At 37.6% G+C, this 1,153,433-nt stretch overlaps 14 protein-coding genes, 6 long non-coding RNA genes and 1 other non-coding gene across 45 annotated transcripts; 11 read left to right on the plus strand and 10 right to left on the minus strand.

The window, feature by feature from the left end:
- The first annotated feature begins 63,890 nt into the window (after window positions 1–63,890).
- On the plus strand, window positions 63,891–77,112 carry LOC133530588 (trypsin-7-like). 2 transcript variants are annotated; one of them, XM_061868551.1, is made up of 7 exons: window positions 63,891–63,997; window positions 65,149–65,211; window positions 66,723–66,874; window positions 67,238–67,365; window positions 71,642–71,900; window positions 74,511–74,660; window positions 76,557–77,112. In XM_061868551.1, the coding sequence occupies exons 1-7, from the start codon at window positions 63,943–63,945 to the stop codon at window positions 76,707–76,709; spliced, it is 960 nt and encodes a 319-aa protein (XP_061724535.1). In that variant the 5' UTR covers window positions 63,891–63,942; the 3' UTR covers window positions 76,710–77,112. The 2 variants fall into 2 exon arrangements, with proteins under 2 accessions (XP_061724535.1, XP_061724536.1); XM_061868552.1 differs by lacking the exon at window positions 63,891–63,997 and adding an exon at window positions 64,067–64,123.
- A 182,313-nt stretch (window positions 77,113–259,425) lies between these two features.
- Window positions 259,426–806,720, plus strand: LOC133530529 (uncharacterized). Its single transcript, XM_061868469.1, has 7 exons — window positions 259,426–260,702; window positions 787,644–787,858; window positions 788,751–788,886; window positions 795,006–795,139; window positions 803,955–804,136; window positions 804,664–804,809; window positions 806,545–806,720. Exons 1-7 carry the CDS (start codon window positions 260,645–260,647, stop codon window positions 806,604–806,606), a joined length of 933 nt encoding a protein of 310 aa, XP_061724453.1. The 5' UTR covers window positions 259,426–260,644; the 3' UTR covers window positions 806,607–806,720.
- LOC133530534 (uncharacterized) lies at window positions 515,000–659,622 on the minus strand. Its single transcript, XR_009801329.1, has 2 exons — window positions 659,438–659,622; window positions 515,000–515,063 (listed from the first exon to the last, which is right to left on the minus strand). It is a non-coding gene; the product is annotated as an uncharacterized LOC133530534 (long non-coding RNA).
- On the plus strand, window positions 516,509–518,158 carry LOC133530532 (uncharacterized). Its single transcript, XR_009801327.1, has 3 exons — window positions 516,509–516,767; window positions 517,022–517,206; window positions 517,286–518,158. It is a non-coding gene; the product is annotated as an uncharacterized LOC133530532 (long non-coding RNA).
- On the minus strand, window positions 677,472–679,986 carry LOC133530673 (histone H2A-like). Its single transcript, XM_061868685.1, has one exon. It carries the CDS (start codon window positions 679,861–679,863, stop codon window positions 679,456–679,458), a length of 408 nt encoding a protein of 135 aa, XP_061724669.1. The 5' UTR covers window positions 679,864–679,986; the 3' UTR covers window positions 677,472–679,455.
- LOC133530672 (histone H2A-like) lies at window positions 688,066–690,891 on the plus strand. Its single transcript, XM_061868684.1, has one exon. The coding sequence runs from the start codon at window positions 688,195–688,197 to the stop codon at window positions 688,600–688,602; it is 408 nt and encodes a 135-aa protein (XP_061724668.1). The 5' UTR covers window positions 688,066–688,194; the 3' UTR covers window positions 688,603–690,891.
- On the plus strand, window positions 710,918–725,454 carry LOC133530533 (uncharacterized). Its single transcript, XR_009801328.1, has 2 exons — window positions 710,918–711,639; window positions 724,975–725,454. It is a non-coding gene; the product is annotated as an uncharacterized LOC133530533 (long non-coding RNA).
- A 43,938-nt stretch (window positions 806,721–850,658) lies between the features above and the next one.
- LOC133530789 (uncharacterized) lies at window positions 850,659–853,422 on the minus strand. The gene is made up of 2 exons (XM_061868858.1): window positions 852,345–853,422; window positions 850,659–850,801 (listed from the first exon to the last, which is right to left on the minus strand). Exons 1-2 carry the CDS (start codon window positions 853,420–853,422, stop codon window positions 850,659–850,661), a joined length of 1,221 nt encoding a protein of 406 aa, XP_061724842.1.
- A 107,314-nt stretch (window positions 853,423–960,736) lies between these two features.
- Window positions 960,737–970,531, plus strand: LOC133530730 (uncharacterized). Its single transcript, XM_061868764.1, has 9 exons — window positions 960,737–962,471; window positions 963,070–963,298; window positions 963,905–964,171; window positions 964,587–964,647; window positions 964,968–965,082; window positions 965,242–965,348; window positions 965,549–966,536; window positions 967,036–969,021; window positions 969,232–970,531. The coding sequence occupies exons 2-8, from the start codon at window positions 963,184–963,186 to the stop codon at window positions 968,179–968,181; spliced, it is 2,799 nt and encodes a 932-aa protein (XP_061724748.1). The 5' UTR covers window positions 960,737–962,471; window positions 963,070–963,183; the 3' UTR covers window positions 968,182–969,021; window positions 969,232–970,531.
- Window positions 970,532–970,865: 334 nt separating this feature from the next.
- Window positions 970,866–979,297, minus strand: LOC133530731 (acyl-CoA Delta(11) desaturase-like). The gene is made up of 5 exons (XM_061868765.1): window positions 979,191–979,297; window positions 975,368–975,554; window positions 973,977–974,139; window positions 972,987–973,160; window positions 970,866–972,159 (listed from the first exon to the last, which is right to left on the minus strand). The coding sequence occupies exons 2-5, from the start codon at window positions 975,552–975,554 to the stop codon at window positions 971,679–971,681; spliced, it is 1,005 nt and encodes a 334-aa protein (XP_061724749.1). The 5' UTR covers window positions 979,191–979,297; the 3' UTR covers window positions 970,866–971,678.
- A 10,466-nt stretch (window positions 979,298–989,763) lies between these two features.
- On the minus strand, window positions 989,764–1,027,043 carry LOC133530528 (acyl-CoA Delta(11) desaturase-like). 2 transcript variants are annotated; one of them, XM_061868468.1, is made up of 5 exons: window positions 1,026,963–1,027,043; window positions 993,080–993,278; window positions 992,517–992,679; window positions 991,891–992,064; window positions 989,764–990,676 (listed from the first exon to the last, which is right to left on the minus strand). In XM_061868468.1, the coding sequence occupies exons 2-5, from the start codon at window positions 993,267–993,269 to the stop codon at window positions 990,208–990,210; spliced, it is 996 nt and encodes a 331-aa protein (XP_061724452.1). In that variant the 5' UTR covers window positions 993,270–993,278; window positions 1,026,963–1,027,043; the 3' UTR covers window positions 989,764–990,207. The 2 variants fall into 2 exon arrangements, with proteins under 2 accessions (XP_061724452.1, XP_061724451.1); XM_061868467.1 differs by lacking the exon at window positions 1,026,963–1,027,043 and adding an exon at window positions 995,319–995,875.
- Window positions 1,005,426–1,009,331, plus strand: LOC133530790 (uncharacterized). Its single transcript, XM_061868859.1, has one exon. The coding sequence runs from the start codon at window positions 1,005,426–1,005,428 to the stop codon at window positions 1,009,329–1,009,331; it is 3,906 nt and encodes a 1,301-aa protein (XP_061724843.1).
- On the plus strand, window positions 1,016,131–1,018,413 carry LOC133530742 (uncharacterized). The gene is made up of 3 exons (XR_009801371.1): window positions 1,016,131–1,016,939; window positions 1,017,091–1,017,328; window positions 1,017,799–1,018,413. It is a non-coding gene; the product is annotated as an uncharacterized LOC133530742 (long non-coding RNA).
- On the minus strand, window positions 1,026,951–1,055,487 carry LOC133530526 (uncharacterized). Of its 8 annotated transcripts, none has more exons than XM_061868458.1 (15): window positions 1,045,066–1,045,403; window positions 1,044,836–1,044,908; window positions 1,042,661–1,042,999; window positions 1,042,364–1,042,504; window positions 1,041,138–1,041,209; window positions 1,038,494–1,038,541; window positions 1,037,069–1,037,203; window positions 1,035,949–1,036,029; window positions 1,033,982–1,034,110; window positions 1,033,237–1,033,294; window positions 1,032,865–1,032,976; window positions 1,032,359–1,032,444; window positions 1,031,509–1,031,926; window positions 1,030,209–1,031,142; window positions 1,026,951–1,027,049 (listed from the first exon to the last, which is right to left on the minus strand). In XM_061868458.1, the coding sequence occupies exons 3-15, from the start codon at window positions 1,042,962–1,042,964 to the stop codon at window positions 1,026,970–1,026,972; spliced, it is 2,598 nt and encodes an 865-aa protein (XP_061724442.1). In that variant the 5' UTR covers window positions 1,042,965–1,042,999; window positions 1,044,836–1,044,908; window positions 1,045,066–1,045,403; the 3' UTR covers window positions 1,026,951–1,026,969. The 8 variants fall into 8 exon arrangements, with proteins under 8 accessions (XP_061724442.1, XP_061724441.1, XP_061724440.1 ...); XM_061868457.1 differs by having other exon boundaries at window positions 1,044,836–1,044,951; XM_061868456.1 differs by having other exon boundaries at window positions 1,044,836–1,045,403.
- On the plus strand, window positions 1,036,570–1,036,641 carry Trnaq-cug (transfer RNA glutamine (anticodon CUG)). The gene has a single exon. It is a non-coding gene; the product is annotated as a tRNA-Gln (tRNA).
- On the plus strand, window positions 1,050,898–1,052,038 carry LOC133530531 (uncharacterized). The gene is made up of 2 exons (XR_009801326.1): window positions 1,050,898–1,051,229; window positions 1,051,797–1,052,038. It is a non-coding gene; the product is annotated as an uncharacterized LOC133530531 (long non-coding RNA).
- Window positions 1,052,034–1,053,653, minus strand: LOC133530530 (uncharacterized). The gene is made up of 2 exons (XR_009801325.1): window positions 1,053,148–1,053,653; window positions 1,052,034–1,053,051 (listed from the first exon to the last, which is right to left on the minus strand). It is a non-coding gene; the product is annotated as an uncharacterized LOC133530530 (long non-coding RNA).
- Window positions 1,055,488–1,057,020: 1,533 nt separating the features above from the next.
- On the plus strand, window positions 1,057,021–1,070,713 carry LOC133530527 (uncharacterized). 4 transcript variants are annotated; one of them, XM_061868464.1, is made up of 11 exons: window positions 1,057,023–1,057,228; window positions 1,057,368–1,057,653; window positions 1,058,502–1,058,630; window positions 1,059,165–1,059,280; window positions 1,062,001–1,062,111; window positions 1,063,623–1,063,677; window positions 1,063,821–1,063,932; window positions 1,065,484–1,065,569; window positions 1,066,210–1,066,321; window positions 1,067,343–1,069,174; window positions 1,070,614–1,070,713. In XM_061868464.1, the coding sequence occupies exons 2-10, from the start codon at window positions 1,057,514–1,057,516 to the stop codon at window positions 1,068,069–1,068,071; spliced, it is 1,590 nt and encodes a 529-aa protein (XP_061724448.1). In that variant the 5' UTR covers window positions 1,057,023–1,057,228; window positions 1,057,368–1,057,513; the 3' UTR covers window positions 1,068,072–1,069,174; window positions 1,070,614–1,070,713. The 4 variants fall into 4 exon arrangements, with proteins under 4 accessions (XP_061724450.1, XP_061724449.1, XP_061724448.1 ...); XM_061868463.1 differs by having other exon boundaries at window positions 1,057,024–1,057,228; window positions 1,059,162–1,059,280; XM_061868466.1 differs by lacking the exons at window positions 1,057,368–1,057,653; window positions 1,058,502–1,058,630 and having other exon boundaries at window positions 1,057,021–1,057,322.
- A 2,567-nt stretch (window positions 1,070,714–1,073,280) lies between these two features.
- Window positions 1,073,281–1,086,837, minus strand: LOC133530491 (uncharacterized). 5 transcript variants are annotated; one of them, XM_061868398.1, is made up of 11 exons: window positions 1,086,486–1,086,837; window positions 1,085,472–1,085,701; window positions 1,084,578–1,084,700; window positions 1,082,584–1,082,643; window positions 1,081,680–1,081,802; window positions 1,080,778–1,080,841; window positions 1,079,700–1,079,811; window positions 1,079,120–1,079,205; window positions 1,078,339–1,078,486; window positions 1,073,851–1,076,302; window positions 1,073,281–1,073,376 (listed from the first exon to the last, which is right to left on the minus strand). In XM_061868398.1, exons 1-11 carry the CDS (start codon window positions 1,086,575–1,086,577, stop codon window positions 1,073,300–1,073,302), a joined length of 3,567 nt encoding a protein of 1,188 aa, XP_061724382.1. In that variant the 5' UTR covers window positions 1,086,578–1,086,837; the 3' UTR covers window positions 1,073,281–1,073,299. The 5 variants fall into 5 exon arrangements, with proteins under 5 accessions (XP_061724382.1, XP_061724384.1, XP_061724383.1 ...); XM_061868400.1 differs by lacking the exon at window positions 1,085,472–1,085,701; XM_061868399.1 differs by lacking the exon at window positions 1,084,578–1,084,700.
- Window positions 1,086,838–1,089,769: 2,932 nt separating this feature from the next.
- On the minus strand, window positions 1,089,770–1,122,978 carry LOC133530717 (uncharacterized). Of its 8 annotated transcripts, none has more exons than XM_061868741.1 (14): window positions 1,122,343–1,122,978; window positions 1,117,011–1,117,327; window positions 1,113,668–1,113,802; window positions 1,108,840–1,108,974; window positions 1,106,884–1,107,006; window positions 1,105,173–1,105,292; window positions 1,104,504–1,104,563; window positions 1,101,131–1,101,247; window positions 1,099,977–1,100,037; window positions 1,097,479–1,097,590; window positions 1,096,606–1,096,691; window positions 1,095,213–1,095,408; window positions 1,093,767–1,094,316; window positions 1,089,770–1,089,870 (listed from the first exon to the last, which is right to left on the minus strand). In XM_061868741.1, exons 1-14 carry the CDS (start codon window positions 1,122,450–1,122,452, stop codon window positions 1,089,791–1,089,793), a joined length of 2,202 nt encoding a protein of 733 aa, XP_061724725.1. In that variant the 5' UTR covers window positions 1,122,453–1,122,978; the 3' UTR covers window positions 1,089,770–1,089,790. The 8 variants fall into 8 exon arrangements, with proteins under 8 accessions (XP_061724725.1, XP_061724724.1, XP_061724726.1 ...); XM_061868740.1 differs by having other exon boundaries at window positions 1,108,840–1,109,046; XM_061868742.1 differs by lacking the exon at window positions 1,108,840–1,108,974 and having other exon boundaries at window positions 1,122,343–1,122,975.
- Window positions 1,122,979–1,133,724: 10,746 nt separating this feature from the next.
- On the minus strand, window positions 1,133,725–1,150,825 carry LOC133530719 (potassium channel subfamily K member 3-like). Of its 2 annotated transcripts, XM_061868750.1 has the most exons (9): window positions 1,148,670–1,150,825; window positions 1,142,576–1,143,012; window positions 1,140,742–1,140,897; window positions 1,139,864–1,139,990; window positions 1,139,354–1,139,544; window positions 1,138,851–1,139,038; window positions 1,137,527–1,137,629; window positions 1,135,974–1,136,088; window positions 1,133,725–1,135,566 (listed from the first exon to the last, which is right to left on the minus strand). In XM_061868750.1, the coding sequence occupies exons 2-9, from the start codon at window positions 1,142,700–1,142,702 to the stop codon at window positions 1,134,831–1,134,833; spliced, it is 1,743 nt and encodes a 580-aa protein (XP_061724734.1). In that variant the 5' UTR covers window positions 1,142,703–1,143,012; window positions 1,148,670–1,150,825; the 3' UTR covers window positions 1,133,725–1,134,830. The 2 variants fall into 2 exon arrangements, with proteins under 2 accessions (XP_061724734.1, XP_061724733.1); XM_061868749.1 differs by lacking the exons at window positions 1,140,742–1,140,897; window positions 1,142,576–1,143,012; window positions 1,148,670–1,150,825 and having other exon boundaries at window positions 1,135,974–1,136,061; window positions 1,139,864–1,140,037.
- Between the last annotated feature and the right edge of the window lie 2,608 nt (window positions 1,150,826–1,153,433).

Here is a 1,153,433-nt window from a genome sequence, read left to right on the forward strand (position 1 = left end):
CTGTTTATTTAGATCCGATCACAATGCTGTCCTAAAACTACTTTCAGACCTCCTAGTGGGAATTGTCTTAGGATGTAGGCTGTATCTACCATTTTTAAATCATGCCTGTAAATATTATTAGCATGTATCTGTTTTTTTCCCCAATAAAGAAAATAAAATAAAAACTCATTCCACCACTTTCAGAAGCTACATGCATTTTGATAATCATTAGACCATGTTGATTCCAACAATATCACTTAGCGGATTCAACCAAACTTGAAAACCTACAAAAGTTGCTATTCAGCCTCTTGCAACCAGGCCGTGAAGTGTATTCGGCAGCCGGATACTGATATTCGGCAGATGATCAGGCCGAATATCCCGTATCCGTCCAACCAACTATCCATTGCGTCTCTAATCTTTAGTCTTTTTGATTAGAAATAGTTGTAGGTAATATACCTAACCTTTCAGTCCTACAAAAGTTGCTATTCAGCCTCTTGCAACCAGGCCTTGAAGTGTATTCGGCAGCCGGATACTGATATTCGGCAGATGATCAGGCCGAATATCCCGTATCCGTCCAACCCACTATCCATTGCGTCTCTAATCTTTAGTCTTTTTGATTAGAAATAGTTGTAGGTAATAATTCTTTCATCGGAATGCACTGGTTGATATTGTGATGTAACCGCGCGCATAAATAAACGTCTTTTAGTGAAATGGTAAGAATACTTTAAGATACTTTATCAGATTTTGGTCAACAAATTAAATTACAACCAAAATTATTAATATAACACGTCACCCAGGATGTAGTCTTACAGAGTAGGTACCTACCGAACACTGTCTATGATCCTAATATGATAAGATTCATATACTAGCCGTGTCTTATGCAACCTCGACATTGGCAGAATCATCAACACCTCGATGGAGACATAATACGAAAAATTTATTAAGAGTAGGTAGGTACGTGATTTGAAGTATTAGAACCAAGTGAAATTACTTTCAAAAAATATTTTAATTTCTTTGGTTCAGGCACCTACCGCGATAGCAGAAGACACTGGTTAGATTCCAGCCTGGAGCACTGGAGGCCTAGGTCAGTTTTTCTTAGTATAGGACACTTATTTCAGTTTAAAGGTACCTAAGAGTATATACATTTCAAACCAAATTTCAGTCGAACGCTGATACAAAAATGGACTCACTAATTTTCACGCGTACCTAAATCCAAATGTGTGCGAGTGTAACTTGCTTTCTTAGTGTGCATAACCAATATAGTACAGTCAGCAACCGTAGCAGACAGAACAACGTGCCTAAAATCTGCCATTTCCTAATAATTTTACAGATACAGTTCGTGTCATCCACGATGACGCGTAGATTTGTCAAATCTAACCTTTAATAACATAACGTTTCAAGTCAAGGCACGCGCCTTCGTGAATGACACGATCTATATCCCTCCTAATTTTGTGAATGCGAAAGTAATAGTAATTCTTTCCGTATGTATGTTACCTCTTCACGCTTATACCACTTAACATATTTAGATACAATTTGTTATGAAAGAACAAAGGATAGTTTTCATAATCATTATCATCATTCCAACATAGTCACGGGCTTCTGCCTACACTAAGCTGAAGCTAGTACACACATATTATGGCTCCTCTACACGATGGGCCATCATACTGGCTCACTAAGATGGGCCAGCATATTAGGGCTCCTCTACACGATGGCCCATCGTACGCCAGTCTAAGGGACGCAGCTATGAAGAAGAAGATCAGCGCTGGAAGTCGCCAGCAACATGCTGAGATGAGGCCATTTCGTGACACTTTACTCTCACTATGTTCTCTTTTATGTCTGTCTATTACTGTTTGTGTGTTTATGAATAAAACAAATTCTATTTCTATTTCTATGCAGTGGAATGAGATAGGAATATCACTTGCTCCCTCTAACGAATAAATGGGTCCCTTGGACTGGCCTACGCTGGGCCATCGTGTAGAGGAGCCATAAAGGGTAGTGGTGTCAGATGGCTTATGGCGCAGCGGGATGGCCACGGTGTCGGTTTTGCGTCGGTACATCAAAGATAGTGGGCTTGCAATGGTGAGTACCTACGCATCTACACTCTACATTTGGCCCATTCCATAGTGCGTGCTCTCATCCATCTCGCTGGTCCGGCGCTGGGCCATCGTGTAGAGGAGCCATAACTATCGCATGACCATCTCGCTGGTCCAGCGCTGGGCCATCGTGGAGAAGCAGGTAGGTATTTTCCGTAAACGGCGGGAAAAAGTTGATAATTCGAGATATAAGATTTGAACCTTATGTAAATTTATTTTGAGTTCAATTTTCTTCAATTTTACATATAGAGACTTATTTGGAAGTGATAGCGGACATAGAAGAGAACAATCTCACACCTGAGGATACAGAAGACCCGGCAAAGCAGAGAAGATTGAGCAGGAAAGCGGACCCTGGCGCTAGGCCGGGAAAATGCTAGGTTGTTGTAAAGCTTTTGGGTCGGGGTCAATTGAAACGTGAGTCATTTGAATCAACCAATGATGACGACCGGTGATGATGATGATGACGACCGGTTTGGCCTTGTGGGTAGCGACCCTGCCTACGAAGCTGATGGTCCCGGGTTCGAATCCTGGTAAGGACATTTATTCGTGTGATGAGCATGGATATTTGTTCCTGAGTCATGGGTGTTTTCTATGTATTTAAGTATTTATAAATATTTATATATTATATATATCATTGTCTAAGTACCCTCAACACAAGCCTTATTGAGCTTACTGTGGGACTTAGTCAATTTGTGTAATAATGTCCTATAATATTGATTATTATTTATTATTCCCTTTATTTATTTTTGATCTTAGGCTAGGTCATTTATAATATGAATGTAAAAGTAAAATATAGAAACACTTACAAAACAATACAAAATACATATAAACACATTATAAAAAACCTCCACCTTACAGAAAACAGCAGCCAAATAACACTAGACCCTACTCATAGTGTTGTGTTCCTGCCGGTGAGTAAGGTTACCAGAGCTCAACGAGGGGGGGCGGGTTTAGGGTCGGCAACGCGCATGTAACTCCTCTGGAGTTGCAGGCGTACATAGGCTACGGAGACTGCTTACCATCAGGCGGGCCGTATGCTTGTTGGCCACCGACGTAGTAAAAAAAACCCAACCTAGGGTGCCGCCAGCAGCGGGGCAGGGCCCAAGTTGTTATTATTATTATTATAATCTGAATAACTGACTTCATAAGTATTGATGCCGACTGTACCCAGGTCATTAATTAACAGAACTCTTTGAAACACAATTGCTTCAAGAATTTTGACGTTTATAGCTGTTTCATAAACTAACTTAGTGATTTAAGTATGTGCTATTAATTTAAACTCGTCAGTTCATCTGGATTAATTAAATTCAGTTAATAAGCAATACGTTCACGCTTCATAAATTAAATTGCATTAATAAGATGCATTTGCATGGTTTAAACTTTGTTACGAACCTACTGATGACGTAATTATGGAGTAGGTTAGGTATCTAATACTAAAGAATACTATTAGGTATTATAATAATTACTATTACAGGTGATACAAAAATACGTTGATAAATATTTTTTACATATATATTTTTGGCATTCAACATTCCGTCCAAAATGAGAAGGTCCTGTCTAGAAACATGTCGGGATACCCGCCGACGCGCCGATATTCCTTCCTGGGAGAAGACACGAAGGGATGTACCCAACCAGGGCTCGGAACCGGTTTATTTTTAAATCCCGAAATAGCCCAATATTTTTAATTATTTTACACTCTTTACGTAGGACTGGATCATGTATTTAGGTAACAACTTCGCATTATTAGATAGTCTCATTAAAAATTTAATAATAAACCAAAGAACGTAAAAAAACCGGTATTTGTATGAAGAAAAAACCAGTTCCGAGCCTTGTACGCAACATCACTTCAAAACGGCTTCCATTTGATCGAAACGTCACGATCAACACTACAGTTTAGTAAAGAGACATTTAGCGCGTGGGGTATAATTGTCAGACTTCGACTGTCATATGTCATATTCTGAGTTTTGTATAGCTTTATTGCAATGAGTTACATATAGACATTTGATCCTCAAAACAAACCTTATACACTAACACTATTAAAAAAACTTGACATCTAGCCTGGGAGCTATACAAAAAAAAATTACAAAGACATCGGGTAAACTCTGCGATATCTATAAATACCTAGACCATAAAAAAGAGAATTTCCAACAGAACTGCTAAGGGAAGAGCTCAAAGGTCCGCCGGCCCGGGCCTTATTTCCATAATGAGTTGGCTGCCGCGGCAAATTGTTATGTGAACTTGCTAATTCTGCGTATCTAGGCATAAGTACGAGTACCTACCTATAGTCTTGCAAATAAGTTACAGAATAGTAGATCGGGGCGAATCGGTACACAGGGCGAATTGGGTCAGAATAAAAAAAAATGTTGATATTTAAAATACAGTTGAATCCGCTTATAATGCATAGAAGGGAAGTGACAAACATGTCATTCTAAGCGGATGTAATACAAAGCATAGTTAATCTATATCCTTTTTTTGTTATTTTATTTTTCAATGAATCCCAAATTTGCGAGAGATGAGTTTAATTAGCCTACTTTTTCCAAAAAACGAAAGGACAAAAATATTATAACTACCTACCAAACCTGCTCACAAAATTTCACGAGAATCGGTTCGAAATGCGTTCTGCAGAAGAGAACATCTCCGGACATACGAAAGCAGTTTTGCCCAAGCTGAAGCTCGTTTTATAACACAAAAAAAGATAAACTAAAGCATTGCAAGTTTGTAGCTCTCTAGCTAACTAAAATCATGTTTTTTTATGTTTACTTTCCGGGAAAAAAGCAAATGATCTAAAATTAAACTGTGATCAGCAAGTCACCTGTCAAGACCCCAGGGACAGGAAACAGTAATTGCTTCTTAAGGTCGTGATTTGTGGCCCTTGAGTTATGTTCCGATCGCTTACCTATCAAATAGTTACAAATGCGGTACCAGTATAAAGCCTAAAGGCTTACTGTACCTATATACCGGTGCGTATGCGTAATGTTTAACCATTGGAGTTTTCATGGCACGGTAACATACTGCCCAATTCGAAGAATGATTAAGACACGTTTAAGATCTTGGAAAGATCTTTAAAATATCGATAACTAAACGACATGTCAAAATTGACGTTTATTTCGATTCCGCTGTGATCCCAATAGATAGATCTCTGCGATATTTCTAACGTCAAAGTGACATTGGTTGCCCGAATCGAGCTGCTTCTGTCAATTATACGACATACAAACGATATCTAAATGACAACTTATCTAAACCAGAACTTATCGTTGTCGTATCTCATTCTTCGAATCGGGCCGATACTGAGCAATGGAGTCGATATTAAAATTAATATGAAAGTCAGCTCACTATAATCTTCGTAATATTACCGCGCGAGGAAAACTCCGATGCCCAAAATTTTACACGGCTTCTTGCATAGTTACACGCGCAGACATGCTAATTGTAATGTACGGGATTGTTTGTCAATTGTCAGCTGTAGCAAAGTACGATCTCACGCTACAGGCACGCAATGCAAGCACACATCTCATGAAAAAGTTCATACGTACAACCTGTTTGTGTACGCTCGTTCTACGCAAAGAGTGCTTCGCAACGCTATCTCTGATTATGCTTAAATTTTTTGTCAATCACTAGATATCGATTACACCATACTACGAGTATACATTCAGTACCTATGTCCTACATATTGAATGGACACTTTATGAATGAATTCATACATACTAAAATGAAAATTTTATTGACTCAACAAACAACAAGTATGTAACACATACTAAAAACACTTAACGCATTCACTGCCAGGGGGCGTGGCCTAGGAACAAACTTGTATGACGGTGAACGCATATATGCTTCGGCGGCAGTGTATGCGTTAAATTAAAAACTTATATATAAAAATTTGACCAAAGTCGAATTCGTTTGGTAGGGTGCCAAGAAGGCTGGCCGCATTGCCCTGCTGAATGGCAATGCTGATCCACTGACAAAATATTGGCCAGCCGTCTGGTCACCAGAAGCCTCTATAAGGCGCTTTGACAGCTCCTCATAGAGGCGATGCGCGCTGGGCCCCCACACCCCAGGGTTTCCAGTTTTCCACCCCAAACGCCGCAAATATGTAGCTACTGCCTAGTGTGACATACTTGCGACGTTTGAGGCTTTCGGCCGAGGATGCGGCCGCACCAGCGCCAACTTTGGTGCCTGGCATATGGGACGGCGCCAGGCCGCGTAGCCAACGTTACAATAGTTAACGCTCCGTAGCGTAGCGTAGTCATCTCTCTCTATCACTCTTCCATATTAGTGCGACTGTGACAGTTGCGTTTCGTTCGCCACGGAGCGTGAACGATATGCACGTTGACTACGCGGGCAGGTGATCTAGGCATACATGTTCATGCAATTGACCCTAATGAAGTGTATCAAAATGTCCTCATAAATAGGTTAAGATAAGATAAGATAAGATAAGAAACATGCATAATGCATTTCTTTCGCACCAAGATTATAATTATTATTGGTTTCCTATGTTCGTTTACCTCGGTTGGGATCATTAACAATTAAATTAACCCGTTATTGATATCTGTGCATCTCACATACAAATATATTATCTAATTGGTCGGAACTACCTCGCTTGAGCTCAAACAATGGTTACGAACGGCCAAAGGCGACATTTGTATTCAAAGCGACGTGAGTCATTCTATCAAAGCTTAGCATCGACTCCAGCTTGATGGAAGCAAACGGAAGGTAAGGACTAAATTGGAATAAATTCACTTTGAAATCCTTGATTGAAGACGGTTTATGATGGGCAGAAATACAATATATAGAAAATATATTCTTAGAGAAAGAATAGAACAATTCTGATTTAATTACATTTATTTTTGCATTTCCCGCACACCAATAAGTATGAGCGGTCGTCAATGTCGTATCTTAACAAGATCAGTATCTTAACAAATTGGTAAGTGAGAGTCGTCATCCTTTATACGCATCTAGGAACTTACTTAAACTAGTATGGAATTATATTCATCTCTTATGAATCTCTAGGTGACAATCTAGTCATACCTAGTATGACGTCGAATGACGTCATAGTCATCTAAAGGCCTATTCGAACAAAATTCATCTTAATGAGCTAGTGTTATCTATTATCTTTGCATTTCATTCGCACAAATATGTAATTGATATATGCTACCTCGCTTGAGCTCAAACAATGGTAAAGAACGGCCAAAAGCGACATTTGTATTCTAAGCGACGTCAGTCATTCCATCGAAGCTTAGCATCGACTCCAGCTTGATGGAAGCAAACGGAAGGTAAGCACTTGGACTAAATTCACTTTGGAATCCGTGATTTAAGACAGTTGTATGAGGTGGACAGAAATACAAACTATGCAAATGTCTTTTAATCTAAATGATGACTCACGGTTAATTTACTATGACGGCTGATCGGTGATCTCGTGGTGCTTTCCATAGAAAGCGAAGCGCCGTAAGCTCCGGCCTGGCCCCGGCCAGATCTAGCGTGAGTCATCCTTAAAACGAACGTTTTTTAATGGCTCAACAAATAAAGTCCGTGACATATTTATATTATAATCTTAAGAGGCTGTCAACACCCAATGTCCTTGAAATTGATGTTACTTAAACAGTTTTTTAAGAAAGACTATTTGTTTTAGTCAGATAAGAAAAATATATGTTCATATTAATTATATTTCAAAGACCGTGGTCGTACTCGATACACGATCGAACGAAATCGGCTCGATAGAAAATAATTGCAAAGATTGGTCTTAAAATCACAATTAAACGGTTTTTATTGTTTTGACTTATGGGTCTGCAATTAAAATCAGCATTTCAAAACATTTATATCTAAACCTTGGTCAAGTTAAATATTACACTAATAATCCACTTTTTTTTATTTAAATATTTTTCTTATTATTCCCTTGCCCAGGCCCAGTAACATGCGACAGTGCTATCTCATTTACTCCGATACAAATAGACAGTGTGCGCGCTTTAGGTATTGACAGCCTCTTAAGGGAAACGTTCCCAACTCATTATCTGGTCATCGCTGCCCAACGAAAAATACCTTGAAAAATGCAAAGTAGACGTTCCAAATGTCTTCACCGTGCTTAAATCACACTTTGAGCCTTCAGGAAACATTAATTGCGTCACAAGATTGAAAGCCCGATCTCCATCTGTATGCAAAGCGTCGGCCGTTCCGATTCGGCAGAATTAAGCTGGCCGGAATTATTTTTGTTTACATTGTAAAGGGTTTTAGTAATTAAATTTTCGTGTATCTGGCTTCGTTGTAATAATGTTTCATAAGGCCGCGGGTTTCGACGTTTTGTATGAAATATGTTTTTAAGCATTTGAAAAAAAAAATTACGAAACCTATTTAAAATATATCATATTTATGTTTTTTAGCTTTTTCATGCTGTTATTTTAGAAGTTACAGGGGGGGGGGGGGACACACTTTTTTTCACTTTGGAAGTGTCTCTCGCGCAAACTATTCAGTTTAGAAAAAAATTATATTAGGAACCTAAATATTATTTTTGAAGACCTATCCCTGATACCCCACACATACACACAGTATGGGTTTGATGAAAAAAGATTTTTTGAGTTTCAGTTCTAAGTATAGGGAACCCCCAAAATTTATTGTTTTTTTTTTTTCTATTTTTGTGTAAAAATCCTAATGCGGTTCATAGAATACATCTACTTACCAAGTTTGAACAGTATAGCTCTTATAGTTTCGGAAAAAAGTGGCGGTGACATAATCGGACAGACAGACGGACATGACGAATCTATAAGGGTTCCATTTTTTGCCATTTGGCTACGGAACCCTAAAAATTGCCCAAGACCATGATGGGCCATGATTAGTGTAGGGTTTCGTAGTTACCATCCTATCAGAATAGGCTAAACGGGCAAGCACAAGGGAGTACCTTCGCAGCGCTTTGTACCTATATACGTCTTTTTACTAAGAACTAGTGGCCTATTTTGAAGTTAAAGAATTTTATATGCGAGGTACCTTAAACAAAAAATTTTACATTTAATTTTACCGTTCTGTCGCCATGCATGATTTATGTATCCATGCCAAATTGCAGCTTTTTAGCACTAACGATCACGGAGCAAAGCCCTAGTTGTTTACCTTAAAAAAGATCGAATAAGAATAGCAAGCCTAATTATAGTAATTATACATGATATCCGATAAGTCTGGAAGACTTGCCCAGATGGGAAATTCTATAATGTTTTGAAAAAGTGCCAAAATCAAAATAGGTACGGTAAAACCACTCTATTGATCAGTTATATACTTAAGCACACTTAAGTATAAATAGTATAGGATTCATTTTTAGTTTAGGTTCGTCGGACACGTCATTACCAAATTAAAATGGAGCTGGCCGGGACATGTTGTCAGGCAGAGTGATGTCAGGTGGGCCAAAATGCTAACGGAATGGTGGCCGCTTTCAGACGAAAGGAGTGTCTGGCGTCCGTTGGCTCGTTGGGTGGACGACATTCGGAAGACTGCGGGTCACTTCTGGATGAGATTGGCTCGGGACCGGGATAAGTGGCGTACTAGAAGAGAGGCCTATGCTCAGCAGTGGGCGATAAAAGCCTGATATGATATGATATGATGAGTATAGGATTTGTTTGAGTTAATAAATGAAGAAAATTTCGTTTGTTATTTTCCTCTCGAGTCGCACATTGCGGGGTCAAACATATTTAGACACGGCCCTCAACTGATTCACTTTCCTTTAAAAAAGCGCTTACACTCGCCAAATCTAAATAGCATTTGAACGTCGGTAAAAAACAGGTTTGATGCGTAACAGATAGGCAGTATAGAACCCTTCAAAGGCTCGTATTCCACAGATACAGTGAACCGGTAAAGGGGACGGGCATTTACATAATATTCTATTTTGGATTTTTTTGTTCTGGGTTCCGCCTGAGGATGTTTTTACTGATACTTACAATATGATTGAGTCATTCTCAAATATGTTTTTCTGAACCCTATGTTATATAATACTCGATACTCGGTAATTTTATCGACTCCTCTATCGACCTTTATAATTACGATTATTCAAAAATTTCTTCATATGGATTACAATGGATGTCGATAAAAGAGTCGATACATATATTTAATGAAGCACTAGCAGAAGTTCAATTTGAAAGAAGCGCTGGTGGCCTAGCGGTAAGAGCGGGCGGTGCGACTTGCAATCCGGAGGTCGCGGGTTCAAACCCCGGCGCGTACCAATGAGTTTTTCGGAATTTATGTACGAAATATCATTTGATATTTACCAGTCGCTTTTCGGTGAAGGAAAACATCGTGAGGAAACCGGACTAATCCCAACAAGGCCTAGTTTATCCTCTGAGTTGGAAGGTCAGATGGCAGTCGCTTTCGTAAAAACTAGTGCCTACGCCACATCTTGGGATTAGTTGTCAAGCGGACCCCAGGCTCCCATGAGCCGTGGCAAAATGCCGGGACAACGTGAGGAAGAAGAAGAGGACTAGCAGAAGTTCAATTTAGCTTTCCTTTAACCGGGGTTTGATAATAAATTAAGTATCATACGTAGGTATGAAAAACACCTATAAATGTTATAACAATTCATAAACATAGTTTTTTTTAACCAACCCTGTTTAAAAAAAACTGCAACACTCCATTCTACTCGCTAAATCGAGCTATTCTTACTAAGGGACCAATAAAGGGAAGGTTTTTCCATAGAAAATATCGATATCTGAATAGCCAAAATATATGAAAAAGCCAAAAAACATTTTCGTGATTACGGGGTGGCCGACAGTCTACCATAATATGGGGCTTTAAATACAGCTTTCTAATACTCGCTAAACTGAGATACTTTTATTATTGGGCCACCCCGTAATCACGAATATTTTTTTGGCTTTTTCATATATTTTGGCTAAGCAGATGTCGATATTTTCAATGCAAAAGCCAAAATTTTTTTCGTGATTTCGTAGTCTCTTAGTAAGAATAGCTAGATTTAGCGACTACTCGACACAATCGATCGATCGATTCTATAATCGAGCCCTGCATTTAAAGACTGGGAGACTTCATCATCATCATTATCAGCCCTTTATCGCCCACTGCTAAGCATAGGCCTCTCTTATAGTACGCCACTTGCCCCGGTCCTAAACTAATCTCATCTAGAAGTGACCCGCAAACTTCCAAACGTCGTGCACCCAAACGAGCCAACGGACGCCAGGAGCTTCTTTCATCCGAAAGAGGCCACCACTCCGTTAAAATTTTAGACCACATGCCATCACTCTGCCTAGCACCATGATCCGCCTACTCTATTTTAGTTTGGTAATAACGCAGTCCACATCATGCACCTTGGTGAGGCGACGAATCTCGCATTCCTTACTCGATCTTGAAACTTGATTTACTGTGAGACTTACTGTAATTTAAGCTATGTATACATATGTAGTACAAAAATATCAGTAGATAAATATGGGCTACCACAGAGTTGACTCTATTTTTAGGGGTTACTCTAAGGGTTCCGTAGCCAAATGGCATAAAACGGAACCCTTATAGTTTCGCCATGTCCGTCTGTCTGTCTGTCTGTCTGTCTGTCTGTCTGTCTGTCCGAGGCTTTGCTCCGTGGTCGTTAGTTTTAGAAAGCTGAAATTTGGCATGGATATATAAATCAATAAAGCCGACAAAGTCGTACAATAAAATCTAAAAATTTAATTTTTTTAGGGTACCTCCCCTACACGTAAAGTGGGGGTGATTTTTATTTTTCGCTTCAACCCTAGAGTGTGGGGTATCGTTGGAAAGGTCTTTCAAAACTAATAGGGGTTTTCAAGAAACATTTTTTGATAAAGTGAATATATTCGGAGATAATCGCTCCGAAAGAAAAAAAATGTGTCCCCCCCTCTAACTTTCGAACCATAGGTCCAAAAAATATGAAAAAAATCGTGGAAGTAGAGCTTAAGAAAGACATTAAATGAAAACTATAGCGGACATGATCAGTTTAGCTGTTTTTGAGTTATCGCAAAAAGTTTTCCCTTCATAGTAAAAAGACTTACTTTAATTAGGTACTGATTATGTAAATTTGCCTATTTGTTTAACTCGGGTGAAAGGTACCGTTTCATCCCTTGGTTAACAATTTACTATACTTTAAGCTCCAGTTTAGCTTATTGTGACGGAAGAGTAACTACGGAACCCTACACTGAGCGTGGCCCGACATGCTCTTGGCCGGTTTTATTTTATACAGAACCCGACCTGCTTGAATGGTTTTTCCGGATCGCAGTCAAATCCGTTATAAATATTATATCTCTCAGAACCACAAGTTACCCCAAACGTTTTATGTTAATCACCGAAACATGAAGCTACAGGGTGGCCAAATAAGAAGTATACATTTTGTTTTTAAATTTTAACTGTATTAAGTTCAAAAATTATTAAGTATTGTTTTAAAAATATATTCTTCAGGGTTGGCAAATTCATGCGAAACATAATGTCTGACATATGTCCACCTCTAACAGCAGGCAAATGTAAGCCCTTATCATCCTAATGTTCAGCATCTATTCGCACATTTTTGGCATTATCTTAGTACATTTGTGTCGAATAGTCGGTTTTAACTGTTTAAATTTCATCAGCTCGTTAGCATAGACACGTAATTTTAGATAGCCCCACAGAAATAAATCACGAGCTGCAAAATTTGGGGAATTTGGGTGCCAATCACAATCACTTTTTTCAAAATTAATCGAGCAAACAACGTGTTTTAAACAACAGAAACATTTGAGATAAAATTGCTTGCTGCTAGTGGTAGACATTTGGCAGAAATTATCTTCCGTATACAATTGCCAACCCTGAATAATATATTTATAAAAAAATATTTAATAAAATTTCCACTCAATGTAATTAAAATTTAAAAACAAAGTGTATCATTCTTATTTGTCCACCCTGTATTTTACATTATGTGTGTCAACACAAAGGTTTGGGCAAGGATGGCAAGTGGTACTTAGAATAAGGCAAAATGAAGTAGAAAATTAAACAGTGTACCAGTTCAAATCAGTATAAACATAAAAAAATAAGTAAGCAAAAAGTGCTCACTCCATACATCAATTTTCTTACCAAAACACTTATTATTTTCGTAGTCGACATCTAGCATTAAGAAGCGGATTTATCAGTACCGCTATTTGATACTAGATGTCACGAGTGTCGCGACTGGTGCAATGTTTATCGCTCAACAATTTGTAACTAAAATTAAAAGCAGAAGGAGTTTATAATGGCGTTCCGGTTAATCCGGTTTTAACCTAAGACCCAGAACCAATAATTTGTTTTTTGAATTTGGAACTCTTAGTTACATAATAAAAGTTCAAAATAGATTTTGGAATATGTACAGTCAGCGTCAAATACTTTGTAGCAGTCAAAGTGGCCAAATAGTTCGGTACACCATATATTTAGTATGGTGTACCGAACTATTTGGCTACTTTGGTTGCTACAAAGTATTTGACGCTGACTGTACAAAAATTTGTACTCAGGGTCTTAGGAGGATAATATTAGCTGAACTTGTTCAGTATTAAACTTTTCGTTCATCGCGACATCTATTATCAAGTAGCAGTACTGATAAATCCGTTATATGACGCTAGATGTTAACTACGAAAATAATAAGCAATTTGGTTTCTTACTGATGTATGGAGTGAGCACTTATTTCTGTATGGTGTAAGAATAAAAGATGGTGGTCACATTGACTCCATCTACTTTTAACCAGTTTTTGTTGATTTCATATTAATTAAAAACGCATGATAAACACGTTTAATCTCTTTATGTTTTCATTTTAATATCATGGACCCTGTGTATACATTCAATATAAGTACAGTAAATAGAATTCGCACCGAAGCGGATGTCATATAAAAACATACTTGATCAACATTATATTTTTGTTAAGTTTCCCAAATTAATCCCCGGACCCGGGACTCGGGTACGTCCGTAAACTACGTCCACAAGAGAGGTATGGGTATTGTGAATGTCATCTCGCTTTGTGTGGTAGGGCACAGCACAGCGGATGTCATTCCAGATCTAGAGCAGAGCCCAACTGGGGAAGTACCTCCACCTTACAGAAAACCGCAGCCAGATAACACTAGACCCTACTCATAATGTTGTGTTCCTGCCGGTGAGTATGGTTGCCAGAGCTCAACGAGGGGAGAGAGGGGTGTTAGGGTCGGCAACGTGCATGTAACTCCTCTGGAGTTGCAGGCGTACATAGGCTACGGAGACTGCTTACCATTAGGTGGGCCGTATGCTTGTTTGCCACCGACGTAGTATTAAAAAAAAACGAATTTCCTTTCCATGAGACGAGTTTTTTAACGTTGTAACTATTATCAACTCATCACTACGAAACATGTCAAAAAGAAAATAATGATTTCGTAACTATTTTAATGGATACAATGCATTCTAAATTGAACTTGTACTCGGTGGGCATGATGGTTAAGATTCTAGTATTAAGTTCAATGTAATACATCGATTAGCAAAATATAATGAACCTGTACATATATGAAAAATAACTTGGGCTATGAGTCACTCGAATTGAGACGGTCTTTGGCGACGGTAAAATTTGTGTTGGGTCTTATACGCAATAAAGTGGACAGCATTGAGTTAGTGAGCGAGGTGATGCGCTTATTCGTGCCCTCGTCGCGGAGCAGACTCCGAGCACCGCGGCTGCTGGCGCCGGCGGGCGCGCGCACCGGCCTGTATCGATACTCACCGTTGCGGCACACGCTCTTCATGCTAAACTCCATGCTTAGCTCGGCTCCGTATTGCGATTTGTTCACTTCAGGGATGGCGAGCTTAATTAATGAATGTAAGAGAATGTTTGAGAGGAGTGAATGTGGTAATTATATATAGTGACCGAGTTTGTGACGCTATGGTGTTAGCTGTAAGTTGCAAATGTAATTTAAACGAATAAAATAAAAAATAAAAATAAAATAAATTGACGACCACTGCAATTTTACCGATATTTAGAAATAAAGCACTTTGGGTCACTTGCACCAATAACTAACCCGGAGTTAACCGGTTAAACCTGGAGTTACCATGGTTATCAGTACAATTTGACACTGGGTTAACGGTTTAACCAGTTAACACCGGGTTAGTGGGTTGGTGCAAGTGGCCCTTACATAAAAAAGAAATTATAGTTTTAGTTTACTCTGTAACAAAACTAACAAATGATGCATGTAAAGATGCCCTTCAAAATGGCGCCGAGTAATGGGAACGGAAGCGAGCGGGAACGTCGCATTTGTCGAAATCAAGCCGTTTTTGTACAAACAACCCTTCCTAACTCGGCCCTCGTTAGAGATACAACTTTTGTCCGAGCGCATAGAATACAAGACGTCACAGAAGTGACTTGATGTCTGTGACATAGTAGAACTAAAGGGCCATAATCCGCGAAAATCGAAGTTCGTCAATTGCGGGAATTTTTCTCTGTCACTCTAATTACGTCTTAGTGAGAGTAAAAGAGAAGGATCCCAGTAATTTTCGAATTTCGGTTTTCGCGGTAGACCCCCAGGGGTGTCAACTCCGCTGATAGGTCACGTTTTGCAAACACTGGCAAGTTACGTGTGTAAATAATATATCATTCCTTTCTTGAAAGGTTTCTATGCGGCTTCGGCCCGGTAGTATGGGAAAGCCCAAGAACTACTGGCTGAAATGATTACCCTTAAACCACGTTTCAAATTTTTAAGGGAGAAACGTAAAAAACACATTCAGTGGTTAATAATGGAGAAGGCAACCATCAAGATGACATTTCGGGTGCACATATTTTATTGATGACCTTAAAAACCACCAATTCATAGACACTGAGTACCTAATTTTTATTCATTTCTGCGAAAAGGATTCAACTTTTTTTTCCGATAATTCCAGATATAAGAAGTTGTGAATAAATGTTATAAGGGTTTGTGTATAATAAAAACCTTCTGAGTGTATAATTCCATATTCTCTCCATTTCTTTAACCGTATATGCAACGTATTAGGAATTGGGAAGAGCGCCATAATAATATCTGGTGGGACCTGTAATATGACCAACAAACTGTAGGTTTTACTCAAACTAACTAATCTTTCTCCAGCAACTTTTTGAAATAACTTTTGTTTTAATTTTTAGTACAATTTAAAGTTCTAAAAACGAAAACAAAAGTAAAAAATATATACTGATGTAAAAAAAATTTTTTGCATAAATAATTTTTTGCACAATCTTTTATCGCCGACTGTACTTTTCTTTCCAAAGGCATCTAATGCTCATCGAGACAATTCTTAAAACCCCAAACACAATTAGGCTGCGCACAAAACGGCTAGTGTAGACGTGCCTCGGCCGAGGCGGCGCCTAACATACTAAAAAAATGTTTTGGAATGATCAATTTGAGCTCATTCAAATGATACCCCACTTGACCTAGTCACTAGACTTCGAAATTTTGCCCCCTGCCCATTATTGGGCATTTCCCATAATTATTAAATAAAATACTTTCAATGTGTTTGGGTTAGCGTTGTTCACAACTATTCCAAATTTCAAATATAGAGGTATTTAGCGATGTCACAGACAGACAGTCAAACAGACAGACAGACGGACGGACAGAATCGTACGTGGTACGGAACCCAAAAATCATGATTCAGATTCAGATTCAGATTTTTTATTGGTAAAAAAAATACTGATTTTTACACGTCAAATAAAAATACCATATTCTTAATTTAAGATAGACTTAAATGTGCGGTATAGCTATAATTAAATTACAATTTCAAAATGTCAGTTGTTTACTAAATGTCGGGTAAATAATCGTAGAATAATGTTATAAATTGATTTAGAACTAATAACAAAATGTCAATATATAATCAATTAATTAATTTAAATTACAAAAGAAGGATGCGTACAACATTTACCTACTACAAATTATCCCTTAGGTATTTCGAGTTCGTTTATATCGTAACAGGCTAATTTAATAAGTAAAGCCTTTAATTTATTTTTGAAAATGGAAATGGAAAATATTTAGCAGTGGAAAAACGTTTTCTCTTTTTGTATAGTCGGTCAATTACTATACTTCCCTCTTAAGTGACCTTTCTATCCCTCGCTACTCTTTGCTCCACAAAGGAACAATAAGTAAAATTATATTCAACGTGATTTTTTGTGCAAATATTTTGCAACAACTTTCTCGCGTCTGTTTGAGTTGGCCTTTGTCTTCTGATTACGACGCCGGACGGTTTGGAGACTTGTTGTTTTTGTTAAGCTTCTGTAGTACTTACTTATATAATTGACCGAGCGTTAGCGAAGGTCTCAGTTTCAGCTTGGACATAAATGCTATCTTTTGTCCGGATGTTCTCATTTCCAGGTCGCATTTCTCAACCGATTCTCGTGAAATTTTGTGAACAGGTAGTTAGATAGATTTTTTCTTTCGTTTCGTTTTTTTGGAAAATGTTCAAAATAGTTTTAATTGCTCATAATGGCAAGTAAGTTATGGGCCAATTCGTCTAATTGAAGTCATTCAGTTGCATTTCGCTCGTACTTGTCCGTACATGTATTGGCGCAGGCGATACGCACGATAACTAAATAACATAATTCAAATATCATCCTGGTGTCATTGTACGTTCGAATTGTCTAGTTAGGTTTCTAACAAGTTGAAAAGAACTCAATTACATGAGTCTGAAAAAGACTTAGTCTTAAAGTAGAGGACTTAAAGGACTTGAGTCTTAATCATGTCCTCGGCGTAATCATGGACTCAAAGCTTACCTTTGTACCCCACATTGATAATATCTTAAATAAATCTTTTAAGCAGTTGGGATTCATATTGCGCGTAGGTAAAGATTTCAGGAGACCTTCGACGTATAAGATATTATTTAATAGTTATGTCCGTAGTCGATTAGAATTTGCTAGTTCAGTGTGGAACCCGCTATATAAAATTCATGGCGATAGAATAGAGAGAGTGCAAAAGAAGTTTGTAAGAGCAATTGAATTTCGCACTGGAAATAAATACATAGATTACACTACCGATATGAAAAGACATAATATTTTACCCTTGAGCTTGCGTCGCGAACGCACTGATATTATAATTCTCTATAAAGTCATTAACAACATCATCGACGCCCCTGAGTTATTAAAATCTGTTTCATTTAGAGTACCCCGTCGTTGTGAGCGAGCATGTAGAAAGAAGAACCTCTTTTATATTCCTCGTAGTCGAACCGCATATGCGAGAAACGGTTTCATTAGAAGAGCATGCAGGATGTATGATGATAAGTTTCAAAATGTAGATATTTTCAGTGAAAAGTTCGGTAGTTTCAAACAACTTACATTGAAATGTGTTAATGGACTTTAGATAGCTAACTTTAATTTAATTGCAATTATTGTTTGTTATTACTGTTATTGCAATGTATTTCATCTTTGTTTTTATTTTTGTTAGGATATACGAGCAATATTTGTAACTTCGTTTTGGCAACTTAGAATTTCAGGTTTAGTTTAGTAATTATATGTATTTAGGTTATATGGTTTTCATACTATATTTAAGGAAACTGTAGGTCTATAAGTCTATTACCCTACATTGTAACAATGTATCAATATAAGAGACTGTTTGTTTCTAAATAAAGAAAATAAAAAAATAAAAAAAGGTTAAGACTCAAGTCGCGATTCACGCGGTTCACGTATACGCGCCGCGTACGATAGGCGTGGCGTTCAAAAGGTTGAACGCCACGCCTATCGTACGCGGCGCGTAATCGTGAACCTTGTCGGTACGAATGAAGGTTGATATTGGGCTGTAGCCGCGCGGGTCATATGACGTCTTTGGCGGTCAAAAGGTTAACCAACACTACGTAAGAATTGACATATATCTAAGGACAGGCCGGGCATTAAAAATGGGGCTAGTACAGTGGTGTCACGCACGCGAATTCGAGCCTATCGTGCAGTCTAACAACACAACTATATAGTTAGACTGCACGATTGGCTCGAATTCATGAGTAACACCACTAAACTAGGACCATTCTTAGTGCCCGTCATAGGGGTACAATAAGTACCTATAGAGATGAATGAGAGGCACCAGATGACTAAACGAGATGCTCTTATGGAACTTTCAGTAGGAGTAGCAGAGAAAGCTCTATGATTGTTTGTCCTTGTCACAGTTCCATTTTTTTTTCCACCGTAAATTTTAGTATGATTTATGGTATGGTGGGCAACAAATAACCCGACCAAATTACGTAGGTTGTTTTTGGTATGTTGTCAGGAATGTTAAAACGTGTTTTTAATTTTGCGCATTGCGCATGTTCTGTAGCGATAAGGCCGCCTGTTGTTTACATCTTCATGTATTATATGCGTTTCCATGTATATTTATTCTGAGGTTGTGCAATAAAGAGGATATGTATTGTATTGTATTCTTCTGTCCCTCACGGGCGCACGCGTATAGTACATCTATGTGATTTTACCATCTATGGTGCCCGTAAGGATGGGCCTTATGTAAAATAGTAGGATTAATTACAGGACATAACACACTAAACAAACACCTACGCAATATGGGTAAAACAGACAGCCCCATGTGCAGAGCGTGCATGGAAGAAGAGGAAACAACAAAATATCTAGCCTGCAAACAAGTAGAACTGGTAGAACTATACAGGAACAAATACCTAGGGACTCCGTGCACACTAATACAAGCAGTTAGCAACCTGAAAACTTTGCTAGGCTTCGTGCAGGAGCTGGGGTGCTTAGAGTAGTGCTACCTCGTTTCAAGCAAAATAGGCACAATTGTTATCGATTTGCGAAAAATGCCCAGAAGCACTAACTAACTAAGGCCCGTCCTTAAATATATATATGTCAATGTACATAAGATTGTCTTCAAATATTTACCTAATATCAGTAATTATACAGTTGGCCCAGTAAACTATTCAAGAAGTCTCAAGTAACCCTCATAATGGCAAGTCAGACACTCCAACAAAAACCCCTGTCCCAATGTAGACTTTATTAAGTTACGCCATGATTTACAGTCTGAATAAATCACATTGGTTCTAGAATTTAAACTGAAATTTAGGACCTATGTATTTATAAATCTAGACTATTTAGGGTTTATTTTTGGGACTCCCTTATTGATAAAATTTATCGTACTGACGGTTTGAATTTGGAGAATCTCAGTCGATACCGGGTATTTGGTAGCGATAATTGATATTTAAATTAATTTAATAAAAAAATTATACTCGTATTAATCTTTATAAAATTAAATAGTGCTCGCTAGTCTTAAAAGTATTGTTATATAAGTGTATCTCATGTAAGTGAATTTTGTAAATTCTTTATGAGATAATAAATGTCTTAAACCATAATAAAAAATTACATTCGAAGATGTAGTTCCCGTGTATTCCAGATTTGTTCTCGTCACAGTGATTTCCGAATTCTAACTGACTCAGTATTATAATTGCTTTCCACCGAAAGCGCATGAAATATGCTGTACTCTTTATTGGCGCATCTCAGTAAAATTATACAAAAGAGAAAAAAAAAACAATTGATTAAATGAAATATGCTGTACTCTTTATTGGCGCATCTCAGTAAAATTATACAAAAGAGAAAAAAAAAAACAATTGATTAAGCGATAAGACCACCTGTTGTCTGTAAGAGCCACTTGCACCAATCACTAACCCGGAGTTAACCGGTTAAACCTGGAGTTACCATGGTTACCAGTACAATTTGACACTGTTAACCGGTTAACACCGGGTTAGTCGGATGGTGCAAGTAGGCCTTAATAAGACAGAGACTTAATAAGGCCTACTTGCACCATCCGACTAACCCGGTGTTAACCGGTTAACAGTGTAAAATTGTACTGGTAACCATGGTAACTCCAGGTTTAACCGGTTAACTCCGGGTTAGTGATTGGTGCAAGTGGCTCTTACAGACAACAGGTGGTCTTATCGCTAAAGAGCAATTCTTCACGACAACTTTTGGGTAGCGAAAACAGAAAAATTAATCGAAAAAGTAAGTAATGAATACTCGTAATAACATAGTTTCGATGAATACGAATAGTTCTTAACGTTAGTAAATTTATTACGTCAGTTGTCAGTATGCCAATGTATGTCAGTGTCTTGCCTCAGTGGCCAATTAGTAATCTTCAGAGTTTATACAAAAAACCGGACAAGTGCGAGTCGGACTCGCCCACCGAGGGTACTGAACTTTTTAGTATTTGTTGTTATAGCGGCAACAGAAATACATCATCTGTGAAAATTTCAACTGTCTAGCTATCACGGTTCATGAGATACAGCCTGGTGACAGACAGACGGACGGACAGCGGAATCTTAGTAATAGGGTCCCGTTTTACCGTTTGGGTACGGAACCCTAAAAAAGAATTTAGCGCAATAGCGCCACCCCTTATTTTTAGCTGCTAATCTTTATGAATGTATCAATAATTTCTTTATGTAGAGTGGAGGTAAGGAGAATAATCTCTTAGTCTGTAGTCTGTTCGAAAAGAGAAGAGTTGTGGAATGTATTGGGCCCCACACATTCCACAACTCTTCTCTTTCCGAATAGATTCTATGGGAGAACTGTTGCTAAAGTATTCAGCTGGCAGCTGTAAATAATAGTTCGAAATCTCCCCGGTGGCTCTAGGGTAGCACAAGGACATGACATGATCTTAGACGTTATTGACATAGTGAAGTGCGCTGTCAGTAATTTTTTTATTATTGTCAAAAATCAGTTCGTGATGTATTGTGGCGCCACCTATTTACAGTTTTTTGATGGTCACTTTTCATAGGTACACATAGATTGTTCTCCTTACCGCTACGCTCCATACATTTCTTGTTATATGGGTTTGGGTTTAAAGATTTTTTATTACTCATAAAGAACAAAAGTTCACTTACAATGAGCTTAAACTATAAACAATTTCATACGTGGTTTACAATCACATCCAGCTAGTCGATGATACTTAATATACATTATCACTGATATATTTCTTCAACTTGGTTTTAAGCATTTTTAATGACTTACAATTTTTCACTTCACTAGGTAAGTTATTGTACATCTGTGCTCCCTCGGACATGATGTTTCTTTTGCCGTATACTGTTCTGTGCTTAAGTAATTTAATTTTGTCTGTATTTCTCAGGCAATGTCTAAAATTTCGTTTTGTTAATGTAATGTTGTTCTGTTATTCGATTTAGATCAGTTTGTCATATGTATCAAATGTATTCTGCCTGTTTACAATCCAACGCATATATTATATGTTTTAGGTAGGCTTCACGTGCGGTGATTAATTCCATTAGGTACACTTGAGTTCATTTTGTCTCTTTACAATAATATTGTGCTTCTAATTTTATTAACTGTAATGACAATATCATACGTACGCAATATTGGAAATTTGATTTGATTGTAAACCAAAACCATTGCTGTGACATAGGGCTTAATTTAATTAAACACATTTGTAATACAAATTGACATGTGAAGGGTGATCATTTAATATAGATTACTTGGCATTAAAATAAGTAGGTTTATGATAAAACCTTATAGTACAAAAGGCGGACTTAGTGCCATGAGTCATTCTCTACTAGTCAACCTTTAGGCAAAGCAGAGATTGTGATGATTATGATTCGATTTTACAATTTATATTACTATAGAATTCATGCAATTAAATACACCTACAGTAGTTAATTTTATTTATAATAAATTAGTTTAAAAATATATATGTACATCAAATCATACAAATACTCTTTCAGAAAACATAAAATAACAAAAAAATGAAATTAATACAAAAAATGAGAATATATTTTGATATGAAATACCCACGTAACATATTTAATGTGATTTCTTCCTGAGCTGTATTAAAGTATGATATGGGCTTTATGATATTTATGTGGAGGAAATTTAAAAACAAATTGCTAAGTAAGAATACTGTTATAATTAAATGAGGCCTCATTGAACAGATTCTAGAACCTCTTTTACCTAACTCTTATCTGGCCACTTCACGTTGATAAATCGAATGACACATTGATAATTACATTTAAGACAAATTGCAAATCTCTCCAGAGTAGCGCTAGAGTAGCTAAGAACCTAGGCGTTATTGACGGAGTGAAGTGTGCTGTCTATGATTTGATTTTTTTTTCAAGTATTCTAGGTATTGTAGCGCCACCTATTTAAGGTTTTTTAATGACACTTTTTGGTACATGGAGATTCCATTCCTTACCTCCACCTTCCATACTTGAGGCAAACAATTTACGGAAGGTGGAGGTAAGGAAATAAATCTCCATGTACCAAAAAGTGTCATCAAAAAACCTTAAATAGGTGGCGCTATAATACCTAGAATACTTGAACAAAAAAATCAAATCATAGACAGCGCACTTCACTCCGTCAATAGCGCCTAGGTTCTTAGCTACTCTAGCGCTACTCTGGAGAGATTTGGAACTATTATTTATAGCTAACAGCTGGACACTTTTGCAACAGTTCTACCATAAGAGATGGCACTCCTTTTAATTCCACACTCCATAAAACAATTGTTGAAAGTGTTAAACATCTTGTCAGTTAAATGTACATGATGATTTCTTTTTACATAAAATTATAATTTATTTATTTGTTCGGTAAGTTAAGTGAAAACAAAAAAAATATACATACGAAAAGTTTTCTTAGTTTCCATTTAAAGTTAATTGTTTTAATGTAAAGTACCATAAAGTAGGTACTTTATGGTTCATAAAGCAGGTGCTTGCGGGGCGATGGGTGGATAATTATGTGTAAGGAATGCTTGAGGTTTAGTAAGATGATGGATTAAAGGGAATCTAGTGTTATTAGAGCGTTTTAATTTAATAATATTTGTACATACGCATAGATAAATAGATCTAGAATACTCATTATTGGCACACTTCAGTAAAAATATACAAGAAAAATAAACAATTGATTAAATGTAAAGGCAGCCAACAGGCGGTCTTATTGCTAAAAAGCGATCTCTTCCAGACAACCTTTGGGTAGCGTGGGTACATACAGTGTGGAATTGTCATTTCACTGTGTATTTGTTTTAAACTGTAATTCTGTGTAAATATTAAATAAATAATGATATTGATAATGATCAATCCATTCATCCATCTCCATCTTGTACCTCATCTGCTTTATGTAAATATAACCTAGTAAAGTAATCTAGCTCTAGATACCAACTAATTAACTTTCCTTTAAGAAATTCAAGACTAATTAGGTTTCAAAATCAAAGACTACTTCAAAGTGAAGTGATGTTATACAAGTGATTATAATTTCGAATTAAGATCTTTAGCTGAGGCAAGTTATTTAGTGAGATGATTGAGTTTAGGTAATCAAGAAATTTTGATGAATAATAGTAGGAAAGTTATAGAGCCTATCTGGTTATGTAATTTTTCAATTTACATGCTCTGAAAGGGGGCCATTGTTGTTCTAAAAGGTGTGCAGAAAGTGATACATTACTGACAACATTAAACATTTTATTTTCTAAGTACGATTTTGTTCATGTTTTTAATTTCCATCCTGATATTTAACTCCTCATTCCATATATAACGATACTTTTACCTAAATGATTAATTGAAAGTTTTTAGAAATGTTCGTTTATAAAAAATTACAAAAAAAACTCATATACTAGTAGTACGTACTTACTCATTACATTATTAGGTAATTCGGTTGATTCAATTAACTGTTATTATCATTTCTTTTTATACGACATTTTAATTAATCGTGGTTCCTGTTCGTTATTGTATAGTTTTTTTTTCATAATATCTGTGTCGTACTATATTCATTCATCATGATAACTTATAACATAGTTAAGTTTATATTATGTAAAATTGTATATTTAAAATATTTGTTTAAGAATGAATTAATGTGCTATATGTATAATACTTAGATAGTTATTAATATTTGCACGCCTTCTTAAGGCAAAATAGTTGAACCACATTGTACCTCTTAGTATATAAGTATTTTTTAAGACAAACATATGTATTTTACTATTTTCGTATTCGAAATGGAAACACCCGTACCCGTTAATTTTCACCCGTGAAAGGCATCATTTCAGCCTCGGACTTTAGGTGCTCCAACGAGCCTTTCATCCCTTGGCTAACAATCTACTATTAACTGACCTACAGACCGCTAAGATATTCTAGAATTTTTTGACGGCGCCACTGAGCTTTAACAGGCAACAAAAGATGCAAACATCCATATTTCATCTTCTTCTGGCACATAAGTGCGTCCTTTACGTTTGTTGTTTGACGTTTGACGTTTGCCGATCACATATATTATGGATAACTACAAGGAAGGGCTCATAATTATTCAGTCTTGTAATTTAATAGTAAACGCCAGTTATTCAGTTTCAAAATCATCAAATCCTTTTGAATAATCAACATACACCCTCCATTATTAAGTTTCTGATTTGATTTGAAATCATTACGTAAACTACTTGATTGCGTTCTAATGATGTCAGACAAACAGAGAGTTTCCTAACGAGTGACGAATGCTGACTCGTTTAAACCGTCGTGGGAGATGGTGAGGGATTTTCACTATAACTATTAAATTGGTGTTAGTGTTGTAACAGACTGACATCTACATTTATTTATTTACTCTCTTAGAAATTATTGAATTTGTTTGGAGTGAATTTCGCGCATAATATTCGCACTTGTCACCTGACATCTGGCGGTGAATAACTGAACTAGTAGGTAGTTTACTCATGATAATATTGCATAGTACAATATTTGTTTATAATATATTTTTCAATATGAATTAAGTAATGTTTATTGAATAATCGATTAAACACAATAAACTACTTCGTAAGCTTTTAATTTATTTATGTTATCTTTAGAGATGCCATCTGTTGTAAGGCAGATCAATCTAAATACGCGGGAATAAAAGTGACCAATCATAGACGAGGATAGTAAATATTATCCAATCAAAACTCTGCATTCTGGTTGGGCTTAGGAGTAGGATTAACATGGCGGTTGAGGGGTTCTCATGGGGGAACGAGGTTATTTAAGGAACTGCAAAGTGGATTCGTGGTCTTTTGCCTTCAGCAGAGCGTCGAGTCAAGAAGGAATCCTGTGAGTGTTAGGTTGTAAGGAAAACCATGTGTCTAAACTTGTTTGCAGATACGTCTATTAGCGGCCATCTTCAGGAGATATGAAAAAGAATAGCGACTGCAATGGGCGACACGCGGGTCGTATTGACCTTAACCTCGGGTGTGAGGAACTGCGTGAGCCTACAACGGGCAGCTGCCGAAAGGGCTACATTTCACGAGCATCGGGTCTTAAAGGTTCTTAAATTGTCACTGTGAGTGGCAAATCATAAGAAAACCGTGTATTAGAACTTGTTCGCAGATACGAGTATAAGCTGCCACCTTCGTTGGAAGCTTAGCGTGTGGATACGGCCAACATGGGCGGGACGTTGTAGGAGCTTCATCCGGACCATGGGCGTGTTGAAAACCACAAAACCATCGTGGGTCAGCTGCCAAACAACTACGTGTTACGGTGCGGTAATTTCATATACCTACTTAATTATTTGCATATCATTTTATATCTTGAGGAAACCTAAAATACATATTTCGTTCATTCATAGGCTCCAATGTTTGCTTAATATCAGTAGGATTGTAGGCTTGGTTGATACCAACGAGTTGCCCATAAATAAAATCATTATTTCTATATATGAATAGCGGGTAGGTTGAATAGATCGCGTTGGGTACCCTTCATTGTGGAACGAGATGACGATTCTTGTGCTCTGTGAATGCAAGTCGGATTCTTGTACGAGAGTGTTATTTTAACTACGACGGCAAAATGGATTGAGATATTTAATTTCATTAGTTCAGTGAATTTCTAAATCATGTATATGCTTTTTAAATATAATCAATTTTGAAGATAGGTAAATCAGTGTTCGTGTGTAATATGATTATAGGGTAGGTAGATGCATTCAATTACGATAAGTACTTGATTTGAGTTGTGAAATCATTAGCAAATAAATGAATGTATGTTTAGTAGTAAACGAGCGCGTTTATTATTGTGGATTAACCGTTTACGAAAAGAAGTGCAACGTATGTATTTTCCATGTTTTAATTCAATGGCAAGGGTGGAATGTGACTAGATTTAGATATAGATGGCATAAGTAGATGTGTTCAATTAGGTTGATAAATAACTTTAGTTGGGTTACACTCGGCGGTCATTTCTTTATCGTTTTATGTAGGTTTAGCCGTCAATATCAGTCGTTATTACCATATATAGTATAACATGTAAAGTCAACGAACGGTGTAGGTAATTTAATTCATGAAATGTTTTAACATATATTTAAAATTATTTATTTCTGAATTCTCGGTTCATGTACGAGGAATATCGAGTCCTGTCAGCGGATCCTAAGGGCGCCTGCTTCGTGTCTCGCCATCAATTCCTGGGGTGTTTCTGCCTTCGAGAGCTTCAACGCTTCAAATCAAGATGCGGACCTCGCAGATGTGGGCGAAGGTGAAGATTCACTCCGGTGCAAGCTAGTAGACACGGTGCGTTGGTTCTGAGTTATATGTTATCTCAATCTTGACCTGACATATCTATATATCACATACTTTCATGTTTCAGTGTTAGTGAATTACAGCACTTTGATTGAATATGCAGGTTGATAGGTTGAGTGTATTAATTATGATGTAATACATAATTCACCTTTTACAATACTACAAAAATAATTGGTTGTGTAATTATTTGTGCGCGCGTATATAGGTATACGGCCACGTTTGTTTAATTAGCAACCAAGTTCATAAACTAGATTGATATAATTGTTTGGTGAATGAGTTTTACAAAATACTTATTTATTTAGAATGTTATACAAATGGCTAATGACGTAATATTATGTCGCAATACATTATAGGTTTTATTCAATGACTTCTTACAGTAGCTTAATTACTGTGGCTACTGTTATAGGTATTCTGTACGCCACTAAGTTTAGATCCTTTGACTTCTACTATTATAGTTTGATTATCATAATTGAAATGATTCTTCCTTCGAATGCCTAGTTGCCTTTATTCATATAGATACTTAGCTTCATATATTCCGTAGGGCGTAAATGTTTAACTCGATTAGAATATTAAGCACTATTTTTGTCTCAATTTCCGGTTCACGGTGGTTGCGGAGCGAGTCTTGTTCCATCAGCGGCTTTCGAGTGTCTCGGTGTCTCCGAGCATCCTCGTCGGTACCTGATCAACCCCACTGCCACGGGCGCCCAGATGCAAGACCTACCTTCTACATGAAGAGGCTGGCTGCACTACGCCGCATCTGTATCTCACGCCTGCACATTGTATCCAGTGCACCGTCCATTTGCGTGGAACGAGAATTGATCCTGCCTTGCCTTGTCTTCTCATCATGATGTGAGAGCATCGAAGCCCCATCAAGCAGATCTTAATACCTAGCGGTGACGTAACCTTTCAATAAATTATACAAAAGGTTTTAATTTCATCTTATTTGTAGGTAGATAACTGGTGCCTATTTGATACTTATTTTATGATCATGATTCCGTTTTATAGGTACATACCTAAGTATATTACGTATGTTGAAATGTTATTGTGGGTGTATATATTTTGATCATTTGGTATATAGTTTGATCTGTATTTGCCAATGTATTATACCTGCCCTAATTTATTTGTCATATTGAATCAAATCATATGACTAGAATGTGGTTATTACATTTTGGATTATGTCCAATTGAGAGGATATTATATATATTTACTAATCAATTGTAGTTGTTGAAACCTGTCACAGTGGTTTTATAAGTGGCTGTTTTAACAATGCGGTTTTTAGTTATATTTGGGATTGTCGTTTCATTTGATTGATCCCAGTTATGACTAAAGGTATCAAATCCTAAACCGACTGGCTTGTAATATAATTAACAGTTGTACTCTTTGCGAGATGTCGCATATGATAATTTAGTAAAATGGCTGATCTCATGATATTAGGGGCAACGCTTATATCATTGTCTTGTATATTTTCGTTCTTGGTCACTCATGTCATTTATTTACTATTATCCCGGTTTCAGTACTTGATAGTCTGAACCTTACGTGTAATATTCCATTAGGCTACATGCCTCAGGTACTGCAGACGGTGCAAGGTCCAAGTGACTTACCTATGGAAACATTTCACGTGGGATTTGCGGCTCGACATATTAGGGAGTTGTCCATAGAGCGGTGTATGCATGATAATTTTATGAGATTCAAAAGGTTGCCTTATAGTTGACTGCAACCAGCTATTTTATTTTACAGTATATTAAGGTGATAAAGTTGTGTGAAGCCAGACTACACCCCGTCGATCCTACCTAATTTTATAGCTTATTTATGAATGTGTTATCATAAGTACTAATACATTTTTACTTATATTTGATCAAAAGGTATCAAATCTTAATCCAACTGGCTTTTAATTTAATTAACAGTCTTACTCTTAGCGTGACGTTGCATATGACAATTTAGTAAAATGGCTGATCTCATGATATTAGGGGCAACGCTTATATCATTGTCTTGTATATTTTCGTTCTTGGTCACTCGTGTCATTTATTTACTATTATCCCGGTTTCAGTACTTGATAGTCTGAACCTTACGTGTAATATTCCATTAGGCTACATGCCTCAGGTACTGCAGACGGTGCAAGGTCCAAGTGACTTACCTATGGAAACATTTCACGTGGGATTTGCGGCTTGACATATTAGGGAGTTGTCCATAGAGCGGCGTATGCATGATAATTTTATGAGATCCAAAAGGTTGCCTTATAGTTGACTGCAACCAGCTATTTTACAGTATACTAATTAAAGTAATACAGTTGTGAGAAGCCAGACTTCACCCGGTCGATCTTTATAACACATTTATGAATACGTTATCAATACGTCAATCACAACATAAGTGCTAACATATCTTTATTTATATCTGAGCATATTACTAAACCTTATATATTATTAATAGAACTTGCTACAACTTCTTGTTTCATAATTTTCTTTATCTTAAAGTAGGAATATTTTGATCTCCTGATGTATCCCACAATGGCATTTTATAGGAAGAAGGTAGGGTTTATTATAGTAGTCTTGTAAGTAGTATTCAATAATTTTGATAGGATTTTATAATTTCCTATTGGTTTTAATGCACTTAAAATAGTGCTTCATTTTATTGACATGGTTTAATATTCGTCTTTCTTTAAGAACGGATATGTTTTGTGCTTGTTGGAACATATTTCAGATTTTATTTTATCATGTAACATGTCTCACACCTCAGAGAGCTCGGGTTGTTATTTATCATGATGTTGGTCTATATTTACCACTAAACGATCACGCCATACCTAATTTAAATGAGGTTTTAATTTGTCTTTATCTGACACATATTTTGTTATGTTTGTGTACAGGTTAAATTGGGCAGTCAGGTTTTTGTTCCGTCTTGTTTTCCTGACTTAGGTATTTGGCCCTAGCAATCAAGGCGGTATATCCGAATGGGTCCTAATCAGACTTCATTGGATATAGAGCTCATAAATTATTGAATCATACTCAATCAATTTTAATGCAATAAATCAAATTTATTAGCATTTAATACCTTGTTTATTTTATAATTCATCCCCTATAGCCTAGACCCTTATTTACAAAATTTCAGTATTACTTTCCAAAGGTTTCAATAGAGTTGAGGAAAGTAACAGTATTTCAGCTTACAAAGCTTTTGTAGTAGAGTTTAGCCAGGCTAAGACATTACAATATGGTTTAAGCCGTAACCAGGATATTAACTTATTATTTATTTTATTTTCGTGCCTTTTAAGGCACAATTTGATGTTCGTGCAATGGTCTGGGGTCGAAAGTGAGACATGTTCTTTATCTGTACTGTGTTCTAACAAGCATTGTTTATATGTAAAACTGAACTTTTAGGCTGTTTCGTTTCGTATACTTTCCTTCCATCTTGATATATTTTACTAGGTATCGTTGTTCACAGATGGTATTACCGTGATTTGTTTTATAATGCTTTGGTTTCTTTCAGTATCATGCACCATACACTACAGTTTCAATTGACGTTTTACAATTTATTCGATTTTTCAGTAGAGTTTTATGATATATTTTGATTTAAATTACAATGATTTAATAATGATTAATTTAATTTAAAATTTGATTTATTCAAATTTTAATCTACACTATTCGGTTTAGATTTTATGAGCTCTATGAAAATGTATTGTGACAGTTTTAGTATACTAACTTTATTTTGAAAATTTCTTCATTTTATTTTTTCCTTAACTTTCGTTGTAGTAGAATCGTACAAATTTATTGTTTTGTTGATAAAGGAACAGTAATATCAGTGTTGGAGCGAACACTATTGATTTTCATTTACTTGTACTGTGTGTGTTTATATAATTTTATAATTTCCAGGATACATTATTTTAATTGGTACGTATAAATACATATGTTTAGTCTTTTACGTGTAATATTTTACAATTGTGTACTATTTATATATCGACATTTTTTTATTTTAGTTTAGCCGCTATGTGTGTCAGTCTATCTCACAGTAGCTTATAGATGGTTGTATTAATTTGGACGCGGATTTTTTATTTTGAAATTATATTTTAGCGATGGCACTGCGATATATCTTAAAATCGGTCCTTTCATTTTATTGCATTGGTGTTTATTTTCATGTTAGTGATCTTATTTTCAGTTTTCGCCGACAAAGTAGGCTATTGAGTTGATAGTGACATTACCTTTGGTTCTAAATTGCGGGTTTTTTGTGTTTTTTAGTTAAATTATACCGGACGGTTGGTTTATAGGTGCTATATAGTAATTTTGTCAGTCATGGTTATAGTGTTTATAAGGGAAACCGATTTAGTTATGTTGATGTGATATCTTGTTACCTTAAATATAATAAAACGTGACATACATGTTATTTATGTTTATCGGTATATTATTAATATTATTATAGCCTTTAGTTAGTTAGTGCTTCTGGGCATTTTCCGCAAATCGACAACCATTGTGCCTATTTTGCGTGAAACGAGGTAGCGCTACTCTAACCACCCTAGCTCCTCCACGAAGCCTAGCAAAGTTTCCAGGTTGCTAATTGCCTCTCCTATTGTGGCCGGAGTCCCTAGGTATTTGTTCCTGTATACTTCTACCTGTTTGCAGTCTAGGAGAATATGTTTTGTTGTTTCTTCTTCTTCCATGCACGCTTTGCACATGGGGCTGTCTGTTTTACCCATATTGCGTAGGCGTTTGTTAAGTGTGTTATGTCTTGTAATTAATCCTACTATTTTACGTAGTTGGTGTCTAGGTGTTTTCAGTAGTATTTTGGCGAGTTTGTGGTTCAGTTCCGGTAAAACATCCTTGGTCTGCCTGCATGTGTCCATTTCATTCCAGTATTTAGTGTGCAGTTGTCTGTGATGTAGGTCTAGCTGGTTGTGTATATAGGATATTGGTAGGGGTATCATGGGCTCGGGTCCATATGCCGGCGTTTCCGAACCTTTCCTGGCCAGTTCGTCCGCTGCATCGTTTCCTCTTGATCCACTATGTCCCTTTATCCATTGAATTGTTACTTTGTTGCCTTCTTTGCTCACTTCCGTGAGGCTTCGATGACATTCGAGTACGAGCTCTGAATTAAGTTTGTCGCTGCATAGCGCTTGTAGTACTGATTTACTGTTTTTTTATACTACGTCGGTGGCAAACAAGCATACGGCCCGCCTGATAGAAAGCAGTTTCCGTAGCCTATGTACGCCTGCAACTCCAGAGGAGTTACATGCGCGTTGCCGACTCTAAACCTCCCTTTCAATCGTTGAGCTCTGGCAACCTTACTCACCGGCAGGAACACACCACTATAAGTAGGGTCTAGTGTTATTTGGCTGCGGTTTTCTGTAAGGAGGAGGTACTTCCCCAGTTGGGCTGACAGTATTAGTATTAGTATATTTTCGTGTTTCACTTGTAGTTTTGTTATAGCATTGCAAGCTTCTATTATTACCACACATTCAGCTTGTAATACCGTGTTATGTTCTCCCAGGGGTTTTGAGATGTGTATGTTCAGGTCCTCCGAGAAGACACCACATCCTGTACCTTCAAATGTTTTTGAGCCATCTGTGAATTTTCTTAGGTTTGTTGGTCTAGTCCTTCTTTAGGATCTTCTGTTAATGATATGGTGTATTCTTTCCAGAAGATCATAGTTTTGGTGTTTTGTCGATGGGCGCCTCCAGCATGGGTAGTTTAGAGATTATATTTTTATAGATCTTCTTGTACGAAGAGCAGAAGGATGTCCATAGGTTTAGCTTTTTCAACCGAAGAGCCGTGGCAGCCACTTCTTTTTGTATGTATAGGTGTAATGGTAGGAGTCCTAGCATTATTTCTAGCGCCGCATTCGGAGTAGTTCTCATACAGCCGTCGCAACCACACATGCTAGTCTTTGTGTTTTGTTTAGTTGTCTACTACCGTGGTTAGCTGGGTGCGGGGCCACCATACGACCGCGCCGTAGCTGATCATTGACATTATTACCATTGTATAGCCACAGTATGATGTGAAGAGCAAGTCCCCATCTCTTGCCCACCATCCTCCGGCATTGCCAAAATGCGACTGTTGCTTTGTTTAGTTTATTGTCCAGGTGTTTGTTCCAGTTCAGTCTATCATCCAGGATTATGCCTAGATATTTTATATCCTTTGAAAGTGTCAATCATGTGCCAAAAAGGGTTGGCAGTTCGTAAGTACCCAGTTTTGTTTGTGTGTGAAGAGAATTGTCTGGTTTTTTTTTTGGTTTACCGATAGGTCATTCTCCTTGCACCATTTCTCTACTATTTTCAGTGCTGTCTGTGTGAGATCCCACAGTGTGTTTATTACTAGGCCGCTGATTATAGTCTTTATTGCTGGAAACTAAACTACACACCATTGTTTATCAGTTTTATGAGGTTTTCAGGATTTAGTGTCCAGCGTGTCTCGTGACATATAGGCCTTTTCCAGCTTCTTAAATTTTCCTCTATCGTTTGCTATTTTCGGCCATCCTGTTCCTCTAATTTGTAAAGTTTTTTTTTGTTGTCATAGGGAAATGTGTGCTTTTGATTACTTCTTAAAGGATCTTTTTTTTCTCTATTTCGAGGCTTATTTGATTTCTAAAGGATATTAAATGCACAGGTACGCATAACTTTCTGCATATTCGATATTCATCATTGACTTTTTTTTTTTGCTATATTTTCTTTGTTTGTCATTACTTTCGGTTTCGATTTGTCATAGTCTCACCAGCTACTCTGCTTGCCTCTGTGTTTATCGGTTTTACAACTTCTTGTAAATACTTGCGATGTCAGTTGTTATTTTTTTATTAGTATTATTACTCTGGTAAACTCCGTAAATATACTAAGGGCGATTGTAACAGACTGACATCTACATTTATTTATTTACTCTCTTAGAAATTATTGAATTTGTTTGGAGTGAATTTCGCGCATAATATTCGCACTTGTCACCTGACATCTGGCGGTGAATAACTGAACTAGTAGGTAGTTTACTCATGATAATATTGCATAGTACAATATTTGTTTATAATATATTTTTCAATATAAATTAAGTAATGTTTATTGAATAATCGATTAAACACAATAAACTACTTCGTAAGCTTTTAATTTATTTATGTTATCTTTAGAGATGCCATCTGTTGTAAGGCAGATCAATCTAAATACGCGGGAATAAAAGTGACCAATCATAGACGAGGATAGTAAATATTATCCAATCAAAACTCTGCATTCTGGTTGGGCTTAGGAGTAGGATTAACATGGCGGTTGAGGGGTTCTCATGGGGGAACGAGGTTATTTAAGGAACTGCAAAGTGGATTCGTGGTCTTTTGCCTTCAGCAGAGCGTCGAGTCAAGAAGGAATCCTGTGAGTGTTAGGTTGTAAGGAAAACCATGTGTCTAAACTTGTTTGCAGATACGTCTATTAGCGGCCATCTTCAGGAGATATGAAAAAGAATAGCGACTGCAATGGGCGACACGCGGGTCGTATTGACCTTAACCTCGGGTGTGAGGAACTGCGTGAGCCTACAACGGGCAGCTGCCGAAAGGGCTACATTTCACGAGCATCGGGTCTTAAAGGTTCTTAAATTGTCACTGTGAGTGGCAAATCATAAGAAAACCGTGTATTAGAACTTGTTCGCAGATACGAGTATAAGCTGCCACCTTCGTTGGAAGCTTAGCGTGTGGATACGGCCAACATGGGCGGGACGTTGTAGGAGCTTCATCCGGACCATGGGCGTGTTGAAAACCACAAAACCATCGTGGGTCAGCTGCCAAACAACTACGTGTTACGGTGCGGTAATTTCATATACCTACTTAATTATTTGCATATCATTTTATATCTTGAGGAAACCTAAAATACATATTTCGTTCATTCATAGGCTCCAATGTTTGCTTAATATCAGTAGGATTGTAGGCTTGGTTGATACCAACGAGTTGCCCATAAATAAAATCATTATTTCTATATATGAATAGCGGGTAGGTTGAATAGATCGCGTTGGGTACCCTTCATTGTGGAACGAGATGACGATTCTTGTGCTCTGTGAATGCAAGTCGGATTCTTGTACGAGAGTGTTATTTTAACTACGACGGCAAAATGGATTGAGATATTTAATTTCATTAGTTCAGTGAATTTCTAAATCATGTATATGCTTTTTAAATATAATCAATTTTGAAGATAGGTAAATCAGTGTTCGTGTGTAATATGATTATAGGGTAGGTAGATGCATTCAATTACGATAAGTACTTGATTTGAGTTGTGAAATCATTAGCAAATAAATGAATGTATGTTTAGTAGTAAACGAGCGCGTTTATTATTGTGGATTAACCGTTTACGAAAAGAAGTGCAACGTATGTATTTTCCATGTTTTAATTCAATGGCAAGGGTGGAATGTGACTAGATTTAGATATAGATGGCATAAGTAGATGTGTTCAATTAGGTTGATAAATAACTTTAGTTGGGTTACACTCGGCGGTCATTTCTTTATCGTTTTATGTAGGTTTAGCCGTCAATATCAGTCGTTATTACCATATATAGTATAACATGTAAAGTCAACGAACGGTGTAGGTAATTTAATTCATGAAATGTTTTAACATATATTTAAAATTATTTATTTCTGAATTCTCGGTTCATGTACGAGGAATATCGAGTCCTGTCAGCGGATCCTAAGGGCGCCTGCTTCGTGTCTCGCCATCAATTCCTGGGGTGTTCTGCCTTCGAGAGCTTCACCGCGTCAAATCAAGATGCGGACCTCGCAGATGTGGGCGAAGGTGAAGATTCACTCCGGTGCAAGCTAGTAGACACGGTGCGTTGGTTCTGAGTTATATGTTATCTCAATCTTGACCTGACATATCTATATATCACATACTTTCATGTTTCAGTGTTTAGTGAATTACAGCACTTTGATTGAATATGCAGGTTGATAGGTTGAGTGTATTAATTATGATGTAATACATAATTCACCTTTTACAATACTACAAAAATAATTGGTTGTGTAATTATTTGTGCGCGCGTATATAGGTATACGGCCACGTTTGTTTAATTAGCAACCAAGTTCATAAACTAGATTGATATAATTGTTTGGTGAATGAGTTTTACAAAATACTTATTTATTTAGAATGTTATACAAATGGCTAATGACGTAATATTATGTCGCAATACATTATAGGTTTTATTCAATGACTTCTTACAGTAGCTTAATTACTGTGGCTACTGTTATAGGTATTCTGTACGCCACTAAGTTTAGATCCTTTGACTTCTACTATTATAGTTTGATTATCATAATTGAAATGATTCTTCCTTCGAATGCCTAGTTGCCTTTATTCATATAGATACTTAGCTTCATATATTCCGTAGGGCGTAAATGTTTAACTCGATTAGAATATTAAGCACTATTTTTGTCTCAATTTCCGGTTCACGGTGGTTGCGGAGCGAGTCTTGTTCCATCAGCGGCTTTCGAGTGTCTCGGTGTCTCCGAGCATCCTCGTCGGTACCTGATCAACCCCACTGCCACGGGCGCCCAGATGCAAGACCTACCTTCTACATGAAGAGGCTGGCTGCACTACGCCGCATCTGTATCTCACGCCTGCACATTGTATCCAGTGCACCGTCCATTTGCGTGGAACGAGAATTGATCCTGCCTTGCCTTGTCTTCTCATCATGATGTGAGAGCATCGAAGCCCCATCAAGCAGATCTTAATACCTAGCGGTGACGTAACCTTTCAATAAATTATACAAAAGGTTTTAATTTCATCTTATTTGTAGGTAGATAACTGGTGCCTATTTGATACTTATTTTATGATCATGATTCCGTTTATAGGTACATACCTAAGTATATTACGTATGTTGAAATGTTATTGTAGGTGTATATATTTTGATCATTTGGTATATAGTTTGATCTGTATTTGCCAATGTATTATACCTGCCCTAATTTATTTGTCATATTGAATCAAATCATATGACTAGAATGTGGTTATTACATTTTGGATTATGTCCAATTGAGAGGATATTATATATATTTACTAATCAATTGTAGTTGTTGAAACCTGTCACAGTGGTTTTATAAGTGGCTGTTTTAACAATGCGGTTTTTAGTTATATTTGGGATTGTCGTTGCATTTGATTGATCCCAGTTATGACTAAAGGTATCAAATCCTAAACCGACTGGCTTGTAATATAATTAACAGTTGTACTCTTTGCGAGATGTCGCATATGATAATTTAGTAAAATGGCTGATCTCATGATATTAGGGGCAACGCTTATATCATTGTCTTGTATATTTTCGTTCTTGGTCACTCATGTCATTTATTTACTATTATCCCGGTTTCAGTACTTGATAGTCTGAACCTTACGTGTAATATTCCATTAGGCTACATGCCTCAGGTACTGCAGACGGTGCAAGGTCCAAGTGACTTACCTATGGAAACATTTCACGTGGGATTTGCGGCTCGACATATTAGGGAGTTGTCCATAGAGCGGTGTATGCATGATAATTTTATGAGATTCAAAAGGTTGCCTTATAGTTGACTGCAACCAGCTATTTTATTTTACAGTATATTAAGGTGATAAAGTTGTGTGAAGCCAGACTACACCCCGTCGATCCTACCTAATTTTATAGCTTATTTATGAATGTGTTATCATAAGTACTAATACATTTTTACTTATATTTGATCAAAAGGTATCAAATCTTAATCCAACTGGCTTTTAATTTAATTAACAGTCTTACTCTTAGCGTGACGTTGCATATGACAATTTAGTAAAATGGCTGATCTCATGATATTAGGGGCAACGCTTATATCATTGTCTTGTATATTTTCGTTCTTGGTCACTCGTGTCATTTATTTACTATTATCCCGGTTTCAGTACTTGATAGTCTGAACCTTACGTGTAATATTCCATTAGGCTACATGCCTCAGGTACTGCAGACGGTGCAAGGTCCAAGTGACTTACCTATGGAAACATTTCACGTGGGATTTGCGGCTTGACATATTAGGGAGTTGTCCATAGAGCGGCGTATGCATGATAATTTTATGAGATCCAAAAGGTTGCCTTATAGTTGACTGCAACCAGCTATTTTACAGTATACTAATTAAAGTAATACAGTTGTGAGAAGCCAGACTTCACCCGGTCGATCTTTATAACACATTTATGAATACGTTATCAATACGTCAATCACAACATAAGTGCTAACATATCTTTATTTATATCTGAGCATATTACTAAACCTTATATATTATTAATAGAACTTGCTACAACTTCTTGTTTCATAATTTTCTTTATCTTAAAGTAGGAATATTTTGATCTCCTGATGTATCCCACAATGGCATTTTATAGGAAGAAGGTAGGGTTTATTATAGTAGTCTTGTAAGTAGTATTCAATAATTTTGATAGGATTTTATAATTTCCTATTGGTTTTAATGCACTTAAAATAGTGTTTCATTTTATTGACATGGTTTAATATTCGTCTTTCTTTAAGAACGGATATGTTTTGTGCTTGTTGGAACATATTTCAGATTTTATTTTATCATGTAACATGTCTCACACCTCAGAGAGCTCGGGTTGTTATTTATCATGATGTTGGTCTATATTTACCACTAAACGATCACGCCATACCTAATTTAAATGAGGTTTTAATTTGTCTTTATCTGACACATATTTTGTTATGTTTGTGTACAGGTTAAATTGGGCAGTCAGGTTTTTGTTCCGTCTTGTTTTCCTGACTTAGGTATTTGGCCCTAGCAATCAAGGCGGTATATCCGAATGGGTCCTAATCAGACTTCATTGGATATAGAGCTCATAAATTATTGAATCATACTCAATCAATTTTAATGCAATAAATCAAATTTATTAGCATTTAATACCTTGTTTATTTTATAATTCATCCCCTATAGCCTAGACCCTTATTTACAAAATTTCAGTATTACTTTCCAAAGGTTTCAATAGAGTTGAGGAAAGTAACAGTATTTCAGCTTACAAAGCTTTTGTAGTAGAGTTTAGCCAGGCTAAGACATTACAGTGTCCAAAATAATCAAATCAAATCACTTTAATGCCAAAACATGATGGTACAAAAAATAGCAATACAAACAATGCATCAATTCTAGGTTAAATATGTACTAACTTATTCTAGGTTAAGTACTAACTTATTGTCTCATCTAATTGGTAAACAAATTTTGCAAGACATGTTAGCCGTGGGTACCAAGCTCAGCATATGCTAGACTGGTGTCCAGCGCTGGTTTTCAGTTTGGCCCCTTTTTGTTGAGGTCTGACGAAGTACATGTTGATATTTTCAGAGCCGTTAAGCATCTTACTTACATTGAAAACAAAACTTATGTAACATGATGAGCAGTTATGAAATAACAATAATGCGTAAAGAACTGTAATGACTAGGAACACTAAGCTCCGGATATACAAAACGGTCATAAGGCCAATCCTTATGTACGGATGCGAAGCTTGGACACTAACACAAAAGAAAGAGCTCGCGCTGCTGAGAGGAAGATCTACCGAAAAATCCTAGGACCCAGACGTGGAGAGGAAGGAACCTGGAGACTCCGCAGGAACCAGGAGATTGAAGATCTGGTGTCCGAGCCAAACATCATTGAAGAAACGAAAGCCGCCAGACTCAGATGGTTCGGGCACGTAGTCCGGATGGGTGAAGATCGTGCAGTCTGGAGGGCATACTCTGGAGTTCCAAATGGCCGAAGACCGTCTGGACGCCCTAGGTACCGCTGGAGAGACGAAGTGCAAAAAGACCTTAGCGAACTCGGGACCGTCGACTGGACAGAAACGGTTTTGGACAGAGAAGCATGGCGGTCTTTGGTGTCGGAGGCCAAGATCCACTTTGTCGGGTCGCTGCGCCACAGCAGTAAGTATTAAATTCTAAAATCAAACCCCCTGCCTTGCCTTACATTATTTTAGAAAAGAGCTGATACTTTTCAAACTGCTAGATTAATTTCTATTAAACATAGCTACGAATAACCGTAAGGAAATTTGCTTTCACCAAAAAAACGCATACGTAACCAAAAGAGGGCCATGACGTAAAAACCTTACACTTTTTTTCGCCTAGGCCCCAACCGTCCGACACGAACTTTATTCCAATAAATATTTGTGGACAATCTTATTACCAATACCGACCTAGTTTCAAACTAAGCAAATCTTGTACTATGGGTCCTAGGTGACGAATTACATACATATAATAATAGAAATAAAGATATCTTCAGCAATCTTATAAAGGTACTCGTTATAAATATTACGACTCCTGGTCTATAATTTAACACCTCGCCACAGAAGAAGTAGATATAAGATTGTGCTCACGACTCACATACCTAAGTACCATTTTCGTTAGCTAATTATACGAGTAATTATCTAATTGAAAATTAAAAGTAACTGGCAAATAGCCACAACTTGAGTAATTTGAGTAATTTACTTTTAAAATGTTCTACTATTATATTTACCATTTTGTTTCTAATGAGTAGTATATATTACATCGTTTAAAAAAATACAATTTTCTATTAAAATATAAGCTTGTTTCTATACTTTTGGCCGGGAGTGTATATATTACTTTTTTGTTTATTAAAATGTAACTTTCCTTGTTTGTAACTTATATCCAATGATAAGGACATAGTTAAGTACTCAATAGTTTTAAATTTATGACGTGTGAAATGTACTATGTTTATATTTACCAATAAAGTCTGTATTCTGTATTCTGAAAAAGTGAACCTTCTTCATCTTAACCTTCCCGCCCTAACCCAATCAAGTCAGCCAGCTAACTACATTATGTTTGTTCGCCATATTTGCTGATACCTTCTCGGGAGTGATTACGCGTATGCAAACACGTTTATATTTGGTTTGGAGCTTTAATTGGTGATGCGTCGGCGTTAATTAGGTTTGTTTAAGAGGAAAGGGGACGGCAGTTTTCCATACAAATGTAGTCCCATTTTCCTCTCTGAAATTTTCAATAATCTTAATATTCAGAGAGGAAAATGAGGACAAAGTCGGGGACGGTTGATATAGGAACATTTTAATGGACGGTAGACATTAGTAGATTGTTAACCAAGGGATGAAAGGCATCCATTCCTGTCGAGGTAGTTTGACGCTCGAAGGCAATGAGAGTGCCAATAGTCCGAGACTGAAACCCGAGTTAAACACTCTATTTTAAATTTCGAATACGAGGAAAGTAAAATACATGTGAATTAAAGAAAAGTACTACTCATACCTAAGTATAAACTTACTTAGTACTTCTCAAGGGTACTTTCAATAAACAATTAAGGTAAAAGTATCGTTATTTATAGAATAGGGAGTTAAATATCAGAATGGAAACTGTCCAACAAATGTATTTCAAACCAAATTTTATTTATTTAAACTTTATTGCACAAACTATATACAGCAATGTACAAATGGCAGATTTAATGCCAAATGGCATTCTCTGCCAGTCAACTATAGACCCAAACAGAGACACACTTAATGCAGAGAGAAAAAACAAAATCAATGAATTAAAAAGAAAAGCAAACTAATATACTTATAAACTACATATATTACATAAATGTAAACATACATACACACATACTGTAAATATAATATTGACGAATATTATTCGAACTCTTGTTTTAGCAAATGCTTACGTAACATCCGCTTGAAAGAAAACTTACTTGGAGCCTGTCTAATATTAAGAGGGAGTGAGTTGCAAAGACGATTAGCCTGGACGGTGAAAGAAATCGTCATAAACCAGTGCGGTAAATTTTAATTGCGTATTGTTAAAAAAACGTACTTGGAATTTAAAATACTCTAGTGCACACACAATAGAACAACAATGACCCACTTTCACAGTATGAGAAATAAAAAATAAATGTATGGATCAAATATTGGAAAACTCTCCTGCAAAAACACGAAAAGAAAAAAACAGTTCCCAGTCCTCTCGTTAAAAGATCACCCCCATCCAACAAACGCCATAATTGCCCCATTTCCACCCCGCATGCATTCAATCCCAGCTCAATTGTGAATTCAGGGAACCTTCACTCAATTTAAAAGGTAGTTGAGAACTCAAACACTCAACCCTTCCAATTTGGGGGGCAAATACTTCAGCGAGGCCCGATTCTGAAACTTGGAAGAAGCTTAGTTTGCTCGTAGTTTCAGTTTTACAGTTTGTTTGTCTAAACTTTAAGGATATTCGCATATTAATTCGCTAAACGGGAGTTTAAACTTTTATTACTAGTGTATACTCGTACAAGAGTTCTGTAGTCAAGGGGGGATTTAGATTTAAAAACTACAAATCATTTGTCTTACATTCATCATTTTAGACTCCAGTCGCCCACTGCTGAGCATAGGCCTCTCTTCATGTACGCCACTTATGCCGGTCCTTAGCTAGTCTCATCCAGAAGTGTCCCGCGATTTTTCGAATGTCATCCACCCAACGAGCCAACGGACACCAGGCGCTTCTTTCATCCGAAAGCGGCCACCAATCCGTAAAAATTTTGGTCCACCTGCCATCACTCTGCCTGGCAACATGTCCCGCACAATTCCATTTCAGCTTGGTAATGACGTCACCCACGTCTCGCACCTTGGTGCGGCGTCGGATCTCGACATTCCTCATTCGGTCTTGAAGTTTAATGCCGAGCATGGCGCTCCATGGCCGCATTTATTATTGTAGATTATCCTTAACCTTGCAAATCGTGCAACACCAAAAAAAAATTTCATTTTTTGATGTATGACTTGAGTTTTGGTGAACTTCAAGGCCGCTCCGTGTACCCTTTATATCTCATTAAAGTGTTAAAAAGGCCCTCTGCTTGTTGGCTTCGGCTTCGTGCATTCTAAATGTCCGGAACACCATTGTTCCGTGATGGATGGATAAATAAATAATAAATAATAACAATGGATTTAAAATTTTAATCAAGTTTAAGATCTTCAAGTTAAGTGATTCGCTGATGAATTCTGCAAACACCAACGTTTTAAAATCTTGTTCCTACATAAAACTTTCAGAATATGCCTCCCCTGATTCCCAGTGTCTCTCTACTTAATATTAATGTGCTGCCCGCCTGCTCGCTGATATAAGCACTGGAATAAGACGGAACGTAAGGTAAGTCATTATAATGTACATTTTAGGTGTTCTTAGTGCTCTTTTGTTAGGTTGAAATAAAATGGAATAATTATATTAGGCACCCTTTCCCTAACAACGATAATTTTCATTACAAAAACTTGTTTTTCTGAGATTTGTACGCCCGCGAGAACTTCTATGACTCCAACATTTAATTTTTTTTCTTATACACGAAATTGACTAAACGTTTCACGATAATCGATTGAGAAATGCGAACTGCAGAGCAGAAGAATCAGATCAGACTTTTCTGCCCCAACGGACGTCGAAACCTGCCACTTAAATTACCTATTAAAAAAAATATGGCTGAAGAAGAAATTAAAATAAGCGTCGATTTTAAATCAGTATCGACTAATGAGCTCTGCGTCGTCGGCAACGAGCACACACCTTGCAGATAAGTTAATAAGGTTTTTACAATTAAGGACGCTACACACAGTGCGAATCACATAGCAAAATGTATGATCAGGATGTTTAAAGGAAAGGTATCAACTATTAGTTCGTTTAAGGGTACTTACTTACGACTAAATAGAGCAGTTTTTGAGGCACAGTACAGTGCCAGAAATAAAATCTGTTATGCGTTAGGGAGGGTGACCAGAGGGCTGGCAGCTACTTTGTCGAGCGGGTAAGCCTGACCTGTCAAGAAGGAAACTGATAGCCTGCTGGACACCATCACCTGGGGAGCATTTTTTACTTATTAATATATATTTCACCAAACCAGCTCGTAAAGGCTTTCTTGATGACAGATGACAGAAAAACAGATGAAAAAAATGCATTTTATCTACATGTATGGCAAAATTTGACAAAAATTTTAAGTTGTATCCTTAGGTTGGCTGATAGAATTGACATTGAATGAAGATTTTGAATATATAAACATTTAATAACGCTCATTTGAATTTGATTTTGTTTGATGTTTTACAGTTAGTATTTTCCTCTACGCTTCTTCCGCTACGCTCGTGGTTCAATTAGGAATCTTTCGCTTGCTCAGGTATCTTATTAGCATGAGCGCTTAAACAACAACTTTGTTCCCTTGTAATACTAACAACTTTTTATATTCGTAGTTTTAAGTAATTCCTTATTTAAGTTATTGTATATTAAATTTTGTTGTTATTGTTGTACCTTATAAAAAAAATCTTATTTAGCTCACGACCCTAATGTAACTCTTTATTACATACCTCAAATAACAACACTGATACCTAGGTAGTTCGTAATTTGAAATATCGTCAAACATCTGTTCACGTATACTATTGCTACGGCGGCCATTAGACTCGAATGCAAGTAGGTATCTCGGCACTAAAGAAAAACTAACTTGCACTGTATGACGTGGTCTTTAGAAGAGTATTGCCGAGGGCCTGAGTGGTCTGTGGATAGCAGTCGCAGCTATGGTTTAATTGGTGTCTTATTTTATTTATATTTTACTGACATATGAATATGTGAAGTAATTTTTGTGTGGGTTATGTATTTTAAGTTAAATGTTACTTATAATTAGAGTGTCAGGTATCACATATGTGTATCATGTATAGATGTATGTATATATCTATCTAGTACCATGGTACCAGATAGGGAGCTATTTACCTAAGCCTGTAATTGTTGAATTGGCAGTCAAACTTAGGTGTTTGGCGTATAAATATAAGCCGAGGGGGTTGTCGTTGAGATTCGAGATGGCGAAGATGTCGACAATATTTTTTAGTGTATTGCTCATTCATGTTTTTTAAAGTGTATTATTGATAGCTTATTCAGTGAACGATCATGGAAGAATGCATCTAATGAAAAACTAATCTTGAAACGCGTTTAACCATGTTTTAATCAACACGCGACAATCCATCTTGGCTTTTAGTGAAGTCCAGCTATCTCTTTACTAAAAGCAACTATGGAACAAAGTCATGCTCTACGAGCACACTTAAAACATACAACGAAACTTGACATTGGCAAAATCATCATAGACTTGATGGAACCCATGTTTTAAAAGAAGAAATATAAGCCGTTAGTTATTCACTGTTTTTATATTTTTAGACACATGTTTTGACAGTTAGAGTAAGAAGGATTTTAAATATATTTCTAAACATGGGTTCACAAAAAACACCCTTTCCTTGAATAACATTCTAAATTTCAAGAATAGACATCCCACGAACATGGGAAACAATAACGGTACCCTTTTTACCATTTCGGCAACAGAACCCTAAAACCCATAGTATCCTCACTATATAAAATTCCATCCAAGTCACGTCATTGTACACAATACCATTCCTTTAAATTGAAGTAGGTATCGATAATCTTAATCCTTTTAACCCCCGAGCCGTGGCCACTTCACATTTCCAAGATGTCTTAACTGCCAACTATTTTCTAGAGAGTTAGTCTCTTTTGTGCGAGTTGTGAAAGCCCATCCCGAAGTATTAACTTTAACGAAGTCCCTATTGTTCTTAGGACAATGCCTTGAGATCGAAATGATGACTTTAAAATTTCTTTACTACTGGTTCGCGAATGTTATCTATTTAATGTTGGATCAGGAATTAGAGATTTTCTGGGGAATTAAGGCCATTAGCCTTAGACCTTGATCAACGTAATATTTATTGGGTAATTCTCAAATTATCATACATTTAGTATGATTGCTGGAGTGTAGACGCAGGCACAAATCTGGAGAATGACCCTATTAAGGGGACTCTTCCACCGGCAAAACGCCGCTCCCATACAATCGAAATGGTTTCATTTTAAAACGACATGCTTAAAATATATAAAGTTGACATGAAAATTTATGTAATCTCATATATCAATATCTGGTATTATGTAGTTTCTGTTCCTAAAGTCGTAGTAGGCACCTACGCATAATGTGTGTAAAAAAATTATATTATGCAATACGTTTACTCGCTGTATTTGTTGTTTGAAACGAAGTTTTGGAACGAAGTTCCTTATCGGACAGTTGGCAGGTCGGGGCTAAGCTAAAAAAAGTGTAAGATTTTTTCGTAACGGCCCTCTTCCGTTTAATTTTTTTCTCGAGAATAAGTAGCCTACTTTTACCGACTTACCTATATCCTAAATGGTCACGCACTGTGCGGTTTAAGAGGAACTTCCTCCCGCGCACGCTCCGGTTGTGGAATGAGCTACCTGCCGAGGTTTTCCCGAGGGTCTACAGTATGAGGTTCTTCAAAAAAGGAGTCTACAGATTTTTAAAGGGTCGGCAACGCGCATGTAACACCTCTGGAGTTGCAGGCGTCCATAGGCTACGGTGACTTCTTACCATCAGGCGGGCCGTATGCTTGCTTGCCACCGTCGTGGTATAAAAAGAAATCTTATAGCGTTGCAGTTGGCAATCAGCCGCTTAGAAAAAGTTGGTATTAACAGTGACAATCCTGGTTTGATCCTTGGACGTGTTTGCAGATATACATTTTCAATTTTTTTTTGTACTTATATTCATATTTTTGATTGAATAAGCGAGTGTGAATGCCAATTAGTGACCAAGTGAGTAGTCCAATTAAACTGGGACTAAAAGAAGGAGGAAGAAGAAGACTAAGCAAGTGTGAAGCTCGAACGACAAACCAAAAATGTGTAGATTTCGTATATGTAAAATCCTTCACGGCAATCAACTAACGAAAAAAGTGTCTTATTAGGCATTGTTTAAAAAAAAAAAAATAATAAGTATCCATTTCTTTCAAAATCCGGCAGACCAGAATGGAGATAAAAGATAGAAAAACCGATAGCCGTTTGTATATTTTTTTTTTATTATTTCCACACATACAATTATCATTACAGGCTGAACCCAATGCATGCGATAATGTAGCAACAAATTAAATAGACAAACAAACAAAAAACAAGTACCTATATCTAACAACTAAATTTTTAACCTACATACTACCTATTCAATATAACAAAGAGTTAATACAGCTACTTTTGTGAATTCACTAATCGTACATGAAAATAGGTCTATATGCGTGGCTATGATGTTCAGGGTGCGCACGGCTTACAGTGCAGCGCATAGGACTCCTGGGGCTTCGGGTCGCCCTGCCGAAAACCGAGGCCATGGTCCTCGGGCGAACAAGGGGGTGGGGGCAGCTGCCGGAGGGCACCAGAGTAAGGGTGGGGGGTGAGTCTGTCCAGGTCAAGGCCCACATCAAGTACTTGGGCCTTGTCCTGGACAGAAAGTGGAATTTTGAGGAGCACTTTGCGAGACTGGCTCCTCGTCTCGTGGGTGCTGCCTCGGCTCTGGGCCGGCTCTTGCCTAATCTAGGGGGGCCGAATGCCCCATGTAGGCGTCTATATGCGGGGGTAGTCCGGAGCATGGCGCTCTACGGATCGCCAATCTGGGCCGGACGGCTGACGAGACGCGCGAAGGCACTGCTCCGTCGGCCGCAGAGGTTCATGGCCCAGAGGATGGTGAGGGCCTACCGCACTACCTCTCACGCAGCGGCATGCCTCCTTGCCGGCACTCCGGCGTGGGAACTAGACGCGGGGGTGCTGGCTGAAAGATACTGGAAGAGGGCGGAGGCCAGGAGGCGTGGGGAGCCCACAGATGCGAGAGAGGTGGAGAGGTTGGCCCGAGCAGCCGCGGAGCGCCTTAAGGAAAGATGGAGGAATGCCTTGGAGGATAGCCGTTATGGAACCCGAACCATAGGGGCTATCCTCCCAGTAATGGATGAGTGGTTGGGGAGAAGGAAGGGGGCCCTGACATTCAGGGTGACGCAGGTAGTGTCCGGACACGGCTGTTTCGGACACTACCTGCACAAGATACAGAGGGAACCGGGGCCCCAGTGCAACGAATGTGGCGCAGCGGATGACACGGCCCAGCACACTCTGGAAGAGTGCAATCGCTGGGCCGTGGAAAGAGTGGCCCTTAGGGCGGTGACGGGGGTTGCGGACCTCTCGCTACACAGCATAATTGTGGCGATGCTGGGTAGCGAGAGGAAATGGGAAGCGGTGGCCTCCTTCTGCGAAAAAGTCATGTCGCAGAAGGAGAAGGCGGAGAGGGAGCGAGAAGCATCTGCGAATGCGCCTCCTCTCCGTCGCAGGCGGCAGGGTCGAGGGCGAAGAGCCCATGCTCGCCTCGAGCCTTAGTAGGGCCAGCGGGTACCAAACCCGCACTGCACGGCCCCATAGACGTTGTCGGGGGAGGGGGTTCAAGCGTTTCTGATCCCCCCCTCCATTATGAGGGTGCCTTGGCGATAAGCCGGGGCTGCCGGAGGGCGCCGTGGTGGAATGTCATCGATCCCAGTGCGCCCTCATAAACGGCAAAGTGGGTGAAACGCCGGAGTGGGTTTAGTGGGTAGGGCCAATTCTCCCCCCCTCTTGCCAGGAGAGGGGAAAGGAGCGGCGAGTCCCAAATAGTTCGGTACACCATATATTTAGTATGGTGTACCGAACTATTTGGCCACTTTGACTGCTACAAAGTATTTGACGCTGACTGTACATTATGATTATATCTATATTATGATTATACTCGTATCTATAGTGCAAGTGTAGGAGTAACGACTCAAAATTAGTAAAAAATTGATGAAAACCGGAGCCCCTTAAGTTTATTTGTAGTTCATTTCTATCAATTGAAAATCTAAATATGACTCTCTGTTATTTAAACGAAATATCGACTCCCAAACCACAAGTAAGGCCCTCAAGGGCTGTTAGAAGAATTCGTGACATTAAACAGGCCCCTTGTAAATAAACGAAGGGATTTGCCTCTAGAAAATTGAAAAATGTCGCCTTATCTCGTGGAAATAATTACGATCTCTTAGGTTTTGTCTCGCGGTGGAAAGGGGAGTAGGTTTTTTTAAAGGATTTATTAAAGGCCGGATAAGTCATTTGCTTTGCTGAGAGGCTTTTTGGGGTTCACTTTGAAACAATTAACCGCCATAAATATTTTTTTGATACATCATTTTATTGCCGACTGTGCTTTGTCTACTTTGCATTTCTATCAAGTACTTCTCAAGATTTTTCAAACTAACCTAAAATAATCAGAATCAGAATCAGAAATTTATTAGTAAAACTCAACATTTTACATGTCATTTTTTCTTAACCTAGGTACAAATAATTTTTTTTTTTTACATAATTCATTACAATAATGGTTCAATGACCAATAGGTATAGTTATTATGCAATAGACAGTTATGTGAGTGGGTCAATGATATACCTAGTTCATTGAGTGATTAAATTTTCTCAAAAAATCAATGTATTTAAGTTTTTCCATCGAAAATTTTCTTTGGCTCTCTTCCGACTAAATTATTGGATCAGCTCAATGGTGGCATATTGTTGTATTGTCATACGGAAGTATGCAAGATGGCTTATTCTGACAAAAGTCCGAATTGTGTCCGGAAATCGCCCTAAAAAGCTTATAAACACTTTTTTTGTTTTTTTTTTTAAAGTATGGAGTTACCGAGGAAAGGGAAGGTGACCATCCAGGAAATGTCAAGCTTTTTAGGGCGATTTCCGGATACAATTCAGACTTTTGTCAGAATGTGCCATCTTGCATACTTCCGTATGACAATACAACAATATGCTACCATTGAGATTATCCAATAATTCAGTCGGAAGAGAGCCAAAGAAAATCTTCGATGGAAAACTCCTGGTGGCTTCTAAGTGGTTATTATTATTACTGGCGGTGTTTCGGGCCTTTGAGTGCCCTGTCAACCAAGCAGTGATCTATTATGACAGTCCTTTAAAGTTCATTACTAATGGCCGTTGAATCCACATTCTTTGGGCCGTAATGTTCTGTACCTCATAGGGTTGCAATACATGCCGCCCTAAGTAGGTACTTCATTTTGACATTAGCGGTCCACAGGATCAGAGGATGTGCATTGCAGTCTCCTTTGACTCATGGCAGAACCTTCTAGTGGTTAGTTGAGGTTTGTAAAAAACCCTCAAACTCTCCAAGTCCGCAATACTGATAAAGGACCAAAAATCCTGATATACGTATATCAGGTAAAATCCAGACGAATGGCAACCGTATACAGAACCCCTTAAACCAATGTTCTGCTATCTTATCCGTGTTGTTTAAAGTGATTTTCCCTACCCCCGGATAATAAGATGATCTCACGACTTATAATAAAAGGTTTTTCATATTTCAGTAAGTATAAACCGCAGTAGCGTAATAAATTGAATGGATTTGAGTATAATCAGAATGCGTCGATCGTCCAATGGCGCCCTCATTAGGGGAATTGTGTTTTCTTTAGTTAATTAGTCTGGCAGTTTTTTATTTGTTAATTAACTATCCAAAACCTTACTTAAACATCGTGAAACAGACCCAAAATATTGTATAGACTTCTAAACGAGCCCTTGAGGCCACTTGCAGATTTTTTTTAAATATAATATTTTTATTATTTCATGTTTTTTGATATGTCGCCGGTATTTTAAATTTCAAATACATACAACAGTAAAATATACACGCCGTAAAAGGCCCCTATTTTACATTGTCCACACTTTAATCAAACATAAATCTCATAGTCCCATAGCGACCAATTTTATAACCATCCAGTTTTATACCAGTCCCTAAAACGCCTTGAGAGACCTGTCGTATGTCCATGACGTTTGTATTGGAGTTACGTCATTTAGCACTATAAAGCTATCTGTCCCTTACACTTGCCTTACAATACCCTGGAGTTACACTCTTGAGAATCAATTTCCTACATAACAGCAGAGACGAGTTTGTAATGCAGACTGCTTATCGTGACTCCTTGAGTACCTCAGACGTGATATTGGGTCGGCAAAGATCATTAATTAACTTCAAGGTCGTTTGTTGTCTGGTTTGAATTTAGACACCAAGGTGTTGAGGACATTAACAAGAGGTTAACGCAAATTCGCAGTTTTTATATTGAATTTTTACAAGGAAAAAAATTACTCAGAAATTATAGGTACTATATTTACGAAGCCAGACTTGAAAAAAAAGTTAGCTGAATAATTTATTTACAATAACAATATACATAATGGATATATACAGATGATTACTATAACTAGCTTATATCTAAAATAGGCCCTTGAGGCATTGTACCAAGGATGCTGGCGGCATTTCCTCGTTGTATCGCAATACTGATACGTTGTGCGAGGAAGCCGCCAGCTCTTCGGTCACCAGGTACGTCAACCAGACAGACAGACAGACAGTTTCGCAATTTCTCCAAAAAACTTGTGCGCGCTGGGACCCCATGGACCTAGAGTTTCAACGCCAAATGGTAAAAAATTTTACTCTCTACCAAGGCTCTTATATTTATTACATTTTTTAAAATTTCGACGCTTTCCGCCCCTGCGCCCGCTTTTACCTTAGTCCGTTGGAGGCGGGATGGTGCCAGTGAGTCTACCTGTTAGCATCCCACACTTATATCCGCCCCAAGCTCCAAGGAACCAAGGACACCCCATCAGGCCTCTTGCCATCATCCCTGATAATGGCAGTTGGCTCAAGAACAGCAGGCACATTGATGGTAGCAAGAGATCGACGGATTGTCATTAATCGACGCATGTCTTGAAAACGTTTTTACTTGACAGAAAAAAAAACGTCTAATTTTCATTTATTTTCAATTAAACTATATCGTTACCCTGCATACTATAGCAGTATAATGTTTGTATAAAATAGCTAAAAAATAGTTAATGACTAGCAAAATTTAAACACAACTATTATACGTTCAGAGATATTCGGCCCGATTCGAAGAATGATTAAGACACGTTTAAGATCTTGGAAAGATCTTTAAAAGATCGATAACTAAACGACATGACAAAATTGACGTTTATTTCGATGCCGCTGCAATGAGATCTATCTACGATATTTCTAACGTAAAAGTGACATTGGTTACCCGAATCGAGCTGCTTTTGTCAATTATACGATATACAAACGATATCTAAATGAGATTCTATCTAAACCAGAACTTATCGTTATCGTATTTCATTCTTCGAATCGGGCTGATTGACGAAAATCAAAACCCGCGCGGTCGTAAAATCTTCCGTCGTAGGTTTTGAGAGGCGTCCAATCGTTTATTCTCTCTCTGTTCCTCGGCTTTACGTCACCTCCTGGTAATTTGGTACCTATTGATTGCTAGTTTATATTTTTACTCGTCTGTAACAATAGCCACGACATAACTGACATAAAGCAGGGGCGGCGATAAGGGCCGTTTTGTCGGCCTCGATATAGGGCGGGCAAAAAACTATAATATGGTAATGATGCGCGTTTTCGTTGCTGGACGGCATACGGTTTATTTTATAATCAAACTGTAACAAAATAGCATTTTATACAATCGTGATGTGATAGAGAGCTTTTTAGTCGAGTACTGTGCTTAAGCAACGAAACTTGCTGAGTTGCCTAAGTAAGGTACGAAATTGAAAAGCTTTATTATATCACTATTGTATACTATGTTCTACGATTTATCTAAAATATTACTTTTTTTACTATAAAATCTAAATAATGAATGAAAATTAGTATGTATCTCAGTAGACAAAAATGTAGTAAAAAATTCACCCCCACTTTACGTGTAGGGGAGTTACCTTCAAAAAAATTAAATTTTTAGATTTTATTGTACGACTATGTCGGCTTTATTGATATATATATCCATGCCGAATTTCAGCTTTCTAGCACTAACGACCACGGAGCAAAGCCTCGGACAGACAGACAGACTGACAGACAGACAGACATGGCGAAACTATAAAGGTTCCTAGTTGACTACCGAACCCTAAAAACGTACTTGGAATGTAAAATTCTCTAGTGCAGAAACGTATCACGTTCTGCACACTTTATAGAACAACTATTCCGCTTTCAGAGCAAGAGAAAAAAAAAATTATGGCTCGAAACGGTAGCCGCCATTATCTGACGTCATTATATAGGCAGCATACGTAATATTACATAGGTACGTCAAATTAAACTATTCCTTATACACGTCAATACTACTAAAACTTACTGATTTAAATTAGTCTCAGATTCAACGCAGCGATCTTAACTTTTATTTAACAACTAGCTTCCAATCGTGACTGCGTCTGCGTATAATGAGTACTCTAATACATATTTCCATAAAAAAAAATCATCCTTCTTTTTACCCAGTTAAAAATTTTAAAATCCTTTCTCGGGACCGAAACTATCTTATTAAAATATAGAACGGGACTTAATCACGTATTAAGTTTTAAATTTACCTTCGATGTTTGGAGGACGGCGTTGTCGCCGTGGTCTCGAGGAAGACTGGCTAAAGTTGACATCAACATCTTCTAGTCGCGCGAGATGTTGCTGTGTCGATACTGTGGATGTTAACTTTAGCCAGTCTTCTCCATGGCGCCAAGCGCTGAAAGCTCCACCCAGCGGCTCACGAAGACACTATGAGGAGTCGCTATAGCGCCATCTATCGTAGAGCTGTGTTATAGGAACAGGTAGCCGCCGCCCCGTCTACCTGGAGTGCCAGCAGACTTCGGCGGAGATACCGAGCCGATAAAAGGGGCTGCATGACCTTCAGAGCTCCTTTGACTTGCCCCGAGCCCTCCTACACGAGTAGCAGAAGGAAGCACAACACACACGCACTCACCAGCACGCCGTCGCACTCGCCAGCTAAGCAACCGGTCACCTTCACCGCGCCCCGAAACCTGGCCTCACTCAAACGGCATCACCAGGCTAGGGGTCGTGGGGTTGGGTAACGATCGGTAGCGAAGAGCTGGCCTTCACCAGCAGCATACACGTCCACACATAGACGTGGAATGACCTCCCCACATCGGTGGGAAGCGACCAGCTACAGCCGTCGCAGCCTAACGGCGGATACGGCCACTCATACCTCCCGACAGGGTGGTATCGAAGGATATCCAGTCAGTCAGAGCTCCTTTGTTCCCGCGACTGTCGTTAGGGTTACTTGAAGTGTAAATTGTAACGTATTTTGTAATTAATATGATTTTTTTAATCCAGTATTTCATCCTTATTTAACATTATAGTAAAATTGTTAAAATTACACTAATTGCCGCAGCGAAAGTGTTAAGGACGATTTCCGGGATAAAAAATCAGATCCATTTTCTGAATTTCGTCCAAACTCATTCAGCCAGTACTGTATAATTGAGCTAAACATGTTAGCAACCAAGCTTACATATTTAAATATAACTAATTCAATTTAATATACCTACCTAAGTTGAACAAATTGCATAATAAAATATATAAGAACATGATTACTTTTTCTTATTTTATTGTGTTTCTTGGTTATGCCTATTGAAATAACATTATATACTGGTGTTTCTATTATATGGTTTGAGTCACGCTGACAAGCGATTTTTAACCGACTTCAAGATTTCAAAAGAGGAGGTTATCAATTCTGTTATGTTTCTTTTTTATGTTTGTTACTCCATAAATCCGTCATTTCCGAACCGATATTGAAAATTGTTTTTTTGTTTGAATTTGTATATATACAGATTTGTCCCGTTCTTGTCAAAACTCAGTTCTGATGATGGGATCCATGAGGAATCGAGGGAACTCTTCAAATGTGGAAGGCATACATATAATGAATTTTGTATTTTCTGTAACAAATCAAGCATTTATATTTAAAAAAGTGACATTTGATGAAGTGGAACTGCTGATGATGATCAGAATGTAACTCTTCAACGACGCATAGTACACGTTTGGCGATTTCTCCTCTTCGCTGTGTTTGTTAAGTAAATAATAATGTCAAAAGAAATTTTTGTCACGGTCGAGTTCTGACGATGGGGTCCATGAGGAATCGAGGGAACTCTTCAAATATGAAAGGCATGCATATAGTGATTTTTGTATTTTATTTAATAAATCAAGCATTTACATTAAAAAAAGTGACATTTGATGAAGTGGAAATGCTGATGATGATCAGAATGTAACTCTTCAACGACGCATAGTACACGTTTGGCGATTTGTCCTCTTCGCAGTTTTTGTTAAGCAAATTAGATTTTCAAGACAAATTTTTGTCAAGTTTGAGTTCTGACGATGGGGTCCATGAGGACTCGAGGGAACTCCTCAAATGTTAAAAGCATATACATATATATAATAATCTTAGTATTTTCATTAACAAATCAAGTATTTACATTTCTAGAAGTGACATTTGATGAAGTGGAACTGCTGATAAACAGAACGGAACTCTTCAATGATGCATAGTTCACGTTTGGCAATTTGTTCTCTTTGCCAAGCAGCTAGGTTTTCAAGGCACATTTTTTTATTTCTATCCTATTTAGTTTTTTTAATAATTATCTGGTGCTTTATTTCATGCATGGTGTGAAATAATTTATCTTAAATACAGTCGAATAGCCTATTGCGGGTATCTTACCAGTCAACCATAGGCTAAATCTGATATGTGTCAAGGTGGGTGCAGTGACAAAAAAAACATGTTACCTCCTTTTCTACATAATTAGGCGTAGGACGCTGTCTTTTTAATTTCTTTGTATGAAATCTAAAATGAACAATATCGTTCTTTCACCGATCTCCCTCAATGAAGTCGGTTTTTCGATGTGTTCGATTACACACACTACACTAGACACCGGCTACGGTTATCTCTACTTAAATAATTGTACACTACGAAAAAACAGTAATCCTAAACTAATCTACTTCTACTTGAATATGTATTACCAACTTAAAAATAAAAGAAACGATTAACAATGTCAAATAAATAAATAATTCAAGCATAAATAAATCAAAATAAAAATCAGCCCTAAACCGTAAATCACGAACCTAACATCCATATAAGTGATGTAAGTAAATATAAAAAAATAAAAATCTACTTACTTTTCTTCTTGCACCATTTTTACATTTGTGTTTAGCCCTATGGTTGCCTGGTCCACCATTTGTATTCTTTTGTATTTTGTGCAATACTTAAAGTTTAAATACATAAATAAAATGGTCCAAAAACAAATAAAAAGTACCTGTCAACTGGAGTTATAATACTCAAATGGAATGAATCTTATAGGCCAATTCGAATTTTATTCATTCGATCTGTTTCCCATATCATACTGATCTGTTAGTGCCAAAAACGACCTTTTTAGTTGTAGGAATGTCACTTTTGACACTAACAGATCAGTATCATATCGGAAACAGATCTTCTTTTCTTCCTCGCGTTGTCCCGGCATTTTGCCACCGCTTATGGGAGCCTGTAAATATCACGATATTTCGTACATAAGTTCGAAAAAACTCATTGGTACGAGCCGGGGTTTAATCCCGCGACTTCTGGATTGCAAGTCGCACGCTCTTACCGTTAGGCCACCAGCGCTTGTCTATATCGGAAACAGATCGAATAACTAAAACTCGAACTGTCCTGTTAGTCTGTTGCCATGGAAATCCGTACGATTTGAAGGTTGTGGTCTAATAATGGCGTTTGTGAAATTGTTCCCAGAAGGTAGTTTACTGAGAGATTATATGTATTATTACGTGTTATGTTATTAATGTTTTAGTTCCAAGTTCATTCTGTATGAAATATTACTTATATTGTATTGAATAATGTTAGTTGCCATGTACAGTCAGCGCATGAAACGTATAGTAAAAGGTTCATGTAAATGTATGCTTATAATATGTTTTTTCTATCATTTATTTATTTAATTAAATAAACGCTAGGCCCGTGGTCGTCCGACACCAAAAATTTTGTCAGAGAAGTGTCAGTTCGGCTGATAGGCATCTCGGGCGATCATAGGGCTGGCGCTTTCTTTGCCCAGAGGCTGTCTGGCGGTGCAGAGGGGTAACGCCGCCAGCGTTCTTGCGACCATGCCGGAAGGAAGTGATTTGGGGGAGATCTTTTATATTTAGTTTTTAGTTTTAAGTTGTTTTGTGTTAGCATAAGTTCGATTTATTTGTTTTAGTTTTAAATTAGTTTTTTTAATAAATCAAATTAATGAGGATGAGTATGAAAACAAAATAATATATATATATATATATATATGTATATATATATATATATAATAAAATAATAAAAGAATTACAATAAATAAATACTATAGGGATATTCTTACACAAATTGACTAAGTCCCACGGTAAGCTCAAGAATGCTTGTGTTGTGGGTACTCAGACAACGACGTATTTAATATAAAAATACTTAAATACATAGAAAACATCCATGACTCAGGAACAAATAAAGAGATAATGTTTTTCCACTTCTAAATATTTTCCATTCTTCATGTTTTTTTTTTAGTATATTATTTTCATAACTAAAAAGTTCCTTAGTAAGGTTTCCTTTTTTTTTTAATTTGCAACCAAAAAAAAAATTAAAGCGAAATCTATAAACCTAGAATAAATTATGCCGAAGTGATCGACATCAAAATAAAAGTGATTTGTAAAGATTTATTTAGGGTAAACCGTTTTCTCCAGAAATATAAATTTAATAGAAAACGTACCGTTATTTGACACCCTTTTCCCTCCAAAATAATAGTAATAATAAATCCGTTTATTTAAGACAACATAGGTCCAATCGCATTATAAAGTTAAAAATAAATTAAACAGTATACACATTTAGAAATATTTGAAAACAGGATCGCAAAGCTATTCTTCCCTATTAAGTATTATACCAGGTAACGAATATATTTCCTGATTCCTAATCTCTATCTACTAATTAGTACACTGGAAACATGGAACTGTAAACGAGGATGGTTCTGTTAGTGAACCCTTTAATTATTATTGCTTTAGGGTTCCGCGGGCAATTAGCATAATCGCTCGTGTCCGGGCGCCACAGCAAGTTAACAGGCCAATTCGAACGTACATTGACATGGGAATGATATCTGCGGTGGCAGCATGGTTCCATTTTCATCACTTGTCACTATGCCCGTCACTTTCGCACTACATACTTGTTAGAACGTGACAGGCATGGTGGTACAGTAGGGCTAAGATGGTCGGCTCTTTATCATTTCTAACAAGTATGTAAGTGCGAAAGTGACGCATGATATAAAAAAAAAACGGCCAAGTGCTAGTCGGACTCGCACAGGAAGGGTTCCGTACCATTATCTATAAAAACGGTCACCCATCCAACTTCGGGGGCGTTGCTTAGCTTCGGTGATTGGATGAGAACCTCGAGATTGGAAATAAATATTTATTTTATTCTGTTTTTAGTATTTGTTGTTATAGCGGCAACAGAAATACATAATCTGTAGAAATTTCAACTGGCTGACTATCACCGTTCATAGGATACAGCCTGATGAATGACGGACGGACGGACAGACAGGGGAGTCTCAGTAATAGGGTCCCGTTTGACCCTTTAGGTACGGAACCCTAAAAAGAGAGGGTATTTGTTTCTCGTTTTCAATATTTATACAAAAAAGCTGTGTAAATTGTGTCCTTTTAGCCATGTGTGTGACCGCACGGTCCCCAACAAGCTAGTTAATGTATTATTTACTTAATCAAATACCCAGGTCGAGATAGTGGCCCAAACTACACGAGTTTTAATTACTTTTCCTGATAACACTTGTTATCTAACTGGAGTACTTGAAGTTGTAGTTTAGAAATGTTTAATTTTCGAGTGGGTTTTGAACTGATACTATTTTAATTATTTTGGGAAGTATCTAAATATATTAAATTACTAATTAACTAGAGACCCGCCCCGGCTTCGCTCGGGTTAGCAAATTATACATCTAAACCTTCCTCTAAAAGCACTTTATTTATAGACGGAAACCGCCTTTCACTACCACCTACCGTAGAGGTAGGGGATGTAGAGTTAGAAGCTTGGCTCGACATGAGATCTGATAACTTTTTGACAGTGCGAGCCATGTCTTGGCAACATTTTACATGAAAATAATTTGGTGGGATTTGACATGAGCTCATAAACAATATGAAAGAAATATCAGTTCAAATTCAAGTATTAAATCAAGGTTTTAATTGTAATTTCTTCGTTATAAAACTTAAATAAATGTACTACATTTAATAACAAATTTAGTTTAATTTATAAAGCCTTGCCCAATGGAAACTTTAATTCTATCAAACCCGCAAAATTTGAACTGACTGCTAATTATCCGAAGTGAACCAAATGTCTAGGCCCTAGAAAGTACATTAGCAGATCCCTAGACTCTAGGGATCTACTAATGTACTTTCTACGGAATTCAACAAATTTTGTATCAATCTTTCATTATTTTAATTATTTAAGTCTATCATTAGAAATTAACCTCTTCTGTCCACGTGTGTGTAAGTAACTAATATAACGACGACAAAATTATAGAATGTAAGATTATTTTAGGTAAGTATAGATTTTAATTATTTTTTTCGACTCCAGCACTTCTATTTGTGAATGAAAGGACTGCCAGTGATATCAACTTCTCTATATCGGCGCTTTTCTATAGGATCATAATAGCAGTGTTATAATGGATATTCTTACAATGTAGTACACAACAGTTGTTTTATTAATGCTAACTTCTATAACTCTGTATCTTTAGGTATTTAAATAAAAGTAAACAGAATGTACCCTCAAATGGCTCCTTAAGCCAGTTGAGGGTAGATGAAAACATTACATGATCAAATAATGTAGTTTAAAGTCAGGTCGTTCAGTGACAGATCCAGGCGGTTTTGTATTTGGTTGATTAACCGATAAATGTTATAACTACCCGAAAATGTACAAATTGTTAGTTTACTTTTATTTAAATACCTAAAGATACAAAGTATAGGCAAAGATCTATAAATCAAATTGGTATATTCTTGTAAAGGGATTTACTTTGATTTAATTTATCATTTCAATTCAATTCAATTCAATTTATTTATTGCAATCATGTTCATTGTATACAGATGTTCTATAAACTACAGTCAGTACATGATACTAAATTAACAACTACAACAATGTGTATTTACTTTAACATTAGATGGGCTAAAATGTATTGTCTAAATATTAACTAATCGATATTATTTCATCCTCTAAGTTATCATTTAAATATTCATCCAATGAGTAGTAATTTTTTTTTAATAAAAGATACTTTATGATTTTTTTTTTATCACTTTCTATATTTTTTATGGCATCGGGCAGTTTATTAAATATTTTTATGGCCATGACAAGTGCTGTTGGAATGATTTTTTATTCTAGAGGCCGGTAGTAATAGTTTGTTTTGGTGTCTCAATAGGTGGGTTGTTCGTAATTCGTATCGTTTTTTTTAAATATGTGAGTATTTTGCCTTGCATCATTTTAGGTGTTTGCTGCTAAATAAAATATAAATACACAAAATACTCTTTTACGGTTTGCTGTATGTAGCAGTTTCCTAGGACTGCGTACTTTTAGCGTTTGAGATCGTTTTCTGATGATGCCGCTGTAGAGTCAGACCAAGATAAGTTGGCAGTAATTTTGGCAGCCTAGACAGTGCAAGTGTTATTTTAAACGTCAAACTTCTATTAAATTATAACTTTTACTTAACAATTGGGTACTTGTCACATGTTGAATATTATAACAAAATTTAGTTAAATGGATAGAAAATGAGCCATCCATTATAAAAAAGTGGAATTTAAAAAAATATACTGAGATTATAAAAAAATACAAGGCTCCATTTTTTTTTGTCTTTCAAAAATAGAAAAGAAAATGGTACCATTCGACTCCTTACATTTTATTGAAAAATAAATTGTATGACAATTTCCTTGATCCTCCATACATTTAGGACAGACTTATATGATGTGACGTCCCATCACCTTAACATTTTGTTAGAGGCGTTTCAATCGTCGACTGCGAGCGTCAGACTTTAACTCTCATTTCTGACCTTTGTGTTGCTTAAATGCCATGAGTCCTATATAGACATTTGATCCTCAGGAAAATCAAGATCGTTTGACATTATTTACAAAAAACAGTCAAGTAGCCAATTGCACAGGCTAAGCTATCAAAATCGCTGCTCTAACCAGCACTAATTTTGGTGCGTGCATTTGGGACGCTACTTGGGGCAGCCTAGCACCGTCCCATATTCCACGCACTAAAATTAGTGCTGGTTACTGCGCCATCAATTACCTCAAACGCCAAAAATACGCAGCTCTAGAAACTACTACATACAGAAACAAAAAAAAGGAAATAAAATCTACATCTAAAGTACGTTGGCTAAATTTGAACTACTTTTCGATGTTTGAATGAATTTACTTATTTACTTTTTTAACCGACTTCAAAAAAGGAGGAGGTTCTCAATTCGACTGTTTTTTTTGTATGTATGTTACTCGATATCTCCGAGAATCGTGAAGCGATTTTCAAATTTTTTTAATCGAACGGGTATAACCCCGAGATAGTCCCGTTGGCACCAAGTCGCGGTCTGATGATGGGATCTTGGAGAAATCGAGGGAACTCTTCAAATGTTATAGGTACATGTATGGCGCTTTCGGTAATATTTGAAGTCGGTTTTATTTTTTGTTCAAAAGTTTTTTGTACTATAAATATGTTCTCATATACGCTCTTCTCAGAGCTCAGGACCAGGAGTATATATAGGGCATCAGGTTGGAAAACGTCCGACCAGGCTACCCAGATACCGATGGAGTGACGAAGCTCTAAAAGACTTGTCCGGTCTGGCTGTACCCAACTGGCGTGAAGTGGCGCAGAATATGGCAGAGTGGCGTTCTCTTGTGTCAGACGCCATGATTAATTTTGAGTCACTGAGCCAGTAAAATATCTAAATATTAAATAAATATTATAGGACATAAATTACACAAATTGACTAAGTCCCACAGTAAGCTCAATAAGGCTCAATAATCTAAGTAATAGTAAATTGTTAACAAAGGGATGAAATGGTGCCTTTTACCCGAGTTAAACGCTCTACTTTTTATTTCGAATATACATGTGCTTTAACACGTCTAAGTATAAACTTCATTATTATTTGATGGTACTTTCAATTATTAATTTAGGTAAAAATATCGTTATTAATGGAATGTGGAGCTAAGTGTCAGAATGGAAATTGTATAACAAATTCATTAAAAACTATAACTTTAGTTTCTTATCGTATAAAAAAAAGAAAAATATACACTTGAAATGTACAGCGCCCTGCAAAATAGGCGCGATTAATTGACGCCAAGTTGCGGAAACCTAGCCCGCTAGTACCTATATATAATGTATAGGTTTTTTTTTTTATACTACGTCGGTGGCAAACAAGCATACGGCTCGCCTGATGGTAAGCAGTCTCCGTAGCCTATGTACGCCTTCAACTCCAGAGGAGTTACATGCGCGTTGCCGACCCTAAACCCGCCCCCCCCCTAGTTGAGCTCTGGCAACCTTACTCACCGGTAGGAACACAACACCATGAGTAGGGTCTAGTGTTATTTGGCTGCTGTTTTCTGTAAGTTGGGCTCTGCTCTAGATCTGGAATAACATCCACTGGCTGTGCCCTACCACACAAAGCGAGGTGCCCTAGAGCAGAAACGTATTATGTTCTGCACACTGTTTAGAACAAAAACGACCCACTTTCAGATCATGAGAAATGAAAAATATTTTCTCATCAAGGAAAGTTTGTTGAGCAGTAGCCGTCTTTTTGTTGATTTATGATGGTGGTCATTTTAGTTTACAAACATGCAAAAAAGCGACGATATAAAAACTCGTAATATATTGGCAATGTAGGTTTATGACTAATGGAATTAGACCACAATGCACCATGAACTGGTCGCAGTGTAACTATTACGCGCAGTACAAAAACTACCAAGTAACGCTTAACACATTGAGTACTTACCGGGAACCCGCTCGGCGAGTTCTCTGTTCGTAGTTACTTTGCTCTACAAACCGGGACTACGCTGGGATCGGCTACAAGCGTAGCGCTACGAAAACGTTGGTAGCGAATGTCTTAAATTCAACGGCTTACTAGCCTAGTCGGTAGTGAAGTGACCATGCTTATGACGCAAGAGGTCTAGGTTTCGAATACCGGTAAGAGCATTTATTTATTTTGTGTGTTTATCACGAATATTTGTTCCTGAGTTAAGGATGTTATCTATGTATCTAAATATGTATTCATCCATATAACTGAATAGTGGCACTAGCTTTGCTTAGTTTGGAGCAAGGTTGATCTGAGTAAGATTGTCCCCATATATTTATTTTATTTATTTATTATTACTTCCGCATTTTGGTAAACATATGTCACATTATATAAACTAAAAGTGACCTCAAACTTCTTTATTCAAAGCTGGATTTGAAACAACCTCGACTACCGTCATTACTGGCCCACCAGGTGACATTTTAAAATGCAATTTTGAAAGATTTATCATCTTGGCCATACTCTGAATAACTTTCTTCTAAATATCTTTCCCTTCCCTGCTTCCTATCGTAGTATAGCATTAGATTGCCTTGCACAGCATGTCTTGCTATCAGAGTGACTTCTCATGCAAGTCGCGCCTTATGCATGAAGTTACGTGAGGTGCGACAATATGTACTAGACGTGCCTGTTATCCTTATAACTAAAGACAAATCCAATTCATATTTTATATATTTACTATAAACTGAAATAAACGTAAAAATAGTAGCTGAGTAGGACTTTATTTGGTCGCCAGAATTCTAATAAAAAATACCGCGTTTTTTACATTCAATATACTGTTCACAATTCTCTAATGATGTTTACAATTCGCCACAAACGCTACGGAGAACTTAAAATAAGCCATTAGATGGCCACCTTCAGTCTCCGAAGGCTGTTATGCCATAATGTGGACTCCGATATGGCTGTGTATGTTTTCCGTGATTGAAATGTGTTTTTACGGTATGTAGTTAAATTATTGAAACATGTGCAATAATGGGTATCTTTCGTGATAACTGTGGAACTCATTATTAAAGATTGGGAGTCGGTATTCGATGGTTGGAAATGAATTCAAATTTACCATTTTGAGTGAGACAAAGTTTTTTTTTTTAAATAATAATCTTTAATGTGTTGCAGGCCGAATGATTAATATATTTTCAATATTATAAAATAGTTTATTTCTAGTTTAAAGTTTATTTCTACGAAATTGTTGTTTCTGAAAATAACTTTCTCAATTATAATTATTATAAAATTTAAATTCTATAACATAATTTTGAATCTTAGTTATAATAGAAATAAAGTTAGTTATAAACTATATTGAGAAACAAATTAAGATCTACATAAATAAACAACATAAAAGATGCTGAGAACATAAACGAATAACCATTTGTGACGTTTTAAAAGTTACATTCAACAAGTTTGAAGACATCAAGTGTGAATTTAAATACATACATCAATCAATATTTACATTCATCAAGTGTGAATTTAAATTGTTTTTTTTTTTTTACTGTAAATTAAAATACGTATCCCAACTATATTACAATTCAATTCATTAATTCAGTTAAATTCGAATTCTTCTCCTATTTTTGTTAATAATTTGCCTTAGAACTGGGACTTTGAAATAATAATCAACCATAAACGAATATATTCTTTAGTTTGGGACCATAACTGGAAGATATTAGCCTATTATTATTTTAATTATGTAAAAAAAATATTAAATTAAGTTTGCATTTTTTTACACTTTTTTTGTTTGTCTGATGTCAATGCCATGATTGTTGTCAATGTGGACATGAACAAAATTATGTATCTAACTATACTTGGCTGATAAAAAAAATATGTATCTATCTATACTTGGCTGATAAATATGTATCTATCTATACTTGGCTGATAAAAAAATATGTATCTATCTATACTTGGCTGACAAATATGTATCTATCTATACTTGGCTGATAAAAAAAATATGTATCTATCTATACTTGGCTGATAAATATGTATCTATCTATACTTGGCTGATAAATAAATATGTATCTATCTATACTTGGCTGATTTTATGGTATTTACCGATCCTACTTAATGAGCCAGGAAAGTGAAGCTAGATTTCGTTTTGGTTCAAGGTTCCAACGCTCAAAGCTCTGTGTGCAAACCTGGAGACCTCAACGGCAACTGTACGGGCAAAGGTATACCTCATTATGGTCATTATATTATAGTATGGACCTCCCTTAAAAATGACTCACGCTGGAAAGATCAGGTCGGTGCGCGAGTCCGTTCACACTTGACTGTTTCTAATAATAAACTCGAATCGAAAAAATTCGTGAACACCATCGTGACAACGCCAATACTGACGAATAATTCACGTGAATGTAATCAGAGCTATTTAAATATTTTGAAATATCTCTCACGAAAGTTAATTTCGATAAATTTCGAACGAACGTGAATAATTTTAGGGCTAATTAAAAAAATCTTTATCGTAAACTATAATAAATATTATGCATGCCTACGAAAAAGTATTATTTTTATGTTCTATTAAAGCATATCAAATGAATTTCATGGGTGACTTTTTCAGATAAAATATATTGATGTAGTTATTTTACTCGACTTGTGACATTGTTACTATGAGAATGCTAACAATATCGTGCATATAATATCAAAGTAAATGCATATCAGTAGTCCTCCTTCTCGTCGTACTGCTTTCCTGGTTACAACCTAAATGATGACTCACGCTGGAATGGGCTGGGTCCGGGTCTATGCGTCCGACATATTGTTTTCTATAGAAGTGAGCTCCGATCACTCATCATCACCGATCACTCATCATAGAAAATGAAGTCGAACGCTTCAGCGCGGACCGGGACCGCTTTAGGACTCATTTAGACTTAGAACGCACTGCAGTTAATTTCTTAAGGCTTCAGAAACGCTTAAAGTGTAACGTACGGCTTCATAAGTGCACGCACTTGCAAGACTGAAACCGTAAGAAATAAGACTGAAAACGCAAGAAATTTATCGTAGTGCGTTCTAAGCCCTAGATGGTATGAGAACTCACATGCCAGTTCAATACATTGCGGCATTTGATCGGTCAGCTACATTTGATGTAACCTCAATAGTCCGCAATGTAACTAAGCTCGCTTGAGAGTTCGCGCGCCGTCCAAATGAGCTCTTAGTCATTGTACCTACTGCCTAACGGTAGTTTCACAATAGAACGCCTACTGAAAAAATTCGTCATCTAAACGGAATAACTTGTAAGAAAAAATTTAACAACCCATTTATTAGAATTATTTTTGGAGTTTACTCCTTAAGAATCGAAGTCTATGTATGCCCGGGGTATGAAAATTTATGGGGAGTAAAATTAAACATTGCGCTACGTTACCTTACGTTACGTTTCGTGCGCTACTTCTTGCGCGTCCGCTAGCAACGGCTGCGTGGAAACACTCTATTTACCCTTATTTTTCAGTATTGCGCGGAGCTGACATACACCCTGTTTTCTTTAACTTTTCATATTATTATGCGGTTGGGGGTCAAAAATCGTGGGTTTAAGTCGATTGTTTGTTGTATAGAACAGAAAAAATTCTCGAAATAAATGCAAAATATGACTAAAAATTCGGTCAGGACCCTTATCATCCACAAACATGAGGTTAAATTTACCTTCATGACTGTCTCCATTGACAAACCAATTGGTAACTCTCCACGATTTCAGATAACCTCGTCCATGGCCTATTGTCTTCCGGCTGCGTAGCGCACTACTTCCGTCTATACGTGACTCGCCGCATCCCGCCTCGTAACTACCTATACTTCCATGAGGTTCTCCAGGGAGAGGAGGATGCGAGGAACTTCAACCCACTTACACCGGTACGTTCCACGTTGTCTTCTTCCTACATTGGACTTTCTATAACCATATCGAAGGAATCACCAACTTTATAGTATTTGTGGTTCCGGGATCCCAAAACTCTTCGGAGACAATCTAAGACACCGCCTACAGAGGAATGACGTCATTGAAAAATTTTGCTACTTTATTTCAGAAAGTTTCGATGACAAATTATCCAATACTATCTACTTATGAGATATAAAATTATTTATAGCATGGCAATGCATTTCTGTCAGCAAAAAAGGGGCATGTATTGAAAAATAAAGGGGCGATTATCACCCGTAGATTTTTTTTAAATTCATGCTTTTTTAGTTCGCCCGACTAAACAGTAATTTTCCCACTTACAGCCTAAATTCAGGATCGTCGGAGGTAAAAGTATTGACATAAAGGATGCCCCGTACCAAGTGCTTTATGGGGAATATTGTGGTGGAACCCTGATTGCACCGGAGTGGGTTCTCACCGCGGCTCATTGTAGGTAAGTAGGTGAAATTTAAAGCGGGGAATAGAATGAATGATTAAGGCGCTCTTATAGACAGATTTTAGGTTTTTGAGGGGGTGAAGCAGACGAAGTGGTAAAGCAGGCAGGCGGGCGCCCCGCGCGCCGCGCTCGCAGCAAGCCTACGTCCTTATTCTGACGCCATCCGTATTCTGGTTTGTTAGTTCTGGGATCTTTTCCGGAAATTTATATTGATAATGATTTAAACTTAATGAAATTAAAAATTTGATAATTATATATAATACTAGAGTATACCGCGGCAAATTGAGAACCTAGTAAAATGATACCAAATCGTTTTGTGTCGAAATAATATTACTTACTAATTCAGACAAAAGTTACAACTGTCTGCTTTAAATCATATATAGATACCTATTCAAAACGTAGTTGACCTTAAAAATGCAATAGAAGTCAATTTCGGGCAAGTAGTGAAAAAAGGAAGAATACTAGCAAAGCTAAGTCATTTGTGGAAGTGAACGTAAAAAGGTAGCATGTTTTTGCTAGTATTGAGATAACTGGAAACAAGCATAAGGTATGCACAAGCATATGTAGCTCCAAAAAGTCGATAAATTATGCTATCTTCTCAAAAAAGAACCATGACTCTAACTGTAACGACTATTTCTATATTATTTTTTGAATTGACGACAATGAAGACGATTATAAATTTTAAATGCAAAAGTCGAGAAAACTGCTATTATTATTTATTACTTAAAGTTTATAATGGCAAAAATGCACTTATACTACTACTACTACTACTTCGAAGTTATATAGTAATGAGTATAATTGACTGACTTTAATTAATGTCTAATAAAGAATCAGTCTGTTGTCTGTCTACTCTGTCTGTAATCAAATATTACAAGTATATTTGACCCACTGAGGTTTCAGATGAAGTTGAAAATCTGCATACATATGTAAGTAGGGTGACAATGAAATATTATGGTACCATCGAGCTGATCTGATGCATGAGAGAGGAGGTGGCCATAGGAACTCTGTGTCAAAATATCGCAACCAAATTGCGTTTGAGGTTGTTAGAATTGTCTCAATGAGTATTATTTTCCTTTGGAAAGAACTGTTAAGACCTGTTCCGTAAAGTTAATTAACATACAAAACTTTCCGATGAACAAAATTATTTTATCGTCAACTATGTTATTTATCCCTTCAAGTGGTGGCCCACCACTCACGGGTCGATGCGATAGCCAGAAAGCTGTCGGCCAACAGAGGGTGGTTAGTGAGGTGTTGCCATATTTAGTGGCAAAATTAAAGGCTTTGAAGTATATTTACGCTCTTCTAGCGCCCAAAAGTAGCTAGCAAGTTAGACAACGAAAACATAGATACACACGCTTGTTAACGCTTGGTTGCTAAGGACCGTTCATCCGGGATCGAACGCCTAGATCGAGTTCTGTCTTGATTTTTAAAGAGGTTATTTTGTAAATACACGGTACCCTCGAAGAAACGGAAAGATTTTAACAGTATATTCCGGATCGTATTTAGAGGCAAAAATGTCATATAAACTTTTTTAATTCGCCTAGTTTCAGAGTTAATACCAATTAAAAAAAATATTTTTCGTTGTGTTTTAGTGCATAACGCCTTTTTGATGGCTATGTCGCCAGTCGCCACTTTGGGACCTAGTCTAGACTACCTTCTTGACAGATATCAAAGTCACAAGGTACCATTTGAATAGACTTATTTTTACGAAAAAAAATGTACCAATTTATATTCATCCATAAACATACAAAAAGTAAAAAAAAACACATTTTTTTTTTGCGGAATTGACTTAAACTTGTACATGAAATTCTTCTTATGACCTCAGGAATACGTGGTTAAAAAAAATCCGTTTCATCACGGGCACTTTTTATGACTTAACCTTTGAATTTTAAGCCCTACGTAGAAAATTAATTAACAATTCTCCTCCAATCATAACTTTGTTTTGTGGTGGTAGTCATTTTTAATAAGGAAACTGTAAAAATGTCACTGTTGCTAGGTTTGATTAGTTAGGTGCATGTGGCGAAATGCATAAACATTACAATAATTTAACAACAACAAGGACAACTTCAACAGAAGGACATGATGTCACGATCCTCAGCATTGAGGGACCAAGAAGAAGAAGACAATAATTTAATTGTTCTATTCGAATAGCGTATTTAGTGCTTATTCTAACGATATATGCTTCAATATATACTTTTATACATAGATAAGCTTAAATAGTTGAATTTGTAATATTCTCTAAATCCGCGCTGAAAACCCGACGGGGCCCCGCCACGTGACTACTTTTTACGTTTTGGCTTCTGCCACTTGAAGGGATATACTATAGGCCTTGACTAGTGATTCATTTCAAAATAAACTATTTTAATATATACATATTACACATAAGCACCCTAATGCAAAAATGAAGAAAATATATTTTGCAAAACTTTCGATCGGTTTTTTTCCACTTATATTTTGTATTGGCAGGAAAAATAGTAAAAGCATATCACAAAGACATAACAAGGTCCAAGGTTTTAAAGAAGAAGGTAAAATTGGCTGAGACCTGAAATTGACGGCAGAGTGTCATCAAAATTTATACTTGAAAAAAGAAATAAAATGTCACCAGTTTTCATTTCATACAAAACAGAAATAGCATGGTATAAAAGTATTATACCAAACTTTTACAAAGGACTTTATGTTTAACATTATCAAAAATGGAATTTAGTGACATTCTTGAATTTACAGAATAATTAACCAGTGAAATAAAAATATTGGCGAGAGGTACAAATATATACGAACTTCCGAACCGAGTACTTGCAAAATTTTGAATGGAATTTGAAGGGTAAATATCACTGCTCACCTTACAAAATAAAATAGTTGATATGAAAGTTAACAAACCAGAAATACCAAACAAATTCAACACTTATAACATAAACTATTACAGCCATTTGAGCACTTCCACAAAAACGTGAAATGGTACCTTTCACTAAGCACTATTTAAATCCCACATATTTAAATCCAGTATATCTCCTGCATCCTGTATGTGTTAAAAATGAAGCTGTTCCAATATAATGACTTATATAAATTAAACAAGCGGATTAATTTTATTTGTTTACGTTTAAAAATAGGTATTCAATTTGATTATTACTGTAATAGCCATTTAAAATATTATTTTACCTAAATTGATAATTAAAAGTAGGTACCCCTCACGAAATAAGTACTACTGAATTTTATACTTAGCAGTGTTTTTTAAAATGTACATGTATTTTACCTTCCTCGTATTAAAAATGAAAAGTAGAGTGTTTAACTCGGGTGCAAGGCACCATTTCATCATTTGGATCGTGGCTGTATGCCGGACAGGTGCGTGTGTAAAACTTGTCAAAAAAGATAATATGACGGATGGATGTCTGAAATGTCACCGTATTTAAGAATCAATTAGCTTAAAAATTAGTTTTTTCTTCGTAAGAGTGATGAAAACATTGTGTGTATAACATATTTGTGTATTTATAGTGTGATTATCCATTTTATGTAACGTCCGCTATACTAGCACAGGCCCGACGCTGACAGTGGTCACGGGCGTACTGGGGTACTGACGGTATTGCCGCGCAGGGTAACGTTTAGTAGACAAAATGTTGAATTCATAATTATGAATGAAAAATTTAACGCATCGATAAACTGACAAGCAAAATGTTAGAGTAACTTAAAAGCTATTGAATGAAGTAAATTTCATATTGATATTCATCATAGTACTTCTAAAATATCGAAATAAATACAGTTTTAAGCATATTTTCAAAGCAAAAATCTATCGAGAAAAAGATGAGCCATCGTGTTTCTGACAAGCATACGGCTAGTTCAAAGACTGAAGTTATACATACTAGAAAATAATCGATGAAATCCTTGTACAAGCCTGTAAATATCGATTTAAAAATAGCGCATTTTACTATACACCGCGCCTTAATGTTATTACACGCAGATTAAAACTTTGGAGAAAACAATCTTAACTTAACCTTTCATAAACAACAAAAAGCATTTTTAAGAAACATAAGTATTTTGCCCAATTTTCTCAATCAAGGACATATTTGTTCCTGTTTAGATTTCCTGGTCAACGGCATAATATAGTAACAAAGTGTTTTTTAATTAGATAATTGGCCAGTTGCATACTCCGTATGGCAGTTGTTGTGTATGCGGCTTCTTTCAACTGTTCAATGTTCCCTTCTGGATTCTTGGAGAGGTTGAAGAGTTATTTTTATGTTAGCCATAATTTTGACGATGATTATTTAATACGCATTTCCAGAGAGAAAGAAACCTTCGTCCTAGTCGGGTCCACCTTCCGAAGCCTAGCAGTCCGCTACAACATCTGCGCTCACTTCACACATCCACTTTGGTCCATGAACAGTAAACTGCATCCTCATGATTGGGACTTCCAGCTCGTGTTGCTGGAGAAGCCAGTGCCTACCACGCCCATGTCAAGACCTATTGCTATAGGGAGGCTGACTGATGTGGTGCCTGGTGCCTTAGTGGCAGTCAGCGGGTGGGGACATACACAATATAAGGTGAGTTACTAGCTGCTGCTGCAAAAGCCATGCCTAAGATGCAGCCCATCGCTATAGGCAGATTGGTCTTCGCGCACTTCATGTACCCGCTGTTGAACATTAACACTAAACTCTCCACGATTGGGACTTCCAGTTGGTTCTGTTAGAAAAACTTGTGTCTACCACGCCTATGTCCCGATGGTGAATGGAGGATCTGGAGGATGTCTTGCCTGATGCCTTGTTAGACGTTAAAGGCTGAGGATAGTCAGTATTAGGTGAGTTAGTAGCTGCTGCTAAAGTAATGCTCAAGACGTTTTGATCGATCGCTATACACAGATTGGTTTGCGCCGCTCTTGAGCATGAACAACAATTGTGTGCATGCAGATCCATATGATTGGGACTTCCAGCTGATTCTGTTAGAAAACCTTTGCTTATTACGCCTTTGTACCGACCTTTGTTGTTTTGTGTCTAAAAATTGTTTTATTGTGTAATTAAGTGTAGTTAGTATAGTTGTAGTTTTCGCTCTTTAATGTGTATTACATGCTGCGCATACATGCTTTGGATGGCATTCCCAACCAAAACCTCGACTTAAAATAATTATATAATGTAGTAAATGTTATCTGTTTTGTGTGCCTAATAAATAAAATAAAATAAAAAACAAATAAATAGACCTATTGTTAAAGAAAGGTGGAAGATGTCGTGGTTGCCTTAGAGGCAGTCAGCGGGAGATGACAGTATAAGGTGGGTACTAACTGGTGCTATAGAAGCCATGCTTAAGATGCTGCCCATCGCAATAGGCAAGTTGCTCTTCGCGAACTTTACATACCCGCTTTTGAGCATTAATAACGAGCTGCATCCTCATGACTGTGCCTCTGGATAAATCTGTGCCTACTACGCCTAGTGGTGCCTTTCTGGCAGTTAGTCGGTGGGGACATATGCAGTATATAGTGAGATATTAGGTGGTAGTGTTCAAGAAACCCGGGCCCACTACGCCTATGTACCTATTGCAAAAGGAAGGTTAGGAAATGTCGTACGTAGTGTCTTGGTTGCTGTCAAACCTTAGTATAAACTGTTATAAATATAACATACGGTTATAAACTATATATAGTATAATAATAGTAATGTTTAGGTACTTTGTTAAATTTATCTGTTATTCACCCAATATTTTATGGGGTCATTGAACCGTTTTGATGATTTTGATTTATTTAAGTGATTTAGACATAAAACCTTTTCGGGCCTTTCAAGCCCCTGTTAGATTTTTACAATAAATATTTTATGAGTTATCCTTTAGGATTAAAATGGGATGAAAGTGCGTAAAAATTGGGTAGCATTAACATTCGTCGAGAAATGTAGACGAATGTTAATGCTACCCAATTCTAGAAATGTAGATCGGACGAAACGGCGAAGGTCGACCCATATCAATCGTGTTGCTAAATTATCATAACCTCTATGAGTTTTGGGATGGGTAGTAAAAATATTAAATGTTACGCTTAGATAAATATGCCTTAGATGTTCTATTACGTGATTACATGCACAGGGATAAAACGTAATGAAAATCTTCATTTTCAGGCGGCTATGGGTAGTGTTGGTTATGAATCGAGTCCTTTGAGTCCTCTGATTTAAGACACGACTGTGTTTTTCGGACTCATTTTTTTTTAATACTACGTCGGTGGCAAACAAGCATACGGCTCGCCTGATGGTAAGCAGTCTCCGTAGCCTATGTACGCCTGCAACTCCAGAGGAGTTACATGCGCGTTGCCGACCCTAAACCCGCCCCCCTCGTTGAGCTATGGAACACAACACTATGAGTAGGGTCTAGTGTTATTTGGCTGCTGTTTTCTGTAAGGTGGAGGTACTTCCTCAGTTGGGCTCTGCTCTAGATCTGGAATGACATCCACTGGCTGTGCCCTACCACACAAAGCGAGATGACATTCACAATGCCCATACCTCTCTTATGAACGTAGGTTAAGGACGTACCCGGGTCCAAATCATATAATTTAATTCGAAACTCGAATTTATGGAATTCTTGCATGTTGGTATCTAGTTTTCGACGATCGTGATGTGATTTCTGTTGAGAAAGTTTGGCTTATGCAAATTTGTATTGAAAATTTCATGAAATAAAATAATTTAATCTAATCTTTCAACTCGTTACACACCCGAATCTTTTATAGAGACTAGAGTTCTTTTCAGAGTGGAGTTCTTTAACGTGGAATGGAGGGGAGCCCATACATTCTTTGACGACCGGTTTGACCTAGTGGGTAGTGACCCTGCCTACGAAGCTGATGGTCCCGGGTTCAAATCCTGGTAAGGGCATTTATTCGTGTGATGAGCATGGATATTTGTTCCTGAGTCATGGGTGTTTTCTATGTATTTAAGTATTTATAAATATTTATATATTATATATATCGTTGTCTAAGTACCCTCAACACAAGCCTTATTGAGCTTACTGTGGGACTTAGTCAATTTGTGTAATAATGTCCTATAATATTTATTATTCTACGACTCTTCTCTTTCCGCCGGCTCTAAATATTTTGATACGTACTTGCGTCAAATTCTCATTCGACAATTCTTGATAAATTTATGTGTGTACATACTTCCGTGAAATAATCTGCTTATGTATTATGTTTTCAGAAAAGCGCAATGCAAGACCATTTACGTCGTGTCTACGTACCGATCATACCTGACGAAATCTGCAAGATACTGCCGAATGTGAACTATCACAACATTACGGATCGTATGTTCTGCGCAGGATTCCTTAACGGCACTAAGGACTCATGTCAGGTAAGACAGATACCGGTAATACTGGTATAATAATAAATCAGGCTATACGTCCCACTGCTGGATACATACAGGCTTCATGTCACGCGCTAGAGGGATTGGGCTATAGATCCCACGCTGATCCAATACGGGTTGGAGACTTCACATACACCTATGAATTTCTTCGCTGTATTCGTTTGTATGCAGGTTTCTTCGCGATGTTTATCTTCACTGAAAAGCTATGATATTCCGTACGTACATATTTTAAAATAACAAAAAATAAAACCGACTTCAAATATTACCAATAGCTCCATACATGTACCTATAACATTTGAAGAGTTCCATCGATTTCTCCAAGATCCCATCATCATACCTCGATTTGGTGCCAACGGGACCATCTCGGGGTTATACCCGTTCGATTAAAAAACAAAATTTTGAAAATCGGTTCACGATTCTCGGAGATATCGAGTAACATACATACAAAAAAAAAATCAGTCGAATTGAGAACCTCCTCCTTTTTTGAAGTCGGTTAAAAAAAACCAGTCGAATTGAGAACCTCCTCCTTTTTTGAAGTCGGTTAAATATCAATGAAGGCTCATTGGTGCGAGCTACGTTTTTGAACCCGTGACTTGATTGAAATTCGGACGTCATAATTATCCACTCGGTCACCATCGCATACTAATTATGATATCATAATTCATATCGATAGTAATAACGGTAATGTTATCGCTCATTACACGGTACTTCTAATTAGTTCATGCTGCCGTATGCTGATATCTTAATCGGAACGAATCGAATGCTCTTAACATTCAAAAAATGTTTACTATCATTAACTAGTTCATATCACAAAAAACTCTCTTCTTCCTCGCGTTGTCCCGGCATTTTGCCACGGCTCATGGGAGCCTGGGGTCCGCTTGACTACTAGTCCCAAGATTTGGCGTAGGCACTAGTTTTACGAAAGCGACTGCCATCTGACCTTCCAACCCAGAGGATAAACTAGGCTTTGTTGGGATTAGTCCGGTTTCCTCACGATGTTTTCCTTCACCGAAAATCGACTGGTAACTATCAAATGATATTTCGTACGTAAGTTCCGAAAAATTCATTGGTACAGTCACGTTTGAAAACATCGACACGATCGAAGTGCCAAAAATATATATACACGATCTTATGGCCCATAGAGTAGTGTATACATATTTTTGGCACTTTGTCCGTATCGATATATTCAGACGTGACCGTTTGAGCCGGGGTTTGAACCTGTGACCTCCGCATTGCAAGTCGCACGCTCTTACCATTAGGCCACCAGCGCTCTAAATACACAAAGATTAATTACAGTACATATGGTGCTACTTTACCGCACTAGTGCGAAAATTAGCATATTATGTTTCTGTGTCGAACATTTAAAGGGCCATATGTACTGTAAAACGTTGTACGATACATGTGCGAATAGGTAATTCGCAACTCGTGTCGATTTAAAACACTCCCTTCGGTCGTGTTTTAATTTATCGCCACTCGTTTCGAATTTCCTATTTTTCGCACTTGTATCGTAATGTACTATTCTGCCACAGGAAATCTATTGTACAGACAACGTCGTATTTGACCTTTATATGCTTTCTACAACCACCACTAAATGTTTGCAGTGCAGACTATACACCACATTACACATAATTGCCCGATACGGAAATTTGTTGGAGAGGCCCTAGATCTTCACTCACCTAATGCAAACGCTGCCCAATGGGTGAAGAACTTAGATATTGTATTATAATTTATAATTAAGCGACTATGTAAATGCCATACGAATAAATAAAACTAAATGTTTCAAACGCATTAGATGATGCTCAAGGCTGCGCGCGTTACCTTCCAACAAGTTTTGTTTGAGAATTGAAAGATATAAGCCTGACCGATTTTCCCTATTCTTTTCAGGGTGACTCTGGCGGACCAGTCATATACAACGGAAAACTGATAGGCCTGGTCTCATTTGGAGTGGGCTGCGCGTTACCAGACCAGCCTGGTGTATACAGCCGAATACCGTACGTCAGGGATTGGATACGTGAGGTTACGGGCCTACCACTATAATTCACCGGTATCGATACCAGAGCAGACTTTACACCGGTACTATTTCTGGTATCATCTAATCTAACAACGTTCTATAACAATTGTCAAAATAGCTAACTTGTTTATTTTAAATTAATCAAAATGAATAAGAATTAGTAATATGATACCGGTATCGATACCAGAGCAGGCTTGATACCGATGTTTCTGGAATCTGTATGTATCAATGTATTAAATCTGGCATTTTTAAAGTGCTTCCTGAATTCTACACTGAAATAAAATGATGTTTAATTTAATTAAAAAATACATCCCGAATATCACATTCACAAAAAATTAACACATATAATACAGGTTTTGAGAAGCTGTAAAAGTACGCAATGTAACATATTTATTTTTTAAGTTCACGAAAATAAATAATTATTAATGATTACCATGTTTAATTAATATATTATCATGTTTAATTTGAGTGTTGATTACCGCAGAAGTTTACAGCCGAAAACCGTACGTGCGAGATTGGGTCCGTGAGATCATGGGTCTGCCGCTCTAATTTACTGGTATCGATACCAGAATAGGCTTGATACCGGTATTTCTGGTATCTGGTACTTTCAACCTCTAGATAAATCATAATTGCATTTGTCTTAGAAAATGTTGACATAGGGGCTAGAGGATATCGTGTTCTTATTACCATTCTGTAATTTAAAAATAGTATTTTATATATCGTGATATAGAGAGCTTTTCAGTACCGTGTGCAACGAAGCTTGCTGAGTTGCCTAAGTAAGGTACGAGATTGAAAAGCTTGATTATATCACTATTGTATACAATATTTTTTCTACGAGTCATCTGAAATAATACGTTTTCTACTATAAAACCTAAATAATTAATGAAAATTGGTAACTATCTCAGTAGAAAAAAATGTAGTACTTACAAAAGACATAAACGCGCGAAGTCCCCCGTTCGCCCGATTAGTCTTTTCTATGGTAGCGCGGCGGCACGTGATTGGTATTTTTTTTGTATAGTTGACTACAGCGTATCGAAATGAATATTATAGTTGAGTTTGGAGCCTATACATGAAAAGTACTCAATTATAGTCGATGACTATAAAAATATGTTTAAATGGTTAATTTCAATTATGAAGATTATAAAAAACATAGGTTTCCGCTACCCTGCTAAGCTAAATAGCAGTATTTCAATTGAATGCAAACATGTACTGGATCCGGATATGTTTTGGACCCGGGTACGTCCTTAAACTACGTCCAAAAGAGAGGTATAGGCATTGTGAATTTCATCTCGCTTTGTGTGGTAGGGCACAGCCAGTGGATGTCATTCCAGATCTAGAGCAGAGCCCAACTGGGGAAGTACCTCCACCTTACATAAAACCGCAGTCAAATAACACTAGACCCTACTCATAGTGTTGTGTTCCTGCCGGTGAGTAAGGTTGCCAGAGCTCAACGAGGGGGGGGGGGGCGGATTTAGGGTCGGCAACGCGCATGTAACTCCTCTGGAGTTGCAGGCGTACATAGGCTACGGAGACTGCTTACCATCAGGCGGGCCGTATGCTTGTTTGCCACCGACGTAGTATATAAAAAAAAACTAACTTTTCGTTTCACGTATTTCATTTAATTTTCATGTATTTATTATATATCTCAAAGTTCCATTTATAGCATCATTTGTTTTTAAAATACCGCCAGGGCAGTCACTTTTGGATTTCGTATCTTTACCCGTGAGATTAGGTAACCAAATGGATTCCGAACAACTTAAATGCTCAGTACTCACGTTATACCAACAAAGGCCAGTCTGAGGCATATTTATGAGTATGAGCGAACTATATTGCTATCTCATTCCACCGTAAAGCTCTCTGACCTAGATTTGCCCAATATGTGCGCCAGACATGAAAACAAATATGAAACACTGAAAATCGAAATCACAAAAAAAACTAATTCTAAATCACAAAAAAACTATCACGTTTTATTTATATCTCTCTACTATCATCCTTAGTTCCCTAGTAATAGAGTGCACTGTAAATATCAAGACTGAATAGAAGAATTCAGTATGTGTATTGAGCAACAATATTCCTTGCCTAAGGCCGCATAATTGAGCGGAACTATGCGGCGCGATCACGAGTTGATTTTTCGTATTACCCACACATCCCTTCGAGGATGCACGAGGGACATACGGGACGGTATTTCGTCAATAAAAGCTGGGTTTGTTACGTAATATATTTTTCTACTCCTTTACTGCTATAATTTGTACATTCATAAACACTTACATAAGAATATACATAATAGGTTTGAAGAAAAGTCTATAATGTCTATTCCTCAACCTCATAACTATGGAAGGTCTCTACCTTCCAAAGAGAGATACCCTTGCCTCTGCAAGGAACAAAATCTTCATAGGCAGAACTGTTGCAAAAGTGTCCAGCTGTCAGCTATAAATAATAGTTCCAAATCTCTCCAGAATAGCGCTAGAGTAGCTAAGAACCTAGGCGTTATTGACGGAGTGAAGTGCGCTGTCTATAATTAGATTTTTTTTCTCTAGTATACTAGGTATTGTAGCGCCACGTATTTATAGTTTATTGTCGGACACTTTTTGGTATATGGAGATTTTGTTCCTTGCCTCTACCTTCCATACTCATAACAACACTTGTCCTTTAATATCGCTAAAACGATACTAGTATTAATGGCTACCAACCTAACAAAATCAAAATTAATACTGTTATCAAACTAAGTGCATTGCTGCCAACTTAAAAAATTCTAATGTCATACCGTCTATACTCTGTTAAAAGTAAACAAACAATTTGTACATTTTCAGATAGTTATAAAATTTATTGCCTGGATCTGTCACTGAACGACCTGACTTTAACCTACATTATTTGGACATGTTGTTTTCATCTACCGTCAACCCCACTGGCTTAAGGAGCCATTTGAGGGTATAGATATAGACTCTATATCTATACCCTCAAAGGGCTCCTCTAACTCTATATTATAGAGTATAGTAAACGTCAATTAAAAACAAAGTTCACCATGACATTATACAGTGCCTAGATAACAGATATAGAGAAGTCATGAATCTAACTCCAGAGAATTAATCCCATTGTGTTATCAGATCTTCCGGGGGGCCTCCAGTATTATATCGAGTAGATGGGCATTCTTGGAAAATATGTTGGATAATCTGCTCCTCGGCACCACAGTGACAAACGGGGCGCCTCCACCCACATAGGTATTTAATTTTGTACCGCGTTTTCCTCGAAATATTTACCCGTATGTCCTCACACAGCTCAATCTGCATTCAACTCAAGTCCGCGCGAGTGTTTTCCAAGCGTTTTCACCGCAGAACGAATACCAACACCCCCCTTCCCCCTTTAGGGGTGATTTATTTACAGTGCCGTCTCGCATTTATTTGACTGTTGTGATTTTGACAGTGCATGCAGATTTGGGCTCTGGCGTAACAGAGGTTAGTTGTTTATGAAGGCTGTATCAACTTTTGACAGTTGAAAGACTTTATTTAGGAGACTAAAAATAAGAATGTTGCCGTGAGTACCGTGTTTAGGCAACGAAGCTTGCTGAGTTGCCTTAGTAAGGTACGAGATTGAAAAGTTTGATTTTTATACGAGTCATCTAAAAAAACACTTTTACTATAAAACCTAATTAATTATTGAAAATTGGTAAGTATCTCAGTAGGCATGAACGCGTTTAGTCTTTTCTATGGGAACGCGGCGGCAGGTGATTGGTCAATTTTTTTTTATAGTTGACTACAACAGCGTATCGAAAAGATTCTTATAGTTGAGTGGGAGTCCATACATGAAAAGTACGCAACTATAGTTTGGTATACGAAATCTTAATTCAAACATTACAGTCGACGAGTAGTAAAAGACAAATTATTTTTGTTAAAAACACAAAAATTTATGTAAAATAAGAAATGAACTTAAATCCGACTACAGTTGTCTTTCTCATCTTAATTTGAGAAAGTCAGTTAAAATGTATCCTATGTCACCCAAGCTCTTTCACCAAAACAGGTTCAGTAGTTTCATAGATGGTAACTTCATAGATGCTAACCTAACCTAAACCACTCTCCCACATACATAGACACCCTTTTCTTTGTCCTAGTCACTCTAAAAAAGGTAGGAAAAAAATCTTAGTTAAAGGACTATGCGTCAAAATGGCCCCAATACCAACAGAGTTGAGAGTAAGGTCATTAGATAGGTATTTCTATGTACTTCATTTCGTTCTATGGGCACCAAGCGAAATTCCATTGCAGAACTGAGATATTGGTATTTTAGTCAAAATGTCGTCACCCTTATTACCTAGGCAATATAGTCCACCGCCGGGCCAGCGCGGCAAATCATTCAGTGTGCTCGCCCGGCGGTGCGCGAACATCTACCCTGCAGTAATTAATTTACTTACTTGGACTCTATTGCCTAGGTAATAAGGGTGACGACATTTTGGCTAAAATACCAATATCTCAGTTCTGCAATGGAATTCCGCTTGGTGTCCATAGAACAAAATGAAGTGCATAGAAATACCTATCTAATGACCTTACTCTCATTTCTGTTGGCGTTGGGTCCAGGCTCCATTCAAAGTTGCCCATGGTCCTTTAAACCCAACTAAAAAAAAAACTTTGCTTTAATAAGATACGCCACTAAGCAATTATTTTCCGCAAACCTCATTAACACCGATGCCGGTTTCATACCGGTACGAAACTAGTGTTATTACCGATCTTAATTTACCCGCCGCGGGCCCTAGGGAAATATAGACTTCGGAATAGATATTGGAGGCGTTATGTCTAGATTTTTCTACGAAGCAATACCGTCGTGCCTGATAACTTTTTCATTTTGTTCAAATAATAAGTAATAGGTAAGGCTTCTAAAAAGGATTTTGTGGGTTCGAAGCCAGGCTTGTACAGTTGCCGTCAGATACATATATCGGAACGGCCAAGGTGCTCACTAATATATGAACACGTCTCTGTTGTAAAGGCGCGAGTGAGTGTTCAGATATTTTTGAGCACGACGACTTTATCATGGAGATTTTGGAAACTTATGTTTAAAATATTTTGGCATTTTTTTACCTAATCCTACTCAGAACAAAAAGTTCTTTAGATCTTAATCGGTGAAAAATAGTTAGGCCCAATGTTTTTTTACCACACCAACTGATTTTATCCACATGTGGGGTAAAGTAATCAGATGCAAATTTTGAGTTGTTTCCTTGTGTTAGCTGATAGAATTGACTTTTAAATGATGATTTTAAATGATATATTTTTTATTATGTTCATTTAGATTCGATTTATTTGATTTTTTGGTATTTCATTGTTAATATTTTCCTCGCGATGGTGTAGTGAATTTTTTTGTGTTTTTCTCGGAGGTAAAGTTTGTTTAACCCTCGTGCCTTGAAACCCTTGCAATGCTCAAGTTTTCATAAGATAGAGAACGCTCACGAGTCACGATTCTGGGGAGAAATAGTATAACCATTTCCAAATTGGAATAAAAGTTGTGTACAACTTAAACTAAAATGGCTCACTTACTTATTAAACATCCCCAAACTTAGCCATGCTTGTACTATTATGGGTACCTAGGTGACGATATACATACATATATAAATAAATACATACTTACATATACTTAGATACATAGAAAACTTTCTTAACTTAAGAACTAAACTCGACACACGTCGGGAAGAAGTTATAAAATTGAAGAAATTAGAATCTAAAATAGAATTACATACGGTTCAAATTTCTTATATTTTTTCTTCTTCCTGCCGTAATGGTAATATTCGTGATGAATAAACAAATACATGGTCATACCAAGATTGGAACCCGGGACCTCTTGCTTAAAGCTAGTATGCCGTTAATTGATAATTATGTTATGTTGTCTTGTCTTTTAGTATGTAGTATATTTTGAGCATCGTAATAAATGGCAATTAGGCAGAATGTTACCTACATTTTAACTCCTCTTCCTCTTATTTCTACTTAGCTTTTTTTTAAATCACCTATTCGGAAAAGGCTTTTTCTTCTCAGCTAGGTGGGATCAAAGCAACACTTTTCCGTTCTAGGATTCTATTTGAATTTTTTGAATACATTTTGTTAGCTTAAATAATATTCTGAAATATAAAAAAGTCTGTGAGTGTCGTGGAACACTCAGTTGGAACGAAGATTAGTGATAATGATAAACATGGTATTATGGATTAATAAATACAAAAAAAAAGTTAATCGACAAAATAATAATTATCTAAACTGCTCTTAAAATGTCGCAAATCAGTCCAGAAATGCGATTTGAAGGCAGGGACAACAACTAAACGTAAGAAAACATTTTTGTACAAACTGAAACTTATAGGCTTAGCTCGAGCTAGTGAACTATCTAATCGTCACTCATAAATATGAAATTCAAGTGCATCAAATATACAAAAGGTATCTGCTAAATATCTGCATACACGTCCGGGGATTGAACCCGGATCATCACTGGTACCACCTGTTTCTTAGCGGCTCTTTGCCAACTGCGCCACTATAGGGCATACGTAAGTCGGTAGAATTTGGCTATTTATTTTCGAGCAATTTAAACAAAAGAGGGATATTAATGAAAAATCTTACACTTTTTTTCGTCCGTCCGATAAGGAACTTCGTTACAATAATCCCTCACTACGCTTAGGATTCAATGTACGCCTTCGCCGTAAATATTTAATTTCATTTTGCTCCCTTGTGACACAATCTACTAATTGTTACTTCGCAACAGAAAAGGCAAAAATTATTAAAGACGGTAAAGTGTTCGGAGTTTCAGGTAAATATATCCTGTAAAAAACAATTTGAATCCTACAAAATGTATTGAAAATATATTCTAACTTCAGTGTTTTTGTGGACTTGGGAAGTTTTTCGGTTTGCCAATAATATGAAATCGTAAAAAGTTAAATGTTTTTGTAAGTCCAAGTTACGGATGAATTTACCTACTAAATTATGTAGGTTCCAATGCAGTGATAATATTATGTATGTTAGGGAATGCTTCCGGTGTAAATTTTTATGACAAGAACCGGGAATTGTCGTCGTCGTCGTCGTTGTTGTTGTTGTTGCTGCTGTTGTTGTTATTGTTGTTGGTATTATTGTTGTTGTTGTTGTCGTCGTTGTTGGTCCTAGGACACCCAAGAGGTGCATGGGGCCTCCAAAAGGTCCGTCCACGCCTTTCTATTTTGAGAAACCGTCTTGTCCTCGTTCTATAGCTCAGTTATTTTGTTTGCTTCGTGTTAAGTTAGTGTAAATTAATTTAGGACGGTTAGTTTCTAATTTTTCCTCTATGCACCATTTAGAATAAATACATTTTCTAATGGAAGGTCAATTTTTTTTACGCGATTTCTGGGTTGATCCCATGAGAAAAGTTGCTCCATATGACCTCAATATTAACGGGTTTGAGTAAATTTAGTTAATTTACACACTGTATACCTATGTATAGTAAATACTAATCTGTTTGTCCTGCAGTGTTGGCTAAATCCTCCTGAAACAGTCTGAGACCTGGATTAGGAGCTAATTTCGGTTGCGAACTAGATGACAGGTGCTTTGGTATAACTAGTGAATAACTTGCTTCAGAACTGTAAGGTCTCATAAACCTTAGGGAGTGTGGAAGGCTCTCAAATTACAGGTAAAAGAGCTCTTGAGGCCTACATGCAGATTTTTTGAATAGTACGTTTCGATTTAGTGTTTATCTCGGTTGTTAAAGAAAAACGTTTTTATTTATTTACGACGACCGGTTTGGCCTAGTGGGTAGTGACCCTGCCTACGAAGCTGATGGTCCCGGGTTCAAATCCTGGTAAGGGCATTTATTAGTGTGATGAGCATGGATATTTGTTCCTGAGTCATGGGTGTTTTCTATCTATTTAAGTATTTATAAATATTTATATATTATATATATTGTTGTCTAAGTACCCTCAACACAAGCCTTATTGAGCTTACTGTGGGACTTAGTCAATTTGTGTAATAATGTCCTATAATATTTATAATTTATTATTATTTCTTTATAATTTATGTTATAGGAGAATAGGAGGCAAACAAGTACACGAATCGTCTGTCGGTAAGCAATCATCATCACCCACAGACACCTGCAATACAGAGGTGTTGCAGGTGCATGACCTGCCTTTAAGATGAGAGTAGGATACTTATTTTGAAGGTTTGAAGGTCGTACAGAAAAGCAAAAAAAAAAAAACAGGCCGAAAAGCTTTTAAGGCATAAGGTGTTCCCTTATCCTTCCACGACCTTTGTTTTATCTTTTGGGCACAAAATAAATCTGTGTATGGCCCAATCCTTAAAATGTCTTTTTCGTTGACATTTTCCGACACAAAAAGGGTTAGTAAATGAATGCGGCAACAGGACACGTGAGTCTGTCACGTCCGTGCCGTCTGGCGGCGACGCAAAAACAATAAGTCCGCCTGTTCCATTAATAATTGCCGAGGGGCCATAGAAACAGCGGAGTTTTTATTCACTCCGCTACACGGTGACACGGCGCTGGAACAGCGATATGGCCATGCGATGGTTGAGAGCACGCACTATGGAATGGGCCACGTGTAGATGCGTACGCAAAGCACCATCGCTGGCCCACTTACCTTTGATGTGCAGATGAAAAACGACACCGTGGTCATCCCATCGCCATCCCGCCGCACCATAAGCCATCCCACACCACTAACCTCTTTACACGATGGCCCATCTTAGTGGGCCGGTATGACGGCCCATGGTGTAGAGAAGCCATATCAAGTTTTGGAATGATAGTGGCAATCACCAGAGTAACTCGTCATCCATACTGATGATGAGTGAAGAGATCTACACATTTTTTACCTTTTTTACATCATCACTGAAAAAATAATTAGCCGAATAATTAATAGAATCAGGCGTTACTTTGCGGAAATCCATGCTAATTTTCCCCTCTCTCCTAATGTTCCCACCTCCAAATAAACTTGCACAGTAGGGGAACTGGTCAAGGTATGAATATGGCCGACCATTCTAGACAGCTCATTCAGTTGTCGGCCGTTCAGTGGACAGTCGTGCAGCCTGCTAACTAGTTTCCTAAAATATCGGACTCGCCCGGATCGCAACTACTTACCGCACCATCCACCTAGCACCGTGGTGTCACCGCCGTGCCCGGCCTCCCACAAGCGGGTCCCACCGGGTCCGGCTTTGACTAACGGAGCGAAGTGGGTGACGCAGCCGCGATCGCGAGTGGCTGTACTCCGGAAAATCCCGCCTCCCGGAGTCCCAAACTCCGCCCCCCGCCCCCGCCGGTGCGTTAGCATAGGTGGGGGTAATTCGGAAAACGGCGTTTCTCCAACTACCCGCACACTGGGTATGTGTCCGCCCCACTACCTCTAGTGACATCAGTCACCACTACCATGCCATCGACCCCGCGGACCAGCGACCCCGCCGTCCGCAAGGCCACCCGGCCTCGGATCGCCCCGACGAGACGCCGCCCGGAGGACCTCACGGCGATGCAGCGCGCTATGGACATTTTGCGCGCCGCCGGCCAAGAGGCCATCCGAGCCCCCAAGACTCCGACATCGGAGGGAGCTGGCGAGTTCCAGTTCCTCCCCCAGACGCTTCACGCGCTGGAGCAGCTCCAGCCCCTGCAACGCCCCGCCCCGCAGGTGCCACAACCCGGCCCATCGAGGGCGCACGCGTCTGCCTTTTTTAAGGCCGACGCCCCTCAGTCGACCTTCGCGAAAGCGGCCGCATCACCGCCGCCGCCCTCTCGCCGCACCCCCCCGAGTGCGCCGAAGCCCCAGAAGCCACCAGCGCCACAACCGGCCCTAGCCAGGACCAGTAAGGCGCCGTCGACCGCGACCGCAGCCGCCAGCCGCATCCAGCCCCGCGCCTCCCGCGCCGCGACCGCGCCTGCGCCCCGCGCGCCAAGGCCTTCCGCGCCCGCCGCGCCCGCGCCCGCTGCGCCCGCCGCGCCCGCGCCCGCTGCGCCCGCCGCGCCCGCGCCCGCCGCGCCCGCGCCCGCTGCGCCCGCCGCGCCCGCGCCCGAAGCGCCCGCGCCCGCTGCGCCCGTTGCTCGCGCAGGCACGCCCCGGAACGCCGCGACCAAGCCTGTGCCAACGCCACTGCCACGTGCCCCCGCTCCCTGCGCGCCCACACCCGCGCCCCTGAGCCCTCCCCAGGTGCCCACGCCCGTGCGCGTCCTGTCGCCGTCGCGCTTCCCGCCGCCGACAAACCTCATGCCGCCATTCGCCGTAGCCAGCCCTGCTCAGAAGCGGCAGGGTGGCGCAACGCCACCGCCGCACTCACTTCCCCGGCTCGACCTGTCCCCCATGGACACGGACCCGGCGCCGGCGAAGTCACCAACTCCGCCCGCCTCATCCACCGCCGGACCAGCGCCCCCCGCCGCCCCTACCGCGAAGGGGAAGCGATACCCACCCCTCATTGTGGAGGTGATGCCTGATTGGCCAATGCATTTCCGCGAGCTGCGGAAGGTGCTGGGCCACCAGGTCAACGCACGCCCCCTGGGGAAAGGCATTATCTTCACCCCGAGGGACGAGGATGAGTACCGGGCGATCCAGCAGTACCTTCAGACCACGGGGCTACACTGGTTCTGCTACGGCCTCCCAGCAGAACGCAGCCTCAAGATCGCCATCCGCGGCCTGCCGGCGAACACCGACCCGGCAGAAATAGAAGAAGACCTGAGGGAGAAGGGCTTCTTACCCGAATTCGTCCGCCAAATCCGCGCGCGCAGCGGCCGGCCTGGATGCATATTCCACGCCCAACTGCAGCGCACCGCGGACACGACGCCGGGGATCTACGCCCTCACCGAGCTCCTGGGTATGCCAGGAGTAAAGGTCGAAGCCTGGCGAGGACGAAAGGGCCCCGCGCAGTGCCACAGGTGCCAGGGTTTTCGGCACTCGTCGGTGAACTGCCACCGCCCTCTCGCCTGCGTTCGTTGCGGCGAGCCTCACCCCGCAAACGAATGCCCACGCCCACGCGAGGAGCCAGCGACGTGCACCAACTGCAACGGTGCGCACCCCGCTAACAGCGCGCAGTGCCCGGTCTACAAGCGGGAGGCGCGCAACAAGAAGGCCGGAGTCGCAGTGCGCACTGGTGCAGCACTGCCAACCACCTCGCAGCCAGCCGTTGACACGGGCAACGCCGCGAACTCCCTCATGGCGAACGCCAACGACGGGAGACGCCCGCCCACAAGAAGACGCAAACGTGGAGGGAAGAAGACCAAGACGGGCCCGGAACCCTCCTCTGCCCCGCAGCAGCAGCAACCCACGACCGCCCCGGCTACAGCGTTGCAGCTGCGACCCCGATCAGCCCCGTTCCCCACGACGGCCGCCCCTCTCCAGGGGAAGAAGGCGAAGCCAGGAGCGGGACCCAGCGATGGCCGAGCCGAGGCCATCACCATGCTCGTGGAGATCCTACAGGAGCTCCTCGTTGCCATCCAGTCGGGACAGAGTCCTGTTCCGATTATCCTCAGAAGGCTGGCAGACCTCTATAGCGTTCGCTAGCCAACTGAGGATTCTACACTGGAATGCCGACGGGCTCTCTGCAGCCAAAGTCACCCTGCTGCGACATCTTCTGGCCGAGAAGAAGATCGACGTAGCCCTGATCTCGGAAACCCATCTTAAGGCGGGCGACCGCCTTAAAATACCAGGCTACGTCGCCTACAGAAAGGAGGAAACATCTTCACTCGGACGCGCCTATCGGGGACTGGCCGTCCTTGTGAAGCGTCAGGTCATCCACCAGCCGCTGCCAGTGCCGACAACTCTCCGGTCGTCATACGCCCTAGGCGTGGAAATCTGCGTCGACCGCCACCCTCTGCGTGTGTTTGCGTTCTACAAGCCACCCAGCTCTCGCCTTGCAGTGGCTGATGTCCACGACCTGCTGGACTCGCCGCTGCCCTCGATTGTAGCCGGTGACTTCAACTGCAAACACACTGCATGGAACTCCGTGAAGACCTGCCCAGATGGGCAGCGACTCCTTGCCGATGCAGAAGCCCAAGGATACGAGGTGCTAGGACCAGAGGTCCCCACGCACTTCCCGTACACGGCAGCCCACACACCGGACGTCATCGACCTTATGGTAGTACGCGGCCTGACTTCCTGGCCCGCGCAGGACGTCCTGGATGACCATCTCCTTTCTGACCACCAGCCCGTCTTGGCAACACTGGACTTGACGCCCACTCGGACGGCTCCGCCCTCACCTCGCCGACGACAGGATTGGGATCGTTTTGCGACCTACATGAGCGAACACACTCCATCCTTCCCCGTGACTACAGCGGAGGAAGTCGACCGACTCGCTGAGGAGTTCGCCTCATGCGCCACTGCCGCCCTGACAGACTCTTCCGCCGAGACCGGCGCCAGTCAGTCGCGCTGTAAGCAAAGCATCCCCGCCTTTATCCTGACCCTCATCGAGAGGAAGAGGAAACTGCGTCGACAATTCCAGCGCACACGATGTCCCACCATGAAGTCCCAGCTGAACTCTCTCGCCGAGAAGATCTCGCAAAGCCTCGCGGCTTACACCGAGGACTCTTGGCTCGAGTACATCGAGTCAGCTGGTGAGGACTGGAACGACATCCATCGTCTGTGCCGCAGAGTAACAGGAAGACCAGCACCCATCCGCCCTCTTTTCGCCAGTGACGGTACCCCACGTTACCGCGCAGAAGATCGAGCGGAGATTTTCGCTGACCACCTGGAGACGCAGTTCAGACCGAATCCGTCCGACGACACCGAGCACGAAGCAGCTGTAAAGCAGCACCTGGCGGACTACTTCGCCACGTCCATAGCTCCTGACGAAGATCCCATCATCCTCACACCGGGCCAAGTCCAGAGGATGATAAGACGCACCCCGCTGAAGAAGGCACCCGGCCCCGACCGCATACCGAACGAGGCGCTGCGCCACCTGCCCCCGCGAGCCATCGCGACGTTGGCGCGGCTCTTCACCGGAGTCCTGCGGACCGGCCACTTCCCGCGCCCCTGGAAGCAGGGTCGCGTCATCATGATTCCCAAGCCCGGGAAGAATATTCTTCGTCCTGAGAGCTATCGACCCATCACGCTGCTGCCTACTATCTCGAAAGTTTTCGAGAAGCTGCTTCTGCCTCACCTGACGCCCCACATTCAGCCACGCGACGAACAGTTCGGCTTCCGCCCGGAACACTCGACGACGCTCCAGCTTGCCCGCGTGCTGCACCTTGCTGCAGCAGCTTACAACAAGAGGGAGCACACGGTCGCTGTTCTTCTGGACATGGAGAAGGCGTTCGATCGCGTATGGCACCCCGGCCTCCTCTACAAGCTGTCCACGTCTACTACTCCGCGTCGAGTAGTCAAGACTGTGGCCACCTTCCTGGAAGACCGCCGCTTCCACGTGGCGGTAGAAGACGCCGTATCATCCGACCGCACCATCCTTGCCGGAGTGCCCCAAGGGAGCTGCCTCTCGCCCGTGTGTTATGGGCGCTACACCGATGACATCCCGGTCAGCGAGGGCGTTACGCTCGCGCTATATGCCGACGACGCTGCCTACATCACGTCATCCATCCGCCTATCACACGCAGCGCACAAAGCCCAGTGCGCCCTAGAGGCTCTCCCTCCATGGCTGAAGAAGTGGAGACTATCAGTCAACGTGTCGAAGACCCAGGCGATTGCTATATCCCGTAAGGTGCTGATGCCGCCGCGTCTCACACTCCTGGGGCAGGCCATCGAGTGGTCCCCGATGGTGAAATACCTGGGGGTGACCATAGACCGCCACCTCACCATGGCCCCTCACGTCAAGAACGTGATCGCCCAGACGCGTGCCGCTCGCATCTTACTTGCCCCGGTTCTGAAGTCCCGGCTATCGCTACGCGTGAAGCTAGGCGTGTACAAGACTTACGTCCGAACACGCCTAACATATGCAGCCCCCGCGTGGTACGCGCTAGTGGGAGAGTGCAACAGGAAGCGACTGGACGCTCAGCAGTCGCTCTCTCTACGCACCATCGTCGAAGCCCCTCGCTATGTGAGGAACGACGTTATAGCCCGGGACCTGAGAGCAGAACCGCTACGTGATTTCGTAGCTCGCCTGGCGGGTCGGATGTTCGAGCGCGCGGACCAGTCGCGCTGGAGCCACCTCCGTGGCATAGCGCCGTACCACGCGCGCCCGCCCGACCACAGGGGTCTGCCGCGCGAGCTCGCGCCTGCAACCCCTGCCACACCGGATTGACCACACCACAGACCGACACCACCCTGACACCGGTTGACGATCGCTGGCTGGGCCTCCCCCAACGGGGTCCCACCTGGCTGGCTTGATCTCGCCGGTGTGAGAAGACCCGGACACGACCACTGGGGCCTCACCCGAGGCCCCACCCCGACGACCCAGCCATATTCATGGCTGGCGGTTTGATACCGCTGCAGGGGGCCAACGCCCCGAACAGCATCCCCAATCCCCTGAGGGGGAATTGAGAAGACGTCCACTGCTGCAGTTGTCGGCCGTCAGACCGTCAACATCTCCTGAGGATGCCTCATAGAGAGGCGAAACACGTGTCGAGTTTTGTCCCTGTAGTTTTGTTGGTGGGTTGCTATATTTATTTGCGTATTTATTTTTGCGGTGGGAGGGTGGAAACAAGTACGTATAACGGGTTAGCACTGATTGACTAGCACGTAATTTTCTCGCGGATTAGCAAAGCAATATTTCTTGTTTTAATTAGAATTAGCCGAACTCAAAATATTGATAAGTATCCTACAATCGATGTTAGTTTAGAGTTTTGTGTAGGTAAGAAAACAAAAAATTGTAACAGTTTTAAATGAATGAGCTAAAAACAGTACAATATTTTGTTACTGTTATATGCTAACAATTTTTTCAGAATTCGCTTTTTAACAACTTCCAAAGGATTTTATACACACAGGCTGTTTATACGAAGCAACTGCCATGTAACCTTCACGTCAGAGAAAAAACTTATTTATTAGGCTTTATTTAGATTAGTATTACGAAGAATAATATGTTAATATCAAATCGTAGGTACCTACATTAAACCCGAAAAACTGTTTTATGGCGAGTCAAAGTTCGAACCCGCGATATCTAGTTTACAACGGAACCTGTACTCGGCGGATAGGGTTAGAAAATATTAATTTACTAAATTTACAACAGCTAAAACTGACTCTTATAAAATTGCGCACCCGCCCGGCACCCCGCGGTTTGCATGGCCCCACATGTATGCAACGTCATTAATTATGAGTGCGTCACGCCGTCGTGTCACCTGGGTGACGCGTCACGAATGCATCATCCGAATTAACTGCTCATGACGCTTTGCATATTAACGTAATCTAATCCTTGCTAATTTTCTGACAAGTTGATTATATTGTATTATTGATATAAATGTAGGTACGAGTATATTTAGGTTTTAAGGTTTTTATCTTTCGTAATATTTTGCATGAATTAGTAAACGTTTTTTTAATAGGAGACAAACGGGTAGACGAATCTGATGGCAAGCAATTACCGACGCCTATGGACACCTCTAACACGAGGGGACTCGCAAGTGCGTTGCCCACATTTAAGATGGGAGTACGATCTTTTTATTTATTAAAACTTACTTATTTAAAGGTCTAGAAATACCGCGGGCGATGGTTCATCCTATCGTTAAATGGATGTCATACAGAAATCATCCCTAATAAAGTAAAATAGGGCTGAATATCGCAAGAAAGTGCCTTGTCAGTTACTTACATCTATCTAGTGTTTCAATGGTAATTAGTATGGACAACGATTCAGTTAGTAGTTCAATTGCTCTTCGTTACGCGAACAGTCTGGAGCTGCTCTTATTTTACTTGTCATAACTTAAAAGCGTTAAATATGTATGATTCTAGAGAATGATACAGCTTAGAATAACGAAGCCATCCTGGTTCTGCTGACGTAAATGGTTATTGATAGCGGAAACTATTATAATTACCTACTTGAATATTGTATGAATATAATATTAAATGTTGTCTTTCCTCGACTTTAAAAGTCGGTATCTAGTCGATGTCCCGCCCTGAGACATTCAGGGAAGAGGATCATCGGCTTCCCCAATATATATGGTGTTTCCCAGTACTTTAGATAGAATAGTAGTTGTATGGATGGCTGCTTGCTTTTGTATAATATGTATATTCATTTGTGCATCTAATTTGTCTATATATCTGTGTATGTTTTTGGCTACAATACCTATGGCTCCTATGACTATCGGGATAACTGTGGTAGGCATTTTCTATAATCTCGTCACTTCTGTTCTTAGTAGGTGATATTTGCAAAGTTTTTCAACCTCTTTTGGTCCTATGTTGTAGTCTGATGGAACACTAACGTCTATTAAGTATATTATATTGATGATGATGTCCTCCCAGACGTATCCGTCGACGGCGACATCCTGACAAATAAAAGGGTCTTAACTATTACGTGCATGGGCGCGGACGTGGCTTGCGAATCCAAATTTTGTTTTAAAAGTCCGGCAACACGAATCACAGTAGAGCTGCCCAGATGCGTTGTATGTGTAATGGTAGGAGGGCTTGGGCTGAGTTTTTCGGAGCTGGCGTTTGGCGTCAAGATCTTCAAGTCGGGTGTGCTCGAAGTTACTAAGACCTGTGTTGACAGCAGTTCGCCAGTCCGATCTCCGAGATGCAAGCTCCTCCCACGACTCGCATGATATGCCGGTGGCCGAAAGGTGGCGTTTTAAGCCATCCATGTAGCGTAGGTACTGCCCACCAGCCTTGCGTTATTATATTATATAGTGTATAAATAGAATATTGTTATATTTTTTTAAATAACTTGATTTGTGTTTCATATTCCCTCGCGTTGTGTACAATCCTGCACTAACTGCAAGTTTTTGTTTGATACAATAGTTGACTGGTAGAGAATGCCTTAAGGCATTAAGTCCGCCATTTGTACAATTTTATATCGTGCAATAGAGTAAATAAATAATATTCGTTTCAAAATAATGACCTCTTAGCCATGTGTTCTGTGTGTGTACTGTGTGTACTGGCGATAGTCTTACTTATTATACCGCGTAAGGATGACTTATGCTAGACTGGCCCGTGCCCGGGCCAAAACGTCAGAGACGTTATTTTCTATGACGGCTGATCAGTGATCACGTGGTGCTTGCCATAGAAAACGAAATTTTAACCCTATCATACGCTATTTTTACGCCTATCATACGCGGCGTGTAATCGTGAACCTTGTCGGTACGCATGAAGGTTGATATTCGGCTATAGCCGCGTGCGTCATATGACGTCTTTGGCGGTCAAAAGGTTAAGGTGACAGGCAACACTGTTGCCACAGTAGCGGCGGCCTGGACGCGGGCATTGTATTGTGTAATTTGCACTGGGGTACTGTATTTTCTTAATAAAATGGCCGACGTTAGCTCCCTGCGATTATGAAATTCAATCCGTCACCTATTGTATCAAGTAAATTGATACAGTCATACCATCGCTCAGACTGGTAACTATCCTTCGGTGGACCTTATTACAAAAGGCATAAGGTCCACCGATGTACAGTTAAGAGTGTTGCTGTTTGTACAGCCCTGCGTCAAGGCCGTAGCAGTAATGACGCAACAGTTTATGCAACTGCAATTGACATCCGAATAACACCACAAGTCAATAAGAAGGAGCAAAGATACTTTGAGTAAGATGCGGAAAATCCAAGACAATTTCATGCTTCAAATTTGACAGGCAAACGAGATGGCGCTGTACAGTTCCATACATTTTGCGGTAACTTTGAATGTCAAAAGTTGAAGTTTGACAAATTAGTGACCGCAAAACATATGGCGCAGTACAGTGCCATCTGTTTTGAAAGTCAAATTAAGGGCTAAGATTTTTTCTTAGGCTTTACCTCTCTACAATATAGATTCTTATAAATTGACATTGATGTAATTTGTACTGTAATCATATGTTGTGAAATAAATAAATCTAAATCTAAATCTAAATCTAATTTTTTGGAGAAATCGCGAAACGTCTGGTTGACGTAACTGGTGACCGAAGAGCTGGCGGCTTCCTCGCACAACGTATCAGTATTGCGATACAACGAGGAAATGCCGCCAGCATCCTTGGTACAATGCCTCAAGGGCCTATTTTAGATATAAGCTAGTTATAGTATTCATCTGTATATATCCATTATGTATATTGTTATTGTCAATAAATAAATAAATAAAAATTAAAAAAAAAAAAAAAATCTAAATCTATTACAATCAATTCTCTTTGATAAAAAGTATAATAAGTATGACGCTCACAAGTACAAATAGTTTTTTGCGAAAATGCACTTGCTTTGTCTAATTGCGCTGTGCATTCGTCCATTATAATGGTTCTCGGCAGAAGAATCTTGTTATTAAAACGAAGAATATGAAAATAATCTGCTTCTGCCAATCCCCTGCTTCGGAGTGTTTTCGTGCCTTTTTTCGTAGATTCGCCCATTTTTAATAGCAAATGTTTTATTCAAAGGATTTTCTTTGGTACTCAAATTAATCAAAATCTTTCCCTGTTTTTATTTGCGGCATATTTCCGGATTGACAATCGATTTCTTTTCTATCAACGGAAGACAACGGACCATTTTGTTTTCATCTAAATATGTGGATTTGCTTATTTTTAATATTTAATTAAACAGTGTTTTTTAGGGTTTCGTAGTCATTTAGAAATCCTTATAGTTTTGACATGTCCGTCTGTCCGTCCGTCCATCCGCGGCGTTACTCCGTGATATTTGGTGCTAGAACGCTGCAATTTGGTTTGAATACATTAATCATGCATGGCGATAGAAGGGTAAAATAAAATAAAATAAAATAGGGTACATACTAAATGATTATTTTTTTCTTTTACTCAACAGTGTTGGGCATCGTTACATAGGTCTTTCAAAATAATCGCATCGAAGAAAAAATATGTATCCCCCCCTCTGACTTTTGAACCGTAGGTCTAACAAATATGAAAAAACTCGTGAAATAATAACCTAACAAATACTTTCAATAAAAACTATAGCGAACATGATACTTGATAATAGCCCCCGTTTGGCCTGTTCTGACAGAATGCCGCTAAAATTTTCTTTGCATTTCAATCTCAATCGTTTCGTTCTTCTTTCTAGCATGTGTCGCGGCTTATTGCCACAGTTCATGGAAGCCTGGGGACAGCTTGGCAACTAATCCCAAGAATTGGATTAGGTTAGACTAACTAGAAAACTAGTGGTTTTTACGAAAGCGACTGCCATCTGACGAAGGTTTGGGTTGGAAGCAACTCAAAGGGGAAACTAGGCCTTATTGGGATTAGTCCGGTTTCCTAACGATGTTTTCCTTCACCTTTTCTTCCTCGAAAAGACTGCCTGATAAATATTAAATGATATATCGTACATAAGAACTCATTGGTACGAGCTGGGGTTCGAACCCGCGACCTTCGGATTGATAGTCGCACGCTCTACCGCTAGGCTAGGTACCAACAACGCTGTTTCATTCAATTTCTCCAAATAGTTCAGTTCAGTTCAAATATACTTCATTCATGTAGGCCTAGCAACAAGCACTTATGAATAGTAAGACAGTATTACATATTATCTTAAGCTAATTATCAGAGCAATTTATTGATGTAAATATTATTCCATATATAATACTAATGAGTATAATTCATTGATCAAATTAATTACTAAGAATTACATCTCAACAAAATATCGTCAAACAAAAAAAAATTGTATAAAAATTACTAGTCTAGAATGTTTCTAGAATAAATTCTGAATGTCATACAAAAAAATAAAACAACAAAGGAAGTATATACATTGGAATAAGTATCCATTTCATCATCATTATTCAAATATAATAAATAATTAATCATTTCGAATCACAATTAGTATTTTATACAACCGTAATATAATAGATAGCTTTTCAGTCGAGTCCTGTGTTTAGGCAACAAAGCTTGCTGAGTTGTTTAAGTAAGGTACGAGATCAAAAAGCTTGATTATCACTATTATATACAATACTTTTTCTACGAGTCATCTAAAATATATATATATTTTTGTATAAACCCTAAATAATAATAAAGATTGTTAAGTATCTCAGTAGACATAAACGCGGCGCCCGTTTAGTCTTTTCTATAGGAGCGCGGCGGCATGTGACTGGTTAATTTTTTTTTCAGATGACTACAGCGTATCGAAATGAATCTTAAACTTGAGTGGGAGCAATCATAGATTAGTATACGAAATATTATTTAATCATTACAGTCGACGAGTTGAAAAATAACATAATTCCCATTCTTCACTTCAAGCAACCCTTTCCCACGTCGTCATTTCTCGTTAATTCGTTTAAGCATTTAAAATGAGACTCGATTAATTGGAATGTTGCAGCGGAGGTGAACAAACCACTTCGTCGAGCGCCGAACCGAAGCACGGTGGTTTGTGTGCTTGAGTTGTGGACAGAATAGTGAACTTAGCACTTTTACAAGCTATTTAACTTACGATGTAAGTATGTATCGAGTAAGATGCGTAAACTGCAAGACAATTTCGTGCTTCAAATTTGATAAGCAAACGAAATATCGTTGTACAGCTCCATACATTTTGCGTTAGCTTTTATCGTCAAAAGTTGACCTTTGAAAAATCAGTAATCTCAAAACATATGGCGCAGTACAGCGCCATCTCGTTTATTCAAGTCAAATTTGTGTGCCGGAGTTGTGGACAAAATAGTAAACTTAGCACTAACTAACAATATAAGTATATATCTAACTATGTTTGTACGGGTCAAATCTTAGGTTTAAAAAACCTGTATTACTCATAAGAATATTACAATTCATTACATTTCAATTACAGTTAAATTTGACTCACTTCTCGACTTCCAATTAAACTAATAATTTGCTTACATATGTAATTTGGGTGACAATGCAATATTGTGGTGCAATCGAGCTGATCTGATGATGCAGACGGTACGGTAGCCATGGGAATAAAGCAACGCAAACGAATTGTGTTTGGGGTTGTTAGAATTGCCTCAATGAGTATTAAAGTTGCCCGTAAAAAGAAAAGTACAGTCAGCGATAAAACTTTCACCACAAATTAAATTTTTGCCAAATCTGATTTTATATTTAGACCAATAACATGTTAAGCAGACTGATTGTCATAAATCGGAGCGTCATATATTTAAACATATTTTTATTGAAATCTTACTTTTGGCACGATTCGTTATTACTATTTGTAGCAATTGCTTAAGATCGGTTTGATATCATTAATTAGCAGTAGGTAAAGCAATCTTCGTGCTACCTACTTTGGTCCTACAAATTAAATTTATTTCTTTTGTGAATGAAACCTCAATTGAAAAATACTTCGAAACAATTTTGATGAATCGTATATTTATTAACTTTACATTATACAACTGTTATATAGGATAACTGTAAATTAAAACACAAACTAAAATAATCACAGAATCAGACCAAGTTAACTGTGCACCAAAGTGAGAGAGTGTCATTATAAACGTCACAATTTCATAGATATTATTACTGATGACATTGCCACACTTTGTCACTGAAAATACCATGCAGACATTATTCGGAATATTTTTTCTGTCATAAGTTTTATAGATAAAGTTTCCTAACTTAAGAAAATTTTTGTCTAAGTAGTCAATGCAAGCGGCCCACCGTGCGGCGGTCTAATGTTCCCGTCGAATTAATTTGATCCGCGTTCAATCAGCGAACTTGCCAGCTGATGGGTTCTCAATTCATTCACGGATCTCCGATTTGGGGTTGCTTCTGTTAAGATTCGGAAATACAAGCATAATAAATATACTCTGGTACAGCCACTTTGTCAGTAGAAAAAGGTGGCTGATTTAAGAAATGTAGGCGCGTATATTTCGTGTCATCCACGATGTCAAATTTAACTTAGATAGCTATTCATATTTGCACGCCTTCTTAAGGCAAAATAGTTGAACTAAATTGTACCTGCCTATTGACCATCTTACTGTACACTATTTTATGCAAATAAATTACTTACTTACTTACTTACTTACTTACTAACCTTTAATAACATGATAATACAAGTAAATGCACGCGTCTTGTTGAATTACACCATATACATATAGGATTGATCTCCCATAGAAAACTAGAGTTTCGCGCCTTTTTTTACTGACAAGTTGGGTGTGCTTGAGTATAGTTTTTACTGACAAGTTGGGTGTGTTTGAGTATAGTTTTTACTGACAAGTTGGGTGTGTTTGAGTATAGTTTTTACTGACAAGTTGGGTGTGTTTGAGTATAGTTTTTACTGACAAGTTGGGTGTGTTTGAGTATAGTTTTTACTGACAAGTTGGGTGTGTTTGAGTATAGTTTTTACTGACAAGTTGGGTGTGTTTGAGTATAGTTTTTTACTGACAAGTTGGGTGTGTTTGAGTATAGTTTTTACTGACAAGTTGGGTGTGTTTGAGTATAGTTTTTTACTGACAAGTTGGGTGTGTTTGAGTATAGTTTTTACTGACAAGTTGGGTGTGTTTGAGTATAGTTTTTACTGACAAGTTGGGTGTGTTTGAGTATAGTTTTTTACTGACAAGTTGGGTGTGTTTGAGTATAGTTTTTACTGACAAGTTGGGTGTGTTTGAGTATAGTTTTTACTGACAAGTTGGGTGTGTTTGAGTATAGTTTTTACTGACAAGTTGGGTGTGTTTGAGTATAGTTTTTTACTGACAAGTTGGGTGTGTTTGAGTATAGTTTTTACTGACAAGTTGGGTGTGTTTGAGTATAGTTTTTTACTGACAAGTTGGGTGTGTTTGAGTATAGTTTTTACTGACAAGTTGGGTGTGTTTGAGTATAGTTTTTACTGACAAGTTGGGTGTGTTTGAGTATTGTTTTTTACTGACAAGTTGGGTGTGTTTGAGTATAGTTTTTTGTTTGAGTTTGAGGATGTTGATGTAAAAAACGCCATGTATGTGTGTGTGTTTCTCTGTGGCATCATTTCGGCATTTAACCATTATATTAATGCCAGAAAAATATGCTAAAGTAAATATGGTTTTTAAGCTTCATTTATTATAAATATTATAGGACATTATTACACAAATTACCTAAGTCCCTCAATAAGACTTGCATTGTGGGTACTTAGACAACGATATATGTAATATATAAATATTTATAAATACCTACTTAAATACATAGAAATACCCATGAGTCAACAACAAATATCTGGGCTATTCACAAAAATAAATTCCCTTACCAGTAGGCCTAGCACTAGCACATGCTTGGCGCGACAGTATCTCGCGGCGAGATAGACTACCCGTCTTTTTCTAACTATGATATTTAAAGAGGGACGGGTAGTCTATTTCGCCGCGAGATACTGTCGCGCCAATCATGTGCTAGCCCGGCTGGATTTGAATTCGTTAGCGGACGTCTCCGTTTTGACTCGGGCATTTTGTTTTCGTATGTCCGCATGTTCTTCTCTACAGGTCGCAATTCTTAATTCAATCTCGTGAAATTTTGTGACCAGTACCTCTAGTGTAAATTTTATCGACATCATAACGTGACGAACGCGTTTGCGTTAAGTCTCATTTTGTATAGGATTTTGAGTTTCCAAAACGTCCCGCTTGGCGCGCTCTTTCTAAATCCAATACAAAATGAGACTAAACGCAAACGCGTACGTCACGTTTCAAAATCGAATTTATTTACACTAGGGGTACTGATTCTATGATTGAATAGTTTTTTTGTTGATACAGTTTTTGAAAATTTTCCAAAATGCGGAATTTAGCATAAAGAACTTAGGCGCCAATAGCGTCTATGGCGCTTAAGATCTTAGTGAGTTCACTGTGATAAGTGATAACGCATCAACGAACTAAGTATTCTTCACTTTTATATTTTCTAAGCTTAACGCGAGGTCAACAGCTCTCAGAACCACTAATATATTTATATTTTACATATTATTTAAGATTTTTAAGGTTTTAAGAGCTGTACCGGAATATACTGTCGTTTCCAGACGAAGGAGCTAACTTGATCTTAGCGGCGATTGTTGCTGAATGTTGCTGCGGCTTGGGCCTGTCTCAGGCAAAAGGAAGGAGTTATGTGTATTCATTTAATAGTAATTAATATCCAGCGAGTAAGTAAAAGTCAGCCAAATCTACATATAATATTTTTTTAAGAGGGAAGTATCCACGTGAACGTTCACCATACAAAAAGAGAAAACGTTTTTCCACTTCTTAATATTTTCCTTTCTCCATGATTTTTTAGTATGTTATGTTATGTTACGATAAAAGCACATATATTACTGCGATTCGAGTCTTTAATCAGCTTCCAGATGAATTAAAAATGTTAGATGACATGGAATTTATACGTAGTTTAAAAAAATGGCTTATTAAGAATGAATTCTACTCTCTAAAGGATTTCTTTGAATTATATTCGTCATGATACCGTATACTCTGTATAGATTGATATGATGTTTTTAACGGAAATGTGTTTCTTACTTTTAAGTTAGTTTTAAGTGTATATTGTATACCCGAATTGGGTTACCGTTGAAACTTACACATGTAATTAAATAACACCTCTGTAACACGGTTGTACAATAAAGAATTATCTTATCTTATCTTATCTTATCTTATGTGTGACATAATGAAAAACTAGGTTTATAGGTTTTTCTTTTTAGGGTTCCGTAGCCAAATGGCATAAAACGGAACCCTTATAGTTTCGCCATGTCCGTCTGTCTGTCTGTCTGTCTGTCTGTCTGTCTGTCTGTCTGTCTGTCTGTCTGTCTGTCCGAGGCTTTGCTCCGTGGTCGTTAGTGCTAGAAAGCTGAAATTTGGCATGGATATATAAATCAATAAAGCCGAGAAAGTCGTACAATAAAATCTAAAAATTAAATTTTTTTTAGGGTACCTCCCTTACAGGTAAAGTGGGGGTGAATTTTTTTTTTCGCTTCAGCCCTAGAGTGTGGGGTATCGTTGGAAAGGTCTTTCAAAACTAATAGGGGTTTTCAAGAAACATTTTTTGATAAAGTGAATATATTCGGAGATAATCGCTCCGAAAGAAAAAAAAAATGTGTCCCCCCCCCTCTAACTTTTGAACCATAGGTCCAAAAAATATGAAAAAAATCGTGGAAGTAGAGCTTAAGAAAGATATTAAATGAAAACTATAGCGGATATGATCAGTTTAGCTGTTTTTGAGTTATCGCAAAAAGTTTTCCCTTCATAGTAAAAAGACTTATTTTAATTAGGTACTGATTATGCAAATTTGCCTATTTGTTTAACTCAGGTGAAAAGTACCGTTTCATCCCTTGGTTAACAATTTACTATACTTTAAGCTCCAGTTTAGCTTATTGTGACGGAAGAGTAACTACGGAACCCTACACTGAGCGTGGCCCGACATGCTCTTGGCCGGTTATTTTTTTCAAAATTTGCAAAACAAACCTATTTTTTCTAATAGCGAAACCTATAAACCTAGAATATATTATGCTGAAGCGATCAACATCAAAATCAAAGTGATTTGGTAGGATTTAGTTAGTGGAAACCGTTTTCTTCCGAAATGGAATTTCATTGAAAAATTACCGTTATATCGTTAGATTCGAAAAGCTATCCTTCCCTCTTAACTAGAATAAGTATTTCGATCTGAACAAAATCGCGACAAATATTTTAATCCCATTCTCTAAATACTTAACTAATTAGAGTGACCCTCCTTACGTTCAAACATAAAAATTGTATATAGATATTAGATATATCCATCGAATTTAATAAACATTGGTTTGCAGATTACTCAAAATAGTCTAACATGATCTTACAAACATGAAAAGTTCATACTTAAGTTGAGCCTAAGGCCGCCTTACTTTCGGGCGATAAAACATTTCGTACCCAAAGTGATGTTTTTGACTCAAATTGTATTTATTATTTACGGTGTAACAGGAGGAAACCGAAACATTTTAACAGTGTACTCCTGATCACATTTAGAGACACAAATGTCATATAATCTTTTCTGGATTTCGCCTAGTTTCAAAGTTATTACCAATTAAAAAAAAACATCTTATTGTAACTTAGTGCAAAGCGCCTTCTGGTGATGGCGATGATGCCATTATGGGGCATAGTCTAAATATCCTTATTGATAGATGACAAAAAGTGACAAGTAACCTATCCGTACCTAACGGTTTTCTTCGTAGGTAGGTGATTTTATTGACGCGGCATACCACCAGGCCAGCCGGCCGTACCGTCGTCCGTCAAACAAACCGCTTTATTTGGATTACAATAAAATTAAAACGTTTGCGTTCAGAAAGTTCGGAGTGAAACAGAAATAAATCGGTATTTACCGCAATTTTTAAAATCGGTTCCAAGCCTTGTTTTAATCCTTATTTGTTTGGCTTTGTCTATGTATTAATGAATGGAATTAAAACGGGTGTAAACATAATTAATAGTATATTATGATACAAGTGCGCTAAGTTGGATATTATCATTACACGCGAGGCGATATTGTGCGCGCGAGCTGTAAGCGAGCGCGCAATAAGAAAGCCGATGTGGGATGCACACGCGTTTCATACGACCGTTTTTCAACACACTTGCGAGGAAAAAACAAAACTTATAAATTAGTTTTTTTCTTTGTCAAAACAGTACCTAAGTACAATTTTCAAAATGGTGGCTTACCGTTTTAACATCGAATAATTGCACCAAAACGTGCTGGGCTTGTATGAAGAAAGCTACCAACACGTTTTCTAAGAAAGACTGAGCGTTTTTGCTGATTATCGTTCTCGGCTCTTGCCTCTATTAGTATTACTGGCAGCGTTAATTTTATGTGTTCTTCATTTTCAATGCTTGAAAATTACATTTTCGTCAATATATTTAAACTAAAATAATGCAAAACTATTCAAATTTTTAGACAAATACGGAAAATGGCTGGCGCGTTATTTTTTTTTAACGCACAATTCCAATGCGCGCGCAAGGCAGAGGCGCGAACGAAATCGACAAACAGACAAACAGCCAATTGAAAAAATATAAATGCGAACATTGGTTAGTTTTACTATTTTTTATACACTAATAAACAAGAAAGGAATTTTTTTTAGCTTTATTTTACATATACTCTAATACTGTATGTATTGTGTGTTTTTAGGTCTATCTATTGCAAAAACAGTTAGCTTTATTCAATGTGAAATTTCTTAGTTTATATCGGTAATTCAACTATTAAAAAAATATGGTTCATTTTTTACCAGACACAGATAAAATCCTAGTCTAGTCCTGAGTCTTCCCTTAAAACTAGATATTAGCCTTTGTTTACTTTATATCTTGCACATTTTTAAGCGTATTTATCCTAAGGCTTTGTATGAAACCGGTATAATGTTCCGTTTAAACTCCTGAAGCCCCTAGACATGTATTTGCCGGACAGTTTGAAGCTAAAATTCAAGCCAAATTATTCCAAACACTTAAAGAGCACAGGTTAGGTAAAATATCATACATATATACATATAGTCACTTACCAGAGGGGTAGGCAGAGACCGCGGATCCACTTGCTACGATCCTGACAGATCCCTTTCGCTTCCTTCACTTTCATAATATTTCTCATACACGCTCGTCAGTTTAGGATGCTCTTGACCTGGCCATTCTTTACGATTTCCCCGATTTGATCAGAGAAAATCCACCAAGGTCTACCCCTTCCAACTCCCTCTTCTACTTCTCTCTTATACACTCACTTTGTTAGCCTTCTTTCACTCATTCTTTCCACGTGTCCAAACCATCTCAACCATGTACTCGTAAAAATATCCGTGGCACCAATATTGCTAACCACGCATAACAACAGAAACAGCCATTAAATTATTCAAAGGATTCCTGTATTTTGCACTAATAATTCTAAATTATATTAGCTCTAAATGATACAAGTACCAATCAGTGCTGGAGGCAGACCAAGGTAAGTTGGCAGCCATTTTGATAGCCCAAACGGTGCAAGTGACAAGTAAACGTCATAATGTCATAGAAGTTTGACGTTTAAAATTACCTGTGCACCGTCTGGACTACAAAAATGCTGCCAGCTTATTTTGGTGGTAAAGCATTTTCACATTGTCCAATCCGATGTGGGATGTTGTGTAATGTGGTAAATGACCATTTAAGTATTTAGCAGTAACACGATGCTTTACTGCGACATAAACGCATATTGCTTGTGTCAGCGCAATTTAACATGTATATAGGTAGGTTTTTAGTGAAAATTCGTTCTTATACGGTTTCACTACTTAGTCCCTGTCACTGCTCGAGACGATATAACAAGATACATCTTGTTATTGGATGGCGACCTTGCCGTCCTCTTGGAAAAAACTGGTGCTAGAGAGTGCCTTATGGCATCAACTCCTTTTATTTTTATATTAAATATGCGCCCTCATTTATCGCATAGTGTATGGCTCTTGAGGTCATGTTTCCCTGGTTTTATCTCCGGTCCGATCTCGCGTAATCTATGATAATACACACATTGCCAGGTCGCGTTACGGCCTTAGGGAAAATGGGCAAGAGAAGCGTTAGAACGGGCTGCATTCCCATAGGTAGCCAGAGCTCGGGCGAGTAGGTTGTATTTTAACTTGCTTTCGTATACCCGGTATGTTTATATGCCAAGACAAAATCTTCAAGGAATCTGTATTAAATTTGACGTTTCCTGTATGAATGCTGCAGCAGTAAAGCAGGTGCAGTTTGAAACTGAATGTAACCTTACGTTGTAACATGGCACACCTGCATGGTGCAGTCACCGCGCGCACTGTCCGGTAATAACAAAATATGCCCTCTTCGCTCGCCTTTTGTTTTTCTTTGGGTGTTCACGACAATTTGAAGGCGAATCGCACAACTTAAATTACATTTATTTGATGTTATTTAAACTTAAACGTTGTATTATCATTTAATAAAGATGTCTTACTTAATAGGCTGCCCTTAACGCAGGTAAAGATTAATGTACGATAGTTTTAAGTTCTGCTTGTATTTTAACCTAATCCAAGACTTATTTGTACGTCACTGGCTTAACTGAATGAGGCTTGGGTTAGGTTCCGACCCGAAATTTAAGAACACAAGATTGTTGCTGTTGCAGCCCTTTCTTCTCGTTTAAAATTGAAGACTACCATTTTCTTGACAATCACTGCTGAAGTTTTCATCTGCTTGCGCCTGGTCGGCCCGCGTAGCCCTCTGTAGCACCTGCTGCCGGGATTCATCGTTTGACTCCATGAAAATTCAAGAACGTTAAGGCCAGTGACAATATTTTATGGTTTTAGAGTAGACTCGCGTACTGACGGATATTAGTTTATTTTATTGTACATATTATTTATATTTTTACTATAAGAACCTGGTTTAATTTAGTTACTACCGATTTAGTTAGCCAACTACTGTTCGCGTCCATACTTCCGTCAAGTTCTTTAATATAAACTGTTACCAAATATCCCGTGAGATGACGCTGTACCGGGAGCGGTGATTTCTACATCGCGCTATCGAAATGTTTAAAGGGATTGTATATCGGGGTTTGTGATTATTTTGAATATATTGGCTTTATTTGTGACTGGTTGTTTATTTCCATAGTCAATCCTCCTAAATTAAAGAGCGCCCTTTTTGAAAGAATTAGCAGTACATACAACTACAACGTTTTTTAGGGTATCGACGTATATAGATAAATACCTTTTTTCGTTTAAGGGCAAATTCTGGTTAGGGCAGAGTCTTTTTACGACAGATTCGTGTATTTATCCCTTAAACGAATAAAGGGATAAATACATACTTAAATACGCAGAAAACACCCATGACTCTGGAACAAATATCTGTGTTAACCGGGACCAACGGCTTCATAGACAAGGTCATTACCCACTAGGCCAGACCGGTCGTCCGAAATTCGTCCAGATATTTCAAAATAGTGTAGTGATCAAACACCGAACATTACTTTAAAACGAGACAACGACACGACATCTGTCGGCGACCCGGCGAAAACGACACAGTAATAAAATGTCACTTTGCTGCAATGCACAGCGTAGATAAATAACAGTGCTTCATGATGCGTCGTTATGAGAATACTATTTTACAGGTTTATTAATGTATTGCAGAAAGTTGTTTATTGGAAATTTTGTATTGCATAATGTTACTCGGTAGAAATATGGTTTGGGAGAAATACTTTTGGCATACTGCTTTTCGCATAATATTACTTATCAGAATTTCGATTCGCATATTATTTGGCAGAAAGCCCTAACCTAACCCACTTAGAAAACTCTGCCAAATGAATATTATGCAAAATTACATGGTAAGTATATATTTATGCGAAAGTATCATACGACTAAAAGTTTTTCTGCGATACGTGTCATGCGAAGTGTATTTCTGACAAATAATATTCTGCCAGATGAGAAACCGGAATTGCATACTAAACTTCTCCGCTTCTCCTTTCAAATCTCCTCATCTCCGGCTCAGTAAAAAGTACCTTTGAGAGTATGGAAATATACGTTGTTGTGGCAAACTAATAAATTTAATTTTTTAACAGCTTCAAGGAACTGTAGTATGGTCCACGCGTCCCGGAGCTAAAGAGTCTGAACAGAGAGACAGACGAACAACAACATCCTATAAGGGTTCCAATTTTTTCCTATTGGGGTACGGAACCCTAAAGATATCCTAAAAATTATAAACTGAAATAAATATCACACACTCAAGAAAAAGTGACCAAGTCCACCGGTTGGTTGTCGAGGCGGGAATTGAACACGCATCTTCAGCTTACGCGGCTAAAGTCCTGACCACTAATAAACCACCCCGCCACGGCGGTACCCGTCCTAAATTCTCTGGTGTATGCTATCTTTGAAAGGAGTAAAAAAATATTTCATAAAATAATTTGATTTGGATCCTAAAAATTATTTGTCGACATATTTTTGGGCCATCTGTACCATTGGACTTGATACGCTATGTGATAATCGGTGTGTCACTCCGCGTTGCCCAGGACAGCAGACTGTCACTTAAAAATGTTGTAAAAGTTCTACTATTTTACAAGCTTTTATTTAACTTGCAATGGATATCATCATTGGTTTGTTTGGGACGAAGCATGTTGCGATCTGTGGCCACCTGACGAAGCCTGCGTTGCGGATAATTTACATGCTAAATGGATTGTTTTTAAAGTGGTAATAAATTCTTAAGAAAAAAAAAAATATATAAGAATAATTAGATACGTGCTTTTCGTTGCATCTTTCATCCAGATATGTACATTTTACTTTTCTAGGACTTGCAATATAAGTATGTAACATGTATCTATGTTTGTACGGGTTAAATCTTGCAAGTTAAATTTGATCCCCTGCCGGACTTCCAATGAAGCAAATTTGCATACATATGTAAGTTGGGTGACAATGCAATATTTATTCAAGTATAGGTTATAGGTATTCGCGCGCTTGGTTACCGCAACTCGACGTCCTATTTCGCGCCTATTTTGCGTGGTGGGTTGTCGGCACTACTCTTGCCAACCCAACTCTACCATGAAGCCTAGCAGACCGTTGATGTTGCCGACCCCGACCCCGGCGAACCGAGGTATTGTGCCCGGTACTCTGCCAACCCTGGGCATTCAAGAATGACGTGGGCGGCTGTCTCCTCTGCCTCCATGCACGCTTTGCAGAGGGGGCTATCTGTAACACGTAGGGTTAGTAGGTGTTTGTTTAGTCAAGTATTCAACTATCCTTATTGCTCTCATGTTGTTATACAGATGATAATGTTTATGAACCCCGTAAGAGCATCGCAAAAATTCTTATTAGCTAAACATAAATATTAAAACTAAAAAATATATATATATTTTTTTATTTATATTTTTTTTTATAGCGAAATTATTACACAAATTGACTAAGTCCCACAGTAAGCTCAATAAGACTTGTGTTGAGGCTACTTAGACAACGGTATATCCTTAAATACATAGAAAATAAAAAAATATTCATGCTCATCACACGAATAAATGCTCTTACCAGGATTTGAACCCGGGACCATCAGCTTCGTAGGCAGGGTCACTACCCACTAGGCCGGTCGTCGAAGAAATATTATGGTACCATCGAGCTGATCTGATGATGGAGACAGGAGGTGGCCATAGAACTCTGTGAAATAACAACGCAACCTTTTTTTTTTTTTTTTTTTTTTTTTATTATTTATTTACCAAAAAAATACAATATTTTAAGTACCTTAATCTAATTTTTCGCCAAACTGTGAAACAGTTTGTTGGCGGTGCGCTCTAAAATAATCTTAAACTAAATAGGTACACTAAACATTGAGTAATACGGTAGGTAGAGTATGAGCATATTAACATACCTATAATCTAGTGAGATTTGACGTGCCATTTCACAACACAAGATAGATATGATAGCTGTTCATTAAGGACGAATTATTATAATATTTTAGCGGCACAAACACTTTGTTGACAACCGAAAATAAGTAAGAAAGTATTAGGTAACTAGGTTAAGTTTTCATATTTGTGTAGTAAAATCTGTTTAAATTTTGATTTCAAACTACCTATGTTTAATTTAGGTGTCTCAAGTAGAAGAGGGTACTCATTATAAATTTTGGGGATCAAATATTCTTTTGTTCTTCGACCATAATAGTTTTTTGCTGACGGTTGTGTCAATCTTATGATCTTAGCAGACCTAGTATCACGCTTACTTATTCTCGGTATTTTACACTCATCATTGTAGTAACTATGTAATACATTTAAATATACAACCTTACAATGCACAGGAAGTATCTTGCAAGCTGAGAAAAGTGTATCATAATTATATCTGTGTTTTTTCCTAGTATTATAACCGACTAAATATTTAATTAATCTAATCTGAAGTATCTTTATTTTATCCAAATAAGTTTTAAAGGTTAGTCCGTAACAGCTGAGTCCATAGCTTAACAATGCGTCAGCAAGTGCATGGTAAACAATGCGCATGGTGCGTTTATTGACAATTCGATTTAGGTGGTAAAATTGACCCAAAATAGACCTAAGCCTGTTGCATAGTTGATTTATGTGAAGTTTGAAATTGAAATGTTTATCTATTAATAATCCCAGATACTTAAATTCCTCTACTATTTCTAATTTATTACAGATGCAATTACTTTTATTTTTATGTAAACATTCATATGAGTGTCCTATTATATTAATGTCCCGGGCCATTACAGTTTTTGCTATTTTGTTGTACGGAGAAAATATATGCATACATTTAGTTTTATTTAAGTTCAAAATTATTCCATTGTCATGGGCCCATTTAGTAACATTCTCAAAATCCACCTGCACTCGGCTCACCATGTCTGTGACGTCCTTGCCGGCGAACAACATGCACATGTCATCCGCGTACATGTAAACTGTGCAGTTTTGGACTACATTCGACACGCTGTTCACATATAACTGTGTATGGGTTTTTAGAATTGTCTGGACGAGTATTATGTAATTGCCTGTGGAGAGAAAACAGGAAAGCGATACAAACTTGTAAAAAAAATTAAACTTAATATTATTTATTATTTATTTAATTAATTAATTAATTTATTTTTATTTTTTATTTATTTTAGGAAGTTGGTCCTTCTTTGTAGCAAGCAAGTATTACAGTATTACCTAACCTAGCTTAAACCTTTGACTAAAAGGCAAAAGCTGGGGCTTCAGTCAAAGATTTAGGTGGATATTTAATTCAAATAATATTTACATACAAGAGACTGCATATGGGTAACCATTCAACGGAATGACTGCAGCTTCATCCGTTCCGTCACTTATTATATCAATTAGATGCAACAGTACTGTAACAGCATTTGATATCCAAACGTCTGTTTAAAATGGCTGGTGACATAGACTGACCACACTAAGTCTGCATCGCCATACTCCACTTGGAACATGACAAATCGATATCTGTGTCCTAAGTCTCTAACACCTTTTAATTTAGAAACCTGGTATCCTGTCACATGTAATGTTCCCCTGCCATTTCCTCACGTATCCAATACACGTAATTTTCAATCAAAAACCAGTGAGCCGCGTACTGCCCGCGTGAACGGACAGACGTGACAAGCCAAGTAGATATAGATTTTTTTTTTCACTGGACACTATGACCCTTGAAGATAGTTGTGACACGCGGTGAATTAAATCATATATTTTATTCGTGATAAACTTAAACTAAAATGACATACATAAGTATTATAGTTATTACAAAAGAAATTTAAAATATAAGCATAAAGCTGAGCCGAAAGTCAACGCTGATCTTCCGGCGAAACCATTTGTGGGTCACGCGTCTTAGCATAAACTAAACGCAGCCTTTGCGGTGGCGACCAGCGCCAGCGTATCTACTGTTTATGGGTATAATTGATAATCTATTTGAGCGGAGCGATTTATTTGAGTTAGTTTTAATAATTATTTTTATGATGTTTATTTTTGATATATTTTTTGTATGCATGTGCCCAGATTTAAGAGTTTTCAAAAACAATGTAATATTGTTATTGAATAAAAATGATGATGATGATTATGATGAAAATAACAAAGGCCACGCCATACAATTTGAATAGAATAGATAAAATATTAAGTGACGGTTACCTATTCGAATTGTGACTGCAGCAGCGGTTACTTTGGCAAAGTACGAGATGACACAGAAATCAAATTCCTTTACTGTAGAATATACATGGACTACACTTATCCCTTCTCATAGTCAAGTAAATCCCACTGGCCTCTGAAGCCGCAAAGCCAACGGTTCTGAAAAAGCCTCAAATATTCACCACATTCTTTGTTACGGCATCAATTATTCCTGGTCTTGTATTACCGTTGCTTACTGACCTCAGCAAAGCATTTGACTCGATCAACCAGTAAAAATTAATCTCTAAGCCCATAAGAATAACGCCTAAGTGTTAGTCATACGTAAATTGTTTACAAAGATCGGTTATTATAATCTCGTCTTATCCTTTTCCGACTTATGACAAATTCTGACTGGTATAGATACACTTTGTAGGTTCTGAGAATGGTAAGGATTGTACAGTCAAGTGTAAAAATATGGGTGTAGACATCTTACTCAAAAATATGTCCCATAGCATCTTATTCCAGTATGATAAGAGCGTAGTACCATATTTATGTGACGATTCTTTAGATACATATTTTTGCACTTGACTGTAAGTGCTTATGTGAGTAGAGTTTTGTTAAGTAACGAAGCACGTTTAAATAAAGTTTTCTACATTTGGGCTACGGTTAGTCTGCGGGACAATGATATGCGGTAGAAGGATATAAAAATAACGTGACTCTATAATTAATAACTGCGTTCCGGGTCATCGTGGACCAATGTGTAGATTAGGTTTCATGTTATAAAGCATTTATAGTTGATTGAATGTCTGTTTTATTTCTTTAATGGTAGTTAAGTAATTTTTCTGAAAAGGAAACTTAGTACTTACATTATAAAAATGTAATTGTTAACCCTTTTCCAGGCCACACCAATCTACAAGGTTTTCCCAAAAAAATCAAATATATAGCAATAAATCCAGCTTTGATGATTCATTTGAAAACAAGCCACAGTCCTGAAAGTAAAATCTAATCTGAACCTTAAATCGAAATGCTTAAGTTGAAATTCTATTGGCGCCTATGTGGTCGATAAATCGTACTATGCCTGGAAAAGGGTTAATTCATGTATAAATAGAAGTCACATTTGAATCTAAGACAAAAATAAAGACAACAGAAGGAACGTGATAAGTGGTCAACATCTATTTCTGTATATTTGAGTAGGCTGTTGTAGTATTGCTATGTATAAATGTTGCTGTTTTTCATGTCAATATTTTAAAAGACCTGGAGAATTTTGCAGAATCTATTTTTGAATTTTCTTTCTAGGATTCTACTCAATTTTAGGACACTCTCCACAAGGCTCTTCAATTTCTTTCTTAAGCTAAGCCAACTGCTTACGCCACAACTGGGCCAATATTACACACCCCTAAAAAGCATCGTCGAGTGAGTTGTTTCCCAATCAGCTTCATGCATTATTTATTAACAAGGGGGGAAAGTAGTTTCGCCGAACTTGAGAATTTACCTAATGATCCTTGAAAGATGTTTTGAACACGTGGCTTTTGAATTAGATCGGTTATATTTTGAGTAAATAAATAATAAACATAAACAAGTAATAATGAAAATTGAATAATATCAAAGAATTATATCGTTCGAAACGATGCCACCATACCTTTGGCCTGTGATATATTAGATGGTGCCACTTTTTGATATTATCAAATTTAAGACATATCAGTGAAAGAATAAGGATCAAAGTCAAATGGCGTTCTAAAAGTTTTAATCGTGTATAAATAGAAGTCACCATTGAATCTAAGACAACAGAAGGAACGTGACAAGCGGTCAACATTTATTTTTGTATATTTGAGTAGGCTATTGTGTGTACAAGATGGCAGTAAATTACTGTGCCTACAAAGTTTGCTTTGACAATCCACCTCTATTTCAAATTGTCTTTGATTATATAGACATGTTTTAATAAGTCTGATTCTAGCTTCACCGAATTTTCAGATGAATCTGTTACGGAGCATATCCATTCAGTACTTAACAAACCAGTTTTTTAGTTCCCCTTTCAGTCTTCAGGGAAATAAAAATGAAGTAGTGAAAATTTAATCTCGGGTAAGAATATGCACACAATGCTCATTTACTAATGTATGGTTTTATTTTCTTGTTTTCAAAGTGCTGATCTACTTATGAAAACACATCTCATTAACAAATCATACAGATGTCGAATAATATGCAGTTTGGGCCCACGAAATATAATTTGTATCACGCCCAGTACAATCATCGCTCTTAGTTCCCCCACCACGCACGTCGCACATAAATAATAAGAAAGGTAAGACCGCCAATTCAAAAAATAAAGTACTTGCTGACTTTATTTGCCAGTAATAAAATAAACATATAAAAATATAATTTTGTGACAGCAAGACACAGAACTATAAAAATGTTGTCCTTCCGGATTCATACCTTTGGCCATTGTATTGTCATTTTTCAAATTTTATATTTAAAAAATAGGGCTTGCCATGTAAATAGGACTAAGACCAGAAACACCAGGCAGATTAAGGAATCCTTATAGTTGTGGTAAAAATGTGCAATATTTTGTACTAATTTTCTTAAATTAAAATTACACAATATTTTTATATAATGGAAAGAAGCTTGGGTTTTCCCAGTTAAAATGAGCCAAATTTACCAAAAAGTTTTTTCAAATGTCGAGCACAATTAAAACACATTCACATCCGATTTTGCGATTTTATAGACCTCAACTTCCCTGCCTATACCTGGTACTGAAAAACCAAATCCCAAAACGTCTGATACCGCTTTATAATAAGACATCCCATAACTCAGTCGAAATCACCCCGGCTAACGAGCCCCAATAACAGAAAGCCAATAAGGGTAAGTAGGTTAGTCCAGTAACAAGCGGTGTCGCCGATATCACAGATTTATAGACTATTTCATTAGTGTAGGAACTTTTTCACACCGTACTGAGCGTGGTTATATAATCTTGCTGCATGGTTGAAAAAGTTATTATATCAGTTTGAAGTTTCTTCTTCTACTGACTGCGCCAATTAACTCAATCAATTTAACTTTCATTTTATTGTTAAAGCCATATGAATTATCATTTCACAATTATCGTCAGAATATAAATGAAACATTTTTGCGTACGCTCTTTTCTAGTTTTAAAAGTAGTCGTCGAGCTAATGAGCTCCGATGAAAAAAGCCAATAAGGGTAAGTAGGTTAGTCCACTAACAAGCGGTGTCGCCGATATCACAGATTTATAGACTATTTCATTAGTGTAGGAACTTTCTCACACCGTACTGAGCGTAGTTATATAATCTTACCTCGTCGTTAATAACATAATACAGCAAATATTTTTGATACGTCCAGATACTTAAAGGGTAGTTAGTTTAGGCTTAAAGTAACACACATTCATAGGTTTTATAAAAAATGAATTACTTTTATTATCCATCTAAAATAATTCAGCAAGCAATGTATCACTACTTTGTTTTAACTCAAAACGTCGCATTAATGACGCGACATCACAACACAACTGTCACAAGTTATCACGATGTACGACATACATTGCCGCTCGAAAAAAAATTGTAAAAATAATTATGTTGTTGTGGTTAAGAGTAAATGTTGGCCCCGGGTACGTCCTTAACTACGTCCAAAAGAGACGAGGTATGGGCATTGTGAATGTCATCTCGCTTTGTGTGGTAGGGCACAGCCAGTGCATGTAATTTTAGATCTAGAGCAGAGCCCAACTGGAGAAGTACCTCCACCTTACAGAAAACAGCAGCCAAATAACACTAGACCCTACTCATAGTGTTGTGTTCCTGCCGGTGAATAAGGTTGCCAGAGCTCAACGAGGGGGGGCGAGTTTAGGGTCGGCAACGCGCATGTAACTCCTCTGGAGTTGCAGGCGTACATAGGCTACGGAGACTGCTTACCACCAGGCGGGCCGTATGCATGTTTGCCACCGACATAGTATAAAAAAAAATTACTTTCATCACCACAACACCCTACGCTTTTCGTTTAAGTTTGTAGTTATACCAAAAATACACGCTGTATAGATGGAGCTATTATTTTATTTTGAAAATTCTTATTCTACTAAAAATAAAACGATATAACTTTACTTCTATTGTTAAATACAAATTTTCATAGAATAAAACTATTACAAGCTTGAACGTATACGCGTATGAATTCCTAGTAGCCATATAAATATGACTACACTTTTAAGCTTTCAGCAGTATCACAGATTTAATATACTTTGTCATTAGTGCTGGGGTTTTTGCTTATGCCGTAACAACGTATTATAAAATGTTAAATAAAAAGTAAACTATGATGTACAGATAGATATTCGGACAGCGATAAGATAGCATAACGGTGTGAACGAAGCCGGCGTAGAGCGCAGGCGCGCGATGCATAATGCATACGGCATATTCGGCGCGAGTCGCGACTTAATGTCGCAATCACTTAGTTCCCGGTATAAATAGTTTTGGGTTCCGCTGTATTATGTAAGGTTCTAGAAGTCTTCATTAGCCAGGATAGGGTAGTGATAGTCGCAATGACAAGGAAAAGCTATCGATTTTGCCGCCAATATCAACAGTCTGGGCAGCAACATCGGTACTGACGATTGTCGCAGTGCAATACTGCTGCAGACTACTACTGCAAGAAATGTCATAAAGGTCATTTTAAAGAGAAATTTACATCGGATCTGACGTGTCCTGCAGTAATTGCGTCGATTGCGGCAGTATTGCAGTGTGGCATTACTGGCGACTGCATTACTGTCGTAAATGTCAAAACCGATGTTGTTGCCCGCATTTTTGACATCTGCGGCAGTAATGTCACGCCAAAAAACTGCCGCAGGAATGCTGATGCAGACCAAACGTCACCGTAATGCATACGGCATATTCGGTACGAGTCGCGACTTAATGTCGCAATCACTTAATTCCCGGTATAAATAGTTTTGGGTTCCGCTGTATTATGTAAGGTTCTAGAAGTCTTCATTAGGCAGGATAGGGTAGCGATAGTCGCAATGACAAGGAAAAGTTATCGATTTCTGTTGAAAGGAATGGTGGTCCAAGGTCCCAGCGCCGCCAGACCTTACTTATTTTTTCATGAATAAAATGTATGGGATACTGTAGTGTTAGAATGTACTTTTAATGTCTGCATACTTGCTATATCGGCCCGATCATTGTACGAGTATGTATAAACTTTCATTACACAACATAGTTTCAAAATGAGAACGAAACTTCGTTTGTATGGGAAGGTGAAATTCGGCCAAGCTTACCGGGGACTCTAAGTAATGTTGAAAAACAGTTTCAACTTAAAAAAATATGGTTAACAAAGGAAAGATTCAAATATCATATACAGTTGATATGCATGGTGGGTAAACATGAGCAGTGGCTTTCCGCATTATGTAACCTCCTTTGAGAATTCATGGTCCGCCGCTTCGCATTTCCAGCGGTTTCTGGGGTCAGCCGGCGATACTGACAAGATTCTAGTATATGTATGATACTCGTTTATTATTTATGATATAAAGGCAAACATTAACCACAAGCGGTCCAACATACAAAAAAAATATTAGGCCTTGATAATGGTATTAGAAAATTGAATTTGTTTCGTTTAAAAAAAAGAAAACATACATATAGTGTACACTCAAACATAATAACATAACTCTAAGCCATTTAGTTTCCGACTAACAGCGAGTAAGGGATAATAATTATATCAAGGGTCTGCCTGAAAACCAGCGTTGTAGTAAATACACTGCAACACTATGCTGAGGCAAGCTCTTTTTTAACACTCATGAATATTTCTTCCTTATATATACAACTCAATTTCTTAGTTTTTAAGTCTGAATTTAAGGCTTATTTGTATTAAATGTCACTGTCTCTTAACTCTGCCATTTCATGTGATGTTGAATAAAAATTTTCTATGTCTATGTCTATGTCTAAAACAAAAAACTAAAAGCGACTCTGTTCCATCAAATAAGGTTTCGTATTTAATTGGAGTTAATTTATACTAAGTATTAATACCATGGGATGGTAGAAGGTAAACTAAGAACAAAATACACTGAATGATCATTAAACCGGGTCCCTTTGTATTTTAAATTACATTGCACCTATGTGCCCCAAAAGTTATACTAAAATGTCACTACAGTATATAGGTGAAGTATCATAGAAACCTACCTTGTTATGTAAGATTTTGATCTTCTCACATTCTTTAATTTTACAGTCTTCTCTGGCTTTTAATTAAACTTGTAGACTTATATATTCTCAAATTTATTTCCTTAAATTTTAAAAAGTTAAAGAAACTTAAAACTTCATTTTTAGATTATTTATTAAAATTAATTTGCTTTAAATCCCACGCCTAAGAATATTAAAACCCAAAATAAACCAGAACTACTCTCCAGTTATTAACACACACGAAAACCATCGCGGAAAACACCTCTTCTTCTTCTTTACGTAACATATCCTTCACGGATGTCGCCTACACACAGTCTGGAACTCTTGTCTGTTCGCAGTCTTTCTGCCATGCGTGACAGCGTCTATTCCCGTTCAACTCCGAAGGTTATCCAATCCATAGTTTTTCTTTTCCCTCTGCCCCTTTTCCTAACGATTTTCCCTTTATCCCTTTAATGTGTTATCCCATGTTCAAAATAAGCGGTTTTTCTTCTCATTATTGTTTAACTAATTGTTGTTACTTGGACAACACCTAGTACAACTTATAAAGTACTTCCTTAGTCTATCGATTTATACCTATCGCGTCGAATTAAATTGTCCCTATGATAGTTAATTTTTATATGGAATACCGTTCAGAAATCATTTCATTTGTTTCTAGTATTTTTTTAAAGTTGGTCATGTTCATTAATACTCGTAATTGCAGGAAATGGTAACTAGAATGCATAGGTCTTTTGAAAGGAAAGGAATTAGAATAAATGTGAGCAAAACGAAAGTAATGGTATTTGAAAAGGGAGAAAGTATGACAAACTGTGAAGTTTTGATTGGTCAAGAAAGAGTGGAACAAGTTTTCACTTGTTCCACTCTTCTTCTTTCTTTCGAGTTTGTGTATCTCATAGGTGGAACCTTGTTCACTAGGGACGGTAAACATGATGAAGACATTGAAAGGAGAGTGAATGCTGGAAATCGTGTGAATGGGGCACTCAACGCTTTTATGTGCAGCCAGAAGGTGTCGCAAAAAGCACGGTTGGCTGTGCATAGAGGCGTGTTGGTGCCTACACTTATGTATGGTATCGAAAGTTGGGAATGGCAGAAGAGGCATCAGAGTCAAGTGAATGCAGTGGAAATGAGAGCGTTGAGAATTGTATGTGGTGTAAAATTACATGATAGAATTAGGAATAGTGTGATAAGGGAAAAGTGTGGACTGAAAGAAGATGTAGTGACAAAAATTGAGAAAGGTAAGTTGAAATGGTTTGGACACGTGGAAAGAATGAGTGAAAGAAGGTTAACAAAGAGAGTGTATAAGGGAGAAGTAGAAGAGGAAGCTGAAAGGGGTAGACCTCGGCGGACTTTCTTTGATCAAATCGGGGAAATCCTGAAGAAAGGCCAGGTCAAGAGCACCCTAAACCGACGAGCGTGTATGAGGAATGTCATGAAAGTGAAGTAAGCGAAAGAGGTATGTCAGGATCGTAGCAAGTGGAAATCCGTGGTCTCTGTCTACCCCTCCGGTAAATAGGCGTGATTAGATGCATGTATGTATTAATACTCGTACACAATTAAGAGATAAAAATACGATAAAAGCATAATATATCTTTTTTTTACTAAGCCCGACCAAAGGACACTTGGAGGAACTGTCATAGGGACATTGACAAATACATATCTAAGGATGGACCTTACGGGCACTAAGAAAGGTACTAGTTCAATGGTATCACTCACAAATTCGAGCCAATCGTGCAGTCTAACGCAAATAGTTGCGCCCAATCGCGCGCGTGATGCGATCTCTACCCGTACCATAAGTCACTGACAATGTCAAAACTGACATATACGCTACCGAGAATGCAAGTTACTTTCTATAGATCTCTCTTGCACTTATATGTGAGTACAAGCAAGATGCATAGAAAGTGAGTTACGTTCTCGATAGCGTTTATGTCAGTGCTTTCACACTCATCAACCAATCGCGATGTGGCGTGGCGCCAGACTGCACGATTGGCTCGAAACCGTGTGCGTGACACCGGCTGTACTGACCCTATTCTTATTGCCCGTAAGACCCATCCTAAAATATATGTCAATGCATAGGGACAATTACGACGCGAGAGGTAGCTATAATCCAACGTTGAGCCATATAATTTATCATAGCTAAGCTTAACTTACTTAACTGACCACCGATGCACCTTATTCTCTTTGCAATAAGGGTTGCCAATTGTCAAATTAACAGTGTCTAGGATAAACAATAACAGTTTAAAGGTACCGTTCTGATTCAGGCTACACCCATTACTGCTGCAATAATGTAGCGTGACATTGACAACATTAATTTTGAAATTTGCGGCAATTAGTAATGATGTGTTTGTAGCCTAGCGATAAGAGCGAGCGACTTTCAATCCGGGCGCGGGTTCAAATTCACAGTATTCAAACCCCGGCTCGTACCAATGAGTTTTTAGGAACTTATGTACGATAATCATTTGATATTTCCAGTCACTTTTCGGCGAAGGAAAATATCGCGAGGAAACTAGACTAATCCCGATAAGGCCTAGTTTCCCCTCTGGTTAGAAAAGTTAGATGGCAGTAAGCTTTCGTAAAAAGTGGTGCCTGCGCCAATTCTCTGGATCAGTTTCCAAGTGGACCTCAGGCTCCCATGAGCCGGGACAAACGCTAGGAAGAAGTAATGTCCTGTTGTAATACTGCTCCAGTAATGCAGCCGACTGCATAACTGCAGGAAAACTCAAATTTATTATAAACGTCTTGATAAAATGATCCTTTTGACGTTTTCTGCAGTAATCAAAAGGCTGCATTACTGCCGAAGTGCAAAATTACTGAATGCATTAATGTCAAAATCGGTGTTACTGCCCGGATTTTTAACATTTACTGCAGTACAGAGAGCTGTAATATCGCGCTGCATTACCTACTGAAGCAATAATGCTGGTGTAGTATGAATCCAAACTACAGTTCGGATAATCAGTTAAGAATGTCGTTGGTCATTTAAAAGTACACTTTTAAATGACCAACGACATTCTTAACTGACTATGCTTGAACCTTAACGCCTATAAAATAAGGTTCAATAATGATTGTCAATGAAGATACACCGAAGGCCTACCGCGAACAACGAAGTTCGCCAATTGCGGGCATCTTTCTCTTACACTCAAATGAAGGCGTAATTAGAGTGACGGAGAAATATGCCCGTAATTTGCAAACCTCGGTGTTCGCGGTAGGCCCACTGGCCCCATATGGCGACATCGTTATTCAGACGCCCCACATTAATATGGAGTTAATAGGGGTTTATAAATGTTAGAATTATGTAGCTGTCATGTTACGCTGTGCATGGGGTTTAGGGTTGCAAAACCCTTTTTAGGGTTTTAAATGAGTATGTGCAATTAGGTCATACGTTTGTTAAAATGTCAGCTTCGTTGATGAATACACACAAAAGAAATGAAAACATATAAAGTCACCCGTTTTTAATGCTGTTTGGTAAGTATTCTGGAATTGTTAAAGGTTATATGACAATATATTCTTCATCTCTCCTACGGAAAGTTGACATTTTATAGGCTAATAGCCGGGTGGAAAATTTAATTTCCCACCCTAGGGTGGAAATTATTATTTTTTATTTGTACTTCGAGCAACGGCTAACAGTCATATATGCCATATTATTCAGTTAAAAGCTCTCATATTAGCTTCCGCATTTTCATACCAAGTATTATTAAAAAATATATTACTTGTATTTAAGATTTAAATGTATGAAATAAACATAAATACGTCTTAATAAATCAATATAAATCAAGATACATGTTTAAAATATTACCATTCCATTCCATTCATTCATTCCGTTCCACTCTTTTTAAGGCGCGTATACATTTAGGCCGTTTAAGACACAACCAATTTTAAGATCGGATTGTCTATGATTTTTTTTTTCGATCAAAATGTAAATGGCGCAAATTCCAGCAGTCATAACTCAACCCACATTTCTTGTTTGTATTTGTTCCTCATAGTCTAAACGAAAAGTAGAGTGTTTAACTCGGGTTATATGGTTCACTTTCCACCCTTGGTTAACAATCTACTACTTGCGTGACCAATGTGTGAATACATGTCCAAATACAGAGTGTATTTTTGATACGACCGCATAATCAAAGGGTAGTTACTTTAGGCTTTAATAAACACATTGCAATAGGTTTCGTAAAAAAAAATACGCTTTTTTCCATATAAAATAATACAGTAAGCAATGTATCACTACTTAGTTTTAACTCAATACTTCGCATTTAATGACGCGCCGTCACAACTGTCACAAGTGACCATGATGTACGAAATACATTGCCAGTCGAAAAACTTTCAAAAATTAAGTATGCTCTGGTAGTTAAACTAAATTAAAAAAACTTTCAATATTGTTTTAAAGCACTAAAGCCTACGTCTAGTTTAAGTTTTTTTATATACTACGTCGGTGGAAAACAAGCATACGGCCCGCCTGATGGTAAGCAGTCTCCGTAGCCTATGTACGCCTGCAACTCCAGAGGAGTTACATGCGCGTTGCCGACCCTAAACTCGCCCCCCCTAGTTGAGCTCTGGCAACCTTACTCACCGGCAGGAACACAACACTATGAGTAGGGTCTAGTGTAGTTTGCGGTTATATCAAAAATACACACTGTATAGGTATTGATGTATATGTATATATAGTGATAACATTAAAATTCTTAATTAAAAACACACACATTTCATCACGGTATTTTATAATATTTGTTCTTGAGATTTTATTGTTTTTACTTTATTTATTATATACGTAAGGTATAAAGGGAAATGCTTCAGTTACGATATGCCTGAAAGTTGTAAAAGAAGCAGGGAACAGATTTGACTTATCCTTACTTAGCACGTGCCATGACACATTTAATATCCTGCGCGTAATATTGACGATTAGAAAGGAAAAATACATTTTTAAATTACATATTTTGTAAATGAAGCCAGGAATAAAAAAAAAATTCATTACGACATCCAAACTCGCGCTCGCCTTGTAAACGTTAAGTTAATTGTTAATAAATATTAGCGAGCCGGCAATCTCATTAGCAGGCCCGGGATTACGGGCTTACCCGCTTTTTTGTCCCGTTGGCACGCGATCGGAAGGACTCCCGTTTAATTATTATTTGTTTAAGGAGTTCACTATTCAGCGTAGTAAAATGGAATGGGATATTTGGAAATGTAAATAGAATAACAAAAAATACTCTATCAGTGTCATGGGGTTTATGCTGCAGGCCGATTTGCTGAACAGGCTAAACGTCTTATAATTGGGGTTTTATAGGTAAGTTTAGTTTTATATTATTATCTTTTTGCTTTTTGTTTGGTTAGGAAATTACTTAGTATTCGTACTATCTATTTATGTATTAAGTAATATGTAGTATTTAGTAGTTAATTATTAATACATATTAGGCGTGAGCCGGCAATCTCATTAGTAGGCCCGGGATTATGGGCTTACCCGCTTTTTTGTCCCATCGGCACGCGAATGTGATCAGGTAAGGACTCGCGTTTAATTTTTGTTTGTTTAAGGAGTTCACTATTCAGCGTAGTAAAATGGTTTATGGGATATATGGAAATGTGAATAGAATAAGAAAAAATACTCTATCAGTGTCATGTGGTTTATGCTGCAGCCCGATTTGTTGAACGGGGTATTCGACTTATAATTGGGATTTTATAGGTAAGTCTAGTTTTATGTTAATATCTTATTTCCTTTTTGCTTGTTGAGTTAAGTATACTTAGTTTTCGTAATCTATTTATGTATTAATTAGTAGTATTTAGGACTTCATTATTAATAAATGTTAGGCGTGAGTCGATAATCTCATTAGTACGTCCGTGATTACGGGCTTACCCGCTTTTTTGTCCCATCGGCACGCGAATGTGATCAGGTAAGGACTACCGTTTAATTATTGTTTGTTTAAGGAGTTCACTATTCAGCTTAGTAAAATGGTATATAGGATATTTGGAAATGTGAATAGAATAAGAAAAAATACTCTATCAGTGTCATGGGGTTTATGCTGCAAGCCGATTTGTTGAACGGGGTATTCGTCTTATAATTTGGGTTTTATAGTATTTCGAAATTGCAAGACGATTTCAAGTGCAAGTGGTTCAATGATATAGAAATATTTATTTTCCATTATGTTTGACCAAGAAAGCGTGAAGTGCAAGCAAAAAGTCTAAATTACATCTTGAGCAAAATTACTTCCGTATATATATCGAAATTATGAGCATGTTCGATAACAGTTTTATTTTCATAATTACATACTGGCTTGTAAATATTTCAAAAATAAACTCTACAAATATAGTCAGGCTTTCTAATAACTTGAAAAAAAAAAAAAAAAAACTTGAGTCAAGTGATTTGTAGTTGAGGTAACATATCTCAACTTGGAAATATGTTTGCCCGATGTTTCATTTGCCGAATTTTCATTTTACCTAACGCGAGCAAACTAACTTTTTCCAAACTATTAAAAAAGGCATCCTGTAGAAGCAGTTGGGTTAGGTTAGATTGGTAACCCTTTTAAAACATTAACGGTTTTCAGAAAAAAACGCGTTCGGTCAAATGAAAATTCAGCAAATGAAACATCGTGCAAACAAATTTCGAAGTTGAGATAGGTAACCAATTAAAATATTTCCAAAAAGTTAGCTTTAGGGGTGTACCTGAACTGTTGTCATATAAAATGGTGTAGAATACGTTGAGTTGTGTTGCTCGAATCTTAGCATTTTACCTACATGTAAAATTGCACCTATGTGTGGTGACCTCGCCTCATAGTCTTTGTAAACGCTTCATAATGCGGTGTCTGTGTAGTTTCTGAGGTAAACATTCCTTGAGACATACTTGTTTTGCTATAATGAAACATGAGGGTAATTTGTATTATAAATGTGTTGTTATTACAAGCATCTTGTTTGCGCGGCAAAAGTAACGAGTTCGTAAAAAATGGCGTGCTTAGGTGTAGATGATATCTGTAATTGCTCATCTCTTAGCAGAATTTATTATGAAACTACATAATATATTAGCAAATGTTACGGGTCAGCTAAAGGGGTCCTGTGTGAAGAGCGACTATTTATTTATAGTACCTGGGCGACCGAGCTTTGCTCGGTTATACTATTTATTGTAATATGTTGGTGTATAGTTGATAATCTTAACTACATTTTTTTACTAAATTAAACTTGTCTAAAACTAAAAAACTTAAAAAATTATATATGAACTTGGACTTATAAAAAAAAAAAGTTAAGTGTCACCGGGCGAGATTCGAACCCGTAACACTCGTTTAGCAGTCCGCGTCTTAACCCGCTGGACCAAACGGACAGTAGCCGGCAACCCGAAATTAGCGACCATATTCTGCGTCGAAAGAAAAACGCATGAAAACTCGAAAACACGCGTTTTCCCAAACATAAGACTAATCTAGATCGATTGTTTACCCCCAAAAACCCCCATATACCAAATTTCAGCGAAATCGTTAGAGCAGTTTCCGAGATCACAGAAATATATATATATATATATATATATATATATATATATATATACAAGAATTGCTCGTTTAAAGGTATAAGATATGTTGTCAGAGAACGGCTAAAATATGCCACCTATTGCATTTTAGACAATAAAAACTATGCCGGCTGTGACAAATAGAGCAAACTAGGGTATAACGTTGTTGTAACATCTGAGAAGAGTTCGTAAACAGAGCCGCCAAGGCATTATACACTGCGCTATAAAGTCCCGGTAGCTTGGACCCTGCCCCGCTGCTGGCGGCACCCTAGTTTAGGTTTTTTATAATGTGTTTATATCTTTTGTATTGCTTCGTAAGTGTTTCTATATTTTACTTTTATATACATATTGTAAAAAGCTAACCTAAGAAAAAAGATAAATAAAGGGAATAAAAAATAAAATATATAAAACCTAGTTACAAGAAAAACATTCAAAGCCCATCTAATCACACTGTTTTCCCGGCTAATTTAGCGTTTACTCATACAATACGCCGCAGGCCTATTTCATTTGCGTGCCGGAATGATGCTAAGTAATCTGTACAGTCAGCGACGCATATGAATTGTGTATGATTTCATCTCCGCTAGTTCGCGGGATGAGTCCAAAGTTATGACATTTGTAACAAAACACCATGGAGCCTTAGTGAGGGGATGTTTGTTTTGTAGGTTATTTGTTGGCTGTATTTAAATTTGACTATAGTGAAAACATACTTTTTTTACTCGGCGACTTTACAGTCAAATCTTAATCAAACCATTACTGGTTTGATTAAGATTTCGTATATCAAACTATAATTGAGTACTTTTCATGTGTGGGCTCCCAACTTAAATATAAGATTCATTTCGATACGCTATAATATAGCTATATAATCAAGCTTTTCAATCTCGTACCTTACTTAAGCAACTCAGCAAGCTTCATTGCCTGAACATTCGCAAAAGACACGATACTTCAATTAAAATCATAAATAATAATACAATCGTAACACCATAGGTAGTGGTACAAAATACAAACAATCGATCGTATTGATGACGAAACTTTCTTTTTAACTTTAAATCAAATTATCAGCCGGGGGTAAAAATGCAATATTGTGTGTGTATTGTGATACCATCGATCTGATTTATTGACGGAGACGGGCGTTGGCGATAGGAACTCTGTGATAAAAAAACGAACTGTGTTTGAGGTTTTTAGAATTTTCTCAATAAGTACTTATTAGTTGCCTATAGAAAGATAAGTTCAGTCAGCGATAAACGCTTGTAGCAAAGCAGATTTTTTTGCTATAATCTTATTTTTATTGCACTTTGAACAGTCTTAGCTTCATTTTTTGCTAATAACTTATTTTTATTTTACTTTTAACAATCTTAGCTTTATTTTACTCCAAAAGTATATAAATGAAACTCATTCCGACTCATAATCGTTTATTTAGTCGGTGGAACGTCCCTAGCATGGAGGGAAGGAGCGCAGGGTTCCGCATAATGCAATATCTCTAAATCCCATGAATACGGTATGACAGCGGAAGCGGAGAACTGTGTTGGAAGGGTAGGGCGACAGCGCTAGCGGTTATCGAATGCATTTTAGAAATTTTATAATAAGTATGATAAAATATAACCAAGTTATGATGTAAATTTATCATTATAAGTGTTGTCTGAAAGGAGTACTGCCAAGTCACCAGATTTTCTTTGGGCTTAAAATAAAATAATGTTCATTTATATTTTCTTTCATTTCATATGCCTACGTAGATAAAACACCTATCTGACCTTTCATCATCGTATATTTAGTCTGTGTAACGTCCGTAGTATGAAGGAAAAAGCGCAGGGTTCCGCATAATGCAATATCTCTAAATCTCGTGAATACGGTATAACAGCGGAAGCGGAGAACTATATTGGTAGAGTGGGGCGACAGTGCTAGCAGTTATCGAACACACTTTAGACATTCTAATTCAAAAGTTCAAGTGTGTGTATATGTGTGTGCGTGCATGACATAGACATAGACATAATTTATTAGTAAAAAGATATTACAGTCACAATTTCAAGCTTATACACATCTTTTATCTATTATGTTTCTATCAATTTAATACTAAACGACTAAATTAAATTAATTAATTATATTACACTATTCTTTATAATCTAGAAATTCTTTAAAACTATAAAAGCTCATGCGTGCGTGAGTGCGTATGTCCGTGCGTGCGTGCGGTCTTGTGTGCGTGTGCGTATGTGCATGTGTGCGTGTGTGCGTCCGGATGCAGTATAATCGTAAATAATAGTACATTACGATACAAGTGCGAAAAATAGGAAATTCGAAACGAGTGGCGATAAATTAAAACACGACCGAAGGGAGTGTTTTAAATCGACACGAGTTGCGAATTACCTATTCGCACATGTATCGTACAACGTTTTACAGTACATATGGCCCTTTAAATGTTCGACACAGTAACGTAATATGCTACTTCTCGCACTAGTGCTATAAATACATTGCCAGTTGCCAGATTTTTTTGCTATAATCTTATTTTTATTGCACTTTGAACAGTCTTAGCTTCATTTTTTGCTAATAACTTATTTTTATTTTACTTTTAACAATCTTAGCTTTATTTTACTCCAAAAGTATATAAATGAAACTCATTCCGACTCATAATCGTTTATTTAGTCGGTGGAACGTCCCTAGCATGGAGGGAAGGAGCGCAGGGTTCCGCATAATGCAATATCTCTAAATCCCATGAATACGGTATGACAGCGGAAGCGGAGAACTGTGTTGGAAGGGTAGGGCGACAGCGCTAGCGGTTATCGAATGCATTTTAGAAATTTTATAATAAGTATGATAAAATATAACCAAGTTATGATGTAAATTTATCATTATAAGTGTTGTCTGAAAGGAGTACTGCCAAGTCACCAGATTTTCTTTGGGCTTAAAATAAAATAATGTTCATTTATATTTTCTTTCATTTCATATGCCTACGTAGATAAAACATCTATCTGACCTTTCATCATCGTATATTTAGTCTGTGTAACGTCCGTAGTATGAAGGAAAAAGCGCAGGGTTCCGCATAATGCAATATCTCTAAATCTCGTGAATACGGTATAACAGCGGAAGCGGAGAACTATATTGGTAGAGTGGGGCGACAGTGCTAGCAGTTATCGAACACACTTTAGACATTCTAATTCAAAAGTTCAAGTGTGTGTATATGTGTGTGCGTGCATGACATAGACATAGACATAATTTATTAGTAAAAAGATATTACAGTCACAATTTCAAGCTTATACACATCTTTTATCTATTATGTTTCTATCAATTTAATACTAAACGACTAAATTAAATTAATTAATTATATTACACTATTCTTTATAATCTAGAAATTCTTTAAAACTATAAAAGCTCATGCGTGCGTGAGTGCGTATGTCCGTGCGTGCGTGCGGTCTTGTGTGCGTGTGCGTATGTGCATGTGTGCGTGTGTGCGTCCGGATGCAGTATAATCGTAAATAATAGTACATTACGATACAAGTGCGAAAAATAGGAAATTCGAAACGAGTGGCGATAAATTAAAACACGACCGAAGGGAGTGTTTTAAATCGACACGAGTTGCGAATTACCTATTCGCACATGTATCGTACAACGTTTTACAGTACATATGGCCCTTTAAATGTTCGACACAGTAACGTAATATGCTACTTCTCGCACTAGTGCTATAAATACATTGCCAGTTGCCAGATTTTTTTGCTATAATCTTATTTTTATTGCACTTTGAACAGTCTTAGCTTCATTTTTTGCTAATAACTTATTTTTATTTTACTTTTAACAATCTTAGCTTTATTTTACTCCAAAAGTATATAAATGAAACTCATTCCGACTCATAATCGTTTATTTAGTCGGTGGAACGTCCCTAGCATGGAGGGAAGGAGCGCAGGGTTCCGCATAATGCAATATCTCTAAATCCCATGAATACGGTATGACAGCGGAAGCGGAGAACTGTGTTGGAAGGGTAGGGCGACAGCGCTAGCGGTTATCGAATGCATTTTAGAAATTTTATAATAAGTATGATAAAATATAACCAAGTTATGATGTAAATTTATCATTATAAGTGTTGTCTGAAAGGAGTACTGCCAAGTCACCAGATTTTCTTTGGGCTTAAAATAAAATAATGTTCATTTATATTTTCTTTCATTTCATATGCCTACGTAGATAAAACATCTATCTGACCTTTCATCATCGTATATTTAGTCTGTGTAACGTCCGTAGTATGAAGGAAAAAGCGCAGGGTTCCGCATAATGCAATATCTCTAAATCTCGTGAATACGGTATAACAGCGGAAGCGGAGAACTATATTGGTAGAGTGGGGCGACAGTGCTAGCAGTTATCGAACACACTTTAGACATTCTAATTCAAAAGTTCAAGTGTGTGTATATGTGTGTGCGTGCATGACATAGACATAGACATAATTTAATAGTAAAAAGATATTACAGGTCACAATTTCAAGCTTATACACATCTTTTATCTATTATGTTTCTATCAATTTAATACTAAACGATTAAATTAAATTAATTAATTATATTACACTATTCTTTATAATCTAGAAATTCTTTAAAACTATAAAAGCTCATGCGTGCGTGAGTGCGTATGTCCATGCGTGCGTGCGGTCTTGTGTGAGTGTGCGTGTGTGCGTCCGGATGCAGTATAATCGTAAATAAAAGTTATTCTCTGTCGTAAAAACATAACCAGAACGCCGCAAACCATTAACATGTCTAAGGATGGGCCTTACGGGCACTAAGAATGGTGCTAGTTCAGTGGTGTCAATCACGAATTCGAGCCAAATGGTGCAGTCTAACGCAATTCGGTGCGACCAATCGCGCGCGTGATGTGAACTTATCAACCAATCGCGTTGTGGCGTTGTATTGCATGATTAACTCGAATTCGTGTGCGTGATACCGCTGTACTGGCCCCATTCTTATTGCCCGTAAGACCCGTCCTTACATATATGTCAATGCCGCAAAATGGCACGCTAAGTGGAAAACTCCTCCTCTTATTGTGGCCCCACCTACAGCACGCTAACATTGTGGCCCAACCTCGAGCTAGCAGTGATTTGCGGTATGGTCGTAAACTAGTTGTTACTTACCCTCGTAAAAACCGAAACTACTTGACAGACGGATAGTACACGCTTTGTATTTATGAATAGTTTATTAAATATTTTATAGAAGATACTGTACTTCTGATGTTGAGAAGGGAAACTATTTTGAATCAATAAGAAACACAAAAAATATGACTGTACCTAAGTTGTTAAACAGTTGATTAAAAGCAGGGGTATTATTTATAGTTCTATCCATATTAGATACGATAGAATAAGTGTTACTTTTTCCTAAATAAATGATTATTTAATTTTATTTAATACCAAGCTTATGGAAGAAAGGAGAACTCTCTTATGTGAGATCAGTTGCAAAGTGTCCAGCCGTCAGCTATACATATAAAATAATAAACCGTTTCATTACCATTAATGCAAACATTATCTTTCTATTATTTCTAATTCAATAATAGACAATACGAGTAAAATCAAGAAAATCTGATTAAGATTTATTTGTTCATAAAACATACAACATTCAAAGAAACTTTAAAGACTAATCTTCTATGTAATCGACGTTTAAAATGTCCAATTTTAAATTACAATAAGTAAAACCCCGCACAAACCCCGCTTCTTACTGTAAAACATTTTAAACGTTGCGAATTCCATTTGGCAGCGCCTTGTCGTCTGCCTGTCGCGTTTTTGCTGCCATTAGCCGCCTGTCCGGCGATTAGTGTGGACGTGTTCTTATTATTTAAAACAGCTGCCTTTGTTGCAATTATGCCTTATCGTTCTTTTTATTATACTAAACTATACACAATTAAAATTTTCGTTACGTTTAGGCTTTAATTCAATTCATTTATTTATTTGTGAATTTGCGAATCTAGGGAAATCCATATAGTGTTAGTACAGTACAGTGAATCTTAAAATTAAATGGGGTTAGTGACATATAATTTACAAACTTAAACATACACACATGGCACATTAAGACAACACAAAAAGTAGTATAATAAAATAAAATCTAGGCAATCTAGATGCACCATTTCACAGCATCTGTTGCTGCCATATGCAGAATATTCCAATGCTTGAGTAATGGTGCGTCTATCTTATCTGCCAACTTCTTATAGATCGTGTCATTCACGAAGACGCGTGCCTTGACTTGTAATGTCATTGTATTAAAGGTTAGATTTGACAAATCTGTGCGTCATCGTGGATGACACGAACTATACTGAGAAACGATTTTTTTGGAAGTTTTTGACACTAACAGTTTTTGAAGAAGAGATAATTTCGCCGACGTACCTAGTGTTATTTTCTAGTTAACAATTAAGGTACCTACTTATTGCAGAAAATTAGAAATGTTACAAATTTGAACATCTATTTGTTTAAAATTTTCGCCTGCTATAATTGACTTTAGGATTTTGAAAGAGAAGGCTCTCAATTCAACGGGGTTTTATCTTTTTTTTTTTTATGTTCCCCAATTTTTCAAAAGCATCCAGATCAATTTAAATTACCTAGGTATTCAAAAGTGACGGAAATTGACAATAAATGCAAAAGTTTCTAAGGATGGATGAAAGAATAGATCGATTAAGTAAGACCCCTACACCATTTTCCAGGTTCTGACCCATCCTAAATTTTACTTGCCTCTCCCGCTCCTGCGTTAAGCAAAAATTTTAAACTAACACGTCATAGCACTAAATTTACATCCGCATTCGGTCAGCTCTCTTCTAAAGACTTGACTAGTACTGGTGAGATAAATTTTTTTTTTGTTTAGCCTATTTGTGTGTCCCACTCCTAGGCATAGGTCTCACCTCTCCCTTTCCAATCCTCCCTGTGCTGAACAAGATCCCACCAATTCCACTAAAACGCGTCCAAGTCGTCTCGCCATCTGTTTATACGCGACCCAAAGTGTGTTTTGGCCTCCAACACGACTGCTCGCCACAGAACCCGGTCCTGTGCAGTTTCTCGCCAGTCTTCAACCTGGAGCTCGCGCAGATCCGTGTCCACCACATCCGCCCATCGATACCTAGGCCGACCGGCCGGGCGGCGTGCTGTCGGTTTTCCCTCAAACGCTCTTTTCACCGCCCGATCGGCTCCCATTCGCTCTAGATGGCCGAGCCTTTGTGACACTCATGATATTTGGCTCAGCTACTATCTGTTCGACTTCGACGTTTTTGTGGATTCTCCAGCTGCCATCGGGTCGCTGCGTTGGGCCGAGGATTTTGCGAAGAATCTTCCTCTCAGCCACCAGAAGCTTACTTTCCTCCTTCAAAGTTAGTGTCTGTTTATAAATAAATAAATATTTAGGGCCAATCTTTGGTCGTAGTTTAAGGACATACCCGGATCTGGTTAACATACGTCCTCGGCCCGCTAATGCTGCAAGCAAAAAGAATACACGATCAGTTTTATTTGGCAATAAATAGCGATGCGACAATTTATGGAGCATCAGATGCGAAAACAAGCGGGCGGTAACATTTTTCAGATGGTTGACAAGTTTTGTACGCAATATTTATTAAATTTATGTGGATTTTAATAAAAAATGCATCATTTTAGGGGAGACAGAGGTGAATTAAAACAGACATAAATTAAAACAACGACAATTTTGAAGTATTTATAATTGTCTTGAGGCAAGGACGCCTGTTGAGGGCTCAGCGGACGGTAGGATAAAGCTAAACGTAGTTTTTTTTTATTTTTCATGCTCTTAAAGTGGGTCTTTGTTGGTCTAAAAAGTGCAGAAAATGATACGTTTCTGCATTTGAGTATTTTCCTTTCCAAGTTTTATTAAAATTTGATATTAAATGGATTTGTGGTATAAGTACAATTTCTATTCTAATATTTAACTCCCCATTCCATACATCATGATACTTTTACCAAAATTCATAATTGTAAGTACCATCAAGAAATACTATAAAAGTTTATACATAGTCATGTTTTTTAAATACACATGTATTTTACCGGGATTCGAACCTAGGACCACCAGCTTCATAGGCAGGGTGACTACACACTAGGCCAGACCGGTTGTCAAACTGATTTCACAACATATATTACTAGTTAACGAGTTAGGAGTAAATAAAGTAGCTTGCCAAAATTTCTAGAAAAAATAATTCTCCTATTATTACAGTATTGTGAAGCTCGTATCATGTGAAATTATTATTATTTTTTCGCTGTTACATTCGTGCTAGGCATTCTAAAGATGACTTTGTATACGGCCAGAAAAATAGCACATTACTACAAAGGCCGGGAAGTTAGAGATTGCGTGACGGGAATACTTATTACGAGTCAGGAAATCTCTGTTTTTGTTAAGGTATACATAACTTTCTTTAAAATAACTAGATTATAAAAATCTATACGTACACACTTTTTTTTATAATAGGTATAGAAGGCAAACGAGCAGGCGATCGCCTGATGGTAAGCAATTACTATCGCCCAAGGACAACTGCAACGCCAGAGAAACCCTCTGGCGTTTGATAGTAGTATCGATCCGGAAATATTCCGCAATCTTTTTGAGAGATATTTAGGAAGTTTCTGGAGAAAGGCACATTTGAGGACAACCATTGCTGTCATAGGCTGTCTACCATTTGAGTGGTGAAGAAAGAAAGTATGCTTATTTATAATTAAACCAGATAAGTGCGAAAAAAAGCGCTGGTGGCCTAGCGGTAAGAGCGTGCGACTTGCAATCCGGAGGTCGCGGGTTCAAACCCCGGCTCGTACCAATGAGTTTTTCGGAACTTATGTACGAAATATCATTTGATATTTACCAGTCGCTTTTCGGTGAAGGAAAACATCGTGAGGAAACCGGACTAATCCCAACAAGGCCTAGTTTACCCTCTGGGTTGGAAGGACAGATGGCAGTCGCTTTCGTAAAAATTAGTGCCTACGCCAAATCTTGGGATTAGTTGTCAAGCGGACCCCAGGCTTCCATGAGCCGTGGCAAAATGCCGGGACAACGCGAGGAAGAAAAAAAAAAAACCAGATAAGTGCGAGTCGGACTCGCCCACCGAGGGCTCCATACTTTTTAATATTCGTTTTATAGTGGCAACAGAAATACATAATCTATGAAAATTTCAACTCTCTAGCTATCACGGTTGATGAGATACAGCCTGGTGACAGATGGACAGACAGACAGACGGACGGACAGCGGAGTCTTAGTAATAGGGTCCCGTTTTACCCTTAGGGTACGGAACCCTAAAAGTTATTATCAATTAGAGAAACCGTTACAGTATGAGTCAATAGCTAAGAATATCAATTGACATGTCTAGCTAATGTGTAGGTATATGTTGATTAATTTATCCATCAGACATACACAATTAAGCATTAAAGTGTCACCAACTTCTCGAAATAATACTACAATCTTACCCCGACACAATTAAAAAGGATTTTCTTTCAAAGAAACTGCCAAGAGCCGCCATAAACCTGTTTCTATACACAAAAGAGTATTTATTCCAATTAAAAACTGAAAAAACTCATGAAACAATTGCTTCTCGAAATAATAATACTTTTGCGATTAAGGCGGCGCCCGCTCAGTTATAAAAAGTATAGAGATTTAAAAACGATACAAAAAATTAGTAATAATAATATGGAGAAGCAGTTCCGGAGTTGCAGGTCCATAGGCTACGGAGATTGCTTACCATCAGGCGGGTCGTATGCTTGTTTGCCATCGACGTAGCATAAAAAAATAACCAAGATTTTCGACTACATATGCAAAATATGAATATCTACAATATGTAACAGAACGAAAAGAAGAGAAAGATATCCGTTAATGGTAGGTCATACTGAGCAATTTTTACCATGGGAGCAACCCGAAATAGCGAAAAAAAATTGCCTCTCCCATAGAAAATTTCACCATCAGACCAGCAAAATGTATGAAAAAGCCAAATTATTTTTACGCATAATATAAATCATACATCGAGTCCCACAAAGTTATATACAAGGTGCCCGTGAGCTTGCGAGAGATTTGATCGGTGCATTTCTGATGGCAACAGAAGCAAAAAATGTTATATGACTTTTTGGGAAATTCGACAAAAAATATACATTTTTTTGTTTTTTTTTCCCTTTTTTTGAACACTCCTGTACATAAACGTAATTTTTATTGATAAACACATAACCTAAAATTAACTATAAAAGTTTTTATTTTATTTGGGGGTAGCCTCTCGAATACATTATTTAAATTTTTCGATGTCAATCAATAGGTATGTCCAGACTAGACCTCAAAGTGGCAATACCGCAGTCAAAAATGTGTTTTTTACCGACTTATGGCGAAATAATGATTTCGAAAAACATTTAATTATCTCTGAAACTAGGCCTAATCCAGAAAATTTTATATGACATTTTACTTTCTAAATATTACCAGGAATGCTTAGTTAAAATGTCTCGCAATGCTCACGGGCACCTTGTATGTTCAAATATCATACAAAGCCCAAACTATATTATTTTATGTAGTTTCGTGAAATGAAGTTAACATTTTACCTAAATATGAACGTTCACCTTAAGGAATATCTCAAAAAAGCGGAACATTATAGTAAGTTTAAGATGAAGCAGGATTCAGCCCGCAATTATCCACGCATAATAAAACTTGCGCTTCAAAGGATCGCGAGGAATAGCTAAGGATGCGGCGCGGAGCCCGCTACCCATACAAAACAATATAATTTCCTACAGGAAAGCGAATAGCTGTGTCCAGAGCTGTGGCAACGGACGGGCCACATAGCCCGAAGAAAGGATGTCTGTTGTGGCGTTGAACTCTTCATTCATAAAACTTTATAAACCTTTGCTAATTACAAAGAGAATCATTTCATTTCATTTATTTCCACGTATATAAGCTCACAGATTTACATCAAAACGCTTACATGGTATACAATAATAAACACTTAAAACTAACAATCAAAACCAATTCACCAAGTCGCCCTTGTTCAAGCAACCTTTACCCAGATTAGCATCTTCGTATCCATGTCATTTCGCATGCATTTCGCATGGATGTTAAACCACCTGTAGTTAAACATGTAACTAAAATAAGGAGGAAGGAAGGACAATACAAAAAGGATTTCTAAAAAACTGTAACAGACATTGGAAAACTATTGTGGGTTACGATCAAATTATCAAATGTGGGTTACGATTTTACTTTATTACAAATCACCCTTGTACATGCATAGAAGTTTGTATGCGCGGGTGGTACCTTTTCTCTGCACCTGTCCGTACAATCGACTATATGGTCGTTTTTATCAAAAAACCATTTGTGTGGCGACCGCCACTTCAACGATTCAAGGAGCGTAGTTTTATTTCGAGCCGTTCTTCTGGCTTTTATTTAAATGTCTCTTGTGAAGTCTTCAACGCTGACTGCAAATTTAATAGATAACTCGAATCTGTTGGGAGCTATTGGCTATTCAGAACTGGAATTATGCATGCGATTGTACGAAGGTCTATGATATCGTTGCGTACAATTTGCTAAAAAGATGGATGGGCGTGAAAATTGGCTGTATTTATTGTATATATGAAAGATAACATGTTGTTAAGCTTAGAAAAAATTTTAAAGTGGAAGAATGCCTGCTGCTGCCTTGGGTGAGACTTGAACTCACGGCCTCTGGATCGATAATTCACCCATATGATGGAAAATACCCATATGGTGGCGCTAGACCCATATGGTAGGAAATTTTGTTGGCTATGGATGAGGTCTTGGTGGCTTAGTTGGCAGAGCGCTGGAGTATCGATCCAGAGGCCGTGAGTTGAAGTCTCACTCAAGGCAGAATTTTTACACTTTTAAATTTACTCTACGCTTAATAGCATCATTCGCAGACACGTTTCTGCTAGTTAAGAATTAATTTAATATATTGTGTTTATCACGAATATTTGTTACAGAATTATGGAAGTTTTAACATAATACTTAAGGAATAAATATTTAATATCAATGAAATAAATCTCAGTAATACACGCTTTAACAAATTGAAACTAAATCTTAACTAAACCTAACTTAACCTATGGGGTCTAAATCATATCTACAGATATGCCGCTGCCATTTGGTCCATAAGAATAAGAATAGCCGCGTTTACCCAGCATCCGATTACATCCGAATTACCCCAGCAAAATGATACATGTAGACATTGCAACAGTGCCCCGGAAACGATCCAACATATATTATAATAGGTATGCACCTATTTACTTATACTACTACTACTACTTTATTTGCATGCGCAAAACCATAGTTCAGATAGATTATAAACGTCGCCAGATCGCCACGATCAAGTTGCATCCACAATTCACCAGTAGGTACCTAGCTCACAAATACAAATTTGAATCAGCTCACAAATAGAAAAACAATTGCTGTATTATAAGTATAAACCATCCATAATTCACGAAAATAGGCAACACAAACTATATTGGCACCGCAGAATTATTACTGACCGAACAGTTCACTTTAATAGACCAGATATCACCTTTTTTGATAGGACCACAAAAACCATTTGCATAATTGATATTGCTTTTCCGAACACACACAACATCCAATCCACAATCATTGAAAAATTAGCAAAATACAGAGATTTAGCAATGAACTCAGACGCCAGTGGCAAGCCAGCATCGTACATATAGTCCCCATAGTAACATCACCACGGGAATTGTTCCTAAAACATTAAGCAACAGCCTGGAATGGAAACCCTTCATTTCACAACCCAAGTAATACACACCCTACAAAAAACTACAATCCCAAACACATGCTGATTAACAAGGAAATTTATGACTTCATCTATGAGAGCAGAAAACACCACTTAATAACTATTTATAATGCTTGGTTATGGCCCGCATTATAAATAGAATACCCTTTAAAAAGGAGAAAAATAAATCAATAATAATAATAATAAGAGAAGGACAAGTCCAGTAAGTACCTAGACTTGGCTCACGAGATAACCGCCATGTGGGATGTTGATTCGACGATCATTGTCCCGATAGTCGTTTTAGCGAACGGTCTCATAGCGAAGAGTCTCGACCAATACCTTGAGATACTCTCGCTAGGTACAAGTACTCACTTGCGCCAGTTCGAAACTCAACTTCGGCCCGCACATCGAGTCGAAAGCACAGTTAGCAGCAAAAAAGCTGGGCATCCTCAACAAGGTGAGGCAGTATTTTACACCTAGGCAACTGCTCGACCTTTACCTAGCACAAGTGCGATCGTGTGTGGAATACTGTTCGCATCTGTGGGATGGTTCAGCAAAATACCAGCTTGAGGCACTCGAGTCAGTTGAGAGGAGAGCCAAGAGAATCATTAATGATGACGATCTGACGAATGCTCGACTCCAAAGTCTGGAGCATCGTCGCAAGGTTGCCAGCTTAACGATCTTTTACAGGATACATTTCGGAGAGTGTGCCGAGGAACTGCACAACCTTATTCCTCCGTCCCCATTTCACCATCGGACTACCAGACAATCGGCACTCCGGCACCGCTTCATGGTAGGTATTCCACAAATACGCACGAAGCGTTTTGCTTCAACATTTCTTATGCGAACTGCCAAGGAGTGGAATGCCCTGCCCGAGTCTGTGTTTCCGCATGAGTACAATCTGGGTCTCTTCAAGGCTAGGGTAAATAGGTATCTCATAGGTAAGCGTGCTCCACCGTAGACTGCATCATCACTTACCATCAGGTGAGATCGTGGTCAAACGCTTGCCTATCGTTATAAAAAAAAAAAAAAAAAAAGTTCTCGAAAATGGTCGTGCCACGCTCTATTGGGATCGATCTATTATCACTGACAGAACTATTGTAGCCAATAAGCCTGACATTGTGATAATAGATGGATCGCAACGCCGGGCCGTGTTCGTCAACATCACCATCCCCCACGATGAAATCTCGTAAAAGCCGAGAAGGACAAGTCCAGTAAGTACCTAGACTTGGCTCACGAGATAACCGCCATGTGGGATGTTGATTCGACGATCATTGTCCCAATAGTCGTTTCAGCGAACGGTCTCATAGCGAAGAGTCTCGACCGACACCTAGAGAGACTCTCGCTAGGTGGTGGGATCAAGGGTCAGATGCAGAAGGCGGTGATCGACACGGCGCGGCGCGGATAGTCCGCCGGTTCCTCTCTCTGCGGCCCTGACCACCGGCAGCTTGGGCCTTGCCCCGCTGCTGCCTAACATATGAAGATGAATAAATAAAGGAAATAATAATAATAGTTCTTTATTTACAGGTATAAACCCATTTTAATAATATAGTGTAAAAAGCCTCGAACTGTTTGAGTGTTGTAGCTCACCTGTTCTTGGTGCATAGATATTAAACCTGTCCACTATACTTGTTACTTTACTAGCTTTGTTTATGTTACTGTCTGGTCTTATAAAACAAATTAAAAAATATACATGGAAAACGTTTGTGGATGAACCCTATGTTGCACTCGTAGAAATCCCTCGCCCTTGTTCTAACACCCATAGCGTTAAAGCTCCCCGATTTATCAGCCATGTTACAAGGCGGGCGCGAGTGTCACTAAGTCAGTAAGTCGCGAACTCGCGATCATGTCGCTAATCTAGCAACCGCGGCTGTCGCTCACACCGTCCCGTATCATAAACATCTGGGAAACCGACCTTTGCTCAAAAAAACCTAAAATCTCAAAAAAGCTGCCCACAGAGGGATACGTACATTTTTTTATTTGTTGTTATAGCGGCAATAGAAATACATCATCTGTGAAAATTTCAACTGTCATGTGATACACGGCCCGATCCGAAGAATGATTAAGACACGTTTAAGATCTTTAAAAGATCGATAACTAAACGACATGTAAAAATTGACGTTTATTTCGATTCCGCTGTGATCCCAATAAGATCTATCTACGATATTTCAAACGTCAAAGTGACATTGGTTGCCCGAATCGAGCTGGTTCTGTCAATTATACGACATATAAACGGTATCTAAATGAGAACTTATCTAAACGAGAACTTATCGTTATCGTATCTCATTCTTCGAATCGGGCCGACAGACTGGTGCGAGATGGACAGACAGACAGACAGACAGAGCGATGGACAGAGTCTTAGTAATAGGGTCCCGTTTTGCCCTTTGGGTACGGAACCCTAAAAATGCGTATTTTCCTAAAGTCAAGACCTAACTAGATCGATTTTTCGCCCCCGAAAACTCCAAAATTTCATCGGAATCGTTTGAGCCGTTTGCGAGATCCTCGAAAAAAAATGTATGCTCAAGAATTGCTTGCAAAATACTCTTTTATGTATTTCAACATGACATTCGAATGTTAAGGCATGTAGCTTGGAACGGCCCATAACTAAAGAATGCAATTGTCATCCCTCGCATACGCAGTGCTTTTATTTTGACTATTTGGAGATTTATATCCTTTTTTTATAATAAAAACTGCGGTTGCAGCATGGTTCCATTTTTATCACCTCTCACTATGCCCGTCACTTTAGCGCTTACATACTTGTTAGAACGTGACAGGCATGGTGACAAATGATAAAGAGCCGACCATGTTAGCCCTACAGCGGCGGCAGCATGGTTCCATTTTTATCACTTGTCACTATGCCCTTCACTTTAGCGCTTACATACTTGTTAGAACGTGACAGGCATGGTGACAAATGATAAAGAGCCGACCATCTTAGCCCTACTGGCTTGCATTATGTGACAGTTAGTATTTAAGATTGTTGTAGCATATTGTATCCTTCCGCTAGAACAAGACAGGAAAAGTGAACGCCCAAAGCGTTAAACCACCCGATTTATAAGTCATATTACAAGAAAAGTATCAGTAACAAATTAATTAGAACCTACACTTTCATCAGAATGACATCTGAATCAGAATGACAAATGAATAATTTCATTTCGTTATCTTACGTCTCGCTCACCCCAATACCGGACCGGACATAATATAAATATATACACACGACCGCAAAGAGGGTCAGAGCGCCGTAGGTACACGGAGCCCACCGCCAACAACTACTATGGTGAACGAACGCGCAGCTATCTCATCCCGCGAATTTTTAACAAAATTTCCTTTGAAGACGAGTGTAGCAGCAAAAACGTGTTTAAAACGAAACTGAAAAAGTTGCTACTAAATACCTCAACTCAAAACCTGCCTCAACTTAAAAATAAATAAATAAAATATATAGAACGATCCCAAGCTTGGGCAACTAGTTTTTTCAGATAAGAAAAACAATGCACACCTACATACATACATATAATACTTAGAATAAGTCATAATCATAAATACTTAGATAAATAAATAGTTCATAAGATAAGATCGGGTACACAAAAACTGTAAGTGAGTGCAACATTCGCCGATAAACGTTATGTTTGGCGAAATATTATGTAAATGTATATTGTACCAACTTTTTTTGGATAAATAAAAAAAAAAAAAAACAAGCGTAACGCACGATTCTTTTGTCATTCTTATATCAGTGTACGTTTAAATTGGCCTGTTAGTCGTATAACCTAGCTACCACGGCTGTCAATCACACCGTCCCGTAACATAAATATACTTGAAAATACCTACAACATTTGATACATAAATATTTCGCAAGTTTCGCTCACCATGTTTCATTGCATTTTTTTTTTTCAGAATAATTGCATTTTTCGTGATAAACTTATTTACATTTCATTCAAACTTGTACTATGACAAAAAAAAATTTTCACGCCACTGTTCGGAAATGTGGCAATAGATGGTCTAAAACTGAGCTGGAAAGTAGGCAATAGCTGTAGCACCTGAACCACCACTACTACAATGTTTTATTGTTACCATCATCTGTCATTGGTGATCATTATCATCTGTCATTGGCGCGATTAAAAGGTCTTTTATTGGCGCATCTTTTTCTTCAAAAATTTAATTAGGTTTTTTATAAGACCAATTACTTGTTTATAAAAAAACGAAACGTCAAAACCATTCAGTTCACGCTTAAGGCGTTTTTACTTTTGTAGCTCTTTGTGGTTTTTTAGCAAACATGCTTCTAAGTTTAGAGTCGGACTGAAGCAAACAACAGAAAAGCGCCCGGTTTTCCGGCCACTCCTACAATGTACTATTGAAACATAAACTATATAGTTTACCACGAAATGGTACATATTTAATGAAATTTCCATTTCGGGAGAAAAAGATATTCACTAAGTAAATCGTAACAAATCACTTTGGTTTTATGTTGATCGCTTCAGCATAATATATTCAAGGTTTAAAGGTTTCGCTTAAAAAAATAGTTTTATTTGTTTGTTTGTAACCTATTTGTTACTTGCAAGTTTATGTCAAATTTAATAGTTAGTGTGTGTAATGTTAGTTTATTTAGTTTATGTCAAGTATCTTTTTTATTTTTTATTTATTTTTTTTATTTTGATTTTTTGATTTTTTGCTTTTGTTTTTGTACTGTGCTACTAACATAGTTATTAAGATACGCTGTAACTAACCATATATGGATCAATTTGGTCTGAAATAAATGTTTTTATTATTATTATTAATATTATTTTGGAATTTCGTTTTAAAATGGGGGCACGGTGTTGGCTACGAGTATTCTTCTAACAAATTTTGATACCCAGTCGTCAGGAGGACCCGTCATGTATATTTTTGGACTTGAACCATACAAAGCTGTCATCCGGCCAATATTATTGGTACGGTAATGGAACCCGACGGAACCCTCGACACGCGGAGTGCACTTCCTCTCCACGCGGGGCACGTTTCTTTTATATAACCTTGGTGCAATGGGGAAAGGAACAGCAGAACTACTTTATGACCTTGGATTAATACATGAAGATTACATTCTTATTAATTGTTGATATGGTCATGTATAAATAATATCATGTTCTATTGCAGGTAAAAAGATGACACAAGTTATTCAGGTGATAAAAAAACCGTCACTTTAACACATCGCGATTAAAAGAATCAGATAATTTAAACATACCATGCACGTGCTGAAATGGAATAATATTTTATTGTATCCTTATTGAAGTAGGTTTTTTTATGTTAAGTTTTCATAATATGGCTACAAAAATACTGAGCTAAGGGCTAAATTATTAACATGCATTCACAAATTGGAGAAAGGAGGCAAATAAACGAAATAAATATGTATACTCTGTACAGCACGTCAAGTCAAGACACACCAAACAATAATTACAGTACAGTAAGTAACAGTACGTAGTAACTGATGATTGTACAATCGGACCAATCGGTTCTACTGTTATTGTGCTAACTATTGAGTCCATTGGCACCTCTGTCACGTGCCTAGAGAATCGTCGCGTCGCAACCCGGGTAAGTGACGAATAACAAGTTTATCCGGGCCTTTTCTCAATTGTTTCAACCTTACGAATCCCGGTTTACGGCTGTATTGTGGCGATTAAATTTAATGGCTTTGGAAGTGCTTTATAAAGGTTTTGTTTTGGCTATTTTTATTGACTGAAGCGTTACCGCAGGTCGTCGTTTTAAATTAGGCCAAATACTTTTGTATGTCCGAATGTTCTGCTGTACAGGCCGCGTAGCCAACGTTACAATCGTTCACGCTCCGTAGCGTATCGTAGCTATCTCTGCCTATCACTCTTCCATATTAGTGCGACTGTGACAGTTGCGTTTCGTTCGCCACGGAGCGTGAACGATATGCACGTTGGCTGTGCGGCCTGGTCGCAGTTCTCAACCGATTCTCGTAAATTTTGTGAGCAGATTCCTTGACAAAATAGTTTTTTTTGGTCAATCCAGATTCTATATTTTTTTTCAAAATGTTGGAATTGGCATAAAGGGCTTAAAGGCCTATAAAGTCTATGGCGCTTAAGACCATTGTGAGTTCACTATGATAATGACTCAATTAAGTTAGTGATTTTCACTTTTACTTTTTCTAAGGTTATTGCGAGGTCTACAGCTCACAGAGCCAAATATGTTTAGGTGACATTCGGATGGCAACTGGAGCTGCACTACTGTTGCAACATTACTACTTGTTGACGCGGGCTCTATCATTGTCAATTTACTGGACATGACAGGACCTCGAATAATTTTCTACAAACATATTTTTTTAATTTATCGCCCGTATTGGATTTACACTCGGGCGTACTCTGGAGTTCCAAATGGCCGAAGACCATCTGGACGCCATAGGTACCACTGGAGAGACGAAGTGCAAAAATACCTAGTGAACTCGGCGCCGTCGACTGGACAGAAACGGTTTTGGACAGAGAAGAATGGCGGTCTTTGGTGTCGAAGGCCAAGATCCACTTCGGGTCGCTGCGATTACACACTGTATAGTAGAGATTCTATATTAGCACATTGTATAATATCTAAGTAGATAATGAAAGATTAATTCTAAATTACATCATCTGGATTCTATAGGCTCCAACGTCCACGTATCATAAGCCAATTATATGTATATTTATCACGGTACCCATGTAATAACTGTATTGGTAATAACAAAATAATATGAGAATCATGGATTTTTATTGGATAATCCATTATATTCTGTAAGTGAATATGGAAATGACATTTAATTATTATAAATTGATTTGAATGAATGAGCATTTTTATTTTAATATTATTTTGTAATGGCTTGTACCTAATTTAATTTAATTTGACGATCATTACGAGATACCTAGAAATAGCTATATTGACATTTTCCCATAATTTGCTATTATTTAATTATCTATTTGAAGTTGTGAAGAATTTATTAAATATTGATTTTGATAATGTATGTACATATTTATAGACATTTTATAATTGTGTATATAATCCATTTTCTTTGACGATCATAATATAAATACATATAGAATTAGTTTAATATAATTTATATTGTAATTTCATATTATGAAATAAATAAATCCATATTTAAATCTATGCACATAAAAAAATAAAGCGACACGGTGTGACGCGCAGCCATGTTGTAACAAATATTCAACTGTTAGCAATCTCTCTCTGTCACTCCTTTGCCTCGGAGCGAGAGGCCGTCGGAGTGTTGACAAAAATTGGCAAATGAAAAAAGTTTGGGGAACTAGTGAATGAGTTGAGTGAGCGGATTGAATGGACGTGAACTTTTATTCGAATGGTGTATTTTTCATTTGGAATTCGAGTGACTTTTGGATTAACTTTACAGTCTTTTGATTGGAGTTTTATGTTGCACATTATTTATAAATGAGTGGGTAATGTCAGTAATGTTCAATAAATGAGTATTTATTGCCTTTATACTCTTGTTATACTTATCGTGTCATTATGATAGTTACTCTTCGAGCAACTCCGGCTTCCGACACGTCGGAAGGGAGAAGCCCAAGCGATATCTTACCATACAAATCGTTCTGCCATGTTTTGCGGGGGGAAACGTGCACACAGTCGCACTTCTCACTCACTACATACAAAATCCAATCTGTAATAACGACACAAATACATAGCAAATGATACACGTCAACTGTCGTTCGTCAATCTTGCATAACTCGATCTCTTTTTGTGTATGGAAGAGCCACAACATGCACCGTCATAAGTACAGTTGTACCTATGCTTCGGCAGAGGGGAAATAGTACGAATGCCGTCTCCCTTCCCGGCGTTGCTCGAAGTGGTTACTACAGCTGCATTGCTTTTGCGACATTTCTATTTGTTGTATGACGCGGTATTATCAATGTCAATTATTTTATCAAAATAAGTGATATATTGAACTTTATATAAAAGTTACTACAAGTGTAATCTTCTTTTTCTTTTTCCTAGCGTTTGTTTTTTTTAATACTATGTCGGTGGCAAACATGCATACGGCCCGCCTGATGGTAAGCAGTATCCGTAGCCTATGTACGCCTGCAACTCCAGAGGAGTTACATTCGCTTTGCCGACCCTAACCCCCTACCACCCCTCGTTGAGCTCTGGCAACCTTACTCACCGGCAGGAACACAACACTATGAGAGATATTTGGCTGCGATTTTCTGTAAGGTGTAGGTACTTCCCCAGTTGGGCTCTGTTCTAGATCTGGAATGACATCCGCTGTGCTGTGCCCTACCACACAGAGCGAGATGACATTCACAATGCCCATACCTCTCTTGTGGACGCAGTTTGCAGTTTGTTTGTCTTGACTTATTGCCATAGCTCATGGAAGCCTGGGGTCCACTAAGGCACTACATTCTTAAGAAAGCAACTGCTATCTGGCCTTCCAATCCAGAGGGGAAACTAGGCCTTATTAAGATTAATTCTGTTTCCTCGCGATGCTTTCCTTCACTGAAAAGCGACTGGTAAATATCAAATGGTATAGCATACATAAGTTCTGAAGAAGCCATTGGTACGATTCATGGGCTTAACCCCGTGACCACAGGAATCTCAGGATTAGACATTGCACGCTCTCTGCAAACGTTAACTGCAAGCGTAAATATATTATTTTTGAGAATAGTAATAATATAGGTACATTAAAACAAGCGCTGTCCGTCGCAGAACAACTAAAATATTTCCACAACTGGCCGAACTATTGCTCTGTAGATCAAGCTAATGCATAGATCCGATATCTATTCTTTGTTGAATGTGAGTTTATATACAGTAGGGTCTCGCTAATCCGGACGGAAAATAACCGGCCGTTGGCGGATTACAGAGGTTTCCGGATTATTATCTGCAGTTTTGCAAGTCACAAAAATCACGTATATAGCAAATGAATGATTTATGTAATAAATATTAATATTAATAACGTGTATGGTAAACAAATATGATAAATTAAATATTATAATATTACGAAGTTACGTTAGGGTTTTTGGTTTATTTCTCACTGCACCCACCTTGACGTTTTTCTATTTTTCCTTGTGGTTGACTGGTATAATAATACCTATAGTGGCAATAAGTGCGCCTGTCCTACTCTTTTGTATGTGCAATAAAATTAAAAAAAATACTTTGATCTTTGATGAATGTAAAAATATATAGTACAAAACAGAATATACTCTTTTCCTTTATATTTTTGTACTACTATACTCAACTCAACTCAACTATAATATTAATTTCGAAAAGGTTTAGTCAATTATAATGAAATGGACCAATCACAGCTCACCGCGGTCAAGAGGACGAAACAAAACGATAGCTGAAATTAATTATTTATTTTAGGTGGTATAGTAGAAACAATTGCTTCATAAGTCATAAACGCACATGTGACACCCTTAATATGGCAATATCCATAGACTACGAATACCGCTTACCATTGCTTGTTAGTCTCCATAGGCTACGGTGGCAAAAATCGAGAAAAAACTGTCTAAAAATTCAATTTAGCAAGGAGCAAGTACCAGGGCCTCATGAGTTACGAGAAGGTGTCGTTACCCACCCAGCCGGGTCCCGGCGGCCGGAAGCATACGAGTATGAAGGTATCGCGGCTGCTCGTGTATCTTAAAAAGCTGTATAATTTTGGCTTGTTTACCTGTATGATTTTATTAGTTTGAAAGTATTATTTTTATTGACTCGTATAAAAAAGTATTGTATACAATAGTGATATAATCTAGCTTTTCAATCTCGTACCTCACTTTGGCAACTCAGCAAGCTTCGCTGCCAAAACACGGTACTCGACTGAAAAGCTCTCTATTATACCACGTTTGTATAAAATACTATACTATTAAAGCACTCCTTAAATAACAACTGCGTTGTCACTGTGCCTTAGTATTCTCCATTATTTTATTCAGTACCTAAAGCTCAGTAACTTTCAATGACGAATAAACACTTCGTACTTATTTATATCTTCGAAGTCTGGCTTCCCCTACATTTCTTATAAACCTTTCTAAGCTTACATATACCCATTTTAAAGCTCTCGAGTGAATGATTGAATGATTGATGTGCTGAGTGAATGGGTTAGCGCGCGAAGCAAATGAGCCGATTTGGGGGTGTAGTGTAGGAAAATGATTATTTGATGACGGGAATTCGTCAATCTAAGTGTGAAGTTATTCATATTTCACCCTGTCGACTGTATGAATAGATTGTAATACGATTACTAAGATAAGATGGTGTTGTGTGGTAATATTTCGTTTTTTTTTTTAATTTTTAGGGAATCGTTGGATATAGCGCATATGTCGTTCGAAAAATTCTTCCGGGAGGACTTTGCAATTATTCGAATTAGGCTTTACTTTTCAAAAGTTGAAATCCGTACTCGTTAAAATGTAACTAATATATAATTTTATTCAAATATTTTTTTAAACTTGACCATTCTCCTTACCGTGCAAGAGGCATGAGTATTTCACGTTAATAAAGTAGGTCTTTCGGCCCGATTTTAAGAATGATTAAGACACGATTAAGATCTTGGAAAGACCTTTAATATTATGAATAGGTAACTAAACGACATGTCAAAATTGACGTTTATTTCGATTCCGCTGTGATCCCAATAAGATATTTCTAACGTCAAACTGACATTGGTTGCCTGAATTGAGCTGCTTCTGTCAATTATACGACATACAAACGATATCTAAATGAGAACTTATCTAAACCAACAGTGGCAAATGATTACCCAATTTTTAGATTTGTGTACCAACTAACCTTTGCTGCATTTCTAAAAATAGCGGTGGTTCCCTGATCCCTATAAGACAGGTTTACCTAGTTTAGGGCTCAGGACACTATTCCTAGGCTTTCCAACAATAGAATGCTTCTAAAAATGAAATACTTTTCTACTGTGTAATAAGCTGCAATTTTGATACCTAAATAAATCATTTTTCATTTTCATTTTCATTTTTTTCATTTTTATCGCTTATTACTATGCCCGTCACTTTTCCACTTACATACTTCTTAGAACGTGACAGGCATGGTGACAAATGATAAAAAGCCGACCATATTAGCCCTACAGAACTTATCGTTATCGTTTCTCATTCTTCAAATCGGGCCGTTTGCCACAAAACTAACTTGGTTTTGATGACGATTAAGATTAAGTTCCGATTACTAGCCAAAGAACTTGCAGTCGATTATAGTAATCATTTTCACCTAATAATATACTTTTTAGTCCTATAACATTATTTAACTTCTACGAAGTTGTACGAATATACAGTCAGCATCAAAAGTAGCGGATGAAATAACGCGCCAAAAGTATCTGATATTTCGGATAACATTTCCAAATATAGATAAATTTCTAAAATTCGCGTTCAAAAGTATATCTTTTACAGTCTTAGTTGTTCTATATTAAGGACATCACTTTTTGTTAAGCTGTTACAGAATATACTTATGAAATGTTATTTGATACGCTACTTTTGATGCTGACTGTACTCTATACGCCAATATTGTTTTTTTTGCCAGCGTTCTCGAAGATGTGCTGTGTTGACAACAATGACCTAAATTTGTCCTTAATTTATTTATTTATTTATTTATTGAATCAAGTTATAACATTACAGCTTACGCCAAAGCGTTACGTAGATTCATTACTTAAAAACTACTTATTTATTAATTAAAAACTAACTTACATCTACGAATATCTGTCGTGCATCCTTTCAAGCATTCCCTTCCACTCAGATATTAGCCTTCCTATCCCTGTTGCAAACAGATCACACTCTCTTAAGGATAACTTACGTTAGAACAGTCTGGGTCTGAGTCGAGGCTTCCGTCACTTCGTTTTCTATGATGAGTGATCGGTGATCACGTGATGTTTTCTATATTAAACGAAGTGTCGGACACCTTGGCCCGGACCGGGACCGTTCTAGTATGACCGTGAGTCATGTTTTAACCTGTCGTTACCACTGCCCATAAGCTGGATCGTAAGCTTGTTAATCAATGTTTTAGTCGCAATACGAGTAAAACAAACATTAATTAACAACATTTTTTAACCAGAATACATTTTAACAAGCCAATCCTTATTAAAATTAATCTCTCATCTGATTTCTGAATCCTTTGCCAAATTGAATGATAATTTTAATACAGAGTAAATGAGCGAATGAATGAAATGAACGAGTTCACTTAGTACTTCAGTTATTATGTTTTAATCTGGTATTTTAAGCCGCTTAATGTTTGAATATCAAAGTATGATAATTGTAACAAGAAATTAGTGAAATAACGATTTATTAATGTTTAATTTCGATTAAAGCTAATGGGAATGCATTTAGTTAGTACTACTATAGAAAAGCTTTGCTAATGAAATTGTCGCATTCGCAACCTGGCCACGTGACGAAAACGTCTTAAGCGACGTAAAATTCATGGCGCTTACGCGTTTAGGTAGCGAGATTCACGCTCCGCTTCTATAGTTGTGTCAAAACAACAAAAACTCATGGCGCAAAATGCTGCAGTTTAATTTCTGCCGATGCTGCAGTTCCTAACTGCATTTATAAGCTATAGAAATAATAATAATAATTAATATATAAAAGAAAACTTATATCCAGTAAAAAATTAGCTTAGTTCTCCGACCAGACAATCTAACCAAAAATAAAACATACAATTTACAATTGTACAAGTAATATGAGAAAAGCATTTCACTTGGCAACTCACTGATTATAAATATCTGCAGAATAGATATCGCTGCGCCAAAGTGAATGTTAATTTCAATAAGTGAATGAACGAATCCATTCCATTCACTCTCTCGACCGCAGTAATATCCCACGTTAAAAGTTTGGACGTCCACTTCGGGCCGGGCCGTTGTAATGAACATGTCAAATGTGGATTATGGACAGAGATGTGAAAAATACTTTATAAAAAGTATTTAAATACAAAATACAAATACTTCCTTGATATACTATTTCAAATGCAAAATACAAAATAGTTTTCAAATTTATATTTAAAATACTAAATACAAAATAGGTATTTTCAAAATGCTTTTTTAAAATACAAATACTTTGCGATAAAAGATACTCTTAAATAGTGAATACCTAGTCTGAATTAAAAAGTTAGTATTGCTCGGAATTTACAAGTTGGAAAGGCTTTCTTTATTCTTTAAAAATAGTGTGTATATCAGTCCTATAGAGTACAAATTTTGTGTCTCCTCATGTTTACCGATTGAATGGACTTTTATTTTAAGTGATGGTTTTTAACGGTCAATTATTAAAAGCATTAATTTAGATTTGTAATGTTTTACAGCTCCTCTCGTTGGTTGGTGAAAACGTCTCGTTTGTGTTTCACCAGGGCAGAAAAGTTTGTTTACCTCTCGTGCCTTGAAACCCTTGCAACGCTTAAGATTCAACATTTTTAATCTCTCGCTACGCTTGTGGTCATTTGCGGCGTTACTAAACAGATTCACCAGTTCCATGTCAAAATAATAAATAAATATTATAGGACATTATTACACAAATTGACTAAGTCCCACAGTAATAAGCTCATTAAGGCTTGTGTTGTGGGTACTAGACAATGATAAATATTTATAAATACTTAAGTACATATACATAAGGTCGATATTTAAACGATAGATACAATAACAGCTTCGACAGGAAAACATAACTAAGTATGTAATAATAGTATTAAGCAAACGCGGATCGGTCCGCGCGATCTTGCCAACTATTACATAAACCCTAGAGGTTTTCAATAGTGGCTTATTGTGTTAAACCCTGTTTCAAAAAAATCATAGTGAATAAATACACAAAAAAAAACAGAAATCACCCATGACTCAGGAATAAATATCTGTGTACACAAATAAATGCCCTTACCAGGATTTGAACCCGGGACCATCGGCTTCATAGGCAGGGTCACTACCCACTAGGCCAGACCGGTCGCCATAAAAGAATGAGAGTTACAAGGATTGTAACGTCAGAAGAGATTGTAACTCCTACTTACTTCACCTAATAAAAAGTGGCTGTGACAGAATCGGACAGACAGACGGACATGACGAATCTATAAGGGTTCCGTTTTTTGCCATTTGGCTACGGAACCCTAAAAAGTATTTTGTATTTTGAAAATAGAAAATAGGTCCCAAAAACTATTTGAAATAAAATACAAAATAGTTTTCTTTAAAAGGTATTTAAATACAAAATACAAAATAGGTATTTTGCATTTTGTATTTGCATTTTAAATACAAGTATTTCAAATAAGTCACATCTCTGATTATGGAGCAAGTTGGGAAGTCTAAATGAGTGTAAATAATATATCTGCGGTCTATTTGTGAGTTTGTACGAAACTTTTAATAGGAGCGAGTGAGTGAGTTACTTTCTTTTGTTTTTGTTATAGTTCCAGTTTATCTTGTCAACCGATCGATGTGAGGTTTAAAGGTATATGCAATCGGCATAAATGTCATGCTGCATTTTTTTTTTATGATAGAGGAGCCAAGCGAGCAGACGGATCAGCACCTGATGGTAAGCACCTGACACCTGGCAACACCAGAGGGGTTGTAAGTGCGTTGCCGGCCTTTAACATAGAGTATGCTCTTTTCTTAAAGGATTGAAGATCGTATCGGTCGGTCGGTAATTTTGCCGCAAATGTTAAATACGTATGAATATCTAGATAAAATGACAATTTTGACGTTTCCTATAGCGATGCAGCAGCTAGATTACTGCAGCCATATTGCAGCACGACATTACTGCCGTCTGTTTCGCTGCCGCAAAAATCAAAATTAATGTTTCTGTCCGGATTTTTGAAATTTGCGACAGCTATGTAGTTGGCAGTAATGTCCCAGCAGCAAAATTCGAGTGGCACAGAGAGCGCGTCATGCTAGGCATCAAACTTCAAGACCGAGTAAGGAATGTCGAGATCCAACATCGCACCAAGGTGCAAGACGTCGGACACATCTTTACCAAATTAAAATAGAGCTAGACGGGACATGTTGCCAGTCAGAGTGATGGCAGGTGGGCCCAAATGTTAACGGAATGGTAGCCGCTTTCGGACGACATTCGGAAGGCTTTCGACAGGGTCTGGCACGAGAGCCTTATTAGCAAGCTACCGTCCTTCAGTCTACCCCCTAGTCTTTGTGACTGGGTATCAGACTTTCTGAGGGATCGATCGATTTGGGTTGTCATTAATGGCTGCTCGTCCGATCAATGGGCAATCAATGCCGGAGTCCCTCAAGGGTCCGTGCTTTCAACGACCCTTTTCCTGCTCCACATAAACGATCTTATGAAAACAGGTACGTTCGGATATGCAGATGACACTACGGTTGTTGAAAGCTACATACCCAATTCACGAGCTAGTGGAGCCCAAATACAGTTACTCAGAGAGGCTATGGTCGAACGTGACACTGAAGGCAGTCTCCGATTGGGGTGAAGTCAATTTGGTCTCGTTCAATACTAGTAAGACCCAGGCGTGTCTTATCTCCGCTAAACGGAGTCCATTCCATCTGATTCCTACTTTCCGAGATGTATCCCTTCCGATAACCTCTCTTCTTCCTCTTTTTTTTTTTCTTCTTTTTTTAATTCTTGAGCTTCTCGGAATCTAGCTGACTTCGAAACTCAACTTCGGCCCGCACATCGACTCGAAAGCACAGTTAGTAGCAAAAAAGCTAGGCATCCTCAACAAGGTGAGGCAGTATTTTACACCTAGGCAGCTGCTCGACCTTTACCAAGCACAAGTCCGATTGTGTGTGGAATACTGTTCACATCTATGGAATGGTTCAGCCAAATACCAGCTTGAGGAGCTCGCGTCAGTCGAGAGGAGGGCCAAGAGAATCATTAATGACGACGATCTGACGAATGCTCGACTTCAAAGTCAGAAGCATCGTCGCAAGGTTGCCAGCGTAACGATCTTTTATAGGATACATTTCGGAGAGTGTATTGAGGAATTGCACAACCTTATTCCTCCGTCCCCATTCCACCATCGGACTACCAGACAATCGGCACTTCGGTATCGCTTCATGGTAGGTATTCCACATATACATTCCTTATGCGAACTGCCAAGGAGTGGAATGCCCTGCCCGAGTCTGTGTTTCCGCATGAGTACAATCTGAATCTCTTCAAGGCTAGAGTAAATAGGTATCTCATAGGTAAGCGTGCTCCACCATAGACCGCATCATCACTTACCATCAGGTGTGATCGTGGTCAAACGCCTGCCTATCCTCCATAAAAAAAAATTACATTCTGTATAATAAAAGTATAAATTAGAATTAAACTTAATTTAAAAAAGCTAACTGTCAAGTATAGGATTCAAAACGACGAAATTCATTTGGTTTGAAGGTCTCTCGAGTCCCTCAATCTCTAAGCTAACCTAGTTATTTCTTAAATGAAGTGGACGGAGTGCCTAACAGCACTGACTCGTTAATGCCGTTTAATGGACGCGGGCCTAACTCGATTAGGCCTTGGCACACTGACGTGTTTTAACGTCCAAAGACAGTTTCTTTTGAAGGCTGGGGAAGGCCTAATATAAGTATAATGCCTAATAAAAGTGATTGTTTACTTGGGTCGATCAAGTCTTGACAATAGTTGTATGGTGACGTACCCTGCGCTTCAGTTAAAACATATGATTTTAAAGTGTCCAAAATTTTGTTCAGTCAGCATCAATTTCTATTCTATTCTATTCTTGTGTCTATTCTAAAGTAGTGCTACCCTGGAATATTATTCATAATGGATATGTAGTACAATGATATTACTATAACTAGCTTTAATCTTAAATACGCCCTTGAGGCATTGTACGAAGGATGCAGGAGGCATTTCCTCGTTGTATCGCAATGATGATACAAAAAAAATATATATATTAAAGTAATTATTCTGCAAGTAGGCCTCAACGGCTCTTTTACAACTCAATACAATATTTATAGTAGCCTCATATAGTGCAAGCAAAAATTCAAAATTTACGCAAAATTTCAATTTTAAATGGTAACCTGATCTCAGTTTCTGATGGTTGAGTTGTAGTAAATAGGTGTGAAACTTTGTTTTACCTCTTCTCCCAACAGTTCACACACACCTAAACTTCCAATTCCAATATTTAATTAGACTTGAAACCTTATTAAGACTCCCTTGGTTCATATCTGTTACCCCCTCACCCCACTTAATTAAAGAGGAAACTTTTAATACTTTTTACTTATTTCAAGTTTATCGGATTGTTGGGAAAAAGTTAGTGAAAACCGAATTCTGAGAGCGATTTAATATCTATACATTTTGAATAGTAGGCGACTGCTACATAATTAAATGCATTACAATACGAGTGTGCGCTTATGAAAAGAGCTAAAAGTGAGTTTCATAAATAAAGGGGACATTCTTACACCCAGTCCCACGGTAGGCCAAGCTTGGCTTGTGTTGTGGATACTCATGACATAGACAACAATATATATAATATACAAATAGATACTTAATTATATAGAAAACATCCATGACTCAAGAACAAATATCTGTGCTCAACACACAAATAAACTCCATTACCGGGATCCGCACCCAGGGCCATCGGCTTCATAGGGTCCCTACGCACTAGGCCATACGGTCGTCAAAAAAAAACACATTACGGCAGCAATGCAGCCGGTAATGTTGCGCTGCAATACTGCAGCGGTAATGCTAGTTGTAGTCTGAATCCAGAGGATACCTTAAATGCTGCGACGTACACGCTGCGCTGCCACTCTCTATGTCCTGTCCTTGATTAGAGTAAGGTGCACGTCTATGTATTTACTGTATGTACCTATTTATGTCAGTAACATAACTAAAGTTAATGTGGGTCTTACTTGAAGTTATTTTCTCCATCCTTATAGGATGAAAACGAGTGAACAAACCACCTGATGGGCCCGGCAGCCTGGATCATACCACCACGTGCATTTTGAACCCGATGAGCCTTTCCAACCTCTCTTGTATGCAAGGCTCAGAACCGGTTTATAACATACCGGTAAAACCGGTTTATTTCGGTTATCCTCCGAACTTTCATAAGAACGCTAACGTCTTATTGTAACCTAAAAAACGGGTTTATTCGACGAGCGACGAAACGACCGGCCGGCCTGGTCGTGTGCAACGTAAACATAGGCACCGAAATAGGAATAAACCGGTTTTAATTTCTCTAAACCGGTTAATTTGACACGACATGTTCTCATAAAAAACAGTTTAAAAATAACGGGTTTTCGAGTGAAACCGGAATTAAAACGTTTTGTGTCAAGTACATGATAAGGGTATGGAAATTTAACCGGTTTCCAAGCCTCGCTTGTGTGAACAACGCCTCTGCGTCCTAGCAGCAGTACTGCTGGCTGGTGTAGCCACTTAACGGTAACGGATACAAACGAGCAGGCGTATCGCCTGATGGTAAGCAACTGCAGCCGCCCATGGACACCTGCAACACCAGAGGGATTGTAAATGCATTTCCGGTCTTTGAGAGCCTGCTCTTTAATTAAGGTTTTTAATAATATCAAGATTTCTGGAAGGATAGGTTGCGCTGGCATCCAAAAGACTGCTGCTATATAAATTGCAAGTCAGACCTCAAATGGAGTATTGCTGTCACTTGAGGGTAGGACCACCTGCATGCTGGCTTGGACCCTTCGACTCAGGCCAAAGGCGCGATATGTACGAATCGTCGACTATCCCAAACTCACAAGCGGTATTGAGCCTTTAAGTCTAAGGAGAGACTTTACCTCCTTGTGTGTGTTCTACCGCTTGTACAATGGGCTGTGTCCTGAATTGTTTGACATGATGCCAACGGCCACTTTCTATCACCGCACCGCTCGCCGTCGGCAGGGTGTTCATCCTCACACCCTAGAACCTAAATGGTCGCGTACTGTGCTGTTTAAGAGGAATTGCCTCTCGCGGACGCTTCCACTGTGGAGGTCGCTTGGGTTCTGTAGTCCCGAGGGGCTACAGTATGGGGTTCTTCGAAAAAGGAGTGTACAGGTTTTTAAAGGGTCGTTTGTTTGCCACCGACGTGGTATAAAAAAAGGTTTTTTTCTTCAATCAAAAATCGTGACAGCCGTATATCAAATGACCCAATTCATTCCAAATCACCTTTCGTCTAGACGGATAATTAATATTTTATCAGCCGCTTAAAACATTGCCCCAATTCTCTCGGGAACAACTTATTTAAAGCTGTTTTTTATGTTCTTTCTGATTTTTTTTTATCATTTGGGCTGATTTTTATTTTGTTGTAAACTTTTCCTTTACATTTCAATAAAGATTGGTTGATAGGTTTCACGCAATTTCACCGTAAGTACGTATGGCCTAAAAATATTTCACTGTTTGACGAAAAAGTATGATATCTTTATTAAGTATTAAACAAATAATGACACACACCATTCATACAGTTTAGTTGTTTTGTGCCATAAGTGTCTCAAATATTATTCCAGGTATCTTTGGTAATATAGACCAGTCGTCGTACAATTTACAGTACCCCTAGTGTAAATTTATTCGATAGCGAGACTTGACGTACGCCTTTGCGTTAAGTCTAATTTTGTATGGAATTTTGAGTTTCCAAAACGTCCCGCTTGCCGCGCTGTTTCTAAATCCCATACAAAATGAGACTTAAAACAAACGCGTACGTCAAGTCACGCTATCGAATCAATTTACACTAGGGGTTTAGGGCCCAATTTATTTAACCCAATAATACGTTGTTAATTATTTTAGCAATATTTTTCTCACTTACACGTCTTTTACAAAATGTCATTAAGAATTAAAACCTTTAATTGGGTTAACTGGGAACTAGTGGGGTAACAATAGACAAAGGAAATATTACCATACCAAAAACAAATATACCAGCCTTTTTTTATACTACGTTGGTGGCAAGCAAGCATACGGCCCGCCTGATGGTAAGGCTAACTCCCCCCCCCCCCCACCCTCGTTGAGCTCTGGCAACCTTAGAGAAAAAAAATTAACTAGCTACTCACGTTATTTATAGTTACCCCATCCGTCCCCATTTATCTCATTTGACGGAACTACAATCATTTCACTAAAACAAAACGTAGTAAGTAGGTATCTTCAAAACATTGTCCTTTAGGTATCTTTAATACACAAACACAAATGTTTGAAAAAATTATCTACAATAATTATGCGGCAGTAAAAATCTTTGACGATATATTTGTGGCCCACCCTGTTTTTATCGATTAACGGGTTATTACTCACATTGGGCAGAAGTTCGTGGGCTATACTGAAAGCTCGCATAGTGAGCCACTCAGAAATGACGCCGTGAAATAAAACATTTATTGTTTGAAAATATCTCTTTATCATTTTTTGAGGTACAACTTGTTTGGGTGTTATATGTATTTATTTATAATGCAGTATTTAGGAATTCAGGCAGTTCAAAAATTGTAGTTAGAGTAAAAAAAATTGTAGTTATTTATTTATTTATTTAATTTATTGTATAAACATACAATTTTAACTCAGGAATTATTTTTTTGCTAGAAATTTATATGAGTTTCAATATGCCCTCAGTCTTGAAGGATTTAACAACCGCAGTTGCCTTTAAGAGCTTTCCGCTCTGTCGAAAACCTCGGCCAATGGTCATATGTATTGTATGGAGTGACGTTTATCTGACATGAATATTTGTACGTTGTAAATAGCCAGACATTTGACATGCCCCTCCCCCGCAAAAATGGCAGACTGTTTTATACAGAAAATTACAAACAAGGCGTCTCCAGTTGTTATATCCTCCGAGCCCTCAGTCGACAACAAAATATCTCAGTCTTCGAATATTATCTTATAATGAAGCCCAGTTCTTGTGTGTTTGTTTATGGTAAGGTTTTTTAAATTTAGGTGCCGTCAAATTCATTTTGAATGATAATAACCAAGAAGGAAATTGTTTAACGGCGACTCTCCAGACTAAAGTCGCTAATATTTTAATAATAACAACATTGATTCAGACAACTTGAGGTATCCAATTGAGTCAAGTAAAAAAATCCTATATGCACTCGTAAGTATACGTCAGAAAATATGTATCTAAATAGATTTCATACAAACTCCACAACCTTCATACAAAATCACTGAAGGCCCAAATTTTCATATAAAAAGTGCCTAAGGAAAAATGGACCGTGTACTTTTCAAGATGAACCTATCGTAAATAACTTGTATGTATGTATAGTAAACACCCCTATAATGGAACAGGCACTAAAGAGCTGTTTAAATTTAATTTTTCAATGATATTTGTTAGTTTGATAATTAATGATGCCATACATCCCATGACTGGAGCGAAAAACCATAGTTTTAATTGGTTAATAATATTGAAACCCATTGCAGTAGCATTCAGTGAATACATAAAGGACGAATTGGACATTCAACTTTTAAAGTATAAAGCAGTAGAAATTTTACTCCATTTTTTCTCTTAAATGTCCCATGATTGGTGTCAGAAAAAAATAAGTTCAGTTCAGTTCAGTTCAAATATACTTCGTTCGTGTAGGCCTAGCAACAAGCACTTATGAATAGTAACACAGTATTACATATAATTTTCTTAAGCTAATTATCAGAGCAATTTACACAATAAAAAAATAATAATTTATTTAATTTACGAACAGTTTGGCCTAGTGGGTAGTGACCCTGCCTACGAAGCTGATGGTCCCGGGTTCAAATCCTGGTAAGGGCATTTATTCGTGTGATGAGCATGGATATTTGTTCCTGAGTCATGGATGTTTTCTATGTATTTAAGTATTTATAAATATTTATATATTATATATATCGTTGTCTCAGTACCCTCAACACAAGCCTTAATGAGCTTACTGTAGGACTTAGTCAATTTGTGTAATAATGTCCTATAATAATATTGATTTATTTATTTATTTAATTTATTGATAAGAAATGGGATTATAAAATAAAATGCTACATATTTACGTGTCATTCACGAAGACGCGTGCCTTGACTCGTAATGTCATATTTTTAAAGGTTAGATTTGACAAATCTGCGCGTCATCGTGGATGAACAGTTTTTGAGACTATACGAACTTTCAGTATGGCCGAAGTATAAAGCGACATACACAAGTGTCGCCGTCGTCTGATTTACGCAAATGCGACGTGTATATTTTTATAACAATGTAAGGGCTGCCAGTCACAGTGTACTACTAACAGTACACTTGTGTCCCTTTAGGGCTGTATCTATTTACTCTATGTCGCCAAGATCCTGAAGATAAATAAATAAATATTATAGGGCATTATTACACAAATTGACTAAGTCCCACAGTAAGCTCAATAAGGCTTGTGTTGAGGGCACTTAGACAACGATATATATAAAATATAAATATTTATAAATACTTAAATACATAGAAAACACCCATGACTCACCAAACCAACCAAAGAAGATAATCAAATACATGGAAGCTTTAGACTTTCTGACTCTTATTCATACTTTCTGCACGTCTTGTATAGTCTTTAAAGTAGGCTTGGGGAGAGTAATAAGTTAGTAGGTAAGTATATATGTGTTATATTTTTGTAATATATTATTTAGACTTTGGCCTATTTGTCATAATAAAAAATAAAAGTGAGTCGACCCGAAATTAGTCGTAAAAGATATACAATGTGTTTGTCCACGTATAGTGGAGCCGTTAACCACGTATAAATCACCCCCCATACCTATGTTTTTACTCAACCATTTTAAAACTGCACCCTTTCAAAGTTTTATGGTGCCATACGCTACTGCACTTGGGTAATGTACCATTATCTGCCCATTTACCTATCGCACATCTAAAAAATAATAATCATTCGATAGCTTATGAATTAGGGCATAAATTTGAAGCATAAATGTCATAAAGAACTTTCCACAATTACTCGATAATTAATAACAAAAATAAAAATCGTCTTAAAAATTTACTTTTTTTACATTTTATCTTTTTTTCCGAAAACAAGGTCGTTAACCTGTACTTTTTTTATTGTTAAATGATAGCACAGGATATCAGCTAAAAGTTGACATCAAAATGATAGCCCTATTTAAAACATTTAACAAGTTACACGAGTCCAAACAAGACCTTCTGTTATGTGTACCTAACTTTTTATTATAGCAACGTTCTTAAAAACTATCATCCATGGGGTCCCAGCGCACACATGTTTTTTGCAGAAATCGCGAAGCGTCTGGTTGACGTGACTGGTGACCGAAGAGCTGGCGGCTTCCTCACACAACGAATCAGTATTGCGATACAACGAGGAACTGCCGCCAGCATCCTTGGTATAATGCCTTAAGAGGCTGTCAATACCTAAAGCGCGCACACTGTCTATTTCTATCGGAGTAAATGAGATAGCACTGTCGCATGTTACTGGGCCTGGGCAAGGGAATAATAAGAAAAATATTTAAATAAAAAAAGTGGATTATTAGTGTAATATTTTACTCAACCACGGTTTAGATATAAATGTTTTGAAATTGTGATTTTAATTGCAGACCCATAAGTCAAAACAATAAAGACATAGAATCGTTTAATTGTGATTTTAAGACCAATCTTTGCAATTATTTTCTATCGAGCCGATTTCGTTCAATCATATATCGAGTACAACCACGGTCTTAATTTAATTAATATGAACATATATTTTTCTTACTTGACTAAAACAAATAGTCTTTCTTAAAAAACTGTTTAAGTAACATCAATTTCAAGGACATTGGGTGTTGACAGCCTCTTAAGGGCGTATTTTAGATTTAAGCTAGTTATAGTAATACCTCTGTATGTCTTTCTTAAAAAACTGTTTAAGTAACATCAATTTCAAGGACATTGGGTGTTGACAGCCTCTTAAGGGCCTATTTTAAATTTAAGCTGGTTATAGTAATACCTCTGTATATCATATACCCATTATGTATATTGTTATTGTAAATAAAATGTATGTATCATTTTTATTTCTCAAATAGAAATAAATAATTTCGGTAAACCATATCGTTGCAACATCTGCTAGTTGCAGGCTATGGTAAGGGTACACCTAAATAATTTATGGGCGAAGTCGCCGAGATTTGATATTTATGCTGCCGTTACGTGAGAAGGATCCTTCGCAGATAAATATATGATGACGTTGGGCAGCTCCAGTGCATTTTCTATACGAAAATATCTTATACCTTTAAACGAGCTATTCTTATATATATATATATACATATATATTTCTGTGATCTCGGAAACGGCTCTAGCGATTTCGCAGAATTTTGGTATATGGGGGTTTTTGGGGGTATACAATCGATCTGGATTAGTCTTATGTTCGGGAAAACGAGTGTTTTCGAGTTTTCATGCGTTTTTCTTACGACGCAGAATATGGTCGCTAATTTCGTGTTGCCGGCCACTGTCCGTCTGGCCCAGCGGGTTAAGACGCGGACGGCTATAAACGAGTGTTACGGGTTCGAATCTCGCCCGGTGATTAACTTTTTTTTTTTTTTTATATGTTCAAGTTTATATATAATTTTTTAATTTTTATTGTTTTAGACAAGTTTAATTTAGTAAAAAATGTAGTTAAGATTATCACCTATACACCACCATATTACAATAAATAGTTATAACCGAGCAAGGCTCGGTCGCCCAGGTACTGATTGTTAACTAAGGTAACGTGGGGTAAGACTATCATCGGGTCAAGAAAAACACTGGTCAATCCTCATACTGTCTGTCTTGTCCCACTTTACCTTATTAAACAAAATATTTTGGCCGAGATTTACATACAATTTAGCATCAAGTTTAAAACTTGTTTTCAAAGAGTTATATTATCGGCGACTGGTCGAAGTTCCAATAATCAGAAGTCTGGGTCGCGTTTGAAATGAAAACCTGTATCCCATAAGGTCCTTACGTCTGGCCTATAGTTATTTTTATTTTTTAGATTGTAGATTTGTAGTTGAACAGACAGTATAAAAGTAGCGGATTAATGAAAAGTATGTAAAGTCGCCATCAGATATATCGGAGCGGCGGAGGTGCTCATGAATATCTGAACATGCCCCTATTGTGAAGGCGTTAGAGTGCGCGTTCTGATATTTTGAGCACCTCGGCCGCTCCGATATATCTGATGGCGTCTGTACCAAACTCTAACAACTAAACTAAAATATATGTATCTATATGTATAACAATTTAGACCGTGAAAAATACCTTCGAACGCAAACTGTAGAGATATATATCTATTTGGAAAAGTATTCCAGGGTGGCAGTACTTTTGGCACATTGTTCATCCGCTACTATTGCTGCTGACCGTTGTATAGCAAACATGGAGGCAAAATTGGAACCATACACTTTGATAAAAGTATTAAATTTTGAAAGTAGGCAAGGTTAAGAACTGGGCCATCTTAGGCGCAGGTACCTTATTTTTCTTTACCTCAGTTTCTAATGAACAATCGGTAAAAAAACGGAAAAACATTAATAACATTTATCTGTTTATTAATAAATAAATAACATTACATTTGTCTTTTGTTGTTCATTTATATGTAGGTCAACCCCTCGCGTATACATTTTTAACAATTTGCTTCTACTCATACTTCTTCTAGGGTAATAGGCCTGCCAAACTATGTTATGTTTTCTGTCAATAAAATACTATTTCTTGCTGTCAAAAGATTTATTAAATGCCATGAACCTTGCACAATATAACAAACTTTGATGACCCTTTCGTGGCCTGACCAGACAACAAATGTTTACAATACAAGACGTCCAGTTTACCAAGACCCTTCCGTACCGACCAAGTTTTAGTGAAGAGAGTCCAGAAAGTTCTGGTGGCGTTGAAGTCAATGTTTGAAATGGAGACTTGCGCTAGACAATGTCCTTTATTAGTTGTATAGTGAACTTGTTCATTGTGTTTATTACGGCTTTTTAAGAAGTTTTGGTTGTTGGGGTAAACAATGAAAGAGATATCTGATAGTTTACAAGTTTTGGTCGAGAAGGTGCATGAGTAAGTAGTTTGAGAAAACTTTGTTTATTTGAAAACTGGTATTAAAGATAATCTCCCTGTATGTTATACATGTTATTGTCCATTTTTGTTAATTATACTGTAATATACTGCAAATAAAGGTACAAATTGTCCTGGTAAGGGCTTTTATTTGTGTGATGAGATCAGCACATATTTATATTTGTTCCTGAGTCATGGTTGTTTCGTATGTATTTAAGTATTTATAAATATTTATATATTGTATATATCGTTGTCTAAGTAACCACAAAACAAGCCTTATTGTGCTTACTGTGAGACATACGGCCCGATTCGAAGAATGAGATACGATAACGATAAGTTCTCATTTAGATATTGTTTGTATGTCGTATAATTGACAGAAGCAGCTCGATTCGGGCAACCAATGTCACTTTGACGTTAAAAATATCGTAGATAGATCTTATTGGGATCACAGTGGAATTTGACATGTCGTTTAGTTATCGATCTTTAAAAGATCTTTCCAAAATCTTAAACGTGTCTTAATCATTCTTCGAATCCGGCCGTTCGCCAATTTGTGTGATAATGTCCTATAGTATTATTACTACAGCTCAATTATCTATGGTGATATTTTCTTAACTACCTACCTATAATAAATATTCTATAAATATATAAAATTACAGCCCCATAGATACTACACAACAACTTAGTACAAATTCTAGCCAACCAACTTGATCAGGAGGCCCGTTCAGGTGTCAAATCTGTTATCAATTTGCTACGCATATAATCTGACTATGAAAACCAAAAAAAAAGTAATCCAGTTTTGTTCCTCTTGAATGATACTACCTGCATTAAAAAATTACTCACACTAGAACGGTCCGGGTACAGGCCGAGGCGTCCGACACTTCATTTTTCTAGATAACGAAGTGTCGAACGCGAAAGTCACGGACTTTAATAACTGAGCCATTTAGAGTTTACTTTAAGTTGTAAATTTCATACCGTTATAGTTAGTTTTTATAGCATTGGAAAGGGGGTAAGCGATAATGACGTCTCTTTTTATTGAAAAACACTTCTGAAAAATAAGTCACGACAAATATGGAACAATTATAAATCATTAAATTGACTAAGTCCCACAGTAAGCTCAATAAGGCTTGTATTGAGGGTACTTAGACAAAGATATATATAATATATAAATATGTATAAATACTTAAATACATAGAAAACACCCATGACTCAGGAACAAATATCCATGCTCATCACACGAATAAATGCCCTTACCAGGATTTGAACCCGGGACTATCAGCTTCGTAGCCAGGGTCACTACCCACTTGGCCAAACCGGTCGTCCGGCCGTCATATATGATCATTTACATTCCTTTGCTTTCATAAGTGATTGTAACTGATTTAAAAAAGCGTTTTTTAATAATAAAAAAACTATTTATTGTTACAGGAAAACAACATTAACATATATACCAATATAAATATATATCTATTGATTCCGGTTGCATGTTTGAGCCGTTTGGGGTGGAGACCCTCGGACCCTGGGGACCCGGAGCCCATTGTATTTTCAGAGAGCTGGCGAAGCGTCTCATTGATGCTACGGGTGACCAGAGGGCTGGCCCAGCTAATGCGCATCGCCATACAGCGCGGTAATCCCACCAGCCTTCTGGGCACCCTACCATCGGGCGACGAGCTAGCCCCCATTTTTTATTTGTAAATATATGTATTTAGATACCTATGTTTTTTTACTTTAATTATATTCTTTTTTGTATTTTATGCATTTTATTAAAAGAAAAACTGTAATAAAAAAATTATCAATATACGTACAATAAGAATGGGGCCAGTACAGCGGTGTCACGCACACAAATTCGAGCCAATCATGCAGTCTAACGCCGCAACGCGATTGGTTGATAAGTACGCATCACGCGCGCGATTGGTTGCAACTGGTTCCGTTAGACTGCACCATTGGTTCTAATTTGTGAGTGACACCATTGAATTAGCACCATTTTTAGTGCCCGTAAGGCCCATCCTTTGATATATACAGTGTGTATATTGGACAAAGCCGAAATGTACATATGCATTAGGGTATGTAGAACGAGTGTACAAAGTATCATAACAACCGGTGTAGCGATTTCGAAGAAATTAACAAATTACCATTTTTTTGCTTTGGAGCAGCCCGTATGTGTTAGCAGCTCCTAAGGTAATATCCTCAAAGAACAGTATGGAACCTTCTTCGACCTTTTTGATTATCTTTTTTATTTATGACACTAATAAGCTTCTAACTTTTGAAAAATGTCATCATTATCAAATATTTTGAACAAATTGTCAAAAACACTGCCAAAAATTAACACAGTGTGTTTCTTTTTGTTGTCGATTATTGCAAATAACTTTTGTTCGAAAATAGTACATTACGATACAAGTGCGAAAAATAGGAAATTCGAAACGAGTGGCGATAAATTAAAACACGACCGAAGGGAGTGTTTTAAATCGACACGAGTTGCGAATTACCTATTCGCACATGTATCGTACAACGTGTTACAGTACATATGGCCCTTTAAATGTTCGACACAGTAACGTAATATGCTACTTCTCGCACTAGTGCTATAAAGTAGCCCCATATGTACTGTAAAAATATTTTTTTATCTTTTGTTCTAATTAAAAACATATTAACGTCAGAGTATTCCTGAGAAGTAACCCTACGTGGGATTTCAGGGTTTGTCCAATGGCTAAGGTCGCCCTGTATGTCAATGGAAAACCAATTATATTTACATTTACTTAGAACTAATGTTACATTTTAAAGATAAAATAATATATATGGACTAAGGCAAAGATAAAAAGACATGTCAAGATTGTTTACCTTTTGTCTAATGCCAAAAAAAAAAAAACTATATAGTATACACAACCAAATTAGCTTAGAACCCCAAATGGCTTAACAATTAATGTCCGTGTCTGTACATTGTTATACGTTATAGATTCTAATCAACAAACATGATCCGCTTCTCGGCAACAAACTTCTCGCCTAATTATCTTGCACGCTAACTATTTTTGATCCGAGACATAGCGAAGTTCAATATCAGTTTGTCAATAGTTGTTAATGAATTCAAGTTCCATCTCGCGAGTTGAGGAACAAAGGGATATACGTCAAGTCGCAAGTTGGGCGTTGTTATATTGAGAGATTATATCCTATACACTCGTAGGGAAGATAATTTGAAATAGAGGTGGATTGTCGAAGAAAAAATTGTAGCCACAGTAAATTTATTGCCATCATATGATTAAAACTTTTAGAACGCAATTTGACTTTGATCCTTATTCTTTCACTAATATGTGTTTTTGTTAAATATCAAAAACAGGCGCCACCTTACCGGGCATAAAGTAAAGGTTGTGGCGCGCATAAATTTGGCCTTTGATTATTAGATGGCGCCGATTTTTGAAATTTAACGTATATCAGTGAAAGAATAAGGGTCAAAGTCAATCATGTGTCAGTTTTAATCATGTGTCGAAAGATGGCAGTAAATTTACGTGGCTAAAAAAGTTTTCTTTGACAATACACCTCTATTTCAAATTCTCTTTGGTGACGTATATACATAAGTATTAGAACACGGGTGTCCTCTAATATAAAAGTATAGATCACTTGTATATAAAGCTGCTGAATATTTGTAGTTTCTTTATGGTAAATCAAGGAATAAAAATGATTTTGCAACCGTACCTATACTGATCTTAAAAAACCAGAACGATTTTTCAAAAACTCCGTCCTACGGCACCTTGTTATAAAACCTCGTTTACATAACTTATATTTAAGACTATTGCTGTATACAGGGTGTCCCAAGACTATGGGACATCAAGGGAAAGTACCTTAAATATCGTAGATAGGATATTTTGCTGAAAGAAGACTTTATTTTATTTTTAAAAGTAAATAATATTGCATTGAATATTCCTTACTTTTTCTGGGAATTAAACCGAATCTTGAAATAATCAAAAATTTTACTGTATTCATTTGTTTTGCGATATCATATTTCTGAGATGACTTATTTTTTATGCATTCTTTCAATTGGCATCATAAAAATACAGGATGTTTTTTTTTTCACATTTGAGTCGGTCCGATAAGTCCAGACAAAGTAACTTATTTATTTTAAAATCTTTGAATGCAGTATTACTCAGTTTTGAAAATAAAATAAAGTCTCTTTTTAGCAAAATATCCTATGTCTTATATTTAAGGTACTTTCCCTTGATGTCCCAAAGTCTTGGGACGCCCTGTATACTAAATAAGAAATAAATAATGTAATACTATCAGGGTCCATGTGAAACTCACAACTATTATGTAATAACTGTACTAACCATGGATGCAATAAATGAATGAGATAAATGAGAATACTATAACCTACTAAAGGAGTTAATGTTCACACAGACATTCAAAACGCTAGCTGCATTCCTAACAGACTTAAGGCAGCAAAGCGACTTGTGTCTCCTCTAGTGTTGTCATCTGAGCACATATTAGCATACGTGTGATACCGTGTTACGATATGTGTGGTGTGCCACAAGAAACAGCGTCAAGCGATTTTACATTTTTAATTTTTTTTAATAAACTCCTCATTTATTTTGTCTATGTCGGAAGAGTCTCATATCCATATTATAAGTAACATAAGAGAAATGACGAAGCTTGTTGCGGATAGCTTTATTGTTTGTGTGTAACGACGACGCCTGTAGCCGATTTATGGTTGTATCCTCCTGACGGAACCGGCGTTGCGGATTTAAATTTGTCAATTAGTTTGTTAGCACTTTTATTTAAATTACAAAGAACAAGCAACATTAATCAGTAAGTAAATAATTAATGTTAGGTAGTTCTTTAATGGATGTTCTTACCGTGTCATTCAAGAGCAACGTCAAAAGTTAAGATCGCAGTTGTGCAGTTAATAAGAAAACCCTGACAAAAATTGTATATCAGCAATTTCTGGCATAAGTATTCACATAACACCGTTAAAAAAATCTTACATAATAATTTATGTGTAAAAACAAACTTAATCCCGATGGTTACCCCTATGAATTTCATACAAAACCTCCGAGGACTTAAAATCGCCATACAAAAAAGGCATTGGAAGAATGAGCTGTGTGCGCTTCAGGGTAATGTTTACCTAATAAAAACTTGTACGCGTGATCAGAAAGAGTTAAAGCACGCATTCAAATAAAGAGCGACGGCCTAATTAATTAAGTTTTTTCTATTCTAAACACATTCCAACCTTCCACCTAACAAAAAACCACACTTCAACCTTCAAGAAAAGAGCGTACTCCCATCTTAAAGGCCGGCAACGCACTTACAACCCTCTGGTGTTGCAGGTGTCCATGGGCGGCGGTAATCGCTTACCATCAGGTGATCCGTCTGCTCGTTTGCCTCCTCTAACATATAAAAAAAAATTCAGTTTGCCTCTCGTAGCATGGACCACGGACATGGCATTCACCATGCATTGGCTTTGATAAAGCGAGTGCAGCGCCAGAGGCGCCCTTTTAATCTATGAAATGGCGGAAATAAATATTTCTTTGAAAAGAAATCTGCGCTTCGGCAATCGAGATAATTAGCGGTTCGTCGGAATGAAAAGACTAATCTACATGGATAATATATTATAAAATGATGCGAATTTTCCAGGGCTAAGCTAACTTGGCAAAGATTATCACCGACTTAAACAGAACAAAGTGACGGAGTGTCATTATAGACGCCGTATTTTGATAGAAATTTGAAATTAATGATGACATTGCCACACTTGCAAAATAAATTATTTCAGTCAAATGCCTTGCAAAGTTACTTGTTAAAGTTGCTTTTGGCAACAGGGTTTTTGGCAGAAATTTTATTTTTGGTACAAGCTTTCATTGCTGACCGGACTTTCTTTCTACACGCAACTATTACTTATCGAGATAAATCTAAAAATCCCAGACACAATTAGTTTGCGTTGGTTTATCACAGAGTTCCCATGGCCGCCTCCTGTCTCCATCAGCTTGATGGTACTATATTGCATTGTCACATATGAGACATTGAGGTAGGTACTTATATAGTCAGTCAGAAGAATCTGAACAAATCTCTTCAAAAGTTTTATAAAGCGTACGTGCGAGTATGACAAGCTGCGATATTGATGATCGGAGCATGGAAATAGAAAATGGCATTGCAATCGCACGAATAATATTTCATATGTGCTGTTATTTGTGAAGAGCTTACTTACACCTTCCGACTTAGATGAACTATCTTAGTTAGTTCCGGTGACAGTAGGTAGAAGAAAAAATACAAAATTTGCTAGTGACATTAAAATTAAAAGTCGGTGCAGCGTCAACTTAGATGGATGGTATTTCTGTATCTATACCATTTAAAAATGAGAGCCACAGTATTCTAGGAAACTTGTGATAAAACCAAGTAGGCCAGGTAACGAATGCTCTAAAAAGTTATAGAGGGAAAGCTTGGAACACAATTGTTGACTTCGTAACTTTATTTGGGCTAGTTAGGAGGTGGACATATCAAAAGTCCCCGGCCGTAGCCCTTGAGCCGGGGGAGAGAGGGGGTTTGAAGTTCCCATGTTTCAGCATACGGCCCGTTTGACGGTAAGCAGTCTCTGTAGCCTATGTTCGCCTGCAAATCCAGAGGAAAAAGTAAAAAAGGTATGGAAATAAAAAAAATCTCTACGTGATGTGTTTTTGATGTATTCTTTCCTACGGCCAGATTACGACCAGATGATTATGTTATGTTACATAGGTAATAATATTTACTTCAAAGTCATGTCGTCCTCATGTCGTGTCGTGTAACTTAGCTCCATGGAAATGCGTTTTAAATTCACCTGCTTGAGTATCGCATGTCTGTGAGAGTCGGAGCGGGGATGACGTCATAGCGTACATTTTTCAGAGCCACGGTGCTCTAGAAACAGTATCATAAGACTACAGTAGTTTTATCAAGTTTAAGAGACGAAGGTGATGAATTACCAAGCTTAAATAGAATGGGGCATATATTGCCAGGTAATGTGATGGCAGGTGGACCAAAATATTGACAGATTGGTGGTCGTATGGAATAAGCGTCTGACATCTGTTAGCTTGTCGGGTGGAAGACATTCGGGAGATTGTGAGGCACTTCTGTGTGAGAATAGTCCAGGACCGGGATAAGTGCCGTACACGAAGAGAGGCCTCTGCTCAGCAGTGGGCGTCAGGAGGCTAAAATGATGATGATTATGAAGTTCAGTGCACTAAATCTATAAATTTCTTTGACTATAATAAGGAATAAAGAGAAGAAAACACGAACAAGGAGTTTTCTGTGTTATATTTATCATATTTGTTTAATTAAAATTATGCGAAAAACTCGTTTAGTCAAATTTAACCTTTAGTTTTGATATTTTAACCTAAAAATAGTTTTTTTTTCTTAGGAATTTATGATGCTGGCTTCTCTCTTCTTTTCATTCTGTTACCCTCTGCTCCCCAGCAGGTAGGGCTCGAATCATATTATTCCACTGACTCCGATCATGGGTAGTTTGTGTAACCTCCTCCCACCCCATCCCCAATACACCCAGCTCTTGCTCCACAGAACAGCGCCAAGTAAATTTACGGCGACCAGGTCTTCAGCTCTTCCAGGTCAGGGTCACTTTGTATAGGGTTTTATGATGCTGTAGTATTTCTCTAAAAACCTTCATACTATTCAGGTTATTTCCAGTAAGGCTGTGTTTTCTCAGGAGCGGAGACGAGCAGAGATGATAGAAGACGTGGATCCACCAATAGCATTGGCTGTAATCCAGCGGAGCTGAGAAGAGATTTGGATTACGAACAATGTCATTGAATGATTCGCGCACGTCTCCTCTTGTCTCATTTTTGCCTTATGTAGACCCGGGTATGTCCTTAGACTACGTCCAAAAGAGAGGTATGAGCGCTCTAAATGTCATCTCGTTTCGTGTCGTAGGGCACAGCACCGCGGATGTCATTCTAGATCTAGAGCAGAGCTCAACGGGGGAAGTCGGATGCTTCGGCCCGTCCCGGGCCGTTCTAACGTGTAACATCCTTTAGGTCAAGTACTCTGCACGTGTACCTAGTGACGGTAAAAAGAATGATACTATTAGCTGTATGACATGTGATAGTGTAAACAGACATCGGATTCTAGGGGGCAAAAGGGGGTTGAGTTTATCGTTATACATAGGAACTCCTTACCTGTCATTAAATGCTACCAAAAATTCCGCTGTTTGGTTCATCATCACACAGAACGCATTCTACAAGCGTAAATCGGCGGTTCTCCAAAGCTAATAAACTAAGTTAAAAACTTACTTTTAGTTCTAAGTCTTTAGTTCATTCGATCGTAATGTTGACGGCTTATTACTAGACTTTGACTAACTAATGTTAACAAGATGTAAAGGAACGAATGAATGACCTGGAACTACTACCCTCTTAGCGGAGTGTGTCACTTGTCACGCGCTTTGATTAATAGTTCCAACGGCGCGGACTGACAGCCATACATATTTTACAAGGTGGTCGTTGCAAGAACTCGTGATGTTAACGCGGTTAATAAAATTAAGATGACGTTTTGATGGCAACTACAGCTGCATTACTGTATCTTCTGGCCTAGTGGCCTGCCTATGAAGCCGATGATTACGGGTTCAAATCCCTGTAAGGGCATTTATTTGTGTGATGAGCACGGATATTTGTTCCTGAGCCATGGGTGTTTTCTATGTAAATACATAAATAAGTAATTATAAATATTATATAATATCGTTGTCTAAGTACTGTGAAGGTTGGAAGCCCTCACCGTCTTTTTGAAAATAACTAACTGCCAACAGTTATAGATTTGAATTCAGAACTATCGCCCTGCCAGATGAATAAAAATCTGCAGACGGGCATTCGGAAGGTGGCAACAACCAATAGTAGCCGCTCTTACTGATTAAATAAAAAAATAATAATATCAGAAATCTACATCTGCGTTTATATTCTCCACCATGGTTAGTCGCATTCCCTTTTTTATAGTGGAGGTGCGGCGGGGTAGATATGCTGGTGGGTGGGGGTGATAGGTGGGGTTGCATGGGGAGGGGAGTAGCTTGTCTGGAAGAGATCGCTCTGTAACGATAAGGCCGCCTGTTGTCTACCTGTATCTTCATGTTCCATGTATGTACATTTATTCTGAGGTTGTGCAATAAAGAGGATCTGTATTGTATAATATCTGAAATCTACGTCTGCGTTTATATTCTCCACCATAGTTAGATCGCATTCCCCTTTTACAGTACCTACAACACAAGCCTTATTGAGCTTACTGTGGGACTTAGTCTATTTGTGTAATAATGTTGTAAAGTATTTTATTTATTTAAGACTTACTTTGGGTCGGTGCGTCACCATAGTAAGTGCCCGCGTCAACGCTTTGCATACAGTTGCAGTTGTCATCTGAATGTTACCTTAACAGTCAAATGGCGAATTCGTTCACTCGCTAACGAACAGCCGGAACACGGTTCGAGTGTGAATTATTGAGACAAGTGGAAACTGAGATGCCGGTAACTTTGCTTCGTAATTATTCAGCAGATTCAAGTTTCCACAATGGAGTTTCTCGGGGAGCTGTGCTGAGGCCATTTTTAATACTTTGCTATGAAATATGAAAGTTAAATGATGAATTTATAAAGGCTTGGCGATCTCTGTAAAGTTATAAGCCATACATAAGTATAGTTTATTTTTCCTCTTCCCGATATATAAATAACTTGGATCAATGAAAATTAACATTATTTAGTTTTAAAGGCAAATTACGCCAGAATATTTACAATCATAAAATAAAAAAAATAGTAAATTGTTAACCAAGGGATGAAAATGATGTATTTTACCTGAGTTAAACACTTTAAATACTTTTCATTTCGAATACGAGGAAAGTAAAATACATCAGTACCCCTAGTGTAAATAAATTCGATTTCGAAACGTGACGTACGCGTTTGCGTTTAATCTCATTTTGTATTGGATTTAGAAAGAGCGCGCCAAGCGGGACGTTTTGGAAACTCAAAATCCTATACAAAATGAGACTTAACGCAAACGCGTTCGTCACGTTATGATGTCGATCAAATTTACACTAGGGGTACTGGTTTTTTATACATGACTAAGTACCTATACTTTTAATTAACCATTTAGGTAAAAGTATCGTAATTTATGGAATGGGGACGTAAATATCAGAATAGAGATTGTATAACAAATCCATTTAATACCATATTTCAATTGCTTATCATCAAAAATGAAAAAAAAATCGTTCTTAGAAAGTGAAAAGCTCTAGTGCAGAAACGTATCACTTTCTGCACACTTTTTAGAACAACAATGACCCTCTTTCAGAGCATAAGTAAAGAAATATATATTGTAGTGATGTATGAAGCGTTATGTAATTCTCCGTTTTTTTTTTTACCAGAAGACGTAGGCGAACTCATGAATAGCTAGATTTTATATAGGTTAGGAAAATTATCCGTCCACCAAAAATATAGTATCCACGGGTTTTTAAAATTATTATTGAAAAGTGCTAAAAATTTACTCATTTATACATTAAATACAATAAAAATATAGGTCTTACCACTTCCACTTTTTTAAAGTTGAAACGGGTTAGATCTTCAGGACTTATGAAACATATTTTAAAAAAGTAAAAGAAAATACACCGGCACAAGATTTTTTAAGGTCAGTACCCCTAGTGTAAATAAATTCGATTTCCAAACGTGACGTACGCGTTTGCGTTTAGTCTCATTTTGTATTGGATTTCGAAAGAGCGCGCCAAGCGGGACGTTTTGGAAACTCAAAATCCTATACAAAATGAGACTTAACGCAAACGCGTTCGTCACGTTATGATGTCGATCAAAGTTACACTAGGGGTACAGATTTTTTAAAAGATAGTTCACGATCTAACCAATCTGACATTTAAATTTGTCAAACGAGGCACATAACGTAAATTTCAAAACACTTAGTGCCCTTATTTTCTTTTCAGCAGTATATAATATTGGAAAAAGAGAAACACTTGCCATAGTGCCACTAGTGAGACTCGAACTGCCACTAGTGAGGCAGAGATGGGAATTGAACCCGCATCTTCAGCTTACGAGACTAACGTAACGTCCTGATCACTAGACGACGCGGCCACGGCGGTACCCGTCCCAAATTTTGTTGGTGTATGCTATTTTTGAAAGGCTAGGAGCCTGACCAACTCTAAGGGCGAACAGTGTGTGTTTGTAACTTTGTACCTCCTATACGAATCCTTTACTGGATTACGGTATTAATAAGTATTGTAATCTAAAATTAACAAGAGCTTAGGCTTAGAATGCACTGGGATTAATTTCTTGCGGTTTCAGTCTTGCAAGTGCGTGCGCTTTTGAAGCATGCCATACGTTAAATTATTGCGGTTCTGAAATCTGATAATTAATCGCAGTGCGTTCTAATTCTAAGCCTTAGTGTAAGGTCTGAGTGGACGCTCGAGGCGGAGCGTTGCGCGAAGCGTGCAGCGTGGCGTCGGGCTCACAAGTGATTCGAGCAGCGTGTACTAAGGCCGCTCATATACGTTTGCATTTGTTTAACATGGACGCCCCGCACGCCCCGCCCCGCTGCACGCTCATCTCGAGCGTCCACTGAGGCCTTCCACTTAGGCATATAGACAAACATAAGCCGCAAGCTAAATTTAAATTTAGAATTTTATGCCCTTATATTTACCAGTTTATGTATTGTCATTCATTCATTTGTACCATTCACCTCTTCGTCATTTAAAGATTTACAGCATTCCAAGGGACTAAGTATTTTACGAATAGGTAATTTGAGATAAAAACGAATGAATGGGTTGCTCTTTGATGAAAAAGACATTTTTGAATAAAAGGAAAAGCTTAAGTTATTATACCAACAACCTGTTTATAAATAAATTCATTCACTTTGTGGCTTGCGGTTTATTTAACGACATCAATTATTTCAATATTGAATATTAAATTTGTCACAGAGTGAAAAAAAACTTAACCAATTTGTAACCAAAAATAATTTAATTTTGGTCGTCATTCAATGAATAATACGTAACTTTTGAGAACAAATCAAATTATTTTTTAACAAATATTTTGATTTGTATTTTTAACTATACTAGATTTTTTTAATATATGACATCTATTTTAGTTTATAATTAATAATAGTCAAGTTATTCAATTGTGCACCGTATTAATTGCGAAAGACACTGACGGCACAATTCAAACTTTAAGATACGTCAAATATTGAGATACGATATGGATCGGATATGTCAGCGTCAAAAGTGACGTGAGCGTTTGAAGAAACGTTACTTTTGGTACTGAAATATCCGATCCAATTTGTACCTAGATCTAATATTAGAAGTATCTTGAAGTTCGAATCGGGTGGTATATATCGTCAAAGAAAAATATAAGCACAATATACACCATGGTCGATGAAATGATATTCGATTAAAAGTTTGTCGGCAAAAAAAAAGATAAATCTGTGAAATTTAAACTTGTATTTATGCGGTTTCTACCTACGGAGGAGTAGTGTTACAAACTAATATGTTTCAGTTACCTTTGACATTCATACAAAGTAGGAAACATACCTTATGTGTACAGCGAACACAGACTATGTATTTTAACGTCTAATCCGCATATAAAAAGTCCTAAAATCATAAAACCGCCGCAAGGAGCGCTTATTAAAATTGTACACAAACTGCTGGAGCTAACTACAACTATATTCTTGTTAGGTTCCTAGCTTTTCGGACAGATAGGGCAGACTTTTCACAGTTTCCAGATTTAATGTACTTTTAACCATAGAGACTATAATTAACAGAATCAGGCGTTACTTTGCGGAAAGGCATGCGTGCTATGTTATTTTCTCGCGGATTAGCAAAGTAATATTTCTTGTTTTAATAGAGACTATATACATCTCTATTGTATTGTAGTAATTATTTATTTTAAGATTATTATAATGAAATGTTTAGCCAGAAATTGGCTGCTGTATTTATAAATGTTGTTATATATTTTTCATGTCACTATATGATGTTACTATAATGTTGTACTGACTTGTAAAAGAGCCCTTAAGGCCTACTTGCAAAATAAATTTTTGAATTTTTAATTTCAATTTTGTATTTTTTGAATTTTGTCACAAAGCTGAGTATTACAAATTAAGTCTTCGGGATTATAATGTATGTGCGTATGTCATATTGCACATGAACAAGTTAACACAAAATAGACACTGTAAAAGATGTAAGTATATGTACAAAGGCGAACTTATCCCTAATATGTAGAAATGTAATGTAATGGTCGCGCCAACTAGCATTAGGTGGATCGTTCATATTGGTTATATAGCGTTTTTGAAAAATCGGTGTTTGATGTATGGATATAGGTGCTTGTTATCTTGAGAGATTATTATTTAAACATAACCTAACCAATCCTACTTACAAAAATGTTAAGTAACAAAAAAAACATTTTTTTTTTCAATTAAATTTGTATTATTTTGCAGTGCGCATTTTGAATAATGTCCAATCATGGATATCAAATCAATGGATATATTTAGTTTATAAGTAGGCGTAGGTTTTTATTTATTCAAAATATTTTTTTTTCTACACCAATTGAATGTATCTCTGTTTTGTCCTACGGTTGACCGGTAGAGAATGCCATTTGGCATTAATTTTGCCATTTGTACACTGTTGTATATCTTTTGTGCAATAAAATTAATAAAAAATAAATAAATAAAATTACAAGCTTTTATTTAACTTGCCCTGCCAGGCCCTGTAAATATGTATGTTAGTGTGATTTAAATCTTGGAAGCATAATTTGACCCATATCCCGATTTTTAATTGAGCTGAAATTTTGTATACATATGTATATCGGATGACAATGCAATATGATGATGACATGGAGCTGATCTGATGATGGAGACAGAAGGTGGCCATGTGAACTCTGATAGAACGCAAACTATTTGTGTTTGGGGCTGTTAAAATTATCTCGATGAGTATAAGATGCCTGCGGAAAGAAAAATTCAGTCAGCGATAAAAGCTAAACCTACCTACATACCTACCAATTTTTAGAGTTCCGTAGCCAAATGGCAAAAAACGGAACCCTTATAGATTCGTCATGTCCGTCTGTCTGTCCGATTATTTTAAGATTATGATTATGTTGGTATATCTGCGTTGCTCAAACGGTCCTCTAGACATTGTCCGTGCATGTTTCATGACGGCTTTCTTTCGCGGCTGCCACCGCACCGGCTTCTTAAAATTAACTGTTTAATAACCATTGATGCTTAAGCTAGGGAATTAGACTCCAGTTATGGTTCACATGTGAAAAACGCAATTAACCAATATTCTTTTTGATTTTGCCTAAGTTATTTCTATCGTTTGTACAAGTATTTTGCCATAGAATTACGACATTCAAATAATAGTCCTATTTAAACGAAGGATATTGTTTTTTTGTAAAAAAAAAACAAGGAGGTAGTAGAATTAAATTTATCTACTTTCATTTCGTGTTTTTCAGAAGCGATAAGCTAATAGGAATGGCCTATATTAACAAACCTTCACCACAATTTTTACTTTACGTTAACCTTACCCTTTTCCACATATGCAACCACATTGGCAGTTATAATATTCAACTCTATTGACAGCTATAATTTGCTGTTACATTAAACTGCAACACAAAAAACCCGACTGTTCACATATATTTTTGAAAATACTTAATTTTTATTTTCTATTTATGTTATAATCACAGGGTATAAAATTAAAATTAAACTAGCCATAAAATAAAACTACTTAAAAATTAAAATAATATTAAATAAAACTAAAAGTAAAAGATATACTAATGAACAAATTAGTTATAAAAAGAATACCCCTCCTAGAAGAGTCTCCGCCTGCGGCAAAGATCCCATAACGCTGGCCGCGTTACCTCTCTGTATTGCCAGGGATATACGCTGGGAGAGGTAAGCGCCAGCTCTATGGTCTCCAGCGGCGTCGATCAGCCGTGCCGACAAGGCCCCCCTGGAATTTTTTCATGTCCGCCGACCAAGGTCCCATTGTCTCCACTGCAAGCGCCGCAAACTCATAATCTTGCAGTATTTGCGACGCTTGAGTAGTTGGGCCTGGTCGGCAGCAGCACCGGCTTGTACGCGGGTAGCCTGGATGTGGGACAGCGCAAAGGTGTCTACGCATGTGGCGTCCCACACCAAAGGCCTACCCAGTCTCCACGGCACCAATGACAGCTATTGAACTTAAAATTTAAACAAAATATTTTTTTATGACATGCGTTAAGGGGTTAAGTATTTCAGTTAAAACTGTATTTCTTATTTTATCACTCTTTCCAAAATAAATATTGTATCATAAAACTAACTACTATAAACTTGAAGTGAGGAAAGTGAGCTTGACCGACTAGGGCATCACGGACTTTCCTGCCAACGAACCGCTGGCCGCTTTTCAAGACATGCTGCCCTCAATGACATCATCCGCCGGTCTTTAGCCTCAGTTAATGTGCCGGCATATCCAGAACTGACAGCAAGAGACCGGATGGGATGTCCCTGGTTCCGTGGAGTATGGGACGGGTCCTGGTTTGGGATGCAACGGGTGTAGACACACTAGCCCTGTCACATCTCCACCGAACCTCCGTGAGGGCAGCGACAGCAGAAAATACAGGGGTCTCGGCACTGAGTATAATTTTATTCCATTCGGTTCCGAGACTCTTGGTCCGTGGGGCCCTGGCGCTCTCAGTTCCTTCAAAGATCTGTCGAAGAGACTCAGAGACGCCACAGGAGATCGAAGAGCTGGCAGCTTCCACGCTTAACGCATCAGTCTAACGATCCAACGAGGAAATGCTGCCGTCTTCGGTACTATGCCGCAGGGGCCATTTTTAGATTTATTTTAGTTTTATTTTAGATCTAATTTAGTCATATTTTAGTTCTATTTTACTTATAGTTTTTATTATTAAGTCTTTGATTTAATTTATCAATAAATATATCAGATACGATTATTAAGAAATATATTACTCATCATTCGCTTGCCCTTATCCCATTCATTTGGGGTCGGCGCAGCATATCTTTTTCGTCCATATCTTTCTGTCACCCGTCATCTCATCATTCACTCGCGTTCGTTTCATGTCATCTCTCACACAATCCATCCACCTTTTCCTAGGTTTTCCTCTCCCGTTCCATCCCTCCACATTCATTCGTAATACCTTTCTCGTCACATGACTTTAATCCCTCCGCATCACATGCCCATACCACGCTCGTTACTACCTCTATAAACTTCTAACTCAACAAAAAAGCCTCCAACATTTTCACTGATTGGTGCCCGCAGGTGTGTTCCGACAGATCATATAACCGTCATAAGCGCCGCGTATGCATGATCTCGATATAATAAGAATACAAATGGGAATTCATCGCGAACACATGGTGCGCGAGCGAATATATTATGGTGATGATTTATTTATAAAGATATCTGTCATAGAAGTCGACGTGGTTTACGGTTAGTATAGGCAAAAATAATTTGAATTAGAGGTGTATTGTCAAAGAAAACTTTGTAGCGATGTAAATTTACTGCCATCTTTCGACACATAATTAAAGCTTTTAGAACGCCATTTGACTTTAATTATTATTCCTTCACTGATTTGCGTTCAGTTTGTTAAATATCAAAAAGTAGCGCCATCTTACCGGGCGCTAGTAGCGCTACCTAAAGGTTATAAGGCCATCACTCGAAACGACGCTTTGGCCTTTGATCTATTAGATGGAAGGATCTAAGTCAAATGGCGTTCTAAAAGTTTTAATTATGTGTCGTAAAATGGCAGTAAATTTATGTGGCTACAAAATTTTCTTTGACAATACACCTCTATTTCAAATTCTCTTTGGTATAGGTCAGATTTCATGCGGTATTTCTACGTATTAGTGTCTAGAGTGAACAAGATAATACTACTACTACGAAATTTGGCTATTCTACCTACATATGCTACATACCTATTATGTTCACACGCCGCAATATCCATTTATTCAAACGTGTAAACATGCCTGGCAGAATAACCCGCCAGACCGGCCGATTACAGTCCGTGCCGCGGCGCCTCGCGCTGCTCGACAAAAACCCACGCGTAATAGGCCCGGCGTTTTATGAACGTCTACCCGCCACTCTCAAAAATGAATCATCGGACGAATTATTTGGTCGCCGATTGAAGGAACTTTTATTGACCAAAACGCTGTATTCTGTCAAAGAATATAAAGAATAAAATGCCAATTATTTGATTTTTAATATTATTTATATTTATAAATTATTAATTAGTAAATTTTGACATTGCTCTATTCTTTTTTTGTCCCTATTATTGTATTATTAAAATTTTTGACATTTTGACATTACCTAGGTTGTCCTAGCTGTATTTTTTATTTTTATTTTCTTAATAATTTTGACAAATATTTCTATTTATAGAAAGTGTTTTTATATATTTTTTTTTTATTTTAATTTGTTTACTGTTTTATTTTATTCCGATTCGTAGTTATTATTATTATTGTTGTTATTATGTTGTGACGATCTTTTTGTGAATGCATTTTATTTTGACATGTAAAATATAATGTACATTTCCAATAAGAAATAAATGAATCTAATCTAATCTATCTAATCTAATCTAATCATAATCTAGAGTAGATAAAGTTCTTATCGTTTCTATGATGAAAAATTGGCTCAATAATCTGCTCTTACTTTTACAAGATGCAATTTATAGGGGAGATTCGGTTTTATTATACCAGCGATATATTAAGAGGAAAGAGGACGGCCAATTCTCCATACAAACGTGGTTCCTATTTTCCTCAAATATGAAACATTTATTCAGCAAATAGGCCACAGGGGCACTTTTACATGTCCATTTTTACAAACAATAAAAAAAAAAAAAAAAAAACAATTACAAATATGGAATCGATGAAATAATAAATACTTTATTAGAGATGTATACTGTCTCTAAATGTCAAATTACACAAAAAAAGCTATGATAAAAAAATAAAACCATAAAATACTAAAATTCTTTAGACATGTATAAGTCTCTAAGTGTCAGAGATAAATTATAAAAAAAGATATTAAATTATCCTTAGAGATGTAGAGGGTCGCCAAGGCTTGAATTCTTATATAAATAAAATAATTAAAACACAAAAAAAAATTAAAACAGACAAGAACCGAATTCCTCTCTGGATATTGACATTTTGGAAAATATGTTTATATAATTTGATGTATATTAACCATAGTGATTTTTTTCGCTTTTCGAGTTATTATAAAAATTAGGAGCAAAAACAGATTTCATTCAAAATTTTAAATGCTTCTAACACCTATAATAATTAAAAATTAGAAAAAAATCTAACGTAGGAGAATAGCTGTGGTTGATATACAACAAATCTTGTCAAATAATAATAATAATATTCGTTATTGTGCACAACGAAAACATGATTAAATACAGCAATTAACATAAAAAAACTAAGCAACAACAGACGGTCTTATCGCTAAAAAGCGATCTCTTCCAGATAACCTTCAGGTAGTAGAAATTACCGTAAGGAGAGAACCAGAACAAAAAAATAAAAATATTAAAATATTATTATTTTTATATATTTATCAAAATATTTTCAATAAAGTTAATATCCAGGGAGGAAAATGAGGACTACGTTTTTATGAAAAGGTGATTTCGCGCGGGTCCTCTACTTTCGTCTTAAGGTACAGCTGGTTCAGAAAACGGATTTTAAAAAAGTCGTTTTAGCTTTTTTGGGTCACAAATGTCACAATACGGCTGCCATAAAAAAAAGCAACACCATGTCATCTGCGTAGCTTATGTTATTCATAAATTTACCGCTCATCCGACCATGGCATTGTTGAGTTCACCGATCAGTCAATCTACATACAAGCTGACGAGCAAGAGACGTGAGCCCCCCCTGCCTCACCCCGCACTCCAGCGTGTAAGCTGTATTATAGACGTTCGATTTGTAGCTGGCCCCGAATGGCTAATCCTTTGTCTATTGTTAAGTAAAACCGCACGTGCCACTACCTGCATAAAAATGGTTCGGTTACTTTAACCGGTTATTGAATTACAACTCCTATGGCAATTGCAATAAGATTCAAAATGAACAGACAACAAAGAATAAGGCGTTCAGGACAGCTACAAATCGAACGATAATCATTGCTCATCTACTTAGCTGGAGGAATAAAAAGTAATAATTCCTGAGTGAAACTGACTGCAACTATTGTCAAATCAAGTTCAATTTAAATGCTCGAATGCAGTTCTAACTAACCTGCATTTCCTAGGACGATCTCGAAGATCCTATGACTATTCGAGCACATTCACGCTCGCATCTGCTCCCACTAGAAGGAATAAATGCAGGTATTCGCAAAAATCTGACCACTTTCCCAAAGATCTATCTAACCTCATCCCTTTATACAAATCTGCACTCTATTTCGAATGAAACACAGTTACTTTAAACTTGATTCGCTGCGGCAGATACGAGGTTGAGAGAGTTAAGTGGAAATGCAGTTGTATGACGCTGTTAGGTTTGGAGATCAGTGCCCCTAGTGTAAATTTTGTCGATAGCGAAACGTGACGTACGCGTTTGCGTTAAGTCTCATTTTGTATGGGTTTTTGAACAGCGCGCCAAGCGGGACGTTTTGGAAAGTCAAAAATCTCATACAAAATGACACTTAACGCAAACGCGTACGTAACGTTTCGTTGTCGAAAATATTTACACTAGAGGTACTGATATATACTTACGAGTATGTTAAGTATAGAATTACTTTCACAGGGGAACAATTAATAGAGATAACCTAAAAATACATGAAAATAAATCGTTGTAATCTTTATGTAATATTTTCAAAGATTTTTTAAATAAATAAATACAAAAAATTAACTATGTTTTTATGTAAATATTTAACACGTTCCCCTTACACGTAGCTATTAAGTTAACATAATAATTGCCTTGTTATAGATTATAAATTTTAAAAAAGTGTCTAAAGTGTAAAGTTTCATTTTAATTATAAGATGTTTTTGAAAAATGTGTCCGGCCGATTTTCTTGCCGGTTCCACATTGGGATACCCTCCTCCAATTTAGGAGGGATTTAAATCTTCTCGAGGCAGAGGAGGGTTAGAGCCGGCGTGGCTTTATTTGATATTCATAAGTGCATTGTAATATAGCTACGTGAAAAATAAACTAATTTTTCTTTATTTTTATCCAAATACTTTCAAAATTGTTTAGAGCCTAGAGAAAAAGGGGACACATACATTTATTAATCTGCCACAATTATTTAAAAAAATCAATAGTTTTCAGTACCAATACATAAATAAACAATAAATGTTTTTTTTTTCCTTAGGTAAAATGCAATATGCAAGAACCTGTACTGAAGGAGATAAAACCGCTGTATTTAAATCTATCACCGATTCCGTCAGAAGCGAATACATTTTAAATCCTAGAAACTCAATCCAATACTTTTCGCTTTAGATACCAAAGTAAATTTTAGATGAATGTTTTCACGCTCACATCGGCTGTGGGAGTGTTTCATAAATATTTGAAAACACGAGTGCGCTACGCTTTGCTTTTTATTCGTAAAAAATGCTCACATCCATGTACCACTAAAACAGTAGCTCTACAGTCTACTAAAATACCGTTTACATTTTTTACAACCTTGGATTCTTCTGCATGCGACTGTATGGATTTTTTTACTCTGTGACAATAGTAGATAAGTTTGTGCGATAGCAGGGCTTCATCAATCAACAGTCAATATGAAAGTAGTTCCATTTAAAGGAGCCGTAGGATACTGTGGATAAATGAGCTAGACGTGTCATATTTGTCAACGTCTCGGGAACATTGGCTCGGCATTTGTCGGTAAATTTGTCCGGAATTTGTTTCCTATTTCCCATATGCGTATCTTATAGGAAGGGGGTAAGTGAGGAATTTACACATGCTGTATCGTGAGGTGAACAGAGTGAAGTTATTTGCTGTTTAATTTATATAGTAAGTGATTGAGTGAGTGCAGACCAATTCTGATATAAATCTGCAGGATTCAAGAGAAGATTTAGGTACGCGGTACGCCGCTTCTAAAATATGAAATAATTTACCACCTCTAATAGGCAAAAAATTTGCTTACTCACCGACAAAAAAATGCACAATATTATTATTATTGTATTTACTCGTGGACAATATGTTGGTTTATTTTTAAGTAGTTGATGTCCATTCCGAAAGTTTGTCTATGTTACTTGAATTTTCCACTCATCTACTCCAAGGTTAGCTGGAACCTATTTGTACCTATTTAGGTCTTCAAAAATGATATTGAGGTTTTTAATATCATTTTTTCTAAACTGAATAGTTTGCGCGAGAGACACTTCCAAAGTGGTAAAATGTGTGTCCTCCCCCCCCCCCCCTGTAACTTCTAAAATAACAGAATGAAAAATCTAAAAAAATATATGATATACATTACCATGCAAACTTCCACCGAAGATTGGTTTGAGTTCTTTTTAATACGTCATAAAAAAAATAAAAAAAAACATCAAACCCATACGTGTGGGGTATCTATAAATTTTTATATTTATTATATTATATTTTATAGGTCTTCAAAAATGATATTTATGTTTCTAATATCATTTTTTTCTAAACTGAATAGTTTGCGCGAGAGACACTTCCAAAGTGAAAAAATGTGTGCCCCCCCCCCCCTGTAACTTCTAAAATAACAGAATGAAAAATCTTAAAAAAATATATGATATACATTACCATGCAAACTTCCACCGAAGATTGGTTTGAACGAGATCTAGTAAGTAGTTTTTTTTAATACGTCATAAATGGTACGGAACCTTTCATGGGCGAGTCCGACTCGCACTTGGCCGCTTTTTTATGTGAACCTGTGTTGTGTACAATGAAGTGTTTAACTACTACTACTACAATTAAACAGTTTCAGACACTTTAGAACGCGAACTGTCGATATAGTACATTTTTCATTTCTTATGCATCGTTGCTGTTCTAAAAAGTGTACAGAAAATGATACTCTCTGCTCTAGAGCCATACTTGGTAGGTACTGTAAAAGGGTACGGTCTATCTCTTTTTTTCCGCTTTTTTTTACGATAAGCAATTCAAATCTGGTTTTAAATGGATTTGTATACAATTTCCAGTCTGATAATGAGCTCCCCAATCCATAAATAATTCCATTCCATCAAGAAACACTATTGAAGTTGTATACAACTACAAAAAAAACACGGCTAAGTATGCTTAGCCGTGTTTTTAGGGTTCCGTAGCCAAATGGCAAAAAACGGAACCCTTATAGATTCGTCATGTCCGTCTGTCTGTCCGATTCTGTCACAGCCACTTTTTTCCGAAACTATAAAAGCTATACTGTTCAAACTTGGTAAGTAGATGTATTCTATGAACCGCATTATGATGTTCACACAAAAATAGAAAAAAAACAATAAATTTTGGGGGTTCCCCATACTTAGAACTGAAACTCAAAAAATCTTTTTTCATCAAACTCATACGTGTGGGGTATCTATGGATAGGTCTTTAAAAATGATATTGAGGTTTCTAATATCATTTTTTTCTAAATTGAAAAGTTTGCGCGAGAGACACTTCCAAAGTGGTAAAAAGTGTGTCCCCCCCCCCGTAACTTCTAAAATAACAGAATGAAAAATCTAAAAAAAATATATGATATACATTGCCATGCAAACTTCCACCGAAAATTGGTTCGAACGAGATCTAGTAAGTAGTTTTTTTTTAATACGTCATAAAAATTTAAAAAAAAATTTTTTTTCATCAAACCCATACGTGTGGGTTATCTATGGATAGATCTTCAAAAATGATATTTAGGTTTGTAATATCATTTTTTTCTAAACTGAATAGTTTGCGCGAGAGACACTTCCAAAGTGAAAAAATGTGTGTCCCCCTGTAACTTCTAAAATAACAGAATGAAAAATCTAAAAAAAATATATGATATACATTACCATGCAAACTTCCACCGAAAATTGGTTTGAACGAGATCTAGTGAATAGTTTTTTTTTAATACGTCAATAAATTAAAAAAAAATTTTTTTCATCAAACCCATACGTGTGGGGTATCTATGGATAGGTCTTCAAAAATGATATTTAGGTTTCTAATATCATTTTTTTCTAAACTGAATAGTTTGCGCGAGAGACACTTCCAAAGTGGTAAAAAGTGTGTCCCCCCCCCCGTAACTTCTAAAATAACAGAATGAAAAATCTAAAAAAAATATATGATATACATTGCCATGCAAACTTCCACCGAAAATTGGTTCGAACGAGATCTAGTAAGTAGTTTTTTTTAATACGTCATAAAAATTTAAAAAAAAATTTTTTTTCATCAAACCCATACGTGTGGGGTATCTATGGATAGGTCTTCAAAAATGATATTTAGGTTTGTAATATCATTTTTTTCTAAACTGAATAGTTTGCGCGAGAGACACTTCCAAAGTGAAAAAATGTGTGTCCCCCTGTAACTTCTAAAATAACAGAATGAAAAATCTAAAAAAAATATATGATATACATTACCATGCAAACTTCCACCGAAAATTGGTTTGAACGAGATCTAGTGAATAGTTTTTTTTTAATACGTCAATAAATTAAAAAAAAAATTTTTTCATCAAACCCATACGTGTGGGGTATCTATGGATAGGTCTTCAAAAATGATATTTAGGTTCCTAACATAATTTTTTTCTAAACTGAATAGTTTGCGCGAGAGACAGTTCCAAAGTGGTAAAATGTGTGTCCAAAGTGGTAAAATGTTGAACAAGATCTAGCAAGTAGATTTTTTTTTAATACGTCTTAAATGGTACGGAACCCTTCATGCGCGAGTCCGACTCGCACTTGGCCGCTTTTAATACCAGTATTTTACTTTCCTCGTTTTCGAAATAAAAAGGAGAATATTTAACTCGAGTGAAAGCTCGGATTATAGGCGCCAAACTACCTCGACAGAAATGGGTGCTTTTCATCCCTTGGTTAACAATCTACTATATCTATTTGGAAAAGTAATTGAGGGTGGCACATACCATTGAGGCATTGTTTCATGCACTAAAATGATGCTAACTGCATATTTCATTCCATTTCCATCTAGCAAACCAAATATCGCCAAAATAGTTTAGATCAAGTTATGTTCCCTGTTATAAAAGACTAATTAAACTGCAAATTATGACCTAAGTTTAGAAGTATAATGACGCCGATAGTAAAATGAGAGAAGTAAATAATAGGTCTTAATTAATTTCGTATTACCGTATTTAATGCCCCGCTAAGCATCACGACTCTAACAGTTATTGGAAAACCAGTTCAGTTTTGGAATTTAGTGCATGAAAAGACGGGAAACAATTAAATGTGCTTTTAAATTTTATTCGTCTTCTCTCGAGAACGCAGCGACGCAGCTCTTGCGGCTCCACTCTGGACGGCCGGCTAAGACAACTCAGGGGCAAAGATTGTTTTGACTGATTGTGCTTTCTTAGGCCTTAAGCTGGCCATACACACTAGGGTATGCCTGCGCAGTTTTGCCTGTACAGTTCAACTGCACAGGAGAAGCTGTATAGGAAACTGCGCAGGAGAATGCCACACACGCTCCGTTCTACCTGTGCAGTTGATAAAACTGCGCAGACATACCTAGTGTGTATGGCCAGCTTTAACTATGATTACATGCAAGTCTTTACCCATCATCAAAGAGAATTGAGTATAGCGTATTGTCAAAGTATTTTTTTTAGTCAACTAAATTTACTGCCATCTTTCGACACAGGACTAAAACTCTTAGAATGACATATGGCTATTTGACCCATGTTGTACCTACTGATATGTGTTAAATATCACACTGTGTCGCCATCTACACGAGTACAGGCCAATATCGCCATCTGTTCGAGTATATATATTTTTTTATTTGTCGTGGCACGTTTCTTTCTTAGACTTGGTTTATCTTATATGGAGTTATATAATATTTGCCATCATGGAACAATGGTTTTCCTGACATTTGGTAGGCGGACATTGGCGAGGCCCTTTTAACTTTTTAATTAAATGTAACAAGTACATTCAAGGACTTTAATTGCTAAGCCATTTAGGGTTTACTTTACATTAGACATTTCATACCATTATTATATAAAACCAAAGTAGCTTGAACCCTATATATTTTTTAATTGATAAAAAAATACACAGCAAATTTATAATAATACAATATTTATACAAATTACGTACCTGATATAGTCTAGGAAGGACAAACAGAACAAATGTAAGAAAGAAAGACTACTACGAGACAGATGGCTAAATAGCTCAACAATTAGTCTGTGACTGTACATCGAGTGGAGCTCTTGCTCATGTACCACCACCCTGCCGAGTTACAGAACTCCCCAGGTACTTGGATACGTCAGATATTTACTCCCCAACTCGCCACAAGCTACACGTTTTTTAAGAGGGGAAATGCGTTCTGCATACCACCCAGCCACGGGAACGGGCCTGGGATGGTTATGTGGGACTCCCATATAGGCTGATGAGACCCATGGTTTACTCACTAAAACCCCTCTGTTGCCGCCTCCGTGCTAGGGCGAGGTCCCAGGAACGCCGAAGTACTTTTTCAACCTCGCTAGCCACAAGCTACCCTGCGTTAACTGATAATTGTATTATTGTTAACTAATATTTCTATAATAACTTGATCAGATAAGTCTCTAGGAGCAATGTTTCTAGTCCATTACCGGCGCTGATAACGCATATTCTCATTAGTGATACAAACTCATTAGTGACATATATAAACGCGTGCGCATGACGACAGCCAACAAACATGGATCGGCTCTTGGTAAGTATTGTTCTAATTAAGTATCCATTATCGGTTATATATTTAGTATAACTGTGTATTTACGTCGATTGATAGTTAAATTGTTTTCTATTACACCAGTTTCATTCGGAATGAGCTATGCTCGAAGTTTCCCTGACAATTCGAATACGACAGTGTTTTTGTTAGTTTAGATTTGTAAATAATGTCAAAAAAATCGTGAAAATTAAAATCAGTGAATTAGGATAATTCTTTTCTGATAACCGATTGCAAATGTGACGTAACCTTTATTTCAGTACCAATCTTGCATATTTGTTGGTACATTTTATTGGTACGGTCACGTCTGAAAATATCGATACGAAAAAAGTGCCAAAAATATGTAGGTATACACGACTTTATTGCCCATATATTAAGGTAGTGTATACATATTTTTGGCACATTTTTCGTATCGATATTTTCAGACGTGACTGTACACGCGGACTTCGTGACTCAAATTTATTAAGAGGAAAGGGGAGGGCCGCTTCTCCATACACAAGTAGTCCCCATTTTCCTCTCTGGATATTAACATTATGGAAAATATTTTTACATAGTTTGATGTATATATGTACGTGGGTAATATCTTATTTTTGTGATTTAATAATAATTAAATATTCTAAACAAATAGCATAGCTGTAGTTGATATACAACAGATTGTGTCAAAATATTTTCAATAATGTTAATATCCAGAGAGGGAAATGATACGTTTGTATGAAATGGTGATTTCGCGGGGGTCCTCCATTTTCGTCTTAATAAAGTTCCAAAATTCTGTTTTAAATTATAAAAACCTGTTTTTGTTAATAAATTTTATTTGATTTTATTAAAACATTGATTTTGATCATTTATATATTTTTACTAAACATTAAATAAAATTCACTGCTTCTTTTTTCTAATTTTATCATAACTCTTTATATTTAACATTTTTTGAAATAATAATAATAATAATTACATGGTTTAGCAAGTCCCGAAGCTTCTAGCAGTGTTTCCTCGTATTACATCATCTAGCTCTTAAATATGCCTCACTGTATAAACCCTTTCTTCAGATTCAGAAAACAATTATTACTTCTCAATGTTCGTACAATAAGTAACTTATGTCATTAAATTATTATTCATTACAGATGTTCGCCAGCCTGGCGCTGGCCGCTCAGGCACAGCCAATTGCGCCAGAATCAACCACATTAGCAGCTAAACCAGCAATACTGAGCGCTGACCTGATCCAGCTGCATCACCAAAATGGCTGGACTCTACCTCAAGCTGGACCTGGACCTCGACCTACTCGCGAAGCTCCGTCATCTGAACCACGTTCCCTGCTGAGCGCTGAGCAGATACAGAAGCATACATTAATGGGGTGGTCTTTGCCAGCAGCAGGCCAAGGACAGCGACCAAAGCGTGAAACATTAGAAGCAGAAATTGCCTCGACTACTGCATCATCTATAGCCTCCCTCTTTAGTGCTGATCTGATCAGCCAGCATAATCTCATGGGCTGGTCTTTGCCTTCACCAGGTCCAGGACCTAGACCTAAACGTGAAGCACCACTTCCTTCATCAGAAACAACTATCACTCCTACGACAGCAGCATCTATAGCATCTCTTTTCAGTGCCGATTTGATCAACCAACATAGTTTAATGGGTTGGTCTTTACCTTCACCAGGTCCAGGACCTAGACCTAAACGTGAAGCACCACTTCCTTCATCAGAAACAACTAGCGCTCCTACGACAGCAGCATCTATAGCATCTCTTTTCAGTGCCGATCTGATCAACCAACACAGTTTAATGGGTTGGTCTTTGCCTTCACCAGGTTCAGGACCTAGACCTAAACGTGAAGCACCACTTCCTTCATCAGAAACAACTAGCGCTCCTACGACAGCAGCATCTATAGCATCTCTTTTCAGTGCCGATCTGATCAACCAACACAGTTTAATGGGTTGGTCTTTGCCTTCACCAGGTTCAGGACCTAGACCTAAACGTGAAGTACCACTTCCTTCATCAGAATCAAGTGTCGCTCCTACGACAGCAACATCTATAGCATCTCTTTTTAGTGCCGATTTGATCAACCAACATAGTTTAATGGGTTGGTCTTTGCCTTCACCAGGTCCAGGACCTAGACCTAAACGCGAAGATTCGATTCCTTCATCAGAATCAACTAGCAATCCTACAACTGCAGCATCCATGCCATCCCTTTTTAGTGCTGATCTGATTAACCTACATAATCTTATGGGTTGGTCTCTACCTGAACCAGGCATCAAACCTAGAAACGTTCGCGCGGCACCAAGGCCGCTACCTACGCATAAAGCCCATGGTCCTCGTGCCCTATTGCCTCATGGTCCATATGCTAAACGAATTCTTGTGTAAACTTCAAAATATTTACGTTAAAAATAATGTAGGTATGGTATGATAAATTATAAATAAAACTGCTTGTAATCTGTAAAAAAATGTTTTATTTAAACTCTGATCCCATCCTTCTTGTTTAATTATTATAATGTTAACCTTGAATTTCATAATGTGGTTGTTTTTGTAGATAATGCTCAGTGCGTGCATCGAATTGCAAGATTATGATAGCAAAATATAAATTTAAGGTTCCGCTCTTGTAAGTAGGTTTTTAAAATCATGCCCAATAAGTTAAGTCAAATAATTCAGTTTAAAGTAAAACTCTAATTCGTGCAAAATACAATAAAAATTCTATTTTAATTTAACGCTGTCTTTAAATAGAAATATATGTAATAAAATCAATTTCGATAATGGCATTAGGTAGCCAAGATGGTTATATAAAATCTGAACGTAAAAAACATAAGTTATGAGCACGTATAATGGCGGCAATCCAGACCTGACGCAACCCAGCTTATCGTCTAATGAGCCGGGCTCATAAAATTACTGGAACACTTTTTCCCATCTGCAAGAAGCGCCATACATTATACCGGCTCAGACGTGCGCGAAACAATCGCTTATTTTCCCCTCTCGCGGCCAAAACCAACATTAACACACAGGTGGCTGAATGAGGAAACTTCATGATTTTCGTAGTATATATTCTGATTACTTACGAGGATGAGAGCGAGTCAAATTTACGGACTAACCAGCGTAAAGTAAACCTTCGGAGTCGTAGAAGTCTTAACGAAATTAAAAAGCGCTTTTATGCTGGTTATGTCTAAGCATTAAATTCGCTTGAAGGGTAAGCAATTCTAATACCACGCGGTCGCTTAAGCTAAGTTTCATAGACAGTGGCGCCTCTCGCGGCAGATTCAGTATTGTGGTGGTTGTGTAAATGCCCTTTTTAAGACGTCTAATGTGTGCAAAAACCTGCGTGCGGCAGACAAATGACTAGCGAGAAAAAATATATTACAAGGTAGCGGCTACCTGCCTTAGCAACTAAAGCGTTCCCATCGTAGTATGTATCGTACATTGATGCTTATGTTTGAGTTCGTATAAGAAAGTTCCATGTTTAGCAAGCAATGGAAGAGGTGTTAGGGATTCGATTGGGAGTTAAACCAATCTTAGATTTTGTCCTAAAATTGCTTCGATTTCAAATATATTTACTCAGGAAGACATAAAATGAACGGAATGGGCTTTTTATACTCTATTAAAGGACAAAGTGCTGTGGAAGTGTTTTAAGAAATAACTGTGTGGGGTTTACTGGCGTGATTTGATCGGGGAGCGAACGCGAGAGTAATTTCAATTGACATTTTGATGAGTGAAGGCCATTTCTGACAAAAAGCGGGTTTTGTTTGGGTTGAGTCTGAAACTATAATGTACGGTCGATGTCACAATCGTTATTTACTCGGACAATACAAGTGCATAAAATAGGAAATTCGCAACGAGTAGTGATAGATTAAAACACGACCGAAGGGAGTGTTTTAAATCGACATGGGTTGCGAATAACCTATATATGGCTCTTTGAAGTTACGACATATGTACGGAAAGTGCTCATTCCCGCACACGTGCGGGAAAGAAGCACCATATGTACTCTTAATTGAAAGTACCCTCAAGAAATACTATTGAAGTTTATACTTGGCCGTGTTTTTTTAATGCACATGTATTTTACTTTCCTCGTTTTCGAAATGAACAGTAGAGTATTTAACTCAAGTGAAAGGCACCATTTCAGTCTCCGACTACAGGAGCTGTCCACCACAAAAATAAAGATACGATATGGATTAGATAGTCATGTCACTTTTGACACTGACTTATCCGGCCTATATCTATATATCTTGTTGCGAATGCAACTTATTATTATATAAAAATATTCCCAATGCAGTAGCTAAACGCAGCCGGCGGGCTCGGCTAGTATTCGGAGGCTTTTCAAAAGCACCAATAGGAGCGCTCCACATATTTTGTATCGCGGCCAATTAGAAGCACCTAAATTTAAACCAACCTTTGTACCGATCAAATATTGGAAATCACTCTTTCATCATCCTCCATACTATCAACACCCAATTTCTACATTTAACCGTTTTGGCAAGAACCCTTGTAAACCAGTACCTGGAAGATTATACTTCACTTCATTATAAATCGAAGTTTTATTTGAGTCGTCGAGATCCTGACCTGCACGGCGGCTACATAATATATCTAGACCTAATATTTGGCGTACATATCTTAAAGTTCGAATCGGGCGGTATATAACATAGAGTCCAAAAGTTTATAACAAAAACAATACATATTCACAGCAAATACTTCTTTTTGTAAGTAAAACTGCAAATGTCACGATATACACCGTGTTTTTTTTTGATTTGCGTTAATTTCGAGGGTGCATTCCTGAGCTTAAATTAAGTAACTTTCTCAAAGATACCGATATTCTAACTAACTCCATTTCGGAGATAATCAATCATAATTTTTTATATTATAAGGCCCTTACGAGCGTGTACACTTGCTTTAGGACCTGTTTACTTATTAGTTAGTGTTTAGTGCGAGTTCATACATTTGCTACTAAACGTACGTACTATCTCGGACGATCGATGTTAGAAATGACATTGATGTGTCACAGTTTTCAATTGTTTGGTTGAGTTAAATGTAATACCCATGTTACAACAACGCTATATGCAACATTTAGTTACTTTTTATAAAAATAAAAATAGTAAAAAAAAAACAAAAAAAAATTTTTTTTTTTGAAAATTAACTATGCCATTTAGTTTCCTTAAACGTACTTACCGAAACCCCGGAGTTAACGCAATTCAATAAAAACACGGTGTATACTAGAGGAATACTAGACGAACAAAATTTTAAAATTATACATTCTGGGCCTGACAGCAGCACTTCCGGTTTCCGAGCGCGCCTCTCGAGGCCTTCCGGTAGCTCCGTGCCATGTGATGACATTTGGAAAGTTGCTAGTAGAATACTAACAGAAAAGCTTCAGAGACATATAAGATACAAATTTGTAATCATAATATCTTAATATAGGGTCGGCTGAGACGTTTGTGCCATATCCATTTTTGAGCGACATCGTTTTTTAATGATTCCTATAATAAGAAGAAACCTACTATAATTGTCACTAATCGATTTAAGAAAAGATTATTTTTCAAAAATGTTGTGCTATATCAGCATGCTGTAGGATAATTTACACTCTGTTCACAGAACAGAAAATTATCCCAAAAATTGTGACATAATCCTAAACTTTGTGTCATGTCATACATTGTACGTTTAATTAACATTTACTCATCTCTATATAAGTATATGATGATATGGCAATAATAAAAATGCTTTTATTTCATAATTTAGTTACCACTAATTCCAAATATTTGTATGGTAGTAAACATTTGTGGCTACATGATAAAGAAGTTGAATATTTCCTAAATATAAAATTTTTCGAATAATATATTTTTTGCTTGTTTTCTCTCTCCTGCAAACCAATGTAAATAGCGTATGGCACAAACGTATTACCACCCGTCGATATAAAGATGTCCACTTCTTGATATATATTATATATGTACTAGTTGTAAATCTAGGGAAGAGCGGTGCCTCCCAACACAAGCATTGTTTTGCTTACCGGGCGGCTCCATCCCCTGCATCACAAAAATGTATATTATTAAGAAATAAAGAATTCTGTATTTGAATTTTGTATTTGTATTGTATTTTGACATCGGTACAGAACTTCCATTAAGTTCTGCAATATTCATTTAGTTGTCGATTTTTGTTAGTCAGATTTTGATAAAATTTGCTAGCATTTTTGACATTGAAAAATGGTCCTTAAGAACCATATAATAACTAATAACATCGCCTTTGAGGAATCATTTTACTTACTTTAGTTATTTATGCCACATTTGCGCCAAAGTTTGGTTCAAAGTTGTGCAATACACTTTTTTTTTTATCAATTTTGGTTATTTATATGTTACTCCTGCTAGAATCATGAGTTCTTTCAATCCTAATACATAGTAGGAAGTGTCTATTTTTTTTATCCCGTTATCAAGTTTAATAAAAAAAAATTGAGGGTAACGGAATGTAAAAAAAGAAAAAAAGGATGGAATTTAGGAACACTTTTTTCTCTTATCAGGATATAAAGAACTTGTGATTCTGAGCCGGAAAAATGTAGTGTAGAACTTTAAATTAACTGGTCCAATAATATTATTTGTAACTTCAATTAATTTTTGATGATATAATAAAAAGAGTTATAATAGGTAGACTTAAATCGACCGGGATATAAACTGTGATTACCTTTTATTTATTTTTTGATGTCCCGATATTGTGACGCAGTTACATGCATCTTGTTCACGGGTAACTGGAGATAGCGGGTGGGTGTCAAATTTGTGTAGACATGTTTGTCAAACAATATAAAAAGGTAATCACGGTTTATATCCCGGTCAATTTAAGTCTAGTGTAACTAACCGTGAATTATTCTCAACTGTTACCAATAACTGTTACCAGTAACTTTCTGGGGTATCTACCCCAAAGCCTTATAATCTTAAATATGCATTTTTAACCAAAACTTATCCCAAGTAAGATTTGTGCCCGAGACGTCTCAATGCACATTTGAGGGTATCTTAAGCCATGGCAAGAAGCCAGTGGCCGTATTCTGAACTAGATATGTTACCAAACATTAAATGTTAAACCAAATTTTGGTTAATTACTTTATTAATTTAACTGCTAACTCCTGATTTTTTTAATACTGCGTCGGTGGAAAACTAGCGTACGGCCCACTTGATGGTTTACCGTTTACGGTTACCGTAGCCTATGGATGCCTGCAACTCCAGAGGTGTTACATGCATGTTGCCGACCCTAACACCCCGCACCCTCGTTGAGCTCTGGCAATCTTACTCACCGGCAGGAACACAACACTATGAGTAGGATCTAGTGTTGTTTGGCTGCGGTTTTCTGAAAGGTACTTCCCCAGTTGGGCTCTTCTTTAGATCTGGAATGACATTCGTTGTGCTGTGCCCCACCAGACTAAGCGAGATGACATTCACAGTGCCCATATCTTGAATAGCAACATAAGTAAAGTTCGACTGGTTTTTAAAGTTACTTATAAATTATAATTTGAAATCTTCAACATTTATGATGGGAACGTTGGTAGCCTAGCGGTACGGACAGGAGGTCGTGGGTTGAAACAAACTCCGGTTTGTATCAATGAGTTTTTATTTTATTTTCGATGCTCATGTACCTTCTACGAAATATCTGATATATATTGTCGGTGACTTTTCGGTGAAATTACTATCGCATTATTAGGTATACGCGGTGTCACATTTAGAGACTAAAATGTCATATAAACTTTTCTGGATTTCGTCTATTCTTCAGAAATAATACCAATAAAAAAAAACATTTTCTTATTGTTACTAAGTGGAAAACGCCTTTTTGATGGCAATGATGCCATTATGGAGCGTAGTCTAAATATCCTTATTGATAGATGTCAAAAATTGACAAGTACCTAATCATTTGCAAAAACTAGGTTTTACAAAAAAAATCGTGAAAAATCATTCTAGTGCCAAATTTACCATATATAAAACATTAACTTTGAGTGTACAATACATTTAAAATTTTGAAAAAAAAAACAAAAAAAAATCACGCATACTCTCAGTGAGAGCGAGATAAGAATCTGTACCCCTAGTGTAAATATTTTCGACAGCGAAACGTGACGTACGCGTTTGCGTTAAGTGTCATTTTGTATGAGATTTTTGACTTTCCAAAACGTCCCGCTTGGCGCGCTGTTCAAAAACCCATACAAAATGAGACTAAACGCAAACGCGTACGTCACGATTCGCTATCAACTAAATTTACACTAGGGGTACTGAACATACGGGACTTAACAGATTAAAAAATCTGAATATGTGTCCTCATTCGTTGCGTGCAAGACGCCGGTGTCACGCGGAGCAGAGGCCACGATAAATCTACGCAGGCGGCGTGTCATAATGCTGCAAGGAAACCGAGTGCCCAAAAACACATTGACAAAATGTTTTAGCGTTGACTTATGTATGAAGCGCTGTTGGCCTAGCGGTAAGAGCGTGCGACTTGAAATCCGAAGGTCGCGGGTCCAAACCCCGGCTCGTACCAATAAGTTTCTCGGAACTTATGTACGAAATATCATTTGATATTTACCAGTCACTTTTTGGTGAAGGAAAACATCGTGAGGAAACCGGACTACTCCCAATAAGGCCTAGTTTACCCTCTGGGTTGGAAGGTCAGATGGCGGACTCCAGGCTCTCATGAGCCGTGGCAAAATGCCGGAACAACGCGAGCAAGAAGAAGATTGAGTTATAGGTATATTACTCTGTTAAGACGGGCCTTACGGGCACCAATAATGGTGCCAGTGACACCGCTGTGCACGAATGCGCTGTCCAACGCAACTAGTTGCAACTTGCAACCAATCGCGCGCTCGATGCGAACTCGTCAACCAAGCGAGAATATTCGGTCAAAATTATATGAATGGGCTGATTTCGCTGCTATCACCAGGGCGTATGGTGAAAAAAAATCACTATTCGTTATTTTTTTTATTACACAATAGTTCTTGTAGTAACGAAACGGCCAACCCACATGTTTTGACTAAGGTGTAGAGACTTATAGAGCTAGAAGCTTGGCTCTACAAGAGATCTGATAACTTTTTGACAGTGCGAGCCTTAAGGATTCGTTTATTTATTTAAACTTTATTGCACAAAAGAAAACTTATCGTACAAAAGGCAGACTTAATGCCAAACGGCATCAGATTGCGGATTAGGGAACATTTTATATAAAAAAAAATTGGAGGGATTTCCCTTCTTTTTGTAGGTTGTTTTTGACAGTCTTTCATCCTCTAATTTAAAGTGTTGGAGGTGATTTATTATTAAGAATCCTGAAATACGTATAGGGGCATGATTTATACAATCTGATTTTTACTGATTCCCCATACAAAATTCCACTCCCTTTTTACCCCCAAAACTTTCAAATTTCTGAATTGTTTTGCTGTTTGTGTACTAAAAATATCTTATTTACCAAATTTTAGCTTCCTGACTTCAGAAAGTATTTGATGATCATCAGTGAATGAATGAGTAAGTGAATCAGGGACCGAATCTAAAATATAAAGGCTATGAAATTTAATTTTTTATGCTTAATAAGTCCACTTGTGACATCATATCCCTAGAATTTTATTTATCTGGTATAATCCAAACCCTAGTTATCAGGGTTCAAAAAAACGACGAAGCGCTTAGAGAAAAGGTAGATAATTGCCCTTGCGCTTTGCTTTGCTCGTCTTGGCGGTGGCACCACCGTGCAGATTTTTAATTGATTTTTTTAAACCACCACACAATAAAAACTAAAACTCATTTATAATATTTTTAAGCGAGCTCTGCGATAACTTTTAATTTAATTTACTAATTAACTAATGATAATGATAAGCTCATTTATCATTTTAAATTTACTAATTATACATTTTACAATATTGTCTCCGATGCGTCTTATTATTATTAAGTAAGGAAAGTGATGTACGGAGTGAGTACTCTAAGATTACTTATTTCTCAACCAATATCAAGCAACGTCAGATTTTTAAAAAATCCATGTTATTTTGTGATTCGTAAAGCAACACCTAAATATATTATAAAAATATCAATATTCGAAATGTCATCCACTTATACTGATAACATTGAAATGAAATAACATTCAAGAAAAATGGCCGCAAGAGACAAAGAAACTTCACGAAATCCCACAAATCATAAATAAGGAGTTACTTCCAAACTAAATGGCTTAACTGATATGAGTTTTTGAACAACTTAAGCTGTTTTGGAGTTAGGGTGACGAGAAAAACAAAATGCGCCGCTCGTCGCGTCGCGCGACGGACATTACCATAAATCCCGCGATATCGCGTAGCTAAGTTATGCGATGTAGTGCTGGTCAAGAGAACCCTTCCACTGATCTATGGTATTGAGATCTTTATTGATCTGTCTTTTGTACGCCTAAATCGATAAAATTGCTCCTTCTTGATCTTTCTTGATGATTGCTCCTTCTTTATGATTGAAATGATCTTCCATCAGTACAAACAGTTTAACTGTCTATCGGTGGACCTCTGCGTGTTGCCTTTTCGCCGAAGTTTTATTGACCGAATTTCATTTACCAACCAACTTTTCGCAGATGATTTACTTTGGCAACCAACATTCATTATGACAACGTTACACTTCGTAGAATTCTTGTTAAGTAGATTATTATTATGTCATACAACATTTGGAATACATTTCTTTTGCCAAATCATTAATTTCGCTTAAAAAATACGATAACGTATAGTCTTTTGACAGAGACGAGATAGGTGCGATGACGAGCGAAGCGAGGAGGAGCGTGTTAGGTGAACTGCGACCTAATACCGCCAGAACCGACTTTTTTGCATCGAACGATGTTAGATTACAAAAATAAACTTTCTGTGTTTCCTATTCCCGTTTAAAAAAGTATATTTTTGAGTTGTTGCTCAAACATACAGTTGCTAACTGTTAGGTTGGGAAATGATACGAATTATTATGTTGAGTTGCTACTTGATCATTCGGCGAAATGAAATTATACGAAACGTAACTACGCGGGAAATTACATTGTGCATAAATTGTTACAAATATTTAAAGTGCGTTTTAAAGCTATGTTTGAGATTTTCTTTTCCATAGAGAGAAAGCCAGAAAATCAGTATTCGAATCGTTGAAGACCCCATAGAAAATCCTCATTATAGCTATTTTTTTGCAACCGTATTGTTATATACATTTTTTCAAAATCTCCGCTCTATGAACCTGCGGCACCTTAAGTACGTAATATGAAATGAAATGAAATGAAAGCATTTATTTCGGACAAAAACATCCATATTATGTTAGTAATGACTTACGGCTAAGTGTGTTAGTAGAAAGTATAATTACAATTTGGAATGGCATGCAGAGGCATCCAGTGAATATACTTGTTTACCATAGTAGTACTGGACTACAGTTGAACAGCTTTACAGTTGTATAAACTATTGATGTGCCAAATGAAAACAAACAACTTTATAGTTCGTGTCATCCACGATGACGCGCAGATTTGTCAAATCTAACCTTTAATAACATGGTATTACGAGTCAAGGCGCGCGTCTTCGTGAATGACACGATAGCCGGTTTTTTTCGGACAACAAACATCCAAATAAAGATTACATTCGGGTAGCGACTGCAGTAATAATACTGTTGCGGCGCTGTATCTGTCAATTTGATAAATAAAATGAGTGACGGTTACCGCTGGATTACTGTCGCGAGTATGTCGTTCTATCCGTTACTCATCCTATCAAGGAAAGTGACAGATACATCGGCGGCAACAACGCAATTTATCAAGAAAATTGACAGTGAATTCGCCCGCAGTAACCTTCGGCTCGAACTGTAAGACACGTAAAAAATCCTAAAGATACGACATGGATTGTGTGTGTGTGTCAATAGTGACATTTTTGTTAAAAGAAACGTCACTTTTAACATGAACATATCTAATCCATATCATATCTTTAGAAAATGTTTTACGTATATTAAAGTTCGAATCGGACCGTTTGCAACAGTAGCTGCTAGAGTTGCTATCCAAATTAATTAGTAATTTAACATATCTATCTAACTATCTATCATATTCGTAATATTAGTAGATTTAGGTGTGATTCGAATGGATAAAGTTCGGAACGAGTATATACGGGGGAGCTTTAAAGTCGCACCAATCACCGAAAAACGTCTTAGGTGGTACGGCCACGTGAACAGGCGTAGTGATAATCATGTCGTCAGGGTCGCATTAAAAATTCCGGAACGTAAGAGAGGCCCAGGCCGCCGTCCGTTGACCTGGTGGTCAAATATAGAAAGAGACCTCAATCGATCCCAGATGTCAAAAGAGACAACCCAAAACAGAGTAACTTGGCGCAGAAGAGTGAGGAGACCCGACCCTAAATAAAGGGAACAGGGAAAGAAGAAGAAGAAGATTCGTAATATTTATTAGTAGAATATACAAGCCCTGTGGTGTCATTTTTATGTACAACTAATATAGACACCAATATTCCTACCTTTTTGTCTTGTACTGTGTCCCACAAACGTAATATATTCTTCAGGGTTTATATGTTCACAGCTGCAGTTAGTAGAAGAGCTTGATTCAATATGGACGCACCGCAGGTATAATTATAAGGTAGGTAGGGGGTTTAATTATTAGGTAGGTGTATAGCTTGAAATGCCGAATGCGGAAATTTGGTGATCATGGAATATGTTCCTAGGACTATGTTGCATGACATATTTGAAATCCAATTGAAATTGACAACGATCTGAACCAAGTATTAGTTAGTTACGATGTTCTATTACAGGTACGAGTATTGTTTTGATTATCGTCTTGTTTGTAAGTAAAAAACTTATTTTGAAGTAAAGGTTTATATATATTTCCAAAATTATTTATCATTTAATTGATGCAGATAAAATGGACAGTCGGCCCGATTCGAAGAATGATCAAGACACGTTTAAGATCTTGGACAGATCTTCAAAAGATCGATAGCTAAACCGACATGTCAAAACTGACGTTTATTTCGATTCCGCTGTGATCCCCGTAAGATCGCTACGATATTTTTAACGTCAAAGTGACATTGGTTGCCCGAATCGAGCTGCTTCTGTCAATTATACGACATACAAACGATATCTAAATGAAAACTTATCTAAGCCAGAAGTTATCGTTATAGTAACTCATTCTTCAAAGCGGGCCGAGTGACATGTTCGCGTGACGTGAAAGCCAATCTCTTAGAGAATGGATCCATATTTTAGCGGATTTTCCTTATTATATACCGGAAAAATGGCAAACTGATATAATATTTTTATTACAGTAATATTTTTATTTGTAAGCATGAACATTTATTTATTTTTCTTAAGATAGGTTGTTGAAAAGACATGTCTTGTGAAATGTAAAATTCGTACAAATGTAAATGTAGTAAATATGGATGTCGTATTTATTTTTGTGTTATTATGGCCTTTTTGAGTGCCACATTGACCAAGCATTGATGTATCGTCGGCCCTTTAAAGTTCATACTAATGGTGAAGGAAATCATCGTGAGGAAACCGAACTAATCCCAATACGGCCTATTAGCTTACCCTCTGGGTTGGAAGGTCAGATGACAGTCGCTTTCGTAAAAACTAGTGGCTACGTCAATCTCGGGATTAGTTTGCCAAGCGGACCCTAGGCTCCCATGAGCCGTGGCAAAATGCCGGGACAACGCGAGAAAGAAGATAGATACTTATGCCGGTTGAATCCAGGGTGTTCCATATTCATTAGGCTGCAATGTTCTGTTCATAAGGTTGGAATTTGGAATACGTGCCACCCTACCTATAAGTAGGTACTGATTTTTTAAATTAGTGGTCTGCAGGAACAGAACTGCAGGAAATGGTATGCCACGTCTTGATTCTTTCCTAGTAATAGTACATTACTATAGAGGCCGGGAAGCGTACGGTTGCAGGCCAAGTAGATATATACAGCTGAGCGTAGCGAAGCCGGCTAGAGATACGCGGCTGGCAACCCTGTTTCTCGCCAAGATATGTATAGTGCTTTTCTCAGACTTGCAATTAAAACAAAAAATTGTAGTCAATTTGTTTTGTGGCGACCTACTCGGCTCGCCACTCTACCAGCGATGTACAACCTCACGCGCGTAAGTCCGCGCGCCTGCGCGATGCGCCACCGCCGTTGCCTAGCAACGAATATGCACAACAAATCACCGTACCAAGCTAAGTGAAGCTAGTTGATGGTTGGATGCCAAGACGTTGTGTCACAATTTGACGTTAAAAAACAAAAGAAGGTTGCTTTACAGTCCTAGGTGTGTAAGGCAGTATGAAATTTCTTTACATATCATCTTCAGTCATCGCACCTGATATGTAGTATTTCCGGACCTAATTTGACGTAAGTCATGTCATCACTTCATAGCAAGTTTGAGAAAAATATATTTTTGAAACATGTGTTTGCTCAACCTGAAGTCTCTAGAAGTTCTATCTTTCACTAAATAATGATTGAATGAATTAGGGTATATAATTTGCAGCTTACTACATTACTAAAACACGTAGAATAAGCACTATTTTTACTTAAGTAACCTAGAATTTTTATATTATTTATTGTGGCAAAAATTTCAAGGCGTAGATCGCACGCAAAAGCTCTAGTCTTAGCATAAGCTTAGGTTATTTACAAATGCTTAGCGGCATTTTAGAAGGTACATTAAGGCATTTTAGAACCTACTTTGCAATACCAGGATCAAGATCCTAGCGTCTTTCATGTTTAAATTCATTCAGCATCTGAGATCCTCACCAGCCTCGGGCCTAAGCCTTCTTCAAAGCCACTTACCGTCTCCGGACGGACATATTCCTAAGATTATCGAGAAAAATCATATTTTTTGCTGCCGACATATTTTTATCCGCTTAAGCAAGAATCCGTAAACACAGTTACCAGGAGAACATAAAAGAGGCTAAAGCATATCGGCTCTCGCTTTAATCTGCCATAAACAATCGCGGGAACAAAACCTCGCAATAGTAAATTTCACGAAAAGTCATCCGAGGGAGTAATGGCAGAATTTTCTGATCAGCCTATCCTTTCAAGCCACTTCTAACTCAATCCCCTTTACATTAAAGTTTCTAATCGCTTGCAGCAAACTTGTAGCTTTGCCAGACTAGGCCTCAAACCTCGAAGCGAATTTTAACTTTATCCCTTCACGTTAAAGTGCGTTTTTGGTTGTTTTTGTGGTGGGATGTAAGTCGCCGTTTAATCTGGAACTGTTATTTTTCCGGTAATACATCAAAGCGACGACTTTCCGTGGCAAATTGTATCAAAGTCGCTGATGTATGTGAGTTGCGTGTGTGTGCGTGGGCAGTATTATAGTTTATGGAATCTCGTTGGCTGGTTCGATTGGGTATCAATACTATCAATTAACTTTGATGGAAATATGTCCACTATGTCGTTTTTTGCAAGCTGGACTACTAGTTTAGGATACTGGTTAGAGAACACCGATTTTACATAATAATTTACATTGTAATTAAAATGTATGTAATTATAATATATATTTCTTTATAAAAATGTCTGTTTTAATTAATAATTGAATTTATTTATATATATCTAGCGGGGACTCAAGCTGCTGGTGGTCAGAGCCGCAGAGTGAGGAACCAACTTACCTACTATGCGCGCTTTCTGCATCTGACCCTTGATCCGGCCACCCAGCGAATCTCTTTAGGTATTGGTCGAGAATCTCCACTCTGGGATCGTTCGCTTATAATATTATTATTAGAAATCTTAAGATTCAGTCCTCAAAAACTTTAATTAGGAATAACAAGTTTTTCTACATCGTTTCTTTATACGTAGTCCTATAGTTGAAACTGCAGGAGGTCATGCGCAAGAATAAAAACCTATGGAGGAACTTGGTCTTCAACAGAAGGACATGATGTCACGTTTCTCAGCATTGAGGGACCGACTCAAGAAGAGATTTTTACACAACTGGATGTAGTTATAAAAGGAGCTAACAAGTTAGTTACCGATATTTTTATCGCTGATAGCACTCGGGTCCTGGAGTATATTTAAATGTGAAATGTTATAGGTTTTATGACGTTTTTTGGAGAACCTAAAAAAAATGCTACGTTAAAACACCCTGTTAATTATAATTTATTTATTTTGTTCGGTAAATGAAAACAAAAAAATAATATATGAAAAGTTTTTTAATCTCTATATACTTAGTTAATGCCATCTGTAATAAAACAACGTCTCGCATAGCAGTTCGCAGTTCTTCTACCGTAAAAGGTTGTGCGATCCATGTAATACCAGGTCGGTTAATTTATTCAGTCGCTACTTAAGGGTTCTTCTGTCTAAAGTTATTACGTATTTAGCAGAACATTGCAGTAATATCTCATATTGATTACATTATTTTCTATTTTTTATTTTATTTCATTGTAAGTTTGAGAAAAGGACTAAACCAATCTCGATGAAAAACGGGGTTGCCCGCCGCGTATCCCTATCCGTTTATATCTACTTGGACTGCAACCCTTCGTTTCCCGGCCTCTATAGTAAAGTAATATCGAATTATCTGCCTACAATTGTCAACATACGAATCTGTCTTACATTTTCGTCTCTGAATTCAGCCTAAGGAGGGAGTTTAGAGCCCCCTCCTCCCCATCAGTCATTCATTACCGTAAATCGATGTTCTATTTGAAGTTTATTTCCGTCCCAATTCAGTATCAATTAATAGCTCGTCTTCAAATCTTTTCCTCATTTAAATTCAATAGAATTTTGTAGGAAGGTTCTTCTGTATATTTCGTTCCTTAATTGGTATTTGAAATTCTCAAAATTTGCCTATCAATTAAATGTTCCAATTTCAATATGCAGTCGATTTATTTTAATTGAATAGATGTAATCGAAGCAACTATATAATAAAATTTAAAGCTACACTATTGTAATGCAGCTGCAATTGACATTCAAACATCTCGAATCGACATTCAAGAAGTCATGCACGAACGACATGTGAACCACTGTTCGAACGGCCCGGCTCCGAGCGGCAGGATCAAAATGTATGGACTTGAATGAATCTGTTCTGGTCGACAGCGGCTGCTTGCCGCGCGTGCCGCATGCATCCAGTCCGCGGTCTATCTGGCAATTTTTTTGATAATATTAGTGACATTCGCCACCGCATTACTGCCGCGATCATGTCATTCAATCTGTAACTCATTTTATCAAATAAATTGACAGATACAGCAGCGGCAACAAGCAATAATACAGCAGTGGCGATGGCAACCACGACGCTGCAACAGTAATGCAGCGCAGTTGACATTTGAACGTAACTTTCAACCCCAAAATATTTGTAGATAGCCGTATTAAGTATATGGTGCTGAGTGTTTCTTACATCCTGGCTCGCTAACGTACACAACCGCGTCCACTTTTATCTTCACTTCCCGCTCCCGCGAGTTGCACCACTCGTGCTTTCACCACATACTCGTATATCGTCACGCGCGCTATGTACGAGTATGCCCAAGACAGGTATAGGACCTCTATGATCTGTGTATGACATGATGTTTGAGACAAGTACTTTTCCGTCTAAACTTGTACAGTCAACATCAATAGTAAAGTATATCTTTTACAGTCTTAGTTGTTCTACTTATCTAACCATCATCACATTTTGTTAAGCTGTTACAGAATGGTAGATACTTTTGAAGCGTTGTTTGATCCGCTACTTTTGACGCTGACTGTAAGTATACTATAATACTCAACTAATTTTTTGTTAGCCTAAATTAGTGTCCCACTGTTGGGCAAAGGCCTCCCGTCGTTTTCTCCACTAGACCCTGTCATTGCATTTTTCCTACCATTTCGGATATAATGCATCCAAGTCGTCCCGCCATCACCTTTTCGGTCTGCCTGCACCCCGTCCTGCACCGTCAATGCTCAATGCTGTTCCGTGGGTCACCCACCTTTCCGGGTACATGTGGCAGACATTTCCAGCTCAGTCCCTCTTGAGCTTAGCGGTCTTGACGCCTACATCTACAACTCGAGTTCTGGCTTAGTTGCGTTGTACGTACCTAAGTAATAACGGAAACAATCTTCAGTTGAAACAAAGTAGCATTGTGTATTCGCTGAATGAAGTCAACTAGAAATATGAGAATATTCAGGTTTGTTTTATGACATCTCGTGACATTACGGATTTATTTTCTTTTTTAAATCTTACCTTATTAATAACATTAACTTAGGTATTAATAACATCCCCCGCGGGTTGCCCACCTTGTCGTGGTGGAGGGGCTTAGTAGCCGTGGCTTGGTCACCCACGGTGAAGCGAAGAGGCAACCAGGGCCGGCCTGTTTGAGGTGCGGGCTGGCCCGAGGAGGACGCTCCAAGTGGGCTTGGTAAGCCCGCTTGTGACGCGTTGGAGGTGGACCGTCGGGGAAGAGGAGTGTCGGTGTTGCGGTTAGCCGTTCTCCCTATCCTCGACGGCCGAGGTGGGATCGCAGGGGAAGAGGCGTGATGGTATCACGATGCGCCACTCTCCCTATCCCCTGCGACCTTGGCGGGGCCGTTCCGCTGTAGCGCCGTTGGTGGGGCTGCAGAGGAAAAGGAGTGTCGGTGTTACGGTGTGCCGTTCTCCCTGTCCTCTGCAGCCGAGTTTTGGTTTGCGGCAGAACCATTGACCTCATCTGTCGCCGGGCGCTGGGGAGTTTTCCTGGCGCCCGTGGCCTCCTTGTGGCGGGCTCGGGGGGGTCCGCTACACTGCAGGATGAAGGCCGAGGAGAAAGGCGCGTCGAACCATCTGGTGCGCCTAGCGTGAAGGGCATTCGGGCATTCGCGAAGGAGCCGCTCGCGGGCGGCTGCCGCCGGTGGGGTCGCGGATGAGTACGCAAGCGTTCCTGTAACCCCACCAATAAGGCGGCGAGGTGGCATATGGGGGGTTTTTAGTGGGTATACCGTAGGTATTAATAACATTAATAATACTAAGGGCCTGATTCACGATGTCCAAGTTAAGTCCTGGATAAGCTACTTGCCACTTATCTGACGCATAAGGTCATCGTTGGCGTTTCACAATCTTCAAATAAGCTTAACTGGTCGATAAAGTGATAAGTTTTGCATGGAGTTTTACCTGGCAGTTAATTTATTTGTTCCTTAGCTATCTAATACTTTTTATTATTCCCTTCGCGTTGTCCCTGCATTTTGACATGGCTCATTGGAGCCTGGGGTCCACTTGGCAACTAATTCCGTGATCTATTCTTTACTTTATTGTATTTACGAGTAGCTATCCGATACTTTACTTGGACATTATGAAACAGGCCCTAAAAGATAAATGCAACAAAAAATATTATAACCGGTAGTATAACTACGCAGATAAAACTATTAAGATACTACCTCGTTATAAAATATGACGAGAATTCTGTAAATCCAATCAGTCATATCACAAGTTGACTTTAAAACGCTCCAACAGAGTTCAAACAAAGTATCGTTCGCGGCATGCAGTGAACCGCGGGGGATGAACAAAATTAATGAAAAATATTCCGCTCCGAGCTTATTGGCGTCACTGGCGCTGCATATATTGGAATACTTGCAGCGGCGGTGGCCGGTGCACTTGCTGGTACAATAAGTGTATTTCTGAGTCAGAATATAATAAAAACTTATTTGCTACTTGCAATCGTATATGTGTAGCAATTATTTTACCGCGAATATTGATAGGTAGATATTCGTATTGAATTGTTGTCAATAAGTGTATATTCTAAAATAGTAGGTTAAGTAAATAATATCGGGATTTTTTAACAGGGAGCTATATTAGACACCGGCAGCTTTATATGAGTCGGGTCCTCCGAGACGGGTCAAGTCCCCTTTAATATCGTTTTAAATATTGATCCTAGAGAAAAGTGTTCATAATATTTTTTGTAGATTATTTACGTATACGTATATTATTTGATATGGGCCACCGTTTACGAGTTATTTACGAAAAAACTAAAAATGAACTAAAACTGATTATAATTAACTTTACCGCTATATATCTTTTTAAATATTGATTCTAGCGAAAAATTTTACAAAATCTTTCTTGTAGGAATTTTTATGCAGATTAATGATTTATCAGAATCACCGTTTCCGAGTTATTTACGAAAAACTAAAAAACGGACCTCATCCATCAGTACTTCTAGTATGTTGTTTCAGGAACCTTTATGCCAAAATTTGCTTATACACGAATTATTTCCTCGGAATGGCAATTTTTGGCCTTCGTTTGTTGATCTACTAGGCATTCAAAAATTTGCAGGCTAATATAAATATTAAAATAAATAAGAGGTCCTAATGAACTATTAAATATATTTTTTGCTACCATTGTATAATATATTCAACAAAACTTTTTTCACTTTCAAAAAACCTGGTGATGGAATACATTTTGATATTGTTCCAAACTTACAAAACGCGATTACTCAAAATGATACTAAGTGACTAGACAAGTTCTTTCTGTGCCCTTCATATGTTATCGTGGCCGCCAGTGTACGGAAATGTAGTATTAAGAAACTCATGTAATACTTCCTTGTTTATAAGTTTGTTGGATTTTTAATTTGACAGCATTTTTTATACTACATCGGTGGCAAACAAGCATACGGCGCGCCTGATGGTAAGAAGTCTCCGTTGCCTATGTACGCTTGCAACTCGAGAGGAGGTACATGCGCGTTACCGACCCTAACACTGCGCACCCTTGTTGAGCTCTGGCCACCTTACTCACCGGCAGGAATCCTATGAGGTCTAGTTTTATTTGGCTTCGGTTTTCTGTAAGGTGGAGGTAAATAATTCATATAACGGGCATTATTAGACAAATTAAGTAAGTCCCACAGTAAGATCAATAAGACTCGTGTTGAGTACTTAGACAACTATATTATTATATATTAGGGGTCACCAATTAGTTCTTTTCTTTAGGGGTCCGGTCCTTAAAATAAGATGACCATCGCGGTACGTTTCTACACATAAAAAAAGGTCGGCGGTCCAGGTCCGGACCCATTTGGTGACTCCTGAATATACATATATAATACACATAAATACTAAAAAACCGGTCAAGTGCGAGTTCGTTTTACTCGCGCACCGAGGGTTCCGTACAAACTTTGAATTATCTCGTGTAACTATAAAGGCGAAATACTTTTGAACAAAAGTATCTATACTAAGTTATTTGTGTACAGCGCCATCTATCGGCAAATTGTCTATCTAATTGGTTTTTTGAGGATAATTCTCTATCATGTAAACCGATTTCAGAAATTGTTCTTTTATTTGAAAAAGGGTGTATTTAATGTAATGTTATAGAAATTTCAAGCACACGTAAAGTTGGTTATATTTTTGGTCTGATTATATTTTTCCTGTAAAGTTTGAAGACTTTGAAATTTGCCCCCTCTTCATATTGGGCATTTTCTATAGTTAATAAAATAATACTTTCAATGTGTCTGGGTTAGTTTTGTTCATAACTATTCCAAATTTCAAATCAATAGCTTAAGTGGTTCTCGAGATATTTAGCGATGTGACAGACGGACGGACGGACAGAGTCGCACCATAAGGGTTCCTTTTGTACCTTTTAGGTACGGAACCCTCAAAACGTAGTAAATACCCATGACTTCTGAACAAATACCCGTGCTCATCACACAAATAAATGCCCTCACTGGGATTTGTTTCCAGGACCTTCGGCTTCATAGGTGTTACAGACTAAGTCAGACGAAAAAATCAGTCAGACGACAATTTTATACGTATTTGTTTTACAAGGCAGCGGCTTAACCACTCGTGCTAATATTGATACCTGAACAAGCGAAAGTTTCCAACATTGAAAAGTGGAATCTTGAGCGTTGCGAGTTTCAAGGCACGAGGGTTAAATAAACTTTGCCTGTGGCTGTGTGAAACACAATTTTTCACCACACCAACGTGAGGAAAGTACTATGAAATACCAAAAAAATTAAAACAAATGAAATCCAAATAAACGTTGTAAAAAATTTATCATTCAAAATCACCATTAAAAAGTCAATTCCAACAGCTAACAAGGAAACAACTCAAAATTTGGATCTGATTACTTTGCCACACATGTGGATAAAATGTAACTTTCTCATTCGTTTTTGAACAATAAAGAGGGCTTTTACCAGTTGGTGTAGTGAAAAGAATCTTGCGTGATTCCATTTGGTTTACTTACAACCAAAGTAAGTGAACCAAAGTGTAACTGTGTCAAGTATGTCGCAATTTTTCGTACAAAATATGTGAATATGGTTTAAATCAAATTGCAATGTTCGGAATCGTAAAACGGGTGGTGAGTGCCAAAAAATAGATTGGACCGAAATAGTCCTTTAGCATTGAGTAATGCACGTAGAGCAACTCCCACAGACTACGCAATAGAAAGCGTCTTTTTTACAAGCTTTTATTTAACATTGCACTGCAGGGCTGCAGTAGCAGCATGGTTCCAATTTTATCGCCTGTGACTATGCCCGTCACTTTCGCACTTACATACTTGTTAGAACGTGACAAGCATGGTGATAAATGATAAAGAGCCGACCATGTGTGGAGTGTTAGTGTGAGTCAAATCTTGTAAGCTATTTACCCACTTTCCTATTTCTGATTGAGCTGAAATTTTGCATACTTATGTAAATCGGATGAATACTCTGATAACAAGGAGCTGAGCTTATGATGGAGAAAAGAGATGGCAATGGGCCAACTATGTAAAAAAACAATGCATACTAATTGTATATGGGGTTGTCAGGATTGTCTTGTTTTTTATTATTTGCTCATGGAAAGAAAAGTACAGACAGCGATAAAAGCTTGTTCCAAAAATGATTTTTGTGCCAGAAACTTACAATTTAGTTCAATAACTAATTTTATTTTCTCCCTGTCTCCATTACTTTAGCATTTAATAAATAAATATAACTATATAATATTACTCCACGATTTGTCAAAGCCCTGCAGTAAGCTTAATATGGTTTCTGTTGTGGGTACGTGGACAACGATATATATCATAATTATAAATACTTAAAAACACATGGGTGTTTTGTGAGTCATGGGACTCAGGAACAAATATCCGTGCTCATTACACAAATTGCCCTTACCGGGATTAGAACCCAGGACTAGCGGCTTTATAGGCAGGATCACTACCAACTAGGCCAGACAGGTCGTGCAATTTCAGTCGCATTTAACCAGGTTGCATCAATTAAAACCTAATTTCTAAAGCTCAAGGTCTGCTGTTCAACTACTTCAGCTCCATTTTAAACGGTCTTGTGTTTTTAAGACTATTGCGTTTTGTTTTAGGGTCGTATTTCATAACTATCTCCCTAGTCAGAAAGCAGCCAATATCAGATTTTATTTTAACTAACGCAAAGGCCTTAATGCGATTAATAATATTTCTTCCCGATTGATAATTTCCTCAAAAAGGAGCTTGTAATATCAATTGATAATTCATAACTCATAATTCACTGTATCTACCCGTGTTCTACAGACAATAAATGAATTACGATATTTCATGCAAAAATTCCAAGAAACTATTATTGATGGTACAAAACAAGGACACGTTACTTCTACACTACACGGTCCATTTAGTAGACAAGTGATCTGTAGTAATTTGAGGGCAGCTGGCAAGCGCGATATGCCAGTCGACTCGCATTCAAGTTAACTTGAAAAAAAAGCAGACGAGCGAAATGAATGCAAAAAAGAAGGACTTGCGTAATGCGTTTAGGTTCTTCGTGAATTGGATTTGATTTTTTTGTGTCTGAGCGTTGAATGCAATTTTTAAATGCAATTTGTACAATTGTACATAGGTAGTTTATTATAGCGAAGTAGTTGACAGGAAAAAAAGGAGAAAAGGTAACGGAAAGCTGAGAAGTGCGTTATTAGTAGAGGCCAAAAAAATGGTTATTTAATCATTAAACGAACTTACCTTAAGTGAAGTTCTTTCGGTATTATTGTGACTGTCATTGCATGAATATTTTCTGTTATATACATAATAGCTAGCATTGTGTTCCTGTATTTTGGGATTTGTTAGAATGGAGTGTAAGTTCAACGAGCATAATATGCGTTGATACTACTCATAAAAATATTCATCGTATTAATATCGTTTGTTGCTATAGTATTAGTGTGGTATTAGTAGACGTTCATTGTTAGGTCTCCGTACCTCAAAAAGACACACGGAACTCTTACAGGATCACTTTGTTGTCCGTCTATCCATCCGTCCGTCTGTCCGTCCGTCCGACAACTACAGGGAAATATCTCAAAATTATAAAATTTGTAAAAAATATTTAAAAAATTGTACGAAACCCGAAAAAAGTTTGACTCGCAATTGTCCGGTTTTATATATGGTTCTCGATCAAGTAGTTGTACAAACTCTTGTTAATATACCTGCTACTACTGCTGTATAAAGTTATACATTTCTCAGAAACCAGCTTTAAAGCAGTTCTTAAATCCTCGAGTTTAAAATGTTACATTGTGTTGTGTCTAATCCATTCGACACGGGGACTGGTCCGGTATTCCTTTCGAGGGCTCTAGAAGGGGTATTTCGTAAGGTTTTGCTTACCGAAGCCGTTGCTAACTAAAAGGGTGCATTTGGCTTTTTAAGCGTTCAAAATACGGATAAGCTGATACCCGTTCCGAAGATTCCGTTATATAAGAATTCAAGCCGTGGAGACCCTCTACATCTCAAAGGATAATTTAATATCTTTTTCTATATTTTATCTCTGACATTTAGAGACTTATACATCTCTAAAGAATTTTAGTATTTGTTGGTTTTATTTTTATATCATAGTTTTTTTTGTGTAATTTGACATTTAGAGACAGTATACATCTCTAATAAAGTATTTATTATTTCATCGATTTCATATTTGTAATTGTTTTTTTGTAATTTTTATTGTTTGAAAAAATGGACATTTAAAAGTGCCCCTGTGGCCTATTTGCTGAATAAATGTTTGATATTTGATATTTGAAGCGCTAACTTCTTGAAGAGTTAACTATTAATTATAACACTTATGCCATTTTCGACTACCTCTTCGTAAAAATTAAATCAAATATTGCTTATTTACGTTTAAAGTGAAGGACTGGGTGTTTAGTGCGTTAACAGCACAGGTGTCATATTTTTTTGAATTAGGAAGAGAATACCTTTTCATTTTAGCGGTATCTCTGAAAAGGAAACCCCTTCCTAGAGCTAAATCAAATGAACGGCTAAGCAATCAAAGGGAAACCCAATCGTTGAGGCTATTCGATAAACGACTAAGCCATTTATAGGCTTTTTTCCGGGAAAGGGAGGACGGGTCCCATTTTCGACGAAGCAACTCCGATAATAATGTAGTGGCATTTCAGTAGGTATAGCACATATGTTGTTTTACAGTTTTACCGCGACAGTTTTACTATTCTTAGATATTATTATTCTCGTGGAGAGGATGGAACCTGGAGACTCCGCAGGAACCAGGAGATGGAAGATCTGTTGTCCAAGCCAAAGATCATTGGAGAAACGGAAGCCGCCAGACTCCGATGGCTCGGGCATGTAGTCCGGATGGGTGAGGATCGTGCAGTCTGAAGCGCTGAAGTTAGTCTGGAGTTCCAAATGGCCGAAGACCGTCTGGACGCGATAGGTACCGCTGGAGAGATGAAGTGCAAAAAGACTTTAGCGAACTCGGCGCCGTCGACTGGACAGAAACGGCTTTGGACAGAGAAGCATGGCGGTCTTTGGTGTCGGAGGACAAGATCCACTTCGGGTCGCTGCGCTACAGCAGTAACTAAGAAAGTAGATATTATTACTAATTCGTTTCTAAGAATTTTTTGATCTTTGATAGAAAACAGATCGATTGGCAACGATGTTTAAAAGAAAATTTTAGATCTGATAGCTGATAAAAATTCAAAAATAAAATATCATGCAACTCATTTAATATGTAAATAGGCTTTCCGTATTTTAAATTCGGAAAATACGACTAATAATATTTATCAAAAATAGGAAAAAGCGCTTAATACCGCGTGAAAGACTAATAAAAATATACCCTATTTTTGCATCGCATGGTAGTAAAAAGAACATAAAGAAAACTTATCAATCAAAGAAATCGTAAGCATACGTCTAAACATAAGGCGGTCTTCAGAAAGGACAAACGAAACATTGTAGTTTTTATAAAGAATTTTTACACATTTTACCTGCGATTGCGAGGTCTGCTACGTGTGCACAAAGAGCATATAATCACTACGTTTTACGTGTACACTGCAACAGGTTAGACTGCCCGTTCCAGCACCAATGGATGCTGCTGCACGGGCAACGGTAGTGTTTTTGGAATGTGACAGACTTTATGGTACATAATTTTTGTATTTTTATTTTTATCTGAATGCGTCTTTCACTTACATTAGCATATTAAAATTAATTTTATTGTATTACCAACAATTTATATGGGCTTATTTTGTCTCGAAAAAATGATTGAATTGAATTGAAATATCAAGATTGTTTTACCATTTTAACCAATGCCTTAAAAAGTTAAATATGACTTTAAAAAAATCACAATTTCATGTCTACCTTTATTTGTTTTCAGTTTTGTATCGTTATCCTGCATAAAATAGCAATATAATTACAAGCTTTTATTTAACTTGACTTGCTTTTAGTTACTAACAAACTATGTATGTACGGATCAAATCTTGAAAGCTAAATTTGACCAACTACCCGGTTCCCGAATGAAATTTTGCATGCATAATTATGTAAATCGCAGTGTAATGTGTAATTGCATTAACGTTTTGGCCAACGTTAATGCAATTGACTAGTAACCATTACAAATTGAACCGTAAACTGTAACCGTCCGTTACGGTTTACGGTTCAATTTGTAATGGTTAATGGTCAATTGCAATTAACATTCGGCCAACACTGGTAAGTCGGGTGACAATGCTATATTTTGGTGCCATCGAGCTGATCTGATGATGGAGACAGGAGGCAACCTAATTGTGTTTAGGGTTTCTAGAATTGTCTTGATGAGTAGTAGGTAGTTGTCCGTGGAAAGAAAAGTACAGTCAGCGATAAAAGCTTGTATCAAAATGAAATTTTATATCAAAAACTCATTTTAGTATAATATCTGGATGATATAGCCTAGAAAATTAGAAATCTGTCGAGCAAAAGCTTAAAAAGATGTAACTGAGGTAAAAGGTACAAATCAGCGAACCAGCCATATCTTTCACCGCGAGTCTCACGCGGCGGGCCATATCTTTTATTTCCTTCTAATTTCCTGGCCTTATGCTCCCTCATCACATCGGATACGCTCGCCGCTCCGATGTGTGAGCAAGACATAGGCATATGCATAGCACTGTCTCGCTCACACACATTCATTGTGAATACCGCCTAAGTCAACGTTTGGTCCATTTTATTATCATAGATATGTAGATGTTCTCTTTGTTTATGAGAGGATATAAAGATAATACGCACACATGTCTATGTATTTGTGCGTGGCGCCGATGCGTCTGGGTTTCATTGACAAAAAATAAATATTGATAATAACTACCTATTTACATATATTTAGAGAAACTATTTTGCATCAAATATTAGCAGATATTTGCCGTTAATCCTTATATTTTTGTCATGTCTGCCTGTCCGTCTGTCCGAGGTTTTGCTCCGTGATCGTTAGTCATAGAAAGCTGCAATTTAGCATGGATACATAAATCATGCATTGTGACAGAACGGTAAAATAAAAATTATAAGCCACAGAAATCACTATGCGACGAGGTAGTTGATTCCTATTTATGCTTAAACCTGAAAAATAAAGACATTTTTTTTTATTACCTGCCATACAAAATGTTTTTTTTTTCTTTGACCCTCCATTATTGATTAAGTTAATATTTTCTGAAAAATCGCGCAGGAAGAAAATAAAATGTGCCCACCCCGCTAACTTTTGAACCATGGGTCCAAAAAATATGGAAAAATGAAATAAATACTTTCAATTACAGCGAATATGATCGGTCCAGCAGTTTTAGAGTAATTGCAAAAAATCTTCTCTTCTCAGTAAAAAGACGTACAAAGCTCTTCGAAGGTAGTCCCTCATAGTTATTATAGATCGTGTCATTCACGAAGACGCATGCCTTGGCCCGTATTGTCATTTTATTAAAGGTTAGATTTGACAAATCTGCGCGTCATCGTGGATGACATGAACTTAGACATAGACATAGAAAATTTTTATTCAACATCACATGAAATGGCCGAGTTAACAGACAGTGACATGTATTATAATTTGGACAAAACAAGTGCTAGTGTGGTGTGAGCTGGAATGAAAAGTAAAGTATATTAACTTATAAGATTGATAAGATAACATAATGTAAGATAAATGCGTGCAAATATACTTAAAAAGTTAAAAATAAATAAATAAAAACATAAGGTGCATAAATATTATCATTATAAATATGACTGTGTGGCTCTAGTACCAGAAGGTAGCGTGATTTGTATTGCTATAAGATGTTGAAACTTATAGTTCAAAGCACATCACTTATAGCACAAAGAACTTATAGTTATTTATGCTATACATGCATGATACTTAATAACAGCCCCCGTTTGACCTGTTCTGAGAGAATGGTAACTACAAAACCCTACACTGAGCATGGCCCGACATGCTCCTAGCTGATTTTTATTTTTATTTATGTCGTTTTAGAGCTTAACTTCAATTGTATAGAAGCGGCTTTTTGCAGCCTCTTAATAATAACGTCTTGTATAAGTGATTTTCCTGCTTATCATTATTTTACATAGTTATATGGATACGGGTCCTCTCCGGACCCGACCCAGGACCCCTTATCAATGGCTATGATTAAATAAAAATGCTTCGGATACTTCATACGGGTCCTAAAAATGACGACGCAACATGCTATATTTTTAGTCGTGTCATTAATTAATCTCACTGAATATTTTACATCATAACTTCATACATAGACTAGAATATGAATATCATTTATTTCAGTATAAGTACAGTTATAGAAAAAGTTTGTAAAATACCTCTGCTTTAAAATGAAAACTTCTTATAATTCATCCAATTATGACAATATTTGTAAAAAACATCACCTTATCCCACTACATAAACGTCGACAGATTGCAGATATTACTTATATACTTAATATTTTAAATGGTAACATTGGTTGTCCTGAATTGCTCGCTAAGATCTCCTTCAATACTCCATCTAGGTCTAAAAGATACTTCCCTCCCCTCTCAATTCCTTTTTCATCGCGTAATTACAGAGAGAATAGCTTTCTACTACGAGCTGGTAAAAGTCTAAATGAACTAACGAAGGAGCGGGATATAGACGTTTTTAATAGCAACATCACAACTATAAGACGGATTCTAACAGACAAATTACTTGAGTGAGCGAGTCGTATGCGTTGGCATATTATTGTATCGATTATCGTATTAATTTTACTAATAAGTTTTGGTTTCTTTGTTCAGTATATAATATAATAAGTATTCATATTTAAAAATATTAGTAGTAACAGGTTGTAAAAAAAAACACCAATTATCTGTTAACCTGTTGCTACCGGTGGGAACCTATAATTGGCTCTTTGTTATTTATATATATAACTATTGTGCAATTTATAGCTGTTGGTTCTCCGAACAATAAATAAATAAATATAATACCAGGTCTTGCTGGAGTAGTACCTGACGCTGGTCTTCCGTGGACAACTGGGGCCCATTTCTGGAATGATATTAGACTAATGTTATTAGTCCACGAACTGTCAAATCGTATGAATTGCCATGGCAACACACTACTAATATTAGACGAATACCGTTCGAGAAATGGGCCTCTGTAGGCGTAATTGTGCTCATCTACATACCAGCTACAGCAGAGTTACTTAGAAAACTATAATAAATACAACACTAAATAACAAAGCGGAACTGAAGCAGTAGATATCAACTGATAATATTACTAGTATTCTCTACAAAATGTCAAACGAATGCTAAGTATTTTTTTTTATTTACACAAAAATTGCGAGTTTCTTTAAACATTTATGTCTGCCAGTAGGACTATTGTTATGTCCAAACCAAGTAACATAGTGGCAGAGTCGCAGCCAAAAATAAGTTTATCACTAAGTTATAATAGAAACAATTCTTTATAAAAAATGACATGATCTTTAAAACAAGGACGATTTCAGAAAACTTTTTGGTCTCTAAAAGAATACACCTAAAAATCTATCGGTCTTTATCAGCCCACGGTGTATATATGATATGACAAAATAGTATATATAATAATATGAGTACGCAATTACTCTGACACTACTTTTTACTTCTTCTTCTTCTTTGTTAGGGGCTATGTAAGGCTCTACAGCCTAAAAATCTCTGCGATCATTCCTGATCCATTGTGATCGCCACCTACTACAACTCTCGAAGCGAACCTGCAACTTCAAACAGCTGCAGGATCCTCTTGATCTCGAGAGACCTTAACTCCTCCGGACGTAATATGTGTCTGCCCAGGATTGAGTCACGATTGCGCATTAGGCAAGGACACTCTGCGAGGATGTGCAAAGGCGTCTCCTGCCTCCATGCAGAGTCTGCACCGCCCCATGTCACGTTTCCCCATAGTGAGCATGTGCTTATTTAGGCCGCAGTGCCCAGTAAGCACCCTTACCAAGTTGCGCAGTTGGTTCCTAGACAGCGCTAAGGCATTCGAGGCCACCTTTTTGCTGAAGACTTTACTTAGAGAGAAGATAACTTTTTAGTTTTACTTTAAAATACTGCTAGGTTCTCGTGACACTTCATGACTGTATTTCGTTTCATCGATCAGTTATTCACTAGCAAGAAGGCTTTACGTTTTGCTGTAACCAAGCGTTTGATCGTTCAGTGTAAGCCATCTTCAAGTTAAAGCCTGATTCAGATTCCACAACTTGTTACTGTTTTGGTATTAAAACAAGATCAAAGTCGTAAGACCTTGAGGTCGCTTACGCTGATTGGTGTATGCGAAATGTAGTCAACGTACCGCGTAAAACGCACGCCAATCAATGCTGGGAATCGGTTTTTAAAATACCGGTTTATTTCGGTTTTCCTTCGAACTTTTATAAGAACGCGAACGTTTTGAGAATTTTATTGTAATCTAAAAATAAACGGTTTATTCGACGAGCGACACAACGGCTGGTCGGCCTGGTGATGTGCCACGTAAATATATACACTGACATAGGAAGAAACCGGTTTTTATTGTTCTGAGCCGGTTATAATTTGGCACGTTAACTGTTCTCATAAATACCGGTTAAAAAATAACGATTTTCGAGTCATACCGAAATTAAAAGGTTTTGCCCCAAGTACATGAGGTTTGGAAATTTAACCGGTTTCCGAGTCTTGACGCCAATGACCAAGACGATCGTCAAGGTATCAAAACTAGTTGTTAAATCAGAATTGGGCTCTTGAGCGCATTGCACTTTGAGGAAAGTTTTGCTGTATTTAATACGAGGAGATAGTTAGAAGTATTTAGTTAAACATGTTTCATAATAGCATTCGCTAGAAGGATGTGTTTTCTTGAATTATTACGACTTACGGACATAAGAAAACTTCCCAATTTGTACGTAAATATTACGTAAAGCCATGTTTGCAAATATACCTAAAAATCAAATATTGGCCATAAACATTCTTATTTTTTGGTTTGTTAGACAGATTATGAAAATTATCCATGGTATATTTTATCGATATGTGTCCAATCTACCTACTAATAGTTTTATAAAAAAACCGACTTCAAAAAGTTGGATCTCTGGTTTTGACCTATGTAATTAAATAAAAGACATTATGGTTTACATCAGCAGTTCCACTTGATTTGTTGATGAAAATATAAAAGGGAACTTTTCGAATCTTATAGGCACACAATTACTGGTGTGCCTATAAGATTCGAAAAGTTCCCTCAATTCCTCATAGATCCCATCATCAGAACTGCATTTGACACAAATGGGACCTATAAATTGTATATACAGATGTCAATCACAATGAAGGGAGACGAAGATTACTCGCGTCCGCAAGAAGATTACCCCGTGTTACCTTGCACGTGTCTCCCGGGTGTTGCTAAAGAGTAATCAATCTTGGCTGCTACACTGCTCTCAATGAGCCTCGTAGCCTATCAGTAGATGCAGAGATTTTTTAGATGCTTACCAGATGCGAATTAATATACATAATGTTCATCAAGTGGATTAATACTTTGGAGGTCGACTTATGATTTCTCTGTATCTGTATAACATATAACAATGCCATACGATAAAAAAAAAAAATCACAATGAAAAAATCAACAATGATCAATTCTGGTCAACGTGGGACTCAAACCCACATTTTTGGATTGCCGGTCCAAACCCCGCCGGCCAGCGGTTTTTCATTGTCATTGACATCTGTATATACAATTTATATGTAGATTTAAATGTGGTACGCTCTACAATGAAAAAGGAAAAAAATATTTAAATGTAAAAATGGGACCTGTTCCGATTCCGATTATCTGGTTAAAATTCCATTGAAGTATTTTGTACTTGGGCTTTACGAGAATAATTAATAATTGGAAAGTGATTCTTCTTACTTGATGGTTTCATCGAAGATCAACGCTGGAAATTGCCGGCAACATCCTGAGATGAGGCCATTTCGTGGTACTTTATTCTTTCTATGATTTTGTCATTTGTAAATTGTTTCGTTTCTGTCTACGAATAAAATTATTTCTATTCTATTCAATAGTGCAGAACCGGTATTGGTGCAGCCAGTTGTCCATTAATACCTAATTCCGATGCATCCCTTTGACTTGAACTGTAATACCGTGTCGCACATGCTGCTAACACCTATTCAAATAAAACACCTCAAGCCGACTGAGATAATGGCTTTTTTTTTTTTTTTTTTTCTTTTTTTTTTTTTTTTTTTTTTTATATATATATAATGTCACTTACAGTATACACCAGACATGACACATAGGAATATAAGAATTGAATTATAACATAGCTATAATAAATTACAATAAATTACTACCAAAAACAGTTAGTCAGGATTTAAATATAAGTACCTACATATTATCTAATTAGTGCTAATGGTGCTCGGGGCGACTATAGCATTTGGCAACTGTCCCATTTAAAAAATCCAACATGAATATATTAGGTGAATTTGTCTTTGATCTTTGTCCTAGGACCAACACGTGGAGATAATGTATCTCTGCAAGAACCAGGAGATTGAAGATCTGGTGTCTAAGCCGAACATCATTGGAGAAACGAAAGCCGCCAGACTCCAATGGCTCGGGCACGTAGTCCGGTGAAGATTGTTCAGTCTGGAGGTCTTACTTTGGAGTTCCAAATGGCCAAAGACCGTCTGCACACCCTGTACCGCTGGAGGGACGAAGTGCCAAGCTACCTTAGTTGCTATATATATGTAGTAGAAACTAACCTTCTTATTCATAAACGTGTACTAAAGTTTGTCCCTTTCCATCATACCAATACGTCGGAAAGGGACAAACGATGATTAGCGGCATCATAACTTTAGTACACGTTTATGAATAAGGGGGTAAGTGTATAGTAAACTAAGCAATTGTATCTTAGTTTTAACATATTTTAAGTTTTATTTTAAGTTCCTGCATGTACAAAATGTTTGACTAACCTTTTATCGATTTCTGTGGTTCGAATTTATTATTAATGAAGAATTGAATGAAGTGAGCACTTAGCTTATTTATTTCTGTATGACCATACTGACCAATATAATGTAGTAATTGTATTAGCACCGCCCGTTTCCCATTAACACCTAATTCCAATGCATCCCTTTGACGGCAACTAATACAATGTCACACATGCTGCTAAGTAATTCACAAACTAGCACTAGTCCACTGTAGTATTGGTACTAGTGTTATTTGACCCTCAATTTCTAAGAGACCAGTAGAATCCATTTAAGCTAACTAAGTTTTAATACTAGAGTTATTTGACCCTTGAAGAAACCAGTAGACTCCCATTCTGTCCAATATCTTGGTCGAATGTATATTTGCGTCTCACATTTTGCTTAATGAGAGAGTGAGACGCAATGCACATTGGGCCAAGATATTGGATAAGTGGAATACCACCCTAAGTGACAGAGTACTAAGTATTGGTACTAGTGTTATTTACCCTCAATTTCTAAGAAACCAGTAGACTCCGTTTAAACTTGCTGCACCGCCTTGAACAGGACTAAGGGTGGTGTTCCATCTATCCAATGTGTATTTGCGTCGCTGATTTCAATCGCTTCTCGTACAACTCGAGGATAATAATGGCGTTCAGTGGAGACAATTTTTGGTTATTGAAGCTCAATGCAATGGGATATTTTAGTTTTAAAATATATTGTTATAATATATTTTAATATGTTGTTATGTATGATAGTTTTAGGGTATTCTATGGGCCACTAATTGCTTAAAGTAAAGATTTTCATACATTCATACATTCTTTCATTTATTCGTTCATTCCTTCTTTCATTCATTCATTTATTCATTCACTCATTCATTCCTGCTATCATACATTCATACATATATTCATACATTCATACATTCATACATTCATACATTCTTTAATATATACATTCATTCAACAATTTTTTCATTCATTTATTTATTTATTAAATCCAGTGATTCGCGCCAGATGTTAGATGTTCGGCGATTGCGGATTTGTGTACTCGGGATTTTTAACCACATCTTTTTGACCATACTTGTCATTGGAAATCTCATGCAGAGTTAGCTTAGTTTGACAGCTTGGTGGTGACAAAGTCCAACTTTACTAGTTCAGAACTGACACACTTACTGTGTACGTCTTATATACGTGGAGCTTAGTAAATATAACAAGAAAAAATCACTTGAGATGTTCATAACTGGACGATTTAAATAAATAAATAATTGGGGACAATCTTACACAGATCGATCTAGCCCTAAACTAAGCAAAGCTTGTACTATGGGTACTACGCGACGATATACATATACGTATTTATATAAATACATACTTAAAAAATTAAACTTAACCTAAACTAAACCCTAAAAACTATTCGAACAACCCACCCCGCATCGTTCCCGGCGCAAAGGTGCATACTTAAATACATAGAAAACACCCATGACTCAGGAACAAATATCTGTGTTCATCACACAAATAAATGCCCTTAGCGGGATTCAAACCCGGGACCGTCGGCTTCATAGGCAGCCACTAAGCCAGGCCGGTCGTGTAAATAGTAGTCTCTATATAATAATCTTAAATAGAAAAAACACGACGTCTCTAAATATTTTAGTTTTATTTTTATCGGTGAAGAAATGACGGGAAATTTTGAAATCTAGAAATCATTTAAAAGATAAAAAAGTTCAACTAGTCATGGTAAACCTACATTAGGTATATTTATGTAAATCTATCTTAGTGAATTGCACCGCACACACACAATGATTATTGGTGCTTTGTGAGGCACCAGAGGATGCTCGTTGTGGCTTGCCAACTACATATATGTATAGTCGTTCGATTTGTAGCTGGCCCCGAGCGGCTAATCTTTTGTCTATTGTTAACTATAACCGCGTGTGCCACTACCTGCAAAAAAAGGTCGTATAATTCTAATTCACCTGAGCGCGTACTAGTCTAACGCTAAAAAAACCAGTGTAGGTGCGCTCTCCAATAACGCGCCTTGGTTCCGCATATCGAGGACACATTTTAGACTGGTTCGGTAGCGTTCGACTCGCCTGCACTCAGTAACCGTATAGGGACCACACAAGAAATCGCTGATTATTTTTCCATTTGTTCATTTTGAATCTTATTTCAATTACCATAGGAGTTGTAATTCAATAACCGGTTAAAGTGACCGGACCCTTTTTTGCAGGTAGTAGCACGTGCGGTATTAGTTAACAATAGACAAAGGATTAGCCGCAAGGGGCCAGCTACAAATCTAACGACTAGAACCATATATCCTCTTACGGCCGCAATACAAAAAAAAAGGACAAGTGCGAGTCGGACTCGCCCACTGAGGGTTGCGTACTTTTTAATAGTATTTCTTGTTATAGCGGCAATAGAAATATGAAGTATTTACTATCACGGTTCATGAGATACAGCCTGGTGACAGACGGACGGACAGCGGAGTCTTAATAATAGGTGCGGAACCCTGAATAATGGCAATTGATTTAGAAATCAGGGAGTATAGTATAGTAAATATAGTTGAATTTCTTTTATAAGAAATCAAAATAAAAACAACTGTATTCCAATTGAAAATCGTTTAATTTACCTACATCGAAGTAATTAGTACTACGGGTAGGACCGTGAGCCTTACGACGATGTTTATTTAAATCTCATTAAACCTTCACATGTGTTCGTTTTTAGGGGACACCAAACATAATTTATAGATTAATTTATCTCGTAAACTACATTAATGAATAAACATATCATTTTATCGGTTTGATCTCCAACCGTCGAATAGAAATACGAAAATATTAGCTAGCGCGGGCTACATGTTATGTTATAAGTATGTAACTTAAAGGTAAACAAACACTCAAAAGTAAAGTTAACTATATAACTTTACTTTTGAGTGGCATTAACGTGAGACACTTTATTCGGTTCTTGTCTGATTTAATTTTTTGTCTTTTAACTCTCGCTCGCTCGCTTACAGCTCGCGCGCACAATATCGCCTCGTGTGTAATGACCAACTTAGCACACTTGTATCATAATGTACTATTACCCCGACGCAAAAAGAGGGGTATTACATGTTTGACACCAATGTTTTCACATTTTTTTTTACGTGAAAGGGAGTTTCCTTGCGGTGTTTCTTAGCTATGTTCGATAGAAATCGACACAGCAGTTTGAAGCTATTTTCTAAAATTAGAGGTATAATATATAAGGCATTTTTGGCAAACATAGTTTTTTCACCACACCAACTGGTAAAGGCTCTTGATTGTTTAAAAACTAATGAGAAAAATGCATTTTATCCACATGTGGAGCAAAGTAATCAGATGCAAATTTTGAGTCGTTTCCTTATGTTAGCTGGTAGAATTGACTTTTAAATGATGATTTTGGATGATACATTTTTAATTAAGTTCATTTGGATTTGATTTGGTTTGATTTTTTTTGGTATTTCATAGTTAGCATTTTCCTCACGTTGGGTGGTGAAAAATGTTGTGTTTCACTCGGAGGCAAAGTTTGTTTAACCCTCGTGCCTTAAAACCCTCGCAACGCTCAAGATTCCACTTCTCGAACCACTCGCTACGCTCGTGGTTAAATTTTGGAATCTTTCGCTTGCTCGGGTATCAATATTAGCACAAGCGGTTAAACAACAACTTTGTCCCCTTGTAAAACAAATAACTATTTTTGGCATATAGTTGAGGGGTTTTTTATTTGAGGTGTCTGTCAAAAAAGCGCTCGTGGCCTAGCGGTAAGATCGTGCGACTTGCAATCAGGAGGTCCCGGTTCAAACCCCGGCTCGTACCAATGAGATTTTCGGAACTTACGTACGAAATATCACTTGATAAACATTTACCAGTCACTTTTCGGTGAAGGAAAACATCGTGAGGAAACCGGAGTAATCCCTATAAAGCCTAGTTTACCCTCTGGGTTTGAAGGTCAGACTAGCAGCCATGGCAAATGCCGGGACAATGCAAGGAAGGTGATGATGATGTGTCTGTGTCTCACAGAATTAATGACTATCAAAAGCCACGTGAACATTTCTATACTCGTACATTACTTTAGAACGTTTGTCACTTGACTAGGCCCCAGGACCGTTTCGATATCCCGCGAATAAAAACCTTTTGTCAACATCCCCCGCCCCAAAAGTAGCCTTTCTTCAGTCTGTCGGCTATTTATTTATGTAAGGCTGTCAAAACCACCGTCAGCAACAACCCGGCTTATCTCTAATCGAATTCGTTGCTGACCGTACCGGTTATTGAATGTCTGGAGGGATGTTTTCAATGGGGCGGATTTGAGAAATCCCTGCCAATATTGATGGCCTTTTCGGAGCATTATGAATAAACGCTTTTCAGGTTTTTCGGTAGGGATGTTTACGGGTAAGATATATTTTTGGTTGGTAAATAATTATGGTGGTAAAGTAGGTTAAGAATATTTGCATAACCTAATTTGAGCAAATGTTCGTAATTATTTATATCCTACATAAAACTAGTTAATACAAACTTGCTGCAAATCAGTGTGAATTAAGATAATAAAGAATCAGGGGGCAGATTTTTAAATTTCGGTCCCTCGATTTCGTATTTTCCCTATAATTATCTGAATTTAAAACGAGTGGTCAATATCACTAAATTTCCAATTTCTATCGCTCTTTATTTCAATAATTTCCACAGATTTTCGAGTGAAGAAACAGAGCGCTTGGAATTCAAAAATTGGCCCATTTAAATCTTATTTGGCCGGTAACATATTTTATTTTGTTAATACATATTTACATACGCTCCAAAACTGGAATAACTAATGTAATTGAAACTGCCGCAGAGCTCAAATGGAAATGGGCAGGACACGTCTCCGGATGATCTGTGGGCCAAAACAGCCGCCCGTCGGGTACCACAAATTGTAAAGCGTCACCGTAGACCTCGTCGGAGATGGCGGGACGAACTTGACCCCTTTGACAGAGACTGGTGGGAGAATTCCGAGGCAAAAAAATAAGTGGGAGGCCTCTGCCGAGCAGTGGGACAATATGGGCTCATAATAATAATTATTATTTACATTCTTATAATTATGGCCCATCATTGGCCACAGCATCTTGACAGATGATTGTTGCAGCGACAGGTTATTAAGAAGAAGAAGAGGTCCGTGCGCCGTCGGAGATCGGAGGTGTGGCACATCTGTTCCTGTGACTGGAAAGCCCAATCGCAGCACGGCACTTTCTGCCACAAAGATCGCAGGTGAAGCTTGAATCTGTTGATGGTTCCTGTGCAGTCCGAAGTCTTTTCTGCTTTAAGTCATCGAGCCAAACTTCATCATGCTTCGCTATGCCGTCATGTAGAAGGTGTTGTAGGAATTATGGCCCATGGTCCTACATAATATGGTACCATTCTTCAATTCGAACAGAATCGTATTTTTTTGACCCCTACAGTCTTAACACAAAAGGAATTTAACCATACTGACCACCGCATCGTCTGCTTGTACGATAGACCTAAAGACGTTACCACAAAATGAATATATTTAAGTCCACCATACAATTGAAAACTGTGACGTATTAGCTATGACATTTTGAATATCGATCGTCCGGTGTAGTACTTGCGCTTAGTTTCAAATGTACCTATAAACACATACTAAACACTAATCAATATGTATACAGGTCATAAGGCAAGTGTACACACTCATAGGGGCTTATCAGATAAAAATTAATCATTAATTACCTCCAAAATGGAGTTAATTAGAATAGCGGTTCCTTTGAGAAATATGCTTAATTTAAGCTCAGAAATGCATCCTTGAACATGATGGGACTTTAAAAAAACACCATGTAGATATAATGTAGGTTGGTATGTGTATCATAATTTCTACAAAAACTACTTGCCGCAAAGAGGTCAATTTCATCTAAAAATTATAGTCCATTCCGTTCAAGAGTCCACTAAATGCTGTACCTATATATATTAAGCTTGCTTGTGTATTATATACATAATAAGCTTACCGTATGCTTGATTGCCACCGACGTGGTATAATATATATATATATATATAAACATAAAGTAAAGTACTAGCTAGGTCTTTGTCCTCCGTAAATGACCATTATATCTCATTTCAGAAATCTGTTACTTTCACGAATATCTTTCAAAGTTTTAAAATATTCTCTTTTATTCAACGTTTCGGAGCAAATGGTCCGTCGGGACCGTCAACCTTTGAGAGTATATACTCACCATCCAGACCAAATAACCCAGTATAAGGTGGTATTTGACTACGTATTGTTGCTTTAAATCTGAAGGTCTTAGTTACATTGGTTACAGTCATTGTCGATGCCATGGGAAGATTCTTGTACGAGACAAATACAATTTCATATGCCACTTTAAACAGCCCTTGTTATCATAATATTCTCTAAATAATATGAAATTTTAGCAGGTGCATTTTATTGTTTTTAGCTGAAGTTAACCTTATATGTTTTTCATACATTTTAAGTTATATTTTTTCGATCAAAACACACAAACCCGGCACCTAATGCCGCTTCCATATAATCATGGTTACCTTCTCACTTTAAAACGAGATACTTAAATTATATGAAAATTGACATGAACATTTAAGTCACATACGTCTATGTCAAGTACTAGTTTTCTTTTTTTTTTTTGCGCAGAATACACGTATATACATGCAGATCATATTGGTACAAAAAAAAACAAAGTTCCAGTGTATTCAGTCTGCGTGCAGACATGCAAAGATTATAGATTATAGAGGAGCACATTTCGTTGACAAAAATTGTCATACGAAGAAAATAGAAATTATTATTATTATTTATTTATTTCATTAAACAATACACGATTGTGTTTGAAATTATATAACACAGAACAATAACAATAAAAGACAAAGTTTATACAGAGTAACTATTACACTATATATGTATGTATGTATGTATGTATTTTAAGGGTATTTTAGTTTGCTATTTAGTTTTTTTGCACCTCCTAATTAGTTGATTTAAGTTTCAGTTCTCCACTACCTAAAGGTTGTCTGGAAGAGATCGCTCTGTAGCGATAAGGCCGCCTGTTGTTTACCTCTATCTTCATGTTTTTTATGTGTTTCAATGTACATTTTTTATTTCAGAGGTTGTGCAATAAAGAGGATTTTTATTGTATTCTATTGTATTGTATGTCAAAGACTAGGACAAGTACAAAAATATCCAATTTAAATAACAAAAACAGGTCACAAGTAAGAATTAACATATTAATATTCAGATTTAAGCATGTACAAATTACACTAGATTTATATAATTACTTAAATTCTAATGAAACCTACAAATTTACATAATCACTTAATATTAACATAAAATGTACATGTTGCTATGGCATGTCAATCAATTGCACTAGTCATAAATTCCTCTACTGAATACAAGCACTGGTTTAGCAGGATTTTTTTTTAAGTTTATTACCAAATATATATGAATTTGCTACAGACTTTAGGTCTAACGGCAACTTATTGAAAAGAGCTATTCCCTGATATGTTTCAGCTTGTTTCACAACTTTTAGTCGAGTGACAATAGAATTAGGCAAGTTTTTACGTAGACCCGGGTATGTTCTTGGTTTAATGTAATTGAAGCATGTCGTATTAAAATAAGAGCATAACAACTTCAACTGTATGGGCGTGGCTTTGGCAGCGGGTTCTTTTAACTCTTAACAAAATTAAAACCAATGGTTTTAAGAGCAATGTCCTCCGCCCACTGCCACTTAAGTCTCACTTTCAGAAACATTGAAGTGACCTGGGTGCTCTTTGTACTTAAATTAATACATTAAAGTTAGTATTTAAATATTTATCATATAAACTAGCTACTGCAAACATAATTTCACATCAAATCAAGGCAGAGGCGAGATCCACGACGCAGGCTTCGTCAATATATTATATATGTCGACTATAGGAAGAGGAGTACTTAGACTAATGGTACTTGACGAATGCCATAGCTAAAACGATACAAATCATAAAAATAAAAATGATAGGAATGTAGCGAGGTTGTCTGCTACATTTTTCAATTCCAATCTGACTGACGGTTCCTCTCACTATGACCTTTTCGGACTGTCATCAGAATCAGCCAGGAACGAATGCATTAAAGCAGCAGTTCGGGTCATTCAAATAAAAGTCAGTGTATCGCAGTCAAACACACTTAAGCATAGATTATTTAAATACTTGAAAATCCATTAAACGCAGCCGTCACAAGAAACGGTCTAAGATATATATGTAAACAAGCAAAAAAACATCCACAACACGCTTCGTTAAACCAGCAACTGCCTGCGACTTTATCTGCGTAGAATTAGTAATTTAATATACCACTTTCACGACAACGCGTGGTTCCAAGACCTTGCCCGAAAACGCGCGAAGAGGCACAACCCACCTGGAGTTGTTGCCAACATGGCTCCCTCCTTTAGCTGCCACAAATGTGGTCACTAATGCCGGTCCCGCATTGGCTTATACAGCCACGAGAGACGTTAGTTAGTTAGTTAGTGCTTCTGGGCATTTTCCGCAAATCGACAACCATTGTGCCTATTTTGCGTGAAACGAGGTAGCGCTACTCTAACCACCCCAGCTCCTGCACGAAGCCTAGCAGAGTTTTCAGGTTGCTAATTGCCTCTCCTAGTGTGCACGGAGTCCCTAGGTATTTGTTCCTGTATACTTCTACCTGTTTGCAGTCTAGGAGAATATATGTTTTGTCGTTTCTTCTTCTTCCATGCACGCTCTGCACATGGGGCTGTCTCGAGAGACGTTGTCCCTCACATACAAACTTTGCACAAAATCATCTGTCAAGGCCTTATGGTACTACTTTCATAGTAAAATTGAACGCTCCTCTTCAGTTTTTTGTAGGATGATCTAGTAGTCAAATACCATATACAATAGAAATCCTCTTTATTGTACAACCTCAAAATAACATTCACAGAGATACATATATAATACATGAGAACAGAGTTGACAACGGGCGCTCTTATTGCTAAAGAGCGATCTCTACCAGACAACCTTTAATTGGTGGATAAATGATAATATTAACTAAACAATTTAAAAAGGTGCAAAAAAAAGGAGGTGGAAAATAGATAACTCTAAACAAAAAAAAAACTAATAATCTAATGTATGTTTGTACGAGTTAAATCTTGCAAGTTACATTTGACCCACTTCCCGATTTCCGATGAAGCTCAAAATTTGCAAAAATATTTAAGTTGGGGACAATGCAATATTATAGTACCATCGAGCTTATCTGACGATAGAGACAGGAGGTATTCATGGGAACTCTGTGATAAAACAATGCAACCGAACTGCGTTTGGGTTTGTTAGAATTTTCTCGGCGAGTATTAGTTGCCTGTTGAAAAAAAATACAGTCAGCGATAAAAGCTTGTATCAAAAATGATCTTTTTGTTAAAAAACTTTTTATGTTACATACCGCCCTGTTGACCGGTGTAGCACACAGTTCACAAGTCCCATTTTTTTTACCCTCCACCCAAAAAGAAGGGTTTTGTACGTTTGACGCCAATAAAAAAAGGAAGGAAGAAAGAAAGAAAGAATATACATTTATAACGCCACGACACATTACATTTAACGTGTGTCTACCAGTGTTGGCCGAAAGGTTAATGCAATTGACAATTAATCATTACACATTCAACCGTAAACTACGCCACACATTGAGACGATACGACCTTCAAACCTTCAAGAAAAGAGCGTACAATACAATACAATACAATACAAATCCTCTTTATTGCACAACCTCTGAAAAAAATGTACACGGAAACATATAATACGTGAAGATAGAGGTAAACAACAGGCGGCCTTATCGCTACAGAGCGATCTCTTCCAGACAACCTTTAGGTAGTGGAGAAATGAAACTTAAATTAACTAATTAGGAGGTGCAAAAAAACTAAATAGCAAACTAAATTAAAACTAAAAGCGTACTCCCATCTTAAATGCCGGCAATGTACTTACAACCCTGGTGTTGCATGTGTCCATGGGCGGCGGTAAACGCTTACCATCAGGTGATCGTCTGCTCGTTTGCCTCCTCTATCATAACCGTCCGGTACGGTTTACAGTTCAATTTGTTATGGTTAATTGTCAATTGTAATTAAGTTTGATCAACACTGGTGTCTACACACGTCTGTTACATCTTCGTGCTTTAATCGCTGGAGCGATTAAAATGAAATTCCGTTTGGTGGCATTGTGGCTCTGAAACAGATGGACCGATTTCGATGCGTTTTGACACATGAAAGCGAGTTTCCTTTCGGTACTTCTTAGTGATTTTTAATAAAACCGCTCCAGCAGTTTAAGGCGCAGGGTAGGGCGAGGCATTCTCCATACAAACCGTGTACAAGTTTTATTCGTTAGTTTATTAATTTCATTTTTTGCTTGTATATATTGGATATACGCAGAACTTGATGTAGAACTTTTCTTTATTAAAAAAAAACACTAAAATATAAAAAAAAAAATACATCAAGCCCTAGCTAACAGAAAAATAAGCATATTCACCAAAAATAATAACTGTAGCGCAAACACAAACGAAGAAAAACGCGCACAAAGTTTGTATGGAAAGAGCTTGCCCTACCCTTCGCCTTAAGCAAAATTATCTGAATCGTTACTGTGTATGTAAGTAGGGACAAAATATCATTTATAATATTATATAAACATTTCTTTCAGTGTATAAAATGTACATGCCGTGAGATAAATATCACGTTTCCCTATCCTATTCACTAGAATTTATATTTTAGAGTCAAAGCAAGGGCTTGTGGCTCTCAAAGGCTATATTGTAAAGAATTTAATGACAGTACGTGACATCATTACAAAAGTGTTTAGTCAAGGTAAACGGAACAACCCGCTCTTATTTGGTTTAACCTACATTTTGTCCTATAAAAAGGACGTTAGGCCATATGAGGTTAGGTTTGTGATGGTGGTCATGTGGGAGGGTGATAACATTAAATGTATGTAAAAATACGCAATAATAACGGGTTGGCACCATTGAACTATTGTTACTACACATAGAACCAGCACAGAGAACCAGTATTTTGAGCTAACGATTGTTGTTTTGCCAACAAACCAGAGTAGCGGCACAAAGTAGGAATCTGTCTTTGTTAATTTGCTTATCAGTTTAGATTAAGATTCTAGTTTTTTGCATGATCTATTCAATTCTGAATATTTTTTAAGTTAATCTATTACTTAAAGGTTGTCTGGGAGAGATCGCTCTTTAGCGATAAGATCGCTGATCGTATAACCTCTACTTTTAAGATTGTTATTTGTATCGCTTCTTTTATTCAGGTGTGCTATAATATTATTCTATACAATCGTGATATAACAGAGAGCTTTTCAGTCGATTACCGTGCTTAGGCAACGAAGCTTGCTAAGTTACCTAAGTAAGGTACGAGATTGAAAAGCTTGTTTATATCAGTATTGTTTCCAAAAAATTCTACGTGTCATCTATAATTATACTTTTTTTTAGTATGAAATCTTAATAATAAATAAATGTGGGAGCGCGGCGCCACGTGATTTTTTTTATAGTTGTCTACAGCGTATCGAAATTAATCTATAGTTGAGGGGAGCCCATACATGAAAAGTACGCAATTATAGTTTAGTACCTATACGAAATCTTAACAGCCATAAAAACCATTACAGTCAACGAGTAGAAAAAAGTATTGTTCGTCAAAGTCAAAAACTGTAATAATTTTAAAGCGATTTTACACTCAAACTAGTTGTTAGCACGTCGTATAATCGAAACTATTGTTTTCGAGATTGAAGGACAGATTCAATAATAAAAAAAACACCAGCGAACCTGCCTCTGCATTCCTATCGCTTACGTGAACGTAGCTATCGCCTAAACAACAAATTGCACACTGGATAAAGGTACAGCTGCAAAAATATGTATCGAGAGAATCGTCTCATAAATATGGTACTACGCTCTTATTACACTGGAATAAGATGCTATGGGACATATTTTTGAGTAAGATGTGAACACCCATATTTTTACACTTGCCTGTTCAGTGACGGACTTTAATTGATGAGCCATTTAGTGTTCAAGCTAATTTGGTTGACAATACTAATGGTATGAAATGTCCAATGTAAAGTGAACCCTAAATGGCTCAATTAAAATCGGTGAGTGTACCGTTCGGATTCACAGTACACCAGCATTGCTGCTGCGTGATATTGCTGCCGTCTACATTGCTGCTGCACATGTCATAAATTCGGGCAGCAATATTGACTTTGACATTTGCGCCAGTAATACAGTTGGAGGTAATTCGAACGTTTTCGTCATGGCCAAAACGTTGGTCTTAGCGACGGGCGTTGCGACGGGCGACGGGCGTTGCGACGGGCGACGGGCGTTGCGACGGGCGACGCGACAAAGTAAAGACGGCATCGAGCGAATAGGACGTATTCAAGTGTTTAAAAATAATGTCTTTATCTAAAGTGGCTCTTCAGTGCCTCGAAAGCAACTCAAATTTAGAAAAAAAAAACACCCCGTAAAATTTTAAGGGCTCACTAGAATGAGCGTAGAAACATTAAATTTTTAATTATAAGTATACTCCAACCTTTGGACGAGTATTTACACGAACCTGTACTCGGATCAAAAAGAGTTTTGAGCAACCCACAAAAGAAACAGTTCTCAAGTTGTACGTAAAAACAAAACTCCATAAAGTACATATGTGTTTTATTAACACATTGAGTACCGGGAACCCGCTCGGCGACTTCTCTGTTCGTAGTCGCTTACCTCTACAAAGCGGGAATACCCTGGGATCAACTACGACTGTAGCGCTACGAAAACGTTGGTAGCGAATGTGTTAATCAAATTTAATACGTATTCGCGCGCAAGTCGTCTAAAATTTATTCCTTGATTCACCGCCCAATACGTGCCGCCTTCCCGTTCGCATCGCTCCGAGTTGTGACACCGATGCGCGCTCCTGTGTATTTGTTCCCGACGCCTGTCGCGTCGCTCATCGCTGTCGCCGGTCGCTTGAGTAAATTCTCCGGGAGCGATGGCACGGTAGCACGTTTCTTCGCATTGTTTTTGTTTTGATCGCTCGTCGCGGTCGCTGTCGCAAGTCACACAATGTCGTGGCGAGGCATTTAGGTTGAACTCGGAAAACCACTGAGAACTAAATGAACCACAAGTTCTTGCTAGAACTGGTTCAAATGAAACTCATTTTTATGCCGTAGGCAATGAAATGAGTAGAGTAGCAAACGCGCGCTGGTGCTAACATTTGCGATAGAACGGGCAGCCGCAAACAATTTGTGCGCACAGACTGCACGGCTACACGAATACAGACTAAACAACATTTATTTATTTCAAACAAGTTAAACAGCATGATAGTACAAATACCACAAACCACTATTTAATTAACTTACACAAAAAATTCAAAGACACATACAATACGAATTCAAAAAAATATACAATTCATCATAAATTACAATATTAACATCTAAATAAATAATTAGGACATTTTAAACTATCCTGTAAAGATGCCCGAGCGTTAGTTAATGTCTCGTCTCCGTTTTATTTTGGGCAAAAACGCATTCGTATGTCCAGATGTTCTCCTCTGCAGGTTGCATTTCTTAACCGAAATTACACACACATTACACATCTTCCTCGACCAATCTAACTTTGTCTTAACCTAATCAGGTTAGGTATGATGTACTCATCAAATCTTAATCCATATTTAATTAATATGACTCACGCAAAGCTCGCGATCTGTGAACACACGAGAATAGAGTGAGGGCAATCAGTGGTTAATCAACTATTGCCAATTGTTGGATTAATTGTATATTCCATCCAATTATGCCTTTAATCGTGGCTTCATCCGCGGTAATCATGATTGTTCATTAAGGGTTCCAACTTCATTGAGCTCAAACTCAAATAGGAAATAGTAGATTGTTAGCCAGGGGATGAAATGGGGCCTTTTACCCGAGTCAAACACTCTACTTTTCATTTCGTATACGAAGAAAACAAAATATCTGGTTTATTTAAAAAAACATTACTTAGTACTTTTATAGTATTTCTTGAGGGTATTTTCAATTATCAATAAAAATACTCTGGTGCAGAAACATATCATTTTCTGCACACTTTTTAGAACAACAACGAAACACATAAATTTGAACAACGTTATTAATTATTTGACTGAACTAACTTTGCAGTAGAATTGTTGCAGAGCCATGGGATACAAACTAAGTTTTTTATACCTCGTCAGTGGCAAACAAGCCACTTGATGGTAAACGATCAACTTAGCTTATAGACGCTTGCAACTCCAGAGATATTACATGCGTGTTGCACTCTTTAAAAACCTATAAAATTATGTGAGAATACCTCGGCCGGTGATCATTCTACAGCCGTAGCGTCCTCGTGAGGAAATTCTTCTCGCATTAGTAAAAAACGCGATCGAAATCAATGATGAGGCATACGGGAAAGGTTGTGTTGTGCGGAGGTTGTCCGTTTTGATTATTTAGCAGTCAGTAACATTGTACTTAAATAAATAATCATAAATATTAAAGGAAATTGTTACACAAATTGACTAAGTCCCATAGTAAGCTCAATAAGGCTTGTGTTGTGGGTACTTAGACAACGATTTATATAATATACATAAATGTATAAATATTTATAAATACTCAAATACAAAGAACACACTCATGACTCAGGAAGAATCATCCATGCTCATCACACGAATAAATGCCCTTACCAGGATTTAAACCCGAGACCATCGGCTTCATAGGCAGGGTCCCACTAAGCCAGACAGGTCGTCAATATTCACATATAAGTAACTAAGGGCTCCAGTGCCCAGGGCTGGAATCGAACCAGCATTTTAAGCATCTGCCGCAAATGCAGAAGACGTTAATCAGTTCCTTTCCAGCCTTGGGCACTGGGGGCACGGTCACTTTTCTTTGGTATATGACATATTTCAGTTTATAATATTTATACCTAGTAGTGTTTCAAACCAAACATCATTGGAGAAACGAAGGCCACCAGACTCCAATGGCTCGGGCACGTAGTCTAGATGTGTGAAGATCGTGCAGTCTGGAGGGCGTACTTTAATGTTCCAAATGGCCGAAGGCCGTCTGGACGCCCTAGGTATCGCTGGAGAAACGAAGTTCAAGACCTTACCGAACTCGGCGCCGCCGACTGGACAGAAACGGCTTTGGGCAGAGAAGCATGGCAGTCGTTGGTGTCGGAGGCCAAGATCCACTTCGGGTCGCTACGCCACAGCAGTAAGTAAGAAAACCTTATTTATCAGTGAATTTGCTGTCCTAAAAATGCTGTGGAATGTTTGTTTGTTGCCGGTGATTGGGAATTTGATTAAAAGTAGCGAAAACCGCGGGACGCGACACTTCGCCCGCGACACAGGCACAAAACCTGAACGTAACCTACTCTCGATAAAACTTTGATACCTAAAATAGTCAGAGAAACACAACGTTGATACCAAATTACACTTTTTATTGTACCATAATAGCCTACAACTAGACAGGGTGGATCTTATTAAATACAACATACCTACCTAAGCACATTAAAACATAATCTATACGGTTACTTTATTATTAATACGCAAAGCAAAAGGCAATTTATGCTGGTTTTATTTTTTTATCATAGTTTTTTTTGTGTAATTTGACATTTAGAGACAGTATACATCTCTAATAAAGTATTTATTATTTCATAGATTCGATATTTGTAATTGTTTTTTTATTTTAATTTATTGTTTGTAAAAATGGACATGTAAAAGTGCCCCTGTGGCCTATTTGCTGAATAAATGTTTGATATTTGATATTTGATGTTTGCAACATTAACTAATTAATACATAAGTATCCTGATTACAAAATCAGGATATATAGTAAATACTTAATCTGACACTTGTTTACGACTCGACGACTGGTTGGCGAAAAAGAGCTCCGTTGGCTGCGTAAGAGTATTTTTTTTTTTTTTATTAACGATGTTGGGACGTCACCGGAACATGTGGCTCACTGCGAAAACCGAAATTCGCAAATTGCGGGGATCTTTCTCTGTTACTCTCACTAAGAAGTAATTGGAGTGAAAGAGAAAAATGGCCACAATTGACGAACTTCGATTTTCGCGGTTATAGCCCGTCTTGATGCTGTTCATGTTGCGAGCGCTGGGACTGGCAGTTTTGCCGTTTGAATAACCCTCGTCGACTACAATATATTAAAAAAAACTGAGGATTCATTCATTTAAATAAAATATGTATATTTTGTAGCCATCTGGTTAAGTTAGCCAGCTAATATTGTAGTATTGTATTGTTGTATTGTAGTGTGAATCAATTTAAAAACAATCTTGACAGACTATCTAAGCAGTGAAATCGTGTAGTGAACTCTGATTTAGACGTACCAGCATCAGCTGCCTGTCTTAAACCAAATAATAATAATAATAATAATTAGTAGCCTAGGCCGATAGAAAACGTAGACGTTTGACAACTTGGCGTATTGAAAGTCTTTCCTAAAAAACTTAAAGATATGAAATAATATAAAAAATAAGATAAAATAAATTATAATGAAGATATGATATAAGATAAAATAAATAAAGGCCATAGTCGGGTTCCCATAGTATGTCGGCCCTTAAATCAATTTGACTCAAGGAATTTTTTTTTGTGCTCATGGTGGTGTGCACTGGTGTTCCCGTGGCCTCGCTTTACAGCACCGAGGCGACAATCAGGTGGTTTTAATGGGTATACCGGACTCACTTGGGAGTCCCACATAACCACCCGGGTCCGTCCCCGCGCCCGGGTGGTATGCGTAATGCATTTCCCCTGTATAAAAAAAAAGGATTTTTTTGTGAGTCATAAGTCAAAAACTGCCACTAGTAGGATGTTGATACTTAGCATAAATTTTGACGACCAGTTTGGCCTAGTGCGTAGTGACCCTGCCTACGAAGCTGATGGTCCCGGGTTCAAATCCTGGTAAGGGCATTTATTCGTGTGATGAGCATTTATATTTGTTCCTGAGTCATGGGTGTTTTCTATGTATTTAAGTATTTATAAATATTTATATATTATATATATCGTTGTCTAAGTACCCTCAACACAAGCCTTATTGAGCTTACTGTGGGACTTAGTCAATTTGTGTAATAATGTCCTATAATATTTATTTATTTATAAATATCCTTCACCATAAGAGGTACTCACAAAAAAATCCCTCAGTCAAATTGATTTAAGGGCCGACTTACTATGGGAACCCGACTATGGCCTTTACAATAAAATATTACTAATCTAACCTAAACGAACCGAATATCAAATTCATATCAGTCCAAATTATCTAAATTATTACACGACGTTTAGCGATCTGTAAGGCTAAGATGGTCAACTCTTTATCATTTGTCACCATACCTGTCACGTTCTAACAAGTATGTAAGTGCGAAAGTGACGGGCATAGTGACAGGTGATAAAAATGGAACCATGCTGCCACCACTGGTTAAACGTTGCAATCAATCATTTGGCTAATATTCGCTGTATTGGGTAAGGGCTTGGTAGCTCAGATGGAAGAGCACCGGGCTAGCGAGCCGGTGGTCGTGGCTTCAAGCCCCACCCAAAACAGTGAATTTTTCCACTTTTAATTCTATTCCCGAATGCTTTCAACCCTAAAGGTATTTCTTGGTTTCGCCGTTCATTGGTGTGAATCTCATTATAGCACAATTTGCGCATGCTAATTCTAACCCTGGAATATCCCTAATGAAAAGTCATTAAATTATAATTTATACAATGGCGCTACAAAATGATGGCTTTAGAACAATTAAATTAGACTTGATTTGACTGAATTTGAATCAACATTTTGTGGAGGTAAAATATCCTAATGGATTAACTTTTTAGGTTTGCTGGTGGTTTAATAGATAAGGTCCGCAGCAAGCTCGGTTCTCCATACAAACGTAGTTACGTTCTCATTTAAAACGACGGGCTAGATTGCTCTGAAACTTTGTATTTACAATAAGATAAGGTATATCTATGCCTGTAATTAGTTCATGTAGCTTCAGATACCATAATTAAAAAAATGAAACGTATTAAAAAATTTCATCCAAAACTTTCTTTTTGCACTTTTCTTTTTATTTTATAAACTAATTACAGGCATCTATATAAAATACCTCACGTCAAAATTTCGTTATAATCCAATACGTTTTAAAATGAGAATGAAACTCCATTTGTATGGGAAGGTTAAGTTCGGCCAAGATTGCTGCGGACTCTATAAGAATATGTATGAATAAAAAAAATACCAAAGTTTAGTAGTTAATAAGTAATGCAACGATGCAACCTTTCAAAACCAACATATGAATTAGCCTACTCTCGAATAGAGCAGCGTGTGTGAGCCAGATAGTGAAATATGGGCGTCACGCGGCGACATCGACGAATTTATTGCGGGGTCGAATAAGCGATCTAGGGATTTATACGACCTTTGACTAACCTGTCTAGCCAATCATGCTTACATCTTAGAGTCGGTTATTGAATTGAGTCGTAAAAATGGCTGCAATTTGTGAAATGCATCATTCTGTTATGCGCTGGCGAAATGATCGGTCTGATCGTAGTGGAACCGAACATGATCATATTTGAGCGGAGTTTAAAATTTCAGAGCTTGATTAGGTTTTTGTTTTTTAAGTAAAAAAAGCGATCTAAGATTTTACGTGAAATTTTACTCACCTACTAGCCAATTGTTATTGATATAAGCCGTAAAAAATATGCAATTTACGAAATGAATTTATTATGCTCTGGCGAAATTGCTCAGTCTCAAACATGATTGTCATCAGATTCAATTTAGATTCAGAGTCTGATCAATATTTGATATGTCCGTACATTTTTATACTTATAGGAATCTTTCTCTCATCTAGGAACTTCCAAATTGGTGCGAACTGCGAATAATGTCAAATCAAGTTCAGATTTTTAAATATAAATACCACTCCTTGTCTCGCAGAGACACTGTCTATTGCACAGGACTGCGAGTCCATATTTCAATCGTTGTTAACACAATTAACCGTCAATTTAATAATAGCCATAAGTGTTTAAGCATCTCTTTAAGCACTAAATCGTCGAACAGATGTGAATCCATGTAGATGTGCAACGTCATGCGTACAGAAACGTCATTATTGGCGAAGCTATGCGAGCAAAGCACGTCATTACCAAAGCCAAGTCATGCCGGACGAACGTCAATTACCTAGTGTCGCCATTGACGTGCATGACGTGGTTAGCAGTCATTTGCGTGTGCCTTCTCTACTTAATGCACGATTTTATGAGTGAATGAAGATACAGATAGTAGTAGAAGTAGCCCAATGATGGGGCTTTACGCCTGTTAACATTTCAGTGTCAATTATTTTGTTTCCTATCCTCATTCACGTTGGATATGGACACTAGACATTTTGTTTAATCTTTATTGTACAAAAGAAAACCTTATAGTACAAAAGGCGGACTTAATGCCATGAGGCATTCTCTACCAGTCAACCTTTAGGCAAAGCAGAGAGATTGTGGGCGGTGCTACTTTAACAACAACGACTAAATGTAAAACAATACCATACCATACATACATACATACATGCATACATAAATATACATACTTATATTTCTTATAATATATACATAAATAAAGACAAAACATATAGAGCTTACACATACATTATTATTTACACATACATTTTGTACTTAATGTAAGATTACGTCGGATTTATCTACAATGTAAATAATAAATAGCCTTGGAACTTTTGCATGCTCGGCGTGGTTCTAAAATCCACAGGGTCGTCATTATGTTAATCATATTTTTTTCGAAGTCAAAGTGTAAAAAAATATTATATTAGATGTCATGATTTATACAGGCGCCCTTTGAATGGTCCGTTTACTAGTGGCTTGTACAATAACTGTCTCTTATCTCACAACTACATACTCACTATATCTATATCTATGCTCTACTACACCACACTATCGCTTTTATTATACCAGAATTTGACCAGTAGTTAGATATTGGTAAAATATTTAATAAATTATTTGTATCACAAACATGCACCTAAATCTAAATCTAAATCAATAAGTTTTTGCCAAAAAAATTAATTTTTGATATCTAAAAACTTTTATCACTGACCGTACTTTTCTTTCAAGACTTGTACTTTTAGAGATAATTCTAAAAAACCTAAATACAATTAGGTTGCGTTGTTTTATCACAGAGTTCTTAAAGTCAACTCCTGTGTTCACCATCAGATCAGCTCGATGGTACTTACCAAATGGCATTGTCACCCAACTTATATATGTAATTATGTGAAGTTTCAACTTAATTCAATAATGGGAAGTGGGTCTTATAATAGGTTGCAAGATTTGACCCTACCAAAACATTGCAAGTTAAATAAAAGCTTGTCAATAGCGAATCTGTTTTTCGAATCTCGAATTTCGGAGCAAAACTTGTTCCATCAACATCAACAGAGCCTTTAAACAAATATTGATGCGTTAAAAATTCAAAAGAGGAGCGATTTCGATTGGATCGGAAATGAACGAGATTGACGAGCGACGAGTTTAGACGTTTCATTTCCGCGTTTCTGTCACCTGGTTTTGAGAGTTTAAGACAGTTGTTTTGTTTAATCATGTTTATTTTCTTAAAATGTTTAGTGCTTTTTGTCGTTTAAGGGTCAAATATATTTTATAAAAAGGTCACTTCTCTGGACAATACAATCAAAGTTCTCACTCTGGTATTATATACATTTCCCGTTTTTCTTATTTGAATCTCAATGACTGAAAAATGTATCCCGCTTGTACAGGTGCCGCGAAAAATTAGCTTATGGTTCCCTTACTTTAGCGATGTCTACGGGATAGACGCAAACAAGTTTGCTAAAAAATGTGTATAACCCTTTAATACAAGTAATCTGGCAAATATGAACCTTATTTAAAAGCGTTAAGACTGCGCCAACCGTCCAGTTTCTAAAAAAAAAATATATTTCTGTATAATCCAGTATACTTATTTGTAGTCCTACTGACTATCCAACTTTTGGTTTTGCTACATTGAAGCGGCCGTTAGCGACTGCTGTGAAGCTTAAAAGTGGTCATGTGTTTTTATTTGTAGTATGCACTTGTGAAATGTTTGTACACTCTGTATACGTGATGGCTTCCCTTATGCAAACTTCAATTACCTTTAGCGTAAGCGTCATTCTAAATCTGTGATAACAATTGTAGTTAGCATCTTTCGCAACTGCGGTCACACTTCATCATTTACAATGAAAAACGCAATTTTTTGATAAGCGGTAATTTGCCGCATCTGTTTGCGGAGTCGCGCTAATTCCCCCCGACAAACACAATTTTATAAAACCAACATCAACAGCTTCCGAGAGATGGTATCTCAGCCTGCAAGCGTCTTAGGGTTCTTTTTATAATAAGAAGAAATATTTGTAACTAGTTTCATTAAATGTGAAATGGCAGTTATAAAGCCAACTGAAAGCTATGAAAATAAAGAGCGCGTTCACGACGCCTCGAAGTGCAAGGCCTGAGTGGACGCTCGAAGCGGAGCGTTTGGCGGGGCGTGCAGCGTGGCGTCGGGCTCACAAGTGATTAGAGCAGCGTACGCTAAGGCCGCTCCTGCCTTTGCATTTGTTTAATATGCACGCCGCACGCCCCGCCTCGCCGAACGCCTGACTCGAGCGTCCACTCAGTCCTTACACTTAAAGGTGAGGTTTGAATGGCAACTGCTGCTAACTCGCACAGCAATACTGCAGTGTGCAGTGCTGCGAAAAACGTGAAAAAGGTCATTTCATCAAGATATTTACGAGTATATTAAATTTTACGTTTAGCATTGCTGCAGCACCGCAATGCAGCAATGCTAAGCCGAAATACTTCTTAACTTCCGACGCTAAAACGGATGTTATAAGTTTGACTAGGATTTGCAATCAGGATCCGAAATTAAATTATCTGTATCTGAATCCGGATCCGCGGATTTTCCCACACATTTCAGATCCATCGTGCAAACCCTAAGTTTCACTGCTATATGTGAATGTAAAAACGATTGGGATGTGATTTTCGTTACTCCAAAACAGGTTTTCTAGCACTGGCTTAATGCTTAGACATATTTTATCAGTTGATAATACAAGGGAAGATTCATAGTAAAAGTAGTGTCCGAGGAAAAAGCAAAATCATGGCTTAGAAATCTGCGCCAATGGTTCCAGAAAAGCACACGGTCACTTTTCAGAGCTGCTGTGTCGAAGGTTCAGATTGCTATGATGATTGCTGTCTTTGGCACCCGAAGAAGCAGATATTTTTTTAAATTGGCTGTTCTGTTTCATTGCGTTGGTAGCCTTGTTAGGGTTTCGTAGTCTTCTAGAAACCCTTCTAGTTTCGCCATGTCCGTCGGTCCGTCCGTCCGATGCTTTGCTCCGTCATTGTTAGTGCTAGAAAGCTGCAATTTGCCATAAATCATGCATTGCGATAGAACGGTAAAATTTAAGCATAGCATAGCATTTATTTTTTCTTTGGTCCAATACTGTGGGGTATCGTTAGATAGGTCTTTAATAAATAAGGGTCTCCAAAATCATTTTTTGATCAATTTAATATTTTCTAAAATAATCGCTCCGAAAGAAAAAAAAAATGTGTCCTCCCCTCTCTAACTTTTGAACCATGGAACCAAAAAACATGAAGAAAATCGTGAAACAAACACTTAATTAATACTTTCAATGAAAACTATAGCGAACATAATCGGTTCAGTCGTTTTTGAGTTATTGCAAAAAATCTTCTCTTTTTAGTAAAAAGACGTACAAAGCGCTGCAAAGGTGCTTATGCTTGTAATGTAGGTAAATAATACTTACTAATAGCCCCCGTTTGGCTTATTTTGACAGAATGGTAACCACGAAACCCTACACTGAGCATGGCCCGACATGCTCGTGGCCGATTTTTTATTTTTAAATTTAGAGATGGTAGAAAAATCATGAATACAACTGTTAGCTAATCATATTCCAAATAACTACCTAACCTACCAAAGAAAATACATCTATCCACCGCATCATACATTCCTTGCAATTCATTTCACGAGCAAAAAATGAGAATGTACAAACAGCAACTTTATTGATCCTTGGTACACCTTAAGTCTTTATAATAAGGTTCAAAACTTGTCATTGTCACATAACAGTGCGATACAATTTCTGAAAAGCTTGAGGGCCTACCGCGAACACCGAAGTTACAGCAAACTACGGGCATCCTTCTCTTTTACTCTAGTTAAGACGTATTTAGAGTGACAGTTTAGTTTAGTTTAGTTTAGTTTTTTATTTATAAACATTCAATACAGTTTACATGTCAATTGTCTTATAACTAAAGAAAAAATTTAAACATATTTTAAGAACACACAACAGGTACAATAGGTACATTGGTAGGTAACTGATCTTTTCTATCGGTGAGTGCAACGATCCCTATGCAGAAACTCGTTTATGTTGTAGCATGCTAACTCGATAAGCATGTTTTTAAGTTTATTCGTAAAAATAGCATCGCTAGGCGAATTTGTGATGTTTGTAGGTATACAGTTATACAGGTTAGGTCCGACAACGTCGAGCATCGCGCGGGCCTTCGCTAGTCTTCGTCGAGGTGGTACTAGAAGGTGTTGTCTGCGTGACGGCCTTTTATTTCTTTCACCGTAAGTTTTATAATTTTGTAGGTTACACCGAACATATTTGCAGGCTGATAGGATAAAGACACAGGGCAAGGTTAGGATTCGATGTTTTCTAAATAGCTCCTGAGCCGGGTGATCGGTTGGCTTTCGGTCAATAATGCGTAAGGCTCTTTTTTGTAATTTGAACAGTCTGTCCCGGCCAGCGGACGTCGCCCAGAGATAGACACCCTGTATTAATAGGGAGTGAAAATAGCCAAAATAGGCTTTCTTTAAGTTTTCACTCGTTAACGTTGGTGCCAGTCTCGAGAGGGCATAGCACGCCGAGGACAGCCTGTCACACGCATAGTCGATGTGGGGAGACCACGTCAGCCCGGAGTCGATCACGAAGCCCAGGTACCTGGTGGTATCAACTTGCGGAACGGAAGAGTTGTTGATCACTATATTGAGCGGAATGTTACTTTTTCTTAACTTAAAGTGTATGATATTAGTTTTCTCAACATTAAGCAACATCCCGTTTGCTGAAAACCATTTAGTCATTTGGCACATTACATGCTCTAGTTTAAATTTTAAGGCTTCTATATTATCAGCTTTTACGATGAGGCAAGTGTCGTCAGCAAACATTACAAACTCCGGGTCAACGCAGGCAGTAGTAATATCGTTTACCAATAATAAAAACAGGTTATTACCCATTACTGAGCCCTGTGGCACTGCACAGCTTCCTATTTGCTCAAGGTCAGACTTAGTGTCGAGGACATAGGTACTTTGTCTACGGCTACTCAGGAACGAGGCTATAACGTCATGGAAACCACCAGAAAAACCGTAAGCAGAAAGTTTGGCAAGGAGAAGTTTGTGGTCAATCATTTCGAAGTGAAAGGTGCTTGCAGTTTGCGAACTTCGGCGTTCGCGGTAGGCCCTCTGGTTTTGTACAGAGTGTCGAGTGTGTGATGCGATGGCCGGTCACGTTTCATCGCCGAGCAAATCAGTGTCGTAAACCACCGAGCACAACCGATATTGGTTTTGCTTTTATTCTGTTATACAACTTGCTTGGGTAAATGTGTTAGATATTTTACAGTACATATTGTGCTACTTTACCGCACTAGTGCGATAATTAGTACATTACGTAACTATGTTGAAATTTTAAAGGGCTATATGTACTGTAAAACGTTGTACGATACATGTGCGAACTGCGAATAGGTAATAGGCAACTCGTGTCAATTTAAAACACTCCAGAATTTCCTATTTTTCTCACATGTATCGTAATGTATTCTTTAGGTTAACGTTACGACCAAATACAGTCCAGTTTTAATAGTTAGAACAATCTTTTTTTTGTTACATTGATATGAGGTTTGGTTCTAATTTTCCTCTTGTCGGTATTTTAAATGTTTTAGTATATATTTTCAAATTTATGGACATCAGTTATTTTGAGCGGCATGAAAACCTTAAGAATCTGAGGGCCTACCGCGAACCACGTTCGACGTTTTGCCTCCCTGTCACATTTACGTGCGAAGTTACAAGTGCGACAGAGAGGCAACACGTCAAACGTGGTTCGCGGTAGACCCTCTGTTATTTTTCGCAGCGCATTTGTTATTGATCTTTTACTCATATGACATTATTCGCAGCGCATTTCACTTTGATGATGCGATTGGAAAAAAAAGAAAATCTAATTGATATCAATCATGAAATATGTAGATTCCTATCGACCAATCAACAAATCCGCATCACGTACATGCCGTACACACACACAACCTTTGTTCGAAGAATTACCATTCATCTATTCTCCACAGCAAAACGGTATGTTCGAGCGTTCGCACCGAACATTTATACACCCTTTCAGCTGATCACCTTAATTTTCTACCTAAAAACCAAAACGTTATATGTATAAATCTATCATTCAAATTTCCATCTTATGCGATCTTTAATAAAGGTGAAATTTCAGTGGATTAAGTTGCATTGTCAGATAGATACGGTTGAAATGGTGGCATTTGATTAGCTTGGACAAGTGTTGGCGCCTGGGTGCCAATCAACGCAAGGTTAGGATTTATTCGTGCTGAGTTAAGCAGTTTTCGTGTTCGTCGCAATGCAATGGGTCTGATTTTGGCATTAAGATTCTAGAGGTTAGGTTCAAGTGGTGGGGTTTAGTTTGTCGAATAAGTTTTACAATGGTAAGATAGTATTCTATCAAAGTGCAGTTGGTTTAATGTTGAACGATACTTATATAATTATTTATGTCATGGCTGTTTTCTGTGAAATTAAGTATTTATATATTATATGTATCGTTGTTCTACCCTCAACACAAGCCTTATTGAGCTTACTGTGTTACTTAGTCAATTTGTGTAATAACGTCCCATAATGTTTATTTATTTATATTATTTCTAAATTATTTACAGGATTTGTCTAAATAATAAATGACATACAGCCCATACTTTCAGCTTCATACTTGTTGCATATTTTATTAAATGGAAACCATATAACATTATTACCAGGTATGTATTTATTTTGGAATATTATATTTCCAAACTTGTTAAATTATTTCATTAAGTCAAAATGTGGGTCAAACACATGTTACAAAAGAGTCACTTCTGTGGATTGTACAAAGTTAACGACTCTGATACATTCATACCCCTCTTTTCTTATTTGAGTCTCAAGTACTAAACAATTGTATTCCGCCTGTAAGGTAGGTACAAGTGTTTTTAAATATAAGGCCGTTCATGTGACGCCCTGTTAGCTCACGGCAACATAGTTCCATAGAGGGCAACATACTAAACTAACTAACTATTGTGGCGCAGTGATCCAAAGAGGGTCTTGGCCTCCAAAACGAGAGAACGCCACCTGTCCCGATCCTGTGCCACTTCCTGCCAGTTATCGGCTTTGAGTTGGCACAGATCCGCCTGTACACTGTCGCTCCAGCGGTATCTGGGCCGACCCACTGGACGGCGACCAGTCGGTTGTCCCAAATAAGTCCTCTTAACACCTCGATCCTCACCCATCCTCAGTAAATGGCCGAACCAGCGAAGTCTGTGGCATTTCGTTTCGCCGATGATATTGGGTACATACTAATCTAGATTATATTTACATATATGTCTAGTAATTTATTCATTATTTTACATTCTAATAATTGATTATAGAAAATTGGCCACAGTACATGACAGTTAAATAAAAATATATTAATTTATTTTATTTTATTTATTTTATTTTATTTCAAACATATTTCCATAACATTACAGTCGCAACCAATACGTCATGAAATTATATAAATTAACAGCGTAAAACTACACAACAACAGTTGAGGGCCTAGCATCCATCATCTCACAGAATCTCAGGCATTCCCTTCTCACAGCCGCCCATCGCCACGCAATCAAGTCGCACTCCGGTGCTAATGTCAAGAGCGCATTCAATTGTGAGAGAGAGCGAAGCAATGGAGAATTCATGCGCGACACGGTTAATAGTCATAAAATAGGTTAACCCTTCGTATGTCTAAGCACTGATCAGTACGCAAGTATTTAAATTCATTGCTTAATACAATAAACTTTAAATTCGTTCGCACTGATCAGTGCTTACACATACGAGGGTTTAACTAGATTATGACATAATACTGACATAGTATTACACAATGTAAGAAATTAAATAAACATTTATCTTATATTTTATCAAAAATTGTCACAAAAAAGCACTGCTTAAACACCGTATACATCAAGTACTTGCTCGTATATCGTAGGCGAACTGGAATCTTTTCATTGCTCATTACCTAGTCTAACGAGGGCGGAAGCGTTTCGTTATGTGGGAGCACGCGCGAGCGAGGGGTGTCAGAGGGGGGAGAGTGGGGATGATTGGATGTTTGCCGAAGGTTCAAGGAAGCTGGACATGGAAATTTGTGTAAGACTTGTTAAATGTGTATTTATTAAATTAGGGGAGTGAAGTTACCTAATTGAGCCCATGCTGCGGGTAATTTATTTTTGGAAAGGCAATGTGGAAGCTCATGGCAGTTACCTTAAATTTATCATCATATCAAGCAAAAAAATATAAACAGATGTTTAAAAAAAGAATAAAATCAATTCTTTTAGATAATCTAAATCCATAGTAAGTATGTTTTAATAGTTTTATTAATGGTAGTTATTTTCATTATTTGACGACCGGTCTCTGGCGTAGTGGGTAGTGTCCTTGCCTATGAAGCCGATGGTCCTGGGTTTGAATCCTGGTAAGGGCATTTATTCGTGTGACGAGCACACAGCAGATTCCTGAGTCATGGGTGTTTTCTATGTATTTACGTGTTTGTATATTATATATATCATTGCCCGAGTACCCACAACACAAGCCTTCTTGAGTTTACCGTGGGACTTAGTCAATTTGTGTAAGAATGTCTATATTATATTGATATTGTTGTACACCGATCTTGTTGAACAATTTATGTATTCCTTAACAAATTTAGTTGTATTTGGAATTATTTCAAAATACCATTTTTGAGCATCAATCCAGCCTGTTTCAACTCTTGTAATACTGAGGTAACTTGAAACAGGTTCTAAGGTAAGTATTCTGATGAATACAATCTAAAATTAATTAAATAATTTGTTCGAATTTAACCTAAGTATATACAATTTGTTCTGTTCTATGTAGGTACAATGCACAAAGTATTTATAATAATAATTGAGAGCGCACTATTCACCAACAAACTATCTTCAGTTTCTTTTGTAACTTTTGGTAGGGACCCGGGTACGTCCTTAAATTGCGTCCAAAAGAGAGGTATGGGCATTGAATGAATGAATGAATGAATGAATGAATGAATGAATGAATGAATGAATGAATGATGATTGATGATGTTTGTGAATGTCATCTCGCTTTGTGTGGTAGGGCACAGCCAGTGGATGTCATTCCAGATCTAGAGCAGAGCCCAACTGGGGAAGTACCTCCACCTTACAGAAAACCGCAGCCAAATAACACTAGACCCTACTCATAGTGTTGTGTTCCTGCCGGTGAGTAAGGTTGCCAGAGCTCAACGAGGGGGGGCGGGTTTAGGGTCGGCAACGCGCATGTAACTCCTCTGGAGTTGCAGGCTTACATAGGCTACGGAGACCGCTTACCATCAGGCGGGCCGTATGCTTGTTTGCCACCGACGTAGTATAATAATAATTTAAAAAAAAGGTTTTATGTATTATGTTTCTTTGTAGTTACGTTTTTTAATACCTATTCGTTTGTTTTTAGTTTAAACAGCGTTATCAATGTACACACAAAACGACACTATTTAAAGTACTTAATCAACGAAAATTATCATTTCCTGTGAGGTTACTGCCGGTCAGTACCAAACTGAGGTCATTCGTCAGATAGCAAATAATGAGCACGTTTTAAGTGTAAGGCCTGAGCGGAGCGTTCGGCGGAGCGTGCAGCGTGGCGTCGGGCTCACAAGTGATGTGAGCAGCGTGCACTAAGGCCGCTCCTATACGTTTGCATTTGTTTAACATGCACGCCGCACGCCCCGGCCCGCTGCACGCCCAACTCGAGCGTCCACTCAGGCCTTACACTAACAGTATTTTTAAATTGAGACTTGCTAATTGAATCACGATACAAAATTATAGCCAATTTGGGCAGACTTTTACGAGGGTTATTATAATATGGAGTGTATTATATAGAGTAAGAAGGGTTGGTGGCCTAGCGGTAAGAGCGTGCGACTTGCAATCCGGTGGTCGCAAGTTCAAAAGCTGGCTCGTACCAATGAGTTTTTCGGAACTTATGTACGAAATGTCATTGGATATTCACCAGTCCTTTCGGTGAAGGAAAACATCGTGAGGAAACCGGACTAATACCAATAAGGTGTAGTTTACCAGAGGGTAAACTAGACTTGACTGGTATTAGTCCTTATTGGTATTGGCAGTCGTTTTCGTAAAAACTGGTGTCTACTCGTACGCTAATTCTTGGGATTAGTTACCAAGCGGACAAAAAGCGCTGGTGGCCTAGCGGTAAGAGCGTGCGACTTGCAATCCGGAGGTCGCGGGTTCAAACCCCGGCTCGTACCAATGAGTTTTTCGGAATTTATGTACGAAATATCATTTGATATTTACCAGTCGCTTTTCGGTGAAGGAAAACATCGTGAGGAAACCGGACTAATCCCAACAAGGCCTAGTTTATCCTCTGGGTTGGAAGGTCAGATGGCAGTCGCTTTCATAAAAACTAGTGCCTACGCCACATCTTGGGATTAGTTGTCAAGCGGACCCCAGGCTCCCATGAGCCGTGGCAAAATGCCGGGACAACGCGAGGAAGAAGAAGAAGAAGAAGTTACCAAGCGGACCCCAGGCTCCCATGAGTGTATTATATAGAGTTCCCTATTCTGTATAATATAAGCGCAACTTTACCGTAATGTTTTAAAAATCTCAATGGTTATTTTCAAAACTCGGCGAAAATTTGCGTATTTTTTTCGAGATAAGTTGTGATTTCAAATTTATCCAGCCTCTATGAGATTAGGAGCTCTTTAAAATTCTAAAATTTGTCTAAATAAAAAAAATATAACAAAATAAAAAACGCCCCAATTGAGAGAAAAAAGGGTTTGTGATGGTTAATAATAATATTATACTTCGGGGATCTCGGAAACATCTCTAACGATTTCGATGAAATTTGCTATATGTGTTTCACTAAGTGATATAAAGCAAATACTTATCTACATCGAAAACGATAGTTGTACACACAAAAACCTTAGTGAAATATTAAATGTGCACAAATTACCAACAAATCATAGCATAACAACATGTATTGTTTATTGTATTTGTATATTCTATTAGATTTTTTTAAATGTTTTTATTTGCTCAGTAGCGATTTTCAACGCACATGGAACCCTATACGCGTATCTCAATAATCCGGATTCCGGCTGGTCCGCCAATTATCCCATCGTCGGACGATGGAATCACCCATTAACAAATTCATTTGTGCCGAAAAACCTCCCAACATGCTCTGTAATTCCAATAACTAGCGAAAAACGTTAATTATGCTTGTTATTATCTCAGGAATTTTAGTCACTCGCGCGATGTGTTTCGGAGTGGTAGTATACCTAACCTCGGTGATAACACTTGAAGATATACAATGTGTTTGTGCACGTAGAGTGGAGCCGTTAACCACGTATAGTACGATGGATTTTATCGAAAAATGACTCCCCATACCTATGTTTTTTCTCAACCATTTTAAAAATGCAACACTTGAAAGTTTTATGGCGCCAAATACGACTGCACTTGGTTAATGTACCATTATCTGTCCATTTACCTTACGCATATTTAAAAAATAAACTTTTTTCGATAGCTTATGAATTACGGCATACATTTAATATAAATGTTACAGAGAATTTTCCACAATTACTCGAGAATTAATAACATAGATAAAAATTGTTGTTAAAAATTTACTTTTTTTGACATTTTATCTTTTTTTTCGAAACGAAGATGCATGCCTTGACTCATATTGTTTTGTTACTAAAGGTTAAATTTGACAAATCTGCGTGTCATCGTGAATCGTGTCGAACTACAACCGTAAAATTTTGTTAATATTAGTATGACTCCCGACAGTTGAAATTCATACATATATTTTGTTTTGAAAAATAATATCCGCCGAGTTTTTTGCGCCTATTTACCTATTTCATTTTATTTACATAAGTTTCACCAACAATTGTTGACAACGATACATTAAAAACGTACATGAAAGAAGTGGTATCACAATTACTTACAGGTAATCACGGCATAGAAAACAACTATAGAAATACATAAATTTAAACTTATATTCTAATTTCTTATGTTTTAAGAAATACCCTATAATATGCAAGTTGCGGAATGTTTCTAAAACCTAAGACTAAGAAATGAAAATAATACGACGAAGACAATGCCGTCTTTGAAACGTCGGAGGTAATTTATACGCGATTATGGTCCGCTTTATTGAGAACAGGTAAAACAAATGATTTAAAAAATGAAGCAATACGATCCGACTTTGACTGCCATTTCCGACTTTTCCATTGCTTTTATGCAATGAGTCCCATTAAGATATTTGATAATGAAAAACAAATCGGATCGACTGATACCATAAATAAAAACTTGTCATCTACTCTATTCTAAGCATGCCAATTAGAATCAAACCTTTTTCATGGTACAACCGGGAAATTTCTAAGATCTGAAAGGCCTAGAGATCTGAGGTCTCACAGTACTGGTGTGCATGAGGCGAATATTCGCACACGTTCGGATATGGAACAGTCATGAACACTTGATTCACTTAACATCACTGTTTTACAATTGCAATATTTTATTTTGATATTCAGAAGGGCTCATGTAGGTAAGAGTATTTTGGCGATATAAAGCAATAAGCGCTTTACAATAAAGAGTATATTTGTGTGTCAACTATAAAAGTCTGGGTATCTGATTCAGGTGTACATTTTCATTTAAATTATTTTGCCTTTATCTTTTTGATGTGTTGTTGAAGGGTACAAGAAGTTTTCATTTTAATTGTCATCCATTAGCGTCATAAGAGCCTTTCAGAACGCATCGTTAGTAAAATAAATATTTAAATAAAATAAAATAAACAAATTCAAAAGAATATATTTAATTTAATTTTTTTATACCACGACGGTGGCAAACAAGCATACGGCCCGCCTGATGGTAATTAGTCACCGCAGCCTATGGACGCCTGCAACTCCTAATCTACTAAGATTAGTTACTTTCAGTTGTCCTCCTTCACCCCTTACGCCATCGATCGCTGTTGCATATTAGTTTTTTGGTCAAAAACTATTCGAGGCATACCTTATTCAGCTGAGATCCTAGTTGCTATAATAAACATCTATTCGAAGTAGATTGCTTTAAAAATTCGTTTGCAAGTCTGAAAAATATAGTTAAACGTTCGTTGTTTTAGTATATAAGTACAGATATCAGTTATTTTTCTATCTGATACAAACATTTGCATTAGCTATAACTATATTTATTTCAGTTAACATAATTTATAATTTATGAACCTCCAGGTCTTTTTGTTGGGGTACATCTTTTGTATTGCATTTTCGATACCTATGTTTGTATGTATGTTTGGTTTCTAAATAAAAAAAAAATAAAAAAATAAGGACCGTCTTACACAAGGGTTTAGTAACGTCTTGAACGGCCGATGGCCTCCGAAATTTGAAGATTGGTAACGAACATACGAGTAAATAACGTCCGCCGGCAGCACTAGGGCAATCTTCTAAAATCTATTGAACGACAAACTCGAGTTGTACTGTTTTTAATTTAATTATAATTTATAAAAATAAAATCTTTATGCACAAGTCCGAACAACAAGTTTTCATTGAAGATCCACTTAGGCATGCCTGCTATATCTAAAGAAGGGTCTAGACCTCAACAAGAGCATCGAAATTTAATAAGTCCAGATAAAATCTTAGTATCTTACCTTTCTTTTTGCTACTAAATGTTAAATTTAGATTTAAAAACCTTTATAGAATAATAACTTTGAGAATAGGTAAGCAGAATAAATAAATATTACAGGGAATTCTTACACAAATTGACTAAGCCTCACAGTAAGCTCAAGAATGCTTGTGTCGTGGGTACGAAGACAAAGAGATATACATATAACAGCATTCCACGGGCTGTCCCGTACGGACGCATTTCATTTCCTGTGTTGCGACTTTTTTTCGTTCAGAGTCAAAAGACCATTAGTCGCAGAAAAGGAAACTCTTGTACTTGCAAACCTTTAGTAAATTCGCGTTTGTACGAAACAACGGTAGACAATTTCATGGAATGCTCCAATATAAACTTATTTTTTTTTATACTACGTCGGTGGCAAACAAGCATACGGCCCGCCTGATGGTAAGCAGTATCCTCTGGAGTTGGAGTACATGCCTATGTACGCCTGCAACTCCAGAGGAGTTACATGCGCGTTGACGACCCTAACCCGCTCCCGCCCCTCGTTGAGCTCTGGCAACCTTACTCACCGGCAGGAACACAACACTATGAGTAGGGTCTAGTGTTATTTGGCTGCGATTTTCTGTAAGGTGGAGGTACTTCCCCAGTTGGGCTCTGCTCTAGATCTGGAATGACATCCCCTGTGCTGTGCCCTACCACACAGAGCGAGATGACATTCGCAATGCCCATACCTCTCTTGTGGACGTAGTTTAAGGACGTACCCGGGTCCAAAAAATCCTCCTCCCCCTCTTCCTCGGTCTCTTTAAAGCAAGAGTGAATAGGCTACTATTGAACCGGCGAGCTCCATCTTAGGTCCTGTCTTCACTTTCTATCAGGTGTGACTAGAGCCAATCGCCGATCAGTTTTAAATAAAAAAAACATATAAAACACCCATGGCTCAAGAAAAAAATATAGGTATGTAAATAAATTGATTTCAAATGCCCTTACCGGAATTCGAAACCAGAGGACCATCGACTTCATTTGCAGGATCGTTTTCAATGACTGCTTTTAAAACCAATTGGATGATTTATTAAACAGTTCCATAAAAAAATTTTTTTTTTGCGTGTTACGTTATACTCTTCCTAGTGCGACTTGCAATCCGGAGGTCGCGGGTTCAAACCCCGTCTCGTACCAATGAGTTTTTCGGAACTTATGTACGAAATATCATTCGATATTTACCAGTCGCTTTTCGGTGAAGGAAAACATCGTGAGGAAACCGGACTAATCCCAACAAGGCCTAGTTTACCCTCTGGGTTGGAAGGTCAGATGGCAGTCGCTTTCGTAAAAACTAGTGCCTACGCCAAATCTTGGCATTAGTTGTCAAGCGGACCCCAGGCTCCCATGAGCCGTGGCAAAAATGCCGGGACAACGCGAGGAAGAAGAAGACGTTATACTCTTCCTAAGCAAGGTTAAGCTTTTAACATTGCTGACTATACTTAGTTGCAATTGGCTTACTTGACAGTTTTTTTGTAAATAATTTCAAAGGATCTTGATTTTCCTGAGGATCAAATGTCTATATAGGACTCATGGCATTTAAGCAACACAAAGGTCAGAAATGAGAGTTAAAGTCTGACGCTCGCACTCGACGATTGAAACGCCTTTAACAAAATGATAAAAATGATGAAACGTAGTTTCTGTTCTAAGTATGGGGAACCCCCAAAATTTATTGTTTTTTTTCTATTTTTGTGTAAACATCATAATGCGGTTCATAGAATACATCTACTTACCAAGTTTGAACAGTATAGCTTTTATAGTTTCGGAAAAAAGTGGCTGTGACAGAATCGGACAGACAGACGGACATGACGAATCTATAAGGGTTCCGTTTTTTGCCATTTGGCTACGGAACCCTAAAAAGCGCTGGTGGCCTATCGGTAAGAGCGTGCGACTTGCAATCCGGAGGTCGCGGGTTCAAACTCCGGCTCGTATCAGAGTTTTTCGGAATTTACGTACGAAATATCATTTCATATTCACCTGTCGCTTTTCGGTGAAGGAAAAAATCGTGAGGAAACCGGAATAATCCCAATAAGGCCCAGTTTTCCCTCTGGGTTGAAAGGTTAGATGGCAGTCGCTTTCGTTAAAATTAGTGCCTACGCCAATTCTCGGGATTAGTTGCGAGGCGGACCTCAAGCTCCCATGAGCCGTGACAAAATGCCGGGACAACGCGAGGAAGAAGAAGTACCTAACCAGTATTGTCACATTAAAAAAAAATTATTTAAGTATTCTGATATTTAACACGTAAATTAGAAAATAATGAAATTTCGAATTTTGATTGAAAATATTGGAAAAATTTGCCCTTTTTACGCCAATAGATGACATGTCGCGACCATGTTTTTTTGGCAAAACTTATTAAAATCCCTATTTCTCCTCAGTGTTCAATATACACCGTGGGCCCATATAACCCGACAGACTTAAAAGGTGTATTCTTGACCGCATTTAGAGACTAAAATGTCATACAGTTTTCTGAAATCGGTCTTGTTTTAAAGATGGCCTTCACCTTGAATCCGATCAAGTTGGATTTATATAGGTCGAGTGCAGCTCCTGCGTAAAACAGATGACACTGGCATGTAATCAGTGAGCGGAGTTGATACGACCCCCTCCCGGCGGAACTGTGCCTCCATATGTCGCTGTACTTCAGACAGTACTCTGCGACATATTTCTTGATTCGACGTAGCCATATACCCAGATCCGATGTGTGCAATTTGGTTTATCGTTTAAAAAGCGCGAGGTCAAGTAAAACTGTTGATAAAATTATGACGTAATATAATATTATCTTAATTATATTCTATCTTTTACATATAAAATTTATGAACCTCCATGTCTGTTTTTATAAAAAAATTGTAAGTAATATCTATATTTTTATGTATGACTGTATATTTTCTGAAAAAAAAAATCGCTTATGGGTCATTTTACAAAAATCTTATTCCCAGGGGAATTATGGCCATAGATATTCGCAAATTCCCAGGAGATTCCGCTTTACGATGCCTCCATATCTTTGCCATATGCTCTATTAGATGGCGCCACTTTTTGATAATTAACAAATTGAACACATATCAGTGAAAGAATAAGGATCAAAGTCAAATGGCGTTTTAAAAGTTTAAATCACGTGTCGAAAGATGGCAGTAAATTTACCGTGGCTACAAAGTTTTCTGTGATAATCCACCTCTATTTCAAATTATCTTTGTCGATATCAATAAAACTTGAGTCAATTTTTAAATAATGCCTACTGCTGGTAATGGTCAATATGTTTTACTCCTAGTATGCTGCGCTCAATGTTTATTTTATTTTATCATAAAGTCCTTTAAATATGCATGGATGAAATATTTTATGTACAGAAAGCAAATAAAATTCGGATTTCGAATATTTAGAAATGCTTACGTTTCTCAGAACCCACATTATGATAAAACATATTGGACGTTATTGTTAGGGTCCTACTGGACGTAGAAATGAAAATGCGGACTGTATTAAAATAGGCTGGTTTATTCCGCCTTAATTACAAAGAATCCCGGCCAAACAATTATAAAAAAAACTATTACGGTATTCGTCCGTTGCCGGTGGAATATGTGAAGCCGAGTGTGTGCCGCGCGGCGCTTGCGGCTTGCCGCGATGACGTCGCGCTCTGTCCGCCGCCCGCGCGTCTCCTCCCGTGCGTATGTCCAGTACTTAACATTATTTTAAAAATATAATGGCGGATTTTTTACAAAGTAAATTCATAGTGTGTATTTAGATATAACCACACACTTAAACTATACGTAGGTTTAAGTGTTAAAAAATAATTAATTTAGTGTTAAGTACCAGAGTATAATCCGTTTTTGAATTTCGTGTGTCAATGTATTTCGTACATCATGGTCACTTGTGACAGTTGAGACGTCGCTTCATTGAATGTGACGTTTTGAGTTAAGCTCAACGAGGGGGGTGGGGTTAGGGTCGGCAACGCGCATGTAACTCCTCTGGAGTTGCAGGTGTACATAGGCTACGGAGACTGCTTACCATCAGTCAGGCCGTATGCTTGTTTGCCACCGACGTAGAATATAAAAAAAAAAGTGTAAAAAAAAAAGTGATAGATTGCTAGTTAAGTTATTTTATATAGTAAAATAAAAGTTGGCTATTTTTAGTAAAATCTATGAAAGTGTGTACATGACAACTTAAACTGACTACCCTTTGATTAAGTGCCCTTGTGCCATGTAACTACCTTTTGTATTAAAAATACACGCTTTCTACGAATTAACTGATATTCACACAATTAAAAGAAATATTACTTTAATTATAAATGTAGAATTAAATATTTCAAATAAAAGGACTGAATGTATCGAATATTAATTGTAAATGTAATTATTTGTGAACATGTCTTGGTAGTGGTGAATAAGAATAAGAATAATTACTTATATAAAAAAAAACTTATTCACATTTAAAAGATCTCCTGAGGCCCCACACTAGGTTATGCTTGTCATGTGGCAGCCAGATTCGGTTTGAAAAATGTAGTAACATAAAATAGGTAGTAACTCCGGTAACATTATCCAACCAAAGATAAGGTTAATTAAGAACTAGGTAATATTATTCGGACAGAAGTACGTCTAATAAGTAATCTATTAATGAAATAATGCACACTAAAGTTTCTCAGTGGGTGCGTGCGTGTGTGTGTGTTTGTATGTGTGTATGTGTGTGTGTGTGTGTGTGTGTGTGTGTGTGTGTGTGTGTGTGTGTGTGTGTGTGTGTGTGTGTGTGTGTGTGTGTGTGTGTTCATACTACACTAATTTTAACTTGAGCAAATAAAATTATTTTATTAATTATTTTGATCCCCCTGAAAACCCAGGCTATGATTATAACCTGACATATACCTAAATGCTGATACTGATTTCAAAAGTTCTAATTATTTAATCTCTAGACTCACAAATTAAAAGAGCAAAACCGTTTAAATATATTCTGACGGTGACCAAACCAAAAACGCGTCAAGCGAAGAAGTACAATAGCCGTGATAAAAAAATCATACATTTTTTGAACAAGTTCAAGGTCGGGACTAGTGTATAATGATATATTACGCGGGAAATTTTATGAAGCTGTTTCTACTAGTTATACACGTTGTTTATTTAGTCACCTGCAATAATTTACCGGGTGAATATATAGGATATACTGAGCAACTTTAAGTATGGGACCAACCCAGAAATCGCAAAAAAAATTTGGCTGTCTGACATAGACATTTTCTATGGGACAGAAAGTTTTTTTCCTGATTTCGGGGTTCGTCCCATCGTAATGCTCAGTATGGCCTATATATTCGGCCTGTAAATTATTGCAGATGACTAAATAAACATTCTGTATAATTATTATAATTAAACACGTTACAACCCTAAAAACTTGTCACTCTAAATTCATACGCAAACTGCAACTTATTAAACAGAATCCGTATAATGAATCCCGTAGCGCTACGCCGTAGTGGCTCTACGGGTGCTACGAATTGCTACGCCAGTGTCGACAGAGCGCCCGCGGCAGGCGGACGCGTTCGCGACTTTCGCGAGTGAGTGACCGTTTGAAACTAGTGAACTCTAGTGAGTGACTCGAGTGTTGATGGTGACCATCATGAAGCGGATTGGGATCCTGTTTAGACTTTTGTTCCTGTTAGATGGTAAGTTTTTTGGGCTTGTTCTTTTGCAAGTTTGTGAGATAAAGTTCAGTAATGAATATATTTACGAGTAATGCGAATCCTTACGGAAGGTAAAATAGGATAGAGTGTGTTTTTAAAATGTTTTGAGATTATTTTACAGATTAAAAATTATGTCTTTTGTTTCGTTATAATCTTGATTATAACCGAGTTTATCTTAACATTAACACTTATATCCAAATTAATAACGGATTCGTAAATTTATAACATTTTTACGTTTAATTAACTTACAGTTTACAGGTTTGAAAGCTAATGTGTAACATTGAAAGATATGTATTATTTTTACCTATATATAAAAGGGTACTATTACCTATATATAAAAGGGTAAACACTAACCCAACCTAAGCTAAAAACTATTCAACTTACTTTTAAACAATAAAACAGCATTTTGGTGTGCAAATGAGAGACGTTTAAAAATATTTCTTTATCTTACTTTTTTCGGTCTCAAGGCTCTCATATAATTTGAGACTTAGACCATAATTTATAACTCCAGGTTTCAGTAAAATTATATCATTTTTTTTATATACCACGTCGGTGGCAAACAAGCATGCGGCCCATCTGATGGTAAGCAGTTATCGTAGCCTATGGTCGTCTGCAACTCCAAACCTCGCTCAATTAAACTCAACTAAACTCAAACTCAATTAAATTATAGTCGCAATTTTAGCTTTTGAAGTACATTGAAACTCAAGTCACATAAACATATTTTATATTAGATATTATGAAGTTAAGCATGCTCAAAATATTTTGAGCAATAACTTTCACACTAACACATGTATATTATTGTTTGTACTGCCAAAGTCGTGGTCAAACTCGTCGGAAATACGTATATAATGAGGTCAATTCTCTCGAGAGATCCATGAGTGTTGCGACCACATTGTTGAAGGCCGCTTCAGGTCATTTTTTTTTTCTTTTTATTGGAGAAACAACAGAAGTATGCGACAGGATAGTAGGTTACATTGTTAGGTACAAACAATATAGAGATGAACACTTACTTCCTTAAACGCTCTCACTAAAACATACATAAAATAAACGGACTTAACTAAACGGTATGTTAACATACAAGTTTACCAAGTGTTATAGACCAAGCTTATGTATATTATAATATACCTTATATTTCATACATAATATACCTATGTAGATATCATACTGCCTGCCTCGATAACTAGTGAAAACATTGTTATGGCAGGTGCCCGGACGTCTTTGCAATAACCCAGCCTCCTTGTCCACTTAAACTTTAATCCATAGACCGTTATACTAATAATTTTTCTGCAATAGTCCCAATGCCTGCTGCAACCGGTTCATGGGCGTCTATTGTTGCGCCTGGGAACGGGTTCCAACAGGCGTTGTATATGACATTAAAGCTCTTCAAAGGGCTCTCTACGTGTTGGATCTACATATATTCCGACGCACGCCTTTAAAAAGAATGGGATTTATAGGTCCGTGAAATCCATAAAGAAGTACATATTATACTAAACTTATTATTAAGGATTGGTTTAACAATGAGTATATAACTAGCACCGGTAACGGAGAAGATAAGGAGTAGTAGATTAGCATGGTATGGGCATGTAATGAGGAGGGATGACAGGCCATACAGGCAAAATAATCTTAGAGATGAATGTATGTGTCATATCTTTAGAGGATATGATGGTGTAAATCAAATGCCCGTATATATGCAAAATTAATTTAATAAAAAAAGGTGTAACTTGTACAGAGATCGTATTTGAAGTGAGCGATGACAATTAAAATTGTTCCATGCACTGTAAACGCCTGCCGATTATTTTACGCAAAGTTCACAACACACACTTAGCGCTCCATTTTTAACATAGGCTTTCAAAGCCTGTACAGTATGGCGGTGTATGTATGTATGACGGAGAGCGGATGGTAAACCCAAAAAACGATGGATGGATCGTGTGAAAGAGAATACGAGAAAGAAAGGATTGAGTGCTGAGGTGACGAAAGATAGAGGAGAATGGAAGAGAAGAACATTTTGTGCCGACCCCACATAACATGGGATAAGGGCAGGTAGAAGAATACGATGCATATTATACAATACAATACAAATATACTTTATTGCACACCTCAATACAGAAACAGTACAAATAATACAACACATAAAGAAGAGGTAAACAACAGGCGGTCTTATCGCTAAAAAGCGATCTCTTCCAGACAACCTTTAGGTAGCGGAATTATAAAAAAAAAATTTAATAAAAATTAAATTAAATTATACTTATTATTATGTAAGATAATTTTTGACGACCTTTCTGGATTAGTGGGCAGTGACCCTGCCTATGAAGCCAATGGTACCGGGTTCAAATCTTGATAAGGGCAATTATTTGTGTGATGAGCATAGATATTTTTTCCTGAGCCATGGGTTTTTTTTATGTACTTATTTAATTATTTATTAATATACCTATTATACAGTGTGTCCCTAGCTATTGGACAAAGCCAAAATGTATATAGCCATATGCATTAGGGTATTTAGAACCAGTGTACAAAGTATAATAACAACCGCTGTAGCGGTTTCGAAGAAATTAACAAATTACCATTTTTTTACTTTGGAACAGCCTGTATGTGTAAGTAGCTCCTAAGGTAATATCCTCAAAGTATGAAACCTTCTTCGACCTTTTTGATTATCTTTTTTATTTATGACTTTCTTCTGCTTTTGCTTCTGACTTTTGAAAAATGTCATCATTATCAAATATTTCGAACAAATTGTCAAAAACACTGCCAAAGATTAACACACATATCAGTGTGTTTCTTTTTGTTGTCGATTATTGGAAATAACTTTTGTTCGAAAAATTTATTTTTTTGTCTTTTGTTCTAATTAAAAAAATATTAATGTCAGAGGATTCCTGAGAAGTAACCCTACGTGGGATTTCAGGGTTTGTCCAATGGCTAAGGTCACCCTGTATATATCGTTGTCTTAGTACCCACAACATAAGCCTTATTGAGCTTACTGTGGGACTTACTTGTACCAGAATGTCCTTTAATATTTATTTATTTATTTAATTTTTACCCGCCAAAATCTGAATTTAGTCTAATAAGATAATAATTAAACAGAAACAACAAATATTTATTGAACAAGTGGGAAAAGTTGTTTATTAACCGCTCGTGCTAATATTATCAATATTACACCCGAGCAAGCGAAATATTCCAAACTTGAACCACGGGCGTAGCAAGTGGTTTGAGAAGTGGAATCTTGGGCGTTGCGAGGGTTTCACGGCACAAGGGTTAAACAAATTTGCTTCCGAGTGAAACACAAAAATTTTCACCACACTCATCGAAGGAAAATACAAAATATGAAATACCCAAACAAATCAAATCCAAATGAATGTAATAAAAAAACATTATTCAAAATCTTAATTTACAAATTATCGTTTCTAAACAACACATCACACCTAAATAAATTGTCTCTCAAAAATAGACTAAGAGTTACATTTCCAAACAAAAAACTATGAAACTATGAAGGTTGACTGGTAGAGAATGCCTCATGGCATTAAGTCCGCCTTTTGTGCTATAAGGTTTTCTTTTGTGCAATAAAGATTAAATAAATAAATAAATGGCTCATTACAGAAACTTTCAGTATTACCCACGAACAAGCTTTCTACGTAAACTCGTATATGACTTTGAATGTTGGATGACCTGCACGGATGATAACGATGTGGTCGCAAGTCTCGAGAGACTTGCGAGTTTGTTATATATTGTTCGCGGCAGCTTGACCAGCCGGGGCAGTTCTCAAGACGTCCCAGAGGCTAGATCTGGCCTTACTAAGTGTAAGTGAATTTATTTACCTATTTAATCTATATTGCAAATAAGTTTTTGTCAAAAATTTAATTTTGCTACAAGCTTTTATCGCCGACTGTACTTTTATTTCCACAGGCAACGAATACTCATCGAGACAATTCTAATACCCCCAAACACAATTGTGTGTAAACTAATTAGTTTGCGTTGTTATATCACGTAGTTCCCATGGCCACCTCCTGTCTCCATCGTCAGATCAGCTCCATTTCATATCAACATTGCATTGTCGTCCAATTTCATATACAAATTGGATGACAATGCAATGCAATATGCAAAATTTTAGCTCAATTGGGAATCGGGAAATGGGTCAAATTTAACTTCCAAGATTTGACCCACTCTAACTAACAGGGCAAGTTAAATAAAAGCTTGTAAAAATAACAACGCCCTATGCGGTTCTGCTCAAAAGTCATAAAAAAGCAAGCGCATATCATGCACAACAAGATCTTTCATAAATAACCAGTGGTCTATATGGACGTAGGTACACTGACATGAAATATTTTAATCATGTTATTTATGGCCCAATTTGAACAATGCTTATATAGTCTGTCAAGCAAAGTATGTCAGCAGCAATTTACAGCAAAGTGAAGTAGGGCAACACTCAAAAAGCAGTATTGCTTTGGTATTGCGCTAAGAAAAGCAGCAATGTACATCGAACCAAAATATTTAATTATCATAACCTCAAATGTTACAAATATATTTACGATCAACGAGCGTGATTGTGCGTATGTTGTAGGCTTTGCTTAAGTTCATGCACAAGCTTATTTAATATATGGGTATATAATGGTGACAGCAGAAATTTCTCTTGAAATAGTAACGATTCACTATTCACATACCACAGATAAAACACAGATGACACGCGATTTTGGAATTATTCGAAAGCAGTGTTGCTAACCCGCGATTTTTCAAAGCCGCCTTTTGCTACTGTCAAGATTTGCTTGACCAAGTATAATTCTTTCTTTTAAAATTAAATGGCTTCAGTCCTGTGGGATTGCCAGTGTCAAGGTATTAGGAGAATTGTACGGTTAGTACAAGACAGTGTACGATGATTTTATCAGCTCTTGGTAAGCGATAGCTGGACTTTACAAGTAGCACGTGGACTACCAGCCGTTGACTCCAAAACGGTTCCTAAACGCGATTCAAGATTAATTTTCTATTCACTGCATACTATCACATTAGTTAATGTATAATAAGCTATTGATATTACACTTTGAACAATATTAATGAGGAAAAAGCAAAGGAATTAATCACGAGGCGTGACTTTCGAGATGGCGCTCGAACCGGAAGACCTCAAATGTTAAAGCTTGTCAAAGTGACGTTTTGATTGAAGAAATGTCAGTTTTGACACTGACAGATCGGTATCGCTGTGACATCTTATAAGCCTTATTCGAATGGGCAGTTAGTTATCGTGCGTCTCGCCCACGCCAATACATGTACAGAAAAGTATGACCGAAAAGCACGACAACTGAATGAAATCAGTTAGATTTCAATCTGATATCAGTGTAGGTGCGAAATGGCTTGCACATCACAAATAATGTTAGAACTATAAAGTGCCTTTCAGCAAACTTGCGAACTGTCGTTTAAATAACTACATTTGAACAACTTGTAAAACTTGCGAAAATGACCTCTATTAAATTTTTAAGTGTCAATTTAGGTTACGAAGAATCCGTGTCATGGCGGCGATGCTGCGTAGAGAAATCTGATAATTGCGCTACTCGATGCTATCGTATGTTGACTATGAAAATAATCATTTTGGTACCAAAACTGATGTATGGCGCAACTACTCTATGCTTACGTCTTATTTCTCTATGTTTTTATTAACAACTGACTCCAAATATAGGGATAATAGAATAGATGTCAAATACTAAAAAAATATACACGGTTAACGTCCTAGACCTAAGAGAATTTGATATAGAGGTGGATTGTCAAAGAAAATTTTGTAGCCTCAATAAATTTACTGCCATCCTTAGACACACGATTAAAACTTTTAGAACGCCATTTGACTTTGATCCTTATTCTTTCACTGATATATGTTAAAGTTAAATATCAAAAAGTGGCTTCGTCTTACCAGACATATCCCAAAGGTTGTGAAGCCATCGCTCGAAACACTGCCGCCACACCTTTGGCCTTTGATCTATTAGATGGCGCCACTTTTTGATATTTGACAAATTAAACACATATCAGCGAAAGAATAAGGATCAAAGTCAAATGGCGTTCTAAAAGTAATCATGTGTCGAAAGATGGCAGTAAATTTACTGTGGCTACAAAGTTTTCTTTGACAATCCACCTCTATTACAAATTCTCTTTGCCTATAGGCTACCCCGTCATAGTAAATGTAAAGTTACGTGACGGGGTGGGGTAGCCTAGAGGTCCAGGGCGTTGGCTGCATAAAACGCCGGTTCGAATCCGGCTTCAGCCACTCGAGGGCTTGGTATTTTTTTTCTTCATATAACATCTATTACAGTTTTAATTTATTTAGTAGCGTGACTTAAAAACGTAAAAAACACAAATCGAAATATTTTATGAAATAATTTGATTTTATCTCTGTCATCTATATATTAAAAACAGACAATAGTAGTGTGTGAAACAAAATTCGAACTACTGTAATTTAGATTGAAAAATTTAATTAAATTAAAAAAATGATTTATTTCTAGAAATTGGCATTAGCTACAAGACTCCTCTTATAGCTTCTCCAAGTACAATATTCGAACGGATAACGAAAATATAATTTTGAAATATTGTTATTTTGTGTTGTCCCTGATCCAATAAATGCTATTCATTTATAATGCGGCATGTAAAATTACAAAATTAAATCGGTTGAGACATTGTATATTAGATGTCATACTTTCAAGTCAAATAAGTATCTCCTTTGTCTACCGTAAATAGTATACAATGAAGTTAAACGCTTTGAAGCCTGTAATAGTGTCATTTAATATTTATAATAGAAATCACAAAGGTTGAAACATGTGGAAGAAGTGAATCATTCATTAATGACAAACATATGTTACTGATAAAATCAGTTGTTATACACAATGGTAGTGACAAATGAATATACAGTCCTTCAATAAAGCCAAACGTTCATATCGGTTAGGGTATTTCGAACCATTACATAAATAAATAAATATTATAGGACATTATTACACAAATTGACTAAGTCCCACAGTAAGCTCAATGAGGCTTGTGTTGAGGGTACTTAGACAACGAATAAAAATACGAATAAATATTTATAAATACTTAAATACATAGAAAACACCCATGATTCAGGAACAAATATCCATGCTTATCACACAAATACATCACTAGGCCAAACCGGTCGTCTACATAAAATATTACAATAATCAGTATAGTAGCGATAAAGAATTTGGGTCAAAATTATTTTCCTTGACTTGTTTTTTTGTCCTCAAAAACTATGACGGAGTGAAGCTTTTTGTAGGAGATGAAATTTAGTTTTTAATGCAAGAGACCGGACGGGATGTCCCTGATTCCGTGGAGTATGGGACGGGTGCTGGTGTGGGATGCAACGTGTGTAGACACACTCACATCTCCACCGAACTTCCGTGAGGGTAGCGACAGCGGCAGAGGCGGCGGAGAACGCCAAGGTAGGAAAGTACAGGGGTACGAGTACAATTTTATTCCATTCGGTGTCGAGACCCTTGGTCCGTGGGGCCCTGGCGCTCTGAGTTTGTTCAAAGATCTGTCTAAGAGACTCAGAGACGCCACAGGAGACCATAGAGCTGGCAGCTTCCTCGCTCAACGCATCAGTCTAACGATCCAGCGAGGAAATGCTGCCAGCGTCTTCGGTACTATGCCGCAGGGGCCATTTTTAGATTTATTTTAGTTTTATTTTAGATTTAATTTAGTCATATTTTAGTTTTAGTTTACATTATTCATTGTATTAATTATATTGTAATTATTTACTTAATTATAGTTTTTAATTATTCTCAAATTAAATATTATCTACAGCTAGAAAGACATATAATAGATTTTTTGAAGTGAAAACTTCTTTAGCGGCGCTGTGCACTTTTTGTGATGGGGAAAATATGTTAAGCTCGCGACAGGTCACGTGACCGACAGATTCCTCAGATTGAAAATTCGTAAGACGGACACGGGATCTGATCGAAAAACTCCATGATGGTTCTAGGAATGATGATGGTGTAAGAGTCGTTGAAATTATGGATGGAAGTTGATTTTTGTAAGGGATAAACTTTTTAATGTTAAATAATTGTAGTAGGTCTGAAGTGTTAAATTTTTAATGTAATATAAATTGTAATCATTGGGTGCGATAGCGCGCGATTGATAAATGAATATTGTATTTTACCACATAAATGATAGTACTTTTATACTGATAATTGAAGCAATTCGTGCAAAATTATTCTCTAACCATTCCAAAATATCAAAAATGCACAACGTTAATATTCAAGTTTTCACTGCTGCCGGCACTCCCGGAGTGCAACCCGTTGTTTTTTATTTATTTAATAGTAAACACAAATACAATAGTGACAGAGTGGTCAGAAACAAGTCAACAAAAATAATTGTGAAATTTTGATAATAAACAAATCACAGTTATGTGTTTTGGTGTAGCCTTTACCGTATTTAATTTGAGGCACTTGAGTTTTTTTCCTCATTGAACAGCATGCACCATCCTTGGTAATGTTTCATTTCCTGTGTCATAATATTTACGAACATTACCAAAATAGTTATTTACGATACAAGTGCGAAAAATAGAAAATTGTAACGAGTGACGATAAATTACGACACGAGTTACGAATTATCTATTCTCACATGTATCGTGCAATGTTTTACAGTACATATGACCCTTTAAATTTTCGACATAGTTATATAATGTGCTAATTTACGCACTAGTGTCGAAAAGTAACACCATATGTACTGTAAATATATTTCTTAACAAGATTTCTTGAAAATAGAATCGTTTTTGTGAAAAATTGCATTCAGATTACCAAATTTGTATTAAGAATTTACAGGGTGTGTGAGGTTTCATGAAATCATCATTTTATTTACGTATTTATCGAAAAATCCTACCGTTCGCTCGATAGAAAAAAAACACTAATCTTCTTCTTCTTCCTCGCGTTGTCCCGGCATTTTGCCACAGCTCATGGGAGCCTCGAGTCCGCTTGACAACTAATCCCAAGATTTGGCGTAGGCACTAGTTTTTACTAAAGTGACTGCCATCTGACCTCCCAACCCAGAGGGTAAACAACTAGGCCTTGTTGGGATTAGTCCAGTTTGCTCACGATGTTTTTTTTCACCGAAAAGAGACTGGTAAAAATCAAATAATATTACGTACATAAGTTCCGAAAAACTCCTTGGTACGAGCCGGGCTATGAAAGCGCAACCTCCGGATTGCAAGTTGCACGCTCTTACCGCTAGGGCAAAAGCGCTTCTCAAAAAAAAAACACTGATATAGGTCTAAAACGCACTTTAAACATTTGTAACAACTTTTTTTTTTGAAAAATTCTTTTAAAGATGCCCAATTTTATATTTGAGGGTACTTATATATTTTTTGTTAAAACTTACAACAAATAAAAGTTACATTATAAATAAAAATTACGCATTAAAAATTAAACAATAAAAATTACACAGGCTTACGCTTAGTAAGAATGATAGCAACCCACGAACCTACGGGGCTCTAATATCCCCTGTGTGAAAATAAAAGAATTCCTATCGACAACGTATTCATCCGGTCTGGCCTAGTGGGTAGTGACTCTGCCTATGGAGCCGATGGTCCTGGGTTCGAATCCCGGTAAGTGCATTTATTTGTGTGATGAGCAAAGATATTTGTTCCTGAGGCATGGATATTTTCTATGTATATAATTATTTGTACATTATATATATCGTTGTCTGAGTACCCACAACACAAGCCTTCTTGAGCTTACCGTGGGACTTAGTCAATTTGTGTAGGAATGTCCATATAATATCTGTTTATTTTTATTTAAATAAAACGAGAAAGAACTTAAACAAAGCTTTATCGTAGACGTTTAGTTCTTCAGCTCAAGAAGTTCTTATTAGTTGGCTTTGTTTCTTATTCTTAGAAATTACTCTTTCATGAGCTTTTCAAAGCTTCTTCAAGAATGCTTGAGTTATCTACATCATTTATTTCATATTTCAAAGACGAAACATTGAACGATTATGATCTTATCTAGTTGAATCAAAATATTTGAGCGTTAAATACTAAAACAAAATATGATTAAGTAACATTAAGCAAGGATAATGTTATTCAAGTATTCAAAAAAGGAATGTACAGGGTCGGCAATTGTTTTTAAATTTATTTTACTTAATACCAACATCTAACTGACATTTTTCAATTTTTTATTATATAGTTTTATTGCTTTTACTTTTACTAGGTGACATTTTTCTCTTAATTTATAATTTTTTCCTAATTGTGACATGTTCCATTTTTTTTTTCAATTTTTAAATGATATTATTTAATTAATTTTTCTTTTTACTGACATTTTTAGATTTTTTTTCTCGTATTTCGTGCTTTGTCTACGACTTTTAGACTTTGACTGTCGTAAACTGAAATAAAATATTTTCTAAAAAAATAATTTAATTTGTTCTAATACGAGTAGTCATGACTATCGTTTCTGAATTTGTTAGGTACTAGTAAATGTTATTCAATGTAGTTACTTAAATTTATATTATCGTATGTATAGTAAATAATTCATGCAGCAAAAACTATTATATCTGTTCCAAATATCCTCGAAGCTTGTAAAATAATATGTCCATCACTAAGATTATCCGACTGCCATTTGCAATATCCATTTCCACTCTTTTTATAACTCATCAATAGGCTCAGTTAAAAATCCATTACCTAAATTAGTTTCGTCAATTTTATTCGATTTTATGCACAATATTACAAAATATTTGGAGCTAGTCTCACGGGATACAGTCCTTTTAACCATGAAATTTGTAGGTAGGAGTTTTATATTAAAAATATAAATGCTATTATTTGTACCACTTGTCTCATGGGAGACTTCCTAGGATAGGAAGAAGACGTGGAAGGCATACGAGGGAGGCATTTGCTCTTTGCCATGCAGTTGGACAATATGGGCTCTAAATAATAGGTAATATAATTTGACAGCGTGCTGATAGACGGATCGCAGCGCCGGACCGAGCTCATTGACGTTACCATCCCCCATGATGAGAATCTCGTTAAAGCCGAGTATGACAAGCCCAGCAAGTACCTAGACTCGACTCACGAGATAACCGCCATGTGGGATGTTGACTCGACGATCACTGTTCCGATAGTCGTGTCAGCGAACGGTCTCATAGCAAAGAGTCTCGGCCAACACATAGAGAGACCCTTGCTGGGTGGTTGGATCAAGGGTCAGATGCAGAAGGCGGTGATTTTGGACACGGCGCGGATAGTCCAGCGCTTCCTCTCTCTGAGGCCCTGACCTGAGGGCCTACCGCGAACCACGTTCGACGTGTTGCCTCTCTGTCGCACTTGTAAATTCGTACGTAACTGTGACAGGGAGGCAACACGTCGAACGTGGTTCGCGGTAGGCCCTCTGCTGCTTGGGCCTTGCCCCGGCTGCCGGCGGCAGCGGCACCCTAGGTTAGGTTGTTATAATATGTTTTTTGTATTATTTTTGCAAGATTATATTAGTTTATTAAGATTTTTATATTTTTCTTTTATATTCATATTATAAATGACCTAATGAATAAAGGAATAATAATCTCAGATGGTTGAAAAAAAGTTGAGCGATGGTTTATTTAGCAGAAAACTGTTGAGTTTTGGGGCTAAAACTCTAAATTAAAACAAAATTCTGAGGTAACAAATACATATTAAAAGTAATAATTGCAAAATCGGCCAAGAGCATGCTCAGTGTAGAGTTCCGTAGTTATCATTCTGTCAGAATAGGCTAAACGGGGGTTGTTAGTAAGTATAATGTACATTACAAGCATAAGGGAGTACCTTCGCAGCGCTTTGTACGTCTTTATACTGAGAAAACTTTTGACCGATCTTGTTCGCTGTAGTTTTCATTGAAAGTGTTTATTAACTGACTGTGACTATTGTTTTTCATATTTTTTGGACATAGGGTTCAAAAGTTATTAGAGAAAATCTTCACTTTATCAAAAAATGGTTGTTGGATACCCTTTTTTAGGTTTCCGTAGCCAAATGGCAAAAATCGGATAGAATATCTTATAGATTCGTCATGTCCGTCTGTCTGTCCGTTTTTTCGTTTTGGAGCTTTGGGATCCTTAAAGGGCTATCCAACAATATCCCACACCGTTGAGTTAAAGCAAAATTTTATAAAAAAAAGAAAACATTTAGGGGGGGGTACCGTAAAAAATGTAGTTTTTATTTTACCGTTCCGTCGCCATGCATGATTTTTGTATCCATGCCAAATAGCAGCTTTCTAACAGTAGCCATCACTGAGCTAAGTCGCGGACGGACGGACAGACGGACATGGCGAAACTATAAGGTTTTCTAGGTGACTACGAAACCCTAAAAAGGAGACAGGATTTGCCATTGAAGTACATTTAAGTACGAATATGTTTCTTATAACCATTTCAAGGAGAGACACAACATTTAAAATATTTCACAAACATTCTGATGATTTGTATTCAGTTTTTCATTATTTCTCTCCCATCAAAAATAAACGGATTTCAAGCATTTTCGGAATATTTTAAGAGTGGCCGTAGTTCCCTGCGGTCCGGGGGTTAATTCTTGAAACAAATGCCGACTCCCTAGAGGAGAGCACGTCTGCCCGCGCAAAAACTGGAGTTTTCTTTTATTTATAAAATGAGATGCTGAAGGAATCATATTACACTGTACCAAACTTCCATGCCCAACTGTACGCTACCACAAGTTCGTATTTGGCTTTTAGGTTAGCAACTGCGTGGACTCGATCACATTCCGTCTCTATCGCACTAATATATCAATGCGAGCGAGATGGACCTGGATAGCTTGATAGCTATTCTGAAAGTCTCCCAAATTGCAAAATTTCCACTTGTATTTCGGAAACTGCTTATATTTTTATTTAGGTATCCAAATTTTACATTTCCAAAATTACGTCAACGAACTTACGGCCCGATTCGAAGCAGAAATACGATAACGATAAGTTCTGGTTTAGATAAGTTCTCATTTAGATATCGTTTGTATGTCGTATAATAGACAGAAGCATCTCGATTCGGGCAACCAATGTCACTTTGACGTTAGAAACATCGTAGATGAAATAAATGTCAATTTTGACATGTCGTTTAGCTATCGATTTTTTAAAGATATTTCCAATATCTTAAACGTGTCTTAATAATTTTTCGAATCGGGCCGTTAGTTGTATTCCAAACTTCCATGCACCTCGTTAGAGTTGTAATCAAAAATATTTATTTTGTTATTCCGTAAAATTTTATAAGAAAGGATTCATGATAAAAATCAGTTTTCTATATATCCTTGAAGAAACGAAGACCTCCGCGTCATATTGTCAAGAATTTCTACGATCTACGCTACGATCAATTTCTTTTATATTATAGGTTTTATTACACAAAAAGTCCCACAGTAAGCTAAATAAGGATTGTGTTGTGGGTACTGAACTAGACAACGATATATATAATATATAAACATCCGAAACAGGCTTGGTCATTGTTACGGCAATACCTAAACCGCATAGAAACTGGCGGCGGCCCGTGACCTTCAGCCTGGCCGCGCCTAGCGACCCGTGCGCTCATCCCCGGCTGCGATGCACCTACCATGAGTACTACCACGTCACATACATGTTATCGCGTCATGTCACCAGCATCCAATGAGAGGCATCCATCGCGTATATGTCGTGATCGGCAGCAAATGGTGTAGCGGCTCGTCATCCCTGCGCGCACCAATGAAGACAGAGAATGACACTTACAATTTAATCTCTCACCGAACTACCACGTAGCTTATACGTACTCTAATTTTGCTCTTTTTTATATAAAGTTAATTATATCAAAAAAAAACATGTAAAATCTCGAATTATATATAATTAATTCGAAGAACCCGCTGCCTTCGTCATTTCAACAACTCGCCATCCACATCAGCGCAAATCCTGGCCATCAGCCCCAACTTATGTCTATACGCGCAGACAGTCATTTATATTTCTCATCACACAATAAATGTCGTCAAGCTCACCATACTTATTAACCTATCGAATGAGCTAATGCTTTTACGGATACTGGAAAGCGATATGTAAATGTACTACATACCTATACGAGGCCTGGATGTTAGTGAGATGACGATATGAGTTGCGCTGGTGTCCGACTTTATTACCTACATATAACATGAGTATCACATGATTATCCACCTGGTTTCTTGAGCTTAATAGTCGCCTCCAAACCTCCCCTTATAGCGACCCCATTCCTCACACAAAGTTTACCTTAAGTTCATATTAGCCTCACTGGATCACTGTTCACTCTGAGTACTGATAACGTTGGTCACAATATACCAGAGACACATCATTATTCTAATAACACCATAAGAACGTTCTTGACTTGATCTAAAAGCAAATATCACTGCCGCGTCGATTTGTTCGCACACAACCTCCTTTTTCCTACTGTTGTTCTCATCTACCCTCTCAACTTCCCTCAAAAAATCCCAATAACCTAGAAGCGGTTACTTAAACGTGACTATACTAGCGCCATCTACTCTACGCCATGACGTTGGCAAATATTAGCTGGTTTGCAATACGTTCGCGACAACAAATGCCCCTATCGGGATTCGACCATCGGCTTCATAGGCAGGGTCACTCCCCACGACGCCAGACCGGTCATCAAGATTTAAGCTAAATAACATAACCCGTCACGCATGGTACCTGCCTCAAAAGTGCCCCTTTATAAATATTTACCATTTTAATATATCAATATTTATAAATACTTATATACATAGAAAACACCCATGACTCGAGAAAAAAAACCTGTGCTTATTATGCAAATAAATGCCCTTACCAGCATTTGAACCCGGGACCATCAGCTTCATAGACAGGGTTATTACCCACTCTTGGCCAGACCGGTTGTAAAATATCTTGGAGTATACTGTTACAAAAACAAATAACTTACGCTATATAATTTAATACATACCTAGTATTTAATATAGACGCCATTCGCGTGCGCTCAGGGACAAAACATATGCAATGCGACGAAATTAAAAACACGTTTTAAGATTCCTGACAACGTACCAAACAGAACCTACGTAATTTGGTCGGATTATTTTCAAACATAATAACGCTTTCTCTGTTACTCCCACTGAAAGTTTCACAAGTGTATCTTGTGCGGTCACCCCCTCCTCCATTTCATCTATATGATTGCACATCTATGATTTAATCCAATGATATTTGACATTATTCTGATTTTGGTCGCATTTTTCATATTTGATTGGCAACCTTGTACAGCCGTCAGATATATGGGAGCGGTCAAGGTGTTCATAAATATCTTAACACGCCTCTATTGTCCAGGCATTAGAGTGCGTGTTCATATATTTTTGAGCTCCTCGGCCGCTCCGATATATCTGATAGTGACTGACCAGACATCTGTGAATACAATAAACAGGGTTTTATTAAGCACTTTGTGTACGGTTCAAGCTTGACAGGTAGGTAATCCAAAAGATGGTTTTATTTTGCACGCTCCTGTTTTAATACCTTGCCGCTTTAAAGAAATGTATGATCCACCGCAGCCACGTCTCACGATAGTTAAAGCGACAGGGGGGTAAAATGAGCGTACCTCCGTGCCGGTCTCTTGTGGATTTAATATAATGCTGGGATGAACACTGGAATAAGTCGAAAAGAAAATGTTGGAAGCAAGTTTTTTTGCAAGACTGTAGTTAAATAACTTTCCGTGGACTTCGTTTATGTAGATTGTATTTAGTTAAACGTAATTATTGTTTAAAATAGTAGGGCAAAAAACTTCTTATATAACTCCGTTGAGTTCAGCGTATGGCAAAGTACCTTTAAGGAAACTTAACGACATAGTTAATTTTCGTATTATATAATAATAATAATAATCGTTTTAGCGAACGGTCTCATAGCGAAGAGTCTCGACCAACACCTTGAGAGACTCTCGCTAGGTGGTTGGATCAAGGGTCAGATGCAGAAGGCGGTGATCTTGGACACGGCGCGGATAGTCCGGCGGTTCCTCTCCCTGCGGCCCTGACCACCGGCAGCTTGGGCCCTGCCCCGCTGCTGGCGGCACCCTAGGTTAGGTTTTTTATAATGTGTTTATATCTTTTGTATTGTTTTGTAAGTGTTTTTATATTTTACTTTTATATACATATTGTAAAAAGCCTAATCTGAGAGAAAAAGATAAATAAAAGGAAATAATAATAATTCAGCCTATATACGTCCCACTGCTGGGCACAGGCCTCCTCTCATGTGCGAGAGGGCTCGGGCTATAGTCCCCAGGCTAGCCCAATGCGGATTGGGGACTTCACATACACCTTTGAATTTCTTCGCAGATGTATGCAGGTTTCCTCACGATGTTTTCCTTCACCGAAAAGCTAGTGGTAAATATCAAATGATATTTCGTACATAAGTTCGTTAATTTTCGTATTAAGGTATTTATTTTTCAATCATATTATACAAATGATGCATATATTGTTTTTGTAATAATGGTATTATATGTAAAGTAACTCAAACAAACAATTGAAAACTATCTAAGTATATCAATGTCATTTTGAACATCGTTAGTCAGCCTTTAGTACCAATGTATGAACGCGTACTGAACACAAATCAATATGTAACCAGGTCCTAAGTCAAGTGTACACGCTCATTAGGGCTATATTAGGTTTTTTTTTCAAATTTCCTTCAAATGCAGTCAGTAAAAAATGCCGGTATCTTTAAATTAATTCAAGTTCAGTAATGCACCCTTGAAATTAACGAAGTAAAAACACGGTGTTTAGGCAATGATTATAGGGATGATGACACATGTAAATGAGCTATTTATCCTAATAAATTGGATAAAAAACGGTAATGACACAAAATGCACGTCTAATAACCTCAAAGATTTTTTTTTGTTAACTTCCAAAATTCAAAAGCAAATCTGGTACCGTTCGGTATTATCTGGCCAAAGATCCATTGTTGGTTTCGGCAGGTTTTGTCGCAAAAATCATGTTTCGACCGAAGGTTTAGTTTTAGCCAAAACTTGAATTGAATTTTTATTCACCAGCCACTCTGCGTATTGAATTTATATGTCATACTTAACAACTTTTACTATGGGCCCAATGCCGAAATCGCAAAAAAAAATTGATTGAAATTATCTTTCAATATCAATTTCGTCTAGCGCATTCAACTGTTGCTCGCATCAAAATGCATGCAACTGACTGTCCACATTAGTCGAAGTTTGCGTACTTAGTTATTCACCACAAAAATACAAAAAAAAAAAAAACAACAAATAGGAACGGAGACTTGTTACCAGTCATGTTATATTTCGTAGCCGAAACTCACATACCATCCTGTCGTTTAATTTTATTTGCATAGAGTTTATTATTTTGATCTCAAAGTTGTGGAAAACTTCTATAGTCTTTAATACACTTCCTTATCTTCGTCTACTATTTTGAGATGCTGACAGCTTTGTTGAACGGAAATCCACCGAGCACGGGAACACACGCCTCTGAGCAAGCGCTATCCTTGAAACTAAAAAGAGGCATGCGTTACGGGCATGCCTCACGTGTTGTTGAATGCAGGGGCGTATTTTAATATTTGGCGCACTGGGCCTGTGGGCCTGGGCCGCCCCATATAATAGGCACGAACGCATTTTTTTCGGCGTCTTCTGGAAACCTGGAGCCTGCGACGCCCTTTGTAGGCTGCCGCCCCACGCCATGGCCCCCTTGGCCCTAGGGTAAATACGCCCCTGATTGAATGCATGACGCATGCCCTTATTGAACGAAAAAAGGGACAATGTGGACTTAGCTATAATGTCCCCACGCAGAGTATGGCTGGTGATTAAAATTTCACCCTGTATAAATATGTTCAAGAATTGTAAGCAAGAATAATCTTCTAGATATGAACCAAGTCTCATTGCTTTGTCATCGAATCTTCGGACAATTCCATAACTATATTACATGAAACGTGACTTGCTTAATAAATAGTATTCCATCTTCATATGTACCAATATTTGCGTTGAATATTTGCCTTAAGTCTTAGCCGTCTAGTGCCTTAGTTTCGGGCTTTCGGGACTGTTTGTTTGCGTAAGATCGTCCTTGTTATTTATTAGATAGTAATATAAGGTCGTCGGGTATTTACTTAAACAATACGATGGTGAGACTCTCTACGAGGTCTTGGGTCACATTGACGCCGATCCGCTTGCGTATGCGCGGTTTCAGCGAGACAGCGCTTTGCACATCATAAAAAGCGATATGCTGTGCCAGTGTAACTAAACGGTATTATTATTATTTTTCTCAGACCGTGGGGACCTTATACATCTCCAAACTTAATGTATTAACCGTGGAGACTATACGTCTCTGTCATATTGTATAATATACTTGACTTGGTACATACTAGTTATGTACAGAATGTAGCATTAGTTTATGAGACTGCTAGTTTAACAGTCCAGACGCGGTTTATTTATTTAGTATAAATTTTATTTTGACACTTGGAGAGACTTTACACCTCCAAATTTTATTAGTATTAGTACTCTGACATTGGGGACCTTTTACATCTCCAGATTTAATGTGTTTTTAACCATAGAGACTATACATCTCTATTGTATTGTATTAATTATTTATTTTAAGATTATTATAATGTAATGTTTACCCAGGTATTGGCTGTTGTATTTATAAATGTTGTTATGTATTTTTCATGTCACTATATGATGTTACTATAAATGTTGTATTGACTTGTAAAAGAGCCCTTGAGGCCTACTTTCAGAATAAATTTTTGAATTTTGAATTTTGAACCCTTCAAATGGCAGCCCACCACTCACGGGTCGATGCGAAAACCAGTAAACTGTCGGCCACCAAAGAGTGGTTAATGAGGTGATGCCGTATTTAGTGGCAAAATTGAACGCTTTGAAGTATATTTACGCTCTTCTAGCGCCCGAAAGTAGGTAGCCATTTAGACAAGGATAATATTGCTGTAAAACAATAACGCTAGGTATAAAATTTGTTAGTTAGGACCGTTCATCCTGGAGCGACGGCCTAGTCCGAGTTCTATCTTGATTTTAAAGAGGTTGTTTTGTAAATATAATTTAACTTTAGAAGTTTAAGCCTTACTTAGAATGAAATAGCAATTACCTCCAATCATAACTTTGTTCTGTGGTGGTGGTCATTATTGATAAGGAAACTAGAAAAATTTCACTGTTGCTGGGTTTGATAAGGTATGGCGAAATACGTAAACATTACAATCATTTAATTATTCTATTTGAATAGTGTATTTAATGCTGATTCTAGCGCTATATACTTCAATATGTACTTTTATAGATAAGCTCAAATGGTTGAATTTGTAATATTCTCTCAATCTGCGCTGACCACCCTACGAGTGCTTTCCGGATGGCTCGAGAAGAAGCTCGGCGAGACTAGCAGGAGCGGGCATTGTGATCTGGGAGAAGAAGTATCAATATCACTGGGTAAATGTACTAGCGTGTCCCAAGCAGAGGTATGTGCAATAGCGCGCTGTGCACATATAATTAAAGAGTCCCCGCCACTTGACTTGTTACTAATTTCTTTGTGAAAGTCAGTTTTTTGGGATTTCGGGATTGGTCTCATAGTAAAAATTGCTCAGACCTATATATCCACATCGCCAGTAATTAATAAAATAGCCTGTGTACTATCAGATCATCACCATATTCCATATACAGGCCGTTATCATTGCCCAAGATCATATCCCTTAACACGAAAATCATCTAACTGTACTGTTGTACTGTTTCTAGCCCCAAAAGACTTTTTCAGCAAGCTGTTTATCATACCCACGCACCGTCCCTCGCACTGACACCTGTTTTTGCCTATTTTGGCCATTCTCCGCATTCTGGTCTGCCCCTAGATTTATAGGAGCGAAGGCTTTCACGCCGCGTTGTCGACATTCCATTCCGTGCCTGTAATTTAAAGGCCTATTTTTTTGGCGGACAGCGCAAAACTTGAAGGCTTTTAGAGACTTGACAAAAATAAATTTAAAGAAGAGACAATATGTCCTCTGTCTCCTAGAAAGTCTAATTTCTTACCACAATAATTCGTAAAACTCTATACACTTCAAAAACTGATGAAAAGATTGCATTTTATCATAAGAGTAGCAAAGTAATCTGATGTAACTTTTTATTTGCTTCCTCATTTCGGCTGCTAGAAATTACTTTTTGAATGATAAATCAAAATAATCAAATCAAAATCAAAATAGTTTAATGATACAGTGACTTATAATTAAAACAAGGTTAAGTAAACTCATTCTAGTTAAACAGTGCTAACGCTAAATAATTCACTACTTTTAGTTAAATGAACAAAATGCATGTTACACTATAGTTTACTACTAAGTATCCCAATATTTTGCGTGTGTGCGTGCGTGCGTGCGTGGTACGTGCATGCGTGCGAGCGTGTGTGTGTGTGTGTGTGTGTGTGTGTATGAGCGAAGTGTGTGTGTGTGTGTGATTCTATTAATATGTTAATTATTTTTCTGTTCCATCATAATTTTACTGATTTAAAAAATACTTCAACCTGCTAACATGAGGAAATAATTCGAAATTTTCATCAAATTACTTTGCCACTACTGCGGATAAAGTGCAATTTTCTCCTCACTAATAGAATAAAGAGAGCCTATACGTCATGTGACTATCGGCACATAGTGCACGGAGTGCAGCCGTTGCGAGCACTCAAGTCTGAAAAAGGACTCCCGATGGGTTCAAAACATGCCGCCAATAGCGACGAATAATTAAGTAAGTGTAACCATGGTATATAAATATTATCTGAATATTCTTTTACTTATGTTCGACAAACTTAACTATAAATAAAACTATACTAACCTATAAAAACTAGTCAAACAACCCACCTCACATCGCTCCCAACGCAAAGGTGCCCATCACGCTTGCTGCGTTTCCGCGTTGAACCGCGATGGACAACCTTTGCGCTAGGAACGACCCAGAGTGGGGGTTGAGACTGGGGTACATGTTCAACATGTATGGGTACATGTTCGACAAATAAATCATCTTGATTTTTATAGGCATTCTTGTTTTGAAAACAGAAAGATATTTAAAATATCTGATGCAGTTACAAAACTCAGCTCTACTACAAGTATTTCACATCAAAGTGGAAATACTTCGCTCGCCGTTTCTTGCATTCCCGACCTCAAGCATTCGGTCTACCTCTAGTTATTTTAAAGGACCGTTATTGAATTGTCTTCTCTGAACAAAGAAAACTATGTCACGAAATGTCAAATATAACGAGCGCGGGCAAAACTGAACCAAGAATATGATCCTGTTTTAACAAATTGAAAAGGTTTTGATCGTATTTTAATACGAGCATAACGAGAAAAGGGACGGCCGCTTCTCCGTACTAACGTAGTCCCCATTTTCCTCAATGAATATTGAGATTATGGAAAATATTTTAACATTATTTGATTTATATTAACAATACCCATGCCTCTACGTTTGACTTTTTTCGAATTATTGATTATTGTAAAAATTAGGAGCAAAAACAGCTCTTATAACTACAATTTTTGAAATGCTCCTAACTCTTATAATAATTAAAAATCCGAAAAAAATTAAACGTAAGGCCATAGTTATGGTTGATATACAACAAACTGTGACAAAATATTTTCAATATTGTTAATATCCAGAGAGGGAAATGATGACTACGCTTGTATGGACAAACGGCCGTCCCCTTTCCTCTTAAGGCGTCGGAACGGTCCGGCTTCGGACCAAGGCGTCCGACATTTCGTTTCCTATGACGGATGGTCAGTGATCATGTGATTCTATTGAAAACTGAAGTGTCGGATATGTCGGTATATATCTGAACCGTTCTAACGTGAGTCTTCCTATACGCACACTAATAAGTGCGAGCGAGATACCTTATGAGACTAATTCATATAAACTAGCATTCAGCGTTAGTGGCTGACGATGATCGATGCAGCGTCACACCCTGCCTCAAAACCGCTTCCAATTAAAATGAAAACCATAGGTATCAGATTCAACTTTGGGAACAATTTAAATTATTTTATTAAATATACTGATTTGTGATGACTTGTATTAACATTATTTCAGCAAGAAAGATTAAAATATAACTAACTAAATACTAAATAATGTCTAATTATAAAGTTAAATCTAAAGGATTTTGTACTAGAGGGTGAAATATTTATGCACAAATAAAAGAAAAACGTCCCTCAAACTAGCCGCTAATTTACTAATTTATTTTCTCGAGAAATTGAGATGAAAACCTCAATGACGCAATAGCCTAGAGGTACAGGACGTTAACTGCGTAAGCTGAATACACCAGTTCGAATCCTCCCTTCATTGGAGGGCTTGATCACTTTTTCTGTATATACCATCTGTTTCACTTCCATATCAAATTGCTGAAACACAATCAGCTTCTTGGGCAGTCTCACAATGAAGTTGTCATTTGTGCAATATTTCAAGCGAGTTGTAGAGAAAGTTAAGGGGTAAAAGGAGGAAGTTGGAAAAAGTGCAACCACCTGGGAATTATTGGGTACAGCAGTCAAGCTCTTTAATTTACTTCCGATTGTTAGTGTTCAGAGTTCAGATTCTCCTTGTTGCAAATTAACGTGTTTGTACGTAATATGTACAAATATTTTCAAATATTTCATCGAATAGATTTGATTCGAGATCAACATTAATACCTAAAGATGTCGTTCGGGTTATTTATATAAGAATACAAGTCTTAAAGAACTTTTCCTTCTCTAAGGATAATTTAATGACCATGTTTTTAATGATATTTTATCTCTGACACTTAAACATTTTAACATATCTAAATAATTCTAATATTAAATTTGTTCTTTGAATTTTTTATCATAGTTTTTTTTGTGTAATTCGACATTAAGAGACTGTTTACATCTCTAAAAATATTATTATTATTTTATATACATTGGTCTTCTTTTTAGGGTTCCGTAGCCAAATGGCAAAAAACGGAACCCTTATAGATTCGTCATGTCCGTCTGTCTGTCCGATTCTGTCACAGCCACTTTTTTCCGAAACTATAAGAGCTGTACTGTTCAAACTTAGTAAGTGGATGTATTCTATGAACCGCATTAAGATTTTCACACAAAAATAGAAAAAAAAACAATAAATTTTGGGGGTTCCCCATACTTAGAACTAAAACTCAAAAAATCTTTTTTCATCAAACCCATACGTGTGGGGTATCTACGGATAGGTCTTCAAAAATGATATTGAGGTTTCTAATATAATTTTTTTCTAAAATGAATAGTTTGCGCGAGAGACACTTCCAAAGTGGTAAAATGTGTGTCCCCCCCCCCCGTAACTTCTAAAATAACAGAATGAAAAATCTAAAAAAAATATATGATATACATTGCCATGTAAACTTCCACCGAAAATTGGTTTGAACGAGATCTAGTAAGTAGTTTTTTTTTAATACGTCATGAAATTAAAAAAAAATTTTTTTTTTTCAACATACCCATACATGTGGGGTATCTATGGATAGGTCTTCAAAAATGATATTAAGGTTTCTAATATCATTTTTTTCTAAACTGAATAGTTTGCGCGAGAGAACCTCCCAAAGTAAAAAAAAAGTGTGTCCCCCCCCCCGTAACTTCTAAAATAACAGAATGAAAAATCTAAAAAAAATATATGATATACATTGCCATGTAAACTTCCACCGAAAATTGGTTTGAACGAGATCTAGTAAGTAGTTTTTTTTTAATACGTCATGAAATTAAAAAAAAAATTTTTTTTTCAACATACCCATACATGTGGGGTATCTATGGATAGGTCTTCAAAAATGATATTAAGGTTTCTAATATCATTTTTTTCTAAACTGAATAGTTTGCGCGAGAGAACCTCCCAAAGTAAAAAAAAGTGTGTCCCCCCCCCTGTAACTTCTAAAATAACAGAATGAAAAATCTAAAAAAAATATATGATATACATTACGATGCAAACTTCTAACGAAAATTGTTTTGAACGAGATCTAGTGAGTAGTTTTTTTTAATACGTCATAAAATTAAAAAAAAAAAATTTTTTCGTCAAACCCATACGTGTGGGGTATCTATGGATAGGTCTTCAAAAATGATATTTAGGTTCCTAATATAATTTTTTTCTAAAGTGAATAGTTTGCGCGAGAGACACTACCAAAGTGGTAAAATGTGTGTCCAAAGTGGTAAAATGTTGAACGAGATCTATAGTTTAAGTAGTTTTTTTTAATACGTCATAAAGGAACCCTTCATGGGCGAGTCCGACTCGCACTTGGCCGCTTTTTTTTCCTCGCGTTGTCCCCGCATTTTGCCACGGTTCATGGGAACCTGAGGTCCGCTTGGCAACTAATCCCTAGAATTGGCGTAGGCACTAGTTTTTACGAAAGCGTCTGCCATCTGACCTTACAACCCAGCGGGTAAACTAGGCTTTATAGGGATTCGTCAGGTTTCCTCACAATTTTTTCCTTCAACGAAAAGCGACTGGTGAATATCAAATGATATTTCGAACACAAGTCCCGAAATACACATTAATACGAGCCGGGGTTTGAACCTGCGACCTCCTCATTGCAAGTCGCATGCTCTTACCGCTAGGCCACCAGCGCTTATACACATTAGTAATGATAGTAATTTTTAGTAAAAGGTTTTTATAAAAATATTTATATAATATAGACATGTTTTTATAATTCACTGTTTTAAATGAAACACAATCTCATTAAATCACCCATCACTATGCTGTCAGAAATTCAAGATCACGATCTCTACTTTTGGATTACTAGAATTACCAAGACCCTTTTCAGCATATTCTTATAACTGTTTCAAACAAATGGACGTAGCTATCTCAAGGAGTCAAGTATCGCAGGAATAGGTATCGTAAGCGAACCGTTGTACAGACGATGATTCAGCGTATCCAGGAAACCTTTGTGTTGAATGTCATGAAGCAAATAACAGAATTATTTCAATATAATTCTGGGTAGTCAAGGACAAATGTTGGTTAAGGGTCTGGCAATTTAGAGAGGTTGACGGAACAATATATGAATAACATATTATACATATATAACACTTAATTTCCTGATTTAGCCACAGATCTAAAATGTACACGGTTGATTGATTGATTGATTATTTATTTGTCAATAGTGGGTTTATAAAATATGTAACTTCAAATGATATTGGATCGCCTGTTAAATATCAAAAGTGGGACCAAAATTGGAATTATATCAAGTGTAAATATGTAAATAGAAGTCCTGTTGTCTGTATGTAATCTAATCTTGGAAGTTAAATTTGATCCATTTCCCGGTTTTTGATGAAGATAAAGTTTGCTTACATATGCAAGTCAGGTGACAATATAATATTATGGTACCATGGATCTGATGATGGAGACAGGAGGTGGCCATGGGAACTCTGTGATAAAACAACGCAACTTAATTGTGCTTGGGGTTTTTAGAATTGGCTCGATGAGTATTAGTTGCCTGTGGAAAAAAAGTACAGTTAGCGATAAAAGCTTGTACCAAAAATGAAATTTTTGCCATAAACTTATTTCAGTCTGCTTTCTTACGTTTTGGTTCATTCAAGTGACCAAATTCGCACTCATGAAATGTAGGTACATGTACGTGATGGCTTCCCTTTTACGAACTTCAATTATCTTCAGTGTAGATCTGTGGGTCTATCATAACGTCGGTTGAGAATACGTTTGTGTCATACATCACTTACATTGGTTTGCAGGAGAGCGAAAAGAAGAAAATATATTTTTTCTAATAGCTTTATAATTTCGAATTATTCAACTTATGTATCATTTAGGCATATATGTTTACTATTTATTGTACTTACTATACTAATATTAATTTTGATTATTGCTATATCCGTTTTTGATGAGTAAATGTTAATCGTACAATTTATGATATGACACAAAGTTTCAGATTTGTCACAACTTATGTGATAATTTTCTGTCAACAATTTTTAAGACCGATTAGTGTCAGAAATTTTTATAACATACGTTTTTTTACTTTAGAAATCATTAAAAAACGATTTCGCTCAAAAATGCATACGGCTCAAACGTATTCTCAGCCGACGATACAAAGGGAAAAAGGTCATTTTGTGAGTAAAAGTTCATATTTATCTCAATCCAGGTTCCGAATGTCACGAATTGTCAAAAGATTCTGTGGAATAGCGTCAAACTCCCCGCTATCTTACACAGCAAACAATTGAAACTCGAGCACGTGTATTGATTCAGCTGACATGTAATCCGCTGAGTTAGTTCATTTCAGGGAGACGAGATTAAGTCGAGTATTTCAAGTCATGAATATTTTAGTGAAATAAAATTGATTTGTATCAAAAATGGTATGAAGATTGTAGTGCTATTAGGGAGTATAGAAAGGGTATTATAGGATTATTTAATACATAAAGAGGCCAATTATGATCAAGCAATTTGTTATGTTTTCCATCTTGTTTTGATACGATCTTGGCCATTATCTTGGAGATTGGTGCACTTTCTCACGCACAACTTTCAACCACGGTCGTACTAAAATTCTAAATTAAATATTAAAAACTCAATAAATTATTCTGAAAGCTCGGCAAGCAAGCTCGAGCTCTTTTACAAGTCAATACAAAATTTATGATGATGAAAAATCCATAGCAACATTTATAAATACGACAGCCAATACCTGGAAAAACATTACATTATAATAACCTTAAAATAAATAATTACTACAATACAATCTGGAGATGTAAAAGGTCCCCAGTGTCAGAGTACTAATACTAATAAGATTTGGAGATGTAAAGTCTCTCCAAGTGTCAAAATGAAATTTATACTAAATACCAAAATCGCGTCTTGAATATTAAGCTCAGTCTCATAAACTAATGCTACAGAATGCATATACATGACTAGTATGTATCCAATAAGTAAAGTATATTAACCACACAAGATTAATCGAAACACATTGCTTAATAAGAATTTTCCTCAACTACACAGGTTCTTAAAATACAAACCAAGGCATGTGTCCGTAGCTTTTTTTTTTATTTATTCAGGATTACAACAGCTTATAATAATTACATGTGCAATTTTAAATTTTAAGTGTATAAAGCCAATTACAGTAATCCACAAGGTCAAATCGTGATCTTAGTAAATAGTTAAGAAGGTAGTTACAGAATAGTAGGTATACATTAGTGAACATGATTGAGCACTTACTGAGACACAATTAGCTAATCAAATATATAAATAATAACCGGCCAAGAGCATGTCGGGCCACGCTCAGTGTAGGGTTCCGAAGTTACTCTTCCGTCACAATAAGCTAAACTGGAGCTTAAAGTGTAGTAAATGGTACCTTTCACCCGAGTTAAACAAATAGGCAAATTTGCATAATCAGTACCTAATTAAAGTAAGTCTTTTTACTATGAAGGGAAAACTTTTTGCGATAACTCAAAAACAGGTAAACTGATCATGTCCGCTATAGTTTTCATTTAATGTCTTTCTTAAGATCTACTTCTACGATTTTTTTCATATTTTTTAGACCTATGGTTCAAAAGTTAGAGGGGGAGGGACACATTTCTTTTTCTTTCGGAGCGATTATCTTCGAATATATTCACTTTATCAAAAAATGTTTCTTGAAAACCCCTATTAATTTTGAAAGACCTTTCCAATGATACCCCACACTCTAGGGTTGAAGCGAAAAAAAAATTTCACCCCCACTTTACGTGTAGGGGAGGTACCCTAAAAAAATTTAATTTTTAGATTTTATTGTACGACTTTGTCGGCTTTATTGATTTATATATCCATGCCAAATTTCAGCTTTCTAGCAATAACGACCACGGAGCATAGCCTCGGACAGACAGACAGACAGACAGACAGACGGGCATGGCGAAACTATAAGGGTTCCTAGTTGACTACGGAACCCTAAAAAGAACCTTTTATATTGAGGTAGGCAATATATTATAAAACAATATTTCAATATTATGTGTAAGCTAGGTCTAGAACCAGTACGGATATTTATGTCTACATATATATAGAAGTGTGTGTGTGTGTATGTGTGTGTGTGTGTGTGTGTGTATTTACATAATTTTAATTAGTTATATATTAAGTTGATTAAGTTACTATGAGTAGAAACGCTCATTCATACCATAGTAAGTTACTGATTGATACAATGCATTCTACTGATTACCCCGGCTAGTAGCCGATACAACCTTTATCATTTTAGATTTGAATAAGTGTTTGGATAATAGCTTAAAAAAACTTAGCGAGTAGGTAAGGTACATCAAAGTACGCAAATAAATCCCTAGACTTCTAAAGAAAGATTAGTTTTCTAGAATACGAGTGTCACTAGACTATCCAACTGTGAGGTACTCAGAACCAAAACGGCTTATCAAAACTGTGAGCAAAGTGAGCCCAAGGCAAGGACACGCTCAAAAAAGTGTGTGAATGTCGTGGAACGGAGTATATTATTATTGTTCATAAACTTATATTATTGATGAACAAATACCAAAATAAAACTTAATCGACAAAATAATAATCATCGAAACTGCTCACAAAATTTTACAAATCAGCTCAGAAACGCGACTTATAGGCAGAGAGAACAACTTAAAAGAAAACATTTTTGTACAAGCTGAAACTGATACGTTTAGCTTGTGCTTCACACTCGCTTAGTCAATCAAAAATATGATATTGAAGTCCAAAACAAAAAAAATATCTGCATACACGTCTGGGGATCGAACCCGGATCGTCACTATACGTAAGTCGGTGAAACTAAGCTACTTATTCTCGGGCCGTGATGGAAAAATCTTACACTTTTTTCGCCTAGCCCATCCGCCAACCGTCCGATAAGGAACTTCGTTCCAAAAATCGTAAATAAACATTTGTAATGTTTTCAAATATCTTCAATGTACAAATATTGACACTTTACTTACTCATATCAATTTATAAATACGTCACACCACACACACCAAACACCAAAAGCTGTTTTACCTTGCTTGAATGAGAAACCTAACGAACGCCAAACTTGTATACATGTGTGTTGTATAACACCAAACTATCAAACTTCAGAGTCATAAAAGCCGACTGTGTCCACTTATCCTGGAGTTATCTTGAACTATGGACTTGGAAAAGTTGTAGTTAATCTCTTAAAGTAGTCGGTCTTCTGCTTCAACACTTGCTAATAAAAGTTTTATACGGGTTTTATTTACCTGAAATACGGGAGACGAAATGAATACGGAAGTGAGCAAGACGAAATATGGTAGAAATAGATATGAAATACGAGTTATAACTACAGTTTAATCAAGACATTTTCCAAGAAATGTTCATATGAGTGGGAACTTTGACTGTTCGTCATAAAGGTGCTCGAAATGAGAACGCGAATGGTACCCAACAACAGTAACACTGGGCGTACAAAGTTTTGGAACGCATTTATTCTACTGCAAGAATTGTCTTGTCGTAGATGAATCGATGCAGTGCTTATTTATTTCTTGAAGCAAAAGTCCGAGGAGCGGAGCATACTCTCGCAATCTTCTCAATTCGGAGCCCGTTTTTAACTTGACTACAAATGGATGTCAATTTTATGCTATTTTGCTATTGCCAGTGCATCATGCTCGTACTTACTTATACATTGTATTGGAGCAAGAGAGATGGTGCTGCAAGTAATAACCTTTCATTAAACTTGTTTCTTATGCTCTGAAAGTGAGTCGTCGTTGTTCTGAGAAGTGTGCAGAAAATGATACGTTTCTGCTCTAGAGCACCGTACTTTCTAAGTACCGTAAAACCACCCAACTATAGTCCAAAGCTCCCAACTATGGTCCACAAATAAACTCAATTTTTCTCGTTCAGGTGTGTATTTTACTATATTTTTGTATTTCTAAGGCAAAGTATGTTTATAAATGGAAGGTAAAACTAGGAGTAAACCACAAGGAACATTGGTATAGATACTTAATTTCCTTTTGAACTTGTGGACCATAGTTGCAGTATTGGACTATAGTTGGGTGGTTTTACGGTACGTTTTTTCTCTTTTTTGCCGATCAGCAATTAAAATTCTGGTTTGAAATGGATTTGTTGGACAGTTTCCATTGTGATAATTTACTCCTAATTCCATAAATAACAATATTTTTACCTAAATTGTTAGTTGAAAGTACCCTCAAGAAATACTATTTCAGTTTATACTTAGCCGTGTTTTTAAATGCACACGTATTTTATTTCCCTCGTATTCGAAATGAAAAGTAGAGTGTTTAACTCGGGTAAAAGGCACCATTTCAGTCTCGGACGATTGGCGATCTCACTGAGTTCGAGCGCCAAACATAATAGGTGACTTTCATCCCTTGGTTAAAAATCTACTAAATACGGTTTGACTAACGTATTTTTAGACACTCGTGCTCGAGATATTTAGGGGACCGATTTTTGAATTTCGATCGCTCGATTTCGTGTTATCACTTTAATAATATCTCCACTACTAGGCATTTAAATTCTATTAATAGAATTGCAAATGAGGGGTTAATACCACTAGATTTCCAATTTCTATAGCTTGCATTTCAATAAAAACAAAATTAATTTTTTTTAATAAACCCACGACGGTTAAAACGTAGTTGAAAAAGGATGCAGAAATAAATGTTTACTGCAGCGCTCTCTGGTGAGTTGTCACTGTAACATCTATCTAAGAACATGCACCAATCAAATCCGAACCCATCACTGAACCGCATCAAAATCGGACTAGTAGTTTTTAAGAAAAAGGGGAACATTAGTTTGCACAAACATCCTCTCACCCCAAACGCACACATACCGTCTCCGTTCCGTCGTGGGTAAAATAGCATTTCGCCGTGTTCCACAGATTTTTGAGTGATGACATCGAGTGCTCGAAATTCAAAAATCGGTCCTTGCTGAGTAGTTTATATTGCCCGCGCACCGCGTAAATAATTAACGCGGGTTGAGTTAAAAATTAAAAACTAATTTTTAACATTTTAAATCTCGTTCAATGTAACCAGCATAACTATTTTTGCACCGATTACTGCTGAGTTTACTTGAAGCGAACTTTTCCAAGCTTAGTGGAGAAAACAGAATTTTCCACTGCGGTATACGCCCCCAAACACCGATCAGCGCAAATACTTCGCAACTTTTAACACGATAATTGATTCCCAAAGTTACGGAATTGGTTCCGGATCAGGTTTCATTTGTAAAGCGCCGCTGCAGATTCTTGTTGTTTTTGAAGGCTGTTGGGATCAGTGCGGCGTTGAAATTGATTGTTGTGACTTGTTTATTTAGTACTTGTTACCGTCTTTATTTAAACGCTTTAAAGAGAGGTATGGGCAATGTGAATGTCATCTCGCCTTGTGTGGTAGGGCACAGCACAGCGGATGTCATTCCAGATCTAGAGCAGAGCCCAACTGGGGAAGTACCTCCACCTTACAGAAAACCGCAGCCAAATAACACTTGACCCTACTCATAGTGTTGTGTTCCTGCCGGTGAGTAAGGTTGCCAGAGCTCAACGAGGAGTATGTACACCTGCAACTCTGGAGTTGCAGGTGTACATAGGCTACGGAGACTGCTTACCATCAGGCAGGCCGTATGCTTGTTTGCCACCAACGTAGTATAAAAAAAAAAATTGAACCAATTTTGTGAAATTATTTTTGTTTTAGAAGGGGGCAAACTTGTTGTTTAATGAGGATTAAACAAATTTTGCCACCGAGTGAAACACAAAAATTTTCACAACAGCAGCGTGACGAAAATACTAACTATGCATTATCAAAAAATTCAAACCAAATCAAATACAAATGAACGTAATAAAAAACATATCATTCAAAATCAACATTTAAAAGTCAACTCCACCAGCTAACATAAGGAAACAACTCAAAATTTACATCTGATTACTTTGCCCCACATGTGGATAAAATGCAACTTTCTGATTAGTGTTTGAACAATCAAGCGGGGCTACCAGCTGGTGTGGTGAAAATAACTATTGTTTATTGGTACGGTGTCCCAGTACTATTGCTCATGACTGACACCATTCTGTCACCTCTATAGCTAATTACGTTGATTCAACACATTATTGCATTTAGGTTAGATGTTCCAGTGCTCGACATGCCAATATCAAATATATGACACTATACAATCATTGATAATGACCGAAGAAGTATGTATGTATATGTATGTCTTCTTCTTCTTCCTCGCGTTGTCCAGGCATTTTTGCCACGGCTTGCCAAGCGAACCCCAGGCTCCCGGGGTTCGCTTGGCAACTAATCCCGAGAATTGGCATAGGCACAAGTTGTTACAAAAAGCGACTGCCATCTGACCTTTCAACCCAGAGGGTAAACTAAGCCTTTTGGGATTAGTCCGGTATTCTCACGATTTCCTCTCCTTCACCGAAAAGCGACTGGTAAATATCAAATGATATTTCGTACATAAGTTCCGAAAAACTCATTGATAGGAGCCGGAGTTTGGACCCGCGACCTCCGAATTGCAAGTTGCACGCTCTTACCGCTAGGCTACCAGCGCTTTATTCCGCTAGGCCACCATCGCTTTTTTCCGCTAGGCCAACAGCACTTTTTTCCGCTAGGCTACCAGCGCTTTTTCCGCTAGGCCACCAGCGCTTTTTTCCGCTAGACCATCAACGCTTTTCTCCACTAGGCCACCAGCGCTTTTTTCTGTATATTTTTGTGATTTAGGTTTGTCACTTTATTGCACATAAACAAGTTTACACAAATTAGACATTACAAACGGACTGATTCGAATTTAAGACCGTCACTTTTGACACTGACATATCCAATCCATATCGTATCTTTAGGAATTTTATTACGTATCTTAAAGTTTGAATCGGGGCGAAAGTAAAATGTACAAAGGCGAACTTAATCATGAAAAAAATCACGAACATAGGTCTAAAATACACTTTGTAGAATCCACGGGCTGTCCCGTACGGACGCATTTTATTTCCAGTGCGGTGTCGGAGTGCAACCCGTTGTTTTTTTTTATTATAGACACACACAAAAAAAAAAAAACGAAAACATGATACCTATCCGCAGTTCCGAGTTCGAGCACGCACATCCATCTCGCTCGCGCTTCAGTGACAGTGAGGGAAGAACACGAATCTACTGGGCATTAAAAATCTAAGTTATTTATATTTTAATTGCTCCATAAAATCTAACATTTTCATCAATAGTTAAACCATACAAATGATAGAAATCACCTACAAACGACTTTAGGAATATTAAGCAGTCTATTGTATGTATCATATTATGTATTGTGTGATACTACCAACCTCTATTGTGTGCTTTAATTTACATTTATATTTTGTTTATATTGTTTTTTGGGAATTCAAGATAACTGTATGGCTTGACGAGATACAATGGTTGTGTGAAATATAAATAGACAACGATTACAAAGGAACCCGAGACATTTTAACTAGCAAAGGCATTTCAATTTTATTTCGATAACCTTCCATCACGATAAATTTTCTCAATAATTCTAGTAAGAAAATCGGCATATTTTCTATGAGTGTTAAAACAATTTTAGCGTTTTTTATTTTACCGTTCTATCGCCATGCATGATTTATGCATCTGTGCGAAATCGAAGCTTTCCAGCACTAACGATCACGGAGCAAAGCCGGGTAGGGACAGACGGATGGACATGGAGAAACTATAAGGGTTCCTAGTTGACTACGGGACCCTTAAAAGAGGGGTAAAATTAAAGGGTTCAAATAATGTGAAAATTATACAACGCAAAGCTCATTATATACAGACTTAATAACAAAAAAATAAACACTTAGACACAGTAAAACAGTTCATAAACAGGTAAAGCCCCTTAGTAGGTACCTACGCACAACTAATATCCATCAAAATATAACGACCCGTTTATCTCCCTAGTTTAATAGTAATTGTCGCCGTAACTAGGTACTCCATGCATCCACGGCATATTAATTACTACACGATAACGTGCGCTTGGAACTATAACACCGTAAACGGCGACTTCACAGTGGGTACTGTAGTGTATAGACGTTTCGAGCGCTAACGTCATGGTAACGTCACTGACAGTTATGATCAGTCGATGTTAGACCGGTGAGTACCGCGTGATGTTTGTGTTGACGAACCGTTGGAAAAACATTACATAAATGCAGTACTTTACAGGTATTATATGGCCTATACACACAGGCTAATTCGAGCGTGCACCTAACATCAAACCGATATTTGAATCAAATTGAAATCATATCAGTTAGCTGTCATTCGCGCGTTCATTTTGCTGAGGTTTGTCCGAACAAGTATTAGTGCGAGCGAGACGACAACTACTTACAGGCCAACTCGAGTTTAAGTTATTCGTAATAACCTAAACTCATTGGCCTCGATGCGAACATAAGAAACCGTCGTTTCGCATATTCGCATCGTCTCACTCGTTTAGCTCTGCCGGCTTATTGAAATCATGAGTGTGAAAGAGCAAGCAAGTAAGACTGAGATAGTTGAGTTACTGGGCGAGATAAATCTTCAGTGAGTTGAAGAGTGAGTGAGTTCAATCGAAATATATAGTTCATTAAAATCACTCACTCGTGAAAGATACGTGTCTAGAGTATACGATCTTTTATCTCTGTGTGTTCCAGTTTATGATTGCAATCTAATTTATGTGCGGATTATAGCTAAGAGATTATTTAGAGCGTGTTTTGTAGGTGATACGAGCGTTAATAGGAATTGGTATTATTAACTTTACTAAATCGAGTGTAATTAAGTTTGCTTGTACGTTATAAATTTGATGTCAACAGCTCTAAATACACTCACGATAAATGAAAACGATTTTATTGAGATAACTTTCACTTATTTTGAAATTGTTTTTATTTTTAACAAATTTATAGTTCTTATATTTTCCCTGTACTTGTAATATCTAGGTTAACGAAAAGTACCCTATACATTATGATTCCCTTGAGAGTGTCGAAATGTACGTTTTTTGCGGCATAAATGACCGTATCTTTTTTTTCGTTAACTTTTTTTTTCACAGCTCAAAGAGCTGTAGACCTAAGAATGTGTTTTTTTCTTTCAACTCGATACCTTCACGCGTTACCGAGGTAAAAGGCATTGACATTCAGACGGACGGACGGACTGACGCACAACAGAGTGATTTATATTCCGTTTTTCCTTTTGAGTTACGGGATCCTAATAACTCGTCTTCATTACAAGTATGTGTATCACTAATTAAAATATCCTATTGTTTATGAAGAGTGAAGTAAAATATTTTTTATTTAACTGTTTGAACAACAACAAAGTTTAAAGAAGCGTTATAGTCATTTCCACTCTCTAATTAGCTTCTGCGAAAAGCTTATTCTCGTAACTTATGTATTTTAAAAAGATTTTATTTCACTCTAAAAGTTAATGATATTTTAACTCATTTACAAGATCGTGGTAAACAAACCAACATAAAAGTGAAGTGTGCGCGCTATCCCACACTCATACGTCTATCTATCGTAATTTGTAACTGTAAGAGGAAAGTGGACGACTGCGCGAAAACCATATTTTCGAACAAACGTCCCATTGCCTCTCTGGATATTCACATTATACATTAGTACTCGTACATTACTATAGGTAAAGGCTGGGAAGCAAAGTAGGTATGTATAAAATTCCTTTACATGTCATCTTTACTCATCGCACCGGATATATAGTATTCCCGGACCTAAGTTGAAGTCATGTCAACATTTCATTGCAAGTTTGAGAAAAATATTTTTATAAAATTATAATAATAAATAATAAATATTATAGGACATTATTACACAAATTGACTAAGTCCCACAGTAAGCTCAATAAGGCTTGTGTTGAGGGTACTTAGACAACGATATATATAATATATAAATATTAATAAATACTTAAATACATAGAAAACACCCATGACTCAGGAACAAATATCCATGCTCATCACACGAACAAATGCCCTTCCCAGGATTTGAACCCGGGACCATCAGCTTCGTAGGCAGGGTCACTACCCACTAGGCCAAACCGGTCGTCGTAATTGAATGTAGGTATATTTACCACAATATGCCCCTTTCTTCATTTGTCAATTTTCATATAATTATAATCTGTAATAACATTATTAATAGTCACAGTTATGAATAAGAGTTTTTTTTTAAATACTACGTCGGTGGCAAACAAGCATACGGCCCGCCTGATGGTAAGCAGTTTCCGTAGCCTATGTACGCCTGCAACTCCAGAGGAGTTACATGCGCGTTACCGACCCTAACCCCCCTCCCCCCCGTTGAGCTCTACTGTAAGAGTACTGTGTTATTTCAAAGAAAGTGTACGTACACAGCCTTTAAATCAAGTAAATATTAAAACACCGCCGTTCCCGTAACATATTTTATTCCATCAACTGAAATGGGTTACAGCGTTGAAACTCTTTTGCGGCTTAATTAAATGCACATAACTTCGCCTGTCATAAGCCTTTCGCTAGTTTCTGAAGGAATATGTAAGTATAAGTTTTCTTTGTGGCCACACAATGCTAGGTCGATGTTTGAAATGGCTTTGTGATGAAAAGGTATGGAACGTTAAAGTAGAAACACAAGTCCAGATGACGGGAAAGATGAAAGGTTCTCCGTACAAACGTAGTCCCCATTTTCTCTCTGGATATTGACTATATGGATTTTTTTTACATAATTTGATGTATTAACGTCGACCGTTAAATGTTTGACGACCGGTTTGGCCTAGTGGGTAGTGACCCTGCCTACGAAGTTGATGGTCCCGGGTTCAAATCCTGGTAAGGGCATTTATTCGTGTGATGAGCATGGATATTTGTTCCTGAGTCATGGGTGTTTTCTAAGTATTTAAGTATTTATAAACATTTATATATTATATATATCGTTGTCTAAGTACCCTCAACACAAGCCTTATTGAGCTTACTGTGAGACTTGGTCAATTTGTGTAATAATGTCCTATAATATTTATTTATTTTATTTATTAATAACCATATTATATGCTCCTACGTTTGACTTTTTTAGATTTTTTGATTATGGTAAAAATTTGGAGCGGATAACAGATTTTATACAAGTTTTTAGGCGAAAATTTGATCTAGCTACGTCTTATCTCAGGGACAACGGGCATTTATGAGTATTTATATGTTTTTATTCAGATATTAATATACATATAGGTACACAAACACTAACCCCCTTATTCATAAATGTGTAATAAAGTTACGATGCCGCTGATCATCGTTTGTCCCTTTCCATCATACCAATACGTTGGAAAGGGACAAACGATGATCAGCGGCATCGTAACTTTAGTACACGTTTATGAATAAGGGGGTAAGTTTCTATGTCAATTGCTTTATCAAATATGGTGTTATTAATAACTACTTACAGAATGGCCTATTGCGGCATATTGTCCATAATTTCATTAGATATGCGTTTGTGTATCAAAGTTAGACGTGAATATTTTGAAGATAATACATTGTTTTAGTTAAATGATTGTAGTTTTAATTTTAATGACATTTTGTATTTAGTAAACACCCCTATAATGGAACAGGCACCAGTAATAGGATGGTATAGACAAATCCTGTAAAACAAGTATTTACCATCAGTTTTAAAACGCTGACAACATTTTACCATAAACAGGAGCAAAAAAGCTGCTTAAGTATAACTTTTTATTGATATTTGTTAGTTTGAAAATTAATGACGCCACACATCCCATGACTGGAGCAAAAAAACATAATATTAAAACCAATTGCAGTAGCTTTCATTAAATACATAGAAAACATAGAGCGAGAATTGGACATTCAATTTCTAAGGCATAAAGCGGTCGAAATTGTACAGATGTCAGTAAATATCAAAAATACACAATTTCTTCTCTTAAATGTCCCATGATTGGTGCCGTTACCATAAGACGTTAAATAAAAAAAAAACTCCTAAAACTGTTCTATCTATATAGTATAATATCGCAAGTTTAATTTATTTCAATAATAATTTAATATATTTTTTTAGAGTAAGTCGTACTAACACTGTATGGACCAAGGTCTGAAATAAATGATTTTTATTTTATTTTATTTATTTTTATAGTCTCTGCGTTTCGGCAGCATACTATAGTAACCTGTGTTTTTTGTTTCAGGTACGACTTTTTACTATAATATTCAACAACCATCGTTCTAGATGCTAAATTACATATGCTAGACGTCTGCTTAAGAACAATCAGAGCGGATTAAGCAGCATTGTAGGTAAGAATGACCGAGCGTTAGCGAAGTTCTCCGTTTCAGCTTGGACAAAAATGCTGCGGATGTTCTCTTCTACAGGTCGCAATTATCAATCGATTCTCGTGAAATTTTGTGAGTAGGTTCGATGTTTAAATTAATTTATGCATATTGCGGATATCTAGAAGCATATTGAGGATACCTAGAGTAATAAAACGTCTTAAATGATTTCTACCTATATAAAAGCAACATCACTGAGAAACAAAGTAACCACTATTAGACCCGCAAATACTATGATTTTTAGTAGAATTTTTACAACTCGAATTTACATCTATTAAAATATCAGTGGTCGTAAAATAACAATTTTCGCATTACTTCCCTGACTTCGGCGATTTATTACTCTAGAGCAGCATTCGCGTTTTAGAAATATGATATCGACTTGTCATCATTGCCACATATTACTCTCAGTATCTCATTCTCAGCGAATACTAATTATAGTAAATTTGCAACAGATAAAACTCAACTAAATAAACAGAAGGCGTCTTGCTTTCTTTAAGTGACGTTTCGTTCAATAAAATGTCACCTTTGACACAGATCATATCCATAACAAATCCAGATTGATAACCTCTTATTACAATAAGAATACGTTTTCTGGGCTCAAATGGCGGTCTTAAATCGAGAGTGAATAGACATCTTTTAGGTAAGCATGTTCCATCCTAGACTGCATCGGCACTTTCCATCAGGTGAGATTGTGGTCAAATGCTTACCTTTTCGTAATAAAAAAAATGTAAACAATTAAGAATATTTAATATTATGTATTGATTTAGAGATTGATTGATTTTGGTGTTCCGAGGCAAACGGTTTTGTGAGGGGCTTGCGTAGGCGCTTGCGATATGGTAGCGATCCTGGGTCTGGTTCGTACCTGATCCAACGTATATCGTTGGCTGTTCAACGTGGGAACGCCGCTGGTGTTATGGGAACGTTTGTGCCGGGTACTTACCGGATTATAGGTTTTCTCTTTTTTATTATTAAAATTATTGGGCTCACTTTTTGTTAATTAGTTTTGCGATGCGTGTTGCAGATGACTATGTGTAAATAGACTCTGTTTTGATGAAACCTGAGGTGGATGAACTTTCTGCAATGTAACAAAACCTGCACTGTGGATCTGATAGTAGGCTATTTTTTAGTTAATAAATGAAATACTTATATTTAGACAAATAACACAAAAAGCTGTTCTCAAATCTGAAGCGCGAGTGTTACGCTAAACTTCGAGTTATCTCTTTGGTTTCCCTTACTGCAAAGCAGAGACAGACGGCCCGATTCGAAAAAATGATTAAGACACGTAAGATCTTGGAAAGATCTTTAAAAGATCGATAATGAAACGACATGTTTATTTCGATTCCGCTGTGATCCCAATAAGATCTATCTACGATATTTCTAACGCCAAAGTGACATTGGTTGCCCAAATCGAGCTGTTTCTGTTACGACATAGAAACGATATCTAAATGAGAACTTATCTAAACCAGAACTTATCATTATCGGATCTTATTTTTCGAATCGGGCCGAGAATGCGTTTTGGCATTAAATCTGCCTTACATATTCACCGCCGAGCTACGGTCGTAGCGCTACGTCGTAGCCGATAACACGGGGTTCCCGTGTTACACGTGTAGCCGAAGCATTTCCGCAACATACCAGGAAATCCATGTTATCGGCTACGACATAGCGCTAAGACCGTAGCTCAGCGGTGAATCTGTATAATTAAATTTAGCCTTACATTAAGGTTAGGAGTTTTTATTTTGTGCAATAAAAATTTAATAAATTATAATGTGTGTGTATATGTTTCCATGTACATTTTTTCAGAGGTTCTGCAATAAAGAGGATCTGTATTGTATTGTATTGTAAATTATGTCAAATCAAAATAAGATTATTAAACTATGAATTCCGTTCGTACTTCACAAATAACTCGTTTATACTTGAGATAGATGTAATGGCTGCAAATCATATAAGCTAAGTGATAAGTTTTCAAGTTATGGGAATGGGCCATTCATATACTAATATACTGCGTGGCCTGGGGCCCATTTCTCGAAAGGTATTAGTCTAATATTATTAGTGTGTTGCCATGGTAACCCATACGATTTGACAGTTCATGGACTAATAATATTAGTCTAATACCATTCGAGAAATGGGCCCTTGATGTATATAAGTTACACGTGTAGCTGCAGAAAACAGCCGATAATGGTAGTTTATGTGATCGCTACATAATGAGAGTCATTAAAACACAAGTGTGGGTTTAAGAAACGAACGAAGTGAGTGTTGTAATAATGTGTGTGAGAGAGTGTTATAATGAAATCATTTCGATCAAAAAGGCATCTCGACTGATATTAGAATACAGGTCAAACCAAATTGCTTTTTCTACAACATTTTCACAGATAATAAACTTGTTGTAACAAAAAAGTTTATCGTAATGTTGTTAGCCATTATTTACGGATTTTGAAGGTATTATAGAGGGTTTATGATATGTACAATACATACCTGTATTAAAATCCGATATTGGTCCGGTATTTACAATAGATACTTTTAACAAGAGTCACAACTTACTTTCAAGGCTAAACAACACACCTACCAGAGCTACAGTAGGTATATTTGTATTAACAATTTATTTGCCGTTTGGCTCCGTAGAATACAGGGAACAACAAAAGTTTCGGGCGGAACCTAAACGCCGGAACTTTGTTTCGTGACGCAGATCGCCTAAGTTGGTGAAATCTATAAATAGGATTGTTGTATCTCCGATTAAATTACCGTGTTCTAGTGTTAGTTCGTGTACTTTTCTATTCGTTCTGCTTATTTACTAAGACGATTGTGCATAAAATTCGACTGGCACAGAGAGCCAAGGAGCGCGCCATGCTCGGCATGAAACTTCAAGTCCGAGTGAGGAATGTCGAGATCCGACGGCGCACCAAGGTGCAAGACGTCGGACACGTCATTACCAAATTAAAATGGAGCTGGGCGGGACATGTTGCCAGGCAGAGTGATGGGAGGTGGGCCAAAATGTTAACGGAATGGTGGGCGCTTCCAGACGAAAGGAGTGCCTGGCGACGTTGGCTCGTCGGGTGGGAAGTGGGTCAAATTTAGCTTCCGAGATTTGACCCACACTAAACGGGCCCACTGATTACCAGTTCGCCGGACGATATCGGCCTGTCAGTTATTTGCGATTGTCAGCTTTTACGAATAACTGACAGGCCGATATCGTCCGGCGAACTGGTAATCAGTGGGCCCCTTTACTTAACTAACAAATCAACATACATACTAATGCGTAAGTTAAATAAAAGCTTGTAGAAACAAAATACATGTTCTCAAGACGACTTCGCTGTTTTGAAGAAAATCCTTCTTACTCGTCAATTGCTACAAAAGGCAAAGGTGTCAAAGCTTTCCATAATTACCCTCAGCTTCTTCAAACATCATTAATGCTCAAAAGAACGTCAACACAGCGCAAATACGCCAATGAGCGCCAGCGCAAATACGCAATTGAACGCAAACGCAAACTCGCGCTTCCGCGTGGCTCGAGGGTTCCGCAAACAGAAGGTTCCCAGGTGACAAAGATTTGAAGAACATGTACTTGAAAGGAAGATGCCATTTAAATTGTTAAGGTGTTCGATGGTTGGCGCTTAGTGGTGAACGAGTAGCGAGTTTTTCTAAATGCGAGTTTTTTTTCTTAAAATGACGTGTGAATGTTTAGAGTCGTTTTATTACAAGGTTTTATTTGACTTGCCATGTTAGTGTTTATGTATGTAATATGTACTTTAATGTAGATCGAATTTTGGAATTTAAATTTGACTCAGTTCCCGATTTCCGATAGAGCTGAAATATTGCATACATACTCGTAATATATGTAAATCTCGTAATATTATTATGGCATGGAGCAGATAATTAAATAAATAAATATTATAGGGCATTATTACACAAATTGATTAAGTCCCATAGTAATCTCAATAAGGCTTGTGTTGAGGGTACTTAGACAACGAATAAGATATAAATATTTATAAATACTTAAATACATTTATAACACACCCATGACTCAGGAACAAATATCTATGCTCATCACACAAATAAATGCCGTTACCAGGATTTGAACCCGGGACAATCGGCTTCATTGGCAGGGTCACTACCCACGAGGTCAGACTGGTCGTCAAATTGATTGATGATGGAGATAGGAGGTGGCCATGGGAATTATGTGATGAAACAACGCAACCTAATTGTATTTGAGGTTTTTAGAATTATCTTGAGTATTAGTTGCCAGAGGAAAGAAAAGTACAGTCAACGATAAAAGCTTATAATAAAATAGTAAGTATTTTCAAAAACAAATTTTTACCATTTGCTTGTTATTCAATATTCAACTATGACTACATAATGGTTAAAATTATTAACAACATGTGTAGTAAAAAATGTTTATTGACTTATTTTTGGGCCATTCTGTAATCGCTTAATTTGAACATACTTCAAACATCAGAAATTCTTGTTGCGTATTAGTATACGCAACAATCAATGACTGCGTATTAGTATACGCAACAAGAATTTCTGATGTTTGAAGTAGGTTCAAATTAAGCAATTACAAAATGGCCCAAAAATAAGTCAATAAACATTTTTTACTACTCGTGTTGTTAATAATTTTAACAAACGCTTGCGTTTATGTATCAAAACTAAAGGAGTATACAAAACTATTGCAATTTAATAAAAATATTTGTCGACGTTTTTTCGAACCACCCTGTAAAACCATAACAGGTTGAATAAGAGCACACATTCGCCACAATTTGACCTGGAACTGAATATGAAAGGGTTTTATAATAATTAACATACTTGTTCTAGAGTTCGCGTAGACCCTTGTCACAATACACGGCTTAATCTACATAGACTATCTTACTTAAGTTTTCTACGTTCTGAACCCGTACAAAGGCTACCTACTATTTCATTTTAAATTATATTTACTGCAGCTGTGAAATTTGTTTTAAGATAACGGAAAAATATATCTAATACTAGTGTCTCTGTGAGCAGTTTTATTTATTAATTACACGTCAAGATTAGGTACATTAGATTGAATTACATTAGAGTTGCCTGGGGCATCGTCCCCAGAACGCTTGCTGCATTTCCCCGTTGAATTGCTAGACTTAGCCGCTGAGCGAAGTATTCCCCCGCACGAAGGTCGCCGGACACCCACACAAGTTTGTGAGAAATTTCTTTCACGACTTGTTTGGTGTCCGATGACCACGGCCCAAAGGTTTCAACTGCAAGTGCCGCAAATATGTAATTGTTTTTAAAAAATGCATATTTGCGGCACTTGTTAAGTTGGGCGTCTTCTGCAGCCATCCCCGGTTTTCGGGACGAGCCCTGGACGTGGGACGGAGCCAATGTATCCACGCAGGTCACATCCCATGCCAAGGGCCGCCCCAAAAACCAAGGTACAAGCGAGCATCCATCGGGTCTTTTCCCGTCCGCCGCTGACAAGCCAACTGGTTCGAGGGTTGCCGGTATATTGACTGTGCCGAGAGCTCTGCGGATCAAATCATTGAGCGCCGCGTGCCTGAAATTTCGGCCCGCACTTGACTGACAGTATAGTCCATGGCGTCCGAGGGCTTCGACTGGGCCTCCGCAGCGGCAGCAGGGGTGCGGTTCGCAGATCTTTAGCCCGAGCCTGAGGCATACGGCTACACGCAGTGCGGCCGGGTCTAAAAGAGATCCTATGTTCCGCGACGGCAAAGCGTGTAACCAGTGCCCTGACTCTGGCTCAGATACAGCCAATAATCGAGCGCGCTCGCTGGGGTTACAACTGTCGTTCAAAAGTGTTGTGTGGACCGATTTTATATTTACCGAGTCCCAGGCAGCTTGGCTAGTTTTTTCTGTGAGCTGTAGACCTCTAGAAAATGTAAAAGTTAAAATTACTTAGTTATTAAGGACATTATTACACAAAGTCCCACAGTAAGCGCAATAAGGTTTGTGTTGTAGGTACCTAGACAACGATATATATAATATATAATTATAAATACTTAAATATATAGAAAACACCCATGATTCAGAAACAAATATCGTGTGTTCATCACACAAATATATGCTCTTACCAGGATTTGAACCCGGGACCATCAGCTTTATAGGCAGGGTCACTACCCACTAGGCCAGACTGGTCGTCATTAGTTCCTTGAGTTGTTATCATAGTGAACTCACAATGGCCTTAAGCGTCATAGATACTATTGGCGCTTAAGCACTTTTTTTCCAATTTCCACATTTTGAAAAGTTTCCAAAAACGGGATCGAAAAAAAAGAAATGATAGAATTTGGTCACAAAATTTCATGAGATTCGATTAAGAATTGCGACCTGTAGAGGAGAACATCCGGACATACGAAAGCAGGTTGCCCGAGTTTAAACGGAGACCCTCGCTAACGCTTCGGTCAATTAAAAAAGAGCCATTTATTTATTTAATCTAAAATATTTACATTAAAGATACAATTTGATAAAAATAGACTATAAGAAAACTTTTACCCCCTTATTTATTAAACATCTACTAAACTTGACAAGCCGCTAATAATCGTTTGTCCCTTTCCGACGTATTGGTATGATGGAAAGGGACAAATAATTATTAGCTTGGCAACTTTAGTAGACGTTTATGAATAAGGGGATAAATTGATAATATAAATTTCAAATAAGGTTGTTATGAATATAAAATGTCATCCAAATCGCTGCAGATGGAAAGTGGGCCCAAAAGGCTAGCCGCATTGCCACGTTAAATGGCGATGCTTTACGTTGAGCGAAATACTGACCAGGCCTCGCCTTTTAAAGCCGACAGGCTTTTGGCCTTATGACCCCAGTGTTTCATCTCTAAGCGCCTCAAACATTTAGTGTATTTGTGGCCTTTGAGGTCTTCCGCCGGGGACGCCACATGACCAAGATCACTGGTGTTGTCTATAAGGTGAGGCGGTGGGGGCAGTGTGAAGGTGTCTATGCTTGTGGCATCCCAGACTAGAAGCCATCCTATTTTGCAAGGCAACAGCGTGTAAATATACATCTAGTTATAGGATCCATCACAATATAATAATGACTTCACATCATATATCTATTATATCATCATACATTATTACTCAAAAGGCTGAGGGAGGAGGGAGGGAGAAGGGGTGCGAGCCTCGGTCCGGATCGTACCTGGTCCAACAGATCTCATTGGCCATTCAGCGTGGTAAGTTGCAAGTGTGATCGGGACATTTGAGCCTGGTGCGATTCGTGAAGGTTATTTTATTTAGCTAAAATTTTTGTTTTACTCGTATAAATGACGAAGCCTGTTGCGGATATTATCATTAGTTTGTTTGGGACAAACCATGTTGCTGATTTGCATCTGTGGCCACCTGACGAAGCCTGCGTTGCGGATAATTACATACTAATTGGATTGTTTTTAAAATGGTTATAAATATTTAAATAATTATAATACAGCTGGGATTACTCAAAAGGTGACGTTCGAATTCCAACCGCAGCTGCACTACTCTGACAGTATTGCAGCACGACACTACTGCACAGCAGACTGCATTATTTCCCCAAATGTCACAAATGATGTTGCTGCGAAATAATGTAAGGGCGTAAAGGGCGTCCGCTAGCTAGTGCCATTGTAGGTAAAATCCGTCGCACGCGTTCGCGCCAGTTAGCGTTGCTCATACTATTTTTCTTTAACCCGCTCACCCGCTCTGTGCAACTGCGCTAGCTAGCGGACGCCCTAATATCATTTAGATCCTACACTTTTCAAAATAAAAAAGTATTTGTTTTATTTCATGCCAGTAACAAAATCGACGATGACAATGATAACTCACGATGTGTTTGTTGTAGGACATGCTTTGGGTATTTTTATTGAAGTGTCCCTAACAAGAGGTCAGGAAGGGCATCTCGTGTCTGAGTCAACCGGACCACTGACATACAATACGACCACTTCCTCGTTAGCGTCGAGACGATATCATTTCCTAGATGGAGCACAGACAACTTTATCCTCTTAAATCTCACTGTCCTAATAATTAGGTACCTAAATAAATAAATATTTGGGGACAATCTTACACAGATCGTCCTAGCCCAAACTAAGCATAGCGTGTACTATGGGTAATAGGCGATAATATACATACGTATAAAGATAAATACATACTTGTATACACAGGAAACACCCATGACTCAGGAACAAATATCTGTATTCATCACACAAATAAATGCCCTTACCTCATGCATCGATCGGCTTCATAGGCAGAGTCACTACCCACTAGCCCAGACTTATCATGAAATTGAAATAAGTATTAAATGAGAGTGGGGGGTAGGTTTCTATTTGTTTATTGCTTTTTGTTATATAGATACTAGGTAGGCCGTTGACTCTAAATCTTATGTATTGAAATATTTTCGATCACATTGTAATTCGCTTTGGACAACACGATCGAAGTGTCATTTATGCGTTTTGTCTATAGCTACAAATCTTACAATTGTGGTTTTAATAATTTAAGTAACATCTTGCTACTTCTTTGAATATTTTATTTTATGAATATTATTGTAAATTTATTAAGTGTATTAAGGATTAAAAATTATGAAATATTCAAGGGAAATAAAATAGAATTAAAGTGAAGTATTAAATAGAAAAGAGTTGATTTTATTATTATTTAATATTAACACAGAATTACAGTTTAAAACTAATACACTGTGAAATGGCAATTCCATACTATAAGTATGTACAACTATGATTGAATTAAAACACTAGATTCCCTTCTATTTTATTTCGTTCGATTTGAAAACAAAACAAATTGTATAACGTAAGTTGGGGTAAGATTATCACCGGGATAAGGCAAACACCTGTATGGAATCCTCATACTGTGCTATACTACTTGCCCAGAGCAAAATAATCTATATTGGTCTTATCCCACCTTACCTTACCATTTTCCAATACCATTGATAAAAATGGCATTGCCAAGTTTTCTACTATGGTGGGCCGCTTGAGGTTAGGTATACTTATGAGACGATCAGCTTTTATTCAAATGAGACGGTCAATTTGAGCTACAAAAAATGTTTTAAGTCATTTTATTATTAAAATAGTAAATTTACGGTCAATATAAACGTTAAAACCCAATGTACATTTACCGTTTTAATCTACTTACTTAGAAACTTTCATAAACCAAATAAAGTAGCATTTCTTTTGTTTCAATGCTTTCTCAAACAAACAATTTTATTCACATTCATACAACCTGGTTCACTTAAAAATACGAGATTGATCATAACATAATGCAATAAGAATTTCAACTAAAATTGGCTAAACTAATTCGTATAATTAAACTCAATGAAGTTGAATTAAAGGAATTGGTACAGTCTATTTTATTTCGTTAACTCAATAGATTAAAATAACTATGATTCCAGCATCTACAGGAGGAAATCCCTAGTCGGGCCTAAACGAGTGTCATCAGATATGCAGAGCGATTCAGCCACGTCAGTATGAAAGGACGTCATTGTTACGACTACCTTTGGTAGATAGGCCCTTTCTGTTTTTAAGTCAGGATCTTTGTGATGGAGCGTCAATTCGGGCGATATCAAAGATTACGTACATACAGAAAGAACATTCCATGCCTAAGGTGCGTTTTAGAGGTGCTAAAAATAAAAGACGAATACGCCTTTGCCCGAGTTAAAAATGCATTATTTTATTTTATACTAGATGTGCCCGCGACTATGACCATATATTTCACTCTTGATGTAAGTTTGTATGTACTCGTATTTAAGAACATTTAGTATGAAAATAATTATCATAATAAAAACCAATCTATTTATAGGTATATTGCTCTGGCTCATACAGTAATAACTATACGAAATATCATTGAATATTAGATTGATCTTTGTAGCAGTTTTTGCGTAGTTTGCGAACAAATTCACCGATATAATACTTTTTCAACAACTATTACTCGTACTATGTGTATTGATAAGAATCACTTATGGTTGATCATAGTGCAATTTATTAATTAATTACTCGTTTTTTTTTTCATTGTAAAATTCTAATACATCAATGAACTCACACATAAAATATTATTCAGCTTACCCGGCTAACACCCTGCCCCTTAAGCCACCCGGTCAAGGCTGTACCCGTCCCAAATTCTCGAGTATACGAGTAACATGCAAGTTTTGAAAGACTAGGTGCCGTAGATCAACTCTAAAGGGCGAGCAGTACGTGATTGGATCTCCTATACAAAATCATCCATTTTGAACATTTTCCAAAAAACGAAATGACAGAAAAAAATTCTAGCTACCGAACCTGCTCACAAAATTTTACGAGAATTGGTTGAAAAATCGGACATAGGAGAACATCCGGAAATACGAAAGCATTTTTGCCCAATCTGTAGCTGTCGCTCGATCAACAAAATAAAAATGTAAATCTTAAAAAAAAAACAGTACATACTTTTGAGTTTGACCCACATCACACACCGCAGTCTACCCTCTGTCCCCTTTTACTCTGCGTCCCGTAACGCACGTACGGCCAGCCGCAATTACTTGTATGCGGCACGTCACGTACCGCACTCCGCACCGTCGGTTGAGGTGACGTTTGGATACGAGTGTGAGGCCAATTCAACCTTACATTTTGACATATTTTTATTTTTTAAATAAATCTTTACAGTTTCCCAATGTAGTTGTCCATTCTTTCGATTGGCATCATAAAAATAGGGGTTTTTTTTTTCACATTTAAGTCGGTTCGATTCCCAGACGAAGCAAGCAGAATTACTGACTTTTAAAAACAACATAAAGTCTTCCTTCAGCAAAATATCCTATCTACGATATTTAAGGTACTTTCCCTTGATGTCCCATAGTCTTGGGACGGCCTGTATAATTCTGATGTCAGTGTTAGTTCGAATTAGCCTGACAGTCAATTTCTTTCTCCTTTTTCTCCTTTTACCCTGTTCAATAACACATGTACGGCCAGCCGCAATTCTTGTTTGCGGCGCGTCTCGCACCGCAGACCGCACCGACGGTTGATGGTGAACTTTGAGATAAGTCAAATATTAGGTCTAAATACGATATGGATCTGATATCTCAGTGTCAAAAGTGACGTTTTTGTTTGAGGAAACATCGTTATATAAAAATCTTTATTATCAAGCAACTAATAATGCAATGTAATATGTAATGTAAATAAAAAAAACCGTTTAATTCTAATCATTGATCATCATGCCTGCATGACACTGATGTCTGCATCAGTATAATAACTACCTATCTTACAGGATTACTCGTACAATTTCAACTCATGTACTGAACGGACGCTCCATTTTCAACTGTTAGTAAACTATTTGCGTCATATCATTAATAAGTCACAATCCTGATCAACGTCAGTGCTAATTAGTAGTTCAACGACACGATTACCTTGTTCCTGTGATGGCACATTGACACGGATTACGTAATGTAACACATATAGGGTGGGCAACTAGGACGTATGCAACTTTTTTGTCGCCATTTTGATTTCTGCTGCGATGACGCTCGTTCGCCCCCAAAAACCACCATATAGCAAATTTCACCTAAATTGTTCGAGCCGTTTCCGCGATCCCCGAAATATACCCTCGCAAAATATATTGCTTGTTTAAAGGTATTTTAAGTATAGTTAAAAAATAATTGAAATATGTTTTTCCCGTTTTTTTAACCGACTTCAAAAAAGGAGGAGGTTCTCAAATCGACTGTTTTTTTTTGTGTGTATGTTACTCGATATCTCCGAGAATCGTGAACCGATTTTCAAAAACATTTTTTTTTAATCGAACGGGTATAACCCCGAGATGGTCCCGTTGGCACCAAGTCGGGGTCTGATGATGGCATCTTGGAGAAATCGTTGGAACTCTTCAAATGTTATAGGTACATGTATGGCGCTTTTGGTAACATTTGAGTCGGTTTTTTTTTTGTTAAAAAGATTTTTTATTACATAAATGTTACATTTCAAAATAAATGAATGTGCTAAACTTCCAAAAAAATTCCACAAACTTTTTACGTGATTCATTGAGTGATTCGTGAGTAATTTTAAACTACTTCAAATAAATTTAAAAAACGTCTTAGGGACCATAATTCGTGAGGTTTTTTCGTGAGGTGTATTAGAGCGATTTCGGTGATTTTTGGTATTTAGATAAAAACAATTTTTGGCTATCCATTCCGGTTATCGAAACGGCTCTATCTTGACGACTTGGCGATTTTTTTGGACTTTTCTTGTTTCTGATTAGGAACGATTTTTGTGCGGTTTTTGTATTTCATTAAAAAATTTGTATCTTCTTTTTCTTTCTTTTTTTGTTCTTGGTTTTAGGCCTCAAAATTTTCATTTCTTTTCTTCTTTCTTGTCCTGTTTTTCTTGCAACGCTGGGACATCCGGTTCCGGAGTTGCAAGCGAAACAATTCTTTGTTTTGAAGTTTTGAAACTTGTATTAATTTTCGGAAAAAATTCGTATCTTCTTTTTTCTTCTTTTGTCCACTTTTTTAGTGATACGTTTATTAGAAGAAGGTTAATAGCTGTCTGTTGCCGGTCCAATAATAATTTTTTGACATCAGAGTCAAAAGTTATTAAGGATTATACAGATTGCTATTCTCGTTTTTGCGGCGTTTCCAACTACACGACATAAGTTTGTCGATTTTTCGAAAAAGTTGCTGTTTGAACCCGAGAAGCTAGAGTTCGGGCTTTTCGGGATTTGGATAGGGGAGATAAAACTCCATATAACTATCCTTGTTCCGAAAACTTTGGACAACTGGAAGGGGGGTAAATTAATTTTTATTCCTCAATTCCGTAACTTTGTCGAGGGTGACACGGATCACCCTTGACCGTTTTTGCGGAAAACGTTTCTGCGGTCGCCTCCTCCATGGGTGTGGAGGGGGAAACTCCGGATCCGGGTGGGGATAAAGGAGAGGAAGGGGGGGAGTCGAGAAAAAGGGGGGGTAACCAGTCCTCTAAGGGAATGGGGGCCAATATGGTGTCCCAAAGGGAGGTTAGCTCAGAAATGAGCCAGGATGGTGATGACTCCGAAAGGGGGTACATTGGTGGGGGGGATGCTTCCCCCACCCCTACTCGGGGAAAATTTGGGCAGGCAAAAAGACGGTAAGACGCCTCTCAGAGTCGTCTTCTGACGAATGGGGCAGTGTCGTGGGGACTGACGGAGCGAGGAGCGTTAGCCAGGAGGAAATGGGGGATAAAAGGGGAAGAAGGGAAAAAAGGACCAGGGATGACCCTGACCCAGACAGTGAAGGCGAGACTCCGGTGCGCAAAGTTAGCACTTCCCGCCGGGGCCGAGGCAAAGGGCACTATACGGGGCTTAGCGCTGCCAAAAAGCAGCTAGAGGATGTTGGGACTGACACGGAGACGGAGGCCCCCTACAGTCCCAAACCTAGACGAAACACGGGCAGGCAGTCGCGAAGCCCAGTACGAAGCCCTGTACAAAGCCCGGTACACATGGAGGAAACGTCAGGAGAGTTTGAAACGCCTGGTGGCCGCATCAGGGCCTGTGCGCAGGAAATAATGAGTGATGCGGCCAAAAGCAAGAATTTAAAGGGCGATATATGGGGCAGAATTAACTCCGCGTGCAGGGAGTTAATGAATCTTGCAGATTCGCTCGGGGAGTCGGAGGTTGTCCGCGCACTGAAAGCGGACAACGATAGAATGCGGAAGGAGCTGGGGCAGCTCCGTCTGGAAACCAAAGCGCTGCGCAAGGCCTTCTCGGAGCGCAAGCAGACGGAGCCAATCAGGGCAGGGACGGAGACGCAAACCCTTCTCGAGGAATTGGGCAAAATCATGGAGGTCCGCCTGGGGAGCTTCCAGAGGGAAATGTTCCAATCCCTGGGGAACATGGTGAATGCCCGCCTCGAGAGTGTGGAGGGACGACTGCCGCCGGAGCCCATCCGCCGGCCAATGCTGGCTGCCGACAGGAGGAGGATCCGGGAGAGTGCGGGTCAAGGAATGGACGTGGTAACGGCGGAGCACCACGTTAACGAGCCTAGTGCCCCAAGGCTGGACAAAAGAAGCAGGGGGGTATCCCAATCGGCCTCCCCAACGACGGCTAGCCAACCAGCAAGGGAGGCGCCCCGTGCGGCAGTAGTGCCCCAGCTGCCCCAGACGCAGGTCGGGCAGACCCAACCCAGGCCGGTACCCACACCGAGGGTTAAAAAACCAGTGGTCCCTGCTCCTAGGGCACCCAAGAAACCGACTCGACCGAGCATGCCGCCACCTGCGCCGCCTGCACCCCCACGAAGCGAATGGACCACGGTGGTCAAAAAGGGCAAGGCCAAGGGCAAGAGCCCTGCCCCTCCCCAGCCCCCAAAAAAGGCGGCCCCAAAACTAGTGGCCCCAACCATGGCGGCGGTCGTAGTGGCCCTTAAGCCTGACGCCCAAACCAGCTACAGGGCCGTCATGGAAAAGGCCACCACGCTGAAACTGGCCGAGCTTGGTGTCGACCACCTTAAGGTCCGCAGGACGGCAACAGGGACGCGTATTATTGAGGTCCCCGGGGCACAGAGCGGACAGGCCGCCGACAACCTGGCTGAGCGACTCCGGAGCCTGGTAGGTGACATGGCAGATGTCTACAGACCAGTCAAGAAGGCGGAAATCAAGATTTCCGGATTTGACGAGTCCGTCACGCCGGAAACCCTGAAGAAAGAGGTTGCCGCTAGAGGTAGATGCCAGGAGGACCAGATATCGGTGGGAGCGATAAGGATGGCGGCCAACGGGACTGGCTCGGTCATCCTGCGCTGCCCACTGACGGCGGCCAAGGTGGTCGTCACGGCGGGGCGAATAGTGGTTGGGTGGTCGGCGGCCCGAGTGGAGGCCTTGGAACAGTTGCCCCTGCGCTGCTACCGCTGCATGGGGACGGGGCATACTAGGCCTCTGTGCCCGTCCCCGGTAGATAGGGGCGAGTGGTGCTACAGGTGTAGCAAACCGGGCCACAAAAGCCTGGCCTGCGCCGCGTCGGCCCCCTGGTGCGCCGTGTGCCACCATGCTGGGCTAAAGGCGGGGCACGTGATGGGAGGAAAGGCCTGCACCCCCCCACCAATTAAAGGGAAGGAGACATATGCTGCCAGCCCTGCAGCTCTCGCTGCCGCTGCGGTTGCCTCCCGGGAAGCACCTCATAACCGGACGGATCCCCAGGCAATGGAAAGTTAATGCCTCCGTTGCAGGATATTGAGGTGCTTCAGTGCAACCTGAATCATGCCGCGCGTGCGCAGGACTTAATGATTCAGCACATGGCAGAATGGGAGGTTGCGGCATCGGTGGTGGCGGAGCCGTACTTTGTCCCCCAGCAGGCGAACTGGGTGGGCGACAGATGTGGCTCGGTGGCCACGGTAGCCATAGTGGCACCAATGGGGGGAGGCCTGCCCCTCTCCAGAGTCTCAAGCGGCCCTGGTTATGTGGTGGCTAAATTGGGGGACATCGTGTTAGTGGGCGTTTACTTCTCCCCCAATAGGCCACTGCATGAATTCGAGGCCTATCTGGAGAGGCTCGGGCGGGCGGTGGCTGGCGCGGCTCCCTCCCCCATAATGGTCCTGGGGGATCTCAACGCCAAGTGCGCTGCCTGGGGCTCCCCTAGGACCAACCCCAGGGGGACCGTGCTCCTCGAGTGGTTGGTCGGGCTGGGGCTTGAAGTGGTCAACCGGGGCACAGCCAATACGTGCGTGCGCCTGGCGGGGGGGTCTATCATCGACGTGACATTGGCCTCCCCAGCGGCGGCAACACGCATTGCGGACTGGCGGGTCCTGGAAGACACGGAGACCCTCTCTGACCACGTATACATCAGAATGAGGGTCTCCAGAGCCCGGCATGGCCAACAACCAGGTCCGGCGAGGGGCACGGGGAGATCTCTGAGGTGGAGTCTGGCCACCCTGGATCGGGAGGCGGCCAGAGAGGCGGCCATGGTGGAAGCCAGATGGGGGCGTCAAATGCCAGAGGAAGCCAATGTGGACAATATGGCCCTTGGCTTCCGTGCTTCCCTCACACGGGCATGCGACGCCTCAATGAGGAGAGCGGGGCCTCCGCGGAGGAGAAAGGCGACGTATTGGTGGTGTCCGGAAGTGGCCGCTCTCCGGGCTACCAGTAATGCCGCGAGACGGCAATTTACACGCTGTCGAAGGAGGCGGCACACCCAGGAGGAGCTGGATGCATACCACCTGGCGCTGAATGAGGCCAAGAAGGCCCTCAACCTTGCCATCGCCAAGGCAAAGGACGCGGCGCACGGGGCCTTTTTGGCCTCTTTAGACGGGGACCCATGGGGACGGCCTTATAAACTTGTAAGAAAGAAGCTTCGTCAGGCCGCCCCCATGGATGCCATGGACATGGGGACCCTCCGGGGTATCTTAGAAGGCCTGTTCCCTCCAGCCCCAGAGTTCGCTCCTCCTGCAATGGTGGTCCCCAGGGAGGAGGAGCCCCTGGATCCTGAGGAGGTGCCCCTCGTAACCGAGGGCGATATGGCCCGTGTCGCCCATAGGGTTAGGGCCTGCAAGAAAGCCCCTGGCCCAGACGGGGTCCATGGCAGGGTCCTACCTATTGTAATGGAGCACCTTGGAGACTGTCTCCAATCCATCTTTAACCGGTGCCTTAGGGATGGACAGTTTCCAAGGTGCTGGAAAGAGGGAATAGTGTGCCTCCTCCGGAAGGAGGCCAGGCCGGCGGACTCCCCATCCGGGTGGAGGCCAATAGTCCTGTTGGACGAGGCGGGGAAGATGCTGGAACGCATATTGGCGTCAAGAATAAACCGACACCTACAGGAGACGGGCCCCAATCTCACTGGGCGCCAATATGGGTTTCGAAGCGGCAGGTCCACGATGGACGCATTGGGGGCACTTCGGGCCTTCCGTGAGAATGCTCTAAAGAAAGGGGAGGGTACCATTGCGGTGTCTCTGGACATCGCCAACGCATTCGGTACCCTCCCGTACTCGGTGATACGGGAGGCCCTGAGGTACCACGAGGTGCCCCCATACTTGAGGCGAGTTGTAGACCACTACCTGTCAGACAGGGTGGTGGTCTGCAACACGCCTGATGGGAGGTTGGAAAGGCGGATGGCCTGCGGTGTTCCCCAGGGGTCGGTGCTTGGACCCCTGTTGTGGAACATCGGCTTCGACTGGGCCATCCGAGCAGAACTGCTCCCCCGGATGGCCCTCATGTGTTACGCCGATGACACGATGGTGGCCATTCGGGGTAAGGACCTGGAGGAGGCAATGCGGAGGGCGGAAGTGGCGGCGGACCTCATGATTCTTAGGATCCGCCTCCTAGGACTGAGGGTCTCCCTCGCAAAGACTGACGCGATAGTCTTCGCGAGGAGAGGTTGGAGGGTGCCCACCGGTGCTTCCCTCAGAATAGCTGGCGGGGATGTTCAGGTGAGGCCCCATATAAAGTACCTCGGCCTCACGCTGGACAGGAGGTGGAACTTCGGGGAGCACTTCCGCCAAATTGCTCCCCGGGTAGTGACGGCGGCGTCGGAGATGGGCCGGCTGCTGCCCAACGTGGGAGGACCCTCGCACGTGTGCCGACGCCTCTACGCAGGAGTGGCGCGCTCAATGGCTCTTTATGGGGCCCCGATCTGGGCCGATAAACTAAACCAAGAGAACAAGGCCCTACTGCGAAGGCCCCAGAGAGTCATTGCCATACGAGTGTGCAGGGCGTATGTGTCAGTGAGCTGGGCGGCAGCGTGCGTGTTGGCGGGCACCTCACCATGGGAGCTGGATGCTGAGGTGCTCGCTGACGCGCACAGACGGAGGGTCAGGAGCAGGGAGACAGGCGACTTTCCTGCTCCTGAAGAAGTCAGGGAGGCACGCAGAACGGCGCAGAGGAGGTTGCGTGGAAAGTGGAAGGTGGACCTGGAGAATTCCCCCTATGGAACCTACACCATAGGGGCAGTTCTCCCGTCGCTAGACCGATGGCTGGACCGGACGCACGGCAGGGTTGGATACAGACTGGTGCAGGTACTGACCGGACACGGATGCTTCGGTCACTACCTGCACAGGATCGGTCGCGAGCCTACCCAATCCTGCCATCAATGTGACGAGACGGACGACACCGCCCAGCACACCCTGCAGGTGTGCAGCCGCTGGGTGGTGGAGCGGAGCGCGCTGGTGGCAGCCATCGGGACAAATGATCTCTCGCTGCACAGCGTCGTGGCGGCCATGTTGGACAGCGAGAGATCCTGGGAGGCGGTGACCTCCTTTTGTGACGCGGTTGTCTCGCAAAAGGAGGTCGAGGAGCGGGAGCGCGAGGAGGACCCAAACGCGCTCCCGATCAGGCGAAGACGAATGGGCAGGAGACTTAGGCGGTTCGCCATTGCGAACCGCGCTATACCTCAGTAGGGCAGCGGGCGAGGGACCCGCACAGCACGGCCCTACATGGGAGGGGGGAGAGTCAGTTATGCGTTTGCTGACTCTCCCCAAACTGGTGTGAAGTCCCGGTTCATCCGAGTCGGGACCGCCGGGGGGGTGCTGAGGTGACATGCTTGCGAGCCCCCAGCACCCCCCTTAACGGCATGGACGGAAACGCCGCAGGGGAGGTTAGTGGGTATTCTCCTCCTCTCCCTCTGAATAGCAGAGGGGGTTACGGAAGGAGCGAGTCCCACATACCGCCCCCCCAATGGGCTTCCCTCGCCCGGGGGGCGATGATGCGTAAATGCATTCACCCCTGCGATACCAAAAAAAAAAAAAAAAAGGGACCATAATTCGTACGAGAGTTATTATTGCCTCAGCAAAGGTGTTAAGTTTCGCGAACCCCCTCCTAAGTCGGTCCCTGCTGAGGGACCGACTTAGAAGTTTTTCCTATGGCAGCTCTCCTCTTCTCCCTGTCGGTTACTTTGTGGAGAGCGTTGCTCAGTGTGATGGCCATCTGGACGGATATTTGGTCACATCGTCTCGATGGACTTGGTCTTCTAAGCCGTCTGCCGTCCACCTTTCCCATCACCATAAATCTATCCAAGATGTCAGGGTCTGTGCGAAATATGTGACTGAAGTATCTCAGTTCTCGTTGAAGACGGATGGTGGGTAGTTTAGGTTCCTTTTCCAATTTGAACTGGGCTAATATGGATATGTTCGCGAAGAAAAATATTTTTTTATAAAGAACGCTGTCTTGCTACCATCTGAGTTAACTGGTATGAATACCTACTTAGAATTGTCCAATAACGTGTAATCATACCGAAATCACGCGCCCACAAATCAGATTAACCGACACGCCGACACGTCGACACGTACGCCGACTTTTATGTTGAGTCGAAATTAGCTGGTTTAGTACGCGAAATTTATGATAAGCTCGTAATATTTAGGTCAGAGTTTTAAAGCGAGTCTGTATTGTGTGTATTTTAGGTTATTTTTTATATGATCCTTTAAACATTTTGTACGCGAGCGTAAGGCTTAATCCTATGACTTGATCCTAGGAGGGTCTTGGTCAGTTTAATTATAAAATCATAATTATTTACCAATAAATAATACAGAACCAGTATAATATTTTGCTATAGTTACTTTAAAAACTACAAAAAAAAAAACTCTTTTTATACTTAAAACTAATCAAAAGATAAACTGTTTAAACTAAATTTATTATATGACGAAATTACGACTGCCTTACCTAAGTAAGTACATGTATTTCAATATTTGTAGGTAATTAAAATCACATTTTTTTTGTATTTTTGTTGCTAAAAAGCTTCAAAAAAATTATAAAAAATATCTTTATACTACAAAAGAATGTGATTCTGCAATCTTTATTTTATTACTAATAATTTATTTGTTAAATACCTACTTGCTTATAAATATCTACTTAGTCTAATTATATGTTTTTTTAGGATTTATTAAAAAATATACATTGTAATTTTCTATGGATACATTTTAATATTTTGTATGCCCAAAATATTATTAACGTTTACTTGACAAATATTTATTAAGGTATTTATTTTGTAAGGTATGTATTCATCAAATCGGTAAAGCATTTACAAATCTAATAAGATTATTACTTATATCAAATTAAACATTTTCAAGTTCTTTGAAGAATTTGAAAATGTTTAATTTGAGACTTAACAATATTAGGTACCTACCTAAAATACTTGTAAGAATATAAAGAGAAAAAGCGGCCAAGTGCGAGTCGGACTCGCCCATGAAGGGTTCCGTACCATTTATGACGTATTAAAAAAACTACTTACTAGATCTGGTTCAAACCAATTTTCGGTGGAAGTTTGCATGGTAATGTATATCATATATTTTTTTTAGATTTTTCATTCTGTTAATTTAGAAGTTACAGGGGGGGGGGGGCACACATTTTTTCACTTTGGAAGTGTCTCTCGCGCAAACTATTCAGTTTAGAAAAAAATGATATTAGAAACCTCAATATCATTTTTGAAGACCTATCCAAAGATACCCCACACGTATGGGTTTGATGAAAAAAGATTTTTTAAGTTTCAGTTCTAAGTATGGGGAACCCCCAAAATTTATTGTTTTTTTTTCTATTTTTGTGTGAAAATCTTAATGCGGTTCATAGAATACATCTACTTACCAAGTTTGAACAGTATAGCTTTTATAGTTTCGGAAAAAAGTGGCTGTGACAGAATCGGACAGACAGACGGACATGACGAATCTATAAGGGTTCCGTTTTTTACCATTTGGCTACGGAACCCTAAAAATGGTATACTACGCTTTATTAAATCCATAATATTCTCAACAGCGTCTATTAAATTAATTCTCTCATCATCTAATTTAGCTACTTGGACAAACATCTCTTATTATTATGTTCATTATAAGAGTCTAATAAAGCAGGCCAACAATGAGAATATTTCTGAACGCATATCTACTTAAATAAGATTACGAGGGTATTGTATTCGTCCGACCGGAAAATTACTGGAGCGCACCCGAAATTTCACGAAAGGTCCCGAAGTTGAGTTCATCGTTCATCTGACTTACGGCCTGATTCGAGCTTTAAGATATCTCAAACATTTGCTAAGGATACGATATGGATTTTCAGTGTCAAAATAGATGTGTCTTCAAACAATTTTTATTCTATTTATTGTCACTTAGCAACTATCCTTATAGGTTAACCCTAATACAATAGCGCCTTATTAACTATATCATTTATCTTCTTATTCCTCGCGTTGTCCTGGCATTTTGCCACGGCTCATGGGAGCCTGGGGTCCGCTTGGCAACTAATCCCAAGATTTGGCTTAGGCACTAGTTTTTACGAAAGCGACTGCCATCTGACCTTCCAACCCAGAGGGTAAACTAGGCCTGGTTGGGATTAGTCCGGTTTCCTCACGATGTTTTCCTTCACCGAAAAGCGACTGGTTAATATCAAATGAAATTTCGTACATAAATTCCGGAAAACTCATTGGTACGAGCCGGGATTGAACCCGCGACCTCCGGATTGCAAGTCGCACGCTCTTACCGCTAGGCCACCAGCGCTTCACTTCGCTTAACTATAATCATTTATATTAACTTATACCTAAATAACAACATAAAACATTGAAACAAATTCTTACTAATTCTGATATATTGCATGAAAACAAGTCAGTTTGATCAGCTGCTAAATTTAGTGTTCGGACAGTGCGACTGAGAGGCGCCTTACGAAGCAGGCTGGTTCTGCCGATCGGCTCCACCTGCAGCCGCGGTCGCCGCCTCCGCTCCACGTACCCGTCGGGCACACATACATTCATTTGCTGTAGAATCCCCGGGTTGTAAATGCTACCGCGAAGGATCTGCACTAAGTAGCATGCGAGTGCCAGATCCTAGTGTGTTTCTAATATATCCCACCATGCCTAGTACGAACAGTGTGGGATACATCAGCGGATAGAAAGGATACACTCCGTACAGTTTCCAATAAAAATGCCGCTTTTGACACTGACATCTAATCCATATCGTATCTTTAGGAAATTTTTGAGGAAGCTCAAAGTTCGAATCAGGCTGTTAGTATGATTGCCATATCGTACCACACTAGTGACTTGAAAAGTCAGGCTCCTGTTTCATTATAACAATTTAAACCTAACATTGACAATTCGCTTTATTTTACTGGTTCAACCACAGATATGCTATGCTAGAATGACACGCTTAAAGATAAATGTGTACAGGAAAGCCATTTATGTATATGAACATTTCATGAGTGCGAAAGAGGAGACAAATTAAACTGCTTGAGACTACGGGTGACCTTAGGGCTGGCTCATTCCTAGGCCAAAGAATAGGCATCACCATTCAACAAGGGAACGTAGCCAGCCTTACGGGCCCGCAGCGGACAGACCTGGGGGACTTTTCATAAGAGGGTTTTTTTTAATATTCTTATTTACGTTTCTTATTTTATTAGATTTTATTTTGTTGGTTTGTCTTACTTATTATTATCATTTTAGTAGTTATAAAAAACCTTAAACTTTGAAACTTTGGGGTGTTGCTTATTTTCACAATTTCCTTTTTTTTTGTCAAATGTATAGTGCGAAATCTAAACTGTAAAACACTATTTTTGTTATAAAATTCAACATTTATCATCAACGTTATAACGCCAATCGAATAAGTTTTCAAATGTGACTTACGGCTGTTTTGAAAGTTAAGAAAGCAGCTCGGCAGGCACTCTGATTACACAGCCTGCTGAAAATATTCAAGGGTCTGAATTAATTATGCTGAAAAGGTTGTATAATTATTTAAACGCGTTGACGAACTCCTGAATATTGTAAGACAAGTCGTTGGAGTTATTTTCATGGTACGGAAGGAAGTTCATTTATTAACTTGATCTGGGGCTGAAATTTGGGACTGATATTTTTTTGGTGAAATTGAATTCAAAATTGCCATTGAATAATAATAATAATAATACACTATGCTCTTTTATAATTGCGTTACATTTTGGAGAAACAAAATAAATTATAACTGGTAGAGAATGTCTTCTAGCATTTTAGTTATTTAGTTATTTATTTTTAGTGTATTATTATATCTCCTGGGATTTATAAGCCCGTGAAATCCAAGGAGATATAATAATACACTATGCTCTTTTATTTGCTCTTTAATTGCGTTACATTTTGGAGAAACAAAATAAATTATAACTGGTAGAGAATGTCTTCTAGCATTTAAGTTTGCCTTTTGTGTAATTTTAACTGGTCAATAATAAATAACAGCTGGATTCATTATTTATTACAAGCTTTAATTTAACTTGCCCTGTTAGTATATATGGGACAAATCTTACAAGTTAAATTGGACCCACTTCCCGGTTTCCGATGAAGCTGAAAATTTGCATACATACTCGTATGTAAGTTGGGTGACAATGCAATATTATGGTACCATCAAGCTGATCTGATGATGGAGACAGGAGGTATCCATAGGAACTCTGTGATAAAACAACGCAACCTAATTGTGATTTGGGTTTTTAGAATTGTTGGGTTTTTAGAAATAACAGTAGTATTTAGAGACAAAAATGTCAAAGAAACTTTTTTTATTCGCCTATTTTTTTTTCTTGGTATTAACTCTGAAACTAGGCGAATAAAAAAAAAGTTTCTATGACATTTTTGTCTCTAAATACTGTTATAATCTTGTATATCAGTTTACTTAAAATTGAAACTTTTATTTGAGTAGTTGAGATCCTGACCTGCACGATGGCTACATTGAATGTAAACTTGCAAAGTACCCTATTCCCATGTAAATATCATACTCATCACTGAGGGCAAAAACAAACAAAATTTAATTACCACGAGTGTACCCGAAGGGATTTCCCTTCCGCAACTTGGAACTATCCAACTTTTGACGAACTAACTTTCTCATCTGCTCAAACCCTGAAGGGTTTCCCAATATTTTCTGTGTCATCTATGTATACAAAGTTTTATATACAGGTTGTCAAATAAGCTGGGCACTGAATCGATAGTATGTTATGGCCCGATTCGAAGAATGATTGAGACACGTTTAAGATTTTTAAAAGATCTACTAAACGACATCTCAAAATTGCCGTTAATTTCGATTCCGCTGTGATCCCAATAAGATTTGTCTACGATGTTTCTAACGTCACAGTGTCATTGGTTGCCCGAATCGAGTTGTTTCTGTCAATTATACGACATACAAACGATATCTAAATGAGAAATTATTACCTATTTACTTATACGCGATTAAGTCCCGTAAACAAGATTAATTAGTGGATCTGTGAGCTGTAGACCTGGCGAGAAAAACTTAATAATTAATAAATGGATGAATAAAAACTGAATCGTCAATAAAATCTATTAATGTCGAATCTGCTCACAAAATTTTACTAGAATCGGTTGAGAATTGCGACATGTAGAAAACATCCGGACATAAGCTGGTGAAAAGGAGACCTTCGCTGAGGCTCGGTCAATAATGTGTGAAAATTGTGCAACAATAAATCAGTATTTTCCATCTACATTTATTTTACCCTGTATAGAAGGACAAATAAATCACAGTACGATTCTCCTTCAGTAAGATAAACATAAAAGCTCTACCTAATTAACAAAAACATGGAGTATTAGAGCAGAATGTAATAAAGCCTAGGTTTTTCCACGCTCACAAAAGCCTAGAGTCCTACATTCTTTGTCTAGCAGATAATCTGTGGCGTAATACTTCGACCCGAGACAATTAAGTAATCCAGACTGCAGTCTTCAAAATTGCAGTGTTTAAACTAACAGGCTAACCGAACGCGCACTGACCGTCTGTTGCTATCTTTATTTTTTATAGGACAATATTACACAAATTGACTAAGTCCCACAGTAAACTCAATAAGGCTTGTGTTGCGGGTCTTTTTGTGGTGCAATTAATATTATTTACTTATTTACTAACTGACATCATAATGTCTGAACGATGTTATTTAGTAAATTGTACGATAACTGAATGACATCAGTTAGATGTAAATCTGGTTTCAGTGTACGGTTGAATTAGCCTGATTGTATTATACGATAGCGGACGCGAGACAATCTCTTTGTCTGAAAATTTAATCATATTTATCTCTAAAACATTGGTTTTTATTACATCGTCCACGTTTAATGCATAACACCGATGTGTTATGGTTTTAACACACTAGAAGGTTTCTATATTTTTGCGTAATTGTTTTAACTTAAACTTAGATCTTTATGATTCTGACCGTCAAAGTATTATCTTGAAAGATTTATGGAGATAAGTGGGGCTTAAACTGCAATGGGTATGAAAAATATGGCCAATCAAAAACTCACTGAATGGCGCCATCATCTGGAAGGTAAGTAAATAAATGTAAAGTTAACACCAAAGTGGAGGATCCGCGCAAAATCGCCTTTTCATACAAACGTAGTCTTCATCTTCCCCTCTGGATATCAAATTGATTGAAAATATTGTTTATACAATTGTTGTATATTGACCACAGCGAATACCCCTACGTTATTATATGAGTTAGGAGCATTTAAAAATTTGTATGAAAACTGTTTTTCGTTCCTAATTTTTACAATAATCAAAAAATCTAAAAAAGTCGAACGTAGCTATTGTTAATATACATCAAATTATGTAATAATATTTTCCATAATGTCAATATCCAGAGAGGGAAATGGGGACTGATTTTGTATGGAGAAGCGGCCGTCCCCTTTCCTCTTAAGAAGAAAATGGATAAGTTTTTTGTTGAACATACCCTTCTACTTGTTTGGTAAAATATACATTAACTGTTAATTACTCACCAGAAATACAAACAAATAATACTTTTAAGAGATCTACAGTCTTTCTACAGTCAATACTTGACTAGTCTCTACTTAAACCTAAGTTTAAAAACACACAGAAGCAGGTAATTTCCCCCTCTTTGTTTTCTTGCCTTTGTGTTAACTTTGCTCCAGTTGAAGCACACGTTTTTATTAGTTTTAAACGTCTGTTGTGGGCGAAATTAAACTGAAAACATTTAGAATGCTATTGCACTGTTAAGACTTTTAGAGCTTCGAAATTGAACAGTTTGTGTTTTTTATGGGTTGAAACCACAGTACATTAAGTACATTTTTTTTTATTGCATGCTTGCAGCTAAAACCAACTGGCAGAGGTTCTTTCGACAGTTTGATTAAATGTAACTACACTGAGCAGATGCAGCACTTGTTCTTGCCCCACATTTTCTTTTTGAAATATTTTACTATAAGTATAACATAATTAAGAAAATATATATTTATATTTTCATTATAATATATAGCCGCCCGGAGTCCCATTTCATTCTATTTTCAACCTTTATTTTCAGAAATTAAAAGTAAATTTGTTTTGGCAAGTTGAGATTTGAGGGCTATAAAAGTAGGTATAATATTGTTGAACATACGTAGGTGAATGAATCAGGTAGATAAATTAAGCATTAACGAATCCATACGCGTAATAAAGTCTTTTTATCTAACTAGAACACTATTTTATCTCTCATTCCTAAACTAAAGCCTAAAGACGTCTTACATCCATATATTCACTGTAATACGTCGCCAAATTATCATAAACCATTTAAATTAACACGTATAACCTCCATCTTCATTCCGAATATTACAATCGCATAACGCCGAAGCGACTTACTTGCTCAGACAAAACTAGTATAAGTCTAAAGGTCAATTATCTTCTTTATCTTCTTCTTCCGGCCTTGTTCCATTTCTAATTAGAGTCGGCTCTTTTAATCATCCTCCTCAAGTGATATCGTTTCTGGGCCGTCGCTATATGTAAATAGTTATTGGAAAAGTTCTTTTTAAAACTTGACATCCATATACAACTACATATTTGGTCCCGATGATATATGTGTTTTTGCCATGTGCTCATCTGGTCTTCTAATGACATGAACGTACCAGCGCAAGTATGTCTTGGACACAACGTAAAAATGTACATTTCTTGCACCCCCAGAGGGCCTCGCCCAATGTACCTTGCCCACATAAAATTTGGGTCTTGTCCCGCCACTGCTGCGGCCCACTTAAACATCACCATTTCCGCCACATGCACTCTGTTCAGTTGTGATAGTCGGCCGGAATCTAATTTTTTTGATGAACATCTTGGTCATTGGCGCGTATCTTTCATACGACTTTCATTCATTCTTCATTTCGCTTGCTCCAATCATCGTGAGCGATCTTCAAGATTGTATCAATCAATACTATACCAAAAGGTTAAATGAATACGGCCATCTTATAGATACCAAGGTCAACTTAAGATGGCGCCCGAAAACTCGACTTCGTTTTGCCGACGCTCAACTACCGCCGGAGTCATTTGAATGCAAAGCACGCAGCCCGGCTCCGATTATTAGGGTCACCGCCATAATGCATCCCGATTAGTGATGTGCAACTTTAGGGACGTACATATTCCTCTAGTTCCGCGTGAAAGCGTTGGTAGATTTTTCATGATATAGGAGGCAAACGAGCAAACGAATCGTCTGTTGTTAAGCAATTAATATCGCCCGTGGATAGAAAGGCTACACGTGCGATGCAGGCATTTAAGATGAGAGCACTCTTTTTTTGAAGGTTTGAAAGTCGTACCGAGCCGGAATAACGCGGGCGGGTAACGGTTGCTGTGTAAGGCAGGATTTTTTTGGAGAAACGTACAGTTGAGGACTGCCAACCATCTAAGTGGTAGAAATGGAAATGATGTCGCTCAGAACGATGGTGGAAAGAAGCGGCAGATTAATCCGAGCAATTCACGGAGCGTCAAAGTGACAAGCAGACCTGAACTTTATCGCTGTTATCTCTTCTGATTAACGCAATTGATTCTATTGATATCGCAAGTGATTTAATTTGTGCACTTTCTTGAGTTAAAAAAGTCGTCAAAAACATGCAAACCCATCCATCATATCGATTGTGACTGTTTGTGATGTTCCATGCCTAATGAATGGGTCCTTATGCACATGCAGCTTAAGGAACGCATGGAACGCATGGAACGGAACGGCATGGAACGATTCATATTACACAAACAAAGACAATTGTTTGTGTAAAAAAGGTCGCAAAAGTTCATTTTTTCATTTAAAACAATGAATTACGGTATTTGACGAGCCTACTCATTTCCGTTTCCTTCGCGCCAAAGCAAAGAAAAGGCGTAAAAATTTCATTTAAGGTAGCAGGAAGGCGTGCTTAAAAATAGTATGGAAATCTCTGCAATAGAAAAACACAAAAAACAGATTGACCCACTTACATAGGTAAGTCAATATTTGTCAGAACTTCCAATTCTACTCCAAAAATTTATCCTCAGTAGCAGCCCTCACTTTTTGTCGTAGGCGTAGGATCTGACAAGACACTTGCGATAAAATTGATGTGCTAATGGACGGCCTTTGTCGCCCGCGATTACTAGTGGCGGACGAGGGTGAACTTGATTAAGTGGAGATTACCTTGTACGGTATTAGGAAATGTCAGTCCACTGTTGAGCATACCGGTATTTTGATGGAAACTAGCACGTCTACTGGCACAACACAGAATTTATTAACATTTTTAAAATGCGACGTTTAAAAACCACTCAGGTCAATTTGAACGTACACTGACATCATAATGACATTTAACGAATGTCATTCAGTTATCGAGCATTTCGCTCGTACTTGTCCGTACATGTATAGGATGTATAGGCGAGGGCGAGACGCACAATAACTAAATAACATCATTAAGATATCATTATGATCTCAGCAGTGTATGGTCGAATTGGCCTTACTGTTGTATATCCTGTAACGGATATAATGGTCGTAGTAAAAAAATATTTGGAGACAAGCTTACACAGATCGTCGTACCCCCAAACTAAGCGAAGTTTGTACTATGGGTACTAGGAGACGATAGACATACGTATATACGTTCTTAAATAAATACATAAATAAAATAAATAAATAAATATTATACAGGACATTATTACACAAATTGACTAAGTCCCACACACATACACACATACTTATATACATAGAAAACATCCGTGCCTCAAGAACAAATATCTGTGTTCATCACACAAATAAATACCCTTATCGGAACTCGAACCCAGAACCATCGGCTTCATAGGCAGGGTATTTTTTTTATACTACCTCGGTGGCAAACAAGTATACGGCCCGCCTGATGGTAAGTAGCCTCCGTAGCCTATGTACGCCTGCAACTCCAGAGGAGTTACATGCGCGTTGCCGACCCTAAACCCGCCCCCCTCGTTGAGCTCTGGCAACCTAATAAACTAATTTTATCACTGTATACAGCTATCCATAATATCCCTGGAAGTCCTCTATGCATCTGGCTAAATTTAGCACTTCTAAAGGCTACTTAAGAGCCCTTAATCCTTGGAGCGTTCTCCGATTTCACGAAATAACGCTCGATAGATGGCGTTGGCGCTCGGTACGCGAGCGCCGGCAACGCGACGCGCGTTTCAATGCAGACTAGAATAATCTTGATAGTTTTCAATATAATTTCAAGCAACATTAATTTTAGTGTCATATGATATCATATGGGCACTCTTTATTTTATTGTATATGCACAGTAGTTTTTTTTTTTTATGTACACTACTACTAAGTGTACAGACTACAGAGTGTACTATAACCCTTGCTCTTTATTCTGTCTCTTTCACACCAATGGAAAATGAAGAAGTTACTAAATGACTGCAGGTATAAATAAAGTATATTAGTGCGATAGAGAGACAGATAGTGTTTCGTTGTCGTATCGTAAACGATTGGCATGTTGGCCACACACTTGCTTAGTGCCTAGCCAAAATACCAATCGTTTGCGTATATTAGTGCGATAGAGAGAGAGTAGTGTTTCGTTGTCGTATCGTAAACGATTGGCATGTTGGCTACGCACCCATGATACCTAGCCAAGAAGCCAATCGATTGCGCATATTAGTGCGATAGAGAGACAGATAGTGTTTCCTTGTCGTATCGTAAACGTTTGGCATGTTGGCTACGCACCCATGCTGCCCAGCCAAGATGCCAATCGTTTGCGCACATTAGTGCTATAGAGTTTCAGTGTTATTTGAAATCACGTTAGGGTTTGTATTATTATTTTTGACCCGAATGAAGTCCATCCAGGTTCTTATGATGGAGTCAGGAGTAGGTCACTAGAACTCCTAATCTACTCATTATAATTCCATCGTATTCGAGCTCAAAAGATTTGCCCTGACGAGTACCATCGATCTAGATGAAGTCCAGGGTCTCATGATGGAGTCAGGAGTTGGTCACTAGAACTCCTAATCTACTCATTATAATTCCATCGTGTTTGGGCTCAAAAGATTTGCCCTGACGAGTACCATCGATCTAGATGAAGTCCAGGGTCTCATGATGGAGTCAGGAGTTGGTCACCATAATTCCTAATCTACTCATCATAACTCCATCGTGTTTTGGGCTCAATAGATTTGCCCTCACGAGCACCATCAATCTAGATGATGTTCAGGGTCTCATGATGGAGTCAGGAGTTGGTCACTAGAACTCCTAATCTACTCATTATAATTCCATCGTGTTTGGGCTCAAAAGATTTGCCCTGACGAGTACCATCGATCTAGATGAAGTCCAGGGTCTCATGATGGAGTCAGGAGTTGGTCACCAGAACTCGTAATCTATTTATCATAACTCCATCGTGTTTGGGCTCAATAGATTTACTCCGACAAGCACCATCAAATTACCATTATGATGAATAGATTAGGAGTTCTGGTGACCAACTACTGAGTCCATCATGAGACCCTCGACTTAATCTAGATCGATGGTACTCGTCAGGGCAAATCTTTTGAGCCCAAATACGATGGAGTTATGATGAATAGACTAGGAGTTCTGGTGATCAACTCCTGAGTCCATCATGAGACCCTGGACCTGATCTAGATTGATGGTGCTCGTCAGGGCAACTCTATTGAGCCCATACACGATGGAGTTATGATGAGTAGATTAGGAGTTCTGGTGACCAACTCCTGACTCCATCATGAGACCCGGGACCTCATCTAGATCGATGGTGCTCGTCAGGGCAAATCTTTTTAGCCCAAACACGTTGGAATTATAATGAGTAGATTAGGAGTTCTAGTGACCAACTCCTGACTCCATCATGAGACCCTGGACTTTATCTAGATTGATGATGCTCGTCAGGGCAAATCTATTGAGCCCAAACACGATGAGGTTATGATGAGTAGTTTAGGAGTTTTGGTGACCAACTCCTGACTCCATCATGAGACCCTGGACCTCATCTAGATCGATGGTGTTCATCAGGGCAAATCTATTGAGCCCAAACACGATGGAGTTATGATGAGTAGATTAGGAGTTCTGGTGACCAACTCCTGACTCCATCATGAGACCCTGGACCTCATCTAGATCGATGGTGCTCATCAGGGCAAATCTCTTGAGCCCAAACACGTTGGAATTATAATGAGTAGATTAGGAGTTCTAGTGACCAACTCCTGACTCCATCATGAGACCCTGGACTTTATCTAGATTGATGATGCTCGTCAGGGCAAATCTATTGAGCCCAAACACGATGAGGTTATGATGAGTAGTTTAGGAGTTCTGGTGACCAACTCCTGACTCCATCATGAGACCCTGGACCTCATCTAGATCGATGGTGTTCATCAGGGCAAATCTATTGAGCCCAAACACGATGGAGTTATGATGAGTAGATTAGGAGTTCTGGTGACCAACTCCTGACTCCATCATGAGACCCTGGACCTCATCTAGATCGATGGTGCTCATCAGGGCAAATCTTTTGAGCCCAAACACGTTGGAATTATAATGAGTAGATTAGGAGTTCTAGTGACCAACTCCTGACTCCATCATGAGACCCTGGACTTTATCTAGATTGATGATGCTCGTCAGGGCAAATCTTTTGAGCCCGAACACGATGAGGTTATGATGAGTAGATTAGGAGTTCTGGTGACCAACTCCTGACTCCATCATGAGACCCTGGGCCTCATCTAGATCGATGGTGTTCATCAGGGCAAATCTATTGAGCTCAAACACGATGGAGTTATGATGAGTAGATTAGGAGTTCTGGTAACCAGCTCCTGACTCCATCATGAGGCCCTGGACCTCATCTAGATTGATGGTGCTCGTCAGGGCAACTCTATTGAACCCAAACACGATGGAGTTATGATGAGTAGATTAGGAGTTCTGGTGACCAGCTCCTGACTCCATCATGAGACCCTGGACCTCATCTAGATTGAAGGTGCTCGTCAGGGCAACTCTATTGAGCCCAAACACGATGGAGTTATGATGAGTAGAGTAGGAGTTCTGGTGACCAACTCCTGACTCCATAATGAGACCCTGGACCTCATCTAGATCGATGGTGTTCATCAGGGCAAATCTATTGAGCCCAAACACGATGGAGTTATGATGAGTAGATTAGGAGTTCTGGTGACCAGCTCCTGACTCCATCATGAGACCCTGGACCTCATCTAGATTGATGGTGCTCGTCAGGGCAACTCTATTGAACCCAAACACGATGGAGTTATGATGAGTAGATTAGGAGTTCTGGTGACCAGCTCCTGACTCCATCATGAGACCCTGGACCTCATCTAGATTGAAGGTGCTCATCAGGGCAACTCTGTTGAGCCCAAACACGATGGAATTATAATGAGTAGATTAGGAGTTCTAGTGACCAACTCCTGACTCCATCATGAGACCCTGGACCTCATCTAGATCGATGGTGTTCGTCAGGGCAAATCTTTTGAGCCCAAACACGATGGGATTATAATTAGTAGATTAGGAGTTCTGGTGATCAACTCCTGACTCCATCATGAGAACTTGGACTTCATCCGGGTCAAAAATAATAATGCAAACCCTAACGTAATTTCAAGTGAAAATGCGTTTTTCAGAAAATCGCAGCCAAATAACACTAGACCTTACTCATAGTGTTGTGTTCCTGCCGGTGAGTAAGGTTGCCAGAGCTCACCGAGGGGCGGGCGGGGGTTAGGGTCGGCAACGCGCATGTAACTCCTCTGGAGTTGCAGGCGTACATATGCGGGCCGTATGCTTGTTTGCCACCGACTTAGTATTAAAAAAAAAGTAACACTGAAAATCCATCAATAAGCGAGTCTGTTAGGCATAATGTAAAAAATGAACTTTTATTAAGATTTTCTAATCGCAGTATATAGCCCTTCTCGGAACTCCGTAGCTGATTACGATCGCAACGAATGCCTGACAATCGAGCACAGGTCCGTCCTCTAAGCGCGCTCCGCGCGGACTGAGAGCGGGGCGTCGCTGCTGCGTGATTTATACTTGTTTTAAAAAAATATAAATTTACGGCAATGTAGGTCCCATAGTTACGATTTTTTTTTTGTAGGTTAACATAAAGTTACAGTTTGCTATAATATTATTTTTATAGCAAAATATGCGTACAATTTGCGGAAATAAAATATAATAAAACCCTGTTTTCGCCAAAAAAAATGAAGAAAACTCGGAAGGTATTTTATCAGTATTTTCAAATGAATCTTCGATTGTTAATCATTCCAGCCCCTCGTACGAGATATGTTGAATCAAATTGTAGTCATTCATGTACCAAATGATTCTTGTTTATAGCAAAATTGAGAACGGAAACGCCACATCTCACTGCAAAATTTGGAAAAGACTCCCAAAAAAACCTCATTAAAAAAGAGGTTTAAAAGAGAAAATGAAAATTTGAACTGTTGGAGCCCCTAGTTTAGGAAACGATTATTTAAGTACGTTATCAGTTTTTGAATAAATACTAATAGTTACGTCGTAATCTTGAATGAAAAAGGAAGCATTTTACAAAATACGCTCGTCTGTAGGAATAAGGACTCTTAAAGCCCCCAGTTAGCCAAACTCTCACCTGACAGCCTGACAACTCCGCCGAGTATTTATCCAAACTTGCTGGATAAATCATTTACTGTAGTTTCGGTTTGCTCTGGATGTTTGTTTAGGCTACTGTAACGTGGTTACACGAGTCTAGGATGATCTGTGAGCTATTTGGTTGACTTTGACTGCTTTTGCAAGATTTTTTAAGATTTTCTCATGCTCTGAAGGCGGACGTTGGGCTTCTAAAAAAATGATACGTTTCTGCTCTACAGCACTGAACTTTCTATGTACATGTATGTGCATGTTCTATGTGCATGTATGTTAGTCTTTTTTTTTTCGATAAGCAATCAACTTTTTAGTTTTAAATGGATTTTTTGTGCAATTTCTATTCTGATAATTAACCCTCCATTCCATAAATATCGATACTTTTAATTTTTTTTTATATACCACTTCGGTGGCAAACAAGCATACAGCCCGCCTGATGGTAAGCAGTCACCGTAGCCTATGGACGCCTGCAACTCCAGAGGAGTTTCATGCGCCTTGCCGTCCCTTTAAAAACCTGTACACTCCTTTTTTGAAGAAGCCCATACTGTATACCCCCGGGAAAACCTCGGCAAGGAGCTCATTCCACAGCCGGAGCGTCGGCGAGAGGAAATTCCTCTTAAACCGCACAGTACATACATACTTTTACATAAAATTCTTAATTTAAATTACTATTCGTAGACCGCGAGCCAGGAACAATTTCTATCACCAATCGCCTCCCGGCTGAAAACTCGTGTAGTGGTTAACGGCTAGGTAAGATGAACCCTCATGGACGTCAGCTGCCGCTCCGTTGGTGGGTTGAGGAATGGCAGCCATCGAAACACGTAAAACAAAACGAAAAATTGTCATCGCCTCCCGTTTGAGACTTTATCAAATGATAGTTCAGATGATGTTGTAATTTAAAAAAATCGTCAGCTGGTTATATCGCGGTGGAAAGAACATCAGCTGGTCGCATGAACATGTAAAAAAAAAGCGCTATACCTTTTATGATAGCAAATACAAATCATGAAACGTTGCATGTAGCATTTCATCAGGCGTAATCGCCTATAAAGCCATCAACGGATTACGCAATTTACACATTACGCATACTTTGCAGCACATAAAGTGGTAGGCGTATATTTTTACATGTTCATTTTACAGCTGACGGTCATTCCACCGCGATAGAACCGGCTGACGGTTTTTTAAGTTCAAAACAGTATCTAAACTATCATCTGACAAAGTATCAGCCGGGAGGCGATGACTGACGAAATATGTTCCTGGCCCGCGGTCTATCGATTTCTAAATAAAAATAAGCCGTTATAAAAACAAAAACAGTGCAAGCAGAAATTCCGCTCTTCGGCCCTCAATTTAATATCTAATTATCTTAGTATTCCTTTTGGTATAGCAATAAAATTAAGTTTCAAGTTTTGAACTAAAAGCAGTGTGAAGAACTGAGACATTAACCCCACCTGCCGAAGAAAATTTAGCTTTAATAGTGCACTTTTTAAGAGGGTAATAGTCTAGTAAGTGACGATAATGAACTCTTTCCTCTAAAATTTCCAGCACTACTTTAAGACCTACTCAGGCTTAAGTGCCCTGCTTGGAGTTTATTTCTTTACAACGTAATTTAGGACTTTATTAAGTCTAGAGGATTTATCTTTGTATGGAGGCCGATTCAAACTTGAATTTGTTATGGTTTGAACTGGTTTTGACACGACCTGCAAACCATCAAGAAAAGAGCGTACTCTCTCTCTTCCCAGCTATGTATCCCACATGGTGGTAGGAACAGCTTTCTGCTTAACCTTCTCCCCTATCGTCGCTGGGCCTGCAAAAGTCGCTATGTGCATTTTTTCATTTTTTCGTTTTTGGCACCATTTTGAACCTTACGTCAATACTCATATGGTCCAAAAACAGCGATAAGCTAACATTATTATTTCTGGCCATGCTAAAAATAAGCATGTGAAGTTCATACATTAAAAGTGCCTTAGAAAATAACTAAGTTTCACTAATCACATAACTGTGTCATTGGTATAATACTATTAAAGCAAAATTGTGGCCGATATGTGTACGAATAATTCGCTATGTGCTTTGAAGCACATAGCAAATTATTCGTACTAGTTTGATCGGGTCGTTTGCGCCTGCGATGTGATCTTCGGCACATAGCGACATTTTAGTACAAGTTATGACCTGTCGCACTTCGCGTTAGGATCCGATGAACTGACACATGCGTATTTATTAAAGTAAAGTGTTCATTGATGTTTTGGCGGTTCTTGTGGCAACATCGTTTTAGTTAAGATCGTGATTATTTAATAAGTTAATGTGTTAATGCGAGTAAAGTGTGACGGGGTAAGTTTTTTTTTTTTTTTTTTTATGGTAGAGGAGGCAAACGAGCAGACGGATCACCTGATGGTAAGCGATTACCGCCGCCCATGGACACCTGCAACACCAGAGGGGTTGTAAGTGCGTTGCCGGCCTTAACTAATTTAATTTAATTAATTTAATTTAACTATTTATTTAAGTAAAAGGAAGTGCTGTTAATATTAAATATTACTGATTAGAGTTAAAAATGACTACTGGTGGAAATGTTTGGTTTGGTACTGAGTTTTTTCTTGTTATTTCCGCGGCCGCATCTGCATGTCAAAGGGTATCAGTTAAGCTTAAGGTGTGTTTAAATGATGTTTGTTTAGAATCATAACTTTTTGGTACTTAACAACTTAACTAACGAATAGTATAAGGCCTGGTAAGAAAATCGGTGATCCAACTGTAACAGACATAAGAGGCCTGCTCTATGTCGACGGCGACGTAAAATACAAGCTCCGTCACTCATATGACTGGACCACTTTACCACAAAGAAGAAATCCCACCTCTGAAGATAAGGAAGCGATAAGACTGTACAACTCTCCTGTTAAAATCGACAATACTAAATTTAACCATTTACAAAGTCTAAAAAAATACATGCACCGAGACTATCATTCTTTCTATGATAATTTACCTCATTAATTCTGATCTCAAGTTATTTAATTTTAATTTTGTAGTAATTATTATTATATCGACGATTTAGTAAGTTTTTTTAAGAAGAAATAAGTTTGAGCTTGTTTTATATTTTGTTTTTAAGGATCTCATTAGGTCTGTTTCTCTTACTTTTGAAGAAGTTCAAATTTAGATATTTTAAGTAAATTTTGAGTAGGTCGATAATGAACATACAGTTCAAGATTACTTTTTTGTTAAGTGCAATTGATAAATTTAATTTAAGGAATGTGGAGAAGACCATTTTTATTTAATTACATTTTTTTGCCTATTTTATATTCTGTTTTATTACCTGAGCGTCCTCTTTGCAAAAATAACTATGTGCAATTTGAAGCACAATTCAGAGTGCCTCAGCAACAATTTGAAGTCGCTATGTACTAATTATGCACATGGAGGTTATTTTGGAACCCAAATATTTGTCGCTATGTGCAAAATTAAGTTTTTTTTTTAACTATAAAATTTGCTTTCCGTTATGTAATTTTAAAAATATTCTTAAATTACGTAAAAAATAAAACTCTGTTACCCTTTTTTTTCTTTTTTACTTGCTTTCAATGCATACTGAGAAAACTTGTTTTTTGTTGCTCCTGAAAAATTGGTATAAAACACATAGCGACTTTTGCAGGCCCAACGACGCTATGCTCTATCCACGACATCGTCCTCGGTTAACTTGCACTCACTCATGACCATTCTAAAAATCTATATCATTATAAAATTCTTGGCGATAATCTTGATAATAAAATTCACGAATTAGCATGAGCAATCTTCAAAGTAGTGACAAAATAAGCACATGACCGTTACAAGTCGTTAAATCTGAATTGGGCTCTTGGACTCAGTTACCAAATTTATTTATTTTTTTGTGTCTGACTGAAAATTCGGTTTCGGCCTAAAAGGCCGAACTTTTCGGCCCGGCTGAAACTTACGGAATGGTACTTCGTACTATGAAACTTAGGGAACAAGTAGGATGATAATATTAATAATACTGATTTATGTATACAGAAATCAATTGGTTTATTAGAAAACACGATTCCCTTAACGAGGAAGCCACTAGACAGTCGACGCAGGAATATTATCATGTGCATGAAAGCGGTTTAATGACATTCTTTCATAGATTTTAACATGTCCACAAAATATTCGGTTTCAGTTTCGGCCGAAACTAGAGCCGAATCTTCGGTTTCGGTATAAAATATGGTTCGGTCAGACACTACAGAAAATTAGTCCATTTATTGTAGCGTGAAGACAAAGAATATGTACATAATGGTATTTATCAGAGAGACATGTTGTTAAGACAGCGCCTACCATATTATCTGCGTAATTATTTGCGTCTAGACTTAATTTGAAGTTACGAGGGTCGTATACAGATTTAGGTTCTATTTTGTTAGATGTTAAATGATGTTTGATGATAAATAGAGCGTTGTCTTAATAAATACCACACTGGTTGATACAAACAAACACTTTGTTAAGGTTCCGTTGTGTCCAATTTATGTAAGTACCTAATTAATTTAATTACAACCAGAAACAAAGCTAATAAATAAAAAAAGAAATGTTTAGGGACAATTTTACACATATCAATCTAGCCCCAAATTAAGCAAAGCAAAATATATAAACGTATATAAATAAATACATACTTATGTACATAGAAAACACCCATGACTAAGAAACTCTGTGTTCATCACACAAATAAATGTCCTTACCGGGATTCGAACCCGGGACCATCGGCTTCATAGTCAGGGTCACTGTTGGCCGAATGTTAATTAGAATTGAAAATATTGAACATTAACCATTACAAATTGAACCGTTAACTGTAACCGGGCGTTACGGTTCAATTTGTAATGGTTAATTTTTAATATTTTCAATTTGAATTAACGTTTGGCCAACACTGGTCAAGGTCACTACCCACTAGGCCAGACCGTTCGTCAAAATAGTAATAGTATCCTAAGATTTCGGGAACGGAAGATCCCACTTCGGTTTTTCTTTGTATGTATGACCTATGTATAAATATTCATCCTGTGATATGCTACGATGTGCAAGGTTTTCTCTCATGATCTTATCTTATTACTTCAAGAAAGTTCTTTATGAAGGGTTTGTTCAAGGAATTGATAATTTTCAAGTAAATATTCCTGGACTGACAGCGTTCACAGGCTGAAAGCTCCTTAGCATCAGGTGATATGTACGATTGTTTTCTCACTAATATAGTTTAAATCTCACTAAGTTTATCTCAAATATTTTACGTTACAATCAGGATACTCAATAATACCTACATTCCTGTCATCGTAATCACCCAGATAATTATCATGCTGAATCGACCCCGGATAACTCGATTGTGAGAGTCGATAAAAACACGAAGCTCAGTTGAATTGTCATAGAATTACGAGTGGAATATTAATGTGAATCGATTAGCTAGATCGGCTGTAACCCAACGTGATTGAACGTTTGGCCTAAGGTATATACTGTAGCGAATTAAGGTATTCCTTTTTTCATTTTTTTACTGAATTGCGAGCCCTATATTAATGTCAATATGACGGCCATAGCACCTTTGCGATCATGACACGTCATTTAGATTCCTCTAGAATAACAATAAGCTCCTTTTTAGAAACTTCAATGTATTTTTTATTACTTACTTACTTACTCCGTTGGCTCAGCGAGCCAAAATGAGACTTGGCCACTGACACAAGACAGCGCCACTTTTCTCGGTCATGTACGACTTCTCAGCAATTGTTGACTCAAAGTTCGCGCAAATTCGCCTCCACCATGTCGCTCCAGCGATACCTAGGGCGTCCGATAGGACGTCCTCCTGCTAGGCGACTCAGGTACGCTCTTTTGAAGTTCAGATCTTCATTCTCAAAATGGCATCATCTTTTATAATAAAATAAATATACAGGTCGTCGTCGTATATCGTCGCCCCACAACCACAAGCCATATTGAGCCTACTGTGGAGCTAGGTGGATTTATGTAAAATTGTCCTATAATTTTTATTTATTATTCACCGCGACCTAGATATACACGTTGATATTAATAATGAATAAATAACTCCACTCTACTACCCTATTCCCTTTGTCGACACTGATCAGACACATGTCAAAGGTATAAGCAGCTGGATTGGTAGCGCTGCGCTGCAAGCTTGATGACAACATAATAACCACAGTAAATTATTTAAAGTTGTTTGTATTTAAACAAATAATTCAAGCGGGCCCTAAAAATATTTCCTTCTATTCCTACGATGTGTACGATTCTGCTCCATTGGCAATATTAGTAATTAAATGGAAAAATAGTTTGAACTTGAAACTTATTGCGCGAAAAATTTATTGATGGTAAACAATTGAATGAGTTTTCGAATGTCACTTATTCTTGCTTTGCGTGATGAGATTGATGAAGCAGAATATAGGAAACAACTAGCGGGACGACTGGTCCGTCTAACGTGTATTTGCATATTTCTTCTTGGTCCAATGTGTATTTGCATCTCATATTTTTTTTAATGAGAGAGTGAGACGCAATGCAAATTGAACAAAGAAATTAGACAGTTGGAATACCATCCTAGGCTAACTTTGCACCGACTTACGTTTTTCTTTGAAGAAACGTCACTTTTAACACTGACATATCCAATCCGTATCGTATCTTTAGCAAATGTTTGACGTATCTTAAAGTTCGAAACGGGCCATATTTTCGTAGAAATTTGACATTACTAATTACATTCCACAATTTGTTTTTACAACTGCCATGCCGTTAGCTTGGTCCTTCTCTAGGGATCAATTGTTATGTTTGAAACATAAACATCAAATAATTTAATGATATTCAGAAATAGATTAGCCTGGTGTTTGATCATTGTACTTGTCACTGCTGTCATCTGTCAATTGCAATTGAAATATTAATGTTGATCGATTTAGCTAGTTCTGCCTTAATCCAGTGTAATTTAGTTTTAAGTTATAAACGATAGCGAGGATCATTTACTATATAATAATTATCCTCGACATCGTACCTTGAGCGGACCAGTACCATACTGTACAAAGATTTCATCCAAATGTGTATAAAATCCTCAATCTACATAATAATCTAAACCTATGTACAATCAAAGTTGTCATCTACATGGAAATGTATACAAATACTGGTTGAAGATATAATTTAGAAATAAAATTATTTGTAGACGGGTCAATAGTTATTTGTTTTACAAGGGGGCAAAGTTGTTGTTTACCGGCTCGTACTTATATTGACAGCCGGACAAGCGAAAGATTTCAAAATTGAACCGCGATCATAGCAAGTGGTTCTAAAATAATCTAAATGTGGAATTTTGAACATTGCGAGAGTTTCAAGGCACGCGGGTTAAACAAATGTTGGCACCGAGTGAAACACAATTTTTTTACCATATCAACGCGAAGAAAACTTACTTACTTCTCTGGCGCAACGACCCAAAGTATGTCTCAGCCTCCAACACGACTGCTCGCCACTGATCCCGGTCCTGTGCAGTTCCTCGTTAGTCTTCAACCTGGAGCTCGTGCCGATCCATGTCCACTACATCCGCCTATCGATACCTAGGTATCGAAGAAAACACTAATATAAACACTACAAACACTAACGTAAAATAACAAACACACAGTAGGGCTAAGATGGTTGGCTCTTTATCATTTGTCACCATGTCTGTCACGTTCTGACAAGTATGTAAGTGCGAAAGTGACGGGCATAGTGACAAGTGATAAAAATGGAACCATGCTGCCACTGCAGGTCATTAATTATTTATCATTCAAAATCATCATTTAAAAGTCAATTCTGCCAGCCAACATAAGGAAACCAGATTACTTTGCCCCACATGTGGATAAAATGCAACTTTCTCATCAGTTTTTGAACAATCAAGAGAGTCGTTACCAGTCAGTTTAGTGAAAAAAAATGTACTTAATTTCTAAAAACTCTGAAATTCAAATGCACTCATACTTTCTCCACATAAACACAACCACACTCAGGTTCACCGAGTAGCAACAGTTTACCGTTTTATTTTTCCTTCTCTGTCTACACAAAACTTCCATTCCACTTAGTTAGCTCGCCCTTTGAGAATTACGTACGCCTCTTCCCCTGGTGCTTTGAAATCGTCACCTGCTTAACTGAGAATGTTTTTAAAATGCTTTTGAATTGTCTGTGTAGGTTTAAGTGGCAAAGTAGGTTCGGAGTCGCGCAAGGAAGTGAATTGGGTTTTGGTTTTTTTAGCTGTTATTTAACTTGCCGTTAGTTAGCATGCGCATTCGATTGAGATCATATTTGTTAAACGGGAGTATTATAAATCAGTGATATTGCAATCTAATAATGACCTCCAGTTGACCTGCTGACGTATGGGTTAGTTTGAATCACCTTTGCAGTAGTTAGCTATTGAAACAAAGTACTCTTAGTTAAACAAGCTTGATGAAGACTTTTTTAACCTACCTATCCCAATATCAATCATAAGTAAGTGTTTCGAATTTGTATACTTTGCCTTATGTGAAATAATAACTTTAACTATAAATTATGTATAATACCAACAATGGTATCTGGCCTGTAACTATGTTACTTATTAATTTTTAGATTTGGTTCAGACTGTCAGAATGTATAAATTTTGTTTGAATAATTATAAATTTATTTTATTTTATCTTGAATCATAAATGTTTTCTAACAACAAAACTTGTGTGATTTGCAAGTGCTAAATGTTTCCTTTTGTTGATTCAAGTCTATGTCATCTGAATACGACACATAGAATCACAAATAGATTGAAACCTGATTCACTAGAATATGTTTAGTTGTTTGACGCTACATTAGTAGTCACTTAGTACACAAGACAAATATAAACTACTCAAAATTATTCACTGGTATTTTTTTTTACTAGATGTATAACTGCAAAACCGTTTCCTTTAGTTGATTGGAGTCATCTAGATCAAAAAGATCAATTGCCATCTCATTCATACGGTACGTTAGTACAAAAGACACATAAACTGCTAAAATATAAAACCCTTAAATTATAACCCTTTCTTTTATTTTAGTTGTCGTCTAAATCTTGTTTGTCTTTTGCTAAACCATTTCAACCGTCGTTCGAGATTTTGCAAATCCTCAAAATCCCCGTTTAATGCTCTAGTGCAAACAAACTGGCACGTAGGGTACACATAGTAAAGTTTTAAGTTGACGTTCCGCTCTGTTGACAGACTCGTCTAGACTGCGTCTACGTGTTTTATCTTTCCCACGTTCAGCCACAAACGAACTAGAATAATTATAGAATTCTGACATGAGCTCAAAAATGACCCCACGTATATCGTGCCGCGAGCGACTCAACTAGAGATGTCCCGAATAGCAGTTTTGGCCGAATACTAAATATTCGACTCTCACGGATGAACCGCCGTGTATTCGGCGATCGACATCGGTGTAACATGCGAACATCATATTAATTATAAAAACTGTCTAGACTAATCTCAATAAGGCCAAAAAATTCATCAGGGCAAGCCAGGGCTCAAGTCTGTGGTTTAAAAGCTGCACACTTTACAGCTAGACTACTATAACTACTTTTTAACATAGCTTTACCATCTTCCACATTAAAACATGTTATGAAACTAGTGAGCGTAAAATCTCAAGACCTTTTTAAATAACTGTATTCTAGCAAAATCCACGAATATTTTCGGGTTTTCAGTTAAAATGCCAAAATTTTTGAAGCCGTAAAATCTTGGGCAGAATTGAGGAACATTCTTGTCATAGCTAATGGAACAATTAAGCGCCGGCATTTCACTTATGTTTGAGCCACGCTGTAGTTTAGTTTGAGTTAGTTAAATGTTGGACGTCGGACGCCATCTAATGGTAGAATGGTGTAAATAAATAAACCTTGTTTTGTCTGTGTAGTCTTTAGCTTTTTGTTTGTAGAGTACATATTGTTTACTTCGACTAACATAATTTGTTAATAAAATAGCTGAATAGTTTTTTCACATTTGCGATTGCAAAATATTTTGAGCGAAAACATACCTACCTTTAACGATAAATGTAAAACGATATCGCGTGTTTTAAGAATAATTATTATGTATGTGCATTGTGTGTGATGGGAAACTATAACTGATGAAAACTCAGCATGGAAAAAATGGGAACTAAGATCATTGGAGCAAATTTTCATTATATTTGATAGAATATCGACTGTCTAATACATAATAGCTAGTTAATTCGCCAGCTGTATATTATATTTTTAGGGTAGTATGTAAGTATATTAAGTACTTTGTGCATCTTTGTTGGTTGGTAGGAAAGATTCTACTGAATACCGTCTATTGTCGAACTTTGGAATGATATTCGTCTTATCCAACCTCGATATTTGCAGAATCATCGACAGGTTTGAATGGAGCCATAGTACACAAAATTTAATTGAACGCCAGGGCAACTGATAAGAATAGAGATGCACAAAACGCTTCAATGAGTTGAAAAGATTGATTCATATCTTTCGCTCGCGGAGATATATATCACTCATTTTTCTCATTTCGCTCAGTGGATCTATAAGAAGACTATATTGTTCGCGAGTGAGGAGAAAGAGAGAGGTCAATCAATCAGATACACAGGGATATAAGTGCGACCAAAATGGTGAATCACGTGATACGATCCCGCCATGTTTTCCCGATACCCTCCGAATAATTCCGAACCGCTCCATAACCGTCGCTACGCATACACGCATAATGTCACTCCTTTTGCTCGGCCGGCTCATCCAAATCAGAATCGGAAAGATAGTAAGCAAGTAACACTGAGATAGATGAGTTACTGAGCGAGTTATATCTTCAGTGATTTGAAGAGTGAGTTCAATCAAAAGATATTCATTCATTTAAATCACTCACTAGTGAACGACACATGTCTACAAGAATATAATACAACCTAAAACACTGCAACTCGATTTACTGCACTTTGCCATTTAGCGGCAAGGCATTAGTTTATGCTAGTTGGAATACTCGGAATATATTTCTTGAAATACAGCTCCAGGCTGTTGGTAGTCACTTTACGTTGTCATAACGTTTAGATTAAAGTTAAATTAAGTTTGGAACGCTGTTAGAAGCAGCTTTTAGCCGCGGCTTTTACATGTTGTAAATATGTAACCGTATGTTTAGTCATTTACTTTTGTTTACAACTGCTTACTAGTAAATTGCATCATGGTTTGGGTCATATTAGCAGCAATTTTATTGAAGTTGTGAAGTTCAATTTGTGACGTGACGACCGTATGACTGTTACCGTGGCCGATTCTAATTTACTCATTTGTTATTAAACTGTTTTTTTTGGCAGATTCGCGCTAATCACAAAGACAATTTATCAATGTGATACAACATTACGCACTCACGCACGACTTTTACTTCATTCATTACTTAATGAACAATCTTAAAAGCTACACGGAAATTTATTTAGTCACTAACAAAATATTTTTTAACATTATTAAAATACAAATTGAAAATTTTAGGGTAGTAAGGGGTTTCAATCCATATGTGGAAGGGCCCCACCGTAGTCGAACCCAAGCCACTCGGCACCGGATTTAAAGCGGTGGCGTGTGCCTCGGATGCACATGCTGGTGGCGCGTATAACGGCGATACTGATCCTACATCTCAGCCAGCCCAGTATGGTACTTAGTGAGCGGTTCCATCGTTGAGATATGGTTTCTGCGATATGTTTGTTAAAGGAGCACATTTCGGGTGCATAGACGCTGTCAACGTGAACGAAATTTGAAGTCGTATTAAAATAATATCACAACCGAAACAAGTTGTGAAATTTCGATCGGACTTCTGAACATATCCATCGATTTGTCTTAATAGACTGAACTGCGTAGACTATATTATATTTAATCGGGTTTCAAACGGAATTTCCAATGTTTTCTTGTGAATAAATTAGGATTGATGAAAAGCAATTGTCAACTTAATTAATAAACATTGTTATAATTGAGTGCGTGCGTAATAAAATCCCAGAAGGAAAGGAAATGTCTGATTTAGGGAGGCAGCACATACCTAGCATACTAAATAACTTATCAGAATACGTAATTATATACAAACAGTCTCAAAAATAAAAATATGTGTACCTTTTCTTTCTGTGCCCCTAGTATTATAGACATAACGTAATTAAACTTGCAGTGAGCGAATAAACTTTTATAGGTATTTGTGGCGTATCTTAGTTTTTAGGGTTCCTTAGTCTAACTAGGTGTACTCGCTATGCCCGTCTGTCTATCTGTCGATCCGTCTGTCCGTCCGCAGCTTTGCTCCGTGATCACTAGTGCTAGAAAGCTGAAATTTGGTATGAATATATAAATCAGTTACGCCGGCAAAGTTGTAAAATAAAAAACTAGAAAAAATATTTTTAAGGTAGCTCCTCTACACGAAAAGTGGGGTGATTTTTTTTTTCGCTTTAACCGTAAAGTGTGGGGTATCGTTAGATAGTTCTTTCAATACGAATAACATCTTCATACATCTTCACACGGTCTTCATAACATTTTTTGATACATGATGAAAGAAAAAAAAAATGTCTCACCTACTAATTTTGGAACCATGGGCCAAAAATATGAAAAATATCGTGAAAGTAGAGTAAAGAATTTCAAGTAAAATTATAGCAAACCTGATCCGTTCAGCCGTTTTTAAGTTTTTGCAAAAAGTCCATTTTAACCTACCTGTATTATTTCTTGAGTTATACCTAAATACGCTTCAAAAACGTATTGTGTGGAGTGACATAACAAAAATACAAGTAATAAAAAACATTAAAGTGATAATCGATTCAGTTTCCAATTTAGGTGGCGGTCCAATATATCACAAGGCGGCGGGCGCTCAAACGCCTACAGGTCTTATATATTCAACAGAAGTAACTGATCAAAACGTAACTTTATCCTGACTAAAATATTTCGACAGACAATCATCTCCCAAGTATCCATGTTATATGGCAATTCAATTTTCTTTGGACTGAGGTAAAGTTTTATTTCAGCAATAATTTTTGGGTTCACGGCATTCAATTTCCGAATGGAATAAAAGAATTCATGCGGAGATTTCTTGAAACTGGGAATCAAAACTTTAGCGTTTTATGTTTTTGGAGAAAAGTAATAAAATTTCTTGTTCTATCTGAAATTGAAAAGTCAAAATTTGTGTCGGAAGAAAAAAAAAACATGTTTGCGATATTTTTTAAAGCGAGCAGAAAACTAAATGTAATCGTTACCTATATATATACAGCGTGTATTTTTGATACGAACATATAATCAAAGGGCAGCTTGTTTAGGCTGTAATTAAGACACGTTCATAGGTTTTATAAAAAATGGATGGACTTTTATTTTTTCATGCAAAATAATTCAGTATGCAATGTATCAATACTTTGTTTTGACTCAAAAAGTCTCATTAATGACGCGACGTCACAACTGTCACAAGTGATCATGATGTGCGAAATACATTGCCGCTCTAAAAAAAAAACAAAAATTAATTATGCTCTGGTAGTGTAGACTAAACTAAAAAAAAAAAAACAGAATTGTTTAATAGCACTAAAACCTACGTCTAGTTTAAGTTTGAGGTTATAGCAAAAATACACACTGTATATATACTGTCTAAGTCAGATAACTTTTTCTATGAAAAGGAACAGACTAATCGTTAAAGATAATTGTTAATGTCCATCGACCAAAGACATTTGCATCAGCAGAAGGGTTGCAAGTGCGTTGCCAACGTTTACGATGGTAGTAAGCTCTTTTCGTGAAGGTTCGAAGTTCACATTCTGCTGTAAATACCGCGTACGACAGATTTCTACTTTTACTCTTGTAAAGCCTTTTTCAACAAGGTAAACGAATTAAAAAATAATACAATTATACAAAATTACTTATATAACTATATCGGCAAACAGAAAACCGATAGATTACCTACTGAATTTATCCACACGTCGGCAGAATTTTTTTTTTTACCTAAAAGCTTAACGATAATGCTTTATTTACAATATCAAGTACTTAAATAGAAGTAGCTTCTTCAAGTCCCACTTTACAGTAATCTCTAAGAGAGTGCTACAAAAAGATTCGCACAATCTACAGTTCCATTGAAAGGCCCTCCAAATGTAATCTTCCCTATTGGAAATTTACAAGTAGTTAATATAGGTCGATAGGGGGCCGATTCTGTTATAACAATAAGTTAATTATTAGTCAAGAAAATCATGTTTGATACAAGATTAAAACTAATACTCATTGAAATCAAGAGGAAGAGACAATAATACACTTAATGTGTGAATATCATGCCCTCGCCAGAAAAATAATTCAAATTTCAAAATTTTATTGTTTTCTGCAAGTAGGCCTCAAGGGCTCTTTTACAAGCCAATACAACATTTATAGTGACATGAACAAAACATAGCAACATTTATAAAAACAACAGCCAATTATCTGGGTAAACATTACTTTATAATATGATGAATGAAGGACTTTGGAGCAGGCTTTCTGGAACTAAAGGAATTCAAAATGCTACCTTTTACTTCGGCATCCGGTACATGGAGAAGGTCAAAAAAGCTCTGTGTAGCTGACACACTAATCTTAAGAGGGCAATTGCAGCAAAGATCCCTATGGGTCAAAGTGTATCCGCAAGGGCTCCCGAAATTATAAGATAAAATAATACTCATCGAGACAATTCTAGATAGGTTGCGTTCCTCTATCCCAGAGTTCCGATGGCCACCTCCTGTCAGATCAATGTCCATCGCCAGATCAGTTAAATAGTACATAAAACAAAACCAAAGTAAGTATGTATAAAGAAAAGAAAAAAGTAAATTACAACGATCAAAAATCTTCCAAGGATCCTAAATCTTGGCCTATCTCAAAAACTGCGAACGACTTACAAGTGTTAACTTTGATCCCGCACTCTGCACCCTCCTACAGGTACCGATTGAAATATCCATCAGAATTGCAGAGGCAATTCACAAGAAATCCTTCCTCTTGTTGCCTCGCATAGCTACACTACAGAAACTGTCACTCACGGTATTTCCGGACCGATACAACCTGCAAAATCTTCAAGAAAAGAGTGTACGTTTGTCTTAAAGGGCGGTAACCCACTTGTAACCCCTCTGGTGTTTGCGGTAAGTGCGGTAGGGGTGATGGTAATTTCTTACCATCAGGTCATTCATCAGTTCGTTTACCTTCTATATAATAAAAAGAGTGTTCCACAATTTTTAAAAAGTATGTTAATAGGTCATTTAAAAATAAGTTTTTGGCCAAAAAATCTTTTTTTGGTACAAGCTTTTATCGCTGACTGTGCTTTTATTTCCACATGCAAATAATACTCATCGAGACAATTCCAACAACCCTAAATACAATTAGGTTTCGTTACTTTATCAAAGAGTTCCTATCCTTCCTGCCTCATCATCAGATCATCTCGATGGTACCATAATAAATATTGCATTGTCATCCGCAAATAAAAATATGTATGCAAATTTTCAGTTTCATCGGAAACCGGGAAGTGGGTCAAGTTTATCTTGCAAGATATGACCCGTGCATATATATATATACATAGGTACATTGCAAGTTAAATAAAAGCTTGTAATGTATTTAGGTTATACTAAAGTACATCATAGATTATGGATAGTTATTTTTATATAAGATCAACATTTCTAGACAAACATTAATATTTTTAATTAAAATGTTTTTTCTTTACTTAATGAGGTTGTAATCAAAATATGAATTTCTTTATTTTCAGTAACATTTTTCAATGTAGCTACTTCCATCATGTCACCTGAACACCCATGTTTGGCCGTTTCACGAAGATGCTTTAAAGAAAACGCTTACTTCTTCTTTAGGGTTTCTTGGATAACCAAGAAACCCTGGAAGGATCACTCCACGGTACCTTCCCCATACAGCCCGAGCAGTAGAGCGTACTGCTCAAAAAGTTCCCATAGAGCCCAAGTTAGGTTCAAAAATTCCTACAGACAAGCTCGAAAGCTTTCTAAATAGCGGAAGCAGGTGCGGACAGCGCCCTTCAGAGCTGACCCATACAAATGGTGATAAATTACTTGTCTTGTTTAGATCTGCGGATGAAAGTGAGATGGAGCAATTTTGATACCATTACAATGGCATTTGTATTTGGCTTTGGAATATTTGTCTTATTGAGTTTAGGGAGTAATTAATGTAATAGGTAATTAGAAATTATGACCTGACTAAGTACATTTTCAGTGTCTTATACTCATACTCATTTATTTACATGTCAAAATAGACTAAGAATTAAAGTTAAAATTAAATATAATTCATAATTCATAATAATTTATTTGCGAAAAAAGGAGTTACAATAGTTGGTACATTATATTTTTAAGAAAGTCCATCCTCTTAGCCGTCCATACACCGCATGCAAATCTTACTAACTAGCCTAAATATGAAATATTTTATAAAATAACAATTTTATTTACCATAAAACAATAACATAATTTAATAAACAATTTACAACGCCTTCAGATCAGAAGTAAAAATAAAATAAAGAAGGGGGTGCATAACCATATAAAATTTTAATTGAAATATAATGTCAAATATAAATAATAAAATAATTAACTAATAACCAGAAACAATAATTTAATGTCAATTTTTATTAGATTTACTTTAATTTATGTTGTCTAAAAGAAACGTCCCTACATTATAGTACTGTTTTTTCCGCAACAGTTCTGCTACATTTTTTCGAAAGCTATTAAAAGGTAGCCGTTGAATTTCCGGCGGCAACTTGTTAAAAAATTTTATACACATTATATAGCACTGCTTTGAGAAAAACGAAGTCCTAGGAACGTAATTGTGTGCCAGTCTTTCGGGGTTTCTAGTGTTTCGAGGGTATACTTCTTTAGCCGTCTTAAAAAGATACATGTGTTTTTTAACAAAGACGCAAACCTCTAAAATATATAAACAAGGCAGGGGTAATATATTTAGTTTTATAAAAATGGGTTTACATGATTCGTCTGGGGCCACACCAAATATTGCCCTCACACATTTCTTTAACATAAGTACTAAACAAAAGTAGAAGTAGTGGTCAGTACCCCTAGTGTAAATAAATTCGATTTCGAAACGTGACGTACGCGTTTGCGTTTAGTCTCATTTTGTATGTGTTTTAGAAAGAGCGCGCCAAGCGGGACGTTTTGGAAACTCAAAATCCTATACACGTCACGTTATGATGTCGATTGAATTTACACTAGGGGTACAGTTTAGTCTGGTGAAATTATTTAGTTACTGAACATTATTTCATGCTAAACTAATTTTTATCTGCGAGCGGTATTAAAAAAATATATATATAAAGGGAAGAAAAATGGAAAAATCTCTGAATCTTGATATGTCTGTAGAACTACTTGGCAAGTTAGAGCAATTACAGAATGTTTGCATTAGGTTCATTTTCGGCCTACGGAAGTACGATCGTGTAACTTACTATCGTAAAAAACTTAATTTGTTTTTTTTAATCTTTATTAGAGAGCTTTATCGCTTAGCGATTATGTCGCTCCATATAATCAACATACAATAACACTCATTAACGCTTACTAAGACCTATATTTACGAGTCTGAAAATATAGGTCTTAGTAAGCGTTAATGAGTGTTGGCTTCCTATCCGCCGCCGTAGAAATCTTCACACTCTTTCTTTTCTATTTAATGTTCTATTTACATCTTCTCCTCTTTGCCTGTCTGAAAAATGTAAATATTTGGCTGAAGGCAGTAATCACCGGCTGCGCTCTAGCGCGAATTTATCACTTGCCGTACCCCTCCATAAGAATCGTGGATACGACAAATCTTTCGCAGTGCGTTCAGTCAAACTGTGGAATGAGCTGCCTATTCCGCTCAGACAAGCCCAAGCTCAGATAATCGGTTGCGTCGCTCAAGGTTAGGTCGAAGAAGCTGTGGTTGTCTGACTGCTTAATAATTCTCCTTTCCTAGTGTATAATTAGTAATTATTTTCCACTTTTTTTCGTTCTTTTTTTTTTAGCTTAATTTCCCTATTACTTTTTTGTGTAATATATGTATGGTTATCTTATGTATTGATATCCTCAACTTTCTGGTATTTTGTTGTACATGTTGCTGCATTTGTCACCCTCTTCTCACTCTCTCCTCTCATCTACTCAAAGGTTAACGGGAAGAGATCCCTTGAAGGGATAAGTTCGCCTTTGTCCTTATCTTTTCCTAATTGTAAGTTCCTTTTATTAACCGGTGTGAAGTTAGCGGCCAAAGTTATCGGCCAACGATAACCCGACCAAATTAAGAAGTTAACACTTTTAATACGTGTATTTCCATAAAAAAGAGCTTAAGTGGGATATTAATAGGTCAATGGTGAAGAAAAAAGTGGGGCTTTATACAATTAATAGCGTATCACGATAAATTTTACCAACTAGGTATCAAAATGACTTGAACAGCCACCAACATTACGTACTACACAAGTTAACTATAAACGCATTTAAAGACATAAAGACGCTTCAAATCTATTATTCACAGAAAATGTTGATTAAATCCTCACATTTACTGTTTACAAAATACACTTACCATGATTATTAGAGTTTTTGTTAAAAAAATGTACGGCCATAAGATTCTAAGCATACAAAACTAAATTAAAACCTTTTCTAGATAGAAAGACATTTTCTAATTGATACCAACAATAAAGAGTTAATTTTTTAAAATAAAAATGCATTCAGAACCGACTTTCCTTGCTATATATAGATATTGCAACTGAATAATAGTAAGCGGCGCAACGATTCTGAAAATATTTTTTTATAAGTTGACACAATTCTAGATTATGAAAAGTTATTATTACAACAATGAAAACCGTTAATCAAGAGCTTTTGTCGAAATATTTAAAATCCAAAAAAAACGCTTTTCAAAGTCGATTCCCGAAAAATATCCATTGGCCGAGTCAGCGGCCGAAATCTTCCTGACACAAATCACTACTTTTGACGAACTTCTAGACATTAAGACGCTTTCAAACTTACACCAACGTAGGCAGCTATCGTAGGCTTTCATAAAAAGCTTTACAAACCGACTTTCCTCGCTGTCTATAGATATTGCAACACAATAATAGTTAGCGGCGGAACGATTCTGAAACAATTTTTTAAAATATTGATACAATTCCAGATTATGGAAAGTAATTATTACATCAAAGGAAACCGTAAATCCAGAGCTTTCGTCAAAGCTTTCGAAACCCAATCGTATCACTTTTCAAAGTTGTTTTCCGGAAAATATCCATTGGCCGAGTCAGCGGCTGAAAGTTTCTTGACAGAAATCAGTGATTTTGATAAGCTTCCAGAGATTAAGACGCTTAGAAACTTACACCAACATAAGCCGCTATCATGGGCTTTCAGAAAAAGCTTTCAGAAACGACTTTCTTCGCTAACTATAGATTATGCAACTGAAAAATAGTTAGCGGCGGAACAATTCTGAAAATATTTTTTTAAATGTTGATTTATTTCTCGATTATGGAAAGTAATAATTACGTCAATGACAACCGTAAATCCAGAGCTATTGTCAAAGCTTTCGAAACCCAATCATATCACTTTTAAAACAAATTTCCCGACAAATATCCATTGGCCGAGTCAGCGGCCGAAAACTTCGTGACACAAATCACTACTTTGGACAAACTTCTAGACATTAAGACGCTTACAAACTTACACTAACGTAGGCCGCTATCATGGGCTTTCAGAAAAAGCTATCAGAGACGACTTTCTTCGTTAACTATAGATATTGCAACTGAAAAATAGTTAGCGGCGGAACAATTCTGAAAATATTTTTTTAAACGTTGATATATTTCTAGGTTATGGCAAGTAATAATTACATTAATGAAAACCGTAAATCGAGAGCTTTTGTCAAAGCTTTCGAAACCCAATCATATCACTTTTAAAATTTGTTTCCCGAATAATATCCATTGGCCACGTCAGCGGCCGAAAGCTTCTTGACACAAATCACTACCTTTGACGAACTTGTAGACATTAAGACACTTTCAAACTTACACCAACGTAGGCAGCTATCATAAGCTTCCATAAAAAGCTTTCAAAACCGACTTTCCTCGCTAACTATAGATATTGCAACACAATAATAGTTAGCGGCGGAACGATTCTGAAAATATTTTACTAAATATTGATACAATTCCGGATTATGGAAAGTAATTATTACATCAAAGAAAACCGTAAATCCATAGCTTTCGTCAAAGCTTTCGCAAACCAATCGTATCACTTTTCAAAGTTGTTTTCCGAAAAATATCCATTGGCCGAGTCAGCGGCTGAAAGTTTCTTGACATAAATCAGTGATTTTGATAATCTTCCAGACATTAAGACGCTTAGAAACTTACACCAACGTAAGCTATCATGGGCTTTCAGAAAAAGCTTTCAGAAACGACTTTCTTCGCTAACTATAGATTATGCAACTGAAAAATAGTTAGCGGCAGAACAATTATGAATATATTTTTTTAAATGTTGATATATTTCTAGATTATGGAAAGTAATATTTACGTCAATGAAAACCGTAAATCCAGAGCTTTTGTCAAAGCTTTCGAAACCCAATCATATCACTTAAAAAAAAATCCCGAAAAATATCCATTGGCCGAGTCAGCGGCCGAAAACTTCCTGACACAAATCACTACTTTGGACAAACTTCTAGACATTAAGACGCATTCAAACTTACTCCAACGTAGGCAGCTATCATGAGCTTTCTGAAAAATCTTTCACAACCGACTTTCCTCGCTGTCTATAGATATTGCAATTGAGAAATAGTTAGCGGCGGAACGATTCTAAAAATATATTTTTAATGTTGATACAATACTAGATTATGGAAAGTAATTATTACAACAATGAAAACCGTTAATCAAGAGCTTATGTCGAAACTTTTGAAAACCATAAAAATCGCTTTGCAAATTCGTTTCCCGAAAAATATCCATTGACCGAGTCAGCGGCAGAAATCTTCCTAACACAAATCACTACTTTTGACGAACTTCTAGACATTAAGACGCTTACAAACTTACACTAACTTAGGCCGTTATCATGGGCTTTCAGAAAAAGCTTTCAGAAACGACTTTCTTCGTTAACTATAGATATTGCAACTGAAAAATAGTTAGCAGCGGAACAATTCTGAAAATATTTTTATAAACGTTGATATATTTCTAGGTTATGGAAAGTAATAATTACATTAATGAAAACCGTAAATCGAGAGCTTTTGTTAAAGCTTTCGAAACCCAATCATATCACTTTTACAATTTGTGTCCCGAAAAATATCCATTGGCCACGTCAGCGGCCGAAAGCTTCTTGACACAAATCACTACCTTTGACGAACTTGTAGACATTAAGACACTTTCAAACTTACACCAACGTAGGCAGCTATCATAAGCTTTCATAAAAAGCTTTCAAAACCGACTTTCCTCGCTAACTATAGATATTGCAACACAATAATAGTTAGCGGCGGAACGATTCTGAAAATATTTTACTAAATATTGATACAATTCCGGATTATGGAAAGTAATTATTACATCAAAGAAAACCGTAAATCCATAGCTTTCGTCAAAGCTTTCGCAAACCAATCGTATCACTTTTCAAAGTTGTTTTCCGAAAAATATCCATTGGCCGAGTCAGCGGCTGAAAGTTTCTTGACATAAATCAGTGATTTTGATAATCTTCCAGACATTAAGACGCTTAGAAACTTACACCAACGTAAGCCGCTATCATGGGCTTTCAGAAAAAGCTTTCAGAAACGACTTTCTTCGCTAACTATAGATTATGCAACTGAAAAATTGTTAGCGGCAGAACAATTATGAATATATTTTTTTTAATGTTGATATATTTCTAGATTATGGAAAGTAATATTTACGTCAATGAAAATCGTAAATCCAGAGCTTTTGTCAAAGCTTTCGAAACCCAATCATATCACTTAAAAAAAAATCCCGAAAAATATCCATTGGCCGAGTCAGCGGCCGAAAACTTCCTGACACAAATCACTACTTTGGACAAACTTCTAGACATTAAGACGCATTCAAACTTACTCCAACGTAGGCAGCTATCATGAGCTTTCTGAAAAATCTTTCACAACCGACTTTCCTCGCTGTCTATAGATATTGCAATTGAGAAATAGTTAGCGGCGGAACGATTCTAAAAATATATTTTTAATGTTGATACAATACTAGATTATGGAAAGTAATTATTACAACAATGAAAACCGTTAATCAAGAGCTTATGTCGAAACTTTTGAAAACCATAAAAATCGCTTTGCAAATTCGATTCCCGAAAAATATCCATTGACCGAGTCAGCGGCAGAAATCTTCCTAACACAAATCACTACTTTTGACGAACTTCTAGATATTAAGACGCTTACAAACTTACACTAACTTAGGCCGTTATCATGGGCTTTCAGAAAAAGCTTTCAGAAACGACTTTCTTCGTTAACTATAGATATTGCAACTGAAAAATAGTTAGCAGCGGAACAATTCTGAAAATATTTTTATAAACGTTGATATATTTCTAGGTTATGGAAAGTAATAATTACATTAATGAAAACCGTAAATCGAGAGCTTTTGTTAAAGCTTTCGAAACCCAATCATATCACTTTTACAATTTGTGTCCCGAAAAATATCCATTGGCCACGTCAGCGGCCGAAAGCTTCTTGACACAAATCACTATCTTTGACGATCTTCTAGACATTAAGACGCTTTCAAACTTACACCAACGTAGGCAGCTATCATAGGCTTTCAGAAAAAGCTTTCAAAACCAACTTTCCTCGCTAACTATAGATATTTCAACTGAAAAATAGTTAGCGGCGGAACAATTCTGAAAATATTTTTTTAAATGTTGATATATTTCTCGATTATGGAAAGTAATAATTACGTCAATGACAACCGTAAATCCAGAGCTATTGTCAAAGCTTTCGAGACCCAATCATATCACTTTTAAAACAAATTTCCCGACAAATATCCATTGGCCGAGTCAGCGGCCGAAAACTTCGTGACACAAATCACTACTTTGGACAAACTTCTAGACATTAAGACGCTTACAAACTTACACTAACGTAGGCCGCTATCATGGGCTTTCAGAAAAAGCTATCAGAGACGACTTTCTTCGTTAACTATAGATATTGCAACTGAAAAATAGTTAGCGGCGGAACAATTCTGAAAATATTTTTTTAAACGTTGATATATTTCTAGGTTATGGCAAGTAATAATTACATTAATGAAAACCGTAAATCGAGAGCTTTTGTCAAAGCTTTCGAAACCCAATCATATCACTTTTAAAATTTGTTTCCCGAAAAATATCCATTGGCCACGTCAGCGGCCGAAAGCTTCTTGACACAAATCACTACCTTTGACGAACTTGTAGACATTAAGACACTTTCAAACTTACACCAACGTAGGCAGCTATCATGAGCTTTCATAAAAAGCTTTCAAAACCGACTTTCCTCGCTAACTATAGATATTGTAACACAATAATAGTTAGCGGCGGAACGATTCTGAAAATATTTTACTAAATATTGATACAATTCCGGATTATAGAAAGTAATTATTACATCAAAGAAAACCGTAAATCCATAGCTTTCGTCAAAGCTTTCGCAAACCAATCGTATCACTTTTCAAAGTTGTTTTCCGAAAAATATCCATTGGCCGAGTCAGCGGCTGAAAGTTTCTTGACATAAATCAGTGATTTTGATAATCTTCCAGACATTAAGACGCTTAGAAACTTACACCAACGTATGCCGCTATCATGGGCTTTCAGAAAAAGCTTTCAGAAACGACTTTCTTCGCTAACTATAGATTATGCAACTGAAAAATAGTTAGCGGCAGAACAATTATGAATATATTTTTTTAAATGTTGATATATTTCTAGATTATGGAAAGTAATATTTACGTCAATGAAAACCGTAAATCCAGAGCTTTTGTCAAAGCTTTCGAAACCCAATCATATCACTTAAAAAAAAAATCCCGAAAAATATCCATTGGCCGAGTCAGCGGCCGAAAACTTACTGACACAAATCACTACTTTGGACAAACTTCTAGACATTAAGACGCATTCAAACTTACTCCAACGTAGGCAGCTATCATGAGCTTTCTGAAAAATCTTTCACAACCGACTTTCCTCGCTGTCTATAGATATTGCAATTGAGAAATAGTTAGCGGCGGAACGATTCTAAAAATATATTTTTAATGTTGATACAATACTAGATTATGGAAAGTAATTATTACAACAATGAAAACCGTTAATCAAGGGCTTGTGTCGAAAGTTTTGAAAACCATAAAAATCGCTTCGCAAATTCGTTTCCCGAAAAATATCCATTGGCCGAGTCAGAGGCAGAAATCTTCCTAACACAAATCACTACTTTTGACGAACTTCTAGACATTAAGACGCTTACAAACTTACACTAACTTAGGCCGTTATCATGGGCTTTCAGAAAAAGCTTTCAGAAACGACTTTCTTCGTTAACTATAGATATTGCAACTGAAAAATAGTTAGCAGCGGAACAATTCTGAAAATATTTTTATAAACGTTGATATATTTCTAGGTTATGGAAAGTAATAATTACATTAATGAAAACCGTAAATCGAGAGCTTTTGTTAAAGCTTTCGAAACCCAATCATATCACTTTTACAATTTGTGTCTCGAAAAATATCCATTGGCCACGTCAGCGGCCGAAAGCTTCTTGACACAAATCACTATCTTTGACGATCTTCTAGACATTAAGACGCTTTCAAACTTACACCAACGTAGGCAGCTATCATAGGCTTACAGAAAAAGCTTTCAAAACCAACTTTCCTCGCTAACTATAGATATTACAACTGAAAAATAGTTAGCGGCGGAACAATTCTGAAAATACTTTTTTAAATGTTGATATATTTCTAGATTTTGCAAAGTAATAATTACATTAATGAAAACCGTAAATCAAGAGCTTTTGTCAAAGCTTTCGAAACTTAATCATATCACTTTTAAAATTTGTGTCCCGAAAAATATCCATTGGCCGAGTCAGCGGCAGAAAGTTTCTTGACAGAAATCAGTGATTTTGATAAGCTTCCAGACATTAAGACGCTTAGAAACTTACACCAACATATGCCGCTATCATGGGCTTTCAGAAAAAGCTTTCAGAAACGACTTTCTTCGCTGACTATAGATTATGCAACTGAAAAATAGTTAGCGGCGGAACAATTCTGAAAATATTTTTTTAAATGTTGATATATTTCTCGATTATGGAAAGTAATAATTACGTCAATGACAACCGTAAATCCAGAGCTTTTGTCAAAGCTTTCGAAACCCAATCATATCACTTTTAAAATTTGTTTCCCGAAAAATATCCATTGGCCACGTCAGCGGCCGAAAGCTTCTTGACACAAATCACTACCTTTGACGAACTTGTAGACATGAAGACACTTTCAAACTTACACCAACGTAGGCAGCTATCATGAGCTTTCATAAAAAGCTTTCAAAACCGACTTTCCTCACTAACTATAGATATTGCAACACAATAATAGTTAGCGGCGGAACGATTCTGAAAATATTTTACTAAATATTGATACAATTCCGGATTATGGAAAGTAATTATTACATCAAAGAAAACCGTAAATCCATAGCTTTCGTCAAAGCTTTCGCAAACCAATCGTATCACTTTTCAAAGTTGTTTTCCGAAAAATATCCATTGGCCGAGTCAGCGGCTGAAAGTTTCTTGACATAAATCAGTGATTTTGATGATCTTCCAGACATTAAGACGCTTAGAAACTTACACCAACGTAAGCCGCTATCATGGGCTTTCAGAAAAAGCTTTCAGAAACGACTTTCTTCGCTAACAATAGATTATGCAACTGAAAAATAGTTAGCGGCAGAACAATTATGAATATATTTTTTTAAATGTTGATATATTTCTAGATTATGGAAAGTAATATTTACGTCAATGAAAACCGTAAATCCAGAGCTTTTGTCAAAGCTTTCGAAACCCAATCATATCACTAAAAAAAAAATCCCGAAAAATATCCATTGGCCGAGTCAGCGGCCGAAGACTTCCTGAAACAAATCACTACTTTGGACAAACTTCTAGACATTAAGACGCATTCAAACTTACTCCAACGTAGGCAGCTATCATGAGCTTTCTGAAAAATCTTTCACAACCGACTTTCCTCGCTGTCTATAGATATTGCAATTGAGAAATAGTTAGCGGCGGAACGATTCTAAAAATATATTTTTAATGTTGATACAATACTAGATTATGGAAAGTAATTATTACAACAATGAAAACCGTTAATCAAGAGCTTGTGTCGAAAGTTTTGAAAACCATAAAAATCGCTTCGCAAATTCGTTTCCCGAAAAATATCCATTGGCCGAGTCAGCGGCAGAAATCTTCCTAACACAAATCACTACTTTTGACGAACTTCTAGACATTAAGACGCTTACAAACTTACACTAAGGCCGTTATCATGGGCTTTCAGAAAAAGCTTTCAGAAACGACTTTCTTCGTTAACTATAGATATTGCAACTGAAAAATAGTTAGCGGCGGAACAATTCTGAAAATATTTTTATAAACGTTGATATATTTCTAGGTTATGGAAAGTAATAATTACATTAATGAAAACCGTAAATCGAGAGCTTTTGTTAAAGCTTTCGAAACCCAATCATATCACTTTTTCAATTTGTGTCTCGAAAAATATCCTTTGGCCACGTCAGCGGCCGAAAGCTTCTTGACACAAATCACTATCTTTGACGATCTTCTAGACATTAAGACGCTTTCAAACTTACACCAACGTAGGCAGCTATCATAGGCTTTCAGAAAAAGCTTTCAAAACCAACTTTCCTCGCTAACTATAGATCTTACAACTGAAAAATAGTTAGCGGCGGAACAATTCTGAAAATACTTTTTTAAATGTTGATATATTTCTAGATTTTGCAAAGTAATAATTACATTAATGAAAACCGTAAATCAAGAGCTTTTGTCAAAGCTTTCAAAACTTAATCACATCACTTTTAAAATTTGTGTCCCGAAAAATATCCATTGGCCGAGTCAGCGGCAGAAAGTTTCTTGACAGAAATCAGTGATTTTGATAAGCTTCCAGACATTAAGACGCTTAGAAACTTACACCAACATAAGCCGCTATCATGGGCTTTCAGAAAAAGCTTTCAGAAACGACTTTCTTCGCTAACTAGAGATTAGGCAACTGAAAAATAGTTAGCGGCGGAACAATTCTGAAAATATTTTTTTACATGTTGATATATTTCTAGATTTTGCAAAGTAATACTTACATTAATGAAAACCGTAAATCGAGAGATTTTGTCAAAGCTTTCGAAACCCAATCATATCACATTTAAAATTTGTGTCCCGAAAAATATCCATTGGCTACGTCAGCGGCCGAAAGCTTCCTGACACAAATCACTATCTATGACGATCTTCTAGATATTAAGACGCTTTCAAACTTACACCAATGTAGGCAGCTATCATAGGCTTTCAGAAAAAGCTTTCAAAACCAACTTTCCTCGCTAAATATAGATATTACAACTGAAAAATAGTTAGCGGCGGAACAATTCTGAAAATATTTTTTTAAATGTTTATATATTTCTAGATTTTGCAAAGTAATAATTACATTAATGAAAATCGTAAATCAAGAGCTTTTATCAAACCATTAGAAACCCAATTATATGACTTTTAAAATTTGCTTCCCGAAAAATATCGATTGGCCGAGTCAGCGGCCGAAAGCTTTTTGATACAAATCACTACTTTTAACGAACTTCTAGACATTAAGACGCTTTCAAACTTACACCAACGTAGGCAGCTATCATAGGCTTTCAGAAATAGCTTTAAAAACCGACTTTCCTCGCTGTCTATAGATATTGCAACTCAATAATAGTTAGCGGCGGAACGATTCTGAAAATATTTTATTAAATATTGATACAATTCCAGATTACGGAGAGAAATTATTACAACAATGAAAACCGTTAATCAAGAGTTTTTGTCGAAACTTTCGAAAACCATAAAAATCGCTTTTCAAATTCGTTTCCCGAAAAATATCCATTGGCCGCGTCAGCGGCCGAAAGCTTCTTGACACAAATCACTACTTTTGTCGAAGTTGTAGACATTAAGACGCTTTCAAACTTACACCAATGTAGGCAGCTATCATAGGCTTTCATAAAAATCTTTCAAAACCGACTTTCTTCGCTAACTATAGATATTGAAACTGAAAAATAGTTAGCGGCGGCACAATTCTGAAAATATTTTATTAAATGTTGATATATTTCTAGATTTTGAATAGTAATAATTACATTAACGAAAACCGTAAATCGAGAGCTTTTGTCAAAGCTTTCGAAACCCAATCATATCACTTTTACAATTTATTTCTCAAAAAATATCCATTGGCCACGTTAGCGGCCGAAAGCTTCTTGACACAAATCACTACTTTTGTCGAACTTGTAGACATTAGGACGCTTTCAAACTTACACCAACGTAGGCAGCTATCATCGGCTTTCAGAAAAAGCTTTCAAAACCAACTTGCCTCGCTAACTATATATATTACAACTGAAAAATAGTAAGCGGCGGAACAATTCTGAAAATACTTTTTTAAATGTTGATATATTTAAAGATGTCGCAAAGTAATAATTACATTAATGAAAACCGTAAATCGAGAGCTTTTGTCAAAGCTTTCGAAACTTAATCATATCACTTTTACAATTTATTTCCCGAAAAATATCCATTGGCCACGTTAGCGGCCGAAAGCTTCTTGACACAAATCACTACTTTTGACGAACTTGTAGACATTAAGACGCTTTCAAACTTACACCAACGTAGGCAGCTATCATAGGCTTTCAGAAAAAGCATGCAAAACCGACTTTCCTCGCTAACTATAGATATTACAACTGAAAAATAGTTAGCGGCGGAACAATTCTGAAAATACTTTTTTAAATGTTGATATATTTCTAGATTTTGCCAAGTAATAATTACATTACTGAAAACCGTAAATCGAGAGCTTTTGTCAAAGCTTTCGAAACCCAATCATATCACTTTTAAAATTTGTGTCCCGAAAAATATCCATTGGCCGAGTCAGCGGCTGAAAGTTTCTTGACAGAAATCAGTGATTTTGATAAGCTTCCAGAGATTAAGACGCTGAGAAACTTACACCAACATAAGCCGCTATCATTGGCTTTCAGAAAAAGCTTTCAGAAACGACTTTCTTCGCTAACTATAGATTATGCAACTGAAAAATATTTAGCGGCGGAACAATTCTGAAAATATTTTTTTAAATGTTGATATATTTATCGATTATGGAAAGTAATAATTACGTCAATGAAAACCGTAAATCCAGAGCTTTTGTCAAAGCTTTCGAAACCCAAACATATCACTTTAAAAAAAAAAATTCCCGAAAATATCCATTGGCCACGTCAGCGGCCGAAAGCTTCTTGACACAAATCACTACTTTGACGAACTTGTAGACATTAAGACGCTTTCAAACTTACACCAATGTAGGCAGCTATCATAGGCTTTCAGAAAAATCTTTCAAAACCGACTTTCTTCGCTAACTATAGATATTACAACTGAAAAATAGTTAGCGGCGGAACAATTCTAAAAATATTTTTTAAATGTTGATATGTTTCTAGATTTTGCAAAGTAATAATTACATTAATGAAAACCGTAAATCAAGAGCTTTTGTTAAAGCTTTCGAAACCCAATCATATCACTTTTACAATTTATTTCCCGAATAATATCCATTGGCCACGTTAGCGGCCGAAAGCTTCTTGACACAAATCACTACTTTTGACGAACTTGTAGACATTAAGACGCTTTCAAACTTACACCAACGTAGGCAGCTTTCATGGGCTTTCATAAAAAGCTTTCAAAACCGACTTTCCTCGCTGTCTGTAGATATTGCAACACAATAATAGTTAGCGGCGGAACGATTCTGAAAATATTTTACTAAATATTGATACAATTCCAGATTATGGAAAGTAATTATTACATCAAAGGAAACCGTAAATCCAGAGCTTTCGTAAAAGCTTTCGAAAACCAATCGTATCACTTTTCAAAGTTGTTTTTCGAAAAATATCCATTGGCTGAGTCAGCGGCTGAAAGTTTCTTGATATAAATCAGTGATTTTGATAATCTTCGAGACATTAAGACGCTTAGAAACTTACACCAACGTAAGCCGCTATCATGGGCTTTCAGAAACGACTTTCTTCGCTAACTATAGATTATGCAACTGAAAAATAGTTAGCGGCGGAACAATTATGAATATATATTTTTAAATGTTGATATATTTCTAGATTATGGAAAGTACTATTTACGTCAATGAAAACCGTAAATCCAGAGCTTTTGTCAAAGCTTTCGAAACCCAATCATATCACTTTTAAAAAAAATCCCGAAAAATATCCATTGACCGAGTCAGCGGCCGAAAACTTCCTGACACAAATCACTACTTTGGACAAACTTCTAGACATTAAGACGCATTCAAACTTACTCCCACGTAGGCAGCTATCATGAGCTTTTTGAAAAATCTTTCAAAACCGACTTTCCTCGCTGTCTATAGATATTGTAATTGAGAAATAGTTAGCGGCGGAACGATTCTAAAAATATATTTTTAATGTTGATACAATACTAGATTATGGAAAGTAATTATTACAACAATGAAAACCGTTAATCAAGAGCTTATGTCGAAACTTTTGAAAACCATAAAAATCGCTTTGCAAATTCGTTTCCCGAAAAATATCCATTGGCCGAGTCAGCGGCCGAAAATTTCCTCACACAAATCACTATTTTGGACAAACTTCTAGACATTAAGACGCTTACAAACTTACACTAACGTAGGCCGCTATCATGGGCTTTCAGAAAAAGCTTTCATAAACGACTTTCTTCGTTAACTATAGATATTGCAACTGAAAAATAGTTAGCGGCGGAACAATTCTGTTTTTTTTTTAAACGTTGAATTATTTCTAGGTTATGGAAAGTAATAATTACATTAATGAAAACCGTAAATCGAGAGCTTTTGTCAAAGCTTTCGAAACCCAATCATATCACTTTTAAAATTTGTTTCCCGAAAAATATCCATTGGCCACGTCAGCGGCCGAAAGCTTCTTGACACAAATCACTCCTTTTGACGAACTTGTAGACATTAAGACGCTTTCAAACTTACACCAATGTAGGCAGCTATCATAGGCTTTCAGAAAAAGCTTTCAAAACCGACTTTCCTCGCTAACTATAGATATTACAACTGAAAAATATTTAGCGGCGGAACAATTCTGAAAATATTTTTTTAAATGTTGATAGATTTCTAGATTTTGCAAAGTAATAATTACATTAATGAAAACCGTAAATAAAGAGCTTTTTTCAAAGCTTTCGAAACCCAATCATATCACTTTTAAAATTTGTGTCCCGAAAAATATCCATTGGCCACGTCAGCGGCCAAAAGCTTCTTGACACAAATCACTATCTTTGACGATCTTCTAGACATTAAGACGCTTTCAACCTTACACCAATGTAGGCAGCTATCATAGGCTTTCAGAAAAAGCTTTCAAAACCAACTTTCCTCGCTAACTATAGATATTACAACTGAAAAATAGTTAGCGGCGGAACAATTCTGAATTTTATTTTTTGTCATATACTATATATATATAAGCTCATGATAGCTGCCTACGTTGGAGTAAGTTTGAATGCGTCTTAATGTCTAGATGTTTGTCAAAAGTAGTGATTTTTGTCAGGAAGATTTCGGCCGCTGTCTCGGCCAAGAGATATTTTTCGGGAAAGTAATTTTAAAAGTGATAAAATTGGGTTTCGTAAGCTTTGACAAAAGTTCTAGATTTACGGTTTTCTTTGATGTAATAATTATTTTCCATAATTTTGAATTGTATCAATATTTTAAAAAATATTTTCAGAATAGTTCCGCCGCTAACTATTATTGAGTTATTGCAATATCTATAAACAGCGAGGAAAGTCGGTTTCGAAAGCTTTTTCTGAAAGCTTATGATAGCTGCCTACGTTGGTGTAAGTATGAAAGCGTCTTAATGTCTAGAAGTTCGTCAAAAGTTGTTATTTGTGTCAGGAAGATTTCGGCCCCTGACTCGGCCAATGGATATTTTTCGGGAATCGACTTAGAAAAGCGATTTTTTTGGATTTTAAAAATTTAGACAAAAGCTTTTGATTAACGGTTTTCATTGTTGTAATAATTACTTTCCATAATCCAGAATTGTATCAATATTTAATTAAATATTTTCAGAATCATTCCGCCGCTAACTATTATAATAGTTGCAACTACTCCAACGTAGGCAGCTATCATGAGCTTTCTGAAAAATCTTTCAAAACCGACTTTCCTCGCTGTCTAAAGATATTGCAACTGAAAAATAGTTAGCGGCGGAACAATTCTGAAAATATTTTTTTAAATGGTTATATATATTTCTAGATTAAGGAAAGTAATAATTACATTAATGAAAATCATAAATCGAGAGCTTTTGTCAAAGCTTCCGAAACCCAATCATATCACTTTCAAAATTTGTCTCCCGAAAAATATCCATTGGCCGCGTCAGCGACCGAAAGCTTCTTGACACAAATCACTACTTTTGACGAACTTCTAGACATTAAGACGCTTTCAAACTTACACCAACGTAGGCAAATATCATAGGCTTTCAGAAAAAGCTTTCAAAACCGACTTTCCTCGCTGTCTACAGATATTGCAACTATTATAATAGTTAGCGGCGGAATGATTCTGAAAATATTTAATTAAATATTGATACAATTCTGGATTATGGAAAGTAATTATTACAACAATGAAAACCGTTAATCAAGAGCTTTTGTCTAAATTTTTAAAATCCAAAAAAATCGCTTTTCTAAGTCGATTCCCGAAAAATATCCATTGGCCGAGTCAGCGGCCGAAATCTTCCTGACACAAATCACAACATTTGACGAACTTCTAGACATTAAGACGCTTTCATACTTACACCAACGTAGGCAGCTATCATAAGCTTTCAGAAAAAGCTTTCGAAACCGACTTTCCTCGCTGTCTATAGATATTGCAACTCAATAATAGTTAGCGGCGGAACTATTCTGAAAATATTTTTTAAAATATTGATACAATTCAAGATTATGGAAAATAATTATTACATCAAAGAAAACCGTAAATCTAGAACTTTCGTCAAAGCTTACGAAACCCAATTTTATCATTTTTAAAATTACTTTCCCGAAAAATATCTCTTGGCCGAGACAGCGGCCGAAATCTTCCTGACAAAAATCACTACTTTTGACGAATTTCTAGACATTAAGACGCATTCAAACTTACTCCAACGTAGGCAGCTATCATGAGCTTTCTGAAAAATCTTTCATAACCGACTTTCCTCGCTGTCTATAGATATTGCAACTGAAAAATAGTTAGCGGCGGAACAATTCTGAAAATATTTTTTAAATGTTTATATATTTCTAGATTAAGGAAAGTAATAATTACATAAATGAAAATCATAAATCGAGAGCTTTTGTCAAAGCTTCCGAAACCCAATCATATCAGTTTTATAATTTGTCTCTTGAAAAATATCCATTGGCCGCGTCAGCGGCCGAAAGCTTCTTGACACAAATCACTACATTTGACGAACTTCTAGACATTAAGACTCTTTCAAACTTACACCAACGTAGGCAAATATCATAAGCTTTCAGAAAAAGCTTTCAAAACCGACTTTCCTCGCTGTCTATAGATATTGCAACTCAATAATAGTTAGCGGCGGAACGATTCGGAAAATATTTTTTTAATTTTGATACAATTCCAGATTATGGCAAGTAATTATTATATCAAAGGAAACCGTAAATGCAGAGCTTTCGTCAAAGCTTTCGAAACCCAATTATATCACTTTATCACTTTTAAAATTTGTTTCCCGAAAAATATCCATTGGCCGAGTCAGCGGCCGAAAGCTTCTTGACACAAATCACTACTTTTAACGAACTTCTAGACATTAAGACGCTTTCGAACTTACACCAACATACGCAGATATCATAGGCTTTCAGAAAAACTTTAAAAACCGACTTTCTTCGCTGTCTATAGATATTGGAACTATTATAATAGTTAGCGGCGGAACGATTCTGAAAATATTTAATTAAGTATTGATACAATTCTCGGTTATGGAAAGTAAATATTACAACAATGAAAACCGTTAATCAAGAGCTTTTGTCGAAATTTTTAAAATCCAAAAAAATCGCTTTTCAAAGTCGATTCCCGAAAAATATCCATTGGCCGAGTCAGCGGCCGAAATCTTCCTGACACAAATCACTACTTTTGACGAACTTCTAGACATTAAGACGCTTACATACTTACACCAACGTAGGCAGCTATCATAAGCTTTCAGAAAAAGCTTTAAAAACCGACTTTCCTCGCTGTCTTTTGATATTGCAACTCAATAATAGTTAGCGGCGGAACGATTCGGAAAATATTTTTTTAATTTTGATACAATTCCAGATTATGGCAAGTAATTATTATATCAAAGGAAACCGTAAATGCAGAGCTTTCGTCAAAGCTTTCGAAACCCAATTATATCACTTTTAAAATTTGTTTCCCGAAAAATATCCATTGGCCGAGTCAGCGGCCGAAAGCTTCTTGACACAAATCACTACTTTTGACGAACTTCTAGACATTAAGACGCTTTCAAACTTACACCAACATACGCAGATATCGTAGGCTTTCAGAAAAAGCTTTAAAAACCGACTTTCCTCGCTGTCTATAGATATTGCAACTATTATAATAGTTAGCGGCGGAACGATTCTGAAAATATTTAATTAAATATTGATACAATTCTCGGTTATGGAAAGTAAATATTACAACAATGAAAACCGTTAATCAAGAGCTTTTGTCGAAATTTTTAAAATCCAAAAAAATCGCTTTTCAAAGTCGATTCCCGAAAAATATCCATTGGCCGAGTCAGCGGCCGAAATCTTCCTGACACAAATCACTACTTTTGACGAACTTCTAGACATTAAGACGCTTACATACTTACACCAACGTAGGCAGCTATCATAAGCTTTCAGAAAAAGCTTTAAAAACCGACTTTCCTCGCTGTCTTTTGATATTGCAACTCAATAATAGTTAGCGGCGGAACGATTCGGAAAATATTTTTTTAATTTTGATACAATTCCAGATTATGGCAAGTAATTATTATATCAAAGGAAACCGTAAATGCAGAGCTTTCGTCAAAGCTTTCGAAACCCAATTATATCACTTTTAAAATTTGTTTCCCGAAAAATATCCATTGGCCGAGTCAGCGGCCGAAAGCTTCTTGACACAAATCACTACTTTTGACGAACTTCTAGACATTAAGACGCTTTCAAACTTACACCAACATACGCAGATATCGTAGGCTTTCAGAAAAAGCTTTAAAAACCGACTTTCCTCGCTGTCTATAGATATTGCAACTATTATAATAGTTAGCGGCGGAACGATTCTGAAAATATTTAATTAAATATTGATACAATTCTCGGTTATGGAAAGTAAATATTACAACAATGAAAACCGTTAATCAAGAGCTTTTGTCGAAATTTTTAAAATCCAAAAAAATCGCTTTTCAAAGTCGATTCCCGAAAAATATCCATTGGCCGAGTCAGCGGCCGAAATCTTCCTGACACAAATCACTACTTTTGACGAACTTCTAGACATTAAGACGCTTACATACTTACACCAACGTAGGCAGCTATCATAAGCTTTCAGAAAAAGCTTTCGAAACCGACTTTCCTCGCTGTCTATAGATATTGCAACTCAATAATAGTTAGCGGCGGAACTATTATGAAAATATTTTTTAAAATATTGATACAATTCCAGATTATGGAAAGTAATTATTACATCAAAGAAAACCGTAAATCTAGAGTCTTCGTCAAAGCTTACGAAACCTAATAATATCACTTTTAAAATTACTTTCCCGAAAAATATCTCTTGGCCGAGACAGCGGCCGAAATCTTCTTGACAAAAATCACTACTTTTGACAAACATCTAGACATTAAGACGCATTCAAACTTACTCCAACGTAGGCAGCTATCATGAGCTTTCTGAAAAATCTTTCAAAACCGACTTTCCTCGCTGTCTATAGATATTGCAACTGAAAAATAGTTAGCGTCGGAACAATTCTGAAAATATTTTTTTAAATGTTTATATATTTCTAGATTAAGGAAAGTAATAATTACATTAATGAAAATCATAAATCGAGAGCTTTTGTCAAAGCTTCCGAAACCCAATCATATCACTTTTAAAATTTGTCTCCCGAAAAATATCCATTGGCCGCGTCAGCGGCCGAAAGCTTCTTGACACAAATTACTACTTTTGACGAACTTCTAGACATTAAGACGCTTTCAAACTTACACCAACGTAGGCAAATATTATAGGCTTTCAGAAAAAGCTTTCAAAACCGACTTTCCTCGCTGTCTATAGATATTGCATCTCAATAATAGTTAGCGGCGGAACGATTCGGAAAATATTTCTTTAATTTTGATACAATTCTCGGTTATGGAAAGTAAATATTACAACAATGAAAACCGTTAATCAAGAGCTTTTGTCGAAATTTTTAAAATCCAAAAAAATCGCTTTTCAAAGTCGATTCCCGAAAAATATCCATTGGCCGAGTCAGCGGCCGAAATCTTCCTGACACAAATCACTACTTTTGACGAACTTCTAGACATTAAGACGCTTACATACTTACACCAACGTAGGCAGCTATCATAAGCTTTCAGAAAAAGCTTTCGAAACCGACTTTCCTCGCTGTCTATAGATATTGCAACTCAATAATAGTTAGCGGCGGAACTATTATGAAAATATTTTTTAAAATATTGATACAATTCCAGATTATGGAAAGTAATTATTACATCAAAGAAAACCGTAAATCTAGAGTCTTCGTCAAAGCTTACGAAACCTAATAATATCACTTTTAAAATTACTTTCCCGAAAAATATCTCTTGGCCGAGACAGCGGCCGAAATCTTCTTGACAAAAATCACTACTTTTGACAAACATCTAGACATTAAGACGCATTCAAACTTACTCCAACGTAGGCAGCTATCATGAGCTTTCTGAAAAATCTTTCAAAACCGACTTTCCTCGCTGTCTATAGATATTGCAACTGAAAAATAGTTAGCGTCGGAACAATTCTGAAAATATTTTTTTAAATGTTTATATATTTCTAGATTAAGGAAAGTAATAATTACATTAATGAAAATCATAAATCGAGAGCTTTTGTCAAAGCTTCCGAAACCCAATCATATCACTTTTAAAATTTGTCTCCCGAAAAATATCCATTGGCCGCGTCAGCGGCCGAAAGCTTCTTGACACAAATTACTACTTTTGACGAACTTCTAGACATTAAGACGCTTTCAAACTTACACCAACGTAGGCAAATATTATAGGCTTTCAGAAAAAGCTTTCAAAACCGACTTTCCTCGCTGTCTATAGATATTGCATCTCAATAATAGTTAGCGGCGGAACGATTCGGAAAATATTTCTTTAATTTTGATACAATTCCAGATTATGGCAAGTAATTATTATATCAAAGGAAACCGTAAATGCAGAGCTTTCGTCAAAGCTTTCGAAACCCAATTATATCACTTTTAAAATTTGTTTCCCGAAAAATATCCATTGGCCGAGTCAGCGGCCGAAAGCTTCTTGACACAAATCACTGGATATTTTTCGGGACACAAATTTTAAAAGTGATATGATTGGGTTTCGAAAGCTTTGACAAAAGCTCTCGATTTATGGTTTTCATTAATGTAATTATTAATTTCCTTAATCTAGAAATATATTAACATTTAAAAATATATTTTCAGAATTAACCGCCGCTAACTATTTTTTAGTTGCAATATCTTTAGACAGCGAAAAAAGTCGGTTTTGAAAGATTTTTCAGAAAGCTCATGATAGCTGCCTACGTTGGAGTAAGTTTGAATGCGTCTTAATGTCTAGAAGTTTGTCAAAAGTAGTGATTTTTGTCAGGAAGATTTCGGCCGCTGTCTCGGCCAAGAGATATTTTTCGGGAAAGTAATTTTAAAAGTGATATTATTAGGTTTCGTAAGCTTTGACGAAAGCTCTAGATTTACGGTTTTCTTTCATGTAATAATTACTTTCCATAATCTGGAATTGTATCAATATTAAAAGGAGATAGATAACGATTGCGTACAACGTCATGCTACGTCACCGCCGGCGCCCCTCTCAAAAGCCTATATAAGCGAGAGTACGCCTCAGACCGCCCTCTTTACGCATTGTGACCTCGTGGAGTAAGGATTGTATAAGGAAGACGTATTTTGTATCCCCATTTTGTCCATTCTGTGTTTTTTTAGATTTATGAGATTATTAATTATTGTTATTAAATTAATACCTACTTAATGATAAGGATCAGAATTGTGGAAATTAAAATAAATAAGTCGATCTGTTCTTAATATTTTTATTTAATTATTTAAAAAATCCCGGCCATCGCTAAAAATATTTTCAGAATAGTTCCGCCGCTAACTATTATTGAGTTGCAATATCTATAGACAGTGAGGAAAGTCGGTTTCGAAAGCTTTTTCTGAAAGCTTATGATAGCTGCCTACGTTGGTGTAAGTATGTAAGCGTCTTAATGTCTAGAAGTTCGTCAAAAGTAGTGATTTGTGTCAGGAAGATTTCGGCCGCTGACTCGGCCAATGGATATTTTTCGGGAATCGACTTTGAAAAGCGATTTTTTTGGATTTTAAAAATTTCGACAAAAGCTCTTGATTAATGGTTTTCATTGTTGTAATAATTACTTTCCATAACCGAGAATTGTATCAATATTTAATTAAATATTTTCAGAATCGTTCCGCCGCTAACTATTATAATAGTTGCAATATCTATAGACAGCGAGGAAAGTCGGTTTTTAAAGCTTTTTCTGAAAGCCTATGATATCTGCGTATGTTGGTGTAAGTTTGAAAGCGTCTTAATGTCTAGAAGTTCGTCAAAAGTAGTGATTTGTGTCAAGAAGCTTTCGGCCGCTGACTCGGCCAATGGATATTTTTCGGGAAACAAATTTTAAAAGTGATATAATTGGGTTTCGAAAGCTTTGACGAAAGCTCTGCATTTACGGTTTCCTTTGATATAATAATTACTTGCCATAATCTGGAATTGTATCAAAATTAAAAAAATATTTTCCGAATCGTTCCGCCGCTAACTATTATTGAGTTGCAATATCTATAGACAGCGAGGAAAGTCGGTTTTGAAAGCTTTTTCTGAAAGCCTATGATATTTGCCTACGTTGGTGTAAGTTGGAAAGCGTCTTAATGTCTAGAAGTTCGTCAAAATTAGTGATTTGTGTCAAGAAGCTTTCGGCCGCCTACTAGTAGGCCGCCTTATCCATTGGCCGCGTCAGCGGCCGAAAGCTTCTTGACACAAATCACTACTTTTGACGAACTTCTAGACATTAAGACGCTTTCAAACTTACACCAACGTAGGCAAATATCATAGGCTTTCAGAAAAAGCTTTAAAAACTTACTTTCCTCGCTGTCTATAGATATTGCAACTATTATAATAGTTAGCGGCGGAACGATTCTGAAAATATTTAATTTAATATTGATACAATTCTAGATTATAGAAAGTAATTATTACAACAATGAAAACCGTTAATCAAGAGATTTTGTCCACATTTTTAAAATCCAAAAAAATCGCTTTTCGTAGTCGATTCCCGAAAAATATCCATTGGCCGAGTCAGCGGCCGAAATCTTCCTGACACAAATCACTACTTTTGACGAACTTCTAGACATTAAGACGCTTTCAAACTTACACTTACGTAGGCAGCTATGATGGGCTTTCATAAAAAGCTTTCAAAACCGACTTTCCACGCTGTCTATAGATATTGCAATACAATAGTAGTTAGCGGCGGAACGATTCTGTAACAATTTTTTTAAATATTGATACAATTCCGGATTATGGAAAGTAATTATTACATCAAAGAAAACCGTAAATCTAGAGCTTTCGTCAAAGCTTTCGAAACCCAATTATATCACATTTAAAATTTGTTTCCCGAAAAATATCTATTGGCCGAGTCAGCGGCTGAAATTTTCCTGACACAAATCACTATTTTTGACGAACTTCTAGACATTAAGACGCTTATAAAATTACACTAACCTAGGCCGCTATCATGCGCTTTCAGAAAAATCTTTCATAAACGACTTTCTTCGCTAACTATAGATATTGCAACTGAAAAATAGTTAGTGGCGGAACAATACTGAAAATATTTTTTTAAACGTTAATATATATTTCTAGGTTATGGTAAGTAATAATTACATTAATGAAAACCGTAAATCGAGAGCTTTTGTCAAAGCTTTCGAAACCCAATCATATCACTTTTAAAATATGTTTTCCGAAAAATATCCATTGGCCGCGTCAGCGGCCAAAAGCTTCTTGACACAAATCATTACTTTTGACAAACTTCTAGACATTAAGACGCTTTCAAGCTTACACCAACGTAGGCAGCTATCATAAGCTTTCAGAAAAAGCTTTCAAAACCGATTTTCCTCGCTGTCTATAGATATTGCAACTCAATAATAGTTAGCGGCGAAACGATTCTGAAAATATTTTTTAAATATTGATGCAATTCCTGATTATGGAAAGTAATTATTACATCAAAGAAAACCGTAAATCCAGAGCTTTAGTCAAAGCTTACGAAACCCAATTATATCACTTTTAAAATTTCTTTCCCGAAAAATATCCCTTGGCCGAGTCAGTGGCCGAAATCTTCCTGACACAAATCACTGCTTTTGGCAAACTTCTATCTATATATCTTGTGATGTCTAGACATTAAGACTCTTACAAACTTACACTAACGTAGGCCGCTATCATGAGCTTTCTGAAAAAGCTTTCAGAACCTACTTTCCTTGTTATCTGTAGATATTGCAACTGAAAAATAGTTAGTGGCGGAACGATTCTGTTAATAGTTTTGTAACAGTTTATATATTTCTACATTATGTATTTATGTATCAAAATTATTTATGACATATTTTTATCTAAGTGGCCGTCTTCATTGTGTTTTTTGGGTGAGAAACGATCACAAATGTAAAATTTTTGGCTGTTTGTAAAAAAAAAAAATTAATCAAATTACACTTTTAGTTATATACCACGTTTTTTTCTACATTTTATAAGGTTTCATGGGACAAGTCAGTTTAAAAAATCTGGTTAGAACTAGCCGACTAATTATTTTAAATTTGAAACCCGGGACCGCCATCTTTGTGACGTCACAGTTCCTCCCCTCCCCCACACACTCTCGGAAAGTGACAAGTCTTTATTTCGTACTCAGTAATGTCTACTGAACCCAACGATAATACTTGTTATGAAACTGTGTAATGTGGAGCCCTTTTGTCTAGAATCTGTACGAGGTGTAGAACCCTTTTAGATGTGTCTGTGGTTCCCTACGTTTTAGAATTTATGGAGGACTGAAAAAGAAGAGATACGATGCGATGTGCATGCGCTTATAATTATAATAACGATGTTGTAATATGTGCATTAAATTGAAGTTAATAGAATTGGTGTTTTCTATTGATAGACCAAAATATCAGTGACACTACTTATTGGTAGTATACTGCCCAGTCACATAGAATTGTGTATGAGGCCCTCTGGCTGCTCTACTAATGTGCGAATGCATTTGGTATTTATTTTCAGGTTCTTATATACTCTCTTGGAAATTTCGGGTAACCACGAATCACGCCCAATCCTAACCTACGGTATTTTAAATACCTGTCATTTAAAATTTCTTTATATTATTAAACGGCAAAATAACATGCTCAAAGATCTTTTGAAGAGCCGCCAGCCGCAAGTGTTCAGTAAAACCATACAACATCAAAGTGTTTGCCAAGACACATCGAATGAGCCGAAACACGGTGTCTTTATTTTGTTTACTTTAGGAGTTCTTTTGGCCACCTCCGGGCTCCATCATCAGACCAGCTTCATGGCACCATAATATTGCACAGTCACCAAGTCCACCAGATACTCAAGTGTACGAAATTTGAGCCAAATCGAACGTCAGGATATGGTAGTAAATCGACTCGCAAGATTGACCAGCAACAACTTAACTTCATTTTAATTCTAAATAACATGTTATTCCACTAAAACCTTATTTAAAATAACTCCATTTCTGGAATAATTATTCCGTCTTTTATTCTTCATTTAAAATGAAAATTGCATGATTTATTCCATTTCATGTTATTTCAAAATAATAAGGGATGGATTTATTCTTATTCCATTGTGTTGGAATAAGAATGAAATTTCTGTTTTTATTCTTATTCGAATTGATTTTTGCCCAACACTGGGAATGTCATACCTTTAGGTTTGCACGATATGGCTAGTGGGCGCTAGTAAGATTATGAAATGGCGGCGTTCCATGATCTGCCTGGAAATATCACACCTTAAAGTTTGAACGATATAGCTGCTAGTCGCTAGTCAGGTCACGAAATAGCGGCGTTTTATGATATGCCTAGGAGTATTTCGATATGCCCGATTTAACGATCTGCCGCCGACATAGACATTAAGACGCTAATAAATAAAAAGTTTTCAGAACCGACTTTTCTCGCTAACTATAGATATTGCAACTGAAAAATATTAGTTAGCGTGTTACAAATTATACACCTAAACCTTCCTCAAGAATCACTCTATTGATATGTGAAAACTGCATCAAAATCCGTTCACTAGTTTTTGAGTTTATCGCGAACATACAGACATATAGACGCGGCGGGGAACTTTGTTTTATTTTTATTAAGGTGTAGTGATAAGTTACCAACTCCTCAAAAGATGGCGGTTATAGTATAATACTACGCTTCGCACGGGTTAACAAGTTGTTAAATGGGTTTAAACCTCCCTCAAGAATCACTATCGATATGTGAAAAACACATGAGAATCCGTTCAGTAGTTTTTGAGTTTACCGCGAACATACATATACACAGACAGACGCGGCGGGGGACTTTGTTTTATTTTTAAGGTGTAGTGATAAGTAACCTACTTGTCAAAAGATGGCGGAAGTAGTATCAGTTCAAACAACGAAAAATTACTCGTCTGAATTAAACTCATGCACATTAAACCGTTTAATACTACATACATTACTGTACTGCATTGGATACTTGTGTAAATTAAACCAATAGTTACCTACTCGTCAAAAGATGGAGGCAGTAGCACCAGTTCAAACAACAAATCATTGGTTTAATTTACATGAGTAACCTACTGGTCAAAAGATGGCGGTAGTAGTACGAGTTCAAACAACTATTTCTTGTCTGAATTAATGCGTTATTTATTTTATTTGTGTTACAGAAATGTTATGCTTATCATAATATAATAAAGAAAAGTCCTATTATGTATAAAGTAAGCAGTTTTGAAACGAATCTCATGACAAAATAAAGTCGGTCCAATTATTATTTGTATTATGGCCAACTGGAAGTAAATAAATATTAACAAGTAAAAATCACATTTATACGTAAGACTAAAAAGTACTAATACTATACAAAATAGACACTCAGTTTGTAGAATATATTGTATTGATTTTACGTTTTAAATGAATGATTCACAAAGAGTTTACTAGATGGCGCTACACGTACTTTAGATGTCGCTATCGTTTGTTCGTTTAAAAAATTATAAGAGTAAATTATTTTCGACCAAAGGTCGAGATTTTGCGTGGTGGTTAAAATTGGTTTATATTGGATGTGAAATCGCGAATATTGTATGCTACTCGTATTTAATCTATCATTGACTAATTACGTTATTCCTGTGAGGAGAAAGGATAAAGTATTCCAGAGCTTTATTACAGACTAATCACGTTTGTTAAGTTTAACTGCTTGAATACTGCTGTTATAATACTTGTGCTAGGTTAGTTTAGTGAAATCCACTTAGGTTTTAATTTGGATATATTAGGCTAGGTAATTATTATTGTAAGGTTACGGTTTTAGTTGGATCCGTTTAGATTTTAATTAGGATACGTTAGTTCATAATTGTATATTTTAGTAATAGGAATCCTGCTGGAATTGAATTAGGCTAAGTAAGGATAAATATTCCAATTCTCAAGCAGTTATTATTAAAGTGTTAGAAAAATAGGTGCATGCTTATTAGTTTTATGTTGTTGGTAGGTGTATCTAACTATCTGTAATATCCAGTTCGTAGTAGACGTAATTAACAGTTTATAAATATATAATTGATTGCCGCTTGCTTACGATTGTTTATGGCAAACGTGTTAGTGTTAAGTGTTAATTATAAGTGCATCTATAAGTAGGTACCTATAACTGATTGATGACAGTAATTTGTGTAAGTACCACTGTATATAATATATCGAACACCACTACATCTTACATATAATGATCTATTCATTATAATTTTTAGTACGATAATCAGATACGCATATTTTGTACACCATGAGCTCGTCTAACATTAAGGCATACGAACAAATATCAGCTCAAGTGAGTAAAATTTTACCTGTTTTAAAAAAAACTGATCGGGTGTCTATGGATGATTGTAAATTAATTGCTGGAGCATTAAGTAATACTACCTGCAAGTTTAGGTATGCCAGTCAGTTGTTTAAAATAGTCAACAAAAACAACAAATTTAAAAGTGTTCATTTTCGCTCAGGCGAAAAGAGTGTTGACGTCATAAAACTATCACAAAATGAATTGAAGCATGCTCTAATTGTTCATAGCTTACCACTGAAACCGATCTCGTATAGAAATAAGGAAACTATTTCTTATACTGTCCTAACGAATCATTTCAAACTGAGAAACAACACCAAGAATAGAAGGAAAATTTACAACTTATGGTTGGTGTTAGATAGGTCACTTAGAGAAAATTCTACCGGAAAGATCGTAGCTTCACCTGTGGCTTTGTGTGATATCGAATTAAATACAGTATCTTCTCGGGTAGATAAAAAAAGCCAACATTGCACTCTGATGACAAATGATGGCTTCGATCTTTATCAGAATCCTGATGAAGATCAAGACAAGGCAGTTGGCAAACCTTGCGTCAAGATAAACGAGTGCAATATAGTTTTATCTCCTACTTCTTCACCAATATATGACTCTATTGAAGAAACTCAATCTCTCAATAATGATGCTTCTTGTGATTCTCTACCTAGAAAAACGAATTTCGATCGATCCAGTGATTACAACTTGATAGACAAAAATATATGTGAAGAGATAAGCCAACATGCTGCACTCTCTGCTTTATCCTCACCTATTTGTGATGGGACTCATTCGGATTCCAGCAATTCATTGTCACGACCTACATCGCCAATTAATAAAAATATCACAGTATCACCGGACATACAACAGGTTCCAAAAGTTATACTCAATATGTCTAGTGCAAATAACTCTGCCTCCTTACTTCCCATCGGGACAAAAAACGTTGATTGTTTAAGCGATTGTAAAGATTTTGCTCTTGAAGGTTCTTGTGAAATAGAATATCCCTTATGGAAATCAATGTTTAGGGATAAACAGTTAAATCCAAGCACGTATCCATACATTTTAAAGAAAACTATAGATAAAAGTATAAATAATACTTGTATTTTGATTTTTATGTATAAAAAGTATTATTCAAATAAGGTTGTAATTACAGCTCGCTGCAAACATGAAGGTTGCAAAAGATTTAAATTATACTTGAACGAAGGTTGTGTTACCGTACTCAGCAATAACGTAAATTTTAGTCATAAGTCTCATTTAACACAACAAGTAAGAGGCGTTGAAAGAGTTATATTAAAAAATAAGTCAATTAATACTAAACCACTAAATCTGAAGAAAGAGAATCTTATAAACATTAATGATAATTATTTACAAGATACTAATAATCTAAGAAATATTAAATCTGATTCAGTCATGAGAAAAATTCGATCAGAAGCACTTGCCAACAATGATAGGTCTAAGAATGATGTACTAGATCTATATTTATTTCAAAAAGACCACTCAAATTACGTGCAGGAAGTAAGCTTTCCATTATGCTTGAAACTGTTCAGCGAAGAGCAGATAAAGGTATTGAAATTAGCAGACATGCCAATACTGCATTTTGATGCAACAGGAGGAGTCTGTAGACCACTTAATAATGAGAAAAAATCGAAAAGGATCTATTTATACTCTGGCGTTATTCAGGCACCTATATCTGAAAGAATCTTTCCAATTTTGGCTATGATTTCATCAAAACACGATACCAACACCATATTTAAGTTACTTAATGACTTTAAAGTGTTAAGTGCTAATAAAAACTGCTGGCCCGCATTTTCGGGCGTTGTGACCGATTTTAGTTTTGCTCTTATAAACGCAGTTTGCTTAGCATTTAATGATTGTTCTCTGGCGAACTATTTACAAAAATGTTATAAAAGCTTAGAAAAATGTAATGACGTAGAAAGCCCACATACTCCCATATTTTTATGTTGCGCTCATCTTGTGAAATGTTTGTGCAAAGACATTGATAAAAGTGCTTCACAAGAAAAAAATATCATGAAAGACATTTTAGTTAGTGTAATTTTAATGGAAGATTTAAAAACCATCGATGGTTTCGTTTCGAATTTATACATTTTACTTAATTCACAGTATTATACAAGTAATGTCGCTAATGCTTACAATACCCTGATAAGTCTTTGCCGTGACCGAAAGAACGTTAATCTTTTAGAAAATATGCAAACCGTTACATCATCAAAAATTGACGATGATAAAGTTAAGGGCAATTCAAACTATGCAAATAGCCCTTTTTACATCCGATGCATGGCCAATATTTCCACTATAGTTCTGGATTCGCAGGGAAATACAATAAATAAATTTAAAGATTCAGATTTGTTTCAAGTATTTATTACCAAATACATGGCCTACTTACCACTGTGGAGCAATGTAATGAAGAGTAAACGAGTAAGTAATTCTCCTGTTGAAAATTATTTTGGACAACTAAAATGCGACATATTAAAAGGCCAACGTAATATGAAATGTACACAGCTTGTCAGAAATTTGATTCGTGATACTAAATCTCTTTCGAAAGAGATACTGAATAAGATCCCGAAGAAAAAACTTACTCGAACTGAAAAAGTGCCCCAAGATGAAGAAGTGTGGCAAAAAAAGAGAAAGCCGGTGCATAGTCATTTTGACGGACGATATTTAAAAAGCGTTTTAGTCCAAAATGCCATTGAAATAGAGGCATTACAAAATACTAATAATATCTGTAAGTATTGCAGGGGTGGTACAAGTTATGACGATGAATTAACAGATTGGGTGGAGTGTGAAGATTGTCTGGAATGGGTGCACCAATCGTGTGCTAAAAAATTTTTAGATATACATAATGATTTTTCAGGCGCATTTATATGCTTATATTGTGAATCTAAATATGCAACAGAGATTCAGTCCCCAATCCCTCTTCAGTCAGAACTTTCTAACTGCAGTAGTCATGCTAACCTTGATGTGTTTCCCAACGGGTTAGTGACCGATCCTAGTTACTATAAAGTACTTCAAAGAGACTACTATATTACAAAACTAAATAGTATATCTCATGTTAAGGAATTGCGTACTTCAGATTTTCGTTCGCTATGTCCTAAAGCATATGTAATAAGTACGGTTATTGACCATGCTTTACACGTAATTAATGAAAATAATCATTACGATGTAAAAAATTGCGAAGTGTCGTCAATCATCTTTGGTCTTGGTAAAAATTATGACGTTAGCCATTTTATTTGGCCATTTCACAAGGAAATAGTATTTCCGATTTGCATTCGAAACCATTACACGCTGGTTATCATGAAACTGAGTGATCAAAGTATCACAATTATTGACCCACTTGGCAATGAATTTAGTTATAAGAAAAAATACTTAAATTATATTAATGATTTATTGAGAAAATTAAAGCACGAAGTTAAGATAAATAAAGTTAATATTATAAAACATCGTAAGCAAACCGATAATGATAATTGCGGACCAATGATTATATATTTTTTCTGGTGCCTTGTTAATAATATGGCATTGGACGGCACTGGTGTAAATTTTACGGAATACAGGCACAACATTCAAACATTGTTATTGAAAAATAGCGATCCAGTTTTTAATATGTGCATGAGTTGTGGTCGTGACGTGTTAGATAGTGATACCTATTTTAAGTGTCACGTGTGTTATAGGAAGATGCACGCTGAACAATCCTGTTTACTGACATCTTCTGAAGTTCGAGCAATAACTGTGTCTGAGAAAATAACACATCTTAACAAAACTTGCCTACTGTGTAAAGATTATTCAAGCAATTGAAATTAATACATACATGTACATCATGTCATATACACTACCGTCAAAAAGTTTAAGAACAAACACAAAATATGCAAATAATAATATAATATTAATGATTTTTTTTTCGAAAATACAAATTTGCAGTAGATACCTACAATCCGAAAAAGAAAGCGTTAAACAATTTATTAATCAGAATTTATTAAAAAAGGCATATATTTCTCATCGAAAAATCCTCGACGCTTTTCCACTATAGAGTAATCTTGACATTATTTATACAAGTTTGTGTAGTAACGTAATAACTTGGCTTATAGATTTCCACTCATATTGCAGTATCTCCCATAGAGTTTTTGCTGATGTTGGACATTGTTTTCGGATCCTACGGTCGAGTTCATTCCATGAAAGCTCGATCCGGTTAAGGTCTGGTGATTGCGGTGGCCAAATTGTTTTTAACACACCTTGCTGTTTTTTATTAGCTGTGTAGCCTCTACAGATCTTTGCCGAATGTTTGAAATCGTTATCTTCTTGCAAAACTAAAGGTTTAGCGATCAAACGTGTTCCTGAAAATAAAACTAAAAATTGTGTTTGGTCTTAAACTTTTTGACGGTAGTGTACAAGTCTGGTAACATAAATGTTTTAATTTTATTTAATGTTTTGGTGACCGGTCAGGCCGAGTGGATAGTGGCCCTGCCTATGAAGCTGATGTTCCTGGGTTCATATACCCCGGTAAGGGCATTTGATCCTGTTATTTGCTCCTGAGTCATGGGTGTTTTATATGTGTTTATTTAAGTATTTATATGTATTATACTTATCGTTGTCTGAGTACCCACAACACAAGCCTTCTTGAGCTTATTGTGATGGAGCTCAGTCAATTTGTGTAAGGATGTCCATTAATTTTTAATTTTTTTATTTAATGTAGGCGTCAATAGATACGCTTGACAATTTATCATATAATTATGTAAAAAAAAACTTTATAATGACTGAATCATTGCTTACATTTTAATTGATAAAATAACATATTTATAAGTATTTGTATGTACTTATAGTGCTAATAACAGTTTGGTATAAATAAGTGTGATACATGTTTTGAACGGTCAAACTAGTACTACTACAAAAGAGAATCAGGTACTTAAATTGATGTTTTAAGGCAAAAAAATCAATCATTGTAGATATTAACATACTATATATATATTTATAATGTGATATATTTTTCCTTACTAAATTTTAACTACGATCTTAAGATTAATCATTGGGTTTCAGTAAAATTAAAAGTAAGATCACTCTCATAAATAAACAAAAACTGCAGGGAGTATGTATTTACATGAAAAAGGGAAACTTCTCCTCCGTGGTTTCATTTAACATTTACAATATTATGTATACATAATAATTCACTATATGTAAAAAACAACTTTAAATAGTGATTTGACTGGGTTCCAAAAGCTTTGTCAAAAGCTCTGGATTAACGGTTTTCGATGAGGTAATAATTACTTTCAATATCAAGTAAAGTATTTATACTTAAATAAAAAAAATTCAGATTCGTACCGACGTATTTTTCAGTTTCAATATCTATGGTTAGCGAAGAAAGTCGGTTCCGAAATCTTTTTCTGAACGCCCATGATAGGCTGACAGCTGCCTACGTTTCTAAGCGTCTTAAATTCTGAATGTCTACAAGTTTCTCAAAATCATTAAGTTGTTTCAAGAAGCTTTCAGCTGCTGACTTGGCCAATGGATATTATTCGGGAAACGACTGTGAAAAGTGATTTGACTGGAATTCAAAAGCTTCGACAAAAGCTCTAGATTAACGGTTTTCGATGATGTAATAATTACTTTCCATATCTAGAAATTTATCAAATCTTGTAAATATTTACCGAATTGTTCTGCCGCTAACTATTTTTCAGTTGCAATATCTAATAGTAATAAGCGATGCGAATAGTAGTATAATAGTAAGCGAAGAAAGTCGATTCTGAAAGCTTTGACATGATTGGGTTTCGAAAGCTTTGACAAAAGCTCTCGATTTACGGTTTTCATTAATGTAAATATTACTTTCCATAACCTAGAAATATATCAACGTATAAAAAAAAATTTTCAGAATTGTTCCGCCGCTAACTATTTTTCAGTTACAATATCTATAATTAACGAAGAAAGTCGTTTCTGAAAGTTTTTTCTGAAAGCCCATGATAACGGCCTAAGTTAGTGTAAGTTTGTAAGCGTCTTAATGGCTAGAAGTTCGTCAAAAGTAGTGATTTGTGTCAGGAAGTTTTCAGCCGCTGACTCGGCTAATGGATATTTGTCGGGAAATTTGTTTTAAAAGTGATATGATTGGGTTTCGAAAGCTTTGACAAAAGCTCTGGATTTACGGTTTTCATTGACGTAATTATTACTTTCCATAATCGAGAAATATATCAACATTTAAAAAAAATATTTTCATAATTGTTCCGCCGCTAACAATTTTTCAGTTGCATAATCTATAGTTAGCGAAGACAGTCGTTTCTGAAAGCTTTTTCTGAAAGCCCATGATAGAGGCTTATGTTGGTGTAAGTTTCTAAGCGTCTTAATGTCTGGAAGCTTATCAAAATCACTGATTTCTGTCAAGAAACTTTCAGCCGCTGACTCGGCCAATGGATATTTTACGGGACATAAATTTTAAAAGTGATATGATTGGGTTTCGAAAGCTTTGACAAAAGCTCTCGATTTACGGTTTTCATTAATGTAAGTATTACTTTGCAAAATCTAGAAATATATCAACATTAAAAAAAATATTTTCAGAATTGTTCCGCCGCTAAATATTTTTCAGTTGTAATATCTATAGTTAGCGAGGAAAGTCGGTTTTGAAAGCTTTTTCTGAAAGCCTATGATAGCTGCCTACGTTGGTGTAAGTTTGAAAGCGTCTTAATGTCTACAAGTTCGTCAAAAGTAGTGATTTGTGTCAAGAAGCTTTCGGCCGCTGACGTGGCCAATGGATATTTTTCGGGAAACAAATTTTAAAAGTGATATCATTGGGTTTCGAAAGCTTTGACAAAAGCTCTCGATTTACGGTTTTCATTAATGTAAATATTACTTTCCATAACCAAGAAATATTTCAACCTTTAAAAAAAAAATTCAGAATTGTTCCGCCGCTAACTATTTTTCAGTTGCAATATCTATAGTTAACAAAGAAAGTCTTTTCTGAAAGCTTATTCTGAAAGCCCATGATAGCGGCCTACGTTAGTGTAAGTTTGTAAGAGTCTTAATGTCTGGAAGATCATCAAAATCACTGATTTATATCAAAAAACTTTCAGCCGCTGACTCGGCCAATGGATATTTTTCGGAAAACAACTTTGAAAAGTGATACGATTGGTTTTCGAAAGCTTTGAAAGAAAGCTCTGGATTTACGGTTTCCTTTGATGTAATAATTACTTTCCATAATCTGGAATTGTATCAATATTTAGTAAAATATTTTCAGAATCGTTCCGCCGCTAACTATTATTGTATTGCAATATCTACAGACAGCGAGGAAAGTCGGTTTTGAAAGCTTTTTATGAAAGCCCATGAAAGCTGCCTACGTTTGTGTAAGTTTGAAAGCGTCTTAATGTCTACAAGTTCGTCAAAAGTAGTGATTTGTGTCAAGAAGCTTTCGGCCGCTAACGTGGCCAATGGATATTATTCGGGAAATAAATTGTAAAAGTGATATGATTGGGTTTCGAAAGCTTTAACAAAAGCTCTTGATTTACGGTTTTCATTAATGTAATTATTACTTTGCAAAATCTAGAAATATATCAACATTTAAAAAAGTATTTTCAGAATTGTTCCGCCGCTAACTATTTTTCAGTTGTAATATCTATAGTTAGCGAGGAAAGTTGGTTTTGAAAGCTTTTTCTGAAATCCTATGATAGCTGCCTACGTTGTTGTAAGTTTGAAAGCGTCTTAATGTCTAGAAGATCGTCAAAGATAGTGATTTGTGTCAAGAAGCTTTCGGCCGCTGACGTGGCCAATGGATAATTTTCGGGAAACAAATTTTAAAAGTGATATGATTGGGTTTCGAAAGCTTTGACAAAAGCTCTCGATTTACGGTTTTCATTATTGTAATTATTACTTGCCATAACCTAGAAATATATCAACGTTTAAAAAATATTTTCAGAATTGTTCCGCCGCTAACTATTTTTCAGTTGCATAATCTATAGTTAGCGAAGAAAGTCGTTTCTGAAAGCTTTTTCTGAAAGCCCATGATAGTGGCCTACGTTAGTGTAAGTTTGTAAGCGTCTTAATGTCTAGAAGTTTGTCCAAAGTAGTGATTTGTGTCAGGAAGTTTTCGGCCGCTGACTCGGCCAATGGATATTTGTCGGGAAATTTGTTTTAAAAGTGATATGTTTGGGTTTCAAAAGCTTTGACAAAAGCTCTGGATTTACGGTCTTCATTGACGTAATTATTACTTTCCATAATCGAGAAATATATCAACATTTAAAAAAATATTTTCAGAATTGTTCCGCCGCTAACTATTTTTCAGTTACAATATCTATAGTTAACGAAGAAAGTCGTTTCTGAAAGTTTTTTCTGAAAGCCCATGATAACGGCCTAAGTTAGTGTAAGTTTGTAAGCGTCTTAATGGCTTGAAGTTCGTCAAAAGTATTGATTTGTGTCAGGAAGTTTTCAGCCGCTGACTCGGCTAATGGATATTTGTCGGGAAATTTGTTTTAAAAGTGATATGATTGGGTTTCGAAGGCTTTGACAAAAGCTCTGGATTTACGGTTTTCATTGACGTAATTATTACTTTCCATAATCGAGAAATATATCAACATTTAAAAAAATATTTTCATAATTGTTCCGCCAGTTCAGTTGCATAATCTATAGTTAGCGAAGACAGTCGTTTCTGAAAGCTTTTTCTGAAAGCCCATGATAGCGGCTTATGTTGGTGTAAGTTTCGGTTTTCTTTGATGTAATAATTACTTTACATAATCTGGAATTGTATCAATAATTAGTAAAATATTTTCAGAATCGTTCCGCCGCTAACTATTATTGTGTTGCAATATCTATAGACAGCGAGGAAAGTCGATTTTGAAAGCTTTTTATGAAAGCCCATGATAGCTGCCTACGTTGGTGTAAGTTTGAAAGCGTCTTAATGTCTAGAAGATCGTCAAAGATAGTGATTTGTGTCAAGAAGCTTTCGGCCGCTGATTTGGCCAATGGATATTTTTCGGGACACAAATTTTAAAAAAGATATGATTGGGTTTCGAAAGCTTTGACAAAAGCTCTTGATTTACGGTTTTCATTAATGTAATTTTTACTTTGCAAAATCTAGAAATATATCAACATTTAAAAAAATATTTTCAGAATTGTTCCGCCGCTAACAATTTTTCAGTTGTAATATGTAAATTTAGCGAGGAAAGTCGGTTTTGCAAGCTTTTTCTGAAATCCTATGATAGCTGCCTATGTTGGTGTAAGTTTGAAAGCGTCTTAATGTCTACAAATTCGACAAAAGTAGTGATTTGTGTCAAGAAGCTTTCGGCCGCTAACGTGGCCAATGGATATTTTTTGAGAAATAAATTGTAAAAGTGATATGACTGGGTTTCGAAAGCTTTGACAAAAGCTCTCGATTTACGGTTTTCATTAATGGTATTATTACTTTGCAAAATCTTGAAATATATCAACATTTAAAAAAATATTTTCAGAATTGTTCCGCCGCTAACTATTTTTCAGCAGTAATATGTAAATTTAGCGAGGAAAGTCGGTTTTGCAAGCTTTTTCTGAAATCCTATGATAGCTGCCTATGTTGGTGTAAGTTTGAAAGCGTCTTAATGTCTACAAGTTCGACAAAAGTAGTGATTTGTGTCAAGAAGCTTTCGGCCGCTAACGTGGCCAATGGATATTTTTTGAGAAATAAATTGTAAAAGTGATATGATTGGGTTTCGAAAGCTTTGACAAAAGCTCTCGATTTACGGTTTTCCTTGATGTAATAATTACTTTACATAATCTGGAATTGTATCAATATTTAGTAAAATATTTTCAGAATCGTTCCGCCGCTAACTATTATTGTGTTGCAATATCTATAGACAGCGAGGAAAGTCGGTTTTGAAAGCTTTTTATGAAAGCCCATGATAGCTGCCTACGTTGGTGTAAGTTTGAAAGCGTCTTAATGTCTAGAAGATCGTCAAAGATAGTGATTTGTGTCAAGAAGCTTTCGGCCGCTGATTTGGCCAATGGATATTTTTTGGGACACAAATTTAAAAAAAGATATGATTGGGTTTCGAAAGAATTGACAAAAGCTCTTGATTTACGGTTTTCATTAATGTAATTATTACTTTGCAAAATCTAGAAATATATCAACATTTAAAAAAATATTTTCAGAATTGTTCCGCCGCTAACTATTTTTCAGTTGTAATATGTAAATTTAGCGAGGAAAGTCGGTTTTGCAAGCTTTTTCTGAAATCCTATGATAGCTGCCTATGTTGGTGTAAGTTTGAAAGCGTCTTAATGTCTACAAGTTCGACAAAAGTAGTGATTTGTGTCAAGAAGCTTTCGGCCGCTAACGTGGCCAATGGATATTTGTCGGGAAATAAATTGTAAAAATGATATGATTATGTTTCGAAAGCTTTGACAAAAGCTCTGGATTTACGGTTTTCTTTGATGTAATAATTACTTTACATAATCTGGAATTGTATCAATAATTAGTAAACTATTTTCAGAATCGTTCCGCCGCTAACTATTATTGTGTTGCAATATCTATAGACAGCGAGGAAAGTCGATTTTGAAAGCTTTTTATGAAAGCCCATGATAGCTGCCTACGTTGGTGTAAGTTTGAAAGCGTCTTAATGTCTAGAAGATCGTCAAAGATAGTGATTTGTGTCAAGAAGCTTTCGGCCGCTGATTTGGCCAATGGATATTTTTCGGGACACAAATTTTAAAAAAGATATGATTGGGTTTCGAAAGCTTTGAAAAAAGCTCTTGATTTACGGTTTTCATTAATGTAATTTTTACTTTGCAAAATCTAGAAATATATCAACATTTAAAAAAATATTTTCAGAATTGTTCCGCCGCTAACAATTTTTCAGTTGTAATATGTAAATTTAGCGAGGAAAGTCGGTTTTGCAAGCTTTTTCTGAAATCCTATGATAGCTGCCTATGTTGGTGTAAGTTTGAAAGCGTCTTAATGTCTACAAATTCGACAAAAGTAGTGATTTGTGTCAAGAAGCTTTCGGCCGCTAACGTGGCCAATGGATATTTTTTGAGAAATAAATTGTAAAAGTGATATGATTGGGTTTCGAAAGCTTTGACAAAAGCTCTCGATTTACGGTTTTCATTAATGGTATTATTACTTTGCAAAATCTTGAAATATATCAACATTTAAAAAAATATTTTCAGAATTGTTCCGCCGCTAACTATTTTTCAGCAGTAATATCTATATTTAGCGAGGAAAGTCGGTTTTGAAAGCTTTTTCTGAAAGCCTATGATAGCTGCATACGTTGGTGTAAGTTTGAAAGCGTCTTAATGTCTAGAAGTTTGTCAAAAGTAGTGATTTGTGTCAAGAAGCTTTCGGCCGCTGACGCGGCCTATGGATATTTTTCGGGAAACGAATTTGAAAAGCGATTTTTATGGTTTTCGAAAGTTTCGACAAAAGCTCTGGATTTACGGTTTCCTTTGATGTAATAATTACTTTCCATAATCTGGAATTGTATCAATATTTAGTAAAATATTTTCAGAATCGTTCCGCCGCTAACTATTATTGTGTTGCAATATCTACAGACAGCGAGGAAAGTCGGTTTTGAAAGCTTTTTATGAAAGCCCATGAAAGCTGCCTACGTTGGTGTAAGTTTGAAAGCGTCTTAATGTCTACAAGTTCGTCAAAAGTAGTGATTTGTGTCAAGAAGCTTTCGGCCGCTAACGTGGCCAATGGATATTATTCGGGAAATAAATTGTAAAAGTGATATGATTGGGTTTCGAAAGCTTTAACAAAAGCTCTTGATTTACGGTTTTCATTAATGTAATTATTACTTTGCAAAATCTAGAAATTTATCAACATTTAAAAAAGTATTTTCAGAATTGTTCCGCCGCTAACTATTTTTCAGTTGTAATATCTATAGTTAGCGAGGAAAGTTGGTTTTGAAAGCTTTTTCTGAAAGCCTATGATAGTGGCCTACGTTAGTGTAAGTTTGTAAGCGTCTTAATGTCTAGAAGTTTGTCCAAAGTAGTGATTTCTGTCAGGAAGTTTTCGGCCGCTGACTCGGCCAATATAACTCGGATATTTGTCGGGAAATTTGTTTTAAAAGTGATTTGTTTGGGTTTCGAAAGCTTTGACGAAAGCTATGGATTTACGGTTTTCTTTGATGTAATAATTACTTTCCATAATCCGGAATTGTATCAATATTTAGTAAAATATTTTCAGAATCGTTCCGCCGCTAACTATTATTGTCTTGCAATATCTATAGTTAGCGAGGAAAGTCGTTTCTGAAAGCTTTTTCTGAAAGCCCATGATAGCGGCTTATGTTGGTGTAAGTTTCTAAGCGTCTTAATGTCTGGAAGCTTATCAAAATCACTGATTTCTGTCAAGAAACTTTCTGCCGCTGACTCGGCCAATGGATATTTTTCGGGACACAAATTTTAAAAGTGATATGATTAAGTTTCGAAAGCTTTGACAAAAGCTCTTGATTTACGGTTTTCATTAATGTAATTATTACTTTGCAAAATCTAGAAATATATCAACATTTAAAAAAGTATTTTCAGAATTGTTCCACCGCTAACTATTTTTCAGTTGTAATATCTATAGTTAGCGAGGAAAGTTGGTTTTGAAAGCTTTTTCTGAAAGCCTATGATAGCTGCCTACGTTGGTGTAAGTTTGAAAGCGTCTTAATGTCTAGAAGATCGTCAAAGATAGTGATTTGTGTCAAGAAGCTTTCGGCCGCTGACGTGGCCAATGGATATTTTTCGAGACACAAATTGTAAAAGTGATATGATTGGGTTTCGAAAGCTTTAACAAAAGCTCTCGATTTACGATTTTCATTAATGTAATTATTACTTTCCATAACCTAGAAATATATCAACGTTTATAAAAATATTTTCAGAATTGTTCCGCCGCTAACTATTTTTCAGTTGCAATATCTATAGTTAACGAAGAAAGTCGTTTCTGAAAGCCCATGATAACGGCCTAAGTTAGTGTAAGTTTGTAAGCGTCTTAATGTCTAGAAGTTCGTCAAAAGTAGTGATTTGTGTTAGGAAGGTTTCTGCCGCTGACTCGGCCAATGGATATTTTTCGGGAAACGAATTTGCAAAGCGATTTTTATGGTTTTCAAAAGTTTCGACATAAGCTCTTGATTAACGGTTTTCATTGTTGTAATAATTACTTTCCATAATCTAGTATTGTATCAACATTAAAAATATATTTTTAGAATCGTTCCGCCGCTAACTATTTCTCAATTGCAATATCTATAGACAGCGAGGAAAGTCGGTTGTGAAAGATTTTTCAGAAAGCTCATGATAGCTGCCTACGTTGGAGTAAGTTTGAATGCGTCTTAATGTCTAGAAGTTTGTCCAAAGTAGTGATTTGTGTCAGGAAGTTTTCGGCCGCTGACTCGGCCAATGGATATTTTTCAGGATTTTTTTTTAAGTGATATGATTGGGTTTCGAAAGCTTTGACAAAAGCTCTGGATTTACGGTTTTCATTGACGTAAATATTAGTTTCCATAATCTAGAAATATATCAACATTTAAAAAAATATATTCATAATTGTTCTGCCGCTAACTATTTTTCAGTTGCATAATCTATAGTTAGCGAAGAAAGTCGTTTCTGAAAGCTTTTTCTGAAAGCCCATGATAGCGGCTTACGTTGGTGTAAGTTTCTAAGCGTCTTAATGTCTGGAAGATTATCAAAATCACTGATTTATGTCAAGAAACTTTCAGCCGCTGACTCGGCCAATGGATATTTTTCGGAAAACAACTTTGAAAAGTGATACGATTGGTTTGCGAAAGCTTTGACGAAAGCTATGGATTTACGGTTTTCTTTGATGTAATAATTACTTTCCATAATCCGGAATTGTATCAATATTTAGTAAAATATTTTCAGAATCGTTCCGCCGCTAACTATTATTGTGTTGCAATATCTATAGTTAGCGAGGAAAGTCGGTTTTGAAAGCTTTTTATGAAAGCTCATGATAGCTGCCTACGTTGGTGTAAGTTTGAAAGTGTCTTAATGTCTACAAGTTCGTCAAAGGTAGTGATTTGTGTCAAGAAGCTTTCGGCCGCTGACGTGGCCAATGGATATTTTCGGGAAACAAATTTTAAAAGTGATATGATTGGGTTTCGGAAGCTTTGAAAAAAGCTCTCGATTTACGGTTTTCATTAATGTAATTATTACTTGCCATAACCTAGAAATATATCAACGTTTAAAAAAATATTTTCAGAATTGTTCCGCCGCTAACTATTTTTCAGTTGCATAATCTATAGTTAGCGAAGAAAGTCGTTTCTGAAAGCTTTTTCTGAAAGCCCATGATAGTGGCCTACGTTAGTGTAAGTTTGTAAGCGTCTTTATGTCTAGAAGTTTGTCCAAAGTAGTGATTTGTGTCAGGAAGTTTTCGGCCGCTGACTCGGCCAATATAACTCGGATATTTGTCGGGAAATTTGTTTTAAAAGTGATATGTTTGGGTTTCGAAAGCTTTGACGAAAGCTATGGATTTACGGTTTTCTTTGATGTAATAATTACTTTCCATAATCCGGAATTGTATCAATATTTAGTAAAATATTTTCAGAATCGTTCCGCCGCTAACTATTATTGTGTTGCAATATCTATAGTTAGCGAGGAAAGTCGTTTCTGAAAGCTTTTTCTGAAAGCCCATGATAGCGGCTTATGTTGGTGTAAGTTTCTAAGCGTCTTAATGTCTGGAAGCTTATCAAAATCACTGATTTCTGTCAAGAAACTTTCTGCCGCTGACTCGGCCAATGGATATTTTTCGGGACACAAATTTTAAAAGTGATATGATTAAGTTTCGAAAGCTTTGACAAAAGCTCTTGATTTACGGTTTTCATTAATGTAATTATTACTTTGCAAAATCTAGAAATATATCAACATTTAAAAAAGTATTTTCAGAATTGTTCCGCCGCTAACTATTTTTCAGTTGTAATATCTATAGTTAGCGAGGAAAGTTGGTTTTGAAAGCTTTTTCTGAAAGCCTATGATAGCTGCCTACGTTGGTGTAAGTTTGAAAGCGTCTTAATGTCTAGAAGATCGTCAAAGATAGTGATTTGTGTCAAGAAGCTTTCGGCCGCTGACGTGGCCAATGGATATTTTTCGAGACACAAATTGTAAAAGTGATATGATTGGGTTTCGAAAGCTTTAACAAAAGCTCTCGATTTACGGTTTTCATTAATGTAATTATTACTTTCCATAACCTAGAAATATATCAACGTTTATAAAAATATTTTCAGAATTGTTCCGCCGCTAACTATTTTTCAGTTGCAATATCTATAGTTAACGAAGAAAGTCGTTTCTGATAGCTTTTTCTGAAAGCCCATGATAACGGCCTAAGTTAGTGTAAGTTTGTAAGCGTCTTAATGTCTAGAAGTTCGTCAAAAGTAGTGATTTGTGTTAGGAAGATTTCTGCCGCTGACTCGGCCAATGGATATTTTTCGGGAAGCGAATTTGCAAAGCGATTTTTATGGTTTTCAAAAGTTTCGACATAAGCTCTTGATTAACGGTTTTCATTGTTGTAATAATTACTTTCCATAATCTAGTATTGTATCAACATTAAAAATATATTTTTAGAATCGTTCCGCCGCTAACTATTTCTCAATTGCAATATCTATAGACAGCGAGGAAAGTCGGTTGTGAAAGATTTTTCAGAAAGCTCATGATAGCTGCCTACGTTGGAGTAAGTTTGAATGCGTCTTAATGTCTAGAAGTTTGTCCAAAGTAGTGATTTGTGTCAGGAAGTTTTCGGCCGCTGACTCGGCCAATGGATATTTTTCGGGATTTTTTTTAAGTGATATGATTGGGTTTCGAAAGCTTTGACAAAAGCTCTGGATTTACGGTTTTCATTGACGTAAATATTACTTTCCATAATCTAGAAATATATCAACATTTAAAAAAATATATTCATAATTGTTCTGCCGCTAACTATTTTTCAGTTGCATAATCTATAGTTAGCGAAGAAAGTCGTTTCTGAAAGCTTTTTCTGAAAGCCCATGATAGCGGCTTACGTTGGTGTAAGTTTCTAAGCGTCTTAATGTCTGGAAGATTATCAAAATCACTGATTTATGTCAAGAAACTTTCAGCCGCTGACTCGGCCAATGGATATTTTTCGGAAAACAACTTTGAAAAGTGATACGATTGGTTTGCGAAAGCTTTGACGAAAGCTATGGATTTACGGTTTTCTTTGATGTAATAATTACTTTCCATAATCCGGAATTGTATCAATATTTAGTAAAATATTTTCAGAATCGTTCCGCCGCTAACTATTATTGTGTTGCAATATCTATAGTTAGCGAGGAAAGTCGGTTTTGAAAGCTTTTTATGAAAGCTCATGATAGCTGCCTACGTTGGTGTAAGTTTGAAAGTGTCTTAATGTCTACAAGTTCGTCAAAGGTAGTGATTTGTGTCAAGAAGCTTTCGGCCGCTGACGTGGCCAATGGATATTTTTCAGGAAACAAATTTTAAATGTGATATGATTGGGTTTCGAAAGCTTTGACAAAAGCTCTCGATTTACGGTTTTCATTAATGTAATTATTACTTGCCATAACCTAGAAATATATCAACGTTTAAAAAAATATTTTCAGAATTGTTCCGCCGCTAACTATTTTTCAGTTGCAATATCTATAGTTAACGAAGAAAGTCGTCTCTGATAGCTTTTTCTGAAAGCCCATGATAGCGGCCTACGTTAGTGTAAGTTTGTAAGCGTCTTAATGTCTAGAAGTTTGTCCAAAGTAGTGATTTGTGTCACGAAGTTTTCGGCCGCTGACTCGGCCAATGGATATTTGTCGGGAAATTTGTTTTAAAAGTGATATGATTGGGTTTCGAAAGCTTTGACAATAGCTCTGGATTTACGGTTGTCATTGACGTAATTATTACTTTCCATAATCGAGAAATATATCAACATTTAAAAAAATATTTTCAAAATTGTTCCGCCGCTAACTATTTTTCAGTTGCATAATCTATAGTTAGCGAAGAAAGTCGTTTCTGAAAGCTTTTTCTGAAAGCCCATGATAGCGGCTTATGTTGGTGTAAGTTTCTAAGCGTCTTAATCTCTGGAAGCTTATCAAAATCACTGATTTCTGTCAAGAAACTTTCAGCCGCTGACTCGGCCAATGGATATTTTCCGGAAAACAACTTTGAAAAGTGATACGATTGGGTTTCGAAAGCTTTGACGAAAGCTCTGGATTTACGGTTTTCTTTGATGTAATAATTACTTTCCATAATCTGGAATGGTATCAATATTTTAAAAAATTGTTTCAGAATCGTTCCGCCGCTAACTATTATTGTGTTGCAATATCTATAGACAGCGAGGAAAGTCGGTTTGTAAAGCTTTTTATGAAAGCCTACGATAGCTGCCTACGTTGGTGTAAGTTTGAAAGCGTCTTAATGTCTAGAAGTTCGTCAAAAGTAGTGATTTGTGTCAGGAAGATTTCGGCCGCTGACTCGGCCAATGGATATTTTTCGGGAATCGACTTTGAAAAGCGTTTTTTTTGGATTTTAAATATTTCGACAAAAGCTCTTGATTAACGGTTTTCATTGTTGTAATAATAACTTTTCATAATCTAGAATTGTGTCAACTTATAAAAAAATATTTTCAGAATCGTTGCGCCGCTTACTATTATTCAGTTGCAATATCTATATATAGCAAGGAAAGTCGGTTCTGAATGCATTTTTATTTTAAAAACTTAACTCGTTATTGTTGGTATCAATTAGAAAATGTCTTTCTATCTAGAAAAGGTTTTAATTTAGTTTAGTATGCTTAGAATCTTATGGCCGTACATTTTTTTAACAAAAACTCTAAAGTGTATTTTGTAAACAGTAAATGTGAGGATTTAATCAACATCTTCTGTGAATAATAGATTTGAAGCGTCTTTATGTCTTTAAATGCGTTTATAGCTAACTTGTGTAGTACGTAATGTTGGTGGCTGTTCAAGTCATTTTTGATACCTAGTTGGTAAAATTTATCGTGATACGCTATTAATTGTATAAAGCCCCACTTTTTTCTTCACCATTGACCTATTAATATCCCACTTAAGCTCTTTTTTATGGAAATACACGTATTAAAAATGTTAACTTCTTAATTTGGTCGGGTTATCGTTGGCCGATAACTTTGGCCGCTAACTTCACACCGGTCTTTTATTATGTGTTTTTGTACAATAAAGAGTTTACTAGTACTACTAAAATTCACTCAAATTGGACCAGTGTTCCGAAAGATCGCCAGTTCGTGTCTTTTTTGAGATTTTCTCTCATTTTAATGCTTTATAAAGGCGGTCATGTTTTTGCAATGTAAGCACAAGTCATCAATGAAATTGTAAAACATGAAAATTAGAGTGAAAAGTTTCGTACTCGCTCTAATTTATATTTAAAACTAATTAAAATGTTACGTTAATGTTAATGCCAAATTTAATTTAATTTATGGAATCGGGTTAGTGTGATTCTTAAAAAAAATCTAAAAATCTTGAATATGAAATATTTTGTATTTATTTGGTACAAACGAGGATTTGTATAACAGCCGGCGTACATCTTAAGGGTTCTTCTAATGAAGCTTCCCTTTTCGTACAATTTGATAGGTACTTATTGCTCTACGCCTCGACGGTTCGAATTTTTCTCTCCAATTGATCAGACTTCCTCCTTGTCATGCTTCAAAAGTGTTTCCGCGACAGTTACTACATTTAATTAAGTCATTGTTAAATTGTTATTGACGACACGACTATTTAGTAGAATAAATTGATTTTGTAATAATAATCTTTTTTGACACCTCTCTACCCTCAGCTCTCACACCGGTGGTGCCCTTGAGCCATCTTAGATGTCGATTTTTGTGGGGGCGAGTCACCGTCACCATACCATTTTATTTGACAGACGTCCGGTCTTATATCCCATAGTCCAGTATTTAGTCCATCGCTTTCACCCAATAGCAGAGTTCGTTTTAGATTCCATCAACTCTCAACAGTCCTTACACCCTGGCGGATGCTACCATTGCGGGCGTCCCATGACATGGACAAGGGCAATATCAGCTCGGTATACCCCTTACTTAGTGTCAAAAGGACCTCTACAAGTTGCTTTCAGGACTTTTGTTATCTAGAATTATTTAGAAATTTAGAAATTAATTTGTTAGATATGTGGTACAGAGATGCAGTTCACATGCAATTTTTGACGACTTTATTTGTTTGCTCGGTATTTTTATGTTGCCTGAACAATGTTACGTAAAAATATCCAATTAAATATAAGTAACACAACAAGCCCACGCCCACTGTCAGATTATGCCCGTAAGCTATGAAAACGACCTTCATTTTTTTTCGGATATCCTCATTTTTTATCAAAGCAGAGCATTGTCCTTGAGTGACTTTGACCCTTATTATAAAACCTATCGTGGGAGACGAGTAGGCCAATTCGAACGTACACAGACATCAGAATAATATTTGAATGATTTCATTTTCGCTCGCGTCAATACATGTAGTCCATTACGAGCGAAATGCACGATAGCTGAATGACATTATTTAGATATTATTCTGATGACGGTGTAGGTACATTTGAATTGGCTTAAGATATGTCAAAAATTGCTTACAGATACAATATGGATTGGATATGTCAATCGTTTTTGTTTGAAGAAACGTCACTTTTGACACTGATTTAGATGTGATGTACTAACCTAAATCTGTTTGCAGTTTTAAGAATTGTCTTGAAAGTATTAGTTGCCTGTGCTAAGAAAAGTACAGTCAGGGATAAAAGCTTATACCAAAAATAAGTTTATTACCAAAAACGTATTTAGACTGTAAATTCTGATACCTTATTTTTGTTTGCAGGTAAGTGGAAGCTAAAAATTCGCAAATCATCTCCTCACATGACTTCAGTGATTGATAAAAGGTTTGAATTGCGTGAATTCTGTACAGGTAAGCAGTTCATTTGTAGCGAAGATGTTTTGTTAATGGAACAATGATTTAATTCTTATAAATTCAAGCGGTTTATTATTAATAAATGCCAGTGAACTAGGGGGGGGGGGGGGAAGTTGGTATCGCCGGAGGCCTAGTGGGGAGCAGATGCCGCTGAGGGGCATACATTGTATGTGAAATTTGACCCTTAGGGGGGCAGCTGGCCCCCTGTCTCTCCCCCCGCCCTTCTGCCTGCCTTCTGCCTGTACCTGTACGCCCATGAACGCACACTATCTATTTAGATTTAGTGCTATCTCTGAAAAGAACTAGGCATTCTTTATATAAATAAAAACTGCCCATAAATGAATAAATATATTAAGTACATAAATAATTTTAGCTAAAACAGGTTTAAAATATATAAAGACGAAAACGTATGTAAAATATGTTATTAATTTCGCTAATGAAAATGCTTGCAATAATATACGAAAGAAGAAACTGTTCAGAAACCAAATCCCACCGCAAACTCTACACTCATTAAAAATAGTAACTTAAAATCTTCATTAACCCCGAACCGAGATTACAGCAATTAAACTGCAGAAATGAATTAACCCTTCCCGCGCTCGTGATAACGCGGCGGCATAACGGTTATTAACCGTTATAACCCGTTATGAACAGTTATTAACGGAGATAGGCTCTCTTAAGATGACGAACTTTGTCTCAGTAATCTAAATGATAGGGTTTCATTCACTACGAAGGTTTAGCACCTCTGCCCTCAAATTGGGGTTCTAATTGGTCGGTTATTAATTTTAAACGCTGTGACCCTTTTTTATAACGGGGGTAAATGAAATTTAGAAACTCAGTGGTTTGCATAGGTCAATGTATTATATGATGTTTCAAATATTGTGACATGAAATGGTAAGGTAAGAAGATAAGGTATATGGTGCAACGATGGGGGTAAGTGAAATTTTACAAATTTTCCAACTATTACCCCCAGAGTTACACAAAATGTTAATACTAATTTTTTAGCGGAATCATTCTCAAATACGGTAACATTTTTACTTTTGATAGGTTACGCATCGAAAGCCTATCCGGCATTTAGCTACGATTAAAAATTATATAATTTTTAACATAAACAATATTTTTTTTATATAAAAGTCAGTGTTTTAAAAGTAAAACTACCTATCTACTTGGTTGGTATGAATTAGTGACACAAATAAATAAAAAAGCTATAACTCCCTATACTACGCCTATGGCAAACAAGCATAAGGCCTGCCTGATGGTAAGCAGTTTCCGCAGCCTATGTACTCCTGCAATTCCAGAGGATGCGCATTGCCGACCCTAACACCTCGTACCCTCGTTGAGCTCTGGCAGCCTTACTCACCGTCAGGAACACAACACTATGAGTAGGGTCTAGTGTTATTTGGCTGCGGTTATCTGTAAGGTGGAGGTACTTCCCCAGTTAGGCTCTGCTCTAGATCTGGAATGGCATTTGCTATGCTGCGCCCTACCACACAAAGCGAGATGGCATTCACCGTAGCTACAAGATCGTATCAAAATGAGACCAAAATTGTAACAAGTTTAACAAGTTTAAGCTGGTATAGGAGGTGCTAATTGTGCGGTAAAAACAACGGTCACTAATTGTGTTTGGGGTTGCTACAATTGTCTCGATGAGTATTAGTTGCCTGTGGAAAGAAAAGTACAGACAGCGACAAAAGCTTGTACCAAAAATGAAATGTTTGCCAAATACTTCTACATTAGTCTGGTTTAGTATCCCAATGCTGGGTAAATGCATCCCCTCGTTTCCTCCACTTCACCATCTTATTTGTATTTTCCCAATTATCGTGGTAATGGAGAATACATACAATAACAGTAATAATTTCACGGATTTCGAACTATTTAAATCAATAAAGTGCCAGTAATTTGTATTATCCTCGTTGATAGTAAACACACGTGTTGTTAATTAATATTACAGCCAAATTAACACGAATCTGGTTTAATTACTGATCACGGCGACGATTGAAACGCTGGTTCAGCGAGCGAGGACGAGTCGAAGTCTCAACTGACTAACGTCGAAACCGTTACACAGACATTAATTCCTAATTGCAAATAATCATTAATTAACAGGTTAAAAAGAACTCAGTATGTAAGGAATTTGATAAGAAAACATTGATAAGTATGCTAGAGGTATCCTAACTATGCAAGATAGATAGATAGAATACTCTTTATCGGCACACCTCAGTAACAGGTACAGCTTAAAAAAAAACAATTGATTAATCTGTTTGACCCAATGGTTGGCTGGTAGAGAATGCCTTTTGGCATTAAGTTCGCCATTAGTACATTTTTCTTTATGTGTGTAATAAAGTTTAAATAAATAAATAACTTAATAATAGAGGCAGACAACAAGCGGTCTTATCGCTAAAGAGCGATATCTTCCAGGCAACCTTTAGAAAAAAGAAGAAGAAAGAAAGAAGGTCTAGAGCTAGAACCAATTATACCATGGATGAACTCTCTTATATGAGTTGCGAAATTGTGCCACGAATACAAGAGGCTCTAGCTCTAGAGTTTTTATTTATTTTTAGAGTATGTAGTTGCATTTGCCCCATAGTTGCAATTGCCCTGGTTAACCTTAGTAAATTTATAATAGGTCTCTTGGATTGCTTGAGCTCTTAATTCTCTCGTGCCTGGCAAGCAATTAAAATAGCAATCTCAGATCTATTGAAGTCTACCGAATCACAATTTAGGTCACCTAGATTAATGCTGGAATGTTTGTTAATGTAAATAGTTTGTTAAAAAATATACTTCATGTTATTGAAAACCACAACCGTGGTAGGTTGTGCAGAGAATGAAAGGCCAGTTGACAGCTGACTAACTTTACTCATATGTTTTCCTATGTATTATTCTCTAAGGGACCAGAACTTACCGGTTATAACTAGGTACTTTTCGTCATATCCGCTCGAAAAAGATCTTATTTCATGCCGGTATACTAAAGGCCTACATTGTTACCACAGGAATTATGGATTGTGAAAAAAAGCTATAACTATCTAGGGAGTTTTTCTTTAATTATGCCACTAATTCATACGAACCAGGTAGATATAAATGAGTTTTACTTTTACAATACTGAGGTTAATTATTTGATATTTTGTTTATGTTTAAAAATATTTAATTTGATTAATTTAATAGCCATTTAAAATATTTTTATATATCGTTGCAGAATGCCAGATATGTGCCTTCGAAGCCTAATATGCCAAAAATTACAATATGGCGGACGAACGTTTATTAATAATATCACCGTATTTAAGAATTATATCGCTTAAAATATAGATTTTTCTTCGCAGGTGTGATGAAAAACATCGTGTGTAACTTTAGCCTGCGGCTATCTTGAAATAACACCCTCGTTTTCAATATATTTTTTTTTAGTTAATTTAGGGTCCCCAGAAACCTACTTGTAATCATTTCTCTTTCACTAAATTACGATAAAGTCAAATAATTTATTTTTAACAATAAAGAATATGTTTTAATTGGAAGTAGTATAACTCTTTCATCCTCTAGCCGCTAGGTTAAATTTTGGCCCGAATTAGCAGAATTTTTTATTTTTGGAAATCGGAAAGTAAACAAATTATATACATCGCGAATGAAGTGACTCCTTTATACCTACGTATTTACTTATTTATTTTACTAATATTCAATGTCAGCTCCTGTTCAGTATGTTGTGTCACAGCAAATTCAGCTGCACACTTGTGTGCTATTCTCGTCTTTAATATACATTTCACGACAATTAATTTCTCTCGGTATGGAGATGAGGCTTCAGACGCAATATTCCTCCACATTTGCATACACCCCCCTCCTCTCTTATTCTTAAACAGGTGTTTTCGCATCAGATCACTTCCATTATAAATTGAGCCCTACCATCCAGGCCGCGTAGCCAATCTTACAATCGTTCACGCTCCGCAGCGTATCGTAGCTATCTCTCTCTATCACTCTTCCATATTAGTGCGACTGGGACAGTTGCGTTTCGTTCGCCACGGAACGCGTGAACGATATGCACGTTGGCTACGCGGCCTGAATGTTTATTTATCTAAACTTTATTTCAAGAAAGAAAACTTATCCTACAAAAGGCGGACTTAATGCCAAACGGCATTTTCTACCAGTCAACCTTAAGGCAAAGCAGAGAGATTTGAGGTTGTTCCTAGTAAAAAGTGCTGGTAGCCTAGTGGTGAGTGTGTGCGACTTCATTCCGGAGGTCGCGGGTTCAAGCCCCGGCTCGTACCAATGAGTGTTTCAGAACTTATGTACGAAATATAATTTCATATTTATCAGTCGCTTTTCGGTGAAGGAAATCATCGTGAGGAAACCGGACTAATCCCAATAAGGCCTAGTTTACCCTTTAGCAATCGTTTTTGTAAAAAGTAGTGCCTACGCCATTTCTTGGGATTAGTTATCAAGCAGACCTCAGGCTCTCATGAGCCATAGCAAAATGCCGGGACAACGCGAGGTAGATGATGATGACTAGTTATTGGTAGTCAGGGATCAGATATAACTGGCCGTGGTCACCATGTTAAGCGTTTGAATGACACAAATTGCATAGTGCTAACAGCAGTAACGTTATTGTTGGTGATAAGCTGGTATTGTTGTAGACAATTGCAAGATGGACGATTATGGATGAAGGAATAAGGTTTTATTCCGTTTACATAATGCTTATTATCCTTTAAGCACCTTAGCCAAGATACAATGATATTTAGTAAACTAATTACGTTATTAAAATTCCCTCAATCCCTCATGGATCTCATCATCAGATGAGAACCGAATTTAAATGGGACCACCTTGGAGATAACTCCTTTCAAACAAAAAATAATTACTCAAATCGGACCACGGTTGTCGGAGTAATCGGAGTAACAGTACGTTAAAAAATAACCACATTCGAATACAGAACAAAGAAATTGAATTGAAGTCGGTTAAAAAATATTAAATATTATAAGACAATTTTACACAGACCGACCTAAGTCCACAATGAGCTTAAAAAGGCTTGTAAGAGCTCAATAAGACACTTAAAGCAGTTTGTAAGTATGTTATTTAACTATTATAAGAGAAAAAAAAAATAGTCGTGGGACACTTGTAAGTTAAAATTTTGCTAGTCGGATACTTAGTGACTTAACACTTAATAGTTTTTTTATCGCCATAATGGTAGGTTTTAACGTCAGTGGTTTTTAATGTAGGTATTAGGTACATGGTTATTTTAATAACCATGCTCAAATTAATAGTATTAATTAATTACTCAAAGGTTAACTGGAAGAGATCCCTGAAAGGGATAAGTTCGCCTTTGTACAAATGATGTGTGTTCTATCCTGTTTTATGTTTCTTTTTGTACAATAAAGTGTTTTACTACTACTACTACTACTATTTTATTTATAATTTTTCATATTATGAATTTGAACTTGCATTACTGGTTAAGTGAACATGGATGCAAAATTTGAACCCCACTCTCACTTAATAAAATATGTAATTTTAACATAGACAAGCTAAAGAATCGGACCGTATTCAGCGCAAGTAACTTACGCCGCAATTGCCAAAACTTTCGCGATCTCAAGATCTCACTAAAACGTTCACACAACCCCGGTTACAAGGCCCCTAGGGCCCTGCGTGACGGCCCTTACAGATGACGTCGTCAGCCTGACTTATTGCCTGATCTTGTCGGACAGTCTTAGGTTAAGCCGTGTGTTTAGGTGTAGTGTGTGAGCGAACGTTTTTTCAGGGTAAATTTACTTTATTTATAAGAGTACTTCTACTGTATATTTCTTAGAGCTGATTGCACCAAACCATCTGTCAACGTCAGTTTTGGTTATTTGTTTGTATGGTAAGTTTAACAGCTTTCTGTGTCAGTCGTTTTTGGGTTATTTCAAAAAGTCATCTTGTCTTAGTAAAAAAACGTACAAAGCTTGCAAAGGTACTCCCTTATGCTTGTAATGTGCATGATACTTGCCCCCGTTTAGCCTATTCTGACAGAATGGTAACTACTGCTCCCTACACTGAGTATGGCGCGACATGCTCATGACCGATTTCTAGATTATATCATGTCAATCTCAAAATCATGAAAGAAGAGACCTACCCTACCCCTGCAGAGATCATTACCTACAAGTGATCAACGCGCCTCTGACACCTACAAGTGAATAACGCGCCTCTGACACCTACAAGTGAACAACGCGCCTCTGACACCTACAAGTGAATAACGCGCCTCTGACACCTACAAGTGAACAACGCGCCTCTGACACCTACAAGTGAATAACGCGCCTCTGACACCGACAAGTGAACAACGCGCCTCTGATACCTACAAGTGAACAACGTGCCTCTGACACCTACAAGTGAATAACGCGCCTCTGACACCTACAAGTGAATAACGCGCCTCTGACACCTACAAGTGAACAACGTGCCTCTGACACCGACAAGTGAACAACGCGCCTCTGATACCTACAAGTGAACAACGTGCCTCTGACACCTACAAGTGAACAACGTGCCTCTGACACCTACAAGTGAACAACGCGCCTCTGACATCTACAAGTTAACAACGCGCCTCTGACCGCAGCTTTATGAATAAATCAAGACAGAATTACACAACACGAACGAGCGTTAGCGCCGTAATGTATGTATAACATTGTAATCGCCCTGAGGACGGTCTGACAGGTTGACCCGCGGTTGTTTGACTTCAGAACCTGGTATCGTCAAATTAAGGATTAGGGGCAAGGGGGGCACTTTAGACAGGGGAAGTACTGAACAATTTTACAATATCATATCGTTCAAAACTTTCCATTATTCTTAAAAATTTCATTTATACATTTTTGTACATAACTGATATGGATTGTACTAAGCGCTTCTTGGTTTTATGAGGAGTGTGTTTTTGAAATTACTGAAGTCCAAAATTAAAATAGAAGTAAAAAAAATCATCCTTAAAATACAACTTAAATAAATTTCCAGTAGAAAGAACATAAAGAGCTACATTTTACTGAAAATCTATTTAATCTGGGTTTGAATTCGAATAATTGAATACTAAAAGCGTATTCTGACTGTAATATTATAATAGCTTACACATTTGATCTGGATTTGTTATGGATATAATCTGTCAGTATCGAAAATTACATTTCTTCAATCAGAAATGTCAATTTCGTCAATATTTATAAGAAATCCAGATCAAATTCATAATCTGTTATTTTAACCATAATACGCCTCCTAGTTGGATCCTGAGTACCTCTACCCTTACTTATTGATACATATTTTATATTGTGAGCGTAAAACACTTTCTTTGCAGCTTTACTAATATTAATATTAACCAATTTTGAATGAATTAATGAATAAATAAATGAATGAATGAATGAAATACTTTATTGCGATTAACATGTTATACATAAGATGGTAGCTACTTTACTTTTAAGTAGCAATACATGTTCAGCCAGAAAATGGCATGCAAAATAATTTTTTTACACCTAAAAAATTTTTCTTCCTTAAAGTTTCTTTAAATTAAAGTTTTCCTATCACCTCAAACTATACCTAGCGTTTAGAATCAAATACGTTTCAGAAAACGGGCGTCTTTCTTGTAAACTTCTTGACCCTTTACCACGTTCTGCTGCACACCAGTAAAGGTCCATAAAGGGCGTAGGGTCCGCGGGGCCAAGCCTCGACAGCGTCTTATAAACGGAATTAGGGTCCATTGAATACGTGGACCCGTCCCGAGTTGTCAGTTGTGCTTGGATTATCGAACTGGAGCCGAGATTGAATGTATAAAGCATTTTATCTGTTACATGAAATAAAATTATTTTATACTCTCCCAAAAACCAAAAAAATTAAGAGGGAGCTGAATCAAAATTTTAGTTTTTAGGGTTCCGTACCCAAAGGGTCAAACAGGATCCTATTACTGACACTCCGCTGTCCGTCCGTCCGTCTGTCACCAGACTGTATCTCATGAACTGTGATAGTTAGCCAGTTTAAATTTATACAGATTATGTATTTCCGTTACCGCTATAACAACAAATACTAAAAACAGAATAAAATAAATATTTCTTTCCAATCTCGAGGTTCTCATCTAATCCCCGATGTTAAGCAACGTCGGGCGGGGTCAGTACTTGGATGGGTGACCGTTTTTATAGATAATGGTACGGAACCCTTCCTGTGCGAGTCCGACTCGCACTTGGCCGGTTTATTTATTGAAATTTTACACGTTTTAGTCAAGGGCAAATATAAAAACACACGGAGTCTAGAATACAGGGTAACTTCAAATTGGTAATACAAAACTGTTAATTGTGGCGCAGTTAATGCCAAATATTATTACATTAACCCTGTTGTTCAAATTAGCTGTATTTCATTATCGAATATTTTCTAATAACAGAAATAGCTGAAGTCCTGAAGTAAGTAAGTAAATAAGTAAGTAAATATTCTTTATTGTACACTATACAGTTAAAAATAGACAGAAAATGAAAAAACACGTAAAAGTTAGGTAACAACAGGCGGTCTTATCGCTAAGAAGCGATCTCTTCCAGATAACCTTTGGGTAGCAGGAAACTATGAACTTACAACATTGAACGGGTAGTGCCGATATACATATAATTCAACAAAATGAAGACGCAAACAATATAATACATACCTACATACTAATAAAATAAAGACATATATATATATATATATATATATATTATACAATCATAAATAAAGGCAAGTTAAGGCAGCGAAAGGTAATGAGTCTTCAAAAGATTTTTGAAAACGGGAAGGGATTTAGCACGTCTAATGTCTAATGGCAACGCATTCCACAACCGAACAGCACGAAAAGAAAAAGAGTTGCTATAAAATTTTGATGATGAAGGTGGTGGAGCAAGGAGATGCATCTCCGCACAGCGGACCGAGGAAAGATAGTTGAAATGTTTTTTAAGATATAGTGTGTGGTTACCCCGAATTAAATACCCAACTGTCTCTCAATATTATACAATACAATACAAATATTCTTTATTGCACACCTCAATACAGAATCAATACAAATAATACGGCACATTAAGAACAGGTAAACAACAGGCGGTCTTATCGCTAAAAAGCGATTCCAATGTAAGTCAATAATTTAACAATATCACTATCAGTGACACTCGTGTAACTAGCAGTTGATTGATAACCAAAGAGGAAAGTGTACATTTGAAATTATTTTAACTTCCTTTTAGGGTTCCGTAGTCAACTAGGAACGTAGGGTACCTCCCTTACACGTAAAGTGGGGGTGACATTTTTTTTTCTTCAACCCTACAGTGTGGGCTATCGTTTGAAAGGTCTTTTAAAACTAATAGGGGTCTTCAACAAACATTTTTTGATAAAGTGAATATATTCGGAGATAATCGCTCCGAAAGAAGAAAAAATGTGCCCCTTCTAACTTTTGAACCATACGTCAAAAAAATATGAAGAAAATCGTGGAAGTAGAGCTTAAGAAATATATTAAATGAAAACTATAGCAGACATGACCAGTTTAGCTGTTTTTGAGTTATCGCAAAAAGTTTCCCCTTCATAGTTAAAAGACGTACAGTTCATCCACACAGGGATCGGAAACCGGTATTTTTTGTATGGGAACGAAAACGGTATTTTTTCGTTCTTTGTTAATTACTTCATTTCTAATTAGGCAATCTAATAATACGAAGTCGTTATCTGAAAACACAACTGAGTCCTACATTTAGAGTATAAAATAAACCGAAATATATGGTTATTTCGATGTTTTTGCAAAAAACCGGTTCCGATCCCTGCATCCTCAGTTCATCCCTTGGTTAATAATGTACTATACTTTAAGCTCCAGTTTAGCTTATTGTGACGTACTCTTCCGTCTACGGAACCCTACTCTGAGCATGGCCCGATATGCTCGTGGCCGATTGTTTAACCATTAGGTATGTTAGAATAATCATGTGAAACCAAAAAATGGGATAAATTAAAAATTACTTATAATTATTTTATAAGCAAGAGACTTAAATGAGATGGAAAATCCACCCAAAAAGAGGCGGAAAATTGCAAAAGTATATTTTTTTGAAATTGAGACACTAGGTAAAAACCCCAGCGTTAGTAATTTTATCCCTCGCAAGTTTCGCGTTGCGATATCATTTCTTCCCCCTCTAATTACCTGGGTTAACGCCCTAGAACATAATCGGCCTCTGTTCGCATAATCCTCGTGTGATGCAGGTACAAGTGCTTTGAACTGTAACCTGCATATGACGTAATGCTCGACACTTTATCCCATAATCCGCACAACCCAATATTCGGCCCACATCCAATTACACGACACATACAAACACATTCATGACAAAATGGACTATACCTACCTAATATATGACTCGAGTTTTCGGGGACAAAATTCAGTTATGCTAGAATAGTCGATAATTAATATCTATTAATCAACGATTATAATTTTTAAAATCATACTAACAAATTATGTTTTGAACCCTGTTTTCTGCACCTGTCCTTTGTTGTTTTTCCTGTAGTCTTACAACAACGGAAGGTGGAGATAAGGAACGACATCTCCATGTACCAAAAAGTGTTATCAAAAAACTTTAAATAGGTGGCGCTAAACCTAGACCTAGAGGTGGCTTTAAATACCTAGAGTACTTGAACAAAAAATTCAAATCATAGACAGCGCAATTCACTCCGTCAATAACGCCTAGGTTCTTAGCTACTCTAGCGCTACTCTGGCGAGATTTGGAACTATTATTTATAGCTGACAGCTGGACACTTTTGCAACAGTTCTACCATAAGAGATGCCACTCCTCTTAATTCCACACTCCATACTTACAACGACTGCCTTAGCAGTAGGGTCAAACTGACGTATTCGCCGTCTGCGTAACTCTCGTTCTATGCATCTCGCTCACACTAATATACGAGTACAGGCGAGTTGCATAAAAAGTAAGTTACGCACATGCTAGCGAATATGTCAGTGTCAAACAGTGGTAGCCGTACTGAAGCTGTATCTTTAACTGAGGTGTGCAATAGAGAATCTTCAAGAGTTAGACCAAGACAAGTCTGCAAAGATTTTGATACCAAACGCAGTTCAAGTGTTATTTATACTTACGTCATAATTTCATAATTGCGCCATCGACCCTGAGCGTTGGGAGGAGCTTGCTGGAAGGAGGTCTTCTTGGCGTTCTACCATCCATAACGGTGTCAAAACATTCGAAGATAACCGCCTCACTAGCCTAGACATGAAACGCCAGTTACGGAAAGAGAGACCTAAGCCCTCCTACGTGTACACGTTCAACGCAGCTGGCCAACTTTATTGTCACGCGTGCAATAGAGTATTTAAGAGCAAGTTCGGCCTGGCCAGCCACATTAGGGCTCATGCTAGACAATGTCCATAATGTGTTTATTTGGGGTCGCCCTCATCGAAAACGATGAGGAGGACTATATTTTAATTTCATAAAAGTTTGACGTTTAAAATAACACTTTCACTATCTAACTCTATCTATCTTTGTATTAACTCATTCTTAGCTAAGAAAATTAATAGATTGCGACCCAATTAAATATGGCGAGCAGATATGACGAGATTCCAAGCATTGTCCTCGCAGATGCCATCGGCTTGAAACATTGAGTTACATTAATAATAGAGGATAGAACATACGCAACGCGACGAATTAAAAAAGCCTTTTAAACATTCCTGACAACATACCAAAATCAACCCATGTAATTTAGTCGCATTCATTGATACCCATTAAGAACCGGTGGGTAACAACAATACGTCTTTGACGTGGCATTTAAGACTTTTTTAGAAGTAGGCTGAAATGAGAAGTGAGACTATGTAAGGACAAACAATAATAATGCTTTCTCTGCTACTCCTATTGGAAGTTCCATAGGACCAACCCGTTCGGTCATTTCCCACCACCCCGTCTATTAGATCCTATATGGCTTGAACCGAAGTTGACATATTGGCAGGTATTCAGCCACCCACGGCACTTTCGTCGTCCCACTTCGTTCTAATTTCGTTCCGTTGCCATTTTTGCTGTCAAATGCCAGCTTATGCCAAACTTTGCTATGAACGTATTTTGTATTTTGGTTGAACGAAAAAGCACAATTTTAGGTTTAGGTCTGGAAAGGTCAGTTTCAAATATAGGTATTGCACGGACAGCCGGATACTTTAACAGTGATGGAGAATTCAGTTTTGCTAACAATGTTTTAAAACTTGATTTCGACGGAAACTTTTACTCGAGGGCTGGGAAAAAATCCTTCCTAACAAATTCATCTAGCCCTGACTTTACTATTTACCTATAGGTTTCAAATATACTTAAACATTTAGAGCAATAGGTAATACAAACGGTAAGCACTACAGTTACTAATAGCTTTGTGAGTTCCTTGCGATACTAAGATTCATAAGCTTACAAAATATAAATAACAAAAAATCTTACTTTGTTGAGTTATTATCGTAGCGTACTTACAACGGTCTTTTGAATATTTTCCAAAAAACGAAACGACAGAAAAATTATATTTAACTACTGAACCTGCTCACATAATTTCACGAGAATCTGTTGAGAATTGCGACCTGTAGAGGAAAACTTCCGGTCATACGAAAGCAGTTTTCCCGAATCATAACGAAAACCTTCGCTAACACTTCAGTCAATTCAATCTGAAGAACTGGTTTAGCCTTAAGGTACCGTTTGGATTTAGACAGCATTACTACAGTAGCAAACGGAAATTCCGGAAACATTAATTTTGACTTTTGAGGCTGTAACACAATCGGCAGAAATGTCGCGCTACAATACTGTTGACTGCAATACTGCCACAAATTTCAAATTAAATATAATTATATAAATAAAATTACCTTTTTGAAGTTTCTTGCAGCATGCAATACATTGCTGCTGCAGTGTGACTGTTACTAACACCTAAACGAACATATCGGGTAAAGATCTGTTTCCTTAACAATCTCCCACGGACTCCAGATTTGACCTGTCAACACGCTATCCCGTCCCCTCGATATCCGAGTATCGCTTGCTTGGTATTCTATGTGTAACACAATATACATTATACACCTCTGTATACTCGTGACTAGAGAGAAAATAAGACTTTCAAGACCAATAGGACCATTTTTAATCTGATGTCGATATTTTTTTGTTAAAGATGGTAAGATTTGGTTGGTAAGGTTTGAAAAGCTCCTCATTCTTGGTGAAATAAATACGAAATTACAACTTATCCCGAAATAAATGTATTTAATATTCAGTTGAGTTACGAAACTACCTTAAGTTTCTTAAATCATAGGATGATTTTCAAGTATATATGGTAAAATTGCGCTCAGGTATATTGAACGGAATAGGTTACTATTTTTATAGAGGGTTTACAGTATGGGGTTCTTCAAAAAAGGATTCTACAGGTTATTGAAGGGTCGGCAACACGCATGTAACACCTCTGGACTTGCAAGCATCCATAGGCTATGGTGACTGCTTACCATCAGGCGGGCAAATAAAGATAAATATTAAGATAGTTTATTATTCAAGTAGGCGTATTACAATGCGATTATGAAGTCAAATAAAGCTACGCCGGTTTTAACCTTACACCTATGCCTCGAAAAGGTTTTAATTTCCCTAAATTGGAGTAGTAAATACATAGAAAACACCCATGATTTCAGAAACAAATTTGTGTTCATCACACAAATAAATGCCCTTACTGGGATTCAAACCCGGGACCATCGGATTCACATGCAGGGTAGTGAGTGCACTACACACACCCACTAGGCCAGACCGGTCGTCATTTTATATGTCAATACGTACTATCCCGTCTCGATATCCCAATATCGATGGCTTAGTATTCCGTGTGAAACACAATACTCGTACAGTATACACACTTCTGTGTTATATACGTGAACCGGAGACAAGGTACTAATATAGACGCACAAGTCAGTTCACTTCAGCTGGTAGGTAGAACCACCATTTTTGAATTTCGATCGCTCGGTTACGTCACTCGAAAACGGTGGAAAACGGCGACATGCTCATTTTTGAAATACGAGCAATAGAAATTGGGAACGATGGTATTGGGCACTATTAATAGTGGAGATAGTATTGAAGGGAGCCACACGAAATCGACAGCTTCGCTGACCGTATAAGCATTGCCAACTAATTTGATAGGTATCTGTCCATTCCACTCATTTGTTTCCAAGGAACTGCCGGAAAATTTGTCCGTGTTAAGCACTTCTTCTGAATATACTAGAACTGGTTTAAAAAGAAGTTGTACTATTTGCCTCGTAACGTCCAAGCTGTGCCTTTCATTCAAAGCGTGTTCAGTCAGTTTTTAAGACTGAGTAAAGAGTTTCAACACACGACCAACTCAAATTTGTCATTTTATTAATAAGTCATACCTAAATATTAAAATATTAAACCAATTTTACTGTTAATACTCACTTGTTTTAGTCACTCGCGCGACAATTTTCGGAGAGCCTAAGTCTCCTTTCTCAAGCACTAACAGTGCGTGCAGCGTTCATGACGGCCGTGAATCGCGTAGCGAAACATGGGACATAACGGGCGAGTGACTAAAAACACGTGAGTGTAATCCGTAAAATTAGTTTAATGTTAGTATATTGTATATACGATAGTTTAAATTGTCCATTAAAATATAGTGGTAAGGTATATACGATAGTTTAAATTGGCCATTAGAATATAGTGGTAAGGTGGTAAGGTAAATAGATACAATAATTTATCACATCGGAAGATCAGTGCTGGAAGTGACCAACGTTACGCTGAGATGAGACCATTTCGTGGCATTTTCTTCTTCCTTGTATATCTGTTTTGTATTTTTTCTCTTATATATTTGTGCCTAGAAATAAATTATTTCTATTCTATTTTATATTCTACGATAATAAGGAATGCGGTTTTTATAATAACAAAGAGAGTGCAAGTCTTTATTATTTTCAGGTCTCTATATCACACGTGAACTGTCCATTGTCGCCAGATATCTGATATTGAACTGTCTGGCATTGTCTTATAAACAAGGAGATACATGCCTAGTGGACCACTATATTTGGCAGATATAATTTTCAATACGTTCAATATAAATATCTAAGTATAAAAGTTCTAAATTATTTATCATAATTTTCTGATTTAGAAGCCTTTGAGGCCTAGCAAAGATGATTGTTGATAGAAACAGCCAGTCGAAACTTATGAATGGATGGAAATAGCCACATGACTTTTCGTACCATCTGTCATCCTGCTATACTTTTTTTTAAATGAATGTTCTGAAATCTGTTCTGGACCAGAACTATTGGTACTAAGCGACGACAAACATATTTAAATTGATAAATATAAAGCTTATTCACACAGCTAACATCCATAACTCTGGAACAAGTATTCATGATAAACACACAAATAAATGCCTTTACCGAATCAAATCCAAGACCTCCACCTTCAAAGGTAGGGCTGGGTCACTAATACCAATTAGGCTAAAAGGCCCAATTACAATTTTTTTTACGAGTCAATATTGTATTTGCACAAAAAAATACAAAAATCTCACACGAATCAAGTCGGTTATCAAATCAAAAACCAATAAAAAATGCGACACCAATCGTCCATTGCTAAAAGACTACAATCTTCAAATGTATCACCGAAAAATAAACCTTATCGCATTGAAATAAAGTACACAAACTCTTAGGTGTGTTTTGCTTATGTGTTAGGACATTTTCCTTTTGAAACGTTAGAGCTTGCGTGAAAAATGTTAAATGCTTCTTGTTTGCGTTCCCAGCAATCGGCTTGCGGTAACTATAGTTATTCACCAAGTTTTTACTACTACTTTGTATACGGACCAGGATAGGTGGTCTGACATCTGCATTCGTTAGCATTCGGACGACAGTAGCAGTAACTCCGTGCGCAACAAGCGAATGTGCTGGCTCCTTGGTAAATAATCTATTGAGCCTAGAGATCAACTTATTTTGGTTCAAAACAGAAAAACATGTGAAGTGTTAACAGCAGTATTGGAAATCCTCGGTATGGTAAATAAAATCATGTTTAATTTTGGAAAAAAAATGAACTAAAAAGTGTTAAGATGGCGTCAACTAAGTTATTGATAATTTTAGATAAATGTTTGGCCATTCTAGCACTATCCCTATCTTAGTCGTAGCATCCTAACTTAAAGGAATCTGTGATCCGCCGTAAGACTTTTTCTAATGATAAGTAATTAATAAATAACCATCGCACTTTCATACATTTATGTTCTGAAAAATAACCCGTAATTTAAACACTGTTCTATAAATGAATAAATATTTAGGACCATTTTACACAGATCGACCGAGCCCCAAATTAAGAAATAAGCAAAGCTTGTGCTATCGATACTAGGTGACGACATACCTTCTACTATGCTCTATATCTTTAGGTATTTAAATAAAAGTTAACAAACAATTTCGGGTAGTTATAACATTAATTGGTTAACCAGCCACCCGAATCTGTCACTGAACGACCTGACTTAAACCTACATTATTTGATTATGTAATGTTTTCATCTATGAAAACCAAAGTCAAAATCTATCCTCAAATGGCTCCTTAAGGCAGTTGAGGGTAGATTTTGTTTACTTTTATTTAAATACTTAAAGATACAGAGTGTAAGCTAGGAGACTGTATAAAGATAAACCTTACACTTTCACAAATCTAAACTGTCAATTCTGTTCAAAACGGCTCTCGTCAATGCTCAATAACTCCTTAATAGGAAACATTCATCAGTACCGCTCCACTGCTTGTCTTAAAACTTAATGACACTATCCATCGTGCCTCAATTAAAGCCTGAATGATCACAAGTCCCATATCTCTCGCTCTCAGTGCCAAAGATATAACCATTACAGTAATACGGATGTTAGTGAGGGTTATGAGTTCATCAAGCTTGGTTCACACTAGTTTAACATTGGATTATGTGCTAAGATTAGATTAGATGGTTTGGTGAAAGTCAGGCTGAATAAATGAGTATATCCGCGGTAGTTTTACTGTTAAATTCCTAAAATTGAAGTATGTGACAATAATTTTATTACAAGGTATTGAATTAAAACGGATTTTCGCTCATTTTTTATTTGATACAAGAAAGTTGTTCTTAGGGCCTGTTCCACGATGTTCAAATAAAGTATTGACCAGCTAATTAACAAAAAAATTAACAACCAGGAAAACATTCTTACAAAATAGCACTTTATTTACCAGTTAAGCTTATTAGAAGATTGTGAAACGTCAATGATTACTTTATTCGTCAGATAATTTAATAGTTTCCTTATATTTAAATTCGAAAAGATCTTAAAAGAAATAATATTCCTTTGTTAGAGTTTTTTTTTTCGTGTAGAAAACCGGGGCTAGAACGGAAACACTGACCGAATGAAACCCAGTGCGACGGACCGACTGATATACGACCGGTACAAATGCTCTTGATGGAATAAAATGGCGGACTTACGGGACAAATAAGACGCTTAGTTCATTATATTTTACGTCGTGGAAATGTTACGGGAATTGTCGGTGCTTTTAATGTTTTTCGCTTCGGTTTTGTTATATTTAGAGTTGAAATCAAAAATCGTATATGTGGCGTTCCATTTCTGAAAGGTCCTTACTCCATGTGCATAAGGACCCTTCTCTACAGAAAGCCACATATTAATGATTCGTCATCAGTCGTACCGGACAGTATAATGTCGGGCCATGCTCAGTGTAGGGTTTCGTAGTTATCATTCTGTAAGAACAGACCAAACGAGGGCTATTAATTAGTAAGTATTATGTACAGTCAGCTGCAGAAAAAGGTGACCATTCCTGCATACAATCAGTATATGCAGGGGGGTCACCTCTCTTTGCATCTGACTGTACATTAAAAGCTTAAGGGAGTACCTTCGCAGCGCTTTGTACGTCTTTTTACTGAGAAAAGAAGGATGTTGCAATAACTCTAAAACGACTAGACCTATCATGTCCGCTATATCTTTGTTGGTCTCGTATAGTTTTTATTGAAAGTATGTACACACTGAAAAAAATAGATAGCCGAACTGGTTTTGTAACTTTACTAAATAACTAAACTACGGTTATAAGAAAATAAACTTTGTATAAATTTACAAACTTATTTTGTAGTGTATACCCAGTACCTGAACACTGATAGCCAAACACGGTTTTGTAACATATAACACATAGTTCGCAAGTCCCAATTTTTGTGTAAACAGTAACCAAAATTTTGTTACAGTTATGCAAACATTTCTTTCAGTGCAATGCTATATGTTCACGATTATTTTCATCTTTTTTGTACCCATGGTTCAAAAGTTAGAGGGACACATTTTTAGGGTTCCGTAGCCAAATGGCAAAAAACGGAACCCTTATAGATTCGTCATGTCCGTCTGTCTGTCCGTTTATGTCACAGCCACTTTTTCCCGAAACTATAAGAACTATACTGTTCAAACTTGGTAAGTAGATGTATTCTATGAACCGCATTAATATTTTCATACAAAAATAGAAAAAAAAAACAATAAATGTTGGGGGTTACCCATACTTAGAACTGAAACTCAAAATTTTTCTTTCATCAAACCCATACGTGTGGGTTGTCTATGGATATTAGGTCTTCAAAAATGATATTGAGGTTTCTAATATCATTTTTTCTAAACTGAATAGTTTGCGCGAGAGACACTTCCAAAGTGGTAAAATGTGTGTGCCCCCCCCCCCCCCCCCCCCTGTAACTTCTAAAATAAGAGAATGATAAAACTAAAAAAAAATATATGATATACTTCTAAAATATAACCATACATTTCGTTTTATTTTATTCTCTAAATGTAGAACTCAATTGTGTTTAAAAAAAATGACTTCGTATTTATTAGATTGCCCAATTAGAAATAAAATAATAACATTAACAAAGAACGAACCGAAATGAAAATACCGTTTTGGTTCCTGTTTGCGCCGCATAAAAATAACCTTTTTTAGGGTTTTATTATCTATTCTGACCTCCTTGTCGGGTTTTCAAATAAACGGCAAGGCGGAAAAAGAAGAATATGTAGATGACACATTTCAATGTCTGAAGAGAAAAAATCCACAAATTACGATATTGCATGCACTACAAATAAATATATAAAAGAAAGTGAGATCCATATAATTCAAGCACATCAATATACAAAGTGCCGCCGCTCTGTGGACGCTCAACAAGGAGTAACTCAGAACCAGTATAATTATTTCGGTAAGTTATTCCGCATCTCCAGTTCCCATACAAAAATACCGGTTTCCGATCCCTGTCCAGCAAGCTAGAACTCATTTAACTCCTAAGAACGTGACATCATACTAACTTCAATCATTTCACCATATAAATCACCAGTTTGATCGTTCAGTAAACGTTCCGCGACGGCCGTGAGCACGGAGCGACGATTTTATAATAATTTTATAGGCGATACGTGTCGCTGCCAGTCGCTTGACATCGCTTTACAGCGCCATATGCCGCCGAGATTGTAAACGTTGCTTGGAGGTTTATTTAAAAAGCGGCCGAGTGCGAGTCGGACTCGCCTATGAAGGGTTCCGTACCATTTCTGACGTATTAAAAAAAACTACTTACTAGATCTCGTTCAATGGTAATGTACATCATAATTTTTTTTTAGTTTTATCATTTTCTTATTTTAGAAGTTACAGGGGGGCACACATTTTACCACTTTGGAAGTGTCTCGCGCAAACTATTCAGTTTAGAAAAAAATTATATTAGAAACCTCAATATCATTTTGAAGACCTATCCATAGGTACCCACACGTATGGGTTTGATGAAAAAAAAATTGAGTTTCTATTCTAAGTATGGGGCACCCCCGATTTTTTTTCCTATTTTTGTGTGAAAATCTTCATACAGTTCACAGAATACATCTACTTACCAAGTTTCAACAGTATAGTTCTTATAGTTTCGGAAAAAAGTGGCTATGACATACGGACGGACAGACAGTCAGACATGACGAATCCATAACGGTTCCGTTTTTTGCCATTTGGCTACGGAACCCTAAAAATGGATGCGATTACGCAAAATTACGCTGCTATCGAAGAATATGAGCCTGAACGCGTTCAAAGTTTGGTTAAATATTTCACCATAAACGTCGCTGCTTTTCTTTATATTATGTCTTTGAGTACTTTTTAAGAGTGCTATAAACTGCTTTGTCTAAATTGTACAATTTCTGTTCACAGCATCAAATATATCAAAATTGTATATACCTAATCGAAAAAAATTGTACCATCATGGCCCGAGATTACTGCGTCCGCCATGATTGAAAGACACCCGGTTGAATCCGGCTTCGTATATTGGATGTCTTGGTCACTTTTTCTTGAATATATGTACAAGTATGACATCTATTTCAATTTATAAAGTGAGATACTGTTATTACTGTACATTGTCAATTATGAAAACTAAAAACTTACTAAGTAAAATGCCCTAAGTCTTCGTCACTGGGCTATCTATACTTATCGCAAAACTAGGTGGCGAGTCAGGTTGTCAATCATCAGAATCATGCTAACTCTTTCACGCTTACACAGCCTTATGGAGCGGGACTCGCAACAGTATTACGCACAAAAGGTAAGGCTGATGGCTCCTCTACACGATGGACCATCATACTGGCCCACTAAGACGGGCCAGCGTGTGGAGGGTAGTGGTGTCGGATGGCTTATGGCGCGGCGGCATGGCGATGGGATGGCCACGGTGTCGGCATGGCACGGCTAGAGCTGGGCCATCGTGTAGTCATAACCATCGTATGGCCTTCTCGTTGGTCCAGCGGGCCATCGTATAGAGGAGTCATGATTTTACTGCCCAACTCACCTCTCGATGCTGCAGCAAGTATAGTTAGTGTGCCCAGAATACCGATCTCATTGCCTCGCAGGATGGCGATGCTGATCCGTTGAATGAGATAATGACTAGCCCATCAGCCTTTATAAAGTACGTAAACAGTTCAGTATGTTGGTTTATAGGTAGAAAAGAATTTTCGCCTTTGTTATCCGTATTTAGACATTGAGTGCGATCGAAACAGAAGGCTCTCAAGCTGACAATACCCTCGTCCATTTTATCAATCAACATAATGGACCTAAACCCATTTAAGCAAACCCTTAATTGGGGCAACAAATAATCACCGTTTAAAAATGTCCGATGTACAGCTAGTAAGGTATTTTGAGGCTTATGAAGAGAGCTGACGGTTGAGAATTGTGTAAACGATGTTGGGAAAAAATAGAGAATGACATCGGTGGATAGGGTCAGCTTGTTTACTTTAGCGATGTACGTCGTTTATGTCATTTTATAATTTGATTTGTAAGGTATTTGAGTCTGTCCGTATATAGGTACAGTCACCATCAGATATATCGGAGCGGCCAGGATGCTCACAAAAAAACACGCCTCTATTGTCAAGGCGTTAGATTGCGTGTACAGATATTTTTTGGGCACCTTGGCCGCTCCGATATATCTGATGGCGATTGTACTCATATTTACGCGTAAGTACCAGATAAATCGTTAGTTTCTTTATTATATACGCAAGCCTAGTATACAAAACATACAAAAAAAAATAAGGCGAAAGATTGAAACAGTTCGATACCAAATATTAATTACGTTATAATTGGTTAAATGGGTCATACACTTAGCAAAGTCGTTGACGTCTTTCCTGTAGACATCGCAAAGTAGAGGGAACCTACAGGTAATTTATATTCATACGCGGCACCTTTACAGGCGGGATACACTTTTTCAGTACTTGAGACTAAAATAAGAAAAACGGGATATGTATGTACCTGACTCGTTAACTTTATTTGTATTGTCCACAGAAGTGACCATTTTCTAATGTGATTGGCCCAAGTTTTCAAATAGGAAATAGTCGAAAAATATTCTACAAATTTTAATAAATCTCTCTGAAATTTTAATCACGATTGAGTTGAAATTGTTGCACCAACATGCGTGCCCTCACACATTCACGAAACAGAAATATATACTCAAACAGGCTCAACTAACCCCTAGTGTAAATTTATTCGATAGCGTGACGTACGCGTTTGCGTTCAGTCTCATATTGTACGGGATTTAGAAACAGCGCGCCAAGCGGGACGTTTCGAAACTCAAAATCCCATACAAAATTAGACTTAAGGCAAACGCGTACGTCACGTTTCGCTGTCGAATAAATGTACACTAGGGGTACAGAAGTTTCATGATTCACTGCTGGTGAGGTTAATTAGTCTGCTTATTAAGGTTGGTGCACCTTGCTCGTCATTTTTGATATAAGCTTTTGTCGATGAATGTACTTTTCTTTCAACGAGCGACTAATACTCATCGAGACAATTCTAACAAATCCAAACACAATTAGATTGCGTTGTTTTATCACAGAATTCCTATGGCCACTTCTTGTATCCATCATCAGATCAGCTCGATGGTACCATAATTTTGCATTGTCACCCAATTTACATAATTATAACGAATGTTTAAGTTTTAGCGCAATCGAATAATGGGAAGTGGGTCTAATTTAGTTTACAAAATTTGACACGAACATACATATATTGTAAATTTTATATTAAAGGAAAAAAATGGAAAAAAATTACGCTTTACGGCACCGGAGTCTCAAGTGCCACTGCCATTAAAAAGATGTAATCATCTTTCAGTAGATGTCGCTTTACGCCACCCCAAAGGCGTGCACATGAGAGAAGGAATAGAAAGATTTGCGAGGTCCTGGTAGGCTTCCCTAGCTCAATTGATTAAGAGCAAACGTACGGATTGCTGAGGTTACGGGTTCAAGTCCTGCCGGAAGCGTAACTTTTTCCATTTTTTCCTTTAATATAAAACTTGGAGAATCGCTCGCAGACGTATCTGCTTGTTAAAATTTTTTTTTATATATTTGCAAGTTAAATAAAAGCTTATTTATATTTTTTTTTCTTTTTTTTTAAAAAAAAAAAAGCTTGTTTATTCAAATGAGTGAACAGGCTGCGTTTCCTGGCAGTGCAAACACTCCGAATCACCATTTTTATCGAATACCCAATCCTACCTAACCCTTCGCTATTAAAAATCGGCCATACATTACGCATATCGGCGTCATCGGACCCTCGTCCTTGTTTCCGAGTGTCGTGATGTAGGATAGGAATTGATTTACTAATGGATCAAGAATTTTGGTCGTTTACGGTTACGAAGATGGGTGGCGATTGGGTTTGATATAAAAACATGGAAAGGAAATAAAATGAGAGGAAGGAAATGTTTATTCGTAAGCACACACACAGAAGAATTTTTTTTATCAAAAAAAACAAGGAGAAATTAACACGAAATGGTCTCATCCCAGCATCCACGCTGCGCTGATTTTCTGATGAGACTCACAACACAAACAAAAACAAAAACAAGTAACAAAAATTATCAACAAAAAATATGTAGATAAAAAGACGGAAATGAATGCACATAGGTATCGTGCAATAAAGACAAAAATTATTTTTTATTTGCTAAGCGGTGGTTGTGATACTGTTGCTTTTTAAGGGGTCTATTCTATTGAATTACGCTCCCTTTCTTTTATTTTACTTATAAATATTTGTTTCTGAATTTTTTACCGAATACACTAATACAAAAATAACGTGAATACGTAAAAGCCCGACCAGGAAAAAAAAAACCTGCTCTGGGGGCGTTAAATTAGCAATAATTATAGCAACACTATGTATGATCTGCCTACCAGTTGTTTTGACAACAAGGTTGTTGATGCTATTTAAAGAAAGAGAGTCTAAGTCTTCACACTTTCTCTCCCAAAAATACTTCGTTATATTGTAAATATGTTTTCTTTTAAGTCACTTTTAATAATTTTCGGTAATATAACGCACAAATAAAACACAATATCCAAAAATATACCACGCACAATCGACACCTCACTTTAAAAGCAATTAACAGATGACATTAATGATGCCTTCAAAATCACCATTGCCAGTTGAAAAAAATTGTCCCAATAGGGTTGTTTCCAATTTTTTGAAACGCTCGTATTACGTTATATATTAACTAAAAGTTGCCCTAAAATTCAACTTTTATACTAAAAACGTCTTTAAATATGTTAAATTAACAAAATATATTTTGACAGATGCTTTCGCGCCCAAAACGCTCTTTGAAAATTGTGTGACGTCACAGTTTACGGTTTGACACATAACTACATACGCACGTAGAAGATACGAACTGTCAACTGACATTTGTTGTTTATCGCCTAACTGTCAACAGTGTCAATCCGAGAGTTGTGACGTCATCAGAATCTTCAATGACGTTTCGAGTTTGGTCACGTGACGTGTGCCAAAAGATATTTTAAATTCAATATTTACAAAAATATGGTCATTACAGGTCCCCTAAAAGTAGTTTAACATGTTCTTATAATCCAAAAGAATTTATTAGGATACAATTCTGCCCTAAGATTTGTAGATGGAAACAACCCTATTGTTTTCCGCAATATTTTCTTGGTTGAAAACTTCGCTTTTAATTTTTTTGGTTTGGGCTTTATAAGTTTTACTTAATTGGCAAACTTGCATTTCAACCTCCTGTTAATTGGGTTTAGAAACACGAGCATAAGCAATCACAAGATTGGAAATACGTCGCCAACTCTCAATATTACTGGGACTTTAAGCACGTACCTAGCTGGCGCAATCATAGTGGATAACTACATACTCGTATAGGTAATTTAATTTGAATTATAGTTTCGATTTCATATCTTCAAGTAGAACTATAATGAATTACGGTAAGAACATTTATCGAATATTTAATTACCTTAGGTGTATCTATATACACCTCACCTCTGCTATCAGGAAATGTGCCATTTGTTATAACTTTTAGTGTACCATAAAACGGGGTGAGTAGGGATTACGAGGGCAGTTGGGTCATGAATGGGGTGAGGAGGGACGACAGAGGAGTGAGTTGGTTTTTACATGCTACTATTACGTAAATTATGTATATACTTTATTGTACTTACATAGAAATAAAAACACGAAAAACACAGTTACAGAGTAAATTAAATACAACAAAGGCGAACTTATCCCTGTATGGGATCTCTTCCCGTTAACCTTCGAGGAAATGAGTAAAACAGAAGTAACGGTGAATGAATGACAAACACAAACAAAAGTGTACAATCACTGAAATTAATGCAATGCACGTTTTGAATACACATTGATACAAACATACATATATAGAAAAATAACCATAAAATATACCATAAATTATATATTCTGATAACAAATTAAGCTATTATAATGTTCATAATCTTAAAGTGTCAATCGAACAATTTTCAAAATTCACCTTAGTAAGAAATCCCTCCTCACCCCTACTGGGTGAGCTGGGATTTCCTACTATTTCGTATTTATCTTTAAAGTTATGAAATGAAATATACAAATTCAAAAAAAAAACTAAACTTCAAACGACCGGAACATTTATTATGTATAAAAATCAGTAAAAATAAAGTTTTATCGAGGTTTGAATGTCAGTTTTGTCCCTTCTCACCCCATTTTACGGTACAATGAATAAATACCTCTTTAGCTTTTGTATGGGTTAGTCCTCCTATTTTCACCATCATTATATCATAATATACATTCTTCAGTATTAACCTATTTTTTTTCTAAACAATATCTCGGGCCGTTAGTGTTTAAATTAAACTTATCGATGCCGCAGACGTTCGATGACCGGAGCAAACTTCGGAGACCACTGGGAATCATGCCCGCACCTGGACTCGACGTGACGGATGACAACTCGTAAATACAGAACTTTCATCTACACAGTTGGCTAAAAACAGCGTTGAGGAGATAGGTTAGTTACTTACGTCAGTTAGAATAGCGGAGGAAAGTCTATTGGGACAGAAACTGACAGCCTCAAGGTACCTTTAAGATTGCTCACGGTGATTCACGGTGGTTCATGCAAAATGATGTGCCAATCACCAAGGCTTGGAAACCGGTTAAATTTCCAGACCGTTATCATGTACGTGGCGCAAAACCTTTTAATTTCGGTTTTGCTCAAAAAACCGTTATTTGTAAACCGGTTTTATGAGAACAGCAGTGGCAGCATGGTTTCATTTTTATCGCTTGTCACTATGCCCGTCACTTTCGCACTTACATACTTGGTAGAACGTGACAGGCATGGTGACAAATGATAAAGAGCCGACAGTTCTTGTCAAATTAAACGGTTTAGAACAATAAAAACTGGTTTCTTCCCATGTCGGTGTCTATGTTTACGTCGCCCGTCAAATTAGCCGGTTTTCTAGGTTACAATAAAGTTCTTAAAACGTTCGCGTTCTTATAAAAGTTCGAAGGAAAACCGAAATAAACCGGTATTTACCGGTAATTTAAAACCGGTTCCGAGCCTTGCCAATCACTAATAGATTAGAGAATAGAAAGTACTTTGTACTTCATCATTTTGTTTAAACTTTATTGCACAAATTTACAAAAAGAGTACAAATGGCGGACTTAACGCCTTGAGGCATTCTCTACCAGTCAACCATTGGGCTAAACGGAAATAGTTAGTTTGGTGCAGGATTGTAAAGAGTTGATATGGAAATAGACACAAGTCGAGACTACTATGATAGTATACTTACACAAATATATATTTTAAATATACCTACATATATACATATTCAATATATATAAATAAACATACATATATATATATAATAATAATGTACCTATTAGTGTGAGATATCACGTAGACATTTAGTCACGAATGTTTTCAAATAAGTGCTTACGCAACTTGCTTTTGAATGAAAGCTTGCTCTGAGCTTGTCTGATAGGCAGAGGGAGAGCATTCCACAGACGTATTGCTTGGCAAGTGAATGAGTTGGACAAGAATCCAGTCCGATGAGGGAGGACAGCCAGCCTCAGAGTTCGAGAAGCACGAAGAACATAACCAGGACGGGCTGTTATAAATTCAAATTTAGACCTGAGATAACTGGGTGCAGCTGGGTCAAATAAAATTGAATATAAAGTACATAAAATTCGCAATGACCTGCGTTCACGAATTGCGAGCCATTGGAGTTTACAGCGAAAAGCAGAGACATGGTCATATTTGCGGAGGTTAAAAAGGAATCTGATGCAATTGTTGAGGAGACGATCAAGTTTGGAAAGCGAGGCCTGTGTAATGTTAGTGCAACACACATCAGCGTAGTCAATGATTGGTAATATTAGGGACTGAACAAGTAAAATTTTAGTACTTGCCGGTAAAAAGTTTTTATGCCTGTAAAGCGCCCGCAATGTATTGGTCACCCTGCGACTAACGTCAGACACATGTTGCTCCCATGTCAAACCACTGTCGATAATTAAGCCCAGATTTTTAACATGCGCTGACAGAGGTATAACGGTGCTTTCGAATAGGATAGGCGCAACGAGAGAAAGATCAGTTGACGTAAGTAATCATTTTGTGTTACATTTAAATATTTATGCCCGCAAATGGGGTGTGTCCTTAATGTAATATGTTTTAAAGATCTGTACATTTATTTTATGTCATGTAGCGAACAGATCACAGGCTAGTGTGTAGTGTGGCTAGTGTTATAACCTACATTAGTAATGTGTTATTACACATTTTTAAGTTTCATAAACCGTTATTCAATTTTTTATTTTAAAAGATGTTCCCTTGAAGGTTGAAGTTCTCTTTCTCATATTTCTGCTGACATAATCTGTTTCGCCGATGCTGTTGCTGTACCTATATCATCAGTTTGTATTGATCGTACTTTACAAATAATTGACCAGGGTTCTTCAGTCCCCCCCCCCCCCCCTTGCTTCTTCCTCGCGTTGTCCCGGCATTTTGCCACGGCTCATGGGAACCAGGGGTCCGCTTGGCAACTAATCCCGAGAATTGGCGTAGCACTAGTTTTTACGAAAGCAACTGCCAAGCCATAAAGTAAACTAGGCCTTATTACGATTAGTCCGGTTTCCTCACGATGTTTACCTTCACGGCAAAGCGACTGGTAAATATTTAATGATATGTCGTAAATAAGTTCTGAAAAACTCATTGGTATGAGCCGAGGTTTGAACCCGAGCCATCCGGATTGCAAGGGTTCCTGGGTTCTTTAGTCCTGGGATTATTATTAACATTATTACATACATACGTTATTAAGTTTGTCTAGCATGTCTCAGTGTAAGTCACAGAAAACCTGGTCAACGTCATAACAAATTGTTTTATCGGAATTGGCCTCCATATCCCATGTAAACAAAATACTGAACCAAATCTCGCGTTGTACATTTTATATCCGCGTTCGAGTTTGCAGTCTAACCATATTTGCTAGATTTGAACCGTAAAAGGTTGCAAACAGAAACCTTTCACGTTTTCCAGACATGAGCCTTGTAAATTTTAGTTTTATATTTGCGTTTGGGGCATTGATAGTGCACTTTGTATTTATCTGATTCAAATTTAAACTGTCGCTAGACATACTTCTTTTTATACTACATCGGTGGCAAACAAGCATACGGCCCGCCTGATGTTAAGTAGTCTTCGTATCCTATGGAAGCCTGCAACTTCAGAGGTGTTACATACGCCGACCCTAACACACCGCACCCTTGTTGAGCTTCGGCAACTTTACTCACCGGTAGGAACACAGCACTATTTGTAGGGTCTAGTGTTATTTGGCTGCAGTCTTCTGTAAGGTGGAGGTTATTCCCCATGCAGTTGGGCTCTGCTCTAGATTTGGACATGGAATGACATCCGCTATGCTGTGCCCTACCACACAAAGCGGGATGACATTCACCGTGCTCATACCTCTCTTAAAACGAATACTAAACAAATTTTTCGATACTAATATTATACAAAAAAAGTCACGTATTTTTACTCACTAGCCCGACATGTTTCGGAAAGTCTAAATCAACATTGGCGTCCAACAGTGCATATAACATTTGAAATTTTCGCGTTTTGAACACATTTTAAAACATATTTAAATCCTGGCCTATCGCGAATTTTTTTTCTTACCTTTATTCCCGACTTTTCGACGCAGGTTTAACTGGTCGTGGTCGCGGCCACGGCCAATGAAACCTGCGTCGAAACGTCAGAAATAAAAGTTACACAATAAAATCGTGATAGACCCCAGGTTTTATATAAGTTTTGAAAAATGTATGAGCAGTGGTCACATTACGAAGCATGTCACGCGATTGACTAAAAACACGTGATTTCTCATATTATCGTAATGACGTAATCTTTTATGGATATAGTTGAAATGTAATCCAACAAAAGTATTAGCAGCTATTTTGCAGCATCATTTTAATGAATCTCTTCGAAATTTCAACGAAAATTTACCGGTTGACTGCGATTGGTTCTATAGAATAAGTTGACTGACCTGCATTGCCGGGATGGAGAAAGGGTATTATGAATACATATTTAAAGTGTTTTATAAAGAGTTGTATAATGAATATTTGTGGCATTATCTATGAAAAGGGACCTTATTGTCGATGGCGCTTACGCCGCACTGCGTCGCGCAGCCTTGTATTTGTATCGGCAGCGTTGTATAGTTTATAACGGCGGAAGCGCCATCGACAATAAGGTCCCTTTTCATAGATAACGTCACATTTTAGTTCAGTCAGAAGTATTAAAATGAATCTAACATTAAAAAGAAGACCTTGTAACGAGTTAAACCAGTTTGAGGTTATTATTAAAAATCACCATTTAAAAGTTGATTCCACTAGGCAACACAACTCAAAATTTGCATTTTTTTTATACTACGTCGGTGGCAAACAAGCATACGGCCTGCCTGATGGTAAGCAGTATCCGTAGCCTATGTACGCCTGCAACTCCAGAGGAGTTACATGCGCGTTACCGACCCTAACCCCCTCCCACCCTCGTTGAGCTCTGGCAACCTTACTCACCGGCAGGAACACAACACTATGAGTAGGGTCTAGCATCTAATTTCTTTGCTACTCTAGTGGCTAAAATGCTACTTTTTTATCAGTTTTCAACGAATAAAGAGAACTTTTATATAGAGAACATTGATATAGAGCTTGAGTGGCGAAAAAAACATTTTACAAGTGTTGTAGACTACGTACATGCAAAGTGATCTTTCCGTACTGCATTGAAAGCACCGTTGCGCTCACAAGTCTGTTCTTATTACATCGTGCTCCTTATTAGCGTCACATTCAATCCTCGCTACTGAGAAATGCTCTTTCCTTCCGCGCTACGTTTAAAGTGAATGCAAATACGTTTTAATGGAAATTCAATCTTGCCGGCTTTATGTAGTCGATGGAACAAGTGGTTGGCAGTAAAATGTAGTAGTACGTTTGAAATAAGAAATATATGCAGGTAGTTATGACTTTCAGACTTGTTTCAGGTTCTTATGAATTGCAATACTAATGCGCTGGAAGCTTCTCCCCAACCAGCCTCTTTGACAAAGCCGGTCTTACTGTCCACTACATTACTGCCACAAATTTCAAAAATCCGGGCAGAAACATCGATGCACTCGAGGGCTTGGGCTGTAGTCCCCTGTATCGCAGTTGTGAACTACTCATATATCTTTGAATTTCTTCGCAGATATGTGTTTTCGCTGTTTTTTCTTCACCGAAAAGCTAGTGGTACACAAGTTCCAAAAAACTCATTTGTTTGAGCCAGGATTTGAACCCGCGATCACCGGCTTTAAAGTCGGACGTTAGAAGCACTCGGCCCCCCACCGCTCCCTTTACTAAAACACCTTTTTTAAAATAATTTTCACAACGCTTGCAATAACAATGATCAAAACAAAAGCTACAAAGAGCCAGGGCGCAAAACCTTTTTTAACGTATTCCCGGCAATCTGTCATTCCTGTTTTCAAAAAAGAAAAAGAAAACGTAAATGAAAAGCTTAACAAATACTTTCACTGAGCATGGCCCGATATGCTCCTGGCCGATTATTTTAAATCGTTCTCTTCAAAACGCTTGCAATAACAAAGATCAAAACACGAGCTACAAAGAGCCAGGGGCGCAAAACCTTTTTCAACTTATTCCCGGCAATTTGTCATTCTGTGTTTTTAAAGAAGGCAAAAGCAATCGTCACCGTTCATGAATATTGGAATAGCAATTCTGTCATCGCGATATTGCCCCAATTGACAGGATTGGAAGCAGTCGTTAACGAGATGTCTTTTTTTAATTAATGCCGACTTGTAAATTTGAAACGCTTCTTTGTGAAATGATTTGAGACTTCCGAGCTTTTTGACATTAAGTTGGTGTTTTATGATTAATTAGAAACGTACAAATAAATTTATGAAGAAGGTGATGTATTTTGTGACTAAAACTGTTTTTATAACCGTTGAATTTATTCTTACTAACATATTAAAACATATTTCCACATTTGGCGGCGGAGAACGCCAAGGTAGGAAAATACAGGGGTATCGGCGCCGAGTACAATTTTATTCCATTCGGTGTCGAGACCCTTGGTCCGTGGGGCCCTGGCGCTCTGAGTCTCTTAAAAAGATCTGTCTAAGAGACTCAGAGACGCCACCGAAGATCAAAGAGCTGGCAGCTTCCTCGCTCAACGCATCAGTCTAACGATCCAGCGAGGAAATGCTGCCAGCGTCTTCGATACTATGCCGCAGGGGCCATTTTTTTTAGATTTATTTTAGTTTTATTTTAGATTTAATTTAGTCATATTTTAGTTTTAGTTTACATTATTAATTGTAATAATTACTTTTAAAAATTCATTTTAATATACAATTATTTAATAACTTAATATGTAAAGCTGGACGTGGAATGGACAAAATATTTTTCCACATTTCAACATATTTACTAAATTGTGGGTATGAAAGTAGGCTTCATAACGAATTCTTGCAATACCTATTATTTTTAATTCATTGTTTTGTTTCCGCTACCCAAAAAATATCTGGAAGAGATTTCTCTTTAGCGATATGACTGCCTGTTGTCTGCCTCTACCACTAACCAATTGTTTTTCTTTAAGCTGTATCTTTTACTGGGGTGTGCAAAAGAACAGTATTTTATCTATCTTTGATGACCGGTCTGGCCTAGTGGGTTGTGACCCTGCCTATGAAGCTGATGGTCCCGGGTTCAAATCCTGGTAAGAGCATATATTTGTGTGATGAACACGGATATTTGTTTCTATGTATTTCAGTCATGGGTGTTTTCTATGTATTTAAGTATTTATAGTTACGAGTATATATTATATCGCTGTTTAGGTACCTACAGCACAAGCAGTATTGAGCTTACTGTGGGACTTAGTCAATTTGTGTTAAAAATGTCCTATAATATTATTTATTTATTTATCTATCCCTCTATTTACTACTTATTTACGGATTTATAAGGCAGATAGGCATTTTTATCAAGACTGACATAAATGTTTAATTATGAAAGCTAACGCTTCTGGTTAGCTTTGGTAGCTAAGTTTCCAAAAGGTCTTTTGATTTTACCACTTTGGAAGTGTCTCTCGCGCAAACTATTCAGTTTAGAAAAAAATGATATTAGAAACCTCAATATCATTTTTAAAGACCTATCCATAGATACCCCACACGTATGGGTTTGATGAAAAAAGATTTTTTGAGTTTCAGTTCTAAGTATGGGGAACCTCCAAAATTTATTGTTTTTTTTTTCTATTTTTGTGTAAACATCATAATGCGGTTCATAGAATACATCTACTTACCAAGTTTGAACAGTATAGCTTTTATAGTTTCGGAAAAAAGTGGCTGTGACAGAATCGGACAGACAGACGGACATGACGAATCTATAAGGGTTCCGTTTTTTGCCATTTGGCTACGGAACCCTAAAAAGTAGTATCGCTCGTTTATAATAAATACGTATATAAATATCTATAATCCATCTAAAGTCTATTATGTCTTATCATTGGTGAATTCACTATATTAGATGTGACCCCATTCTAAGTATTTTATGTATGTACTAATTATATGCATGAATTATTATTCGACACAATGTATACTGTTAAGAATAAAAAAAAGTTAATTTGGTTTTAATTTATTCCTTAGTAGATAATTAAATACGTTTTCTACTCGTAGACTGTAATGTACAAACTATAAGAATGCACTAAATACTTTTCATGTACGGGCTCCAAACTCAACTATAATATTCATTTCGATACGCTATAGCCAACTATAAAGAATTTGACCAATCACGTGCCGCCACGCTTCAGAAAAGACATTAACCGGCGTCAATGGTATTTTATAATACATTTTCGATTTCTGCGATACTTACCGATTTTCATTGGTAATTATTTAGATTTTATAGTTTTAGTTTTTATGGTAGTTTGATATTAAGACATTATTATTCTTTATATATTGCTTATATTGTGTTTCTTGATATTATTAAAATAAATTAAGTTTAATGATAAAAAAAGATTTTATAGTAAAAAAAGTACTATTTTAGATGACCCGTAGTAAAAAGTATTGTATACAATAGTAATATAATCTTTTCAATCTCGTACCTTACTTAGGCTACTCAGCTAGCTTCGTTGCGACACGGTACTCGACTGAAAAGCTCTCATTATATCATTATTGTATAAAATACTGTTTAATTTCAATACCTATGGAAATGAATTGACCAAACAATATACATAAAGTTTACGTAAGTTTAAGTAAACAACATGATCTGAAGTCTACACCAGTTACGAATCTCGGATAAAATAATTCCCTCAAGCCAACAAGCCTCTGTCAAGGAACAGAATAAATATTAATGACTGTAAATGTGTTTGTTTTGAACAAATTAAACAGAGTTTGTACAAGATATAATCTGCAAGAAACCTCACCTACATAATAAACAGTATATTGACTTTAAATAAACGCTTTAATCATTACGAATAAAATACGAAACAGGTATAATTTTCTTAGTATTGAGATTGTAGATGGTCAGCGGCTGATGAGTATTTTTTTTAATGTATTGATAATAAGGTAATAATGAACTTAACTATTTTGTTTTCCATATTAATTAGTGCTTATATATAGGCGTGCAATTATAATACTATGTTCTTAATGAGGCGATACAACATTTATCTTTATCTGGACCCGGGTACGTCCTTAAACTACGTCCACAAGAGAGGTATGGGCATTGTGAATGTCATCTCGCTCTGTGTGGTAGGGCACAGCACAGCGGATGTCATTCCAGACCTAGAGCGGAGCCCAACTGGGGAAGTACCTCCACCTTACAGAAAATCGCAGCCAAATAACACTAGACCCTACTCATAGTGTTGTGTTCCTGCCGGTGAGTAAGGTTGCCAGAGCTCAACGAGGGGCGGGAGGGGGTTAGGGTCGGCAACGCGCATGTAACTCCTCTGGAGTTGCAGGCGTACATAGGCTACGGATACTGCTTACCATCAGGCGGGCCGTATGCTTGTTTGCCACCGACATAGTATAAAAAAAAAAATCTTAACTCGATCAGAGCATGCGCTAACTCCTGTCTAGTTATCGTCTTGCGCTGATAATATTGTACTGACCGGCACCACAGGCTAGTAAAAGGCGACATAAAAGTAGTAGCTGTCAATCAATTAATAATTATTTGCAGATAAAAACATAATACAATGCATGCAATTACAATTTTTACCGAACATTACGCCACTGGTCATGTCATAATTAATAATTAAGAATTCAAGTCTATAAGTAAGAATAATAATCTAGAAAAAAAAACATTACAATAAAAAAAATTAACTATTTAAAAAAAAACTACATAACCATTAAACTGTGGAAACCTTTCTTCTAAGATTTCATAGCGTGCTTAAAATAACTATAACCTGCCAAGCCATTTCCGTCAGTAGAAAAAAGCGGCAAATTTAAAAAATGTAGGCGCGAAGGATTATCGTCGCGTGGAAAATTTGAATTGCGCGCCATTTTCTACTGACAAAGTTGTCTGACAGACTAAATGTACTTTTCATTCAACCGTTGTTCTTTTGACGACCGGTCTGGCCTAGTGGGTAGTGACCCTGCCTAAATGAAGCCGATGGTCCTGAGTTCAAATGATAATAATAAGCACAGATATTTGCTCCTGAGTTATGGATATTTTTATTGTATTTAAGTATTTATCTATTATATATAAGTATCGTTGACTGAGTACCCACATCACAAGCCTTCTTGAGCTTACTGTGGAACTTAGTCAATTTGTGTAACAATGTCCCTATAATATAATATTTATTAATTATTTATATTGTGTAAGCGCCCACAAAGTGAAACCGGAGACTGAAATTCGTGGAATGCTGGAACTCTGCGGTTTCTATAATTTAGGAAATGGTAATAATTAGCACGGCGCCATTCTGATTTCATAATTAAAACGCCAGCGATATAATATCGCTTTGGAAAAGTTGTAAATTTCTAATGAGTTGACTTAGGAGTTGAGGTGAGATGAGGTACGCCTGTGGTTGTAAATGAGAAGTGTTTGAGGATCCAAAGTTCGAAGTCAAAAGTATCGGGTGTCAAATTAAAAATATCTAGGCGTCTCGTTAGTTTAGATAATTTATAAAACGATACCGATACTTAATATATACTGATACTGTTACCTATCGTGATTTTTCTCACTTGATGGTCTCATCGGAAGATCAGCGCTGGAAGCCACTAGCAGCATGCGGAGATGAGGCCATTTCGTGGCACTTTATACTTCCTTTGTTTTTGTTATATTATGTTTTTTTTTATTTTTTTATTTATTAAAAAACTGATCGGCGATTGGCTCTAGTCACACCTGATGGAAAGTGAAGACAGGGCCTAAGATGGAACTCACCGGTTCAGAAGTAGCCTATTCACTCTTGCTTTAAAGAGACCGAGGTCATATTTATCAGAGAATACAGATGATGACGGATACAGATGGCGGGATGTAATGTAATGTGTCTTGTTTGTGTTTACGAATAAAAAATATTCTATTCTATGTATATACAAGTCACTCGATCATTATTTACTTGTGGCAAAGCATACATTTGTAACAAATACACACACCTACGTTAAACGATCTCAACGAACTCATTACTTCAAAAGTCATTTTGAAGGTTTATAAAAATTTAGTTACAGGAATGTAAAAATGTTTCTAAGTTTCTTACTATAACGACATACGGTCCGATTTGAAGAATAATTAAGGGCTGATTTAAACGGCACGCGAACTCGCATGCGATTTTAGTTACATTGCGGACTATTGAGGTTACAACCAATCCGGCCAACCGGTCAAATGCCGCAATGTAATGAAACTCGCATACAAATTCTCGTACCGTCTAAATGAGCTCTAAGACACGTTTAAGATCTTTAAAAGATCGGTAACTATACCACATGTCAAAATTGACGTTTATTTCGATTCCGCTGTGATCCCAATAAGATCTATCTACGACATTTCTAACGTCAAAGTGACATTGGTTGCCCGGATCGAGGTGATTCTGTCAATTATACGACATACAAACGATATCTAATTGAGAACTTATCTAAACCAGAACTTATCGTTATCGTATCTCATTCTTCGAATCGGGCCGATATTCGAGAAACATAAGTAGACGTGAAGCGAGTTTATAAGGCTGGTCTCGTTTTACTTGTTGCTGCTCACCACACTTGCTGCAGGTCAGCAAAACTCCAACATAAACGTAAAGTATGGCCACAGGCAGTCTGGCCTTAATTAATCGCGCTAAGCGTCGAGTTCTGTGCGCCACCTAGCTTTAAAATATATCACTATGTACGACCATAACCCTAAAAATAAATGTGCTTTAAAAGCGAGACATTTTATAACTTGATTCTTTAAAAAAGTAAATAAAAAGACCTTTTTTTCACAAAATTATCAAAAAAAATTACGCGTATACGTTAACAATCTTCAATCACTTAATTAAATTTATACGTTTTAATAAATAGGTACCTTTTAGCAGACGTTATTACTTAATAAGGAAAAAGGAAATCGAGCGCACAAATAAATGACCTAAAAAAACTCAGCGACGGCCAACTTTTTATGATTTTCGCGGAGAGGAAATGAGAAAAATTTAACTGATTTCCTTAAATGAAACTCAACATAAGCGCGGTGTTTTGCACCTTCAAATGTTAATGAAAAAAATACAGGTGGAAATTTTCATTTGAGAAAGGGGGACAGTTAGGAAGCGACAAATTACGCCCAGGGAGCAGTTAATAGCATCGTTTCAACTCGGTTATAGTGTTGTTCGTGCAACGGGTCGCTTAGGTGTGTTTTAGCCTTTAATGGTCTTTGTGTGTAAGATGTGTTATTTAACCATAACTAGGTCAAATGTCGTTTTATTTAAACTTTCGTACAATCGCAGGGGACATTTTGAGCTGGAATGTTAAGTTTGCTATTTTAGAACCTAGATAAGACTGACTAGTGACTGAACGTAGCCTTTTATGTAAATATTTATTGTATTTTTTTACAGCGGCATAATTTTGATACTTAGTAATGTTATGATTTTTAATTAAATTTAATTAATTGTATGTCATTCTTAATATTATGATTTAATTTTCATTTTAAATTGTAGAGCAGAATATAATTAGCCCTTATAATATATAATACCCCAAAAATACTTTTATAATTAATATCCAGGGAATGTATACTTAGTAATGTATAGTGTTATGGTTCTTATGATTTTTAATTTAATTTATTAATTATGTGTTATGCATAAATTTTAATCTATGTTAACCAATGTTTTGACATATGTGTAATTCAATCATTCATTCATAAGACTGACGAAATATATTTCCCACCTGATTGTGAACTTTATTTCAATTTTGGTTCAATTTTGCATAATTTCTGACACCCTGAGCCTTAAGCATTAAAGCTAATACATTTTGTTTTAGTTCATTTATTTGCAATTGTATATCATTACTCTGCATATAATAGTGCATCTGCATATATTAATTTATTTTAGAATAAAATAGCTCTGAGGACCTGATAAGCTACGTTTTAAACAGAATTATTTTCGTAGTAATTAAGATAAAAGGTAAAAGCGCGACGGCCATATCTTCCTTTGCAAGTTTTACACGGTTTTAGTTTCCATGTAATTTTCTAGGTTTATTCCCCTTCTTAAGATTTACGCTGTTAATTCTTATCTATAAGTAATTCTATTCGCAATCCTATCGCAAGTCCCACGGGACGGCAATCTTGCTGAGCGCTTATTTCACACGCTTTGACAAACGAGCGCCAACCCCGCATTTGTAACTCGTAAGTCTCGTAACGTGCCTAGTAGGTTTGCAAAACTTTTGTAGTCGATTGTCAGTCTAAGTTATAGTACATTGTGCAACGAGGGGGGTAAGTGAAATTTTGGATACGAGGGTGGTAATTCAATCAATATTCTTACCCCCGGAGTTACACACAATGTTTTTCATCAGAAATGCGAAGAAAAAACTAAATTTTAAGCGAAATAATTCTTAAATACGGTGACATAATTATCAAACATTCGTCCGCCATTTTGTAATTTCTTGGCAGGTGAGGCATCGAAGGCACAAACCTATTCGGCATTCAGCCACGATTGAAAATTAAGTAAAAATATTTTAAACGGCTGTTAAATTAATCAATTTAAATAATTTTAAACATAAACAAAAATATTAAATTATAAACGTCAGTATTTTAAAAGTAAAACTCATTTATGCTACTTGGTTTGTATGAATAAGTGACATATTTAAAAAAAGGCATAACTCCCTAGGGAGTTATAGCTTTTTTTTTCACAATCCATAACTCCTGCGGGAACAAAATAGGCCTTTGTCTTTCAGCACACCTGCACGAAATAAGATCTTTTTCGAGCAAGTGTGATGAAAACTGAGTGTAGTGACTGTAAGTTTGTCCCAATATATTTATTAAATACCAAATAATGTCTTAACTAGCAAATTGAAACAGGTCATTAATGATAAATGACAGCTTAGTGGCATATGATACTTAATGATAAATATATCGTTGTTAATTCTTATTCTAGATCCCGTGGGACGAGTATCTCGCTGAGCACTTATTTATTTTTATTTCGCACGCTTTGACAAACGAGCCAACCCCGCATTTGTACCGTGCCTAGTAGCTTTTGTAGCCCATTGTTAGTTCATACGTGGGAGAATAAACCCTAGTCCCAGTACATATATATACCAAGTAAGGTCAGGTACTGTCATATGATAACGAATTCTGGTAGTAGATAGTTGTCTGTCGCAACTTTTCTGTGTTCTGGTGACTGCAGTAAAATTGTATTTTTTTGATAATTTTTGCATTTACCAAGTTGTAGACGGTAAGGTATTTTTGCTAAAGACGTGATTAGTTATTTAAAATATTGTATAAATCCGAATGAGAGCATAAAATTTTCTAGTTTTAAAATAAAACAATCGTCAAACACTTCAAAGTATTTTCAAATAAGAACCAGCATTACTCAGAGCTTCTATTGTTCGATTGAGTGCGAACTCAGCGGTTGAGTGCGGCTGCAACGAAACATTTCCAATAATATTTATTCAATTCAAAATGGCGCCCTGCATTCGTTTTTCGTTCCGTCCGATTGGTTTCTTTGACCAAGCGTTTCCATGGGTTGCTTGAGTGTGGGCAAATTGAGTCTTAGGGCAAGCGAGACCTCTGTTTTTTTATTTGCTAAACTTTATATAGTGTGTTTTTGCAGCTGCCCAATAAATGATTTATCTATCTATCTATCTATCTATCTATTTGCTATTTGTGTATGTGTATTGTGTTTGTACTTTTTATCACTAACATGCTTCTGGAAAATTCTAATTTAAAACTTATTCTCGTTATAGGGGATGGTCCAAAATATCTTAATAACTCTACAGTATGAATTTTTTATCACCAGCCATACTCTGAGGTGCTCTGAGTAATAATTTTATAGGTCATATTGAACAACTTTTATTAAGGGTATTGAATAGAATCAGGCGTTACTTTGCGGAAATCCATACTAATTAAAACAAAAAATATTACTTTGCTAATCCGTGAAAAGTTAACGTGCTAGTCAATCACTGCTAACCCGTTATACTTACTTGCATATTTTTACATGCAATGTTCCCACCCTCCCACCGCAAAAATAAATATGCAAATAAATATAACAACCTACCTCCAAAAGTACAAAACTCGACACGTGTTTCGCCTCTCTACGAGGCATCCTCAGGAGACGCTGGAGATGTTGACGGTGTGACGTTCGACAACTGAACAGTCTTTGTATGTAAAAATACGCAAGTAAGTATAACTGGTTAGCAGTGATTGACTAGCACGTTATCTTTTCACGGATTAGCAAAGTAATTTTTTTAATTTTTTTTATTAGTATGGATTGTTCAATATGACCTATAAAATTATTACATTTCGAGTATTATCGAAGTAATATTTATTGTTTTAATTTTTATTACGGGACCAATGGCGAAATCGTGAAAAAAATATTCAACCTGTAAAATACATTTTTTTTCTCTGCGGCACATTGTTGATAATTTGAACAAACTATTGCATTGGTGTATCAAAACTCAAAAATAATATTTCGTAAATTACGTTTTAATTTAGTTAAATGATTATACAATACAATACTCTTTATTGCATACCTCAATTCAGAAACAATACAAATATTACAGCACATTAAGAAGAGGTAAACAACAGGCGGTCTTATTGCTAAAAAGCGATCTCTTCCAGACAACCTTTAGGTATTATAGTTTAATTAGGGTTCCGTAGCCAAATGGCAAAAAACGGAACCCTTATAGATTCGTCATGTCCGTCTGTCTGTCCGATTCTGTCACAGCCACTTTTTTCCGAAACTATAAAAGCTATACTGTTCAAACTTGGTAAGTAGATGTATTCTATGAACCGCATTATGATGTTCACACAAAAATAGAAAAAAAACAATAAATTTTGGGGGTTCCCCATACTTAGAACTGAAACTCAAAAAATCTTTTTTCATCAAACTCATACGTGTGGGGTATCTATGGATAGGTCTTTAAAAATGATATTGAGGTTTCTAATATCATTTTTTTCTAAACTGAAAAGTTTGCGCGAGAGACACTTCCAAAGTGGTAAAAAGTGTGTCCCCCCCCCCCCGTAACTTCTAAAATAACAGAATGAAAAATCTAAAAAAAATATATGATATACATTGCCATGCAAACTTCCACCGAAAATTGGTTCGAACGAGATCTAGTAAGTAGTTTTTTTTTTAATACGTCAAAAAAATTTAAAAAAAAAATTTTTTTCATCAAACCCATACGTGTGGGGTATCTATGGATAGGTCTTCAAAAATGATATTTAGGTTTCTAATATCATTTTTTTCTAAACTGAATAGTTTGCGCGAGAGACACTTCCAAAGTGAAAAAATGTGTGTCCCCCCCCCTGTAACTTCTAAAATAACAGAATGAAAAATCTAAAAAAAATATATGATATACATTGCCATGCAAACTTCCACCGAAAATTGGTTCGAACGAGATCTAGTAAGTAGTTTTTTTTTAATACGTCATAAAAATTTAAAAAAAAATTTTTTTTCATCAAACCCATACGTGTGGGGTATCTATGGATAGGTCTTCAAAAATGATATTTAGGTTTCTAATATCATTTTTTTCTAAACTAAATAGTTTGCGCGAGAGACACTTCCAAAGTGAAAAAATGTGTCCCCCCCCCCCCTGTAACTTCTAAAATAACAGAATGAAAAATCTAAAAAAAATATATGATATACATTACCATGCAAACTTCCACCGAAAATTGGTTTGAACGAGATCTAGTGAATAGTTTTTTTTTTTAATACGTCAATAAATTAAAAAAAAATTTTTTTCATCAAACCCATACGTGTGGGGTATCTCCATAGACCTATCCATATAGGTCTTCAAAAATGATATTTAGGTTCCTAACATCATTTTTTTTCTAAACTGAATAGTTTGCGCGAGAGACAGTTCCAAAGTGGTAAAATGTGTGTCCAAAGTGGTAAAATGTTGAACAAGATCTAGCAAGTAGATTTTTTTTTAATACGTCTTAAATGGTACGGAACCCTTCATGCGCGAGTCCGACTCGCACTTGGCCGCTTTTTTTTGAATGACGTTTTGTAAAAGACGGTTAGTAAGAAAAAAAAACCTAAATAGTCTCTGTTAACTTTTGGGCCATCCTGTAACTAGCAATTAGAAAGTCGCGGTCGCTCGCAAGAAACTGAAATACTATTCGCGTGCAATTAAAGTTGTGCCACTTCTCGGATATTATTGTTTACTTTAATATTTTCTTGTCACGAGTTGGATATTACTTGGGATTCAATTATAACCAATTTAAAATTGAAATGTCGCTAGCGATGCGATGGAATATCGTGATTTTTTATATTTTGCCAGTGGTGTTGAAATTGAGGTGTAGGTATCATTTTCTGATAGCAATTATGATAAGTTATTTAAAATAACAGTATACATAATGGATATAATACACAACTGGCAACAATATACATAACTGGCTTATATCTAAAATAGGCCCTGGGCGTTAAAACTCTAGGTCCATTGGAGTCCCAGCGCGCACAAGTTTTTTGCAGAATTCGTGACGTCTGGTTGACGTAACGGTGAACGAAGAACTGGCGGCTTCCTTGCACAATGTATCAGTATTACGATACAACTAGGAAATCCTGACAGCATCCTTAGTACAATGCCTAAAGGGCATATGATAACGATTTGATTTGTCGTTTTAAAAATGCGAGGACAAGTGAAACTTAATATTAGTCGATGACGATGAAATAATGACGTAAAACAACACCCTTATGTAATATTGTCAGATTGATTATTTTGATTATAGAGTCAGACCAAGATAAGTTGGCAGCGATTTTGATAGCCCAGCCTGTGCAAGTGTTAAGTGAACGTCATAATTTCATAGAAGTTATATTGATTTAAACCAACACGATCGGATGTCGTGAGTGTTGTGTGTAGGCAAAGTGACAACCCTAGAGTACAAGTGAATAATCAAGATCAAGTGCGGGTAGTTCGCAAAACCCGCGCAGCAAGATGTTGATACAATTCCTCGCCAGTCTGCCTGTGACCACGAGCGTAACGTCACGTTCGAAGCGTCAGGCCATATAATAAACGTAAGTTTACGCGATTAAGTCCCGTATTCGTTTCATAGAAGTTGACGTTTATAGCACATGCGCTGTCTAGGCTGCCAAGATGACTGCCAACTTATCTTGGTCTGACTCGATCTCAATATCCGATATTAGAGTTCCATTTGAATATTAAAGGAACTGACACTCTTAATTAATCATAATTTCATTACTAGGTCACATCAAGGACCGGAAAACCCCTCTTTAGGCTTAAGCCTATCATTTCGGTAACCCAATCAATTTGGTTTCCAAATGATAAGGTAACCTTATTAAAAGGTTACCATATTAGAATGGTAAGCTTATTGAAATGGTAACCTTAACTGTTAACTAAGTTAAATCCAAAACCCTATGTGACCGTCACATTAGCTTTTATGATTTAGACATTGCTTGACCCTGTACTTTATAAAATGCACGAAAATAAAGCTTAGATCCAATTTCCCGGTACATTTTGATAGAATATCTAGTTGTTTGTTCATTCCGTATCTGTCGTGGCCAGGCCACGTGAATGGAAAATGGCGACTTTTGCTAGCTGCGGCGGGCTGACAGCCGATATTGCTGATATATCGTCAACGTCAGCATGGCGTCGAGAAATATATGTTGTTTTCGACCAATATAATAAGTTTTCAATTCTTTATTAATTAAATTCAATATTACATGTCGAATACCACGGACGATTTTCAAGCCATAATACACAAGTAAATCGTTCCAAGTCAGAAAAAGTACCAACAGTAGATATTCTAGGTGTATTCGCAGATAAATATGATTGTCCAATGTTAATGCACTGGCTTGGGAAAACTGGGGCTATTGCTCGTAGGTCGAAATAGATAAATTCAGGTTACCTACTTCGTAGTAAAATGTAAATTGTTTTAAAATAAGTACCTTTAGTGTAGAAAAGTAGATATAGTTATATAGTTTACTAACCTATCTTTATATCTAGTTAAGAAAATTACTAACAATATGTATAATATGGACTTATATGGTTTGAAATAAAGATTCTATTATTATTATTATTTATTATTATAAATGAAATATAGCTGCTCAATCCTTGAAATTATCATAGTAAACTTATATAACCCGTTTTAATTCCTCTAGCTTATTAAGTTTAGTGTAATTTCTCTTATTATCAGTTTATACATTCTATCTTGTTCTTGTTACAGGTAATTTCCTGGGAGTCCTCTGCTCTGAGTTAAGCCGTTAAGCGGGGCTTACTCTGTCAAAACGGAGACCCGAAGGCACTGTAGCTAGTTCTAGGCCAAGTATACTCGTTTAAGGTGCGATCTGTACCCCTAGTGTAAATATTTTCGACAGCGAAACGTGACGTACGCGTTTGCGTTAAGTGTCATTTTGTATGAGATTTTTGACTTTCCAAAACGTCCCGCTTAAGTTAGCGCGCTGTTCAAAAACCCATACAAAATGAGACTTACCGCAAACGCGTACGTCACGTTTCGCTATCGACTAAAATTACACTAGGGGTACAGACCGCAGCTTAAAAAACGGTCACGATACGGAATCGCAGTGACGCGTCGTATGCGTACCGTTTTTGACGCATGCTCCCCACACCGCTGCTTAAAATACGCTGACGCACCGTGAATTGATCTGCGTAAAAATCGCAAAAAATATTACACGGAGATCTTATGGCAGACACCACACCGGTGACGTAAAAGACTGTTTTGTAAACAAAAAAGATTCGCGTGAAGCACGTCACTGCGATTCCGTACCGTCACCGTTTTTTAAGCAGCGGTGTGGGGAGCATGCGTCAAAAACGGTACGCATACGACGCGTCACTGAGATTCCGTATCGTGACCGATTTTTAAGCTGCGGTCTGCTCGCACCTTTACTTATTAATACCCTTACCAAGTGTTTAAAAGAGGGTCAAACACATTTTAGAAAAAGGCTAATTATGTGGACAATATTAATAAAAGTTAACGGCTCTGGTACATAGATTCTTATTGGAGTCTCAAACTGGAAAAAAATTATCCCGCCTTTAAAGGGGCTGTGTAAAAATTTGCTTTAGGTTCCCCTAAATAAATAAATAAATAAATAACTAAATTCGCGACGTCTATAGGAAAATCGCGAACCAATTTGCTAATAATAAATGACCCAATCACAAGCGACTGCGTCGTGGAACAATTACAGTTACTAAAAACTTCACCATCTCGTGTGTCATCGTTTTCCTCGCGTTATTCTGGTTTCTTGTCACGCTTCTTGGGGTCTGCTTGGCAACTTATCCCAAGAATTGACGCAGGTACTAGGTTTTTCGGAAGCGACTGCCATCTTACTTTTCAATCCAGAGGGTATCTAAACCTTACTGGAATTTGTTCGGTTTCCTCACGATTGACCGAAAAGCGCCTGGTAAATATCACATGACATAAGGTACATCAATTCTGAATACGTTTTTGGCAAAACATATTAGTTACATTTCATGTTTGGTAGAAGCTTTTGTCGCGGATTTGCATTTTCAAAAATACGTATTTGCCAAAAATTTCATTTTGGGTAGGTACTTTTCATTCCACGTGCAACTAATACTTATCGAGATAATTCTAGCAACCCCAAACACTTTATTTACACGTTTGCGTTGTTTTATCACAGAGTTCACTTCACATGGCCACCTCCTGTCCCATCATCAGATCAGCTCCACGTCATCATAGGTAATATTGCATTGTCATCCGGTCTACATACATATGCAAAATATCAGCTCAATCGGGAAGGGGGTCTAAGATTTGACCCACACTACCTTTCATACTAACAGGGCAAGTTAATTCCAAGCTTGTAATATGGCCAATTTAAGCGTAAACACATTACAAATCTATATTAAAACCAAACCAGCATCTACGCGTCAAACGTCAGCCAGGCGTAAATAAAAGACTCGCAACACTTAATAATACATTCCCAAGCGACAGAAAGAGGGGGCAAAGAGGGTACATGGGGGCGTTTGATCAGATTAATACGATATACTGAGTATTCCGGATTTGAATAAACTAACCTCTTTCAGTAACAGGCCTCCGGGGAGATGGGGAGATTTTTTCATATTTTTCGTTCATTTCGTTAGTACATTAATACCATGCTGAAGATGTAGGCTAGGAAAAGGAGTTTTTGTATCGTGCGTTAAATAAAGGACTGGTCGAGTTGATGCTAGCGGACTGTAGTGCATTAAGTATTGGCACAGAATAAATAATAGTACTACCGTACAGAAATGACACTTTTTTTATACTACGTTGGTGGCAAACAAGCATACGGCCCACCTGGTGGTAAGCGGTTACCGTAGCCTATGGACGCCTGCAACTCCAGAGGAGTTAGATGCGCGTTGCCGACCCTAACACCCTGCACCCTGGTTGTGCTCTGGCAACCTTACTCACCGGCAGGAACACAACACTATGAGTAGGGTCTAGTGTTATTTGGCTGCGGTTTTCTGTACTTCCCCAGTTGGGCTCTGTTCTAGATCTGGAATGACATGCGCTGTGCTGTGCGCTACCACACAAAGCGAGATGGCATTCACAATGCCCTCTCTCTTTTGGACATAGTTTAAGGACATACCCGGGTCCACACTTCCTACAAAACCGAAGTTTGTCAGCTATTTAGGGACAAATCATGCTTTTTCTAATGTATATCTATCCCTTTCGGCTACTTAGGGTTGTCAAAATTCAAGTCATTATCTAATCTGTGGTTGTGCATGAAAAAGGACGTCAAGTTGTGCCAATCCTAATAATGCCGCGGAGTACCTAATGCTGAGCCGAACAGAGCCGAGAATGCCCGAACGCTCTAGTGTCTCCCCACTGGTATTGAACAGACAAACAATGGTAATATTTAACGTTACTGCTGCAGCGTAGGCGTGGACGATGTCACTGTCAATTTATCGGCCTCGATTTGCTTTAAATATACGCTTGATATAATATTGACAAGTCGAAGCAATGGTTTTACCAGACCAGGGACGCCCGCCGTCAACATGATGGCCCAGCATGACCCATTTATTAAAAAAATAACGATCTATCAGACCCGACCACCGTCAACAAAATTTCGTGGCGCAAAATAATTAGGAGAGCCGACTCCAAAAAAGTAAAAATGGGATGGTAAGGAAGAAGATAAAGAATTAAATGGTCATTTATGTCATTTTGTATTTATCCTTTCTAAAAGTCTGAAATACAGCAAAAAAATCACGAGTTACCAAAGAAAATTGTTGAAGTAGGTTATCTGACAAAACTCAGCAGGCGTAAAAACTACTTACTCATCCTCATAACAATATTTCACATATTTAACTATATTGTTTCTCTCCCATATCCTTGGTTCGGCGCCAACGTCTTCGAAAAACTCAATTTGCGTCTCAAACGACCGGAATGAATCGTGCCTACCCCCTACATGATATGGCTACACGATACGTCTAAACCAAAGACATGTTAGTATAACGACTGCAGATTTATATCAGACTGCTTGTCAAATACTCAAATTGCGATAAAAATGGGGAAAATGTCAAGAGTCATAAAAAGTATCAAATTATGAAATAATAAATAGTATTAAATCAAACATGATTGCGTTAATTATTTGATTTTGTATCAGTATATTCCAAGATATATTCACCCACCGTAATCCCCTTGCGTTTTGATATGTATATTCAAGTGGCTGGTCACGTTTTTTCACTTCTAGTCTGCCTATGTCATACTCATGAAATGTTCATATACGTGATGACTTCCCTTTTGCACACTTCGAATATCTCTAAACGTAAATTTTATTCCTGATTATTGGGCACGCAATATCACGAACACTGTTATTTTTAAATGTCGTCCCGCACATAAGGAAAAAGAATATGAATAAGAATTACTGGTGTTTAAGACCACTATATTAAAACGCCAGGTACTGATTCACAGCTAATCTATGAAGCAAAATTAGCAAAACTAAAAAAGGATTATATGTATACTTTCGATTCCATGGGGGTATCAGGGCCAGCTTTCCTTTTCGTACGCTATTTTGTTAATGAACAAGTGTACCTAAAGAAATGATTTTTTGTTCCGTTTACTACTTTCCAAAAAGTTTTTATTTCAGTCTTCCATTAATTTCTACCTTAGCCAATATTTTAAAACTTTATAAAACAGGTAAAACTGAAACCTTGCTGAATATAAAATAAAAAAATCTTTTTTTTTTTCAGAATACATTAGGTTCCATATTATGGTTAGTAATACTTAATAACTATGTTAGGCTATTGTAAAAAGTATGCAAAACAACAACATTAAATTAATAAAATTAAAATTAAAATACTTATAAAATTGTAGACCCAAGACCCCCTCCACAGCCTCATGAATCCTTTAACATCCTCATGACATGCAGATCCATGAAACGGCCGAGGACGGCCCATAAGACCATTTACACCCACGATACGAAATGAACCCGCGTGATGTCTTTATTATTTACCGGTCTTTCGGCTAAACTATTGCTATCTGAGCCAAGAAGAATGTTATAAGCTCCAAGAAAACACGTAGTATTTATGTCCTTATAAAGGATTTTTTGATTTTTGTCATATATCACTAGTGTGCGGGGGGGTTAAATGTGCCTTTATGTCGTTATTTAAGTGTTACGATGCTGTGTTGTTTGTTACGGAAGTATTATGAAAGATTTCGTGATACGCTTAATACGCATGTAATGTTTCACGTTTACTATGATTTATAGGTGTAATAAAAATTATGTTACCTACCTTATTTTTATACGGTGTGATAATCAGGCGTAGGGCCCGTTTGATGCTAAATGGACAGTAATCGTACAATAAGATTTTATAAAATATATAATAAAAGTTATGATCTTTTAAAAAACAAATAATGGTATTTGTTTTTCGCTCCTAATTCTTAGAAAACAGAAAATAGTCAAACGAAGGGACTGCGGTTAATACTTACACAAAATATTGTGTATTTTTTTCCATAAAGTAATATCAAGGGCGGATTATTGGGGACGTTTGTATGTTGAAGCGGAAAAATATATTTTATATGGTACCCTATAAAAAAAACTAGTTTTTATTTCACCGTTCTGTTGTCATGCATAATTTATGAATCCATGCCAAATTGCAGCCTTCTATTACTAACGATCACGGAGGAAAGCCGCGGATGGGCGGACACACGGACATGGCGAAACTATAAGGGTTTCTAGTTGTCTACGGAACCCTAGAAATATTGTGTGCCTTAAGTTTACTAACTGAGATATTAGATACCACTTAAAACGTTCTGTCTTAGTTGTCAATTGTAGAAACACAAGCACTCTTACTAAAACTTTCCCAGTTCAGAACAATTAAGCAAACGGCCCTCAAAAGGTCACTTAGCTCTTTAACATTGTCATTTGTAAGTTGACCTTTTAGAATCCATCTTGAATTGTCCGGTTTGGGTTTCCCTCGAATCAATGAGCGGTCGGCCGTTTTAAATGTTAACCCATCTACGGTTCAAGCTAATTTGTTTATCAATACTAACGCTATGACATCTCCAATATAAAGTGAACCCTAAATGGCTCAGGAATTTAAGTGTGTGACTGTACTAATCTAATGCTATAAATACAGAAACGTGTTTCGTTTTATAAATAAGGAGCTGTAGGACATATCATTCTTTCTCTTCAGTTGGAAAAATTCACTTTTCATATAATCTCTTCTCCTAAACTCTTAAACTTGCAGTACTTTCTATTTGTATGCTTCACAAGCACCTGCTGAGTGCAACACAAGTAAGTTAGTCCTCCTCCGCGCATATGCATAGTTTTTATAATATATTGTTATTATATATTATATGTTGTATATTGATATTATATGTTATATTTATGTATATATATATATATTGGTATTTAAATAGCATTATGTCTATATATATGTAGTGCCTAATATAATTTGTGTAACATTGTAAATAGTTTTTTAAAATTACTTTTATAGTTGTCATTTCTTTTGAATTGTTTTTCTCACTGCACCCACATTCTAGAATTTCTGTTTTGCCCTATGGTTGACTGGTAGAGAATGCCTTAAGGCATTAAGTCCGCCATTTGTACTTATTTTTATTGTGCAATAAAGTTTAAAATAAATAAATAATCTGGCCATGAATTAAATATTTTAATTTTGACTATTTGCAATGAAAACTCGGTTCGAAATGGTTATTATGATTTTAATTCTGATTCCAAACATTTTAAACGTGTAAATAATGTAAAGTTACGTAAAGTTCTACAATAGTTATTTGTTTAACAAGGGGGCAAAGTTGTTGTTTGACCCCTCGTGCTAATATTGATACACGAGCAAGCGATAGATTCCAAAATTGAACCGCGAGCGTAGCTAACTTTGCCTCCGAGTGAATCACAAAGTTTTTCACCACATCAACGCGAGTAAACTAATTATGAAATACCAAAAAAATCAAACCAAATGAACGTAATAAAAAAATATAATTTAAGATCATTATTTCAAAGTCAATTCTACCAGCTAAAATAAGGAAACAACTCAAATTTTGCATCTGATTATTTTGCCCCACATGTGGATAAAATACAACTTTCTCATTAGTTTTTGAACAATCAACAGGGCTTTTCCCAGTTGGTGTGGTGAAATATATATTATTTATTTCTGTTACTGGAAGTCTCTCTGATATAGGACTCGACAATGTATCACGAAATTGGTCACTTTCAACACTTATTTTACAAGCTTTTATTTCAGAAAGTTTCTTAGTTTCTTCATGAAGCATAGGACAGGTATAGCTACATACTTTACTCGTAATTGCTTAGATATCCATTTAGGGTTGAAGCTAATTTAGTTGTCAATAAAAACGCTATGACTTCTCTAATGTAAAGTGAACCCTAGATAGCTCAACAATTAATGTCCGCAACTGTACGTGTAGTCGTGCATACTCGTGTAATGTATGTGTACATTACACGAGTATGCAATGGGATCAATCAAATGAGCCGTGGGCATGCATCACACCTGTTAGAGGCCCCGAGGCACATCGGATCGGGATGTAATCACGAGATTGCAGTATTGTCAGCTCGTAGATGCTCCATGGAGGTTAAAGACAAATATGTATCTTGGTAAATCACAGATATTGAATGATGCTTACGCTTAGATAATTAAAGTGTGCAAAAGGGAAGCCTTCGCGTACATGAACAATTCACGAGTGCGAAAGAGACGTAACAAATTAAAAAACGTTAATTTTGTACCGGCCCTTACTCACCGGCAGGAACACAACACTTCCCCAGTTGAACTCTGCTCTAGATCTACCCGCGTAGCCAACGTGCCTATCGTTCACGCTCCGTGGCGAACAAAACGCAACTGTCACAGTCGCACCAATTTAGAAGAGTGATAGAGAGAGATTTTATTTTTATCTTTTTATTTTATTTTATAAGACACACCAACAGTACATAAACAAAGCTAGCAAAGTAACAAGTATAGTGGCCACGTATAATATCTATGCACCAATAACAGGTGTGCAACAACACTCAAACAGTTCGAGGCTTTTTACACTACATTATTAACTACAAATATACATTAATAGATTAAGTGATTGAAACATGCATAGGAAAATACTAACTACTACTAATAGTACTGAGTGATGACTACGCTACGCTACGGAGCGTTAACGATTGTAACGTTGGCTACGCGGCCTGCAATGACAATCGCTGTGCTGTGCCCTACCTCTCCTAGTCTCGTAGTTTAAGGACATACCCGGGTCCAAAGGTGTTAGTGGAGCCTCTAAAATACGTTTTTAAGGATATTTCAAATTCCGAAATAAAATAAAGTAAGGGAGAGTAATTAACCTTTGTTACAATTTACGTTCTATCTGACTTAATCAATATTCCTTTTTCTCGCACAATAAAGTGTTTACTTATTAAGTTAACAAATATTAATGATGGCATTGCCACACTTTTTTATTGCAAATTGCATGCAGAGTTATCCTTAACTCACGTTAGACCGGTCCGGGCCCGGGCCGAGGCGTCTGACACTTCGTTTTCTATGAAGGCTGATCTGTGATCACGTGGTGCTTTCTACCAATCGAAAATTAAGTATCAGGCGCCAGATGACGTTCTAGCATTATCCTTTAGTTTGGTCCAACACTAGTGAATTAAAAAAAGCTGTTCCTCGCTACTCTATTTATTAATAAAAGCGTTGCACCGAGTGGTGAAAAATTCAAAATGAACTTTATAAAAAATAAATAAAATATTTCCCTGAACGCGGTAGCTTGTTTGACCATCGGCTAGATAATTAAACTGCATCAATTTGCATAGTGTGCAGTTTTTTATGCACCGTTGCATTATGCATGAGAGAGGACTAATCAAGTAATCATACGGTGGGGGAGCGGATTACCGCTCGTCTTTGTTACACTTATATATATATAATATAAATGTATATAGTTAATGGCTTTGATACGGGTCAGGGTTGAAAATACAAATTGGTGTACTCGTCGGGTATACCACTACTTCTGTTACATGTACGGCCCGACTCGAACTTTAATATACGTCAAAAATATGATACGATACGATACGATATGTCAGTGTCAAAAGTGACGTTTTTGTTTTAATAAACGTCACTGACATGCAATTTGAACTTTAATACCACTGCATACTGAACTATAATATACTGTTGCATTGAAAACTTCCGCGGTTGAAACAGTTCTATCGTGAATTTATTTTGTTTGTTTACCTTTAGGTAAGCGCCGGCCTAGCGGTGAGATCGTGTGACTTGCAATCCTGAGGTCGCGGGTTCAAACCCCGGCTCGTACCAATGAGTTTTTCGGAACTTATGTACGAAATATCATTTGATATTTACAAGTCGCTTTTCGATGAAGGAAGACATCGTGAGGAAACCGAACTAATCCTAATAAGACCTAGTTTACCCTCTGAGATGATAGGTCAGATGGCAGTCGCTTAAAACGAATGCCTTCGCCAATTCTCGGGATTCGTTGCCAAGCGGACCCCAGGCTCCCATAAGCCGTGGCAAAATGTCGGGACAACGCTCGGAAGATGTTTGTTTACCTTTAAGTAACGTTGGATTCACACTTTCTGCTGTACTAATGCAGTCAAAAGCATAACAGACGTAAATGTGAAGAATGAGAAGTCACTGCCATTTCGGGTTCGTGACATTTGCGGCAGCAATGCAGTCGGCAATAATGGCGCGCTGCATTATTGTGGCTGGTAGCCTGCGACGCATCCTAGAGATCTTAAGTCTTTGTAAGGAAATGGCGATGGATCGGACACACGCTCCGTAGACTGGACAACCACCTGTCCAAGCAGGGTCTCCGCTGGCAATCGACTGGCAGTAGACGGTCAGGACGGCCTCGAATCACATGTAGGCGATTAGTTGAGAAGGATGCTGGCTCAACTGGACTCGGCTGGAAAGATCTGGAAGTAGACGCTCAGGATAGCGACAAATAGAAAATTCGTCTGCGAGCCCTATGTCCCTAAGGAGGGATAACAGGACGTTATCATCATCATCATCAACGCTGGTGTAGTTTGAAACCAGGCGGACTTTTAAAATGTCCTCACGAATTTGTACTTAAATTATGGATAGCGACAAATAGAAAATTCGTCTGCGAGCCCTATGTCCCTAAGGAGGGATAACAGGACGTTATCATCATCATCATCAACGCTGGTGTAGTTTGAAACCAGGCGGACTTTTAAAATGTCCTCACGAATTTGAACTTAAATTATCCAGCCATGAAGTCTTCGTAGTCTAAATTAATTTTTAACAAGCAAAAACGTCTCCGAACGATTCTATTAAGCTTAGAATAAATTTAAGAGTGGAAAAATTACTGTCATGGGTGAGACTTGAACTCACGGCCTCTGGATGTTTTCCACTTTTAAATTTCTTCGTAGTCTAGTCGAGCAGTATATGAGAAGGCTGAAGAAATGGAATAAAACACTAAATAAGATGATAGACAGTGACTTTGAATCACTAATTAAAATCAATAAAAGCAATTTAAGAAACTAAAGGCATGAAACTAAACATCAATCGTTCGTAATACCAATTAGCACTGATGAAAGAGCTCGCAAGCGGATGATTTTTTAATTATAAAATCATTAATTAATAGATCGTTCGTTAAAATGGATCCCGATTTCATTATACTAATTGGGTCCCGCTTAAACTTGTTTATTTAAAAGGAAATTACTGAACTAAGTTCGTTAGAAATTTGAGTGGGTATTTTAAGCAGTTGAGTATTAAAATTGAGTTTTAAAGGCTGTTAAACAAATATTTATTTTAGAATGGCTAATACTTTAGTATATAGCGTGAATCTATATATTTTTTCTATTAGCGCACTAAGAAATCATGCAGGAGTAATACTTATTGAAGATGGGATAAATAAATGATGAAAAGGACAATTTTAATTTTTTTCCTGGTAAATCTCAATGAATTGTATACATATAAACATTGACATTATATCTCATCACGGACCTTACGGGCACTAAGAATGGACTTACGAATTCGAGCCAAGCGTACAGTCCAATGCAACTAGTTGCGACCAATCGCGCGCGTGATGCTAACTCATCAACCAATCGCGTTGTGGCCTTAGACTGCACGATTAGCTCGAATTCGTGTGCGTGACACCGCTGTACTGGACCCGCTCTTATTGCCCTAAGGCCCGTCCTGACATATATGTCAATGTATGTAAACGCTGTCGTCTACTACTACTACTATTAGTAGTAGTTTGTTAATTAATTGTAAGATTGCTGCGCCCTGGCAGGGTCGCAGGGTTTATGTAATATATTTTCAATACATGCTGTTGTCTTTGTACATAAATTATGTAAGTGTGGGTTAAATCTTAAAAGCTAAATAGGACCCACTTCCCGCTTGAACTGATATTTTTCATACATAATGTAAATCTAAAATGCAATATTATGATGACACGGAGCTGATCTGATGATGGAGACAGGAGGTGGCCATGGGAACTCTGTGTTAAAATAACACAAACGAATTGTGTTTGGGGTTGTTAAAATTATCTCGTTGAGTATTAGTTGCCCGTGATGGAAAGAAAAGTACAGTCAGTGATAAAAGCTTGTACCAAAAAATTAAACTTTGCCAAAAACTTATTTTATGACTTAGGAGCAGGCGAAACAGATGATAAGCAATTAGCGCCGCTCATGGACACCTGCAACACCAGAGGGGTTGCAAGTCCATTGCCGGTATTTAATAGATTTTAAGGTCGTGTCGGACCAAATACACCACGGGCGTCCATTCCATAGTTTAGCGGTTTTATATTCTCAAGTTGCTTTTAATTGATGTCCCATTCACACAATATTTGAGGATTTAACAACTGAAAACGCCTTGTCTGTATTTTTCCATACAAAACAGTCTACCGACTATTGCAAAATTATTAATTTCGACATAGTGGTAAGCTCTTAAAGGCGACTCCAGTTGTTAAAGCCTCCATGTAAACAATAAACTAGTTAGGTACTAACAGATTTCTTAGAATTTTGAAGACTAAATTCTCATTAGAGACATTTACTTCACGTGAACAAAATAATTGTCTCTCAATATTCCCATTGAAGAAGCTAGTAAGTACATTACAATGGGCTTTCGGAGGTTTATTTTGTTCAACTACGAAATTCACAACTACCACGACTAACCTTATAATCGGTCAATTTTTATCGTTGCCTTTTAAGTAACTTTGAGCTATATTGTGAGTCTTATTACTTGTTTTGTGTTAACATACTTTACTCTCCCACTACTGAGCAAAGGCCTCCCGTCGTTTTCTCCACTCGACCTTGTCATTGGCATTTTCCCACCATTTTGGATAGAATGCGTCCAAGTCGTCCCGCCATCTCCTTTTCGGTCTGCCTGCACCCCGTCCTGCACCATCTATGGTGTTTCGGGGGCCCACTCAGTAACCATTTTGGCCCACCTTTCCGGGTGCATGCGGCAGACATGACTGTCCAGCCCAGTCACACTTGAACTCAACTGTCTTAACGGCTATTCCGTGTTTCTGATTCGATCAGTTCTACGAACACCTACTATACTGCGCTCCATCACTCGCTGGCAAAACCTTATTACTTATATAAGGAATATTTTAACCCTTAATAGGGCAGAGATATGAATTTCGAAATAAGACAAGTTCAGTGAGTGATTTAGATATTTAATGTAGCCACAATTAACATGGTAGTAAAAAAATATTTTTCAGGAAACTAGTTTTCATGAAAATCGGGGTGGTAACTATATGACCGTTACCTCTTAATGATTTTTAGGAAGTGGTAAGTATTTTACCGTTGCCCGATCGTGCTACATGAGGAAATGGTGTCCTCAGACTAGTGAAGAGTTTTCTATCAATTTCTGAAATATTTTACATAACAACGCTTCATAAATGTCTTGGTTTCTGTAAAACGGATCTGATGAGCAATATAAGTTGCAATCAAGTAGTGAATTGAGTTCCGTCAAAATAAGTATACCAGGGAACGCGATTATTTCGGTTTTGTTTGTAGTAAAGTAACCCAATGCCAAGCATTCTTTTGTATAGCGTAAATGTCTGTTTGTTCTGTAATAAGTTCACAGGCCGCGTCAGGAAAAAAATATATTCAAAGAAACCGTAGAGTTGTGTTTTGTGAGTAAATGCCATAATTTTTTTAAATGGCAGTGGTCTAATAAACTTGGGTATGCGATGTACTGGTAAATCTGAGGACCATTCTTGAGCTGGTTCTATACGAAGAAACTTAGTTTCATCCATGTCTTGAGGTATGTTTTGATTGATGACCAGAGACAGTGTCTGCATTGAACGTAGAAGGGAACTAGGCACAACTTTACTTTGTAATTTAATAAAAAATATATATATATAACTCGTGGTATTTCCTTGCTGGACTGAGTATCAGTTGTCTCAGTGGTGCTAGATGAAGCAATAGGGGTAGGCATATTATTTAAGGGAGTAACAGGTCTTGCGATTTTTTCAGTTTCCATGGTTACGTTGTCAACTAATTTCAAAATATCTAACTTCAGAAGACTGATTTAATATTTTGTATTATGTGTATTTTGTATTTAGTATTTTGTGGGGTATTTTCACTTGTTGCCATATCGTCTACCTCTAGATAATCATCTCTGGTATCAACAACATGCTCTTCGTCAACCTCAGATCTCAAAATTTTTGATAATTCTCGTATAACTTAGTTATCTTAATTATACTCCTTAACAAAATTAGAAATATATCACATATCATCATTTGACTCGCGTTCAGGGCTGAAAAGATTATTATTAAGTATTTCTTGAATATCTTTATCATTTTACTCCTTTTATCTAGACATATTTACTGAAAACAAGTAAATAAAAATTAATATTTTTTATTTGATCCGTACTTTTATGACCGTAACGGGCACTGGTAAAATATTTACCACCAACTTTGAGCTATCATCCTAAATCGTGGGAATATGTATTTTAGAGGGAATAGCATTTAATTAGCTAGATAAAATAACTAATTATTACATAAAAATAACAAAAACCACCTACCGGAATCTTTATAGAACACTTTGATTACAAATATTCTCTAAACACTATAAAAATCGCTCGACTTTCAAATTCTCTGCTTAGCAGGTACAGAACCTACTTATGACACTTCACAGTGTTGCCAACATATTTTTTTATGAATGGCAGGTTATGTATGCGTTCATAAACCTCTTAAACCACCAGATGATTCAAATTGTATTTAATCTGTGCTTGACAGAAATAAGTGGTAAGTATATGACCGGTGCCCTATTAAGGGTTAAAGAGGCATATTTATGAACAAAATATAATTTTACGTAGGCAATTTATATAAAACCAGTGGGGAGATATGGCACCAGAAAAAAATTGTTCTCAAAAATATCTCCACGGTGATCAATAATGCGCTCCTTGACAAATAAATAATAAATAAAATGATTTTATTTCGGATAAAACATTGCTGAGGCTAAGTTTGATAACTCCTCGCAGGCGGTAAAATTACTATAAGTTATGTACCTAGTTATAATTATTATGGAAATAATAATTAAATTAATTATATAATTTATAATTATCATTATGACATGGGTCATGGAAAACCTTCCGCACCCCGCATGCAGGCACTATCCCAATGAAAACGGTTCCCCGAATGAATGCCCTATAGGGACCGTGATGCGCGTTGCAGGGTCTGCCATATCGTGGCTTGAATCGGAACCATACACATATACATTGACACTTCACGCCAATGCAAGTGCTGCCATCTACAGTTCTCGCACGTTTTCTTGTGCATATAGTCGGTTCTGCTATCTTCTGGGCTACTTTGGAATGTGTCATAATGTGTGGATTATGAATTAAGAATAAAGTAGATAATACGAGGTGTGACTGGTGTAAGTAAGCAGGGCGGTGCCCTTCACTAAGCAAGCGATGTAGGGCTCCTGTACAGTCAGCATCAATAGTAGCGGATGAAACAACGCGCCAAAAGTATCTGACATCCTGGATAACTTTTCCAAATATAGATACATTTCTAAAATTCTCGTTCCAATGTATATCTTTTACAGTTCTACTTGTCCTATATTAAAGACATCACTTTATGTTAAGCTGTTACAGAATGGTAGATACTTATGAAACGTTATTTGATCCGCTACTTTTGATGCTGACTGTACAATTGTTTAGAGTTCAATTCGAATAAGTATGAACAGAAGTAACAACCTTTTAATTATAAAACACCCTGTTCGCGGAGCACCCGGTTGCAAACCGCACCCGCGATCCTTGCTAATTGTTCCCGTATTTGTCGGTACTCGCACAAACGGCTATAGAGCCGTTTGCAGCGCACTTTCGTTATGGCTTCTGAAAGCTTTCAAAATAATGCCCGTTTCAAATGGTTTTGTTACGTTGAAATTAAATTGGAGTTTAGTTCTGTTCTCTCTTTATTCTTCTAAACTTGATGAAAAAGTTGCATTTTATCCACAAGATTGGCAAAGTACTTAAATTCCATTTTTCTGTTGATTCCTACTCTTGGCTGGTAGAAATAACTAGTGATGATTTTGAATAATATTTGTAACGTTCATTTGGATGTGATTTGTAATGTTTTATAATTAGTATTTTCCTCGCGTTGGTGTGGTGAAAACTGGTGTGTTTCACTCGGTAGACAATTTTGTCCCTTGTAACCACTCACTACGATCGTGCTTCGATTTTGAAATATTTCCCTTACTCGGGTATCAATATTAACACGAGGGGTTAAAAAGCATTTTTGTCCACTTGCAAAACAAATAACTATTGTGTAATTTGGCAGCTTGTAGAGAATAAGTATCGCTTATACCTATTATTTATGTAACAGCTGACATTATACAAAAAAAAAACTGTTATCGAGAAAACATAAATATGACATAAACTCAATAGAAATCTAAATTAAAAAAAAAAAACACCCATCTAGTAGACTCCAGTACGCCTGTCCATAAGAACGCACACAAAATAAATAAAATAACCAATAGGCTATTAAGAAACCGCTAAGTAAATGACCCAAAACAAAGACATTACCCACCGCCCACATTACTAGCTGAAACTATAAGTGTAACATTTTAGTATCGCGTTGTTCAACCAATTTACGATCAACAACAGCTTTAACTAAATGAACACAGAGTCTATTATAGCTTAACTCAACTAACTATTATGTTTGTAGCGCCGTACAAAAAGGTCGCAAGTGGGTATGAAACTAATACGATTTGTCGTCGTTTCAGTTCAGGATTTCGCATGTAAGCCGATTCGAAACAGGCAGTTAATTCATATTTAAACGACCGTAGGGAATACTTGCAAATAACGTCCAGTGAAAACAAAATTGTGTTCGTTAATAAAGTAAAGGCAAGTTTTACACCATTTTATCGGTTCCAATATCGACTTTTTTTACTAATTTTAATATCATTATCAGTGTTGGCCGAAACGTTAATGCAATTGTCTAATAACAATTACAAATTGACCCGTAAATTGTAACCGTCCGTTACGGTTTACGGTTCAGTTCAATTGCAATTAACGTTCGGCCAACACCGATGATTATCATATTCGGCACATACACGCCTCACTGCTGCACATGAGTCACTAGGCTGTAGTCCCCATGTTAGTCTAATATTATTCATATCCAATCACACCATGTACATACTGTTATTATGCAAGGATTTAATTTCAGTTATCAAATTACCTCCTAGATGTCACTTGTACCGTGCGTGCAAAATCCTAGTTCGCGGTGTTAAGATTTTTCCGAGAAATATTGACCTCTTTCGGGTACTTTAGTAATCTTAGTGTTGTCAAGCTATAATAACAGTTGTGCCTTTATTCTATTTATTGCCATTTTTGTATGGTCAATAACACAACAATTATTTTAACGTCTTTTTTACAATTTATAAACATTTTGAGGATTACCGCGGATTCGCGAGTGTTGGGCATATAAATTTAGGAATTTAACACGCGCCTTTGAATTTCTTCACAGATATACATAACATACCATTAGGTACTAAAGAATGAACGCTTAGCACGAGGATATTGTCGCGCTGCATTACTGTGGCAGATATGCCTGAATCCGAACGGTACCTTAAGCTACACTTATTTATTTATATATTATATATTATTTAAATCTAATGTATCTTACAGACCAATTCTAATATACACTGATATCAGAATTACCTCTAACTGATTTCATTTTTTGCTCGTATTTGTCCGTATATGTACTGGCGCGGGTGAGTCGCTCTATAACTAAATAAGTTTTTGGCAAATCTATTATCCCTGACTCGACTTTTCTTACCACAGACAATTAATCCCCATCGAGACAATTCTAAAACCCCAAACACAATTAGGTTGCGTTGTTTTATCACAGAGTTACTATGGCTACCTCCTGCCTTCATCATCAGATCAGCTTGATGTTACCATAATATTGCATTGTCATCCGAATTACATATGTATGCATTTTTTCCGTTTCATCGGAAACCTGGAAGTGGGTCAAATTTAGCTTACAAGATTTGACCCGTACAAAAATACACAGTTACATTGCAAGTTAAATAAAAGCTTATTTAATTGTTAACCAAGGGATGAAATGGTGCCTTTCACCCGAGTTAAATATTCTACTTTCCATTTCGAATACGAGGAAAGTAAAATACATGTGCGTTAAAAAAACACAGCAAAGTATAAACTTCAGTAGTATTTCTTAAGGATATTTTCAATTAAAAATGTAGGTAAAAATATGGTTATTTATGGAATGAGGAGTTCATGTTAACCTTTTCAACGCTTTCTCCCTCGCATCAAAATGTGGCATACACGCCAATATGTCAACTATTGAGAAACGAATTTAAACCTTATCTGTCAACAGTAAAATTGCTTTGACAGCGTCTGCCATGACCTCTTTAGTGGTCGTTGGCGTGGTAGGCACGACAGCACACGACCACTTTAGTGGCTCTTGGCGTTCAAAAGGTTAAGAATGGAAATAGTACAACAAATCCATTTAAAACCAACATTTTTATTGCTTATCGTAAAAAAAGAGAAAAAAACGTACTTAGAAAGTGCATTTCTCTAGAGCAGAAACGTATCATTCTCTGCACACTTTTTAGAACCACACCGACCCACTTTCAGTAGGTACCCCTAGTGTAAATTTATTCGATAGCCATTTTGTATGGGATTTCGAGTTTCCAAAACGTTCCGCTTGGCGCTCTGTTTCTAAATTCCATACAAAATGAGACTTAACGCAAACGTGTACGTCACGTTTCGCTATCGAAAAAAATTACACTAGGGGCTCAGAGCATGAGAAATGAAAATATCATTCTTATGTCAGCGTACGTTCAAACTGGCCTGTTACCCTTTACCCGTGCCCACAAGTGGATATGGAAAGGATCAAAGAGGGTTATTAGGATCATGCTTTGTTTATGACGTGGGACGGTGAGAGAGTAGTGGTACCTTTTCCGAATACGAGTACAAACGCTTGCCCATTAAAGGATAAGTTGATGGTTTAAGTAAGTAATTTCTGTAAACATAGTAAAGGGTAAATAAAAATGTAGGCCGAAAGTAAATTAGAATTGACCATTAACCATTATAAATTGAACCGTAAACTGTATCCGTTACGGTTTACGGTTCAATTTGTAATGGTTAATGGTCAATTCTAATTAACATTCGGCCAACACTGGGTAAAGGTTTGTTATAGGTACGGTCACAAACTTTAATTGCGAAACCTTTAACAGTATGAATTAAATTGAATTTATTTAAGACCAACTTAAGATCAATATTGTTACTAACACATTAAATCTTACAACTAATGTTAGTAGGTACAGTCAGCATCAATAGTAGCGGATGAAACAACGCGTCAAAAGTGTCTGACATCCCAGATAACTTTTCCAAATATAGATAAATTTCTAAAATTCACGTTCCAAAGTATATGTTTTACAGTCTTAGTTGTTCTATATTAAAGACATCACTTTTTGTTAAGCTGTTACAGAATGGTAGATACTTATAAAGCGTTATTTGATCCGTTACTTTTGATGCTGACTGTAAGGTACAGGCACACACACTTATTGACTGACTAAATACTTACATTTTTTTAATGTCCAATGTAAAATACACTCTAAACAGCTCAACAATTCAAGCCCGTGACTGTACTAAGGGCCACTTCTGCGTTCCAGGGTTTGCCAACTAACTCGGAGTTAACAGTACAGTTTAACCCTGTATAAACAGTTAATTCCAAGTTAGTTGGCTAACCCTAGAACGCGCAAGTGACCCTTAAAGTGATACGTTTATAGGTGACATTCGCGTGCAGTAGCTATATTGTTGCGGCGTTTCTTGCTGCAGCGGTGATGTCACTGTCACAGAATAAATAATAGTACTACGTACAGAAGGTTTACTGCATCATCATCATCCTCCTATCGTTTGTCCCGTACTGTGAAGGGGTGCGCTTTCGTACTTTTGTCCTTCCACTTTGCTCTATCCTGGACGTTCTTCGCCTGGAGGCACAGTATCCCATCCGGTATATACAAGGTGACCTTAGCCATTGGACAAACCCTGAAATCCCACGTAGGGTTACTTTTCAGGAATGCTCTGACGTCAATGTTTTTTTTAAATTAGAACAAAAGATAAAAAAAATATTGTTTCTAACAAAAGTTATTTGCATTAATCGTCAACAAAAAGAAACACACTGTATTAAAATCTTTGGCAGTGTTTTTGACAATCTGTTCGAAATATTTGATAATAATGACATTTTTCAAAAGTCAGAATCAGAAGCTTATTATTGTGATAAATTAAAAAAATAATCTAAAAGGTTGAAGAAGGTTCCATAGTATTCTTTGAGGATATTACCTTAGAAGCTTCTAACACATACAGGCTGCTCCAAAGTAAAAATTGGTAATTTGTTAATTTCTTCGAAGCCGCTACACCGGCTGTTATGATACTTTGCACACTGGTTCTAAATGCCCTAATGCATATGTACCTTTCGGCTTTGTCCAATGGCTAGTGACATACTGTATATAGATTCGTATATTATATCTTAAATCCTTTAATTAAAAAATAGCAGTAACATTCAATAAATCCAAAAACTTACTCCAGTAACTCAATAAGAATAGGTAGATACAGGTACTAAAAAGTATAGTACAACTGCAGCGCGAACCCTGACCTTCTAGAAAGTAACTCAGAGCACCCGTCCGGCAGGTGGAGCTATAGATATAGATAGGTGTGAATTATAGCCGTCACAGTGCACAAAATAGAAGCAGTAACCACCTCACACTAGCTTCTTTTGAGCGTCAGCGTCTAGTCAGCCCTATGGAAAATGGAGTCGCTGCGCAGTTGCGCCAACGTTGCGTCAACCAGCAGCCATACAGTTCTGTTGACAAGACGCCGATGCTCGGGAGACGCTAGTGTGAGGTAGCCCTAAGTGTACGGACTGGATGATCTGATTGGTTTAGTCGCTAATAAGTCAATTGGTCTTGACTTGACAATTATACCGGTCAATTTGAACGTACACATGCGCTGGTCATGCATGAGTTTTTCGGAACTTATGTACGCAATATCATTTGATATTTACAAGTCGCTTTTTGGTGAAGGAAAACATCGTGAGGGAACCGGACTAATCCCAATAAGGCCTAGTTTACTCTCTGGGTTGGAAAGTCTGATAGCAATCGCTTTCGTGAAAATTAGTGCCTACTCCAATTCTGAGGATTGCCAAGCGGACCCCAGCACGCTTTTACCGCTAGACCACCAGCGCTTCTCAGGATGTCACAATAATTTATAAAATATCTACAGGTAGTAAGTACAAAATTATAAACAATAGGTACATTAGGAGTTTGGTTTATATGCAGGTAGAAGTACATGACATGCATTTAATTTGTTAGACGCTAGACTATAATCGTCGAGTTATCTTTTAACAATTTGCAACATTGTTTACTGTGGCCCGTACTTCGTTCGGAAAGCGATCTGGCCGCCAGACTCGACGTTGCAACGAGATTGTTCTTCGAGGTTCAAGACAATAGATAATGCATACGAACTACCGTACGAACGAACACACAACTACGAACGAACTCAACACAAGCCTTATTGAGCTTACTGTGGGACTTAGTCAATTTGTGTAATAATGTCCTATAATATTTATTTATTTATTTATTTACCGTGTCCAACATTGTCTTTGTAGCTTTACTACACGTTAGTTTTAACCTATCGTCCACCAAACTATAAAAAAACCGGCCAAGGGCGAGTCGGACTCGCGCACGAAGGGTTTCGTACCATTATCTATAAAACTGGCAAGAAATCACGTTTGTTGTATGGGAGCCCCCTTAAATATTTATATTTTTCATTTTTTGTATTTTTTGTTATAGCCGCAACAGAAATACATCATCTGTGAAAATTTAAATTTTGAAAAACTGTCTGACTATCACGGTTCATAAGAAACAGTCTGGTGACAAACGGACAGTTTTGGCCTTTGGGTATGGAACTTTCCAAACGACTCGTTTTTTTTTCGAAAAAAACAATGCAAATTTTAGTTACAATACTTTCGAAAAAAACGAATAAAGACGAAAAAACATTTTTTTTTAAACTTCTGTATTTTTCTATATTAATTTAATTGGGAAAAAACGGAATTTGGTAAAATTCCCGAAAAGACCTTTTCATTTTTTCCGGAATTTTCATCCCTAGTTGTGACATTACTGGCTGCGGCCTTGACGCGGGCGCTGTATCTGTTAATTTCCTTGACAAAATGAGTGGCAGATTGAACGTCTTAATCTCAGCTGTAATTAATTTTACCAACGTCCCTGAAGTCCAATGTCCCTACTTATAGTGTTGTGTTCCTGCCGGTGAGTAAGGTTGCCAGAGCTCAACGAGGGGGTTAGGGTCGGAAACGCGCACGTAACTCCTCTGGAGTTGCAGGCGTACATAGACTGCTTATCATCAGGTGGGTATGCTTGTTTGCCACCAACAGAAAAAACAGAAATGCAGCTGCAGTTGACAAGCGAATGTCACCTTCAGATAGAATTTTAATTAAGATTAGTTTTTACGTTGCTCCCGCCCCACAACGAAATTAATGGAGAGCGTACTCAGAAAATAGTAGATTATTAAACAAGGGATGAAATGGTATCTTTTACCCAAATAAAACACTGTTTTTTATTCCGAATACGAGGAATGTAAAATACATGTGCATTAAAGCGGATAACGGCCCTATTCAAAGAATGCAATACGGAAAAGATAAGATAACGATAAGTTATGGTTTAGATAAGTTCTCAATTAGATATCGTTTGTATGTCGTATAATTGACAGAATTAAAGATATCGTAAATAGATCTTATTGGGATCTTAGTACAATTCCATATGGTTTAGATATGGTTTAGATACGTCAGTGTCACTTGTAAGTGGTGTTGCAAGAATAATAAATAAAATAACCCCAATGTTATATGGAGATCGTTGAAGAGTAACACCGGAATCAGAATAAACGTCGATTTTGACATATCGTTTAGTTATCGATCTTTTAAATCTCTTTCCAAGATCTTACTCATCTCTAAATGGGCCCTAGGTATAAACTTTAGTAGTATTTCTTGAGGGGAATTGAAAATTAATTATTTAGGTAAAAATATCGAGATTTATAGAATGGCGAGTTAATTATCTGAATGAAAACTGTACAACAAATTCATTTAAACCCAAAATTTTATTACTTTTCGTAAAAAAAACAGAAAAAACATACTAACCTAACCTAACAATAACGACCCACTTTCAGAGCATCAGAAATAAAAAAAGAATTTTTTTTTTATTATTATTTCCTTTATTTCTCTTAATTCTTAGACTGAGGTTTTTTACAATATGGATATAAAAGTAAAATATAAAAATACATAAAAAAAAAATACAAAACACATATAAACATATTGTAAAAAACCTAACCTAGGGTGCCGCCAGCAGCGGGGCAAGGCCCAAGCTGCCGGTGGTCAGGGCCGCAGGGAGAGGAACCGCCGCACTATCCGCGCCGTGCTCAAGATCACCGCCTTCTGCATCTGACCCTTGATCCAACCACCTAGCGAGAGTCTCTCAAGGTGTTGTTCGAGACTCTTCGCTATGAGACCGTTCGCTGAAACGACTATCGGGACAATGATCGTCGAATCAACATCCCACATGGCGGTTATCTCGTGAGCCAAGTCTAGGTACTTACTGGATTTGTCCTTCTCGGCTTTCACGAGATTCTCGTCATGGGGGATGGTGATGTCGACGAGCACGGCCCGGCGTTGCGATCGATCTATTATCACGATGTCAGGCTTATTGGCTACAATAGTCCTGTCAGTGATAATAGATCGATCCCAATAGAGCGTGGCACGACCATTTTCGAGAACTGGCGCAGGTGAGTACTTGTAGTACGGTACTTCGCGGTCCACAAGGCCGTATAGAAGAGCAAGTTGCTGGTGAATAATCCTGGCTACGAGATTATGTCTGTGCAAGTACTCGCCGTTAGCAAGATGAGAACAACCGGAAATGATATGCCTGAGTGACTCACCGGGACGGCGGCATGCCCGACAAATGTCGACCGTACCGTCCTTCAGGATATATTTCCGATAGTTGTTCGTCATCATAACTTCGTCCGCAATTGCACAGGCAAAACCCTCGGTTTCTCCGAAGAGGTCCCCGAATCGTAACCAGTTCACCGACGCGAGCAGGTCCACGTCGGATCCCGTTAGGGCCTTGTAGAACCGCCCGTGTAGCACCTTACTCTCCCATGCCGCCCTGCGATCCGCAGTACTTAGTACCACAGGTTTGCGCCAGTTCTCGTTTGCCAAGGAGAGCGGCGTGAGGTTCCTATCTACTGCCACCACATCACGATGCATCCCACACTCGTTGTTAAGGAAATAATTCCTGAGATTGCACACCTCGCGGTTGTGGAGATCTTTGGCGTTTAGGAAGCCTCGACCTCCACACTTCCGTGGGATGTACAATCTCATAATTGACGAGCGTGGATGCAGCATACGGTGCATATTATTATTATTATTATTATTTATTACAGATAAAACACAATTACAGAATATTTGATCAAAAAGTATCGTTAAACCACAATGGTTTGTCTCGATACTCCATTCCGCAGTATTTAATAATTAGAAATACAATGCAATACACATATACATCCAATTCGTAAATGACATTATAATTGCAAATATCACAAACTGAGCGCGTCTGTTTATATATTGTTTCTCACTGAAAATTGAATTCTAGACCTCAGAAAAAGACGATTTCAAGTATTTTCTTACTCCACAATATGAACCAACCTATAAATTACAACATTGCCTACATCTAATTTACTTCCGTAAATTAGTAAAACTGCCATAAGATCCGAATTCGGGCCCCAAAAGAAGTTCTTTGCGGCCCGGCCACAAACTTGGTAATTGTTATTAAGCACCCGAGTATTTTAATGTTCTTCGTAATTCGGTTTTATTGGTGCGGTGGCTGTTTTTGTCTAATTTATTTTTTAAATTTAAAAAAGTTACATGTTTGATGTGTATTGCGTTATGTTTGAAATTGCGTGGTTTTCCTTTTAGTATCCTTTTTTCGAGGCGTTTATCCGTTTAATTTGTATAAATTATCTCGAGGGCCCTAAGAGATAGATATAATTAATGAACTGTTCCGGACTGAACTGGCCGCGTGCGCTAGCTTACCGCGCGAAGAATGAGATTATTCTGCTGGTTATGTCGCAGTCGTTGTATAGTTTTATATAAATAAATATCTGAGAACAATCTTACACAGATCACCCAGCCCCAAAAATAAGCAAAGCTTGTAATATAGGTACTAGGCGGCGATATACATACATAAATAGATATATACATACTTAAATACACAGAAAATATTCATGACTCAGGAACAAATATTCGTACTCATCAGACAAATAAATGCCCTTACCAAGATTTGAACCCGGAACTATAGGCTTCATAGGCAGGGTTACCCGCTAGGCCAGACAGGTACGGCCATATATATTATAATAGATAAACATTAAATAGCATTCAGACCCTTTATTTTAAGGCGCCTCCTTAAACAAGTTCAGCTTGTTAACTAAAAAATATACATGGTAAAAAAAAGGCTACATCCACAAAGTGTTGGAGACCTCGACTAGGAAGCAGAAGTAACAGAAAATCATGAGCTAGATGGTCGCACGATATCGAAAATGACTATCGACTGCCTATCAGACAAGCTCAGAGCAAGCTTTCATTCATAAGCAAGTTGCGTAAGCACTTATTTGAAAACATTCGTGACTAAATGTCTGCGTGATATCTCACACTAATAGGTAGATTATTATTATATATATATGCATGTTTATTTATACATTTTGAATATGTATATATGTAGGTATATTTAAAATATATATTTGTGTAAGTATAGTATCAAAGTAGTCTCGACTTGTGTCTATTTCCATATCAACTCTATACAATCCTGCACCAAACTAACTATTTCTGTTTAGCCCAATGGTTGACTGGTAGAGAATGCCTCAAGGCGTTAAGTCCGCCATTTGTACTCTTTTTGTAAATTTGTGCAATAAAGTTTAAACAAACAAACAAAAAGACGGCAGGGCCGACCTGGCATAGAACCGCCGCATACAGAACAACATGGAAATCCATGAAAGAGGCATATATTATGTGCAGCAGTGAAGGTAACTATGATGAGAAGAGAATAAAAGAGGGTAAATAGAATACAAAAGAAGCTAGAAAGATTTAACATAGTTTCGGGTCTTTTCAGACCCGAGAAAATGTGTCAATTGAATATGCTGAGAAGAGAAGAAAAGAGGTTACATAGAAAACAAAAGAAGCTAGAAAGCTAAACATAGTTTCATAGCTTTTTAGACGACAGAAAATGTGTCAAGTTCGTCTTTAAACATCCTAGAAAATTTCGAACTACTTTCAACTCATAACTTCAAAACTATTCACCTTACAAAGTTCTAATTTTACGTTGCCTGGTAAGTTTACCCCAATTAGTTACTGCGAAGTTTAATGAATAAAAGTTATGCAGCTTGTGAGTTGTAGTGTGCTCAGTTAATTTACTTACCCTGTAGCATGTAAATATAATTCCACAGTGGGTAAATAGAATAGAAAAGGTGAGAGAAAATCCAGCACAATAAACCAAGGAGAAATAATTGGTAGATAACCAATGTCACCCCCACTATTCGAATTGCGGCGAAACATTGGTCATCAGATTTTTTAGGGAGCTGTTTTATGAAGGAGAGAAACCTTAATAGAAAAACTTGATTAAAGCCTTCCGAAACGAATTCCTTATAGTTCTATTAAAAAAGTAACCCCAGTTTTTCGACACCTAAAATTGTTATAAATAAATACAAATGTATGTCATACCAGCAATTCCACGAGTTGGAATTTGAAATTTGCGTTAGCGACTGCGAGAACTCAATCTCATTCCCTCTCTACCAATATTGCGAGCGAGATGGGCTGCGATCGAGTTTAACGCAGTTGCTAACGTAAGTGTCAACTCATGGTAGGTACAGTCAACCAATTAGAATCCTAGGCCACTATAGAACCTTGTCGCTTTAACTACTAGATACTTGACACGCATCACTCAATAAGCACTGTCGTAGAAGTCATTATGGCATGGTTCTATAGTGGCCTAGGAATCAAATTGGTTGAGTTGTTTGTGGTTAGCTGACACATTTTAAAAAGTGTCAAAATGGTAGTACTTTGAGGTCCTTAAATACTGGAAAGTCATGCGTGATCACTATCTGTGTATGATCCTAGAATCAACTCAATTTATGGTCTTTAAACATTAAGGCAGCGTTCGGTAAATTCCTAAAAAACATATTTTTATACAGGGTATAACGTAAATAGTGATGATCCGTTTAAGGGCATATTTTAATATCGTATTCTTATTAGGAAAAAGTAGAACATTTTTTTAGTCAAAAAAAAAATCAGTTCGTCCAATTCGCCCAATTCTCCATACAAAGGTAATTTTTTTTGTGTCAAATTTATTTTTCTGCTTTTTCCTAACGAACATTATACCAAATATGTCCTTAAATGTATCCCCAATATTTTTGTTACACCTTGTATACAAACAGCAGCTAAAGCATTCGACCCGTGAAGGAAAGTTATTTCATCCTTCACGGATCGAAGTATTTTATTTAAGAAAATCATTCTTATTTTCACGAGATACTCATATATTTAACTACACAATAAGTATGTAGTTATGTTTAAATCAAATGTACCGCTATAATTTAATGAAAGCACGTTTTCAAAAGCTCAGCATATATATCTTCAAAAGCTTTTCGTATAAATCACGGGAAATATGAAAACACGCATTTTACGCTAAGCTCACCAATGTTAATGTTATACAGAAAAACTTTTCAGAATGAAATTACGTTAGGAAAATTCCTAAGGATTTATCTAAAATATGTTTTGTAATTTAAATGCGAAAATACAAAGCGGGACATATTTATATTATTTCAGCAAAGGGGCTTAAGACTAAACCCATAATAAACAACTGCTAAGTTCACATTTGGATGTCAATTAGAGCTGCAATACTGTTGCGACATTACTGCTGTGGTAATTATGTCAGCGTCTATTCGTCTAAAATAGTTATAAGGATAGAGTTGTGTTCTCTGTTGGATTGAGAGTTCATAATAATGTTAATGTTTTGTATAAAATGTATTAATTTTTCTTTGGTTACTGGTACTGGTATGTTTTTTCACATTTACCTTCATAAATCTTTTTTTACTATGAAAATAACTGTTTTGGAATGTCCAATAACATGAATTTGAAATTATACCCTTCTTGATCTAGTAACTAGAAAGACTGTGACAGACAGGACAAAGTCGCACCATAAGGATTCCTTAACATACCAAAAATGAAATGCAAAAGATGAACCGCAACAAAAGAAAAATACAACATAAAGACCTGGAGATTCATAATTATAAATTATGTTAAATTAAATAAATAAACTTTATAGTACGGAACCCTAAAAATTACACGGCGACAATAACGACGCAACAACATTAATGCAACTGCAGTTGCAATTGCAATCCGAATATCATATTAACACTGCTATAAGCCATCCGGATATATCCTTCAGATTATTCTTTTTTTTTTAGGCAATGGACTCCCTTCGCTTCTTCCACTCAACCCTGTTATTTGTACATTCCCGCTAATCCGGATAAAAGTCGTCTTGCCATCTCCTGTTCGGTCTGCCTGCACCCCGGCCTGTTAATTTAATAATAAAATATGTAATATAACTCAGTCGATATACTTATTTATTTATTTATTTATTTATTTATTTGGGAAACATACAGCACATAATAATACAATAAGGTACAAGATAAAGTTAGAACATAAGCCAAAACAGTTTCCACTTACAGCTAATACAAAATTCCTTTGCTCTGAAAAAAAGTACAATTTTTGGGTATTTTTAATTTAAAGTTGAATTTAACAGTAACATTTAGTAAATAAGATAATACACGAGCACGATTAACAATTATAACAAGCATACTTTGGAATTTTGAAAATAACAAGCACAATTTTATTTAGACTTTGAAATTTCAAATAATAGGTATAATTACAATAACAATACAAGACAAGCTTACAATTTTATTAAGAGCTACGAAGTAGATAACGGAATTACCATTTTTTTGTTATGATTTGTTTTTTTATTATTATTATTAATTTATTTTGTTTGTTTGATGACAGAAACAAATTTATTACACTTATGCTGGAACAAATCAATGTGTGAATATTTCTTGTTGTAAATATTGCATGATCTTGCAAAAAATTTGTTGTTTACATATTTTTTGCGAGTAAATGGAACCGATAGCAAAGCAGTGGACCGCGTACGATACGTAGGACATCTAAATAACACCTTGCTGAGAAGATCTTCCGAATCAATTAAATTATTTAATAATTTGTACAAGAAAATTACATCCCGCTTTTCTCTTCTTACTTGTAAGGACTCAAATTTCTCAGGCTTAAAAGATTTGAATTTATACTTCATACGATTAAGAATTTTTTTTTTTGAATACTTTCTAATGAATTACGTCCCATGCGCTAGAGAGCTTGGGCTAAAGTCCCCACGCTGGCCCAATGCGGGTTGGAGATTTCACATACACCTTTGAATTTCTTCGCGGATGCATGCAGGTTTTCTCACGATGTTTTAGTTCACATGAAAGGCTAGTGGTGAATATAAATTAAATAAGTTCCGAAAAAATCATTGATACGAGCCAGGATTTGAATCCGCGACCTCCGGATTGTAAGTCGGACGTCATACCCACTAGACCACCTCCGTTTAATATAAAATAATATATTAAAGAATTTATATAACATGCGTAAACATATAAATATAGCGAAAAGTAATAAAAAGGTTTTACTTAGTTTTAAGGTACAGTTAAATAAAAATACGAGAGCACTCAGCGTATCTAAAAATAGTTCGATTTATGATCACACTCGCAAGATGCTTTCAAGAAAATTGAATACGTACACGCAATACTGAGTTTTGGGACAGTTTTATATTGGTCTAATAAATAATAAACAAAAATCCTGTGTTAACATTAAAATAACTAAAACTACGGATGCGTGTCATGCGTCAAAAAAGTTTTCATTTATCGCCATTTGACGTACAGTTATAAATAAATAAAGCTTTTAAACAAACTATAACATAAGTTTCGTTTAAAATGAGCGATAAAGATGTTTCGGAGATGCTATCCCCGCCTCATATTCGCGAGTTCCGCCAAGAGAGCAACGATACTCTAATGTTGGCTGTATGTAACTGTACATAATTAGGAATTAAAACACTCGTGTTTCTTAAAAGGAACTCACTTCGTTTGTTTCTTAAACCCACACTCGTATTTTAATGCCTTTCATTATGTAGCAGTGACATAAGTTAACTACTATAAAGTAACTAGGTAACTCCTGTTTTAATCCGAATAAACGATCGACATATTTCGATCCGTTTTTGAAGATCCGGTGTAGAAAAATCCATTGTCGTTATATTTTGATTCCATTAATTACTACCTTAGGCACTTTTTATTCGTCAATCTCACCCGAATCTGTGTTGCTTTCAAAAAGCTTAGAAGATCTAACTCACTTAGCTACTTATAGTAAGCATCAAATAGATAGTTCATCGCGTTTCAGATAAACGTCAGTCCATACAATACATACGAGTATGACCATTGGCCGAAGTTTTCGATAAAGGGGCAACCTCTTATAGGTGACTCCAGTTGTTAAATCCTCCAAGCGATAATATGTCCAATTAAACGATTTCTACACAAACGAAGTCACGGGTAAAGGTAAGGAAAAGGTGTCAATTTTGTGTCTCTAACGCATTTCACTAAGCTACCTTTCAACTCGTAAAGAAGCGCATTAAAGCAGAAAGTTCCGTGGCAACTTGAATCCTCAGCTGAACCATATTGCAGGCAAAGAGCTTCATGAATGATAAAGGAATCTCGCCACAGAAGCTGGCTTAATTCCCTTAATGATGCTCGCATGGAACGTGCGCTGCTGACTAGGTCTTTACTAACACATAGGTTATCTAGGTAATACGGTGCAGAAGTACGTTATTAAATTAAGTCAAGAAGGCTAAAATTTAGAGCTAGGGTCTAAATTTTTCAGGGTCTAATTTAAAATTCAAGGCTGGTCATCTAAGCTAAAGTCAGGTTTTTTGCCAAAATTTACAGAATAAGAATAAAATTTGAAATCGAAAATATAAGAATGCTTTCTAAATTGCCCCCTTTAACAAATCAGGCGGACAATACTTTGAGGAAATCCATATCAATTGAGAGGATAAGTTATACAAATATACAATACCGTGCTTATAAAAAACTCCATTAGGTATTAATATTATTTTAGGCAGCCATACCTACTTGTTCTTTCCTCTAAAATTCTACTGGTTTTACTCGAACCATTTGGTATATTTATTTATTTATCGTATAGTATATTCTACATCTCTGGATCAATAGATGGTCAAAATTAATAGAAATTATAAATACCGATCAGTTAGTTTTTAAAGTTTTGGCCGCTTCAGGTAGGCTGCTGCTGCATAGGAGATGGTTTTGAGGTCTTCTGCGTGTCCTGGGTATTTAGTGAGGGGGCACTCAATACCACGTGGTCAATCGTCTGCTTGGTGTGACCGAAATCGCAAGCAGGGGATGTGCTCCAGCCCCATTTGTGCCATTGGTAGGCACAGTTGCCTACTCCCGTTCTAAGTCGGTTAAGGGCAGTCCAGAGTCGGCATGGTTCTTTGAATCCAGCAGGAGGTGTCTGAGGTGTGAATGTGTAAATCCAATATACAAAATCGTGTAGTTAATTAACAACCAAGAAATTGAAATTTGCTTACTTAATAACAAATTCTAGTGACATTTATTGTATTAAAATTGGCGTTGTTCACTGTAATCAACCCTCACGATCGTATCAGACCGGGTGTAAAGGATTAAATCCTGACAAAATTTACACTTGTTTTGTTACACACTCAACTCAAAAAACACTTCTTTGAATTCGCTCAGTTACAATAGGTAAGTAAGTTCTATTCGGATATACCGATAAAAGATGTTCGTGTTCCAGAAAAGAATAAATCTACAGCATACTCAAGTTCCAGTTCTGTCGGTCTACAAATCGCTCCATAGCCCGGCTAACTCTCAATACATTTTCTGTTTGTCTCTCACCAGCATAATCGGATCCCGCATTCTGTAGACATTATACGTAGTCAGGGTCCAGCTGGAATTAGATGTGAATAACTACCCAGTTCAATCGCTTCGCATGTAAATCGGCATCTTTGCCACTTGCGATCCGATTTCCATATAGACCGTCTTGCGTTGTATTTAGAAATGAATTTAATATCAATATAATTCCAATTCCTGTTCCGAGAAATACAAGGTGATCTGAACCTGACGAATAGGTAACTTAAGGTTGCGTGAGAAGGGCATAATATGTATGTATGTAAGACTCTCATATAACATTTGAGCGGTTTGATATAAATCAAATATATCAAACTCATTATAACTAAACAATGCTTCTGGTTTACAATTATAATTGCTAAAACCAGAACTGAAGCATGTGGGGTGGGAGGAACTAATATATTAATAATGTGGGAAACTGTTTCTTTTGGTGGCCTCGCAGTAAGAACGTGCGACTTTCAAACCGGAGGTCGCAGGTTCAAACTCCGGCTCGTACCAATGAGTTTGTCGGAACTTATGTACAAAATATCATTTCATATTTACCAGTTTTTAACCGGTTTAAAACCGGACTAATCCCAATAAGGCTTAGTGTAGCCTTGGGTTCGAAGGTGAGTGATGATGGCAGTCGTTTTCGTATAAATTAGTGCCTTCACTAATTCTTGGGATTAGTTGCCATGCGGACCCCATGCTCTTATCAGCCGTGGCAACAATGCTGGGACAACGCGAGGAAGAAGCTGTGAAATGCATGAAAAAATCGACTTTCCTAATATAACTCAAAGCTTGCTTAGATAGCAATTTCAAATTTGCACATTTAAATATTTATTATTTAATTTTATGTACAGTTAGAATCAAAAGTAGCGGATCAGACTACGCATCAGATTTTCTTATAACTTAACATAAGGTTATATATCTTTATAATGTAGAATAATTTAGACTGTGACCTTCGAGGAACACCGGTTTCCGACACGTCGGAAGGGAGGAACCCAAGCGTTATCTTACCGTACAAAACTTTGTTGTGCGAACTGTAAAGATACTATTTATAAAAGTATTCCGTGGTGGTAGATATTTTTGGCGCGTTGTTTCATATAGGTACTTTTATTGATGCTGACGGTCCTAATTTTAAGTTTTAATGCTAATTAAGTTGCGATCGCTAGTTGTATGAGTTTAAGCCAGAAACTCAGACACCGTGAAAGTTATTGTATTAAAACTAGGCGCAAATAAATTACGAAGTTGTTTTTTAACTAGTGAAACATCCTCTTCTCGGTGAGCAATAAATTTGCAAACTCTACAAATAATCCACGCGCATATCGCCCGTTCGTTCGCGAAATGCTTTGTCTTGATTTTCTGATTGTGTCTAGTATAACTTGAACCCAGGCGAAGCTACCGTGTTCTCGTAACTAGTAACAGAGATTAACATAAGAATCTTTGTATCACAATTATTTCAATGTTGCTTCTTTCCGCTATCGTTCTACGCAACAATCCATCTCCACCACATGGTTGGTTGGCAATCCTCAACTGTGTCTCCAGAAACTTTCTGCATAGCACAGCTAAGCTGTGGAAGGAACTGTCGCCCGCGGTATATCTGGACCGGTACGCCCTTCAATCTTTCAAGAAAATACTACTTACTCCCATCTTCGAGGCCGGCAGCACACCGGCAACTCTTCTGCTTTTGCAGGCGTCCATGGGGTAATTGTTTGCATCCAGCAATTTGCTCCGGGTTCAAGTCGGCGAAGGGCCTTTGCGATTTTGTACTTTGTTGACGGGAATGCCGCGGTGAACTCGCGTCGTAACACTGTTAAATACGCTGTTGTAGGCCCTTGAAAACTGTCGCAAACTGTAGAAAACGAAATTATAATACAAATAACAATAATGAAATGTGAGCTGCGAAATAGTTACTGCAAAATGCTAAATATGTTATTAATAAATAAATATTATAGGACATTATTACACAAATTGACTAAGTCCCATAGTAAGCTCAATAAGGCTTGTGTTGAGGGTACTTAGACAACGATATATATAATAATTATATAAATATTTATAAATACTTAAATACATAGAAAACACCCATGACTCAGGAACAAATATCCATTTTGTTATCACTACTCACTGAATGCCATTAGTTTAACATATCTCAACACTAAATAATTATAATTTATTCTCGAAATCTTATGAAATATAACAGAAGCATATGGGAGTGAAAATCAAAGTAGACAATTATAGACGTTTGGCGAAACGGATATAATTGTAAAGTGTACCATGCTTTTTATAAGAAAAAAAAAAACAGGTTAGGTGAACGTGTGTTTACTCCATTGCGTGAATTTACTTTGGTCCTGCATTTCATCCTACGACAATCCAGTCAGACAGTTCTTCAAAAGCCGCTTTACCCCATAAACTGAGCTGCCCTTAATTTAACTTTTTTACGAGTCTGTTGCAAATAAAACTTGAGATATGGGTCAAATCAAAACAACTAGCAAAAACACTATGTAGTATGTACTATACTGCCGGCGTTTGTGTCATAAGTGCATAGTCATTAGATGTCGATACAGATTTGTGTTTTCGTGTGTAAGGATACTGTTTAGTTTATATAGATATTTTGTCATTATAATACATTTTTCTAGATTAAATAAGCTAACTATAGTATTAAAAGTATTTGTAACGATCGATCACGTGAAGAGTCACGTGATCGATCCCTCCATCTTAAATATTGAACGAGCATTCGAACGAGGACAGTCGAACGATGACAGTCGATGCAAAATTACAAGTGGTTACGTTGATTGTATTATTAGCAGGTCAGTACGTTTTGTTTTGTTAGAACTCGATACAATATAATTGCTTGTCTGAGCGACAAGCGTACTACTGTCGTGTGGTTAGTTAGATTGGAAGAGGTTATATTCATTGTGCCAAATAAATGTATTTTGATCACACCTACCGTTCTTTTAGTATAAAGAAAACGATATGATAAATAAATCAATAATAAATCTATATAATAGATTTATATACATAAATACCTTGTGATGTTAGGATAATTTTAATGTAACATGACGAGGGGAATTAAGATGATTTTTATAAGAAAAATAATGAAACCGTTTTGACGCGGCCTGAGACGTTATTTCAGGCTGCGAAAAACACTAATAATTGATGCAAATTTAGAGTTTTGATATAGTGTAGATATTTCATGCTGCTGAAAATAACTGAAACTTGTTAAAATTTCAAATCTCATATATTGTGTAGAGATTCATTCATAACGGCCTGAAACGATATTTAAGGCTGCTGATGGCGACTGAAACTCGTGATAAATTCCAATGTTTTGACATTGCGTAAGGTATCATTAGAAATGGCTTGAAACGATAATTCAATTCAATCAATTCAAATATACTTTATTCATGTAGGCCTAGCAACAAGCACTTATGAATAGTAAGACAGTATTACATATAATTATCTTAATCTAATTATCAGAGCAATTTATTGATGTTGTAAATATTATTCCATATATAATACTAATGAATATAATTCATAGATCAAATTTAATACTAAAACTTTCACAAAATATAGTCATACAAAAAAAAAAATTATAAAAAATACTAGTCTAGATTGTTTCTAGAATAAATTCTAAATGTCAAACAAATATAATAAAAACAACAAAGGATATTTCAGGCTACTGAAAACGACTAAAACTTGATTTAAAATTAATATATTTTATATAGTGTAGAGTTTTATCAGAAAGGACCTGACATGTCGCTTCCTGAAAACTCTCAGGACTTGATGAAATTTAATAAATTGGCAGGGGTGATATTTCGGGCTGTTACAGCTTGTTGGAAATGCTAATATTATAGTTTTAATGGTATTAGAAATTAATAATAAAACTTAACTGAAATCAAGGTATCCTGTCGGCTGATAGAGCTCTTTTAAAAGAACAACGTGTTTTCTACCTAATCATATTTTAAGCATATGTTGCAAAATGCCGCATCGTAATGTTTTTGTAAGGACGATAAAAAATTTGAATGAACAATGATATTATCCGAACAAATCTAAGTTTCAGTGATGGACGCAAATGACGATAAGGTCAGCAATAATGGGCGCAGAGAGAAGCGCAGCTCCGATCATAATGTCGCGGAAGTGGACGTTAACGAATGTGAGATTCGGGAACGTCCAACGCCTAAATCATCTGCCATGCCAAGTGAGGGAGCGGAAGGGAGCCTGAAAGGTAGGCAAAGCCGCAAACACTTGCTGCATGATGAAGAGTATGATTGCGAGTTACGGTGTGAGAGAGCGCCACGTTCACGAACACCAAATTTGGGTCCAGACATGTTCCGTGCAGTTGAAGCATGTCGCCATAGACGCACGGGCGCGCAAGAAATTGCGGATGGTAGTGGAGTTCCTCTTATGAAGACAACTAGCATAATTATAAGCATCCGCGACATCATGTAAGTCCAATACGGTATGGACGCATGGAGAGAAAGAGGCACTATGTTTATAGTAGTAGTTCTGATGACGACTATCGTGTAACCTCTAAACATAAAAAGTTGTACTCTCACTCTCCATGCGTCAATCGTGTCGTAGATAGTAAGTAGACTACCTGAATGAATCTGGTGAAAATACTATAAGTAAATTTCTAATCATCGTAAAGATGTTGAAGAGATGAAGATTCTCGAGTTCGATCCAATATCGAAAGATCAAACCATTCCTACATGGCTTACAAAAGTAGAGGAGTGTGCTGAGACTTACGGGTGGGCAGAGAAAGAGATTATACATTTCACGCTTCTGAAACTTACAGGTCTTGCTAAATGTTGGTACCAGGGTCTCAGCACTAACCTATACACGTGGTCAGAGTGGAAAAGGAAGCTTGTAGAATTATTTCCAAGTCGTGATGATTACACGGAAGTTTTAATAACTATGCTGTCCAAGAAAGCTCGATATGGAGATTCACTTGAGCAATATTACTATGATAAACGTAATTAATTATTATTTTATTATTATCTTTATTTGTCTTGGGTGTTAAGTTAGTAAAAGTAAAAAAATAAAAACATACGATGATATTGGGACGATGACACTGAAAGTCCAAATGGAATGGGTCTGAGTAATCATCATGGCTAATAGTCTAGGATATAGGTAATTTAGATTAATTGATATTTTTTGTGAATATTGCACTATTGTTATAAAATAAATGCTTTCGATTAGGCTTTGTAGACGTTAATAAATTAAATTATAATTCAAATTAAGTTATGTGAGCTGTATACTTTATGAAACTGCTAGCTTAACAGTCTAGGCGTGATTCATTTATTTAGTATAGATTTCATGTTGACACTTGGAGAGACAGTACACCTCCAAATCTTATTAGTATTAGTACTCTGACATTGGGGACCTTTTACATCTCCAGATTTAATGTATTATTTACCATAGAGACAATATGTCTCTGTTTTACTGTAGTCATTATTTATTTTAAGATAATTATAATGTAATGTTTACCTAGGTATTGGCCGTTGTATTTGTAAATGTTGTTATATTTTTTCATGTCACTACATGATGTTACTATAAATGTTGTATTGACTTGTAAAAGAGTCCTTGAGGTCTACTTGCAGATTTACTTTTAGAATTTTGAAATTCGTATTGCTTAGTTAAAATACTTTATTTTGTAATATACTGATATGAAACGAGTAAATCTAAAATGTAACCTAATGGTAAATGTAGGTGAGCAAAGGGACTTGCTCTAGCAGGATGGCCGAGCTGTAAGGATACTGTTTAGTTTATATAGATATTTTGTCATTATAATACATTTTTCTAGATTAAATAAGCTAACTATAGTATTAAAAGTATTTGTAACGATCGATCACGTGAAGAGTCACGTGATCGATCCCTCCATCTTAAATATTGAACGAGCATTCGAACGAGGACAGTCGAACGATGACAGTCGATGCAAAATTACAAGTGGTTACGTTGATTGTATTATTAGCAGGTCAGTACGTTTTGTTTTGTTAGAACTCGATACAATATAATTGCTTGTCTGAGCGACAAGCGTACTACTGTCGTGTGGTTAGTTAGATTGGAAGAGGTTATATTCATTGTGCCAAATAAATGTATTTTGATCACACCTACCGTTCTTTTAATATTATGGTTAGACCCCTTATACGTGGTAATATTATCAAAATACAAAGTAATTTAACTGACATCCAAACGCTAGAGTAAAATTACTTTTTAATAGGGTATGTTTATGAGTATTAATTATGTTGGTCTACCCTGTGGCAAACTGCTTGTGGACTGTGAATGCAGCGGGAAATTTACTTTAAAATAAATCACATTGGATCTCCCGTTCATTGAAACGGGAATACCTTTAAACTTTCCAACTGACAGACTAAAATAAACCTTCAAACTGTAAGCATAGGATTTAAGTTTCTCTGAAAAGGGTTAAGGAAAAGTTGAAGACAAGGAATTAATATGAAACTAGAGCGCAATTTGTGGACGTCGATTTTGTTTCGGAAGGAAATTCAATTAAATTGGACTGATAATGGGGGGTATCAATTACAGGTATTCAATGGAGGGAGCTGTCGATTAGGATGAAGAGGGGCTGATTTTAGGAGTTTTTTTCTTTTATAATTGGGACTAAGGGAGATTAATCAGGTTAATAGGGTAACGATAAATCAATCAAATTTAATGAGAATTATATCTCATTACGTCATTATGAACAATTTTATTTAAATTTGTCATATTTTTATTTGGGATTTTATATTATTCCTACTTAAAATCTTGATCTTTCAATTCTAAGAGGAAAGAAAAAAATATTTTAATAGATTTTGTATGATAGTAACGACAGAAGGAACGAAAAATGAATGGAAATATATTATTACGTACAAATATAAAATATATAAATATACAAATATATTACTATGTACCAATATATTTCTATGGGAAGTGGATGCGAAAGTAAAATTCAGTTTTAAACTGGACTTGATATATTAAATTTCCAGTAATATTTAAAAAGAATTAACTCACCCACTTAACTGATTATCTCTTTCATACTTGTTGACATGGTCAGTATTCTCTCTCATTTACTCACAATACGTCATTCATACGTTCCATTTCCTATGAACTACTTATACATTTTCTGATTACTATGGTAACGTATTTCATGCAATTCTTTTACCTAAAAAATTTTAAAAACTTATTAACATTGTAAATGTACAATCTTAAAACTACGCTGCAGTGGCAATTTTCGCTTGAATTAAAAATCCCAGTTCCCGGGAGTTGGTTAAGTTTGAGAATTATCGCATCTCCGACTATCCGACTCGCTAATGATGGAGTTAGCTTGCTAGTGATTGACCAATCACTACTACGAGTTATGCACACTTATTTACTTATTCGTACTTCTTCTTTTTTAAAATGGCTTTCATCTTATTTATAGTGATATCGCCATTGTTAAGTGTTCTTGTAAAGCATGACGGCGTTGTCGTTGTTAGTAGTAAAGTGATAGCTATTTTATCTATCTAATAACCCTTCGGTGTTGCAGGTGTGCATGGGAGACGGTTAAGTTACCATTCAATCAGCCATTCTTGATGCCGGGCCTTGTTTGCCTCCGGTGCCTTAGGCCTTAAATACATTTTCCTCACGACGGCTTTTTTATTAGGCGCATTGTCAAAATGCATCGTTATTGGGTATAATAATGAAAACTCAGTTAATTCCAAGCTCGAGCTGGTTAAAATGGTTATGTTTGATAATTATCACAGTTCCAACTGACTCGCTAATGATGCGTTAATTTCCTGTAGTTAACTCGCCTGTGATTGACCAATCAGAGTAACCGTGAGTTATGTTTACCGCCTGTTTATTAACTGTATTATTTTATATCACACCTCACATACTTTCAGGATGGATCTCGGGGCAGATGAAGAACAAAACGGAGATGGTGGGATGACCTAGATACATATTGGGAAAAGTGGTGGGAGTGTGCATTGGGCAGCATCAAATGGCAGGAACGAAGGGAGACCTTTTCCATTATTATAAGCCGTTTTTGTGTGATACAGATACTAACTTACAAAATTGACGTGCTAATTAGAAAGGACACATGTCATCAGCGTGGGTTTTGAGAAATCAGATAATTTAGTTTTTTATTCACCGCACGTTCTAAACTTAATAGATTTCTGAAATATTTGTACATAAATGAATAAACTTTTTAATAGGCAAGGAATACCAGCATTTTTTTATTGCTTAAATTATTCTAAAATCGACTTGCATCCCTTTCACCTAACAACACATAATAAAGAATATTTACTTACTTACTTACTAACATTTTGGAGTAAACTGCTACGTAAATCGGACGCTTGTCCAACTTACGGCGATTTAGCTTTGGGAATTATAGATTTAAGGAAATATTATTTACTAAGACTGAAATAAAACTAGAATATTAAATTGTAGTTATAGAAAAAAACAAAAAACCTTTTTACGGGTTAAGTAAATTATTCAAAAAAGTCATTTATTGGGACACGGGTATATCTCTCCAAAACTTTAATCTTGTTTTTTAATTATTATGGGCTCCAAAACCCCAATAACATTACTTTTTTCTTTCTTTAATACGCTTTTATTAGGTCGACCTGTATGTAACTATGTAATGGAATCTAAGTTAACTAATTTAACCATCTTCCAAGGATCGTAGCCTCATGAAAATTGGCAGCTATATGTAGTTCTGATGACAATACAATAATATAGTACTGTCGAACTGATCTGACGTTGGAGCTGGAAGATAGACACTGGCATTCCATGATGGAATATCGTATCATAATCGTGTTTGCACTTGTGAGAAAGGTCACGTAATGGACTTTGGACACGATCAGGTTTCAAGGTTATAACAAACCTATTATATATTGACTTGGAAGGTTTTCAGTTATCTCAAATATATCCTGAGCAAAAAGAACAGCTTGGCCGCGAAATGCATATTGCCCAAACGCACCGCTTAAGTTAATGATTTTGACGAAGGGATTTATTATTCTTGACAGTAATCTTTGCTCAACTTGCGACAAAAAAGCGTGTTTTTCCAGTGTTTTAAAAACTATTAAAAACACTAGAAAAACACCGAGACGGTTTTGCTTTTTCGTTATGGATCTTTCAATTTTGGCAACTTTCACAATCATTTGTTTCCGTATCATCATTTGTATGAATTTAAATGTGTATGCCAAATTCTTCACATCACCCACAGTCTTCGTGACCTAACTTGATTATTGTTATTTTCCTTTCGTTCAGAAAAAATCCATTCAAATCCACTTTTATCCCATGAAAGAACCAATAACAAATAACTTAGAAGTTTAACAAAAACTGGCGGTGTTTCCGGCGATTTGTGTAATATTAACACTAATTACAAGCAAATATTATTATTATAAACTGTAATGAAAAAAAAACATTGTTTTTTTTGATAAAATTTTGGTAGATATTTATAAGTAGTACAAATTTGGATGCAAGTACTTAGTAAAACTTCTACGAGCTAATGTTATACTAATATAAAATAGACCATTTTTTTAATCACATTACGAGTATAAGAAATAGTAAGTAAGTTTAGTATTTGATTAACTTCTGCAGCTTTGATTTCTACGCACACTAAGTAGTAAGGTATGTAAACACAGCTAGATACTTACATTTTCATTATCTCATAATCTTGAAATTTTGCGTAAGAAAACACTCCAATTACACAAACCCATTTATTTACCTCAAATTAATTACAAAATTACTGGTGTTTACAAATTAGAATTACGGTATATTACGTGGATGAAATGAAGTACCGTTCTATATCCACCTTCACTCCGAGTTAATTCGTCTCGTTCACTAATCTATAAAGACGCATGGAGAGTGGGTCACAGTGGATCAAGGGTAACAGTGGATCTTTAGCAATAACTTTGCTAATATTCTTGTACGGGGTACCCGGGATAAGGGGGGGTTACCGCTTTTACGGCCCTCCGTTTGCCTAACTAGTCATCATCTCACCTTTAGAACTAAAATTCGCAGTGATGAGTATCGGCTACAAAATACATTACAACAATTTATTTACATGATTATAAAAAAAAATCGCTATGTTTATGGCTTGTGATTACAAATTCTTTCAATATTGTAAATATGGTTTTAATGTATGAAAAATCGATTTGTAAACTTATTTTTACCATAAACTGAACCATTCTTGAGTGTTTTTCTTACAACTACGAGTACCATCAATGGGGAAAAGTGAATCACAAGAAATTGGGGTACAGCGGTTCAAAGAAAAATCGGGCATGTAAATTAAAAATATTCTTTTAGGAAAAAAAGGTAATGAAACTAGAAGCAAAAAAACTAATATAAATCTCCACGCAGAAATTCCTATTCTTCAAATTGTAGGCAGTATGCAAACAATAAAATAAAAAAAATCATTGCACACTGAAAAATTATGCTTAACGGATATGATCAAAATTTTGCACATGTATCATCAAACTTAATATACCTTAATGGATAATGGCTCAAACAATGCAGCAGCTTCTATCGTTTCGTTTAATCGGACGGTGATCCACTATAACCCAGACATGGGTAAACCTTTCTCCACTTTTATTTAAATTTCATCTTATTTAACTTATAAGCTTCCATACGGTTTTTTCTCAATAATGTTTAAGAGTTAGATTGATACACTAGGCTAAGATAAGAAAACGATACAAATTGAAGTTAATGGCGCAAAAAAACTACAGCTCGTTAAAAAAATGATCCTCTATAACCCACTCTCCCTATGCGTCCTTAACTCATTAGTAAAATGGAGATACACATAGGTCTAACTGGCTTAGGACATGCCATGATTTTGGACATGTGTTAAATTTTCCTAATCATTTTTTGAAAAATATTGCTAACAAAAATTTGTTATTGTAATACACAAAAGATGCATTCATATCTGATCTATTAAGAAATGCTAAAAAGTAAAAATTATTTTTATGGAGATGCGTTCTTTTGAATTAGCACGGCTGAAATCTCCACTTGCATTTTTCATATCTTAAGTCGGTACCTATAAATTATAATAATTAATAATAATTCAGCCTATATACGTCCCACTGCTGGGCACATGCCTCCTCTCATGTTCGAGAGTTTGGGCTATTGTCCCCATGCTGTTCCAATGCGGATTGGGAACTTCAGATACACCTTTGAAATTTTTAGCGGATGTACGCAGGTTTCCTCACGATGTTTTCCTTCACCGAATAGCTAGTCGTGAATATCATAATATTCCGTACATAAGTTCCGAAAACTCATTGGTACGAGCCAGGATTGGAACCCGCGACCTCTTGATTCAAAGTCGGACGTCATATCCACTTAGTACCATCATTTTGATTATCCAAAATTTAATATGATAACTAGCAGAAACTTTGTGTATACAAATACATTTTTCTTAAATTTATATTCGAAGAGGACCACCCTAGATGTTAGGGAGTTAAAGGGCTCGAAATAGATACAATTTGATTCCTTATAATGTGCGTCTGTTTTATCTCTTACGGACGTATGAGTGTAACATATCTATAACACATCTAGAGATCATGATAATACTTTATTTAAACTCTACGATAATGCAAAAGGCTAAGGATCATTAACTAAAACTTAAAATTCCAACGCCACTTAAACTAAAGTTTGACAATTACCACGCTTCTATCCACCTCGCTAATGAGCGGCTAATTCCATTGGTCGGCGATTCGCCAATCAGCGCACGGGTTAGTTTAACTAATGCTGTTAATCGGACTAAATTTGCAATTCAGGCATTGTTGTGTGGATGTGATGGCATGTGATGAAATGTCTGCTTTGAAATGAAAGTAGAGAAGCAAAACATTAAGTGCGCACAACAAAATGGACCCAACTCAGCATTTTCACTAGCTATGAAACCAGCGTTGGTCTTTCGTAGGGATTGGATATTCCGAGATAGAAAAGAAATAATAATAAATGCACATGAAGGCACAGTACTTATAAAGTAGTCTTTGATCATAACACGTCATATAGACCATATTAAACATAATTTCAGGAAATACAGACAGTACCCTATGACGAGGTTGCATGGAGACAGAAGAGGCAGCATCTAATATGATAGATTCCACTGGGATAAAGCACTCCAAGTGTTACTTTTTAACACTGCACGACTGAAAGAGACAAACAATCACATTATTACGTTATCACATCTAAAACATCACCTATCGTGTCCGTAATGGACCGGCGTTCCGATTTTATAAGTCTCATCTTTATTAATTATTGAAATAATTCCGAAGTTTACCGATTACCGGTCGTGTCAAGATTAAAAGCTTAAATATATGTAGAGTCCGTCAAAGCTAACTTTGATTCGACGGAACAAACGACGAAAATATAATAAATGGCTTATTTTCATATAATTTGACATAAATTATGACATTGCTGCACTTTGTCATTGGACGAGTTAGCTTGGTCAGACTCTAGGTCTCGTGGAGTGGCATTCGAATTTAACAATTTGATCCCATTTTGTCATTGTTCTCAGTGCAATATCGTTCGTAGGACAGACCCGTGAGAGCAAGATGTGAAGGAGTAATATCAAAAGACAGATAATTTTGTGAAGATTGAAAGCCTATTCTGACTTATTGAGTCAATGAAACACTTACCACAACACATGACCCTCTGCTAATACCTCTAGTAATCTAACAATAAGACACGTACTTCGTTGTTATTTGCTATTAGTGTCCAATTGTATGTTACTTTTTCTTTGTCTCTTGTCAATTTTCTTTTGTCTCTTGTTATTTGTTTGTGTCACAAATCATGTAAGTTGTGGTTGAATAAAGATTTTATCTATCTAAATATCATTTATTTTGCCATTGAAATAAATAATATTCAAATACGTACATAGTGATTTAAGTATATTATTTCTTTCTCTTTAAATACTCGCCACTATTCTCTTCACAGTTCATTACTTAACAAACTTTTACCATCCTCAAAACAGTTACAATTCTGATGCAAAGTGCTCACAATTTTGATAAATTAGCAGAGAGATTTCAACAACTTTCGACTCGCGTTTACTCCCGAGCGACCCGGGAGAGGAATTATAACTTAAATGTTATAATTCCTCAGGTTAATTAAAATGAATGTATGACAAATGACAAAGCTTTATTACGTGCAACCGTTGGTTAATATAAAGATGGATTTAATTAATTAAATAGGTACAATCAATTAACAAAATTATTGATGAAGGTGAATTTCGTATAGCGACTGCGGTAACATTACTGTTGCAATATTTCTGCTGCAGCGTTCAAGCGGACTGTGTCACTGTCAATATTCTTGATAAAATGAGTGACAGATTGAACATTCTAATCGAGGCAGTAATGCGGTAACGGCAGCAACGAAATTTATCAATAAAATTGATAGTTCAATGCTGCAGCAATAACGGAGCAACGGTTATACTGCCACGGTCATCATCCGAATTTGTCCTTTAGTACAACTTTATAGAGAAACGATAAAACACATAAGAGAAAAAAACGTTAAAATTAATTAAACTGATATGATTTATAAACTGAAATAGATACCAAAGACTAAAGAAAAAGTGATTTAGTCCACCGTTGGTGTGGCCGAGGCAGGAATCGGTGATTTCTTTTGTATATGGTATCTATAACAGTTTATAAAATTATATATTCATCATCAAAGGTCTACAATAATTCTTTCAGTTTTCGTGCAATTCGGTTGTGGAATGCTCTGCCCATCGATATTAGACGTCCTAAATCGCTTTCTATATTTAAAACTTGATTAAAGGAATATTATTTATCTAAATCTTAAAACTTTTGTATTCTCCTTATAACTCACTGTTGTCTTGGATGCCTGATATAATAAATATATATATTTATAAATTGTATGTAGTAATTTGTGTAGTGTATGATTTAGTGTATAGTTGTAGTTTATGTATTTTATTATTATTGTCTGTCTTTACTTTATCTCGGGGCCATGGGGTCCTGGACATTTTGTTTTTTTTTTTTTTTATTAATTGTTTTTCATTTTGCAATCATTATTTTTTCTTTTGTTTTTGCACCACCCTTACGCTTAACTATGTTCGCCGTTTCGCTATCTGAAGGTTGTCTGGAAAAGATCGCTGTTTATTGATAAGTCCGCCTGTTGTTACCTACACTGTTAGAGTCCAATGAATTCTATGTAACTTTTATTTTGTAGTGTGCAATAAAGTATTTGATTATTATCATTTTAGTGCGACTACTTAAAAAAAAACAAAAATGATTTCATAAATTATTGATTTGTTCCCTAGTCGTCTAATTCTGAATTAAAAATGAAAGAATGTAAAATGTAGTTTTCATCGTCAAATTAATTCAATTCAAATCGTTTAATACAGTATCAACGTACAATGATCATCGACAGGCATCTAGCTATTAGATTTACTAGGCAGCAAGTTGTGACAATTCACATGGCCATAAATACTCGTCACCCCTTCATATCTCCCCACTGCACCCTCACTTGTTTGCAGCGTAAATTAAATTTTTATCGCAGCACACCCCATAAAGCAACGCTTCGTATTATTTTTATTCGCTTTGTTTCTGTAAATTACTCTAATCTGCCTCTGGCTTTATATTCCCAGCTTTTAGCGGCTTTTCATTTTTTCCAAGCTAACGAAGTTTGCGCTTGTCGGTGATAATTTCTGTAAATTGTGTTAACACTGTGTTAGAGTTGGAAGGTAAAATTGCAGAGTATATAATACAGTAGATGCACACACATGTAACAAAAATAGTGGGGATCTATTTAAGGGCATATTTAATAACGTTCTCTTATCAGTAAAAAGTTGAAGAAACATTTTTTTACGCGAAAATCTTTCTATGGGGCAAGTTACTCAAGTCGGCCATCCATACAAAGACCAAAAAATTTTTGAGTAAAAAATGTTTTCTTCTATTTTTTCCTTATCAGAACTCGATACCGAATACGGGCAACGGATTTCCATTATTTTTGTCACACCTTGTTAGACAGTGTACAGTTATATCGCATCGATGGGAAACAAAAAATATAGTTGATAGCACGAGATTATCGTGGTCTACTACCTTCTGAGGTGGCATATGCTCTTTGATGACTGTAGAAACATGTAGATAAATACCAACACATCTTGTTTGAAGAACCCTATACTGTCCTGTTAACAAATCAAAGATACATTACATTGTACATTTTTAGACGCAAAGTTGCAGATATAAAACACCCGACTCTCCAATATTAAGCGCGCATCTCGCTCGTTTCTTCCCAGAAAGTGTAGAATGTGGAATGACTCACCTCCTCTGAGGTATTTTCTTTATACTACGACATGAGGTTCTTCAAGAAGCGGGTATTCATGGTTCTCAAGGGTTGGCAACGCATGAGTGGCTCGTCCGATGTTGTTTATGTCGATGGGAGTCGGTGGCCGCTTTCCATTAGGCTGCAAATCTGTTTGTTTGCTGTCTATCAAATTGTGGCGGCCTTGATTCGTTATTCTGCAAGTAGGCCTCAAGGGCTCTTTTACAATTTAATGCTATGTAAATATTTCTGTTAATAATTATATTGTAAGTACTTTTCCGTGCCTATTATTCGGTGTAGCTCTCCTGTAGACCACTACAACATTAAAAACGTAGTAAATAAAGTGATAAGTAGTATAATATCACTGCTGGTGGTGCAAGCTCGTGGTGGTGGTAGAGAAGAACTGACGGACTCTGAACTCTCCGTGCCGATTCAGAGTGTTAAGAATTAAACAATTGTATATGAATAGTACGAGCATTCTTGTTAGAAAAATATTAAACAATGCACTCCATACTAACTTAGCCTTAATGACAACGAAGAAAATATTAAAACAAACTACTCGTCGTGTGAGTTTCATTGTGTTACCGAAGATAAGAATGTTTTTCATATGAAGGCACAGCTTTATAATAAATTACCTACTGTATGATCTGAAAGTGACAAGCTCATTCAATGCATTAAAAATTAAATCATCGCAATACATTTTAAACCACTACAAACCTTAAAAAAAATAGCAAGAGCGAAAATCTCTTCTCGTGTGACTTGTATGTCTTTTATTAGAATAAAATATCTTTAAACCTAAACCGAACGATCATCGCCTTCTGCATCTGACCCTTATTGTTATGATTTTTATCAACGTGGATTTCAATTATTCCAGGAAATCTCACACAATGATACGATTGAATTTACGCGTAGCTCCGATGATCCCTAACAAAGCAACAATGCGACCGCTTTGAGTCTTAATCAACTGGTATTCGATTCATTTACTGCTCGCTATCATGCTGGGATAATCAGTACAAAGGATGAGACGACTACGACACGATACCAACTAAATGATTCTTCCTCGCGTTTTCGCGTCCTCGTGAGTTTGCCGGCTCGGCAACTAATCCGTAGAATTAGCATAGACACTAGTTTTTACGAAAGCGACTGCCATCTGACCTTCCAACCCATACTTTAAACTAGACCTTATTGGGATTAGTTCCGTTTAAGGCATTGGGTCAACATTGTAACGGGTAGTTAGTGCAAAATAGATTGTGTTACAATTTAATTTATAGTTTTAATTTTGTTATAAATTTACTAACATTTAGTTTATAAGATTCCGAGTTTAAGTGAGACTAACAAGATATGGGTTCTATGAGTATGAAATATTTTTTTTATCACGATGTTTTCCTTCACCGAAAGTAACTGGTACATATCAAATGATATTTCGTACACAAGTTCCGAAAAACTCGTTGTTACGAGCCAGGGTTTGAACCCGCGACCTCCGAAATGAAAGTTGCACGCTCTTACCGCTAGGCCACCAGCGCCAGGCCGACTAAATGATTGTATGATACGAAAGTGAGATGACTATAAGTGCGTTCTTTTTAAGTGTGGACGTATACGTTTTTCAAGTGTTTAACAAAAACCCGATGAATTTAAAATCAGAAACTTGTAATTGATAAGAGCATTTTGTTATTATTTACCTACTTATAATAAAATAAGCCGATCCTTATTTAATACTAGGTGAAAGTAGCATTTCAAAGGACTATTATTTTTATTGAAACATATTCGTTTTGAAGGTGATCGGTTTTAAGCTATTTAAAAAAAATACATATCTTAAGAAAACGAGGGACTTAGATGACTGAAACGCTTTATATAAAATATAATTAATCTCGTTTATGCATTATCATGTCATATACAGGATGAAAACACTTCATAATGTAATTCCTAGTGCATGAGTCGATACGCAATTCGCTCTTTTGTAAGTACTTGTAATTTCGTGTTGCATGAATGAATTACGGCTTGTATTATGTTATAAATAATATTCTGATATCGTATTAACGTCGTGATGATGTCGTATCGTATAAACCGTGCTTATTTATTAGCAGTTCGATCAACCGTAACAGCATCGAGGACAGTTTGAAAAGGCACGAGAGACCTGTTGCGGTTGACTTGTGCGGTTTCATTTATACGAGTACAGAAAATTTATACAGAATAGTAAGATGATGTTAAAAGAGTACTCTAAACTCTAAATAAAAAATGCTTTTTAAAAAGGTCAGTTTATCATTATTGGGGATTTTATAAGAAACCCTGGATTTATTAATACAAGGTTCAAGTGCCATAAAGAAAAATATTTTTTTAATAATTTGCTTTTTGAGTCGCACAAAAGTTAAGAACCGTTAATCGTGCATGTTACGACATGCATATTCAAATTTATTTCATGCAGTATCAAGTTATCTACTGCGGACTTAATGTCGTGCCGACATCGCATCATATAAATTTGTTTATTAATTAGCAGTTCGATCTACAGTAACAGGGTTGAGGATCCGTTTTTGTGGTTACGTTAAAAGTATGTTTACAGAAAATTGGAAATAGAATAATAAGAAACTAACCATGAAAATTGTTTTTAAGATGGTCGGTTTTTAAGTTATTTTCAAACCAAAATATCATAGGTTCAAATCAAAATATAACGGTTAAGAATGCTCTTTTGTAACAACCCTTCATTGTTTGAATATTTTGTGTCGTTAAAGTAACCTTACCACGACTACCATGGCAGTGTAAAACTGACATATTTGCTAACGTTGCTTACTTGGTCACACTAATATGTTATTACGAGCGAGATTTATAAAAAGTAAGTTATGCACGCGCTAACGAATATGTCAGTATCAAACTGATGGCAGCCGTTTAGGACTCTTCATTTTGTAAGAGTATGATGAGATACGCACTTGGACGTTCGCTCTTTTGTGTGTTCATATTGAAAGACACTGGCTATTTACAATTGACTTGTATCGTGCCGACTGTTAACTTGTCGTGCCAACGTCGTTTCGATGTCGTGCGATGTCGTATCATATAAACATGCTTATTAATTAACTGTTCGATCCACCGTAACAGCGTTGAGGATACAGTCGGTTTCAAAAGGCACGGACCTGTTGCGGTCCGTTTGTGCGGCTCATTCAGGTATTTGATGCGGAAATTAGGAAGAGACGTGTTCAGAAATGGTAATTATTAAACTAATTAAAGGCGTCCTAGCGTAATCGGCAGTATGTCACATTGCCTATGAAGCCAATGGATCTGGATTCAAATCCCGGCGTTTATTCATGTGATAAAAGTGGTGATTTCCATAGAAAATGAAGCGCTGGAAGCTCCGGCCCGGCCCAGGCCCGGTCTAGCGTAAGTCATCCTAAAAACACGGATATGTCTTCTATAGTCATGAATCAGTGCCGCTATTTGATTGTATAAGGTAAATTCACCGAAGTAATTAAGAGGTAATTTGAGGTCACAGAGCTAAAACTATAAATTGCATTAATTCGAACCCCTCTGTCACAAAGTGGTAATTTAACAAACATGTTTAAACTAGGATCGTAACTGGGATGACCGAAACTAAATTCACAGTTAAAGTAGACAGACGAGCAAACAAACAAAATAATGTATAGAACTTTTAACTGGCGATAAGGGTGTGAGATAGAACTAGTGTTAAAGTTGTCCCAAGAGTGCAGCCTTTTCACTCATAGAAAAACTTGCGGTTATATTAATAGTAGCTCTGTGGGCTGTGGGCTGTGGGTCTGTGCTCTGTGTGGTGTTAAGCTTAAAAAATGTCAAAAATACTTGATTCGGTGAATCATTATCACAGCGAACTCGCAATAAACTTAAGTGCCTAAAACCACACAGGCGCTTAAATCCTTTAGGCCAATTTCTGTTATTTTGAACATTTCTCAAAAAACGAAACAAGAGAAAAATTCTACCGAACCTGCTCACCAAATTTCACGAGAATCGGTTAAGAAATGCGATCTGCAGAGGAGAACATCCAGACATACGAAAGCAATTTTGCCTAAGCTGAAACAGAGGCCTCGCTAACGCTCGGTCAATTATAGGTAACTAATATCATTATTACACAAATGAACTAAGCTCAATCATAATAATATCTACTCGTAAATGCGAAAGCAACTATGTCTTTCTAACTTAGTATGGAGATAGCTTGAGGCCCGGGGATGGACATAGAATAGTTTTTATCAATCATCATCAGTCTACGCAGACATCGTTGCGGGCAGAAGCTAGTTAGTTATAAGTATACCCAGATCGGTGTATTCAAGAATATTATTTAATTAATAATCTTGTTGTTTGTTGCAGGTACGCAAATACTTAAATGTCACGATGAATCCCAAACTAGGCTTGATGCCTATTAGAAGTACAATCATATCGCGTAAGTAACGCATGTTTCCAGTTTCATCAGCTTTGAGGAAAATGATTGAATTGAATTTTTTACATATTCAGACAGTGACGATGACAAACCAAAAGCTGTCATGTCTGGGGCCTATTGTGGATTTCGCTCCACAGTCGTATAGTTTGTAATACTATCTATCTGTTATTGCAGTTTTCGTGTTGCTCATCTTTATTCCATTATTTATGCCTTTTCAGACGGTGACGATGACAAAACGATCGGTTTTGCAAACCCAAGAAGCTCATATTTCTGGGCTCTATCGTGGATTTCGCTCCACCGTCGTATAGTTTGTAATACTATCTGTTATTGCAGTTTTCATGTTGCTTATCTTTATTCGCCACTACACTGCCATAAAAGGTCGTTGGAAACTTTCTGTCGTAAAATGTATTCAATGTAAACAATTTGGGTGCAAATTCAATTGAGTTTTGTTTTTGAGCGTGATATTTTGTTATCTGATTTGGTTACTGGCTTTGTTTTTATTGGTTTTGAAACTATAGGTTTGGAAATTGGTGTTTAATTTTAGTTTGTTTTTTAGTCTGGTTGCTCTATTGTTCATGAGTATAACACAATTGGGTGTCTAATTTGAAGGATCATTCAGCTAGTGGCCATAAAGGGCCTTTGCGCGTCCCAGTCCCAGACGTCCCAGTGCTCGACATACTAATATCCAACGAATGACAACCTGTATACAACTTTTTTGAAAAAAAAAATTGTAATCCTTATTTTCAGGCAACTATTGGCCCATGAATAAATAGGTACCTTAAAACTAGCATAGTATGCTGTAGTTTATATGTATTACATATTATACAATAATCTTAAAAACTAAATCACACACTATGTCTGCTAGAGACGTGTACTGGGACAATGATGAACACTCGGACGAACCTACATTTTAATTATGTATTTAAGAAATAATCTCATACAGAAAATATAACTTAGGTCCATAATTAAGAACCAAAATTGACGTTAACTGACAATAAAATTTAGTTTTTAAATTATCTGGATACTTTAAATATACTGGTCATTGTCAAAATCTTTCTTTGCACTCCTTAAAACGTGTGAAAAGAAACAATAAAAAGCCGTTTAGTTCCCTCCCCATAATGGAATCGAGAAACACATTTTACTTCATCAACATCTTGACAAATTGCTTCTGTACTCATTTGCCAACACCATCTCAGTTTCCCAAAGCGTGTAGAAACACTCCAACTTTAAAACGACATAACTCTTCACTAAATTCTAGTAACATAAGCTCTTCTTCTTTTATGCTAGGATTTAGCGCATAAACCTCCAAACGGCGTAAACTTATAGAAGTGTTAAGGAGAGTTACGACATTGCTCAAGTTATAATGTTCGGATTCGCGGATTTGTTAAATAAAGCCCTAATCTTCTCAGACAAACATGGCGACAGCCGTAGATCCGACGGAGATATGCAAGTGCTAGGGGAGAGATGGAAGACTAATATTTCTCTAGGTTTTGGGTTGTTTATACGTAGCGCGTCGAATAACACGCACGTCCTATGCAAGTTCGGTTATGTATGGAATAAATGTACATGACAAATGTTTGTAGACTTTCTTGGTATTTTAACACGTTTATTTATTTAGGAATGTAACAGTTAAATAATAAAAATACGATAAAAACCTATTTCTTCTCCCGTGTCTGGTATAGATGATAATGATTATGCGTGTCTTATACCGATGGCTTTTATACCAAAAACAAGTACCCAACTACCAATATCATATTATTTTTACAAGCTTTTATTTAACTTACCCTGTTAGTATGTGTGGGTCAAATCTTGGAAGCTAAATTTGACCGACTCCCCGGCTTTCGATTGAGTTGAAATTCGTACATAATTATGTAAGTCGGATGACAATATAATATAACAGAAGATGGCCACGGGAATAAAACAACGCAACCTAATTGTGTTTGGGGTTTTTAGTATATTCTCGATGGGTTTTAGTGGGAAAGAAAATACAGTCAGCAATTAAAAGCTAGTACCAAAAAAGATCTTTTTACCAAAAACAAACAAGGTACAAGAAAAAAAAAACTATTTCATCAAAAAACAATTTAAGCCCGCGAAGTAACATTTATATAATATATCTTTTGTAGAAACCTAAGGACCGTAAAATAGGTCTTTTAACGTTCCTAGAACCGATAATACCTATTTTCCAATTGTATATTTTGTTTCGAACCGGCGTTTGAACAAATACGAGCCATTAACTCAGAAATGTCGCGTTACAAACTTCAAAACAGAAAACTAAGACGTCTCAGCGTTGTTTCCAATAATTCCATCTTCAGTGACCCATTTCTTACGTACTTCCACTCTGAACTCTAAGCGTGGAACTTTAAGGTGGTTTTTCGCTTGTAAGGCGAGAATTGAAGGAAAAATGCCACAAATAGTGTCGATCGAGTTCCCGTTCGGGCTAGAGCCTATAAAGGTGTTCTGTATTGGTTTCGGTGTTGCCCTTTCAAATTTGGCTCCGACTTTTTCACGTTTGCGTAACTTTGATTACATGGTGAAATGGGAATTTGTAAAGTTGTTGTGTTTTTTGCGTAGATACAGCAAAAGAACACCATAACAGTGGATCCTTGGAAATGTAATAGGTTTAAAAATATGGAATTTCATCACATAAGTAGTAAGTTGTTATGAACTAATTTTGATAACACTTTGACGACCTTCACTTTATTTATGATGACTCAGAGGATATTTTGAAATGAGTGTAGTAGACGTCAATATTCAATTGCGCCTGATCCCAAAAGATACGGCTACTTTTCTCTTCTACTGTTTTCTCACGCACTTCCATTCCATAGTTATTCGCACGCACATATTCATACATACATACCTACACACATACCTGTATATAAACACTTTCACTTACATACAACTTACTGAGTTCTTTTCAACTAAATTTGTACTTAGATAGTTAGTCATATAATAAAAAAATCTGATATATAATTTAGTAGCTTTAACAATAACATTTTCTGTTAACATTTGGCTACTTTTCTGAGATTCCCACGTTGCAGGCTGAGCCTAGTGTGGGGATCAATGTACCGTAAAACCACCCAACTATAGTCCAATACTGCAACTATGGTCCACAAGTTCAAAAGGAAATTAAATATCTATACCAATGTTCCTTGTGGTTTACTCCTAGTTTTACCTTCCATTTATAAACATACTTTGCCTTAGAACTACTAAAATATAGTAAAATACACACCTGAACGAGAAAAATTTAGTTTATTTGTGGACCATAGTTGGGAGCTTTGGACTATAGTTGGGTGGTTTTACGGTACTGCTTCTTTCGTAATGCCAAATTCTTGAATTAAATATCTTCTTACTGTTACTGCTTTTGATACGACTTTGAAGCATCTGCGATCTTCAAGGTCATATAAAAGCCAATCTAAAGCCATAACAAATATTACAGTGAATTGGGCTTTTGTTCTTGAATTTAACACATAAGTCATAAGTCATAAGTTATTTATTAGTAAAACCAATTTACACGTTATAATTATTATAGAGCTTATTTACATACGTCGCAAAATATACAATTCCAAATCAAACTCAAAAACATTAATATTAATAATATAAAAAAATACACATTACTTAACATCCTATTCGCGGAAATTTAAGTATTCATTATACTCGTAGAACGGATGCTCAACAAGCCAGCGTTTGAGGCGACATTTAAAAATGGCCAAGTTTGGGGCGCTGGTGATGGTGTCAGGTAGTTTGTTATAGACGGCAGGCCCCATGACATAGGTGAGCTTGGCCGATTTGGCCAACTTGCGGCTTACGCCCACGAGCTTATGGGCGTTACGCGTGTTATAATTATGTACCATACTATGAGTTTTGTATGCTGTTAGGTTTGACCGCACATACACAGCCACCTGTAAGATGACTATAGCTGGTAAGGTCAATATTCCCAGTTTTTTAAAGTAGGGTCTTGCAGGAGTGTTGTGCGGTACTCGGGCGATTATTCTAACCGCGCGCTTTTGGAGACGGAAGACCCTTTCCCACTCGGCACAGCGTCCCCATAGTTCCGCACCATACTGGATCAGCGAGTGCACTGTAGCAAAATAGCACGAGCGCGCGACCTCATCTGACACTAGCCTAGTTACCCGTCCCAAAGCAAAACACGCACTGCCGATTCTTCCACTGAGTTTGTTAATATGATGGTCCCACTTTAAACAGGTATCTATTTCGAACCCTAGGAATCCGGTGGTACTTAATTGGTCTAGAGCGGTCCCATTTACAGAAACAGCAAGCGGTCTTATGCTGCGGCCTGATAGGTTGAAGACTAGGTAGTGGGTCTTCTTAAGATTTAACGCTAGACCATTGGCATCAAACCACTGTGCAAGCTGTGCCGCGGTTTCGTTTAGTTTGCCTTCGATATTGTCCACCGATTGCGCTGTGACTATTGCAGCAACATCATCGGCGTACATGTGGATCTCTGCAGCCTGTATCGCATGTGGCAGATCGTTCAGCAACAAGGAAAATAGTATGTTTGACACCGACGAGCCCTGGGCTACGCCCATGGTGGTTTCTAGTGGGTCTGACCTAGCATTTCCACCATCTCCGATAACAATTTGAGATCTGTGCTGCAGAAGGCTCTCGAACAAGGAAAATGTCGGACCATCGATCCCATAGTGCCTTAGCTTACTGGCAAGGACTGCGTGGTCTGCGACGTCAAAGGCCTTGGACAGGTCGCAGCACAATACAGCAACCTGCTGCTTACGCTCTCTAGCGTCGACTACGCATTGGACCACATCACGAGACAGTGTGGTTGTAGAGCGGCCCACACGATAGGCATGTTGTCTATCGGATAAGGCGCTCGTCGACTCCAGAAAACTCGTCAAACGGCGGCTGAGACCGTTTTCAAAGACCTTTGCCATCGCGGGGATAATAGCTACGGGTCTGTATGCATCCATATCCCCCCTCTTACCCTTACCTTTAAAGATTGGAGCTATTTTGCTGATTTTAAGAGATTTAGGGTAGGTGCCCTCCCTTATGCAGCGATTGAATAGCTCCGCCATTGCGTAGGCTAAAGGGGTTGGAGCGGCCCTCAGTAGCTTCATATTTATCCCGTAGATGTCCATTGAGGCTTTAGGAGGGATGAGAGAGGTTATCAAACGATACACCTCATCCGCGCTGAATGGTTGGAGCCTAAGTGACTGATCTGCGGCTGGCACCACGGCGCGCAGCTGGCGTAGGGCGCGGGCGCCATCGGCGCGTGGCGCGCCGCACGCCGCCGCGGCGCTGAGGAACCTGGTGTTTAGCGCATTGACAGCGGCCTTCTTACTTGAGAACTGCGACCCATCAGTGTTCACAATCACCTCTGTAACATCTAGTCGTGGGCAGTTATTTTTTCCCCTTTCCTTGTTCACGACATTCCAAAGCATTTTAGATTTATTGTTGCCGGTTTTAATCATGTTACTATAGTAATTCGATTTTTTATTTCTAATTAATATTTCATATTGCAATTTGATGTCAGTTATAAAGTTAGTAATATTTTCAATATTCATATGTCGCTTTCCTAATTCTATCATATCAAATAAAAAAGATTTAAATAATTTAATGTCATTGTTAATCCAGGTTGGGCAATATCCATCTCTAAACAAATTCTTTCTTAGAGGGAAACAGATGTCGAATTTACTTGCAATAATGTTTATAAGTGACGTTGCAAGGCTACTGGCGTCGCTGTTTTTTGCAAAAATCAGACCCCAATCGACGCTCTCAATAGCGGCAGAAAAATTTAATTGATTTGACTGTGTGAAACTTCTTGAGTACTTATGGGTCACTTTTTTTGAGCGATTTTCTCGTAACCGCAGTACTCCCATAACCGCGAGATGATCACTCAAATTAGTAACGACAGGTTCAACACTAACGAAATCTATTGATAAATTCGAATATAAGTGGTCAAGGCAGGTTGACGTAGTGGCAGTGACACGAGTGGGAAAGTCGACCTTATTCACCATGCCGTGGGTAGCCAATAAATCCGACCACCTGTTTATGTCCGCATTTGGCTCGCCTAGACAGTTAATGTTAAAGTCACCCAAAATTAAACAATTAAGATGGGTTTCACTTATCTTATTGAGCAACCGTTCCAATTCTATCAAAAAATCGTTATTGCTAATTAAGTTAGTTCGATATATGCAAACTATCGTTATATCAAGGTCAAGTAGATCTATTGCCGATATTTCACAATATCTTTCAGTCGATAACTGAACTAGGTCGGTGTTCTCCAGACATTTAACATTATCCCGCGTAAATATGCAAGATCCACCGTGCGCAGTAATATTCCTACAGTAACTAGATGCCAATTTGTACCCGTCAAGGTTCACACACTTTAATTTATCGATTGACAACCAATGCTCAGAGATCGCTAAAATATCACACTTAATTTCGTCTTTTAGCAGCACTTCCAGTCGTAACGTTTTATTTTCTAGAGCAGCTATGTTTTGATGGCATACTTTAATTGTCGTGAAGTCGTTATGCGGCGGCGGTGACGCATTCCTACTGATCCGAGCGGCCGGAGGTCGAGTTAGACGTGCGCTCGCGCCGGCTGTCGGTGATAATGGCGGCGGGCCGCGGTCCGCCAGTCCCCCTCCGAAACCACTCCGATATCTTCACACCCGGCGGCCACGAAGTTGGCGTATAGATTTGCTCGGTTATACTTTCCGGATAGCTCACGACGAAGGCGGCGTGTAAATTAGTTTTAATGTTACGTTTTTCTACATTAATCCCTTCACATGGGATGCGTTGTTGTAAGTATTTTAATACATTTTGCGTTGTTGTTTCCGTTCTAAATGACCAGGCTTGGACATACTTAACACGTTCAACTGTCAAAATATCGTTATCTTTGTTTCCTGCGCCAGTGAATACTCGACGGCGTTTTCGGCTCACTGTGTGCCATTTTTCGTTGACGTGTGGCGAGTTGGTATCCGATTCATTCTGTTCGTTTAAACAAGCGGGCGCAGCACTCGCTGGTGTAGTGGCCCGACCGCTGGCTGTAGGCTCGTTGGAGGTGGTAGACGGCATCGTCTGCGCTCGGCTCACCTCGGGAGTTTTCGGGACTGCCTCTCCAGTATCAGACGCTTGTGTTATGGGCTTACCAGCGGTGTTGGCGCTTGCTTTCTTCGAGGTGGCTGCTAACATGTTTGCGGCGGCTTTTTGTTTCGCTTGGCGGACTGGGCGCTGCAGCGCTGCCGGGGGCATAGTACTACTGATGGACTTACGGCTTATTGATTCCTGTGCTCCACCCTCAAATTTCGTTTTCAACATTTTTATCACATCTGCTTGATTTGTAATTAAAGCAGTTTGTTCAATTATTTTGGTCTCAAGTGATGTTATTCGAGTCGTCATTGTTGTAACCAATTGCTGAAGCTCGCGGATAGCACTTTCGAGCGCCTTTTGCGCCATTCTTTATATTTTTAAAACGTTTATTCACATAGGAACAATGTAACTCTTAGGGCTACCAACTACCCACCTATCCCACCTACACAATATCAATCTAAATATAGCTATCGAAGAAGCTCGGCTTGAACACTTGGACAAAAGCGCCTACAACGGAAGTTTCGACCTAAGCCGTCCTACACGTGGAACAACCAAGGGCAGCGTTACTGTGCATAGTGTGATCGAACATTTAAAACAAAGTTCGGTTTTGCGAGCCATAATACGTGCTCATCAGAGAAAATTGCAACAGTTGCCATTTAGATACGCCGTGGAGCACTATCGCCCCAAATCGAGCAATGCTTATAAGATGTCACAGCGATACGATACCGATCAGTGTCTAATGTGACTTTTTAATTAAAGAAACATCATGTTTTTAAAAAGTTCCGATTTTCTTATTAGTACTTCATTTTAAGTTCTTTAAAAGATTACAATTCATTTAAGTTTTTTCGTTAGCCTACTTTAGTGTCCGAGTGCTGAGCCTGAGTGCTGAGCAAAGACCTCCCCTCGTTTTCTCTACTCGAAACTGTCATTAGCATTTCCCCCTCCATTTTGAATAGAATTCGTCCAAGTCGTCCCACCATCTCCTTTTCATTTTACAAACAAAAGATTATTATAAATGTGTGGCTCCGATTAGATAAATCCTTCGTATGCTTCATGTTCATAATAATCATTACACCAGGAACCTTTTCTGATGGAAAGCCACATATTATTTGATCCGCAAAATCGACGGTCGTAAGACTCGCCCCCTTCATCCCCCCCTTCCACTCCGATCAGCAAGAGTAGCTCGTGTCAGCAGCACTCGGAATCAATGTAATTCGGGTCATCGCAGCTGATAGGCAGAGAGCTTTTCATTTACAGCAGCGGCTTAGGTAGACATCCATTTAATTGTATATTTTTGATTACCATGAGTTTCTTAATGGTTTGAATATGCAGATTAATAAGAAATTACTCCAAACCACTTATTTACTAGTTAAAACGTACCCTATATCTATAGATTTAGATTTAGATTTAGATTTAGATTTATTTATTATACACAACATACGATTGCATTACAAATTACATTCATGTCAATTTATATGAATCTATATTGTGATTGTCAAAAATAAATTCTAATAATGACAAAAAATAACATCATAATCCAGATAGCAACAATTAATAAATGGAAATGTTCACCTGAAAAGGATCGTCAAGTCAGAATTTATTGAAAAACAATAATAAAATAAAAATGAAATAGAATCAAGAAACAAAAACAATGTCAAATATGCAAAATAAGTTATACAGTTATGTCAAAAAATTCACTAATTGAATATAATGGGTTCTCCAGCAAAAAGTTTCTCAATCGACGCTTGAAAATCGAATCGGATGTTTCCGTCCTTATTTCTGCAGGTAATCGCTCATAATAGGTCGGACCGATGACACGCGGGTTCTTTGCTGCAAGTGCCATGCGACGTGGAACTGTTCGTAATCGACCAGTAGATCTAATGTTTATATATGCCAGATACCACAACGCGTTTAAACAAAGATAAGTTATTTCTGACATACATAATAATTTCGAATAAATACAATGAGTAGTGCGTCATTATTTTGTGCGTCACGAAAAGGTCCCTGCATGAATGCCTTGGCTTCACACCCGCTAGCGTTCGTATTGCCTGTTTTTGCATAATGAGCACTCGATTGGCATCCGTAGAGTTTCCCCAAATGAGTACACCATACGTCATTAGCGAGTGGAAGTGAGCATAGTAAACCGATTTTAATGAAATATAGGCTCTTTATGGATATCTGTCTTGTTCCCTATTAAGTACCCCTTCCACCTTGATATTATCACTCTCCCATCCCTGTAGCATGCAACAACTGGAAACGGATTACTATCAACGACATTGGTATATATTTTCTCCCAACTTGCAATGAAACGTTGACATGACTTACTTAATTAGGCCCGGAGATACTACGTATCTGAGGAGTGTACTAGTAACGCGACCTTCTTTTGTTTTAAAACGTCAAATTGTGACACGATGTCTTGGCATTCAACCATCAAATAGTAGTAGATTCGTTATTAAATTTGTTTTTAGTTGTGTAAACCGACGAATAAAACAAATTCACTATAATTTCAATCAATCAATTTTCATTGCAAGTTTGAAAAAAGCACTATTCAAATCTCGGTGAGAAACGGGGTTGCCAGCTGCGTATCACTAATTGACCTCGCTACGCTCGGCCGTCTACTTAGCCTGTGTATATTCTTCCAGGAGCTCTTCAATAAATTTAACACCTTTTTTTATGCTACAATTATTTTAATTAACGTTTTTAGAAATAATACAAAAAATCGTATCTATGTGTGTTTGCTTGACCGCGATCGGATAGCGTCTGTATGACGAGTGGCGGGGCGCATCCTATGCAGAACACGGTGTCGACACGGTGCTGCTTGCCGTAGGTGCGCGGTGCTTTACTGTGTCTGAACATGCTCCCGGGCCTTGAAAGCTCCTGCTTTCAACAGTGTTGTTCGTCAGTATCCTCTCCGTCCGTCAGCAAAGGGCATATGCAGGAAATGCCACGTCGAACTAGGCCCTTTCGTGTTCTTACGTCTACAACGCGGCATAGTCCATCAGAGCCTTTGTGTAGCTTTTCGATGCGGCCGAGCGGCCACGTCAACGGCGGGCCGTGGGGTTGCTTCACCAGGACGAGCTGACCCGGCTGGAGGTTAGGTTGTCGCGAGCGCCATTTGGTACGCTGCTGCAGTAAACTGACATACTCCTGGCTCCATCTGGCCCAAAAGTGTTGGCGCACTTGCTCCATCCGTGCGTATCGGTGCAACTGGCTCGGTTTGGCTTCCTCGAGGTTCGGTGCAGGTAGCGAAGTCAATGCTCGTCCGATCAGGAAGTGCCCTGGGGACAATGGGGACAGGTCGTGAGGATCGGATGATAGGGGACATAAAGGTCGACTATTTAGAATCGACTCAACTTGGACAAAAATCGTTTCCAGTTCTACATATGTGAAGTGCATGTTGCCAATTATTCTTTTAATATGATATTTCGCGGATTTGACTGCGGCTTCTATTAAGCCAGAGAAATTAGGCGAATACGCGGGCGCGAATCTGAACTGAATGTGTTCATTAGCAAACGTTTCTGAGACAGAGTTACAAGAGCTATGAATAACTTGGCCTATTTCGTTACTAGCCCCCAGAAAGTTTCGGCCGTTGTCCGAAAAAATCTCGTAAGGCTTTCCTCTCCTGGCAATAAACCGCTTAAGAGCCAAAATGAAACTTTGCGTACTGAGATCACTGGCGAGTTCAAGGTGAACGGCCTTTGTTCTCAGACAGCACATTATGCACAAAAATGATTTTATTAATTGGGCTCCACGCCCTTTTTTACTTAAAATTAAGAACGGACCAGCATAATCAATCGCCGTGGACTGAAATGGGTAACCTGGCGTCACGCGCTGAGCTGGCAGGTTTCCCATAAGTTGAGTCGCAACTGCTCCTCGCAAGCGCTTGCAAGTTATACACGTTTGATAAGTTTTACGCGCTAACAATCGTCCGCCTATTATCCAATATTCTTCGCGAACGCTTGAGTGCAGCAGCTGTGGCCCAGTATGTTTCAATTGTCTATGAAAATGTCCATATATTAACTTACTAAGGTAATGTTTACCGTCTAGAATAATCGGATGTTTTTTATCATATATATAATCCGAGTTGGACAATCTGCCGCCAACTCGCATAACACCGTCTTCATTTATGAATGGGTTTAAGGACAATAGCTTTGACCTTTTGCTTATTGGTGAATTGTTTTTTAATAAATTTAATTCGTCAGGAAATGAATTTTCTTGCGAATATTTTACAAGTTTAGTTTCAGCCGCATGCAATTCTGAAACATTTAGTGGCCCTTGAATTTTATTCTTAGGCTGTTTACAATTATTTATAAATCGTAAAATGTACGCGACCGACCTTTTCAAGCGATTAAAATTCGAAAAGTTTTCTATTTTAATGAAATCCAGTGACGCATTTGTCCTCAAGCTCGCGCTCATTGCTTTAACAGTGGATTTAACTTCCGGTATATTTGAATTCAATTCAATTGAATTGTCTTGAGAAGGCCAGTCAGTTTCGCTACACTTTAGAAAAGGTGGCCCTTGAAACCACATGCCGTCAGACGTCAGCTGATCGGGCAATAACCCGCGACTAGCCGCATCAGCTGCGTTTTGACCAGACGGAACATAGTTCCAGTGAGCACCGCGAGATAATTCCGTTATCTCAGACACGCGATGTAATACAAATGTCTTGAGTTGCATTTTATTTGATTTGTAAATATTTAACCACGAAAGTACGATTTTCGAATCTACCCAAAAATACACTTTATCAATATTCTGGCGCAATGACTTCCTTATTTTATCGTACAGTCGGCTAGCTAACAATGCGCCCAGTAACTCCGCACGTGGTATACTAACAGCTGGCCGAGTAGGCATGACCTTGGCCTTAGCACAGAGCAACCGAACTACTACTCCCTTATCGCTTATCGAGCGAAGATATGCGCACGCGGCGTAGGCTAATAAGGAAGCATCCGAGAAAAAATGCAACTCAATATTTTCAGCCTTAGGTTGCAATACATAACGATCAATTTGGAATGAACTTAAAATATTTAATCCGCGCACGATCTTATTCCACGTTTGCTTTATATCTGACGGTACTTCATCGTCCCATTCCAAGTGCAATGTCCAGATATTCTTTAAAAGTATTTTAAATGTAATTGTACAAACACTCAAGAGACCCAAAGGGTCAAATATGCTCGCAATCGTGGATAAGATAGTACGTTTTGTACACTTGGTATCAGCTTTGTTTACATCTTTAACGCCCTTCGAGCAGCTAATTAACAACTTATCCGCCGCTGGGTTCCAACGAATTCCGAGCGTAGAACACTCGTCATTAAAGTCGACATTCGTTTGATCGTTAAAGTTTTCCTTATCTTGAAAGAGTTGAATGCAATTAGATTTTATTTTACGTAAATTCATCTGCGCCTTTGCTAAGGTTTGTGAGACCGATGTTAGAATATATTTTAAATTATCAGGATTATCTGATCCCGTAACTAAGTCATCTACATACATATCTCTCTCAATTATAGTTTTTATTAGTGGGTCATCACAAGTCTTAGCAATTTCGTATAAACATCTTATGCTTAAATGGGGCGATGACGACATACCGTAGGTAACGGTATCGAGGCGCAGGTATTTAATGGGTTCCGTAGTATTTTCGCGCCATAAAATTACCTGTAAATATCTATCATTTTCGTTTACTAGAATTTGGCGATACATTTTTTCAATATCTCCGATCAAAACATATTCATGTTGACGAAAACGAGTGAGAATTGAAAATATGTCATCCTGTATTGTTGGCCCAACCATTAAGAGGTCGTTTAACGAAAGACCAGTTGATGTCTTTGCTGACGCGTCAAAGACGACACGACAACGTGTCGTGGACGATTTTTCACGTAAAATTGGGTGGTGGGCAAGATAATTGGCTACCTCCGGTTTTTCTATTGGCGTAAGGTGCCCTAAATGTTGATATTCGCGGATAAAATCGCAATATTGTTGTTTTATGTGAGGTTGCCTTTCAAATCGTTTTTCTAAATAATGCAATCGTTTTTGAGCAATATGAAAGGAGTCACCTAATTTCTCAGGTGAATCTTTTAGAGGCAAACTCACGCAAAACCTGCCTTCAGGCAATTGGTAGGTATTTTCAACGAAATGAGCTTCGCATGCTTCTTCTTCGGCTGTCCACTTCTCCTGCTGTGGCAGCTCTTCCAGTTCCCAGAACTTCCTTAACTGGACGCTGATTTCGTGGCTAAAGTTACAATGAACTTTATTGCCTAGCCCGTTATTATTTTTATTTGAGATATAAGTGGTTGGGCCGACAACAAGCCATCCGAACTGCGAGTTCTGTAAGAACGGTTTATTTTTTCCTAGCTTTATTTGTTCTTGTATAAGAAGACCCCAAAAAACTTCGCCCCCTAGTAACAATTCTACTTCAGAGGGACAATAAAATGTCTCATCGGCTAATCCTACGTTTTTAGGTATCTTTAATGACGAAATATCGACCTCGTTTTCCGGGAATTCGTTGCCTATATCGTCGACTACGAAGCAATTTATAGGTATTTTCATTAACATATCCCTGGATTGCACTTCTATTGTGCACCGTCGCAACGTTGTAAAAGATAATTTATTAAGGCCAAAGACCTCAGTCTCATATTCAATAATAGGAAGATTTAATTTTTCCTGTAATGACTTTTTTATAAAAGAAGATTCACTTCCACAATCGAGTAACGTACGTACGCGATGGCATTGATTATTTTTGTTTACAATATCTACCATGGCCGTTGATAACAACACCTGTGTTGCGGCCGACGAACAGAATGAGATCGGAAATGCATTTTTGACTTGACTGTCACCTGTTTGTGCAGTACTAGCCTGCGAGGTAGTAGGTACCTGCGCATTGTTTGGTACATACGTTCGATGTAATAACGAATTATGTTTACGTCCACATACTTTACATGGATTCGCTCGGCATTGAAATGCGCGATGACCACCTCGAAAACAGACGGGACATACCTTTAATTTATATATTTCGTCACCTCTCACTTCTGGTGTCATTTCGAGAAATTTATTACACGTATAAATGCGGTGGTCACCTTTGCATATCAAGCACGATGATTGATGCGAGCTGGTTGTCGTTGGGTGCGAACCGGCGGCGACAAATGTTTTTTGAATTTTATCTAATTTCTTTTGAGGCTGTTTTTCAGGCCTTTCAAAGTTACTGCCGCTTCGAGCCAATGACTCCAGTATGTCGGCCCTGCTACGAAGAAAGTCAGTGAACTCAGATAGCTTCGGCGAGTCTTCTAAACTGTTTCTTTTTTCCTCCCATTTTCTTAATGTGATCGGGTCAAGCTTGGAGGAGCAAAGAAAAACAATAAGCGTATCCCAGCAATCTACCTTCTCGCCGAGGCTCTCGAGCGCTCGTAAATTTTTTGTTACATTATCAATTAAGTTACGCAAACACTTATCTGACTCTCTTGTCAATGCCTCTATGCGGAATAAGGATTGCAAATGGTTATGAACCAGCTGACGCTTGTTGTCGTATCTATCACACAGTAAACTCCAAGCGACGGCGTAGTTGGCGGCAGATATTTCTAACGATTTAATTACAAGCGCGGCGCTGCCCTCTAGGGAGGTGCGCAGATAGTAAAACTTATTTATTTCATTCAAAGAACTATTATTATGCACAATAGACGTAAAAGTATCTCGAAATTCAAGCCATTTGCCATAATTTCCATCGAAAGACGGCAGCTTAATTTGGGGCAGTTTAATATTAATTTGCTGGTTTGAATTTCGGCTACTAACACTCCCATCGTCAGCATCAGTAAACCTTTGTTTGTGCATGTCTATAAATTCCTGCGCGCAATTAATCAGGTCGAAGAAATCGTTTTCAATCTGTATATTTTCTTTCAGCTGCTCACTATCGCTGGTTATCGATTCTATCTTTTCCCGCAAGTCATCAAAATTATTGAAAACAATTTCAAATCTGCCCAACCGCAATGCTAGCTCATTAACTTGACTGGAAGTAATATCTGTTTTGCTCTCAAATTCCACATATTTATTTTTAAACACAGTTACTTTACCCTTAATTACACTACGCTTTTTTAATAAGTCTTTTAACTCTGTTTCAGACATTGTAATGAACAATTAGTAATAAAAATGTTATAAATACCGTATAATCCGGCAAACCTTGAAGTTCAGATTCAAACCCGTGCAGCGTTGATAGTCTTAAAAATGTGCAATCACGCCGATGGAGTGGCCGATGCGTGATCTTTTGTTCTCCGCGTGGCAACAGCCCGGCCGCTCGACTTGTTTACGCAAAATCTGGAATAGTCGGCGAGTGCAATAAGTACCTATGCAACTACAATGCAAATTTACTTTTATTGATAGCTAAATGGCTATAAGTAATTAAAGGGGTTCGATCTTTTACTTATATGTCTTACTTTTGCACAAAAAAAAGGGTAAATTTTCACTAAATTTAATATCTGAATTAAGGGAACGCTAAATTTAATTGAAATATAAATGAAATGAGACGCACTTTAGAATTAAACTACTTTTATGCCTAAGTGGCCACGTGCACGTGTCATATGCAACCTCAACGGTACTTGCCCAGTTGAGTGTTTCTGTGGAAAGGAATTGGAATAAGTGGAAATTAAGGAACGGGCACTCCCCTGAAATATGTAGACCAGCAGGCAGGAGTCCGCTTTGCTTCCACCTCACGCCTCCTCTTCGTGGACCTTGTGGTTGCAGGTTATGTCGTCTTTAGGTATTGCGCCTCCGCGCAATGTCATGTTTACGGTCGCCAAAAATTTATGTATATTCTTCCAGGAGCTCTTCAATAAATTTAACACCTTTTTTTATGCTACAATTATTTTAATTAACGTTTTTAGAAATAATACAAAAAATCGTATCTATGTGTGTTTGCTTGACCGCGATCGGATAGCGTCTGTATGACGAGTGGCGGGGCGCATCCTATGCAGAACACGGTGTCGACACGGTGCTGCTTGCCGTAGGTGCGCGGTGCTTTACTGTGTCTGAACAGCCTGCAACCCTTCGTTTTCCGGCCTCTAAAGGAATAGGTATTCGAAGTAAATCTTGCTTGCTTGCTTATTTGAATGACCCGTTTATAAATATTCATAAGTAAATACCTAAGTCTGAATCTCACGCGATTAATTAAAAGTTTATTTGAAGTTCAGAGAGATTGTCATAAAAAAATGTTTGTCTTTATAATTTTTGCCTAAAGAAACTTTCCTTGTTTGTCTAAAAAGTGAAGCATTTTCATGAATTAACTAAACAATTATTTTTATTTCCATTTATGTTTCAGTAAATAAATAAAATCATTTTCACGCCAGCAGCTGGAACAAGGGTAATTTTCTGCTTAAAAACAGTGAGCAAAATCGCATTTTGCTCACTGAGTGAGACAAAATAACATTCAAGTGACCTTCATATTCGAATGTCATTTCAACGTGCGGGGCCTAATACAAGTTCGTAGTATTTGGATTTTATTGTCTTTGTCCCTTTCACGTCATTAGCAAAAAGAAAGAGACAAAAAAAGTGCATACGTAATTCAATGATATATTGACGGTTTATAATAGACCCCCGAAATAAGTCAGACCGCATCGTTCCAAAACACCCTACGAGTCTTCATTCGTAATAATTAATTAATGAAATAAAAGTTTATAATTTAATAAAATAATAATAATAATAATAACCCCCCAAAGGGATCACCTTGCCGTGGTGGGTGGGCTTAAGGGATGGTGATACTTAAAATACGAGATCAAAACACCTAGATCGCACCCCAATTTGGGAGATACAAAATCAGGGACAATATCAACTATGTCTACCCTTCCTAAACTAAGATCCCAACTTTTCTATCCTTTCTTCTTTTCCCTCCTTTTCTTTGTTCTTTTATCTTCTATGTAGGAATCATGCAGTTACGTTCGAGAAGTTTACGTCCAGGGCCGCTGCCCGAGGGTGAACGTCGGGGCGCATCTGGAGCCGTTGCTGGATGCCACAGCATGCGATCCAACGGCGATGCGGAGTTGAGCAGGCGGGCTCCCATCGAACAATCTGTTACAGCCGCACACGGGCCGCTGCCCGAGGGCTATCGTCGGGGCGCACCTGGAGCCGCTGCTGGGTGCCACAGCATGCGAACCAGCGGCGAAATTCATCCATCTCGTGTGTCTTCCCCAACTTCGTTGTGTCCCTCAATTTCTTCGTCGTCAGTTTCTCTATTTTCATCACTACCGTCGTCTCCAGCATCCTACATGAATAATCAAGAACTCGAGAGCACGTCAGGGTGCACGACGCCATCTAATACTATCTATACGACCGAGGACGTTGTGCAGGAGGCAAGTACTGCCAACCAACCTGCACCCGCCACGGCTCGTCGAAATATGCGCAAGAAGTGGTCTCGCGAAATGAACATTTTTATCTTGCGCACATACTTTAGAATCACTTCACTGGAAACCGAAACTAAAAAATACCTACCACAGTTACACGAAGAATTCAGCAAACAATTCCCGACGTTTAATGTAAGTAGACAACGACTAGGAGATCAGCGAAGGGCTATAGTAGGAAATAAACTCTTGTCCGAGTCAGATATTGCAGAAATTAGAAAACTAGCTGAAAATGACTTGAATGAGAGACCTTCTCCCTCCCATTTGTCACAAATTGCACCACAAAACAATAACCAACGTATGAGCTGGACGAACGAAATCAACGAATCAATAATAAAAGAGTATTACAGAATAACACGTTTAGAGACCATCATAACTGCATATCGAAAACCATTACATCAAACAGTCATTGCTAAACACCCCCAACTGTCTCATATATCGGAACAGAGAATAGCAGATCAGCGTCGAGCAATAATTTATAATAAGTACGTGACTGAACATCGACTTCAGGAAATTAAAGACGAAGTTTCGTGTGAACTAAACTTAGATGATAACATACTCCACACTAGAGATATGACAGAATCCCAACAGACTGACTCATACGACGAAGCACCTGCTACTGATAACAACACTTTTGTTAATAGTCCTGATGCCCATGTTGATACTGTAAATACATGTGAAAATGAAACACTAACAAATTATCTCCCTTCAACAATACAAAAGGAGATTGAAACAAATTTCTTAGCCGCTAAGGAACGGTTTGACAGTTCTGAACCCACCAATAGACCTAGCATACCTAAACAGAAACCGTCTAAAAAACTTGTAGCTATTGTCCATTTTATAAACAATATCATACTCCCAAAATATTTAACCCAAGACTCGAACTTTGAAGACACCCAAACAACTCTTTATTGCGCTGCCGTTGCAGCAGCCACCCAAAACGGCTCTAAGGTTAGGGACTCAACATACTCCCCCCAACATAATAACCAACCCCCAAACTGGCAGAAAAGACTACAAGACAGAATTACAGGTTTAAGATCTAAAATAGGTAGACTTACAGAATTCATTAATGGTAACAACAGCCCGAGACTCACGAGACATATAAATTTGATCAAAAGAGAGTATAAGATCCACTCCCGACACGAAGATGAAAATACACACCTTACCCATTTTCTTGACACCCTTAAACAAAAACTTAGCGCACTCACTAGCAGACTACGAAGATATAAACTTACTACGCTCCGAAAAACACAGAACAAACAGTTTGCGAATAATGAAAAGGTGTTTTACAGAACTTTACAGAATTCTCACAATCGTATTAACGAACCGGGACAAAACTCCACCGAAGACTTTGAACTCCCAACAGCGGAACATCTGCACCAGTTTTGGTCTGAGATATGGTCCAAACCAGTAGAGCACCAAAGCGCCGAATGGATTGAGGCTGACAAAGAACAGCTGAATCCCGTGCCTGACATGGCATTTGAACACATCAGCCTCGATCTCCTACAATCAGTCATAAATAAAACTCATAACTGGAAAGCCACTGGCTCCGATAATATCCACAATTACTGGCTAAAAAAGTTTACATATTTCCACCCGATTTTACTCAAACATATTATCGAATTCATTCACTCTCCTGAAACTTTACCGCATTATATTACTCAAGGTACAACACACATGCTATCTAAAGATGTCACCGACAGAAAAAACCCTGCTAAGTATAGACCCATAACCTGTTTGCAGAATATCTATAAAATGATGACGTCTTGCCTTAGTAAGCTAATATACAGGCACATAAACACACACAATCTATTAGCAGAGCAGCAGAAAGGGTGTCGACCAAATAGTCAGGGCTGCAAAGAACAACTTACTATAGACGCTGTTATTTCTAAACATGCACTTAAGAAGAAAAAAGACATTTATACCATGTACATCGATTATAAAAAGGCGTTCGACTCAGTACCGCATACCTGGCTTATCTATATCCTTAAACATTATAAAATACATCACACAATCATCAATTTCCTAAAAACTACAATGTTGCACTGGTCAACCGTTCTCAAAATCTCCAACACTACCAACCATATTGCAACGGAACCAATTAACATACGCAGAGGCATTTTCCAGGGAGACGCTCTTAGCCCACTATGGTTTTGCCTCGCACTTAATCCGCTCTCAAATTTACTTAATAACAGTATGGCTGGATTTCAAATAAAACATGGTAATATCTCGCACAAATTATCTCATTTAATGTACATGGACGACATCAAACTCTACAGTAATAATTTAACAGACATTCACAAACTTGCAGACATAACACAAACTTTTTCATCTAGTATACGCATGGAATTTCGCATTGACAAATGCAAAATCCAGTCGATTAGAGCCGGTAAAATAGAGCACAACAGTTACACGCTTAACAGTGGAGAAAGAATAGATCCCGTACACGAAGAAGCTGGTTACAAGTATCTTGGTTATCAACAGTCAAAGCAAATCCATCATAAAGTAATTAAATCAACTCTCAGACAGAAATTTTCAGATAGACTTCACAAAATTCTTAATACCCATCTCAACTCGCGAAACACCATCAAGGCAATAAAGGCATATGCAATTCCAATACTCACCTATTCGTTTGGTATAATACAGTGGTCACAGACAGATCTCAGCAATCTTCAATTAACTCTTAATACATTAATGACAAAATACCGTAAACATCATCCAAGAAGCTGTATTCAGAGATTGATTCTACCAAAAGCGGAAGGCGGAAGGGGTTTAATAGATGTTAAGAACCTTCACAATAAGCAGATAAGTTCCCTTAGAAATTTTTTCCACGACACGTTCTCAACTTCACCAGTCCATTGTTAAAATAGATCACAAATTTACTCCACTGAACCTGAATGACTATACAAAACAAAAAAATGAAGAAATAGCCGAGCCGCAGCAATACCTTCAGGCATGGGTACAAAAATCACTACACGGTAGGCACCGACTTGACCTTATAAACCCTAACCACGACAAGCTGGCATCTAACATGTGGCTTAAAAAAGGTGAGCTATTTCCCGAGACTGAAGGGTTTATGATAGCCATTCAGGACCAAATCATAGACACTAGGAACTATAGAAAACACATTATCCGCGACCAAAACCTATCTACAGATTCATGCCGACGCTGCCACGCCGCCTCAGAGACCATCCAGCACATAACCGGAGCATGTCGTTCTATTACACAAACCGACTACAAACACCGACACGACCAAGTAGCAGCCATCATCCATCAATACCTCGCAGTTAAGTACCAACTCATAAATAACAGGACACCTTATTACATATATACTCCGGAAACAGTATTAGAAACGACTGAACACAAACTCTATTGGGACAGAACTATTATAACCGACAAAACAGTTCATTACAACAGACCGGACATTACACTACACGATAAAGCTGCAAAAATTGTATATCTTATTGACATAGCGGTCCCCAATACGCATAATCTTGTGTCCACTCATACCGAGAAAATCAGCAAATACACCGATTTGACCATAGAAATCAAAAACCAATGGAAAGTAAGCACAGTTAAAACTGTTCCGATTGTAATTTCGTCCACAGGCGTCATTCCCCGCACTCTGCACACTAGTCTAAAAACTCTTGAAGTACACCCACTTACATACATACTTCTACAAAAAGCAGTGATCATGAACACTTGTAGATTAGTACGTAAATTCCTATCTTTAGAACAGTAGGATCTTAAATTCCATCATCGTTTGGCCAAAAGCCCGCGATTATGGAAGTAAAATCACCTCCATTTAGGAGAGAAAAACAAAGTAAAAATAATAATAATAATAATAAAAAATAATGCATGGCAAGCGCGGATCGAGCGTCGTATCAGCTCGTTTAGGACTCTCATTGCAAAGCTGATCTGCTTCAGGGAGGGCAACAATCGCCCTCGAGTAATGCGCTTTGTGAACCAGGCGTTCGCGGGGACGAATATCAGGCCCCGCGAATACATGGCCAATGTCACGGAGCGCATCGACTTTCTAAAGCAGAAAGTCTATGCATGGGCAAACCGTATTCGCCGCTACAGAGAGCGTGTGGATCGATTCCAGCAAAATCGTCTTTTTCAGAGTGACCAAAGGAAGGTGTACCGGAAGTGGGAGGAAACCAACCCTCGTGCGTCCGACACGCAGCCGCCGGATGCTACTGCCATGACTGACTTCTGGCGTAGCATCTGGTCGGTGCCTGTCGGACACACCGAGGGGAGTTGGATGAGTGTTGTCGAGCGTGAGTGCGAGTCCATCGAACCTATGGGGGCAGTCGCCATCAGCCCCGATGACGTAAGTTGTGCCATCCGCACGGCCCAGAATTGGAAAAGCCCTGGGCCGGATGGATTGCACAACTTCTGGCTAAAATGGTTTCGATGCTCGCACTCGCGCTTGGCAGCACAATTTCAACAAGCCCTCGAGCTTGGTTCTCTCCCACCTTCCTTAACAACTGGTGTCACCTTCCTGCTCTATAAGTCCGGTAGTACCACGGAAGCGAAGAACTACAGACCCATCACGTGCTTGCCAACACTTTACAAGCTCCTTACATCCATTTTGAGATCAAAAATCAACGCGCATATTGTCGCTAATAACATTTTGGCCACTGCTCAAAATGGATGTAGGGTTGGGTCCCGTGGTACTAAAGAGCTCCTCCTCATAGACATGACTATTTGCCAACAAATCCGACGGAACAGGGGGGCCTTTTCCGCCGCTTGGATTGACTATAAGAAGGCCTATGATTCGGTGCCTCACTCATGGCTGGGGAGGGTCTTAGAGCTGTATAAAGTTAATACAGCTTTAAGAGCCTTTCTAAGCGCGTGTATGAGGCAGTGGACCACAGTCCTTCGTCAACCAGGAGGCGAGGATGACCGCCCTGGCCCGCAGGATTTTATAAGGATTGAGCGAGGAATATTCCAGGGTGATAGTCTGAGTCCTCTGTGGTTCTGCCTAGCTCTGAATCCCCTCAGCACCCTGCTGAAGGATTCGGGACTAGGTTGCCGGCTTCGGAGAGAGGGTGAAGTCATTTCTCACCTTCTTTACATGGATGACCTCAAATTATTTGCACCAAATAGCCAAGATTTGTTGGAGCTACTGAAAACCACCGAAGTCTTCAGTAGTGCCATCAACATGGAGTTTGGTGTCGATAAATGTGCGGTTATGCATGTACAGCGGGGGAAGGTTGTAAATTCAACAAATTTACAACTTTCTGAGACAATGTCTTTCAGATCTATCTCTGAATCAGAAACCTATAAATACCTTGGTATGTCACAGTCGTTGGGTATTGAGGACGAGGGTATTAGACAGTCGGTGAAGGAGCGCTTTTTCAGTCGGCTCACAAAAGTCCTTAACAGTCTTTTGTCAGGAGGCAACAAAGTGCGCGCCTTCAACGCCTGGGTAATGCCCCTACTCACATACTCCTTTGGCATACTAAGGTGGGCTCAGACCGAGCTGGACGCCCTGGATCGGAGGGTCCGACTACATTTCACCACATACCGTATGCTACACCCACGCTCGTCTGTTATGAGATTGTACATCCCACGGAAGTGTGGAGGTCGAGGCTTCTTAAACGCCAAAGATCTCCACAACCGCGAGGTGTGCAATCTCAGGAATTATTTCCTTAACAACGAGTGTGGGATGCATCGTGACGTGGTGGCAGTAGACAGGAACCTCACGTCGCTCTCCTTGGCAAACGAGAACTGGCGCAAACCTGTGGTACTAAGTACTGCGGATCGCAGGGCGGCGTGGGAGAGTAGGGTGCTACACGGGCGGTTCTACAAGGCCCTCACGGGACCTGACGTGGACCTGCTCGCGTCGGTGAACTGGTTACGATTCGGGGACCTCTTCGGAGAAACCGAGGGTTTTGCCTGTGCAATTGCGGACGAAGTTATGATGACGAACAACTATCGGAAATATATCCTGAAGGACGGTACGGTCGACATTTGTCGGGCATGCCGCCGTCCCGGAGAGTCACTCAGGCATATCATTTCCGGTTGTTCTCATCTTGCTAACGGCGAGTACTTACACAGACATAATCTCGTAGCCAGAATTATTCACCAGCAACTTGCTCTTCTATACCGCCTTGTGGACCGCGAAGTACCGTACTACAAGTACTCACCTGCGCCAGTTCTCGAAAATGGTCGTGCCACGCTCTATTGGGATCGATCTATTATCACTGACAGGACTATTGTAGCCAATAAGCCAGACATCGTGATAATAGATCGATCGCAACGCCGGGCCGTGCTCGTCGATATCACCATCCCCCATGATGAGAATCTCGTGAAAGCCGAGAAGGACAAGTCCAGCAAGTACCTAGACTTGGCTCATGAGATAACCGCCATGTGGGATGTTGATTCGACGATCATTGTCCCAATAGTCGTTTCAGCGAACGGTCTCATAGCGAAGAGTCTCGACCAACACCTTGAGAGACTCTCGCTAGGTGGTTGGATCAAGGGTCAGATGCAGAAGGCGGTGATCTTGGACACGGCGCGGATAGTGCGGCGGTTCCTCTCTCTGCAGCCCTGACCACCGGCAGCTTGGGCCCTGCCCCGCTGCTGGCGGCACACTAGGTTAAGTTTTTTACAATGTGTTTATATGTGTTTTGTATAGTATTTTTTGATGTATTTTTATATTTTACTTTTATATCCATATTGTAAAAAACATAACCTAAGAAGAAAGAGAAATAAAGAGAATAATAATAATAAATCATTTATTCTGGTAAAAAAAAACCCTGATTTTACAATTTTATTTTCTTCTGCCAAACTGTAAGACAGTTTGTTGGCAGAGGGAACTCCCTTAAATACAGATGGGTTAGCTTATTGCCTAGTTAATTAATAAGTAAGTACGGTACATCTTATAGCTTATTGTGGTGGTAATTTAATTTTGTTTAATAGGTACGTTTTCAATTTACATTTAAACATCCTAAATGATTTACATTCCCTTATATCATACGGAAATCCCTTATAAATACCATATTTTACGTATTTAATTATACAATAAAAAAAAACAATGTACTTATACAAATTTACGCAATTGTTACGCAGTAAATAATTCTACTTAACGACTTTTAACGATCTCTACTATAGTTGACAAATAGTAGTATCCGCAATTCGGACCGTATCTTACAAAGTTTTTTTTAACAAAAAAAAGTTGACGATTAAACTGTCAATTGATGTTCATTAATTCATTATTTTCGTATTATTTTCATAGAAATAGGATAGTATAGAACGACTGTCAAACTTGGAAAGTGTGACCAAAAATGAAATGCAAGTTTGTGCGTAAATTGTCTATGTGCGAACAAAAATAGTGATATCATGTTACAACATATTAATAATCTATCGATGTTCAACTGCTTTTTCGACTACTTTTTCAAATGTGTTTGAATAAGTTAAAAATGATAAAGTTGAAGTTGTTTGAAAATGTGTTCGCAAAGAGTTGACTTACCAAAGAAAATTTGAATTTCGCGCCTTTTCCTGCTGACAACTTGGGTTGGATGTGTATACGCTGTGTACAAGTATACGCTGTCTTGTGTTTCCTTGTGTTGGCGGCAAATCCGTGGAAAAGTGGTTAAAATGTAAGTACTGTGTTGGAAAGTGAAGTTTAAATTTATCACTAAACATGTACACGTTCAAAAAAGGTATTATAACAATCGCTATTATTTTAAGTCGGTTATAAAGGTAATATCTTAATGATGTCTTGTGAACAACTAATTCCATACCTACTAATATACCGACAAGTTATCGATACAGTCATATGAACATTTTTTCAAGCCCTAGCGTAAAGTAACAGTTTAGGTTTTTCACAAAATATTCTAAATTATTGACTAATATGATGAAATATTAACACAGAATTGAAGAAAAACTTATAATGAACTGTTATAATTGGTTTTTTACACTTTTTATGCTGTTAATTTGATAAAATATCGTTACGAAAATTTCGCTAGGAATATCATAATTACCTGTGAAATGAGTATTTTCCTGGGTTTTTTGGCCCTGAAACACTACAACCCGGCACACAACATGACACCATCGTCACTAAATTACTTAATGTATGATTTTCTTTTTGATTCGCTTATATTTTTCACGTTGAAAAATACGGCAATATGATTTTGGCCGCCTCGGCCGCCTTCGAACTCAAAATTGGTTACGTTTTCTCATATGTAGTCTGCCTCTTTTGCACTTATGGCTTGTTCATATACGTCATGGCTTCCCTTTCGCACACTTCATCTGTCTGTCAACCCTTAATAGGGTGCTAGGAGTATATTTCCCATCAATATTATTGGGTGCTCTAATCTCTCTGAAGGCAGATATATCCCTCCTTATGTCAAATATAAAAAGTACATTAGTTTGTCTACGCCAAAAATTAAAACCGTGAAACGGAACGCAAAAGTTTTTTGTTTTCTGTCAGATGTCAAAGTGACAACGTCAGTCGGTGTCATCAACCATGGTGAAATTGAACAAGAAATTTGATAAAAATTCATTATGTTGCGAAAAAATCCGGTAAGTTTTATTGAAGTAGTATTATCGATAGGTTTTGAGTTGCTTTATGAAATTATAGTAATATATTTGTGATTACTGTAGTATTACAATGTTTTTTTGAGAATTAAAAGATGTGGGAAATATAGTACTACTGACCGTATAGGAATGTTATTTTTTCATGGGTGGGATATATGTTCCTTGTGACCGATAAGAAATCCCTTTCTTGCATACAAGTGATATAAATATCAACATACTATTGAATGTTATGATTACAGAACAAGAAAACTCTTGATTTTTCAAGAACTGAGGATGTGGATAGGGCGTTAAATATGTTGTTAAGCTCCTCTGAGAGTGAGGAGTCGGAAACCAGCAACCATAATGCTTATGATCAGTGGACAGAAAATACTAACTAAATTGGATGAGATGCAAAATAACGACATGGAGGTGGATAATTTGTTTGGTAAGTTTATTTATTTATTTTTTTTTGTTTTTATGAAAACATTAGTTACAGTTTATATATTTTAACACAACTTTTGCAGGTGATCAATTCAACAATTTTGCTGAAGAGGAAGCCATTCAAGAGAGAGCAACTAATAGTTTACCTGCTTTATTAGTTAGTAATATAAGCTGGACTTTATAAATCATGGGGTTTACAATTCATTTTATATTTTACTATCTACAAAATAAATTGAATAGTTAAAATATTGTATTATACATAATATGCATATATGATATTTTAATTATTATGTAAGCAGGATATTTCTAAGCCCGTAGTAGAGCCTCCGAGTCAAGAGTGTATATTAGATGTTCCATCACCATTCCAAACCTTTGCTGAAATGGAAGACATTGCAAGAATGGAAGGATCCAACACCCCGCAGCCTGAGGATGAGATGGATATTTCAGTTATGGAAGAGCTGGTACCTAACCCTGCCGTCAATCAACCACCAACGGCTCAACCACAGCCACATCAACCAGTTTCAACAACACTAATAAATAAGTCTTCAACCACAAATAACATTTATATACCTAGAGCTCCCAGACCCAGTTATGCTACAGCTCAAAATAGGCAGCGTATATGGGCCACAGTGGTGGATGACTGGAATGTCCCATCATTTGACCGGCCACTACAGGTAAACAAGGTGTATAACAATAGAAGTATTCCAAAAGATTATTTTAAGGATATATTCACTGACTCAACTCTAGAAATGATTACATTAAATACAAATAAGTATGCTCATGAAAAAAGATCTCATGGTTGGACTGATGTTACTGAAAAAGAAATTAATGCTTATTTAGGTATGATGATATTAATAATTTCTATTAGGAGGAAACCGATTGCCAATAGCGGTCTGAAGGAACATATTTCCCACAGGTTTTTTTTTATATTAAAATAAATAATTTTTAAAATCTAAGTATGGTGTTTTAATCTTCTACTTGAATAAAAAAATATACATTTGTTTCAAATACTCTAATATAAGCTCCCATGCCATGCCCTATTAAGGGTCAAGCGAAGCGACTGACATGTCTCTGATTATTTTATTGAAATTTCTTTCGTTTTGTTTTATTGCGGTAATTAAAGTTAATTGTTAGAATACCTTCAGAAAACATGAGTGAAATAGTGATCCGTCCGTCTGGATTAAATTTTCTCAGGTTGTATTTAATGATGGCAGACTGACGTGAAAATTTTTGTGTACTACACGAGATCAAAGTTATTTACATCTCGTGCGCTTTTGAGTCCCTTACTACGCTCAAGATTCTAAATTAGATTCACTCGCTACGCTCGTGAATCTATTATAGAATCTTTCGCTTGCACGGGACTCAAAACAAGCACTCGAAGAAATATCAAACTTTGCTCTCTTGTTGTACAAATAACTATTTTATATTTAAGATTTTTTCTTGTGCTGCACTGCCTGTAAACGCTTGCAATTACAGAGGAGTTACATGCGCGTTGCCGACCTTAACACTTCGCACCTTCGTTGAGCTCTGGCAACCTTACTCACTGGCAGGAACACAACACTATACCTAAGTAGAATCTAGTGTTATTTAGCTGCGATTTTCTGTAAGGTGGAGGTCCGCCCCCAGTTGGGCTCTGCTCTAGATCTGGAATAACATCCGCTGTCTTGTACGTACTTTAAGGACATACCCGGGTCCAATATGCCGGTAGTCTGACGCCCTGAGGCCTGTTGGACGCTCTAAGCTTAGATTCAAGCACTGCTGCAGGAGGGACCTGATCTGCGAGTGTAGACAAACATGACAAGGACTGGTTATAGAGAACCTTAGGCAGAAAAAACTCTGCGCTCGCTACTAGACCTCCTCCCTTGGACTCTTGTCATTTTTGTGATTGCTGTGGCAGAAGATGCCGCTCTGGTATTGGACTCTTCATTCAACGCAGACGTCAACCTCTCCGCAATACCTGATTTTACCCGACGCTACAACAATCATCTACTGTAGATATCGTGGCCAATATAGGTATATAACTCATTAAGGAACTACAAAGCAATATTGTAACCACAACTCCGATCCCAATCACGTCTAATGCTAGAAGCCAATAAATCGTTCAAATTCCAACATCAAAAACAAACATCAAAGCTTCCTTTCCGGTTGGCTTTTTTTTAATTATTGCGCCGTCTTTTCGCACTAATTGGATTGTTTAGGAAACAAAGGGGCTATTGTTTCCCCACTTCTTTGCCTCTTTGTTAGTTGTTTTATACGCGATACATTTCCGGGAATTATCGCGTGTTTCTATTCCTGTGGAATTTTGGGCTGTATTATGTGGATTACGGTTTTTGGGTCTGTTTGATTATTTTGAGAAACTTGATTTCTGAGACACTGTGAACCTTTTTCACATTTATTACGCCAATGGTGGAGTCAGACCAAGACAAGTCTGCAATGATTTAGTTAGCACACGCAGGGAAAGTGTTATTTTTAACATCAAACTTCTATATAATTATGACGTATAAATAACACTTGCATTGCGTGTGCTATCGAAATCTTTGCAGACTTAATTTAGTCTAACTCTATTACATTTATTTAAAAAGTATAATTAATTTAACACATACTGTGAAAACGTTCTATGGTTGGTTACAATTTAGTTGTAGGCAGGTACATACATGAAATGATTGGAAAAGGTGATAGGATAATATACTTTGATATTAAAATTTTTGCTATTATAAAGATTTAAGGTTACATCCTGAAGTCGACTGCAGCGGCGTAGCCAAAATAGAAATTTGAATTTAAGTTCCCGAATTTTTAATGATGAGCTTAATCCAAAAAATATTCATACAATTCAAATAAATGTACAAACTACGTCGTTCAGTATTCTAGAACCTAATTTATAATTAGGAAACTTTATCTTTTTAATAGTTGAACAAACTAAAAATAAGTATAATATTTAAAGAAACCATAATTTCATTTCATTCTCTCTTATTTCCCGTCTGGCGCTGTATCGAATAGAGCGTGGACAGAAATGGACATGTAATATTTGGTATGTGACGTCCATTGAACACGGCGAAATAAAACGAAGACACTGACTTCTGTCGAACGACGTCCGAGTGTATACTCGGACTCTCTGCAAGGTTGTGAAAATTTTAATGTTTACTTTAAACTTTTATAGTCAATTTTATTTATTTAATTATGGAGGATAGTAAAAGCACGTTTCGGCGCAAGTCTATCGCCACTGAATATTCTAAACATATGAAATGTTTTTTTTAATTTCTTAATGTCAAAACTTTCGTGGAACACAGACCTATTAAGAGGCTGTCAACCAACACCCAATGTCCTTGAAATTGATGTTACTTAAACAGTTTTTTAAGAAAGACTATTTGTTTTAGTCAAGTAAGAAAAATATATGTTCATATTAATTATATTTCAAAGACCGTGGTTGCACTCGATACATGATTGAACGAAATCGGCTCGATAGAAAATAATTGCAAAGATTGGTCTTAAAATCACAATTAAACGGTTCTATGTCTTTATTGTTTTGACGTATGGGTCTGCAATTAAAATCACAATTACAAAACATTTATATCTAAACCGCTGTTGAGTAAAATATTACACTAATAATCCACTTTTTTTTATTTAAATATTTTTCTTATTATTCCCTTGCCCAGGCCCAGTAACATGCGACAGTGCTATCTCATTTACTCCGATACAAATAGACAGTGTGCGCGCTTTAGGTATTGACAGCCTCTTAAATATATTAAAACGGATCACTTTTTATTCTGCATCAGTTCGCCAACGCGTGCTCCGTTTGATTGAAGCTCCGTTATGAGGCGAAACATGTCAAGCAATGTAACGTAAATGACTCGGTTTAATATCATATTTAGTTTCTTATCTATAACATACCACATCAACTTTAAATATAGCCTATAGTAGTTAACTAAGTAGTACGCCCAGAATCGCGCAAAATGGAGGAAAGCAAGTAGGAAAACGGATTCTGGCAAAGGCCGGGATAACGCTAGGTAGAAAAAGAAGTTACCTAACTAGTATGTAGGAATTATAATCTGTCAGAAAGAACAGATGGATCGAGGCAGATCGGATAGACTAAAAAATCGGCTGATATTTAAAATATTTCTTACAAATGGCATTGCAGGTAAGAGGAGAGACGTACGGTGCAATTTTAGTGTGTTCATATCAATTCAATATTTGAAATATCAATGGATTTTTCATCTTGATCCGATTCACTCTGCAATCTGATTCATCTCGGTCTGCCCTAGGTGTCGAAATTGGCATAAAATCATCATTATCATATTAACTTTACATACACTTATCTAAAGGTCAACATCTTTGACTTTTAGATGAAATAGTCGCTACCTCTCGCCTTTTGCGGATAGCCATGGCAAGATGCTCAACGCACCTACTTAGCTGCCTCAAACGAAAAGATTCTCTTAGTGGCAACATTTTGTGCCCTCACAAAGGATTTAATATCGCCTAGGATCGGATAACATTGCCACAGTTCCAGTTATAAATACAATTGTGAGGCCAATTCCGTTTTCAGAATTTGATGTGGTTTTAATCTTATTTTGATTCTACCCTGACCGTGAGCACCAATCAGCTTCAAGATGAAAGTGGACGAATGCTCCGAACCCGATTCCTTTTCATACAAACGTTATCCTAATTTTCCTCTCTGGATATTAACATTATTGAATTTTTATACAATTTGATGTTTATTTACCATGGTTTTGCCCCTTCGTTTCTAACTTTTCGATGTTTGAACATTATATGAGTTAGAAAACAAAAAATAATTGTATTAGATTTTTTCTCTTAAAATTCATAAAATAATAATAAAATCGGTAAAATAAATAAATAATTAAATATTTTAGGACAATCTTACACAAATCGACCAAGATCCAAACTAAGTAAAGCTTGTACTATGGGTACCAGGCATAGAAAAGTCAAACGAAAGGGCATAGCTATTGTTATATATCAATTTATGTAAAAATGTTTTTCAAAATGTCAACATCCAGATAGGAAAAAGGGGACTACGCTAGTGTAGAGAAGCCGTTGTTGCCTCTCCTCTTAAAGGATCAGGTTGATTAATGTGACGAAAAACAATCCATAGTGGCGACTATCAGTAAGGCGTCATAAGCTATTTTGCTCGCAGTTTTTGGTGCGCGTGAGATGCCTGAGTATGACTTTTATTTTAATGTTAATATCGACTCCATGGCTGACTATAATCTTGCCAGAGAGGAATCGAACGAAATTGCTATTAGTCATGCTAATAGACCGTAAACGAGCAGAGGACATAAGATCTATCACAAAGGTAGAAGACATACTTAAGAAAGTAAGGCAGCTAAAATGGCGATGGACAGGACATATGACATGGGATAGCAGAACAAAATCAATAAAAATTATTACAGATTGATCGGAAAAAGGAAGCAAGGTGGCCAATTTAAAAGATGGAGACGACATCAATACAATTGGGGGAACAGAATGGCCCAAAATAGCAAACGACAGAGAAATGGAAGAAGCTGGAAGATGGCCCATGTGTCACAAGACACGCTGGACTCTAAATCAAGAACTACTGATAAAACTAATAAACAATGATGATTATTCAGCTTAGATTCCAGCAATAAAGGCTATAATAATAATATTTTCTGTCCTCCGTCGAGCAGAAAAATAGTATGCGCACCACGGGAGGAAACGTAGGACATTCCATCCCGCGTGTTTGCCACCCTCGCCTTCGGCCCGGGTAACAATTTTACACGCGGCACGCAATTTCCTGATTTTTCTCCATTGGGACACAAATAACTATTGTAACGGAGATACAAATAATAATAAATAATCTTACTATGCCTACTGGTAACACGACTGAAGGCCGTATTAAAATGAGATAAAAACCATATCGAATTGCTGAAACAGAATCAGCCTTTGGCTTTAGTTGGGCATAGAGAGTCAGATGGCGTGAGATTAAATGAAAGTATAAATACGCTTTTGTGTCTTTAATGGAAGCCGACATAGTTATTGTTTATTGAGATTGGGTGAAATGGCTAATTTTGTATTGATAAATAATATGTAGTGATAAAAATATTCGTAAAAACTTCTTTCCTGAAAGAATTTTTTTTGGACCTATTGGTTCAAAAGTTATAGGGGACACAATTTTTGTCTTTCGGAGCAATTATCTCCGAATATATTCACTTTATCAAAACATGTTTATTGAAGACCCCTATTAATTTTGAAAGACCTTTCCAACAATATCCCATACTATGAGGTTGAAGCAAAAAAAAAACACCCCCACTTTATGTGTAGGGGATGCACCCTAAAAAAAAATATTTTTTGGTTTTATGGTACAACTTCCTTAAATTATCAGAAATAAAATTATTTTAAAGATGAAATTATTCATTTAATACTTTTGACCCACCTTAATATAAATAGAACCTCCTTGAAAGTTCTCGGAAGATTGAATACTTAAGTGCTCTCAAATTGGACGTCATACTTCTTAAATCACTCAAGCAAAATCTGGAGAAAATTCGACTTGATTCAGGTATAGTTGGTGACATGACATCTTTATTTTCTCATCTAAATATTTCTTTCGACGTAAACATGGAGTTAGTGAAAATTATATAAAAAATATAGCTGCCTTCAGTAGAATTATGTGAAGAGGTACTAAGAGAGAGATCTTGGTGTATTTTCAGCATATATTATAATTTCTGCTCCATCTTGAATGTATTCAATAACCATAATATTGTGATAATAGAACGGCAAGTTTTCTAGCACATTAACACACCGTTTATGTTATTAACGATTCATATAGATTATTCGTTTACTTTAGTATTTTAATATTTTGCATAATTTAATTAAGGAAACTGTAAGTCTACAATATTAGTTACTACTATTTTGTCTAATGTCAATACCAGACTGTTTGTTTCTAAATAAATTATAAATATATTCGCATCCGAACGCTTTGATGTGTCATCTCATGCCTCTGAGTCTTATTACGGAAATTTGGACTTTAACTTCCAGCCATAAAATTATTTGTTAATGTGCTTTTCCCCATTTACTAGGTATTTAACTTTGATGCTATTATTTTTAAGAAACTATTGTATTCAGTCGCTACGGCTCCTTCGCATGAGATGACTAATAGCGTAAAGGAGGCTCTTAGGTCATCTGTTGCTCTGTAGTATTTTAGATGTTTCTCTCGGCTGTGTCTCTGTTCTGGTTTTTGACAGGTAAGGTTGCTGTAAGAGAAAACTTTAGCATTTACTATATTTCCTTAGAAGTGACGATAGCAGAAGAGCCAACCGCCTATTTCTTTCTTGTATTAAAATTAAATAAATATAATAAGTTCAAACTTCAACTTGCTACATTTATTTATTTTATATTTTATTTTAAAATGGTGTCATCGTTGTTACAATTTACACAAAATATATAAAAGTCGTGTCGAGTGAAGTAAAATAATCAAAATGTGTTATGGGATGCTCGTCAAGATGAATTCGTATTTGTTTACAATAACAATCTACATCTATATACAGAAAATTACTATAACTAGCTTAAATCTAAAATAGGCCCTTGAGGTATTGTACCAAGGATGCTGGTGGTATTTCTTCGTTGTATCGCAATACTGATACGTTGTGCGAGGAAGCCGTCAGCTCTTTGGTCACCAGTTACATTAACCAGACGCTTCGCGATTTCTGCGAAAAACTTGTGTGCGCTGTAACTCCATGTCATTATATCCATGTCCATCCATGTCCATTGACCTAGAGGTGTTGTTGAGCAAATTTCTATAATATTGCAATTGGGATGTCTCCTGTGTTTAAAATAAATTATTTCACACCATGGACGAAGTAAAGCACCAGGTAATTATTATAAAAACGTTCGGAGCAGTTATTTTTTGCCACAATTTCTATTGAATAAATCAGATCGAACTAAAAAAAGTAGGGGACTTGACTGTAACGTCACACGTGCAGTTTTCATAGAAATAAATTCCATGGTGACTTATCGTTTTGACATTTCAAGAAAAGAAACTGATTTGACTAGTAGGAAAGTACCTTATAATATTGTGATGATGTCATGAAGGGTCAAAAAGCAATATGGAATTTGGGCTCTTTCAAAACACCGGTCTTAATAATAAAGCTTTGTTACCCCTAGTAATAAGGGATGAAACTTTATGGTCCAGTCAAGTTATGCAAGACTTCTTTATTAGCCAGAAAATCACGAAAGGTTTAGCTTGCCTTCAATTTCTGAGTGAGATATAACGTAACGCGATTTTTTTTACAAGCTTTTATTTAACTTGCCCTGTTAATATGTATGGGACAAATCTTGCAAGTTAAATTTGACCCACTTCCCGGTTTCCGATGAAGCTGAAAATTTGCATACATATGTAAGTCAGGTGACAATGTAATATTATGGTACCATCAAGATCTGATGATGGAGGCAGGAGGTAGCCATAGGAACTCTGTGATAAAACAATGCAATCTAATTGTGTTTGGGGTTTTTAGAACTGTCTCGGTGAGTATTAGTTGCCTGAGGAAAAAAAGTACAGACAGCGATAAAAGCTTATACCAAAAATGAAATTTTTGTCCAAAAACTTATTAGTATTCGGAATGCGAATAATTTTTCTAAAGCGCTGGGTGGACGTCGTGATAGCGGACATGAAAGAGAACAATCTCACACCCGAGGATGCCAAATACTGGGCAAAGTGGAGAAGATTGAGTAGGAAAGCGGACCCTGGCGCTAAGCCGGGAAAACGCTAGGTTAAAGAAAAAGAATCCTACCTACCTACCCTAGTCAATTATAATTCACAACCAAACGACGTTTTCTCGAGGGGCTACAAGTATGGGTTTTTTTCTAAAAAGGAGTGTACAGGTTTTTAAAAAGTCGGCAACTGGCTTGTAACATCTCTGGAGTTGCAGGCGTCACTAGCTTACTTACCATCAAGTCCATACCTTTCTTTTGGACGTAGTTTAATAGATGGGGTTTCAAATTAAAGTCTTAAACGAAATTATTTTAGACAGACGCATTATCCTGGCTAGCCACCCAGTAAACTATTTGAACTGTATAAAATACACGAAATAAACTACAATTTAGCTCAAGGGTTTCTAAATTTTACATTGTAATATGCCATTATAATCGAATTCTAGACCGGTAAACTCACAAATATTTTCATAAAGTATTTAATATTCGGTTGCTATTTGTTATATTGAAACCCGCGCACCAAAACCTCTCTAAAAGCTAATATTGCTGCAGTTGGCATTTATGTTGCTGTAGTAGATATTCCATCAAAAACATGAATGTGAAAATGGAGGTGTAGTTCAATAATAATTTAGAAAAATATATTGAGATCTAATTGGGTGCTAATTTCTCTGGGTACTTATTCCCGAATGCGAAAAATTTCGCCTTCGCCTCAATCAGTCAATTTATATTTTTAATACCACCTCGGTGGCAAACTATCATACGGCCCGCCTGATGGTCAGCAGTCAACGTAGCCGATGGACGCTTGCAACTTCAGAGGTGTAACATACGCGTTGTTGACTCTTTAAAAACCTGTACACTCCTTTTTTGAAGAACCTCATACTATAGACCCTCGGGAAAACCTCGGCAAGGATCTCATTCCACAGCCAGAGCGTCTATTGGAGGAAATTCCTCTTAAACCGCACAGTGCGTGGCCTTTTAAGAATAATTCGACGTTAATATTTTGAAAGTTAGCCATCATTATGAAAGATGTAATATTAATGATAGGTGTTGAACGACATTTAGGAGCTGACACGCATAAAAACAAAAATATCTCTGTTGCTGTTACACATTTCGATTGCTAACATTGAAAAGTTTTCCACGAACCAAGCAAACGCGCCACTTCAAAAACAAAATAACTGTCACAACGAGTTTTACCATAGTAAGCGCATTTTTGCAAGCTTCAAGCTGAAATCGTTTTGCATTTTCTCACTTTACCGGTTTCTGACGAAAAAGATGTCAAGGCTGCGCACAGAAGCTTAATATGAATTTCATGTTGCAGCGTCAAACGAATACAAACTTTAAAAGTCAAATTTTCGTGTCAAAGACATGCAAGTTTTCTTGCAACAAGTAGATGGAACTTCAAAGTGACTTAACCACTGTAAAACTAGTAACTTTATATAAAGATAGCGTACTCGCTAATTTGTGAAGGTAATGTGTGCCTCTTCACTTTAATTGCCTACGTTCCGCCTCATGTCAGCGCTTTGCCGATTACAAAATTAGGTACATTTTTTTCATTTTTGTGATACGAGATAAGAAATCTGATACGCAAGATTGCATAGAGATCTCGTCAGTTAGCACACACATGCTCTTGTTGAAGTTCCTCGTTATACACATAGAGCGAAAGATGTCGAGCAATTTTTGAATTATGAAACGTGAGTGAACGGTTTTAATATGTTTAAAAATTGAAAAAAAATATCACTATAGTCAGGACAAATAAAGACAGATAAGTGTACGCGCTGAAATCCCTTTTCATTAAAATAACATGAAGGTTTACCTAATACACACAATATAGTACCTACTGTATTGTTTTGTTAGATCAATGGCTATCCACGGTCAATACTTAACCACAAAGTAAAATACCACGCAATAAAACTACCCACAAACAACCAAAACCTTTCTCCAATCCACATTCTTTACTGAACCCCAAACTGAACCCTCGGAAGGTCCAATTACCCGCATTAAATAATAACGGACAAACCGAATCTGGAAACCGATTCTGATAAAACGATTTGTTACGGTTTTGACCTTAATTTGATACGAGCTTGACGATAGCTCTTGCTGATTGGGACTACCGAAATGCATGAAAGTCATATCATTATACATCGCAAGCGTTTATTGGTGCACGAAATATGCATTGTGAGTCGTGTCATTGACACATTGAGTACCGGGAACCCGCTCGGCGGGTTCTCCGTTCGTAGTCGCTTTCCTCTACAAAGCGGGAAAACGCTGGTATCAGCTACGAGCGTAGCGCTACTCTACTAAAACGTTAATAGCAAATGTGTTAAAATATCATAACAAGATCAAAACCCTTCTAACCTCAAAACCTCATAGTAAGGGCGTGTTACTTTCAATTAGGAGGTCACTGGCGGACGGCGATGAGTTTTCTGGAACTTTTGTACGATTTATGTATCATTAACACTCATTATATTTATTGGTAATAATAATAATGTCAACTTACATAACTAGTACAAATAACATAAAAAAAGAAATTAAAATTACAACATATTAATTAAAATACATTAGCTACTCCACATATAAATAAAGTATAAAGTAAAAATACAAAGTTATACAAACACAAAAATCTTAACCTAAACTGAACTAAATCCTAAATCTAACAGACACACAAAAACTATCCGCACAACTCGCCCCGCGCCCCTCCAGATGCAAAGGAGCCCATCACGCTCGCTGCGTTGCCACGTTGAACGGCGATGGACAACCTCTGCATCAAAAACGACCCGGAGCGAGGGTCATGACCACACTCCCGCATGCGTCTGCCCACTTCACCAATAAATGTCTTGGCCTCATCACACCAACAGCCCGTGGTTTCTACGGCAAGAGGGACAAATATGTAGCTCGCCAGCGCTGCGTACTTCGCCCGCTTTCGAACCGACGCCAGCTCAGCTGCTGCTCCCGCCGAACGCATGGTTCGGTTAATATGAGAAACAGCAAAAGTATTAACGCACGTAGCGTCCCACAGCAGACATCTGCCCCTCTCCCACGGGACCAAGGTCAACCCGTCTGGCCTCTTCCCATCAGACCTACTAAGACCCGGCGGCTCCAGCACACAAGGTACATTTGCCGAGACCAATGCCCTCCGGATGATATCATTTAAGGCGTGGTGGCGTGGGTACCTTCCTGCACACCGACAACAACTTAAGGCGTGATGGCCGTCCCTCTCCACCATAGAGCCGCAGATGCATACATGAGGTTCACACACCTCACAGCCCAGGCGAAGAGCCACAGCCACCCGCATATCGGACTGTATGTATCATTTGATATTTACCAGTGAGGAAACTAGACTTATCCCTACTATAATAAGGTCTAGTTTTCTCTCCAAGTTGAAAGATCAGATGGCAGTCGCTTTTGTAAAAACTAGTATCAACGCCAATTCTCGGGATTAGTTCTTAAGTGCACCTCGGGGTCTAATAATGAGCCGTGGCAAAAAGCCGAGTCAATGCTTGGAAAAAGATGAGATGATGACAAAACCATATTATATTCGTAAACCAGAATTGGATTAGTGGGCGATTTTAGTCAAATTTTGGCGATCGAGAGCGATTGAGGGTAGCTAATAGCCTTAGGCCACTCGATAGTTTTAAACGTATTTAAAGCCCTGTTACAATGTTACATTTATAATTAAATTTCAATTTTGGAACGTTTATCAAAGGTCCAGTTTGAATTGTATTATGATGTTAACATAAGTTTTAACATAATATATATATATATATATATAACGGAAAGATTATTTTTGGAAGTATTTTCTCATGACAAAGAATTATATTGCCATTCTGTTTTAAAACTTCTGATTTTATTCAAAGTATTACCACTGATACATGAGAAACATCTAAAGATCCCATATAAACATTTTGGTCGCAGAATCAACACTGACACGAACTGGGAACATTGTTAACACACGGAGGCGACACTGCGACCAAGTTTGTGTCTATGTCGACTCATCTCCATTTCTGGTAGCTGTGTGGTAACGACGACCAAACAGCGACCAAAATTGTAACTGGATAAAACGGTGTCGACGCAAAATGAAAATGAAAATGATTTATTGGTACACAATAGGTGGAGGGGCAGGGACTCACCTTCGAATAGCTCATATCCCGCCGACTCCAATTTTGAGTTCGTATTTCACCACAAACACGAACATTTGATTGTTCACAATGCACAGCGTTAAAAGTGATGTCACTGATCTTCTTGAAGTATTTTTTCACATGTATTTTGAGTTTTGATTAGAGGAGTGCGAGTTTTTGGGCGCGCGCGCGATGGGATTTTATTTTGCACTGGCGGTTTAAGGTGAGGGTGGGGGTATAGGAAAAAGGATGTTGCCATATATAAAATATATAAGAGGTGCGTTCTAGTTGTGTGTATGAGATATTTAAATAAACTTAAATTAATTTTAAAAATGTATGAAATTATCACAATGGCGTAGCCAATAGGTTTTAACTAGAACCAAAACAAGAGCCTTCTTTTAAGTAAAACAAATACTTGTGCCAGAAGGCTCCGCTCTTCCATTAATGACAAGGTTTACCATAAGGTAGAAGTACTAGTGCTCGAAGCTGCACTAGTACTCGACATGGGCACTTTATGTCAAAGTGACAAGGATTAAGTTCGAATACAGAAAAATATTCGTTGTTCAAATTTAACCTATATTTCCATGAAATAAAGTGCCCATGTCGGTTACTAGTGCAGCGTCGAGCACTAGTATACCTTAATTATCAAGTCTTAAGCTTATACTTAATATAAGGTAAGATAGCTACTTTAAATTTTAAACTAAATAAGCAAAATAGGTCGACATCTTACGTTACGGTGACCAAGAAATGGTTGTATGACACATGAAAGTGCATCAAATGAAGCTATTCGGTAATAACCAGTCTAAACTTTAAAAATTTCCAAATTTAAACTCCGTAAAATTAGTTTCGTATATTAGAAAGTAGTTCTCGTAAAAAGTAGAACCTATGCCAATTCTTAAAATTATACAGTTATTAAGGATGCAAAGATACGTGCCACAACGTGCAACGTAGCGAATTGCGAGCGCCAAATAATTCTCACCATTTTAATTTAAGCAAATTCTCAGCCCGGCTTTTTAATTTTGCAAAGTGTCATTAACTCTGTACTCGATGTCCCACGGGATAGATTACGGGATCTTTCTTTATCCCTGTCCCGTTTAATGTCTTGGGTAAGACTACCGCGTTTGGACTTTTGTTTTTCAAATTGGATTGGAAGGTTTTTGAGTGATTTTGATGGCTATGGTGTTTTAGGTGAATTAAACTGGATGGACCGAGAGGAATATACAATATGTTTAGCCGGTTTTGATGTCTATGGTAGCAAGTATTCGTATTACTTCCGCTTCACTTACAATTTATATGGAAACGGGCTGTAGTGTGTGTACTATGCCTCACCTTCACATGTACTTAGAATAGAATAGAATAATTTTTATTCGTAAACACAAACAAGACACATTATATTACATAATATAACAAAAACAAAGAAAGTATAAAGTGCCATGAAATGGCCTCATCTCAGCATGTTGCTGGTGGCTTCCAGCGCTGATCTTCCGATGAGACCATCAAGTGAGAAAAATCACGAAAGGTTATAGACAAGAAGGAAAAGACATAAAATAATATAGAGTGAACAAATTGCAAAATAGAGCTGTAATATATTTGATTAGAATATAATCGTATTTAGACACCAACCGTTGTATCATTGATACCACACCTTACAGGGAAATACATCAGTTATCCATGACCACGACCAGATTTGCCAAACCAGACAAATACATTATCAAGTTATAAGTCCAGTCATTGACTGGACAGCAGCGGACGATATTATATGTGTTTCTGTGTGTTCTATCATTTATAAATTCAACTTTTATTAGTTTCTGTATCCTAACGACACTAACGTTTATAAGATACTTCATTTCTCTTGCTCTGAAATAGGTTCATTGTTCTAAAAAGGGTGCAGAACTATTTGTTTATTCATTTTTTACGATACGTAATTGAAATTTGGTTTTAAATGGATTTGTTATACAATTCCCATTCTAATATCGACGCCCTATGCAATAAATACTACTACTATTATACTTTTACCTAAATTGTTAATGAAAGTACCCTCAAGATAATACTATGAAAGTTTATACTTAGGCATATATTTTTTTAAACACATGTATCTTACTTTCCTCGTATTTGAAATGAAAAGTAGAGTGTTTAGCTTATGTGAAAGTCATAATTTCAGTCTCAGACTATTGGCGCTTGAACGCAGAAACTATTTCGACTAGAAACAGTGCCTTTCATCCCTTGGTTAACAATTTACTATTCTAGAGTACATTGAGTCCCTAAGGACGCAACATATCCGATATCTTATATGCAACAGTGAACATAAAAGATGGACTAAGTCCCATTATCGTAAAACAGAACTCCCAACTTTATTATTTATATGACATTGAAAGTTCCGTACTTTTTCGGGGCCATCTTTGTGAAAAATATTATCATAATTTCATTAATCAAAGTTTCTTCCTTATCTCGAAAGATGGGTAAACAAGATTAAACAGGGTGAACAAAAACAGCGGCAGAAACTTGTCGAAACAAGATGGTGACGCAAATATGGGGGTAATATGTGCTGATGTCACCGAAAACGGTCGTGTTTTTGTAAACAAAATGCTCAGGAATGTATCTTGATTAAAGTTTGCGCAGAAACAGGAAGAACACATTTAATTAGGGTTAAAAATGGCGGTAAGCTACAAGAAGAAATTAACGCTTTTTATCACACTGTCAAGTTTAAGTGAAAGTAGTTTGTAGATTCAGTTGGCTAAGAATATCTGCTAAAACGAACGCTTTGCTAGTTGCATTTTATAGCGTAATGTTTTGCTCCGTTTCCTATTTGTATGATTTAACTTATTAGGAAATGATTTGCTGTATTTTAGATCCAAAGTCACATCTAAGTACTATTAAGGATTAGGGTAGTTTTCTGACAATCATTTATTTCGCTGGAATACTTGAAAGTGATAATTATCGATCAAATTCCTTTTATCATACGTTTACTGGATTTTTTGATTAGAGGCATGTTTTAAATCACCACGGATATGAAAAAATTACATACTGAACGGAGATAAATACACTCTTGTGTGTGAATGTGAATAAAAATAGTCACAACTGAAATCCATCAAGATGTTCAGACTTTAAAGCATCTTTAAAACGAAAATCTTTCTTTTTTCAGGAATCCGGCTAAAAATAAAGTGATCAGACTCAAATTCACTTAAAACCATCATCTCAACTCTCGCCTCTAAAACACTCAAATCTCAGTAAAATCCCAAAAATACCTCGAAACGCCCCGAAGGCGGGAAACAAACGGCCTTCTCTCAATTATTAATAGAATTAAAAGATGGCGCCGCAATCGCCGACCGCCATTTAAGTTGATGTGGTCGAGATCATTGGATGAGGGTGCCTTTTGGGTTTCGTAATGCTCTAGGAGGATATTCTCGAATAAAATTTGACAGAATTAGATTTTTTTGTGCTTTTTGATGAAAGAAACGTGAGAAAACCTGCATATATAAACGAAGAAATCAAACCAACCCGCTCTGGGCCAGCGTACAAGGTCAATCCAGCAGGTGCACGTGACATGTGTCCAGTAATGGGACGTTTAATGCCTGGGGTGAGATACGTAACGTGCTTTGGGATAATTTGAAAGGGGAGTAATTTTTTTAAATCGCTTAAATCTACTTCGCATTTGCAAATAACTTCTACTGTTGTTACTCAGAATTGCCTTGATCAGAGTTGCAGTACCGTGAGTGTTGCCAAAGTATATGAAGTACTTCTAGGTTAGTAAGTATTAGTGATTTTCAAGACTACTCCGTTATCGAAGCTCTCCCAATGCACCTTACATGCTAGACGAAAAGCGTGTCTAGAATAAGAGGATAAGCACAAAGCTTATCAAATTCAAATCCTTGGAAAACGAGATGGCGGGAAGATTTGAACGCATTGTACGGTCACGTCTGAAAATACCGGTACAAAAGTGCCAAAAATATGTATACACGACTTTATTGCCCATATATACATATTTTTGGTGGTGTATACATATTTTTGGCACATTTTTCCTATCGATATTTTCAGACGTCACTGTACCCAAAATCGTGAGAAAATGCCAATGACAGTGGAGAAAACTAGGGAAGATATTTGCCCAGCAGTGGGATACTAATTTAAAATAACAAAAACCTCAGTCTTCTATTATAACAAATCAAATCGCGAAGGGTACTAACACTAAAAATTAATTTGAATTAGATTTAAATTAGATTATAAAAACTGAATACAGCCCTGGACCGGAAAATTGCTATTAGAGCAATGATATTATTTGAACTGATTATTAACTCCTATCTAAGTAATTTATCGGTATCTTGATTTAATTAAGTGAGAGGAAAGTCATTATCCATGACACAGTAAGCTATTAGACCCTATTTCAATGCTATAATTAAGATTCAGAGTAAGTCAATTATATTTTTCTGCGATTTGATCTCTTGGTTCATTTTTATTTAAGATGATTGTTAGGAAAGTAAAATAAACATTTTTATTCTTATTATTTATTTATTTAATCTTTATTGCACAATACATGAAAGTACAAATGGCGGACTTAATACCTTAAGGCATTCTCTACCAGTCAACCTATATCCTTTATTCGTTTAAAATCCTGGGTTGGGCTATTTATAATATGAATATAAAAATACTTACAAAACAATACAAAAGACATATAAGTAAACACATTATAAAAAAACCTAACCTAGGCTGCCGCAACAGTGAGGCAGGGCCCAAGCTGCCGGTGGTCAGGGCTGCAGAGAAAGGAACCGCCGAAGTATCCGCGCCATGTCCAGTAATTATTATCAATATTATCAAACGAATGAAGTAACGTGAATGATCGGAGGTTGTGAGTTCAATTCGATAGGTGCTTTAAATTAATTAAGCTTAACGTTTAAAACAAGATTAAGGTTTTTAAAAGTTTTTGATGAAGCGAATACTTTTAAAAGTAATCGCTTATAAAGCTCTTCATACAAGAAGTAGACTCCGGTTGGAGCAAAAAGCTATGGAAACTTAGCAGGAGACAACTCCAAATTATAACAGGGGTGTTTACGGGCCATTATGGGGTCAAAGGGGTTTTGGCCAAGATGGGACACTCCGACAACACCGATTGTCGAATGTGTGGTGAAGAGGAAGAGACAGTAACACACCTAATGTGTGAATGTCACGCCCTCGCCAGACAAAGTATGAAGGACTTTGGAGCAGGCTATCTGGAACCAAAGGAATTCAAAAGGCTACCCATAAGCTCCATCATCCGACACATGGAAATGGTCAAAAAGGCTCTTGAGTAGCTAATGGGTCTTTCCTTAGGGGGCAACTACACAAAAGATCCCTATGGGTCGATGCGTATCCGCAAGGGCCCCCGGTAATTAGAAGATAAGATAATCGCTTATAATAATATACTTCAAAATAATTAGAAAATAAAGCTTTATATGTAAATATTTTCCCTGAAAATTGCTTTCAATAGTATCGATTGAGGTATTGGTTGGTGTAATGATTTGTTTTCCAAAAATACTTATCATTCTATTAAAATTTTGTCCGAGTAAGTGCAGCGAAGATACGTCCTTTTGCGTGATGAGGCTATCGAACGAATCCCAGGATCCCTATTTGTGGAGACCAGTCTGTTTAAGCTTACACGGGCTACATGTTATGTTATAAGTATGTAACTTTACTTTTGAGTGGCATTAACGTGAGACACTTCATTCGGTTCTTGTCTGATTTAATTTTTTGTCTTTTAATTATTTATATAAGAATTCAAGCCTTGGAGACCCTCTACATCTCTAAGGATAATTTAATATCTTTTTTATATTTTATCTCTGACACTTAGAGACTTTATACATCTCTAAAGAATTTTAGTATTTGTTGGTTTTTTTTTTGTGTAATTTGACATCTAGAGACAGTATATATCTCTAATAAAGTATTTATTATTTCATCGATTCCATATTTGTAATTGTTTTTTGTAATTTTTATTGTTTGTAAAATGGACATGTAAAAGTGCCCCTGTGGCCTATTTCCTGAATAAATGTTTGATATTCAAGTAAGCCACGGTAAAATGGAGGGTCAACGCTAGAAAGATGATGCTGACCGAGTTTCAGTAAAGAAGAAGCGTAATTATTAGCCTGCTCATTACGCGATATCCGAGCGCGATAAATCGACGCCAACTTAAATTGCTTCGACAAATTTATCGCCAGTATTGTTTATTGCGTACACAGTGGATGTTGGAACAGCAGGTCAATCAACGTTATTTAATAACTTTAAAAAATTTACCGGGTAGGGCCTGTAATACAAGAAGATAAATAGATTATACTCATCAAAAATTGACACTTTTAAGCTAAGAATAAATTTAAAATTGGAACAATTAGTGTCTTGGGTTAGACTTGAATTCACGGCCTCTGGATAGATACTCCAGCACTTCAAGATGTCTTTGATGTTCAAGTCTCATCCAATACAGTAATTTTTCCACCTTTAAATTTATTCTAAGCTTAATAGCATCTTTCGCAAACGTGTCTGCTTCTTAAAAATAATTTAGATGACATTTAGATCACAATATAGATTCTTATAAATTGACATTGATGTAATTTGTACTGTAATCATATGTTGTGAAATAAATAAATCTAAATCTTTTGTTCAATAACTTCGGGCGGGGTCAAAACATAGGGGCAAGGCATAGATTGTACTCCTCAAATTATTACACTTTTGTTCAATATCTTTTAAAAATGATGAAGTCTTTAGACTTCCTATTTAATAACTAATAACATTAGCTTCAAAGTAATGTTATGTTTAAAGCGTGACAAGTAACGTCAATTACACTGATAATATCGTACAGTCAAGGTATTAAATATCGATACGGACAAAGTGCCAAAAATATATACATACACGCTCTTATTGCCCATACATTAAGGTAGTGTGTACATATTTTTGGCACTTTGTCCGTATTGATATTTAATACCTCGACTGTACGCTATCATCAGTGGAATTGACGTTGCTTGTCACGCTTTAAAAATGACAAATATCGCAATTTTATTTATTTAATTAAGAAACAAACAGTCGTTTACAAACAATTTTACAAGATTATTTCTTAAATTAAGACCTGGAGTTTCCTTATTGTATATAAATTGCAGTCTATAAAACAACAAACAAAAATAGGTACTAGGTAGTTAAGTTTGAAGGTATAGGTAGACTCACGAGAGCCGGCGGTGCACGTTTTGTGCACATATAGTGCGCAATACGTCTCGTCTTAGAATAAACGTTAAAAATCAAAACAAGATATTTTTAAAAGTAGCTGAACAAATGTTAGTCGCTTTGAGGAGTGTACTCCTCAAAGCGACTAACAAACGGCTAACGCCTGTAGCCTATACGGCTGTAATGGCTGTAGCCTACAGTTTTTTTTTGTTTCTGCTACAGGCCCCACCCACATTACGTAATAAGTAAAACAGGCGTTTCTTCGGAAACTTTTTTTATAATATAGGAGGCAAACGAGCAAACAGATCACCTGATGGCACGCGACTACCGCCGCCCATGGACACCCGCAAGAGAGGTTGCAAGTGCGTTGCTGGCCTTTCAGAAGGGTGTACGTTCTTTTCTTGTAGGTCGTATCGGTCCGGAAATACCGCGAGTGACAATTCATTGCGAGGCAGGAAGTGAGAAAAAAAAGCAAACTGTAGGCTTCGACTTTTAAAAACAAATTTGTTTTGATTTCTAGTACACCTTAGACGAAATATATTGCGAATTTTGCTATATTTAAAGCATGACAAGTAACGTCAATTGTAATAATTATAGCATCCATTGAAAAAAGGAAGTCTGAATTATTTATTTATTTAAACTTTATTGGACAAAAGAAAAACTTAATGTAAAAAAGGCGAACTTAATACCATGAGACATTCTCTACTATGTAGCTTTAGGGCAAACAGAAAAGCATGTAGGCGGTGCATTTAAAAGTAAAAGAAACATACATTGCATTGCATTGGGTGCATTTGTAAGTAAATTGTTATTGAAAGAATTAAAGAGAAGACTCGTATTCATAATTTTTAAAAGTTATTGAACAAAAGTATCATTATTTGAGGAGTACAATCTGTTTTAATTATTTGCCCGTGTTACAGGCAACACTCGGTATCTCCATTCTCTCGGTTTAAGTCTCACATTACTGTTGCTGGTTTAATATTTAAATCATAATTACTTCAATTACGAGTATTTATTATACATTATTCATTATTAAGACCAGCATAAATATAAATTTGTCCAATTAAATTAGATTTACGTTACGTTTACAGTAGGTTGTAATAATATACGCCTCACAGTTCAGTATATAATATGTACCATTTTATATAACAGTCATTTTCTACTCATCGATTGTAATGGTTGAATTAAGACTTCGTGTATCAAACTATAATTGCGTAATTTTCATGTATGGGCTCCCAAATTAACTATAATATTCATTTCGATACGCTGTAGTCAATTATAAAAAAAATGTCCTATCATATGCCGCCGCGCTCCCATAGAAAAGACTAAACGGGGAACGGGCGGGCGTCGTACTTCGCGCGTTTATGTCTTTTGTACTACATTTTTGTGAGATACTTAACAATTGCCATTAATTATTTAGGCTTTATAGTAAAAAGGTATTATTTTAGATGTCTCGTAGAATAAGTATACAATAGTGATATAATCAAGCTTTTCAATATCATACCTTACTTAGGGAACTCAGCACGCTTCGTTGCCTAAACACGGTACTCGACTGAAAAGCTCTCTATTATATCACGATTGTATAAAATACTTTTTTCGAACAGGTTTCTATAACTTATATTATATTATATTATAAATGTATTACTTATATTATATTATCATATACTTATACTAAACAGACATCGTATTATTAATTGTGAATATCTCTGCGTCTTAATAAAACTAGAGCTAAACCAATCCATAACTTTATATAAAAGACTGAAAACAACTATTTGAATACCAATCAGAGTTATTTGCATCTCAAATATTTGCACAGAACCTATGCATAGTTTATATTAAAGACCAGTAAATAATAAAGACGATCAACTCACTTTTACGACCATCTGGTCGCCCCAAGTACCTACCGCTGAAGAGACCAGAAGGCGTATTATGGATGGCTTTATCCGCGTGAATAAATAACTGTCACTTTTTAACATGACGATCTGATGACATGATAACGACCGGTCTGGCCTAGTGGGTAGTGACCCTGCCTACGAAGCCGATGGTCCCGGGTTCAAATCCTGGTAAGGGCATTTATTCGTGTGATGAGCATGGATATTTGTTCCTGAGTCATGGGTGTTTTCTATGTATTTAAGTATTTATAAATATTTATATATTATATATATCGTTGTCTAAATACCCTCAACACAAGCCTTATTGAGCTTACTGTGGGACTTAGTCAATTTGTGTAATAATGTCCTATAATATTTATTTATAATTTATTTATTTATTAACACCGCGCGATCGAAAGTGACGAACACCGATGTATAAAGTTGTACAGTACATGGATAAGAACTACCATCATATCCGTAGAGCCAAAGCGGGAAGAGTGACTCAGCTCGAAGGAAGGAAGGTCAGGCCTGGGAGTCACCAGCATCAGGCTGAGATGAGATCATATCGTGGCACTTTCTCCTTTACGTTTTTTTTTATTTTTACAAATTTCTCCTCTCTGTCTGTTTTTAAGTATATAAATTTAGTCGTCGAATTGTGTTTTTTTTTTATTCATATTTTGCCTATCATATTATTTTGTAAATCGATTTCATCACTAGGCTTCCTTCACAGGTTAAGTAGCATGTCTGCGTTTATAAAGCACCTCTCTAATCCTTTTAAATCCAAACTAACACCTGTAACGCGATTTAAATGGAATCATTTCACACATGCTGAATTGATATTAAGAATCAATATTATTTAATTGTCCCTGGTGTAAAGCTATTTGGTTGTTTGTTTTCCATTACGGTTAGTCGATAAATCTGTAATGAAGTTTGAAAAGATGCAATAAAGTTAGGTTTACATGAGCTATTTGCCACTAGCAATGTTATGTTACTTATGTTATATTTCATCCAAATTTTTTGCAATATTTATATTGTGAGTTCACCTTGCTGGGGGTGTTATCATACTGTATTATATTTTATCAAGCAGATACGGTTGCGAGCGATACTACAAATTTTCAAATTAAAGGACATATTAACAAAAAAAATGAGGGACAATCTTACACTGATCAATCTAGCCCCAAACTAAGCAAAGTTAATTTGTACTATGGATACTAGGCGCCTTTACACATACTAATATAGATAAATATATACTTATATATATGTTACGGGTAATGTTAGAAGTTTAATTAAACCCAAGTTTACCTGGGTATAACTAGTATTACTGTAACTACTTAATTGAGTTTACCCGGTTTACCTAGTATTACCCAGCCAGTGTTGGGTAGAACTAGATGTGTACGAGTAAACGACGATAACAGCTTAATGTAGTTTAAATTTTGGACTTTACCCAAAATGTTTGGGTAATACTAGTTATACCCGGGTAAACTTGATTTTAATTAACCTTCTAACATTACCCTTAATATATAGAATGTTTATTTAGTCACTTGCTATAATTTACGGGGTGAATATATAGGTCATACTGAGCAATTTTTACCATGGGACCAACCTCGAAATCGCGTAAAAAAATTTGGCTGTTTCATTATATTATAACGAGCCTATTGTGTCCCACTGCTGGGCAAAGGCCTCCACCCTCTTCTTCCACTCATCCCGGTTTTGAGCTATGACCGGCCAGTCCTTCAAAAAGGAGTCTAAGTTATCCCGCCATCGCCGACGAGGTCTGAGGGCTGTTTCATACATTTTGAAATTTTACCTATACATTCACCCCGTAAATTATTGCAGGTGACTAAATAAACGACCTTTATAGTTACATAGATTCACCCATGACTCTTGTCATTTAAAATCAAAATGTTGTGGTCGATGTACGTCTTACTGGAGTCAAACGAATTTGAACTTTATATACAGTGATTACAGTCTTAAATTCAATAACAGTGAGCAGCTGTGATTTGACGCTAAGCCGCAAGGTATCATTTGAATATAGACCATAACTACTGAATAGACGGTTCAAATTTCTTTGATTCGAGTTACGTTTTAAACGCGCTCCGATTTCCTTTTGTCGAAAATCGTGTAATTCTCTGATTACTATTGTTGTTACAGATCTTGAGGCTAGGTTACACTGTATTTCAAAAATAATGGACTCTCAGCCCTAGACTCCGTATTCCAAAGCGTTGATAAAGAGCGTAGAGTCCCCATGGATTGGCGCTATTATAGTGGTCTCACACTGGCTGTTATATAACGTTATATAACATTGTGTGACAGGGACAATATAATAAAACACTATCCATACTGACATGTTTCCCTGTCACATGAGGTTATATAACTTTATTTAACAGGTAGTGTGGCACCACCATTAACATGGCCCAGCCAGAACATGTTGACTTTTTATGTACATATTGTTCATCATTTTAACAAAACTTCTCGTTTGGGTATCAAAGTCAAAGGAAAATATTTTGAAGATAATAATTATGTTTTGTGTCAGCCTAAATATTTACAATTATATAAAAAAAAAACAGGACATAATACAAGAAAAAAACCAAATAACAGTATAGCAGCCCGCGGCGCTATATCTGCCGACGATAGCTCAATGGAGAAGGCACCGGGCTGTCGCCACCACTCCTACTGCCAAGACCGTGACCACGGCCCTCTACGTCGCCGCGTGAAGAGGAGCGAATACGATACGCGAGGAGATAGCTAAATAAACTACTGTTACGCACAAACTCACTTTTATTAAACGCGATACAAAGGTATAAAAATACTCCTACAATCCCTACTACGCGATTGAACCGCTTCTGGTTCTCTTCCGGTTGGTTTCTTCTTGAGGCTTCTGGTTGCTGGATCACTCGACGACTGACTACGATTTCACTCCGTTCCTTCCTCGCTTATATACGAATTTCGAAGAAAAGGAACACCCTTACGATAAGGAGATAAGACGCGTTTCGATTCGTTCTGAATCAAGCCCTCTGATTGGTCGGTTACTTGATTCGGCTTTGTTCGGGTTAAATCGTGTTATCTCGTTATCGTTTACATAACTATAATTCTCACAAATATCTAATTATTGACTTAAATATTGCATAACACGCTAACTCGGTTACTAGGTCAGTGAAACAAAACAATAACACCTGTCCGACTTGCTTACTTCACGAATACAAAGCCTATTGTTCGTCCGCGCTCGGAACAATAGCCCGTTTCTCGACGGTTTACGGCATGCTATTATCTAATAGCTAGGATTACGACAACATGACCTATATTAGGGTGTTAAGCAATTCACGTTCTACGATTATATGTAACATTCATTAGTCTAATTAAAGTAATTACTGCGATAATAACCTAAATATGTGCGTCTCATAGTACAACTGAGCGTAATCGAATTCTGTACGGGAAATTGACTGACCAATCACGATCGAGATTTTCTGTCTCGCTGTTTTTTACCTTTCCTTGTCTTTATTTGCATGTGATTGGCTATAATTATGAACCAATGAATAAGTTTTCTTTATTTTCTTATTCCTTCGTTCATCTCGCTCTTCGAATAAGGAATTGGGATTTAGGGTTTGCGTGACATAAATATCGAATAATATCTGATATACCTAACGATTACATAATTCTTATGTCTAATAACAATCTAATTATATATTTGCCCTACCTAACGGATAAAATCTTTATTTCGAATACAGCCTTAATCGAATTTAAACTTAATCAATCTTAGCGTCATCTAAGTTTCTGGTCGCGTCGCTAACATTTTGTCCCCGCAGTCGAAGACTCCTGTTGCATGGGTTGCGACGCGATGACCGCCAGTCTGCAGCTCGGCCTGCGTAGCGTCCCGTGCCTCGTCCTGACGTCTGCGGAGCGGACCCGTCCATCGGGGCCTGGATAGTCTTGCGCGGTGTAGGTAAACGGTCGTTGATAAGCCTGTAGTCGCTCGGGGGGTAGGTCTCCGAAGGGCTGCGCTCGCGGTGAAGCTCGACGTAGCTTGCAAAGTGCGCAGTCTCTCGCTACGGCTTTCACTATCGGTCGTAGATGCAAAATCCAATAATCTTGACGTAACTGATTTATCACGGCTTCATTATGTATGTGCGCTGATCGTCTGTGGGCTCTCTGAATCAGCAATCGAGTGAATGAGTCTCTACCGTCCAGTATTATCGGATGTAGTGACGTGTAGAGTACTGGAGCGTTGCCCAATCTCGTTTTCATACGTAGCACGCCGTCGTCGCATAACTCTGGTGCTAGCGTATATAGCTTCGATTTCCTGTCGATTTCGCGTCCGATGTGCAGAGTACGTATTTCGTCTGGAAAGCTTCTCCGTTGACTATTCTGTATCCACATATGCTCTGCTCGCTTAATGTGTTGCACTTGTAGCTGTAGTCTCCTATTCTTGGATTTCAGCTTATCGATGAAAAGTAGCACGTAGGCTGTCGAATTAATCAATCGATCGTAGTTACTGAAGCGACGTATATCGGGTAATACGCTTGATGGCTCCATTTTCGATGTCGTAGTCGATAAAACGATTCCTGACTTGACTTTCAGCTTCCTTTCAGGGAGATCTTCGGTGCGGTTTACTGTAATATCTCGGCTCGGCCACTCCGCCTCGGCTAGGTAGAGAAACTGCGGCCCTCTGTACCAATCGTCCTGTATGTCGATCCTCCTTGTAGGCTTGCCTCGTGTAGCATGGTCTGCCGGATTAAGATCGGTCGGTACATATCTCCATGCTTGACGATTCGATTTCTCGGTGATCTCGGCTAATCGATGTGATACGAATGGCTTATAATTTCGTGCGTCGTCTTTAATCCATCCTAGTAGGACTCTTGAATCCGTCCAATAAATCACTTCGTCGATGTCGTATCGTTGCTCGTTACAGATCGTTTCTGCTAACCGTACTCCGATGACTGCCGCCGTTAGCTCCAATTTCGGTACGGATAGCACCTTCAGTGGACAAACTCTGCTTTTGCCCGCTGCTAAACTTACTCGAACCTCTTGCTCTGAGTTTTCTATGCGCCAATATGCTGCAGCGCAATATGCTTCCGTTGACGCGTCGGTGAAAATATGCAGAGTATATTTCGTAGCAGCTCTCGGTGTCTCGTACTGTCGCGGTATGCGTAGCGTAGCTACATGTTTCAGTGCATTCAGCCACTGAAAAAAGTCTTCAGCTTCTTGGTATGGTAGCGGTGCGTCCCAATCCGTTCCTTTTGACCAAACTCGCTGAAATATTATCTTCGCGCTTATCACGAATTGAGCGATAAGTCCCATCGGGTCGTAAATTGACATTATCGCGCTGAGTAACTCTCGTTTCGTCGGTGGTCGCTCGTGATTCTTTACTGCGTCCGGTACGCGCAGCATCTTCGTATTGTATCCTAGAGTATCGGTGCTAGGATCCCAAGTCATTCCTAGAACGGTCTGTTGCTTCTCGCCTAGATGCGTCGGTTCTTGTGCGTGAAGCTCTGGCTCGATGCTCGCTAACAGTCGCTCGCTGTTGCTCGCGTAGCCTCGTAGGTGAAAGTTTCCCTCGGCGTGAGAGTCTCGTACCTGCGATGACACTCTCAGTAGCTCATCTTCAGTCTTGTAGGACGCCACATAATCATCCATATAATGATTATTGTGTATATCGTAGACCGCCTCTGGATACTTGTCTTCGTTGTCGGTTGCGTTACGATTGCGCACTGAATGCGCGAGAAACGGTGACGATACGTTTCCGAAACAAACTCTGTTTAGTTTGTAGACTTGCGGCTCCATGTCTCTTCTCGTACCTCGCCACAAGAATAGCTGGCTCTGCTGGTCTTCGGCTCGAATCTGGATTTGCAGAAACATCTCCTGTATATCTGCTACTACTGCGAAGCTCCATTCGCGAAACCTCAGTAGTATACCCAGCAGGCTTTTTAGCAGGTCTGGTCCCGCTAAAATATAGTCGTTCAGACTATTTCCTTGACTTTTCGCGGCACAATCGAATACGGCTCTTCCTTTGCCTTTATTCAAATTGAAAACACTAAAGTGCGGCAAAAACCAAGTCTTATCGGTTTGCGGTGGTTCCATAATACGCTCGGCATATCCTTTTTTCAGCAACTTCTGAATTTGGGCTTCGTAGTCCTCCGCGAAGTCCTTGTCGCGACGCATTCTCGCTTCCAAGCTATGTAATCTTGAACGCGCCATAGCGTAGCTCGGTGGTAGCTTCACGTCGTCTGACGCCCATAGCTGGCCAACCTCGTAGCGATTTCCAACTTTTCTCACGGTTTTATTAAATATATCGATGGCTCGTTGATCGCTCGGACTCACGTTCTCCTTTTGCGTTACGCCTAACGCCTCGATCGACCAATGTTTCTTCACTTGCTCGTTGAGATCTTCATTCCCCATACGGCAGTGTAACACGGTTTGCTCGTTCGTACGAATGATGCGTGGCATTCTACCGAAAAAACGCCCAACCTAGTGGTGTTTTCATAGCGCACGGCTCGTTCTCGCCGCCCTGCCTGATTTCCGTCGGTGTAATCAAGTGACTATAATCACCTCCGATTAACATCTGTGGTACGCCTGTTCCGACGTAGCATTCGTCGCCTAAGTCCGCCAGATGTTTATATTTGAGTAGTTGCTCCTTATTGAGCGACTGTGACCTGATTCCTAGGCCATCTACGGTCTTGACGGTAATCTCGTGTTCGGTACCTCCTTTCGCCGGTCTCACGGTGGCCTTAACAGTCTGTGTTATCGACGTGTGCTTGAGATTCCTTATTCCTCGAATACATAACGGCTCGTCTTGACCCACTGCACCTATCTCATCAGCAACGTCTTGATCGATCATCGACAATGTCGATCCGTCGTCGATAAAAGCGAAAATATGCGCTGTTCCTTGCGGGCCTGTTACCGTTACAGGCAACACTTTCAACAACACGTTGTAGTTCGGGGTCGATGACACGTAGACTCGTGGTTCGTTGTCCTCTCGTGGCGTAACTTGCGTAGATTGCGGCTCTTGTGCCGCCGTCGGCTCGATCGATGCTGTAGTAACTCGCGCTACGGCCGCTCGTTGCGTAGCATGAGTCATCGCCATCGCGGTATTATCACGGAGCTCCTGCGTCGTCTCCGCGTGGAGCAGACGATGATGCACGTGCGGACAGCCTGCCACACCGCACCCTTTCGCCTTGCACTGTATTTTGAGGTGCTTCGCGTCCATGCACCTATAGCATATACGGTTGAGTTTTGCCCACTCCCATCTTGCGCCTATGCTCTGTGCGGCTAGCTTGCGACATTCCGGCGTTGAATGATTGCCGCCGCAATACAGGCACGTCGACTTCGATGTACTGGCTTGACGCGTCGCATACGTCACCTTCTGTGCTGTGGCGTATCGACCTCCGGTTGTGGTAGCGGGAATCGGATAACGCGGCGCGGATGTATTCGTACGAGTGCCGGTCGCGCGCGCGTTCGGTGCTGCTGACGGTACCTGCGCACGCCTCGGGGCTGCGCGGGCATGACAAAACGCCATTTCTTGTTCACTTTCCTCCATCAGAAAGTCAGCAAGTTGCAGGATCTCGGGTTCGTCGGTATCACGATGATTGCGTGCGTAGTCGCACCACCTGCTTCGAATATGGGGCGATAACCGGTCCGTTACTTCGCGAATCAGCAACGGGTTGTCGGCGTAGTGTCTCCGATCTATATCCATAATAGTGGACACTATGTTCATAATTTTGATTGCGAAGCTGTTGAGATCGTTCGCTGTAGGTCCCAACGCTGGCAGCTTGCGCAAATCTTCGATTGCTCTGTCTAGCAATACTTCACTCCGACCAAATTGCTTTTTCAGTATTCGTATAATCATATCTGGACGAGTTGCGGTCGATAGGACGTGTGACACACATGTCTTCGCGTCCCCGCGTAGCGCCATACGCAGTCTAGCGACGTTCTCGTAGTCGGTAAACTTATATCTTCTCGACGTCTCGGTGTACGTGTTGTAGAAACTTCGCCACTCACTCACATCTCCGTAGAAGTGAGGTAGTTCGAAGATATCCTTCGGTGCCGGTCGAGCCGCCATTTGCATCTTCTCGAATAACTGCAACATAGACTCCGCTACGGTTCCTTCCTGAGTGAGCTGTGTACGCTCCGTGTGCGGCGTACGTGGCTCGATCGGTGGCGATAACGATCGCCGACGGTCCTCGCGGCTCGGTGAGCGACGTCGAATATGCCTCTCTTCCCGCGTGGAGCGCCTTGGAGTCTCGTAATCCGGTGGGGGCTCGTTGGCTAACCTCTTCTTGGACTTGACGGGCTCGGTTAGCGTCTTGTCCTGCGATTCGTCCATCCATGTCAGGATGCGCTGGTGTTGCGGTCCGGTTTCGCTCCTATCGGATGCCGCGTCGGATTCACTGGCTTCTGCACGAATTTGCAGCTTCTGGGCTTCCAACCTCTTCTTCACTAACTCGGCTTCTAACTGCAGCTCCTTCTTCTGTATCTCCGCTAGCCGCTCGCTCGCCTCCAGCTCGGCTTGCGAGAGTCTGGCCTCGATGACGGTACTCGCTTGTGAGCGCACGGACTGCGCACGGGTGTGCACGTGCGGAGTGCTCGCCTCCTTTGGAGTATCCTTCGGTCGTTGCGATGTGGTAACGTCTTTAACCACTGTCTTCGAATGACGTAACGGGATCGGTGTAGGTCTCGCAAGACGTCGCAGGCGTTGGTTCAGGTCCCTCCGCCATAGCAACATCGTATCTTGCGAGGGAGACCTCGGTGGCCTCTGGTAGACGTCGTCGATCGATAATGTAGCCGCTGCGCCTAACGGTTCCGCACTAGCAGCTCGATGGGTGACCGCTGCCGCGTCGGCCGACTCGCCAGGGGGGAGGGGAGGGCGCTCCGCGTCGGCGTCCTCAGTCCTCTCAGCGTGTTCGCGGGCAACCTCACGCTGTTGGGCCGCCGCCGCGCCTTCGTCTAGGAAACGCTGCCTGTCTTCGTCGCTCTGTACCGACGTAGCCTTCTTGGTCCGAATTATCGGCATCTTGACGATGTCGCACGATGGGGTTCTTCACGCAGAGTAGAAGCTGATCTCGACGGTCTTGATGGGCTGACAGTTGATCCGGTGCTCGAAGGACCAGGAAAATATAGCAGCCCGCGGCGCTATATCTGCCGACGATAGCTCAATGGAGAAGGCACCGGGCTGTCGCCACCACTCCTACTGCCAAGACCGTGACCACGGCCCTCTACGTCGCCGCGTGAAGAGGAGCGAATACGATACGCGAGGAGATAGCTAAATAAACTACTGTTACGCACAAACTCACTTTTATTAAACGCGATACAAAGGTATAAAAATACTCCTACAATCCCTACTACGCGATTGAACCGCTTCTGGTTCTCTTCCGGTTGGTTTCTTCTTGAGGCTTCTGGTTGCTGGATCACTCGACGACTGACTACGATTTCACTCCGTTCCTTCCTCGCTTATATACGAATTTCGAAGAAAAGGAACACCCTTACGATAAGGAGATAAGACGCGTTTCGATTCGTTCTGAATCAAGCCCTCTGATTGGTCGGTTACTTGATTCGGCTTTGTTCGGGTTAAATCGTGTTATCTCGTTATCGTTTACATAACTATAATTCTCACAAATATCTAATTATTGACTTAAATATTGCATAACACGCTAACTCGGTTACTAGGTCAGTGAAACAAAACAATAACACCTGTCCGACTTGCTTACTTCACGAATACAAAGCCTATTGTTCGTCCGCGCTCGGAACAATAGCCCGTTTCTCGACGGTTTACGGCATGCTATTATCTAATAGCTAGGATTACGACAACATGACCTATATTAGGGTGTTAAGCAATTCACGTTCTACGATTATATGTAACATTCATTAGTCTAATTAAAGTAATTACTGCGATAATAACCTAAATATGTGCGTCTCATAGTACAACTGAGCGTAATCGAATTCTGTACGGGAAATTGACTGACCAATCACGATCGAGATTTTCTGTCTCGCTGTTTTTTACCTTTCCTTGTCTTTATTTGCATGTGATTGGCTATAATTATGAACCAATGAATAAGTTTTCTTTATTTTCTTATTCCTTCGTTCATCTCGCTCTTCGAATAAGGAATTGGGATTTAGGGTTTGCGTGACATAAATATCGAATAATATCTGATATACCTAACGATTACATAATTCTTATGTCTAATAACAATCTAATTATATATTTGCCCTACCTAACGGATAAAATCTTTATTTCGAATACAGCCTTAATCGAATTTAAACTTAATCAATCTTAGCGTCATCTAAGTTTCTGGTCGCGTCGCTAACAAACAGAATTATATTACTAACTAACCTATAAAACTTAAAATGTAAATCTAAAAATAACTTGTTCCAGTTACATTATTGTAGTTTTAATTTTTAATTACTTAATTTTTAAAATACGTTTCTTTCATTGATTTCCCTCAATCTTTAATTGTTGTAGCGGCAAAAGAAATATATTAATTATATATAAAATACAAATGTCTATGTATAACGGTTTTTTAGATTCAATCCAGTGATAGACAGACTGACAGCAGAGGCACTGGGATCCGTTAGCTACCCTTTGGGTACAAAACAAGCGGCTAAATTCACCCATCTATAGTCTATAATCTCACAATCGGTTCACGAATATCTTATTTAGGTATGACGATTATTAAAATTGATGACGTAAAATACCCAGAAAGTACAAAATTGATACTTAAGTAGGTGTTGAACTTGTGGACCACAGTCGTAGTAAAGGACTATAGTTGGGTGGTTTTGGTACATGGTTCGTCTATTAAGAAAATGATCTGTGACAAAATGAAACAAAGTGGAATTAACGGCGGTGTCGAGACGCTAACGAGACCGCGGCGCTAATTACTTAATAACGTCGTAATTAAATAGTAAGAAATTAATTCAAATACAACAAAAAGGTGGAATTTAACTGAATGATATTTTAGTCATATTGGAATCATATCAGTTAACTGTCATTCGTGCGGGCATCTCGCTCGCACTCATACTTGTACGGATAAGTCTGAGCGAAATGAACAAGAGAGTGACAGCTTAACTGATATGATTCCTATATCATTCAAATATCTGTTTAATGTCAAGTGCATGTTTACGAAAGTTATCATACTTGCCTCGATTCGTCCTACCAAAGTGTGCCAATGCATATGGAAAACGACGATGGGAATATATGCTACCACATATCCTCAACGAATAATCCGAATTAACTTATAATAACATTAGTAACAACCCACATAAATGTAAACAAATATTGAAAGCCGCATATCTTAGGTAAGATAATTAAATGTATGTCACACTTATAAGAATATCTCATTTCACGAAGGCGGGTATAAGCGGAACCGAGATCCTAACACCTTATAATAGGGATCAAGATTGCCGACTTCGTGATATGAAACACTCCATGGTTTTTAAATGTAAACAATAAACCTACTTATAATATTATAGAGTGTAAGAGCGATTACAGCGGCAGTTAAGCCCTAGGAGGCTTTGTTCGCTGGAATTATATTGAGAATGTATGTATAAATTTTTGTATTAATAAATTAAAAAAAAAATTGGCCTGAAACTAGGAAATAATTAACAGTGAACGAGTCTGAGAGTACTTAAAAGTAACAAACTAGAACAACTATAGAAGTCTGACTGGAGCTCAAAAATTACGCCGCGGAAATTGTGCCACGGGCACAGAAGCAATAGTTCGGTTCTTCGTGTCACTTCGGCCGGCCTCGGCAAGCCTCGGCTTCGCCTTCCCCGCGCGCCGCATGAGAGTCAGCCCTAAGCAACTTACTCACACAATGACGCGTGTACAGATGTGGAACGTTCACACAGAGAAACGCAAATGATTTTTGATCTATGGCGTGTTCGCCGTGTCAAATATTGCAATTGATATATAATATTTTTTTATTTTATACTCTTGTTATATAAGTTTGTACACTGTTGCCTTTTTTTTGGAATTTGAAACTTACATTTTAATATTGAACTTCAAGATATATTTCGAATACGATTCTTTCTCTTCTTTCTTCATACCCCTTTTCAATCTCAGAGGTGTAGACCTCCTTTAATTGTTACTATTCTGTGATATTTTGAGCTCGATGTACTCATTTCAATACAGATGTTTTGATATCATCATCCCAACGTATTTTTGGCTTCCCTGTTGGGCGTGAGTCCACCAAGGTCTCCACTCTACCAGCCTCTTGCACCATGAGCCGTCTTTTCGGGCCAGATGCCCAGCCCACTCCCACTTCAGTTTGCCATTTGATTCTGGTTATATCAATGACTTAACTGTGTTCCCGAAGCAATTTGTTTTCCTGTTCCTTAGTGTAGGCCTGAGGGGACGCTCGAGTTGGGCGTGCAGTGGGGCGAGGCGTGCGGCGTGCATACTAAACAAATGCAAACGTATAGAAGCGGCCTTAGTGCACGCTGCTTAAATCACTTATGAGCCCGACGCCAACTCTGCACGCCCCGCTGAACGCTCTGCTTTGAGCGTCCACTCAGGCTTTACACTAAGTGAGATTCTTACCATTCTTTCCATCGCACTTTGGGTTACTTGTAACAAATACGAATAATATTGAAAATAATCAAATGTTTTTTTTGTTTTGTTTCAGGTACGGACGAGTAAATGATTTTGCTATTGGAAAAAAAAAAAACATTTTCGAGGATTAATTAACTTTTTTTTTAAACTACATCGGTGACAAACAAGCATACGGCCCGCCTGATTACAGGACTGACTACAGGTTTAAACTCATTAAATTTAAATAACCATGGTTATCATCGAATACAGCGTAGGTATGCTATTGTAATATGGTAAATTAATGTCATACTAAAGTCATTAATTATCTAAGTAAAACTTGAAATTATAGGCTATTCACGAAATACGGGTTTTATAATTCTGATACCGAATAAAAACTTAATAGAGAAGTCTGAAAGCTTTTGATTAATATTACAACTTTTTAAATTACTAAAATAATACGTATACTCTTTATTCCAATTAAAAGTTCAAAGAATTATAGGTACCTAGTAAATAAAATAAAAATAAGGACATTTTGAAGGAATATCTAAACTGCCATTTACCATCGATGTCTGTCAAATCTAAAGGTGACGGTCGGATTGCAACTCAACTGTAGTTGCATTACTACAGTAGTAATGCAGCTACAGTTGCAATCCAATCGTCACCTTTAGATTTGAACTGCGGTCGAGACGCGAGCATTCGCACTGTCAATTACCTGTTTGAAATGTGTGACGGATTGAACGTTCGAATCCTGACAGTAAGGCAGTGTCTTACCTGAGCGAATAACTCGCGAACGCGAAGCGGCGCGGCGCGGGTGAATTCAATCCTTTGATACCTATAAGTGTCCTACGTGGGCGATCTCCGAATGCCGTTGCGCCGCGTCGCATTCGTGAGTCATCGCCCACGTTAGCCGCGCAGTAATACGGCTGTGAACATCACTCATTTTATAAAGGAAAGTTATAGTTCAGTACAACGCCGCGTTCGTGCCGTAGCAATAATGCCGCCACGCCAGCTGCTTTCCGATTGCTGATCTTCCGATTCAGACTGCACCAGCATTAATACACAGCAAGGCTACATTACATTACAGTACACACCGATATTGTTTTTGACATGTATTGCAATGCAGTTTGCACCAGTCAACCTATTCTCAAAGATGACTTTCCGATGGCGGCCGCGGTAGCTTTTCTATTGCAATGTTGCTGCTACAGCGCAGACGAGGGCGATATCATTGTCAATTTCTTGACCTCGACGGGCGACTTTGATGTCGTGATTTGAACGTTCCCTTCATGAGTACCAGTATTGCAGCTTTACTTGACAGAATGTAACCTTTATTTTGTGTAAGTATCGTAATTACATATAGGCTATTGAGCCGACGATGGATGAAAACGCATACAACTTTCGCTATATAATACAATTATAACACAATCCCATACAAAAAACACAAATTATTAACTAATACAAATATAAATTTCAAAAGATGTGCAAAAGTATAAGAAGTTTCCTGTATAAAAAAAATCACAACGTGCACGAAAGAAGGCACCAGAAAAATATTAGAGATACCTAGACCGCAGTTTTTTTCAGACCCAATTTTAATTAATAAATCCGTAAAAACTATAAAAAGTAGATAACTTGTCAGGGACGTCATTGTTCTGTATTTGGCTAATCGTTTTAACTGTTTGAAAAAAGAAACTGACTTGACTAAGCAGTCAACTACCCTATTGCTCATTGACAGCAAGGAATGAAGAAAAATATATAGGTACATATTAACAAAAGACGCGCAGCGGCATCCGTACAGGCCAAAGGGCCTACCGCAAACACCGAAATTGGCAAATTGTGGGCATCTTCCTCTTTTACTCCAATTTAGTGTGACAGAGATAGTATATAGTGTAGGCTGAGGAGCACACGCGCAGTACAAAGGATGGTAAGTCTGTCGCCTGCAGCACGATATGTAGATACAGAGAGCCAAAAACGCGCTGCATACGCATCCGTTATGTCCATGTCCGGTGTGACGATTTATTACGTGACGACTTCGCTACCCCGCAGTCTCAAAACACATTCCCGCGGAACGACCTCGCGAAAGCACTCGCAATTCTTTATAGTATTGTCTCAGACAAGGAGCTGGCATGCAAAATTCCCATTCAACAAGCGATAGGATTATTCCGACACCAAAATCCCCAGTTAACTCAATGTGTATGCACATAATGGGTTCTGGCAACTGCGACGGGGCGCGGCGCCAAAGCGCTGTAAGTCGCAAAAATTGAATTTTGGGTTTATTAACATAAAAATGGCGTTTAAGGTTCTTGAAGGCAGAGATTTAAAGGTGTTTTATGAGACAAGTGTAATATACTTGGGAGTTTATTAACAAAAATGAGAGGAGTAGGTACCGCGAGACGTTTTCAAAAGACGACCAATTTAATGTTGGTAGCAAATTTAACTTCTGGCCATCCAAAGGCCTATACTAGTACTACTAGTAGCTCTGCGAGCTGTAGACCTCGCGTTAAGCTTAGAAAACGTAAAAGTGATAGTTCGTCTAAGCGTTTTCACACTAAGCTTAAGCGCCATTGACGCTATGGCGCACACCATGTTAATATTGTGTAAAAAAAGTATACATTTTGGAGAAAAGGGGAGGGGAGGGGTATGGTATTTCATTTTCACATTTTCCTCCATATTCAATTTTTTTTCACTACGAAAAAACTTAAAAAATGTTTTGGAATGTACAATTTGAGTTCTTCCAAATGATACCCCACTTGACCTAGTCACTAGACTTTGAAATTTGTCCCCCTCTTCATATTGGACATTTTCTGTAGTTAATAAAAATTAAAATAAAACTGAATACGTTCAATTTGTCTTCTGGGTAAGCGTTGTTCATAACTATTCCAAATTTCAAATCGATAGCTTAATTGGTTCTCGAGCTATTTAACGTTGTGACAGACAGAAGGATGGACAGAGTCGCACCATAAGTGTTCCTTTTGTACGTTTTTGGTACGGAACCCTGAAATGGTCTTCCAATCCATTTTAATTTTTATTTTCACATTAAAATTGCATTTGTCTTGGCAAGTAGGTATTAATGTCGGTTGGCTAGTGGTCAAAGTTTACTATACTTGTGACCGCAAGGCTTGACGATTTGAAAATATTTATTTTCATTACGATGAGTTAAAGATCATCCTTCCTTGCCGTATCCGGCAATGGCGACTCCATCAACAATTCTTATCCGGATTATGAAATGCTCTTATGTGGCTCGCAAAACCAAACTTTGTTTTGAAGATGCGGTCACACGATGCGCAATGGAGTTGTCCAGTCGAGTTGCGGGTGTATGTGTAGGAGGGCTTAGGTTGCGTCTTGCGGATATGACGATGATCTGATTTATTTTCATTACGAGTTAAAATAACGGGTTGTAACGGGGTTAACATACGGGGTTGTAAGTTTAGTAGACTGGTAGGACTCTCACTGTGTTGATATCTCAAGAGAAAAATACGGGTCCATCGCATCAATCAAAGAGCGTACTCCCATCTTAAAGGCCGGTAAAGCATTTGAAACCCCTCTGGTGTTGCAGGTGTCCATGGGCGATGGTAATTGCCATCAGGCGGTTCGTTTGCTTGTTTGCCTCCTATATCATAAAATAGATAAAATGTAAAACTAAATGAAATAATATGTATATATTTTTTTATAAGATAGGACATTATTACACAAATAGACTAAAATCCCACAATAAGCTCAATAAGGCTTGTGTTGTGAGTACTAAGACAACGATAATTATATAATATAAATGTTTATAAATATTTAAATACATAGAAAACACCCATGACTCAGGAACAAATATCCGTGCTCATCACACGAATAAATGCCCTTACCAGGATTTGAACACGGGACTATCGGCTTCATAGGCAGGGTCACTACTAACATTTTTTAAAATGTAATGCCATATAACGTACCAGTAAGTTTATAAACTACAAAGAATAGAATACAGGCTTTATTTTCTATTACAAAAGTTATAAAGTGTTAAAATTTTATTCCATTTTTGCCGCACTATAAAAACAACGGTTGCAAACAAAAACCGTTTAATAAATCACTGTATCAACAACAAGCTCAAATAACGTTAAAAATAACGTCGACAAATAAGCAACAGCGTTATTTCGACGTTATTTATAGCGTAACTAATGGCGGCGAGGTGAAATTGTGTAACGACTGGCTTTCGAAGTTAATACTAAACTTTACATTGTTAGCCTAAAATGAAGGAGGAATTTATTACTTCGATTTAAGTTTGTATTGTGTTCGGGATTTTTTATAATATGTGGCATTATCTATGAAAAGGGATCTTATTGGCGATGACGCTTACGCCGCACTGCATCGCGCAGCGTTGCATTTGTATCGGAGCATCATTTTATGACGGCAGAAGCGCCATCGACAATAATGTCTCTTTTCATAGATAACGTCACATATTTTATTCTCTTTACTAGTCTATTAGTGTCCCACAGCTGGGAGCTGGCATCCCCTCTGTCTAGCAATTGAATCCTATCTGAAATAAATACTAAGCAACGATCATAATAATTATTTTTTATCGGATTTATCCACATAACTCATCATAAATATAAGATATAAACTGATCGTATTAAGTATAATATATGGACCATATTACACTTAATACGACCGTGAACAATATAGCAATAGGGCTGTTCCCATCTACAAATCTTAGGGCCGAATTGTATTCCAATAATTTCTTATGGATTATAAGAACATATTAAACTAACTTTAGTGGACCTCTAATGAGCATATTTTTGTAAATATTGAAATTAAAACATATTTTAACACACGTCACGTGATCCAAGTCGAAACGACAGTGATGATTCTGATGGCGTCACAACTCTCGGTTTGATACTGGGCTATAACCGCGAAAATCGAAGTTCGTCAATTGCGGGCATTTTTCTCTATCGCTCTAATTACGTCTTAGTAAGAGTGAAAGAGAAAGATCCCCACAATATGCGATTTTCGATTTTAGCGGTAGCCCCCCCCCCCCGTTGTCTGTTCTCAGTTCAAAATTTAATACTCAAGCCTAGCCATTTTGGTGGTGGGCAATTAATTGAAGCTTCGATATCTTCACTAAAAATTAACATCATAGAAATGCTAATGGATAATGAATATTTTATGATATAATATTTTATTAGTTGGTTAAAAACCCACACATACACAGCTTGCCTACCACCTAAATGGCTACGGCTTGAGTATCAAATTTTGTACAGAGAACAGACAACGGGGGGCCTTGGTATATATTTGGTATATATGGTGGATATTTAAAGCCGTTTTTAGGGTAAAAGTTGAATTTTAGGGCTATGTTTGGTTAATATAGAACATATTTCAAGCATTTAGCATTAGGATACTATTATACTTAGATCAACTATACACTATATAAACAAGTACTCCATCGCTGATGACAGCTCAATGGCAACTGTACATGTCCTGTGTTGTCTGTGATGTCCTTAACAATAAATGTTTTTTGTTTTAGGTACCTACCATAAGTCCTTTTACCAAACCAAAATTTATCATACACCGAACATGCTTATCGTGCGTGGTACGTCTTAAAACGTCGTCATTGGCAAAATCCCTCCTGCCAAAACACAAGAGGAGAAAGCCAGGAAAAAAAAAAAGTGCTCGCTCTGGCTTTGTGTTTACCCTTTTATAACGTCGGGTTTGACAGCCCCAGATGCACGCCACGCGCAGTGTTGCCAGGATCGTCGTCGTGGTGATGCCAAAATGCCACGGCGTCGACATACCTAAGGTCGTCATACTTTATTCACTATATTCGTTTTTTATTCAATTGTCACTTACCACCTAAGACACTTTTGTACCTACTTATTCTTTGCAAATAAATACATACATATATACATACACGTTCTGGCCTTCCTCTGCCTCGCGATCCATATAATTAGTGTGAAAAACTCTATCAGTCTGTGTGTCTGTTACCTTTTGAGTCATATAAGTCAATGCCCTGTCATTATTACGAGTCAGTCAGTCCCCTGTCTGCTCATTTCAATAAATACATCTTTTTTAATACCGCTTGTCCCTTGTCAGTTCAAGACAGCTCAAAAATTCAAATATCTTACCTTACATAACACCGGTGTTTTATATAACCTGTCTGCCCTCTAACATATTTCAAATGCAACATTAAGGCTCGCAATCCGCACATAAATATGGAAAGTTCGGGAATATAATAACTTGGCCGCAACTTCTTATTGCAAATGTTCGCTACCCTTTATTTAGTATCCAGTACATTACCTGTTTCGTGAATACTGAGAAAGTTTGAGAACGCAGTGAGGAGTTACATTATATAATGTTAAAGTATTACGTTTACTTCGTCACATTTTGAAAAAAAACGGAACCCTTTTAGGATCACTTTTTTGTCCGTCTGTCTGTCTGTCTGTCTATCTGTCTGTCTGTCTGTCTGTCTGTCTGTCGCTCTGTCTGTCTGTCTGTCAAAAACCTTTATTTCAGGAACGCGTGGAGCTATCGAGTTGAAATTAAAACCAAATTAGATCTATAATTCCTTAAAGCTGTGAAAAATCAAACTTATAAGATACGACCGTTGATGCTGCAAAAAACGTATATTTCGATACTATGAAGGGAATCAAGATTTACAGGGCTTCCCGTTGACCTATAACTATGAAATTTGGTAAGTTATAATGTGCATACTTTATATGGCACGGTGGGCGAGGCTAACGCACACTTGTCCGTTTGTTCGGTTTGTTTAAGCACTAAATTATATACTACAAGTGTGAAATGTAATTTTTAAGTAATAAGTTTCGGATCATCAGCACATCACCACGTACAGTCAGCTTCAATAGTAGCAAATGAAACAACGCTCTAAAAGTACACCTGTCACAGACTAATTGTTCTAAAGGGACTTATATATTTTTGTTAAGCTATTAGATGTTGGGTAGATACTTTTGACGCGTAGTCTTATTCATTACTTTTGATACTATAGAATAAAGTAACACGTTTATTATTTATTGCTTTGTAAAATGTTGTACGTTATACGTGCAGAAAGACAATTCCTAAATTGTGTCATAAAACACTTGCATTCGAACGTGTTTTACAATCTCAGCACTTTCTTCACTTTTGTCACAATCAATCCTTAAAATATCCCTTTGTGCGTTATCAATAAAAGTATATTAATAATAGTTTATATGACTGTTACATAATGAAGATATTAAAATACAAATACCTACGAATGTCATTAAAACATCACACAAATGTTTAATGTCTAATTATGTACAATTACATACAATGCTTTATTTTTACACACACCATAATCACAATATTCTAATTTGAATTATTATCATTTAAATTACAAAAAATATACAATATTTTCACATAAGTACCTAACAGAAATTTGTTGTAACAAAAAAGTTCATAAGTATGTATATCCTGTCCGAAATATACAGACCTAAAATTAAATAATATATGAAGTGGCGAACTTGAGCAGTGATAACTTACGTAATGCACTGCTGGATGTGCCTTTGGGAAACCGCGTGGTGTTTCAAATTCGGAAAATCCTCTGCTTCATCTACAGCCCCATACATTCCATAGGGTGCACTGGGTCAAGGATTACTTTCCTTTTGGTTTTCACTTAACACTGCAGCGACGAACTCGAAATTTTGAATTATTTTTAGCGTAACGCGATGTGGAGCATAATGCAGTGTGTGGGTTTTCCATTTAAGAGGGTTTATTATAACATGTGTGTAGATTAAAGCTTTTTGTCTTGGTCGTTTCTTTGCATACGCTCAACTATAGAAGCTCTGAAAATTATTTATGACCGTAAATATTAATCAGAATTGACCTCTAACCACGTTTATTTCTTATTCCCATTTTCACCCCACAACCAACCCGCACATCCAATTTGCAATCAACTTAATAAATGAACCCCCAATCTAATATATTAATTAACTAAATCCGAGCTTTCGTCGTTTTTCTTGTTTACCCCCATTTTTCCGGCGCTGGCGCCGGCGCGAGGCGATTTAAAATCCATTTCCGGGAGGCCGGAAACCGATGCGTTCGGGGCACAGATTACTCCCCAATAGACGGAGCTTGTGCATTTTATATGTACGTCTTGCCACTCCGCAACCGAGTACTGGCGCTCGCACATACTGGTCGGTCAGCAATGCATATGTTTATACCACTTGACTTGCAAGAATTTACATATGTAGCTAATCATATCATTAGATGCACCGTAAGACTGTATGTCAACGTCGTGGTAATAATAAACTATTCATTTGAGTTGCATTCACGTCTACGATCTGGAGGTATATTTAGATGTTAGTGGATATGATATGACTGCTGTCCATAATGACATTACTAGTTGAAAAAAAATTCAAAATAATTAAAATTTTTACGAACGTCACATCTTACATCAGTATTTATTTTAACAACAAAACTTCCGTGATACACAGACATATTAAATACATTAAAACGGGTCACTCACATATTTTAAAACAAAAACCATATCTAGATATGTTTCACTCATTACCGAGGAGTGTCATCATGAGCTTGCGTTTGCGGACCAGCGCAGACTGCGGGCTGCAGCTCACCGCGTCCGATGACTTGGCGCAGAGGAGGTGAGAATCTACCTTCGGTTTCGGTATTATTGTCAAACGACGAATTGCACATAACAACCAACCAACGCAAAGCCAACGCGCCAAATGTATCATAATTTATTGTTAAATGTTCCTAATGTACACACATATTTGAAGTTATATGTATTACTCATTGCATTGAATATATTAACTGTGCAAAATCGGTAGGAGGTAGTCTATGTGTGGGATAGTATCTGCTGCGGACAACACGACCTAGATAAATAGGTTTTAGGGTAGATTCATGCTGATGCATTTTTGGAGGCTTGCTACATATAATAACTAATCAAAGATGCACCTTATGCCTTTGCAATAAAGTTTACGAATCGTCAATTAACACGATGGTACACGAACAAACAAGTGTACGTGACGTTTTTTGGCGATTGTTTGAGTTGTGATCCAACCGACTGCGCCAATACAAATACGAGTGCACAAATAGTGATAATATTCATTGGAATATTAATATACCTTATGTTAATTCAATAAGGCTTGTTATTATTATTTAATAATACGTCAGTGGAAAAAGTACGCGGTCCACCTAATAGTAAGCAGTCTCCAGAGGAGTTACATGCGCCTTGCCGACCTTAACACTCCGCAACCTTGTTGAGCTCTGGCAACCCTACTCAGCGGCAGGAACACAACACTATGAGTAGGGTCTAGTGTTATTTGGCTGCGGTTTCTGTAAGGTAGAGTTGTTAATAGTTGGGCTCTGCTCTAGATCTGGAATGACATCCGCTGTGCTGTGCTCTACCACACAAAGCGAGATGGTATTCACAGTGCCCATACCTCTCTTTTGGACCTAGTTTAAGGACATACCCGGGTCCAAATTATGCAACATATCAAATAATGCTAAAGCCATGAATATGTACTCGTATTATTTAATTGCATTGGACTACAAGCTAGTATGTAAGATAAATATGTTTTTTAATATTGTTTTCTTTTTCAATAGACCTAAGATTACGATAGGATTTTCAGGTGTTCCTAAGGTTAATAAATAATCAGATATTTTTAATTTTACATATAAAAGTCTTTTAAAAAAAGTGATTTGAATAGCAGAATGCTGTGTTGCTGTACAATTAGTTTTTTTTAGACATATTCTAAAATATTTCAATATCGCGGTTACAGTGTACCCATGATATTTAAATATTTTAATACCATGACAACACAAGTTAAAGCACGCGTCTTCATGAATGACACGATCTATATCATATTTCATGACGCATATACAGGATGATTCAGGAGACGTGAGCAGGATCAAGCCTGCGTATTCAGTAAGTTATCAGTAACTGTTTCGTACCAGTATTTGTGAGATTACCGTTATTTTTTTTTCTGTTCAAAAAATTTTTTTTAATTTTATTTACGACATTTATGATCACCCTCTGTGTTTTATCCATAACAAGTAATAAATTGAATGTCATTGGAATCTGGTTACTTCTGAGTAATCGTATCTCACTCAAGTGTGACATTTCAATTTCTTAATAAACAAAGTACTGTCATAACGGTTAAACACGTTTTATCTTTATAAATTAAGTGTTGTAGGGTGTCCATGATTGTAGATAATCAAATTTGTCCTTAAAAAAAGTTAGATAACAGAAAAAATCGTGATTGTTTTACTTAAATATGACGGTGAACGATGCATTAACATTTACTGATTGTGTAGGCTTGGTCCTGCTCACGTCTCATGAATCAACCTGTATAGCCACAACACGTCTAAGCTTCACTTTACTACTTTCTCAACACAACGTGAACATTTCCTATAAAATGCTCTAAAATTCTTCAACATGAAAACTAATATTTCCCAAGAAAAAGCAGAAATAACGATAGAAAACAGGTATTTCCCGGCGATGCGTTTATTCAGCTTCTTTTTTATATTTTTTAAGGAATGCTTTTAATAGAAACCTTCTGCTTCGGAAAATGAATAAAATATACTGGGAACTCGTGACTAAAATTTAAATTATACACAATTGCTATTCCTGTAGAAATTAAGAATAATGAAAATTCTGTTTAGAATGTTTAATTTATTTTCAATTTATTCAGTGTTTTGTTTTATTTACCTATATTTTTATAACTTATGCAAATACTACACCTACTTAGTCTTTCTGGTTTAACCCATTGATTGACTGGTAGAGAATGCCTTAAGTCGGCCATTTGTACCTTTCATTTATTGTGCAAAAAAGATTAAATAAATAAATTATAAATAAACGTATTAAAAACTAGGAAAATATTTTCAGTGTATTGTCTCCTTATTCATAGTTTTACGTATAATTTAGTAAAACTTGCTTGTCAGTGAAGCAAAGGCAAAGATAATTATACTGACATTTTTATATTCTACGATTGCAAACCAAAACAAACTGTAATTATAAACACAAAAAACTCGACTGGCTAAAAATTATGAATAAAAAGGGTTTGTAACATAATGTTTATTTTAAATGGTCTTTTTATAAGGTTTCATTTGATACCCAATGCTATGGTAAGATTATAAATGTATAGAATATTATGTCATTACCACAATTTTGATGAATTCAACGACCCCTCATATGTCAAAAACCGTCTAGCCGTTGAGGCTGTAGGGCGTTCCAAAGAAATGGACATAATATATACATACATTCATACGCTCAAAATACATTACCCTTCTTCTGACACATTCGGGTAAAAAGGAATAATTATGTATAGTTTGTTGAACTACTTTTACTGTCAAAATTAGTTTGCTAAACTCACAGTTGGCGATGCGCTCGTTACGTCTATAGCTAGTTAAGTTTTTACTTATACTAACAGTTGTCATGTTAACGTAAGATTGGAAATTGTTTGAAGTGTATCTCATGCATATGACTGTATTTTTTTTCCGAAATACATATTCGTGTTAGAACCTTGGTTTTTAGCTTCATACGTGCCCCAAACAGTCAACATTTACTATATTTCGAAATAAGTTTACCCGTAATATTTTATTCGTTCATTCGTAAACGGCAACGTTAATCGGAAAATCAAAGCAATCAGCATCTAACTTGTTCCAACGTATCAAAGAATCTTCGAAATTCCCTTCACCCTCATTAGCTGATCCAACATTGACATTTTTTCCTCAACTCATCTTTCATCATTTCGCTGATGAAATTAATTACATTAAATGTTGAGTGTTGAGGGGCGGTTTAATTTAATTTAGCTCTAAACAGCCCCCTTCAGCCGTCTCAAACAATTTGGGAAGCTTTTAAGGTCCCCACATGAGTTAAATTGCAATTATACTGCGGTCGTCGCCGTAACTCGGTGTTAGCGTTAGTGACGTGGGTCCGCAATGTTTCGGGCACGACAAATAGTGTGGAACTTTGATTTTGCAATATTGGTAAAATTATGAGAAAGGGTGTAGCAGTTGAAAAATTGCTCCCAGAGATTTTTGTTCAAAACTATTACCAGAAGATGCCCTGTTAAGAGAAAATATTTTATACAAATTTTTAACCCTCTACTGCCCATGAAACCTCACGGCATCCATTTAACCTTAAAACGTTTTTATTTATTTTCTCCTAAACTATCATATGTAACTGACGGATTTCATATTTCGTACAAATATTACTTTAATCTAAAGGAACTGTTCAAAAAAGGAGAGGCTCATAACCCTTTCCTTCTGGAAAAAGAAAAAATAATAATTGTAGCACTCTGTATAACAAGTTCGGCTAGTGGTACTAACATCATTTTTTTAAAATGTGAATGAACATATCATCTACGTAATATTCAAGTTTCATCAACCTCTGCTATAACCTTTCCATCGCCGAAACTGGTAACTGTGGACTTTAAACAAGGTGTACTTTAAAAACAAAATATATACTTCTTATTTGCCCAGCCTGTATAACGGAACTTTTGTAGTTTAATGTCACCGTTAAATTTATAAAAGATAAATTAATTCATTAATTTTATTATTATATTCCTTTTGCCATAGAAAACATAGAAGTGTGAAGTTAGAGAACTGACCAGGAAATATCAAAAGAGCGTTTAGCCATCTCAGCGATAATCCGGCAATACATCACCCGGATTGATGCGTTCGAATCGCGGCGATACCCGTGATTTATATCCGGAACTGCGATTATCGCGAATAACCTTTATTTAACGCGTTCCTTCCTAGTTGTTAAAGGCATTCATTTCAGTTGTATGGCTAAAATTGGTCGCTTACTAATTTATCATAATATTGGTGGAACTGTAAGTAAATTTTAACTAAGTGCATATGAACTTATCAACTATAATTTAAGATTTAGCTTCTTCCTCATTCAACTAACTAATGTGGTTCTGTGACCCAAACAGAGTCTTGGCCTCCGAAACAAAACAAAGGCACTTTTTCCGATCCCGTGCCATTTCCTGGTAATTATTGGCTTGAAGCTAATGCAGATCCGCTTCTATACTGTCTTCCTAGTGGTATCTGGGCTGATCCACTGGGCGGCCACCAGGTCGGTCTACGCGACATTTCTATCTTCACCACGTAGGTGGTTGTCAGTCCTCAACTGTGGGTTTCTTCTAAATCTTTCTGCCTCGCACAGCTAAAATGACAAATAAACTGTCGCATGCTGTATTTCCAGACTTTTATTATTTGAAACCTTTGTAGAACTCATTAGATTATAATATCAATCAAAATTAATTAATTTACTTAAATATTAAATAGTCTGTTTAGTTGTGAAGTATTTTAAATAAAAGAGGCGTGTGTCTGCTTCCATCAAAGCCAAAATAAATTTGTTTGATATTTCGATTGCAAACGCTGACTAATTATGTTTTAATGAAATATTTGTATTAATGAATTAATAATATTCTGCTAACTAGTTAAAACTGTTCAAAGCGTCGAGAATAAATCTTAAAATATAAAGCACTAATTAATTTGTACGCTTGTAATTTAAAATGTATTTCAAAATTAAATATTTATCTTACACTAGGTTAATAAGCCTGATTATACTTGTTTAAAACAACGTTAAAAAAATATAATACTGATTAAAAAAAAGAAGTAATATTTAAAAGTCCCTGAACAAATATTAATCAATTAGAGAAGTACAGCCGATAATGTAATTTATTGCTCTTATTATTCAAATTGTGTACATCTTTCTCTGTTATTTTAATCACGCATTAATTGGAGTAAAAGAGTGAGATGCTCTTCATTTGCGAACTTCGGTATTCACGGTAGGCCCACAGGGTACCCGATATTATAATGAAAACTATTTCATTAAATTTACCAAGCGCGGGCTTAACGGTTCTCTAACGAGAAATCGTGTACACTTATGAATTATTCACATAAACGTGCAGGTAGATTCTTGCAAGACACGTGCAGTCTTTCGTCTCTGTCTTGGATCGAAGCCCGTAATAGTGAGTAATGGGTGCTGTAATTGAGATTTATTTTCATCTCGCGTTGCTCGCAGGGCAGGGTAATTGTGGAATCCAGGAAGGCGATCGGACGTTTATAATTGATATTTTTCAAGCTTTTATTAAACTTGCAACGTATGTATCTGCCTTTGGGCACATTAGTTGAACTTTATTTTTCTTGTATTGGGACCGTGCGAAGTGCATGGTGGGGGTAAGTAAAGCGATCCCAGCGCATAAGGTGGTAAAAATTTGAACTAACTGCGGATAGCGTCTTTAACATTTCGTACAATTATATGGCTCGAAATGAAACTGTGATTTACGATTACTCCTGAAATATTCATTTAAATTGTATGGTGTAAGGGAGCATTGTAATCTGTATGAAATGCTTAATATAACTAACGTATTTATTTTGATAATTGTTAATAATGTATCCATGTAAATAGCTTTGCAAATGCCACATATTACGTGATCTTTTTCTAGAAGTTAAGAATGGATATAGTAAGTTATCCTTAAGAGCAATTCCTAGCTGAGCAACTTTTCAAATCTCGAATTTTTGAAGCTATGTTTCTGTCGCGCTGCGGTGGGCGGGAGCGGGAGCTATCTAAGTGTGAGTGCGCGCACACAGACGCGAGACTCGTGCGCTCGCTCATTGCGCGCCGTTCCGTCGACATCGCCCGCGAGCCGGACGGAATTTATCCTGCGCTGCCCGACCGACGCAAGTTGTTTTTGTTGTTATCACATAATATTGTTTTTCATTTTTATATTATACTGTATCTATTAATTACTATATAAGTAAGAGAAAAAAAAGAATGATGTCCCTGCTTCGGTCGTCGTCGTACAGTCAAGTGCAAAAATATGTATCGAAAGAATCGTCTCATAAATATGGTACTACGCTCTTATTACACTGGAATAAGATGCAACGGGACATATTTTTGAGTAAGATGTGTACACCCATATTTTTACACTTGACTGTACCTATCCGTATCAGTAAGTTGGGAGTGATCATGGTGTTTTGTGAAATTTTGTAAGTAGGTATAAATATATGTTTAAACTACAATCTATTTAACTTATAGTACGATGGGGCTAAACTTGATGACAATGACAATCTGGGTAATGCCGGACAATTTTGGGACCAATTGAGAGAACTCGTGAAAAAAATTTTTTCGAGATCTCAGCACGTGACAGATTCTTGAAGTAAGGAGCGAATCGTTAAATAATAACCGTAGATTCGGCCTGAATTTTGGTAATCTTCAATATTAGAACGGTTAGGGTAACGAGTGTTTTGCCATCAAGGGAGAACATCGAATGGTGAAAAAAAGTTGCTTCTAATGGAAAGAGAATAAGGTATCACAAAGAAATAGGTCCGGTGTCTACCCTTATCCATTGTATATAAATTACATTACAGCCACCAATAATTACAAACTTAAAAGTTGTCAACGAAAGTGTTTTTTTTCGTATTTTTGTATCCGATCTTAACCCTGATACAAAAATTGGTAAAATTGTGGCTCTCAAACTTTGATACCTATGTCATAACTCATAAGGTAATTTGATAAGTAAACAATGTGCTAAGAAACCTCTTATTGTAAGGTTTACACGAAGTAATAAAATAAGAAAAACCACTAAAATAATTGATAGGTTTCGAAGTTTTGACAATTTAAGATCTCGTGAACTGTACAGGTTTAGTAAAAGTGTAAATGTATTGTTTATTGAAAGGAATGTACTGGAATATATTAAGTACTTAAGTAGGAGGGACAAAAATCAAAATAAAAAATAATCGTGCCCAATCATTTTTAATGAAGGTCGCCAAAAAAATAAGAATCAAATTTAAAAATCAAAAAGACTAAGTAGTTCTTTAAAAAGGTCAAGGTCACTACGAGCCCATCTTGAAGTATGGAAAATAAGTAAAATTGCGATTTTATTGGTTTAATTTTGCAATTATGTATATAATATATAGTTGATATATAATCTTTTTTTTTTATAAAATGTAAGGATCGTATGTAAAGAGTAAAGTATATATATAGGAAAAGAGAGCCCTCTTGAAGCATTTTAAGGAAACTAATTTCGAAGCCCTATCTCTATTTTGTATCCGAAACTAGCTATGTATGTATGCGTGCACATCTACATATGCATCCGTATGTGTAGGTACTTTATGGCGAAAAATTGCTCATTTGCTATCTATTTTACTCGATTTTGTTATAAAATTCAACATGTATCATCATCCCTATACAATATAAATACTCTTTATTACACACCTCAATAAAAGAAAACAATACAAAAGAAAACAGAAACATAAGCACAGGTAAACAGCATGCGGTCTTATCGCTAAAAAGCGATCTCTTTCAGGCAACCTTTGGGTTGCGGAATAAAAAAAATTACATTGTCAGTAAGTGTACATACACATACAACTGGATGGTACTGGATAAAAATAATGGTACGAAAGTGTGATCAAGAAAACAATAAATGTGATAATGAAGTAGGTCAGTAGGTAAATTGAAGAAAATTTAAAGTTTGACAATCACTACTGTTTTAAATAGGTAAAGATGGGATTGTTTCTTTCCGATCTTTACCTGGATGGGTCACGATCGGATATCGGTCTACAGCAGTGCTAGGTTTGTTAACACAATTACAAAAACAAACATAGTTTCATCACAATACGCAAAATAAATTACAGGGCGAATTCAAATTCGCGAAATTTACCTTGCTCTCTGTGATTGCGCATAGCACAAACTCCCTAAGCAACGCGGGGACACTGGCAGTCGAGGCGCAATGAAATGATGTCTTACACAATGTTGCCACCATTAAAAATAAAGCCAAATTAGGGAGAAATGAATGTCCTACGTTCTTCACCCGCATCCGGTATTTACCCAACATACCTTAATCGTTGAACCGCCGCATTTCAAAATGGCCCTTATTTTGATATCGGCTAGCCGTAATGTAATACGGCGGATTATACAATACGACTGCGATACTTATAAGCAGGGATCGGAACCGGTTTTTTGCAAAAACATCGAAATAACCATATATTTCGGTTTATTTTCTACTCAAAATGTAGGACTCAGTTGTGTTTTTAGATAACGACTTCGTATTATTAGATTGCCCGATTAGGAATGAAATAATTAACAAAGAACGAAAAAATACCGTTTTCGTTCCCATAGGTACAAAAAATACCGGTTTCCGATCCCTGCTTATAAGTATATAAATCCCCTCGTCAATGTAATTGCATTAAATTTGCCATCTAGTGGCAAACATCAAAGTAGTTATCTTTTACTTGTGACGCACAAGTGTGCGCAATGTAAAATACAAAGTATATTTCTTAAAAAAATTACCTTGTTTATTGTGATTATACTTAGTAAAAGAACATGTGATTATTAAATTATAATACGAAAAGTGGTCAAATCGCAAAATGCTGTCGTTTTACGGCCGGTTACGAAAGTACCGGGAAATCCTGGTTCTTTAAAACAGTACCGGTTCTGCAATCCCTAATAAGGATGTTATGCCCATCACTATTTCTTCTGTGTACGTATATTTAGAAACTGTCTCCGCCTCCAATTCGTGCGATAAGGACAACTGCAGCCCGGACTGAAATTCACATGCAAAAAACTCAAAAATCGAGGTTTCGCTCTCGACTGTTTCCTCCTCCAAAACGCAATCAATCTTTATGAAATTTTGGAAACTGTAAGAGGAAGAAATAATCTATGCCGCTATGTTTTGATTTTTTGGATATTTTTTGTCATATTTGTATACTGTGCCTTTTTTTACAGCCAATTCAATTGAGCCGTTTTTGCGATTTTCGAGGCGCTGTATCTTTCTTCAAAATAAAATAATCCAAAAAAGCAAAACATAGCGGCACAGATATTGATGATATTGATCTTATTTGAAAAAATCACTGCTCTAGGTTAAAAATCCAGGGAGGAATCAGTCGAGAGCGTTTGTATGGAAAAATCGCAACTAGGAATTCCTCTTAAAAGACAGATATTTCACATCGCGGACTTTTTTGTAGACCTATGAATGAGAAACAACCCCACCATACATTGTGTTGTTATAGCTCAAACGGATTAGGCAGCGTTTTCGATTAAAGCTCCTAGCCAGCGTGATTTTTTCCGACAACATCGTTATATTTCAAACAATTTACACAAAACCTTAACAAGTTATATACTTAAGCCTTCCTCAAGAATCACTCTATTGATAGATGAAAGTCGTATGAAAATCCGTTCAGTAGTTTTTAGTTTTGGAGTAGTTTTATAAGATATAGTGAATTGACGTTTTCCCCTAGAATTGCGGACACTAGGTTGCGTGACAGCAACACTTTTTTACACACATAATTTAACTTTTTTTTACAGAACATAGAGTTTTGTTACTTCCATTATCTAAAATGAACACAGTTGTTTAGTCTGCTAAGTAAACTAATACCTTTTCCACTAATCATGAATAATTTAGATAAACAATAGATCCGATACAAAGCCCCTCTAATTACTTACAAAAAGCACAAAAAATACAATCTGCCAAAGAACCCTTTTAACCTAATTAACTGAAAACTTAATCAATGTGAGCGTGCCTTGGAAACGTGGAGGGTGCTTAGTTAAGTTAGGCTAAGTTAGGATAAGTTGCGCTAAGTTCGGCTAAGTGTTCGCAAGTGCGTTACAAGGGCTTTGTGATTGACACTGAGCTGAGTATACTTCGCGGTCCAATGTGGATAATATCATGTTAAGTATTATGCGCTGAATTTGCTATCTTTGTTATTTTTAAGTGCGAGTCGCACTAGCCCACGAAGGGTTCCGTACCATTTATGACGTATTAAAAAAAACTACTTACTAGATCTCGTTCAAGCCAATTTTCGGTGGAAGTTTGCATGGTAATGTATATCGTATATTTTTTTTAGATTTTTCATTCTGTTATTTTAGAAGTTACAGGGGGGGGGACACATTTTTTCACTTTGGAAGTGTCTCTCGCGCAAACTATTCAGTTTAGAAAAAAATGCTATTAGAAACCTAAATATCATTTTTAAAGACCTATCCATAAATACCCCACACGTATAGGTTTGATGAAAAAAAAAAATTTTTTTTTCATTTTATGACGTATTAAAAAAAAACTACTTACTAGATCTCGTTCAAACTAATTTTCGGTGGAAGTTTGTATGGTAATGTATATCATATATTTTTTTTAGATTTTTCATTCTGTTATTTTAGAAGTTACAGGGGGGGACACAATTTTTTTCACTTTGGAAGTGTCTCTCGCGCAAACTATTCAGTTTAGAAAAAAATGATATTTGAAACCTAAATATCATTTTTGAAGACCTATCCGTAGATATCCCACACGTATGGGTATGATGATTTTTTTTTTTTTTAATTTTATGACGTCTTAAAAAAAACTACTTACTATATCTCGTTCAAACCAATTTTCGGTGGAAGTTTGCATGGCAATGTATATCATATATTTTTTTTAGATTTTTCATTCTGTTATTTTAGAAGTTACGGGGGGGGACACATTTTACCACTTTGGAAGTGTCTCTCGCGCATACTATTCAGTTAAGAAAAAAATGATATTAGAAACCTCAATATCATTTTTAAAGACCTATCCATAGATACCCCACACGTATGGGTTTGATGAAAAAAGATTTTTTGAGTTTCAGTTTTAAGTATGCCCCACCCCCAAAATTTATTGTTTTTTTTTCTATTTTTGTGTAAAAATCCTAATGCGTTTCATAGAATACATCAACTTACCAAGTTTGAACAGTATATAGTATAGCTCTTATAGTTTCGGAAAAAAGTGGCGGTGACATAATCGGACAGACAGACGGACATGACGAATCTATAAGGGTTCCGTTTTTTGCCATTTGGCTACGGAACCCTAAAAATGATGTTTTGTGAGTATAATGTATGTATGTATGTATCGTAAGGTTTAAGTACCCACAACACAAGCCTTATATATTGAGCTTACTGTACCTAGTGAAATTGTGTAATTATAAATAAATAAATATTATTGGACATTATTATACAAATTAACTAAGCCCAACAGTAAGCTCAAGAAGGCTTGTGTTGTGGGTACCCAGACACCGATATATATAATAATATATAAATACTTAAATACATTGAAAACACCCAAGAATCATATAATAATATCCATGCTCATCACACAAATAAATGCCCATACCAGGATTTAAACCCGAGACCATCGGCTTCATAGGCAGGGTCACCCGCTAGGCCAAAACGGTCGTCGTATAATGCCCTATAATATTTATCATTTATTGGATGTTTGCGTGTCTTATTATTTAGCATGTTGTAAATCTTAAGCTGCTTAATAACAATGAACTCTGAATAGATTTATTGTTGTAGGTTTTTTATTAATCTCTAATTAAATTATTTTGTTTGCTTAAAATGCAAATAATTACTCATTTTAATTGTAGAGTTTTTCACGAAAACGAACTTTAACGACCAGTACCCCTAGTGTAAATAAATTCGATTTTGAAACGTGACGTACGCGTTTGCGTTCAGTCTCATTTTGTATGGGTTTTTGAACAGCGCGCCAAGCGGGACGTTTTGGAAAGTCAAAAATCTCATACAAAATGACACTTAACGCAAACGCGTACGTCACGTTTCGCTGTCGAAAATATTTACACTAGGGGTACAGATATCATTCTCAAAAGCGAACGTGTTTTAGAGTCGTAGAAAGTGTTTAGTCAACTTATCTTGAGCTGGCTATGTTGCACTAAGTTCGACAATAAATAATTTCAATTGAATTTGGCTAAGTGTTCGCAAGTGCGTTACAAGGGGGCATGTGAATGACATTGAGCTGAGTGCGCCTTGCATTTAATCAGAAAGACATTTTTTCCAATCTAAATGTCCCATATTGGGTAAATCATAATTCCTTCAATAAGCAGCATTTAACTCTAATACATCTATAGCGCGCTTACAGCGATATCTATATATAGATTCCTATTATTTGTACCTTATGAGAATTTCACACTGTTCTACTTCAACAAGCAAAACGGTCACATATATGTAAATTCCCGCAAACAAGGTTTCTTTCCTTTGAAGCTTTGTTCAAAACAATCTGAAAACCTCACGCTCACGCATAATGCGATTCCGCGTTCGTCGCGTTGTATAAACCCGTCCATAACTCGTTCGTTTCTCGAGCGGTATCGTTGCGTTTCACGCGCTGTTGGGTCGCCCGCAATGACGTGTGAAGTGCGGCGTAGACTGGCGGTTTAAACGCCTGAAAGTGATGTACAAAATTTCCATCTACATCACTTAGATGGTTTGCAGTCCTCTGTGCGTTTCTCCAGAAACTTCCTGCCTCGTACAGCTAAACTGTGGAATGAACTGACGCCCGCGAAATTTCCAGAATAATATATTATGACCTTCAAGAAAAGAGCCTACTCTCGCTCGTCTTAAAGGCCGGTAACACACCTGCAACACCTCTGGTGTTACAGTTATCCATGGCGGCGGTAATTGCTTAGCATGTTCCAGGGGATCCAGAATACAAAACAACTATGATCAAACATCAAACATTTACTCAGCAAAGGGGCACTTTTACATGAAATTTTTTCTACAAACAATATAAATAACAAAATACAATTACAAATATGGAATCAATGAAATATTAGATACTTATTAGAGATGTATACAGTCTCTGAATGTCGAATTACACAAAAAACTATTATAAAAAAATACAACCAATACTCTAAAATGTCTATGGTGTAATTGGTGTAAACGCATGAACATTATTTTCAAAGTCAAGGGCCTAGTCAAGATGCCAATCGTTTACGCTCCGTAGCAAACGAAATTCAACTGTTTCTCTCGCACTGATACGGGAGTGATATAGAAAGATTACCGTTTCGTTCGCTATCGAGCGAACGATTGGCATCTTGGCTAGGTACCCTAAGACTATAGGTACAAAACTTCTCCAATAGCTACGAAAACCGCCCGTCTGTTTTGCGTTCATTAGAGCGGTCTGTTTGTTTGCCGGTCCCTAGTGCACACAGTTACAGTACTATAGGTGTGTTGTGTGTTGTGGATCTAGTAAATTGACTAGAAACATGTGACGAAAAGCTCACGTCGGTCAGACTCAGACTTAGGGCCTGTTTCACAATGTCCAAGTAAAGTCCTGAATAAGCTACTTGCCACTTATCTGACGAATAAAGTCATCGTTGACGTTTCACAATCTTCAAATAAGCTTAGCTGGTAGATATAGTGCTAAGTTTTGTAGGAAAATTTTATTTCACAAGTAGTTTATACGTCAATAAGCTATCCAATACTTTACTTGGACATTGTGAAACAGGCCCTTAGTAAAAAATATAGAAATTTGTTAAGGTTATTTTAAAATCTCCTGGCTGAGTGTATCAGTAATTTTCAAAGTGCTACTTTCAATACGCCAAGTTGTTAAACGTTTAGTAATTCTAGTTCAATTAAGTATCGGCCTAGGCATCAAATTGGATGGCGGCTTTTAAAGAACGACGTAGGCGTCGTAGCTGGTTAATTTAACCAAATGGCTGCGACATAGACACAACGTCTTTATAAGAATATAAATTATTATTTTATCGACTTTATTCTATTGTACTCAGTACGAGTTCGAGACTCGCTCGAGACATTTAACATTTCCACTTTTAATTTATTTCTAATGTTTATGGCATCATTCCTGCTTAATACAAAATAATGTTCTTAATTTGTATTTCACGTGAAACCTGCCTGCGTAGTACATTTTTAAATGTAAAATCCAATTAGAACAATCCCAAGTCCCATACAGAAGGCGCATTAATCCCCGGAACAACTTGTTCCATTAAATTCCTCAAAATGCTTAACGCGCCATAAATAATACACACTGTATACTCCACAACTCCCAAGCAATTACAAACTTTAAGCACAAAGCGACACAGTCTATAACAGCTCGCAACAAGTCGCGAAACATGATGAAGCTGTAACAATTCCGCCCATTCGAATTTGGAGCTAAAAGCACTTGATTTATAGTTCAAATTTGCAACGCCGCGACTATGCAGGACATTATAATAACAATACCAAATAAGACATTTCTCATGCAATAAATTAAATTGTAACGGCTCACAAACGTTCGCAAAGACCTCTCGTCACTTGCCAAATAGCCTTGCACAAGTTGCTACCACTAAAGCCTTATTATTTTAGACTTAAAGTGTATATTCGCGTGGTTCGGCGATAAGCGGTGGTGCATTCCCGTGCGTGTGAAATTCCGTTATGGTATGAAATGTGGTGTGTTCCCGTTTCGTTAATTTGGCAATTCGCTGGCTTTTGTCTTTATGTTGCAAGTAATTATGCTGCAGGCTGTCATGTTTTGCTTGAAATATGAGAAGTCTTTGTAGCTTGGAAGGCAACAAGCTGGGAAAACATGTTAACATTAACAATTATGAAATGTGTTTGTGGCAAACGCGAAATGTGGGTATAATTGTGTAATTATACACTATGACTTAAGAATTAGGTTTTAGAGGAAAATGACGATTAATGAAAATGAAATGAAAATGAAAATGAAAATGAAAATATTTAATTCAGACACCAAGTATCCATATTTTTGTCTACAAGACTGTGTTAGTAAAATAACTAGAAAAATCTTAAAAATAAAGTTAACATTAATGTTAGTGGAACACATAATGCTCATTGGAATAATGGAATAATGGAATGGAATAATGGCCACAATAATGTATGTGCAGCAAACATATCAAAATCTTACCAAGCACTGTATTTACGTTCCAAAGGCTTTCTTAGATTGCATATCTAAACCTCTCGCGTTAAATGACGGACCGTCATTGACGGTCCTCATGCCAGGTCATTTTTATACAATATATAAATAGATAAAGCTCTATATTAATTTTGTCTTCGTATAACTATGACCAAGGCTCAGAACCGGTTTTAAAAATAGCGGTAAATACCGGTTTATTTCGGTTTTACTCCGAACTTTCATAAGAACGTGAACGTTTTAACAATTTTTGAAATGAAAACTTGTTTATCGGCGCTGTGCACTTTTTGTGATGGAGAAAAAATGTTAAACTCGCGTCAGGGGTCACGTGACCGTCAGATTGAAAATTCGTAAGACGGACACATGACGTCATGGTGACGTGCAAATTGAATGTCATCGAAGCCTGGTTACTTTTGAAAAATCGCATCTCATTGAAGTGTGACATTTTATTTTCTTCATAATCAAAGTGCTGTCATAATGGTTAAAGAGGTTTAATCTTTGTTAATTGTGTTGTATTGTATCTTTGTGTTGTTGGGTGTCGTACGTATATACGTAGGTATAATAGAGAATTATCTCTTTTTATAAAACTGCTACTCAATTTCTCCAAAATATCAAATATGCACGTTTTCACTTCTGCCGGTACTCTCGGAGTGCAACCCGTTGTTTTCTTTTTTAGTTAGCCCGTTATAGTTTTCTACTGCTGGGCGAAGGGCTCTCCCCGTGATCTCCACAGATGCCGTTGTTGTGCTATTTCTAGCAAGTTACTGATGAAGGTGTCCAAGTCGTTTGGGCCTGCCACGTTCGCGCTTAACGCAGACATGACCCGCCCACAAACGGCTCCCACTTCAGCCTGGCTGTCTTCGCCCCTACGTCAGATATGCGTGTTTTGGAGCGCAAAGTAGTGTTTCGGATGCAATCCGTCCTAATGACACCTAGAATGCTGCGCTCCATTGCTCGCTGGTAGACCTTCAATTTGGACTTCTAACTCTTGGTGAGTGACCATGTTTGTGCAACATAGGTTGGGATACACATGTCAACGAGTTTACGCTTTAGGGCCGATTTAGACGGCACGCGAACTCGCTTGCGGTTTTAGTTACATTGCGGACTATTGAGGTTACAACTAATTCGGCGACCGATCAAATACCGCAATGTAATGAAACTCGCATGCAAGTTCTCGCACCGTGTAAATGAGCCCTTAGTGACATTCGGAGGTCGCCCTTCATTAGCTCCTTTATAGACCACTAGCTCTTCCAGGCATTTTGAACACGGCGCTCAACTTCCTTGTCTTGCTTGTCAAATTGCAAGCCAAAATTAAATACAATTTATATACCCACTAAGAAATACCGTGTTGAAATACGCTCGTGTATATCTGTCATCTTATTTAATGAGAGCTAGGTACAAAGTTCAGGTTAGGTTTCAGGAATCTCAAATTTAGACAACAACAAGGGAGGAATTTTAGAAACGCTGAAACTTTAGTGTCACTTACGGTAAGTAAATGATTCTCAGATATTGCATTACTTATTTAAAATAAAACGGATTGTTATTTACATAATAGTATATATAATGTAAATAATAAGTTTTTGGCAAAAAAATTCATTTAACAAAAGTAAGCGATTTATTATTATTTTTTATTTAAAGTTATAAAAAATTTAAATTCAAAACCATGGTATCCGCGATTCCGAATACGCACATCCATCTCGCTATATAGTAAAAGTGAGAGAATAACCAGAATTTACAGGACCTACTCCGGCTTCTAATTATACTACGTGCTACTATTATTTTTCTTAGTTTCAAAATTTCCCTAAAACCTCCTCAATTTTTCCTAATCCGTATTAAAATCGTATCAATCTCCATGAAAACGACAATGCGTCGTTAATGGAACATGGCCTAATTTAATTTACATTTCATAACTCTAGTACGACGTGACGTCATTAATCAAGATTGAGGATGTCATTGTGACGTCAGCACTATGACGTATGTACTCAGCTTGCAAGTTCCTCAATTTACTACAAAAACGTCCTTTGATATATCTTGCTTCACTTAAATTTGAAGCTTGCAGCGTAAGAAATAAAGTTCATATTCTTTCTTTTACTCTTTGTTGTTGCGTCGTTGTTAAACTGTTGTAAGTTGATGAGTCATCGTGATTTGAGAGTTGGGAAGACGCAAATAAGTTTGGTAATGATAGAACTGACAATGCAGAGGCTGATTTCTGGAGTAGAATAATAAAACTGGTTGTCATCATCATTATCATCAGTTTTCAGCCATCACTGGTACTATAATTATAGACAATCCTACTGCCCGGGGCATTTTATTGACCGAAGTGTAAGCGAAGGTTTACGTTTTGACTCGGACTGCTTTCGTATGTCCTGATGTTCTCCTCTACAGGTCGCCGTTCTCAACCGATTCTCATAAAATTTTGTGACCAGATTCTTTGATTAAATGGTTTTGTCGTTCCAGTTTTTGGGATTTTTTCATAAAAATCGGAAATTGGCATAATGGACTTAAGCGCCAATAGCGTCTATGGCGCTTAAGGTCATTGTGGTTTGATTGTGATGACTTAATGAACTAGGTGTTTTTCACTTTTATGAGTACAGTATCTAAGCATTGGCATATATATCTAAGGACGGGCCTTTCACAATAAGAATGGGGCCAGTACAGCGGTGTCACGCACACGAATTCGAGCCAATCATGCAGTCTAACGCCGCAACGCGATTGGTTGACGAGTTCGCACCACGCGCGCGATTGGTTGCAACTAGTAGCGTTAGAGTGCACGGTTGGCTTTTTTCGAATTCTAGAGTTACACCACTGAACTAGCGCCATTCTTAGTGCCCATAAGGCCCGTCCTTAGATATATATTATGTCAATGTATCTAAGCTTATCGCAAGCTCACATAACCACTAGTTTTATATATCTATTAAAGTTTATTGAAATCTCTGAGAGCTAATTTTATGTAAATTAAAGGTGCAACCTTTCATTCGAATTTAGCTTAAAGGTATTCAAACAATTTGCTTCTGAAAATATATCCACATTTCACTTCTTTTTGCATGCACTAAGCAGCGGTAGTGATCTTCAAGATCTTACCAAAATAAAATCAAAACCGTAACAAGTTTTTTAATCTGAATCGAGCTCCTAATTTACAAATGCATATTTTTCAGTTAGTAACTCAATTTCTGTAATATTACTTACATAGCACAGTGCCGGGGTTTAAAATATTTTTCTGTAATTTTAAATTGTAATTTCACTTGCAGACGTTTCTGCTTAAAGCAGCTTATCTACGGTTAAATTACTTCCATGTTTTATTAATTAAACATTTTATAATTTCGACTTAAATTTAAAATACATTATTAATTAATCTCTGCAACTATTTTATCTGTTATTATCTTTTTATAGTATATTTTGTTCATGTTTTCTTAATCAGCAAATTTACCCTCCAGCTATTTTACAATTCAGTAAAGTTCTGACATTGTTTTGATACAAACTTGCAACGACTCGCAGTGTATTTTTGCACGCACGATTCAGCGCGAGCGATCGAACCATATCAATGACAAAACAGAATACTGCACAAAGCTAAAATTAATGGGTTTTCGTAGACAGTGGAATATATTATAATCTAAGTATACAAGTTCTCAAAACTGGAGTTTTTTTGGAACGAATTTCCTTCTCGGATCTACGGCGGATGGGGGCGAAAAAAGTGTTAAATTGATCCATCTTTTGTTTATTTTTTTTATCGAGAATAAGTAGCTTAACTTCACCAACTCATGTATATCCTATAGTAGCGTAGTTTTCAAACAGCCGCTTAGAAACAGGAGGCAACAGCGATGATCCGGGTTCGATCCCCGGACATGCATACAGAATATGTATTATATGTTTTTGTACTTTTTTGCACTTGAATTTCATATTTTTGATTGACTAAACGAGTATCAGTTTCAGTTTGTACTAAAATGTTTTCTTATATTATGTTCTGACCTGATTTGTGAAATTTTGTGAGTAGCTTCGATGAATATTATTTTGTCGATTAAGATTTTTTTTTTTGTATTTGATAATCAATAATATACTTCGTTCAAACCGAGTATTCAACAACACTCACACACTTTTTAATTTGTATTTTTTTTTAATGTTAACTTCGTAGCTCATTGACGGGATCGGGATTCAACGTTTCAAGATATCAAATTATCAATTCAGAACAAAACGTTGTGCTGGAATTGAATACACCCGTAAAGCTACAGCTAATTTACAATCGCACAAGTTGGTAACTACTGCAAGTGGAATGTGCCAAAACGTCGAGTTATTACGGCCGCCATTTTGTAGCGCTGTTTCGAAAGTTTGAAATGGTGTTCTTTATTATATTTGCAATTTAAAATAAGTTTAGAGTCAGCGGCGGTATCATGGTTCCATTTTTATCACTTGTCACTATGCCCGTCACTTTCGCACTAACATACTTGTTAGAACGTGACAGGCATGGTGACTAATGATAAAGAGACGACCATCTTAGCCCTACAGGACATGCTATCTCTGTATGACGTTTGTAATGACAAAATGTGCTAATGTCATTAATAACAAAACGTCGGTGAGACACAGACACACGTATTTTAAGTCGAAACGCTCGACATGTTTCACTCCGCACCAAGGAGTGACGTCAGGAGCTTGCGTTGACGGACCGGCGCAGACAGACATGCCTGCCGCCTTGAGGTGCTGCCTGTTCGTTCTGCATTACGGGTACTATCGACTGTATTTCTGCGGCAAATGTCAAAAATCCGGGCAGCAACATCTATCGTGACATTTTCGGTAATGCAGTCGGCAGTAATATCGTGCTGCAATACTGCCGTAGTAATGAGTCAACTAAGGTCAGGAAAGGTGCCTAGCAGAGGTCTTAGATATTGGTTACAAAAACGGTTACAGTTAGTATTATTAGCATAATCTTATTAGCCAAAGCCAAATAAATTTAATGAATTTAGTCGTTTTTTTTTATTAATATTCTGAGTCTGACTTTCTGAGCAATCGAGTAGTGAGGGCTTGGATTAAACTCTCATAAGACGTGTTTCAGCACAAAATGTGAACCAGCTTAAAAATAAATTAGACAAGCATATTATATCTACTACTCGTTCATGATTACTGAACATAGGCCATATCAGTTGACATAACTGCCTGCCTGCTTATTTAATATAATAATAAATAAATAATAATAAAAAATCATACAAGTAGGTAGTTTTATATTCTTCGTCTTCAACCTAGCGTTTTTCCGGCCTAGCGCCAGGGTCCGCTTTCCTACTTTATCTTACTTAGGTAGTTCTATATTGTGTCTAAAAATAAATAAGGTGGATGTTACATGGGTCCGATACCTTGCATAATAAAAGTACGATTTAAATATGTACGAATTCACACAATAAAACAAAGTTTTCCTCACCCTAATATTGCAGTAAATTCACTACAACATCATAATCTTGCATCAGCTCATAATTTTTAACTTACATAGTTTACATACATAATTTCCACTAACATATTAAATGAGCTAAAGATGCAACGCGTAAAGGCACTAATAATTATGAATATTATGATTCTAGTTCACGCTCGTAACTTAAACTAAACTTAGCAACATAAAGTCATATCTAAGAACACCGTTGTTATTACATTTTCAACTTTATCGTTATAACTTTACGATTGATATTAAAGAGGGGTTAGAGGTTATACGGAGTGTATTATTAAGGCAAGCGACGACGGGATTTTAATAGGTTTTGTATGGATCTTGGTGGGGTTTTCGAACCCATACCCATACCCACCCATGCTAAGCCTCTTTTTATTAAGCTAGGCATATTAACACTGCCGGCAATAGTCATTCTGCAAGTGGCCGTATATGTGAGAGTGCATCTGGCGTCATTTAAAACATTTAGAATGTTAAGCTTGTACGAAACGCGGAACGCAGATAAAATTGTGGGTATTAGCCGGAAGTTGACCAAGTCATCTAAACTCACTCACGTCATGGGTCCCACTGTCTACAATAAGTTGCCAAAAAACATACTTGATGCTCCAAGCTTGGGCAGCTTTAAATTTCGCTTAAAGCAGTGGCTTATCGAGCAATCCTTTTACAGCTACGACGAATTCATTGCGTATAAAGCGCAATAATTATACTGTTTTTGTTATTTTATTGTAATAACTATCATAAGTACCATGTATTTTTGGTAAATTACTATAGGTACTATTACTAAATTATTTATTAATGACGTATAAATTGGTTTTATAAATAAATTATTATGATTATGATTATGAAGTTTGTTAAGCTAGATAATAATGTGTTTTAATTTTTTTGTATGAAGTCTGTTGTGGAATGGAATATCGAGACAAACTTTACTGGTTTAAAGATACCTTGTAAATTAATTAGATATTATTGTTGTAACTAATTTTTTATTTTTTATTTATTCTATAAAAACATTTCATTAAACAGAAAAGTGTCGTGTACGGTGCCAAATTTTAAAAAAAAACCTTTTATAGATTTTTTTCTATCATAAACCCAAAGTCTTAAAACAAACAGCGAGTGAATGTTAGTCAACAGAAAATGGAACCTAGACGGACTTCTTTGTCAACGTGAATGTTTACAATGCTCAGACTTGCAACCTTTACCGCTACAATATGCATGTTGCACTGTTAGAGCCATACATGTTGCATCTCATTTTACATACAACTACAATCTCGCAACACGAGGGTTTTAGCTAAAGCACTAAATTATTACAGAGGCTAGTAAAGCCCGACCAGAAATATAATATGATCATTTTCAAGAAGGCGCTGTTATTCTCATTTAGTCACAGTTCAGTTTAGTATGAACAATTTAGTTCCAATGAAATTCCGCAATATGGCGCGTGATCATATATTACTGTACGTATAGGGATGTGTTAATTGAGAACATGGGTCTCTATTGTTTCCCATAAAGTTTTAAGCCATAATGTATTGTTTGCCCGCATTTTCGTTAGTCATAATTTGGTTTTACTCAGATACGCGTAACTTTTCAGGATTGCCATAAAACAAACTTAACATAACCTAACCGATCTATAGGATAACCTAATGAAATTCCTGCAAAGTTAACGGTTTCAGAGTTATGACTAATGATAATATGACTATCATTACATTATGACTTTCAATAATTATGTCAAACAAAGGGATCCGACATGAAATAAATGTATTCGTAATTATTCGATTTGCCGAGAAATATTTAGTTAATAAACAAAGGACGAATGACAAGGGTATATTTTTTAAATCACCCCAACCCCCATACAACGCCACTTGCCTAGTCTTTCTTGTAAATGGCTTTCGTTAGCTCATTTGAAGATTGTGAAACGCCACGATGACTTTATTCGTCAGATAAGTAGCAAGTAGCTTTACTTGGATATTGTGGAACAGACCCTAAGTTTTTGTAGAAGGAAATATGTACATATTTAAAAAATGTGATGTTACTCCAAAACATTACAATTCGACGAGTGATATAACCACATCACGCTACGAAAGCTTTCATCTCATGGAAATTATGAACAGGTTGATATAATACATACAGTACCCTTACCATGTGTTTACGGCTGTAGTTGTTAGGGTTCCGTACCCAAAGTGTAAAAAAACGGGACCCTATTACTAAGATTCCATCTCTCTGTCTATGACATGAACCGTGATAGACAGTTGAATTTTTCACAGAACCTGAATGAAAAGGGACCTTATTGTCGATGGCGCTTCCGCCGTTATAAACTATGCTCCGATACAAATACAACGCTGAGCGACGCAGTGCGGCGTAAGCGCCATCGACAATAAGGTCCCTTTTCATAGATAAAGCCACAAATAGAATAATATTTATATTTAAATGGGGCTCCCATGCAACAAACATGATTTATTTTATTATTTTTAGGTGTCGTTAAAAACTAAGTATACTTAATCATATAGGAGGCAAACGAGCAGCAAATAAATTAAGTTTTTGCAGTGATCTGCTGCTAAAGTAAAGGACTGACAACGAGTGAAGCGAGGAGGAGTGTTTTAAGTTAAGAATTTTTAAAACTAGTCAACTGGGGAAAAATTTAAAAGGGGTGATGACTGTAACATATACGTGGGTGACAAAATGTCTGGCTATGTTGGCTCCGCCTGGGCTCAAGAAAAGGGAAACCCCTGGAGATGCTGGCTGGGCGTTACGAGGCATAGAATATTTATATTTCGATTACTATGGAAAACACACAGTAGATACTTTCTTTTATATACATTTAATGCTTATGCAGCACCTTATCATTACCAAACATCTCTATCCATGATATAATCGCTTATTTTGTAGTACGCTCACGAAATAAGTGATGTAGCGGAGCGTGCATCGGAATAAATGCAAAAATTACAGAAAGAGAGAGATTACTGTAACATATAGACCGGAGCGAGAGATGCATTGCAAATCTACAGCTAACAACTACGACAGCTTTCTCATGGTAAGGGTGCACATGAAATCAAAATGCAGGAGCAATTTTCACGGCGCATACAGGCTTAGTTCGATGATGGATTCAGTGTACTCAGAACGTCAGGGGTATGAATATTTAAACGGGGGAATTTTAGTTCTGACATTGTTAACGTATGGCCACGTTAGAAGCGATGATTTAACTTCAGAATATAGAATTCACGCATTTAAATTGTATCCAGGAGTAAAGACAATTTGAAATAGAGGTGGATTTTCAAAGTAAACTTTGTAGCCACAGTAAATTTACTTTTTCAAATTCAGACTGTAAAAAATTTACTATTTCATATTCTCTTTACCAGAAGACATTTAGCCCCCTGTGTTCTTACACTTATTTATTATGTTGATAAAATCCTACAAAGCAGCCTTCAATCACATAAAAAATAGTATACACTATGGAATTCTGCCAAATATGGATATATTTTATATACCTACTAGTTATTTAATTTATTATTAATTCAGCTTATATACGTCCCACTGCTGGGCACAGGCCTCCTCTTATGTTCAAGAGGGCTCGGACTATAGTCCCCACGCTAGCCCAATGCGGATTGGGGACTTCACATACACCTTTGTTGAATTTCTTCGCAGATGTGTGCAGGTTTCCTCACGATGTTTTCCTTCACCGAAAAGCTAGTGGTAAATATCAAATGACATTTCGTACATAAGTTCCGAAAAACTCATTGGTACGAGCCAGGATTTGAACCCATGACCTCCGGATTGAAAGTCGGACGTCATATCCACTCGGCCACCTACTAGTTATATTACTTAAATACTAACCTAATGGTTTACCCACAACCTGTCAATAGTACCATTTATTCTTCAAATAAATTAAGTCTCCACTAAAAAGGGGAAATTAACCAAGGAGGAGTAAAAATGAAGTTGAAAATACTTATTGACTTGTTACGACTGACGAAGTTGCGGACAGAGACTAATTTCTACAGAAAGTGACCCTTTTTCATTACTCTCAAACCTACTATGGAACAATCTTCACTGGTCAACACAAATACACGCATAAAGCTGAATAAAAGAAATAACTGCTAAACACTAGACCAAGGAATCATAAAATAATTTTGTAAATCTATAAAAAAAATATATGCAAGGGCATAACCAAGCACATATACATAAAATATAAAGTAAGTATAACAGTTACTTTACAGGAGCGCTAAAAAGTGATCTTTACTTAAATTATTTACAAGTGCAATATATAGTATATTATTGCAGAGGCCGGGAAAGGGCAATTCGTGGATGAGCTCCGATTGCTGTACCTGCCGAGGCATATATAGTGCTTTTCTCCAAACATGCGAGGAAATCAGGTAAAATAATCATTATTTAAACATGAACCAGCACTCAAATCTAACCTTCACACCAAAAACGTCAAAAATCGTCGTTTCCCTCTTTAATTATTTGTCGTCGTTTCACTCTTTATATTTGCACGCATGCGATCCTTAAAAAAAAGTTCTATAGTCTTTAATTTTATTAAGCAGTATTCGCACGATCATACACGTCGGTCTTACACGACTATCCTATTGCTTAAAATGATACTGACCTCATGGGCTATGATGGTCGGCTCTTTATCATTTGTCACCATGCCTGTCACATTCTAACAAGTATGTAAGCGCGAAAGTGACGGGCATAGCGACAAGTGATAAAAATGGAACCATGCTGCCAACGCTGGTCGTGTAGACGTAGCCCGCAGCTATATTCATTGAATAATAAAAAACAATACAGTAATAACTTTCCCGTCCGCTAAAACACGACAATAATGGTTTGAATTTTTTTAATTTGAGTTTGACCATAACGAAGAACTTCCTGTACTATTTTTTGCTACAATGTTCAACTGAACATTTCCGAGCATATTGGAGAAAAAAAAAATTAAAACAAGCATTGATATTAAGGCATACCTAATTACTGTATGCAAACATATGTAACCTACCTATAACTTCAATTTTCATGTTGGATTATTTATCGATCTATCACCTACTGTTACTGTGTGGCTTGCACACTTTCACTTTAAATATTAAGTACTTTGTTTTATGAATAATATATCTGTATATTATTTTGCAACCAACGGATAAATGTTATTGGCCTAATAATATGTGAAACACTTATGTTAGTTGTATATCTGCGGCTGTGGTTGTCCAGAATACCAATAAAATAAAATTAATAAATTATGGTTATTATTGTTCATTTTCGTTTTGGTCTGTCAAACAGCAATATTTGGAAGTACTATGTTTTATTTACATTGTACAAGTTTATTTAAAATGTAAAAAAAATCAATACAGGTGGTTTACAGAATTGAAAATTGCGTTCGATATTGTGTACGGTTTCAGCTGTTGTTACTCAGAGAGTACAGTCACGTCTGAAAATATCGGTACGAAAGTTGTGCCAAAAATATGTATACACTACTTTAATATATGAACAATAAAATCGTGAATACAAATTTTTGGCACTTTTTTGGTATCGATATTTTTAGACGTGACCGTACGTCTGAACGTGTAACTAGTTATAGTTCTCATAATGTTAAATAGTTGTTTAAAGTACATACTTTAAAGTGAAAACCGTCTTCAACTCATCACCAAGAAATCAAGAAAGGAACATTTCCATAAAATAACCCTGTGAATCTTATTAGAGTCTAGAGCGACCGCGCCGCGACACTGGAGCGACACTCGACACTCACCCAATTTGGAGATCACGCTCTGTGGGGAATTTTAAGGATGCGGTATTTTGGTGTGAAAGGTGCAGTTTTCTGTGTTTATTTTAAGGAAATTCAATATTACTATAAATTTTGCTCGAATAGGTTTATTTCTTGTGTATAAAGTTTATTAACCCTTTGCCATTCTCTGCAAGGTAAATATGTATGTAAGCATACCAAGCTTTTCACCACCTCTATGAATCTGTCTTCAACATCAACAAGCCAATTAGGATTCCTTATTGAAAAACATTCAGCCGAGCGTTCAGCTGACAGAAAACAAAAAACTTACGTAAATCATCACTTTGGGGCTAATGAGGATTAAGAGTAATCCCAAATTATTCATAACAAACCTACCACCTACTTAACCCCCTATTCACTAAAGAATAAATAGCTAGAGTAAATAGGTAATAGGTAAGCGTGCTCTACAGTAGATCGCATCATCACTTACCATCAGGTGAGATCGTGATAACGCCTGCCTATCTTCCATAAAAAAAGAATACTTAAGTATTTTATGATGAAGATATTTTAGAATAGAATAGAATAGAATTTGTTTTATTCATAAACACACAAACAGTAATAGACATATTATATAAAAGAGAACATAGTGAGATGAAAGTGTCACGAAATGGCCTTATCTCAGCATGTTGCTGGCGACTTCCAGCGCTGATCTTCCGATGAGACCAAAGAGAAATAATCACCGAAGGAAACAGACAAAAGGAAAGAAACATAAAATAAACCGAAATAAATTACACACAGTAGACAAGCGAATATAATAAGAGATACAACATGACGAACATACGTAACACTACGTTAAAATAAAATTGCACGGACGAACCGAACGTCCCTGTACCAGTCCGGTCGGATCATATCTTGGCGGGGCATTAAGCGTACATTTTCAAATTCAGATATATTTAAGTACCTATTTCTTATCTAAGTGTTTTCTTTCATTCCACAACTTATAATCCAAGAAACTATCGACTATAACCTGGCATAAAATTGGCATAAAAATATCCTTCAACATTTCCAGACTTCCCAAACCTTTCTTCATAATGCCAACATTCGTACCCATCACATTACAATTTCCAAGTACCGAAAATATCTATCCCTGACCGCATATTCTCATTGCCTGTACAGACAATGACAATTCAACTTATTGGTAGCCATTATAACATAACCTCCCTTATGACAAGTATGTACGCGTCGGTTGTTACTCTTATACTGGTTGTATCTAAGTCTTAGAGACTCACGTTCGGCAAGCAATTTTAACGATAGCACTAGAGTCCGTATGTCAGCGGCAGTGTCACCATCTCCTGCCATGCTTGAAACTAACCAATATAGTATGACCTATAGACATTTGAAAATTATACGTAGTGGAAGCTCAGGGTTAGACTGGTATTAATGGATACAGATATTTCTCTTGCTTTCCTAATTTAAAATTCCACCGAGACTCTTGGCAGCAACTTGCCTTTTTAAATCTTTTGTTCGAAGGAAACTTTCAGAATTTCAATTCTCGTCTCATTTGCATATTCAAGTCTTGTACAAGTCTTGAACAAGTTGGGGAGTTGTGTTATTTTTAATTAATAATCAAGCTTGAGGTAAGTTTTTATGAATGATGATGATGCTGTATACCTTTTCATAGCTCGATCATTCTACTTTTCGTTGTACATAAGTTTTTGACACTTTCGTAAAATGCATATTTTAGAATATTTGGCCATTACTTTCATTTTCTATTTTGTGATAGAGAAAGAGGCTTAACTAGGCTATCAATCCTGATATCTTTGTCCAGTTAATAACTATTTCAATTATTCTTAAACACAGTAACTCAGTGGTCCTAAATTTTCTCCCGATTTGTTTACAACTCCACTGCGTTACCATATTTTAAATGAATCAATATTAATATATGGATGTTGGTCAATAAATTAGTATTATTTGGTTCAGGTACAATTTGTTCTTCTTCTACTTTGTCCTGTTTAACTGGAGTTATGTGTACAATAAGTGGGTGTTTTTTAAATCGCTGGTGGCCTGGTAGTAAGCGACTTTCCGCAATCCGTAGGTCGCGGGTTCAATTCAAACGCCGGCTCTTACAGATGAGTTTTTCGGAACTTATGTACGAAATATCATTTGATATATTACCAGTCACTTTTTGATGAAGGATAATATCGTGAGGAAACCGGACTATCCAAACAAAGCCTAGTTTCCCCTATTGGAAGGTCAGATGGCAGTCGCTTTCGTAAAAACTAGTGTCTATGCCAATTATTGGGATGGCAAAAAGCTATAACTCGAGGAAGATGATGAAGTAGGTGTTTTAAATCCCCGACGCAAAAATAAGGGTATTATATGTCTGATGCCAATGTCTGTCTGTCTGTTCAGACATATTAATTCCGAAGTAATGTCGTTCAAAAAGCGTTCTTATAATTTCGGACAAATCTTGTAGAATTAACTATTTGTAAAGCATCAGCAACATCATTTAAAACGAATCCTTTACAAATCACGAATTTAATTCCATTGGCTCAAGCAATTCAATGTGAGCATATACAAAATATAGACCATATTTTATACGCCGTAGAACTTAAAATCGTATAAAAGGTTAAAAGGGCTTGATCGTTTTCTGCGCTGTCATTTGTTTCTGTTTACCTGTGCGTGGGAAAATACGAATGTTTCAGAATACAAAGTTACTTAAAAAGCGAAGTGAGCCAAAATCAACCTTAACTGTTTGACACATGGAAGTTATCAGTAGAAAATAATAAGTTGGCAGAAAATGTAGATCCGTACAGTAAAATGCCTCCGTCTCAATTTGATGATGAAAAGATACTGAGATAGCAGTGAAGTTTCTTAATTTAGGTATTAACTTTACAATATGTGAATATAGTAGGAAGAACAAATGTTGAAACAATAAAATCTAATGAAATAGATATACTTCACAAAAAAATAGAGTGTATGGAAATAAAAAAATAAAAAACATTTTAAATACCTATTCAAAATTAAAGTTTCTATAATTCCATTCCTTAGAGTTTATTAATAATGGATTGTAAAGCAACTACGAGTATAAACATAGACGCAATATACCGTCAAACAAGCATACGGCCCGCCTGATGGTAAGCAGTCTCCGTAGCCTATGGATGTCTGGAAATCCAGAGGTGTTTTACTTACGCGTTGTAGACGTTATCGTCTGCAACGCATAAGTAAATACCTCCGCATCCTTGTTGAGCTCTGGCAACTTTACTCCCCAGCAGAATCACAACACTATGACCACCAGGCAATTCAAAACAAAAAAAAGTCGAAGTCGATGTATATATACTAACCCCCTTATTCATAAACGTCTACTAAAGTTGACAAGCTGCTAATAATCGTTTGTCCCTTTCCGACGTATTAGTATGATGCAAAGGGACAAACGATTATTAGCGGCTTGTCAACTTTATGAATAACAACGACGTTTATGAATAAGGGGGTAAATATAAAACAGATTGTAACGAATCGAGAAATTCTTTTCAAAATCAGTTAAAAGCAATTCTCCCTATATTGAAGTTCTTCTTTCAGCAACTCGCATGTGCATTACAAGTAGATATTTGTGCAACAGCATACGACAGCGATCCCGGGCGAAGCCTTTTACGAGGCGGTGGAGCCTGAAAGCGCTTTAGTATTTTTGAGGATAGATCTTGTCTACTAGATGGAGTGATCAATAAACAAATATCTTATTATAATACTTAAATCGACCGGGATACAAACCGTGATTACCTTTTATATTTGTTCTTGAGCTCCCGATATTTCGACGCAGTTACATGCATTTTGTTCAAGGATACTTAACAATCACGGTTTATATTCCGCGTCGATGTAAGTCTAATGAAACTAACCGTGAATCATTCAAAACTATTATCTTATTACAATCATACACAAATTGACCTAGCACCACAGTAAGCTCAATAAGGCTTCTGCTGTGGGTACTAGACGACGATACATACAATACGACGATATATATAACAGTTATACATGGATAATTAAAATATTATTATTATTATTATATCTCCTTGGATTTCACGGGTCTATAAATCCCGGTCTTTTGATAGGCTTGCGTGGGGATATAGATCCAACACGTAGAGGCCCCTTGGAGAGCTTTAATGTCATGTAGAACGCCTGCTGGAACCCGTTCACAGGCGCAACAATAGACACCCATGAACCGGTCGCAGCAGGCATTGGGACTATTGTAGTAAAAGTGAACAGTATAACGGTCTATGGATTGAAGTTTGGGAGGATAATGAGACTGGGTTATTGCAAAGACGTCCGGACACCTGCCATAACAATGTTTTCACTAGTTATCGAGGCAGGCGGTGACTCGCCGCCCACTAGATGGGCCCCTGAAAATGCCGTCGTGAAGACGACCAGGAGCAACACCGGTGTGAGCGGCTCAGGGGTGTCGAGAGGTGTACGCCGCTTTCTACCCAGTGGCTGATAACAACCACTGTGCCAACTCGCGTCTTATGCAAGTTTTCACTTCCACCCCTGGAGCATTTAGCTCTAACGACTCCTCTCTGGACGGCCAATGAAGGCAAGCCAGAGCTGAGAGTCCTGCGGGTCCCCTTGGGGTCCACTCCGACCGAAGAAGACACGTCGGAGACGGAGACCCTGACCGACTCTCGGGAGTACTCGGGTCCGTGGGGTCGTTACTCCCCAACAATATTATTATTATTATTATATAATTATAGGCGAGCAGCTATTTAGCTGATGAGCCTATGTCACACAGTGTCCTGTATTATACAGTTCAAAGTTTGTAAAGTCGTATCACATCACTAAGTAACATCAGTCTAACTTATTGTTTAAAAGCCACTTGTCCAATCTGTTTTTAAAAACATTGACCGAGGGAGCAGTTACAACACTATCCGGTAAACGGTTCCAAGCCGCCACGACACGGTTGGACAAAGAATGATATGCAGCTTTAGTAGTAGTGGGGAAATATAATTGTTTTTATTTTTTTTTGTGTTCCTTTTTATGTTTGTTTTTTTGTCTGTTTTCTGTTGCGTTGACGTATGTGCCGCCACTATCATAGTTTTAAATCAGGTCCCCACTGAAAACCAGTGCCACGGATTGCCGCGGCATTATGCTGAGTGGGGATCCTATTCTAGCGTCCAATGTTTTTCTTTCTCTGTATGTTCTTCTTTTTTCCAAATGTAATGTGTTGTGGCGTTAAATAAATGTATTTTCTTTCTTTATTTCTTTCTTATAAATACTTAAATACATAAAAAACATCCATAACTCCGGAACATATCTGTAATAAACACACAATTAATTGCATGCCAGGATTTGAACCCGGGACCTCCTACTTCGTAGGCAGGGTCACTACCGAGTGATCCATAGGTATTGATTGGAACATGGCAGCCACGGTGACAATGGGCGGCCATATTATTCCCTCAGGACGGGTATCGCGAAAAACAAGAATCAAATAAGATCGACTTATATCTGTCTCTAAATACATAAATAACATCATATTAAATATATTATTATTCCTATCATAATCTCCAGATTATTTATTTTCACACCCATTCAGTAAGCTTAACAGTAAGAAAACTTGTCACAGTACCCACAACACAAATCAAGAAGATTTGTGTTGTGGGTACTGTGACAAGAATTTAAAACTTAAATACTCGTACAAACTTAAATCGTACGATTCAGGAACAAAATAACGGTGAAAATCACACAAATGAATATCATCCTTACCGGAATCATGACCTTCCCATGATTCTGGAATATGGATATTTACGTTATCCCTCTAGTGATTCAGATTAGAACTAGAAAATATTTAGAAGAAACGGCTAAGGTAAGCCTTCTTGAGATTGAATATTCAAAAAAAGAACGGATGAAGGATGGTGGTTTTGGGGCTATGCCATCATCAGGAGACTTTTTTTAAATTAAACCTAACTTGGCTATATCTGTATCCATGTAACTTTCCTTCCTTTCTTACATCGATTATTAGTTTATTAAAAGGTTTCGAGGAGAAAATTATAATAGTATTTTATGCAACAGTTGTATAAGAAGGGTCAAAAAAGGCGAGTGGCGTGAGTTACAATGTGAGCCGGAGCCGAAGGCGTAGGCGAACATTGTAAAGAAATACGCCACGAGCATTTTTTGACCTACTTATACAACGTTGCATACAATACTTTTCCTACGAGTCAACAAAAATAAATCTTAATTTAGGTAAACAAAGCAAAAGTATATAGCCAAGACGCGCGAGCATACCTTGTTACGCACCCGGCCCGCCCCGGGCCGCGGCCGGCCGGTCAGCGACACCTTCTCGTAACTCATGAGGCCCTGGTACTTGCTACTTGCTAAATTAAGTTTTTGGACATTTTTTTCTCGAGTTTGGCCACCGTAGCCTACGGAGACTAACAAGCAACGCTAAGCGGTCTTCGTAGTCTATGGGTGTTGCTATATTACGGGTGTCACATGCGTGTTTCTGACTTATGAAGTAATTATTTTTACTATGCAACCAAATGAATATTTTGTAAGTTGGCAGCAATGCACTTAGTTTAAAACTGTATTCGTTTTGGTTTTGTTAGGTTGGTAGCCATTAATCGCAGTAACGTTATAGCGATTAAAAGCACAAGAGCTTTTATGAGGAATAGACAATATAGACTTTTCTTGAAACCTTTTATGTATGTTCTTATATTCGTGGTAATGAATGCATATATGACAGATAACAGTAGAGGAGTAGGAAAACGTATAATATAAGTCCGTGGAGCTGATAGTTTTACAGCTAAAACATCGCTTATGTAGGTATTGTGTTATTTACGAGAAGCAATCCACGGGCTGACCCATGCAAAGGCATTTTATTTCGTATATTTATTCGAACTTTTTTCGGCGCGTTTAAGACTGATGATTATTTTTCTGGGCAATATGCCATTTTCCAAAGACCATTTGTTACAGAAATATAAACTATGTAACCTGCACATCTTTATAAAATTGGCTTTTTTACAGGACAGTGGTAAACAATTTAATGGAATGCTCATTAACGTTTCATTCACCTTTCGTATGCGCCTGTCAAAAATTTGCCATTTATTTAGCAACCATGAACAACTTAAACATGAAGATGTCAAGCTTCATGTTTAAGTTGAATTTTGTTGAATATATATATGGAGCTGATCTGCTCCTAAGCGTAATAAAAAAAAAGCCTTTTATTTCCTGCAAACTAAGACTATACATTTTGCCATAGCTAAAAACACTAAATCTAGATTATGATTAACACTAACTTTTTTTTTTTTTGACTAATAGTACTTAAAGTGCAAGAACCCCTCCGCAGGTGAAGGCCTCCTCCAAAGATGCCCATTTTGCTCTGTTCTGGGCTATTTGCATCCAATTTGGACAAGCTATTTTATTTATCTCGTCCGCCCATCTTGTTCGCGGTCTTCCGTTACCGCGTTTCCCACGTGGGCCTTTCCTCCTAAGCATATCAAATGTTAAGTGGCATCTATAGGCGGTAGTCTGGTTTTATGCACTCGTACAAATAGGTACATATGGACATTATTTGCTTTTACTCTCCATATTCTTTATATTCTAGATGCATTTCTCCGTTTTAGTACACACATATTAAGTCTGTGAAACGTAGTAATTGTCGTTTTGCTAATATTCACACGTAAAATGAGGAAACAACACGTCCATCTTACATTAAACTGATTTTAATCTAATAAATTAAATACAAAGGGTCTAACCAAGATGATAATTGATGATAGAAAACGCCAATCGAATTTAACAAATGTATGGAAATAGTTACGAGACTTTTCATACAGTCCCCATATAAAACCATATCGCTATAATTATAAGATGTGTGCGATTAGGTAGTTTTGTATATACAGGGCGTCCTAAGACTATGGGACATCAAGGGAAAGTACCTTAAATATCGTAGATAGGATATTTTGCTGAAAGAAGACTTTATGTTATTTTTAAAAGTCAGTAATTCTGCATTTAAAGATTTTCTAAGAATTACTTGCTTCGTCTGGGAATTGAACCGACTTAAATGTGGAAAAAAAAAACATCCTTATTTTTATGATGCCAATCGAAAGAATGGACAACAAAAAATAATAATTCTTCTTAAGTAGCATAGTATTTTAAAAGAAAGGAACAATGTAAAATGTTTGAGTCAAATTTCAAGAAAATTATTAAGTCGGTTCGATTCCAAGATGAAGCAAGTAATTCTTAGAAAATGTTTAAATGCAGAATTACTGACTTTTAAAAATAACGTAAAGTCTTCTTTCAGCAAAATATCCTATCTACGATATTTAAGGAACTTTCCTATCGCACATTAAAAAAAAATCATCGATAGCTTATGAATTAGGGCATTAATTTCAAGCGTAAATGTTACAGACAATTTTCCACAATTACTCGAGAATTGATAACAAATATAAAAATTGTCTTCAAAAATTAATATTTTTTTAACATTTTATCTTTTTTTTCAAAAACGAGGTCGTTGACCTGTACTTTTTTAACTGTAAAGGATATCAGCTAAAAGTCGACATCAAAATTGTTGGTGGATAATTAAAAGTCACTTTTTATCGATGAAAACTGTGTATTTTCACTAAAAAACGGATATTAATTACAGAGCGATGTTAACCGTGGAGTTGTTGAGAAAGAAGAGAGTGAGTGAGTCGGCGAATGGATACAGTAATAAAATCATTCGGTCGTATACATGGTTGCGTTCAGAAACAAAATGATAGCCCTAGTTAAAACATATCACAAGTTACACGACTCCAAACAAGACCTTCTGTAATGAGCGTCAATTTAGTTCCAAAGAAACATTGCCCGCCACCCGAATTTTAAATATAAATAAACCTTAATCGAGAACCCAATTCAAGCGTAAGGCATTAGATCTGCTAAAAATGATAATAAATAAACAAGAAATTGAAAGTTAGCGTTTAAGGCATATTTAATTGTATATGACGTTCTAAACACGCATCATTTCATAAAATCTCATTTAAATATTGTTACATAATATTTTTTTGTTATTAAAATGAGATATTCATTTAAATATAGGATAGACAGACATAATGTAAATAAAATCAACTTGCATGTAACTTAACGATGAATAAATACATATTATTGGACATTGTTACACAAATTGACTAAGTCCCACATTAAGGTCAATAAGGCTTGTGTTTTGGGAACTTAGACACCGATAAATATAAAAATATTTATAAATACTTAAATACATAGAAAACACCCATAACTCAAGAACAAATATTCGTGCTCATCACACAAATAAATGCCCTTAACAGGATTAGAACCCACTAGGTCAGACAGCCGGTAAAAATAAATGAATTTTCATAAAATCAAGCTATTTTACTAGAGATCGGTTTGAACAACATTAGGATTCCGAGCAGTTTCCTAATCAATTGAAACTTTAAGACTTCTATACCACTTAGGTGAGTCTAGACCGAAGCCGAACTGAAGCGATGTGATTACAAACAAACTTCTAACTTCACGGTATTTTCTTAACTTTACTCGCGCTTATAGAAATAAACCAGTTTGAAGAAAAGATTTAAAAAAAGTATATTTTAGGCCGAATGTGAGAGTGAGAGTAGACTGCAAATCTGAAACAAAAAAATATATTTTTAATAATACCTATTCATTAATATATAAAAAAAAATTTGTGTCATTAAGTTTATTTATTTACAATAACAATATACATACATACATATATATATATATATATATATATATATATATCTATATACATATATCTATATATATCTCTCTGCTTTGCCTAAAGCTTGACTGGTAGAGACTGCCTCATGGCACTAAGTCCGCCTTTTGTAATATAAGGTTTTCTTTTGTGTAATAAAGATTAAATAAATATAAATACATAAACACTTTTCCTCTATGAAATCTAGTAGAATTGCCCGGAGTATCCTCCCCAGGACTCTTGCTGCATTATATATATATATATATATATATATATATATGTTATGGGTGACCCTGCCTATGAATGGTCCCGGGTTCAAATCATGGGTGTTTTATATGTATTTAAGTATTTATAAATATTTACATATTATATATATCGTTGTCTAAGTACCCTCAACACAAGCCTTATTGAGCTTACTGTGGGACTTAGTCAATTTGTGCAATAATGTTCTATAATATTTATTTATTTTATTAATTTATGGCAACAGACCAAAAATGTTACACTAATACCGTTCGAGAAATGGGCCCATGTTTTTTTTTCTTTGTTGGGAAAAAACAGAAACTGACCAATAACATGATTACAAAATCGTACATATACAATATACATCCTACTAATAGGAGATCTGACAGTAGTTTTTAGAAAACATTGTGATCGGAACTAAATAAACAGACTTATAATATACTTACACTAATATTAATACAAATCAAGGAATATTAATGTTACACATCAAATCATAACGTCAATAACAAAAAATATACTATTTTGAATGTTTTTTTTTTGCTGATCATTAATTATTTTCTTTGCAAAGGACAACTTAATTGGGCGCTGATATCCTGAAAAAAGGTAGGCAGGAAGGTATAGTACCTACGGAACCCTCATAGTTTCATCATGTCCGTCTATCTGTCCGTCAGTCTTTCCATTTTACTCGTGTTTTTGCCTCCGTCGGTATATAAGGAAACTACGGAAATACAAATTCTTAGGCCAATTTGATAAAAATAATTTGTTTCTTCCAAGATTGGTTTTTACGGGTCCCGAGCGAGGGGGTAAAAGGGAGTGGGAGCGAGGGAGGACTTCAAAGGATAGCTACCGAGTTTAATTACATCATGTTGCGATGACGTTGGGTTTTTAAGGAGCCTGGATTTTCGTCGGAATTTTCTTTAACCTGGTGTTATTGATAGTTCGTAATATGTGTTCAAGGGTTTGGCTTACAAGTAAGTAAGTAAGTAAATATTCTTTACAGTACATATGGGGCTACTTTATAGCACTAGTGCGAGAAGTAGCATATTACGTTACTGTGTCGAACATTTAAAGGGCCATATGTACTGTAAAACGTTGTACGATACATGTGCGAATAGGTAATTCGCAACTCGTGTCGATTTAAAACACTCCCTTCGGTCGTGTTTTAATTTATCGCCACTCGTTTCGAATTTCCTATTTTTCGCACTTGTATCGTAATGTACTATTATTGCACCAACAATTATACATTTTACATACATGTAAAACTACAAATGAATTTTAAAGGAAAATAGAACCAGGTAACAACAGGCGGTCTTATCGCTAAAAAGCGATCTCTTCCAGACAACCTTTAGGTAGCAGGAAATTTCGAACTCATACAAAAGTCAACAGGTAGTGCAAGGAGCTAAATATGGAGACTATTAAATACAAACACACATACTACTTATATAAGTATTAAAACAATACCTACAAGATTTTTTTGTAGTAGGTAAGTTTATGTAGGGTTTCTTAAACTTTGGTATTATCAAGATAATTTAAAATATAGGTGGATTGTCAAAGTAAACTTTCAATACACGATTAAAACTTTTAGAACGCCATTTGACTTTGATCCTTATTCTTTCACTGATATGTGTTAAATTTGTTAAATATCAAAAAGTGGCGCCATCTTACCGGGCACAACCTAAAGGTTATGGCACCATCGCTCGAAACGATTTCGCCATGCATATTAGATGGCGCCACTTTTTGATATTTAACAAATTCAACACATATCAGTGAAATAATAAGGATCATAGTCAAATGGCGTACTAAAATTTTAATCATGTGTCGAAAGATGGCAGTAAATTTACATGGCTACAAAATTTTCTTTGGCAATACACCTCTATTTCAAATTCTCTTGGTACTATAAAAAAAACTAAGTAAACAACTATTTCTACATTAATAACAGAACTCATTTTAATATTCATATTTTATTTTGTAATATGATTACACACCTAAGGTTAAAAAAACTAAAATATATCTAAACATAAAACTTATTAAAAACTAACTTAAATAACTTAAGTACAAAATAACTTAAATAAGTTAACACTACAAATAAATTTAAATTAACACAAAAAACCTAATCATAAAAAACACCCCATACAGCAGGTCCGCCTGCGGCATGGTGCCCATTACGCTGGCGGCGTTTCCTCGCTTTACCGCCAGGGGTATCCCAGGGGTATCCCAGGGGTGTTTTTTATGATTAGGTTTTTTGTGTTAATTTAAATTTATTTGTAGTGTTAACTTATTTGTAGTGTTAACTTAAGACTCTCCTGTGGTGTCAATCAGCTGTGCCGACAGAGCCCTCACAAAGGTCTTCATGTCGGCTGACCAAGGGTCCAGTATATCTACTGCGAGCGCCACAAACTCGTACTCCTTAAGTAAGGAGTATTTGCGGCGCTTGAGAACCTGGGCCTGGTCAACCGCCAGCAGCAGCCTGCCAGCCTGGTTCAGTGGTTTAAGCGTGACGAGACGGAGACTACTTTCGCATTTCATAATATATAAGTAAACAATATTAGTAGGGACACCTACAAACTAAGGTTCAAACACAACAAATTACTACACTTTAAAGCATTATACTAAAGATAAATGAAAGCTAGCTAAACAAAGCAATGAACCATTCCAAGTTAAAACAAAAACATTACTTTTCAACACTATTAAACACCACAATACAACTCGACAGACATAGTTACTTAATATTACAATATTAGTAGGGACACCTACAAACTAAGGTTCAAACACAACAAATTACTACACTTAAAAGCATTATACTAAAGATAAATGAAAGCTAGCTAAACAAAGCAATGAACCATTCCAAGTTAAAATAAAAAACATTACTTTTCCACACTATTAAACACCACAACACAACTCGACAGACATAGTTACTTAATATTACAATATTAGTATCGACACCTACAAACTAAGGTTCAAACACAACAAATTACTACATTTTACAAAGCATTATACGAAAGATAAATGAAAGCTAGCTAAACAAAGCAATGAACCAGTCCACGCTGAGACAAGTTAAAACAAAAAACCTCACTTTTCTACACTATTAAACACCACAATACAACTCGACAGACATAGTTACTTAATATAACAATATTAGTAGGGACACCTACAAACTAAGGTTCAAACACAACATATTACTACATTTTACAAAGCATTATACTAAAGATAAATGAAAGCTAGCTAAACAAAGCAATGAACCTTTCCAAGTTAAAACAAAAAACATCACTTTTCCACACTATTAAACACCACAACACAACTCGACAGACATAGTTACTTAATATTACAATATTAGTATGGACACCTACAAACTAAGGTTCAAACACAACTAATTACTACATTATACTAAAGATAAATGAAAGCTAGCTAAACAAAGCAATGAACCATTCCACGCTAAAACAAATTAAAACAAAACACCCCACTTTTCCACTCTATTAAATACCACAATACAACTTGACAGACATAGTTATTAATATTACAATATTAGTAGGGACACCTAAAAACTAACTACGTTTTAAAGCATTATACTAAAGATAAATGAAAGCTAGCTAAAGAAAGCAATGAACCATTCCACGCTAAAACAAGTTAAAACAAAACACCCCACTTTTCCACAATACAACTTGACAGACATAGTTATTAATATTACAATATTAGTAGGGACACCTAAAAACTAACTAAATTTTTAAGCATTATACTAAAGATAAATGAAAGCTAGCTAAACAAAGCAATGAACCATTCCACGCTGAGACAAGTTAAAACAAAAAACCTCACTTTTCACTCACCTCACACTACTAAACACCACAATACCGTAAGCTCTGCCACCAAACGTCTGTATTGTACCGACTGTCGTGTCTGCGATTGTCGCAGTGTCGGCCTTTGTCTCGATTACGAAATGCATTGTGCGATTTCGCAGTATGGAACTATTGTATTAGTGCATCGGTGTGGTTCAGATCACTTCCATATGATTCCGTCAAGTTCTTGCACCGACTTGAACAGTTCAATTCAATTTATTTATTTTCAACCAAGTAACACATACAACTTAATGATAGGTGTATAGTACGTGGACTTTGATAGGACGCAGCAAAAACCTTAGGTACTACATAAAACTAATTTTAATCTAATGGTAAATAATGACTAGTAAAATATAATGTGAATTATTCCATTATTTCATAGGAGTTTCATAAAATATTCCATATAAAAATACATAAGTCGTCATATTTTTTTTAAATAAGGGAGCACCTAACTATGCGGAGATACGGAGTCTGGCAAGGAAGTCTATGACGTCCTTACCGTACACCATAGAGTTCTAACTACCACTATATCAAGACCTCCAGTGCCATAGCACTTGTACATAGTCGCAGTTCACCATTAGACTGGATTATGATTAACTGTAACTTGTGCGCTAAGCCATTGAAATGACACCTGTTTGCGAATCTGATGGTTGTATTGTGGAAAATGTATTTAGTTGGCGAGATATGCCAAGGATGATTTGTGGTATTTTTGAGTCGATTTTCTAGTGGTAGAACTTTATGAAATCAGGAAAAAGTACAAGTTTTGAACTTAAAGTAGGTATGTAATTAATTGGCTACTTGACTGAAACTCCGTTTGTATGAAAAGGTGAAATTCGTCCGAGAGTGCCGTTATAGCCTCGTAAGGCCCAAGGTCCTACCAATAGGACTTATTCAGTTCGATGAAATTTAAATCATATTCAATTGGAACAGAGTTGCATTTGGTTTGTTTCATTCAATTTTCAAACAAAATAAAATCAACTGTATTCCCTGCACTATAGGTTCAAATTCTAGTAGCAAATTTAGGATTTTTCATTTCTATGGCTGGGCCTTAGGAGGATAGGGCAAGGGTCTCAAAAAGACCACCTGATAACATCATCTTTTTGTATTTTTTACTTGTCCAGAATTTTTAAGGTCTATAGATTGGGGATGAAACTTGAATTGAGATTTTTTCGGACTTGCACTTTATTTATTTATTTAAACTTTATTGCACAAAAGAAAACTTAGCATACAAAAGGCGGACTTAATGCCAAAAGGCATTCTCTACCAGTCAACCTTAAGGTAAAGCAGAGAAAAAGGGTTAACATAATTTACCTAACTCAAAAAATTATGTGCTCATAAATAGCGACCAAAAAAGGTTATTAGACTAACTTTCGGTATTTTCGATTCGATTTTCTTCGAAGCTTTATACAACTTAGTAAATTATGACTCACGCTAGAACCGTCCGGGTCCAGGCCGAGGCGTCTGACAGTTTGTTTTCTATAGAAAACATCACGTGATCACAGATTTCCCATAGATAGATAAATATAGATAGGCAGATAGATATCCGTCTCTTATTTGACTTTTATATATATATAAAATATAGTAAAGCGCCGTGTAAATAACTAATATGAAATTATAAATTGAATATTCATTTATAACAATAAATAAAATGGAATAGGCACCGACTAACATTTAATTTACATTAAAGTATGTACACCTGAAAGCAGCTAAATTTCAATCACGGTCTGGTGATGATATCATTTTAATGAATGTACTCACTAAAGCTTATTTATTCAAAAGTTTTTGATTTGTTACATTGTTTCAATAACATTTATTTTCTAGACTTCAAACGAATAATAAAATATTTTAATACGAATTCTGACCCAAAACCGTAGTGCTGGTTCGATTACTCAATAAAAATAAGGAGATTCAGAAGCTGTACGAAACGCATATCAGAACTGGTTTACCCAATATTTCAGTAGATGGCGCTGTTACCTCCGTCAAACTAGCGAACGTTATTTCAACGTAGTTGCATAAGGCGTTAAAGTTTTTTGTATTTGTTTCTGAGGATTGGAGATCATTAGTTATAGAATAAATATACATCTGTTTATAACTAAGCACGGTATCAGTTATTGCTTCCTCTTCGAGACCCAAATGCAAAATTGTACAACAACTGAGGTCTTTCAACATAGCTCGGAAAGTTATAACGAGTTAAGGTGGGCAATGCTGTGTCTTTGACGCGAACACTGTCAAATTCTTTTATAAAATGAGTGATGTTCCTAGCCACATTACTGCAGCGTTTAGAACGTATAATCCGTCACTCATTTCCTTTAATACATTACGTTTATTATATAGTATTCAGAGCCCCTAGTGTAAATTTATTCGCTAGCGAAACATGACGTACGCGTTTGCGTTAAGTCTCATTTTGTATGGGGTTTAGAAACTGCGCGCCAAGCGGAACTTTTTATTTTTTTATTCAGGATTACAACAGCTTATAATAATTACATGTGCAATTTTAAATTTTAAGTGTATAAAGCCAATTACAGGAAACTCAAAATCCCATACAAAATGAGACTACGCAAACGCGTACGTCACGTTTCGATATCGAATAAATTTACACTAGGGGTACAGTTCATAAATTATGAATACAAAAAGTAGTCATGTGCTACTTTTTTGAAATTCGGAATATCCGTTATTCCTTTCCGCGTTAAATTTCCCACCATTTTACATTACGTTGGCTATGGGCAACACCGCCCTCAAGTCCATACAAAGAAAAAAAGCAGTAATGTGACTTACAGGCCAATTCGAGTTTTAGTTCTCAATCTCATTACAATATGAGACTGATCTGATAAATCAAAAGTGACTGACGAAGACTGAAGTAAGTGACAATCTGTCAATATCGAAAGTGACTTTTTTGGATTCGAGTTTCAGTTATTAGATCTCATTCCAATATGATACTGATCTGTCAGTATCAAATTGACATTTTTGGTCGAAGGTCCTTTCCATTCCATTCATGATCTATGTTAGATTAGTATTACATTATATTGTTGGAATTGACCTGTTACTTATAAATGAAACAAATCAAAATCTGTAAAGAAATAATTTTATTTATTCCCTAGTTGCATAACATTTAAATTGAATCCCACAGACATGCTAAATCGAAATGGTAATTAATTAATGTATTACACAACACAAATATACGCATTTTACATAATTTTGCGGGTTTACATTTCCACAAACATTATTGACACATTATTAGTTGAACATAATTAGTGCATCTATCAACGGCATTAATGCGTATCGCATGCAAATGACACTGGATCACCTAATATTACCATGTCATCTATCACCATTATTGCCTCTAGAATATAACTGTACGAGGGTAATGTAGAAAGTTTTAGTACAAGCTTTTTATCGCTGACTGTACTTTCCTTTCGACAGGCAACTAATACCTACTCATCGAGACAATTCCAACAACCCCAAACACAATTAGTTTGCGTTATTTTATCACAGAGCTCCTATGACCACCTCCTATCTCCATCATCAGATCAGCTCCATGACATCATAATATCGCATCTTGTCCTATTTACATATATATGCAAAATTTCAGCTCTATCGGAAATCGAGAAGTGCGTCAAATTTAGCTTCGAAAATTTGACCCACACTAACTTGCAGGGCAAGTCAAATAAAAGCTTGTTACAAACGTAAATTATAATATAGTAACTTACTATTGCACAATGTATCGGGAAGTTTTCAGCAAATAATAACCCATTAGCAAATAGTAAAAACATGGTCACTCATAATTTACTCTTTACACATATTATAATATTCAAAATCTTTAAGTGTGTAAGTTTGTGCGGTCTATTTTGGTTGAATAAACTGTTTGGGTTGAATTCCAGAGTTTTCTTCAAAACTCCAACGGAGGCCGCCCTATAACAGTAAGTTGTTAAGAAAAGTTAGTCTGTCAGTTTTGTAACGACAATTTTGCATGAAATCTTTATGGGAATCAAATTTTTACCTTTTTCACATTGGAATATCGCTTTTAGTTTTTGAAATGAACACTAAAATCATTTTTTTATTAAAACTTATGCTTAATTATTGCTACAAAATGGACAGTAATTAACTTTAGCTCATATATACCTAGGTAACTTTTTCCTTCCTATTTAGTTACGTTCTTCGTGAGATACGTATATGGAAGCATCTGTATTTAAGGACATTTATGATATTTAAGTCTTTTTTGTTCATGCAATGTATGTTTTCTGTGTTATCTCCTCAATAAATAAATAATAAATTAACAACTCTCGCTAATTGGGTACACTATTTTCTGGAAACTTCCATCAACTTTTTACAGTTTATTCCCACGAATCGTTTGACAATTCACTGAAAACTGCACTCAATTTTGTATAATAGTCGAGTGGACAACAAAGAAGCGGCTAATTCATTACCCTTACCTCGGTTCTCGCTGAACCCTACCCATTTACAACTGAATTGTTGAAAAACCGGGCAAAATGCGAGTTGGTCTTCCGCTCCAAGGGTTCCGTAACAATACAATACAAATATTATTTATTGCTCAACAGTATCAAAATAAACATGACATACAAATTAAGCATATAAATCAAACTAATATTAAACAACGATCTCTTCCAGACAACCTTTAGGAAGCCCAGACAAGGAAAAAAAAACAATTAAATAATGTTACGGCCCGATTCGAAGGATTATCTCATTCTTATATTTGATAACGATAAGCTGGTTTAGATAAATTCTCATTAAGATATCGTTTGTATGTCGTATAATTGACAGAAGCAGCTCGATTCGGGAAATGTCACTTTGACGTTAGAAATATCGTAGATAGATCTTATTGGGATCACAGCGGAATCAAAATAAACGTCAATTTTGACATGTCGTTTAGTTTAAGACCTTTCCAAGATCTTAAACGTGTCTTAATCATTCTTGGAATCTGGCCGTTAGTATCTTAATATGTGATGATGGTTTAGAAAATAAATCAATAAGCAAATAAACAATTAGACATGTACTGATATGTATCTCCTTCTTCTTCTTCACGTTGTCCCGGCATTTTGCCACGGCTCATGGGAGCCTGGGGTCCGCTTGACAGCTAATCCCAAGATTTGGCGTAGGCACTAGTTTTTACGAAAGCGACTGCCATCTGACCTTCCAACCCAGAGGGTAAACTAGGCCTTGTTGGGATTAGTCCGGTTTCCTCACGATGTTTTCCTTCACCGAAAAGCGACTGGTAAATATCGAATGATATTTCGTACATGTACTGATATATATATATATATAGGTTGATAGAGAAAAAAATACACATTCACAAATAGGAAATAATATTAACTACATACACATTGTAGTGTTACGGCAGCAGCCACCATACAGACATTTATACTATACCATAGAACAGATATTTATTTTCTCTTACGGCCAACTCTGGCTTCGGTTTTTATTATTTGTTGTGCAATACATATTTTTTGTGAAGTATCAAAATGGGTTTGCACCAGAAACTCTGAAATAGTAACTCTGCTGCGGGCGAAGTCCGAATATAAAGCGTATAGAAATATATTTATCACTTTTCAGCAGGCCTGAGCCTCAGGAGCACCGCGAGACGACTGCCGATCCTTCTCTAATTAATATAGTTAGAAAAAGAAGTCTACAATTACGGAACCCTAAAACGGCCCTTATCCATGTAATTCCCCTCCCGATTCCCAGTAAATAACTAATCAGACCCCCAACTAGGCCTTAATCGCACTTGTATCAGAACTCCTTTTATTTCCCCATTCGCCCAGCCTAATTAACTCACCCAGAGAGCCAGAGCACAATACCACCTAAAATAATATCATTTAATTGCGACAAAGTTCTTTAACGCCCCTGGCCGGTTTTATTGTACAACCTTGTCGAATTAAGCGCCGTTTAAGAGGGTTTCAATAAAAAGGGAGCAATTAGCAGACCATTATAGAGGCCAAAGCAGGGTTAACTGTCGTGTGGAAATAATTGGGTTTGTTTTGCGACAATTGAATGAGTGAATATAGGGTTATAGGTAGCTTGGGAGCGGTTATTAGGTTACAAATTCTAGTTTTATTGGTCTTTGGTACGTTTGGCTGTACGATATTATTCTAGGTGGAAAATTGGATTTTTCCGATAAAAGCTAGTGTAATGTTGCAGAAAATGACGATGTTGTTTTACTTGTTTTCAACTTCATACGAGGATGATCTACGACAACAAGCAACGAAGATCTAAAACCCTCGAACAAACAAAACAAAGATCGAAGAGGCTACAATCCTTTACATTTGAAGTATCGGGACCGACAGAGGTAAAATAAATTAATAAATGAATGAATGAATGAAATTTAATCCAGAAAATTATTTCCATATACATTATACATTTACACATAATTACATTACATAAAGAATTAAATTAAATTAAAATTAAATATAGCTGTCTAAGCAAAATTTTCATAACCTAAGAAGCCTAAAGGTGTCGTGAGTTAGTCAATTTTCTAGTACGTTATTCCGATTTTTTACGTTTGAGCGTCCGTGACATTTTTGATTATAAAACATAGTAGCCCCAAAGTTGATTAAAGATGTACCACGAAACTTATCCCTTCATGACATGGTTTACAACTTGAGAAAACTTGAAGTGTATGCATCTCATCCTAATAGCGTATGGTTCCAGCTTTTACGAGCGCAAAACAGGTGAGGGCCTACCGCGAACCACGTTCGACGTTTTGCGTTTCTCTCACACTTACGTACGAATTTACAGGTGCAACAAAGAGGCAACACGTCGAACGTAGTTCGCAGTAGGCCCCCAGGAACCACTAATGTGGCGCCACCGCCCATTTAGTTTTATGGTTTAGATGTTTAGCCTTCCATCCATCATCCTTAGAAAATTGAAAGGTCGGTAATATCGGGTAACGATTTTAGTCACTTTCATATTAATCTAACGCCGCGGCCACGACATCGCGCAGCGGCGGCAGCGGCGAGCGGCAAGCATAGGTTGGAGCGAGACGCAGCGATCCGACCTTTCGTTCCTACTTATTATGGCAGCCGCTTGCCGCTGCCGCCGCCGCGCGAAGTCGTGGCCGGGCCGTTACGGATGATTATCGAGAAGGACGTCATTGAACAGCGACGCTCTAAACTTTAATCGCAATTATGAGCGTACCTCTATTAATATAACTAATAGTAGTACCTCTATTTATATATCCATTATGTAAATAAAGTCAGTATATTATATATTTTTATTATAAGCGTTAAATTTTACTTACATACGAGACATGACGAGTAGATCTACTTATATAAATAATGGTGAAGTATTAATGTGTTAATTCAATTAATTATCGGAAATACATTAATACAAAGTTATATAAACATGAAAATCTTAACCTAAATTAAAGTAAAACCTAATCTAACTATCAAACACATACCCTTGTATGTTAATTACATTAAAGTTAACTGTATTATTATTCTATTTCTAATATTGTTTAGAACTCCCGTTAATTCGATATCGATACCTGTGAGCTCCACCGCAATAATTAACAACATTACCTAGGCACAACCTAGGCACACCTAGGTACTAAGACAGAGCCTAATTGGGTTCGAATAATCACAGGTGTGGTGAGCCTCAGAAACAATCGGGAAGCCTATTTGAGCTTTGTAAATGTTATCTTAATCAGTTATATATATTGATTATGTTATTTGTTATATTTCATGACAGTACATTTTGGTCTCAGCAATATAAAAGAGTACATACACTGATATTCCGTTAATTTCGGGGTATGGCTTAGTAGGTACATTTAAGGAGACTGAACGGCGTAATTATTTTATTATTATTTTAAACTTAACACTAATATGTATAAAGGCCCTAAGGCAAGTGTACATGCTCGTATGGGCCATATTAGAAAAAATGAAACATAAATTATTTCTAAAATTTAGTTTATTTGAATACCAGTTTCTTTGAGAGTTACTTACTTAATTTATGCTCAAGAATGCACCCTTCAAATTAGAGGACTTAAAAAAGACCGTGTATAACAGTCATATCGTTCTGCTGCACGTTGTTATTAATTTGATTACATCTCAATGGGATGTTTGATTGACTGACTATTCAAATACTCGTAAGATTATTGTTTCTAACCGCAGGCATATATTGTGACGTCAAAGTCAAATTACGTTTTCTAAATAATTTTCAAGTGTTACTATAATTATTTATAAAACTTGCTTCAGCTCGTTTCATAAACCCACACTTTATTGACCGAAGCGTTAGCGAAAGTCTCCGTTTTAACTAGGGCATTTTTCTTTAGTATGTCCGGATGTTCTCCTCTACAGGTCGCAATTCTTAACAGGTTCTTGTGAAATTTTGTGACCACATTCTATGATTAAATAGTTTTTTTTTGTCGATCCAGTTTTTGAAAACGTTTCAAAATGCAGAAACTGACATAAAATACTTAAACGGCAATAGCGTCTGTGGCGGTTAAGACTATTGTGGGTGTACAGTCAGCGTCAAATACTTCGTAGCAGTCAAAGTGGCCAAATAGTTCGGTACACCATACTAAATATATGGTGTACCTAACTATTTGGCTACTTTGACTGCTACGATTTATTTGACGCTGACTGTACTATGATAACGACTCAACTTATTAAGTATGTTTCACTTTTACATTTTCTAAACTAAACATGAGTTTCACAGCTCACAGAGCCACTAGTTTTAATGCCTTTCATTATGTATCAGTCACATAAACTACTATTATATGTCCAATAGATTAATATGAGATTTTTATAGCTGGAATAGGCCTCCAGGCTTTAAGCTGTAGATTGCTTAGTCTTACTACAATAGGATAATAATTACAATTGTAGGTAGGTACCTAGGTGGTTCATTTATGTATTAATATACTAGTGTTTACCCGTGACATCGTCCACAGAGATCTTCCTATATCTTCCAGTAGTACATTTTAAAATTATTATACTTGTACCATTTAATTTGATGTTTTCTCTATTTCATCATCATCATCATCATCATCATTTCAGTCGAAAGATGTCCACTGCTGGACAAAAGCCTCCCCCAAGGATCTCCACAATGAACGGATATTTGCTGCCCTCAACCAACGGTTTCCCGTGACTTTAACCAGATCGCCGGTCCATCTAGTCTGGGGCCTTCCCACGCTACGTCTTCCGGTACGTGGTCGCCACTTGAGAACCTTTCTGCCCTATCGGCCATCGGTTTTGCGAGCAATGTAGCCTGCCCACTGCCAAATAAGTCTGGCAATAGCTATGTTGACAACTTTGGTTCTCCTGCGAATCTCCACATTTCTGATTCGGTCACCCAGGTCGTCACGCCATCTCCGTTTTGAGTTAGAAGCAGGTCTTATCAGCACTTGTGTCATCCGTGTACGTCAGTAAAATTATATATTTTCAAATATTTTGTAAACCACTACAGTTATGACTACGGTTATTAAGAAACAATAATAGTGCGTTTAGTATTATTTCGAAGGACACCTCACACGAACCGATCGGTGCCATAGGGCTCAAGATGTGAATAAATATCAATGAAATTCGGTCGCCATCTTTTACCCACTTCGACCCGTCCCCCCCTCCATAAACTAAAACCGGTCAATTCGTATTTTGGAAACAACAAGAAACACCAATTTTAGGTATTTAGAAGAGAAGTCGACAACTTTTCTCATAAAAGGCCGGTTTCCTGCAAACTAATATTAAAAATGGCGGCCACCGCATGCGCGGTTGTCGGAGAGCGGTACATTTCGATGCATCTTTTCACACGAGGGGATAAGGAGAAACATTTATGAACAATAACAACTGTAATCTGACCCTATTCGCAAATAAATAATTTATGATTCATTCTAAATGAGTACCTACCTTTAGTGATTTTGACAAGAACCCGAATTTCGTCATGCATGATTTGCATGATTACTATAGTAATCTAAATTGTATTTAATTTTTCTTATTTAATGCATGTTAATTATAAGATGTAATGTTTTGAAAAGATGTGTCCCGCCGAGTTTCTTGCCGGTCCATATTGGGATACCCTCCTCCAATGGACGGGGGATTTAAATCTTCTCGGGTCAGAGGTGTAGGATTAGAGCCGAAATAGCTTTATTTGACGTTCACAAGCGCATTGTAATATGCCTACTTGAATAATAAACTATCTTTATCTTATCTTTATCTTGTCTTACTTTCTTAGGCTTCGTTTTCAATCAAAACATTAATTTTGTACAGAAAACGGATAAATTTTAATCAATAGTAAAGTAATTTGGGCTTGAACTTGACCGCGTATTAAATTTCATTACCACTAATATTTAATAGATTGTCTATTATTGCTTTATTCTAAGTGAATTATTGAATTTTCATATCTGTCAATTGCTTTTTCCTTATAGGTTTTACAAAAAGTTACAGATTAATCATTTTAACATGCACGCTCTTTTAGGGGCATGGCACACTGCGTCCGATTTGCACGTCGCTCCGAAGTTTGAGCGAGACAACGCTATGCGCGTATTACTGCGACATCTCGCTCGCACATCAGAGTGACGTGTGAATCAGACGCATGTCCTTTAGAGCTGCACTGTACAATTTGGTATCAGTTCAATATGGCTGCCAACAAAGTCCTCTATTACTATATCCCTATATTGCTCTATTCCTCTATTGCTGCAATGCCCTAGGTAAGTATTATTTCAAACGCTAAAATTCGTTGAAACTGTGTGACGCGAGTTCGGGGAACTATGCCACCATACATTTGTGAAGGGGCAAACACAGATCATTAACATGGTAGATGAAGCATATTGTGAGGAATTGTTGTTTGTTGATTCTAATGTAACAGTTTGTAATCATGTTGAACTGGTTTTTATACAAACTTGACGATCGTCTTGGTAATTGGCGCACATCTCACGCACGGACAGTCTTACACAAATTGTCATAGAATTATTGTTAAGTAGATTATTATTATGACATACAACATTTGGAATACATTTCTTTCGCCAAATAAATTATTTGGCTAAAAAATTTAATACGATAACATCTAGTAATTTGACAGAGACAAGATAGGTGCGACGACGAGCAAAACGAGGAGGAGAGTGTTAGATTAACTGCGATCTTAGAACAGCGCGAGTAGTCGAGCGAACGAAGCGAGTAATAGCGGTAGTGACCGGCGAGCGCCAGAATCGACTTTTTTGCATCGAACGATGTTAGATTCTCTTCTTCCTCGCGTTGTCCCGGCATTTTGCCACGGCTCATGGGAGCCTGGGGTCCGCTTGACGACTAATCCCAAGATGTGGCGTAGGCACTAGTTTTTAGATTACAACGATTAATGATGTTAGATTACAAAAATCAACTTTCTGTGTCTCGTATTTACTTTGAAAAAAGTTATTCTGCAACCTAAGATAGTACGTTTTTAAAAGTTAGGTTGGGAAATAATACAAATTATAATGTTTAGTTGCTACTTGATCGTTCGGCGAAATGAAATAATGCTAAAAATTGATTGAGAAATTACATTGAGCAAAATAATTTACGGCAATAATTTCTTAGAGAAACGTAACAAACAGATACGTAACTATTAACCTCTCGTTTGGGTAGGATAAGGTTCCAGACCGAAAAAGGAGTGATCTTTTGCATTTTTATCGAGAACGATTTTTTCTGCTTTATTCGGCGCAACCGAGGTTTGAACTCACTTTTTTTGACCACCAGTACACGAAAGGTTAAGGAATTTTACTTTGACTTTGAGTACGATGTGACCTCCCTATCTATTCTGTATCTGTATCCGCATACTTTATAATCTTTTCAATAAAGATTTACTAAATCTATTCTACAGTAAATTTCTTCCAAAGCGGAATCTACGTGGTTACTCTATGGGAGCAACTGGGAAGGCGCTATGTCACGTTTACAAGTTGTATAAGAATGTTCTCGGCTAAAGGATGTGGTAAACAATGAGCGAGATGTCTTTTTAAAAACGAATTTCGTGACTCGAACTCCGAAACATAGATCACCTCAAGTACAAGATGGAGCATATTGTTCTGAAGTGATTTTCAGAAATGTGAGAGCGGTGAACCTAACATTTAAATTGACAACGTATCAGACCTCTATCTTCGTAACTTTTATTTTAATTAACAAAAAACATTTCCGAATTCAGTTTGCAATTTAACCAACCATAAGTGTGTTTATTACACTGGGAATTGCTATGAGATTACATTAAAACATACAATAAATGAACAATTTTTCAGAAGAATTTAAATAATGTTCTCCATCTTGTATGTATAAGCATGTAGTAATATGTATTAGTTTATCTTTTGTATATTATATAAGTCATAGTATTTGGTCATAGTTTTGTAGGTTTATTTTTATTATATTTAATATCTTCTGCACCAACATATATGTCTCTGTTTGACCCAATGGTTGACTGGTAGAGAATGCCTTTTGGCATTAAGTCCGCCATTTGTAAATTTTTCTTTGTTTGTGCAATAAAGTTTAAATAAATAAATATTTTTTAAAATCGGGTCACATGATACAGAATTATCCTCGAAAAACCAACATCCGTGCATTACATCGCGCAAATTAGTTAGAAAATTTGCCGATAGATGGCGCTGTACATAGTTATAATTAAGTAGTATAGGTACTTCTGATCAAAAGTCTTCATAGCTACACGAGATAATTCAAAGTTTGTACGGAACCCTCTATGCGCGAGTAATACGAACTCGCACCTGTCCGATTTTTTATTTATAAGTTTGTACCGATCATATCTGGATTCCATACTCAAGTCACCACTGAACTAAACACTAGTTGTAAATTTCAATGTATTTAGGTATTTTCGACGAGAAATTTTATTAGGTACCTCACTTCCCTAATACTAACCGTAACAATTTTACTACCAATCGCTATTTGTTCGAGAAACAATGTTGCAAGCTTGCATTGCTTGCACTTTGCTGAAAAACGCTAAAACCAAGGCGTGGCTTGAGGCACGACCCGCGATAATTGCTGGCGTCTGTCCCAGTGTCGCCAGCACTTTATTAGCACATACAATGCACTTCACTCCACCTTAACGCTTGCACTATAAGGTCTATGTTAGTTCAATGCAGTTGCATGAAGGAAGCGCGACCACAAAGTATGCAGCTCACGTGAGCATTCCGGCTTTAGAATAAGTTTCAAAATTGAATAAACCGCGCGCAGCGTAACTAGTTACAAAGTAAGGATGAGATTAAATTGTACTGTCTAGGTAATAAGGTTCGATTTTAAACGAAACCGCTAGTTAAAACAAATTGTCCGACTCTAGTGCGTAGGTAATACGGTTGGCAGTCGTTAGAAAAAGTCACGTAAAAAGCAAAGTTACTAGTAGGTACTATTATTAGTCTAGTATTAGAGTTGACGTTTAGTGACTCACTTAGCCTACATAAGTTGCGGTTCCCGTTAAGCGGTCTATAAAAATATTTTATCTACATCTATATCATAAACTACCTATAATATAGGTACTTATATTCAGACACAAACAAACAAACAAACATTTATTCAGCAAATAGGCCACAGGGGCACTTTTACATGTCGAATTTTTACAATAAATAACAAAATAAAATTACAAATATGAAATCAATTAAATATAAGATACCTTATTAAAGATGTATGTATATGATGTATGTATATAATCTCTAATTGTAAAATTACACAAAAAATTATAAAAAATACAAACAAGAAATACTAAAATTTTTTAGACATGTAAAAGTTTCTTAGTGTCAGAGATAAAGTATAATTTTAAAAAAAGACCATTAAAATATCCTTAGAGACGTAAAGGGTCTCCAAGGATTGAATTCTTATATAAATAGTTAAAAGAGATGAAATTAACAAACAGACAACCACACGACACAATAACAGTGCGGTAAGCTAACGGCCTATATTAACAAATCTGAAGGTACAGGTGCGGGTGCATCGTTATTTTTACTTTAATGTATCAATATATACCTTAATTAGATTCAAATTAAGAACATCTCTGAGAGAGAGAGAAATTTGATTTTGCCTCTATTCTAATTGGTCAAAAATAGACAAGTCATTTTATTCGAAATGAAGTGGTAGTTGCAAACAATTTTGACAAATCTCGCATGTTATTTGATACTGAACGTTATGGCAGTCGACTCCCGACTCTAGTTTGACTCTGAATAAAAAAACAACGGATGCGAGGCATGCGCGGAAAAGTTTGCATTACTGACATTGACGTTTAGTTTGTGTTATATATAGTTTGTAAATATAAAATTACTTCGTTTTCTTGAAGCTAATGTGGATGTAGATAAAGCAGTGTATGCAACTGTACATAATTAGACATTAAAATACTTGTGACCCTTTTATGAAACTCGTAAACCCACACTCTTACTTTAATGCCTTTTATTATGTAGCAGTCACATAAACTACTATTTTAGCAAGCAGAAACGTAGTGTCACAGAAACTAACATTTTAATAAATATGCTTTAATAGCTAGTTAGTAAATAATTAGTTATCACCTGTTTGAAGCTTTGAAAACTTTGAAATGCTTTTGAACTTACAAGGTAGATTTAGTTAGTTTTAGTAACATTATTGTACCCGATTTTCCTCCGGGGTAATCCCATAGCTGGGTAAGGATACATTACGTTACAACATAGACACCTAAAGTGGTATCTTACTGCGCTAGTGCGGTAAAGCACCACTATATGTACTGTAATAGCACATTACGATACGAGAATGAAACAAAATAAAGCAGAAGTGAAATAACACCGACAAACTTGGACACATTTTCCTGACACATGTCAAATAATTATAGAAAATGGTCCTCTTGGCGTAATATTTGATATTTTTGACATGTTATGATCTATCTGTAATAATAATATAGGTAAACAGGAAGATATTATGGAAATATTTGGACATTAACAAGGAAACACCTCGTATAACCTCGATAACCTGTGTACAAGTACACAGTGGGTTAAATATTTAATTCTCTGGACAATATTTTGATATAAAACATGTTAAGAGTACTGCTTCGTTGCTGAAAATTGTTATCCCATCAAAAACATTTTCATGTAAAATATTGCCAAGACAAATCCATAAAGCTCGCACTCTCAAAAATTTATCAGATCTCTTGTAGAGCCAAGCTTCTAACTCTACAAGTCCTAACTTCACAAAATCTACACCTTAGTCAAAATATATGGCTTGGCTGTTTCGCTACCGTCACATGGGCGTAAGGTGAAAAATGTATTAACTATTCATTACTTTTTGTAGTAACAAAACGGCCAAGTCACCTATTTTTTACTAAGGTGTAGAGTTTGTAAAGTTAGGACTTGTAGAGTTAGAAGCTTAGCTCTACAAGAGATCTCATAACTTTTTGGCAGTGCGAGTCTTATGGTTTCGTCTTGGCAACATTTTACATGAAATAATTTTTTCGTAGCTCGATGGAAAATTACAAATTGTGTGTTGTGTTCCTGACGGTGAGTAAGGTTACCAGAGCTCAACGAGGGTGCGGAGTGTTAGGGTCGACAACGCGCACGTAACTCCTCCGGAGTAGGCTACGGAGACTTATCATGAGGCAGGCCGTGTATTTATTTATCACCGATTAGTATTTAAAAAAAAAAAAAAAAAATTCGGGGCAAGTTTTGATTTCGTATTTATTTCGCCTAGAATAAGGAGCTCTTCGAGCCAGCCAAATGTAATCCAAATCGAACGAAAAAAATTAACTAAGTTAACATCGGCCCAGACTAAACAAAATCCACTTTGAAATTGTACGAGTAACTTTTCAATATCTAAAGGCACTGAATGGAAAATATTGAGAAGTTTCTTTGAGCCACAAAAGCCGGAACATTCGAGATTCCGAGCAAGAGGGCTGGTTTAATAACGTTATCGTTCAGCTATACATATAGTGTAAGTATTGTTGCCAGTTTTCTGACTTAAAAATAAACGCCTTATGTATGTATGTATAAGTTCCATTTTCATCTCAATTTAGGCAATCACAGGATGGATATTACCTCGCTTCTAACTTATAGCACAGTAAGTATTTACTGAAATGACAGTTACAACCCACACTCAGTTACGGTTCTTACTTACTACCCTATTCGAACTTTAAGATACGTCAAATATTAGGTCTAGATACGATATGGATCGGATATGTCAGTATAACTTATAGTGAAAGTGAAGTTTTTTTCAAACAAAAACGTCAGTTTTGACATTGACATATCCGATCCATGTCGTATCTAGACCTAATATTTGACGACCTTAAAGTTTGAATTGGGCCGATAATTGGATTAATACTAGATATATAGTATTATATGACATTATCTGCACATTTACAATTTTACGGCATAACATAGTAAAACATGGTCACTGAAGAAAATCTGAATAACGAATGAAAATAAAATAATGCATAACTATTAATAACAGAAGGTAGGTACTGTAAGCTACAGTAAAAAACTGTTAATTTTTGATTAAGGTATACCTATGACTATTGCAAAGGTTGCAGGAAAAACGTGGTGCAGACTAGCTGCAGACCGCTCAGGATGGAAAAACATGAGATAAGATAAGATAAGATAAGATAAGATAAGATCAGTTTATTAAGCTCAAAAGTTTACATAATTTCTTATAATGGAGTGGAATAACATGGAGGAGGCTTTCACCACTACAGGCGGTCCTTACATTAAAATTAACTAAATATAAAATTAATTTAATAATAAATATTTTAGTAAACATTAATTTTATTTAAATTTATATAATGCATGTTTTTTTTTCAAATAACTAAAAATTGACTTAATCTAGTATTTGACATCTGTAATAGTAATGTAAGGAATGGAATAAAGCTATTTTTATTTTATTGTATTTATGACAGTTAATTTAATGTTATTTATTGTATAAGTCATTCAACTGATTGCGATACTTAAACTATGCCTTAGCTTAACTAAATGCGGAATATATTAAAGAACAAAACTTTTCAACAAACGTACAACAAGGATTTGCAGTAAGTTGTATGAAACATCGTTCATTAAATGCACCTATTTCAACCCGTTTTTATTTGTTAAACACTTATCTCTCTCTCTATCACTCTTCTATATTAGTGCGACAGTGACAGTTGCATTTCGTTCGCTACGGAGCGTTAACGATGGGCACGATGGCTACGCGGGCTGGAATACAATGAAAGTTAACAACCCGGGTCATATCTAGGTATATCCATTGAACTATGGAAGGTAAAGGCAGATCGTCTAACCAGCGCGTGCGTGGCTTGCCTCTGCCGCGCTTTCCCGTAGGTCCGGGCCACACCGTGGCTTTCTTTGTCCAACGACCATCCTGCAGTCTTGCCAGATGGCCAGCCCATCTCCATTTTTGCTTTAGTGCCTGTACTAAAAAATCTAGGAATTTGGTTTTTTGTTTTGCTTGGCATAAAATATTAACTAGTCTGCAAGTAGCATAAACTGGGAAATGAATTTATTATGTCACCAATCACGTTACAAATGAAAGGAAAAAACTACGTTTTGATTTAAAAATGTTGTTATTATTAGATCAGAATACATTAGGAAAAGGTGCTCGTTCTTAAACTTTTACTTCTTAACATTTCCTTCGCTTTTACGGAAGTTTCAAAAAGAGGAGCGTTTAAAAGCCAATCAAGTGAGTAATTTCAGCGTTTCTCGCGCAGTCCACTCTGTATCGGACGCCGTGTGAAGTGCATTAAGTTCGGTCCACAGGTGAAATAGTGGTGTGAGGTGCGAGCGGACAGCGGGACGGTATATAAGCGGAGCGTGTGGCGCATAGTATCGGGCGATCTGTGGGCACTTATTACCATTAATATATTTGCATAATTTCTCATATTCTTGGTTTTTTTTTTTCAAAATATCCATTATGTTTATTTCTTGAGAAATTTTAATTAAACTATTTAGATATAAATTAAGTTCTTAATCGAGAATTGTAGTAAAAGTAGGCTTAATAGAGAAAAAGGTACTTAACATTTTAATGGAGTAATTTCAGGCGCAGTCTGTAATCTCTGTATCGGACGCTGTGTGAAGTGCATTAAGTTCGGTCCACAGGTAAATTTAGCGGTGCAGAGTGCAAACGGACAGCGGCTATATAAACGGAGCGGGCGAATAGTATCGGGCGATCTGTGGGACTAACTACCGAATTAAGGAATATAAGGCTTTTGACGACTGGTTTGGCCTAGTGGGTAGTGACCTTGCCTACGAAGCTTATGGTCTAGGGTTCAAATCCTGGTAAGGGCATTTATTCGTGTGATGAGCATGGATATTTGTTCCTGAGTCATGGGTGTTTTCTATGTATTTAAGTATTTCTAAATATTTATATATTATATATATCGTTGTCTAAGTACCCTCAATACAAGCCTTATTGAACTTACTGTGGGACTTAGTCAATTTGTGTAATTTGTAATTTGTCCCGATAGTCGTTTCAGCGAATGGTCTCTAAGCGAAGAGTCTCGACCAACACCTTGAGAGACTCTCGCTAGGTGGTTGGATCAAGGGTCAGATGCAGAAGGCGGTGATCTTCGACACGGCGCGGATAGTCCGCCGGTTTCTCTCTCTGCGGCCCTGACCACCGGCAGCTTGGGCCCTGCTCCGCTGCTGGCGGCACCCTAGGTTAGGTTTTTTATAATGTGTTTATATGTATTTTGTATTATTTTTGTATGATTTGTTGTATTTTACTTTTATATTCATATTATAAAATGCCTAATCTAAGACACAAGATAAATAAAGGAATAATATAATAAGGGGAGCATATAGCAGCAATATGTGGGTACCTTCCTGCCTACAGGTTAATTATTACAAGCGGAAGTTTTTCTAACAAATTTAATATCTTTCTATTCAATCCGTTTCTACTCACTGCTGAGAAAAGGTTACTTCTTTATTACTCTAGTCTAGGAGCTAGGTCTTTATGCTAATATCATTCCGTATATACTTGTCGTTCGAGGTATCGAAATAATGGTCTCCACGCTAAAAAAAAATCCCACCTTAGCCACCAAATAAAGTAATACATATTTTCGTTTACAATGAACCTTGAAAACGATTGAAGTGATTTATCACTTCAATCGTTTCATAGGTAGGTATATAATACATAAGGATAATTTATAAGATTATTTTAATGTTGGTATGGCTCACGACAGTTTAATTTTGCTTCTCATTTCATGTATCCAGTTCCTCTAAAAAAGTAAAAAGTTTGTGGTGACGTTTCCAGTTCATCTAAATGAATTTATCAAATTTTCGTCACACTCTCATGACTTGCACCACACCAATCCACTCCCCAAGTTACGACGTATATTTCACACGTTGTATTTCCACCTTGTTATCGCATGTCGCGCCAACTCTCCCGGGTTTTTACAACCGGCGGTCGCTTCGTTACGAACCACTTGTGAAACAACACACATTTTACCCGTTTAATACTTGGTCACCCTATTTCGCGCATTACGTGCCGCGCGCGAACTACGATGAGCATGCTTGCGGGATTTTAATGGACTTATTAAATAGTTGAAAGCTTTGCTTGGTTCTTGTTATTGTGAGTTGATGGATTGTATCGTCAAATTGTTGGTTTCATTATCTTCATAATGATATTACCGTTAAAATTAGACATGAACGTATTATGTACTTGTTGATGGAATATAATTATTGTCAGATGTTTTGTTTTAATACATTCTTACCTATAATATAAAAGCACTCCTTTTAATTTGTTAATTGCAGCGTAGAATCAAACAAAAGACACATTTACACTTAGGAGCAACACTGTCCCAATAGATGCATATTAGTATAATGTGGAGAAGTTGACGTCGATCAAGGGGAGGGGCACATGGTTAATACATAACAGTACTTCTTGAAATTTTCTAAAAATCGTCCTAACATATGATGTACTTGGCATTTACGGCTATTTTGTAATTTAGAATCAAAAAGCAGAAAAAAAAAAACATTTTTATTTTTCCCAATATTTTTAGCCTCTCTAAAATGAGGTATCACCTGTTTAAATCGTGAACATAGTTTTCTAGTTATGGCAGAATAACAGTCGTCTTTAACATTGAACAACATACACTTTCTATGGCTGTTTTTAATGGTACACTTTTGCACCGAACTATAAGTCACCTAAAAGTAACTTCAAAAATATGCCCCATTAAAACAATTTCATGATGATTTTATAGTGGCAGAATTTTTAATAAAAATATTGGAAAAAATAAAAATGTTTATTTTCTACTTTTCGATTCGAAATTACAGAATAACCGTAAGTTACATCATATGTTAGACGGATTAGTAGAAAATTTCAAGGAGTACTGTTAAAATGTATTAATCATGTGCCCCTCCGCCTCCCCTTGATCGACATCAACTTCTCCACATTCTACTAATATGCTACTATTGGGACAGTTTTGCTCCTAAGTGTAGATGTAAAAATCCTTTCTCTAGCGTCGGTTCGAATACAAATACTCCTCGACTCAATTGATAGGTGTTCCCAAATTAATTTACCCGTATAATAGCTTGTTTATTAAAATTCCTTCGTTCGCGCTCAGTTCTAAACTCCAAATAGTTGGACTTTTCGGGGGCGCATTCGTTACGCTCCCTTAACAAAACGATCTAACTGATATCACGATTCGAACGAATATAGACTTTGTTATTTTAATATTGGAGTTTATTATCGTTTGAATAATTATTGTCAGTTATGTTTATGTATTTTATGCGGTTTATCTATTAGTATGCATAGAGAAGGGGGTTAGAAGTATAAGCTATTATTTATATGCGAATCGCTGAAGTGTTTGTTTACATTCCATTTTTAAGATAGGTACTTATATCTTTTATTTTACTTAAATGTTGATGTATTGTCGGCGTGCGCATTTGTTAGTGAACGTTTTTTCTTCTGAATAAATGATTTAATTGAAAAATCACTTTTTCGAAGTAAATAAGTACTATTTGCAAGAACTGAAATATGATTTGTCTGTTTGCAAACTCCTGTCAACCAAAAACTTTTATAAGTAGGTACGTAAGCTTAGATTGTTATTAATATTGTTTCTTTAAGATCGTTAACGAATTCTTAAAAGTAAAACACAGAATTCTTACTGAAGGATCTAATAGTGTCTACGGAACCCTACACAGAGTATCCCGATATGCTTTTGCCCTATTTTTAACACTATTTCCTGATCTCACCCGCTTTCCGTGTGATGGACAGCTAATAGCCCCCTAATTAGCCGGGTACCCGGGTACCCGATGAACCGGATAACCGGGTACACGGCTGCAGCTGCAAGAATCGACCAGTTGGAGATGAACGCGTTAATTGCTTTTAACACAGTTAAAATAACTATGGTGTTTGATACAACAAATATAATTTAAGGGTACCATTCGAATTCAGATTACAACAGTATTACTGCTGCAGAAATGCGGCGCGACATTGCTGCTGACTGCATTCTGCAGCTAAGATGAAATATTTGGGAAGAAACATCGACTACGCTACTATCGTATTCTGTCAAAAATCTGGCCTTAAGGGGCTGTCAACACCCAATGTCCTTGAAATTGATGTTACTTAAACAGTTTTTTAAGAAAGACTATTTGTTTTAGTGAAGTAAGAAAAATACATGTTCATATTAATTATATTTCAAAGACCGTGGTTGTACTCGATACATGATTGAACGAAATCGGCTCGATAGAAAATAATTGCAAAAATTGGTCTTAAAATCACAATTAAACGGTTCTATGTCTTTATTGTTTTGACTTATGGGTCTGCAATTAAAATCATAATTTCAAAACATTTATATCTAAACCGCTAACGAGTAAAATATTACACTAATAAATAATCCACTTTGTTTTATTTAAATAATTTTCTTATTATTCCCTTGCCCAGGCCCAGTAACATGCGACAGTGCTATCTCATTTACTCCGATACAAATAGACAGTGTGCGCGCTTTAGGTATTGACAGCCTCTTAAACATTATTACAATGGCACCGAATAAATAATAGTAGGTGATGCCGTATAGAAATAACACTTCCTACAAAGCTGAAGTTTGATAGCGATTCTAGGACAAATCATGTTGTGCCTTTCTAATGTATGGCACTATCCCTTTCGGCTATTTAGGGTTGTCAAAATTCAAGTTGTTAATCTGTGGTTGTGCACGCAAAGGGACGTCAAGTTGTGCCATCCCAAGTTTAATACTTTAAGTCTTATTCAATGCAAAAATTGTTACATTTTCACAACACCAGACCAGAACCCCTAGTGTAAATTTATTGTATAGCGTGACGTGACGTACCCGTTTGCGTTAAGACTCTTAAGACTAATTTTATATGGGTTTTAGAAGCAGCGCGCGAAGCGAGACGTTTTGGAAACTGAAAACAAAACAAAAACACAATGAGACTTAACGCTAACGGGTACGTCACGTTACGATATCGAATAAATATACACTAGGGGTACTAATGACAATATTGCTCCGGATTTTCAAGTAAAATACAGGATATAGACTATTATATTAAAGAAAAATTAAGAAACATAATAAAAATGACTTGTTATGTACACAAACCTATCGATAAAAAATATGGCCGAGATCGCCATCAACGGGCAAGGTAAGGCTGGCCGTATTTTTTCGCTGAATAGCGATACTTATGCGCTGTGCGAAATAGTAGCCAGCCCTCTGGTGAGAAGGGGCCTCTATTAGGCGCGCCAACAAATCTTTATACAGCCACGCACACTTGGCCCTCATAGCCCTAAAGTTTCTACGCCAAACGTCGCAAACACGTAGCTATTTCCTAGGGCGTTATATTTAAAGCGCTATTATATCCAAAATTGCTATTCTTGAGACATTTTTTTATAAAAACTCATTGCAAAAAGACCTGAGAAATCTAAGGATTCAAAGCAATATAATTACGAAAATTATTAGGAAACCTTTCAGGGAAGATTACAGGAAGTGTGACATCACGAGCTTTTTATTAGGCGTATCACGTCTTGGGAACAACCTTGTACAACCTGCCAAGTGATTATATACCCTAATACGTACAACGTAAGTTCTTTATGCGTCAAATTAATATTAAGAGGTATTTTATAAGCAGTTCTATAAATAATGTTCTTGTCGGTGTTGAAGCATTAGAGTTAAATTCGTAGCTAATCTTCTTAATATTGAAGATCCCAATTGGGAAATTCTATTTTTGAGATCATTGTTCGAATGAGCTCTAATACGCTGCCTACTTGATTCGAGGACTATAGAAAGTTTTGGCTTCTTTTCCTAGACCAAGTTTAAAAAAGACCTACTTAAGGCACACATCATAAAAAGACAAAAAACGATTGATAAAAGTGTTTATCTGGAGTATAGCGTTGTATGCGAGTGAGACATGGACACTGAGAAAAAAATATAGAAAAAGGTTGGAAGCTTTCGAAATGTGGTGTCCGCGGAGGATGGAAAGGATTAGCTGGACTGAAAAGAACACGGATGAAGAGGTTCTATGTATGATAGGAGAAAAGCTATGCTTATTAAATACAATAATATATAGGAGAGGCTTGCCATCATCATCTTGATGTAACATTTTGATGTTAGGAAGCCTGATACAGCATGACAACTTTCCCTAAACATCCTGGAAGGCAGGATTGAAGAGACAAGAGGAGAAGGAAGGCCTACTATTACTTATCTCAGCCAAATAAAAAACAATGGCACAAGGCATAAGAAAGAACTGATTGGCGATTACTCCACTAGCAAGAGCAAAGCTCTAAAGCCATGATGATGATCCTAGACCAAGTGTAACGATATCTTCTATATATATTTCAGATATTTCAGAATCTAACATGGTGGAGATGGCAGTCACGAGAACTAGGGGGCCTACACACTGTTCACATCCTTGCAGACTTATTTATTATCACATACGACTTATATATTATAAACATATAACACACTCATACCCTCATTTTATACATCTGCTGTCACCTGGGTTCCGGCAGAAAACCAGTGCTTTACTCGAAAGAGTGAAGAGTATCACTGAGCCGTGACTCTTTTGTCCTGCTGCAACGCACACAGTATGTAGGTAGGTACTTTTATTTTATTTTATTGTTTATTAAGAGCAATTCCTAGCTGAGCAACTTTTCAAATCTCGAATTTTTGAAGCTATGTTTCTGTCGCGCTGCGGTGGGCGGGAGCCGGAGCTATCTAAGTGTGAGTGCGCCCACACAGACGCGAGACTCGTGCGCTCGCTCATTGCGCGCCGTTCCGTCGGCATCGCCCGCCAGCCGGATGGAATTTATTCTGCGCTGCCCGACGCAAGTTGTTTTTGTTGTTACCACGTAATATTGTTTTTCATTTTTAGGGTTCCGTAGCCAAATGGCAAAAAACGGAACCCTTATAGATTCGTCATGTCCGTCTGTCTGTCCGATTCTGTCACAGCCACTTTTTTCCGAAACTATAAGAGTTTTACTGTTCAAACTTAGTAAGTGGATGTATTCTATGAACCGCATTAAGATTTTCACACAAAAATAGAAAAAAAAAAACAATAAATTTTGGGGGTTCCCCATACTTAGAACTGAAACTCAAAAAATCTTTTTTCATCAAACCCATACGTGTGGGGTATCTATGGATAGGTCTTCAAAAATGATATTGAGGTTCCTAATATAATTTTTTTCTAAACTGAATAGTTTGCGCGAGAGACACTTCCAAAGTGGTAAAATGTGTGTCCAAAGTGGTAAAATGTTGAACAAGATCTAATAAGATTTTTTAAATATGTCTTAAATTGTACGGAACCCTTCATGCGCGAGTCCGACTCGCACTTGGCCGCTTTTTATATTATACTGTATCTATTACACCCTAATACCAAACACCCTATCACCTGTACTAAATGTATTTTACACCTATGATGACGAAATAATAAATGATTGATTGATATTAATTACCATATAGGTAAAAACTGCAAAAAAGAATGATGTCTCAGCTTCGGTTGTCGCCGTACAGTCAAGTGCAAAAATATGTATCGAAAGAATCGTCTCATAAATATGGTACTACGCTCTTATTACACTGGAATAAGATGCTATGGGACATATTTTTGAGCAAGATGTGTACACCCATATTTTTACACTTGACTGTACCTATCCGTATCAGTAAGTTGGGAGTGATCATGGTGTGTTGTGAAATTTTGTAAGTAGGTATAAATATACCTATGGTTAAACTACAATCTATTTAACTTGTAGTACGATGGGGCTAAACTTGGGCCGCCTTATTGAAGAACGTATCGCAATTAAATTAAATTAAATATCCGTTTATTTCAGGCCGGGGCCCATAAAGAAAAATGTTAGTTACAATTCCTTAAATTATGTTAGCACCTACTCGTATACAAAAAGTAATTGCAATGACAATCTGGGTAAAGTATGTTGGGATAATGCCGGACAATTTTGGGACCAATTGAGAGAACTCGTGAAAAAATGTTTTTTCGAGATCTCAACACGTGACAGATTCTTGAAGTACGGAGCGAATCGTTAAATAATAACCGTAGATTCGGCCTGAATTTTGGTAATCTTCAATATAGAACGGTTTTAGTTTTGTACCTGTGTAAAGATGAGACATACTTTTTTTTAGGGTAACGAGTGTTTTGCCATCAAGGGAGAACATTGGATGGTGAAAAAAAGTTGCTTCTAATGGAAAGAGAATAAGGTATCACAAAGAAAGAGGTCCGGTGTCTACCCTTTTGTATCCGATCTTAACCCTGATACAAAAATTGGTAAAATTGTGGCTCTCAAACTTTGATACCTATGTCATAAGGCAATTTGATAAGTAAACAATGTGCTAAGAAACCTCTTATTGTAAGGTTTACCCGAAGTAATAAAAAAAAACCACTAAAATAATAGATACGTTGCGAAGTTTTGACAATTTAAGATTTCGTGAACTGTACAGGTTTAGGGAAAGTGTAAATGTATTGTTTATTGAATGGAATGTACTGGAAGATATTAAGTACTTAAGTAGGAGGGACAAAAATCAAAATAAAAAATAATCGTGCCCAGTCATTTTTAATGAAGGTCGCCAAAAAAATAAGAATCAAACTTAGAAATCAAAAAGACTAAGTAGTTCTTTAAAAAGGTCAAGGTCACTGAGAGCCCATCTTGAAGTATGGAAAATAATTAAAATTGCGATTTTGTTGGTTTAATTTTGCAATTATGAATATATATAGTTCATATACAATCTTTTTTTTTTGATAAAATATAAGGATCGTATGTAAAGAGTAAAGTAAATATATAGGAAAAGAGAGCCCTCTTGAAGCATTTTAAGGAAACTAATTTCGAAGCCCTATCTCTATTTTGTATCCGAAACTAGCAATGTATGTATGCGTGCACATCTACATATGCATCCGTATATGTAGGTACTTTATTGCGAAAAATTGCTCATTTGCTATCTATTTTACTCGATTTTGTTATAAATTTCAACATGTATCATCATCCCTATACAATATAAATACTCTTTATTGCACACCTCAATAAAATAAAACAATACAAAAGAAAACATACACATAAACACAGGTAAACAACATGCGGTCTTATCGCTGAAAGGCAACCTTTGGGTTGCGGAAATTAAAAAAATTACATTGTCAGTAACCGTCGCGCTGGTAGTGGTACTGGATAAAAATAATGGTACGAAAGTGTGATCAAGAAAACAATAAATGTAATAATTAAGGTCAGTAGGTAAATTGAAGAAAATTTAAAGTTTGATAATCACTGCTGTTTTTTAAATAGGTAAAGATCTGATTGTTTCTGGTCCGATCTTTACCTGGAAGGGTCAAGATCGGATATCGGTCTATAGCAGTGCTAGGTCTGTTAACACAATTACAAAAACAAACACAGTTTCATCACAATACGCAAAATAAATTACAGAGGGAAGATCGGATAGAAGGAAGAATTCGCGAAATTTACCTTGCTCTCTGTGATTGCACATAGCACAAGCCCGACTCCCTGAGCGACGCGGGGACACTGACAGTCGAGGCGCAATGAAATGGCGTCTTACACAATGTTGCCAACATTAAAAAAATAAAGCCAAATTAGGGGGAAATGAATGTCCTACGTTCTTCACCCGCATCCGGTATTTACCCAACATACCTTAATCGTTGAACCGCCGCATTTCAAAATGGCCCTTATTTTGATATCGGCTAGCCGTAATGTAATACGGCGGATTATACAATACGACTGCGATACTTATGTATAAATCCCCTCGTCAATGTAATTTCATTAATTTTGCTATCTAGTGGCAAACATCAAAGTAGTTATCTTTTACTTGTGACGCACAAGTGTGAGCAATGTAAAATACTATATTTCTAAAAAAAATTGCCTACTACGTAATAAAAGAAAATGTGATTATTAAATTATAATACGAAAGGTAGTCAAATCGCAAAATGCTGTCGTTTTATTTAAAATAATGAAATAATTAGACCAGTTCCGAAAGTACCGGGAAATCCCGGTTCTTTAAAACAGTACCGGTTCTGCAATCCCTAATAAGGATGTTATGCCCATCACTATTCCTTCTGTGTACGTATATTTAGAAACTGTCTCCGCCTCCAATTCGTGCGATAAGGACAACTGCAGCTCGGACCGAAATTCACTCGCAAAAAACTCAAAAATCGAGGTTTCGCTCTCGACTGTTTCCTCCTCCAAAACGCAACTAATCATTATGAAATTTTGGAAATTGCAAGAGGAAGAAATAATCTATGCCGCTATGTTTTGATTTTTTGGATATTTTTTGTCATATTTGTATACTGTGCCTTTTTTTATAGCCAATTCAATTTAGCCGTTTTTGCGATTTTCGAGGCGCTGTATCTTTCTTCAAAATAAAATAATCCAAAAAAGCAAAACATAGCGGCACAGATATTGATGATATTTATCTTATTTGAAAAAATCACTGCTCTAGGTTAAAAATCCAGGGAGGAATCAGTCGAGAGCGTTTGTATGGAAAATTGGCAACTAGGAATTCCTCTTAATTATGCCTATTTTGTTTTCTTAATTTTCTTTTGTGCTATTTTTATTTTGTTCCTGTAATAATTTGTGTTCTTTATGATGATTTAAACTTTATATTGCGTGTTTTTGCAGCTGCCAAATAAATGATTTATCTATCTATCTATCTTCTAAAGAGAGTTTTAAACGTGTTTTATTCATTTAAATTGAGCCTGAAAAATACAGATTTCTGCCCGAAACTTTGTCTACGTAAAACTATGATGATGATTGATAAAGCCTATCGTATGTCTTTCCCCAAGCCTCAAACTATCTCTAAACCAAATTTCTTGTAAATTGGTTCAGCAGTTTTAGCGTGAAGAGAGACAGACTGACAGATTTACTTTCGCATTTATAATGTTAGTACGGATTCAGACTCCTTTTCAGTCTAACATGGTCATACTAGTCGTTAAGAGGGAAGTACCTATACAGGGCGTCCCAAGACTATGGGACATCAAGGCGAAGTACCTTAAATATCGTAGATAGGATATTTTGCTGATTTTACCACGTCCATACAAAATAATATCTATCACATATTTACCATTTATTAATAATATTTTACATTGACCATGAGTTTTTAGTATTTTATTGACACAATGAAAAACTAGGTTTATAGGTTTTTCCTTCAAAAGTTGCAATACATTTTTTTAAGCAAAACCTATAAACCTCATAAAACCACAAATGTACATGGTAAATACCTCGTTTTTGATCGTACGAGCGTGAAGCGAGAGCAAATTGTCTTATGGTATATATGTTCATACCAGGAGCATGTAATTTAAGAATGTCATTTTAAAATGAGAGCAGCGGCTTTTAGGAGGCGGGTTCTTGAGACTCTAAAGCGATTCTTGTTAAATTTTGTGAGCAGGTTTGATATACCTGATATTGAGTTATTTTTCTATTTCGGTATAACATTATTTTTTTCTGCCTTCCGGGCGGAAAAATAGTATACGCGCCACGGGAGGAATCGTAGAACATTCCATCCCGGGTGACAATTTTACACGCTGCACGCAATGTCCTACTTTTCCTCCCTTGGGACACAAATAACTATTGAAATGGCGGAGCCACAGAGTTCGTGAGTTCAACAGCTCACAGTCACTAGTAACATTTTGTAATACATACAACATACAAGTTCCTAATATTAACAATATATTCGAATTCATGTAACATGAAGCAAATCTGATCTGCCGTTCCCAGAATTTGTACCTTGTTGACCAGATTGTATTGTTCGGTTGACGACCGGTCTGGCCTAGTGGGTAGTGAACCTGCCTATGAAGCTGATGGTCCCGGGTTCAAATCCTGGTAAGAGCATATATTTGTGTGATAAACACGGATATTTGTTTCTGAGTCATGGGTGTTTATATGTATTTAAGTATTTATAATTATAATATATTATATATATCGTTGTCTAGGTACCTACAACACAAGCCTTATTGAGCTTACTGTGGGACTTAGTCAATTTGTGTAATAATGTCCTATAATATTTACTATTAATTTATTATTGTCTTGGACTCGGATCGGAAACAGTACAAGTACACAGAACTGCCAATTATAGCAATAACAATTACCTTGAATACATACAATAAATATAAAGATAAAGATAGTTTATTATTTAAGTTAACATAATTATTACAATACGCTTATGAACCTCAAATAAAGCTACACCGGCTCTAACCCTTCACCTCTGACTCGAGAAGATTTAAATCCCACCTTAATTGGATAATAACAGCAAATAATGTAAAGTTGTAAACAAATATTGTATTCGTTCTCATTTAACACTAAACCTAAAAAAATTACGCATGTGATTTTCACTGAAATATTAATAATGAACATATATTTTAAATACACATTGATATACCTAATACATGTTCAAAATTTTCCTTCAAATGTTATAAAGGTTTGTTTACATTATTTACCTTCTAATTAACTCCACTTTATAATCATGATAAATTGAGATATTCTTTTAATCTAGTTAGGGTTCCGTAGCCAAATGGCAAAAAACGGAACCCTTATAGATTCGTCATGTCCGTCTGTCTGTCCGATTCTGTCACAGCCACTTTTTTTTAACGTGGATTTACTTAATTTAGGACTTTGTCTTAGTAAGCTATTTGTATAATAATTTATTTATCTATATTCTACTGCTACTAAATTATAACAATAAAGTTTATAACTCACACACACACAAAGCCGAACGATGAATAGAACTGCCAACGTCAGCAAAATATATGAGTACAAGAGGTAAATATCGATTAGCGACCAGCTGACGGTTTTTATTAAATCGGGCCCGGTTATAAATTACCCGGGCCGGGTACCCGGGTCCACTTTTCAGTTTTTTATGGCCGTTTTATTTTGCCAGTGACCCGGATAAACCCGTAAACAATGCTTTATAAATATTTGCACGTCGTTTTGTTGTTTGATATAATTTAGATTTGTAATTATATACTTACTTATACAAACTTATGCTGTTTGAGCTTATTGTTGACGAGTAGATATCCCTTTTCGCATTAAGCCCTCCATTTGTATTTTTTTTTGTTTCTGCAACAAAGTTTCAATACATAAATAAATAAATTCACGCAATGGAGTTAACACACGCTCACTTAACCTGGTTATTAATTATCTAGTTTAATTTCTACTCCCATATGCTTCTTTATCCTTTTGTTTGTAGTTAATTAAAAGTTAATAGTAACATATTTAGCATTTTTCAGTAACTATTTCACAGCTCGCATTTAATTATTTCCCAAAATACAAGATTTTTCATTTGACGGTTGTCTCAACCGACCTTCCATTATCTGTACCACACCAAGTACTGGCCTCCGCGATACAGAAGGCCTACCGCGAACCACGTTCGACGTGTTGCCTCCCTGTCACACTTACGTACGAATTTACAAGTGCGACAGAGAGGCAACACGTCGAACGTGGTTCGCGGTAGGCCTTCTGGCTTGCCTAGTGCGGGGACCACCGATACCAATTTTGCATCGCACGTTAAGATAAGTTCCTTCATAATAAATTAGTGAATAAGTTTGTATATATAGATTACTCAAGTTAATTGTACCTACATATCTTAAATAAGTATTTTTCATTATTTTTTTTTTCAAATGTAAATGGCGAGAAAGAGCGAAGGCCTTTGCCCAGCAGGCCTTTACAGGCTAAAAAAATTTATTAATCTTGCACAGTACATGTTGGAATACAAAAAGGGATAAAAGGCATGTCAGAATTTTCCATAGTAAATACTTGTTATTAATAATAATTCGTACCTATTATTGGATCACTGACCCGGATAATCCGGTAAACAAATTTCTATAAATATTTACACGTTGTTTAGTTATCTATCACTATTACGTTTGAATACTTAATATTTAGTATAAATATTTGCAGAATGAACTGTCGCTTGCATTATTTCCAGACCGATGCGACATTCATGCCTTCAAGAAGAGCGTACTCTCATCTTAAAGGTCGGCAACGCACTTGTAATCCCTCTGGTATTGCAGGTGTCCATGGGCTATGGTGATCGTTTACCATCAGGCGATTTGTCTGTTCGTTTGTCTCGTATTATCATAAGAAGAAAAAAACACTAATCAAACATCGAATTTTAACTTTTGACATGGCAATTGGCTACTTGACTGTTTTTTGTAAATAATGTCAAACGATCGTGATTTTCCTGAGGATCAAATGTCTATATATTCTATATATCTGTCTATATGTCTATATATATATAATATATATATATAGTACTCATGGCATTTAAGCAACACAAAAGGTCAGAAATGAGAGTTAAAGTCTGACGCTCGCACTCGACGATTGAAACGCCTCTAACAAATTGATAAGGTGATGTGACATCACATCATATAAGTCTGTCCTAAATGTATGGAAGATCAAGGAAATTGCCATTTTGACCCTGAAGCATTGCGTTTCTGTGTATAGTTTACAATTTATTTTTCTATAAAATATAAGGAATCGAATGGTACCATTTTCTTTTCTATTTTTGAAAGACAAAAAAAATTCGGGGAGATGGGCCTCGTTAGCATTGTGCTGCAACCCGTCTAGGAGAAGGAAAACTCCAAAATATAACCCGGGGAGATGGGCCTCGTTAGCTTTGTGCTGCAACCCATCTAGGAGAAGGAAAACTCCAATATAAAACCCCCAAATCCAAGGTGTTAGCCGACCCGTGCCGAGGGATGCATAGCCAGAGGGTAGTTCTGGCGTTGAACGGAGGGTGTCTGTGTTGGCGGTCACAGGACACAGTGGTAAACCGCCTTGCTTCAGTACAGGGCTCTGCTGTTGTGGACATTTAAATCCCTATTACTCGTGGGAACGCAATGGAGATTCAAAATAATAATCATCCGAATGGCGGCGACGTGGTACGCCACCCGTCACGTCTCGTTTCTCGCGGGGGCGACAAGCGGCTCACGGAGAGCCGCTTTGCTACGCTGAATGTTGGAGGAGGAATGGAAGAGAAATTAAATGAGGTTTTGCAGATGATGGATGAGAGAAAAATTGATATTTTGTGTGTAAATGAGACGAAACGGAAAGGATGCGATACTACCCTGCATGGAACCTACAAGGCGTATTGGTCTGGGGTGCCTAGTTCGGATCGCGCCTGTCAGGGAGTCGGTATTGTACTTTCCGCAAGAATGGCTGAGTGTGTGAGAGAATTTGAATGTGTGAATTCTAGACTGATGTGGATTAGACTGAAAGTGGGACTGATGCGCATATTTGTGGTAGGCGTTTACGCTCCAGTAGACCAGGGTGCGAGGATCTCACAGTGCGTTCAGAATGACAGGCAGATATTTTGGGATGAACTAAGAGAGGTTTTGAAAGTATGTAAGGGGAATGAAAGAATGATTTTGTTAGGTGATTTCAATGGCTGGGTAGGAATAAAACGGGACGGATTTGAAAAGGTTCTTGGAATGCACGGTGACAAAAGAGTAAATGAGAATGGGAGAAGCTTATTAGAGATTTGCCAAGAGTGGAACCTTTGTGTAACAAACACGATGTTTGACCACAAAAGGATACATTTATACACTCGTGAGGCGGAGAATGTAAGGAAAAGTGTGATTGACTTTGTGATAGTGGATGAAAGAATTAGGAAGAATGTTATCGACTCCAGGGTGTATCGAGGGTCGGGTATCCATACTGACCACTTCCTGGTGATGTGCCGATTAAGAGGCTTGTTTAAAGGATGGCGACAACGCCCCCGTGCAATTACTGCAGATTTAAAAAGAATCAAAGTGGAGAATTTGCAAGATGAAGGAGTCAATGATGAGTATAAGAGTAGATTAAAAACCGAATTTGAAGGTATGGATGAGATTAGTGAGACTGAACAATTGTGGAATAGTTTTAAAAATAAAGTAGTAAGTGTGGCAAGTGAAGTATGTGGAGTAAGTAAGAGGCACAAAGGAAAAAAGGAGAAGAATGTTTGGTGGGATCAAGAAGTGCAAGAAGCAGTGTGTGAGAAGAAAAAGTTGTGGTTGGATTGGTTAGCCACAAGAGCTAACCAAAGAAATCACATAGCTTCATTTGACGAAGTCAGTGAAGCGAAAAAGGAATATAGAATAATGAAAGTGTTAGTGAAAGAATTAGTCGACAGAAAGAAAGGCGAACAGAAAGATAAAATGGAAGAAAGGCTGTCTCAAGATTTCCAGGCAAATATAAAGTTTTTCTGGAAGTCCATTCGTTTGGCCAGGGGTAACACCCAGAATTCTGAGCTAAACTCAATTAAAGACAAGAATGGAAGATTAGTGAATGAGGAAGAATGTATCTTAAAAAGATGGAAGGAGTATTTTGAAAGTTTGTTTGATAGAGAAGAGGCAAACACGCCAATTTCGGATTTGAATGAAAGCATTGAATATGTGTCGGAGAATGAAGACAGTATTAGCATGGATGAAATTGTGAAAGCGCTGAAAGGAATGAAATCAGGAAAGGCTGCAGGATATGATAAAGTTTCTGTCGAGATGCTGAAAGCTGGACAGGGCATTGTAGCAACTCAGATGTATCGCCTTTTCAATATGTGCTTTAGAACCGGCCAAGTGCCCAGGGACTGGTGCAAGGCTGTCATTGTACCTCTTTACAAAGGAAAGGGATCACAACTGGATTGCAAAAACTACAGAGGCATTAGCTTACTCAGCGTCGTCGGCAAATTGTATGCAAAGATATTGATTGAAAGAGTAGTGAAAGAAACCGATGAGAAAGTATGGGATGCACAAGCGGGATTCCGAAAGGGTATGGGATGTACGGATCAAGTCTTTTCCCTGCGATGCATAGCCGAAAAGTATTTGGCCAGAGGTCAAAAGGTCTATTGCGCTTTCGTGGATTTGGAAAAGGCTTATGACAGAGTGGTGAGGAATGAACTTTGGTCGGTACTGTCGGTGTATGGATTGAGCGGTCGTCTCATTCAGGCACTGAAATCGCTCTATGAGGATTCCAGTGCTTGTGTGAGAGTAAACGGATCGTACACTGAGTGGTTTAGCATCGAAAAGGGTGTTAGGCAAGGATGTGTAGCGTCACCGTGGCTGTTTAATCTATTCATGGACAGTAGTATGCATGATTTGAGAAATGATGAATGTGGGCTGAGAATGAAAGGTTTACTCGTCAAATGTCTTCTTTACGCTGATGACCTGGTATTGCTGGCGTCATCGGGTGAAGAATTGCAGGAGATGGTAACTAGAATGCATAGATCTTTTGAAAGGAAAGGAATGAAAATAAATGTGAGCAAGACGAAAGTAATGGTATTTGAAAAGGGAGAAAGTATGACGAACTGTGAAGTTTTGATTGGTCAAGAAAGAGTTGAACAAGTGAAAGAGTTTGTTTATCTGGGAACCTTGTTCACTAGGGACGGTAAACATGATGAAGACATTGAAAGGAGAGTGAATGCTGGAAATCGTGTGAATGGGGCACTCAACGCGTTTATGAGCAGCCAGAAGGTGTCGCAAAAAGCACGGTTGGCTGTGCATAGAGGGGTGTTGGTGCCTACACTTATGTATGGTAGCGAAAGTTGGGTATGGCAGAAGAAACATCAGAGTCAAGTGAATGCAGTGGAAATGAGAGCGTTGAGAAGTGTGTGTGGTGTAAAATTACAAGATAGAATTAGGAACAGTGTGATAAGGGAAAAGTGTGGACTGAACGAAGATGTAGTGACAAAAATTGAGAAAGGTATGTTGAGATGGTTTGGACACGTGGAAAGAATGAGTGAAAGAAGGTTAACAAAGAGAGTGTATAAGGGAGAAGTAGAAGAGGGAGCTGAAAGGGGTAGACCTCGGCGGACTTTCTCTGATCAAATTGGGGAAATCCTGAAGAAAGGCCAGGTCAAGAGCACCCTAAACCGACGAGCGTGTATGAGGAATGTCATGAAAGTGAAGGAAGCGAAAGAGGTATGTCAGGATCGTAGCAAGTGGAAATCCGTGGTCTCTGCCTACCCCTCCGGGAAATAGGCGTGATTATATGTATGTATGTATGTATGTACAAAAAAAAATTTTTTTTTTGAGACTTCGGAGCCTTGTATTTTTTTATAATCTCAATATATTTTTTTAAATTTTACTTTTTTATAATGGATGGCTCATTTTCTATCCATTTAACTAAATTTTGTTATAATATTCAACATTTGTGTCAAGTACCCAATTGCCATTATGGAGAGAACCATTACTCTCTCCATTTTGTAATGTTTAGTCAAAACCATAGTAAATTTAATTTGTATTTTAAAAATTACGTATTGTTCTTTTTGTAATATTTTTATCTTTATAAGACATTTTAACGACAATTCGAGATTAATGTTAAGTTGGTTTCTATATTTTTCTATACACGTGTAGACCCTTATTGGGAGACACAATTAATTTTATTATTTTTAATTTATAATGTAATGTTTTGACGATCATGATGAGAAGATAAACACACTATTGACGAATGTAGCAAATGTATAGTGAAATAAAGAAACTTAGTCAACTTGTGTAATAATGTCCTATAATATTTATTTATTTATTTATTTAAATCTATGTTTAAGTACGAATTCGCATAAAAGGTTTACACAAGGACTGAGATTACGTCTGTAGTCCGTGGCTAAGCAACCAAGCGATGTGTGTATGTGGTTACGACGTAGCCTGGATACATCTGATACTAGCCACGTATTCCCGATTGCTGAACGTAGGACGTGAATAACATTTTTAGGCCAACCAATGTTACTGTAGCCTTGAGTTAGTTATTAGAGATCTCGCGTTGAATAATGTTTGTTAAGATAGTTCAATTTTATACGAAGGAGTTGTCACGTAAAATTTTAGTAGATATTTGTGACAATCCAAATCAAAAGGGACCTTATGGGGGTCGGCGTTTACGCCATTATTAGCGGTGCGCCAATACTAATGCGGTAGGTACTACGGGACGTAAGCTCCGATCGCCATAAGGTCCCTTTTGATATGGATTGTCACATTTTTAGGGTTCCGTAGCCAAATGGCAAAAAACGGAACCCTTATAGATTCGTCATGTCCGTCTGTCTGTCCGTTTATATCACAGCCAATTTTTTCCGAAACTATAAGAACTATACTGTTCAAACTTGGTAAGAAGATGTATTCTATGTACCACATTAAGATTTTCACACAAAAATAGAAAACAAAAAAATTTGGGGGTTCCCCATACTTAGAACTGAAACTCAAAAAATTTTTTTTTTCATCAAACCCATACGTTGTGGGGTATCTATGGATAGGTCTTCAAGAATGATATTGAGGTTTCTATAATGAGATATTCTAAAATGTCCCCCCCCCCCTGTAACTTCTAAAGTAACAGAATGATAAAACTAAAAAAATATATGATATACATTACCATGCAAACTTCCACCGAAAATTGGTTTGAACGAGATCTAGTAAGTAGTTTTTTTTTTAATACGTCATAAATCGTACGGAACCCTTCATGGGGGAGTCCGACTCGCACTTGACCGCTTTTTTGGAATAGCATATTAATTTATTTAGAAATGTAACATTTTAATTTTTTTTTTAAATTAAGCCCAACGAAAAGATACTTACCTAACCCTTTATGAGGCATGAGGGTGACAGAAATTATGCCTTATACTTTGAAATAAAGTTCAAAGTCAGGTGGGAAATTATTGTATGGGTTAATTTAAACACATATTTTATAACAAAATATATAGCAGAGTTTATTAGCACAAGAAACAAGAATCGAAAGTAAACAACAATGTCAAACACATTGTCATGTCATACACCGTCGGCCAGGATTACAGTAAGAAGGTTTAAACTACTTGACATAAACTAAACCTCTAACACGCCCTCTTAATCTTGGACGACTTCCATCAAGTCCTGAACAAAAGACTTATGCTTACAATATGGCAATGCCTTCGTAAGTACATCAGCAGTCATCTGCTCAGTAGGCATATAAAACAATTCAATAATGCAATTATCAATAGTCTCGCGAATATAGTGATACCTAATGTCCACATGTTTAGATCGTTTGTGGAATACTGGATTAGTGGCCAGCTTAGCAGCAGACTGGTTATCACTATACAAAGTAACAGTATTACTAAAACCTGTCAACTCCGCAAGAACCGCACGCACGTATACCGCCTCTTTAGCAGCTTCAGACAAAGCTATATACTCCGCCTCGGTAGACGACAGTGCGATACAAGATTGCTTGTAACAACCCCAGGAAATTACATTTCTACCTAGCTTAAATATATACCCTGTGTATGATTTACGGTCCGCTCCGTTAGCCCAATCAGCGTCAGTAAATCCGAAAACACGAAATTTATCATTTACATCACTCTTTCTGTACACAAGACCTAAATTCATAGTGCCTTTCAAGTAGCGTAATACACGTTTGGCTGCAGCAAAATGTTCAGCTGTGAAACAGCTATTAAACTGACTGAGAAAACTGGCAGCAAATGAAATGTCAGGTCTAGTGGTCACAGACAAGTACATCAGGCAACCGATTAACTCCTGATACGGTAGATTATTATCGTGGGTAACGCTATCAGTAAACTTCAGACCTACGTCTAAGGGCGTCTTTGCGATTTTACAGTCTTTCATACCGAAACGTTCGAGCATCTTTTCGATATAGTTTTTCTGACTCAGCTTCAACTCCCTCCTAGTGCGATCTACTTTAATGCCTAGCATATGTTTAACTTCACCTAAGTCTTTTATAGTGAAGTGAGATTTCAGTGACGTTTTCAGCTTATCTGCAAGCTCGTCACAGTCGTAAAAAACGAAAAAATCATCTACATAAAGTGCGATAATAATGGTTCGCTTACCCACTCGGCGACTGAAGATACAGCTCTCGTACTTGCTCTGTGTGAACTTCTCTGTGAGTAAAACTTCCTTTACCTTATCGTACCAGGCGCGGGACGCCTGCTTTAACCCATACACAGCTTTCTTGAGTCTATAGACTTTATGTTCATTGCCTTGTTTGATGAATCCTTCCGGCTGTGACATATAAATCTCTTCACTCAAATTGCCATTCAGGAAGGCAGTTTTAACGTCAAGATGATCAATTTTCAGATCTAACTCGACCGCAAGAGACAGCAACATTCTCAACGAACTGTGTCGAACAACAGGAGTCACTCGCAGTAGCGCCTTTTCTCATAGAAGACAAGCACTCACTCGAATCTCCGCGAGTAGTCCACCGTTGATCCTGCAGCAGTTTGGATTTGACAAGATCGGCTGTAATGACAACTCCCGAATGCTCCAGTGCCATGATCATGGGCTCGTAGTCCGTCGGTAAACCTTTGAGCATCAGCGCACCAAGAAACTCGTCATCAACTGCTTTGTTCATATTCGCTAATTGCTGCGCTAGCGATAAAATCTCATTGACGTAAGCTTCCATGCTGTTGAAGTTCTCAAGTTTGACAGCGCACAAGTTCTGGAGTGTTCGAACTCTAGAACCGAGACCTTTATCATCATACGCACGTTCCAGTGCATTCCAGGCATCTTTCGCCGTTTCCGCCGACATCAAATGTACGAAACAAGACTTCTCGACGCTCAAACAAATTTTCGATTTTGCTTTTTCGTCACGTCTATTTCTTACCTCGGACGATGTTGTGTCGCCCTCACCATAGCCGCTTACACAGGTCCATAAATTGTCGTGTATTAAAGCATTTTTCATAACAAATCTCCATTCGACGTAATTTTCACGTCCACGTAATTTTTCGTGCGAGAAATTATTACTGTTACTTTCCGACATATTTATAACAATGGTAAACTATTTTTAACCGGCCATAACCTATTGTATGGGTTAATTTAAACACATATTTTATAACAAAATATATAGCAGAGTTTATTAGCACAAGAAACAAGAATCGAAAGTAAACAACAATGTCAAACACATTGTCATGTCATACACCGTCGGCCAGGATTACAGTAAGAAGGTTTAAACTACTTGACATAAACTAAACCTCTAACAGAAATATATTCCCTCTGCTTTATATAGTTCATCTCATTCATGGCGACGCGTGCCTTGACGCGTAATGCCATGTTATTAAAGGTTATATTTGACGAATCTGCGCGTCATCGTGGATGACACGATCTTATAATAACTTTTATAAGGACCATCTTTCGACGCAAGAGGTAAAATTATGCGTGGTGCGGATATCTTATACTTACTACTAATTTAAAATAGATTCTATTTAAAATACGTTCAGCACTTGATATGAAATACAAACTGCAAATCTAGGTCCATGGGGTTCCAGCGTGCACAAGTTTTTTTGCAGAAATCGCGAAGCGTCTGGTTGACGTAAATGGTGACCGAAGAGCTGGCGGCTTCCTCGCATAACGTATCAGCATTGCGATACAACGAGCAAATGCCGCCAGCATCCTTGGTACAACGCCTCAAAGGCCTATTTTTTGGATATAAACTAGTTATAGTAACACTAATACCACTGTTTATCTCCATTACGTATACTGCGGCGGTATCATGGTTCCATTTTTATCACTTGTCACTATGCTCGTCATTTTCGCGCTTACATGCTTGTTAGAACGTGACAGGTATAGTGACAAATGATAAAGAGCCGACCATCTTACCCCTGCTGTTATTGTAAATAAAACTGCGATTAATCAACTGCAAATATCGTACTGTTAAATATTGACAGATTTATGGAATGTGACACAACAAAATTAAATTGTAGCTCTCAGTAAACACTCTGTATATTAAAAAAAATGACACATCCAATATAGCGTTAGCGTTTTAGGCAGTGTTTTACCTGAGCGAACAATATGCGAACGCGAAGCGGCGGCGCGGGTGAATTCAATCCTTTGATACCTATGGAAGTGTCCTACGTGAGCGATCTCCGAATGCCGTTGGGCCGCCGCGCCGCGCTGCGCCGCGTCGCATTCGCGAGTCATCGCCCTCGTAAGCCGCGCCGTTATTCATTACTATTTTAAATTTCACATCAATAGCTTAAGTACTTTTTGAGATATTAGCAATGTGACAGACAGACGGACAGACAGAGTCGCACCATAAGGGTTCCTTTTGTACCTTTTTGGTACGGAACCCTATAAATTTGCTTTGTGTTAGACACATTGAGGAAAGAAATAACACTAAATGAGTTGCCAGGATCAAACAATGTTTGCTACAATTCCTCAAATTTCTAGCTTTTTACCGAATTTGTCAGATTGTTATTATTAAACATCGCTCGGTAAGCCATTGGAATAATCCTGGGCTATAAATTACGTCACGACCGGTCAAGTTGGTGAAGCCGGTTAACCGGTACGATACGGATCAAGTGCTTGCTTGCAGTATACCACTCTATATTAATTTTAAAAGGAAATATTTTTAATATCCCTTAAAAATGTGGCCTGCAGAATGTTGTTTTGTAGTGCAAGTGTGCAAGTTTTTAGGTTAGGATAGGGTAGTATTTTTTAGGAATTCGTAGTCCTTATGTACGACAGCTCCCATACAAAATGCTTTTTTTTTCTTTTTTTTTTGCTTTAATCGGATATCGTTAGATAGGTCTTTTAAAACGAATATAGGTCTTCACCAACCATTGTTTGATAAAATTAATGTTTGTGGACAAAAAAACATGTGTCTCCCCCTTTTACATTTGAAGCATGGATCCAAAAAAAAATTATAATAGTTTCAATGAAAACTATAGCTAACATAATCGGTCTAGCCGTTTTTGAGTTATTGCAAAAACTCTTCTTCTTCTTAGGGGGCGTCCATTAATCGCGTCATACTTTTTTGGCTTGTTTTAGACCCCCCCCCCTCCCCCATGGTGATCTTTGGTGATATTTTCAGGACCCCCCCCCCATCCAATATGACGTGTATTTTTTTCGATAACTAAAGAACAGTTTTCTAACAAATGAACCTAAGTACACGTGAAGGATTATTATTGACTATAATACAGTATAGCACAGATGAAAAAAAAAATACACGTGATACGTGTCCATACCCCCCCGTCCCCTGTGGTGATCATTGGTGATTTTTTGCTGACCCCCTCCCCCCCCCCCCTATACAATATGACGCGATTAATGGACGCCCCCTTAGTAAAAAGTCGTGCGCTGCGAAGTTACTCCCTTATGCTTGTAATGTACATGATACTTACTAATAGCCCCCATGTAGCCTATAGGGACCGTGCGCGTTGAAAGATCTGCCATCTTGTGGTCTGAATCGGAACCATAAACATGGACATTTACACGTCACGTGCGCTGGTGGCCTAGCGGTAAGAGCGTGCGACTTGCAATCCGGAGTTTGCAGGTTCAAACCCCGGCTCGTACCAATGAGTTTTTCAGAACTTATGTACGAAATATCATTTGATATTTACCAGTCGCTTTTCGGTGAAGGAAAACATCGTGAGGAAACCGGACTAATCCCAACAAGGCCTAGTTTACCCTCTGGATTGGAAGGCCAGGTGGCAGTCGCTTTCGTAAAAACTAGTGCCTACGCCAAATCTTGGGATTAGTTGTCAAGCGGACCCCAGACTCCCATGAGCCGTGGTAAAATGCCGGGACAACGCGAGGAAGAAAGAAAGACACTGAGCATGGCCCGACTTGGTCGCTTGGCAGATTTTATTTTTATTCTTTCTAATCATTTACATAGTATTTTTTTATAACTATTACATAAGTACTCAAGCGGCAAGCTGTTCTTCTTCGAATGATCTAAATTTCGAATAATGTCCCAACGCAGTTTTAATTTTTCAACATGACAGCCGCTTTGACATGATATCACTAACCAATTTTCAACAACTATCGATAATGTAATTGATTAGTATCCTTCCAATGGTTAGCATTTTCAATCTGGATAGTAAATCCACAGAGATGATAGGATGTCAATTATTGGAATCAGGCAGCACATTAAACTCAAAAACGTTTGCCCTAATAACGAAAAAATAGGTTACCTACGTATAATGAATAAAGTGGGCTGGCAAATAACAACACGATGGGAGGATGTCTAATTTAATGCAAAAAATATTGATATATTAAATTTTACTAATTCCATAATATCATTTAAATAATATTTACGTTGATTAAAGAATTTTATTGATCCTAGTCTATTTTAAGCACCCGAATAAATAACCGGCTAAGTGCGAGTCGGACCGCCACCGAAGGATTCCGTACAAATAAAACTTCTTTATATTTATTTTTTTACAAATTCATAGTTTTCAGTTTTTCCAGTACTTGTAGTATGAGACGATATTACTTGCCAAATTTCATAATTCTAGGTCAACGGGAAGTACCCTATAAATCTTGATACCTTTGAGGGTGTCGAAATATAAGTTTTTTTACGGCATAAGCGGCCGTAGTTCTGACTGATTATGGTTTATTATGATTCTGAGTCATTCTGATTGATTAGCTTAGCATCTAGTGTTAGTAAATTTAATAATTGTATTTAGTACCTTAAAAGTAGTTAAGTGTTAATATTTCTGTTATATATGTTTTAGTGAGAGCTGTTAAGGAAATAAGTGAATGTCCTTTGTATGTATTTTGAAACCTTATCTCCTTATTTCTGTTTGCTTTCCAAATAAATAAAATAAAATAAAAGTTGGTTTTTTTTCGTTAACTTAGAAGTTTGATTTTTTCACAGCTTTAAGGGGCTGTAGACCTAAGTTATGGTTTTATTTCAACTCGATACCTCCACGCGTTCCCGAAATAAAGGGTTCTTGTCAGACAGACAGACAGACGGTTGGACGGACAGATAGACGGACGAACATAACAAAGTTATAGGATCATAAAGGTCCCATTTTTTTGCTTTAGAGGTACGGAACCCTAAAAATTAATCAAATTAGGAATTTATGGCGACATTCTTGGATAAATGTCCAATCGGTCTGAGTGTTGCCCATCTTTCGTAACATTTGTGCCTAATGACAGCTAAAGATATTGCCTCACATTTTGGTAACAAATATCTACTCTCTCTTATTAACATTGGAGGTCAAAAATGAAATGGAAGGTCTTCATCATAACTGTTGTGTCTCATAGTACGATTATGATGAATTTTATTAATATTGCGCAGACATATCGTAGTGCCAAATCAGGCAGTGATTTTTTAAATATATTGTCATAAATATTTTATTTCAGTAGGCGGTTAAGTATTATATAAAATTATGGACAACTTTATATCGTTATTCTCTGTCACAAGAGGTATTTATTATTTTTTCAGAGCTCAACGAGTGGTTAGGGTCAGCAACGCGCATGTAACTCCTCTGAAGTTGCAGGCGTACATATGCTACGGAGACTGCTTACCATCAGGCGGACCGTATGCTTGTTTGCCACCGACGTAGTATAAAAAAATATTTAAGTTCTTAATGACCTATCGGTCGGTGGGTTAAACTAAAATTATAAAAGGGACATTTAGATGTTAACTGCAGCTGCATTACTGTTGCTACTTTACTGCGGCAATGTTAATGCCAACTGTAATTGTCAATTTCCTTGGATTGAACGTCATCAACGCCGCCGCAATAATATATGTATGTATGTAAACACTTTATTGTACATAAGGGACAGGTAAAGATAATGTCCTGACAGTAATGCAATCTTTGACATCCGATAGTAATATTATATCATATAAATAAATAAATAATAATTACAATTATAGGGATATTCTTACACAAATTGACAGCGGTAAGCTCAAGAAGGCGTCTGTTGTGGGTACTCAGACAATGGTAGGTATATATAATATACAAATACTTAAATACATATAAAACATCCATGACTCAGGAACAAATATCTCTTCTCATCACACAAATACTATCCCTTAACGGGATTCGAACCCTAGCTTCAAAAATTGAAAAAAAAAATGAGTTTCATAATTTCTAAGCTATCACGTTACGTATAATTTAAACTTCCTATCTAAATTCATTCTAACCCATTAAAACCGTACCTGACCAGATAAACACAAGTAACCAAATCCCGTTCCCGCTGGCCTTAATTCCTCAATTTACTACCAACAAAGTCTCCCGAAGACATCGCCGTCCACATTTATGCCCCAAATTCACTTACCCCCACCCCCCATACGCCCACCCCCCACTGGACTAAGCCGTTCGCAAATTGGCCGCAGTCCAGAGTCCTTGTTTCGACGAATAACAATTTTTATATAACATCTTGGCGGAAACGGAGTTGAGTGAAAACATGTTTACGCGGTGCGGTTTGTTGTTTTCCTGATCGTGATGCGGGGACAGGTATAGTTGAGCAAAATTAATATATCAACTCGGAAATACACAGACTTCGACATTGAGAGAACAATGTAAAGGGTGAATCAACTTTTTCTTGTTACTTGTTACCATGGTTACGGTCTCCTGTGTCACGGTTTCACTCGTATAAGAATCAAAAACCGGTCAAGTGCGAGTTCATTTTACTCGCGCACCGAGGGTTCCGTACAAACTTTGAATTATCTTTTGTAATTATAAAGGCGAAATAATTTTTATCAGAAGTACCTATACTAAGTATAATTGTGTACAGCGCCATCTATCGGCAAATTTTTCGAGGATAATTCATCATGTGAATCGATTACAAAAATTATTCTTTTATTTGAAAAAAGGTGTCTTTAATGAAATCTCATAGCAATTTCCAGTGTAATAAACACACTTATAGTTGGTTAAATAGCAAACTGAATTCGGAAATGTTTTTTGATAGTAAAAAAAAATTGTTTTCGGTAAACTTTGGAGATAAGGGGGGGGGGATTGTACATTTTTAGGGTTCCGTAGCCAAATGGCAAAAAACGGAACCCTTATAGATTCGTCATGTCCGTCTGTCTGTCCGATTCTGTCACAGCCACTTTTTTCCGAAACTATAAAAGCTATACTGTTCAAACTTGGTAAGTAGATGTATTCTATGAACCGCATTATGATGTTTACACAAAAATAGAAAAAAAACAATAAATTTTGGGGGTTCCCCATACTTAGAACTGAAACTCAAAATTTTTTTTTTCATCAAACCCATACGTGTGGGGTATCTATGGATAGGTCTTCAAAAATGATATTGAGGTTCCTAATATAATTTTTTTCTAAACTGAATAGTTTGCGCGAGAGACACTTCCAAATTGGTAAAATGTGTGTCCAAAGTGGTAAAATGTTGAACAAGATCTAATAAGATTTTTTAAATATGTCTTAAATTGTACGGAACCCTTCATGCGCGAGTCCGACTCGCACTTGGCCGCTTTTTATATTATACTGTATCTATTACACCCTAATACCAAACACCCCACAGGGTATCTAAGGATAGGTCTTCAAAAATGATATTTAGGTTTCTAATATCATTTTTTTCTAAACTGAATAGTTTGCGCGAGAGACACTTCCAAAGTGAAAAAAAGTGTGTCCCCCCCCCCTGTAACTTCTAAAATAACGGAATGAAAAATCTAAAAAAAATATATGATATACATTACCATGCAAACTTCCAACGAAAATTGGTTTGAACCAGATCTAGTAAGTAGTTTTTTTAATACGTCATAAATGGCACGGAACCCTTCATGGGCGAGTCCGACTCGCACTTGGCCGCTTTTTACATTTTCCTCCATAAATCCATTTTTCCACTACTAAAAAATAATAAAAGAATGTTTTGGAATGGGCACTTTGAGCTCTTTCAAATGATACCCCAAATTGACCTAATCACTAGATGAAATTTTGCTCCCTCTTCATATTGGGCATTTCCCGTAGTTATTAAAAATAAAATAACAAAATACTACTTTCAATGTGTCTGGGTAGCGTTGTTCATAACTATTCCAAATTTCAAATCGATAACTTAAGTGGTTCTCGAGATATTTAGCGTTGTGCCAGGCGGACGGACGGATGGACAGAGTCGCACCATAAGGGTTCCTTTTGTACTTTTTTGGTACGGAACCCAAAAAATGCAACCGACTCGACTGAATAGATCTCGATTGTATGAAATATTAATTGGCACAGTTGGTAGATGTTACGACTTTTTTTTAATTTCAATAACCATTTTGACTTTATTTTGTGATATAGTAAATTATATCTATCATTTTGTTTTATAACGTGGATCTTAATTCGTTCCAATATGAGATGGTTCCATTATAAAGTGCGCTTTTCACTTTAATAAACTGTATTTTTTGTTTCAGGTATGACGGTTGATTCGTAACTTTCATTGCTGAAGCGATGATCGTTTGCGAATGCTATTACGGCATTTTACAGCATGATAAGTAATTTAAACATAAGATATTACTAGTGGCTCTGTGTGCCGTTGACCTCGCGATAAGATCGATAAGCTTAAAACATGTAAAAAAATACTTACTTACTACTACTTACTTATTGACTCATTTTCACAGCGTACTTACAAAAGTCTTAAGTGCCATAGGCCATAATGGCATTTAAATCTTTTATGCCAATTTCTATCATTTTGAACAGTTTACAAAAAACGAAACAACAAAAAATATATATTTAGCTACTGAACTTGAAAACAAAATTTCACGCGATTCAGTTGAGAATTGCCACCTATAGAGGAGAACATACAGACATACGAAAGCGAAATTTCCGAGTCAAAACGTAACTTCGCTAACGCTTTGGTCAGTAATAAAATATATTTTTCTGTTTATAATTTATAAGTTACTGAAGTCTAAAAGATTCCATACAAAGAGTTGGTTTTAAGAATATCTATGTATCTAAAAAAGGGATCATCGATTAAATTAAAATTATAATCACAAGTTCTTATTCCTTTATGGAACGTTAGACTAAACAGTTTCGGTAAGCTATTTTAAAGTGTTTTTAAACTGTATCGTTTTCATAACTTAACTGAAAAATAAGTCTACAGTTTTTCTACCCCTAGCGTGGAATCTCGGGGATGCCAAAACTCCAGTCACCTCAGCCATTATTTAGTCAACAAAAGCTACTACGGTCCCAACAGGGACAAAACTTGCTAAAAACACCGCTTCTTGATTCCATTAAAAAAGTTATAAAGCCGGTTCGACCCCGGGGGTGCTATAGCGTGAAAAATTAAAACTCTTGGAAAATATGGCAATGTTTTTTGTTGAAGTCGATGACAGGGAATTAAATAAAATCAAATGGCCCCGGTTTATTTGTTAATGTTTCTGAGTGTTAAATGACTATTATCTATTTTTAAGGTAATGATAGATTTAAGGGGTTTTTCACGTTACACTTTAAATTAAACATAATAGTTATAGTTATATAGTAAATAATTAAAATGATTAAAAAGTAATTAAATGTAGGGTACAATAAAAATAAACTAACTTATCTATTAAATAAAACTAAAAACTAATACTAAAAAAATTAAAATATGTCTAAAAAATTTGGCACGTTTGGCAAGGTGCCGAGGATGCTGGCAGCATTTCCCCGCTGTATTGCGATGCTAATACGTTGTGCGAGAAAGCTGCCAGCTCTTCGGTCACCCTTGAAGTCGACCAACCTTTTAGATAATTCTTTAAAAACTTGTAGAGCATTAGGACCCCACGGGCCAAGCATCTCAACCCCAAATGGCATAAAAATGTATTCGGAGCCGAGACCCCTGTACTTTTGTAATTTAAGCTTAGTTATATTACATTAAATCCTTCTGGTTTTGTAAATTATAATTAATTATGATATTATGGATGTAGTCTCTGTAAACTTCTAAATATTCAACTTCTGCTCTCAGCCTTAGGATTAATCTGTAAATATAGTTTAGCTTGCACTAGGTTTCAGCAAAAATATTTTTATCTTGAAGGCAAAGAGTAAGAGACGAATTTTATTCGATCGACTCTGTTGTCCATGTTAAAAAAAAAGTGTCTTGTTTTTGCTTACCCGTTTGCTATTTCTGAAAGCCTAGCCAAAATTACAATCGTAAAGGTACATATTTAAATAAAATAAAAATAGTTTGCTTACGGATCAGCGAAAATCAGCAGTGGTCTAAATATATTAAAATGTAGCCTATTTCTCGAACCATTTTAGGCTAATATTATTAGTGTGTTCCCATGGTAACCCATGGAATTGACAGTTCGTGAACTAATATAATATTAATATATATTGCGGAGTCATGCAAATTACGGCGTCGTATCGCGGGGCCCAACGCACATACCCACGATACGACGTTGTATCGTGTTGGCCCTAATACCGTTCGAGAAATGGGCCCCATGTCAACCGGCAATTAGTACAATATAGCTAACTTTCCCTTACCTACAAAGAGTACCTCGCTTATTTGTTGTGCGTGTTGACAGTTTTACGTTCGACGAATTTTGCTCGTATCGTATTTGTGTATCTTGTTCTATGTTTTCAAATATGGTCAGTTGCTCAGTTACAAAATCTATTGGAACGCTTTATAAAACTTTTAGTTTCAAACGAACCTGAAAATTGTAGAAAAAGGTAGATCCGTACACGCAGATTCGTGTATATTTTTTTCTGAATTTTGGAGATTATTACGTATAAAAAGTTGCCCGCTGTGGCTAACATATTTGTGTGTAACAGTGCCTATCGAAGATTGACATAAACATTTTTACACAATTTAATATCTACATTTGTTAAAGTGCCTACAGTGGCAAATATTAATTGATAAATCTAGGATATTGATTAAATTGGTGAGTTACCTCTGAGGTATTTTCTTTGCGCTACGACATGGGATTCTTCAAGAAGCGGGTATTTAGGATTCTCAAGAGTCGGCAACGCTTAAGTGGCTCCTGTGAAGTTGTTTATATCCATGGACGACGATGACCGCTTCCCATCAGGCGGCTCGTCTGTTCGTTACACTATCACATAAAAAACCGGGCTAGTGCGAGTCGGACTCGCGCACGAAGGGTTCCGTACAATTATTTATAAAAACGGCAAAAAAATATGTTTGTTGTATGGGAGCCCCCCTCAAATATTTATTTTATTCTGTTTTTAGTATTTGTTGTTATAGCGGCAACAGAAATACATAATCTGTGAAAATTTCAACTGTCTAGCTGTCACGGTTCATGAGATACAGCCTGGTGACAGACGGACGGACAGCGAAGTCTCAGTAATAGGGTGCCGTTTGACCCTTTGGGTACGGAACCCTAAAAACTAGTAGTTTAAGATTAATAACATACTTACTAATCTTCAAATTCATACTATAAGAACTGCATTCTAATTGCGCTGCAATGTCAATTATGCAAATCATTGACATTGATTTTGACTCACTAAAAACTATGATCGCCTACAAAACGCGAAAATTTTGAATGATTTTGACAAAAATTGAATAGAAAATCACGCGTATGGCAGCTACCCTAGCAACCTGCAAAAATCTGTATCATATACTATTGAATTTAAAGCTCATGTTATATTAAGCTAAGTAAAACTTTATCATTCCAAATATCGGCTTCTCAGTTTTATCAGAAGAGAAAAAAAATGGCTAAACATGATATTCCCATTTCTGGAATGCTCCTGTCGCAATTAGAATGTAACTTTCAGACGACAAAGGAACACTAGCGTTGAACTCATTAATTTAAACAAATCTTGTAGACGTCGCTGCTAACAACGTAAACTAGAACTCGCAAATATTGTCGAAACTACACTCGCAAATGTACACAGAGATAATAAACACCTAGCAATTAATATTATATCCGTAATTCCACGTGTGACAACCTCTGTGATAGTGATGTACTTAGCTGCCTTTAGATCCACTTCGCAACTAAGTTCTTTATGTAAGCAGCTATTTCTTCTTTGTTGGTAACTCATTACTGAGAATTGCGATCACTTTGTTTGGCAGTTCCTGTGATTCGTCATCATCGGTCTCATAGTCGGTTAATAGAGTTAAGCAGTTACAAGATGTTACGAAAAATTAAATTATGGGACTCGTAAGCTTAAAGTTTAGTCCCGACCAGGGGCCCATTTCTCGAACGGTATTAAACTAATAATATAAAAAAATAAACATTATCGGTTTAAAGATTCTTTATTCTCATAAGAATTTGTACAATGAACTTAAAATGAGAACTTAAATATATTCATTTTATTTACATATTCCATGTTACAAATGGAGCGACAGACACTGATTACAATTACAATAAGCATTTGTTATTATTTTGCTGGTAAGTATGTTTAAGTATTTGTACTCGTATTAGGGGGTTGGCTAGTGGACAACAGTTTAATTACAATTATAGGGATATTCTTACACAAATTGACTAAGTCCCACGGTAAGCTCCAGAAGGCTTGTGTTCCATATCCTTAAGATTTAAATATTTTTGCTAGTTTAACCTAGTGCAAGCTAAACTATATTTACAGATTAATCCTAAGGCTGAGAGCAGAAGTTGAATATTTAGAAGTTTACAGAGACTACTCATAATAAATTTTAATGACGACCGGTATGGCCTAGTGGGTAGTGACCCTGCCTATGAAGCCGATGGTCCTGGGTTCGAATCCCGGTAAGGGCATTTATTTGTGTGATGAGAATAGTTATTTTTTCCTCCTGAGTCCTGGATTTTTTTCAGTATTTGTATATTATACATATATATCGTTGTCTGAGTTGGATACTCAGACAACGATATATATGTATAATTCTCATCACACAAATAAATGCGCTTACCGGGATTCGAACCCAGGACCATCGGCTTCATAGGCAGGGTCACTACCCACTAGGCCATACCGTCCAAGAATTATCAAGTCATATGGTTTACCATAGCAACATAATAATAATAATATTAGGCAAATATTGGGGCCCATTTCTCGAACGGTATTAGACTAATATTATTAGTCCACGAACTGTCAAGTCGTACGGGTTACCATGGCAACACACCAATAATATTAGACTAATACCGTTCGAGAAATGGGCCTCTGCTCGAGAAATGGGCCTCAACAGAAAGGAACAACTTGGCATGCATGTAGCTTGTATGGAATGAAAATAATAGAAGGGAAGGAACTTGCCATGTGGCTGTTTCGCAGTTTTTTTCCAACTTTAATATATTCTTCAATCAATTCGCTACAATAGTTAGTTGCCTTCAAAGTTATTAGATATTATGCGAGGTGCAAATTTTGACAAAAAAATTAATTCTGCGATACATCATCATGGCCACCTGAGTAACATAGACCAAGCAAGAAAGACTTTGTATATCAAGAGGCAGGCTATGACTTTAAAAAAGCACTAAATGTGTGTTAAAAAACTTATAATGTACACGAACAAAGGCACATCACTACCACAACCTCAGTTATGCGCAGTTTCAGCTTTCCCAACATACATGTATGTTACAGTATACATGTTGTAAGTATGTTATGCACACCGCACGCCACTTCAAAGGAGGAATGTTAGTGGTTTTTATTAATATGTGGATTATTCGTATGTTTTTGGACGCTGCATCCGCTTTTAGACTATTTGGAATTTAAAATTTGGGTCATAGGAGGTTTTAGGTTCTCATTTAGATAAAACTTTGCTAAACGAGTGCAAATTACAAATATTAACCGAACATTTATACGCAAGGTTTGATTTTTTTTTATATTACGTCGGTGGCAAACACGCATACGGCACTCTTGATGGTAAGCAGTCTCCGTAGCCTATAGACGCCGGCAACTCCAGAGGAGTTACATGCCCGTTGCCAACCCTAACACTCCACACCCTCGTTGAGCTCTGGCACCTTACTCACCGGCAGGAACGCAACACTATAAGTAGGATCTACTGTTATTTGGCTGCTGTTTTCTGTAAGGTGGAGGTATTTCCCCAGTTGGGCTCTGCTCTAGATCTGGAATGACATCCACTCTGCTGTGCCCTACCGCACAACGCGACACCTTACAGAAAACCGCAGCCAAATAACACTAGACCCTGCTGTTTATATTTTTATAATATATTTTTAGATATTCCCAACCCACTCACTTCCGCTTTGAAAATTTTCCGTGCATTAGTTTCGAACTTGTGTTAAATATTAATACTTGCTAAATCACTGTCTGACACTGCCTTTACTGTTCTGAGCTATCTTCTTGCCCTGGGCTCCACGGAAGACCAGCGCTGTAGCATATATATGTTAGAGCATATGCTGTGTGGTGTCCAATTGTAGCCTCTATTACAGCATCATCACTGTAACTATTGCATGTTAGTATAAGTTACAAGTAGTTATAACTGTTTAGTGTATTAGATCTTCTTTCTTACTTTTTTTGTTTTCTAATGTGGTGCTGTTTGTAGATGGTTTTGCAATAAACGTTTTTCTATTCTATTCTTATTCTATTCTCATGTTACTGCCTGTGAGTAAGGTTGCCAGAGCTCAGGGTGAGGTGTGTAAGGGTCGGCAACGCAGATATGACACCTCTGGAGTTGCATGCGTCCATAGGCTATGGTAACCGCGGCCGCAGTAAGCTTGTTTGCCACCGACGTAGTAAAAAAAAAACAATCGGGTATATGTCAAGATTCCTCGTGCTAAACGTCTCTTCTCTAGATCCGTGGTCTATGCCGAGTGCTCGGTAACTGTAGCCCAGTAGAACAGTAATTGATTGGCCGTAAATCTAAGTAATAGATGCAATATCTTGTCTGTCAGTTGTAGCGGGGGTGTTAGACTCGCTAATGGTCTGTATCTATTTAGTTTATTGTCTGTTTATCTTTACGAAAAACTTAGCAACAAATAAGGACTTAATGGGCGCAAATTAACCTCAATATGTTTTATATTGCATAATAAATAAAAGGGTAAATTAGTACACACTGAAAAAAATATGATCTATTGAGCACAAAGTGATTTTCATTGAGATTAACTGTTTTATACAATATTATTGAAAAACAGTTAACTACAATACAGTAACGTTAACTGTATGAACATTTCTAAGTATTGAAAAAGCGATAAAAATAAATGAATGCTTCAACTGTTTTACGAACAGTAAAATTTACTGGTTTCTTCGATAGGCTCATATACTGTTTAAACCGTTAATGCAAATTCAATTGTTTCTAATTGCAAAAAAAGCCATCATCAATTCAATATTAGCCAATTAAACAAAATCTCAAAAGACTTTGCCACCCTCTGATCCTTTTCCAAATAATAATAATAAAACTGTATAGTGCGCATAGAAAATTATTTGCCACAATCTTATCTTTCTACTTATTTTGATAAGCTAGGTAGGTGATGTCAGACGAGCGTAATTTAAGCGTAGCCTCAAACCATAGTTTAAAAATACAGCGAATATAAGATTTTCATACAAAACTTGTTTTTGCTCTATGTCGTTTGTTCTATAAGGTGAAGCAATAAAAACGAATTACAAGATTAGATACACCTCATGTCATTGTATGTGCAAAGCTTCATTGCAATCAAACACGTAGTTTCAAAATGGCAACGAAACTCTGTGTATGGGAAGGTTAAATTCGACCGAGCTTGCCGGGGACTTAAACCATCAAATCAGCATGATGGTTATCATTTCATAAAATCGTTGAAAGAGTCACCACATGTTGGTTTTGGCTCCACGCGTCTCTAAAATCACGTTTCCATGTTCGGAAAAGATATACCAACGTCACTCTTAATAAAATTCAAAAGTGATTCCTACGCCGTAAACAATTGCGTCACATCTCATTCAAAAAGTTGATAAAATCACCATCTATTCTCCTAACAAATGATGCAAATAATTCCTGGTGGGCCTGCGAGTGACATCCATTGTTTAGCCAATAGGGCCTTTTGTGCTTTAAACGAGTTTTATAAGGTGCCGTAAAGGAAGAATATTTGGAAATGATCCTCTCGTTTAAAGTGCGTTAATGAAGCAAGTTTTAAAGAATAGTTCATTGTGTATTAAGGGCGGTAAACAAGAATTTACAAACAAGTGTTAATTTTAAGCTCATAGCCAAAGACGAGGGCTTAATTAACACGCGTTCGTAATTCTTGTACCGCCCGTAGCACACACAATGTTTTTCATCACACTTGTGAGGAAAAAAACTAAAATTTTAAGCGAAATTATTCTTAAATACGGTGACATTTAAAATATTCGTCCGTCGTCCGCCATATTGCAATTTTTTGTTTTTGACAGGACATCGAAGGCAAGGCACAGACTTATCCGGGCCATTCAGCCACGATTGAAATTGTGAAAAATATTTTAAACGGCTATTAAATTAATCCAATTAAGTATTTATAAAATTATACAAAAACATGCACAACTCATTTAAGTATACCTACTTGAAAATAATAGACTCGGGACGAGTGAAGAATGACATTTCCGCATTAGCATCGAAATGTACTATTTTTTAAATTTCATTACGCCAATGGGCATATTGGGTATAATATTATTTTCAAGTAAGTATACTTAAATGAGTTTATACTTATACAGTTGCGAAAAAATAAGAAAAACAATCTCTGTTTTCAAAACGCGCTCTGTGGATCACTATATCCTCAAGAAATTAATGCGAAATTTATAAACTGATCCCGAATTAAAGTCTTACCTACAGTAGGTAGTGTGTACAGTTCACTAAGTAAAATTTCTAAAAATAGGTGTGACCGCGGCTGGCAAAACGTCCCACGGCCAGTCATGGTCTGTCGTGGGCGGCACTATGACCTAAGCCTCAAGCAAACAAACAAATGAAATACCTAAAATAGGTCAAAAATCAACAACAAATTGAGTGATGCACAATTAATACACCCTTCGAGAAAGACCACTTTATTATTAAAAAGTTTTTTTCCAGATGAGATGGGCATAGATGTAGACTTTCGATTGAAAATAAATTTAAGTATCTAGTACTTAAATGAAAGAATTTTACACAAATATACATTTTTATTGGAGTTTGAAGCTTAATAAGCCGATTCTTCGAATCTTCTCGGGTCAGAGGTATAGGGTTAGAGCCGGTGTAGCTTTATTTGACGTTCATAAGCGCAATGTAATATGCCTACTTGAATAATAAACTATCTTTATCTTTGACTTACATGTTTTTTTTTACTTCTAATATGTTTTACCCAGGTATTGGCTGTTGTATTTGTAAATGTTGTTATGTATTTTTCATGTCACTATATGATGTTACTATAAATGTTGTATTGACTTGTAAAAGAGCCCTTGAGGCCTACTTGCAGAATAAATTTTTGAATTTTGAATTTTGTTTTAAATGTATGCTCAATTTTGAATAAAGTTAAGCAATTCAGAAGAATTATAAAAAAGTTTCGATATGACTGATCTGAGGTTATGGTTTTACCATAATTTTTTTTCGTATTGACTGGAATTATAATTACACGTGCATTCTAATTTTGAATATTCACTATCTACTAGTATCACTTTTGGACTAGTATTCCCTACCTTCAGCGTTCTGAGTAAAATATCTTAGTACATTATGTGTCTCAAAGCTTCGTAAGTTTGTGGCAACAAACTAATTTAACTTATTCTAAACGCTAACAAGATTCTGTATGTACGATACAGAATCTTACGATCTTACGATGTAGTTTCACTGTACGAGTATTACACCGTGTTTATCTACTGTAACACCTAAGACATATAAACAATAATATGGTATCTTGGTCTTTTGCCTGGTTTTCCGGTAATAAAAGCGTATTAGTGCTAATGATTAATTGAATATTGATACTGTGTGTAATTGATATCCATAGAATAGAATGTGAGTTATCCTTGAAGTAAACAATATTATCTAAATGTGTTAGTTCCTTTGTATACTTTTTGCAAAGCTATTTGATTTATTCTTATTCAATTCAATTAATTTATTTCAGGCCCTTACATTATATTAGAATAAATTTAATTACAAAATTGTATATAATAAAATAAAAAATAAAACAATATCATAATAAATGTCAAAATTTGTAATCAAATCAAAACGAAAATCAAACATTAAATTGCAATCAAAATATAAAAATGGTCAAAACAAATTAAATTTGCCACTGTAATTATTAAAATAAAATTGAATAATATTTCAGTTACATAACGATACTGTCTTACGTACCCAATTATCAATTATTCCATTTTCACCCCCTTTTACATCCTTTAGGGGTGACTTCCGGGATAAGCGGTTTAAGTTTGAAGATATAAATAGACAGACAGACAGACAGACAGGCAGACAGACAGGCAGACAGACAGACAGAGTAAGTTTGGCATTTATAATACTATCATTAGAAAGAAGGTATACAATTTTGACGAGTCTTTTTTTATAGGAAAACACTTAAATAAAATACTAAGTAACGGCAAATATATAACAATTATAAATCATATATGATCATTTACCTTCTTTTAATAAATAAATAATAATAATAAATAAATAAATATTACAGGACATTATTACACAAATTGACTAAGTCCCACAGTAAGCTCAATAAGGCTTGTTGGGTTGAGGGTACTTAGACAACGATATATATAATATATAAATATTTACGTATAAATACTTAAATACATAGAAAACATCCATGACTCAGGAACAAATATCCATGCTCATCACACGAATAAATGCCCTTACCAGGATTTGAACCCGGGACCATCAGCTTCATAGGCAGGGCTTCTTTTATTTTCATAATTAATAGCTAACTATTTAAAAACGCGATTTTCAAAAAAAGTCTTGTCAAGATTGTTAACCTTTTTTTCTAATGCTAAAAAACGAACTACGAGTATAATTTGGGATTATGTCCGCATATACGATATAACCACTGTTTCAAAAAAATTATGTAATTTAATGAAACCTTAGGTTATCATCATGCAACGTCCGCCTGTCGTTTTAAATGGCCGACCAACGCCGACAGTAAATTAACTCGTGTCCGGACTCCGGACAGGTGCGGGCCTTGATTGCCTGTGTCATCGAGGTGACGATCCAATCTCCGAACAAAGTCGAGGCGTAAACTAAAAGCAAACCAGATATCGCATATGTGTTGCGCTGCTAAGCTAAAAAGGCAGTACTTAAATGAAAATTGAAGGTAAACATGTACCTTAAAATCCTAATCATGAAAGCTCAAGTTTCAAGTTCATTTATTTTTGAGATACCACTTTTTAAATTAGGAGGGCAGTTTGGGTGTTAGGGCAATATGTACAAGCGACTGACGGCGCAGCGTGGAAAGTATTTTTGACATTAAGAATTGAATTTTAAAGACAATTTTTTTTTGACAGAAATGTACAATTTGGCATTGCATGTTAGATATTGTTTTTTGTTTCGTATCGACATTTTTTTTTTCCTTGTTATCTTTTGTCTTCGCGATCCTTATCCATATTCTAATTAATTGCAATTAGTTTATCTGAATTATCTTCTTATTATTTAAAGTTATTTTTGACGATCACAATACATATAGGCTCTTATAAATAGACATGTATGTAATATCTACTACAATAATATGCTGAGTCAGTCTGTCAGTCACTAAGCCAACAAAGACTGGAATGTAGACCCTATTGGTTTCTAGAAGACGTTTTTTTCACAGTAAAGCCGATGGTAAATACAAAATTATATTTTCAAACATATGTTTCAAGAAAGTCATTGCTAGCTACCATTAACTACAAAATTACGAATGTATCCCATAAAATATGTCAGTTCGTAAGAATTAGGTATTCATTTCATTTCGTAATTAATATAAAGATTAAATTATACTAGCGATATTTTGACAAACGCTTAAACTTTGACCTGACGTGTTTCATATGAATGGCCAAGGAAATAATTCAGAGTCAGACGCAGGGCACTTTCGTCTGACGTTGCAGCAAGCTTGTCAGTTGCAATTCCCCTACGGCTTACCATTCTTGGCAGCTATTTGAAGCTCGCTAGTTTGTCTGATTTCCAGTTAACAGATGATGAGTTATAGTCGTTAGATTTGTAGATGGCCCCGAACGGCCTTGACTATTGTTAAGTAAAAGCAACCGGTAGGTAGGTGCAGGTGCAGGTGTAGTGGCACCTACAAAAAAGGGTCTTATAATTCTAATTGGCTCTTGAGCGTAGGCTAGTCCAACGCTCAAACAACCAATGTAGGTGCGCTCTCCGATAACGCATCTCCAGGACACATTTTAGACTGGTTCTGTAGCGTTCGACTTGCCAGCACTCAGCAACCGTAGAGGAACCACACAAGAAATTGGAAATTATTTTTAAATTTGTTCATTTTGAATCTTATTGCAAATTTCATAGGAGTTGTAATTCAATAACCGGTTAAAGTGACCAGAACATACTTTGTGTAGGTGGTAGCACGTGCGGTTTTACTTAACAATAGACAAAGGGTTAGCCGTTCGGGGCCAGCTATAAATCGAACGATTATAACGTGATTGTGAGATAAGAACTGTTGATAGTCGCAAAATACTAGTTGTGAATGTACAGAAAAACTGTTATAGTACATTAAAGATAAAAATAGTTTAGTATTCAAGTAAACATATTACAATACGCTTATGAACGTCAAATTAAGCTACACCGGCTCTAACCCTACACCTCTGACCCAAGAAGATTTAAATGCCCCCTCAATTGGAGGAGGGTATGCCAATATGGACTGGCCAGATACTCGGGGGAGACATCTTTCAAAACATTACATCATATGATTAAAATGCATTGAATAAGAAAATTATATAAATTTACAAATTTACAAAAAGAAGACTTACAAAGTTTTAGAGAGGTTAGGAAGATTATGTAAGACGTTAACATTGGTTCTTACATAACAATTCAAAGTTAGTAAGGTATATAAACCGTGCATCTGATATATAAAATATGGATGCTGATTCTATACAATGGTTAATAAGAATTAAAAAAAATATTAAGGCTAACACATTTTATGTTTTTATGCTCTCGTGTTAAATTTTGTCTGAAGCACGTATTGGGTTTTGATATAAGACAGCCGATTTAGGGTCTCACCTGTGTTAACTATGTAAAGATCCATAAAAAATATTTTTTGATTGAACCTTATGGATTATTTATTTACTTATCATAAATTATCCGCATAACTCCATTTCTTTTCACCTATGCGGTTAAACCTTATTACTTGTATTCTGAGAAGTTGTTAATTACTATTCACCGGCGTGACAAAATTTGTTTTGAAATCTGTGTGTGCCATTAGACTCAGATAACATTCGTACTCCACCAACAACGCGCGAATGAAGCAGAATAATTAGGATCACATTTCAAAAGCACAATCGATTTCCTCCACAAATTGGAAGTGTTCCGGAACTGCGGAAATTAGTAGATTGTCCGCGTTTCAATCAGGCTGCTTACCCGCTGGGAATCGCGGGATTTCCCCTGTGAAGTCTCGATGCAAATGCCTTTCGAACGGTGAAGGTACGTTAAGAGCCCTTAATCCTTGGAGCGTTCTCCGATTTCACGAAATAACGCTCGATAGATGGCGTTGGCGCTCGGTACGCGAGCGCCGGCAACGCGACGCGCGTTTCAATGCAGACTAGAATAATCTTGATAGTTTTCAATATAATTTCAAGCAACATTAATTTTAGTGTCATATGATATCATATGGGCACTCTTTATTTTATTGTATATGCACAGTAGTTTTTTTTTTATGTACACTACTACTAAGTGTACAGACTACAGAGTGTACTATAACCCTTGCTCTTTATTCTGTCTCTTTCACACCAATGGAAAATGAAGAAGTTACTAAATGACTGCAGGTATAAATAAAGTATATTAGTGCGATAGAGAGACAGATAGTGTTTCGTTGTCGTATCGTAAACGATTGGCATGTTGGCCACACACTTGCTTAGTGCCTAGCCAAAATACCAATCGTTTGCGTATATTAGTGCGATAGAGAGAGAGTAGTGTTTCGTTGTCGTATCGTAAACGATTGGCATGTTGGCTACGCACCCATGATACCTAGCCAAGAAGCCAATCTATTGCGCATATTAGTGCGATAGAGAGACAGATAGTGTTTCCTTGTCGTATCGTAAACGTTTGGCATGTTGGCTACGCACCCATGCTGCCCAGCCAAGATGCCAATCGTTTGTGCATATTAGTACGAGAGAGAGACAGATAGTGTTTCGTTGTCGTATCGATTGGCATGGTGGCTACGCACCCATGCTCCGTAGTCAAGATGCCAATCGTTTGCGCACATTAGTGCTATAGAGTTTCAGTGTTATTTGAAATCACGTTAGGGTTTGTATTATTATTTTTGACCCGAATGAAGTCCATCCAGGTTCTTATGATGGAGTCAGGAGTTGGTCACCAGAACTCCTAATCTACTCATTATAATTCCATCGTGCTTGGGCTCAAAAGATTTGCCCTGACGAACACCATCGATCTAGATGAGGTCCAGGGTCTCATGACGGAGTCAGGAGTTGGTCACCAGAACTCCCCAGAACTCCTAATCTACTCATCATAACTCCATCGAGTTTGGGCTCAATAGATTTACCCTGATGAGCACCATCAATCTAGATGAAGTCCAGGGTCTCATGATGGAGTCAGGAGTAGGTCACTAGAACTCGTAATCTACTCATTATAATTCCATCGTATTCGAGCTCAATAGATTTGCCCTGACGAGTACCATCGATCTAAATGAAGTCCAGGGTCTCATGATGGAGTCAGGAGTTGGTCACCAGAACTCCTAATCTACTCATTATAATTCCATCGTGTTTGGGCTCAAAAGATTTGCCCTGACGAGTACCATCGATCTAGATGAAGTCCAGGGTCTCATGATGGAGTCAGGAGATGGTCACCATAATTCCTAATCTACTCATCATAACTCCATCGTGTTTGGGCTCAATAGATTTGCCCTCACGAGCACCATCAATCTAGATGATGTTCAGGGTCTCATGATGGAGTCAGGAGTTGGTCACTAGAACTCCTAATCTACTCATTATAATTCCATCGTGTTTGGGCTCAAAAGATTTGCCCTGACGAGTACCATCGATCTAGATGAAGTCCAGGGTCTCATGATGGAGTCAGGAGTTGGTCACCATAATTCCTAATCTACTCATCGTAACTCCATCGTGTTTGGGCTCAATAGATTTGCCCTCACGAGCACCATCAATCTAGATGATGTTCAGGGTCTCATGATGGAGTCAGGAGTTGGTCACTAGAACTCCTAATCTACTCATTATAATTTCATCGTGTTTGGGCTCAAAAGATTTGCCCTGACGAGTACCATCGATCTAGATGAAGTCCAGGGTCTCATGATGGAGTCAGGAGTTGGTCACCAGAACTCGTAATCTATTTATCATAACTCCATCGTGTTTGGGCTCAATAGATTTACTCCGACAAGCACCATCAAATTACCATTATGATGAATAGATTAGGAGTTCTGGTGACCAACTACTGAGTCCATCATGAGACCCTCGACTTAATCTAGATCGATGGTACTCGTCAGGGCAAATCTTTTGAGCCCAAACACGATGGAGTTATGATGAATAGACTAGGAGTTCTGGTGATCAACTCCTGAGTCCATCATGAGACCCTGGACCTGATCTAGATTGATGGTGCTCGTCAGGGCAACTCTATTGAGCCCATACACGATGGAGTTATGATGAGTAGATTAGGAGTTCTGGTGACCAACTCCTGACTCCATCATGAGACCCTGGACCTCATCTAGATCGATGGTGCTCGCCAGGGCAAATCTTTTGAGCCCAAACACGTTGGAATTATAATGAGTAGATTAGGAGTTCTAGTGACCAACTCCTGACTCCATCATGAGACCCTGGACTTTATCTAGATTGATGATGCTCGTCAGGGCAAATCTATTGAGCCCGAACACGATGAGGTTATGATGAGTAGATTAGGAGTTCTGGTGACCAACTCCTGACTCCATCATGAGACCCTGGGCCTCATCTAGATCGATGGTGTTCATCAGGGCAAATCTATTGAACCCAAACACGATGGAGTTATGATGAGTAGATTAGGAGTTCTGGTAACCAGCTCCTGACTCTATCATGAGACCCTGGACCTCATCTAGATTGATGGTGCTCGTCAGGGCAACTCTATTGAACCCAAACACGATGGAGTTATGATGAGTAGATTAGGAGTTCTGGTGACCAGCTCCTGACTCCATCATGAGACCCTGGACCTCATCTAGATTGAAGGTACTCGTCAGGGCAACTCTATTGAGCTCAAACACGATGGAGTTATGATGAGTAGAGTAGGAGTTCTGGTGACCAACTTCTGACTCCATCATGAGACCCTGGACCTCATCTAGATCGATGGTGCTCATCAGGGCAAATCTTTTGAGCCCAAACACGTTGGAATTATAATGAGTAGATTAGGAGTTCTAGTGACCAACTCCTGACTCCATCATGAGACCCTGGACTTTATCTAGATTGATGATGCTCGTCAGGGCAAATCTATTGAGCCCGAACACGATGAGGTTATGATGAGTAGTTTAGGAGTTCTGGTGACCAACTCCTGACTCCACCATGAGACCCTGGGCCTCATCTAGATCGATGGTGTTCATCAGGGCAAATCTATTGAGCCCAAACACGATGGAGTTATGATGAGTAGATTAGGAGTTCTGGTGACCAGCTCCTGACTCCATCATGAGACCCTGGACCTCATCTAGATTGATGGTGCTCGTCAGGGCAACTCTATTGAACCCAAACACGATGGAGTTATGATGAGTAGATTAGGAGTTCTGGTGACCAGCTCCTGACTCCATCATGAGACCCTGGACCTCATCTAGATTGAAGGTGCTCATCAGGGCAACTCTGTTGAGCCCAAACACGATGGAATTATAATGAGTAGATTAGGAGTTCTAGTGACCAACTCCTGACTCCATCATGAGACCCTGGACCTCATCTAGATCGATGGTGTTCGTCAGGGCAAATCTTTTGAGCCCAAACACGATGGGATTATAATTAGTAGATTAGGAGTTCTGGTGACCAACTCCTGACTCCATCATGAGAACTTGGACTTCATCCGGGTCAAAAATAATAATGCAAACCCTAACGTAATTTCAAGTGAAAATGCGTTTTTCAGAAAATCGCAGCCAAATAACACTAGACCTTACTCATAGTGTTGTGTTCCTGCCGGTGAGAAAGGTTGCCAGAGCTCAACGAGGGGCGAGAGGGGGTTAGGGTCGGCAACGCGCATGTAACTCCTCTGGAGTTGCAGGCGTACATATGCGGGCCGTATGCTTGTTTGCCACCGACTTAGTATTAAAAAAAAAAGTAACACTGAAAATCCATCAATAAGCGAGTCTGTTAGGCATACTGTAAAAAATGAACTTTTATTAAGATTTTCTAATCGCAGTATATAGCACTTCTCGGAACTCCGTAGCTGATTACGATCGCAACGAATGCCTGACAATCGAGCACAGGTCCGTCCTCTAAGCGCGCTCCGCGCGGACTGAGAGCGGGGCGTCGCTGCTGCGTGATTTATACGTGTTTTAAAAAAATATAAATTTACGGCAATGTAGGTCCCATAGTTACGATTTTTTTTTTATAGGTTAACATAAAGTTACAGTTTGCTATAATATTATTTTTAAAGCAAAATATGCGTACAATTTGCGGAAATAAAATATAATAAAACCCTGTTTTCGCCAAAAAAATGAAGAAAACTCGGAAGGTATTTTATCAGTTTTTTCAAATGAATCTTCGATTGTTAATCATTCCAGCCCCTTGTACGAGATATGTTGAATCAAATTGTAGTCATTCATGTACCAAATGATTCTTGTTTATAGCAAAATTGAGAACCCAAACGCCACATCTCACTGCAAAATTTGGAAAAGACTCCCAAAAAACCTCATTAAAAAAGAGGTTTAAAAGAGAAAATGAAAATTTGAACTGTTGGAGCCCCTAGTTTAGGAAACGATTATTTAAGTACGTTATCAGTTTTTGAATAAATACTAATAGTTACGTCGTAATCTTGAATGAAAAAGGAAGCATTTTACAAAATACGCTCGTCTGTAGGAATAAGGACTCTTAAGTCAATGGAAATGCTTTGTTGGTATATTATTGTTTAATTTAGCTTTTTGAAAATAACTATTACTGGCACTGGGCGGACGCGCCATATAGGCACTACTAATTTAATTTGAATTTTATTTACATATACACTTATGTCCATCAAATTGTACATTTTTTCCTTAAAACTATTCCATTTTTAATTACGTGACTAATACAATTAACAAATTCAATTATCCCATACGTCTTTTTCATCGAAATAATCTGACACTTTATAGTATGATTTTTCAGTTAATTGATGTTGGACAACTTTCTTGAATTTATAATCTGGCAAGTTAATTATATGATTAGACCAAGATAAAGATAAAGATAGTTTATTATTCAAGTAGGCATATTACAATGCGCTTATGAACGTCAAATAAAACTACACCGGCTCTAACCCTACACCTTTGACCCGAGAAGATTTAATTCCCCCCTCAATTGGAGGAGTGTATCCAACAATGGACCGGCAAGAAACTCGGCGGGACACATCTTTTCAAAACATTACATCTTATAATTAACATGCATTAAATAAGAAAAAAAAATACAATTTAAATTACTATAGAAATCATGCAATTACATACAGTAGCTATTTTTCTTTATATAAATTTGATAAAAAATATATATACATATCAAACCATACAAATACGTAGCTCTTTCAGAAAACATATCAAATTCTTACAAAAGGTAAAGAAAAATAAAATTAATAAAGAAATGAGAATATACATTATATAAATCTGACAGATTGCTATACTAACAAAAAATATTTGATGTGCTTTCTTACCTGAGCTGTCACCTATACAATGATTTTTCATATACGCATAATACAATGATTTTGATTGCTACTTGTGTTTACAGTTTCTGGTTAGGACCATGCATGTTTGTCTGTCAAGTTGTCATTAGGAATTTTGTTGCAAAAATGTACTGCTTGTCCAATAAATTATTTTCGAGCTTTAGCAAGTCGTAAGCGGCGCACAGCAAGTTTATCTTTGTTTCTTGTATTAAATGTATGATTGTCACTATTTTTCGGAACTAGTTCGTAGTTTCTTCTATAGGTAGTGTACATAATAACTTCATAGATCTATTGTGACGGTAGCGTGATGATACTGACATTTTGAATAGATCTCTTAATGATGTTTGCGGCTTCAGATAGTAAATGGCACGTACGGCTCGCTTTTGTAAAACGAATATACTATCTATGTTTATTATGAATATTGTTTTAGTATCTATGCGTGCATGTTATGTTTGCATACGCATCAATGTGTGTAATATCAGGCTGTATAGTCTGTGCGGAAAGAGAAGAGTCGTGGAATGTATTGGGCCTAATACTTTCCACGACTCTTCTCTTTTCGCACAAACTATACCCGCTGGGAATCGCGGCATTTCCCCTGTGAAGTCTCGATGCAAATGCCTTTCGAATGATGAAGGTACTATGAGTCAATGGAAATGCTTGTGGGTATTATTGATTGTACATTACTTTTGCTTTTTAGGGTTCCGTAGTCAACTAGGAACCCCTTTAGTTTCGCCATATCCATTTGTCCGTCCGTCCGCGGCTTAGCTCCGTGATCCGAGTGCTAGAAAACTGCAATTTGGCATGAATGCATAAATGATGCAGGGCGACAAAACGTTAAAGAAATATTTTTTAGTGTAGGTACCTCTCGTAAGAAATGATGTTTCTTCAAAAGCTTAAAAAGTACTTTCAATTATAGCCTATGACCGTTTTTGAATTATTGCAAAAAGTCTTATCTTCTTAATTATGATATAAAACTTTTTAACAAAAAAAACCGAATTCAAAAATTACCAAAAGCGCCATACACCTATAACATTTGAAGAGTTCCCTCAATTTCTCCAAGATCCCATCATCAGACCCCGACTTGGTGCCAACGGGACCATCTCGGGGTTATACCCATTCAATTAAAAAAAAAATGAAAATCGGTTTACGATTCTCGGAGATATTGAGTAACATACATACAAAAAAAAAATCTGTCGAATTGAAAACCTCCTCCTTTTTTGAAGTCGGTTAAAAAGACGTTGGCGGACACACCATACTACAGAACACGTTTGAGTATCTATGTGCGCATGTCATATCTGTATACGCATCAATTTGTGTGTAAACTCCTTGAGGTAGTTTTGGCGTAGTCATAGCAACGCGGTACAAGAACAAGTCAGTATTTAATTGAGACTTGAAACTGACAAGTACCCACAATATTACTTATTCTTTGCAATAAGCTAACTAAACACAGTATTTCAAATAAACGATTACTTAAAAGCCATAACTCTGTACACCATGTTTCCTGCTACCCAACTCATGTCATAATAGATCACGAATCTTCAGGGAGCCAAAAAGAGCGGTTTAATAATACATTCACGCGTTTAAAGTGAGTAGCAATTCAATTGCTGTTCATACAATATGGATGGGCTTGAATACGGAAGGTGGTTCAATGTTTCTAGGAAAACGTACTTTTTACTCACATTCATTTACCCACCTTCACTGCGTGTTTTTGTATATGCACGATGAAATTTAATCGGTGATCAGGAGTCAAAAAATATTGATTACCAACCTAAATAGAATTCAATACGTGAGATCTCATGCAATTTACTTGACCGCCTGATTAAGAATTTTTTGACATGATGCTTACGGCTACTTTTTATCACTGCACTGCCCGCCGTCGGCAGGGTGTTCATCCTCACACCCTAGAACCTAAATGGTCGCGCACTGTGCTGTTTAAGAGGAACTTCCTCCCGCGGACACTCCAGCTGTGGAATGAGCTAGCTGCCGAGGTTTTCCCGAGGGTCTACAGTATGAGGTGCTTCAAAAAAGGAGTATACAGATTTTTCAAAGGTCGACAACGCGCATATAACACCTCTTGACTCGTGGTATTAAAAAAAAATGCAGTTAATGATATCGTTAAAATTAATAACCGCTGAATACACAGACATCCTATTTTTATTGAAGGACTTCCCTTCAGGTGTACGTCAAGTGATATAATAGAGAGCTTGCTGAACTTGCTGAGTTACCTAAGTAAGGTACGAAATTGAAAAGCTTAATTATATCAATATTGTATACAATAGTTTTACTACGAGTCATCTAAAATAATATTCTTTTACTATAAAACCTAAATAATTAATGAAAGTTGGTAAGTATCCGAGTAGGCAAGAATTTAGACATTAACACGCGACGAAGATTTATCAGATAAAAATAAATTATTGATTACCTCCAAAGTTACTTAGAATACCGGTGTCTTTGAGAAAGTAAGTTAATATAAGCTCAGGAATTCACCTTTGAAATTAACGGAGTTTAAAAAAAGTGGCTGTGACATAATCGGACAGACAGACGGACATGACGAATCTATAAGGGTTCCGTTTTTTGCCATTTGGCTACGGAACCCTAAAAACACCGTGTAGTGTTACTACTCAAAAACACAAATCAAAACATTTAATAAGTTGTTCCGTAGTCACAACTAAATATAGTATATTTAAAGGCAAGATAGGAACGGGCTTAATTATTTGCTGTGCCCCCCCCCCCCCCGCCACACTGCACTCAAAGGCCTCGCACCAAGACATGCCCTTGATGACCCCAGGAGACATGTGTTTGCTATGTAAGTACATAAATGGGCATTTTCAGAAAAAAAAAACCAGTGTGTGTGTTTACTCTTTCCGAAAACCTATCAACTTTTTAATTATTCGTACTCAGAATCTGTAACATTCTGCTGGTAGAAAAGGTGGCTCATAAAATCTAAGATCTTATATAAGTTTTAAGATGTAATAAAAAAATTATACTACATAATATTTTTAATTTTTTTAATAATATTCTTATTTACGTTTCTTATTTTATTAAATTAAATTTAATAAAATTAGTTAGTTTATATTACCGAGAAAAGTTTATTGAATGAATTAAAAAAAACTACCTATACTTATTTTATTACTTATTATATATTTGAAAACTAGGACATAATACAAGAAAAAAAAAAAAACAAATTATAGAATTATAAATTTACGATCTAAATCTAAAAATTAATAAAACAAATAATTAAAAACTATCCCCCTGCGGCATGGTGCCGTAGATGATTGATGCAGCACTTCCTCGTTGTATCGCAATACTTCTTCTTTGTGCGAGGAAGCTGCCAGCTCTATGATCACCGGTGGCGTCTGCTATTGTTTTACCTTAATCCTTAAATAGTGTAGACGCGTTTGGACCCTACGGGCCAAGGGTCTCGACGCCAAAAGGTACGAAATCATATTCGGGGCCGAGACCCCTATATTTCGTCTTTTATATTACTTAGTACAAATAGTGTGATTTGATAACAAAATATAGTCATTTTAAATTGTTTAGTGATATAAACGAGTGCAAAATAATGAAATTATATCGCCGTAGACGCGTTCATAATAATATCACTAATTAATATGTTTGTCCAAATTGCGAGTTTAAAGTGTTAGTACCTGGGCGACCGAGCTTTGCTCGGTTATAACTATTTATTGTAATATGGTGGTGTATAGGTGATAATCTTAACTACATTTTTTTACTAAATTAAACTTGTCTAAAACAATAAAAATTAAAAAATTATATATAAACTTGAACATATAAAAAAATAAACAAAAGTTAGTCACCGGGCGAGATTCGAACCCGTAACACTCGTTTCTAGCCGTCCGCGTCTTAACCCGCTGGACCAGACGGACAGTGGCCGACACGAAATTAGCGACCATATTCTGCGTCGAAAGAAAAACGCATGAAAACTCGAAAACACGCGTTTTCCCAAACATAAGACTAATCTAGATCGATTGTATACCCCCAAAAACCCCCATATACCAAATTTCAGCGAAATCGTTAGAGCCGTTTCCGAGATCACAGAAATATATATATACAAGAATTGCTCGTTTAAAGGTATAAGATAATTTTCAAAAGGACGAAGCGGCGTTTACTAGTACAATTGTAATTAAGTAATTATACTTTAAATTTAAGCAAGTACAATTTAAGCAAGTACAATTTTTAGCAATCTTTATGTTCCTGTCATTCTGTCGGTCGGTCCATTATCTTATAACCGAAACCCACGAAAGGCCCTCAAAGAGACTTCACAGCGATTACATATCACACCAAAACAAAGTAAATGGAAAGAAGTAGAGTATGAGGAGCGAAAAAAGTGAAATCCATATGCATGGAAGTAAGGGGTTTTTTTTTTTTTTATAATACGTCGGTGGCAAACAAGCATACGGCCCGCCTGATGGTAAGCAGTCTCCGTAGCCTATGTACACCTGCAACTCCAGAGGAGTTACATGCGCGTTGCCGACCCTAAACCCGCCCCCCCCCTCGTTGAGCTCTGGCGACCTTACTTACCGGCAGGAACACAACACTATGAGTAGGGTCTAGTGTTATTTGGCTGCGGTTAGGGGTTTTCAAACTATACAAACAGCTGATTACGGTGACAGATGTAATCTTAATTCAATTTTGCGAGATTGTGTTTTATGGTTACAAATAGTATGGAGATGACATCACCGTACCCAAGCTGTTTGAAAACTACGAGTACTATAATCCGTTGACATAATTTTAAAAAGCTTGTACTTTCGTCATGGCTTTCAAAATGAACCCAAAAATAAGCCACTTGTTTTTCAGAATGACAGAGCCCATATTGATTAGCAACTAATTACACTCACTCACTATGCTTCTCGCTCGTACTGATGTATAAGTACAAAAGAGATGCACTATGATTGAATCGATACAGTCACTAACGTTTAAGACTACACCAGTATTGCAGTAATGCAGCGCGACATTGCTGCCGACTGCATTGCTGACGCAAATGTAGAAAAATCCGGGCAGAAACATAAATTTTGACATTGCAGCATTACATTACGCACGCCAGCACGCCAGCACGCCAGTTACGGAAAGAGAAACCTAAGCCCTCCTACGTGTACACGTTCAACGCAGCTGGCCAACTTTATTGTCACGCGTGCAATAGAGTATTTAAGAGCAAGTTCGGCCTGGCCAGCCGCATTAGGGCTCATGCTAGACAACGTCCATAATGTGTTTATTTGGGGTCGCCGTCATCGAAAACGATGAGGAGGACTATATATACATTACAGCCAGCAATAATGTCGCGCTGCGATACTGCTGCACTAATGCTGCCTACTGCATTGCTGCAGGAAACGTCAAAATAATTTATTACATTTATTCAGTTTATAAAATAAGTTTACACTCATGGTAAGCATACCACATTGTAGTGCTGAGAAAACTACTCGTTTCACTCTGTGATTGGCGTTGCCATGACAACACTCATGTGTCGGCCCGCGGGTATCGCTTTGATCTGGAGGCAAGCAGCCAATTTCCGGCGTCTGGTGGCTTCCGGTGCGAAACTATGTGATTTTTGCACATGTTTATATCGTTAATTCCATTTTTGAAGGCCTTTAGCAAGGCAATGACTAGAATATGTTGTCAAATATGGAAAAAATTACGATTTTTTTTTCATAATATTATATTACTATAAATTTTATAGGAAAAATATAATCAGACCTCTTTCTATGTAACTTTTTTTAATTAATAAAATACCTTTCCGAATTTAGTTTGCAATTTAACCAACTTTTCGTGTGTTTATTACTACTCCTGAAATTTCTATGAGATTACATTAAATACACCTTTTTTCAAATAAAAGACCATTTTTTTAAATCGCTTCAAATGATAAAAATTATCCTCAAAAAAACCAACATACGCAAATTAATTAGACAATTTAGAACTCGCAAGTGCGGTACATACGTGCTTGTGTGGCTTTAGAACCGGTCAAATGACCGGTTTTTTTTATTACAGCCTACGCTTTCTTTGTTAGCGATAAATTTCACGTAAAAGCCATAGGCTAGGTTATATTTGCAACCCTTCTGAAATCGAAAGAGTGTTGAAAAAAAGCTTTCAATCGAATGAAAATCTGACATATATGAAACATACGACAAAAAATTATCGATAACCCCTCGCGCGGCAAGATTCCTCGAAATGGACACTGTCCGACAACCCCGCGTACCGCTGCGCGCCGCACGGCGTGAAATTTTAAAATATTACTTCGCCGCCCGAGGGGATAGAATAACTTTTTCTGTCCTCCGGGCGGAAAGCGTCAACTTTGCTCCCGCTGCGCTAAACGAAATGCAGCTTTCCGCCTCCGTCGAGCAAAAATAGTATGCACACCACGGGAGGAAACGTAGGTCTCCCTTGGGACTCAAATAACTATTTTTGACGTTTCCAGCAGCAATGTAACAGATTTCAAAACCGATGTTGCCACTTAGTTTATTGACATTTGTATCAGCAATGCAGTCAACAGTGTTGCGTACCTTTAAACCCAAAGAGAAGTAATACCTAACTTTTTTTTATACCACGACGGTGACAAACAAGCATACGGCCCGCCTGATGGTAAGCAGTCACCGTAGCCTATGGACGCCTGCAACACCAGAGGCATTACATGCGCGTTGCCGACCCTTTAAAAACCTGTACACTCGTTTTTTGAAGAACCCCATACTGTAGCCCCTCGGGAAAACCTCGGCAGGAAGCTCATTCCACAGCCGAAGCGTTCGCGGGAGGAAATTCCTCTTAAACCGCACAGTACGCGACCATTTAGGTTCTAGGGTGTGAGGATGAACACCCTGCCGACGGCGAGCGGTGCGGTGATAGAAAGCGGCCGTCGGCATCATGTCAAACAATTCTTCAGAGCACAGCCCATTGTACAAGCGGTAGAACACACACAAGGAGGCAAAGTCTCTCCTTAGACTTAAAGGTTTTATCTTCTTCTAAAGCACAGACGCTTTCCGTATTTATTCCGCTATTGCACATGCATAATTATATCGTTCTCAAGTTCGTACTGTGACCTTGACAACCGGCATTATGAGCGGGACAGCAATATAAATATGCACGTATGTACTTAGAGTAGAAATAGCAACAGGCGTGTCAATGTGCGAAAATCTATATGAAAAGCGTCTCTGCTGTAACAAGCAAATACTGTTGAAATTTTATACACATAAAATGGAACCTCAATACGTAGGAAATCGTTGTTATCATCTGTTTACTTTTCCATATTCCGGGGTACCCCGAGAATGCGCGCCCGGGATGCAAATACACGTAATGGCCGGAACAGATGTGTGGATTCTATGCAAATGTACCATCGTTGTTGTAAAGTGATTGACCAAATATATACTTTATTGTAAAGAGATAAGGTTAAATCATTATCAGTGTACTGTTGTTAGTAGACAAAATCAGCGACATGATTCGGTCATGTTCTAATTGTATGAGGAAGACAAACAAATTATGTTTATCCAGGTTGAAACGAATGTAGCATGATACCTTTGGGTATGGTAATTTACACACACTAGCGGAATCTCCTGGGAATTTGCAAATAAATATTAGCCAGGGGAATGAGATTACTGTAGAATGACCCGAAATCTGTTAAAGTCAAGCCACACAAAAAATGTACTCGTGTTTAGCCTCGTGGATTCCAAGAAATTTTAATTTATCACGTAAATTCAAGTTTCCAAGTTATTTTTAAGTTGATAACAGATCTTAGCAAAATCTTTGTCTTAAAAGTTACCTTTCACAAGAGTCTTTTATATTATTTTTCTTGGAACCAGTCCTTATCATTTCACTGGAATCTTTCTCGTTAGCGACGTATATAAATTGTATGGAGAATTAATTTTACAGCGCTTCTAGCGATCACTTAAAGAATTAATGCCGTTTAAAGTGTACTAAAGACTAAAATATTAAATTTAATAATATAAATATTCGACTTCAGTTTAAAACATACATAAATACTTAATTAAAACTCTACGGACCGAAGTCTGTACCCCTAGTGTAACTTTGATCGACATCATAACGTGACGTACGCGTTTGCGTTAAGTCTCATTTTGTATAGGATTTTGAGTTTCCAAAACGTCCCGCTTGGCGCGCTCTTTCGAAATCCAATACAAAATGAGACTAAACGCAAACGCGTACGTTACGTTTGGAAATCGAATTTATTTACACTAGGGGTACTGATATGTGATTTTTTAAGTCGAACAGTTAATAATCGACTTTATAACACTCCGATAAATGTTTGAGCTAGCCAAATGACGGGAGAAAACGCCGATCGAGACTTAAGACGAAAGTAGAGGACCCGCCCGAAATCACCTTTTCATAAAAACGTAAGTAGTCCTCATTTTCATTGAATTGTTTTATTTACATATCGTCGGGCGCAAATACGTTGGTGCCATGCCACGCTACTTACATTGGTTCGCAGGAGAGCGAAAAGAAGCAAATAATAATTTGTTTTTTGATAAGTTTTACGTTTAGGAAATATTCAACTTTTTTATCATTTAGGGTACTTAGACTAAATGTTTCGGCACATATAGTACCATACAATTTTTAGGGTTCCGTAGCCAAATGGCAAAAAACGGAACCCTTATAGATTCGTCATGTCCGTCTGTCTGTCCGATTCTGTCACAGCCACTTTTTTCCGAAACTATAAAAGCTATACTGTTCAAACTTGGTAAGTAGACGTATCCTATGAACCGCATTATGATGTTTACACAAAAATAGAAAAAAAACAATAAATTTTGGGGGTTCCTCATACTTAGAACTGAAACTCAAAAAATCTTTTTTCATCAAACCCATACGTGTGGGGTATCTATGGATAAGTCTTTAAAAATGATATTGAGGTTTCTAATATCATTTTTTTTTAAACTGAATAGTTTGCGCGAGAGACACTTCCAAAGTGGTAAAAAGTGTGTCCCCCCCCCGTAACTTCTAAAATAACAGAATGAAAAATCTAAAAAAAATATATGATATACATTGCCATGCAAACTTCCACCGAAAATTGGTTCGAACGAGATCTAGTAAGTAGTTTTTTTTAATACGTCATAAAAATTTAAAAAAAAAAATTTTTCATCAAACCCATACGTGTGGGATATCTAGGGATAGGTCTTCAAAAATGATATTTAGGTTTCTAATATAATTTTTTTCTAAACTGAATAGTTTGCGCGAGAGACACTTCCACAGTGAAAAAATGTGTGTCCCCCCCCCCCCCCCCCGTAACTTCTAAAATAACAGAATGAAAAATCTAAAAAAAATATATCATATACATTACCATGCAAACTTCCACCGAAAATTGGTTTGAACGAGATCTAGTAAGTAGTTTTTTTAATAAGTCATAAAATAAAAAAATATTTTTTTTTTCATCAAACCCATACGTGTGGGGTATCTACGGATAGGTCTTCAAAAATGATATTGAGGTTTCTAATATCATTTTTTTCTAAACTGAATAGTTTGCGCGAGAGACACTTCCAAAGTGGTAAAATATGTGTCCTAAGTGGTAAAATGTTGAACGAGATCTAGTAAGTAGATTTTTTTTAATACGTCATAAATGGTACGGAACCCTTCATGCGCGAGTCCGACTCGCACTTAGCCGCTTTTTTTTAATATTGTGGTAGTCATGAAATAAAAGCATTTTTATTAAAGCCATGTCCGTTTTTGATAAGTAAATGTTAAACGTCATGTCATAATTTTCTGTTAACAGATTGTAAATTACCCTATATGGTACAACATTTTTGAAAAATATTTTTGTAAACCGATTAGAGTCAATTATAGCATATTCTTCGTTATTTTAGGAATCATAAAAAATAAGCCTTTTTGTTAAGTCATTGAGTAGATGATACCTAGATACTTTACGCGTATTTTGATCCTTGACTTTCGATGCCGACTGTGCCGTGAGGCCCGTGAGTCACTTATTTGACAGACGTCAAAAAAAAAAAGAAACTATTTGAAGCCAGTTTATTTATTCGCTAACTGTAAGAACGACGTAGGTAATGAGATTTTTCTACAACAACATGTTAAAGGTACCCATTATGGAGGGTAGAGGTAAGGAGAACAATCTCTTATGGAAGAACTGTTGCTAGTGCCCAGCTGTAAATAATAGTTCGGAATCTCTCCAGTGGCGCTAGAGTATAACAAGGACATGACATGACTTAGACGTGATTGAAGGAGTGAAGTGCGCGGTCAGTGATTCGATATTTCTTATCAAGGTCATTAATTTGTTCGCGATTAATAGTGGCGCCACCTATTTATAATATGTTTTGATGAACAGTTTTTAACCACAAAGATTGTTCTCCTTTCATCTACCCTCGATAGTACCCATAGCCCAGAATTGTCCAATATAACCCTGATCTCTCATTACGCATAACTCCTTTGGACCTCGGGTCACACTTAAACTGGTTAGGTCTTTAGTAATAACAAACTGAATCAAATGCCTAAACGGGACCCCTGCGAATCCTGAGAGGGTCTGAGGGCTCTTACCGCTGTTATTATGGTGTTTTTTCCCTGAGTGTCCCTTTGTTTCCCCATTTTTTACTTATATTTGTAAAGGAACTTGAAAATGAAACGCTGAAAAGATACAGTTTTATGTAAGAATGGAATACATACTCTTTTTTAGAAAGTAAGTGTAATAATCCTTTTACGTATTTGAGCAATAAAGAATTGTAATAAATAATATATTTGACAATTTTATATAAATTGACCTTGTCTTACGGTAAGCTTAATAAAGCTTGGCAATAGATAGATACGTATAAATACTTGTATACATGGAAAACGGCCATACATAATAAACATAGATATAATAATAGGTAATGTAGTATTATAATCTCACACATGGTGACGAAAATGGCTTCGAGATTCCTAAATAGCACGCAAAATTTAAATACTAGTAGGATTAGGAAAGTACGATATAAGATTTGAAATTGGAATTGATGAAGAACCGTTTCTATATATAAATCATTGCCTTCATCATATATTATTGTCAATTAGCAGTTAAGTAGTAGTGTAGAGATAGTAACGCACATATTTCATCCCCGGGGCTTAGGTTCTATTAACATCTATACGGCTGTTTACCATGCATTGGATGGATGATGGATGCTTGATGCCACCTACTTCGAACTTATAAAATATTATTTTCACAAAGTAAAAGATGCGCGTTCTTTTCAAGCGGCTACTCTGACTTAAGCTGTGATTCTATTCCACGGGATTCGAGGGTTGCCAAGGACGACTAATAAAATGATGTTTTTAGCCTCGAATCTTTGTCTTTTGATCTTTCTCGCCGTGTGAGCATTTTTGGAGAATGTGCATTACCTTTGTTGATAGTAGGTGTGTGTATTGAGCGATAGGTACTTTTTATCATTTTTCCTTTTTGAAATCAACTTTATTTTTTCTCAGTAAACATTTTTTTTCGCCTTTGAATATGGATATAAAGGTGACGTTTAGCAAGGTAAGCTCAATGCTGCTAGCACGTACAGGGAAACTACACACCGAACACTGGCTTAACCAGACTGGATGCAGACAGGCCAAATCATCAACAGAAAACACAAGGGCGTAAAATTATTTTTTGCGCTGGTAGCCTAGCGGTGCGAGCGTGCGATGAGCGACCAATGAGTTTTTCGGAACGTATATTTACCGGTCGCTTTTCGGTTAAGGAAAACATCGTGAGGTAACCGGACTAATCCCAAAAAGGTCTCATTTACCCTCTGGGTTGAAAGGTCAGATAGCAGTCGCTTTCATAAAAACTAGAGCCTACGCCAATTCTAGGGATTAGTTGCCAAGCTGACCCCAGGTTCCCATGAGCCATGGCAAAATGCGTGGGACAACGAGAGGAAGAAGAAGAGGACAAAAATATCGAGAGTAGTATCAAATATATATATAATAATGTCCTTTTATCGAATTCGCAATACAAGCTATAAATGTCTCATTCAGATGCCACAAATAGAGCGGTTATTACGTGTCCAACCCAACTCACGCAATAATAGCCCTAACCTAAAACTTTAAACTGCCTCGTTTGCTCTAGTGTTTAGAAAGTCTTATGTAACATCAGAACATTACATATTTGTCTAGTAAGCGAGTAGTCCATTCATAGTTCGTGATCACGCAGACTTCGTCAAGGGCTTACAAAAACAAATCAGCTACAGGCTTCGTCATACTAACAAATAATGTAATCCGCAACAGGCTATGTCAATCTTACTCACTAAATTTACGAGTAAGTAGGCCAAAGTCCCCACCCCGGACCGTACCTGGCCCAAAAGTCCCCATGATACTGGCAGCGTTGCCCCGGTGAATTGGCAAGGAGATCTTTTGGATCAGATACGCGTAAGTCCACTTTCTTTGCTCTTCGATCTCATTATAAATTATTTTATTAGCCTTTTGAACGCCGAACGACGAATTTGAAATTGAACTTTACGGAGGCCCGCGTTAGTCCCTATTGCATTGGCGATACTGTCGGCTGTAGCCGTCGTTGGCGACCTTGGCAAGTCTTTCAGATGTCGGCCATAGCCGACGGTGGCGGTCAAAAGGTTAAAAAACAAATATGATATGACAAGTACTTTATTTACCTGAAACAATCACTAGTGTCACTTTCACTTTCACAATCACTTTGTTTTATTCCTGGTAAATAGGCTGCTAGTTACAATAGGTACTAAAACCACTATAAACAATTTTGTTTATAAACAGTGTTTGTTAACAAAGTTTCCCAGACAATGTATGGTACTTATGACGAGACATTGTTTATAAGCCTGTTTTATAAAAAAAATGTTTATAATGAATACGTGGCTTAAAGCAGATGTAGAAAAACCAGCGAAACACACGTGTCGTTATAGCAGTAGTATTTTTTTTTGTAGAGAACTCTTGTTACCAAAATGGACCCGAGTTAAACTTGGGTAGCTGACGCATTGACAAGTCCCTAAAGGCTAAAGCTCCACAATAAGACGGAACTCGTAAGCTGTGTGACTTATCCGCAAACTTGTAAAGCTCTTGTTGTCACCTTGCTTGGAAAACCCTTTTTGGGATGTGAATGAATGAAAATCTTTATTTCAGGCAGATTAGCTCATAGACAAATATCCTAATACTAGCATACATATTATAAATAGTATTTTATACAATTAGTGATATAATAGAGAGCTTTTCAGTCGAGTACCGTGTTTAGGCAACGAAGGTTGCTGAGTTGCCTAAGTAAGGTACGAGATTGAAAAGCTTGATTATATAAATATAACATAAGTGTGTGTGTCAAGTTTCCTACCAATATGGATAAATGCCTGGGAGGCGTATTCTGATTATAATATCAGGTTTTGGATTTGATCTGACGAAAAAAGTGACGAAAGTGTTATTTCTCGTGGAAGAAATGTCAAAATCAGATCAGATTCATAATTTGTTATTACACTCAGAATCATAGAATATTAATGTATTCCTATAACCCAGGCCAATTTTTAATTTGAAACTTTCTGTTATTTCTATAAGAGTTCAACATTTGAGATGAATTTGTACTTGTATATACAAAGTATGCGGGAACTTACGAGGCCAGAGGGGAAGTCTGTGCCTAGCAGGTAAAGGCTGGTGTTTATAATAAAATAAATTATTTTTTAACTTTGAAAATTAAGTGTGTATCCAAAAAATCAAGACTAGCAACATAAGAACGTGATCAATTTGGAATATTTTTCTAAATCCACGACTTACCTCGACAGGATAGAGCAAATGTTATTTTAGACAACCCAACGTTTTCATTCCTGTCGCCCTTACAAGAATTTTATTAATTGAACCATTATAAACGTAGAGCTGGTCGAGATTTAAGTCTAAATAAGCAGAAATTAATTAAGTGTTAAACTTAGGGCTTCTTTCACAAAGTCTGAGTAAAGTATTGGATAGCTAATTAACAACTAAATTAACTGCCAGATAAAACTACCTTAATTTTTAACAGTCCAGACGCGGTTTATTTATTTAGTATAAAGTCTATTTTGACACTTGGAGAGACTTTACACCTCCAAATTTTATTAGTATTAGTACTCTGACATTGGGGACCTTTTACATCTCCAGATTTAATGTGTTTTTAACCATAGAGACTATACATCTCTATTGTATTGTAGTAATTATTTATTTTAAGATTATTATAATGTAATGTTTACCCAGGTATTGGCTGTTGTATTTATAAATGTTGTTATGTATTTTTCATGTCACTATATGATGTTACTATAAATGTTGTATTGACTTGTAAAAGAGCCCTTGAGGCCTACTTGCAGAATACATTTTTGAATTTTTTGAATTTTGTTAATGTATTTATCATCGAGTTAAGCTTATTTGAAGATTATGAAACGCTGACTATGACTATTCGTCAGATAAGTGGCAATTAGTTTATTCAGGACTTTACTTGGACATTGTGAAACAGGTCCTTAGAATTCAAAATATCTGGAGTTATAAAGAGAACCTTGTTTCAAGCCCGATTCAAAAGGTCTCTTTAATAAAGACTTCGTTATCAAGTATAAAGATTATATAAAAAGAAGAGAATCAGGGTTACTTCCTATTGATAAATTATTTTTTTTAACAGTGGTCATAAAAACAAATTTAATATAACAGTCAATCGAAAAACGAGGCAAATGCACACATTCACCAATATCCAGGGTGTCACCGCTACAGAAATAGCAAGATGAGAAGTGAGGACACTTTAGCCTTCTTCTCCGTCTTCTTGGGCAGGAGCACGGCCTGAGTGTTCGGCAGCACACCGCCCTGGGCGATAGTCACACCGGAGAAGAGCTTATTCAACTCCTCGTTGTTGCGGATAGCCAGCTGAAGATGTCTGGAGATGATCCTGGTCTTCTTGTTGTTACTAGCGGCGTTGCCCGCCAACTCGAGAACCTCAGCGGCCAGGTACTCCATGACGGCGGCGAGGTACACCGGGCCGCTGGCACCGACGCGCTCGGCAAAGTTGCCCTTGCGTAGAAGCCTGTGGATACGGCCGACGGGGAACTGGTGTTCAGCATGGTTAGAACGGGACTTTGTCTTTCCTCTAACCTTGCCACCTTTACCGCGTTCAAACATGTTTAAAAAGATTTAAGTTTAGTTTACACATAAAACTTCGTGCTTTACGAATCTTGAGACTGCCAGATTAAAAAATCGGCTGACTGGATTTCATTCGATCTGGATTTTTTAAAGGCGGAAGCGGCCTCTCATACTTCCTTTCCTTTCCGCCTTTCAACTGTTGTGGCGGGTCGCTCCACGGGGGAGCCCGGAGAACCAATGTGGGGAGGTCAATATTCGTCTTTTTGAGGACGATGTGTGCTCCTGGTCGGCATCGGCACCATGTTCCATGATTATATAGCTTCACGGAGTAATAAACATGTTTGCGCTCTCAATTATTTTTAAATCAAGAAAACTCACTAAAATAAGATGGATAAATTGTGTTATCGCCGTCTTCATTTTTTATACTAACTTCATAGTAGTTTTAAAGAGCTAGCTAATTTGACTGGTTAGTACACTTCCCTGATTCATTTATTTTCGAATATCTTAATTCATGTAAGTAGGTGCGTCTTAGGGTAGCTCGATCGTATTTATAACTAAATTGGAGCGAGCTTGATCCAATACAAGTGATGTAAAACTGATATTTAGAGGAGATCAAACAGAGGTAAAATTGTAATGTTCAAATACATCCCTTGAGCACCGTAAGCAATAGGAATACATGAAGTACTCAACCCCCCCTTGTTAAGAGGGAGGCTCAAGTAGGTTGGTCCTTGAGGTATTTCTTTGGCACAATTTGGATGGTTTACTTTAATGTTAAACCGTGGAGTGCGGGGTGAGAGGTATTTTGTTTTTGCGATGTTTTTACTAATAAAAATGGTACTTCAAAATAAAATAAAGGGCAAAACTTATCCTTTTATATTATAAATAGGGCAATGAAAATACTGGGGGTCTATCCAAGATGACAATCGTTGATATGACACGCCAATCGAAACTTTAGTAATGTATGAAAATAGTCACGTCACTTTTCATAGCATCTGTCATACCATCATCATCTTCCTGGTATTGCCCGGCATTTTCCCAGGGCTCATGCGAACCTGCGGCCCGCTTGGAAAATAATTCCAGAAATCGGCGTAGGTACTAGTTTTTACGAAAGCGACTGACCTTCCAACCCAGGGGTAAACTAGGCCTTATTGGGATTAGTCCGGTTTCCTCACGGTGTTACCTTCACCGAAAAGCGACTGGAAAATATCAAATGATATTCCGTACATAAGTTCCGAAAAACTCATTAGTATAAGCCGGGGTTTGAACCCGCGACCTCCGGATTGCAAGTCGCATGCTCTTACCGCTAGGCCATCAGCTCTCTCTCTCTCTCAGCGCTTGAGTCACACAAATACGCCGTCAAAAAGCTGAATACAATCTATGTTACGCTGATATTTTAAAACGACATTCTTAATATGTTCCTACGTAACATTTCCAAGTAAATTAGGCATAAGTAATGAAAGTGTATTTATAAAATTTGTGAAATTTTATAGTTGCTAGTTGGGCGATTATTAATTAGTCTTGAACCTAACTAATCAAACTATTCACCAACGCTTCTCTAGGCCACCAGCGCTTCTATAGCATCTGTCATATCGATTTTTTTTTCTTTTCGTACGATTGCCATATTGGCTAGGCCCTCAAGGGTTACTATGTGGTAAGGTTAAGCAGCGTGGACGGAGTGGCCAGCAGAGCCTATTATTTATTTTTGTACCGACATAAAGTAGCATACATATAAATTAGAAATAATTAATATTAACTATTTTTGATTGCAGAAGGCCGCCAAGCTCAAGTGGGATTGGACGGGATACATCTGTAGGATGCAGCCAGACGGATGGGCCAAAATAGCAACCGAATGGACACATAGATAATCCGAGACAGGCAGGCCAAAAACGAGATGGCGTGACGACCTGGACTTATTTTGTGGCGACTGGCGGGAGCATGCACAAAACCGTGACGAGTGGCGGAAGACAGGGATGGCCTTTGACCAGCAGTGGGGACACAATTTAGGCTATTTAAAAAAATTAAACGTGGAGTTGGCGGAGGATTCCAATGATTAGCTGGACAGAAAAGAAGTTAAACGAAGAGGTTCTGAGCATGGCAGGATAGAAGAGATGCCTGTTAGACACAATAGCTTATAAAAGGGACAAGATGGTTGGCCGATTGATACAGCACGACCTATAAAAAAGAATCTATCGGTCACGTGACCTGTCACGAGTTTAACATTTTTTCCACATCACAAAAAGTGCACAGCAGCGCCGCTAAAGAAGTTTTCACTTCAAAAACATCTTAGAGAGCAAGATTGAGGTAAAAGACGCAGGGAAGAGCCAGGCTGACATATCTCAGGCGAATAAAAGATACAGTTTTTGTCGTGTCGTCCGAGGGAGTTAAAAGGCTGGCCCAGCAAAGAACAGTGGTAATTACTCCACTGACAAGAGCATAGCTCTTAAATATTGGTGATGATGAATATAAATTATAAAGTGCTATATAAACTTGTGAAACCGCGCCCTTAAGCAAGCTTATCTTCCTAAAAACCATTCAGACAAATTCACTTATCTTTCATTACGACCCCGATTAATTTAAAGTTGATAATTATTCTACAAAAGTTAAATTAATACTTAAACTTATACAAAAATTTAATTATTGGTCTAGTCTATTAGCAGAAAAAAGTTAAGGATTTAAGAAAAGAAATATAAAGTTTAAAACAAATTTAGCAATTTCAACCAAAAATATACAAAGTCTTTTAAAATTACAAATCTAGGCAACACTGCGAAAGTTAAAGAAAGAACCTTCAATAAACCTATTTCAATTCGGTCCCCGCAGACACGGTAACTTTTTTGTTTGAAACTTGTAAGTCTATAATCGACATGATAAAGATTTTAACCCGTGTCCGATATTATCGGGCACCGCGGGAGTTATATATTTCCAATTTCTGAGTTATGATAGAAACAAAAGAGCTTAACTTTTGGAATAAGTAATTATATACCGACTTTTCTGCTTAGAAGTAATTTACTTGCTAAGATCACCTGTAAAATTAAACAGGCATTGGTAGTGACATTTAAAAGTTTCGCGTTTTGATCGCATTTCAAAACATATTTAACACATAAATGGCTTGAAATTGTGATGCCAACCTCAAACTTTTTCATAGAAATACATATCTCTGTTTTGTCAATTTTTTTTTTATACCACGACGGTGGCAAGAAAGCATACGGCCCGCCTGATGGTAAGCAGTCACCGTAGCCTATGGACGCCTGCAACTCCAGAGGTGTTAATTTTTGCTGGGACATCAGTTATGGTCCGCGACCACGACCAGTGAAACCTGCGTCGATACGTTGGATATATGGGTAACAAAATAAATTGGCGATAGACCAGGTTTTAAATGTTTTAAAATTGCTAGTGATTGTTTCAGGTAAATAAAGTACTTGTCATATCATATTTGTTTTTTAACCTTTTGACCGCCACCGTCGGCTATGGCCGACATCTGAAAGACTTGCCAAGGTCGCCAACGACGGCTACAGCCGACAGTATCGCCAATGCAATAGGGACTAACGCGGGCCTCCGTAAAGTTCAATTTCAAATTCGTCGTTCGGCGTTCAAAAGGCTAATAAAATAATTTATAATGAGATCGAAGAGCAAAGAAAGTGGACTTACGCGTATCTGATCCAAAAGATCTCCTTGCCAATTCACCGGGGCAACGCTGCCAGTATCATGGGGACTTTTGGGCCAGGTACGGTCCGGGGTGGGGACTTTGGCCTACTTACTCGTAAATTTAGTGAGTAAGATTGACATAGCCTGTTGCGGATTACATTATTTGTTAGTATGACGAAGCCTGTAGCTGATTTGTTTTTGTAAGCCCTTGACGAAGTCTGCGTGATCACGAACTATGAATGGACTACTCGCTTACATATATATATATAATTTTCGCTATATATATATATATATAATAATGTCCTTTTATCGAATTCGCAATACAAGCTATAAATGTCTCATTCAGATGCCACAAATAGAGCGGTTATTACGTGTCCAACCCAACTCACGCAATAATAGCCCTAACCTAAAACTTTAAACTGCCTCGTTTGCTCTAGTGTTTAGAAAGTCTTATGTAACATCAGAACATTACATATTTGTCTAGTAAGCGAGTAGTCCATTCATAGTTCGTGATCACGCAGACTTCGTCAAGGGCTTACAAAAACAAATCAGCTACAGGCTTCGTCATACTAACAAATAATGTAATCCGCAACAGGCTATGTCAATCTTACTCACTAAATTTACGAGTAAGTAGGTAAGTACGAGTAGTAGTATTATTATATATATATATATATATATATAATAATGTCCTTTTATCGAATTCGCAATACAAGCTATAAATGTCTCATTCAGATGCCACAAATAGAGCGGTTATTACGTGTCCAACCCAACTCACGCAATAATAGCCCTAACCTAAAACTTTAAACTGCCTCGTTTGCTCTAGTGTTTAGAAAGTCTTATGTAACATCAGAACATTACATATTTGTCTAGTAAGCGAGTAGTCCATTCATAGTTCGTGATCACGCAGACTTCGTCAAGGGCTTACAAAAACAAATCAGCTACAGGCTTCGTCATACTAACAAATAATGTAATCCGCAACAGGCTATGTCAATCTTACTCACTAAATTTACGAGTAAGTAGGCCAAAGTCCCCACCCCGGACCGTACCTGGCCCAAAAGTCCCCATGATACTGGCAGCGTTGCCCCGGTGAATTGGCAAGGAGATCTTTTGGATCAGATACGCGTAAGTCCACTTTCTTTGCTCTTCGATCTCATTATAAATTATTTTATTAGCCTTTTGAACGCCGAACGACGAATTTGAAATTGAACTTTACGGAGGCCCGCGTTAGTCCCTATTGCATTGGCGATACTGTCGGCTGTAGCCGTCGTTGGCGACCTTGGCAAGTCTTTCAGATGTCGGCCATAGCCGACGGTGGCGGTCAAAAGGTTAAAAAACAAATATGATATGACAAGTACTTTATTTACCTGAAACAATCACTAGCAATTTTAAAACATTTAAAACCTGGTCTATCGCCAATTTATTTTGTTACCCATATATCCAACGTATCGACGCAGGTTTCACTGGTCGTGGTCGCGGACCATAACTGATGTCCCAGCAAAAATTAACACCTCTGGAGTTGCAGGCGTCCATAGGCTACGGTGACTGCTTACCATCAGGCGGGCCGTATGCTTTCTTGCCACCGTCGTGGTATAAAAAAAAATTGACAAAACAGAGATATGTATTTCTATGAAAAAGTTTGAGGTTGGCATCACAATTTCAAGCCATTTATGTGTTAAATATGTTTTGAAATGCGATCAAAACGCGAAACTTTTAAATGTCACTACCAATGCCTGTTTAATTTTACAGGTGATCTTAGCAAGTAAATTACTTCTAAGCAGAAAAGTCGGTATATAATTACTTATTCCAAAAGTTAAGCTCTTTTGTTTCTATCATAACTCAGAAATTGGAAATATATAACTCCCGCGGTGCCCGATAATATCGGACACGGGTTAAAATCTTTATCATGTCGATTATAGACTTACAAGTTTCAAACAAAAAAGTTACCGTGTCTGCGGGGACCGAATTGAAATAGGTTTATTGAAGGTTCTTTCTTTAACTTTCGCAGTGTTGCCTAGATTTGTAATTTTAAAAGACTTTGTATATTTTTGGTTGAAATTGCTAAATTTGTTTTAAACTTTATATTTCTTTTCTTAAATCCTTAACTTTTTTCTGCTAATAGACTAGACCAATAATTAAATTTTTGTATAAGTTTAAGTATTAATTTAACTTTTGTAGAATAATTATCAACTTTAAATTAATCGGGGTCGTAATGAAAGATAAGTGAATTTGTCTGAATGGTTTTTAGGAAGATAAGCTTGCTTAAGGGCGCGGTTTCACAAGTTTATATAGCACTTTATAATTTATATTCATCATCACCAATATTTAAGAGCTATGCTCTTGTCAGTGGAGTAATTACCACTGTTCTTTGCTGGGCCAGCCTTTTAACTCCCTCGGACGACACGACAAAAACTGTATCTTTTATTCGCCTGAGATATGTCAGCCTGGCTCTTCCCTGCGTCTTTTACCTCAATCTTGCTCTCTAAGATGTTTTTGAAGTGAAAACTTCTTTAGCGGCGCTGCTGTGCACTTTTTGTGATGTGGAAAAAATGTTAAACTCGTGACAGGTCACGTGACCGATAGATTCTTTTTTATAGGTCGTGCTGTATCAATCGGCCAACCATCTTGTCCCTTTTATAAGCTATTGTGTCTAACAGGCATCTCTTCTATCCTGCCATGCTCAGAACCTCTTCGTTTAACTTCTTTTCTGTCCAGCTAATCATTGGAATCCTCCGCCAACTCCACGTTTAATTTTTTTAAATAGCCTAAATTGTGTCCCCACTGCTGGTCAAAGGCCATCCCTGTCTTCCGCCACTCGTCACGGTTTTGTGCATGCTCCCGCCAGTCGCCACAAAATAAGTCCAGGTCGTCACGCCATCTCGTTTTTGGCCTGCCTGTCTCGGATTATCTATGTGTCCATTCGGTTGCTATTTTGGCCCATCCGTCCGGCTGCATCCTACAGATGTATCCCGTCCAATCCCACTTGAGCTTGGCGGCCTTCTGCAATCAAAAATAGTTAATATTAATTATTTCTAATTTATATGTATGCTACTTTATGTCGGTACAAAAATAAATAATAGGCTCTGCTGGCCACTCCGTCCACGCTGCTTAACCTTACCACATAGTAACCCTTGAGGGCCTAGCCAATATGGCAATCGTACGAAAAGAAAAAAAAATCGATATGACAGATGCTATAGAAGCGCTGGTGGCCTAGAGAAGCGTTGGTGAATAGTTTGATTAGTTAGGTTCAAGACTAATTAATAATCGCCCAACTAGCAACTATAAAATTTCACAAATTTTATAAATACACTTTCATTACTTATGCCTAATTTACTTGGAAATGTTACGTAGGAACATATTAAGAATGTCGTTTTAAAATATCAGCGTAACATAGATTGTATTCAGCTTTTTGACGGCGTATTTGTGTGACTCAAGCGCTGAGAGAGAGAGAGAGCTGATGGCCTAGCGGTAAGAGCATGCGACTTGCAATCCGGAGGTCGCGGGTTCAAACCCCGGCTTATACTAATGAGTTTTTCGGAACTTATGTACGGAATATCATTTGATATTTTCCAGTCGCTTTTCGGTGAAGGTAACACCGTGAGGAAACCGGACTAATCCCAATAAGGCCTAGTTTACCCCTGGGTTGGAAGGTCAGTCGCTTTCGTAAAAACTAGTACCTACGCCGATTTCTGGAATTATTTTCCAAGCGGGCCGCAGGTTCGCATGAGCCCTGGGAAAATGCCGGGCAATACCAGGAAGATGATGATGGTATGACAGATGCTATGAAAAGTGACGTGACTATTTTCATACATTACTAAAGTTTCGATTGGCGTGTCATATCAACGATTGTCATCTTGGATAGACCCCCAGTATTTTCATTGCCCTATTTATAATATAAAAGGATAAGTTTTGCCCTTTATTTTATTTTGAAGTACCATTTTTATTAGTAAAAACATCGCAAAAACAAAATACCTCTCACCCCGCACTCCACGGTTTAACATTAAAGTAAACCATCCAAATTGTGCCAAAGAAATACCTCAAGGACCAACCTACTTGAGCCTCCCTCTTAACAAGGGGGGGTTGAGTACTTCATGTATTCCTATTGCTTACGGTGCTCAAGGGATGTATTTGAACATTACAATTTTACCTCTGTTTGATCTCCTCTAAATATCAGTTTTACATCACTTGTATTGGATCAAGCTCGCTCCAATTTAGTTATAAATACGATCGAGCTACCCTAAGACGCACCTACTTACATGAATTAAGATATTCGAAAATAAATGAATCAGGGAAGTGTACTAACCAGTCAAATTAGCTAGCTCTTTAAAACTACTATGAAGTTAGTATAAAAAATGAAGACGGCGATAACACAATTTATCCATCTTATTTTAGTGAGTTTTCTTGATTTAAAAATAATTGAGAGCGCAAACATGTTTATTACTCCGTGAAGCTATATAATCATGGAACATGGTGCCGATGCCGACCAGGAGCACACATCGTCCTCAAAAAGACGAATATTGACCTCCCCACATTGGTTCTCCGGGCTCCCCCGTGGAGCGACCCGCCACAACAGTTGAAAGGCGGAAAGGAAAGGAAGTATGAGAGGCCGCTTCCGCCTTTAAAAAATCCAGATCGAATGAAATCCAGTCAGCCGATTTTTTAATCTGGCAGTCTCAAGCATTCGTAAAGCACGAAGTTTTATGTGTAAACTAAACTTAAATCTTTTTAAACATGTTTGAACGCGGTAAAGGTGGCAAGGTTAGAGGAAAGACAAAGTCCCGTTCTAACCATGCTGAACACCAGTTCCCCGTCGGCCGTATCCACAGGCTTCTACGCAAGGGCAACTTTGCCGAGCGCGTCGGTGCCAGCGGCCCGGTGTACCTCGCCGCCGTCATGGAGTACCTGGCCGCTGAGGTTCTCGAGTTGGCGGGCAACGCCGCTAGTAACAACAAGAAGACCAGGATCATCTCCAGACATCTTCAGCTGGCTATCCGCAACAACGAGGAGTTGAATAAGCTCTTCTCCGGTGTGACTATCGCCCAGGGCGGTGTGCTGCCGAACACTCAGGCCGTGCTCCTGCCCAAGAAGACGGAGAAGAAGGCTAAAGTGTCCTCACTTCTCATCTTGCTATTTCTGTAGCGGTGACACCCTGGATATTGGTGAATGTGTGCATTTGCCTCGTTTTTCGATTGACTGTTATATTAAATTTGTTTTTATGACCACTGTTAAAAAAAATAATTTATCAATAGGAAGTAACCCTGATTCTCTTCTTTTTATATAATCTTTATACTTGATAACGAAGTCTTTATTAAAGAGACCTTTTGAATCGGGCTTGAAACAAGGTTCTCTTTATAACTCCAGATATTTTGAATTCTAAGGACCTGTTTCACAATGTCCAAGTAAAGTCCTGAATAAACTAATTGCCACTTATCTGACGAATAGTCATAGTCAGCGTTTCATAATCTTCAAATAAGCTTAACTCGATGATAAATACATTAACAAAATTCAAAAAATTCAAAAATGTATTCTGCAAGTAGGCCTCAAGGGCTCTTTTACAAGTCAATACAACATTTATAGTAACATCATATAGTGACATGAAAAATACATAACAACATTTATAAATACAACAGCCAATACCTGGGTAAACATTACATTATAATAATCTTAAAATAAATAATTACTACAATACAATAGAGATGTATAGTCTCTATGGTTAAAAACACATTAAATCTGGAGATGTAAAAGGTCCCCAATGTCAGAGTACTAATACTAATAAAATTTGGAGGTGTAAAGTCTCTCCAAGTGTCAAAATAGACTTTATACTAAATAAATAAACCGCGTCTGGACTGTTAAAAATTAAGGTAGTTTTATCTGGCAGTTAATTTAGTTGTTAATTAGCTATCCAATACTTTACTCAGACTTTGTGAAAGAAGCCCTAAGTTTAACACTTAATTAATTTCTGCTTATTTAGACTTAAATCTCGACCAGCTCTACGTTTATAATGGTTCAATTAATAAAATTCTTGTAAGGGCGACAGGAATGAAAACGTTGGGTTGTCTAAAATAACATTTGCTCTATCCTGTCGAGGTAAGTCGTGGATTTAGAAAAATATTCCAAATTGATCACGTTCTTATGTTGCTAGTCTTGATTTTTTGGATACACACTTAATTTTCAAAGTTAAAAAATAATTTATTTTATTATAAACACCAGCCTTTACCTGCTAGGCACAGACTTCCCCTCTGGCCTCGTAAGTTCCCGCATACTTTGTATATACAAGTACAAATTCATCTCAAATGTTGAACTCTTATAGAAATAACAGAAAGTTTCAAATTAAAAATTGGCCTGGGTTATAGGAATACATTAATATTCTATGATTCTGAGTGTAATAACAAATTATGAATCTGATCTGATTTTGACATTTCTTCCACGAGAAATAACACTTTCGTCACTTTTTTCGTCAGATCAAATCCAAAACCTGATATTATAATCAGAATACGCCTCCCAGGCATTTATCCATATTGGTAGGAAACTTGACACACACACTTATGTTATATTTATATAATCAAGCTTTTCAATCTCGTACCTTACTTAGGCAACTCAGCAACCTTCGTTGCCTAAACACGGTACTCGACTGAAAAGCTCTCTATTATATCACTAATTGTATAAAATACTATTTATAATATGTATGCTAGTATTAGGATATTTGTCTATGAGCTAATCTGCCTGAAATAAAGATTTTCATTCATTCACATCCCAAAAAGGGTTTTCCAAGCAAGGTGACAACAAGAGCTTTACAAGTTTGCGGATAAGTCACACAGCTTACGAGTTCCGTCTTATTGTGGAGCTTTAGCCTTTAGGGACTTGTCAATGCGTCAGCTACCCAAGTTTAACTCGGGTCCATTTTGGTAACAAGAGTTCTCTACAAAAAAAAATACTACTGCTATAACGACACGTGTGTTTCGCTGGTTTTTCTACATCTGCTTTAAGCCACGTATTCATTATAAACATTTTTTTTATAAAACAGGCTTATAAACAATGTCTCGTCATAAGTACCATACATTGTCTGGGAAACTTTGTTAACAAACACTGTTTATAAACAAAATTGTTTATAGTGGTTTTAGTACCTATTGTAACTAGCAGCCTATTTACCAGGAATAAAACAAAAGACATCATACAGAATAAATTGAAAAATTGTAAAAAACAATTTTAATTTGAAACACGTCACCAAAGTAAATTAAATAAGTACTCCAGTCCCGTCCGCACGAAAAGGTAATCGCTTTCGTAAAAACTAGTGCCTCCGTCAATTTAAGACGAAGCAGCCGTGCGAGGCCGGGTTCTATAATAATGTAACCAGGAAAACGCTGAGATACAGATGTCTCGTTTGCACGACTGCTTTTCTTCCCATCATTGAATTGGGTCTCGCACTGAAAAAAATATCTTTCTATTCGTAAGCATTAGCTTGAATTGAGCTTTCATATAGCAAAATAAGTATACTCGTAATTGCGTACTTTTCATGTATGGACTCCCTATTCAACTTTAAGATTCTTTTCGATATACTGTAGTCAACTGTATAATAATTTTTAAGAAAAAAAAACCGTCTTCAATGAGGGAAACCGGTGAAAGAACGATTATTGTTGATTTTGGATTTCATACAATGAAATTAAAAATACAGCGTCCTACGCCTAATTATATAGAAAAGGAGGTAACATGTTTCTTTTTGTCACTGCACCCACCATGACATATTTCAGATTTGCCCTATGGTTGACAGGTAAGATAGTAGGGTATAGGGACCGTGCGCGTTGGAGGTTCTGCCATCTTGTGGGCTACATCGGAACAATAAACATCACATTTACGCCTCGCGCCAAAAATCTGACGGCCCCTGTGCTGCCTCCTACAGTTCATGCACGCTCCCTATTCCACTGTATTTCAGATAAATTATTTCACACCATGCATGAAATAAAGCACCAAATAATTATTAAAAAAACTAAATAGGATAGAATTATAAAAATGTGCCTTGAAAACCTAACTGCTTGACAAATATACAAAGAGAACCAATTGCCAAACGTGAACTATGCATCGTTGAAGAGTTCCGTTCTGTTCATCATCAGCAGTTCCACTTCATCAAATGTCACTTCTACTAATATAAATACTTGATTTGTTGAGGAAAATACTAAGATCACTATATATATATGCCTTTAACATTTGAGGAGTTCCCTCGATTCCTCATGGGTCCCATCGTCAGAACTCGAACTTGACAAAAAATTGTCTTGTAAATCTAGTTTACTTAACAAACACAGCGAAGAGAACAAATCGCCAAACGTGTACTATGCAGCGTTGAAAAGTTCCATTCTGATTATCATCAGCAGTTCCACTTCATCAAATGTCACTTTTTAAATGTAAATACTTGATTTGTTGATGAAAATACAAAAATGACTATATGTATGCTCTTCACATTTGAAGATTTCCCTCGATTCTTCATGGATCCGATCATCAGAACTGAGTTTTGACAAAAAGGGGATCAATCTGTTTATATATAGATTCAATTAAAAAAATAATTTTCGAAATCGATTCAGAAATGACTGAGTCATGAAGTAACAAACATTAACAAAAACATACCAACCGATTTGAGAACCGCCTCCTTTTGGAATCTTGAAGTCGGTTCAAAATAGTTACTTCGTGAAGTCATTATCACAGCGTACTTACAATAGTTTTAAGTGACGTAGACGCTAATAATGGCACTTAAGTTCTTTACGTCAATATTCACCATTTTGAAAAAAAAAACGTGTTAAATAAACAAGAGAATCGGTTGAGAATTGCGACCAGTAGGGCTAAGATGGTCGGCTCTTTATCATTTGTCACCATACCTGTCACGTTCTAACAAGTATGTAAGCGCGAAAGTGACGGGCATAGTGTCAAATGATAAAAATGGAACCATATTGCTGCCACTGTAGAGGAGAACATCCGGACATACGAAAGCAGTTTGCCCGAGTCAAAACCGAAACCTACATCAATTAATTTTAAATATTAAGCGGACCTTCATTCTGGTCTGCTAAAGATTTCAGTTTTTTCAGAAGACTAGTTTTAAAAGCCACCCCCAAAACGGTGCTCCCATACAACTGCAGCTACGCTATCATTTTATAACAACTTGCTTAAATTACATGAAACTTGAATTAAACATTTACGTAGCATAATAATTCAGCTTATATTCGACTCACTGCTGGGCAAGAGGGCTTGGGCTATAGTCCCCACGCTGGCCCAATACGGGCAGGGGACATCACATACACCTTTGAATTTCTTCGTGAATGTACGCAGGTTTCCTCACGATATTTCCCTTCACCGAATAGCTACTGGTGAATATCATTATATTCCGTACATAAGTTCCGGAAAACTCATTGGTACAAACCAGGATTTAAACCCGCGACTTCCGAACTGAAAGTTGTATGTCATATCCACTAGGCCACTACCGCTTCCACATATTTACGTAGCATATAGGGTGAAATTTTAACCATCAGCCATACTCTGCGTAGTGACTTTACAGGTTATATTGACAAATTGAGGTCAATTTAAAGTAGAAATGGTTTCAAATCAAGTACAAAATGTCTACAGAACTGGCTGTATGAGCCATCGACCCTTTACAACGGCTATTGTGATCCGTATCGGGTGAATAGTTCTTGTGATTGTAAAGGATTTGTGTTTAGCTACTTGACTATTCAGAGATAGGGTGGCGTGAGGTAAAGGAAGAGTTTTTATTTGTATTTAAGCCTCACAAATCCATCATCATCTTCCTCGCTTTGTCCCGGCATTTTGCCACGGTTCATGGGAGCCTGGGGTATGCCAGGCAACTAATCTCCAGAATTGGCGTAGGCACTAGTTTTTACGAAAGCGACTGCCATCTGACCTTCCAGCCCAGAAGGTAAACTAGGCGTTATTGGGATTAGTCCGGTTTCCTCACGATCTTTTCCTTCACCGAAAGGCGACTGGTAAATATCAAATGATATTTCGTGCATAAGTTCCGAAAAACTCATTGGTTTGACCCCGCGACTTCCGAATTGCAACGCTGTTACTCACGAGCTAGGCCGCCAGCGCTCTCTCTTCGCCATCGAAAAGCTGTATACAATCTAAATTATGCTCATATTTTAAAACAACATAGTTAATATGTTCCTATGTTACATTTCCAAATAAATTAGGCACCTATAACTAATGAATGTAGAATATTTATAAAATTAATGAAATTGTATAGCTGCTAGTTGGGCGACAATTAATTAGTCTTGAACCTTTGTACCTTTCTAATTAAGTTTAACAAATTTTGTCTTCCATTTTAAATAACTTTAAAAACTTTTAGTCTGTGTATGTTAAGGATTCTGGCTGGATTATTTAGTCATATTTTAACCTTTTCGTTCGAAAAGGATTTATTTTGTTCTATACATCACTACCAAGGTTTGAACCTGCTAAGGTTTGAAGAGTTGTAATATGCTTAATGTACTTGAATAATTTATCTTTATTTTTTAAATCATTAATCCACAATTTTTGACTGTCAAACACATGTAAAGTTAAGGTAGGTACGAGTAAGGAAAGGAATTATTAACAACATTCACTTGTAATCGAGCTGTCTTTCGTTTCATTCTCATACCATATAGACATATTTATAACCGGGCTAGCGATGGGCAATTTCTGAAACATTTCACATATTTCCCTAACGGTGACATATTTCAACTGTGGAAAATTACATATTTGACAGGAAATGTTTCTGATAGGAATGTTACCGAATAAATTTCACTTAAATTTCATGTAACCTATCTGCTACTTCAGACGTCAGTAGAACGAATATTTCGATGACAATCCGTTCTACTGTGCCACGCGGCCGTGGCTCAGGGGTAATCGTATCCGGTTGTTATACGGTGGATGGAAGTTCAAGACCACGTTAATTTGCGTCCTATTTCTTTTTTTTTCCAATCTGCTATGGTTTTGCTTCGTATGCATATATTAAACAATATGTACTTACATGATATTTCATTTTAATCTCTCATACATGAAATTTCATTTTACTCTCTCATATTATACGCTTAGCGTTTCATTCTATTTGACATGCTGTAATTCTGATATGAAAAATTGTGAACAATTTTGAGACAGGAAAGCCGACAGAGGCAGAACTTTAATTATATATCTAAACATATTATAATATCAAAGGCGCCCCGCAGCGTCTACGTCTGTTCGATAAAAACTCAAAATCCATGAAAAATTAAAAGAAATATAAGTGAGATTTTCCATTTGAAATTTACAAAACTTACATTAAATTTAAGTGTAAGTTGCACTATGGAAACTTACAATCTGCCCATCACTAATCGCGACCACAATCAATCAAACCTGTGTCAAAACGTCGAAAATAAAGGTAACAAAATAAATTCGCGATAACCGGATTGGTTTTAAATATGTTTTAAAATGTGTTAAAAAAAGTTTTGAATGTTATATCCCATACCTACTTTCCACTGACCTAAAGACGAAAAAGTCATTCAAAAGATACTTTTTCTTCTAATGGGTTCAAGCCAATTTGCAATTCGAATAGTTCAAAGACATCATATTTTATTTGAGAACTCACCGACGAAAACAGAACGGCAGCGTCTTTGAAAAAATATGAAAGACTTTATTTGATCTTTAAAAGTTAATTAAAACTTTCGACAACACAAAGGATCTTCGTTAGGGTTGTTCTAAGTCATAAAAGCCAAAATATGGGGTAGACAACGAGCTTTACCATACAAAGAAAAAACAATCATATTTCTTTAAGACTTGAGTTGATTTTTATTCGTTTGAAGCCCGTTGACAATCGCCTGCGTGACTTGTTCTATTGTGAACGCTGGCTATTACGAAATAAAGCTGATTTTTTATTGTGGGTTAAAATAGAGTTTTCGCAAGGGATTTAGGAATTGGATTGTTATCGAAAATAATCATTTTTGTATCGATTTTGATTGTAGTCGAAAATAACTTGAAGAATTCGCTTCGGTGAAGTAAAATACTGTTTGAGATCGGTTCATAATACTCATTGTTAGGTTTCCAGCGTTCTGAATGCCGCTACGGAGTATAGTAGTAGACTCACACCTGGGTTCACACCTTTTGCAATAATGAAGTGTTATAATCTCGACTCGCTGAATTAAAATTGAAATTACTAATATAACTCCTTCATGATTGATGTTTCGTTTATTTAATTTCAAATATAAATAAAAATCAAAAAATGTTATCATATCTGTAATATGTTATAATCAACTCAGGTGATTCCAGGCTAGCGAAGAGAGATGGCGCTGCCATTAAGCTTGGTTCAGGCCTCTGTCGCGTAAACGGAGGACGCTGGTTCGATTCCAGCCTGGGCACTTGGTATTTTTTTCCTTTGTACAAGACATTTGACGAACGGTTTGGCCTAGTGGGTAGTGACCCTGCCTACGAAGCTGATGGTCCCGGGTTCAAATCCAGGTAAGGGCATTTATTCGTGTGATGAGCATGGATATTTGTTCCTGAGTCATGGGTGTTTTCTATGTATTTAAGTATTTATAAATATGTATATATTATTATATATATCGTTTTCTAAGTACCCTCAACACAAGCCTTATTGAGCTTACTGTGGGACTTAGTCAATTTGTGTAATAATGTCCTATAATATTTATTTATTTATTTCGTTTATAGGTTAAATAGTAGTATATACTTGTAAAAAAACACAAATCAAAATATTTTCATAGAAAGTAATTTAATATGTTCTTATAGTATCAATGGCAGCGCCATCTCTCTTCGCTAGCCCGGAATCACCTGAGTTGATTCGGTTGGGAGTTCAAAACATATTTTATAATACATATAATAAATAAATAGTTAAGTAATAGTTACTTGTAGTGTTAAATAAATAGTTACGTCAATTAGCGCGAGGACTATACCTCTAGAGACCAACAAACATTTAAAAATTAATAAATAAAATAAATAAATACTATTGGATACTGACAGCGCGCAGTGCACGGAGTGCAGCCGTCGCATTCACTTAAGCCTGAAGAAGGATCCCCGATGGGTTCGAAACATGTCGCCAGTAGCGACGAATAATTTATGTGAGTGTAATCGTGGTATCTAAATATTTAGAATGTGTCTCACGAAAGTTTAATTTCGAATCTTACCCAAATTCACCTAGCTCCACAATAAGCTCAATAAGACTTGTGTTACGGGCACTAAACGACTGAGAAAATAACTGAGAAAAAAAATCTGTGATGAACAAACCTATGTTAATGGCACCAATAATGGGACATTAAGAGAAAATTTGGAGCATTTTTGATATTTCACCGAGATCGGTAAAATTTCTACCGCTTTATGCTTCAAAAATTGAATGTCCAATTTGTCCTTTGTGTTTTCTATGTATTGAATGAAAGCTATTGCAATTGGTTTCAATATTATTAACCAATTAAAACTATGTTTTTTTGCTCCAGTCATGGGATGTATGGTGCCATTAATTTTCAAACTAACAAATATTAATAGCTCTTTGGCTCTTGTTTCTGGTAAATGTTACGGGCGATTAAAAACTGATGGTAAATACTTTTTTTACAGGATTTGTCCATAACATCCCATTACCGGTGCCTGTTCCAATTTATATCCCCAAATAATTAAAACATTAAACTACACATTATCATGAAATTTTAATAATTATTAAAAGCTCTTAACATCATAACTGAAACGAAAATTACGTGCGATTTTAACGGATAAAAACGTAAACCATTTTCTCATTTTAATTATTCATACTACGCATCCAAAACGCGACTATATCAAAAGCAAATAGAGTGTATTTTTGTTTGATAGTGTAGTTTGTTGGGTGGGTATTACGGAATAACGAATTGTTTACAGAGTCCAGCATTGATTCTCACTATTACTTCCACATTTTCTCCTTCTACTATATAGCTCTAGGTAGATAAGGGCACTCACGATTGAAGACAAAATAATAGTATTCATTATAATAATGTTTGTGCAGTGAAAATCATTTTAGGATAAAGTTATCGGAAAAATAAGTAGTATAAGAAGAAATATGTTTATTTTTCTTCGAGATTTAATTATAAGATATATTGTGCCTAGGTTATGCATATAATTTACTTCAAACTTATAAAGAAAATTCCATATCTGAAAAACGGTTAAATGTACCTACCTATACTTTCAAAATCATTTATTTATCCAGGTTAGGCAAGTAAGAGTGTTACGCTTTGTTTTTGTAATTTTAATTATAGTGCAAAATTTATCAAATATTTTACCATAAATATTCAGGGTTGACAATTGTATACGGTAGATAATTTCTGCCAAATGTCTACCTCTAGCAGCAAGCATTTTTTTCTCAAACCTTTGTGTTGTTCAAAACACATTGTTTGCTAGAATAATTTCGAGAAACAGTGACAAAGATTGACACCCAAATTCCCCAAATTTTGCAGCTCCTGACTTATTTCTGTAAGGCTATTTACACTTAAACAGTTAAAACCGACTATCCGACACAAATTTACTAAGATAACGCAGAAAATCAAGGAGAGGCTTGAAAAATTGTGGCTTTCCGATACTTTGGTTACGACTTCCTAGTTCCATTGAGTACTTCTACTTTTTTAATTTCCTTTACTTTTCTGGTTCGAATTCGTATCTATTTATATTATATATTGAATATTTATTTATGTTATATTTATATATATTATGTATGCATTATTTTATGGTTATTTTTCTAACTATGTATATTTGTATCGATGTGTATTCAAAACGTGCATTTCTTTAATTTCAGTGATTGTACACTTTTGTTTGTTTGTCATTCATTCACCGTTACTTCTTGAAATTGACGGAAATAAAAAAACACGATGTATAACAATATACTTATTTGTATAAGATAGAAATTGTTTGATATGACTTAGATACTCCTAAATACATCGATATTTGACGAGAATCGTGTCTTCATTTCAATATTTGGTAAAGAATACTTAAGAGGATTGTGTGTTGAAGCCTCGAGCACGTTAATAGGATTTCATTCTGGAGAAATATCGCTACTTATCTAAAATCGTCTTAATATTTCTTAAATTAAATCTAAATATCTGAATATGCGTTTCATATTTCATTTTATATCGCTTGAGCAGAAACAGAAACGTTTTTTGAGTGGCGATGACGTGTATATATATATGTTAGACTGGAAAAGATCCAAACGAGATTAATACATTAACTGTCAGCAACCCGCTAGGCGGGTTCTCTGTTCGTAGGTGTTTTTAGCTACATAGGGCCACCCACACAAGCGTCTCCCGGCGTCTCGGCAACTCTATGGCTGCTGTTCGACGCAACGTTGGCACAACTGCGCAGCGACGCCATTTTCCATATCGCCACGGTCAATCGTTGTAGAGGTCCGTTAAAGAGGCTTTTGTAAAGAATAGATGTCTGATTTCTTAGCGGCAGCGCTGGTGGCCTAGCGGTAAGAGCGTGCGACTTGCAATCCGGAGGTCGCGAATTCAATCCCCGGCTCGTACCATTGAGTTTTTCGGGACTTATGAACGAAATATCATTTGATATTCACCAGTCGCTTTTTGGTGAAGGAAAACATCGTGAGGAAACCGGACTAATCCCAATAAGGCCTAGTTTACCCTCTGCGTTGGAAGGTCAGGTGACAGTCGCTTTCGTAAAAACTAGTGCCTACGCCAAACCGAGGGATTAGTTGCCAAGCGGACCCCAGGCTCCAATGAGCCGTGGCAAAATGCCAGTACAACGTGAGGAAGAAGATGTCTGATTTCTTTTAATTAAATAATATTACCTACAGGTAAATTAAAACACCAAACTAGACTACTCAAATAAATAAAAACTCACAACTCATACGGCTGCATAGTTGAACACACTGAACGTTGACATCTGACTCTATAATTATGTTGTTGTCATGTTTAATTGATTGCCTATTGTATATGTACTAGTGCTATACGACTAAATAAACAATAAAAATATATTATCGTAATATCGGTATCCAGGGAGAGAGGTGGATGGTATTAGGGGCTTGCTTAAGCGTATACTTCTGAGAGAGTTGTTGAAAAAAAACTTTATATCTCTAATAGTCATAATATCATTGGAACCCAGAAAAGCCTTGCTAGTCACAATAGAAATAAATTGCGCTAATTTATGTAGGCTTGCTTACATATGATTTACTGTTCATCGCCGATTCGCGTGTCGAGCGCCCTTTACAGGGCTCGCGATACTTAAGTATTAGTCGTGTAACGAACAACTGGAGATTCCTTGTGCCACACCGTGACGAATATTTATTTCAATTTTTTTTTTTTGTTTTGTACGGTCTGGCTTCGTGGGTAGTGACCCTGTCTATGAAGCCGATGGTCCCGGGTTCAAATCCTGGTAAGGGCATTTATTCGTGTGATGAGCATGGATATTTGTTCCTGAGTCATGGGTGGATTCTATGTATTTAAGTATTTATAAAAATGTATATATTATATATATCGTTGTCTAAGAACCCTCAACACAAGCCTTATTGAGCTTACTGTGGGTCTTAGTCAATTTGTGTAATAATGTCATATAACATTTATTTATTTATATTAGATCTAGAGCAGAGCCCAACTGGGAAAGTAAGCAGAGCCCAAATGAGGGTGGCAGACAACAGAAAGGCTGGGAGAGCTAAACTGCCCGTAAAACGGATACCAAGACCGCCGTATTTGATCGGGAGAGGGTAGCTTGGGTCCAACTGAGGGATGTAAAAGTAACGTTCAGGATTTTGCGAACGGTGTCTCTTAAAATATGGTCAATGTTTACAGTCATTATAGGGAATTACCAAAGTGTGGCGCAGCGAAGAATGTACAAAAATTTTGGAGAGAATAGTCTATACTCTAGTATTTCAGTATAGCCTACTTTTTGATTTATTATCATATTCCACTCAACTGACAGTACCTCCACCTTACAGAAAACCACAGCCAAATAGCCTAGACCTACTCATAGTGTTGTATTCCTGCCGGTGAGTAAGGTTGGCAGAGCTCAAAGAGGGTGCGGTGTGTTAGGGTCGGCAACGCGCATGTAGCACCTCTCGAGTTGCAGGCGTCCATAAGCTATGATAACCGTTTACCATAGTTAGTATAAAAAAAAATACTTAGATGGTTCGCATTCCTCATTTGTGCGTTTCTCCAGAAACTTCCTGCCTCGCATAGTTAAACTGCGGAATGAACTGTCATCCGCGGTATTTTCGGGCCGATACGACCTTCAAACTTTCAAGTAAAAATTCGACCAAGAGCATGTCGGGCCATGCTCAGTGTAGGGTTTCGTAGTTGCCATTCTGTCAAATTAGGTATCATGTGTACATTACAAGTTACAACCGTAAGGGAGTACCTTTGCAGCGCTTTGTACGTCGATTTATTTTATTTATTTATTAAAACCACTTGACCTGTCATGTTGACTATAGTTTTAATTTAAGGCATTTATTAAGCTTTTGATTCACAATTTTTTTAATATTTTTTGGTCCCATGGTTCAAAAGTTAGAGGGAGTGGCAGACACATTTTTTTTTATCTTTCGGAGCGATTATTTCCAAAATATTAATTTTATCAAAAAATGGTTTCTATTGGCAAAGATACCCTACACTATTGGGTTAAAGCAAAAAAAAAATTATTTTATTTTATGGGAGGTACCCTAAATTGTTTTATAAGTAATTTTTATTTTTCTAAAAACCGAACACCCATCTAAGGCTGGCAATGCCCTTGCAACCTCTCTAATGATGCGGTGGTGCGAGAGGTGGCGATGGTAGGTGGTAGATGGTGCGATAGGCGATTCTTCTCCTCATTTCAAATAGTTTAGTTGGGTGTCTGTTTCTACGAATTACTAAACTACACTACTACCCCAGTAGTAGTAGTTGTAGCAAAATTGCTACATAATCAACATCTGTCGGTTTATTTTTGAAGTTCTCCAGTGACTAGCTGCCAGCTTGCTCAGTTCTCTTTCTGTTGTCTCTCTATGCGGTTTCATAATTCAGGCGTTGATGGTTAGATGGCGCTTATAGCAAAAACGCGAAAACGCCGACCTTCTTCGTATAATTCCTGGCCGTTTCTAATAAAGTGCATATTTGCGCTTATTTTGAATTTAAATTTTTATGGAATATTCAAAAAAGAGAAGATTGAAGTTGATTTTTGGGCAGATGGTTTTCTCGAGCGGTGTTAGACTAAATATCAAATATCAAACATTTATTCAGCAAATAGGCCGCAGGGGCACTGTTACATGTCCAATAATATTAGTCCACGCACTGTCAAGTGGGTTACCACGGCATCAGACTAAAAATATTAAGGGGCCCAATAAATACCAGTTCGACATATACTACGAAATATGGGTAACAGATATATATAGTCCTCCTCATCGATTTCGATGACGGCGACCTCAGCAATTACGGATTACGCCGATTATGAACCCTAATGTTGCTGGCCAGGCCGAACTTGGTCTTAAAGACTCTTTTGCAGGTGTTACAATATATATACTTCTATCACAATAATATAATTAGCAGCAGTACACCCAATTGCTGGATCCATTGGGTGACATTGTTGTCTAGGGTGAACAAGTCCGCCGGGTTGCCCTGGTATTTGGCGAGTGGGTATTCGCGGATAAGTAATATGGTCTATGCTCTGAACCGCAGCTACACATTAGCATGCTGGCGACTCTCCAGCCATGTCTGTGCAGAAACTGTCGACTTCTACCCCAACCGGTTCGTAGTCCATTTAACTGGCACCACCTTCATCTGGATTGTGAGAAACCTGCAGGTTTTTCTGTTGTTTGTACCTAGGCTAGTAGACAAGTTCTCGTTCTAGACTCGAAACGGTATAGTGATAATTCGTAGGAACAGTAAACTAACACTAACTGTTGAAACTTAGTAGTTCTGTTAGTCACGCAATTTATTCATTTGATTTAAGAAAATTACAGCCATTAACATGCTAACCTGACTATAAACATTGTCACTTCAATAAACCATATAAAACTGTGAAAACGACTTTTTAACGATTTTACAAAAGCATTTTGAGAAATAATCATACTTAGTACAAGTTTATAGATTAATTAATATTAGCTATTTTATTTAAAATTGTACATAACAACTATTAATTTGCGATTTTTTTATATTATTTCTACTCGGAGCACGAGGAGAAAAAGAGCCCTAAAAATCCATATAGTACGGCACCTTAACTCGACTTTGTATGAATATGGAGGTATGGTCCCATCCGGCAGAAAGCACGAAACTTGGCATGCATATAATTTTTACGATAAGTATGAATAAAAGTAGCTGAGAATTTACCTTTTCCTCTCCTCTCCCCACTTTACATCCCCATTATTAGTTTTTATACATTTTCATGAAAACTATGAAAGCTACAATAAAAATGTCTGAGAGAAGTATATACTTGATAAAAGGCAGGCAGGCAGTCCGAGTTGACCGGTCCTTGTCTGACTGGTGTGACCTGGTTACTGGCGTGCCTCAAGGAGGAATTTTATCCCCACTTCTATTTTCCGCCTTTATTAACTTTATTACACCTAACCTTTGCTGTACCTACCATCTGTATGCTGATGACCTGCAACTCTATGACCAGTGCCCCGTGACTGACCTTCAGACTTGCATTGAGAAACTTAACCTGGACCTTTTACATATCCAGCAGTGGTCAAACAAGTTCGGCCTTTTTGTAAATCCTTCCAAGTGCCAGGCCATTGTTATCGGTAGTTCCAGACAGCTTGCAAGAATAGACTTGGACGCGATAACACCAGTAAGTTTTGACGGCACTCCAATAAGGTTCAGTCAAAGTGTTAAAGATCTGGGTGTTCTCTTAGATAGTACTCTGAGTTGGAGAGCGCAGGTTACCGAGATCAGTCGAAAGGTCATGGGTTCCCTTCACGCTCTTAATAAATTTAAGCACTTCCTGCCTATCAAAACCAAAGTTTTATTAATTAATTCCCTTATCCTGCCCATTATTGATTATGGTGATGTGTGTTATCCGGACTTAAATGAAGAACTTCTCGACAAATTGGATCGGCTACTCAATAACTGCATTCGCTTCATTTTTTGCCTTCGTAAATATGATCATGTCTCATCTTTTCGTTCCCAGCTCGGCTGGCTCCCCATTCGTCAACGACGCAATGTTCGCATGTTGTGTACTCTTTTTTCTGTGTTAAATGATCCTCATTCTCCTGAATACCTTAAGTCTCTATTTCAATACTACGGCGTTACCCGGGACCGTCAACTTCGCTCTTCCGGCAATATGTCTCTATCTATCCCTCTTCACCGCACTGGGTTCATGTCGAATTCGTTTTCCGTGCAGGCGGCCCGTCTTTGGAACGGACTTCCCTACGGCATCAAAAATGCTCAAAATAAGTTTGCATTTAAAAAATCCTTACGTACTTTCTTTGCTAGCAGAATGAAAAAATAATAATGTATGGGTAAGCTCTATATGTTTTGTCGTTATTTATGTATATATTATAAGAAATATAAGTATGTATATTTATGTATGTATGTATTATGTATGTATGGTATGTTATTGTATTATATTTGGTTGTTGTTGTTAAAGTAGCACCGCCCACAATCTCTCTGCTTTGCCTAAAGGTTGACTGGTAGAGAATGCCTCATGGCATTAAGTCCGCCTTTTGTACTATAAGGTTTTCTTTTGTGCAATAAAGATTAAATAAATAAATAAATAAATAAAATTATCTACAATATTGTCTTAGAAAATATATTATTAAGACTTTTAGTTTTCAAGGTATGCTTCATTTCTCCTACAGGTGTAACCTACTTACAGCGCTACATTCTACGTAAGATAAAAAAAGTATATTACTTATTTTTGATCATGACTGTACTAGGTTCATGTTTAGTATTCAAAACGCGTTTAAAAATGAATTATTCAGAGGATAAAAGGTTTATTTATTTGATAATTCGTATCAAAAAGAGAGAAATATAATGTATTTATGAGTACCTCAACGCTTTTTGGATTGTTGAAGTATGGTATTTTTATTTCAGTATGTGTCTAATGTGACTGGCAAGTTGATGGTAACATGAAAACTAATAGCGATAGCGTAAAATATAATAAAAGGTTTTAAGCATTTTTATTACAAGAAACGGAGCACGATTCTTATTTTAATTTCTTATTCTGAAAATGTAGTGTTGTCTAAATCTGTCGACAGCTAACTAATAGTTGAGGAGCCCAGGAGGGGATTTTTGTAGTTACTCGAACGCGTCAGATTAAGATATGAGTGATATCTTGCTACCCCGTGGAGTATTACCACTTAAAGCTGTCGATGTTGAGCCGTTGGTTGGTTGGAGGTTCAACAAATCGTTAAGCAGATTGTGGATTTGGTCATTTTAGACCAAAGTAATGCTATAGTTGTTCCTTACTTAATCTGACAATTATTTGTATGCATTTCCTTAATCTGACGGTTACATTGTGAAAATCGGGTGTCGAACTTTTGAGTAAAGTATTAACTTGGACCAAAGCGACCAAATTCACAATCTACTAAACGATTTTTTGACCCGCCAACCCCTCGAAATTAAAACAATCTGTAGACGCTTTACAATACAATTACAACGAAACACATATAATACGTGATGATAGAAACTCGTTCTACTCACTGTTGATCTGTACCCCTAATGTACATTTATTCGACAGCGAAACGTGACGTACGCGTTTGCGTTAAGTCTCATTTTGTATGGGAATTTGACTTTTCAAAACGTCCCACTTGGCGAGCTGTTTCTAAATCCCATACAAAATGAGAATTCACGCAAACGCGTACGTCACGTTTCGCTATCGAATAAATGTACACTAGGGGTTCTGCTCGTTGGAAAATAAATAAAACTTTAAGTATGTAACCTTTTTTCTTCCTATAATCTAATTTTTCGATTCCAATAGGTCTCTAAGACGCTCGAGTATCTACACATTTAGCATCGCCGGCTCCCAGCCACTACTTTTTTTTTTCTCTTTATTAGGGTAAACAAACAGCCACTACAAGTAATACTTACAAAAATAATTACTATATTGTTTACAATATGTGTGGCCACAGCGATTACCACTGATTGATACTGACTGATAAACTAGGAAAAGTGCCATCCTGCGAGATAGGCGTAGCAATGTTTAACTAGAATAAGGTTATTTAAACTTATTTGATTATTAAATTTATTTGATTATAAGTTTCACTGTTTCAATAAACTATTTTGATTTAGTTTTTGATTTGGACTGACGGTCACGTCTGAGTTAAGAAAAAAATTATAATGGAAATTCAAATTAAAACTATAAAACCACCGGACAAAATAAAAAAGAAAAAGATAAACTAAAGAACTATATTATTTAGGGCAAAATGTATGCGTTGTAAAAAATCTAATTGAAATCGCGAAACATCTGGTTGACGATGACGTAACTGGTGACCGAAGAGCTGGCGGCTTCCTCGCACAACGTATCAGCATTGCGATACAACGAGGAAATGCCGCCAGCATCCTTGTTACAATGCCTCAGTGGCCTATTTTAGGTTTAAGCTAGGTATAGTAATCCTTTGTATGTATGTATGTATAAACTCTTTATTGTACAAAAGACAAAATATAAATATGGCACAGGATAAGCAGTACAAAGGCGATCTTATCCCTTTAAGGGATTTCTTCCATTTAACCTTTGAGTAGATAATATAAGTATATTGTTATTGTAATTAAAATATCTATAAATTGTACGTTTAAAGTTATAAATAACAGTGAGATAACAACGTTGACATATTTATAAACAAAAATTAAAACGCAAACAAAATCAATAGCACCCTCTCTTCTCCTTTTTTTTTTCTTCTCTGGTATTGCGGGTGAGCGATATTCATCGCTTACCATCCGGCGATTTGCCTGCTCTTTTACCTCCTATATCTAAAAAAAAAACATCTAGGTACAACACAGGAAAAACATGCTTATCACACAAATAGATAAATGACTACCGATATCGAGCCCACGACCACCAACTTCGCCAGAGTTGCCAACTAATTGAAACACACACAGGTCGAACGTGAAATATTCAGTTTCACCCGCGCGGGGACCCATTAGGATACAAATGGAGTGAATAATTTAAGTTTGACCCTAGCTGTGATGATATTCGGGACTTCATGTAAATTTAGTCTGGTCACACTTAAAGTATCTCAGACACGTAGATATTATTAGGTGATGGAAATATAAATTATACATGTTTCGGTTGAAGCGCTGGTGGCCTAGCGGTAAGAGCGTGCGACTTGCAATCCGGAGGTCGCGGGTTCAAACCCTGGCTCGTACCAATGAGTTTTTCGGAACTTATGTACGAAATGTTATTTGATATTTACCAGTCGCTTTTCGGTGAAGGAAAACATCGTGAGGAAACCGAACTAATCCCAACAAGGCCTAGTTTTTTACCCTATGGGTTGGAAGATTAGATGGCAGTCGCTTTCGTAAAAACTAGTGCCTACGCCAATTCTTGGGATTAGTTGTCAAAGCGGACCCCAGGCTCCCTTGAGCCGTGGCAATATGCCGGGACAACGCTAGGAAGGAAGAAAGAAAGGTTGAAATTACGTTTATTTTATTAGATATTTAAATAGTTTACCCGTTGCTTTCTCGATAAGAGAAAGCATCATTAGGAAACTTAACATCATCGAAGAAATTCAAAGGTGTGTTAGATATTGTTTCGGTATTGGACTAATTTTGGGGAGTCCAAACTATGAGAAGTCGGGAGATGAATTTGACACTAAATTTTTAAATGTATGTTAAATATGATATATATGTCATGCAAATATTAAAAAAAACCGGGCAAGTACGAGTCGGACTCGCGCACGAAGGGTTCCGTACCTTTATTTATAAATACGGCAAAAAAAATATGTTTGTTGTATGGGAGCCCCCCCTTAAATATTTATTTTATTCTGTTTTTAGTATTTGTTGTTATAGCGGCAACAGAAATACATCTGTGAAAATTTCAACTGTCTAGCTATCACGGTTCATGAGATACAGCCTGGTGACAGACGGACGGACGGACGGACAGCGAAGTCTCAGTAATAGGGTCCCGTTTGACCCTTTGGGTACGGAACCCTAAAAATGACAAAGCTCTTCGGTGTTATTTTCTTTAGTATAATTATGAGCATTATGACATCTAAATTATGCAGTTAATAATTTATATATAGTAGTGTACCTACTTAAAAAAAAAAACACAAATCAATATATTTAATAAAATAATTTGGTTTGATCCGAAAGTTGCCTACTCAACGTCTCTCTCCAATAGATTTTTATTTGAGAATTATATTTCATATCTTCTGAAACTTATATTCTCACTTTTTTTTTCAATTACATGCCCTTTTATTTCTGATCACGTACCTGCAGTCACCCTGTAATACCTGTAAGTAACCCTTAATAAATAAAGCCTCTTTCGAGTTTACGAGTGACTCGATCTTTAAGCGATACTGAAAAAAACATTATAGCTTGGGCTTTACAGGTCAATTCGAATTGCACCTGAGATTAAACCCAAGAAACAGAGAGTGAAACTGATCCTTTCGAGCATTCTCGGTTCCATTCAGCTCAATATCATTAGCATCTATTAGAGTTCGTATAACTTGACATCCCTTTGCGTGCACAACCACAGATAAGATAATGACTACTCATAGTGTTGTGTTCCTGCCGGTGAGTAAGGTTGCCAGAGCTCAACGAGGAGGGGGGCGGGTTTAGGGTCGGCACCGCGCATATAACTCCTCTGGAGTTGCAGGCGTATATAGGCTACGGAGGCTGCTTACCATCAGGCGGGCCGTATGCTTGTTTGACACCGACGTATTATAAAAAAAAATACTTGAATTTTGACAACCCTAAATATCCGAAACGGATAGTGTCATACATCAGAAAGGGTCAGCATGATTCGGCCCTGAATCACTGTCAAACTTCGGTTTTGTAGGGAGTTTATTTTCTGTATCGTAGTACTTATTTGTACTTATGTACCGATATTTGAATCACATTGGAATCGTATCAGTTCTGACAACAATCCTCGCGGGCGTCTTGCTCGCACTAGTAAAAGTGCGGGCAAGTCCGAGCGTCATGAATGCGCGAATGACAGCTACCTGACAGATCACTTCGAACGTGCGTGAAATTGCCCGTAGGTAGTAGCACAGAATAAATAATAGTACTGCCGTACGGAAATTACACTTCCTACAAAACCGAAGTTTGACAGCGATTCAGGGACGAATTATGCTGTCTCTTTCTATTGTCTATCCCTTTCGATCATTAAGGGTTGTTAAAATTCAAGTCACTATCTTATTTGTGGTCGTGCACTTATATGGACGTCAAATTGTGCCAACCCTAATAATTGCTCGGAGCAATGCTGAGCCGAACGGAGCCGAGAAAAGCCGAAAGGAGGAGTGTCGCCCCACTGGTAGTAGGTACATGTATTAGCGCGAGCGATGACAGCTAACTGGGTGCGTAGCCAAGATGTTAGTCGTTTACGCTCCGTAGCAAACGAAACTCCGTTGTCTGCAAAGACAATAACAACAAGTGTTTGTGAACAAATGCTTAAGGCAAATTCTGCACATATTTTTGCCTAACTGGATCACAAACGCTTACTTATGCAGAATAACTGGACAAACACTCGCACACAAGGGGATCCAAACGCGCAAATGGCATTAGATTGGGCCTATCCTCAGAAAGCCTGACACCCACCTATCCAAAGTGGCCCTGACCTGGAAGATGCCCGGCAAACGGAAACATGGTCGCCCTACTTGGCGCCGTTCCGTGGAGCAAGAGTTAGTTGTATTGGGGATGGGGTGGGAGAAGCTTGGGTAGCTGCCCAGGACCGGAGTCAGTGGAAGAAAATGTTTCGAGATGATTCCAATATGATTCAAATGTCAGGTGAACGTTCGAATTGGCCTGTCGATTTAAGCGATACTGAAAAAAACATTATAGCTTCGGCCATAGTTTTTCGCCGCGCGCCGCCTCGAAATGGCGTCGTTTAGGAAGGTAGCTTATAGATTTCAGGGTTGTTCACGGAGCTTGCCAAACAATTCGACAATATTGACCACTTTAAGCCTGGCATTTGATGAAGCTAACTAACGGAAAAATTACGGATACATTCCGGGGAGTGCTCTCAAGAACTGCACAATCTAATCCCATCTTTCCCTTTCAATCACTGGACATCCAGGCGCGGGAAGCGATTTTTTTTAATACTACGTTGGTGGCAAACAAGCATACGGCCCGCCTGATAGTAAGCAGTCTCCGTAGTCTACTCCAGAGGAGTTACATGCGCGTTGCCGACCCTAAACCCCTCCCTCCCTCGTTGAGCTCTGGCAACCTTACTCACCGGAACACAACACTATGAGTAGGGTCTAGTGTCATTTGGCTGTGGTTTTCTGTAAGGTGGAGGTACTTCCCCAGTTGGGCTCTGCTCTAGATCTGGAATGACATCCGCTGTGCTGTGCCCTACCACACAAAGCGAGATGACATTCACAATGGCCATACCTCTCTTAAAAAATGCAAATGTTCCATTTGTTCGCACGAAGCAATTTTCCATGTCTCCACTTTTTTGGTCCGGACGGCTAAAGATTGGAATGCGCTCCCGCCATCTATATTCCCTAATAAATATGACCTCGGTTTATTTAAAGCAAGAGTGAATATATATAATCTTCCTCATCGTTTTGACGGCGACCCTAAATAAACATTATGGACGTTGTCTAGCATAAGCCCTAATGTGGCTGGCCAGGCCGAACTTGCTCTTAAATACTCTATTGCACGCATGACAATAAAGTTGGCCAGCTGCGCTGACCGTGTAGGTCTCTCTTTCCGTAACTGGCGTTTTATGTCTAGGCTAGTGAGGTGGTTATCTTCAAATGTTTTGACACCGTTATGGATGGTAGAACGCCAAGAAGACTACTACTACTACCGAACCGGTGAGCTCCATCATAGACTAGAAAAAATAAAGCACACAAGCCGACTACCTGACGTCATTCAGTTTTTTTGTATTTCGTTTATACTTGTACGTATACACCGTGTTTTTTTTGATTTGCGTTAATTTCGAGGGTGCATTCCTGAGCTGAAATTAAGTAACTTTCTCAAAGACACCGATATTCTAATTAACTCCATTTCGGAGATAATCAATCATTAATTTTTATCTTATAAGGCCCTTACGAGCGTGTATACTTGCCTTAGGGCCTGTTTACTTATTGATTAGTGTTTAATGTGAGTTCATACATTTGCTACTAAACGTAACTACTATCTCGGACGATCGACGTTCGAAATGACATTGATATGTCACAGTTTTCAATTGTTTGGTTGAGTTAAATGTAATGCCCGTGTTTACAACAACGCTATATGCAACATTTAGTTACTATTTATAAAAATAAAAATAGTAAAAAAAAAAAAAAAAAAATTTTTTTAAATTAACTATGCCATTTAGTTTCCTTAAACGTACTTACCGATACCCCGAAGTTAACGAAATTCAATAAAAACACGGTGTATGTATTGGCGCGGGCGAGACGCACGGTAACTAAATAACATCATTCCGATATCATTCTGATGTCAGTGTACATTCGAATTGGCCGAAGAGTCAGCAAACTTATGATGATGGAATTTCTTTAAAGTTAAATATAAGAAGATGTTAAAGTGTTAACGCATTCACTGATATCAGCTACGCGCTACGCTTGTCGCCGGTAACGCGTTTTTCCGCTATGTAGCGAAACGCCTAAGAACGGAGAACTCGTCGAGTGGGTCACTGGCAGTGAATGTGTTATGGCAGTTGGAGCTGAAGCGAACTTGAGGCAGTCTAAATATGTTCTTGATGTTTATTTTAATTAATGTTCTTGTAATTCTTCTTCTTCTTCCTCGCGTTGTCCCGGCATTATGCCACGGCTCATGGGAGCCTGGGGTCCGCTTGACAACTAATGCCAAGATGTGGCGTAGGCACTAGTTTTTACGAAAGCAACTGCCATCTGACCTTCCAACCCAATTTCCAAAATAATTTATGAATCTCTTCCGCACCAACATATATGTCTCTGTTTGACTCAATGGTTGACTGGTAGAGAATGCCTTTTGGCATTAAATCCGCAAATTTGTACATTTTTCTTTGTTTATGCAATAAAGTTTAAATAATAATAATAAAAAAACAATAAATAAATAAAATATCTTATTTTTCAGGTATGTTCTTCACTTCAAATCCAGACTACTACGTGCAGTATCAAAGTAAGGTAGTCTTATACAGGTAGAGTTCTGAAGTCGAAAGTTAGGACTTAGAAAAATTACGAAAAAGCCACGTTGACTATAGAGCTGGTTTATTATGAAGAAGTTATGGCTTTTTATATTAATTATGAAAAAGTCAGGGATTAAGGGTTGAATTTGAGGAGTGTATCAATTGCTGATTAAGAATGGATTTTGAAAGATCTATGCATCAATTTATGTCGATTGCTTAAGCTTTTTAAATACTGAACAAAAATAATGAATAAAATAGAGTCTATGAGTCTCTAGGTAAACTTCTTTTTTGTTTCCTATAAACTTATATTGGTTTGTTTACCATTGTAGTCCAACATGAACTTCTTTCAACTCAGGATGGATTTGAATAAATAAATTACCATGCTAATTATCCGAGAAATCGAGGTCCAACCAGTTAATATAACTATATAACTCAGCAAAAAAAAGGAAAATTTATCGATATCGTTTCTCAAAACCACATTTATCATTACATTATTAATTTCTCAATGCATTCCTAATACAAACTCACGAGCCAAAGATAGCATTTAAAGTCACAGTGTTAATTTTTGTAATATTTAATGATGTAAAAAGTTGTTAACAAAATTTATTCAAACAGTACAGTTTTTTAATCCTAAGTTTCCTAATTATTACTAATTCTACAGCTACAAAATATAAAAAAATAACTTTTGAACTTTCCACGTGGCTCTCATTTTGACTTACAAAGTAAACTAAACTTTAAATAGTACTAGGCTTAATCACAATAAAATATAAGCTAGAAAAATACATACTTAACCTAATAGATATCAATCTATCACCACAAATTATTACATAACTTTATTCAAAGAACTTAATACCACTCTTCAGTTTTGTTGCCTACTTGACACTCTGTGAAATTGTAACATCCACATGAGCGACCAATCAGCCTGGTCAAACGCGATATGCCATGGAGTCTTCATTTCAAAGTTACGCGCGTCTATTTTTACGGCAGATTGCTGGCAGATCCAAGTGACTAACACGTAGTTCCTCGAGCAAACCGCTATGTGAAGTGGAGTATCACCTCGAATTTTGTCCTGGATGTTGATGTCAGCACCCCAGTTAATTAAAAGTTCGAAGATTGCTAGGCCTGCAGTTGTGCTTCTGCAATATGGATACATTGCTGTCCAGAAGAGTCAAACTCTTGCAGCAAGTAACTGTTGAATGCTCTGATGAGTATCTTGAATGACTGCAAGCTCTCGACGGTTCCATAACGACAGAGATAGTGAAATACATTCCCATCATCGAGATCGTCATGGAGCAGAGTCATAGTCTAAAAAAAATACGACGTAGGTCCGATGTAAGTTAAATTGTATGACTGACTGCTTAATCAAATGCGCGCTATTGAAATACATTGAGAACCCAATTAGATATAGTCTCTCAGAGAAGGCCAAAGTTTAAAGCGATAACACACAATAACAATTTTTACTATAAATTGATTATAGTTTCTGAGTTTGAGACTAGTATGATTCACTGTTGCTAACTGAAGCATACGAGCTGTCATCAAATAATCTATCAGTCATAGGATTTACATACGCTGCGTCATTGAGTCTTAGGAGCTGAATTATCCTAAGATCCTGCGCCTTGAAAGCTATTCTGTTAGCTGTTTCATAATTGATGTTAACTGCTTCTTTCTGGATATCAGATTGTCTGCAAAGCCACTGCGCAAGTTGGTAATTCTGAGTTTTTAGTATGATCAGGTTCAATAAAGGATTTACAAATAAGCAGAGTCGTATAACTTTCATCACTGATAGTTCTCACATCACCTTTCATTTTTATTTAATACGTCCACGACTCAATAAATGCAGATCGTTACTGGCTGTTTTAGAATTTTGTTGATCGAACTGACTCCCAAAATGCGATCCCGAAATAGAACGTTCAGACAGACTAAATTGCACACGAATAATATGTAACAGCTGGGCACAGATCACGGAGTGCCCGTGTAAACATATTTTTACAGATAAAATACGATGTTAAGCATTGTTGAAACTCCTACATGATACTCAACGTCGTAGTGTCAAGCTCAATGGATGTTTTTAGACATACTTTGTCCGGGATCAAAAGACCTACTGCACTGATTACACAAACAATAATAACAATTGTATAACAAGTTTTTGATAGCACATGCACTCTGATATAACTTTCCACACTTTTTTTAGTTTACAATCTATTCATTTCAAATCCTTAGTAAGCCAAGGTTACTACACGTGACATAATACACGTGCGTTAGGTCGTCAGATCATTGACTTGTTCGTAACTGTCTTGTTTGATTCGCCTTGGTAACAGCATAAAAATGTGTGTAACTGATCTATCTCAACGAGCAATGAACCTACGACCTACAATTGTTTGCCGATTAAGACGACTGACGTCAATATGACCTATCCCTAGATCGGCAAGTGCGCAGTAAGACTAGGTGAATACACTAGGGTCCTTTGACGGTAGCTGAAGGTCAGACTGCCCTTTATTTGCTAGTTGTACATACGTTAGTGCGGACTATAAACTATCGATTTTGATTGCGTTTTTGGATTTGAACCAAACATTGCATATGTTTAGTTATTTTTAATTTTCTAGTGGACTTTTATTATGAACCTGTGTCACACCTCCCCTTCAGTTTGTCATTTATTAGGGAATTCTGCCTCTTAAAGAAAAACTTCGAACGACGTATATTCTACAGATCAACAACGTACTGGCTAAGCTAAACCAACGCCCAATGGAAAATGGCTGTGTTTATGTGTTTCAAAAAGTGCCTCACGACTATTGTAATTTTTATTAAATAGAATTGTAACGGTGGACGATATTTTCTATATACTAATTTTTACACTCTACTATTGGAAATTTTATTAAGTGAATTAAGTAAATTGTACTAGTGGTTTTAGTAAAGTTTCCAACAGAACTATTGTAAAATTTCGTCGGCAATGTAGAATTTTTTCGAGCATTTGAATAAAATAATATTAAATGCAAGAGAAAGAGAAGAAGGCGGGAATTTAATACAGACAAATATAATTCTGAAAATATTTGCTGCGAGCTGGATTCGAACCCGGTCCTACATTTTACTAAGCGAGAACTTAGGCCGAAGGCTATTGCCAGCTCTTAGTAGTAAAGAACAACAGACATAATATAACTCATTCATTGGTAACTCGTATACCCGAGCGCTTCTTACGACAAACGCTAACACTAATTTAGAAATATTCCAATCCAACTATTGTAAAATTTAAAAGCTACATTGGAAAGATACAGAGGCAGCACTAGCAGAATTTAATACACTAATCTGTCGAATAAAATTTACAATAGTGAATCCGTAAAATTTCTTACATAAATAGTAAATTTTCGTCTAAAATATTTGAAAGTTATCAGTAATAAAAGTACAGTCCAGCATTACAATAGTTACATTGTAAATTTTCCCAGAATTTTTTCTCCGTGTAGAGAATAAAAAAAAATAAGGGGGAAAGTTTGGTAAAACCAAATGTGCATGCCTTAAGCGCTTATGTTATCGAAATCTATGCTAACGCCCTCTTACACGTTCCGGTAGAAGTCGTAAGTCCTCACTCAACTCTGTTTATTATATTTTTTATACACATGGCTGCCTGAGATGTAAATTTCTTAGATTCGGCAGTACAAATTTTATTATTTTATAATAAAACAGATAATGATTGAGTGGTGGTTTTCTATACAGTTCGTCACAGTGAAATAACGGACCGATTGAAATAAAAGTTAAACGAATTAGTTGAGTTTTTCGAAAGTTATCGTGTTAACTAGTATAATAGTAGACAAAAGTTCACATTTTTTCTGAAAAATTCATTTTTTATCTAAATTTTGGGATTAGTCAGCTGTATATTGTTCAGAAAAATGACCATTGATGTTTTCTTCTACTTTGGTATTCAAATCATCCCATTTTATCGACTCTCTTATTATTTATTTAAATATAAAGTCTGACAGAACCCAGTTTTCGATTTTTAGGCGAGAATAGAGCATACCTACGCTCGCGCTTAAGGCATGCAATTTTTGGATTTCATTTCAGAGAAGAAGTAGGTCCTCACCTGTATGACGTCGTATTGCCCATCGACAACTATATTATCAGAATGGAAATAGTCAGCGGAGAAAATTAATGCAGCCGATCCTGGCCAAATTATCGTGCAACCGCCTTGCCGAGAGAGAAGAAAATGTCCGAGAGAGAAAAAAATAGTTTAAATGGGTATTGGTCTTTGTTTATGCAAATTATAAGGACAATGTAATATTTTGACTCAGTAGGGCATAGAAGTTAGTAATGATCAGAATTTTTTGTAAATTTATCTTGAGAAATATTTTTAATTATTTTATTTATTATTATTAGTAATGGAAGAGAGGGGATATATATATATATATATATATATACCTCCTCGATGTTATTACTAACAATAGATAATATTTTAGAAACAATTATTTTGATAAGTAGCTCTTGTCATCACATAATAGCGTCTGTGCGACGATGTTTCTGTTGCTGATGGAACAACGGTCGGTGCTGGTCACTTGGGTTATCATGCAAAAAATGACCTCAGAGTCAGCCATGTTCATTTTAGATTAGTTCTCGTTGAGAATCATTATTCAATTATCATGAAACAGAATCTTATAGTTGAAATAAACACATTAATATTATAAATTGTTTGGGCCAAACATTGAGAACCATTAGTCAGTCTGGTAGGTCAATGCCTGACATTGGAGAATCCTCTAGAAGTTGACATTGGCAAAGGCGTAAGGTAACACAGTAGTGAACATCAATAAAAATGGACCCAGTACTTGAGCAAATGTTTAGAATTGTTCTTATACATAATCTAAATATTTATTATAAGTAATATCTGTATATTTAATTATTTATAATGGTTCAGTAATCGATTTCTATAAGTTTTTTGAATTATAAATCGAAACAAATATATTTTTGTTAACTTAAAAGTTGATATGTCAAGAACAGACGATAGATGCTACTTTTTTCATGAAAAAGGTACTAAACCGCAAACCAAACAATTGGTAAAAAGAATGGTATATTATCAATTCGTGAAAAAAAAAATCGTACCACCTAATAAAATAGTCTTTTCTTAATATTACATATTTTTTGCAAAGCCATAAAATATAATTTTTATATTAAATTTTAACGTCTAACTATACCTCCCAATTTTCAAAGCGGTACTCATTATGATTAGTATTAATTACTGAAAATTAAATAAAGTTTATAGTCTACAACTAGTGTAGTTAGAAATTATTGAACGTTTTAAATAGTGACTAATGGTTTCGACCTCATCGGTCTATTTTTAACTAGTGTTACTAATTCAAGTCAGTAGATGGACAATTCCACCATTTCTACTGTTTGGGACCGAATTGTCCCTGCTCATAGTTCGGTGGTAATCCACCCAAACTTGAATACTAGTAAAGCTGGAAGCTTGTTAGTATCTGTTCGAGTATTGAAGATGTTAATTTTAATGAAAGAAATGAAAGAAACTCAATTAAGAGCAAAGATGAACCTCGAAAAATATGGGGATTGGTGACCAAGCCAGGAATCGAACCTGGATCTCCCCGATTACATGTCAGGAGCTCTACCAGTTAAGCTACCGGATCCCTCACCACCAAATTTTCCTCAGTTCATTCTTATACTCTCAATACATATACTTCCTTTCCCTTTTTTTTTTCCCCCACCCGAACCCTGTACTATGATGGTAATGTAGTACTTCTATTTACGAGGCGCTGATATTTCTAATTTCTAAGTTTTTCACGACCGTACTTAATATATTGACTAAAAAGGGAAAGGAAGTATATGTATGTTTTTTCAAGGAATTATGCGTCTTGGACCTAGTTCGTAGCTTATAACTCTCTCAAGCTCTTAGCGTTGAACGGGTAGCAATTTCTGTGTATCTGACGTGCATGAGTAGCAGTCGATACATTACGGAATATTGTGTATGTATCTATGTGTGTAAGTATGTGACCCGCGTATAACTTTTGAACGGCTCAACCGATTGGATCCTACTAAACGGCGTTCCAAAGAGTTCCACTGAACTTAGATTCCCTGAAAATTTGAACCGATTTGGACCGGTAGATTCCGAGAAATTTCAAAAAAACTAAGAAAAAAATTTTTTTTAAAAGTGGTTTTTTTAGAATAACTTTTGAACGGCTTGACCGATCGATTCCAAAAACTAATCAGCTCTTAACATTGAAAAACCACGTCGATTGCCGCAAACCGGGTCAAAATCAGTTCATTTGTTCGTGAGATATCGTGAACGAAAAAAATGGAAAAAAATGAAAAAAGTGATTTTTTTTAGAAAAACTCGAAAATTTTTCATCTGATCAATTTCCAATTATAAATTATTGATAGGACTTGAAAAACTGCATCGATTGCTGCTAACCGCGTGAAAATCGGTTAACTCATTCAAAAGTTATAGTAGATCGAAAATTTAAAAAATACTGTTTCATTGTACTTTTATCAGACTTTAAAGCTCGAAGAGCTCAAAAGCATCAAACTGCTTTATCTTTAAGCTCGACTAGCTTAAAACAACACAAAACTTAATTTTTTGAGCTCGAAGAGCGCAAAAACATCGTGACTTGCAAAAGCTTACACAGAAAAAACGATTGTCTTGAACCAAGTAAATAATGTTCTTCAAACTGTTTTTCTTGGTTGAAGTAAATTCTTTTTTCTTGATTTAAAAAAATTTTCTTGTCCTAAGAAATTGTAAATACTTGCTCCAATAGAGTTGTATCTTGGCTCAAGTAAATTTTCTTGGCTGAAGAAAATTTGTTGTCTTGGCTCAAGAATTTTTTTCTACGAAAATAAAATTTTAATTTTTAAAAATTTTATCTTGTGGACTCCCAGAAGTCTGAAAATTAATTTCTAAGCATTGCAAGCTTTTGAAAAATTCTCGACTTGTGTCAGGATCGAACCCACGATCTTTTCGGTATGAAGCAGAGACGCAGCCACTACGCTGAGCTGTCAAACTAAAACTATATTCTTTTTCATCTACATAAGTTCAAAGTCGGGTCGTAGTTTCACTGTCAGAGTTTAGAGTGGGGGACAGTTGGAGACCAAGAACAGAATTTTCTTACGGCAAGAAATTTTTTCTTGGGTTAAGTGAGAATCTTACTTGCCGGTAGCAAGTGAATTCTTGTTTTAAGAAATTTTATACTCCAATCAAGGAATTAACGCTTATTTCAAGAATTAAATTTCAAGAGGAATATATTCTCGGCCTAAGAGAATTTTCGTCTTCAAACTCGATTCCAAAAATTTTCTTGAGCCAAGAATATTTGTTTTCAGCCAAAAATTTGTCCTTTCTGTGTAATGATTGAAATTAGCGGGAAGTTGCAGGGATGGCCTTTAGGGTCGACCGTTTTCCAAATTTTTTTTAATTAATATTATTCAATAATCTGTTATAGTTCTTATCATATTTCAATAAAATGTTGAAAATTTTTGCTGTGCCTTTTGCCATATATTTAATTGGTTAAACTACTGCTCCTTTTATAGTCCATCTTAAAAAACTTATAAAAATATAAATATTCAATTATTTATGTTAAACTTAAACTAATAAATATATTTATATGTAATAAAAGTAGCCTTAAATACGTTTTACTTTGAAATCGGTTCAACTACTAGGTACTTCACCCTAGTCGGGTTACGCCACGGACAAAAAAGTCGCAGTTCGGGCAAAAGGTGAAACTTTAACCCTGAATAGCTTCTAGACTTTAGGCATCTAGAATTCGATATATAAAGCCCGAAGCTTGGTAGTAGTGTCATTCGGGACTCAAAGCTTGCCAAGATCACTCGGGAATATTTAAATTTAAAAATGCGGGAATTGATAGTACTTACTGCGATTCCGGTCATAATCATAACCATGGTAGTGACCGAGCCAACAGAAAAACCAATGCAATGTCTTCGCGAGTGGAGCAAAGTGAGTTTTTTTTTTACACCGTTTCACAGCAGACTGAGTTGACACAGGTCCGGCTCTTGCCGCTTAGCCATAGGACCGGCTAAAGTGAGTACGTAACAACTACAGTCACATTTTAATCACTTCTAACTAATAAGCATGTTTGTATTTCCAGTGTGGACTGTCATCAGAACCATGTTGTCACAAAAAATTTGGAAATAGAAGCTCCATAGTGATAAAACGATACTGCGACTACCTGGGGAGCAGGACTTGTGTCACTCCGGACAAGATGTTTCGCTATGAAGATTCACGTCATATAGAGGAATTGAAGGATGACGAAGATTTTCAAAGAGATTACAATAATTATCTGGCGGCTCTAGAGAATATTCAACGGCATTTAGATTTGAAGCATTTTAAGGACAGGATGTTCAGCACATAACTTGTAGAAAAAATGTCTTGATCTAATAAATTATAACAATTCCTGATTAGAATTTATAGTTTGCTAATGTATTAATCATGTTAATTGTTTTTCATATCACGTGTAAATTTAGTTCAATTCAGTCGATAATGTTAAACACTCCCGTAGAATACGAGCACACTTTTAATCGTAATGTAACATATTCATTCTAAAATATCAAAACGTATCTAATTGCAAACTTTCGAGTCATAAACATGAGCTTAATTTTTTTCATAAGTCATAATAGATAATAATTTTCTGTAGTAAATTTATTTCATTAATTTGTAGATTTAAATTTTGTTAAAAGCTACATGAAATTCTGTATTGAGTACAATGGTTCGTGACTGGGCCGCATCCAGAAATTAGTTCATTCTAAAAAAATTCATCAAACTCTTTTATTATTAATGCCATAATTATTGTAGAATTAAATGTGATTTATTGATAGTGTCGTAGCTAATATAAAGTGTTTTACACTAATTCGTGTCATTTTTGCATTTATAAGTGTATTGTAAACAAACTTATTGTATAAGTAACTTAAACAATGTTGTTAATTAATTATCATATTTAATTATTTTTAAGTATATGCCATGCATTGCGCACACGTGGAACATGTACGGCACATGCGCAACATATTCCACGCAGATGAAACCTATTCGAATTAAAAAAAAACTGACTATTATTCTATTTTTGAAAATTACATGAAAAGTATCGTTTTTAAATTTGTTTGGAATGTTTCTTGCGTTTTTAAATTAAATGACACATTATAAACAACAATTCATTTATTAAAATATAGTAAAAAATGAGTATCCAGGAAATTTAATACTAATTTAGATGATATATGTTCTCACAGCACGTCGCTTTAATCCAAAACTTATGAAATTCATTGCAATACTTAATTTAAATGCTACTTATCTTCACTATTTATTATCGAATCTGGAAATTCAAATCATACAATTTAACTTTCTTCATGCAAAACAGAACAGGAAATAATACTTTTGTTCCAGATTGAAATAAAATAATTTAATAATAAGGGTCTTTTTTACTTTCGTCATAATTTTCTAATGAATTACTCCCAGGGGACGTGGTTTTACTGAGACCATTATTTGAGCCTGTCTTTGTCCATTTTGTCTCAAATTTGTACTGAAAAAAAAAAATTTGAATTACAAAACCGATACTACAGAGTTTACATTGAAGATGAATATCCTCAGAGTATTGTTTCGAATCAAAATTTTAAGCTTATTATAAACTTCAATGGATTGAACTAGACTTATTTAAACTTAAAAAAGAATAAATTTTAATGAAAAATATGTTTTTCTAAGTCTAATCAGATTTAATTTGATCTATAAAAGTTTAAATAAGTTCATTTTAAACTTACAGATCTATTTAAGTCAAAAAAAGTTAAAAGAAAAGTTCATTAGGTTTAAAATAATTCTAAAATTCCGACTTGAGTTAGCTGTGATAAAATGAATTTACCTTAAAGGTATGAAATCCACATTGTAACTCAGGCAAGTGAAATCCTGGGACAATATTACTGCAAGGCACTGTTTTGATATTAAGCTTATTAGACTCATATTTCAACTTACTGAACCCGGTAGTCTTGCTTGGACTAGTATTGAAATGAGTGTGCAGACTAGAAGGTACAATAACAATAGTCTTGCACTGCCCATTTTTAGTTGATATCTGTCAATCAAAAATCACCTATGTATCGTCTCAAAGACGAAAAACTAGAATATTGAAACTTCAAAGGCACAAAATAACGGTAAAAACAAAAAAAATACTTACGCAGATAAATGAGATCGAAGTGAGCACTATAATACTAATTTTTATCAAAGTGAGATCAAACACTAAAAGTCTAGACCAAATTGAGGATCTTTATATACTGGCGAGAAGAGCTAAAGTTTTTTTGACGGCAAAAAATCGACTAACATGTCCATAACATTGGAGATTAACGGACATTTTTAAGCACATAAACTATTTGTGTTTAAAAGTTGCGTAAAAATAATGCATCTTTTACGTTCCAAATCACTATGTGATGTGCGGCGGAAAAGTTTTTGAACGTACTTGGTGTGCGTTGTTTAATACTTCAAACTTTTGCAATCAGTGAAAAATTCTATGAGCACACACACCAAGTACGTTCAAGAATTTTTTTTTTATTTTTTAATTTTCAACAAATTTTTTTTTCATTTTTTTACAAGTTAAATCGGTTACTTGGTATTTTTTTTATTTCAATTTTTTTTTGTAAAGTACTAATATATGTTAAGAGGAGTCTTTACATTGAAACTGTTCTTGTTGAGATTTTATCTTTATCAATGTTTGTTCTGAAAAATAAAATAAGGGGGAAAGTTTGGTAAAACCAAATGTGCATGCCTTAAGCGCTTATGTTATCGAAATCTATGCTAACGCCCTCTTACACGTTCCGGTAGAAGTCGTAAGTCCTCACTCAACTCTGTTTATTATATTTTTTATACGCATGGTTGCCTGAGATGTAAATTTCTTAGATTCGGCAGTACAAATTTTATTATTTTATAACTAAACAGATAATGATTGAGTGGTGGTTTTCTATACAGTTCGTCACAGTGAAATAACGGACCGATTGAAATAAAAGTTAAACGAATTAGTTGAATTTTTCGAAAGTTATCGTGTTAACTAGTATAATAGTAGACAAAATTTCACATTTTTTCTGAAAAATTCATTTTTTATCTGAATTTTGGGATTAATCAGCTGTATATTGTTCAGAAAAATGACCATTGATGTTTTCTTCTACTTTGGTATTCAAATCAACCCATTTTATCCACTCTATTATTATTTATTTAAATATAAAGTCTGACAGAACCCAGTTTTTGATTTTTAGGCGAGAGTAGAGCATACCTACGCTCGCGCTTAAGGCATGCAAAATTGTGTGTGTCAGCTCCGACGCACGACTGGAGTTTACTCCTTAAGTTCGATAGTCTAACCAGACGCAAAAAGAGTTTATTTAACTTAAAAAAGATTGATACTTACGAAAGGGTAAATTAACAAATTAATGAAAATAAACAAACCCAATAACATATAGGTATAGTCGCTTTGCAGTATACCCTATGCACGTGTCCCTATACCCTACACTCACAACCAAATTAGAAAGTTGCGCGTCATAGGATGCGCACCAAAAACGTAACGAGGTCATTCATCGATAGATTTTACTCCTCACATTTTTCTCATACCGGGCCCCTTATATATGCAAATCGATTCTTAAGGAGTAAACTCCAAAAAACGCTATAATTTGTGGTTACCTGACACTATTGCAGACGAGATTAATTGCAGACGCGAAAAAAGCTCGGCACGCTCTGCACAACTATTAATAAAAAACGCATTACTAAAGCAAAAAACGTTGCCAGATACTCGTTTAAAATGATAATGGCTTCTTATTACCATGTGGTATGCTCATGCATAAATTGGTGCGGGATATATTGAATATAATAAACGTCTTGGTCAAGGCTAGTTTTTGTTTCTTTTATGATTTTTCTATGCAAAACATTGTTATGACAATAAAAAGTAGTTGAAATGCAGTACACTTTTTCGAACCATTCACGTGCACAGAAGACAAAAAATGGGTCTGCTATTGTCAGCTTTAAAATTTAGTACCGCAAGGACTTCAAAAAAATTCCTACTTATAAAAGATACTTATGAAGGTGTGTATTCAAAGTTACTAAAAGATTGTATAAAAACTGATTTTTTGAGTTTAAATTCTCCTAGACACTCGAGTGTAGCATTGGGTAGCATTAAAACGAGTACCAATGATAATGTGTTACTATCATTGCCAAGAGTCCTAATGGACAATATCAAGTGCCAATTAATTTCTTCAATGTACTTGACAGTATTAGGACTGGAAGAGAGTCAAAGAAAAAATTATTCATGTATGTCTTTTTTCAGTTCTCAAATATTCTTATGATGCAAAGACAAGTTAGCTTTAGGAATTTACTTTAGTTTAACCATAGAATAATTTGATGCGCAAGCTACGAAAACTGAATCGAAAAACCTTTATGCATTACTAATTATTCGAAGATGCATAATAATAATGCTAATTTTTACAAAATCATTTATTTGATTACATTATAATATTTCGTAGCTAAAGCGAACATAGATTTAAAATTGATAATAATCTTACTAGCTTGGCATAATATACAAAGCTCACATTAATTACTATAACTGACTCACTAAGGCACTTAACTATCAATGCGTACAACCAAAAAATACAGACTACAGACATAAAAATAGAATGTTGGAAAATAGATAACGTGTGTTTTGGATAGCTGTTCATCTTCTAACTTCGGCTTTGCTGTATAGAGACCCGAAACAGAAGCCCAGTATGTTCTCTTCTGTTCTTCAAAATTTGTGCTGTTCAGATTCCTAGCTAACCTTATATATTCGTCAAAGTTTGAAATGCTTTCATTGATCTGATACTTCCCGTTTCCAAATTTGAAGCACGTCACTGGTCTTGCAATGTATTCACCGTATCACAAGTACTTAAATTCTTTCTATAATTCTGCTAATTACATATTATTAGATATCTATTGCAATGCCGCAGAAGTTTTTGACACTCCCATCTAGTGACAAACGATCATTGCACTTGTCATACATAGTTCTTAAGTTATTGCTAATAGAATCTTAGTCTAGCTTTTGTTTACGTCATAACTTATAACGCTTAAAGTATTTTAAGCACTTAATCGCTATCTTTGTATCATTAAGCCAAGCTCCCTCCCACTTGATATTATCTTATAAATTTCGGAACATATTAGGTATACCTGTGATGACGCACTCGAAGCATTGATGAAAATAGGTGGTTTGACCTATATTTCGCTTTGAGTGTGTCAATCTTAACAGTGAACCATACTCACAAATTTGCGAAGGATTTAGACGGTAATATATTGCAAGTAAATTTTTACGCGAATCAAGTGCCAAGTATTTTCAAAATTTCGACTTGAAATACTGTCCTTGTATATAGTACATTGTAGGAAAGGCCAGAAAACCGCTTATAGATGGACGAGTGAGTTTGAGGGCCGACACGTACTAGCGGTTCCGGCCGAGGTTTTACATAGTGCTTTTCACGGATACTGCGAGGAAATAAGAAAACATTTGCATAACTATAAGTACTTCAATTGAAAATAATTTTTATATTGGCGTGAGGACAGATGTTGAAAGAAAGCGATGTATTTTTGCCATGTAGTAGAACTCATTTTTATAGCGTAGATACGTGTTTCTTGTATTCTTTAGCCAAACAAAATTTACACTAAGTATCCAATTCAATAAGTATTTTGCGATACGGCCTTTTTTACTTTTTTTATCACTTATAAGAGGCGTTTTTCTGTTGTTTGCTTCAAACCGACTCTAAACTTAGAAGCGTTTTTGCTAAAAAACCACAAACAGCTACAAAAGTAAAAACGCCTTAAGCGTGAACTGAATGGTTTTGACGTTTCTGTTTTTTTTTAAAACAAGAAATTGGTTCTATAAATAACCTAATTTTCTTGTTGAAGGAAAAAGTAGCGCTAAAAGACCTTTTACCATCGTCAATTACAAATGATGATAACAATGAAACATTGTAGTAGTGGTGGTTCAGGTGCTATAGCTATTGCCTACTTTCCAGCTTGGTTTTCATCATCATTTTCATCCAAATCGTCAGATCGTACAATTGAAATTGAAAAGGGTGCTAAAAATAGGTATTTACCTATAGATAAATTACCAGTTGAAAAAGTCGTTGTACTCGTTCATTGAAACAGAATCCACGGGCAGTAATCAAATAAAAGCTTATCCAGTCGCACACCTAACCCGTACAATTTCAGGGCTCAACTAAAGATAAATATAAAAGACATTCGTGATAGTCACAAACATGTACGAACATGTACAGGCAACAAAAACAGAAGAACAGAACATTAAGTGCGCATCACGAAATGGATCCAACTCAGCTAATACTACCTATAAAGCCAGCGCTGGTCTTCCGTAGGGCCCAATCGGTGATGCCACGACAGATAACACAATACAGTACAATAAAACATTACAACGACGAATTTCAAGAAAAAGAAGCGATTCAATTCGAATTGCACCTGAGATTATCCAAGAAACAGAGAGTGAAACTGATCCTTTCGGGCATTCTTCGGCTCTATTCGGTTCAATATCATTAGCATCTATTAGAGTTCGCACAACTTGACATCCCTGACGTTGACGTTGTTGTCGTTGACGTTGACGTGCACAACCACAGATAAGATAATGACTACTCATAGTGTTGTGTTCCTGCCGGTGCACGGTGAGTAAGGTTGCCAAAGCTCAACGAGGAGGGGGGCGGGTTTAGGGTCGTCAACGCGCATGTAACTCCTCTGGAGTTGCAGGCGTACATAGGCTACGGAGACTGCTTACCATCAGGCTGGCCATATACTTGTTTGCCACCGACGTAGTATAAAAAAACGTACTGCTATAGAAATTACAAATAAAAACACATGAAAACAACAAAAACACAAACGCATCGCTTTTAAGAAATTTGGCTAACTAAGAACTCGACCGACCTATCTAACCTATCTTATTTTGGCAGAAAGCTTACTCGTATTTATCCTATGAAAGTAGAACCGCAGGCATAATAGTCGAACAAAGGTTTTTCCTGTCCCACTACGGACCTCTATCTCATGTTTAGCGGACGTGTAACAAATATCATTGTCCACAAAAGCCTCCCCATGTATCGACTCGAGATTGCACAACTCTCGAAACTTGGCTTTTTTATTGGTTGGTTTTGACACAGTGTACGTATATGGAGCAGACAGTTATTTAACTGAATTATGATAGTGTTTTCAACACATATTTGGCTCATAATCCTAGATATTAAACACGCGTGCTTTTTCATTATGTTATCCGACTGAGTTATGCAGGTAACTGATTGCTAATAATATGTATGGAAACGGAGCCTTCTTAAATAGGTTGAGTAGATTTTACAACGTGGACTGGCGGGAGCCGGCGCCGGGCAAGGGGCGGCAGGCAGTATGGCAGATACAAGACTTTTACTAACCGATTTAATAATTAAAATTTGATTAATATGAAAGGTTCTTTTTTCCTCGAAAGTGTGTTGAAAAACGTTGTATGAAACGCGTGTGCTATAGTCATTACACATATCGGCTTTCTTATTGCGCGCTCGCTTGCAGCTCGCGCGCACAATATCGCCTCGTGTGTGACCAACTTAGCATACTTGTATCACAATGTACTATTATGTTACGTGGACAATTAAAGCAAAATACCTGAGCGTGAGGGTCATAACGGTCTGTAAATGACAGGTTTGTTTATATACGTTTGATACCGAATTTTATAGTAAGTTTACGTCAGTTGTACGAGTATGATTCGAACCGAGTGATTTCAATTCGAATAATTTTGTAACTAAGTACCGTCGGCGCTTGCTGTTCCGGCTCTCACCAATCCGGCAGAAGTATCCCTCAATTAGCGACACTGGTGACCCGCTCTATAATCCAGCAGTTTACACAGCCGAACGCCCGATTACAGAGCGGTTACGTTTAATATATGGACTTTATTTATATTCCCATACGAATTCAATAATCCGGCAGTTCCAACAATAATCAGAAAATTTCAGGTGCTGGTTTAAGGATGACTCACGCTAGACCGGACCAGGGCCGGCTGGGCCGAGGCGTCCGACACGTCATTGGATGTGGTGCTTTCCGTTGGAAGCTCCGGCCCGGCCCCGGCCCCGTCTAGCGTAAGTCATCCTTTAGCGAATGCCTACTGTCAGGCCAATTCAAACGTATGACATCCAACTGATGTCATTCAGCTATGGTGCGTTTCGCTCGTACTAAGTAAGTAAGGTGATTAAGGTTGCCAGAGCTCAATGAGAGGGGGGATGCTAAGGTTGGACGCATGTAACTCCTCTGGAGTTGCAGACGTACATAGGCTACGGAGACTGCTTACCATCAGACGGGCCGTATGCTTGTTTGCGGGTAGTATAAAATAAAATAAAAACTTGTCCATGCATGTATTGGTACGGGCGAGACGCACTACAACTAAATAGGTAACATGATTCAAATATCATTCTGATGTCATCGTACTTTCTGTTTGGCCTAAAAGTTTTATGTGATTCGTCGAGATCCTGACCTGCACGGTGGCTACGTTTTGCAACAAGACAGCAGGTCTAAAAGGGAACAACGTTCAGTTAATGTACTGCTTAAAACAATCAATATACTGTGGTATCTTCCAAACTTGGGTTCTACAGGGGGATCGAGATTTATAGCTTTATAGTGGTGTAAATTTGATAAGTAAGGGTTAAACTAACCCTTGGTGAAGAAGTTAAAGCTCTCGGTTGTTTTATTATCACGAGGCTAGAAAGTTGTTAGTATGATTTGTGATGTGGAAAAGATAAAGTCAAAAGTTTCAAGTGATATGAGGAATGTTGGTTTGATGTGTTCTTTTCAGTTCCCTTTAGGCGGTTATCACACTGATGCAGGTATCGGAAACCGGTATTTTTTGTATGGTAAAGAAAATTGTACTTTTTAGTTCTTTGTTAATAATTTCATTTCTAATTGGGCAATCTAATAATACGATGTCTTTATCTAAAAATACAACTGAGTCCTACATTTGTAGTATAAAATAAATCAAAATGTATGGTTATTTAGACTGAAGTTTTTGCAAAAAACCGGTTCCTATCTCTGTACTGATGTGGTAAAGATGCGGTGACGGCAACCGCCATGAGAGTCAGTAGAACTCAGCGGCGGATACAATCGAAAATACGTGCCCCGATCCGAACTTTAAGATAAGTCAAATATTAGGTCTAGATACGATATGAATCGGATATGTCATTGTCATAAGTAACGTCAAACAACAACGCCCCATTTGACACTGACGTATCTGATCCATATCGTATGTAGACTTAATATTTAACGTATCTTAAAGCCCGAGTAGGGCCGGCGCGGTCTGATTTTAAAACTTGTGCTGATATTACACGAAACTTATCATAAACAATAAAAAACATTTATAGCAATTACAGTACAGTCCAATTATATTTTTGGTATTCGTTTTCGTTGCAAAAAATAATTCCGAATTCCGAATGAGTTAAGAAATACAGATGACATGATTAGTTTTAAAAGTAAATTATTTAAATTTTTAGTTGACAAAGCATATTATAGTATAAGTGAATTTTTGTTAGATGATTATTAATGAATATATTGATTAATGGTAACTGTGCACAGCATGCAGTCACAGTCCATGAATGAAAAATTGTACGCCTTACGGCACAACATAGTGATACGATTATGATGTATATGGGACCTGTACAATTGTATACTAACCTATGTTGGACAAATAAATGCTTTTGACTTTTGACTTTTGAATTATGACACACAATAATAATAATAATAGACTAGCCTAAAATTCAAAATAAATAAATATAATCTCAAGAACTCACAATCTCAGACAATCAGTTTTTGCTGCGTCACTTGGAGCCCTTGGGGGTCTACTCTGTATAGGTACTTAAATAAAAGTAAACAAACAATTTGTACATTTTCGGGTAGATATAACATTACAGATTGAATATATATAACATTAACCAACCAAAAACAAAACCGCCTAGATCTGTCACTGAACCTGACTTTAACCTACATTATTTGGTCATGTAATGTTTTCATCTACCCTCAACTGGCATAAGGAGCCATTTGAGGGTAGATTTTGTTTAATTTTATTTAAATATCTAAAGATACAGACTATAGGTTCAAGTGGATTGGCAATGTCTATCAACGATCATTATCTTGTCTAAGTCACTGTTCAATTGTACGGGTACAGCAGATTCCCATAGAACAACCAAAATTTTACTCACACATCATTTGGTCAGAATCTGGTTACAAATTGGGGGCAGTTATATTACTTACGTTAAAGTTACTAGGGGAGACCAAAGAAAGTTAAAGAGGGATAAGTTGAAATAACGTCAATTTTGCGGTACGAGTATGTATAATCGTCTTGAGACAAAGACGCTTATTGAGGGACCCGCGGACTTTGGAACGCGTCTAAACATCTCCAGCTCGATAACAGTAATAGATGTCTCAAAACTGTCGTGGCTTCAAATCACCTGTTTAAATTAAATAGACCTCGTTTTCCCCTAGTTAATTATTAAACTCTGTTAACAGTGACCTCCGATTTTCCCTACTCCGGTCCACATGTCGACCCTCGAAACTTAGTTCTAGCAAGTCTAAACAGTTGTCTTCTGTTTTGACGGGCGCTGGTCGCCGGTGGCATATTTCATTCGGCTTTTCTGCGTTATGGAACTGAAACCCTCGACCGCTTGGCATTTGTGTTAATTTATTGATTTCCTCTACCTAAAGGTTGTCTGGAAGAGATTGCAATATAATGCGTGCAATAGATATAGAAACAGGCGGGTTAAGAGTCCCCGAATTTCACTATCCCATACAAATGGAGCTTCGTTCTCTTTCTAAAACCACGAATTGGATTGTAATAAAACTTTATGAAGTATATCTAGTCCCATAATTAGTTTATAAATAGCGATGAAAATTACATGAAAGATACATGTATCCTTCAAAGGCCCCTGTATTTTTCAATAAAATACAGTTTCTTTCCTTGCGGATCTTCGATTGAATCTTTCGCAAGTTTAAGTTTTTTACGTGTAAAATACATTGTATTTATTATATATATTATGAATAGTGACATAGTATGGTTATAAAATTTAAAAACAAAAAACCGAAACAAAAAAATACGAAATACATGTAATGATATATGTAAACATATTATAAAAAAAAGTGGCGGTGACATAATCGGACAGACAGAAGGACATGACGAATCTATAAGGGTTCCGTTTTTTGCCATTTGGCTACGGAACCCTAAAAAGCTAACCTAGAGTACCGCCGGCAACGGTGATCAAACCACGAGAGCGGAGTCTCCTAATATTAATATATTATTGTATCTCCTTGGATTTCACGGGCCTATAAATCCCGGTCTTTTGATAGGCTTGCATGGGGATATAGATCCAACACGTAGAGGCCTCTTGGAGAGCTTTAATGTCATGTAGAACGCCTGCTGGAACCCGTTCACGGGCGCAACAATAGACACCAATGAACCGGTCGTAACAGGCATTGGGATTATTGTAGTAAAGTGAACAGTATAACGGTCTATGGATTGAAGTTTGGGAGGACAATGAGACTGGGTTATTGCAAAGACGTCCGGATACCTGCCATAACAATGTTTTCACTAGTTATCGAGACAGGCGGTGACTCGCCGCCCACTAGATGGGCCCCTGAAAATGCCGTCGTGAAGACGACCAGGAGCAACACCGGTGTGAGCGGCTCAGGGGTGTCGAGAGGTGTACGCCACTTTCTACCCAGTGGCTGATAACAGCCACTGTGCCAACTCGCGTCTTATGCAAATTTTCACTTCCACCCCTGGAGCATTTAGCTCTAACGACTCCTCTCTGGACGGCCAATGAAGGCAAGCCAGAGCTGAGAGTCCTGCGGGTCCCCTTGGGGTCCACTCCGACCGACGAAGACACGCCGGAGACGGAGACCCTGACCGACTCTCGGGAGTACTCGGGTCCGTGGGGTCGTTACTCCCCAACAGCTCGCCACAAGCTGCCCTGCGGTTTTATATTAATATATTCCTTTATTCATTTCTTTTCTCAGGCTAGGATTTTTATAATATGGATATAAAAGTAAAATATAAAAACACTTACAAAACAATACAAAAGATATAAACACATTATAAAAAACCTAACCTAGGGTGCCGCCAGCAGCGGGGCAGGGCCCAAGCTGCCGGTGGTCAGGGCCGCAGAGAGAGGAACCGACGTACTATAAATAATATATTATTTATATATTAATATATATAAATAATAATATAATAATAATATATTATTTATATATTATTATTATTTAATTTTATTTTTTGACTTAGGCTAGGCTTTTTACAATATGTTTATAAAAGTAAAATACAAAAATATTATTATTATTTGTGTCTTGCCTTATCACGGGAACATGGGGTTATTATTTAATCAAGAATCAAATGTGTTTATTACAAAATTATCTTTTAATTGTTTTACTTTTAAGTATTATTTAATAAATTGATTTATTTATTACCTAATGATTTATTTTATTTATTTATACAATAATTAAAACAGTATATAGGCATTTAGAAATATTTGAACATTGCTGACATTTACAAAATAACACAGCCATATCAAAAATCCAAATAAAACATTTAAAAAAATTAGAATGTAAATATAAGATTAGAACAAAATTATTGTCTAATAAATTAAAATAAAATAATAAAAATATCAGAAATTTCAAATTAGATACAATCAATTACAATTCATTACTATTAAAATCTAGACTACATTCAATAATCAAGTCATTATTAAATAAACATGTAAAATACACAGTATAAAACAGGTATTATACGTGTATGATTGTATTTGTCAGACAAACGTCAGTTTTGTTTTAACTTAAATAACTTTTTAAATTTTTGTAGTAACCATCCTTTAGTAGGTTATTATCCTGGTAAGGGCATGTATTTGTGTGATGAGCATGGATTTTTCTTCCTGAGACATGGGTGTTTTCTAGTATTTAAGTATTTATAAATATTTATATATTATATATATCGTTGTCTAAATACCCTCAACACAAGCCATATTGAGCTTACTGTGGGACTTAGTCAATTTGTGTAATAATGTCCTATAATATTTATTTATTTATTTTATTTTATTTTATTATAATAATTCCGTCATTCACAAACCCTCCACATTGTCGTATCGGAAGTCACCCCTCGAAACTAACTTAGTTCCGACAAGTCTAAACAGTTGCCAACTGTTTTGACGGCAGTGGTCCGGGCATGTTTCGTTCCGCTTTTCAGCGTTCAGAAACTCGAGTGCCTAATATTAGGTAAAATTCAAAAAAACTTTATTACATACTGCATTTTTAAGGTATTGGTTAAAATATAAGTAGTGGTACTTTTGTGACTCGGCTGTCTTCTAATTCACTGTACAAAAACAAATCGATTGTTCACATCTGTTTTGTACGAGTATAATACATAATGTTAGAAAATTGTAAATATAAATTCCCATAATTTTGATACTACCGACACCGACTATGTCAGGAACGGTTTTTGGGTACTTAAGGAACAACTAACTCAAAACTAGGCTAAGTGAACATTTCGGTTAGAAGAGAGACAGTTTTTGTTTTGTAATACTAAGCTTTTTGTCCGCGACTTTGTCCGCGGTCAAATCTTATCTATTTTGGCTCTATTGTACCTAATCAAATACAATATAAATTACATAAATGACAAACTCATTTCCACTGCATGTGAATGCAGTGGAAATGAGAGCGTTGAGAAGTGTGTGTGGTGTAAAATTACAAGATAGAATTAGGAACAGTGTGATAAGGGAAAAGTGTGGACTGAACGAAGATGTAGTGACAAAAATTGAGAAAGGTATGTTGAGATGGTTTGGACACGTGGAAAGAATGAGTGAAAGACGGTTAACAAAGAGAGTGTATAAGGGAGAAGTAGAAGAGGGAGCTGGAAGGGGTAGACCTCGGCGGACTTTCTCTGATGAAATCGGGGAAATCCTGAAGAAAGGCCAGGTCAAGAGCACCCTAAACCGACGAGCGTGTATGAGGAATGTCATGAAAGTGAAGGAAGCGAAAGAGGTATGTCAGGATCGTAGCAAGTGGAAATCCGTGGTCCCTGCCTACCCCTTCGGGAAATAGGCGTGATTATATGTATGTATGTATGTATGTAAATGACAAACTCTACAAACCTTTTCGATCATACATTCTATAAGACATTGCTTCAAACAACGTAAACTAAAAGCCTACCAGTAAATCACGCTGAAAGTTAACAGATTGTAACTTCACCGTACACGAACCAAATTTCTGAAAGACACAGCTAAGAAACGTAACCAACTTTAAGTACTACATTATCCTCCCCCTTTCTTTTCCCCTCCCTTTCTTGGGGGCAAGTTTTTGCCGACAGCATTATAAACAACTATGACTCGAGACTTCTGCCAGCAATTCTCAAGTTTCATGCTTAACTTTTAGTGTTTTTCCTTACCACACGTAGTGGAAATACGTGAGTCTTTTATTGTGAAATTGACAACGCTCTTGATTTCTTATTTTCGAAAATAGTGTTCCCGGTGGCACCCATTTCACGATACTATTTTTACGATGCCGCGAACATAATAAGTTTTTGGCAACTAAAATATTTCTGGCTGAAGCTTTTACTGCTGACTGTACTTTTATTTCTACAAGCAATTAATATTAGGTCATTATCTATGAAATTGGCGATTTGTATGGAGAACTTTAACGAAATTCGATTTTTCATACAACGAATTTTGTAGTATATTTTGTGATGGCATTTTCAAACCAAACAATTTTTTTCCAGTAATCTGAGACATTTTTAAGGCACATTATTTATCTCATTTTTTTTTTAATCTGTCCCGTCAGAAAAATATAAGTCATTTAAATACCCGAGCCGGCAGCACGTGAAAAGAGCTGTTTTCAGGGCGGTATTCTGAATACATAAAACAATAAAAGTAGCAAATAATTGTATGTAAAATCGTTGTTATGTAGCGCACTATCGAAATTAAAATAATACTTCGAAGTTACTATTAAAATAAATAAACTATGACATGACTAATACTTATAAACAAAAACGCCAATTTCATAGGTAATGACCCAATACTTATGGAGACAATTCTCACAACCCCAAACACAAATAGCTTACGTTATTTTATCATATGTAGAGTTCCCATTGCCACCTCATGTCTCCATCATCAGATCAGCTTCATGACATCATACTATTGCATTGTCATCCGATACATATGTATGCAAAAGTTCAGCTCAATCGGGAAGTTGAACATCATTAACTAATATAAACAGAACACCCTTCTAATCCACCCTCTAATAAGGGTCCAAAATGGAGAGTACCCAAATAACGATAAAATAAATATTTGTATACATCGCGACTCCAATATATTTTTATTTGGTCCTTCATTACGCAGGATTACATAATAACGAATAAGGAAATGAAAAATATGACAGAAGCGGAAAAAGATAACATTTTTAGCAATTTTCCAACCGATGGTGGCGTGCGGATTTGGGCAAAGCAACGTTTTCCGAAAGATATTTCTTTTTTACGGGGAATTACAAAATAGCTGGTGTATTTACCAACTTCTATATTTTCTGTCTTTTATTTAGAAGTAAGATTATCTCAGATATTTTTGCGCACTTTTTTGAGCTCATTGCAGCAATACTTTAAGTAGGTATTGGTAGGTTTATAGGTTTATCTGTATGGTCACTAAGATTATTTTTAAAGTCTTAATTTTACTAATAATATAATACCTATTAGAAAGCAACATATTATGGTATGTTTAAAGCAATATTATTTGTCTTTTTTTTTATCACATGTATCCTCTGGGTAAATTCTGTAAATAATAAATAAACAATAAGTTCATAATATTAATATAACAACTTGATATATTCGTAAGTCTCATGTAAAGCAAACTTACAAAATAAATATTTATTTTCCAAGTAAGCATATTACAATGCGCTTATGGACGTCAAATAAAGCTTCTAAAACTCTTTATGAGGATTCAGGAAAAACGTGTCAGAAATTATGAAAAACTGAACATTATCACTTTGAAATAAAGTTCAAAATCAGGTGGGAAATATATTCCCTCTGTCTTATAAAGGCTTAACTTACCTATTTAATTTAAATAAAAGTATTATGTCTACTCACTACATGGCTTTAATCTGATTTAAATACAAAATCACCATAAAACTGTGATAAAAAAGTAACTCCTCGGAATCTTGACAGAAAATAGTTTACTGCTAAAAAGAAATACCCAAGTATAGTCAGAAGTAAAAACTATTAATATCGAATAAGATAGGTACTCAGAAGGAGGGCACATAGGTCGCACTTAAACTGACCTACGTAGCATTTACCCGATTTTCTCCGAAGGACGCCATTACCTTTTTTCCCTGTCCCATAAAATAACCCGTTTATCTATTAATTCATTATTTTTCTAGAGCCCAATTCTGCTTTCACGTTTTGATATGGTTCTGTCAAATTTTTTAATCAATGGTATGTATCGTCCAGATAGGTTACAGGCGTTCTAAAATTGAAGCACTTAAATTGTACTAAATTGCTATTTAGTCGAACTATAACCGTCCACGTGCACGTGCCAACGAACTCCCGCACACCGGAAGAGAAAGCGACATGCTTATAATTAATAACGAGTGTAACAAAAATGAATGGTGTGCGAAAATTAATTAAAATAAAACTCATTTGTAAGTAATAAAATAAGCATGGAAGTCTTTTTGTGCTCCTTATATATGAGTAGTTAGTTTTTCTGTGCATTTTCCGCAAATCGACAGCCATTGTGCCATGAAACGAGGCATCGCTACTCTAACTACCCCAGCTCCTCCATAAAACCTAGCAAGTTCTTTAGGTTGCTAACTGCCTCCTTTAATGTGCGCGGATTCCCTCGGTATTTGCTCATGTATACTTCTGCTCTCTACTTATGTATAAGTATAACCTATCTATACTTAATTAGAAATATAATAACATCCTTTTGATACGACATTGTTTGAGTCATTGGCACCAATTCTATAACCATTAAATCTCTTCTTGGTCCCGCTGAGGAGTATCTTTCCAGCAGAACCACCATGATATTTTTATTATTATACACACAGTATAGGCATAAAATATTTTTCTAACATTTTTTTTTAATACTACGTTGGTGGCAAACAAGCATACGGCCCGCCTGATGGTAAGCAGTATCCGTAGACTATGTACGCCTGCAACTCCAGAAGAGTTACAAGAACGATTCTATATTTATCTAGCCTACATTGTCTCTCAAGTTGTCATAAATATAGAAAGTTAGGACAGATCGAACTTTTGTTTGCGAAAATTACGAATCAATACGATTTACAGCGAAATTGGACTTACATATTTTTTTAAACTAATAGAATTGTATAGATTATTTCCATACATTAAAATTCTTGAGAGATATGGTTCTGCCGGAAAGCATTACGTCTGATGACGACTCAAGGTCATATCAAAATAAAATAAAAACTATATCAAAATTTTCAAATAGAATCAGCCATTAAGTACCTTAACGTTCTGTACATCAAAATCCATAGGGCCCCGACATCAGATAACCTATTCTTAATTATTACGGTACCGATTGAGGTAATCGGACATTAGACGCTAATGAAAGGTATTTTATTACCATTAATTACGAAGAATTAATGAGCCTTTAATGAACCGACATATACTCGTACCCATGTACGTAGAGAAATATTATTTGTGGAGTTGTTCTCTTTTCCATAACGCTATTCCAGTTTTTTTTACTTGGAGAGACTTTACACCTCCAAATCTTATTAGTATTAGTACTCTGACATTGGGGACCTTTTACATCTCCAGATTTAATGTATTTTTAACCATAGAGACTATACATCTCTATTGTATTGTAGTAATTATTTATTTTAAAATTTATTATAATGTAATAGGTATTGGCTGTTGTATTTATAATAGTACATTACGATACAAGTGCGAAAAATAGGAAATTCGAAACGAGTGGCGATAAATTAAAACACGACCGAAGGGAGTGTTTTAAATCGACACGAGTTGCGAATTACCTATTCGCACATGTATCGTACAACGTTTTACAGTACATATGGCCCTTTAAATGTTCGACACAGTAACGTAATATGCTACTTCTCGCACTAGTGCTATAAAGTAGCCCCATATGTACTGTAAATATTGTTATGTATTTTTCATGTCACTATATGATGTTACTATAATGTTGTACTGACTTGTAAAAGAGACCTTGAGGCCTACTTGCAGAATAAATTTTTGAATTTTGAATTTTGAATTCTTATTCTGGGCAGCGACTGTTTGTTTTTCGGTAGTTGACCGAACGTTACCGAAGATCTTCGTTTCAGCTTGGCTGAAAGCGCTAACGTATTTCCAGATGTTCCCCTCAGCAGGTCGCTTTTCTTAATTAATTCTTATGAAATTTTGTCGGCAGGTTCGTTTCGAGTTTTGAACAATATTCAAAATGGCAGAAATTGGCATAAAGGACTTAAGCGCCAGTAGGGTCTATGGCACTTATGACTATTGTAAGTTGCTGTGATAGTTACTTGAAAATAGTTACAAGGGGGCAAAGTTGTTGTTTAACCGCTCGTGCTAATGTTGATATCCGAGCAAGCGAAAGATTGCAAAATTGCACCACGAGCGTAGCGAGTGGTTCGAAAAGTGGAATCTTGAGCGTTGCGAGGGTTTCAAGGCACGAGACAAACTTTTCCTCCGAGTGAAACACAACATTTTTCAACACACCAACGCGAGGAAAATAATAACAATGAATAGCAAAAAAAAGAAACCAAATCTAATCCAAATGAACGTAATTAAATATTTATCATCCAAAATCATCATTTGAAAGTCAATTCTACTCAAAATTTGCATCTGATTACTTTGCCCCACATGTGGATAAAATGCAACTTTCTCATTCGTTTTTGAACAACCAAGAAGGCCTTGTTGGTGTGGTGAAAAGTATTTTTGCATTTTTTAAATAAATCGTGAGGTCTACAGTTCACAGAGCCACTATTTTTATACGTGTAACCCGTAAACTGATGACAACTGTACGTGAAACTAACTAGGTCGAGAAAACTTCTCGTAAAATATTAACGCGAGCTTATAAAGCTAGTTTGGAGCTTTCATTTAAAACTGAATTCAAATTTACTCCGAGAACAGTTCAAGTTTTCGTACAACGGCGGTATTTTGCAGTTTTTATTCTGGTTTTATTAATGAAATGAATATTTTACATAACAATACTACTGATATTTGACTTTATGGTTAAAGAAAAATTTTAATTAGAAATTTACTAAATACTAACATGAGAATGAAGGGGAGACCGAGGCGAGTTAACCCCTCACCGCATACGCATATATGGCGAATATGATGTTTAACTTGTGCGATGAACACATATATTTGTTCCTGAGTCATGGGTGTTTTCTGTGTATTTAAGTATTTATAAATAAATTATATATTGGCTTGGGTGTTTCCTGTAACACGAGCAAATAATTAAACCATATATTGTACTCCTAAAACGATTAAACTTTTGGTTAACAACTTTTAAAAAATATGAAATCTTTAGATTTTATGTTTTTCATACAAATTTAATATTATTTTCAATGTAGGTTGCTTGTCACATAGCACTTGTTGCATAGCTAAAACTCGCTTTCACTTAAAAAAACCCGCATCGAAATTGGTCCATCCGTTTGAGAGCTACGATGACTTACAGAGAGACATTGGCGTCAAATGTATAATACCCCTCTCTTTGCGTCGGGGGTAAGAAACGGTTTAAAACATGATGAAGTGATGATCATTCAGCAGCAGTAAAAGCTGATTGAGCGGGAGACGTATTCGAACCTAACATTAACCGGCCCGATTAGAAGAATAATTAAGATATGTTTAAGATCTTGGAAAGATCTTTAAAAGATCGATAACTAAACGAGATGTCAAAATTGACGTTTATTTCGATTCCGCTGTGATCCCAATAAGATCTATTTACGATATTTCTAACGTCAAAGTGACATTGGTTGCCCGAATCGAGCTGTTTCTGTCAATTATACGACATACAAACGATATCTAAATGAGAACCTATCTAAACCAGAACTTATCGTTATCGTTTCTCATTCTTCGAATCGGGCCTGAGTCCTAATGAGAATCTTTTCAACATCTACATAGCTATAGTCGAAGGAGCAGCTCATAAAATACGGCGTTGCGTGAACAAAAGACTTCCTTTGGCAGAATTGGTCCGTAGGACCCATGATAGTTTAAGAAACGGAGCCAGCAAGATTTTTATGTAAATTTCTTGTAAATCTCAACTTTATCTTGATATCTATATCATTTAAACTACTAGGCCAAGTTGGGTATCGTTTTCGTATAAATCGAGAATGCTGAATTCATTTATGATATCATATTGATACTATTACGAAGTAAATCATATAAAATAAGTTTTTTTTGCAATTCTTCTTCACGCTAAAGTTAAAATTTGGTATTTTTTTGGGTCGGACCCGGGTACGTCCATTAACTACGTCCTAAACAGAGGTAGTGTCATCTCGCTTTGTGTGGTAGGGCACAGCACAGTCGATGTCATTCCAGATCTAGAGCAGAGCCCATCTGGGGAAGTACCTTACAGAAAACCGAAGCCAAATAACACTAGGCCCTCCTCATAGTGTTGTGTTCCTGCCGGGGGCGTACATAGGCTACGGAAACTGCTTACCATCAGGCGGGCCGTATACTTGTTTGCCACCGACGTAGTATAAAAAAAATAGTTTGAGTCCCGGGAAAGATTATAGGATAGTTTTTATCCCAAAAGTGTTCCCTGAATAACGAGGTGAACGTTTGTATGGGGAATCAATAACTGCTCAACCGATTTTAGATGAAATCTACGCCTACATCTTTGATTTAGTTCAAAATGATACCAAACTTGACTTAGAACCAAAACTTAAACAATTATTAACCTCAGACGTCGCGGACGCTCCAAATTTGGGGGATTTGGGGGAACACCCCCCACACTGAAAGAAATGTTTGCATAACTGTAACAAAATTTTGGTTACTGTTTACACAAAAATTGGGATTTGCGAACTATGTGTTATATGTTACAAAACCGTGTTTGGCTATCAGTGTTCAGGTACTGGGTATACACTACAAAATAAGTTTGTAAATTTATGCAAAGTTTATTTTCTTATAACCGTAGTTTAGTTATTTAGTAAAGTTACAAAACCAGTTCGGCTATCTATTTTTTTCAGTGCACCTGCATCAAATATCTGGATGGCTCCACGTCTTAAATTTATCTTAGGAACACAAAGATTAATTCTGCCAAAGGAAATATTTTGTTCAGACGACGCCGTATTTGACCTTTTTATGCTTTCTACACCTTCGACTACTATTATTTCCGAAAACAGGCCTTGATCGCGTATAAATAAGTTTTAAAATTACCTCTAAGACCCACTTGCACCATCCCACTAGCCCGGGATTAAGCGTTTAAACCGTTACCTAGTGTCAAATTGTACTGGTAACCATGGTAACTCCAGGTTTAACCGGTTAACCCCGGGTTAGTGGAATGGTGCAAGTGGGCCCTAGTGTGCTAAACGTTGAAGTTAATAAACTAGATTAAGCGTGGGTAGTTTGAAAAACTCGCGCATCTAGAATATTCTAGAACATGTTGAGGTCAACTTTTAGTCTTTCTTCGAGACTACGGGGACAATGACGTTCTCGTAACGTCGAAGGTAATTTTATAACTTAATTATACACCATTAAGTTCCGTTATCGTAAATAATAATATGTAAAACTCGTAGAAATCGTTAAATCTGTGATTTCCATAGCCTAATAAAGCTAATTGTTTTGTTCGCTCTATCAACTAAGGACTCTTGAAGCTACATTCATTCAAATGCCGCGTCAAAAACACATCGCAACCTACGTCTGCAAGCGCGAAAGCATTCCGAGCCAATTTTCGCACAAAAAACTCCACTATAACCTAATCTTGCCACGTATCTCGGCCGGATTCAGCGTCACAGATTACGTAATAAAATATAGCAGATACGCTATATGCTAAATGCGTTATGGATCCGACGGAAGACCAGCGTTAGCCAAACTAGGCTAGCACCATGCTGAGTCGACCCAATGTCAACGATGTTTCTTCTTTTTTATTTTACCTGTATTTATTTCATTTATAACCTACTTGTTGCTTGAATGTTTGCCACAATTAAACGATTTATATTCTATAAAACAGTGTGGTGTGTAGGTAAATGTACAAGTAGGTATTATATGAATTCACTAAGGAGTTGTGTTTGCATTGTTTAATTGCGGATCCTCTTGCCATTTTCCTTTTTCAGTCCTGGTTCCTTAGAAAATTTCTGAGTTCATGTTTTAAATACGCATAATAATGTTTTGTTCAATATAATTACCGAACCTGCTCACAAAATTTCACGAGAATCGGTTGAAAAATACGTCCTGCAGGGGAACCTGAAATCCATGCACTTATCTATTAGCCACGAAAAGAATGCCGCTTGTGCTCGATACTAACAAATCAATTCGTTACGTTCGTATAGGAATAGTGCTAACCTGAAAACCCATAGTGTTCCATATAAACCACCGCCCCGCAGCGCAAATTGTATTGAAATATTTTCGGTACGTTTAAGGCAGTTTTTCAGATGAGAATATGACAGTGTCTCTTACCTTCTATTAAGCGGTATTAAAAAGTGACAGTTGCTTTGCCAGGACCGTCCATCGTACGTAACACCATCAGAGTTTTCCCTCAATGGCGTATCTCCTATTACATAATCCGCGCCACCGCGTATAACACTAAAGTTGGCTTTTTTGGCCCCTCTCCCCCCTCACACCCTTCACCCGGAACTCCGGGCACTTTGTCAAGGAGGCCGGATCGCCGTTTCCGAGGAGCTTTAATTTGATATGTCTTGTTGTTCAGATTTTATTTGGTGAAATATTGTGGTTGGGCGACATTTTTACTGAGTTTCGAAAGGGATTTTGCTGCTTTTAATTCAGTTGCGAAATAATATTGTCGCTTTTATGTCACAATTGAGATATTGTGGCTTTTAGATGCATTTATATAATTTAAAAATTACATGGCGTTGACATCTTAAGGTCAGCCACACTTTAAAAAAAAAATATTTAGGCACGTAATATATGACGACGTCTCTGGTACATCGCTTGCATTGCTTACCGTGACAATGGGAGAGTACCCGCGCCCCTCCTGACGACTACGTTCGCCCCGCTGAAACGCTTCCGGCTGTGCATAAGCAGCCGTGGCCGACCTGGAAAGCCTTAAACAGATTGCGTTCCCAGGTCGGTCGCAGCAAGGAGAACATGCTGAAGTGGGGCGCCCTACGCGGCTCAAACACCCAATGCCCATGTGGGACGACTCCCCAAACAATGAAACACATGCTGTCCTGCCAAGCGTGCCCGCATGCCTGCTCTGAGCAGGACCTTCGTGATGCGACGGACAGGGCGATAAATGTCGCTACCTTTTGGTCCCGCACAGTTTGAATGTCCGAAACCATCGACACGAGAAGAAGAAGATTGCTTACCGCATTTAATTTTGCAATGCGCATCGCAAGCTCGATGTACATGTAAGTTTTAAGAAAATATCTTAACAGGCACTTGACCGTAATGATGACATTGTGTTTAGATATTTATGACCATCTTGGCTGCTCCGATATATGTGATTGCGACTCTACTGTACATTAAATTCGGTGCAACTTCATGTGCTCTAGAAACTATACATAAAACATAACTACATGTGGTCTTATAGGCAGCAAAATCACATACATTAAAAAACTACTTACGAATCACTACTATATGCTCGCAAACTGTTTCTATAAATCCTATTCAAATCCGCAAAATCGACTCGCATTCCCCAAAGCAATCATCACTTTCCACTAAACATCGAAGGAAAACATTCCAATCCACAACCCTGTCATTTCATTTCCAACTTCATAAACTCCAGCAATACGGTTTACTATCCAACATTTACTTCAATCGTCTTTTTTCAAGAGTCTTACAAAACCTACCTGGAAACTTTCCATTAAACATGCGACTTTATATCTCCGCAATAAGGTTCTAATTTCATTGAGTGTGTTTATGCAAACGGACTAGCCACAGAGCGTGAAGCGGGCGTGAAGCGCAGTCGAGCGCTATGTACGATTCACATCAAACTGGAGTCGAGACACGTCTTACTAAAGCTAAAGGAATTTAAACCTTAAACACAATAGTTACAATACATATTTTATTGACAGCGCTTCTCCTTGCCACTCGCTTTCGATTGCTCGCGCTCACGAGCGATGCTAATTTAAAATAGATTGTAACTACTTTATACAAGGTTTACATTCCTTTGGCTTTAGTGTGTTTTATGTACATTAGTATGCGGTGCGCGCGCGTCGATCGGTTTCCGATACTGTGGGGTAATGGAGGTCGAATGTCGGTAATTAGGTTCAAACATTAGCTGCTTCGGTTAAGCAAAAAGTGGGCTGAACAAATGAGAGTGGTTAATGGTTCTGAGGATACCTAGTGATATATATTTAATACCAGATTCTTAAGAAACTATTTCTTTTAAATTAAGATTCATTAATTTGCAAAAATACGAAAACTTGCAGAAATATAAATAAGCGCTTCATAATACTTTTTGTTCCATTTTTTTCCATTGTAAATGATTTTTTTCACCACACCAACTGGTAAAGCCCCTCTTGATGGTTCAAAAACATTTAAACGTCAATTAGTTCATTTAAATGTAAATTTAAAAAATATATTTTACACATACAAAAATTATAAATATTGGGTATACTCATACTCCTGTGCCATCACTATGCCATGTACTAGAACGAACGCCTACCCTATAATTTATTTCGCCTTGTATGACGACTGACTGACTGTTTAGGTACCGATAATTTAAATAATTTATTTGTCATTGTAGTTTTTAATTGAATAATAATTATAGCCTTACTTGAAACTTCTGTACTTAAATATATAAAATTTTGTACTTTAGCGTGTAGCTGCACTCTCTCGGAAAGGTTTCCATGGAAGACCAGCGTCGAGACCCTTAGGTGGTATCTTGACATTAAGCTGAGTGGAGACCTTTTCAGTGACGCTTAATAATAAATTGATTCTGTCGTCTCATGTATTACCTAAACTTAAGCGTTTTCTGAATAAATTTCTTCTATTCTATTCTATTCTATTCTAATCCACATGTGGGGTAAAGTAATCATATCAAATTTTGAGTTGTTTCCTTCTGTTAGCGGGTAGAATTGGTGTGGTGAAAAACTCCCGTTGGTTGTGGTGAAAAATTTTAAAGGCAAAGTTTGTTTAACCCTCGCGCCTTAAAACTCTCGCAACGCTCAAGATTCCACTTCTCGAATACCTCGCTACGAACGTGGTTCAATTTTAGAATCTTTCGCTTTCTTAGGTATCAATATTAGCACGAGCGATTAAAGAACAACTTTGCTCCCTTGTAAGACTAATAACTATTTCTTAAACGCGTTTCGAGTCAAAATATAAATCGGAAAAAGTATCACACAAGAACCAATACCACTACCCTCAATTGCGTCTCACAGATATTTCCATATGGATGATAGTTTATTTATAAACCCTGAAAGCTTTTTCTTTTCTACTTCACATGAAAAAGAAATAAAATAAACACACATTTGATATAAATAACATGAAGAATATTTCCTAATCCGCCAGCACGTGTGGAAACCGGATTTTCAATCAAAAAGCCCGATATTTGTCGAATCTCGCATACACCGCGCATGAACATTGTACCTACACTACGAGCGAGACGGATACGATACGATTTTCTATTTTAAATCGGATTAGAAATATATTCCTTGCAAATCTATTTTTAGCCCACTATAACTTGGATCTTTTCAAATAGAGAGTGAATAAACATCTTTTAGGTAAGCATGCTCCATCCTAAATCGCAAAATATTCTTTATTGGACCAATAATAATACATTTTACATGTACAGTTGTACATAAATAAATTTTAAAGGAAAATAGAACTAGGTAACAACGGGCGGTCTTTAATCTTACCTTTATCCAATAAAATAAAAAAAATATTAGTACGACGCGATTATTATGCGTACTGTCAGACAGTGGCGATGATATATATAATATTGAAAACTTTTTAAACACATATTAAATTAAATTTATCGGGAGTCGCTTTAAATTAATTAATAACACAGTAATGAGCGAATTCATGGTTTTCAAGGCCGGCACTAAAACATATCTTGATGTACCACCTGTCAGGTTGTGTGGGGCACCGTTAAAATAGGTACAGCAATTTAAATATTTAGGGCACTGGGTCACCGATGACCAAAGTGACAACCTTGATATAGAGAGGGAACGTAGGGCGCTGGCTGTACGTTGTAATATGCTGGCCCGGCGGTTCGCGCGTTGTACTGATGCAGTCAAAGTAACCCTTTTCAGGGCGTACTGCCAATCCTTTTACACGTGTAGCCTATGGGTCAGACATACGCAGCGTACATACAGTGCCTTGCGCGTCCAGTATAATGATGCGTGTAGGGTGCTGTTCGGGCTGCCGCGACACTGCAGCGCCTCCGTGATGTTTGCGGAGCGGCAAATTGATGGCTTTTACGCCGTAATTAGGAAGCGGGCCACCTCGATGATGAGACGTGTGCGCGGCTCCACGGACATCATCCTACAAACGCTGGCCGAGAGGTGGGACTCCCCGATACTGAGGCGATGGATGCAGCTCCATACCACAGCGGGGAAATAATAATTTTTTAAGCCAATTTATTACTAACATAGTTTCTTAAGGATTTACCCATTGTTACTAACATATTTAATTTTAATTTATATTGTATTTTAATGTATGGAATTTATTTTCTGAATTAAAATTATTGAATTGAATTTAAGGAGTTCCCTGAACTCACGCAGATTTCTCAGTTGGTCTCATTGTAATCAGATCAGGATCTCGTGTTGCGATCCTGAAAAATCAAGGGACTTCGATTTATTACAGTTTTCTAAATGTATGTTGTGATGGTTTTGTAATTTTCTCATTTCAATCCATGCTAATACTTTATCCTGTAAATTTAATCAGATTGTTTTGTTCACTTTTTTAATCAACAATAGGTGTCGTACAATGTAAAGGTCTCTCTAAACCAATAGTACGGAACCGAATGGCCGACGAAGGGAATTTAATCTCCTTTGAGCCGAGCCCTGAAAAATGCGAGCGGCAGTTATTGAAAATTAGCCGCAAACAAATGGATAAAAAAGTTTTTTGGAGCTGGTGTATGAAATGAAGTTTGTTGATAACTCTATGAAAAACATTACTTATAAATAAAATCTGGATAAATCGATCTTTGGTCTTGATTATTGTATGCCAATCAATCGATTATGCATCTAAGTAGTCTGATCAGTAGTTAATTGTATCATGTGAGAAGGAAATTATAGCAGTACGGAAATCATGAATCGCTGTATACAAACAGCATACAGCGATTCATCTTAATAAAAATAAATAACAAATACATTTACAAGCATACAACGCCCTAAAACAATATAACAATGCGTTTAGAATGTTGTTAGCGTTGATCGGAACTATGGGAGTAAAACTTTAACAAAACTTATCAAGCGGTCGTATAAAGAGTGCTAATAGCCTTAAACATATTCGAATATCTATGAATGTAAATATTTTTATGGCTGTAAGTACTATACTATTCCTATCCCTATGGACATGAATATTTTTAGGGCTGTATGCACTATTTTATGTCCGCTTAACAAGTTTTGTTAAAGTTTTACTCCCATAGTTCCGATCACTGGTTGTTAGGCTTGCCCGGGAGATATAGTGCCTCGGGTATGTTTTTTGAAGCGCGCACCGACGGGTGTCCTGCTATAATGAGGAAGAGGATTGTGTCTCTGCTGGGACGAATCAGACAGAACTTCAAAGGCATTCTTAACGTCATTGCGGAAAAATATTACTGCCGTATACTCCGTTTCTGGGGGCCTACCGCGAAAACCAAAATTCGAAAATTGCGGGGATCTTTCTCTTTTACTCTCACTAAGACGTAATTAGAGTGACAGAGAAAAATGCCCGCAATTGACGAATTACGATTTTCCCGGTAGCCGCCCTGGACTCAACAAGTCAAAGGGGTAGTGTGTTTAGGTAAGTGTAATTTTAGTATTTACGATAAATATTTCTTTTTATGTTGGTTATAAGTTTATAACCCAGATTTAAGAATGTAACTAACACATCTATGGAGTCCTAGTACTCTGAAATAAAAATATTGTATTTTGACGAATTACGGACCGTATTACATAACCGACACATTTTTAATTATCATTAGTAAAATAAAATTTCTGCTTTTACGCTAACGCTGTCACTCCCGATTTAACTAGCACAAGTATCCTTGGGATCAATAGATTAGGCCTTTACCTCATTATTGCCTCATTTTGGATTGAATCCCGGTCACCGCAATCCGTAATTACACGGCTAATTGACACGTCAGGTGACAAACAGACAAACACGTCAATTGATGAGTGTTATTGCAATGACTGAGCGAGAGCAAGTCAAACTGAAAGACAAACCAGGTACTCCGATTTTTTTAATACTACATCAATGGCAAACAAGCATACGGCCCGCCTGATGGTAAGCGGTTACTGTAGCCTATGGACGGCTGCAACTCCAGAGGTGTTGCATGCGCGTTGCCGACCCTAACACTCCGCACCCTCGTTGAGCTCTGGAAACCTTACTCACCGGCAGGAACACAACACTATGAGTAGGGTCTAGTGTTATTTGGCTGCGGTTTTCTGTAGGGTGGAGGCACTTCCCTAGTTGGCTTGACCGGACGGCCTTAAAGAGACTCCATACTAGCTCGCTAAACGACGACGCTCAAAAAGCGAGTGTCCAGCGGAGAGTTCGACGGGGAGTCGAGCGACAAAAGCGTGCACTGAGGCAGCTCGTATACGTTTGCGTTTGTTTGTTATGAACACTGCACGCTCCATTCCGCTGCACGCCGCAGTTTAAACACAACGCCGTTTTTATTAAATGTATGTTTACAACTTTACGCTGGCAGCGTTAAACATTTATAACTATTTTTACACAGTGTTTTTTCCGGGATTAAATGGGCATCGGGTAATAGAAGCAAAGACGACAATAATATATGTGATGCGCTTAAGGAAAATCACGAGTCAAATATACTTAATAAATGAATCAATCAGAAATATATCTGCAATAACGATGGTTTATCTCTAGTTTACCAAAGCTAGAATATCACACGATAGTTAAGCAGTAGCGGTAGCACTCGGTAACCAATCGGCTAATGATCTAGTTACACGTTAAGCATGTGTAATCAATTGTGTTTCATGTAGCTACCGCCTAATGTAAATCTAGTACACACCAGCGTAATGTGAAGCGGCTCCTGTTCCTTGCCCAAACAAACGCTGTTTGTAATATAATTGATTATCTTATACCTTTAAACGAGCAATTCTTGTATATATATAGATATATATATATATTTTTCTGTGATCTCGGAAACGGCTCTAACGATTTCGCTGAAATTTGGTATATGGGGGTTTTTGGGGGTATGCAATCGATGTATTTATAAATATTTACCACAAAAACCTTAAGCTTGCTGTACTAAAGAGAGGCCAATGCTTAGCAGTGGGCGATGAAGGGCTGATTATGATGATGAAGCTGTGGAACTTAGTCAATTTCTGTAATAATGTCCTACATCTTGTCTCCTATTGTTTTATTTTATATATAATTTGGGTATCTTATATCATAAACTGCGATAAAATTTGGAATTCCATTAATGCAGACATAATCTAAAATATATCTTCAGAACAAATCCAAAATTTTATGGAATTACTTTACAACAAATAAATATTTCGATAATTTTCCTTTCCTTAGTCATATTCGAACATAACCGTTCATTCAATATTGATTATTTAATCAGCTTATATACGATTCCATCGAGAAACTGATTTAATATTACCGGATGGAAACTACTGTTTGTTTATTTGGTTTGTAGCTGTTTCCTTATTTAAGCAAGTTTCATTATGATTTTAATTAATTCAAAACAGATTTGAAGTGTATTTTAGAAGGATTTTCGTTTACATTATCAACGCAGATGCAAATGCTGAGTATATTTCGAATACTTCAAATATTGCTGGGATAAATAAATAAATATTATAGGACATTATTACACAAATTGACTAAGTCCCACAGTAAGCTCAATAAGGCTTGTGTTGAGGGTACTTAGACAACGATATATAAATAAAAATAAATAAAAATAAAAATATTATAGGACATTATTCCACAAATTGACTAAGTCCCACAGTAAGCTCAATAAGGCTTGTATTGAGGGTACTTAGACAGCGATATAGAAATAAAAAAAATAAAAATATTATAGGACATTATTACACAAATTGACTAAGTCCCACAGTAAGCTCAATAAGGCTTGTGTTGAGGGTACTTAGACAACGATATATAAATAAAAAAAAATAAAAATAAAAATATTATAGGACATTATTACACAAATTGACTAAGTCCCACAGTAAGCTTAATAAGGCTTGTATTGAGGGTACTTAGACAGCGATATATATAATATATAAATATTTATAAATACTTAAATAGATAGAAAACACCCATGACTCAGGAACAAATATCCATGCTCATCACACGAATAAGTGCTCTTACCAGGATTTGAACCCGGGACCATCAGCTTCGTAGGCAGGGTCACTACCAACTAGGCCAAACCAGTCGTCGTGGGATAGATCAACTTGCTCGTTTGCCTCCTGTAACATAAAACAAAAACTTGTTTTTTTATTATTTGCAGACATGGCTGTTTATGTAAATATGATGTAAAAGCGCTGGTGGCCAAGCGGTAAGAGCGTGCGACTTGCAATCCGGAGGCCGCGTGTTCAAACCCCGGCTCTTACCAATGAGTTTCTCGGAACTTATGTACAAAATATCATTTGATATTTACCAGTCGCTTTTCGGTGAAGGAAAACATCGCGAGGAAACCGGTCTAATCCCCACAAGGCCTAGTTTTACCCTCTGGGTTGGAAGGTCAGATGGCAGTCGCTTTCGTAAACTAGTGCCTACGCCAAATCTTGGGATTAGTTGTCAAGCGGACCCCAGGCTCCCATGAGCCGTGGCAATATGCCGAGACAACGCGAGGAAGAAGAGACATGGCGGTTTATCTCACGCTGCTGCTGTGCTGTAGCAGTTACGCCCGTGCAATTACGAGTATCATACAAATTTAACCTTTAAAATCGGTCTATATAGTATTGTATATCAGTATATATGTAGGTATATAATTATGTGAGTAGTGTGTATGTATATGTATTGTCTTACTGTTGTAGACTTAAATTTTAAGGGTATTTTAGTTTTAATTTAGTTTGCTATTTAGTTTTTTTGCACCTCCCAATTAGTTAATTTAAGTTTCATTTCTCCACTACCTAAAGGTTGTCTGGAAGAGATCGCTCTGTAGCGATAAGGCCGTGTTGTTTACCTCTATCTTCATGTTTTTTATGTGTTTCCATGTACATTTTTTTTCAGAGGTTGTGCAATAAAGAGGATTTGTATTGTATTGTATTGTATATCTACAGATATTAAGTGTGCCAAACACGTACTGTGGCAGACAAAATAATATTCTTCTATTCAGTGTCTATTGTTGTGTTCCGATATTGCGCTAACAATCCTGAGGTGTTTCCCTTGCGCTATGACATGGGGTTCTTCAAGAACCAGGTATTTAGGGTTCTCAAAGATTGGCAACGCATAAGTGCCAAAGTGAAAAGAATTGGCCAATAGCATGTCGGGTTATGCTCAGTGTAGGGTTTCGTATTTACCATTCTCAGAACAGGCCAAATGGGGGCTATTAATTAGTAAGTATCATCTACGTTACAAGACATACAAGCATAAGGAAGTACCTTCGCAGCGCTTTGTACGTTTTTTAGGGTTCCGTACCCAAAGGGTCAAACGGGACCCTATTACTGAGACTCCGCTGTCCGTCCGTCTGCCCGTCTGTCACCAGGCTGTATCTCATGAACCGTGATAGTTAGCCAGTTGAAATTTCTACAGATGATGTATTTCTCAACAGAAACAACCCGCTATAACAACAAATACTAAAAACAGAATAAAATAAATACGAGTATTTCTTTCCAATCCCGAGGTTCTCATCCAATCACCGAAGTTAAGCAACGTCGGGCGGGGTCAGTACTTGGATGGGTGACCGTTTTTATAAATAATGGTGCGAGTCCGACTCACACTTGGCCGGTTTTTTGTACTAAGAAGATAAGATTACTTGCAATAACTCAAAAACTGCAGGACCGAAATATTCGCTATAGTTTTCATTTAAAGTATTTATTAAGCCTTTGTTTCACGATTTTTTTTTCATATTTTGGACCCATGGTTCAAAAGTTAGAGGGGCGGGGGCACATTTTTTTTTCTTTCGCAGCGATTATTTTGAAAACATTGATTTTATAAAAAAAATAGTTCAGGAGACCCTTACCTATTCGTTTTGAAAGACCTATCAAACGATCCATTTTTTGTAATTTTAATTTTACCATTCTGTCGCCATGCATAATTTGTGTATCCATGCCAAATTGCATCTTTCTAGCACTAATCACGGACAAAAGCCGCGAAAGGACGGACAGACGGACATGGCGAAACTATAAGTGTTTCTAGGTGGACTACGAAACCCTAAAAAAGCAGGGCACGTGTCTTGCACGCTCAATGTCTGTAAATATTCTTATACTATTCTTATTCTTATTCAGTCGGTAGGTAAGCTGTAATAACACACTGTATAATTTTACGTTACATAGTCAGCGGCACTCGTTGGCGAGTCTATAATAGGAGATGATATCAGCTGAACCCGGGCCTAATCTCTCGCTGAACCGAATAGGGTTGCCCTTACTTAAAAATACTGTATGTGGCCTATAACAGCCGCTCCCTGGTTCGTCTTTTTTTCGTCTTCACAAAACAGAGAACGTTCTCGAGAAGGGCACATACTTTACAGAGACCGGATAGTATAGATAGTAGAGAGTAGCGGATGAAACGATGCGCCAAAATTATCTGAAACCCCGGATAACTTTTCCAAATATAGATAAATCACTAAAATTCACGTTCAAAAGTATATCTTTTACAGTTGTAATAGTTATAAATATCACTTTTTGTTAAGCTGTTACAGAGTGGTAGATACTTTTGAAGCGTTGTTTGATTCGCTAGTTTTGATGCTGACTGTACCACGTATACACGTCCATACAAAAATAGTTAACGTTTTTTTACTTCTAAAATTTTCCATTCTCCATGATTTTTAGCATGTTATTGACACAATAAAAAACTAGGTTTATTGGTTTTCCTTTATTTCAAATGTTGCAATGCAAAACATTTTTTACAGTACATATGGGGCTACTTTATAGCACTAGTGCGAGAAGTAGCATATTACGTTACTGTGTCGAACATTTAAAGGGCCATATGTACTGTAAAACGTTGTACGATACATGTGCGAATAGGTAATTCGCAACTCGTGTCGATTTAAAAATCTCCCTTCGGTCGTGTTTTAATTTATCGCCACTCGTTTCGAATTTCCTATTTTTCGCACTTGTATCGTAATGTACTATTTTAAAGCTAGAACTATAAATCTTGAATATTATGCCAAAGCGATTGTCATCAAAATCAAAGTGATTTGTTAAGATTTAGTTAGTGGAAACCGTTTTCTCCCGAAATGGAATTTCATAGAAAAAGTACCGTTATTTCGTTAGGATCGCAAAGTTATTCTTCCCTCTTAAGCTCTTGGCCGAGGACTGCGAATGAGCATCATCTTCACTGACAAGAGCCGGGCCCTTAAATTATAATGATGATGATGATGGTCATGATGATGATGATGATGATGATAATGGTGGTGGTGGTGGTAGTGATGATGATGATGATGACAACGACGACGCCTATGATGATGATGATAATGATGATGATGACTATGATGATGATACAAAACTTGACGTAGGTTTCGTGTCCGTTCCTTAGAGTAATCATAAGAATTACTAGTGCTTGCAAACGATTTCAGTAGCAATACTCATATATACCTACTTACGGTGTCGCTTTCAATGGCTTTAGGCTTTTTTGAAATTCAACCCCTAAAGGGATGAAATTCAAATTCAAAAAAATATTCTGCAAGTAGGCCTCAAGGGCTCTTTCACAAGTCAATACAACATTTACAGTAACATCATATGTTGCCATGAAACATACATAGCAAAATTTATAAATACAGCCAATACCTGAGTCAACATTACATTATAACAATCTTAAAATAAGTAATGACAATACAACAGATATGTATAGTCTCTATGTTTAACAATACAATACAATACAATACAATACAATACAAATCAATACAATACAATACAAATCAATACAAATATTATTTATTGCTCACCGATATGAAAAGCACATGGCGGTCTTATCGCTAAAGAGCGATCTCTTCCAGACAACCTTAGGGTTGTGGAGACAAGGTAAAAAAAACAAGTAATGTGAGTAGGTGATGCAGTGAGTGATAGAAGTTGAGAAATAATAATACCAAATTATACACATATATAAATAGGAAAGAGTATAAACTATATACACTACATACATAAATAAATATCATATATAAGACATTTACGAATATATATATATAAATCACCACGATGCGGCCAACAACAATTTAAAGGGAAAGAGGAACAGAATATAAAATAACATTACGGAAGTGATAAATAATATTCTATTACTTGAGTTTTCAAAATATGAAGTGATTTAGCAAGCCTTAAGTCAAGGAGAGGGGCCCTGACCTTCAGGGTAACGCAGGTGGTGCCTGGACATTGCTGTTTCGGACACTACCTGCATAGAATTAAGAGGGAACCGGGGCCTCAGTGCCATGAATGGGGGCGCGGTGGACGACACGGCCCAGCATACACTAGAAGAGTGCAATCGCTGGGCCGTGGAAAGAGCTGCCCTCAGGCTGGCAACAGGGGTGGTGGCCGTCTCGCTGCACAGCATCATAGCGGCGATGCTAGGCAGCGAGAGGAATTGGGAAGTGGTGGCCTCCTTCTGCGAACAAGTCATGTCGCAGAAGGAGGAGGCGGAGAGGGAGCGTGAGTCTGATCCGGATGCGCTGCCTCTCCGACGCAGGCGGTGGGGTCGAAGGCGAAGAGCGTATGTTCGCCTCGATCCCTAATGGGGCCAGCGGGTACGGGACCCGCATTGCACGGCTCCACATACGTCGCCGAGGGGGATCAAGCGTTTCTGATCCCCCTCCATTGTGCGGGTATCCTGGCGCCTTGCCAGGGCTGCCGGGGGGCGCTATGGTAGAGTGTACTACCCATAGCGCTCTCGTAAACGGCAAAGAGGGCGAAACGCCGAAGTGGGTTTAATGGGTAGGGCCATGTTCTCCCTCCCCTCTCGACATGAGAGAGGGGACAGGAGCGGCGAGTCCCACACACCCCCCCATCATGGCCTTCCCGTGGCCGGGGGGACGGTGCGTAATTCTATTCGCCCACTCCGTGAACAAAAAAAAAGCCTTAAGTCAGAAGGTAATACAATACATTAAATTTGGAGATGTTAATGGTCCCTAATGTCAGAATGTTAATACCACTGTAACTAATACCAATACTACTTTAAGATTTGGATGTGTAAAAGCTCTCCAAGCGTCAGAATTGAATAAATATAAATTTAATTAAATATATTAACTCTGAATCTAACAGTCTTATAAACTAATGAAAATTGGGTTAAAAGTTTGTAACTCTAAATACCACGGACAGAGTCTTATACTTACATTTCGTAAATCATAATAGGAAATCACAGGTTATGAAGACGACTGTATTGATTGGGCGAGCCGTCACACAGTATAACAAGACATGCGACATTAATAAGCTGTCACAGCTGTCATTTCGATCTCCGTTCACTGGTCACCCTGCATGCTCGATGAAATAGCCGAAATTCTGCTCTATTTTTTTAAACAGGTGTACAATTATTATTATTTATTATTATATTGGTTATCGGTAAGTAAATAAATCTTAATTATTTTTAGCCCGTAAGTGGTTATATCCCTTCGATCTAATTGAAATGATATGTGTTAGAAAAAACTAGTGTTTCTTTGAAATTATGGTGCAGTAGGCTCAGAGAATCCATTCTCTGGAGTTTTTGAAAAGTAGCGCTTGTTTAGATCACAATACGACTGGAATTATTAAGCAATCTTGAGGCGTTTCTCTAGGGACTTCAGCGATTCGAATCCTGAGTTTTTGACTTTCGCTCGGTAGATGAAACTCACGAGTTCAAAAAGTTTAAGACCAAACATTTTTAGTTTCATTTTCAGGAAGACGTTGGATCGGTAACCCATTTGTTTTTCAAAAAGATAACGATCTCAAACATTCGGCGAAAGATCTGTAGAGACTCTACAGCCAATAAGGAACAGCAAGATGTGTTAAAAACCATGATTTGTCCACCACAATCACCAGACCTTAACCTGATCGAGCTTTAATGGGATGAACTCGCCCGTAAGGTCCGAAAACAATGTCCGACATCAGCAAAACCCCTATGGGATATACTGCAATATGAGTGGAAATCCATGAGCCAAGAAACGCTACTACACAAATTTGTAGAAAGAATGTCAAGATTACTCTGTAGTGAAAAAACGTCAAGGATTTATCGATGACAAACTGTAAAAAAAAAAACTTTTTTATTATTATCTATATTCCTTCTTTTAATAAATTCTGATTAATAAAATGTTTAACGCTTTATTTTTGCGATTGTAGGTATCTACTGCAAAGTAGTATTTTCGTAAAAAAAAAAAACATTAAAATGTTGATTATTTGCATATTCTGTGTTTGGTCTTAAACTTTTTGACGGCAGTGTATGTGAATCGACAACCCTAGAGTAATGGTTCGTAAATCAACCGGCGGACACCCGTAATTATTAGTTTGGGCCGCATAATGCTGTTTTAAGCCAAAATGGATCCAAGCCACTATGAAACACATATGAAGATAGGCCATTTTGGCTCAGCAAGGTAGTGTAATGTTGTTTGCCATTGTGTTATCGCGCCGGCACATGGGTCAAACTCCGGTGTTGAGACAATCTCATCAATGTTCGGGAAGCAATTTAGGGTGCTTACACCCTGTATGCGGTTGAATATACCTTGAAAGGATCCTACGGCACTGGGTAATAATACCCAGTACATTTTAATAAAGTGTCAAAAGGGCCAATGGCTTTGGCTCGGTGCACGCCTCCCAAATATTCGGAATACTATTATTCCGTGAAGGGTAAAGACTCGTATAATACTAATTCTTGTTGGCGACTTTTGAATTTCTTGTCGGACGTATGCATGTTTCCTCACGATGTTTTCCTTCACCGAAAAGCTAGTGGTAAATATCGAATGATATTCCGTACATAAGTTCCGAAAAATACATTAAATAAGGTTCGGCTGATTATTATAATTTAGTAGTAAAGGGATACCCTTATTTTAGAATGATTTCAATGGCCTACACGCCATAGTACGGAAATCTTCTAGAGGCTAATTCTGACTTCATAATTTATTAAAATTTAATATTGTTATTATAATGCGTGCAAATGCAGTGTTAGTCGAGTAATTAGGCCGCCGCCCGAAAGCACGTCTTGCTTCTGTTCTGAAATAGTTATTCTAGCACAAATTATATCTCGCTAGCACAAATTTACTCCCTTGTAAAAACAAGGGAGTAAATTTGTGCTAGCGAGATATTCCAAATATGCGCCGCGAGGTTATGTTCGTGGTTCTAAAAGTGAAATCTTGAGTATTGCGAAGGTTTCAAGGCACGAAGGTTGTTTTTAACGTAATCTTCACACGAATGACGAAGAAGGTTTTTTAAGTATAGATATTGATCCTGAATATATCACATTATAACATAGGATATAGACTCTTCAACGATTTCATTGATGATGACCCCAGCGGCTCATTGCGAAATATTTCATTCTTGAATAAACCCTTGTTAAATGTACCCTTGAATGACTCACTACTGCAAAATTGGCCTTGAAGAACCTGTTACACTTGCGATAATAAGTTTTTGGCAAAAAAATTATTTTTGGTACAAGCTTTTATCGCTGACTGTACTTTTGTCCACAGGCAACTACACTGAAAGAAATGTTTGCATAACTGTAACAAAATTTTGGTTACTGTTTACACAAAAATTGGGACTTGCGAACTATGTGTTATATGTTACAAAACCGTGTTTGGCTATCAGTGTTCAGGTACTGGGTATACACTACAAAATAAGTTTGTAAATTTATGCAAAGTTTATTTTCTTATAACCGTAGTTCAGTTATTTAGTAAAGTTACAAAACCAGTTCGGCTATCTATTTTTTTCAGTGTAATACTCATCGAGACACAATTAGGTTGCGTTGTTTTATCACAGAGTTCCTATGGCTACCTGTCTCAATCATCAGATCAGCTTGATGGTACCATAATATTGCATTGTCACCCGACTTACATAATGTATGCAAATTTTCAGCTTCATCGGAAACCGGGAAGTGGGTCAAATTTAACTTGCAAGATTTGTCCCATACATACTAACAGGGCAAGTTAAATAAAAGCTTGTAATATAGTTCTCCTGTCACGTTATACGTATATTTTAGAATGGCTAACCTCACCATGAGTTTTATGCAGCCTTAAACGCTAGCGACTAAATCAACTAAAACGCAGTGGATCTCGCTTGCACCAATGTCAGTAGGAAGGAGTTGCATTGTGAGTTAGTTTACGCAGTCGCTAGATAATATGTCACTATCAAACTCGTGGGAAATACTGGCAAATCTTTGCGTAACTGCCATTTTGTGTTCAGAATTGAAATTATCAATATCATATAACCGAGATAACAAAATGCTGAACTTCTTACCTTTCCGTAACCTAAAAACAAGCTAAAAACAATATTAATTCATAGTCTAATATATTTTCAAACTTTCCTAATTCAATTGAATACCCGAAGCTAGTTCAATCATGTTTACCTCCGCTCGCCCTAATTCTGATCATTATCGATGATCGCCGATAAAACAAATACTCCCAAATGGAACCATTTCCCAAAACGATTGAAACTTCCTTTCGGGAATGATGTTCCCAATGCTGTCTGAGCGACGAGACCAACGCCTAGGGGATTACCAGAAAACGGTAATTCGAAAAATGCCTATGAACCCGGGTAAAGCTGAAAAAGGGGATCCACCTTGGAATAAGAAATAATAAGCTAAAACCTCGTAAACAACTTCATTGCGTATCCATACGCCTTCTAAATGTTACCTTAAAATTCGCAAAAAATCTCGTGCGCAAGTGGGAAGTTATTCAATGTGAAATGTTATAAAAACAGTTTTTGCGAATAAGAAGAGATTCCAGCTTTTTATTTCTCATTACGAGGAGAAACCCTTATTTGACTGGGTTATATTGCCTCACTACTGCTCTTGCACTTTTGAGTAAAGATGAACTTTTGAATTCGACTGGCAACCACAGCTACATTACTGATCCGACATTGCTACTGCGGTTGACAAAGGGCTATCACTACATTTCCTTGATAATCAGTGATGGAATGAACGGTCTGATCGGGAAGTAATGCGGCAATGAAGCCACTAACTTTATCAAGGAAGTACAGGGCTCATATCAACGAAGCATCAGTAATGCCGCCACAGTACCCGACCCTGTCCCGGGTATGTCCTTAAACTACGTCCAAAAGAGAGGTATGGGCACTGTGAATGTCATATGGTAGGGCACAGCACAGCGAATGTCATTCCAGATATAGAGCAGAACCCAACTGGGGAAGTACCTCCTTACAGAGAACTGCAGCCAAACAACACTAGACTCAATCATAGTGTTGTGTTCCTGCCGGTGAGGAAGTTTGCCAGAGAGCTCAACGAGGGTGCGGAGTGTTAGGGTCGGCAACGCGCATGTAGCTCCTCTGGAGTTGCAGGCGTACATAGAATACGGAGACTACTTACCATCAGACGGGCCGTATGCTTGTTTGCCACCGACGTAGTTTAAAAAAACAGTAACGCTGCAGCAAAAAAATGATCATTGCACTGATTCAGTTCTCTTTGACATGTTTTTCCACGGATGCAAATTTGAACGTTGGACTCGCTTGAACTCAACAGTAACACACGAACAGTTCCATCAAAATCCTCTCAACTGATCATAGTAAAACCAACCTTATTTCTTTATAAAACCGTTCTATTTAAATTGAAATCTTCATGAACTACTTAAATACAGTTGTTAGAATTCCAGCATTGATGTTAATTCAATAAGGTAGATTATAGAGTGTTTCGGACAGTTTAATATGAGAGATGACGTATGGCCAGGACTGATTTAATTTAATTAGTTTTGATCGTGATTAGTGAAGTGGTGGAATTAAAGTGTAACTTGATTTATGGTTGAGGAAGACCTGTCCTAATGCGGTCTGCTAAAGGTTCGGTAATAGGCTCGTTAGGTTAGGGGTTTGGGTCAAAACATTTGGGAAACCGGCGGCTTTTCTGTGAACATTACAAAAGTTAACGATTCTGATACGCTTTTCTGTAAACTTCATTATATATACATAGCTATCGGTAGTACCCGCCATTTTGTATCATTATAAAAGGCGGGTATTATGCGGCTGTTTGCAGGGCAGTTATTTATATTAATACAGTAACGTTATACATTAGCGTTTGCATTAAATCCGGAAGTTCGGATCTCTTTCAGACTTGTTTATGATGTTGGCCAAGTTTGTCACCTCGAGCGCCGAATGCAACTTTGTCAAAAATTTAAAAAACCGCGAATATTTCTTTTTTATTTGGGTGATTATAACCCTAAATAACTAGTTGTTGAAAGTACCTTCTCGAGGTGTTTTAAGAGTAGACCAAATTTTATACAACACGAAACTAGAACTTGTCTGTAGACTTAATATTTTCCGATATAAAGCCTTTCAAAGTTTGTATATTTTTTTTTAATGAATGAAGAATTAAGTTATTCGTCGCAGTAAAAATACTGCCATTAGTTACACACTTAGCTAAGTGAAGCTGGATGATCGACACATGATCTTACTCTCTTGATAATTAAGTTTATGCGACATAATTCTTCACATCTTGACCGCTTAGGTACAGTTACGACTAAAAATGTCGATACAAAGTGCCAAAAATATGTATACACGACCTTATATTATGCGCATGACCATGCCCATATATTAAGAGAGTGTATACACATTTTTTAGGACTTTACTGTACCGATAATTTTAGGCGTGCTGTGCAGTAAACTCAACTATGGTTCAATATTACGACTATGGTCCGCAATATCCACTCTTAATTAACCAACATTGTTTATAGTACTTGCTGGGTGTTTTTTAACCAATAAAATAAAATTAGTTGCCTCAGAACTAAGTAATTCAAAGACTGGTCGACTTTACTATTGACCGAAGAGCTGAGCTGAGATTTCAGACGCAACATATAAGTATCGCTAGTGGGGAAATTCTGCCAGCATCCTCGGCACCATGTCATGCTTTCTCATACCAGACAAATTTTATCAATCATCTATAGTACCTCTAAAAGTCATACTACCTGTTCAATTGCTCATAACCGCCTGAGCTATCAAAGTTAATCAGATTTTTTTGAAGTGAAAACTTCTTTAGCGACGCTGTGCACTTTTTGTGATGGGGAAAAAATGTTAAACTCGCGTCAGGGGTCACGTGACAGTCAGATTGAAAATTCGTAAGACGAACGCGTGACATCATGGTGGCGTGCAAATTGAATGTCATCGAAGCCTGGCTGTTTTTGAAAATTCGTAGTGTGACATTTTATTTTCTTCATAATCAAAGTGCTGTCATAACGGTTAAAGGTTTAATTTTGTTAATTTGTTAATTGTGTTGTATTGTATCTTTGTGTTTTTAGGTGTTAAATAACAGAAAAGAAGCGCGATTGTTTTACTTAATATGAGTGTGAACGATTCATTAACATTTAATGATTGTGTAGGCTGTAGACCTGCTCACGTCTCATGAATTACTCTGTATATGTTATATATTAACACAAAAATTCGCATTTCAAAATATCTTCCACACTCATATATTATTTACGTGGGTATAATAGAGAATTCTCTCTTTTTATAAAACTGCTATTCAACTTCTCCAAAATATCAAAAATGCACAACGTTAATCTTCAAGTTTTCTTTTCTATCAATTTAAACAAAACAATATTTTTTGAGAATTAAACAGGAATACATATGAGCCCATACCGTTGGCACTGACAACCTCAAAACCCTTTGTTCGAATCTATATTTATATTTATGACGTTGACTCCGCCATTATTAATTCAAGCACCCAAAACAACTTCACAATTTTTCCGGCATTCGTTGCAAAATAAACAGGCAGTTTGTAAACGCGTTCAGAACTCCATTGTGAAGCCAATTATTCTAAAACGTTCATAGACTTATTACATAGACCCCTCACATTTTTTTGTGATATATAAATTTTAATTTCTTATTTGACTAGGTATTTTTCTTTCTGACATATTTTCTGTTTGTGTATAATTCATAATGTAGCGTGTAAGTGCTTTGGTGTAAATGACATACTGTATACTTGCATTGTATTTAAGTTAATAAACTTAATACATAGACCCCTCACATTTTTTTGTGATCTATAAATTTTAATTTCTTATTTGACTTTTTCTTTCTGACATATTTTGTGTTTGTGTATAATTCATAATTTTGCGTGTAAGTGCTTTGGTGTAATGACATACTGTAAACTTATGGTGTATTTAAGTTAATAAACTTATTACATAGACCCCTCACATTTTTATGTGATCTATACATTTTAATTTCTTATAAGCCCATTTTTCTTTCTGACATATTTTCTGTTTGTGTATAATTCATAATTTAGCGTGTAAGTACTTTGGTGTAATGACATACTGTAAACTTACTGAAATTAAATTAAATTAAAATGCAATCACTTTTCAAAACACGCACTCCCCTCAAAGAACTAGACCAAGCTAAGTTGGCAGCGATTTTGATACCCCTGTCCCCTGTGCAAGTTAAGTAAACGTCATAATTTCATAGAAGTTTGACGTGCAAATAACACTTGCACTGTCTGGGCTGTCAAAATCGCTGCCAACTTATCTTGGATTCTAACACCTACACACACACGTATAAAGTAATCATTTTGAAAGTCATCGTATTAAAGGGAATGAAACACCCTGGTACTGTCACGATGCTGGTACTGAGGCCCCTACCGCGAAAAACAGAAATCAAAAGTTTGTTATCTGTGTACGTTGATCGAGACGCATATTCAAGCGATGGAGAGGCAGATAACGAAACTTTGTTATTTTACTGAGGTCACAGAGGTCACTTACAAACATGTTATGTATTTTACTGAGGTCACAGAGGTCACTTACAAACATGTTATGTATTTTACTGAGGTCACAGAGGTCACTTACAAACATGTTATGTATTTTACTGAGGTCACAGAGATCACTTGCAAACATGTTATGTATTTTTTAATTTAATAGTTCGATCATGATGTTGATAGTATGTATTTATTGTTAAATATGTGGGAGACTGGGCTACGCTCGGAAAATATATATTTAAAAAGCTAGATCGATTTTTTTCCCCCATATAGCAAATTTCATCGAAATCGTTAGAGCTCTTTCCGAGATCCTCGAAATATATATAAGAATTGCTCGTTTATAGGTATAAGATGTATTACTTCGTAAACTTATTTGAAAATTTTCCACCGCTTGCACAACCTGATAGTACTAGTTAATTATTATCTGGTGGGTCAGGTGGGGTAAATGTGAATTAGAATAAGAATATAAAAGAAGTCAACACACAAGGCTTCTTTTTAATTTCTTAAGGCGAGGCCAAGGCCTTTTTCGTGGAAGTGGAGAGACGCATGCGAGGGAGAGGGTTAGATCCTCGCTCACGGACCTTCCTGATGCAAAGTTTATCCATAGCCATTCAACGTGGCAACGCGGCGAATGTCATGGGTACTTTTGGGTCGGGGGGGGGGGTCGTCGTGGAGTGAATTTCTAGGGTAATATGACACCCTATTTAGGTTAGGTTAGTAAGTACTTAATTTCATGAATTCTATATTATTTAAATTTCTAGTTGTAGTTTAATTTATTAAATTGAATAAGAATGAAATAGAACAAGTTGTTGAGTGTTAAAAACTTTGTCTTATTTTTACCCGTGTCATTTTAAGTGCTCCATCTATGTGGGAGATCCATGGCACCCCACACGGATGAAGCCCAATCAAATATTAAAACGAAAGCTGGCAACCGCAAAATTTCGAATTTAGAAGCGTTTATTTTTAAAAAGCTGGGAGTTTTACAAACAAACTGCGTAACTTAAAAACAGAAAAAGTAGGTCAGGGCGGCCAATGCACGTTAAAAACGCTAGGAAAAAGCGTTTCTGTAAAGTAAGGGAATCAGTAGAAAATAACACTTTTTATTTTCATTTCCTAGATCAGATTTCCAAGGTCTGTTGATTCCGCCATGAACACGATAAAAAAACAAAATAATAATAGTCTCAAATTAAATTGTAAGCAGGTAGGTAGGTAGGTAAGGTAGTAGGTTTCCATTTTGATGTAAATGTCATTTAAATGTAAAGCTTAAAGAAGACTTCGTTTTAAACTTAAGTTTAGTTTAACTATTATTTACAATAACAAAATACATAATGGATTATATACAGAGAATTACTATAACTAGCTTAAATCTAAAATAGGCCCTTGAGGTACTGTACCAAGGATGCTGACGACATTTTCTCGTTGTATCGCAATGCCGATACGTTGTGCGAGGAAGCCGCTAGCTCTTCGGTCACCAATTACGTCAACCAGACGTTTCGCTATTTCTGCAAAAAACTTGTGCGCGCTGGGACCCCATGGACCTAGAGTTTTAAACTTAGTTTTTCTATTGTATGTCAGAAACTTGAAAAGCCACTTATCTCCAGTGGTAGGTAAAGAAGTTGCGCTTTGATATCATAGTAGGAGGTAGATGAGTTCTGGGAGTTAAATTATTTTTTATCAGGTACCGCTGGTGTGATGTCGTGGAGGCGGACCTGCGTCAGCTGAATGCCAATTCGTGGCAGGAAACCGCGTTGGATCGGGACAGGTGGCGTTCTCTCGTTTCGGAGGCCAAGATTCTTTTTGGATCGCTGAGCCAAAGCAGTTAGTTAGTTAGTTATATATTTTTTTTACTTAAATGCTTTATTTAAGTACATAATACAAGTCAGCATCATGCAGCTAAGCTTGCAGACAGTCCTTAGTCTTAGTATATGTAGTTACCTGCTAAAAAAAGTGCAGTTAGGTAAAAGCTTGTGTAAAAAAAAAGTTTTGTCGAAAAACTTGTTTGTTTTAATCCCGACGTTTTATTAGTAATCTATGGTCCTCTTGAAATGCCCAACACACGCGAAACAGACCCACTGATTACATAACTTCAGAGGTTTTTCCTTTTAGCCTATTTCCTTGGCTTAAAAGACCCTTGTGTGTAAGAGTGACCTTTGACTTAGTATGAAATAATATTTAAGGCTAATGAACTATATTTCGGTTTGTACTCGTTATTAGATGTTATGTTTTTTGTGCATTAATACCTCTTAGTAGTGTGATGGCAAGTCAGAAATAACCGATTTCCTTGAATAATTAAGTGACGGTTTAAACAAAACAGAAATATTTTTTTATATGTATAAGTTTACCTGACATTCGGATGGTAGTAGCAGAGTAACACCTTTAAGGTGATATTGGAACGACAACTGCTCTGCGGCCTTGACACGGCTACTGTCATTGTCAAATTCCTTCTTAAAATCAGTGACATTACTGCCGCGATTAGGATTCAGAACGTCAACAAAATTGATAGTTTAAGTGCCTGGGCAAAGGCCGCAGCAGTTACCATCCGAATGTCACTACACCCCGCACTAGCGTCTTTTGAGCGTCCGCGTCTAGTCAGCGCTATGGAAAACGGCGTCGCTGCGCAATTGCGCTACCGTTGCGGTGAGCAACAGCCATAGAGACATCGATGCTCGGAAGACGCTAGTGTGTGGTGGCCCTTAAGGTGACATTGCGACAACAGCAAATTGATATTTTGCCGCATTGCAGTTGCTATTATAACGTTCAATTACGTTCGTTACTCATTTTAATAGCAACGCTGTTACATCTGCCATCCGATAACTGTAAGTAGGAGTGCTATTAAGGCTGTAGTTCTCTGTGAGATACTGATCCAGTTGGGCTGCTCCAGATTCGAGCGAAATGACATTTCACTGTCTGCTAACTCAAAATAAAACTTTTTAACTAGTAAAATTAGATTACCCAGTCGCTGGCAGAAACTAAATACGAGTAAAAGCCTATAAAAAGATTAAAGTATATTTACCTACCGCACGGCAGGGATGGACATAGCATTCACATCGAGTATGTCGAGTCGACCGAAAGGAGTCAAGTTGGATCCGGGTCTTTAAACTACGTCCAAGAGAGAGGTAAGGACACTGTTATTTTCATCTCGCTTAGTAGGGCTGCGGCGGCGTGCTATGCCCTACTACAGTAGGGCATAGCACAGCGGATGCCATTCCGGATCTAGCGCAAAGCTTAACTAGGAAAGTACCGCCACCTTATGGAAAACCGCAGCTAAATAACATCAGACCCTTCTCATAGTGTTGTGTTCCTGCCGGTGAGGTTGCCAGAGCTCAACGAGGGTTGGGAGTGCTAAGGTCGGCAACGCGCATGTAATGGAGCTCTGGAGTTGCTAGCGTACATAGGCTACGGAGAGTGCTTGAACATGATAATGACAGTTGACGGTGAAGTAGCAGACAAAAACCGGCCCAGTGGCATTATGATTGAGGCGATTCAGCAGAGCAGTTGTGATGTGACGTCATCTCTTTTTTTATATACCACGTCGGTGGCAAACAAGCTTACGGCCCGCCTGATGGTAAGCAGTCACCGTAGCCCATGAACGCCTGCAACTCTAGAAGTGTTACATGCACGTTGCCGACCCTTTAAAAACCTGTACACTCCTTTTTTGAAGAACCCCATACTGTAGACCATCGAGAAAATTTCAGCAGGGAGCTCATTCCACAGCCGGAGCGTCCGCCGGGGAAAATTCCTCTTAAACCGTACAGTGCGCAACCATTTAGGCTCTAGGGTATGAGGATGAATACCCTGCCGACGGCGAGCGGTGCGGTGATAAAAAGTGACCATTGGCATCAATTCAAACACTTATTCAGAGCATATCTCTCTCTCTCTCTCTCTCTCTCTAATCTCTGGGATCGCCACGTTTATTTATTATTGTTTTTAAAATCCATTTAAATCGAAGTCATTTTGAGTTAATAAAAAACCAACTATATCGGCTATCACGACGTGTTATTATTTCATCGCATATTTGTGAATCTACCCGCAAATATGGACTTTTAAGAAAATACCAGTGCACTAATAGAAGATGATTCTGCCGATTTGCCCATAGTTTTACTGTCCTCTTCTCCACTCGTCGTCATACATATATTCCGTCGCTGAGGTTGATGCACTTTCTAGCTAGTGTAAATATCATTGGACTCAACTCAGCATGGATAATAGCGTCCATTCAGATGGAATGAAAGCCGCTGACACAACACCAAAACGTGTTCGTTCTACAGTTTTTAGTGTTTTTACGCAATTTGTCCCGTATTCAACACGATATACGATAAACCTTTGTCGTATTCAGAAACTTTCAATACCACTAAAATACTAATCGCTAAAAAATAAATCCACGTACAACGATATTTTTTTTAAAGGTATGCCCTATTAGTAGTTACTTAGGTACTCGTAGTTATAGCTCATGAAATATGGGGTTCCGTGAACCAAATATTTCCTTTGGGGGGATTGGTGCTTAGGACCCAAGGGTGGATTTAAAAAGTGGAGCCACCAAGATTTTGTCCACCTTTCACGTTTTAACCACTGAACCAATTTAGTTAAAATTTAGTACAGAGATAGTTTGAGTCTCGGGAAAGAACGTACGATAGTTTTATCCCATAAATTATCCCTTAAAAGTGTGAAAAGGGAGTTGGAAGTTCAAAATCTGTGGCGAATCAATAACCGCTGAACCGATTTAGATCTTTGGTTTAGTTGAAACTTGACTCAGAACCAATAAACAATTATGAAACTCAGACGTCGCCGACGCTGAAACTATTTACTTTCTTTATAATTTAATGTTACATCATAAATGTACTACAATCTAAAAGCAAGAAATACCCTAGATAAAAGTTTTTATAATTATTGAAAACCAATTTTAATTATAAAAATAGTTGAACATTAAATAAAAATTTACGCAAAAATCACATTTTTTGTGCTCGCCCAATTGTTTGAAGTAAAGCTGAAAAAGCGGATTAATTAATTTTTAAAACTGAAATCTAGTTTCAAAGAATACTGTAAACAATAAAACTCTATTTAAATTAGAGGCCATTATAAAAACATGATAAAAAATTGTAGTAGACAAAGCATTAACAAAAAAAGAAATGAAGAAACGTAAATCTTATTATATAAACGTAAGGTCTTATACCAAACAGAATTCGAAATAGAGGTGGATTGTCAAAGAAAATTTTGTAGCAACAGTTACGCGACGTCTTATACAGCGAGTTCAAAATACCGAAACGGTAACTTCTGTTATTCAGTCCCGCCTAGGAGTCACATTACACCACATTTAAATATAGCTTCAATACTTAATATGACGTGTCGCAGACACCTACACTTTGCAAGGCTTTTGTTTGGTGTCCTGAATGACAAAAAACCGGAACATGTATACTCAAAAATACACATTTCCTCATTCCACAGACGACATGGTACTAGATCCACCAGGCGTTGTCTTTAGAAACACACCCACGCAAAACCGTCGCTTTTACGGGCTGCTTTTCGTATCTCGCAACCAAGTGCTGGAATAATATCCCTCCACCATTAAGATGCCATAAAACAAAGAACCGTTTAAGTCTCATTTTAAAATGTACCTATTAAATAAACAAATTGCAGGAATTCCGCAAGGGTACTTTGTTGCAGATTACCGAATCTAGTCTGTATGTGTACAAACACTTTATATTGTTGTAGGCCATCTTATACCCGACATCTGATATAATACTATACACCGAACACGCACCACACTTTTACATAATCCATACTACGACACTTATTATTATTTTATAGGCAAGCTACTAATTATTTTTGTATATATTTTTTTTGTTACTTCGATAATCTGTTCGTGATCTGGGTTCTAGCAGAATTATCAGTTCTTCACCCGAAAGAGTGGAGCATATTACTGAGCCAGAACCCGTTTGTTTTACTGTAACACACATAGCAAATTAACTTTTATTGATACTTTTGGTGCTTTATTTAATTTTTATTTTGATGTTGCTATCGTTTCTATTATTTTTTGTTTAGATGTGTGTAATATGGCAAGCGAATAAATGGTTTATCTATCTATCTTTCGACACATGATTAAAACTTTTAGAACTCCCTTTGACTTTGATCATTAATCTTCCACTGATATGTGTTAAATTTGTTAAATATCAAAATGTGGCGCCATCTAATAGAGCATAGGCCAAAGCTTCTGGCGCCATCTCTCGAAACTATGCCGCTGACAAAATACTGTATTTATTATTAGTGACGCTAGGCTGTTAGTATAGGTACTTTATGTTATCTAATTTCACGAAAATATGAAGCTTGAAGGTGTTCGGTTGCTATAGGGAAGCGCAAATGGGAAATGTGCTAATAAGTAAGAACGATTTTTGTGAGATAAAGTTAAATATAGTTTACACTCCAACATGCTTTGAAAGAAGAAGCGCTCACGAAGCTTAGTTCTATGAAGCAGAAATTGTCTGATAACAATTTTCAAACTCATAGTGGGAACGTATGTATAGGTATAGAGCCTTTGTGTTTATATAAACCAACGACCGGTCTGGCCTAGTGGTTAGTGACCCGCTTGCTTATAAAGCCGATGGTCCCGGGTAAATCCTGGTAAGGGCATTCATTTGTGTGATGAACACATTCCTGAGTCATGGGTATTTTCTATGTATTAACGTATTTACAAGCCTTATTGAGCTTACTATAGGACTTAATCAATTTGTGAAATAATGTCCTATAATATAATATATAAAATAAATAATATAAAACGGACAAAAAAAGAAATGAAGAAGGAACAAGCGTAAATCTTATTACATAAACGTAAGGTCTAATACCAAACAGAATTCGAAATAGAGGTGGATTGTCAAAGAAAATTTTGTAGCGAACAGTTACGCGACGTCTTATACAGCGAGTTCAAAATACCTAAACGGTAACTTCTGTTATTCAGTCCCGCCTAGGAGTAGGAGTAGTAGTAATGGACTTATAAGTAAAGTACAGTGGTTCCCATTTAAGATTTTCGCATTTTGATCACACAATTATATCTTACAAATGGCGTATCCGAAGACAGGTTTGTTTTCAGCAATGGGTGATAAGAGGCTGATAAGATGATGGTGACTCACTCGTTGTTTCCCGCACTTAAAATCTATTGTTCGTCCCTAGTTGGATTAAACAATAAGTTGTACAGGAGGTATGGTGAAACTTATTAATAATAAGTCTTAAGCGAGCTTAAAACTTAATATTATCTAGCTTAAATCTTATTATAAATAAGCTTTCGCGCAGCTCGCTTAGAACTTATTATAAATGAGTTTGTGTGTCTGAGCTAAACTTAGCTGCTGCTAACATATTGTTTCTTTATTTCCCATTTCTATTGTATAACAATTTAATGCCTGCTTTGTTTCATTTTCTTTCGCAACCGCTTTCGGGAATTAACAAACTTTGGATGCCGTCCAATCCGCATCGATAGATCGAGTAATCAACGGAATTACTCCAAGAAAAATACCACGTCAATGTTAACTCGGACATATCGCTCCATTATAGCGGCGCCGGTCGTTTCCAAGATGGCGGACATACATCGCCGCTCGTGCAGCGTGCGCTTTCATTTGTCACGGTCATTAACAGCAGTGGATGTTGAGCGCTGGGATGTTTCGAGGTACGGCATGTAATGTGATTAGTTTTAATTATGACGCCGTGTTGTCGGGGCCCGGATGTAACGTGATATTTTTCTGTCTTGAGGTAAAATAGGGTTGGTACACGTGTATTTAAGGCTCAAGAGAGATACGTGATCAAAGTCATTATTAGTTTGGGTAAGTTAAATTTGAAATTTAGGAATATCTAATTTTGGCACGTATTTGATGCTTGTTTAATTTAATTAGCGCTAAAATATTACAATACAATAAACACATGAAAACTAAAAAATGTGCGTTTTCCCAGAGATAAGACTAGCTAGAGATCAATTTTTCACCCCCGGAAACCATGGGGGGGATATATACAAGAATTGCTCGTTTAAAGGTGTAAACTTGTTAAGATTTCAAGCGATAGAGGTGGCATACGAGGTATAACTCTAACGGGAAAAGTTCGATTTTATATGGCAAATTTTAAACTTTAGTTCAAAATTTCAGTAAAATAAACTATCAGCATTTTTAACTGATAACTTTGCAATATACACTAAAAAAGGAAATATGCATCTATTAAAAGGTTTTGCCGCAAAGGTTTAGTAAGGTATTTTGGACTGAATTATGATTCTATTTGAAATTATATTCGATTTCAATTAGATTTAAGCGGTGTCAGAATAGAACCCAGGTCGCTGTCAGAGCCGGTATTAAATTGAAATCATCTTCAAACCCGTGTCGGGTAAGCCCGGAGAGCACAATCAATTACACCGTGGGCCTGCATAATCTGGTAGCTTGTAGGTTAAGAGCCGAGGCGAGACGGATTATGTCGTCGAGTATTTCCATTACTGGTTTATTGCAGAATTGAAAGCAAAATATTTTTAACCATGAATTTCTGAGATCAAAATTACAAAAATGTTGTATAAGTTTAGGTCAATTTCGCAAAAAAAAAAATCTATTTTGTTTGATCTTTTACGTTTTTGTTTAATGTATTTGTGCATAAAAATCAGTTGTTATTAGTGGAAGAGATGCCAAAAATATCAGGTTATTAGGAGTTGTTCCATTAGCTGTAAATGCGATTTTACATTTATTTAACGGCCTCCTAACCTAACCCTGCCTACGAAACAGGAGTTTGCGGCTTGGAATCCCGATAAAGGTATTTATTTGTGTGTTTATCACGAATATTTATTCCTGGGTTATGGATATTATATATATATATATATATATATATATATCAAAATACGTTTATCTATCTAAATATATAATTTATCCATAAGTAAGTACATTATTTCGTCTCCGTTCACGCTTTGCTTAGTTTGAGGCTTGACCGTATAAAATAGTCCCCAAATATTTATTTATTTTGAATTATTTACTATTTCATTGCAGAATTACAAATATATAGACTGGAGCAGCTGCCGAAAATATAAGGTTACTTGACATCTCTGTTAAACTATTAAATACTTGATAAGGTTAGAATTCACGTGTTAACGCCGGGGCTATTACACAAAGGTCTTTAGCAAACAGTTCGGGTCACGGACAAAACATCGATAGTGGATTTAGGTTCGTGGCCAGGCATAGGACTCAGGGGAAGGAGAATGTTAAGTACTTGTAATTAACTAAGCTGCTCTTGAAATTAAAATAAGTAATTGTTTAACCAAAATAAACTCCATTTTATCAGCCTTTGAGAAAGCTTGTTTTTAACATGTGTAAGGTCGATAAATTTGTCTTAAATTTAAAAGGAATATGAGCTTTATATTGTTAAGTTAGTGATATTTTATATCATTGAATAGTACAATACACGTTAACTCAAATCCTCAAATAGCTACCAAAATATAATATTCAAATTTTAGACGACGTTTGATTTTCATATTTCTGGACGTCGAACCAATAAAGTTCCAGCAGATATGCAATGCAATAAAGCAAACAGTCCAGGTCAGGGCAGCGTCGATAATGGGTTTAGGATTTGCTTGAGGTGAAGTTCAAGAGTGAGAGGAATTTTAACCAGCAATCCTTTCGGCTACTTTTTTACTAATATCCATAGGGTAGTCGTCGTTGCTGACACCAATTAGATTACATTTTACTCTACTGAGCAAGAAGAAAAAATACCTAATGTTAAATAAATATATATTTTTAATTTCTGTTTCATAACCAATTTTTACAACCAAATCTTCTTAATGGGATAGGATTTATGTTGTTAATTTTGCATTTTATTCTATGTTAACTATTATAGACCCTTAAATATATGGCAAAAATAATAATTACGTTTTTGACGACAAAAGATTTTCATATCTGGACGCCTAGACTATAAAGGTCTATGCAAACAGTTCGGGTCAGGGCACGGGCAAAAACGTCGATAATGGGCTTAGGATTCGCTCGAGGTGAAGTTCAAGAGAGAGAGGAATTTTAAGCAGATGTCCTGTAGGTGTATAGCTACATAGGTTGCCTTTCGGACAAAGTAATGATATGTTTTATTATTATTTTAAACTGGTCACTAAAGTATTATTAACACATTGAGTACCGGGAACCCGCTCGGCCGGTTCTCTGTTCGTAGTCGCATTCCTCTACAAAGCGGGAAAACGCTGGGATCGACTACGAGCGTAGCGCTAGGAAAATGTTGGTAGCGAATGTGTTAAGAGGAAAGGGGGCGGCCGCTTCTCCATAAAAACATAGTCCCCATTTTCCTGTCTGAATATTAAAATTATGAAAATATTTTTACATAGATTGATGTATATTAACCATAGCTATAAAATAAATAAATAAATATTATAGGACATTATTACATAAATTGACTAAGTCCCACAGTAAGCTCAATAAGGCTTGTGTTGAGGGTACTTAGACAACGATATATATAATATATAAATATTTATAAATACTTAAATACATAGAAAACACCCATGACTCAGGAACAAATATCCATGCTCATCACACAAATACATGCCCTTACCAGGATTTGAACCCGGGACCATCAGCTTCGTAGGCAGGGTCACTACCCACTAGGCCAAACCGGTCGCCAGCTATACCCCTACGTTTGACTTTTTTTTTCAATTTTATGATTATTGCAAAAATTAGGAGCGAAAAACTGATCTCATAATAGTACATTACGATACAAGTGCGAAAAATAGGAAATTCGAAACGAGTGGCGATAAATTAAAACACGACCGAAGGGAGTGTTTTAAATCGACACGAGTTGCGAATTACCTATTCGCACATGTATCGTACAACGTTTTACAGTACATATGGCCCTTTAAATGTTCGACACAGTAACGTAATATGCTACTTCTCGCACTAGTGCTATAAAGTAGCCCCATATGTACTGTAAAAATTATTAAATGCTTCTAACTTTTATTTTAATCAAAGATTCGAAAGAAATTAAAAGGGGCATAGCTGTGGTTGATATACAACAAATGGCGTCGAAATATTTTCAATAATGTTACTCGTAATATAGCGTATAGTCGTATAGTCGTATGTAGCGGGGGGACTATAGCCCGAGCCCTCTCGCACATGAGAGGAGGCCTGTGCCCAGCAGTGGGACGTATATAGGCTGAATTATTATTATTATTTTTTTATTACTCGTAATATCCAAATAGAACTAAGTTTGTATAAAGCGATTTCACGCGGGTCCACCACTTTCGTCTAAAGTCGAATAAAGGCTTAACATGTTTCGATTCGTTTTCGAGGATGAGGAATAATATGTGAGTAAGTTGTTTCAAAATTTTTGATATGTTCGAGTCTTACTGAAGTTTTATAAATCGAATTATATATTACGTAACACCTATACTCGTATCATATTTATAAGCAACAGAGAAAATACATACCAAAAAAAAGCGGCCAAGTGCGAGTCGGACTCGCCCATGACGGGTTCCGTACCATTTATGACTAGATCTGGTTCAAACCAATTTTCGTTGGCAGTTTGCATGGTAATGTATATCATATATTTTTTTTAGATTTTTCATTCCGTTATTTTAGAAGTTACAGGGGGGGGGGGACACTTTTTTTCACTTTGGAACTGTCTCTCGCGCAAACTATTCAGTTTAGAAAAAAATGATATTATAAACCTAAATATCATTTTTGAAGACCTATCCATAGATACCCCACACGTATGGGTCTGATGAAAAAAAATTTTTTTTTTTAATTTTATGGTGTATTAAAAAAAAACTACTTACTAGATCTCGTTCAAACCAATTTTCGGTGGAAGTTTGCATGGCAATGTATATCAAATATTTTTTTTAGATTTTTCATTCTGTTATTTTAGAAGTTACGGGGGGGGGGGACACATTTTTCCACTTTGGAAGTGTCTCTCGCGCAAACTATTCAGCTTAGAAAAAAATGATATTAGAAACCTCAATATCATTTTTAAAGACCTATCCATAGATACCCCACACATATGGGTTTGATGAAAAAAGATTTTTTGAGTTTCAGTTCTAAGTATGGGGAACCCCCAAAATTTATTGTTTTTTTTTCTATTTTTGTGTAAACATCCTAATGCGGTTCACAGAATACATCTACTTACCAAGTTTGAACAGTATAGCTCTTATAGTTTCGGAAAAAAGTGGCTGTGACAGAATCGGACAGACAGACGGACATGACGAATCTATAAGGGTTCCGTTTTTTGCCATTTGGCTACGGAACCCTAAAATTGGCCTAATTATCGAAGATAATGTTAAGGCACTAATGAAACATATTTATATATATATTGAAAATTAACTATATTTCCACTCATTTATTATTACACTACATTATGGATGTAAACTTAAGGTTCGTATACCGTTAGCGCTTGTTGTTAGTTCTGTACTGACATTGAATTGACCCTTTTGACAGACGTCATTATAATTTCTCATGTACCGTCTCGTACAGATAATACGAAAGAACTTATCAATACAACGGTACCGATAATGGATAATAATGGCGTAGGTACTTTAGTTTGGTCACGATTGGATACCGTAGCATGAGAGTAAAGTACAACATTACTGCAAAAGTATTGTTTCGCAACATTACTGCAGCCGACTCCGGATCTGGGCATCAACATCGATTTAGGCATTTGCAGTAAGCAGTTAGGTCAAAATTTTTTTCGTTATCTTGTTTTTGACCTTTGTCTATCTTCTGTCAAATAAATAAAGAAAATCGAGTGGTATTGTATGTCTTTTAAGCTGTAGATTATATTTTACATGAGAATAATTAAAAACACAATTTTATCTCACATAAACATCTCCACTCCGTAAATTTTTTTGGGAACAAAACACACGACAACGAAAAGAATTTTGACCCAGTTGGCAGGAATGTCACACCGAACTACTGCAGCAGTAATGCTGGTGTAATCTGTTTGAACAGTATATAAGAGAATATTCACAATATTTAAAATGGACAGTTCATAGCGGAAAACTTTTACATTGTCGCGGACAACCCCAGCTCGTCCCAATGAGTTTTTCGGAACTCGTACGAAATATCATTTGATATTTACCAGTCGCTTTTCGGTGAAGGAAAACATCGTGAGAAAACCGGACTAAACCCAATAGGGCCTAGTTTACCCTATGGGTTGGAAGGTCAAATGGCAGTCGCTTTTGTAAAAACTAGAGCCTATGCCATTTCTGCGGATTAGTTGCCAAGTGGACACCAGGCTTCCATGAGAGATCGTAGGCCGCCTTTACACCTGTAAGTTTTACTTACGTAAGTAAGGACAAAGCTATTTGTTAGAATGAGATAATGATATTCATCCCTCACTCTATAGTATAGCAGTGTCCCTACTTACGTAAGTAAAACTTACAGGTGTAAAGGCGGCCGTAGAAGAAGAACTTTTATTTTACATAGTAATATAGGTATAAGTACGACATAAGTAATACATTATGATGATTGTAATTTTTTTTTATATATTTTCATAGTTTTGCTCGAAAACCGAACTACGAGTAAAAAGGTAATGCAAGATATTCGTTTATATCTAACGGACGATATTTTGTGTGCACTGGGCTCAGCTGGGGAACAATGTTAAAAGCACATTTAGTTCACAGGGAACATCTAAACGATGCCGTTATTTTCACTAAAGATAGCAACTATCGTAAACAAAAAGAAGTTCACTTTGTATAGGTTTAAATAACCTACGTATCTATTTTCTTTGCTTTTGAGTATCGCCGACAAAGTTGCTGAAGTACTGTCAGCACCAGATAGTGACAGCTAAAGTGGTGAAATATCCCATTTACTTGGGGGTCGGCCCTCCCTGATTTCTTCTTCCATTGTGCACGGTTTAGTGTTAGTTAGGTGTGCGTCATTTATCCCTTTCTCTCTCAGGCTTTTTTCCACCCGTCGTCAACCAAGTGGTAGGTGGTCTCCCGCTTCCTCGCGTCATCGTAGGCATCGCTAAGGCTACATTGACCATATGTTCTGGAGGTCGTCTCTGAATGTGCCCGTACCACCGTAAACGTTTCTCAAAAAGTTTATCTATTCTCGGTGCGACTTTGCAACCGTCCCTGATGAACTGGTTTCTAATAAGTTTTATTTATTTATTTAAACTTAATTTCCAAAATACAAGAATAATGTACAAATGGAGGATTTAATGTCTAATGGAATTCTCTACCAGTCAACCATCGGCCTAAACAGAGACATGTAAAAATGGTACACGGAGATGAATACCAAATTTTCCAACGGGCCCCTAATCAGGCCCTAATCAGTCCCCTTAGTCGTCATGCCTACATTATGTCAAGGTTTCGGAAGTGGAAAGTGCGGAAATAAGCACTTTCCGACTAGTGCGGGAAAGTAGCACCACAGAGTTCTGTGTTAAAATTCGATGGTGCTTTAATTTATCACCACTCGTCGCGAATTTTCTACTACCCGCACTTGTACCCACTCCATACAACTGGTTATTAGCCCGAAAGTCTTTATGGTGACCTTTCCCTAGTCGGAAAGTGCTTATTTCCACACTAGTCGGAAAGTGCTTATTTCCGCACTAGTACGGGAAAGTAGCACCATATGTACTGTAATAGTACATTACAATACATATGCGAAAAATAGGAAATTCGAAACGAGTGGCTATAAATTAAAACACAACCGGAGGTAGTTGCAGATTACTATTCGCACATGTATCGTACAACGTTTTATAGTACATATGGCCCTTTTAATTTTCGACACAGTTACGTGATGTGCTAATAATCGCACTGGTGCGGTAAAGTAGCATAATTTGTACTGTAAAATTAATTACTTAAATACTTAGCACATTAAGCTTACTTTTTGCCTGTCTAATCTTTATTACCTAATAGAAATTCTAAATCACTCGGCCTGGTCTTAAATCCCGTTAGTTTTATTATACAACTGGGAGTCTCTAAATCCAGCATATTGCCATCGTAAACTGCGATACTATTACATAAACAAGGATTTACTCCCTAGTGCGGAAACTAGAACCGCGGGTTAGGGATCGTAGATTTTCTATTAATGATTTGATAAAAATAACTACTAACATTGTTATTTATGTAACGTACTCATTTAAAACAAGTTCTTTTCTTCATCCTCGCGTTGTGTCGGTATTTTGCCACGGCTCATGGGAGCCTGGGGTCCGCTGGGCAACTAATACTGCGAATTGGCGTAAGCACTAGTTTTTACGAAAGCAACTGCCACCTGACCTTTCAACCCAGACAGTGAAGTAGGCCTTATTGGAATTAGTCCTTTTCCTCACGATGTTTACCTTCACCGAAGTGAGAGTCAGAATCGCGGGTGTACCTAAATAAAATCAAATGAAAAGCATACCATATTTTTGTACCTAATTTGTACTATTTAGTACCTCGTTTAAAAAAAATTGTACCTCACGGTACGTAAAGTTATGATCAAAAAACAGGTCACCCGCCATCCTGACAGTCAGAATGGCGGGTGTACTTTATTACGCTATGTTCCCGTGGTTATTGATAAATTCTATAAAAGCCAAATTTTTGTACCTTTTTTGTACCTTCATATTCAATTATAATATGAGTCATTTTATTTGTGCTTTCCAAGTTTTACTCATTTTATATTTTGCTTGCTATTATAATTTTGCAGGCGTTATAATTTTTCAAGTTATCGATTTAATTTTTAAGAAAAAACGCTAAGGTACAATTATTTTTATTACGCCAGGATTTAGTACCTTTAATGTTTAATCTGTTAAGTTCAAATAAATTAGAAAATCATGTCTTAAAAATGATTTTTCTTAGGAAGATTTCTTTGAATTAGCGCCTAGCCTTTTTTAACGCTAAGGTACAATTATTTTTATTACGCCAGGATTTAGTACCTTTAATGTTTAATCTGTTAAGTTCTAATAGCTCAGAAAATCATGTCTTAAAAATGATTTTTCTTAGGAAGATTTCTTTGAATTGGCGCCTAGCCTTTTTTAAGACATGATTTACTGAGTTATTTGAATTTAACAGATTAAACATTAAAGGTACTAAATCCTGGCGTAATAAAAATAATTGTACCTTAGCGTTTTTTCTTAAAAATGAAATCGATAATTTGAAAAATTATAACGCCTGCAAAATTGTTATAGCTAGAAAAATATAAAATGAGTAAAACTTGGAAAGCACAAATAAAATGACTCATATTATAATTGAATATGAAGGTACAAAAAAGGTACAAAAATTTGGCTTTTATAGAATTTATCAATAACCACGGGAACATAGCGTAATAAAGTACACCCGCCATTCTGACTGTCAGGATGGCGGGTGACCTGTTTTTTGGTGATAACTTTAAGTACCGTGAGGTACAATTTTTTTTAAAGGAGGTACTAAATAGTACAAATTAGGTACAAAAATATGGTATGCTTTTCATTTGATTTTATTTAGGTACACCCGCGATTCTGACTCTCACTCACCGAAACGCGACTGGTAAATATCAAATGATATTTCGTACATAAGTTCCGAAAAACGGGGTTTGAACCCGCGACCTCCGGATTGAAGGTCGCATGCTCTTACCACTAGGCCATCAGCGCTTAAACTTACTTTACTTAACTAAACAGATTATATTGGTAATAATAAAACCTTATTTCTGTATCGATTATTTTACATAATGCCTCTGTCGTGGCCAGGCCGCGTAGCCAACGTGCCAATCGTTAACGCTCCGCAGCGTATCGTAGTCGTTAATTTATTTTTCAACTCACTGAATTAAATCCGACACAAAAGTTTAACAAAGTGACCTTCTCCTGTCTGCCCATTCGAAAATAAAATATTCGTCTCAATCCTCAAAACTTATTATATTGCGCAAACCTTTAGATCCATCAAAGGGTAAAAACATTTTATACAAAAATATTGTAGATCTTAAAACACCAAGTTTTATTTAAATTCCGCTCAAGTGGTTATCAACTTGCTTCTGCAAATGGCTTTGAACTCAGGATTGTCTTTCTTGTGCCTTTAAAGGACACAAACCTTTACAAACTTCTATCAGATTTGCAAAATTTAAACAAAAATTTCACTTTATGGCAGTCATCATTCGCTTGCCGTTATCCCATTCATTTGGGGTCGGCGCAGCATGTCTTTTCCTTCCATATCTTTCTGTCACCCGTCATCTCATCGTTCACTCACGTTCGTTTCATGTCATCTCTCACACAATCCATCCACCGTTTCCTAGGTTTTCCTCTGCCGTTCCATCGCATGGCAGTAAAAGTACTATAAAATGATTTAATTTAATACAATTCTTAAAAAAAAGTTAGAGTAAGATAAAACATTACCAAGTTAAATATGCTAATGACTTAGATGAAAATTACCGTGACTTCATACGTCAAATTTACGTACAGCCAAGTTATTAAATATTGACACGGACGAAGTGCAAAAAATATGACAATTGTACACATTATCTTAATGTTTTTAATCTTAATTTTTGGCACTTTGTCCGTACCGATATTTAATACCTTGATTGTACAGTCAAGTGTAAAAATATGGGTGCATTTACTCAAAAATATGTCCCATAGCATCTTATTCCAGTGTAATAAGAGCGTAGTACCATATTTATGAGACGATTCTTTCGATACATATTTTTGCACTTGACTGTACCTAGCCTACATAGCTAGCAAACCAGCTGAAAATATAAATTTGTAGTTACCACCCTGTATAAGCATAATGATATTTATTCTCGGACCTCGAGGTAACCCTTTAAATACACAGACTTAGATGTGAATTATAATTTAACCCTTTCGGCTAAAATTACGTTTATCTACAGCTTTGCATTTAAATTACCTAAGTGAAGGTAGGGTAAAGTTGTAGAAACTTACTGTTAGAGTTTAAGATACAATTCCTATTGTTAAACAGCCTAACTTCAATAGTGGATAGCCTGTTTGTCATCTATATTGCTTGGAAATAATATGAAAGTTGGCAATTGTTAAGACAGTGTCCGGTAGTGGGACATTTTGTTATCAATTCATTAAAAGTATAGCTTTTGCCACCACCATTTTGTATCTATTAACTGACTTTTTTTTTTTTTTTTTTAATAGCCTATCTTGTGTCCCACTGCTGGGCAAAGGCCTCCCCTTTTTTCCGCCACTCATCACGGTTTGAAGTATGTTCCCGCCAGTCTCTGCAAAAAGCGTCGAGGTCATCCCGCCATCTCTTTTTTGGTCTGCCTCTGCCCCGGCTAATCTGCGGTATCCATTCGGTAGCCAATTTGGCCCACCGATCCGGGTGCATACGGCAGACGTGTCCTGCCCAACCCCACTTAAGCTTAGCGGCCTTAACACCCACATCTATAATACCAGTTCTGGAGCGCAGTTCGGTGTTCCTAACTCGATCGGTTCTCCGAACCCCTAGTATGCTGCGCTCCATTGCTCGCTGGCAAATCTTGAGTCGGGACTTCTGGGCTTCCGTTAATGACCAAGATTGGGCGCCGTAGGTTAGGATAGGCAGGATACACATGTCGACGAGTTTGCGCTTTAGTGTCAGTGGAAGGTTGCCCTTCATTAGTGCCTTCATGGACCAGAAGCTCTTCCAGGCATTTTCGATGCGTCGGTCGATTTCTTTAGACTGCCTGTCATCGAAGGATGCTATCTGGCCCAAGTATATGTATTCGTCGACATATTGGATATCTTGCCCATCAACCTTGACTCCACGTTTCGCGCCATTGGTCATTAACTGGGTTTTGGCCCTGTTCATTTCGAGTCCGACTTCAAGACTTGCCGTGCTAAGGTCTTGTAGCATTTGTTCTAGCTGGGGTGCAGTGTGGGAGAACAAAACTATGTCGTCGGCAAAACGCAGGTTAGTTAACCTTTTGCCGTCGACGTCAATGCCCATTGTTTCCCACTTGGTCGCTAGCTTTTGGAAAATCTGTTGTAAGCACGAGGTGAACAATTTCGGAGATAGCGGGTCGCCTTGCTTGACTCCCTTTTCAATGCGAATTTTAGGGCCAGGAACATGTAATTTAATGCTTGCTGTGCTTTGCCGATAAATGGTTCCAACGAGTTCAACATATGCATTGTCGATACGTTGCTCACGCATTGCGGAGAATACAGCAGAATGCTTGACACTGTCAAACGCTTTGCTGTAATCTACGAAAGCCAGGTATAGTGGTATTTTGAACTCGTTAGACTTTTCCATTATTTGATTTATGCTGTGAAGGTGATCTGTAGTGGAAAAACTTGGACGGAAACCGGCTTGTTCTGGGGGCTGGTCTTTATCATTAACTGACTAAAATATTAAAAAATAAATTTTGGCAAACTGTACTATTCTACCATGGGCAACTAATTCTTATCGAGACAATTCCAAAAACACAATTAGTTTGCGTTGTTTCATCACAATTCCTATAGCCACCTCCTGTCTCCATCATCAGATCAGCTCGACGGTATCATAATATTACATTATCACCCAACTTACAATAATTTTTCAAGCTAAATTGGATATCAGGGAGTGGTTGAAAAATGGTTTGCAAGATTTGAAAAAAAAAGTTATATCGGAACATGTCAAGTTAAATAAATAGCTTGTAATAAAAATCTATTTCTAGCCACGCAGGTTGCTGTTTCTCAGGTTCCCTTAATATTGAAAGTATAATATATAAAATTAATAAACACGATGTACTCGTATGATTAACAAAATTGGTCATGATCTTCCTCAGTTTATATAAAATCCTTTTGCAAGCAGCTGGCTTAGCAAATAACATTTGTTTATTTAAATTAGTCGTCACAAGTTAGTAGCATGTATAAAACATTAAGCTAGCTATTAATTTTCTTTTAATTTTCTTTTATATAGAAAAAAAGAGATGCACATCGGTGTTAGTTAAACAATAAAGTTAAATTTCTTCTTAAAATACATTTATGTGAGATACCATATTCAAGTCAGGTTTTTAATATGCTTTAATAGCTATTGGCTTAAAGTGTGGGATCAACCCTGAGCGACGATTATTAGAACGAGCTTGAAATAGCTAGAACGTGTTCAACGATGACACTTATGACATGCTTATGACTAGAGAAGAACAAAGAGTGTTGAGGACTTGGCGATATTTTTAAAACAAGTATACGATACCGTAAACACAACGCTTATAGATAACGACAGATCGGCATTTTACACCCTTAAAACATGTTCCAAGTTTAAAATTATCATTGAACAAAAGGCGGTAAAAGAGACCATAAAAATTCTTTATTGATCAGCATAAAACGTGTTTTTATTCGCGCGTGCCACTTGTTTCATCCCGGTTTATTGTACAGTAGCTAAAAAGGAGAAGCATTCAAAATGGCCTGTGGATGACTTTTTTGACAACACTATTAAATCGTAATTATGTTCCGTTTAAACCGTTCATTACACAACTTCAGCTACTGACTGTACGAAAACTGCTTCGTTACGCATCGAGGCCATTACGAGTTCCAACGAATGCCCTTGGATTTCAAAACGCTCCCCGTTGCCATGGCAACGCCTCCGGTAATACATATTGTAAATTGCGTTTCAAGATCAAAGATGAAAGGAATATATATAAAAGGAATCCTACAATTCGATAAAAGCGCTTAGAAGTATCTTGAGGAGTTTCTTGGAGAAAAATAGCAGGTACCGTGTCCTTATCCTCAAATTGACATATGGTAATCAATTATAATTAAGATCATTTTTATACTTCATAAAGTTAGTAAAGTTTATTGTACTTATACAATTAGTTTTATTTATTTCGGGTTTTTAGCTTTGTACAACTTAAAGAAAAGTACTACTTTACTAATTGTATTTAGTTCTTCTAATTTATTTAGTTCAAGATAACCAGATATCTTGGAACTAAAGCAAACAAGGAGCCAATTAGTTTCGACGATAACATTCCTCAAATTAATATCGCTCAATACCACATAGTGAAGATTCGAGCCAAGATGTCAGTTTATAGGAGGCTAATTCGAACTTGTAAATTGATATCTATTTTAATAAAGGTACATCATTTATTATACAGAACACAGAATACAGATCTTTATTGGATCTAAATTTTACAGGTCACATTTTACATTCAAAACATGTTTATATAACTTAATATATGTTCATTAAATTATTTAAATTATTTCATAACATTTTTTAAACAAAACAAATATTTAATATTCTTAATATTAATAAAAAATAATTACGATGCAGAAGTCAACGACCTTATCGAATATTTATAAATTCATCGATGCTGTAGAATGTTTTTTCTAGAAGCAGCAGTTTAAGTTTTTTTTTAATACTTGGTCACTATAAGTCAAGTATATCTGAGGGTAACGAATTGTAAATACTCGTAGTTGGTCCCATGATCCTGAGTGACCGGCCAGTTTGGCCAGTCGGCGCCTCGGGACAAGTAGCCGGGGCATATTTCCTAACCTCTAGCAATCCAGAAACCTACAAAAAGGTCTTTCCATTCTAATTTGAAATTGAATTTTGACAAATCGTAATCGCATAAATTTTGATGTCTAGGCGGCATTAAGGCGAAGGGTAGGGCAAGCACTTTCCATACAAACTTTGTGCGCGTTTTTCTTCGTTTGTGTTTGCGCTACAGTTATTATTTTTGGTGAATATGCTTATTTTTCTGTTAGCTAAAGCTTGGTGTATTATTATTTTTTTTGTATTTTTTTTTTATAAACTGAAATTTCTACATCAAGTTCTGCGTATATCCAATATATACAAGCAGAAAATTAAATTAAATGCTATAGTCCAAAACTAACGAATAAAACTTGCACAAGGTTTATATGGAGAATGCCTTGCCCTACCCTGCGCCTTAAGACAAGATACGATAGAAAAATGTAAAAAATCCATCATTAACTGAATCATACTTAATTTATGTTTATGTAGTTTATGTACGTACGTAGGTTACGGTGCTCAAAATACTAAAACTTTCTTCTTCCTGCTAGACCAGTTCCCATTTACTTGGGGTTGCCCTTCTTTGTCTTCAATTTCCATTTAGCACGGTCTTTCGCTACGTATTTATTCAAATGAGCTTCTTTTAGGTATTTTTCAACCGCCGTCCACCAGGTGGTACGTAGTCTGCCTTTGTGTTTAGTGGTTGGTAGTTTTAAGGAAAATACTAGAATTTTGATATAATTTCATGTATCTCTCGATCGTACTTACATATTGCGTATTTTGTAAGGGAAAGTTTATCTGAATCATATTTGCCGTACTTCTTGCTTAAAATACGGGAAATCCTAGTTTAGACACATAGAAATCGTCACTAATTTTTAAATCTTTGTTTTATAGGAATGTAACCATCCAATACGTGTTTTTAAATTAATTATGTATATATTTACATCGCTCCATAATGTTGGCATATAAATCGGTTTCATGAATAAAAATGGTTATGATGATAGCATATGCTGGACGTATCAATAATAGATATTTTAAGTTCCAATACTGCTCCTGTTTACACGCCAGCATCTCAGATAGGTACAATATAATTACACTATATCATATTAACGATCAATATCTAACAAAGACAAACTTGTTACGAGCGAGAAATTCACTTACGACTTCAGTAATGAGCATGAACGACGAACAACAAAAAATCTCTAAAAAGTTAAAGCGCAAACTCGTAATTTTCTTAAACACGGAGTTTTTCGGAGGTAGATAAGATATAAGGTATATATTTTCGAATTTGTTGGTGATATTGTCTCAAGTTTGGGGGGATTTTCGGCTTGTTACGGCCCTTGGGAGCGTCGTTTCCAAACAATGTTTAGATGGAGGGTTCCGGAGATAAAATTGAGGACAAGATGCTTGGATACAATGACGTAAAGAGGTTGTTTATTGTACAAAAACACATCATAATAAAAACAGGTTGTTTGTTTTGTGTAAGTAATAGAGATACATAATCACGCCATTTTCCCACGCCTATTTATTTTTTTAAGAAATCGTTAGATAGAATGCTCTTTATTGACACACCTCAGTAAAAGATACAGAAAACAATTGATTAAAGATAGAGGTAGACAACAGATGGTCTTATCGCTGAAAAGCGATCTCTTTCAGACAACCTTTGGGTAGCAGAAACAAGAGTAAGAGTTGTCTTTTATGGCACCATTTTCAATGTTCAATTTAAATCAATGTTCACTGTTTGAGTTATTTGTATATTGTTAGTGACAAATTAATATAAGTCAAGCATTTTCATTCGGTATTCATACAAATTAACTTGAAATCATTTATTTCAACTAACACAGACTAAGACATAAGTATAGAACATAATACTTATATAAGTAGTATGTAGTATGTGTGTTTGTGTTTAATAGTATCCGTATTTAGATCCATGCACTACCTATTGACTTTTGTATGGGTTCTACATTTCCTGCTACCTAAAGGTTATCTGTCGCGAACGTATTGCGAACCGGCTAATATTTGCCTATGTCATGGAGTAGATGGCGCTAGTAGTCACGTTTAAGTTAAATAACCGCTTCTAGGTTATTGGGATTTTTTGGCTGAAGTTGAGAGGGTAGATGAGAACGACAGTAGGAAAAAGGAGGTTGTGTGCGAACAAATCTACGGGAAGTGATATTTGCTTTTAGATCAAGTCAAGGACGTTCTAATAACAGGAAGAAATCGCTTTTTAGTGATAAGACCGCCTGTTGTTACCTGGTTCTATTCTCCTTTAAAATTTATTTGTAGTTTTACATGTATGTAAAATTAATAATTGTTGGTGCAATAAAGAATACTTAGGAAAATGGGTTACAAATAACATACCTTGAAATTACATCACAACTAACTGTACTTTCGTCGTATGATTTGAAGTAGAATTCGCCTGCCTGACTGCTTATTTTACTATCTATATATACTCGTATATCTGTAAATAAAAATACATTTTATTTTATTTAAAAATTATTTTATATGTACTTTTTGTACGGAATGAGTGCTATATCTTACCTTTACCTAAGCAATAAGTACAATATACATAACACGCCTACTGAACCACTCAACTGTCACAATTTTTATATATGACATAACTACCTATATACCTCGAGGTAAAGTGGGCGCCCTCCGTGTGTTCGTCTGTCCGTGAAGGCCCGGGGGCAGGTGTGATTAGTGACCCTTCTATACACCCTGCAGGGGAAGATGTACATTACACTCTGCCATAATGCAATATATTATGACTGTCTATGTCTATGTCTATGTACATGATAGTGACGTCTGCCTAGCGACGATAGAATACATTTTGCCATCGACAAAGCTTAAAAGCGGTCGGTAGCTAATTTATGCTTGAACTACTGATCAGAATGGAACTCTTCAACGACGCATAGTTCACGTTTGACGATCTGCCCTCTTCGCTGTGTTTGTTAAGAAAATTAGATTTTCAAGACAAATTTTTGTCTAGTTCTAGTTCTGAAGATGGGGTTTATGAGGAATCGAGGTAACTCCTCAAATGTTAAAGGCATGTATATAGTGTTCTGTTCTTAGTATTTTATGATGTGAAATTATTTATTTTAAATATAGTCGAATACCCTATTACCAGTCAACCATAGGGCAAATCTGAAATGTGTCAAGGTGGGTTCAGTGACAAAAAAAAACATTTTAACTCCTTTTCTACATAATTAGGCGTAGGTAGCTGTCTTTTTAATTTCATTGTATGAAACCCAAAATCAACAATCATCTTTCTTTCACCCGGTCTCCCTCATTGAAGTGGGTTCTTATTTCTTAAAAATATTTTTTCTCAGTCTACTATGCTGAAAAGGTGACAGAAAGCAAAAAAAAAAAAATATATAAGAAATTTTGGGCCTTGCCAAGATAAGAGTTAACCTAATAAGCCTTCTATCATTGTTTCAGGAGGAGTATGGTCGCTCCGCAACCTCTCCATCTCTGTCCCTCGCGCAGTTCTCTCCGGCGAAGGTCAAGCGGCCGTCCTACGTTGCTCGTATGACTTGGAGGGCGCCGCGCTGTATAGCATCCGCTGGTACCGCGCGGAGACAGAGTTCTACCGCTTCGTGCCGCGCGAGCTGCCGCCTACTATGGTGTTCCCTCTACCAGGCGCATCTGTTGATGTGAGTAATGCTTGTTATTCCCTTTCGATCTCCGCCTCTCCGGCTGTAAGCCGTACAACTTGGAGGACGCCGCGCTGTATAGCATCCGCTGGAACCGAACGGAGACAGAGTTCTACCGCTTCGTACCGCACGAACTGCCACCTCCTATGGTATTCCCTCTATCAGACGCATCTGTTGATGTGAGTATTGCTTGTTATTCCTCACACTCATCCCTGTCGATCTCCGCCTCTCCGGCTGTAAGCCATGCGACTTGGAGGGTCACCGCGCTGTATAGCATCCGCTGGTACCGAGCGGAGACAGAGTTCTACCGCTTCGTGCCGCGCGAGCTGCCACCTACTATGGTGTTCCCACTACCAGGCGCATCTGTTGATGTGAATATTGCTTGTTATTCCTCACACTCATCCCTGTCTGGGTCTTCTGCGGCTGCTACGCGTACGGCGACTTGGAGGGCACTCAACTGTACAGCATCCGCTGTTACCGCGCAGATAAAGTTCTACCGCTTCGTGCCATGCAAGCTGACACTTACCGTGTTTCCGCAGCCGGGCGGGTGCCTTTGTAAATGTAAGTTCCTCTTCTACGTTCGTTTTTCATTACTTTACTTGCCTGTTCTCAAAATCTTTAGGGCCTCATTTTTTTAACTGCCATATTCATTTATTCAACTGCACCTACAGAAATGCAATACTAGAATATAAACAGTCGCTGGCTCATTTAATATACAACTACCCTGACACGTCTAAACCGGACATAACTTAACGAGGAGAAAGGGAAAGCGTAGCGGTTATATATGCTATTTTTTCCATTGATACAAGTCAAATAAATAGTAAATTTTAATATTATTGCAATCTATATTATTTCCCCATTAAAAAACATAATTATTGATCCATGTTTGCAGCTCACGCAGTCAGACGAGCACCAGGTCCGCATAGTCAACCTCAACCGGCGGCTAAGCGGGGACTATCAGTGCGAAGTCTCAGCTGACGCTCCTCTGTTCCATACGGACATTCGTTCAGCACCATTAACTGTCGTAGGTAAGTAAAACTAAATTTAACATTAACTTTAACAACATTAGCTTAAAGGTGACATTCGGATGACAACTGTCTCACTGTAGCGGCATTATTGTGACGCTGATGTTGTTCGCCGACGCGACACAGAGAGGAAACTTCCTAAAAAACCGAAGTTTAACAGCGATTCAGGGCCGAATCATGTGCCTTTCTAATGTATGGAACAATCCCTTTCGGCTATTTAGGGTTGTCAAAACTCATGTAATTATATTATTTGTGGTTGTGTACGCAAAGGAACGTCAAGTTGTGCCAACCCTAATATAATAATTGCTCGGAGCAATGCTTAGCCGAACGGAGCCGAGAACGCCCGAACGCTCTAATTTCCACCCCCTGGCCGCGATTATAATGTCTCATTGTATCAAAGATATTGATTGATATAGCTCCCGCGTCAAGACCGCAGCAGTACTATTCACAACACTAATACAGCTACAGTTCCATCTGAATATCACAATGTAAGCTGTCACTGTTATTTAATTAGTCTGTACTGTTTTACTGCACGAAATGTCAAATTTAATATCATATCTTGATAAAAATTTACTTTACTTGCAGCAATGCAGGTGCTATTTGCTTTGCTTTGTTTAGAACTGCAATCTCTTTGCCGATGGGGCGGCTCTTACAATAATATTATTATCGTCATTAAGTACCTACTTATAATCTAAAATGTCTATAGCAAGTACATACTCAAACTTCACTACCAACTATTAAAACTAGCTTTAGATTTCATTAAAAACTTTTTACTTCTCGTCATTTTTATGGCAATGGCATCGCAGTTTTATGAGTACTTGATATCCACATTAGCGAACTTATTTTAATCCCATTATATGTCCAATTCTAATAACACGCCAACCTTTTAGTAGTTGTTATTAAGGGCCTACTAAAGCCGCGAATACCGGTTCGTAAGCCACGCCCGCTAGCTTCCTCACTCCCCGCTAGCACGCACACATGGAAGCGCTCCGCGGAGTCCGCGGCGCACGTGTAGGTGAAAGCTCCATCTAGCGTTACAAAAGTTAACTACGATTATACGTGGTCGGCCAGAAACTTAATTCTTAGAAAATAAAAAAGATGGCGTTATTACTTGCTACTAGAAAATAAAAAAATATATTGTTGTAAATTGTAATAAATCTGAGACTACAATATAGCCAATTTTTATTGTTGATTTTTGGAAGATGTTAATAGTATAGTTAATTGTAAGTATAACACTACCTATCTTTTTAAATTCGGTATCTTACATTGTTAGTTATCATATTTTATTTAGTAATATATTGTTGAGGCAGGAAATACAGGGTGCCGTTTTCCGACGACCAATTTTTCGGATGATAGTGAATCACAGTTGTCAGTGGGAACTACCTACATATAAAAAAAGAAAAAAGTAAGTAATATGGTAACAACGAAAACTACCAAAAAAAAGTGAAGTAAGTATTTTTATTACGCTGAGATATGTAATATTCAACTAATAACTTTTAAACAATTACTCAAACAATCAGGGTGATTCTTAAATTGTGTCCAGAAAAATATTTTTTCATAAAAGCTTTTTATTTTTCACATATTGTTACGTATAAAAAGCATTTTTTGATGCATATGGTCAAGCTTAATACCCTCAGGAAAGGTAAATAAAATGAGTACATAATCACGGTTGTCACAAAGTGTCCCTCAGTCGTGATGTTTCAGCATTTTGGCGGCCAACTCCACTATTTTGAATTATACAATATTTTTAATATAGCCTAAGTATAACTACGACACATCGAATGACAGCTCATACGTTGAAATTCGTCAAACTAGCGCTGTAGAGCGTGACAAAGAACCGGATACACATCATACATCCACATACACGCGGAAACCATTTTTCTGCTTTGGCAGTTGGGCAATAATAACAAATGAACGTATCTAATAAAATCCATTTCTAAAGAGTGACTATGCCTCTAAATTAATCAAACGAATTGAGAATGTCACGACCACGTGTCTATATGTCACGAACATGGATTCAAAAGTCCGTGGTGGGGACAGAATTTTGAGGCCACTGTCGTGACAATTTGAAACATGTTCGGTATTACCTAAAAATTACCTTTGACTTTGCAAATATTAAATAATTAGCTCAATCTCGAATGTAGTAGGTATATCTTATGTTACAAACAATAACGTGAAATGAGTACTGACTTTTAAAACTCAAACACGGCGGTGACGCGTTAAGGTTGACCTTTGTTTTTTATTTAATTAACACAAATAAATAATTTTCGACAACACTTCTCCCTTCAGCCATTTGCAAATATGACACCAACACAGTATTGCTGTTCTAAAAAAATAGCGTTAAAAAGGCTGCCAGACGTAAAGGTAACTTTCTACCGAGTACTGCATGTTTATGTTACCACGCGCGGCGGTGACACGAAAACTGATCTCGTATGTTATTAAATTTTTTATAAAGTCGTTATATATCCATACAATTTTTAAACCGTATTGTGGAATAGGTGTAAGTGTTAACATTTGATATAAAATTCTTCCAAAATCACTTTCAAAGAAAAATAAGATATCATAAAATCCGAGGAAGTCACACTACACGTTTCGTGACATTTCGAACTTCTTAATATGTTTCTAATAAATGCTCTTAGGATATTAGGTTGACATAAAACTAGAGGTAAATTACTAAGTATATTGATATTCAGTTAACTTATTTTCTTAAAAATATATGCTATTCTTACTGTTTTTTTTTAATTTGTTTGTTATTTTGACTGTTTTTAATTTAAGTTAATTTGTATTGTATTTTCGTTTGTTTGTGATGTAATTATGGGTCTTTCACCTGAAATAAACGATTTCATAATATCGTTCCCCTGGCTTTGGTTCACTGTGATTTTCATTCCCGTGTGTTTTGATATAAAATGTATTCTTCATGGGCATTTACAATGTTAAATCATATGTCAAGTAAATGATTATTTACTTTCATGGATTAAGTAAAATTATCGTAATCATAACAGTTGATCAAAGACATACTTATTTCTTTTCCCCTGGTTCTCATTCCATCCCTTTGGACTGGGGTTTCAACTAAAATCAACGCTTGGCACTTCGTTCTATAGATCTTAAAAATAACATTAAGTTGCTAAGAGCGTTCTATGATTCAGTGTATTATTTTGGAACTAATTGTTCCGAAATTCATTGTCATTATGTCATTCCTTGTCATTCCCTTATCGGTTTTTTTCATTCCCTCGTCGCTTTTAGATTGATGGGCTTATATTGAAATTATATTTAATAATCTGATTTCAAAGAACGACCCTTCAATGCCCGCCATAAGCTAATTGGTTGGCTAATGGTTTCAAGAGCATGGACAAATAAAGTATAGACTAACATTATCAACACAGAATCGCGTTCCTCTGAAATGAAAAGTTTGATCGGGATATCCATAATTGCACAAAGCCGTCTATTAGGAACTACTTTAATTATCAGACAGTTAGACAAGAGGTTGAAGCAACTGTTAAATGGTGGTATCTACTATAGCAGTTGCCTAAACTTACAGGAGAGCGATTTTGTAAAGACATTGTTAGTAAGCGATTTTGCTAAGTATAAAACTTTAATCGTCTTTGTCAAGACTAAGATATATTAATAAGGTATAAAAGTAGAGCTGTATAATTTTAAAATCTGAAAAAAAAAAAGAAATTAAAAACAGTTTAAGTTCTAAGATGTACATTATCAAAAACCATCCTGTATATGTTAACATTTATAGTATTTTTCAAACTCGATGGGTAGGGTGACAGGTGTTATCTCTATATAATTTTAACCTAAAAACGCCAAATCTCGCAAAATCGTATTGAAACAACAGCTGTCAGCATACCCATATAAAAAAAAAAACTATAGATAGCACCACCCACGAGCTGAATTTTCTTTGAATGGCAATTTTAAGAAAAGGACGATTCGGTACGTTTTTCTTATTGCTCCTTGTCAAGTAAAATCAAACTGAAAAGCATACTTACTTTACTCTTTGCTGAAAAGTCATATTAGTCATTGACGTTTTGACAGTATCCTGTTAAATGAATTATGTGAATTTTGTTCTTAAGGCATGCGGATTACAAATCAGAGGTCGCTGGTTCAAACCCCGGCCCGTGCAAACGAGTTTTTTTTCTCTAATAAATGTGTTGATTTTTTCGTTTTTTTATATAATAAGTAGGTATATTTGTTTTACATAAAGAAGCCTAGGTAAGGCTATACAAAAATTGGTATGAATAAAATAAAATTATTCGTGTCATTAAAATATGTTTTTTATACACATATTTAAAAGAATAACTTTATTTCTGTATAAGACAGACAAGATTTACTTTTACAATAAAATAGAAAATAAGGAATAAAGATATTATATAGGAACAAAAAAAAGAAAACAAAAAGTTGCGATTAGATTGGTCTATAGATGTCTCGCATTTTTTCTTTGGTGTCTACACGACCACACAGCTACCGATACATTACAGAAGCTGTCGAAATTTCCTTACCCGTTGTAATTGTTCAAAGAGTATTAGACTTTGACGTAGCTAAGCAAACACGCACATATGCGTAACGTATAGGCCTGTAAAGATAGCTCCATTCGTAGTAGACCTCCGATTCCGTTACTAGTTAATAGAGCTACGACTCAACGTTTATTGGATATGTCGATTTTACGTAATTTGGAGCGCTGCGCGATTTGACATAGGTCTTACCTCTTTGAGGCACCACGGCCATCTAACATTACTGGCATAAAGGACGCATTTATGACTTTGACGCATGACAGAAAGAGAAACCGAACTGCGTAAAATGGGCGTTTTCTGTTGAATTCATAAAATCAAAAACGAGAATAAATCCGTTTGTATAAGATAATAAGTTAATATTTAGTTGAATGATGTTTAAGACGAGATGAAAACCTTTACTTTAAAGTGGATTATGCTGGATGAAGATGTGTTTTCTAGTTGCACTGAGGTAAACACTAAACATGTAGATGTAACTTTGGATTTATATTCTATCGAGAAAATTTTAAGCCTTTTTGTTTCGACTAGTATCATACCTCTTATCATATAGTCAAGATACATATATCCGAAAATCACGCCAGTTTGTTTCCGGGGCTAGCCCCTGCCACGCTTCAAAGATCCCGTTATTTTTCGATGCAGGGCCTTAAATCTTATTATAAATTTTGCCCATTTGCTCCTGATCGAATCAGCAATTTATTTATTACACATTAAATAGAAGGTTAGGTAGTGTAAGACGAACATAGATTATTTTGCTCGGGGCAAGACAAACAGTATGAGAATTCAAAACAAGTGTTTGTCTTGCCCAGGTGATAATCTTACCCCACCTTATGACGATATGGTCGCGCTTAAATCGTTTTTCATCATACCGCCAAATGAACAAGTATCGACTTCCACATGCACATCCGCGCATTACCTACTCCTTACCATCAGGCGGACCGTACGCTTGTTTGCCACCGAAGTAGTATGCAAGAAAAAGTATGCTACTGATTATCACGCAACCACCCTATTCGTATAGCTCTCGAGGACAATTCATACATTGCGACATCAAAATGATATCTAAATAATGTCGTCACGCGTGCATTTCGCTCTTATACTTACTTGTCCCTGCATGTGTTGGCGCAAGCAAGACGCACGGGCGGCTAACATCATTTAAATAATTATTACTTTGATGTTACAATGTAAGCTTAAATTGGCCTCCTGCTTCTTAATAGGAATTCCGCGTAGGTACCACTGTCGGTTTCTAGAAATACCCGAAATAGTTGACCAATCTGTAAATAAACAACCCTTTATAGATATTTTTCAGTACAGTTATTTATTTCCATTTTGTCGGTGCTGGATCTTGGTAAAATGTAAATTTAGTCAGGTGGTCCCTTATCAGTTATCACCGAAAGGTTAAGACCCTGTACCATTACCTCGAGTTTACCGCGAGAGTAGGTAAACTTTAGCGACTGCGTCAATTGAATCGCAGCGTATATATTTCGCGCTCGTATTCATAAGTACGAGTGAAATGTATAGTGAGTGAGTTTAAGCAGTTGCTTACAAATATGGCCACGTTCATGTCATGATAAGGGCACAGTGGTATAATAATTATATAAAATGTTACTTTTACAGACCCGCCATTTCGCGCGCCGCGCATCACGGTGTCCCGTGGTAACTACGCGCGCGGCGATGTCATAAAAGCGAGCTGCACAGTTGATGAGGCTTACCCTGCGCCAAACATCACCTGGATACTGGACGAACATAAGGTTAGTTGTAGCCAAGATAATATTACATTTATCCTTTCAAACGACACTTTCTTGTACCTGGCTGCTAAGAGCGACAAGGAAATAAGATTTTTTTTTTCTCGGAGAAGGCTCAGCAAAAAGCGACTAACGAAAGGAAGTAATACTTAATACCTCTACGCATTAAGGTGTGTGGGGATTGTGGGGTATGATTGTGATGATATCATCAGAGGGAGTTGGCCTGGCCGAAAAAAAAGGTCAGTCGAGGCACAAACTTGACAAGCCTTCAAATCGAGCTGCTAAGACTGCATGCGAACAAATGCTATTAGCGTGATAATTTCCTTGTCTGACTTTGACGAAGCTTAGTCCGTTGTGGACGATCTAATTGTCGACTCATAGTTCGCGCTATTTTCTTCTGACGACGTCTCCTCGGTCACTGATAACGTTGTACCATAAGATTGTAACAGATGGCGTTAGTGCTTTCTATATCGCGCTTACGGTGTTCTAATCATCAATTACTATATATAACTACAACTCCTAACCAATTCGCAGTGAACTTCGGTCCCCGAGCACAACACCCGACTGGAGAGAGTACTCTATATTACGCCTCTCTACCTTATCCAATCTTTGCATAGCTTCAGTCCTTTAGTCTGGATTTGGGTGCTTTTTGAAAATAAATCAAACATAGGTAGATTATCAAGTGCTTTAATAAAAGACAACGCGATAACCCCTGCACAAGTAGATACTTTTTATGCTCAGCTATCAGGAAAGAAAAACTCAGCACGAAAATATTTACGGCGGGCTTTTTTCATTTCGAGTGATTTCAGTTTGTTCAACAGTGCGGCTTTATAGCACTAGAACTTGGTAAATGGGTTTCTAAACACTTTAACTCTAGTTCTTAGGTAAAATTGAATTCAATGAAATGATTTAATCTCTTTAATTTCAAATAAAATCAAGATTTTTAAAGTGCAAACATAAGATTAGCTCATTACAAATTTCCTACTAAGTACTTGGTTTTCAAGAGTGTTTGAGTGAATCATCTTAGAAAAGCTCTTAAAGTAAACGATTTTTATTACTATAAGATTAAAATGAGTATTGAGTTAAATAGTACAGAACCCCTAGTGTAAATTTATTTCATAGCGTGACGTGACGTACGCGTTTGCGTTAAGTCTCATTTTGTATAGGATTTAGAAACAGCGGGACGTTTTGGAAATTCAAAATCCCATACAAAATGAGACTTAACGCAAAAGCGTACGTCACGTTTCGCTTTCAAATAAATTTACACTAAGGGTACAGAGCTTAAATAGTACAGTCAAAAGATTTAATTTGTGACCCGTTCGAAATTGACAAAAAACATGAAAGGCGTTAGAGACCTCATACTATGATCACTGTTATTAGGTACGAAATGGGTCTCAAATTAAATCTTTTGACCATACGTCAACTGAACAAAGCAACTGTTATGTTAATACGAAACTACAGTTTTAAATATAAAAGAAATCTGATTGGTAGATAATTCCTTAAAGCATTCAATTGACACATCTTGCCGAAACTTACAACACATCATGTCACGCAAATTTGTCCTTGTGCGCGTGCCAATTTTTATTTATGGCAGACATAAAAATTCTAATAGTTATTTGTTTTACAAGAGGGCAAAGTTGTTGTTTAACCGCTCGTGCTAATATTGACACCCGAGCAAGCGAAAGATTCCAAAATTGAACCACGATCGTAGCGAGAGCCTCCGAGTGGAACACAATTTTTTTCACCACACCAATGCGAATAAAATACTAACTATGAAATACCAAAAAAAAAACACCAAATCAAATCCAAATGAATCCACATGTGGATAATATGCAACTTTCTCAATAGTTTTTGAATAATCAAGAGGGCATTTTCCAGTTGGTGTGGCAAAAAGTCTTTTACCCGATTCTGGTACACCTAAGCCACCGCAGATCGCCGTTATCCGCGCCCACTGGCCAAGAAGCAAAACAAAACGCGGAGCAAAACGAAACGCAGAAAAACGAAGCACGGAACAAAACGTAGCGGGCTCTAATGAATGCTGTGAGGAATTGCGTTTCGTTTCCGATAGCGATGGGAGTTTGCATTAACTTTCCTTAATAAATACGATGTTTTCTTTTGAGGTCCGGTTTTACTGCTTAAGCTAGCAGATTTTCATGCAGATTGGAAAAAAGGCGACAAATTATATTTCTCTTTCCTGATGCTCAATTTGGGCCGATCCATGATTCATATTATCCATATCTATTGAATAGTATCTAAATCTTAAGAAAATTTACTTTTTAAAATGAATCATTTTCTGAAAATTTAACTGTATAATGTGACCAGGATTATTTATAAACTGAAATTGATGTCATATATTTAAAGAAAATGTTACGAAGCCTGCGGGGCAGCCGCAATAGTCTCCTTACAGTTATAACTGACAGGCTTGATAGTCAGCTTCTTGTGCACTGGTCTTTTTCTGGATTCTAACCCGAGTCCTCCTGCTTCGTAGGCAGGGTCGCTACCAACTAGGCCAGGAGGCCGTTAGAGTTAGACCAAGCTAAGTTGGCAGCGATTTTGATAGACCAGACTGTGCGAGTGTTATTTTAAATGTCAATCTTCTATAAAATTATGACGAATAAACAATTTCCTTACGTATACGTCTGGCTTTTGAAACGTTGGTGGCCTAGTGGTAAGAGCGTGCGACTTTCAATCCGAATGTCGCGGGTCGAACCCCGGCTCGTAGTAATGAGTTTTTCGGAACTTATGTACGAAATATCATTTGATATTTACCAGCTTTTCGGTAAAGAATGACATCATGAGAAAACCGGATTAATTCCAATAAGGTCTATTTACCCTCTGGGTTGGAAGATCAGACTGCAGTTGCTTTCGTATAAAAAATTCCTATGCCAATTCTTTAAGATCAAAGCGTCTCCGCTGGCTCCGTCACCTAGAGAGGATGGGAGAGGAGGAGGAGTGGGGCACCCGAGTGGAAAACGTCCGTCTGGGCGTCCCAGATACCGCTGAAGTGACGAAGTCCTAAAAGACCTGAGGGCCTACCGCGAACCACGTTCGACGTGTTGTCTCTCTGTCGCACTTGTAAATTCGTGCGTAAGTGTGATAGGGAGGCAACACGTCGAACGCGGTTCGCGGTAGGCCCTCTGTTCGCCTCGGAATACCCAATTGGTGCGAAGTGGCGCAGGATAGGACAGAGTGGCGCTCTCTTGCGTCAGAGGCCAAGATCCTGTTTGAGTCACTGAGTCAGTGAAGTAGTAGTAGTAGTAGTAGTAGTAGTAGTATGCCAGTTATTTAAATCTCTTTAGTTGCCAGGCGGACCCTAAGTTTTAATGAGTTGTGGCAAAAAGCCGAGATAATGCGAGGAAGATGAAGACAACGTCTGGCTTCTCGTAAGTTTTATACCTACACAAACGTTTAGCGAAGCACTAAAACTCCAACAGGGCCCTGAGCATTCATCAATACCAATCAATAATGAACCCTCATAAAATTCTGCTTAGAATTTCACTTTCAACTTCATTAAGATTCAGAAGTTTAAGCGGGAGGCAATTTGCTAAAAATCGCGAACAATTTTCTATTGTGAAAGTTCCGAATGTGTTCGACTTATTAAAATTTATAAGGGCATTCGAATAACGGGAAACATTAAAAGGTCAACTTAATGTATAATTAAAATATTCTCAAAGTTAGTCAAGAATTTAAATACAGGATATGGTGAAGATGAAAAATGGTGTACACAAAATAATATTATGCATGTACTTGTATAGTTGCGGACTTAAATTAAGGGTTTACTTAATTTAAGTCCGCAACTATACAAGTACACGTACTTAAGGGTTTACTTTACATTGGACATTTCATACCGTTAGTAATGACAACCAAATTAAATCTGTACTATACGCTTGCAAATTTCATCTCATAGATGTTTTTGTATCTGAAACTGGAGAAAGAAACCATGACATTGTCTTGAGATACTTCTTTTATTTGCTTACAATATTATTCATTCTTTTAAATCAGTATCCGTCTCCAAAAAAAACAAGGTTTTATCATAAAAAATAGCATTGTTTAATTTATGAACAACAAAAAAAGCGATAGAATATCACAAGCAATGGAATGTTATTCCCATATCAACTTGCATAGTTTAATTCGTTTTATATGGGCCCTATTCTCGCTTTTAAAACAGAAATACATCAAAGATCACCCATTTATATATACACTTCTACAGCTGCAAAAATATGTATCGAGAGAATCGTCTCATAAATATGGTACTACGCTCTTATTACACTGGAATAAGATGCTATGGTACATATTTTTTAAGTAAGATGTGTACACCCATATTTTTATACTTGACTGTACAAAATTTTCGACGCAAAATAAACTTACACCCCGAAATCCTGAATGATGCTCAAAAGTAATTTGAGTCGCTTTTGTTCGAAAATATATATGGATCGACGTGAAATTTGAATCAAAATTTAAGCATCCATTTTAACTTTTTGCTTTTGGGAAATTTCACGTTTAATCATTATCGTTCCGTGTACGTGTTTATTATTTATGATGATAATTAATGGGCTGAATACAAAGAGGGATAATGAAGGTAACGATGTGGAAGACGATATATTGATTGATATATTGATTTGACGACCGGTTTGGCCTAGTGGGTAGTGACCCTGCCTACGAAGCTGATGGTCCCGGGTTCAAATCCTGGTAAGGGCTTTATTCGTGTGATGAGCACGGATATTTGTTCCTGAGTCATGGATGTTTTCTATATATTTAAGTATTTATAAATATTTATATATTATATATATCGTTGTCTAAGTACCCTCAACACAAGCCTTATTGAGCTTACTGTGGGACTTAGTCAATTTGTGTAATAATGTCCTATAATATTTATTTATTTTTATTTATTTTATATTGGGCTAACTGATGCGACATACCTAAGCAACACCAATACGGTGAGAGTTAGCTTTACTATATCTCGTGTTAGTCACGACGACGCCTGCCTGACTCTTATTGTCATTTTATTAAAGTTTAGATTTGACAAATCTATATCACTACTACATTAGGTCAGGGTATAAGAGTGCTTTTATTGAACACATAATAAATACAAATACGAATATAAAAAAAACAGTGCGAGTCAGACTCACCCACTAAGGGTACCGTACAAATTTAACTTGTTTTTAGTTTTTTTTTTGTCCAAATTTAAAATTTTATGATTGTTTCCTGTATTTGTAGTATAAGACAATATTACTTCTCAAATTTCATAGTTCTAGGTCAACGGGAAGTACCCTATGAATTCCCTTGAGAGTGTCGAAATATACGTTTTTCGCGACATAAACGGTCGTATCTTTTTTACGTTAATTTAGAAGATTGAATTTTTCACAGCTTCAAGGGACTGTAGATTTAAGTATATTCTTTAAATTTTAACTCGATACCACGCGTTCCAGAGATAAAGGGTCTTGACAGACAGACAGACGGACAACAAAGTAATCCTATAAGGGTTCCGGTTTTTCCTTTTTGAAGCACGGAACCCTAAAAACAGGAATAACTATGTAAAAACTAAATTACTAAATAATTGTAACGTTCGGTTTGACTAGTCTAAATTCCAAACTAACAAAAAGTTACCAAAAGGATTTAACAAAAGCTAACTAGAATAATTTATACGAATAACTAATTATTAAAATATACCCTTACGGAATAACTAAAAGATAAAACTAGGACAGCGAATAAAATAGTAAAACTCGTAGTTGCCCCTCGAGGCACATCGTTAGTCCGGACAGTTGAACTTGCCCGCGGAGGCGGACACTCATTAATTAAATATTAATAGTTAATATAACAAAAGCTCTGACCCGAAACTTCGCCAACTTGCTGGTTAATCGCCGCATAAGTGTAGTGTTGGGCCATTCCGATTGTTCCTGGGAACATTTAAACAACTTCACATTAGGACTGCAGTATGTATTGTATTATTTTAAATAATTGGTACCTATTTATATCAATGCCTGGTACCTAACTTAAAAATTAATCCTTTAAATACCCAAGTATTTAAAAATAATAACAAGCTGCTTGTCTAAAACGGCTAAAAAGGAGAAGTAAGTAAGTAAATATTCTTTATTACACCAAAAATTATACATTTTACATACATGTAAACCTACAAATAAATTTTAAAGGAAAATATGTAGAACCGAGTAACAACAGGCGGTCTTAGAAATATTAATATTAGGATATATATTATACAGAATGATTCAGGAGACGTGAGCAGGATCAAGCCTGCATATTCGGTAAATTATCAGCAACTGTTTCGTACCAGTATTTGTGAGATTAACATTAATTTAATATTTACTGTTAAAAAAAAGAGTTTTATTTTATTTACGATATTTATGGTCACCCTCTTTGTTTTATCCATAATAGTGACAAATTGAGTGTCATCGGAGTGTGGTTACTTTTATAAAATCGTATCTCACTCAAGTGTGACATTTTATTTTCTTCATAATCAAAGTGCTGTCATAACGGTTAAAGAGGTTTTATCTTTGTTAATTAAGTGTTGTAGGGTGTCCATGATTGTAGATAATCAAATTTGTCCTTAAGAAAAAGTTAAATAACAGATAAAAAGCGTGATTGTTTTACTTAAACATGATGGTGAACGATTCATTAACATTTACTGATTGTGTAGGCTTAGTCCAGCTCACGTCTCATGAATCACCCTGTATATTAGGTTATAGGGTTAAGTATGTAATATATTGGGCACTCCATAATATTACAAAGCACTAAAACTTTAGGTACAGAAAATCACTTATCCGTGTTGTATAAGCACGCTTTAGTGAATTTACCTGTTAAAATATATAGTAAACAATACTTTTCGCTTGCCAAGGAGTGGAATGCCCTGCCCGAGTCTGGGTTTCCGCATGAGCACAATCTGAATCTCTTCAAGGCTAGAGTAAACAGGTATCTCATAGGTAAGCGTGCTGCACCGTAGACCGCATCATCACTTACCATCAGGTGGTCAAACGCCTACCTATCCTCCATAAAAAAAACACTTTGTTATGCAAGGGGGGGGGGGGAGACCTTTTCTCTGCAGCTGACTGTACAATAATGTTAGTACAGTCTTAAAGTTACCTGTAAAAGTCTACCTTCTTCTTTTTTTTGTTCTTGGCGATAATACTGCGATCTTGTCCTTGTCAGCAATTTTATCTTCAAAACTATCTTCATGGTCAACAATACAGCTGCCTTCTTACCAGCAATACCGTTTGCGATCTATCTTTTCGTCAGAAAAAAAACTGTCTATTTTACAAGCTTTTATTTAACTTGCAATATATATATGTGTGTGTGTAACCATGTTTGTGCGGGTCAAATCATGCAAGTTAAATTTGCATTTCCCATTGGAATTAAAATATTAATATTAAGCTGAAACTTGCACACATAATATGTAAGATGGGTGACATTGCAATAGTATAGTAGTGGTAGACCGAGCTGATCTGATGATGGAAACAGGAGGTGACCATAGGAACTCTGTGATAAAACAACTTAACCTAAGTGTGTTTGGGTTGGTTAGAATAGTCTCGATGAGTATTAGTTGGCTGTGAAAAAAAAGTACAGGAACTGAAAAAATCTTGTATCAAAAATGATTTTTTTGTCAAAAAACTTATTTATAATAATAATCATCTATACCATCAATGCCATATTGACCAATACCTAAATGTCCCCAGCAGCGGCACATCACTACGCACGAAGCTTAATATTTAAGCTCGCATTTTACACCATGTTGAGTTTCAGCATAACTTGATAGCGGAAGCTTTTGGCTTCTTCCCTCATAAATAAATAAGCTCCATGTTACAGTGAATTAGAAGTAATTTAAAGCGACGTAGAATATTTTATAAGTGCTTTGAGAAGCACTAATTATACACAGATGAGTTATAATTTATACTTTAAAGCAAATATTACTTGAAGTTGGAATTTTATCCGTCGGGTTCACTTGTAGTATCTGTTTCCAAGTAAAAGAAAATTACTTGCACATTTTCTTTAGTGACATAGAATCCACCGTCAGTAAGTTCTTAATGAAACACTTCTTTAAACTTTTTGCTACGTAGTTTAATTTAAAACAAAGCACCCGTTTGACGCGTTAAAAATGTATCTGTATTATTTATTTCAACAAGATTCAAGTAAAATACGATTCAAGAAAATGTTTGATGACATTTAATTTAATTCAAGTAACTCAATCACAGAGTTTGCAAACAAAGAAGGGTCTGTTTATAGACAAACAGCGACTTGGGACAAATAGAGGCGTCTGAAAGGGCTTTACGCACCGCCTCTGAGCAATGCGATTATACTGATAAGTATCAGGAACTGGGACTGTAATGATCTGTATTGTCTAGTTAATAAGCAGTCAATGTCAATGCCTACGTCGTATCAGATGTAAACAAGAAGTAAATACGTAAATTAAGATGTACTTACTAACCCCTAGCTATAACGATGGTACTAACAATGTTTTTTGGAATTTTTATGGTTCTGAAATTTTTTTTTTTTTTAAGACGATGCATTGTAAATTTTGGCGACAGGTATCTTGATTTATCTCATGAATTACAAAACTCATGGAAGTATTGTTTAGTGAACTGGTTATTCATGGCATCGACTTCATTTCTGTAGATGCCGTTGTACGATTGGTTAACTTTTATGGTAGAGAAAATCGTATCAAAGATGCCTCTTTTTAGACAAACATTTAATCTGAATCTGAATCATCCGATATAAGATCTGACAATATCAAAACGCTCTTAAGAGTAAAAGATTTGTTTTTGTTTGACCCTCAATTTTTGCTTGTTTCACTGATGTATTGCTTTGCCTGCAGATCGCAGAAACAGTTGCTGACCCGGTATCGGAATTGGACTTCACCGAACGCGGAGCGTCTAGCCAGCTTGAGATAACAGTGCTGGAGACGGAACAGTACCGAGTTGGACTGACATACACCAGCAACAGCCTAGCCAGGGCCTACCACCATGAGGAGCCTAGCAAGAACCACAGTGTAGTCAAGTATGTCTTGCGTACAACAACTTCTTGAACGACCAGAGCCGGATTGCACTAAGAGTATTAGCTTGTATTTTATTATGCAATAGGCCCCAGGTGTATAATCTTAAGATTTCATGGAGCTAAAAGCTAGGTGAAGATTACCGTGGTAAGATTAGTATTGGAAACGGACCAGTGGCTTGACACTTTATACATCCCGTATATTTTTCTGTAGATACACATCACAGGTGTGGTGCCAACAGAAGTGTACTTACTCCTTTATAATACCAAATAATACCCACACTATGATTTGTTAATAACATGGATTTCGATTTTTTACAGATGTATACGATTCTTTGTATACGATGTTGTTCTGTTCCGTCTTTTATGCCGCCATATTTTCTTTCGGCAAGGCCTTCATCTTTACTATCTATACTTTAATGTTATGAAAAACTATTTGGACTTTCGACGCCCTTCTCCACCATTATCGTGCATGAATTATGTTTTTAGATGTTTTGTCACATTTCTAAATGTCTAGTTATTACTTATATCAGGTATACGCTGGTGCCACCGCCTAGCGGCCAATTCGAGCTGGGCTGCGTGTCCACCATACTGGACATCTACGCGCGCCAGTCTGAGAGAGTGACTGTGCGAGAGGATGCGCCGCGCCCTGCATCAGTCACTGGCGAGGATTCTGCGGGTAATCAAATACTTCAACTTAACTTTAATTGTTTCTTGAGTTATTGCATCTCCACTATACTGGACATCTACGCGCCAGTCTTAGAGTGACGGTGCGAGAGGAGGCGCCACGCCCTGCCTCTGTCACTGGCGATGATTCTGCGGGTAACCAAATACTTCAAATTAACTTTAGTTGTTTCTTTATTGCATCTTGCATCTCCACTCTCACACTACACTATGGGCATCTACGCGCCAGTCTTAGAGTGACGCTGCGGGAATGACACGCCCCTCCTCTGTTACTGGCGGGTAACCAACAACATCGAACTTTAATTGATGCTTGTGCTATTGCATGTCCATCATATTGGACCACTGCGCATATTTAATTCCAGTTTTTCAAATTATTGGAACCGGCCAACTTTTACTTTGACTGAGGAGTCAACTCACTATATCTTTGTCCTTTGTTTTCATTTAAATATTGAAATCTACACTTATTTAAACTTTCACTATTTTTACATATTATTAACTCATAGAAACGTGACTTAACGTATTAAGTTTTAAATTTACCTCCGACGTTTCGAGGACGGCATTGTCCCCATGGTCTCAGAGACTGGCTAAAGGTGACATCAACATCTTCTAGCCCCCTCCTCCGCCGTCCGTCCCGTCCTCGAAACGTCGGTGGTAAATTTAAAACTTAATACGCAATTAAGTCCCGTTTCTAAGAGTTAATATTGAAATCTAGTTTTTAAACATTCAACCATGGTAGTAAGAACTTGCATTGCATTACTAAGTCTACATTCAATTAGAAGCGCACTTTTTTACGGCACGGATGGTACATTAACAGACCTACAAAAACGACAACTCATATTAACTTTCAATGCTTTTCCTTACGTGTCAAGAAATGCCATGGACGCCAAAAAGTTAACTGGTGAAGAGCGAATATGAAGCTTAACTGACAGTAGGAACGTCGCTTTGACAACGTCCGCCATAGCCTTTTTAATGGTCATTGGCGTCGCGGGCACGACAGACGATGACCGTTTTAGTGGTTTTTGGCGTTGAAAAGGTTAATAGTAAATGTAAGAATGCTCTCATATAGTAATCATCGGCGAGAATACATTCTACACCTGACTAAACTATGTACTAGTGTTGCACTTAGCCCGGTTGCTCGGGCAAGTAATCAAATCGGGGACAAGCAGCGTCTGAAACATAGTTGGTTAGAGTGATTAGATCAATCAGAAGACCACAAGTCCTAATTTTGGTTGAATTCAGTGGTATCACAATTTTTTCTTTTATTTCAAAATTGGCGATAGAATAATAATGATCTTTTGCTAGCAGTTTCCACACATTGCATTGATAGTAAGATAGTTTTCACATTATCTGATATCGGATATCAGGTACGATTAAAAAGAATCAAAAAGTAAAGACGTACCTTTTTATAAATAAATAATAATAATAATAATTCAGCCTATATACGTCCCACTGCTGGGCACAGGCCTCCTCTCATGCGCGAGAGGGCTCGGGCTATAGTCCCCACGCTAGCCCAATGCGGATTGGCGACTTCACATACACCTTTTTATAAATATTTTTTATATATTCAAGTAATTATTGTTTGTTGTCTAGAAGAAAGCGTTAGCGAATAAATAAAAGGACATGATGCCATAGGGTTTATAACAACTGTTTTTCTCCAAATGTCACCCGATATCCGCTATAATGTTAAAAAAATATCAAATATAGTGAATTAATTGACCTTTTCTCCCCAGGTGCCGCCCCCGCCCTTAGCCTCACCCTCGCCGCATGCGCGTGCGCCTATCACTTGTTATGATCGCGCACGCACCCCCGAAACTGAATGTTGTGATAGACACATAATACTTAAGATAATATATACGTCAATGTTGCAGATTATATGTGAATATGTAAATAAATTCATTAGTTACTATATGGTTGTTTTTATTTTCAAGTAAGATTTTTTTAAAAGAACCTTGGTATTTTACAAAAAAAGTGCTTGAGGCCTATTCGGACGAACACTTTGAGATCAAAATGATATCTAAATAATGTATTAGTTATCAGTCGCGCGTGCATTTGATGTACTGGCGCAAGCGAGACGGATGGCGTTTATGAGAGATAGGTATCATTTTCATGTCTAAATGTCAGTTTAAATTGCTTCAACAATTAATTGTCATCAAAAAAACCTTAAATAGGTGGCGCTATAATACCTAGAATACTTGAAAAAAAAATGGTAGACAGCGCACTTCACTCCGTCAATAACGCCAAAGTTCTTAGCTACTCTAGCGCTACTCTGGAGAGTTTTGGAACTATTATTTGGGAGAATCAACTTTTTAGCGTCACTCGTTGCCATGGTTACGATTAGTTGTCCAGGGGACAAAAGTTCATTGAAATACTGATTTTATGGTACTTAAATGTATCAAACTTGCGTTTTTGTGGTCGTTATAACCAATGTCCATAATGTGCCCCCTACTAAGCATGTTAATAGAACGGCATACAACGTCTCTTCAAACAAACTGTGCCACTGTTGTCCCTTGGACAACGGGACAGGATAACAAAACAAAAAAAGTTGAGTCACCCATTTATAGCTGACAGTTGTACACTTTTGCAACAGTTCTAGCATAAGAGATTTCACTCCTTTTAATTCCACACTCCATAATCAGGTTACCGCAAAATGTATGCAGCTGTACAGCGCCATCTCGTTTACCTGTCCAATTCGAAGCACGCTACTGTCTTAGATTTTACGCATCTTACTCAATCCATGTATCTTTGATTTTAATACAACCTGATCGCTCAGGCTTATTAGTGCATGTGAAAGTCGTGCGTGAGATACGCACAAATCACCAAGCCCATAGATCGTGTCATTCACGACGACGCGAGCCTTGACTCTTTTTGTCATATTATTCTTTCAATAACAATTTCTTTTAGTTTTACACGCACCGCCTACAATCTTTTCTGCTTTGCCCTAAGATTGACTGGTAGAGAATGCCTCATGGCATTAAGTCCGCCTTTTGTACATTAAGTTTTTCTTTTGTGCAATAAAGTTTTAAATAAGTAAATAATAAATTATTAAAGGTTAGATTTGGCAAATATGCACGTCATAGTGGATGACACGAAGTATATCGTTAAGGTCGTATCAAAAACATAACAATAGTACACTGTGCAAAAAAGGGGGGAAAGAGAAATTTTGCAAACGAGGCCGCCACCTTAAAGACTCGATTTTGCAATATTCTTACCCCCGATGTTACACACAATATTAAATAATAAAAAAAATAACTAAATTTTAAGCGAAATAATTCTTAAATACGGTGACAGATCAAGCACCAATCTTTTACTCACGATTCCTTCCAATACGACGCGCACATACAAGAAATCCTTTACTGTCCATGCCGTCAAGTTATGGAACGAGATTCCGGTGTCCGTGAGGCAATCCCAATCTGTAGCATCACTCAAGGAGAAGCTTAAAAAATTGTGGCTTTCCGATACTTTGGTTACGACTTCCTAGTTCCATTGAGTACTTCTACTTTTTTTAATTTCCTTTACTTTTCTGGTTCGAATTCATATTTATTTATATTATATATTGAATATTTATTTATTTTTATTTATATATATATGTATGCATTATTTTATGGTTATTTTTCTATCTATGTATATTTGTATCAATGTGTATTCAAAACGTGCATTTCATTAATTTCAGTGATTGTACACTTTTGTTTGTGTTTGTCATTCATTCACCGTTACTTCTGTTTTACTCATTTCCTCAAAGGTTAACTGGAAGAGATCCCATACAGGGATAAGTTCGCCTTTGTTGTATTTAATTTACTCTGTAACTGTGTTTTTCGTGTTTTTATTTCTATGTACAATAAAGTATATACATACATACATACATTTCACACATTCGTCCGCCATATTGTAATTCTTTGACAGGTTGGGTATCGAAGCCACAGACCTATTCGGCATTCAGCCACGATTGCAAATTCTGTTATAAAAATAAAATAATCATAAATAAAAATAAATCAAAATAAATATTTTTAATAAATACAGTAAAAATAAATTATGAGAGTCGGTACTTTAAAAGTAAAGCTCATTTTTACTTACTGGGTCGAATAAATTAGTGACGCAATTAATAAATAGCTTTTTATTTACAATTCATAACTCCCGCAGGAGCAATACATGCTTTTGTCCTTTAGTATACCTGCATGAAATATGATCTTTTACGAGCAAGTGTGATGAAAATTATTAAATTGAATCGGCCTCTAGGTCATAAAGCATAGGGGAAGCAAAAATAAACAGATCAAGAGTAGACCTAGCATTTTTCTAGCAAAAACTAGAGATTGACAAAATGAAATATCGATAAATAGGTTATCGATAAGCAAATCAAAGATAAATATAAAATAGTGGGTGATTTTGATATTATGATCCTGAATATGAATAATGTGTTAAATATGATAATTTAAACAAATTTCCCCATGGGATTACAACAAAAAAGTAAAAAAAAAAAACTAATGGAAACCTTGAGGGCCTGAAGTAGATAGAACGAATGATATCAGGGGTATTTTTTTTTCACGATTTTCATAATATCGATTGTTATTACCCTTGAAATGAAACCTATTTCAGTATGACAATCTTAATAAAGATAAAGATAGTTTATTATTCTAGTAGGCATATTACAATGCGCTTATGAACGTCAAATAAAGCTACACCGGCTCTAACCCTACTCCTCTGAACCGAGAAGATTTAAATCCCCCCTCAATTGGAGGAGGGTATCCCACTATGGACCGGCAAGAAACTCGGCGGGACACATCTTTTGAAAACATTACATCTTATAATTAACATGCATTACATAAGAAAAAAAATACAATTTATATTACTATAGAAATCATGCAATCACATACAGTAGGTACTTTTCTTTATAGAAATTTGATAAATATATATGTCATATCAAATCATACAAATACGAAGCTCTTTCAGAAAACATATCGAATTCTTACAAAGGGAAAAATAAAATTGAATGAATAAAGAAATGAGAATATACATTATATAAATCTGACAGATTGCTATACCTGGAAAAAATATTTGATGTGCTTTTTTACCTGAGCTATGTCACCTACACAATGATTTTACTTTTAATACGTTTTTGATATTCGGAATCACGACTGTAAAATCACCCATATACAAGTAAGTTAAAATGAGTTAACTCACCAAAATATCACAATAATACGAGTATTAATTAAATGCAAATGTATAGTTAAAATCTGACTATAAAAACAAAAACTATTGTATATATTGGGTACCTCAAGTAAAAATGATTATTAAATTATATAGTATTAAAGAACAATTCAGTTATTCTCTATAGAGTTGAGGTACGTTCTTATCGATAACAGTGATGTCGATTTTGACGACCCCGGTCTGGCCTAGTGGGTATATAGTGACCCTGCCTACTACTATGACTACTATTATTATTATTAATCATTTATTTCAAATAACAAGGATTCATAATACATAGTTAGTAACATAATAGCTCATTATCTTATTATCTACGTTAGTATTTTTATATCTAAGGTTTTTATATTACTATGTCTATGTAGACAAATAAATAAATACTCTATTGCAACAGTGCGCACATCATCCCACTATGACTGTCTATTTAAAAAAAAATATATATAATTTGACTGCCTTGACTATGACTATGACTGCCTTACGGGACTATGAAACCGGTAGTCCCGGGTTCGAATTCCGGTAAGGGTATTTATTTGTGTGATGAACACAAATATTTGTTCCAGAGTCATGGGTGTTTTCTCTGTATAATAAGTGCCGTCAACCGGGATAAATAGGGGCGGCTGGGGTTAATAGGGACGAAACTTAAAATTAGATTTACCTGACAATTTCTTAATATCTACTCACACCACTATATCTGTGACCCATACAATCTATTGTGTGGGTAGATATTAAGAAATTGTCAGGTAAATCTTATTTTAAGTTTCATCCCTATTCACCCCGGTTGACGGTATGTATTTATCTATATAAGTATATTTATCGTCGCCTAGTAGGTACATATACGAGTAGTACCAACTTTGCTTACATTGGGGCTAGGTCGATCTGTGTACGATTGTCCGCAAATATTTATTGATTGATTTCATAATTGTCAATCTATCGTTTTTTTTCTAGAATAAGATCTAGGTCTAGTCAACAGTGCCGAGGAAACTTATTCTGATTACTATAATCAATATCCTAGGCCCTCTCACCAAGCGCCGTGTAAAAATCAAATGACAACACAACAACATTACAGACTACAACAATAAATATACCACCATTTTTGACATTGACCAATTCGCTCACATCGACGTAAATTACTTTCTATATATCTCGCTTGCACTAATATGTGAGTACGAGTGAGATGCATAGAAAGTAAGTTACGTAGACTAGAGCGAATATGTCAGTGTCAAAACTGGTGATAGTGGTACAGAGAAGCTGAGCAGTTGTTGCAACCGAGATTTGAGCGTCAAACGTAATATCACTAATATAAAAAAAAGCCTTTAATTCCACTCTAATAATTCCTAAATATTAAAATTTCTTATATTTACGGCAACTTAGGCTTTAATTCGTCGTTTATTTTAAAATTTTATATGTACAGATATTTAATTTCAGGGGGCAAATTTTAAAACTTGGAGCGATTAACTAGTATTTATTTCATTATTTAATTCTATTCGGAAAAACCAACAGGTTAATTAAACTAAACCTAGGTTAACATAAATATGTATCGCAGAAGCCAATTACAGGTTTCCGCAGACAAGATATAAAGGTAGGTATAGGGACCGTGCGCATTGGAGGGTCTGCCATCTTGTGGCCTGAATCGGAACTTTTCTTGTGCATAGTAGGTTCTGCCATCTTGTGGGCTGCATCGGAACAATGAACATCACATTTACGCCTCGCGCCAAAAATCTGACGGCTCCTGTGCTGCCTCCTACAGTTAATGCACGCTCCCTATATTACTGGCTAGTACAACATTAAAGACATTACAAATGCCAAAACATACTACGATAAAAGAAATAAGTAATTTGTTTATTATTTAAATAAAACCTATGCTAATCTTCTGCAGGCAGAGGAGAAAATAAACTATGTAGATGCCATGAGGTTTTGAATTATTTTTTTATTCAGGTTACATTAGTATATATATTTTTTTTATATGGTAGAGGAGGCAAACGAGCAGACGGATCACCTGATGGTAAGCGATTACCGCCGCCCATGGACACCTGCAACACCAGAGGGGTTGTAAGTGCGTTGCCGGCCTTTAAGATGGGAGTACGCTCTTTTCTTGAAGGTTTGAAGGTCGTATCGGTCCGGAAATACCGCAGGCGACAGTTCATTCCACAGTTTAGCAGTGCGAGGCAGAAATTTCCTGGAAAACGCACAGTTGAGGACTGCCAACCATCTAAGTGTTGAGGATGGAAATGTTGTCGCGTAGGTCGATGGCGAAAAGAAGCGGCAGGGATTAATCCGACCAATTCCTCGGAGCACTCCCCGTTGTACATGCCGTTGTTGTTGTTGTTGTTGTGTAGTATATGGGAAAACCATCGATACTTGAGTTTATCGATATAGGATCTCCTTTTCTGTCATTAAGTTTTGCCCTCGAAAATCCTATGTCCAGCTATGTACTATATAATATCCAATACAAACTTGCTTAAGTATATATATACCTCTACAGATTTCCTATTGAAAAAATCCAAGTCAGCAAAATTACCGCTCAACCCGCCCATACAACACACACGATGAAAACACCGCGATTAAGGGCCTCTTTACGACCCATAAGTGGCAGATCATCGTAAAAGTAGGCCGTTGTTACCATCACTTTTTACATTACTTAAAGCCAGTGTAAGCTTGAGCTCTGAGGCCTTATCGCGAAAAACGAAAATCGAAATTTATTTATCGGTATCGGTTTTCGTGGTAGGCCCTTTGATCATGTACCTACACCGTGCATGTGCAACCAGTATAGTCGGCACCGTAGAGCTTGAGTTGCGTTCTCGCGCGCGACCGCGAGTCCATACATGAAGTCTCGCAAGATGTATGTAGTCGCGCGCGAGAACGCAACTCAAGCTAGCAGGCTGCGTAGCCAACGTGCAAAACGCTTACGCTCCGTAGCGATCAAAACGCAACTGTCACTGTCGCACTAATATGGAAGGGTGATAGAGAGACACAAAGCGTTTCATTCTCGAAGCGATAACGATTGTCAACTTGGCTAAACCGCAGGTCAGATATATGGTGTAACAAGACGTAGGTTTTAGTGCTAAAACTAAGTGCTAGTGTTTCTTAAAGAAATTTTTAATTCACTCATAACATAACCATTTTTGAAAAAAAATTGATCGGCAATGTATTTCGTACAATTTGTGGCCGTTGTGACGTTGCGTCAGTAAATGCGACGTGTTGAGTTAAAATAACTATACCCGTATCATGAGTCACTGACAATGTCTGAGATAGATGCTATCGAGAACGTGATTTACTTTCTATACATCTCTCTTGCACTTATATGCGAGTACGTGCGAGATGCATAGAAAGTAAGCTACGTTCTCGATAGCGTTTATGTCATTGCCAAACTGGTGGAGCCACACTAGTTCAACATTGCTTGCTGAATTATTTTATAAGAAAAAATAAAAACCGTACATATTTAATATAAACTATGAAAGTGTGTTCATTTAGGCCTAAACTAACTGCGTAAGATTATACGGTCATATTAAAAATTACACGCTGTAAATATAAGAATCTATGGGTCAAATTATGCTGGTTTTACACGCACTTGGCAGTCGCTAAAAGGCATAGCATTCGTATATCGGCGCATTGTGACGCGTTTTTAACAACAGGCCGTTTTGGGAGCTGAATGGTTGACGAGTTCGGTAATTTCCTTACTAGATTCTCGATTTAATACTGGAGCTGTATATGATAAATAAATAAATATTACAGGGACATTATTACACAAATTGACTCAGTCCAACGGTAAGCTTAAGAAGGCTTGTGTTATCGGTACACAGACAACGATAAGAGTATATTTAATATACAAATACTTAAATACATAAAAAACATCCATGACTCAGATATTTGATCCGTGCTCATCACACAAATAAATGCCCTTACCGGAATTCGAACCCAGGACCATCGGCTTCATAGGCAGGGTCACTACCCACTAGGCCAGACCGGTCGTCCGTCGTTTATTTTTATAATATTGCTTAATATTTGATATTTTTCTTAAGGAAAAAACATGACAGCAGGCCTCCTGATGGTGGCTGAGACGAACGTAGGTATCTACATGGTAGGTAAGGGTCTCCCCAAACCAGTCGACGCGGAGTCGGCTTTCGCCGAGTGTTTTACACCACACTATTCGCATTTAGCCGATCGACCGTCTCCGCGGTTGGACACCTGCGTTCAGCAGTCTCATCCTCCTTGCGGCCGTAGAGACGCCCGATCGCCTGCGACTTGCTATCGCAACAGTTGTAAACCGACGGTCGGCTCTCCCGTGCTCCGTCTTGCTGTCGAGACGTCAGACAGCACACGTACAGCCGTTGAGTCCGACGAACAGATGTAGGACAGCGGGTGATCGGCAATCGTAAATCTCATTTTTGGAGACTGGTTGTTAGTAACAACCTGAGTTTGAAATTGAACAGACCTGTAAGATTATTTTCCTTGGTAATTGTTACATATTATATAATAACCTGTGATGATGGATATTTTACGTAGACGGGCATGGAAAAAAAGGCTTACCAGCATTTTTACCGTCATCGGCTCTGTTCGGCCGTCGTCAGCTATGTTCGGCCGTCGAAGACGCTGAACGGCTTCCGCCAGCTCTGACCGGTCCTTATCGTAGGTACTCGGCCGTGATCGGAGCCGTTCAACTCTTTCCGGCACCGTACGGCGGTATAAGGAGATTTATGAATGCGAACGTGTGCGGTAGGCTGCAAACAGCGTCGTACGAATGCGAACAGCTTTACGGCAAAACGCCGTTTTCCCGTCGAAAGACGTCGTTTTGCGTGGGCCGAGCCGATTCACGACTTATTCGCTCTTATTGCGTTGACATAAAGCTTTTTCCGTACGCGATTTGCCGAAACGGCGTCGACTAGTTTGGGGAGACCCTAAGTATTAGTAAGAAATAATCTGAGAATCATAATTATGTACGTTGTTGACCCTTTAACCGTACGTTGTATTCATTGGATGACCCCATAGAATAGAATAAGAATAAGAATAAGATTTTTTTTATTGCCACATATTACAGGTTCACTATAAAACAAAAGTAAAAATAAAACATTACATAATAAAGAAGGAGAAAAAGAATTTTAATAATTTATACATACGAATAACGCAAAAATATTGGGCAAAGGGTTCCAGTCTCAGCGTGTGCTGGGCCGAGATGCCCGGCGCTGGTTTTCAGACCGGTCCCAGACTAGGACGGTCGGTCGGAGGATAGCATAATTACCAATTACAATTATATAGGTTAACATTCGTGCTCGTAGTTAGGTACACAATTAAAAACATAGTAGATAAGTACTAGTACTTACCTAGGTTCTCGAGAAAATTTTGGGAGGGACTTCATTTCACAACAACCGAGAGGGAATTTCTCTTTTACCGACGGGGACCGCTGCGATAGTAGAAAGTAGTCACCAGCATTCTTTTACAGATTTATTGTGGACACAAATAATGAGTTGTGTTAATTGTAGAATGATACAAACGTAACCTTAAAGTTGAGGTAGTAGTAAACTTAAAGGTGAGGTGTCATCATAGGGCTTTCCACCAAAGCAAACCAAAGAACCATGGCCCATCTGGAAGGCGATGAACAGGCTCAGGTCTCAGGTTGGCCGTTGTAAACAGAGCATGGTCGAATGGGGACTGCTTCGTGGCCACTCTATCCAATGTGCTTGCGACACTGCACCACAAACCATGGCGCACCTGCTGGATTGCCCTGCGTGCCCGCACTCGTGCTCTGAATCTGACCTGAGAGATGCCACGGTCCGGGCTGTCAGTACCGCTGCTTTCTGGGCATCCGTTCTGTTTAGGGGAACCTCGACACGAGAGAAGAAGAAGATAGGGTTTTAAATGCAGGGCTCGATTTTACTCGTTACACTGAGCTACTTTTATTATGGGACCAACCCTGAAATCGCGGAAAAAATACTGGCTTTCATACATTATACATATTGGCTGATCAGATGTCGACGTCTTCTATGGAAAGCCGGGGTTGGTCCCATAGTAAAAGTAGCTCGATTTTGTGATTAGAATGAGATGTTTGTGGGAGACATACTGTATAGTATTTGTTGTGGCATCGCTTGCAAATTTTTCTGCATACTTATTTTTTTATATCGTATGGCCTATTTAATATTATTATGTTAAAAGAATTAGGTATCTTACTGTAATCTACTATCAAATTTATTTCTTAAAATCATCAACAACAAAATACTTTTACTAGTGGACATAGGTTTTCCCCCATGATAGCGATTGTCATAAATATTGAATGAATGAATGAATGAAATGAATGAATTTCAAATTTCTATAAATTTCAAAGGTTTGCTTTGCTTCGTGTTCGAGAGTTGTTCGCTTACGTAATAGTACATTACGATACAAGTGCGAAAAATAGGAAATTCGAAACGAGTGGCGATAAATTAAAACACGACCGAAGGGAGTGTTTTAAATCGACACGAGTTGCGAATTACCTATTCGCACATGTATCGTACAACGTTTTACAGTACATATGGCCCTTTAAATGTTCGACACAGTAACGTAATATTCTCATTTTCGCACTAGTGCGGTAAAGTAGCAACATATGTACTGTAAACATAATTACTAGACTAGCTCGGCTGTCAGATAATAATCCCTTCGTAAGCACTAAATCCCTAGACAAAAGTCTGCAAGGTAAACCTTGGCGTAAACTAGACAGGCTTTTATGAGGAACAAAGAAGAAAATAAGTATTTAGTCCAACACAAAGAATGGAGCTACAGAAACATACAATATAAATACTTACTTATATTAGATTGTTAACCAAGGGATGAAAGACACCTAATTCCATCGAGGTCGTTTGGCGCCCGAACGCAGTGAGAGCGCCAATATTCCGAGACTGAAATGGTGCCTTTCACCCGAGTTAAACACTCTACTTTTCATTTCGAATACGAGGAAAGTAAAATACATGTGCATTTAAAAAAAAACACGGCTAAATATAAACTTCAGTAGTATTTCTTGAGGGTACTTTCAACTTTCAATTAACAATTTAGGTAAAAATATCGTTATTTATGCAATGGGGAGTTAATCCTCAAAATGGAAATTGTACAAAAAATCCATTTAAAACCAAAATTGTAATTGCATATCGTAAGAAAGGGACAAAGATGTACTTAGAACGTACAGTGCTCTAGAGCAGAACCGTATTATTTTCTGCATAATCTTTTAGAACAACAACGACCCACTTTCAGAGCATGAGAAATGAAACCAATATTGCAGACTAGCTTCTGCCTGCGACTTTGATTGCATAGAATGGTGATTTCCGTAATAAAAACTATCCTAGGTATATATGCCTCGAGCCTCAAATTATCTGCATACCAAATTTTATTTAAACGTCAAAATTTAATACACACAGACAGATTTACTTTCGTATTTATAATTTTAATAAACTAGATATAGTAGGGAATAAGGTAGAAGATGGAAAAGACGGAAATAAATACCACACCAACGTAAATCAGTGACCATTGTGTTACCAACACAATAAATTACATAGGTATATTTAACGATAATATTAAAAATGTGAAAGTTTGGATGTTAGATAATTTAGATAAATAAATAAATAAATATTATAGGACATTATTACACAAATTGACTAAGTCCCACAGTAAGCTCAATAAGGCTTGTGTTGAAGGTACTTAGACAACGATATATATAATATAAATATTTATTTATTTATTTAGATGATAGTAAAAAACAGATTTTAGTGAGTTATTGCATCAAATACTTACGTATCTAAGTCACATATTGCAAGAGTCCAATAGAACATATGATGAACGAATGAAGAATAAGATTCATATGAATGCCTATACATCCATATTGTCATCGGAATTACGGATATACCCCAAATTTAAACTCATGAATACAACAGAAAATTGTTAAAATGGTTACAACAAATATAGAAATCTACGAAGTGAAGCAAAGTGTGAAATAATAATTGCCCGTGATGTTCACTTATTAAGGTGTCATTGATGTTCACTTTACTCGTTTAATTACACGAGGGCAAATAAAGAAGCGTGCGCATGACATATTTCATACCGCGCGACACCCGCTCTTCAGATAACGAGAACTCAGCGTTTTGTACAGAGGAATCACTCTACATTGATGATATGTGGTTTAATAAATAATATGTAGATCTGCAATTTGTACCTATCATGCGATTAGGTAATTGTGTGGTGGATTTCTAGTAATATTACCTAAATTATTAAATTTTTGATTTAATAAAAAAATAAATAGATAAATCATTTATTTGGCTTTGGATATTTAAATAGTATTTTATACAATCGTATATCAATACGTATTCTACGAGTCATCTAAAACAATACTTTTTGTACTATAAAACCTAAATAATTAATGAAAATTGGTAAGTATCTTAGTAGACAAAAATGTAGTACAAAAGACATAAACGCGCGACTCCTGCCCCGCGCCCCGTGCCTGCTTAGTCTTTTCCATGAGAGCGCGGGGGCATGTGATTGGTCAAATTGTTTTAATAGTTGATTACAGCGTATCAAAATGAATCTTATAGTTGAGTTAGGAGCCCATACATGAAAAGTACGAAATCTTAATTCAACCATTACAGTCGAAGTATAGAAAACTATAGTTTATGTATTTGTATACCTAAATGCACTATTAGTGCTTTATATTCTGACCGATTATCCAACATATCATTAGAGCTTTAGAGCTTGACAAGTTGACACGCGTAGGTAACTGTATGAATCCAGCATATGTTATACTTTTGCTGGAGTATGAATGAGCATTTTGAAAGGCCTCAGTGGTGCCACGAGGTTCGAAGTTATTTGTACATCAAGTGTACGGCCCACCCATCAAATTGTTTATGAGTTGCAAGTAGGCGGCAGGTGACGGTAGTCTATTTTGAATACGATGCAAATAAAAATAAATATTATTTTATTAGTGCACTAGCTGTTAACTTTCCCACGCCGGTGGCATTATCCCGCCCGCGACACTCGCTGAATTTGCCGCCTCATTTCATTTTTATTGTCACTATATCAGACCCTTCGGCGAGCAAAATACTGTCTGATGACGTCATTTAGGCTCGAATTATGTTCTTGCCCAGGTCTGGCCTAAATCTGAGATAGTGCCCAACAAAAGGCCTGTGTGCTGGGAGTAACGATGATACTTAGCTTAAATTCATGACTCAAAAAATGCTATCCTCACGCAGTGCTCTTTCTTTAACTTGAAACCTACTTGACTATGTGTGAGTCTAGAAGAAAACAGTTCGATATCTAAAATAATCTGAAATATTATTGGCCCCGATCACGATTGGGTAAGACAGCGTTCAAGCGCAATTTTTTAATTAGCTAATGACAGCTTCATATCATTAGTGTCAACACTTCTTGAGCAAAATAATGAGCATAAGAATTATTTTTACTCTTACAAGCTTTTAAAGTTTCATATTTATATGTACATCGTATATAAATATGAAAGTTATGTCATAATTAATCGTACCCAGGTAGCGGAAATGAACACCATTAATCTGCAAGAAGAAGAACAATAAGTTATCTTGTACATGAACTGCGGAGACATAATACACTTCCGAATAATATCCCAGCAAATTGTTTACGAGTTTCCTAAGACGGGAGTACAAAATGTTCGAACGACTTACATAATACCCTCACTTGACGGAGTAATTTTGTCTTCGCCTTCCGCTCCGATACCCCAGTACAATAGTATCGCACAACCGTAACGAGTCTGCATAAGCCCGCCATGCCGTCTTCAGCACAATTTGTCGTCAAATTTAAAATACTTGGAACTAAAAAAAAACTAAGTACTCACTACCCGCGATAACTCAACAGAGATCCAATTCTCTTATTCAATTTTAAACAGTACAACTTCTTTGGTTTTGCAACAACATTGCTCCTATTCCGATTTCATAAGCATCGACATCGCTTGCATCATCTTAAAAGGTATCTTTGTATTTCTGCTAAGATTTTTCTTTGTTGTGCTTTTCTGGGAATCCTTTTTCCGATGGTTTTAAAGTAGATTTTTCTATGTTTGGATGGTATTAAGGTCATCGGGAGTCGTTATTCGGGAGCTCGGGTGCCACTATAAAGAGCTGGAAGGCGGCCAGAGGTGAGCGCGTCAGCGATACTCTGATAAGTGTGGTCTGTATTGGAAAAGTTTAGTTTTGGAATGTTATTCGGATAAATGGTGTTGTTTTGGCTGGAACCTTATCAATTACGGAGTCTCTGTGGCTTGAATCCGGTTATTGTTTAAATGTGCGACGTATACGAGTTAGCTCAGAGCTCTGGAAACTACGATAAGTCGGAATTGAGGAATATTTGAGAGCAAAATTTGCTTGCAATTTTTAGGTGTTTTAAAATACAATATAGGTTTCGCGTTATGAATTTCTAAAATTGTAAAAAATAGCCTCTTGCTATGAATAATACAGGACCAGTTACGAGTAGTTGAGTATTGACAAAACTAGTCAAACTAGTCGAAGTGTAGACATATGGTTAATTTTAAAAGAGTGTGATTGGGATATGTGGACAAAATTCAGGTTAGGTTTCTTTGTCAATACATCTGTTTTTATGTGTGTATGAAATATATATATATATATTTTTTTAATAGCCTATTTTGTGTCCTGGCCGCCGCCCATATTCCCGCTCATGTCGCATGTTCCCGCCAGTCGCTGCAAAAAGCGTCGAGGCCATCCGGCCATCTCTTTTTTGGTCTGCCTCTGCCCCGGCTAATCTGAAATGAAATAATTAATGTTGTAAAAATATGTCGGTAAAAAGAAAGCAAGACTATTCGCAGATATTTGAAGCAAGTTTTTTCTGCATAGTTTATGTGTTGCCGACTGTGTATTCGAACTCCTAACAAAATCATCCGGTCCAATAATCTTCCAGAAAGTTTCGGTATAACTGAATATTGCGCAAGTTCACAACTATGAACCGCAGAACCTTTTGCCTCAGAACGATTGTAGGGACGCAGATTTTTGATAAAATTTGGAATTCGTTTGTAAGTAAACAACAGGAACGTTACGCATTTTACCCATTAGTGTTCTTACTGATGCTAACACTTTACAATAGGAAAGCAGCTCTGCCAAAACTCGTATATATGGACGAAATAAATCTTTGTCACAGTCAAGTTTCGCTTCAGGTACAATATGCACCAAAATTAGCGGCTTAGTGTCAATCTACTGTTCAAAAGTATCTACCATCCTCTAATAACGAAACATAAAGAGATATGTACTTACCTATATGTAGAACAAGTAGACTGTTATCTACAGATACTTTTGAACGCAAACTTTACAGATATATCTCCTTTATTTTGGAAAAGTAAGATTCGCCCGAGTGCTCGTGACTGGAACAGTAGATGTAATCTTTAAACTTGTCATTAGGAATAGAGATGACAACAAGGTGTCAACTATTGGTCATTAGCGTGTCGAGCACTGGGATGTTTAGATGACTCGGTGAGACATAATTTTGACGTGTTATTTCATCCACTACTATGGATGCTGATTCGATTTCAAGTCAAAAGCACCCAATCACGTAACCAAAGTTTTTATCACACGGGTAAATAGAAAAAGTACCCTTTTAGGCGGATGATGGTAAAATCAGAAAAAGTATTACTAATTCATAACAATCTCAGTTAAAGTGCTAGCTTATGTGCTTGAATGAATATTTTTTTATAATATATTAAGATTAAAACTAAACTTTGTTCTCCTTTACTAATTAATCATGAATAGAATAGAATATTAATATATTTTTCATAAGCACAAACACAGAGAAGAAAATTATACTAAACAGAAAAACAGGAAGGCGACAGTGCCACGAAATGGTTTCATCTCAGCATGATTATGCGGTCGCAGATGTTTCTTTAGGACAAAATGTTCAAAAAATCGGCCAAGAGCAGGGTTTCGTAGTTACCATTCTATCAGAACAGGCCAAACGGGGGCTATTAATTAGTAAGTATCATGTACAATTACAGGCCTAAGGGAGTACCTTCGCAGCGCTTTCGCGCTTTGTACGTATTTTTACTAAGAAGAAAAGATTTTTTGCAATAACTCAAAAATGGCTGGACCGATCCTGTTCGCTATAGTTTTCATTGAAAGTATTTACTTTTGTTTCATGATTTTTTTCATATTTTTTGGACCCATGGTTGGGGGAGGCACATTTTTTTTTCTTTCGGTGTGATTATTTCCAAAAATATAAACTTTATCAAAAAAATGGTTTTAGAGACCCTTATTCGTTTTGAAAGGCCTATCCAACGATACCCCACACTATTGTGTCAAAGCAAAAAATATCAGAAAATATCATTTTGTATGGGAGGTACCATATTGTTTTTGTAGTTTTTATTTTACCGTTCTGTCAGAGCAAAGCCGCGGACGGATGGACATGGCGAAACTGTTTCTAGGTGACTACGAAACCCTAAAAAATCCTCGAACTAAACCGGTTCTAATAACTTCTACTACCTACCTACTATGTTTATCAAACGTATAGTTATATAACGTAACTAACTAGCCAGTACTCTTCAGCGGTCTGTGAAACCTGGCTCAACGCCAGCGCCCTCTAATGGAGGCACAAAAATATCAACATTTGCATCAAAATGAAACACGGATTCTGCGGTTGGCCGTCAACTTTGGTTGGTAATATTTCACAAGCACTGGGTGTTTCTATCTTTTCGTAATTGCATGTAACTAGAGATATCAACAAAACTATTGTACACTAAATAAACATCCTTTATTATGTATGAAAGTATATTTACATATGTATCTAATATTTATTTATTTAAATATTGGTATATATTGTTTTATTTATTTGTTTATTTAGATTGTAAATCTGCTTAATGTGCTTAAATGTTGACGACCGGTTTGGCCTAGTGGGTAGTGACCCTGCCTACGAAGCTGATGGTCCCGGGTTCAAATTCTGGTAAGGGCATGTATTTGTGTGATGAGCATGGATATTTGTTCCTGAGTCATGGGTGTTTTCTATGTATTTAAGTATGTATAAATATTTATATATTATATATATCGTTGTCTAAGTACCCTCAACACAGCCTTATTGAGCTTACTGTGGGATTTAGTCAATTTGTGTAATATAATGTCCTATAAAATTATTTATTTATTTATATTTAATGTAGGTATGTGTAATCTTCCTATACCTCTAATTAATTCGTGCACTACCAGTTATAAAAACTTACTGTTCTTTATATCCTGCTACCGTAAGGTTGTCTGGAAGAGATCGCTTACAGCGATAAGACCGCCTCTTGCTACCTTTCTTTACATTGTAAATCTATTTTTTAATTTATTTTCTTTGTGGTGCAATAAAGAATATTTACTTGTACTCTCTGGATTAATTGTACTCTTATATTGTACCTACTTTTTTGATTTTATTATCATAACCCACTCAACTGAAGTACCTCCACCTTACAGAAAACCGCAGCCAAATAACACTAGACCCTACTCATGGTGTTGTGTTCCTGCCGGTGAGTAAGGTTGCCAGAGCTCAACGAGGGTGCGGGGTGTTAGGGTCGGCAACGCGCATGTAACACCTCTGGAGTTGCAGGAATCCATAGGCTACGGTAACCACTTGCCATCAGGCGAGCCGTATGCTTAGTAGTACCACTGGCCGATGTAGTATAAATAATCCCTTTTGGGTCATCATCATCATCATCTCCTAGCCGTTTTCGACCACAGCGACTGCGTTCTACCGCTGAGAGCATCGCTGGTGTGCTCTCAGGTGACTGATATAGCCAATTTTTGCAGCAAGTGTACGACCACACTCGTTGCAAGTCAGCACCCCTCCGACATAATTGTAAAGTATGGCCGCAGGTGGTCTGGCCTTCAGCTCGTCGCGCTTAGCGTCGAGTTCTGTGAGCCGCCTGGCTTCAAACTGACGCACCTGAGTCTGCACAATATGCCTCCAAAGAGGACGGTCACTGGCTAGACTCTCCCACTTCGTTGGCTCTATATAAGCTCTCTTCATATGCTGTTTCAACACATCTTTGAACCGCCCTTTTGGGTGCGGGATTAATAGACAGATACTATTTTTAAATAACCAAATACATTTGCTGCTACCTGCCTGCCTGTTTTTATTTATAGTTTCATATTATTTTACAATAAACAAAGTTATAAATACACGAATACAGTCCTGCCCCCAAAACACTTAGAGAGGTACAATCGGGGACATTCGCGGTGAACCACCTTAAGGCGGTACCTGAGCGAATAACTCGCGAACGCGAAGCGGCGCGGCGCGGCGCAGGTCAATTCAATCCTTTGATACCTATGGAAGTGTGCTACGTGGGCGATCTCCGAATGCCGTTGGGCCGCCGCGCCGCGCCGCATTCGCGAGTTATTCGCTCAGGTACCTTAAGGTGGTTCACCGCGAATGTCCCCGATTGTACCTCTCTAAGTGTTTTGGGGGCAGGACTGTATTCGTGTATTTATAACTTTGTTTATTGTAAAATAATATGAAACTATAAATAAAAACAGGCAGACAGGTAGCAGCAAATGTATTTGGTTATTTAAATTGCCCACGTAAGCCGCGCTGTAAGGGCGAAAATCTTTCAAACATCTCGCAGGTGGTGAGGCGATAACACAAAAGTGATATCCAATAGTATGACACTTGGGCGAAGTGGGCGTCGAAAAAAGGTTAGCTTAGGTAAAGTTTATTGTCGTTATTAAGTTAGTTAAGTAACGGCGGTGGTGGCCGAGTGGATCTGACGTCCAACTTTCAATCCGGAGGTCACGGGTTCAAATCCTGGCTCGTACCAATGAGATTTTCGGAACTTATGTACTGAATATCATTTGATATTTACCACTAGATTTTCGGTGAAGGAAATGATCGTGAGGAAACCTGCTTCGCGAAGAAATTCAAAGGTGTATGTGAAGTTTCCAACTCGCATTGGACCAGCGTGGGGATTATAGCCCAAACCCTCTCGCGCATGAGAGAAGGCCTGTGCCTAGCAGTGGGACGTATATAAGCTGAATTATTATTATATTATTAAAGTAAAAATTGCAGAATCACCCAATGTTGGTACACCAATGGCATGGTGGAAAATAATTTGAATATATTAATTTATTATCAGTCTAGAACAAAATGCACCACAATTCTTATTTTTAGGAAAAAATAGGAAGTTCATTCAAATAGTTAATCGAAGGTAATGGAATTGCTTGAGATTCTAACTACATATATTTTCAGGAGCAGGGCAATTGCAATAATATAAAAATATATAATTACGAATATGAAAATATCCCAAACAGATAAAGTAATGTGATTCAAGCGCTCCTATTAGTACCTATAAGTATGCATTATTAAGCTACGTCAATGCAAAGTTAGCGTGGTCGAAGTCGAATATTATCGCGCAAAAGTTAAAATTAATTAAGGGTTGAGATCCGTCGAATATTATCGCGAAGAAGTCAATAAGGAACGAGCTCTGAACAACATTTCTAAGCAAAATTGTACAACCAAAAATAGCTTAATAATCAAGTGATCAAATATCAGTAAGCAATTAGCGAAAGGATCAAAGAGAATTAATTATTAATTAAGTTATTTAATAATGAAAAATAAATTATACTTCAGTATTTTGGGAAATTTATTTCCGGCACTTCTAGAGACGTTTATCTTGTCTATGGAAATCTAAGTTAGAGTAAAACCAATCATATATTTTATCTACACACATATCATAAACCCTCTATGATTCCTTCAAAACCCGTAACATTACGATAAACTGTTTTGTTACAAAAAAAATCTTATTTGTGATAATGTTGTAATCGCTTCATAACTACATCAAAATCGATTTGGTGCTTGCCTGAAATAAAATCAATTTATTTATTTTATTTTAGTATTTATTTATTCAAAAATGGAACATCTCTGAAAAAAAAGCAATTCGATTTGACCTCTATTCTAATATCAGTCGAGATGCCTTTTTTTCGAAATGAAATGTGAATTGCATACAATTTTGACGTATCTGGCATGTTAGTTTGTATCAAATGATACGGAAATAGGCCCCCGACTCTAGTTTGTCTCTGAATTAAAAAAAAACTACATATGCATGACATGCGTGAAAAAAGTTTGCATTTACCGCCATTGAGGTACAGCAGTATATATTTTTATTAATTTTAAGTATAAAATGAATATGTTTTGTTGTTTTTAAAGTAACTATAAAAGTTTTCGTAAATTCTTGTTTACCGCCCTTAATACATATAATGTACTATTAACATTCAGAAATTTAAAAGTAGAAAAATTACTGTCTTGGATGAGACTTGAACTCACGGCCTCTGGATCGATACTCCAGCGCTCTGCCATCTGAGCCACCAAGACCTCATCACTAGGCAGCAAATTTTTCCACCATATGGGTCTAGAGGACCCTGGCGACATCTACCGTAAGAACGTTACACTTCTTCGATATCATGCACTTGGCGAAAAACCTTTTAATTTCGGTTTCGTTGGTAAAACCGTTATTTTTAAACCGGGTTCTTAAGTTCTTGTCAGATTAACCGGTTCAGAACAATAAAACCGGTTTCTTCATATGTGGGCGTCTTTGTTTACGCGGCACTCCACTAAGTCGGATGGCCGTTTCGTCACTCGTCGAATAAATCGGTTTATTTAAGTTACAATATAACGTTCGCGTTCTTATGAAAGTTCGGAGTAGAACCAAAATAAACCGGTATTAGTCGCTATTTTTAAAACAGGTCTCGAACCTTGATTGAATGCATGGCTACTTCGCATGCTTCTGTTCAGCCGCATGCTCCACAGCCGCAATTTTAAGTTGCGATTTCCAAATGTTTTATGATACTGAAAACATATGTTCACGTTTTTTTGCAAACGTTTTTACGTCCAATTTTTCGATTTCAAGTTTTTTATTTCACTTATTGTCAAAAAAGTTATATAAAACAATTGGCATTTGTACAAATTATTTTTCTAGAACATACCTACGCGAAAACAACCAATCTCATCCAACGCATAGAGGTGGAATCCTAAAGCGATCTATTTGCTATTGTTATGTAAATACCCGATGGATGTTTGATCAAAGAAAGACGAACTAAATGTATGAATTACATAATGTATCCCATTTTGTTTGCGGACCGATTTTGCCTGTAGGGCAAGCTCGGGCGTTGTCAGATCTACTGGAAATCTGCAAATATAGAGATTTTTCGACGACCGGTTTGGCCTAGTGGGTAGTGACCCTGCCTACGAAGCTGATAGTCCCGGGTTCAAATCCTGGTAAGGGCATTTATTCGTGTGATGAGCATGGATATTTGTTAATGAGTCATGGGTGTTTTCTATGTATTTAAGTTTTTATAAATATTTATATATTATATATATCGTTGTCTAAGTACCCTCAACACAAGCCTTATTGAGCTTACTGTGGGACTTAGTCAATTTGTGTAATAATTTTTATTTAATTTATTTATTTAAGAAACTAACAGTCTTTTATAGTTATATATAACACAGGAACTTTTCTTAAAACTAGACTTACAGTTTCCTTAATGAAAATATTTTAACATCATGCTTATTAATAATGTCCTATAATATTTATTATTTATTATTAAATATATATGTATATGGGTTCCTAGTTGACTACGCGCTACGAAACTGTAGTTATAGTTGCAAAGATATAAGCGACTGGACCATAACAATTTTCGTTATGTACCTACATGTATTTGCTAGTAAAATCTTCTACGCCTTTAAAAAAAACGATTGTTATCAAAAAACATGAATTATTAAATATTTCTTGTGAATTCTTCAGATTTTTCATCAGGATTTTAAAAAATTCTCCCTGGCAACATTGAGCCCCGACAACTATGCCGGCCCATTATTCGAGAATGCCCGGCATTTAATAAAGTATAGCGAATAAAATATTATAATGCTAAAGTGGCTTCAGTACTAGAGAGGGTTTATTTCCAAGTTTCCTTGTAGTGCGGGAGTCGAACGTGACATTAGCTAAGTCATCATGTACCTAAACGAAAAAGTTTTTTTTTTTATATCTTGATCACTGCAACATGCAACCAGATAACATTACATTTTTCACCACACTAGGTGAGTACCTAGAGTAACGTTGAAGCGCGATCATAATACGTCTGTTAGAGTTGGATCATGCTAAATTTTCATGCCAAGTTCTACGTCAAGTATGGAGCTTGTATAATGTATCCCATATTTGTACAAAGTTAGCGTGGTCAGATTCTAATCGCTGTCAACAGTCTTCTTTCCATACAGCATTACTTAGGATAATGAACGCTGCAATAACTAAAAAGGTTAAATGCAAAACGCCTTTTTCTAGTTACTGTCCAAGAACAATATTCACTTATGCCATCTTACAGTACAAAACGAGAAGTGTTCACAACAGGCTTAAATTCGATTTGCTACCTCATTAGTGTTATTATAACAGTGATACCTGACAGCATTTATCTGACATTCTGACATTGATCTGATCTGACAGATGTAAGTAGTGTTTCACAGTAGGTAAATGTATAATGTATATTATGTAGATATTTATGTAAGTATATCATACAAAGTATATGTTTAATTTTATGATTTCATTATATTATATTAATTAGTATTTAATTTGTAAATAGTAGGTAGGTAGTGAATATCGGTTAATTATTCTCAAGTACAAAGCCTGCACCTAAAAAATGACTCTTTTTGTCCCAGTGCTTGACTGGAAGAGAATGCCTCAAGGCATTAAGTCCACCATTTGTACTTAATATTTTATGTGCAATAAAGTATAAATAAATAATGTAAATCTTCTTCATTAAATGATTGATGTATTCAATGTCATCGCGATTAAAATGCGATATTGACAGTAACGCAATTTATGAAGGAAACTCAAAGCGACAACACCCATTTTCCGCTGCTGCAGTCGCAATAAAAATGTTTAGGTTTACTTTTGAATTACCGATAAACGTTTAGTTAAATTCACTGCAATCAGTTACCTACTTAATTACTTACTTGTTACCTTATGGCATCAGAACCCTGCTGTCTGTCTCTCGGACTTCTTCTCAGTCGTATACTCTTATGAGAGTAGTCGTGGTCATCGCGGTCGTTGTACCTTTTTCATTGTTTCCCGCCATGCTTCTCTATTTATTTATTTTAAACTTTATTGCACATAAAAAAGAGTACAACAGGCGGACTTAATGCCACTAGGCATTCTTTACCAGTCAACCATAAAGCAAAACATAAAAGCTGCAAGGTGGGTGCAGTGAGAAATAAACAAAAAACCGTCCGTGCGGCAGGCAATAAACAGAATTAAAGGGGACTCTGTGAGAACTTTCACTTGGTCGGTCCATTGCATTGAAGGCCGCAATGGGTCTAGTGCCATCCACTGCCCTGAACCCCCAGCCTATGCATGCCGTCGTCTCTCAGACTATTGGGGGAAAATGTGAGAAAATCGTCCTCCATCTGTCACTCCCCCGACTGAAGCCTGAAATAGTAACGCATATATCTCGCTCTATTAAATTAGTTCTGCCGCAGTAGCCATGGCCACTATCGGTAGGTTATGTTTGTTTTTTGTTTGCTGTTATTTCATATTTTAAGTACAGGCGGTATTGCTTTCAGTTAGGTATGGATAAATAATAAAGTTATATACGGCTATAAAAATTAGAGGTATCAATTTTAACTTTCATGTTTTACTAGCAACCCCAGTTTCACGGATGCAATTTGGTTTGCCGTAGAAAAAGTTCGCGTACAAGTGAAATTTATAAGGCAATATCGATATTTTTTATACTGCGTCGGTGACAACCAAACGTACGGCCCGCCTGATGGCAAACAGTCGTAGCCTGTGTAGGCCTGCAACTCCAGAGGTGCTACATGCGCGTTGCCGACCCTAACACTCCGCACCCTCGTTGAGCTCTGGCAACCATACTCACGGGCAGGAACACAACATAATATATTTTAAGTTAGCATCGTCATTTGAAAAAACTGGCTTCAAAATTTTTAAGTATGTACTTTTATTGTTCCGGGAACTTATGACATGACATTGACGTAAATGATTTTCACTGCCTAAAGGTTGTCTCGAAGAGATTGTTGCTTAGTTATAAGCCCGCCCGTTATTTACCTCTACTTGAGTTGCTGTTCATTGTATTACTTTCTGTATTAACGCAGCGCCAATCACGACACGTTGTCGTTTTGCCTCTTTTGAAACATTTTCGCCACATACCGAGAAACCCATTTTATCGGATACGACGTAGCCGCGATCCGAACGTAGTTCAGGGGTGAAAGTGATTGATTGATTGATTGATATTGATCGGTCCGGACACCATATCTAGTTTAGTTTTATTTGTTATTTTTTTGAGACATTTAATTTCTATATCGTAAAACGGAGCACATTAATTAGCGACAGTAGGTAGGGTACTTTTTCGAATATTTTTTGACGTTTATAAAAGCCAGTGGAAGGTAGATAGATTTCGATGGCTGCTCGTGGCCGTATACGCAAGCTCGTGCGTCGTGAAAAATAAAAAACACCTAAAAACTGTCGATTTGTGTGCTCGAAACCCTCACCGGAGCCACTACAGCATCAGCTCGCCAATGAAGAGTGTCGGTACCGACAAAGCGATTCGTCGTGCAGAGACCGGGTGAGTTGGCTTTCGAGCTATTTGCTTTCACTGGCATAGATTGTTAAATTTCTCGTTGTCTAAAACAATTTCCCTATTCGAGGGCGATTGTACATTTGTTCCTTCGACCGCGGATCCTCCTCAAACTGAGAACAGCTAACCTGTCTCGGGGCCAGGAGTGACGTTTTGAACCTCTTTCGTTTCGTTAAAACTGTCGCTAATTTCGTTTCGTTGTCGTTGCCTATAATCCTATAGAAATACAGTTATTTTATCACATTATATTAAAATATCGAATTTTAACCGATCGAATTGATGATGCAATTATATTATACGGCCAAATTAAGTAGGCATTGAATTTGGTATTGACACCGTTGGGAATAGAACACTTCTAAAATTAGTCGGATAATATTTGCACCGCGTGCCATTTCTGATTACGTAATATAATAACCTATATACAACAGTGTTGATTTGGGGACTTTAAGAATAGCGATAATTAGATATTGTTATTTTGTAAAGTGAATATAATGCCTAGACGAATATAATTTACACAATAGTACAAGTACATATGATAAATTAGTAATTTTTTTACCCGCGTATTTAGTCCATACAAATATCGTGCATTATTATTGAATAATGTTCACAGATAGATGTCCATTAATATTCACATAGATCACATAGTTAATCCTTATCAATAACTTGCTACTTCTGCTAAATATTTAAATACTTACGTTACGTACTCATAATCGGCACAAAGTATTCGCGAGCTTATCTACAATCCATTAAGGTCTATTTTCCAACGGCAGCACAGCACGGTGCGAACTGTTCTTGTTATTGTAAATTGTAGTCAAATAATTTATTTAACTCACATTTAATAAGTGATTCTCGCTTCGTCTCCTACATTCGGAAACATTCGAAATATAATTGAATTGCAAGTCTGGCTTCTAATCGTTTTGACCATCTATCAACATAATAATTTTAACAAGAATTCCTTCCGCACCTATTGTAGCAAGATAAATTATTCTTCGCAAATATTATTTAGCATTTATAAGTTGAGTTGTGTATTTGGTGGTATCGTGGCGGGTGGACCTTATAGCATAGTTCATAAGGTTGAAATTTGTTTGTTCTACAAGTTGTTTTGTTTATCGAAGAAGTTTCTTTTACATTTAATTAACGCGGTTGCTTCATATTCAAACTAATCATGTCTAAGGCACTTGCTCGTCGTAATTTGCAATTGAAACGCGAAATATCGATCAAACGAATCGATGAATGTTTGGCGGCTGGGTTGCAGGCTAAAGTGGATTCCTCGCGATTACCATTGTTTATGTCTAGATTTAGCAAAATAGACGGCTATTGTTCTAGTTTTGAAACCCACCATTTGAAACTCATTTCGGAAATAACAGATGTGAACGAATTAGACCAGGAGGATGTTGTACGTCAAGAATTTGACGACAAATATTTTCAAATAATCGAAATTCACACTTCGTTGTCGACTGCGACTACTATCGAGGGCGAGACAAATAGAACCGATTTGTCCGTTAAGTTGCCTCGTTTAAATCTCGTACATTTCGATGGCAACATTAAATCGTGGGGAACATTTTATGATATGTTCAATACAATGGTACATCAAAACAAACGATTGTCAAATATTGAGCGGTTCTCAATTTTAATTTCACTCCTTTCGGGTGAACCATTGCAATTATTAAAAGGGTTTCCTTTATCGGATAGCAATTATTTAGATGCTTACGCAGCTTTGATCGATAGATATAATAACAAACGCAAATTGGCTTTTCGTCATTGGGAAGAAATTCAGAACGCTTCGTTGAAATCTAATTCGCCTAGCGAGTTACGTCGACTTGTAGACACTTTTAGAGAAAATATCGCGGTTTTGAAAAATCTGAGTTTTCCTGTCAACAATTGGGATTTTCCATTGTTTTATTTATTGATCAATAAATTGGACCAGGATACCCGTCGTCGTTTTGAACTGCAAAACGACAACAAAGATGTACCGTCATTCGAGTCGTTGTTAGAATACGTCAGTAAGGTCGGTCAAGCGTTAGAGCTCGCCGACCTCACCGAGTGCGCCGCCGCCCCTGCGGCACGCGCACCCACGGCACCCGGGCGTACCGCGCGCGCCCACGCCGCGCCGCGCACCGCTGCCTGGCGCCCGGCGCAGGATCGTGCTCCTGCGGGAGCAGCCTATAAAACGCTAGTCACCACTAGCGCCACCTCGATCGAATCGTATTGCGTGTTATGCAAGTCAAATCATGACCTTGCTAAATGTGTTGAATATCGGAACAAGACGCCTCACGAGCGCTTTTCTGTTGTCAAAGACAATCGGCTCTGCGTCAACTGCTTACGTTCTGGACACGTAGTTAAAACTTGCCCCTCAAAGTCTCGTTGTCTAAAGTGTAATGTTGCCCATCACACTACTATTCATTTCGATGTCGATAGCGGTAATTCCAAAGTCAGCGTCGCTTCTTCGGCCTCGACAAACGCTGGCGCCGCGACTTGCTCGTCGTCCTCGCCCCTCGACACCCCAATGCACGTACCTGACAAACAAGTGGCCATGCTCGCATCCGATCCAGCACCTGTGGGTCGAATATCTCTTTTTGCTACTGCATGCGTGGAGGTACTAGATAAGTTCGGTAGTTATCAAAAAATTCGTATTGTCATAGACAATTGCAGTCAGCCAAACCTTATTACGCGACGTTGCGCGCAGCGGCTTGGACTTCCGATACGACAAAAAAAAATAATATATACCTCTATTGAGGGTGTATGTGAGGTGTCAACGTTGTCAACTTCTTATACCACTCTTAACATTCGCAGCATGAAATCTGATTTTGAAATGTGTGTCGAAGCCTTTGTTACACCCAAAATCTGCAGCGATCAGCCTGCAGTAAAAATTGACATGGACCAGTTGTCATGCGTCAAAGCATTTGAACTCGCCGACTCTAATTTTGATAAACCTGGATGCATTGACGCCTTATTGGGAGTGGATGTTTTTTGTCAAATATTTTTGGGTAACCGCCACAACTGTGACGATGGACCCACAATCTTTGAGACCAAGCTTGGCTGGGTTATCATGGGAAAGGCCCCTTGCGCAACTTCCCATTCCCAGACTTCATTGTTTTGCTCGATCGAATCGCTCGATACCCAAATTCGAAAATTTTGGGAAATTGAAAGTCTCCCTAACTCTTCGCCCTTAACTGACGATGAAGTCATGTGCGAGAAAATATTCGCCTCGACTCACGCTCGTGACTCGAACGGGAGATATATCGTACACTTGCCGTTTCGAACCGTCGATCCTCGTTTAGGTGACTCGCGCGCTCTTGCCGAGCGCCGCCTGCTCTCCCTCGAAAAGAGACTCTCTCGTGAACCGGAACTCCGGACAGAATACAATAATTTTATGCGTGATTATCTCGATGCTGGTCACATGGAACCAGTAGCACCCCAGTCAGACGGGCGTGCTTATTACTTAGCACATTTCTGCGTGCTCAAGCCCAGCAGCACCACCACCAAATTGAGAGCGGTCTTTGATGCTACTGCTCAGCCTACTGGAGGCCCCTCGTTGAATGACCAGTTGCTCGTTGGACCGAAACTACAATCTGATCTCGTTTCGATATTACTTCGCTTTCGTTTGCATGCGGTTGTTTTCACAGCCGACATACGTCAAATGTATCGACAAATTTTAGTCTCTCTTACCGATCGAGATTTCCAACGCATTTTGTTCAGGTTCTCCCTCGATGAACCTATACAAGAATTTCGTTTAAATACCGTGACCTACGGCATGTCCTCGTCCAGTTTCCTTGCCATTCGAGCCCTGATTCAATTAGCTATTGATGAAGGCAAAAAGTATCCTCGTGCGGTTGACGTCCTCAAACGAGACATTTACGTCGATGACGTGGTGACAGGCGCTGAGTCTGTCGAATCAGCTCTCGACCTTCAGTCTCAGGTGGTTCAGATACTAGAGAAAGGATGTTTCGAACTTCGCAAGTGGTCGAGCAACTGTCCCCGTCTGCTCGAGAATCTCGACCCAACCCATTGTCATAATAAGACGCTCTCTTTTGATTCGGAACCGACATCTCCTGTTAAGGTGCTCGGCATGGAGTGGAACCCGTCCAGTGACGCGTTCACTTTCACGGTCAATGCGCTTCATGAAAAGTGCACAAAACGAAATATTCTTTCGGAATTGGCGCGCATATTCGATCCTCTTGGGTTTCTTACACCCTTGACACTCTCGTTCAAGCGCATAATTCAAGAACTTTGGACTCTCGGTTTGGATTGGGATGTGGTAGCACCCCCCAATATCAGCCAAAACTGGTTTCGTTATCGTTTAGATCTCGACTTGTTGTCGTCTCTCGAAATACCTCGATTCATTCCATCGACGAAGTCCTGCAGTGTTCAGCTGCATGGCTTCTGTGACGCTTCCGAGGCAGGATACTCGGCTGTCATTTACTTTCGCATTCGACATAGTGATGGTAGCATCACTATACATTTGATAATGTCACGCTGTAAGGTCTCTCCTTTGCAACGTACTTCTACCCCCCGTTTGGAACTGTGCGCTGCAGTTTTGCTGACAGACCTCGTTAAACACGTAAAGGAAATTTACAACGGAGACGTCCAATTTGAGGATATATTCTGTTGGTCTGATTCCACTGTGACACTCTCCTGGTTACGTTCGCCATCGCAACGCTGGAAAACTTACGTCAGTAACCGCGTAAGTCACATACAAGAAAGAATACCCGCTGGTCATTGGCGCCATGTCACGTCAGAAACCAATCCGGCTGATTGTGCCTCTCGCGGAGTGACTGTTCGAGAACTTGTAAATCATCCTCTATGGTGGACAGGCCCGGCTTGGTTGGCACTTGACAGTAGCTCTTGGCCAAAGTTACCGTCGTCTATCGAACCGCAATCGGACTTGTTGGAAGAACAAAGGGTCCCCAAGCAGACCGTGTTGTTTACTGCCGTCAACCAACTTGATGACTTCTTATCCAGACATTCGAGTCTCAATAAGGCTAAATGCATTGTCGCTTACGTTCATCGTTTCGTACATAACTGTCGTAAACCTGACAAAAGACGCTTCGGCCCACTTGTTCAATGGGAACTCGATGGTGCCCTTACTAATTTAGTTAAGTTAACTCAAGACAAGTCATTTTCGAATGAGATAATATCTCTAAAGGAAGGTAAAAAATTGCCTAAACAATTCAGAAAACTCAGTGTTTTTATCGATAATTCCGGTTTGTTGAGGGTGGGCGGTAGGCTGGTTCACTCTGAACTTGATTATGATTGCAAGCACCCTTTACTGCTGCCCAGTCAGGATCGCATGACACAGCTCGTCATCGACCAAGTACATAACGATAGTCAGCATCCGGGATTACGCACGCTAAATTTCTTGATTGCACAAAACTTTTGGATACTGGCTTCTAAGCGCGTAATTAGTTCTCGCCTATCGAAATGTATAAAGTGCTTCCGCTCTAATCCAAAACCTTTGGTGCCCCGTATGGCAGACCTCCCAAAAACTCGTATTTCACAAGTAAAACCTTTCTCGTGTATCGGTGTCGATTTTGCGGGTCCTTTTCCCACATACATTAAACGCTATCGTGGAGCTAGGCCTTTTAAAACACACGTGTGTTTATTTATATGTTTTGCGACCAAGGCTTCTCATGTCGAGCTTGTTATAGGACTGACCACCGAAGCCTTTCTCGCTGCTTTGCGTCGATTTATCGCTCGCCGTGGCCGTTGCCAACGCATACATTGTGACCGAGGTACGAATTTCGTAGGCGCTTATAACGCATTGCTACCTCTCATGCAAGACGCAGCTTCTCGTGAGAGTATCGAATTCTCTTTCAATCCACCAGCCGCACCCCACTTCGGCGGCTTGTGGGAAGCCAACATCAAATCGTTTAAAACGCATCTTGCTCGCGTTGTAGGGAATCAAATCCTAACTTATGAGGAATTTCTTACAGTGGCCGCACAAATTGAATCGGCCCTTAACTCACGGCCACTCTGTGAGATGAGTTCCGATCCAAACGACATGTCAGTGTTAACACCCGGACATTTTCTCACCTTAGAGCCCTTAACATCACTTGTAGATACGTCAACTAGCGACATAAACATTTCTGTTTCGAATCGTTGGCAGCTTGTGCAGAAACTTCATCGTGATTTCTGGAAGCGATGGCATTTGGAGTATTTGCATACATTAAATCAACGCGCGAAATGGCACTCGGATATTGACGAACCCAAGGTGGGCACATTAGTATTGATTAAAGATGAACAACTGAAGCCACTTCATTGGTCTCTTGGTCGTATAGTATCTTTGCATCCGGGCAAAGATGGGATCTCCCGTGTAGCTACGGTTCGGTCACAATCAGGTCTAATACAAAGACCTCTGGTAAAGTTGTGTCCTTTACCTATAGACTAGTTTGTTCTTAAAATACTTTGTATTTGGTGGGCGGAATGATCGGTCCGGACACCATATCTAGTTTAGTTTTATTTGTTATTTTTTTGAGACATTTAATTTCTATATCGTAAAACGGAACACATTAATTAGCGACAGTAGGTAGGGTACTTTTTCGAATATTTTTTGACGTTTATAAAAGCCAGTGGAAGGTAGATAGATTTCGATGGCTGCTCGTGGCCGTATACGCAAGCTCGTGCGTCGTGAAAAATAAAAAACACCTAAAAACTGTCGATTTGTGTGCTCGAAACCCTCACCGGAGCCACTACAGCATCAGCTCGCCAATGAAGAGTGTCGGTACCGACAAAGCGATTCGTCGTGCAGAGACCGGGTGAGTTGGCTTTCGAGCTATTTGCTTTCACTGGCATAGATTGTTAAATTTCTCGTTGTCTAAAACAATTTCCCTATTCGAGGGCGATTGTACAGATATATTTATTCGTTATAACATAGGTACATTGTATTGGTCTTAGAGGTAAAGCATATTGCGAACACTATGTTTTGCCGCTTGGCGTACGAATTTGTTTTTATATAAAATTAAGTTAACATGCACAGGTCTAAGGTATTCATGCTTCATTAGTCAAATCAATTACAAAAATAATAAATCACTTCAGAAAGATAAACTCACAATAACAATAAAATATTAAAGAATGTCAACAATGAAATTTTATAGAACTACAAATAATGTCAAAAATAGAAAAGAGCTATAAATCATTATCATTCAAAAAAGTAAAAGTGTTAAAGAGTATTTGTAGGTTGTCCGAACACGATATGAAAACATATTTTTGTTTGAAAGTTAATATTTTTTCAACTCTATTTTTGAACCAAGTTAGGTTTACTGGTGCAGCAGAATTAGCAGTGACTTAATTTTTTTTTTCAAAAATTTAATGGGAACATTTTAAGTGGATACTTACATGAGAATTTTGAGATCTTGCACATTGCTAAGCAGTTTGCAGATTTAGACGGATTTTCCATAGTCACTCCAGTTATACACTGTTAGCTATTTGTCGGCAAAAATGGCGGCTATTTTTGTCGTAGCTCGAGGACAAAATCGCCGGCCAACAACGACGATATTTTTCAACAAAATCCGAACAAAAAACAAAGCTGCCGGCAATAAAATTGCGTAAACCCGATGGCATTAATTTCTTTATTTGCTCTGTACGGGCAAACGCGAAAAGTGGTTCATAAAAGAATTATGTATTTACACTACCCGCGGACCTGGCTTAAGGCGACGTTATTGATCCTGCAATTATAATTCTAATAAATAGGAAAAAAACAATGTCTCTGCTGAGACTCGTGCTAACGACTCCGAGACTTACCCTTTGGCAACGAATATTTCCACCAATTCTTTCCACAGAGTGAAATAGGAAGATAAACCAACTTACATGTCTCGTTCTTACAAGACCGTCGTGTATGATCGTGTGAATACTGCTTAATAAAATCAAAACTGCATAAATTTTATAATTTTTTAGAATCTCAGGCGTGCGCATACAGCTTATATTGCGCAATTAATTTGAACGAACGAATATTGGAATAGTAGTGAATTGCAGTATGAGTTGTTACTAGAACTTTAAAAAAATAATTATAGAGAGAATTTGTCAGTGACGTTTTTGATGTGAAGGTTCGATTAATGATTAACTTATCTTATTTCCTCGCATGTTTGAAGAAAAGCACTATATATGCCTCGACAGGAATTGCAATTCGTGGATTCGTATTCTTTGTCGGACTCTGCTACGCATCGTCCCACAAAATCGATACTCATATACGAATTTATTTTTCCCGGCCTCTGCAATAATGTACTATTACGTAATCATAATTTGTAATACCTAATGGGAAATCAATTGTGTATCTATATTACCTCAAACTCATCACAATGGACCGACTGAGTTATTGAACAGAGAGGTAGGTTCATTTATGACAAAATTTTCAGTTAGTTTGCACTTTTGTCCCAGGTGACAACAACTGTTCCTTAAATTATACTTAGTTGATCTAATGCCCTAGCGATGAGATTAACTCTAACCCAAAAACGGAGGGGGGAAAGGCGATTCCGGCGGTCAAGTTTGCGCCCTGTTTCTACCTACCCTGTAGCTGTTGGTATCATGTTTGTACAAATCAAGGACGAAAAATCTATCTATGAAGTAATCATTACCTTTCATACAAAAAAATATTTTTGGCGCACAATTGAAAGCTATTTTATGACAATATTTTGCCCTTCACCATCACAGTGTGGCGATATGGACAAAATAAAAAAATAACAATTTAGTACCTTTTATCTATATTCTGAAAAGGATCACTTCAAACTAGGCATTCATACTTTTTTTTTTAATGTAGCGCACTGCGATGACTATTTCCATTCTAGTAGGTACTCACAGGTGTAATATGGTCCCATAATAAAAAAAAAGCTTAATATTATTAACGAACCGCCTCTTAACCTGTTTCTTGGAAATAAATCAACGACTTGTTCCGACCGAACAAACACAATTATACGTAAGCTGATTGTTAAGCGTTATTTCGAACTCGGAGCATTTTGCAAGAATTTTCATGGTTTTATGAGCAATAGGCGCTCACGATTACGCAAAATACGAGGATCACAAGCAGTACTGAAAAAAAACCATAGCTATTCCCCTACGTTTGACTTCTTTAGATTGTTGTATTATTGTAAATAATGGCCAAATCCGTCGTTGGGGGCACCTCTAGTTCGCTTAGCCTGCTAGACCCTTTTAAATGCTTCTAACTCCTATAATAATTAAAAATTCGAAAAAAATCAAAGGTCATAGCTGTGGTTGATATACAACAAATTGGGTCAAAATATTTTCCATAATGTTAATATCCAGAGAGGAAAATGAGGACTACGTTTGTATGAAAGCCTTTTCATACAAACGTTTGGCACGGGTACCCCACTTTCGTCTTAAAACGTTAGATTTGACAAATCTATCGTATCGTATCGTTTTAATCTATCTTCAAGGATAGAGTAAATAGGTATAGCTTGCTCCACCATAGACCGCATCATCACTTACCATCAGGTGTGATCGTAGTCAAACGCCTGCCTATCCTCCATAAAAAAAATCTGCGCGCGTTCGTGGATAACACGAATTATAATGACGCAACTCGCAATTTCGCGCACACCAAACAGTCGTTACACAAAATACCTGAGAACAATTGGGATACAGAACTTTGATCTAGTATCCCAAATACCCAATGACGTTACATTAGTACTTGCAAGCAATTTATTAGCAGGCTCGGCTTGGGAAACGGGTTCGATTTCCGGCTGCACCAATATGAGCACATTCAAGGGATTTATGCGAACAAATAAACAGTACGGTCCAAACTAGGGTCCACGTCCGGAAATCGGACGGAGTTTAGATAAATTAGGGAGTTATACTGTGTACAATCAGTATCAAAAGTAGCGGATCAAATTACGCGTCAAAAGTATCTAGAGTTAAATCAAGACAAGTCTACAACGATTTTGATAGCACATGCTGTGCAAGTGTTATTTTAAACGTCAAACTATGAAACTAGACGTATAATAAATAACACTTGCACTGCGTGTGCTATTAAAAATGGTTGCAGACTCTTGTTCTAAACTCTACCGTTCTGTGACAGCTTCACAAAAATAGATAAATCTCTATATGTAGAAAAAATTAACTGTAAAAGATACTTTTGAAGGCGAATTATAGAGATTTATCACTATTTAGAAGAGTTAGGGTGGCAGATACTTTTGGCGCGTTATACTGACTGTACCACAGTTTTCTGACAATACAAAAACCTTATTGCAAAGATGTAAAGCCCACAGATGAACAGCTAAGATAATATGCTCTTGAGCCAACTATAGTGACAAAATATTACATAACAAAGGCCGGCGAGGCTGTTTAGTAACACAAGAATATCCCTACTTCGGTCATTTTTTTATACTACGTCGGTGGTGGTCGATACAACTCGCCTGATGGAGCAGACTCCGTAACCTATGTACGCCTACAACTTCAGAGGAGTTACTTGCACGTTGCCGACCCTAACACTCCGCACCTTGAGCTTTGGCAACCTCACTCATCGGCAGAAAAACAACACTAAGAGTAGGGTCTAGTGTTATTTGGTTGCGGTTTTCTGTAAGATGGAGATACTTCCCCAGTTGGGCTCTGCTCTAGATCTGGAACGATATCCGCTGTGCTGTGCCCTACCACACAAACCGAGATGACATTCACAGTGCCCATACCCCTATTACCTAATTACGTGCGGACTATATAGCTCACACCCTCTCTCTGCATGAGCTTCCAATCATTGTCAATAGTTGTGTCACTATATAAGCGTAATGTTAATGTGACATTCGAACGTTACCTTAATTCTTACTGATCCTCACTACATCTTTCCAGCAAGGCTCGGAACCGGTTTTTTAAATAGCGGTAAATAGCGGTTTATTTCGGTTTTACTCCGAACTTTCATAAAAACGCGAACGTAACATAAATAAACCGGCTTATTCTGCGAGCGACGAGACGGCCAGCCGGCCTGGTGGTGTGCCGCGTAAAGAAAGACACCAACATAGAAAAAAACTGGATGCTATTGTTCTAAACCAGTTTTTTTTTATACCACGACGTGGCAAACAAGCATACGGCTCGCCTGATGGTGAGCAGTCACCGTAGCCTATGGACGCCTGCAACACCTGAAGTACATGCGCGTTGCCGACCCTTTAAAAAACTGTACACTCGCTTTTTGAAGAACTCCATACTGTAGCCCCTCGGGAAAACCTCGGCAGGAAGCTCATTCCACAGCCGAAGCGTTCGCGGGAGGAAATTTCTCTTAAACCGCACAGTACGCGACCATTTAGGTTCTAGGGTATGAGGATGAACACGGAATTGTTCAGAACACAGCAAGGAGGCAAAGTCTCTACTTAGACTTAAAGGTTCAATAACGCTTGCGAGGTTAATCTGACAAGAACTTTATGAAAATCCTCTCTAAAAACCAGTTTAAAAATAACAGTTTTACGAACTAAACTGAAATTAAAAGGTTTTGTGCCAAGTACATGATAACGGTTTGGAAATTTAACCGGTTACCGAGCCTTGCTTTCCAGGAAGTGTAGATACTTACTTTCTGGAATTATTCAATTTTATACTCAGTGATTTTCTCATTTTCTTTATATCTTGTGACTCAAACAAAAGGCAGGAGATTCTATTACATTAAATACCTTCGGAGTGGTTGTAAATCATGCTCCATTGTAATTTCGGTTTCGAAATAATACACCTCTCATAATTAAAATTATTGAGCCTACTTTACTGGTAACATTAACATTATTAATGATAACGTAATATTCGTATTGAATTCATTAAATGCGTGCTCGGTTCGGCCGCCATTTTCATGTCGATTAAGTTTAAGTTCGCCTTGGTACACATATATAAATATCTATCATATCACATAAATAAATATAATAGGAACATTTTTACACAAATTGACTAAGTCCCACGGTAAGCCAAGAAGGCTTGTGTTGTGGGTACTCAGACAACGATATATATAATATACAAATACTTTAATACATGGAAAACATCCATGACTCAGGAACAAATATCTGTGCTCATCACGCAAATAAATGCCCTAACCGGGATTCGAACCTAGAACCATCGACACATCAGGACATTTATTGTATTTTCTCTTTGTTATGTACTTGTTTTGTGCAATAGAGTTTTACAACTACTACTATAGACACTTTATCTTAAGTAAAAATGAGCCAAAGAGATTTAAAAAAATGCAAGCTCTCATCAAACGGTTTTTTTCTTCACGTTTATGGCCGATTTTTCTTACAGTTAGTTACAAGGAACAGAATCTCCTTAGGCAGAACTGTTGCAAAAGTGTCCAGCTGTCATCTATAAATAATAGTTCCAAATCTCTCCAGAGTAGCGCTGGAGTAGCTAAGAACCTAGGCGTTATTGACGGAGTGAAGTGCACTGTCTATGATTTGATTTTTTTCTCAAGTATTCAAGTATTGTAGCGCCATCTATTTATGGTTTTTTGTCGGACACTTTTTGGTATATGGAGATTCTGTTCCTTGCCTCTACCTTCCATAGTTTTGATTTCTATGACACCTGAAATAGACGCCAAAGAGCTTGAAGAGCTTACCCCTCTGTCGAAAACCTCGGCCAATGGTCATATGTATTGTATGGACTGACGTTTATCTGACATGGCTATTTCTACGTTACCTACATTTGACGTTCCCCTCTCCGCAAAAATCGGCAGACTGTTTTGTACAGAAAACAGACAAGGCGTTTCCAGTTATTAAATCGTCCAATGCAATGAGTGACGTAAGAATAGTCGTCAATAGTTAAGAACATTGAGTAATAATCCCTAATGTAGCATTAGTTTATGAGACTGCTAGTTTAACAGTCCAGACGCGGTTTATTTATTTAGTATAAATTTTATTTTGACACTTGGAGAGACTTTACACCTCCAAATTTTATTAGGATTAGTACTCTGACATTGGGGACCTTTTACATCTCCAGATTAATGTGTTTTTAACCATAGAGACTATACATCTCTATTGTATTGTAGTAATTATTTATTTTAAGATTATTATAATGTAATGTTTACCCAGGTATTGGCTGTTGTATTTATAAAACGCAGGTTTGCCGCGGTCGAACATGGCTCGCGCGGCAGCCGCGCGCAGTCGATACGCGGCTTTAAGCGCACATTTTCATATAGCGCGGCGGCCGCGCGCGGCAGGCGATCCGTGAATGCCGACACTTCTCGTTATCCATCTTGCCGCGCGTCTCTGTCCCAATTGCGCGCGCACAACACACTGACGCTCCTTTGCCGCGCCACCAAAAACCGACACGAACTGGTTCGCCGCGCGGCACGTTCGAGCGCGCCAATGTTCGAGCTGCCGCGCGCGGCGGAGCCGCCCCCATATTGCGCGGCCGCCGCGCGAGCCTATGTTCGATGGTTTGCCGCGCGCAGTCGATACGCACCTTAAAATTGGCTCGCGCACCAAAACGCAGGTTTGAAGCGTTCGAACATGGCTCGCGCGGCAGCCGCGCGCAGTCGATACGCGGCTTTAAATGACGTGACATCACCCATTTCCCGCTGCATTAATATTGTGAAATAAATAAAAAAGATAATAAATTAATTAATATTAGGGAATTATTTACACGTGCTTTTGTATAGTAGTTAACAAACATAAAAACTAAATCTAAAAAATTTACAATATTATATACTAGATTCGACAGGTACCCGGGTCAATGTGCCTAGCACGCTGCTGCTGGCGTTACCTCTTTGGACGGCCAACGAAATATAATAAATGTTCAATGTAATAAAATAAATAAATAATAAATTTATGTTAGGGAACAATTTTATAATTATTAATAAGGGAGGTTTCAGACTAGCGTTTTACACATGCGTACGCGCACCGTGCGTGTATGCTCGTAAAAACCAAATGTAGGGAAATGTAACGCGCGTGTGAGCTCATACCGCTGACACGACCGTATTTCATTTTCCTCGCGTTGTTCCGGCATTTTGCCACGACTCATGAGAGCCTGAGTTCCGCTTGGCAACTGATCCCAAGAATTGGCGTAGGGACTAATTTTTACGAAAGCGACTGCTATCAGACCTTCCAGCCCAGAGGGTAAACTAGACCTTATTGGGATAAGTGCGTGTTCCTCACGATATTTTCCTTCACCGAAAAGCGACTGGTAAATATCCAATGATATTTCGTACATAAGTTCTGAACAACTCATTAGTATGAGCCTAGGTTTGAACCCGCGACCTCCGGATTGCAAGGCGCACACTCTTATCGCTAGGTCACCAGCGCTTCTATAAAATTAAATAGATATTGATAGATACTTAGATGCATAGAAAATATCCATAGGTTAATTAATTTTATTCATTTAGTATTTACAATAACAATATACATAATGGATATATACAGATGCTTACCATAACTAGCTTATATCTAAAATAGGCCCTTGAGGCATTGTACCAAGGATGCTGGCGGCATTTCCTCGTTGTATCGCAATAATTAATTGACTTCCAAAAAGGCGAGATAATTTATAAAAATATAATAAATTACGCTTAACCAAGAAAATTTGTTCGTTTACAAAATTAGCAATAAATTTAAAGACTGGAAGTTAGTTGCCGTCAGTATTAATCTTCTCTTTGGCAAAGTTACAATTTATATGTCTTAACGTGAAAAATGTATCCAGGCTCCACCTTATTTTAGCGCTTACTTGGTTGGATTCTGAATAGCTTTGAGTCTATTTCATTTCAACTTTTGTATAAGTAGAATTTATATATTTTCATACTTACTCCGTTGGCTTAGCGACCCAAAATGAGACATGGCCTCTGAGAAAAGAGGCGTGGCACTATCTATAGCGCCACTTTTCTTAGCCCTGGGTGACTTCTCCAATCTACGCCAATTGCTTTATTTTTAGGGTTCCGTATCCAAAGGGTAAAAACGGGACCCTATTATTAAGACTGCACTGTCCATCTGTATGTCTCTATATCTTCTGAACCATGATAGTTCTGTTGCCACTATAACAACAAATACTAAAAACAGAATAAAATCAACATTTAAGTGGGGCTCCCATACAACACACGTAATTATTTTCGCGTTTTTTGCGTAGTAGTTCAACTCCGACAAGCACTTGGTCGGTTTTTTATAGTCTTTAGCTAAACTACAGTCAACCAATACCAATGGCTGTCGCTCTAGGAATGCCAGCTCGCAGATCTTTTCAGTCTGACAGCAACCTACAGTTTTAAATTTAAATAAATCTACTGCTAGTCATCGTCCATCGAATAAGAAGGCAGTAAAGGTGACAAACCTTAACAGTACTATTTTTGAAAAAAGCTTCTATACCGACTGAATTTAGATACCTAACATTAATATATGGGATAATATATTTTTATAAGAGAGCTTGTCAATCCTTCCGCGAAACACTTATTTCATAATATTCCATTTTGACGCTTGGAGCCTGTGCACCTCCAAATCTATTTAGTGTTAAGATTTGCTCTGACATTGGGGACGTTTTACATCTCAAAATTTAATGTATTATTAACTATATATTATTCTGTGTTATTTATATTGTAGTCATTATTATTTAGACTATTAGATCGAATTGGATTCCATCTGCGAGAACCATAATGCGGGATCCTCTGGCCAAAACGACCTTTTGACGACCGGTTTGGCCTAGTGGGTAGTGACGCTGCCTACGAAGCTGATGGTCCCGGGTTCAAATCCTGGTAAGGGCATTTATTCGTGTGATGAGCATGGATACTTGTTCCTGAGTCATGGGTGTTTTCTATGTATTTAAGTATTTATAAATATTTATATATATCGTTGTCTAAGTACCCTCAACACAAGCCTTATTGAGCTTACTGTGGGACTTAGTTTATTTATAATATATATTAATAAAATAAAATAAAAATTTAAAAAAAACCAGTGGCGTGCGTACGGTCACTTCACACACCACACAAGGGTTTCCAGTTCCGCGTCTCGGTCGGTTGCGGTCTCGTAATCGTCCGACATTTTCAATTCATTTGAAGAAATTGTTCTAAACGGGGTCACTAATATAGAAGACCTACTGGCGAATACCAATAAAACTATTTGATATTACAAATCTTCTATAATTAATTAGTAAACACAAATATATTTTAAATCACAACGAAAATTACGCGATTGTTTCAATTCATGTCAGGCGTCTTCTTAAACTCTTCGAACCATAGACACATGTCTACATAACTAAATCAGCTACATAAAATAGCTATTTTGTATTTGTATTTTAAATACAAGTATTTCAAATAAGTCACATCTCAGCATGGGCATTGCTTTCTGCTCGTACGTACATTTACAAAACGCATTAACAAAATCAAATCATAGTACAGGCACTGCTTTGACAAAGAATAATTCTCGAAACAATGAAAATATCAATAAATATACAGCAGTGAAAACTGGCAATAAGCCGATTACACGTTAAGCTCGGCTGCCTCGTTACTGTATCACCTAAAGCGGCTTTGGGACTTTTTTTATACTACGTCGGTGGCAAACTAGCATACGGTCCGCCTGATAGTAAGGGCCGGTACAGATGGACTGCAACTCGACTGCAACTTGTATGGGAACTGCATGCCGACTGCACTCCAACTGCAACGTCGACGTACAGTTCCCATACAAGTTGCAGTCGAGTTGCAGTCCGTCTTTACCGGCCCTAAGCAGTCTCCGTAGCCTATGTACCTACGCCTGCAACTCCAGAGGAGTTATACGCGTGTTGCCGACCATAATAATCCGCACCCTCGTTAAGCTCTGGCAACCTTACTCACTAGCAGGAACACAATACCGTGAGTAGGGTCTAGTCTTATTTGGCTGCGGTTTTCTGCAGGGTGGAGGTACTTCCCCAGTTGGACTCTGCTTTACATCTGGAATGACATCCGCTGTGCTGTGCCCTACCACACAAAGCGAGATGACATTCACAATTCCCATACCTCTCTTTTGGACGTAGTTTAAGGACGTACGCGGGTCCGGGACTTTAACAATAAATTATAGATTTGATATAAATCTTTATGCATTGCACTCATATAAATAAGCAAACAAGCTGTGCAATAAGAGTAGTATCAAATCCTAAACAGTTTTTTTAAGTCTATCACAGACGGTCTCTTATGATGGGATATCAAGTATTGAAATAGTCTATTATGGAGAGTACAGGTAAGGAGGACACTATCTGTATCAAAAAGTGTCCGCCAAAAAACATGAAATAGGTGGCGACACAATTCCTAAAAAAATTGACAAAAAAAATGAAATCACTGTCAGCGCGCTTTGCTCTATCGCATACATCGCGCGGCGCGCTGGATCTTTTGTTTCTTTCTAAATTCCTGGCTTTACTCAAAGGCCGAAAAGAGTGGAAATTGTTTAAAGAAAAAGAATCACGTTGCGTGTATAAGCCGGGAAATTTTCAGCGGAATATACGAGTAGTAGCCGTTTAATGACGCAGTACGTTGCGTTAAGTGCCGTAAACGGCGTAATGCGGGTTAAATCTCGCTTCACGTGATACTTACAATAAAGTACGGTTAAGTATGAGTGGAATTATATGTGGAAAAGTGCCGGTATACTCGTTCATGGTTTCGTTCCACGCTTTTGGGTGCCTATGAAGAGTTTTATTGTCCATATGTATGGTTTTTGGTATAGATTAACTTAATTTATTTTAAAGGTAAAAGCCTTTTGTGGGACGCCACCTGCGTCAGCATATTCGCTACCACGTACCTTGGCCGCACTGTGCGGTCGGCAGGAGCAGCCGCTGAGCAGGCAGCGTCCCTAAAGAGGGACAAGAACTTGGGGTTATCAAACTACTTGTTCGTTCCCCTTGCTGTGGAGACGACTGGGTGCTGGTGCGCGGAGGCGAAAACTTTTCTCGAGGAGCCGGGGCGTCGCCTGCGGGAGAGGGGTCTCGACCCCCGCTCCGGGGCGTTCCTGGCGCAGAGATTGTCCATTGCGGTTCAACGCGGAAGCGCGGCAAGCGTAATGTGCACCTTTGCGCCGGGAACGATGCGGGGTGGGTTGTTCGAATAGTTTTTATGGGTTAGTTTAGGTTAAGTTTAATTTATAACGAATGTGTTCTCTAGTTTTTAAGTATTTTGAATGATTGTAATTTATTTAATGACCGATTGTATTCATTATATTATTATTCTGACAAACCAATTAAACGTTTTCAGATTGGTTACAGGTAAAAAACTTAAGTAAGTCACCTGTTGTATGTAGTTGTGACGTATTCGAATAGACAATACATGTTTAAAAGACACACACAAACAAAAGAAATGTCTATTCGAACACGTCACAACTACATACAACAGGTGGCTTACTTAAGTTTTTTTACCTATAATAATATTGACCAATATTGCATTAACTTTCATTAAATACATAGAAAACATAGAGGACAAATTGTTATTTTTAAAGGGTAGTTTTGAAATTGAAAATGGTATAAGGGGATCCCTGGCCACAATGACTTTTGATCTGAATCCCTTGGTTTTCTAATGTTTTTTGTAGCTCCCATATTTACTTCAAAATTCTTTGTGTTCGAGATATTTAACATCAAAGTTGAACATATTTAGACCAAAAAACTGGTTTTCCGGGCATAAGTTTTGTGTTAATTAGTTTAAAAATTAAATCTTTGACCAGTTTTTAGAGACGTCAAAGACGAACCCAAGTATGTAGATTTCGTATATGTGGGATCCTTCACAGCAATCGAGTAACGAAAAAAGTGTTTTTTAGACAATGTTAAAAAAATCATAAAAAATAAGTGTAGCGGCGGATTTGAGCGTTTACAACTTACGTGATCCAGCAGCTCCTGTTGGTGATGGCCACGTGATGATTTTGTCTAATTTGGATAATCCTGTGCTCTTTCGACAGCTACATACATTCCATAGACGCACTGGGTAGAAAGTCACTTTCTTGTCTGGTTTGCACTTAACTCTGCAGCGAGGAACTCGAAATTTTGATTTATTTAAACGGATTGCAACGACGGCGTGCACTAGCGTAAATCGCAGGCGAAGTTGTGTCTTTTACTTCACTAGGTGGCGTGACAGGGCTTTGAGATCTTGTTAGTTGTCATCTCAAAAGATGCCGCCACATAACACGAGAAATGTATTCTTTCTTAATTGTGTTGCTTTGTACGTACAAAAAATACCTATTCAAATATATATAGAAATTAATTAATACTAATCTGTTCCTCTACGGAACATGCCGCTCACCTTAAAAGCACGTAGTGACTTTTAAAGGAACGTGCGAAAGTTTAACAAGATATGAAACTTATGCCTAACTTAAATGCTAACATTGAGAAGCGTAACGATTGTAGGAATTATTCTAAAGGTAAGGGACAGACCTTAACTACGGGTCGCTTGAACAATGTATTCCCACTCTTTAAAGTTACGACACGAATAACTTGATCAGTGCCCGGATGGACAGCATGAACGCGCGCGAGCCTCCACTGTAACGGTGGCAAGTGGTCTTCGCATACCACAACAACAGTGCCTTCACGGATGGCGGGACCGCGATCTTGAAGCCACTTTGTACTCTGTTGCAGTTGATGGAGATACTCACGACTCCATCGACGCCAGAAATGCTGTAAAGCCTGCTGTACCCAACGCCAACGCGTAAGACGACTAGGGTTTTCACCGATCAAAGAAACGTCCGGTAGGGCCGTTAAGGGCTCTCCGATTAAAAAGTGAGCTGGCGTAAGGGGCAAGGGGTCAGAAGAGTCTGAACTTAGCACGCAGAGCGGACGACTGTTAAGTACCGCTTCAATTTGACAGGTCAGCGTATGCATAGAATCATATGTTTGCGTCTGTGTACCTATTACGCGATGTAAATGGGTTTTAAAACTCTTAACAGCCGCTTCGAATAGTCCACCGAAATGGCTAGCATACGGTGGCTGAAAATGCCAAGTTAATCCTTGTTTTAAGGTTTGTTGATTGAGAGCGCTCATGACGGAATCGTTACGCAAGATTGCATATAATTCTTTAAGGTAATTATTACAACCAACAAAGTTACGTCCGCAATCGGTATATATATCTGTACAATATCCTCGGCGGGACGTGAAACGACGCAACGCGGCTAAAAAACCTTCTGTGGAAAGTTCTGAAACTAACTCGAGATGTACAGCCTTAACGCTCATACATACGAAAACGGCAACATAACATTTTATTATTTTTGCATTACGAACTTTATTAGCGCGAACGTAGAATGGTCCGCAAAAATCGCATGCAGTTTTACTAAATACGCGCGCGGGGCGTAAGCGAACCGCGGGAAGCATACCCATGCGAGGTTGGCCGTGACTCGGCCGAGCCCTGAAACATGGGATACAACGATGTACGCGTAGACGCACAATATCGCGACCTGAAATAATCCAATATCGCTGTAAAAGCGAGGTTTGGACGCACTGCGGACCGGCATGCAATTCATTTTTATGAGCATCGTCAATAATAAGATTTGTAAGATGATGTCGTTTAGGTAAAATCAATTGATGTTTGGACTCATAAGGTAAAAATGATTTGTGAATACGTCCGCCGACTCGTAATAATCCCTCACTATCTAGAATAGGCGCGAGACGCCGCAAACGTAAGGAAGGGGATTTATTTGACGAAATATTTTTAATATCGTCTTCGAACATTTTTTGTTGCGTAATCAATATAAGTCGCTTTAATGCAAACTGGTACTCTGGTACGGTGATGTATTCAGGGAACGTTTGTTTATGTTTTCTACATCTATTATAGAAACGAAATATTAATGCCGTGACGCGAACTAATTTACCTAGCGATGAAAATCGCGTAATAAGGGTATCATCGTCCAGGGAGGTAGGCAATGTGGAAACACATGCACAATTAACATTGGATGATTTAGTTTTATTACGTTTTTCCTCCGTTGTATTGACTACCGGTTTTTGTATAGGCCAGGAGTCGTGGCCTTGTTGAAGCCATATAGGACCATGGAGCCATAAGTCACTTTGCACGAGTGCGGCGGGCAGCAAACCGCGGGACGCCGGATCAGCGCTGTTGTCGGCTGACGGGACGTGACGCCAACAGCTCGCCGGGACACGGGACAAGATCTCACTGGTGCGATTAGAAACAAACGTTTTCCATTCGTGTGGGGGTGACTTAAGCCACGCGAGCGCGACGGAACTATCTGACCACGCGTATACTTGATTGGGGCGAATACGATCACCGTAAATATGCATTACTCGTTCTATCAATTTTGACAGAATCACACATCCCATTAATTCCATCTTCGGGATAGTGAGGCAAAGCCGAAGTGGAGCTACGCGGGTTCGAGCTATGACTAAATAAGTTTGAACCTTACCGGTATTGTCCGTAAGACGTATATAAACACATGCGGCATACGCAATTTGACTTGCATCTGCAAATCCGTGAATTTCGATTGAATCGAAGTCGTCAGTATTAAAAATATGACGAGGAAATGAAATTTGCGATAAGAGTGGTAGCTCGTTAACAAAACTCGTCCATGAGTTAACTATATCGATAGGTGGTTCCGAGTCCCAAGGAACTTTTGCTAACCATAGCAATTGAATTAAATGTTTGGCAAACAATGTCACCGGAGATAATAACCCGAGTGGGTCGTAAATTTTTGCAATTTCCGAGAGAATTGCCCGCTTTGTACAGGCTTTAGAAGTACTTTGTACCTTGAAGCTAAATGAGTCGGGTCCCGGATTCCATTGAAGTCCAAGGACTTTGACCCCTTTGTCATTTTCCATTTCGGCAAAATGAACATTTTCGCGCCGCTCACCGTGAAAATCTGGCGGTCGCATAGTAGCGAGAATCGCTGGCGAGTTACTTTGCCATTTACGTAATTCGAACCCGGCCGTGGCACAAATACCTATCAGCTCCTGCTGCAGAGCGAGGGCCTCAACTGTGGTATCAGCACCGGTTACCACGTCGTCGACGAAAACGTCATTTAGTAGGACTGGTGAGGCGAGCGGGAAATGCTTAGCCTCGTCGTACGCCAACTGTTTGATCGTGCGTAGGGTGAGATAAGGGGAACTGCTTACACCGAATGTAACGGTACGAAGTCTATAATCGCGTAAAGGCTCCTCGGGCGATTGGCGCCAAAGGATGCGCTGAAAGTCCCTATCAATTTCACGCACCAGAATATTGCGATACATCTGTTTGATGTCGGAACAAAATGCAATGTTATGCACTCGGAATTTTAGAAGAACGTCAACAATGTCTAAATGTAACTTAGGACCCGTTAACAAGGCGTCATTCAACGAGTGACCACTCGTTGTGCGACAACCAGCGTCGTACACTACGCGTGTGCGTGTGGTTTCGGAAATTTTTGACACACAATGGTGGGGTAGGTAGTAACTCGCACCAGCAGGGGGTTCATCGTCCGCGAGCTCCATGTGGTTGAGATCCACGTACTCCTGGAGGCAAGCATGATAATCCGCCTTCAACTGGGGGTTACGTTCTAGACGATATTCTAATTTATGAAATCGTGCTAGGGCAATTTGCCGAGACTCACCGAGCGGCGGTGCATCGGGCTTGAATGGCAGAGCGACCACGTATCGCCCTGTTTCATCGCGCGTATGCGTCTTTTGAAAAAAGGATTCGCATAGCTTTTCTTCGGGAGTGCAACTCCGCATCTCTGGTACTGACTCCAGCTCCCAAAACTTCTGCAGATTGTCGTTGTCGAACGACGTAAAACAAGTATGGCGTGGAGTCGAAACATTAGGAGTAAAATTTACTTTACCTCCTAGCAAATAACCAAATACACTGTTAATTGCGGTGGGCGTGCCAGGTTTGCCCCTGACAATACCATCGCGAATAATATCCATAAGGATATCCTCGCCGAGTATCATATCCACTGGCTGAGGTTTATGAAATTCAGGGTCGGCCAGAGCGAGTCCCTGCAAATGAGGCCACTCAGCGAAAGGTGCTAGTGGTACACTAGGCATTACGGGTTAACTTCGCTAAAATAGTAGCCTCTAACGGAATACTTGGACTTTGTTTGCCCTTAGGCGAAATTGAGCACACGAATGTACCTCTAGTTTCGAGCTGTATGTCGCCTACACCTACTAACGGCTCCCTTACGTGTTGTCGCGGTAAATGAAGGCGTTGCATACACGCTTCCGTTATAAGAGTCGCCTGAGAACCCCCGTCTAACATACAGCGAATTGTAGCAATTTTATTCCCTTTGTAATGAAGGTCAACCAACGCTGTTGAGAGTAAAACCGTGTGAGGTCGTTTTCCTAAACTACCTACACTTTGTTCGTTCACGCCGTGAACTGCAGACGGGTTATGAGTAGTACTAGTGCTAGTGCCGGGCTGTTCTGTAAGAGCGAGCGAGACAGCAGCAGATTCCGCAGCTTCGCTTATAACCGATCGCGGAATGTATGATTCTAAATGAATTAACGTATGGTGCCTTTTATTGCATTTACGGCACTTAAAACTCGATTTACAATTCCTTAAGTCGTGCCCGGGGCATAAACAATTGTAACACATGTTATTTGTTTGAACAAATGCAAATCTCTCTTTCGCTGATAAGTCTAAAAATTCAACACATTTATTAATTGAGTGAAGTCCTTTACACTTCAAGCAAGATCGAACCTTATTCGCCTCGTCATAAGGTCGACTTTGGGTTGGCGCCGCACTTGCCAACAAAACTCGTTTGTGCGATTGAGCAGAATTTATGTTTATCTTGCTTTTGATGCCCAATGATGAACAGTTTTTAGTGGACTGTGGATTTGAAACTGAAATCATCTGTTCCGCCGAAAGTTCGCGTTCTAAAAACATAATTAAGCTTTGTACTTTAGGTATTTCGCCCGGGTTGGTTAAGCAACGTTCATATTCTTTTCGTGTATTTACGGGAATTTTACGTAATAATAAATTTAACAGAACGAAATCCCATTCTTTAACCGGAAACTCCATGACTTCAAGCGCCTTAATGTTTTCATGATAAACATTAAGTAAATTCCGCATGGTAGCAGCTGACCGTTCGGAACACGATTCAAGGTTAAACAGCCTGTCCAGATGTTGTGTTGCAATAATACGTTTATTGTCATAACGGGATTTTAGAATATCGAGCGCAATTGAATAATTACTTTCCGTTATGGGAATTGATTTAATTAAATTATGTGGTTCGTTTTTGACTGAAAGGAGCAAGTACCTAAACTTTTCCGCATCCGAGTAGGCATTGTTATTATGTACTAGCGATTGAAATAAATCGAAAAAGGCAGGCCAACCAGTCGGTTCGCCGTGATATTCTGGAAGTGATAGTTTAGGTAAATTTCGACGATCACTTATCAAAGTGTCGTTGGGGGTAAAAGCGCGGCTCGCGCGACGTTTTTCCACGTCTACCTCCTTTAGGTTATGTAAATGCGTAACTATCGCGTAATACAAGTCATTAAAATCGTTACGAATCTTAATATTGGCTTCTTTATTGAAGTTTTTCGATTTGATTAACGCTTTTTCGATTTTAGTTTGAATCTTTGTAAACTTTCGCTGATGCACTGTTAAATCTGTAGTTCTTGAACGAAATTGATCTATATTTGTCGCTGCGAACTGCAATGTTCTCTTTAATTCGTCGAGAATTAAATCTCGCTCGAATATGTCTTGTATAATACACGATATGTCGGCTTCAGCATTGCCGTCTGTAGGGTTTGGGACCATTTTGCGAAGCAAAGATGGCGGAAATGGCAATACTAATTTGAACTATACACGTGTCTAAATGAAAAATTGGGTACGTAATACCGCAAATTACAAGAGCAACACAACCAGAGAAAGAAAGATCCGGTTCGAAGGACCAAAATAATATATGTAGCGGCGGATTTGAGCGTTTACAACTTACGTGATCCAGCAGCTCCTGTTGGTGATGGCCACGTGATGATTTTGTCTAATTTGGATAATCCTGTGTTCTTTCGACAGCTACATACATTCCATAGACGCACTGGGTAGAAAGTCACTTTCTTGTCTGGTTTGCACTTAACTCTGCAGCGAGGAACTCGAAATTTTGATTTATTTAAACGGATTGCAACGACGGCGTGCACTAGCGTAAATCGCAGGCGAAGTTGTGTCTTTTACTTCACTAGGTGGCGTGACAGGGCTTTGAGATCTTGTTAGTTGTCATCTCAAAAGATGCCGCCACATAACACGAGAAATGTATTCTTTCTTAATTGTGTTGCTTTGTACGTACAAAAAATACCTATTCAAATATATATAGAAATTAATTAATACTAATCTGTTCCTCTACGGAACAATAAGTATTCATTTCTTTCAAAATGCGGCAGATCAGAATGGAAATAAAAGATTGAAGAACCGATAGCCGTTTGTTTTATAATTTTATCTATAGTGCAAATGTAGGAGTAATGACTCAAAGCTTGTCAAAAATCGATGAAAACCGCGGGAAGACCCCTAAAAAAATATTTATCGCAGTTACTTTTCTACATTTTAATTTCTAAGCTTTCCTAATATTTTAACTTTTCAATTCGTAGTCATTTTAAAAATTTGTCATTCCCAATTTTTTCCCCTGTTATAGGCCACACCGAGTATGGATAGGACGTGCGGCAAAGCACGTCATATTCGTAAAGATAAAGCTTCATAAGCAATCAGTGCTAATTATATTTCGTCAACTATACCCTTCAAGGACCCTTGGAACCGTAAGGTCACAACTTCGAATTATATTTCAATATGATGGTATTTTTCCCTTGGAATTTAAAATTGTAAAATGAAGATGTTCCTTGAGGTTTCTGGGCTCTTAGCGTACAAGACGCAATCACTGCCATTTGTGAAGGAACGCCTTATGAATATGTTGATGGCTCCTAAACCGCATATCGCTCGTCGCATCACTTGGTAAAAAAATTGGAGAACTAAACTAACCTTACACAGAAAGTGTTTTTTATTGACGACCAGTCTGGCCTAGTGGGTAGTAACCAGACAGAAGTTTTTGTGGCACAAACGAGTGTTTGACGAAATTAAACATCGATAAATCTGTTATCTATAAGTCAGTCATAGATTAATAATTAAAAGGTGTAACTTCTACTTGCTGTAAATTACCAAGAAATAACAAGAATGAATATCAATTACAAATCGGTACATAAATGCTTTTATTAACTACATATATTTAGTACTTAACAATAAAAACGTAAACTGTAGTATACAATGTCAAAATAATAGCAAACTACCAATATATCAAAGAAGATATCGAACGTGTTGTGTATTTCGCGGTAGCTACCTTCTCATACAATATTAAAAATATCTATAACGTTATGGTAACATCGACGACGGACATGTCGATATTTCATTTTATCAATCACTTTATTCTGCCACCAAAACTTCTATGTCTGGTAGTGACCCTGCCTATGAATATGAAGATTATGAAGCCGATGGTCCCGGGTTCGAATCCCGAAAAAAATAATCTATAAACGTCAGTATTTTAAAAACAAAACTCATTATTACTTAAAAAACATTATACCTAATATGCCCATGAACGTAATGAAATTAAAAAATAGAACATTGTGCAATGAGGGGGGTAAGTGAAATTTTGGAAACGAGGGAATTAAAGACCCAAGTTTGGAATGAGCCCCGGAGTTACACACAATGTTTTTCATCACACTTGCGAAGAAAATACTTAAAGCGAAATCATTCTTAAATACGGTGACATATCAAAGATTCGTCCGCCATTTTGTAATTTCTTGTCAGGTCAGGTTTTTATTACTTGTAAAACACATTATGCCCAATATGTCCATGTGCCTAATGAAATTAAAAAAAAATTATTACCGCCCGTGGGCATAATATAGCTCATTCCATCTCAGTATGCTGGCATACGATAATAACATTCACGAGCAAGTGAGATGAAAATACTTTTTTATTCCATAGATATCGCTCTTCTCTACCCACTGAGCTAAAAGCACTCATCAGGATTCAACGAGGAGTACTCTTCAAATATAATAGACACTTGTATGTAATTTGTGAACTTTCCCCGGGAAAACACTACCTATTTGGAGAAATGGAACTGCGGCAAAGTCCTATAATTTGATATTAAATAAATAAATATGAGGGGGAAATTAGTATTACAATTATTACAAACTATCTTGTTAAGAGGCAAAAAAACAACAACAACAAGTGGACTTGCTCCTGTAAAACGCTACCTATTTGGGTAGTGGAACTGCGGGTGAGTACTATGAAATGATAGTATTTCAAACTGTCTTGTTAAGTCAATTTTCAGTTAAGGAACATCTTGGAATTTAACTCAGTAAAATAAAGTTTTTCTTTGAAGGCGCTCAGCAAAGTACGAGCCATAATTAATGCTACTTGTGAAGCCTTATGAATATGTTGATAGCTCTTAAACCTCACATTACTCTTCAACAAATTTCCAACTAACAGCCTAATCTCCGCGTTCCATTACGGCGGCCATTAAGCATTTTTCCAATCCTGCCTGACGGCGGTGAGGATTCGCGAAACAAAACTCCTGGCGATGAGTAATCTGCTACAATTTCGCTGCGATAATGTATAGCTGTTTTGGGATGTGGTGCAAATGAAGAGTCCAGGGGAAAAACGATAGGACAAAGTTTAGAAATAAATGAAAACTGGAAAAATTCACTGTCTCAAGCGTGACACGAATCTGCATCACTAACCCATCGCCCTGCCAACTGAGCTACTGAAACTACACTCGATGACAGCTAATACTTCCACAATATCACCAAAGATATAATTATCAATATAACTGCGTAAAAGAGAATAAAGTCTAAGAAAAAAACATGCGTCGAGCAATCAAGAAAATGTATGCTCGAATAGATGGCGACACCGTTTGTATTTAACACATATCAGTGAAAGAACATGGGTCAAATAGCCATATGTCATTCTAAGAGTTTCAGTCCTGTGTCGAAAGATGGCAATATATTTAGTTGACTACAACATTTACTTTGACATACGCCTCTATACTCAATTCTCTTTGATATCACTCATATGGGCCTTAGGGAGGCGCCTAGCGACATCTACCGTAAGAGAATGACACTTTTTAAACAGCCACCGGAGTTCCACGACATATTGGAAATTCACCAGTAACGATACACTACCCCATACTAAATTAATGGTGACCATGCACCATCCTTCCTATCGTCCAATCGTCATGACGCTACCTATTGGATCAGTTAGAACTGACCGTGTGGTGGGAGTGGATTGGCATGACAGTTATACTTGACGGCACAATCGCATTTCGATTCTTTTGGCTTGATCATGGCGATTAGATCATGCCGATTCGACCGTATATGGCGGTTGGCGATAAAGATATTTGATAAACGTCGTGCGCGCGCTCTCACAACATGTCGCAAAATACAGCCTGGTACCGCGAAGTTCTTTTTTGTTTAATTTTCACACGTAAAATGCCCAAAACGGCTAAAACATCGTCGTCTGTCACCGCTGCTCAACTAAACGTCCCTGCCGATTGGACAATTTAAACTGATCGTGTGTGGTGTATATAGACGAAATTCAGATTGGATCAAGCCTGCAGCGTCATTCCGATTGGACGATAGGAAGGATAGTGTATGGCCACCATAAGTTTGGAGACGTTTCTACATACTTAAAACAAAATTAATTTAAAACGATCAGTCATAATTTTCCTTTGTTTCAAAAGTCTTTCAATGAAGTTCTCGTAAAGTAGCTACCTACTTATAATGAAGGTTTATATTTTGCCACATTGATACCAAACAGGCATACTTGCCGCTTTTTCTTACTTCACTTTCTTGGACAGTTTTTAGTCTAGTCTCGGTTTTTAAGCGCGAACAGAAAGGCGCTCCCAGTGCCGTCGACACGTTGACGCTATAAATATTACACGTAATCTTACATTAAACCCAACTGGATCCGATTTAACATTAATATTATTAATTTAAAATGATAAGAGTCTTTATTTTCTTTTGTTTTAATAGTATTTTCCTCTGTTTTACAAAAATATTAACAATTTAAGCACCTGTCGCCACAGACTTGTTTTCATCTACCTAAATAATAATAAATATTATAAGACATTATTACACAAATTGACTAAGTCCCACAGTAAACTCAATAAGGCTTGTGTTGTAGGTACCTAGACAACGATATATATAATAAAAAATACTTAAATACATAGAAAACACCCATGAATCAGAAACGAATATCCGTGTTCATCACACAAATATATGCTCTTACCAGGATTTGAACCCGGGACCATCAGCTTCATAGGCAGGGTCACTACCCACTAGGCCAGACCGGTCGCCAAAATATTTATTTAATCGTTAATTAACTCCTACCACTTGCACCACGCGTAAATTTTAAAAAGCTTTCACAATAATCGTCCGATTTAACACTGATATTTCTACAGCCACTTGTCATCGATCCGTTCCGCATCCGACCTCATCCGGCCTTATTCGGCCCCGTCCGGCCCCGTGCCCGACCTCTTTGTAATGGTAAAAAATTGATACCCAAATGACGTAATTGGAGTTTTCATATTACTGGCTGAAAAGGTTCGTATTCAATGTTGGTTTTATTTTATTTTTGTGTGCATTTTACGCATGAGAGACTGATTTTATGTCGAGTTCTATATTTAATTTACATATATTAGTATTGAAAAAACATGGCTATGTTGGTGTTCCAACGCGGAATGCTTTTTATACTCGTACAGTCGGTGACATCGCCATCTTATCACAAGATATTTATAGGTTAAGCTATTTTTTATACCTAGTTGAAGTAGAACCTGTAAAATGTATGGGTGGAAATAATGAGAAAGTAAGTTTTCATTATTTCCACCCATACATTTTACAGGTTCAATCTAATTTATTGGATATTTTATTGATAACATTAAAGGTATTTCAATAAGCTTAGAACAAGCCGATTAATTGTGAGGTTGTTATCGAGTTAGGGTCTAATTCAGAAACGAAATGTCAATACCAAATAGCACTTTCAAATCTGAGCACCATACACTTATATACCAACTCGTACATTTTAGATGTAATTCTATAAGTGAAGCAACCATAAAATATGCATGAAACACAGTTTCACTAGCTTAACATGTAAGGAGTATAATTCAAACTCACATTTAGACATCAAAATGATATCTAAAAGATGTCATTTTGTTATTATTCGTCCGTTCATCTCGCTCGCGCCAATACACGTATGGACAAATTTATCTATTATCTTTTAGATATCATTTAAATAAATAAATATTATAGGACATTATTACACAAATTTACTAAGTCTCACAGTAAGCTCAATAAGGCTTGTGTTGAGGGCACTTAGACAACGATATATATAATATATAAATACTTAAATACATAGAAAACACCCATGACTCAGGAACAAATATCCATGCTCATCACACGCATAAATGCCCTTACCAGGATTTGAACCCGGGACCATCGGCTTCGTAGGCAGGGTCACTACCACTACCCACTAGGCCAGATCGGTTGTCAATATTTGGATGTTTAAATGTGAGTTTGGAATAAATGATGTCATTTAGATATCATGTCGATGTCATAGTGTGTATTCGAATTGGCCTCACGAGCATACCAAGCTGGTGGTGTGTGTTCAATAAGGGATATATAAACTTTGTAAAACGCTGGTTATTCTGAATCGAAGATATAATACACGTAGTTATTGTTTTAAGTAAGATACGTCAATGATAGTGTCAAAAGTAAGGTTTTTGTTTGAAGCAGCGTCACTTTTGACACTGGCATATCCGATCCATATCGTATCTAGACCTATTTGACGTATCTTAAAGTTCGAATCGGACCGATAGGTTCAGATTTTCATATTTACATTATGTCCCACGCGGCAAGTGCCTCGCTTATTATGGGATACAATAAAAAATATTATATTTATAGTATGTATGTGTATGTATAATTATGTATGTATGTGTGTCTTATATTTATAGTTTGTATTTATGTGATATATTATGTAGTGTATAAGTATATTAGTTTGCTTTTCTTTTTAATTCATTGACTTTTTTTTTTCTCTCTGCACCTTGTGTCTCTGCAATTGTGTATCTGTTTGGCCCTATGGTTGACTGGTATAGAATGCCATTTGGCATTGAGTCCGCCATTTGTACATTGTTGTATATATTTAGTGCTATAAAGTTTAAATAAAATAAAATAAATAAGTAAAAATGGTATAGTGTAGGTACTACAGCCAATGAGTGTTTAGTTACACTAGACTAAAGCTAATTGGTATTATATTAATTTAAAATTCGTTTCTGAATCGAATAGTCTCGGAGCAAAATAATTAGTTTAAATCGATTTTGTTAGGCGCCTAACTGTATCACAACAGGCCTTCTGCTTAATCAACTGTGAATGGGTATTATCGGCTTTGTAAATTGATTATTTAGTTCTGTAACTTTTTTTATATAGGCATAATACATAGATATTTGAACGCACTGCCCGCATAAGCATTTATTTTTTCAGTACGATTAAAACAAGAGAAATATTGCACATTTTGTAAAATAGTCGCCATATGGCGACACTATAATAATTTTTAATCAGTGTGGCTACCACCAGTTCGACACTGACATAAACACTATCGAGAACGTAACTTACTTTCTATGCATCATTCTATGCATATGTCAGTTTTGAGACTGTAGGTAACTCATGGTACGGGTACAGATCGTCTCCTAGCGAGATAATTTAGGCTAAGTTTAGTTATGTATAATCTGTGGATTATTATGGTTGGAACCGGTATCCTTGTAAATTGAAATACAGTTTTTTTTTTTTTGTTTTTTTTTACTTTTTTTTTGTTGAAAGAAAAATGGGAAAATTTAAATATACGAGTACGAAGTTTTGTAACATAGGTCCTATCAATCTAAACACTGAAAGCTTATCTCACCGCTCGGTAAATTTCGTAATCGTTTTCTTTTTGCTTACACACTTTCGTGAGGCGCGTAAAGTCATCTATCGTAAAAGTATTACACTTTAAGGGCACCGCAGCTCAAATATTGCCCAAGGCGGTGAATCGTTTTACATTTTTAAAAGAAGTAAAGTGGGCATTAATAGGTAACTCTTCTCATCCCACAAAGTATACAAGATAGTACTAGGTAAAGAAAATATCTTATGACAAGTAGTTTACATTAAATTATTAATTTATAATTCCCACAAACGACTAAGGTCCTGTCGGCGATTACGAAAGGGCAATTAGCTAGCGACGTAAGCCGCTAATCTCGGCATTATGACTTAAGTACGCCTCTGACAAGCGTTCAAGTCGAGAACGCTAAATGTTTGGGGCGGACTTGACTCTCATAGCGTTAAGAGCCCATCAACGTACTCACTAGCGCCATTGCTAAATAATTGTGATTATTCAAATTTAACGATAGATATTTAAAAAAGGGGGCCGCTATGTACTGCTTTGAATACATCATAATAGTTTTTACGTTGCTGGATTCATCAATCTAGGCGTCCAAAGTTAAAACGGCCGTTTTCGTTTTGAGTTCATAGATCGACGGATCCAGCAACATAGAAACTTAAGTTTGATGTATTCAAAAGGTACTTAAATACAAAATACAGTAAGTAGCGGCCCCCTTTTTAAATAACTATCGTTAAATTTAAAAAATCACAATTATTTTCCAGTGGCGCTAGTGAGCACGTTGATGGGCTGTTAAGACGAAAGGGTACTCGCGTAAATCGCTCTTCCATACAAACTTAGTCCTCATTTTCCTCTCTGGATATTAATATTATTGGAAGGCTAAGACAGCTGAAGAGGCGACAGCTTCGGGTTCTGACTGGGGCCATAACTGGCCATACCCCACTAAACAAGCCTGTTAACCCTACGTGTTACAGATAGCCTGTGTTTTTTTTTTAATTCCGCTACCTAAAGGTTGTCTGGAAGAGATCGCTTTTTAGCAATAAGACCGCCTGTTGTTTACCTCTTCTTTATGTGTTGTATTATTTGTACTGTTTCTGTATTGAGGTGTGCAATAAAGTGTATTTGTATTGTATTGTATAGCCCTCTCTGCAGGGCGTGCATGGAGACTGAAGAGACAGCCACCCACGTTATTCTCGAATACCCGGGGGTGGCAGAGTACCGGGCACGATACCTCGGTTCTCCGGGGTCTCTCTCAGAAGTCGTCGGCAACATCAAGGGTCTGCTAGGCTTCTTGGCAGAGTTGGTTTGGCAAGAGTATTGCCGACAACCCACCACGCAAAATAGGCGCAATTGTATGACGTCGAGTTGCGGAAACATTATTGAAAATATTTTGATGTAATTAGATTTCATTGGCCATAGCTATGCCCCTTTGATAGCTTTATTTTTTAGGGTTCCGTAGTCAACTAGGAACCCTTATAGTTTCGCCATGTCCGTCTGTCTGTCTGTCTGTTTGTCCGAGGCTTTGCTCCGTGGTTGTTAGTGCTAGAAAGCTGAAATTTGGCATGGATATATAAATCAATAAAGCCGAAAAAGTCGTACAATAAAATCTAAAAAAATAATTTTTTTAGGGTACCTCCCCTACACGTACAGTGGGGGTGAACGTTTTTTTTGCTTCAACCCTACAGTGTGGTATATCGTTGGAAAGGTCTTTCAAAACTAATAGGGGTCTTCAACAAACATTTCTTGATAAAGTGAATATATTCGTAGATAATTGCTCCGAAAGAAAAAAAAAATGTGCCCCCCCCCCCTCTAACTTTTGAACCATAGGTCCAAAAAATATGAAAAAAAATCTTGGAAGTAAAGCTTAAGAAAGACATTAAATGAAAACTATAGCGGATATGATCAGTTTAGCTGTTTTTGAGTTATCGCAAAAAGTTTCCCCTTCATAGTAAAAAGACGTACACCCACAGTTCATCCCTGTTGGTTAACAATCTACCATATTTCAAGCTCCAGTTTAGCTTATTGTTTCGCGATTTCGGTGTTGGTTCCATAGTAAAAGTTGCTCAGTAAATATGACCTATACTCGTATATTCACCCTGTAAATTTTTGCAGGTGACTACCAAAAACACCCTACCATATTTTAAGCGTCAACGTACACTTTAGTCTGTGTGACGTGATTATCAAAAAAAGCGGCCAAGTGCGAGTCGGACTCGCCCATGAAGGGTTCCGTACCATTTATGACGTATTAAAAAAACTACTTACTAGCTCTCGTTCAAACCAATTTTCGGTGGAAGTTTGCATGGTAATGTATATCATATATTTTTTTTTAGATTTTTCATTCTGTTATTTTAGAAGTTACATATATTTAATCCCTATATAGTAAATTTACAAAACTTTTCGGTAGATGTCGCTTTCACAAATATAACAGTTTCTGAATCGCGCCTACGGTATTTTCACGGGGTTTCTTTTCTTTATGATATAGGAGGCAAACGAGCAGACGGATCACCTGATGGTAAGCGATTACCGCCGCCCATGGACACCTGCAACACCAGAGGGGTTGTAAGTGCGTTGCCGGCCTTTAAGATGGGAGTACGCTCTTTTCTTGAAGGTGTGAAGGTCGTATCAGTCCGGAAATACCGCAGGGGACAGTTCATTCCAAAGTTTAGCTGTGTGAGGCAGAAAGTTCCGTAGTAGATAGACGTCGCTGGCACAAATGTATGTTTTCTGAATCGCGCTAACGGTACGTTCACGGGGTTTGTATAGATATATAAGGCCAGGTGTATCATTTCAAAAACGCTCTTTTAAAAATGAAAAGATTATATAATATACTTAAAGTAAACAAAAGTACACCCCTTTAGCTATCATTAGGCACTGTCAGTCTGTGTGACGTGATTATCAAAAACCGTTTACCGCATAGTGCCGCGTGATTGATGGGCCTCCAATGATTTATACGGACGGGCCAATCGCGGGCGGCGGAGCAGATGCGAGACTGGAAATCGCAACGTTTGAGAAGTTCAGCTTGTTTTCTTAGCATTTTTGACCCCCGATGCAATATCTATAAAAAAACGCTACGCTATATGCAAAAAAACCTTTACCTCATTTTGGAATAGAGGTGATACCCTTCAAACTACTGGATCGATTTCTATCAAACATATGTCGCTAAGAACCACCGCATGGAAACTCGCTTTTGCGTTAGCTTCAAACACCCCTTTCATGGGTGTAGACAAGTACAGGCCGGGGGGCAGCTGCCCCTCCCTAGAGCTCATATTTTACATACAATGTATGGCCCTCTGCAACGTCTGCCCCCCCTCCCCTAGGCTTCCGGCGATGGCAACACTGGCTGGCGCCCTTGCCTTCCTTTGTAACCCCCGACGCTAAAAGAGGGGTGTTATATGTTTGACGCCAATGTCTGTCTGTCGCATCGTAGCTCTCAAACAGATGGACCGAGTTTCGATAGTTCTTAGTTATGTTTAATAAAAATCGATCCGGCAGTTCGAAGAGTATCAGCTGTTTTCCAAAATGATGTAAGGTATTTTTGGTATAAAATGTTATGCTTAAGGTTTTTATAGATCTCGGGCATTTGATCAGTTCATCATCCTTATCTTCCTGGCGTTGTCCTGATTTTTTACCACTACTCATGGGAGCGTAAAAAAAAAGCGCTGGTGGCCTAGCGGTAAGAGCGTGCGACTTGCAATCCGGAGGTCGCGGGTTCAAACCCCGGCTCGTACCAATGAGTTTTTCGGAACTTATGTACGAAATGTTATTTGATATTTACCAGTCGCTTTTCGGTGAAGGAAAACATCGTGAGGAAACCGGACTAATCCCAACAAGGCCTAGTTTTACCCTCTGGGTTGGAAAGTCAGATGGCAGTCGCTTTCGTAAAAACTAGTGCCTACGCCAAATCTTGGGATTAGTTGTCAAAGCGGACCCCAGGCTCCCTTGAGCCGTGGCAATATGCCGGGACAACGCGAGGAAGAAAAAAAAAACTCATGGGAGCGTAGGGTCCAGCTGGCAACTTATCCCGAACACGGTAATGGCTCTAATTTTTACGAAAGCGATTGCCATCTGACCTTCCAACAAGATTATGCCGGCTTTCTTACGATGTTTTTTTTTTACCGAAAAGCGACTAATAAATGCTCAAATGATATTTCGTACACAAGTTTCGCAAAACGGTACAAGCCGTAGTTTGATCCTGCGACCTTCTAATTAAAAGTCGCAAGGCCTTACGGCTAGGCTACCAACGCTTTTCATCAGTTACGATAACTAAAATTCCCAATGTCTAATATTCGTTTTGTCATATTTTAGGTTCTTATTGGAGCTGAGGTATTCGGTGGTGAGGTATTATATTTTACTAATGTTCCGTTGTAAAATTTCCAAAGCTGAGTAATTAAATTTCCCACAAGGGAATCGCTGTAAGACACTTAAAAAATTGTATGTGGACAGATGTGATTTTTTTCTAAATATACATATTTTTACGCGTGAAGAAAATGAGTGAAAGAAGGCTTATAAAGAACGTGTATAAGGGAGAAATACAAGCAAGAGTTGGAAGGGGTAGACCTCGGTTCTCTGATCAAATCGGGGAAATCCCGAAGAAAGGCTCTGGCCTAAACACGCTAAATATAGCATGCTAAACCAGCCACCGTGTATAAGAAATATTATAAAGTCAAAGTCAAAGTCAAAGTCAAAATATTCTTTATTCAAATAGCCTAGCAACAAGCACTTTTAAATCGTCAAATTTTACAAATATCATCTTAATCTAAATATCAGAGCAATTTATTGATGCAGTTATTATTGTTCTAAAAAAAACATTGAACTATTATAGATATGGTAAACTTAATAATAAGAATTTCACAACAAGATCGTCAAACATCAAAATTGTATAAAAATACTAGTCTAGAACCTTTCTAGAATAAAATCTAAATGTCAAAAAATACGGTATATATATATACATTGAATTATCAATTTCATCATTAATAACATAACAATAAATAATTCATTCTTTACAATCACACTTAATCCCACGGTGTTTCATCATTCATGTAGTCTTGTGTGCTATAATAGGCTTTAGAGATAAGCTTACGTTTTACATAATTTTTAAATTTACTAACAGACAATTCAGTTATAATATTAGGAAGTTTATTGTAAAATCTTACACAATTACCCATGAATGATTTCTTAATTTTATGGAGCCTAATAAGTGTAGGAGGCGAAAGAGGTAAATATGTCAGGATCGTAGCAAGTGGAAATCCGTGGTATCTGCCTAGTGCCTACCCCTCCGGGAAATAGGCGTTTTCCAACTTTATTTTATACTTTCCGCAACGAACACATCGGCACATATTTCATTTACTGCAAACGCCAGTGTATGTACAGTCAAAGAATTTAATTTCCTACCCATTTCGTACCCAGTCACAGTGACAATAGTAGAGGTCTCTAGCGAGTTTCATGTTGTTTGTCACTGTGATAAGGTACGAAATGGGTAGGAAATTAAATTCCTTGACCGTACTTAATAGAGAGCGCATTTAACAAAGTAAAATTTTTTGACAAAATCGCTCGTCTGCGCTGTTTCGTCGATCGACAGCAGCAAGAGAATCGAATTTACATGTATTTGTTAATTCAGCGGCGCGCGCGCGATCCGTCTTCAGCGGGAGATTTGTGCCGATCGGATCGATCTAGCATGACCTTTATTTTAGGAATTCGGGTCATAAACAGTTTTTTAGATACTAAATTGTTACCTTAGTCCGTGGATATTAGCATACCCCGGCTTGACGGGTAAAATTTTATTTAACGTTCATAAAGTGCAGGGACTAGTGAAACTTACTATTAGTCGATGTCGATAAAATAATGACACAGTACCTGTTATCTAATATTATCTCTTTACAATCAAATGAACTGAATTATTATTCGATGTCATTTTAATTATTGCCAGAACAATGTCAGACCGCCATGATGCTGATGGCGTGGCGCGCCCGCGGTCAACCCGCGATTTCATTTTACTTATTTAAATAGACAACAATGGTCCATAATGGTTACTAAACATAGTAACATTTAAGATTTAAAACTAAGTGTGGGCAGAACAAATACAAAAAGCGAACAGTACAGCAAAAAAAATCACCTGGCAGCGGTCATGATACACTCAAAATGTCGCAAAACAGGTGAGTCGTATCGGCTCGCTACAGTAGCTAGGATGGGGATGAAGCTGGCCCGCACTCTGCCGAGCAACGAGGCAATCCTCTTTCGTATTATGGCATAGTAGACATCCGTGCGAACTTGTGCAAACATGCCTGATGCGCTGCAGAAACGGGGCAGCTCCAACAACATCCTGAAAACATTATTATATTGGACGCGCAGGGAACTGATGGTCCTCTGCGTAAAACTAGTCCAGAGACTGCACGTGTAGAAAACTTGACAATAGGCTTTAAATTTTTACCATGCAAATCTCCTTATTAGCATTTTGCATCGGACCACCAGTGCCCTAATACATACATTTCAAAATTTATCAAGTATTACAATTAAATATATCACTTCATCGGTGTTTGCTCCGTGCATGCTAGACACACCACGGCTTCATTATTTGGCCGTCTGCCTACACAGGCTCCGCCCTTATTGCACAATCGTCTAAACGCCGACCGCCCTACGCTTTCAAAACCCTCAGCTTCGCAATCAGAAAAAAGCCTGATTGGGCTGAACTATCAAAATCAATGTCAAACCCGGTCGCGTTTTCCTTATGTAGTTGCATATTCATAAACGCTATGCTTAATGAGTTTTTTGGAATTTCTGTACGGAATATCATTCGATCAAGTAAATATTTTACAGAATTTGTGGCAACAGATAATAACGCGACGAGGAAAAGTCACTCAAGTGCAGATCTAGTTAACCTAAGGCATCCAAAGCGTCCAAACTCCCAACTCAAATATCTTCGTTCAGTTGTGTTTAATCGGGGTCCAGGACAGTTTCTGAAATCACTGCTTACGAAAGCTTTGTCTTGTCTTTGTAGAACGAGATCCGTGAATACGTTTGCGGTGATAGGGTTACCACACATCATATGTATAAAGAAAGCTTACGCTAGAAGAACCAAGTCAGGGCCGAGGCATCTAGCAGTTTATGGAGTGTGAAATAAAAGGAGGAAAATCTCTATGTATGAAAAGAGTCCATCAAAAAACATTAAATGGCCGATGCCACAATACACCGAAATAAAATGTCATAGACTTAATATTTATATAGATGAGCTATATGCGTGCTTCCTTGAGGGACAGAACATACGCAATGCGACAAAATTAAAAACACGTTTTAACACTCCTGACACCATACCACAAACAACTTACGTAATTTGATCGGGTTATTTGTTGCCCATTTCATCTTTTTATATTCATATGCCTCTATGGTTCTTGTGATCCATGAGCCTATCTAGCGCCACCGGAGAGATTAGGAACTATTTTAAAGCTAAGTTCGGCCATAAGAGATTTTCCTCCTTTTAATTCTACACTGCATACGACAGTTCATTTTAGTATCACATGACCCTCACCTATTATAGAAAACGAAGTTATCCTTTCTAACTCGAGTTAGCCTTAAATATTTTCAATCCCGACGAAATTACTGAATTGTAAACTAAACTTTTTTCGCCTTTTTTTGTATTTTGAAACGTTCAGCTGTCAAACATGTTAAAGCCACGCCGCATGCATGCAGTACCAAATATATATGTTAGTATTGTTAGTGGAAATAGGTTTTTGTTTAACAATGGAGCGAAGTTTAAGCCCTCAGTATATTTATACCCGAGCAAGCAAATAATTCTAAAATTGAACAACGAGCGTAACTTTGCAAGGATTTCAGGGCAGGAGGGTAAAAAAATCTTTACTATCTAGTGAAACACGAAAGCAACGCGAGAAAAATACTAAATGTAATAATAAATACACGCACATGATATAAATAGACAAATTCGGGCGAAATTATCTCCCGTGTCCTTACCCCCTTCCTCCACAGTTGCATCTAGGCTCCGTGAAGATTTTGCACCAGTAGGCGCGCGTCCGCGCACTTGTTACTTGTAGAAACACGTAAGAACCACGAGGCTCTTCAATCCCGCAAATCACGCGGGATCCCGCTTCACGAGCGGGATTAATCCCGCAAATTTCATGCGGGATCCCGATATTTTGATATACTGGTATCCCGGTATTGCATTCCCTAATTGTGCCAAAATGTGTATACAACTCAAAATTTGCATCTAATTAATTACTTTGCTTTCTTGTGGATAAAATGCAACTTTCTCATCAGTTTTTGAAGTACCAGCTTGTGTGGTGAAAAATAATTTGATTTGTTCCCCTGTAGCCTGCTAACCCTAACTTGAAACGGCAAGTGCGTCGTTTCACTAACGCGCCGGATATTAAAGCGATGAGACAACAACACCCCGTATATGGCATTTAATTCATATGCGCGGGATCCCAAAGGCACATCACTATTCCACAGAAATGTTTACTCATTCATATATTACAGAGGAAGAATAGGCATATCTCAGAAACATTATTTTTCCGCGTAAAGTGCTTGAGCCACGGTCTTATTTCTGCGGAGTTCGTTTTTATGCAAAAACAATAGTAGATTGTTAACCCAGGGATATAAGGCACTTATTTCTGCCGAGGTAGTTTGGCGCTCGAACGCATTGAGAGCGCCAATAGCCCGAGGCTAAAATGATGCCTTTCACTCGAGTCAAACACTCTACTTTTTATTTATTGAACACGAGGAAAGTAAATTACGCGTTTTTTTTAGACACGACTAAGTATATTTTTTTATAACATTTCTTGAGGGTACTTTCAATTAACCATTTAGGTAAAAGTATCGTTATTTATGGAATAGGGAGTTAATATCAGAATGTAAATTGTATCACAAATCCATTTAAAACCAAGCTTCAATTGCTTAGTTGAAAAAAATTAAAAATCGTTATTGGAAAGTAAAATGCTCTAGTGCAGAAACGTATCACTTTCTGCACACTTTTTAGAGCAACAATGACCCTCTTTCAGAGCATGAGAAATGAAAAAAATAACTATGCTCGTAAATCATTGTGACAAGGTCCAAGGTGCTCATAGTTATTTCATCTTTCAAACCCGGGACTACCGTGCCCCCAGATTACTTCCATAGTTGCCTACAGTGCTAGAAGCTTTCAAAACCCGCGTAAATATACCCGAATAATTCCATACCTCGTACAAATGCGCAGCACTTGATTATGAATTCAAGCCTTCACTCGACTGCTTTGCTATGCATTACTGCTCTCACTGGGAATGGAGGGTCATGAACGAGTCAAGCGCGCAGTGGCGAGGGCAAATGAGTGCTAGTAAATGGTGTGCAACCCGCATTTAAACTCCCAGAACTTGCGCGAAAAAACGCAACGTCCCGAAATATGTTCCTTAAAGGAGGAGTCACGTAAAGAGTTCTCCTTTAAGGAACATATTTCCAGACGTTGCGTTTTTTCCGGGTCCGGGCCGAGGCGTCCGACACTCTAACTTTCTTTAGAATGCATCACGGGATCATCAATCAGATTTTTTTTTCTTCCTAGCGTTGTCCCGGCATATTGCCACGGTTCAAGGGAGCCTGGGGTCCGCTTTGACAACTAATCCCAAGATTTGGCGTAGGCACTAGTTTTTACGAAAGCGACTGCCATCTGACCTTCCAACCCAGAGGGTAAAACTAGGCCTTGTTGGGATTAGTCCGGTTTCCTCACGATGTTTTCCTTCACCGAAAAGCGACTGGTAAATATCAAATAACATTTCGTACATAAGTTCCGAAAAACTCATTGGTACGAGCCGGGGTTTGAACCCGCGACCTCCGGATTGCAAGTCGCACGCTCTTACCGCTAGGCCACCAGCGCTTTTTTTTGATCAGATATCATAGAAAAAGAAACTAGTGTCGGGAGATTCATTCTTAAATCTCTCGTCCAGACCAAACTATCTGTCGGAAACTATCTCAATTTTTATTCACTCTTCAAGACTTACTTGCGGATGCTAGCCAGATATTGTTGTAAATCATACCAGAAAGACTCATTTTCATGTGCAATCGTATCTTTTAGAGAGAAAAATATAGTTTGTCTTGGTTTTTTTGTTCCATCTTCTCTGCTGGTAGCTGATGATGCTAGTAGAAAATCAGCAGATTTTTCGGAGGGACACATTTCCATATTCACCGCATAGAGGATTGGCTCAACTATGTGTTTTTTCAGAAATTTCCTGCCTCGCATAGCTAACTGTGGAATGAACTGTCGCCCGCAGTATTTCCGCACCTATACAGGATGTTTATTTAGGCTTCAATAATTAACGGGGTGAATATATAGGTCATACTGAGCGACTCTTACTATTGGAATATAATATTATATTAGAACTTTTATTATGAGACCAACCCAGAAATCGCGAAAAAAAATTGCCTGTTTCATACATTTTGGCCGTTTATTAGTCGTATACCTCGAAATCAAAAATTCCTTGTAGCTTTTCACCTAGTCGCGTTTCGCCGCGATCTCATAATTTCTGAACAGATTTTTTTTTTCCTTGTAGTATGATTTCTCCTCGCCAATTACAATGGTGTATAAAATTCATAGTATATTTACTTCCCTGCCTTTCTTCACTGTAGTCGCTTTTCACCTCGATAGATATTTGTTTGTAATGTGTTATTACATTTCCTTTAAGCACTATACCTCTATAGTTTTGTCTTGTAAATTCATTTCGCACTTGTAGTTTATCTCCTGGTTTTGAGTGTGATATATGTATCCTTAGAGGTAGATTTCCTAAATAACAAATTCTCCAAAGCTAGTTAATGTATGGCTGTAACAATGAGGTCAATAAGCGACCGTATTTTTATTATATCCCAGTGATATAGCCAATTTTTTTTACGATTAATACAATACAGTACAACAATATGCGACCCAGGTAAAATTAAAAAAATAATAATTTGCGGCTAACTAAATAGGCTATTGATAATACATGCTACATCAAATTTGCTACTGTTGTAAACATCTATTGAAAATATATGCGGCTAACTAAATAGGCTATTGAAAATACATGCTACATTAAAATTTGCTACTGTTGTAAAAATCTATTAAAAATATATGCGAGTAACAAAATATACCACCGATATTACACGCTACAGCAAAATACGCTATCACGGTGAAACGCGAATAGGTGCAAAGCCACAAGGATTTTTTGATTTCGAGGTATACGACTAACAAACGATTTTGGCTGTATGACCTTGACATTTTCTATGTGAGAGTAATTTTTTTTTCGACATTTTGGAATTGGTGCCATAAAAAAAAGTTGCTCAGTGTAGTTGGTTGTATATTCACCATGTAAATTATTGCAGGTGACTAAATAAATACCCTGCATAACCTTCAAATATTCAAAAAATGAGCATAAATGGCCGGCTACAAACTTGCAAACCATTCTGGTGTCGCAGATGTCCATGGGCGACGGTGATTGCTAACCATCAGGCGATTTGTCGGGTCGTTTACCTCCTATATAAAAAAAGAAAGGCGCACCGTCCGTATGTTCCTTTAAATCTCTCTCGCCCGGGACGGTACCATCTGTCGACAACGATTGCAAATTTTTATTTACTTTTCTCGCGTAACGACTGTCGTTAAAGGGCCAGTGATGGGACACGACTGTCTATTTCTTCTAAGCGACTGATTGTACGGTCGCCATCAGATATATCGGAACGGCCAAGGTGCTTACAAATGAACACGCATTTATTGTCAAGGTTCAGATATTTTTGAGCACCCCGGCCGCTCCGATACATCTAATGGCGACTGTTCAGGCAAATAATTTATCATTTTGTACCTTGTCACAGCGACAATCAATATGAAAATTAGTTAACAATGCAATATTACGGTACCATCGAGCTAGCTAGAGACAGGAGGTGGCCATGGGAACTCTGTGATAAAACAACGCAGTTTGGGGTTGTTAGAATTGTCTCGATGACTATTAGTTGCCTGTGGAAAGAAAAGTACAGTCAGCGATAAAAACTTGTACCAAAAATGAAATTTTTGACAAAATCTTATATGATCTGTCATCGTAACCGTAATATTCTTTGTGACAAGTAAGTGTGAATAAGTGCGCGAACGACGCATTGTATAATTTGTATGATAAATGACTATAGTATAACCAAAACCCTCCAAGGCCTAGTTTACCCTCTGGGTTGAAAGGTCAGATGGCAGTCGCTTTCGTAAAAACTAGTGCCTACGCCAAATCTTGGATTTAGTTGTCAAGCGGACCCCAGGCTCTCATGAGCCGTGGCAAAATGCCGGGGTAAAGCGAGGAAGAAGAAGGAGGACCTAACCTAACCAAAACCACCATAAATCCGTAGGTATTGGTATATAAATAATGGCTATCCAAATACCCAAGAAAGAGATAAACATAAGTTTTTAGTGATAGAAACTGATCATCAAAAGATAATCTAAAATTCTAAAAACCCGGGTATGTCCTTAAACTACGTCCACAAGAGAGGTATGGGCATTGTGAATGTCATCTCGCTCTGTGTGGTAGGGTACAGCACAGCGGATGTCATTCCAGATCTAGAGCAGAGCCCAACTGGGGAAGTACCTCCACCTTACAGAAAATCGCAGCCAAATAACACTAGACCCTACTCATAGTGTTGTGTTCCTGCCGGTGAGTAAGGTTGCCAGAGCTCAACGAGGGTGGGATGGGGTTAGGGTCGGCAACGCGCATGTAACTCCTCTGGAGTTGCAGGCGTACATAGACTACGGATACTGCTTACCATCAGGCAGGCCGTATGCTTGTTTGCCACCGACGTAGTAGAAAAAAAAAATCTCTAAACTATTATAACTATTATCTCTATATCTCTAATCTCTTAGCCGATATCGGACCGCGAGCATGCCTAATCGCCACCAAAAAAAAATCCAACCTCCGAATTCAATTTCTTTTGTAAGAATATTTTTTTTTTAATTGTAATAGATTTTTATTCTTAATTTAGTATTCTTACTTATAGACTTTAATTATTAATTTTGACATTACCAGTGGTGTAATGTTCGATAAAAATTGTATTTGCAATGTATAATGTTTTATTTGCAAAGAAATATTGATTGATTGAATACTTCGGCCCAAATGGAAGCGGTGGTATAGCCGTGGCACTCGGGTTGTAAGATCAAATAGAAAAGAGAGATATCCACTTTGGTAACAACTATCTCCCATGCCAAAGCTTATAACTATAACTGTGTGTAATGATAGATGTTAAGACTTAAGGATTAAATTAAAAAGTTTAAACTTTAATTTGATTCTGTTATAAACAGGCAAAAATAGGTCAACGCTAATCCAAACAGCTTTAATTACAAGAAGATTCCCATCCCTAAGCAGGTGCGCACAGGTGTTCTTAAGGATATTCTTTGCCAAATTATAGCTGCCTGCCTGTTATATTATATCTACTAAAGCAGTCGAGTTAAACGCTCAAGCAAACCAACAATGTGCTTAACGCATTATCTTTTTTTCTAAAAAAGCTCCTTTTTATATTCTTCTATCTGTAAAGAGGCTCATAAATAAAAACACTCTTATTTACCATACAATAATGTAATAAATCTAATAAAGGTATGTACTAAAATGCTTGACACTCGGCCCGATTTCAGATCCTTAAAATATCGATAACTAAACGACATGAAAATTGACGTGTATTTCGATTCCGCTGTGATCCCAATAAGATCTATCTACTCTATTTCTATCTCTTCTAATGTTTCCCATAAAAATCATAACACCGCGATTTAGGATTTTTAACGTACGGAACAGAGACATCTAGTAGATTGACAACTGAAATTAACTCCTTGCATATAAAACGAGGAAATAAGTACAGAGGTTGGACTTTCTACCAGATCTGCCAAATCGGCATGATCGGGCAATCGAAACTTTGAATAAAGATTATGATTAGTATTTTTTTTTATGATTATCGAAGTAAAATAGCATACTTTAGATAGCCACTCTTCGGCGACGTAATCATTGCGAGAAAGCCGGACTAATCAAAAAATACTTTAAAAAAAAATAAGTGACTACGTTGGCAGGCAAGGTTTGGGCTTCTTCAAAAAACAGTGTAAATTACAGTTACAGCTACTCTAGTATGCTACCACTATTATCTTAATTCATCCCTACCGCCGTGTTACGTAAGTATACTTTTTTTTACTCCACGGTAGGCTGGTTCTAATTAGAATCCGCCTCACCTAGATTTGTAACACGCATCCAGGAGCGCGCAATCATTGGTATTAAACATTGCGATAAAGGTTGACGACTCCCGACATTAAGCGTGTTTCTAAGCAGGTGTTGTTTCCATGAAGGGAGGTTCTGCGTAGTTCCGGGATGTACTGCATGGAGGCGCTATTGATGCAGTGGTGTGGGCATGTTCTCGCCGCTTACCTAAAGCTATATTCTACTCAAAGTTAGCAAAAGGTAAGCGGAAGCATGACGGTCAACACCTTTGAAATAAGAATGTGCTCAAAGCCTCACCGAAACGCGTGTGCTATCAATCCTGCACATTGGGAGGAGCTCGATGCGCAACGATTTACCATCTCGTTTGAGAAAAACCGCCTCAGGTCGTTAGACGTAAAACGCCAAGTACACAAGGAACGACATAAGCCCTTCTACGTGTCTGCGGACAGCACGACCGGCAACTCTACTGCCCTGAGTGTGAAAGAGCAAGTTTGGCCTGGCCAGCCTCATGAGTGCTCATGAGAGGAAAATGAAGGTATAAGCACCTACGTTGGCAGGCAAAGTTTGGGAAGGAAGGATAAATTGTATAGATTAGATTAGATTTAGATTTATTTATTACACAACATACGATTGCATTACAAATTACATTCATGTCAATTTATATGAATCTATATTGTTGTATCTATATGCCTATCTTATTGACCTTACAAAGTTTATCTAGTGTTTGTGCCTATTAACAATCATGGAGGACTGTTTACGCTTGTATCCGATGACCCGATTTTCCGCTTTGTAACGAAAGACGCCTATGAACCCGGAACGGGGAACCCGCCTAGCGGGTCGCGGGTAGTGAATGTGTTAAATGAAGATTATGCCTACAATGCATTACACAATTCCGGGGTGTCAAGGAGCCGACATCGACGAATTGACATCCTTCAGAAAGTTAAATTAATTATTTTAGGGGACGCTATAGCCAGTATAGCCAGTTATAAAAAGTCGTATAAATGATATCTTGTCCTTCGGAAAATTAAGTAAATTAATTAAGGGGATACTATATAAATAGTAAGGTGAACGGCGCGGCGGCGTGAAGACATTTATTGCGACCTTAACCAACCCTGCAGATGTCGCTAGTGACGTTATCACAGTTGCAATGGTTAAATTCGCGGTGAATGGCGGATGTTCAGCTGGCGCCATGGGTAACGCGTTGGGCTGGCCATCCAAATATGTGGGTTCGAATCCCACATTGGCCAGAGTTTGATCATCATTGATTTTTTTATTGTGACTGACATATGTATATACAATTTTTTATGTGTAGAATGTAATCTGGTCGTACGTTCCACAATAAAGAAGGAAAAAATATTAACATATACTAAATATTTGGAGCAGTTTTGATGTCTACCGTTCTCCAATTCTTCCTCAATTGCTCAAAAGTTAACTGGACGAGATCCCTGAAAGGGATAAGTTCGTCTTTGTACAAATGATGTGTGTTCTCTCCTGTTTTGTATCTTTTTGTACATTGCGAGTAAAGTATTTTACTACTAGTACTACTAATATACGTATAGGTACGTCATTTTAATATTTTGGAGCCAGAACAAATATTGAACAAGAACAGTGAATAACTTGAATCATCTCAAATCTGAAATACTGAAGCCTACTCTTTGTTTTAATAGGACCTTGAATGGCGGCGCTCAGAGTAATATCGGTGATTTCCGCAACCCGACCTGACTCATCTTACTAAAGAATATTATTCCTACTGATTGCTGAGCGAGACGAGTCAGCGTTCAGCCATTATAAGAGTGCTCTAATACTCGTTGTGGCGTCTCCTCAGTCCTCTATGACTGTCAACGTCATGCAACCAAATTCTAACAGATGGCGTTAGCATAGCCACTTCCTATACAAAGAGTAAAGAGTGTAGGAAACGCCATACATTCCCTACATCGCGCTTAAGACTTAAGAATAAAGTTCCGTATGTCAGTTGTAATGTTTCATTTGACTTTGATCCCCAGCCCGTGTAGCCAACGTCCATATCATTCACGCTCCATGGCGTAGCGTAGTCATCTCTCTCTATCACTCTTTCATATTAGTGCGACTGTGACAGTTGCGTTTCGTTCGCCACGGAGCGTGAACGTTGGCTACGCGGGCTGGTAACACTAAAAAGGGGCCCACTGATTAACAGTCTGCCGGACGGCATCGGCCTGTCAGTTGTTCAGAACTGTCAACTTTTTGTTCTAAGTGACAGGCCGATACCGTCCGGCGGACTGTTAATCAGGAGGCCCCTTAATGAATTGAGTCCGACATTTGTATAATTATGTGTCGTGCAATAAAGTCCAAATAATAGTTTATACAATCGTGATATAATAGAGAGCTTTTCAGTCGAGTACCGTGTTTTGGCAACGAAGCTTGCTGAGTTGCCAAAGTGAGGTACGAGATTGAAAAGCTTGATTATATCACTATTATATACAATACTTTTTCTACGAGTCAATAAAAATAATACTTTAAACTCATCAAATCATACAGGTAAACAAGCCAAAAGTATACAGCTATTTAAGATAAGCGAGCAGCCGCAATACCTTCATACTCGTACGCGCCCCGGCCGCCGGGACCCGGCGGGGTGGTCAGCGATACCTTCTCGTAACTCACGAGGCCCTGGTACTTGCTCCATGCTAAATTAAATTTTTAGATAGTTTTTTCTCGATTTTGGCCACCTTAGCCTATGGAGACTAACAAGCAATGGTAAGCGGTTTTCGTAGTCTATGGATGTTGATATATTAAGGGTGTCACATGTGCGTTTATGACTTGTGAAGCAATTGTTTCTACTATACAACCTAAAATAAATAATTAATTTGAACCAACGTTTTGTCTCGTCCTCTTGACCGCGGCCAGCTGTGATTTAATTATAGTTGACTAAACCGTTTCGAAATGAAAATTATAGTTGAGTTGGGAGCCCATACATGAATAGTACCCAATTAAAGTTTGGTATACGAAATCTTAATTCAACCATTACAGTCAACGAGTAGAAAAATAAACATAATTTTATACACCTTCCTAAAATCTTCTATATATTCCATTTTCTGTCGTTCAATGTTTACCCCAAAGCACCTTAATTAAAATCCACGAAAATCCGCTAAAGTTGACATTTTTGTTTTGCGGAATCTTGGCTCCTTCGCGGTCTATTATCCGTCCCAAGACAATTGAATACGTCCTAACAGCCACGGAAACGTCAATTCTTTGTCTCGTTTTGTTTTGGAGTAAAAGAATGGAAGCTAAGATAATTGAATATGATAGACATTGCGACTGACAAGCGCGTTTTTATTCAGTCTCGAGGAACAAGATGGCTGACGGTTAGTGATGTGTGATGTGTCAATACTGGGAAGGTAGTAAATATTTTTGAAATCACAATTTCCACAGTTTTTGTAATATTATCATTATTTTAAAAACTTACCTACATACGTACAAATCAATGGTTGTCATTTAGATTGCGTGGAGAAGAATTTACAGAATTTGGAGACCTGAAATAAATGAAAAAAACACTTTTTAAGGGGCCAAGAACCACAAAGAATAGTAGTTTAACGCCACATCCACATCCATAACTCAGGAACAAATATTTGTGCTAAACACACAAATAAATGCCCTTATCAGGATTCGAACCCGAAACATCCTGTTTTGTAGACAGTCTCACAACCGAATGATTTCCTATTTGATACCTTTCTTATGCCCGTCGTCAAAAGTATTCATTTAGGTACCTAATTCACACTTTCCTCTTTATGTTTTCTCACACAGCTCTTTTATACCTACACTTTCTCTGTTTCTTAAGAAACAAAATAACGAAATAAAAATGTCGTTTCTATATCTTTGAAATTCTCATATTCAATTGCGTAAGTAATACCGGGAAATTACTTTAAGCACATAAAAGCAATGTCATCATTTTTAGAACCTGTTTATACTTGCGATCCGCATACATTTACAAATACAAACACAAATACGTTTATTTCATTACTTTTTACAGCAGTATATATATTTGGCAATTTTGTTCGTTTGAATCCCCACAATACATGATGTGCCTAATGCGGGGAGGGTCATTCTACAGAAATCTCATTCCTCTGGCCATACCTATTCGAAAATTCCCAGAAACTTATTCTTTATTAGCTTCTGATTTTTGGTGGTGGTGACTGTGCAACTCGTGCCAAGTTCCATCTACAACCAAAACAGTTAAGAAGAATCTTCTGGGAATTTCCGAATAAATGGTAATGAGATTCCAGGGGAATGAGAGTAGAATGACCCGGGGGTCACAGTAACATTCATCTGTAATTTTTGGCGAATAGATTAATTTTGATTGATAAATAAATTACTACGTCACGTCACTAGTCTCAGCAGATGAACAAAATGGTTGTTACGATTTGATGTCTGTGAATAAAACGGATAGATCACGAGTAATCCGGAGCGAGTTAATGTAATCAACAATTTTGGGAAGATGTGTCAGGGTTCCGTATCCGAAGCGTGACAATTGGGTTGGCAACTGTCAAGGTTTTTAAATATGGCGCCAACATACGTTTTACCTGTCTCTAGTGTTGTTAGCCCTAATTTAGGGCTAGCTTAAAAAAGTATTAGAAACTACATAGGATCGACGGTAGAATCTATGCTAGCGTCATCTAAAAATGAACTTATTAAAAAAAACTGGAAGACCTGATATATGTTCATACACGTAAGCAATTATAATTAAATGAATAAATAAAAATAATCCGACCAGCCAACACTATTGAAACCATTTTACTAACTTAAGGTACGTCCGTCTGTAGGACCTCTGTGTCTCAAGGACCGTTAAGAGGCAGTCAATACCTAAGGTGCGCACACTGTCTATTTGTATCGGAGTAAATGAGATAGCACTATCACTATTACTGCTAAAAAATAAAATGAATAAACATGATATTCGCGCTCCCAGTCACACACTTCCATTTCGCTCACGCCTATGCTCGGTAAAACTGAGAGAAGAAGCTGACCATACACACAGGGTACAAAGAGCATATAATCACTACGTGACAGGGTATGCCTACGCAGTTTTGCCAACTGCACAGGTAAAAAGTGTTAGAATGTGTCTTCGTAAACTGAAAGAATCTTGTTTTATAGCTAACTCCATAAACGCGTGTGGAACAAGTTTAAATGTTTGAATAATATAAACAGCTTTTGTTCGCGTGCGTGATGCCGTCACATTATTTTCAAATTTCCTGCTAAACGATCTAAATTATATCAGTGCTTAATCCTCAGACAAATATATATCTTCATATTCCACCAGTCATCGTTTCCTTTTACGCCCAGATCTATCAGGTTATGGGCCCAAAGAAGGGCGGTTTACGGTTTCATACAAGGCTTTTGTAGCCTTTTCGAGGTTGTTGGTTGATTTGCTACAATTGGGTAATTTGAAAATGAACAAAAAAATTGAACTGCGCGACGTACACTTTAAATTTAAATACGATGCTCAAACCGAAAAGGATATACACTGCAGCCACTAACCTGAGAGCTGATGATGGAAGCTGGAATTTTGGAGTCCACGCGGTCAAGGCGAACTGCAGCGTCTTCCCTTCACGTTTTTTACACAGTTTTTGAAAGTTTTGTATGCCGGCCGGCGGGAATAAGCACTATGGAACACTGAGGATCTCAAATTTGGACATTCCATTAGAATATACGTTTAGAGGTATGCAATTTTGATGCGAACACGTTGAGATTTCAAAATGGAGTCATCGAGAAGACTAAACTTCCGTGTGATTTGTCTCGCTCGCGCACTGGATGCGGGTTGATCTTGCATCTCTTTCTAAGCGGCCGCAGACGCAGACGAACTGTCTGCGCTATCCAATCGGAAAGCATCGTGAATGTACTGATGGCGCGAAAGTTTGAAATTACTTAGATTTAAAACGTGAACAGCTTTACTTTTCATTCTAAGCGTGCGTGGCATTCGACTGTGCAGTTTCCTAATCAACCTTACCTGTGCAGTTGAACTGTACAGATAAACTGCGCCCTTGTGTGTATGGCCAGCTGGGCCTGCTTTATCACTTCCATTGGCTTCGGTGCTTGGCACGTTCGACAAAAGCGACTAAATATTAATTTTGCAATTTCGTCTTCCATTTTTTCTAACGATATCATTATTGCCTTTAATTATTCACACAGATTACCTACATACTAGATGGGCCATAACGTAGGTACACAGGTTCAAACTCTGGGCTATAACCGCGTAAATCGAAGTTCGCTAATTGCGGGCATTTTTCTCTGTCACTCTAATTACGCCTTCATTGGAGTAAATGAGAAAACTCGCCGCAATTAGCGAATTCCGGTTTTCGCGGTAGGCCCCCTGGCTTGTTCCAGTCAGGAGTTTCTACAGATTTAACCCTTTGAACGCCACGACTATCATGTGCGGCGCGTCATCGTGAACCTTGTCGGAATGCACAGGGTTGATATTCGGCTGTAGCCGAGCGTGACAATTGACGGATTTGGCGGTAAAAGGGTCTTAAAACAGGAATACAAGGTTAAATTCTAAAGTGTAGCCCAAACTTTCTTGTACAATGAGAGGAGAGATGAGGGTACAGACCCAGTAGCATTTGACCACAATCTCACCTGAAGGTAATTGAATAGGCTAATCGATGAAATTTTCAACCGACTTCAAAAAAAGGAGAGAGGAGGTTATCAATTCGTCCGTATGTATGGTCTGTGAAATCTGACAATTCTGAACTGACTTGAAATTTTTTTTTTTAAAGTAAGTTCCAAGTTTTGTTCCCATGAGATCCATGAGGAATTGAGGGAACTTCTCAAATCTTATAGGCATACTTATAGCCATATTTGTATAGTGAACTATAATCAATTTAACCAATCGCGCCTAGCTGCGGCCAAGGGGACAAAACCAAAGAAAAGAACAAAATACATTAACGGCCCACTTTTTCAGTAGATACGTACCTAATTTTGTTTAGTACTAAATTTAAGTTGTATACTTCAAAAGTATTATTTTAGTTGACTCTTAGAAAAAGTATTGTATACAAAAGTAACATAATCAAACTTTTCAAACTCATACCTTACTTAGCCCACTCAGCAAGCGTCGTGGCCTAAACACGGTATTCGACTGAAAATAAATGTATATAGGAAATTTTAAAAACACCATATATTTTGCGATAGTTATTTTATTATTCTCTACCCATTCGTACCTGTAAATTGTGCCTTCAATTCTCGCATAAAGCGAGGCATCATTAGATTGTGACATGAAAACAAATGACTGCAAATTGGCTCAAAGGGCATCACAGGAGAATAATGAGGCACATTGTGACAGTAACCGTCGCAACGGTCTCATTACATTAGCTTTGTGAGACAGACCACTTACTTACTCGACAATAGATATCGCGGCAAACAAAAAGTCTAATGCTCAACGATTTTCCGCTAATATTATAACCAGAGTAACGGCAACTCTATTTTCAACTCCTACACTTACTCTGGTTATAATACTCGTATTAGCTGTAACTCGTTGAGCATTAGACTTTTTGTTTGCCGCGATATGTATTGTCGAGTAGCAGTACTGAGAGTTCCGCTACTTGATGCTAGATGTCGACTGCGAATATAATAATCATTTTCACCAAAACTGATGTATGGAGTGAGCACTCTATTACTTCTTATTTCTCTATGCCACTTACCTATAGACGAAGGATGTAAGACTCACGATATACTATAATATTTTTCACATAGCGTGTTCCTGAACGCAACCATATACCATTCCTAATAATTTTATTTATTTAAACTCTATTGCACAAAGAAAAATTTACAAATGTCGGACTTAATACCAAAAGGCATTCTCTACCAGTCAACAATTGGGTCAAACATATAAACAAAATAAAAGAAACCTACGAAATAATAATTAAATACTACTACTTATATGATATATACAAAAGATAAACTAATACGAGTATGTATTAGTTTATCTTATGTAATAAATATGTATTTATTATGGTCGCGACTTTCCCATTAAGTAAGTACTATTTATTAGTTAAAGAGAGTTGTTTTGTAAAAACATCACCGTTTTTTAGGGTTCCATTGTTAACTAAGAACCTATTTAAGTTAGGTAATATTGGGCATGGTAGACAATGTTGTGGAAGTTGCCGTTTGTATATTACGTGTGGTAAACGCGAGCCTTGTTAAATCTTTCATAACGTGGAGTCTACAGGGGTTCGTCTATGGTTTCTAATATACGCGTGTGACTGACAGAAGGGTACCCGAATAATAAAGGCCACGTTTGAGGTGGTAATGTTATTCTACTGAAATAAAAGAAAATTTAAGGCGTATGTTATCGTGAAGTTGTTTGTTTGAAGTCCTTTCGAGCTAAAAAAGCGAAAATTGATCAATAAAACACCTTTATAAATTTCATTTTGACACTTGGAGAGAATTTATATCTCCAAATCTTATAAGTATTAGTACTCTGACATTGGGGACCTTTTACATCTCCAGATTTAATGTTTTTGTTGTATTGTAATAATTATTTATTTAAGATTATTATAATGTAATGTTAACTCAGGTATTGGCTATCTTCATAAACGTTGTTACGTAGTTTTCATGTCTCTATAAGATGTTACTATAAATATTGTAAAAGAGCCCTTGAGGCCTACTAGCAGAATAGATTTTTGAATTTTACTTACTAGTCGAGTTATCTCTGCTGTACATGTAATGCTAGCTTGGAGACTACTATTGTTATGTGTGGAAGTAACCAAACAAGTCCATTAGTGGAAGTGTTGCGAGTGTCTTATCGCGGCGCTAGCGTAGGTAATATTAATAGAGCTATTCATATCGTGCTCGGTTGGTAAAGGTGAGCGCTCACGTGACAACTAGGCGCCGATCGTTACCGATACATAGCTACTCGTAGAGTCCGTGTAGTTAGGTTTACAGCGACTTGAATAGAACAAAGTTACCTATCATTAAAATTTCACTAGAGTTTTCTATAGAAACAGTTTAGTTGGCACTTTGACTCTGATAGTTCCTAAGTATGGGTTTTGTAATTTTAAAAGCTACCTCGGTACCTCAAACTTTGAAATATCACCATAAATGTCTGACATGACATAAATTTATTTAATTCCGCTACCTAAAGGTTGTCTGGAAGAGATCGCTTTTTAGAGATTAGACCGCCTGTTGTTTACCTCTTAATGTGCTGTATTATTCGTATTGTTTCTGTATTAAGGTGTGCAATAAAGAGTATTTGTATTGTACGTCAAATTTATGAAAAAATAACGTTTAAGTATTATGACATTTCCAACTTTCTCCGTATAGGGAGCGTGCATGAGCTGTAGGAGGCAGCACAGGAGCCGTCAGATTTTTGGCGCGAGGCGTAAATGTGATGTTTATTGTTCCAATGTAGCCCACAAATTGGCAGAACCTACTATGCACAAGAAAACACGTGACGTGTAAATGTACATGTTTATGGTTCCGATTCAGGCCACAAGATGGCAGACCCTCCAACGCGCACGGTCCCTATATGGCTCGCAAAACCGGAGTTCGTTTTAAATGTCCGACCGCACCGTGCACAATAAAGCTGCCCTCGGTGGTTTACGGAGATGATGTATGCGACAACCTTAAGGCGGGGGGAGCCAGCTAATGTGATTGTCCAATCCGCCGCCGTATCTGCCCATAAATATCCCGACAACTTGCGGAAAGACCTCCAAATTGCGGATTTTATTTATTTATGCGACAGCGGGAAATATGACTAATGTGTTTATGAATTAATCATTTTATTTCAAATAATTGGGCAATTTCTTTTCTCAGCATTATGACGGGAATGTGAATTAACCTTTGGTATGCTTAGTAGCTAGTACCAGATATAGTCCATATGATATGTATACCTACAATTGGCTACTTGACTGTTTTTTGTAAATAATGTCAAACGATCTTTACATAATTTTTTAATTAAGACATATATAGCTTTAATTATAATAAACACAAATGGGTGGAAAAACAATTAAAAACTTAAATTAAAAACTTATAACTAACTAACTAACTGACTAATTAACTTATGTTCTCTTTTATGTCTGTCTATTACTGTTTGTGTGTTTATGAATAAAACAAATTCTATTTCTCTATTTCTATTTCTATAAATAAAAAATTTGTCCCAGATCGAGACCGCTTGGCAGGGTGCCCAGAAGGCTGGCTGCATTGCCCCTCTGGATAGCAATGCTTATCCGCTGGGCGAAGTACAGGCCAGCCCTCTGGTCACCCGAAGCCTCTATAAGGCGTTTTGCTAACTCCTTATAGAGGCGGCGCGCGCTAGGCCCCCACGGCCCTAGGGTTTCAACCCCAAACGCCGCAAATATGTAACTACTGCCGAGGTTGACATACTTGCGACGCTTGAGGCTTTCGGCCGAGGATGCAGCCGCACCAGCGTCAACTTTGGTGCCTGGAATATGGGACGGTGCCAGGGTATCTACGCATGTAGCATCCCAGACAAGGGGCCGTCCCATACTCCAAGGCACCAACGTCATTCCATCAGGCCTCTTGCCATCATCCCTGACCAGGCCGTTTGGCTCGAGGAGCGCCGGCACCTTGGCACTAACAAAGGCCCTACGGATGACGTCATTGATGCTGGCGTGCCGAGGTATCCTCCCAGCACTTCGGCTGCAAGAGAGGCCGTGGTGGCCTAGGTTGTCTACCATAAACAAAATAAACGATCTTGATTTTCCTGAGGATCAAATGGCATTTAAGCAACACAAAGGTCAGAAATGACAATTAAAGTCTGACGCTCGCACTCGACGATTGAAACGTCTCTAACAAAATGATAAGGTGATGTGACGTCACATCATATAAGTATGTCCTAAATGTATGGAAGATCCAGGAAATTGCCATTTTGACCCTGAAATATTGCGTTTATGTGTATAGTTGTCACACAATTTATTTTTCAATAAAATGTAAGGAATTGAATGGTACCATTTTTTTTTTCTATTTTTGAAAGACAAAAAAAAATTTTTTTTTTTTGAGATTTCGGAGCCCTGTATTTTTTTATAATCTCAATATAATTTTTTAAATTCCACTTTTTTATAATGGATGGCTCATTTTCTATCCATTTAACAAAATTTTGTTATACTTAATATTCAACATGTGTCAAGTACCCAATTTATTCAAAGAGATGGATAGAAACCTAAATCTATTGTAACGCAGACCGCAGTGGTATTTTTAGGCAACTAAGAGGCAAGTCATGACTACTACTGCTTATTTAGAAACATAAGTTATTATTAAGTCCCGATTTTTTTGTCCGATTTCGATCAAATTTGGTGGATAGACAAAGTTATTTTTTCTATACACAGGTCATTTGGTGCTCATGATTACGCCGAAAAGTTAAAACTGATTATTTTTCTGATAGAAACAGAATAACACAATTATACTTCAGCTTCTGAAACGTAATTTACATAAAGAACAAACTTGTACTCGTAATTAACTATGCATTTTTATTTCGCTTTGGTGCTAACATATGCGAAGAAACTTCCCGGAACGGGAAAAACATAAAATGCGGAGTTTTAGATGTTTTCCTTCAATTTAAATAATTAAATTTGTGGAAATATAAGGTTTGTAATGTTTTTTTCAGACGTATGCTTTGGTTTCCCCATAAAGTGGGTCCTCGACTTGAGCTTTAATTGTGTTTTCGAGCAAAAGGATACTTAACACTCTTTGTATAAAAGGTGCTTTTGCCAAAAATAAACCATTAGAAATTTGCCTAATTGACACCCGGTACATTTACTCTAAAATCGTCGCATTTAGAAATAAAAACTATAATAAATTGCGTATGTATATCAATCTCAGTACGTAGTCATGCATGGATTTGTGCTTTCGAATGGTATACCCACTTAGAATAGTTAAGGTGCCCGAATGTTATGCACTTACAACACTTGAGTACGAGTATTCGGGCAGCTTATAAATCTATTTTAAAATAAAACCCGTTTTAGGCTACGCCACTGACCTATCACACATAGACAGTTAGTCCTCATAAGGCTAATCTGCCAAAAGTGAAGCCGAAACTCGATCGATGTGTGCGTGCGACGCTCGTGTCTTACGCTCAGCGACACACACATATATACAAAAACGGGTTGCCAGAGTTCATTTATTCCCCTTAAAGTAGATGGATTTTAACCACATCCTTATACTTGGCTATCAATCATTTGGGAGTGTGTATGTAGATATTAAATTTGTAGCAAAAGCTTTCAAGGTTTCTTTTAAGGACTTTGCATTTCTGTACTTTGTGAAATAATGTTTAAATAAAAAAACGTTTATTTTTTTTATTTTACAAATGTGCACAGATAATAGCTGGTAGAATTGACTTTGGAATAATGATTTTAATGATAAATATTTAATGACGATCATTTGGATTTGATTTGGTTTGATTTTATTTGACTAATATTTTCTTCGGGTTAGTTTTGTGTTTCACTTGGGGCAAAATTTGTTTAACTCTCGTAACTTGAAACCCTCGCAACGCTCAAGATTCCATTTTTCGACATTTTGGATCTTTATTTAGCTCGAGTAGCAATATTAGCACGAGCGGTTAAACAACAACTTTTCCACTTGTAAAACAAATAACTATTTATCGTCAGTACTAGTAATTGTACCTGCAGGCCTAGCCAAGGTGGCAATCGCTATTGCTTCGAACAACGAAACGCTTTGTGTCTCTCTATCAGTCTTCCATATAAGTGCGACAGTGACAGTTGCGTTTCGTTTTTACAGACCTTAACTGTAACACCTGTGTTCCACAAATAAAATTTACTTTACTTGCTCATCAAAATGGCGAGAGCATATTCGACTATGTTTAGTCGGTTTCCATATTGCATCGTTCCTATTTAATCTAATTTTTTCCGTCCATCTCGCAGACAGAAGCGGATCAGTCGGAAATCTAAAACGAATATCACACAAAATAAAAATATGAATTTAAACTGTAATTTTATAAAAGACAAAACATAATTTGAAATAAAAGAATGAAAAACTAAAAAAGAATATTTTCTATAGTCATACAAGGAACTTAAAGTAAGCATATTAATTTTATCAATGTAATCGTCATGCCTCATTTGGAGGAAAAAAGATTAATATCACCTGGCAACATTTATAAGTAATGGCGGCTGACGAAAATTTGGATTTTTGTATTTACAATTACGTAAAAATATCACATTAAACTGGATACTTACGCATGAAATGTTATATCAGGCGGTTTGTTTTTATTCACTGATGTGTTGTGACACCAATTCACCGCACAAACAACCATCTTTCTTGTATTTTTTAATTTATAACCGGGAGGTGTACACAAACCAACTCGACCTTGAGTACTGCGAGGGCCGTTCGGATACGATGACACGAGGGCGACATAATGTCGTACTCGAAATGGCTTCACTAGGGATGTACAGACTAGGCATCTAGGTTAGTTATAAATCTATGGGCTACGCTATTTCAAGAACTCAATTTCTCAAATCTCGTCTCACTCTATACCTCAATGTACGCTAAGTATCCCAACTCCTTTCATACCGTCCTATTCGAGAAATAGATCCCTAGAAATAGTGTAGTCTAAAAATTAGTTTAAAATGCGCTTGTTCAGAAATTCAAATCAGAAACAAAGCGTTGGATATGATTTCGTTCAAAAGCAGTTTTGTCCAATAACATGCCAAACCAACCCAAATAGGGTAATTTGGTATTTTTAAAATTTGTGATAATTTTTCATCGACCGATTAGTATTTATTAACAAGTATATAAAAATAGTGACCAAAATGTGAAATATTAAGATATGAAAACTATTAAAATACCCTGTGGAGCCTAAAGCAAAAGCAATCTCTCAGTACCTCTTTGATTTTTGCCTCACTACCATATTTTTATTTTTACTTTTTTTTATTGGGAAAAGGTAAGCATTTGACCACAATCTCACCTGATGATAAGTGCCGATGCAGTCTAGCATGGAACATACCTTTACCTTACCTTTTATTACCTCAAAGTTGTCTACTCGTATTCACTCTCGATTTAAAAAGATCCAAGTTATAGTGGACTGGAAAAAGATTTGCAGGAAGTGAATAACACAAATACAAATAGGTACTACTAACATTTATAATTTATATTTCAAAACCACCAACTAATTTTATTGACATAATAGTTTACAATGTTATTTTATTACTTACTCAAATTCAGTATTCAACAACGTTATGTCTACTAAAATCATTTGATATTTTCTATCTACAATAAAATATAATTGAATAAAGAACCGTATGAGCTCTAAGTAGATTGAAAGAATTCACCGAACTAGAAACAATTTAATATCAACTTAATTCCATAAATAACAAGGTTCAAATAACAATGAAATATAGTATCTTAGACATCAAACGTCTCAATAAAGCCAATAAGTAGAAAAACAACAAAAGATTTACTTGACCACAACTCATCCAAGTCTAAGTTTTTCGGAATGTTGTACGAAAAGTAATAGTTTTAAGCAAATGAGGCGAGCTCGTATTCGACACGGTTTCCCATCACTAAAACCGGCGGCCCTTCGCCAATCCCTAGTTTCCGGGAATCGCCTACGAGCGCCGCGCGCGCGCCGCTTCGGCAGCCAGTGCGAGCCAGACACTTCTAGCGAGTGGTCACGCTTCTCGTCCCTACGCTCGCCGCTCTCGCGAGTGCGATATACGTACCGAACCGACGCGAGTGATATTGTTAATTGTACCAAGATCGTTCTTTGTGATTAGTTATCCAATAAATAATTGCAATCTTGCTCGTGGGTTTCTATTATAATAACCACTCAAAGGAACCCACACAAATACTAGATTCAAAGGTTATGTCTTTATTTTATTAGGTACTTGGTAATAAACATGCCATGGCTTCCATAGATCTGAATCCCCACAGGTTTGCCTATTTGTCAAGATATTTCTTAAAGCTCATGATCATTATTCTGAATACCTTCCGATCCGAACCCCGTTATTTTTAGCACGGATGTCTCATACATTTTGTAGTACACGTATCCACGATAAACACAAATGATTCGAAGACTGAATACGAGAACGATAAGTTCTGGTTTAGATAAGTTCTTATTTAGATATCGTTTGTATGTCGTATAATTGACAGAAGCAGCTCGATTCGGGTAACAAATTCACTTTGACGTTAGAGATATTGTAGATAGATCTTATTGGGATCACAGCGGAATCGAAATAAACGTCAATTTTGACATGTCGTTTAGTTATCGATATTTTGTAGATCTTAAACGTGTCTTAATCATTTTTCGAAACGGGCCGTCGGTCAAGTTAAATTCTAATGGAAGGAATACAAATTATATCCAGCTTGAAACGAATGCACTATGTGTTCGGGTCAAAATCAGATCCATGAAGCGCCTGCGCAAATACTATAGCAAAGCGCCACAGAGGTCAATCTCCTCTCGTATTAATTTAAGATATTGTCAAAATTTGCATGTCACTTTACTTATTCCTGTACCACAAGACAGATTACACTTCTAATATATTTTATTTGGAGTTTTTCTACTATAAGCCCGTCAGACCCTTGAACATGGTCCACACGAACCGGGTATAATTGAAGGAACCAGCATTTATAGGAGGACCGAAGGGAAATACCTATAAATTACCAATTTATCACTGAGGATATTACGACTGCCGAGGCTGTGATGAAGAAATTCACCAGGACATCGGAATCCAGCAGTGTTGAGTGTGTTAGGAGTTGTTAGGGTCCAGCACTCGTTATTAAGGTATAATTAGGTAGGATTTATGGTGGAAATACCAGGTTAGTGAATATTTTATTGTTTAAAGTGTATTGGTATTTATTAAGGTCAGATCAATTTGTAAGTTAGTTCGTTGTATTTATTTAAATGTGATATTCATCTAGTCAATTCTTAATTATTTTATTTATTTGAAACTCACAATAAATTGAATTGATTTTCGTTTAAATAACTTACTTTTGTCAACGCAACTTCTGACCGTTAATTTACCGCTATTCGTGTAGGTACGCTTATTCTATTCACTCGAGACTAGTCATAATCTTTAATTTATTTGTATTGTGGATTATTTTAAACAGGAATTATTACTAGGGATTTTAAATAAAAATTGTTTTAAATTGAATAATTTTATTTGAATGATAATCTGCGAATGTATGGGCTTTGTTAATAGGTACAATAAGATAATAGTTTAGTATATTTTACATTATATTACACGAATCAATCAATTATTTACATTTTATTCGTGATTTTGAATTATTTATTATAATTTCATTGTAAAATCTTACGAACTAGACTATTTTAGCTTATTGACTAAACTGAACACAAAGTGTAATTTTAATTATTAAATTGTTTCAATAATCGTGCTTACATCTATTAATTGTTTACATTCAAGGTCTACGTACACCAGCTTCCCAAAAATGGTTGATGAAAAGGATTTAATTCGCAAAAGAGGCAGTTACAAAGGTCAACTAACCTTGTTTACTACATACCTAGGCACAGTGAAGGAATCGTCATTAACTCAAGCTGAGGCTAGTCAATTGCAGTTGCGTATAGGTAAGATTGAGGCATTGTATGAGCTTTACGATGATGTACAAACACAGTTAGAGTGCAGCAGTGAAAATTTGGACACACATATGGCAGAGCGAGACGAGTTTCAAAATAACTACTTCTCTGTGCTCTCGCGGGCCCAGGATATGCTCAATAATTTTAATAAAAAACGCGATGAATTCGAGTCATGCAGCAATCGTGGGTCGCGTAGTGGTTCAAATAATCATAAACTGGTTAAGCTGCCAACTATTCAGTTACCAAAATTTCAGGGTTCATACGAGAATTGGCTAGGTTTCCGAGATACTTTCACAAGTCTAATCCATTCTAACGATGACATTGACAACATTAATAAATTTCACTATTTAAGAGCATCGTTAGAAGGATCAGCAGCCTTAGTTATTCATTCCATAGAGTTTTCTGGGAGCAATTATGAGGTAGCATGGAAACTTTTATGCGAACGGTACGATAACAAAAGGTTATTATTACAAAACCATGTATCTGCATTATTTAATGTGGAGCCGATCACAGAAGAGTCGTCCGTGCATTTAAAACGTATTATTGACCACGTAAACAAAAACTTGAGATGTTTAGAATCCCTAGGTGAGCCTGTCAATCATTGGGACACGCTCCTTATTCACATAATTAGCAGCAAACTAGACACAAAGACATTCCGCGAGTGGGAGGAGCACAAAGGAAGCTTTGATAAGAATATTCCTATTTCATTTGATAATTTTATCACTTTTATGCGTAATCGTGCAGATTTGATTGAAACTTTAGAGTTATCGAGCGCCTCAGGCGCCGGTCAATCAAGTCAGCCGGCTAAAATTGCGTCTAAACATAGGGTATTGCTTTCGACTCAAACCACTGAACACTGTGTCACTTCCCCGTCTCAATTATGTCCGAAATGCAATGGTGAGCATAGCTTAAATAACTGTTCCCAGTTTCTCGCGTTAAGCACTATCGAGCGGCTTAATTTGCTGCCGAATTATAAAGTATGTTTTAATTGCTTCCGACGAGATCACTACGCAAACCATTGCAAGAAGGCAGGTTGTAGGATATGTAAGCGCAAGCATAATTCACTCATTCATATCACAGAGCACATGCAAAAAACAGGATCAAATTCGTGTGAGCGTCCCGTGTCACGGGCAGCTACTGAGCCGAGTGATGCGCCGGCGCCGGCCACCGCCTCCGTTCCTGCATTAACGTCATATTCGCATGCATCTGAACCGAACGTCGGACTGTTAACCACTGCATTAATAAAAGTATACGGGCATGACAATCGCGAGATCATAGCCAGGGCAGTTTTGGATAATGGCAGTGCGACTTGTTTTATGACTGAGAAGATATGTCGGCAGGTAAATTTACATACTAATCGAGTAAATAAATCGATTACAGGCATAAACAAATTAAAGTCTCACGTAGGTAAAATGTGCCAGGTGCCAATTAAATCGTTAGATAACACCTACTCGACTTATTTAAATTGCTCTGTTTTACCATCTATAACTGACGAGATGCCATATCAACAGATGGATATATCGCGAATGAATATTCCGTCTAACATCTGTTTAGCTGACCCTAACTTTTATAAGCCATCCGAGGTTGATTTTTTAATTGGGGCTGATCTCTTTTGGAACTTGTTAGGGTCACATAAAATTGAATTAAGTGATAGGCAGACGATACTATTTGAGACTAAATTAGGGTATATAGTCGCAGGCCCAACAAACAGCGGTCAGGTATCGGCTCCTTCGCGTATTAATTGTTATTTTACAAATGTCACCTCTTGCGCTAGTAATGAATTGCTTGACGATGAGACTCGAACCCAACTCACACGGTTCCAGCAGCCTGCGAAGGTCTGCACTAAGCAATCTCATCATTCCTCGAACAGGAAATCAAATAGAAAGCATTTCACTAAGTTTTTCACTAGACAAGAAGGTAAATATTCTCATACTTAGGTATATGTCAACTTAACGTTAAAGGGAAAATCTTAGTGTTTCGGTATTTATATTTATCAGTATAAGCTTGCTTAGCTACTATTTGTTACGTTCCTAAATATGTGAAAATATGTGAACTAAATTAGTGTACATCGGCTGATAGATTGAGACTTGTGAAGGTGTCAGATAGCCATGTTTCGTATGTTTCAATACTAAGTACACATATTACCAGTGATACCTATTTGTTAGGGTTACTCATTACTTCATTTGTTCTGTGCATCATTTATGAGTGCATACAATGAGTCTTGGCTACCTAAGCTGTAATTTACAAGCTAACGCTGCTGCAGCTAATGATTACATTACTTTTCATGTCAGCTCCGCGTGTCTGACATTAAGGAGGTTTTGGGAAGCTGAGGTAAAGTCGACCACATTTTGTTTAAATGAGTGCTGGGTATTGTAAAAGTATGTTTCTCGTCAATGAACTCAACACTGTTTTGGTTGCCACTTCCCACCGTTTCGTTGCTGCACCGTCAAAATGCTGCTGCCACTCCCTCGGTGGCCGTCCTCTAACGTCAGTACCGACTCATGTCCTCAAGGAACGCAGATGTCTTCGGCCACTCACACCCCGTCAGGGTCGAGCAGATGCGACATCAAGCCGGTTAAACAAGAAGTTCTGGAATCTTCTACTAGAGGCTGGATGACACACACTCAACTGTTGCAAATTGACGCCGTGGTGCTCGTTGAGAAAAATATAATATTATTTTGGACCTTCATGACATTCAAGAGGGGTCACACCACCGTAATTCATAAAATTAACCACCAATTGGAGTAGCGATTCTTCGTTGCATCCTATTTGCTTCCTGGATCAAGCAGTTTGGGTTGAAAGACAAGCTTTCAACGCCCGGGGGCATGTTCGGGTCAAAATCAGATCCATGAAGCGCCTGCGCAAATACTATAGCAAAGCGCCACAGAGGTCAATCTCCTCTCGTATTAATTTAAGATATTGTCAAAATTTGCATGTCACTTTACTTATTCCTGTACCACAAAACAGATTACACGTCTCATATATTTTATTTTGAGTTTTTCTACTATAAGCCCGTCAGACCCTTGAACACTATGCCTTTGGGTATGATACCGTACGCACAGTAGCGTTATTTATTTAGGATTATTTCTTACACTGACACTTTTTCCTAAAGGGGGAGGGGGTAAAGCACCATACCTCAAGGTATCATACTGCATTAGTTTCAATTTGGGTATATTTTGATTTTCAAAAAATATAATTTGACTGAATCAAAAATTAATTGAATTTACTTACGGTAATTCAGGTCCTTTTCCGAACGCAGCTCGCTATGCACTGGGTGGATGACAAATATTATTGTTACTGAATTGTTATTTTTAGTTCATTTTGACGAATGAAAAGAACTTACGAAATATTACTAGATGTGACCGTAGAGCTGGCAGTTCCTCGCGTAACCATCGGTTTTGCGATACAGCGGGGAAAGGCTTCCAGCGTCTAAGTCTACGGTGCCTTGCCACGGGGACATTTTATATGTATTTGTTTATTTATTTTAAGTTAAGTTTTATTTATTTTTAGATTTAGATTTTAAGTTTTATTGTTATATAATTTAATAAGTACTACTAAAATAACAACAGGATAAAATAGAACACATTACTATACCCTTTTAAGTTTTGGTTGAGATTTAGATATAAATTTTAAGGTTAATTTTATTAATTTTAGTTTAGTTTTATTAATTAAATGTTACAGTTCTACATATGTTGGCACTAATTAAGTATATCACAAAATGTTTTGTGAAAGAACTTTAGTCACTATCAGATATATTGGAGCGGTGAATGTGTTCACAAATATCGAGACAATGCCTCTATTAGGTATTACTTCGTTAAATTGCATGTTCAGATATTTTTGAGCACATTGGCCGCTCCGATATCTGTTAGCGACTATACTTGTGAAATTTAAAAATAGTCAGCTTTGCAAATTCTTATAACACCGAGCCTACTAAGGACGCCTTTATTGAGAAGTGGGAGATTTCATTAAAGAATCAGTTTTGCTGCTCCGCTGCAAAATGGGGGCATTACCGGTTGCTGTTCGTAAAGATAACTCCCGTTATACCGCACAAAGACCAACACAGAAGCTTACCTTACCTACAGGGCGACTGATAAATCGACCTATTCCTTGAAAGGGGTTATTCTAGAGCTTATTTACAATGTTTTTAGCCCAGTCAACTAGGGGTCTAAATTAAATGGTTTTCGAGTTATTCAAGTTTTTAGTTTTTTCGAAAAAACGCCATCTTCCGACCAAAGAATGGCTATTCTAAAAAAAGTACAAGATTTAGGATGGTTAATTTGTGTAGTCATGCATCACTGCATGCAAGAATATACTTTAAAAAATCCATATGAATAGCGAACCTCTATTTTTGAAGTCTGTTAAAAAGATAGGCCTAAGTCTATAACAACAAGACACTTTAAAGTACTGTTTGATCGTTACAGACGGTTTTGTCTTAACAGATGGTCTTACCCCATTGATCTATTTCTACATTCCATGCATTTAATATGTGGTTTATACTTATCTCAAGTTCAACTTATAATAGCGACGAGTCGAAAGAGGTACCTACCTCCAGATTTGTGAATCGAAAAGCTGCCGCGCCCCGTGCATAACTGCGGCAGTTGCCTTTAACAACTTCATTCTTGGCTTACCTTCATACATAACGTCGTAAGTACCTTGAAACACCTAACACATACGCCCTTTTGGTACGGAGGTAACTATAACCTAAGCTCAGTTTTATAAGGTAGAAAATGCCATGACATTTATGAAGTATAAGACGTTTTGACATGATTGAGACAGTAACGTGCCCGGGGAGCACGTGAATCAGTTTTCAGCCGACTATGGCAAAAATGGGGCGGTTATTGCCAAGGTGTATCTCTAGCTTTATCTGCGTACATTAGGTACCAAATGTGGTGTCTATCGAATGGTATGAATACGTGATGTGTAAACCAATCTCAAGGTATTTTTTTACTCATAGCAAAGAATGAATCACAAATAGATAAGATTTGTCGTTTAACTTATTAGGTCCATATATAATAACAAATAATACGGCCAATCGAACTAATGTGCTTTAATATTTCATTCGTTTCCATATAAAAACTCGTTAAATTTTTCTCGATTGCGTAAAATTTTGTAATTTTGTCTCAAAATTTCCAAATATAAAACCTGACTAGATCGAGACTCCATCTTTGTAAACACGTACACAGTTAAATTTTATTGAAATCGTTGGTGCCAATTTCTAGAACTCATTCTAGGAATAATAATCTAGCTCATTTAATAAAGTGGCTTTTTTGATTCATTTGGATATAATTTCGCTGGTTAGAAGAGTTCCTCATTCCGGGCGGAATAAATAGGAAACAAAAACATCTCGTACGTAATTTTCCGTTAAGTTACAATAATACCATACATTTTCGTAACTCAGCAACTAATTACAGTGAATTTGCGCTTTTATTGAACAGAAAACTCTATCTATCCACCAAGTTATCGAATTCTGACGGAAAAAAAACGTCCCTAATGGCTCCTCTACACGATGGGCTAACGTGTACCTAGTAGTGGTGTCGGATGGCTTATTGCGCAGCGGGATGGCGATGGGACGTGCACGGTCTCGGGTTTTCGGGCCAGGGCCAGCGATGGCGCGTAAGTACGTCTCTACACGTGGCTCATTCCATAGTGCATTGCTGATTATACATGCTCTCAACCATTGCATGGCCATCTCACTTGTCCAGCGCTGGGCCATCGTGTAGAGGAGCCATAATATAGGACAAAGGACATTCAGGACAAGCTGTCTTGACCTTGGCTACAGAATAACAGATATATAAAGTAATTTTGCCACACACATGTGTTTACATCGCCCGAGCAAATATTCGAATAATATGCGAGTCGCTTGGCAAACAGGCAAATTGATAGCGTTAGGTACTGTTGTCGACTTTATTAACTGACCTATCGTGAATCTTATTATAAAGATATAAGGTCCATAGTGAGTCCAATGTTGCTGTTAATGCCTAGAAATATAAAAGTTAATTTGCGAACAGTGGCATGAAAAATGTCTCAAAACTTAATCAATATGACGCAAAATTTCCACCTCGAAGTGTCATCATTCGTTTAATGTCATAAGCCACATTGGTCGGATCATATTGCAATTAAGCTGTAGATAAACGATAAAGGTGAGTCGAACACATGCAATGTCAGCTCGACTACATTCTGCTTTCGTAATAAATCATCATTTAATTTCAATCAAATCAGAAACACGGATCTTGAGTTGTAGATGGAAGTGTCAAGACCGCTTAAGTGGGATTGGGCTGGGCATGTGGCCCGGAAAGGTAGACCAAAATGGCTGCCGATCGGCGACCGCACGGAACACCAACACCAAGTGTAGTAAGTACAGGCGGAGGTGCGAGGAGGCCGAAAAGGAGATGGCGGAACGACTTGGATATATTATATCCGGATTGGTGGGAAAGTACAAACGACAGGGTCGTGTAGAAAAATCGCTCGTTAGTATGAAAATGCGTATTACGAATCGGAAAGCTGAAAGCATGCGTACGCATCATCATACTAACGAGCGATTTTTGATTTATAAAACTCTCCGCACTTAACTTCGGCAGTTTCCTTCGCCCAGAAGTCAGCGTACTCGATGGTCCGCGACCTGGGGCCTATTTCACCACGCTGACAATGACACCTGACATTCATAATTTCCTTTTCATTTATGGGTCAATAAGTACTTACGAGTAACGATACCAAGTGTCATTATTTGCTTCTTGGATTAACAATGTACAGTGAATTGTCACTGACAGGTAATGGTGATGCTATGATGGCGAGGTACGTGGGTTCACTGAGAAAAAAATTGAGAGTTGAGAGAAAACATTTAAAATATTCGAAATCGCATTAACGTTTAATGCTTTAATCAGTTCCATATGAGCCTATCAAACAAAACAGTAAATTTTACTGTTCCAAGAAGACACTAAGTTTTACTATTTTGAGTAGCTAAAATGTAGTGACAGTTCGTTTTTTTAATCCTTAGAAATGTTCAAACAGTTCACGTTACTGTCTGTGTTTGTTGATATTGTATAATTAATGTGTGCTCGATCATATTTTTTCAGTGTTTCAAACAAATGCCAATAAGTTGCATTTTTATTTGAGAATCGACCCCCAGGGTCGATCTCGTCGATTGAGATTGATCGACCCTAATTGCTGCCAGTTGATGTATTGCTTTCTTTAATATTTTATTTTATTCATCGCTGAAAGTTAAAAGGTTTTTTATTGAGACGGGTTGGTATTCAAGATCAAGACGGAGCTTCTTTGAATAAAACGTCAATTAAATATTATACGCTTAAGAGCAATAAAGCAAGTGAATACATACATTTTAATATAAAATTGCCATTTGGCTTTTGAATGTACCTATATCCCGATGTTAAAGCACATTTTAGTTTAAACGCTTTATAGTTAAACTATTTTTTTTATAATCGCACTGATTAAATCTTATTTTCTAGTTAAAACTAGTTACTAAACAGCTTAGTTAGCAAAACTAGTCTTTACCTACACTTAAAATCTCAGTAAAAACTAGTTGTGACACATTCTACCGAAATAACTAAGTGAAAATTAAACTACAGTAATCCAATACGCATTCGGCCAATAAAAGTTCACAAATAGACACGTAAAAATATAAAAAAGAGTAAAAAAGAAAGCATAGGTAGGTATCACATCATTTACCCATTTCTTAGTAACAAATCAAAAATTATCAAAACTATTTCCCATACATCGAAAGGCAAAAGATACAATCAGGCCCGAAATCTTTATACACGGAGGAAAACAACACCCAAGAAATCATAAGCGAAACTGTTAGCGACGCGACCAGAAACTTAGATGACGCTAAGATTAGTTAAGTTGAAATACGATTAAGGCTGTATTCGAAATAAAGATTTTATCCGTTAGGTAGGGCAAAGATATAATTAGATTGTTATTAGACATAAGAATTGTGTAATCGTTCGTTATATCAGGTATTATTCGATATTTAGGTCACGCAAACCCTAAATCCCAATTCCTTATTCGAAGAGCGAGATGAACGAAGGAATAAGAAAATAAAGAAAACTTATTCATTGGTTCATAATTATAGCCAATCACATGCAAATAAAGACAAGGAAAGGTAAAAAACAGCGAGACAGAAAATCTCGATCGTGATTGGTCAGTCAATTTCCCGTACAGAATTCGATTACGCTCAGTTGTACTATGAGACGCACATATTTAGGTTATTATCGCAGTAATTACTTTAATTAGACTAATGAATGTTACGTATAATCGTAGAGCGTGAATTGCTTAACACCCTAATATAGGTCATATTATCGTAATCCTAGCTATTAGATAATAGCATGCCGTAAACCGTCGAGAAACGGGCTATTGTTCCGAGTGCGGGCGAACAATAGGCTTTGTATTCGTGAAGTAAGCAAGTCGGACAGGTGTTATTGTTTTGTTTCACTGACCTAGAAACCGAGTTAGCGTGTTATGCAATATTTAAGTCAATAATTAGATATTTGTGAGAATTATAGTTATGTAAACGATAACGAGATAACACGATTTAACCCGAACAAAGCCGAATCAAGTAACCGACCAATCAGAGGGCTTGATTCAGAACGAATCGAAACGCGTCTTATCTCCTTATCGTAAGGGTGTTCCTTTTCTACGAAATTCGTATATAAGCGAGGAAGGAACGGAGAGAAATCGTAGTCAGTCGTCGAGTGATCCAGCAACAAGAAGCCTCAAGAAAACCAAGAAGAGAACCAGAAGCGGTTCAATCGCGTAGTAGGGATTGTAGGAGTATTTTTATACCTTTGTATCGCGTGTAATAAAAGTCAGTTTGTGCGAAACAGTAGTTTATTTAGCTATCTCCTCGCGCATCGTATTCGCTCCTCTTCACGCGGCGACGTAGAGGGCCGTGGTCACGGTCTTGGCAGTAGGAGTGGTGGCGACAGCCCGGTGCCTTCTCCATTGAGCTATCGTCGGCTGATATAGCGCCGAGGGCTGCTATATTTTCCTGGTCCTTCGAGCACCGGATCAACTGTCAGCCCATCAAGACCGTCGAGATCAGCTTCTACTCTGCGTGAAGAACCCCATCGTTTCACATCGTCAAGATGCCGATAATTCGGACCAAGAAGGCTACGTCGGTACAGAGCGACGAAGACAGGCAGCGTTTCCTAGAAGAAGGCGCGGCGGCGGCCCAACATCGTGAGGTTGCCCGCGAACACGCTGAGAGGACTGAGGACGCCGACGCGGAGCGCCCTCCCCTCCCCCCTGGCGAGTCGGCCGACGCGGCAGCGGTCACCCATCGAGCTGCTAGCGCGGAACCGTTAGGCGCAGCGGCTACATTATCGATCGACGACGTCTACCAGAGGCCACCGAGGTCTCCCTCGCAAGATACGATGTTGCTATGGCGAAGGGACCTGAACAAACGCCTGCGACGTCTTGCGAGACCTACACCGATCCCGTTACGTCATTCGAAGACAGTGGTTAAAGACGTTACCACATCGCAACGACCGAAGGATACTCCAAAGGAGGCGAGCACTCCGGGTAGGCACACCCGTGCGCAGTCCGTGTGCTCACAAGCGAGTACCGTCATCGAGGCCAGACTCTCGCAAGCCGAGCTGGAGGCGAGCGAGCGGCTAGCGGAGATTCAGAAGAAGGAGCTGCAGTTAGAAGCCGAGTTAGTGAAGAAGAGGCTGGAAGCCCAGAAGCTGCAAATTCGTGCAGAAGCCAGTGAATCCGACGCGGCATCCGATAGGAGCGAAATCGGACCGCAACACCAGCGCATCCTGACATGGATCGACGAATCGCAGGACAAGACGCTAACCGAGCCCGTCAAGTCCAAGAAGAGGTTAGCCAACGAGCCCCCACCGGATTACGAGACTCCAAGGCGCTCCACGCGGGAAGAGAGGCATATTCGACGTCGCTCACCGAGCCGCGAGGACCGTCGGCGATCGTTATCGCCACCGATCGAGCCCCGTACGCCGCACACGGAGCGTACACAGCTCACTCAGGAAGGAACCGTAGCGGAGTCTATGTTGCAGTTATTCGAGAAGATGCAAATGGCGGCTCGACCGGCACCGAAGGATATCTTCGAACTACCTCACTTCTACGGAGATGTGAGTGAGTGGCGAAGTTTCTACAACACGTACACCGAGACGTCGAGAAGATATAAGTTTACCGACTACGAGAACGTCGCTCGACTGCGTATGGCGCTACGCGGGGACGCGAAGACATGTGTGTCACACGTCCTATCGACCGCAACTCGTCCAGATATGATTATTCGAATACTGAAAAAGCAGTTTGGTCGGAGCGAAGTATTGCTAGACAGAGCAATCGAAGATTTGCGCAAGCTGCCAGCGTTGGGACCTACAGCGAACGATCTCAACAGCTTCGCAATCAAAATTATGAACATAGTGTCCACTATTATGGATATAGATCGGAGACACTACGCCGACAACCCGTTGCTGATTCGCGAAGTAACGGACCGGTTATCGCCCCATATTCGAAGCAGGTGGTGCGACTACGCACGCAATCATCGTGATACCGACGAACCCGAGATCCTGCAACTTGCTGACTTTCTGATGGAGGAAAGTGAACAAGAAATGGCGTTTTGTCATGCCCGCGCAGCCCCGAGGCGTGCGCAGGTACCGTCAGCAGCACCGAACGCGCGCGCGACCGGCACTCGTACGAATACATCCGCGCCGCGTTATCCGATTCCCGCTACCACACCCGGAGGTCGATACGCCACAGCACAGAAGGTGACGTATGCGACGCGTCAAGCCAGTACATCGAAGTCGACGTGCCTGTATTGCGGCGGCAATCATTCAACGCCGGAATGTCGCAAGCTAGCCGCACAAAGCATAGGCGCAAGATGGGAGTGGGCAAAGCTCAACCGAATATGCTATAGGTGCATGGACGCGAAGCACCTCAAAATACAGTGCAAGGCGAAAGGGTGCGGTGTGGCAGGCTGTCCGCACGTGCATCATCGTCTGCTCCACGCGGAGACGACGCAGGAGCTCCGTGATAATACCGCGATGGCGATGACTCATGCTACGCAACGAGCGGCCGTAGCGCGAGTTACTACGGCATCGATCGAGCCGACGGCGGCACAAGAGCCGCAATCTACGCAAGTTACGCCACGAGAGGACAACGAACCACGAGTCTACGTGTCATCGACCCCGAACTACAACGTGTTGTTGAAAGTGTTGCCTGTAACGGTAACAGGCCCGCAAGGAACAGCGCATATTTTCGCTTTTATCGACGACGGATCGACATTGTCGATGATCGATCAAGATGTTGCTGATGAGATAGGTGCAGTGGGTCAAGACGAGCCGTTATGTATTCGAGGAATAAGGAATCTCAAGCACACGTCGATAACACAGACTGTTAAGGCCACCGTGAGACCGGCGAAAGGAGGTACCGAACACGAGATTACCGTCAAGACCGTAGATGGCCTAGGAATCAGGTCACAGTCGCTCAATAAGGAGCAACTACTCAAATATAAACATCTGGCGGACTTAGGCGACGAATGCTACGTCGGAACAGGCGTACCACAGATGTTAATCGGAGGTGATTATAGTCACTTGATTACACCGACGGAAATCAGGCAGGGCGGCGAGAACGAGCCGTGCGCTATGAAAACACCACTAGGTTGGGCGTTTTTCGGTAGAATGCCACGCATCATTCGTACGAACGAGCAAACCGTGTTACACTGCCGTATGGGGAATGAAGATCTCAACGAGCAAGTGAAGAAACATTGGTCGATCGAGGCGTTAGGCGTAACGCAAAAGGAGAACGTGAGTCCGAGCGATCAACGAGCCATCGATATATTTAATAAAACCGTGAGAAAAGTTGGAAATCGCTACGAGGTTGGCCAGCTATGGGCGTCAGACGACGTGAAGCTACCACCGAGCTACGCTATGGCGCGTTCAAGATTACATAGCTTGGAAACGAGAATGCGTCGCGACAAGGACTTCGCAGAGGACTACGAAGCCCAGATTCAGAAGTTGCTGAAAAAAGGATATGCCGAGCGTATTATGGAACCACCGCAAACCGACAAGACTTGGTTTTTGCCGCACTTTAGTGTTTTTAATTTGAATAAAGGCAAAGGAAGAGCCGTATTCGATTGTGCCGCGAAAAGTCAAGGAAATAGTCTGAACGACTATATTTTAGCGGGACCAGACCTGCTAAAAAGCCTACTGGGTATACTACTGAGGTTTCGCGAATGGAGCTTCGCAGTAGTAGCAGATATACAGGAGATGTTTCTGCAAATCCAGATTCGAGCCGAAGACCAGCAGAGCCAGCTATTCTTGTGGCGAGGTACGAGAAGAGACATGGAGCCGCAAGTCTACACGTCACTACATCCGATAATACTGGACGGCAGAGACTCATTCACTCGATTGCTGATTCAGAGAGCCCACAGACGATCAGCGCACATACACAACGAAGCCGTGATAAATCAGTTACGTCAAGATTATTGGATTTTGCATCTACGACCGATAGTGAAAGCTGTAGCGAGAGACTGCGCACTTTGCAAGCTACGTCGAGCTTCACCGCGAGCGCAGCCCTTCGGAGACCTACCCCCCGAGCGACTACAGGCTTATCAACGACCGTTTACCTACACTGCGCAAGACTATCTAGGCCCCATGTACGTGACAATAGGCCGGCGAAGGGAAAAACGCTGGGTCTGTTTATACACATGCCTAGTCACCAGAGCCATCCATCTGGAGAGCGTGCATAGTTTGTCGACGGACAGCGCGCTACTCGCCCTACGACGATTCGCTGCGCGACGAGGATGGCCACACACGATGTACAGCGACAACGCGACATGCTTCAAGGCGGCATCAACGGAGCTACGAGAAGCATATAAGCAGTGGCTACCACAGCTACGTGCTTACGGTCTACATCATCGGATGGAATGGAAGTTCATCCCGCCTGGTAATCCCTCTGCAGGCGGAGCTTGGGAACGCATGGTGCGTACCGTGAAGACGGCAATGGCGTACACATTCCATACAAGAGCACCGCGAACAGAAGTCTTCGAAACACTATTAGCAGAGATCGAGAATATCGTTAATAGAAGACCTCTCACACACGTTAACGTCGACCCGCAATCCGAGGAAAGTCTTACACCGGCACACTTTCTACTACTGCACAACGCAAACCTACCTATGATCGGAGTCTACGAAGAGAACGACAAGAAGCAGTGGAAGGCTGCACAGGCGCTCGCAGACCACTTCTGGCGGCGCTGGACGAAAGAGTACTTCCCACTGTTAGCACCACGTAAATCGTCCGACGAGGGAGGACGACAGATCCAGCCGGGAGACGTGGTCATCATCGCTGAACCCAATGGACCTCGCAGCGTATGGCCCAAAGGAGTCGTCGAGGTCGTCTATCCAGGCCCCGATGGACGGGTCCGCTCCGCAGACGTCAGGACGAGGCACGGGACGCTACGCAGGCCGAGCTGCAGACTGGCGGTCATCGCGTCGCAACCCATGCACCAGGAGTCTTCGACTGCGGGGACAAAATGTTAGCGACGCGACCAGAAACTTAGATGACGCTAAGATTAGTTAAGTTGAAATACGATTAAGGCTGTATTCGAAATAAAGATTTTATCCGTTAGGTAGGGCAAAGATATAATTAGATTGTTATTAGACATAAGAATTGTGTAATCGTTCGTTATATCAGGTATTATTCGATATTTAGGTCACGCAAACCCTAAATCCCAATTCCTTATTCGAAGAGCGAGATGAACGAAGGAATAAGAAAATAAAGAAAACTTATTCATTGGTTCATAATTATAGCCAATCACATGCAAATAAAGACAAGGAAAGGTAAAAAACAGCGAGACAGAAAATCTCGATCGTGATTGGTCAGTCAATTTCCCGTACAGAATTCGATTACGCTCAGTTGTACTATGAGACGCACATATTTAGGTTATTATCGCAGTAATTACTTTAATTAGACTAATGAATGTTACGTATAATCGTAGAGCGTGAATTGCTTAACACCCTAATATAGGTCATATTATCGTAATCCTAGCTATTAGATAATAGCATGCCGTAAACCGTCGAGAAACGGGCTATTGTTCCGAGTGCGGGCGAACAATAGGCTTTGTATTCGTGAAGTAAGCAAGTCGGACAGGTGTTATTGTTTTGTTTCACTGACCTAGAAACCGAGTTAGCGTGTTATGCAATATTTAAGTCAATAATTAGATATTTGTGAGAATTATAGTTATGTAAACGATAACGAGATAACACGATTTAACCCGAACAAAGCCGAATCAAGTAACCGACCAATCAGAGGGCTTGATTCAGAACGAATCGAAACGCGTCTTATCTCCTTATCGTAAGGGTGTTCCTTTTCTACGAAATTCGTATATAAGCGAGGAAGGAACGGAGAGAAATCGTAGTCAGTCGTCGAGTGATCCAGCAACAAGAAGCCTCAAGAAAACCAAGAAGAGAACCAGAAGCGGTTCAATCGCGTAGTAGGGATTGTAGGAGTATTTTTATACCTTTGTATCGCGTGTAATAAAAGTCAGTTTGTGCGAAACAGTAGTTTATTTAGCTATCTCCTCGCGCATCGTATTCGCTCCTCTTCACGCGGCGACGTAGAGGGCCGTGGTCACGGTCTTGGCAGTAGGAGTGGTGGCGACAGCCCGGTGCCTTCTCCATTGAGCTATCGTCGGCTGATATAGCGCCGCGGGCTGCTATAGAAACGCTAGGAAACTTACCGTGAAAAGGACAGACGTCACCCGAACTACTCTAGTGATGCGACTTAAAGCGGAAAGTTACGAGAATCGTGAATTTAAGGCTCGAGATTATCTATCCAAGCCGAATCGAGTCGCGGTGATCGACCCTTAAATGCTTAACAAGGCTCAACTATGGGGTAGCTTTGCGATCGCAAAGAAAGATTAGTTACCCAGTTACACATAAGTTACAAAATATATAAATGGAAGGTTCAAAACCCTATAAATATATTAAAATTAGGAGTATGGCTCGTAGTTGTGGGCCACAGCATTAAAAAGTATTGTTAATAAACGTTGAATTGAAATTTGATTATTCTAATTGGTTACTTTGTGATTGGTATTTATTAAAAATACGTAAAATTTTGGGGTAATTAATGTTTTATGAATAAGGGGTATGCATTATATTATGTCTCAAGTCTAATATGATTATTTGACAATTTGCACCTGAACGTTGGATCACATAAAACTCAATTTAATTGATTCCTTATATGCTAAACAGCTCAAAACTTAGAATATGTATTCTTTCTTCTGTTACCTTCCGTGATTATTTCGCACTCGATGGTCTCATCGGAAGATCAGCGCTGGATGTCGCCAGCAACATGCTGAGATGAGGCCATTTCGTGACACTTTACTCTCACTATGTTCTCTTTTATGTATGTCTATTACTGTTTGTGTGTTTATGAATAAAACAAATTCTATTCTATTATATTCTTTCAAAACTTGGAGAACACAAATCTTGTCTCTCTTTTAACTAGTATTTTAATTCGAAGGTGACAATCGAATTTCAACTGCAGCTGCATTGTTGTAACATTATTGCTGCAGCGTTGATGCTGCCGCTGTATGTCAATTTAATTATTAGAATGTAACAGATTGAACGTTGTAATCGCGGCAGTAATGCGGTGTAAAAATTAGTGACGTTTGTCTAATTTTATCAAGGAAATTGACGGATATAGCGGCGGCATGAACGCCGCAGCAGTCATATCGCAACAGTAATTCGGGTATGGTTGCCAACTTGCCATCCGAATGTCACCTTAAGGCTCAAGCCGACAAGGCTAGCCTTTTCCCAGCACTACTCGCGTCAAGAGCAGATATTTATCTGCCATAGTCATAACAGTTCGGAGGTATCGTGCTATCGCATTACATAAATTGGAGGGAACGCTCCATTTCGTTGTTTGTCGGAATCGATGTTTTCGCTGGTGTGTCGCTTCTCAAATATCTTATTGTCGTATCACGATGACGGTGTGGATGTTTTTGTATCAAAGTCTATGTACATTATATACATACATATACCATACATCTATAGAATGTAGATTATGCTAAGTAATCTCATTGTAAAATTGATTTTTTTATATCATAAACAGTTTTTTTTTACATAAACTCACGCCTGTCATACTTAAACTGCTAGTTTCAGTGGCACTTCTAGAAATTACGGCCATTACGGGATTTAAAAAAATAACTAATATTGCACAATGTGACAGGTTGCCAGCTCATCACCCACAACACACATGAAACCATATCCCACAGTCGACTTCTACGACACCGACGGGAGGAAAGAAAGTGGTAAAATTTTTAACTGACACCACACACGTGTATGAAATAGATAAAATAATATTTGAAAATGAAGTATCTGAGCTCCTAGTGTAAATTTATTCGATTTCGAAACGTGACGGACGCGTTTGCGTTAAGTCTCATTTAGTATGGGATTTTGGAAAATCAAAATCCCAAAAAAAAAAAGGAAACTTAACGCAAACGCGTACGTCACGTTACGCCATCGAATAAATTTACACTAGAGGTACTGCTAAATGAAGAACTCGTCTAGTGTTCATGATATATATTATACACTATACACTGCAATATAATGTGTGTATGTATTAATCCACAGCCATGTTTGCCTTTATATTTGTCTTTGCTGGATTGTTTTTTTCTCCTTGCACCAACTTTTAATGTTGCTGTTTGGCCCTATGTACTGGTAGAAATGACTTTTGGGCATTAAGTCTGCTATTTGTACATAACTGTACATCTCTGTACAATAAAGGTTAAGTTAGTCACAGTGCCGTCTGACAACAAGTACTCTGATTTATTATTACTGTAAAGAAACCTCTCAAAGTAAAACTACGAAACCAAAGAAAAACAAAAATAATGAGTAACCGTCGCGAACATACATAGAATATTAATCTCTTATATCTTAAGCTTAGGGTTGAAAATCCTGTAATCGAAATACTTAAAGGGCTCGGTCATTAGTATAAATTGTCGGCAAAAACGATATGGAGAAATTCATGGTGCGAGAGCCCGTTTTGATGTGCTTACGCCTTTACGATGCCATTGAATTTTGATACGCCGCGGTTGCTCTGTGTTGCCATACACACAGGTATGTTTAGATATTTTATCAGCATGGATATTATTACTGATTTTACTCGGTAAAGACGATAGATGTATATTTGTCTGTATATCTGTAAAAAGATTTTAAGGTCGTAGTTGGCAGTTTAATAGGTGTTATATTATATATATATATTATATTATATTATGTTAGTATTCGTCGTAGATATTTTATCAGCATGGATATTTTTACTGATTTTACTCGGTAAAGACGATAGATGTATATTTGTCTGTATATCTGTAAAAAGATTTTAAGGTCGTAGTTGGCAGTTTAATAGGTGTTATATTATATATGTTATATTATATTATGTTAGTATTCGTCTTCCTCTGATGCTGTTTTCATAATTTAAAAATCTTGTAAATTGATAAAATGGACGCTCGACCGATACAGTGTTATGTTTACGATGCTTGATATAAAAATAATCTTTACTTAATTTAGTCGTTATCTTTTATCTATTTTTCAATTTATTCACTCTATATTATTTTATGTCTTTTTCCTTCTTGTCTGTTACCTTTCGTGATTTTTCTCACTTGATGGTTTCATCGGAAGATCAGCGCTGGAAGCCACCAGCAACATGCTGAGATGAGGCCATTTCGTGGCACTTTATACTTCCTTTGTTTTTGTTATATCATGTAATTTAATGTGTCTTGTTTGTGTCTACGAATAAAAATTATTCTATTCTATAACTTATACAGGATGATTCAGGAGACGTGAGCAGGATCAAGCCTGCATATTCAGTAAATTATCAGCAACTGTTTCGTACCAGTATTTGTGATATTAACGTTAATTTAATTTTAACTGTTAAAAAAAAGAGTTTTATTTTATTTACGATATTTATGGTCACCCTCTTTGTTTTCTCCATAATAAGTGGCAAATTGAATGTCATCGGAGTGTGGTTACTTTTATAAAATCGTATCTCACTCAAGTGTGACATTTTATTTTCTTCATAATCAAAGTGCTGTCATAACGGTTAAAGAGGTTTTATTTTTGTCAATTAAGTGTTGCAGGATGTCCATGATTGTAGATAATCAAATTTGTCCTTAACAAAAAGTTAAATAACAGATAAAAAGCGTGATTGTTTTACTTAAATATGATGGTGAACGATTCATTAACATTTACTGATTGTGTAGGCTTAGTCCTGCTCACGTCTCATGAATCACCCTGTATAGTATAGGTGTTATCAGGCTTCTAGTTTGGTGCTGACATAATTTTTTTCTACCTTTAAATAAGTTTTTATCGACATTTTAATTTTTTATACAAGTTTTATCGCTGACTGTGCTTTTCTTTCCACATGCAACTAATACTAATAGAGACAATTATACACCGTGTTTTTATTGAATTCCGTTAACTTCGGGGTATCGGCAAGTACGTTTAAGGAAACTAAATGGCATGGTTATATTTGTGAAAAAAAAAATTTTTTTGTTATTTTTTAATTGTTTTTATTTTTACAAAAAGTAATTAAATGTTGCATGTAGCGTTGTTATAACACGGACATTACATGTAACTCAAATAATAATTGATAACTGTGACATATCAATATCATTTCGAACATCGATCGTCCGAGATAGTACTTACGTTTAGTAGCAAATGTATAAACTTGTACTAAACACCAATCAATATGTAAACAGGCCCTAAGGCAAGTGTATACGCTCGTAAGGGCCTTATAAGATAAAAATGAATTATTGATTATCTCCGAAATGGAGTTCATTAAAATACCGGTGTCTTTGATAAAGTTACTTAATTTAAGCTCAGGGATGCACCCTTGAAATTAACGGAAATAAAAAAAAAACACGGTGTATTTACCCCAAACGCAATTAGGTTGCATTGTTTTATCACAGACTTCTCATGACCAACTCCTGTCTCCATCGTCAGATCAGCTGATGTCTCGCGACTTACATATGTATAAGTAGATATGCACATTTTCATCAGAAACCGGGAAGTGGTGGTGGTGGTCTGACTTGCAAGATTTGACCCGTAGTAGACCCGGGTAGTTTAGACTTTTATTTTTCCATATAAAATAATTCAGCAAGAAATGTAACTACTTAGTTTTAACTCAAAACATCGCATTTAATGACGCGGCGTCACAACTGTCACAAGTAACCATGATGTACGAAATACATTCAATACATTGCCAGTCGAAAAATTCTCAAAAATTAAATATTTTCTGGTACATTTAAAAAATCTTTTGGAATTGTTTTCTAGCACTAAAACTTTAACTAGACGTAGAGTTAAATAAAAATCTAGAATGAGAATATATTTCAGTAAATTTCAGAAAAGAAAATAATTCAAAACAGAGAACGATCTCACCTCAGCATGATACTGACGAATTCCTGCGCCGATCTTCTTATGACACCATCAGATAAAACTATGCAAAGATAGAAGAAAGATAGAACTATGAAATATTGATTTAGCGATTTCAGCATATATGAAAGGCAACACTGGTTGTTTTCCGCGCTATCTCGCGTGTGGGTTATTAAACTTTATGCGCTCAAAATTATCATTAATCTTTTGATGTGTTATTTACGCCGGCTGTAAATATTGAGTGCAATTTGTATTCAAATGGTACGTCGGGTTTACGACAAGATGCTATTGGGTCGTTTGTTTTCTTAGAGCTTAGCTACAAAATGCTTAGCTTAGCTTACATTCCACGGGCAAAGAGAATTAAGTATAGAGGCGTATTGTCAAAGTAAATGTAGTCAACTTAATTTACTGCCATCTTCCGATACAGGGCTAAAACTCCTAGAATGACATGGCTATTTTTTTTATGATAGAGGAGGCAAACGAGCAGACGGACCTGATGGTAAGCGATTACCGCCGCCCATGGACACCTGCAACACCAGAGGGGTTGTAAGTGCGTTGCCGGCCTTTAAGATGGGAGTACGCTCTTTTCTTGAAGGTTTGAAGGTCGTATCGGTCCGGAAATACCGCAGGCGACAGTTCATTCATCAGTTTAGCTGTGCGAATCAGAAAGTTCCTGGAGAAACGCACAGTTGAGGACTGCCAACCATCTAAGTGATGAGGATGGAAATGTTGTCGCGTAGGGCGATGGCGAAAAGAAGCGGCAGGGATTAATCCGAACAATTCCTCGGAGCACTCCCCGTTGTACATGCGATAGAAAATGCAGAGCGAGGCCACATCTCTACGCAGCGCCAAGGAGTCTAGGCGATCCGAAATACGCTGGCAGTCGACAATTCGAGTCGCTCTTCGTCGGATGCGGTCCAGAGGGAGAAGCTGGTACTGGGGTGCCCCTGCCCATAGATGAGAACAGTATTCCTTGTGCGGGCGCACCTGCGCCTTATAAAGCTGTAGGCGTTGGGCCGGTGTGAAATACTGTCTCGAAGTGTTGAGCACGCCGAGCATTTTTGAGGCTAATTTAGCCTTACCCTCTAGATGGCCGCGGAACTGGACTTCACTCGAGATGTCGACGCCAAGGATTCCGATACCGGCTGTGGCAGTCAGGGGAGTGCTCTCAAAACGAGGTGACACGACAAACTCTTTTGCGGTAATCGCGCAAACTTGTGTCTTGGTAGGGTTAAAACGGACTAAGTTAAGTCGACCCCATTCAGAGACTTCTTTTAGGGAAGTCTCAATTTCAGACACAAGTTTGTTCCGGCTCTCTATGACGTTTTCCCGAGAGATATTGGTGCGGCCGGTGTAAGAGGCATCACCCGCACTATCATCAGCATAACAATGAATGCCGCTGATTTGCAGCATGTCATTGATATGCAGAAGGAATAGGGTGGGTGATAGCACACAGCCTTGGGGGAAACCAGCATTCACAGACATGGAGTCTGAGCATTTACCGTCAACTACGACCTTTATGCTTCTGTCTGCTAGAAGGCTTCTGACCTATACACATAATCTCTCGGGAAGCCCATCAGCATAAGCAAGCACTTCTTGTTTTTTGTGTCCCCAAAAAATGTGACACCGGGAAATAAAATAATACCTCTTCAATTAGGTGACCAAGGGCAAGTTTAAATCCAGCAAGCTGTACCCGCACCTTTTTCATTACTGACACAATCAAATTGTTGCACATTGTTGAGACAAGTACGTACCTACACTTTGTACCTAAAATGGACTAGTTACCTACCTTATATTTGTACCTAAGAACATGAACTACTGTAAAAAGTAATGAAATAAACGTATTTATATTTGTAAAAAATATTTGGAGACAATCTTTCACAGACCGACCTAGCCCCAAACTAAGCAAAGCGTGTACTATGGGTACTAGGCGACGATATGCATTCGTGTATAGATAAATACATACTTATATCCATAGAAAACATCCATGACTCAGGAACAAATATCTCTGTTCATCACACAAATAAATGCCCTTACCAGGATTCGAACTCGGGACCATAGCTCATAGTATTTATAGGCCAGACCGGTCGTCAAAAAAATGAGAGGTATTATTGTCAATTTCCTTGACAAGTTACGTTATTATCGTTACCGCCATACTTTACTCTTTGGTTACCGCATTGCTGTTGCGATTAGAACATTTAATCCGTCACTCAATTTATCATGAAAATTGCCGGTGACATCACCTGTTCTCCGATACTGCAATGCTGCAGCAGTACCAAGTAATCCAAATGTAACCTTAAAAGTAATACGAAAACCCATTTTTCATTCCCCATGCTCTGAAAGTGGGTCGTTGTTGCTCTAAAAAGTGTGCAGAAAATTATACGTTTCTGCTCTAGAGCACTGTACTTTCTAAGTGTATTTTTTTCTATGTTTTAACGATAAGCAATTAAAATGTTGGTTTAAAATGGATTTGTTGTATAATTTCCATTCTCATAATTAACTCCCCGTTCCATTAATAACGATATTTTTACCTAAATTTTTAATTGAAAGTACCCTGAAGAAATACTACTTAAGTTAATACTTAGTTGAGTTTTTAAAATGCACATCCATTTTACTTTCCTCGTATTCGGAAAAAAAAGAGTATATAACTCGGGTGAAAGGCATCATTAACAATCTACTATACCTATTGTAAGATTATAGTGTAGGTGGCATTTCACTTCTGAAGCAAAATTGGAAACAGTACCCCTAGTGTAAATAAATTCGATTTTGAAACGTGACGTACGCGTTTGCGTTTAGTCTCATTTTGTATTGGATTTAGAAAGAGCGCGCCAAGCGGGACGTTTTGGAAACTCAAAATCCTATACAAAATGAGACTTAACGCAAACGCGTTCGTCACGTTATGATGTCGATAAAATTTACACTAGGGGGACTGTGCTTCAATTAAAAACCAAAATACGGACTAAATTATGTTTTAACAAGCAGAAACGGCTGCGAACGATGCTATTCATAACTGGTGAATTTCCAATATGACTTGGAACTCGAAGTGTAACGTTCTTACGGTAGATGTCGCTAGGGTCCCCTAGACCCACATGGTGGGAAAATTTGCTGGCTTTGGATGAGGTCTTGGTGGCTCAGACGGCAGAGCGCTGGAGTATCGATCCAGAGGCCATAAGTTCAAGTCGCACCCAAGGCAATTTTTCCATTTTTAAATTCATTCTAAGCAAAAAACAGACAGTATTTAAATTGGTTCCAAACATAAGGCTAATAAAACAAATAGCTTTATTAGAGTGTTTACCGATAGTTCTAATTCCGGTCCAAACTTGCTGCATATATATAAAGTTAGTCTGTTTGTGCGTTCAGTCATTTCCCGCCGGGTCGCCAACTTTTCCTATTTCCATTTGTTGGTGAATTTTTAAGTTCATTTGCAAGTCACAGCGTAGAAAAGCCGGTGTATTGTAGGAGTTAGAAACGTGTATAAATACGTGGATTTTGACATATCTATTAACCTTTTAACCGCCGTAGTCTGATATATAAGACATTCAATATCCAGCTCATTTCGCCGCAGTCTTATAAATAAGACAAAACTCCGGGTAGCTTCATACCGGCGGCGAAACCAGCACGCTCTATGAATAATTCTAAGCGGTTAAAAGGTTAATATATATGTGGGTGTATCTCTACTTTTCGATGTTAGTAGTTCATTTCTGAGAAGTAAAATTAAAGTCACTAAGTTGAAAAATAGGTAGAGGGGGGTCAAAATTGTTTGAATATAGTATGAGTTATCTTTTACCTATTGTTATCTTTACATATTGTGGACATCATGAAATACATGGACTTCCTTCCTAATTTCTTCTAATCCTTCAAAATTGTATGATGATAGTCTTAGTAAAATATTCCTACCCAAATCGTTAATCTTTCTGCCCCAACGGCCATTGGTTCTAAGACTCCTAAGAGCCAGTTGGACGGCGTTAGGCGTAGGCAACATGGGCCACCGCCTGCGGCCTCGCAGTCCGAGTGGCTTCGCGTTCCAACGGTTTATGCATAATTCGGCCCCCAGATGGCCTCGAAAAATATACCTTGCCCACATTAAGTTTTGGTCTTGCGCTGCCACTGCTAAGAGCGAGCGGTATACGAGAAATACTTAATCGTTTCATATCACTACGATTTCCTTTCTCCACACATCCAAAAGTCTAGTGCTGAATAAGTATGTGAGCAGCTTGCCGTGAAGGCACCGTTTTGTTTTAGTTAATTATTACAGAACGTCAAGTGCAATGGCATAATCTAGTGAGCGAGAAAGAGCGTCATCGGCACAACACCAGGACATCGTGATTCGTGACCTCGCTGTCAAACATGGGTTGTCAGACAGTGACAATTCTGTACGTAGTTATTCTGTGAGTCCTAACGAGCCGCATTGTGCCGGCGAGACTCGCGACCATTGCGACTATAACCGTACCTAGTTGTTGAAAACCTGTACCTAGGTTATCACTTTTGAAGGAAATTGTAGGTAAGTATTACATGGGATAGTACTTGTATAATACGATAAGATATGATATTTATTTATTTCATAATATTACATTGCATTATAAATTATTGTCAATATATAAGAATTAATATTATGATCGTCAAGGGTACGTTATAAAATACAAGATAACAAACAATACAACACAGTTGAAGGTTTCAGGAATTCGTCCATAGTATATATAGTAGGTATTTTCTAGCAGTATATGCTTTGTATAAGGGATGGTCCCATTACTCTAGGATCCTTTGTACACAGGGCCAGCCTTTTACGAATGTACAACATAATGTTGAACAAAACACCACACATACATACAAAATAATTTTCTATTTGTCTATCAAGTATACTAGAGCTCCTAGAACAAGGTCTGATCGTGGTGTAGCTATTTCCGACTACGTTGCGGTGTTCTAACAAGTCGCATTGTGCCACCGGCGCTCGCGACACGAGCAATTGTTGAAAACCTGTAGGTGCCGCATCTTTGAAAAATATGGAACAAACAAGCAAGTTTAATAAAAAAAAGCGCACGTAGGGTTCCGTGGTTATTAGAGAATAAGTTAAACGGGGGCTATTAGTAAGTATAAAAACAAATAAAATAAAAAATAAATATTATAAGACATTATTACACAAATTAACTAAGTCCCACAGTAAGCTCAATAAGGCTTGTGTTGAGGGTACTTAGACAACGATATATATAATATATAAATATTTATAAATACTTAAATACATAGAAAACACCCATGACTCAGGAACAAATATCCATGCTCATCACACGAATAAATGCCCTTACCAGGATTTGAACCCGGGACCATCAGCTTCGTAGGCAGGGTCACTACCCACTAGGCCAAACCGGTCGTCAAGGTATCATGTAATATAAGCATAAGGGAGTACCTCCGCAGCGCTTTGTATCTACGTCTTTTTACTAAGAAGAAAAGACTTTCTGCAATAATTCAAAATCGGCTGGATTCTTCATGTTCGCAATAGTTTCTATTAAAAGTACTTGTTAAGCTTTTGTTTCAAAAACATTTCATATTTTTTGGACCCATGGTTCAAAAGTTAGAGGGGGAGAACACAGCTTTAGTTTCTTTCGGAATTATCAAAAAATGGTTGTTGGAGACACTTTCATTTTTAAAGACATTCAAAGATACCCCACATTTTGTATGGGATATGTACCCTAAAAAACTTTATTATTTTTATTTTACCGTTCTGTTGCCATGTAAGATTTATGTGTCCATGCCAAATTACTTCTTTCTAGCACTAACGATGATTGCTAAAAATATCATATCGAATAACCAATTTAGAAGTTTTGCAAAGAATGAAGAAAAAATTGGAACTTTTGGAAACAGTAAAGAAAAGATAGATCTCATACTTTGGACATATATATATATCGTAACAATAAATATGTAATTCTAAGGAAAATAATAGAAGGCAAAATAGAGGGTAAAAGAAGTAGAGGAAGAAGGAAGCTAGCCTGGATGGATAACATTAAAAGCTGGACTCATATTAATGACGCTGCCAACCTGAGCAGAATGGCAAAAGATAGAAATAAGTTCCGAGAGATGGTCGCCGACGTCAGATGATGACATGGCACACGCGCAACGGCACAACAAGAAGAAGAAGCACTAACGATCACGGAACAAAGCCGCGGCCGTCCGCAGACGGACATGGCGAAACTATAAGGGTTCCTAGTTGATTACGGAACCCTAAAAATCGCCGGCGCTGTTCATAGATATTATTTTCCTAATAGAGATATATCGCTACAGTTCTAAGTCACGGTCTAATTGTCCCACATTAAATTAAATAAAAAATATATTTATTTCAAGACACATAACAATATACAAACGGACCGGTTCCACAATAATCCAGAATGACGCCAAGCTCATCCTGGATTCAAACATGCGCTTAGCAGCATCACGGAGCTGTTCAACACATTCCCTATCACCAGCAAAGAGAAGGATAAATAATAAATAAATAAATATTATAGGACATTATTACACAAATTGACTAAGTCCCACAGTAAGCTCAATAAGGCTTGTGTTGAGGGTACTTAGACAACGATATATATAATATATAAATACTTAAATACATAGAAAACACCCATGACACAGGAACAAATATCCATGCTCATCACACGAATAAATGCCCTTACCAGGATTTGAACCCGGGACCATCGGCTTCATAGGCAGGGTCACTACCCACGAGGCCAGACCGGTCGTCAAAGGATATATATATTATTTTCCTAATAGAGATATATCGCTACAGTTCTAAGTCACGGTCTAATTGTCCTACATTAAATTAAATAAAAAAAATATTTATTTCAAGAAATTGGCATTACAAGACAAGCAGTATAATGATCCCCAAACTAGGCTCAGCCTGTAACGTGGGAATCTCAGTGGAATATAATTATTTTGCGGCTCTTATTTTAACAGAATATAATTATTATTTTTAAAGCTATATTCAATATAAGATTTTTTATGTTTTTTTTTATAACTAATATATATTTTTGTTAAATTATCGGATAACTATAGTTTTTTACGCCACTAGTCATCTCATGCGATGGAGCTGTAGGGACTGAATACAATAGTTAAATGATAAATGGGGAAAAGCGTATTCACAAATTATTTTCTGGCTGAAAGTTAAAGTTCAAATTTCCGTAATTAGAGCTGTCTCCATAAGAATCAGAGGCACAAGACGACACATTAAATCTTTTGAGTGCGAAGATGGTGCAGGAATCATATACTGAAAGACCCCCAAGACCCTTCTCTTCTACTACCTTTTCACATCACTACTGAAGACAGCAGCTTTTTTTATATACTCTTTACCATCTCCATGTTTATGTATGTATCTTACGTTATATAATAAAAGATAATTGTAGATACTTTGACGAATAGTCTGATCCGCTATTTTGGTGCTGCTGAGTGTACTACTATTATAAGTTTCCTAGTTCTACCGACTGGTCGACCGGTCAGTAGCACAAACTCAGCAAGTTCGGCACTAGTGTAATAACCGTAAGTGACACTCCGTGTAAGTATGCGCAGTTTGTCTCCGAACACTGGGTTGTTGTTATAACAGCCCATCAAGCTATTCTACTCGAACAGACCAGAGTAACCCGACTGCCGACTGCGTGCAATGAATTACTCCAGAGCTTTAAAATGTATAAAATAAGCCTTATAAGATAATATTAAGAGAAAGTAAGAGCGATTAAGTTAGAGGGTTTGTTCGCTGTCATTATTTTTATATGCTTTGTATTAATAAATAAATTAAAAAAGCCACCATCCACCAAGAATACGTACAAAGGCCACGAAAAATACGCGGTAAGAGAATTTGTGGGTTTGTTTTAATTTACAACCTTTTATTTTACTTGCAATGTTTGTATGTATGCATACATGTATGTTTGTATATTTAGATCTAATTTTGCAAGGTACTTTAGAACCACTTCCCATTATTCCATTAAACGCGATAAAACAACGCAACCTAATTGTTACAATTGTCTCGATTTGCCTGATGAAAGAAAAGTCAGCCACAAAAGCTTGTATCAAGAATGACTTTTTTGACAAAAAACTTATTCTTATAATTTTCACACAGGCCAGAACTATGTCAAGAGGTCAAGTAAATTGGTTAAAATAACCTACGGCGATCGGCGTCGACGCTCGGAGCGTACATTCCGGAAGCATTCCCATATATCCCCACCCCACGTGACCGCCTCAATACAAAAGGTGGGGACAAATAGAAATGATTCATATGAATGCACCTATTCCCATTTGTGCCTGGCGTGATCAAATGGGAATACACCCTTGGGTAGCGATACCTCGGTAACTATGAGAATAACGACTGGAAGTTCTAGTCGACTCATAACTTAGACACGAACTATTGCGGTGTTTCTCATCATCATAATTTAGGAGCTAAGTTCTGTTGTTTTAGTAAATGGCATTTTGCTTTTCCTTTGCCATTTCTAGGCAGTCAAACTTTTGTAAGTATAGTGTGGTACTACACAATTTACTTAATTGCTAGACTTATACTGAAGGGAACAGTGGGGCGATACTCCTCCTTTCGGGTTTTTTCGGCTCTTTTCAGCTCCGCATTGCTCCGAGCAATGCATTAGAGTTGGCACAACTTGACGTGCCTATGCGTGCACGATCACAGATAATGACTTGAATTTTGACTGCGATACAACGAGTAAATGCCGCCAGTATCCTTGGTACAATGTCTCACGGACCTGTTTTAGATTTAAGCTACCTAGTAATTAATTTAGTTCAGTATTTGTACATTTACTGTAATACTTCTGTATATATTATATATTATGTAAATCAATCATTTGAATCTTAAAAGAAAAAAGTATATAAAATAATTCGGTTTGTTCCCAAGTTAGGCGGACTTCATTTTGGCACAAGTGTAATAAACGCTTAAAAGCACAATAGCCACATGTAAAGGAAGATGGCGCAGTTCTCACAATAGTTTCACAAAATCCCACAATAGTTGACCGGCTCCTGTAGCGCTCACAATGCTGCTATTGAGCGGACGGGTTCTTACCGTATAACACCGCAAATCTATCTCCTAAACTAAAACTAGTGGCACTATAAGTCGTAGACCTTGCAAGCTCCATACTCCGCCATTTTTAAAATTTTCAAACACTGAATAGCCAAAAAAAATGTATTGAACCTGCTCACACGAGATTTGAGAAAACCAACATGTACTTAGAGAAGAACATATGTACGTACGAAAGAATTTTGGATAAATAAATAAATGAAAATAAAAATTAATAAATAAAAGTTTTTGCCGAAGGGCTTGTGCACAAATCACGCGAGGTTTTTTCAGCTACTTTTTGACCCCCCCTCCCCCTTGGTGATATTTGGTTAGGTTCTTGGCGACCCCCCTCCCCCACACAACCTCACGTGTATTATTAAAATTCTTTTCGTTCAACCTAATTTTAAGATAAAAAATAGTATTGTATAGAGTAAATCTTGTTTAGACTCGCTATTTTGAAGTGCCAAGTGAAGATTTATGCTTAACGAAACCAAGAAAAAGTATGTGGTAGATATTTTTTTTTAGTTTCGTTCACCATAGAAAAATACACGTAAGATTTTCTTAGAACCAACGTGATCTTTCGTGTTTTTTCGTGATCCCTCTGCCCCCCCTCACCCCTATCGAACCTCGCGTGATTTGTGCACAAGCCCTAAATTGAAACTTCGCTTTGCACTTGAATGTTGCAGATACTACAGGGTATTTAGAGCCGATTCTAAACTAGTGGTTCTGCAATCACTGACTCTGCAGACCTCACGAGGCAGAAGCACACATAAGCTTAAAAAATTAAACAAATAAGAATGCAGGGCAGGTGCCATAGTCTCCTCCATAGTCTCGGTTACCAGTCCACTAGCTACTCAACCCAATAGCCCGGTTTCTCTATGTACCTTTTTCTTACAATAATCCTACACTAACCGGGGCTTGTCCTTGGGTGATCGTCGATTGGTTGGTTGGTGTCACATTACTTTTAGACTAAATTGTCTTATTACAAGGGCCTCTACGTGTTGGCTTCGTCCCCACGTACGCCTTCCGAATGCCCGGGACCCTATGGTCCCGAGAATTTAACCCAGTACACAGTATTACAGAAAACCGCAGCCAAATAACACAAGACCCTACTCATAGTGGTGTGTTCCTACCGGTGAATAAGGTTGCCAGTGCGCAACGAGAGTGCAGGGTGTTATCGTCGGCAACGCGCACGTAACACCTCCGGAGCTGCAAGCGTCTATAGGCTACCTACCTACCTTACCATCAGGAGTGCCGTATGCTTGTTTGCCACCGAACCGAACCGAATGTGGCATCGTCTTATTATACACCGTTTGTGTAAAATAAGACGATGCCACATTTTGTCATTGCAAAGTTAACTTGATCAAACTCTATACTATTTGCAAACCGCAATGACAACCCTGATCATATTACCGTCTCTATCACTCCTGCTACGACGATGCAAGTGTGAATGAGAAAATTAACGACCCCGGTCGTCAGTTTACACAGACACCGCATTATGAAGCGTTAACAAGGAGCACGAGGTCACCAGGTCACTACACATAGGTATAATTTTAACTTTTTTAATTTTTTTTTATTTTTTTAATTAACGACCCCGGTCGTCAGTTTTCTTTGCGGATAGTACAACAAAAATAATATTAAACAACAAAGACGAGTGCAATCTTTAAAGGCGCGTTTTCCGCGTTGCAGTACGACTTGCAACTATGTAAGAACTGAAATCACAGACATCTTACCTAATGGATGAAGAACTGAAGATGCCAGGCTACAAGGACCATTAAGTAACAATATATGATATATATATAAATAAAAAAATTGAACATTTTTGGTAATTAGAGACAAAGTGTTTTTTACAATGCAAATATTGTTAACGATGTGCTGATATTTGATGAAACGGAAAACGACTCTCGGCCCGATTCGAAGAATGATTAAGACACTTCAAAAATTTTGCAAAGATCTTTATAAGATCGATAACTAAACGACATGTCAAAATTTACGTTTATTTCGATTCCGCTATGCTCCCAATAAGATCTAACTACGATATTTCTAACATCAAAGTGACATTGGTTGCCCGAATCGAGCTACTTCTGTTAATTATACGACATACAAACGATATCTAAATGAGTACTTATCTCTTGCTCAGGCCTGATGTCGGGCTCAACATCGAGCCCGTTTTCATGTGGATGTAATTGGCCTTACATAATAACCATAACAGCATTCAATTCTTATTTCGTATTTAATAAATGATTTACATTTATCTACTCTATGTAATTTATTTTTGTTTATGTTTATTTTCTCTTGGCTTATTGCATGTTTCCTGCCAAGATTCTTCTCTCTTGATGATCTCATCGGAAGATCAGCCTTGAGATGAGGCCAATTCGTGCCACTTTCTTCTTTGTAAGGGTTTAGGTACAATTATCGTTATTTATGGAATGGGGAGATAAATATCAGAATGGAAACTGTCCAACAAAATCCATTTAGAACCAAATTTTAATTGGTTATGGTAAGAAAAAAAAACGTACTTAGAATGTTAAATGCTCGAGTGCAGAAACGTAGCATTTTCTGCACACCTTGTACACAATGACAAACTTTCAGAGCATGAGAGATGGAAAAGTAAAATTATACCTATGTGTAGTGACCTGGTGACCTCGTGCTCCTTGGTAACGCTTCATAAAGCGGTGTCTGTGTAGTCTATGAAGACATAAATATAATCGCTTCGTGGAGTCTGCGGACTGCCGTCTGTGACTAGACTGGATTGGGAGGGGAGAGAAAACAATAGCACGCCGTACACTTGACCGACCGATTACAGTACAATCTCGTAATGGAGAGCATTCTAGTCTGGTCTGTTCCGATATGCTCTGGCTATTCGAGACGAATACTTATCGGTAGACACTAAAAATGTATCAAATGGTGCGTACACACCGATTTTGTCCATATTTATTGGTCCCGCTGATTGGTGTTCGCAAAATGCACTGGGGGTCCAGCCAAAATGACGAAAAGTGTATCGAAATGACAGATGCAACGAAAACTCACGTGATCATTTCCATACATATGATGGTGGTATTGTTATGAGTTCGAATCCCGGTAAGGGCACTTATTTGTGTGATGAGCACAGATATTTGTTCCTGAGTCATGGATGTTTTCTATGTATTTTTAAACTAGATTTATCGTTGTCTTTTTCAGTTGTTAGTCAATTTGTGTAAGAATATCCCTATAATATTTATTTATTAATTTGGCTTTCGATTGGCGTTTCCTATCAACGATTGTTACTTGGCTAGGCCCCCAGGGAGACATCAAAGTCGTATCATACGAAAATCGTAACTTTAACAAATTACAAAACAAGAATATTGCTCTAAGTTACTAAATTGGACAGGCAAGTTCACGTCCCATGTTTCTTTTATTAAAAGCTTTTATTTAACGTGCCCTGTCATATGTATGTACGAGTATGTATGTATGTTAGTATGGGTCAAATCTTGGAAACTAAATTTGACCCACTTCCTGATTTCCGATTGAGCTGAAATTTTTTATACATATGTAAGTCCGGTGACAATGCAGTACCATCGAGCTGATCTGATGATGGGGACAGGAGGTGGCTATAGGAACTCTGTGATGAAACAACGCAGCCTAATTGTTTGGGGTTTTTAGAATTGTCTTGATGGGTATTAGTTGCCTGTGGTAAGAAAAGTGCCGTCAGCGGGAAAAGCTTGTACCATAAATGTAGTTTTTGCCATTGTTAGCGTATTATTTTTATGTAAGATCTCGAACTCATGATTCCTAACCGGAACAGCCCGCCACGCAGGACCTTACGTTCGCAGAAAGATGAAATTAATACAATCCCCTTCCAGACTAAAGCGAAATCAACACAAAATACTCACAAACCTTCAATCTCGACCTTACTACTATAATAATAAAGTTTAAATCTGTATTAAGAAATGGAATTGTCGTAACGGGAAATAAATCTTGGACATTTGAATAACAAAAGACGGACGGATGCTTTTTGATTCTGTAGGGAAGTAGAAATTATTTATATTCGGTGTTTATTGGACTTTAGCGGAATAACCTCGGAGTCCAGCCCAAGATAAATTTTAGATTGTTATAGATGTCATATTACAAGATGGAACCAGAAAATGGCTATTCTGTGAATTTTATAATGTTATACCGGGAGTCCGATAACTAATGGACAACCTTCTAACAACCGACTGACCTTAGGCTGGTCCAGAAAATGGACTTTTTATGATAGAGGAGGCAAACGGGGCAGAGGCAGGCTAAAAAAGAGATGGCGGGATGGCCTCGACGCTTTTTGCAGCGACTGGCGGGAAACCAAACCGTGATGATTAGCGGTAGAAAGGGGAGGCCTTTGCCCAGCAGTGGGACACAAAAGAAGCTATAAAAAAATAAGGCAAACGAGCAGATGAATTGAATCTCCTGATGGTAAACGATTACCGTCGCCCATAGAACACCTGACCAGAGGGGTTGTACGTGCGTTGCCAGCCTTCAAGACGGGAGTACGCTCTTTTCTTGAAGGTTTGAAGGTCGTATCGGTCCGGAAATACCGCAGGTGACTGTTCATTCCACAGTTTAGCTGTGCGAGGCAGAAAGTTTCTGGAAACACGCTCATGAAAGTATAGATGTTAACAGCAACGTTCTACCTCACTCTAATTTTAGATTTCTTATTTATTATGTTGATAATATATGTTAAAAATTTAAGATTTGTTATTTATTGTGTAAATAGTAATTTTAGATTTGTTAAGTTAAACATGTTCAAGTATTATCAATAAAAAGTAAATTATTTAAGACCGTTAATTCCCGTTGAACGCTGCGTACCTCAACGTTGAGGTCAATAGATAGCGCTTTTTTTTAGTAAATTGTACTATAACGAAACTGGGTCCTGTAACACAGAGTTTCCTAGCTCCATGAGCAGTCAATCTACTGTATATATCAGGGACATCCCATTAAAGGTCGAATTATATTCAGTTCCAGAAAAGCATGAATTATATAGCAATTAAAGTATATAACCATCTACCAGATGATATTAAAGAGTCTGAAGACCTGAGAGTATTCTCGAAGATTCTTAAAAACTATTTGGCTACGAGACCCTTTTACAGTCTCGATGAGTATTTTGGTAAATTATATGACTAATTATTGCTTTTGACATCTAATGAAATATAGTTATTGAATATGTCGCATAATTGACAGAAAATCAAATACAAACGCAATCCGCCACATGCTTCGTCAAAACACAAATATAATAATTATTATTGTTATTAAATGGCTTGACTTTAGAAGTACTTTATATATTTCGCTGTTTTAAGTGTATTTTTTATCTTTATTTATGTTAAATCTCCTAATGTAGTTTAAAATAATTATGTATAGCATATTTTTAAATGTGACATCCTTAGGTTAGTTAGGATATTTATCAGTCTTTTGTCAAATGTTACTTTAAATTTCATTTTGAATGTTACGCATGATTTAGGCTAAGTTTATTTTATTGTATACAATTTTGCATGATACTTGTACTTGTATCTTATAATAGCAAATAAAGAAACAAACAAAGGATGACTCACCCTAGACCGGGCCGGGCCCGGGCCGAGGCGTCCGACATGTCATTTTCTATGACGGCTGATTGGTGATCCTTTACGTCAAAATCATCCCAATATTCCATCTATTAGTATATAACATATATCACCGGATTTTTCTCATTACCATGTATGCTATAGCCGTAACATTTGCGCTCGTGTTCGACAATAATCATCAAATACGGAAACTCACGACTGAGGTCGTTCCACTAAATTTGTGAGGATTTTACAGCTTGGCTGCTGTCCAGAACGTTCTAGGACAATCTAGAATAACATATTTATTGTAATTGACTTGGTGGTTGTGTCTCATTTACACAAGCTACTGGAACATATTTTTTATAACGTTGGCATGATTATCAAATGTCCATAATACCACACTCAAAAATTCAAAATTCAAAATGCAAAAATTTATTCTGCAAGTAGGCCTCAAGGGCTCTTTTACAAGTCAATACAACATTTATAGTGACATGAAAAATACATAACAACATTTATAAAAACAACAGCCAATACCTGGGTAAACATTACATTATAATAATCTTAAAATAAATAATTACTACAATACAATAGAGATGTATAGTCTCTATGGTTAAAAACACATTAAATCTGGTTCCAACTCAAAACGTAGTTTGACTTCTCTTTCTGTGACAGTTTAGATTTTATTTATGAATAAAAGTGTTATTTATTTCCTTGATAAAATAAGTGGCGGATTGAACATCATAATCGCGCCCGCCAGTAATGCGGCGGAGAATTATATCGCAACGGTAATGCAGTTGCAGTGGATATCCGAATGTCACAGTTGAAACGGATTCATCGTTATCATCCTCATCTTAGCCTTTTGTCGCCCACTGCTAAGCATAGGCCTCTCTTCGTACGCCTACCTATCCTGATCCTGAGCCAACCTCATTCAGAAGTGACTCGCAAACTTCCGAATGTCGTGCACGACACGAGCCAACGGACGCCAAGCACTCCTTTCGTCTGAAAGCGGCCACCATTCCGTTAACATTTTGGCCCACATGTCATCACTCTGCCTGACAACGTGACAACATTTATTTATTTAATGCAATTATAGTTACATAACATTACAGCATAAAAATACCAATAGATACGCCGGGAAACTTAAACTAACAAAATATATCATTCCAAGAAAAACATAATAGAACAGTAGGTACAAGATACCTACATAGGAAGGACAGAAAATAACAACACATCAAAATAATAACAACATGTCCCGCCCAGCTCCTTTTTAGTTTCGTAATGACGTATCCCACGACTTACACCTTGGTGCGGCGTCGGATTGTCATTCCTTACTCGGTCTTGAAATGAATTGCAAGCGATTTTCGGTTTTGCGTTTGATCGAACAATTAAAATTCCATCTACTTAGTTGGTTGTTTTTTACTAGTGAAAACGCGTTTTCACTAAGACGTAATCCGTAACGTCACTTCTCACTAAAAACGGGTTTTTACGGTAACATATATATACATATTCATTTCCTCTCCTTCATCAGTCAGTTAAAAACTACTTTCATTCTACAAATTAGTTGCCCCGGGCTTATTTTAGGATGCAACGGGGAATACTACGATGAGACGGGAGGGCTAAGAAACAATGCGGGGAGGGGAAACTTAGACGAACTCATTATGGAAAAGAAATAGGTCACTGAATCCATGGGAGTTGCAGCGCAGAAGTGCTCATAGCAGAAGGTACAGGTACTAATGTAGATTAGGAAATTATTTTTATTGTGATAACTTTTTTTTTCAGGGATATTCATGTAACTGTATCCATGGGAACCCTCGATTATCCCCGGACACGTGAATTGCATGTGTACTTACAAGTGATTTACGTTCAGTTTAATTTCAAAAAATAAACTGTATTTTAGTTATTTCATTTAACCGTCCGTTACGGTTTACGGCTCAATTTGTAATGGTTAATGGTTAATTGCAATTGACGTTCGGCCAACACTGGTGTCGTTATTGCCGCCGCTGTGTCTGTCAATTTCCTTGATTAAATGAATGATAGCAAGAACGTCATAATCGCGCCAGTAATGCGGCGGCGAACGTCACTTAGTTGACATCCGCATTCGACATCCGAACGTCACCATTATGAACATAATCTTTTTTTAAATCATGTCTTTATGGCCTCATGTGAGTAACCTCTAAATATAAAACATTGATCATGATATTACATTACACATTTGAAGACCGGTCTGGCCTAGTAAGCAGTGACCCTGCCTATGAAGCCGATGGTCCTGGGTTGGAATCCCGGTACGGGCATGTATTTGTGTGATGAGCACACTGTGCACAGATATTTTGTTCCTGAGTCATGAATGTTTTCTATTTATTTAAGTATTTATATATTATATATATCGTTGTCTGAGTACCCACAACACAAGCCAACAATTTGTGTAAGAATGTCAGTATAATATTTATTTATTATTTATTACATCATATTAGTAACTAGTCTGTTGCTATCTACGCTGTGGCAAGCACGAAAAGTTACTGTATAACTCTTATTGTAATGTTCGTCGCGCCCTATATCCGACGCACCGCATATCCGCATATGAAAAGCGTAAAAAACATTAATAAGTAACTTTTTAACTTGTTGTATTGAATGTTTTTTTGCCAGTAATAACTTACTGTGGAATTTAGTCAATTTGCGTAATATAATGTCCTATAATATTTATTTATTTAATAATTAGTCCTACTTAATTTGGGTCATACACAGAGAAAATAACTAGTTAATGTCTCTTCGGTTCCCATTTTTTTTTATTCGGAATAGGTAAGCATTTGACCACAATCTCACCTGATGGTATTCCGGATAGGTAAGTATCTAATAGTGTAACTATTATAGGTGTCTAATAATAATAAAAAAGAATTACTCAAATTCACCCACGGGTGTCGGAGTAATCGGTGAACATACATAAAGAAACAAAAATAAACACAACCGAATACAGCACCTCCTCCTTCTATGAAATTGAAGTCGGATAAAAATGTCTAAAACTAAAGGTGTCTAAGTTCTACCCGTCGTTTCATATTGAAAAAGCCCTGATGAAAATTTCAACTAGTATCAGAAATTTTAAATTATGGGGCTTTTGTTTCACCAACCTTCGGAATTTAGAAAGACATATTAGATCCTGAATATGTGCATGGCCCATTTACATGTTTTTGTCATTGCCATTTACATGTTTTGCCATTTGCTTGTTTAACAGTCCGACCAGACGCGATTTATTTATTCAGTATAAATTTTATTTTGACACTTGGAAAGACTTTACACTTCCAAATCTTATTAGTATTAGTACTCTGACATTGGGGACCTTTTACATCTCCAGATTTAATGTGTTTTTAACCATAGAGACTATACATCTCTATTGTATTATAGTAATTATTTATTTTAAGATTATTATAATGTAATGTTTACCCAGGCATTGGCTGTTGTATTTATAAATTTTGTTATGTATTTTTCATGTCACTATATGATGTTACTATAAATGTTGTATTGACTTGTAAAAGAGCCCTTGAGGCCTACTTGCAGAATAAATTTTTGAATTTTGGAACGAAGTTCGATATGGAATGGTAGGCGGATGGGAGATTCGTTCTCGAGAATAAGTAGCCTAATTTCACAGTCTTATGAGTATATCCTATAGTGGCGCAGTTGCCAAACAGCCGCTTAGAAACAGGTGGTAACAGCGACGATCCGGGTTCGATCCCCGGACGTGCATGTAGATATTTCTGATTGACTAAGTTAGTGTAATGCTCGAGCTAAGCGTATCAGTTTCAGCTTGACAATAAATGTTTTCTTATGTTTAGTTGTTTTCCTGACTGTAAGTCGCATTTGTGAAATTTTGTGAGCAGTTATAATAATTATTATGTTGTCGGTTAAGTTTTTTTTATTTAATCAATAATATACTAGGTTTATTAATAATAGTAGTTTATGTGACTACACGCAATGCGTATTCGTAGTTTTTTTTTTTATTCATAGACAAACTAGAGTCAGGGGCCTATTATCGTATGATTCGATATAAACTAACATGCGAGATATGTCAAAATTGTACGCAATTTACATTTCATTTCGAACAAAAAGGCATCTCGACTGATATTAGAATAGAGGTTAAATCGGATTGCTTTTTTTTCAGAGATGTTCCAAATTTGAAAGTCATAACCAAATCGATTTTGATGTAGTTATGAAGCAATTACAACATTTTCACAAATAAGAAATTTGTTGTAACAAAACAATTTATCGTAATGTTGGCCATTATTTACGGATTTTGAAGGCATCATAGAGGGTTTATGATAATTGTGTAGATAAAATATACTTTTTTCCAACCGAGTGTTCCACGACACTAACACGTCATTACGATACGAGGCAAGTGAGTAGACGAATCGCTTGATGGTAAGCAATTAAAGTCACACATGGACACCTGCAACACCAGAGGGGTTGCTAGTACATTGCCGGCCTTTAAGATAGGAAGTACCTACTGTTTTCTTGTGGGTTTGAAGGTTTCTTAACGTTACCTAATATCTAAGCCATATCTTCTTGTAATTCCCTAGTAATTTTCTCACATTACTACGTGACTTTTCAGCCTGCTTGCATAATAAGCTTTACTTCACTGAATGCAAAGTAAATGTAAGCTAACGGCGTCGGAGTGGAATGGCTAGTTTTCACAATGAATTAAAAACATTTTACTTAAGCCAGGCTACTGCATTACCGGTCTAATATTATACGCGAAAGGTAACAAGCTTATCTGCAACTATCACTGCTCAGTAAGCATTACTCACCCTAGAATGGCCCGGGTTTAGGCCGAGACGTATGACGCTTCTTTTTACGTATGACGTATGACGTTTACCGATCACCCAGCATAGAAAGCAAAGTGTCGTACACCCCGGAACACTGGGGAGTGTTAGCCGAATGTTAATTAGAATTGACAATTAACCATTACAAATTGAACCGTAAACTGTAACCATCCGTTACGGTTTTTAGGGTTCCGTAGCCAAATGGCAAAAAACGGAACCCTTATAGATTCGTCATGTCCGTCTGTCTGTCCGATTCTGTCACAGCCACTATTTTCCGAAACTATAAGAGCTGTACTGTTCAAACTTAGTAAGTAGATGTATTCTATGAACCGCATTAAGATTTTCACACAAAAATAGAAAAAAAAAACAATAAATCTTGGGGGTTCCCCATACTTAGAACTGAAACTCAAAAAATCTTTTTTCATCAAACCCTATCTTATATAGGTCTTCAAAAATGATATTGAGGTTTCTAATATCATTTTTTTCTAAAATGAATAGTTTGCGCGAGAGACACTTCCAAAGTGGTAAAATGTGTGTGTCCCCCCCCCCCCCCCCCCTCCGTAACTTCTAAAATAATAGAATGAAAAATCTAAAATAAATATATGATATACATTGCCATGTAAACTTCCACCGAAAATTGGACCTTATGAAATTCTTCTTATGAGATTCTTATGAAATTAAAAAAAAAATTTTTTTTTTCATCATACCCATACGTGTTGGGTATCTATGGATAGGTCTTCAAAAATGATATTAAGGTTTCTAATATCATTTTTTTCTAAACTGAATAGTTTGCGCGAGAGAACCTTCCAAAGTGAAAAAAAGTGTCCCCCCCCCGTAACTTCTAAAATAACAGAATGAAAAATCTAAAAAAAATATATGATATACATTACCATGCAAACTTCCACCGAAAATTGGTTTGAACGAGATCTAGTTAGTAGTTTTTTTTTAATACGTCATAAAATTTAAAAAAAAAATTTCATCAAACATATACGTGTGGGGTATCTATGGGTCTTCAAAAATGATATTTAGGTTCCTAATATCATTTTTTTCTAAACTGAATAGTTTGCGCGAGAGACACTTCCAAAATGGTAAAACGTGTGTCCAAAGTGGTAAAATGTTGAACAAGATCTAGTAAGTAGATTTTTTTTAATACGTCTTAAATTGTACGGAACCCTTCATGCGCGAGTCCGACTCGCACTTGGCCGCTTTTTCAATTTGTAATGGTAATTGGTCAATTCTAATTAGCGTTCGGCCAACACTCCCGGACCCGAACCGTTCTAGCTTGACTCATCCTTAAACATTACTCTATTTTGAACTGCCCTTTGGTGTTTATTTTTGAAATGAATAATTATTGTACCTAAAATATTTTTGTGCAAAGGCCGCGTAATTCTTATTTTTGTGCTCACAGTAATCCTCTTGTGAGAACATAGCTTAAATCTTATTATAATAGTATTTTATATAATTGTGATATAATAGAGAGCTTTTCAGTCGAGTACCGTGTTTTTGCAACAAAGCTTGCTGAGTTGCCAAAGTGAGGTGCGAGATTGAAAAGCTTGATTATATCATTATTATATACAATATTTTTTCTACGAGTCAATAAAATAATACTTTAAACTAATAAAATTATACAGATAAACAAACCAATTCTCAATATATGGAGTGAGCCCTCGTAAGCTTGCTTATTTTTTTATGACAGTGCCAAAAGTGACGTTTTTGTTTGAAAAAACTTCAAAAGGTCAAAAATAGGTCAAAAGCATTTATTTGTCCAACATGTATATATCACTACAGGTCCCATATACATCATCATCGTATCACTATGTTGTGCCGTAAGGCGTACAATTTTTCATTCAAGGACTGTGACTGCATGCTGTGCACAGTTACCGGAGTTACCATTAATAATCATCTAACATAAATTCACTTACACTATAATATTCTTTGTCAACTAAAAATTTAAATAATTTACTTTTATCACTTTTGACACTGACATATCTAATCTATATCGTATCTTTAGCAAATGTTTGATACATCTTAAAGTTCGAATCGGACCGAGTGACTCATTTTCAGTTTCATTTTTGTATTTGTCTGGACTATAAGTATTCATTTGGATTTCTTCTAATACTCTATTTAGCCTCATACCCATACTTAAGATTATTGATTATCCTGGGCTTAACCCAGTTCGGCACAAAAACTAATTTCCCTTACCATAAGCGATATTCGGCATCGGCTTGTCATCACTCAAACGGGATCAGGAAGGATTAGGTCCTCTGTTCACATTTTATCACTTACAGAGAAATAGTCTGAAGGATGGCTCACGCTAGAACGGCTGACTAGTCTGACTAGACTTACAGGATTTTGTATATTACGCTATGCCCTTGTATGGACATTCGTTGTAAAACAAGTTGTGAACTCCCATACTTTACGTGGACGTATAATTTTTGAGACAGCCCATCGGAACCTTCAGTCGTGGACGAGGGATTTCATTGAAATACGATGTTCAACTCACATTCTTTACTGGACAAGACTGATTAAAAATCATAGCACACGTTACATTTCTTATTTTAAGCAAATCGGTGGATTTGACCCAGGAACCACCAACGACGTCAACCCTCCCGTTCGTTGTCATCTGAAGATTGATTGACAGCATTACTTATATTGTTCTGGATTTCAATTATTCTGCCAGCGCTTAAATAAATAAATAACTGATGGCCTACCGCCAACAACGTTAGACGTGTTGCCTCCCTGTCACGCTTACGTACGAATTTACAAGTGCGACATAGAGGCAACACGTCGAACGTGGTTCGCGGTAAGCCCTCTGGTAGCCTTGAAGCGTACGCTCGGAAAGTGATAGTAACATTAGTAACGCACACAGCGCGTTTTCGATACGGGCTCTAGCATCTATCATCACTAGTTTATTCCGAATTTACGCAGTTTTTACCCAACTGTCGAAGGAGGGCCTTGCGTTTTATGTTTATATATGTTTTTACGGCCTATAGCCGGGTTATTCGCGGACGGTCTAGAACGCAAAATGACTAGTGTAATATTTTACCTACATCGGTTATAGTCTACCGCTCTAACGGACTAGAACGCAAAATGCCCACATATTTTTTTCCGTTTTATTTTAACTTTATAGCGATGTCGACGGAGCCCCGCTTCCGCGGGGCTCCTATTCTGTACTGTTTGGCCTTCGGCCATTTGAAGATACCTAACGAACCTAACCTACCTATATAAAATGTTGTGGTCATTTTGCGTTCTAGACCGTTTGCGATGTAGACTAATAGCGATATAGACAAAATATTACAGTAGTCATTTTGCGTTCTAGACCATCCGTGAATAGCCGGTAGCGTTTATTGGATTACAAATATGATCTGTCAGTCTACCGCGAAAATCTAAATTTCGTTATATGCCTCCTGATAGAGGTAGATAAAGAAATTATGATTTTCTTTTTTCGCGGCAGGGCCGTGGATTCGTCTTAGATGTGGGAGTAACACAAGCTATATTAAAATTACTTCCGAAACTTATACTTGGATATCTTATAGGTGAAAAAATAATAATAATAGGACACTATTACACAAATTGACTAAGTCCCACACTAAGCTCAATAAGGCTTGTGTTGAGGGTACTTAGACAACGATATATATAATATATAAATATTTATAAATACATAGAAAACACCCATGACTCAGTAACAAATATCCATGCTCATCACACGAATAAATGCCCTTACCAGGATTTGAACCCGGGACCATCGGCTTCATAAGCAGGGTCACTAACCACTAGGCCAGACCAGTCGTTATATGTGGGTATAATAATCATTTTATAATAATTGTTTCACTTTTCAAGCTATTCGACTATGGGATTCTCTGCCTGTAGACTTAAGGTGCGCACAATCTTCTAATTCTTTCAAGAAACAAGTTAAACTTCACTTTTTATCTGCTTCCTTTTGCCTACAACTGGCATTTTTAATATTTTTTATTTATTTTAATATATTTTATATCTACGAGTAGTTGTATGATATATTGTTTTATTTTTTTTATATTCTGTGCTAGACTTATTTTATTGCATCTGGAACACCTACTGGCTTGACATAAATTTATAAAATTCCACTAGCTAAAGGATGTCCGGAAGACATGGCTTTTTAGCGATAAGACCGCCTGTTGTTTACCTCTTCTTAATGTGCTGTATTCTTTGTATTGTTTCTGTATTGAAGTGTGCAATAAAGAGTATTTGTATTGTATCGTATAATTGGGCTAATTACACATGTTGAACATTATAACAAACCTAGTTTAATATATAGATAAAAAAGTGCATAATTCTCTTATAATTTTAAGAACACATTTATAAGTTTTCAACCACAGCGCACTCAAGGTATTTTAGCTCTCTTTTAGGTAACGAAATGATGATAATATTCTAAAAGTTTTATTCGTCTTCTCACTCATTGCCGACTCACTATCTCTTTGCTGAAGACAGAATGCATCATAAAATATTAAAATTTTATAATTTTCTATTCCGTCCCCCGAAATTTGCTAGAAATTGAGGCGAAAAGTTTATGAAAATAGTGCCTGAATAAGTCTCGATGAGTTTCAGAGACGGCCTTGCAAAGTTTGAAGAAATATTTGTGATATTTTACATGCATGCGTGCAACATGCAATTAATGTTCCCACCACTGAAAACCAGTTTGTTGTCTTTCAGTCGTCGGACTTCGGACCGTCAACATCTCCTGAGAAGCTGAGAGAAACGTGAAAATCTTTATCTTGTTCTAGACAGTTTGCTCTTTGGGCATCTGAAGCAACCTAACGAACCTATCCTACCTATCTATTGCTTTAATGTGACTACCGGCAAAACATTACACAAGAACATTACGATCTGCCTGATCTTACGATCGGCCGCCGACTTATACATACTATATGTAGTGTATATGAAATAATCAAACAAGGTCAATTTTTTTTTTTTTTTGGTCTACTCACAGACAGACGGAAATTCTTAACCTGTTATTACAATCAGAATACGCCTGCAGTATTATTCGCCACCCGCCACAGCAAATGCACGTGAAAATTCCGAAATTAAAATTAAATCCCGCTCTTTAGCTCATCAGTTAAAGTATCTTCATCCTTTAATACGTAGATCCCGAGTAACCTGATAACAGTTGCAATTACCGCGCCGCAATTAAAACTTACCCCCCCCCCCCACCAACCCCCTACCTGCACCCTCGATTCAAAAAACTTCCCGCAACTTTCTCTTTGAATTGCGACGATGAGCTGTTTCTCGACGTTTGAATTCATTATTACCGTAGACCGTTATTGAAGTAGACGCAGCTAGTGTTCGTGCTTTGCGTGTTGTTTTTTTGGGGCGCAATGCATTAAGACGGTGTTCACACTGGATACGGATTCGCATGCCGCTCCGGTGTGCTAGCGGGACATCGCTATATACGCGCATAGCTCTGTCCTGCTCATACACCGGAGCAATATGCCGTTTTGTGCGTTCTCACTAAAGTTGGTAATAAAAAATGTGTCGGCATAGAATAATTCCACATCATATCTTCCCGCTTCTAGAAAGCGACTAAGGGACACATAGTGAAAGTGGGCAGCAACGCCGTCATGTTTTTGAAACTATTACCATTATAATATATGTATTGCAATCCCCAACCCGCCTGCCCAGCGTTGGAATTAGGGCAAAAACCCCTTAACTCCCATTCGCGTTGTAGAGTCTAAGAGTCTGCCACCAAGTGGTTTTGGAACTGTCCTGTGCTGCCCCCTAAAGGTACGGTCCGGATTCAGACTACACCAGCATTACTTCTGCAGTAATGCGGCACGACATTGCTGCCGACTCCATTGGTGCAACAAATGTCATTAATCCGGATATCAACATTGATTTTGACATTAGCGACAGTAATTCAGTTAGAAGTACTGTCACGCTGCAAAACTGCTGCATTACTGCAGGAAACCTCAAAAAAGGTGTTATCAATGCATTTTTATTAAAATTGAAGAATTTCGCACCGCAATACTGCAGCAGTAACGCTGGTGTAGTCTGAATCCAAACCGTACCTTAAAGTTGACACAGATTGCTTGTCTATTGTAATCTGCGGTCTGCGACACCCTCCTTACACCCGGTAGCGACTCGTCGACGTCTCCAGATGAATATTTATGATCCTGCTTATCAAATTAATGTTTTAAAAGTTCGCGCGTCCCATCAGATGGTTTTATCACCCTTTTTTATTTGACACTTCTTTCGCCTTCTGGTTTTTACATGAAAGTTATTCTCTTTTTGTGGCGGGTGATGATTTACGTGAAGATTTAATGTCACTTAATTTTTACTTGAATATTCAACACATTTTTCTTGTTGTAATGCTGCGATTGCCGCGGTTTGGGCACCCACGGTCTCTGAATTAAGATTTATTAATGACATACGCATGTTACTTCCCAGAATTTAAATTGTCCAAGTGCATATAAGCGAAGCTACCCATTTACGTTAAGCGGGCGTATGATGGCCCAAGTTATTCACGTGATAAAGCCACTGTCAGTTTTTAACACCGCACAATTAAAATCTAATTACGCCTTAATTGGAGTAAAAAGAGTAAGTTGCTCGCAATTCATGAACTTCGCAGTTCTCGGTAGGCCCTCAGGGTTCGTTCAGGGTAAAGGTTTTTTACAGATACGCTTGTTAGAAAGACGCGAACAGCTTGTAACCCATAGCTTTATAAAACGCGAGGAGTTTTTTTTCCAGTTTGCACATCCAATTGTGCGCTGGGTTCGTTAGTTAGTTTGTTTTGTCCCGCGTAACTCAGTAATCCACTAAATGCCAGATGTTTTCCGAATTTAAATAAAAACCTCTTCATTAGTGCACAAAGCGGCTGAATTAAACGAATGACAGAGGCCGTAGCCAAAGTGAACATCGTTGATCAACAAATGCCAATGGAATTAAAAAATGTATCAAAATGACCGAGGAAGCCAAAAAGACGTGCTTTTCACACATCTAAACTGTGGAATCACTAATCGTCTGCAGTAGGGCTAAGATGGTCGGCTTTTTGCCATTTGTCACGATGCCTGTCACGTTCTAACAAGTATGTAAGCGCGAAAGTGATGGCTATAGTGACAAGTGATAATAAAAAGCGGCCAAGTGCGAGTCGGACTCGCGCATGAAGGGTTCCGTACCATTTGAGACGTATTAAAAAAAATCTACTTGCTAGATCTTGTTCAACATTTTACCACTTTGGACACACATTTTACCACTTTGGAAGTGTCTCTCGCGCAAACTATTCAGTTTAGAAAAAATGATATTAGGAACCTAAATATAATTTTTGAAGACCTATCCATAGATACCCCACACGTATGGGTGTGATTAATGAAAAAATTTTTTTTAATTTTATGACGTATTAAAAAAAAACTACTCACTAGATCTCGTTCAAACCAATTTTCGGTGGAAGTTTGCATGGTAATGTATATCATATATTTTTTTTTCGATTTTTCATTCTGTTATTTTAGAAGTTACAGGGGGGGGGGACACATTTTTTCACTTTGGAAGTGTCTCTCGCGCAAACTATTCAGTTTAGAAAAAAATGATATTAGAAACCTAAATATCATTTTTGAAGACCTATCCATAGATATCCCACACGTATGGGATTGATGAAAAAAATTTTGTTTTTTAAATTTTATGACGTATTAAAAAAAAAAACTACTTACTAGATCTCGTTCAAATCAATTTTCGGTGGAAGTTTGCATGACAATGTATATCATATATTTTTTTTGGTTTTTTCATTCTGTTATTGTAGAAGTTACGGGGGGGGGGGACACATTTACCACTTTGGAAGTGTCTCTCGCGCAAACTATTCATTTTAGAAAAAAATGATATTAGAAACCTCAATATCATTTTTGAAGACCTATCCATAGATACCCCACACGTATGGGTTTGATGAACAAAGATTTTTTGAGTTTCAGTTCTAAGTATGGGGAACCCCCAAAATTTATTGTTTTTTTTTTCTATTTTTGTGTGAACATCTTAATGCGGTTCATAGAATACATCCACTTACTAAGTTTGAACAGTATAGCTCTTATAGTTTCGGAAAAAAGTGGCTGTGACAGAATCGGACAGACAGACGGACATGACGAATCTATAAGGGTTCCGTTTTTTGCCATTTGGCTACGGAACCCTAAAAATGGAACCATGATGCCACCGTAGGTGTTTATAAACAAGTACCAATCCTAGGAATTTGTTGTTGTTATTGTTGTTGTCCTAAAGCACCCCAGAGGTGCAAAGGGCCTTCACAAGCTCGCGCCACGCCTTCCTATCTTCAGCTCGTCCTCTGGCCTCGGAATTCTAGTCTAGGAATTTACTGGCCACGAACTTTCTCAAACGGCAGAATATGGCAGATAACTGACCAGAAACCCATAGGCCAGGAAATCCTAGTACGGAAATGGCGATCGGACACACGCTACTTAGACCGGACAACCACTTGTCCAAGCAGGGTCTCCGCTGGCAATCTACTGGCAGTAGAGTAGGGCGGCCTCGTACCATATGGAGGCGATCAGTTGAGACGGATGCTGGCTCAACTGGACTCGGCTGGAAACGCTCGCTCAGGAACGAACACATGGAAAATTCTTCTGCGAGCTATATATCCCTATTGAGGGATAACATTACATCATCAGACTGTAGAAAGTTTCCGGACCGATGGACCGATACGACCTTTAAGAAAAGAGAGTACTCTATCTTAAATGCCCGCAACGCACTTGCAACCCCTCTGGTGTTGCAGGTGTCTATAGACATGGATTCGTTTACTCGTTTGCCTCCTATATCACTGTCACGTGATCTACATTCATTATTTAATTGCATTTTCTATATTCGCTTGGCTAGACCCGTTGGGCAGATAATGGGCCGGAAATCGAAGATACAGCTTTTGTTTGTTTCGGATATATTATTTCGTGGCCTGTGGCCGCGTGTTATCGTCGCTTTCCATGTGAACGCACTCGCTTGCACTTCCTTAGAATGCAAAATACTATAACAACCCAAATAGTAAGAGCTGGTGGCCAATAGAATTCATCCCGGTACATTTTGTTTTGGGATTTCTTGTATGGCGTCTGTTTCGACACAACTGTGTTAGTATTATTTTGTCGCCTTTCCATCGCCATTCCTCTGATAGCTTCTCTATACTATGGCCCAGTGCTGGACCAGCGAGATGGCCATGCGATGGTTATGGCTCTTCTACATAACGTCCAAGCACTGGACCAGCGAGATGGCGTGCGATGGTTGAGAGCACACACTATGGAATGGCCCACGTGTAGAGATAGCGGACGAAAGAACGAAACCGTGGCCATCCCATCGCCATCCCGCCGCGCCATAAGCCATCCGACAACACTACCCTCTCTACACGCTGGCCCATCTTAGTGGGCCAGTATGGTGGCCCATCGTGTAGAGGAGCCATTACCCATGATGCTGGTTGTCAATGGCACTGTGCGAGCTTGACAGCAATATAATCATAGCTACACGTGCAATAGAGATAGCAACAGGATTGTCAATGTACAAAAATCCATATGGAACACATCTCTGCTTTACTTAAAAACAGCCTGAATAAAGTGGTACACTTACATACGCATTTCTCTTGTAAATCGCTTCATATGAAAGGCCTAATGAGGAAGTAAGGGCATGTTGAAACACACAGAAGAACGTAGCGATGCGGGCGCGGGGATGTTTGCGTCAATCAGTGCAGAATGTTCCCATTGGTGACGAGTTGATTCAGGGCCAGTGTTACGAGGTCTGGGTCTTATTTCAAATTGCTTTTGTCCCCCTAATTGCTATGTACATAATAGGCTAGATGACAAGTTTAAATTTGATTTGTTTTAATAATTTAATTTCTATATGACCCCATAGCATTAAAGCAATGACAAACTTCCTCTACGCGTGGAACAAAAAATGCTTATTTTCTATCTATTTCACTAGATTTACTCGTAGTTATAAAATTGGACATAAGTCATCATCGCTATTTTTTGTAATACGCTTCAAATGAAAGGCCTAGTTAGGAAGTTAGGGCATGTTGGAACACACAAAAATTTGTGTCAATCAGTGTAGAATGTACCCATTGGTTGCGAGTTGATTCAAGCCCAGTGTACCGAGGTCTGGGTCTGATTTCAGAGGTTTTTTGAGTCATTCTCAGAGTATATCTGCGGTTGCGTGTAAGTCTAATGTAAAATATTTCTAATAATATTACATGCGCTGAGTAACCATAATCATTATACGTCGCGAGCCATGTTATAGGAAGTAGTAATATTATACATAGAACAAACATTTTTATAGCATCTGTATTTATTACCTGTAATGCACAATATATAAATAAATGACTCTAAATTGCCACGACTCTTGTTGTATGGGTGGCAATTAGACCGTAGACATATTTTTTTTAGGATTACCCTTTTGTCCTCATAATTTCTCTGAACATAATTAATTATGTACATACGACGAAGAGTTTAGATCAATTTTGATGATATTTTTAGTTGTTTAGTAGAGGTTTCTGTCTACTACTACTTAACCACCAGTAGGGTTAAGATGGTCGGCTCTTTATCATTTGTCACCATGCCTGTCACGTTCTAACAAGTCTGTCAGTGCGAAAGTGACGGGCATAGTGACAGGTGATAAAAATGGAACCATGCTGCCACTGCAGATTCTGTCAAAAATGTATCGCAACGTGACGGGTGTAAGTGCGAAAGTGACGCGCTTAATGACAGACGATAAAAATGGAACCATGCTGCTAGATCCATACATGATAAATTTAGATAGAAATGCAATTTAAAAAACTATCCTCTCCCTTCCTCGGCAGGCGATTGAAATTTCACCGCCCTTATTTGCACCCGCGGTGCCAAGTTATCATTAGTAGCTCGCGAGCGTTTTCATAGCGATTTTCCAACGGTTTGCGAAAGATATCATAATGGGCAATTTGTAAAAAGCAAATTTTTTACATTATTCTACTGACATTATACACTATTTTTATGCATACGTAGCTACAATTTGATGTAAAAATTCGTTGACATGTTTAGGGTTCCGTACCAAAAAAGTAGAAAAGGAAGCTTTAGGTTAGGTTTGCCATACTTAGTATACTTACATCCCGAATATACGGACTTTGGCCACATTCCGTAATCTGCGCTCCGCTGCGCCACGCCGCGCCGCCATCCCACTCGACAGCCGGCGTCGCCATTACGTTCAACAAATACTTTCAAAAGAAGGCCCTTCTTTTGTTTACTTTTAAGCGCAAGGACTTAAAAAGACGAAGATAATGAGGAGCTGAGCGCGGCACACGAGGCAGATATCAGAAACCATTAATTAATAAGGACTGGTGACACCATTCTATTTCCTCGTCAACAAACCGCGGCTCGCCAGCTATATGTGGCTTTTTGGACCTGCTATTGCGGCTCTTCCTCAACAATTAAGAGGAAAGGGGACAGCCGCTTTTCCATACAAACGTAGTACCCATTTTCTTCTCTGGACATTAAGGAAAATATTTTTATATAATTTGATGTATATTAACCATAGCTATACTTCTTTCGATTTTTTGTGATTATTCATTTAAGGGTTCCCCCCCCCCCCCCCCCCCCCCCCTTATCTCCAAAGTTTACCGAATTACAATATTAACATTACTATAAATTTTACAGAAAAAATATAATCATACCTCTATCTTGGTAACTTTTTATTTAGTTATCAAAAAACATTTCCGAATTCAGTTTGCATTTTTACCAACTTAACGTGTGTTTATTACACTTGCAATTTATATAAGATCACATTAAAGAAACCTTTTTTTCAAATAAAACAACAATTTCTGAATTTGGTTTACATGATAGAGAATTATCCTCGAAAAACCAACATACGCGCATTACATCGCGCAAATTAGTTAGACAATTTGTGTACACAATTATACTTAGTATAGGTACTTCTGATCAAAAGTATTTCGACTTTATAGTTATACGGGATAATTCAAAGTTTTTACGGAACCCTCGGTGCGCGAGTAAAACGAACTCAGTCTTGGCCGGTTTTTTTATTTATTATCAATGCTCCTAACTCTTATAATAATAAAAAAGACGATAAAAATCAAACGTAGGGGCATGGTTGATATTCAACAAAATGTGTCAGAATATTATCAATAATGTTAATATCCAGATAGGAAAATGGGGACTACGTTTTTAAGAAAAGGCGATTTCGGTGATGATTTTTACTGTGATTGACTCGTCTCTTCAAAAGTTTACCGAACCCTGACCCAGGGTATTCTTGTCAAATGTGTGCGTATAGCCAAGTTTAATGTCTAAGTCAAACTCTTAAACTGGCCTTAATACCTACCCAGGCTTTGCCCGGCTGATTAAATCTCGTAGTTTTCTACAAAACACAATTTTTTTGGGTTCCGTAGCCAAATTATGGCAAAACGGATCCATATAGTTTCGTGTCCATCTGTACGTCAGTTCATCTACCCGTCTATCTCTCTGTATGTCACATATTACTCGGAAACTTTTACAGTACATATGGTGCTACTTTACTGCACTAGTGCGATAATAAGCACATTACGTACGATACATGTGCGAATTTCCTATTTTTCGCAATTGTATCGTAATGACATTAGTAAAATGTATGTATTTTGTGAGCTGCTACTTAGTTAAGCAGTTAAAATTTATAAAATAATATTTTTAGGGAGGGCACTATCCCAACGTGTGGCATATCATTTGATCGTCTTTAAGAATAACATTAAGGTTGCTAAGAACGTTTTTTAATAGCTCGGAAAGTCGAAAATGTGATGAGATCACCAGTCTTTATTTCAGACATTATCTCTGTTAATATTTATTGTTGAGGCGCCCGCTCCCGTCTTCAGGAAATTGCCGCGCTCACAATTCGGATGCCTTTTTTGACGCGTAATTGCATAAAAAGTGCAATCTCTGAATACCGTGTCACTCTTTTACTAAAAGTCTAGCCTCATTAAACGAGCCGGTACGGTTTCGAGTTACTGAGGTAAGGTCTATTGTGGAAAAATCATCTTAAACTTTTGGTGACACATGAATATTCATGGCGTATATCACGTTAAACAATCACATAACACAAATTTCGGTAATATAATGTTTTATGGCTCCTCTACACGATGGCCCAGCGCTGGACCAGCGAGATGGCCATGCGATGGTTGAGAGCATGTACTATAGAAAGGGCCACGTGTAGATGCGTACGCACAATCGCCCACTAACTTTGATGTGCGGACGAAAAACTGACTCCGTGGCCATCCCATCGCCATCCGGCCGCGTCATAAACCATCCGACGCCACTACACGCTGGCCCATCTTAGTGGGCCCGTACGATGGCCCATCGTGTAGAGGAGCCATTAAGTAACAAAGTGGCACCAATGACAGACAGGAACCAATAATCGGCACTTTTATATGTATTTCATTCAAGAAAATAAGGGTAGGCAGGAAACCGATTTCTTAATATGGCAACACTGCACAATAGCTAACCATGCCTACGCTACGCCACCGCTCAAAGCAAAGATATCTGTTCTACCCTACTCTAATTTTCTTGGATAAAAAATACAAGTATCGGTTTACTGTCGGTTCTTATTTGTATTCCTGTGTCATGTTTGGTGTATACTGTGACATTATAATAACAAATAAAACCGGTCAAGTGCGAGTTCGTTTACAAAATGTTTTTTGGTAATTAAAAAAAGTTATCAAGATAGAGGTCTGATTTTATATTTCCTGTAATCTTTATGATAATGTTATTAATATGTAAAAAAATCATAATTTTTCATTCGTAAACTTCGGAGATAACGGGAGGGGGGTTGTATTTTTTTTCACATTTTCCCTCATAAGTCTTTTTTTTACTATGAAAAAAACAATTAAAAAATGTTTTGTAATGTTCTTTTTGAGCTCTTGCAAATGATACCCCATTTGACCTAGTAACTAGGCTTTGAAATTTCGCCCCCTCTTTATATTGGGCATTTTCCATAATTAATACAAATAAAATAAAATAAATTCACTTCCAATATGTTTGGGTTAGCGTTATTCATTACTATTCCAAATTTCAAATCGATAGCTTAAGTACTTCTCAAGATATTTAACAACGTGACAGACGGACGGACGGAGGGACAGAGTCGCACCATAAATTCCTTTTGTACCTTTTTAGACCAATAGTGGGACCGGATTTTTGTCCTATAAGTTTCGATAATTCTAAAGAGTGAAAAGTGATGTTTATCTGGTATGGGACATATTTTTAAGCATATTTGTAATATATGAAGAAAATTTAGAACGAGCGTTAGATATAAATAAGGTATTTATGTATTTTTATTGATGAATTTTGAATATTGAATTAAAGTACAAAATTTAAGCATCGTCTTTTATAATATGTATGAGGCTTTATGCTATCAAATTTTTAGAAAAAAAATCAACGTGCTACTTTGTGAAACTCAAATTAGCTTATTATTTTGTCAATATTGAATTAAAGTTTGAAAAATCCACAATATCATATCTAAATTCTTAAGTTAATAGGCAAGGCAAAAAATTAGAAGAATAGGATATGTGCTTTACAATTAATATGCGTTTTTTGTCCTGTAAGATCTAATATTGAATTAAAGTCCGTAGAGATAAGTCTATTACTATAAAATAATATATGCAGCCATTTTATGGAAAGGTAGAAATATCTGTGTGTAGCTTGCATTGTAATAGTAAAATCAACTTAAAAAGGCGCGAAATTCATAACCACGCCGCGCTGGTCCGTCAACATGTCGGCTCGGCGCGCGGGAGCCTATCGTAGCCGACCTAGTGAGCGATAGATACCTCGCCCCGCCCGCGCCCCCCGCTCAGCTTCGCAAGCGCTGTTTGTCTTTTCTTTCAAATCATTCATTTGTTTGTTTATCGTGCACATAAATTAAATGCGGACATTACATGAATTTAATCATAGAATAAAAGACTTCAAAATGAGTGAAAAATGTTTGATATGTGTACTGTACTGACTTAGTAACAGAGAAAAAACGAGGAATTGAGCAGTTAATAACTGTGAGCAAATAATCTTTCTTGGTGATGGGAAAGTTAAATATTTCTACGGGAAGGAGGAACTACGTTTCCATAAAAAGTGTAGATTATACATTGAGTCGAAGGCTATACCGGCGTACAAAAGACTAATGGAGGTGGCATCAGAGGGCTTACCGCGAACCACGTTCGACGTGTTGCCTCCCTGTAATACTTACGTACGAATTTACAAGTGCGACAGAGAGGTAACACGTCGAACGTGGTTCGCGATAGGCCCTCAAATGTACAGCCAAGTGACGATGATGAAAATTACATTTTCAAAACTTTTGTCTTTTGTTATCATTGTGTTAGCCGCCTGTACTTACTTTCAACATATATTAGTAGTTTATGTTACTGCTACATAATAAAAGGCATTAAAATACACGAGTGTGGGCTTAGGAAACGAACGAAGTGAGTTTCTTAAAAAGATCACACGAGTGTTTTAATGCCTAATTATCTTATACCTTTAAACGAGCAATTCTTGTATATACATATTTCCGGGATCTCGGAAACGACTCTAACGATTTTGCTGAAATTTGGTATATGGGGGTTTTTGGGGGTAAACAATCGATCTAGATTAGTCTTATGTTTGGGAAAACGCGTGTTTTCGAGTTTTCATGCGTTTTTCTTTCGACGCAGAATATGGTCGCTAATTTCGTGTTGCCGGCCACTGTTCGTCTGGTCCAGCGGGTTAAGACGCGGACTGCTAAACGAGTGTTACGGGTTCGAATCTCGCCTGGTGACTAACTTTTATTTTTTTTTATATGTTCAATTTTATATATAATTTTTTAATTTTTATTGTTTTAGACAAGTTTAATTTAGTAAAAGAATGTAGTTAAGATTATCACCTATACACCACCATATTACAATAAATAGTTAGTTATAACCGAGCAAAGCTCGGTCGCCCAGGTACTGTATAGTTATTGCAGGTAGTTCGCAATCACATTTTTAGCACAGGCATTATAAGAGAGGTATGGGCATTGTAAATGTCATCTGGCTCTGTGTGGTAGGGCACAGCACAGCGGATGTCATTCCAAATCTAGAGCAGAACCCAACTGGGGAAGTACCTCCACCTTACAGAAAATCGCAGCCAAATAACACTAGACCCTACTCATAGTGTTGTGTTCCTGCCGGTGAGTAAGGTTGCCAGAGCTCAACGAGGGGTGGGAGGGTGTTAGGGTCGGCAACGCGCATGTAACTCCTCTGGAGTTGCAGGCGTACATAGGCTACGGATACTGCTTACCATCAGGCAGGCCGTATGCTTGTTTGCCACCGACGTAGTATAAAAAAAAAAAAAAAAAAAACACACAATTAAAATATTTCATACGACATGTGCTAATTATTTGTCTCAGTGTAAACAAAAATATATCATAATTATGATATCAATTTTAAAATTCAAAATGGCGGACATATATGTTTTATAACTTATTTTAAGAAATTATGAGTAGTTTAAGACTTTAAAAAGCAAGAAATTGTTTCTTGCTTCTGTTTGTATATGTATCATGTAGTATTTGATGTTTTCATTATTTTTGAAAGTCCTCAGGGTGCCGATTACGAAAATGACATCCATTATGGAACCCAAGATGGCGGACATTCATTTTTCTTAAAAATCGGTATGGGTGTCATCTCCAAGGTCCTCAGGGTGCCGATTACGAAAATGACATCCATTATGGAACCCAAGATGGCGGACATTCATTTTTCTTAAAAATCGGTATGGGTGTCATCTCCGAGGTTCCTCGGGATTCCGGTTACGAAAATGACGTCTATTTTGAAATCCAAGATGGCGGACATTAATTTTTCTTAAAAATCGATATGGGTGTCATCTCCGAGGTTCCTCGGGGTTCCGATTACGAAAATGACGTTCATTTTGAAATCCAAGATGGCGGACATTAATTTTTCTTAAAAATCGATATGGGTGTCATCTCCGAGGTTCCTCGGGGATCCGATTACAAAAATGACGTTCATTTTGAAATCCAAGATGGCGGAAATTATTTTTTCTTAAAAGTCGATATGGGTGTCATATCCGAGGTTCCTCGGGATTCCGATTACGAAAATGACGTCTATTTTGAAATCCAAGATGGCGGACATTAATTTTTCTTAAAAATCGATATGGGTGTCATCTCCGAGGTTCTTCGGGGTTCCAATTACAAAAATTACGTCAATTTTGGCGGTTCTTGTTGGTGCAGATTTCAAAAATAGAGACCATTTTAGAATTAAAGGTGGTTGATATCACGGCTACACACATCGACACCCATTTCAAAAAGTAGCGTCCGCCATATTTATTTTCAAAATAGATGCCATTTTTGAAATCCACACCCCTAAAAACCCAGAAAACAACACCCATGACGACTTTTTCAAAAAAGTGACGTCCGCCATCTTTATTTCCAAAATGGACGTCATTTGTAAAATTAGTACACATACATCATACAACATGAAAACTAAAAACATTTCCATCCTCTTTTGGGCAGTTGTGTAAGTCTGTGATAACCCTAGGTAGGTACGGAGACCTTGAGCAGTGTCGGCATTTACGCAAACATCAAAGGCGTCGGCCCACTGTTACTTTTTACACTGTGCTTTTAGTGTGTAAACGAAAACGTCACATGATATATCAAAAGAAAAGTTATTTTATCTTATACCTTTAAACGAGCAATTTTTGTATATATATATAATTATATTTCTGTGATCTCGGAAACGGCTCTAACGATTTCGCTGAAATTTGATATATAGGGGTTTTTGGGGGTATACAATCTATCTAGATTAGTCTTATGTTTGGGAAAACGCGTGTTTTCGAGTTTTCATGCGTTTTTCTTTCGACGCAGAATATGGTCACTAATTTCGTGTTGCTGGCCACTGTCCGTCTGGTCCAGCGGGTTAAGACGCGGACTGCTAAACTAGTGTTACGGGTTCGAATCTCGCCCGGTGACTAACTTTTGTTTTTTTTATATGTTCAAGTTTAAATATAATTTTTTAATTTTTATTGTTTTACACAAGTTTAATTTAGTAAAAAAAAATGACCTATGTAATAAGAGAAATCGACAATAGATGGCGTTACTCTGTGACAAGTGCTGTAAGGTTAAAATCGATTGTAAATAATAATAATTGTCAGTTCACATTTTACTTTTTAAGTTTATGTAGATTATCACCACCATATTACAATAAATAGTTATAACCGAGCAAAGCTCGGTCGCCCAGGTACTATATTACTAACTGTACTAGGTTGCCTTTTTAACAAGTTGGTCCAGTCCATGGTTGCCTACATTTTATATAAAAATCGGTTAATCTAGGCGACCATTAACTGGACCAACTTTTTTAATACGGCAACTTTCAAATAAGCTTTCATTTGATATATCATACGATGAAATAACAAACAAAAAAACTATCCGTACGCAATCTTACAAGGCAACCTACTTGAAATGTATCACTGTGAATTATGTCTCACATTTATTTCTTATCAGAAATAAATAACATGAGGGTGCATATACCTTATAACGTATCTCTATATAACTATCGGTTATCAATATTAGCATTAGCGGTTAACAACAACATTCCCCTTAAAACAAATAACTATCGCGAGGAAAATACCAAGTCCAAACATCTGAAAAAAATCGGGAAAGAAAAGCTGCAACTGGCTTTTAAAATGGTACAAGGAAGGGTGGTCATCTGTATGAAAATGTGTTTTTTTTTTTGTCTCTATTTGACCCAATGGTTGACTGGTAGAGAATGCCTTTTGGCATTAAGTCCGCCATTTGTGTTTTTTTTGTTTGTGCAATAAAGTTTAAATAAATAAATAATATTCATGTAACGCGATAACGAATTCTACGTGAACGAAACCGCGGGCAATACCTATTATAGTAACAACAAAATAACAATTTTCTATTGCTATTAATTTAAAACACGCTTTAGGAATTTTTTTGATGGACCGTAGACGCAGTCAAGGGCACCCCGCTCCCCACTACCGTTGTTCGCTGCCTCCTGCCACAGCGCGCGGCGCGCGCAAACTTGCCGCGCGTTTGAAACGTAACGTATTTATATAAGCAACGAATGCATACATATCAGTAATGAGTGTCGCCGTGATTTTATATTTCTAAATTTTTGTTTAGTAACTGAGATCATTGTTGATGATCGATTATTATTAACTCTACAAACTTTAATTCAATATTAGCTATACTGCTTAACCTGAAATCAATATCTAGACAAGCACATTGTCTACATGTCTAACTTTTTACTAGAATACTAAGTTGATCGATAATATCGTAATTTTGCAATATCAGCAACTCTAATTCTATATTTACAAAATAACTCGTGTTTTTACGTTTACCAGAAAGCAGCTGTTCCAGATTTCTAAAAACTGAAAATTGTACATAAATTGAAGTGTTATTCGATATGCTAAAGTTTTCTGTAACTTTAATTCTATATTTACTTAGTTATTAGCAAAAATTAAAATATTTAAATATAACCGAAAGCTCAACCTTAAAGTTTCTAACTTTTTACCAAAGTATTATTTAACACACTCCCAATGACATATCAAAAAAGAAAAAACTTTAATATTATCGAAACCCATTTTTGTTCAACCGCTGGTCTATTTTGGTACGGAACCCTAAAAAGAATAGTACCACTACGCGAAGCCCATCACAGACGGAGCGGTAATATACCAAAAGATATCTTATAACAAGGCATCTTATTTTTAGCCCCTAAATTAAATTGGAAACGTGACTTCTTGGTAACTCCAGATACATTTTTGGTTACTTCAGGGTAACTTCGGTCTAGTAGTACTTAATTAGCCCAACTACTATTCGTGGGTCTCGGCACTCCCGACTCCTCATTACCCGAACCGCTAGTGGTAAGGCAAGTTTTAATTGTGAAACTTGACTCTGTCTTGCGCTTATTGCCCGACTGTGATCGGATCGAGAGCCACGTGTATCCTTTAGGTGCTATAGTTTGGCAAGGGACTGTCTCATTTCAAACAATTTTTGTCAGAATCATACAGTTTTTGTCTTACGCTAGTACTTATTTAGGTACTTAGTACTTACTGCTGTGGCGCAGCGAACGGAAGTGGATCTGTGTCTTATGCTAGTACTTACTTACTGCTGTGGCGCAGCGAACGGAAGTGGATCTGTGTCTTATGCTAGTACTTACTTACTGCTGTGGCGCAGCGAACCGAAGTGGATCTGTGTCTTATGCTAGTACTTACTTACTGCTGTGGCGCATCGAACCGAAGTGGATCTTTCAGTGCCGGATTAAGACATTTTGGTGCCCTAAGCATTTCTAGACCATGGTGCCCCCTCATCAAGATTACATTGAATTTTCTTGGTAAATTGAGTGACGTTTATTGCCGCATTACTGCTGAGAATAGAATATTCAATCCGTCAGACCATTTTATCACGGAAATTGACAGTACTGCAGCAGTAATGTTTAAGGTCCGACCGAGATCTCGGTCTCGGTCTCGGTCTCGGCATTCTCGGCCAAAAATCGGGCCGAGATCTCGGTCTCGGCTCTCGGCCAGAATGGGCCGAGATTCTTGCCGAGACCGAGAATGAGCTATCATTGGTGAATTTGAATTTTCCGCGCAGGATCCCCGGGGTCTAAGCCACTCGTTGATTGCATCGCCCGGTTGGTGTGACGTTTTTTGTGATTTAAATTGGTTTCATAGTATAAGTGTTGGGATCGGATAGGCGCGGTTGCAAGTAATGACTTGTTCATTTGGTTTTTTTCGTTTTGTGATAGTTGTTATTGATGAATAAATGGGTGTATATTGTTATCGGGATGTAACTTAGATTAACTTGTTGTGAGTGGAAGATGACACTGGACATTTTGATACTAAATATATTTGTGTCAAAGGGAAAAAGCAAAGCAGTAGGTAAGTACAAAACGACACCTGCGGCGGATATGTTGTGTTACAATATAGAACTCTTTATTTTGATTATTGTTATTTTACCTCTTTTTGTGCACATCCGTACTGTAAAACCGGCCAAGTGCGTGTCGGACCACGCATAAGGGAAGGTTCCGTACCTTCATATAATACAAAAAAGCCGTACAAGCAAAAGAGCGTATGTTAGTGGCACTTTTGTCGTTTTAATAAGAAGATCAGTTTTTTTATAACTCTTCCATATTCAAAATAATTTTCCTGAAAAATTATTTGCTTATTTCTAAATATTTAATAATCATTTTTTTAATGGTTTTGCTCTCCCGGTTCAAAAGTTAGAGGGGATCACACAATTTTTTTTTAAATCGATTATTGTCAAAAGTATTTATTTAATAAAAAAAAAAACGTTTTAGCAACCTTTCTGTATTTTTAAAGACCTATCTAATGATGAGCCACATAATTTTTTTTTACTTTTTGTTACATTTATACGGAGTATATATTTGAAAATATATTTTACATTATTTTTTTCGAAACTAAAAGCGACTTACATAATACATCTACACCTACGTTCCAACTTTGGTTATAAAATATACCGTATAGTTTTTGAGTAAAATGGCTGTGACATACGCACAGACCGACAGACATAGGACATGACGTAACTACAAGGGTTCAATTTTTGCCATTATGGCTACAGAACCCTAAAAATACTGTTTAATAGCGCTAGGAATTGATTATGATAACTTTTTTCTGATAAATCGTCGAATTTCGATTATAAAAACAATTTTAGTGCAAAATTCGTATTTTTTTTCTCTATTTTATAAATTCTCGGTCTCGGTCTCGGTCTCGGCCGAGAATCCCATTGAATCTCGGTCTCGGTCTCGGCCGAGACAAAAAAAGCGTTCTCGGTCGGACCTTAGTAATGTTCCAACAGTAGGTAAGGTCAAGTGTTAGCAAATTCGATTTTTTCGATTTCGAGATTTTTTCGAATTTGGACCTAAAAATACGTGTAATCAGAGTTTGCTTCATTCCAGGTGTGCATAAATGTTTCCTCTTTTTCAGTTTTTTTTGCTTATAAATCGAAAACGGTACGGCCGACGGAAAATTTGTTCTAATTACGAGTATTATTAAAATTGATATCTGAGGATCTGAAATGTAATTTAACTATGTTCTTGCAATAAAATATATGGATTGATTGATTGATTGATTTAAGGTACCTTAATATGTATTCGTAGTAAATTGTAAAAAAAAGTCGACATTTATTTTATTTTATTTTTTTTATACTACGTCGGTGGCAAACAAGCATACGGCCCGCCTGATAGTAAGCAGTCTCCGTAGCCTATGTACGCCTGCAACTCCAGAGGAGTTACATGCGCGTTGCCGACCCTAAACCCCCCCCCCCCCCCCCCCCCCCCCCCCCCCCCCCCGTTGAGTCAAAAAATCGTTGAGTTTGAGTTGTATTTTTGGTAAAATCATGTTAATAATCCGAAAACGCTTTCTTACCAGTTTTTGATCCACCAAGTGCTATTGTAATTGACAGTGGGTTCCTTCTACATCGAGTGGTTTGGCAATCCAAAGGACAAAGTTATCTCCTAAGGATCGCAAAATGTATGCACACCTCCTGGTATAGAGCAAACTCGGATTACACGCATTTAGGACCAAATAAATGTATTAAAACAATTTCCAGCTTGCTGGGAATTAATTCCTCAAAACGCTATTTTTGGATCTAATTTGATTGGCCTAAATCGTGTAAGTTTAGATCAGTGTTTTTAAAGGCAAAGTCTAAGGCTGAACGCGCGGAGCGTTCGATCGGTGGTTACGGATGAGGCCAAAGGTCGAGCTGGAAGAAAGCAACGCTTGAATTTGACCAATGGCGAGGCTGGACGTCCGGAGCGTCCGATTGCGGCGCGTTATCATATAATACAACCAATGGCGAGGTGTGAGCGGCAGCCCAGCTGCGAGAGAGGACAGCATGGATTTGGATTCATGGCCAATTGAAAGTGAGAAGTGAGGCAGTTTGCATAAAATAGAAGGCCTGGCGTCGCATAAGACCTAACGCCGAACTGCAAAAAGAGTGGCTTGAAATCGAACCTATGTAATCACGGTCCTCCTACTGCTCGGCCCTTGGCTTAACTCGAAAGCGCAACTTGATAAGATGCTTTTGTTTTTCGGCCTTCGCAGGGCCCTTTATTACACTTTGACAATTAGGTCGCAGGATCGTGGCTCTGCAGCAACTCGGCCTGGCCGACACATCTGGTGTGCAAGAGAGCAAAATACGCTACAAAATCGGTAATCTACGTCGAGAAAATCGGTTGGCCACAAGCCCGACGGTAAGATTTTTTGGCCATGCGCTTTGATGGCCTCCGCGTAAGGTTGGAGATTTGCTTACGTGTCCTCACTCTCTTACGATCCTTCGTTATTAGATGGGTACTTGCACACGTATCAAAAAGTTTCGTGTACATAAGTACTACACTACGACTGCGATGCTGATGCAGCCTGCGCGTTTTTTTTTCCTACTATTTTGGTGCCCCCCTACACGTGGTGCCCTAAGCAAGTGCTTATTTTGCTTAATGGTTAATCCGGCACTGGGATCTTTGTTTTACGCTAGTACTTACTGCTGTGGCGCAGCGAACCGAAGTGGATCTTTGTCTTATGCTAGTACTTACTTACTTACTGCTGTGGCGCAGCGAACGGAAGTGGATCTTGGCCTCCAACACTAAGACCGCCATGCTTCTGTGTCCAAAGCCTTTTCTGTCCAGTCGACGGCGCCGAGTTCGCTAAGGTATTTTTGCATTTACACTAGCACCCAAATAATGAATAAGTCTAATTTTTTTTCTTTTTTTCTGACAATAGATTCGGTTTGCCAGACTGGAGTAAAATAGACATGTAAGTATTATTCATAAGAGAGGGCGCGAAATAACTGAACTGTCAAAATTCTCAAAAAACGGCCTCCTAACGTGGTAGTAACCCTGCGTCCGAATCAGGAGGCTCCAGGTTCAAATGCTGTTATATATATCTGTGTGGTTAATAGATATTAATAGGTTTTTTAATGTTGTGTACTTTCCGTGCTTCACTCGCTTATGGCCCCGGCGGAAGACCAGCGTTGGCCCACCCAGGCTAGCACCATGCTGAGTCGGGACCATTTCGTGGCTAATATGTTTATAAGTTTCTTTTTGTTCCTCTTTCTATCTGTATATTTTTGCCATAAATAAACTATTTATATTTCTAGATATTTGTTCCTGAGTTATGGATTTTTAATGAGAAATAATTAAATTACCTTCACGAAGAACTCGCATTCTTACATGCCGGCAACGCACTTGTAATTCCTGGGAGGGCCGATCCAAGATGATAATTGTTGTTAGAAAATGATAATCGTAACTTGAATAATGTATACAATTAGATACGTGACATTTCGTAGCGTCTGTTCATCCTGATAAAAAATTTATTTTCGTTTGTCGTTTGTCTATGTACAATTGTCATCTTGGCGAGCCCCCACGTGTGCAGGTCTCCATGGATGACGGTAATTGCTTACCACCAGGCGATTCGTCTGCTTTTTTGCCTCCTATATCAGAAAAAAGTAAGTGCTCGCGATAAATCCCAGTTTATTAAATAATAAAAAAACTAATTTGCTTTTCAATTCCCCCCAAGTCAGCCAACACAAGGTACATCAAGTTCTTTTTTCGAAATTTACCGCGAATTTCCCTCACTTCTCCCGGTTAGTTTGGGTTTTCGTGACTCGCTGATTAAAAAAGTTCATCAACGCATCTCTTTTTAGTTTTTTCCAGCAAACGCCTTTCTCCGCCGCCAACTTTGGTAATAAAAAGTTAGTAAAAGTTAGACACAGATTAGAGAATACTAACAAGAATAGATACGCTGTTATGAAGTATCGATCTCAGCAAAGCTTAAAAGACATCGCAGAATTATAATATAGGTACCTAATAATGCAAAAAAATGTTCAACGCATTATTTAAAGAAAGAGACTGCATACCAGCTGCTGCACATTTGGTGATGGCTAACTTAAGACATGTCAATAATTAATTAGGTACAGTCAAAAGATTTAATTGGTGACCCGTTTCGTACCTTGTCACAGTAACAACATGAAAATCGCCAGAGACCTTATACTATTGTCACTGTGACAAGGTACGAGTACGAAATCGGTCACAAATTAAATCTTTTGACTGTACCTCACATCAGGTTAGACTACCTACGTCTAAGGACCTAATATTTAGCAGTTTTTTCTCTGTCCACCTTTAGCTGAAATTGCTTTGACAAAACGTCTTATGTGTCTTGGATCAACGCGTTAAATTCTATAAACTTATCGTTATACGTGTTGATGATATGGTGCTGTCACATATACATTTGAAATTTTTTTTGAGAGCGTCTTTATACGTATGTCCCCTAGGTGGGGCAGAGGGCGTCCACAGCGCGCCGCCATCTCGTTCTGTCTTCTGCTGCATGCTTCGCCTCAGGCCATGATAGCCCGATTGCTGTCAACTCGGATCCTCTCGTTGCTTGCCAAGGGATGTGTTCGGTTTTTTTTGGAGTATCATATCTGTATATTTTAGGTAATCTGTGTTAAAGGCTAGAGCGAAGCAAGACCGAAGGCTCCCGTCGCCCGCATATTATATTATGAATACGTAATAAACATGTCAGGGCCAACCCTGACAAACATTATTGAGGTTAAACGTACAAAGCTTGCCGCAAATGGTGCTAGGGACAATTGCTTCCATGTGGGGTATTTTCGTGAGTTTGAATTCCAGGATCATCATCTTTTTATTATTATTATTAATTGATTTATTCACGTAAAACAATTACACAGTTACAAAGTACAATAAATGCGCCAAACTGGAGTAACCAGTTTGTTGTTGCGCCGCGCTATAATCTCACTTAATATATAAGTAAATGTTTACATTATGACTTATCTATTCTATTGTTAGTAGAAAAAAAGGAAAGCATGTATTTATGTTAGAACGATTTTATAATTTATATAATTATGTATGTATAAATATTAATATTGCTATTTTATTACATGTTTGATTCGGACATATCGTTAACTAACCTTTTTTAGGTAAGTATATTTCCAACATCTTTCTCGCGTTGTCCCGGTTTTTATGCCACTAGTTTTAACGAAAGCGACTGCCAGCTGACCTTCCAGCCCAAGGGGTAAACTAGGCCTTATTGAGATTAGTCCGGTTTCCTCACTGAAAAGCGACTGGTAAATATCAAATTATATTTCGAACATAAGTTCCGAAAACTCATTGGTACGAGCCGGGGTTTGAGCTTCGAACCCGCGCGACCTCCGGATTGCAAATCGCATGCTCTTACCCCTAGGCCACCAGCGCTTTGTTTGAATTCCAGGATGCGGAAGACAACTGACAAAGACTATTTATTGTTTAGTATCGTATACAATTTACTATAGTGTTAACCTCTTGAAAATTGCATAAAAAACCTACACTCTTGTGTACCTAACGAAACTATAATCTGGCAAACAAAGTTAGAAGAAATGGCGCGAAACTCAATATTTATATGGGAATCCGACAGTCCGTGTCTACTGTTTCGCCGATTTTTATACTGGCTTGCAGACTATAGAAAAATAAGATCAAGAAATACATTTCATGAAAACAAATGACTACTGGCGCCATTTAGCAAGCAGCTGCAGCACTACGACACTACGATCGAATGAGCAACATATGATTATTTTACGTACTATTCGGACCGCCTTCTAAAAATCAGCGCACACATGGCATTAATCATCATAAAGTTTTGCTTGTTCGTTCCGAAATTTATATACTCAGATGCAGTCCCATTTGGAAACATCCCCATGTTATTAAACCCTTAGACACCATACTAAAAACCACTACTACTACTACTACTACTAAAATCCTAAACATCCATCTCGATAACCGCGCTTGAACCCAGGCCTCTCTGCCAATTCGTCATGGCGGCCTGGGTATACGTCAAGTTGTCAGTGTCGCCCTCTCTGCGTTTTTGGCCTCTTTTCACAGCACACAGGACCTAGCCAATAAAATTTTCTGCCCATCCACTGGTAACGATTGTATTACCACTGTGAACGAGGCCAAAGACGTATGGACGCAGTCTTGTCCCGGTAGCACGCTTCTGGTGTCTCTTAAGTAGCAAAAACAGTAGGATGAGCTGCTCTGCAAGTCAACTTTAAAAGAACTCATTGACTCTACCCAGAGTCCAGCAGAGCGCGCTCGTTTGCGGAATCGGAAGCGGGATATTGGCTCCACGCATTGCCGTCAACCAACATTGGCACCCTGCTGGACAAAACAACCCTAACCCTAGCCACCTCCTTGCGATTGGGCACCAAAACCAATGAGAACCATCGCTGTCGCTGCGGCGCCATGTCCATGTGAAGCAGCCCGAAGGGATTCCATGGTCGTAAGGGTGGACGCTTGTGTGAGACGCCACCTGCGTTGACACGCTTACGCCGTCCCACCTACAGGCGACCTCCGTCAAAGCGGCCACAACGGCGGAACAATACAAGCGGCGCAAATATGCTATCCTCGGCGAGGGCTACATATTTGCGCCGTTTGGCGTCGAAACTCTGGGACCGTGGAGGCCCAGCGCGAAATCCCTGTGTAAAGAGATATCCCAGCGCCTTGTGGATACCTCTGGTGACCATAGGGCTGGCAGCTACTTCGGCCAGAGACTAAGTCTGGCCATCCAAAGGGGTAACGCTGCTAGTCTTCTGGGCACCATAACACATAGTGACGACCTGGGGAGCATTTTTTATTTATAAGTTTTTATTTTAAGTTTTATAATATAGGTAGTTTAGTTAGTTTATTTATTTGTTATTGAAGTTTACTGTATTTTATCATTTTGTGTTGTCCAAATAATTACTCATATACAATCATGTGCATTTGAATGCTCCAAATCATAATCACATAAAACTACATATAAAATTTATGTACTTATAATTTAATACCCGTTATTAGACCAGCCTGGACCTAGACCAGCTTGGACCATTCGACTCAGTTTAAAGACGTGCTGTATGAATCGTCGACGATTCCAAACTCACAAGCGGCATTGAACCTTTATGTCTAAGGAGAGACTTTGCCTCTTTATGTGTGTTCAACCGCCTGTACAATGGGCTGTGCTCTGCAGAATTGTTTGACAATGATGCCAACGGCCACTTTCTATCATCGTACCGCTCGCCGTCGGCAGGGTATACATCCTCATACCCTAAAGCCTAAATGGTCGCGCACTGTGCGGTGTAAGAGGAATTTCATCCCACGGACGCTCCGGCTGTGGAATGAGCTCTCTGCCGAGGTTTTCCCGAGAGGCTACATACAGTATGGGGTTCTTCACAAAAGGAATGTACAGGTTTTTTAAAGGGTCGGCAATGCCCATGTTACACCTTTGGAGTTGCAGACGTCCTTAGACTACGGTGACTGTTTACCATCAGATGGGCCGTATGCTTGTTTGCCACCGACTTAGTATAAACAAATACTTGTTAATTTTGATATTGTAATAAAAAATGGAATCGTAACTGTTTACAAAAATATGACACTATGTAAATATTATCGGAAAATGTGGTTTAATTTCATGACTTAAAATTCTGATAAACAGACATAGAACTTTTCGTGGCTCTTGAAAGAAGATAGTGGACGTGCCCTGTACTTCAGGCTAGCTATCTTCTTTAATAATGCTAGAAATTATCTATATATACACCGTGTTTTTTTATTTCCGTTAATTTCAAGGGTGCATCCCTGAGCTTCAATTGAGTAACTTTCTCAAAAACACCGGTATTCTAATTAACTTCATTTCGCAGATAACCAATAATTATTTTTTATCTTATAAGGCCCTTACGAGCGTGTACATTAGCCTTAGGGCCTGTTTACATATTGACAAGAGTTTAGTACGAGTTGATACATTGCCTATTAAACGTAAGTACTATCTCGGACGATCGATGTTCGAAATGACATCGATATGTCATAGTTTTTAATTGTTTCGTTGAGTTAAATGTAATGCCCATGTTACAACAACGTTATATGCATCATTTAATTACTTTTTATAAAACTTTTAAAAAAAAGTTTAAAAACAATTTTTTTTTTAATTTTAATTAAATAAAAACACGGTGTATAGATTATAGGAAATCGCGGGTTTGGTTTCCGCAACTCGGCGTAATAAATTGCGCCTCTTTTGCGTGATGGGTTTTCGGCACTACTCTAGCCAATGCCAACCCAACTCTACCAAGAAGCCTAGTAAACTCTAGATGTTGCAAACGACTTCGGAGAAAGACCCCGGCAAACCGAAGTAGTTATTATATATATGTATAAGGTTAAGATAATATCGATAACTGAAATATCGATATTTCATTTTGTCAATCACTCATTTTTGCCAAGATAAGTTCTATGTCTGCTTATAAATCATCCTGTACATTTTCGTGGCTCGTGGTTAACGCCCCTTGTCTCACAAACAATTGTCAATTCATAATGTACAAAAAATACTTATATTCAGACATATTATTATATTACATATTACAGTTCATTGTTTTACTTATGATGTGCAACAAAAGAGGACCGATTTTTTTAATTTCTATCGCTCGATTTCGTGTCTCCCTTTAATAAGATCTCCACTAGGCATTTAAATTCCACTAATAGAATTGAAAACGAGTCGTCAATACCACTAGATTCCCACTTTTGACCGCTTGTATTTCAAAAATAGCATTTCCACAGATTTTCCAGTGACGAAATCGAGCGGTCGAAATTAAAAAATCTCCTGGAGCGGTAAGTAGGTAAAATCGACGCACTGTTGCTTTCATATTTGGGCCCACCCCCATATATACCTATCGTATTATATAATTACGATATATCGTATTATATTATCGTATTATATGATTATCGTATTATATTAATCAAACCATTACGTCAAGACGTCAGGACTGAGAAACAAAAGAAAGCATATCAGGTGCGTGGTGATTGTTTATTTGATAATAAATAATTTGTTTTGTTAAGTAGTGTTTATCTCCAATTATTTTAAAACTTTTAATTCACGCCCTAACTTGACCAAATGATGGATCACAGGACCACGGACCATAACTTGTGGTCCGTCATTTTTAAGCTGTGTTAATAGTCATATAAATTAAGTATGAGTTCTTCTTTACTAATATAGTATTTATTATGTGGAAGCAGGCTTTGCATACAGTTAGGGAATGCTCCCTAAAGAAGGGAGTTGTTGTTGTTGTCTTAAGTCACCCCAGAGGTGCAGAGGGCCTTCACAAGCTCGCGCCACGCCATCCTATCTTCAGCGACCCTTTTGGCCTCGCTTCACTTCAGCCCACTTCACCCGACCGTATTACCACTCGTAGTTCACTCTCGGCGGACCGTCTAAGAGTTATTAAAACCTGATATCAGGCCTGATAAAATTTGGATGTAACTGGCACTTATGCCCGACAGGCCTTGCTACGGACTGGAAGTTCGTGGTCCAGTAAGCCCGTCTGTTATAGCTTTTAAGATCCTGCTGTGCACACTTTAGCTGTATATTGACATTCGTTTTATCAATGTGTCAAACGTCACTGTCAAAAGTGTCAAAGTCAATCAATTGTCAATTTCAGTTTATATCAGATGTTGTGCCGGATTATCCCGAAAATAAATAAAACAATCACGTTCACAAAGTAAATTAAACGAGAGGTAGTTGTAAACTGAGTGAAAGGAACAAAATCAAACTGATTTGGAAAAGTTTTAACGTTTAGTAACGTGTGTAAGAATAATGGGCCCATAACAAATGCAAGAAAAGACTAACTACCACTTTATATTCCTTTTATTAACGTAACAACACTTGTTTAAGTGGATAGAGAACTACTGAGGTAAGTTAACTACTTGTCTACTTTGTATACCCTACCCCAGCGAGACTTTGTTACGTTTTGTAAGGTTGTCCCATGATGATTACATTAACACCCATTGTGCCTATTTTGCATGAAAAACGATGAACAAACTGTCTTTCATACTCATATCAAAAAAAAAAAGGCAAGAGTGATATTATAGAGGCAGACAAAACTAAAAATATTCTCCTAGACTGTAAACAGGTAGATGTAGAAGTATACCGGAGCAGATAACTAGAAACTCCGTGAACACTAATGGAGGCAATTAGCAACCTGAACCTAATCTACTGACAATTATCTGATTCAAATTGACGTATTTTTATATTACAGCCATATATTTAAGAAAGATCCTATGCATGCATTATTGTTATGCCCTCACAGGGTCCATATGAGTATGAAAGATATTTTATTCATTGTTTTTCACGCAAAATAGGCACAATGGGTGTATAATGTAAAAAATAAAGGACAACCTTACAAAACGTAACAAAGTCTCGCTGGGGTAGGGTGGAAAATAAGAACTACTTTTGCACGGAGAAGATCATCCACTAACCTCTTAACTGATTGTCATTCAATTTTATCTCAGACTCCTGAACGGGCTTCCAACTGTTGCAACTGCTTTATGAACAAAATCCATTATTCACTAAAACATAACGACTTTGCCTAATCATTGGATTGAAGATTGGTTTTGTGAACTGAAATGTCCAAGAGGAAGTGTAAATACATAAACTGCTCAAATTCAAGCGATACTCACTCATTATTCAAATTTCCAGTAAATGACAAAGACCGCTTACGAATATGGATTAAAAATTGTGGTAAGTTCTGTTTTCATATGTTTCATAATTTAAAAATGTTTTTGGTGCAATTGAAATATTTATTTGTCTCTAGATCATCTAGTCTGTCTAACGTGTCTGTATATAGCAGTGTTCATTTGAATGAGTCACAGTTTATTTATACTAGGGTAACTTGAGTAAATAAATTTTAAATATAGGTTATAGAGAGTCATGTTTTTTTTGTGGGCTGCACTATTACTTGAGCCTCAAGCAAGTAAACAAACCAAATAGTGGCAAAAATCAATCACTTATTCTGAATGATGGACAATTAGTAGGTACCTACACTCTGCGAGGAAAATTCTTAAATCGATGTTAGAGCTTCGATTTATACTTCCAATATTCTTTAGATAATAGTCAGTGATAAATTAATGTTAAGTAATTCAGAATAGGCGGGTCCACACAGAGCGATCATACGCGCGAGGCAATTTCCTAATAATATCAATAAAATCCCAGTATGATTGACCTAAAGATATGGTGTCCCCTAATTTTCATTTTCTTATTGACTGCTATAATATAACACATAGTGTACAAAATTCACATTTGACGACTTCTTCAATATTTTTTAATTAATTTTACTTCATATTTCAGGTAACCCCAAACTAAAGAAATTGGCTCCTGAATTATTATATAATCGCTATGTTTGTGGAGATCATTTTGATCAATGCTATAAAAACACGAACAACCAGCAACCTAGATTAGTCAAGACGGCAATTCCTAGACACTATAAGGGTAAAGAATCAAATGATATCGAAAGTGAAGATGAATCAAATGAGATTGAATGTGAAAAAGAAAAATCAAATGATATCGCCGGCGAAAATGATGAAAATAAATCTGATTCTGTAGATCCAGTGCAAGGTATTTACTACTGTTTGAGATAATCAGCTCTTTGCGAATTCTTTAATTTGAATGACGATAATTTTTGAATCAAAAATCATTATTAAATTATCATATGGAATCAGTCATGTCATCAAAAAATTGTTTAAAAGTTCAAGTATTGTCCTGTATCAGTTATATGAATTGAATCTAGCAAATAATAATCGATTTCAAATTATTATTTTTCATTTTATATACAAACAGTATTCGTTAATAACAAAACGAATTAAAATAATTTACTTAATGTATTTTTTATTTCGAATGCCCCCCACTTTACCAAAAATTATGTATTTTTACAAAACCAAACCAACCAAATTGAAGACTGTTTTTATCTCTGTGACCCAATTTTTTTTTGTTGGAGATCATAAAAGTTTACTGTTTAATTTATTATTTTCAGCTACCGAAGATGTCGAAGTGGTTGAAATTCTGTGTATGGAATGTGACAAACCAATCAAAGGGTAAGCAATAAGCATCTATGTTATTTTTTTTTTGTGTTGTTCCCGTTAGTTGGTGGTGACCAACTCACTTTGGTGGTAACTAACCTAATCTAACCCTAGTGGAGTGGCGTTTTTGCCCGACAGCTTGACACAAAGGAGAATAGGTAATGTGTTTATCAGTAGTATATGTATGTATGATTGTCCTAGAGACCAAAAGTCGGTTTTGATAATTGATCTCAATACGCCCATCTGGGCGTAACTTAAAACAGCATTAAAAATAAACAATATGACAAAAAAAAAAAAAAGACGGTCTATTCTTAACCCTGCATTTGTCTGGTCAGGTTTGGGTTCCAATGGTGGTGCGTACAATGCGGTGGGCTGCGCTGTGGCCTGTGTGCCCTGCGAATGGTCCACCGTCCACACTTCCTGCTTCGATCCCCAGCCAACACCACTCCTGTGAGTACACACCGAGCTCCTAATGTACCTGTCATTATATTTAACCCTGGACTACTCTGGCCAAATTCGAGTTCCAAGTTTTGTCAGTTTGGCATTATTTGCCAAACTTTTGTCCAGGCACATCCATCTCGCCCTAAATTGCGTATGTATTGTTCACAGGAACAAATTCAAATTTTGATCTCAGCCATACAAAAGGAATTGCAACTTGTGGACTTCTTTAATTCATGCGACACAGACAAATATGTGGACCAGGTTGAGTCAGCAGAGTCAGTATTTTCTTTTTTTTATGTGTTACCGAAGCATTGTGAGGCAATATTTTCTTTACCAACTCAATAATGCTATCTAGATTTATTATACGGAATTTCAAGAAAAATTGTTCCCTGTAGACATTAACACTTCATTAAGTTATTTTTCTCTGTGACAGCTCAAATTGTTTAATATATTAAGACATTGTACCTATTTTCAGTATGGATTTGGATGTGATAGAAGAAAACCTACAAGAACCAATAGTAAAAGCGGAACCCCCTGAAGAAGAGGAAGACCCCCTGGCGGAATATTCCAACAACTCTTCCATTCTAAAACCCAATAGTATTCCAACCAACAACTATCACCCTAAAGACCGCCAACCCAACTCACAAAACTGTAGAACAAATCAGAAGTATGGCGTCGATGACTCATTAAATACCCACGATGAAAACTTTTCAGCTTTAGGTTTTAGAGAAACAGATTATCAACCTGGCGAGAAATCCTTAGGCTTGGTCAACCCTTTCGAATATCAGCGAAATTTGCAATATTTAGGTCTTGAAAAATCATTAGAGAATCAAGCAAGCCAGTCTTCAGGCGAAGACACAATCGACTATCAACCAAGCAAGGAATCTGTATGTCTCAACGAATCTACCGATTATCAAGAAAGCCAGACGCCTGAAACTCTGAACATGTTAGGCCCTGAAAATTGGATCGATTATCAACCAAGCAAGAAATCTGTATGCCATGAGTCAAGCGATCGATCAAGCCAAACGTCTGAAGGCTCAGAGTTCAGAGAGATGTTTTTGGACTTCAATGACTTTTATTGTAACTTCGGGCTCTATAGATACGATCAACCGGACATTGATGATATTCGACACTCGGCCAGCCTCAAAACGGCTCCAAAGGGCCCTGATAAAACTCCAATTCCGGATCCATCTAGCGTAGAATTAGCTGAATCTTGTTCGTTGGCTGCAGATAGAGTTCCAAATACGGATCCAACTAGTATGGAATTTTCTGGATCTCGTTCGTTCGCTACAGTTAGAGTTCCAAATACGGATCCAACTAGCATAGAATTATATGGAGCTTGTCCGTCGACTACAGATACAGTTTTAAATCCGAATCTAACTGGCATGGAGTTATCTAGATCTGGATACGAATCCGACGGATCATACATACAGTTGGAATCCCTAGTTCTAAATGACCAACATGTAAGTATTTTAAGATTTTACAATAAACTTATGTCGTTTACGGCCAAAGGGTAAGGGTATAGTTTTTTTTGTATATTGTCAATTAAGAGCATTTAATAAATTATCATTAATATGTAAGTATAGTACTCCCTTGTAAAAGATAAAATTTTGTGATTGTTTTTCATGCCAGCTTTTATGTTGTCAATTAAGAACATTAAAAAGTTTTCATTGACATCCATCCAAGTTAACTACTCCGTTGTAAATTAGAACTATTGGTGATTCTTTGTCATGCCCGTTTTTATGTCCAATTAATTAGGTAAATATTACGTTCAGGTAAAGATTAAGCACGTTTAACTATATATACGTAACCCAAAGCAATGTTTTTAAATAAAAATCGTGCTGATTCTCTCCTTTCTGACCTTTGAAAAGGCTCAGATCAGCGGCCAAGTTCACACTGCTGGACAAAATTCCTGAATCTTAAAGTGTATTTCGATTTAAGTATTTTTTATTTTACTTACAGTTGAGTGACGAGGAGCTCCACCCAGCGTGCAGCAAGCTAATTCGTGTTCAAACTTCTCCAGATAATATTGATCCCTTGATAAATACTACAATACCCCAAGCTAAACAGATCGAAAATATATCCCAGCAACCTGTTCAAGCAACTGAAGATGAACCAAACTGTACGAAAATAATCTATGAAACAAAAATTAATAAAACGCTTCCACCTCTGTGTATAGTATACTCCAAACACCAAAAACAGGCAGTTGACAATATACATCAAAAAAATTATCATTGTAGAACACAACAACCACAAATTCAAACACAAATAAAACAAAGCTGTACAGACACTATAAAACAAACACATGATCATAACAAAGAAAAAGCTGTTAACATTCTAGGAAAGCTTAAGGAAGCTCGCAATAGTTCTATGACGCAGCAACCAAAAATCTACGCTGCCTACACAAAACAAGGTTTAAAGAACACTGCAGTACCGAAGGAAAAACCTTACAAAGAGAAATCTGTAAAAAATAAAGGAGGTCCTAACAATGATCCTCTTAAAACAAAGCTACCACGACTTCTAGTAAACTTAACCAACGAAGACAAAAATTGCACAGACACTACTGAAAAACAGAATAATAAAAGTGAAACACATCGACCGCTTATTAAAGTATACTCCAAGAAACAAATCTGTAAGAATGCTATGGAACACAAAGATAAACTAAAATCAGTGAATACTATAGAAAATCTTAAGAACGATGCTAATACAACGCAAGAATCGCAAATCAAAATATACTCCAACCATGAAACGCAAAATTTTAAGAATGACACAGAGCTAAATGATGATAATAGTATTATACAGGAACGACAAATGCAAGTATATTCCACACACAAAAAGCGAAATTGTATAGACAGTACTGAACAGATACATGTTACCAAAACCCACAAAGACGGATCTACTAAAACTAATGAACAAAATAAAGATCTAAATAAAATGCAGGAGACACAAATTCTAGTATATTCCACCCACAAAGCCAGAAACAGTGAACACTACAAAACTAATGAACAAAATAAAGATCTAAATAAAATGCAGGAGACACAAATTCTAGTATATTCCACCCACAAAGCCAGAAACAGTGAACACTGCAGAAAAAGAAAGTACTCGTAATCATCATAGCATGTAAGTCAAAAAACTAATATGTACGGTCAATGTACGAAAAAAATGTACAAAAGTTAATCATATAGTTGTAGTAAAACGAAAGAAAGGCCAGACGTGATATCGAAGGTAAATAATCAAACCCGAGCGCATCAAAGCACTAAACTTAAATGGGACCAAAGAAGATTTGTATCGATGTCAGGAAGTATGAAAGTCTGCATAAAAACTGTATTATTTTTTCAAGCAAGACGTCTAAAGGCTCAGAGTTCAGAGAAAATTTAGTGGAATTCGATAACATTTACTGTAACTTCGACCTATATACATACGATCAACCGGACATCGATAATATTCGCCATTCGGCCAGCCTTAAAACGGCTTGAAAGGGCCCTGATAGAGCTCTAAGTCCGGAGCCATCTAGCGAAGAATTACCTGAATCTTGTTCGTTGGCTACAAATACGAGTGCCAAATCCGGATCCAAATTGAAAATATACTGCACACCCGACTTGTTATTTTCTATGGGAAGTTGTTGTGTTATAGTTACTTAGGAATTAAATATACATAGTGTAATAAAATTAAAATTGTAATTGTAAATAGAATCAAAATGTCGCTCACGGGCGCAAACTAACAAATTAACATAGAATTACTTTTCAACCGCTCAAAATTTTTCAATATTATTTAATAAAATAATGTGAAGGTTTATAAAAAAAGTACTTTTATTTTTCAGGTGTTCAGCCGATATAAATAATGATTTTAAAAATTAAAAAATATTCTTGCATGAGGCTAATTGGTGATTGTGATTTCAATTTCATGCCAGCTTTTATGTCCAATGAATTAAATAAAGTAAAATATTAGGTACGTTCACATAAAGACTAAGCACTTTCAACCGTGTGCATTAAGACGTAACCTATAGCAATGTTTCCTTGTAAATAAAAATCATCCTGATCCTGTCTCCTCTGACCTCTGAAAAAACTCAGATCAGTGGTCAAATTCACACTGTTGGGCAGAATCCCTGGTTCTTAAAGGTACTAATGTTTAGGTCAATGTTTTTTTTTATATTTCTAGGCGGAAAAAGAGGACTCCTGTCCACCGTGCAACAAGCGAGTCCGTGTTAAAATTAGTACAAAAATGACTTAGTGAATACTATAACAGCCCAAGCAACACAGATCGAAAATATGTCCCAGCAACCCGCTGAAGTAACATTGACAGAAGATGAAATAGTATGTACGAAAAATATTGAACCAATATTGAGTAAACCACAGCAACAGTTGTGTCGAATATACTCTAAGAATTTAAAAAACTGATCATAATAAAACCAAGCAACCAGAAGTTCAAGCACACTCCGACTACAAAAAGAAAAATTTGTATGTATACCTACTATGGAACAGAAAAATTATCATAACAAACAAAAGTCAGTTAACACTTTAGGACAGCTTAAGAATACTCGCAATAAAACGCAACAATCACCAATCATCGCCACCGACACAAAACAAGGTCTTAAGAATACTGCAGTACACAAGAAAAACATTGCAAACAAAAATCTGTAAAGACTATAAAATATCCTAACAATGATCCTCTTAAAACACAGCTACCAAAAATTTCAGTAAACTTTATACACGACAAAAAAATTCCACAGACACTACCGAAAAACAGAATAATCAACATGAAACAAAGTAACCGCTTACTCAAGTGTACTTCAAGAAACAAAGCTGTTCGAATATTATAAAATAAAAAGATAAACTTGAGTTACTTAATACTATAGGAGATTTTAAGAACGAACCTAATAAAACAAGTTGTAAGAACATTACAGAGTCTGAATATGATAATAGCACAACACAACACAGGAACGTAAGCAATATTCGACACACAAAAAGCGAAATTGTACAGACAGTTCTGAACACAGAAACGTTCCCAAAACACATATAGATATCAATAGATGAACTTAACCCAGATAGACATGAAATCTATGGAAGCTACGGAACAAAATAAAGATGAATAAAATAAAATACAGGAAACACAAATAAAGTATATTCCACTCACAAAGCCAGAAATAGTAGACACTGCAGGACAAGAAAATACTAAATATAAGAAATCACATAGTTGCAGTAAGACTAAGGAAAGGCCAGGCATGCTAGCGAAAGCAAAATATCAAACCCGAGCGCACCAAAGACAACACTAAATTAAAATGGGACCAAAGAAGATTTTTATGGTGTGAAAGGAATTTTGGCCTTAAACTATACTTTATTGTTACGGAACTGACTCATGCTAAGTGTTCATGCATTGCATGGAATATTGTAAATATTTGTTGTAAGAAATAAGGTTATCAATAGTAAGTAACGAGTTAAAATAAAGCTAAAATTTAAAACGGTTTATTTTATATGCATGTACTTTTTCTGCTTTACCTTGTCGACATATTTAATTCAGTTAGGTTAGTCAGCTGGGTGACCCTATCTACAAAATAATGCCTACATTGCTTTAACTATGTTTTCATTGTAGTTTTATACCTCTTACTGCGGCCAGGCATTCAGGCAAGTCAGATAAATAACGGTACCGCCCCTATCTTGGGGTACCGGCCCTAACTCTTGATTAATTTGCCCTTCGCGCTCGTCAGTTCCATAAGTATTTATATTTTCCGTACTTACTGTTTCAAGTCATCTTGGTTAATATTCGAGGTATAGGGATTCTTAAATCAAACATAATTTAAAACCAAGACCATATATTCACAGTATAAGTAATCCGACAATATCGATTTTATCATCCTGACTTTTTTTTTAGTTTCCTTTCCAACAAACAATTCGGCGACACTTGGCACCTATTTTATAACCTAGAGACATAGAACGGTCTTTGCCTATAGGCTGAGGTGACATAAAAGTGTTTAAGAAGTTCAGCTGTAGGAGCTACAGTAGCTGCCATTACCTACAGTAATTACCATTTGATAAATATACAAAGGATCAGAGGCCCTTTAAAACTTTGTTAATACATATAGTTATTGACAGTGTAATTAATTGCGCCGTTATAAATCTACAAATAACGCCGGTATCAATGCGCTTTTACTATTTACTTTTATTTATTCGCTATTAGATTTCACTTCAAAGTGTCACAAGCTTACGAACAATAATAAAACATTGAAAACATCTACAACCAAAGTAGATAGTGGCAAAGGAAGATTGTGTGCAAATACCTTCTTGTGTTACAAATGCTGATCAGAAATGCTAATATACGATCAAAAGCTAAATGTATCAATTATCTGGAGTCTGGACCTACACATGAAACTCAAATAGTTAATGGTCACTTATTTGCCATCCCTTTAACTCCTAAGTGCTTAATCAACGCTATTATAGCACTACTATAGCGCTCTTCCACCCCTTATTTCAACCTCTAACCCAATAGTAGCGCTGTAGGGGAGTATTACCGAGTTATATCCGTATATATAAGTAACTCCTATTTTTAGAACCAACAGAACTTCCGGAGTATACAAACACTTATGTATCTTTTGTTATTTAACCCTTTTATTAGCTGGGATGTACTCTCTTGGCCTGAATATCCGCATGTTCTATAGCTCGTCCCCATAAATCAGTCCCATCGCCGGTTCTTTTCGCTCTTTTTGCAACCATATCAGGAGACGCATATTTCAAGTCGTACGCCCATCCGATCCACGCGAAGAAATCGATGAAATTCGTAGTCAAATTTAAATAATTATTTCCCAATTCGGCGACTCTATAATCGAACGGGAAAACGTGGTGATAGTTGTGATATCCTTCTCCAAATGTGACTAAAGACAAAGATATACTTTGAGTCGGTGATATGGTTTTATCATAAGGTTTACTCCCAAATGCGTGCGCGATACTATTTATAGCGAATGTCATATGAGACCCTACGACGAGATGGACCAGGGAAACGTGGTGTGCGATGTTCAGAGACTCTTGCCAGAAGATTACTGGTATTAGCGCGGGAAGTATGAACGCCATTAGAGTGACCAAAATGGGGTAGAATCTGAAACAAAATGCTTTTCATTAGTTGAGTAATATCCCAACCGCGTCATCGAAATTGCGAATAATTGAAAATAGGAGTTAAAAATATTTTAAATTCATTAGGTAACTTTTTGTTGAAAATTATTATTAAGTTCCCTACCGTAGATGTAGGGAACTTAATAATAATTTTCAACAGGTGAAACCCACAGGTGAAGACTGTCTAAGTGATGAAGATGGAAATGTTGTCGCGTAGGGCGATGGCGGAAAGAGGCGGTAGGGTTAAAATGCACTAAGTTAAGTCGACCCCATTCAGAGACTTCTTTTAGGGAGGTCTCGATTTCAGACACAAGTCTGATTCGGCTCTCGATGACGTTTTCCCGAGAAATATTGGAGTTTAAAATGAACGCCATTATCTTCGAGCCCATTTCTCGGCTATAGTTATTGGCCTGTAGTTGGACGGATTTGAATGGTCGCCTTTTTAGGGATCGGGTACACCAAAGCTGACTGCCACGAGGTCAACTTTCCGCAACATGCACTTGTGTCAGTTGTGACGACGCGACAGTAAATGCGACGTTTTGAGTAAAAACAAGGTGACAAAATGATAAAACAAAAAGATTCATTGCGTGTTGAATTATTTTATAAGGAAAAATAAAAGGGTTTTGATGGTTCGTAAAACATAAAAGATAGTTAATTTTGGCTTATACTGACTACCCTTAGAATATGTGTGGTCGTATGAAAAATACACGTATCAGATTTGTTAGTAGCTGAGCCTTTGACTGTCTTGCACGTAGGGCACGTAGTGTCCGAAAGGAGAACTAATTTAAAATTGGCAATTTCGACGGTACTTACTTTTTTTGAAACTTTAACACAGGATTGTTCTCTAAATCCGACATGTCAATCGTTCTTCCTTTTCTAATGACTTCTGGATGTTTCTTCACCATCAACCAGCCGATGTGGGAGTAAAATATCCCTCTGGTTGAGTTGTATGGGTCCGCGTCAGTGTCACAATACATGTGGTGTAACCTGTTACAAACAACAAATTGAGTTCGATGTCATATACTAAATAAAAAGTGACCCGAGTCCGAAATGGCTGAGGTCGAATTCGAACCAGCGTCTTCAGCTTTCGCGGCTATTGCCATAACCTCTAGGCTACCCATACTGTGACTAGGTACAGTGGCGGGGTATAAAATTTAGTGTGGGCAAGGTAGATTTAGCGAGGCCTTCTGGTGGCGCAAGAAATAACGGATACATTTTTACGTTGCGTCCGAGTAATACCTAGCTATGGGCGTCCAAGTAATACCTACGTAAATATTTCATTAAAAAAATATGTTTCCTTTTAACTGTAAAAATCTGGCAAATATGCAAATGTAGGTTATGTAGGTGGCACATTGGCAGAACAAGCCTTATTAACCTAGAGATTACACATCAATGCTAAGGCAAAGTTATCCCCATGGAATGGAAGCGAAAAAACTGTTTTTCAAACGGCTGCACTCACAGAATTATGCCGAGACAGAAGACTTGTTGTTGATATTTAGTTTCAATTTTTGAGTTTAGTATTAGCCTTAGTTTGTAGTTTGGCTACTAAACTACAAACTAAGTAAGTAATTTCTTACCAAATGTTAGATTTTAAATTTTAACTAGTTCTGATATTTATATTGTAATTGGTTCCCCGCGATACAGGCCCTGCCTGGTATGTCTGTAAACATAAAACTGAAATAAAAGCTCTTTACTCTTTCTCTTCTTTTATGGACTCTCTTCCAACTAACTTCAGGAAATGACCTAAGTCTATCCCTCGCTGGTTACTTTAGGTACCTACATAATTATAAAATTTGTACCTACCTGTGATCCCGTACCCAGTTAAGAACACTCTTCTGGCACGACATGGTCTGCAGCAGCATGAGGAGAATCTGCAGCGGCAGTTTCGCCTTAAAGGCGCGGTGCGACCAGAGCCGGTGCGATCCGGCCGTGATGGCGAAGCCCCCTGACACATATATCAGGTAGTCTGAAATATTATAATACCAAATTTAAAACATGTCTGCACCTTAGAGACCCTCGTGTGTCGAGCATCAGCGTCTAGTCAACGCTGTGGAAAATAGTGTCGCTGTGCAGTTACGTACGTTGTGTTTCGAGCCATTTCAATTTCAATGTCGTTTATTTATCACCTATAAGTTTACAGTAAATAACCAAGTACTTTCACGATAAATAAAACAGGTACCTACATTTTGTGAACAAATTTAGAAATGAAAATACAAGTAGGTAGGTAACACAAAAAAAATACATTAAAAATTGTTGTGGAATTTTGAACGTTCCGTGGGTTTCTAGGTACGAAGTTTTAAAAAAATTGCCACCGAGTGAAACAACTATTTCACCACATCAACACGATGAAAATACTAGCTGTAAAACATCAAACAAAATGAAATCCAAACGAACGTTACAATATTTTTGTAAATGTGCATGGCGACTTTATCAATAAATTCATTCTTAATTTCTCCAAGCAATTTCGAAGCGCACTGTACCTACCTCGTTTTTGCATGTTAGGTTTTATATAGCTGTAAGTCTTAACATGAATTTTTATTTTTTACTTTGTATGTTACTAACACACAGGGCTGTAAATGCCTGAAATAAATGATTATTTAATAAAATTTTCTAAATGCCTATTTATCGTTAAAAATCATTTTTTTAAATTTAATTCTACCAGCCATCATAAGAAAACAACTTAATGATAAATTTTGACGACCGGTCACAACATTCCGTTGCAATTGAGTCACGTGACTAGTAGGGTGACCATATTTGTATGATAAATAAATGATAATGACGAGCTGGTGTGGTGAAATAGTTACATACCTATTTGTTTTACAAGGGGGTAAAGTTGTTGTTTAACTACTTGTGTTAATATTGATACCCGTGCAAGCGAAAGGTTCGAAAAATGGAATCTTGAGCGTTGCGAGGGTTTCAATCATGAGGGTTAAACAAATTTTTCACTACACCAACCCCAAGAAAATATTAGATGTTAGATATCAAACAAAATTAAAATCAAATCCAAATGAACGTCATTAAATATTTATCATTCAAAATCATCATGTAAAAGTCAATTCTGCAAGGAAACAACTCGAGCATCAGATTACTTTGCCCCACATGTGGATAAAATGCAACCTCCTCATCAGCTTTTTAACCATCAATAAGAGGGCCCTTAGCAACTGATGTAGTCAAAATAACATTGCCATACGTACTGAATATGATAGTCGCCCATTTTGCAGAGGTGAACCCCAAATACAGCCCATACAGCGCTCCAATGTGCCAATACACGAAGATCAGTACCACGGAGTACACTACTGTGTATTCCCGCGGCGCTGCCTGGGGCGAAACGGGCTTAGTGTTTTCTTTTAATATTTCGTATTCTTCGCTATATGGTGCCATCTGTTAAATAAAGTTAGATACTTTTTAAAACTAAGTAAACGATAAACGTAGTTAATTGTTTTAAAGGAGGCAAAGTTGTTGTTGTTGTTGTTTAACCCCTCGTGCTCTCACGATGCAATAAATAAATGATTATGATTGTGTAATCATAATCATTTCTTTATTGCATTCATGCACAACATAATAAGTACCTACTGCAATAAATAAATGATTATGATTTCATGTAGAACATATGAAGTACCTACTTACAAAGTATCATATCTTATACCTTTAAACGAGCAATTCTTGTATATATATATATATATATATATATATATATATATATATATATATCTGTGATCTCGAAAACGGCTCTAACGATTTCGATGAAATTTGGTATATGGGGGTTTTTGAGGGTATACAATCGATCTAGATTAGTCTTATGTTTGGGAAAACGCGTGTTTTCGAGTTTTCATGCGTTTTTCTTGCGACGCAGAATATGGTCGCTAATTTCGTGTTGTCGGCCACTGTCCGTCTGGCCCAGCGGGTTAAGACGCGGACTGCTAAACGAGTGTTACGGGTTCGAATCTCGCCCGGTGACCAACTTTTTTTTTTATATGTTCAAGTTTATAAATAGTTTTTTAATTTTTATTGTTTTAGATAAGTTGAACCTTATCATCTTTTTGTTCTATGATTTGGCAGGTTTAGTCCTTAGGACCCAAAAATGGATTTAAAAAGTAGAGGTTTTTGATGTAAATTTTATCGTTGGGAGGGCTCTCAACTTTATCTTGATACCTACATCATTTAAGCTACTAGGCCAAGTTTGGTGCCGTTTTCGTATTAAATCGGGGATGCCGAATTGATTTATGGTATCATATTGACAGTATTGACACCATTCCGAAATAAAAACATAAAATATGAGAAAAATACCGTTTTTTTTTTTCCTCTTCACGCTTAAGCCGCTGAACCAATTTATAGGTACACTGGCAGACCCACTTTGTCAGTAGAGAAAGGTGGCAAATATAAAAATTGCAGGCGCGAAGGGTTGACTTCCCATAAAAAAAATCACGCCTTTTCTACTGACAAAGTGGGTGTGCCGGAGTATTATTCAAATTTAGTATACAGATAGTCTGCATACTAAAAAAATATATGTATAATAATTCCCGCGACCCATACAAAATGTACGAAAAGAGTCGTGGCAATAAGACGGATGTCGAGAAATATTCTCAGAAAATGAGAATGATCGAGAAATAACATACGATAGCTTTTATTCCAAAAAGTCAGTAAACGCTAAACCGATTTAAATGAAATTTAAGTTGTATAGAAATAGTTTGAGTGATTTGAGTCCCGGGACTCCCGGGGAAGAACACAGGATAGTTTTGTCCCAATAATCATCCCTTTTTAAGGGTTTTTTTTTTTAATACTACGTCGGTGGCAAACATGCATACGGCCTGCCGGATGGTTAGCAGTCTCCGTAGCCTATGTACACCTGCAACTCCAGAGGCGTTACATGCGCGTTGCCGACCCTAACCCCACCCCCCTCGTTGAGCTCTGGCAACCTTACTCACCGGCAGGAACACAACACTATGAGTAGGGTCAAGTGTTATTTGGCTGCGGTTTTCTGTAAGGTGGAGGTACTTCCCCAGTTGGGCTCTGCTCTAGATCTGGAATGACATCTGCTGTGCTGTGCCCTACCACACAAGGCGAGATGACATTCACATTGCCCATACCTCTCTTTTGGACGTAGTTTAAGGACATACCCGGGTCCGAAATGTCCGAAAAAGGGTGTGAAAAGGGGAGTTGGAAGTGTGTATGGGGATTCAATAACCGCTAGACCGATCAAGATGAATAAAAGCACTTTTTAATTTAGTTGACAATGATACTAAACTTGACTTAGAACCTAAACTTAAACAGTTATTAATCTCATACGTATGCATCTCAGAAACACAAAGATTATTCTGCCAAAGGAAATAATTTTTAGTTCGAAGAAAGCCGTTGTTGGCCTTTTTATGTAGTGTAGATACACAACGAACCTTACAGGATGTGGGCAAATAGTTTTACTTTAATAGTATTGGTATTCGCGGGCTTGGTTTCCGCAACTCAACGTCGTAATTCGCGCCTATTTTGCGTGGTGGGTTGTCGGCACTACTCTTGCCAACCCAACTCTACCAAGAAGCCTAGCAGACTCTTGATGTTGCCGACGACTTCTGAGAGAGACCCCGGAGAACCGAGGTATTGTGCCCGGTACTCTGCCAACCCTGGGCATTCAAGAATGACGTGGGCGGCTGTCTCCTCTGCCTCCATGCACGCCATCCCTTACTTTAATAGTAACTACCTACTAAATTCTTTAATCTTAATGAATTAACAGTAACAAAGAATAGTATACATAACATAAACGAGTTATTAATTACCATCCGATTTTTCGAACAAAGATATTTTTTCCAAAAAATCGGCTTTTGATTTTATTAGTACATTGTTTTAATTCATTAAATATTTAATAATAATAATAATAATATTCTTTATTGTGCACAACGAAAACATGATTAAATACAGTAATTAACATAAAAAACTAAGCAACAACAGGCGGTCTTATCGCTAAAAAGCGATCTCTTCCAGACAACCTTCAGGTAGTAGAAATTACTGTAAGGAAGAAATATGTATAAGGGTAGCAAATATAAATGGAGAACCAGAACAGAGGAAAAAAATAAAACAGCACAAATATATGTATAACATATAAATATATACATAAATATGATAAATATATATATATATATAATTCAAGATATATATATTCTCTTGAATTAAATATATATAATATATATTATATATATTTAATTCAAGAGATTATTTTTTTATGATATGTAAAAGTATGTTGTTTTTATGATTTCAGGTTCTGACTCAGGTTCAGGCTCGAAATTTACAATACATTATTACTCTGCCACTCTACAGAATACAATTTTAATTTTCTTAGTTGATAGGGTAAAAATATAGTAAGTAAGGTTTATATTTTAAGAATGTATAATATTATGTTTTGTTTTATTTATTTATTTGATGTGGGTTTGTATTATTTTACTTTTAATAAACTTGTAATTTTAAAGAATTTAAATATCAAATAACAATTAATTGACCAAAATAAGCAATTGTTTTGTTTTAAGAATGTATATTATGGATAGTCGTACAATAAGATTATAGTTATCTGTTTTACAAGGGGGCAAAGTTGTTGTTTAACCGCTCGTGCTAATATTAATACATGAGCAAACGAGTGGTTCGAATAGTGGAATCTTGAGCGTTGCGACAGGTTCAAGCCAAGAAAGTTAAACAAATTTTGCCACCGAGTGAAACATAATTTTTTTCACGTTACCAATGCGAGAAAATACTTAGGTACTGTAAAATATCAAACAAAATCAAACCCACTCAAATCCAAATGGTTGTTATTCAATATTTATCATTCAAAATCATAATTTTAAAACTCCATTCTACCAGCCCACATAAGGAAACAACTTAAAAATTGCATTAGATTTACTTTGCCACACCTGTGGATAAAACGCAACTTTTTCATTCGTTTTTGATCAATCCAGAGAGTTTTTACCAGCTAGTGTGGTGACAAAAATATATACGTATGTAAGTGCAGAAAATTTATAATATATGACATAGACTTACCTTATAATTCTTAAAAATATAACACTAGTGTGCCCACACTTCTGTTGCACTATTGCCGGTGACTCGAGCGAAGATAGATATATATGTAAGATAAACCAGACGAAGTGTAAATTCGTGCCGCGTAAAGGGGTTCCGCACGGTCACAGGATAAGAACTCTAATTTCTTTTAGATACTATAATATAGATGATAATTCAGTAGATAGCAATATATGAAAATAAGCTTTAGGCATATAAAATAAATTTTCTCTTCTTCAACCTAAGCCTTTTCCCATTATCTGGGGTCGGCTCTCCTCATCCTCTTTCTCCACACAGGACGATTTGTTGCAGTTCCGGCGTCAATATTTGTGTTTTTCAGGTCATTCTGGACCGTTGTCAGCCAAGTAGCAAGACGTCTTCCACGGCCTCGTTTCGTCTGAGCACGTGACCGTACCAGCGTAATCGCTTTTCCTTCAGCTTTTCTTCAATAGGAGCGATTTTAAAACTACCTCTCACGTATTCGTTACGGATCCTATCTTTCCGGGTGACTCCAGCTGACCAGCGAAGTATGCGCATCTCTGTTGTATGTAGTTTTTGAACGTGTTGTTTTGTTGATGCCCAGCATTCGGTTCCATAAAGGCGGAAAGAAAATCCTCCGTCTCGTCTCGTGTATCTCCGTGAGAAAATAAAGCCAGTTATATTTTTTTCTTACAACTGTTTTATACTTGTATATTGACTATTCTAAACCATGATTCTATGTGTACATTATTAAAGTACTATTTAAATGTAGGTATTATGTTTGTCTTAACTTTTTCATCAAATATTAGCTAAACATCTTGTGTACAGGCCAAAGGTTCCAAACTGACCTCTCCCTTTGTACGAACAAATCGCCTAGTGACTCAAGCGAGGCCGAAGATCGAGCTCTGCCTAGTCTAGGGCTGCAAGGCCAAGCCGTCCTTGGTGCATTCCCGTGCATGACCAAAGGATGAGCTGCAGGAAAGCAAAGTTTTCGTGGCAGTCCCAACAACATTCTGGGCGCATTGGCGCGTCGCTGGGGCAAAACAATGCTGGCCCGCTGGATAACTCTGCATGCGGACTAAACACTTAGTCCCGATAATTAATTAATTATAAAAAAATGTAATCTACTAACACTTCGTTTCATAAGCATATTACTAACACAATTCATGCCTGAAATAAAATATTGAATTGAATAGTCAAGTGTGATGTCACCTAAGGCCGAGGCCACATAAATAGAGTTCCTACTCAGGGCTTCAAATTGAACCGATGACCAACTTGTAGGTAAGCGAGGCCGGAATGTTCAAATAGGCAGGTATTTCTGGGATCTTGATCGGTCCGCCATTATCTAATAGCTTAGTTAATGTCTTAAATGTCTGTGGACAACTTTAATTGTCTACCTAAAGCTGTATTTATACCCGACCGCGGCAAAGCTAAAAAAGGGAATATTATGGTTGTCCTGTTTTGTATGAGTGCCTGCCTGTCTGTCTCTATACATGATATATGTCCACTCTGAACTTATTTGAACTGAACTGATTTTAATTAAGATCCTTAAGATCGATTGGCGCTGTAATCTACGTAGAACCCTAAAATAATTATATTAACTTCATCTTTACCTGTCACCAGGTCACCACGTCATAGGCAATTACCTATGTAAATTTCGGAAATATCTTTTATAAAATATTTTAAATAGGTTTATCTGAAATGTATGCATATGTTTATGATTATGAACTCCGATTTTCGCACGTCTACCTAGTTGGTTACTAAATTCTGTTACTGCAATAATCTTTATCTACATAAAATATACGAACGAAAGGTGAATAAACTATATATTAAAATGAAGTACACAAAATCAGGAATCACATATGACAATATCAACACAAGGCTTATTGAGCTTACTGTGGGACTTAGTCAATTTGTGAAATAATGTCCTATAATATTTATTTATTTAATATAATTCAAAATGGCCTCCTCTGGCCTTGACAACAGCCCTCAAACGACGAGGCCAGCCATCAATAGCGGCACGCACGATTGTCATGTCTAATTCCGTCACTGTCTTAACTATGGCCCGATTGAGGGAGTCAAGATTTGTGTGGGGTTTAGCACATGCTTTCTCCTCAATAACCTGCCGTGTAGCATAATCCAGGGGGTTAAGGTCCGGGCTGGAGGACGGCCAGTCTTCATGGGCAATAAAGTCAATTTTGTTCCTTCGAAACCAGGGCCCTTATTCGACATGCTAAAAGTGACGTTTCGTGTTGATTTCCATTTGATGTGAGAAATATTGTGACTTGTCGAATTGCTATTATCACCACCTGTCAGTGAACAATATCCACACTAGAGGCGGGGCGTTGTACCGGAATAGTTTTTGGAACAGGTTATTTGTAATAGACTACTTTTAGCTTGTCGAGTATTTAAAAGTACGGACTTTGATTTCTGAAATAAAACAAATATGAAACTTTTATCACCTCGTACCTCCATTCTTACCGTTACTTTAGGTAAAATAAAATTTTGTTAACAGATGGTCGTCTGGGTGTCTGTTGTATCTAAAAATAATGTAATAATATATAACAAAAATATGACAATAGATTCATAGCCTTCACTCAAAACGTCACCATATTTCCGACCCTTACCGAAATAATAAGTCGATATTTGTATAAATAATCCTTATTTGTAAGACGCCTAAGCACGGCAAATACGTAAACTGCCTATTGGGGGTCATACTCGTAAAACTGGTATTTTAGACGTACTTTTGGTACGAGTAACAGAGACGTACTTTTGGTACGCAGTCCCAGCTCTAGTCAGGATTCTAGTTGTCAAATATAAGCGTGTCGAATACGTATTAGTTAACTGTCAAATGAAATTAGATCAACGGTAGACTTTTTTGTCGATGGGTATGGCTGCCATGTTTGGATTTATGACATTTAAAAGGGGATCCTAAGGCAGAGAGTAGTTTTACCTGTACGATTTTGATTCTTCTACTGGACGCAAGATGGAGTTAGCTGCCAAATTCCGATCAGGCTGACGCAACTAGGAAGAAAAAAGTTTTGTATGGAATTTGTTTCGCAAATCATTGCCAACGAAAAAAAAGAAAACGTCAGTGCTATTTATTCTGTCAAGTTTACATCAAGTCTACTGTCAGCCTAATTGCTTTGTTTGTTTTGAAGGCTTCAATGTTTTGTTCTGGTATTTCGTGTAATTTCTTTATTATTTAGTGCAAAAATCGAAAATAGTCAACCGTGATCAGAGTAAAGAGCGAGTTTGTTACAATGCCAGCGAGAAAACGGTTTACTAAGTGTGAAATATGTGGCAAGCGAGCCACTCGAGAAAATCACGAAAAAAGGGATTTTATGGCGAAATTTCCCTTGGATGAAGACTGCCAAGACTGGTAAGTATTGCTTTAGATACTTTTGACCTTATTTTGGGTCAGCAGGCTATAAACACATCGAAAATTAGATATTTTACATTATTTTTCGTTGTGAACTAGGGATGTACTATAACTATCGATAACTGTAGTTTTATTTGTATATCAGTGTAAATAATTAAATTAAATATGTGAAATTTCCTTAGAACTAGCATGCAATATGACCATAATTAATTCGTCGAAGATTAATAATGCATAAATTATCTATTACTTATGCATTAATGGTCATTAGTTAACATATTTTTTTTATCTAGTGATTATTTAATATATTAACTTAAAATGTAAGAAAATGAATCTTTGTTTTTATGATAAATAAAGAAATATTATAGGACATTACTACACAAACTGACTTAGTACTAAATTATGAATGGCACGTGTTGTGGGTATTTAGACAACGATATATATATATACCCACAACACATGCCATTCATACTTTAGTACTAAGTCAGTTTGTGCAATAATGTATATATATATATATATATATATATATGTACATAGACCTAATTTATAAGTATTTATAAATACATAGAAAATACCCATGTCTCAGGAACAAATATTCATGCTCATCACACTAATAAATGCCCGTTCCAGTTTCAACCTGGGACCATCGGCTTCATAGGCAGGATCGCTGCCAACAAGGCCAGACTCGTTCTCATGATTAACAGACATATAAATACATAAAAAGTTAAAGCATTGATAAAGGGTTGTTGATAACTGGATGCCGAAAAACATGATTTATAGATGCATATTAGCGCGAAATAATCAGTTGATCATCTCATTAGCAAACACATGGAATATAAACTGTAGATAAAGTCATGTTTTTCCAAGGCTGTATGTTTTCAGATGCAGGCAGTGGGCCAAATTTGTTGGGAACGAAGACCTGATACATCTTCCCATAGAAAAGTTACATTTATTCAAACATGTATGTGCACATCATTATGAAAATCAAGCATTTAATAAAATAAAAAAACACGACTTAAAAACTGTATTAAAGTAATTCGGGTTCACATTAAGCCCAACCAGATAGTAGTCCAATTAAGAACTATCCACTATATAACATACAACTTAAATGTGGACTCGATGCTAACCTGATTTCGAGTACAAAATTTGTAGACGGGAGCCTATGTTTCAACCCTCCCCATTTTATCGATATCGATAAGAATCGTAAGCGTGTAGCGTACTACACTATTTAAATCGCTTATGTTGGTACTATGGTTCTTTGACAGTTCTTTGTCGTACATTTTGGTAATGATTTGCGAAACAAACTGATTCCACTCGCTAGTATGGAAGTCCCGTCTCTTAAAACGTAGTGATTATATGCTCTTTGACAATGACATGCAGTTGCGTCGATGTAGATCTATCATAAAAACGTACATGTGACGCATGTGACAATTGTCCAGGATGAAAGAAATATCTTGACAATTAACATAAAGCAATACAATACCACAAAATGTCAACAAGAAAACAGATTTATTATAAAAATACAAATTATATACAAAGCTTCATTTTAAAACCAATGGTCGTGGGTTCTAACCCCGGCTCTTAACAATGTGCATCTTGTAACATGTACCGATTGCTTTTCAGTAAAGTAAAATATATTATCATGAGGAAGATGGAGTAGCCCCAATAAGGTATATTTTCCCCTCTGGGTTAGAAGGTCAGATAGTAGTGAGACAGGGAGATATAGTGAAGAATGCGGAAAAACAAGCATTTATTGTGTTGTTAGGCTACTTCTTTTTTTCAAAATTTGAAAACGAACGCAACAGCATGCTCAAAGCCCCCTGTGAGTCAGAATCTGTTAAATTCAGGCTTAAGACGAAACAGGAGCTGAGCCCGTACACAAATTTGAGATTTTTAGGTAAAAGGTAAAAAATATCGCCGTCGCGCTGACGAGTGTGGCACCCCGTACCTAGCTAGAGACTATCCCTTGTGTGTGTACCAACAAACCAAATTTTAGACAAATATGATACGTCTTCTTCTTCTTTGTCGTTGTACTCTTTGCAGAGCGTCGTGGTCAACTGCTGATATCAGGCGCAGATGTTGCTTGCCGTACGATTTCTCGCCATTTTTCGCGGTTGGAGGCCATTCTGGCAAATGCGTTCAGGGGACCCTTCATGGCAGATTTGATTTGGTCAGTCCATCGCATAGGTGGCCTTTTGCGCGGTCTTTTTCCGTTTGCTCTACCCTGCACCACTAGACGCTCTATGGAGTCATTGTTCCTCCTCGAGACGTGACCGAAAAAACTGAGTATGCGGGTCTTTACGAGAGTCGAAAGGCGCTGCTTGATACGGAGTTCTTTAAGGATGGAGACATTAGTCCGAAACTCGGTCCAGGATATCCCCAGCATTTTCCTCCAGCACCATTTTTCTAGGGCGTCTATCGTCTTCTCCTCTGTCTTTCGGATAGTCCAGGTCTCCGCAGCGTATAAGAATATAGGGACCGTGCGCGTTGTAGGGTCTGCCATCTTGTGGTCTGAATCGGAACCATAAACATGCACATTTACACGTCACGTGCTTTCTTGTGCATAGTAGGTTCTGCCATCTTGTGGGCTACATCGGAACAAAAAACATCACATTTACGCCTCGCGCCAAAAATCTGACGGCTCCTGTGCTGCCTCCTACAGTTCATGCACGCTCCCTATAGGAAAAACGAGGGCCCGTACAAGCCAAACCTTCGTGGTGTTTGTGACGTTTCGGTGATACGTAGCCTATACGTAAAAACTAGCCAAGACAAATCCTTTATAATTTCAGGATTTTCTACACAGCACAGAACATGGCACCCATATAGATCTCAATTCCGTTGTCGGCGAGTCAACAACGACATATATTCTTAATATTGAACTTAATTGGCTCTCATTTCACATTTATGTTTTAAATTAATTATAGGCATAGACATACCATATCCTATTGTAAGTACAAAGTTTCAGAGCAATCTAGCAAGTCATTTTAAAATGAGAGCGTAACTACATTTGTATGGAGAACCGAATTTGCTGCGGACGCACAATGTAGCATAATCGGATTAGGACCAACCTCGAAATCTCTGTAACAGTCATGAAATTTATTATGTATATAAATTAAAGGCCCCTTTTTCATGCCCAAACCATTTAACATTTGGGGACCTCGAGGAATCCGAGCCATCTTGGAAAATGTGTACCATCAACACAACAGTCAACATTAAAACTTATTAAATTCTACACAAAAAAGTCCTCGATATCTTTGCAGAACAATACATCTTGTTATAGAGAATACTTGCTGAATCTAAGTTTAACGCTTATACACTTCCAGGGGACATTCTCTTAAAAGGAAACTCGGAGGAATATGAATTCTATTTTTAACTATACATTTGTACGTGGTCTTCCCCAATATTAACATTTTACTCTACTGTGACTAAACCAGAAAGAAGGGTTATGGGTGTAAGTACTGATGATTCAGTACACCCAGTAGCTAGGTATTAGGATACTGGACGGATTTTTTTAAATGACGTATCGTTAGATTCCTCTTGCTGATTCTTGATTTCCCAACCTACTTTTACTTGTTCTGTTAAAGAAAAATCAATACAGCCGCCTTGAGAGGACTCCGAATATTAAATCATATTTTTTCTTCTAGCGCCTAAACTATTGAGCGGAGTACAGTAAAACAGACATCAGTAGATCCACAGTTAGTATACAAGTGCTATGCAATACAAAGTTACTAAAATTAACGGAAGAAAAAAGTTTAGGGCTAAATAATACGTCATTTAAAAAATCCGTCCAGTATCCTAAGCTACAGGATGTCCTGAATCCTCAGTACTTATACCCATAACCCTACTTTCTGGTTAAGTTGCAGTCAAGTAAAATATTGATATTGGGGTAGATTATGTACAAATGTATAGTTAAAAGTGGAATTTTTATTCTTCCAAGTTTCCTATTAAGAGAATATCCCATGAAAGGGTATAAGGGCTAAATCTGGGTTTAGCAAGTATTTTTTAAAGCAAGATCATTTTTTTTCGCAAAGATGTCTCAAACTATTTTATGTAGAATTTTATAAGCTCGAATGTTGCCTTACACGATTATTGAATAAAGAACGTAGATTTAGAGTAAAACGCGAATTTCTCCTGGATGGTCCACATTTTCCAAGATGGCTGCGGTTCCTCGAGGTCCCCAAATGTCAAATGGTATGGGCATGAAAAAGGGGCCTTTAAGGGGCGTATATACATACCAAATTTCGTGACTGTTCAGACATTTCGAGTTTGGTCCTAATCCGACTGTGCTAATGCCACTATGTACGTAAACTGTAACTGTACTGCGGACTCAACCTTCACGTTATAATTTTTTAAGTATTAACGTTGACATAGTAACGAAAATAATAAACACGTCAATTGAAGTAAACAATATTATTATATGCAAGAAAATATTGCAAAATAGGTAAATTAATGATTAATATGTAAAACACCATTAATTATTGAATTAAAATTATGATTTTGTGTTAAAAAATATGAGACCAATTATACAGCCCGATTACACGGGCTACATATTAAAAATGATTTTCATGGAAACAGTAAATATACACAGGTGAACAAAGTTATAGTAAAATAGGTGCATAATTTCAGAGCTTGCCTGGCCCACCTGTACCACCTACCATGACCACGGCCGTCTCCTACTATTATTTTTTTCTAATACCTATGGCCTTACTAGCGAATAGTATTCCATGTTCTTGATCCAGAATTTAAACCCTTAACTACATATTTGTGGCACTTGGGGTTGAATTTGAAACTCTAGGGCACTAGCGTGGCTCTATGAGAGCGCCTTATTTAGGCTTCTGGTGACCAGAGGATCAGCAATGTTAACCAGCGCGGAAATGCACCCAGCCTTCTGGGCACCCTACCGAGCGACCAGAATATAGGGCAAATATTTTATGTATACGTTTTTGACTTAAGTGTTTTTATCATGTTTTATATGTATTTAAACTTACAGATGTCGAACTACCAGCAAAGTTTTTGAAGAGGTGTAGTTTTTATATTTCCTGGTACCAAACTGATATAGGAAATTGGAACATCATACATACATACATACATACAATCACGCCTGTTTCCCGAAGGGGTAGGCAGAGACCACGGATTTCCACTTGCTACGATCCTGACATACCTCTTTCGCTTCCTTCACTTTCATGACATTCCTCATACACGCTCGTCGGTTTAGGGTGCTCTTGACCTGGCCTTTCTTCAGGATTTCCCCGATTTGATCAGAGAAAGTCCGCCGAGGTCGAGGCCGAGGAGGTTGGAACATCAGTAAATAATCTACACCGAAGACAATGAAATATAGTCACATAATACTTTAATGTTTTATTTTATTAAAGAAATCGGTAAAAAAATGTGTTAACTGAAAAAGATAAATTCTATTTTATTTGTAGTTGAATAACAAAATATGTATTTAATCTCCTTTTAACATAGGAATTCTCTTTGTGTAGGTACATATAAATAATAGGTACTTAGGTCTTGGTAAGTAATATAGACAGTACAGTAGGTCTTATCTTAATAATTTGAGATCTCATACATGCGTTCCGATGTCATACAATGGGGTCGCGTATACGAGTACAAAGAGCATTAAAATAGTTGTTGATAGACCAAGTGAGCGAGCTACTATGGTACCTATCTTTATATCAATTTTATGCATTATGTAATAGCGCAATACAGATTTTTTTTTTTGACAAATGTATTATTTTTATAGTAATAAAGGTTATTCATGAACCATCTCGTAATTTAAAAAAAACGGACTTTATCTCTAAATCATATGCCTTATATTTACAGATGTGTTAGGTTACAACTTGGTTCGTGAATGTGGTTTAGAAGCAACTTGAGACTGGGTGCGGAGTAAATTGCATCAATTTTTTTTACAATTTTGAGCGTTTATAGGAGAATATGTGGAGCGAGCATTATTCGACGTGTAGGTGTGGGTTCAACAAAAAGATCGCATGTCAATAGTTCTTTATTGTCGTTAATATTCAATTAATAATCACCTTTATCGACCATCAACTGTGTGGTCACTTTTTAATTGATTGACGTTGTCAGGTACAGTTTCACTACTCGCCGCCGCATTGTTCATAGCGCATTACTTATCCTATCGAATACAAGATGTCGCTGATTCCTGTAAACTTATGTTTAAAAAAAAAAGACGCTTTACTCTATGCCATATATTGTAGGAAAGGAAGGGTATTCCCTGTCGTACGTCAAAAAATCCAAGATGGTGCCCAAGCCCATGGACAATAAAGTCTAGCAATAAAATCAACACTTGTCAAAATTTGACATTAGCAATCCACAGTCAGGTGACAATCAAATCAAACCGAACCACTTCGAGTTCAGAGCCATTTCAAACTATATAGTAGTAATAAACAAAGTTGATTTTTGTTTGATTATTTTTTCTATGAATGAGTTTTGATTGTTCCAAATGATAATATCCACAGTTGATAGAATCAACACTTGATACAATCAACATGCGATAGAATCAAGTGTTGATTTGATGTGGACGCGAAATTTGACAGTTGTGCATCTCGAATAAGGCCCCTGGCTTGACCTGTCTAACGTATAGCTGCGTCCCCGGTAGTCAGTTACTGATTTAAGTAAGATGTTTAAAGCGCTTTATTCAATAATTAGATGTAAATGAAAGTTCTAAGGAAATACATAAGTAGGTACGTGACATAGGACTTCAAAATGTATAAAATAAAATATTATCCTTTTTAAGTATATGCGTTACCAACTGATATGTTTGAAGTAATGTAATGTAGATGGACTAGGGAAACGTGGTGTGCGATGTTCAGAGACTCTTGCCAGAAGATTACTGGTATTAGCGCGGGAAGTATGAACGCCACACACACAGTACACACACACACGCGCACACACACACTCGCACGGACGCGCGCACGCACACACGCACGGACGCACGCACGCGCGCACACACACACACACACACACACACACACACACACACACGTTCAGATTTTACGTTTCAAAATTATTAGTAATATAGTAAGATTCTTAAGCCTACTACGACAACGAGGCGTTGTAGTTATATTAAGTTCTTCGTCAATGCTTGTCACTCCTATAAGTATTTTTAATTTCCATGCTTGATGCAAAAAAAATCTAGTCATCATGGTTCGAGGTACAGGGAATTTTTAAATCAAACAAAGATTATTTAAAACTGCGTCCATATATTCACTTAGTTTTACAATATCGATTTTCTCATCCTGTTTTTTAGTTTCCATGTGGTCTACTGGCTTGAATAGGTATCCGCATCTTCTATAACTCGTCCCCACAAATCAGTCCCATCGCCTGTTCTTTTGCACTCTTTTCGCAACCATATTAGGAGACGCATATTTCAAGTCGTACGAGTGTTAGCGCATATGAGTGCAAGAGTATGGAAATAAAAAGGTAAAAATGTAATATCTATAGAGATTGACGACTTATTAGAACACACAAACACACACACACACACACACTTAAGCCTACTACGACAACGAGGCGTTGTAGTTATATTAAGCTCTTCGTCAATGCTTGTCAGTCCTATAAGTATTTTTAATTTCCATGTTTGATGCAAAAAAAATCGAGTCATCATAGTTTTAGTTTCCATGTGGTCTACTGGCCCGAATAGGTGTCCGCATCTTCTATAACTCGTCCCCACAAATCAGTCCCATCGCCTGTTCTTTTCACTCTTTTCGCAACCATATCAGGAGACGCATATTTCAAGTCATACGCCCATCCGATCCACGCGAAGAAATCGATGAAATTCGTAGTCAAATTTAAATAATTGTTTCCCAATTCGGCGACTCTATAATCAAATGGGAAAACGTGGTGATAGTTGTGATATCCTTCTCCAAATGTGACCAGAGACAAGGATAGACTTTGCGTCGGTGATATGGTTTTATCATAAGGCTTGGTCCCAAACGCGTGCGCGATACTGTTTATAGCGAATGTCATATGAGACCCTACGACGAGATGGACTAGGGAAACGTGGTGTGCGATGTTCAGAGACTCTTGCCAGAAGATTACTGGTATTAGCGCGGGAAGTATGAACGCCATTAGAGTGACCAAAATGAGGTAGTATCTGAAACAAAATGTGATTTAGTAAAAAAAAATCTAATAGAAACGTTAAAAGTAAAAAAACTGAAAGTCAGCTCGCAGCCAAAAAGATCTAATCTATTGAGGGGACAACTCGCTATGTATAAGCACTAACAGTGGTGCGTACCGCACCGCGACCTCAGTACGGTTCGAAGCATGTTCGATCGAGTGGAAGGTGGTTCGCCGTACGTTCTTTAAGGACGCAGCTATGAATGAAAGAGATAATTATTAGTAAATACAAAATTTCCAAAAAGTTCTATTTTTAATTTTTTTTTTCAAAGGCACATTTCAAAAACCCCAAACACAATTAGGTTGCGTTGTTTTATCACAAAGTTCCTATGGCTACCTCCTGTCTCCATCATCAGATCAGCTTGATGGTACCATAATATTGCATTGTCACCCGACTTACATATGTATGCAAATTTTCAGCTTCATCAGAAACCGGGAAGTGGGTCAAATTTAACTTGCAAGATTTGTCCCATACATACTAACAGGGCAAGTCAAATAAAAGCTTGTAAAATCAATTTTATTAAAAATTAAGTAAAATTCATGTAAAATTGTTAAATTTATATTAAAAATGGAATATTTCGATTTCTATACAAAAATATGTCAAGTTTAAGATTTTTTTTCGCAATTTTTGAAACTTGACGACCGACCGACGATCTTGTAAATTGTACGTATGACATATTTTGACAAATATCTCAAAGGCAGTGTGTGACAACGCTCTACGAAGCATAAATTAGCCGAGTCTCTTCAAAGGGCGGACCCAGTGTTATGGTCAGGAGGGGGAGTGGGGAGCCACATGGTCAAACTCTATTTATTTTTTCACTAATAAAATATTGAAACTTATTAATTGTAGACCGAACGGGCCCAGGGGGAGGTCATGACCATCATGAGTCATAGTCCATGACCCTCGAGCAGCCCCAATTTGAGAGGTATCTTTGAAGCGGCAGACAAAACAGGTAAAACGCTTATGGGTAGAGTTCTCGGGGAACAGAATCACCTACGAGCAGCTGAGTACTTTCTTTAGCCGAGTCGAGGCAATTATGAATTCCAGAAATCTTACACCCTTAAGTTCGGATCCAAATGATTTCCTCCTTCCTTACACCCTGAAAGTCCTTACACCCAACAATATTTAATAACCTATGACAGTCTTTCACATATCGAAAATGTAAAATTGTCAATTTTGAAGGTACTTACTTCTTTTGAAACTTTAACACAGGATTGTTCTCTAAATCCGACATGTCAATCGTTCTTCCTTTTCGAATGACTTCTGGATGTTTCTTCACCAGCAACCAGCCGACGTGGGAGTAAAATATCCCTCTGGTTGAGTTGTATGGGTCCGCGTCAGTGTCGCAATACTTGTGGTGTAACCTGTTTAAAACAATTACAATTACAAATACTCTTTATTGCACACCTCAATTCAATACAGAAACAATACAACACATAAAGAAGAGGTAAACAACAAGCGGTCTTATTAAAGCGATCTCTTCCAGACAACCTTTAGGTATCGGAATTAAATAAATTTATGTCATGTCAGTAGGTGTTCCAGATGCAATAAGAAGTCTAGCACAGAATAAACACAAAACAATATGTCATATACAAATATAAATAAAAAAGATATATATATACATATAAAAACAACAAGATATGATATTGACTGTATTTAAGATAAATTATCATTTTCACTTCATTCAATAAATAAATTAGAGATAATAAAGATGTTTCATAATTTTATTATAGAGGAGCAAAAGCCGGACATACGAAAACATTTTTGCCCTTTTTCGTTCGCTCGCGCTCGTTTAATGATTATAGTATGTACCAACCTGTGATCCCGGACCCAGTTAAGAACACTCTTCTGGCACGACATGGTCTGCAGCAGCATGAGCAGGAGCTGCAGCGGCAACGTGGCCTTGAAAGCGCGGTGCGACCAGAGCCGGTGCGCTCCGGCCGTTATTGCGAAGCCCCCTGTCACGTATATCACGTAGTCTGAAATATTATAACTAAAAAGTTAAAATTTTTTTAGGATCAGGATTAGTTTTTGTCTAAACTCTGTGAGGTTACGAGCTCTTTAATCATTTATCCTACTAATCTCGGTACCTCTAGTGAAAATTTATTCTATAGCGAAACGTGACGTACGCGTTTGCGTTAAGTCTCATTTTGTATGGGATTTTGAGTTTCCAAAACGTCCCGCTTGGCTCGCTGTCTCTAAATCCCATAAAATGAGACTTAACGCCAACGCGTACGGTCACGTCACGCCGTCGAATAAATTTACACTAGAGGTTCTGATCGCCCAACATCTATGAAACATAACTAAACCAATAAAAGGAAGGCATCAGTCCATAACCTTATAAAATTATTGAAAAACAAATAACATTATTATACGTACTGAATATTATAGTCGCCCATTTTGCAGAGGTGAACCCCAGATACAGCCCATACAGCGCTCCAATGTGCCAATACACGAAGATCAGTACCACAGAGTACACTATCGTGTATTCCCGCGGCGCTGTCTGTGGAGGTAGGGGCTTAGAATTCTCTGCTAACGATATCTCTTTTTCTTCTATGTACGGTGCCATATCTGTTAACTGAAAACAAGTGTTTTTTAAAACTCCAATCTAAGGTAAACGCGGTAAACGTACCTATCTATATATCTAAGTTTGGTTTTATCTGTATAATATAAATATGTACATCATCGCATAGATACCCATAGTAGAGTCAAACCAAGTTAAGTTGACAGCGATAGACCAGACAATGCAAGTGTTATTCTAAACGTCAAACATCTATGAAATTATGACGTTTACTTAACACTTGCACTTCCATCAAAATCGCTGCCAACTTAGCTTGGTCTGACTCTACAAGCTTTGCTTAGTTTGGGACTAGGTCGATCTTGGTAAAATATGTATTTATTTATTTATTCTAAACGTAGTTAATTGTTTTACAAGGGGAAAAGTGTTTGTATAACCCAAAGAAGAAAGATTCCAAAGACGAGCATAGCGAGTGATTCATAAAGTAGAATCTGGAGTGTTGCGAGGGTTTTCAAGCACAAAGGTTAACCAAACTTTGTTGCTGAGTGAAACATACAAAGTATCACCTCACTAACGCGAGGAAAATATCATCTATTAAATACTTAATTATTCTAGTTCATCACTTAAAAAATCATCCCAAGGAAACGTGAGGAAATAACTCGAAATTTACATCAAATTACTTTGCCACTCAAGAGAGTAAAATGCAATCTTCTGTTTTTTAACCGACGAAAAAAACGGAGGAGGTTCTCAAGTCTACGCGTATATTTTTTTTTATGTTAGACCACGCATAACTTTTTACAGAGTAGTTCGACTTTGATAATTATTTTTTTATGAACAATAAAGATCCGACGAGTTGTGGTGAAAAAGTAATTTTGTATTTTTATTCTTTTAAACCCCCATAAAGTAGGTAACTAACCACTTGATCCTTTTTAAGAATAACAATTGTTGTTTTCAGAAATTCAGAGCGTGAATCCGAGAACATAGTGATTTTTCCACACAATAAGGCGGATACCACAGACAATATCCGCATATTCGGTTTTTACCGGTTCATCTATGAAACTAGTGGCTCTGTGAGCTGTAGACCTCGAGAACCCCCATGTCTCCACAATTTTGAAAAAAAAATCTATTTAACTACAGAACCTATTCACAAAATTTCACGAGAATCGGTTGAGAAATGCGAGCTGTAGAGGAGTACATTCGGACATACAAAAAACTTTTTGCCCAAGTTGAACCTTCGCTTCGGTCAATTATAACTACCTAACCATTCGAAAACGCTTCATATTCTACCGGCGATTATTAAATTTTAATTAACAGAACCGTATTAATTAACACCGCTCCGTTTACTCCCCAAACTACCCTATTGTGACGTCATTGCGACAAAAGTCCGGGGTCTACATAATAAAAAATATTTGGCAAATATTCGGCTCATCTCTAAATTGAATTTAATCAGGCTCTGATTTTATGAAAATGTTCATCTCCATCACTATGTGATGTGCCTGATGTGGATATTAGTAGCGTAAATGCAGTTTACTTATTAAATTTCAAATTACTACTACTGTAAATCGTCATCGTCATTTTATATCCCATTTTATTTTATTTTATTTATTAGGCACACAAAAGAGATAACATTTATTACATGAAATAATTATTTTAAGTTGAGGTTTTGGTTGGGAATGCCATCGAAAGCATGTATGCGCAGCATGTCATACACATTAAAGAGCGAATACTACAACTATACTAACTGCACTTAATTAATTATTAAATAAATAATAAATAAATAAATATTATGGGACATTATTACACAAATTGACTAAGTCCCACAGTAAGCTCAATAAGGCTTGTGTTGAGGGTACTTAGACAACGATATATATAATATATAAATATGTATACATACTTAAATACATAGAAAACACCCATGACTCAGGAACAAATATCCATGCTCATCACACGAATAAATGCCCTTACCAGGATTTGAACCCGGGACCATCAGCTTCATAGGCAGGGTCACTACCCACTAGGCCAGACCGGTCGTCGCTGGTCGCAGATTAATTAAACCATTAAAGTATAGTAAGTATACAATTGCTAAGTAATACAACTTACCATCAAATTGTAAAAAATATAACACTAGTGTGCGCGAACAAAACTTCTATGGCACTATTGCCGTGACCCAAGTGAAGATTATGATATATGAAACATAAACTGGACAAGTGCAAATTGGTGCCGCGTAAAGTGGGTTCCGCGACACCACAAAACAAACGAACTTAAAATTCATTTTTTAAGGAACAATAGATAACTTTGAGTAGGTACCTACGTAAAAATATTTCAAACAGGTTTTAGGCATATAAAAATGTAATCCAAAATAAATATAAGAAAGACCGTGAGAAAATAAACGCAATGGAGAACGTGAACATCTTGTGTGCCTTTTTTTTTAAATTGTAGACTATTTTTTTTTGGATATATATTTATGCTTCTTTCTACTCACAATCGCAAGCTCTTTCGATCTTAATGTGAGAAAAAAAGTGTCCCAAGATTTTTATTTCCATTCCGTTAGGTACCATTTTTCATAGAATTTGTATGACAGAATGGAAGGAATGGAAAATGTTGGGTAATTTTGGGACGCTTTTTTATGCCTTTGCCTAGACTTTGACTTTTAGACAAAAAGTGTCAGTAGTGTATTCAATAAAATGGCCCACAGATCAAAGGCCGAGCTACAGAACTGAGCTCGGTAGCGAACCAGCAATGGCCTAATGTGTCAAAAAACTAGGCCGAATGTCAAGCTCTGCTAGGCTGGAGTGGAAAGGGCCAAAGCCCAAAGCGTCCTTGGTGAGTTCCCGTGCCGACCAATGGCCGAGCTGCAGGAAAGCAGAACTTGGAATAAAAACCAATGGTCAAGTGCGAATGACACCTAAGAGCGTTTTCACATTGTCCTATCACAATAACAGCTGCTACGGAGAGCCCTAAAATATTATTTTTTTATTTTCAACAACAAACAACAACAACAAACAATATTCCAACCAAGTAAGGAAATACAATTAAAAAAAAATGCATAAATGATTATCTCTCTCTCTCCCTCTCTCTCTCTCTCTAGGTAAATGAACAAATTAATCTAAAAAGAAGTTTTACTTTTTTACTTCTTTATGGTCATTATCCGTAATCCAATCACATAAATCCAAAGGCTCGGAGCGTCCAACAGTGTTGGCCGAAACGTTAATGCAATTAACCATTATTGGCCATTCACCATTATACCTTGAACCGAATCTGTTAGGGTTTACGGTTCAATTTATAATGGTTATTTGCAATTAACGTTCGACCAAAACTGGCGTCCAACCACTGCACATGTCCGTGCGCTGCCGAAGGAGCTGCAAGAGAAAAGAGCTTCAAATTGAACCAATTATCAAGTGTAAGCCGAATGTTTAAATATTTCTGGGACCATGGTCGATCCGACACTATCTAAAACTAAGTTAGTGTCATAAATTTGTGTTAGGCACCATTAATTGTGTAAAGTTGTTTCTTACCCGACCGCGGCGAAGGTAAAAAGGAGGATATGTGTCCATATACAGTCAGCGTCAAATACTTCGTAGCAGTCAAAGTGGCCAAATAGTTCGGTACACCATACTAAATATATGGTGTACCGAACTATTTGGCTACTTTGACTGCTACGAAGTATTTGACGCTGACTGTACAAGGTGCCCGCGAGGAAAAATTTAACCACGTATTACTGAGGCCATAAGAAGGAAAAAGTCTTATACAAATTTAAGTCAATTCCGCCAAAAAAAAAATTTTGTTTTTTTCTTTCTCTTTTAAATGTTTTCAAATGCCTAATAAGTCCGTGTTCTTGTAAAAATAATGGATTAATATGAATGGTAAATAGTTTCGTAAAAACTAGTTTATTAAAAGTGTTCCTTGTCCTGGTCTGTTTCTAAGGGTCTCTTCCTGTCTAATCACCAGACAGAAGTTTTTGTGGCAAAACGAGTGTTCGAAAAATTAAACATCGATAAATCTGCTATCGATAAGTCAGTCATAAATTAATAATTAAGAGATGTAAATTCTACTCGCTGTTCATTACCAAGATCAAGAATAAAAATTTATTACAAATCTTTACATAATTTCTTTATTACATTTATTTTGTACTTAAAAATAAAAACATAAACCGTAGTATACAGTGCTAAAAGAATAGAAAACGATAAATATATTAATGAAGATATTGAACGTGCTGTGTATTTTGCGGTAGCTATCTTCATTTCATAAAATATAACGTAACATTAAGAACGTAAAAAAAAATGTAACGTTAAGGTAACATCGATAACAGACATGTCGATATTTCATTTTGTCAAACACTTTATTTTGCCACAAAAACTTCTATGTCTGCTAATAGTGCTAATCACTAACTTTAAGACGATTATTGCGAAAGTAAAATAAACATTTTTTATTTACTTTGATATTTGTCAATAAGGACGTCTAGACTAGGTCCCATAGTAGCGACATCGCTATCAAAAAGGCGTTATGCACAGAAACACAATAAAAAAATGTTTTTTTTTTAATTGGTATTAACTCTATTTAAAAAAAACCACAATGTTTGTGCGATATTTTTTTTCATAAAAACTTTTCCAATCGCTTCAGAATATACTGTTAAAAAATTTCCGTTTCCTCGCGGGCACCGTGTATTTTAAGCATTGAGGTATAGTAATTTAAAGTATACCTTTTAAGTAGGTATACATCTCGATGTCCCCTGTTAACTTACTAAACGGTTGAGCCGATTTTATTAAATACCCTTTGGACATGCAATCTTATATTACTAAGGTAGATATTCTTTTTGTGTTTCTAACATTCAAATAGAACCCTAAAATAATTATTTTTATTAACTTGATGTTTACATGTCACCATGTCATAGGCAATTATGGAAATTTCGGATGTATGTAAGTCTATCTGAAATTTATGGTGTATTCCGCCTCTTGTATGGCGGTTGTCATGTGGGGCGGGCACAGAATAGGTACACCAAATTTATGCAAATGGTATCGTTGTGAACACAGATTTTCGCACGTGTCGGGTAAATGCCCGATATTTGCATGACAGAAACAATTACTTAGTGCACCTTATTAAATTCAACATGCTAAATGTCTAAGTCATACTCGTAAGTTAGTAATAAACTAGCTTTGGCTTCGTGGTGATTTATAAAAACTATCGTATGTTCTTCCCGTGGCCCCATAATACCTCCATACCAAATTTCATCTAAATCGGTTAAGCGTTTGAGCTGAAGCGTGACTAACAGACACATACAGACAGAACTAGTAAGGATTAGTAACACATAGATGAAAGCGCTAATGAAGACTCATCTTTCCTCGTGTCGCGCAAACTCCTTAATATGTGCAAGCTTTCCCTCCTAACCTACGATGCTCAAACTCAGTTGTCAAATGAGGTACTTGTATGTAAATTCCATGTTGACGTGTAAAAGTGCCCTTGTGTCCTATTTGCTGAATAAATGTTGAAGTTTGAAGGCTTTAAACTCCAAACTAAAGGTTACCAGTGAGCGGTGGAGCGTAATATACTATGATATGGAAAGATCGTAGAAAGGAAAGTCGAAGGAAACAGGAAGAGAGAGGAGTCAAGAAGGACATACATGGATCAAATGAAGGAGAGAGTGACCTCGTGTCGTATCGGGTAGTCAAGGGCAGCTCGCGTCAAGTTTATGACGATGGTATCATGAACATGTGACTGTACTGGGCACATTTGCCGCATGTACCGGGAAACGTGACTCAAACTGACGACCCAGTCTTAAAAAAGCACTAAAACGTATGATAAAATCTGGACACGATCTAGATGTCTCATAATAAAAACTTTTTACGAAAAACAAGTAAACCGACTTCAAAAATGATAAAATATCCTATTTGAGTAGGGCACAGGCAAATCTCGACAACTTAACAGAAATTTTATCAATGTAGGCTTTCCGGTTTCCATTTTCATCAATATTCAAACCAAGTCCGGAGCAAGTGTTTGTGAGTTTTTGTTTGTCATTTTGGTACGAATAGGCATAATTAACCTCCAAGGCTTATCTATGGTGTGGTCTGAATTGCACTGTTAGTTTTTATGATGGTTTATTTTAAGATTGTGATCTTGAAGTTGTGTTAAAAATATCTAGTATACAAGGTGTTTGTAGCTTCATTTGTGTTTGGCTAGAAAATATATAGAAATGTCATTACTTAAATGTTAAGAGTCTAGCCTAGTCTATTTTTGGTAAATCGATAACATAAATTAGAAACAATATGCAACCCAATTCAAAATAGTGGTGGATTGTCAAAGAAAACTTTGTAGCCGCAGCAAATTTACCGCCATCTTTCAACACATGATTAAAACTTTTAGAACGCCATTTGACTTTGACCCTTATTTTTTTATGATATGTGTCAAATTTCTTAAATATAAAAAAGTGGCTCCATTTTTTGATATTTAACACATCAGTGGAAGATAAGTATCAAAGTCAAATGGCGTTCTAAACGTTTTAATCATGTGTCAAAAGATGGCGGTAAAGGAGAGTGGGCAAATTGGCCTATTTGACCAATAAGGGCAAGCGGTATGTCACCGGATAGGTTATTCTAAGTTGTAAAACTTTTACTATGGCTGGTAGTCCCAAATTTTTGTGTGAAAAAAATTATCGCTGCAAAAAGTAGCGAGAGTTGAAACGTGATAACGTGATTAAGTATATAGTTTTTTTCGATACTAAGTTCCTGTGTAGCAGATCATGAAGGTTTTGTTATTGTCGATGATTTTGTGTCACGATATTTTAGTTTTTTATTCGTTTTATTACTTTTTTTTGACATCTTTTATTAAACAGAGATTTGACAAGACTCGTCATACAAAAAACTTGGAGTATATAAAAAAAACCTTTATAATGGTATGTCGCTTATTCTTATTGGTTCATAGGCCAGTGTCCATACAAATCTGCCCATCCTCCTGTACGTGGCTACAAAGTTTTCTTTGACAGTACACCTCTATTTCAAAATCTCTTTGGCGATCTTGACATTCTTGACTTGACCCGAAGGTGAACTACGCGAAACAGCGGAGCACGGCGCGAGGCGGCCTGATAGTAGGAAAATCCGAAAAAGTTTTATAGTTTAATGCTAGAGACATATTGACCTAATTCCTCTTTAATAAAGTAGGTAGATTTTTAGATTATGCGATACAGCAATTCGAGACGAGATGGCCCACGCAGGTCACTTCTTTAGGTATCAAAGGTTAGTTTCTTTCCACCTACGTAAAGACGCCGCGTAGAATATTTGGACCCGGGTACGTCCATAAACTACATCCAAACGAGAGGTATAGGAATTGTGAATGTCGCTTTGTGTGGTAGGGCACAGCCAGTGGATGTCATTCCAGATCTAGAGCAGAGTCCAACTTGGGAAGTACCTCCACCTTACAGAAAACAGCAGCCAAATAACACTAGTCCCTACTCATAGTGTTGTGTTCCTGCCGGTGAGTAAGGTTGCCAGTAGGGCGTCCTCCCGGGAAATACCGGTTCTCGATTTCCCGGGAAATCCCGGGATTTATTTGGAATCCAAAGAACCGGTACTGAGCACCGAGTCCCGGTTCTCCCGGTTCCCGCCATAACATCAAATAAACATTTATATTATCAGTAAAATTAACGCACCGGCAAATTCGGCAGCGTCGCATATATATGCAATCGATTGCGAACATCTCTAGGTGACCGTACCATAGACGCCATTAGTTTTCTTCGGACATATTATCAAGAAAAGAGATGCAAATAAAAGTATTGGACTAAGTACTAGATTTAGTTAGACTGATTTATACATATCATCTTAAGTTGACATTTAATTGAAGTAATCATTAGCGTCTCGTCAAACAAATTCGACATATTAACATAACTAGTCAGATTTTGATTTTGAACTTGTAGGTGTAATTTTGCAAAAGTTTATTATTTTGTAAGATTCAAATGTTAGATAATGACCTGAAATACCTGATTATAATTTGTTAATGTTACGTTTAAGTTTCCGTAATATTGATTACTTTTTACTCAGAGTTTAATAAATGTTATATACACAAGACTTAAACTACAATGTTTATGTATAAAACTATAAATCACATTCTTGTGTCTAATTGTTATTGATCTCCAGTTCCATCCGTTCTTAAGCCAATGATTAGATTAGGTATTTGATAAGTTCTTTATGTTAAATTATTTATTTGTGAGGTGATTATATTTTTGTTAAAAAAAAGAACTGTATTTGTTTTAAGTGTGTTGATTATTATATTACTGCAATGTTACAATTATCTTAAGTTAATCACAGTTGAAATAGAAAAAATATTGAACTATTATAATTAGACTGATTTATATTATTTAAGTTCACATTTAAAATTAAAATAATGATTAGCGTTACGTCAAGTAAATTCGACGACATCTTACATAAATAGTCAGGTTGAGATATTAAAATTTGTATAACTTTGCACAATTTGTTTTTTTTTTAATTACAATATTATGATAATTATGATATTGTGAACATAATAATAATGTTTAAAATATTATGGTGTTTGTAAGTATTACTTACTACACATGATTCATAACATTACGGTTATGATCAATGACACTGTTAACTGATTAATCAATTAAGACTGATTAAAGTAACTATAAAGACTGATTTAAGTGTATTATTCCTAAAACTGTTTTTTATTCTATAAAAAAATCTTAATTATTCCTACGATTCCTTTTCATTAGTATTAAAGTTAGTTGCAAGATTCACAGTTAAATGATGTCAAACAAAATATATAAAAATAATTCAGCTCAGCATAAAGAACCGGGAGAACCGGGAATCCCGGTACCGGCTCCGACCCGGTACCGGGAAATGAAAAACTAGGAACCGGTCCCGGGACTGCACGCCCTAGTTGCCAGAGCTCAACGAGGGGGGGAGGGGGGGGGGGTTAGGGTCGGCAACGCGTATGTAACTCCTCTGGAGTTGCAGGCATACATAGGCTACGGAGACTGCTTAACATCAGGCGGGCGTGCCGTATACTTGATTGCCACCGACGTAGTATAAAAAAACCTACGTAAAGACGCCGCGTAGAATATTTATGTCAAGTTTATTGTGGATGATCGGACTTGCGATTACGTGTTTTTGTCGTCGTCGTAAAACTGTATAGGTATAGTAATTGGCCACTCCTAACAAATCAGAAAGAAACTAGGCAATATAGTAAACACCCCTATAATGGAACAGTCACCAGGGGGTTTACCGCGAAACCCGAAATTCGCAAATGGCGGGGATCTTTCTCTTTTACTCTTACTAAGACGTAATTAGAGTGACAGAGAAAAATGCCCGCAATTGACGAACTTCGATTTTCCCGGTAGGGGCCCAGTAATGGGATTGTAGTGTAGACAAACAAGTATTTACCATTAGTTTTTAATCGCTGGCAACATTTTACCATAAACAAGATCCAAAGAGCTGCTTAAGTTTCATTTTTCATTGATATTTGTTAGTTTGAAAGTTAATAGCACCATTCATGCCATGACTGGAGAAAAAATCATAGTTTTATTTGGTTAATAATATTAAAACCAATTGCAGTAGCTTTCATTAAATACATAGAAAATATAAAGGACTAATTTGAAATTCAACTTTTAAAGCATAAAGCAGTAGAAATTTTACAGATGTCGGTGAAATATCAAAAATACTCCAAAATTTCTCTTAAATGTCCCATAATTGGTGCCGTAAACATGTGGTTAACATAGTAGTCCTATTGTTAGGACTGGCCATTAACTATAGCAGTCACCTTATTTCCTTGGGCGTCGGCAGGTAGGCACCTGCCCCCGTTGTTTTCCGTTTCATAAAAAATACTTGTTCAATGTTTGATATTTTTGCATATGAACAATTTTTTTACATTTCAAATACTGTAAACGATGTGCTGATATTTGGTGAAACTGAAAAATACTCTTGCTCGGGCCAGCTCTGCTGTCACCGTAGCCTCCCACACGCACCCACATTTTTATGTACGATTAACAATAAGTAACCTGGACAGGGTCAAGTATGTGTGAGTATTGTATTCTTTGGTTTGGTCCTCAATATGTTAACGGCACCTGTCCAGCTTTGGCCTTGTATTCTATAAGATTTTCTCGTATTTACTGTGGCAACATCAGCTCACAGTTGGAATTTGAATATTGCTCTGTCATAGACACGTCAGTGTGTCATCAACCTACCACTAGTTAACATCGTATTTCGTCGTTCTCGCTAATTTTCGCAACTTATTGAAAGCACTACTGCCAATCACGTCTCTAGCATTTAGACTCAGTGTTGTGTGGACGAAGGACACCAGGCACATCCGCGAAGTGGAAAATCCGAGGTCTAAGTTGGACGACTCAAGGTAACGGTTCTGAGCTTACTTCTAGCTGGCGACAAGGACAGCCAGAATCACCACCAGCGGTCTTCAACGGCGACCAACGATTCAGCCCCACAACTCCCGGACTGAAAGGTAACTTCGCCCTACACTATTTCACATTTTAGTTTTAATTTAACATTCTAATCTTAATATCTCACAACTTTCTTGCTCAACCGGCCCCTAAATTTCATTCCCTATCGCCCCCCTTTTTCGAATTACAGTCCACTCTCTCGCTATTGAACATTTTGGCCTTCGATCCGCATAATTTGAAAAGTGACCTTTGGTTTTTCGTTTCTCGTTGTTTGTTGCTTATTCAAATTTGTTTGGTCATATCATTTGTTTAATTCAAAATTTAGGGTACACTTATAAAAAAGTCGAGGGTAAGCAAGAAAGTTGGTGGCCGTGTAGTAGTGCTTTTAGTAAATCATTCGTTCAGTCGTGGTTAATATTGCTGGCAACATTCTCATAGTTGTCAAGGGTTAACGTCAACTGTCAATGTCACTAGTGTCAGTCAGTAGTACTTCGTTGTTATTGAATTAATTTTGCAATTAAGTTTGAGTTTTTCGCCGTTTTAGTGTTTTTAATTGCACTTAAAACAATATGAGTGTACATGGTGATAGTGACACGGATCCCGCGACAGTAGACATGTTCCATGTCGCGCGAGGTTACGCCATTTTTCGGTTGGAAAATATTGAGGGTTCCGACTTGAAAGGGTATGATGAATCAGACATTAAGGATATAGAAAAGGACTTTCACAAAGCACAACTACGGATTTTACGTCCACTGAAACCTGAAAAACGTGTGGAGGAGTATGAAGTCACCAAGGAATTTGAAAGTAAGCTAAAATCCGTAAAATGTAGGTTGAGACAAATGGCTAGAAGTGAAATAAGTGATAAGCCTGAAGTGAAATCTTTAACGCTTGAGAATAATTTAGCTAAGCTTCCAAAAATATCGATTACGCCTTTTGATGGGAAACTGGAAAGTTGGGTGTCTTTTAAGGAGCTTTTTGATTCCCTTATACATAGTCGGAGCAATATTAGTAATGTGGAGAAATTGCACTACCTTCTATCAAGCGTTCAGGGTTCCGCACATGATTTAATAAAAAGTTTTCCGTTGTCAGGTGACAATTACAGCAGTGCATATGAAACACTGTCCAACTATTATGATAGGAAGAGGCAAATTGCTGTCATGTACTATGAAAAACTGCTAAATTGTGAGCCAGTCAAAACCAAAATAGATTTGGAAAGGGTTTTTAGAACTTTTAATGAGAATTTAACTATTTTGTCAAAATTTAACCTCCCCGACAAGAATTTTATGTTATATTATTTGCTTTGGGCAAAGTTAGATGTCGCTACCCGAGAAGCATTTGAGTTACAACTCGCTTCCAATACTGAAGTTCCAAAGTTTGAGGAATTAAAAAACTTTATTGAAAAGCGGAGCAGGGCTTTGGAAAACTCCAGTGTTAGTGTTAGGCCTCAAGTTCAGAATGTTAAACCGTTAACCAAAAACAAAACGGCCCTTGTCGTTTCGACTACATCAACACCAAGTTGTGTTTTTTGTTCGGGTCAACATAGTCTCGATAAATGTAACAAGTTTATAAATCTCAATAATGATGGCCGGTTTAATTTTGTTAAGGAGAAGGGTTTGTGTATTTTATGTTTCTCAAATGCACATAGGGTGAAAACTTGTCGAGCTTCTCGCTGTAGTGTGTGTAATCGCTCGCACCACAACTTATTGCATTTCACAAAGAGTGTGGAAGCTCCCACGGGCACAGAGATTGCCACTGCACCGTCTAGCAATGGCATGAGTAGTAGTACTAATAACACAGTTTTAGCTGCTATGGCGGGAGATAATACAATCTTCTTCGCTACTGCCCAGGTGTTAATTCGGGACAGTTCTGGTGTCTTCCGCCCAGTGCGGGCGCTCTTGGATGGTGCTAGTGCATGCAATTTCATGTCAAAATCCTGTGCAGAAATGCTAGGGTTTGAAACTTCTGGACAACACACTGTGTTTGGCATTGGCAATTCGCCATATCAAACATTTGGCGCACTATCATGTGAGGTCAAGCCAATGGGAAATGAACCCTCTTCACTGAGTACTAAACTCGAAGCTTTCGTTTTGTCGCCGGTATGTGCCGACCAACCTCCTCAACCTGTCGATTCGTCGGGGTGGTCGCACATCAGGAATTTATCGCTGGCTGATCCTGGTTTCGCCCGTCCGGCGCCGGTGGACCTGTTACTTAACGCACAGGTCTTCGTTTCGTCGTTGTTGCCCGGTATACGGCGCGGGGAGCCTGGACAGCCTACTCTGTTGAAAACCATCTATGGATGGGTCGTTATGGGTGAGTGTGACGGGAGTCAGCTCACAACAAGCGCTCTCGTATCGTATCGTAACAATAAAAATCATTGTTTTTTCGTGTCGAGTCCTTCGCAGATTTTGTCGCTTGATGATTCTATAAAAAAATTTTGGGAATTAGAAAACGTTAGTTCTCCGACTAAACCTTTCGTATCTGAGGAGGACCAACGCTGCGAGGACTATTTTCTTGAAAAATACTATCGCAATGAAGAAGGCAGGTTCGTAGTTCCACTACCATTTGTCGATCCCGCGAACAAACCTACCTTCCTCAATTCGCGTGAAATTGCTCTCAAGCGGTTCACGTCGTTGGAACGCAAGTTGAACTCCAACCCCGAGTTCAAAAGGGCGTATGTGGAATTTATGGATGACTATGAGGCTCGTGGTCACTTGGAAGAAGTGGAACCTCCTTCCACAAGTGAAGGCCACTTCTATTACATACCTCACCATGGAATTCTGCGCGATTCCGTCACCACTCCTCTTCGCGTGGTTTTCGACGCAAGCGCTAAGGACGCCAACGAGGTGTCTTTGAACGCTACTCTTCTCGCTGGGCCCAAGCTTCAGACCAACATCTTCGATCTGCTCACACGTTTTCGCTGGCATGCCGTCGTCTTCACAGGTGACGTGAAACAGATGTACAGGCAGATCCTGGTCTCTGATGAAGACGCTGAATTTCAGCGCATTTTGTGGCGCCCTTCTGCTGTCGGTCCTGTGCGCGACTACCGTCTTAAAACGGTAACCTACGGGGTTTCTGCTGCGCCATTCCAAGCTCTTCGTACAATGGCTCAACTTGCCAGTGATTCTGCAGCCGCATACCCAAGTGGTTCAACTGTTCTCGCTCGTGACATCTACGTCGACGACGTCGTCACCGGAGCGGATTCTGTCGAGCAGGCGCGTTCGCTTCAGGCGGACCTTACGAAAATATTGTCGTCGGGGGGTTTCCACCTCAGGAAGTGGACCTCCAATAGTAGTGAGTTCTTGGAGAGTCTTCCGTCTTCTGATCTGTACTCGGAAGACTTTAAACATTTCGAAGAAATGACTGATATTTCTCTAAAGATATTGGGCTTGCTATGGCAACCTCAATCAGATTCTTTCCGGTTTCGTGTCGCCGCTGCTCCTAACGGTCGGTGCACCAAGCGCACCATTCTGTCGGAGATAGCTAGAATCTTCGATCCATTAGGTTTCCTCTCGCCTGTAACATTTCTCGCCAAGTATCTGATGCAATTGCTTTGGGTTTCGGGCGTTTCCTGGGATGGAGATGTCCCGGAAAGCATCAGGCTGGAATGGCAGGAATTCAAAACTCAACTCTCGTCGCTGAGTGCTGTAGCTGTGCCACGCCGTTTAGTCGGGAAATTCGACGTGCTACATCTCCACGGATTTTGTGACGCGTCAGAACGTGGCTTCTGTGCCGTAATCTACTGCCGTACAGTAACTGAGGAGGGTGACGTCGACGTACAGCTCGTGTGTGCTAAGTCCAAGGTCGCGCCATTACGTAAATTGTCAGTGCCGCGTCTCGAATTGCTCGCAGCGGTTCTGCTGTCTGACTTGATGGCTTCAGTCGTGGAGGCTTTGAAGCCTTTCCACTCGGTAGACAGAATCTTTGCATGGTCGGACTCAAGTGTGACGTTGACCTGGATTAAGTCGTGTCCGTCCAGGTGGAAAACGTTCGTGGCCAACCGTGTGAGTCATATCCAAGACGTTATTCCTCCCGATTCTTGGCATCATGTCAGAACCACTGACAATCCAGCCGACTGCGGATCGCGTGGTTTGCTTCCCCAAGATTTAGTCAACCAAACTTGCTGGTGGAACGGGCCTGATTGGCTCAGGCACCCCACTGAGAGCTGGCCTAAGTCAGTGCTGATGCCAGATAGGGACGTTCTCCATGATGAGCAAAAGATTACAGTCCTCGTAGTGTCCAATGACAATGCATTAATCGACAACCTACTGGAGAAGTTTTCGTCGTTAAGAACACTTCAACGTGTTTTAGCGTATTGTTGCCGCTTCGCGAACAACACGAAGAACCGAAAAACGTCCGGGAAGTTGTTACACGGTCCTTTAACATCTTTCGAAATAAAGCAGGCACTCATGGTTCTTGTACGTTTCGTGCAGCAGCGCAGCTTCGCTCAGGAAATCGAAATCATTTTGAAAAATCATTCGAACTCTCTCCCAAAAGCGTTCAGAAAACTGTCCCCATTCGTGGATGACGCGGGTCTCTTGAGGGTGGGCGGTCGCCTGTCGCGAGCTTCTCTCGACTTCGACGTGAAGCATCCTTTGCTTCTACCTCGCGACAATCGGCTGACCTTCCTTCTTATTGATGATTATCATAAGCGGTTCATGCATCCAGGCATCCAAACACTTCATAACTTGCTAGCGCAACATTTCTGGGTTATGTGTCCGAAACGGGCTATTTATGCAGTCGTATCGAAGTGCATGAAGTGCTTTCGGGTTCGGCCACCGGGTGCTCCTGCGCCATTCATGGGCGACTTACCATCGTATCGAATATCCCAGCTGAAGGCTTTCTCGAGCGCAGCGGTTGACTTTGGTGGGCCTTTCGACATCGCTCTCGGTCGCGGACGTGGTAACAAGACGTACAAAGGTTATATTTGCGTCTTTGTCTGTACCGCAACAAAGGCCATTCATACCGAGCTCGTCACCGAGTTGTCCTCGGATGCTTTTCTCGCCGCACTTCGGCGTTTCGTCGCTCGTCGTGGTCGGTGCAGCCGGTTAGTGTCTGACCAAGGTAAAAATTTTGTCGGTGCGAACAACATCCTGCAACGCTTAGTGAAGGATGCTGCCGCACACCATACAATCAACTTCGAGTTCAACCCGCCGGGTAGCCCACACTTTTCAGGACTCGCTGAAGCTGGAATTAAGGCCGTTAAAACACACTTGTCGCGTGTCGTCGGGAACCAAAGGTTGACATACGAGGAGTTCTCGACGATCTTGGCCCAAGTCGAGGCTTTACTCAACTCAAGGCCACTAACTCCTCTCAGCACCGACCCCAACGACCTGTCGGCCTTGACACCGGGTCATTTCCTCACCACGGAACCCCTATCGGTCGTACCTGAGGAAGACTTCTCAGACGTTCGGGTTAGCCCTCTCCAACGCTGGAAGTTGCTTCAGAAGATGCACCAGGACTTCTGGAACAAATGGTCGAAGGAGTATATGCATACTCTCCAGCAGCGGATGAAGTGGCACGACAGACACCCTAACGTCCAAGTTGGCACACTTGTGCTCGTTGTAAACGAGCAGACGAGCCCAATGAAGTGGCCCCTGGGTCGCATTATCGACACACACCCCGGATCTGACGGGATCTGTCGTGTGGTTACTGTGCGCACTGCCACAGGGTTGTACAAACGGCCTGTGGTCAAGCTGTGTCCACTACCTGCGTAGTCGCTTTAATGCACTACATTTGTGTCGTCCCTTCTTCGTTTAGCTTTAATATTATCGCACTTGTTTCACTTTTACTGTTCTTTTCGCTTAGTCAAAATACAAATGCATTTTGGTGGGCGGAATGTCCAGCTTTGGCCTTGTATTCTATAAGATTTTCTCGTATTTACTGTGGCAACATCAGCTCACAGTTGGAATTTGAATATTGCTCTGTCATAGACACGTCAGTGTGTCATCAACCTACCACTAGTTAACATCGTATTTCGTCGTTCTCGCTAATTTTCGCAACTTATTGAAAGCACTACTGCCAATCACGTCTCTAGCATTTAGACTCAGTGTTGTGTGGACGAAGGACACCAGGCACATCCGCGAAGTGGAAAATCCGAGGTCTAAGTTGGACGACTCAAGGTAACGGTTCTGAGCTTACTTCTAGCTGGCGACAAGGACAGCCAGAATCACCACCAGCGGTCTTCAACGGCGACCAACGATTCAGCCCCACAACTCCCGGACTGAAAGGTAACTTCGCCCTACACTATTTCACATTTTAGTTTTAATTTAACATTCTAATCTTAATATCTCACAACTTTCTTGCTCAACCGGCCCCTAAATTTCATTCCCTATCGCCCCCCTTTTTCGAATTACAGTCCACTCTCTCGCTATTGAACAGCACCAATCATGGGACATTTAAGAGAAAATTTTGAGTATTTTTTGATATTTTACCGACATCTGTAAAATTTCTACCGCTTTATGCTTTAAAAGTTGAATGTCCAATTCGTCCTTTATGTTTTGTATTTCAATATTATTAATCAATTAAAACTATGGTTTTTTGCTCCAGTCATGGGATAAATGGCGCCCTTAATTTTTAAATTAACAAATAACAATGAAAAATTAAACTTAAGCTGCTCTTTGGCTCTTGTTTATGGTAATATGTTGCCAGCGATTAAAAATTGATGGTAAATACTTGTTTTACAGGATTTGTCTATACCATCCCATTACTGGTGCCTGTTCCATTATAGGGGTGTTTACTATACACAACTTAATACTCAAGCGCAGAGGCCCTCCCGTTGTCTGTTCTCAGTATAAAATTTAATATTCAAGCCGTAACCTTTTTGGTGGTGTGCAATCTCTGTATGTGTGCATATAAATGTGTATGTGTATTTTTTAGCATGTTTTAGGGATGTGAACTTATCGATTTTAATCATGTTAATGTTATAGTCTGTTCGGAAAGAGAAGAGTCGTGGAATGTATTGGACCCCATACATTCCACGACTCTTCTGTTTCCGCACAGACTCTGTAAGACAATAATCTCTACACAGCGGAACGGAATAGCGATTAATTGAAGCTTCGATATCTTCACTAAAAATTAACATCATAGAAATGTTATTGGATACTAAAATAACTCAATCATTGCGGAAAACATATTTTAGTTGGTTGTGGCCGGTGTACCATGGATTTCCACCGTTGATTATTGTAATATCAAACTCACAAAATCATACTGGTTGATAAGATATATAAAGTTGTGTTATAATGGTTATCTATTCATTTTAGGTAGTTTAAATTCTTTCAAGTATTAATAAAATTGTAAAAAATGCCGATAGTTTATCGATATGACTTTATCGACATGGCCACAACGTGATCGACGAAAAATAAATTGACCGCTTGACGTTTGACAGCTTTGACATTGACAGTTTAATCAATGTATTTTGTCAATGTTCTTTGGACTTTTGACAGAAGCGCCGTGTGAGTCTGTTCACTTTTAGGTTATATTCCTTTATAAATAACAAATTCATCCTTTTTTTATTAACTTGGTTGTGGTTTATTTATATAAATTAGGTTAAATATACATTTGCTCTGATATAAAGCTAGGGTAAGGCCTTTTTGGCCCTTAGGCCAATGGACGGGAATGAGAAGGAAAAGCCCCCTGACGAAGCCGATGGTAACTCTAATGTTGGCATGGACATTGACAATAATACTAGAAAAAGAAACCTGCAAACATTAGGCTTATCACCGGTAGGTAGCCCACAAGAACCAGCTCCTAAAAAAATTACAATCCACGTTCACAAAGAGATCTCGGACCAGGTAGCGACAGTATGTGAGAATGTCGTCATCCCCCACGTAGATAAACAACCCGATGAGAATGCTGCGAACCCACTTTTGTATAAACACCCTGATCTTAGCACAGAAGCCCGCGGATACAATGCTGACGACGATGGCCCATTTGTAGTTCACATCTCAAAGGAATCCTCTGCTGACTCCAAGTCATCACTAAAAGCTATCTATGTAGGTATGCTCTTAACACAGGCAAATGTCACAAATATTAAGAAGGACGGGATAAAATCTGTAGGTCGTAATAGAGTTTCAGTAACTTTTGATAAAGCTGCTGATGCCAACTCCATTCTAAAAAACCCTATGCTAGACAAATACAAACTATCGGCAAACACATCTCGTATGGGGCTAGTTCGAGGAGTTCCAACAGATTGGTCCATGACAGATTTTGTAAAAGGTACGAATTTAGAAGAAGGTAAAGGTAGGATTCTGAAAGCGCGCCGTCTACAGAGAAAGGTGACCAAAGAAGATGGCTCCCCATCCTGGGTACCAACCCAGACAGTGGTAGTCACTTTTGAAGGCCAATCTTTGCCATCTAGAATATTTGCTTATTATACCTCTCTAGTGGTGGAGGTATACCAACTGCCAACAATTCAATGCCGGAAATGCCTCAGATTTGGACACATTCAGACCCAATGTCGCTCAGATGCCCGCTGCTACAAATGTGCCCAGAAGCATCCGGGTGATGGTTGTAATGTAGCTCCCGAACACATCTCTTGTATTTTCTGCACTGCCCGACACTATGCCACTGATAGAAACTGCCCAGAACATCACCGCCAAAAGTCCATAAAATTGATAATGTCTGAAAGAAATATTTCATATGCTGAAGCAGCCGCGCAAGTGCCAGTTGTAAATCGTAGGCCCTATGCGGATGTTGCAAATATAATGTTCGGCCCCACAAGGGAATCACCCCCCCCATCACAATCTCCCTTTGACCCAACAGATTTACCTTCTACCCCTCCTAGAACCTCTCACCGCAAGACAGTCTTTTTGTCACCTAGGCCAAGGCCTTCCCTGTCCCCAGGTTACGACAGACAGGCCCATAATAATATTGTCCGACCCCCTCCATCTGAAATTCCCAACGGACAGGCCCTTAATAACCCTTACAATAGAGTAACTCCGAATGAGGACCTCATGGAGCTCCTCCTTAAACTCTTAACTAATATCATCGCCAAATGGAGTGATTGCTTACCGAACGACGTTGCACCTTTAATGTTGACCCTTGTCGAGAAATTGTCTTTCCCTAACGGCCCCCCAGGTCACCTTTTTACAATGGAATAGCCGCAGTCTAATCCCAAAAAAAACAGAACTCACCCAGCTGATCAATGACCATGCTGTGTCTGTCGCGGCCATCTCGGAGACGTGGCTGAGACCCGGATCTCGGTTTCGACTCCCGGGCTTCTCATGCCTCCGGGAGGACCGCGTTGACGGACGTGCAGGATGTGCTTTATTGATTAAGCAATCTTACCCCTTTTCCCAAATTCCTCTCCCTCCTCATGGAGATGAAATTAATGTCGTAGCCGCTAAGGTTATGGGCATTAATTTCATTTCAATATATATTCCTCATCCTGACCTTGACCTTATTCCTGAAATATCTTCTATCCTAACCTCTGTCCCACCTCCCCTTATAGTTTTAGGTGATTTTAATTCACATAACATTTCTTGGGGATCATACCATTCGGACAGGTTTTCATCACTCTTGTTGGAAATCTTCGATGAGATTGACGTTTGCGTTATAAACGATGGAACGCCCACACATCGAGTCTATCCAGGACAAAACCCACAATCCGTTCCTGACTTATCAGCTTGCTCCCCCAATTTGGCCTCATTATTATCTTGGACCGTACTTCGTCAGTCCTTTGGCAGCGATCACTTCCCCATTATTATTTCCAAGCCCTCCTCCGTTCTTCCATCTCCGGCTCCTGAACCGCTTCTGAAATACAGATTGCAATCAGCTGACTGGTCGAAATTTTCTCTTTATATCGAAACAAAAATTAAAGAATGGGACACGAACTTAAACGACCATAGGGAAAACTACTCAAAATTCAAAAATTTACTTTTAGAAGCAGCTGATAAGTATTTCCCCCGGAAAAAACACAAAAAGGATAAAATCTCTTCGCCACCATGGTGGAACGCCGACTGCACAGCTGCCGTAAAAGAAAGAGATGAAGCAGAACAAAGATTTAATGAATCAGGTTCCATGGAGGACTTTATCAATTTTAGGAAAACCTCGGCCCGCACAAAACGCCTATTGTCCAAAACCAAGAAAAAGGGATGGAAGGGGTTCTGTGAGAGCCTGTCCCCTAGAACACCTCCATCAATTATTTGGAAAAACATAAAGCGGTTTAGAGGCTCCTTTAATCCAGATATCTTGTGTTCTGTTGACAAATCGGCTTGGCTCTTGGACTTTGCTGACAGATTGGCACCCCCAACTGCCCCAGAATTATCCTGTGTAGTATTACCACCACTCCCTCGTCCGTCAACCACCCTTGACGAACCATTCTCGTTTGTGGAGCTCAAAATAGCTTTGGATGGACTACGCAACACTTCACCGGGGGAAGATGGTATTCCTTATTGTTTTATAGCAAACCTTAGCTCCTTCTCACAAGAATATTTCCTTGGCATTTTGAATCGCGTGTTTGACACAGGAGAGGTCCCAGAAGATTGGAAAACCCAAATTGTCATCCCAATCTTGAAACCGGCTAAAAATCCAGAAGAGGCCAGCTCGTACCGACCAATTGCGCTCTCCGCTACAATGGGCAAGATTCTTGAGCATTTAATAAAGAATAGGCTGGAATGGTACGTTGAGAGCAGGGGACTGTTAGCAAACACTCAATTCGGATTCCGTAAAGGTAGGAGCACAATGGACAGCTTAAACATACTAACCACGGATATCAGACTATCGCTCTCTAAAAATGAGGAGTTACTAGGATGTTTTCTTGATATTTCGGCAGCCTATGACAATGTCCTTCTTCCGGTGCTCAGAGCAAAAATGCTACATCTGAGCATTGCCGTGAAGATTGTACAAATTGTCTCCAAACTATTCATAGGAAGATCCATCAAAATCCGTGATGGTAACTCATATCTTCCTCCTCGTACATTGTGGCAGGGCCTCCCTCAAGGATCCGTTTTGAGTCCAATACTTTATAGCATTTATACATATGACCTAGAGCAGTCCGTGTTACCCTTTTGTAATATTCTACAGTATGCAGACGATCTAGTCCTCTATGCTTCTGCAAAATCCATTGATACAGCGGCTACCAGGTTGAACATGGGCCTGAGTTACCTCAAGGATTGGCTTGAAGAGCATGGTTTGTCTTTGTCACCTTCCAAGAGCTGTGCCGTGACTTTCAGTCGCAGAAGGAACATGCCCATCGCAGATGTTCATTTTGGTGAGGAAAACATTCCCAATGAAGAATCAACCAAATTCCTGGGTGTTGTCTTGGACTGGAAAATGTGTGGAAAACAGCATCTGAAATACATACAAGACAAGTGTGAAAAAGGAATCAACATTTTGCGAGCACTATCAGGAGTTTGGTGGGGATCTCATCCATATTGTCAAAAGCTACTTTATAATGCTATTATTCGCAGCCACATGGACTATGGATCCTTCATATTAGAACCATGTAATAAGGAAGCCTTAGAAAGATTGGATTTAATACAGGCTAAATGCTTAAGAATCGTACTTGGTGCCATGAGGTCTTCTCCAAAAAACGCAATGCAAGTAGAATGTGTGGAGCCTCCACTGGCACTGCGCAGACAATATCTTGCCAACAGGTTCCTCATAAGAGCTATCTCCAATTCCAATCACTTGCTGATTCCACGCTTGCAGGCTCTTGCTTCACTGGTCACTGAAAACCCATATTGGATGCATAAGGAGTTTCCAAAAAATATTATTAGTTATTCTAAATTAAATCGTATAAACCCTATATTATATAAATCAGGAACAAACCCCATATTTGAAACAAAATTTGAAACTTTAATTTACTCTCCTAGGATTATTCTAGACCTAGGAATTTTTAAAAATGATCCGGGAGCTAATAGCAAATTTAAAAAACTTTTAGAAAAGTGGGCAGGCTACTTACCAGTGTTTACTGACGCATCAAAAAGTGATCCCACAAAGTGTGTTGGAGCCGCAGTGGTGATTCCAAAATATAACATTGTCTTGATGTTTAAGTGCCCTCCAGAATCATCAATTTTTACAGGCGAGGCTGTTGCCATCTTAGAAGCTGTAACGTATGCTGACTCTCACAATATAACAAAAATGATAATATTTACAGATAGCAGGAGTTGTCTGCAAGCTATTATGGGCAATCAGTTTAAAATGAAGACAAAATTTCCCTTAATACTTCAGATCAAAACCTTATTAAGAAAATGTGACTTAAAGGGGTTAAAAATAGTACTCGGGTGGATCCCAGGCCATTGTGGTATTGCTGGAAATGAGTCTGCAGACTTATGGGCAAGGCAAGCTATTGAGATGGGATCACCAGGTCACGACAAGATATACAGCTCTGACCTTCTGAGCCATGCACAGACTGATCTGTTTAACACGTGGCAAAATCTCTGGGATTCTTCCAGATTGGAGGTAGGAAAGCATTATGGCCACATTCAACCCAACATTCCCCGTAAACCATGGTTTTTTAAATTCCGAGCTTATCCTAAATGGGCCACGTCTACAATCTGTCGATTACGTTTAGGACCAGTTTGTACGCCAGTATTTCTTGCTAAGATACGGGTCCGGGATACCTCACTGTGCGAATGCGGGTTCGATGAAGGCACCGTAGATCACATTTTCTTTTCTTGTCCGAGATTCAATTACTCTTTGTATGATGTGCTACCTGAAAATATTCCACGACCTATAAATTTCTACTCACTTCTCACTCTAATGGACCCGCCTCTAACTTCTATTCTTATTAAGTATATACAGGAGCATGATATAAAACTTTAATTTTTACTCTTACTATATTTCTATCTATCTATATATTTTAATTTCTATGTTTTTTCCTCCATTTCATCCGCTATGTTGCTTGCCTTAACAATCTGTCATCCGCTTTCCGCTCTTTTTACTAATGTTGGTATTATGTCAAATGTGTCATGTCATGTGTTTGTCTGTGTTGTCCATAATATTTGTTTGTTTTAGGTTCCCAGTCTATCCTTCCACAAAAATCAAAATTAAACCGAACATTTTCTGCTCACATAAGTCAAAAGTCCACACCTCGACATTGGCAGAATCCACCTTGCTAAATTAGCGAGGAGTAAAAGCCATTTATGGAAAAAAAAAAAAAAAAAAAATGTTCTTTGATTCCTCCGCTATTTCATTCAATGTCTATTTAATTTACAGTCAGTACATTTTTTAAGATTGTACTTCTACGACTTTTTACAAATATAGCTCGCAATGGACCCCAATGGTTACAGAAAGTGTGTTAAATGCGGAACAACACGTAATCAAGATAATACAATTACAATGCACCGTTTCCCTTTCCCGGGAACAAATAATATTTTAAAGTAAGAAAACCACTTTTATTCGGTCTTAGTTTCCTAATGCATAATTTAGAATATCTTTAGAATAACGTAAAAGTGGTCAACAATTTTTGTATGAATACTTTATCTTAATCAACAATTGTTAGGTATCGTAAAATGTAATGTCTATTTGTAGGGCAATGGCGTGGGCTTCGTATTGCTGGCCTGATCAAGACTGCTCTTCCGTAAAGGATCTGACCTCGCTCTTTTATAAGCACAAAGTTATATGTAGCAGACATTTTCAAGATACCATGTTTATTGATGATTCCAAGAAACGTCTCTCCAGATATGCAGTCCCGGGAACAAAGGAATTTGTAACCAATATTTTGCAATCATTAAAGACCAAAATATCAGTAGCTTCAATAGTACAACAGGTAATCAAATAGGTGTGAATCATTAGCCGGGTCCACACAGAGCGAGCATATGTGCGAGGCAATTTCCTCACGCACAATACGGCTTCGGGCGAGGAAGGCGCGTGCCGGCTGGCCATATTGTGCGTGAGGAAATTGCCTCACGCATATGCTTGCTCTGCGTGGACCTGGCTAATTTCAATAAGCTGGTCCAGGCAGAATAAGTTGCCTCACAACCGAATTGCCGCTTCGCAAAAAAAGCGACTATGGAGTGAGCGCCTGACGGGTTGCTAGCAGTAAATGCATTAATATTAACCCTTATCCAGATTTTCACACTGACATAATATTGTCCACCAATTGCATGCAATTCGCGATACATTGTAGTATTTGATTGACTGATTGAATTCTTTGATCCTAGTTAGCTAGCAATTATCTAAAATTGCATGCCATTTATTACAACATTTGTAGACGCCTCATCTTAATTCACATTTCAGGTTCACTTGTCACTCGATCATTCTGTGGCTGGTTGTACAACAGGTCTTCAGTCTTGTAAGTATTTATTCTTTTTATTAGATAGTGAAATTTCAATCATTTAAATTACAACAAATCTACAAAATTGCATTTAGCAGTTTACAGATCAATTTTACGTATTTTAGAAACTTTTAAGTGATAAACTATTTTATTTAGAAACTTACAATAAGTTTACAAAAGTATTACATATTTGTGAGAAAAGGATTATTTCATCTAAAAGAAGTCAAGTTTCTGGAACTGGAATACTCAAGTCTCTCAAAAATTCTGGTAAGTATACTTTTGTAAATATTTATTTATATAATATTATTTTATGTAATTTCCTTTCCTACCAAAAATATTTGTAAAGTTTTTTTTTAAGGTGGATATATTTAGGAGACAGTTTCCCTAACAATAACACCAACATAACACTTGTCCTTATAAGTTTCAGAATGATTCACAAGGGTGTCAAATAATGAAACTGGAATTTTATGAATGTATGAAGACCAACATGGAGTAAGTAATGTATTTTGTGGTTACTAAACAGGCCGGGAAATAGAGTAGCCCATATTTGTCAGCACCTAGCCCATGATCTACTAATACTCAAGACAAGGTAAGGTAAATAATTAAACAGCTATTCTGTGTGCCTGGTGGGGAAAAAATTTGCATGATACTTTAAATCAAAGAGAATTTGAAATAGAGATGGACTGTCAAAGAAAATTTTGTCATCACAGTAAATTTACTGCCATCTTTAGACACATGATTATTCTTTCACTGATATGTGTTAAATTTGTTATATATCTAAAAGTGGCACTATCTTACTGGGCATAACCAAAAGGTTGTGGAAATTAAACATATCAGTGAAAGGATAAGGATCAAAGTCAAATGGCGTTCTAACAGTTTTTGTCATGTGTCGAAAGATGGCAGTAAAATTACTGTGGCTACAAAGATTTCTTCGACAATCCACCTCTATTTAAAATTATCTTTGCTTTAATTATTCTTACTAGTCCCCGCGCACAGCTGGGAATGAATGTAGCCCCCTGTCACGTGGGACGGTATTTTAGGAACACAAAATATTTGGTGGGGTTTTTGTATTAGCTAATTTAACCTGAACCTGAACCTGCTGAATTGAACCTGATGACCTTTTAAAAGGGCAACCCTGCTTATGAAGCCAATGGTCCTGGGTTCGAATCCCGGTAAGGGCATTTATTTCTGTGATGAGCGTAGATATTTGTTCCTGAGTCATGGATGTTTTCTATGTATTTAAGTATTTGTATATTATGTATATTGTTGTCCGAGTACCCGCAACACAAGCTTTCTTGGCTTACCGTCGGACTTCTCATATCTCTCGTACTTGCCATAAGGTCGAGATTTACTTGCATCTTTATACGGATAACCTGACAAGGCGTCCTCATGGCAAGCGACAAAATGAGACGTTTTGCCGGCCGCGGTCACAATTTGAATACATTACATTGCCGTATTTGATCGGTCAGCTGAATTGTATGTAACCTCAATAGAGTCAGAACAAGTCTACAACGATTTTGATAGTACAAGCAGTGCAACTGTTATTTTTAACGTCAAACTTCTATAAAATGATGACGTATAAATAACACTTGCACTGCGTGTGCTATTAAAATCGTTGCAGACTTGTCTTGGTCAAAGTCTAGTCCGCTATGTTAACTCGCATGCGACTTCGCGCGTCTAAAGGCCTGCGCAAACTGCACCGAGATTGGTCTCAGAACATTCAAATTTATATCTTATTGTAATTCAAATAGGAAAAATTATACATTGATAAATTTAATGTAATATGCCCTGCACTCCGCAGGTTTGTGCAGGCCTTAAATGAGTCCATAAGATTAGGAACTACGGGTTATTCCCACTAGTTACCACCAAGTTGTTACCAGTGGTAACTACTGGGATTTTTTTTCCCACCTTTTACCACTGGTAACTACTGGAGAAAAAAATCCCACTAGTTACCACCAACTTGGTTTGGTGGTAACTACTGGGATTTTTTTTCCCAGTAGTTACCACCAAAATTTGGTTAGCATTCAATACTAATAAAAACAGTATAAATATAGAGTTCCTTTATCAATCATTAATTAAATAAGATAAATGCTCTCATACTCTCGAGGCTGATGGCAAAAAGGAAAAAAATATATAATCTAATAGTTAATATAATGTAATAATTCCAAATAAAACAATTTAAAATATTTATTATACGTTAAAATAAATATTTACGTAATGCAATGCATGTATTTATTATTCGACAATAAAGTCCTTTTCAATAAATTACGTCACAATTACACGAACGAACAAACAAATCAGTCAAAAACCGATTTCTTTTATTACTTTTAAGGCAGTTTACTGAAACAGTTATCGACTTATAATGAAACGAATAACTAATTAACTTATAATTAATTCGACGTTTAATTAATTATTGATTAAAAAACTCTATATTTATACTGTTTTATTAGTATTGAATGCAGAATGGGGTGTAGGGGGGAGTAGTCACGCGGGTTCAGGTGTGCGGCGCTGAGCCAGCGGGCTCACTCCCTCAAGTCTATCATACGCGTCCCCGTCGTCTATGGCTCTGCCGCCGCAGGCCATGGACGAACCCATCCCACTTGTGGGGTGGGTCGCACACCCTGGTAATGCTGGTGGTCGGTCGGGCGTCGCACGTTCCATCTGCCCCGGACCACCAGTAGCCGAGTATGAAGGCGACGTCATAACCCACGAGGACCTAAAAACCCGAAGGGGGTATGACACACTCTGGAGTTTCCTGTAGAACATGGCTGGCAATTTGGTTTCGATCTAATTGGCAGCTATGCTTTATGGATCTCCCGGTTCCGCTTAGGGAGTAGGTGACCTAGGCGGACTACACTCACCTACCTGCGTTTGTCCTGCGCAGTAGAGCGCCGTCAGCGGGGATGCAGGAGTCCTAGGGGCCGAGGCCCGCAGGGGGTCGGGGTTAGTTATCCCCTGTGGGCCAATATGCCCTTTTTGGTCCGAATTTCCGGCGAAACGGTGGCCCTGCAACTAGCCACTGCAGGGTAATGGACACGCGTCCCGTACGGTCGAGGTGGTACGGTCCGCAGGCGAGGTGTGGGGAGGGGCGTCCTCTGGGAGGATGCCTGGGGCTCGGCCATGCTGACGGGGCAAGGGCGCGTGGAACCACTGGAGGAGATGGGATCGTCTCTTCCAGCCACGTGTCTGCAGCTCCCGATGTCGCGCAGGAGAACCAACTCAACACACCTATACCTCTTGGGTATTCCTGGTGTCCAAAGTGACATCCCCAAAGGTGCGGGCTCCATGGAGGGTGGGAAGCTCGAGAGGTGAAAACAAGCAAAAGGAACAATGGATAAACCAAGATCCCAAACCCCAACACCGGAGGGAGACGGAGCAGCTTCGGCTGTACCGGGAACCTCCACCCAACACACCACACCACAGGGTCAAGGAGCTGTTTCGACAGTTCCTCCCTCCTTAACACGTGCCTACAGGGAGGCACAAGCAACCCTGGCAGGCAACAACACACACGATGGTGGAGCTGTTCCGACAGTTCCGCCACACACCACACCACACAAAACACACACACACCGTGGCGGCGCAGTCTCGACAGTACCGCCATGCAAGGGACAGTCCGCACCAGGTGGGAGAGCCGCCGGGAAACCGAAGGCACGTAAACCTGATGCGTTGACGCCCAAAGCAGCAGGCCCGGTGCTCCAGAGTACTGCGCCTCCACTACCGACACCGGGGACATCCAAGGGTGCCATACCGAAGGGAGGGAAACCCCCCGCCAAGGTAAAGCGCACCCAGCCCCTACTACCAACACCGGGGACATCCACGGGTACCATTCCAACGGGAGGGAAACCCCCCGTATCGGAAAAGCGTACCCGGCCCCTACCTCCAGCACCGGGGACATCCAGGGGTGCTGTTCCAACAGGGGGAAAACCCCCTGTTACGGAGCAGGACCCGGTGATTGAACCGGTGCAGGTGGTGTTGGACCCTATCTCTGCCCAGCTGGAGGCTGGCTGGACCGTACACGAGTCCAGGAAGGCGCGGAAGCGAAAGCCCGGTAAACGGGCTGAACTTCCTGTGCCCCCGCCTCCACCTGTTACAGCCGCGGCTAAGCCGCACAAGCGTAACAGGAAGCAACGGCAGAGATACAGAAGGGCCCAAGCGGCCCTGAACAACACCGCCCCGGAGCCCCAACAAGGCGCCCCTGGAAAGGATGGGGAGCGGGCAGCAGCTGGCCCACCAGCAGCAAACCGCGCCCCCCTCCAGGGGAAAGGGGCGAAAGGAACCAGGGCCGAGGGTGGGAGTAACCAAGGGGCCCGGTCGTCTGCCAAGAGGGCTCGTCTTGACGAGACCATATCCCCCAGGGGCGAGCCTAAGAGGCAGAAGACTGGACCGCGAGGTGAAACCCCCCATGCCGACTATGCGGAGGCTGCAAAGGCGGACCTACTGATGGCAGTGACCACTGCCACCTCGGGACACCTGAGCCCGCAACAGTCGGAGGAGGTCCAGAGGCAACTGCTAGCCCTGCTCTCACAGGAGGCAAAGCAGCCGACCGAAAGCCTTCCCGCGGGACCGATCTTCAGGGGCAAGCCTACCTGGGCTAATGGCTCCTTGAGATTGTGGTGCGAGGATCAGGCTACGCTAGCATGGCTCAAGCGCAGCGTGGCCACCATCACCCTCGATAAGGGGGAGAAGGTGGTGGTCAGGCGCCTCAGCGAGGTGCCAAAGCGAGTACGATGCGGCATCCTGTTCCCGGGCGTCTGGAAGGACTTTGGCGAAGTAGGCCGAGCCCTTCGGTACCAGAACCCGTGGGCGGAAATAGACCGCTGGCTACTCAACCGGCGCGAGGTGCAGGGAACGGAAACGTTCGCTGTCGTCAGCGTGCCGGAGACAGTGGTGCAACCCTTGGTGGACCGCGGGCGCCGACTTGGCTTTATGCTGGGGTCGGTGTACGTGAAGTTCGAGGGGGCACGAGGAAAATTCAGGGAGCAGCCGCCCCCTGTTAGCACTGTCGCCACTGGTGGCGAAGCCGCTGCACCGTCCGAGCCCATGGACACTTCCGGGGCGACGCAGGAACCCATGGACGAAGTCCAGGTGCCTGAGTCGCAAGCTCCAGCGCAACCTCCCTCCGTCTCCGAGGAGAACGAAGAAGAACTTCTTCGTGACTCCTCGGAGAGTGAGGGGGAATGCGCGCAGGGGCTAGGGAAGTTGGCCATCGACAAGGAGGAGGAGGAGCCGATGTCGGCGGAGGAGGGTGATCCTTGTGAAGGAACTCCCTTCGCCCATTGGTAAATTCCTCCAAGCCAACCTCCACCACAGCGAAACGGCGACGGCGCAGATCCGGAAGTGGTTGGAGGACAACACAACAGCCGTAATTCTGATCCAGGAGCCGTGGGTCAGAAGGGGCTCTGTCTGCGGACTCCGCAACTTAGGAGGTAAGCTAACAGTCTACTCGGGCCCGGACAACCCCCGGGCTTGCATCTACACAACCAATAACATACATGCGCAACCTCTAACGAGCTTCTGTTCCAGAGACCTGTGCGCTATAAAACTGCACGGGGCGCAAGACTCCAGCCTGCAGGAGGTGGTAGTAGCCTCTGTGTATATGCCGGAGGCTGAAGAACCACCACCGCACGACATGGCAAGGCTGGTCAACTACTGCGAAGAGGCAGGGCTCGAGCTCATCGTGGCCACCGACTCGAACGCGCATCACCCCCTATGGGGGATGGAAGCAGGTAACGAGAGAGGTAAGAAGCTCGTCGAGTACCTATTCACTACAAACCTCAACCTCCTTAACACAGGTTCAGAACCGACATTTGTAAACAGACGCAGCAGGACAATCATTGACCTGACCCTAGCAACCGAAAAAGCATCGAGACTAATCTCGGGCTGGCATGTATCGAAGGAGGTATCGTGCTCAGACCACAAGTGGATTCGATTTGACATTCAGGTAGAAACACAAGCAGCAGTGCCCAGGCGGAACCCACGCAAGATGAATCGTGACCTTTACACGGTGCGATTGTCTACAACATTGAAACAGCTGGAGGGTCCCCCTAGAATAGAAGGCACAGCGGGCATAGAGGAACAGGTAAGCATTCTCACGAGCACCATTCTGGATTGCTACCATCAAGCATGCCCCTTATCGACCCCACCGACCAGAAGCAGAGGGAAAAACAACTGGTGGGGACCTGAGCTGGAGAGACTCAGGGGCAAGATGAGGAGGCAACTGAACAGAGCTATGAACACAGGCGCTGACGAGGACTGGGACAACTATAAGTCCACCAAGGCCAAGTACAAAAAACGTCTCAGGTACAGAAGCACAAACTCTTGGCGCAAATTCTGTACAGACATCGAGACCACCACGCAGGCCAACAGGGTAAGGAAGGTCCTCTCTACCAACTCGACCATAACCTTAGGATCCCTGCGTAAGCCAGACAACTCTCTCACAAACTCACCGGAGGAGGCGGAACGGGTCCTAGTGCAAACGCACTTCCCGGACTGCGTGATATCGCACCCAGTAAGTTGGAACGAGATGGAGACAACCACCCCGACGGAAGGCGAGTGGCTACAGACATATGAGGTAATCAGCCCGCAGCGCACGCAGTGGGCCCTAAACAGCTTTGACTCCTTCAAATCTCCAGGTATGGATGGGATCTTCCCTGCGCTTCTTAAATGGGGCGGGAAGCATCTCACTCTGAAGCTGACCATCGTTCTGCGCGCCTGTCTGGCACACAGATACGTGCCGAAGCAATGGAGGGAGGTCAAGGTTATCTTCATACCGAAACCAGGTAAAAGCGACTACTCGGACCCCAAATCCTTCAGGCCCATCAGTCTGACCTCTTTCATGCTGAAAACATTAGAGAGGTTGTGTGACAGGTACCTTAGGGAGAGGGTGCTAATTAATGTGCCCTTGCATCCAAACCAACATGCCTATAGCCCTGGCAAATCTACAGAATCGGCACTTCATGCAGTGGTAAGTAAGATTGAGGTGGCGATCAAGAACAGATCCATGTGCTTAGGAACCTTCATAGACATAGAAGGGGCTTTCGACAGGACCAGGTTCAGCAGCATTACAGCAGCACTGGTAAGACATGGCGCGAATGCAGTTATGACAGAATGGATAAACAACATGTTGAGCCAGCGAACCATCAAACTCGGGACGGGCGAAACACAACAAGCATTAGTGGCAAAAGGATGCCCCCAAGGAGGAGTCCTATCACCACTACTATGGAACCTGGTGGTGAATGACCTGATCACCACACTAAACAACAATCACTATTACACAATCGGCTACGCTGACGATATAGTGATACTGACGAGCGGCAATCATTCAGGTACGGTATGCGATGTTACCCGCTCTGCACTAGCCATCGTGGAGCGCTGGTGTATTAACAACGAACTCTCAGTCAATCCCAACAAAACTGAGCTGGTTATGTTCACCAACAAACGCAACTTGGGAAACTTCTGCCTTCCCAAACTGTTCAACACTGAACTCCAACTATCTGCAGAGGTAAAGTATTTAGGGGTAATACTTGACAGCAAATTGAATTGGAGTAATCACTTAAACGGCAAAATTGACAAAGCCACGGTCGTATTCTGGCAATGTCGTAGAATGGTGGGTAGAACCTGGGGGCTAACCCCCAAGATCACTCTATGGCTTTACCAGGCAGTCATACGACCAATAATAAGCTACGGTGCAATAGTTTGGTGGCCACGCACCAAACTATCCACAGTTGAAGCTAAACTACAACGACTCCAGAGGTTGGCCTGTTTGGCGACTACGGGCTGCATGAGGACAACACCAACCGCGGCCCTGGAAGCTTTACTGGGCCTGCCGCCGCTGCACCTCTTTATACAACAGGAAGCGCTAGCTTCGGCGGTACGTCTCAAAAAATCGAATCTCTGGAGACCACCCAGGGTACCACACACCGAGATCCTCTACGAGGCGATAGGTAAGGAACCGCTAATAGAAGCGGTGACTGACAGGATACCCAGGCAATACATCTTCGACAAGAAATACAAGATACAGTTACACGAAGAACCTCGTGAAGGACTTAACCCGAGAGAGCTGAGAATCTTCACGGATGGATCAAAGACAAGGTCAGGCACTGGCGCGGGAGTATTCTCAGAGGACCTAAACATACATATCTCAACACCACTAGGCGCCCACAACACAGTCTTCCAGGCGGAATGTATGGGCATCATAATGGCAGCACACGCAATCGTCTCAAGGAAAGTAGAGGACTACCCCATCCGCATACTCTCCGACAGTCGGTCAGTACTGCAAGCTCTGCAAAGTTATACTTTGACCTCAGGGCTAATCTACGAATGCCACAAGGCTCTGTCAGAGGTAAGCACCACCACCAGCGTAACTCTGCAGTGGATTAAGGGACACAGCAACTCGCGAGGGAACGATGCAGCCGACATATTGGCGAGAGGTGGCTCGGAACTGAGGGTGGCAGGACCGGAGCCAATCATACCTCTGCCTTATGCCTGGCTCCGGAACATGCTGAGACGCAACACCAAGGTAAAACACCAACAGTACTGGTCTAACCTAGGCACGTGCAGGCAGGCGAAGGAGGCCCTCCCGACAATCGACCCCGGTTTGTCGAGGAGGCTGAGACAGCTGAAGAGGCCACAGCTCCGGCTTTTGACTGGGGCCATAACCGGCCACGCCCCACTAAACAAACACCTATTAACCCTACGTGTTACAGATAGCCCCCTCTGCAGAGCGTGCATGGAGGAGGAGGAGACAGCCGCCCACGTCATTCTTGAATGCCCAGGGGTGGCAGAATACCGGGCACAATACCTCGGTTCCCCGGGGTCTCTCCCAGAAGTCGTCGGCAACATCAAGGGTCTGCTAGGCTTCCTGGTAGAGTTGGGTTGGCAGGAGTAGTGCCGTCAACCCACCATCACGCAAAATAGGCGCGAATTGCGACGTCGAGTTGCGGAAACCCAGCCCGCGAATACGAATAACGAATAACGAATAGTATTGAATGCTAACCAAATTTTGGTGGTAACTACTGGGAAAAAAATTCCCAGTAGTGACCACTGGTAACAACTTGGTGGTAACTAGTGGGATTAACCCGGAACTCCTGTTAAGGGTACAATACAAAAAAAATGATAAATTTCTAACGTTTATTTCAGTCTTTCCTTCGCGATTTACTGCGATTCGTCCAGTTTCTTATATCTAATGAGGTAAGGCGCTGCAGCCGCACCACGGCTGGAACAAACGACAGATTTCATAAAACATATGTGAAGGTACCCTATAAAGTAAATATAATCTATAAAGGATGCTAAGCGGGGACAATTTCTTACATTGACCCGTCATTTCCTATTTCTATCTAACGCGCGTAATTATATTCTCTGGCAGAAAAATAGTATGCACACCACGGGAGGAACCGTAGGACATTCCATCCCGCGTGTTTGCCACCCTCGCCTTCGGCTCGGGTACCAATTATGCACACGGCACGCAATTTCCTACTTTTCCTCCCTTGAGACACAAATAACTATGCCGTCCCGGGCACAGTGGCATTGACCACCACATCATTAGGCGGGTCCACACATAGCGAGGATACGCGCGAGGCAATTTCCTCACGCACAAACCGGCCAGTGTAGACGTGCCTCGGCCGAGGCGGCGCGCTCAGGCGAGAAAAACGCGCACGGCGCTTCGGCCGAGGCACGTCTACACTGGCCGGTTTGTGCGTGAGGAAATTGTCTCGATATGCTCGATCTGTGTCGCCTATTGGCAATATTTTTTTTTTTCTTATGGTAGAAGAGGCAAACGAGCAGACGGATCACCTTATGGGAAAAGATTACCGCCACCTGCAACACCAAAGGGGTTGTAAGCGCGTTGCCGGCCTTTAAGATGGTAGTACGCTCTTTTCTTCGATATATAGGAACAGGCGGGTCAATTGTCGAAATTTTGCGTGTTTAGCGTCCTTACTTTAGTATAAGTATTTTTATCAAACATGCGTCGAAATATTGTTAATAAGGTAGTAATGATAGGATGCGAAATATATTTAGATATTACGAACGAACCTAAAAATAATCCACGCATGTTTGACAAATATACTGATATTTGGGATCAACTTCATTTGTAAAATCAAGGTATTAAATGTGTCAAAGTCCATAAGGACGAGATTTGCTTGTATCTTTATACAAATAACTTGCCAATGCGTCCTTATGGCAAGCGACAAAGCGGAACTTTTGCTTGGAAACGAGACAAATATCGGCATGGAATAATAATTATGTATACACAACCTTAATGTACGGGCATTTTTGTTCCTATGTTTGTACAGTCAGCGTCAAATACTTCGTAGCAGTCAAAGTAGCCAAATAGTTCGGTACACCATATATTTAGTATGGTGTACCGAACTATTTGGCCACTTTGACTGCTACGAAGTATTTGACGCTGACTGTACATATGTCCATAAGACCACAGTCTTAAGTTGATGTCCATCGAAAAATACTGACCAAGGCTTGCGTTTACTTAGCTTTACTCCGTCCAGTGGCGCGCTCATTATGGGGATTGGGTTTTCTAATTATTATTATAAACCAATTCATTTCTGTATGTTAAAGTTGCTGTCGTATTTATTCCCCAATTTTTGATACATGTGATATAGTTTTATATTACTTGCTTCCGACTTCATCACCTAAACGAGAAAAAGTGGACACCATTTACCGTATAGGTGATAAAGCCAAAAAATAAGCAAAAAAAATGTGACTAAGACCAAAAAATATTAGGGAATCAATGCCTCGATGCTTTGGTCAGTAGTTATCTCGAAAAGTAGGTACTATCGGGGACATTCGCGGTGAACCACCTTAAGGGCGAAAATCTTTTAAAGGCTTGCAGGCGCTGAGGCGATAACACAAAACATAACCAATAATATGGTACTTAATAAATTAATAGTTTAAAAAACACGCTTTCCCTTCGTCAAAGTTATTAAATTAAGCGGTACGTTTGGGCAATATGGATTTCGCGGCCAAGCTGTTCTGTTTGCTCGGGATATATTTGAGATAACTGAAAAACTTCCAAGTCAATATATAACTATCTTCGTAGTATTTGCAAACTAAGATAAGAAATCCTAAATGCATCCTAATTGCTTATCTTTAGGCGAAGTTTAGCCTAAACAACAACTAAAATACTGTCCTTACTACCTATTGCTTGTCTCATTACCTGATTTTACCCTTTTCATTATTAAGATAAAGAATTCTAAATGCATCGTAATTGGTTAGGCTCTGGAAGGCGGAGTATAGCTCGCTCGTAAAGAGGCAAAATTTTTCTGAACTGGTTCACCGCGAATGTCCCCGATAATGCCTAAATTAAAAGATCCGCAAATTATATATGTATAGGTGCTAGTTAGCCAACATGTAAGGGTTATTCCCACTAGTTACCACCAAGTTTTTACCAGTGGTAACCACTGGGAATTTTTTCCCACCTTTTACCACTGGTAACTACTGGGAAAAAAATCTCACTAGTTACCACCAAACACCACCAACTCGGTTTGGTGGTAACTACTGGGATTTCTTTTTTTTCGTTACCACCAAAAATTTGTTAGAGTTCAATACTAATAAAAACAGTAGAAATAGCAAAGTATAAATAAAGAGTGCTTTAATAAATAGTTATAAGTCGATTAGTGTTTCAGTTAACTGCTTTAAAAGTGATCAAAAATTTTAAAACCGGTGCAAGTGCATAAAATTAAAAGTTAAAGAGAAAGTTTGGTTGAAATTTATCTTATTAATTGTAAATTGAATTAATTGTGACGTTAGCTATGAAATCTGAATCTTTTGTCGAGGGCGCTTACGCCACACTGCGTAGCGCAGCGGTGTATTTATGTAGGAGCATCGCTGATAATGGCGTAAGCGCCATCGACAATAAGGTCCGTTTCAATAAATAACGTCACATTTATACGAACGAACAAACAAACAAATCGGTCAAAGATCGACTATTTTTTATCACTTTTAAGGCAGTTTACTGAAACAGTAATCGACTTATAATTAAACTAATAACAAATTAACTTATAATTGATTCGACTTAATGAATTAATGATTAAAGCACTCTATATTTAGACTGTTTTTATTAGTATTGAACGCTATCCAAATTTTGGTGGTAACTACTGGGAAAAAAATTCCCACTAGTTACCACCAACTTGATTTGGTGATAACTATTGATGGGAAAAAAATCCCAGTAGTTACCACTGGTAACAACTTGGTGGTAACAACCTACATGTAAGAACCGCTTTGCAAAAAGGATTTTTCAACATGTCCAAGAATATTAAACGGCAAGTAAATAAAGTGTGCTTGTCTTATCGCGGCGTGTTTTAATTTCCGTACATATGTAAATCAACTAAACATGGACTCATTGAAACAAGACGCTTACCTTCTGATGTCAGCTTTTGGACTCTTTTTCTTTGATTTCTCACAGTCGCATTTGTTGCATGTCTTGTTCTCCTGCAAACTCCCTCAGCGCTATTTTTCTCATCCATGGAATCTTCGTCTGTTCGGTCTTGTTCATCTATTCTAAAATCTTCATCTAAATCATCGTCGTCTATTTCACTTTCTTTGTCTTTACTAGAATTTTTATCTGATTCTTCATCATCTTTTTCACTTTCATCTGATATATTGCCATCCCGATTTTCTTTATCTAATCTATCTATTCTACTATCTTCCAAATCATCGTTGCCTAATTCACTTTCTATATCTCCAACAAATTCTTCGTCTATTCTATATTCATTCTGGTTTTCTTTACGTAATCTATCTATTTCGTTGTCACTATAGTTTGTGTCCAATATTTCTTCATCCAAAAACTCTACATCGCCATCATCTGAATTTTCGTAGCGCCGGGGTCCTGAAGTAACTTTTAGTCCAGAAAAACCCTTTATGTTTTGTGATACTTGGAGTGGAAACCCTCTGGGATTGATTTGTTGGGTCATAAGAGATGAACTTTTGGGCATGTCACGCTTTAGGAGGGTTGATTTTCTGATTTCGACTTTATTTGTTTTTGATCTTCTGAGAATATTAGGTCCTTTATGTACATTTTGTGGCACCACAAGTTCCGTAGGTGTGCACTTTGAAAGAGTTTCTGACTTTCTGGGATCCCTAGGTTGAATTTTTGGCCCTGTACGATTGCTAGGTGCATCTGGAAGTCTTAGGACAGTTTGTGATATTATGGTCGGTGGAATTCTTTTAAGGGCTTGGTGTTGGACATCGCTAACTTTTGGGCTGGTGGGGTTTAGTTTGTCGCCTGGTCGGATTGTCATTAGCCGATGTCGCTTCAAAGGATGGTGATGACTGACTGTTTCCATGTTGACACGCTGTAAATGAAATGATAAAGAAATATTGGTTAAATCGTTTTTAAACCCAAACTGAATAATGTAGTTTAGATATTCCGAAAAAAATTTTACTTGAAACATAATGGAAAAACCCAATATCATTTGCCGATTCGATTTTGAAATTAAGGAGGAAAATGTAAATTGTGGGCAGCAAACTTCAGTCATTTATTATAATGTTGTTTAGTAGAATTCATGGAACGCATGACACGTAAACATTAATTATTTAGCATACTAAAATCGGTCTTATGTGCCCCGCGCGGCAACCAAAGGCATAATATCTCAAACAATAAAAAAAATTGAGCTACTTTGCAGACACCATACGTGATGTGTTTCCGGTGCTAAGCGTACCTTTTCGGCTCTGACGTCGTGTTGGAGCTCCCTGGCTTCATTATCGGGACCCGCGGCCTCATGATGAAGCTCCTCGGTGCCGGGACTCGTGGTTTCGACTTGAAGCAACACGGCATCAGAGCCTCGCTCTACGGCCTCGAGATAGAACTGCACGGCCTCGGGGTGGGGTTCTACGCCATCGAGATAGAATTGCACGGCCTCGGAGTGGGGTTCCGCGCCCTCGAGAGAGATCTGTACTGCGGGTCGGGGCTCTACGTCCTCGACAGAGGACTGGCCGGCCTCGGAGTGGGAGTCGGCGTCCTCGGGTCCGGGCTCCGCGTGACGCCGCCCCGGCGCGGCGGCGCGCGGCGCGCAGGCCAGCGGGTCCTCACACACAGACAGAGGCTCCTCCGGCTCCAGTTTCACTTCCACCTTCACACTGCAAATATAATACATTTGGTAAAATAAAAGATAGCGCTAAACATCAGTAAAAGATAGCCGAGTTTCAGACTCGAAACTAGTTTATCAAATCAAAAATCATTTATCTGACAGTCATCAAAGGCCCATAGAAGAAGGACCTTTATTTACTTAATTCAAAAGGGTTGTTCCCACTAGTTACCACCAAGTTGTTACCAGTGATAACTACTGAGATTTTTTTCCCACCTTTTACCACTGGTAACTACGGAAAAAAAATCCCACTAGTTACCACCAACTCGGTTACGGTGGGAATAACCCATTCAAAACGGCTTCATGCAGACAATATTGCCAGTCTGTACCCAACCATAATAACTTCTTACTAACAATACTAACCAACTCAGTTAAAAGGTAAAACTTTAGTCTTTGTTCGTAAAGAAAATGTAGAAAAACGTACCAATCAACATCAGTTCCATACAGAGTAAGTAAGTTTTCCTTCTGCAACTGTTCTCGTATGACTAATAAAACTGGCTGCGTTTGACTCTGTTGAAAAAAAAAAAAGATAAGGGAAGTCCGGGAGACGACTCATTCCCATTTGTCCCCGCCGGGCACAGATTGAAATAGGTGCATAAATATGAATTATTTCCAGATAGGAACACATGAGGTGATCATTAATATTGTATAGCGGCGAGGATAAATCTCAATATGTCGTAACTTTTTCCTAAAATAAAAATATTTGAAATATATATACTTTAAGATGGCAGTCGCTTTCGTAAAAATTGTGGCTATTCTTGAGACTAGTTGCCAAACGGACACCATGAGCAGTGGCAAAAATTCGAGATAACGGGAGTGGTCCCATTTGTCAGCACCGGGCATTCCCAATTGTCCCTACCTCATGTATGGCGGCGGGGATCTATGAGAATACACCAAAAGCCGGGATAACACGAGGATAATGATACTTACAAGTGTGGCGCCCTTTGGCGCGCGCAGCACATAATGTATGTTGTGTGGCGATATCTCCGCGCACGTGCCGCACAGCACGCCGCACAAGCACTGCACGCACCAAAACGTGAACCTACACATAACAAATACAGATAATATACTGAAATAGATTGCATATACTTGATATACTAAAGAAAAGCATACATATGACCGTCGAGAAATTGGCACGGGTACCGCCGTGACGAGGTGGTCTAGAGGTCCAGGGTGTTAGGCGCGATAGCTAAAGACGCCGGTTCAAATCCGCCAGTGGAGGACTTAGGATGTATTCCCATTTGTCCTCCTTAGTGGAATACCTACCTTACCTTTACTATGTGGATCAGGACTACTACTCACCCATCAACGACCACTGCACAGTCCACACACCGGTATACGACATCCATGGGAACAACTGCTGCAACAAAGAAAATCCCAAATAAAAACTCTGATTCATATATCTCATAAAAAGAGATTCGCAAGGCTAGATGTCGACGTGTATATCACTTTCTCCGGGGCGCAATTTCTCGATTTTACACGTAATCACAAATTTTTACAAGCCTCAATTAGTTAATTTATGCTTTCTTACAAATAAATTAGTCAAATGGTCAGATTAAGACAAATTAGACAAAAATAACGCAATAAGTCTCATTCCCGTCAATGTTCCGGTAGTATGATGTAAAGATGATCATTTATTAATACATTACTTTTATGTATTCCCCTCTGTCCCCGCTTATGTCGGGGAGAGTTAGAAATAAATCATTCCAATTCTGCTGAAGACAAACGGGAATTAAGGAATGTTTTCACTTTCATCTGTCCTCGCGTCAACAGATCAAGTCGGGGACAAATGTGAATACACACTGAGGTTGGCCGGTGGAAGTAGCAGGTGGCGCCAGCATAGATTTTACCTGCCTCCTGGCGGGAAGAATTAAAAATTAATCAATGCAATGCTGGACACAAACGTGTATGAGGCTACACTGTCATTTGCCCTCTCGTCAACCAATCAAGACGGGGACAAATGGGAATACACACTTGAGGTTGGCCAGAGGAAGTATTCGAAGTATACGACCGATAGTTGCCAACCCTTTTAAGTGCACTCACTGACCTGCTTCTGGTTTACTGAGCGCTATTTCGACAGGTGGTTTTTCAGGCTCGTCGCAGAATAAGGACAGCGTCGGGAGGTCTTCGGGTATCTTCGTTTCGGGCACCAGCACTGGCTCGTCTTCAGGGTCATCTGAAATTATTTCGCGGATTATATTTCCGTGAAGTCCGCCTGATCTTTTTTTAGGGTTCCGTATCCAAAGGGTAAAACCTATTACTAAGACTCCGCTGTCCGTCCGTCTGTCTGTCACCAGGCTGTATCTCATGAACCCTGATATTAGTAGTATTTCTGTTGCCGCTATAACAACCAATACTAAAAAGTACGGAACCCTCGGTGGGCGAGTCCGACTCGCACTTGTCCGGGTTTTTTTTAATTATATAGTAGGCAAACGAGCAGACGAATCGCCAACACCAGAGGGTTGCATTGAAAGTGCGTTGCAGACTTTTAAGATAGGAGTACGCTCTATTCTTGAAGGTTTGAAGGTCGTATCGGTTCGAAAATACGACAGACGACAGTCTATAAAGTCCCGGGAAAAAAGTTTTCATCCCGGAAACCATCTCATTCTACGCAGGATCAGATACGGAAGAAGTCAAACTAACTTAAGGTACACCCGGGTAAGATCGTATGATCGAAATTGCTACCAAAATAGTAGTTATTTTACATGACTAGCAATACAATGTGTGACGACTGTGACTCCATTTCTCCCCGCCCCTCGCTACATTAGTAACCGCGCTCAGTCGTGTGTTATTATGTACGTTGAAAAAAAAAGTGTCAAAAAGTAAATTTTTAATGAAAAAAATGGACGGTTTTGACGTATGCAACTTATTCTCCTTGCTTTAGGGTTGGAATTAGCTATAAGTCCGATCTTAGTCCAAGAAGGTTTGCCCGGTTTGGTGTCTTGAAAAAAAAAATGTAATCCTGAGTGTAGGTAGATTACTTCTATACTACTAAACTTTTGTCAAGGGGCATTAAGCAAATTAATATTCAAAGCTTGTTTTCTTTTTAGGGTTCCGTAGTCAACTATTCCTAGTTCCCCCTGATAGATTCGCCATTTCCGTCCGTGGGTCCAAAAAATATGAAAAAAAAAAACGAAAAACAAAAGCCTAATAAATATGTACTTTTAAAGAAAAATATAGCAAACATGATCGGTCCAGCCGCTTTCGAGTTATAGCAAAAAGGTTTTTTTTTATTAGTAAATAAATAACGTACAAAGAGCTGCGAGGGAACATGATACTTACTAACAGCCCCCGTTTAGCCTGTTCTGATAGAATGGTGACTAACTACGGAACCCTACACTGAGCATAGCCATGCCCGACATACTCTTGGCCAATTTATTATCATTTGCATTTAACATTCGAATGTAAAAGTAAGTGAGAATTAAGAAATATATTTTTCGAGACGTCTAATACATGGAAATCATACCAAAAAAGGGGTGTTGCCTTACATCAAATGAGGTAGTTCTGTTTTTTATACATATTGGTAGTGATGAAATAGTAATGACAAATCCAAGTTTTCGTGTGTATAATATACAGTACAGCGAGGGAAATTGTTATAACTCGTATCTCTTGTATATCTTTGATGAATCAGGCTGGTCCTCTGAATCCACAGTTACACAACTATTTGGCTTACTAAGAAAAAAATATAGTCAATTAATTGCAAATTTCTTCTTCTTAAAAGTGTGCATAGTGATTTTTGCCGTAACTCCTGATTTTGGTGGAAAATAAATACAACAACTGAAAAAAGTCCTAAAATTTAATCGATTTTCATGTACTTTTCAATCATCCCAAGGGCTTTTGAGGTCGAAAACTTGTATTTGTTAATACCATTTCATCACTACCAACATATTAAAAAAACAGAACTACCTCATTTGATGTTAGGTAAAATGTACCAATTCCATGGGCTAGTCCTTCCAAGTCAACATTGGGGCAACTTAGAAGGCGGAATAATTTTGGAAATTAATGTTCCTTTACCTGTTTCTAACAACTCCGTTTTCTCCCACGAGAAAATTGTGTCTTTCTTTTTATCTTCAGGTTCAATAGTTTCGAAAATATCTGCAAAACAAGTTTTGATCATCAAAAATACCAACTAATTATTTTTCATCACACTTGCTCGGAAAAGATCTTATTTCATGCAGGTATACTGAAGGACAAAGGCGTGAATTGTTCCTGCGGGAGTTATCGATTATGAAAAAAAGCTATATGTATAGCTTTCATTTGTCATACAGGTGTTTATTAAGTCACGTGCAATAATTTAAGGGGTGAATATATAGCTCATACTCGGCAACTTTTACTATGGGGACAACCCCGAATTCGTCATACAAATTTGTTCCTAGGCCACGCCCCGTGGCAGTGAATGCGTTAAATTACAAACAAATGTTTATTCTGTCCGTACGCAATATTACTAGGCAACCTATTTGCAATGTGTCAATGTGAATATTATCTATCATTTATTTATTATCACAAATAAATAACAGATGAGGGTGAAACTTCTTATGCGACTTCCAACAAGGTTGCGTTAAACGTTTAACGCTATAATCGGTAACATAAAGTAGTAAGAGTTTGTGATGAGTAAATTCGTCGATTAGCTCACCCGGTTCCATGGTGTAATGGTTAGCACTCTGGACTCTGAATCCAGCGATCCGAGTTCAAATCTCGGTGGAACCTGACTTTTTGTATTTTTTCTTTTATTTAGGAATTTTAGAATATATATATTTAAATATATGTATTATTAAATCTATTTTATAAATCTTAATATAAAACAAAAATTGTGTGTGGAGTCCCTCCGTATTTTAATTTATAATATTCATTACTAGATGACCCGGTGAACTTCGTATCACTTACCTCTTAGTATAAACCATATGTATTTTAGAGCATTATTTTCATCTCCACATTACGAAGTTTCAACTTCTTCCGCGCGGAGGGACTCCGCAGACAATTTTTTCTTGTAACGTATCTCCTAATATATATACTCCATATAGCAGCTATCCGTTCTACTGGAGCATGAGGAGGGAGAAGAGAGTGTGATTGTGTTTGCGCGAACACCTACCATGACATCCTGCGCAACGGACTATTTTTGGAAATAGAAACATACCGCGTCCAGGCGAGACCGGGTGCTCAATTATGTAATCTATCATGACTTCGTCCTTTGGCAATCTTGAATCACTCTCCATCTGGTCATTGTCCTCTTCAAATGCTGGTTCGTCTTCTTGCAATGCAGACTGCACGTCTGTTGGAAAAGAAAGCGCTCATTGATACTAGTGAATTATAAACACAATAAATAAATATTTGGGAACAATCTTACACAGATCGAACTACTTAGCCCCGAACTAAGCAAAGGTTGTAGAGTCGGCATCAAATATATCGGAACGGGCGAGATGATCAAAAATACCTGAACACGCACTCTTAACGCCTTGGCAATAGAGGCGTCTGTTTGTGAGCGCCGGGGCCGCTCCTATATATCTGGTGGCGACTATACTAATGGGAAACAGGCGACGATAAACATACTTGCATATGTGGCGTTCCAAAGGTTCCTTACTCTCCATGTACATAAGGACCCTTCTCCGATATAAAGCTACATACATAACATCCATAATTCAAGAACAAATATTTGTGATAAACACAAATAAATAACATTACCGGGATTTGAACCGAGGACCTCCGGCTTCTTAGGCAAGGGTGAGTACAGTACCCATTTAGTATATGACATAGTATATTTCAGTTTATGAGAAATTACTGAAGTTCATTCATTATGATATCGAATGATAAACTTGATTGAGGAACAAGCAATACGTTACCGTATATCGACATTTACCGACTGCAAACAAATTATAATAGGATTTATTTTGTAATGTAACTACAGATTTAGGGGTTTTGTCTTTTGAATAGGCGGGTCCACACAAAGCGAGCATACGCGCGAGGCAATTTCCTGGCGCACAAAACGGCCAGTGTAGACGTGCCTCACCCGAGGCGGCGCGCGCGTTTTCCTACGTTACGCTCTCATTTTAGACGACGACGACTTTTAAACAACTAGCTAGATTGCTCTGAAACTTTGTATTTACAATAGGTGGTATATCTATGCCTGTCATTAGTTTATGTAGCTTCTGTGTGTAGGGTATCCCCTAGTTGAAAAAATACAGCGTATTTATGTTTTTCATACAAAACTTCCTTTTGCTCTATTTCGTTTGTTTTATAAGCTGGAACTATATAAACTATTTACAGGCATAAATATACTTCATGTCATTGTATGTGCAAAGTTTAATTACAATCCAACACGTAGTTTTAAACTCCGTCTATATGGGAAGGTGAAATTCGGCGGAACTTACTGCGGACGAAAGATTTACATAAGGGATAAATTGAAAACAGTACCTACTAGTTACCACCAAAGTGAGTTAGTGAGTTGGTGGTTACTAATGAAAATTATTTTTCTGACAATCAGTTGTTACCACTGGGGACACTGGACTGGTAACAACTTGGAGGTAACTCGTGGAAAACCCCCGAAAAAATAGTATTCCCTTACCGGTTGAAGCAGCGCCATCGGCATTAGCAGTATCAGTGGGTAAGTTTCCTAAAAACAGAGCTGAATTAGAAAGAAATCGATGATAATAAATACATCGGGATAATTTCTAAAGCAAAGTAATTTTGTAAATTGCGAATATCTGTCTATAATAGGTACTAAAAGTATTTTACCAGCTCTTTTTTAACACGTTTACTGTCCGTGCCCCGTATATGGGTCACGGCATGCCTCTATTACAAAGTCGTAATTTTAACAATTCAGATTGGGTCAGTGAACGTGTTAACTTGCAATGGTTTTTAATTCAACTATTGGAATAAGATATACAATGTTATAGACAAGTTAATAAAAATAGACTATAATAAACACAGCACACACACACATAATGTATAATGTATGTATGTATGTATAATGTCACAGCTGTTGGATCTCCAAATAAATAAATAATAAACTTAATGATAAAAGTAAACTTAAAATAAGGGTCTTATAAATAGAAAATGTCCTCAAGATCGCTACCGATAGGAAGTATGGCCAGAAGGCTAGCCGCATTGCCACGTTGAATGGCAATGCTTATACGTTGAGCGAAATACTGGCCAGCCTTCTGGTCACCTGTGGTGTGTGTGAGGCGCGTCGCTAAACTCTTGTATAGCTGACGCGCGTTTGGCCCTCACGACCCCAGTGTTTCGACCCGAAATGCCACAAAAATATAGCAACTGCCAAGGTTGCGTATTTTGCGGCGTTTGAGGTCCTCCGCTGCGGACGCGGCATGACCAGCATCAATGCTAGTGCCCGGAAGGTGAGACGGTGCGAGTGTGTTTACGCAAGTGGCATCCCAAATTAGAGGCCGTCCCATTTTTCAAAACACCAGGGTCATGTCGTCGGGCCTCTTGCCAGACCAACGGGCTCAAGTATGGCCAGAATTTGACGCTGCGACAAGGGCCCTTCGGATGATGAATGTATGTTTGTACGGGTCAAATCTTGCAAGTTAAATTTGACCCACTACCCGGTTTCCGTTAAAGCTGAAAATTTGCGTACATATGTAAATAGGGTGACAATACAATATTATGGTGCCATCGAGCTGATCTGATCATGGAGATAGGAGTTGGCTATAGGAACTCTGTGATAAAACGAAGCAACCTAATTTTGTTTGGGGTTTTTAGAATTGTCTCGATGAGTATTAGTTGCCTGACTTGCCTGTGGAAAGAAAAGTACAGTCAGGGATAAAAGCTTATACTTACCAAAAATTAAATGTTTGCCAAAAATTATTCTACTGTAGCAACACAGCAACAGTAAGCAAGAAGCGTTGCAATTTATTTATTTTATTTTTATTTTATTGTTTTTAAGGGATAACAAACAACTATACAAATACAATCTACAAATGGTGTTACATTATAAGTGTTGTTTTTATGTACAGCCAACAACGTAAATATTACGTATGGCGTAAATATTCTAAAAGTATGAAGTGCTTCTGGTTTAGTAGATACTTGATATTTTAAAAATTATTTAAATACAAAGCCTGCACCTAACAAAAGTCTCTTTTTGACCTAGTGGTTGACTGGTAGAGAATGCCTTAAGGCATTAAGTCCACCATTTGTACTTAATATTTTATGTGCAATAAAGTATAAATAAAAAAATAAAAATAATCTCGCAATCGAAGTTACCCCAATGTATTCCTCTGCCTGCACGAGACAACCCGTGTTTTGTAATTTTTCCCCACACAGTCTGTCTCGCGGGCGAGATACCTACTCTCGCGTCGCTCCTGCGCTAAGCCTACTGAACTGACTTCAAACTTCAACATTTATTCAGCAAATAGGCCACAAGGGCACTTTCGACGGCAATATTGATTTAGTCAATTAGAAATTAACATACAAGCAAAAAAAACGGTCAAGTGCGGGTTCGTTTACTTCGCGCACCGAGGGTTCCGTACAAACTCTCAATTTTCTCATGAAAGACTTTTGACCAAAAGTATACTATTAGTATAATTGTGTACAGCGCCATCTATGGGCGAATTGGCTAACTAATTTGTGCGATCTGTATGTATTTTGGTTTTTCAGGGATAATTCTTTATCATGTGAACCGATTACAATTTTTTTTTTTTTATTTGCAAGATGGTGCCTTTAGCATAGCAAATGAGATTAAATTGCAAATTAAATAAAATGTTTTTTGTTAATAAAAAAAGTTATCAAGATAAAGGTCTACTTTAATTTTTCCTGTACTCTTTATGATAATGTTATTATTATGTAAAAAAATTATTATTTTTCAATCGTAAACTTTGGTGATTGGAGGGGGGGGGGGGGGGTATTTTTTCACATTTTCCTTCAAAGGTATTTTTTTTTCACTGTGAAAAAAAAGTTGTTTTGTTATGTTCAATTTGAGCTCTTTCAAATGATACCCCACTTGACCTAGTAACTAGACTTTGAAATTTTGCCCCCTCTTTATATTTTAGAGATAATTACGAGAATAGTCTTTTAATATCGAATTACAAATAAAACTATAGTAAAAGTATGAAAAAAAAAAGATACAAAAAGCACTAAAATTATTTACAGGTGTAAATGTCTCTGAATGTCAAAACTAAAAGATTATAAAGTTCATCAAATTATCCTTAGGGTCTCCAGGAGCCAAAATCCTGTATAATATAATAATGACTTACTTAATGCATATGAATGGTCAGAGTGGACCTCACCCCTTTTTATCTTTGGTTCGAACAGTGTATGGGCCTTACCTGCAGACAAAAGAGAATAAAATTAGTTATCAGTTATCAGCTTTAATCTCACTTACTTAATTTCTGAATAGCAAATAAGAGGAGAAAACTTCCATACGCGTATTGAAACTTGTAGATTTATTAAATTCGATGCTGCCCTGGCCTAAGGTTGCCATACGTCAGGATTTTAGGTCTTTTATCAGGATTGCAGTAGGAATTGGCGAGTGTCAGGGTTTTTAAGTCGATCCTGGGCCCTGACCTAAGGATGCCGTACGTCAGGATTGTTGGTCTTTTTATCAGGATTGGGGGAATAATTACCGAGTGCCAGAGTTTTTTAAGTCGATCCTGGGCCCTGACCTAAGGTTGCCTTACGTCAGGATTTTCGGCCTTTTATCAGGATTGCGGGAAGAATTACCGAGTGTCAGGGTTTTTTAAGTCTATCCTGGGCCCTGGCATAAGGTTGCCATATGGCAGGATCTTTGGCCTTACATCAGGATTGCGGGAGGAATTGGTGAGTGCCAGGGAGGAAAGGGAAGGTTATGCTGTAGCTACAGCATATGGTGGCGACCTATGGGTTAGTGGTCTATTGATTGAGTGAAATGACCGACCAGGTAATGATTTTTAGTGATTTTCGGACTTTTGTCGAATATTCTTTCACACATGAATTAACAAACAGTTTTCATAAAATTAGGATGATGTATATAAAGGACAACAATAAAACATCAATATTTATATGGGTACCATAGTTTTATTAATTTAATGTAAGTCATAACATCAAGCGTTACGAAAAAAATAAGATCGTTATACAACTGCAAAAGAAACGCCATAAAAAACTCCTGTTTAAAGTGTGTATTCCCATTAGTCCCTGACCAGAGACAAATGGGTACTATTTGTGAGCAACGCCTATTCCCATCTGGTTCCTACGGAGACAAATACACCGCTGAAAATAATCTTAATCTGTGCTCGATGGGGTCAGATGGGAATTAATCGTTCCCATCTGTTTCCGCCCCATTCACGTAGGGCAAAACACCATTTAGATTTCGGCAAATTCTGCATGAAAAGTTTATCGTTCACCGTGATCGGCGTAGCGCACAGCCACTCGCTTCCTCAGTCGTGGAATCCACGGCTCTCGTGCCCCAACTGTTTCTGTGAATTTCAGTGGGTGTCATACAAACCTGATTTGGTTGGAAAGAATACATGATCCATCCAAGCGTCTTCATCCTCATTTTTCTTTGAGTAGGTATGGTCAATATGGATTTTCTTAATAGTATAATACATGTGATCAATTGTTGAAATTCGGGTAGCCTCCTGGATGACTGAAAATCAAGGAAAAAATTAAATATATTGTTATGCACATACTTTTAAAAAATCTCAGTTGTTACCACTGGTAACCACCTTATAGTAACTAGTGGAAATACCCTTAACAACCCCTATAGGGTTTGTTCACCATGGGCTCTTACGAGTTAACTTACTGGTTTTAGGGTCAACCTTTGGTACTCCTGTCGCTATTTCTCTCTCTGTGAATAACGTCGGGAAACAGCCATTTCTAAGTCGCATTGTTCTGTTGAAAAATTTCCTTTCAAAATGCTTGTGGCAGACGTATAGCCATTTACTAGATTTTAGCTTTTCCAATTCCTTAGTATTAATGTCAGGACAGTTTGACAGAATCGCCATTATCCACTTTTTGCGGCGATCATTTCTTGTAGACATTTCGTAAAGCCGGGCATGCTTTCTGTGACTTTCACACTTTGGTATGCAGCATGTTCTAGAAGTCATTCCGATGCAGCCTGATGTCAAAATTTTGCTCGAAGCTAAAAATACATAATTGATAATCATTATGCTTTAAAAAAACAATTGTCATAGATAGATCCTAAGCGCTGGTGGCATAGCTTGTAGTTATAATATAATATATATATGTATTAGTTGTAAATCTAGGGACGAGCGGTGCCTCCCAACACAAGCATTGTTTTGCTTACCGGGCGGCTCCATCCCCTGCATCACAAAAATGTATATTATTAAGAAATAAACAATTTTGTAATTTGTAATAGCAGTAAGACTATGTGACTTGCAAGCCGGAGGTCGCGTGTTCAAACCTCAGTTCGTACCAATGAGTATTTCGGAACTTATTTACAACATATCATTTAATAATTACCAGTCCCTTTTCGGTGAAGGAAAACATCGTGAGGAAACCGGACTAATCCCAGTAAGGCCTAGTTTACCCTCTGGGTTGGAAGGTCAAATGGCAGTCACTTTTGTAAAAACTAGTGCCTATGCTAATTCTTGGGATTAGTTGCCAATGATGCCATACATAGATCCTAGGTCTAAGTATTTGATATGATATATTTCATAATACTTATATGACAAGACAAAATAGGAAAGAAACTATTTCCATATGTCCTCACCAGACCAGACACAGATGAGAACATGGAGTGGAGACTAATGAGAATACATATAACAAAAGATCCACAAAAAACACAGATTAAATAGCTAGTCTTCCAACCTGTGCTCTGGATTAAACAAATTACATTATATAAATAAATAATAAGCTATACTTCTTTTTTAGCATGGGAAAAAACTTCACAGAAGTGTGCTTGAAGTTGTAGCACATTGGGCACTTTTGATGGTAAAATTTTGAAGTAAATTATAAGTATTGGCCATGCTATAGATAATACTGTTATAATTAACAATGACAAATACTCTGATAAAAATTACATGCATACTTGTGTAGAGTTCTTTCTAATACTAAAAAAATGAAGTATAAGGCTGCATGAATTTGATTTGTATTATATTAAGTGTAAAAAAACATAATATATAAATAAGTTATAGTCTCAGAATTCAGCCATCTTCTATTAGGCTGGTATTCCACCTGTCCAACGTCTTGGTCTAATGTGCATTGCGTCCCACTCTTTTATTAAGCAAAATGTGAGATGCAAATACACATTGGACCAAGGAATTGGACAGGTGGATTACCACTCTTTGATAAATGTTAGTGAAAATTTCAATTAAAACGGTTTTTGCCCTTTAATACAGATGCATTTGCAAAAATCAAACTGAAAAAAAAAAAGTGATTTGGTTGTTTTAACTTCCAAAATGTCATAATATAGTAAACAGCCCTATAATGGAACAGGCAGTCAACTGGACTAACAGTCACGATCGACCAGTTAATCGCGATCGACCTGTTGGCCACCCCTGGTATAGACAAATACTGTAAAACAAGTCCATCAGTTTTTAATCGCTGGCAACATTTTACCATAAACAAGAGCCAAAGAGCTGCTTAAGTTTAATTTTTCATTGATATTTGTTAGTTTGAAAATTAATGGCTCCATACACCCCATGACTGGAGCAAAAAACCTTAGTTTTAATTGGTTAATAATATTGAAACCAATTGCAGTAGTTTTCATTCAATACATAGAAAACAAAGGACGAATTGGACATTCAACTTTTAAAGCATAAAGCAGTAGAAATTTTACAATAGTCAGTGAAATATCATAAATACTCCAAATTTTCTCTTAAATGTCCCATGATTGGTGACATTAACATAATCCTTTCTCTCCATTTGAATGTTACTTCTACTGCAACAAACATAGTTTTAGAGGAAATTAAAATAAAAAAGTATTTTACAGCATCAATTTGACAAAAGTACTTACCAGTGAGTCTTAGAACTTTTACAGTTGGTTCATCTTTAAGATAGCAGTTTTCTGAATGGCTCTTGGGCCCATTCTGAAATTTATAAATTATTTGTTGCTACCATGGCATTCAATGACTGAAATGACAATAATTATTAAGAAAGCAAGTATGCACATTTATATTATTGTAAATACTTATAGCCACATCAATAATTCATAACTGTCAAAATCAGTTCTTATTTTACTCCAACCTCCAAGTTTTTAACTATTCAAGTCTTCAGGTGTAGGTAGACAACGATGGGTAGGCACCATATCTGAGTCGGTTATTTGACTTGGTGGAAAACTTATCAAAATATATGTGAAATAGGTACATTCCTCTCGAGTTTTTCTTTAGGTAAGTTGATTATTAATTCTAAGTTTACACAGCTCAGGCACACGATTCGTTTCTTTTGGTCACTCACTGGAAAGTAATGTAAAAATGCTTAATCTCGCTTATTATTACATACACAATACTTTGGGATCCGCATTATTTCATTTCACCCACAAAATATACAATATATCTAGAACGAATGTAAAATAAACAACCGAAAAAGAAAACCGAACCGAAGAGAAAAATAGAAAATACACTTTTCTGTCAGTTTGCATGACAGTGGCACACTAATACCAACATGTTAATTAAACATGTACGCCAAAAAATAATAGTACCAATATAACAGACCAAGATAGATGGGAGGATGAACTAGATGTGCTACAAGCGTACGCCCGTAAGGGACAGAACATACATACGCAATGCGCCAAATTAAAAATAAGTTTTAATATTCTTGACAACATACCAAAAACAACCTACGTAATTTGGTCGGGTTATTTGTTGCCCACCATAAGCCATACTAAAAGTTACAGAGGGGGGATAAAAAAATGAGACTGTGACAAAGACTAACAATCATAGCGCTTTCTTTGCTTCTCCTACTGGAAGTTCCATAAGAGCATCTCGTTCGGTCATCTGCGGGCTCTACCATTTTATCTCTATACTTATTGTACCTCTCCTCCACTCTCGCACTACTTCACGGCGATTTCGCAGTTTGGTTTGCGGCAAGATGGCGCCGAAGCGTCAGCTGATCGGATTTAGTTTGCGGCAAGGCACTGATTCAAACTGGGAACTGTCAAATTGATTTTTGGTTGATCAAGTTCGCACCCAATATAACCAAGTAGCCGCCATAGGAGGTTATGACAGTTCAGATTAACTGACTCGTGAGCGAATCGCGGCGCGAAGCGATCGCGAGTGTGGAGTCTTGCAAGTTCGCGCTTCGCGTCTCCTTTAACGCACAGAAAACCGGAATAAGGCATGAACAATCTGCGAAATCGACGCGAGGGCCCTCCACACTCGCGTTCACGGCTTCGCGCACGAGTGTGGAGGGCCCTTATAGTTTGAAGTAGATATTTCTTTAAATAGAGTTGTTTCTATCTACAAATCTTAGGGCAGAATAGTATTCCAATAAATTCTTATGGATTATAAGAACATGTTAAACTACCCTTAGTGGACCTCTAATGAGTATATTTTTGTAAATATTGAATTTAAAATATCTTTTAACAAACGTCACGTGATCCAAGTCGAAACGACATTGAAGATTCTGATGACGTCACAACTCACGGTTTGACACTGGGCTAGTGGGCTATAACCGCGAAAATCGAGGTTCGGCATTGCAGGTATTTTTCTCTGTCATTCTAATTACGTCTCAGTAAGTGTAAAAGAGAAAGATCCTGTGGGGATATGCGATTTTCGGTTTTTGCGGTAGGCCCCCGTTTTTTTTTAAATCTTTATTAATTTATTGAGGGTTTTTATACAAATAGGCCAATTAGGTCCCCCGTTGTCTGTTCTTAGTACAAAATTTAATACTCAAGCCGTAGCCATTTTGGTGGTGGGCAATTAATTGAAGCTTCGATATCTGCACAAAAAATTAACATCATCGAAATGCTAATGGATAATGAATACTTTACGATATATAATAACTCAATTATTACAGAACATATTTTATTAGTTGGTTAAAAACCCACACGCACGCATACACAGCTAAACAGCTTGCCCACCACCTAAATGGCTACGGGTTGAGTATCAATTTTTGTACTGAGAATAGACAACGAGGGGCCTTAGTGTTACGTGTGTATGTACTCTTACTCTTTGGTATGTACATAGTTATGTGTCAAACCGCAAACTGTGACGACATACAATTTTCAAAGAGCGTTTTTGGCGCGAAAGCATGGGTCAAAATATATGTTGTTAATTTAACATATTTAAAGCAGTTTTTAGGGTAAAAGTTAAATTTTAGGGCAACGTAGAACGTATTACAAGCTTTTCAAAAATTGGAAACAACCCTATTGACAAATATTTAACTTTTAATACATGGTTGGACTTAAATGTGGAAAGTGGACACGAAATGAAATAAACTTTTTCTGTTGAAATTCAAAATTATACTCTGGCAAGCCAGCTTTGTCAGTAGAAAAACGCGGCAAATCTGAATAATGTAGGGGCCAAGGACCAAGTAAGTGGGAGTTGAAAATAGAGTTTCGGCAATAAGCATTTTGGTACCAAAACTGATGTATGGAGTGAGCACTCTATTAATTCTTATTTCTCTATGACTAGGTTTGTTTAAAAATACATGGCAGAGGGTACCTAGCTTATTGCTTTTATTGAATAAGGTGCTAACAATAGTAACAATGTCATAACCAGGGGTCGGACAAAAAGTGCGGATGACGTAAAAATGACGTAATCTTGCACACAGGATGATGTTTGAGTTTGTATTTAAACTTCCGTGTGACATGTAGTAACAAAGTAGTATTAATGAAGTAACAAAATAAACGTAAATAAATCCATGGAATTAATAATACAGGTGGTAGGGTGATGTAGTGAATAAAATAAATTTCACGAAACTTGTTACCATAAGGTATAATTATTTGAAATTAGTTAGAACAAGTCTGTGGGATCCTCAGATAAATAGGTTTAATAGTCAAAAGTGGGAACAGTAGGTAAGATTAGCAGTATACGTGTTTGTCACGTACCTCCAAAAACGGAAAATTGCCACAATATTCGAGTAAAGATGACATGACATTTTAGAGCGTTTTCTTATACATTAGTAAATATAAATTTTAGCTAAATATAATCGTGAAGATACAATAGCTAAACAGTAACGAAGTCAATTTATTGTTCATCTGATTGACAATGTGTCAGTCAAAAACGTACATACTCATTTCAAGTGGCGATATCGTTTAATAAAGAGGTTGATAAATGATAAGTGATAATTGTTTATGAAAATCAAAAATACTATGTATTTGAAATCACCTATAAGTGGTTTGACGTCATGCGCACTTTTTGTCCGACCCCTGGTCATAACTAAAAAAATACCACATATTTTAGCCACTTTACACAAGCTCATATAAGTACCTTTATTATCTGAGACAGAGGGCTCAACTTGAGAATATGAGCATGACGGATGTTCATGGAAGTCTTCGCCTGAAATGTAATATTCAATATAAATTAATATGTATTTAGTATGAATTAAATTATCTTATCTTTATTTATATGTACACTAAATAAAAATTGGACCATTGCAATAAAATAAAAATAACAGCAAGTTTATTTTTCAATAAATTTTCAATCTTTTGGAAAATAATTGGTGATCAATTGAAAATACAGAAAATTAAAGTAAAATTATGTTTTTCTTAGAAACAAACGTCACTGAAATTTGATTTTAAGACATAATGGCATTGAGTTAATAAAAAAAGATTGACTATCTTCATTCCTAAGTGATAGCACTCATAGACATTTACACATACCTGGCCTTCCAATGACCAATGTTTTTTCCAATATGATCAATGTGTCTTCCTCATCATTTTGGACTTTAAAATAATTGTGGTCGCTCAGAGCATTTCGCACTAAAACAGAATTAGATCAAATGTTATAAACTAAGATACAAAATCTATGCTTAGCTTTAATTCAACAGTCAAATTAATACTCGTCAACATTAAATAAAAAATAAAATTGCCCCAAAAATTAATACATTTTTTTTTTATTAAGAAATTATTTAATGATGTGACTCGACAAATAACATAAATATTAAACAGGTATGTTGTTTTTGAATTGTCAGTAGGTATGATAAATAAGGATAAACTATAAAAATAGTTTGTGTCACTAGATTGTGTCACAATCGAACAAAATGACATTTTTGCGGCATGGGAGTATATGAATCTTGAACGAAACGAAGAATTCTAAAATAGAATCCTAAACGTAATGGGCTATTCAAGTGCTTACTTATGCTAGTGTAATGTGGAAGTAAATATTTATTTACATAGAATTAACATGAAAGTGGGTACTTACCAGTTCCATCTGCTACAAGAGGTTCACCGTGAGTAATTTCGTCATTTGTAAATAGGCATGGATACGAAAATCGAATTCTTTTGCCTAATCTGTCAAACTGATGTTTGTCGAAATGTTTTTCACACACACGTTTCCTGAGCAGTTGCTCTTTTGACAGACCGAGAAGAAGAGAATTCGTAGGCACAAGGAAAGACATCCACAAATTCCTGAGAAAATCCTTCTTAGGAAATGCAAAAAGTCGATGGGTGTCATTTGTTGCATTGCAACCACCAACACAACACTTTAGTCTCATGGTAATTTTTATTGCACTAAATGATATCGCAGCACATTAACAAGTATTGTTCCACACTGTTTACACTAAACATTTAATGAATCGATTTTGAAAGTCTTCAAAACTTTTCAAATATATCATGGCTTCCAGATTGGCGGGAGCGAGGGCGAGGCACGACGCGATGGTAGCGCCAAATCGGCCGTTTTGGGAGTTGAGCTCATAGCCCTGATTCTGTTTATTTACACAGTTCAACTGCTAAATAAGTTTTTTCTCGTCACTCACTGGGAGGTAATGTAAAAATGCTTCTTGTCACTTATTATTACAGATACACACACAGCACTTGGATTCCTTTTTTACAAGTCAAAGTACCTGTAATTATTATGAATAAAATTAACCTTGATGGTTCAGTCCAGTATAAAGTTAGGTGAGAATAATGACATTGACATCTATCAAGACCAGTGTTGCCAGGTGAGCAGGAGCGAATTATCGTATTTGATCGTAAAAATTATCGTACCGATGACAAAAGTATCGTACGTCTATCAAATAGGCACTTCACCCAAAATTTATTTTTGCCTAAACGCAATTTTTGTCTAAATTCAGTTTTATATTTGTGTATTTTGTGATAGATCCAAACGGTTAACAGGAAATTTCCTTTTTGACGTAAACCAAGGAGCCGAACACCCAAAAGATGCTAATCGTAGCCTATTTCTGAACGAAAGTGTCATATTTTGGTTCAAAAACTAAACATTTTGGGTAGCATCGCACAACGGCTAAAATTATCGTACTTTTTCGTATGATAATGCTCTTTGGAACGTACATCTTTCTCTTTTACTCTCACTAAGACGTAATTAGAGTGACAGAGAAAAATGCCTGCAATAGACGAACTTCGATTTTCGCGGTTACAGCCCGGAACCCAAATTATCATACGTGTACAATAATTATCGTACGCCTGGCAACATTGGTCAACAAGGCCACAGATATGACAATACTGTTACTTACTTATTCTGTGCCACAGACATTTCGATTTTCGCGTGTCGCGGTAGGCCCTCTGCTGACATTGTAGCCGCTAGGCTTTTATACAGAAGCAACTCAAGCAACGCAAATGCAGTGCGCTTAACCAGTGTGTGTACAGCGATTTATAAAGTTTAGTCCAACTTCGAATAAAAACTATAAAAAGAATGTGCAGGGCGGCTACCGGGAAAATCGAAATTCGTCAATTGCGGGCATTTTGCTCTGTCACTCTAATTACGTTTTAGTGAGAGTAAAAGAGAAAGATCCCCGCAATTTGCGAATTTCGGTTTTCGCGGTAGGCCCCCAGATCTCGGGTGAAAACAGTGACAGCGACAGATATGTTTGTTTGTAAATAAAAGGGTTGCGCCCAGGTGGACAGCCATTGCCAGCGAGCAAAAAATATTATTCAGTTATATTTTTATTACTAAATACATTTATAGTCTGTCAAGCAAAGTCTGTCAGTAGCAATGTAAAGCAAACTGAAGTATGGCAACACTCACAGAGCAGTATTGCGCTAAGAAAAGCAGCAATGTACATCGAACCGAAACATTTTTTTTCCGCTGAGCGCGCTCTTCGTACGTCAACTAAAACTGCCGCTCGCGGTTTATTGAAGCATTTGGAAATTGTTATTATTATGAGAGGGACAATTTAAACTGGAGTAAAAACGATGTCAATCAATATGATAAACGAGATCAAAAAATACCTATTTGCAAACGGACTATGCTGGAGAAAATAATGTTTGAATCAAGTCATTGCTTCCGCAGGTAGCTGGATTTTAATATATTATCAGATTTCTCGGTTGGAATTCAATATTAAAGATATATCACGATAAAATGCAATACAAATGCTCCTTTATGCAACCTTCAAAAGCTAATTAGACATATTTAGGTAGATACAATCGAAAAATATATCAATAGATTGAATTAAAATAAAGGTTTGTATGCTTAGTAAAAGGTGGACGCAAAAGGCGAGCGCTCGCATTCTTAACCTTTGGTATGCTTAGGAGCAGATCTGCTACATATATATTCAACTTAAACATGAAGATGTCATAGCTAAATAAATGTAAAGGTTAAGGCATTTGCACTTGAGTACTTTTTACCAAACGATCTGTTAGTAGGTACCTATACTACTGAATTTAACTAGAATAAAACAATCCATTGTTTTATATAGGTAAATATTAAAACCTAGGTAAGTAACCCCTGAGCCATCACTGGCAGCGGTAGCCCTGGTAGGGTATCACTGTAACTATTCTTGTCACAATTGCAGGGCTTATTAAATATCAAATATCTGGACTATTTACATCATTTTGATATGGTTTTATTCTGTTTTAGCTAACTTAGAAGACAAATAGGGAGCAAAGAGAACATGAGCACCACGGTAGAAAGCTGTTTTTAACATCAGTTCAGAAACTGAAGAAGCCCAAAGAAAATAATTATGCCACTTGTTAATTGTAAATTAGTGTATTTCTCTTGAACAATGTCACATTCACATACCAGTGTAATTTTGAAATGGTTTTACAATATATTTATATAAATATACAGATTAAAAATAAATAAAACACAACTGCAGATATTTTGGTGTTCATTTAATTTCAAGGCAATTAAGATACGGGTCACTTTAGCTTACTTACACTTAATTCAGGCCATTCATTGAAAAAATATCATTAAGTTACCAATGTTACTGGTCCACTCCAAGCATCAGAATACTTTGTACCTAGTCACTTATTGCATCTTAAGCATAAAACAGATCTGTTTGAAAATTTGTAATTTCAAGTTTAAAGTTTCCATTCCAAGTTTCAAAATGTATTCTTATAGTAGTAGTTACACATAAAACTTAGTCTAAAGCAATTTGCCTAATTTATAGTACAGAGATATTCCAATATCTCTGAGACCACTCTTACATGCTAGCTTGGTAAGGTTTTGCTCACACTACTGTTTTTATACAGGTATATGTATTGGCTAGATCATATTTTATATGTAGATATTTAAAAAAGTCATTTAGATATCAGGAGAATGCTGTTAAGAAATTTTATTAACTTTCACATTAGTCTATTCAAGACTTGTCAGGAACTGACACAATTTCAGGTACTCAAAATATTAATCAAAGATACCTTGACAATGGAAACTTAACAACTTCCACTCATGTGAGTAATATGGAGTTATATTGTTTCTGGATAAAAGAAGGTATGATTTAAATGTTAAAATATTTTTCTAAAATTATGCACACTGAATAAATTATTTTAATTTATTGAACAAACAGGTAAAGCGACTTAAAACTTCTTTTAAATAGGTACATACCAACTTCAGAAAGTATAAACTAGGATTTTCCATAGGTATACATGTGCAATAGCTGAGTGCATGAAACAAATCAGCCTAAATAATATATTTTCGTGATGATTAACAAACGGACAACTTTTACAATAATAATCTAAACTATTGTCCCAATTTTTTTAGTTTTTTTAATTAACAAGTTTATTTTTCGTCTTGTTTGCGTTGTACATGTACACGTATGTACGTAAACCGCCGTAGGTAAGTTTTGTATGAAGAGAAACTTTTACGAACGCCTTATATTGGGCGAGTTTTAATCCTGCAACAAACATATGGAAGTATTAGGTTGATGTTGCGAAAGAAAGTAGGTATAATCAAGGTTCTTAAACGTCTTAAGATTGTTTAAAAAAGTTACCTTTGAAAATATTTGAGGACTTCGTCTGTTGATATTGGGAACAATCGAATCAGTTGCGGTTTCGAGGGCACAATTCGTGGTCTTATTGGATATATTTAGGCATACGTTTTATCTTTATTTAAGCCTTTTAACCCTGAAACAGAAAAAACTGCACATTATCTTAAAAATTCTCCGGGATCTTGAAGTAATTATCATAACCTCAAAATTTTCTAATGGTTAAGATCAACGAGCATGATTTTACTTACATTGTAGGCATCTTGACTTTGCTTATGGTCATGCACAATATTATTTAATATATTGATATTTATTTTAATGCTGGGAGCAGAAATTTCTCTTGAATTAGCACCGATTCGGAATGTAAACAAACAAGATGGACGATCCACATTCTACAGATAAAACACAGATTACACGCGATTTTGGAATTATTCGAACACAGTGTTGCTAGCCCGCGATTTTTCAAATTTGCCGCGTTTTTCTACTGACAAGATTTGCTTGACCAACTATATATGAATTATTTGTTACTTTTAGACTCGGCAGGTGGCGCAGCTTTCAGATTTTTGAATTGACGCTAAAATATATATTGTTTCATTTTCCTAATTTTTCCGTCAATATTTTTGTAACACCTACTATAATGATCATAGGTGCCTATTATATACATACATTTATAATACTTTATCAAGGAATTTAAAAATAAAATAAATGCCTTTACACAGCCCTGCGTCCGAGATTTTGAATTTCGAACGAGTATTATAAAATGTTCGAAGTTGGACTACTAGGTCTAAAAAGACACCTTCCATAAACCGTGGCTTAACGATAAAGTATCGAAATTTCATGCAATGATAACTTTTAAATTATTCTACAACCTAAGAATTCTAAAATGTTTTTAAACATCCATGCTAAAATAATATTGATTAAGTATTTATAAATGTTCCGATTTTTATAGTTCTCTAACGCTAGTACTAGCACCCAAAAGAAAGCGATGAGTACCTACAGTTTTCTTTGTTCTTATTTACTGGCAAGTTGTGTTTGCGAGACAATAATTACAAATATTACAATACATAAAAACGAGTTAAAATAATTAAATTGACTTTCTGAATAAATGAGTATGAGTAATTATGTTTTCTCCCAAAGCTTTAACTCAATGTAAAATTAATGGTACATACAATCATATAAAATACCTTCTTATATTAAAATTAAAAACGAATTTAAATTAAAATACATCTAAATAAGGCCCCAGCGGCATTGTGCCAAAGATGCTGGCAGCATTCCCTCACTGAATGGCAATACTTATGCGCTGCGAGAGAAAGCTGCCAACTCTCTGGTCACCAGTAGATTCAATGAGCCTTTTACTTAATTCCTTGAATAAAGCTTAAAGCTTAGTAAAAACTTTTATTTTATCTTTGTATGGAGGGAAGACACTATGATTACTTATTTACCCCCATATTCATAAACGTGTACTAAAGTTACGATGTCGCTGATCATCATTTGTCCCTTTCCAATGTATTGGTATGATGGAAAGGGATAAACGATGATCAGCGGCATCATAACTTTAGTACACGTTTATGAATAAGGGGGTTAGTGTATATCTATCGTCCTTGGTTCCTGTCTAGGTTGTTAACTATGCATATAATCAATAATGACATGTGGGGTCATTTCATTACCTACCATAACTTCCAGATGAAGTCTCTCCAAGTTCCACCTGTTTCATAGCAAGAATTTTATCTTCTACAAATTTTTCACATTCTTTAATTATTGTCTTACTCAGTTTTTTGAGAATATATGATCGTTCTATAGCATCAGATGTTCTTATTCTATCTGGTTGACATTGGTATCTGGTGGGTATACAGCCGGGTTTCATGCGGATTTGTGACACCGATCCCATCAAATGATATTCCATATAATTTTCCATGTCATTTGGCATCTGAAATTTCAACAAATTACCTATTAAGAGTGGTGTAATGTGAAACCTAACCTGAAAAGAACTGGTCTCATGCTACTTTTATATTAAATGTACGCCTCATACAAGATACTTTTAGAAAGTATAAGCATTTAAATTAAATACTTACATCAAAATGATCTTCACAAAAATAAAGATTAGAAGTAGGCAATGTCTTCGTTGGATCTCGCTTTGCAAGTTTAAGCCACTTGTATCGTGTTGTTTTATTTTTTGGAACGTGCACAAACAACTTATTAGGAGTTTTTATTGATGTGTTTTTACACTGAGGCACCGCACAATATTTGTACACTTTGATATTCATATTCAATATCACAAAATAAACTAATTATTTAATAAGCTTCCAAGGAACGTCTAGTGAGTACGTTTTGTTTATATGACCGTCACGTCATCACTGTCACTCGCTAGGGACGCCATGACACACAAGCGTATTGGAGCGAATTTTAAATATAAAAACTAAAATGTAAATTTTTCCTATTAAACCTTTATTAAATGCATAAATATTCATAGTAATTAATATATGATTCTTAATAAAATAAGGCAGTTTTTAAAAATCTGACATCATGCCTGTTTCTATAAGACGAGTTTTTCATATAATAGATGACATTACACAAAATCATTGCAGGGCAAAATATGTAAAAAATACTGTATGAGTATGAGGATGAATTTTAATGTATCCCAGCATTCTGGGGGGCGACGATTCTTGAATTTCGTGTTATGTTGAATATCTCTACTACTAGGCATTTAAATTTTACTAATAGAATAGAAAACGAGTGGTCAATACCACTAGATTTCCAAATTCTATCGTTCGTATTTTAAAAATAGCATTTCGCCGTATTCTCTAGATTTTTGAGTGATGAAATCGAGATCCCCGCACCCCGCCCCCGCGCTCGTCTACCTGGCACGAGGTCAGTGCATTAGTCTTACCGTGCGATAATAACTCCGATGCATACTAGTAACCTTAAAACTTAAATCGTGAATATCTGAAGTTCCAGAACCATGCATCTCCGCGGGGTAGTGGGGTCTGCCCGAAATTCTTCAATTCGTGTGGTTCTATTCTATAGTTTTACGTTTATTTTAAATCTTAATATTACAACGTAAATACAAGAAATGAAAAACTACTTTCCTAAATCCTCACAGCCGAAAAGGCAAGACCGCCTTTTTCTTCCATGCCCACTCATTTTCAACAACTTTAAATATGTCTTTAAACAATTTTAAAATGTTTTTTCGCGGGGGGGCGAAACTGATCCTTTCGGGCATTCTCGGTTCCATTCGGCTGAGCCATACAAAACCGAAGTTTGACAGCGATTCAGACGAATATGCTGTCCCTTTCGGCCATTTAAGTGCCAATTACATCCAAATTTTATCAGGCCTGAAGTGCTAATTACATCCACACTTTATCAGGTCTGGTCCGATTTCGAGACCGAGAAAACTCTTTCTCGGAAAAATAATAATACTCATTTTTCCGTTTCACCAAATATCAGCACATAGTTTACAATATTTGAAATGGTTCATATGCAAAAATATCAAACATTAAACATTTTTGGCAATTAGAGGGTCATGTCCAGTCATGTCTTTCTAAGGAAGTCGACAGGCCTATTAAAATTAAATATCTTCATGGTGTCGCTCCCCTGGTTCTTGGTCTTGGTTTTTTAAAAAAGCCTGACAATATCCGTTGCTGTAGGGAGCGTGCATGAACTGTAGGAGGCAGCACAGGAGCCGTCAGATTTTTGGCGCGAGGCGTAAATGTGATGTTTTTTGTTCCGATGTAACCCACAAGATGGCAGAACCTACTATGCACAAGAAAACACGTGACGTGTAAATGTACATGTTTATTGTTCCTATTCAGGCCACAAGATGGCAGACCCTCCAACGCGCACGGTCCCTGTAGCTTGTGACAGCTGTCTGACTGAGCTGTCATGTCATCATTATCCTTGTGATTTGTGATGCTTGTATTATTCTATTTATTAATTATTATTACTCCATCCATCGTTCATCACTGTAATTCATGCTCATTTTAACATTGTGAAATATTTAGTGGAATTACTATATATATATATATATCAATGTACTGCTGCATAAATGGGTGCGCCAGTAAATCACTGGATAATAGACATAAATTGAATGGTATACAATTTTATAGTTTTCCTTCTCGTAGCTCTTTTTTGCCATGGCAAAACGAAAAAAGGAAACTATGGATAGACGCAGTGAAGCGGCATACGTAAGTAAGAGTTTAAAAACTGACTGTGTAATTTCCATTGGCCAGGTGCAGAGGTCTTGTAGAAAAAAACGAAAAACAAATATCAGCGCAGCGCTTGATGTAGCCAAAAGTGGTGAAGTTGATGGCTGTGTTCTTTCAAACGTCATTTACATCATACGCTTTTTGCTTTGATAATCACATTAACGATAAAAATGGTTCACAACAACAACTGTTGTGTGGTTAACTGCAAAAATACTGGACGAAACAGTAATTGTAAATTTTATAGATTTCCAACATCAAGTTGGAGATTCGACCAAAGAACACAATGGATAGCTGCTGTAAGAAGAGTAAAGTAAGTGTACATCTTGACCTTTCTTTAAGTCTATTAGTTTGCCAGCGTACTGAAAATAAGTAATATTGGTAGAGAATATACACTTTTATAACTTATCTTTGATGTCTGCCACTTTAATTCATAATTCATAGTCATTTATTTGCACATAAAAAGTGTTTACATAAAAGTTACATGTCCTAGCTTTTTTAGCTTTCATAGGGGATATTACGCAAAACTCTGCACAGGGGGTGCAACTAGCATAAACAAACCGCCTTGATGCATCACAGTCATATTTATTTGTAACCACAAAACATGTCACAAAACTGTTTATGTCATATTATATGTATATAAAACAAAAACAATAATAAAAGAACAAAAGTGGTGCTGGACAGGCCACATGTTGAGAGAAAAACTAGATAAGTGGACAACGGACCTTATAGTGTTGCCCTAGATATAATAAAAGACAGAGTGGTCCACAAAAGTTTAGATGGTTGGATGATTTAAGTAGAATTGGTGGAGGTAAATGGATCCAACAGTAAAGGAAAGAAATAAATGGAGGAGGCCTACATCAAAGGACGAGTTGAAGTTAAACTTGTGAAACCAAAATGTATTTCTTATAACGGAAAACTTCAATAATAAAAGCTATTTACATTTACATATGTATATAAGTTGCTGTATGGTTTACGGTTTGTGCTAGTGCTGCACTCTGGTGGCAGAACATTGCAGTAATATTCCCTATTGTCACAAAAAAGCTTGGAGGGTTGTGTTTTATTGTGACGATTATTTTTGAAGTCCATAGTAAAATATCCAATGACTTATGTTTCCATGAAAATATAAATGTATATAATTGCAAATGTTTGTTGTTTTAGTACTGGTACTGATGGATCTCCATGGACCCCTCGAGAGCATGATTCTATATGCAGTGCACATTTTATCGGTGGAAAAAAGTCAGATGAAACAGCCAGCCCTAGTTATATCCCTACTATATTCTCGCCAGTGTATGCATCAAAAAAGTTTATCAAATCTGCTTTTTTAAAAAGATGATTTAGATGCACAAACATAGTAAAACATAAATTTTTCCTTTTATTTATAGCAAAACAACAAAGAAGTAAATTAACATGATATTAAATACAACAGATGAGTCCTACTATTTTCAGTAAAACTAAAGACCAAATGTGTTTAAATAAGTTTGAAAACATCATGCACCTGGCCAATACAATACATTTTCTGTTATAGTTCTGGTAAACGCTCGCTGCACATAAAGCAATTAAGATTAGCTGGATCCACACTGACCAAGCATACGCGCGAGGCAATTTCCTCACGCGCCGCTGCCGCCTCGGCCGAGGCAGGTCTACACTGGCACAATACGGCGTGAGGAAATTGCCACGCTCGGTCAGTGCGGACCCAGCTAATCAGACAGAATGCTACCGGCCGCAGGTAGGTGTAACAAAGAGCAGACTATATATTCATGTGCAGCGAGTGTTTGACTCACATATAGTAAACATAATCTCTGTCATTTTCTTTTTTAGCAGAAATCCAGATACATTTGAACCATCTCGAGGCACAAGAATATGCAACATTCATTTTATTGGCAACAAGAAATCAGAAAACCCTCACCACCCGGCATACATTCCTAAAATATTTGCTGGTAAATATGTTTGATATGTACATAGTTGCTGTAGAGATACTGAACTCTGTTTTTAATACAGTGCGAGTCTTTTTAACCTTTTGACCGCCACCGTCGGCTATGGCCGACTTCTGAAAGACTTGCCAAGGATGCCAACGACGGCTACAGCCGACAGTTTCGCCAATGCAATAGGGACCCCGTAAAGTTCAATTTCGCTTAAATAATCGTGATCGCCTGCGTTCAAAAGGTTAATGTGCACATCGGAAAATACGAGAAACTACGACAAATTTCATCGACGAAAAAAAGGTTAAAATGTTTTTTTCGCTATAACAATTTTTTTATGATTTAAGTATTAAAGTTTTTTTCGCAATTCCATACTACATGCAAATAAACTGCTCTTAAACTACATGGCCTATCGACACGAAACAAACAATAATGATCAAGGATAACAGGTTAAGGATATAAATAATAATAATAATAAAAAATCACCCTTAATTTATTATTTTGATTTTTAGGGAAATTTTGTTTATTTTTCCTATTTTTTTTTAGAAAATGTAAGTTATCTCAATAAAATGTCCCATTTTTATTAATTCACGTTATTCTACACCGTATTAGCTTTCAAACAGTAAAATGACCACGTTTATGACTTAGATTAAACTTTTGTTATCAGCGGTCAAACAATGGCTTACCAAGTGCGCAATGGGCGCGTGCAACAAAGGTGCAAGTAGTATTGGCGCTGTACCTAAAAACACCACAGGGTTTTGAGATAAGGCTAAGACTACATAAGGGTAGGCTAAGGCTAATCTACTGACAGTCGCTCTGAAGTTTTCACCGCTGCTACTGGTCCCGCGACAGCCGCCGCAGCCCAAAGGCGGAAGCGGCCCCTCATACCTCCCTAACGGGGGTATCGAACAACGTCCAGTCCGGTGCTACTACTTTCTCTCCTGCTCTTTGCCGTTTTCATTCATTCGTGTTACGATGCCGCGTTTAAGTGAGATTCCTGCGAGACACGTATCCGACATCCATTTTTATTATGGAATTGCTAGAAGAGCACGCGTGGCGTGCTTTAGATTGCTGCATTTCCAAACCGGATACCGGTGCCGTCTGAACGCAACTTCCAAGAAATCCACAGAAAATTGGCCCGCATTGGTCTCGGAAACGGCAGAGAGCGCCGCGAGCCGCAACAAATCATCGATTTCGCTGTCGAAGAAGCAGTACTAAATGCTTTATTCGCAAATCCGAGCATTAGTACTAGGCGTCTGGCCCTGCAATTCGGATTATCACAGAAATCGGTGTGGCAGATTTTAAGAAAAGGTTTGTATCCTTACCGTTACCGAAGAGTAAAACATCTTCATGACGACTGGCGTCCAAGGTGCGTCATGTCAACTTGAATCCTGGCTAAAATGAGAGAAAATCCTGAATTTATGAGAACAATACTGTGGATGGATGAAGCTACGTTTACAAGAGACGGAATTACAAATTATCGCAATTTGCACCGATGGTGTCCCAAGGGCGAGAATCCAAAATTAAAACGACCCTCTGGTTTTCAAGTGAGGTTCTCAGTTAATATTTGGGCGGCTCTCATTGCCGACATTTCGGTTGGGCCAGTAATACTGCCGAGAATCTTGAACGGAGCAAGATTTTTAGAACTCTTTAAGGGATGATTTGCCGGACCTGCTGGAAGACGTGCCACTCGCATTACGCCGAAGGATGTTTCTGCAGATGGATGGTTGCCCTGCCCATTACGCGCTAGATGTGAGGGCATTCTTAAACAACACCTATCCTAATCAATGGATTGGTCGGCAAGGGCCTGTAGGTTGGCCGCCACGGCCGCCCGATATGACGCCCCTTGATTACTTTTTGTGGGGCACAATGAAACAGCGCGTCTACAGCACCCCTATTCACAATGAGGCGGATTTACAAGAACGCATTATGAACTGTACGAACGTCATTAAAAATGATCCCGCAATGATACGGACGGAGGGCCATACATCAGATTTCTCAACGGTCGGCTTTGTGTCTTCAACAATTTGGTGGCCATTTTGCAAAACTTGATGTAATTTATTAAAATTTGATAACCCAAAAAAAACTTCCTACTTTCAAAAGTTTCAAACCCTCGGTAGCATTTACAGTAACTGTCAGATTACGGTCTCTACCTGCGCCTTTGTTGCACGCGCCCATTGCGCACTTGGTAAGGCCATTGTTTGTCCGCTGATAACAAATGTTTTATCCAAGTCATAAACGTGGTAATTTTACTGTTCGAAAGATAATACGGTGAACAATGACGTGAATTAATAATAATGTTAGGTAAATGCGACATTTTATTGAGATAATTTAAATTTTCAAAAAAAAAGTAGGAACAATAAACAAAATTTCCCTAAAAATCTTGTAATAATAAATTGAGGGTGTTTTTTTTTTTTAATTATTTTCTTATGTCCTTAGCCTGTTATCCTTGATCATTATTGTTTTTGTTTCGGGTCAATAGGCCATGTAGTTTAAGAGCAGTTACGTTTTATTTACATGTAGTATGGAATTGCGAAAAAAAACTTTAAAAAATCATAAAAAAATTGTAATAGCAAAAAAAAATTAATCTTTTTTCGTTTCTCAGTCTACTCATTTGCCTGTCACTATAATTTTAGTATCAAACAGTAGATTAATTTGTTGATGTGAGTCATACATAATACATATAACTTGTCCGAAATTATTTGCCAATAAGCTACTGAGTACCATGTATGTTTCAGGTAATAATGAATATCTGACACCAGCCCCGGTGCCCAAGCAGCCAGAACTGCCTAAAGATGTGCCCACCTTCTCTATGCTCCCGGCTCTGCAAGTAGTCCCCATTGAACCATGTGAGTGTTTAAGCACTGAACTTCATAAAGACAACCCGGCACTATGAAGGACCCTTTTATCTTGCTGTTTTTAGGGTTCCGTAGCCAAATGGCAAAAAACGGAACCCTTATAGATTCGTCATGTCCGTCTGTCTGTCCGATTCTGTCACAGCCACTTTTTTCCGAAACTATAAGAGCTGTACTGTTCAAACTTAGTAAGTGGATGTATTCTATGAACCGCATTAAGATTTTCACACAAAAATAGAAAAAAAAACAATAAATTTTGGGGGTTCCCCATACTTACAACTGAAACTCAAAAAAACTTTTTTCATCAAACCCATACGTGTGGGGTATCTATGGATAGGTCTTCAAAAATGATATTGAGGTTTCTAATATAATTTTTTTCTAAAATGAATAGTTTGCGCGAGAGAAACTTCCAAAGTGGTAAAATGTGTGTGTCCCCCCCCCCCCCCCCCCGTAACTTCTAAAATAACAGAATGAAAAATCTAAAAAAAATATATGATATACATTGCCATGTAAACTTCCACCGAAAATTGGTTTGAACGAGATCTAGTAAGTAGTTTTTTTTAATACGTCATGAAATTAAAAAAAAAAAATTTTTTTCAACATACCCATACATGTGGGGTATCTATGGATAGGTCTTCAAAAATGATATTAAGGTTTCTAATATCATTTTTTTCTAAACTGAATAGTTTGCGCGAGAGAACCTCCCAAAGTGAAAAAAAGTGTGTCCCCCCCCCTGTAACTTCTAAAATAACAAAATGAAAAATCTAAAAAAAATATATGATATACATTACGATGCAAACTTCTAACGAAAATTGGTTTGAACGAGATCTAGTGAGTAGTTTTTTTTAATACGTCATAAAATTAAAAAAAAATTTTTTTCTTCAAACCCATACGTGTGGGGTATCTATGGATAGGTCTTCAAAAATGATATTTAGGTTCCTAATATAATTTTTTTCTAAAGTGAATAGTTTGCGCGAGAGACACTACCAAAGTGGTAAAATGTGTGTCCAAAGTGGTAAAATGTTGAACGAGATCTAGTAGTTTAAGTAGTTTTTTTTAATACGTCATAAAGGAACCCTTCTTGGGCGAGTCCGACTCGCACTTGGCCGCTTTTTTTTTATTTGGATGTAAAATGCATTTTGACGTATAAAGTGCCCTTGTAGCCTATTTGCCAAACAAAATTTGTTCAAACAATAACTCTAAAATTCAAACTATTATTATACTATTATTATTGTATGAGTTAGGACTTAGGAGCTTTTAATTAATTGTATAGAAATTGTTTTTCGCTCTTAACTCTTATAAAAAAAAACGAATAAATCAAAAGAAAGGGCATGGCTCTGTTTAAAGTATCTACATCAAATTTTGTGTTAAAATATTTTTCATAATGTCAATATCCAGGGACGAAAACGATGACTATGTTCACGTACAATCATAACCTCAATTTTAGTCTTATTATTTTGGGTATCAATCTGGAAGCAGTAAAAAACGAAGTATTTTTTTTTCAGTTATTCCCGAGGAAGTTGATAATTGTTGTATGAATTGTGCAGCAATTACTGATGGGTGAGTATGATTTTTCTATTTATCTTCTTCTTTCTTTTCTTCGTTGAGGATTCAACTCTCACGCCGTAAATGTCATTTTGTTCCCTAATGAGATAATCCTACTATTGTGTTCATTTGTAAGGTTTACGTTTGCATTTTTACAGGTTCTTGTTCTGGTGTGTGCAGTGTTGTTGTGGTCCGCTTTGCGTCGCGTGCGCTGAGTGCGCGCCGCACGACGGACACTACTTGCTACGCACGCCAAGGGGCGCCACGCACGTGAGTTCCATTTTGTACAGGTTCTCGTTGTACGTGCAGTGTTGTTGCGGGCCGCTGTGCGTGACGTGCGCCGCACGACGGACACTACTTGCTACGCACGCCAAGGGGCGCCACGCACGTGAGTTCCATTTTGTACAGGTTCTCGTTGTACGTGCAGTGTTGTTGCGGGCCGCTGTGCGTGACGTGCGCCGCACGACGGACACTACTTGCTACGCACGCCAAGGTCGCCAAGAGGCGCCACGTACGTGAGTTCTATTTTGTACAGGTTCTCGTTGTACGTGCAGTGTTGTTGCGGGCCTGTGCGTGCAGTGCTGTCGCGGACGGACACTTGGTGCCCGCGCCAAGAAGCGCCACGCACCTGATTTGCGACTTTATTCATATTTTCTAATTGTCGACACTAGTGGTTATATTGACGACATTTCATATTCTGAAAGATTTTCATTTCGGTAAAAATATTTGGAGTAGGTAACTATCTAGATAACATGTGTACTTTTGATTTTTTATTCGTTTATTTTGGAAATTTCGCTAATTAAAGTGAATCGGAAACTGACGTCACGTTCTATTGCACAATCAAATCACAACCATAGACATAATTGTAATGAAACGATTAAAAAGTCACTTGCACCCGGTCAGGCCTATGGAACTCTCCGCGCGAGCTCGGATTTATGCCTACGAATCTCGTCCCGTTCACGGTACAAAAGCAAGCCAGTTGGTTGCCACACGCGCTCGCGTACGCACGTCGTGTCGCCGCGCGCTCGAATATGCCAAAACGTTTGCGAAAGAAATGTCTTCGTCACGAACAAATAACACAGCTTGTAGTGTGGATGGATGCAAAAACAACAAAACTAATAAAAAAATATCATTTTTGCTCTTCCGATAGATAGGAAAACTAAGTAGATATTCTCAATATAAGTACACCGATTGTTATTATTTTTAATTACCATATTTTCAAGCTACGTAGGTGGTATTGAATTTCTTTAAAGATGTAATATTTTTTGCGACAAATTAGCTCGTACTTATTTAACGCTATCCTTTTATCCACCTAATGGCAAGTTCTAATACTAGTTTGACAATTAAAACTTATATTTGTACCTACTTAAGTAGGTAGATATAATATAATTATCTAGGTATATTCTACAGAATCTATAGTTTAAGTATTAGGTACTTATTTGTAAAATCATTTCCAAGCGTCGGCAACCCTAGCGTTGTGCCAGTAGGTACGCGCGCGGTGCGGGGAGCGGTGCGTTGAAGGTCACTCCATTGTATTTTTGTGTAGGTATTAAAACGGTAGGTATTTGCCATTTCTTTTAGAGATAAGTATCTGTTCGTAAGAACTATTATATAATCTGTGACCCGGTTGTCATTTTTTGATGTTTTAACGGGCCCACTGATTACCAGTTCGTCGGACGATATCGGTCAGTCACTTATTCGCAAAAGCTGACAATCGCGAATAACTGACAGGCCGATATCGTCCGGCGAACTGGTAATCAGTGAGCCCCTTTAGCGTGGTTTTTGGTTTCTGATTAAAAACGATTATTTTGCATTCAACAGAGCCAAACCCAGGCAGTGCTAGCAGTCATAAGGCAACAGCTGCGGACAGAAAACTTACTAACACTATACGAAATTGATAACGATGGGTATGTATTTCCTTGATATAGTAGATCGGTTCATTCACGAAGATAAGTGCTATGTCTTGTATTGCCATGCTATTATGGGTTAAGTTCGTCAAATCTGCGCGTCATCTTAAATGACACTATATACTTAGGTATATAATATTTTCACCTAATTTTCGGGTTTCAGAATCTACTAGGAACCCTTAGAATTTTACCTTGCCCGTCTGTCTGTTCGTTTGTCCGTTAAATGTGGCTTAGCTCTTTGCAATTTGGCAACAGTAGGTTTAATACAATAATGTCGCTGACAAAGTGGGTAAAAAAAATGCTAGATTTTTTCTTATACTTAGTATTACTATTCACTACTAGTACTATCAATTACACAATTGATTTTGAATTAATCTCGATTCAGAGGAAAGGGGACGATCACTTCTCCATAAAAACGTAGTCCTAATTTTCCATATTAATTAAAATATTTTTATACAATTTATACTGTTTTTTTCGTTTTGTGTTTTTATTATTTTAAGAGCTAATAGTAATTATAATATCCAGAAAGGAAAATGGGTACTACGTTTGTACGGAAAGGCAGTTTTGGGGCGGTCGTCGACTTTCGTATCAAATAATGTATTGAAAAGTATACTTTATGGCGGGTCTGTTCTGATCGTAGTGTGAAAGTGGAAATAAAGGAGGAACCAGAGGAGTCGTCGCTCGCAGAGCCCGCAACGGAGCCCGACCCACTGGACCCGCTAGCCCCGCACTACCCTGACACAGGCGAACAGGTACGCCTAACCAATAGAGAAATAAATAAGCTTAGAGTGCTCACTCCATACATCAGTGACCTTCCTCTTTGAACGCTTTACGTCTTAAACAAAAACGTCACTTTGATTTAGCGAGCTAATGTAACCTTCTTGAAAGAAGGAGGACAGTGGATGACCGCTTCTCCGTACACATGTATTCTGCATTTTCCATATAATTAAAATAGGCGAAATTCTAACTATAAGTTTCTCTATGTAATCCAGTGACATACATATGCCATACGATACATAAATAAATAACTTAGTAGTAACTAGTGGGAATAACCCTTTTTAAATGCTTCTGACTATAATAAAATAATAATAAAAAACTGACGAAGGGGCATAGCTGTGTGATTAATTTGCGTCGAATAAAATAAAAATATTTTTCTCAAACTTGTAATGAAATGTTGACATGACTTATTTCAAATTAAGTCCGGAAATACCACATATCAGGTGCGATGAGTGAAGATGATATGTAAAGGAACTTCATACAGCCTTACACACCTAGGCCTGTAAGGCAACCTTATTTTGTTTTTAAACGTCAAATTATGGCACGTCTTGGCATTCAATCATAAAAAATCTAAAAGCAAAATTCTGCCATCATGCTTTTTTATTTTTTTTATTTTTTTTTTATTTTTTGTGTTTGCTTAATATTATTTCAGGGTTTCCAAAAAAGAAAAAAAAAAAACATAATGGCGTGCGTCGTAGCGGCAAACTAATCAGATTTTTGTTCTCCTTCAATACCCGACGCACTGAATAACCTATCACAATAAGACATGAAAGTCACCATCATCCTATTTTATTATTATTATTATTTCATTGCAAGTTTGAGAAAAGCACTATACAAATCTCGCCGAGAAACGGGGTACCCTTCGTTTCCCATCCTCTATAGTAATGTACTATTGCCCCACCGCCCACCCACTCCACGAACGGCCATATTAACTGCCCCACACCCCCCAGCACACCAGCTAGCGACGCCCTTGCTAAAGCTCGTTTTTTTTTTCAGGTTGAACATGACAATCACTATTTAACAAAGCGTCGGCGAAACATGCCTACAGAAAACAACGCTACACAGCCAAAGTCTTTGGCAAAGCTTCAACCTAAGACTTTTAACTCACAAACTATCGTAAAGGACACGCCCAGCGGTTTAAAAACTGTCTTAAAACCCACACCTATCGGTCTAAAAAAAGTCTTAAAACCTATTCCTAGCGGTTCACGACCTGTCTTAAAACTAAAACGCATTCCTAGCGATTCAATTTTAAAAACCACGCTTGACAGTCTCAAGAGATCTCAAAATGTCCCAAAAGCCACGTCTAGTAAAACCAGAAAGTCACAGACTGTCTTAAAAATTATTCCCAATGACCCGAAACCAAAAACTCTCCTACAAGTCACTCCTAACCATCTTGAAGGAACACAGAATATCCTTAACCAACCAAGCGATATTAAAGAGCCACAAACAGAAAGCCAACCAGGCAAACTGAAAATCAAAAGAACCCTTTTAAAGGTTCCACTTAGTGAACTCACAACGTCAAAAACTCACCAGAACCCTAGTGGGTTGAAAACGCTACGGAAAGTCAAACCAGGCGAAATTTTGAAGCTTGAAAAGATCCAAAAGATTCTCAAAGGGACAGCTTTTCAACAGAATGATCCTAAAGGGCAAAAACTTCATAATGTCCTCAAGGGCTTCTCTACCCCCCTGAAAGTTACCTCAGAACCCCCTCGAAACAGTGAATAATTGAAACGATGAGCTTTTGTTGTGAAAGTGATACTTTCCACTATGAAATTGTCAGCGACATTTTTAATACTTTTCCAAGCATAATACGATTTATCTACAATATAATTTCAATCTTAGTAATTCAATTTAAGTACAAGTTAGATTGGACTTTCGGGAAATGTAACTCGTCTCCAAAGCTGAATGAATTGGAAAATATTTAAAATATTGGTGCGGCCTGGAAAAGGGTTAAATTATAATTCCTTTATATGTACCTACTGTTTTCACTTGCGAGGCATAGTTTGATTCGAGGGTCAAGATTATCATACTATTTGAGAGACGTCTGGAAACTAATGTGTTCTATAGCCGCTAGGAGCTAGGACGGCACAATCACTATAGATAACTTGATTTGTGTTACATATTCCCTCTCGTTGTGTACAATCATGCACTAACTACAAGTTTCTGTTTGACCCAATGGTTGACTGGTAGAGAATGCCTTAAGGCATTAAGTCTGACATTTGTACAATTTTCTATCGTGCAAGTTTCAAGTTAAAAAAAATATATATTTAAAGCACTGCACGATTACGAAGAAGATTAGACATAGAAAATAGAGATGAAAGTATATTCTATTTGAAATAGATGGAGAGTTAATTGTGAAATAAAAAATGAAATCGCCGTACGAAGTATCGGATGTCGGTAAACGAAAAACACAGAAATTGAGGTGGGACATTGGGCGAGAAGGAACGGAGATGGACAAGACAAGTCACTGAATGGCGGCTAAAGTGGGCAAAAATAACGGTGTGGAGAGTATCGACTAGATGGTCAGATATTTGCTGGACAGCAGGTAATGGATGAGAGCACAGGACCAAAGAGGGGCGGAACATTTGAGAGGAAGTCGGTGGAGGGAAGTGTCGCTGTTTGTCACAAATACACGTAATTTTATGGAATGTTACTCCACAAGTTATAACACAAATGAGGGCAGCACTGGTGCACCCAGCGAATACTAGCTCTGAATATAATAATAATAATTAAGGCAGATGTAGAAGTTAATTCTGACGTTAGTAGAAGAACGCAACAAAGACCCTTGTGACGTCCAAGTGAAATGGTTCGAATGCTGATTTCAGAAGGTAAGTGTCTTGTTTAATATATAAACCCCTTTGTAACTTGGCTAGTTTTTAATAATTCTACACATTTAACCCAATGAACGTTACCTATCGGCGCGGCGCGTCATCGTGAATCTTGTCGGAATGCATGAATAGGGAGCGTGCATGAACTGTAGGAGGCAGCACAGGAGCTGTCAGATTTTTGGCGCGAAGCGTAAATGTGAGGTTTATTGTTCCGATGTAGCCCACAAGATGGCAGAACCTACTATGCACAAGATAACACTTGACGTGTAAATGTGCATGTTTATGGTTCCAATTCAGACCACAAGATGGCAGACCCTCCAACGCGCACGGTCCCTATACTGATATTGGGTTATAGTCGCGCGCCAGGGGACGTCGTTGGCGGTCAAGGCGGTTGTTTCTAAATTGTAAACATGGAATGTTGCGCCGTCCTGTACAGCGTCATTTAGATCCCATACAAATGGGCGGCATCACATCAGCCGGAATGTATGAAACAGCCAAGTTTCTAGGATTCCGTAGCCAAATGGCAAAAAAACGGAACCCTTATGGATTCGTGATGTCTGTCTGTCTGTCCGTCCGTATGTCACAGCCACTTCTTTCCGAAACAAGAACTATATTGTTGAAACTTGGTAAGTAGATGTATTATGTGAACCGCATTAAGATTTTCACACAAAAATAGAAAAAAAAAAGAATAAATATTGGGGCTTCCCCATACTTAGAACTGTAACTTTTTTTTTCATCAAACCCATACGTGTGGGGTATCTATGGATAGGTCTTAAAAAATGATATTGAGGTTTCTAATATCATTTTTTTCTCCACTGAATAGTTTGCGCAAGAGACACTCCCAAAGTGGTAAAATGTGTCACCCCCCCCCCCCCCCCTTATAACTTCTAAAATAAGAGAATGATAAAACAAAAAAAAAAGATGTACATTATCACCATGCAAACTTCCACCGAAAATTGGTTTGAATAAGATCTAGTAAGTAGTTTTTTTCAATACGTCATAAATGGTACGGAACCCTCCAGCGGCGAGGGCGAGTCCGACTCGCACTTGGCCGCTTTTTAGGGACTTCAGCGATTCCAATCCTGAGATTTTGACTTTAGCTCGATAGGAAAAAACACGAACTAGGTCTAAAATGAGCTTTAAAATATTATAATAAATTCTGCACAATAACTAAAAATATAAAAAAATATTTCTAAAAATTAGCAATATATTTATTATGGTTGAGGGAACTCCGCGATTCCTTTTTCATTATTTAAACACACACACTAAAAAAAAATGCTATCCGTGGTCTCGTCACGGTCCAGTAACTCCAGTACGCACATCCATCTCGCTCACACCTACGCTCAGTGAGAATGAAAGAACACGAACCTTTATTCCGAACAATTCCTCGGAGCACTTCCCTATTGAACGGGTAAACGATTTAAAATTATTTGTTACAGCTGAGGTGCAGCTGCAGCGCGTTTCCTCGTTAGATATGTATAAGAAGACGGCGCAAAGAATAGGCCAACAGAAGACTGAAATAAAATTATTGAATATCAACTTTTGTTCTTTTTAATATATCCTTAATGACGCGATCCAAAATTCCATTTATTACCACCGGTAACAAGTTAGTGGTAACAGGGAATAAAAATGTTGTATCATGTTTTACTAACATGCTTAGTAAGAATTTAAATTCTAATGAATACCCTTTGTATTTGCATACTGTTTAAAACAGTTTGAAAAGGTGTAACGTATTTCTTTTACACTAACACATGTAATCTTTACCCTTTTTCTGCAAATAAATTATTGTTTGTTTGTTTCCATTTTATAAATGTCTCATAACTTCTACAAAAGGGAAAACAATAACTATATATAATATATATGGTAATTTTAACATAAAATCAATGTTTTAAAGTATTGTCCAGGGGAACGTAACTTAATACGTAATCATGTTGACAAGAGACACTAAAATGTTGATTCATCCATAAAATTCACTTGTTACAAAATTAAATCGAAACTTGTATATAGACCCCAGAGCAGTTAACCCTTTTCCAGGCCGCACCAATCTACAAGGTTTTCCCAAAAAATCCAAATATATTCCAATTAGTCAAGCTTTAATGATTCAATTGAAGACAAGTCACATTTCCCGAAAGTGCAATCTAATTTGAACCTTAAATCGGAATGCTAAAGTTTAAATTCTGTTATGTGGTACTATGCCTGGAAAAGGGTTAAAGTTTAGAGTAAATGAAACTAAAACTAAATTATATAAGTACGAGACCCGGATACGGATCAAGGTCTAAGAAACTTTGTCACACTCAGTAACGCACCAATATGAAATTAGATATATAGGAACTTACATTATATCTATGTAGAAACAACACAGTTCACACGCGATGCAAACAGGCTGTCCGGAACGCCAAGATCCTCACAAACCTCACCAAAGAGCCGCGTATGCAATGGTAGATCACAAGCTCAAATGTGCGGCTCTAACAGATCTGGGCTCCTACCGGGAAAATCGAAGTTCGTCAATTGCGGGCATTTTTCTCTGTCACTCTAATTACGTCTCAGTAAGAGTAAAAGAGAAAGATCCCCGCAATTTGCGAATTTCGGTTATCGCGGTAAGCCCCCTGAACTCAGACGATAAGAACGAATAATTCTAAAGAGCCATGCTAAATAAGTCAGGAACAACGCCGAGACCCGGTAAGGTTCGTGATATATTAAACGGCAAAACAATAAACAAAAGGATAAAATGCCTTCGAATGTGCTACATCACACATCCTAAGACGCCCAAAACCGCATATAGCTCTATAGCTATAACTAAGTTTACTCACTCCATAGCCAGTAAACGTAAAATTAGCAGACTAAACTACACATGGGAAAACTCACCAACACAGGACATGGAGTATTAGACCAGGCAACCCTCTGAGGGGCTCAACATGGCAGACGACAAAGGCGAATTCTCAAAGCAGCCAGAGAAATATATCAACTGGACGAAACTGACAGCGGCAGCGAATCAGATGAAGAAGAACCAACACCTCGAATCGACGAACAAACTATATCGCAAGATTATATCGATCTTGCTTGATAGAAGATTTTAGACCGAAATGGAAACGATAGGAAGCATATCACCAACGCGCTCCCTCGACAACATAACCTACCCCACCTTCCAATATTTAGTTAACTACTGCGAGTTTTTGTTTTCCCAAATCAGTTTAACAATAATAAAAACTCTTTGGATACGTTTCAAATAGGTACATTCAAGTTTCAAGGTCTGGATCTGAATCCCTTTCCCAGAGTTCCCTCAATAATCTCATCGAGCTCATCATTAGAACTGGACCTTGACAAAAGTGGGACCAAACTAGAACCAACTACAAGTTGTTTAACAAAAATGTTCATAGTATCAAACTTTTAAACAAAAAAATGCAAATCGGTTCCAAATGGCCTGCATTAGTAAGACATTTTTATCTTGTTGCCACAGATGGATTTTTATGAAAAAAATATATTTTATACAATATTGTATTGTGCATTAAATACCTAAAAATTTAGGTTGTTTGAAAATATTTTTTTAGGCCTTTGTAAATAAGTTAGAACCTTGATTTTTTTTTTAAATGTATTGCTATAGTGCCATGTATAATCCGAATTTCAAAGAAATCTAACCATTAGTTTAGCTTAGAAAAATTAAAAAAGATTTTATATATATTTTTTTTTTATCCAAACCAAGGGGATTCCAGGCTTGAAATGTAAAATGATATCTTATAATAAGACCAATTAACGCTTCTAAGAAAGGTATACATTTCAGCCAGGGGCAGTTTCACTATAGGATTGCGGCTAGACCCTTTGACCCAATCCTGGTTTCCGATTGAGCTCAAATTTTGCAAACATGTATATCGGATGACAATATTGGCAATGCACTATTATGATGATTGATGACATCTGATCTGATGATGGAGACAGAAGGTGGGTCATATGTGATAAAACAACGCAAACTAATTGTGTTTGAGGTTGTTAGAATTGTCCCGATGAGTATTAGTTGCATGTGGAAAGTACAGTCAGCAATAAAAGCTTGTACCAAAAATTATTTTTTTGCCAAAAACTTATTTAAAGTGGGTTAAAAATAAAACACCAGATAAAATCCTAATTTTTATTTCAGTTTTTTCTCCGTCTCTTCCTGTGGACCCAGTTCCTTATATCTGATGAGGTAAGGGGCTGCAGCTGCACCGTGGCTGGAACAAATTAACAATAATTTCCATTGCATATTACAAGCTACAACTGGGAAAAAAAATGATTGATTAGTGTACGATATATCATTTGATATTTACCAGTTGCTTTTCGGTGTAGGAAAACATCGTGAGGAAACCGGAATATTCCCAATAAGACCTAGTTTACCCTCCGGGTTGGAAGGTCAGATGGCAGTCGCTTTCGTAAAAATAAGTGCCCCGTCAATTCATTCATCTCTCCATTAGCCGTGGCAAAAAGACGGGACAACGCAAGGAAGATGATTTTTTGACATAATTTATTATCATGATTGCAGAACACTATAGTGGAATATGTTTCTGTCAAAAATGACATTACTGATACATACTTATTTGTATTTTATCGGACCCATTATTCATAGGTATAATTCATATAAGTTTTAAACCTGATTACTCTCTTCAAAGTGTACAGTTTTGCATAAAAACATCACATTATCTTCTTACCTTCTGAAGTCAGCTTTCGAAGCATCTGTTCATCAGTCATAGTCCTATTTGTTACGTTTCGCGTTCTCCTGCCAACGCCTTCAGCAATATCTTCTTCATCTGTCTCATTTATTGAATCTTCATCTATCACGTCCTCTTCTATTCTATAATCTTTATCTAAATCACTGTCATCTACTTCACTTTCTACATCTCTGATTGAATTTTCATCTATCCGATTTTCTTTCTCTACCTGACTATTACATTCTTTGTCCACCACTTCACTCTCATCACTAACAGAATTTTCGTCATCTTCATCCGAATCCCCTGTATCTGTTTGATCTTTTTCATTTATTCTTTCTTCACGTAAAGCTATATTTACTTCCCTTTCTATATCTCTAACAGAATTTTCATCTATTCTATGTTCATCCCGATTGTCTAATTGATCTTCTTCGCTATCGTCGAATATTTCTTCCTCCAAAAACTCTACAAGTTCCTCATCTACCACATCGTCTAAATTATTCATTCCTGTTTCGGTGCGATTCGGTTCTGAGGTTACTTTTAGTGGAGTAGAGAAGCCCCTGAGAACATTTTGTGATACTTGTTGTGGTTTTGGTCCTTTGGGATAGTCGTGTTGTACAGCTTTGGTAATGTTTTGGACCTTTTTGGGCGTTAGGAGAATATTTGATTTTCTAAGTATGCTAGGTTGGAATTTTTGGTGAGTGTTTGACCTTCTGGGATCAGTGGGTTGGAACTTTTGTTGTAGTTGTTGTAACTGTCGTCGTAACAGGCTACGGCGATTTTTTGATTTTGTAAGATGACTAGGTATCACCTTAGGACAAACTTGTGATCCTGTGGGATCGCTAGAGTTAAAAGATTTTGCAATACTCTTAGAACGCTGGAAGGAACAACGAGTTTGAGATCTTTTAAGATGGCTAGGAATTTGTAATATAGCTTGCGATCCTCTAAGATTGCTAGGAGTGACCTGTGAGGCATCTTGTGATCCTCTAATATCACTAATGACCTGTTGGACCTGGGTGACATTTTGTGATTCGCTCAGATCACTAATGACCTTTTTGAGTATGCTAGGTCGGAATTTTTGGCGAGTTTTTAACCCTCCGGGATCACTGGGTAGGAAATTTTGTCGAATTCGTAATAGGTCACGGGCATGTTTTGATTCTCTAAGATGGCTAGGTATCCCCTTAGGACAAACCTGTGACCCTGTGGGATTGCTAGGGTTAGAAGAATATGCAATACTCTTGGATCGCTGGAAGTGACAACGAGTTTGAGATCTTTTAAGACGGCTAGGAATCTGTAATATATCTTGCGATCTTTTAAGATCGCTAGGAGTGACTTGCGTGGCATCTTGTGATCCTCTAATACCACTAATGGCCTGTTGGACCGTTTGTAGTCGTGAATCGCTCGGATCAATCTGTAAAACAGTTCGTAATTGCCCTAAATCATTATTATCAACAATTACTTTCGTTTTTGAATCTTTTAAATCACTAAGATCAATCTGTGTAACAGTTTGTGTTCTTTTGACATCGTTATTAGCCAATATATCATTCTGTGAGCCTCTGAGATTGCTAGTAGTAGTAGCCATTAGAACATCGTGTATTTCTCTGAATTTGCTAGAAGTGATTTGTATGTTGCCTTGTGATTCACTCTCTCTATTACTTACAGAGATTTCGTCATCTTCATTCCAATTAGCTTTATCTGTTAGATCTTTAACATTTCTTCTTTCTTTACCTAAACCTGAATTTACTTCTCTTTCAACATCGCTAGAAGAATCGTCATTTATTATTTGTTCATCCCAATTCTCAGTATCTAATTGATCTTCTCCGCTATCGTCCAATATTTCTTCCTCCAAAAACTCTACAAGTTCCTCATCTACCACATCGTCTAAATTATTCATTCCTGTTTCGGTGCGATTCTGTTCTGAAGTTTCTTTGAATGGAGTAGAGAAGCTCTTGAGAACATTTTGAGGTGCTGGTTGTAGGTTTGAACCTTTGGAATAATCGTGTTGTACAGGTTTGTGAATGTTTTGGACCTTTTCGGGCGTTACGACGATTTGTGATTCTCTGAGGTTGCTAGAAGTGACCTGTATGTTTTGTGATCTGAGATCGCGAGTAGCGCGTGCCTGAACCGTTTGCGATCCTCTTAAAACATTAGATGGGACCTTTAAAAGGGATTGTTGTGTTCGTCTGAGATTGATATTAGTTGCCAGAGCATCTTGTGACCCTTTGCGGTTGCACGTAGTGGTTCGTATGATATCTTGTGATCTGAGATCGCTAGGAGTGAATATCTGGACTGTTTGCGATCCTCTTCGTATATGGACATTTAACAGGAGTTGCTGTGAGACATCACCTTCTTTTTTACTGACTGTAGAGGTTGGTTTGGCGCCCATTCTGCTGTCGTCCATGAGTCGAGGACGCTTGTAAGGGTGGTGGTCACCGTTACTTTCATCGTCGACACACTGTAAGTTAAACAAATATATCAAGTTACATTCATTATTAAATGGCAGCTTACATTTTGTAGCTTTCTATTTGGCAGCACACATGGGTTGCAATTATCAGAAATTCAGACCCGAGATCTCTACCCTTTATAATCAAGGAATAAATTCAATTATTGTATATGTATATTTTATTATGTAAAAACAATTGGAATTTTGAAGTGCAGGGAATAGAGGGGTTAAACAACATATGCTGGCAAGCCAAATCTGTAACCAGAGAGAGGCGGGAATTTTAAAAATATAGGGGGAAGTATCGATCTCCCTTACATATATTGAATTTTGCTTTTTTTTTTCCATTTTCAGATATGATTTGTCATTGCCGGGAATTACTATTTTACTGGGTATGGACCCAAACATTTTTGACGACCGGTTTGGCCTAGTGGGTAGTGACCCTGCCTACGAAGCTGATGGTCCCGGGTTCAAATCCCGGTAAGGGCATTTGTTCGTGTGATGAGCATGGATATTTGTTCCTGAGTCATGGGTGTTTTCTATATATTTAAGTAATTATAAATATTTATATATTATATATATCGTTGTCTAAGTACCCTCAACACAAGCCTTATTGAGCTTACTGTGGGATAGGGAATGCAAACCGGTTTTAACCGAAACCGAAAAAACCGGTTAAAACCGGTTTTTTGACGGAAACCCAAAACCGGGTTTTTGGAATTTGAAAAAACCGGTTTCGGTTTTATTCGGGTTTTTTTTATTTACCTAAGTTGCATGTTTTATTCATTATAAGGGTATAAATCGGTCCTAAACCGGTTGAATCGACATCAAATCAAATAATGTGGTGTTGTGTTAGTTTGATCATTTGTAACGCTAAATGAATTTTTACGATACAAAATACACAAATACGAAAGATTTAAATAATATAAAGTACTGGCAGTGGCAGGACATCCGTGCTGGTGTACGAATTGGTATAAAAGGTCTTACTTATAATTTTATTATGCGATGCGCTGTAGAAAAATTCTACGTAATCAATTATATCAATGGCAGCTTTAGAGTCTTTTGTTGGTTCGGTGATAACGACTTACCGACAACCTTTTTCGATTTAAAACACTCCCTTCGGTCGTGTTTTAATTTATCACCACACGGCGAATTTCCTATTTTCTGCACTTATATCGTAAATAACTATTTCTCAAACTTGTAATGAAATGTTGACATGATTTAATTCAAATTAGGTCCGGAAATACCACATATCAGGTGCGATGAGTGAAGATGATATGTAAAGGAATTTCATACAGCCTTACACACCTAGGCCTGCAAGGCAACCTTCTTTTGTTTTTAAATGTCAAATTATGGCACGTCTTGTCATTCAATCATAAAAAACCTATAAGCAAATTCCTGCCATCATACTTTTTTGCGTTTTTTCTTCTTTTTTGTGTTTTTTAAATATTATTTCGAGGTTTCAAATGGAAATAAAAATTTCATTATTTTTGCGCTACGAAGCACGGTTTAGGAGATACAGCCCCATAAAGTTTTTTTTCAGTCATGCAGAAATGTTTATAGGAATGTATCTCCTAAACCGTGCGTCGTAGCGTAAAAATAATCAAATTTTCGTTTCCCATTCAGTAAGTAAAAGAACACAAAGAACAAAAAAAAAGAAGAACAAAAAAAGCGTAATGGCGTGCGTCGTACCTCTACAATAATTAAATTTTTGTTCCCCTTCAATACCCCACGCACTGAATAACCTATCACATTAGGACATGAAACAATCATCATCATCACCATCCTATTTATTTTTTAATTATTTCATTGCAAGTTTGAGAAAAGCACTATACAAATCTCGGCGAGAAACGGGGTTGCCGGCCGCGTATAGCTATCCGATAATATGAAATCCCTAGCGGGTTGCATATTGATTGTCACTGACAGCATACGAAGATTCAGACATCAAATCCTTAACACCATCAATCTTAATTGTCCATCAGTACACCTTATACCTTTTGTAATAAGGTCCACCGATGGACAGTTAACAGTGTGGGCGATGGTACCTCAATTACCTTGTCGGGCTCCGCGGTGAGCGGGTCACGATAAGGCTCCACTATGAGCGGGTCAGTGTGGGGCTTCACTGCGAGCGGGTCGGGCGTGGAGGCGGGCGCGGTTGGTGACGCGGGCTCCTGTGTCTCTTCTTTTACTTCCGTTTTCACGCTGCATTAACACATTTATAATGTTGTCAGTCAATATAACCCTCTACCCTAGCTTCCAAAGGTCCTAATACTAGAACAAATTAAGTTCAATAGGGTCCACACAGAGCGAGGAGCCTCGCGAGGAAATTTCCTCGCGCGGCCGCGTGCTGGTGTAACTTTTGCCTCAGCACGTTTGCCTCACCCGAGCCAATTTGCTATACAATAACATGGAGTGAACAAATGGTTTAATGGGAAAAAGTTACTAAGCGAGAAGATACAACATAACGACTAAATTGAATAAGGATTATTCATACAAAACAAGCATCGCGTACTCATAACAAGTAAATACTGCTTAAGCTAACTATGAATACTTTGCAGGTTTCTCAAAGGGGGAGGGATATTATTCCAGACCTTCGACGCGGCATAGCGAAAACTTTCCCGAAAAGCTGCTGAGGCTTGGTGCCTGGATTAAATATGAATTAAATATAAGGTCTGTACAAATATGTTTGGCTTGCCTTCGCCTTGCGGCCTCTTTATAAATTGATTACTTAATGTTTATTGCAAGTATGAACTTACAATAAATACCTGCATGCCACACTTACCCGTATCACATAATATAGAAGTAATATACATGAAGTTGTGTAGAAAAACTTACCCATTTTCATCAGTCTCGTACAGTGTTAATAAGTTTTCCATCAGCAGTTGTTGTCGTATAACTGCCAGTACTGCCTGCGTTTGGTTCTGTGCAAAAATAAAACAGTTTCACTCTTCAGGTACGGTCAGCTGCAGAGAAAAAGTACCCCCTGCATACAAAATTTCTATGCAGGGGGTACCTTTTCTCTGCAGCTGACTGAGGTGATTGAGAGAGGTGTGTACAAAGTAAATTTTCACTTCCCATGCTCGTCAAACAGAGTAAGTATATAATTCAGGAATAGCTATCGGCCCACTTACTATCTAATATCTGGCAGAACGAGCTTTGCTCGGAAAACATAAAAGCTCAAAATACGCGTTTCCCCAGAGCTTAGCTAGATCGATTTTTCGCCCTCGAAAACCTCCATATAGCAAATTTCATCGAAATCGTTAGAGCCGTTTCAGAGATCCCGAAATATCTATATAATAAAAAAGCATCTAAGTCCCTCCATGAAAAATTTGAGGGTGTTTAGCTAAACGCGCATTACCGCAGGCCCCTCCCAAACCAAAATCCTGGATTCACCACCGGGTGACGTGATATTTACCTGCGTGGCGCGCCTTGGCGCACGTAACGCATAGTGCCGGTCGTGCGCCGCGCTCCCCGCGCACGCGCCGCACAGCGCGCCGCACGCGCACTGCACGCACCAGAATGAGTACCTGTATGTGGTAAATTGAATACGGTCTAAGTGTTAAAAAAATACAGGAACCATTTAAGACTAAACCCTCTATAATGCCATCTAAATCCGTAAATAATGGCCAACATTACGATAAACTGTTTTGTTACAACAACTTTCTTATCGGTGATGATGTTGTAATTGCTTCATAACTACATAAAAAAACAATTTGGTTATGACTTCAAATTTGGAACATCTCTGAAAAAAAGCAATTCGATTTGACCTCTTAGAATAGAGGTATCAGTGGAGATGCCTTTTTGTTCGAAATTAAACGTCAATTGCATACAATTTTGACATATCTCGCATGTTAGTTTAGAGTACTCTGTAAGAGAGAGGCTAACCACCTTCGGACAACAATTTGAAATTCCTTGAGTGTCACGTTTTGCACGTTGAATATTTTAGCTATGTGATTGTACACATATGGGTGGAGGAATTGAGGGAAGCGACAACAAGACAACGAAAAGAATTTTGAACCAAATAATCCAAATAATAATAATAATAGTAATTGTATTTTTTCGGGAGCATATTAGCGTAGCGCAGTCTCAAAAAAAGCAAAGAAGTTGACTGAATCAGCATGATAATTAAGAACGTTTTCGAGAATATTCGATGGGAAAGAATTTTTCTTTACATAATTGTTCATGCGGGTGTTCATTCTCACACCCTCGAACCTAAGTGGTCGCGTACTGTGCGGTTTAAGAGGAATTTCCTCCCGCGGACGCTTCGGCTGTGGAATGAGCTTCCTGCCGAGGTTTTCCCGAGGGGCTACAGTATGGGGTTCTTAAAAAACGGGGTGTACAGGTTTTAAAGGGTCGGCAACGCCCATGAAATATCTGGTGTTGCGTGCGTCCATAGGCACGGTGACTGCTTACCATCAGGCCAGCCGTATGCTTGTTTGCTACCGACGTGGTATAAAAAAAAATGTATTCTACATATAACGAACGACACTCACCCGTCAATACCTGCTGCACAATCCTTACACCGGAGTTCGACATCTTCAAGATCAATTGATGGTACTACAAGTAAAAAAAAAACATTATTGTGCGAGAACAAGGCAAATTAGCTACTAAAAAGTATTGTAATGTTTTCCTAATTGTGGCTATTGACGTTGCTGACGTCATATTGTTAACAGAGAAACAAACATGAAGTCGTTCTGTCTGAAGTGATTATTTCGAGTAAGGGCCAAGCGGGCGTCCAAGTCTGGGGATGAATTGTGACTTGACATTATTTATTATTAGTACCTGGGCGACCGAGCTTTGCTCGGTTATAACTATTTATTGTCATATGGTGGTGTATAGGTGATAATCTTAACTGCATTTTTTTACTAAATTAAACTTGTCTAAGACAATAAAAATTAAAAAAAATATATAAACTTGAACATGTATAAAAAAAAAAACAAAAGTTAGTCACCGAGCGAGATTCGAACCCGTAACACTCGTTTCTAGCCGTCCGCGTCTTAACCCGCTGGGCCAGACGGACAGTGGCCGGCAACACGAAATTAGCGACCATATTCTGCGTCGATAGAAAAACGCATGAAAACTCGAAAACACGCGTTTTCCCAAACATAAGACTAATCTAGATCGATTGTATACCCCCAAAAACCCCCATATACCAAATTTCTGCGAAATCGTTAGAGCCGTTTTCGAGATCAGAATTGCTCGTTTAAAGGTGTAAGATTTTTAGTGATATTTAGATGTTATTTTAGATTTGAGTTGAGATTGTCTCAACTGAGAGAGCGCGTATGTAACGCCTATTCACTGCCAAGAACCCACCAAGTCGGTTCATTTTGTGTTGGACATGGGACGCTTGGCGTGGCACTGAAAGTGCTAATTTTAGTTTTATAAAGTGACTTACCCAAGTCAATAGACTCGGATTGTATGGGCCGGTCGTCGTCACAGAACAAGGACAGCGTCACGACGTCGTCAGGCAATTTTTCTTTCTCTGGCACCGGTGCCGGTGCCGGGTCTTCAGAAGCATCTGAAATATAAGTACATAATATAACGATTACTACCTAAATATGTAACCCCCAAAGCAAAAGCTGCTATATGTTTAACGCCAATATCTGTCTGTCTGTGACATCGTAGCTCTCCAACGGATGGACCGAATTCGATGCAGTTTTACGTGAAAGCGAGTTTCCTTGCCGTGGTTCTTAGATATGTTTAAAAGAAATCGATCAAGCAGTTTGAAGAGTATCAGCTTTTCCAAAATGATGTACTTAAAGCATTTTTGGCATTGGCATATGTATAGCAAAGGGGCTTTAAGTTTCAATTTAATAGTTATGGATTAAATGTAAGTGTTCATTCTCGAGCTATCGCTTTAGTAAAGTTTATTATTTTACTATGAATGTTTACAGGGATGAATGACGGTATGATGAACAAATACGTTTTATGCTTTAAAATTCATGCCTAGATAAAAACAACATTGGAGCTATAGAAACTGTGATAACCGCAAAAAACCGACTTTTATGACATTTGACTTTGAATTTATATCGAGTTTCCAGCTCATTCAGAAGTTGATACACTTTTAAGGGGTAAAGATGACTGGGCCAACGAGGAGGCACTTGTACTATTGTTCTGAGTTTAAGCACTGACATCCATAATTATAAATAAATATTTATCATTCGAAATCATCACTCTAAAGTCAATTCTACCAGCCAACATGAGGAAACACCTCAACATTTGCATTCAATTACTTTTCCATTGCTCTTGTGGCTAAAATACAACTATATCAACTGTTCCTAAATAATAAACAACATTACCTGCTTCTATCAACTCTGCTGTCTGCCAAGAGAAAATGTTTTCGGACGTCTTGTCACTCTCTGAAACAATTACTTTACAATTAAGACATCTGAGCTACAAATAAAGTAACTATAGCAGCAACTAAAAAATCACAAAAATAAATCCTACTAATCCTGTTAACTTTAGTATGGGAAACTTGACTTTTTGCGATTTCAGTGTTGCTCATAGTTTTTCACAGTAATGAGTACAGTTGCGTACTCTTACCAACATACATCTTGTTATCGAATCTGTTCACAAAAATTTCACGAGAATCGGTTGAAAGGAAGTTATATTGTATGTACCTATTCCGCTCACATCCACTTGTTTTGTATGTACAAAAACATCGCTCCGCTGCGCTGAGCTGTGTTAATTAGAGCTGCCCTGAGCGAGGATAGGTAAATGAGAAGTGCTTCTATCGGTTCATGACAGATCACTCGCTACGCATCATTACAGTAGCTTTGGTGAAAACGCAGTCTTATGGTTTTAAACTATGACTACCGGTCTGGCCTATGAAGCCGATGGTCCCGTCTTCAAATCCTGGTAAGGGCATTTATTCGTGTGATGAGCACGGATATTTGTTCCTGAGTCATGGGTGTTTTGTATGTATTTCAGTATTTGTAAATATTTATATATTATATATATATCGTTGTCTAAGTACCCACAACACAAGCCTTATTGAGCTTACTGTGGGACTTTAGTCAATTAGTGTAATAATGTCCTATAATATTTATTTATCTATAAACTGGTTTTGACACGACCTCGGTGATTGGCGCGCATCTCACGCACGACGTTCACTTCATATCGCATGCACCTATCAGCGTGAGCGATTTTAAAGTATCAAAATGAGATCAAAACCGTAACAAGTTGTTAGATCGGAATCGGGGTCCGAAATCAGCACTCGGCCGAGGCACGTGTACTCTGGTTTTGTGCGTGAGAAAATTTCCTCGCGCGTATGCTCGCTCTGTGTGGACCCGGCTATTTACACACGCAGCATTAATAAAACAAATGAGTATTTATAAGCGTATTGAACGCGATATTTAACCTTTTGAACGCCAATAACACCTAAAGGCGTCGCGTCGTTACTATTCGTACCCACAGCGTTAAGGACAACGATAGGTGTTATGGCGGACGCTGTCAAAGTAACCTTCACACTTTCGAGTAAGATTTACATTAGCTCCCTTGCGCCCGGGAGCTTGGCGTTTAAGTGTTTGTGTTTATGACATAAAGGTTTTCCCGAGGGGCTACAGTATGGGGTTCTTCAAAAAAGGAGTGTACAGGTTTTTAAAGGGTCGGCAACGCGCATGTATTGCCTCTGGTGTTGCAGGCGTCCATAGGCTACGGTGACTGCTTACCATCAGGCGGGCCGTATGCTTGTTTGCCACCGTCGTGGTATAAAAAAAAAGCGTTACAAGGGTTTAAGCTAAATGAATAAACTTTTTAATCAATCTTACGAATACAGAATAGCCGGGTCCACACAGAGCGAGTATACGCGCGAGGCAATTGCCTCACGTACAGTACGGCCAGTGTAGACGTGTCTCGACGGATGCCGCGCGCGCGTTTTCCTCGCCCGAGCTCGCCGCCTCGGCCGAGGCACGTCTACACTGGCCGTATGCGTAAGGAAATTGCCTCGCGCGTATGCTCGCTCTGTGTGGACCCGGCTAATGGTAAGAAAGCTGTAACATCCGCTTGGTTTGCATGCACCATAGATATGTAATATATTTATGTTATTGAGTGGTTCAGCTTTTCTTGTTATTATGAATGAAATTATTTTGTCCCGTTAGCCAGGCGACAATAATAGCTTAGTAGATGACCCATTACCCTTATAAAAACACTTTTTATAACTGCCATAAAATGTATGTTTGGTTATTTTAAATACCATAAGACCAGGTTTTTAAGAGTGGCCGTAACCATGGCAACGGGTGACAAGACAAAGTTGATTCACCCTAATCACCTTCGGTGGCCTGCACTGACTTACCAGCTGGCGGTGGCGTTGTTTTCCCCTTAAAATATGAATGGTCAAATTGAACGTCAACCGGTTGTAATTTTCGTACATTTTCAACAGCAGTAATATTACTCGTACCAGACGTACCAGTCGTACCTGCACACAAAAGAGAATACAGTTATTAATCAGCCTCTTTCGTCAAAAAAAGAACAACAATTTTTAATACCGTAGACTATTACGACACTATAATTCAGTGCATAGTTATAGATTTCATTATGGAAGAAAAAGTTACCACCTACTTTTTAAGTTCTAAATTTTCTAATCTGAAAAACAAGGGGTATAGTTGGACTACAAATCAATATTAGGCGGGTCCACACAGAGCGAGCGTACGCGCGGTCCTCACGCACAAACGGCCAGTGTAGACGTGCCTCGGGCGTGGCGGCGCGCGCGTTTTGCTCGCCCAAGCGCGCCGCCTCGGCATACATGGCGGTGCTCAACAGGATGCAAGTTTGGATCCTTATGTTAAGAGGGAAGAATAGCTTTGCGATCCTAACGAAATAACGGTACTTTTTCAATGAAATTCCATTTGGGGAGAAAACGGTTTCCACTAACTAAATCTTAACAAATAACTTTGACTTTGATGTCAATCGCTTCAGAGTAATATATTCAAGGTTTCGCATTTTTGAAAAAAAAAAAACATTTTTCTGTTTTGCAAAGTTGAAAAAGGAAAACCTATAAATCTAGTTTTTCATTGTGTCAATAACATACTAAAAAATCATGGAGAAAGGAAAATATTTAGAAGTGGAAAAACGTTTTCCCTTTTTGTATGGATGAACATGTGGTGGTATACTTTCTCTCTCTTAATCTCCGCAACTTGAGTTACTCCCAAAATTTCCTCTTGGGCTGCCCTGCCATAATAATAATTACCTTGTTGTTGGCTTGCAACATGTTGGGGGAATCCTCTCAACAGGGAATCTGATAATGGAGGTGCAAAGAGCTGTAACTTAGGAAAGGCTCTTTTCTTTAACTTTCCCCGTGTCTTGCCAAAGTCTCTCGGTTCAAAATGGTCACCGCAAACATGGCGAAGCTCATGCAGTTTCTCAATGGGTACATTAAGGAGGTCTTTTTTTCCGACCAGTTTAACCCAAGTTTTACACCTGTAAGCAAATCTGTTTTGATTTTGATTGTGTGCTGTAACAAACCACACTGTAACACAAACTGACCTAGTCCTATAGTAAGCTCAATAAGGCTTGTGTCATGGGTACTAGTAGGATATATATAAATAAATAGAAAATGTTATAAACACAAAAAAATGCCCTTATCAGGATTCAAACCTGAACCTCCTACTTCATAGAAGGGTCATTACTGAAAAGGCTAGAAGACCATTCATTAGCAATTTCAACTTTCATTATATAGGAAACTCTGCATAAGTAGTAAAGGTACAATGATTGAGTAAGATCCGTACAATCTAAGACAGTTTTGTGCTTCGAATTTAACAGGTAAATTAGATTGCGCTGTACAGCTCTGCTTTGCGTTAACTCTGACTGCCAAAAGTTGATGTTTGACAATTCAATGACCGCAAAACATATGGTGCAGTACAGCACCATCTGTTTTGGATGTCCAACTAAGGCCCACCTTTTTCTTAGACTTTACCTTTTTATTACAATCAATTATCTTTGATACATGGCAAATGGTTGAATCAACTTTATAGTGTCACTTGTTGCCAAGGTTATGGTCCCCCGGGCAACCATCAAAACCCCGACCTTAGGGTATTTAAATATACATACTCTTTTGTGACAGATATAAGCCATCTCCATAAAGGGAATTCTAAAGATAAAGATTCTGACAAACTGCACCACTACTGTCCCTTGGATAACAGGAGAGAATAACTACACAAAAAACTATCAACCCAAATAACAACTGCTGAACCTGATGATTTACCGCTGTTCATTCTTCGGAAAGCAAGCAAAGAAACCTCCTCTGTTGATTTCCCTGACACCACATATCTCACAATATCGGCTTTTGCCGACCATTTTCACAAAGGCCGGCCTGATCTGATCACTAGGTACCACAAAAACATTAGTCAGTAACTCAATAACAACACAAGTCCAAACATGGAGGAGAGTTTGCTGAACTCAACTTTTCATTTTAATCGCAAAGAAACATCTATTGAACCGGTTGTGATAAACTTGAACCTTTGGTATAAATTCGTATTGTAAATAAATGTATTAACAGTTTTTTCTTTTAAAATATGACAGTTTTCGCCAGAATAATATAAGGGTGAGGAAAGCAAAGATCACTACTTTTTTTTTTTTTTTTTTTTTTTTTTATGGCATCGCGCTCCTGGCGCATTCAGCCAAACGAGTAAAACGGGGAAACGGAATTAAAGGATTACATTATAACGGATATGTCGGAATTTGGATAAGGATCAGGGAATGGTAATATATTATAATTTTATATTATGACGTGAGAGGAATGAATACAATGATTTAAATATATATGGAGAAGAATTATTAATATACAAGAGTGTTCTAATAGATGTGGGAAACGGAACTTTTAAATCTGACAGCTGTCTTAATAATATAGAACGGTCATACAGGTTACAATTACCTGAAAAGAATATATGATTAAGATCAGCGGGATCAGCTCCACAAATACATGCGGAACTGGCCACGCGATTTTGTAGTTTCAGGTGTTCCGGTGTACATACGTGACCCAATCTCATTCGAATTAACATACTGGTTGCAGGCTTTGGCAAAGAGATTTTAGCAAACCAAGGTTTGGCAGGAATTGATCTTTGTATGCTCCGATAATGTAACGCAGCGGCACCCGCACCAGATGCCCATAATTTTGTCCATTCCTTTCTTAGGTATATTTTAGGCAGTGCCAACAGGTCTTCAGCAACATTCTTAAATGGAAACATGTCTCCAGAACTAATGGCATCACGAGCTAAGTCATCCACCCTTTCATTACCTTTAATCCCTCTGTGTCCAGGGATCCAGGCAATGGAAACCGAGTAACCTTTAAGATGACATTTTTGCAGTAGACTACGGATTTGATAAATAATTGGGTTATTAGATTTAGATTTGAAAGGAAATTTAGATATTGATTGAAGAGAACTTAAAGAGTCTGAAAAAATGACTGTTTTTTTAAGATGCATTATGATGATAAACTCTAATGCTTTAAGGATTCCAAAGCACTCACCACTATACACAGAGGATTCTGGAGGCAATTTTATCTTTTGGTAAATATTAGATTGAATGTGAAGCACACCAATACCGACACAACCATTGATGGACATCTTAGAAGCATCTGTATACATATGGTTAGCACCCTGATAATCAGTATCAATAAAACTCAGAAATTGTTGATTTTGATCTATATCATTCTTTGATATACCTATATCCAGGAGAACTGGTGGAACTAGTATAAGAGACTCATATTCATGCTGAAAAATGGGAAGTGATGAAGAGCTAACAGTGGGAGCTGAAATAGATTTAAGTTTTTGAAAACTTTTGATTAAGCAAGGAGGGCTCTTGTGTTTCCAATAGTTGGATGTACTTATTTGAAGTAGAAGGTTAGACAAGATAATCCAGAGTTGGTGATTAGAGAATTGGGAGCAACGGAAAATAAATCTATCACAAAGATATTGGCGTCGTAAATGGAGCGGAGGCTCACAACACTCAACTTGCATAGCATTGATAGGGCTTGATTTCATGGCACCACAAATTATTCTCAAGGCTTTAGATTGAATATGATCTAGTTTTTGGAAGCCAACGACATATCCAGGCTCTAACAAAAATGTCCCATAATCTAAAATGCTTCTTATTAAAGATCACTACTTGTATCTCCATGCTATGACCAGACACCACAGCTATGGAAGGTAGAGGCAAGGAACAGAAACTCCTTAGGCAGAATTGATGCAAAAGTGTCCAGCTGCCAGCTATAAATAATAGTTCTAAATCTCTCCAGAGTAGCGCTAGAGTAGCTAAGAACCTAGGCGTTATTGACGGAGTGAAGTGCGCTGTCTATGATTCGATTTTTACCTAAGTATTCTAGGTATTGTAGCGCCACCTATTTATGGTTTTTTTTTCGGACACTTTTTGGTATATGGAGATTTTGTTCCTTGCCTCTACCTTCCATAACCACAGCCTATCTATTTTCCAGACGTCAGACCACACATGCGCAATTATGAAGCGTCATGTCTTTCTAAGGAAGTCGACAGGCATGGTCTAGTTATATTGTATGTCTATGCGACAGGCCTTATATAAGAGTTTCCTAATCGGCCAATTACATCCACACTCGCTATGGTCCCGAGCAAGAGCATAACGAAATATTGTTAACGATATTCCGTGAAACGGAAAACGAGTATCGGGCACGATTTCGGGCCTGATATCGGGAAGTGTGGATGTAATTAGCACTTTAGACTGATTAAAATATTAAAGGTTAGAGGGATACCAAATTATCGATAGATGAAATGTAAAGCAAGGGTAAAAATAGTGCCTGCATTTCACAGCTGAAGTAGATATCGCTGTACGTATACGGCCCCATACCTTATACGTTAAACGATTACAGCCAATATTACAAATATTGAAGTTCGCAAATAGGGTTGTTTGGAAACAACCCTATATTATCTGGCCCATATGTGGGGCGCGGCAGACGTGTGGAGATAGTTCAACGTGACACATATATGGGTCACTGGAGTTCCGTACACGTGGAGTGTGAACGTGATAAAGACACAGCTATAAGTTAGACTTACTTTACTCCTTGGTTAGAGCGACAAAGAGATATTTTGACTGCGGTCTTATCTCTCTCAAAAAAACAGGGGCGATATACAATATCTGAATAAGGATATAGGGGAATTACTGCAATGTACTGCCGCCAGAGTGCAGCACTAGCAGACCTTGTAAACCATATATTAACTTAGTTTTTTTTAAGTTTTCACTATGACATTGATGCATCAAGGCGGTTTGTTTACAGAGCCTATCGCGAAACGCGAAATTTCGTATCTGCTTCTCTATCGCTCGAATATGCAAGTGATAGAGAGGCAGATAACGAAATTAAGATTTTATGTTTCGCGGTAGGCCCTCAGTCTGTGCTAGTGGCGCTCTCTACGCAGAGTTTTCTGTAATATTCCGTTATAGAGATTCCGGTGATGAATTTCTGATAATTTCAGCCCATATGTGTTGGGTCTTAGTCCGGAAGCGATAAAAAGAAAACAGCAGTTTAAATTCTTAATGTTTACTTCAGTCTATTTTTCGCCTTTTCCTGTCGGCCGACCACTTTCTTATATCTGATGACGTAAGCGGCTGCAGCTGCACCGCGGCTGGAACAAACAATAGATTTCATTAGATAAGATAAATAAATTTAATATTACTGGATATTAGGCCACGGACTGGGCGCAAGCGACGCGCGGCGCGGCAAGCGGTAAATCAAGGCCGTTTATACATTACGCTCGATCAAATGGCCTTGACTAGCCGCGCTGCGGGCCGCTTGCGTCGTCTGTGGCCTTATTTTTGTTCAAATTGAGTAAGTCTCACAGTCAGCACAAGAAGGCTTGTGGATACTCAGACAACAATATACATAGTACTTAAATAAAGCCTGACCGTTAATATATGATCACGCGTCAAATTGCGGAATTTAAATGGAACTAAATTTTTCATACTAAACTGAACTGTCACCCTATACATAACAGCGCCTTCTAGAAAATGATCATAGATTTACATTGAAAACACCCATGATGATGATTGATGACTCAGGAACAAGTATCTGTGTTCATCATATAAATAAATGCCCTAACCGGGATTCGAACCCAGGACCATCGGCTGCATACGCAGGATCACTACCAACTAGGCCAGACTGGACCTACTTATACAGTTGCTGAAGTAACGACGCTAAGCACGAAATATTTCGTACATTGAACCGACATTTAGAACAGGTCAAACTGGGGCTAGTGAATAGTATCATGTACATTACAAGATTTACAAGCATAAGGAAGTACCTTCGCAGCGCTTTGCACGCCTTTTTAATAAGAGATTTTTTGCAATAACTCAAAAAACGGCTGGACCGATCATTCGCTATAGTTTTTAATTGAAAGTATTTACTAAGCTTTTGTTTCAAGATGTTTTTCATATTTTGTGGACCCGTGATTCAAAAGTTAGAGGGCAGGGGGACACATAGTTTTCTTCTTTCGGCGCGATTATTTCCGAAAATATTAGCTTTATCAAAAAATGGTTTAAGGAGACCCTTATTCATATTGAAAGATCTATTCAAAGATACTATTGCGTCAGCGCAAAAATAATTAAAAAAATATCATTTTGTATAGTACCCTAAAAAATATTTTTGCAGTTTTTATTTTACCGTTCTGTTGCCATGCATGATTTATGTATCATTGACAAATTGCAGCTTTCTAGAATTAACGATCACGGAGCAAAAGACCGCGGACAGACGGACATTGCGAAACTATAATGGTTTCCAGTTGACTACGAAACCCTAAAAACACCCCCAAACGCGAATATTAGCGTCACAAATTGGTATTCTTGCGTCCGCACCTCCTTTATCGGTATTATCGGTCATAATTTGAATAATAAGATAAATAAATAAAATAAATAATGGCGGTCGAAATCGGCGTGCCAAATCGGCATTTGTGTCCGCACCACCTGATTTGACCAGACAATTTAATCAGATTGTCGAAAAGATTTTCCCGTCTAGACTGGCCTTAAAGGGATAAAGACAAATACCACATCACATACCATCGGTTAAGAGTGGAAACCTGCTAAATCCATTTTTGAAATATATTTCTTTTTAACTTTAATCTCTAAAGATTCAAAATGTTTATTGCATATCATATTACACATTATTAGGTGGAGCTTATAAGTAGGTGGGTTCATATGTGACACCCTGCAAGGGCACAGCAATATACTTAAAACTAACATGCATATATTAACATTATTAATCAAATTTATCATTCAAAAATTCATGTACACTATAATAACATTTGCTGACTAAAAAGGTTTTTAAATTTTTATTAAACATCGGTAATTTTTCAATATTTTTTAGGGAGTTCGGTAAGTGGTTGTATATTTTAATTAACATATAGTGAGGGCTGGATGTAACTAGTTTTAGCTTTGAGAGGGGTAATTGAAGTTTATTTAAGTTTCGATTGTTCCTTTTGATTTTCGCTGCTGTCGGAGTAAACAACTCTGCATGTTTTTTAACAAATTTGCATGATTCAAGGATATACATTGACGGTAGAGTAAGTATTTGGAGTTTCTTGAAAAGAGGTCTACACGATTCCATTTGATCAGTATTTGTTAATATTCTAATACATCTCTTTTGGAGAATGAAGATCTTATCTATGTCATTGCTATTCCCCCATAATACGAGACCATAAGTCATTCTTGAATACGCGTATGCATAGTATACGGAAAGGGCAGTTTGGAAGTCGGTCGCCCGTTTGAGATGTTGTAGTGCGTATATAAAGGAGGACAGCTTTTTGGACAGTCTCTGGATGTGTGATTTCCAGTTCATGTTAGTGTCTAGATCGATACCCAGTACAGTAGCTGAATCTACAGATTCCAATTTTATATTATTGTAATTAAAAATAATTGGTAATGCCGGTTTTTGGTAAGGTTTGAATTGGATTATTTTGGTTTTTTCTATATTTAGTTGCAGATTATGAATATCCAACCAGTTTTCGATTTTTTTCATTGTTACTGTCAGTTTATTTTCAGCTTCATTTGTATCAGAGCACGAGAACAACACAGAAACGTCATCTGCGAAGAGAGCGCTTTGCTCTTCTATTGCATTCGGTAAATCATTTATATAGATTAGGAACAAAATACATCCCAAGACACTACCTTGGGGGATCGAGCCTGTCTGGGTGACTTTATCGGATCTGAAATGTTTTATTTGACCTGTCTCAAAATCGGTATGTTCTATTTGGACTAATTGAACGCGGTTACTGAGGTAGGATTTGAACCATTTATGAGCCACTCCTCTGATTCCGGTGCTGTACAATTTATCTAATAAAATATCGTAGCTAACTCTATCATAAGCTTTGCTCATATCGAGCATGAGTCCCACAGCGTATTTTTTATTGTTTATTTCATTTATAATACCTTGAACATATTTGTAAATAGCCAAAGTAGTAGAACGGTTTTCTCTAAATCCATCTTGGTTATCGTGAAGTATTTTAAATTTTTCATAATAAGAGTAGAGGCGTTTTATCATTGCTGTTTCAAATACTTTTGCTACTGTTGAGAGAAGTGCAATTGGCCTATAGTTACTTATGTCTTGTTTGTCACCTTTTTTATGAATAGGTTTTACTACTGAGGTTTTAAGAAGATCGGGAAAAATTCCTTCCGAAAATGATTGATTTATAAGCCATGTAAGTGGGTGAGTTAAAATATCTGCGCACGATTTAATCAAAGCGGAGGGAATTTCGTCTATGCCAAATGAGGTCTTATTTTTCAGATTTTTTATTATTAATTGTATTTCTGTAGGTTCTGTCGGACTCAGAAAAAATGATTTATTTATGGCATTCGTTAGTGGCGCTCTGTTTTTAGCTGTTGATTGGGTGCTTCCTATGGTCGAAAAGTAGTCATTGAAGGTGTTAGCTATTTGTATTGGTTCATTTATTACTACTGTTTCATCTGGGCTCTTAATTTGAATATTATTTTTCCGTTGTGGTCTATTTTTATTCGTTTCACAATTGATAATTTTCCACATAGTTTGAGATTTGTTACTCGACTTTTGTAGTTTATTTTTATTGTTTATTCTTTTAGAATTACTTATAACTTTTTTTTAATATTTTACAATATTGCTTATAGTGACTGCGTAGAACCACACTTTTGGTCTGAGATACAAGAAGTTTTAACAACCTTTTATTTTTACATGAAATTCTTATTCCCTTGGTTAAAAAATTGTTTTTAGGTTTTAGTTTAATTTTCACGATTTTTTTAGGAATACATTTATTAAGAGCTAGTTCTAATATTTTATGGAATATATTGTAGTTTTCGTTGACGTTATTGCTATATGAAAAAAGTGTATTCCAATGAATATATTGTATATATTGTATATCTATGTTACGAGTGCAAGAAGAGGGAAACATAAGGCTCGTAATAATAATATCTATAAAAATAGGTGCAAATTTCTCTGTTTTCAAAAATGGATTTGGCTGGTTTACACTCTTAGGCAACAATATTCTAAAAAATCTCTTACCTTCCGAAGTCACCGTTCGCAGCATCACTTCACTTGGTTCTCTGATAGGTCTATTTCTAACATCTTGCGAAACTCTGGAATTGCTAGTAGTGGCCTGAATGACACCTGATTTGAGGTCGCCAGTAGTAAGTGTCCGAACTGTTTGCGATCTTATTGGAACGTTTAAAGATCGTGATCTGAGATTGCTGGCAGCGGTAATCAGAACTTGCGATTTTCTGGTTTTGCCAGAAGGGACCAGTTTGACACCTCGAGATCTGAGATGGCTAGGAGTAAGTATGTGAACTCTTTGGGATTTAAGTACAGATGGATCATGTTTTTGTTGAGACCCTCTGAAATCGCTAGTAGTGGCCTGTATGATATCTGTTGATCTTAAATCGCCAGGACTAAGTGTATGGATTGTTTTGGATCCTCTCAGAACATTAGGTGGAACCTTTAAGATTTTCTGTTGGAAATCGTATTTTACTTTAATTGTGGAGTTTGGTATGAGCGTTGGGGAGACGATGCGCTGAAAACGCTTGTAATTATGGTGGTCTGTTTCCTCGTCAACACACTGTGAATGATAGAAATAAATCAAGTCAGAAAAAATCTAGAAAGGCAGAATACATTCTGAAGCTATCTACACAATTTCTCTCTGTGTTACTACCCGTTCGCTTCAAGTTAGCAATCGGGTACCGTTGCAAGCCGTTACATGATTATGTCGCAGGATCAATTACTATTTTTATCGACAAAAAATAATGATGTATTTCACATTTTTATGCTTACTTTATGTAATACCTTTTTTCTATTCCTTTACTGTTATCTGTCATTTATACATTCATGAACTAGTGTTCATGAATGTAAGTATATAAGAACATACATGATGTATTAGTATATAAGAACATACATACATACAGAAATAGTATACGCCTGCGGCTCCGGCTCACATTGTAACCCAAGCCACCTTTTTTGACCTTTCTTATAACAACGGTTGCATAAAATACTATTGAGCTATCGTTTTGTTTCGTCCTCTTGACCGCGGCGAGCTGTGATTGGTCAATTTCATTATAGTTGACTAAACCGTTTCGAAATGAATATTATAGTTGAGTTGGGAGCCCATACATGAAAAGTACCAAATTACAGTTTGGTATGCGAAATTTTAATTCAACCATTACAGTCGACGAGTAGAAAAAAGTAGTTGTAAGGCTGTGGCGAGTGGGCGCGAGTCACGGCCAGCTCGTAGCGGACGGGTCGGACTCTTGACGCCTACAGCGCTGCAGATTTAGGTACACATTTAGTATGGGGATAGTGTGGGCTTGGTGTTTTCGATCCTTTGACCGAGATAGTTTTTATCAATGATCATAATTATTCTACACAGAAGTTAGTTGAATATAATAAATAGCATTTTTCATATCAATTATCACTGACGTGACAGCGTATGAAGTGGAACGGAAATCAAAATCCCAGTACCTTTTTGATCGGGGCATCGGGGTAGGGCTCCACCTCCACGGTGAGCGGGTCGGGGTGGGGCCCCACGGTGAGCGGGTCGGGGTGGGGCCCCACGGTGAGCGGGTCAGGGTGGGGCGCCACTGCGAGCGGGTCGGGGGAGGCGGGCGCGGCCAGTGGCGAGGGCTCCTCTGGCTCTTGTTTTACTTCCATTTTCACACTGAAATAACACCTTTGTTTTCGAGCAAAATATCAACTAGAAATAATGGAAGCTGATCTACGAAAAAATAGTAAGGGCTATTTATTTATTTATTTATTTATTTTATTATTTTATTATTATTTCATGGAATAAACTTATGATCTAGTAGTTTCCTGCAAAACTGTTTACACAGTTTGACTGCAGGCGCGAGTCTCTGTTATGTTATGTTCTGTACGTGCATGAGTGGCTGAAGGGTAAATGTGGCTGGCAGTCACCTTAGGCTTTATACATTGATTACTCATCTACTTCTTACGTTCCGGAGCGGTCGCGGAGCGGGACGGTAGCAAGGCGGTAATGTTACATTGAGCAGAGTCGGCGGATTGAAAGCGTTTTGATTGCGGTAACCGGTTGTAACCGCGTTGTAACTAACCTACGGCTACGAACCTCAATTTGTAAACCGTATTTCTTTAATATTTGTGTCTTAATTCATATAGACTTGAATATTGTCTAGCACGCGCAATCCGCGCCGGTTCCGCTACCGCGTCGGTCCGCTACCGCGTCAGTTCCGCTACCGCGTCGGTGTGACGGAGCCTATACTCGCACTAAACACTAACCCCCTTATTCATAAACGTGTACTAAAGTTACGATGCCGCTGATCATCGTTTGTCCCTTTCCGACGTATTGGTATGATGGACAGGGACAAACGATGATCAGCGGCATCGTAACTTTAGTACACGTCTATTTATAAGGGGGTTAGGGAGCGTCCATTAATTAAATAAGGCGTTTTTAAGTATATTTGGATCCATGTCTGTTTGGAGTGAGCACACTAAGGGCCGGTACAGACGGACTGCAACTCGACTGCAACTTGTATGGGAACTGCACGACTGCGACGTTGCAGTTGGAGTGCAGTCGGCATGCAGTTCCCATACAAGTTGCAGTCGAGTTGCAGTCCGTCTGTACCGGCCCTAAGTATACTTTATGACTATGGCGTAGCTATAGCTCCGTGAGTAGAAAAAAGCGAAAAAAAAAAAAAAAATGGCGCATAAGATTATCGTCCCATAGAAAATTTGAATTTCGCGCCTTGTTCTACTAACAAAGTTGTTTGACAGACTATAAATAAACGTGTGTAGTCTATGCGGAAAGAGAAGAGTCGTGAATATAAGGGAACTAATATATTAGACAACTCTTCTCTTTCGTCACCGACTCTCATAAACATACCCATCTCCATCAGTCTCGTACAGTGTTAACAAGTTTTCCATCACCAGTTGTTGTCGTATAACTGCCAGCACTGCCTGCGTTTGGTTCTGTAATAAGTTTTCGGCAAAAATTTAATTTTTGGTACAAGCTTTTATCGCTGACTGTACTATTTTTCCCACCGGCATCTAATACTCATTGAGTCAATTCTAAAACCCCAAAAGACATATAGGTTGCGTTGTTCTTACAGAGTTCCTATGGCCACCTCCTGTTCCCATCATCATATCAGCTCGACGGTACCATAATATTGCATTGTCACCCGACTTACACATATATGCAAAGTTTCAGCTCAATCGGATGTGGGTCAAATTTAACTTCCAAGATTTAAACCACACAAACACATACAGGGTAAGTTAATAAATAAATAAATAATAAATATTATAGGACATTATTACACAAATTGACTAAGTCCCATACTAAGCTCAATAAGGCTTCAGTTGAGGGTACTTAGACAATGATATGTATAATATATAAATATTTATAAATACTAAATACATAGAAAACACCTATGACTCAGGAACAAATATCCATGCTAATCACACGAATAACCAGGATACCAGGATTACCAGGATTTGAACCCAGGACCATGGGCTTTATAGGCAGGGTCTCTACCTACTAGGCCAGACCGGTCGTCAGAAGTTTAATAAAAGCTTGTAATAAAAAGAAAACAGTTTCATTTCTCACTTTTATATAAATACCTAACGAGAATAGAGTTGTGCCGTTCCCGAAAACTTTCTCCGTGTTGTATGGGAAACGTATTTCCCATCGTAAACGGAGGCCGTTCTAGGGAAAGGCACACCTCTAGATCCCTCAACAGGCGGTGTGGAAGGCGGTTACCTGCGCGGCGCCCCGCGGCGGGCGCAGCACGTAGTGCGCGCGGTGCGCCGCGCTCCCCGCGCACGCGCCGCACAGCGCGCCGCGCGGGCACTGCACGCACCAGAACGAGAACCTGCACGTCACAAGTACCGAACTGATATATAATAGTACATTACGATACAAGTGCGAAAAATAGGAAATTCGAAACGAGTGGCGATAAATTAAAACACGACCGAAGGGAGTGTTTTAAATCGACACGAGTTGCGAATTACCTATTCGCACATGTATCGTACAACGTTTTACAGTACATATGGCCCTTTAAATGTTCGACACAGTAACGTAATATGCTACTTCTCGCACTAGTGCTATAAAGTAGCCCCATATGTACTGTAAATTATATACCGGGTAGGATCTTCTAGGAGCAAAAATTACTGTACTCCTGAAACTGACCAACATTTGTCCGGCGACATAAATTAGTTTTAGTACACTTAAAAGTTTATTCTAATATTTATTAACATTGTTTTGTTTTAAAGTGTGACAAGCAACGTCAATAGGGTTGTTCCAATTTTTTGAAACGCTTGTATTACATTCTATATTAACTAAAAGTTGCCCTGAAAATCAACTTTTATACAAAAAACGGCTTTAAATATGTTAAATTAACAAAATATATTTTGACAGATGCTTTCGCGCCCAAAACGCTCTTTGAAAATTGTGTGACGTCACAGTTTACGGTTTGACACATAACTACATACACACGAGAAGATACGAACTGTCAACTGACATTTGTCATTTGTTGTTTATCGCCTAACTGTCAACAGTGTCAATCCGAGAGTTGTGACGTCATCAGAATCTTCAATGACGTTTCGGGTTTGGTCACGTGATGTGTGCCAAAAGATATTTTAAATTCAATATTTACAAAAATATGGTTATTACAGGTAGTTTAACATGTTCTTATAATCCAAAAAAAAATATTGAGATACAATTCTGCCCTAAGATTTGTAGATGGAAACAACCCTATTACGATGATGATGGCGTACATTGAAAATAACTAAAGGTAAAGGGGGCGCCGTAAGCCTTCAGTAAGAAATGCATATAGTTGGAAAAAATCGTCTATGCCCCCGTGACCCTGACCCCGGTGGCCGCATGGCTCGGGCACCTGCCGCGATAGCAGAGGACGCAGGTTCGATTCCAGCCTGGGGCACTGGAGGCCTTGGTCTCTTTTTCTTAGTATATGACATTTATTTCAGTTTAGTGTTTACTATGTATGAAAAATAGGAAAACAAAAGACTTCATAATTGTTAAAAGTTATTGAACAAAGGTGTCATCGTTTGGGGAGTACAATATATGTTTTAATTTTTTGCTCGTGTTACAGGCCCACCCGGTACTTTGGTTAGCCATTTTGGCCAGTAATAAAGGCGGCAAATTTAAAGCAATTTAGGCGCATAGGGTTATCTCCTATAGAAACTTTGAAATTTCACGCCGTTTTCTACTAACAAGGAAAGGTACCCAACTAGGAAAACTGGAGTTTAAGAAGATATAACAAACACGTACTCTTTATTTTTTCCTGCTCTCAAACATATACTCAAACCAGTCATTAACTAGCAAGTTGCTTGAGCATCACATTCTATAGGAGTTAGAAGCTTTAGTATTTTTTTAGTGCTTTGGACGACGATTTCTACCAATATGTTGAGTTTGGGCAGCTAAAAAAAATACGTGTCTGTTATTTTAGACTACTCTATAACATATATCAATGAATATGAAAGCAAATCGGAACCGGACAGTTGGGTACCTTTCCTAGTAAGTGGGTTTGCCAGAGTTATAAGTTATTTTCACCACACCAGCTAGTAAGGGCTTTCTTTATTCTTAAAAAAACGGAAGAGAAAGTTGCATTGTATCCACAAGCGTGGCAAAGTACAATTTGATGCGATTTTTCAATTGTTTGCAGAAAACGAAACGCTAATTATAATGTATGGAAATGTTAGCGTTTTCGGCAAATAAAAGAAACGCAACCCTGTTATAATTGAAAATGGTATAAATTTAATTGAAGTTAATTTTACAACGGATAGGACCATGGGCCTTATGAGGCTATAATGACACTTCAGTATTCAGTATTCATTTATTTCTTGCTTCCATGGTACATTTTTAGGTAGTAGTTACACATTTCTTACGATATCACATGGACCCTGAATAGGGTGTAGCAAATACAAAACAATTTAAGTAACTTACAAAGTTATTTAACATAATATAGTGAATTTTACAAACTTATAACTAACATAACCTGACTTATGTACGAAATATCATTTGATATATCGCTTTTCTGTTAAGGACAATATCGTGAGGAAACCGGACTTATCCCAATAAAGCCTAGTATACCCTCTGGGTTGGGAGGTCAGATGGCAGTCGCTTTTGTAAAAACTAGAGCCTACGTCAATTCTAGGGATTAGTTGCCAAGCGGACCCCAGGCTCATGAGCCGTGGCAAAAATGCCGGGACAACGCGAGGAAGAAGAATGACACTCACCCGTCAATGGCTGCTGAACAATCCTTACACCGGGGTTTGAAATCTTCAGTAACTGCTGCAGCTACAAGTAAAAATAATACTTTATTACGCGAGATTATTATGTACTTGTGCCGTTCTCGAGAACGTTCTCAGATTAGTATGGGGAATGTTCTCGCGCGAGGAAACTTCCCATACATAACGGAGAACGTTCTCGAGAACAACACAACTATTGTATTGTATAAAACGATTACGAAACGGTTACGATTGTATAAAATACTATTACCCTTCCATAGATCTAATAAGTAGATAATAGTATCTAATATTGCATTGATTCCATATTTGTATTTTGTTATTTTTATTGTTTGCAAAAAATGACATGTAAAAGTGCCCCTGTGGCCTATTTGCTCAATAAATGTTTGATGAAAATGGACCAGCCAAAATGTATGAAACAGCCAAATTTTTTTTTCGCAATTTCAGTGTTGTCCCATAGTAAAAGTAGCAACTTGCAACGCACGAGGGTGCCATTGTAGGTTAAATCCGTCGTACATTCGTCCGCATTCGCATCAGTTAGCGGCGTTAACACCGCATCAGGTTTTGGGATTATACTGAGCACAGTATAATCCCAAAACCTCCCTGGCCTGGCAACGGGAATGCAGTTATTTTTTAGCCACCCTGTATTGCTGTCTTACCCATGACGTCGGCGGTAAATGCCACTGCGCAAGCTGGGCAGCAATATGCTTGCGATAATAATAGGAAATGGAGGGTCAATCAACGAAAACGTCCTTAAACTACGTCCAAAAGAGAGGTATGGGCATTGTGAATGTCATCTCGCTTTGTGTGGTAGGGCACAGCCAGTGGATGTCATTCCAGATCTAGAGCAGAGCCCAACTGGGGAAGTACCTCCACCTTACAGAAAACAGCAGCCAAATAACACTAGACCCTACTCATAGTGTTGTGTTCCTGCCGGTGAGTAAGGTTGCCAGAGCTCAACGAGGGGGGGCGGGTTTAGGTTCGGCAACGCGCATGTAACCTCTGGAGTTGCAGGCGTACATAGGCTACGGAGACTGCTTACCATCAGGCGGGCCGTATGCTTGTTTGCCACCGACGTAGTATTAAAAAAAAAAAAAAAAAAAACTTGGCGCTTAGCGTGATTAATTTAGTGAGATGTGACTTGCCTGGTACACTCGGCTCGGATTGTATGGGCAGTTCGTCGTCACAGAACAAAGACAGCGTCTGGACGTCGTCAGGCAATTTTGGTTTCTCGGGCACCGGTGTCGGGTCTTCGGGAACATCTGAAATATACGTAATATAGCAATTTCAAATCCCTTCCCTTCAGTGTACTTTTGCGTCAGTATGTGATAGATGTATTTAGTATTTAAGGTTATTATTGTACTTTGTTCATAAGGTTTTTGTGGCAATAAATAATTTCTCTCTCTCTCTCTCTCTCTCTCTCTCATGTATTACTAATTGCTGTTGTTTGTGTTTGTTGTAGACGCACCCTTATTTGGGGGTTTCCATGCGTCATTAGTTCCCTTGCCATGTCTCAGGGTGTTTGGTCCATTTTCAGAATAGCTTTTGGCAAGTGTCGGGTTTTTTAAGAACCTCAAATAACCACTAACGGGAAGCTAGCGAAAAGTTTGGAGTTGGGCAAAAGAAATAGATATGATGAGTTAATGGGTACTAACCCACTATGCTTTATTTAAGCAAATGTTTGCCATACCTTATTAGGATCCATGAGATACTATTATTTTGTAACAACTTACTTTTTTACCATGGTGCAATAAACGATTATGATTATGATTAAGAGCGTCCGGTGGCTGGCGCGGATTCACGAAGCGGGCGCACGCACGCGGGTGCCATTGTAGGTTAAATCCGTCGTACATTCGTCAGCATCCGCATTAGCGGCGTTAACATCGCATCAATTAACACACTATTTTTCATTAAATCGCTTGCGCGCTCCGTGCATTTTTAAATTACGGATTTAAGCGCTTTTTGGCTGTGTCCGGACTTAGGATATTCCATTTTTCCAAAGGGCACTCTATGCTTTATAAATATATCTGTGACTATACGAACAATGTGCAGTCAGCAATACTATTCGCTTAGCACCTTTGGATACAAAACTTCTATACATTTCCCTTTTCTCTGCAGCTGACCGTACTCACGGAATAAATAATATAACGTACAGAAGGTTCACTCCCTAACAAGGCGCAGCCCGAGCAGGCGTCCGTAGCGGTGCGCGGCAACTACTACTGCTAGTCACCAGGAGGCCTACCGCGAAAACCGAAATTCACAAATTGCGGGGATCTTTCTTTTTTACTCCCACTAATTGTTAGACGTAATTAGACTGACAGAGAAAAATGCCCGCAATTAACGAACTTCGATATTCGCCGTTATAGCCCTGGTGTGGGCCGCATGTACTTGCAAAGGCTGACCAGTAATATATGATCACGCGCCATATTGCGGAATTTCATTGGAACTAAATTTTTCATACTAAACTGAACTGTCACTCTATACATGAGAATAACAGCGCCCTTTTGACAATGATCATTTATTTCTGGTCAAGCTTTAGCGACACAACGAAATCGCGGAGTGAGCCACGCCTGCCGTACCTAAATGAATGGAAAATGAATGAATATGAATATACGAGAGAGTATGTCATAGATATAAGAAGTAAGGAGATTTATAACGAAGCATAATTTCAACGAGTCTCGCTGTCTCCAACTGTCCCCCACCACATCATTAAAGGCGTGGCCAGACAACCAACTCACGCGCTGTGATTGGCCAAACCGCGCGGTGTAGGAGCCTAGAGCGGCGGCACTAGAGTGAGGACAATTCGATAGAGCTATCGATATTTTACATGTTCTGAAAATGACCTAAGAGTTTTGACATTTTTATTTTAAGTAATAATTGCCATAGACTTAATTGTAATTCCTTTAAATTTTTGACCTTATTTACGAGCTAAGAATTGTAAGGTACGTGTAAGGTATATTAGTTGAGCCATAAGTTCTCTCACAAAGGTTTTTACTGATAAAATGTAATACAAAGCCTTTAATTAAAAAAAAAAAACATGTACCATGATGCGAAAGCTTGTTTATGCTTAACTAATCAAATTGGTTTAAATTTTAGTCATTATTTGATGTAATGTTTGTTTAAATTGTTTACTTTCGGATTGTCGTTAGACACGAGCGCTTCATTAAAAAAAAAAGTTTCAGTTTATTATAGCATATTTCGTCACCAATTGAAAGCAATTCCAGCATGTTATATAGTAAGTATAATGCACCATTAAATAAGCTTTTATATCAAATGTACGAATAATAAGGAAACAGTAATCATAATTATCAGTAAAAATCTTTCTGATAGAACTTTTGGATCGACTAAGTATACAATATACTATTATTTTAAACATATTTATATTCTATCTGTAACTGTAACTGGAAACATTTTTCTTGAAAATGATCCGAACAAATAACACTTTTCTCGCTAGTAAACCAGTCAGGGCCCTCTTCCTGTAGCATCTATCCATTTTTCGTTAATACTGGGATTTTTCGGGAAACTGAAAAAAATTGCAACCATGAACATATTTCTTTTTTGACTTACTGTAAACTGTACCTCTGTAAATTCCATTCACCACCGTTTCTTTTTCAATTGTTTACTCTAAATAATTGTATATTAATATTTTCAATTGTAGTATTGTTTTTTTTTTTACTTGTAAACCGTATTATCCACCACAGGACAGGCTATGCCTAGTGTGGGGGGCCAGCATAAATGTAATACTGTTATTATTTTATTTCTGAAATAAAACATTTGTACAATTGTACCTACTTAATTAAATCAGTTTATTTTTTGGCTTACCTTTTCGATTTTTAATCCAAATTAATTAGTATTAAATTAAACATTAGGTGCATATAAAATAATTGTAAAATTTTACTTGAAAAATAATTACTTTCGTATGAAAGTAATTATTTTTAATGTGTGTATACACTATATCCAAACATTTTTATCGATAACGCTCAAAGATCAATTATATGCACGAGCACCACTCTACTTCGCGGCGTCATTGAAAGGAGCGGTTGGCGGTCGTACCAAGAAACAATAATGTCCCTGTGAATATCGTTAGCGGTTTAATGCATTGCGCCGTTGCTTAGGACACTACAAATAGTTTTCCATGCCAAAGCGTCAATGTAGAATGCATAGACAAATTGCCACGCGTTTGTATGACAACATGGTCTGACTCAGAAAAATCATATGTCACTGGATTTATTTGTTAAAATGTGTGGTTTTATTGACTAATACGTGAAAAAAAATGTACTATGTAACTCCATGATCCTTATAGTTTTTGGATGCACTCCTATTTCGACACAAAATAACGCTATAATTCGGCATTTCAATAAAATTGACGCGCACATTGTTCAATGACAGCTAATTTGCTACTGTCTTATGGCGGGCCGGTATGGCCACGATGTGGCCATGTCGCGGCGACACGCGCCACGCCTCCGTCAGCCATCTAGTACTTTCTATGATCTGAGGAGTATGTGAAGCTAACATTACCTGCTTCTATCAACTCTGTTCTCTGCCACGAGAAAACTTTTTCGTGTGTCTTGGCAATCTCTGAAACAATCAAATAGATCCATAACTACAGTATAACTTCGTTTTGTTATTTAGCCAAACTGTTTTTCTTTTAAATGTTGTGTTTATCTCTGATTATTTATGCATCACTGAATGTTTCCCTTTACGGTTAGGTAAATGAATTAGATGTAATAGTAGGGCATTAAAGACCCGAGTTTGCAATATTCTTACTACCAGAGTTACACACAATGTTTTTCATCACACTTGCGAAGAAAAAACTAAATTCTTAAATACGGTGACATATCAAACATTCGTCCGCCATTTTATAATTTCTTGACAGGTTAGGCATCGAAAGCACAGACCTATTCGGCATTCAGCCACGATTGAAAATATTTTAATCGGCTGTTAAATTAATCAGAATAAATCATTTGAAACATAAACAAAAATATTAAACTATAAACGTGAGTATTTTACAATTAAAACTCATTTATACTACTTGCTTTGTATTAATAAGTGACATTATTAAAGAAAATATATATATTTTTGTCTTCACAATCCGTAACTCCCACGGGAACAAAATAAGCCTTTGTCCTTCAGTACACCTGCATGAAATAAGACCTTTTCCGAGCAAGTGTGATGAAAAAAACATACCTGGTACAGGCGAGGGCGACAACTCATCATCAAATGCATCTGCATCTGTATCCGGATCACCAGTCTCCATAACATCACAGTCTATTTTGCTAGAATCATCTTTTATTGCAGGTTGTACGTCTGTTGACAAAAAACTTATTACAATACTACCTAGGCAGGTATTCCTATATTTCGTTTTTTTAGCATTAAAATAAGTTTTTGGCAAAAATTTCATGTTTGGTACAAGCTTTTATCGCTGACTGTACTTTTTTTTTCCACAGGCAACTAATACTCATCGAGACAATTGTGGGTCAAATTTAACTAGCAATATTTTTCCCATACATACTAACAGGGAAAGTTAAATAAAAGCTTGTAAAGGTAATAAACAATCTGGATGTGTCTCTTTGTTGAAAAACATTTTATAAAAATTAGTAGGCAGTGACCCTGCCTACGAAGCTGATGGTCCCGGGTTCAAATCCTGGTAAGGGCATGTCTTCGTGTGATGAGCATGGATATTTGTTCCTGAGTCATGGGTGTTTTCTATGTATTTAAGTATTTATAAATATTTATATATTATATATGTCGTTGTCTAAGTACTCTCAACACAAGCCTTATTGAGCTTACTGTGGGACTTAGTCAATGTGTGTAATAATGTCCTATAATATTTATTTAATGTTCTATAATAATATTTATAAGGCCCCAATGAACGTCTACTAGTAGTAGCAAAATGTATAAACTCGTACTAAACACTACTCAATATGTAAACAGGCCCTGAGACAAGTGTACACGCCTGTAAGGGCCTTATCAGATAAAACTAAATTATTGATTATCTCCGAAATGGAGTTAATTAGAGTACGGTGCCTTTGACAAAGTTACTTAATTTAAGCTCAGGAATGCACCCTTGAAATTAACGGAAATCAAAAAAACACGGTGTATATTTAAAATTCAAATTTCAAAGTCATCACTTAAATCTATTCTCATCTCAAATTTTGCATTAAACTACTTTGCCACTCTTGAGTATAAACTTCTTCCTCGCGTTGTCCCGGCATTTTGCCACGGCTTATGGGAACCTGGGGTCCGCTTGACAACTAATCCCAAGATTTGGCGTAGACACTAGTTTTTACGAAAGCGACTGCCATCTGACCTTCCAACCCAGAGGGTAAACTAGGCCTTGTTGGGATTAGTCCGGTTTCCTCACGACGTTTTCCTTCATCGAAAAGCGACTGGTAAATATCAAATGATATTTCGTACATAAGTTCCGAAAACTCATTGGTACGAGCCGGGGTTTGAACCCGCGACCTCCGGATTGCAAGTCGCATGCTCTTACCGCTAGGCCACCAGCGCTTATAAACACTTTTGAGTATAAACATAATAAGTAAATATAAATAATAATATGTTTTTTTTTTGTTTAATGCCTGCACGTACTACTGTTTCTGTTTAGCCTGATGGTTGACTGGTAGAGAATGCCTTTAGGCATTAAGTTCGCCATTTGTACTTAATTTGTTATATTGTGCAATAAAGTTTAAATAAAATAAATAAATACTGTGTATAAGATATAGCTTTTTTCCGGCAGGCCAGCAAAGCTGGAAAGTAGGCTGTAATGTAATATATATCGTGTCATTCACGAAGACGCGTGCCTTCACTCGTATTGTCATGTTATTAAAGGTTAGATTTGACAAATCTGCGCGTCATCGTGGATGACACGAACTATATATTTGTTTAAACGACTTACCAAATGGCGATTGCAGTGATTTTTCCTTACAATACGGATGGTCGGAGTGAACCTCAGTCTGCAATTTCGCTAGAGATCTTTCGAGAGAAAGAGTAGCAGTCGTCTTATTTGTACCAATCGAGGCTGCAGGCAAAAGATAGTAAAATTGTAATAACAAAGACCGAAAATGAACCGAAGATTAAGAGGGAAGCATAGCTCACACTCGTCTATACAAATAGAGAAAATGTTTTTCCACTTCTAAATATTTTCCATCCTCCATGATTTTTAGGGTTCCGTACCAAAAAGGTACAAAAGGAACCCTTATGGTGCGACTCTGTCCGTCCGTCTGTCACACCGCTAAATATCTCGAGAACCCCTTAAGCTATCGATTTGAAATAGTTATGAACAACGCTAACCCAAACACATTGAAAGTATCATTTTTTTGTTATTTTATTTTTAATTACTATGGGAAATGCCCAATATGAAGAGAGGGCAAAATTTCAAAGTTTAGTGAGTAGGCCAAGTGGGGTATCATTTAAAAGAGCTCTAATTGCCCATCCCAAAACAATTTTTTATTATTTTTTAGTAGTGAAAAAAATTGATTTATGGAGGAAAATGTGAAAAAAAATACCAATTTTTGGAGACCGTTTCATAAGATCCGAAAGATCAGATTTTGTCAAGAATCGGCAAAGATTCGCCAAGATAAAGGCTAAAAAGCTCCGAATTCAGACAAATAATACGCACTGGCAACGCTGACAATAAGATTGCCAAGAAAACAATGTCATGTGGCAAGTGGCTGACAGTTGATTTGGCAGATAAACAGAGGGCCTACCGCGAACACCGAAGTTCACATATTGTGGGCATTTTTCTCCGTCACCTAATTAGCCTTACTTCGAGTGAAAGAGAAAGATGCTCGCAATTAGTGAGTATCGGTTTTCGCGGTAGGGTAGGCCGTCAGTCATGGGCGTAGGCAGGTACAGGCAGGGGGCTTGTATTCTATCTATCGTATCTAACATTTGAGCTCTCAAATGTTAGATACAATGTATGCCCCTCTGCGGCTGGCTGGCTACGCCCTTGCCGTCAGTATTAACGTCTTGTTTCAGTATCAAGTAGCGCATTCGTTCAGAATAAAAATACATGATAAATCTTTTTATTCTATCAGTAGAAAATGAATAATTACATATTACGGTCTTAAACAAATCGACCTAGTCCCACTTAGGGAAAGCAATCTCGAAATTCTCGAGCCAAAATTGGCGATTCGAGATCTCGCGCCAAAAATCTGAATAGCAATTGAGTAGGTATTTCGAGATCTCGACCGTCAGACTTTCGAGATCAAGATTTGTCAAAGTAAATAAAAACGAGTTATTTCGATCAAAAATCCTGAAGAATCTTCCCTAAATCTACTTGGTGCCATTCCATGGAGCAAGAGTTGGGTGGATTGGGGAGGGGGTGGGAGGAGGCTACCCAAGCTGCCCAGGACCGGAGTCAGTGGAAGAAACTGGTTCGAGCCCTACACCCCCGCAGGAGGTAACAGGATGAAAAGAAAGAAGAGGAGTTGCAGGCGTCCATAGGCTGCAACACCAGAGGGATTATATGCGCGTTGCCAACCCTTTAAAAACCTGTACACTCCTGTTTTGAAGGACCCCATATTATTTTTTTTATAATTTTTTTCTTTCAATGCCTATATGGAATTGTCTATAAATTTGCCCACAAGGTAAATTTATATAAAAGAATTTAATCTTTTTGCCACCATGTCAATTAAGTAATAAGGTGTCATCAACACAAAGCATGTAGACAAACAGCCATAGTGTTGACTTGATATAAAGTCACGGTGTGTGGAGCAAGAATATACTGACTTTTTTTATCCAGTCAATAGTGGCAGTGGCATAGCTAGCAAGGGTGGCATCCGGTGCAGAAAGCTACGCCACTGAATGGTGGTAAAAAAGTTAAGACCCTAATCGCTACATATGTTCCTACCAGTTAGAAAGAGTGAAGGCACAGCTATTCTTTTTAACCGGTTATTGCGGTTTTTGTCTGTATCCTTGAAATGTTTATCACACATGATCCTGGTCTTGTAGTATTTATAATCTGATGATTTTTCCAACTTGCCTCCTGCAAGAGTAACCCATGATTTGAATTGTTCTGGATACTTGTCAGGATTTGGAAAACGATGGGTTATTACTTCTGAAAATAGTTCACACTTCTGGTATTATCTGTGTTTGGCTTATTTACATGTAAAATGTCAAAATAAGTATTATATATCATATTTTAATACCATGCATGGAGTAGATATGGAACTTTATACTATACGTACGTTAATTTTCTTTTAAATATATTTTTTGTAAATTAATAATGTATTACCATACCTTGTACAACTTCAACTTACTATTGTTTTTACAGCCAAATGCACATAGTTTAGGCATTGCAGCAGATTTACTGAGTGGCTTGCCTAATTAAAAGTATCATAAATATAATAGAGTAGATTCTAAAATAGCGTCTATATCGCAAAAAACAACACAGAACACAGCGAATGCAGAGAGCTGGAGTTACTTCTAACAGCAAGGCGGAGGAACACAGGGTTCCACTCAACGCATTTTCTGGTGGTTTTCACAACAGGGCATCGCTATTAAGGCACCAAAACGAAGAACAAGACTGAACAATTACTAAAATATTTTAAAATAGGGGGTCTGTTCGCTCCACCAGTGGAAGTAAAACATTACATGTCTTGACGTTGACGTTCACTCAAGTGTTGCTACCATAATAAAAAAACAACCGCCAAACAACTTTAAAGGCCACAATAGACGGGTGTACCGGATCGTGGCCTTGGTCCGCATATCTCTTTCTCGCTGTCACACACAGCTGCGTCCTTAACGAACATAAGACGGACTACCAAACTACCATCCACACGATCGAATAGGCCGTGGACCGACTAGTTCGTGGCAATGTACGCCGAACTAAGTTGCTTTAGTTCCAAATGATAATTCGGGCGGCGGGCAATTATTCTTTAGAACTAAGCTTATGCTCATTACAGAAGGTCTTGTTTGGACTAGTGTAACTTGTGAAATGTTTTAACTAGGGCTATCATTTTGTACTTGTACTGTCTTTTAAGAATAAAACAAGTAGAGGTCAACGACCTCGTTTTCGAAAAAAAAAAGATAAAAAGCGAAAAAAAAAGTAAATTTTAGAAGACAATTTTTATCTTCGTTATTAATTCTCGAGTATTTGTGGAAAATTCTCTGTAACATTTATGCTTGAAATTTATGCCCTAATTCATAAGCTATCGAATGATTATTATTTTTTAAATGTGCGATAGGTAAATGGACAGATAATGGTACAGTCAGCGTCAAATACTTTGTAGCAACCAAAGTAGCCAAATAGTTCGGTACACCATATATTTAGTATGGTGTACCGAACTATTTGGCCACTTTGACTGCTACAAAATATTTGACGCTGACTGTACATTATCATATATGGTAAATAATTTAATGATAAATCTAAATAAAACGAAAGTAATGCATTTTTATCAAAGAAAAGTAATGAGACCCATTGATTGCAATTATGAACGAACAGTTATAGAATCAGTAAGCAATACAAATTTCTTAGGAGTCCATATTGACAATCATTTAAATTGGACAGCTCATACTGAGATAGTTTGTAAAAAATTAAATAAATATGCTTTTGCTTTGTACAAACTGTCCAAGCAAGTTAGTACGGAGGCTGTGATGATGACCTATCACAGTTTCGTTGCCTCTACTTTGCGCTATGGGATCATCTATTGGGGTAATTCAGTCAACAGGGAAGCCGTCTTTATGGCACAGAAGAAATGTGTGAAAGCGATTCGGGGGGGGGGGGGGGGGGATTCACCCCACAGATAGCTGTGTGCCACTGCCACATTTCAAAGACCTGAACATACTTACATTCCCTTGCCTCAACATTTTTGAAATTGCGATGTATATCAAAACAAACCCAACACTATTCAGGATGGTCTCTGAGGTATTTGCTAGAAACTCCAGGTACCCTCAGAATCTCTTTCCTGTTTCCGCAAATACTGCCCTAATGCGTAAAAGTGTGTTCTGCTTAGCTAGTAAGATTTATAACAAATTGCCTGTCCATTTTAGAATGTTATCCCTAAATCAGTTTAAGCATAAACTATTGACATTTTAAATTAAAAATTGTTTTTACACTATTTCTGAATTTTTGCTGTATAATTTTAATGCTTATGATTTGACATGACTTAACTAGGGTTTTGATAATAACTAGGTATTTATGTAGATTTCGCATGTTAGTATGTAAGGAAATTATTCAAGTTTTTGTACGCTATCAGGCAGGGTATAGTGATACACATATTTATTTACCACCACTGTAATCAGTTTGAAATACCTATACTCACGAATAAAAACACTTTGAACTTTGAATTAACCAAGTGCAGTCGTGTTTGGCGCCATAATATTTTGAAGGGCTGCATTTTTAAAATGGTTGAGAAAAAACATCGTTATGGGGGGTGATTTGTCGATAAAATAAATCGTACTATTAAATTCTTTAATTATTAGAGTCGTCTAAAATAACTTTGCATCGCCTTTAATAGCACAAAGAGTAGGAGTGTCATTAAACTTTTAAGCACATCATATTTAAAAAAATTGCCATGCGGAGTTATCTTGGTCCGACTACATTTTCTTATTCATGCATGACTTAGGATAGCATAAGGGCAAAAAATGTGCATGACGCACGACATGATTATTTATTCAGCCTAATAAAAGCGTTTCGCAGGACACCTCGTTTGTGAAATTATAATAAGTAGGTACATATTTTAGAGAGAAAGAGAGAGAGTGTTAGAGCCGGCGTAGCTGTATCTGACGTTCATAATATAAGGGCATTGTAATGTCTACTTGAAAATAAGGTTTTTGTAGAAAAAAAAACCTGCACAAGATTTTATCGCTGACTGTACTTTTCTTTCCACAGTAAATAGACGGGTTTATTGTTTTTTATCACAGAGGTCTAATGGCCACCTCCTACCTCCTATCTCCAATCATCAGATCAGCTCGATTATCTTAGAAGTTTTTGAGGAAACAGATGAACATATATACATACATATATATCTACAAATATACTGCTTTAGCTTTGCTGTAGTCGGGTAAAAAAAAAAAAATGACTTCGTTAAGTCATCACCGCGAATTCCCAATAGTCTTAAGCGCCATAGACATTAAAGGCGCTTAAGTCCTTTGAGCCAACCATTGCTATTTTTAACAATTTCCTAAAAAGCGGAACAACAGAGGAGTTCTATGTAACTATCAAACATACTCAATTTCACGAGAGTTGGTTGTTGTTTGTGTTGGTTGCCTTAATGTGTGCCTGTTCTTGTGTATTTTTTTCAAAGATTTAGACCCTGTAGTTTCGGAAATGGGGGGGGGGGGTGTGTGTATTGTCATTATTTGCCCATTTTCTTGAATAACTTCGAAATTAATTCTCTAAAAACTATAAAAAATATATATATTTGAGATTCCTACAATGAACCCTTTAATTTGATATTTAACACAATACATTTTTAAAAACTTTTATTTTTAATTTTCTCTTTTACCCCCCAAAAGTGGCCCCTAAGGTTTAATATTCATTTGTTTAAGTTACATGTCCCGCTTTGGGTCACAGATTTACATATATGTACCAAATTTCAACTTTATTGGTTCAGTAGTTTCGAAGCAAATAGGCTGTGACAGACTGACAGAGAGACAGACGCACGAGTGATCCTATAAGGGTTCCGTTTCTTCCTTTTGAGGTACGGAACCCTAAAGATGAATTTATATACGATTTTTTTTGTAAGTATTTAAAAGTGCAATAGTTAAAATGTTTGATATGTAAATTAAGGAAACTATAGGTCTATTTACTGCTGCTTAATTTACTGATTAATGAATGACTGTTTGTTACTCATTAAAAAAAAACTGTGAAAAGGACAAACAATCATAGTGCTTTCTGACATCTGCTTATACTTATTATTATTACCTCTATGGTTTTAAGATTCCTGACAACATAACACAACCTACGCAATTTGGTCGGGTTCATTGTTTACCCACCATAAAACATACTTCACGGTGGGGAATAAAAAAAACTCTCATAGGGATGATCATTCCCCGCGTCAAGTACAATGTTAAACTATAATTTGGCAAGCCATTTCTTTTCTATCAGTAGAAAAAGGCTGTAAATTTAATAAATGTACTAGAACCCAAAAGAAAAGGTAGGAGTACTTATCGTTTTCTTTGTTCTTACTTACTGACAAATTGTGTTTGCCAGAATATAGGTAACTTAATGTAACTAAAATACACATGCCCCTATCCTGACAATCGTAATACGAAAGTAAATGACCACCCAGAAACTGTCTTTTCATACATAATCCCCATTTTCGTCTCTGGATAATATTTATGAAAAATATTTTTACATGATTTGATGTATGTTAACCACAGCTATACTCTTCGTCTTAACTTTTAACGAATTTTTAACTTATAATAATTAGAAAATCAAAAAGGGTTAAGTGAAGGGGGATACCTGTTATTATTGTCCTAAAGCACCCCAGCTCGCGCCACGCCTTCCTATCTTCATCTCGTCTTCTGACTTCACTCCAGCTCAACCCAACCATTCGTAGCTCACTTAGGACAGTCCGTTGCCAAGAGTGTACAGGGCGCCCGCCACGGCTTCCGTCCGGCGGTTTCCAAGTGAAAGCTATGGTAGCGTTATTTGTTTCCCCTTTTCGAATGTTTGTATGGAGAGAAGGAAGAGGGGGAAGAGCCCTTTACTGTTAATAAGTATTATTTCTTACCTGTATTAGATAATGGTAATGTAGCCTGCTGTGGTGCTTTATTAGAAACATGTTGGAAGTTTGAGGTAGAGGCTTGTTCACTACTGTTTGGCTGACTAGACTGCGAAATTTCCAAGTCATCAACATTCCGTGGTTCTGTAAAAATATGCATCATTGTCCATTACTTATGTTGACAGATTTGTCCATTACCTATCAGCAGGGGTCGTACAAAAAGTGCGGATGACGTCAAACCACTTATAGGATGATTTCAAATAGTATTTTTGATTTTCATAAACAATTATCACTTATCATTTATCAACCTCTTTATTAAACGATATCGCCACTTGAAATGAGTAAGTACGTTTTTGACTGACACATTGTCAATCAGATGAACAATAAATTGACTTCGTTATTGTTTAGCTATTGTATCTTCACGATTATATTTAGCTAAAATTTATATTTACTAATGTATAAGAAAACGCTCTAAAATGTCATCTTTACTCGAATATTGTGGCAATCCCACAGACTTGTTCTAACTAATTTCAAATAATTATACCTTATGGTAACAGTTTCGTGAAATTTATTTTATTCACTACATCACCCTACCACCTGTATTATTAATTCCATGGATTTATTTACGATTATTTTGTTACTTCATTAATACTACTTTGTTACTACATGTCACACGGAAGTTTAAATACAAACTCAAACATCACCTGTGTGCAAGATTACGTCATTTTTACGTCATCCGCACTTTTTGTCCGACCCCTGCCTATCAGTCTATATGTTGGCGGCCATCGTAAAATCCACCAAATAATCAAATTTCTCCTCCTATTTCTGGACAGTTTGTCCTTCGGGCATCTTATACTGCTATTCTTTTTAACGGGTTGTTGCGGTTTTTGTCTGCATACTTGAAATGTTTATCACAGATGAGCCTGTGCTTGTAGTGTTCATAATCCGATGATTTTTCCAACTTGCCACCAACAAGAGTGATGACCCATGACTTGAATTGTTCTGGATACTTGTCAGGATTTGGAAAAATATAGTTGTATGTTATATAGTGGATAGTTCTATGAGTGGACTAATACGTGGTCGGGCTTAATGTGGACCCAATTTTTTTTTACAACACCTCGTTGGGAAGGGGCTTTTTCTTCCCCACTAGGAAGGATCAAAGTAGCACTTTTCTTCCCTACTAGGAGGGATCAAAGTGACACTTTTCTTCTTTTTTCTTTTTGCATACTTTTTAGGTTACATTAAATTTGTACATTTATCACGTGGTAGAAAAAATATTTCCACCTTAGGGTGGTATTCCACCTATCCGATTTCTTTGTCCAATGTCATTGCGTCTCACTCTCTTATTAAGCAAAATGTGAGACGCAACACACATTGGACAAATAAATTGAATAGGTGGAATACCACCCTTAGACGTTAACACTTGAATCCGTCACTACGCTAGGATTCCATTTTAGAATACCTCGCTACACTCAGAATGTAATTATTAAATGCTTCGCTACGTTCAGGATTCATAATATGCCATTTTGCTCCCTTGTCACACAATCTACAATTTTTTGTTGAAATAAAAATATGTAAACGGATTATATGGATTTTATTTAATTAATTCTAAATATCTACATCCTGGCGTTTCGACGCTCAACGGGTAACAGAGTAAAATTATGCATTCACCTAGGGAGTCAAAATTCTTTTCGTTGTCTTTTTTTTTGTCCCCAAAAATGTGACGGAGTGTAGCTTTTTGTGTGAGATGAAATTAATGTTTTATCATGGTAAATGTTATCTACAGCTAAAAAGACATGCAATAGCACTCGTCTTTAATTATTTACTTGATAAAATACAAAAATACAAGCGTGTCAGAGTGGCCCAAAACAAGACAACGAAAAGAATTTCGACCCTATGCCTGTGTCAAAATTACAATCTGTTAATAGACTGTCACATTTCCAACACAGACAGAGAAAATATAGTAGTAGATAGTACTAGAACTCAAAAGGAAGGTTTTTTCTTATTTACAGACAATTTTGTTTGGCAGACTACACCGTTTTTTTCAAACTCCGTTAATTCCAACGGTGCATTCCTGAGTTTAAATTTTGTAACTTTATCCAAGACACCGGTATTTTAATTAACAGTATTCTGACGAATTTTTTAACACCTCATATGTAAAAAACCGTCCAACCCTTTGGCCTGTAGGGTGTGCCAAAGAAATGGACATACATACATATGCTCGAAAAACATTATCCTCCTTCTGACGAAGTCTGGTAAAAATACTGAAAATGTTTTTACGCCAGGCCTAGCGATGGCTTCTACTTGGGGTAGTGAATCTTTATTGTCTATAATTGATTGGAAACCTATTTTTCAGTTTTTCAGTGACGTTTTAACCCGTTTTATGACATATTATTGTTAATTTTTTTTGTTGTTCAAGCGTCCTGAATAAATTTTTATTCTTTTTTTTATTCTTCTAATTGTTTCATCAATTTTTTAATAAACATTATAGGGCTTATAGGATCCACGTGGTCACCGGCACTTTTGCAAGGATCGTTTTCTATTTCACGAAGTAGTAGAACAACGATAACATCATTTAAATGTGATAAAGATAGAAATGTAAAAAATATTTGAGACTAAGTTAGTGCCAAAAATATTTAACGTTTGATATTTAAATACTTAAACTTTTTCCTTTCAAATATTGTTAATGATGTTCTGATATTTCATAAATATTCAATACTACGTGAATCGGAAAATGAACCTTGCAAGAGTCATCGGGCCCGACATCGGACCCGACGTCGGGACCCGTTGGTAATTGTGGATCTAATAGGGTCCAATAAGATTTGGAAAAATTCAGCTGATATTCATCAGCGACCCACCTGAACAATATCACTATTTGGCATATATGCATATAATATTCGCGCACGACCCACCACTGGGTTTCGACCCACAGTTTGGGAAATGCTGTTTAAAGTATAAAAATAGAATTACGATATATGTCAAAAATTTCATTTTGATACAAGCTTTTATCACTCTCTGTACTTTTCTTTCCACAGGCAACTAATACTCATTGAGACAATTCTAGCAACCCCAAACACAATTATGTTCGTTGTTTTTTCACAAAGTTCCTTTGACCACCTCCTGTCTCCATCATCAGATCAGCTCGATGGTACCATATAATAATATGGCATTGCCATCAGACTTACATATGTAAGTATGAAAATCTTCAGCTACATCGGAAAGCGGGAAGAGGGGGGATTGGACCTGTACAAACATAGTCAGGTACATACTTACATACATTGCAAGTTACATATAACCTTATAAAATCCTTTTTATCTAAATGTAAAATGTCCAAATAAAAGTTAACAATTACCTGAGTTACTAGGTCCAGCAATGGCCTCTACTTGGGATAGTGAAACTTCATTGTCACATATCGCCCGAGGGTTTTGATTCGTGGCAATGCCAATGTTTGAATAAACATGACTAGGAAAATCAAGCAGCATTTCATCAGGAAGTGGAACAGCTTTTAAATTTTTTGAAGGTATGGCAGACTTTTTAAGTCGAGATTTTATTTTATTAAAATCTCTATTTTCAAAATGATCTGCACATACGTGCTTCAATAAATGTAGCTTTTCTATAGGAAGATGTATCAGGTCTTCATTCCCAACAAATTTGACCCACTGCCTGCATCTGAAAACATAGGTACAGCTTTAGACAAATATGACTTTATCTACAGTTAACAACTGTACAGGTCCAGATTCCAGATCACGTGAGACTTTTGGCGGTCGGAGCCCGGGAAGCCGGCTACTGGCTACATGCCCATCCTTCACCTAATACTGGTACTTTCTTGGATCCGATCTCCCTAAGACTGGCGACTGGTTTGCGACTCGGGGTTTCGGTATGTACACCACATACATGCTCTTGTGGCACGGACGTGGACCGACTGGGACACCATGGATTATCTTGTCAAAAAAGTGCAGGTCGTTTTTCAAAACATGCGTCGCTTAATGACATAATCCGTCGATCTCTTGCCACCATCAATGTGCCTGCTCTTCTTGAGCCAACTGGCATTATCAGGGATGATGGCAAGAGGCCTGATGGGGTGTCCTTGGTTCCTTGGAGCTTGGGACGGATGTTAGTGTGGGATGCTACCTGCGTAGACACACTGGCACCGTCCCACCTCCAACGGACTAATGTAAAAGCGGGCGCAGCGGCGGAAAGCGCCGAAATTTTGAAACGTAATAAATATAAGAGCCTCGGTAGAGAGTACCATTTTGTACCATTTGGCGTTGAAACTCTAGGTCCATGGGGTCCCAGCGCGCACAAGTTTTTTGGAGAAATCGCGAAACGTCTGGTTGACATAACTGGTGACCGAAGAGCTGGCGGCTTCCTCGCACAACGTATCAGTATTGCGATACAACGAGGAAATGCCGCCAGCATCCTTGGTGCAATGCCTCAAGGGCCTATTTTAGATATAAGCTAGTTATAGTAATCATCTGTATATATCCATTATGTATATTGTTATCTACAGTTTATATTCCAAGAGTTTGCTAATGAGATGATGAACTGATTATTTAGTGCTAATATGCATCTATAAATCATGTTTTTTGGCATCCAGTTATCAACAACCCTTTATCAATGCTCTTACTTTTTATGTATTTATATGTCTGTTAAGTGTTAATCATGAGGACCGGTCTGGCCTAGTGGGCAGTGACCCTGCCTATGAAGCCGATGGTCCCAGGTTCAAATCCTGGTATGGGCCTTTATTTGTGTGATGAGCATGAATATTTGTGCCTGAGTCATGGGTGTTTTTTTATATGTATTTATAAATATTATATATTAGGTATATACCTATATCGATGTCTAAGTACCCACAACACATGCCATATTGAGCTTACCTACTATGGGTCTAAGTCAATTGGTGTAATAATGTCCTATATATTTTTTATTTATCATAAAAAACCGGCCAAGTGCGAGTCGGACTCGCGCACAAAGGGTTCCGAACTATTATTTATAAAAATGGCAAAAAATTATATTTCTTGTATGGGAGCCCTCCTTAAACATTTATTTTATTCTGTTTTTAGTATTTGTTGTTATAGCGGCAACAGAAATACATCATCTGTGAAAATTTCAACAGTCTAGCTATCACAGTTCATGAAATACAGCCTGGTGACAGACGGACAGCAAAGTCTCAGTAATGGGGTCCCATTTGACTCTTTGGGTATGGAACCCTAAAAACAGAGATTAATTTTCTTACATTTTAGGTTAAAATATTACTAGATAAAAAAAATGTGAAAGAATGACCAATTAAATAACTAATAGTTAGGGAGGCGAATAGGGGAATTTTCGGTAATACTCGAGCGTGGCAGTTTAAGATATGAGAGATACCTTAGACCTAATAGAACAACCTTGTAAAGTATTTAGCTCTATATGTAGTGACGCGCGCCTAGGATAGACGATCAGATTAGTAAAAAAAAATCGATAGTCTGAAATACTCGAGCGCGTCAGATTAAGATATTGGGGGTAGATTTTAGTGTTTTAAGACTAAATTTAACTAATCTGACGATAAGTCCTTGACGCCGCCGAGTTATAGGGTCGCGAACTTGTAAAAAAAAAACGTTAATCCGGCATTCTCGAGCGCGATTTTTATTTTTTTTATTTTGAAGAATATAATCTAAAACTTACTAAAAATACAAAATCTGCCGGTTTCCGCATGACCGGAAGTGTGGAGGAGCCATTTCGTCTTCCGAAAAACGCGTTGCGGCATATAAGTCGCGAACGATACATTTTACAAAAAAAAAGTTTAAATAAACAAAAAAGGTAATTTTATTTTACACAAAAAAGGTCTCTTTACATTTTTGTCCCAAGTTAAAACTTTTTGACTTGAAGCATCATAAAAACTCAAACTCCCGGCTTTTTGAGTATATCTCGAAAACTGAGGGTGTTAAAAGAATTGATATGAAATAACGATGATTAAATTATGTGACTTTTATTATATGTCAAATTTTTTTTTTTCTAAAGCTTCTCGACAATTTTCGAATACGAATAAATGAATACGAATACGAATGAATGACGATAAGGACTACCACATCAGCGGTCCTCAGCAAATCCGATTAGTAGACTTTGCGAAGGACTTGAAAAATATCAAGTTCAAAGAAGCTCTAGTCAAGTTTTTCATTGATTATTGGAATAGTCAAGAGATGGCCGTTATTATTCGCAACAAAACAATCTATTTGAACCACGACTTGTGCTACGTCTTCAAAGTCGTCGATGGAATAGTGCAGAGAACAATCGATGATAAGCTCTCATGCTCAAGTCACGAAGAAGCCGACACGAAGACAGTTTTCCTTGCATGTCAATTGCTACAAGGTTCTACAACAATCATTCGAACATCAGACACAGATATTCTGGTCATTGTGTTGGCCAATGTGGAGCATTTGAACGAATCGGTTAAAGTGTGGATGGATCTCGGAGTCGGTAATGCACGTCGCTATATAGATGTTTCGGCACTGTTAGTTCAGTTAGGCTCAATGCTTTCACGCGCACTGCCTGCTTTCCACGCTTTAACAGGATGCGATTTTAATCCAGCATTGTATAAACGAGGCAAAAAGAGACCTTTTGATGTTTTGAGAAAATCTGAGATCTTTCAAAAAGCGCTCGCTGATGTAGGGTCCGATCGTTGTGATATCCAAACAACATTACATCTACATTTCATCTACATTTACGTTGGTTGCATCTATCGCTTTATTGTCATTCTTAAAATCCCCGTTTTATCAAGGAGAAAGAAAGGAAAAAAAGAGACCAAAAAACCTTTTTCGGTCAGATTAAGAGAACCCACCAACATTTCTGTCAGATTAAGAAAATATGCTTTCAGGATACCGAGATAAACCTCCCCTATGAAAATCTGACGCGCTCGAGTATTTCAAAAAAACTTTTTTTTTTTGCATTTTCAAAAATTCATCGTAACTTATCGTCACGCCGAAATCGTCAGTTTTTTTAAAGGGAGCTTCCTTGGGGCCTACTTAACACCCCTTCCGAAAATCTGACGCGCTCGAGTAATTTTTTTTTTTTGCATTTTTGACTACTTTATATTCCTACCCCCACCACGCAAACCGGCAGATTAGTATACCGTTGTTATCAGAGGCACTTGGGGCATACGTAGTATGAATATCTGACGCGCTCGAGAATGCCCAAGTAACTGATTATTTTTAACATTTTTGAAAAACCGTGCACGCCAAACCCACCGCTAAAATGGTTTTTACCATACGAGCTTTTCTTTTCGAAATTATTTTATCTTTCGATTTTGATAGGTCTCGACGGCGCCGTTGAATTACGCCATTTAGCTACCTCGCCTCCCTAACTATAAATAAGCCATTTATTCATACTAAATTTGGTTAACATTTCTATGTTTACATTTATTTCTTTTGCTTAGTGGTGAACCCCTCTTTGGGTGAAGGCCTCCTCCAACTCAATCCATTTGCTTCTGTTCAAAGCTATTTCCAAGCAATGACCATTAATATACTAATATTACCATTCATATAATAATGACTCAATGAGGGAGGGGGGGATGTTAGGGTCGGCAACACAAAATAGATAGATAATTTTCCACTGACAATCTTCGACAAATTAATTATGGTCATATTTCATGCAAGTTCTCAGGAAATTTCACATATTTTATTTAATTATTTACACTGATATCCAAATAAACATACAGTTAACGATAGTTTTAGTACATCCCACAGACAGGTATTGTGCCTCAAAAGCTGGCCAAAATCCATTTTTTTTTATTTCCGCTGTATCCCATCTAAACCATTGTTTCTTAAAACTAGGATAACCCCTCCACACATTAAAAAAATACCACGTGCTAAGGCCATCCACCACCCGCCAAGGCTTAGTTGAAAGTTACCGTTCGCCGAAAGTGTCCGCGTGATTGTTCGATGCGCTCAAATTTCATTGTTTTCAAATATTTGTTATTCCTTGATCGGCCAGTTTTGTGTTGGTTTTTAATATGGATTATGAAGAACCAGGTATGTATTTTATTTAACACTAAATTTTACTTAATAATTAATTGATTTTCTTTATTAATACTCTTCAGAAGTGTGTATCGAGAAATTTTATATGAAAAGACAAGTTTTTCAAGAACATTGGAAGTTTTAATTAGATTCCAAGCATTTCCCAGCAAACATTTGAATGGTATGTTATTGAATAGACTTTCCTTAATAATATAAAGTCCAAAATAGCCACCCTAATGCACCCCTCTATTTTTGGTGATTTTTTTTCTCCGTGTGTCCGACAGAACTATACACGGAAGTTTTCCCGGGTTTGCAACGCAGATGTTTTGAACAGACTGCTATTAACATCTGATCCTGTCCTGACAGGCATGAGAACCAGGAAAAATAAATAAAAAACACCCACTTTCTGCTGATGTCCTGAATTTATTGATAGAAAGTGACATTGCCAATCTAAGCTTTGAAGAAAATTACCAATAAAAGATGAAAGTCTATAATGTCTTTTTTTTATCTTCTTAACGCTAAAACCTAAATAACAAATGGTTAAGAGGCCATTGGAACTTAAAAATATTTTTGGCCAACTTTTAGGGTCAAATACCAGTCTGTGCATCCCTAATTAACAACGAAAAAAAAGAATATAAAATGTAAAATTTCGATGTGTTTCTAGCCTGCTGTTAAAAGTATCTAAATACTTACCGGTCTTCATCCAAGGGAAATTTCGCCATAAAAGCCCTTTTTTCGTGATTTTCTCGAGTGGCTCGCTTGCCACATATTTCACACTTCGTAAACCGTTTCCTCGATGGCATTGTAAGAAACTCGCTCGCTCGATTATTTCACTAATTAAAAAAGAAATTGAACGAAATACCCGAACAAAACATTCAAGCCTTCATACAATTAGGCTGACAGTTGACTGGATGTAAACTTGACAGAATAAATAGCACTGACGTTTTCTTTTTCTTCGTTAACAATGATCTGCGAAACAAACTCCGTACAAAATAGTACAAAACTTTTTTTGTTCCTAGTTGCGTTGCGTCAGCCTGTTGGAAGAAAAACACAAAGGAAAAACATTAGATGTGAGGAAGGTGGAGGTAAGGAATGGAATCTCCATGTACCAAAAGTGTCATCAAAAAACCTTAAATAGGTGGCGCAACAATACCTAGAATACTTGAACAAAAAAAAACAAATCATAGACAGCACACTTCACTCCGTCAATAACGCCTAGGTTCTTAGCTACTCTAGCGCTACTCTGGAGAGATTTCGAACTATTATTTATAGCTGACAGCCCTACCATATAGCCCCGTCCAGACTATGCGCGACTTCGCGGAGCGAATATACCGCGACGTTGACGTAGACTCCACACTCGCACAACTTCACGGCGATTTCGCAGTTTGGTTCGCGGCAAGATGGCGCCGAAGCGTCAGCTGATCGGATTTAGTTTGCGGCAAGGCTATGAGTCAAACTGGGAACTGTCAAATTGATTTTTGGTTGATCAAGTTCGCACCCAATATAACCAAGTAGGCGCCATAGAAGGTTATGACAGTTTAACCGACTCGTGAGCGAATCGCGACGCGAAGCGATTGCGAGTGTGGAGTCTTGCAAGTTCGCGCTTCGCGTCTCCTTTGACGCGGGCCAAATACCGACAAAAAACGGGGAATAAGGCGCGAAGGCGTGAACAATCTGCGAAATCGAAGCGAGGGCCATCCACCCTCGCGTTCGCGGCTTCGCGCACGAGTGTGGAGGGCCCTTAAGAGATTTCACTCCTTTTAATTAAACACTCCATAATTAGATGTCTTGACGTTGACGTTTACTCAAGTGTTGCTATAAGCAAAGAAAACGACCGTCAAACAACTTTAAAGGCCCTAACACACGGACGTGCCGAATCGTACCTTGTTTCGCAAAATAACCTTATCTGCGATGATATAAGTATCCTGACTGAATTTTGAATTTTTTCGAGGACGATTTCTTTCCTATACAGCACAACCGAGGTTGGAATCCATGATTTTAAATCACCACGCACATGAAAGGTTAACTGTGTTACACAATGACAAAATACGCTCGATAAAAAAATCGAATATAAAAAAAAGTGTATTCGGGTAATTCCGAATGTCGATAACCGTCGGATAATTCCGAAAAGGGACTAATTATGATGGAATTTGTCCGAGAAAATGCAAAAAAATTACAAAATTGGTCAAGATCTGGATATTTTACATATATAGACGAGAAGTTAAGAGCTCAATCATACAAATATGCTACATGAAAGGTGCACTCTCATATTTATGATGCACTGAGGAATACATTAAAAGTCATATCTTTAATAAGCACAACTGATTTTCATTCTTATTATAAAGAAACCAAGATTCAGTTTTCTAAGTAATTGTTTGTGTTAATCGAATTGTCGACTGCCAGCGTATTTCGGATCGGCTTGACTCCTTGGCGCTGCGTAAAGATGTCGCCTCGCTCTGCATTTTCTATCGCATGTACAACGAGGAGTGTTTCGAGGAATTGTTCGGATTAATCCCTGCCGCTTCCTTTCGCCATCGCCCTACGCGACAGCATTTCCATCCTCACCACTTAGATGGTTGGCAGTCCTAAACTGCGTTTCTCCAGGAACTTTCTGCCTCGCACAGCTAAAATGTGGAATGAACTGTCGCCTGCGGTATTTCCGGACCGATACGACCTTCAAACCTTCAAGAAAAGAGCGTACTCCCATCTTAAATGCCGGCAACGCACTTACAACCCCTCTGGTGTTGCAGGTGTCCATGGGCGGCGGTAATCGCTTACCATCAGGTGATCCGTCTGCTCGTTTGTCGCTATCATAAAAAAAAATCTGGATTGATTGAAACATATTCGGATTATTTGGAGAAACCTTATAGAATGGTGCGGCCTGGAAAAGGGTAAGGTAATAAAAATCTGGCATAGTCCGTATTTTTTAATGAAATTCGATTTATGGTACAATCTCATTTAAATTACATTATTTCAGACGTTAACTATAGCGTTCACACTTCGATCGTAACAGTGTATATTATTATACATACTTAAATACATTATTTATAGTCACGATCAAAAATATCTATGGGAACAAAATGCCGAAAATATGTACATAAAACCTTAGATAAATAATTTATTTCAAGATGGCAGTCCTGATTTTTTTGACTCGATTATTGTAATTGTAATTGAAAATAGTTGTGTAGATATTGAGTCCCAGGTTTCTAAACAATAATGTAAATCTAGACAGGATGTATATATATTTTCTGGCACCCTGACCGCATCGATATCTTTGATCTTAGCTGTAGCAGACGATGGTTTAATTTACATAATGAATTGGCACGTATTTCCGAAATTATTGATTTCAGATAAAAATGACTAGGAATTAAATTAATATTTATACACAATTTATAGTGACTGATATTCCAATCTAGTGGCTAGATCGCGTTAGTTGCACAAGTTGTTCATTAAATTTAACCATAATTTGTGTCATTAATTTATCGAATGCCGCAACGTGGATCCGCGCAGTATGTATTGAATTCTAATTAATTAATAATTAGAGTTCAACACTTAATAACGTGGATCCGCGGTCTTTTGAGCGTCGGCGTCTAGTCCAAGTCTGGTCTAAGCGCTATGGAAAATGGCGTCGCTGCGCAGTTTCGCTAACATAGCGTCGAGCCATAGAGTTGACTAGACGCCGACTCTCGAGACACGCTAGTGATAAATAGCGTAGGGTATCTACTACTTGCTAACTTCAGCGGTGTCATATAGGGATCACTGACTACTGACTGACGAGAGCATTACTGCAATGTTCTACCACCAGAGAGCAGCAATATCACAAATTGTAAATCTTAGAGTAACTTATACATACGCGGCGGGTACGTGATAAATAAATATTATAGGGTCATTCTCACACAAAGTGACTACGTTGTTATATGAATGTTTTGATTCATTATTATTTCGACTTTAATATGTAAATTTAATGTTAGTAGGTATGTAAGATATTTGCTATGCCCTACCAGGGTATCAATACCTCTTACTTTTCAATTATAATCTGTGTAATGTAATGTACATGATTATGCAAATAAATAAATACTAAATACTAAGTCCCATGGTAAGCTCAAGAAGGCTTGTGTTGTGAGTACTCAGACAACGATAAATACATAGAAAAACATCCATGACTCAGGAACAAATATCTATGCTCATCACATAAACACATGACTTTACCGGGATTCGCCAGACCCTCTAGGCCAGACCAGTCCGGTCAGTTGATGATGATATTTATTCACACTTCTGATAAAGCCCTCTGGTGTTGCATGTGTCCATGGGTGGCGGTATACGCTTACCATCTGGTGATCCGTCTGCTCGTTTGCCTCCTGTATCATAAAAAAAGCCGATATCTGGCTAAGCCTAAGAAGATATCAATCTTTAAATTTAATGGTATATAATACAGATTTCTGCAGGTTAATTATGTAGCTGCCATGCGCCATATGCGTCACATTCTCGACAAAGTAGACCTTTTGATGGAATGCCGAATGCTCATACAATATATTACACTTATTTACACGTCTTAGTTCTAATGAATGTTGTGCAACTGAGCGTTTTTAAATTAATAGTTTTACATCTACCCCAACACGAATTGTACCGATCTAGCCACAAATTTAAGAAATCACAACTCACAGATGCCCGACATATTTAATATAATATCAGTCAAAATTCTTACAATCGATAACAGATAGGTCATTACACTGTTTATATTATGCATTTAAATATGTTGAATGACCATATTATTGAACAAAGGGACCTATTTTTCTTACAGGTATGTATTTGTTATATTAAAATATGCTTCTTTCTTTCTGTAATTTGATAACTTTTACTCGTTCATGTCACTGAACAATCTCTTAGGGATTCGTTTTATTATATTTTAGTAACTGTTATGTTATTTTTGTTTTGTCTCCAGTAAAATACCTGCTGCATTTGTGTATCCACCAGAGTACAGTCAGCGTCAAATACTTTGTAGCAACCAAAGTAGCCAAATAGTTCGGTACACCATATATTTAGTATGGTGTACCGAACTATTTGGCCACTTTGACTGCTACAAAGTATTTGACGCTGACTGTACAAAACACACGAAAAATAACTCATTTGAAATCATTATAATCATAGATAAATGCACATTATAGACCATAATGACCACAGATTATAAAACAATATTATAATAAAATTTACAATTTGCTAAGCCTTAAAGAAAATCTAGAATACCTTAATCAATGAATTTTGTATACGCGATAATTCTATCCCGTTTAAATATACCTTTTTACCTTGGAATAATTTTACGCATACTCGGCAGTTTTACTTATAGGTCTAGAATTATCGTTGGAACTTCATTGACTGGTCTAGAAAACAATTCAGCCAAAGCCCTATACACGGACAGTCACCAACAAAAATACGAAGTATCATCACATTCACATGGCGCATGATTTAATTTAATCTGAATTAATATTTGTTAAACTATTATACTTAGATTTAATATTTACAGGGTCTCAGTCTACTTTTGTTGATCACTGTACGCGCGGACTGAACGTAACAGACATTTATTTTCTATCTATATGAAAGATATTGGCACGTAGTGGTGGAGATCTAGAGGTTACAAGCTGCAATAAAAATATATAGACATCTTTGTAGGCTTAGCAGAAGAGCGTCGCGACAGTATCTCTCTGGCGCAATAGACTATGCGTCTCGCTCTAATTATTACTCTAAAATTTTTGAACTGAGCTCATCAAAATAATATATTTAGTATGTTGTGTCTAAAACCGCAAACGGTTGGCCATAAAAATAGGGCGCTATTTCATGTTTGTCAATTATCATCTCTATAGCCGTAGGCAGTAGATATATAATGGATTGTACTACCCAGCGGCAGCATCTACCTGGCGTGCCACGCGCCAAATCTGATTGTTAATTATGAATCTACTGGCTAACACCTTAGAATTGATATGTGATAAACATTGAACACCGTTCTGACCACTTTATATGGCGCCTCCGAATTGTGTTTTTAAAAACTGATTCTTGGGAGCAGCTCAGTTTAAAAACTAGACTATACAAAAAGACGGGCGTTCTATCTCGCGCGCGAGATATAACCCTTTTCATTTACCTTGGCGGGATTCCACTTGAAACTGCACAAAGAGAACCATAATGTTGATCTATTGTTTAACAATTGCTTTACTCTGCTCTTCAAAGCCAGCGTGTGGTCAAATAATAACACAAACAAACGTGTTAGACACGATGGCGCAAAAAAAAGTTTTCCGGGTATCTTTTGTTGTCACTACTTGTATTGTTTACGCCTAATGACCGTCTTAAGTGCCCGCCATGGTAAATGAAATGGGGTATATTATCGGGGCGCTCCTGGCTTAAGTCTACTGGGGATGGACAAGGACTTTATTTTTGGGAATCCTCCCCACAGACAGAACCTGACGAGTGCTAACCTTTGGGGCACAGCTTGTTGTCTATTATAATTGTTAATTTTCTTTGCAGCTATCACCTTTCCCCCCGCGCCACGATTTGAGAATCACAGAACAATTAATACTGATGCAACTCAAAGTTGAAAGTCATTCAGCCAAGTTACTTTTAGATTTCAGTAAGCAGATAACGACCAAACCTACAAATTGAACCTAAATATTAAAACCTCAAAGTGTTTCATCGAAAACTATGCGGTTCTTGATTGCTTGAGGGTTGAGCTAACCAACTGCGTGGTGAGGTAGGAAGATGTTATTTGCAAATGCCGCAGAGGGGCATACATTGTATGTAAAATTTAAGCGGCCTGTACCGGCCCACGCCCAAGTTTGTGCTTGAAAATGGAGATCTATAGGCTATTTGAAACATGTCGCGCGAGTGACTTAAACGTCAGTTAATCTAAAAATTTGCTTCCGGTTATATTTGTTGTTAACCATGCGATAAATTAATTTAATAATTGTTAAGTCAGATAATAATACATTGTTCACAATTTACATATAAGACAAAATTTTACATTCGGATAATATTATTGTTCATGAATAAATAAATGTAATGTAAATAGCGACAGTTAATTAAATTTTCTTATAATTAAAAAGTGGTTTGATTGTTATCTGCTTACTATAATGTTGACTTCATTTATTTCACTTACAGAAATGAATGTTTTTCACTGGTGCGAATAAACCTAATAAGCTTCTTAAATAATTACTTTTAATATCACTTTATTAATACTTGCAAGATTTAAAATCTATAACCGTTTCGAATATACATATAGATTAATCAGACCAGCGGCGGCATTATGGTCGCATTTTTATCACTTGTCATGTCATGCGTCACTTTCGCACTTACATACGTGTTAGAACGTGACAGGCATGATGACAGATGATAGAAAACCGACCATCTTAGCCCTACAGACGTAGGTAAGTAGGTAAGACGAGTTTCAGTTTATTCTACAGGTCTACCTGATGTGCCATCGCAGAATTCCCAAAATTGCAAAATCTCCACATGAATTTTTTTCGGAATTCTCGTATTTTTGTATGAGAATCGAAATTTTCTATTTCCAAAATGAAAATTTCGTTTGTTCCCTGTGAATGTTTTCCTAAAGTTTCCGAGGACCATTCCAATTTTTTGGAAACTATTCGCAATTTGCACATCTAAATAGTATGAATTTTCTCAATTTTTTTTTACGTCTAAGACCCAAATCTGTTAAACAATAGCTATTGTATGTTTTGTGCGAGCGGTTGGCTCTCGTGTTGGGCGCGTGGCAAAGAAACATATGTACATGTAACAATGTTTTGGTAATGTAGGACGATCGACCACCTCAATGTGCTCATATTATTACATAGATTTGGACCTTAAAACCACCACGATAAGCCACTTTTTAAACGACATCCACACGCCCAACACGAGAGCCAACCACTCGCACAAAAGAAACAATGGCTTTTAACAGATTAGGTTCCTAGGCGTAAAAATCATTGGCATCAAAATTCATACTATACTTACAGGTTTTTGACCTATTTGGTCATGTGTCATTTGGGCTGTTAAGTATCATTTAGAATATGAGATCTGACAGTAATTGATATTTAGAAAATGTTAGCTCCTTGCAACTTCCGAGCAAGAAAATTTTTTAACTCTTAATAAAATTTCGAAACGTTTTTGAAACTATAACAATCCCAGTTTCAGTAAATTAAAACATAGTTTGACTAGATACTACATATGTAGTTTATTTTTCATAGTTTAAAGGCCCTGAAGGCGATATTTAAATATTTAAAATTAGGTTAACTATCCGCATTTATAATGAATTCTTCAGTTTGACTGTTTAGTATTAAAATGATTTGGAAATTTTAACATTACTAAAGTAAGGACGCTAAGTACGACGAATTTAGTACATTGACCCGTCATTAACTATCTCTATCGCGCAATTATATTGCTGTCCCGCCGATGATGCCGACGGTCAATGCGGTGTGAGCGGCCAAGCAATATAATCATGCGCGTGTGATAGAGATAGAAAATGGCAGGTCAATGTACAAATTTCTTCGTGCTTAGCGGTCCTTGCTTTGTGTTGGTTGAACCCGTAGTCCTTATCTAAGCAATGAGTTAACATAACTCAGAGTGCGTTGGGATTATGTATTACATGTACATAACAACTAGAGGTTTATGCACACGGTTGCTATAGCAACTACCATTTGAAACAGTAAAGGTATAATTCTAATTCCGACTGCAACCAGCAGGACTTTTCACTAGCACTCCAAATTTAACCGTAAGGTTAGAAGGGGAAGACCGTCTATCAGGTAAGACCGTCTAAAAGCTTCGTCGCTTCTAACTCTTGCGTTTGTTCACATACTCCACTTACAGAAGGTCAGCAGAGTAGAAGTAGCGAGATTCTTCTTTTTTGACTATGTCTGAGCGAAGCAGGTATTCCAATACGAGTTTTTGGCGGTGTTGGCCGAACGTTAATTAGAATTGACAATTAACCGTAAACCATAACGGTCGGTTACAGTTTACGGTTCAATTTGTAATGGTTAATGGTCAATTGCATAAAACGTTTCAGCCAGCACTGGTTCTTGGTTGGTCTTCCCAACCCAAAATTTTATATGCCGATGCATTAATTTTGTATGTCACATTGACCTCACTGGTATGCTTATTCGAAGTAAATGGAGAAGAGACCACGCGGTGTAACTTTTAATTAAAGATTATTTTCAAGGCTAGGAACCGGTTTATTTCAGTTTTCCTCTAAACTTTTATAAGAACGCGAACATATTAAGAGAGCCTTGATTGCCCTGTGACTACATATTGGGTCAAAGTGGCCATCGGAAGGGCCAAATAAGTTGAGACTTCTTGTATATATTTTTCTATATTTTCTACTCCTACTAACTTAGTTATTAGCTAAATATAAGAACTTTATTGTAACCTAAAATGGTTTATTCGACGACGACGAAACGGCCGGCCAGCTTGGTGGTGTGCTACGTAAACGTAGACACCGACATAGGAAGAAACCGGTTTTTATTGCTCTAAACTGGTTAATTTGACGAGAACTGTTCTCATAAAAACCGGTTTAAAAAGAACGGTTTACCGAGCAAAACCAAAATTAAAAGGTTTTGCGCCAAGTATATGTATTGTTGTTGTATTGTATTCGGGCGATTTTTCCGCAACTCGACGACTTGCGCCTATTTTGCGTGATATGTTGGGGGTGGGCTAGTCCTGCCAGCCCAGCTCCTCGAGGAATCCTATCAAACCTTTGATGTTGAGTAGGACCTCGGGGAGGTCTCTCGGAGATCCGAGATGTTTAGCCCTGTATGGAGTCAAGTATATGATAACGGGTTGGAAATTTAACCGATTTCCGAGCCTTGCTTATTTTAGAGTGCGGCGGAATGTGCTGAGACCGCTTGCGCTCAGAATTGGAATTACACCTTAATTATTTTTTTACGTACTTAAGCGCAATTGGAATCTACAGCTGACATCAGGATACGAATCAAATGATATCAGCCAACCAAATAAATATATGTACATAGTTTAGTGACTCCCGGCTTTTTTTGAATATATTCAGTTCAAATCGGCATCACTAAGCACCCGTATGCACATTATCTGAAAGTGAGGTACACGGCCTCTATCATTATGTCCTATAAACGGGGGACGAGTTATTCAAATTTAAAACTTTCGCGTTTTGTTCACATTTTAAAACATATTTAAAACCAGGCCCGGTTTTCGCGAATTTATTTTGTTGCCTTCATTTCCGTAGTTTCGACGCAGGTTTCACTTGACACTAGTTACCGGCGACCACCACCAGGGAAAATCGCAGTCGTCAATAGCGGGCATTTTTCTCTGTCACTCTAATTTCTTCTTAGTAAGAGTAAAAGAGAAAGATCCCCGCAATTTACGAATTTCAGTTTTCGCGGTAGACCCCGAGTTAATAAAATAAATTCGCGATAGACCAGATTTTAAATGTTTTAAAATGTTATTCACATAGATATTATTTTATTTTGCATTAAGCAAAAACGTGTGCAAACGATACCACAAAGTTTATAAATAAATGAAAATTTTAAGAATTCATTATCTCGGACGACATTCGAACTCGCGACTATGGATCACTAGCCCATCGCTCTGCCAACTGAGCTACAGAGACTTCACACGATGACAGCGAAAATATTATACATAAATAAATAAATATGCGCCTTAGGAAGGCTCGCGATATCACATACAGAGAACTGAATTCTGATCGACCGAGATTACCGTAAGAGCTATGGGCGAGTGTTCCAGAGTCGCGAGTTCGAGTCTCACCCATGATAGTGAACTTTTCCACTTTCCATTTATTAGAAATTTTTAGAACATAAAATTGTTAACATTTTCATTTCTGGATAAAGAGGAAGGTGTACCTCACTAGATACGCACTCACTGATGCGTTACACTTAACAAGTGGTCTTTTTCACAACTCTTGATTTGGCGTATCCCTCAATAGACTAGGTATTAAACATGAAATGACTAACTGGGTCAAACACATTTTAGAAAAAGGTCACTTCTGTGGACAATACAATATAAAAGTTCACGGCTCTGGTACAGTTAGATGCAGAGAGAGGTGACCTCCCCTGCATAGATTGTACGCAGAGGAGGTCACCTCTCTCTGCAGCTGATTACATAGATATCCCGTTCTTCTTATTTGAATCTGAAGTACTGAGAAAATGTATCTCATATGCCTTCTTCTTAGCTTACCGTGGGACTTAGTCAATTTGTCTAAGAATGTCCATGTAATATTTATTAATTTATATGTAAAGGGGCCGCGTAAAAATTAGCTTTAGATTCGCTTAAATTTGCGATGTTTACAGGAAAGACGCAAACGAGCTTGCTATAAAATGTGTATGACCCATATATTAATGATGTTTGGCTTAAAAAGATCTTGTGATTAGTTTCAAATGTTGTGTAATATTATTTTATATATTTAAAAATTCTATGTAAACGGAGCCAGGGAATTCTGCCATAGGTTGCTAGTATCATACATATTACACAATATTTCAAAAATTAACTACTTTAAAAACGGACGCTTAGCACGAGGAATTTTGGTCATTGACCCAACTGTCTCTATCTCTATCTCACGTGCGTAATTATACTGCTGTCTCGCTCATGATGCCGGCGGGCGATAACACTGTGCGAGCGGGACAGCAATATCATTATGTGCGTGGGATAGAGATAGGGACTGGCGGGTCAATGTCCGTAATTCCTCGTGTTGTATTCTTCCTTTAGATACCTATTTACAAAGATTTTCACCTTAAAATCAGAGAGAATTAATGTATAATAATGTTAAGACCAGTCTAAAGAGGGGACCATTGGAATTAATTTGAATTGGGACCTATTGAAGCTAATCGCTTTAACATTTGATAGCGCTACTTACATCCATAACTAGGGCCGGCCCTCTCCTGAAAATGTATTCGCTTAAGGTACATTTTAAAATAATACCTTCATGACATCAAGTCATTGAATGTTGTTTTAGTTAAGGTAAGATGGGATAAGACTAATACCGGGGCAAGACTAACACCTGGTTATTTAGTTAGTTCTTCTGGGTATTTTCTACAAATTGACAACCGTTCGTATTTTGCGTAAAACGAAGTAACGCTACTCTAACCAATCCAGTTTGTAGGGAAAGACAAACAATTGTGGGGAATCCTCATACTGTTAGTCTTGCCCCGAGCAAAATAAACTATGTTTGTCTTACCCCATCTTACCTTATACACAATTTTTGATAACATAACAAAGGATTCCAATTTCAAATTTATATTTTGACATCAAAATGATATCTAAATTATGTCATTTCACTTCTCCGTACATGCGTTGTCGCGAGTGAGATGCATTGGCGAATGATAACAATATTACATCAATTAGATGCCGAAATGTAAGTTTTCATTGGGCTCCTAGTGTATATATTAACTACCAGACTGCAAGTTACATATATTTCTGTAGTTTTTTTTGTATATAATACAATGTTTATAATTTTATAATGATGTTTTTAAAACAATATTTCGCCAATCAGCTGATTTATTTGAATGGCTAGGCCATTCATAAATTTGTAATGGACTTTAGGCCATTAATTTTGTTATATTGTTTTTTGAGTTTTATAAATAACAAGTTTTGGCAACTGATTATACTGGCCTGAAATTTGTTACTGATTTTCTCTTAGAGAATAATAAAATGTAATTTTCAATCATATCTATATGATCAGATAAGTAACAAGAAATAGGTACCTTTACTTCTTTGAAACAATTAACACTTTATATTAAAAAGATAATGTTTTTTTGATTACTTTGGCTTTTATGGAAGACAACCAGTTTATGGTTTGGCAAAGAGATTTAGCAAATTGGTAAGAGTGAACTTCCTTATTTTTAACATTCAAACAAGGAAGTCATTATATTCAGTCAATGCTTAATAAATAAATAAAACAGTAGGTACTTGCCAGACTGAGAGGCCGGCGCTCGTTCTCCACGCACACTAAGAAGCCGTTGAAACACTGTACAATATCTACAGGAAGCCAAGCTCAATCCATAGAACACGAATAAAAAACGCGACTACACACTATGTGTAAAAGCTATAACGTTCAAATTCTACCGCAAAATTGTAAAAGTCTACTTTAACCGTAGTATTAATTGGCCCATTTTTAGTTTGGAACTAACACTAACCTATCTTTGGCACAACTGTTTTGCACATCACTAAATGCTCGCACGATGGGGTGGCAGGTTGAACGTCAGAGTATCATTAGCGTAGTACTGCTCTAAGTCGTCATCGTCGGGTAGATAGTACCCGAAGCTTTCGTTGGATATTTGGTCCGGATCTTGCTTCGGCATGGCAAAATCCCAGTTTCTATCTACAGATTTTCTCCGCTTAGCGAACAGTATGGAGCCATCGAAAGCGTATTCATCGTCGAAATGGAGCACCGCATCATCGTAGAAGTAATTCTCCTGCTTGCAAGTGTTTCTCGCTATATTTTTAAGCAATTTCTTTCGGGCATAGCTAGATTTTTCAGAATCATAGTCATCGACGAGCGGATCATTGCTTCGGTTGTCAGATCTCATGTTCATGGAGTACAGCGAGGAGCTGTGCGGGCTGGTTTCGACTCTGGTGCTAGTGCTATGTCTGTACGGATGGAGGTACTGTTCGTTGTTGTTGCAGCTCATCTCGTACATCATCATGCCTCTGCGGAGCTGTTCCCTGCGCTTGGCGACGATTTCCCTGAAGTCGTCGGGCTCCAGTTGGAAGCTGTTGGTCTTGGCGTTCATGTAGAGGTAGCCGGAGGCGGAGTTGAGGCGCAGCGACTGGCTGCGGTTCTTGGCGGAGGCCTTCTCGATGTGGCGCGGCAGGCTGCCGAGCCCGCGGGAGCTCTTGCTCGTGATCTGCTTCATGCCGGTCGGCGGCAAGGGCGACAACGGGTCCCGGTACACCATCGATCTGGAAATATTTTTTTTACATAAAATATAATTATACGAGTAACAGCAGTGAATTTGAGAGGCTGACATTAATAAGAAATTATCACATTTACTAGTCACTCTTCTCCTTCTAAGGAAAATGTGAAAAAAGATTAGTTTTAATCATAATAAGTCCTAGGATTTCCTCTGGGTAGAAAGATCAGTTGAAAAAAAAAAATTGTTCGTTTTAAGGTTATAAAATCAAGGATCGTATTTCCTTGTAAGCATAGTATGAATTCTTGTGTCAGGAAATCCGACTCCCCTAATTAATATATTGTTAACGTTTTGGACGCTACGCTTACGACGGAATGCATGAAGGTTGATATTGGGCTGTCGCCATGCTCGTCAGTGGAAGTCTTTGGCGATCAAAGAACAAGAAAGAGAACGTACTTGTTAGGTCCAAAGCAGTTGCAGGAGCAGCTGCAGACGCTCGGCGGGTACTCGTCGTCCACGTACAGCGGCATCATCGACGTGTCGCCTGCAACATAGTGAACATATTCGTTGACTGGGAGAGAATGCCATACGGCAGTAAGTCCGCCATTTGTATTATTATGTCTCATGCAATAAAGATTAAATGAATAAATAGTGAAAGTCATAAATACAACAGTTTTAAAAATAAAAATACAATACAATATTATATTCTTAAGAGCCCGGTAACGATTTTAGAGCAAAAATGTAAAATTGATAGATTTAGTCGTTGAAATTGTACACCTTTTGTTACATAATATCTAAATAACAAGTATTGGTTTCTATTTGCACGTTTTCTCATCTTGCCTTTTAATAATGAGGTCGCAAGCGTGCGTCCCCGGTAATATATGACGAGAAGGGACAGTTTTTAAAAATTCATCAAAAAATTATGGTGTTCAATTATACAAAATGATGTAAAAGAACAGTTTCAGCAAATGTTGTAGATTGTTTAAATATCAAAATTACGTTGAAATTAAGTCGATTTTCTTATTAGTAGTATAGTAGTAATTTCTGGGGAAAATTGATTAAGTCTAACTTTCATTTACACTACTTCAAATTTATAATAACAAAAATGTAGTTTATTAAAGTTGAAGTACAGGATATGTGTAATACATAATTACCATTTTTAGCAGTCCAAACTTTACGAAATTTACAAATAAGATCATCATAATCAGTGCTTGACGCGCGTTTACCTAAACGTCCATCAGAAAAAAAAACATTACTAATTAAGTGAGTCTGTTTTCAAAAAAATGATGTATTAATAAAATGAAAGATAACAAGACATGCTAATAGGATCCAGTACTTGTTATTTCCAACAGTTAACAAAAGGTGTACAATTTCATCCGCTAAATCTATCAATTTGACATTATTGCGACTAAAATCGATAACGGCCTCTTAACGTTTGCCAAACTACAAGAGACAAAAACTAAAAACCTGAAAAATTCTAGAACAGTAGAGAACAGGTGGTTATTCTGGTTCACACGAAGGGAAAAAGCGCACAATCTGGGAGATAAAAATACTTAGGAAGGCATACAAACCGTTATGTATGAGCATAATTTGGTGGAAGGATTAATGTCGCGATCCACACTGAGAGGTCGGATTTTCGTTAGCGTTTCGCGAGCAATCAAATATAAATATTTTTTTACTTTATTCGCGTAAACAAAAACAAAACAATTTACATATAACAAAAACATTGAAAGAATAAAGTGCCAGGAAATAACCTCATCTCAGCATGTTGCTGGCGACTTCCAGCGCCGATCTTCCGAAGATACCACCAAGGGCACCAAGTGAGAACGACAGAAATGAAGTAGATAAGGAAATTAAAATTTTCGATGTTTGCGGTAGGACCTCTATTTGGATTGAATCGTCTGTGCATGCCGGTTATGAAGGAAATGACATACAACACAGTTGATAATTCCCGTGGCCATGCTCGGAGTCCATACTCGACAGTGTGCAGTACGTACGGCAGTGTGTACCTTGCGCGGCGGCCGGCAGGCGCGTGCCGCGCGCCACGCCGCGCAGCACGGCGCCGTCCGCCGTGATCACGTCGCCCTCCAGCCGCACCGCCACTTGCTGCGCCTGCCAGTGTAACTACTCATTAGCTAGCGTCAACGACACCATTTAACTTACATACAGACCAGTAATCCTAAAAGTCCTAAAATAAATAAATGTCACCCTGTATAAAAAATATTCATCGCGAATAAAGAATCAACATAGCATTCTAAAGTCATATATTTGCATGTAATTCGTCCATTGTCTATACTTGGCACCATTTATTGACAGTGATTGACAATGGCGTGTCACATCACTAGCGGCCGGCAGAAATTTTTGTCTCCCACGTGACTTTGAACGGGCCAATCATGGCACAGGACACGCTCACCGCGTCCCCCGCACCCCTGTATTGTTAGCAGCATGGGTTTCATGAAATAATTGTTCGAAGTATTTTTAGGGTTCCGTACCCAAAGGGTCAAACGGACCCTATTACTGAGACTCCGCTGTCCGTCTGTCCGTCTGTCCGTCTGTCACCAGATTGTATCTCATGAACCGTGATAGTTAGCCGGTTGAAATTTCTACAGATTATGTATTTCTGTTGCCGCTATAACAACAAATACTAAAAACAGATTAAAATAAATATTTCTTTCCAATCTCGAGGTTCTCATCCAATCACTGAAGTTAAGCAACGTCGGGCGGGGTCGGTACTTGGATGGGTGACCGTTTTTATAGATAATGGATATGGAACCCTTCCTGTGCGAGTCCGACTCGCACTTGACCGGTTTTTTCTGTGCAAATAACACTTTTAATCCATATAACTAATATTTATCAACGATAACACGCATTGTGTATTTTACGAGAGATTTTATTTTATTACGATCGTATTTTTAGCGTCGCACAGCAGATTTGTATATAAATTTACAAAAAGATACTCCGTGTTGTGCCCTGAGCTGCAACACGGAAAGAAATGTTTGCATAACTGTAACAAAATTTTGGTTACTGTTTACACAAAAATTGGGACTTGCGAACTATGTGTTATATGTTACAAAACCGTGTTTGGCTATCAGTGTTCAGGTACTGGGTATACACTACAAAATAAGTTTGTAAATTTATGCAAAGTTTATTTTCTTATAACCGTAGTTTAGTTATTTAGTAAAGTTACAAAACCAGTTCGGCTATCTATTTTTTTCAGTGAACTTTTTACTAAAATGAGGCAGCGAGAGCAGACTCATTCTAACAGATGACTAAGTGGCGCAGTCTGTAGGATACAATACAGCCTTAATACGTGTTCTTGTAGAAACAGTTTACCTGTTCTGCCTGCGCCTGGTCTCGTTTCTCGTCCTCCGTGTTCATGGTGACGAACCGCAGCACCAACAAGTTGAGACAGGCAGCAACTATGGCCAGTCCGAATAAGATGAAGATGAGCGCGAACATCACGTAAGAGGGCTTGCGGTTGAGCGCGTTGTCCTTTTGTAGGGCTACCATGTCACCGAAACCTATTGGTGAAATTACAGAAATTAGTGTTTGCATGAACGCAGGACTCAAAAGCACCTGAGTTTGCCTAGGATGTATAGGTAACTTTTCCGCTGATGCGATGCGAGTTGCGGGGTGGTCATGGCACATATTACAAAAAAAAACGATCTAAAAACCAGATCAATCTCCGAAAGACTGATCGATCCACTGTTAACGCCAACAAAGAAAAAAAAAAGTGTGCGGTTTTTGTTTTATGTCGAAGGCCAAGAGTCTCTTTAGCTTAGCTATTGAGTTAAGATAGGTAAGATCGCATAATAATAAATCATAAGCATATTTACCGATAGTAGTAAGCGTGATGAAGCAATAGTAAACGCTGTCGAAGTAGCTCCAACCCTCAAACTTGGAGAACGCCGCGGCTCCGCCAGCGATTGTGAGCGATGATAAAGTCGTCACCACACATATGAGGTCCACCTCAGACGCGCTGGTGGCTTTGCAGTTCATCGCATGTTTTAGGGATTTTATTATGACACTGGAAAAAAAACATGTGGTATGTTTCATAGTGTACCGTCACAGAGTTACAGTGTTGGTCCTCAGTGTTCCTTGCGGGAAGCCGAAGTAAACTTAATAGAAACAGCTTCGAATGCCTTGGGTACGACAATTACCTGCTAAGCCTGTTAACCTGTTCAACAATGAACGAACATCGTGAACAGCTTGTTAAATTGAATGTGTAAGGCTCGTCATACACACATAGTGCTCGAGTTACAGCGTTGGTCCTAAAACTGGTCCTTGCGGGATGCCGAAGGAAACTTCATAGAAACAGTGTCAAAGGCTTTGGCTACGTTAATTACCTGCTAAGCCTGTTGACCCGTTCACCTATGCTCTGGAACATGATGAGGCCGAGGGGGATGCCGACGATTGCGTAGAACATCGTGAACAACTTGCCGCCGACCGTTGCGGGCGTCGAGTGCCCGTAGCCTTGTTAGTAAAGGTTAGTTTGGTTAGTAAAGTTAAATAAATATTAAATAGGTATCACATTGGTGTTTTGTTGAGTTGGTGTTAGTAATATTAGCCATTAGTTGTAACTACCAAAGATTCATTTGATTGTATAAGATGTTTAAAGTCTTAGACATAATAATGGCACTTTCCTGGAATGCCACTAGACAACGAAAATACGATGTTCGATGTTCGTGCGAGACTCTCAGGTGTTAAGAAGGCACTACTAAAACAAGTTACTAATGGTAGTAAGCACGGTACTGACGTAATAGAACTGCTGGCCGGCCTTTTGCGGGTCGGACTTCAGCACCACCGTCTCCATCACGCGGAAGTCCTCTTCCGTTATGTTTTACTTCCGGATTATCATTCTTCGATAGCGCACTGATAACCAACTACGTCCCTGTCAGTTGTCTAACGAATTGCTGGGTCATACATCCCTTTAGGTATTTGCGCTTTCTACCATTAAGGCATAGTGCATGTTAGGCACGTGTTAGTGTCCTTGATACACAAATTAATAGAGCGGTGTTACTACCGATGGACAGATAGTTTACGGGTTTTCATTGTATCTGGCGCGGTCGGTAGGATTCAATACATCCATAAAAAAATGTACGTATATAACACGTATTTTGAAGTTGTTACCTGTTCTACCTGCGGTCTCGTTTCACCACGGTGACACACCTTGCAGCAATAAATTGCAGTGATGCTCCAAAGTTAATGCATACGGAAAACTTACCAATGGTAGTAAGCACGGTAGTGGCGTAATAGAAGGCGCCGGTGAACTTCCACTGCTGGCCAGCCTTGTGCGGCTCCGACTTCAGCACCACCGTTTCCATCACGCGGAAGTCCTCTTCCGTTATATTGTACTTCCGGATTATCATGCCTTCGATTGCTGTAAGACAAGTGAGGCTTGAGTACATAGGATTAGCATGGATTAATTGTTTGTCTGTTTGTTTTTTCACGACTACATAACTAAAACGATATTAAAATTTTACTTGTACGACAGACATAGACATAGGTTAGGTATAGACCAAAATCTCTGAAACTGTGTCGTATGCATAATTATTAGATTGCAGTTCGATTTCTGATCCTTATAGTGGTGTTGCTAGGCTTCCGGAAACCCGATGTTCCTCACTTGCTAGGCTAATGGTGTCGTTACCCCCACCAGCCTGTCGAATGTCCTTCTTACAATTCTCATAGGGGAAATACGGACAAAATGACATATGTATGGACAAAAACACAGTGGGCTTATTTCAAAATTGAGTTTATCGACACAGCAGCACCTCACAGCTGCGATTTTTACAATTCTGCGAGATGCGCAGCATCATTGGCTCAGTCGCATCGAAGTAATGAGTGTGAACGTTTTTGGCACCCAAATAAGTTTATTTCATATATGAGTTTATTCAGTTTTCATGAGTATTATGTACATTTACTACAGTAAATTGTGTTTATTTTGACTAAAACGTACTGATTTGTCTTGAAATTTACAATTAAAAGGCGGTGTTAATGTTAGTCAATGAACCTATGATCAGTATTAATAACTGAAACTAATTATAATTACTTTAAATAATGAAATATGGTTCAAAAACAAAACACCCTGTCATTTTGTCCGTACTTTCCCTACATTCGCCGTCGAACGGGGATAACGACACCACTTTTCAGCCAGGCATCATCGGGTTTCTTACCATCGCCTCTCTGTATTATTGAAAGATTCGATGAAGTAAACGCAAACAAACGGCAAAGTTGGACAACTCAGACGTGAAAATCGCATGCAAGTTCTCGCAACGTCTAAATTGGGATTAACAGTTCATCTTCTACAATCAAGTATTTTTAACACTATTTGCCTCTTAACTAAATCGTATTCAAATTTATCATGCATCGCTCGGCGAATTTCTAGTGCAGCAGATTTTGATTCGATTTGGCGCGACTCAGTGGAGGTGTAAAAACGGATGGACGTGTAGCAAAAACGTTGCAGTTTTTGCGAATTGAAAAGAGATTTTTCAGGCTCGTGTGAACTGTAACCGAATGATCCGTATATTTCAATTTATATTTCATTAAGGCGCAATGCCGGATTTAGAGGTCTGGAGGCCTCGGGGCAACAAAGGAGTGGAGGCTCCCTGGCCCAAATTATTTTCCAAATAAAATGGACAATCTTCCGAATTCTCTATTGTGGGGGCTCCGGGGCTGTAGCCCCGGTTGCCCTTCCCTAAATCTGGCCCTGTTAAGGCGATGGTTTTCCAGTGGAGGTAGCTGGGTTTTGGGACTAAGACTAGTGTACGAGTATATAGGTAACCTATAACAGTAGTTTACCATTATAACTTATTTCGACCGCCACAGTTAAATCGGTTCTGTAAAACGTAATGCTTGCAATTCTTAGGGTAAGAGGACCTATCATGAACATCGAAAATCAAAATTTCGTAATCTCATTATCTATACCGTTCTTGCATATTAGAGCGATTGAGGCAGATAACAAAATATCGATTTTTCATATTCCCGATAGACCTTAAGGCTGCTAAAAGCAGACCCTGGGCTCCTTTATAAGCCAGGAGTGCTGTGAGAATTTAACTTACCTTGTAGAACTTCAAATCTGTTCCGCTCCGTCGTAGACTCGAGAGCGTCAAAAACCGCCGCACCAACCAGCAAATACGTGAATGTACACACAATCAACGATAGAGTTCGAACATTTTGCTTCTTCATAACTCCTGCGTGACCGCGTGGGGGCACTTGGCCCTATACCAGCCCAGGCGAGCTACAAACCCTACACAAATACCATAATCAACTAAGTAACCATTGTAAGTACAGTTATAACTTTTGGATTTGATATGACTCTTCGAATTTAGAATTGTTTCTTCATTTTACAGTCAAAGAATTGCGCGGTGTGTGTATGTAAATAGTGCTATGAGTAAATTGATCCCTTGAGAGGAAGTCATCTTCTTTCTATGTGCATTATATGGTATTTCTTGCCAGGAGTTCCTTATAGCTATCCCATTATATGTACATTCTTCACCTGGAACAAATAGAAACAAAAGTAAATGAAAATGAACTTCTGTAAAATAAACAAATGCTAGAGTCCGACTGAAGTTTTAGTTTGGCATGTTTTGGCATAAAATCGGCTACCTTTCGGCCGAAACTAGAGCAAAACCGAACCTTCGGTTTGATAGCATAGAGTGTGTAACTATTGTTACTTTGTGATCTTATGAAAGAACTATAGAAACCCCCTCCCACCCTCTTGTAAGAAAAAATAAGACATGTTCGTCCCCCCTCCCACCCTAACTCGTCTTACGTAATAAATGAATGGCACCCATGTTGTCTAGGCAGTTGACAGTGAAAGTGCCAGCGTAAAGGCCGCAGCAGTAATGTCGCAACCGTAATGCAGCTGCACTTGCCACGCGAACGTCACCACCACAAACATATTTTTGAGAAACAATCCTGTTCCAATCCAATTCCAATTTTGTTCTGTGAGTATCACCCTAAAGAAAGTATGGGTAAATATCATGAACCTAGTATTTAGTATGAATTGCATATCTTTCAGTAGGAGTAACAGAGAAAGCGTTATTATTGTTTGTCATTGTTAGTTTCATTTTTTTCACCGTAAATTTTTGTATGGTTTATGGTGGGCAACAAATAACCCGACCAAATTATGTAGGTTGTTTTTGATATGTTGTCAGGAATGTTCAAACGTGTTTTTAATTTGGACGCATTGCGTATACCCTCATGGGAGTCACGGGCGAACGCGTGTAGCACATCTACAGGATCCTACCATCTATGGTAAATATGGGTTTTTCAGCTCCTTCACTACCTCAATAAATTATATTATAACAATGTTGTATATTTTTGAATTTTTGTAGAAGATTAGAATTTTTGTAGGCTTAGGGAGGATTAAATTCAATCAACCGATAAAAGGTGTTAGCAAATTCCATTAAGTAAATGCAACAAACAAAGGCTGTTTACAAAAGATTCTGGGATAAAAATGTATTCAATGAAAGGGCCCAGATGATCAGATTAAATAGGTCTGTGCTGTTGTAAATAATGTTTACAATAAAGATTGAGGATGTTTTTTGATTTTACACAGTATTATATTTTCTCTTTTGCCCGCGTCCTCAAAGGTGTTTGAAACGGCAATGTCTAAACGTCTTTACTCATTCTGCGAAAAATACGATGTTTTTGACGACTGTCAGAACGGCTTTCGTAAGAACCGATCCACTGTCCTTGCTACTTATAAATTTATACAGGAGGTGCTAAATACCCTAAATAACAAAAAATATGCAGTTGGAATCCTTCTATATATGTCTAAAGCATACGACCGCGTACAATGTAACCTACTATTAGATAAATTATACGACATAGGAGTGAGAGGAATAACACATAAATGGTTTGCTTCCTACCTAACAAATCGTAAGCAATACGTTGAAGTCCAATACCACGATCATAACACGGGCTTAATAACAAATGTTAAATCAGACGAGCAAACCATCAACCACTCTATACCACAGGGAAGTGTAATTAGCTGTTTGTTATTTATAATTTACATAAACGAACTCCCTAAAGTCATAGACAAATCATGCGTGTTGTTTGCGGATGACGTTTCAATCCTGACATCATGTTCAAATAACGACAGTCTGGACACTGACCTTAATGACACAATGAATAAAGTAGTAAGTTGGCTCAATGACCACAATCTGGAATTAAATCTGAACAAAACAAAAATCATGCAATTTAAACCAGCACAAAAGCGCGCTTTAGAAATTGATTATTCGTTTAACGGTTATAAACTGGACTGTGTAGATACCTTCACCCTACTAGGCTTTGATATTGACACAGGCATAAACTGGAAAGCACATGTTCAGAAAATCAAGAATAAAATGCTCAAATTCATCTATGCCCTGCGAGAATTAAAAAAATCGACTAGTCTACACTCGGCAAAAATAGCCTATTATGCATATGCCTATTCTTGGCTCAAGTACGGTATCATCCTTTGGGGAAATAGCACAGACGTAAACGATTTATTTTTGCTTCAGAAGAAATGCATACGCATCCTCGCAAATATATGGAGTCCAGAAAGCTGTAGACCACATTTCATTAAGTACGAAATTCTAACCCTAACCTCTATGTATATTTTCGAAATATGTAAGTTCGTAAGAAAACATTCGGACCTATTTACAAAATTAGTAGACCAGCCCCGACGCTTCGAAACAAGGTTTAAACATAATCTAGCTTTGCCTTCAACCTCTAAACTCAAACTCCATAGTACAAGTCCAAACGTCATGGCAGTTAAAATATATAACCACCTTAAAAATGATATCAAGGCTCAAAAAAATTACAAACAATTTAATAAAATGTTGAAAGACTTTCTGATAAATAAATGTTACTACAACTTACAGGACTTTTTTGATGATGATGTTACAGACACCTTCTAAGCAATTATAATTAACTATACTTCATGAAAACAATTTATTTACAAACTTACCTACATTTATAACCAAAAACTAAATCTGTATTATGAATATTGTACATTAATTAATTTATTTGTTTGACATTTATTAGTGATCTCATGTGTAATATAAGAATTGCTTCATAACTTTCTTAAATAAGTAGATAATTTTGATAATATGTTATGAGTTATGAATAATAAGATATTATATGCTGTGCCCTTGCAGGGTCCATGTGAGACATTGTATATCATATTGTATAACATCTGTACTGTACCATGGTTGCAATAAAGAATGATTAATGAAAAATTAATGATTAATTTATTTAGGAGTGTCTAATTAGCATACAGCTCTATTTTTCAGTTTTATTTTTTTATCACATGGCCATTATTGCCTTTATGGTAATTTCTGAAACCAATTTTTTAAACCTAACAAGAGCCACTACCAAATAAGGTGTATTTGGGTAATTCCGATTACTTCAAAATGTCGGCTAATTCCGAAAATCACCCATAATTTCGTCACATTGGAGTCCATTTTCGAAATTACCTGACAATCTGAACTTTTTTGGAAATACCTGAATAGAATAAGTCTTAGACATGTCGGGATAGACCTTGTATTTTCCTTATAAAACTTATGTGATTTTTCTAGGGCCAAGTCAAATATTACAGGGACATTCTTACACAAATTGACTAAGTTCCATGATAAGCCAAAAAGGCTTGTGTTGTGGGTACTAAGATAACAATGTATATAGTATACATATACTTAAATACATAGAAAATATCCATGACTCAGGTACAAATATCTGAGCTCATCAAAAACCTTACCAGGATTCGAACCTAGGAACATTCGCTTCATAGGCATGGTCACTACCCACTAGGCCAGACCAGTCGTCCAAAAAGACACTACATTGCTTTTTATTGCATACAAAGAAAACAAATGTAAGCTGAAACCTGTCAGTTGTTTGGAACTGTAAACTTTTTGTTCTAACTGACAGGCCGTCCAGTTGACTGTTAATCAGTGGACCCCTTAAGAGTGATCTGATGATCTTTTTCAGACAACTATTGGTTAGTGGAGAAGAGAAAGTTAAAACTTTATGATGCATTATAAAAAGTGAGACTTTCCATGCAATAAAAGTGCATTATCTGACAGATTTCTATGGGTTGCTTGCAGGAATTAAAAACTGGAGACGCCTTGACTGTAATTTTCTGTACAAAACAGTCTGCCGATTTCTGCGGGGGAGGGGCACGTCAAATGTATGGCTATTTCTACGTAACATACAAATAGCCATGTCAGATAAACGTCAGTCCATACAATACATATGACCATTGGCCGAGCTTTTCAACAGGAGGTAACCTCTTAAAGGCGTCTCCAGTTGTTAAATCCTCCAAGGGTACATGACATTTTCATTTATTACACTAAAGAAATTGTAAGTTTAAAGGGTGACACACCAATGTAATAACATCTGACTCTTAAGAGGTCTCAACTCTTTAAGTTGACACCAACATTTAAAAAAAAACCTAGCAATTAAGATTTACTCTAGTATTAACTGTGATGTCAGTGTCAGCTATATAAAATGATTTTAGTGAATTGTATATTCTGTTCTGTGATGTTTGCAAGTAGTTGGATGGACCCGGGTACGTCCTTAAACTATGTCCAAAAGAGAGGTATGGGCATTGCGAATGTCATCTCGCTTTGTGTGGTAGGACACAGCACAGCAGATGTCATTCCAGATCTAGAACAGAGCCCATCTGGGAAAGTACCTCCACCTTACAGAAAACCGCAGCCAAATAACACTAGACCCTACTCCTGTGTGTTGAGTTCCTGCCGGTGAGTAAGGTTGCCAGAGCTCAACGAGGGGGGGGGGGGGGGTTTAGGGTCAGCAACGCGCATGTAACTCCTCTGGAGTTGCAGGTGTACATAGGCTACGGAGACTGCTTACCACCAGGCGGCCGTATGCTTGATTGCCACCGACGTAGTATAAGAAAAAGGTTGTATAAATACTGTCAATTATAAACTTCACAGTGTATTAGTTCGCTGTAATGCTGTGTACATTTTTTGAATCAATAAAAAAAAAATGTTCATTATTTATTTTGTGTGTGTTTATGTTAAGACAATATTAGGAATCAATATCTAATGCTCCAACTAAATGTAAGTGATAAGCTCAACCCTATTCTTCTTCAAGTGTGAACACTTGTAAGTACTATGCTGTAGCCTAAGATAGTCTACACTAGAAGGTACAAGCAGTGACAGAATAACCAATAAGTACATAAAGCATATGCACTATGGCTAAGGATGTACCAACTTCTCCATCAACAACATAAATTGATAGAATCTGATGGACAATAGTGAGGGGACAGCCAGAGGTGTATTTTAATATTTGGCACCCTGGGTCAATTAGATTCACCGCCCCATTAAGTGATGAGTGTTATTTCATTTCAGAAAAAAAAAAAACTGTTTTGCCGCCCTTTACAGCCTGCCACCCCAGGCCATGGCCCTCTTGGTCCTATGGTAAATACGCCCCTGGGGATAGCATGGTATGTGCCATGGTCTTAAAATGTTCTGGGCATCATTGTCTTAATCCAGCTCTGGGTTTAAGGTAAGGTATGTCTGACAAAAACTAATGAACTAAGAGACCTTGAAATACAGTGGATTAGAATTGTTTGTAATGCTGAATAATAATGTTGATAATATCTATTGTAGAGAATATTAAATTGCACTAAATATTGCACACAATAAGTAAAATAAAGTGTGAACAATGAAACTTCCCCTGAAAATTAGTTAATGTTATTTTGGATTTAACCATTTCATATTTCAAGACTGTTGCTGTGCAAGTGAACAAAGATAAAGCCAATTTTGAACAAATGTGGTTGATTAATTAAAAACTGATTTTCCTGAAAAGGAATCTCATGATCACTTTGTCTGCCTTTTATTTTTTATAAAATAAAACAATAACTTATCATATATTAAAACAAAATGAACATCTAAAAGAAACCAAGAATCATTAGTTAAGGATTGTGAAAAGACAGAATTGACAAAGTTTATGTGTGTGCATGCATTTATATTTTGTATCATGTTTGAATTTCTACATTTATTAAGTTAAACTCATTAAAACAATACTTTCAGTGTTGTCAATTGTTTTCTATACGGCTATGATTTAATGCACTATTAATGACAACATGTGAAACTATTCCGAAAACAAATTCGAATTTATTATTATTTGAAACAAAGAACTTACCATTCTGCTGAGGAAAAGGTCAAGGAAACTTTCGTTTGTTATCTGTTTTCCGATCTAGTATCGCGTACAGCATCTATAAATATTTAATTATCTGCAAAGCTGTATCCTAAAAATAACATCGTGCCTCAGTCCGCATACAGTTCCATGGCATAGGTCAACGCACAGCCACTAACTGGGTCAAATGTTTTGACGACGATTTGCCAAGGCGCTCCCGACTGAAACACTCGCCGAATCCAAGCTCAGCTCACTTTTACCCATATTCAGTATTAAAAAACCAAATTGGGTCAGATTCTATATTTTTCCCCTTGAAATCCTCTATGCGGTATTCTTGCTGTCACACCTGCCTAGTTTTCTTCTGTCAAACACAATTTCACTTTCAATTTTAAACATTGTGCGGAACTTGTTGACTAGCTAAGTAACGTTTGCGACTACATTTATAACAAATAATTACATTTGTATAAAATAAAAATAACGAAAATGTATTATTTTTGGCGAGTAGCCTCCTTGCACTTCCTTGATGGACTGGATGTCAGTGTTGCCGTTACAAAATATTCACCAGGACGGCTGAAAGCCTGAAAGTCTTGAAAAACTGACATAACATTACGAAACAACAAAAGGTAAGTGAAATAATATCACTATCATGAAATTTATATTTATTTTCATCATCTGCATATAAATTAAAGTATTAATCGTCTATAAAAATAAAACTGAAAATAATCCTAAAGTCAAAAGTTGCCATGTCCGGAAAACTTAACGCAAGTGCTGTCAATGCGTCGTTTAAGTTTGTAAAGTTACTACTAGATGGCGCAAGGCACCGCTATGACGTCAAACTAATGCCGCTGAATTTAATTTCATTAATTTCCGTCCTGCCTGGGTCCGAGATGTTTGCTAACGTTATTTACTTAATTTACTCCTTACTTATTTGCCCGACTCGATGTTGGTAACTTGATGCCTTATTTATGTTTTAATACATTGAAACTCTCTGAGGGATTGGACAAACTTTCTTTTATTATTTACGAGTGCTTTCCGTTTTGCGGGTGGAGTAAATAACGCAGTGGCAGGAACGCCCTTTACACAGGCTGTCTTATCTCGCAGTTATTCTGGGTGATTTATTTTATTGGGGTTTTATTGTAATTCCAGAATTTTCAAGGGTTCATTTTACTAAGTTTATAGAGTTTTGAATTTTTCCTTGAAACGCATAGTCCTTTACCTAGGCCGCTGAAAATTGATATTCTATTCTAGAAGGTACTTAATAGGTATTTAAGGTTTATGAGATACCTACCTCTTCTTTCTTCTTATTATATCTTATCTCATATCCGAAATTATCCCATTACACCATATTCTATTTTGCTATACCTACCTACCTAATTACGCATTGCATAGACATGCCCACTTACTACTAGGTACATATGTAGGGACGTAGCGACCCTTGACCTCAACGAGGAACTCCTCAATAGGATGGAGCGTGTACAAAATGTTTGCATAAGATATGTCTTTAGTCTCCGCAAATTTGACCATATTTCGTCATTCCGTGATCAGCTTAAGTGGTTCCCTATCCGCCGCCGCAGAGACATGCATACGTTATCTCTTCTTTTTGAAGTACCTACTATTCGTTCCCTCTTCCCCACCCTACCTCTCTGAACGGTTCAAGTTTCTAGCAACGATAGTGACCACCGACTACGCTCTAGCACCGATCTTTCCCTCTCTATCCCGATTCATAAACAGCGATCATATCAAAAATCATTCACCGTAAATTCTGTTAAGCTTTGGAACGCGCCACCACCTCCTTTGAGACGGTGTCAATCAGTGGCATCGCTAAAATATAAATTAAAAAAAACTATGGCTCTCAGATGAATAACCTACTGACAGGTAGGAAGATGTGTGCGGTCATTATATATATTTATATTTATTCATATATGTATATAAAGATATTTATTTATATATAGTTTATAGTATGTAATAATATATTTTAATTACTCTTTTAGGTATGGGTTAACTGGAAGAGATCCCTTTTATCTTAATTTCATAGAAGTTTGACGTTTAACACATTTGCACTGTCTGGGCTGTCAAAATCGCTGCCAACTTATCTTGGTTATGACTACGCATGGCACCGTTGCACGCCGCCTGTCTTCATCTCGACATTTTGACGTGAGAAAGCCCTTTAAGGTGGTTCGATTTTCATACAAAAAACAATCGCTATTTATTAATTAATTACACAATATTATTACATAAATAGTTGCTCATCTATCTACTTTCGAATATTCATTTGCGCTAAATTAATAGAAAAACTTTGTTTCATACAGAAATCATGCAATAATCAACGTTATATTTTTATAAATTTTACTCATGTGTGTGTGACAAATGTCGTGTACAAATACATTGCGGCGTTGCCACTCCATGCATCGGCGCGACGTTGCGATGTTTGACGCGTTTTTAGCTGACTCTGTCGACACTGACACTCAGTGTGACCAGGCGTACGATAATTGTCGTACATGTACGATAATTTGGGCCCCGGTATGACGTAATGTTCCAAAGAGCATTATCGTACACTAAAGTACTATAATTTCAGCCCTTGGATGATGCCACCTTAAAAGTCTAGTAATTTGAAGCAAAATATGACACTTTCTCTCAGAAATAGGCTAAAATTAGTATCTTTTGGGTGTTCGGCTCCTTGGTGTAAGTTTAAAGTTTAAAATGTCACAATTTCCTGTATACCGTTTGAGTCTATCCCAAAAATACACAAACATAAACAGATTTTTGCCGCAATTTAGACGGAAATTGTCTTTTTTTTATTATTAATTGGAAGTTTAAGCTTATTTTGCAAGACATTTTTAGGGGCTGCCTTTTTGATTGGCGTACGATATTTTTTTCAACGGTACAATCATATTGACACTCAAGTACGATAATTCTCTTCCGCTCACCTGGCAACACTGCTGAAACTTGACAGGACCTGGGGTCTACCGCGAAAACCTAAATTCGCAAATTGCGGGGATCTTTCTCTTTTACTCTCACTAAGACGTAATTAGAGTGACAGAGAAAAATGCCCGAAATTGACGTATTTCGATTTTCCCGGTAGCCGCCCTGGTGCTTGAGGTACTTGATAGAAAACAACGCTGCCGCATGTTCTGAATTGTGATTTTATGTGTTTTTGGATTGAAAATGATAGCAACGTCTAAATCAAGTTACAAAAATCATCGATATTCTGGTCCGCGAAAAACCAGGAAAAGTGTAACTGTAATTGGAGTCTACAAAAATGACCAATTCATAGAAAATATGACCTAGAAACTAGTTCACTTTTATAAAACTCAATTTTGCCCGAGATTGTACTTAGGCGAATACCTAAGGGAGCCAAGTGTATTGATCTTGAATAATTAGTTGGCTAATACATATATGACTCCAACATGATATGGACATTTACATCATAACTATTATACCTAGTTGGTTACTAAGTTCTGTTACTCGATTTCTTTCTTTCTTCCTAGCGTTGTCCCAGCATATTGCCACGGCTCAATGGAGCTTGGGGTCCGCTTTGACAACTAATCCCAAGATTTGGCGTAGGCACTAGTTTTTACGAAAGCCACTGCCATCTGACCTTCCAACCCAGAGGGTAAAACTAAGCCTTGTTGGGATTAGTCCAGTTTCCTCACGATGTTTTCCTTCACCGAAAAGCGACTGGTAAATATCAAATGATATCTGTTCTGAAGTTCTGTTACTCGATTTGCAACCTCTTTATTTCCGTTAAAACAAATGCTACCGAAAAAATAAAAAAAATACATAATGTGGTGGATTTGTGAGCTATAATTATATACCACAAATAACGCTTATCTCGTCGTATCTATAATGAATTGGGGCCTAAAAGAGAATCGTATTCCAAATTTTTGAAACGCTTGTATTACTTTCTATATTAACTAAAAGTTGCCTTAAAATTCAGCTTTTATACTAAAAACGGCTTTAAATATGTTAAATTAACAAAATATATTTTGACAGATGCTTTCGCGCCCAAAACGCTCTTTGAAAATTGTGTGACGTCACAGTTTATGGTTTGACACATAACTACATACACACGTAGAAGATACGAACTGTCAACTGATATTTGTCATTTGTTGTTAATCGTCTAACTGTCAACAGTGTCAATCCGAGAGTTGTGACGTCATCAGAATCTTCAATGACGTTTCGGGTTTGGTCACGTGACGTGTGCCAAAAGATATTTTAAATTCAATATTTACAAAAATATGGTCATTACAGGTCCCCTAAAAGTAGTTTAACATGTTCTTATAATTCAAAAGAATTTTTTGGGATACAATTATGCTCTAAGATTTGTAGATGGAAACAACCCTATTGCGTTGCACAAATGTGGGCACCCGCCAAACATGATTTTGGGTGTATCATACTCGGGGCTAACACAAATTCATTTCTGTGAAAAAGGTGTGAAAACCGGAAACTGGAAACCGTTCTCGAACCAATAGTGAAGCCTTTAAGCCACACCCTATTTCAAAACCAGCCATGGATCTTTGAACAGGACTCAGCTCCTGCACATAAGGCAAAAACAACTCAAGCCTGGTTTCGAAGGAACAAAATTGACTTTATTGCCCACGAAGACTGGCCGTCCTCCAGCCAGGACCTTAACCCCCTGGAATATGCCATATAGCAGGTTATTGAGGAGAAAGCCTGTGCTAAAACCCACACAAATCTTAACTCCCTCAAGCGGGCCATAGTTAAGACAGTGACGGAATTAGACATGACAATCGTGCGTGCCGCTATTGA

Source organism: Cydia pomonella, chromosome 23 (assembly GCF_033807575.1).
Source record: "Cydia pomonella isolate Wapato2018A chromosome 23, ilCydPomo1, whole genome shotgun sequence".
In the NCBI taxonomy this organism is placed as follows: domain Eukaryota; kingdom Metazoa; phylum Arthropoda; class Insecta; order Lepidoptera; family Tortricidae; genus Cydia; species Cydia pomonella.

Excerpts from the sequence above, each read along its gene's own strand:
- LOC133530588 (XM_061868551.1), top strand. The coding sequence starts at position 63,943 with ATGTGGACTCCGATATGGCTGTGTATGTTTTCCGTGATTGAAATGTGT. Across the intron at positions 63,998-65,148 it reads GATTGAAATGTGTTTTTACG|GTTCCAACGCTCAAAGCTCT; the intron begins GTATGTAGTTAA and ends TTTTGGTTCAAG. Across the intron at positions 65,212-66,722 it reads CGGCAACTGTACGGGCAAAG|ATAACCTCGTCCATGGCCTA; the intron begins GTATACCTCATT and ends CCACGATTTCAG.
- LOC133530529 (XM_061868469.1), top strand. The coding sequence starts at position 260,645 with ATGGTGACCATCATGAAGCGGATTGGGATCCTGTTTAGACTTTTGTTC. Across the intron at positions 795,140-803,954 it reads GGATACTGGACGAACATAAG|ATCGCAGAAACAGTTGCTGA; the intron begins GTTAGTTGTAGC and ends CTTTGCCTGCAG. Across the intron at positions 804,810-806,544 it reads CACTGGCGAGGATTCTGCGG|GTGCCGCCCCCGCCCTTAGC; the intron begins GTAATCAAATAC and ends TTTTCTCCCCAG.
- LOC133530673 (XM_061868685.1), bottom strand. The coding sequence starts at position 679,863 with ATGTTTGAACGCGGTAAAGGTGGCAAGGTTAGAGGAAAGACAAAGTCC.
- LOC133530672 (XM_061868684.1), top strand. The coding sequence starts at position 688,195 with ATGTTTGAACGCGGTAAAGGTGGCAAGGTTAGAGGAAAGACAAAGTCC.
- LOC133530789 (XM_061868858.1), bottom strand. The coding sequence starts at position 853,422 with ATGCCTAGTGTACCACTAGCACCTTTCGCTGAGTGGCCTCATTTGCAG. Across the intron at positions 850,802-852,344 it reads TCTGCAGCAGGAGCTGATAG|GGCTCGGCCGAGTCACGGCC; the intron begins GTATTTGTGCCA and ends CCCATGTTTCAG.
- LOC133530730 (XM_061868764.1), top strand. The coding sequence starts at position 963,184 with ATGTCCAAGAGGAAGTGTAAATACATAAACTGCTCAAATTCAAGCGAT. Across the intron at positions 963,299-963,904 it reads AATATGGATTAAAAATTGTG|GTAACCCCAAACTAAAGAAA; the intron begins GTAAGTTCTGTT and ends TTCATATTTCAG. Across the intron at positions 966,537-967,035 it reads TAGTTCTAAATGACCAACAT|TTGAGTGACGAGGAGCTCCA; the intron begins GTAAGTATTTTA and ends TTTTACTTACAG.
- LOC133530731 (XM_061868765.1), bottom strand. The coding sequence starts at position 975,554 with ATGGCACCATATAGCGAAGAATACGAAATATTAAAAGAAAACACTAAG. Across the intron at positions 973,161-973,976 it reads AACTGGGTACGGGATCACAG|GTTACACCACATGTATTGTG; the intron begins GTAGGTACAAAT and ends TGTTTGTAACAG. Across the intron at positions 972,160-972,986 it reads GTGTTAAAGTTTCAAAAAAA|ATTCTACCCCATTTTGGTCA; the intron begins GTAAGTACCGTC and ends ATTTTGTTTCAG.
- LOC133530528 (XM_061868467.1), bottom strand. Across the intron at positions 992,680-993,079 it reads ATGGGCGACTATAATATTCA|ACTACGTGATATACGTGACA; the intron begins GTACGTATAATA and ends ATAATATTTCAG. Across the intron at positions 990,677-991,890 it reads GTGTTAAAGTTTCAAAAGAA|ATACTACCTCATTTTGGTCA; the intron begins GTAAGTACCTTC and ends ATTTTGTTTCAG.
- LOC133530790 (XM_061868859.1), top strand. The coding sequence starts at position 1,005,426 with ATGGCGGGAGATAATACAATCTTCTTCGCTACTGCCCAGGTGTTAATT.
- LOC133530526 (XM_061868454.1), bottom strand. The coding sequence starts at position 1,055,405 with ATGAATATCAAAGTGTACAAATATTGTGCGGTGCCTCAGTGTAAAAAC. Across the intron at positions 1,032,977-1,033,236 it reads TGTGCAGTGGTCGTTGATGG|GTTCACGTTTTGGTGCGTGC; the intron begins GTGAGTAGTAGT and ends TGTTATGTGTAG. Across the intron at positions 1,031,143-1,031,508 it reads ACGACGTCAGAGCCGAAAAG|CGTGTCAACATGGAAACAGT; the intron begins GTACGCTTAGCA and ends TTTCATTTACAG.
- LOC133530527 (XM_061868463.1), top strand. The coding sequence starts at position 1,057,514 with ATGGTTCACAACAACAACTGTTGTGTGGTTAACTGCAAAAATACTGGA. Across the intron at positions 1,059,281-1,062,000 it reads CATTCCTAAAATATTTGCTG|GTAATAATGAATATCTGACA; the intron begins GTAAATATGTTT and ends TGTATGTTTCAG. Across the intron at positions 1,063,678-1,063,820 it reads TGTGCAGCAATTACTGATGG|GTTCTTGTTCTGGTGTGTGC; the intron begins GTGAGTATGATT and ends GCATTTTTACAG.
- LOC133530491 (XM_061868398.1), bottom strand. The coding sequence starts at position 1,086,577 with ATGGTCGGCAAAAGCCGATATTGTGAGATATGTGGTGTCAGGGAAATC. Across the intron at positions 1,080,842-1,081,679 it reads ATCCGAGTCTATTGACTTGG|TACCATCAATTGATCTTGAA; the intron begins GTAAGTCACTTT and ends TTTTACTTGTAG. Across the intron at positions 1,076,303-1,078,338 it reads TCACCGCGGAGCCCGACAAG|TGTGTCGACGATGAAAGTAA; the intron begins GTAATTGAGGTA and ends TTTAACTTACAG.
- LOC133530717 (XM_061868740.1), bottom strand. The coding sequence starts at position 1,122,452 with ATGCCATCGAGGAAACGGTTTACGAAGTGTGAAATATGTGGCAAGCGA. Across the intron at positions 1,101,248-1,104,503 it reads AACAGAGTTGATAGAAGCAG|ATGTTCCCGAAGACCCGACA; the intron begins GTAATGTTAGCT and ends CGTATATTTCAG. Across the intron at positions 1,095,409-1,096,605 it reads TACGAGACTGATGGAGATGG|TGTGAAAATGGAAGTAAAAC; the intron begins GTATGTTTATGA and ends GTGTTATTTCAG.
- LOC133530719 (XM_061868750.1), bottom strand. The coding sequence starts at position 1,142,702 with ATGAAGAAGCAAAATGTTCGAACTCTATCGTTGATTGTGTGTACATTC. Across the intron at positions 1,140,898-1,142,575 it reads CAGATTTGAAGTTCTACAAG|CAATCGAAGGCATGATAATC; the intron begins GTAAGTTAAATT and ends CTTGTCTTACAG. Across the intron at positions 1,135,567-1,135,973 it reads AACTGCTTTGGACCTAACAA|ATCGATGGTGTACCGGGACC; the intron begins GTACGTTCTCTT and ends AAATATTTCCAG.